The 1,153,433-nt window shown below is 37.8% G+C and overlaps 31 protein-coding genes, 2 long non-coding RNA genes and 2 pseudogenes across 118 annotated transcripts in view; 22 read left to right on the plus strand and 13 right to left on the minus strand.

Moving 5' to 3' along the window:
• The first annotated feature begins 11,851 nt into the window (after positions 1 to 11,851).
• On the plus strand, positions 11,852 to 21,374 carry LOC105229184 (uncharacterized). The gene is made up of 4 exons (XM_049446594.1): positions 11,852 to 11,978; positions 13,272 to 13,373; positions 15,724 to 15,897; positions 20,861 to 21,374. Exons 2-4 carry the CDS (start codon positions 13,313 to 13,315, stop codon positions 21,067 to 21,069), a joined length of 444 nt encoding a protein of 147 aa, XP_049302551.1. The 5' UTR covers positions 11,852 to 11,978; positions 13,272 to 13,312; the 3' UTR covers positions 21,070 to 21,374.
• Positions 21,375 to 35,076: 13,702 nt separating this feature from the next.
• LOC125775793 (uncharacterized) lies at positions 35,077 to 59,619 on the plus strand (annotated as a pseudogene).
• LOC125775794 (uncharacterized) lies at positions 52,623 to 83,565 on the plus strand. 3 transcript variants are annotated; one of them, XM_049446595.1, is made up of 4 exons: positions 52,623 to 52,672; positions 78,734 to 78,835; positions 81,097 to 81,270; positions 82,948 to 83,565. In XM_049446595.1, the coding sequence occupies exons 2-4, from the start codon at positions 78,775 to 78,777 to the stop codon at positions 83,154 to 83,156; spliced, it is 444 nt and encodes a 147-aa protein (XP_049302552.1). In that variant the 5' UTR covers positions 52,623 to 52,672; positions 78,734 to 78,774; the 3' UTR covers positions 83,157 to 83,565. The 3 variants fall into 3 exon arrangements, with proteins under 3 accessions (XP_049302552.1, XP_049302553.1, XP_049302554.1); XM_049446596.1 differs by lacking the exon at positions 52,623 to 52,672 and adding an exon at positions 76,719 to 76,763; XM_049446597.1 differs by lacking the exon at positions 52,623 to 52,672 and adding an exon at positions 76,768 to 76,784.
• Positions 64,694 to 68,674, plus strand: LOC105229213 (uncharacterized). The gene is given in 4 exon segments (XM_049454375.1): positions 64,694 to 64,768; positions 67,172 to 67,340; positions 67,447 to 67,543; positions 67,545 to 68,674. Coding segments are annotated over 4 exon segments (450 nt in total). The 3' UTR covers positions 67,654 to 68,674.
• A 5,739-nt stretch (positions 83,566 to 89,304) lies between the features above and the next one.
• LOC105229195 (uncharacterized) lies at positions 89,305 to 120,055 on the plus strand. The gene is made up of 4 exons (XM_049446593.1): positions 89,305 to 89,985; positions 114,279 to 114,357; positions 119,346 to 119,519; positions 119,627 to 120,055. The coding sequence occupies exons 2-4, from the start codon at positions 114,306 to 114,308 to the stop codon at positions 119,851 to 119,853; spliced, it is 453 nt and encodes a 150-aa protein (XP_049302550.1). The 5' UTR covers positions 89,305 to 89,985; positions 114,279 to 114,305; the 3' UTR covers positions 119,854 to 120,055.
• Positions 89,982 to 92,759, plus strand: LOC125775304 (uncharacterized; annotated as a pseudogene).
• On the plus strand, positions 99,040 to 106,854 carry LOC125775795 (uncharacterized). The gene is made up of 4 exons (XM_049446598.1): positions 99,040 to 99,137; positions 100,690 to 100,791; positions 103,643 to 103,816; positions 106,223 to 106,854. Exons 2-4 carry the CDS (start codon positions 100,731 to 100,733, stop codon positions 106,429 to 106,431), a joined length of 444 nt encoding a protein of 147 aa, XP_049302555.1. The 5' UTR covers positions 99,040 to 99,137; positions 100,690 to 100,730; the 3' UTR covers positions 106,432 to 106,854.
• Positions 109,627 to 437,237, plus strand: LOC125775787 (uncharacterized). Its single transcript, XM_049446565.1, has 2 exons — positions 109,627 to 109,648; positions 435,963 to 437,237. The coding sequence occupies exon 2, from the start codon at positions 436,082 to 436,084 to the stop codon at positions 437,165 to 437,167; it is 1,086 nt and encodes a 361-aa protein (XP_049302522.1). The 5' UTR covers positions 109,627 to 109,648; positions 435,963 to 436,081; the 3' UTR covers positions 437,168 to 437,237.
• On the plus strand, positions 122,824 to 123,819 carry LOC125775791 (uncharacterized). Its single transcript, XM_049446589.1, has 3 exons — positions 122,824 to 123,007; positions 123,094 to 123,270; positions 123,523 to 123,819. Exons 1-3 carry the CDS (start codon positions 122,959 to 122,961, stop codon positions 123,780 to 123,782), a joined length of 486 nt encoding a protein of 161 aa, XP_049302546.1. The 5' UTR covers positions 122,824 to 122,958; the 3' UTR covers positions 123,783 to 123,819.
• On the minus strand, positions 130,551 to 296,016 carry LOC105229173 (GTPase-activating protein skywalker). 9 transcript variants are annotated; one of them, XM_049446538.1, is made up of 13 exons: positions 295,905 to 296,016; positions 294,139 to 294,426; positions 234,224 to 234,848; positions 169,142 to 169,344; positions 167,907 to 168,111; positions 145,025 to 145,149; positions 144,602 to 144,930; positions 144,366 to 144,537; positions 141,810 to 141,839; positions 140,246 to 140,332; positions 135,974 to 136,132; positions 135,672 to 135,892; positions 130,551 to 135,608 (listed from the first exon to the last, which is right to left on the minus strand). In XM_049446538.1, exons 3-13 carry the CDS (start codon positions 234,369 to 234,371, stop codon positions 135,467 to 135,469), a joined length of 1,821 nt encoding a protein of 606 aa, XP_049302495.1. In that variant the 5' UTR covers positions 234,372 to 234,848; positions 294,139 to 294,426; positions 295,905 to 296,016; the 3' UTR covers positions 130,551 to 135,466. The 9 variants fall into 9 exon arrangements, with proteins under 9 accessions (XP_049302495.1, XP_049302494.1, XP_049302493.1 ...); XM_049446537.1 differs by having other exon boundaries at positions 295,734 to 295,981; XM_049446536.1 differs by having other exon boundaries at positions 295,569 to 295,981.
• Positions 296,822 to 299,552, plus strand: LOC105224207 (centromere/kinetochore protein zw10). The gene is made up of 5 exons (XM_011202216.4): positions 296,822 to 297,639; positions 297,737 to 298,360; positions 298,423 to 298,750; positions 298,853 to 299,115; positions 299,178 to 299,552. The coding sequence occupies exons 1-5, from the start codon at positions 296,941 to 296,943 to the stop codon at positions 299,388 to 299,390; spliced, it is 2,127 nt and encodes a 708-aa protein (XP_011200518.2). The 5' UTR covers positions 296,822 to 296,940; the 3' UTR covers positions 299,391 to 299,552.
• On the minus strand, positions 300,321 to 304,919 carry LOC105224206 (microsomal triacylglycerol transfer protein). The gene is made up of 7 exons (XM_011202215.4): positions 304,634 to 304,919; positions 302,979 to 303,512; positions 302,627 to 302,919; positions 301,469 to 302,563; positions 301,020 to 301,384; positions 300,789 to 300,956; positions 300,321 to 300,719 (listed from the first exon to the last, which is right to left on the minus strand). The coding sequence occupies exons 1-7, from the start codon at positions 304,701 to 304,703 to the stop codon at positions 300,575 to 300,577; spliced, it is 2,670 nt and encodes an 889-aa protein (XP_011200517.2). The 5' UTR covers positions 304,704 to 304,919; the 3' UTR covers positions 300,321 to 300,574.
• On the minus strand, positions 364,957 to 471,628 carry LOC105224205 (uncharacterized). 9 transcript variants are annotated; one of them, XM_049446587.1, is made up of 4 exons: positions 471,307 to 471,628; positions 421,403 to 421,429; positions 375,701 to 376,201; positions 364,957 to 372,770 (listed from the first exon to the last, which is right to left on the minus strand). In XM_049446587.1, exon 4 carries the CDS (start codon positions 371,068 to 371,070, stop codon positions 370,408 to 370,410), a length of 663 nt encoding a protein of 220 aa, XP_049302544.1. In that variant the 5' UTR covers positions 371,071 to 372,770; positions 375,701 to 376,201; positions 421,403 to 421,429; positions 471,307 to 471,628; the 3' UTR covers positions 364,957 to 370,407. The 9 variants fall into 9 exon arrangements, with proteins under 9 accessions (XP_049302544.1, XP_029405257.2, XP_019845096.2 ...); XM_029549397.2 differs by having other exon boundaries at positions 375,810 to 376,201; positions 470,841 to 471,628; XM_019989537.3 differs by having other exon boundaries at positions 375,705 to 376,201; positions 470,841 to 471,628.
• Positions 471,629 to 473,788: 2,160 nt separating this feature from the next.
• Positions 473,789 to 505,356, minus strand: LOC105224204 (estradiol 17-beta-dehydrogenase 11). Of its 2 annotated transcripts, none has more exons than XM_011202212.4 (8): positions 504,628 to 505,356; positions 479,971 to 480,124; positions 479,520 to 479,644; positions 475,811 to 475,921; positions 475,599 to 475,724; positions 475,382 to 475,503; positions 475,191 to 475,307; positions 473,789 to 475,121 (listed from the first exon to the last, which is right to left on the minus strand). In XM_011202212.4, exons 1-8 carry the CDS (start codon positions 504,811 to 504,813, stop codon positions 474,839 to 474,841), a joined length of 1,224 nt encoding a protein of 407 aa, XP_011200514.2. In that variant the 5' UTR covers positions 504,814 to 505,356; the 3' UTR covers positions 473,789 to 474,838. The 2 variants fall into 2 exon arrangements, with proteins under 2 accessions (XP_011200514.2, XP_049302519.1); XM_049446562.1 differs by lacking the exon at positions 504,628 to 505,356 and adding an exon at positions 494,227 to 494,274.
• Positions 505,357 to 531,519: 26,163 nt separating this feature from the next.
• Positions 531,520 to 553,921, plus strand: LOC105224203 (uncharacterized). Its single transcript, XM_049446534.1, has 12 exons — positions 531,520 to 532,252; positions 544,372 to 544,514; positions 544,672 to 544,866; positions 545,010 to 545,101; positions 545,296 to 545,430; positions 547,750 to 547,907; positions 549,552 to 549,796; positions 549,864 to 550,007; positions 550,081 to 550,352; positions 550,414 to 550,512; positions 550,573 to 550,732; positions 552,837 to 553,921. The coding sequence occupies exons 1-12, from the start codon at positions 532,248 to 532,250 to the stop codon at positions 553,187 to 553,189; spliced, it is 2,001 nt and encodes a 666-aa protein (XP_049302491.1). The 5' UTR covers positions 531,520 to 532,247; the 3' UTR covers positions 553,190 to 553,921.
• Positions 553,922 to 556,583: 2,662 nt separating this feature from the next.
• Positions 556,584 to 566,177, plus strand: LOC105224215 (uncharacterized). Of its 3 annotated transcripts, none has more exons than XM_049446557.1 (4): positions 556,584 to 556,910; positions 556,975 to 557,125; positions 562,992 to 563,269; positions 564,810 to 566,177. In XM_049446557.1, the coding sequence occupies exons 1-4, from the start codon at positions 556,716 to 556,718 to the stop codon at positions 565,464 to 565,466; spliced, it is 1,281 nt and encodes a 426-aa protein (XP_049302514.1). In that variant the 5' UTR covers positions 556,584 to 556,715; the 3' UTR covers positions 565,467 to 566,177. The 3 variants fall into 3 exon arrangements, with proteins under 3 accessions (XP_049302514.1, XP_049302513.1, XP_049302515.1); XM_049446556.1 differs by lacking the exon at positions 562,992 to 563,269 and adding an exon at positions 557,184 to 557,461 and having other exon boundaries at positions 556,589 to 556,910; XM_049446558.1 differs by lacking the exons at positions 556,584 to 556,910; positions 556,975 to 557,125 and adding exons at positions 562,419 to 562,718; positions 562,783 to 562,933.
• LOC105224214 (uncharacterized) lies at positions 565,454 to 570,089 on the minus strand. Of its 2 annotated transcripts, none has more exons than XM_049446561.1 (4): positions 569,702 to 570,089; positions 568,194 to 568,341; positions 567,720 to 567,998; positions 565,454 to 566,172 (listed from the first exon to the last, which is right to left on the minus strand). In XM_049446561.1, exons 1-4 carry the CDS (start codon positions 569,903 to 569,905, stop codon positions 565,541 to 565,543), a joined length of 1,263 nt encoding a protein of 420 aa, XP_049302518.1. In that variant the 5' UTR covers positions 569,906 to 570,089; the 3' UTR covers positions 565,454 to 565,540. The 2 variants fall into 2 exon arrangements, with proteins under 2 accessions (XP_049302518.1, XP_049302517.1); XM_049446560.1 differs by having other exon boundaries at positions 565,454 to 566,176; positions 567,724 to 567,998; positions 569,702 to 570,088.
• A 2,127-nt stretch (positions 570,090 to 572,216) lies between these two features.
• Positions 572,217 to 577,567, minus strand: LOC125775785 (uncharacterized). Its single transcript, XM_049446555.1, has 3 exons — positions 577,183 to 577,567; positions 576,949 to 577,090; positions 572,217 to 574,074 (listed from the first exon to the last, which is right to left on the minus strand). Exons 1-3 carry the CDS (start codon positions 577,396 to 577,398, stop codon positions 573,146 to 573,148), a joined length of 1,287 nt encoding a protein of 428 aa, XP_049302512.1. The 5' UTR covers positions 577,399 to 577,567; the 3' UTR covers positions 572,217 to 573,145.
• A 2,468-nt stretch (positions 577,568 to 580,035) lies between these two features.
• Positions 580,036 to 584,463, minus strand: LOC105224213 (sodium channel protein Nach). Its single transcript, XM_011202221.3, has 8 exons — positions 584,255 to 584,463; positions 584,062 to 584,188; positions 583,698 to 583,982; positions 583,542 to 583,629; positions 581,298 to 581,383; positions 580,807 to 581,175; positions 580,359 to 580,465; positions 580,036 to 580,225 (listed from the first exon to the last, which is right to left on the minus strand). Exons 1-8 carry the CDS (start codon positions 584,415 to 584,417, stop codon positions 580,083 to 580,085), a joined length of 1,368 nt encoding a protein of 455 aa, XP_011200523.2. The 5' UTR covers positions 584,418 to 584,463; the 3' UTR covers positions 580,036 to 580,082.
• A 22,100-nt stretch (positions 584,464 to 606,563) lies between these two features.
• On the minus strand, positions 606,564 to 610,209 carry LOC105224202 (basic proline-rich protein). Of its 50 annotated transcripts, XM_049446529.1 has the most exons (6): positions 609,999 to 610,209; positions 607,631 to 608,937; positions 607,518 to 607,534; positions 607,338 to 607,364; positions 607,005 to 607,022; positions 606,564 to 606,959 (listed from the first exon to the last, which is right to left on the minus strand). In XM_049446529.1, exons 1-6 carry the CDS (start codon positions 609,999 to 610,001, stop codon positions 606,808 to 606,810), a joined length of 1,524 nt encoding a protein of 507 aa, XP_049302486.1. In that variant the 5' UTR covers positions 610,002 to 610,209; the 3' UTR covers positions 606,564 to 606,807. The 50 variants fall into 50 exon arrangements, with proteins under 50 accessions (XP_049302486.1, XP_049302489.1, XP_049302479.1 ...); XM_049446532.1 differs by lacking the exon at positions 607,338 to 607,364 and having other exon boundaries at positions 607,005 to 607,031; XM_049446522.1 differs by having other exon boundaries at positions 606,564 to 607,022.
• Positions 610,210 to 619,478: 9,269 nt separating this feature from the next.
• Positions 619,479 to 621,417, plus strand: LOC125775799 (uncharacterized). The gene is made up of 3 exons (XR_007421385.1): positions 619,479 to 619,712; positions 621,116 to 621,244; positions 621,307 to 621,417. It is a non-coding gene; the product is annotated as an uncharacterized LOC125775799 (long non-coding RNA).
• A 17,861-nt stretch (positions 621,418 to 639,278) lies between these two features.
• On the plus strand, positions 639,279 to 944,735 carry LOC105224200 (uncharacterized). Its single transcript, XM_049446559.1, has 2 exons — positions 639,279 to 640,744; positions 944,571 to 944,735. The coding sequence occupies exon 1, from the start codon at positions 639,434 to 639,436 to the stop codon at positions 640,709 to 640,711; it is 1,278 nt and encodes a 425-aa protein (XP_049302516.1). The 5' UTR covers positions 639,279 to 639,433; the 3' UTR covers positions 640,712 to 640,744; positions 944,571 to 944,735.
• On the plus strand, positions 641,598 to 655,061 carry LOC105224197 (hypothetical protein). Its single transcript, XM_011202204.4, has 3 exons — positions 641,598 to 642,439; positions 654,637 to 654,853; positions 654,922 to 655,061. Coding segments are annotated over exons 1-3 (315 nt in total). The 5' UTR covers positions 641,598 to 642,437; the 3' UTR covers positions 655,018 to 655,061.
• On the minus strand, positions 655,174 to 681,409 carry LOC105224199 (WD repeat-containing protein 75). The gene is made up of 11 exons (XM_011202206.4): positions 681,010 to 681,409; positions 680,570 to 680,953; positions 680,401 to 680,508; positions 680,104 to 680,236; positions 679,599 to 680,009; positions 679,359 to 679,537; positions 678,220 to 679,300; positions 678,012 to 678,153; positions 677,780 to 677,940; positions 677,491 to 677,694; positions 655,174 to 656,002 (listed from the first exon to the last, which is right to left on the minus strand). The coding sequence occupies exons 1-11, from the start codon at positions 681,099 to 681,101 to the stop codon at positions 655,535 to 655,537; spliced, it is 3,363 nt and encodes a 1,120-aa protein (XP_011200508.2). The 5' UTR covers positions 681,102 to 681,409; the 3' UTR covers positions 655,174 to 655,534.
• Positions 659,872 to 661,319, minus strand: LOC125775784 (uncharacterized). Its single transcript, XM_049446554.1, has one exon. It carries the CDS (start codon positions 661,176 to 661,178, stop codon positions 659,886 to 659,888), a length of 1,293 nt encoding a protein of 430 aa, XP_049302511.1. The 5' UTR covers positions 661,179 to 661,319; the 3' UTR covers positions 659,872 to 659,885.
• Positions 681,666 to 683,717, plus strand: LOC105224196 (malectin-A). The gene is made up of 2 exons (XM_011202203.4): positions 681,666 to 682,331; positions 682,845 to 683,717. The coding sequence occupies exons 1-2, from the start codon at positions 681,957 to 681,959 to the stop codon at positions 683,427 to 683,429; spliced, it is 960 nt and encodes a 319-aa protein (XP_011200505.2). The 5' UTR covers positions 681,666 to 681,956; the 3' UTR covers positions 683,430 to 683,717.
• On the plus strand, positions 684,464 to 686,554 carry LOC105224195 (leucine-rich repeat protein 1). The gene is made up of 2 exons (XM_011202202.4): positions 684,464 to 685,624; positions 685,687 to 686,554. The coding sequence occupies exons 1-2, from the start codon at positions 685,052 to 685,054 to the stop codon at positions 686,371 to 686,373; spliced, it is 1,260 nt and encodes a 419-aa protein (XP_011200504.2). The 5' UTR covers positions 684,464 to 685,051; the 3' UTR covers positions 686,374 to 686,554.
• On the plus strand, positions 731,760 to 737,926 carry LOC105224212 (lipase 3). The gene is made up of 5 exons (XM_049446552.1): positions 731,760 to 732,750; positions 732,829 to 733,006; positions 736,179 to 736,540; positions 736,606 to 736,764; positions 737,398 to 737,926. The coding sequence occupies exons 1-5, from the start codon at positions 732,493 to 732,495 to the stop codon at positions 737,788 to 737,790; spliced, it is 1,350 nt and encodes a 449-aa protein (XP_049302509.1). The 5' UTR covers positions 731,760 to 732,492; the 3' UTR covers positions 737,791 to 737,926.
• LOC105224211 (E3 ubiquitin-protein ligase TRIM9) lies at positions 767,276 to 1,014,963 on the plus strand. Of its 2 annotated transcripts, XM_049446481.1 has the most exons (11): positions 767,276 to 767,543; positions 768,461 to 769,998; positions 994,358 to 994,453; positions 995,926 to 996,057; positions 997,360 to 997,461; positions 997,757 to 997,916; positions 1,002,302 to 1,002,334; positions 1,005,709 to 1,005,848; positions 1,006,214 to 1,006,352; positions 1,009,226 to 1,009,459; positions 1,014,400 to 1,014,963. In XM_049446481.1, the coding sequence occupies exons 2-11, from the start codon at positions 769,039 to 769,041 to the stop codon at positions 1,014,687 to 1,014,689; spliced, it is 2,286 nt and encodes a 761-aa protein (XP_049302438.1). In that variant the 5' UTR covers positions 767,276 to 767,543; positions 768,461 to 769,038; the 3' UTR covers positions 1,014,690 to 1,014,963. The 2 variants fall into 2 exon arrangements, with proteins under 2 accessions (XP_049302438.1, XP_049302439.1); XM_049446482.1 differs by lacking the exon at positions 1,002,302 to 1,002,334.
• A 2,028-nt stretch (positions 1,014,964 to 1,016,991) lies between these two features.
• LOC125775800 (uncharacterized) lies at positions 1,016,992 to 1,017,524 on the minus strand. Its single transcript, XR_007421386.1, has 2 exons — positions 1,017,396 to 1,017,524; positions 1,016,992 to 1,017,343 (listed from the first exon to the last, which is right to left on the minus strand). It is a non-coding gene; the product is annotated as an uncharacterized LOC125775800 (long non-coding RNA).
• Positions 1,017,525 to 1,029,750: 12,226 nt separating this feature from the next.
• On the minus strand, positions 1,029,751 to 1,033,763 carry LOC105224194 (lipase 3). Its single transcript, XM_049454380.1, has 4 exons — positions 1,033,419 to 1,033,763; positions 1,031,175 to 1,031,352; positions 1,030,776 to 1,031,079; positions 1,029,751 to 1,030,093 (listed from the first exon to the last, which is right to left on the minus strand). Exons 1-4 carry the CDS (start codon positions 1,033,539 to 1,033,541, stop codon positions 1,029,757 to 1,029,759), a joined length of 942 nt encoding a protein of 313 aa, XP_049310337.1. The 5' UTR covers positions 1,033,542 to 1,033,763; the 3' UTR covers positions 1,029,751 to 1,029,756.
• A 51,347-nt stretch (positions 1,033,764 to 1,085,110) lies between these two features.
• On the plus strand, positions 1,085,111 to 1,086,267 carry LOC105224193 (KRR1 small subunit processome component homolog). Its single transcript, XM_011202199.4, has one exon. The coding sequence runs from the start codon at positions 1,085,202 to 1,085,204 to the stop codon at positions 1,086,240 to 1,086,242; it is 1,041 nt and encodes a 346-aa protein (XP_011200501.2). The 5' UTR covers positions 1,085,111 to 1,085,201; the 3' UTR covers positions 1,086,243 to 1,086,267.
• Positions 1,086,268 to 1,087,377: 1,110 nt separating this feature from the next.
• Positions 1,087,378 to 1,088,141, plus strand: LOC125778949 (KRR1 small subunit processome component homolog). The gene has a single exon (XM_049458851.1). The coding sequence runs from the start codon at positions 1,087,393 to 1,087,395 to the stop codon at positions 1,088,116 to 1,088,118; it is 726 nt and encodes a 241-aa protein (XP_049314808.1). The 5' UTR covers positions 1,087,378 to 1,087,392; the 3' UTR covers positions 1,088,119 to 1,088,141.
• A 4,016-nt stretch (positions 1,088,142 to 1,092,157) lies between these two features.
• Positions 1,092,158 to 1,153,433, minus strand: part of LOC105224192 (serine-rich adhesin for platelets) — a 77,194-nt gene continuing 15,918 nt past the window's right edge. For 4 of the 14 annotated variants that reach the window (XM_049458740.1, XM_049458761.1, XM_049458750.1 and 1 more), the window contains exons 2-20: positions 1,147,678 to 1,148,411; positions 1,146,988 to 1,147,320; positions 1,138,255 to 1,146,887; positions 1,137,973 to 1,138,162; positions 1,135,802 to 1,135,889; positions 1,135,578 to 1,135,731; positions 1,134,312 to 1,134,630; positions 1,133,486 to 1,133,575; positions 1,131,836 to 1,131,874; positions 1,131,107 to 1,131,307; positions 1,128,878 to 1,129,973; positions 1,125,729 to 1,126,433; positions 1,098,969 to 1,101,441; positions 1,098,647 to 1,098,902; positions 1,098,370 to 1,098,580; positions 1,098,045 to 1,098,285; positions 1,097,703 to 1,097,952; positions 1,097,265 to 1,097,636; positions 1,092,158 to 1,097,196 (exon numbers count right to left, since the gene is read on the minus strand). In XM_049458740.1, the coding sequence (XP_049314697.1) occupies positions 1,094,346 to 1,097,196; positions 1,097,265 to 1,097,636; positions 1,097,703 to 1,097,952; positions 1,098,045 to 1,098,285; positions 1,098,370 to 1,098,580; positions 1,098,647 to 1,098,902; positions 1,098,969 to 1,101,441; positions 1,125,729 to 1,126,433; positions 1,128,878 to 1,129,973; positions 1,131,107 to 1,131,307; positions 1,131,836 to 1,131,874; positions 1,133,486 to 1,133,575; positions 1,134,312 to 1,134,630; positions 1,135,578 to 1,135,731; positions 1,135,802 to 1,135,889; positions 1,137,973 to 1,138,162; positions 1,138,255 to 1,146,887; positions 1,146,988 to 1,147,320; positions 1,147,678 to 1,147,721 (18,546 nt within the window). In that variant the 5' untranslated portion in view covers positions 1,147,722 to 1,148,411 and the 3' untranslated portion in view covers positions 1,092,158 to 1,094,345. Of the gene's footprint in view, positions 1,097,197 to 1,097,264; positions 1,097,637 to 1,097,702; positions 1,097,953 to 1,098,044; positions 1,098,286 to 1,098,369; positions 1,098,581 to 1,098,646; positions 1,098,903 to 1,098,968; positions 1,101,442 to 1,110,573; positions 1,112,519 to 1,125,728; positions 1,126,434 to 1,128,877; positions 1,129,974 to 1,131,106; positions 1,131,308 to 1,131,835; positions 1,131,875 to 1,133,485; positions 1,133,576 to 1,134,311; positions 1,134,631 to 1,135,577; positions 1,135,732 to 1,135,801; positions 1,135,890 to 1,137,972; positions 1,138,163 to 1,138,254; positions 1,146,888 to 1,146,987; positions 1,147,321 to 1,147,677; positions 1,148,412 to 1,153,433 lie in introns of those variants that run through there. The other 10 variants (XM_049458801.1, XM_049458807.1, XM_049458772.1 and 7 more) reach the window with 10 other exon arrangements.
• Positions 1,136,209 to 1,137,959, plus strand: LOC105224191 (girdin). Its single transcript, XM_011202197.4, has 2 exons — positions 1,136,209 to 1,137,030; positions 1,137,102 to 1,137,959. The coding sequence occupies exons 1-2, from the start codon at positions 1,136,406 to 1,136,408 to the stop codon at positions 1,137,842 to 1,137,844; spliced, it is 1,368 nt and encodes a 455-aa protein (XP_011200499.1). The 5' UTR covers positions 1,136,209 to 1,136,405; the 3' UTR covers positions 1,137,845 to 1,137,959.

Here is a 1,153,433-nt window from a genome sequence, read left to right on the forward strand (position 1 = left end):
GATTTGCTCATTTGTCGAAACCGTCGATAGCGACATACAAACTAAGCGATCAAAATCATGTGCTTCTATCGGACACGATTTTATTTGTGAAGGGCATTCTAGCTTCGGCTCAACCGAAGTTAATGTTTTTTCTTGCTTTAATTAAGATTATGTTTACAACTCATATGTAATGTGTGTGCTGTATACACATATGTATGTATGTTACAATATATACAGCTTGCTGGTACTTGCTTCATAGTTATTCTTGTCTCATACAAGTGCTAATTGAGGATCGTAATTAATTGCTGTAAACTCTTATGTGTGTGTATTCAAAATGTAATTAATTAATTAATTAGTGGCTCCATAAAATCTACTCATAGCCTAATTTCAAGATCATACTCTAATTATAATATTGGTATACATATGTTGCTATGAATACATATGTTGAAGGGCACTGTGTACCTAACGCAAAGAAGAATTTGAGCTCTTAAACTGATATTAAGAATAATAAGCTTACAGAAGATTTCGACTATGTGCTATTGAACCATTTCCCTCTCAGAATATGCACAACATGTTTATCCAGCAAATTTGCTTTACCAAAATCACTGTGTGGTCGTGGGTTGTTCATTTTATTAAGTATGATCTCGACAATTTATCTATATTTCCTTTAATTGTTGAATGTGTAGCATGCGTAGATATATAGTACATACTTATATATCATAAAATCCAGTTGAACTTTGTCTGACCCTTGACTTCGCAAAGGTTAATTTTCAAAATGCTTCTCTACCTAACCAAAATTGCCGTTGTACTCGTATATAATAGCAATTTAATAATTTTACTAGATTCCATATATATCTGTATGTATGAACCCAAATGTCAAAGTCTAAATTAGTAACCTAATTAGCTTGGAAAGTAGCGTTTTATAAAATTCAAACCGAATTCAGGAAATTAACTGGAAGATCGCCGTTAATTCTATACCAATTATGCTTTCTTAGGGTAAGTAGAGTAAAAGGCCTGATGGGCTTAATTATTATTACTGAAATTACCATAAATATACAGAGATTTTATAAAGGGTGATTTTTTAAGAGCTTGATAACTTTTTTTAAAAAAAAAACGCATAAAATTTGCAAAATCTCATCGGTTCTTTATTTGAAACGTTAGATTGGTTCATGACATTTACTTTTTGAAGATAATTTCATTTAAATGTTGACCGCGGCTGCGTCTTAGGTGGTCCATTCGGAAAGTCCAATTTTGGGCAACTTTTTCGAGCATTTCGGCCGGAATAGTCCGAATTTCTTCGGAAATGTTGTCTTCCAAAGCTGGAATAGTTGCTGGCTTATTTCAGTAGACTTTAGACTTGACGTAGCCCCACAAAAAATAGTCTAAAGGCGTTAAATCGCATGATCTTGGTGGCCAACTTACGGGTCCATTTCTTGAGATGAATTGTTGTCCGAAGTTTTCCCTCAAAATGGCCATAGAATCGCGAGCTGTGTGGCATGTAGCGCCATCTTGTTGAAACCACATATCAACCAAGTTCAGTTCTTCCATTTTTGGCAACAAAAAGTTTGTTAGCATCGAACGATAGCGATCGCCATTCACCGTAACGTTGCGTCCAACAGCATCTTTGAAAAAATACGGTCCAATGATTCCACCAGCGTACAAACCACACCAAACAGTGCATTTTTCGGGATGCATGGGCAGTTCTTGAACGGCTTCTGGTTGCTCTTCACCCCAAATGCGGCAATTTTGCTTATTTACGTAGCCATTCAACCAGAAATGAGCCTCATCGCTGAACAAAATTTGTCCGAAAAAAAAAAAAACCGAACACTGATTTTGGTAATAAAATTCAATGATTTGCAAGCGTTGCTCGTTAGTAAGTCTATTCATGATGAAATGTCAAAGCATACTGAGCATCTTTCTCTTTGACACCTTGTCTGAAATCCCACGTGATCTGTCAAATACTAATGCATGAAAATCCTAACCTCAAAAAAATCACCCGTTATATTCAAAAGAGCTTCGTAATCTAATTACTCAGTTCCAGATCTATCTTAAGGAATTTTGATTCGGTATAAGTCAATTCAGGAATATAAATAAATGTATTTCGTGTTGCTAAACCTAACAACCACTTTTTTAGAGCACAACGTCGTACCTATAAATTTACACTATATACAAACATACATATATATAAATATAATTGAATAATTACCTAGTCGTTATTAATCTGAAAAAAAAATTAATAGGCTATTTACATATGAGAAATTTATTATAATTATATTAGTTATAAACAGCAGCACTTTCCATTTAAGTTTATATGAAATATTTACTAAATTCTGCTAAGTCTTACCGCATCATTATAATTTCATGATTATACTGAGAAGCCAAATAAAGTTGCAAAAATTGTATAACAGGGCGTAACTAGCGTAAAACGCAATAAAAATAGGAAAACATGTAAACTTCGGTTGCACCCAAGCTGTAATACGCTTCACAAATGCGACAATTTCCATACAGGGACTTGATATTGATCGACTAGTTTGTAAGGCAACTGTAGGCTATAGTACTGCGATATCAACATAACAAGGGTGATACACTTATTATAGCGACTCTCCATCTTTTCGATACTAATTTTATAGAACGTTTTGCCCTTTGCTTCAAAATGAGCCTCAGCTTCGGCGATCACCACGATCACGACAATCATTTCCAAGCGAGCATTATTTTGAGATCTGAGGACGGAAAATAAACTCTGGAGGCCAGATCTGGAGAATACAGTGGATATGAAAGCAATAGGTAAATTTTTTCCTTCGTTTTCACTGACTTGTGAAACAGCACTTTTTTTTCCTAGATTTCGATCTTCAAACGGTCCAATAACGCTACGTATTAGTGGCTGTTGATGGTCCTTTCATTTTCAAGGTTCTCAATAAAAGTTATTCCAAGCGCATCCCAAAACTCGGAGTTCATAACCCTGCCAGCCGACTACTGCGTTTTGACACGCTTTGCTGCGGGTTCATCGTATGCTGTCCACTCGAATGACTGTCGATTGGACTTCGGAGTGAATTGATGGAGCCATGCTTCAGCCATTGTCACATATTGACGCGAAAACTCTGTTTTTGTACGTTGAACATCTCCAAACACTACTCCGAATCATCAACTCGTCGCTGTTTTCGCTCAAATGAGAGCTCGCGCGGCACCCGCTATGCACAGATTTTTCTTCTACCCAAATATTCGTGAATGATATGATATTATATACACGATCAATTGATATCTTTAGAGTGTCTGCTATTTTGAAGAAATTTATTTTGTCTACTTTTTTGATTTGATATTTTTCACCGTCTTCGTTGCTCATTTCGCCATGTCTAAACTTAGCATACCAATCCTTCATGGTTGATTTTCCTGGAGCAGTGTCCGGAAACTTGTCATCAAGCCAAGTTTTTGCTTCAACTGTATTTTTTTTCTTCAAAAAGCAATATTTTGTCAACACACGAACTTCCTTTTTCTCTAATTTTTGACAATAATAAAAGTTACTTCACTCAAAATGATATAATTCACAAACTAATGATCCGACATCTGTTAAATTTATAGTATACACACGGCTTTTGAAAGTTCGACAAACTAATCATATACATAGATTTAATTCTGATAGCCATCGATGTGTCAGGAACTTTCAATTGACCTGTTACTTTACATGTTCTTGACAATCTTAATAACGGGTGGGCCATCTAACGTTTTAAATTTGAATTATCTGTATTTCGACATTGGAAACGTCAAATACCATTCCTAAAGTGACAGATATTCAGTAAAAAGTCTAAAATTTACGAAATAGGTCGCTATTCACTACAAGAGAACTGGGAAGTATTGAAAACTTTTTCCAAAGTGGTGAGTTTTCAACCCATTCAATTTTACCGAAAATCATCTTTTCGGGCGAGGCTGATTTCCACCTCGATGGTTACGTTAACAAGCAGAATTGTCGCATTTGGGGCACAGAAAACCCACACGTAATCGTCGAGAAGCCAATGCACCCAGCGCGAATCACTGTATGGTGCGGATTTTTCTTCGAAAATGAAGAAGGAACCGCCGTAACCATCAATGGTGAGTGATATCGCGAACCGAACCGAATTTTTCTTCAAGTAAATTGAAGAGGAAGACTTGGACAACCTTTGGTTCCAGCAGGACGGCGATACGTGCCATACAGCAAACGTTACACTCAATCTTTTACGCCCTATCTTTAAGTTTAAAATTTTATATGGCCCACCCTAAATATGTACCTTATTTAGGTTGTAATTAGGTTCCCAAATTTTTAACAAAACATGTGTATATCAGATTCCAACTTGTTTTATTACTCGTATTATAAGCTATTAAAAAGAGTAGTTCCCCTTGAAGTCCAGAGTGAAAGATGTTTTCAAACTCCTCCGAAATAGTTGAACCGAATTTGAAATTTTCGCATGATCTTCTAATATATGTATGTATGTTTACCAGATCGAAGGGATCCGATTTCTAATATTAGTGTAAATTTTTTTAGAAAAAAATTACTTTTTTGAGAAGCCGCTTATTTGTCAAAAATCATTATTAGTCTTTCGATCATTACCTGTAGTCACACATAGTAATGCCTTTGGGTTTTCTATTTGAGAAAATTTAACTTAGAAAAAGTATAATAATTCTGTTGAAAGATTTTGCGAGAGTATAAAAATCTTCCGACACCTTTTATCGGTGATCGTTCTGGAGTTCGGAAGGTTAGGAATCTAAAATTTTTCAAAATGACTGGCCGAATATTAAATTATATTATGTTAAATTCTGTAAATGTAAGTTTTTATAATTGGATAAGCGCGTTCTTTCTGTCTTGCAAGTGAATACATATAACACCTCAATGCAAACACTTTGGCACTGAAAGTTAAAGTAATTTTTTCAAATTCTCTATAGGAAGCCTTACAAGCGATTATATTAGTTTTCTTCACTTCCTGCATATGTTTATTGTACGTATTTTGTTCTTGCTGTTTAATTTTGTGGAGCGCTGAGTCATATACCTACGGCTTTTGAATGCTACGCAGTTCGGCAGTAACACCCTAATTAACGGTGAAAAGTGAAAAAAACACTTGTGAATAACCGCTAATGAATATGCAAGATGCATATATACATACATATACATATATGTGGAACGAACACGCAGACTTCTGCGCTTTTATACCCCTAACAGTATATATTAAGTCTGCCACGAAGTTTGTAACGCTCAGCATATGTGATTGATTCGATTTAGCCATGTCTATGCAGACAATCCCGCTTCGATTAAGGCCTTGGAACAAAATGCCACGTGTGTCATTCGCTAGTTATCAGTCGAAATGTTAGAACGAGTCATGGAAAATTGGATCAACGGATGGGCCATCTGAGACGTAGCCGCGGCCGACATTTGAAAAAGAAAATGTTCAAAAAAAACGTTCTTTCGAATCATAATAAACATCCCGATAAAATTTGAAATTTCTGTGTTTTTTCGTAGGGAACCTCGAAATGGATCATACATACATAAAGGGTGATTTTTTAAGAGCTTGATAACTTTTAAAAAAAAAAAAAACGCATAAAATTTGCAAAATCTCATCGGTTCTTTATTTGAAACGTTAGATTGGTTCATGACATTTACTTTTTGAAGATAATTTCATTTAAATGTTGACCGCGGCTGCGTCTTAGGTGGTCCATTCGGAAAGTCCAATTTTGGGCAACTTTTTCGAGCATTTCGGCCGGAATAGCCCGAATTTCTTCGGAAATGTTGTCTTCCAAAGCTGGAATAGTTGCTGGCTTATTTCTGTAGACTTTAGACTTGACGTAGCCCCACAAAAAATAGTCTAAAGGCGTTAAATCGCATGATCTTGGTGGCCAACTTACGGGTCCATTTCTTGAGATGAATTGTTGTCCGAAGTTTTCCCTCAAAATGGCCATAGAATCGCGAGCTGTGTGGCATGTAGCGCCATCTTGTTGAAACCACATGTCAACCAAGTTCAGTTCTTCCATTTTTGGCAACAAAAAGTTTGTTAGCATCGAACGATAGCGATCGCCATTCACCGTAACGTTGCGTCCAACAGCATCTTTGAAAAAATACGGTCCAATGATTCCACCAGCGTACAAACCACACCAAACAGTGCATTTTTCGGGATGCATGGGCAGTTCTTGAACGGCTTCTGGTTGCTCTTCACCCCAAATGCGGCAATTTTGCTTATTTACGTAGCCATTCAACCAGAAATGAGCCTCATCGCTGAACAAAATTTGTCCGAAAAAAAAGCGCGAAACACATTTCGAACCGAACACTGATTTTGGTAATAAAATTCAATGATTTGCAAGCGTTGCTCGTTAGTAAGTCTATTCATGATGAAATGTCAAAGCATACTGAGCATCTTTCTCTTTGACACCATGTCTGAAATCCCACGTGATCTGTCAAATACTAATGCATGAAAATCCTAACCTCAAAAAAATCACCCGTTATATGCAAACTACTAGTAGTGATTTTGCGCTGAGTTTTTTCACCTATCCTCTTTTCTCCAACAAACTGCATATTTGTGAGAGGTGTTTGACATCAGACCCCTAAAGTATATAGCCGCCAAATAAATTTAATTTAGAGCTTATTACGGAAAGCTTTCTGATTTGAAGAGATATCTTCAAGAACTGTGCCGTGAGTTACTGACCAAGCCAATGATGCAATCTCCAAATTGCTCAGATCGGACTACTATTGGATATACTTAGTTGCCATACAATCAAAATCGGTGGAGGGTATATAGCTTCGGCGCAACCGAGGTTAAAGTATTTTCTTGTTTATTATATATATAACACTAAGTAATAAATATATAATAAAGGCAAGGAAAAACACCAGAACCGTGCAAAACAGACTCAGTAAATAACGCAAAAAATTGGTGGAAACAATGGCGTTTACACAAAACTCGCCAGCGTTCGTGAATCTTACAGTTCTATGAACTTGTAAATTTATAAATAATAGCCTTCATACCTTTACCATTTTTAATGTTCACTGCGAACACTTATTTCCATTTATTTAGTACATATAAATATGTCGTAGCTTATATACCCTTTTTCTTTGTGTCTAGCAAAGTAAAGTCTTAATCTTCCAGTGCATATACGTGAATATAAAATACTAATGTGCACTTAGATTTAAATGCCTAATTATTTTAATCGCTTTAGTACGCCAAATTGCGAATAAATACAACAACAAGTATGACAAACAAAATATACAACAAACCCGAAGACAGTATCTACAATTTCACTCACTCAAATCGTGAAAGGCGACGTGACTTAGAACAGCTCAATTAGCTAATAAGTTGCTCAAACGCTTTGACTTAATGATGGCGACCGCTGACTTAGATCATCAGGCGAATAATGATCAACTATTGAATGTAAATAGATACATACATATATCAGAAATAATATTTATGAGAAGTAAGAGGCGTAATTCTGAAACCAAACCACTACGCTACGAGTAACCAATCGGTTAATTCACCGGTTAATTACCCAACAACGCTGCCAGAGATTTCTCTTAAAGTTTCTATGCGTTTCTTATAGGTCGATTGAGGGTTCTAACCGAAACTACTTTGTATGTGTTGATCGTTTATCCCTTTCTTACGCAAAGGCTTTATGAGTTGCACGGTGTGTATGTGTTAGTTTCCGCGCTAATTCTTTCAATGTATTGCAATTTGGGTAGCCGTGACTTACTGGGTAGTATTTTGAGCTGAAAAAAAGGAGACAACAGTTTGGTAGGTATGTAAAGCTATGTTCAGGAGAGTCGTATTAAGTCGAAATTTGGTAGAAGTAATGTTAGTGTATGTATATATCATGTATTTTATATGTTCAACACTAAACTTAAAGATATGCTCGTATGATATATGGTACAATTTGGGGTAAACATAACTATACAAAGATGTGTGTATGTATGTACATATATGCTTGGGGCCAACTGAAGTTTATGCCTTCAAGTTGCGCATGATGTAAGGTGGCTGTAGCTCGTACTACTTTGGGTGCTGTAGGCTGTTCGAGCAATGTGCCATCCTGAATATGTCTAACATTTGTAACTACATATCTATGTAATGTAAAAACTAGTATGCGTACTATATTTAAATACATACATATGCACTTAAATATGTTCCCACTTTTACTCTGAAAAAGTAAATATGTTCTGCTCTTCGCATTATGTCTAGTGATGTCATCAAGCATAGAAATTCTTGCAGTGACGTAATCTCAGTATCCTCCCTCTTAACAACAATTGCGTATTCGTACGCAACTATTATGTGTATTACAAACGTATTTTCAGGGTGACTGCTACTTCAACTTTCTGCGTTTAAATAATTTGCCGCTTTGGCGATTAAGTTCAGTTTACGAGCATTCTTTTAATATTTATGAGAGTGAGGTTGCTCAAATATTGCTTTGTCTTCACATTTTTGCACCGTGAAGAGGATGTCATACTTTGCCACGGAGTTTGTAACCATGAGAAGAAAACATTGGACACCCCATAATACCATATACATATATGTGCATACATATATAAATATGTAAATATGTACATAAATAACACTAGCCGACAATTTTGACATTTTTTTCTGCTCTGAAACCAAACTTGTTTTTTTATGTTGCTTTGATAAGGTACATATATAATTTGAATATAAAAAAAAATTGCTAGGTCCAGGTTAAGAGAAAAATAAAAGTAAAGTTTTTGCAAAAAATATATTGAATATTACAAATTTTTATCCCTCAATTTATATTTGCTTGTACTTTTTTGAACTTCTGCTGTATTGGTAGTCAGGATTATCACGTAAGCACATCCAGCAATAGTCTGCCAGCATGCTAGGAGTCCATTTGCCTTGATACCTTTTCTCCATACTCAATATGTCTTGGTGAAATCTCTCCCCATGTTCATCACTGACTGCACCTAAATTGGGAGGAAAGAAATCCAAGTGCGAATGTAGGAAATGTATTTTCAGGGACATGTTACACCCTAAAGCCTGAAAATCCGTCAATAGGCTTGATATGAGTTCTTCATAATCGGGTGATTTGGTGTAACCAAAAAAATTTTTTACAACCTCAACAAATGAAAGCCATGCTTTTTTTTCTAGCGTATTTAGTTTAGAGAAAAAGTTGTGATCCTTCATAACTCGTCGTATGTCTGGCCCCACAAAAATCCCTTCTTTTAATTTCGCATCACTAAGTCTCGGAAATATACTTTTAAGGTATTGAAAACCTTCTCCCGTTTTATCCATTGCTTTTACAAAATTTTTCATTAAGCCTAATTTTATATGAAGGGGTGGCAATACAATATTCTCGGGTTCAACAAGACGAAGATTGGACACACTTTTCTGATTAGGTACATAGTCTGTTCTTTTTGGCCACTCTTTTTGGATATAGTGTTTGCTTCGAGCTCTGCTATCCCATTCGCACATAAAACAGCAAAATTTTGTGTAACCAGCTTGCATACCTAGTAACATCCCAACTACTTTTAAATCAGAACAAATTTTCCAAGAATGTTTAGCATACTGTATTTTTTGTAGTAGATTTTTGATATTTTCATAGGTTTCTTTGATATGTACTCCATGCACCTGAATCTATCGCAACCTTTTCCGAACTCGTATAAGAAGTATAACTTCAATAATATTATCGTAATTGGACCTAAGGATTTTTTTTTATTATTTTTCTAATGATATACATACTAACAGGAACCAAAATATATCATTTTTATTTCAGAGCAAAATCCATTGTCGGCTAGTGTAATTTGCCGTTTTGGCGATTAAGTTCAGTTTACGAGCATTCTTTTGCTATTTATGAGAGTGAGTATGCACAGATATTGCTTTGTCTTTACATATTTGCACTCTGAACAGAATATCATACTTTGCCATAGAGTTTGTAAGAACCAGAAAAAAACATTGGACACCCCATAATACCATAAATATATACATGCATATATACATACATAAATATGTAAATGATCAGCGTGACGATCTGAGTCAATTTAGCTATGTCTGCCTGCATATATGCGAACTGGTTGTTTAGTTTAGGAGATAACACCCTGAAATTGTGTATGGGTCTTTTCCTTCATTAGAAGCTGCTCATATCTCGAAACCGCCAATATCGGACCAATATAGCATATAGTTGACAAACAAACTGAAAAATCCAAAAGAAGTTTTTGTATGAAAAACTATTTTATTTGTTGAAATATCGCCACGAAATTTGGCATGAATTATTACTACCTACAACGGTACAATATCTGAAGAAATTTTCCAAATCGGCTTACTATATCATATACATAGCTCACATGCAAACTTAATGACTAAAAATAAGTTCTTGGGCAACAATTCCATTTGAGAAGATTTCTTCATGAAATTTGGCAACACTTAGTATCTTAGGCAAAGGTACCATATCCGAAGAAATTATTGAGATCGGACCACTATGGCATATAACTGTTATACTAGCTGATCGGTCAAAATCCAGATCTTGTTTGAAAAACTTTTTTATTTAAGGAAATATGTATCTTAATAAATATGAAATACATATATGTATATAAATATATACTTAAATGCATCTAAAAATTAGGAGTCATGTTTTGTCCAGAGCAAACTCCTAAACTACTGACCGAATATTAATAAAATTTAGCACACTGTGTTCCGTATAAACCAACTTCAAATATACGATAGTTTATATAAAGCTGAGGGCTGGGTTTTGAACCAGGCTAAGTAGTGAACCATCAGTAGTTTTTTCCGCTTAGTTGACGGATATAAACAAGTTGGATCTTCTATTCAGCTTTTAAAAAACATCTTGTATTCTTTGATATCTTCTTTATATAAAAATTTACAGATCAAAAACAAAACCTGGTTCACAACCAGACAAATCATAAATAATGTATATATACATATGTACTTATGTATATATTTATAATTCTAAACATGACCACATGTTCACAATTAAAAAAAATAATAATAATAAATTTAATTTTAGTAAAGGTACCTGCTGTAAACTATACATACATACATACATACAACTTAATTGATCACAGTTATTTATATAAATATATAAAGTTTTCAGTAAATGTCTCATTAACCGCAAATTAAATTTCTCCATTATTAAACTATAAATACTTTTAACTTCATTTGGTCACATAAGCAGTAATATCGTAATTTTCTTGGAACACTGTTTCCCTGAACATAGACAGATTCGATCATACCATAACCAACGTGATACAGTACGTAGCATACTTAGTAAGCATTACCTCATAAAATTAGAAATAGTACATACTTCCATACATTGAGTGTTATTGTGAACATAAGACACAACATAAACATTGCGCAAAAGTAATGAAAAAACTCGCACAACTCGTTTCGAATTTGTTACGAAAGTAACACAAAGTAAAACGCAAAAGTATTTAACAAAAAAAGCTAAAAGCTTGCTCTTAGCTATCAACCAGAAAGCATTAGACCAAGAGCAGGCGAAGATAAATACCACAAAAACTAAAAAAAAAAACATAAAAACGAGTAACAGACTCCACCCGAGGGGAATCCGGTTCCCACATCAAAACAATTGCGTTCCCACTCATACAAGTGACCGACCGCCAACCGCACGAGCGTTCGCAATCATAGCAATTGAGCGGCAAATTTCATTGAAAACAAGCACTGACTAAACACTCAAATGAAAACAAATTTATTTTGGGATAAAAGTTGTTTACCATAAGCAAATGGTGACACATACAGCCACTGGTGGGGGTCGTGAGTGAAAGTTCTTTGGGGTTTGGCACTTTTTCCTCTCTGTTCCACTCAAAACAAATCTGTCTAGCGCTTACTCGAGCGTGCTGCTTTACTGTGAATGACAATCATATTATTTACGCATACTTTTTTGTTTTGTTTGTGTGTAGTTGTGTGCTTAGTGATGCCAGCAGCTAGCTAGTCAGTAATCCAGTTCGATGCTTGGGTACCCATGCCGCCACAGTTGCGCCCGTGTCGTGCTACTTACAAGACGTCTTTAACGCAGTGTTCTCTCAGGTTAGCCAAGAAGGAAGTGTGGTGTTGTTTTGGTTAATAAAAGAAAATTACTCTTCTTTTTACTAAGAGTTTTTTAATGTTTTCAAAATATTATTTTTGTTTAAGTTAACAGTTTTAAAATATATTAAAACTTTCAAATATTGAAAGTTCATTAAGTTGAAAGTGCTTGAGTTTATAATTTATTAAAGCCTTTGAAGAAAATATTGCGTTAATATAAAATTCAATAGCGATTTTTGGTTTTTTTTCTGAATTATTGTTTTTTTATTTCAAAAAATAATTCAAATAAAAAAATTACAAAAAAAATATTAATAAAAAAATTTTAGGTATACTTATTACTAAAAAAAATTTAAATTAAAATAAAAAAAATTATAAAAATATTTAATACCAAAATTTTTATTATCAAAACTTTTCCTTTTTTCAATAAAAATATTAAAACAATAAAATAAAAAAAAAACATAGTTTAATTAAAAAATGTTTATTAAATTTTTTTATTAAAACAAAAATAAATTAAAAATAAAAACCAAAGATAAATAAATTAATTAAAAAGAAATAAATATAATACAAAATTTTTATTATCAATACTTTTCCTTTCTTTTAATAAATAATAAAAAAATAAAACTAAATAAAAAAAAATTTAGAAGAAAATTAGATATGTATTAATTATAAAAAATTTAACACAAAAATTTTTGTTATCAAACTTTTTCATTGTTTAATAAAAATATTAAAACAAAAAATAACTTTAAAAATTTTAATTAAATTATTTTATAAAAAAAAATTAAATTAAAATTAGAAACAAAATAAATTTATAGAAAAATTTAATACCAAAATTTTTATTATCAACACTCTTTTTAATAAAAATGTTAAAGCAAAAAAAAGTATTAGAAAACTGCAAATTAAATTATTTAATTAAAAAGTGTTAAATTAAAATAAAAAAAAATAAAATCAATTTCAATTTATTTAAAAAATTGATAAAATTTCCTAAAACGTGTTGAACAATGTGACTTAGTTTTTCTCTTAATATTTTAGGAATAGATTTTTTAATAGGAATTTTTTTTTATTTTTTTTTCAATACCATTTTTTTATTTTTTTATTCTATGCTTTATTTCATGTCCTTCATTTTTTAAAGATAAAAGTTTTATTATTCAACTAAATTTGGTTAAAATTTCTCGCCATTATTTTCTATATACATACTTAAGTCGAAATAAATTAAAAAAAATTATTTACATATGCATATAAATATATATGTATATATTTATATATAATATAAAATCTAAATCTAAATCTTTCGAATAGATTTCTTACACAAACAAATCAAATCTATTAACAAAACAAAAATGGTTTCTGCTGTAAAATCAATGTTGGCTGTTGCCGTTATCGCCAGTGTTGCCTGTTCAGGTGAGTTCAAACTTTTTACTGTTAATGACACCAAAAATAATTATACGTAGCATTAAACTCAAAATATATAAAATAAATTAAAAATATACCATATATAGAACTCATTTATATTATAAAAATTACGTGTCACATTTTGTCCGGGATAAGCTCCTTAACTACTGAAGCGATTTCAGCTTGAACCAACTTAAAAGATAAGATAGTTTAATAATTATGTCTTATATAGATTTCATAGATTTTTCACAACGAACACGCAGGGAGAGTCAACGCACAGTCACCATGTCGCGGGAATTTTTAAAGTTTGAAAAGCCATCTTTATGGATATGTGATGGTTATTTTTGAGAAACGAAAATTAGTTGGTGAAATTTTAGTTTGAAGGAAAAACGAAAATTTCTATGTTAAATGTAGCGACCTCTTAGAGTTAAGCTACAGCGCCTGGCTTGAGGGAGGATTTTTTGTTTGTCAATCACTAACATTTGAGGGGGTAAGAGTAGAAAAAAATTCAAAAAAAATTGAATAGGGTCACCGACGCATATTTCTGGATATCACAAACTTCGTGGCAAACCCTCTTATATATATATATATATATATGTATATATTTCTTCATAACTAAAATACATATTGCAATTATATAAATTTTTTTCAAAATTCAGTAAAAAGATTTGTTTACGCTTAGCTGAGTTACCATAATGAGCAAATTATAATAATTCACATTACTTTGACCTTACACAAATATGCGCGGTGATATGAATTGCGTATATAAGCAATATATAAGCATATATAATATAATTATAAATGAAACATATATATTATTGTATATACATTCCATAAGGGCTTAGGTGTAGTCAGAGAAATGAAAAAATACTATTTTAATCATCTTTTTGCCAGTATATTATTTGACTGTATGTTTATAGCATCTTAAATAAGGTTTCCTCTTGACTTGACAGAAATTTGAAAAAGAAAATAAATAAATTTAAAGGTAAAAGCTGTTTGATTTTATACAGTTCGAAGCGAAGCTCCTTGCGTTAAGGGGTTACATGGGTTTCCTCGGGTAAAAAACAGCAATTTTTTTCTCATATAAAAAATTAAACATTTTATTAGAATTTTTTTATTGTTACAAACATGTACACAGAAATTCTGAAATTTTTGGAAAAAAATATTTTAAACTCGGCCATGGAACCGCACCATTTCCGGTGACCCCTCGTTAAAAAGATTCGCCCGCGTTGGCTGGATAACCCCTTACACCATCCTCTAAAATAAAAAAATACGTGTTTTCGTTAGAACCTTAATTTAGAACTTGCGCAAAGGAATAAAATACAGAAAATTGTGTTTTTGGCAAACGTTTAAAAAATAAATTAAAATTTCTGCGAAATTTTCGAAACATTCTTTTTCTAAAAAGGGATAAGCAAAAAAATTCTTCATCCAAGTTTTTAAGAATTGAATCTCAAAGATCTGTGTAAAATTTCATGAAGATCGATTGAGTAGTTCCCGATAAATCTTGTCAATCGACTTCAGAAACAATGTTTCGAGAAAAACGCGTTTAAAGACAGTGCTTTTAACCTGTAGCTGGAACGCACTAAATCTCAAGGCTGCATCTCCGAAACTATTACTCGGTTCAACTATAAAATTTAAGACAATATTCTTGAAAATTGTAGGCTGTAAAAGACAATGACAAAAACTCAATTTTTTGAAACCCGTAAACCCATGTAACCCCTTAACAATTAATCCTTGGAGATTCATCTAAAATCTATCGGGCAAAAAACAAATTATTAGTAGATAATCTTGTGCTTGATCAAAGCTTTTTTTTTGTAACAAAATGATGGTTTCAGTAAAATTTATGACAAATTTAACAGTTAAAAAAATTTAAAATCAAAAAAATCGAAATTAAAAAAAAATCGAAATTAAAAAATATCATCGATCAGGCCCTAATTAATACGATTTCAGAACACTATGTAAAACGTATAAATTTTATTGAAATCTACCGAGGGGTTTTTAAATTATAGTCCTCACGTCCTCACTAGTTCAAAAAACATAGTTATGACAAAAACGCATTTGAAGGTTTACTCGAACGTTCCACAGTGCCCCAGAATGCTTTGCTAATTTTCGAAAATTATTTGCCGCATTAACTTCAAATTTTCATAAAATATTATTATACTAAGCTACTAACTTTAAAAAAATAAATAGTTTTTTTTTTAAGTCTGACCACTCCAAACCCCATAATCTACCAATCTCACTTAAAAGTATGCAGTTACTTTATTCAAATGATAATAATATGGTTACTAATTGAATTATGAAAATACAGTTCTATAGTAAGTGCTATAAATACCAACTAACGCTTCTTTTCTCTCCACAGCCTATGCCGTGCAATGCTACATCTGCGACTCGGTCACCAATCCCAAGTGCGGTCAGAAATTCGAGGCCAGCGATGACATGAAATACGATTGCGCACGCGTATCGCCACCGCGTTTCCTGCAGAACTTCTTCAACGTGCACAATGCCACCGGCTGCATGAGGAAGGTGCTCGACAGTAAGTAATGGATATCCGAAAACAGAAATGCAAAAAACATGTGGGAAAAAATACGGGGTGAATTCGAGTTGTGTGTTGCATACAAACACATGCATATTGTTTACAATGCATACATACTTATGTATGTATGTGTATATTATATTTCACCTTTTTTGGTGACACAATTTCTCCAAAAGTCATAAAACTAACAGTGTTTGCTTATAATTTGTACGCTTGACGTAAGCTTTATGGGCGCCAGAGGTGTCATACAAACAAAAAGCATTTACATATTATTTAGATATATATACATATCTACATACATACCTACATATCATCACCAAAAATGCAAAACAACGTATCATCAAAAAACAAACTTGAAAATTGTTGTCCGATATAATAACCAATATATAACCATTTAATAACCAAAACTCAAATTTTGTTTCAATTTGAGTGGTTTGTTTTTGTGTGTGTAGAATTATGAAGAACGATGTTACGTTATTTTGCATTTTAGGTGATGATATGTAGATATGTACATACATATATCTAAATAATATCTAAATGCCATACTGACGACTTATTACCAAATATGTCAATGATGTCATGCTCACCTGAAGAAATAGTTAATTTATTTGCAAAATTTACAATTCTTCTCACACACTAATAATACGTGCATATACATATGTACATACATATGTATATAAGTTTGTACTCTTGTGTATAGGCATTAAGGGGGTTGTGTGTGCTTTGCGCCGCGTCTTTATGTCATCACGATAAACTGCTATTGCGCCTTAACTTCTAAGCGAAGCTCCCAAGCGAGCCGAAACCTATAACCGGTTGCAAACTTGTTCTTAACGGCGCCTTTGTGCGCTGTAGAATTCTCGTAATTGCATATTTACACACATACAAGTACTACTTATTGTCTCTAATTAAAACGAGCATTGCAAATAATTGCGAACTAATCTCTGCAATGCATACATACATACATATGTACATACACTCGTACAATATATTTTGTAAGTGAAATTGTAATTGCATTACATGTATGTCAGCTGGAGAGAGTATATACTGTAAGTACCTATATATGTATGTATATATAAAGATACTTTAAGAATGCATACATATGTACGTACATAGTTTTGGAAAATAATAATAAATAGTAATAGTACCAACTTGTACCATTTGCGCCGAAGCGTAATCTACACAAACAAAAAAGTTTCCATAGAAAACTTGATTTTGATCGATCAGTTTGTATGACAGCTATATGATATAGTAGACCGATCTGAAAAATTTCTTCAGATATTGTAGCGTTGGCTTTGTTAATAAATCATGCCAAATTTCGTGACGATACTTTAACAAATAAAAAAGTTCTCCATACGAAGGCTTGAGCTGGATCGTCCAGTTTCTATGGCAGCTACATGCTAAAGCAATCCGATTTCAACAATTTCTTCGGAGATTTTAGCATTGGCTTGGAAATTAATATCTGCCAAAACTTGTGAAGATATATCCTCAAATAAAAAAGTTGTTCACATAAGAGCTTGAGTTGAATCGGTCAGTTTGCATGACAGCTATATGTTAAAGCAACCCGATTTGAACAATTTCTCCGGAGATTCTAGCGTTGTTTAGAAAATTAATTCGTGCCAAATTTCGTGAAGATATATCCTCAAATAAAAAAGTTTTCCATACAAGGACGTGAGTTGGATCGTCTAGTTTGTATGGCAGCTATATGCTATAGTGATCCGATATCGATGGTTCCGACAAATAAAAATCTTCTTACGGAAAAAAAAGGCACAGGTAAAATTTCAGATCGATATCTCAAAAACTTAAGCTGAAATTTCACATCGATATCTCAAAAACTGAGAAAATAGTTCGCACAGACTTACGATTCCACAGATGGACTCAGTTAAATCGACTCAGCCCATCATGCATATATTTAATAGGGTTTCCAACGTCTGTTTTCCGGTGTTATAAATTTCTATACAAACATAATATACCCAGTTCAGAGTATAAAAATCGACCCACTATAATGTACATACATATATGTTCATATACTGAGTACAAATGTGCGGGTGTGTATATTACTCATTCACATTTAGTGCGTGAAGATCACAATCATCTCAGCAATTCGTGGAGCATAACTCAAGCCAAAACTTAATTAAGCATAGAGCTCATCATTTGAGGTTAATTCCTCATCCCTTTCAATTAAAATTAATATCAACAAATTTAGCAATTAAACGCTACAAAAAATCATAATATAGAATAAAAAGTCTGGAAATTACATACATACATATTCAAGTCGCTAAATATTCTAGTCACACATATTTGATTTGACTTTGTGAATTATAAGTCATTATACATACTTATCGACAGCTAAAATGCTAAACAGCGCATCATCAAAAAATCGAAATTGAGTTTTGCAATGCTACTTCATATTCGTATTACATATGTATATGTAGCATAAAATTTTCAGCTTCCGCTGTCAGTAATAACCAATATATAACCTATTTTATAACCAGAAATAAAATTTTGTTTCAATATGAGTGGCTTCTCTTATATCGTTTCTTCTTCGCCTATTAACTTAAGAAAAGTGATGCTACGTTACTTTGCAGTTTAGCTGACGATATGTACTCTCACATCTACATACATATGAATGTCATGCGGCTATATAAAGAAATTATATTTTGAATATTTATTCTGATGCAGTAATCGCTATTTGTTAGCGATTTCGAACGCATGTCACATATACCATATATTCACATTTATATGTTTCATTTTGGGACAGCTTTACGAAAGCAGACATTCCGCCTTTGAACTATGTATTCCAAATTTTATAATCTTTCTAACGGGTGATTTTTTTGAGGTTAGGATTTTCATGCATTAGTATTTGACAGATCACGTGGGATTTCAGACATGGTGTCAAAGAGAAAGATGCTCAGTATGCTTTGACATTTCATCATGAATAGACTTACTAACGAGCAACGCTTGCAAATCATTGAATTTTATTACCAAAATCAGTGTTCGGTTCGAAATGTGTTTATCGACAAATTTTGTTCAGCGATGAGGCTCATTTCTGGTTGAATGGCTACGTAAATAAGCAAAATTGCCGCATTTGGGGTGAAGAGCAACCAGAAGCCGTTCAAGAACTGCCCATGCATCCCGAAAAATGCACTGTTTGGTGTGGTTTGTACGCTGGTGGAATCATTGGACCGTATTTTTTCAAAGATGCTGTTGGACGCAACGTTACGGTGAATGGCGATCGCTATCGTTCGATGCTAACAAACTTTTTGTTGCCAAAAATGGAAGAACTGAACTTGGTTGACATGTGGTTTCAACAAGATGGCGCTACATGCCACACAGCTCGCGATTCTATGGCCATTTTGAGGGAAAACTTCGGACAACAATTCATCTCAAGAAATGGACCCGTAAGTTGGCCACCAAGATCATGCGATTTAACGCCTTTAGACTATTTTTTGTGGGGCTACGTCAAGTCTAAAGTCTACAGAAATAAGCCAGCAACTATTCCAGCTTTGGAAGACAACATTTCCGAAGAAATTCGGGCTATTCCGGCCGAAATGCTCGAAAAAGTTGCCCAAAATTGGACTTTCCGAATGGACCACCTAAGACGCAGCCGCGGTCAACATTTAAATGAAATTATCTTCAAAAAGTAAATGTCATGAACCAATCTAACGTTTCAAATAAAGAACCGATGAGATTTTGCAAATTTTATGCGTTTTTTTTTAAAAAAAAAGTTATCAAGCTCTTAAAAAATCACCCTATATTTGCCAATTCTTCAATTCTTCTGATTTTTTCGTAATGCCTATATTTAGCAATTAATTCATTTGTGGATGAGATCATATTGAGGTTAAGTAGTCAGAACTGCAACCATATGGGCGATGAGTTCAACGACATAATACTTATGTGTGTATATATATATGGATTTATATACTTCTGTATAGTTTTGAAATTAGCATAATTTTCTTAAATCTTCTTTACCAAAATTTGGTGTTAAGTTAGATACACTTAGATTAGCTTAAACCGGCCGGCTGTCAAACCATACATAGACCTACTTCACCTTAGTATTGCCAAATGGAGGTTCAGTTGGTACGAGCTTAAGCATTCGTCATAGAGAACGTCAACGCTTTTTGCGAGCGACTTAATATCTAACTTATATCATTTAGTCCCTTGAACTGCAAAGCTCCTGGATGTTTATGGCAAGTTTTAGATAAGTCCGGACAAAAGCAGATGAAGTGTTCCAGCATCTCTCTCATGCCTACTTTCCTCCACTTTCTGCATGTATCGTCAATGCTAAGGCTCATCCGGCTCCCTTGTGATGACAGAAAGTTGTGATCTGTCATTAGGCCAACAACTGTCCTATAGTTCTTTCTGTGTGAGGCTCTTGTACATGATCTTGGCAATCTTGCATGTCTTTAAGGCTCTCCATCCCATTCCAATCCATCAGTCAGGCCTTTCGAAATTTTCATCATGTATCTCATTTAGCGACTTGTGTATTTTCTGTGCTGATTGGATAGCCAGACTTTTAGCAATCCCATAAACTATTTCGTTTCTCAGAATGTCTTTGTGGCCAGGAACCCAGTATATTTAATTTATTCGTTAACCTTATTTAAAGTGAGATTATTGCCTCAATTTACGCCTAGCTATCGACGTATGTATATATGGATCGCCTTTATGTTGTTTCCTGGGTTCTCAACTATATATATATCTCAATTTCCTTTCTTAAACGTAAAGATCGCAGCCTGCAACATCTTGTAGTATTCCGGAAGCTTGAAAGGTCATTTAAGATTCAGTAAAAGATTCCGGCGCACATGTGGACGATTATTATGAACATAAAATGGCAAAAGCGCACGAAAAAATTACAATTGGAGAACGATTACTTTGATAATAAAATTGCATAATTCATAAACTTTGCTCAAAAATTATTGAAATCATAACAAATTTTAAAATCCTTTACTTTTTTCTATCGTTTCAGTTCCCGGACATCCCCAGGTCATTCGTGGCTGCTTCTACGGTGATGTTTCGAATACGCAATCCGGCTGCCAAGCCGATCCCTCTTTACCATTCGTGAAGCAGTTGTCGTGCGATGTTTGCAGCGGCAATCTCTGCAATGGCACCAGCGCCACAGCCCCCATAGCTGCCGCCATTGTGCTTTTCTTCGCATTGGCACGTATGCTGTCCTAAGTTGTTGGGTCGCCACTGTAATCTGCGCTGTTTGACAAAATACCATACAAAATTTAGTATAAGAACTTAACTTCTCAAACGAACAGCGTTCTAAATCTCAATACTGTATTCTTAGTGTAGTGTACTCGTAGCTTTGTGCATTTTATTTGATCTTTTTACAATCATATGGCGATGGATTGCGCCCGGAATATGCGATTATATGAAAACACATATATTTAAGTGCTCTTGTATGTTTTTAATTTTATTAAATAAAATATGTGTAAATTGTAAATTTTTCTATCAGTACCAATTGCTGATTTTTTAAAGATTTTTTTTTATTAAATTTTATTTACGATTTATCTTCTAATAATGGTAACTAAATTTATTGACAATTTCAATAATAGTGGGTAACAATGATTTTCAATTAACTGAGGACTTAAAGAGTGATTGCTAATTTGTCTGAGTTCAATTGAATCGGAAGGGGATTTCGAGGCACTTTTGCCACTCTGATTAAGTTGCCTCCAAAATGGACGTCCTGAACGCATCAACCGCCTCTTCAGGTGCCGCAAAACTTCGACCTCTTAGTTAATTTCTTTCGAACGGAAATAAAAGGAAGTCATTAGGTCCCAAGTCAGGACTATACGGTGGTTACCTCATTAAATCGATGTTTTCAGTGCTCAGAACTGCTGCTGTTTTGATGTGTAAGAGCTTGCAATATCGTGGTGAGGAGTGATCCGTCGTCGGCGGTTAGTTTTCCTGATTTCTTGAAAGACAAACAAAAGGTTGTGTACCAATCAGAATATACAGTTCTGCGTTTTTCTGGTGGTATGGTTGCGACATGTCCAGCTTTTCCAAAAATACAGGCAACTATTTGCTTGGCTTCGGCTCATTTTGAAACACCTGTTGCTGTTTATTTTCGGGCTCATGCGCACAAATCCACGATTAATCATCTGTCACGATGTCATAGACGGGTTTCGAAGCACCGCTATGGTATTTATCTCGATCAGTCAACCCGAGATTTTTTGAGCGATTTACAAATTGTGTGGTATTCAAAGTGTTCGAACAACAACTGATTTTGGGCGACCTTCACGAAATTCATCTTGGAGTGATCTATGACACCGATTGAATTCACCATACCATCAATAAATATTTTATTTTATCTTTTCGAATGACTGAAAACGATTTCCATGGAGCCGCAATTTCAGTTTGGGGAACAAGAAAAAATCACTCACGGCAAAATCTAGTGAATATGGTGGTTGATCAATGGTGTTTATTACGTTTTTGTCTTTAAATGCGATCGTGTAAAGTTCTTGAATTAGTTGTTCACAATTCCGGCCACAATACGGCCAAGTAGAAATCCTTATTGACCGTCTGTCCCTCCGGAATAAATTCATGACGCAGCAAACCAAGAATATCGAAAAACAATGAGCATCCCCTTGATTTTTAAGCGGCTTTGGCGTGCTTGCGTGTCGAACTTATAAACCCATGACTCGTCGGCAGTTATAACGTTTTCCATGAATGTGGGATCGGAATTCGCACGATCAAATATGCCCAAATGACCTGTTTACGGTACCCTTTGTAAAAAAAATCAGCTTTATAGGGACAAGTCGAGCAAGAAGACGTTTCATACCCAAAAATACTTCAAAATAATTCGAGCGGACTCGCAAAAGAGACGATTTCAAGCACCATATCCTTCACTTTTTTTAATATTTTTATCAGTTGAAAAGGTCCAAGGTTGTCCACTCGTAGGGTTGTGTTTTTGATAAAAGCCGTAAGCCTTTTCCAATACTCGAACGATTTCGCACGAAAAATTTGGTTAGGAATACCAAATTTGAGATAAATTCTTTGTTCGATATTTTTTCCATTGTAAAAATCACAGCGCACTACTGAGGTTCTTTGCTTTCAGAAAGCTTTGAATTTAAGCAGCAGTTAGTTTGAATAGCTTGCATTTTGCACTTTTTTTATATTAAATTTCTAAACCAATCGTTATATAACTCGGAAAAAATAAATAAATACTAATCACATTCAGCTATTTTTAAGAACTCAATCATCATGAATAATTCATTAACATTATCTGATTCAAGTGTCGATCAATTAGCCATTAGCAGTCTTGCCATTAGAAGGCAAAAAAATCGTTCCGCTATAAAATTCTGTACATGACAGAAAATTTTAAAAAGCTTTTTTAGAAAGCTCTTATGTTACTACCATGGCTCTCAAATTTTCGCCTGCACATAATCTACTTAGGCTGGCTTTTTGATCTTTAAATATAAAAACAACAACTATTATCTATTAACCCGCGAACGCGGAAGTAACTTAAATCGCCGAAATCACTAACAAACTTCAATTTAACCTGAGAGGGGGCAAAGGGATAAAAACTAGTAAAAGCGCAATAACTCAATAACTAAACACTCAGATACATTAAATTTTACCTCCGAAATGGTATGAGAGGGCCCGCCTACTTTCCACATACGACTATTTTAACTTCCATTTGATCCTGCCAGTACACAAATCAAAAAGCATACATATATTATAACGAGATAAGACTTTGCATGAGAAGCGCCTTTGAAGTATGTCATTTTATGCTCAGAAATTATACAAATATGAGAGCTTCAGAAACCAGGCTGCCTACCTCGCAACGTTACGATCGACCACAACACGTGCGGGATGGGATAGATACAGAGAGTTGAAGAGGGAAGCGAGACGCAATTGCAGACAGAAAAAGAAACAGGCCGAAATGCGTGAGTACAAAGAGCTTGATAAGCTGGCCGACAGGGGTAATGCTCGAAAATTCTACGAAAAAATGCGGCGGCTTACAGAAGGTTTCAAGACCAGAGCATTATCTTGTAGAACCCCCAAAGGTGATCTAGTCACCGATGCCCAGAGCATACTTAAATTATGGAGGGAACGCCCAACGCCAGGAGAAGGCGAACCCGATTCCCAAATCGATGACGATGGAGCAGACGTTCCATTGCCCGACCATGAAGAAGTTCGAATAGCAATTGCCCGCCTGAAAAACAACAAAGCGGCAGGGGCCGATGGATTGCCGGCCGAGCTATTCAAACACGGCGGCGAAGAGCTGATAAGGTGCATGCATCAACTTCTTTGTAAAATATGGTCGGACGGAAGCATGCCCAACGATTGGAATTTAAGTGTGCTATGCCCAATCCATAAAAAAGGAGACCCCATAATCTGCGCCAAATACCGTGCGATTAGCCTCCTTAACATCGCATATAAGTTTCTATCGAGCGTATTGTGTGAAAGATTAAAGCCCACCGTCAACAAACTGATTGGATCTTATCAGTGTGGCTTTAGACCTGGCAAATCAACAACCGACCAGATATTCACCATGCGCCAAATCTTGGAAAAAACCCGTGAAAGGAGAAGTGACACGCACCACTTATTCGTCGATTTCAAAGCTGCTTTCGACAGCACGAAAAGGAGCTACCTTTATGCCGCGATGTCTGAATTTGGTATCCCCGCAAAGCTATTAGCTGTGTAAACTGACGTTGAACAACACAAAAAGCTCCGTCAGAATCGGGAAGGATCTCTCCGAGCCGTTCGATACCAAACGAGGTTTCAGACAAGGCGACTCCCTATCGTGCGACTTTTTCAATCTGCTGCTGGAGAAAATAGTTCGAGCTGCAGAACTTAATCGAGCAGGTACCATCTTCTATAAGAGTGTACAGCTGCTGGCGTATGTCGATGATATTGATATCACTGGCCTCAACACCCGCGCCGTTAGTTCTGCTTTCTCCAGACTGGACAAGGAAGCAAAAGAAATGGGTCTGGCAGTGAAATATCTCCTGTCATCAAACAAACAGTTATCACACTCGCGACTTGGCACTCACGTCGTAGATAATTTCGTCTATCTTGGAACCGGCGTAAACACCACCAACAATGTCAGTCTAGAACTCCAACGCAGGATAACTCTTGCAACAGGTGCTACTTCGGACTGAGTAGGCAATTGAGAAGTAAAGTCCTCTCTCGACGAACAGAAAAAAAACTCTATAAGTCACTTATAATTCCTGTCCTGCTATATGGTGCAGCGGCTTGGACGATGACAACAACTGATGAGTCGACGTTGCGAGTTTTCGAGACAAAAGTTCTGCGAAAGATTTATGGTCCTTTGCGCGTTGGCCACGGCGAATATCGCATTCGATGGAACGATGCGCTTTACGAGATATACGACGACATTGACATAGTTCAGCGAATTAAAAGACAGCTACGCTGGCTAGGTCATGTTGTCCAAATGGACGAAAACACTCCAGCTCTGAAAGTATTCGACACTGTACCCGCCGGGGGAAGCAGAGGAAGAGGAAGACCTTCACTCTGTTGGAAGGATCAAGTGTAGAAGGACCTGGCTTCGCTTGGAATATCCAATTGGCGCCACGTAGCGAAAAGAAGAAACGACTGACGCGCTGTTGTTAACTCGGCTATAATCGCGTAAGCGGTGTTTACGCCAATTAAGAAGAAGAACATGATTCATAGGCCATGTGGTACTTTAAATATGATGTCACCATGTATGGATGATGGAAAATGTACTAAACGTTTTCCAAAACCATGTACAGCTGATACCATCACCAATATCGATGGTTACCCATCTTTCCGCGGTAGAGACGTAGACAATGGAGGTCAATCATATGAGTTGCATCTGTCAAATGGTGTAAGAGTAGATATTGATAATCGTTGGGTGGTCCCATATTCACCATTGCTGTGTGAAACTTACAAAGCACATAAACGTTGAATTATGTAGTTCGGTAAAGTCATTTCATTATTCGGTAAGTACATTTGTAAGTACGTTCATAAGGACAGTGATAAAGCTATATTTGCTGTTCAAAATGTTAACGACAATGACGAAATCACACGTTATCAAATGGGAAGATACATTAGTAGTAACGAAGCAATTTGGCGCATTTTTAGTTTTCCTATACAGGAAAGAGATCCAGCCGTTATACACTTGGCTGTTCACCTTGAAAATGGACAGCGTGTTTACTTCACAGAACAGACTGCTATACAACAAGCTTTAACAGCCCCAAAAACTACTCTTACTGAATTTTTCAACGTTTGTAATAGACAGGATGTTGTTGGTCAATTTGCAAAAACATTAATGTACACTGACTTTCCTAAATATTTTATATGGAATAAACACTCACAAAATTGGGAACCACGAAAACGAGGCATTCCAGTCCCAGGATTTCACAATATATTTATGGCAAATACTTTAGGCCGACTCTACACAGTTCATCCTAAGCAACGTGAATGCTTTTTCCTACGCTTGTTATTGATCAACATTCCTGGATCGACATCCTTCCAATCAATGCGTACAGTCAATGGTATTGTATGCAATACTTTCTTCGATGCCTGTCGTGAGTTACGTTTATTGGAAGATGATAATCATTGGGATCTCACGCTTGCAGATGCAGCACTGAGCTCATCGCCGCACCAAATTCGTCAATTATTTTCAATAATATTAAGGAGGTATTCTAGTCTAGAGGCTCGAATTTCGAGCTTTTTTCAACAATTAATAAAAAAGAAGCACTAGATATTTTTACTAACCGTTTTTTTATCATTTGTTTATTAAACTTAGAAGAGTATACAAAATAAATTTCAAAAAAAATTTTTTTTTTTTTCAGCGAGTTATGCGTCCTTGAAGAAAAGATGATGATTTCTACCCTTGTCGTCATCTGAAAAATAAAACAATGACAGATTTTTAATGAGTACGAATGTCGCTATGTCATGAAGCAGCAAAACTAAAAAAAAAAATTTTCATAAAATGGCGGCTGCTAAAAAAAAATGTCGATTTTTTCACTGATTTTTCAATTTGTCGATTTTTTTTTAATATTATGAATTTAAAATTTTTTTTGTTGCTTCTAATGATAGAGATATATTTAAAGAATATTCATGCCAAATTTTAAAACAACGAGTTTTGAGAAAAACGCGTTTAAAGTTTTACGTTATACGATATTCGCTCAACCGGTCTAGTTTCCACGTCACTAAAATGGCTATAACTTTAAAAAAAATTGAGTTTTGAAAAATCTTTTTAAGGAGATATTTTTGAATACCAAAACTATCGAATTATGAAAAAAAATCGATTTTTTCAAATTTCTAAACTAGAATACCCCTTAACAACGTGTTTTCCATCTGAAGCATCTGCACTGTGGAACAAATATAAAGACTCAATGAGTGAAGATATTTTGCATCGTATTAGAATAACCAATCAAAATGTCAATATTGAATTCTCCGCTGACATACAATATATAATGAGACATTAATAATTATTGAAGATTTTTGTATTCTGATTTCAAACACGCCGATCATACAGCAGATATCATTACGGGCGATGTTCAGCGTGAACAGCAATTTGTTGTAAACTCTTTGGCTACTTTTGTTGCTAATAATGAATAATTGCTTACTGAGCAACGAAATGTATACGATGAAATCAACCTATCAATAGCAGCACAACAAGGAGGTTTTTATTATTTGGATGCACCAGGTGGTATTGGTAAAGCATTCCTTATCTCACTGACACTTACGCGCCTTGTTAGTACTATTCATGATACTAGCAATAGTTGACATACTGTCTGTGCAGATTATCGTCTTCTCGTTAGATTCTGAGGCTGCTAGTATTGCGTGGTATATTGCAACCGCCTCTGCCGTGTACACTGATCCATAATTTGGTAGGTGCCCTGCTATTACTGTTTTCCCATCAGCTTGGACCACAGCGAATGACGTGTGGTCCTTCGACTTTGACCCATCGGTGTAGTACATTTTCCATTCGTGCCGAAAAAGAGATCTGTATTCTTCAAAAAGGCGCTGGAATACTATTGGGCTTGTGGTTGACTTGGCGTGATTTGTTAAACCGAGAAGGAAAGATGAGTAGCTTAAGTCCCAAGGTAGTGAACTGACGGGAGGCAGAAAAGATGGTTTCGGGTCTATTCCTAAAATTTTAGCGTATTCCAGCACTCTTTGCAATGTTGGCGTGCGTTTTGGAGTTATATTAGCGGCCCATATCGATGTGATAGTGTCATACATAATACTATTTCTGCAGAGAAAGATCTTTGGGATAACCCTCATAGTGGTATATTCAATTCTTTCTTGTAGAGTAGGCATTCCAGCTTCGGCTAAGATGCATTGAATCGGGGATGTTGGAAAGGCACGTATACTCCTTCGAACGGCTGCATGATATGTCGAAGAGATCAGTTTTATATTACTCTTTGCACAATTTCCGTATATTGGTAAGCCATAGTCAATCTTCGACAATATTATAGCCTTAGTAACATTAATTAAGGTGTTTGCATGGATAAGGCAGTGCTTAGAAGATAGATATTTAATAATATTTAACCTGACAGCTAGGCTTTTTTTAACCTAAGACAGTGCTCTTTGAAAGTTAAACGTTTGTCGAAAGTAATTCCAAGGAAACATAAGCCAGAAACATTTGATATATTAATATTATTATGAACTAAGTTTATATCCATACATTTATGTTTGCGGCAAATATGAAAACATTTGCACTTATTAAGCGACAGAGTCGCTCCAGAACTATTTGACCACTTAGAGATATCGGTTAGTATTTTTAAAAATTTATTTTCAACAGTGTTTAGATTACTTATTTTAGAATAGAGTAAAACGTCATCTGCATAAATACTAAAATATTAATTAAATTGGGAAATGTTCTTATGTCTGCTAATTATGTGACTTAATTCATTAAAGGCGATAGCAAAGAGCATTACGGAAAGGGGGGATCCTTGTGGGATTCCATTTTGTTGGTTATGTAAACTGGAAAAAACATTATTTATTTTTACTGATGAAGCAAACGCCAAAGCAATGTGATTTTGTGAACGCCTAATTCTGAAATACGCACCAAACTTATACAAAAAGGCAAAGAAATCAAAATTATGTGGATTCCTGGTCACGCTGGAATTATTGGCAATGAATTAGCGGATCTGAAAGCAAAATCAGTTGCAATGGAGCCATTATTTACTTTCAATTATATGGTGAGGAAGGATATCTTCCTACTCGTCAATAACTTCCTTAAAGAACAGAAAATAAATTCTTGGAACAGTGTGCAAAACCATTACTCGAACTCCAATACAACTAGCATGCAGCCGCATATTCCGTCCACTTGCCGAACAAACGATATTATTGCTTTTACTCGACTTCGGATTGGGCATACTATAGCCACGTACTCGTACCTGCTAAACGGTTCAAATAGGTCACGCTGCGAATTCTGCACTTATCCATCACTTACAGTTAAACATCTTCTCGATGAATGCACTAAGTTCAGTGCAACTAGAAACGTACTATTTAATGACCAACCCGTTTCAAATACGCTCAAGGTTTTTGCTGAGGAAAACATCCACAAAGTAGCCGAATTTTTGTCCAAAACTGGCCTTAGAAAGTTAATCTAATTCTCTAATTGTAAGTTATCTTAGATCCAATTAACTTCCTTTACTAACATCAATTATTTTAAGAATTGTACTGACAGTAATATTGATCTCATATTTACCTTTTACTGGCTAATATATTAATATTCTAAGACAATATAGTTTTATTAGAGCAGTAAGCCGTAAGCCCTGGCAGCTAGTGCTTCTTACTCTGTAAGATAATAATTGTATTATTATTTTTCTTTTAATAAATAAATAAATAAATAAAATAAAAAAACATTCAGGAATGGCTGAAGTTCGGAGAAAGTGCAAAATTATTCTTTGGGATGAATGCACAATGGCCCATAAGCATTCGCTATAAGCTCTCGATAGAACCCTGAGAGATACAAGTCTAAGGAATAATCGTAGGCTTTTTGGTGGTGCTCTGATTTGGTGTATTTATACCTCTCAAGGATTAACCAAAAATATTGTACATCCGATGGCATTACGATAATTTCAGTATTTGTAGACAATTAACTCTGAGAATAAATACCCGTTATCGAATAGTTTAAGATCCAACTTTTTCACTAAACGACTTCGAGTTTTTATTCAACACAGTTTCGACATTTAACATCTCAGAAAGCATACTAATACACAATACTCACATGCTATCGATTGGTTTACGTCTGTCGGGTCCGCTAGTACATACATATTAATATTATTGAATGATAACCTAGTTGTGATTAATCTGAAAAAAATATTAATAGGTTATTTACATATGAGAAAATTATTATAAATAAATAAGTTATAAATAGCAGCATTTTCCATTTAAATTTGTACAAAATATTTACTAAATTCTGCTGAGTCTTGCCGTACCATTATAATTTCATGATTATATTAAAAGGCAAAATAAAGTAGAAAAATTGTATAACCGAGCTAATTAGCGCAAAGTGCAATAAAAATAAGAAAAAGTGATAACTTCGGTTGCAGCGAAGCTATAATACGCTTCGCAAATAGAAAAGTTTCCCACACAATAATTCGGTTAGTTTGGATGACAGCTGTATGTTATAGTAGTGCGATGTCGGCGGTTTTGGCAAATGTATAGCTTCTTGGGGAGGGAAGGACAAGATCAGAGCGATATCTCTGGAACTGAGGAAAAATTTCGCGTGTATACAGGCAGACATGGCTAAATCAACTAAGGGCGACGTTGCTGATCATTTATACTATATAGAGCAGATTAATTAAAAAGTCCCCGGACTACCATAATAAAACATATTTTTTGGCAAAATTCTTATTTTTTTATTAAACACTGTACCCTTCCAATGTCAGACAATAATTATAGCGACCATCAAATTACCAGCATGTTTTTTAGTTTTTTTAAACTATACTTATTATACCCCAAACAGTGTATATTAAGGCTGCCACGAAGTTTATAACACTCAGCAGAAACACCGGGAGCCCTATGAAATATATTTATATGTAAAGAAATGATCAGCGTAATGAGCTGAGTCGATTAAGCCATGTCCGTCTGTTCGTCTGTCTTTCAATCGGGTCCATTTTTCGTCGAGATCTTAAATTGAAATCGTATAAAATACAGGTCGTGCAAGAACAGAAGCCACGCGATCTTCTCAAGCAAGCAAAAGTTTCGAGAAGATCCGAAATTTTCTTCAGCAATGAGGCTCATTTCTGGCTCAATGGGTATGTACAAATAAAATTGCCGCATTTGGGACGACGAACAACCTGAAAATATTCAAGAGCTGTCATTTCATCCGGAAAAAATAACGGTTTGGTGTAGTTTGTGAGCCAATGGCATTAGCGGACCATATTTCTTCAAAAATGATGCCGGTGAGAACGTCACTGACAAAGGCAAAATGCCGCGACTTCCTACACATCGCATCCATCAATGCATTTGTTGACAGAATACTTCGGTGAGCAGAAAATTTCACGTTTTGGGCAAGTCGATTGGCCAGCAGATCATGTGATACCACACAGTAAGACTTTTTCCTGTGACAGTCGGGTCTACGTAACCGGAACGGACCCGGATTTTTATCCGGCCAAGGACTGTCAACTCGGCAGAATTCTGCCGCTACAACTACAACAACAACACTTTTTCCTGTGGGGATATATCTATGCAGGCAATCCCGCTTCGAATCAGGCCCTTGAGTAAATTCGTGAGTTACCAGTCAACGGATGGACCATCTGAGACGTAGCCACGGTCAACATTTGGCAAAAAATCTTCGAAAATTACATCCCCATTAAATTTGAAGGTTCTATGTTTTTTCATAGGGAACCTCGACATGCATCACCCTATATAAGCAAACTGCTAGTAGAGATATTTTTTTGAGTTTTTTCACCAATCCTCGTTTAGGTATTTGATATCGGACCACTAAAACATATAGCTGCCATACAAACTGAATCAAGAGCTTAGCGGAAAACTTTCTTTGAACTTGTAAATTTATAAATAATTGCCTTCATAGCTTTTACTATTTTCAATATTCGGTGCGAATACTCATTTGCATTTATTTAGTACATATAAATTTGTCGTAGCTATATACCTTTTTTTCTACATACATATCGCTCATTTGCTGCAAGAGGGGCATAAGTCAAAAAAATCGATTTGCCAGCAAACGCGTTCAAAGTTTTCAACTGACTCCAACCTTACACGGAAAGCAGGAAATATATTATCTTCTCAAGCGGAGCATATATAAGGTATTCATATGAATTTTTCACTCAACATGAAGTATCATATAACGAACAATTCTGCAGCATTAACTCCAAAATCACGTTTTTTGAATTATGCCGGTGTTGCAGCAAATGAGCGATATGTGTCTAGTAAAGTCTTAATCTTCCAGTGCACTTAGATTTAAATGCCTAATTATTTTAATGGCTTTAGTACGTCAAATTGCGAATAAATAAAACAACAAGTATAGCAAGCAAAATATACAACAGATAAGAATGCCAGTATCTACAAATTTCCCTCAAATCGATAAAAGCCGACTTTTACTCTCAGAAAATAATTATATGTGAGCTGCACATCGCATTATGTCTAGTGATGTCATCAAGCATAGAAATTCTTGCAGTGACGTACTCGTAATCTCAGAATCCTCCCTCTTAACAACAATTGCGTATTCGTTCGCAACTACTACTTTCTGTGTTTAAATAATTTGCCGTTTTGGCGATTAAGTTCAGTTTACGAGCATTCTTTTGATATCACTAGCCGACAATGGGTTTTGCTCTGAAATAAAAATTATATATTTTGGTTCCTGTTAGTATGTATATCATTAGAAAAATAATAAAAAAAAATCCTTAGGTCCAATTACGATAATGTTATTGAAGTTATACTTCTTATACGAGTTCGGAAAAGGTTGCGATAGATTCAGGTGCATGGAGTACATATCAAAGAAACCTATGAAAATATCAAAAATCTATTACAAAAAATACAGTATGCTAAACATTCTTGAAAAATTTGTTCTGATTTAAAAGTAGTTGGGATATTACTAGGTATGCAAGCTGGTTACACAAAATTTTGCTGTTTTATGTGCGAATGGGATAGCAGAGCTCGAAGCAAACACTATATCCAAAAAGAGTGGCCAAAAAGAACAGACTATGTACCTAATCAGAAAAGTGTGTCCAATCTTCGTCTTGTTGAACCCGAGAATATTGTATTGCCACCCCTTCATATAAAATTAGGTTTAATGAAAAATTTTGTAAAAGCAATGGATAAAACGGGAGAAGGTTTTCAATACCTTAAAAGTATATTTCCGGGACTTAGTGATGCGAAATTAAAAGAAGGGATTTTTGTGGGGCCAGACATACGACGAGTTATGAAGGATCAAAACTTTATCTCTAAACTAAATACGCTAGAAAAAAAAGCATGGCTTTCATTTGTTGAGGTTGTAAAAAATTTTTTGGGTAACACCAAATCACCCGATTATGAAGAACTCATATCAAGCCTATTGACGGATTTTCAGGCTTTAGGGTGTAACATGTCCCTGAAAATACATTTCCTACATTCGCACTTGGATTTCTTTCCTCCCAATTTAGGTGCAGTCAGTGATGAACATGGGGAGAGATTTCACCAAGACATATTGAGTATGGAGAAAAGGTATCAAGGCAAATGGACTCCTAGCATGCTGGCAGACTATTGCTAGATATGCTTACATGATAATCCTGACTACCAATACAGCAGAAGTTCAAAAAAGTACAAGAAAATATAAATTGAGGGATAAAAATTTGTAATATTCAATATATTTTTTGCAAAAACTTTACTTTTATTTTTCTCTTAACCTGGACCTAGCAGTTTTTTTTTATATTCAAATTATATATGTACCTTATCAAAGCAACATAAAAAAAAAAGTTTGGTTTCAGAGCAGAAAAAAAATGTCAAAATTGTCGGCTAGTGTATTTATGAGAGTGAGGTTGCTTAAATATTGCTTTGTCTTAAAATATTTGCACCCTGAACTGGATATCATAGTTTACCACGAAGTTGGTAACAACCAGAAGAAAACATTGTACACCACATAATACCATATACATATATGTATGTTCATACATATATGAATAAATATGTACATAAATGATCAGTGTGACGATCTGAGTCAATTTAGCCATGTCTGGTTCTATATATCGGCGAACAAGTTCCTTAGTTTTTGAGATATCGTGCTAAAATTGTGTCACAAGAAGCTGCTCATATCTCGAAAACGCCAATATCGGACCAATACAGCATATAGCTGACATACAAACTGAAAAATCTAAAATAAGTTTTTATATGAAAAACTATTTTATTTGTTGAAGTATCTCCACTAAATTTGGCCTGAATTATTACCAAAGACAATGTTATAATTTTTGAAGAAAACAAACTTAAAGTTAAGAAGTAAGTTCTTGGGCAACTATTTCATTTGAGGAGATTTCTTCATGAAATTTGGCATCGCTTAGTATCTAAGGAAACGGAAATCACCGAACAAATTTTTGAGATCGAACCACTATGGCATATAGCTGTTATACAAGCTGATCGATCAAAATCCAGTTCTTGTTTGAAAAGCTTTTTTATTTAAAAAGATATCTTGACGAAATGTGGTACGGATTATTATCCAAGACAAATGGTTCAGAACGGATCACTATAACATACAGCTGAAATGCAAAATTTCTTTTCAAAATAAAGTTTTTGTAAAAAATATTTTTAAGTATGGATAGCTCGATTTACGTTATATTCCTATTCTTATATTTGCTCTTTATTTGAATAACTTTCTCCATTACCCAAGGTCTAACTAACTTTTTTAATATAAATGATTATTATTATTTTTTATGTGAAATTTTTTAAATTTTCTAATGCTTGCGCGATTTTATGTGATCTGACTTGAAACATTAAATAAATTAGTAAATTTAAAATACATATATGGTATCTATATATTGACATATACGTGTACATATATCAAAAAATTAGATCTTTTTGTCCGGAGCAAACTCCTAAGCTAGTGACTCGATTTTAGTAAAATTTCGCATACTGTGTTCACTTTGAATCTATTTCAAAGATAGGATAGTTTATATAAGAGAGAAAGCTGTGTTGTGAACCGGGCTGAGTAGTGAATCAGTACTAGATCGATATGAAAAAGTTGAATGTAATAGTTGGTTGTTTTTTTTTTCATGTGTAGTTGTGCGCTTAATAACGCCAGCAGCTAGCTAATCAGTAATCCAGGTCGATGCTTGGGTACCCATGCCGCCACAGTTACGCCCATGTCGTGCTACTTATAAGACGTCTTTAACGCAGTGTTCTCTCAGGTTAGCTGAAAAGGAAGTGTGGTGCTGTTTTGTTTAATAAAAGAAAGTTTATTCTTCTTTTTAACAAGCATTTTTTTAATGTTTTCAAAATAGTATTTTTGTTTAAGTTAACAGGTTTAAAAACTATTACAATTTTCAAAAATTAAATGTTCGTTAAGTTGAAAATCTTTGAGTTTACAATTCATTAAAGTATTTCAAAAAAATGTTAATGTGAAATTTAATAGCGATTTTTTGTTTTTACTGAAATATCGTTTTAAAATTCAAAAAAAAAAAAAATAAATAAATAAAGTAAAAAAATTATAAAAATATTTAATACCAAAATTTTTATTATTAAAACTTTTCCTTCTTTTTAAACGTAAATAAATTTTTTAATAAATAATAAAGAAATGAAACTTAAATAAAAAAAATTTTGTAAGAAAATAATACAAAAATTTTTGTTACCAAAACTTTTTCTTTGTTTAATAAAAATATTAAAACAAATAATAATTTAAAAATTTTTAATAAAATTATTTTACAAAAAAAAATTAAACTAAAATTAGAAATAAGATAAATAAAAAAAAACTTTAACAACCAAATCTTTATAATCAACACTTTTTTTAATAAAAATGTTAAAGCAAAAAAAAAAGTATTAGAAAAATGTAAATTAAATTATATAATTAAAAAATGTTAAATTAAAATAAAAAAAATTTAATATAAAACGGTTTATAACAAAAATTGATAAAATTTCCTAAAACGTGTTGAACAATGTGACTTAGTTTTTCTCTTAATATGTTAGTTATAGATATTCTAATAGGAAATTTTTTTTATTTATTTTTCAAAACAATTTTCTTATTCTATGCTTTATTTCATGTCCTTAATTTTTTAAAGCTAAAATTTTATTATTCCACTTAATTTGGTTAAAATTTCTCGCCATTATTTTCTATATACATATGTACTTAGGTCGTTATAAATTAAAAAAAAATTATTTGCATATGCATATAAATATATATGTATATTTAATATGGAAATATATGTATATAAACATACATATATTTATACACTCGTATAATATATAATCTAAAGTTTCCGCCTTATTATTATTGCTTTCAAATAGATTTCTTACACAAACAAATCAAAACAATCAACACAACAAAAATGGTTTCTGATGTAAAATCAATGTTGGCTGTTGCCATTATCGCCAGTGTTGCATGTTCAGGTGAGTTCAAACTTTTTACTGTTAATGACACCAAAAATAATTATACGATTTAAAAATTTTTTTAATTTTTTAAATAAAAAAAATATAAAAAAAATCGGCCCACTCCGAGATTAGCAGGGATAGTTGTCAAATTAATTGAAGTTTTTTTTGAGAAAAAAAAACAAAAATGGCGAAATTGCAAAAAAAAAAATTATGATTTTACTTAGAAAACCGATTATTTTATATAATTGATCGTGTTAAATTTTTTTTGAGTATTTTTTCGAAAAGTTCATTCAAAAACAAAAATCAAAAAAAAAAATGGTCCCCAAAACTCAATTTCTACAAAAGTTATGGCTATTTGAATATAAAAAAGCCATTTTTTTAGCAAAAAATAGCAAAATTCATAACTTTTTTGAAGTTGGACAAAAAATTTTGAAAAAATTCTCAAAAATGTTTTTCAAATGGTAGAAAAGGATGGATAAGTTTCAGCAAAATCTAAAGGGGTCGGGTTCAAAAGTGGTCGATTTGGTATTGAATACCCCATATATACATACATATATGAACTATATATATATTTTTGTGTATTTAATTGTGTAAAATCCATAAGGACTTAGATGTAGTCAGAGACATAAACAAAAAGCTATTTTAATTATTTTTTTTTCAATTTCAATCTTTTTTTTGACTCTATGTTTTAGCACCATTGGTTTAGTGAAGTGAAGTAAGTCGAAGTGAAACTCCTTGCGTTAGGGTTTCCTCTGGTAACAAATTTTCAAAAATTTTTTTTTTCATATAAAACATTAAATATTTTATTAGAATTTTTTACTGCTACCAACATACATTATTAACAAAGAAATTTGGAATTAAAAAAAAAACAAATTTAACTCGGCCATTAAGATGCCAGTTTCGGTGACCCCTCGGGAATGCGTTAGCAGAGATATCCTGCCAGGAGCCTCTAATGTGAAAAAATACATGGTTTAGTTAAAATCTTAACTCCGAACTTGGACAAAGGAAACAAAAAAATAAAGAATTGGATTTTTGGCAGATATTTTTACAAAAAAAAAATGAAAGTTTCTGTGAAAATTTCGCGACAATCTTTTTTTTTTGCTTCAAATACTTAGTTGCAATCGAACAAAGTCCTTCGTCCAAGTCTTTAAGAATTATATCTCAAAGATCTGTGTAAAATTTCGGGAAGATCAGTTGAGTAGTTCTAGAGAAATATTCGAGGAAAACGCGTTTAAAGCGGCGCATTTAGCCTAGCTAGCCTCGAACCCACAAGTTCTCAAGGCTTTATCTCCGAAATTATAACTCGGTTCATCTTGAAAAATTAAGACAATATTCTAGAGGTGTTATAGAATTTAATCATTGTAAAACATTCGATTTTTTGAAACCTGAAAACCCATGTAATCCTTAACCATCATCAATCCTTGGATATTCATCTGAAATCGACCGAACAAAAAAATAAGTTTATTAGTAGATAGTCTAGTGCCTGATCAAAGTTTTCTTTATTTAACAAAATGACTGCTTCAGGAAAACTTCTGCCAGATTTTAGGAAAAAAACAATAGATAATCGTTAAAGAGTCGAAAAAAAATCGAAATAAAAATTTAAACTAAAAAAACCTTCGTGCTACAGTGGTCATTAGTTGAAAAGACATAGTTTTGAGAAAAAAGCATTTGAAGTTTTACTCGAACGGTCCAGAGTTCCCCAGAACCTTTTGCTACTTATTCAATTAGTCGAAGAGTATTTGTCGGATTTACTTTAAATTTTCATAGAATATTACTAAGCCCCTGACTTTAAGCAAATACAAAAATAAATCGATTTTATTTTTTAAGTCTGACTACTCCTAACCCCATAATCTACCAATCTCAATCAGAGTATGGAGTTACTGTATTCAAATATTATAATATGAATACTAATTTAGCTGTATATGTATATACATATGTATGTATTATATGAAAATACATTTCTATAGTAAGCGTCATATACAACACCTAACGCTATTTTTCTCTCCGCAGCCTTTGCCGTGCAGTGCTACATCTGCGACTCGATCACCAATTCCAAGTGCGGTCAGAATTTCGAGGCCAGCGATGACATGAAATACGATTGCGCACGCGTATCGCCGCCACGCTTCCTGCAGAGCTTCGTCAACGGGCGCAATGCCACAGGCTGCATGAAGAAGGTGCTCGACAGTAAGTAATGGATATCCAAAAGCGGAAATACAAGAAACATGTGAGAAAAAATACCGCCTAACATACACAAATAAAAAAGTTTCCATAGAAAACTTGATTTTGATCGATCACTTTCTATGGCAGCTATATGATATAGTGGTCGGGTTTGAAAATTTTTTTCCATGTTTTTACCGTTTCTTTAAATAATTACCTTTGCCAAATTTCGTGAAGATATTTGGATAAATAAAAAAGGAATCAATAAATTTATTTAAATTTTAGATTCAGCAGCGGAATTATATAAAAATGTTGTTGCATTTGAAGTTTTATGGGCAAACAGAAATTATTGAAAATTCATCACAAATTATAAAATATTTTACTTTTTTCTATCCTTTCAGTTCCCAGACAACCACAGGTCATCCGTGGCTGCTTCTATGGCGATGTTTCGAATACGCAATCTGGCTGCCAAGCTGATCCCTCTTTGCCATTCGTGAAGCAATTGTCGTGCGATGTTTGTAGCGAAAATCTCTGCAATGGCTCCAGCGCCACAACCCCATAGCCGCCGCCATTGTACTTTTCTTCGCATTGGCACGTATGCTGTCCTAAGTTGTTGGGTCGCCACTGTAATCTGCGCTGTTTGACAAAATACCATACAAAATTTAGTATAAGAACTTAACTTCTCAAACGAACAGCGTACTAAATCTAAATACTGCATTCTTAGTGTAGTGTACTCGTAGCTTTGTGCATTTTATTTGATCTTTACACAATCATTCGGCGACGGATTGCGCCCGGAATATGCGATTATATGAAAACACACTCAACAATTGTGTATATTTAAGTGCTCTTGTATGTTTTTAATTTTATTAAACAAAATATGTTTAAATTGTAATTTTTTCTATGCGTACCAATTGTTGAATTATTTTGTATTTTTTTTATATTAAATTCTATTTAAGGGGCTAGGGGTAGTAAGAGGCACGAAAGCGTGAGAGTTTTCAGTATTTTTTTTGCTACTAAATCATGTTATAGGTAGTAGTAATATGGCATTATTATAGGATGTGTTGACTTGAAGTCACGAAAAATTAAAAAAAAACATAATAATTTCCAAAGTTATAGTTGTTTGTGTTGACCCTGTTCCAAAAAAGGTACTTGTGACAAGCATAAGTCCTTGGAGATTCATCTAAAAACAATCGGACAAAAAAAATTGTTATATAAATAGATAATCCCGGGCCTGGTCGAAGGATTTTATTTTTTTTTTTTTCAAAAGTTACAAAATAGCTGCCTCAGGAAATTTTTTTCTAAATTTGTGCAAAAAAATCAACAGTTAATTAGTCTTAAAAAATCGAAATTATTGAAAAACAAAAAATCCTTCGATCAGGCCCGAGTTTATTATGTATTCTAAAAGCTGTGTAAATTTAATTAAAATCTACTGAACGGTTTTTCAGTTACAGTTGTCACCGATTCAAAAAAAATAGTTTTGAGAAAAACGCGTTTAAAGTTTCACACTAACGCTCTCTTGCCCGAGCTCTCTTTCTTATTTCTCGAATAACTCAAAAACTAATTATCGGATCAACGTGAAATTTTCAGCAAATATTTTTAAGATATTACACTTAAGATTCTAATAATTCCGAGGTTTCCCAAATGTTTATTATCATTCGAAAAAAACATTCTTTGGTATTTATTTGTTGAAGATTATCTCTTTTAATTGTTGACCGTCTTTCCGTTGACTGGTAACTTTGCTCCAATTCCCAATTATTCCCACAGGAAAAAGTCTAAGAGTGTGATATCACATGATCTTGGTGGTCAATCGACCAGCCCAAACCTTGAAATTATCTGCTCACCGATGTGTTCTCCCAATAAATCCAAGGATTGATGCGATATGTGATGGGAAGTGTTGTCCTGTTGAAACTAAATATCTCCAAATAGTCGGTTATCATGGCGCGATAACGGTCGCCACTGACGGTTACGTTCTCACCGACAGCCCTTTAATCCCATCAGGATCTTCTTCGTCTTAAGTGCAAATTTTGCTTGTTTACATACCCATTAGGCCAGAAATGGAATTCATCGCTGCACAAAATTTGGTTCGGAAACGTCAGAAAGATCTTGGAGCTTCTCAAGAGCCCATAAAGCGAAGAAATGTCTCTTAGTTAAGTCGAGCGGCTTGCACAAGCTCTATTTGTTCGCCTTCAATTTAAGGTAAATAGTCTGGTAACTTGGGTTCAAAAAATCGAAAATTTTTTTTGTGCTTAATTTGTAAGTACAATGTCTTGAGAATACACTGTGAAAGAAATTCGAAATATTTCGGGAGTTATAACGAGTTTCCTAGAGCGCCTCGTAGTCCTCTCTCTCGGAGTTGTTGAACATTAAACGCGTTTTTCTCAAAACATTGTTTTTCTGGTCGACCCGGGTCCTAACTTTTTTTCTACTGAACCGATTGCTTTCAAATTTTAACAGGCTATTCTACACGCTTATAGTTCTCGTCGGTACTAACTAGAATTTTTTTTACAATCCGTTCTTTGCTAAAATAAAAGGACTTTTTTCAAAGTTCGCCATTTTGTTATTTACCCTTGAAATTTAACTTTAGTAGTTCCGACCACCTGGCCCATTTGAGCGTGCATTTTGTTTTGAGGTTCCAACTTCTAGTGACAATATATTTTTTTTTTATATTTTCAATATGTAAATAAAAACACTCTAAATATTCAAGATAATTCATTTTTATTTTCCTATAAAAAACCACCCTCCAAAGTAGTCTTGAAAATATATGAACAAAAATAACATGACAGCTTAACATGACTTACCCGCGACCTGTCAAAAACAGTCTATTAAAAAAAGTACCTCTACTTGAATTACCCGTTAACTTATGTGATAATCAGCCGTAGTGGTCCAATTTTGCCCATTTTAAGACCGAAATATATATATTGGATGTAGTTGGTCGAACTGTTCCTATAACATGAGGTTTCACTTATAAATGGTCGGTGACACGTTATTTTTAAAAGGCTTACACCGAATCTCATATGCATAGCTCTATCGTACCTATTGCAAAAGTTAATGCTTATGTCCTCTTGAACAAACCCTTTGAGAGAATTCACAGGCGGACAGACATCCGGATTTCAACTCGTTTCGTTATTCTGGTCTATAGTATATCTATCACCATTATCTTTAGGCGTTTAAGCAACCCTTGGATGAACACAAATCTCTGTACAATAAAGAGGTTATTAAAATTAAAAAATTACCGAAGAAATTTCCAAAATGGTTTTCAATAATAGATTTCGCAATGCAGATGTCGTCAGCTGAACATTTGTAACAAATTAGTATATTTATATAATATATGGCAATATGTAATCCATTTTAGAGTGTTAAAAGAAGAAGCGCCAGCCATTAAAATATACGAGGTATGTTCAAAAAGTATCGCGAAAGTTTTGCTGACAGTTTTCTTCGATTGCAGGGGCGTGGTTCATCATGAGTTCATGAGGGAAGAACGGTCAATAAGGAATATTACCTGCAAGTTATGCGCAATTTCCGCGAAGCAATCCGCCAGAAACGCCCGGATTTGTGAAAGAACAAAAATTGGCTTTTGCACCACGATAACGTAACTTTTTCTTGTTCCCTAAACTGAAGAGGCCCAAGAAAGGACGACGTTACGCTTCTCTTGGCGAGATAAAGACGGCAATCGAAGGAGGAGCTAAAGAAGATAAAAAAAAAAATGATTTCTTGAAGTGCTTCGAAGATTGGAAAACCGGTGGCACAAGTGTATAATATCTCATGGGGATTACTTTGCAGGGGTCAAAATAGATATTCATGAATAAATAAATAATTAAAAAAAAACACAAAATTCGCGATACTTTTTGAACACACCTCGTATATCTCAATTTGTATAATAACTTCAAATTTTATTTGAGGTCTAAATTGCATGAATTCCTTTCAGTTTCTTTGCTTTCAAAAAGCTTTGAATTTAAGCAATAGTTAGTTAGAAGAGCTTGCATTTTGCACTTTTACGATATTAAATTCCAAAACCAACCGTTTAAATATTCGAAAAAATAACTGTCCAGCAATTCGTAAGCACTTATTCATCATAAATAATTCATTACCATTATCTGATTCAAGTGTCGATCAATAAGCCATTAAAAAACAAAAAAATCGTTCCCCTATAAAATACTGTACATAACAGAAATTTATAAAGAGCTTTTTTAAAAATGTTACTAGCATGGCTCTCAAACTTTCACCTGCATTTGATCTACTTAGGCTGACTTTTTGATCTTTAAATATAACAACAACTACTATCTATTAACCCTTTCTCTGAAATATGTAATTTATTATATATTCTATAGTCCCCAGAAGCTGTGGATGGGCGCGGAAATAGCTCACTTCGCCGAAATTACTAATGAACTTCAATGTCCCCAGAAAGGGGACAGCGGAGTGCAAAGCGATAAACCCTAGTAAAATCACAATAACTAAATACATAAGAGACAATAAATATTACCTCAATGGAAAAAATCCTCTGTTTAGCCAAAAAACATCCGTTTGAATACGAACTAAAGTGAGAAGGCGAAATCTCCCCTCCTCAGGGTTGAGCGCTGAGTTTGGGACCCGTCTGATAAAAAAAACTCTACCTATGAAAAGAAGAAAACAGCACGATGTACGGGACAAAGACTGAGGCGAGTAAGTCCTTATGGTATTTACTACAGTGGACATATAAAGGAGCGCAAGCTCGGTGTCAAGTTCTTCAACATATCGCCGATTTGGGCTCACGCCGCGACGGAAGAGAAGGACGATGTGACCAAGGATGCCTGCTATGAGCGCTTGAAGCGCACCTATGAGAGCCCCGACAACGGTAAAATACTTCCGGTTTGAAAGTGTTTGAGAGCCAAACAAGAAGTTGTAAGCTGAAAATCATTCACGAAGTCTTTATGAAGGATTCTATTCGACTCCCATTTCTAGTGGTTGGAAATATTTCCGTTTTATAGTATGCATACTATATTCAGGTTTGGAAAACTAAACCGGAAAAGTAAAACGGAAGAAGAATTAGGAAGTTGTTATTCCCTGTACTGTTGTCTGCATAACAGAAAATTTGTTGAGACACCGGTAATAAAATAGTGGTACCATATTTCCGGTTTGGAAGCCAAAGATGGAACTGTAAACCGGAAACGGTAAAATTTCCTTCCGGAAGTTGCAGGAATTTCCGTTTTATTTATCTAGTATAAGACTTCAGGTTACGTAAGATAAGTAAGATAATGGTGTTGTTCAGTTTTTTCGATATTGGAGATTTGGTGCATCATGAATATCGTCCAAAGGGACAGACGGTCAATAAGGAGCTCTTTTTGCCCGTATTGAGGCGTTTGCGTTACATCCATCGAAAACGGTCGGAATTGTGGAAGAGCAATTCGTGGATTTTGCATCGCATCGAGTCAGTGATTCTGACCGAATTTAAAGCCAAAAATGCACAGTATTTACCAGATTTGATCCAGATAACACAAAATTCACAAAAGAAACTGAAGATCATCCAAAGAAGTGCCTAAGAAAAATGTTTCGAGTGCCTTCCAAAATAAACCGGTCGTTTTGAACCCAGCGCCCCCTGGTGGCGCTATCTATATCTCGACTGGTGCGTTAGAATCTGCCATCATTACGATTGTCCAGTGAGAATTTCATGACATTTCATGTATTGAAAGTGAAGTTATTGCATTTTATGTGTCAGTATGTTTTTGTGTTATCGGTGCGAAAATGAGCTTCGAACAAAGAGTCAAAATTAAATTTTCTTTTAAAATTTTACCGAAACATTTTAAATGATGAAACAAGTTTATGGCGATGATTGCCCATCCCGTAGCACTGTGCACGAGTGGTTTCAACGTTTTCAAAGTGGTCGTGAGGACATAAATGACGATCAACATGTAGGCCAATCAAAACCCGTGATCACCGGAAATTCCATCGAAACTGTGGGTGAATTCATCAAAAATCAGCCGAAATCATCATTGAAATTCATGGAAATGAAATTGAGCATCTCCATCCTACATTTGAAGGACGATTATATGATCAAAAAACACATTTTAACCATTAACCATTCCCCATATTCACCTGATATGGCACCGTGCGACTTCTTTCTTTTCGGAAAAATGCATTTGCTAATGAAAGCAAAGCGTTATTTAGACGTAGAGGCCATTCAAAAGGCTTACACCGGCATACTGGCGGCCATACCGGCCAATGAGCTAAAACACTCGTTCGATATGCTTTTAGACCTTGCAAAAAGCTGTATTGAAGCAGAAGGAGACTATTTTGAATAAAATAAATTGATTTTGCCGAAAAAACCATTTGTTCTGTTTTTGTTTTTTAAAGTTCTGTTTACTTTGGAACGCACCTTGTATTGATGAACAACTAAATATCTTGTGTTTTATTTACAATTTCCAGGTACTTTTTTGTTAGTATTTATACTTATCTCAAAATCAGAAAATGAAATCAGGGAAATATTTACAGATCTACTGAAAAATACTATTTCTACTAAACATTTTGACAAAAATTGGGCCTTGTCATTTAGAGCTATAGATTTCTAAGACATAGAATGAACAAAGCTATATTGTTAGGGGTAAAAATTTTTCATTTCTTCACTCATACTTAAAGTTTTTACTTGGAACTACATACATACATATATACTTTTTACTATATATTTTATTCTTATCTTATGTATAAAAATGAATCGTAAAATGTGTTGGTAAGCGCATAACTCATCAAAGCCTGGACCAATTTTGCCAATTCTTTTTTTTTAAATGTTCGCTGAGCCCTTTTCTTTTTCCCATAAAAACGAATGAACATTTGTACGTAAGTAACGCTAAGAGAACGGTTGCACCAGTCTTTATGAAATTTTCAGAGGTTGTTCGTTGTAGATCGGGGAAGGTTTAGAAATAAAAATACTTTATACTTTTCATGAGGAAAAGTCGGAAAATTGGATGTTTCCAAAAAGTAACTTTTTTCCTTACATTTTTTTTTTAAATTTTTGTTTGTTTTGTTTTTCAATATTTTGATTTGTAAATTATTTGAATCGTTCAATTTCGGTCGCTTGCTTTTTTATTCCGGCTATTCAAAAGAAAAATTATTAAAAATTATTCAGTGAAAACTTTACGTATGTTTCACACAAAGTGATCAATTGCGAAGAGACCTAATATCGGTCGGCGTTCTTTTTGCCATCAAAGTATGGCAGCCTAAGGCAAAGAAAGGCAAGGCAAGAAGTACTCCCAGAATGCGCTGACATACGTGCGGAATTATGGATTGCGGTCAATCACCAGTTCATTCTAAGCAACGTGAATGCTTTTTCCCACGTTTGTTATTGATCAACATTCCTGGACCGACATCCTTCCAATCTTTGCGTACAGTCAATGGTATTGTATGCAATACTTTCTTCGATGCCTGCCGTGAGTTACGTTTATTGGAAGATGATAATCATTGGGATATCACGCTTGCAGTTGCAGCACTAAGCTCATCGCCGCACCAAATTCGTCAATTATTTTCAACAATACTAAGGGGGTATTCTAGTCTAGAGGCTCGAATTTGGAGCTTTTTCCACAATTAATAAAAAAGAAGCATCAAAATTTTTACTATCCGTTTTTTATCATTTGTTTATTATACTTAGAAGAGTACACAAAATAAATTAAAAAAAATATATATTTTTTTTCCTCGAGTCATGCGTCCTTGAAGAAAAGGGGGAAAAAAACAGGGCGTGTCCTCATCGCCATGATTTCTACCCTTGTCATCATCTGAAAAATAAAACAATGACAGATTTTTAATGAGTACAAATGTCGCTACGTCATGAAGCAGCAAAACTAAAAAAAAAAATTTCATAAAATGGCGGCTGCTCAAAAAAAATGTCGATTTTTTCACTAATTTTTCAATTTCGTCGATTTTTTTTAAATATTATAAATTTCAAATTTTTATTTTTTGTTGCTTTTAATGATAGAGATATATTTAAAGAATATTCATGCCAAATTTCAAATAAATCGACTGAGATATTGTGGCTACCGCATCCAAAAAAAACGAGTTTTGCGAAAAACGCGTTTGAAAATAAATTGAGTTTCGAAAAATCCTTTTAGGGAGATATTTTTGAATATCAAAACTATCGAATTATGAAAAAAAAATTTTTTCATCCCCCAAAAAAAAAAATTTTAATTTCTAAACTATAATACTCCCTTAACAACGTGTTTTCCATCTGAAGCATCTGCGCTGTGGAACAAATATAAAGAGTTAATGAGTGAAGATATTTTGCATCGTATTAGAATAACCAATCAAAATGTCAATATCGAATTCTCCGCTGAGATACATATATTGTATGATGCGACATGAATAATTATTGAAGATTTTTGTATTCTGATTTCAAACTCGGCGCTCATACAGTTTGGCATGCCAGCGCCCAATCGCCCAGCAGCAGATATCAATAACAGCGATGTTCAGCGTGAACAGCAATTTGTTGTAAACTCTTTGGCTACTTTTATTGCTAATAATGAATAATTGCTTACTGCTGAGCAACGAAATGTATACGATAAAATCAACCTATCAATAGCAGCGCAACAAGGAGGTTTCTATTATTTGGATGCACCAGGTGGTATTGGTAAAGCATTCCTTATCTCACTGATACTTGCGAGCATTCGTTCACAAAATCACATTGTATTGGCGTTTGCTTCATCAGGTATTGCTGCCACTCTTCTTGATGATGGTCGAACTGCCCACTCAGTTACCTTTAAATATTCATACAAATCTCGACACAATGTGTAACATAAATAAAAACATTCTGGAATGGCTGAAGTTCTGAGAAAGTGCAAAATTATTATTTGGGATGAATGCACAATGGCCCATAAGCATTCGCTAGAAGCTCTCGATAGAACCCTGTGAGATACAAGTAGTATAAGGAATAATCGTAGGCTTTTTGGTGGTGCTCTGATTTGGTGTATTTATACCCCCCAAGGATTAACCAAAAATATTGGGCATTACGATAATTTCAGTATTTATAGACAATTAATTCTGAGAATAAATACCCGTTCTAGAATAGTTTAAGATCCAACTTTTTCACTAAACGACTTCGAGTTTTTGTTCAACACAGCTTCGACATTTAACATTCCTGAAAGCATACTAATACACAATACTCACATGCTATCGATTGGTTTACGTCTGTCTGGTCCGCTAGTACATACATATAAATATTATTGAATAATAACCTAGTTGTGATTAATCTGAAAAAGTAATAGGTTTTTTATATATTAGAAAATTATTATAAATAAATAAGTTATAAATAGCAGCATTTTCCATTTAATTTTGTACAAAATATTTACTAAATTCTGCTGAATCTTACCGCATCATTATAATTTCATGATTATATTGAACAGCCAAATAAAGTTGCAAAAATTGTATAACAGAGCTAATTAGCGTAAAGTGCAACAAAAATAAGAAAAAGTGATAACTTCAGTTGCAGCGAAGCTATAATACGCTTCACAAATAGAAAAGTTTCCACACAATAATTCGGTTAGTTTGGATGACAGCTGGTTGCTGGAGTAGTGCGATGTCGGCGGTTTTGGCAAATGTACAGCTTCTTGGGGAGGGAAGGACGAGGTCAGAGCGATATCTCTGGAACTGAGGAATAATTTCGCGTTTATACAGGCAGACAAGGTCGACGTTGCTGATCATTTATACTATATAGAACAGGTTAATTAAAAAGTCCCCGGACTGCCAGGAATTTTTCCTTCATTATTGTTAGTTTATACAAAGAATTATTTTTTACTTTTTAGTTTGATATTCTTTAAAAGCGTGTTTTTTAGTTTTTTTAAACTGTATTTATTATACCACACAGGTTGCCACGAAGTTTGTAACACCCAGCAGAAACACCGGAAGCCCTACGAAATATATTTATATGTATATGTATGTTCGTCTGTCTTTCAATCAGGTCCATTTTTCGTCGAGATCTTAAATTGAAATCGTACAAAATACAGCTCGTGCAAGAACAGAAGCCACGCGAACTTCTCAAGCAACATCGCTTTGCTATATGGCCTTTTGAAAAGTTTCGAGAAGATCCGACGTTTTCGATCCAAATCTCCTTCAGCAATGAGGCTCATTTCTGGCTCAATGGGTATGTACAAATAAAATTGCCGCATTTGGGACGAAGAACAACCTGAAGATATTCAAGAGCTGCCATTTCATACGGAAAAAATAATGGTTTGGTGTGGTTTGTGAGCCGATGGAATTAGCGGACCATATTTCTTCAAAAATGATGCCGGTGAGAACGTCACTGACAAAGGCAAAACGGCGCGACTTCCTACACATCGCTCCCATCAATGAATTTATTGAGAGATTGCTTCAGTGAGCAGATAATTTCACATTTTGGGCAGGTCGATTGGCCAGCAGATCATATGATACCACACAGTAAGACTTTTTCTGTGGGGAATCAGGCCCTTCACAAAACTCGCTGGCGTTCGTGAATCTTGCAGTACTATGAACTTGTAAATTTATAAATACTTGCCTTCATACCTTTTACTATTTTCAATGTTCGGTGCGAATACTCATTTGCATTTTTTAGTACATATAAATTTTTCGTTGCTTATATATGTACATATATACCTTTTTTCTATGTGTCTAGTAAAGTCTTAATCTGCTAGTGCAAATACGTGAATATACGAGTAAAATACTAATGTGTAGATCTAAATGCCTAATTATTTTAATCGCTTTAGTACGTCAAATTGCGAATAAATAAAACAACAAGTATAGCAAGCAAAATATACAACAGATAAGAATGCCGGTATCTACAAATTTCCCTCAAATCGACAAAAGCCGACGTGACTTAGAGCAGCAGAATTAGCTAAGAAATTGCTCAAATGCTTTGACTTAATGATGACCGCTCGCTTAGATCATCGGTCGAATAATGATCAACTATTAAATGTAGATATATCAGAAATATTGTTTATGAGAAGTAAGAGGCGTAATTCTGACACTAAACAAGTACACTACCAGCCACCAATCAGTTAAGTCACTCGTTAAGTACCATACAATTTTTTGAAACCAAAACACTACCCCACAAGCAACCAATCGGTTAAGTCACCGGTTAATTACCCAACAGCGCTATCTGATATTTCTGTTAAAGTTTCTATGAGTTTCTTATAGGCCAATTGAGAACTCTAACCGAAACTCTTGTGTACGTGTTGATCGTTTATCCCTTTCTTATGCAAAGGCTTTATGACTTGCACGGTGTGTATATGCTAGTTTCCGCGCTAATACTTTCAATGTATTGCAATCTGGGTAGCCGTGACTTGCTGGCAGACAATAGAGAAAATAATTTGGTAGCTAGTATTGTATATAAAGCTATGTTAATGAGAGTCGTATTAAGTCGTAATTTGGAGGAAGTAATGTTAGTATATGTGTTTAACACTAAACTTAATGATGATGTGATAGTACTTGTATGATATATAGTACAATTTGGGGTAGAAACAGCTTACACAGATGTACGTACAAGGAGTGTTTCAAAGTAAACAGGACTTAAAAAACACAGAACAAATGGTTTTTCGGCAAAATCAATTTATTTTATTCAAACTAGTTTCCTTTTACTTCAATACAGCTTTTTGCCTTTGAATGGCCTCTACGCCCAAATGTTCGGTCAAAATTCGATAAATCGATGTTCTGGAGATGTTCAATTCCATTTCCATGAATTTCAGTGATGCTTTCGACTGATTTTTGATGAACTCACGCACGATGGAATTTCCGTTGATCACTACTTTGAAAACGTTGAACCCACTCGTGCACTCTGCTACGTGATAGTCAATCATCGCCATAAACTTGTTTCATCAATTGAAACGTTTCATTAAAAGTTTTACCAATTTAAACACAAAATTTAATGTTGGCTCTTTGTTCGAAGCACATTTTCGCACCGATAACACAAACATACTGACACTTAAAACGCAATAACTTCACTACCAATCAATGAAATATCATGAAATTCTTACTGGACAATCGATAGATATAGTAGATTCTAACGCACCAGTCGACATATAGATGGCCACCAGGGGCGCTAGATTCAAAAAGTCCTGTTTACTTTGGAACAGACCTTGTATGTATATGCTTCGGGCCAACTGAAGTTTATGCCTTCTAGTTGCGCAAGAAGTAAGGTGGCTGTAACTCGTACTACTTTGAGTGCTGTAGACCAGAGCCGCTCAAAATAATGCGCAATTTTTCATGCCTATACTCGGAGTATAGGCAAGCAAATGCAGTCGAAGCATGTACGCTATGACGCTAATTCTGCCAGCGTCAAAAATACACTCGAAATACAGGAATTCAGTTTCGAATAAGCATATAGAGGACTTAATGAGAATCAAAACTTACGATCTTGAAGTCGATATGGAAAAAATCATGGAAAGTTAAAAAAAATTAACTTAAAATTATTGTTGTTCTTAATTGCTTTCTTAATAAAAACCATAATTTTTTATTTTTTTCTAAATGTTTAATAACAAAATAACCAAATAGCACGATTTCACTCAGTGTACTAAGCAAGCGCGCGCACACAATCATACGCTGGCAGATATCAAATGTGTGATTGTATGAGTTGGTAAATAAATTGCGTATTATTTTGAGCGGCTCTGCTGTAGACTGTTCGAGCCATGTGCCATGCTGAGTATGTCTAACATTTCTAACTACATATCTTCGTAATATAAAAACTCGTATGCGTACTATATTTAAATACATACATATGCACTTAAATATGTTCCCACTTTTACTCTCAGAAAAGAATAAAAAAAGTGAGGTTGCTTAAATATGGCTTTGCTTTTTACATATTTGCACCCTGAACTGGATATCATAGTTTACCACGAAGTTGGTAACAACCAGAAGAAAACATTATACATCACATAATACCATATATATGTTCATACATATATGTATAAATATGTACATAAATGATCAGTGTGACGATCTGAGTCAATTTAGCCATGTCTGCGTGTATATATCGGCGAAAAAGTTCCTTAGTTTTTGAGATATCTTCTTAAAATTGTGTACGGGTCTTTCCCTTCACAAGAAGCTGCTCATATCTCAAAAACGCCAATATCAGACCAATATATAGCATATAGTTGACATACAAACTGAAAAATCCAAAATAAGTTTTTGTATGAAAAACTATTTTATTAGTTGAAGAATCTCCACTGCATTTGGCATGAATTATTACCAAAGACAATGGTATAATTGTTGAAGAAAACAAACTTAAAGTTTAAAAGTAAGTTCTTGGGCAACTATTTCAATTGAGGAGATTTCTTCATGAAATTTGGCATCGCTTAGTATCTAAGGAAACGGAAATCACCGAACAAATTATTCAGATCGAACCACTGTGGCATACTCGTATAGCTGTTATACAAGCTGATCGATCAAAATCCAGTTCTTGTTTGAAAAGCTTTTTTATTTAAGAAGATATCTTGACGAAATATGGTACGGACTATTATCCAAGACAAATGGTTCCGAACGGATCACTATAACATATAGCTGAAATGCAAAATTTCTCATCAAAATAAAGTTTTTGTAAAAAATATATTTAAGTATATGTGGATAGTTCGATTTACGTTATATTCCTATTCTTATATTTGCTTTTTATTTGAATAACTTTCTCCATTACCCAAGGTCTAACTAACTTTTTTAATATAAATTATTATTATTTTTTTTATGTGAACTTTTTTTTATATTTTCTAATGCTTGCGCGATTTTATGTGATCTGACTCTAAACATTTAGTAAATTAGTAAATTTAAAATACTACCATATATGTATTTTAAATTTACTAATATATATATTGACATATATATCAAAAAGTTAGTTAGATCTTACTTTTTGTCCGGAGCAAACTCCTAAGCTAGTGACTCGATTTTAGTAAAATTTCGCATACTGTGTTCACTTTGAATCTATTTCAAAGATAGGATAGTTTATATAAGAGAGAAAGCTGTGTTGTGAACCGGGCTGAGTAGTGAATCAGTACTAGATCGATATGAAAAAGTTGAATGTAATAGTTGGTTGTTTTTTTTCATGTGTAGTTGTGCGCTTAATAACGCCAGCAGCTAGCTAATCAGTAATCCAGTTCGATGCTTGGGTACCCATGCCGAAACAGTTGAGTCTATGTCGTGCTACTTACAAGACGTCTTTAACGCAGTGTTCTCTCAGGTTAGCTGAAAAGGAAGTGTGGTGCTGTATTGTTTAATAAAAGAAATTATATTCTTCTTTTTAACAAGAATTTTTTTATGGTTTCAAAATATTATTTTTGTTTTAAGTTAACAGGTTTAAAAAATATTAAAATTTTCAAAAATTAAATGTTTGTTCAGTTGAAAATCTTTGAGTTTACAAATCATTAAAGTATTTGAAAAAAAATGTTAATGTGAAATTTAAAGCAATTTTTGTTTTTACTGAAATATTTTATTTTACATTTCCAAAAAAAAAATTAAATTAAATAAAAAAATTATAAAAACATTTAATACCAAAATTTTTATTATCTTAACTTTTCCTTCTTTTTAAAGGTAAATAAATTTTTTTAATAAATAATAAAAAAATAAAACTAAAATAAAAAAAAATTTATAAGAAAATAATACAAAAACTTTTGTTATCAAAACTGATTCTTTGTTTAATAAAAATAATAAAACAAAAAATAATTTAAAAAATTTTAATAAAATTATTTTATAAAAAAGATTAAATTAAAATTAGAAACAAGATTTTTTTAAATGTAAAAAAAATTAATACCCAAATCTTTATTATCAACAATTTTTTAATAAAAATGTTAAAGCAAAAAAAAAGTATTAGAAAAATGTAAACTAAATTATTTAACTAAAAAATGCTAATTTAAAATAAAAAAAATTAAATTGAATACAAAAAGGTTTATTAAAAAAAATTATAAATTATAATTTTTTTTTCAATACCATTTTCTAATTTCATGCTTTATTTCTTGCTCTTCATTTTTTTAAAGATAAAATTTTTATTATTCAACTAAATTTGGTTAAAATTTCACGCCATTATTTTCTATATACATGTGTACATACTTAAATAGATTAAAAAAAAAAATTATTGAGATATGCATATAAATATATATGTATATTTAATATGGAAATATATGTATATAAACATACATACGTATAATAATATACATACTCGTATAATATAAAATCTAAAGTTTCCACCTTATTATTATTGCTTTCAAATAGATTTCTTACACAAAAAAATCAAAACAATTAAGAAAACAAAAATGGTTTCTGCTGTAAAATCATTGTTGGCTATTGCCGTTATCGCCAGTGTTGCATGTTCAGGTGAGTTCAAACTTTTTACTGTTAATGACACCTAAAATAATTATACGTAGCATTAAATTTAAAATATATAAAATAAATTAAAAATATACTATATAAAGAACTCATTTATATTATTAAAATTACGTGTCACATTTTGTCCGGACTAAACTCCTTAACGACTAAAGCGATTTTAGTAAAATTTAAGACACCGCATCCAGCTTGAACCAACTTAAAATATAAGACGGTTTATACGAATATAACAATTATGTTATATGTAAAACAAACCTTAAATAAAATAAATACAATAATAAACCTAAGCGTAAAATAGGGCCATGAAAAATTCATTTTTTTCATTGACAAATATTTGTTTCAATAGCTTTCACAATTGAACATATGTAAAGTACAATAACTTAGATTCTTGCACCGGCAATAACGTGTTCGTCCATATTCCTTAAATAATATTTTCATTGTATAGAATAATTCATTAAAATCGCACTCAATGTATACCCAATGTATCTCGCCTATAATCGCGTAAGCGGTGTCTACGCCAACAAAGAAGAAGAAGCCACAACAACGCGTGATCGCATTAGTAATATAAAAAGAAAATTATATGGGGTAAGGAAAAAAAATAAAAAAAATGGCGAACTTCACTTTTTTAAGTAAAATCGTAATTTTTTTTTTTGGAAGTTCGCCATTTTTTTTAATTTTTTTTTTCTCAAAAAAAACTTCAAATAGCAACTATCCCTGCTAATCCCGGAGTGGCGAACTTTCAAAAAAAAAATTATGATTTTACTTAAAAAAAACCGATTATTTTATATAATTGATCGTGTTAAATTTTTTTTCGAGTATTTTTTCGAAAAGTTCATTCAAAAGCAAAAATTTAAAAAAAAAAATGGTCCCCCAAAAGTCAATTTCTACAAAAGTTATGGCTATTTGAATATAAAAAAGCCATTTTTTAGTAAAAAATAGCAAAATTCATAACTTTTTTGAAGTTGGACAAAAAATTTTGAAAAAATTCTCAAAAATGTTTTTCAAAGGGTAGAAAAGGACGGATAAGTTTCAGCAAAATCTAAAGGGGCCGGGTTCAAAATTGGTCGATTTGGTATGGAATACCCCATATACAAACATATATGTAAATAAGTAAATATACCATCTGATCAAATTTGACTCGGATTTGGTTCGTTTAAAACGAATATGATGTCGAAACTATCCAAGATTCCAAAGAATGGCGCTCCAAAAATGAGCCGAAACCGAAAAACCAAGTCAAAATCGTTGATAAATAAAGTTGATGCTCATCGTTTTATTTGATTGTGGTGTTAACGTACCGCACAGTCAATTAGAATAATACTTCGTAAGGTGTTTACGTGAAGCCACTAGCCATAAACGTCCGGATTTCTACACAGATACATACGTCTTAGCCTAGCATAATTGTGACTGACATTTTGACTAAACACGAAGAGAGTCAACGCACAGCCAACGTATTCATCAAATTAGGCACCCTGTGACTACTTTCAACGCGAATTTTACTACGAGTATGGTGTATACACCATAACTCCACTGAAGCCATTAAAAATAATACGCTGAAGGTACTTAGGCTATAGCAGACACTTGTTATATGTAATAATTGGTTTAAGCCTTGAGATGCTTATTTTGGCTCAAAAAGAGCAAACTTTAAAGGCGATAAGAATGAGTTGTATTAAAATACGTGACATTCTTGTTTTTTGGACTGTTAAATTTGTTTAGATGGGTCTCCGACGTGTCTCTCTGATTATTACAATTCAAAAAACTGCAAATTTCGTAGAAAAACCAGGCATAGTTTCAGTGAAAATTTCGCGACAATCTTTTTTTTTTGCTTCAACTTGTTGCAATCGAAAAAAGTTCTTCGTCCAAGTCTTTAAGAATTATATCTCAAAGATCTGTATAAAATTTCAGGAAGATCGGTTGAGTAGTTCTAGAGAAATATTCGAAAACGGCGCATTTAGCCTAGCTAGCCTCGAACCCACAAGTTCTCAAGGCTTTATCTCCGAAATTATTATATCGGTTCAACTTGAAAATTTAGGACAATATTCTAGAGGTGTTATAGAATTTAATAACATTGTAAAACATTCTATTTTTTGGAACCTGAAAGCCCATGTAATTCTAAACCATCATCAATCCTTGGATATTCATCTAAAATCGACCGGACAAAAAAATAAGTTTATTAATAGATAGTCTAGTGCCTGATCAAAGTTTTCTTTATTTAACAAAATAACGCTTCAGGAAAATTTCTGCCAGATTTTAGAAAAAAAAACAATAGATAATCGTTAAAGAGTCGAAATAAAAAAAAATCGAAATAAATATTTAAACTAAAAAATCTTCATGCTACAATGGTCATCAGTTCAAAAGACATAGTTTTGAGAAAAAAGCATTTGAAGTTTTACTCGAGCGTTCCAGTGTGCCCCAGAACCTTTTGCTACTTATGCAATTAGTCGAAGAGTATTTGTCGGATTTACTTTAAATTTTCATAGAATATTACTAAGCTCTGGACTTTAAGCAAATACAAAAATAAATCGGTTTTATTTTTTAAGTCTGACTACTCCTAACCCATAGTCTACCAATCTCAGTCAGAGTATGGAGTTACTGTATTCAAATAATATAATATGAATACAAATTTAGCTGTATATGTATATACATATGTATTATATGAAAATACATTTCTATAGTAAGCGCCACATACAACACCTAACGCTACTTTTCTCTCCGCAGCCTTTGCCGTGCAGTGCTTCATCTGCGACTCGATCACCAATCCCAGCTGCGGTCAGAAATTCGAGGCCAGCGATGACATGAAATACGATTGCGCACGCATATCGCCGCCGCGTTTCCTGCAGAAGTTCGTCAACGGGCACAATGCCACCGGCTGCATGAGGAAGGTGCTCGAGTGTAAGTAATGGATATCCAAAAGCAGAAATACAAGAAACATGTGAGAAAAAATACCGCATGAATTCGCCTGCAACACACATGCACACACATATTGTTTACAAAAGTACATAAAGTTATATAAAGTTATATAAAGTCACGGCTCAGGGAAATCTACCGGTGAAAAGATAATATATTTGCTAAGCTGGAAACAGGCGAAATGAGCACCGAGGACAATGATGCTCTTAAGAGGCGAAAGCTCTGTTCATAATCCAACAAAAACAAACGAATAACTGATTCTGAGAAGTGTTTGAGTGCGCTTTAATCGTAATAAACCCGAATTTTTGCATCCGTGTGTGACAATAGAAACATAGCTCCATCATTTCCCACTGGAGTCCAATAGGCGGTCATTCTAGTGGACAGCACGTGATGGACCGGTTCTCAAGCGTGTAAAGACGAAAAAGTCGGCTGGAAAGGTTATGACATCAGTCCTCCGTGATGCACGTGGTATAATATAACTCAACGACTGATTACTGAGCCAGTTATAATCTATTTCACTGCGTATTTGGTTGCAGTTCTTGTCTACTATTCCAAATACAGGGTAGGCCATTTAAAGTTGACCCATTTGTTTCTAAAAAAAAAGAACAAAAGAAAACAATGTTTTTTGTTCATTTCAAAAGTAATTTATTTTGGTCCAAGGGGATTTGTTTCAGCTAATATTTAAAAATTAGATCGCGTAAATGGGCACCTTTAGCTTTGACAGCTAAATGCACTCTTTTTTCGACATTTTCCATGACTTTGGCCAATGTTTCGGATGATATGGCGGCTGTTTCACGTCGAATGTTGGCTTTCAGTTGAGCTAAGGTCTTTGGCTTATTAGCGTATACCTTGGATTTCAAATAACCCCACAAATAAAAGTCTGGTGGCGTCAAATCTGGTGATCTCGGTGGCCAGTCAACATCACCATTTTTCGATATCAATCGCCCGGGGAAAAATGGTCGCAATAAATTGATTGTTGGTTGAGCTGTATGGCATGTAGCCCCGTCCTGTTGAAACCAGAAGTTATCCATGTCATTTTCGCGAATAATGGGTATCACAAAATCCGTTATCATGGCTCGATAACGCTCACCATTGACTGTTGTCGTGGCTCCATCATCGTCTTCGAAAAAATACGGTCCGATGATCATATTCGCGCAAACACCGCACCAAACTGTTACTTTTTGGTCGTAAAAAGGCTGTTCTTCAATTAATTGAGGATTTTCGGTGGCATAAAATCGGCAATTTTGCTTGTTTACGCCTCCATTCAACGAGAAATGTGCCTCGTCTGACATGATGAGTTTTCGCCAAAAGTCAAAGTTATTTTGAATATAAAGCTGAACAATTTCAGCGCGTTCTTTTGGAGTGTACTGTTCCATGGTATAAATTGTCTTCGAATGACGCTTCTAACGCGGTATGACATTAGCCGATTTGTCAGCGCTGTTAAAAGTTACAGCGTTGCCAGATGGGTCAACTTTAAATGGCCTACCCTGTACTTAGCAATTTTATTATTTTTGAGGAAAATCTATTTAAAATTGTACGCATATATTCAAATGATTCCTACAAATATTGATTTTGAAAAAATGCTTATGATTTGAAATATAATTTTTGCATTTATGAGTTGTATTCAATATTGGCATAAAGAGATAAACGGCAACCCATGTCCTTACCCTGGTTCTAAGCTACCTTCCCACCAGTCAAATCGGTTCAGCCGTTCTTGAGTTATAAATGGTCTAACTAACACAACTTTCTTTTATATATTACACATAGAGATTCTTCAACGTGATGTAATATGAGATTTTTGCCTCAATTTATTTCATTTGCTTTCCTGACTGTAACGACCGCTGCCTGGAAGATACTACAGTATTCCGGAAGCTTGAAAGGTCATCTAAGATTCAGCTTGATTCCGGGGCTCACTCCATTAGTCCTTTTTAAACCGTCTGTGTACATGTTGTAAGTTCCATCATGATTCCACCAGACCAAACCAAGCACACCAATCTGTCCATTTAGGTGAACGTAATGGTTGTTCATAAATAATTTGTGGATTTTCTACGCACCAGAATCGAAAGTTTTCTTTACTTACCGTACCACCCAGATGCAAGTGAGCCTCAAGAGAAAAGATGACTTTTTTTTAATCCTTATCGCTTTCTTGCTGTTCCAAGGCAAAATCAACAAATTCACCAAATTTACGGTGTTTTAATGGTTCAGTTCTTGAGTGAAAAAATTTTTATACGGATGCAAACTCAAATCTTTTCGCCAAATTCGCCAAGTTGTGGTTTGAGACAGTATCAGTTCTTGAGAACTTCTTGGATTCGATAAATTTATTTAAATTTTAGATTCAGCAGCGGAATTATATAAAAATGTTGTTGTATTTGAAGTTTTATGGACAAACAGAAATTATAAAATTTACTTTTTTCTATCTTTTCAGTTTCCGGACATCCCCAGGTCATCCGTGGCTGCTTCTATGGTGATCTTTCGAATACGCAATCCGGCTGCCAAGCCGATCCCTCTTTGCCATTCGTGACGCAGTTGTCGTGCGATGTTTGCAGCGAAAATCTCTGCAATGGCTCCAGCGCCACAGCCCCATAGCCGCCGCCATTGTACTTTTCTTCGCATTCGCATTGAGCGGCGACCCACTGTAATCTGCGCTGTTTGACAAAATATCATACAAAATTTAACAAAAACAAACAGCGTTCTAAATCTAAATACTGTATTCTTAGTGTAGTGTACTCGTAGCTTTGTGCATTTTATTTGATCTTTACACAATCATTCGGCGACGGATTGCACCTGGAATATGCGATTATATGAAAACACACTCAACAAGTGTGTATATTTAAATGCTCTTGTATGTTTTTAATTTTATTAAATAAAATACGTGTAAATTGTAATTTTTTCTATGCGTACCAATTGTTGAATTCTTTTAGGATTTTTTTATCATAAAATTTTATTTAAGATTCTAATAATTCCGAGGTTCCCTAAATGTTCATTATCATTCGAAAAAAAACATTTTTTGGTATTTATTTGTTGAAGATTATCTTTTTCAATTGTTGACCGTCTTTTCGTTGACTGGTAAGTTTGCTCCAAGGGCATGTATATATTCCCACAGGGAAAAGTCTGAGAGATTATGCTATAAAATTCTGCACTTAACAGGAATGTATAAAGAGCTTTTTTAAAAAGCTCTCATGCTACTAGCATGGCTCTCAAACTTTCACCTGCATTTGATCTACTTAGGCTGATTTTCTGATCTTTAAATATGAAAACAATAACTATTATCTATTAACCCTTTCTCTGAAATATGTAATTTATTATATAATCTATAGTCCCCTGAAGATGTGGATAGGCACGGAAATAACGTACTTCGCCGAAATCACTAATAAACTTCAATGTCCCCTGAGAAGGGATAGCGGAGTGCAAAGAGATAAAAACTAGTAAAAGCGCACGGGAAAATATATAAAAGCGCAATATCTCGATGACTAAATTGATTTCGTTTTTTGACGAAAATTGGGCCTTGTCATTCATAGCTAGCAATATACATATGTATATGTATATTCCATTTTGAAATAAACCCTCATATTTAACGTTTTTACTTGGAAACTATATGCTTCGGATCCTATTCGAAATTTAGTATATAATGTACTATATACAAGTATATTATATTTCTTCAATTTCAAGCTTGTGAAAATCGTGTAACAACAAAGGGCTCGATTGTGTCATTCTTATATTAGCTCACATTGTCGGAAATGAGCTAATTGTTGTTCAAAAAGGATAATAGACTTTTGGGGATTACTAATTCTCTCCTTATTGCGAAATGTATTTCTGTTGGATATATATGTATATGTTGTAAATATATATGGTATGTAACTACCTATGGGGTTTTGACGGCTTTATTGCCAACCAACACACACCAAAGGCAAGTGATCTCGCAATAAAAATTTAAAAGGTTATTAAGGAGTCAGAGGAAGAAAGAGAAGCATTCAAACTTTGCATTACTGAGACGAGTGAGTTAAGTTGACTTTATTGTCTGCTTTATTGCTGACTTGAGAGACTTGAAATACACCACTGCTTCATACGCTAAGTTTGTAACTCATACGCCCTGTTGACTGTGCTAAATTACATGTCATCACCTTTTCAAAGGTTTACGGGCGAAGGAAAAGCGATATGGTAGAAACCACTCAAATTAAAGCAAAATTTGAGTTTTCTATATAAAATGCTTATATATTGGTTAGCATGCACTCATATTGAAGCAAAGTTTGAGTTTTGGTTATATATTGGTTATTATATCTGACAACTATTTATTTTCGATTTTTTTGTGAAAGCTGTTTTGCATTTTGGTTGACGATGTATTTATTCAAAGCTATATTCACTAAATAGGGAATAATATAATAATTTCAAGGAGACTTTTAAAGTTTTCTTAATATTTAATACCCTCAAATGCAATAATTTCATAAGCTGTCACTGATAATGTAAAGCAGAAAGACCGAACTTTTTCCAAAATAAATTTTTCACAAACTTAACTCAATAAATTTCAATTATTTCTTTGCTTTGTACTTTATTTCACTAGGTGATTAACTTGTTGATATAATTCCAAAAGTTCATTGGCACCACAACTAAACCCATCTGTCGATGGTAGGAGGACTGGGTGCACCTAAACCAGCGGTGAATGGAATAGGCACACTCTACGCAAAGTGATTTAACACAAATACTCACACACGACATTTAAACAAATTGAAGGGTATAACTCAGCGACCGACAACGAACATGCAACAGGCGTTTTATTTGAGCAACGAATGAGAGCACACTATTTGCTAGAGAAGTGAGAATGCGAATCCATGAGTGAAAGCAACTGCGAGCGTTATATATACGTGAAAGCCACAAAATGGGCCAAACTATGCCTCATACACACTTAAATATCGTAAAAGGCATAAGGTGGCAACAAAAACTATGAATTTATATTTCACCCACGCCACTGCTGATATTCACCGAATCCACATACTGAGAATTCTGCAAATAAATGTGAGAAAATATTTTGTTATAAATAAGTCTTATTAATTTCAACCCTGTGGGACATACGTGCCACAAAGGAACCGTAAGCACGCCATAAAAGTCAATGAAAAATGCTTTGTAGAGACTCAGTAGAAACGAGAGAAACCAATTCGTTTCGAGTTTCAAAATTTCTTTGTTAATAGTGTATGATCTAAGAAAATATTTAATTTTTTATATAAAAAAAAATTGTCGAGAACGCGTTGACGACGAATCACGTCCAGGACAGCCATCAGACCGTCAAAAATCATTAAACTTTTACGAAAAACAGCGTCACATTAACCTCTGTGAAGCAATGTATTACGACTTCTGGGATGTTATCAACCGTATTATTATTGGCGATAAGTCTTGGATCTATGCTTACGACCCGGTAATAGACAATCAATAGTGGCAAAGGTGAGCCGAAGCCGAAAAAAGATAAAGCAGGCACAAGTGTATTATGGCCAAGAAGGATTACTTTGAGGTGGACGATATAGATTTTGAAGAATAAATTAAGAATTTTACAATTATGAACAAAGAACTATTTTTTGATTATAGTATATATTGTATTATATATATTGGGTAGCCGAAAAAGTCGCTCGCTTCCGTTCCGGAAATTTCAATATGAAAGATGCACCTCGCTCTGTTCGACCTGTCGTTGAAAAAGTCGTGAAATTATGGAAAAAATTGACCAAGACCATCACATAAGCAGCCTTGACATCGCTAGAGAACTTAGCATTCATCATCAAACAGCATTGAACCACTTAAAAAAGGCTGGCTACAAAAAGAAGCTCGAAGTTTGGGTACCACATGAATTGTCTGTGAAAAATTTAATGGACGAATTAGCATCTGCGATTCTTTGCTGAAACGAAATGAAACCGAACCATTTCTGAAGCGAATGGTAACAGGAGACGAAAAGTGGATCAAAGACGACAATAATGTGTGAAAAAGATAATGGTCCAAGCGTGGTGAAGCTCAGCAAATGGTCGCAAATCTAGGACTGACGCCTCGAAAGTTTAAGCTGAGTGTTTGGTGCGATTGGACAGATATTATATCATCCACTATGAGCTGCTTCAATCTGTTCGAACGATTGATTCTATATTTTGCTGTCAGTAACGGATGAGACTGAAGCAAGCAATCGAAAAAAAACGGCCAGAACTGTTCAATAGAAAAGGCTTCATCTTCCTTCAGGACAACGCTAGAGCTCACACATCTTTGATGACTCGGCAAAACCTGGAAGAGATTGGCTGGGAAGTTTTGATGCATGCACCATATAGCCCTGACCTTGCACCATCGGACTACTAATGGTTTTGGTAAATGCAGATCTCCCTTAATGGAGTAAAATTGGCTTTAAGAGAAATCGCCGAGAAATCAGAAAAGTTTTACACTGATGGAATGATGTCTCTATCGGAAAAACGGCAAAAAGTGGTCGAGCAAAATAGTACACATTTGTTTATTTAATTCTTAGTATAAATATAAAAAAATTAGTTGAAGTTTGATCAGAAATACGAAAAGACTTTTTCGACTACCCTATATTAAAAATTTCCATCAAGTATATTTATACTCTCGCAACAAAGTTGCTAAGGAGAGTAATATAGTTTTCTTCACATAACGGTTGTTTGTAAGTCCTAAAACTAAAAGAGTCAGATATAGGGTTATATATGTATGTATACCAAAGGCATCAGGGTGACGAGTAGAGTTGAAATCCGGATGTCTGTTTGTCCGTCCGTCCGTGCAAGCTGTAACTTGAGTAAAAATTGAGATATCATGATGAAACTTGGTACACGTATTTCTTGGCTCCGTAAGAAGGTTAAGTTCGAAGATGGACAAAATCGGCCCGCTGCCACGTCCACAAAATGGCGAAAATCGAAAACCTATAAAGTGTCATAACTAAGGCATAAATAAAGTAATTAAAGTGAAATTTGGCAGAAAGGATCACATTAGGGAGGGGCATATTTGGACGTAATTTTTTTGGAAAAGTAGGCGTGGTCCCGCCCCCTACTAAGTTTTTTGTACATATCTCGGAAACTACTACAGCTATGTCAACCAAACTCTATAGAGTCGTTTCCTTCAGGCATTTCCATATACAGTTCAAAAATGGAAGAAATCGGGTAATAACCACGCCCACCTCCCATACAAAGGTTATGTTGAAAATCACTAAAAGTGCGTTAACCGACTAACAAAAAACGTCAGAAACACTAAATTTTACGGAAGAAATGGCAGAAGGAAGCTGCAACCAGCCTTTTTTTTTAAATTGAAAATGGGCGTGGCGTCGCCCACTTATGGAGCAAACAAAATATCTCAGGAACTACTCACTTAATTAATTTTACAGCAAAATAAAAAAATATGTAAATGACGGATAATGAAATCTCGATTATCACTTTATTATGCGAGAGTATAAAATGTTCGGTGCCACCCGAACTTAGCCCTTCCTTACTTGTTTTGTTTATAATCCGCTCAACAGGAGGTGCCCGACACGAAACGGTTACATGCCAAAGAGTAATTAACGCCAACTGTCTACGTGCTCTCTATCGCTCTGCTCCAAACAAAAGTGCTTCAGCGCTGGCGTATGTAAACGCCGCGAGGAGCCTCGACCAGCAAATGAGTCAATAAGTGAGCGGATATACCGTTGGAATAAAAGAGCAGAGGAAATAAAAGAAAGCACAACTATGGTGGAGAATGTGTGGCTATTTGCATACATACAAACGTGAGTTAATGCACGAGCAGCATACATACGAAAAGGCAGGAGAATCCTATGCAAGAGACCTGTGATGGGTATCGAAACATTTAAAGGTGCTGCGTCAAATCAATGTGGAAAATTATAAGTTCACTCTTACATAGTTATGCGCTGATATACATATATAAATACATATGTCTGTGCTTGTGTGTGCGGAATGAGTTTTAATTATTTGCGGCATTATCGTGTCTAAAAATTGTCTCTGGGGTTTTGGAAACTACACACATGGGGCAGTACAAATTCGGACGCGTGATTGTGTGGTTGGAAAACGAGCGTTCCGAAATTATTGAATTATGCCGTGTAAATGATTATGAAATACATTTTCAGCATAATTTGAAAAATCGGGAATATAGTAGAGAAAGAGAGTGTACAACACGGCAGTTTGAGAAAGATCTCGTAAACAAACAAAAAAAAAAAAAAACAAGACTAAAAAGTTTGGAAAGTGGAAAAGTGGCTTGAGCAAACTACAAGAGAAATTTGTAAAATAATTTCTGCACTCTTGGAGAATTATAAAAGTATTAATATTTGAAAATCAGTACAAACGTTTGTATGCATAACAGTGATTGGTTCATTATTAGATTTATTCGATTTTCGCGTGAAAATATGAATTTCTGATCTTTACTACGCTACGGTACATTGAAATCAACAAATAACTGAGAAAAAACTATTGCGGATATTACAATCGATATTCAACTGCATATTTACAGGTGTTGTCAAAACAGATTCATGCAAAATTATGGTTGTACGATAATCAAGAGTAGGCAGTCTTTTTTTGTTCAGCTTTTACATTAAACAAGAAAACGTTAACTTTGACTGCACTGAAGCTACATTAGCCTTCAAAAATGCTAAAGATTCCTTACAAGAATTTGGATTTGTCAATTTGTACATTTTCCTTTTCTTCAAATGGGGCCGTTTTTCGCCTGTTGAAGATTCTTCCTTTTTCAAAGTAGTCAATAAAAATTATTTCATGTGCATCGCAAAATACAGTCGCCATAACCTTGCTAGCCAACTCTTGCGTTTTTACACGCTTTAGAGCGGGTTCATCGTGCGCAGACCACCTGAATGACTTTTGATTGGAGCCATGTTTCATTCATTGTCATATATTCACGCAAATACTTGGGTTTATTACCCTTGAACATCTCCAAATAATGCTCCGAATCACCAACTTGTCGTTTTTTTGGACGAAAATAAGCTCGCTCTGCATCAACTTTACACAGAGCTTTCTCATACCCAAATATTCGTGATGTACACGTTCCGTTGATAACGTTCGTTAGTCCGAGTAGGTGCGAACGACGCCGAATCGACTTTTCACGGTCTTCGTGTACACTCTCAGGTGCGGCTTCTATATTTTCTTCACTGCGTGCTTGACGTGGTCTCTATCTGTCGAATATTATCCAATAATGAATGGTGGGTCTCAAGATGGGTGATGGTGTTAGGTTAGATGGCTGATCAAAGATCGCACGTTGACTCTACGTAGTCCTTTGTGATGCCATAGAAAGTAGAACTCCCGGTGATGGTGTTGCGAGTAGTATAATTTTTCAGGAGTCACAATGTGAAGAAATATGGAACATAGATTCTCTCTTCCTATTGAGCCCACCAAACAATAACTTTTTGAGGAGGGAATGATATCTCAAAATATATTGTGGATTATTATCACCCAAATGCAACAATTTTTGTTATTAACGTAGCCACTGAACTAAAAGTTCGTTTCATCGCTAGAAAAATTTTGCTTGTGAAAATTGGCATCGTCTTCAATGCGAGGTGGATTTTGTAACCCCGAAAACCAAGATCCTTTCCCAAAATCTTCCATCAAGTGATTGGGTACAGTAGCAATTGTCCACCGCGATGAAGGATGACTTCATTCGGGTTTTCGTCGTAGCAAAACCGTCTTCGATGTGCACTAGACGGCGTCGCTGAGAATGCGCATTCTCCACTAAAGTAAAAGTGGTCCTAAACCGATTCATGATTGCTTGAATAACAAATTCTGCTGGGTGATTATATTGACCGAATATTGATCAATACGCGCGAACCGAATTATTATTATATTTTAGTAACAAATTTGCAAGATATGTCTCATTGAAAACCATTATTCTAAAAAAAAAACATATCTCTTTTAACTTGGCGGAAACTTTGATACTGATCCTTATGTACCGTCGAGGACTAAAAAAAAAAAAAAAAATAATAATAATAAAAAGTTCCCTTCCTGACTCAAATTATTCACTAGTAATAGTAAAGTTCTCCCTGACCTGACCTAGTTCAGCGAATTAAGAGACAGCATCTACGGTAGCTAAGTCATGTCATTCGAATAAAACACTCCGGCTCTGGGAGTATTAGACATAGTACTCGCCAAGGCAAGCAGAGGAAGAGGAAGACGTCCGCTCTGTTGAAAAGACCAGGTGGAGAAGAACCTAGCTACACTTGGAATCTCCAAGGAAGAACGACTGTCGCGTTGTGTAAACTCGTAAACCGTGTAAGCGGTGTCTACGCCAATAAAGAAGTAGAAGAAGAATAGACGAGCTAGTTTTTTGATTAAATTATAAATCAGAGACCGCCTTAAGTATATTGAAACCGACTAAAGCTAAGATAAAGCGTGCTTTCAGTTTACGTATGCTCTCACTTATTAAAAGTGGTCTGTCTGCACACAAAATAAATATTAAATACAAAAAGCAATATGGAATTAACTTCTTATTTTCAATAGCTTAGGCCATCCAATGTTACTCATGTGAATCCGTCTACCACTCCAGATGTGGGGATGACTTCGACGAGGAAAACTATTTCAAATTGGATTGCTCGCATGTTCCGCCACCACGTTTTCTAAGTGACGACTTGGATTTGCGAAACGCAACAGGTTGTATGAAGCGATCTTATAAAGGTAACTAAAGTTCTGGTGGAACACATTATTTATTTGAACCTAAACTATAGACTTGACAATTTAGATGAAAATTTCTAACTAAAGTGTTTTTTTCTTTCGTTCACAGTGGGAGATCTGCTGAGGATCGAACGCAATTGCTTTTTCGGTGACATGGACGACACGGACAGCGGTTGCCAACTGGAACCAGCCACAGAACAAGCGGAGCGATAATGAAGACTTCCGCAATCACAGTCACCAACTGAAGGCATGGCCGCAGTATTTAGCGATCATCTCCTTTGCGTTTACGGCGAAATTCTTGAATTGGCTGAGCTAAAATATGTATAAATGTGTTGTAAAAGAATACAGTACTCTGCTTTCTTTAGTATCCAGTTCCAGCAGAAAGACATAAAGTTAGCTGAATTCACTTATTGATGTTGAGCGAAATACTATTTGTTATTTGTTTTGTAGCGAGTAGTGAAACATAACATTTTAAATAAATAAAAAATTAAGTAAACCTATAGCATGAAAAGCTCCTGTTTCAAGGTTTCTGGCCACAGAAGCGTTTTCCGATGGAATTAGTTGCCTTAACCGTTGGAGTAGATCAACTGCCTCGGAGTTGGCTGGCATTACGCTAGATGTAGATCTACTACTTCGGAGCACAGGCTTCTTCCGTGTGCTGACTGTCCACTTCTATAGCACGACAGCGATATTAGCCTTGAGCTCGTCGACTGTTTGCTCAACACTAGTGAAAAGAAGTCTACACTCCTTATTTCTAACATCGAGTTACTACATATAACGGGTGATTTTTTTGAGGTTAGGATTTTCATGCATTAGTATTTGACAGATCACGTGGGATTTCAGACATGGTGTCAAAGAGAAAGATGCTCAGTATGCTTTGACATTTCATCATGAATAGACTTACTAACGAGCAACGCTTGCAAATCATTGAATTTTATTACCAAAATCAGTGTTCGGTTCGAAATGTGTTTCGTTTCGTTTTTATCGACAAATTTTGTTCAGCGATGAGGCTCATTTCTGGTTGAATGGCTACGTAAATAAGCAAAATTGCCGCATTTGGGGTGAAGAGCAACCAGAAGCCGTTCAAGAACTGCCCATGCATCCCGAAAAATGCACTGTTTGGTGTGGTTTGTACGCTGGTGGAATCATTGGACCGTATTTTTTCAAAGATGCTGTTGGACGCAACGTTACGGTGAATGGCGATCGCTATCGTTCGATGCTAACAAACTTTTTGTTGCCAAAAATGGAAGAACTGAACTTGGTTGACATGTGGTTTCAACAAGATGGCGCTACATGCCACACAGCTCGCGATTCTATGGCCATTTTGAGGGAAAACTTCGGACAACAATTCATCTCAAGAAATGGACCCGTAAGTTGGCCACCAAGATCATGCGATTTAACGCCTTTAGACTATTTTTTGTGGGGCTACGTCAAGTCTAAAGTCTACAGAAATAAGCCAGCAACTATTCCAGCTTTGGAAGACAACATTTCCGAAGAAATTCGGGCTATTCCGGCCGAAATGCTCGAAAAAGTTGCCCAAAATTGGACTTTCCGAATGGACCACCTAAGACGCAGCCGCGATCAACATTTAAATGAAATTATCTTCAAAAAGTAAATGTCATGAACCAATCTAACGTTTCAAATAAAGAACCGATGAGAATTTTATGCGTTTTTTTTTTTAAAAAGTTATCAAGCTCTTAAAAAATCACCCTTTATAAAGTATTGAAAAAACCGTAAGGTTAAGCTTTCCGAGATCATGTGTATCTGAATAACTACAGAATAAGAACGAGTGGAAACTGTGTTGGTTTCTTGCGGTTCAATACTGGATTATTGGGCCTCAGACCAGCTCATCAAGCGTTGGTCTACTATCAACAGCTGTTACTTCTCTTCCGTAAGATGTTTAGTGAACTATTCAGGTCTAGTGAAGCCCACCTTCCATTGGTCCAGAACGCTTTACCGAGAACTGATATCCAACTACAGGATCTATTCGTCTGCCTTCGTAAAGTTCTATACATAACAATCTAACTGTGATCCCACGACATGTTAAAAGACCAGACATCTAACCTAACCTAAAATAAAACATTCTCGGCGGCTGATACTTTCAGTGGCGTTTTTATCATCCAATTTGTTTTATAACATATATTCGTGTCCTAGGAGGTTAAGGTAATACTAATTATCAAATAACTTGCAAAGTATTTACTGATTTGACTTCAAATGTTTAAAGAATATTTCTAAGATATTATAATTTAATTAAATGCAAAAGATAATTAAAGTTTTGAAATTTATAACTACCGCTTACCTCTTAAAGTGCTTCTAAAGTCCTACTAATAATTTATATAATATTTATATAATTTGTAAGGGTCCAAACTGACATGTGGTGCACTTTAGTCAAAACTATCCAAGTACATAATATTTTATTTAAGTTGCAAAGAGATTTTGGAAAATATATGGGTCTCTAAATCATTTAGAGCAACGGATGTCTCTAATAAACTATCTTTAAATATCACTTGCTTCGTTCTAACTATTAAGTTATAAAATTCATAAAAAAAATAAAATATAGTATGTCAAATACGGAGATTCCATCAGATCAAAATCCACACCACTCGTATTTAAAATAATCAAACTTCAACTCTTGATATCTTTAAAACGGTCAGGTTTAGGAAAAAATCGTATGAGACAATTTTGTAGATAGATTGTAGACAGATATTTATTTCAAGTAACTGGAAGCGAGATATGAATTTTTCTATACAATAATAAGGAAAAACTTAAAACTCTAAGGCCGAAGAACTCTCCTTTACAATTAAGAGCTCATATTTGGAGATATTTTCGTAGAGGTGTCTAACCACCTATTTTTCAGATTATCAAGCGAAAAAAATTACCATAAATATGCATAGATTTTATAAACGCAAAAAGAGCTGCATTATCTGATTGCTAAGTTCCAGATACTGTGCCCAAAAAATAAGGTGACATTTGAATTTAAACTGCCCGCGTCGAAGGATTTAGAGAATTATTTTTTTTTAGGTTGGTAGTACTGTCAATCACATTTATGTTAAATTTCATGTCAAAATATTCATTAGTGTTGGAGATACATGTCGTTTTGTGAGCTGCTAAAAGTGAGTTTTTCGTTTTTTGCGATTACGGAATCAATTTTCTGCTGCGGATACGTTGAAGATGGTGCAGAAAGCCTTTGGTGATGAGGCTATGTCTAAAAAAAATGTTTACAAGTGCTATAGTGAGTTCCAAGCCGGCTGTGAACGTGTCGAAGACGAAGAGCGTCCAGGGCGACCATCAACCTCAACCGACGAAGCTCACATTCAACAAATCAAAGATTTGGTGTTGAAAAACCGTCGATTAACAATTAGAGACCTTGCTGATGAAGTTGGCATATCGAAAGGCTCAGCCAATACCATTTTCAAGGATGTTTTGGGCCTCAAGCGCGTCAAGTTTCGACTGGTACCGAAAACATTGAATTTTGTGGAAAAAAGGCGTGGCGTTGAAGTGTGTGAAACGATGCTTTCCGACTACCAGGGTGTCATGAAATGCATTATAACTGGCGATGAGACTTGGATCTATGCTTACGACTCCGAAACAACCGATCAATCGAGCGAATATCGTGCCAAAAGAGAGCCGAGACTAAAAAAATCGCGTCAAAGTCGCTCAAAAATCAAGGTCATGTTGACTGTTTTCTTCGATTATCGTGGTGTTGTGCATTATGAATTCCTTCCAACCGGTCAAACAGTCAACAAGGAATATTATTTGAACGTTATGCGTCGTTTGCGTAACGTTATCCGCCTAAAAAGGCCGGAATTGTGGAAAGACAATTCTTGGTTTTTACACCACGATAATGCACCATCCCATACTGCCCTCGTAATTCGTGATCATTTCGCCAAAAACTCAACCCATATCATTTCGCAACCACCGTATTCACTTGATCTGGCGCCGTGCGACTTCTGGCTGTTCACCAAGCTCAAAAGACCGCTCCGAGGACACCGTTTTTATACGATAGAGCAGATTCAAACCGCAGTGAAGACGGAACTGAAGGCCATCCCGGAAAGTGACTACAACCAGTGTTTCGAAGATTGGAAAATCCGTTGGCACAAGTGCATTGCTTCGGGAGGGGCTTACTTTGAAGGGGATGAAATTGATTTGGAAGAATAAATAAAGAATTTTCAAAATGAATACAATGTCACCTTATTTTTGGGGCACAGTATCTTAATGAAGTTTGATTCAGTATAAGTCAATTCGGGAACACAAATCAATGTATTTCGTGTTGATAAACTTAACTTACACTTTTTAGAGCTCAATGTCGTACATATAAATTTATACTATAAACAGACATTCATACATATGTACATATAAATAATTACATAGTCGTGATTAATCGGAAAGAAGCTTATTACATATGAGAAAATTATGATAAATAAATAAGTTATAAACAGCAACACTTTCCATATAGGATCTTGATATTGATCGACCAGTTCGTACGGCGATTTCAATATATTGTACTAATGTGCACTTAGATGTAAATACCTAATTATTTTAATCGCTTTAGTACGCCAAATTGCGAATAAATACAACAACAATTATAGCAAGCAAAACAAACAACAAAATCGAGTGCCAGTATCTACGAATTCCACTCAAATCGTCAAGAGCCGATGTGACTTAGAGCAGCTGAATTAGCTAAGAAATCACTCAAATGCTTTGATTTAATTATAACGATCACTGGCTTAGATCATCAGCCGAATAATGATCAATTATGGAATGTAGATCTATCAGAAATATTGTTTTTGAGAAGTAAGAGGCGTAATTCTAATATCTACATATATAACAATCAAGTACACTACAAGCCACCAATCAGTTAACTCACCGGTTAATTGCCCTACAAGCCACCAATCGGTTAAGTCACCGGTTAATTACTCGTCAGTGCTATCTGAGATTTCTGTTAAAGTTTCCATGAGTTTCTTATTGGCCAATTGAAAGGCTTTATGAGTTTCACGGTATGTATGTGTTAGTTTCCGCGCTTATTCTTTCAATGTATTGCAATTTGGGTAGCCGTGATGTTTAGTTTAGTCAAGCACAGAAATTCTTGGAGTGACGTAATCTCAATATCCACCCTCTTAACAACAATTGCGTATTCGTACGCAACTATTATGTGTATTACAAATGTATTTTCCAGGGTGACTGCCACTTCAACTTTCTGCGTTTAAATAATTTGCCGTTTTGGCGATTTAGTTCAGTTTACGAGCATTCCTTTGCTATTTATGAGAGTGAGGTTGCTCAAATATTGCTTTGTCTTCACATATTTGCACCGTGAAGAGGATATCATAGTTTGCCACGAAGTTTGTAACTATGAGAAGAAAACATAGGACACCCTGTAATACCATATATACTTATGTACATACATATGTATATACATGTATAAGTATGATCAGCATGACCATCTGAGCCAATGTCTACGTGTATAACTATATCGGCGAACCAGCTCCCTAGTTTTTGAGATAGCGCCCTGAAATTGTGTACGGGTCTTTTCCTTCAGAAGAAGCTGCTCATATCTCGAAACCTGAGTAAATATCGGACCAATATAACATATAGTTGAGAAACAAACTTAAAAATCCAAATGAAGTTTTTGTGTGACAAATTATTTTATTTTTTGAAGTATTGCCACGAAATTTGGCATGCATTATTACCACAGACAACGCTACAATATCTGAAGAAATTTTCCAGATCGGTACACTGTACCATATAGCTCACATTAGGGTGTTTTTTTTTCAACTATTAATTTTTTTCAGTCCCGTCACGAAATTTCCTTGGAAATACCCGAAAAAAATTCCCTGAAAATTTAAGCCCTTAATGTTAACATTTTCCATAGAAAATACACTACAATCGTGAGTTTTTATCTTTAAATTCCTACAGATCAGAGGTATTTTATGGCATGGCTTTGACTTTAGACGCATATTTCTTAGAATTTATCACTCTACAAAAGTGTCCAGTGCAACAAAGTCGTAACTCACACCGGCGAGGTAGTACGGAGCTCTAAACCCGATTTTTCCTCGAATTTCGCATTTTTTTGTATATATCTCGTAAATGATAGGAGCTAAAAAAAATGTACATGACAAATTTCTAGGAAATTTTATTTGCTATCATTAATACTTCACGAGATATTCGGCTTTTTAAGTAAGGCTTTATAGAATTTTTATAGGTGGTATGTATTAAAAAATCTATGAAAATTGCATACAGCTTTACTTAAAAAGCTGAATATCATTCTATGAATGCCCGGATATATGAAGTTATTACTAACAAAGGAGGAAGTACTCATTACTGAAATTTGTTCAAATGATTAAGCATCCACCCCCTCTACCCGGTAAAACTGGCGCATCCTAATACAACAGCGCAATTCACCACAGCTGATGACACTTCAACACAACTCACCACACCTGTGCTCCTACCCACTAAACAAAAAGGATAGACAACAGTAGAGAATCTCAATTCGTTCTTTTTTTTGTTGGAATTGTTTTACTGTCTGATTTTCGATGTGATTTGTTTTTTTTTTTTCTTTTGTTTGTTACTTTACCCACCGTGAATTATATTATATAATATTTATATATTAAGTTTATTTTTTTGTCACCACACTTCTTTTTCCTTTTTTTGTTTTGCTCCACTGCACTTTTTTGTCTATTTGTTGTATATGTTACATATGTACATATGTTTGTACATTTGTTATTAATTATTAATTTTGCCACGTCACCGTGCTATTGGTTTTTCACAGTTTTTGACTATAAATCTATAGTGCCTTTCTTTAAGGCTCGAAGGACCATGAATAGTTTCGTAACCAGTAGATACATATTTATGCATGCATCTCTATTTTTACCCTTTTAAATGGTTGTCCCGCACATTCGAAATAAAAGTACCGGGTACACTTGAGTGGTATAATGTACAATGTAATTTATAAAGAAAGTCTTAATATTTTTACAAATGTTATTTTATTAAGATTAAGTGTTTAAATTACTTGGGTAATCAACTTAAACATGCGTATATCGATAGCTTACTGTAACGCGCGGGACAGGTGTTGTAAGCGGAGAGTTGATGTTCGCAGTACATGTGACGAATTGTATGTAACGAAGTGAGTGTCCCATCCCGATGTCCATCCTTTTTGTTGAGTGGGTACAGGTGTGGTGAGTTGTGTTGGTGTGGTGTGGTGATGTAAGCGTATGGTGCCATCGGATGTGGTGTATTAAGCTGTATTGATGGGGTGCGCCAGTTTTTCCCAGTTAGTGGGAGGAGGCTTAACTCATTTAAACAAAATTATTATTATACTCTCGCAACAAAGTTGCTAAGGAGAGTATTATAGTTTTGTTCACATAACGGCGGTTTGTAAGTCCTAAAACTAAAAGAGTCAGATATAGGGTTATATATACCAAAGTGATCAGGGTGACGAGTAGAGTTGAAATCCGAATGTCTGTCTGTCCGTCCGTCCGTCTGTCCGTCCGTCCGTGCAAGCTGAAACTTGAGTAAAAATTTAGATATCATGATGAAACTTGGTACACTTAAGTATTTCTTGGCTCCATAAGAAGGTTAAGTTCGAAGATGGGCAAAATCAGCCCACTGCCACGCCCACAAAATGGCGGAAACCGAAAACCTATAAAGTCTCATAACTAAGCCATAAATAAAGATATTAAAGTGAAAATTGGCACAAAGGATCGCATTAGGGCGGCGCATATTTGGACATAATTTTTTTGGAAAAGTGGGCGTGGCTCCGCCCCCTACTAAATTTTTTGTTCATATCTCGGAAACTACTATAGCTATGTCAACCAAACTCTATAGAGTCGTTTCCTTAAGGCATTTCCATATACAGTTCAAAAATGGAAGAAATAGAATAATAACCACGCCCACCTCCCATACAAAGGTTATGTTGAAAATCACTAAAAGTGCGTTAACCGACTAACCAAAAACGTCAGAAACCCTAAATTTTACGGAAGAAATAGCAGAAGGAAGCTGCACCCAGTTTTTTTTTTAATTAAAAATGGCCGTGGCGTCGCCCACTTATGGACCAAAAACCATATTTCAGGAACTACTCTACCGATTTCAATGAAATTCGGTATACAATATTTTCTTAACACCCTGATGATATGTACGAAATATGGGTGAAATCGGTTTACAACCACGCCTTCTTCCAATATAACACTATTTTGAATTTTATCTGATGCCTTCTCTGTGTAATATATACATTAGGAACCAATGATCATAGCGGAATAAAACTTTACTCAAATACGGTATGTGAGCTGAGGTATCCCTTGTGGAAAAATTGTTGTGATCGAACTATAACTTTTCAAGGTCCCTGATATCGAACACGAAGAACTCAGTGCCCAACCTAACCTAACCTAATTTTTCACCGAAAATATCGGTAAATCTCTCAGAATTTAATTCTAATTAATTTTACAGCAAATTAAAAAAATATGTAAATGACGGATAATGAAATCTCGATTATCACTTTATCGTGCGAGAGTATAAAATGTTCGGTGACACCCGAACTTAGCCCTTCCTTACTTGTTTTGTAAAATTTTATTCTTAAGATATCAATAAAAACACCATAAAAAATGGATAGTAAAAATATTTTTGGTTTTTTTTAGTAAAATTAAAAAAACTGCCCAAAATTTGACTTCTAGAGTAGAATACCCCCTTAAACAAAATTATTATTTTTTATTTCTAATAAATCAAATAGTTATACGAACTAAAAATATAAGTTAAAAACAAAATTATTTTCTTATAAAATATTTAAAATCTTATGTGCGTCTATTCTAATGACCAGGAAAAAGACACCTTTTTTGAGTATCTTTAAGAAAATGTTTGAAAAACACAATTTTGTTAAGTTTGAATAATTATTTGAATATTATATTTAAATTATCATTAATTTAGCCATGTTTTTGCATACCAACTTGTTTTCAATCATCATTACAATAATAAATATTTAAACAATTGTAATGCAAGTAAACGTGTGTCTAAGCTATTGACCAGCAGTGTATTTCTAAACATAAGTATGTGTTCAAAATTAAATAATAGAAATAGTAATACTAATAAATTTAATTTGAAGTAAAGGTACCCGCTAGGTACAATAGATGTATACATACATACAACTTAATTGATCATTGATCTCATTTATTTACATCTGCAATTATATACAGTTTTCAATAAATGTCTCATTAACCGCAAACTAAATTTCACCTTTATAAACTTATAAATCATATTAGCATTAATACATATAAGCAGTAATAACTTTCTTGGAAAACTGTGACAGATCCGATCATACCATAGCTAACACACCCTGTCGAGATGCCCCGTAATCTAGTTCGATGCTTGGGTACCCATGCCGCCACAGTTGCGCCCGTGTCGTGCTACTTACAAGACGTCTTTAACGAAGTGTCCTCTCAGGTTAGCCGAAAAGGAAGTGTGGTGTTGTATTGTTTAATAAAAGAAAATTACTTTTCTTTTTACTAAGAGTTTTTTTAATGTTTTCAAAATATTATTTTCATTTTAAGTTAACTGTTTTACAAAATAATAAAACTTTAAAATATTGAAAGTTCGTTAATTTGAAAGTTGAGTTTACAATTTATTAAAGCATTTAAAGCTTTTTTGTTCAAGTGAAATTAAATAGCGATTTTTTGTTTTTAAAAATCACTGTTTCACAAAAATTTTTTCAGGAATTTTCCTTTGTTTAGTAAATATATAAAAAAAACAAGTTTATTTAATAAATGTTTATAAATTTTTGTATTAATAATAAAAAATTAAATTAAATTAAAAAAACATAAATTTATAAAATATAATAAACATTTTTACTATAAATACTTTTTCTTTTTTTAACAAAAATATTAAATCAATAAAGTTAATAAAAAAAATAGTTTAATGAAAGGTTGATTAAATTTTTTTTATAAAAAAACAAGTAAATTAAAATAAAACAAAAATATTTTATAAAAAAAAGTTTAATACCAAATTTTTATTATCAAAACTTTTCCTTTTTTAAAACGTTAATTAAATTTTAAATTAGAAAAACTAAATGTAAATAATAAAAAAAATTAAATTAAAATTAAAAAAACAATTAATTTTTTATTATAAATATTTATCTTTCTTTTAATACAAATATTACAACAACAAAAATATAAAAAAAAAATTAAAAAAACGCTTTTATTAAATTTTTTATTGAAAAGAAGTATATTAAAAATTAAAAAATAGTAATAAATTTATAAAAAAGTTTTAAAGCTAAATTTTTATTTTCCAAACTTTTCCAAATGTTAACTAATTTTTTTTTTACTATTTATTAAAAAAATTTAATTAAAGAAAAAAAATTAATTAGTAACAAAAAATTTAAATTAAAATTGAAAAAAATATATTTTATAAAAAATATTAATTATATAAAACATTTAATACAAAAATGTTCATTAAGGCCTGCTTTAGAGACTTCAAAAAATCTTTATTTTCAAGGATTTTTTTGGAAAGGAAAGAAATGTCTGATTGAAATGAAACTTTTAGGATTTATTTTTATATATTTGAGGAGTCTTTTCAAATTTTTTTATTATTATACATATATTCATGTTTGAAGAAATTTACAGAGGAGGCTCGAGTGTGCAATTTCTGTGTGGCGAGCAAGATGCAGGTCGCAATTTTCATTTTCAAAAAAACAACAGAAATTTTTAATTTTCAATAGTGCAAGAAAATTCAACAAAAAGTGAAAAATTCAACAACTTTTCGCAGATTAAAAAAAAAATGCATTAAAAAAAATTTATTTTAAATCGTTTAAAACCCGGATTAATGTTAACTTTCTTAAGATAATTTGGGTTCACCTAGAAAAGAATTAAATTCCAAATACAACGCATTTTGATTCGTTTCGATAGGACGTTTACTTTTTTTCTTATCCGGCCCGCCATTTAAGAAAAATCGTAAAAATGAAAAACCGAGAAAACGCGCGTCAAAGTTTTCGCTTTCTGTCCAATCGCTCATATATCTGCTAGACGCTCGGTCACTATTTTCCTTCTAGCTTCAAAAATATTTCGAATTTCCATCTAAAACTTTAGGAACATAATCGTAGATTATTTTTAAAGAGATTTAAGCAAAAAAAAATAATCGATTTTTTGAAGCTTCTAAAGCAGGCTCCCCCCTTAACAAAACTTTTTTTTGTTTTAAAATTAAAAAAGAACGTTAATGAAATTATTTTATTAAAAAAAATTAAAAACAAAATAAATTTATAGGCACATAGTTAAGGCCTTTTAAATAAAAAAAAAAAAAATATTTACATTTGCATATAAATATATATGTATGTATATGTATATTTAATATGGATACATATGTAAATTTATACATAATATAAAATCTAAAGTTTCCGCCTTATTATTGTTGCTTTCATATAGATTTTTTACACAAACAAATCAAAACAATTAACAAAACAAAAATGGTGTTTGCTGTAAAATCATTGTTGGCTATTGCCGTTATCGCCAGTGTTGCCTGTTCAGGTGAGTGCAAACTTTTTGATAATAACACCAAAAATAAGTGAATGCAACATAAAATTTAAAATATGTAAAATAAATTAAAAATATACTATATTTAAACTACATATACAATATTACGTGTCACATTTTGTCCGGACTCCTTAACGACTGAAGCGATTTTAGTAAATTTTAGGACACTGCATCCAGCTTGATCCAACTTAAAATATAAGATGGCTTATACGAATGTAAAAATTATGTTAAATGTAAAATAAATAAACGTAAAAACATAATTATCTACATATATACATATGTACATATACCATCCGATCAATTTTGACTCGGACTCCGTCGATACTGTCCAAAAATCTATCTAACGGCGCTCTAAAAATGAGCCGAAACCGAAAAGCAAAATCAAAATCGATGGTAAATAATGAGCTGATGCTCATCGATTTATTTAATTACGGTGTTATTGTTCCACATGGCCCATAAAAAGAATACTTGACCGTTTCGAATCGAGCACCGTCGTATTCTTGCATTACTGTGACTGACATTTTGGTCAAACACGACGTTGACTGCCCACGCATACGCCAGATTTAACCTTTAAAAATCATACGCTGAAAGTATTGTGGGCCATCGCATTTTTCATACAATTGTTATAAGCAGCAAAGAATATTTGAGAATGTTGCTTGCATTCAGCTCGATCACAATCATACCGTTTGGTCATACTGGGTGGTTCGATTCAACCCGATCTACTTATTTCGTCATAAGTCGAAACTCGTGTGCACTTGCTAAAAAGTTGAGTTGCAGTTTGATCTCAATAAGCGGTGGCGTAAATAATAATAATAATTATTATAATTATTAAATAGCATAATTATGGAGAGCGAATCGGAGAGAGAGTTTTCGTGCATCGTTGGACTCGATCGTCTTGTTCTGTACAATCATTTCCAATCATCATACCGGAACCAAAAAATCAGTTTGAATCAGTAAGCAGAGCAATCAAACCAATTGATCGAACTCGTTCGTTTTGAGCATGAAACTCGATCGAACAATTTTGTAGCGAACCGTTGTGTTGAGTTAAATTAAATTAATTTAAAGGTAAATCTGCTTGTGTTGATTCAAAGTGAACCGAAGCTTCTTGCGTTAAGGGGTTACATGGGTTTACTCGTATAATAAATAAATAGCTTTTTTCCAAAAATTTTTCTCTTATAAAAAAATTAAAAATTTTATTATTTTTTTGAAGCTTCTAAACCCATGTAACCTCTTAACCATCGTTAAGACTTGGAGATTCATCTAAAATCTATCGGACAAAAAAGTTTATTAATAGATAATCTAGTGCCCGATAAAAGTTTTTTTTATTTAATAAAATTTCTGTCAGATTTAGGGCAAAAAATAACAGCTAATAGTTAAAAAATCGAAATTAAAAAAAAGCTAAAATGTATAAATTTCATTTTAATCTACCGACCGATTTTTCATCTACACTAGTCACCAGTGCAAAAAACATACTTAGTTTTGAGTGGAATAGTATTTATCGGATTAAAAAAGTAAATAATTTCAAAAATTATGAGCTGACAAAGTGGGGGGTCTCTAAAAATTTCCACGTGGCCATACCCATGATTTCAACCCTCTTAGTTATCTGAAACCAAAAAGAAAAAAAGATTATTAATCTAGAATAATTTGGCAATGGTCGGAACTACGGAAAAGTGGGAAAAAAATTTTTTCACAAAATGGCGACTGCATAAAAAAAGTCTAAAAAAGCCTACAAAGAAGACTCTATAAAAATTTCAAGTAAATCGGTCCAGTAGAACCTGAGAAATCGTGGGCATCGTTCCGAAAAAGTGAGTTTTGAGAAAAACGCGTTGAAAGTTTCGCGTTCCGGCCGAACCAGTTTGGATGCCGGGTCAGAAAAATGCCTATATCTCCGAAAATAATTTGAATTTTGAAAAATCCTCTTGTATACATATTCTTGAATAGTTAAACTTTGAAAATATAAATTTCTAGACTAGAATACCCCCTTAACTTCACATTTTCTTAGAATATCTATTACTAAGCTCCTAACTTTAAGAAAATATAAAAATAAATATTTTTGTTTTACATCTGACTATCCCCTAACCCTATAACCTATTAAGCTTTCCACCTAGAGTAAGCAGTTACTTCATTCAAATGATAATTATATAAATTATAATTCACCTGTATATATGTATGTTATGTTATATATTATATATATGAAAATACAATTATATAGTAAGTGCTATAAATAACACCTAACGCTTCTTTTCTCTCCGCAGTCTTTGCCGTACATTGCTATATCTGCGACTCGGACACCAATCCCAAGTGCGGTCAGAAATTCGAGGCTAGCGATGACATGAAATACGATTGCGCACGCGTATCGCCGCCGCGCTTCCTGCAGAACTTCTTCAACGTGCACAATGCCACCGGCTGCATAAGGAAGGTGCTCGACAGTAAGTAATGGATATCCGAAAAGAGAAATGAAAAAACATGTGGGAAATATGCATTAAATATGTCAATGATGTACATATGTATATGTTTATGTCATCACGATAACCTGCTATTGCGCCTTAACTTCTAAGCGAAGCTCCCAAGCGAGCCGAAGCCTATAACCGGTTGCAAACTTGTTCTTAACGGCGCCTTTGAGCGCTTTAGAATTCTCGTAATTGCATATTTACTTATTGTTCTAATTAAAACGAATATTGCAAATAATTGCGAACTAATTTTTGCAATGCATTTTTATTTGTAAGTAAAATTCGAATTGCATTTAACATGTCAACTGGTGAGAGTATACTATATTGTGGAAGTAGATACAAATACATACATATATATGATATGATTTGTTCAGAATGCCTACATAGTTTTGGAAACTAATAATAAATATTAATAGTACGAGTATTTACCATTTGCGCCGGAGTCAACCTGCACAAATAAAAAACTTGATTTTGTTCGATCAGTTTGTATGGGAGCTATATGATATAGTAAACCGACTTGGAAAATTTCTTCAGATATTACAGTATTGTCTTTGGTAATAATTCTTGCTAAATTTCGTGACGATATTTTTACAAATAAACAGTTTTCCATACAATAAGTTGAGTTTGATCGTCCAGTTTGTATGACAGCTATATGCTATATGCAATCTCACAAGCTATTTCGTTTCCCGGAATGCCTTTGTGACCTGGAATCCTGTTTACTTATGTTTTATTATTCTTCAACGTAATGCAATGTGGAATTATTGCCTCAATTTCCGCCCGGCTGTCGACATATATATTTATCGTCTTTATGTTGTTTCCTGGCTTGTTATCTACATACAATATCTCGGTTGCTTTCGCTACCGTAAAGACCGCAGCATAGAAAATATTGCAGTATTTCGGAAGCTTGAATGATCATCTAGGATTCAGCTCGGAGTAATAGATTCCGTAGCCCATTCCATTAGCCCCTTTTGATCCAACTGTGTATATGTTGTAAGCTCCACGTTGATTCCACCAAGAACACCAATCTGTCAATTTAGGTGAACGTAATGGTTGTTCATGAATAATTTGTGGATTTTCTACGCACCGAAATCGGGGCTGCACCATTCAGATGAAAGTGGGTCTCATCGCTTATCGGAGAAGATGATTCTCTTAAAAAATCGTTATCGTCTTCAAGTTGTTCCAAGGCAAGATCAGCAAATTCACGACGTTTACGGTAGTAAAATCACTTCAGCCCTTGAGTGAAAACAATTTTATCCAGATGCAAGCCCAAATCCTTTTCTAAAAAATCCGCTAAGTTGTGATTTGAGACAGTTCCAATTCGTGCGACCGTCTTGGAATCGACAAATTGCGATCTTCAGCAACACTTTCCTGAAAGGCAGCAATATTTTCATTACTTCGAGCGATTCTTTGTCTTATTGGCACTTGAATATTATGTAAAGAAAATGTACACTCGAAATTTTTAACCAATCGACGAATAGGAAGCACAAGAAGACGGCCGTACGACCATAAAATAGCAAAAGCGCACGCAACAATTATTGCTTACAATTGGAAAACGATTACTTTGATAATAAAATTGAATAATTTATCAACTTTGCTAAAAAATTATTGAAAAGTCATCACAACTTATATAATCTTTAACTTTTTCTGTCATTTCAGCTCCCGGACATCACCATGTTATCCGTGGCTGTTTCTACGGCGATGTTTCAAATACGCTAGCCGGCTGTCAAGCCGATCCCTCTTTGCCACCCGTGAAGCAGTTGTCGTGCGATGTTTGCAGCGGCAATCTCTGCAATGGCTCCAGCGCCACAGCCCCCATAGCCGCCGCCATTGTACTTTTCTTCGCATTGGCACGTGTGCTGTCCTAAGTTGTTGGGTCGCCACGGTAATCTGCGCTGTTGGACAAAATACCACACAAAATTTAGTATAAGAACTTAACTTCTCAAACGAACAGCGTTCTAAATCTCATTACTGTATTCTTAGTGTAAACTAGCACTTAAACATACACACTTGTTGAGTGTGCTTTCATATAATCGCATATTCCGGACGCAATGGGGCAATCCGTCACCTTATGGTTGTAAAAAGATCAAATAATATGCATAAAGTTGTACTCGTAGCTTTGTTCATTTTATTTGATCTTTTCACAATCATATGGCGACGGATAGCGCCATTGCGCCCAGAATGTGCGATTGTATTAAAACACACTCAACAAGTGTGTATATTTAAGTGGTCTTGTTTGCATTTAATTTTATTAAATAAAATATATGTAAATTGTAATTTTTCTAGTACCAATTGTTGATTTTTTTTAGGATTTGTAAAATTTTTTTTAAATTTTATTATCTTCTAATAATAGTTAGTAAGTAAATTTGTTGTCAATTCCAATAACGTTGGGCTACAATCGTAGTAATTTTCAATTAATTGAGAACTAGAAGAACAAAGACTGATTCCTAATTTGTCTAAGAACAACTAAATCGGAAGGGAATTTCTTGTGTGTGGTATCTTTTGTTGATTAGTGTTCAGCAGTTGGATGGCAAATTCATTTTCATAGATCTAATACTAAACTCTTCAATTGCTCGCTTTACACTCGATGACATCATTTCTCACATAGTAGAGAGGAGAACTCGCTTTGAAGTCGAGATCTTTGGAGCCACTACAATAACTGAGCTAAGTACACCTCCTGTCAATTGTAAGCTCCACATAAATTTTTATTAATATTAGGAAATTTAAAACAAGTAAGGAGTGTATAAGTTCGGGTATTACCGAACAATTTATGCTCTCGCAGTTGTCCTACACTATTGCATATACTTTTCCATAAAATTAAAGAATTCCATTCTCGTCACGAAAGTATGTATATTATAACCAAAATATTACGTTCACTTAATTTTTCTGAGATATTTGACGTCTTCATCGATATAAATTTTATAAAATCAACCAGAAATTTTAAAATCCTGATATTCTTAGTATAGTGTATATGTATGTATGTATATGGAGGCTATGGGAAGTATTGTTGATATTTATGCATTTTTACACCAGGACCTATATTTTAAGTAAAAAAACAGCCATAGGCCCTTGAGTGCTCATATTCGTATAATATGATAAGTGTGCTTTAAAAGTTAGGGTTTGATTTCGGCGATTTTTAGAGGAGATATGGGATAGAGTACTTAGTTGCCTTTTATATTTCGGAATTAGAGAGTAAAAGCGAATGTTAACCGTGGAAAACTGCTTTATCTTAACTTGCTTTTCAAACTATTCTTCATTAAGATCTAAACATTTTAATATAAATTTTGAACCAATTGTCGAAGCACTTCTGCCACTCTCATTGAGGTATCACCAAAACAGGCGCTTTGAGTGCATCAACCGTCTCTTCAGGTGGCGTGAAACTTTGATCTCTGCGTATATTTCTTACGTACGGGAATAAAAGGAAGTCATTCGATGCCCATTACTTAAAGATGCAGTTGTTTTGATGTATGGAAGCTCGCATTGTCGTGGTGAAGAGTGAACCTTCCTAGCCGGTTAATATTCCTGATTGAAAGACGAACAAATGGTTGTGTAACACTCCGAATTGCTGTTCTGCTTTGTTCTAGATATGGTTGCGACATGTTCTACCTTTCCAAAAAACAGGCCACCATTTGCTTGGAATTGTGTCTTGCGCGAACAACTTTTGTTGGATTCAGCTCATCTTGGAACACCCATGAAGTTGATTGCTATTTACTTTCGGGTTCATACGTGTAAATCTACGGTTCATCACCTATCTCAATGTCATAAACGGGTTTCGAAGCACTGCTATGGTATTTTTTTTTGGAATTTCTCTCGTCCAATCCACGCGAGCTTTCTTTTGAGCGATTTACAAATTGTGTAGAGGCCAACGTGAACAATTGTTTTTTTTTTTAATTAAATGTTCATGCAATATTGAATGCATGCTGGTCCCACTAATGCCTATAGTTGTCTCAATGTCTCGACAGGTCACACAAGGAATTTATCTCAAATTTTGTATTTCTAACTAGATTTCGTGTGTGAAATCATTGCGAATATTGGAATTGGATTACAGTGATTCAGTTTTATCAAAAGCACAAGCCTAGGAGTGGAACAAAGCTTACAAAGACATACGACGACTGATGAAAATATTTAAAAAGTTAAGGACATGGTGCGGGAAAATCATTAGGCAAGTATTAGTGAGATGACAACAGAGCTCCTCATCTCTCGCTAGTCCGTTCAAATAATTTTTGCGGATATTTTGGATATGAAACACGTTCCTGCTCAACTCATATTGATAAAGCAGATTTTTTTTTTCAAAAAGAGTACTGTAAACATGTCTCTTTGAACATGCTTGATCGTACAAATTCCGATCCCGCATTCATGGAGAATTATAACTGCAAATGAGATATGAGTTTATTAGTTTGACAATAATCTTCGGAATGGAGGGAAAGAAACGAACCGAAAACAAAAAAAAATCAAGCCAAAGCCGCTCATAAATTAAGGTGAGCCCATTGTTTTTTTTCGATATTAGTCGTAAAATATTCCATTTTGATAAACACTCATGTTTAAAGTTTTTTGCTTGGACACTATATAGGGATCAAATCGAAATTTTGTATATAATAATATATATTATATATTTTATATTTCTTCAATATCAAGAGTGTGAAAACCATGTAATAACAAGGGGCTCGATTGTGTCATTCTTATATTAGCTCACATTGTTTGCAATGAACTAATTGTTGTTCAAAAAGGATAATAGACTTTTTGGGATTACTAATTCTCTCCTTATTGCGAAATGTATTTCTGTTGAATATATATATGTTGTAAATATATATGGTATGTAACTACCTATGGGGTTTTGACAGCAACCAACACACACCAAAGGCAAATGCTCTCGCAATAAAAATTTAAAAGGTTGTTAAGGAGTCAGAGAGAGAAAGAGGAGAGGAGAATTAGAATTTTATATTAATGAGAGGAGTGAGTTAAGTTGACTTTATTGGCACTTCATTGCTGCTTTGGACGCTTGAACTACACCACTGCTTCATACGCTAAGATTGTAACTCATACGCCCTGTTGACTATGCTAAATTACATGTCACCACATTTTCATAGGTTTACGGGCGAAGGAAAAGCGATACAGTAGAAACCACTCAAATTAAAGCAAAATTCGTTTTCGTTATAAAATTCTTATATATTGGTTAGCATGCACTCATATTCAAGCAAAGTTTTAGTTTTGGTTATAAAATGGTTATATGTATATAGGTTATTATATCTGCCAACTATTTTCGATTTTTTTTTTGGATGAAACGCTGTTTTGCATTTTGGGGGACGATATGTTTATTCAAAGCTATACTCACTAAATAGGGAATAATATTATAATTTCAAGGAGACTTTTAAAGTTTTCTTAATATTTAATACACTCAAATGCAATAATTTCATTTTCTAAGCTGCCACTGATAAAATAAATTTTTCAAAAACTTAACTCAATAAATTTCAATTATTACTTTACTTTATTCCACTAAGCGATTCACTTGTTGATATTATTCCAAAAGTTCATTGGCACCACAACAAACCCACCTGTCCATGGTAAGTGGACTGGGTGCGCCTAAACCAGCGGCGAGTGGAATAAGCACACGCTACGCAAAGTGATTTAACACAAATACTCATACACGACATTTAAACAAATTGAAGGGGATAACTCAGCGACCGACAACGAATATGCAACAGGCGTTTTATTTGAGTATTGAATGAGAGCACACTATTTGCTAAAGAAGTGAGTGAATGCGAATCTATGAGTGAAAGCAACTGCGAACGATGTACATATGTATATACGAGAAAGGCACAAAATGGGCCAAACTATGCCACATACACACTTAAATATCCTAAAAGACACAAAGTGGCAATAAAAACTATGAATTTATATTTCACCCACGCCACTGCTGATATTCGCCGCATCCACATACTGAGAATTCCGCAAATAAATGTGAGAAAATATTTTGTTATAAATAAGTCTTATTAATTTCGACCCTGTGGGGCATACGTGCCACAAAGCAACCTTAAGTATGGCATAAAAAAAGGATGAAAATTGCTTTGTAGACACTCATTAGAAACGAAAGAAGCGAGTTCGTTGCGGTAAGTTGATGCCGTAAAAACATACAATAATTATTTAGTCGGCAGGAAATTAATTATTGTAAGGGAATATCCCAATATTTCGGCATTTGTGAGAAATTTAAGGGGCACACCGAGTGTATTGGCCTAAAAAAAAGGTGATTTTTGGGAATTTTTATTAAAAAACTTACTTTATCAATTATTTCAAAATTTTAAGAATGTTTCAAGAATATACAGTGAAATCTTTGAAAAAAATATTAAATATTTTTTAAGTTGTAGTCGATTTCAAACGGCGGGAAAAAAAGTTACTTCACTGCTGCAGTGATTCCGGCCTTCTCCGTGAATGAAAAAAAAATGAAAAAAAAATTCTCGTTAAACTAGATAATATTGTCTGTACAATGACCTACGATAAAAAAAATCAAAAATTTACAATATGGCGGCGTTTTAAAAAAAATTATCGAATTTTACCCAAAACCTGCCAAAATTCGATTTTTTGATCAGATCAAAAATCGATAGGTCATTGTACGGAGAACTATATATAGAACATGTATTTTTGAAATTTTCAAACTAGGTGTGCCCCTTATTGTATATAAAAACAAAAAACTGAAAATATTTTTCATAATTTCTGCTTCGTTAGGTTTGAGTTTGCTGAATAGGCAAAAGTCACAGGGAGCGAAATCAGGCAAATGCGCACCTGGTTTCTTCGACTTCACAGGGTTTGTACGGAAATAAATCAGACTGATTGCCTTCCGCCGCGACTGTACTTCGGAGCATGCGCGCACCGACTGGATTCGGTAGAGGGCGTTCCTAGCTAACACATGAGGCGCTAATCAGTTGAGCGTGCGACTTGTTTCTGTGAGTGGTGCAAGGAAAACCTGCAAACAGAGACGTTTTATATGAACAAGCAGACTTACCCAGATATTACTTTAGCAAGAAGTGGTGTTGTTGAGTGGCACCAAGTCTTTTTGGAGGGCCGGGAACAGATCGCTGATGAAGACTGTGCTGGGAGATCTGTGACTTCGACAAACACCGACAAGGTGACTTGTGTGAGCAAAGTTTTTAACTCAGATCGTCGACTAAGTATTCGTTTAATTGCCCAGATGTTAAATTTATGAAAATCTGTGGTTCATGAAAATATGACGGAGCACTTCAACATGCGCAAGACATCGCAGCCGATTGGAAGTTGCACCACGACACAGACCCGGCTGACACCATCTACATAACCAAGGCCGGCATCCCAACGCTCCCGCAGCCTCCCTACAGCCCAGATGTGACTCCTCCAGACTTTTTTTGTTCAGCCAACTTTTTACAATATAGCCATTAAGTATAAACATATAGAGAACTGTGTATATAATCATATTTAAACTTAATAGTACATATATACATCAGAGAAGCCTTTAGATAAATAGTCCTACTAAAAATTTCCAGCAGGGTATATTTTGTTTATAATCTGCTCAACAGGAGGTGGCCGACACGAAACGGTTACATGCCAAAGAGTAATTAACGCCAACTGTCTGCCTGCTCTCTATCGCTCTGCTCCAAACAAATGTGCTTCAGCGCTGACGTATGCAAACGCTGCGAGGAGCCTCAACCAACAAATGAGTCAATAAGTGAGCGGATATGCCGTTGGAATAAAAGAGCAGAGGAAATAAAAGAAAGCACAACTATGGTGGAGAATGTGTGGCTATTTGCATACATACAAACGTGAATTAATGCATGAGCAGCATACATACGAATAGGCAGGAGAATCCTATGCAAGAGACCTGTGATGGGTATCGAAACATTTAAAGGTGCTGCGTCAAATCAATGTGGAAAATTATAAGTTCACTCTTACATAGATATACGCTGATATATATAAATGCATATGTGTGTGCGTGTGTGTGCGGAATGAGTTTTAATTATTTGCGGCATTATCGTGTCTAAAAATTGTCTCTGGGGTTTTGGAAACTACACACATGGGGCAGTACAAATTCGGACGCGTGATTGTGTGGTTGGAAAACGAGCGTTCCGAAATTATTGAATTATGCCGTGTAAATGATTATGAAATACATTTTTTCAGAATAATTGGAAAACTCGGGAATATAGTAGAGCAAGAGAGTGTACAACACGGCAGTTTGAGCAAGATCTAGTAAACAAAAAAAAAAAGAAAGCAAGAATAAAAAGTTTGGAAAGTGGAAAAGTGAATTGAGCAAACTGCAAGAGCAATTTGTAAAATAATTTCAGCACTCTTGAAGAATTATAAAAGTATTAATATTTGAAAATCAGTACAAACGTTTGTGTGCATAACAGTGGTTGGTTCATTATTAGATTTATTTGATTATCTCGTGAAAATCGTGAAAATATGAATTCCTGATCTTTATTCCGCTTCAGTTTATTGAAATCAACAAATAACTGAAAAAACGAGATCAGAAAATTCCGAAACCGAAAGCTATTTATACGCACGATACACACATACTTACGAGTGCGTGCTTATGAAACGTATGTTGTGCTTCCAGAGGCATCCAGTCGAATTTAATTGTGCAATAAATTTCGCGTTCTGCATCCGAGTATCATACACACATATATACATTCATAAATCATCGATATTTTAAAATCTGGGATAGTAAATTCAAAAGTGTAAGCGAGAGACGCACGGAAAGAAGATGCACCGCATTTTCTGCTTAGTCACTTTGTTGCTCAGTTTGGTCGTGAATGGTTAGTATAGCAAATTGTTGAAAATAACATATGTTTTCTGTATTTTTAAGAGAAATAATAATCTATTGCAGATATTACAATCGAGTTTCAACTGCATTTTGAATATTTACAGCTGTTGTCGAAACAGATTCATGTAAAATTATGGTTGTAATCAAGAGTAGGCAGTCTTTTTTTGTTCAACTTTTATGTACATTAAACAAGAAAACGTTAATTTTGGCTGCATTAAAGCTATATTAGCCTTCAATAATGCTAAAGATTCCTTACAAGAATTTGGATTTGTCAATTTGTACACTTTTCTTTTCTTCAAATGGGTCCGTTTTTCGCCTGTTGAAGATTGTTCCTTTCTCAAAGTAGCCAATAAAAATTATTTCACGTACATCCCAGAGTACAGCCGCCATAAACTTGCCAGTCGGCTGTTGCGTTTTTACACGCTTTGGAGCGGGTTTATTGTGCGCAGACTACTCGAATGACTTTCGATTGGAGCCATGTTTCATTCATTGTCATATATTCACGCAAATACTTGGGTTTATTAACCTTGAAGATCTCCAAATAATGCTCCGAATCACCAACTTGTCGTCGTTTTTGGACGAAAATAAGCTCGCTCTGCATCAACTTTACACAGAGCTTTCTCATACCCAAATATTCGTGATGTACACGTTTCGTTGATAACGTTCGTTAGTCCGAGTAGCTGCGAACGATGCCGAATTGACTTTTCTCAGCCTTCGTGTAGACTCTCAGGTGTGGCTGGTATATTTTCTTCACTGCCTGCTTGACGTGGTCTCTATCTGTCGAATATTATCTAATAATGAATGGTGGGTCTCAAGATAGGTGATGGTGTTAGGTTAGGTTAGGTTAGATGGCTGATCAAAGATCGCAGTCAAAATGTGATGAAATATGAAACATTTATTCCCTCTTCCTATTGAGCCCACCAAATAATAACTTTTTGAGAAGGGAACGACGTCCCCAAATGTCTTGTGGATTATTATCACCCAAATGCAAAAATTTTTTTATTAACGCAGCCATTAAATTAAAAGTTTGTTTCATCGCTAGAAAAATTTTGCTTGTGAAAATTGGCATCGTCTTCAATGCGAGGTGGATTTTATAATCCAGAAAACAAAGATCCTTTCCCAAAATCTGCCATCAAGTGGTTGGGCACAGTAGCAATTGTCCCCCGCGATGAAGGATGACCTCATTCGGGTTTTCGTCGTAGCAAAACCGTCTTCGATGTGCACTATACGGCGTCGCTGAGAATGCGTATTCTCCACTAAAGTAAAACTGGTCCAAAACCGATTCATGATTGCTCGAATTACAAATTCTGCTGAGCGATTATATTGACCGAATATTGAACAATACGCGCGAAATGAATTATTATTTTAGTAACAAATTTGCAAGATTTGTCTCATTGAAAACCATAATTCTAAAAAAAAAAACATATCTGTTTTAACTTGGCGGAAACTTTGATACTGATCCTTATATACCGTCGAAGGCTTTGATTGAATGAATGAATTCCATTTATAACAAAAAAAAACTTATAAAAAATAAAAAAAGTTCGCCTCCAGACTCAAATTATTTACTAGTAATAGTTAAGTTCTCCCTGACCTGACTTAGTTCAGCGAATTAAGAGACAGCATCTACGGTAGCTAAGTAATGTCATTCAAATGAAACACTCAGGCTCTGGGAGTATTAGACATAGTACTCGCCAAGGCAAGCAGAGGAAGGGGAAGACGTCCGCTCTGTTGAAAAGACCAGGTGGAGAAGAACCTGGCTACACTTGGAATCTCCAAGGAAGAATGACTGTCACGTTGTGTAAACTCGTGAACCGTGTAAGCGGAGCTAGTTTTTTGATTAAATTATAAATCAGAGACCGCCTGAAATATATTGAAACCGACTAAAGCTAAGATAAAGCATGCTTTTTGTTTACGTATGCTCTCACTTATTAAAAGCCGTCTGTCTGCACACAAAATAAATATTAAATACAAAAAGCAATATGGAATTAACTTCTTATTTTCAATAGCTTAGGCCATCCAATGTTACTCATGTGAATCCGTCTACCACTCCAGCTGTGCGGATGACTTCGACGAAGAAAACTATTTCAAATTGGATTGTTCGCATGTTCCGCCACCACGTTTTCTAAGTGACGACTTGGATTTGCGAAACGCAACAGGTTGTATGAAGCGATCTTATAAAGGTAACTAAAGTTCTGGTGGAACACATTATTTATTTGAATCTAAACTATAGACTTGACAATTTAGATGAAAATTTCTAACTAAAGTGTTTTTTTCTTTCGTTCACAGTGGGAGATCTGCTGAGGATCGAACGCAATTGCTTTTTCGGTGACATGGACGACACGGACAGCGGTTGCCAACTGGATCCAGCCACAGAACAAGCGGAGCGATAATGAAGACTTCCGCAATCACAGTCACCAACTGTAGGCATGTCCGCATTATTTAGCGATCATCTCCTTTGCGTTTACGGCAAAATTCTTGAATTGGCTGAGCTAAAATATGTATAAATGTGTTGTAAAATAATGCAGAAGCTCAACTCTGCTTTCTTCAGTATCCAGCTCGAGCAGAAAGACATAAAGTTAGCTGAATTCATTTATTGATGTTGAGCGAAATACTATTTGTTATTTGTTTTGTAGCGAGTAGTCGAATAAAACATTTTAAATAAATAAAAAATTAAGTAAACCTATAATATGGAAAGCTCAAGTTTCAAGCTTACTGGCCACAGAAGCGTTTTCCAATGGAATTAGTTGCCTTAACCGTGAAAGTAGATCAACTGCCTCGGAGTTGGCTGGCATTACGCTAGAAGTAGATCTACTGCTTCAGAGCATAGGCTCCTTCAGTATGCTGACTGTCCACTTCGATAGTACGACAGCGATATTAGCCTTGAGCTCGTCGACTGTTTGCTAGAACATTAGTGAAGGGAAGTCTACACTCCTTATCTCTAACATCGAGTTACTACATACTCAATACTATATGAAAAATCCGCAAGGTTAATAAGCTTTCCGAGATCATGTGTATCTGAATAACTGCAGAATGAGAAATGGGTGGAAACTCTGTTCGTTTCTTGCGATTCAGTACTGGTTTATTTGGCCTCAGACCAGCCCAGTAAGCGTTGGTCAACTATCAGCAGCTGGTATTTCTCATCCGTAAGATGTTTAGTGAACTATCCATTGGTCCAGGACGCTTTACCGAGAACTGATATCCAAATACAAGATTTATGAGTCTGCCTTCATAAAGTTCTATGCATAACACTTTAAGTGTGATCCCACGACATGCTAAAGGACCAAACATCTACCCTAACCTAAAATAAAACATTCTCGGCGGCTGATACTCTTAGCGGAGTATATAATTCGGAAACAAATTATTGCGAGAATTTTATTTTATTTTTAAATTTTCCTCTCACTCTCTCTTTTATCTCTGTCACATATACATATATGATATACCCGACGAATTGAGGCTCTAATTGAGTTATTAATTTATTTATACATAAGTATAAGTGTATAAGTAAAAAATAACGCAGGCGTATCTTTGTTTATTAGGGTCACAGTGAAATATGTATGTAAGTTTGGGAAAATATTCAAGAAACATATATTTGAGAAAAACATATTTGAAGTTTCAGTCAGAAGTCAGAGCGCACGAGAAGCCTTTGCTAATTATCAAATAACTCGCAAAGTATTTACTGATTTGGCTTCAAATGTTTAAAGAATATTTCTAAGATATTATAATTTAATTAATTATGCAAAAGATAATTAAAGTTTTGAAATTTATAACTACCGCTTACCTCTTAAAGTGCTTCTAAAGTCCTACCAATAATTTATATTTATATAATTTGTAAGGGTCCAAGCTGACATGTGGTGCACTTTAGTCAAAACTATCCAAGTACTTACGTAATATTTTATTTAAGTTGCAAAGAGATTTTGAAAAATATATGGGTCTCTAAATCATTTAGAGCAACGGATGTCTCTAATAAACTATCTTTAAATATCACTTGTTTCGTTCTAACTATTAAGTTATAAAATTCATAAGAAAAAATAATCCATCATATCAAAATCCACACCACTCGTATTTAAAATAATCAAACTTTAACTCTTAATATCTTTAAAACGGTTAGGCTTAGGAAAAAATCGTATGAGACAATTTTGTAGATAGACTGCAGACAGATATTTATTTCAAGTAGCTGGAAGCAAGATATGAATTTTTCTATACAATAATAAGGAAAAATTTAAAACTCTAAGGCCGAAGAACTCTCCTTTACAATTAAGAGCTGATACTTGGAGATATTTTCGTAGAGGTGTCTAAGCACCTAATTTTTAAGATTATCAAGCGAAAAAAATTACCATAAATATGCATAGATTTTATAAACGCAAAAAGAGCTGCATTATCTGATTGCTAAGTTCCAGATACTGTGCCCAAAAAATAAGGTGACATTTGAATTTAAACTGCCCGCGTCGAAGGATTTAGAGATCAATTTTTTTTTTAGTTTGGTAGTACTGTCAATCACATTTATGTTAAATTTCATGTCAAAATATTCATTAGTGTTGGAGATACATACGTGTCGTTTTGTGAGCTGCTAAAAGTGAGTTTTTCGTTTTTTGCGTTGACGATGATGCAGAAAGCTTTTGGTTGGTGGCTATGTCTAAAAAAATGTTTACAAGTGGTATAATGAGTTCCAAGCCGACCGTGAACGTGTCGAAGACGAAGAGCGTCCAGGGCGACCATCAACCTCAACCGACGAAGCTCACGTTTAACAAATCAAAGATTGCTTGATCTTGCTGATGAAGTTGGCATATCGAAAGGCTCAGCCAATACCATTTTCAAGGATGTTTTGGGCGTCAAGTGCGTCAAGTTTCGACTGGTACCGAAAACATTGAATTTTTTGGAAAAAAGGCGTCGCGTTGAAGTGTGTGAAACGATGCTTTCCGACTACCAGGGTGTCATGAAATGCATTATAACTGGCGATGAGACTTGGATCTATGCTTACGACTCCGAAACAACCGATCAATCGAGCGAATATCGTGCCAAAAGAGAGCCGAGACTAAAAAAATCGCGTCAAAGTCGCTCAAAAATCAAGGTCATGTTGACTGTTTTCTTCGATTATCGTGGTGTTGTGCATTATGAATTCCTTCCAACCGGTCAAACAGTCAACAAGGAATATTATTTGAACGTTATGCGTCGTTTGCGTAACGTTATCTGCCTAAAAAGGCCGGAATTGTGGAAAGACAATTCTTGGTTTTTACACCACGATAATGCACCATCCCATACTGCCCTCGTAATTCGTGATCATTTCGCCAAAAACTCAACCCATATCATTTCGCAACCACCGTATTCACTTGATCTGGCGCCGTGCGACTTCTGGCTGTTCACCAAGCTCAAAAGACCGCTCCGGGGACACCGTTTTTATACGATAGAGCAGATTCAAACCGCAGTGAAGACGGAACTGAAGGCCATCCCGGAAAGTGACTACAACCAGTGTTTCGAAGATTGGAAAATCCGTTGGCACAAGTGCATTGCATCGGGAGGGGCTTACTTTGAAAGGGATGAAATTGATTTGGAAGAATAAATAAAGAATTTTCAAAATGAATACAATGTCACCTTATTTTTTGGGCACAGTATCTTAATGAAGTTTGATTCAGTATAAGTCAATTCGGGAATACAAATCAATGTATTTCGTGTTGATAAACTTAACTTACACTTTTTAGAGCACAATGTCGTACATATAAATTTATACTATAAACAGACATTCATACATATGTACATATAAATAATTACATAGTCGTGATTAATCGGAAAGAAGCTTATTACATATGAGAAAATTATGATAAATAAATAAGTTATAAACAGCAACACTTTCCATATAGGATCTTGATATTGATCGACCAGTTCGTACGGCGATTTCAATATATTGTACTAATGTGCACTTAGATGTAAATACCTAATTATTTTAATCGCTTTAGTACGCCAAATTGCGAATAAATACAACAACAATTATAGCAAGCAAAACAAACAACAAAATCGAGTGCCAGTATCTACGAATTCCACTCAAATCGTCAAGAGCCGATGTGACTTAGAGCAGCTGAATTAGCTAAGAAATCGCTCAAATGCTTTGATTTATTGATGACGACCACTGGCTTAGATCATCTGGAGAATAATGATCAATTATGGAATGTAGATCTATCAGAAATATTGTTTATGAGAAGTAAGAGGCGTAATTCTGAAACAAACAAGTACACTACAAGCCACCACTAACTCACCGGTTAATTGCCCTACAAGCCACCAATCGATTAACTCACCGGTTAATTACTCGTCAGTGCTATCTGAGATTTCTGTTAAAGTTTCTATGAGTTTCTTATAGGCCGATTGAGAGTTCTAACCGAAACTCTTGTGTACGTGTTGATCGTTTATCCCTTTCTTATGCAAAGGCTTTATGAGTTGCACCGTGCGTATGAGTTACTTTCCGCGCTTATTCTTTCAATGTATTGCAATTTGGGTAGCCGTGACTTGCTGGAAGACAACAGAGAAAATAATTTGGTAGTTAGTATTGTATGTAAAGTTATGTTGAGGAGAGTCGTATTAAGTCGTAATTTGGAGGAAATAATGTTAGTATATGTACACATATGCGTTTAACACTAAACTTAATGATAACTCGTATGATATATAGTACAATTTTGCTCTTCGCATTATGTTTAGTGATGTCATCAAGCATAGAAATTCTTGCAGTGACGTACTCGTAATCTCAGTATCCTCCATCTTAACAACAATGGCATATTCGTAGGCAACTACTATTATGTGTATTACAAATGTATTTTCCAGGGTGACAATTCAACTTTCTGCGTTTAAATAATTTGCCGTTTTGCCGATTAAGTTCAGTTTACGAGCATTCTTTTGATATTTATGAAAGTTAGGCTGCTCAAATATTGCTTTGTCTTTACATATTTGCACCCTGAAGAGGACCACGAAATTTGGCGTGAATTATTACTACTACGCTACAATAACTGAACAAATTTTCCAAATCCTTCCACTGTACCATATAGCTCACATTAGGTTGTTTTTATACCCTGAACAGGATGTATTAAGTTTGTCACGAAGTTTGTAACACCCAGAAGGAAGCGTCGGAGACCCTATAAAGTATATATATAAATGATCAGTGTGTTGAGCTGAGTCGATTTAGCCATGTCCGTCTGTCCGCCTGTCTGTGTATATACAAACTAGTCCCTCAGTTTTTAAGATATCGTTTTGAAATTTTGCAGACGTCATTTTCTCTTTGTCGGAACTGCAGATATTGGACCACTATAACATATAGCTGCCATACAAACTGAACGGTCGGAATCAAGTTCTTGTATGGAAAACTTTTGGATTTGACAATGTATCTTCACAAAAGTTGGCACAGATTACTTTCTAAAGCAACAATGTAATCTCCGAAGAAATTGTTCAGATCGGTTAACTATAGCATATAGCTTCCACACAAACCGAACACATACGTTACTAACAGAAATGCACCTGTGAAGGGTATTTAGCTTCGGTGCAACCGAAGTTAACGTTTTTTCTTGTTTTGTCTATTTGTTGTATGTGTTACATACATATGCATGTTTGTACATTTATTATTAATTATTAGTTTTGTCACTTTACCGTGCTATTGGTTTTTCATAGTTTTTGACTATAAATCTATAGTGCCTTTCTTTAAGGCTCGAAAGACCATGAATAGTTTCGTAACCAGTAGATACATATTTATGTATGCATCTCTATGTTTACCCTTTTAAATGGTTGTCCCGCACATTCGAAATAAAAGTACCGGGTACACTTGAGTGGTATAATGTACAATATAATTTAAAAATTTAAGTTAAAAACAAAATTATTTTCCTAAAAAAAATTTAAAACCGTATGTGCGTCTATTCTAATGACCAAAAAAAATATACCCTTTTTTGAGTAGCTTTAAGAAAATGTTTGAAAAATGCAATTTTGTTAAGTTTGCATAATTATTAGAATATTATATTTAAATTTTCATTAATTTATCCATGTTTTTGCATACCAACTTGTTTTCTATCATCATTAAAATAATAAATATTTAAACAATTGTAATGCAAGTAAACGTGTGTTTAACCTATTGACCAGCAGTGTATTTCTAAACATAAGTATGTGTTCAAAATTAAATAATAACAAGAAAAAACGTTAACTTCGGTTGCACCGAAGCTAAATGCCCTTCACAGGTGCATTTCTGTTAGTAACTATCTGTTCAGTTTGTATGACAGCTATATGCTATAGTTAACCGATCTGAACAATTTCTTCGGAGATTAAATTGTTGCCCTAGAAAATAATCTATACCAAATTTGGTGAAGATACATTGTCAAATGTGAAAGTTTTCCATACAAGAATTTGATTCCGATCGTTCAGTTTATATGGCAGCTATATGTTATAGTGGTCCGATACGGGCCGTTCCGACAAATGAGCAGCTTCTTGAAGAGAAAATGACGTTTGCAAAATTTAAAAAGGATATCTTAAAAACTGAGGGACTAGTTCGTATATATACAGACAGACGGACAGACGGACGGACAGACAGACGGACTAAACGACTCCGACTCAGTTCAACATACTGATCATTTATATATATACTTTATAGGGTCTCCGATGCTTCCTTCTGGGTGTTACAAACATCGTGACAAACTTAATATACCCTGTTCAGGGTATAAAAATAGTAATACTAATAAATTTAATTTTAAGTAAAGGTATCCCCTAGGTACAATACATGTATACATACTTAATAATGTACAATTTAATTGATCTCATTTATTTATGTCAGCAATTATATACAGTTTTCAGTAAATGTCTCATTAACCGCAAACTAAATTTCAACTTTATAAACTTATAAATCATATTTGCATTAATACATATAAGCAGTAATAACTTTCTTGGAAAACTGTTTCCCTGAACATTGACAGACCCGATCATATCATAACTAACACACCCTGTCGAGATGCCTCGTAATCTAGTTCGATGCTTGGGTACCCATGCCGCCACAGTTGCGCCCGTGTCGTGCTACTTACAAGACGTCTTTAACGCAGTGTTCTCCCAGGTTAGCCGAAAAGCAAGTGTGGTGTTGTATAGTTTAATAAAAGAAAATATATTCTTCTTTTTAATAAGAGTTTTTTTTTTTAAGTTTTCAAAATATTATTTTCATTTTAAGTTAACAGTTTTACAAAATAATGAAACTTTAAAATATTTAAAGTTCGTTAAATTGAAGGTGTTTGAGTTTAGAATTTAGTAAAGCATTAGAAGATTTGTTTGTTCATGTGAAAATCATTTTTTTTGTTTTTATAAATCATTGTTTCACAACATTTTTTTCAGGAATTTTCCTTTGTTTAGTAAATATATAAAAAAAACAAGTTTAATTATAACAATAAACGTTAATAAATTTTTTTTGTTAATAAATATAAAAATATTAAATCAATAAAGTTAAAAAAAAAAAATAGTTTAATGAAAGGTTGATTAAACTTTTTTATTAAAAAAAAGGAAATTAAAATAAAACAAACATAATTTATAAAAAAGTTTAAAATTTTTATTATCAAAACTTTTCCTTTTTTAAAATTTTAATTAATTTTTTTATTAAATAATAAGAAAAACGAAATGTAAATAATATAATAAATAATAAAAGAAATTAAATTAAAATTAAAAAAAGAATTAGTTTTTTAATTTAAATTTTTTAATTTAAATATTTATCTTTCTTTTAATACAAATATTACAAAAACAAATAAATATAAAAAAAAATAAATAACGCGTTTATTAAATTTTTTTATTGAAAAAAAGTAAATTAAAAATAAAAAAATAATACTATATTTATGAAAAAGTTTTTAAGCAAAATCTTATTAATCAAAAAAAAATTTTTTTTGTTATTTTCTAAAAAAATTAAATTAAAGCAACAAAAATTTAATAAATAACAAAAAAATTAAATTAAAATTAAAAAAAATATATTATAAAAAAATATTAATTATAAAAAACATTTAATACAAAAATTTTTATTAACAAAACTTGTTTTTTGTTTTAAAATTAAAAAAGAATGTTATTGAAATTATTTTATCAAAAAAAAAAATTAAAAACAAAATAAATTTATAAAAAAATAATACCAAAATCTTTATATTATCAACACTTTTTTTAATAAAAATGTTAAAGCAAAAAAAAAATTTTTAGAAAAATTAAAAAAAAAAATTTACTAAAAAATGTTAAATTGAAATAAAAAAATTTAATACAAGAATACTGATTAAATAATTTAATAAAAAGTCTTAAAACCTGTTGAACAATGTGATTTAGTTTTTCTCTTTTTATTTTAGATATATTTTAAGGAATTTTTTTTTATTTATTTTTTCAATACCATTTTTTTTATATTTTTATTCTATGCTTTATTTCTTGTCCTTCATTAAGTTAAAATTTTACTATTCAACTAAATTTGGTTAAAATTTCTCATAGATAAGTCTTTATTAGTAAAAAAAAGGATATTTACATATGCATATAAATATATCTGTATATGTATATTTAATATGGACATATATTTATATAAACATACATATATTTATATACTCGTATAATATAAAATCTAAAGTTTTCGTCGTATTATTGTTGGTTTTAAATAGATTTTTTACACAAACAAATCAAAACAATTAACAAGACAAAAATGGTTTTTGCTGTAAAATCATTGTTGGCTATTGCCGTTATCGCCAGTGTTGCCTGTTCAGGTGAGTGCAAACTTTTTGATAATAACACCAAAAATAAGTGAATGCAACATAAAATTTAAAATATGTAAAATAAATTAAAAATATACTACATTTATACTACATATACAATATTACGTGTCATATTTTGTCCGGACTCCTTAACGACTGAAGCGATTTTAGTAAATTTTAGGACACTGCGTCCAGCTTGATCCAACTTAAAATATAAGATGGCTTATACGAATGTAAAAATTATGTTAAATGTAAAATAAATAAACGTAAAAACATAATTATATACATATATACATATGTACATATACCATCCGATCAATTTTGACTCGGACTCCGTCGATACTGTCCAAAAATCTAGCGAATGACGCTCCAAAAATGAGCCGAAACCGAAAAACAAAATCAAAATCGATGATAAATAATAAGCTGATGCTCATCGTTTTTTTTATTACGGTGTTATCATTCCGCATGGTTAATAAGAAGAATACTTGGTCTTTGTAAGGCGTTTGCGTGAGGCAACTAGGGCAAAGTCCTGAGTTCTCGGCAGAAAATTCATGGATTGCTCACCAAAATCGAGCACCATCTTATTCTTGCATGATTGTGACTGACATTTTGGTCAAACACGAAGGGGCAGTCAACGCATACGCCAGATTTGGCCTTTAAAAATCATACGCTGAAAGTATAGTGGGCCATCGCATTTTTCATACAATTGTTATGAGGCTTATAACAAGTGTTTGGAATCAAGGCTTAAGCCTTGACAAGCTTATATTGACGGAAAAAGAGCATATTTTAAGTGTGATAAGAAAGTGGCATTCTTGTTTTTTAGTCAGTTAAATTTGTTTAGATGGTATTTTTATAAGGTCTCCGACGTGTTTTTCAGCATATTACAAACTTCGTGACAAACCCTCTTATTTCTAATATAATGAGCAAATTATAATAATTCACATTCCCTTGGCCTTACACAGCAGAGAGCTGGAACGATCACAATTTTTTCAATGCTGATCATTGACTCGGATTTTTTGTGACGCAAAACTTTGCTTCAACAAAAATGAATGATGGTAAGCGAGCGTGCTCAAAGCGAACATTCAGTTCCAATCACTCTTGCTTGTTTCGTAATGATTTTGTTCGATTGAACGCCTTGTGTGAGCAACCAGAGAATATAAAACATAGAGAAGCTGCAAATTGAATTCTGTATGATGTTCGATTGGACGGCTAACAGAACTTATAAGATTGTGACACGGAATTTCACCATTCTCTGTATGAACTATATATTTATATATATACATGTGTATATATGTATATATATTTGGTTATATTCATTCCATAAGGGCTTAGGTGTTGTCAGAGACATGAAAAAAACTATTTTAAATATATTTTTGTCAGTAAATTATTAGAGTGTATGTTCTTAGCATCATTAAATATGGTTTCCTCATGACTTGACAGAAATTTGGAAAAATGAAATTAAATTAAATTTATTTACAGGTAAATCTGTTCGAGTTGATTCAACGTGAACCGAAGCTCCTTGCGTTAAGGGGTTGCATGGGTTTACTCGTATAATAAAGAGCTTTTTTCAAAAAATTTTTCTCTTATTAAAAATTTAATATTTTATTATAATTTCTTATTGTTACAAACACTTCTTAATAACAACGAAATTCTGAATTCTTTGGGAATTTTTGGCCCATTTAGCCTATCTTACCTCGAGCGAACAAGCTGTATCTCCGAAAAGTTCGATTTTTTGAAGCTTGTAAACCCATGTAACCCCTTAACCATCGTTAAGACTTGGAGATTCATCTAAAATCTATCGGACAAAAAAGTTTATTAGTAGATAATCTAGTGCCCGATCAAAGTTTTTTTTCATCTACACTGGTCCTCAGTGCAAAAAACATAATTTTGGGTGGAAAAGTATTTATCGGATTAAGGGGGTATTCTAGTCTAGAAGCATGAATTTCAGGTATTATTTAAAGTGTCGTAAAAAAGGCAATAAAAATTTTTACTATCCATTTTTTTATTAGTTATTTGTTAATTTTAGAAGAGTAGAGAAAAAAATTAAAAACTAAAAAAAGTAAAAAATTTCAAAAATTGTGAGCTAACGTAGTGGGGGTCTATAAAAATTTCCATGTGACCATACCCATGATTTCAACCCTCTTAGTTATCTGAAACCAAAAAGAAAAAAAGATTAATAATCTAGAATAATTTCGCAATGGTCGGAACTACGGAAAAGTGGCAAAAAAATTTTTCACAAAATGGCGACTGCCTAAAAAAAAGTGTTTTTGGATCACTTTTTCTGACAATTTCGAATTTTTTTAAAAATAATAAAAATAAAAATTTGGGGATGGGGCTAGTTCCAACCATAGACAAGCCTACAAAGAAGACTCTATAAATATTTCAAGTAAATCGGTCCTGTAGAGCCTGAGATATCGTGGGCATCGTTCCGAAAAAGTCAGTTTTGAGAAAAACGCGTTTGAAGTTTCCGGGTCAGAAAAATGCCTATATCTCCGAAGATAGTTTGAATTTTGAAAAATCCTCTTGTATACATATTCTTGAATAGTTAAACTTTGAAAATATAAATTTCTAGACTAGAATACCCCCTTAACTTCGAATTTTCTTAGAATATCTATTATTAAGCTCCTAGCTTTAAGAAAATATAAAAATAAATATTTTTTTTTTACATCTGACTATCCCCTAACCCTATAACCTATTAAGCTTTCCGCCTAGAGTAAGCAGTTACTTCATTTAAATGATAATATGTAATATGAATTATAGCTCACCTGTATATATGTATGTTATGTTTTATATTATATTGATGAAAATACAATTAAATAGTAAGTGGTATAAATAACACATAACGCTTCTTTTCTCTCCGCAGTCTTTGCCGTACATTGCTATATCTGCAACTCGGACACCAATCCCAAGTGCGGTCAGAAATTCGAGGCAAGCGATGACATGAAATACGATTGCGCACGCGTATCGCCGCCACGCTTCCTGCAGAACTTCATCAACGTGCACAATGCCACCGGCTGCATGAGGAAGGTGCTCGACAGTAAGTAATGGATATGCGAAAAGAGAAATGAAAAAACATGTGGGAAATATGCATGAAATATGTCAATGATGTACATATGTATATAAAATATATGTACATACATATGTATATAGTTTTGTAATCTTGTGTTTAGGCATTAAGGGGGTTGTGTGTGCTTTGCGCCGCTTCTTTATGTCATCACGATAACCTGCTATTGCGCCTTAACTTCTAAGCGAAGCTCCCAAGCGAGCCGAAACCTATAACCGGTTGCAAACTTGTTCTTAACGGCGCCTTTGTGCGGTGTAGAATTCTCGTAAATGCATATTTACGTACTGTTCTAATTAAAACGAGTATTGCAAATAATTGCGAACTAATTTTTGCAATGCATATTTATTTTGTAAGTAAAATTCTAATTGCATTTAACATGTCAACTGGTGAGAGTACATATACTATATTGTGGAAGCAGATACAAATACATACATATATATGATATTATTTGTTCAGAATGCCTACATAGTTTTGGAAACTAATAATAAATATTAATAGTACGAGTATTTACCATTTGCGCCGAAGTCAACCTACACAAATAAAAAACTTGATTTTGATCGATCAGTTTGTATGGGAGCTATATTATATAGTGAACCGATTTGGAAAATTTCGTCAGATATTATAGTATTGTCTTTGAATAATTCTTGCTAAATTTCGTGACGATATTTTTACAAATAAACAGTTTTCTATCCATTGCCCATTCCATTAGCCCCTTTTGATCCAACTGTGTATATGTTGTAAGCTCCACGAGATTCCACCAAGAACACCAATTTGTCAATTTAGGTGAACGTAATGGTTGTTCATGAATAATTTGTGGATTTTCTACGCACCGTAATCGGCCGCACCATAGAAATGAAAGTGAGTCTCATCGCTCATCGGAGAAGATGATTCTCTTAAAAAATCGTTATCGTCTTCAAGTTGTTCCAAGGCGAGATCAGCAATCTCACGACGTTTACGGTAGGAAAATCACTTCTGCCCTTGAGTGAGAACAATTTTATCCAGATGCAAGCCCAAATCCTTTCTAAAAAATCCGCTAGGTTGTGATTTGAGACAGTTCCAATTCGTGCGACTGTCTTGGAATCGACAAATTGCGATCTTCAGCAACACTTTCCTGAAAGCCAGCAATATTTTCATTACTTCGAGCGATTCTTTGTCTTATTGGCACTTGAATATTATGTAAAGAAAATGTACACTCGAACTGGTTTGAGATGCGGAATACATATTTTATATCCAAAACAAATTCACGAGTAAAACCAAATTGTATGGCATTAATGCTTCCCTGCACTTTGTAGGGTAAAAAATAAATTTGAAATACTGTCCTTGAGAGTCAGCAGCACAGTTATATTTACAAAAGTGTTATTGAAATGCAAAGCAATTTTATGGACAAACAAATTGGAAAGTCATCACAACTTATAAAGGGTGATTTTTTAAGAGCTTGATAACTTTTTTTAAAAAAAAAACGCATAAAATTTGCAAAATCTCATCGGTTCTTTATTTGAAACGTTAGATTGGTTCATGACATTTACTTTTTGAAGATAATTTCATTTAAATGTTGACTGCGGCTGCGTCTTAGGTGGTCCATTCGGAAAGTCCAATTTTGGGCAACTTTTTCGAGCATTTCGGCCGGAATAGCCCGAATTTCTTCGGAAATGTTGTCTTCCAAAGCTGGAATAGTTGCTGGCTTATTTCTGTAGACTTTAGACTTGACGTAGCCCCACAAAAAATAGTCTAAAGGCGTTAAATCGCATGATCTTGGTGGCCAACTTACGGGTCCATTTCTTGAGATGAATTGTTGTCCGAAGTTTTCCCTCAAAATGGCCATAGAATCGCGAGCTGTGTGGCATGTAGCGCCATCTTGTTGAAACCACATGTCAACCAAGTTCAGTTCTTCCATTTTTGGCAACAAAAAGTTTGTTAGCATCGAACGATAGCGATCGCCATTCACCGTAACGTTGCGTCCAACAGCATCTTTGAAAAAATACGGTCCAATGATTCCACCAGCGTACAAACCACACCAAACAGTGCATTTTTCGGGATGCATGGGCAGTTCTTGAACGGCTTCTGGTTGCTCTTCACCCCAAATGCGGCAATTTTGCTTATTTACGTAGCCATTCAACCAGAAATGAGCCTCATCGCTGAACAAAACACGCGCGCGAAACACATTTCGAACCGAACACTGATTTTGGTAATAAAATTCAATGATTTGCAAGCGTTGCTCGTTAGTAAGTCTATTCATGATGAAATGTCAAAGCATACTGAGCATCTTTCTCTTTGACACCATGTCTGAAATCCCACGTGATCTGTCAAATACTAATGCATGAAAATCCTAACCTCAAAAAAATCACCCGTTATAATCTTTAACTTTTTCTATCATTTCAGCTCCCGGACATCATCATGTTATCCGTGGCTGTTTCTACGGCGATGTTTCAAATACGCTAGCCGGCTGTCAAGCCGATCCCTCTTTGCCACCCGTGAAGCAGTTGTCGTGCGATGTTTGCAGCGGCAATCTCTGCAATGGCTCCAGCGCCACAGCCCCCATAACCGCCGCCATTGTACTTTTCTTCGCATTGGCACGTATGCTGTCCTAAGTTGTTGGGTCGCCACGGTAATCTGCCCTGTTTGACAAAATACCATACAAAATTTAGTATAAGAACTTAACTTCTCAAACGAACAGCGTTCTAAATCTCATTACTGTATTCTTAGTGTAAACTAGCACTTAAACATACACACTTGTTGAGTGTGCTTTCATATAATCGCATATTCCGGACGCAATGGGGCAATCCGTCGCCTTATGGTTGTACAAAGATCAAATAATATGCATAAAGTTGTACTCGTAGCTTTGTTCATTTTCTTTGATCTTTTCGCAATCATATGGCGACGGATAGCGCCATTGCGCCCAGAATGTGCGATTGTATTAAAACACACTCAGCAAGTGTGTATATTTAAGTGGTCTTGTTTGCATTTAATTTTATTAAATAAAATATATGTAAATTGTAATTTTTCTATCAGTACCAATTGTTGATTTTTTTAGGATTTTTTTAAGATTTTAAAAATTTTTTTTTAAATCTTATTATCTTCTAATAATAGTAAGTAAATTTATTGACAATTCCAACAACGTTGGGCTACAATCATAGTAATTTTCAATTAATTGAGAACTAGAAGAGCGAAGACTGATTCCTAATTTGTCTGAGAACAACTAAATCGGAAGGGAATTTCTTGTGTGTGGTATCTTTTGTTGATTATTGTTCAGCAGTTGGAGAGCAGACTCATTTTCATAGATCTAATACTAAACTCTTCAATTGCTCCCTTTAGACTGGATGATGTCATTTCTCACATAGTAGAGAGGAGAACTCGCTTTGAAGTCGAGCTAGGTGCACCTCCTGTCAATTGTAAGCTCCATATAAATTTTGATTAATATTAAGAAATTTGAAACAAGTAAGGAGTGTATAAGTTCGGGTATTACCGAACAATTTATGCTCTCGCAGTTATCCTAGACTATTGCATATACTTTTCCATAAAATTAAAGAATTCCATTCTCGTCATGAAACTATCTATATTATACCCAAAATATTACGTTCACTTAATTTTTTTGAGATATTTGACGTCTTCTCCGATGTAAATTTTATAAAATCAACCAGAAGTTTTAAAGTCCTGATATTCTTAGTATAGTGTATATGTATGTATATGGAGGCTATGGGAAGTATTGTTGATATTTATGCATTTTTTACACCAGGACCTATATATATCTTAAGTAAAAAAACAGCCAAAAGCCCTTGAGTACTCATATTCGTATAATATGATAAGTGTGCTTTAAAAGATAGGGTTTGATTTCGGCGATTTTTAGATGAGATATAGGATATAATACTTAGTTGCCTTTTATATTTCGGAATTATCTCAACTTGCTTTTCAAACAAACTACCCTCATTAAGATCTAAACATTTTAATATAGAGTTTGAATCAATTGTCGAAGCACTTGTGCCACTCTGATTGAGGTATCTCCAAAACCGGCGCTCTGAGTGCATCAACCGTCTCTTCAGGTGGCGTGAAACGTTGATCTGGAAGTCATTCGATGCCTATTAAATCGATGCTTTGATTGCTCAAAGAAGCAGTTATTTTGATGTATGGCAGCTAGCATTGTTGTGGTGAAGAGCGAACCATCCTAGCCGGTTAATATTCCTGATTGAAAGGCAAACAAATGGTTGTGTAATACTCAGAATTGCTGTTCTGCTTTGTTCTAGGTATGGTTGCGACATGTTTAACCTTTCCAAAAAACAGGCCACCATTTGCTTGGAATTGCGTCTTGCGCGAACAACTTTTGTTGGATTGAGCTCATCTTCAAACACCCATGTAGTCGATTTCTGTTTACTTTCGGGCTCATACCTGTAATTCTACGGTTCATCACCTATCTCAATGTCATAAACGGGTTTCGAAGCACTGCTATGGTATTTTTTTTGGAATTTCTCTCGTCCAATCGACGCGAGCTCTCTTTTGACCGATTTAAAAATAGTGTGGAGGCCAACGTGAACAATTGTTTTTTTTTTTTTTAAATGTTCATGCAATATTGAATGCATGCTGGTCCCACTAATGCCTATAGTTGTCTCAATGTCTCGACAGGTCACACAAGGAATTTATCTCAAATTTTGTATTTCTAACTAGATTTCGTGTGTGAAATCATTGCGAATGTTGGAATTGGATTACAGTGATTCAGTTTTATCAAAAGCACAAGCCTAGGAGTGGAACAAAGCTTACAAAGACATACAACGACTGATGAAAATATTTAAAAAGTTAAGGACATGGTGCGGGAAAATCATTAGGCAAGTATGACAACAGAGCTCCTCATCTCTCGCTAGTCCGTTCAAATAATTTTTGCGGATATTTTGGATATGAAACGCGTTCCTGCTCAACTCATATTGATAAAGCAGATTTTTTTTTCAAAAAGAGTACTGTGAACATGTCTCTTTGAACATGCTTGATCGTACAAATTCCGATCCCGCATTCATGGAGAATTATAACTGCAAATGAGATATGAGTTTATTAGTTTGACAATAATCTTCGGAATGGAGGGAAAGAAACGAACCGAAAACAAAAAAAAATCAAGCCAAAGCCGCTCATAAATTAAGGTGAGCCCATTGTTTTTTTCGATATTAGTCGTAAAATATTCCATTTTGATAAACACTCATGTTTAAAGTTTTTTGCTTGGACACTATAAAGGGATCAAATCGAAATTTTGTATATAATAATATATATTATATATTTTATATTTCTTCAATATCAAGAGTGTGAAAACCATGTAATAACAAGGGGCTCGATTGTGTCATTCTTATATTAGCTCACATTGTTTGCAATGAACTAATTGTTGTTCAAAAAGGATAATAGACTTTTTGGGATTACTAATTCTCTCTTTGTTTCGAAATGTATTTCTGTTGGATATATGTATATGTTGTAAATATATATGGTATGTAACTACCTATGGGGTTTTGACAGCAACCAACACACACCAAAGGCAAGTGCTCTCGCAATAAAAATTTAAAAGGTTGTTAAGGAGTCAGAGGGAGAAAGAGGAGAGGAGCATTAGAATTTTATATTAATGAGAGAAGTGAGTTAAGTTGACTTTATTGTCACTTTATTGCTGTTTTAGACACTTGAACTACACCACTGCTTCATACGCTAAGAACGTAACTCATACGCCCTGTTGACTATGCTAATTACATGTCACCACATTTTTATAGGTTTACGGGCGAAGGAAAAACGATGTGGTAGAAACCACTCAAATTGAAACAAAATTTGAGTTTTGAATATAAAATGGTTATATATTGTTTATAAAATGTGACAACTATTTTCGATTTTTTTTTTTTGATGAAACGCTGATTTGCATTTTGGATGACGATGTATTTATTCAAATCTATATTCACTAAATAGGGAGTAAAATAATAATTTCAAGGAGACTTTTAAAGTTTTCTTAATATTTAATATCCCCATATGCAATAATTTCATTTTTTAAGCTGCCACTGATAATGTAAAGCAGAAAGACCGAACTTTTTCCTAAATAAATATTTCAAAATCTTAACTCAATAAATTTCAGTTATTACTTTATTTTGTACTTTTCTTTATTAGGCGACTTGTTGATATAATTCCAAAAGTTCATTGGCACCACAACTAAACCCACCTGTCGATGGTAGGAGGACTGGGTGCACCTAAACCGGCGGTGAGTGGAATAGTCACACTCTACGCAAAGTGATTTAACACAAATACTCACACACGACGTTTAAACAAATTGAAGGGGATAAAACAGCGACCGACAACGAACATGCAACAGGCGTTTTATTTGAGCAGCGAATGAGAGCACACTATTTGCTAGAGAAGTGAGAATGCGAATCCATGAGTGAAAGCAACTGCGAACGATGTACATATGTATATACGAGAAAGCCACAAAATGAGCCAAACTATGCCTCATACACACTTAAATATCGTAAAAGGCACAAAGTGGCAATAAAAACTACGAATTTATATTTCACCCACGCCACTGCTGATATTCGCCGCATCCACATACATAGAATTCTGCAAATAAATGTCAGAAAATATTTAGTTATAAATAAGTCTTATTAATTTCGACCCTGTGGGGCATACGTGCCACAAAGAAACCTTAAGTACGGCATAAAAAAAGAATGAAAATTGCTTTGTAGACACTCATTAGAAACGAAAGAAGCGAGTTCGCTGCGGTAAGTTGATGCCGTAAAAACCTGCAATAATTATTTAGTCGGCAGGAAATGAATTATTGTAAGGGAATATCCCAATATTACGGCATTTGTGAGAAATTTAATGTATGTAAAAACGAAAATCTGAAAATATTTTTCATAATTTCTGCTGCGTTAGGTTTGAGTTTGCTGAATAGGCAAAAGTCACAGCGAGCAAAATCAGGCAAATGCGGTAGTTGCGTCATGATATTAGTTGAAAATTTGGCGAAAAACTCGTGATAGTAGGGGAGCCCAAGAGGGGATTTTTGCAGTTACTTAAGCGTGTCAGAAAACTATATGGGGAGAAACATTGTACCCTTTTATGTACCCCTACCAAATATGAGCCCTTAATATGGAGGCGTGCGTTGGGAGGGGTTCGTCAGATTAGAGAAAAAAAATCGATCCTTCGGGAAACTCGAGCGCGTCAGATTAAGAGATGGTATGTTAAATGCATGAAGACGAGTGTATATTTCAATATTCTGACAGTTTGAGGGTGGCTTAGAGAAATAGCAGGGTGACAAATCTGTAAAAAAAAAACGTCACCTTGAAATACTCGAGCGCGATAGATTTTTTTTTAATTTTAAAGGTAATTCTGTCAGATTCCCGAAAATCATATAATCTGACAATTTCCGTGGGGCGATACAGGTAAAATCGTCGATAAAAGGTCAAGCGTACTAATCACCATAGCGTGGTTGTTGTTAGTAAACGCTTGACACTTTTGTTTGTTTCGTTCGTTTACAGCGATCAGTTTTACATCCATTGTAAAAATGAGTGACGTTAGTGTCAAATGTGTTTACTGTGGCGAAGAAACGTATGAAAAAAAAAGTTTATTCCACAAACTCTAAATTTTTTTTTATTAATATTTAGATCTATTTTCATATTAATAAATTATTCAATTTTCTATACATATACATATGTATATGCATACAATATACATAATACATATAATATTGTATACATATACATATATATACATATGTATACACTGTTTTTATTACATCCTGTAACAAAAAAAGGAACCAAACAGAATTCTTCCACTTTTAAATCGTCAGATTAACGATATGCCTCTATATAATTGTCAGATTATCTTTTGGGAAGACTCTGACATCAAGTTCATCCCACTGTATAAAAATCTGACGCGCTCGAGTATCTCAAGGTCACCTTTTTTTTTTACAAGTTTTAAAATCAATAAATGACCTTTGTCCACGTCGAAATTGTCAGAATATTAAATGGTACACTTTTTAGAGGTTCATTAACATTCGCTTAGAAAATCTGACGCGCTCGAGTAACTTATTTTTTTTTTTTTTTTTAACCTGTCATTACGGCCTTCAACCCTGACTTGATTGTCAGATTAATATATATCGACTATCAGAAATACAATGCGCGTATATACCATAAATGACTGACGCGCTTGAGTATTTTCATGTGACTGTATTTTTTTACATTTTTGACACCAATTTCCCGCTCTTCTCCCCACTAAAATGGAAAACTTCACCTAGACTTTCTTTTTATTTAAACGTTATCTTGACAATCTAGTAAGTCTCCATGACGCTCCAGTAACTGCAAATTTAGCACTCCGGGCTCCCCTACTATGAAGAATCAGTGCAGTATGCGACCTTGTTGACAGTTTGGTTGATCGGAAGGAATTTGGAGTGCACCACACCCTGATAATCGATGAAAACTGTCAACAGAACCTAGATTTCTGACCAGCTTTCACGTGGTTTCTTCGAGTTCACAGGGTTTGTACGGAAATAAATCGGACTGATTTTCTTCCGCCGCGACTGTACTTCGGAGCATGCGCGCAACGACTGGATTCAGTAGAGGGCGTTCCTAGCTAACAAATGAGTCGCTAATCAGTAGTCTCCGAGATCCCGGTCGCGCGACGTGTTTCTCTGAGTGGTGCAATCCGAAAATGCAGCGTTAGTTAAAGCAAAGGTACGTTAGTAAAATATGTGTGAAACTCGTAAATCTGAGAAAGAAACGTTTGTTACGATCAAGCAGGCTTACCCAGATATTGCTTTAGCAACAAGTGGTGTGTTTCGGTGATGCCTCCATGTCTTTTTGGAGGGCCGGGAACAGATCGCTGATGAAGACAGTGCTGTATGACCTGCGACTTCGACAAACACCGACAATGTGACTTGTGTGCTCAAAGTTTTGAACTCGGACCATCGACTAAGTATTCGTTTAATTGCCCAGATGTTAAATTTATGAAAATCTGTGGTTCATGAAATTATGACGGAGCACTTGAACATGCACAAGATATTACAGCCGATTGGAAGTTTCACCACGACACCGCCCCGGCTGACACCATCTACTTAACCAAGGCCGGCATCACAATTTTCACGCAGCCTCCCTACAGCCCAGATGTGGCTCCTCTAGACTTTTGTGTTCAGCCAACTTTTTACAATATAGCCATCAAGTATAAATATATAGAGAATTGTGTATATAATCATATTTAAACCTGCGCTAGTACATATATACATCAAAGAAGCCTTTAGATAAATAGTCATACTAAAAAATTCCAGCAGGGTATATTTTGTTTATAATCCGCTCAACAGGAGGTGTCCGACACGAAGCGGTTACATGCCAAAGAGTAATTAACGCCAACTGCCTGCCTGCTCTCTATCGCTCCGCTCCAAACAAAAGTGCTTCAGCGCTGGCGTATGTAAACGCCGCGAGGAGCCTCGACCAGCAAATGAGTCAATAAGTGAGCAGATATACCGTTGGAATAAAAGAGCAAAGGAAATAAAAGAAAGCACAACTATGGTGGAGAATGTGTGGCTATTTGCATACATACAAACATGAGTTATTGAATGAGAAGCAAACATACGAACAGGCAGGAGAATCATATGCAAGAGACCTGCGATGGGTATCGAAACATTTAAAGGTGCTGCGTCAAATCAATGTGGAAAATTATAAGTTCACACTCACATAGTTATGCGCTGATATACATATATAAATACATATGTGTGTGCTTGTGTGTGCGGAATGAATTTTAATTATTTGCGGCATTATCGCGTCTAAAAATTGTCTCTGGGGTTTTGGAAACTACACACATGGGGCAGTACAAATTCGGACGCGTGATTGTGTGGTTGGAAAACGAGCGTTCCGAAATTATTGAATTATGCCGTGTAAATGATTATGAAATACATTTTCAGCACAATTGGAAAAATCGGGAATAAAGTAGAGAAAGAGAGTGTACAACACGGCAGTTTGAGAAAGATCTCGTAAACAAAAAAAAAATAAAAAGTTTGGAAAGTGGAAAAGTGGCTTGAGCAAAATACAAGAGCAATTTGTAAAATAATTTCAGCACTCTTGGAGAATTATAAAAGTATTAATATTTGAAAATCAGTACAAACGTTTGTATGCATAACAGTGGTTGGTTCATTATTAGATTTATTTGATTATCTCGTGAAAATTGTGAAAATATGAATTTCTGAATTTCTGATCTTTACTACGCTACGGTATATTGAAATCAACATAGAACGAGTTCAGAAAATTCCGAAACCGAAAGCTATTTATACGCGCGACACACACATACATACAAGTATGTGCTTATGAAACGTATGTTGTGCTTCCAGAGGCATCCAGTCGAATTTAATTGTGCAATAAATTTCGCGTTCTGCATCCGAGTATCATACACACATATATACATTCATAAATCATCGATATTTTAAAATCTGGGATAGTAAATTCAAAAGTGTAAGCGAGAGACGCACGGAAAGAAGATGCACCGCACTTTCTGCTTAGTCATTTTGCTGCTCAGTTTGGTTGTGAATGGTTTGTATAGCAAATTGTTGAAAATAACATATGTACAAGTATGTTTTCTGTATTTTTAAGAGAAATAGTGAGCCATAGCGGACATTACAATCGAATTTCAACTGCATTTTAACTGTTTACAGGCATTGTAAATACAACCAGATTCATGCAATATTATGGTTGTAATCAAGAATATCTTTTGTCAAAGAGACTTCTGATGGTCTTTAGACATGAGTCCTGCGGCAATTTCAGTTTGGAGAACAAGAAAAAATCACACGGAGCCAAATCTGGTGAATACGGTGGTTGATTTATGGTATTCATTGCTTTTTTGTTTTCAAATTCGGTCACAATCGTACTCTTTTTGATAAAAAATTAAGCTTTATCGGAACGCTTCGAGCAAGAAGCATTTTACATCCAAAATATTCACCAAAATCATTCGAACGAACTTGCGAAAAATGTCGAGCTCTCTTGCTCTCTCTCTAACACTTGCTTGACGATTTTCAAGCACCATATCTTTCACCCTTCACTAATTTGCATCAGTTGAAAAGATCGAAGGCCGTCCAGAACCAGGTATGACTTCGACCGTCAGAGATCGAGATAAATTCTTTTTTCGACATTTTTATACCTTTTAAAAATCACAACGTACTACCGTGGTATACCGACTCAAGCAGCTGCTGTAAACAAACGGTTGACAGATCGCGCAGGTATCTCAATTTGCACTGTAGTTATGAATCATGCTTGTATGTTGATATATTCATGTAACCCTATTGCAGTCTATGTACTTGTACTTTATTATTTGAAGATATTGCAAATGTAAAAAATACAAGTCGCGATAGTATAAAAAAAGTTTTAAATTTGTTTTGGTTTATTTCACTGTGGGATGATGGTGCAGTGTATTAACATTATATCAGACATTCTATATAAGTAATTGGTTCTGACAGAAACGATATCTACTAGTTTTGCTGGTAATTGTAAAGCATTTTAAAATAGAAAAAGAGGAATAATGAACAGAACCTCTTAATGAAAGAGAAATCTTTTTAAAATCGCGCTCTTTACTTTAGTTTAGTATCGACGGGAAGCCTACTACTTCTCAGTACCCTGGTTCGACCGCGACTTTCTTCAAACTGCACAAGTTTTGTCTGCCCTTAATCCAGAAAATATGCTAAAGATCTCACTCACTTTCTAATACACAGTCCAACTTCAGTCGGAAAAGAAGCTGGTTCAAACAATATGCATTAGCATTTATGTATTACAAAAATATACTTATTAATTTTTTATATTTCATTCACACCTTTTCAAAGAATATTTAGATTTTCTTAAGTTTTTACTATAATTTTTCATTAACATCCAGGAAAGGCATAAAATTTCAATATATCCGTTTTAAAACTTTCAAATAGAACGTGTTCATTTGTTTTTTTAAACGTAAACGTCTAGAGAGGTCCAAAAGTTGTTTCCCTTATTCCCTCAAAAAGCAATGCTTAATTAGCACACGAAATGCTTTATGATCCATTTTTTTGTAAACTAACATAAGTTGCTTTACAAAAGTTCTATATTTTTTTAATACCTAATAGAAATCATATAGATGGTAGAAGTAGAGTAATAGTATTATCTATGTATGTGTCAGCCTCAGTAAAGCGTGGACGGCTCCTCAGCCGCACTTTTCTTGGAATTAAAAATGAAAAGCAAAATTTCCCACAAATATTGAGAATTCGGTTCAAAAAGTGACATTTTCAGTTGAGAATAAGTTTGGGATGCAAACAGATCTCAACAAATATTTTGTTGGGTTAATGTTGACACAAATGTCCACGATCGATATAAAACAATTCAATCGACCAGTGCTTGACCCTAGATTCTTCATAGAAAATATATGAACTGATTTCGGTTCATCCGCCCGTCCGTGCAATGAAAAACCCTAAAGCCCTTGGATATATAAACATTCATATATATCTATAAAACTCACAATTTAAAACCATTAGTGACTCTTCCCTTTCTCTCCCCGACGAGTTAAAATCCGGGTGACTGCCTGTCCGACCGTAAAAATTAAGATATCTTGATGAAACCACAGCAACCAAATTCTCACAGCACAAATCCTATATGAACTACTACCGGCAGTGTGAAGAAAACCTGCTCACTGCCGATACAACGGTACTGTTCAAAACTACTGAAAGCGCGATTAACCAAATACCCCAGAGACATTGAATTTTGCCTACAAGATGATAAGAGAGGGCTTCGTGAGACTTGGTGTGAAAGTTTGACGATGCGCGTGACGCCTCTCACTTTTTGTTGAAGAGAGAATCTTTGAGCTCTTTTTTACCTGATATAAAATTTTTCGACCTTCCGGATTAATAGTGAGTTATCTCAAAGAAAGTGAGAGAGCGTGGCTTACTCAGAACAGTGTAAATAAATAAAATTTTGCGCCTAAAATAGATAAAATTGACCTAGCTCCCATATAACTAATATTGGTGATTGTGTATGAGGTACTTTAGTCTTCAGGGAACATCTTTTTTTTATGTGGCATGTTAATAGTTTTTCGTATTGGCAAAAATAGATAAAAATCAGGTCGATACTACCCCAACTCCCATAAATCGAAATATATCGGCCAGTGTATGAGTTATATGTGTATGAATTAAATGTATACATATTTCCCATCAATAGTTATTTAGATTCGCCTACAGGTTTTACTATAATTTTTAATTAATGTAACAGGAAAAGTATACAATTTAAATTTACTCGTTTTAACCTTACAATAAAAGGTGTTTGATGGCATTCCCAAAATAAACGATGTTCAAAGTTATACTACTTTATTAGATAGAGTGAGCTGGAAACGTAATGTGGATCATAATTCATTATTTGTAAAACGAAAAATTAGATGAATAATTGATTTCCAATTGTCTATCCATTAATCTGTCCATGCAAGCATTTCCGATAACTTGATCTCGCTATGAGGAGATGCTGGTTGGCAGAATTGCACCTTCACAACGAACCACAATCAATTTTGCATCTCATTAACTCATATTATAGGTCATAAATTCACCTAGTTTTATAACTACTTAGGGTATTTTGGAAACAGAAAAGGTATGGGCTGATTACATTAATTTTTGACATTACTAGAGTATTCTCGGGAACATATTTTCAAGCAATTTTATAAATATATAAATCATACAGTATTTGCCATAAGTTTGGTTAGAATAAAGAAAATCATTATATGTAAAGGGTGACCTATTTTTTATTTTAAAAGAAAAATCACAGAAACTTAAAATTTAATGCGGAATGTTTATTATACGTATCATTCGAAAGAACATTCTTTGACATTTATTTTTAGAAGATTATCTGTTTTAAATTTTGGTCGATGACTCGTTCGAGCATTTCGAAGGATAACTGGCGAATGACACGCGTATGTTTTGCTTCAACTCCTAAGTCGAAGTGGGATTGTCCGCATAGACTTTAGATTTTATCTCTATATCCTCAGAGGAAAAAGTCTAACGGTGTGATATCACACGATCTTGGTGACAAGTCGACCAGCCAAAAACGTGAAATTATCGGCTCACCAAAGTGTTCCCGCAATAAATCCATTTATTGATGCGATGTGTGGGAAGTGCGTAATTATTTTTTTAACGAAAATTCATCTCTCAAGCGAAGTGTTATCGCTTGGGACGGTCGTGCGGCTTCAATTCTTGCACAAGCTGTATTTTGTACGCTTTCAGTTGAAGATCTAGACGTAGAATGTGCCAAGTCGTTCCATTCGTTAGTCTGCGAACAACGCCGAGGCGAAAAAAATAACATGACAGCTCGACACTACTCACGGGTGATCTCGCAAAATGAGACTATTGAAAAAAGTAATTATACTTGAATCAGCCGTTATTATATAGAAGGTTGGGTAATTAGTGGACCAATTTGACATATTTTCGGCATTAAACTACAAGTATACTCGTAGCATATACAACATAAAACGTTTAGTTAATTTTGCAAAGATATCTAACATATTGACTAATATGATAGGAGATATGGGTAATATTGGCCAGATTTTGTCTATTCTTTGTCGTACTTGGAATTTCGAAAATCTTTCTAATAGGAAATTACGAATCTACGCATTTTTGACACAGGGCATACTAATGACAGTAAAGGACTCTCTCCCAATTTTTCTAATATATCTCGCAGATTGACTGATATCTTTTATACTATGTATTATATATCGGAAGTAGGTGGGATTTTTATTGAGTTTTTCTTTGTCCAAATTAGATACCGACTTCTATATAATATAAAATATTTAATGTTGAGTTGTTTAGTCGAAGAGACCGATATCCATGTCGTCGTCTCAATTGTAGTCGTTTTTAACTAAATTGTTATGTAGGGAGGGGGCAGAGCTCAGATTTTTGTAAGGAGTGATTATATTCTTTCTTGGATTTTGTCGCATTGAAGACCACAATTCTATAAAAGACACCCTTTATTACTTAGCGAAAGCTCTGATATTGGTATTTATATACCGTTGAGGACTTTGGTTGAATAGGTCAATTCCATTTATAAAAAAAAACTTATTTATATAAAATGAATGAGAGTTCGCCTCTTGACTCAGTTTATACACTAGTAATATTAAAGAATAGTAAAGTTCTCCCTGACCTAGTTCAGCGAATTAAGAGACAGCGGCTACGCTAACTAAAATAAAAGAAAACAATCCGGCTCTGGGAGTATTGGACGTAGTATCCGCCGGGCCAAGCAGAGAAAGAGTAAGACGTTCACTCTATTGAAAAGACTAGGAGAACCTGGCTACACTTGAAATCTCCAAGGGAACGCCTGTCGTGTTGTGTAAACTTGGGAATCGTGTAAACGGTGTCTACGCCTATAAAGAAGAAAACTAAACGAACTGATTAAAACATAAATAAGAGATCCCCAAAAGAATAAGCATACTTTCAATTTACGTATGCTCTCATTTATTAAAAGTCGTCTGTCTACATAGAAAAGAAATATTAGCTACAAAAAGTAACATGGAATTAACTTTTTATTTTCAATAGCTTGGGCCATCCAATGTTACTCATGTGAATCCGTCTACCACTCCAGCTGTGGAGATGACTTCGACGAGGAAAACTACTTCAAATTGGATTGCTCGCATGTTCCGCCACCGCGTTTTCTAGGCGACGACTTGGATTTGCGAAACGCAACAGGTTGTATGAAGCGGTCTTATAAAGGTAACTAACTTTTTGGAGGAACACATTATTTATTTGAATCTAAATTATAGACTTGAAAATTTGGATGAAAATTTCTAACTAAAATGTCTTTTTTATTTCATTCACAGTGGGAGATCTGCTGAGGATCGAACGCAATTGCTTTTTCGGTGACATGGACGACACGGACAACGGTTGCCAACTGGATCCTGCTACAGAACAAGCGGAGCCAGTATCGTGTAATGTCTGCGACAATGAAGACTATTGCAATCACAGTCACCAACTGAAGGCATGGCCGCAGTATTTAGCGATCATCTCCTTTGCGTTTACGGCGAAATTCTTGAATTGGCTGAGCTAAAATATGTATAAATGTGTTGTAAAATAACACAGTAGCTCAACTCTGCTTTCTGCAGTATCCAGCTCGAGCAGAAAGACATAAAGTTAGCTGAATTCATCTGTTGATGTTGAGCGAATTACTATTTGTTAATTGTTTTTGTAGCGAGTAGTGAAACAAAACATTTTAAATAAATAAAAAATTAAGTAAACTTATAGCATGAAAAGCTGTAGTTTTAGCTTTTTGACCTCTGAAACGTCTTTCGAACGGAATTGGCTGTCATAACTGTAGAAGTAGATCTACTGCTTCAGAACGCAGCCTCCTTCAGAGTGGTGACGATTTTTTCTGATAGTAGTGAAGGGATGACTACACTCCTTCTCTCAAACATCGAGTTACTACATACATATACGAGTATATATATATGTACATATATAGTACTGAAAGAAACTGCAAAGCCAATGAGCTTGCTGGAACTTGTGAATCTGAATAACTGCAGAATGTGGAAGGATAGAACCTCTGTTGGCTGCCTGCGGTTCACGACTAGATTGTTGGACCTCAGACCAGCTCAGCAATCTTTGGTTAAATAGTTAATATAGTTGGGTTGTTTTAAGATAGATTAGATCGTAAGAGGTCTAGTGCCCTATTCAAGTCTAGTGAAGCACACGTTTCATTGGTTGTAGGAACTGGTCTGATTGGGATTCGTGAGGTATGATTAAATATTTTACCGGATGCCAGTAGCATCAGTTGTTTGGAAGAAGATAGACAGAATCATCTCAACCCTGGACATGGAGCGACTCCCGCCTTTGCATGGCTAAAGTACCTAAAACATCTACGCAAAATAGCGAAAACAAAAATAAAGCACCTAAGCAGATTTGTAATAGGTTCAGGAATATCCAACAATAGCAGTTTTTTGTCTGGCTTCCAAAAACTTGATGTGATCCCACGTAATTTCGGGATCAGCCATCTAACCTAACTTAGCATGAAACAATCTCGGCTGTTGGTTCTTTCAGTGGCATAGTTGTAATCAAATTAGATTTGTTTTTAAAAATATATTTGTGTTCTAGAAAGTTAAGATAATACCGAAAATGTCGAAAAGAGTGTGTAAGTGCTTAGAGTTAAATCAAACTAAAATTTATCGCGTTGGTTCAACTGATTTAATCAAAAATTTTACTAACGAAAATCACATCAAAGCAAATTATCACTGGATTGGTCAGAATCAACGGTTACCATTGCAATTTGATTTTGTAATATAAGAGCGTTACTTCCGGTTGATTCACAGCGTACATATGTACGTATTTACACAAACTTTATTTTCTTTGTAGATTTCATGATTTGATGACCCCCCTTCTCCTCTGCAGCGATTTCGCGCCAACGCAAAATATTTAGAAACAAATTATTGCGAGAATTTTGTTTTATTTTTAAATTTTCCTCTCACTCTCTTATCTTTGTCACATATAAATGACATATCCGATGAGTTGAATCTCTAATTGAGTTAATAAGTTATTTATACATACATAAGTAAAAAGGAACAAAGGCGTATTTATGTTTATTAGGGTCGCAGTGAATTATGAATGTTTGAAAAAATATTCAAGAAACATAGATTTGGGAAAAACATATTTGAAGTTTCACACGAATGTTTCAGTGAGCTAGAGAAGCCTTTGATATTTATCGAATAACTCAAAAAGTATTTGTTGGATTCATTTAAAATTTTCATAGAATGTTTCTAAGATATTATGCTGTAATTAAATGCAAAGAAGATCGATTTTTTTTAACTTATGACTATTGTTTGCATCTTAAAGTGTTTCTAAAGAGATACTAATTATTTGTAAAGGTCCAGACTTCCATGTGGGCATCTTAGTCAAAACTATCAAAGTACATAATATTTCAACTAAGTTGTAATGAGATTTTGAGCAATATGCGGGTATCTAAATCATTTAGAACAGCGATTAACTTTAAAAAAGTATCTTTAAATATCACTTCTTTCGTTGTAGCTTTTAAGTTCATCATTCATAAGAAAAAATAAAATCTGTCTTAAAACAATCAAACTTCAACTCTTCATATCATTTAAATGGTTAGGTTTACGAGAAAATTGCGTAAGGCCATTTTGTAGAGCATTTAATTTCCTACATAGTCTATGAAAACAGAACAGAAGTAGTTAAGAGCGAATTATGAAGTTTGAACTCATACTTGGAGCTATTTTCGTGGAGGTGTCTGAAAGTATATTTTTTTGAGTATCAAGCAAAAAATTGTTTCGGTATTTTTGAGCCACCCTATGGCACATACCTACATAGCGGGTTTTCCAATAGGGATGATATGATTTCGAAGTGTCATTAAATTAACAGTTTTGTGAGGTTTTTGGTCTGGTGGAATCATCGATCCATACTTCTAATGTAATGAAGCTGGTAACATTGTTACTGTCAATGGAGAGCAACAATTGGAATAAGTTGATCTTGACAACATCTGGTGTCAACAAGGCAGGGGTTAAGTGCCACACATCACGGGCAGCAACCGAATTATTGCGAGAAATATTTATAGATTCGATTATTTAAAAAAATGGTGACATTGAACGGCCTCCAAGAAGTTTTAATTCAAAAGCATTCGACTACTTTTTGTGGAGGTTATTGGAAGTAAATAGTCTTTAGCAATGAACCAGGTAATAAACCAAACCCTCTTTAAGCTTTAAAAATCAATATTGAACGTGGTATTCATGATATACGACTTTATTTAGTGGAAAAAGTACTCGAAAAAAAGTCATTGAAAATTGGGTTCATTGAAATCGTTCCTGCAAAAGATGTCTTTGAGGCCATTTGAATGATGTTGTATTCAGAACTTATCAGTTGTACTTCACATGTTTGTTTTTTTTTTGTTAAGAAATCATTTCACCCTTATTGAAAAACCCTGTATGTTAATACAATCAAATAGATGGATATCGCTCACGACCATGATCTTTGAAGAGACAAAATTTATTTTCAATTTCATGCTTTAATTTCGATTTCGTTGAACATTTTTAGTTATGATCTAGTTGAAACAAAGAAAACAACTTGTGAGCAAACGAATCAATTAGTTTAAAATTTCTTCTAGACATACGTATATATCGTATTATTTCTAAGATCGACCATTCATTTAGCGATGAGAGCAATTTTAATATTTGTGTCAATTTGTGCCTTCATATCCACTGGTAAGTGAAAATAATTCACTAACTGAACGAAAAGTTTCAATAAACAAAACACATATCATTACATTTCCGTTATGGCATTACAATAGCTTTCGGCATTGATTGCTACGACTGTGAATCGCTGAATGATCCGCGCTGCAATCAATATTTCGATCCCGATGGCGTCAGGCAAACTGATTGTGATGACGCGGAGATGCCAAAATATTTGCATAAATACGAGCGCCGCATACCAGGTACCGGCTGTTTGACGAAGGTGCACGAAGGCTGTAAGTATATATGCATATGAATATCTTCACTGTTAGTATATGTTAACTCTAAACTCGTGGAAGGGGTTGTTTGAGCTGAACATTTTCAACTACCCAATTATCGGTGGTAGTAGTCTTAAAATTTGGATTAGCTGATTGAGCCAGCTTTAAGCGAAGAACAATGAACTTTCGCTGAGTTTTCTCAATTTTTAAAATACAATTAAAAATCGCTTACCACTCTTTAACTCTATTTTATTTATTTATTTACATCAGTGGATGGCCGTCGTTACTATATACGTCGTAGCTGTTATTTTGGTGATCCAGAAAATATAGACGAAGCTTGTGATACACCCGATCCATACGTACCTTGGGCCACTTTGATTTCATGTACTGTCTGCACCGAAGATCTTTGCAATGTGCACGCGCCACTGAACGGAGCCCATCATACGGCGAATGCTTGGCCAAAACTCACATTGGTCGGACTAACTTTAGCAGCAATGACTTTACACTTTATATATATAATTTGTAATTAAAAACGCTAGCAGAACATATATGTACTGTATTAATTTAGTAAAGTGGTCTGCTTTTTATTTAAACACCGTTTTGCTTTGATTTTTTGGGATAAAAGAGTGATCCATTTCGAGGCTCCCTATTATTTTAAAGAAAAAACACAGAGTTTTTCTAAGTAGAAAGTCAGAGTAGAACGCAGGAGATCTTCTGAACTATTTGACTTTAGCAAATTTCATATTGGCACAATTAGAAGGGTTCTCACTGGTCAGGGTCCAATAGGCATTTATATAGGCTAATAATCTTGACGGACACAAATTGGCAAAGTTTTTTGGAGAAGAATGAAGTCGAAACACTCAGGCACTTTCTCCTCTATTGAACTGCTTTTGCAAGGCTGCGGATGAAGATCTTGGCAGTATAACTTTCAGCAAACCAGGAGACATAGGAGAAACGGACAGAAGCCAAACCAAAATTCTTTTGGATTGAAAGCGCTTTGTCGATATGTAAGCGGTTGATTTATTATATAGCAGTTTTAGGTAACACAACTGACCGACGTGCTAAGCTGTCCAAGTGGATCTCTGTTTGGATTGACCTTATAATCTAATATATAACTAACTTTTCACTAACTTATAACTAACCATCCTAGAATCTGATTTCTTATGAAAATAAAAAGACAGCTTAAAGAAACTTCCTTCAATTATTATGTATGTTACTCAAAATTGTATGTTACCGAAAACTTAACCCATACAAAACATCTTACAATCTCTAGCGATTTCGCATATTTCGATCAGTGTCATTTCAATCGATCGGCTTTACTGCGGATAATAAAAGAAATCGCCAAGTACCAGCAATTTAGCTGTGGGTCAGAAATTTAAATATCGGAACCATAACCCAGGCATTGTTCTTAACTCGAAAAGCAATCCTAAAATAAGCGTAATGATGTGACTCGATTGCTGGGCCTCAGTAGTGCGTTGCGATTTTTACAATAGATAAAAATATCGAACAAATTTCGTGTGCGAAATCATTGTGAATGTTTGAAAAAGGATAATGGTGATTCAGTTGTATCAAAACCAATATCCAACGAGTGGTACAAAGCCTTCAAAAGACGGTCGAGTGATCGTTGAAGACATGCCTCTGATGAAAATATAAAAAAGTGAAGGATATAGTGCTTGAAAGTCGTCAGGCAAGTGCGAGAGAGATGACAAAAGAGCTCGACATCTCTTGCGAGTCCGTACGAATGATTTTGGTGGATATTTTGAATATGAAACACGTTATTGCTCGACTCGTTCCGATAAGCTGAAAGCCACAAAGGCAATGAATATCATCGATCAACGATCGTATTCACCAGATTTTTCTCCGTGTAATTTTTTTTTGTTCCCCAAACTGAAATTGCCACTCTGTGCAACCCGTTTTCAGTCAATCGAAAAGATAAAACAAAATACGTTGAAGAAGCTGAAGGCCATCGCAATAAGTGCTTATGAAAATATGTGTTATGTTTTTTTGCCAAAAAACTAAAACAAACATTAAAACTCGTTATGTGTATATTCCATTCATAATTTTTCGTGGCATTTTTATTAAATTATGACAATTTTGTTTAAATATAATATTATCAACATATTCATATATACGTGTATTTTTTTTATTATTTTTGAGTTTTTTTTTTTTTGGATTTATTTTTTTATTTCACAATAATTTAGCAATTAAAACTTGAATATTTCTTTAATTTAATAATAATAATAATTTAATTACAATAATCGGAGTAGCCATAATACGTATTATTATTTTATTATGTAATTTGTAATAGTAACGCTAACAGTAAAATGTTTACATGTATATCAGTTTATGTTCAATCATATTACGCTTAATTTAATGCATTTTGCATTGCAACAAATTATTATTTTTTAAATAAATAAACAAACATTCAAAATTAGTGTGTTGAAGTATAAACGAACGCACTTCGTATAATATAATTAATCTATTACGTAAGAGCTATGTGGACAGCAATACATTTATATTTGTATATATATATATATATTCATATTTATGTTTAGTACCGCTATACATTAATAGTTTATTATTTAAAAAATGTTAGCTAATACGTTGTTGTTGATATATATTTGTATATATGTATGTCTATATATTTGAGTGTTTGTTATTTGTCAAGTTGATTTCTTTTTTTTTTGCAAATGACAGCTGAAGTTTAAGTTTTTGCCTTAAAAATAATGCAACGTAAACAAGCTCTTTATTTACATTTAAAGCGTGTCTAAATCACTTACTATTCCCATATACAATATTTTGTATGGGATTTTTTGATTTCTTGCAATAAGTTTTTGATCTTCAAAACAATTATATCTACAAGGTCAAAATTCTAATACAAAATTTTCTGCTCTACAAAAAAGGTCTTAATAATTTTTTTCATAAAACCTTTCTTTTAAAAGTTATACGCTGTTAAAGTTATGAATCAAAATCATAGCACATAGTACACCATGTCGTATGAGCAACACAGTATGCACAAATGACTGCTATGCGTGCTCAGTGCATTTGATGCCTAACTTTAACTGATTATAACTCTTAAAGGAATGGTTTCATGGAAAAAAAGATTAATAGCTTTGTTTTAGAGCGAAAATTTTCTATTAGAATAAATTTTTTTCAAAATTCCAGATTTACTTCTTTAAGCGAAATTTTAAGAAATCGCAAGTTACTTATATGCATGGGAAAAAAGTTTTGATTTAGACACAATTTTAGTAGGAAAAAAGAGCTTGTTTTTTGGTTTGCTTATTTTTAAAACAAATACTGAACTTCGGATACCTTTTGCAACAAAAAAATCCAATCAACACCCTAATATACATATATTTGTATGACATTTATATGATTTATAAAAATAATTTCCTCACTAGATATACAACAAATATACACGTTTCAAATCGCTGTACTACACACACAGAGTTACAACAACAAGTAGTAAACAGAAAGATCGCTCTAGTTAATTTATATATTTTTCATTTGATAAATATTTACTATTTTGATTTAGTTTGGTGTATGCATTGGAGTATATATTTGTAATTATTGCCTTAATTAACACATACATATTTCAAAATCTACACATTTAGCATAACAAAAAGACGATTTCGTTCTGATATTTATTTAGTTGCCATGTTCTTGCTGTAAATACATAATTTTATTTCGTTTGTCACTTAAATATTTTTATAATTATTTTATTACTATTCATTAAATTATTTGTAATTTTCAAACAATTATAAATATTATTTTATATTTATTGCTGCTATTTTTGTTAATTTTTCACTAAACTATTATTTATTATATTTATATTTAGCATTATTCTTTAAATTATTTCACTTAATTATTACATAACTTATTTTACTTAATAACTGATTGCTCAATTCGCATAACAAAAACATAAAATTAATTTGCTGCAAAACAAAACCATGCATGCACAAACACGCACACGCTTGTATATGTGAATGTAGGCGCGCCTGCAGTTGATCATAAATATATTTGAAATTTATACAAAATCTTACAAAATTTCGTGAAAAACTAATCATAAAAATACTGATAAATATTGTTGAATTCTCAGCTGCACAGCACAACACATTTGCATAACAACAACTGCAACAACAACTGCAGCAAACACTTCCATTAACACATAGCTTGGCGCCTCAATGACTCAACTCTGCTACAAACTAAGTGGAAAACGGTAAACAAATGTTGTTAACAGATTTAAAGAAAAAAAACAAAAAGGGAACATTTTCATGGCACACTTCTTCTTCTTCGTGAAAAAGAAACAAAAAGCATGAAACAAAAATCGTCATATAACTTGACGACTATTTAGTTTAGTAAAAAATAACAAGAACTCGCTCTTAACATATGTATGTATGACTATACTTGTATGTGCCTATGTGATTTAACACCGCACTTAGTATGCTTACTTAGTTACATAATAAACTTAAACAAGTCGATGTTTGCACTAAAAATTTGCTTCTCAAAACGCACTTATATTTCATGCAATTCAAATATTTAAATGTAAAATCAATATTATATATGTTGTTGCACAGCAAAACAGAATAACAAAAGCCAAGCTTTATAACATTTGGAGTAGCATGAGCGCACACAAAACTGTAGCTGCGCCTAAAGGTATGCAAGAAATTGCAGACAAGTTTGAAAACTTCTTTGTTTTGCTGTGTTTTGGCTTACATACATATCGCTCATTTGCTGCAACGTCGTCATAACTCAAAAAAATCGATTCGCCAGAAAACGCGTTTAAAGTTTTCAACTTACTACAACCTTACACGGTGACTCCAACCTTACACCTCTTCTCAAGCGGAGCATATAAGAGGTATTCATATGAATTTTTCACTCAATATGAAGTATGATATAACGAACAATTCTGCAGCATTAACTCAAAAATCACGTTTTTTGATTTATGCCGGTCTTGCAGCAAATGAGCGATATGTATATCTCACGAAGGCGTGGCAAATTATAGTAATTAAGCATAAATTACCTCATAGCTTTGGTAAATGTTGCTTTATATATAGAGGAATTATAGACAATATACAGATTAATCCTCAATAGTATCAATAAGCTGTTAAAAAAATGGCTCCAGGACACAAAAAAAAAATAAAATTTTTTGAAAATCGAGAATATAGTACCTTTGAATACAGGAATTATACCATGTAACAGTATAACCGTGTAATTTTATTCTTTATATATTTTTTTCAAAATTCGTTAAGTTTCTCATATGTACATACATACATATGTATATGATAAAAACTAAAAAAAAGGAAAGTTAGAAAAAAATTGAATTTTAAACACCACTAAACTCTTTCAAATATGCATTGCAAAAATAAATGAATTAACATTCTAATAAAATTTTCTGTTTGTTTTTTTTTTAATCCCAAAATTCTTAATCCAAAATAGTGTTTAAAACCTAAAATCGGATTAAAAAAAAACAATTGAAAAGTAAAAAAAATTGTAATCCCGAATTCGGAACTGAAAAATAAAAATAAAATTTTTAATCTCAAAAATCGGACTAAAAATTATTAATATAATAATAAAATTAAAAAAAATCTAATCCCGAATATCGGATCGAAAAAAAATTAAAACTGAAATCGTGATGGAAATATAAAAAATAACCGATTTGGTAAAAAACTGTAATTCCGAATTCGGAATTAAAAGATACAAATAAAAAAAATGTATCCCAAAAATCGGATAAAAAAATTCAAAACTAGAAAAAAAATAACAAACTTTTTAATTATCCAACTTATTTTTAATGAAAAAGCTACCTAGTTTAGCTCTTTTGTTTTACTTATATTAAATTGCTTTGAATTATTTTGTTTCAGTAAGAAATATTTCATCTTTACTATATTATATTGTACTTTGTCTTCCAGTTTTCAATTTGGGAAAAAAATTTAATTTGTTACTACAGTTTTTAAATAAAATTTTTTTCTTAATTTTTAAACACATATGTTTGAAATAAAAAATTGAAACTTGCATTTTAAGATTTAAAAATATGAAAAAATTAAAATTTAATTTTTAAAAATTGAATTGATGAAAATTTTAATTTTTAAGTAAATATGAAAATTTAAATCTTAATTTTTTAAATTGAAAATACGAAAATTTTAATTTTAGATTCCAAAATTGAAAGGAAGAAAATTTTCATTTTAATTTTAATATTTCATTTTTGGGATTAAATTTTATTTTTTATATTTAATTTTAGGGACCAAAAACTGAAAATTTTATTTTAATTAACCTAGTTTAAACAATTAATTATTGATTCTAATTTAATTAATTAATGAAAATTTAATTTTTAATCCCAACATTTTAAATTACTAATTGAAAATTTAATTTTAAACATAATTAAAAAATTGTTTAATTACAGAAATTAGTTATAATTAAAAATTCAATGTAAATCTGAAATAAAGCAAAAAATTTGATTTTTGAATTATATAATTAATTATTAAAAATTTATTTATAATTTAATATTTAATTATATATGAAAAAATATGAACATTTAAGTTTTAATACTTTGTTTTTTGAATTAAAAACTTAAAATTTGATTTTAATTAATTTTCAGAATTAAAAACTGAAAATTTAACTTTTAATTGAATAATTATTTAACACGCAGCTCCTAATACAAATGGAATGTGTCTTCTTTAAGAGAATTCATACATTTCAGATGACGATATGGGTTTCGATCCCTTCGATAAAACAGTTCAAAGATTTTTTTTTAAGTTATAATTAATATATAGTCAAAACGCTGTAGTATACACCACACACGCACAAAGTTTCTAAATTAAGCTTTTAGCAGCCAATAGTAAAGCGCACTTGGTCACCATGCAGCTCTCTGCGTAGTCAATAAGTTCCAAAGCCATTTTATCTGTACAGGATTATTCAATATGTTCCAAATTCCTTCAGAAAATGGCCTTAGGGTGCCTTCTTATTTAATATAATTTGCCACGCAGCAATAAATCACGATACACACATTTATACACACTGAAATTAAGGCTTTAATAAATAATGAATTTTTGCACAAAACACATGATTTAACTAGATCAACTCGAGTAGTATAATAAAGAATCTGCTAAAAGTTACACTTCATCGCTTCTTTGCACTTCTCTCTTTTTGTTCATTTTCAAATTTTGCTTCCATACTATGCCTGCAAGTTCATCGCTACTTTACGGCTTAAACAGCAGCTCAGTCATCTCACTTAATGCCAATAATGCCACAATTATATTGCAAAATAACAAGATGAAAATGAAAAACATGAAATATCAAAATTCTTGTGTACAATTTGTATTACACGCTTGTGTTTATATATTTATTTCGTAATAGTTTTGAATAATACATTTCAAGCGGCCACATTTGCGCCACATTAACTCCTAAAAAATACAAATAACAATAAATACTATGCGTAAATCGTCTAGTCATATTTAGCTCTATTAGTATTAAGAAGCTTAAGCAACCCTTCTTACTTTTTTTTATTAACAACAATTTATGTGCTGCAATTAATTCAATTTGAAATTATTTTCATTTTAAATTAATTAATTCAATTTGAAATTAGCAATTAAATGTAATGAAATGAGATCAATTATGTATTATGTGCAATTATTTACAAAGCATATATGAAAAACAAAAACAAAAACACAAACAAAAAGGTATGAGTAAAAAATAACGGCTTCTAACTAATTCTCTAATTGATAATCAATTACTTTTACAAAAAACATGCCTGTGCTTGGCATTCATTACAAATTAACATTACAGCATTATATATACATAATATGTATGTATATATGTATATATATCAACTTCATAGAGCAATGCGGCGCAACTGTACTGACCATTACATGCAAATTTTGGTGTTTTCTTAGCAATAGCTATACACTTTACTTCTTCATTACTTCATTTATTATTTTATGCTTTTTTGCTTTTTTGGGTATTTAGCTCTTTTTTTATTTTATTTTATTTTTTTGTTTGTTTTTTGCTGCCCTTTGGCTGTGTTGGCTTTCGTTTATTCTGTTTCATTCCTCGTTTTTATTGTGTCAACTATGCAACTATATAAACACCGTTATGATTATATGTGCATACTATATACTATATATATACTTTTGTTTATATGTAGCTAATTGTTATAATTCTATAAAGTAAATCTCTTAACACACTTAGTAAACTAGCAAAAACATTTATTTATACTTATCAATGCAGTATATTTGCTTTCTGCTCCTAATATGCTAATAATTAATGATTCTCGTTTGCTGTATATAATGTTAGTACGCGTTATTTGTTAGTAGTGCAAGTTGTTTCGCAAATATGCATAAATAAATATTCATTATGTATATTGATGTTTAATTTTACAAGTTGTATAACATATTTTTTAATTTGTTTTCTTTTTTCTTTTTGCATTTTAGCTTTCATGCATATAAATGTATATACGCTATGGTGCTCATTATTTCATAAGTTGATATTTTTTTGCAAACGGCCTGCGAAATTTCAGTTTTTGCACTAAAGAAAATATAACAATGTAAAAGTGCTTTATTTTGAATTTAAATCGTGTCTAAATCATTCTACTTCTCCCCTATATTTTACATGAGATTTTTTAATATTTTTGCAATACGTTTTTTCCTCAAAACAAATAAACCTACAACATTGAAGAAGTGACATTTCAATACTCAATTTTCTGCTCTACAAAAAATCTCTTAATAATTTTTTTCTTAAAACCTTTCTTTTAAAAGTTATACGCTGTTAAAGTTATGCCTCAAATTCATAGTACATAGTACACCATGCCGTATGAGTAACATAGCATGCATAACTCACTTGTATGATTGCTCAGTAGATTTGATGCCTAACTTTAACTGCGTATAACTTTTAAAGCAATGTTTTTATGGAAAAACTATACAAAGCGTTTTTGTAGTGCAGAAAATTTTATAATAGAATATCGCCTTTTCAAGCTTTTAGATTTAGCTGCTTAAGGCAAAATATTAAAAAATATCATGCTATATACATACATGGAAAAAGTCCTATCATTTAGTCAAAGTTTAAATTTATGTTTATTTTGTATTAACAAAATCCAAAACTTCAACAGACATTTTCAAAAAAAAAACCAACTTGTGAAATAACAAGTTACACATATACACGCACATATGTACATTTGCGTGTGCTTTTATAATTTGTTAGTGCGCTCGAAAAAATTGAGCAGTTCATCATAATTCAATGCGAGTTCACAAAAGTAATCAACATTGTAATCTTGTCACATTTTACAAGTAATCACAAGAACGAATGACATACATACATAGGTAACTTAAAAAATAAAGTAACGGAAATTCCTTTAACAACACAGTGAACATCTATCTCAACCAATAACAACACAATTCTTCAGTTGCGGCTATACAATTCCTTCAATGTTTAAAAAACGCTTGTATACAACAATAATAATTATAATAATAATAACAATAACTGTTGTGTTTGCAGTAATAGTGACGATAGCAATAATTATTATATAATGTAATAATGTTACATAATAATAATAAACTTAAATGAGGGTTACAATAGAAGTTATATCAAAATCAGTCGGACGTTTTTCATATCCTTCATTTAAATTGAGTGTTTCGTTTGTTTTTTTTTTACTAAATATATAAACATTTATGCATACATATCTAAGTTGAAATTTGTTAACGTTAGTTATGCTAACTAAGCTTATGCTTTATTTAGACGCATTACTAGTGCTCACTAAATTACGTAAGAATTTCTACGGTTGAGCATCACAAAACGTCGGTTTTGCTGTTTTCATAATTACTTTTTACAGAAATTAATTTTATATCACGCTGATTGTCAAACCTTGATATCGCTCAATTGAAGGCTTTAAGAGAAAATGTGTGTTTCGAAGTAAAACATATTCAGTTGAAGCTAATTTTTACCATTTTACAATCTCAGCAAGGTAAGAATCAATACTAAACGTGTATGAATTCAAAAAATATTTACAAAAGGCTTACGTTTGAGCAGTTGTGAAAAGTAAGAGGGCTCATCAAAGCCAAGCTGAATTGTTGCTCGTGTTTTTAGTGTTTTTTTTTTTCATATACATATGTGCATATTTAGCAGGGTTGCAAATAATACATTAAAAAATAATATTTAATTAAAACTTGAATTATTTTTTTTGGAACATTTTTTTTAATCTTAAAAATTGTATTTATTTATTTGTTTTCTTTCTCTCAATAAATCTTTACTTCCATATAACAGATTGAAAAAAATATTATCAAAAACACGCATAAAAAATAAGAAAATGTAATCCAAAAAACCGGTTTAAAAACGTATTTCAATCTTTTTGTCTTCCTTCCGGACTTTTTATCCGTTCAATTTTAATTTTTAATATAATGTGATTTCAAATTAAATTAATTTTTAATACAAAAAAACTACCAAAAATAGAATTTATATTCTTTTTAACCGCAAAATAAAAATTTATTTTCTTTTTCATTTTTAAACCAATATTTTTTCAAATAACATTAATTTTCAATACAAAAAAAATACCTAAAAATTGGATTTAACCCTTTTAATCCCAAAACCGGAATTAAAAAATGAAATTTTACCTTTTAATTCGATTCGGGCTCAAATTATATAAATTCTTAATACAAAAAAAAATTTACCAAAAATTTAGAATTATTCTTTTTTATCCAAAAATAGTAATGAGTAAAAATAATTTTTTGAATTTTAAATTTTTAAGGCAATATGTTTTCAATTCATATTAATTTTTCAAACAAAAAAAAATTAAATTAAATTTTAATTTTTTAATTCATAAAATCTGAATTAAAAAAAATCTTAATTTATTTTTTTTCAATTTTTAATTCAATATGTTTTCATATTATATTAATTTATAATGCAAAATCTTTGAATTAAAAATTTGCAACCCTGTTTGTAAATGTTATATGTCAGCTGTTTGTAATTGTCATTTTTCAGCTGGCGACGGCAATTTTCGCATTGTTGTGTCTCAACATATTTTTGCACTGCACTTTACTGCAATCAGCTGAGCTTCACAAAATGTGTGCCAATTTCATTTGCCAAATGCAAGCTGTGTTTACACAATTAGGAAGAACTACATCGTACATTTCACCAACCAAATGGCTTTAAAGCAATAAAAAACAGTAATTGTTAACAAAGTGGTATAGTAAACAAGTTGGGGTCCACAGTTGGCAACTTAAAAATTACTTAATTTCAAATTTAACGTCGTCTTTAGGAGCATGTGTCTCACATTTTTATATTTTCTCGTATTTAAGCTGCTTGTTTGCAGGCACACAAGCACAAGGCGCGCAACTAACATTTTCCAACGCGTACAATGATTATGCAAATTTATTGTTTATGGTTTGTCAACGCCATGCGCTACTCATTTCTTGTTCATTTATTTCTACTTTTTTATAATAAAAGTATTTTACTGCTTGCATTGATTTCATTCACCGAGTATTTCTTTGTTTTGCTGCTTCGTTTTACAACAACATGTATTATATATTTGTATATCAGCTATTGTTACTACAACTATATAGGTATATATATGTATATATGTATTACTATTAATTTCTGTTTACTACTAACACTCATCAAATAGCGCGTTGGCAATCCAGCCACGAGAATTACTTGTTTAATGTATAGGTTATATGTATAGGTATATGTAATAATATATGTATACGTAAAATACTGCGCCTTGAACAACTCACTCTACCTATGCTGCTCCACAAAACAGCTGATTAGCATCAACAACCGAATCAGCAAAGCCGTCAACATCATCAGCATCATCCTCATCACGCAAAAGAAGACATTCTCGGCGGGCAATTTCGAATGAAATATTTTCGTTTTAGATTTAAAATTTTCTCTGCATTGAATTGTAGGCGAATCGAACACACATCGTGCTTCGCGCTGCGTGCTGCTTACAATATTTCGTGCTGTTTTCATGTCCCCCTTGTTTTGTTTTTCGCTAAGCAACATTCAAAAAGACCCGATCAGCGGTCTCTCATTGTCTTTCAAAAACAAAATTACAAAAACATAGAGTAATCGCTTTATAACGCCTGGTGGATTGAGCCATTGCGAGCAACAAATACTTTGCAACAAAAGTGGCACATACATTGCGGATTTGCGGCTAGGTGTGTACGATTATTTTTTGGTTCAGTGTCTGTGTGTGTGTTTGTTGCATGTGTTTTGTACGTGCATACACTACTTAGATGCCATCAAAGCCGTACACTTCTAGTACACGTATTTCAAAATCACCAGAGGGACAGAGCGGTGGATTGTTGAAGGTCTTGCAACTGTCCGTTTTGCCAAATCGTATGTTCTCGTCCATCCAAATGGCTTGGCCTTCACTGTAGGTCGAAGAATGGTAACATCAGTATTTAAATAGCATAAGTTATAAGTTATATAATTACCCGCCACCGATGGTTATCATTTTCGAATCGGCTGCCATGAAAAGCTCCGACGCATGCCCCAAATCCTTCTCATTCTCAATACCGACCCACGGGTACTTGGCGCGCTCCGGATAGAGTGAGAAGAGGAAGGTCTCGCCAGTGCCAAAGTAAGCCTGACGCTGGCCTTTGTCATCTTTGACATTGCGTTCGAACCAACGGGTTGAGCAGTAGGCGCCAAAGACCTGCCAAGCAAAGTAAATATTTTAGAATATTTTTTTTTGTTGAAATAAATTTTTTAAAATAAAAAAATAGTTATGTGTTACCTCATTATTGCACGTTTTGATCATCATGAGCGTGGGCTCGTGTTGCTCGACGCGCACATAGAAGGTGGTCAGCGAGCAACCGTGTTCCTCTGTGGTGTAAAGCAGTACCGGCTGATACATTGTTATCCTGACGGGCAGCCATGACCAGAGTGTAAAGAGCTGTAGATGAAAAACGCTTATTAGTCTTTTGTCTACCAGGACTTGTTTAAATACTACAAAAAAATATAAATAAATAAAAATGCAAATAAAGCTTTTTAGCATTCTATGGATTAATTGAAACAAATAAAATACGCATACGCTCACATACATATAAAACAATGCACAAACAACAAAGGTTATTAATGTAGAAATAATTGAACAAATTGACGACTAATTCCGCTAATAACTTCAACTAAGTGCGCTCTAAAGGGAAATAATTATGACATTTAGTTTTCACAACTGTCATTTCTATTATTTATTGTTTATCATTAGGACTTGCACTAATTTTTATATCCTGCATAGAGATTATTCAGTTGCCATGAAGTTTGGAACACCCAGAACGAAATGTCGAAGATTCTATAAAATATATTAATATGAAAAATGGAGAACTGAGTCGATTTAACCGTATCCGACTGGAACAACATTATGAATATAGTTAAACAGTCACTCGAATGGCTGACTCTAAAACTGATTTTTGGAAACTAAATTTAAAGGACCGGGAAGACCAATTTTGCACTTTTCACCGTATTTGAGGAAGAAGGAAATGAATTCGAGATCTATACAACGTGATTATATGATCAGTACAACAAGAGCCGCTTTATGTCTACCCGACAAAGCTAAAAATTATTTTCTATGCGCCTGATGTTAAAAGAGGTGACTATGCGGATCTTCAGTTTTGAATATTTTTGATGGAATTCCGCAGGATTACTTGAAAACACTAGCAATGAATTGACTATTAATGGGCTGAAGGCAATCAGCTGTGCCGAAGTCAACGCAATATTGCCCGAAAATACTGAAATGCTCGAAAAAATAATGAGAACATAACAAGAAAAATTATCTCTAATATAATTTTTTTGAACATTATAAAATAGTTTCACCCTGTACTCGTAGATTTTCATTTCTTATTATCTTATTTTCTCTAGCTGACTTTGACTTTGTTACATTTTATCAGTTATATCATTGCTTATTGTCTAGCATTTCAGCTAAACTTTTTTAAAACTTACATAATGACAAGTTAAGATTCAGTAAGAAAATCTGAAACATATGGCATCAAAAAGTCCACAACCCCATGTTACTCTTAACAAGTAAACGAAAAAGTGAATAAAGACGGCTTTTTAACAAACTCATCCTACAGGAAGTTCCTTAAGGGAATACTACTAGTATTGGAACATATAAAGGCAACCCTATTACGGATCCTTTTTATAAAAATTATACTCGGAATGGATGAAGACTAATCGATATTATTGTTTAATTAATTGATATTCATTAATTTATCGATTTCACTTTATTCAACGATATACATTTTTTATTGATATTAATTAATTTATCGATATGAACACAATTATCGTTATTATTTTACTAATCAATTTAATTAATTTATGGAAATTTAGTTATATATCGCAATTACGTTATTCGTCGATATTTATTTACTAATCTATATCAATTTATTCATCGATATTAATTAAGTTATCGATAACAAATAATTTATAGATATTCATTAATTATTGGTATTAATTTATTGATCAATATTAATTCATTTATCGATATGAATTCATACATATATCGATATTACTATATTCATCGATATAAATTTGTTCATCGATATTAATTAAGTTATCGATAACAAATAATTTATAGATATTCATTAATTATTGGTATTAATTTATTTATCGATATTACTTTATTTATCGACATCAATTTAATTACCGATATCATTTTATTTACCGATATTAATTTATTCATCGATATTAATTAATTTATCGATAACAATTAATTAATCGATATTAATTTATTAATCAATATTAATTTATTCATCGATATGAATTCATATATCGATATTACTATATTCATCGATATCAATTTATTTATCGATATTAATTTATTTATAAATTTTTTAAGAAGAAAAATTATTAAAAATGTTTAGATAGATACAATTTTCATAGTTGTACAAAATGTTGGAAAATCGATACACATTGAAATGCATTTAAATAGATGAAAGATTTATATTTTCCCAGATGTCATTAATACCATAAGTTGAAGATGTGGAGATTATGGCTGAAAGTTTAATAACAAAAAAATGGGACTACTTTACAGACACTCTGAATGAATAAATCTGGTCATAAACTTTGAACAAATCTAAGCACTAACAAATCTAAACTAACTTCAAAACCTTTAAGCTGTTTCCAAGGACAAATACAATAAAAACAAATTCTACAAAAAATAACTCGAAAAGGGAGCTGGATCTCCAAAATCCAGACAATATTTACATATGTACATAAATTTGAAATGTTTTTTGTGTGAATTCCTTCCAAAGTTTATGGGCTTATGTCTACGGTATAAAATATATGAGTGTGTTTTGCATGTATTTGTGTGGGGCATTCCGCAAGTTTAAGAGGCTTGTTGCGGTCTGCCACAATCGTTTTGTATGAATTCTTTTAAGTTCCTGATGTTTGTGTGATTTTGGTTCGTTTCTCTTTAATGTTTATTGCTTTACTTCGGGTTTTGGAAGTACTGTCGTTAAAAGAACTATGTTTACTAATACCAATTAAGAAAAACTTCGGCTAATCCGTAGCTTGCCTTTTTCATTTCGGGAATTGACAATTCTGATTTTTCAATCTGGCAACTCACCACTTCACCATAAAGTTTGACATTTTTGATAGTATGCATACTCAGAACGTTTTAACATATTAGCGCTATTTGTGTTGTTTACAGTGACTTAACATATTCATTTCGTCCAAAAAATGGAATTAAATTGTGTACATTTTCGCGCGATTTTTTTTCAACTTTCGAAGTGGATTAACTCAGCAAGAGGGCATCAGTGGGCACATCATTTATTTGAAGCCCATCAAGAATCTTGTGGGTCACTCCAAGAAGAAATTTATAAAGGACGTAAAAAATCAGTTGTTGTATCATGATATTTCAGCTATGTGGATGTTTCTAGATTAGCCGAACGCAAAAAAAGTTGTTCGCACACGGAGCACTTGCCTTCTTTTTTTTGCAAAACTGAACATCTCGGAACTATACTACTAGAACCGTAGAACAGTAAATTCTGAGTGGTACACAAAAATTAGTTTCCCAGTTGTTTTTCAACAAATTTGAGAAACCAACCGCCGAAAAGGATCACTCTTCAACACGATAAGTGAGCTGAAACCTCTGCAATTTCGATCTGATAAGGCATCCACCATATAGTCCTGACTTGACACTCAGGACTTCACTACAACAATGCTAGCTCTCACAAATCCACTGAAACAACTGAATAGTCCTGACTTGGCATTGAATGATTTCTTTTTATTCCCGTTCGTAAGAAATAAAATAAGAGATCAAGGTGAGGAGGCGGTTGATGCGTTCATAGTATATAGATCTTAGAATATTTGATTATAGTTTTTGAACGCCAATGAAACTGGTAAGGTAAGGAGAAAACGGAGGCATCTTAGTAACAGATTTAATGACATTTATGTCAATATGTGATGGAAATCGAAAATTGTTACACCAAGGGACGCATTCTGATTTAACGAAAGTAGTCTAACAATTTATTTTCATATGAAACTATTCGGAGATCTCGACTCCGCTAAATTAGTGATTAACCCACTATCGAAAGCACGAATGCTCAATATGTACTTGCAAAACCCTTGCAGTATTTAAGACTGTGTTTTTTTGTGTTGTTAATTTTTAGGTGTATTGTAATCAATTCATGATTCTCGTTAGTTAAAAAAAGATAGTGCGGTTCACCATATGGCGCTAGTGATTTGTGTTTGTACTGAATCTTGAATACTTAAAGTTTACTTTGTATCTAGTTTACATTGCAAAACATTGTAATTTCAAATATATTCGTGCCAAAAATGTAGTTATAAGATCTTTCATTAATCAACAACGATCCACGCTATAAACAACCAGAACAAATATACTAAATATTTATTAAAAAAAAAAACACTAAGCAAAAGTGTATTTCGATAACATTGAGATCATCCAAGGAATAAGTGAGTTTAAAAATGTGTACACTCCATTTTTTTAACAAATATATATGTACTAGGTATATAAATCTGCAGTTTTTGTTAACACAAAAATCACACTTACATCTTCACCGGAGCAAACTAGACTCTTTAGATTGTGTATGGGGTAAACACCCATAGCGACTGCTCTATGGCCAGGCGATTTTTCGCCCTATTGAGCGCAGGCAAGTGAGTAATGGGTTTTATGCGTTATAAATAATGGTTATATAACGGGTATAAAACGGGTATTTATAAGGTAAATAAAGTAGAAAGCAAGGTATTTCAGAAAAAATTGGATAATAATAATAATTTTAATTTGGCGCGGTAGTTTAGGGTTGTCAGTTTTAAAAAAAGCATAAAAAAGTTTATGAAACAAAAAAAATTGTTAAAAATAACGGGTATATAACGGGTAAGTATAAGGTAAATAAAGTTCAAAGCAAGATATTTCAATTAAAAATAGGGATAATAATAATATTTTAATTTTTCGGTACAGTTTAAGGGTTTCAGTTTTAAGAAATAAATAAAGGGGTTTATGAAACAACAAAAAAATGTGTTATATTACCGGGTATATAACGGGTAAGTATAAGATAAATAAAGTTCAAAAGTTTAAAAAGGTTTATGAAACAACAAAAAATAAAAAAAAATATTGGAAATACATTTTAGCAATAAGAAAATTCGAAAATATTATATTCCATGGGGCGCAGGGTATTATTCGTCAGCAGTTTTAGGCGTTAGGCAGAGCAGGGTCGAGAGAGAGAAATAAAATATTCACATTTTTATGGCAGCATTTCAAAAGAGAAAAGAAGTTATAATTAAAAGTATTTCGTTACTCTTGCAATTGAGTTTAGATGTAATGTAAAATGTTTTTTCTTTCTTTTTTTCCTTAACTAATTTTTCACAACAAATTTCAGCCAATCAAATATGTATAATATTGCACAAACAATTTTAGTAATACACAACAAAACTTTAGTCCTTTCCTTGTTGCCAAATAACATGTGTGTGTTTACATAACGATCGCAATGAAAATAGTCGCAAAATAAATTGGAACAAAAGTAAGCAAAGAAAACCGAAAACAGGTGACAAGTCATGCCATTTCTTAATTTTTGCAAGTTTAAAGGTGGAAAATGCAATAAAAGCGAAAGGATAAAACAATTTTGAGCCAAGTGCAAGCAAAGAGCGCCACTTCAGCAAGGAGTATATGATATATAGAGGCTTAGAGGTGAGAGATAGGCAAGTGAAACGAGTTTTTATATTTAAGAAAGCACGAAAGTGTTAGTAAATGGTAGCACAAAAACAAAAAACGAAAAACGACACACCCACACGTATGCATGTTTGTATGTACGCGCAGAAGCAGCACAAAAAATATATTTATTAAACAAAAGATAATGCAACACCGACAACTCAACGCCCAAATTAAATCAAGACAGTAGACAAACTCAACGGCAACGCAAACGGAAACGGAAATCGACACAGTAACGCAAACAGAAAAGTGTAATTTAACGGAAAACTAGCATACAAGTAGTAGAACGAGCTTTGCATTTGCATTAGCAGCAGTTAAATTATATATATTAATTTGTTTTTGTTTTTGCTTTTTGCATTTTGCTATATAATTCAAGTATTGATAATAAGTTATGCTGTGTGTCCCATACCAAATTGCGACAGGTCTCGGTGTACAATCGCTAAAATGTTGCAATGCACATTTCGGCAGTTCACCACGAGAGTTACGAGAGTTACATATGCGAAAAAGTAAACGAAATGAAAAAACAAGATAGAAATCAAATTAAATTCGTTACTTGTTGTGGCTTTGTTGTTGTTGTTGTTTGCTACAGTGTGTTTTCTATATAGATATTAATATTAAATAGTTACTAAGCTATTTGTTAAAACTAAAACTAAGCAGAGAGCAATTATACGAATACATACACGGCGTGTCACAAAAATAACCGCACTTTTTGGATGCAGATGTCACATACGCGATGTCAAATGTATTAACGCTGAAAGTTATGATTTCTACAACAGTGGCGTACCCACGGTTGGAAAGGGGGAGTGATTTTGGGGTCAAACCAACCCAACTCTTAAATCCCCCCTTTTTCCAAATGAGTGATTTTAATTCCAATTCCAACTAATTTACGAAGTAACATTTTTATGAAAAATATTTTGGAAGAAAACCCCGTGCTGTAAGAAATGTTGGATCCACCACTGCTATTGAAGGTTTTTGCAGAAGAACTCATGCCAACAGGTGCTACTTCGGACTGAGGAGGCAACTGAGAAGTAAAGTCCTCTTTCCTCATTATTCTCGTCCTGCTATATGGTGCTGAGGCATGAACGATGACAAATCTGATCGAGTCAACGTTACGGGTTTTTGAGATAAAGATTCTGCAGAAAATGTATGGTCCCTTGGCCTGTAGGAACGGCGAATACCGTAGTCGATAGAACGAGGAGCTGTGCGTGATATACGATGAAATTGATATAGTTTAGTGAATTAATAGACAGCGGCTGCGCTGGCTAGGTCATGTTGTTCGAATGGATGAAAATACTTCATCTCTGAGAGTATTCGACGTATAAGAATTCCACTCTGTTTAAATGACAATGTGGAGAAGGACCTCGTTACATTTGGAATCTCAAACTGATGCCAAACAGCGAAAAGGAAGAACGATTGACGCGCTGTTGTAAACTCGACCACTATTAAGCCAATAAAGAAGAGAAACCATATAAATTTGGCGGGTTTAAAAGACGATGAATGTACCTTTTTAATGCTGCAATTTCAATTAATAATGCTGCATGTTGTAGGATTTATATATAAAGTGCGGTTATTTTTGGGACACACCGTGTATGCATAATATTTGCGAACAAAACTTGCGACATTAAAACTAAATTTTAATTTTAAAAAATTTAATTAATTAAATTAAAAATTAAAAAAGTTTTAATTAATTAAATTAAAAAATTTAATTAATTAAATTTAAAAATTTAATTTTTAATTTAATTAATTTCAAATATTTAATTATTTAAAATTTTTTATTAAAAAAAAACAATTAAAAATTAAAAAGAATTAATTAATTAAATTAAAAAAATAGTTTTTATAATTCATTTAAAAAAAATTTATTTTTAATTTAATTATATATTTTTAATTAATTTCAACATTTAATTATTTAAAATTAATTAATATTAATAAATTTAAATTAAAATTAATAAATTTTAGTTAATTTAAAAAATTTAACTAATTAATTTTTTTGTTACATTTTAGATTAATAAAAAACCTTAAATTAAATTTTTAAAATTAGTTAAATAGAATTAATAATAATTAATTAAATTAAAAATAAATTTTTTTAAATTAATTAAAATTTAATTAAATAATTTTTTCTTAATTTTTAATTTAATTAATTAATTAAGAATCTAAAAAAAATTAAATTTTGATTAAATTTTGAGTTCTAAAATTTTTCAAATTAAATTTTTAGATTTTTAATTAATTCCAAATTAAATATTGAAGATCTAATTTTAGTTTTTTGAAAATCTAATTTTATATTTTTGCATTAAAAAATTTGCAAACCCTAACTTAGCTTCGTTGACAGGGTACCGAGATATAAAAAATTATCTCGCTGATCAAGAAATCAATACATCTTTTTTCAACAATTTTTTTGTAAAGAAGAAATTTCATTAAAAATGTCATTTCGTTCGCACATATTTTGCACAGCTCTTCACTATACATAAATTAAGCTGAGTTAACATTTATAACTAATTACTGAAGTAGCTTAAAATTAGACTAAGCTGAATTGAGAAGCTGAAATATTGAATGTGAAAAAAATGAAAATCTACTCGGCCGATTGTGGGCAAATTTGTGAAAATAATTAATTATACAAAGACAGCTAGAGTGAGAACTGGGAAATAAAGAATTGTGATGTGGGTGTACTAAAAGCACTGTGGGTTGATTTGATACGTGAGTGTAAAAATGGCATGGGGATGTAAGGAAAGGGGCAAAGTAATATTATATGTCACTTTTCAGCATCAGAAACTCGTTGTCGAAATTCGAAAGTAACGTTGCTTGAGAGCATATAATACGAAATTAGAGAAATGAAAATATATATAAAATTCATTTATGGTTTAGTAGATTTTTGAAGTTTTAATTTTTTAACCTCAAAACAGCTTTAGTAATTTCATATCATTAGTTAGTTGATAAAAAAATTATGCCTTTACGCGGCAGCAGGACTAACCTCACGTATGGTCAATGTGTGCGACATCATTTGTATATTGACTTGTGATTGACTCGATGGCAAATTATCACTGGATCTCGACTTAACTAATTGCTTTGAACCGCTATTCAAAACGGAACGGCTCTTTAGTATCATTTCAGTCTTCATAAATATTCTAGAAATATATGTGGAACTGTGGAGAGAAAGTGAATGTTAGAATTACATGCGAGTTAATGATAAAAGAGTTGCGAGCTTACCTCAGTCCCCTAATACTAAATGCGGCATGCAATAATTTCGTTGGTGACACTGGTATCTTCTTGCAGAACTTAATTAACGCATTACCAATGTCATTCTTAATATTATCTGGACTCCATTCGTTGTTGGATTGACACTCTTTGTGGAAGAGATTGATTATCACGAGCGCCACACGATACAGCACCTTAATACCCTCGTGGAAGTAACAATCCATAATGCGTACGAGATGCTGAAATGGTAGACCTGCTAATATCCACCAGCACCAATCCATGAAGACGCGTTCCAGCTTAACACCAGGGCACATGCGTTGAAAATAGGTCACGGCATTTTTCTGTGTGGACGAAAATTGGGGGTGAGAAGTTAGTCGCATATGAAATATGACTGTTATAAAATTTGTTGTGTGATTTGATGTCCAGTTTACTTACGCTATGTTTTTTGGCAATTTGCATCACAGTTTTCCAGGTGACTTCATGCTGTAATTTGGTTTGTTTAATAAAGACTTTCTCCTTGCTGCCGACAAGCGCTGCTAAACAATGATACGCTTCCTCCTCTGCAAATAAAAGATTAAAGATGGATGATTAAAGAAGTGGAAGATATACGTTCGTTTATTTATGGTTTGGTTAAATGTTATGGACTTAAATAAAAACAAGAAAAAACGTTAATTTCGGAACTCCTTCATCCTATAATATCCGAAGTATTACAGCCTTCCCATACGATCATTGAATGCTGATCGATTAGTTTGTATGGCAGCCTAGCATATAGTGGTCCGATCTGAACAATTTATTCGGAAACAGTGCCTTGCCTTGGGCAATAATCTATACCAAATTTCGGGAAGATATCTCGTCAGCTAAACAAGATTTTTATAGAAGGACTAGACTTTTATCTATCGGTTTCTATGAAACCTATATCCTACAGCGATCCGATTTGAACAATTTCTAAGGAGATTATATCGAAACCTTAGGCAATAATCCGTGCCAATTTTGATGAAGATATCTCGTCAGATAAAAAAGTTTTTCTTATATGGATTTGATTTTGATCATTCAGTTTGCATGACAGCTATATGCTCTAGTGGTCCGATACAGGAGGTTCCAACAAAATAGCAACTTCTTGGAGAGAAGAGGACGTGTATAAAATTTCAGATCGATTTCTCAAAACAGAGGGACTAGTTCGCGTATGCAGTTCGTCATGCTGGTCATTTAATATACTATAGGATCTCCTTGACATTTTCTTCTACAAAAATCGTGGCAAATCTTTTCAGCGTATTATAAGGAATTCCATGTTCATATATACCTTGTATAAAACCTTACAAACTCTCTACTCTAACACAAACCCACTACAGATCATTGAATGTAAAGGGTGATTTTTTAAGAGCTTGATAACTTTTTTTAAAAAAAAAACGCATAAAATTTGCAAAATCTCATCGGTTCTTTATTTGAAACGTTAGATTGGTTCATGACATTTACTTTTTGAAGATAATTTCATTTAAATGTTGACCGCGGCTGCGTCTTAGGTGGTCCATTCGGAAAGTCCAATTTTGGGCAACTTTTTCGAGCATTTCGGCCGGAATAGCCCGAATTTCTTCGGAAATGTTGTCTTCCAAAGCTGGAATAGTTGCTGGCTTATTTCTGTAGACTTTAGACTTGACGTAGCCCCACAAAAAATAGTCTAAAGGCGTTAAATCGCATGATCTTGGTGGCCAACTTACGGGTCCATTTCTTGAGATGAATTGTTGTCCGAAGTTTTCCCTCAAAATGGCCATAGAATCGCAAGCTGTGTGGCATGTAGCGCCATCTTGTTGAAACCACATGTCAACCAAGTTCAGTTCTTCCATTTTTGGCAACAAAAAGTTTGTTAGCATAGAACGATAGCGATCGCCATTCACCGTAACGTTGCGTCCAACAGCATCTTTGAAAAAATACGGTCCAATGATTCCACCAGCGTACAAACCACACCAAACAGTGCATTTTTCGGGATGTATGGGCAGTTCTTGAACGGCTTCTGGTTTCTCTTCACCCCAAATGCGGCAATTTTGCTTATTTACGTAGCCATTCAACCAGAAATGAGCCTCATCGCTGAACAAAATTTGTCGATAAACACATTTAGAACCGAACACTGATTTTGGTAATAAAATTCAATGATTTGCAAGCGTTGCTCGTTAGTAAGTCTATTCATGATGAAATGTCAAAGCATACTGAGCATCTTTCTCTTTGACACCATGTCTGAAATCCCACGTGATCTGTCAAATACTAATGCATGAAAATCCTAACCTCAAAAAAATCACCCGTTACATACAAGTATATTGTGTTGTGGCTAAAAAATACGAGTTCGTTCGTTTCCTACAATCTAAAATGGCACATTGTTGCACCTATCTGATTAACATACGTTAATCATACATTATACTAATGAGCCACACAAATCACACAATAATAGACGACTGAGCAAACAGGCGTTCATGTAGAAATTTCTGACTTCAATATGACATTGAGCCGGTTAAGCATTTTCGATTGACCCATATGAGATATGAGATGTTGGCGTTGTAAAGAATTTTGTCAACTTTTTATTACTGCTTTTGCGGCCAAAATATGTTCATATGTCGCTTGTTTATTGTCGAATATTTAAATTTAAAAATATATTTTTGGATTAAAGCCAAACAAAGCGACAAAGTGAGCGCGAAATGCTGTTATTTTTTAAAGAAAAATTTCCCATGACAAACGGAAAATTATAAAGCAAATAAAAAACGTCGAAGGCAAAGCAAAAGTCAAACAGCAGAAGACAAATAAAAATTAGCACAAAGAGACTAAAAATATACGTAAAAATAGAAATATTCAATGAATAACAAAAAAACAATTTAGAAACATAAATACCATAAATCAAGGGAGGCACGAGCTTTAGTTGTGAATTTAGTTCGAAAAAAAAGAAATTAAAATGATAATAATAATTAATAAACAAGAATGGGGAAGTACTGAATATCACGCACAGAAATTTCTTAAGGATGAGTAATAGCAAAAAATTCAAAAACCAACTGTCACGTAGCATGAGGCGAAAATAGTTTTAATCATATTTTTAATATTATAAGTACATAGGCCACGCCCAGCACCAAATGAAGAAAATATAGATTGTACATGAAGATCGTGGAGAGTCGATTCAGTACCGTTCGCGGCAACCCGGACTTTTTTTATGTCAAGATCGTAAATTGAAAACGTGCGGCATGCAGCTTGTGCAAGAACTGAAGCAGCTCGACCTTCCCAAACGATATTGCTTCGCTCTATTGGCTCTCGAAAACTTCCAAGGATAACCGAGGTTTTTTTGTGGCCAAGTACTCGGCGACGTTTGGTTTCAACAAGAGCATTTGAGAGATGAGATAATCTTCAAAAAATAAATGCCAAAAAATGTTCTTGCGGATGATAATAAATATTCCTCATTAACTTTAAAGTTTTTGTGTTTTTTCTTTAAAAAAGTGGATCACCCTTTAGTATGAGATCCTCCTGGAGATCGACTTTTGAAATCTCTAAAATTTTTCCAAGAGTTTTCAAAATGATTCACCAACTTATTTAAAGTACATTAAATTTTGCAAATATAATTTATTTTTAAAGAAAATCACGAAAATCGAGTTTTTCTGACTCGCTAGTGCCTATAACCCCTTGAGAAAAACTTTACATATTAGCGTTTATCTTATAATTTTTATCTAATTTCAGTTACACTATTGTTTATTTGTACAAATTCATTAATTTGTTTACGAAGATTGGAGCAACAAGTTCACACCACTCAAACAGCCCTATGAATGTGCCGCTTGATCGATGAATGGTGCTAGTGAACCGGTTCTACGCAAATGCATACGTAATTGCAAACAAAACTGGGCACCGCTGCACGCGAATTCTCGAGAATTTTAGCAGTTCATAAAGGTAAAGACTACAATAGATTCATTGATTAGCGTTTTAATGATAATTCGCTTGCGCATTTCGCGTAGGAAACTATAGTGTGCCTAGTTAAAATGTTGGATTTAATAGGAACAGAATTCATTGTTTGCTAATGTGGCATCATCGACTACTTAACAGGTGACTTATACCGTTATCGCTTTCTGATTAATATAAATATTACGAATCCGACCACAATTACTCGCTACTACTACTTCTTGCTTTTACTTAACCAAACTTTTATACTTGAAGAGACCGATTTAAAAACTCATTGCAGTCTGGTATAAATTCGGGTCTGGAAAAAATATATAATTTGACAACATTTAGCATTTAAGTAATTTGTAGCTCAAAGCTTTAACGAGATAACTGACTAGAAAAGCGGTGGCCACAAAACTGATTAGACCCAAGTAAATTTCTCTAATGGACGCCCATACTTCATTAAAACTAGCTTCTAGGATCGGTAATATTTAGAGGTGTTTGGACTTCGTCACGCAAATTTATTTCTATCGGCTGCGAAGGTACGAAAGGGTTCCCTGCTACAGAATATGTCATGCAAAAAATGGAGAATTTGGCCACAGAAATCTGTTGATAACCTTGACAGCAAAATATATCATAGTAGGACGAAATTTATTGAAAAATTTAAGGAAGATAGCAAAAATGAAAGTAAAAATAATTTAAGAGATGACGAAAACCCGACGTTTCTGTCACCTTGTACGTCCGCGTAACTCTAAATCTACTTACATATGTTATTTAAACTGAACAATCAGATAAACCAAAATAAATAGTCATTATTTTAAGCAAATTTGGGGAGCTTTAATGACTTAAGTAATACTTCGGAATATATATAAATATAAACTGGAAATACAGATTTCTCCATTACAAAGAACTTTTAAAAAAGCTTTTCAGGTTACTATTGATCGGCGTTGATAAATTTTCAAAGCAAAAAACACTATAACAGGATAAAACCCATAAGAAAAAGTAAATAAAATAACAAAAAGAGAAAGGGAAAATAATAATACAAAGCCTTCAAAGGCAGTCGAGAGGTCGTTGAAGACATGCCTTCGACCTCTTCAGCTGATGAAAATATTAAAAAAGTCAATGATATGGTGCTTGAAAATCGTCCGGCAAATGTAAGAGAGATGGCAAGGGAGCTCGACATCTCTCGCGAGTCTATTCAAATGATCTTGGTGTAAATTTAATTATGAAGCGAAGAGTCCCGATAAAGCTGAATCTTTTTCAGAAAGAGTACCGCAAACAGGTCGAATTCCTGTCGATGTGACATGAGATTTTGTGTTTGACATGCAAACAACTCATCAATCGTCAACATAGAGGGAAAAACACAAGCCGAAATAAAAAAAAATACCACAAAGCCGCTCAAAAATCAAAATGATGTTTAATTGTTTTTTTTCCGATATTCGTAGTTTGGTGTATTATGAATTTATTCTGGCGATCAATAAGAAGTTCTATTTGGATGTATTGAGACCTTTGCGTGAGAACATCGGTCGAAAACGGCCATTGTGGAAGAACATTTACACGATGATAATACACCATTGTAACGAGCCTCGATTGTGACCGAATTTACAGCCAAAAACGCAATGAATCGCATCGATCAACCACCGTAATCTCCAAATTTGGCTCCGTACGATTTTTTCTTGTTCCCCGCTCCGTATAACCCGCTTTTAGTCGATCAAAGATATAAAACAAAATTCGCTGAATGAGCTGAGGACCATCCCAAAAAGTGCTTATGAAGTACAATATTTTCAAGACTGGAAAAATCGTTGGAATAAGTGTATTACATCTGGTGGGGATTACTTTAAAGGCGACAAAATAAATATTTATGAATAATTAAATACGTTGCATTTTATTTACAATCAATATCGACAAAGCCCTGAATTTTCAATTAAAAATTCTCCCGAAAAATATCAGCTCATAGACTCATAAGTAAAACCTATAAATGTAACACCCTGTACTAACATATCTAAGAAAATACATTTATTTATAGATGCTCATTAGTTTCAGCTTTTCTGAAAATATAAAAAATCGCAGCTACTCAAGCTGCTCGGCCTAAGGGCGAGTCTTGATGAGCGGTTAGCACATTTTTTATTATCAAAACCGCTCGATATAAATAACACATCCACCTGCAGGCCCGCACAAGTAAAGGGTGATTTTTTAAGAGCTTGATAACTTTTTTTTAAAAAAAAAACGCATAAAATTTGCAAAATCTCATCGGTTCTTTATTTGAAACGTTAGATTGGTTCATGACATTTACTTTTTGAAGATAATTTCATTTAAATGTTGACCGCGGCTGCGTCTTAGGTGGTCCATTCGGAAAGTCCAATTTTGGGCAACTTTTTCGAGCATTTCGGCCGGAATAGCCCGAATTTCTTCGGAAATGTTGTCTTCCAAAGCTGGAATAGTTGCTGGCTTATTTCTGTAGACTTTAGACTTGACGTAGCCCCACAAAAAATAGTCTAAAGGCGTTAAATCGCATGATCTTGGTGGCCAACTTACGGGTCCATTTCTTGAGATGAATTGTTGTCCGAAGTTTTCCCTCAAAATGGCCATAGAATCGCGAGCTGTGTGGCATGTAGCGCCATCTTGTTGAAACCACATGTCAACCAAGTTCAGTTCTTCCATTTTTGGCAACAAAAAGTTTGTTAGCATCGCCATTCACCGTAACGTTGCGTCCAACAGCATCTTTGAAAAAATACGGTCCAATGATTCCACCAGCGTACAAACCACACCAAACAGTGCATTTTTCGGGATGCATGGGCAGTTCTTGAACGGCTTCTGGTTGCTCTTCACCCCAAATGCGGCAATTTTGCTTATTTACGTAGCCATTCAACCAGAAATGAGCCTCATCGCTGAACAAAACACGCGCGCGAAACACATTTCGAACCGAACACTGATTTTGGTAATAAAATTCAATGATTTGCAAGCGTTGCTCGTTAGTAAGTCTATTCATGATGAAATGTCAAAGCATACTGAGCATCTTTCTCTTTGACACCATGTCTGAAATCCCACGTGATCTGTCAAATACTAATGCATGAAAATCCTAACCTCAAAAAAATCACCCGTTATTATAAGTTGTTACCACATATGTATGTACATATGTGCCTATATTCATATACAAGTACATACATATACATAAGTACTTATACATATGACTACTGATTTTTACAAAACAAAAATATGCCTACTGGCGAATTCACACCAACAATTGCACAACTGTCAGTGAGCTTTAGGTCAAGAAAACTCATTTTACAAGGTTGTCATGTCGTTGCTCGCCTATTGCACTCACTTGAGCAGCAACAACAATAATTGTGACAACGACAACTGCAAATACGATAGCCGATACGGTAGGGTTGCAACGAAGCTTTAAAAGTTGAGCTCAAGTTGCGGTCATAAATCATTAGACAACTGAAAGGAGGAGCAGCACAAGAGGAGTGCCGTTTTACACAAAAAAACACAAGCGAATGTGCATAAACGAGACTAAACGCACCACACGACTTCTCATGCTCCGAACGTCACATGCGGACTATGCGAACCCGACCAAAGCCGGCATTAGCTGAAATGCCGATGTCTATGATCTAAGTGGTTGCCGGCTGGTTGGTCACTTCGACGGCGAAAAAAAACGTCTGTCTCTCTTCCAATTAAGCGCCAATTCAGCTTGTAATCATATTTACGCTGCCAATAAGGTAAAAGCGGACGGACAAACATTGTCATTTTCATTTAAAAAGTATTTAGTACACGAAGAAAACATACCTACATATGTATATACATATGATACTTGTGTATAGATAACTAGATATATGGACTGTTAAATTCATTTATGCCTGACTGCCTTGTTTGTAATTCTATGCGAGTGTGAGCAGAATTCTATTTACACACTCATATTTATATATCGTTTAAATATTGATCACCTCTAGTTGGGGTTAGAATTAGTTAAGCATAATAGTCGCAGTCGCGAGCAGCAACGTCAGCGCACTCGTATTCGTATATTTAGCACATTAATTTGTAATTATTGCCAGCAATATTTTTAAAATTGCATAATTGTCATAATTAGTAGCCAATTTATAGTGACTGTAATTCAGCTGTATCATGGGTCATTGCGCCAAACGGTATTCAATGGGTATAAAGATGAATAAAATGAAAAGTTACGTTTATAATAAATTAGTAAAATTAGTAAAACAAATTAAAAATTAATTTAAATTAAATAACATTAAGTGTTCTATTAACGTGTTATTGTTCATAAAAAATAAGATAAATATAAAACAATGAAAAATATTCATTAGCAAAGCGCTAGTGATCAAAAGTTGCCAGTTGTGTGAACTAAAATAAGAAAACACGTAAACTGCGACTGAAACGAAGCTTTAATACCCTACACAGGAGCATTATTATAGCGTAAGAAGATGTCAAAATATATTCAGCTTGATGTTGATCAGTTAGTTTACCTTGCAGCTATATGCTATAGCGGTTCAATCTTAACAATATTTTCGGACATTTTAGAGGTACTTTGGGTACTAATCCGTGCCAAATTTCAGGCATATATCTCACCAAACACAAAAGTTTCCCTTACAAGGACTTGAGCTTGACAGATCAGTTTGTATGGCAGCTAGCTGCTATAGTCCTCCAATATCGGTGGTTTCGAAAAATGATTTGCTTCTTGGAGAGAAAAGGACGTGTGCAAAATTTCGGATCGATATTTCATAAACTGAGAGGCTAGTTGGCGTATGGGTTTTTGAAAAGTTCCAAGAAGATCCGACTTTTTCGATCCAAATTTTGTTCAGCGTGGAGGCTGAGGCCCATTTCTGGCTCAAGATGTAGATGAAAAAGGAAAATTGCCGCCTTTTAAATGAAGAGAAACCTGAAGATATAGAAGAGCTGCCATTCCACCCAGTAAAAAAAATGTTTGGTGTGGTTTGTGGCTCAGTGGAATCCCCATTCCATATTTCTTCAAAAATCATACTAGTGACAACATAACCGTCAACCGTTATCGCGCCATGATAATCGACTATTTGATGCCTGAAATTGAAGCTCGAGATCTCGGCGACATTTGGTTTCAACAAGACGGTACCACTTCCAACACATCACATCAATCAATGGATTTATTGAGAGAACAGTTCGGTGAGCAGATAATTTCATATTTTGGGCCGGACGATTGGCCACCAAGATCGTGTGATATCACAACTTAGACTTTTCTTGTGGGTATTTGTAAAGTTTAAAGTCTACTCGGACGATCCCGCCTCGGTTTAGGCCTTGAAGCAAAATGTGTGATCATGTCATTTACCAGTTACCAGTCGAAATCCTCGAACGAGTCATCGAAAATTGGACTCAAGGGATGGATCATCTGAGACGTGGACGCGGCTAACATTTGAAAGATATGATCTTCAAAAAATAAATGCTTAATAATGTATAATAAACATTTCTCATTAAATTTGAAGTTTCTGTGTTTTTTCTTAAAAAAAACATAGGGAACCTCGAAATGGATCATTCTTTACATACTATATACACCTACAAATTTTATAGGGTCTCCAACATTTCCTTCTGGATGTTACAAACTTCGTTGAAAAAGTATATACATACATATAGCTTGTTCAGGGTACAAAATGGAAATGAGTTAAAAATGTGGCAAAAAAACAAGTAATATATAGGCTTTAAGGTAGTAGTCTGGTAACTTGGGTTCGAAAAATCGATTTTTTTTTTGGTTATTTTGAAAGTACATTGTCTTGAGAATATATTGTGAAAATTTCAGACAGAAATTCGAAATATTTCGGGAGTTATGACGAGTTTCCTAGAGCGCCTTGGAGTCCTCCCTCTCAGAGTTGTTGAACATTAAACGCGTTTTTCTCAAAACATTGATTTTCTGGTCGGCCCGGGTCCTAACTTTTTTTTCTACTGAACCGACTGCTTTCAAATTTTAACAGGCTGTTTTACACACTTATAGTTCTCGTCGGCACTAACGAGAATTTTTTTCACTCTTAACTTTTTATTTGACAACCCTTTTTTTGCTAAAATAAAATGACTTTTTTTTTCAAAGTCCGCCATTTTGTTATTTACCCTTGATATTTAACTTCAGTAGTTCCGACCAGAATGACATATCTATAGATGAAGAATAAACAAGAACATTTGATTTCATATAACATCAAGAGCCAAAATCCCCCGGGCCACTCAAGTGCATTTTTTTGAGGTTCCAACTTCGAGTGACAAATAGTCATAAAATATCAATTTTTTTCAAATATATTTTTTTTTTAATTTTCAATATGTAAATAAAAACACTCTGAATATTCAAGATAATTCATTTTTATTTTCCTATAAAAAATCACCCTCCAAAGAAGTCATGAAAGTAGGCATAAGTTACCAGACTTCTACCTTAAAACAATAAATGCACGTTTTTATTGTTTATCATTGTGTGATAACGAGCTATAAGACAGTGTTTTGTAGTAAATTGTTTTCATAATGAAAGAGTCAACACAATGGCTATTAGTACAATATATTGGATGGCGTATGCCTACTGATCTCAGTATAGTTGTATATTTTTATACTTTGGGTTATTTTCCTGATAACTCTGAACCATTTAGGTTGGTCAAAATTGGTGATATTTTAATGAAATGAAGTGGACACGCTTTCTTAAAAATTATGTGTCTTAGCGCTGAATGAAATTGGTGTAACCCTTATCGTCGTCGTGACCTTATGTACCTAATATAAACTATTCCGATCTTCTGGTTGACGTTTTGCACACCAGCTTAACTCAGTTCAGAGAATCAGCGTAACTGATCTGTGTAAATTTATTTTGCATAGAAAAGAGTTCTAAGAAATTTTAGAAAAATATATCATAACCTATTATATTATATTTCTGGGTTAAAGGCTGCCTTTTCTTGGCTTTGTACTTGGAACCCATCGTCAGCATTAGACTATGACATAGATTATGACGACATTGCCATAACTTTTAAATTGCAAATGTATCTTTATCGGTGAGATGAGAAAACAAAACTACTTAAAACAGGTTTTGAACACTGAATAATGTAGCTGCTTAGTTAGTAAAAGCAAGTTAATTACTTGTATTGTAAAAGAGGCTAAATTAAATAGCAAACCGATCCCTGTTTTTACGGCTACAAATTGTATATGCAACTTCAGTCAGTAGAGAAATAGAAAAAAATATCTGTTTATTACAGAGTTCAGCTTCAATAAAGATGCTGGATTCTAAGAACGCTGAATCTAAAAATTACACTAGTTTACAGAGGTTTTGCGGCCGCCTGTAACAATTTTTTTTGCAAAATTTTGGGTTGTTGAGTCCGAAAATGATTGTAAAAATTTCCGAACACGAAAATTTTATTTGAGTTGTAGTCTAGAAGTGTAGGGGTCAATTCCGCGTCCACCGTATTCAAACAGGACACCCCAAATGCCCCGCATATCTGTTAGCATATCATTCGCCAATATGTACATATATCTCTCAGATTTGTTGAGTAATGTTATTAGCCATGTGTCATATATTTTCACCACATTAAAAAAAAAAAAAATTAATAATCTTCAACTTTTTATGCTAAGGCATATTTAAATGTCTTTTTTATTTTTTTCTTAACTTTTTTTTAATTTGTCTTTTATTTTTTTAATTTTTTTTCTAATATTTTCTTAATTCTTTTTTAATTTTTTTTTTTTATTTTTTAATTTTTCTTTTATTTTTTTTATATTTTTTAATTTTTTTTAATTTTTTTTTTTTAATTTTTTTTTTTTTAATTTTTTGGAGATTTTTTTAGTTTTTCCTTTATTTTTTTCTAATATTTTCTTAATTTTTTTTAATTTTGTTTTTAATATTTTTTTAATTTATCTTTTAATTTTTTTTGATTTTTTTGTGAATTTTTTAACTTTTTTATTTTCTTTGTTTTCTAATTTTTTTTTATTTTTTTTTTTATTTTTTTGTATTAATTTTTTTTAGCAGTATTATCACATATTGAACATTAGAATATTTATTAATCACTAATTTAATTAATTAAATACAGACATTAGCCTAAGCACTTTGTTCTACATTGCGGTCGTGATAACAGCCTCATAGACAACACAACACGAACTCATACCGAATATAGGTAAACAAAGTGTAAATAGGTAGTACGAGTGTGTTATTGTTTATGAGATAAGGTGCAGTCACTCTTAACCTATCAGCCTCACCCCAAGCCATGAGACAGGCAATCCTTGATTCATCAATTAATAACAAAACATCACAAACCGCACTTGGATGATTGTATGTACATATACATAAGTATATGTATGTATGTCAAAAGATATGTATATCAGCTTCGTTGTCTACTTTGCTGTCAGCTGTTCGGTTATCAGCTAATGTTTTGCATACAAACATGCACACAAACTACTGTTCTTGCGGCCAGCAGAAACTGGTAAAAGCCGGCCACGTGGTGCCGCTACAGAGCTTATCAACCAACACAATCAAAACAAATCACTGTCGCATAGAGAAATATATGGCTGAAGGCAAGTGCACACACAGGCAGCTCAGCTCACAATAAAACCGTTACAATTGACTACGAGTTGATTTTATAGTCCCACCATATGGTGAAAACGTTACAGATATTTTGTATGTATTTCTGTACTAGACCAAAAAGAATTGAAGGATGGAGCCATGTCTAGAAGTTCAGACAAGTGAGGAAAGTTTTCTGAGCGCCATTCACTTGGGAGTGACCAGAAACGATTCTTGGGCTCAAGCAGCTCACGACTTCCGGTCCTAAACCAAGTATTCTCTAGGTAGCCAAAAACCATCCGTTTGAAGGCGAGCTAAAGTAAGAATGCGAAACATCCCTCCTCAGGGTTGTGCGCTGGGTTTGAGATCCGCCACGTAAAAAAACACCTCCAATAAAAAAAAAAAGAAAACACCCAAATAGAGTAGAGCAAGTCGGCCTTCCATAATCCTATGAATGATGGATCAATCAGTCACGCCTCATTTTCGAAAAAGTTCGAAATGAAGCAAGAAAATAAGCATTAATGCATTCTAATGACAGATGTCAGATCATTAGTTCATGAATTACGTCATGAAGCAAGTGAAGCAAAAACTTGGCTTTACGCCGAGTGTCTGAACACTGCCCCAAGGAAATCAGCAGTCAAAGATTAGTATGCTAAGATTGGACATGGTGAAATGAGCACCGAGATGGTAAAAGCAGTGGACGCCAATAAGAGGTTGTAACGAACGAAAACATAAAAAAGTCCACAAAAAATTTTGTATGACCGTAAATTGAAGTTGTTCGAGATAGCAGACAATCTAAAGATTTTAACTAAATGTGTACATCATATGATTCATGAATATTAGAGTATGAGAAAGCTTTGTGCAAAGTGAGTGCCACATTAGCTCATTTTTTTCCAAAAACAACGACGAGTTGATGATTCGGATCAGTGTTTGAAGACAATGCGACAATGGATGAAGCAGGGCTTCAACATTTGACTCCGATGTTCAATCGACAGTCATTCACACGATGAACCCACTCCAAAGCGAGTAAAAACGCAACAATTGGCTGACAAGGTAATGACATCCGAATTTTGGAATGCGCATGGAATAACTTTTATTGACTACCTTAAAAAGGGAAGGACTAACAATAGCGAGTGGACCATTTAAAGGATGAATGGGCCCAAAATGACCGCATTTGACGAAAATTAATGTGCTGTTTCACTAAGCCAATGCACCGTGTCACAATTTAGTGAAAACAAGGGCAAAAATCCATGAATTGGGCTTCGAATTGCTTCCGCATTCACCGTTTCTTCTTCATATCTGACCCCAAGCGACTATTTTCTGTTCTCAAACGAATACTCGCTGGGAAGAAATTTGCATCAAAACTGAGGCCTATTTTAAAGCAAAGAACACAGCTATCAAAATATTACAACCAATGGTAATTTGAGAGTCGTTATATTCAGTGTATAACCCTTAAATGAAAACAATTTTGTCAAAAAATTTGTTTCAACTTTGATAGGCCTGGGACTTTTCAATTGACCCGTTATATTCTTATATACATAAATGGTCAGTGAAACGAGTTACATAAATATATCCATGTCCGTATTTACGTGGATCAGTCCTCCAGCATTTGAGATATCGTTCTGAAATCTCGCTTACGTTCGCTTCTCCCCAAGAAGCGCTCATCTTTCGGAACCTCCCATATTGGAGCACAATAGCATATAGCTGCCATTCAAATTGATTTATCGATATCAACTCCTTGTATAGAAAACTTTTTATTTGACTAGATCTTCACGAAATTCGCCATGGAAAATTATTCAAGGCAAATTGAACAGATCGAATCACTATAATACATATGTATATGTACATATAGCTGCCAGACAAAATGTTCGATGAAAAATAAAATAAGGTTTTTTTTATACTCTGAAGCTATTAAAAATGCTCCTGTTAAGGCTACAATAACTCGGTGGAGACGAAATAAACGTTTTTCCTTGTTTTTCACCCGAATTGTCGAGGAAGTCCAACTACCAACCCACCTGTAGTGATTTCCCTGAAGTACATTTACACTGAATACCTAAAAGGTATGAATTCCATTGAACGGCTGATATCTATACTTAATTTTCAAGCTAATGGATTTATACTCCGAATTACTTTCAGGTTGAAAACATTTATTATACTCTTTGTAGGCATTACGAGTCAACATTGTCAAGCGCACCCAGACCCAGAAGACGAGTACTTAGAGAAATTTCTTCTTGGAAGTCAGCCAAATCGAATAATACCGATTCCGCTTACCACAACAACCTTTTTAAAATAATCCGAACGCGCTCGGTAATTAAAAATCGCACCAGCGAACAGAGAGGCGTGGCGTACATTGGCACATAAGTACATAAATATCCCATAAAATGCATTTAATTGCATATTGTGTGCAAATCTCTTGCCTATTCCTAAGCAAACATGTAAACCAAAGAACATTTAACCGTAAAACGAAGAAGGCACTGAATTTAGCTTTATGGCCACAGCTTTTTGAGCGTGTGCAGTGCGCTATGCCTTAGGTAAATGTGAGTTATCAGGCGAATATTATTTACTCGTGATTATAATTTTTCTTGCATGTGTTTTTGTTTTGCGTATCGCTTATTGTTGTTACAATTATGTCTACATAAGTACAATAGGCAATAATCATTTCAGTTGTATTTGCATTTGTGCCTACAATAATTGCCCATTTTGTAATCAGTAATTGAGGTCTTACATTTGCGGGCACGTATGCACAAACACACACTCAACCAAACACACAAACACATATACGGACAAACATGTGCGCATACCTATAACGAGTGTTTGTTTGCATGAATCTATTGTGGCAATGTTTGTCTTGCTATTATTCCCACTTAATAACTACTATTTGCTTAATAATCTAATTCAATAAAGCGACTTTTAATGCAAAAAAAAAAATTTAAAATTAAAAAAATTCCATGAAATTAAATTTAAAAAAATTTAAAAAAATAAAAAATTCTACAGTCAGCAAAAAGTAGTGGCACTTTGTTCATAATTTTAAAATTCGTCTTTTATTCTTCTAAAACTACGTGGTCCCCTTCAAAGTAATCCCACTTGGCCCCAATGCACTTGTGTCAACGTTTTCAAATCCTCGAAACTGTTGTTAAAGCCAATTTCTGAAACAGCATGCCTTCAATGCGCCTAGCGATCCACTTTTACTGTCTTCAATTGACTCAAAACGGGTTCTCTGGAGCAGTCGTTCAAACTTGCTGAATAGTCTGAAGTCACAAGGAGCTAAATCTGGCGAACACGGCGGTTGCGACACGATATTGGTTGAAAATTTGGCGAAAAACCCACGAAGAATCAATTTAGTATGCGACGGTACAAAAACCAATAGTTGTCGGCCCATAATTCCGATCTCTTTTTACAGCAGCTTCGCGCAAACAACGCCTAACACCCAAATGGGGTTCCTTGTTCACAGTTTGGCCAGTCGGAAGGAATTCGGAGTGCTCCAAACCTCGATAATCGAGGAAAACTGTCAACATAACCTTGATTTTTGATCTGCTTTCAGGGTGTTTTTGGGCTTTGCTCACCTTTATCTCGATATACGGCCGATTGATCGTCTGTTACGGAGTCGTAAGCATAGATCCAAGACTTATCGTCAGGAATTATACTTTTTATGACATCCTGGGAGGCGGAAAGTATTCTTTCACGGACGTTAAAGCGACGTTGTTTTTCGAAAAATATCCGTGATTTGGAACCAAACGTGCTTTTATTTTTCATAGACCCAAATGATCTTTCAGAATGGTTTGCACAGATCCTTAGGATGACATAAGGTCTTTGACTGTTAATCGTCGATTCTCAAACACCAAGGCCTTTATTTTATTGACGTGTTGCTCAGAAACTGAGAGACAAGTTCGCGTACATGCAGCAAAACGGATATGAAATAATCTTCCGGAGACAGAATTTCTAACTTTTAAGAACCAATCGAAATATATTGAGTTACGTAAGAGAACTCGAGGCAGAACAAGCTATTTAATAGTGAGCCATTGATATGCAGAGAACACCAGAGAATCGCATGTTATATCATTTACATGACAGTTTGGAAACTTAGACTACTAACAGATGGGCGGACTTTAAATAGAGTTCCGGATACAGGATTTCTAACTTTCAAGATCAAATCGAACCATATTAAGTTACCCAAGAAACTACTCGAGAACACGAGAGAACCGCTATTTATACCATATAGAGTTAGGAAGGCTGAACTACTAACAGATAGACGGACATGAAATACACTTCCGGAGACAGGATTTCTAGATTTTTAACTTTCAAAATATAATTGAGCCATATTGAGTTGGTCAAGATTACGAATACATTACGAGGACTTCTCGAGGCAGAACAAGCTATTTGCCATTGGTATACAGAGAACTCCAAAGTACCGCAATTTATACCATATACTATACATATACCGGAGAGCAGAACCACTAACTGCATACTACGTTAGCGAGTATTGAGGGTTAAAATAAAGATAATGATGACATAGCTTCCGTGAACCCCTAAAAGAAGTGACTGACATTTAAACAAGCCACTTCAAAACAAGCTAGTGATGTTCCAAGCCCTCCCCTGTTTTGAAAGATTCTCTTAACTCTCTTACCCAGAGTCGCCTGTCATCTCAAAGAAACGTCATTGCTTCATAATATTGAGAAACCGAATAAGATGGATCGGTTATATAATTGCGTTGAAGTAACAAATTGTTATTAGGCGCTTCAAATATATTATAAATTAGAATAATCTTCTATTACAATGCTAATTTATGCAAATTTACGCTGACACACTGGAAAATTTTCCTACGAACACTGAGTAAACTTGTTTCACCCAGCGCCCACTCAGCTTCATAGCTATTCGAGTGCATGAGAGTGAGTATGCATTACTAATTCGATTGCACATAAATTCCTTCCAAATACAACAACAACAACAAGCAACACACCCACTCACCACACATTTTCCATATTCACATTTATTGCATATTAATTGCTAGGCTTCCGACCGCAACAACCCCCGCCTGTGCACCCCCAGCAGAGCCTACTACATATAGACTCATTACAAATGTAGAACGCTAAGCCAGCCCGAATGCCGATGATCGCATCGCAAGTGGACATTAGGTGCGATATTCGCGATATTCATAAGTGAGTACATTGTCTATCAGACTGAATTGCGCAATAAATTCTACAAGTAAAAAATGTGTGAGTTCATAAAACCGCAATTCAACTCGCAAGCGTGTAATCTGTAATCGCATTTAAATTTCGAAATTCTTTTCATTCTTGTTTATTTACATTTACATACATGTATGCATATCGGGGCTCTGCGTGGGGCGGAAGGTGCTTACAGCGGCTGCGGGCTTTGTGGTGAAGCAGCTGACAGATATTTTCATGCTTTTTGATTGACGCAATGCAAATTTGAGAAAAGCTTATCACATCCGGTGGTTAACCGTTCCCACAATAGGCGAAAGACATTCTGGTCTGATGGCACAAAAGGTGTGGGTGCCCAGCGATGTTATTGGCCGAGATAAACAATAATTGTTTTAATTTTTTTATGCAAATGGAATGTGGGATATGCTTAATTATGCCGATTGATCAAAGAAACGTGCAATCTTTATAGCCAATGACCTTTTGTTGTGACTTCAGTCGCCACCTAACCATTTATTGTTTCATTTGGCAATCAGACCATAGATAAATCAGTCTATCAGAGTTCACTGGCCCTTCAAATTCCAACGCTGATGCTCGGACGGATAAACAGTGTGAAATTTTTTCGGTAGAGAGTGGCTCCAATCGGAGATTCCAAGTGTAACCAAGTGCTTCTCCACTTGGTGTTTCCAGCGGGGTGGTTCCTTTCCTCTGGTTCCCCCGACAAGTACTGCGTCGAATACTCTCATCCGCTATCTCTTAATCCCCTGAACCCTGAACAATGTCGTCGTATATCTTTGCAGTTGCCAATACGTAAAGGTTCATAAATCTTCCGCCGAACCTTTCTCTCGAAACTCGTATCGCCGACTCATTTGATATTGTCATCGCTCATGCCTCTGCACCATATAGATGATGCGTGACTTGTAGGATTTGGTCCTTGTTCGTCGAAAGAGGACTTTACTTCTTAATTTCCTACTTAGTCCGAAGTAGTACCTGTTGGCAAGAACTATTCTGAGTTGGATTTCGAGGAATGTGGTTGTTGGTGTTAATACTGATTCCAAGATAGACGAAATTATCTACGGCTCCGAAGTTATAACAGTCAACAGTGAGGTGGGAGCCAAGTCGCGAGTGCGACCACTGTTTGTTTGATATCCGGATATATTTCGTCTTGCTCTCCTTGCTGCCCATAGGCGGATGCATATTTTCGCCGCAACAAGATAGAGAACCTCGGAGCGAATGCACGTCTAAAAACTGGAGACGTGTCTTTCGTCTATCACAACATGATCGATCTGGTTGGTCGCATTTCGATCTCGAGACAGTCAGATAACTTGATGAATTTTCTTATGCTGGAATCTAATACTACAGGTTTCTATATTTCAGGCCCCGACGAAGTCGAAGTCGATCAGCCTCATCCCATTTGGGGATGTTTCATGAATTTACCGAGTGTTGTGCCAAAGATTCCTTCTTTGTCCACTCTGGCGTTAAAGTCGCCAAGCACGATTTTAACATTGTGGCTGGACCAGCTCCAAGCACTCATAGAAGACGTCTTTGGTCACATCGTCCTTCTCTTTCGTCGGGGCGTGGACGCAAATCAGCGATATGTTAAAGAATTTCGATTTGATGCGGATGGCGGCTATACTTTCATCCACCGGGCTGAATATCAGGACTCGGCGACGGAGTTTCTCTCCCACCATGAATCCCAAAAAAAAATGTACCCAGAGAGATTGCTGCCAAATATGTCTACACGAATGTTAGGAAATGCACGCGAAAGCTCGTAGCCATATTATTAAAAATTATACAATTTGATTGGATTAAACATTAGCATACATACAATCAGAGCTCAATAGAAATATTGCAGCGGCTATCTCATATTACAACCAAAGCGCTAATTGCTACGACATGACAGTTTGATTGTACAATATTTGTGAAATTCAAAAACGTCAACAAGCGCCAAACATATCAGGTCTTCGCAGTCTACGGACCTCGTTACGCCAATTAACGTCCATATGTAATTTGATTCAATATTCCAAGCTAGTCAAAATCAATTTTCACCATTAGCAAAGGCTGTCATAGCCAAGCCAAGTAGGTGTGCACAGTCAGGGTGCGATGAAGAGCCGTTAACATTTTTTATAAGCACACAAATAAAATAGGCTTCCGAGGCTAAGCTTTTTAAGTTATCATGAGTAAACTGAATGATTTGTGAAAATTAAATTAATTGAGGATTAAGGAATGCCCTCTTAATGAACACCTGTGCAAATTGCACTGTGAACTAGTATATACCGTTATCGTTATAGCAGCCAGCGCCATTGTAAAGTCATTGCTTTTGACAAAATTCGGCAAATTAAACACATTAAGGCATTTCTGATTTGAAATGAGCTAAAGCAATTAATCGCATGCAACCAAAGTGAGGTCTGTCGCGATCTACACGAAACATTTCCGGTATTTCACGAATTCACATTCTCTACACACACAGGTATATGTATATACATATATATATATAAATGTATATGTGACTTATTTGAGCAGCTTGTTGGAAGACATCTGTGACTTGCCTACGAAGCGTAACAAATGTGTGGGGAAGTGAAAACACTTGCTCCGAACTTTTTTTGTTTGTTTGCCTTCTGATTGAAATGCCTATTTAATTGGCAAGTAAACAAACATATAGAAATATACATATACACACACACACACATTTGGCACTTTTGTAGTTGTGTAGTAAGTGGGGACTGTCAGCTAATAATCAAATATGTGTTTACAAAGTCACATGAATGCTTTTATGATAAGACGACAATCTGGCGGATCGAGTGCCCTGTGCCGCTGGACGGGGGCGGGGCGCTACAAATGCGATTATTCTATTTCTCAAACGCCGTACGCTTGGGCGCTGATAGTGGAGGTCAATTGGCTGCTGTTGTTGTTCATGTTGCCGTTGTTGTTGTTGCTCTCATTATAATATGCGATAGACCGTTGTTTCAACAGAGCGCGGAGATTATGGTTCAGCAATCGCATTTCTAGTAAACAAGTTCATACATATGCATACATTTGTATGCACATATGGCAGCCACAATAATATAAAAATAATAATAACATAAACTTTTTAATTACAGCCAATTAATATTATCAGTTTAAAGCCAACGAAGCGCGGGCATACTGTGGATCTGTAAAAGCCTTTGCAGCGCAAGCGATCATTATAGGCCTGTAAACGCAGGGTTGTATATATTTAGACTCCTTTGTAGATTGTAATTAATAATGCTGAGTACAAAAAAACTATACCCTTCACAAATAAGAAACGTGTTTCATACAAGGATTTGATTTTAATCGGATGGTTTGTATGTCAGCTATATGCTACAGTAGTCCGATCTGAACAATTTCTGCGGAGTTTGTTGCTTTGTTTTGGATAATAATCCGTGCCAAATTTCATGCAGATATCTCAACAAATGAAAAAGTTTTTCATACAAGGTCTCTATTTTAATCGTTCAGTTTGCATGGCAGCTATATGCTATAGTAGTCCGATCTGAACAATTTCTGCGGAGTTTGTTGCTTTGTTTTGGATAATAATCCGTGCCAAATTTCATGCAGATATCTCAACAAATGAAAAAGTTTTTCATACAAGGTCTCTATTTCGATCGTCCAGTTTGTATGACAGCTATATGCTATAGTAGTCCGATCTGAAAAATTTCTTCAGAAATTGTAGCGTTGCCTTGGGCAATAATGAATACTAAATTTCCTGAAAATATCTCATTAACTAAAAGAATTTTCCATATAAGAACTTGATTTTGATCGTTCAGTTTGTATGACAGCTATATGCTATAGTGGTGCGATCTGAACAATTTCTGCGGAGTTTGTTGCTTTGTTTTAGATAATAATCCGTGCCAAATTTCATGAAGATATCTCAACAAATGAAAAAGTTTTTCATACAAGGTCTCTATTTTGATCGTTCAGTTTGTATGACAACTATATGCTATAGTAGTCCGATCTGAAAAATTTCTTCAGAAATTGTAGCGTTGCCTTGGGCAATAATGAATACTAAATTTCCTGAAAATATCTCATCAACTAGAAAAGTTTTTCATACAAGGACTTGATTTTGATCGTTAAGTTTGTATGACAGCTATGAGTAGCTTTTTGGGGGCAGAAGAACCTGTACAAAATTTCAGACCGATGTGAGGTATAAAGACAGACGGAGATGGCTAAATCAAATTAACTCGTCACGCTGATCGTTAATATATGAATGTATGTACACATTTTATAGGGTCTCTACTTAATACACCCTATTCTGGGTATATAAACAACTAATGGCAAATTTTAATGAGCAGCAAATAATATTATCTTTACGCCACTTATAAATTTTATTGTTTACAAATAAAATCGGAGCATCTTCTTACTGACATATGTAAGAACGTATGTACGAAGGTTCGTAAACTTGAGTGCAAGGCAAATGTTGATTTAGAACAAAATACGTACTTAAAAATGTTCATCATAGATATCGAAGTGAGGCCAAAAAGTTAGTTCGTTGCAGTGGAAAATGGTGATAAAACCAGTTTTCGTCAAATGGGCTCGGTAGCAAGCGGATTTAATTGGCTTAATATTGCACTAACGTTTTCCATAAGAAATTTCAAAAAATCTGTTTGAATTTATACCTTTTTCAATGCTTGGAATTGAAGCAACAAGACGGAGCCACTTCTCACACATCGCATCAATCAATATGTTTATTGAGAAAACGATCTTGCGAGTAGATTATTTCACGTTTTGGGCAGGTTGATTATACGTTAGACTTTTTTCTGTGGAGATACATATGTATGTAAATTCTGAAGTCTATGTGGGCAATCCCGCCTCGAATCACGCGTGTCATTCGTCAGTTACCAGTCAAAATGCTCGAACAAGTCGTCGAAAATTGAACTCAACAGATGGACCATCAGAGAGCTAGCCGCGGCCAATATTTGAAAGAGATAATCTTTGAAAGATAAACGCTAAAGGATATCTTTCGAATGATAATAAACATTCCTCATTAATTTTGAATTTTCTGTGTTTTTGCTTTAAAAAAGTAGGGAACATCGACACTTTATATTGGTCAATCGGTTAGGTATTTCAATGAAATTAAGGGATCATCTATTGCTGGTAATGATATATTGTAAATCGGGTATATACATTGCTTGGCTCCTATATATCTTATATAAGAATTACAAACTTCCGACTGTCTTTATACCGTATACATCGGGGCAATTCGCACTAAAACGACATTTACAGTAGCCCCTTTAATCATAGTTTTATCCTACAAATTTTTCACGATTTTTTCAAGTGTAAACAGCACATTGAAGTAGAAAACAGGTTAAATAGAAAGGTAAATACCGGTGCTGAAACGGTAAATATCACTAACTAAACAATATAAATCTTAGGGCTTTGGAAAACAAGTGCAATAATACAAACTAAATAAAGTGGTATATTTTTAAACAAATAAATATTTGCTATACTAATTTTAATGTTACAGATATTAAGGAAAACAAGCGACATATGCTGGGAAAAAACCGAAAAACGTGCTTTGAAAACTTACGAAGATGAGCAAACAGAAAACAGCGAAATAACGAAAACAACATATGGCAATAAACTGAATAGAATAATCAAAGGTGTTGCGTATAATGTAGTTCCTCTCAGAGCACACCATTAAGTCCAATGGAATTACATAAATTTATCAATTTTTATATAATTTATTTTTGACAGATGTATAGTTAGTGATAACTTAATAGATTTTTTTTTTTTGAATTGTGCTGTTCGTACTCACCCGACATGAAATGCAACAGAATCGATGTAATCGGATACAATACTGGACTGTATGTGATATCGGGACAATCATAGCCCAATACATTCACGATGCGATCGGCTACCGAACGCCCAGTGCGTGTAAGATGGTAGGTTAGACAGTGAGCGGGATCGACGAAGGCGGGTAACATTATGGGTTTTTCAGAGAGCTCCGTTGTGCCAAAGACCTGAAATTAAGAATGAAGATAACCTCAAATATGGTTTCGAACAATAAACATAATAATAATTTTCGGACTTCAAAAATTTCGTATCTCGGTTTCTCGAAATATGGTAGAAATTAATTATTTTATAAACCCTCATATCTTTTAACGGGTAATCCAAGTATAGGTCTTTTTTTCAATAGCCTTTTTTTGACAGATCAGTCTGTAGAGTTCATACTTCAGAGTTCAGAACGTCAATATCTAGAGCTGCCATCTTACATAATTACAGCCGAAAGATGTCGGGACATGCTGTGTATCAAATTCTGTGTATACTTTTCCAGGACTCCCTCAATCTATTAAAAATATTGGCATAAATATTCAGTAGGCTTGAAGTCGAATCTTTGAATAGGCCCTAGAAGAAGTTCTATCGACTTTTTAACAAAATATTCTTTCGCAATCCGACTTTGATGTAATTGTCCTGCTTGTATATACATTTATCTTGTAAGCCCTTTTTTTCGTTTCTCTAAATTTATACTCAGCTTTTGTATGTAGGACTCTCCGGACATTTCGCCTTCGACCATTACCACATTTATTGACCACTGTAGCTAAAGCAGCTCCTTCATGACACTTTCAAAAAACATTTTCTCTGCTTTTCGTACGATTAAATTCAGATTTGCTATTAGCGCCCCAAATTACTGATCTTGTAACTGAAATAACCATTCTTTCGGATTCTCCGCATGGAGTACTATAAAGGTACGAAACAAATGTCGGTGGGAGACAAGACTGCTACCACCGGTGGGCAGAGCTATCTTCGGAACTGTGTCGTCAGCGGCCAGCTTTACTGCGCATTGGTGCCATAGTCCATGAAGACTCGGACCAAGAAAGCGCTCTTAGAATTAACACGGAAAAGGAAAAAGAGCTTCTTTACTCTCCTGTGCAGGTGACTAAGGAACTTCAACTGGTATCGCAAAGGACCAAAAGTCTTCATAGTTTCGTCGGCTGCTGTATACATATTTATGTATGTATATGAGTTTACACAAACTGAACTTTTTCTTACCTGATGCACCATGTCCCAATAGAAACCATCCAACATATTCTGCTTCGTCTGATGTTGAGCGCATAGTGCTGGCCACAATTGTGCACGAATGGGCGAATTAATAGGCCATGAATTCTCACGTAGAATACTCTTCACGTCACGCTTCTTGCCCTGCTGGAGCAGCTGTTGGATTTCAGTGAACGAACGCAAGGCCGGTTCTTTGCCTACAAGATAGCAGATAAATAAAGAATATAGTAATTGTTGTAGGTATTACAAGACAGAAGTATAGTATAAAGTATAAGTAAATGAAATATTTCTAAAAAATATATTGAGGTAGGTCTTACGAGAGTTTAGTTGAAATTTCACAATAAGAAATTTATTTGTTTATGTAAAATTTGTGTGAATCGGACAAGTTTCTAGCAAACTCTTTATTTTGCATTACTTAAACTATCTTCGAGAGAACGCTTGCCATTGGAATGTGTGCGCGCATTGGTTTCGAGTAGGGCGTGTCTACAAAAATAGATTTCATGAGCACTGTTTTGACACATTCCAAAAGCGCGATGGTGGCAAAACACTTAAGCTGATGAGATTAGAAATGTTGCGTTGGTCAGATGGTGATTAGAATATTACCGGTGAACGTCAAAAGGTTGAAAAATCGGCACTAAAAACACTGAAAATTACTCATAAAGTGCTATTACTTATCATTACTCAAAATATTTTTTTTTTTTGTAATATTAATTGATAAATTCATGCGAGAATTGTCTCACTTCTTGGATTCACTGAACTTACAACACCGAGGGAGTGTTAAAATTGTGTAGAAAAAATGTGTCTCATTCATGACCAGATTCCATGTTTAAATCTCAACTGCGAGCCATATCCACATATGGTTGATAGGTATAATAAAAATATATATTAAATAGAAGAAGATAATAAAAATAAAATAAAAAACATTTGTCATTTACCGACAATTGTTAGACATGTTGTTCGTCATATGCAAATCCAGAAAAATTCGCAAATAATGAAATCATAGAAGCATGAAATTCGAAAACTGCGTCAAAGTCTTGACGTTTAAGCAATCGATTTTTTTTGTGGACGTGACTCTTATCACATGCACAGTGGCTCTCGCAGAGCATACAGGAGTACATACATAAGTTCATACGAGTATTAACGGTGTACAAACAAGGCTTGGGGGTGTGTATGGCGTTGATAAAAGTACAAAACATACACACAAATATATTTAGGAACGTATATATGTATGTATATATTAATGTATTAGACAATTAAACTATTTGCACTTGCAAAAAAAATTAATTCGATGCGCAAGTTTGTTTAATTAACTGTGAAATATAGAAAGTAGTGAGCCAGTTAGAAAGGAAGAATAGGTGAGTCATTGGCATTTAGTTGTAAGATTTTTCGTATTTACACAGGCCACATTCGCATTCTACATACTTATACTTTGGTTTGTAAGAACCCAGTAAGGAAACATAAAAATATTTCTGACCGTAAGTCCGAAAAATACTAGACTTGTACGAAGTGTGACGAGTTATTTTATTTGAAATAAAAAAAAAATCAAAAGAATAAAACTCCAAATCGTTATGAGGAGTTAGGTCTAGGCAGAGACAAGAAAAAGTGAAAAGTTGAAACAATTTTTTGTCATTAAATTATTTAAAGTAAAAAACATACCATTATGAGGTAAGGTTTCGACTAGACTTGACAGAAATTTAAAAATATATATATGTATATAAATTTAAAAGCAATCAATTGGACAAAAAAATGGTGTATAATCTAGTGACTACTCGAAACAGATTTTGTTCGTTTGTTCTTTTAAATTATCGAAAAAACCCAAATTTTCATTATTTAAATAAGTCTGAAGTCTGAACTAGTGTCTGCTCCAAGGATTTTTTAGCTTGGAGCAGACACTAGTTTTTAATGTTTTTAACAAGATGGTGAAGTTTCATTATAATCTAACGAGCGGTTCTCAAGCTACTATGATCAGATTTTCGGAAAACTCAAACTTTTAACTGTTTAAAATAATCGAAATTAAAGAATCATTCGATTAGACACTAGTTTTTCATGTTTTTAAAAATGTGTAGAAATTTCATTGAATTCTATCGAGCGGTTCTCGAGTTACTATGGTCAGCAGTTCAAAAAAGTAAATTTTGAGAATAACACATTTAAAGTTTTGCGCCCGCTTGACCGGTAGCTTAAAACTGCTGCTAGCTTACTGCTCTCGTACATTCAACAGCGCCCGAAAATCCTTTGCTTACTATCGAGTAACACGAAAAGAATTTTTCGGAATTACTTAAAATTGTTAGAGAATATTTTTATGATATTATAAAATATAATGCAAAGAATATCGATTTTTTTTTAAACTACTGGTTACTCATAACCCTAAAATAAACACTTTCGGTTGAATCAAACAATATATAAATGTAAAATATATATAGTATAAAACGAATTCTCCAAGACTTTTAAGTCCCTGCTGAAAAATTCGTATACCACAAAACTAGATTTCAGAGGCTAAAAACAAATTTGATCGAATTATTAACAAGCTCAGTAAAACTCAATGGAAAATTTTATTCGCTGTGTGAATTTTATAGTTTTCTAATGTAAGGTCAAAATTCATGTGGTGGTATGAAGGCGGTGAGTTCCCTATGTTAGATATTAAAATTCCCCAAACAATTTATGATGGTTTCTATCCGGCGCTGCATGGATTGCTAATATATTTACTTAAGTATAGACATATATACATACATACAGACTACATATATACATACAGACGGCGTCACGACATATCCAAATTAATGGAGCAAGTGCAAATATTATAAAGATAAATTTATTAGAAAATTTATAACACGATTGATTTGTGCCCAACCCAAATTCCATAAAAGTTAAATATTTTATCTTAAATAGCTGAGTAAACGCTTTATAATCGAACGAAAACTGTACCTAGTATGTACATTAGAGTGGGTCGACCTACAGGGAAGCAAAAAAAATCACGTATGCACGAAATGCTCTACGGTTCATTATAAACAACTTTACATTAGAGCTCATAAAAATGTTTTCGTCAGGTTTTGAGATATCGGAATGAAATTTAGTATGTAGGAATGTTTCGATATTCTATTGATAATTTGTCGGAATTGTCTAGACCGGACAACTATAACACATACTTCATATTCAGACTTCAACCCAAAAATGGAATGGTTTTTGACCCATCTTAGTCTCTTAGGCAAAGTTGTTCAGAATGATCAATAGCATATTGCCGGAATACGCGATTTTATCGCAAAAAATTGGCCCGCTCTAATGTACAAACATATGTACGACTCTATGTACATAAATTAATACAAGCACATGTCCACATGTGTGCTGACAAACAATTATCGGACCTGGGGCATTGTCATATGCATCGGCTAGATTGATTGCTGATGGAGTTATCATTCGAGCGCTGATACAATTTTTTTTATTGACATACATGTGGTACTTACGATAAAAAACTGTGAAGTGTCAAGGCATACATATGAGTATATATGTATGTATATTTAGGCTCTACAGTACTCGCGTATTTACTAAGTTGAGCTGAAGTTTTTTTTCGTGTCAATAGCGATAAAAATAATTTTAAAGAAAACTTTAAAAATGTTATATATGTATGTATCAATGTATTTCTTCTTCTTCTTTATTGACGCATACAATGCTTACGCGGTTACAGCCGAGCTAACAACAGCGCGCTAGTCCTTCCTTTACGCTGCATAACACTAAGTGGAGCTTTCAAGGGTCCTTCCTCTTTCACTGCTTTCCCGATAAATACTGCGTCGAATACTTTCAGAGCTGCAGTGTTTTCGTCCATTCGGACGACATGACCTAGCCAGCGTAGCCGCGGTTTCTTAATTCGCTGAACTATGTATGTCAATGTCGTCGTACAACTCATACAGCTTCTCGTTCTATCGACTGCTGTGTTCGCCATTTCAAAGAACCATAAATCTTTCGAAGAATCCTTCTCTCGAATACTTCTACAACTTCGAAGTTTTGACTTTCCACAGTGACGTGGGAGCCAAGTCGCGAATGCGACTGGCATATGCCAGCAGTTGTACACTCTTATAGAAGATGAACCTTCTTGAACTTACACCGCTTCACTTGGTCATCGGTCAGGTAGCCAAACACACCCTTCTGCAGATAACGGCAAAGCGGTGGGAAAAAGGCAAGGTAGTCTCATCCCAGAGGATGGAAAGGATAAGTGGCAACTTACCATTGGCCCTCCTCCGGAGGGATAGTGCTATCAAAAAGGTTAACCTCAGAAAAAAGTTTAAGGTTACCCTCGGCAACAAAGACGATTGGAACGACTCCAACCTCGAGATGCTGTTGAGAGAAAGTACTATGAGGTGGTACACCGATGGCTCGAAAATGTCGGAGGGAATCGGCACAGGGATCGTGGGCCTACGCACTAGGCTCTCCATACCCATGAGTGAGTTCCCGAGCAGTTTCCAGGCAGAAGTTTATGCTATAAGCCGGTGTATAGAAATAAACCTCAATCGCAACTATCGCAATGAGCGAATAGCCATTCTCAGCGATAGTCAAGCGGCGCTAAAGGCGATCAAATCGCTTCTAGTGCAGGAGTGTAGGGATAGGTTGAATAGCCTTGCGGAAAGAAACCGGGTACACCTGATCTGGGTGTCTGGACACAAAGGTATAGCCGGCAAGGAACTAGCGGACGAGCTCGCCCGTTCCGCGGCCTCCACCAGGATGGTAGGACACGAACCCTTTACGGGGGTGGGTCCCCACACCATAAAGGAGCTGCTCCGTAAAGAGGAGAGAGTAGGCAGGGAGGAGTATTGGCTACTGGCTCATGGTATGAGACCAGCTGTTAATGGGAGGTTACAACCTGAAAAGGTTCAAAATGGTAATAAACCTCCCTAGGAACAAACTCAGGCTGCTAGCCGCATGGTACACTGATCACTGCGAGCTAAACAGGCATCTGCATAGCATTGGCCTATCAGCTTGCGCCAGCTGCCGTTTCTGCGATATGGAGCCTGAAACCCCGGAGCATCTGTTGTTTGACTGCACAGCAATCTGTGGACACAGATCTAAGGCCCTTGGAGTATTGTTTCCGGATAGGGATCGCATTGCCTCGCTACCGCCTGGAAGTCTACTGAACTATATTAATGGGCTGGGTCTAGGCGAGTCAATGTGAGTAAGGAGAGGGCACAATAGACCAAAGGTCGCAGTGCATTCCTCATCATTATTCATTGTTCATCCAAGAACCTGCTCATTTGTCAGAATCGGCGATATTAGACGACTATAGCCTTATAGCTGCCTTATAAACTGTGCGATCCAACTCAATTTTCTGTATGGATAACTTTCTATTTGTTCAGGTATCTTCACGAAATTTTGTAATGGATTATTTTCGACGGCAATCCCCATAACCTCCGAATATTCTAAAGTTCTCATAAGGAAACTTTTTCCTTCGTAAATGGTATTATAGCTTCGTTTTTTCTTGTAATTAAAGAACTGACGTCCGCAAAGCAATCTTTGTTCTACTAAAACAACGTAAACGTAAGTATTTATATTGCTCACTGGCTTATTTTATTATTTATGACTAATTAGTTAAATGATTTTTGATCGATTGACAACTTCATATATACCTGTACGTTTGTCAGCTGAGCGTCACTATCACACGCCGGCGTTATCACTTGATTTATGATATAAACAAAACTCAATTGGGGCATTTCGTCGACTGCTTTGTACATAGTGTATGCATTGATAAACAACACTATTGTGATAAGATTTAACAGTTATACATATGTATGTATGTATATTTGAGCAAAAACTCATAAAGTGGCATGTGATTTTACCGTTGTGTTAATTTGTACATTTGTGTTAATATGTTTGTTAACTATTTATGAAGGCAAAACGATTTCGCTTGATTTTCAAGTGTTTTGCAAAATGATTGATTTGAGCAATAAACGCAGATTACTGTACTAATTTTAAATGCTGTGCTAGTTAGTTAGCGGTTATTGCCTGCAAATGGCTTATAAAAACTAGTAATCTTTAATACTTTTTAATACTTTCATGAAATCAAGGGAAATGGACCTATAAATAAACCAATGAATTAGACTGATAAAGCAAAAAAAAATATTTTGGGTGTAATCCACGGGAAGCGAAAGAGAATTTACAGACGATTTTAGATCAGAAAACAGTAGTGGGATTACCGGAACATAGCCTAGCTCAACCTAAGCCTATGACAACGACATTCAAAAAACAATTAAATACAAGATGCATTGGGACCAACTCAATTTTATCACTCCACATTTTATAACTACCCGTTTCTGTTATGAAACCTACCAGAACTCCGATGAATAGATTGCAAAAGGTTCCTCACTGTATATAATATATTGAAAGGGGTCTATAGCGGGATCTTCGGTTTGTGTTCTGATGCCAAGAATGATAGAGATAAAGATTACGAGAACTTTTATTGCAACTTTTTATTTAGTTTAGGCTGTGACAGCTGTGACCAGGAATGAAGCAACAAAATGCAAGCGGTGCCGTAATAAATTTATGTCTTAAAAGAGACAACACAGAAAAACTGTTCACAATTTACATGCCATTTGACTGCTGGGTCTCATAGAAACTTTAACAGAAATCTCTGGTAGCGCTTTCGGGTAAATAACCGGTTATTTTACCGATGTGTGACTGCGTGTAAGTTATTGGCGCAGCTGGGACTCATAGAAACTTTAACAAACGAGATTTAGGCTAATTACCGGTTAATTTACCGGTTATCTTACGTATATGTGACTACGTGGAAATTACTGGCGCATTTTTAAGAGGTTTGACAGCTATATATTTTGTTACTTCGTCGTACTGCATATCGGTAAAGCCAATTAATAGACCAAAAATCAAAAGCGGATAGATTTGATAAAAAAAAAAAAAATCGGCGCAATAGTCAAAGGATTCATGAAGACTGCAGACGAAATTAATGAAAAAAATTAAAGAACCTTAAAATCAAAATTCCTTGAAAATTTTACGAGTGAGGAAGTTTCAAGTCTAACTTAACAACAGTCATCCCAAGTTTGAACTATTGCGACTCGTCATCTCAAAATTTCGTAAGAAATATCGTTAGCGACAGAAAAGACTTACTAAAATGCGTAAATTCCTTTGAACTGTCTTAAAGTTATAAAAGCGGACCTACTTTTTAATAAAATATAGTTATATCATGCAATACTGACCACAGTGAAACGTACACAATCTAAGTACCTAACTTCAGAGACCACATAATAAAAATTCATTGTTAAGAATGCATTTTTTTCTGTAGAAATGAGTCAATTGCTATTCATGACATTCAAATGACGCATATATCTGTCACAGAATGACGTCTGCGTTCTTTAAAATAGACACTTAGTCAGGCATTAGCTCAAACACATACATTAGTCCGAACCCAGAAGAAACGCAAAATTTTTTTATGATCTCAAGCTCATAGAGTAATCTTATGATGTATAGGTAATTTTTGGTGCGTTTTGGGATTTCAGGGTTCCAGTATCGGTAAGCACAAATTTAATCGAAGAAAAATCTTTATAGACACACATTTAAGTTCAGATCTCAGAAAATTCTGTTGGTGCCTAAATGGAGACTACAATGTTGATCATCAAATGACTATATAGTATATGAAAAACCCGTGTTCTATGAGCCAAGCAAAATTGTATAATACAAAATATTTACTTTTTAACTAATTTTTTCACTTTTTAACTACTTACTGCTCAACTTGCGAATTAGTCGCTCGCAATAGCACCAGATCGCTAACTGATTTGTGAAATATGACACCCATACATTAAGCCAACCGGCGAGTTAGTCAGACATGCTGGCTGACAGTTAACGCATGACACTAGCTTCACAAGCGAATAGAGTGATTTAAAAGTCATTGCTTTGTAGAGTCGTAACCGAGCACGCTGCCCGCTCGAGGCAGTATAATTAAAAATAGTGCTTCTTACAATGCAATGTTTTGTAGGCGCGAATGCACAAGATCGCTTACTTTCGCGGCGATTAACCGCAAGTTGCACTACACTACGCAGCCGCAGCGTACGTAATGTGTACCCTCCCTCACGCTACCAGCCAAACGAAAATTAACAATGTAATGCAATATAGGAATTTACACTTATTTTCTAAAAATCTCTATATACATATGTATGTGTGTTTCCATGTATTTATTTATATGTTGGAATGTATAACGAAACCGCTAAATCTGATTTTTGTTTTATTTTTATTGCTTTAATTGCAATGTGTGATTATTTCACCGTTGTCAGATTACAAACTTTCTATAATGCACTATTTCAAGTGATTTTTGTTGTTGCATTTGGTTATTAATCGTCAGCGGGCGGTATTTTCAATTTGCACTTTTTTCATAATTTTTGTTTGTTTTACTACAGAACTTGCCCAAGCGCAGTTATTAGCGTGCTAAATATCATTTTATTATGTCATTAAGGTAACTTAAATTTGCATGTAAAAAATCGTTTCCACTTAACCGAGTTAAGCTGATCAAATTACAACAGCAAGCGAGGAATTATAGAATTAAACATAAAAATAAAACAAACACGAAAGGCAAAAAGCAAAAGTCAGGCACACAAGTCACAACAGAAATATAAATAAATATAGAACTATGTACATATGTATTTAATAAAGTATGGGTGATCCAAATAGAGGTATTTTTTCAATAGCTTTTTTTCTGACAGATCACGCGTGAGTCGTGTCAAGTTGTCATACTATATCGCTTCTCTATTCTCTCTTGAAAAGTTCCAAGAAGATATGAAGTTTATGAGCCAAATTTCGTTCAGCGATGAGGTTCATTTCTGGCTCAATGGGCACATACATAAAGAAGCAAAATCGCCGCATTTGGGATCTGAAGAGATTTAAGAACTGTCATTTCATCGAGAAAAAACAACGGTGTGTGACAGTGGAATCATCGGTCCATAACTCTTCAAAAATGATGCCGGTACCAACGCAATCGTCAATGGCGAGCGTTATCGCGACATGATAACCAACTATTTTATGCTTGAAATTGAAGCTTGTGACCTCAGTGACATTTGGTTTCAACAAGACGACGCCACTTCCTACATACATATCACATCAATCAATGGCTTTATTGAGAAAACACTTTTGTGAGCAGATAATTTCACGTTTTGGGCCGGTCGATTGGCCAGCAAGATCATGTGATATTAAATCGTTAAGACTTTTCCTGTGGGGATATGTAAATACCCCCGGACAATACCGCTTCGATTCAGGCCTAGGAGCAAAACATCACGAGTGAAATAGCTTGAACGAGTCATCTAAGACGTAGCAACGGCCAATATTTGAAAGAAAGAATGTTTTTTTCGAATGATAATAAATATTCCCCCTTATTTGAAATTTCTGTGTTTGTTCTTTAAAAAAGTAGGGAGCCTCGAAATGAATCAGCCTTTATCATATAATATTATATACGTATAAATCATCAGCGTGACTAGCTGAGTCAATTTGGCTATTGTCGTCTAACAGTCTGTATATACACGAACTGGTCTCTCAGTTTTTGAGTTATGGAACTGAAATTTGACACAAGCCTGTTTCTCTTTAAAAAAATGGCTCATTTGTCAAAATCGCCAATATCGGATGATCCAACTCAAGTCCTTCTATTAGAAAATTTGTTTACTTGACGAGATATCTTCATCTAATTTGGCGCTGATTATTGTCGAAAGTATCGCTACAATCTCTGAAGAAATAGTTCAGATCGGACCACTACAGCCCATAGCTATCATATAAACTGGTCGATAAAATCAAGTTAAAGATCTTCTCATCACCTTTAGTGCTATAAAAATGCTCTTGTAAAGGTATTATACCATTTTTTCTAGTCTCTATTATATATTAAAATTTTTTGAGATTGGTTAGTATGTATATAGAGCACTTAATTGAGAGTTTTTAAGCAACTCACTTAAGCGCATATCTGCTGTTTAAGTGATAATTGAGAACTAATTATTACTGCTGATTAAGTTATTTAAAAACACTCAAATTAGAAACTTGTTAAAAAATAAACTAATTTGAAAAAAAATGTAGAGAGAAGTGGTGAGTATTATCTTTCAATTAGTTTTACGATTATGGAAATAATGCATACATATAACCAATTGGTGCTACGCTCTCTATTCCATACAACAAAATTAATTAAGTATTTTGCCGTTTCGCTAGGGTTGAGCAGTTAAACTACTGCACAGGTGCGAGAGTATTATTTTAAATCTATATAAATTAGGAATTTAAGAACTTTCAAGCTTTAAAAACTGAAAACAATTGAAGATAGAAAGATAGGAATTTTAACAACATTAACATTAATATTATCTGCAGCACGTGGTTGAATTTAATGCAATCTTGAAAGGTGCTAACAGTATCTTTTGTGATAATTCGTAATTATGCACACATATTTATATACATACATACATATGCATATCTATGGCGTTTTTGCTGCTTGATACTTGAACAACTTTAATCACGTGAGTGTGCAGAGTGCTTTAAGCCAGCAAACACAAGAAAAAGACAAATAAAACAAAAACCAAAATACAAAAAAAGGAAAACAAAACAAAAAACAAAAACAAAACAAAAAAACAATAAAAAAATAAAAGCAAAAAGCGCGCAGACCAAAAATTATGTATGAATTTTTAATTATATCTATCAAAAACCGCAAAATGCAAATCTTTTAAGCTAAAACTTAGATAAAAAAATCGATAAAAAATGGATAAAAAACGCTATTTATTGGTTTTGAAACGTCTGCTCTTTTATGTAAGACAATAAAATGGCATAAAAGAAGAAATAAAATAATGTAGATTTTAATTTATGAGTACAAATAAAATGAATAGTATTGGCGGGAATACGATTTGTAGCGACAGTTAAATTTTCTGGTTTTGGTTATATTAATTTTAAGTACTTTTTACAACCCAAGCTTTATGTAAATTCTATGACGAGAAAATGGGAGAGATACAACATCTCCAATTCCAATACTTCCCATTTTATTTTAGTATTTTTTCTTGTTAGTGATTATCAATAAATTCGACTGAAATTTCATGTTTACAAGTCACTCAGCGAAATAGATTGCGTGTTATGAGTTGAAGGGAGCTATTTTATCCACGAAAAATTGTTAATAACCTACCGTGGTGCATTTATTATGGCATAAAAGTGTATAAAAACATTATCTGGATTTTGATCGGTTAGTTAATATGGCGACTATGTCCTATATTTAGCCGGTTCAAAGAATTTCTTCGGAAGTTGGATAAAAATCTATGCCAAACGACATGACCACACTTTGTCAAATAAAAAAATTTTCCATAGAAGGACATGATTTCGGTGGATTGGTTTATATGACAGCTACATATGTATGTGCTATAGTAGTTCTATCTGAACAAAATGTTTCGTGATTATATTGATGTCTGAGAATAACGTATGCAACATTTCGTGACAATGCCTGGTCATATAAAAAAATATTCCTCACAATAGCTTTCGTTTGATCGGTCAGTTTATATGACAACTAGATGGTATAGTGGTCCGATCTGAACAATTTCTACAGACTTTACACCATTGCGTTGGAAAATATCCCACGTAAAATTTCGTGAAGATATCTTGACATATAAAAAAGTTTTCCATAGAAGAACTTGATGACATAATGGACCGATATCGGCGGTTCCGATAAATGAGTAGCTTCTTCGTGTGAAAAAGACATGTACAAAATAAAAGATCAATATCACAAATACTGAACAACTAGTTGGATTATATACGGACGGACATATGTATAAACGAACATGGTTAAAGCGACACAGCTCGCCCGTTCATCATTTGCATACATATCGTGCTAAACATCGAGGCAAACTTAATAAACCTGGTTCAGGGTATAAAACAAGTGAAAAAAACTTTGAAATTAAAAAAGAAAAATTTAAAAACAAAAATAAAGAAAAAAAATAAGAAACAGAACTAAAAAAAAAAAATTAAAAAAAAAAATTTAAAAAAAATTAATTAAAAAAATAATAGGAAAAAAATAAAAACCAAAAATAAAATATTAAAAATAAAAAATTTAAAAAAATAATATCAAAATAAAATTATTATTTCAACCGTAAGGAATACAATCTCAATCATTGAGTATATTAGCTGTGTTCAAAACACATTTTTTTCGAAAATTCCCGTGCTTTGTTGACTACAACTATTAAGATATGTTATCAGCTGGCGAATTCAAATTTGAAGTAGCCACCAACTAATTCTTCACGCAGTTTCAACTGTAAAATGCGCTATGGTGAAGATGTTGTGTTCACTAACGAAAAACAGCTGTTCAATATTTGTAAACAAGTTCAAAAATTTTGCGTTGGCAATGCCTAAATTAAAATTATTTGCAAATATGTAAGAGATGCAACAAATTAGCAACAATTCAGCGATACGAGACCTTAAGGCGTTATTTGGAAAAGAAGCTTTATATAATATGAGAATTTTTGGACTAAAAATCAGTACGGACCTTAAAAACCGTAACTTTTGTGCACAAAATTACCAAAATAACAGTTTACAGCTGGCAAAATACAACACTGCATTTGACTTGTGATTAGTATCCACGTCATTCTTCTCTTCACTTAATTTTCGCTTTTGACTTCAAATAAATAATAATATTTTCTATGAAATAAATAATATTTTCAACCAAATAAAGAATGACACGAGTGCATTGGGCGATGAGTAAATGTCACCGAATAATCTTGACAGTATCTGTGTTGTTTACCTGGGCTAAACTGCCAACAATGGCATTTCGTTGTCATATCTGTGGTGCTGGCCGCAATGAAGAGCGGCATTTCGAAAAATTTATCACATTCTGGATCCACGTAAACACTGCTGCGCCGACTGAAGTTGTCCATGTCGCGCAAAGCAATGATTTTGCCAACCATTTTGCGGCTTTTTTGATTAAAACTACTTGATAAAAAATTTACCGACACTTAATTGTTAAATTGCAGTTGCTGTTTGTTGTTGTAAACAGAATTATTTTGCACTTATTTCAAAATACACAAAATACAATTTTTCATAGTTTTCTTCAACGCGAAATTGCAGAATTTCTAACCCGTAAAGCTCATGCTTTTTTGTTTTACTTATCACAATAATTAGCGCGATAGACGACAGCAGCTCAAAAGTATCTGCAATGTGTGACGGTGGCTAAGCCTTCAATTTGCACATTTTCACCACATTTGAGTCATGCGCTCCGAGTTCTGTTTCTTTTTTGGTGTTTTTTCTAATTTGTTTTTATTAATTTTTTTGTAATTATTTTAATTTCTTTTAATTATTTTAATTTTTTTTTAATTATTTTAATTATTTTAATTATTTTATTAATAATTTTTTTTTAATAATTTAAATTTTTTTTATTATATTAATTATTTTAATTTTTTTAATTGTTTTAATTTTTTTTAATTTTTTTTAATTATATTAATTATTTTAATTTTTTAGAATTAATTAAAGTATTTCCTCAATTAGTGTATCTTGTGTCTTTGATCGCTTTTGTCGTCGAAAATTTCAGTTGCCGATTTCGTTCGCCGTTCACTGTCGCATAGGTAAAAGGAAAATATTTTCACAAATTAGTTGGTCACAACAACAATAAGAAGAAAATACTATAGCAAATACTATGCTAAAATGCACAGCACTAATTCGTAGCGCTCGTTTTTGTCAGATCTATGTTTCCACTTGTTTTACGTATCACGTCAATTAACTTGTTGTATTTGTACTGAATTGAACGCGCGCGCGCCACCTTCGCTGGCACTGCGTTTGAGTACTGTTCGTTTACTAGCTCGGTGATCGAATGCCGACCGTCCCGGTATTTAGAACAAGTACGCGACAAAATATGCCATGCACTCGTAAAAACGCGTATATGTATGTATGTATGTATGTATAGAAGAGGAGATACCCACAAAGATGCCTCCCCACAAGCACTATATATAGAACGCTAAACACTGCTTGGTAATCTCGCGCGCTGCTCGCTCGCTCATGACCCGGCTTACTTGTTGCTGTTCGCCCATACGAATGTGTGTGTATGTGGTGCGAGCGTGCGATCAGCTGCTCTGCTCTGCTAGAGGCTTTTTTCTCATTATTGATGTATATAACGAAATGTGTAGCGAACGGGGGAGCAGCCCTAACGTTAAGGTACTCAAAGCTTTTGCCTGTACTGTAGTACCAATGGCACGAATGATGAAGATGCAACATTACCTTTAGTTCACGAAAGGTTGAAGTGATCGCTGTAAGCGCGACGTTCGTGACTCGACTCTTCGACTTGTTGCTCTTTTGCGCGCGCAGCGCACTCTCTTTCTTCGCGCGCCACACACGCACTGGCGCGTAATTTTCAAAGTGTAGCGCGAGGGGGTGCACAGTGAAAGCTCAAAGCTTTTCCACCGCTCTTGTGCTGCTATTTTGCCGGTTGGCTAACAAAGGTCGCGCGCAGCGTGTTTGTAAAATGTGCTCAGCGCCGGCGAGTAGCTGATTTTTCAGCTTCATTTTCTAGTATTTTGTTTACGTACAGCGTTGAGCGAGTGAAGCGAACTATCGCAGTTTTTGTTTTGACGCCGAATTATATGACATTTGGCATATCTTGTTTTTTATTAACATGTTCTGATGATTTGTAATCTCTCAGCGGTCTACGAAAATTCGTAATTCAATATGTGATCCCAAGCCACAAGCTGTAAAGGGTGCCATCATCGTGTTTGGTATGTGAGCGCTATAAAAATGTTACTTAATTCGCTTAATATCTTTATTTCAGTTTTAGTATGTGCAAATAAAGCGCTTAATTCTGATTACGTGTGCGCGCTAGTGATTCATAAAACTTTTATAGTCACGGCTGTTTGAGTTTTTACACAAGATGTGTGAATAAACAAGCTTGCGACAAGCAAAAACAAGGGAGCGGCGACATAACGATAGACATAACTTTAGGATCGTCTTAATCGTCTCATGATTGGTTAGCAAATAACGGCATTTTATATAGCAAATATTAGCAAACATTATCTCATTTATGTAGACATATTTAGGTATGCGCCGGAAGAATCCAAGCAAATGGATCGGTTCTAATTACATATCGTGATCGACGTTCTGTACGACAGTCTACTTATCTCCAGAGAACACAGCACATGTTCAGCACTAAGGGGTGGACCAGGTTTGGCATATCATCACCGAAACACTTCGCCTGAACAATGTATAAATATCGTTCAACTTTATCTTTTCAACTTTATTACGAAAACGCTTCGCTCAACTTATGGTCAACATATTCCAACTGAGCGTACTGTTCGCACCATCATCACCCATTTTGAGACCCAGCATTCATTATTGGATTATATTCGACCGAATAGACCATGTCCACCACGCCACGAAGACCGTGGAGAGTCGATTCTTCGCCGTTCGCAGCAACGTGGACTGACGTATGGAACGACTTGTGCAAGAACTGAAGCCACTCGACCTTCCCAAGCGACATCGCTTAGCTCAATGAGCTTCTGAAAAGTTCCAAAAAAGTTCCGACGTTTTTGAGTCAAAATTTTGTTCAGCGATGAGGCTCATTTCTGGCTCAACGAGTATGTAACAAGCGAAATTGCCGCATTTGGGATGGTCCAGCTTCGATTCAGGCCATGGAGCAAAACATCACGCTTGTCATTCGCCAATTACTAGTGGAAATGCTCCAATAAGTCATCGAAAATTGGACTCAACGGATGGACCATCTGTGACATAGTCGCGGCCAACATTTGACAGAGATAATCTTCACAAAATAAATGCCAAATAATGTTTTTTTCGAATTATAATAAGCATTCCCCATTAAAATTGAAGTTTCTTTGCTTTTTTGCCTAACGTAGGGAAACTCGAAATGGATCATGGCGCCGCGAATGTTTACCTCTGACAAAAGAAATGGTTACAAATGAATTATTCGAAGTATTGTGCATCGCTATACACAACTTTTTCCCATAATTCTGGCAAAGCTCGAATACCATTACGGTAAAACTGTTTATCTTGTGATGCTATCCAAGATTTAAGCCATTTTTCGCTGTCGTCTTGTGAGTTGAGCTGCTTCTGAGCCAGACCATGTGTCATCAAACGGAACAAATTATAATCGGAGAATGCAATATCTGGGGAATATAGCGAGTGGGTTAGGACTTCCCATTTAGGCATTTTCATATAAGCTTCAAGAGTTTTGAGAACGTGAGGCCGAGCGTTGACAAGCAGCCGCATCACTTTTTCGTGATAATATTGAGGTATTTATTTTTCCTAGTATTGAGGTCATAAGGAACCCAAGTTCATTGTTTCTGAATCATTTCCAGCGCTTGTAGACGCTTTGATATGACTTGGGGGGTGACACCCAAGGTTGAACCAAGCTCTTCTTGCGTTTGTGTGGGATTCTCATGAAGCAACGTTTCCAATTCTCCTTCTTCGAAGCTTTTTGGCCTTCCTTCACGCGGAGGGTTTTCAATATCGAAATCGCCGTCTTCGAAGCGACGAAATCAACTACGGAACGTTGTTACACCGGGCTCAGTAATTTCGTAAACTTTTTAGAGTACCGAATGTGCTTTAATCACTAATTTCTGAAAAAAGAATATCAAAACTACCCGCAAATGTAAAAATCGGGCATATTCTGGAATTCGAAAAATATTTAATTTTTTTTTGAAATAAAATTCTAAAAAAAAATATCTACATATGTATGTAGTATATGATATATAAACAGTTAAGACACAAAAAATTAGTACATACATACAAATATACATATGTACACATGTATGTAGGTAATTGCCTTGAGCGTGTGAAAATTTCGGCATTTCTCGCCGACTCATCCAATTTTCTACGCCCACAATTATAGCAGAGATTTGTAAATATTGGAAGAATGACAAAATAAATACACACATGTCACATGTATATTTGCGAAAACAACTGATTTTATATAACACCACGAACCTCGCACAACTTTCGCCAAAACTAACGAAAAACTGCACAATTCGGCGAAGAGCAAAACAATTGAGCAATTTCAATTGACAGTTGCGTACATAAACAGCGCCAGTGACGTAGAGTGACGAATCTTCACACACTTTTTGTTGTTGCATTTTTGTTAAATTAATTTTCTTCAATTTGTGTGTCACACCATGTCAGCGGGATGTGTGGTGCCTAAGTCACTTCAATGATTTCGGACGCACGCACAAGGCACACACAGCCACAAAAGCATACCACACATATACATATGTACATATACTTAAATATATAAATAGTATATACAAGTGTATGTTCATACATGACTTCAATGTTGTTTAGGCACGCGCGTGCAACGTTGGCTGCCAAAAATAAGCCGCCAACCACAACAAACAAATCATAAATTCGATTCTTTTTTAGCTTCGCTTATGTACGAGTACTTTTCTCAGTGATGAGCCGTAAAAACGATACGATACGCACATACACGATAATGTACGAGCTTTCAGCTGATTTTTGCATCGCCTCCAACGAATAGCAGCGCATCACGTGAGCAGCTGATTAGTAAGGCGAAGAAAGGGGGGACAAAGCGAAGCGAAAGAATATACATATAGTCTGTAGAAGCTAAAAAATATGTGCCAACAATCAAAGTACGAAACTTATTGCTTATTTTAACGGCGAACGACTACTATTTTCGGCAACATTCTAGAGGCGACACATACATATTATACATAGGTATACATACATAAGCACTTTGCTCTACGAAGCCCAGCTTGGAAAACTTAAGTGTGAAAAACATTTTGCGAACTTCAAAAATAAAAAAGCTGGTCAAATTTAAGATACTAAAATTTTAAATCAATATTTCGAATCTCTCACTTTAATCAACTCTATCAGCTTATCTTTATCAACTTATGGTCAACATAATCGGCCTACTGAGCGTACAATCCACAACACCATCAGTCATTTTTAGACTCAGCATTCATTATTGGATAATATTCGAATAGACCACTTCTAGCACGAAGTGAAGAAAATATAGCAGCCGTAGCTGAGAGTTTACGCGAAGACCGTGGAGAGTCGATTCTTCGCCGTTCGTAGCAACTTGGACTGACGTATGGAACGGCTTGTGCAAGAACTGAAGCCGGTCGACCTTCCCAAGGGACATCGCTTTGCTCTGTGGGCTCTTAGAAAATTCCAAGAAGATCCGACGTCTTCGAGACAAATTTTGTTCAGCGATGAGGCCCATTTCCGGCCCAACAGGTATGTAAACAAGCAAAATTACCGCACTTAGGACGAAGTGCAACCTGAATATATTCAAGAGCCGCAATTTCATCCAGAAAACACATTGGTTTGGTGTGGTTTGTGGGCCGGTGGAATCATGGGTTCATATTTCTTCAAAAATGATGCCGGTGAGAACCTAATCGCCAGTGATGACTGTTATCGCGCCATGATAACCGACAATTCGATCTCTGAAATTGAAGTTCCTTATTTGGGTGACATTTGGTTTCAAAAAGACGGTGCCACTTCCTACACATCGCATCAATCAATACATTTATAAGGAGAGCCCTTCGGAGTTCCAGTAGGCCGGTCGATTGGCAAAATCGTGTGATATCACACCGTTAGACATTTTTCTGTAGGAATATGCGAAGACTAAAGTCTTTGCGGACAATCCCGTTTCGATTCAGGCCTTGGAGCAAAACATCACGAGTGTTATTCGCTAATTACCTGTCGAAATGCTCGAACGAGTCATCGAAAATTTGACTCAACGGATGGGGCATCTGAGACATAGCCGCGGCCAACATTTGAAAGAGATAATCTTAAAAATATAAAAGCCAAAGAATGTACTACTTTCAAATGATAATAAACATTCCCCAATAAATTTAAAGTTTTTGTGTTTTTTCTTTAGAAAACTAGGGAACCTCGAAATGGATCACCATTTAGAACAAGGTACGTATAAATAGTGTATTGATCCAAGCTTGATTTTTTATGAAACGAATATTGAAAATTAAACAAATCTGCAATTCATGTACATAGTACTTATGCACATTTTTATAGACTATGTGTCGCCGCTTGAATCTTGCCGAATAAGTTGCAGCTCCCAGTTAACGAATTAGCGACTTTTCCTACAAGGCATGCGATATGCATATTTCAAATACAATAATTGTACTACGTATTTGGCGTTGAATCAATTTGCAAATATATTTTGCATATTTTTGCCGCACACGTACATACATACGTACACCCAAGAAGTATAATTTTTATGCAAATCTACACATACACGCATATATGTATTTATAGGATATACGTGCATATTATACACCTTCGTTCATAGTATAATGTTTGCTTTTGTAGATATTTTTATTTGGTTCATAATGTTCTTTGTTATTCTTTCGCTTGTCAGTCCGTTTGTTTACAAATAATACCAGCAGTTGTTGTTGTTTGAAGAGTATTGTAAAGCTTTGACGAATACTTGCACTGCTGTTCATCTTGCTCTTATTTGGCAAAACAAGAAAGAGCGTTAGAATAACGAGCATTTTGTATGGCAGCTAAACACTATAGTGGTGCGATCTGTGCAATTTGTGCGGAGATTGTAGGACTGGCTTGGACCATAATTCACATCGAAATTCGAGAAAATTTAATAGCTTAGGATTCACTACATCAGCTTCCACTTTAAGATATAACCAATGTATAACCATTTTATAACCAAAACCCAAATTTGGTATCAATATGAGTGGTTTCTATTATATAATTTATCCTTCGCCTCTAAACTAATAAAAAGTGATGTTACGTTATTTTGTATTTTAAGTGACAATATCTACTTTATATAGTCTCCGACATTTCCTTCTGGGTGCTACAAATTTTGTCGCAAACATAATAGACTCTGTTCATTATAAAAATAAAATGACAAGAAATTGACTTGTTGGAGAAGCACTCAAAAACAATAAGAGCAGTGACAAGCGTCGAAACGAGCAAAAAATTCGAAGACAATAAAACGATAACCGAATTGAGCAATAAAAATTCATTTTATGAATGCTCGCAACCATTTTATAACAGAATAAAATTAAATCACTTAGATAAAAAAAAGATAGAAAATACTAAATTCGGCATACAAAGAGGAGAACTTAATAAAAAATTTTAAATTATATTAATAATTTTGTTTTATGGAACATTACACAAATTTATCACACACGATATTTGGAGTTCTGCAAGAAAAACGTTTTGAAGTAACCAACTAAAGATGACAAAAGTAGTGAGCTCGTAGATAGAGCAGCTAGTTTCTACTATTAGAGTCAAAAATTTGATTGGAGTGAACAAAATGCGTAGGGCTGTGGAGTTTAGATACACTCGTCTTATTTAATACGATCGATATCTTTTATCTGCTAAGATACTGTATGAACTTCATACTTCTCAAAGCACATAAAATAATATTTTGAAACGAAAAGAATAAGAGACAAAACTAATAAGTAGTTAGAGGTTGCAGTATTTCTCAGAACTTGGGACAAAATGTTCCAGAACATGGCAGATCACCTTCGATTCAATTTCAAAACAACAAATTGGAATCGTTTCACACAAAAATTCTCACCAACCAATATGCGGTTATTTATACGACGATGTTGAAACACCTACAAAATATTTAAAAAAGAACAACAAGAATCATACTGTGCTGCAAATACACGAGCGAAAATACCAACAAAATCCACACATACACACAAAAGCTGAGATAAACACGCGAAATCCCATACGAAAATGGTTAGAAAACACAGAAAAACGTCATCAAGAAAATTAACCTATACAAGTAATGAAGAATACAATGAAAAATTTGGCAGCTCAACGAGACTGTAAGGTAAATTTGAGAAAAATAAGCCGAAAATAATCGATGCAGAATGGAAAATACACAAAAATACGAAACGAAATTGTAACAAATTATTTTAAAATTAAAATTTTAAATTTGGTTTAAAATTTAAATGTTTTTCAAGTGAAATTCTTTAGCTTTACTTGTGAAAATAATTGTTGAACAAGCTATAATAAGTATTGAAATCGAAATTTTTACGGAGACAATCCATAACATAAACAACTTTTTAATAACTTAAACCTAAAAACATAAAGCTGGATATAATATATAGAGTGCATGAATACGTAACTTAAGGTAGGTTTGCTCTCTGCTCTACTATCTACTTTTTTTGATTGGAAAAAATAAAGCTAAGATTCCAGCGATCTTTTCACAAGTCATGTATACTCATATATTCCTTAAAGGCAGTTATTGGAGAATTCGTTCCTGAAATTTGAAGATGGTCTTGTGACTTTTTACTATTTTCGGCATTAAAGATTTCAGAACAATACGCTTTAATTAGTTAATCAATGAAATTTTTTTTATAAGGAACAAAGTGAAGTTCTCATTGTCATGAGAGAAATAGCATTACTCATTGATATTTTGAAGTACATAATACGATAATCCCAGCTAGAAGGTCACGTGAGAAGAGTATAAGAGTATATCAAGCACTCGTTTGGGCAACCTTTGCATTTCACAACCTACACTCACGAAATTTGGCATAGATTATTCTCCAAGCAGCGTCACCAACTCTCAGGATGTTATTCAGATCGAACCACTGTACATAACTGACATATGGTACTATCTGAGCAATCAAAATAAAGATGAGATCCTTTTACGCTGTTTATTTGTGAAGTGTGAAGGTTATTAAATTTTCGATGCAACTGAAGTTAAGTAAAAGGAAAGAGGTCAGTTTAGGATACTTTAAACTTTGCCATCTTATTTAAAAAAAAATAAACTACTACATTTCAGAAGGTTAGGTTAGGTTAGATGGCTGATCAGAGATCGCACGTGGATTGGATTGGAAATAAGAACTCCTGTGTTTGGACTTACAGATTAGCAAAACGCTTAGTACCCAATACAAATTTGCAAAAGCGTTTAATTTCAAACGCCCGCCAGTTCGGTAAGATGTCTGAAGGTACATACGCGTCTTCTTCCAAACAAATTCTGTAGACGTCGCCTGGTAAGATTCCCAATCTTACAGCATGTAGGGGCAAAAGCCCCACAACTAGGTAGAGGCTAGCCTTAATGATAGATATAGCGATCGATCTAGTACCGATAGTGGCCCAGAATTGACCAAGAATCCGCGAGGCCCAACTATCCAGTAGTACAACACAAGAGGATGCGGGAGCACCGACCCGTTCCGATTCTACCGATATTGATTTTAGGATGCCTTGTTTTGCTAGCTCATCGCATGTCATCAGCTTTGCAATTACCTGCGATTCCACTATGGCCCTGCACCCATGCCAGTCTTATCACAAAGACACTCGCTGCTAATGATAGCGACGTTAGACACTCTTCGACCAATCCTGAACGCACTGTAAATGTGTTCAAGGGTCCTGGTATCGCAGGAGGACGCACTCCGGAGCAGCAAATCTGCTGCTACCTTGATGGCTGCCTCAGCCTTGAAGACACTGCAATAGTCAGGAGGTCTGAAACTGAAGTTGATAGAGAGCTCTCGATAGTAAACCCCTACACCAACCTTCCCCCTCAAGCTTTGTCCCATCCGTAAAGAAGCTTACTGCTTCTCTCCTCCAACGGCTTCTTCTCACCCATAGCTCCCACATCGGTATGTGGGCATAGAAGGAGCCGCCAGAGATCGATTTAGCGACTCCATGATCCAGATGATCCGGTATGCAGTCAAAGTCTGTGAGGATATCCGAGAGTTCAGATACGCGTTCTTTTAAGAATCCAGATTCTCTGAGTCTAATAGTCACCTTCGCGGATATACACCTTCCGGCGATGTCCACGGGGTGTACTTAATGCATTTTGATGAGCGCAGCTCCTTGAACGCTCTCGAGTTTCTTTGCAAATGTGGTCTTCGTTAAAGCCCTCCACCACTTAAAGACTCCATAGAACATAATGAGCTTGACTAAGGTGTCACAGAGCCAGAGGAGCACTTTCGGTGAGAGGCCCCACCTCTTACCAATGGCTTCTCTACAGCAGTCCGTTTCGAAAAGCAAGAAAAGGTAAATTTTGGCATTGCGCACATTAATTGCCCGTCATTTTTGACAAATGTGATCTTTTTCAAATACAACACTAATTATTGCGAAAATAAACAGTTGCGGGAAATAATGTAGCATGAGGAAATTTTTCAAACATGAGTAAAGTTGACGCTTTCGAGACAAATGCATAAATTACAAGTTCAAAAACAAACTTGCCACATACTACAATATATATATATATGAATACATACAAACACAAACAACAACAACAAGACACCGTTTGACATATGCATTAGTACTTAGTGCTCTTGTCTCTATTTGCTCTTAATTCTTCCTAGGAAATTAGGCGAAGCAACGTTCGTAAACCCAAAGGGTTCGCTCGTCATGCCGCAAAAAACTGACGCGCATACATACATACATATAAATATTTGGTTGCAACTTATTATTGCAATTATTGCTGCTTTGTTTTGCGTTTGCATTAATTACGCTGATAAACTATATTTAGCCTGAGAGATACTCGTTAAAAATTGGCAAAGCAAATGTTTTCGTCAACTTCTACACAAACAATTCTGGCAGAAAAGTATTTTAAGTAACATTGATGGTGAGATTTCGGTGAATTGTTGATTGCAGTCACCCGTTGCCAGTTGGCTCTTGCTATTTGCAATATATTTATGCATATTTTTGTTGCTGTTGGTATTAAGTGCGATAAATATTGCTGTGCGACAGTCGCAGGTTCAAGCCACGTCATTAACATTTTGCAAGAATTTATTGTGACGCGATTCTAATTGGCTAGAGAGCAGGAAGTACAGATGGCCAGCAGGCTAATGAAGTCAATAAGAGAACTGTCGAAACTATCGACAAGATTCACAGATTGGAATGAACATATTTTTCAGCAAAATTTAAATTTTTTGCCGATTCATGTCAAAGGATCTCAGAGTACATTCTTCTCTATTCTGCATATCAATATAAAGCAATCGATGTATTCCTTGCTCTTTCCTCAAAATTTGGCATTCCTAAAAGCTTTCTATCAAGCATCTAGCACTAGGTATTTTAGTTTACCAACAGGTTAGACGTGAGCCTCCGAGTGAGGGAAGAAGAACGACTGGAATCATGTACCGCCTGGTAAATAAAACCATTTCTCTTTTACCAGGATCTAAAGAATTGGAGAATGGGGTTATTTGTAGAAGCCATTCACCAAGGAGTGGCCAGAAACGATTCTTTTACATATGACTCAAACAACTCACGACATCCGGCCTTAGACAAAGTGTATTCTGCGTAGCCAAAAACCATCCGCTTGAAAGCGAGCTAAAGTGTGTAGACGTATCATCCCTCCCCAGCGTTGTGTGCTTGCGGTTTGGAACCACGTCGTCCGAATAGATGAAAACTCTCCGGGAAACAGAGGAAGAAAAAAAACTTCCACTCCGTTGGAAGGACCAGGCTTCACTTGCAGTCTCCAATTGGCGCCAAACCGCATAAAGGAAGAACGACTACGCCTATAAAGAACAAAGACCTAAGGAAAGTACCCCATCCTGCGGGGTTCCTTAACCTTTGTGTTTAATTTGGTACAACTCCACTCCGCCACAACGATTCTATTGCAAAGAAGACTATATGTATATGAGGTAATCGTGGTTCCATTCCATTATAAGGAAGAACAAAGACCTAAGAAAAGTACCGCACTCTGCGGGGTGCCATTGTTAGCCTGTGTATTTAACTTGGTACAACTCCCTTCCGCCACTACCATTCTGTTGCGAAGAAGACTATATGTATATGAGGCAATCGAGGCTCCATTACACTCCAAAATGTTCGAGTACTTTAGCTACCGCCTAGCTGAGGGGTGGTAAAGCCTTAAAGTTTCTCTCTCGTTATTCTACTCCTAATGTACAAGTCCATGAGCCTCTCCAAACTCTTTCAACAAAAATGATGATAGGCCCGAAATTTGTAGCAACAAAGAGATACCAATACCAATGCATAAGGTATATGGCCTCATCAACACAGTGATATAAACTTCATGCCAAACTTAACCCCGCTCAGGGCACAATAAAATAAAATGAAAGGTCAGCTTTACAACTCATTCTTCTGATGTCAAGAAAGCTGCATAGCGTACCCTGTGAACCCTGCTTTGCCGGTAAACACTATTAAATATTCCTAAATAATAGGTAATTAGAGTGAACTTGGCACTTCAAAGACTGAAATTAATCTTGGAAAAGTTGGTTGAGTCACATGAAAGTGAGCGATCGCTGATTCTACTATGCAATTAAACGGTAATAACACTGTGTAGTTCATAACCGCAGAAGCAATATTAAATTTCTTTATTTACATAAAATAGACAAATAGAGATTACTCAGACTTTAAGTAGTGCGCTGCTGCACTTTACACCCCATTAAATAGCTCACGACACTGACTTTCGTAGAATCCAGCATATCGCTACAAATAACAAACACACACACATAACCGCATTTGAAAAGAAAGAACAAGTTAAATAATTAGAATGTAGCCGCAAAACTATCGCCATCCAATTGTTTAAATGAACTGGATAGAAACTCGAAATAATGAGCTCGCTGCTTGAAATCTTAGTAGACAGCAAGTTAAAACGGCGGCTTCAAAATGTTTAGCACAATACTAAAAATGTGACTTCATTCAACATTACAGGCATTTTTTGATAATTGCTGCAAATGAGTGTCGCACGAATATGACAAATTTGCTAAAAAGAAACAATATTCATAAGAATTATGGTTAATCAGCGTCAACGTGAATATCGGCGCAACCATTCTAGGGTGTTTTTGTTGTTTGTAAAGTAATATTGTAGCTAAAATGACAAACGCAATTAACACCAAGGCAAGGGAAAGTAAATAATGAAAACATAATAATTTTATTGCAATGCAAAGTAAAATAACTTCTATTGCAGGGTACAGGGTGATACAAAAGCAGTGCGATTAGTGCTAAAGAACGTTCAAGTCAGTTAAAATTTGCGGAAGGGAATGACCCACATTGATAACACCTGAAACGAAGCCAAACATGTCATTATGTGTGTTGCGCGTCGTGCGGTAGATTTCGGTAGTCGGAGGAAAACAACAAAGTTGATGCTCGTTTAAAAGAAAACGGACGTTAACACCATCACCCATCTTGAGACCCAGCAATCAGAATTATATATTATTCAAACGACTCGGACGTATGGAATGACTTGGCACATTATAAGTCGAGATCTTAAAAAGAAAGCGTACAAAATACAGCCTGTGCAAAAACTCGACTTTCCCCAGAAAAAACGCTTCGAAAAGTTCCAAGAAGTTCCAACGTTTTCGAGCCAATTTTTTCAGCAATGAGGCCCATTTCTGGCTCAATGGGTATGTAAACAAGCAAAATTGCCGCATTTAGGACGAAGCGCAACCTGAAGACCACCTGGTTTGTGGGACGGTGGAACCATTGGCCCATGTTTCTTCAAAAATGATGCCGATGAGAACGTAACTGTCAATGGCGACCGTTATCGCGCCATGATAACCGACTATTTTATGCCTGAAATTGAAGCTCGCGATCTCGGCGACATGGTTTCAATAAGACGGCTTCACTACCTACACATCAAATCAATGAATGAAGAGAACACTTCGGTGAGCAGATAATTTCACGTTTCGGGACGGTTGATTGGTCACATAGGCCATGTGATATCGCACCCTTAGACTTTTTCCTGTGGGGATATGTAAAGTCTAAAGTATATTCGGACAATCCCGTTTCGACTTAGGTCTTGGAGCAAAACATGCATAATGTCATTCGCTAGTTACCAGTCGAAATGCTCGATGGAGTCATCGAAAATTGGACTAAACGGATGGACCATCAGAGACGTAGCCGTGACCAACATTCGAAAGAGGTAATCTTCAAAAAATAAATACCAAAGAATGTACTTACGAATGATAATAAACATTCCCCATTAAGTTTAAAGTTTGGCCTTTTCGCACAGGAACTGATTGCTCAATTACCGGCTTTTAACTCGGCTAAAGCGCTAATTTATATCGATTTACCATAGAAAACAAATTTTTTTGTTTTATTAAATCGTAATCGAATGGATATCGAGTTGAAACTAGAATGTAATTCTGCGCGTTGTTTGCCACACTGTAAATTTGGCTGGTATCCTCACCTGACAGAGTTAAGTTGTCCAGGTTGTAAATTTGGTTGAATGCACCGATAAAATGAGTAGCCAGCCAGCTAAGCGAAAGGCTATTACAATGATAATACTATTTCCTTCTAGAACCTGAAAGTTTCTCAGCACATTTAAAAAAAAAAAATTCCTAATTTGGTAGAGCGAGATTTTCATTGAGTAAAAATTGATATTTTCGGTTTATCTCCACGTTGAATTTTATTAAATCTTCCGCATAATTTTTCGCACTATTATTAAACTCAAACCCACAACTAAATTATATTAAATGAATATTAAAAATATATTATTTAAAATGCCATTTCAACACCCTGACAATAGCAAAAACTCATCTGAAATCGTCAAAATAGAATTAAGTAAAAAGTAATAAAAATAAAAATTAAATTTGCACCAAAGCATGATAAAGGCGGCACATGACGAACATTAAGTGTCAAAATGGCAAAACACGCGCCTCTCTTTCTCATTCAAGCTTCTATTGTTCATTTGTGCGCTTTTTAGCTGGCAATTCGTCAATTCCCAGCGACTGCTGATTGGCTCTTTATTGGGGCAAACAATTATGATGGGCATGAAAATTTCAAATAAAACCAACGACACAACATAAAGCAAGTGCAAATTATTTGTACTAACAATAGCCGTACGATGAGCGGCCGATTTATTTTTAACTTGATGCGCAGGTTTCAAAAACGCAACTTTGTATTTTGGTCCGATAAGGAGCTGGGACGACATATGACAATGAACAGTTGCAGTAATCTTATATTTTTTGCTAAAATACTAAAGCAATTATAATGAATTGAAATGAAATATTCATATGGAATAGTAGATAATGAATACCACATACGTAATAGTCAAAATTCTTGGTTTGAAAGTTGATAAAAAAAAATACTTTTTGCTGAATTACGAGATTAGATGACCTTGCGAACTTTCTTTTTTGTTGGTCGGTACGGTAATTGATTACGAGCCGTTGCGTTAACAATTGCTGGAAATCTTACTTTTTATAGTTAATCTGATACACAAAGTTCCTATTGTACTCGATAGCAGAGACTGTAGGAACATGATCGAAAGGCTAACTGGTCACTGCTGATGGTGACATACCTCCGTAGAATAGAATTGACAGCTTTCAAAAAATAGGAAACAATAAAGCATCTCTTCTGCGGAACAAGCGCAAGGCAAAACTACCCTGTAAGCATCCCCGTGGTATCCACTGAAAGTAGTATCGATAGTGAGGCCAAGCGCAGACATCTTAAAGGATGACTACTCCTCATTGACCTGGTAACTGAACTCTATCTGGAATTGCAAGGGACCAAAATCGGTCAATTTATTCGAGTTTTTAAATTGAAAGCGTACAAAACCTAGCTTGTGAAAGAACTAAAGCCATTTGACCTTCCAAAGCTGCATCGATTCACTCTATGGGCTCTTGAAAAGTTCCAAGAATATCTGACGTTTTCGAGCCAAATTTTGTTCAGTGATGAGGCTCATTCTTGGTCAATGGGTACGAAACAAACAAAATTGCCGCATTTGGAACGCAGAAAAACCTGAAAAGATTCAAGAGCTGCCATTTCATCCAGAAAAAATAACGGTTTGTCGTGGTTTGTGAGCCAGTGGAATCATCGGTTCATATGTTTTCAAAAAGGATTCCGCTGAAAACGTCACCGACAATGGCGACCATTATCGCGTCATGATAACCGACTATGTGGTACCTGAAGTTGATGTTCGTGATCTCGGCGACATTTGGTTTCAACAAGACGGCGCCACATCCCACACATTGCATCAATCAATGGATTTATTGAGAGAACATTTCGGTGAAAAGATAATTTCACGTTTTGGGACGGTCGATTGGTCACCAAAATCGTCTATGCGGACAACCTCGCATTGTTTCAGACCTTGGAGCAAAACATTACGCGTGTCATTCGCCAGTTAGCAGTCGAAATGCTGGAACGAGTCATCGAAAATTGGACTCAACGGATGGGCCATCTGAGACGTAGCCGTGGCCAACATTTTAAAGAGATAATCTTCAAAAAATTAATGCCAAAGAATGTCCTTTCGAAATATTATAAACATTCCCCATTAAATTTGAACATTCTGGGTTTTTTCTTTAAAAAAGTAGAGGATATCGAAATGGATTACTCTTTAACAGTATGTAATGGAAAACTTCTTCAGATATTGTAGCGATGCCTTAGAAAATTATTTATGCCCGATTTCGGGAAGTTATACTGTCAAACCAAAAAGCGGTAACATACAAGAATTTGATTTTCTTTAGGAGTTATGTTATACAGTAGTCCAATATCGGCGGCTCCGACAAATAAACAGTTTTAAGGAGAGAAAATAAGGAATTTTTTAGAGCAATATCTCAAAAACTTAGGGACTATATTGGCGTATAAGCAGAAGGACGGAGAGGACTAAAAGAAGGCAGCCCGTCAAGCAATCGAGAAGGTCTCCGTCATTTCCAGCTGGGTGTTAAAAAGTTCATTTACTAACTACAGGTATGTTACCTTAATATACCCTATTCAAAGCATAAAAAGACAAATCGCTATTTACATTCACATTCGCCGTAAAGATCACACTTGATCGCATTGTCATCTTATAAACTAGAATTATATACATACATACATAGTCGTATTGAACATGGTTCAAGTGTGAGCTTCTAGATAGTTCGAGCTAAAACTGTAATGTACTTATATCTGTATTTCGTTAGACTCGTAACACTTTTGGAGATAAGCAAGATCTTCAAAAGAACAGCTTCTAACAACTGACTGCTTTTTGTTTTAAATCAATTATGAGATCAAAAAAAAGTAGAGAAAATATCTAAAAAAAAAAAATAAATTCCACCATAATAGAGAAGATAGATTTAGATTTAGTAAGAAAAACTACTGAAAATTACTAAAATTAAGTAGTTGTCATTGTGAAAATAATAAATGCAAACGAGAGAGTGAGAGAGTAAGCGCGAAAATAAAAGTAAACGAACGTTGAGTGAATTGAAGCATCGTCGCGTCGTCGTTCACTCAGTCATTAATGCTAATGAATTACAAAACAAAAAAAAAAAAACAATATCTTAAATGGTGGACTTGGTGGGGGTACAACAAATCAGTGCGGTCGTGAATGGAGCGACCAGGCACGAGACTTTTAACAGCAACAACTCAACCAAGCACTAAATGTCAATAGCAGCAACGTTAGCATCGGCATTCGTCGCAAACGGCGCACACTTTTCGCGCTTGTTAAGGCAAAACGAGCTTTGCAAATTATTTTCAAATCATATTTGTTTGTTTACTTTACGCTGGATATACATATATTAATCGTCGTGCCGCCAAGAATACTGCGATGAGAGCAAGTTTCGCTTGCACAAGCGTTAGGCGAGCGACCAGACGAACTAGTGTGAGCGCTTTTATCACGTACGCACAATTTTAAAGCGCGCTATCAGCAGGCACAGCACGTTGGTTGGTAAATATAATATTATATAAAGTATATAGATTTATATGTATGTGTGTACATATGTATGTATTGATTAGAAAATATGCGCATAGCTAATGATGAACACGAACTGCAACCAGTCTAATCGGTTTTATCTTCACTAAACGAGCGTAACTGAGCACACACGACGTTGCAGTGATCACCACTGATCACAATTAGATTTACGAGTATTAACACGATCGTCTGTCCGACTCTTAACAGAAAAGCATGTCAATATGTGAACGCAACAACACTTCGGTGTAATTTAATTTTCTTTGCCGGTGTACTGCACTGTAACAGGGCGAAATCGATACTAATTCTTGCACTGTGAACGAGTGCACATTTAAAGTGATCTCATATTGTGCAAGTGAAATTACTTACAATGTGATGCTTGCAATTATAGAGCAAAAGAAAATGCCGAAGGGAAACTAGTCACAAAGAGTGTTTATTGTTTTTTTTTTTTGAAGAAAAGCCGTTAAAAATGCAGTGAAAACTCGTGCGATCGACAAGCTGATGATGAGCAAGCTTGCGAACGTGCTGCCGATGTTGTTCGCCAGGTACTAATAAACAATGAGCGACGAGGAATTGTGGCAATGACGGAATGAGATGAGCGCTTGTCTAACAATAAATTGCGCTACCACTAACCGATAAAACTAAAGCGGACACAAGCTTTATTTTAATTAATTTCGAATATTTTGAAGCTGCCTCATGGTATGGTGGAGTGGATTTCTGCGGCAATTTGACAAGAATTTTAGCATAAATATTTAAGAAAATAAGAAATATAGTTTAGAACCGTTTTTTAGTTAAGCTCAATCAGGAATTGAAGAAATATAGTTTTGAACCGCCTATTAGCTAAGCTCTGACCTCTGATTTAAAGCATACATCTAGGCGAACAATCGACATTGTGATGCTTGTGATCTGCTGCAAGAGAACCATTTCACCATTAAACTTCCAAGTCAAAATAGGTGCTTCAAGAATATTTCCGGTGAAGTGTTTGATGACAAAACATTTTTTTTTAACAGCAACTTCGAAAAGTTTATCGCTGCCGTTTTAATCTGACATTGCTCTGTGCAATACTTCGAGTGATTATTGAGATATTACTTCTTTCGACATTTTACATTTCACTCAGTATTAAGAAAATCATATTTTTTTAAATTATTTTATTTTAAGTTGGATCAAACTGAGTACGACATGCTAAATTTTACTGAAATCGGCTCGATAGTTTAGGAGTTTACCCTGGACAAACCAAGAGCCAGGTAATTTTTATTGAGATATAAACTATTCTATCTTTCAAGTTGGATCAAACTGGATACAGCGTGCTAAATTTTACTGAAATCGGCTCGAGAGTTTAGGAGTTTACCCTGGACAAACGAAGAGCCACGTAATTTTTATTGAGAGTAAAACTATTCTATCTTTCAAGTTGGATCAAACTGAATACGACGTGCTAAATTTTACTGAAATCGGCTCGATAGTTTAGGAATTTACCCCGGACAAACCAAGAGCCAGGTCATTTTTATTGATATAAACTATTCTATCTTTCAAGTTGAATCAAACTGAATACAGCGTGCTAAATTTTACTGAAATCGGTTCGATAGTTTAGGAATTTACCCCGGACAAACCAAGAGCCAGGTCATTTTTATTGATATAAACTATTCTATCTTTCAAGTTGGATCAAACTAGATACAGCTTTCTAAATTTTACTGAAATCGGTGCGATAGTTTAGGAGTTTACCCTGGACAAACCAGGAGCCAGGTGATTTTCATGAGATATAAACTATTCTATCTTTCAAGTTGGATCAAACTGGATACGACGTGATAAATTTTACTGAAATCGGTTCGATGGTTTGGGGAGTTACCCTGGACAAACAACGAGTCAAGTAATTTTTTATTGAGATATAAATTATTTTATCGTATAAGTTGGATCAAAGTGAATACAGCTATATATGAAAACAGGTAATACCAAAAAGGGTTAAAAATTACACTTCAGAGTTGCTTCATAAATCGAAATTTTTACCTGGAAATATACCCGAATGTATTATGAAAAAATTTCCAGTCGATCGGTTTAGCCACTTCAGTGAAATTTTGCACAATTTCGGCAAATTGGCTGGAATAACTATTAGCCGTCTCAATAATGTTAGGGCTGGTATCTAGAAATTCCGGACATCCCAAGGTACAGGCCGTCTCTCGCTGTCCAAGTGAAATTATTCATGGCTTGCTAGAAAAGTCAACCTATTGACCTAACCAAACCTAACTTACCTAATAAGTATACTTAAAACTACTTTAAGATAGTATACTTAGAATAAAATTAAGCTTCAAAATTACGATGCAAATTTTTTGGAAATGTTGTTTATTAAAAAAATTCTAGTGCAATCTTGGAGTAAGCTCAAACTCAGCAAGCTTTCAGTGTTAGTTATGACAGCTTAAGCACATACTCGTATTTATTTATAATCGGTATAAAACAATCTAATAAGCTGCGTGACCTACTACATAACCAATTCACATTTATTTAACACAGCGCGAATGCAATAACAACTTGAGAGTTAACCAGTATAATCTCCACTTTAGCAGTTTGTACTTTACTCGCTTTCAACACCTCGTATTTCGCCGCTGACTGATCGCCTGCTCAACAAATAACTTGTTTCTTCTCACTTTCTGCACCGTCTCCAACTTTCGTATCTTAGTACACAAAATTAATAAAAAATAAAAGCAAATGCAAAGAACAAAATGCAAATTAATTCCCCATTTTTTATGAATGCGCTCATAAGCGAAGTAATGCGCGATCGCAAGTGATGATACTTGAGAATTAAGTGAGCGTATGCAAATTTCAATTGAAATGTATTTAATTATTTCGAAATTCCACCACGCTGCCACATGCAGTTTCCACAGCAGAAATCCAGTATTATGGAACTCATTTTAATATTTTTGCACTAATTGTATGGGAGTAATTGGCGCCTGGGAGAATTAATTTCATATATTGTCTTGTACGAGGTTCTAAGGTTGGGTCGCATATAAAAAAAAAAAGAAAAATGTTGTAAGAAAGTTATATTGCTTTTAGTAGGGTGATCATTGGTTTCAAGGTCAGCAAACACGCCCACTTTAAGGCTGATCTTCAAACCACACATCTGTCGTCAAATATCAACGTTGCTGTGAACCTTGCAGTAAACAAGTCATCGAATAAGTATTATCTTAGTATGTTTTTAGCTCTCAAAGTAAACGATGTTTAGACCTTAAATCTGTACAGCGTCTATAAACAAGTTTTTAGTCATGAACTTCCATACTTTAAGCTTCGAATGAATATATTGTAGTTTGCAACAAATCGAAATAACAGTAACATGTATGCAGGTACAGGAAATAATAAACTTGAAGAAACATATAAGAACAGTGTAGCAGTATGTAATACATACCTATGTATATATTCGTTGTATATAAAAAATACGTGTCATGTGTTTGTCCGGGGTAAACTCCTAAACTACAGAACCAATTTTAGTAAAATTTAGCACCCGTGTTCAGTTTGATACAACTTAAAAGATAGTATGGTTTGTATCTCAAATGTTAGCCGAACACTTCGCTGTTCTTAAGGATCCCAAGACTTTAAACACATTTTTCTCGAAACGAGGTTTTAAAAATCGTTGAGGAAAATATTTTCGAAATAGCTTAGGTCCCTATTTTTTTCTGATTATCACACTAGTCTCCGATCTCTCACTGTATTAAAATCTACCTCTCTATATGAGTTTTACTTCCATCAGTACAGAGAGCCACTAAAATACATCTGGTTTTCCAAAAGAGATGATTTCTAAGTGTCGTTTCAGCAATTTTTAATATGTCATGATCTGTAATTTTTTTCTCATTGTATTCAGTAATGTTTACAATTTCATCATGGAAAGATATACGCAAGCACAACGTTTACAAATTATTCAATTTTATTATCAAAATAATCGTTCTCCAATTGCAACTTTTCGTGCGCTTTTGCCATTTTATGGTCGTAATAATCGTCCACCTGTGCTCGCTATTCGTCGAATTGTTGAAAATTTCGAACGTGCATTTTTTTACATAATGTTCAAGTGTGTCTTATTGACAGAATCTCTCGAAGTAATGAAAATATTACTGCCGTTCAGGCAAGTGTTATTGAAGATCGCAATTTGTCGATTGCAAGAAGTTCGTACGAATTGGGACTGTCTCAAACCACAACATGGCGGATTGTGAGAAAGAATTTGGGCCTCCAACTCTATTCAGCACTCACTCAAGAACTGAAGCCATTGGAGCAACGTAAACGTCGTGAATTTGATAATTTGGCTTTTTTTAACAAAAGCATCTTCTCCGATGAGGCTCACTTTCATCTGATTGGTGCGGTAATTAAACAAAACTAGGATTCTTGTGTAATGAAATTTCATGAATTATTCATATACAGCCATTACATTCACCTAAATTGACGGTTTGATGTGGTTTTTCCTCTGGTAGAATCATCGATCCGTACTTCTTGTCAATGAAGAGCGGTATAAATGAATGATAACCAAGTTTTCATGGACGCAATTGGAAAAAGGTGATATTGACAACATTTGGTTGCAACCAGACGAGGTTACGTGCCACACAGCACATGCAACAACCGAATTATTGCCAGAAAAGTTTGGATAGTCGATTATTTCAAGAAATTGTAACATTGAATTGCCTTCAAGAAGTTGTGATTTAACACTATTGGACTTATTCTTGTGGAGTTATTCAGAGTCATTGGTCTCTAGCAATAAATCAGACTCTCTTCAAGCTTTGGAAGTCAATTTTGAACGTGCTATGGGTGATATACAAGATATACAACTTGATGTAGTGGAAGAAGTATTCGAAAATTGGGATCATCGAGTTTATTACAGTAAAATAAGTTGTGGAGGTTATTTGAATGATGTTATATTCAGAACTTAATTGTATCGATTGTAGTTCACATTAAATAAAAAATATTGGAATATCCTTAACAATTAGTATTCTTGTTTTTTTTTTAAGAAATCATAGCACTCTAATTAGAAAATCCTGCACATACTACACGCCTTGAAGTTGAAAATATAAGCTCTATTTCCACTAATTGAAATTGATGGGATCCCTTGTCACGAGGCGGTACCAACAAAAAAAAAAAATTTTATATTTTTTTAAGAGCACTCCAGAGCCAAAGCATATATTTTTAAAATAATTGAAATTTGGTTCCTCACGAACTTAGCTCTTTTTTACTAGTTTTTTTTTTTTTTAATTCACTAAAATCTCCTTTTTTATTTTAGGTTATGCCGCTTAAGAACTATTACATACTCAAGGTCAAATAAAAAAAAAAAAATATGGAACAAGATCCAAGTATTATTTCGTAAGATGTAAAGACTTACCACCACCGGAATATTCTAATTCAGTATTTAATAACAAATTTGGTTTATTAAAATCAAAGTATTCCTGGAAATTTCTAGGAAAGTACTTTTCGCTTACCTGAAAATAAAAAGAGAAAGGAAAAGTAAATAATTTGTGCAATTTAATATAATAAATTCACTTAATATACATTATAGAAAGTTGAATGAAGGCACATGATCATTTAGTTATATATTAAATTAGTACTACCCTACGTCAGAACATCTCAATTTATTGCCACATACATATGTATGTATATTTGAGCCTTTGTCAGTTTGGTTTTGGTGTTATACCTTACACAGTGTATATTAATTTTGCCACAAAATTGGTTATATCGGACGATTATTGCATAGTATAGCTGCCATAAAACTGACTGTTCAAAATTAAGTTCTGGTATCGAAACTTTTGTTATATTTTATGAATTTTTCGAAATCAAAAATCAAATTGGTTCTATTTATTCTATTCGAATTTTAACCCAGTTGCAGCAGGTGCTTTCTAATTGCGGAAATTTTATGCTTAATTTGTAGCCATTATTCAATATATGTAAGTATGCATATACCATGTATCATCACAAACCAAATACGATGCCATTAGACCGTATATATACATATATACTACATAAGCACGTCTGAATTGAGTTTCTTTCAGCACATTAGCCGCCTTCTGCTCGTTTGTGGTTGCACTTGAGAGCTTTGCGAACCTTTTCTGCAGTATTTGTTTTTGATTGACGAGTGCATGCCTCAGTACCTATGTTGCAAGCGAAACTTTGGCCTCATTAACGCTACGAAACCTAAAGCAGATTATACCCACACACGCACACACACATACCTGGGAGATAAGCACAGCTATAGGTGTGTAAGTATGTATGTAGGAAAGTCATTTTTCTAGCGAGTCAATAACCTTACGTTCTCCACACATTTACGCTCTGAAAAGTGAGAAAATCTGAATTTCTATTGTGCGAGTGGCTCAGTCGGCGAAATTCTTCGGTGCATAGTTTGGCGAAGCGAATGAGCACACGGCGCGTGTGGAGGAAGAGTTGCGCCACCACGACGACAGCACATTGTGGGCTAATGCTTCGATTTATACACCTTTAAATATCTATAAGCAAAAGTATGTGTGTGAGTGTGTGTGTGTGGCGGTGTATGCAAACATTTATTTAATGATATAGATATGTGTAATCACACAAAAATAAATCGCTGTGTAGAGCGAGCAAAACAAAGAGACGCTGGCAAAAATAAAACGTACTCGACATTAAAGCAATTTACAAGTCAATAAATAATGCGAAGAAGCCAACAGAGGCGAAATGCAGAATGTAAACAAACATATTGTGCAAATAGCTAGGAAAATATGTACACTGTGCGACAAAAATAGGGTAACCAATTCAGTTCTTAGATGGAAACTTTTTTATTTGTAGAAATATCTTCACGAAATTCGGCACATATTATTATCTAAGGCAACTGTACAACCTCCGAAGAAATTGTTTTGATCGAACTACTATAGCATACAGCTGTCATACAAGCTAATCGAATGAAATGCAGTTCTTGTAAGGAATACTTTTTTATTTGACAAGATATCTTCACGAAATTCGGTATGAATTATTATCTAAGGAAACTGTACAACACCCGAAAAAATTGTTTTGATTGGACCAGTATAACATATAGCTGCCATATAAACTGACTAATCAAAATCCAGTTCTTGTATGGATAACTTTTTTATTTGTAGAAATATCTTCACGAAATTCGGCACAAATTATTATCTAAGGAAACTGTACAACACCCGAAAAAATTGTTTTGATCGGACCAGTATAATATATAGCTGTCATATAAACTAACTAATCAAAATCCAGTTCTTGTACGAACAACTTTTTTATTTGTAGAAATATCTTCACGAAATTCGGCACGAATTATTATCTAAGGAAACTGTACAACATCCGAAAAAATTGTTTTGATCGGACCAGTATAATATATAGCTGCCATATAAACTGATTAATCAAAATCCAGTTTTTGTACGGACAACTTTTTTATTTGTAGAAATATCTTCACGAAATTTGGCACAAATTATTATCTAAGGAAACTATACAACCTCCGAAGAAATTGTTCTGAGCGGATCACTATAGCATATAGCTGCCATACAAACTGACCAATCAAAATCAAAATAAATACCTTTTTTGCCCTTTGATGCTTTAAGAAAGTTTATAACATAATTTTTTTTTCCAAATACCCGTAAATCACCTTAAAATTTTATAGAAACTTATTCAAAAAAATTTCGAAAATTTTCGCCTAGTACGCTGAAAACCAACTAATGTCGCACAGCGTTATTTGTTAAAGTCTTTTTGGTGTATTTATGTAAGCAAATTTACACATTCGCTGTATATAAACCACACACACATACATATGTAAGTATGTGCGGGTTCCCCAGCACACAAACACACTAATGGTATGTATTTATGTACGAATTACCTCAGACCTGCATACCAGTTCGAGCAGTGAGTAAACAAAGTGAAGAAAGCTTTTTAATTAAAGTGAATTCGAGTATAAAAAACACTCGTAAAAAGTACTTTGCACACCCATGTGAATAGCTATGTACATACATGTAAGTATGTAAGCATGCATGTCAGTAAATATATTCAAGTACGCGCGCATATACCATATACTCGTATAATATGTTATTGTTATAGTTATTGTTATTGTCGCCTTCATGCTGACGGCATGAAATGTGTTTACCATACACATTAGAATTCATTAATATATTTAAAAGCAACAACAAGAACAATCAATGAAAACGCATGAATCGCTGCGCGTACAACCTCAAGTGCCACAACAAAAACAACAACCATCGAAGAATGGAATATTTAATGGAAGCTGAACAACAAACAAATAGAATGGAACTTAAGCGCTTGAGTGAAAATCGAGTGTATCCACGGACGTTAAGTGATAATTGCGAAAAGTAAAGGCAAACACAAGAAAAGCAAAAACAATTGCGAATCTATACAGTCAAAAGCCAGCGAATGACAGGGTGTGTGTAAGTATGTATAGCTCAACAATAATGTTGAGGCTTTTATCAGCATTTGTTTGGCTGCGAGTGCTCGCTGCTGTCGAAATGTTTATAAGCAATGTGTCGCAACATTGAAAGAGCGCAAATTTAAAATTTTCATAACATACTTTTAGGCAGACTGTTGGCTGCATACGAAGTCGGGATTCAAATTTCGGGATTTTGACTTGCATATAAAACAAAGCAAACAGTGCTGGATGCGAATAGGTTTTATAATAACGAACTATTAAATTATAATTGAAATATCATGGAATTTTCAACGTATGCAATATTTTCGAGCGATTCTCTAGAAAGCAGGAACATTTATGTTAATAAACTGAAAAACTAGTTCCACTTAAATTGCGGCAAGATGAGCTTTGCTCAGGGAAACTAGTTAAGTAGATTTCTCGAGTTCTACTCTGGGTCAGAAGGATCTCACAGTCGCACAGAAGCTGGTCGTCGACCTACACCTGCAAAATACACGCGAGATCCATTGGTCCTGTGCTCCAGAAGACAGTTGGAAGAACGAATCATAATAGTTTTAGCGGCTGTACATCAATCAAGAAAACACATAAGTTAGAAAAACAAGCATAATTAGTCATTCTTCTCCTGTGTAAAAACGAATCTTAAAGAATTTTTTATAGAAATCTCTAGTTTCAATTGGAAAAAATGTTGAAAGTAACCCGTCAGCGGGTTGGATATAGGAGAAAGTTTGAATATGATTCCACCTCTTCTTTCTTCATAAAGCTTTGGTCTAAAGACTCTGACAAAGTGTCTAACCGTACCGAATATTAGCCTATTGGACAGTCTCTCGCCAGACTACCGAGCGGCGAGATTGACCTTGGTAAGAGCAAATAGTTCAGGCGACCTCTTAAGGTTCTCTCTGTACCAGCAAGCTCTCACAACCATATAAGTTGTGTTTGTTGACCAGCGCTTACCACGCTCAGGGCTTTATTAAAAAAAAGTTATCGATGTAGTACGAAAAGATTTAAAAATGTTCTAAAGTATAAAATTAAAATGGTTTCAAACCTTTATAGAATAATAAACTAATTCAAATTTCATTGGATAGCTTCGTTTTTCTTTTTTTAACGTTCCTTTCCAAATCTCTTACACTAACTGCCCCAAATATTTCGAATTGATTGGTTTTCATGCAGTAACACTTTTTTTTATATAGATCCAAAGGCTTTATATGGGGTTGAATTCAGGAGACTGAACGAACTACAGTCTGTCAAGAAAGAGCGTGGTCGACTTTATCGGCAGTTAATGAAAGATTTCGCTCTAATTCCTTCGCGAGCCGATAGAGGGAAGCTTTGCCCTTGATGCATTGTCAACAAAGGTTCAGTTGTCGTTGATCTTTTGAAAGAGAATCACGTTAAACGCCATGAGTGCTGAGTACGCGACGCGCTACGAAGCTGTGTTCCAGTGCATCCACCCAAAAGGTCCCAAAATGTCGCAGTCAGCGGCTGCTAAATATATGAGAAAGTCGAAGGCACTTGTACAGAAGTGGATACAGCGATATAAAGTGGCTAAAAATGTCGATGATTTACCAGACCGTGGTTCGATAGGAAAAGTGAACAAAAAATTAAAAAAAAAAGACCAGTGAATCTGTTTTCACGGAATCCTGCTTTAACACTGCGGCAAGGACAAGCAAAAGGTTTAGATATATCCTACGAAACTATCCGAACCCTTCTTCATATTCATGATCTGAAATGGCGCAACACGAAGAAGCCTCTGTTGACTGAAAAACTTGTGACAAGGCGACTCGCTTGGGCGCATGAGAATATTGATAGAGATTTTGAAAATGTCACTTTTACTGATGAATGTTCTATATGGGCACGTTCTGTCCTCACGCGAGCCTGGTCAACTTCCACCAATATTCTTGTTCAGCGGACCGTAAAACATGAAATAAAGGTGCATCTTTGGGGCTGCTTCTCAAGACAGGGATTCGACACTTTGTACCTCTTTACTGACAACCTAAATGCCGAGAAAATGATAAAAATCTACAAAAAGGCTTTACTGCTATCTGCCAAATGATGGCTCATCAGAAAAAATGAAGATTGGATTCTGCAGGAGGACAACGATCCTAAACACCGCAGCAAGCTCTGTATTCAGTGGAAAACTCAATCTGGCATCGTTACATTGGATTGGCCGTCGCAGTCGCCCAATGCAAACCCTATTGAAAATGTGTGGGCATATATTAAACAGAAGCTTCGTGGAAGACGCACATACACTTTGAAGCAGTTGTCTTACGAAATTCGTCGAATATGGAGATCCTTGCCAAATTAGTAGAAAGCATGCCTCGGAGATGCCAGGCAATTATTGACGCCGGTGGTGACTGATCATATTATTGACCAAATTACATCACTGTTTGTAATGTGTACAATGTATGTATAAATATAAAAGTTTCATAAAATAATTTTTTCATAAATTAACACGACCACGCTCTTACTTGACAGACTGTAAGTTAAAACCTCAACTTCGTTGATTCTACCACACTTTCTCGCGTACTTGCTGATATGTTGACGGTCATTATCTAAAGGGTGATTTTTTAAGAGCTTGATAACTTTTTTTAAAAAAAAAACGCATAAAATTTGCAAAATCTCATCGGTTCTTTATTTGAAACGTTAGATTGGTTCATGACATTTACTTTTTGAAGATAATTTCATTTAAATGTTGACCGCGGCTGCGTCTTAGGTGGTCCATTCGGAAAGTCCAATTTTGGGCAACTTTTTCGAGCATTTCGGCCGGAATAGCCCGAATTTCTTCGGAAATGTTGTCTTCCAAAGCTGGAATAGTTGCTGGCTTATTTCTGTAGACTTTAGACTTGACGTAGCCCCACAAAAATAGTCTAAAGGCGTTAAATCGCATGATCTTGGTGGCCAACTTACGGGTCCATTTCTTGAGATGAATTGTTGTCCGAAGTTTTCCCTCAAAATGGCCATAGAATCGCGAGCTGTGTGGCATGTAGCGCCATCTTGTTGAAACCACATGTCAACCAAGTTCAGTTCTTCCATTTTTGGCAACAAAAAGTTTGTTAGCATCGAACGATAGCGATCGCCATTCACCGTAACGTTGCGTCCAACAGCATCTTTGAAAAAATACGGTCCAATGATTCCACCAGCGTACAAACCACACCAAACAGTGCATTTTTCGGGATGCATGGGCAGTTCTTGAACGGCTTCTGGTTGCTCTTCACCCCAAATGCGGCAATTTTGCTTATTTACGTAGCCATTCAACCAGAAATGAGCCTCATCGCTGAACAAAATTTGTCGGACGTAAAGCGCGAAACACATTTCGAACCGAACACTGATTTTGGTAATAAAATTCAATGATTTGCAAGCGTTGCTCGTTAGTAAGTCTATTCATGATGAAATGTCAAAGCATACTGAGCATCTTTCTCTTTGACACCATGTCTGAAATCCCACGTGATCTGTCAAATACTAATGCATGAAAATCCTAACCTCAAAAAAATCACCCGTTAGTTGGTATACCCAGAAAATGATGTATTCCATTAAATCTATGGTAACATTACCTCATTCAAAAATTTTGACATATGCCACGTGAGCCAGGAAGTCTTCATTCAAGAAAATTGGGCCTATTCCATTACATATGTGTAAAGTTTATCACGATTTTACCGCCGCCATATTTGACGAATTTTATTGTAATTCAGAGATTATATTCCGTATAATCTCTTAAAAACAGAGGACAAAGTTTCCAGAACTTTGACGACCAAATAATTCCATTTTAGATTCGTCTGCCCACAATATATTTCTCCATTTAGCCACGTGCCTGGAAACATGTTTTTTCGTGAATTGTATAAGGACTTCTAAGTACTAGCTCCTTCTCTAGTAGTGTTACTTTTCGTAGACTCTTTGTTCTGTCGCAAACCGCTACGAAGAATTTCAGTATTAACTCACTAATTTAGTTCATCGCTGCGGCCTCTGGCTTCCGCTAAAATACTAATATAGGTAGCGCATGCAATATAATCTAAGGCTTTTGCTATCATTAGAGCCAAATACTCTGCGATTTCTTGCATCTCCTTTAACATCTTTCCAAGTTTTGTTAATTGTGTGATCATTCCCACTTTACCTCTTCAGAATGCTTTCGTCAACCCACTGAAGAAAAATACAATGATTGAATTTATAAAAGCTCGATCAATCTGAATAATCTAGATTATGGAAATCTACATTGTTTTCCAATTTTGGGATTAGATTAAATATTATTTTAGAAAGTTAACAAGGGTCTCAGAGAACTTATAAATCTGGACAGGAATAATGATCATCACAATAAAAACTTATGTCGTATTTTAATGGCAGTCTCATGTCGTTGTGTACCGCTAATGTACCTCATCATATACGAGGTTTGACAATGAAGTAATGCGACTGATTTTATTGCCGCGCTTGTGGTAAACCTGTGACTTTGAAATTCCCTTTCTTTTTTTCCGGCATTCCTCCCCTCTCCATTGATATATGTACCATCAATTTAGCTTCTTTAGTTCGCCCGCTGCGTCAAGTTGAGTAGTAGCGTGTTTGTAGTGCTCGTCACGAAAATGGAAAAACGAAATCAAGAGCAACACATCGCGATAAAATTTTGCGCCAGAGGGCGAAACAGCTTCGCATGAGCAAGTCGAAGGTGAAAACGATGATTATTGCCTTTGATAGCCGTGGAAATCGTCCACAAAGAATTCGTTCCACCGGGGAAAACTGTGAATCAAGTCTACTATTGCCAAGTACTCGAAAGATTGCGAAAACGAGTCAACAGGGTGCGCCCAGACATCGCTCGTAACCGTGACGAGAGTACTCGCGGACATCCCAGTCGAAGCGTTCCAGAAATGTTACGTAGCATGGAAACCGCGCTGGAATCGCTGTCTAGCTACCCAAGGGGACTACTTTGAAGGGGTTGGCAGAGTTGTAGAATAATTTTCAAATATACGGTTTTTATGGAATCAGTCTCATTACTTAATTGTCATTCCTCGTACATATAATCTTGAAAGGTTATTTTTCATATTAGACTCCTATTATTATTTTGTGTATAACTGTATATATTATATTATACTCGTATATAATCAGTTGAAAAACGGCCGCAATTGAAAAAAAGAAAGTGATGTTTCGAATTGCTTCCGAAAGCCACCGTATTCTCTAGATCTGGCCCCCAGCGACTACTTCCGTTTCACAGATCTCAAAATAATGCTTACTTGGAAGAAATCGCTGTAGGCCGAGGACTTTCAAATTGACCTGTTATACGGAGAATATTTTAAATAGGACGTATTTGGGGTTTTCTTTAATTTCTAGTTCCATTTCTGGTTTTTGAAATACTTTTATAACTGCAGCAACATATAGAAGATGTACAGAGATAATACAGCTGTCATCGGACTAACAAATCTATAACCAAATTGTTGAAATAAAATTTGTATTTTATTGAATTTCTAACAAAATTCTCAAGTGATCTGAAAGTCTCATCCGACATACAGACATATCTAAAGAATGTCGCAAGCATTCTTGTAAATTGTGGTAACTACTATCTACTACTAATATCCGATTCCGTTGCCAGCGTTCAGACGCGGTCGTCGATGATACATGATGAATGGTATTTTGTTGGAGTTGGAGAATGGTGTAATGTGATTTTTTTTTTGCTATTCATTTTTCTGTTAGAAAACTGCTTGTTTTTTGCTATTTCTATTTACGGTGCTTTTTGGGTGTCATAAACATATTTATGACAAGTTCTGGCGATAATAATCTCGTACTTACCCACTCAAATTTTACAACAATATCGGATGGCTGACTCATGATAAGCCTGCCCTAACACTACTGACATTTTTGTTTCTATGTTATTTTGATACGCGATCGTTATCTACGTATGTATAAAGGTGCAAAAATATTCCGTTTTTGATTAGCACATTTTTTAAAATTCTCGGAATCTAATCGAAAAGTTGTTAAACAAAAGGAAAAGGATAATTTATAATTTGCCTAGCCTATAATTTAATTACTAATTATAAATTTATATAAAGGGTGATTTTTTAAGAGCTTGATAACTTTTTTTTAAAAAAAAAACGCATAAAATTTGCAAAATCTCATCGGTTCTTTATTTGAAACGTTAGATTGGTTCATGACATTTACTTTTTGAAGATAATTTCATTTAAATGTTGACCGCGGCTGCGTCTTAGGTGGTCCATTCGGAAAGTCCAATTTTGGGCAACTTTTTCGAGCATTTCGGCTGGAATAGCCCGAATTTCTTCGGAAATGTTGTCTTCCAAAGCTGGAATAGTTGCTGGCTTATTTCTGTAGACTTTAGACTTGACGTAGCCCCACAAAAAATAGTCTAAAGGCGTTAAATCGCATGATCTTGGTGGCCAACTTACGGGTCCATTTCTTGAGATGAATTGTTGTCCGAAGTTTTCCCTCAAAATGGCCATAGAATCGCGAGCTGTGTGGCATGTAGCGCCATCTTGTTGAAACCACATGTCCACCAAGTTCAGTTCTTCCATTTTTGGCAACAAAAAGTTTGTTAGCATCGAACGATAGCGATCGCCATTCACCGTAACGTTGCGTCCAACAGCATCTTTGAAAAAATATGGTCCAATGATTCCACCAGCGTACAAACCACACCAAACAGTGCATTTTTCGGGATGCATGGGCAGTTCTTGAACGGCTTCTGGTTGCTCTTCACCCCAAATGCGGCAATTTTGCTTATTTACGTAGCCATTCAACCAGAAATGAGCCTCATCGCTGAACAAAATTTGTCGATAAAAAAGCGGATTTTCACATTTCGAACCGAACACTGATTTTGGTAATAAAATTCAATGATTTGCAAGCGTTGCTCGTTAGTAAGTCTATTCATGATGAAATGTCAAAGCATACTGAGCATCTTTCTCTTTGACACCATGTCTGAAATCCCACGTGATCTGTCAAATACTAATGCATGAAAATCCTAACCTCAAAAAAATCACCCGTTACATTTATTACCTTCTTAAAAAAGCTGAATATCTCGAGAAGTATTAATGATGGCGATTTTGAACTCGGACCTTTTTTATAACAAATCAAATTTCCTACAAATTTGTCATGAACATTTTTTCTGTAGCTCCTGTCATTTACGAGATATATACAAAAAAAATGCAAAATTCTTGGAAAAATCGGGTTTAGAGCCCCGTACTACCTCGGCCGGTGAGTTACGACTTTTTTGCACTGGGCCCTTTTGTAGAGTGAACAATTCTGAGAAATATGCGTCTAAAGTCAAAGCGATGCCATAAAATACCTCTGAACTGTAGGAATTTAAAGATAAAAACTCACGATTGCAGTGTACTTTATATGGAAAATTTTTACAGGCCTCGGTCCAGTTCTTACTGTTAATATTAAGGGCTAAAATTTTCAGGGAATTTTGTTTAAGGTATTTCCAAGGAAATTTCGTGACGGGACTGAAAAAAATTAATAGTTCAAAAAAAAACACCCTAATGTACATATAACCAATCCTTGACGGTTGATTTTACTGGGGCAGTGTCCGCAAACTCAGCATCAAGGCGAGTTCTTGCTTCAACTATATTTTTTCCCTTGAAAAAGTGATATTTTATCAACACGATATTCTTTTTATTAATTTTTTTCATAATAACAAAAGTTGCTTCACTCAAATGATTTAATTCACAAGGTAATGACAGGTGTCGTCGAATTTGAACACGCGTCTTTTGAAGATTAGGGGCTAACAAAGAATCATAAGGATTTAAGTTAAGAATAATTAAGTCAGTTGGTAGCATGTCTACAAAATAGTTTTTAATCTAAAAATATGAAGAGTATGGTAAGTAAAAGTGGACTCAAAGATGAAATATCAGGAGCAGTTGCACTTCATGAGGAGTTTGTTCCAATAAAGATTTCAAGTCCATTATAATATTGTAAATTACAAAAAGGAAGTTCTGATTATGGCGAGTGAGAGTGAGATGATTCGAAGCAGCAAACCGACAGCTGTTTCAAGGCTAAAGACACAATAATTGCACGCTTTTAAAGCAAAACTGAGCAAGCAACCTAATTAATGGTCGCATCGCTACATACATAATTACATACAAAAGTACATATGGAAATATAAAAGCACACAAATCTATTCATTCCGCTGGTCAATCATTGACCGCCGTTGAAGATATTGTTGCAAACAGCGCTACACTTGAGTTGTTTTTGAAAAGATAGAAAACTAAATGAAATCAAAATAAAATCAAAATAAAAACTAAATATAAACATAAATAAAGAAATATGACGATTAATAGCGTTCTTCAATGTTGAATATGATTTTCTTTTCCTTTGCTCTGCCAGCTTGCCTTACGAAGTCCATCCGTTTAGCGCGCTGGGCCACTTATCGCGCCAACTTGTTGTTATTGTACGAAAGAAATTAAAAAGAATATACACAAGGAAAATGCTATTATAAAAATATAAATAGAAATGCAAAGAGAAAAAACAGCGGAGAAATTATTACAATTATATGTATGCATATTTACATATCAGAGCTACAGTTTTGTGCAAGAAATTAATACCAGCCCACTGGGATTATAAGGTATTTAAGAAACTAGATATGTTACGTATAAGTATTAGTGGATTTTTGACATTGCAACGTTATGATAAAAAGAATCCGCGTTCTTTGTACCTTAAGGGGTTACGTGGGTTTTGAAATTTCCAAAAATCGTTTTTTCAATATTATTTTTAAATAGATAGAATATTTTCCCAAAGTTTCAAGGCAACGCGATAAAAGTGTAGAAGATCGAACCGATGGGAGAGCGGCACTCTTGGCTTGACAGGTCGGCTAGTTTGTTTTTATCGAAACATTGTCTTCTAAGTCAATGGTCACAATTTCTCAGAGAGTACTGGTGAAAATAGGCATTATTCGGCCGTCCAAACCCATGTAACCTCTTAAGAGTAGTAAACACATAGATTGAGTTTAATCAGCTACCAGGGACATAAGTCCGACTAGCACAGCATACAAATTTTTTCGTCAGTTAAAACCCACGTTACCACTTAAAGGTAGAAAATTATATTTAATGGCTGACGGATTTCTAGATTATCAAAACTTAACATTCTCGTTGTAACGGATTCCATTCATATGAAAACCAAATAGTTTGTAAGAAGCCTTGTGAAAGTTTTGTTCTGAGCTAAAATAAACCTGCAATCTATTTGTCATTACTCTCTTCACATAATCTCCTCCGGCCTCCTGAATTCTAGAATTGTGTTTGGGGCAAAATAAACCCAATCTGATAGCAGATCTCGTGAATTTTACTCCTTCTTCTAGTGAGTACGACTTGAACGACTGTAAACTGATGGAAAGACGCGCAAATGTGTCCTGAGGCTACAGTGATCTGTAGACAACACCTGCATTCTTACTCTATTGTTGAATATTTATAGTAATAATTTTAGTTAGCTAGTATACTCTATAGAGATACAGATTTTATAGAATTTTTCAAGAAATAAGAAGGATTATGATCTAGGTTGGTTAGTTGAAAAGCCGCACCGGCTGACCAATGTCCCTTAAGTTGGAGCATTGGACCACTTTTCCAATTTTTCGGAGGTGGGATCTTAAGAGTAGGTACCCGGTGTTGACTCCTACAATATTACTATGTTTCATTTCGCCCAGAAAAAGCAGTTTCTTTGATTTTGTGGTTACTTTTTAAGGGGTAGAATTATTGTACTCTCGAACTCTCTCAAACATCTCGGAGTTATCCTAGATAAAAAAAAACTGACCTGGATAGAACACCTTGAGAGCAGAGCTGGTCTCCTCCAAAAGAACCATGATCACAAAGTGGGGTTTACGACCTCACATGGTGTATTGGCGCTACACCTCGAAAAAGTGCTGTGTTAATCCTTTGAAATATGTAGGTGCAACGGGTCTGTTTCGGAAATGCAGGCGCAATGAAAATTACATCAACAAAGGCTCGAGAGGTTATCCTCGATATACGGCCAATACATACATACATAAGTTATTCAAGTAAAGTATGATGCAATATTACTGCCGACATCAACACTACACCAAAGTTACTTTGTGATATGGTGCTGGTGCTCCAAGATCTGAGGTGTTCCTTAGGGTCAATTGCTTCAAGTAACCCTAGAAAAGGCTGAATTGACTGGGCCTAGATATTTATTAAACGTGTTACGTACTGAAACTCTAGTTTTGGCCTCCTTGCATAGCCTAACTCAGTGGCACTTAGCATTGTCTACGGTTAGCGATAATTATCACTTGGTCTTATGTGATCATGATCTTTGAGCATAGTTATCTTATGATCAATAACTGCAAGCTCTCGCTTTCTGGCAAACCTATTGAGAGATTCATGAGAGATATGTTGCCGCAGTTACCCGGAGAAAACAGAGAAGAAGCGCAGCAAACGCTGTCATTAACCGCAGAAATTACAGTTACCATAAGTGCGGTAAGTATAAAACAAGCAAACATTTCAAACATGTCTGTGAATATGAGAAAACATAAATTGTGCAAAATTGCAAAATGCATTTTAGGCTCTGTTTAATGCACTGTAACAGCAATTAATGGACAACAAATGAGCGGTTATCGTGCGATTGACGGTTGAAAGCAATCTAAGCATATGAAGCTATGTATGTATGTATTATATATGAAAAAAGTTTACAAAATTACAATGTTTCTTATGCATAAATGCAAGTAACCTGTAGTAAAGCACAGAGGGGTACACAGGTAAAGCTTAGATTCCACAGTACTGACTTTGTGAATGATTTTAGCACTGCACTGACTTTGGACAAATTTGTATATCAAGAATTCAGGACGGTAAAGTCCATACATCGCGATTCTGCAAAAATTGTATACACTTGATATTACTATATTTCAAACCGAAAACTGCCAATGGCATCACCAATGACATCAACTCAAAAAAATTAAAAAAAAAGAGCTGGGCTGATTACTTTTTTTCGGTGCGCACTAGTTGCTAAGTAATTGCTAACTAACCGATCTGACTACTGGGTATACATATGGCTCGCTGCCAACGTCATTATGATTTTCACAGATATTAACGCAGCGCCTCATTTGAAAATCGTGGCTATATTTGGTTATACATTTTCTTGCAGCTGCGAATCGATGACGATGACGCCGTACATAATAAATACACTTTATGCACACTTCGAAATAAATTCGAATTAGTTCAACATTAATAAATATTTTTATAAACACCTTGTGGCTTCATAAACATAAATCTACATTTTTATGGGTTAAAATAAAATAATGGCATATAAATAAATACCACTACATTGAGCTATTTAATTTTTGTTGGCAGAATGGTATAATCGAACTAGTCCATAATTTTTTGATATATCGATCTGAATATTTTCACACGTCTTTTTCTCGCCAAGAAGCTACTCAACTGTCGGAACTGTTGACATCGGCTCACTATAGCATATAACTGTCATACAAACTCGCCAAGCAGCTGCTGATCTGTAGGAACCATCGGCATCAGACCACCATAGCATATAACTGCCATACAAACAGAACGATTGAAATCAAGTTCTTATATGAAAAACTTTTTTAGCTGACGAGATATCTTCATGAAATTTGGCATAGATTAATTTTCAAGACAACGCAACAACATCCGAAGAAATTTTCCAGATCGGCCAGCAAAAGCATATGAACAGATCGATCAAAATCAAAATCCAGCACTTGTATGGAATATTTTTTTATTTGACTAGATATCTCCACGAAACTCGACATAGATTGTTATCCAAGTCGACAATGCAATCTGCGAACAAGTCTTCAAAGTTCAATCCTCATCTTGAAAGTAGATGTATCCCACAAAATCACAAATTGATACTCAAAACCTTTATTATATTTTCTTAACAAAGTTTATCCATAAAAAGTTTAATAATTAAAAAACGCAGAGATAAATAAGCTGTAATCAATTGTTATTACACAACAATAACAAACACAGCATGTAAACAATGCAAAAAAACAATTAAAGAAAATAATTACTCTATCGCTTCGAAAGTACTGGTAGTAGCATCCCGTAAAAAAATTTAAACACATTTGATTATTTCCGCACACCAGTGAAGAGTCGTAATAGTTATCGGAAAATATACAGCAGTGAGGAATACAATAACACACTTTAAGGTTGAAATTTTCACACCAATAACTTGAGATTTTTTAAAAATTTGTTAGATGCACTTTTCAAGCATTTTTATTACAAACCATCTCTACGGTAGAAAAAAAACATTGTGTTAAGGTTAAAACCATGTTTAAGATAGTACTTTTTATTCGAATTATTTGAAGTTCGAGTTATGCACGTGCAACTGTAGTTGGGCTTCGTAATTCAAAAAAGAGTTTGGTTAATCTAAAGTTGAATTGCTTTAACTTCAATTCAACTGTGTGGAGTTGAAATTTGCGATAGAGCTATTAATTTATGCTCCTTTACTTTTAGTGTCACAACATTTATCTTTGTAATATTGCCCATCACTGTAACGAATTATTACGATAAATATCTCAATAGCTTGGTAATTAATAGAAACCCTGTGGAAAAATCCCAAAACGTTACAACCATATTCGTGTACTCATATGGATATGTATTTAACTGCAAATATGTACATAACATAAGTACGTATGTATGTATTTATATAAATTTTCTTATATATTCATACGTAGAAGGCAATTACAGAAGAAAAAGCTTGTGGAAAAATCGAACAAATCATCAGTTATACTTATGTAGGGAGTATGTTTGAAGAGGCTTTCTAAGAAGTGTCTTCCAACCAATTTTTCAGAGTACCAAGCGAAAAAACAATCGCTTTTTGACCCACCCTAATGTATATATGTACATACATATATGTATATAGGAGGACCTTCCCGTTACAATTAAGAACTCATATTTGGAGAGGCTTCTTAGAGGTGTCTATTTTTCCGAGTACCAAACAAAAAAAAAATTTTTTGAATCACCCTAATGTACATATTTGGAAAATTTGCATGCAAACGAGAGCAAAGGCTCCTAACCGCTGGCTGACTACAAATGAGTCAATTTATTTTCTAAATTTCTACTAGAATCAAGATTCAAAAATTCACTGACTGTTCTCTGCGCACATACTATAATGTTCCAATTGCTATAAAATTCAACACGTGACTTAAAAAATCTTTGCTGCACATATTTTCTTGAAAAACGTACATTATTTACTCTATATTTATATATTTTTACCTATTTTATCTAGCGCATGAAGCAACTATATTGGTTGAGTAGGCGGGTGATACAGTTTTATTGACTCGAACTGCTCACACCAGCCCACACATACATACTTATGTAAGTATATGCATAATTTACACAAAACAAAAAGAAATATATATACAAATATATATATAGTATATACTCGCATATTGGAAATTGTGCAATATTGTTGGCGCCTTTTAGTGCACCCGCGATGCGCCAACGCAATCATGAAAATGATAAATAATTTATTTTCGTACGAAAACCGGCGAACGAACGGAGAAACGCAATAAACTTTGAAAATACTTCTGGAAGAATTCGGAAAATCCGATGTGTGTATATATGTCTATGTGCTCGACTCGACCTTTAAATACACTTCTATTTTGCATTTTCAATTAAGATTTTATACGCTTTATTAACAATTACGAAATTTTTAAAAGCTCATATAGTATGTACATGACTCACAGCTTACTTTGTGATGAAATGGAGAATATTAAAGCCTTTATAGTACGATAAATTATCCAGCGTTTTAGTCATGAGAATCGAATACTGAACAAAGGTAGGGAAGCAGCAAACAATATATTCAGTGACAATGATGAGCGTAAGACAAAAGCTAATCAGAGATCTTCTACACCGAAACTGGGTGCTGAAATTGAAACTGACCTGAAAAATCTTGTAATGCGGAAACTGTTCGCCGTGTGCTGCGCAAACTGAACTTTAATGTTTCGCGAAAACGAGCCATTTATCAGCCCAAAAATCAGGCAATGAAAACTTAGCTTCGCCAAAGAATATATTGCTAAGTCCCCAGAGTACTGGAATTCAGTAATATTTTCAGGCACAGTGAATTTCAAAATCTGCGGTTTGAAAGGTATGACCTATGTTCGGCAAAACCAAATTCGGAGCTTAATGAAGAAAACTTGAGTTTTGGTGTGCATGTCAGCTGCAGATATCGGGAGGTTAGCTTTAATCGTCAAATTTTCGCACCTACAAATTTTGAATTTGGGTTTAAGGTCTTGCACCTCCAGCATTGTCATCAGACATACATTTTATTGAAAATCGATGGTCCATATTGAAAAATAATATCCGAAAACATGAAGTATCGTACAAAATCCAACTCAAGGAGGCTCTATAGACGGAATGGGAGAAATTTTCACCTGACATAACTTTTTTAGTAGCATCAATACGAAGACGTCTTAAAGCTATTATAGATAATAATGGTTATAATACAAAAAAAAAATAAAAAAAAAAAAAATAAAAAAAAATAAAAAAAAAACTACAAAAACAATGTTTAGTTAATAAGTTTGAAAAAATCAAGTTCCTGCATAAAATAAGATGTAAGCCACTGTGTTGCCGAACAAAATACAATTTTTTGCAATATTTGTTATTTCTTGGATTTCATTCGAAAATATCGTTCTTGACACAATATAATTTCACAAACTCCAAAATATGTGCTGTAAGGTCAAACTCAGAATACACAATTTCCATTATTAAAATGTATTATGTATAAGTAGTTAGGGATAGTCAGAACTTTCAAAACTTGACTTTTTATTAAGTTTAAAACCTTAGAAATATTTACCGGAAATTTTAAGTAAATCCAACAAATTCGAGTTATTCGAGGATTTCTGGGCGCTTCGTTTGTGTAGCACTTCAGGTGGGTTGCTTTCAATACTACGTTTTTTGAGCTGGTAACCACTGAAGTTTGAGAACCCGTTATATTACAATGATATTTAGACACCTTTTTAAAAACTTCAAACACGTTTTTTTTGTTTATATTCGGTTTTTTATAAAAAACAAAAACTGTTGTTATTTTCCCGAAAACATGGAAAAAAAATTTTGAGCCCGCCATTTTGTTAATAAAAAACAAGCTTCCACAAGGACTTGCTTATCTATTAAAAAACTATTTTTTTCTGTCTGATTGATTTTATATTAATCTTCAAGGATTATTAATTATCAACTGAAGAAGCTTCGGTTGGAACTGGATCAACACGAATAGCTATATCTCTTAAAATTATTATTTTTTTCTTAAATTTAAATCAACTAAGCGATTTTCAATGCAACAAAAACAATATTTTATGCGAAAATTATATCAAACCAAAAAATAACACGAAATGTTAAAAGTTTCATAACAAAATCGTGCCTAATTCACAGGCCGCCAGTGTATATGCCCAATGTTGTGTTTTCAAGAATTTAAGGAATAAAACAGACAAGCAGAAATATGTGCGAAAATAAATATAAAAATATAAACAAAGTAACGACTTGTGTTATGAAAATTTTTATAAAAAAAAACGAAAAATCAATATAAATTTCCCACCGGGAAAACCGACGCGCTTTTGGCTGCGTGACAAAAGATTCCGAATCCATTGCTTGGCATATTTCAAAATTGTTCATATATTTTATTTAATGAAATAATTAATAAGAGTATTTTCGTGCGTTGCGCTTATATTCTTTAATAAATTGTTAATGTTAATTGTTGTTGTTGTTGTGGTTTTTACTACTTTGCTCCAACAATTTGTATTTGGCGCTTAGCCAAAAGTTATTCATCGTGAGATTTGTTTATTTCAATTTTATACATTTTTATGGAAATACCTGAAGAACGTTGAAAAGGCAAAAGAAAACCCGCTGTTTTTTGGGAGTTCGGCGCTGCGTAGAGAATATGCCTGATAAGTTGATCAATATAGTGGGAATATATTTGTTTACTTGTTAAGATTATCATAGTTCGTAATCGTAGCTTATTTCTCGAGTTCTACATGTTTCAACACTGTACACACCCAACACTTTTACACTATTTTTCCGGCGCAGGAACATGCGACTTACCAACGGCAGTTACAACATCCAAAAAAATGGTTCATGACGTGGCAGCCGGAATCTAACGCTCGGAGCAGAATCTCAAGCGGTCCTTCAAGCTTCCGGAATACTGCAGTATCTTCCAGATGGAAGTCTTTGCGGCCCGGAAAGCGGCTGAGATAGCTACCAACGCAGGAAACAACATAAGGATGTTCAATATGGTACATACCTTGATCTCACATCGCTTTAAGTCAGAGAAGGTAGTTAGAAGCAGTAAGACGGTAGATGTAACGGCTGTCGGAAATATACTGCGTTCCTGGTCAAAAAGGAATTCCGGGAAACGAAATAGCAGGTGAGATTAAAAAACACGGCAGCGGTCTGGCAACCGAACCAGTACAGGAAATACGGATATTGCTAAAAACGACACAAAATGAAATATCCGAAATGGTTGACAGACGGATCAGGGTGAGACTGTATGTCTTAAGGGCGCAGGATCGCCAAGATCTTGTGCAAATGCATCGCAGAAAATGCAGGGAAGTAGGGATGAGAGAGGCGCTGGAACAGTTTCTATTCTTCTATCCTGACTTATCTAGAACTCATTGCCATCTTAATAACGAGTATGTGTTTACAGACCATTAGCAGTATTATGACCACCACTCTCAACACAGTCCACAACTGGGCATAACAAGCGAGTTCGGGGTTGAATCCGGAGAAAAGGGATCTGCTTATGTTCACAAGAAAGCTTAAAATTCCTCTATGGAGGTTCCCTTCGGAAAATGGAACACAACGGGTGCTACACAGATATTGTTAGATCTGTTCTGCTCTACCTTGCAGTAAAATGGTGATACGCCGGGTACGAAATCCACCTACCGGAAGCCAATGGAAAGGGTTCTGAGGCACGTTACGCTGTGCATAACAAGAGCTTTAAGAACAACGACGACTCTTGAACTGGTACTAAACCTGCCACCTATAGACCGCTTCGATAGCTCGGTGGGTAATGGTAGTTGGGCAAACACCGACTACATGACACCACTTTTCAACTGGTAAATAAGTTTCAAAGTAAACATATAAAAAGATGGCTGACAAATATACGAATGACTCGAAAATGGACGATGGAGTTGATGTGGGAATATACTGTTCAGAGTGGAGTTAGGCATAAGGCCGTTAAGTTGCAGGACCTCTGCAGTATACTTCAAGCTTAGATCTTTGCTATTGCGAAAGCTGCCCAACATCTATGTAGAAAGCCAAGCAGCAATCAAGGCAGTAACCTGGTATCATATATCGACAAGAAGTGCATTGGGAAGCAGAGTAGCAGTGGAAAGTGTTGCCAGAAGTAAACATCTTCACTTCTACTGGGTGCTTGGCCACAAAGGCATCGAGAGCAATGAAATAGTGGACGAGATTGTCAAGATTGGTGTAGAGCTAACAACCCAAAACTTGATCAACAACCTTACCTATCTTGTAATCAACTTAGATATCTACTACTTGGATGCTCAGAGGACTACGTGAAGTATAAAAATTAGATATCAAGTCGCTCTCTTTGCAAAAAGCGTCCACGCTTTGTATGACAAAAACTCGAATAAAACTGAACTTCTTTTTGGCATTACTAAAGACCAGTACGTCTATGTATGGCATGACAGCCGGGCAGTATAGCCTAACCAAACCTTTACCGGCATATCTCAGAGTTATATAATTTGCGGTTATTTTTGCGCTAATTACACCATTTCTAGGTAAGTCCCCTTTATCTCCAAAATTATACTCTCATACCAAATACAAAACACGTTAAAATTAGATCGCTCGTTAAAGCAACGGTATACTAGGAATGCTATCAAAAACTTATCTAATATTTATTACAGCCAAACAAATACTATACATACAAAACTGACAGCAAATAAACTCGTGCATTTCTCATACGAGACTTATGATTATTGACAGCTCATAGAATCAGTTCTGACATGCTATAAAATACTTATTTATAGCCAAAGCCCAAAGAACACACAACAGTGGTAAAAAAATATGCATGGAGTTGGTTAAAGAGGCAAGTTATGAAAACAGTTATTTAATTTTTTGCAGTCTGCGAAATTGTGCGAGTTTCGTTTATTGCTTCACAAGCACTTTCACAGTTAAGCGAGTGTTCTTTTGACGCTCGTTTATAAGCAAGAAGAGGAAGCTATAGAAGCAAGAAGCAGCGTAAATTTCATGCGTTCGCAATAAAGAAGTATTTTTCTAATTGATCCAAAAATATTTGCGACCATCATGTGATATGTATCTTTATGAACCCATCGAATAAAATGACCTTAGACACCTGTCGATCATAAAACTACAGCTACTGCACCCTCACACTTTACGATTATCATTTGAGGCGTAAAAATTTACCAAATTCAAGATTCGTGCGATAATAAAATTATGAAATTGTCAATTCGAAAAGATGTCAGACTGTTGTAAAATCAATAAACATGTTCATAAAATGTTTGAGCTAATAAATCGAAAAGCGAAGAGAAATGCGGTAAAATAGCAAATGAAATAAAATACTAAATTAAATTATCGAATTGACGTCGAAAATCAAGTCGTTGATCAATTGTCTTTTATGATGATTTATGGCGGCGACTCGCGCCCATGTAATCGGCGCCGGTTACCACAAGCTACCGGCGAATATAATAAATACATATACATAGTAGACAGCTCAGTCGTTGGGAGTGGGCACAGACATTTTGAATATATGGTACCATAAAGGATGGGTAAAAGAAAGTAAGACGAAGTGGATATCGGTCGCTAAATTCGGCGAATGCCGCGCCCATTAGCTAACAGGTAGCAACTCTTCAGTGAATATCTAATCGTTAAGTGTTAAATCGAAATGTTTAGTCAACTTAAGCGTCTATCAGCTGCTTGTCATATGACTGGAAAAGTGTATGCAAAACGAACATAACAACTACAAATGATTAGTACGACCGACCGCTTTTATCTTTATCGCAATGCTTGAGTAACTTGCAGGGTACAAACAAACAAGTGTTCGAGTAAATTTTAGATTAGACATGTCAGCAAACTTTTGGTGCAAAATACTTTCGACTTTGAGATATGTGCGAATTTCATAATTGACATGAACACTTTTTACTTTATAGGAGTTTTAATGAAAATTGAACGGAACGAAAAAAAGAGGGGATATACTCAAGAGAAATATAAGTTCTACAAAAAGTAATAATAATAACCTATCGATTACTCTCCGAATATGTGCGGAATTATCCGAGTCATGAATGGCAATAGAGTTCATAATCACGCTGCTCTAGAAACGGTCTGAAATGTCTCGGAAAGCTAGCTGGGATACTAAATTTAACTTCAGACAGGAGAAAATAACTGCAAACTGCTTCATTCAGGATCTTTCCTAAGAATATAAAGGAAAACATTTGTCCCTCGGGAGATATATTTATAAGTTATAAAGGACTAGTGTATGGAGGAAGACTTAAACTAGAATCCCATTGGAAACGCCTCAAGGCGAAAAGTAAAAACAGTTTTTGAACAGATTCTAACTTGTCAAAATGGATTTGGTAAGTAAGGTACTGGTAAAACTCATAACTGGTAAGTCCTGGGGCTGTAAGCTAACAATTATCTGGTGGATATACACTATGATTGTGAGCTTGACTGTTACATATGGAGTGATGGCAAGAGCTTTTATGGTATTGCATATTTCGGTAGAACTTCAACTATCTAGACTGTGAAGACTCACCTGCGTTTGCGCTCGACCGCAGTACGAAATCATGGTCATGCTAGAACTCACATCGCTCCACATAGTAATCAATCAAGCAACTAAAAAATGTATTAAATGACAGCAGAAGGATATAGAAGAGGGAAGGGAATCTCGTTGCAGCAAAGGAAGGAATTATGTGATGAAACCCCCGAGCGACAGCATTTCCAAAAGTGTAAAGTTCACAAGAAAGTTAAAAATAGCAACCGGTAGTGAGGCTGAAATGAGTAACTCTACGCTTGATCTACTGTTAAGATGCAGCACTATTGAGTGTTCCATTGACGGCACAAAAACGTCAATTCAGGTGTCGCAGGACCGCCTATCAAACTTTCCACTTATGGAACGTTTTTCGAGGATTTTCCTAGCATATGCTTATCAGCTCGTAACCAAGTCCAAATCATCTAGGTGCCAGGTCATAACAGTATAGGTGGGAATGAACTCGCTGACGAGCTGACCCAATCTGCAGCTTCTTCCAGGATGATAGGACTGAAACCATGCATTGCGTTGGTTTTCATACCATAAAGCATATGCTTCGCAAGGAGAAGAGAGCGGACAGGGAATGTATTGCCAGCAAAATTGCTAATGGGTTTTTACAATCCCACTAGACTTAAAAGTTTAATCAACCTGCCAAGAGACAAATTCCGGCTACTCAGGCATTTTACACTAGGTACTGTAGGCTCAAGAAGACCCGGTAAGCCATCGGTACAGCGTCTTGCGCATCCCGCCGTTTCTGCGATATAGAGCAGAAGACTCCCGAGCACCTGCTGCTACACTGCATGTAGTCTGTGGGCCTTTATCCTTGGATGTATGTATCCGAATAGGGATCACATCACTTCAATAGCACCCAGCAAGATAGGGGATTTATCAGCGTGCTGGACCTATGAGATTCGTTGCTACAGAAGGGATTGCACACATAATAACACTTAGGTCGAGGTGCCAACCTCAATTTATTTCCAATTCCTTTTCCAAAACTCTTTAAGTAGGTAAATGTGAAGCTCGGAACGCTTAGGTTTCAGATTCAAGCGAAGGGCAGAGATGAGTCAGAGCGTAACTTGAAAAGCAGCATAAAGAGTATCTTAACCCTTTCCGACACACCTGCTAAATTTTATATGCCCCTACCTCGCGTATTTTTCTATTAGGGCAACATAACCTCCCATTTTGTTTAATTTTTCCCGACGAACACACAGAGCCTATGCAAGATAGTTTCAGTGGTTGTCCACCTAATATAAACAAATAACATCGACACTTGGAAGCTGGCCAATTTGAATTCTAAAATGTAAATAAATGCCATTTTTAGTTTCGAAACTTTTAAATAAAGGCGAAAATTTCAAAGATCTTTTCACAAAATTTCCATAAAAAGCAAGCCTAACTACTAAATGCCCTAACATAAACACCTGTACAAATGTATGGTGTAAACTGTGTACTCGAAACCACTCGCTGGATCATGTGATATCAATAAATTGAGGAAAATATAATATTAGGCACAAAACTGGAAAATGAAGGAGGCCTTCACAGCTACAAACAAATTTGCATAATTGCCGGCGCCGCAGTGAAACACCTAACTAGTAAACAAAAAAAAAATACTAGTTTACCGCAACAAATAACTCAACGAAAATAAACTAGTCCAAAAGTGATCACATCTGACCTACTTTTAAAACTTTCAGTCTTATTACTTCAATTAAACAATTTTAGGCACATTGAGGATTTTAAGAGTAAGGCCGTCAGAGAGTGTTTGGATCCGTCGACTGCATTCTTACACACACCTAAAGTCGCGGTGAAATCCTCGTCTATCTATCTTACCCAACTTTTGTGGTCTCAAAAATATATGTGACCACGCCATTTCGGTTTGTGTACTAGTTACAGGGTGGTTAACAATTCATTTCACTCAAGGTTTATACATAATTCCAGATAAACAAACATTTCAGTCAGAAGTGCGATTTTTCTCGACAACCTGCTTCCAGCGGCAACAAACTTGTCTTTTCTTATTCTAATTTCAGTTTTCCCTCAGCACAGCCGGCAAACAAATATTTACATTGAAATCGTTATTGCTCACGTAAGGCATACATTAGGGCACAGGGTGAGTCGGCTGAACAAAAAACTTTCATGCATTATGTTTATATTTATGTTATGTAATGTGGCAGTATGTGAATGTTATATTATGTGTTTATGAAAACATTGTACCATACTGTGAATTAACAACAACAAAATCGTCAGCATCGAAACCCATGCAGAATAACTCTTGCCAACAGGTGCTACTTCGGACTGAGTAGTAAAGTCCTCTCTCGACGAACAAAGACTAAAACCTACAAGTCACTCATCATCCTCTCGACTTGCTATATGGTGCAGCGGCATAGACGATGAGAACATCTGACGAGTCGACGTTACGAGTTTTCTAGAGAAAGGTTTTGTGGAAGATTTATGGTCCTTTGCGCGTTGGCCACGGTGAATATCGCAGTCGATGGAACGCTGAGCTGTCGAGATATCCGCCGGCCTTGACATAGTTCAGCGAATTACGAGACAGCGGCTACGGTCATGTCGTCCGGATGGATATAAACACTCCAGCTCTGAGCGTATTCGACGCAGTACCTACCCGCCCGGGGAAGTAGAGGAAGAGCAAGAACCCCACTCCGTTAGAAAGACCAGGTGAAGGACCTGGCTACACTTGGAATCTCCAATAGGCGCCAAACAGGGAAAAGGAAGAATGATTGACGCGCTTTTATAAACTCGGCGGTTATAAACTACCGCCATATAACGAAGAAGAAGACGATGCTGTGAATTGTTTTTTAATTAAAATATTTATAAAGAGTATCAAAAAAACAAATACTAAAGCTTCCATACAAGAATTGAATTTTAATCGGCCAGTTTGTATGACAGCTATATGTTTTACTGATCCGATCTAAATAATTTGAAACTTGGTTCGATATCGGCGGTTTCGACCGGGTTCTTAAAGAGAAAAAACAGAAAAACGGGCATGGCTAAATCAACTCAGCTCGTCATTCTATTACGGAGTCTCTAACGTTTCCTTCTGGGCATTACAAACTTAGTATCAAGCTTAGTAAACCCCCTCCTTTAGGGTATAAAGAAAATATGTTAAAAAAAAATTATTGACGAGAATTTTGTTTTTAATATAAAAAATTTCCGTTCTTTCAAAGAAGTATCCATCACCACATCAATTTAGAACACTCCATGCACCGCCACCACAAACTCTTGCCTGCCTCTCTTTAATGCTTCAAACCATAAAAAACGCTGCTGTTTACAATAATATTCACGCGATAATGCCAGTCATCATAGGCAGAAATCTTAAGTGCAAATATTTATGGTATACATGAATACATTCGTACAAAGTTTTTTATTCTTTAAAATGTATTATATAGGGTGATTTTTTAAGAGCTTGATAACTTTTTTTAAAAAAAAAAACGCATAAAATTTGCAAAATCTCATCGGTTCTTTATTTGAAACGTTAGATTGGTTCATGACATTTACTTTTTGAAGATAATTTCATTTAAATGTTGACCGCGGCTGCGTCTTAGGTGGTCCATTCGGAAAGTCCAATTTTGGGCAACTTTTTCGAGCATTTCGGCCGGAATAGCCCGAATTTCTTCGGAAATGTTGTCTTCCAAAGCTGGAATAGTTGCTGGCTTATTTCTGTAGACTTTAGACTTGACGTAGCCCCACAAAAAATAGTCTAAAGGCGTTAAATCGCATGATCTTGGTGGCCAACTTACGGGTCCATTTCTTGAGATGAATTGTTGTCCGAAGTTTTCCCTCAAAATGGCCATAGAATCGCGAGCTGTGTGGCATGTAGCGCCATCTTGTTGAAACCACATGTCAACCAAGTTCAGTTCTTCCATTTTTGGCAACAAAAAGTTTGTTAGCATCGAACGATAGCGATCGCCATTCACCGTAACGTTGCGTCCAACAGCATCTTTGAAAAAATACGGTCCAATGATTCCACCAGCGTACAAACCACACCAAACAGTGCATTTTTCGGGATGCATGGGCAGTTCTTGAACGGCTTCTGGTTGCTCTTCACCCCAAATGCGGCAATTTTGCTTATTTACGTAGCCATTCAACCAGAAATGAGCCTCATCGCTGAACAAAATTTGTCGATAAACACATTTCGAACCGAACACTGATTTTGGTAATAAAATTCAATGATTTGCAAGCGTTGCTCGTTAGTAAGTCTATTCATGATGAAATGTTAAAGCATACTGAGCATCTTTCTCTTTGACACCATGTCTGAAATCCCACGTGATCTGTCAAATACTAATGCATGAAAATCCTAACCTCAAAAAAATCACCCGTTATATAAGTACATATATACATATGCACAAGGCTTTCCAATATAACCTTCCATAAAAATTTTAATATTCAGCACGACCTTCCCATCACGTGGACTACAGCCGGAGTGTTCTATATTTCCATTTCGCTTTTTCAATTTTTGGCTATTACTTTCCTTTTGTATACATACAGTTTTGCGCATGATAATAGCAGTGCTCACTTGAAAGTGACGAAAAAATAGAAGTTTTTCATAAATTTGTTTCACTTTCTTCCTTTGCTTTAACTTTCGTTACTAATTAACTCGTTTAGGAACGCTGTTCATACTGATTTTTCATGTTCTTCAAACGAAGTCCTGTAAAAAACACCCCAATGAAAGGCTCGGATGAGAGACTCTCCTTCTGATGACGACCACTGCAAACGTACTAAGGATTATGACTTAAGGGCAAGAGCCTGGAATGCCCGGTCCCTTAATTGGAAAAGTGCCACTGCTGTCCAACAAGGGCGATGAACGGGACAAGGACTGATACGAGTAGGTCCTTGTGGAATTTACTAAGATGGGCATATAAAGGAGCGCGAATTCGGTGTGGGTTTCGTGGTGGTAGAGTCTCCGTTGCCGAATCCTGGCATTCACCCGGGTGGATGAACGTCTAGCCACAATCCGCAATCTTCAACATATCGCTGATTTCCGCCCACACTCTGACGGAAGAGAAGGACGATGTGACCACAGATATGTTCTATGAGTGCTTGGAGCGCACCTATGAGAGCATCCCCACGATGACAAAATCGTGCTTGGCGACTTTAAGGCCAAGGTGGGCAAGGAAGATATCTTTGGCACAACGGTCGATAAATTCAGTCTCCACGACGAAACATCCCAAAATGGGTTAAGACTGATCGACTTCGCCGGGGCCTTAAATATAGTTATCTGTAGAACTAGATTCCAGCGTATGAAAAATCACCTGGCTGTCCCCGGATCGAAAAGCCACCAACGTCGATCGATGATGTTGTAATGGAAGGAAGATACAGAAGGAAGTGTTTTAGACGTGCATACGTTCCGAGGTTCTAGCATGGAGGCGGACCACTATCTTGTCACGAGACGCATTTGTAGACAAAAAAAGAAAGAGGCCGGAATGGGTGAGTACGAAGATCTTAACATACTGGCCGACAGGGGTATTGCTCGAAAATTTTACGAAAAAATGCGGCGACTAACAGATACCTGGCAAAGTGATTATATGTGACCTGGTCTACGGAAAGGGGGCTTAGGGGTCAAAAACTCAATTTTCACTTTTTAGTTGATTCGGATGGAATTGGATTTTCAACAGCTGTTTCCTAGAAAACTAGTTTTCGCACGTTAGCTCCCTTTTCGTAGACCAGGTCACAGATAATGAAATGATTTTGATTTTTTTTATTTCAGATGACTCAGCAGTGAGTTACACCATAATTAGCACGCCAATTAAATTTTTTCCGAGACATTCCATAGTAATTACTGACACTTTGTAACATTTTTCCATGAATATTTAAGGAATATTGTTCAAATAACATACTATAATATACTATTGGTTAAAAAGAATAATTATTTTACCGTTTCTTCAAAAACAAAAATCATAAAAATTGGCTTTGTTTACACAGTTTGACCCCACTGTAGAATAGAAACATTTCTTAAAATATGGTAAATCCAAAAATGAATTTATTTCAAGTATTTTTTTAATTACAAACAGTGTACTATGTATATACACATATCGCTTGGAACACTTTATATATAAACACAATATAATGTAAATATTGAAATTATGAAATATTCGGAAATATGTTTTTATTGATGCTCAACATTTTGCTTTTTGAATGAACTGTGGCATCTGTGGATTTTATTTACAATTTTCAAGATTTATCGACGGAAGAAAATTGAAAAATCTGAAAATGTTATGAAATTTCGTAATTTTATTACAAAAATAGAATATTGCAAAGCGGCGCAAATGCTTGAGGCAACATTTTCGATTCCAAAATTAACCCAACGTTGTTGGTTTCAAACGAACCGAAAAATTGTAATTATAAAATCTATTCTATATTTTAATATTTAATTTAATAAAAACAATTTTTTTTTTTTAATTTTAAAGTGTATTGCGCAATTTTTGTTGTAGCATCTCCGACCTCTCAAAGACGCCGAAGAAATATATGAATATTTGTGCATATAATTGAGTAATGTAAGGGCGTATATAAACACACTTACCAGTCGAGGGTTTTTGATTATAGAAATCCAAGCTTTTTATCTCTGCTGTGTCGACGTGTGGTGAAAATCCCTCGTACAAGTCGCTCTCCTCCTCGATGCCGCTCAATTTATCAGCCTGAGCTGAGGACGCGTCACGATTGTAAGGCATTTTTTTCTAAATACACGCTTAGAAAGTTTGCCAACGACGTTAAATACTTTTTATTTTTACAACTACTATATTATTAATATAGTTTGCACTTTTTTGCTCCACCCAGAATCTCAATTTCCACACTATTCTCTCTCTCACACTATGCGCCTGCTTTTTTGGTGTACGCACTCTCTCTGCACGGTGCTTTATTCTTGAACTTTGTTATATCTGCGTTAATTTGTGTTAACTTTCAATTTGACTAGAAGTGTTTGCGAACTCTGTTACTTGAATTTTAGTTTAGTTTTGCTGAATTTTTTCGATTTTCGTTTTTCAACTTCAAATTGTTTTTGTAAATTTTTTTTTACATTAAATGTTTATGGAGATAGAAATACTCCACGGCGACGTGTAGAAAAATGCAACATTATGATATTTTCAAATTTATGTTAAGTCTTCAAAAAGCATAATCCAATAATGCTACAGTGTGATGGTTGAGATAATCTGAAAAAAAGAAAATCGGTGTTTATTATTTTTATGTATGTATGTTAGATCATAATATTTGAAAGAAATTGATAATAGAATAAATGATAGCAATAAAAATTGATGTAATATTTTTCTAAGAAAATTTCATTTTTATTTGAATACTAAAGGCAATTACACTGAGACATGTTCTGGTATACAATTTTCGAGTTTTCACGTCGATATGTGACAATGGATGAAACATGATTCCATCATTTCACTCTGAAGTACAATCGACAGTTATAGGAGTGGACTGCACACGATGAACCCGCTCCAAGGCGTGGAAAAATGTAACGGTCGGCTGGCAAGCTTACCGGCTAGTGTTTGTATTTTGGGAACAGCATGGAATAATATTAATTGAATACATTGAGAAAGGAAGGACTGTATACCGCGACTATCACATAGCGTTATAAAATCGTTTGAACGACGAAGCGCCAAACAAGGCCACAAAGTGCTGTTTCACCAAGACAAGTCAGTGAAAACGATATCAAAACTCCATGAATTGAGCTTCGAATTGCTTCGGCATCCACCGCATTTTTTTAAATCTGGCTCCAAGTGACTATTTCCCGTTCTCAGATCTCAACAGAATGCTCGCTGGGAAGCAATGTTCGTCGAATGAAGCGGTGATCGCCGAAACTGAGGCCTTTTCTGAAGCAAAGAACAAATCTTACTACAAAATACTATAAACATGATAACTTGAGGAATATCACCCTTGCAGGGAACCACAGTCTGGCAAGTAAGAGCGTGGTCGACTTTACCGACAGTTAATGAAAGATTTCGCTCTAATTCACTCGCGAGCCGACAGAGGGAAGCTTTGTCCTTGACTCATTGTCAACAAAGGTTCAGTTGTCGCGTCGCGCTACGAAGCTGTGTCCTTTGCATCCACCCGAAAGGTCCCAAAATGTCGCAATCAGCGGCCGCTAAATATATGAGAAAGTCGAAGGTATTTGTACAGAAGTGGATACAGCGATATATAGTGGCTAAAAATGTCTATGATTTACCAGAACGTGGTCCCATAGGAAAAGTGAACAAAAAAGATGAAAAAAGGATAGTGAATCTGTTTTCGCGGAATCCTGCTTTAACACTGCGGCAAGGACAAGCAAAATTAATGGCAAAAGGTTTAGATATATGCTACGAAACTATCCGAACGCTTTTTCATACTCATGATATGAAATGGCGCAACACGAAGAAGCCTCTGTTGACTGAAAAACTTGTGACAAAGCGACTCGCTTGGGTGCATGAGAATATTGACAGAGATTTTGAAAATATCATTTTTAAAGATGAATGTTCGATATGGGCACGTTCTGTCCTCACGCTAACCTGGTCAGCTTCCACCAATAGGCTTATTCAGCGGACCGTAAAAGATGGAATAAAGCTGAATCTTTGGGGTTGCTTCTCAAAGCAGGGATTCGGCACTTTGTACCTCTTTACTGACAACCTAAATGCCGAGAAAATGATAAAAATCTACAAAAAGGCTTTACTGCTATCTGCAGTATATGGAGATTGGATTCTGCAGGAGGTCAATGGTCATAAACACCGCAGCAAGCTCTGTACTCAGTGGAAAACTCAATCTGGCATCGGCACATTGGATTGGCTGTTACAGTCGGGGGGGTGCGATAAGGCCATGCGAGATAAGACCATTATGGTCTTATCTCTCATCCAATTGAGAGATAAAGCCATATGGTCTAATTTCCATTTAAATGTGAGATGAAACCATATATTTTTTTGATCAGATTGGACATAAAGCCATATTTTTTATTTGCAAATGAGAGGTAATGCCATATTTTTTCTTTTAAAGTAAATGGAAATAAAGCTATTAAGGCTTTATTGCACTTTTGAAAATGGTTTTCTAGAAAAACTTAGAAAATTTTCGCACGGGGGAGGGGGCGGGCCGGCGCGCGAACGGCGCGGCACGGCGGGACGCGGCGGGACGCGAAGGAGAGTAATCACAGAACCGCCAAACCATCCTGATATATATACTTACATTTTTTCTTTTCAATGTATCGAATAAATTAGCAAATGTTAAGCAACCATGTTTTATTACTCTATTAGCAATTGTTTAAACTGTTTAGAAAATGGTACACTACTAAAAGTGCCATCAATGATATAATTGCTTCCTTCCGAGCCACTCATTTTGGTTATAGCATTAGAAATAGTCGGTGAAATAAATAAAGCGTATGAAAAGTCTTTTTCTATAATTGTGTCTATGTAAAATTTTTCTTTTGGATCAAATCTAGATATAGCGAATTGTTTTTGAACTTCTTCATTTGTAAACATATCAATGATTTCTTCGAATGTGGTAGGTTGTTTGGGATATTTTTCGTGTTTTATTTCAAACAACTGTCTACGCATTGAACCAAATCCACTAAATGTGCAGATGATCTATGCTTTTTGCACTGATCGTCAAATATTTCACGAACACTAGTTCTTTTTAAAGTGGCATTTTTGACCTCACTTTTGATGGCATTTATTATTTTCAATTTATCAAACAATATATTTTGTTTTTCATGATCATGGACTGAATTTGAGTTTTTAATTTTGCGACAATGAAATAGGAGGTTGTTGAAATCAACTGCAACACCAACTTTACAGTTCTTATTGTAACAATAATAGTATGTAATATTTCTACTTGTATATTTATATTTATAGATTTGTTCTTCCTTTTCAATATACAAAAGTTTACTATTTTTTCTAAACCCCGGTATAATGGTGTACTCAAAAACTGTGTTCACATTTTCCATTTTGTTAAGAATTTCGCGAAATTGAAAACACGTGCACGGCAATAAAAATATGACATTAAATAATAACGTCATTGTCAAATGCACTTTTTATCAACACAGGGTGACTTCTAATAAAACAATACATTGCCAATTGCACTTCTTGTCAAAACAGGGTGAGGATTTCCCATTTTTGTTATCTTGTAAAAGGGTAACACTTTACTAATCTTTCATAAATAGCAAAATATAAAAAACGTTAAAAAAAAATCAAATATGATTTTTCTTTAAAATGCATTTGAGATATAAAGCCATATTGAATTATGTGCTATTGTGAGATAAGGCCATGATGGCTTTATCTCAAATTCGAAAGCGAGATAAAGCCATATCGTTTTTTTCAAAATAATATGGCTTAATCTCCCATTCAGATGTGAGTTACGGCCATCATGACCTTAACTCACATGGCCTTATCGCACCCCCCCGTCACAGTCGCCCGATGTAAACCCTATTGAAAATGTGTGGGCATATATTAAACAGAAGCTTCGTGGAAGACGCACATATACGTTGAAGCAGTTGTCTTACGAAATTTGTCGGATCTAGAGATCCCTGCCACTAGAATGCGCCGTCAAATTAGTAGAAGGCATGCCTCGGAGATGCCAGGCTATTATCGACGCCGGTGGTGACTGGACATATTATTGACCAAATTGCATCATTGTTTGTAATGTGTACAACGTATATACATACATATAAATATGAAAGTCTCATAAAATAATTTTTTTTTATATTTAACACGACCACGCTCTTACTTAACAGACTGTATATGAAAAAAATGAATATTGTAAAAAAATGGATTTTACTATGGTAGGCTGCGTACTTTTCAATTAACCTTTATATTGGCCCTCATTCTCACCCAATTACGGAATAAGGAATATTTCACCAACTTTTTTGTATATTTTCTTGCTATTGACATATGAAGATTGGTTGACTACTCCAAAACGATCACTTGAAATCAATGTTTGCCAGGTTGAAAGAAATATCGTCTTGAAACTTTACTAAATTTTAACGTACGGTTAAAACTACTTCCACAACATTAAGTTATTAGTCTCACAGTTCCCTATAACATAAATAGGTGGGACTAATTATTGGGGGTGAACAGCCTTATGCTTTATCCCATTTTTTTTACTTTGGAGAAAAAATGTCGTGTGTTATGTATTTGTTATTCCACGTTTTTCCTCCAGTGAGGGGGAGTAAAAGGTTGCTTATTTATGAGGTTATCTGGTTATAGAATTTTCAAAAAATCGATTTTTAAATTTTCTTAATATACATATATTTAAGAATACACACAGAAAATTTCATTTCGCTTCGGTGAATGTTCTCGAAGTTACACGCAGATTTGAAAAGGCGTTTCGGAGTGGTTGGAAGCACTCGAAAATGGATAAGCAGATTAGTCTCAAATTTTAACCGATAAATACCTTTTTTATAGATACAATGCAATAGAAACTGACCGATCAAAATGAAATGGTACGAAATTGTGAAAGATATGACAGCATCGCTACTGCCGAAGTTAACGTGTTTTCTTGTTTTTAAGCAAAAGGCTGAAATTTTACTTTTACTTAGCTGCCTTTCGGATAGCCATCAAATTGTATTAAGTATTAAAAATATACAAAATTTTGTAAACAAAACTTTCGTGCACAAACACTTTCACACACAACAATTTCCATGAGCATTCAAAATAATGCCTTTCCTTTTTAACGAATAAACTGCCGAACTATAGAAAAAGCAAAAGGCTGCACTAGACTAAGAAAACAAACAATTTATAATTGTTGTGTGTTGCAGATGGAAGGAGAGGGTTGGGGAAAAAGGATGGGAGAGAGGAAATAAACAAATGCAGAAGAAACAGTACAATATAAATGAGACTAGATGATTGTAAATGGCAGTGTAAAAACGGTGAAAATAGAATACTTAAAAATATAAACAAAAAAAAACAGAGAAAATATTATAGAGAAATTTTATGCAGACAATTTTAGGCAAAAGCAACTAAAACGCGCAGCGTGTTACAATACAATTTTATCGAGTGACGAGTGACGTGCGAATCTGAACGCTTACCAAAAACAGCAGAAAAGCAAAACGCACAAATACATATGTGTGTGCACGATTTTGAATAAATGCGCTGGGAAAAGCGGAAGTGTGACGTTAATCATACGCCATGCCGGCCGCAGTCGCATGCATACAAACTGAACTGTTGTGTGAAAAGTGCAATATTGAATTATAGATTTTAATAAAAGTAGAAAAAGTTATAAGCATGTTATTTGCTATAAATCTTAAACGATTGGGTTGCATCTCTATGAATTTCTCCTTTTTTGGAACACAACCAGATCAAATTATACAGTTTAGAATAATAATTATAGACATTTTTCAAAAAAATTAAACAAACAGTGCTTCAAAATCGTCGAGCTGATGCCAGAAAGTTTGCACAGTGTTTCAGATCAGAATCGACCACATTCTCGGAACAAATTATTGAGATCGGAACACTACAAAATATAGCTGAACGAACAAAATCATGGCCTTGTATGGAAAACTTTTTTATTTGACGAGATATCTTTACGAAATTCCGTACGTATTAAAACCCAAGATAGTGCTATAATCTCCGATGAAATTGTTCAGATCGGAGTAGTATAGCATATAGCTGCCATACAAACTGAACGATCAATATCAAATTCTTGTATGAAAAACTTTTTTGTTTGACGAGATATCTGTACGAAATTCGGTACGTACTATAACCCAAGATAGTGCTATAATCTCCGATGAAATTATTCAGATCGGAGTAGTATAGCATATAGCTGCCATACAAACTGAACGATCAATATCAAGTTCTTGTATGAAAAACTTTTTTGTTTGACGAGATATCTTTACGAAATTCGGTACGTACTATAACCCAAGATAGTGCTATAATCTCCGAAGAAATTATTCAGATCGGAGTAGTATAGCATATAGCTGTCATTCAAACTGAACTATCAAAATTTTGTCCTTGTATGGAAAACTTTTTTATTTGACGAGATATCTTTACGAAATTCGGTACGTACTATAACCCAAGATAGTGCTATAATCTCCGATGAAATTGTTCAGATCGGAGTAGTATAGCATACAGCTGCCATACAAACTGAACGATCAAAATCAAGTTCTTGTATGAAAAACTTTTTTATTTGGCTAGACAACTTCACGAAATTCGACAGAGATTATTGCTCAAATCAAAGCTAGAAACTCCGATGAAATTAATTAGATCAGAATACTACATACCTACATATGTATGCATATAAAATTATATAATACATCTGAGCCCACCCATATAAAACCGATATAAAATATACTTGCTAACCGTTATCAGCTGATACATCACATATTTGATTTATGAAATTTCCAGAAAATCAAACAATTATTTTATCTTAAAAACACTAAATCACGCTAATTAATTAACTTCCTCGTTTTTTGTGGGTGTTCGTAAATATGTATAACGAACTCATATATTATATAATGCTTGCAGAAACTTGAAAATTGTGTCAAAACGAAAAAAAGTTAATTACACACATTATATATGTACATACACACAAACAACATATAAAACCAAATTTGCGCGACAACAAATATTCTCAATCGCGCTCGAGTTCCAAAATCGCCGTCACTGTCAGCTGCTTCGCTGTCACCTTCTTTGCTGTTTATCTGATTCATGAAATGCTGCTTTTGCGGCTAAACCCGAGCACGTGCATGTTCTACCGGTTTCCGTCACGGTTATACTACTTTTTCTCAGTACCAACAAAGCAATGAATGCGATTGTTCTCACACATCTATAAAGTCTTATGCGTACACTCTCTCAACGCGCTCGTTCAGTATAAGCGGCGTATGAAACCGGTCGTGCTAACCCAATAAGCACTGATACTAATGTTCAAAAAAATGTTGTAGACTGGTTTAAAGCAGAACAATTTAATTTAATAAATTTCTCTTGTAAATTTAGTTTTCTGGAAAATTTGTAAAAAATTATTTAAAAACAAAAAAAAAACGTGAACTTCGGCTGAACCCGATAATATACCCTAATATACCCTTCGCAGATGCATTTCTTTTAGTAACTATGTGTTTAGTTTATATGGAAGCTATATGCTACAGTAATCCGATCTGAACATTTCTTTCGGAAATTACATTGTTGCTTTAGAAAATAATTTATACCAAATTTCGTGAAGATATCACGTCAAATGCGAAAGTTTTCCATAAAAGAACTTGATTCGATCGTTCAGTTTGTATGGCAGCTATATGTTATAGTGGTCCGATATCGGCCGTTCCGACAAATGACCAGCTTCTTAAAGAGAAAATGACGTTTGCAAAATTTCAAAATGATATCTGAAAAACTGAGGGACTAGTTCGTATATACATAGACAGACGGACATGGCTAAATCTACTCAGCTCAACATACTGATCATTTATATACATATGTATATATTTTATAGGGTCCCCGAGGCTTCCTTCTGGGTGTTACAAACTTCGTTACAAACTTAATATACCCTGTTCAGGGTATAAAAAATGTAAAATTAAAAAAAAAAATTGTTAAAAAGAAATGAAAATTTTTGAAAATATTGTTAAAAAACAAGAAATTTATTTGATAACCGATATCTGTAAAATATGATAACAGAAACAAAAAATGTACTCTCCTATCTAGTGAGAACACTATAAATCTCTCGCTAGATCGCTTTCACTCTCTCGCTATATCGCTATCACCCTCTAGTTAGAGCTGATTTTGACTCACAGCGCTTCCGTTGAAAAATGTTTGCGTATTTTATAAAAGATCTCAATGTTTGCTGGGTAGTCATTAGAAGGTCTGATTAATGTACCTACGAGTCGAATACTAGGACCAACAGCTCAACACTTCACTTGCTCCATGAATTATTAATTTCAGTTGATAAAAAAAAAACTTACTAAAAAAAACAACTTACTAAAATAAAAACAGTTAATTTTTTCCATTCATTAATTTTTAGGCTAATCTTTGTTTGTTTTGTGTGTATATTTTGTTTTTGCTGTTTTTTTTTACACTCGTTTCTCGTATCTTCCCATAACGCTGCCGCTCTATTATACAACCGTTCTATTTTTATTTTTTTACTTTTATTTTTTTTTTTTTTATTTTGTTTTGTTTTCATTCATTTTAATTTTTTCACTCTTTGCTTTGCTTCGCGATAATATTTTACGTCATCATAGTATCACAAGCTCTCAAAGGTCAGCAATTAATTCATGATGATAAATTCAAGCCTAGACGCTGCTCCCGGCGCCGATTGTGCTACTGTGTGACTTTCAGAATTCAAAATTAATCATACAGACTTCTAAACGATTCATTATGACTGACTGATGTATATTAGCCTTTTCCTGATAGATAATACTTATCTGGTTTTGGTATTTGCGGCATGATTTTGCAATACTACCATCAGTGACTCCGAAAGCCAAAATTAGCAGTCGACGTTATTCTATATTTACGCACTGACGTGTGTGATATCTAGTTCGCATATTCCACAGTTATTGCGATATGGAACCACTATAGATTATAGCTGCCAAACAAACTGATCGGTGAAAATGAAGTTCTTGTATGTATTTATCCAACGTCCGGCGGACTTGATGGACGGGCGGTTTCAATTCTGGCAAGAGTTGGAGTTTGAAGATCGCAAATCAATACGTATATCCGTCCGCAAAATTTTTCATAATGAATTTCACAGATCCGATTATTGCGCGTGATAGCGAGTGGGCCCATTCGGGTCTTCTCCGATAGGCTGCTCGACAACAGTGTACTCTACGACGCCACTGAAGATGCATATTATGGAATGGAATCGATGGCATATGCTCAAACGTAAGCAACTGTCTCTTCAACCTTTCTCTCTTCTTCGCTGCACGGAACCTAACACACCCCCCCACTAAATTCACAGAGACCATATTCACTAACTGGACGAAGGAACACAGACTCTACCTTAATATTGCAGTCGATGGCTTTAAATTCCGACTGTCAATAACTCTAGGGTTTTACGTGTGACTTTTGACAGCCTGTGCTCTTCGATCCTCACACGACCAAAGTACAGAGAACAAAATCCTCGTCGATAGCCGGCAGCACAATGCGAAAAGACAAAAAACGTTGTAGACAACATACGAGGCAATCGGCTTAACTATTTAACCGCACTATATGGTCGCTTGGATGCAGTGAAACGCAGACGAAAAAGCTACAGACATGGCAAAACACTGCACTCCGGATTACAACAAGATGTCTCTTGACACCTCACCTACACAGTGAAGCCCGTATGCTCCCAGTTAAAGAGCATAATGAACTACTCTCCAAGCAGTTTCTGCTGGTGTGCTTTCTAAGAAATCATCCTTGCAGTCATCTGCTGGTATCGTAACCGCCTCCTAGGGGCATCAAAAGGTCCCCTCAACTACGCCGATGACATACAACACTACGCCACCAGCCTTCGGACGCAACCAACTTCGGACATGCACTGTCCGCCTATCACAGTGGAGCCATTAACAATTTCACCGATTACCTCTCAGTAATTGGCATAGTTGGAGTCAAACCACCACCATGTGCAGCTTCGTTCTGGATACTGTAGCAGGTTAAACTCCTACTTATACAGAATCGACCCTGACATTTCAAACGTATGTATGTACAGTGTGCAACGAGTCCCGCATGACACTAAGACCTCTTTGCATGCCTGCTAACCATACACATCTGACAGCCCTCTTCCTATGGTCCGACCCCGTCGAATCAGCACGTTTCCTGAGCCAACCGTTGGATGAGCTCAATTAAAACCTACTTAATACTTATCATCCTAAGGGCAATTAGGTAAACGTTACAGCAACAACAACATGCTTATTATCCTCTAGAGCATGGAAACATGGTGCTAAACCTATTCATTGTTGCACGTATTACCGACTCTGCTGGACACTTATGTTGACCGAACATTGGACCCAGCCCGCGTTGCATTGCGAACCATTATTTTGGTAATAGATTTGCAAGATTTCCAAAGGTTGGTGCAGAGTAAGTCCATTCATTATAAATTGGAACACCAAACTGAGTATAAATCATATAATAGCTATCAAGAAAGTAAACTACGAAAAAAGTATTATCTCATTGAAAGCTTTAGGTCTGAAAAGACAATCGTCATTAGGCAACGCTACCATTCCCGAATATATTCAAATTGGATCTCTATAGCATATAGACATTATTACTTGTTCGGGCGCAACCGAATTTAAGGTTTTTTTTTGCTTTTCATTCAATTTGGTTGCATTTTTTCTATAGTCACTTAGTCATAGTAAGTCGATACATACAGGGTAGGCCATTTAAAGTTGACCCATCTGGCAACGCTGTAACTTTTAACAGCGCTGACAAATCGGCTAATGTCATACCGCGTTAGAAGCGTCATTCGAAGACAATTTATACCATGGAACAGTACACTCCAAAAGAACGCGCTGAAATTGTTCAGCTTTATATTCAAAATAACTTTTCAATTGTGTTAACTCAACGTGCGTTTCGCAAAAAAAATAAAGTGAAAAGTGCTCCAGTTAAGAACACAATTAAGTCTTTATACGCAAAATTTGTGAACACCGGTAATCTCAGTAATGCCAGTCATGCATCCAGACAACGCACAAGACGTTCTGATGAAAATATCGAAGCTGTACGAGCCAGTATTGAGGAGACTCCATCGACATCGAGTTATCGCCGCTCTCAGGAATTAGACATCTCTCGCACCACTCTCCGACGCATAATTCATAAAGATTTGAAGATGTTTCCATATAAAATTCAAATGGCACAAAAACTAAACCCAGCTGATTATCCGCGACGCCTTAATTTTGGCAAATGGGCCATCGAAATGGCTGAAAACGAACTTGACGAAAAATGGTGATGTTGACTGGCCACCGAGATCACCAGATTTGACGCCACCAGACTTTTATTTGTGGGGTTATTTGAAATCCAAGGTATACGCTAATAAGCCAAAGACCTTAGCTCAACTGAAAGCCAACATTCGACGTGAAACAGCCGCCATATCATCCGAAACATTGGCCAAAGTCATGGAAAATGTCGAAAAAAGAGTGCATTTAGCTGTCAAAGCTAAAGGTGCCCATTTACGCGATCTAATTTTTAAATATTAGCTGAAACAAATCCCCTTGGACCAAAATAAATTATTTTTGAAATGAACAAAAAACATTGTTTTCTTTTGTTCTTTTTTTTAGAAACAAATGGGTCAACTTTAAATGGCCTACCCTGTACATACATATGTAACGTAATTTGTATGAAACTGGTGCAATTAACACTCTTTATTTGCATAAAAGGGAGAACTGAGGTTAGTTTGTTTTTAAACAAGGTTGCATTATGTCATTTAACTAACAGTGCAACGATCGCTACATGTGTATGTGTGTATGTTGTGAAACAACTACGTTTTTGCTTACATCTGAAAATATAAAAATTTACCGCGAATAGCAACAGTTTGCAGAATCGTTTTTTTATTTTATTGCACAATCGTCTGCATGGCAGCAAATCCACTGGGTTTACGAGTGTGTCTGTATAAAGACATTTCTTCAGTTTTGTTTTAGTTAACCTTGGTTACGAGTCATATGTTGTAAGCGAGAAAATAATAAAGCTACCTAGATCTATAGTTTCTGGAAATCTTCTAAGTCTAGCTATTGAAGAAAATAAATGCAAAATAAAGTATTTTGTTTGCAACTGAATAGCTACCGATATGGGTGCGCTTGACATTCCCGGAATTCACAGAAAAATTTCAAACATGTTAATGCACACGTCGGCATATTCACATACAGTGGCGGCCAATTAATAACTAAAACGCTTATTGCATGAACCTTTGGGCCAAATTAAAATTTTGCGAAAATGTCATATGAACCGATAAATCAACTGAAACTTCAAAAATTTTTTTTATTAGATAACGGGTGATCCAAATAGATGTTTTTTTTTTTGACAGATGGCGCATGAGTAGTGTCTAGCTGTCATATTATTTTTTCTTCAGTATTGTTGGCATTTCATCATGGTAAGACTTACGACTATCGGCTTCGTTCCACTTATGGTTAACGGAATCGGTCTACTGAGCGTACTATACCCAACACCATCAGCCATCTTGAGACACAGCATTCATTATTGTACAATACTCGATATTCAATTGAAAGAGTACAAAATACAGTTTATCCACGACCTGAAGCCGTCCGACCTTCACAAACAACATCGCTTCGCTCTATGGGCTCTTGAAAAGTTCCAAGAAGATCCGACATTTTCGAGCCAAATTTTATTCAGCGATGAGAGCAGATAATTTCACGTTTTAGACCAGTCGATTGGCCACCCAAGATCGTGTGATATCACACCTTTACACTTTTTCCTGTGAGGATTCGTAAAGTCTGAAGTCTCTGGGACAACTACGATTCGATTCGTGTCATTCGCCAGTTACCAGTCGAAATGCTCAAAGGAGTCTTCGTAAATTGGACTCAACGGATGGACCATCTATAATGTAGCTGCGACCAACATTTGAAAGAGATAGTCTTCAAAAAATGAATGCCAAAGAATGTTCTTGCGAATAATATTAAATATTCTTCACTAAATTTTAAATTTCTGTGTTTTTTCTTTACAGTAGGGAACCTCGAAAGGGATCATCCTTTAAAATGAAGTACTGATACGGTTCAACCTATTTTTGACATACTTGTACAAGGACTTGAGGTCCCATAATCGATATCTGGGAGCTTGAATAGTTATAATCCGATTTGAACAATTTTTGGCACACAAACGTATTTTAAAATAGTTTTATGTGCGAAGCAGGCGTGTCTGAGATCCGACTCTCGCCCATCATATTGCAACACAAAAATGCCAGACAAATGTTTTGTTTCGAATTTTCGTGTAGAGTTTTTTTTATTGGCGTTTTGTGGGCATGACAAAGGCTCGTTTCAGCTCATTTCTGGTGGGCATGTTGGTATCAAGTTTCATTAAGAAATATCAATTTTTCTCCAGTTACAGCTTGCACACACTTAAAAATTGCGACTCATACATGAAATTCGTTATTGTCACCTTTATCTGACCGCTAGTGTGAGCACATATGAGTACATATATATCATATTTACCAGCTGAATCATTTGAATAAAATATATATGAATGTGCATAACAATAAAATATGATAATATTCAAAAACAAGTTGAACTGTTGCACTAGTCTGTAGGATTCCCCGTAATACTTGTATTTCCGGAGTCAGCTACAGATATTTGGAGCCAAATGACACGACACTTTTGAAGTGTGAATTCGAAAACCAACAAACATACATATCGTAATGACAAACAACCAGACTGAAAAATCAACGCTAGCGTTAAAAATATTTATACTTATCAGTAATTTAAGTGGGTCTTTTCGTTTCGACAAATGCAGAATGCCATTTTTAGACAAGGTTTGGGTTAACTATGCTACGGAGGCTGCTATATATGTATATTTCTGGCCTAAGTGTTGCCAGGTGCAATCTGACATTTCCATTGGAAAGTTTGACATTTTTTAGCATAACATCACTCAGAACGTTTTGTCATTTAATCGTGAATTGTTTTATTTACAGGAAATTAAAAAATTCATCTCGGCCAAAAAATGGAATTAACTCGTGAACATTTTCGTGCGATCATTTTTCACAACTTTCGACGTGGATTATCACGACAAGAGTGCATCGATGAACTAAAATCTTTGTATGGCTATGAAGCACCATCCTATAGCACTGTGAAAAACTGGTACAACGAATTCAATCCTGGCCGACGCTCGCTCAAAGACGAATTCCGTGAAGGTCGTCCAAAAACAGCCGTTGTGCCAGAAAACATCGATGCCGTACGTGAACTGATAATGCAAGACCGTCATGTAACATACCTTCAGATAGAGGCATGCCTATGCATTTCTCCCACCGGCATACATTCGATATTGCATGAACACCTGGCCGTAGAAAAGGTTTGTTCTCGTTGGGTCCCGCACAATTTGACAATCGCTCAAAAAAAGGCTCGTGTGGATTGGTATAAAGAAATGCCGAAAAAATGCGATCGCGGTGCTTCAAAAGACGTTTATAAGATCGTCACAGGTGACGAATCATGGATCTATGCGTATGAGCCCGAAACAAAACAGTAATCGACCGTGTGGGTCTTCCAAGACGAGCCAAATCCAACGAAAGTTGTTCGTGGAAGAAGCACTTCGAAGCAAATGGTCGCCTGTTTCTTCGGCAAAACTGGTCGTATGGCGACTGTTCCGCTTGAGGAACGTAGGACGGTCAATTCTGAGTGGTACACCACCATTTGTTTGCCTGAAGTCTTCAGAGAAATACGAAAAACGAACAAGAGAAGACGAATCATTGTGCACCATGACAATGCGAGCTCTCACACATCGGCTCAAACCAGCGGCTCAAACCAATTTTCATTATTAGGCCAGAAATATATATAGCAGCCCTCGTAGATTATACTGGCTGGCTACTACGCCAAACAATAACCTGCTGACCTCTGTACCGACTGATACTTTGTAATACATGCAGCCGCTTTCCGACAGTCGACATATCTACTAGCTCCCTGCTTCTAAGGACGTTCTCTGAAGCAATTTGATGTGACATTTTTCTATAATTGCCACCTGAAAGATATTGGAGTATTCAGACAGGGATACCAGCGCCGCGTAGTAGATCCCGACGTTTACTCTATCAGGAATGTTTAATCCGACCGTGTAGATGTCGTCGTTTGTGAAAAAATATGGACTTCAGTTATATACACAAGAAAGTCGTGTAAAAATTTCAAATCCATCCGGTGCAGCAGTTTGGGGAAACTTTGATCTTCTCTTCTTCTTTACTGGCGTAGACTCCGCTTAGGTGGTCATAGCAGAGTTTACAGCAGCGCGCCAGATGTTTCTTCTTTTTGCTAAGTGGCGCCCATTGGAGATTCTAAGCAAAGCCAGGTCCTTCTCCACCTAGTCTTTCCAACGGAGTGGAGGTCTTCTTCTACCTCTGCTTCCCCCGGCGGGTACAGCGTCGAACACATTCAGAGCTGGAGTGTTTTCGTCCATTCGGACGACATGACGTAGTCGCTGTCTCTTAATTCGCTGAACTATGTCAAATACTTAGTCGACGACTTAGCTGTTCAAATGTCTGATTTATATACCGATATGAACACGATACCGTCACACCTATCTCTAGCTCAGCGCTGACTTTCCTCATTTGAATACACAAACAGGCATGTCAATTTTCATCAGGCTGAATGTCACACAACAAATTGTCTGCGTAGTTTAATGTAGGAACGCCTTAGTGGCACACAAACCTTTTAATACAAAACGTCGTTATTTCTAAATCACGTACGCCCTCGCATTCAGTTCCCAAATACTTTTGATAAGCGCTGAGCGGACGTGTTGATGCCGAGCGCATTAATGTGCCGCTTAATAGCCGCGACGGCCAATAAACATCAATTGATATAAATTAGAAAATTGCACCTGCATTTCAAGAGTGCCAGTGGCAACCGGAAACTTTTGTCCGCTATGGCATAAAAGCGTTGTGGTTTTGATGAAATGAACTCATCTCGATCCGATGCTGCCTCGAAACATTTTGCTAACCACGAAATCTACAAATCCACTATTGGAAGCCACAAGCAGGCATACACATACATGTGGAGAGCATGAGCACGAGTACGTGCTTAGCGGCAGCCTTGAGGCGTTCCGTGAATGTTTGGTCAGCTGAAATCCATTTCGCGATCACATGATTCACTGTCAAGTTGAGCTGCACTACATTCGCCACGTATTCGGCGTCACACAACCCAAACCCATGCACGGGTATAAATGTAACCAGCTGTCCATGCCGATTAAGCGCTCATTGCCTAGGCAACGCGTGTAATTATTTTCGTAGTTGTTTATTTGCTCCACCTTTTTTTTTTCTAATGGCATTTTTTTGTTATCGCATAAATTTGCAACTCCCGCCTATTTGGCGAGCAATTCTCTACGGTCATAGATATGTACCTGCTCTTAAGTCATAGTTACAGATATATGTACAGTATGTACATACATATGTGCGAGTATTTGTAACCATTTAATATTTCTATGTCACTTCGCCTTATCCGGCTAATAATCGTAATTCCATTACCCAGTGCACAAATAGAGCATTTATAAAAACAACAAAAAAGCGCCAGCTTAGAAGTGCTCAAAGAGGTATCATTTGTCGGTATAAACACAAACAGGTATATAAGGTTCTACCGAGCGCACTGTACAAGAGATTAAAGCCCACCGTCACCAAACTGATTGGACCTTATCAATGTGGCTTTACGCCTGGAAAATCAACATCTTTTGCCAACAGGTGCTACTTCGGACTGAGTAGGCAATTAAGAGTAAAGTCCTCACTCGACGAAAAAATAACAAACTCTTCAAATCACTCATCATCTCCGTTCTGCTATATCGTGCATAGGCAAGTACAGTGAGAACAGCTGATGAGTCAACGTTACGAGTTTCCGTGTGAAAAGTTCTGCGAACGATTTATGGCCCCTTGCCCATTTGCAATGGCGAATATCGCAGTCGCTGGAACTATGAGCTGTACGAGATATATGGCGACATTGACATACATAGTTCAGCGAATTAAGAGTCAGCGGTTACGGCGACTAGGTCACGTCGTCCAAATAAAAACACTCCAGCTCTGAAACTATTCGAGACAGTCTCCGCCGAGGAAAGCAGAGGAAGGCCTCTACTTCGTTGAAAAGACCAGGTGGAGAAGGATCTGGCTACATCTGGTTTATAAAACTAATAGAAGATGGAAGATAAAAAACAACATTTTCGGTTTGCTTTACTGTTTTACAACCAAGGATAAAAGTGCGGTTCAAGCAATGTGAAACTTACAGTCTGTCAAGTAAGAGCGTGGTCGACTTTACCGACAGTTAATGAAAGATTTCGCTCTAATTCCTTCGCGAGCCGATAGAGGGAAGCTTTGCCCTTGATGCATTGTCAACAAAGGTTCAGTTTTCGTTGATCTTTTGAAAGAGAATCATGTTAAACGCCATGAGTGCTAAGTAGGCGTCGCGCTACGAAACTGTGTTCCTTTGTATCCACCCGAAAGGTCCCAAAATGTCGCAATTAGCGGCTGCTAAATATATGAGAAAGTCAAAGGCATTTGTACAGAAGTGGATACAGCGATATATAGTGGCTAAAAATGTCGATGATTTACCAGAACGTGGTTCTATAGGAAAAGTGAACAAAAAAGATGAAAAAAGAATAGTGAATCTGTTTTCGCGAAATCCTGCTTTAACACTGCGGCAAGGACAAGCAAAATGAATGGCAAAAGGATTAGACATATCCTACGAAACTATCCGAACCCTTCTTCATACTCATGATCTGAAATGGCGCAACACAATGAAGAAGCCTCTGTTGACTGAAAAACGTGTGACAAAGCGACTCGAAAGATTAAATTTGTCTAACACGACCGTTTACAAGCACTTCAGACGTCTAACATTAATTTTGAAGCTTGTTTTATGGGTTCCTCATGTTCTTACAGCATGAAATTTGCTGCATCGCATTAACAACTGTGATTTTTTTTTTATCAAACGTCAAAGAAGTAATCCATTTTTGAAGCGAAACCCAAAAATGAATCTGCTCTAAGTACTTCGAAGACCGAAATTCACCAAAAAAAGGTTATGTTTTCTCTTTGGTCAGATTTAAAATGGATTGTTTAATTTGAACTTTTGCCCGACAATACTACAATTAATTCTTAGTATATTGTGATGAGCTATACAAATTGGCACAGAAGAGGCCAGAATTGATCAATAGAAAAGGTACAGTACAGTGTTTCAGACTATTAGTTGTATCGATCTCAGCAATTTTTTTGGATGGGGCAACCTTTACCTCAAACCGAGACATTAAAAACCACTTGGGCCAGTTTTATGACCCCAACAATTATATGAGCGGAAATTTTATGAGGGGTAATATTTTGAGATTTTAAAGAATAAATTAATAACTTTACAATTATGCACAAAGTCTTACTATTTTTTGCTTATAGTAGTCTAGCTGCCAAAACACAAATTGACAAGTTAAAGATCAGTTTATGTTATACGCTTTTATGCTATAAGAAATGCACGTGTGAAAGGTATTATTACTTCGATGCTGCCGAAGTCAAAGTTTTTTCTTGTTCTTATTATCAATTACAAATTTTTAATGCCAATTTCGTCTCTCTATGCCGCCCACTTTGCATAAATCTGCTAAGTAATTTTATTTGCGCCGTCATTGCCAATTCGAACGTGGTAATTGGCAGTGACAAGTAAAGCGCGAAAACTACTATTTTATGTGCGATTGGGGATTTTCGAAAATATTAACGACGCTAAATTTTGCTAATGAACTTAAGCCGTAATTGTTAAAAATAAATGCGGATAAAGTGGGGCAAATAAGCGAAGGCTCTTGGCGAAATTGTTGACACAATGTTCAGATACAAAGTTAGCACTCTTTTCAAATTTCAGTTTTTTCTTAGTTCATTTACGTCGAAAATGTGAAATTAATTGATTCGGTAAACCAGACTAAAAGCTTTTTGTTTAATCTAAAAATTATGGTACGATGCCTAAGGTCTGAGCTTAATTTCGCTAAATTAATAGAAACTCTATTTTTATATTTTTGGGTGTGAAGTATATGAAAATAGCGGTGGGGGCTGATAGATTGCCGGCCGAACTATTCAAAAACGGCGGCGAAGAACTGATAAGGAGCATGCATGGGCTTCTTTGTAGAATATGGACGAAAGCAGGTTCGATGTTTGGAATTTAAGTGTGCTCTGACCAATCCACACAAAGGAGAACCACACAGACTGCGCCAACTATCGTGGAATAAGCCTCCTCAACATCGTATATAAGCTTCTACCGAGCACACACATCACCTTTTCGTCGATTTCAAAGCTGCTGTTGACAGCTCGCAAATGAGCTGCCTATCTTGCCACGTCCTCAATCTACTCCTAGAGAACTCCTAGAGAACTAACATAACTTGGAAGTTGTAGATAATTTCGTTTATCTTGGAACCATCATTAACACCAATAGCCAACAGATGCTACTACGGACTGAGAGGGAAATTTAGGAGTTAAGTCCTCTCTCGACGAACAAAGACGAAATTCAACAAGTCACTCATCATCCCAGCCCTGCTACAATATATGGTACAGTGGCAAGGACGATGACAACAACTGATGAGTCGACGTTACGATTTTTCGAGAGAAAGGTTCTGCGGAAGATTTACAGTCCTTTGCGAATTAACAACAGCCAATACCCCACTCGATGGAACGATGACTGTACGAGATATGCGACGACATTGATAACGTACATGTCGTCCGAATGGATGAAAGCACTACAGCTCTGAGAGTATTCGACGCGGTACCCGCCAGAAGAAGCAGATGAAGAGGAAGACGTTCCCTCCTTTGGAAAGACCATGTGGAGAAGGATCTGGCTACACTTGAAATCTCCAGCGAAAAAGAAGAACGATTGACGCGCTGTTGTAAACTCAGCTATAACTGCGTAAAAGGTGTCTACGAACGAATTAATGAGCACAAATTTATTGAAGTTAAAATCCGTCAGTGTGACATAAGTATGTATGAATGCTCTTTTAATTTATTAAAAGACCGCTTTAGATGTATAAATTAAAAAAGAATACAAAAAACATAGAAACCAGTATTAATAACTGTTGAAAAGCAAAATCAGAGCTGTTTTTGATGCATTTCTATAACTACCACTTGAGTATCAATGAGCCGTATGTACACCTGTCAGATGCTGTCACCAGATTCGTAGCTGTCATGTTAGAATATGAGTAGGTAAGTAGAACATAGCAGACAAGAAATTGTAGTAATACATAATTTTGAAGTGTCACCATAAAATATATACGTACAGTATTGCTCAAAATACAAGCAACAAGAACTTGTTTGAACGGTGCAGTCAAAAAGTCACATATATTACATGACAGCTGTTTCTTTTTAGACGTGTTGTTTTCAATTAGACCATACTTTTTTTGCAGTTGCTTTTTTTGACAGCTAACTTAATTTATATTCAGTTTGGTTTGCCATTTCTAAATGAATTTTGTTGCTTACATGTGGCCCCAGTTGATACAAAATGTAGTCGAAAATTGGACCTCTCGTCTGGAATGTACTCCAGTCAGTCGGAGTAATTACTTGCGCGCAATCATTTTTAAAACATAATGGTAAACTCTTATCTTTGTAATAAAGCGAAATTCTTGACCATAAAATAAAATTATATGCAGTTAATTTCTTCTTGAAAACCACGTGCCTATAAAAATCACTCTTTATATACGACACAAGAATTTATCAGATGCGAAATAGGATGCAAATTGGTACTAAAATTAACAAGCATCCTTTAAAAGACGTCAATTTATACAATAGCATTCATTCCTAAAGCCTTTCTGCCATACGTGATAAATACATTTACAACACTACCCTCTTTTTTCCTTTCCTTTCGTTTAACAACTTCGCATTTTATGCTGATGCTCAGTAAATGTATTTATAACCTGTGTGGTGTCAGTATTACGTCGTTTGTCACGTTGCTAATGTTGATCCTTGGTAGCTTCCCCTATGAAATGCGCAAGTCAAAGCCAGAGCTTGACATCACTACAAAACTGCGCACTTAACACCAAAGGCACGGAGTCAACTTATGTCAACGAACAAATATTATATAGAGTGTGTAATACAATATATAGGGTGTGCCGATTATCAAAATGGTCCACTTTTCCATACAAATGGTCTCAACTTTTGCAAGAAGCAGAAAAAATTTTAGAATATTTTACAACGACAAAAGCTATGTTGCCACTTTTGTCATTTTGTTTTGCAAGGTTGTCACTTTTCTCTCGTAGAAGGAAATTTATGATTTTTAGAAAAGCCGCTTGTAAGCAAGCGCACGCTTGAGAAAGTGTGCTTTTATGAATGAATCGACTTAGAAGCGACAAGAAGGACCACTTTCAAGGGGACGATATAGCTTCTAAAGAATAAATGAAACATTTTAATAATATGTACAGAGTTTTACTATTTTTTGCTCATAGTAGTAAGTCGACATACAGCTGTAGCCAAATTTTCATTCAATGCTCAGCTCAACACATTTTGTTATTACCATGCTGTAAACTGCTAATGGCATTCGTAACCAACGACGCTTTTGCCTGATGTCGCACTCCGCACATCCTGTTCCTTTTCATTTCGTTCCACATTCATGCGTAAGCATTTCAATTCAGTTTAAATGCTCGCACATACGAGTACTGTTGCAGATACTATGTACATACCGGCGACACAATTTCATTGTGAATTCGTTTTTTCCTACAAAAAACATTTCTGCTGGACCCCCTACCGCGCTAAACGTTGAGTAAATACAAATGATGTTAACCCCATTGGAATCATATGAATATAGGAACATACTTACATATATGTATGTGTATGTTTGTCACATGCGCAGTTGTATTTACAAATTGTACTATATCAACGTATTTGAACTCGTTTTCCCTTTTGTTAGTTATGTTTGCTCTAAGCGCCTTTGTTGTTGGCCCATTGAGAAATCTAACCTCAACGTCAACAACTGCAAACAATATCCTTCACCTCTTTCTTGTGCGCCCCATTAAGTCATAGTTCTGCGGTAGAATGAATACACAACGCACACAGGGATTGGAGAAGACGGGAGAAGTGTGACTTAGGGTGTGCACTTTCAATTAAAATTATATGCCCTACTTGGCGCAAACTATTAAATGGGCTATATAAACACTGTCGTTTTGAATGGAAGGATTCAGTTCAACAAAAAACGTTAACTCCCGCGCTATAATACTCATTAGAGGTGAATTTCTTATGGCATGAAGGGCTTAAAAAGACATTTGTATGAATTTTGATCGGCCAGTTTGTATGGCAGCTATATGTTATAGTGGTCCGATTTCACAACTTTTTATTATCCATACCAAATTTTGCAAAGATATCTGGTAATATAAAAAAATTCCCTAACAACGACTGCGGTTTGATTGTTCAGTTTGTATAACAGCAATATGTTATAGTGATCCGATATCGGCATTTCCAACAAATGAGCAGCTTCTTGGAGAGAAAAGTTGGTATACGTAATACAGATTGATATCTCCAAAACTGACAAACTTCGGCAATCTTAATATTGTATGTACTCTTCAGGGTATGAAAACGCAAACATTCAATAGTTTATCTCTACTACTACGCGTCTGGCAACACCGTAACGCTATGCTTTTAAATTTCTTCTCAGTTTCATTTCCACACTCTTCTGCTCATTTTCGCTCTTTATTTCGGTGACGTCAGTTTGGTGAATTGCCGAAAAATCACTCGACACATAATTATGATGATAAAGCAATTTTCAGTATGACCAGGTCAAAGGGTGAAGGACAAATTGCGGGCGTTGTTTGCATGGAGCATTGGCGTGATACCCAAAATTTTAAATTTAAGTCACTTGTAAACGATGTAGGGCACAGAATTAAGCAGCTGTTGGCTATCACTGGCACTTTAAACTCACAGTGTAAGTTTTGGAGGAGAATGAAAAGATATTTAAAGCTAAAAAGTTATAAAAGAAGGTTGGATAGTTGAAATGTTGGTTGATAAGATGAAGGTCGATACATACATATCGTCACCTGAAATGCAAAATAACGTAACAACATTTTCAGAAATTTACAGTGGCATGAATGAAACACGGAATAAAATGGAACATGAGTGAAACAAAATATTAATATTGGTTAAAACTGGTTTATATATGACCGCAGAACCAGAAAATGTTGAACATATTTAATATTATGCATATAATTTGAAGTAGTGAAGCATAATCAATAAGACACTCAATTTCGAATTTTTTGATGATACGTTATTTTGCATTTCAGGTGACAATATATTGTACGTGAAAATATGAATGTATTCATGCAGATGGCTACAAAGTTATCTTTCAATGTGTTAAGTGTAGTGAGAAGTTCCCTAAAATCTATTTTTTTATATTATTTATAATATCTAAGAACTATTCTCTGAAAATCTTAAGTAAATCTGACAACTACTTTTCGAGTTATTCGATAATTAAGAAATGATTCGGGAGCACCATTGAACGTTCAAAGTTCAAATGCATTTTTCTTAAAACTAAGTTTTTCGAACTGATGACCATAGCAACTCGAGAACCGGTCGGTAGATTTCACTGAAATTTTTACAGCATTTTATATATAATTTTAAGTTTTATATATAATTTGGTTACTTCCGGAAAAATTTCTGGGGGCGGTTTATATAGCTCATAGAATTTGCTCTGCGAAATTTCAGGTTTCTAACTTTCAACATAGCTGAGCTATGCGATGGGTTATAAAGTACCCAATGGGTTAATAAGAGTTCTAAGTGCACCGGAAATTTAATATAAGTACGTGGCAACCTGTTGATCGGCTGTTCGTCGAGTGTCGGTCAAAATCAACTGTGATTCGAATTAGATGAAAATTAAATTGTAATTGTGAAATAGCGCGGGTGTTGACATTGTGTAATAAATATAAATATAAAAAAGTATTAAATGTATAGAACGAAAGATTTTGCCATGCATGGAACTGCAGGCGGAAGTAGACAGCTGGAGCGACGGAGACTAACCTGGACGGCATGAAGACAAAATCAATCCAATATCAATCAAATGCAAATCAAAAAATCCAATATCAATATGTCTCCATACAATATGGATTCATCAGTAAGAATGAAGACTTGGACGAAAATGTCCAAATTCAGAGCGATAGCGATGAGTTTCCATGCAAAGTAGCAGGCAATATTAAAGTGGAGTACGTTTTAAACAATGATAATCGCACTTTGGATAGAAATCTTGAGGACGACGAAGACATCAGTTTGCAACCATCTACATCAAAACGGGCTCGCTTTGATGGTGAAGCTGATGCGAATGCTGAAATTCAACTATCGAAATGCTGAAATTCACCATGGCGTCGTAGGTTAGGTTAGATTAGATGGCTGATCATAGATCGCACGTGGACTAGATGTAGTCCTTTGTGAAACCATTGAAAATAGAACTAACGTGTTCGGACTTAAAGATCGGCAAAACGCTTCGTAGCCAATACAAATTTGCAAAGGCACTTAATTTCTACGCCCGTCAGTTCGGTGGGATGTCTGAAGGTATGCGCCCCCAAGTGTCTAAGTCTTAATCTCCCAAAAGCGGGGCAGTCAAGAAGGAAGTGCTGGCTAGTTTCTACCGCATCTTCTTCCAAGCAACTTCTGCATGCGGCGTCCGGTAAAATTCCCAGTCTTACAGCATGTATGCCAATAGGGCAATGGCCCGTCAAGAGCCCCATCACTAACGAGAGGCTGGCCTTACTGAGGTCAAAGAGATCATTAGATCTCCTGCGATCTATATTGGGCCAAAAGACTTTTGCGACCTCGCAGGTATCCAATGCTGGCCCAGCGTTGACCAAGCAGCCGCGAGGCCGAGCTATCCAGTAGTAGAGCACAATGAGAGAGAGAGAGATGGCGAGAAAGCTTTAAAAATAAATTTACTGTTTTTTTTTTTTTTTTTTTTTTTAATTTTTTTTTTTAATTTTCAACATTGACCTTGCAAATGAGCACCTACTAATCGAAATTTTGTCCTGTCTTAAAAGGACTGTATACTGTTTTACATTTCCTCTAGAAAAGAAAAACAAAATCAATATCTCCAACAACTTCCGAGTTATAATTCTTCACGTGAACACTGCTGCGTGGCTACTTAAATACACAAAATAGAGAAATGGGTTAACAGCTCCCAGCTGACTAAGTGCCCGTCTGTCTGCATTAGCCACAACTTTCATATCAATTTGTATGTATGTATGTACAGTGGGTATTAGGTAGCTGCACCACCAATTGCTGTCGACACGAAATGGCTTAAGCGCAATATGCTTTTAACTCGATTTGATCGATCACATTTCTGCGTTAAAGTGTTTTCAACGCATTTACCTACGCCCCCAAACGCCGATCCGCTACGTGCTTATATAATCCACTTAGGCGAGAGTTAATGGGTGCGCGTTTACGTATACAACCGCACCGTTGTTATCGTCAATGTTGCGACGCGAATGAACGACCGAAAGTAACGCAACGGCACAAAGGTGTTGGCGTGTTGTGCTGGTGGTGGAGAGAGTCCTAGATTAGCCCGGCTTATACTACTTAACCTACTGGTCATTTTTAATATGTTTCCTCTTCATGCCACCTACGTTATTAAATATTTAATTCTAGTCTATGCCACACACCTCGCTTCTATATACAAGTATTTATGCGCCACATGTTGCAACCGGCGCCGGCTGCCACTATTTAGTAGTAGTGGTGCGGCACTGACGACAAGGCCATCAGCTTAATGAATATGTTTGTATGTATAAATGTATGTGTGTGTGGGCAAATTAATAAATTAAAAGTGACACTTGATTACGTAGACGCTTAATTTGATTGTCAGCCTGTTGCACGAGTCAGCACGTAACCCGCGCACTCAAGCACACCTTTTAGCGTTTTTCCCAGACGCTCACACACACACACACACATAAATGCGTGCATATGTCGACCACTTTGCAAATTCAATAAAAATGCTGTTATTCACACCTGGCTGAAATCGGTGGTTGCTAATGGCGGCATATCCATCAATAACTATGGAAATCCACACACTTGGCGCGGTTCACATTCACATATTTCTGCGCTGCACTTTGATACGAACGCGACTTTGCTATTGTTGACTTTAATTGATTGTGAGTTCGATCTCAGAAATAAACATTTCCAGGGCCAAGTAAGAAAATGTCTTTTGTTTTCATTTAAAAAATATTACTGGAGAAATAATATAGAACTAAACAGAAAAAAACAATTAAAAAAGCAAAGCTTAATGATTTTAAAATGATTATTATGTTATCACCAGCAAAATGGAACATTAATATTTAATATACCAATAATATTGTGGAAATTAAATCAAAGAACAAACAATAATAAGTATTTGAAAATGGTAGAAAGCTTGAAAGAATCATAATAGGTGGAAACACACTAGAAAAGATCTGTGGTCGAAAACAGGTTGGGAAAGGTCGTGGTTTCATTTTTAGAGATTAAAAATGGTTTATCTCGAATTTCGGCAAAACTGCGGGTCTCATAAGAAAAAGTTATTCGTAGGTTGCCTTTTCTATTTCGGGAAAGTTCATCAAGCCACCTGGCTGTGTCCGGATCGTCACCAACCAAATCGATCATGTTGTGTTGTGATAGACGGAAGACACGTATACAGTTCTAGGATTGACTCGTGGTCCGAGTTGCAGCGTAGATACTCACTCACTCGCCACTATGCACCAAAAAAACAGAAGCAAAGTTCGACGTCCAGAATATGGCATTACAACAGACAGCCGAACGATTTTCTATTCGACTTGCACTCCTGCTCTGTGAGACCACTCACCAGCAACTCGGTATAACAGAAATGTGAGACGGCATTTCAAGCTTCTTACATACATCTGCAAACGAATAAATTGAATTTGGAAAATACTAAAGAATCGCTGATACGATGAGAAGTCCCGTTTCGCAGTGGAGAGAAAACAGACTGACAGTACTGTCCTCGTACTAGAGACTTGGCTCCCACGTCACTGTTGACAGGCATAACTTCGAAGTCGTAGATAATTTCGTCTATCTTGGAACAAGCATTAGCAGCAACAACAATGTCAACCTCGAAATCTAACGCAGAATAACTTTTGCCAACAGGTGCTACTTCGGACTGAGAAGTCAATGGAGAAGTTAAGTCCTCTCTCTCAACCCCGTGCTGCTCCGTGGTGCAGAGCCAAGGACCATGACAACATCTGATTAGTCGGCGTTTCAAGTCTTCGAGAGAAAGGCTCTGCGGAAGAGTTGTACGAGATTAACGAAAACATTCACATAGTTCAGCGAATTAAGAGACAGCGGCTACGCTGTCTAGGCCATGTCGTCCCAATGGATGAAAACTCTTCAGCTTTGAGAGTAATCGACGCATCCCCGCCAGGAAAAGCAGAGGAAGAGAACGACATCCACTGCGTTGGAAAGACTAGGTGGACTAGGATCTGACTACACTTGGAATCTTCAATTGGCGCCAAACAACGAAAAAGAATATCGACTGGCGTGATATTGTAAACTCGACTATAACCGCGTATGCGGTGTCTACACCAATAAAGAAAAACAATAAATTAAATCAAGACTATTTTTAGCACCTGTGCGTCCTCAATTATAGGGATATGGACCTGAAATTTTGTATCTGTCCTTTGGGATCAATATGAGATAAAGCTGCCATACAAACTGACCGATAAAAACCAAGGTAAAGATTTTTCTTTGTTACTTAAACTTAGCTCTACTTGAATATCGTTTGTAACACATAAAAGACTAGAAAAAACTAGCAAAACATTTTCCAGAGAATGCAAACCTTTGGCTGAATTCATTTTCAGATTTAGTTACACATAAATACATATATGATATAAGAAAAGCACCCATGTGAATTATACCACATAATCATAGCAGTTCCAATTGCTCCAATTGGAAAATTACCAACAAAAGCAGAGCATTAGCTTAGCCAGTTCCATTTCACCTATTTTTTAGGAATGTTGTTGTTTTACTTTAATGGTTAGTGTTATAATTTGCAATATTATTGCTTTTTCGTTTGTTGTTTCCACTTATTTACAATATATTTTCCGCTATTTTCGTCTGCTTGTGCAGTGTACGTAAACTACCTTTTCGAATTTCGGTCGTTCGGTTTATTTCTATTACGAAACACGCATTTCATTTATTTCTCGCTGCTGCTGCCTTTTCCCATGCACACTTGCACATAACTGCACTGGTGGCAGAAATAATAGGAACAAGTCCATTAACTTATTTCAAAGCAGCAAAAATACTTCTTATCAACATAGGTTTGAATCACTAGTCACTATGAGCCGAAGCTTAATAATAGTACATACTTTGTGTTCCCGAACTGTACGACTTGATATACGTAGTACTGTTATCAAGCATCGTTGTATAGCAGCTCATGATTCATACCTAAATTGATGAAAAGTTTTTTCGGCTTTGAAATAAGTCAATAACTCCGTCCCTATTATTGCTGCCACCAGTGTGTGTTGGCACGCTAGAGTTGTTGTTGCAACAAGTTTTATTTTTTCAATTAAACTTTTTTAGAGTTCATTCACCCACCGATTCGTCGATGTAACAATGCAGTAATAATCTGGCAGCGGCCAACGGACGGTTCGTGTTGTTGTTTTCACCCAATTTTCTCGTGCTTGGCACTCGCTTTCGCAGTTCGGCAAGTGGCAAGCGCATTCGTGTGGCAATTCTGATTAGATTTTTTATTTTTTGTTTTACATAGAAACTTTGTTTTATACACTGAACAGTGTATATTAAGTTTACCACAAAATTACAACCAGAAGGAAATTGCGAGACTATAAAATATATATACATATATGTACATAGATAAATGGTCAGTATGATGAGCTGAGTCGATTTAGTCCATCTGTATATATGCGAGCCCGTGCCTCAGATTTTAAGATATCGATCTGAAACTTTGCACCGGTACTTTTGGCTCTAGGAAGCTGCTCATATGTAGGAAAAACTGATATCGGACCCCTACAGAGTATAGCTGTCATACAAACTGAACGATCTAAATCAAGTTCTTGTATGGAAAACTTTTTTATTTAACAAGATATTTTCACGAAATTTCGCAAGCATTATTGTCCAAGTTAGCGCTACAAAATCTGAAGAAACTGTCAAGATCGGACCACTATAACATTAGCTGTATTACAAACTGAACGATCAAAATCATGTCTTTCTAAGGAAAACGTATTTTCATTTGACGAGATATTTTCTAAGGCAATGGTACAATTTCCGTAGAAATTATGCAGATCGATTCACTATAACATATAGCTAGCATACAAACTGATGAATCAAAATCAAGTTGCAAGCGAAGTTAACATTTTTTTCTACTTTAATGTCGCCACGCTTTGTTTACCGGTGATTTGGGTATAATTAAAAACAACAACATCGAGCACACACTTGTTTTTCTGCGGCCAGCGCACTTGGCATCATGTTGCTAGCGACATGTTCCGCAACATGCTTTTGTCTTTTATTTACATTTTCCTGTTTTTCGTTCGTCAGCTGCGCGAATTTTCTGCTTTCCTTTGTTTACACTCATGTGCGCTGTCTTCAACTTCGTGTTTGCGAGATTAAGGCTGCACGTGCTGTAGTTATTTGTGTTTATTGTTTTTGCTTTTGCTTTTGTCTTCGATTTATTTGCATGCTTTTGCGTGCATTTTGCTTTTTGATTAAGTGCTCAGCGCGCTGTCAACGACGCCGTCACAAGGTCTGCACCACTCTGCTCTTTGCTAAAATTAGCTGGCTGGTTCGGTCGCCTTTTGACGCGGCAAATGTTGCAAGTCACAAAGTTTCCACTTTGTTGCCGTTGTTGCTGGTGGTTATCGCCAGCGCTGCCGTCGTTGTGTCGTTGCCAAATTGGGTCACATATCGCGAAGTTGCTCGTGTGCAGTGGCGCATTTATTGCACGTTCACTTCCGCGGTGTTGTAGTTGCTTGTTCATTTTCTGTGAGGCTTAATAGGCAGGTTGCAGTGACCTCAGATAAGTGGAAAGTCATCGTACTAGTTTTCTTCATTGTTACATATACTGTTAAGTACATACATATGTATGTATATTAGAAAATGTGAAAAATCACTGCTTTTGAGCACTGACGACAATATCTTCTTAAATACTAAGAGCTTTTCTTTACGGAACGTCTTAATATACTTCATTTGAGAGTAATTTGGAGAAATTATAGGTCAATTAGAAATTATAGCATTGGAAATATGGCTTAGATATGCAATGTATGTATTTACAGTTATGCTAAAGAATAGCAGTGACGGTTCTTTAACAAAAACGAAATTTTTCTCTGTCAACTGGCTACCTTCGAATTGACGCAAAACACTGTGGGCGGAGGAGAATGAAATCGTACGATATGATAGAAAAAGAGGTATTTTTTTCAATAGCCGTTTTCTGACAGATTTCGCGTGGGATGTGTCAAGCTGTCAAGTTATTTTTTTTCAGTATTGTTTGGCATTCCGTTCAACTTTATTACCACCTCAGTATGAGACCCAGCATTCATTATTGGATAGGATTCGAACGAATAGACTACGTCCAGCACGCAGTGAAGAACCCGTGAAGAGTCGCATTTTACGTCGAGATCTTAAATTGAAAGCTCGACCTTCCCAAGCAACATCGCTACGCTCTTTGGGCTCTTGAAAAATTCCAAGGAGATCTGACATTTTTCGTTCAGCGATGAGGCCCACTTCTGGCTTAAGGGGTGTCGCATTTGGGACAACCGGAAACATTCAAGAGTTATCATTTCATTCAGAAAAAACAACGGTTTGGTATAGTTTGTTTGTCAGTGAAATCATCGGTCCATATGATAACCAACTATTTGATGCCTGAAATAAAAGATCATGATCTCGGGTCGTGATCTCACATCGCGTTAATCAATTTATTGATAGATCACTTCGGTGAGCAAATAATTTCACGTTTAGGACCGGTCGATGTGAGGATATGTAGAGTCTAAAGTCAAACCCGCTTCAGGCCTTGAAGTAAAACATCACGCGTGTCAATTCCAGTTTCCAGTCGAAATGCTCGAATGGTTTATCGAAAATTGGACTCAACGGATGGACCATCCGAGACGTAGCCGCGGCCATCATTTGAAAGAGACAATCTTCAAAAATTAAATGCCAAAGAATGTTCTTTCGAATGATAATAAACATTCCCCTCTTAATTTGAAGTTTCTGTATTTTTTTTTCTTTTAAAAGTTAGAGAACCTCGAAATGGATCATCCTTTATATGCGGTTAAGAGTCACATTATTATCAGAAAAAATTGCTCACTGTATTTCCTTAGTATATCTCAAAGATCGACCGATAATTTCGGTATATAGTCATTTATAGAAATTCGGTATATGAAAACTTGAAAATTTATGGTTCGATTTTGACCCTTTTTGGGTAAGAGATGACGTACAGGTAGTTTGAAGGCATTATTTAGGGAAAATTTTGATCCCATGTCTTTATTGGTCATTGCTTTATATACTGCACTTTCGCACAATATTTTTAGTAACAATTTTGGTACAATACCGATCTCCTTATGCTTTATTATGGTGTCAAGAAACGCGTGTACCAAAATTCATAAGGATATATAGATTTTTTTCATAAGTTTTTGCTTGTATCATCAGACAGATGAACAGACAGTTACTCAGAATTTAACTCGTCTCTTCATATGACCATTTCACTGGTTACATACAACCTACTTTAATGCTCTTAGTCATACTCTAGCAAATACAATATTACAAAGTTATAATCAAAGCACAAGTGAAAATTTGCTGTTTTCTTATTTATTCGAGTAAAAAGGTTATGGATAATCAGGCGCCTACACACCAAACACAAATCGACAAACACACGCAAAACTTGTGGAGATTATGTAAGCATGAAGTTTTTATTGTTTTTTTGGTGTTTTCATTCGCTTTTCCTTCTCCACGCACGCAATGGCTGGGTTATGAAACAAACAAAGGAAAAGGCGGTTGGAAAAATATACAAAAATACAAATTGGTGTTCGTCGAGTAGTGAAAACCACTAAAGTGAGTGCCATGTGCCTACTCCACGGCCAAGCAAGGCACGAGGGACTTTATATGAGCAACAACAACGTGTGAAGAAAAAAAAAATTGTGTATGTACATATCCATTTTCTCGACCCACCCCTTCAGTGTGGCGCAGTCTGTACTGCTGGCGCCCACTTTTTCATCACGTAGGCATATTTTATCGGTGTTCTATTTTTTGACTGCCTTTTTGACCTCTGCGCTCGCTGTCGCCATCAAATAATGTGGAAGTTTGGCAATACGACGTCGGAGTTTGTTCACTTGGGGAGGTGAACCACTCACGAAAAATGTGTACACAAGAAGACAGAAAAGACAGAAATAGGAAATGGCAGGTGGACTGCCGCACAAGTGTTGCAAGAGAGGAAGACATAGGCACAAATAAAATAATTCACAGTTCATTCAACACCCATCATCACGGATATTAATTTATCTTATTTATTTTTATATTTTTTTGTTTTTGGCTTGCATTCTTTAATTTAAATTCATTTTCGCGACAATATTTTGCTGCACGGCATGTCAATTAAAATTTAATTAGGCATCCAAGTGCGCTTTCAATTCAATTAATCGAAATAATAGTAAGATAGATGTGAAGTGTGATGTGTGCATAAAGTAAACGCGACACGACAATAAAAGTGAATATAAAAGCATAAATAAAATAATAAAGCAGCGAAACGCCATGAGGCGTTGACCTTTCTGACCTGCGTGTTGCAGTGAAATTGGCCGACAGCGCCGACATCAACTTGACCCAAAACAAATTTATTTGTATTATAAATAGTTATTTTTGGTACTGAATAAAAATATTCCAAAAATAGGTTTGCGGAACGCTGTGGAGTGGACAGCTTTTGGTGGACAGAACTTTGCATCCGTTCCGATTTTGTAGAACCAGCTGTGGTGGGAATAGTGGTATACGCATATACATTGGGACAAGAAAGCAAAATTGTAATTAAATGGGTAAATGATATTTCAAAAAAATAGTATTTTGCTAAGTTGGTAGGATTGTCCTTAATTATTATTCCAAATATCGTTTGTGGAATCGTTGCGAATGTTGGAAAAGGCTTACGGTGGTTCCGTTTTCTCAAAAACACAGGCCTACAAGTAGTACAAGGCCTTTAAAGACTGTCGAGAGATCGTTGAAGAAAAGTCGCGTTCTGGACGACCTTCTATCTCTTAAACTGATGACAAAATTAAAAAAAAGTGAAAGATATGGTGCTTGAAAATTGTCAGACAAGTATTAGAGAGGTAGGAAGAGATCTCGACATCTCTCGCGAGTCCGTTCGAATCCTTTTGGTGGATAATTTGGCTATGAAACGCGTGCTTGCTCGACCCGTCTCGATAAAACGGATTTTTTTTTTTTCAAAAAGAGTACGATCGAGACAGAATTGAAAGCCAAAAATGCCATGAACACCATAAATCAACCACCAGATTTGACTTCGTGTGATATTCTTCTCCTTCCCCAAACTGAAATCTGCGCTTCGTGGAACCCGTTTCCAGTCGATCAAAAAGAGCCAACCGAGGGGGGTATGAAAAGTGTTTCGAGGACTGAAAAATCATTGGTTTCAGTGTATTATCTGGTGTGTATTTTTATTTATAATTTCCGGGTACTTTTTTGTCACAAGATACGTACAACCCAAACATAAAATCAAGTTCTTGTATGGAATTTTTTGATAGCATCGAAAAAGATTGAAAAACATTGCTTGAAAGCTTTCGAATTAGCATCAAAGAGTTAGCAGAGAATCCCATATGGACTCCACACATTTTGGTTAATGTTTTGAGTATGAAACGAGTCGTCAGAGGTCGCAAAAGAGATGCTCGACAATGCAGCTGAAGGCTCTCAGTAGATCCGTCCAACGCTCTGTTGACAAAACCCGGGTACGTTTTTACCAAAGCCAAAACGTAGACCTTTCATCAGACATAAAGTCTACAGACTTTTAATAAAAATTTATATATTTACAAATACTCACTGGATCGTTCAGCTTACCTGAAAAGAAATAAAATTTATTATGAAAAACTCTATAAAACAACGACTCATAAATATTTATTTAAGCAAATTTAGTAATATTTAAAAAAAAGTCAGTGTTTTGAACATTGAAAAAGAATATAATTTCATTAAGATATCACAAAACATTGAAGAACTGTGTGAACTCAGAAAACTATGTAACTTTCTTAGAAAATGTTTATAAAACTGAAAAAAAAAATTAAAAGCAACTGAATAAAAGATTTGTCTGACCATCAAACATGGAAATCTCCTTTAATTAACTTCGGCTATTTGGTCGATCCTAAAAGAGATCTGACTTGGACAGCTTATACCGCCGGTCCCTTGAGGATTTATAAAATTATCATAAGACCGGCTTTAAACCGATCACAAATTTCTTGAGGCGGCTAGTCAGTTTCAGCTCAGTCTTGGAAAAGCAGAACAGTGAAAAAGGACGTGTCCACCTCACCTTTCATACAACTTTGACAACTTGTATTCGATTGGTTTTTAGCCTAACATGAATGTTTATTGGACTATGTCCAGTAAGCGCTCCTACGCTTGTGGCAAGATGAACTCTGCTAAAGGCAAGTGGTTCTGCAGATCTCCTACGTTACACTATATGCCCGAAGGAAGAAGCTGGTCGTCGGCCTGCTAAGCGCACGCAAGATTCATGACATCGGAAATCAAATTCGTACCCGATGTGAACAGGGAAGGGTGTCCTTCTTGATAGCCCATTAGCTTGGCAGTTTTCAGCAATTCCGCTATGACCAGTCTGATAATGATCAGCTTGCTGATATTTCTAGAGAGTACAGATACTACCCGAATACACAGTTTGGGAGCTCAGTGGTCGCATCGTCACTCTGATCGGAATGAATGCTCATCTCACTGAAAAAGGCAGCACTTCGTAACAGTACATCTACTGCTACCTTAATAGCAGTCACTTCTGCCTAAAAGACACTACAGTGCATCGATAGCTATAGCTAAGTTTGGCGAAGACCTCCTGACAGCAGTCTCCCCCTCCAACCTTCTCTCCTGGCTTCGTTCCATTCATGAAAAATACAACTTCTCTACGTCGATATACAAAGTGCGTTCCAAAGTAAACAGGACATTTAGAATCTAGCGCCCCCTGGTGGTGCCATCTATATGTCGACGGTGCGTTAGAATCTGCTATCTTTATCGATTTTCCATTGAGAATTGCATGACATTTCATTGATTGGAAGTGAAGTTATTGCGAAACTGACCGTGAATTCATCAAAAATCAGCCGAAATCATCTTTGAAATTCATGGATATAGAATTGAACATCTCCGAAACATCGATTTATCGGATTTTGACCGAGCATTTGGGCCTTTCGAAAGGTATGTGCACGGTTTATTCCGCACAAACTGACTGACGAGCAAAAGTTGCTAAGAAACCGTCTCAACGATCGACGTTTTTGACCGATTATTTGACCAAAAATCACATTTTAACCATTAACCACTTCCCGTATTCACCTGATATGGTACCGTGCGACTTATTGCTTTTCGGAAAAATGCATTTGCTCATTAAAGAAAAGCATTATGCATACGTAAAGAAGGAGACTATTTTGAATAAAATAAATTGATTTTGACGAAAAAACCATTTGTTCTGTTTTCTTTTTAAGTCCTGTTTACTTTGGAACGCACCTTGTATGAACGAAGAAACAGCCACCAGCAGCAGCCTTTGTGATTTATGGTTCTTTACTTAGCTCTAAATACTTTTTTGTTTCAAATAAATGTGATCAAAAATGGGGAAAACAAGTTCATATTATATTTTTAAATATTTTTGAGACTGCATATGTAAACAACATTGCAACATTGCACTTACATTACATAGTATATGTAAATAATTAATAATTGAAAGCGTGAGCAAAAATTAGTGGCAATTAGACATTGAGGAAAGAGCGCTAATAATTATTGTAAGCTTATTTGCATTGAAATTTCGCTAACTAATTGGAGGCAATTAATGCAGCACTTTATTTATAGTACAAAATATCGCTATTTCTATAGAAATTTCTGTTGTTATATTTAACATATTGACGATAGGAATACATCGATGATAAATATTTGTTTTATTAATAGCAAGTAAATGAAGTGTATGCTCTTCTATAAAGGTTGCTCGCTGTCAAAGCAAACACATATGTTTCATATTAACCAACAACAACTAGTCGGAAACCAATATTGGATGGATGGCAATATCGACAAAGTGCAGTATTAAAACCCTGAAGCAGGTGCAGATTCGACGTCACTATAGACATGGTATCATCAAATCCGCTACAGAAACGTTCCGTGAGATGAATGGTGTTTTTTGGGGATGGTACTCTATCACTTCGAACTGCGGAGGAATGGTTTCGACGATTCAGAGCGTGTGAAAACGGCACGCCAGCCGGCGGAAGACCTGTGACGACGAATACCGATCAAATCATTGAAAACATCGAGTCAGACTGGCATGTGGCATCTCGTGACATCGTCCAGAAGATGGGAGTTAGTCACCAAAACATTTTAAACCATCCGCAGAAGGCTGGATACACAAAAAAGCTTGAAGTTTGGGTGCCGCATGATTTGACGCAAAAAAATCTTCTGGACCGAAGCAACGCCTGCGATATGCTGCTGAAACGGAACGAACTCGATCCATTTTTTTAAGCGGATCGTGACTAGTGAAGAAAACTGGATCATATACGACAATATCAAGCGAAAACGGTCGTAGTCGAAGGCCGTTGCATTGTCCCAAACAGTGGCCAAGCCGGAATTGACAACCAGGAAGGTTTTGCTGTGTGTTTGATGGGATTGGAAGGGAATCATCCACCATGAGCTGCTCCCATATGGTTAGATGCTTAATTCTACCATCTACTGCGATCAACTGGACTGCTTGAAGCACACGATTGGCCAACAGGAAGGTTGTAGTGTTTCGCCAGGACAACGGCAGACCACACACTTCGTTGATGACTCGTCAGAAGCCACGGGAGTTCGGATGGGAGGTTTTATCGCATCCACCATATAGCCCGGATGTAGCGCGAAGTGATTACCACCTGTTCCTGTCCATGGCGAACGCCCTTGTTGGTGTAAAGTTGAACTCAAAAGAGTCTTGTGAAAAGTGGCTGTCCGAGTTCTTCGCAAATAAGGAGGGGGCACTACCACGGGGGTGTTATGAAGTTGCCGTCTCGATGGAAACAGATTATCGAACGAAACGGCGCATATCTGAACTAAATTCGATCACTTTAACACTTTTTATAAATCATTAAATAGAGAGCAAAAACGCGGAAGGGAGATATTTGACAACCTAATACATATAATGGGCGGTCTCTAGTCATATAGCAATAGAAGAAACCCAAAAGGTAGACGAGTTGTCCCACTTGGGTTCAAGGGTTGTTCGAAGCAAGGGACCCTAGAGGAACTCCTCAGGTCTTTGTGCACTAGCAACGCGGGGCGTGCCACAAAGTTTTGGGGTAATGTTGATAGTGGTCAGATCAAAAATTTTCTACTTCTAGACAAAAGAGAGCTAAGTAATATTGTAAGGGTCATCAGAGGACACTTACGCTTAAAATCCCACCTACAGAAAATTGGTAAAGTGGATTCGACGGAATTCGCAGAGGATGATAAAACACTGAAACATTATCTATGCGAATACCCAGTCCTCAGCGAGCTGAGATGGGATCTACTCCACACCTCCCCACTTTAACTTAAATGACATTGGCATCTAGGGTGAAAAAAAAAAGTTTACCAAATCAATTGAGTTGCTGGAGAAGGCTTAAATTCTTTCGTACAGACATGTCGGCAGATTATTAACACACTTTCTCTCAGATCAATGGACCCACAATAACAAAAATATGTAGCCAAATGTTAGATGACAACTTTGTAAGCCGGCGATTATGAATAAGAGCGATGCAGTGCGCCTAATAAACGTAATAACCACGCGGCCTCATATTCAGTCTACCCATAAATCCATCAGACTGTAGGCAAATGCGTGAAAATTGTTTGCATAACATGTGTATATGTGTGTAAGTGAAGTTGAAGAGACAAGAGGATATACAATTTCATTGGAATTTCAAACAAATGTCAATCGACGGCAATGAATGCACTTGCTTGCTCGCTAAAGTCTACTGGGGACTTACCAGACAGCATTACTGTCAACTGACTCATCGGCAATTCGCTTGCAATTGCAGTAAAAAAATATATTTACAACAACTATGCATTCTGCAAACGCAAGCTAATTTAGAAGCTGGTGAAAACGGAAACAATTAGTAGACGTTTACTAAAAAATAACAATAATTGTGAAATTATTTATTTCAAAGAAGGAGAATGGAATGTTGGGGGAAGAACAAAGAAACATTACAAAGAAGATAAGAAAGAGAGAAGATGTATAAGAGTTTAACAACTGACTTAAAGGGTTGAGAATAGCAAAAATTTTCAAAAAAGATATATATATTCTTTTTGTTTTTTTTTTAGTATAAAATCTTGGAAATATTCTAAGTAGAAACGACAAACACTTTTCGAATTATTCGATAACTAACAAAGGATTTTTGGTCGTAGAATTTTTCGTTGTTTTCTTGGTAATCCTCAAAAATCACATACCTGAACAAATATCCGGTAGTAACAACGCTATTTTTAAAATAGAATCCAAAATAAAGAAAGTTAATATAGAAAAATTCCACGGCGGATTCTTAATGAAAAATAACTAGACAACAAACACGTCGCTCATTGTATGCCTCTAGGTGCTGATGAAATGAGCACACCTTGCACAAAAAATGTAATATTATTTGAGCTGGTTAACATCGTTACCGGTAGATTGGCTAGCATAATGGAAAATGAATTATGCAACAAAAGAATGTGACAAAACCGCGACATCGCCTACGCGGCGCGATTGAGTCATTGTCCAGCTACCAGCCGATGATTTACATATTTTATTAACACTTGCGCTATAAGTACCGGTTAAATATTGTATATTCAATACTTTTACGGCGGACAATCGAATATTATTGGCGCGCATCATTATTTTCAACTGTCATGGCTCTCTGACAGTTTGATGACATTTTTTGACATATGCGCTTCTCTTGAATTTCTTATCGCGAAACGTGATGTTAAAAACTTATCAGCGGCTTAAGTAAAACAAAGCCCTATAAAGGGCAATAAATTTATGCTGTCGAAGTTTTATGTGTGGTAATTTTGTGGTTTTCATTTTCACTTTGCACCTGCAAGCCTTACAACCTTTGTGACAGAGTTTTACACATAAAGCAGTATGAAGAAATTAAGAATAAATACATTGGTAAGGAGGGTATTCATCAGAAAAATTCATCTGTATATTATAAAGTACAAAAACCATTGACTTCGATTTATAAATGATGACGTCTCCATACAAAAACTTGATGTTATAGTGGTCCGATCTGAACAATTTCTTCGGAGATTGTACCGTTACCCTAGGCAAAAGTCCATGTCAAATTTCCCGAAGATATCTCGTAAACTAAACTAGTTTTTCATATAACGACTTGATTTTTATTGGTCAGTTTGTATGGCAGCTACTTATATGTTATAGTGGTCCGTTCCAAACAATTTCTTCGGAGATTGTGCTGTTACCCTTAGACAAAAGTCCATGTCAAATTTCCCGAAGATATCTCGTAAACTAAAATAGTTTTTCATATAAGGACTTGAATTTGATTGGTCAGTTTGTACGGCAGCTATACGCTATAGTAGTCCGATCTGAACAATTTGTTCGAAGATTGTAACGTTACTTTAGACAATAGCCCAAGCAAAAATTCTCGAAGATATCTCGTCAACTAAAATAGTTTTTCATATAAGGACTTGATTTTGATTGGACAGTTTGTACGACAGCTATACGCTATAGTAGTCCTATCTGAACCAACATATTCGAAGATTGTACCGTTGCTTTAGAAAATATTCCATATTGAATTTCGTGAAGATATCTTGTTAAATAAAAAAGTTTTCCATATAAGAACTTGATTTTGATCGTTCAGTTTGTATGACAGCTATATGCTAATGTAGTCCGATATCGGCGGTTCCGACAAATAAGCAGCTTTTTGGGAAGAAAAGGAGGTGTGCAAAATTTCAGATCGATATCTCAAAAACTGAGCGACTAATTCGCGTATATTCCGACACACCGTAGGTCAGGCAGACGGAAATGGCTAAATCGACTCAACTCGTCACGCTGATCATTATTTATATATGTACATACATATGTATATTATAAGTTCTCCGACGTTTCCTTCTGGGTTTTACAAACTTCGTGGCAAACTTAATATATCCTGTTTATTGTAAATCCAGCAATCTTCTGCCCGGTCGGATATCTAAGCAAATCCTCCTCAAAACTGAACTATTTGGCGTCCTCGTCCTCTTTACTTGGTTTATTAGTTAAAATGGATCTATAATGCTAGAGTCTGGCCAATTACCATTGAAATGTAATATTATGTAAGCATACATTCACACCCGTCTCACGCACACACCGGTCGACCGTCGCCAAAACACGAAGTATTATGTGATCGCCATTAAGTTCAGTATCAATCGTTTACTTGGTGTTTATGACACTTTCAAACTGATAGCAAATTTGTTGTTGCAGATTTTAACAAACAAGAAATACATTTCCTGCAAACACGAGCCGATTTGGTCGACTTATGGTCATGCAACACAACTTCGGTTATCAGTTAAGACAGTCATTTTGTAGAAATGAAGAAATTAAAAACTTAAAATGTGTCCAAGTAAACATGTCATAAAATATTTATGATGCTCCAAAGACACTGTCACTACTTTATGCTTTTTTTGTGATTTAAATACTCATAAATATGCTAGCATTTAGGGTTTTTTTTGCCATATTTGTTTTTTTACTTTCGTGTTTCTTTGACTAGGTGTTCTCATTACACTAAGTGGTTGGTCCGAACATGCAGTCACAAAAACAACCTGTACAATCTACAAGCCAACTGATATTGCCTGTATCGCGCTACTGTTCAAAAACAAAAATATAACATGTTGCCACCAACAACTAACATGTCGCATACCTATATAGGTATATCTTATCATTTGATAAAACAAAAAATCACTGATAACTCCAGAAGCACAAAGTGAAAATAATTCGTTTTACCATAGTCGGTGAGAACAGAAAATTAGGACAATTTCAAAGTTTAAAGTTTCAAATACTTCATTTTCAATAAAGAACAGAGACGTCAAGAATCCAGGTTTCTGCTATTTCTTCAGACAGATGGATTAACAGTGGATGTCCGACTCTGTAAGCGGATCGTCAAGTAGCGGAAGGAATAGCTACAGGAATAGAAGGCGAAGAACTGATAAGACTCTATCCACTAATTTATTCACAAAAAGGACGACCCCACAATATGCGACAACTACCGTGGGACAAGCCTTCTCAAAATCGCATAAAGGTTCTATCGGGCGTATTGTGTGAAAGGTTAAAGCTCATCGTCAAGAAACTGATTGGACCCTATCAGTGTGGCTTCAGGCCTGGGAAATCAACAACTGACCAGATATTCACCATGCGCCAAATCTTGCAAAAGACCCGTGAAAAGAAGATCGTCGATATTTAGGCAGATTTTGACAACATGAAAAAATATGCCTTTATGTCATTATGTCTGAAGTTGGTATACACTCAAAACTAATACGGCTGTGTAAACTGACGTTGAGCAATTCCAAAACCTCCGTCATGATCGGAAAGGTTCTCTCCGATCCATTCGATGCCAATCGAGATTTCGGACAAGGCGACTCCCTATTGTGCGAATTCTTCAATCTACTCCTGGAAAAAATAATTCGAGCTGCTGAACTGAATAGAAAAGGTACCATCTTCTATAAGAGTGTACAGCTTCTGACGTACGCCCATGATATTGATATATTAGCCTCACCAACCGCGCCGTCAGTTTTGCTTTCTCCAGATTGGATAAAGAAGCGAAGCAAATGGGTCTGGTAGTGAACGAGGGCAAGACGAAATATTTTCTGTCATCAAACAAAAAGTCGTCGCATTCGCTAATTGGCTCCTACGTCACTGTTGACAGTCATAACTTCGAAATCGTAAAAAATTTCGTCTATCTTGGAGCCAGCATTAAGACAACAACGTCAGCATCGAAATCGAACGCAGAATAACTCTTGCCAACAGATGCTACTTCGGACTGAGTAGACAACTGTGAAGTAAAGTCCTCCCTTAACAAATAGAGACCAAATTCTACAAGTCACTCATCATCTCCGTCCTGCTATATGGTGCGGAAACATGGACGCTGACATCTGATGAGTCGGCGTTACGAGTTTTTGAGAGAAAGGTTCTGCGGAAGACTTATGATTCGCGTTGGCAACGCCGAATACTGCAGTTGATGGAACGATGAGCTGTACGAGATAACGACATTGACATAGTCCAGCGAATGAAGAGACAGCGGCTACGCTGGCTAAGTCATGTCGTCTGAATGGATGAAAATACTCTAGCTCTGAAAGTATTCGACACAGTGCCCGCAGGGAAAGCAGAAGAAGACGAGCCCTCAACTCCCTTGAAAAGACCAGGTGGAGAAGGTCTTGGTACACTTAGAATCTCCAATTGGCGCCACTCAGCGAAAAGGAAGAACACATTCCTTGGGCACTTAAAACATCGATTGGATGAAAAATACACCGTATGTAAGTGCCGACTTCGCACAGAATGACGTCAACGACACCTGAAGAAGTGCTTGTTTCGGACAAAAAAAAAACAAAATTAAACAGTGATAAATTCTAACTTTAAACAACCGTTTGACCTTTTTCAAATGCATAAAGTGAAATCAGTTAAAAGTCACTTAAAATCACAGACACGAACTCTCAAAACAGCATCGTTAGTGCGACTAAAATTTCAATCAACGCTCATTAACACACATTAAGCGGATATGACGGATGAGCGAGTGCTCGCATGGAAGCTAAATGCGCTCTTAGATTAATTTCAATGGGTCAGTATATGATTATACGAAAAAAGTTACGCGTAATTGCTATAAATGACATGTGGGTACGGCGGACGCGCAGAGCAAAGCCAATAATAACGGAATGCCATATGTTGCCGTCGAGATGGGAATAATTATTATTAAGTGTACATACTTGTACATAAGTATGTTAATATGCGAAAAAGAGGCCTGCGTACAGCTGGCGGAATAACGGAACGCAAAGCTTAGTGAACGGGTGGCAAGGTGAGAGTGACGTACACGAGCCCACTTGCAATGGCAACGCTGATAAAAAAGTACATAATTAAATATGCATAAATTTGTATATATGTATACAGTGCCAGACATAAAAATGGGAACACTTAAAACATAAAGAGGCGATTGGAAATTAATTTATAACGGCATCGTTCATGTAAAACTTTTTTGTTTTAGGATGTCTGATCGCCATTAACTTGGAAGTGGCCCGAAACGATTATTTTACATATAGCTCAAGCAGCTCACGACTTCCTGTCTTAGACCAAGTATCCTCTGGGTAGCCAAAAATCATCCGTTTGAAGGCGAGCTAAAATGAGAAGGAGAAACATCCCACCTCAGGGTTGTACACTGGATTTGGGACCCGCCAAGTAACAAACACCCACAATGAAAAAAACTGAAGAACGAAGGTCAAAGTATTCGGGAAATCGCTAGACTAAACTTCCATATTTATGTTTCAAGCGCTTGTACCACAAAAAACTCATTGCAAAAGGTTTAAGCCTTGAAAAACTGCAAGCGAAGATGATAATTTCGCGCGAATTGTATCGTTCCGAGGTCCATTTAAATCAGCCTCTGAAATTAGGATGGAGACAGGAGTTCAAGATAGAAAATAAGCTTTATCGAGAGTCATCGAAGCTGTCGCATCGAGTTCGCTCAACACATGTCGAGTGGAATGACCCAACAAAGGCAAAAAAATTAGATAGAGAACTACAAACAGACCAAAGCAAGTTAAATTTAATGGGATATGAGGCTTTAGGTACATTTTCCGAAAATTACAGTATTTAATCTCAAATAAACTAAAAAAACTGTTGAGGACGGAAGTGGTACTGAAGTGCCTGTTGTTGCAGAGACAGAAAGCATCCTTCAAGTAATTTAGAGGAATGCTGTCTAGTTAACAGCCCTTAGTTGGAAAAATTCCGTGTCCGTTCCGGTTCCACAGACCTGACTTTCGTGGGAACGGCTTCCCCTGGTATGATGTGGGCCCTCTGTTTTGGATAAAAGAAAAAATGGATAGATTAGTCTACGTACCCATGCTCAATTCAGTTAGGCTCCCTTTAAACGATAGGAAGATGTCTCTAAAGTGGACATTTCAACCGGTCCCTAAACATACATTAGTTCTTGCACGAAATCGCTTTCTTCATAATAAAAAAGACGTTTCAAGCTGGCCTTTCTGATCTCCGCAACAAAATCCAGTAGTTTGGAGAACTCTCAAAGAGAATATTGGAAGCGCCAAGTCGAAAAACAAAAAGGAATTGTGGAAAATTTTGCGAAAAGCTTGGTATTTCATATCACAGACTATTTGAATTAAATGAAAGTGGATTCAATGCCAAGCCGGTGTAAAGCTTTGCTGAAAGACAATGGCTATTCCACGAAATATTGAATATTTTAGCTACTGTTTTATCATGTTCATCAATTATTCGCAGTGTTATTAATTTTTTGTCCCACACTGTATACATGTGTGAGTTGTCATATGTAAGCGGATACTAGCGTGCGCTCGCATCCTCATAAATTCTAATCAAATTAATAAAATCAAACAAATGCGGCAGTGGCTGCCGCGCCGCCACAGAAAACGCCCACACGCTGTCGCTTCGGCGCAAAAGAGATATTTGCGTAGTTGCCACATTAAGCCGTAAACAGCTTGAGATTCCAGCAAAGATAAATAACACACACACATACAAACAAAGTTACATAAATGTATGAGCACATATGCGTATTATCGCCGAGAGGAAAGGTGAGCACAGAAGAGGCGCTGAACTGGCGGCAGCAGCAGCAGCCGCTCGCTGCAAGTGACAATTGAGCGCTTCCTGTGGTGGCGAAGCGTCGGGTCGCACACCAATTCGCATTTCAGGCAGCTGGCGAACGCATTTACAAAGCACTAAAGCGAGCAGACAGCAACAGGAACAATAACAACAAGCTTTTAATAAACATTAATTTGGCATTTTATTCATACAGGCGAATGCGCAAGACAAAAGCAACAACAACAACGCTTTAATTTCTTTATCATTTCATTTAATTTTATTGTTTGGCTTAATTTTTGCAACGTTTTCGCTTTCGCATAGCTGTTGTTGTTTTGGGTTGTGTTTTTTTTTTTGTTGTTTTTGTTTTTCTGTTCATATTTCTTGCGCGCTCACAATAAACTCGCCAAAGTACACAATACTCGTACAAAATCGGCGTAAACGATATGCCTCAGCACGCTTGATTAACCTTGTTTACGTGACCGACCGATCGGCCAGCTGCGCACTGTGAGCGGCGATGAGTTGAAAAGAACCAGCCGCATTTCCTCGCCCCATGGTCTGCACATAACCTCGTGGTTGGGGGGTATGCGCGGCAGGTACGAAGCACATACATATGTATGTATGCACATTGCCAGTTGTTGTTGTTGTGCAGATGATGGTCGTTTTCAAAAGCCGTCGGCAATGAAAAGTACGCATTCACCGTGCGCTGAAAGAAGCTGGCTGCTGCCTGCCGCCTCCAGCTTACACCGGAATGTTGATTGGTGCCGTCGCAAGCGAGATTTACTCGTTGATGAGGTTGCTTGTGTAATCGACCGATTTTTGGCGAAAACACACACACACACATTCAAATAGCTGTTGATGAATACTTTCAATCTCAGCAAAAAATTTTGAATAATTTGGATGTTTTGCCGCTTGCTCGTTTCGTGGTATTTGACGAATTTTATGTAAGTAATTGAAGAAGTTCGCATGATGAAGTACTTAGGTACTTGATTGAGTGCGCTGTTTCATACGCCAATAATGCCTTTCACAATTAAAGAAGTTTACTTAGAAAAACTGGTTTAAGATTAGTTAGTTTGTTTGACATGACGATGGAGCAGACGTTCCAATGAAAATGTTCCAATAGCAATACCGGACGGCTGATATGGAGCACGCATAAACTTCTTTGTAGAATATGGTCGAACAAAAGCATGCCCAACGATTGGAATTTAAGTACGCTCTGCCCAATCCACAAAAAAGGGGGACCGAACAATCTGCGCCAATTACCGTTGAATAAGCCTTCTCAACATCGCTTATAAGATTCTATCGAGCGTATTGTGTGGAAGATTAGAGCCCATCGTCAACAAACTGATTGGACCTTATCAGTGTGGCTTCAGGCCTGGGAAATCAACTACTGACCAGATATCACCATGCGCCAAATCTTGGAAAAGACCCGTGAAAAGAGGATCGACACAAGGCGACTCGCTATCGTGCGACTTCTTCAATATAAAGGGTGATTTTTTAAGAGCTTGATAACTTTTTTTTAAAAAAAAACGCATAAAATTTGCAAAATCTCATCGGTTCTTTATTTGAAACGTTAGATTGGTTCATGACATTTACTTTTTGAAGATAATTTCATTTAAATGTTGACCGCGGCTGCGTCTTAGGTGGTCCATTCGGAAAGTCCAATTTTGGGCAACTTTTTCGAGCATTTCGGCCGGAATAGCCCGAATTTCTTCGGAAATGTTGTCTTCCAAAGCTGGAATAGTTGCTGGCTTATTTCTGTAGACTTTAGACTTGACGTAGCCCCACAAAAAATAGTCTAAAGGCGTTAAATCGCATGATCTTGGTGGCCAACTTACGGGTCCATTTCTTGAGATGAATTGTTGTCCGAAGTTTTCCCTCAAAATGGCCATAGAATCGCGAGCTGTGTGGCATGTAGCGCCATCTTGTTGAAACCACATGTCAACCAAGTTCAGTTCTTCCATTTTTGGCAACAAAAAGTTTGTTAGCATCGAACGATAGCGATCGCCATTCACCGTAACGTTGCGTCCAACAGCATCTTTGAAAAAATACGGTCCAATGATTCCACCAGCGTACAAACCACACCAAACAGTGCATTTTTCGGGATGCATGGGCAGTTCTTGAACGGCTTCTGGTTGCTCTTCACCCCAAATGCGGCAATTTTGCTTATTTACGTAGCCATTCAACCAGAAATGAGCCTCATCGCTGAACAAAATTTGTCGATAAACACATTTCGAACCGAACACTGATTTTGGTAATAAAATTCAATGATTTGCAAGCGTTGCTCGTTAGTAAGTCTATTCATGATGAAATGTCAAAGCATACTGAGCATCTTTCTCTTTGACACCATGTCTGAAATCCCACGTGATCTGTCAAATACTAATGCATGAAAATCCTAACCTCAAAAAAATCACCCGTTACTTCTAGAGAAAATAATTCGGGCTGCAGATTTGAATAGAGAAAATACAATCCCCTAAAAGAAGGAGCAGCTGCCGGTGTACGCTAATGATATTAATATCATCGTCCTCAACAACCGCGCCGTTAGTTCTCCGTTCTCGAGAGTGAACAATGGCAAGACGAAATATTACCAACCGTCAAACAAACTGTCGTCGCACTCGCAACTTCGACCACCCTCACTGTTGGGTCAGAGCTTCGAAGTCGTAGATAAATTTCGTCTATCTTGGAACCAGCATTAAAACCAGACATTGTTTGCCAGCCTCGAAATCCAACGCAGAATGACTCATACCAACAAATGTTACTTCGGACTGAGCTCTGAGAGTATTCGACGTAGTACCTGCCAGGGGAAACAGAGGAAGAGGAAGACCTACACTCCGTTGGAAAGACCAGGATCTGGCTACACTTGGAGTCACCAATTGACGCCAAACAGCGAAAAGGAAGAACTTCTGGCGCGCTGTTCTAAATCGGCTATAACTGCATAAGTGGTGTCTACGGCAATAAAGAAGAAGATATTCGCCTGCTTTTTCTATTTTAGGGCGCGTGGCCTTATTTTGATATCTACCATACCATACCGTCCCAAAACACGGTACAACTGTAATAAAAAACAACTAAAATACACTAAAGCTTCCAAATTTTAGACCCCTAATATAACCAATAAGAAATTGCTGTTGGAAACGCTTTTTCAAGGACCAGAAATCCAGCAAACCAACAGATTATACATATATATAATATAGGGGCGGGGTTCGTCTACACAACCTAATTGAGAAAACGATATCTTCACATTCTCGAATTAAGTGCAACAGTGTCTAGGTCAGATTAAAGCGATTCGTGCAAGTAATTCTGTTGACAATGAATTCCATAATTTAGCTCACAACAATGGCGGCAATTTAAGAACCAGCTCCGAGATCATGCGATTGGTACAGGTACTCGCACCGCCACAAAGATTTTAAACCACAAGAATTAAATAATTAAAGAATAAATATATCCACACAAAGGCTTATAAAAATAAAAAAATAAAAAAATTAAAAAAACAGATGATAAAAGAAGATATGTGTTTACGAAAATAGAATTCCACCGAACAAAGAGACGACAGTCTGCCACACAACAAATAAATCGGTTAAGAAATTCAAAAGACGCACGAAGAAGGAAGCGGGTTCACAATTGAATTTAGAAATGGGGGTAACGTGGAGGCCGGCCGGCTGCGCGCTACGTGTGCCATGCGAATAAGAGTACGAGTGTTCGTTAAAGCGACAATCTTCGTACTTAGCATGCATATTAATATTAATTTCAATTAATTGGACATTACAAGTCTTTCAATGAATTCATATTTTTATTTGTATAGAAATAAAGATTGCACACAAAGCGACGGACAAGCAGTTCGGTTTCAATTTGCCGCCATCGCCTGCCTTCAGGCAAACAATACACGAACTTATTGAGTGTATATGAGTTTATGGGTATGTGTTGGGTCTATATGGGGGCGTTGAAATTGAATTAAATTCAGTTACAACACAGGTTTGGAATTCATTAAGCTACGTGAATACAGTGCAGAGCTTTTAGGTTGTTTTCGCTTCGAGTTTGTTGTTTTCATTATTGATGTATTGTATGTAGCTAAAGTTGTCTGGTACCATTAGATTGAAGTGGTGAATGATATCCAATGGCATAAAATACAAAGATAGAGCGAGGAATCGTGGAGAAAATGTAAAAAATATTGGTGTTAGAGGACAGAGAGATAAGATATGTAAAAAACAAACCCTCAGCATTCTCCAAAATTAGAAAAAATGTTTTGATCCCGTCGATTGCTATCGCAGGAGTCCATTTGAAAACAATGTGAAGATAAAGGGTCCCCAAAAAATACCTTCACATTTCAATTGGCCGTCTACAAAATGGCTGAATGTGCTATGTACTGATGATAGCGATTTTCCTTTTTTTTTCAAGGAACAAGTGCCAGAAAAAATGTTCACCCACTGCCTAAGACAAAATTTATCACTCCAGGTATACTACCATAACTTTAAAGCATAGTGGTCTGAGCATTATGGTGGTGGTCCTATAAACTTTATATATAGCATCATAGACCTAACGGTGCATATAAATCTACTGAACGATGTTCTATATATTCCAGTTGGAAAATGCTTTAAAAAATTATATTTGAGTAGGATAACGATCCAAAACATACGACCAAATTAGCTAAGGAGTGGTTTGCAACAGAAAAAATCGACGTAATATCCTGGTCAGCACAAACTGTGGATCTGAATTCAATCATAAAATTTTGGGGAAATATTAAAAAACTCATAGCAAAAGCAAATCTGTCAATAAGAACATAACTTTGGCCAATGGTCGAGGAGGGATGGGCACAGAACGCAATTAAATGTTTAAAGTATCTAATAGACTCTATATAAAGTCGGTGTAGGCATGTATTAAAAAACAAAGATTTTAAATATTAGTCAATCGAAAACATTTAGTACAGGGTGGCGCACGATTTGCGCTACAAAAACAAACCGTAATAACTGTCTGCGGGAATAATCGACTTAATTTTCTTTTTTGTTTGGCAGGTTATTTTTCAATTTTTTATGTTTGGGATATCGAAAAGAGGACTTTGATAGTGCTGTGGCAGCATGCTTGCACTCCGTCATTTCCGCCCAAAGGGAATTCAGACAGGTTCATTATTAGGTTGGTAAATATGGAATCTGGAAGTATCGCATGGAGACCGTACCATCGAGATCCGTATGTTCTGTTCAAGAAACAATCCCGTGTGTTGCATGATCAATTCTGCCAAATCCCAGAGTTTCGACTCGCAACTTATTGGCACAACTTGTAGTTAGCAGGCGATCATTACAACGGATAATTCATGATAACTTAAGCCTGGTTCCGTACAAAGTTCAAGTAACAAGCCGGTTAAACCCTCTAGATTTTTGAAATGACCAAAGAAGACAATAACTTCATAAATTGCCTGTTTATGTCTGATGAGGTAATGTAAACAAGCAAAATTGTAGTATATGGAGTAAATCAAATCCAGCAATAATCCACGAGACGGAGCGTCACCAGCACGAGTCACTGTATGGGGCGCAGTTTCATCAAGCTGTTTTGTCGGACCATACATATTTCTTTAAAGAAAACGGTGTAACAGTAACTGCCAATGGGAATAGTTATTTAAAGATATTGTATGAGTTTTTTTACACAGAACCACGGCGAAAACGTATCCTTTCAATATCTTGGTCCTCAAGATCACCTAACATAACACCACCAGACTTTTTTATGGAGTTATGTCAAGCAAGAGGTGTACAAAACAAAATCCATAAATCTGACTGAATTGAAACAGTCCATTAAATCGATAAACGAGGCAATCCCGACTTCAACCCTTCATTGGCATTGAACAATTTTCTGATTAGGTGTGATATATACGGTATATTTTATAAAGATTCTCACGTTGCCTCATGGGTGTTATAAAATCCATGGCAAACTTAATAATCCCTGTTCAAACTATAATAATAGAGGCATAAGGCCAACATGCTTCCACAGAAAACATCACTTACAAAATATTACGACAAACATTTTTGTTGCCCAAATCATTCAAGAAATGACCATCTCCGACACACCAAGTTTGTGGAATAACTGATAAGTCTTCTGTGGCTTGCGAGTTGACAGGAAAAAATTCACAAAATTGAACTTGAAGAATACTTTTCATAATACGCATTCGCCAATATCCATTTTAATATTATAACAGAACACATTTGAATATTAATATTATGCGGCTTTTATACATTTATGGAGATATAAATCAATGAAAGCAAGCCCCTCATTTAAAAGTCACCTTACATTTTTTATAATCTTTTACCCTCCAAACTTTATTAAGATCTATTTATAACTGTGAGTTTTAAAATGTGAGGCGAACCCACTTGACAACGCAAATATCAGACAAGCCCTCGGATATTTAACGGTTACGAAAAATTAACGCTAAATTAGGAGCAGATAAGTGTATGGAAACTGATTGTTTCTTATATATATAGTGCTATATATACTTATATACATATTTACAGCCATATTTTTTGTACTTAAGCTCTTCAAACAAATAAACCCAAATATATCTATCCATATGTATACATATATACATACATTTATTAAAGTTAGACAGAGTTAGGGTTGTAAGACAGGTTAGTCTCCTCGCGGCGCATTCCGGGTAACGCCAAATGACGCACAGCATTCACGGCCTTCTACAATTATTACGGAAAATTGGTCCCTGAGCAACACGGAATATGCTTAGGATGACATATTTGGATTTGTTTAAATTCTGGGCTGGTAGCCGAGGTATTCTGACGCCTTAGTATGTATGTATGTAGGGGTAATATTCTGCAGAAATGGCTGGTGGGGAGGAAAGTTAATGTCAAGACTTCCTCTATTCAGTTAAGCCTCAGAGTACTTTCCTCTCCGGTCCTCATGAAGTTAATGTATTAGGTGCTGGTTGAGAAGACTCCCTTTGCGTTGATCGGTTGAGACAATGCTGACATTGTCTTAATTCAAAAACTGCGGCTGAGTAGAAAAGTAATCTCTGGGTTAAAGACAAAAAGCGATAGGATTTTGGCGATCAATGACACTAGAAGTTAGAATCAAAACTGGTTTGGTGATCAGAAATGAACTTAATGTTTTTGTACTACAATATTTCAACAAGGGCGACGTCATTACCGCCAAACTAGACGGCGGCGTAGGAAAACTCGTATTTTGACTTCAAGGTGGAACAAAATCCACCTTTTAGACGGACGGATCGATGCTTAAGTGGAAGGTTGGAGAGGATGTTTTGTACAGGGAGCTCTCAATAAGCTTTTGCCTCAGATCAGACCACTGTAGTATCTTTTATAGCGGCACCATTAGAGGTGTCCTTATTGAACACTGTATCATAGGCACTCACGCGGTGTGGCTAAAGATTTTTGGAGGACGCAATTTATCAAGGCTGTAGAGATTAAAATGACATCTAAGCAATTTCTCCGCCACCGTCCAACTATCGCAAAACTAAGTTTGAAGCATCTTGATTGCCATACTTTCCATGAATCTGACAAATTAGCTGACTGAATATATTTAAGACAGACTCTTAGCGTTTTTCGATAGCCATTGTTTTTTGAACTCGTGCCGATTTCAAAGCAATTCTTAAGGGGGTATTCTAGTCTAGAAATGCTATTTAACGGCATTTTTTAAAGTCCAATAAAAAAAAACTAAGAACATTTTTACCATCCAATTTTTTATAAAAAAAAAATGTGATAATTTGATTAATTTTCAGTAAATGGCGACTTGCCATTTGAGTTTTGAAAAATCTTTTTAGGGAGTTTTTTTTGAATATCAAAACTATCGAAATATGAAAAAAAAAATTTCGATTTTTTCAAATTTCTAGACTAGAATACCCCCTTAATATTTCTCGATTTTTTTGTTTAACTATCATTAGGACGGAGAAAAAGTAATTAATAAAACAAATCAATATAAAAAATATTCAAAAATTAAATAAACTTATAATTTATACAAAACTCATTTATATACATTCCCGTCCATTCAATCAGGCCAGGGGCACGACTTTTCTCCATTAAGCCACACTATTGAGTCTGCATTGTTTGGCAACAATATTGACACCGTTATGTATTCTGATAAACATTTCAATACATTACTAGTATTGACATTTCGAACACTTCAAAGCACAGCAGGAAGTGCAGCAGCAGAAACATGGCGAACAAAGAAAAATCGGCGCTAGTGGTCATCTAGACGTATGAGCAACTCGGCGTTTGCATTTCATATTTCCGCAAGCCGAAGTGATTTGAGGAATTCGAAACGCTCCATTTTTCTAGTAAATTTCAGCACACATAGAAAACGTTCGTATGCAGACATACTAACAAAGCGGGGAACAAAATAAATACATACATACATACATATGTAACCGCTTGTCATTTGATTGCATAGACAAGTCATGTTCATGGCGAATCGCTTGCTCCGGCGTGCCATTATCTTGCCGGCGAACGTGATTGGAGTGTTTTACTAGTTTTTGTTTTTGCTATTATTGCTATTTACAGTTAGTCATTGCGACTATAATTACATTACGCTTATATTGCTCATAGTTTTGTGCTGATTTCTTGGCGCTTCGTTTTATTTGCTTGTTCTCTGCATTTGCGCAAACTAATGCTTGAGTTTTGGAGATATCGCGCTGAAATTTTGCACACATCTATTTCGCCTCAAGAAGCTGCTTATTTGTCTGATTCGTCGATATCGGGTCAATATAGCATATAGCTGCCGTACAAACTGAACGATCAAAATCAAATGCTTGTATGGAAAACTTTTTTATTTGGCGAGATAACTTCATGAAATTCGACATGGGTTATTGGCCAAAGCAACGGTACATTTACCGAAGATATCGTTCAGTTCGAACTATTATAGCATATAGCTGTCATACAAACTGAACGATCAAAATAAAGTTCTTGTTTGGAAAACTTTTTTATTTCACGAGATATATTCACGAAATTCGGCACGTGTTATTATTTGAAGCAACGATATAATCTCCGAAGAAATTTTTCAGATCGAACCACTATAACATATAGCTGCCATACAAATTGTCCGATCAAAATCAAGATTTTTATTTTTTTATACTCCTTAATGCTATAAAAATGCAATCGTGAAGTGTATTATAGCTGCGGTGCAACCCTATTCAACGTTTTTTCTTCTTTTTATTTCATTATTTGTTATTGTTCCGTGGCTTTGCACTGCACGCCATTGCATTTAACAGTCTTCGATTACTTGACTTTGATTTGTAGTTACTTATGTACATACAAACATACATATGTGTATGTGTGGAAACCGAGTGCAAACTTTTCATTTCTTTACTTGTTTCCAAAACGTTTTTTTTTTACTTTGAAGTATTGTTTTTGCACACAGGGTTAAGAAAGTGGCAATTATTGCCTTAGATACTTTGTAACTCCACAGACGGGCGAGTTTGTTTGTCTTGCTATCAACGCGGTAATGCTGTTTGCGAAAGTGATAAATTTGCGCACTTATCAACCTTAATAACACATAGTAAATAATTAAACAATTGCCCGCCAAGAAATAAGTTACTTTAACTTACAAGCATTATTGTTGCTTTCAGTTACAACCAACTTATACAAAACGAAAGTAATAACTTAGTCACGTGCTCTCTGCCATGTAACTACATATGTATTGGTGCCTACATATGCATGTGTGTGTGTGAGCTTTTGTGCATGCATAGCTGCGATGAATGTTCGATTAGTGATGGCTTTGACTGGCATTATTGTCGCCGTCTCTAGCATTACAAAGCAACTGCTCGCCGGCGCACACATGTGTACATACACGTCCATAGCTACTCAGATAGAAATTGACGTGACGCCAAAGCGGATAAGTGAGTACAAACAAAATCGCTTTGTGCCTGCACTCGTACTATTTACAGAAAGCTACGGAACAAAGCTTAACGCTTTCAGATACAAATTACAAATACTTATTTCTGTCTGGACGTTCATTAACCTTTTGTTCGATCACCAGTCGTCAAAGTTTCGCCATCGCCGAGTTCATTAACACATTAAATTACCGTAATTCATCGCATCGATGAAAACTTATTATACAAAAGTAATTCAAGGGCTTGCAGATAAATGAATAAAGACTTCCGAATAGACGCGTTGGAAAAAGTGCAGTTAAAGGCATTGTCAACATCATAAATTTTAGCGAGCAACGCAAAACTCTCGTCTCTGTCCTTGTCCCGTCCATCGCATTTCTTGGACGGTGGTGATATCAGCCTTTATTTTCACGAGGACATCAACCAGCTGGGCAGCGGCACCTTCCCAATTAAGGGACCGGACATTCCAGGTGCATACCCTCAATTCGTGGTCCTTATTTCGTTTTCCATGGTCGTCATCAAAAGGGGGTCTCTCATCCGATGCTGGTTGTTACTATTCGCTGGGGTTGTTTTTTTACGTGGCGGGTCCCAAACCCAGCGCACAACCCTATGTAGGGGATATTTCGCCTTCTCACTTTAGCTCGCCTTCAAACGGATGTTCTTAGGCTACCCAGAGGATACTTGGTCAAAGACCGGAAGTCGTGAGCTGCTTGAGTCATATGTAAAAGAATCGTTTCTGGCCACTTCCAAGTGTATGGCGATCATAGAACTTTCCTCACTTGCGTGAACTTCTACACTTGACTCCATCCACGGCAGCGAAGAACTGATAGGGGGCATGCATCAGCTTCTTTGTAAAATATGGTCGGACGAAAGCATGCCCAACGATTGGAATTTAAGTGTGCTATGCCCAATCCATAAAAAAGGAGACCCCACAATCTGCGCCAACTACCGTGGGATTAGCTTCCTTAATATCGCATATAAGGTTCTATCGAGCGTATTGTGTGAAAGATTAAAGCCCACCGTTAACAAACTGATTCGACCTTATCAGTGTGGCTTTAGACCTGGTAAATCAACAACTGACCAGATATTCACCATGCGCCAAATCTTGGAAAAGACCCGTGAAAGGCGAATCGACACACATCACCTCTTCGTCGATTTCAAAACTGTCTGAATTTGGTATCCCCGCAAAACTAATACGGCTGTGTAAAATGACGTTGAGCAACACGAAAAGCTCCGTCAGGATCGAGAAGGACCTCTCCGAGCCGTTGGAAAGACCAGGTGGAGAAGGACCTGGCTACACTTGGAATCAACAAAACACTGAAAGGAAGGACGACTGGCGCTTTGTCGTACACTCGACTATGATCACGTAAGCTGTGCCTACGCCAATATAGAAAAAGAAGTCAATAAAGATACGAAACCCTCTTACGGACAACGAAGGTTTCTGAAAAAATCGATTACAGCAACATTTTCGTCATGAGACAAAATGTTTTTCACATAAACTCAAAGATTTATTATATCCAAATAGCATCATAATCGTTAGTGTAAACAATTATTATTCACCGCTAATTGACCTTAATCATATAAAATTATTCAGCGCGAATTCCCACCTTTTCAACGTCGAATTTTAATTGAAAATAAATTTTGTAGTGTTCTTGGAAAAAATTTCCTTTTAAATGAATAGCAGTACAGTGATGGCCCTTTATATAGAAACACTATGCGTTATATCCATTATCTAAGGACTGCAAGCCCATCAGCTTCTCCTCCTTCTTACTTAAAACTCTGAAGAAACTGATGGACTGGTACATAAGGAGGCGCATTCCGAGGGTTCATTTCTCTGTAGCGCAACATGCTTATTGTAATTGCAATACTGTCTTGTTATGGCTTGAGTAAGTCTGCTTTGGTATTAAGGTAGCTTTTAATAACGTCCGGTCGAAAGCAATCGAAACTGCTCTGGTCGGTTTTGGGGTTGAGTCATACCTCTAACACCTCTTCTTCAGTCGTCTGTGCGACAGAGTGATTGAAACGGAACGGAGCGACGCACGTGTTCGACGAAATGTGAGTAGGGCAACCCCGCAATGTGGAGTTCTCTCTCCTCTTCTATGGATCCTGGTCGTTAACGACCTTAAAGATCATGGCTGCCGGGTGATTGCCTATGCAAACGATGTAGCGCTTATGGCCAAGGAAAGTTCCTGAGTCCCGTATACGAATTGCCGTAGGGGTATTTCAGCGTGGTAACAAATTGGGCTGTCGGAAGTGATCTCGTCATCAACTCAAATAAAAAGAATAAAAAAGTAAATGATGGGGTTATTTACTATAAGATACAAGATCCCAATAGCACCACTGCCGCCAATGGGAGACATCGGTCTGCAACCGACGCATACAGTGAAATATCTTGGGCTCATCTAAGATGGGAAGCTTTAATGGAAGCTAAATATCGAAGAGAGAGCGAAAAAGGCATCGATTGCCTTGTACTGTTGTAGAGGAGCAATTAGCAAAAGGTGTGGTCTCTCACCGCCTAAGAGGCTAAATATATATATTCTTGATCTGGAGATCCCCTATCCTGAAGATCCTCGATCCGACCATACCCATTAATTAATATTGAACGTTTTTACACAATTTTTTATTTACAATCTTTAGATTTTCTCAGATCTAGTTGGTGTCGAAGCTTCAACAACACTTCGAGCGTGGAAAATACAAAATCGTTACAAAAACAAAACAACGTATTACATAATAATCACACATTGAATAAAACAAAACAAATGCAAATACAATACAACAACAAAATATTGGAGGAATCTCGTGCAATCAACCGGCTCGCAAACAAACCAAAATTATCAATGGAAGATTGTGCAATCAAATCGCATATGTGGATTATAAACTTAGTCTGGTATATATGCAAGTACTAGATATGAGTGCCTTTGTACCAAACTACGCCCATGTGACTTCGTTAAATAACCAAAACATACGAAAGCCAGTAAATGCAAGGCGTGCCGATTGAAGGGCGGTGAATACAGCGAAATATTGGAGAGGAAAGAATGGAGAGAGAGGAGCAAAAGAAATGTAAGTTGTTGGTTACACTAAATTACACTGGCCTGCAACTAAAAAATACTTCGAAAAATAACGAAAAAAAAATTAGAACCGTAAATATGCCTATTGGCCATTCTTTATAAAAATCACATTTAATTTTTCAATATAATTTTTTTTCGAAATTTTACCACCTAAATGTTATGTTGCAAGTATTTTACGAACAGTTTTGGAACTTGTAACTATAGAATTACCATTTTTTACTGTAAAACTTTGGTCCTGATGTTTTTTTCATATTTTTATTTTATTTTTTAATATAATTAGTTAAAAATATAGTTTTTTGATTCAATGGACTTTAAATTGAAAATCAATGTGCTGTACTTATTTGCATGTGAAATTTCTTGCTTAGGGCACAAAATATGATAAAAACATTAAGAACAGATTTGATTTTGCAGACCAGTGTTATCAAAACAATAAAACACAACAACACTCAAACGTTCCAACGTTCAAAGGCAGTTGAAATGCAAAATAAATCAGTGTGTGAGAAATTCGACAAATGAAATTTATGTTACTTGCAACCTTGTTGCTTTAAGCCATAAGCAAACGTATGTATGTATGCAGCTGATGTGCAAAATGTTAATACCTACGAACAACTAATCTATTGATAAGATAAAACAAATATGAACTGTTTAAATTTGGTGAAAAAACGCTCAAGTGCATATCTACGTAAGAAAATATACAAAAAATGAAGGAAAAAATAATACACGAATACAAAAAGTTCCTTACAAGAACTTGATTCCGATCTTTCTGTTTGTATGGCAACTATGTGCTATAGCGATCCCATCTAGAAATTTGTTTTCATATATTTTGACTTTGTCATAGGCAGTAATCCATGCCAGGTTTCGTGAAGAGATCTCGTCAAAAACAAGTTCTTTATACAAGTACATGATTTTGATCGTTCAGTTTGTATGACGGGACCGTTGTTGTTGTTGTAGCGGCAGAAAACAGAAAACAGCCTAGTTGACAGTCCTTGGCCGGATAAAAATCTGGGTTCGTTCCGGTTACTTAGACACGACGGTCGTAAGAACGACTTAGACCCAAATGTCGTGAGAACGATAACGCCTGTTGTTGTTGTTGTCTTAACGATTTCTACAACAACAAAGATAACGCCTGTAATTTACAGTGGTCCGATCTAGAGCAACTCCGACATGTGAGCAGCCTCTTGCGGAGAAGAGGACGAAAGCAATAGTTCAGTTGGATATCTCAAAAACCAAGGAACTACAGTTCGTACATACAGAGAAACGGACAGTCGGACATGGCTAAATCGGCTCAGTTTCGTATGCTGATATATATTTTGTAGTTTCACCAAGTTTTTCTTTTTCCTTACAAAATTAACATACCCCGTTCAGGGTATAAAAAAGCTGAAGTATGTACGAAAGCAAACATATGAAAATATACGTACATACATAAGTATTTGCACCCGGTGATAAAATATAACAATAAGAAAGTTATAAAATATCATTAAAAAAAGAAATAAAAAAGTGAATTACATTCTTCTTCTTTCTTTATTGGCGTAGACACGGCTGACGCGGTTATAGCCGAAAGGACACATCAGGCAACAACAAGTGGGACCTATGCATACTTTATTATGTCTCTATTGAGAGGTTGAGTAAAGAGCGCGACAATTACATGAATTAAGTAGCTTTTGCAATCACTTTTTTAATGCCAATAATTTAAAGTTTTTCTATTAAAATTATGTAAAATATATAACTTCCGCATCAACAAATCAATGCTCGTGACTGCGATAAATGAGCCGACATAATCTTACTTAAAAAGTGTTTTCGATGAAAAATAAGTGCTGTAACACATTTTTGTGATAACGTGACCTCGGAAAAGTTAACACAGTAACTCTTATCGACACTGCGCTTACTAATTTCACTAAAATTTTCGCTGGATGTGTAACGCGGTATTCAGCGAGAAATGGAATGTTGGTATTTTAGCGGTAGCGGTTTTCTAAAGCCGCATTGTGTTATAAATTTCAAATTGGTTGTAATCGAAGTTATATAATGTTAGGATCAGGAAAAGTGCTGTTTCGACGGCGTCGAATCATAATGAGAAGAGTGTTAGGGGAGTCTAAAAAATTCATAAAAGTAGCTATTTACTGAAAGAGATATTTTAATAATAACAATTAATACAATGAGCTTACCTTCAGTGTATACAGTTGATCATTCCTTTAATAGAATTTATTTTTGTATGTTTAGTTTGCCGCTTGAAGAGCTCTTCGTATAAAATACTTCAATTCTTTATTTTAAGCAGTTCCACAAGCTTTCGTCATTAATTTATTATTCTTCCTTGCTAATTATTTGTGTTTACTGTTATGTTGTTTATTCACTTTTTTTTACTTTTGCGCTTTATTTATATTTTCTTTACGCTTTTATACTCTCAGCACTCAGGTATTGTATTTTTTATATAACCTTATGGTTGTTTATAACACCTAAAAATAATCCACATTCATTTTCATTATATATATGTACAATTAATCAGGACGTCGACGCGACTTTTATACATATATTGCCGAAAATGTGTTAAATAGGTCCATGAATTACCTCAGCTCTCATTTGCTGAACAAGGTAGGTATATTAAGGTTGCTACGAACTTTGTAACACCCAGAAATTAAAGTCGCAGACCCTATTAACATTCACATATGATCAGTGTTACGCGCCGAGTCTATTCAGTCATGTTCATTGGTCAGGTTCGTCTGTCTCTCCGTACATATGCGACCTAGTCCCGCAATTTTTGAGATATTGGTGTGAAACCCACCACGTCTTTTTCTAAATCTAAGTCTAAAAAAAATTACACAGAACGAACCGATCACACAAGCCGACCGATCAAAATTTTCCCTGGTTCCAAGGTATTTTCTTGTTTTTTATGTTTTATTAGATTTTGGTGATAAGAATCAAAAAGTGTTATAGCAGCCCATTAAAAAGTGTTTCTTTTTTATTTCATTTAGCGTAAACCTATAAAACAACACTATTATTCACGTGAGCACAAAAGGTTACAACTCCATACGGACTAACATCATTTTGACAATTTGCCACTATTATATAAAGCCACTTTAAATGATTAAGCCTTGGGTTAATAATTAAAATATGAGCCGGCTTATGATTGTGTTTCATTTATCCCTAATTGTTATAAAAGCCATTATAACTTTTATAACAAGTAAAATTGACCAAAACTTCTACTCCTCTCTAGGTGTGTATGTTAGCATAGAAATTCGCTATTTACACAGCTGTTACATTCCAGCAGCGTGTGGTTGCGCAGCACTACCTTGCGCAATAGCGTCGACTCATCAGCTGAGGCTTCGACTGAAACACACCACCTTCATTCCAATTAGCAGACGATTAATGCAAAAACAACATCATCTTGTCCAACTTCGTGTTTTCACCCCCGCCCCCTACTCTTAACACACTTCTCTATGTATAGTATCCTGATATGTTCTGTGCATATATGTATAATAGCAACGAACATAAAGAACATAATGTAAATGCACTTGCGCTTCTAGAGGTTAATCCAATTCACATCATTAATTGTTGTTTTTGTACACAGTCGAATTGCACTTATAACGGCAATGCTTACTTGTTTCAGCTTCTCTCCCACTTTATAAATGCCGAAGTGATTTGAACTGAACTGAACCGTATTGTATTTAGGTGCCCCAATTTTTTTCTTTTTGATCACACACGAAAAATCGATTTTCTTCACTATTGTACTTTAATATAATTAAAATGTGTTGCCCGTGATTACTTGCAATGTAATGTGCATTTAGACGAAAGCAATTTCCAGATTTTCGTAAACGAAATGTCTACCACAAATTTTTCTTTGTAATATCTACGATCACTACTTTTTAGGTAAAATTTTACATTAGAATTTTTTAATACACTATTCAATGCGATTGAATTATATTTGAATGCCTACATCGATTAAATGTCACGTTCGACGGCGAAATTCCACTTGCAAAAATTTTGTTGCTCACTCAAACAGGGAAAATAAGATACTGATGGGAAATTGTTGTAAGCGGGCAATTGTCGATATCCGATAAAAAATTAAGCTATCGTTTTGACTACTTCTCTTTTGTTTTCGATTTCGTTGTTACGGTTGCACAGGGTTGTATAGCGGGCTTGTTAAATAGATTTAAAACTTAGTTTTGAGGGAAACATAAAAATTAAAATTCATAATTCTGTTATGTTCTGTTACAGAATGTTTTGGGTATTTGGATAGACACAAACCACATATAACCGAATGCAAAGCAATACCATTCTTTATCTAGTAGGTTTCGCATCTATTTGGCAGCATAAAATTTATTTTCAAAATTTTTTGAATAGAAAAACTTAAAACTGAGCATCACTGAACGGTTTTGTTTTGTGCGAAATTGAAAGAAACAAGATTGCCATTCAAGACACCTAACAGTTAATTTATCGGTTAATAACCCAACAGTATTACTAGACATCTCAGAAACTCGTGTGTATGAGTAAAAGTTGTTTTTAATTCTTGAAATGAACTCAGTTTATAGTTCATTGTTAACAAGTTTTAGTAAAATTTGATGGCAAATGTTTCAGGAAAATAGTTGATATGTTGTTTTTAAAACATCCTTAATTAACCAATATATTTATTTCCATGTAATCCCCTGTTATGATGACTTCACTTACAATTCAAAATAAAAATACAATATATAATATATTAAGTTTCTACTATTTGTTCGTTTGATCTTCCTATTGTTTTATATTTATTTATGACGTCACAGCCGTCGACATTAAAAATAAAATTTCTTTAAAATGTTGGCGTATTAATTAGTTCCATCATTTATGTGCGCTGGGTAAAATTCGTTCGTATTCACCACGCCAAATGTCAAAACATAACTTTCATCTGCCAAAAATTTCAAATTTTTACCATTTAGCAATCGAACTCAAATATCAATATAAAAGAAATAAATAAATAATTGTGGGCTTTAATCATGACGCTTCAACTAAATGCGGAATCGCCACAATATGGCGAAAATATCGTGAAAATATTGAAGGATAGCAACGGCGGTGATCCCGAAGTCACCAAGAGCACAATTACACAAATCTTTACGCAAATTAAACGTTTCCAGGAGAGCATACGCAAAAATATCGACGACAACTATGTTGACTTCATGCCCAATCAAACGACCGTTGACGCGTTCCTCCATGAAGGTGAGCAATTAGTGCGCGAGTCTGAGTATTTACTGCAGACAGTTAGCTGTGAGGCAAGCGAATCGCTACGTCAAGCCAACTCGGAACTGGCCGCCTGTATTGATGAGTTCCGTGAAATGTCATTAGGTTTACGCGTTTCCTATCGCATACTCAAAGTGGATGATCTTTTTCAATGCATTAAAGAGGCGAATTCGCATAAAGAGTATTTGGTTGTGCTCGACCACTTGGGTAAATTGAAAAGTCTAATATCCTGTGATAGTGGCAGTGATGTAGATCGCGTATTGCAAAAATGCAGTTGCTACGACACCATAAATGTGAAATACCTTATGCAAGCAAAAATTTTGGAACAAAATCTGCAACAGCGATTCGAGGAACTTGTGCAATTCACCGAAAAATCATTCTCGCAATCAAAATGTGTTACGCTGCAAGTATCAACCGATGTAAATCAGTTGCAGGACACAGTAATGGCACTATTTCAGGTATGTGTATGTGTTATTTTATAATGGTTTGGTTTTTCAGCATATATAATAACATACAGTTTTTGTAACAAACTTACTTATAAACTTTTTATTTGAGGCCCGTTATAACCCGGTCAAAATGTGCGACTTTTTACTGGAAAACTGTTTCGTGCCAATTATTTTGAAGCCCGTTTTACTGGAATATTGTGAGGAGAGCCCTGATTATGTACAACTAAGACTTTCCTATTCTCTCAAAGAAATTAGTAAAAGTTTGCGACCCTCTTACAATAAAGTATTCGAGAATATCAAGTTGGTTTTGACTTGTTTAAGCAACATCAACGTTTCAGTATCCAATGATCAGCAAGTATTCTCTATTATTGGTGAACACATAAAGCAACGCTTTTTGAATTTACTTGTGGATGATTGCCTAAAGTATGCAATACCGAAAAATATGAACGAATATGAAGAGTGTACCCTGGTTGAGGACGTCATACAATTTGAACACTTTTTAGCGGATGTGTTCTTAATCAATGCCGAAACTGATCGCACTTTAAGTGATTTTACTGAAAAATTCGAAACATATTTCCGTGAGGAATTTAATAATAATCTATTGAAAAGTGCAATTGATATAATGCGTAAGGATTTGCAAGATATGGCTTTGATAGCTGAGAAGAATTCTGCAGATGATGTATCGATGAATCCATTTCTATTTCCCTGTTGCATGGTATCGAAGAGCACACTGGTATGTTTTAGCAAACTAATATGAGTTTCAATATAGTTTTTAATTATTTTTATACGCTGCAGGAACTCATTAAGCTAATGGAACGTATACTACGGCAATCGCATGAAGCAAAGGACGAGAGTCTGGTTAATGTAATCGTTGTTATACTTAATTCGTATTTGAGCGAAGTACCCAATATACACGGAAAGTTGATGAACAGCATACCACAGCAGTCGGCTTTGTTTTACAATAATTGCCAATTTCTGGCACATTGGGTTACTACAAACTCGGACAAAGACATACCCACGTACCCTGCGCTGGTGAAGACGCTACAGATAACTGGTTGTAAATACCTGAACTTACAAATCGGCTATCAACAAAAAATTATAATGGGCATTCTTAAGGAATTTGGTAATTTCACATATACATAAATATAAATATTTTTTTTTTTGCAACATTTCATTTATAATATTTATTTTAATTATTGTTACACGTATGCATTGTTTTTCGCAGATATCTCTGATGCCCACACAGTTGGCACAGCGCCGCTGAAGTTACTACGCCAGTGCTTGCGGCAATTAGATTTGCTGAAAAATGTCTGGCTGAACGTGCTCCCTGACGCCATGTACAATAAGACATTTTGCGATATTTTACATGATTTTTGTAATGAAATCATACGGCGTATACTGGCAATGGAGGATATATCTGCGACAGTTGCAAGTGAGCTGAGTGAATTGATTGGTGTCATATTGGAAAAAGTGCCAACATTATTTAAGGTAAAACGCAAAAATGATTTTTTTATATACCCTATACATATTTATATTACTTATCCTTACAGTCCAAACATGAAGTCATACAAATTAAGTCGTGGATGAAACTTGAGCAATTGAAAATGTTACTCAACGCGTCGTTGCAAGAAATCACCGAGCAGTGGTGCGAAGGTGCAGGCATATTAACCGTTAATTATAAAGCCGAAGAAATTAAACATATCATACGTGCACTATTCCAAAACACAGACCGGCGCGCTAAAGCCTTAACCAAAATTGTCTGAACTGTACTTTACCGCTCTGTACACAATGGTATTTTTTTGTTTCTATTTTACGTTTGGCATAAAATTCTTAAAATAAACTACATGTAGTTGATATACATTTATACATACATATTTGCGTAAAATAGTAATAAACAAGTCAGTGTAAGAAAGTTCAGTATTGAACCGGTTTTTTTTTTTTGTACATAAATACCTACCTTTACCAGAGAGAGAGAGAGATGCATCCTCTAAGTTTCATTGCTTATCTTATAGACTGACCGCTATTTTAGATAAAAAGTCCGCACTTCGGACTATAACGGTATGCCTCTTGACGTCTCCGATCGAAGATCTACACAGGGAGGCTCTTTAGGCTCAGTTTAGGAGAATAAGTAACTCGTCTCTGGAGCGTCAAGAGATCTTTCCTTAACTACGTCGACGACATGCACTGACCGCCATTCACAGTAGAGCCATCAACATATTCACCGACTCATTCTCAGTGAATGGCGTACGTGGAGTCAAACCACCATTGCAGACGACGAGCTCGAGTTGTCGCGAGAATCGAGAGTGACCGTTGCGCAGCTTCGTTCTGGTTACTGTTTCAGGTTAAATTCCTACTTATCCAGTATCGATCCCGACATCCCCCGTATGACTCTAACCACCACTTTGCATGCCCAACAAACCCTACACATCTGAAAACCCTCTCAGTATGGTCCGCCCACGTCGAAACAGCACGTTTCCTAGACCTACCGTTGGATGACCTCGATGACAACTTATCTGAACCTGACCACTCTAACGGGGACTAGATAGCGGGTACAACAACAACAACATAAAACGACAGGCATTGTCCCTTAGGTCCACATAATCGGTATCGGGGGCTTGATAAGTTATAAATCTGAATGTGGGCGGTGCCACAGCCATTGTCTAAGTCCAAAACATGATTCGACTGAAACGAAGTTGTTTGCTTGTAAAAAAATATGGACTGAACATTTTATTTATTGTCTTCATAAATGCTGCAGAAATATAATCATTTGCAAAAAAAATTCTTACTTTCACATAAAAAAATTTATCACTTTTGTTAGTTGAATTAAGGCAATTATTGATTTACATATATAGTATTACGCGAGATTCACATTATTATTACGTTAAGGAAGAGAGCTTTGAGTATTGAATATACTGATATGTTTAACCTCACAATCGATATTAATAATTTAATCACTGAATATCAAATTGCACATCTCATTATTCTTTTGATTTAAAGCCAAAGTGCGACCGGCCAGTTTGTGCGTGGATTTCGTGCGTATATGTTTGTAGTAAGAGCTCGGTGTCAAATAGACAGACTTTGTATTCGACAAACTAAAAGAAAAATTGAAAAAATTTGTTAAAAAATCTAACTAAATCTTACTTTCCGAATTTGGTACTCACTTCAATATCAAGTCCGGACGTTCCAATTTCATGCACAACTTTACGCCCGAGTAGAAATCAATATCAGCCTGTAGACTGATCTGCGGTTCACTAGTCAATGTAAACTTGTTTTCCACTTTTGCATAAGTAAAGCCCGCTACCATGCTGCCGACAACCGCTGCTCCCGTGCTGTAATAAATGAATTATATTGTTAGAAATCAATATATGATTGAACTGAAGCACTAAACTTACTTCTGTTTGATTTCCGTGTTGGCATTGCGATTCCACAAACTGAACTCGACCTTGCCATTTAAATCGATCGAGCGTGTGCCCACCACACGCATGTAAACCGTCGCGCCCGATGCAAGTATAACGTAATGCTCGTGATCCTCCGCTAAAATGGTTGCTTGGTAAGCTGGTGTGGGTTCCGAGGCCGTACCACTCCACACGTGACCCATCAACTCACCTTGGCCCGAGAAGAAAACGAGCGGGCGCAGAAGTATGCCTTGCACGGTTAATTCCATACCAGCGGTGGCAGGACTGTCATCAGCCTCATCTTCAGGTACGTCTTCCGCATCACCAACGAAGGATGAAAGACCACTGGTGTAGATACCGATCTGCAGGGAAAGGAATACTGTTATTGTATGTTTTTGGGACAGTATAGCTTTATATCGTTAAATAACTTTAAACTGCTAACTGACCTTAAAACTGCTGAATTCGTCCTTGTCTGCACCCAGTAGCAGCTCAACAGTGCCACGCTTTAATACACCCTGATAAATTTCCTGTGTACTCAACAGTGATTCGTTAAACGCTGGCGTCTGAGAAAGTTCCCGACTCAATACAGTTGTAAGGCCTTTTTGACCGATTACGTGATAATTATTCACTTCCGGCAGTTCTGCTAAGCAAGATTTTAAAAGCGCCCTAAAGCGTGGACACTTCTCCGCTACCATACGCAGTTTTTGTATGACGAATGTTTTAACCTCAAAATGTTGATCGTTCGAATTCAAGTAACGGAGTAGCTCACTCAACTGCTCCTTGGTGGGCTTGAGCGCAAGCAGTATGTCTAGAGCGATGACGCGTGCTGACGAATCGAATTTACGTTTGCTTTGGTAAAAAATTTCTGCTAGACTGCGGCGTTGCATTTCGTTGAAGTTGACAATCGAAAAGCTTTTCAATGCTTGTAATGCAACAACTGATTCGGCTGCGGCACCATTGAAAGCGCTGTCGAAAAGCGTTTGTATTGTGCTCACATCTTGCAAGTTTTGCAGCGCACGTATGTATAAGATTTTACACTCAATTTCTGTACATTTTTCACTAAGGTTATCCAGTAGATAATGACGGATTTGTTGCAGCAGCGGATCGTTAGGGTCAAAACCGGATTGACGCGTTAGCGCTGCGACCGTTTGAATTACAGTGTCTTGCAGTTTTTCATTCGTAATTTTTTCATTTTCATTGGTAGTCTGCAAGCGCTTGAAGAGATCTTCGATGATGGCGCGTTCAGGGTGTGTGCCAACTGATAGAGATTGTAGATATTGCTCCAAGAACTCAACGTCATCATCGCCATTAAAGTTGAATATTTCCGTTATAGCATTGTGTGCATCAATTGTTTGAACGGCTGCTAACAGATCAATCGTTGGGTGGGCAGATTCTTTGTTGGATTTTAAGATCTCAACGAATTCGGATTGCTTTGTGATGCGCGCTACTGGCAACAATTCTGCAATGGCGCGTGCTAGCGACTGCTTGCCCACATTTTCGCTGGTGAAGTCATCAACATAGTTTGCGATTTCTTTTGTAAGCTGCAAAATGATAAAAAAAAATATAGTTTACGTAATAAATAAATTTTGTAAAAGCATACTAACAGTCGTGTCCTTAATTTCACTGATTGCACCGTCTACATCTGCCTCAATATCGAAAACACGATACCACTCCAGCAAACTTTTAACCGCATCATCAAGTTTATCAAACTCCAGTTGCTTGACTTCGTCTGCGCTCTCGACGAGGTGTGTTAAACTAAACTTGGCGCTCACTTCGCTGCCCACATCTGGTTTCGCAGCCAAGCCGATGCGATGCTTTTCCGATGATATAGCTTGCATCAGTGCACCCTCAGCACTCAGTTCATATTCAACAATTTCTTGTGACACTTGTGTTATACCTGGAATAATGAAAATTAATAGTAAAAACGAATAATAACTAGATTAAATATTTTCTTACCCAAAGCCTTCTCAGCTCTGTAATTGACTTTCAAGTCCCAATGTGAGCAATCTGTTTTGATCTTTTCAATATTTGTAGATGATTTGACTGCATAAAAGGCGTTACATTTTCCCGATATGTCCACCTCCGTGACGGGTCCATTTTGATATTGCAAAAGCAACAGCGAAGCGAATCCACGCTCTAAATTCAATAGCGATTGATCTCGCGATGTGTGTGCTATGACCTTATGCGGCTTGCCCGCAACAAGGCTTACATAGAAGGGTCGATCAGGTATTTTTGTTATCTCGGCATTTTTACTGGATTTGCGCGCTTTGGCGGGTGCGCTAAGTTTCGAATATGTTATAAAAACTTCTAGCAATTGATCCTGCTCTGTGTTCCATACAGAGTTAACTTTTAACTGTGAGCGAAGTATGTAACTGGCTTCCTCGGCGCTCGAACGGCTTAAGTCATGCATAGACACGACATTGGTGAGCTCAAAAAAATGTTGGCTTTTCGGTGGAATGAGGAAGGCAGTTTTTGAAAATGTCGTAGGAACTAGAAAACAGATTTTTTTCAACTCATTATACTTGTGTTTGTAATGTATTTATTATAAAAATTTAATTATTTATGAAAAATGTTAATTGATTGTTTAACAAAATTTATATGCAATATTAATACCCGTTATAACAACTAATCGTCAGAACTGTGCCAATTTAGCCATTTCCCTCTTTCTTTTTATCTGTATAAATGTGAACTAGTTTCTCATTTTTTGTCGGAACCGTCGCCACACCAGGATTATTATCCGGCCAAGGACTGCCACTCGGCACAATTCCTGGAAATTACTTCAGGAATGTTTTATGCCGTTAAAACAACAACAACTGCTATGTTATAGTCGATTGTACTTAGATGTCACACAAACTGGTCGAACAAAACTAAATTCTTATAAGAAAAACTTTTGTCAAGATATCTACAAAATTTGGCACAGATTATTGGCCAATGACACCATACAATAGTATCAGATCCGATCTACACTGTATCATATATCTGTCATACAAACTCTACTATCAAAATCAAAATAAAGATCTCTATACCCTTTTATACTCTAAAAAAATGATACCGTAAAGGGTATTATAGCTTCAGAGCAACCGAAGTTATTGTATTTTCTGCTCAAAGACACGTCATTCCAAGCCGACAGTGTGCATTGCCGACGACTTTTGTATATTCTTATCTGTGCCGCATACATGCCTTTGTGTAGCCAAGTACATAATTTATTCAAAACAGTAGTGATTTGAGGCAAAGGTTATCAGTTGTGTTAAATGAAGATACATTTGCCCATTGTGTATACAGTGATATGTGCTTACATGTTTGCATGCAGACTATTTAATTAAATTTTGATTGCCTTGATATTGAAGGAGGAAACAGAAATTTTCTATCCCAGAATCCATCAGCTGTTTTCCTAATTAAGCTTGGATTTCCGTTTTTGAATAGGTCATTGATCTTCTATTACAAAATATACATACATATCTACATACAAGTGTGTCAAAAACCAACACAATCATTGCGTTGTGTTTAGAATCATTAATAAGCTCAGTAAAATTGTATTAATTTATGCACTTAACCTGCTCTTTACATCTGCCACTGTCCAACAATCCAAAGGTTTTCTCTTGTCTACTCACCCAATACGCAGAATAACAACAAAAGTGCCGGAATTCGCCGGCTACATATTTGTTTACTACACATATTCATATAAAAATCTTAAATTAATTTTATTTAGTTTTCTATTAAAATACACCGCTAAATGAACGGAATTTGATCTTGGCCTATTCGATCACTATAAAATTTCTAAAAAATCACTGCACATCCGCTCACTTAAGTCTTTCTTGAAGCTTTGCGGGTGATAGAAGACGAGTCCAGAGAACATATAGTAATTGTTGTTGTTCTCTGCTGTCAGTTTTTCTAGCTGCAGCGACGTCGGCATTGACGCAGGCAGCACAGTGTTAGAAATATATGCTGCCAGATGTGCTTATGGAATTCAAGGAAAACGCTCATATACTCCCTAAAAATCAACTAATTTTTTTCTCATTTTATTTATTATTTATTATAGTGCCACTAATTATTATTAATAAGCAATAGCTAGCAATATTTATAGGTATTTTTATCTGGAAACACCTTTAAGGAAGAATATGCGTTGAAGCGAGAAATTTGGCTGTTAGATGTCGCTGTAAATGCTATTTCCTGGCAGAGGGCGCTGAAATACTTTAAAAAGAATCGGCAACAATAATTATGGCAAATTAATTTAGTTTTTATTCAAGCTGATATTATCTTATGGCTTCTAATTATAGGCTGGATACATAATATTTTCAGATGAAAGATAAAGCTAAAGAAAATCTATCTAAAAATCCATCTAACAGTTAAGTTCTTATTAACTTTACGAAGACTCCATCTTTCGGTAATAGATAGTGACTAGTGTACTTTTATTTAAAAAATGTAAAGGGTGATTTTTTAAGAGCTTGATAACTTTTTAAAAAAAAAAACGCATAAAATTTGCAAAATCTCATCGGTTCTTTATTTGAAACGTTAGATTGGTTCATGACATTTACTTTTTGAAGATAATTTCATTTAAATGTTGACCGCGGCTGCGTCTTAGGTGGTCCATTCGGAAAGTCCAATTTTGGACGAATTTCTTCGGAAATGTTGTCTTCCAAAGCTGGAATAGTTGCTGGCTTATTTCTGTAGACTTTAGACTTGACGTAGCCCCACAAAAAATAGTCTAAAGGCGTTAAATCGCATGATCTTGGTGGCCAACTTACGGGTCCATTTCTTGAGATGAATTGTTGTCCGAAGTTTTCCCTCAAAATGGCCATAGAATCGCGAGCTGTGTGGCATGTAGCGCCATCTTGTTGAAACCACATGTCAACCAAGTTCAGTTCTTCCATTTTTGGCAACAAAAAGTTTGTTAGCATCGAACGATAGCGATCGCCATTCACCGTAACGTTGCGTCCAACAGCATCTTTGAAAAAATACGGTCCAATGATTCCACCAGCGTACAAACCACACCAAACAGTGCATTTTTCGGGATGCATGGGCAGTTCTTGAACGGCTTCTGGTTGCTCTTCACCCCAAATGCGGCAATTTTGCTTATTTACGTAGCCATTCAACCAGAAATGAGCCTCATCGCTGAACAAAACACGCGCGCGAAACACATTTCGAACCGAACACTGATTTTGGTAATAAAATTCAATGATTTGCAAGCGTTGCTCGTTAGTAAGTCTATTCATGATGAAATGTCAAAGCATACTGAGCATCTTTCTCTTTGACACCATGTCTGAAATCCCACGTGATCTGTCAAATACTAATGCATGAAAATCCTAACCTCAAAAAAATCACCCGTTATATAAAAAGATGAAATTAAAGAAAAAACAAGAAAAATGTAAATTTCTATTTCGAAAAAAATTTTCCCATGAAAGAATTTGGATTAGATCGTTAGTTTGTAGGTTTGTATGTACATGTTGAATAGGTGTCTGAACGGCATGTTAACATACTCATGTGGGTTAAGAGAATGCTGATTGAGAGCACGACAATGGCAAGATCAGACCGGACGCGACTGCTACACTAAACCAACGGTCAAGCGTCAAAGATTTCATAACGAGGAAGCCTCGCGTGTTCGACCGCAACAGTGCCATCTCGCGAGAAGAATGAAAGAGAGTACCTCCGGCTATCTCCACTAGGTAATCAGAGGTTCAGGCTGGGTCACTCCCAAAGTGTGAGAGTACCTTATGGAACCATGAGCTTCACAAACTTATCAGAGTGACGCTGGACTGGTGGCAGTCCTCTATAAGGAGGCGGTCTCTCGGGTGGATTCTATGTGAATCAAACATTATTTAAAAAAAAATCCTTTGTTGACAACTTAAATTAGATTATGCTGGATGGCTGATCCAGGGATCGCCCTTGGACTACTATATGCAGCTATAAAAATATAGCTTCTGTATCCGATCTTATAAGTTGGCAAAGCGACTTTTGGCCCTTTAGAAATTTGCTAAGGCTTTTTTGTCTACCACTTGGTGATCTAACAGCTTAATGAGATATCTGAGAGTAAACGCTTTCGAGTGTTTAAGCTGATAGGCTAGCGAACTAAGAACAATGAAGAACGAAGTTTTGAGATGTTTCCGCTTCGCTTTCTTCAATACAGCCTATGCAGATAAAATTCGCTAAGATTCTCAATCTTACAGCGTGGATGACTATAGAGCAATGGCTTGTTAGAACCAACTAAGAACAGGCTAGTCGTATTGAGAGCAAGGAATTAATTGGATCTTTTACGAACGATCTTAGGTCAAAAAGATCCAGTGATAGCGAAGTGCCGATGGCAGCCCCAAGCTTCCGCGAAGCCGAGCTATCCATTCCCATTTTGTTGTTAGCGGCGGTGTCTTTCTTTGTCAGCTCGACAGCTGCTGTACAGTTACTGCTGTGCTTGCGACTCTGATGTAGCGTGGCACCCATATTAGCCGTGAACGCAAGAGTACTTAGCTGCTATCTTAGTGGACAGTCACCAATGAACTCGGGAGCAGTGGATCCACCGTTACCTTAATGGAAATAGCTTCGGCTTGAAAAAATTTAGCATTCTTCTTGAAATCTGACTCTGAAGTTGATGGAGAGTTCCTAACAATATACCCTCCATTAAATTTTCCCCAACCTTTGACCCATCCGTAAAGAAGCTCACTGTCCCCTTCTTTGACCGGTTTGTATCCACTCACAACTCCCTCGTTTGTGCGTAGAGAAAAAGTTTGGTTTGGCGACTGCATGATTCCAAAGATTTAGACACACGGGGATCTGCTAACCATGGCACTTATTGCCATTCTGCATATAGTGACCATCGATAGCGCTGGAAGATGTATGGTCCCGAATGTTGCTATCAGACTCAAAGCATTTGTGTATCTAAATCGTTTGAATCATGCAGTTGCTCTGGCGGCTTTTTCCGCATAAGCTGATGAGTGCCTTGTTGAACGTGCGCGAGCTTCATTGCAATTGTGTTTTTTCTACGCCTCTGCATCTTACAAAAATTCCCATATAACATTATAACATTATTATGACTATGATGTCATAGAATTAGAGGCATAGACTCCACTTTTTGCTAATGGCTCCTCTGCAGCAGTAGAATGCAATCAATTCCTTCTCTACTCTTCCCTCGATTTAAGGCTTCCATTGAAGCTTCCTATCTAGAAGGAATTCTGAATACATCACCATATTTACAGGTAACAGGCGAATACTTCCCAATCGCGGTGAAAATGCTTCCGGACTTTTGTATCTCCTATAAAATAAAACCATCTCATTTGTGATTTACTGTGAGACCACTTCCAAGCACCCAATTAATTACGACGCTGGTGTATTCTGGCGTGCACAGTACTCAGGATCTTTCCTTTGACCATGAGTGATACAATGGCCGCATAGGCACTCATGCGGCAGATATGATTCTCAAGCCTTTTCATCAGGCAGTTGACGACCAAGATCTATAGAAGAATTTCTCCGATTGAGGCAAGATGAACCTTGCCTAAGAGCAAGTAGTTCAGTGTATCTGCTGCTCTAGGCAAGAATGATCTCCCATTAGCACAGCAACTAGTTGTTGACTAAGCATACGTGAGACCCATAGATTCAACACTAAAACGCAAGACACCACGGGAAGCCGAGCTCGTTCCCATTCCATTGTAATTAAGACGAGAGTGTTTTCTCTTGATAGTCGGCTTTGCAGCAATCTAGCTGTGACCAGACAACTAAACGAATCTTATAATGAAATAGCGTGATGCGTTCAATACTACTATTACCGATCTGCTGTCGGAGTGAGTTCACACCTCACTGAAAGAGGCTATAGAGACTGTTAAGCTTAATTCAACATTTTATGAATTATAAACTTACATATTAATTTCATAAAACCATGTTAATTGACCACAAAATGCCGTGATTAGACTGAAATGCTTCCAATTGCAACCGGTGTCAAATAAAACAAAAACAAAAGGCACACAAAATAAAAACATCAACTCGCCGTGTATTTCTCACAATAGTCGAATTCCCAAATAGTCTGTGACATAAACCAGAATTTCATTGGAAAATTTACACTTAATCACTTGAGGAGAAAAAACAACAAAGCTATAAAACCATGAAAAATTAAATAAAAGAAAGGAAAATGAGAACATGACGAAATCACACGAAGACCGCAAAGCTGAATCATCAGAAAACAAACGAATTTGAGCGCGCCTCAAGTCAATGGACGAACAATGAATCTACGGATGTAACCGCCGTTGTCTACAGACATTTGTAACGGGTGATTTTTTTGAGGTTAGGATTTTCATGCATTAGTATTTGACAGATCACGTGGGATTTCAGACATGGTGTCAAAGAGAAAGATGCTCAGTATGCTTTGACATTTCATCATGAATAGACTTACTAACGAGCAACGCTTGCAAATCATTAAATTTTATTACCAAAATCAGTGTTCGGTTCGAAATGTGTTTCGCGCGCGTGTTTTGTTCAGCGATGAGGCTCATTTCTGGTTGAATGGCTACGTAAATAAGCAAAATTGCCGCATTTGGGGTGAAGAGCAACCAGAAGCCGTTCAAGAACTGCCCATGCATCCCGAAAAATGCACTGTTTGGTGTGGTTTGTACGCTGGTGGAATCATTGGACCGTATTTTTTCAAAGATGCTGTTAGACGCAACGTTACGGTGAATGGCGATCGCTATCGTTCGATGCTAACAAACTTTTTGTTGCCAAAAATGGAAGAACTGAACTTGGTTGACATGTGGTTTCAACAAGATGGCGCTACATGCCACACAGCTCGCGATTCTATGGCCATTTTGAGGGAAAACTTCGGACAACAATTCATCTCAAGAAATGGACCCGTAAGTTGGCCACCAAGATCATGCGATTTAACGCCTTTAGACTATTTTTTGTGGGGCTACGTCAAGTCTAAAGTCTACAGAAATAAGCCAGCAACTATTCCAGCTTTGGAAGACAACATTTCCGAAGAAATTCGGGCTATTCCGGCCGAAATGCTCGAAAAAGTTGCCCAAAATTGGACTTTCCGAATGGACCACCTAAGACGCAGCCGCGGTCAACATTTAAATGAAGTTATCTTCAAAAAGTAAATGTCATGAACCAATCTAACGTTTCAAATAAAGAACCGATGAGATTTTGCAAATTTTATGCGTTTTTTTTTTAAAAAAAGTTATCAAGCTCTTAAAAAATCACCCTTTACATACATATGTAGTATGTTTAAGTCAAATACTGATAAGTGCTCGAGCGCTAATTTGAGTTAGTGTCACGCCCGAACAAGCTATAAAAAAAATTCAAAATAAAATAAAATTAACGAAAATATTTATGAACAAATATTAGATAAAATATCTGTCACGTACAAATGGAAGCGTTACAACAACACTGGAAGGAAATTTTTAATGGGATCGAAGATTAGATGCCATGTATGCTAACGGTATATTTGGTTTCCAATGGTCACTAGAAGAAACTTTTACTATCTGGCTCACCAGAAAGCACACTGTTCTTTTTTGTTTTTAATTTGAAAGTATATTATTTGCCTGTTATTGACTGTTGTCTGAGCTCCAAGGAGGTAGCGACTCCGTTTAATTTTGTTCAATTAAGTATTCAAAGCAGTTTTTAAATTAAATTACATCTAAAAAGCCAGTTGCAGGGGCCCTGATGCCATTTCATATTATTATAAAGGGGGATCCATTCCAAGGGTCCCTTCTTTTTCAAAGAAAAAAACACAGAAACTTCAAATTTAATAAGAAACGTTAATAGCATTCGAAAGAACATTCTTTGGCATTTATTTTTTGAATATTATCCCTTTCGAATTTTGGCCGTGGCTACGTCTAAGATGGTCCATCCGTTTTCAGTTATGAAATAGTAGGTTATCGCGATAACGATCGTCATTGACGGTTACGTTCTCATCGTCTTAATTTTTTAAGAAATATGGACCGATGATTCCATCGGCACACAAACCACACCCAACAGCTGTTTTGTTTTTCTTGAATCTCCTCAGACTGTTCTTCGTCCCAAATGCGGCAATTTTGCTTGTCTACATACCCATTGAGCCAGAAATGGGCCTCATCGCTGAAAAAAAATTTGGCTTGAAAATGTCGGATCTTCTTGGAACTTTTCAAGAATCCATAGAGCGAAGCAATGTCGCTTGGGATAGTCAAGTGGCTTCAGTTCTTGCACAAGCTGATTTTTATACGCTTTCAATTTAAGATCTCGACGCAAAATGCGCCAAGTCGTTCCATATGTCAGTCCGAGTTATTATGTTTTTTTCACTGCATGCTGGAAGTGATCTATTCGGGCGATATATTATCCAATAAAGAATGTTGGGTCTCGAGTTGGGTTATGATGTTGCGAAGAGTATGCTCTGAAGGCCTTGGATCACCCGTTTTTTTAGTCCTAAAAAGTCCGAATGCATTACAGAGTTTTCGGCTGTTGGTGTCTGAACAATTATCTTGTATGCCGTCAGCTATATTTTTATACTTCTTTCTACTCCCTTTATAACTTAGCTGGCCTTTACGATGATGTGAACAAGTGCAGAGTAAAAAGGGTTAAAGGGATAGGTATGCAAAATTGCAAAGGTCATGGCGGTAGATCAAAAATAGGCAAAGTTTCTGCTCACACATGATAGAAGAGACTGTAGGAGCATAATTGGAATACTCGCTGGTCACAGTTTGTTCGCGGCACACGGCAGCAGAATGGGGTTGTCAGATCGAGAAGACAGACCAAGGCACCAGGAAACAATGGAGCATCTCTAGTGCACTTGTCCTGCACTAGCAAAGTAATGCTTCAAACACTTACGAAGCCTATCGGTATCAAATACGAGAAGAGGTGTTGATAGTGAAACCACTATTGAAATTCATGTCAGGCGATGGCATAGAGAATGAAGAATAAGAACCAAAACTGGTCTACGCGTGGCTCACGAGTCTACCAGACTATCCCAACTTAACCTATGTGCTTAGCAAGACTGTTGCAATGAGGTCCAGGATGATTTTTCTCCGCGTACCTGAACAAGGAAGGCATCCTTGACAATGCTTCAAACACAAGCATTAGCCAGGCGCTTGGGAGATGGATTATTGCAAGTCTTCTGGTCAAGCGTGAAACGTAAAAGGTCCATTGAACTATTAGCTCTTAGCAAGGCTCACATCGCCGTAATAATAGCTGTTCACACTAGACACTGTCCCATTTGCATTCGCGCGGTGGAGCTAAAGATTTTGAAAACGCAAGTTGTCGAAGAAGAATATGAGTTGGCAACATCTGGACACTTTCTCCTCCACTACACAGCTTTCCATACTTTCTAAGAATTGGCTGGAATTGACTGCCTGAATAAGTTGGTTGCAGGCTCTAGGCGCTTTGCCATCATGAGACGGTGGTTTTTATCCATACCTAGGAGTTCTGGGATCCATAATGGGCAGCGGACTCTGGTATGTAAGTAGGATTATTCGTGGTCACACGAAAGATCAGCCAATCTACCTAGCCTAACATGGCCTATGGAAAATTTTGTTTTACGAGATGTTTTCATGGAATTTCGTGTAAATTATTATCCAAAGCACCGTAACGGATTGTATTTATTCCTCTTCCTCTGCTTTCAAGGGCGGGTACTGCGTCGAATACTATCAGAATGTTTTCATCCATTCGGACGACATGACCTAGCCAGCGTAGACGCTGCCTCTTAGTTCGCTGAACTATGTAAATGTCATTATATCTCAGCTACAGCTCATCGTTTCATCGACTGCGACATTCGCCGTTGCCAATGCGTAAAGGACTATATGTAAATCTTTCGCAGAAGATGTTCACATCGCCCATGCCTCTGCACCATATACCAGGACGGGGATGATGAGTGACTTGTAGAATTACATATGTCTTTGCTCGGCTCAATTTCCTACTCAGTCCGAAGTAGCATCTGTTGGCAAGAGTTATTCTTTGTTGGATTTCGAGGCTGACATTGTTGTTGGTATTAATGCTGGTTCCAAGATACCAAGATGGCAGACGGACAAGCACCGAATGTGACGACTGTTTGTTTGATGACAGCAGGTATTTCATCTTGTCCTCGTTCATTACCAGAACCATTTGCTACGCTTCTTTGTCCAACCTGGAGTAAGCAGAACGAACTTGTGTATGGTATCTAGATTATTTTTTGCTGGCAAAAACAACCTTAATGCCAATAAATTTTATCATAAAATAATTAAATAAATAATACATGTATATATACAGCATTAACACACATTTTTCTTGAACAAATCCGAAAGAATGTCATTTAATCAACGAGGGAATCAAAGTTTCAGCGAGACACGACAGATTTGTGTTGGTGTCATTGGATTTCCAGGGAAACAAAAGAATATTACAATGCAATAAAAATGTAAATTCGAGGCGTCAACAATGCGGGCAGACGGACGCCAAATGCAGTAAGTATACACACACACATACACACACATATGGATTCGCCGGCGATTCGTTTGGGCTTCGAACGCTCGAACGCCTCCTCAAAAACGCATTTCACATTATCAGCAAAATGCAGTCGCCTTTTCGTTATTGACGTCTTCGTCGTGGTCGTCATTGTCGCCGGTGAATGGTAAATGGTGACCGGTACCCATACACACACACGCACATGCACGCACATACCAACAGTCAGTCACTTAGAAGGAGGCGAACAATGGAAACCACAAATGCACTCTCGCTCGATTGCAACAAATTGACGACGCTTATCACTGATAAGCAGCCAAGCAGCGACAACAACAACAATGACAACAGCTATAGCAATAGCAACAACGGCCAACAAAACCGCTATCAACTACAACACAGACGGTCGTTCAGCTAGACGGACGAAGGGGCATGGCGGACCGTTGAAAACCGGATCGACCAGTGCCAGCGCGCAGTCGGCAGTCAAACATGGAGGCATTTGAGGGCAATGAAAGCAACGTAAGCGGCGCGTTACGGCAGCTAAGTGCTTGAGGCTAAGTTCTGTGGCCGTTGCTGACTTGAAATCGACCGATCCGGTGTTGGTCTGCGCGCTGGTGGCGCGCAGCAAATGCATTTCGGTGCACCGCTTTAGTTTGGTTGCGTCGAGTTGAGTTGTTGCGGTTGCGCTGCGCCGCATTCGCCAGTACCAGGCAGCGCGCAATTAACTCTAAATAAATCAGAAACATTTCAATTGCATTTTCATGCGCCTCCTCACGTCGCTCTTTCGCTGCTGCCGCCTGTTTCGGTGTTTGACCGTTTCGTTTCGGCTTTTGTTTTTAGAATTTTTTCATCATTTATACATTACATGGAAATGTGAAACTTAACACTTTTTGCTTTTGTTTTTGTTGACGTTGTGGCCGTCACCGTCTGACTGGCTGTAGCTGTGGCTTCGGCTGCGGCTCAGCCATTGTCGTTATCACTTAATTACTAAGCGACTACAAATTACATCGCATCAAATGGATTTCGGGGCAATGCTGATAGAGACGACCCTTGTTGCTTGCGTGAGTGTGTGTGTGTGTCTGTTTGCATACGAAATGAACATGAGTAATGCATTTGTCTGTATGTATGTATGCTTCCGTGTACACTCTCCGTGTATTCATTTGTGTGTATGGATATATGTAGCTCATTTAACCGTCACATATTCACCGGTTTGAATCGCAAATCTGCTCTCGCAGCTGTTGAACTCGGCAGCGCAATTACTCAAAATTTAATTACAAATGTGACCACGAAGCGGCATAACATCGGTCACAAGGAGCTAATGAGGAAATCGAGATGCTGCGTATGCATTTGTGGTTTTGTACTCTACAATGGAAACAGCAAAAACTGTCGAGGGAACTGTTGTTGTAGTTCCACTCGTTATACATACATATGTATGTGCATAAAAGCTCCTGAACTGCATGTGGATATACATTTGTATGCAAAGAAACCTGCGACCCAACTTATATTGAAGGCAGAGCATATGGGCTTCAACCAAGCTTATGGCGACTATCCCTCCCACTGTGTTCGAAACCAATTTCGAGCTAAAGCAAAATTCATTACACTCACTAAATTAAAGAAAAATTGCGGATCTCCGAAAAAAAGTCGGCGCTGCTAGCCTTGAGCTCACTAACCTTGCCCTTCTGACTTGTAAGTGTATGACTATCTTTTGTATAACTGGACACAATGAAATCGCAGTAAATGCAAGATAGATGAGTTTGCAAGGTCTCAGTTAGTCTAACTAACTGTAGCATGAAAACAAGTTGAAGTACCGCTGTCATCTTCCGGTTCCTTCTGGCTGGTTAGACCTGATTGAACACGTCGTTCACAACGTCCTTCTGGTCCCTGGTAAATCGTAAGACTTTCAGACAACTTTCAGTCTTAGCAAAATTCAACTTTCCAGCTTTGACTGGCCACTTTAGGTAGGAAGAGGACTGTAGCCAATCTAGGCTTAATTAGCGCTGAATGCACTCTATTGATGTATTTTCATAGAACCTTTATAATCTTGCTATCTGGCTTTATCGTTGCGCCAGCTACTTACATTCGCAAACTCGTCTACCTTTTCGGAGTTGACCCGCCAGCGAGCTAAAAGCCTCCCTGCAATTATTCACTACATTAGAATTAATCTGTGCCGTCGACAAGGCCTCCCTTAGTTATTCCATAGGTCTTCTCGATATCTAGTACTTCCGCTTGGAAGATGCCGGATGAGTTTGGCATACATCCGTCCACAGACTATCAATCTCCGCTACTAAACCATCCTCTTCATACACGGTCACCCTCTACCTCCTAATTCCTTTACTTTTAAAGCAAATCTTGCCTTGCCTTTCCCAGTAAAGATGTCTATGGGCAGTTGATGCAGGAGCTTTGGTCTGACTTTATAGCTGATATTATATCTCTCTTTTATTTATATCTTTAATTCTAGACACCAAGCCCGTGGGTCCATATGTGAGAGTCCACAGGGCTATGTATATTTGGTTTATGACCTCAGTTCCTGCTCAGTCTGTCATTTGTAGAAAATTTTTGAAAAAATAACGCGTTGGATGGCGCAAAAGCATATGACTCACAAGCGGAGCTTAGCACAATTAAACAGTTAGTTAAAAAATTGCTATTGAAGTGGGAGCTGGAATCTTAGAACTGGATCTTAGATGACTTTTCAAGTTACTAGGAATACTGCAGTATCTTCCAGGCAGAAGATCATGAAGCGGCTGAGATAGCTAACAGGAAAAAACATAAAGAAGTTCAAAGGTAGGACAAACGTAATAGCTGATGAGATTGCCAAAAGTGCCATTCGTCTGTCTGTCGAAGCAGTACAGGAAATACGGAAGTCACTAAAAACGACAAACAATAAAATTTTCCGAAAGGGCTGGCAGATATGAGATGAAATGCCTTAGGGTCGTAGAGAATCGCCAAAATCATGTGAAAGAGCACCGAAGAAAACCGAGCATGATTTTCACTCACACGATCTTGAAAGGACTGAAAGATAGTTGTTGGCTCATATGCGAGCCGAATGGGCATTAACAGTACATGCGAAAGTACATGGAGGTATGCATACGAGAGACGAGAAGAGATTTTTATAGGTACAAATTATTTAAATAGTAGGACAAGCAGCCACACAAGTGACAACGAACCACGTCCAGCACAGCCATGAACTTCGACTTATGATTAACGCGTCCATAAAATAAAGGAATTGATGCTTGAAAATCGACGATTCAGTCAGAGATCTTGCGGGCATCGTTGGAATATCAGAAAAATCAGTGAGAACCATTTTTTGAAAGAGGGCAGACCGAAATATCTCCTATCATCAAACAAACAGTCTGTCCAAATGAACGAAAACACCCCAGCTCTGAAAGTATTCGACGCAGTACCCGCCGGAGGAAGTAGAGGAGGAGAAAGAACGGAGTGGAGATTGGAAAGACCAGGTGGAGAAAAACCTGGCTTCGCTTGGAATCTCCAATTGGCGCCACATAGCGAAAAGAAGAAACGACTAGCGCGCTGCTATTAACTCGGCTATAATCGCGTAAGCGGTGTCTACGCCAGTAAAGAAAAAGTTAACGTCTGTGAAACAATGCTTCCCGACTACCAGTATGTCTTGAAACGTAATATTAATGAGTCGTAGATCTATGGTTAAGACCCGGAAACAGACGATCAGTCAGCCGAATATCGTGGCAAAGGTGAGCCGAAGCCGAAACCATCACAAATCAGGTCAAAAATCAAGGTTATGTTGACAGTTTTTTCGATTATGGAGGTGTGATGCACTCCGAATTCCTTCCGATCGGCCAAACTGGAATAATTTGAGTGTTATATATTGTCTCCACGAAGCTATTCGTAAAAAGAGGTCAGAATTATGAACCGACAATCCTTGGGTTTTGCAACTCGACAGTGTATCCTCGCATACTGCATTGATCCTGCGTGAGTTTTTCGCAAATTTTTTAACCAATATCGTGTCGCAAACACCGTATTAGTCTGATTTAGCTCCGTGTGATTTCTGGCTATTCTTGGCTTTTTACTTTTTCAGATATCTTCTCGCTCTCACAGGAATTCGTACGGCCACAATACATTCTACAGCGTCACAACAACAATTTGCAGATTAATAACTTTGTTGCCAATACTAATGCCTACACACCTTCGCCATTGTCGGTTTGCAATTAAAAATGCGCCGATTTCCGCTTTGTATACAGTTATGTGGCCACGTCCCATGATCGGGGGATTTCATTGAGGCAAATTCCAATGCTTGTAGTTGAAGCATGTGCGTGCAAGCGTGTGTGCCAACTGGTATCTCCATGTGCATCTGTCCGTCCATGTGCAAACGTAAGTGAGCATTAATGCAATCCAACAAGTTGGTTTGCAAATACATTTGCAACGACATACGGCGACTGCAAGTGGCTGTGTGTGCATGTGTGTGTGTGCTTTGCTGCAACGGACTTGTTGTTGACTTGGTTGCTGCATCGCGTATCAAATCCGCAGCGTGCCAGCCAGTTGGCGGCAGCTGGCTTCCTTCTTAGCGGCAGCGCATGCCTCCGCCACAGCTGCTGCACGCCACTTCAACGCACCGCCCGGCCGCCTCATGCTGGTCTGCCATTCATGTGCACTCATTGGATTTTGCTGCTGCTCTCTTGATCTTTGACCCAATTTCTTTCATTGCATTGTTTGCGAAGATGAAGGAATGAATGAACGAAGGAGTGACTGACTGACTGACGGACTGAATGCGCCAACCGTATGGCTGAGTGAGCGCATAATGATAGTGCCCTGCACGTCGTAAGGGGGAAGGAAGTGGTGTGCAACTCAAATATGCACTAGCAAAACTGGCGCTATTGCATCAGAGGCAGGAACAGCAACAACAACCACGGCGTACCACTTCAAATTTTCTGCTTAATTTTCGACCTACACTCACTTGGCAACGCTTGCTTGGCGCAAATTTCGCCGCTTCTGGCAGCTTCATTTCACTTTACTACATTTTTCCTTATTTTTTCTTCCTCTTGCCCATTTTTCGTTTTACTTTTTGTCTCATTTTCATCTTCTTAATCCCGAAATATTGCAGCAAGCACTTCTTACTGCCGTCGCCGCTGCGCTATCGGTATCATTTGCGCTTCAGCACTTTCGGTCGCCCTCCATCTGCACGCCTTTCTTCGCGCTGTGCTGCTGGCGTACGCACTTTTGTGCTTTGACGCTTTTGCACTTTTGCTCGACTGATTTTCGGATTTTGATTTATTTAGTTTTGCGGTAATTTGAGTGCTCCGCCAAGATATACTGACTCGTTAAGACTGACTCGGGGCTTTACGTAAGCGCACATTTCATCTAGTCTCTTACTATACTTGTGGGTAGGTAGGACACGGGCGTGTACTACATACATATAGATTTACAATTCTCTTTCATTTTATGTAATTTGTATCGCGGAGTTTAAAGTAATATGTTAAAGTGTCAAAATGAAGGTGAATGATGGCAGTGGAGTCTCTTTCGAATTTTGAATTACATTTTTTATATGCGCTTGAAGATTACGTTTTTCTGTTTAAGCTACCGCTTCCTCTTCTTAATTGGCTTTAAGCGTTTATGTCGAGAAGAATAAAATCTGCCATCGGTTGATTTTCCTCTATAGGCACTCTCTAATAAATACAGTACTTCTTGAAGTTAGGTACATAAGTAGGATGAATATCTGACGACGTAGTTAGGCCTTTAGGAGGCTCATTGTGAAACCACCGTGACTAAAATCCCCTCATTTATTCACTCGATGATGTTCATCAATTGAAAATGTGCAATTTCCGGCACTTCACCAAGAAACACTCAACCGATAACGGTTCCTTTCATATGCCAAGCCTAGCATTCGCCTGGAAGATGTCCTCTAGTCTCTCATCCTTCCATCTTTTGACAGATTCTAAAATAATCATTGTATGGTAATCTCAAAGTTCTCAGTAAGAAGAGTGATCCGATAGAACTCCTAGTAGAGTTCATATGCCATTCCTTTTGAGTTATAATAGTCGGCATGTGCGGTCCATACTCCAATCATGTCACGTTTGTTTGCTTGTTCAGCTATTCAGCGATTATCTTCACCGAGACTCAGAACCATGTTTGTCGATTAAATATCTACAAGTACCCAAATGCATTTTTATTCCATTATAATAGGAGTCTAATTGCACGGAGATGTCTGCTCTCAGATGAACTAGATTTATAGCCAATGTCGCTGTGCCATAGGATCTATTGTGAAATGGAATTTACATTCACTAAGACTTCATGCTACTCTTTCGCTATCTTTGCTGAAACCCGAAAACCGCCCGAATATCTGTATATGTACTTGTAAACATATTTTAGTAAGTAAGTACACTCTTTCAGAAGAAGGCTGTTTTTAAATGCTGTGATCTTGGAGAGCTCTGTAGTGGTCTGGTAATCGGAATGTGATTTTGCTATATAATTTTGCCGAAAAGACTCTCTCACTCCGTTAACCGTTATCCAGTTCGGACCTGTCCGTATACTTATCCCTGTGTCTTTGTTGCCCTCACCTCTATTCAACTCTTCCCGGGAAGGCATTGAATTTACACGAAAGTTCTTTAAGAATTATGAAGTCAGTGGTATTGAGTAGAAATGGAAACACACTAAGCTTATTAGAATACCCTTTTGTTACAAATGACCCTCAAAATAAGAACATAATTTGCTACCAGTTGTTTATAGTACAAAATTCTGGGCAGTAAATACAAAATAGCGTTTAGTGCCTGATTTGGCGATATTCTAAGAGCTCCACTGTTGCATATACCTACTATATACCTGCTATTTGCCTGCTTTCCATAAGCCTTACCATGTATTTCTTTTCCATTATTGGTCACCAGACCAATATAGCGCATGTCTTAATCGTTAGTTCCCATTTGTGTTCAAGCATCCTTTTAAAGGTATGACGTGCTATATATAACTGATTTCTTTACCCTAGTGACAAAGTTTGGTTTCCATGATAGCTTCGAACTTAGTTATTCATTATACAGGACGCTTTTGCCGAACTTTAAGAGCCCCTTGATATCTAATTTCGATAATTGATTTACTACCTTGAAGTACGAAGCTCTTAGAAATTTAAGAAGAGTTCTAGATAAGGCTGGACAGAAGCAAATGAGGTGTTCCAACGTCACTCTTATACCTACTTCATTACACTTTCTGCATGTATTCTCATCACTAATGTTCATCCGGCTCGCATGTGATGCCTGTAAGTTGCGAACCGTCAATAGGCCAACAATCGTCTTACAGTCCATTTTTTTTCTTCGGTGCCCTTACAGATGATCTTGGCGATCCTGCAAGTCCTTCACGCATTCAATCTCACCTTGATCCGTTCGTCAGCCTTTTCGGAAATTTCATTGAATATCCTTTTAGTGGCTTTCGTATTTCATGTACTGTTCTACGTAGCTTTATGTATAATTGAATATCAAGCCTAAGGTTGAGGACTTTGCCTGTAGTCCGTTATTCGGTTAAATATCATGTTTTTTCGATCTTTTCGTAATGCTTGCTTGGCAGGTACTTCGGTCTCCGCAGATTGGGAACAGGCAGGGGATTCCATTTCATACCATTTCAATAAGACTGAATATGATGGGTAAGTGCCATACAAGCAAAATATTTCTTGGAACGAATTTTCAATCGCGAGCACAATCTATCCATTTCTGAAGCGATTGGTTAATCCCGTTGAAAAGTGGGTCACTTACAACAACATCACATCAAAACGATCGTAGTTAAATCACGATGAGCCGGACGAAATGGTGGCCAAATTAATATTAACGATCAGGAGTTAAATTCCATGTGTTTGGTGGGAGTGGCTTGGAATCATCAGCTACGAGCTAAGAACAAACTCTTAATTTTGGCTTGTATTGTTAACAATTAAAACGTTTAGAGTAAGCATTTCCTCAGGCAAATGATGTTACTGGTGCAAAAGCTTGCCTAAAACTTCTGAAAATTTACTGTCACAAGTTTTTCGTCAATGGGAAAGTAGAGTTTCTATAAGAGTGGCCTTATGGTATATGATATACTTAAACGGTTAGCATGGTAGGCTGAGTCGATCTAGGCATATTCGACTACCTGTACATACGCGAACTGGTCCCTCAGTTGTGCAGATATCGGCTTAAAATATTTCCCAAAGAAACTGCAAAGCTACTTCAAAGAACCGCTGATACCGAACTACTATGCCACTACTACCACCACTATAACATATATCTGCCTTACAAAGTGACCGATCAAAATCAATATACATATGTAGATGTTTTTTAAACCCTTTAATGCAATAAGAAATGCTCCTGTGAAGGGTATTTTATACAATTAAAAGGCTTTATGATTATATAAAGCGTTTTTTATTTGATTTTCACTGATTTCCACATTGGCTTAATTCGGTACAAACTACAAGTACCGCACCCCATGCCTGCTAACTTCCACAACCCTTTGTATATACCATTTATATACATACATACATACATATCATAAAAGTTAAGCTATTACACCTCCTTCCCGCTCTTTTCGCACTTCGTTCAATGTATATAGCCCTCGGTGGTCATCCTGTTTGGAAGTGCATTGATTGACAGCTGCTTGCATAAATCCTTTGTTGATACAGTGGATAGAAACATGCGATTTTGTTGTTATTTTTGTTATTGTTGCTATTATTGTAGCTGTGTGTAGCTGTTATTGATGCTTTGCTTTTTTCTGCTTGTTGCTTGGTTTTGTATTTATTTTACATTTTAAGTACGTTGTTATGCTTATTTGACACATGTCAGCCATCGGCAGCTGTGTCCGGCGGTTTATATCATCCCGTCGGTCATTGCCGAGATCCACTGGCTTTGGCAAAGGGGAAGTATTTGTCATTGTTGACAAACACCGATGAATTGTGACAATTATTGCATTGCATGACAGTTATTTGTGTGCAACTCTGCGTGTGTAGGTGTGTAAGTCAAAGCGAATGCAGGAAAAAATATTTTTGCATATAAAGAACCTTTGACTTTCAACATGTTTATTAGTCATTAAAATATTATGGCTGATTCATATACATAGCTTTGCTTTCCGTCAGACATTTGCTTTGACAGATAAGTTCAATGTATACTTTCGTATAAGCACGTTCCCTTTAAATGTTTGGCGGCCATTAGCGTCGAGTAGCCGCGAATGTCCACGTTACCCAGAGATATAAATCGCCCAGATTGTCGAAATACGGGCGTGGCGATAGACTAAAAACCACTTTGCACGGCAAAAGTGTTCTTCAATGGCAATCAAAGAGTTGAGAGTAAGAACACTTACTGCACATTTAAGAAGAGCCATAAGATTCCGTTACAATTAAGAGTAATTGTTGAACAGATATACTTGAGGCGGCACCAACGAAGTTCAATAATATCACTAAACTCCATCAAAAGTATAATAAATCAAATGGATAGTGTCATGCTCCCACCAATTTGTTAAATATAAACAAAAATCCATTATGTATTTACAATCCCACATACAAGTGAACATAATCCGAGTCAAAAATCAAGCAGCAAAGTTAACTCAAGTCGCAACACTTGTTTACACGATCACTTAAAGGCATGAGCCGAAACGCAAATATTTGTGTGGGCGTCCACCGAGCGAGACATTAAATTTCAATTAAATGTTCAATTAAATGTCGAATGTTGGTATAATTATATACATATATATGTATACAGAAGTACGAAGTATGCATATATGTATGTATGTGAGCGCCTAAGTAGTAATGTGTTGTTTGAAAGCCTTCTAATTGATTGCTTTGCTTATAATGTTGTTTGCATTAAATTTCAATTGCCTCTAAAATATTAGATTAGCCATGAGTCAATTTCTTTGTTGAAGTCAGTTCAAAATTCTACCGAAAAATGCAATTTAAATGCGAGATTCAGATTGTGAATAATATGATTTTGAGTGAAAAGGAGTTTTGCGTATAGCTTTTTCAAAAGAAAATATGGAGTTGAAGCAAAAAATGGCTTGATGACGAGCTTCCAAACAATGCCCCAGAAAATTAACCATAAAGTATGCTACGAGTAGTTTAGACGTAGTGAAATGAGCACCGAAGCCCGTGAATGAGTGGACGCCCAAAAAGTGTAGTAACCGACGAAAACATGAAAAAAGTCCACAAAGTAATTTTGAATGGTACGAGTATATGATACCATTCACGAATATTTGGGTATGACCAAGTTCTGGGCAAGTGTGAGCTCACTTTTGACTAAAAACAACGTTACGGTTGATGATTCGGAGCACTGTTTGGAGATGTCCAACCAAAAAAAACCCGAGTTTCACTCCGAAGTCCAATCGACGGTCATCCTAGTGGACTGTACAGGATGTACTCGCTCCAAAGCGTGTAAATGCGCAACATTCGGCTGACAAGGTTATGACATCTGTATCTTGGGATGCGCATGAAATAACTTGTATTGACTGCCTTGAAAAGCGAAGGGCCAGCGATTATTACATAGCGTAATTGAACTGTTCGAAGTTCGAAAATTGCTTCCACATTCACGGAATTCTCTAGATCTGACCCCCAGTGACTATTTCCTGTTCTCAGACCTCAAAAAAATGCTTGCTGAGAAAAATTGTCATCGAATGAAAAAGTCTATTTTGTAGCAAAGCACAAATACTACAAAAATAGTATCGAAAAGTTGGAGGGTCGCTATGATCACTGTATCACCCATGATTGAAACTCTCACTGGTCATTGTCTTCAGAATAGGGATAATAGATCGAGCTGACTGTATGAAATCTCAAGAGAAAGGTAATAGGGAGGAGCAACTCATGTGCACTTGTCGCGCATTGTGAAAACTTCAATCATTTGGGAACTCCGTGATATGAGAAACTGGAGGAAGTGGTATCGATAGTGAGGGCATTATTGACATTTAAGGGGTTACATGAGTTTACGGGTTTCCAAAAATCTTATTCTTTTATTGTCTTATTAAGTTCTACAACATCTCTAGAATATTTTCAAGTTAATCCGAGTAATAGTTTCGGAGATACTGCCTTGAGAACTTGTGCCCTTGAGGCTAGCTAGACTAAGTCCGCCGTTTTTAAACGTGTTTTTCTCGAAACTTTGTTTTTGAAGTCGGTTGGCAAGTATTCTCGAGAACTGCTGAATCGATCTTCATGAAATTTTACACAGGCCTTTGAGATACAATTAAAGAAAAAGTCTTAAAGACTTGAACGAAGGATTTTTTTTCGAATACAACTATTTGAAAAAAAGATCTCGTGAAATTTTTTTTTGTAAAAATTTCTTTAAAAAATCTAATTTTCGGTTTATTTCCTTCGTCCAAGTTCTACTTAACGGCACTCCATCAGGCATGTCTAAGAACCTAAACTTGTCTATGCTTGATACATTAGCCTACCAGAATAACCTAACATAATCTAACCTAAAAAGCAGTTATAATAAAAGGGGCATATATTTCATCTCTCATATTTTTTTAAGCGGGTGGTGCCACACTCATTGTTCAGTTATTCTTAAAATTGCTATAATAATCTTGTAATTAAATTTAAAGCTGGAAAAATAGTCAAATTTCTTTAAGATTAGGGTATCGTGGTATAGGAACCAATTTACACTTCTACCCATGGATTTAAGGCACTTCGCTGTAAGTGGCCTTGTGAGTTGTTTTACCTTCTTCATTAAAGTTCATTAAATACTGAACTCATTTCAACTGCATGTTTGTGTACATTTCTAGTGACATTTATAGGCTACCAGTCAAACGGTTATTTTACATAAAATGTGTTTTGTCAAAGGCATTGACCATAACTTAAACAACTGTCAAACACAATTTTCCACCACTTCCTGAGTAAGTCAAACACAATTCACAAGGGAATGAATTTCAATGATTTTTGGTCTGATAACAAGTCAGAGGTAGAACAAGTGCACCATACTTTATGCACATGTGTTTAATACCACAAATATATTCATTAGATAGAGATATACTTATATGTATATATGTATATGTAAGTATATATAACTAAATATAAATATACAATTAGGTGAATGACATTTACAACAATTGAATAAGAACAAATATTGCCAGCTGCGTCGTTCCTATAATTTTGAGTAAATATTAGTAAATAGATACATATGCACATAGGTATGTAGGTACATATACAATATTTCTGTGTATATAATAAGTTAGTTTGGTTACTGCAATCACTTTTGATGATTTTGGAATATTCAGCAGAATATCTTGATGCATACTTATCTAGAGTTATTATATTAATTCTATTAAATAGATATGTATACGAAAATAGATTGCTGTACATTTGTTTCTTAAATACATAAATCCAAAAGTCACAGGGAATTTGAATACCTTAATTTATAAAGAGTGATCCATTTTGAGTTTCCCTACCCTTTTGATGAAAACGCACAGACATTTAATGTGCAATATTTATTATCAAGAATATTCTTTGGCATTTATTTTTTGAAGATTATCTCTGTCAAATGTTAGCCATGGCTACGTCTCAGATGGTCCATCCGTTGAGTCCTATTTTCAATGACTCGAATGACTCGTTCGAGTATTTCGACTGGTACTGGTGAATGACAAGCCGAATGTTTTGGTTCAAGGCCTGAGTCGAAGCGGGATTGACTTTAGACTTTACGAGTACATACCCCCACAGGAAAGTGTGATATTACAAGATCTTGATGGCCAATCAACCGGCCCAAAGCGTGAAATTATCTGCTCACTGAAATGTTCCATAAACCCATTGATCGAAGCAATGTGTGGGAAGTAGCGCCGTCTTGTTGAAACCAAATGGCGGCGAGATCGAGATCACGAGCTTCCATTTCAGGCATCAAATAGTCGGTTATCATAGCGCGATAACGATCGGTTACGTTCTCACTGGTATCATGTTTGAAGAAATATGGATCGAAAACTCCGTCGGCCTACAAACCATACCAAACCGTTGTTTTTTCTGAATGAAATGGCAGCTCTTCAATCTCTTTAGGTTCCTTATCGTCCCAAATGTGGCAATTTTGCTTGTTTACATACCCATTGAATGTCTCATCGCTGAACAAAATTTAGCTCAGAACGGCGTAACTTCTTGGAACTAATTAAAAGCCCATAGAGCGAAGCGTTGTCGCTTTGAAGGTCCAGCGGATTCAGTCACAAGCTGTATTTTGTACGCTTTGAATTTATGATCTCGACGTAAAAAGTGCCAAGTTGTTCCGCACGTCAGTCCGAGTTGCTGGGAACGACACCGAATCGACTCTCCACGGTCTAATGGCCAGCTGTCTGGCATTAAGTTGTAACCTGTTATTAGACCAAGACGTAAGAGTGTGGGTAAAAGGCAATCATGCTTTCTGCGGAGCTCTTGCTCATAATCTTGGTGATCCTGCATATTCTTAAGACATTATATCTCAGCCTGTTCTGTCTATTAGCCTCATTATGTACCGTTTCAAATTACTTACGTAATTTCTGCACTTTCGGTAGCCAGACGGTTTGTAGTTTTGTTACTATATTCTGCTTCTCGGTATTCCTTTTTGGCTTAGAACCCGGTGTATGTATATGCAACCGCTTTCCGGCAGAAACTACATCTATTGCCTCCTTGCATTTCCGGGAAGCAATACTTTTTCGGAGTAGGTCGTTTTGACAACTGTTACTTGATTAACATATGTATACTAAGCTTGGTTTGTCCTTTCATTAAGACGCCTTTTCATCCCCACAAAGTCACTGTTCGGTGTGTTCTATGAATGGAATGAGTTTTGATCCATATTTTTTAAGCCGGACATAATGTTATATTCAAGGGGGAACGCTTTAGAGTCCTGATTAATGACTTCTTCGTGTCTGAATTTGAGGATGTTGATATGAACGAGCTTCAGTACCAACAAGACGGCTCTACATGCCAAACTGGATACGCAAAAAAGCTTGATGTATGGGTGCCGCATGACTTGAAGCAAAAAAACCTTCTGGTCGGAATCAACGCCTACGATATGCTGCTGAAACGGAACGAATTCGACCCATTTTTGAAGTGAGTGGTGACTGCCGACGAAAAATGGATCACATACAACAATATCAAGCGAAAACGGTCGTGGTCGAAGGCCAGTGAATCGTCCCAAACAGTGGCCAAGGCGGGATTGAAGCCCAGGAAGGTTTTGCTGTGTGTTTGGTGGGATTGGAAGGGAATCATCCACTATGAGCTGCTCCCGTATGGCCAGACGCTTAATTCTGCCATCTACTGCGATCAACTGGACCGCTTGAAGCACACAATTGGCCAACAGGAAGGTTGTAGTGTTTCACCAGGACAACGCCAGACCACATACTTCGTTGATGACTCGTCAGAAGCCACGGGAGTTCCGATGGGAGGTTTTATCGCATCCACCATAAAGACCGGACATAGCGCCAAGTGATTGCCCCTGTTCCTGTCCATGGTGAACGCCCTTGTTGGTGTAAAGTAGAACTCAAAAGAGACTTGTGAAAAGAGGCTGTCCGAGTTCTTCGCAATTAAGGAGAGGGTGCTACGTGGGGGGTATTATGAAGTTGCCGTCTAGATGGAAACAGATTAACGAACGAAACGGCGCATATTTGAACTAAATCCGATCACTATAAGACTTTTTATAAAGCATTAAATAAAGAGCAAAAAAGCGGAAGTGAGATATTTGACAACCTAATATTAAAGTATAGGTGTTATATGTCTAAAAAAACACCCTTTATTTAAGTAAAAATTCATTGCACACAACATAGATAAACACGTTTGTGCATAAGTATATAGAGATGAATTATATGTAAGGTTACAAGAAAAATATTTTATTTGTGCATTTTACAAATCTGTTTAGTTTTCGATTCACGTGACTGTTATTGTAATTTATCTCTATTTGTTTATCATTATATTTTATTTTTAGTTTTTAATTTCACTTTGTAAACACATTTGCGAATAATTTATTACTCGTATTTGTTTGTTTGGGTTAAAGTTTTTATTTATGGATAAGTAATAAGAGCGACTCACGCATGTGAGTATGGGAATAATCCAAAATCACACATGATGCTACTGGGCAAACAAAAATTTGATTGTACATACATTTGTATATACATAAGTATGCATTTACTTGTGGTAAATAGTGCTCTACACATGCGGTTACATAGCTGATTATCGAAATTTGAATTACATATAATATGTATGTATGTACGTAAATATTTTGAAAATAAATTGTGTTTATTGTAAATTTCTGCGTAAACAGACACTTACAGTGGCTTACAGAAATACTTCATATGAAAATAATGAAATAAACCTTTGTATTTTTATATGTTTCAAAATCATTAGTGAATTTTTATTAAAATATATAAAAAATAAGGGTTGCCTTTCATACTATAGTTATACTTCAATCGTCGGAAATCCCTCTATCATCCCCTTTTCAAAATATTCTTAATTGAGATCTAATTTCGTTTGAACCAATTCTCGAAGAACATTTGTCACTCTGTTTGCCTCTTTAGGTGTCGAGAAACGTGGACCTTTTTGTATGGGAATAAAAAAGTAATTTGGAGCCAAGTCTTTAGTTGAATTCTTGCTTAAAAATGCAGTTATTTTACTCGATGTGGTTGAAGTTGTAAAAAATAATCACGCGTAAATGTTTGCGATTTAATTCCATTTTTTGGCCAAGATGAATATTTCAAGTTACTGTAAACCACACAATTAGCGGTGGTATGTCAAAACGTTCTAAGTACATACAACCTCAAAAATTTCAGAGCTTACGATAAAGTTGTTTGAGTTAGTAACACTCGGGTTGCCGAATACCGAAGCATAAAAGGCAACCTACGTAGTGGCTGGTCCATGGCGCCTAGGACCTAGGAGTTCTGGACATCACAACTGATAGGTGTCTCTAGCTGTCCAACTGGGACTATTCGTGATCTCTCGAAAAATCAGTGTATTTATCTAACCCAACCTAACTTATTCATATGTACCAGGTGTACCGGTATGGAATGAGCCTTAAGATACAAATATGTTGGTATGTAACATTTGTTGTGTATGAGCTTTAATTTTTTTTCTGTTTGGTTGGCATGACATCTGCCAAACAAGTTCATTAGCCTTACAGGCATTGAACAAACTAAATCATATATTTTTTATTGTGCTGAAAATGTCAAGTTTTGTACCGAAAAGTGATGATTTGCGGAAAGCATTAATTTGTTGTTTCCATTCAAAGAAAAGTGCTGCAGTGTCGCATCGAATGATTGTCAAGGCATATGGTGATCTTACTCTATCAGTAACAACCTGCAAAGCATGGTTTCAACGGTTGAGGAATAATTAATTTGATGTGAGAAATGAAGAAGGTGGAAGACCACTAAAAACGTTTAAAGACGCTGAACTGCAAGCAATAATAGATGAAGATGATACTTTGAGTCAAAAGCAAAAGGCAGCCATGTTCAATGTTGCTTAACAAAGAATTCCGGACCGTTTGAAAGCTATGGGAAAGACTAAAAGTGTAGAAAATGGGTGCCGCAGGAATTGAATGAAAGACAATTGGAAAACCCAAAAACACTTGTGGAATTTTGCTACAAAAGTTCGAAAGAAAATCATTTTTGCATCGAATTGTCATTAGCGATGAAAAAAGAATTTATTTAAAGAATGTTAAACAAAGAAAATCATGGGGTAATCCGGGATAACCATTAACGTCGACTGCAAAAACGGATCGATTCTGTAAGAAGGTAATGCTCTATATTTAGTGCGATCAGAAGTGTGTGTGGTATATCTTGTGCGTTTCTAACACCTTGTGAAGCTGTTAATAAACACAGACAACAAATGAGCAATTTGAACCATTCATCGTCTGGTCGAAAAACGACCAGACACGACCTGTTACCCGACAATGCACTTGTACACAAAGCAAAATAGGTTCAGGATACAATCAAACTACTTGGATGGACAGGAGCCAAGTCCATTTCTATTTGCTAAGTCTAAAATCGGGTGTCATTTTGGTTTTCTTCAAAAGACGAACATTTCCATTGGGATCCACAAATTGCCACAAAGGTGGTCTTAATTGGCGTAGACACCGCTTACGCGGTTATAGTTCAGTTTACGCTGTTTGGCGTCAATTGGAGTTTTCAAGTGTAGTCAGATCCATCTCCATCTGGTCTTTCTAAGGGAGTAGAGATCTTCCTATTTCTCTGCTTCCCCTTGCGGGTACTCCGCCGAACACTCTCAGAGCGGAGTTTTTTCATGCATATGCACGACATGACCTATGTCAATGCCTTCGCATATCTCATCGTTCCATAGATTGCGGTATTCGCCGTTTCGAATTCGCAAAATACCATAAATCTTCCGCAGATCCTTTCTCTCGACAACTCGCCGACTCATCAGATGTTGTTATGATGAGTGACTTGTAGAGTTTAATCTTTGTTCGTCGAGAGAGGACTTTATTTCTCAATTGCTAACTCAGTCCGAAGTAGCATCTGTTGGCAAGAATTACTCTGCTTTTGATTTCGAGGCTTAAGTTGTGGTGGATGTTAATGCTGGTTTCAAGATAGACGAAATTATCTACAATTTCGAAATAATGACTATCAACAGTGATGTAGGAACCAAGTCACGAGTGCGGCGACTGTTTGTTTGAAGACAGGAGACATTTCGTCTTGCTCTCGTTTACTACCAAACCCATTTGCTTCGCTTCCTTATCCAGTCTAGAGAAAGCAGAACTAGTCCCGCGGTTGTTGAGGCCAAGTATACAAATATCATCAGCGTACACTCTTATAGAAGATGGTACCTGCTCGATTAAGCTCTGCAGCTCGTATTATTTTCTTCAGCAGTAGATTGAAGAAGTCGCATGTTAAGTATTGCCTTGTCTGAATGCTCATTTGGTATGGAACGTCTCGGAGAGGTTCTTCCCGATCCCGACGAAGCTTTTGATATTGCTCAACGTCAGTTTACACAACTGTATTAGTATTGCGGGGATATAAAATTCAAACATAGCGGCATAATAGCAGCTGCCTTTCGAGCTGTCTAAAGTAGCTTTGAAATCGAGGTAGCGTATGTGTTGATGCTCTTTTCACAATTTTTTTTCGAAGAATTGGTGTATGTTACGTATCTGGTCAGTTGTTGATTTTCCAGGTCTAAAGCCACATTGATAAGGTCCGATGTGATGTTGAGGAGACTTATCGGTAGTTGGCGCAGATTGTGGGAACTCCCTTTTTGTAGATTGGGCAAAGCACACTTAAATTTCAATCGTCGGGCATGCTTTCGTTGGACTATATTCTATAAAGAAGCTGATGCATGCTCCTTAACAGCCGTAAAAGGTGGTCATATATATCTGCGAAATAGGTGCAAACATTTATACATATATACATATTTATTTAACGGATTGTAAGCAAATGAATCCGCTTCCTATCACATTTATATTTTCGTTTCTGTGAGTTGACATCCAGAATCAAACCACGTCAGCTCCGACCCTGCAACTATTTGAGATATATATAAACATATGTATGTATGTATATATATACAATATATACTTATATTAGTATGTCCAAGAGTATAAATTCCTATATAACCTACCTAATTAATAATGTAATGAAAACATTTAATGCAATGCACTAATAAATAGTCTCACATTTATAATATTCATTAATTATGTATTTATTTTATTTATAAATTCATTGCCTTAGTCAAACTATTTTTAAAACTCTGTGTATGTGTGTGTTTCCACAGCTTCAACGCAAAACTTGTCGAAGAGCGATTCGCCCTTGGAAAGTGTGCAACTTCACAAAGGCTTTTTGAAATACTGAACAAGCATATCATCAAACCATAGAATTGATGAGTGATTGATTGATTGCGTCAATAACATATATTCAGCAGCCATACCAGCTCACTTACCCACACACATACAAGCATAATAAGTATCGCTTTGAATTAAATATAGGTAAATAAGCATGTGTGTGCGTTTTCACAGTGGCGAGCACTCGAAGTGAATGATGGTAATTGAATTGGATTCACCAAAAATGAGTACAAACACTGGTGAGAACGGAGGACGTGCTGAAAGCAAAAACACCAACACACGCAGCGAAGCAAATAAAATGTTTTAACAAAAACACAAACAATGGTCTTCGGCGCAGCAAAGTGTGTGTGTGGAAAATGTGGAGAAATTGCAGGACACATAATCGAAAAGTGAAACCCATTGAAAAAGTCAATTGGCACTATTGTCGAGGTATTACTATTTCTGGTGGCGTCGCTGTGACATTTGATTGCCGGCGACAACTGAACTGAACTGAAGTGCATCCTTACGCAAATGTCTGTCGAACGCCACCAACTCGGAACTCAGCTCATAGTCGGCACGCCGGACTCATGCTCATGGCCATTCGATGCCATGCCTCGTGCTTCGTGCCTTTTTGTTTCATGTAAGTATATTTTCAATATGCTTTTCACCCAGCAAGGGGTGCTGCTGGCGGATGCGTCATCATCGCTGATCCCAAACAGTTACAGCCACACGCAGTACCAAGAGCAGCCTCGATAGTTTAAAAGTCGATATACATATATATGTATGCACGTGCGTGTGTCTGCAGTTGAAGCCCCGCTTCTCGCTTTCGATTGCTAAAAAATTCATTTTCCTTTTTCAAACAAACAAAAAGAACTTTCCGACCGACAAGTGGGATGCCGGCGCTGCTGGCGTTCGACTGCCTCAGCTTTGTTGACTCTTCACTGTTATCCTTTTTCCCTTGTGTGGTGTTCGCACTTGCCTTTTGGTTGTTTAAATCAATCTATGAATATGTAGCTCCATATAAATATGTATGTATGTATGTATGAAACGTATGAACACGTTATGAGGCTCTAATATACATATATGTGTGTGTGTATATGTAAATACCTCCATACTATCTATATTAGATTAGAGCAGCGTACGCAAAATCGAAGAATCAAAATTCTTTAGGTTCATAATATAAAAGCATCAATAAGATAATGTTGATGGTTCGTAAAATGTCGTTATGTCGAAAGTTCGTTTAACCGGACGACTGGATTTAGCCACACCCATCGCCGCACTCCCGACTTAGCACTCACGTCACTGTTGACAGTCATAACTTCGAAGTTGTAGATTTCGTCTATAGAGTTTGTCCGAAAAGTAATAGGACTGATTTTCTTACGCCGCGAAATGTACTTCGGTACAGGGCGTTTCTAGCTAACGATCGAGCGGCTGGTCAATTGTCTCCGAGCATCTGGAGAGTCAGGACAAACATTTTCGCGCGACTTGTTTCTGTGAGTGGGCCAAACCGAAAATGCAGCGTTCGTTTGAGCAGAGCTACGCGACAAAATTCTGTGTAAAACTCGGTAAATCTGCGACAGAGACGTTTGAATAACGTAATCGTAATCAAAGGTGATGAGTCATGGATCTTTGAGTATGATCCGGAGGCAAAGAGGCAATCTTCCGAGTGTCTCCCAACCCAAAAAAGGGAAGAATGAGTAAGTCCAAATTGAAAACGATGCTCATTGTCTTTTTTGACATCAGTGACATTGTCCACCATGAATTTCTTCCTCCTGGATAAACCGTCAATGCCAAGTTTTACGCGGAAGTCCTCAAGAGACTCAAAAGAAGGGACAATCGGGTTCGATAAGACATCGCAGCCGATTAGAAGTTGCACCACAACGCCTCGGCTCACACCGACTTTCTTGTGAACAACTACCTAACCTAAGTCGGAATGCCAACGCTTCCGCATCCGCCTTACAGTCCAGATGTGGCCCACGGACGTTTTTTGTTTCATTGCCTGAAAAGGCAGATGAAAGGCAAGCATTTTAAGACGACAGTCGAGATCCAGCCAACTTGCACCTCGGCTCACAATGCTATTCCGGAGATTCCTTTCGTGTTTCTTTTAATGCTTGGAAATCGCGCAGGCAGCGCTGCAACAACGCAGAAAGAGCCTATTTTGAAAGTTTTTAAAGAATTGTAACGATTGGTTTAACAAATTTTTTTTAATCGATTCAGTCCTATTACTTTCCCGACAAACCCTGTATCTTAGAACCAGCATTAAAACCTGTAACAATGTCATCCTCGAAATTCAACGCAGAATAGAGAAGTAAAGTCCTCTTTCAATGAACAAAGACCAAATTCTACAAGTTCCTAATCATTCCCGCATCCAGCTATGTGGTGCAAAGGCATGAACAATGGCATCATCTAATGAGTCAGCCCTAGGAGAGTTCGAGATAAAGCGGTTGCGTAAGATTTTTGGTTTTTTCGTTTGGTTTTTGCGAGTACTGCAGTCGATGAAAGTATGAGCTCTACCAGATATACGGTGACATTGACATATTTCGGCGAATTAAGAGACAGCGGCTGCGCTGGAAGGGACATTTTGCCCGGATGGAAGAAAACACTTCAGCTTTGAAGGTTTTCAATTCAGTACTCGCTGGCGGTACCAGAGGAGGAGGAAGAACTCTACGCGGTTTGAGAAGAAGAGGAAGAGGAAGGCCTCGACTCCGTTTGAGAAGAAGAGAAAGAGAAAGACCTCGACTCCGTTGGAGAGATCAGGTGGGGAAGAACCTGAAAAATAATAAGAAGTTCATTACAGTTCATAATTATTAGACAAGTCTTTACAAAAGAGTAATACGAAGCTGTCTTCGTTGAATTTTAGTCAAATCCTTGAATAAAGTTAAAAATTTCTTTAAATGTAGGCACATTTATATAAATATTATATATATGCACACAGATGCTTACATTCATACATAGTTACATGTCATATATGTACATACATCGCTATGTACGTCATTGGCCAGTGTTTATTTCTGTTGCTGTGCGGCGTCTGCCACTTGCAGTTGTTAACATTTTTATTACCAACACCAGCATAAAGATTTTCCTTTCATTTTATTTTATCAACGCATCACACAGCAGCTACAAACACACACACACACACATCCACGCACGCACATACAAATTGTTCGTTGTCGTCAAAACATACTACGCATATATTATCGTCCTTAGTCCTTTGCCTCGCTTGCGGCTACGCTCCAATTTACGCCAGCACCAGCTAGAGACCGGCTTCCACTTCACTGCCACTTTACCGCACTTCACACACAAACATGCATATTTATAGCTTTGAATATGTGTGTGCAGAGTCAATGAGGACTTATGTATGAATGCATGTGTGTACGGGTGTGTGTATTTGCATGTTGGAGTAGTATGCATACAGGCTTACTGGCATGCGAATGTCCTTTGACGATGCCAACACGACTAACTGGTAACAACAACAGCAACAGCGCTACAACATAATACGACAGCTTCAGCGACAACAAAAGCGCTGCCAGAAAGAAGTTTTCAGTTTCATACACATATGAGGGGCAAAATCAGAAATCCCCAAAAACAACAACAAGTATAACAAACAATAAAGGACACGTAAGCACCGGTTGCAACGAAGCTATAATACCCTTCACGGGTATATCTACTATAGCATAAAGTGTAAAATAAAAATTAAACTTGATTTTGATCGATCAGTTTGTATGGCAGCTATATGCTATAGTGATCCGATTCGGAAGATAATAATCAAATATTATAGCGTAGCCTTCGACAGTAATCTGTGTGAATTTTCGTGAAGATATCTCGGCGAATAAAACATTTTTCCATACAAGAACTTGATTTTCATTGTTCAGTTTGTATGACAGCTATATGCTATAGTAGTTCGATCGGTACCATTTCTCCGGATTTTGCATAGTTGCTTCAAAAAACAATTGACAGCAATTTTCGTGAAGATATCTAGTCAAGTGCAAAAGTTTTCTATACAAAGACTGGATTTTGATCGATCTGTTTGTATGACAGCTGCATGCTATAGTGGTCCGCTATCGCTGGTTCCGTAAAAGATGCAGCTTCTTAGAAAGAGAAAGGCTTGTGCAAAGTGTCATAGCGATATCTCAAAAACTGAGAGACTGGAGGCGTATATACAGACAGACGAACGGATAGACAGACATACAGGCAAACCGAAACGGTTTACCGAACGATATCAGGTGATGCGGCGGAAGTACTAGCCCGCATGCTGCCTATCGACTTCCAGAGGGAAAAAATCAGGCGACTATACCATCTATCGCAGCCGTCTACAAGGCGGAAGAAAGCAGAGAGAACCAACCTTACAATGTGGCAGCGGTGGTGGCAAACCTCATTCAAAGGACGATGGATGCACAGACTGATCCCAAACATTAATTCAAGGATAGTCATATGACTTGGGAACCAGAATTTTCACCTAACCCAAATACTGAGTGGCCATGGATGTTTTAGTAAGTTTCTGTTCCAAAATAATGATGACGTTAGTCCGACGTGTACAGAGTGCATAGAAGACTCTGAACACGTATTTTTTCACAGCACCCGTTTTTTAAACATTAGGGAAAAGCTAAAATCCATACCCGGCGATAGTGTAACGGTGGAAAATTTTAGAGCGCAGTTAAATGGAAAGCTGTCAGCGAAGCATCCGCCCATCTTCTTCTTTATTGGTGCAGACACCGCTTACGTGGTTATAGCCGAGTTAACAATAATGCAAGATGTGAAATGCAGCCAGGTCATTCTCCACCTGATCTCTCCTCGGAATGGAGGTCCTCCTCTTCTTTTGCTTCTACCGGCAGAAACTGCGTTGAATACTTTCAGAGCTGGAGTATTTCCATACATACGGACGACAATATCTTGCCAGCGTGGCCTCTATCTCTTGATTCCATGAACTATGTCAGTGTCGTCGTATAACTCGTACAGCTTATCTCTCGAAAACTCGTAACGTCCACTCATCAGATGTTGTCATCGTCCATGCCTCTGCACTTTATATCAGAACGGGAATAATGAGTGACCTATCGAGTTTGGTCTTTGTTTCAAGGTTAACATTATTGTTTGTGATCATAATGGTTCCAAGATAGACGAAATTTCGAGATTTCGAAGTTATGACTGTCGATAGTGACGTGGGAGCTAAGTCGCGAGTGTGACGACCGTTTGTTGGACGACAGGAGTTATTTCGTCTTGCCCTCGTTCGCTATCAGACCCAGCCAAACCAAGCCTCAGCTCTAATTATGACAACACTAAGAAACTTACTGCAATAAATTAGAAGTCAGTCAGTGAGTACAATAGAAGAGACTTAAATGTATTTTTCTCTCCAATGAAGTGATATGTATTTAATCCGGTGGTTCTGTGGGAGAGACATGAGTTGGGAGTAGGTTAGGTTAGGTTTAGCGGATTCAAGTTCCGCACTCCGGGTTTTGATGAATCTTCCTATCATATAAAAAACGGCTAAGTCGACTCAGCTCGTCGCACTCCTCGACGTTTGCTGCTGGCTCCTACAAACTCGGTGGCAAACTTAATATACCCTCTGCAGGGTATAAAAATAGGATATATAAGTGTACATTGGCAAATTCTACGCCAGCTATAAAAAAAAGTTAAAGAAACAACAACAACTAATGTACTTAAAGCGACAGAGAAAGTGTGCAATATCAGCATCACCACAACGGCTTCCACCCTCGCAGGCACATTGTTGCTGCAACCTCAGTCTCCATTGCAGCCACAGCATCCTGCGTTCACGCATACATATTGTATAATTATAACTACAAGCACATACATATGTACATACATACATACAAGCCTCAAGTTGGTTGTGGCTGCCTCCTGGTTGTTGGTTGCCGGTTAGCGACACCGGCAATGGCTGAGTTCTGCTCGCTTACTGCCATGGTTTTCGGCTGGTTGGTTGGCTGGCGGCGCGGATGACCTCATTCTGTCTGCAAATTAAATTTCGCAACAATTTCTATGCGCCGCGCTTCCTGTAGCGCCACACCACCGACGTCGCACACACGCGCTCCATCCGTTCGCGAACTCCACCGCAAACGCGCCAAAAGCCTTAGCACTTTAACTCACAGAATCTGAACCTCTGCCCCAAATATCCCACTCTCTCGCTCGCCCTCACTTTCTGTCTGTATGACTGTCTGCCATATTCACTTGACAAACGTGTCGCTTCGGATATTTTTGTCCGTCGTTCTTGTTTTTGCGTTTTTGAACTATTTTCACTTTTTCGCCGCAAATGAATTTTGGACGCAGCAAACTATGAGCTGAAAATTGCGTTTACTGCTGCTGTTGCTGCTGGAGGTGTTCATGTGCGCGCTTGTGGCCCAAGGAGACGGCGGACTCTACAGACTCTGCGTGTTCGGCGGCTGTTTTAAGTAGGGCGCCGTTAGCATGGCAAGTGTTGAATATTTGGTTTGCTGGCTGACTGCCCGCCTGTCTGGCTGGGTGGGTTGATATGTGGGCGATTGCTTGGGTAGGTTTAATCGGCAGGCGTCTTTGGCTCACAGCTTTTCGGGTTTCTGGCTCATGTTAATATTGTAATTGTTAATAAAAACAATTGAGCGAAAATGTATCTCTGACTTTGAAGTGGCTCTTCATGACCGAGAGCATTTTTGCAGACACACACATGCACTCACATATGTGTGCCGTAAATGGCTGCCTGTGTGCCATGGAAATCATAAGTGGCTTATTTTTTTATAATAATTTTCAATAAAATGTTATATATTGTAATATAATTGACCCGAAGTTACCTCAACTTTAACTTTACTATGTGTTGTATCGAACAACTCCTTCTTGTCCACTTCACACCTTAGGTTGTATAAAATCGAGGTATTTCCCCAAAATATGTAGTGAACTTAGGAACTATTCAACCAATCTATATATCCTATCCAACCATCCGTGAAACTAACCACGTAATCCACCCGGCCCGGTTTTAAGTTTTAGGAATATCACCATAAGGTCGACTATTGTGCAAAATTCTTCTAAAATTTCGTAACTGTAGCCCCAATCCATTTAGATTGATGTCTCCCTAGATAGATAAATAGGAGAATTGAGGCTTTGCATTGCCCCCCATGGTCTATTGTGCCCTCCCTATATCCCACATTATCACAAAGGTCCAGCAACCTGAACAATTCCAGTAGCCTGCTGGGCAAAACTCAGGTGATGTGGTCCCTTTCCAAGTAGATGACACCTAGAACCTTGTGCCTGTGCAAATTGCTGTGTAATCCAAAATAAGGTGTTCTGGAGCTTCCTGTCCCATGTCGCAGAATCAGCATTTTCCGCAGGAATCTATGCTCATGTTGAACAAGTGCTTCCTGAGCCTGATGTGCTCTGTATAGAGCGCGACAATGAGGCGGAATTCGTCTTGGGGGAGGTTGATCATTTCCTTAAACCCTGCAAGGTTGTACCCTCCCAAAAGTAGTTTGGAATATAAGTATAAGCGATACTCTGCTTGCGATGGAGATTAATTTCTGTACACTGACTTATAGCAAAGACTTCTGCTTGAAAGATGCTCGGAAAACGTCCCATTGGTATGAATAGTTTGGTATGTGGTTCCGTAATGCCTACTCCAATGCCGTCCTGTGTTTTCGAGCCGTCAGTGTACCACTGGTTAGTGCTGGCGCCACTCCACTTGGAAGAAGAGCCTGTGTGTGTCTCCCCCTAGGCATATATCTCGCGAGTATTATATGTTCTGAGAAATTGTTTTCCCGGATTCACGGATTGAGTTCGCGGATCAAAGCGGATGCGCTGAAAACTGTACAGCCGATGAGCTCACAAGATGGGGCATTCTTACCCCGTTCATATCGTAATTGGAACGAGTTGAATCTCCCTTATCATCTTTCATTCTAGAACTGAACCTGTGGACCTTTTGTGCGCTTAGCAGACATTGATCGGTGATTAGTTTCTGTGTTAGGGATTTATGAATGAACTTAGGAGCTCTACTGAACTATTTACCCTTTGCAAAGCTCGTCTGCTCGCAATCGTAGAAGTTCTTACTGGACATTGTCCAATTCACACTGAAAGGACAATAACCAGACGGACGCAAATTGTCAAAGTTGTATGAGAGAATGAGTGGTGGAAACATTCTCATTCATTAGAGACTGACATTAGCCATCCTAAGAAAACTGTGATTGAATCAAAGCGCTTTCTCGATTTTTGAAGGATTGTATGATCAATTTTATAGGATTTTTAGATATCACAATGGACCGGAGGTATAAACAGTCCGAGTGTGATTGTTAGTATCGACATTTAACCTAACCTATTGAACACGACGCCAACTATTTCGAGTGGCTTCTTGTACAAAACGTCGGTTTTGCGACATGTAGCCGGAAACTTCCAAGCACCTGTAACCGAATAGGGATCACATCGCCTCAATAGCAGCCAGCAGACTACTGGAATTTTCTGGGCCTATGTGACTTGATATGATACACATCACATCCATCTATCTATCTATTCGTAGTGCCTATAAATTACAAGCAACAACAAATGAACTCAACAAATATGTAACATTTTCCGCTTTGCCATCGCCGCTTCAAGAACTTCAGAATATTCTTCAAATTCGCAGTTAGATTTTATGGTATGACTACATTTAAGCTCATACATTTAAACATGGTATTGACGCACGCCGTCCCACTGTCGCCACGCTCATAAATATTTATGAATCAAGCAATCGAAGCGACCGGCAACCAGTTATTTCCTTCAACAATCATAAATGTTGTTGGCATAACAAGTCGTCGATATTGTCGACGATATGTTTTCAAGTGCCAATGTAGAAAAGATAAAGTACGGCACAAAGGGTCCAACAAACGACCCCTACAAAGCAGTCAAACACTTTATTGGCTGTCATTGCTGCCCACTTTGAAGCTCTTCCAAGGAGTTTCCGCCAGCGCCATTAGCTCAATTTACACACAAACACATACACAGGCACACATGTACCAAGTGCTACTGGAGTTTCCTTCAATGCGCTGCCCGTCCCAGCGATAACGCACAGTTTATCTGATTGTTGTTGTTGCTGAAACTGAAACTGAAGCTGCGGCTGCCCCCGTTACCGTTATTGTTGTGATATTGTGCCTTGAAAGCGATTTTGTATTGTTTTATTTTCTTTCATCATATTTTTTTGCGTCGCCTTCCCTCTGTTTGTTCTCGCTTTTTGTCCCTTGCCTTCGCTCTGCTTGGTGCGTTTATGCGTATTTGCTGCGTTCGCTTAAACCAGTATTTATTGTTTTTATTCTCTGCTATTTGCCTCCACCCCGCCCAATAAACAATAAAGCCACTGCGGAAGCTCTTTGTTGTTGTTTTGTCGTCGTCGTCGTCGTTGTTGGTGGCGGGGATTTGTGTTGCTGGCAACAATATTGCCACTGACATGCAACCGATGCGTTGCATAAAAGAAAGGCGTACACACACATGTACCATGTGCGTGCATATATGCATACATACGTATATGGGTCAAATTTAAAGGTAATTTATATTTTTAACTCCAATAGTTTGGTGAGTAGGTTGATGTCTGATCAGACGACGCATCTAGGCCTTTAGGAAGCCCACTGTAAAACCACTCCCCTCAATTTACTATGTCCTCTCTGAACCAACCTGTTCTCTCGTTAAAGTTCAACTATACAAAAAGATACATATTATATATTTGTGCGACTTCCGAGACATCGTCAAGAAATCCTCGACCAATAGTTGCGATGGTTTTCCAAAAGTTTGCAATCGCATAGAAGATGTTCTCTTCTAATTCTACTGCTTGACCTATTAGCACCCCTACTATAGTTCTTAGCTGCTATATACATTTTTGGACTAGGCAACACTAAGTGTTGCCAGGCGCAATCTGACATTTCCATTGGAAAGTTTGACATTTTTTAGCACAACATCACTCAGAACGTTTTGTCATTTAATCGCGAATTGTTTTATTTACAGGGAATTAAAAAATTCATCTCGGCCAAAAAATGGAATTAACTCGTGAACATTTTCGTGCGATTATTTTTCACAACTTTCGACGTGGATTATCCCGACATGAGTGCATCGCTGAACTAAAATCTTTATATGGCTATGAAGCACCATCCTATAGCACTGTGAAAAACTGGTACAACGAATTCAATCGTGGCCGACGCTCGCGCAAAGACGAATTCCATGAAGGTCGTCCAAAAACAGCCGTTGTGCCAGAAAACATCGATGCTGTACGTGAACTGATAATGCAAGACCGTCATGTAATATACCTTCAGATAGAGGCATGCCTATGCATTTCTTCCACCAGCATCCGTAAAAAAGGTTTGTTCTTGTTGGATCCCGCACAATTTGATAATCGCTCAAAAAGAGGCTCGTGTGGATTGGTGTAAAGAAATGCTGAAAAAATACGATCGCGGTGCTTCAAAAGACGTTTATAAGATTGTCACAGGTGACGAATCATAGATCTATGCGTATGAGCCCGAAACAAAACAGTAATCGACCGTGTGGGTCTTCCAAGACGAGCCAAATCCAACGAAAAAAAAACAAAAAAAAAAAAACATTTTCGTTGATAAATATTCCTATTTTCATTATTAGGCCAGAAATATATATAGCAGCCCTTGTATGTCATTCGTTTTGATTTTTATGTAATAGTTGACATGTGTGGTCCATACTCTATACCATATTTGCTTGCTTGTTGAGCAAGTTATTGACTGACTTCACCACGCCACACTCATATTTATAATATATTTGTCTATTTAACCCTGGACGGTCATCCTTTTTTTTTTGTACATTAAAAATGTACGTAGTTCGTAGTCATTTTGACGAAGGATGACCGTCTAGGGTTAATACCTACAAGTAGTCATAGCAATATACCCTCCCTCTTCATCGGAGTCTAATCATAGGATGGTACCTGCTCTGGCTAATTCATCTGCTTCATTGCTATTTCACTATGTCCAGGAACACTTTGGAATCATGTAATAGCATGTTAGATTCATCGAGAGATCAAGGCATTATTTCACTTTCTTCGATGAAACTCTCAAAGACTATCTGTATATAGTATATATCGTCACCTAAAATGCAAAATAACGTAACAAATTTTTTCGTAAAATTACAGGGGAAAGTATGAAACACGTAATAAAATGGAACATAAGCGAAAGAAAGTTTAAATATTGGTTAAAATTGCGTTATATCTGATAGCATAACCTTAAAATGTTGGAGATACATATGTATTTATATGTCTGTAATTTGAAGTAGTGGCTCGTTAACTATGAAACACTCAATTTCGAATTTTTTTATCATACGTTATTTTGCATTTTAGGTGACGATATATAGTAAATATATTTCTTGTTGTGAGTACACCCTTTGTCTGAACAACAATTCTTTCTTTAATTGCTGTGATCTTCGTTTAAGGAAACTGCAGTGGTCTGGTAGTCGCATGACGATTCCGGTATTTACCTGCAGAAAAGACACCATCTCTGACTCGATTATCTAATTTGGACCCACCAGTATAGAAACTTAACATTGTGTTCGTGTCCACCTCACTCGTACCCCATTCGCTGGAAGAGAGGGCAATATCGGAGTTTAATTCTAAAAGATTTTGAAAACCCTTGGTAAAGTGTTGGAGCTAGAACTTGCTAAGATTCTTAGAACGTTCTTTATAATGAGACATCTAATAGGGAGGATACCCTCAGCCTAAGAAATGACTTAGCTGCCACTTGCTTACAGTTTGTGGCCGGTAAACGTACATATATGTAGCAACATTTAGTGCCTGATTTGGCGTTGTTCTAAGAGCTCCGCTGATGGATAACTAGCTGATTTTTATTTTATTTTAGATTTAGATGACTGCATTATTGATGGTCAGATCAACATAAACAGCCATCACTTTTTAAATTATTAATTTTTTTTTTCAAAGGTGTCTGAAATCAAGTCGAAACCTTATTTAATGATCCCACCAGAAGATGGATAGAAATTAATTAAAGTTTTGAATTACGACCTATTTCACATATTGTCAAAAAGGTCCAGCACTCTGTTCAATTCCAGGAGCTTGCTGGGCTCAATGGAGGTGGTGTGATCACTGTCCTCATAGATTCCAAGAACCTTCAGCCTACTTCTATAAATTGATGGGCAATCTAAAATCATGTGTTCTGGAGTTACCGGTTCAGTGTTGCATAACCAGCAGTTTGGACATGTTCGACAAGTGTTTCCTGAGCTTGCAGTGCTCAGTATAGAACGCGACAAAGAGACGAAATTTGTCTCGGGGGAAGTTGTTCGATCATATCTCTAAACTTTACTAAGTTGTAACCTCCGAATAGCAACTTAGCGTGGCGCATTCCTCTTGCCTGCTGCCAGTGACGTTCTCTCCACACTCTCTTCTATTTGCGTTCAAGCCGTGACATCCAAATTTGCACATATGTGAGCCCAAAAGTATTGAAGGTAACTCCCAGCTTTATCTGGAACTATGTGAAGCCTTGGTTTTTTATAGTCAGAGTATGGGGGGGTTGTAAGCCCCCAGTAATAACATGTTTCATGATATCCTGGTAGTCAAAAATCATTATTTCACGGAAGTTAACGCGACGTTATTTGTCGAAAAGATTTAGTGATTTCGGAACCAACCGTGCTTTCACTTTTCTTAGGCTCAAATGATCTTTCAAAAAAGTTTTTACGGATTCTTCCGATCCACATTCTAAGCGTTTCGGGACTTATCGTAAAATTCGCCGAATGCATCATACTTAATTATGTATGTATTTTAGAAAGACAATGCAAGACAAAAAAAATGTTTCCAACGAATGGGTTTTCGCGCGAAATTTAAATTAAATAGCTTTACTAGCATTTGCCCACAGTAGTATGTTGGAGACTGAAAAAGAGTATGTAGGTATAATCTCTTTAAAGGTCTAATCTCTTTAAAGCTATTTACATACATATACTTGTAGGTATACATATTAGTATGTATGTGTGTGTTTACGCAAACGAATACACCACTTAGTAAATGAATAATGAATAGAAAGCGCGCAAACCGCTTTGATCTATCAGGTGTCAAAGTCGGTGGAGTGCATTGGCACTGCTTCATTCCATTCGATTCCGTTCCATTCCATGCATTGGCAGTGTTTTTGTTATTGTCGTAGTTGTTTGTCATGTGTATTTCCGTTTGCACAACTGTGGTGTCGCGACAAATTATCCTTCAAACCGGTTGAATGGCTTTGGGTATTTTTGCATAATTGACGAAGTTAATAAACGGCGAAATGGGCGTAATCCAGGTGGGCACCACCGGTGGGTAGAACAAACGGCGCGCTGTAATGTATGCCATAATATGCAGATAAAAGACAAATGAGTGTACACATCGATGTGCCCATATAATCTATATAAATATATGTATGTATGTATGTGTTTTGTTTTTGCTTTAAAACAGGTTGCTGAGTGGAGCCTATGAGTAGAGTTGCTGCAATGTTCGCTTGCCAGTAGTTGGAAGTGTGCTCAGTAATGGTTGCATGCACTTTTTAATGGTGCCTGGGGGTTTAAAGAACGATATCCAATAAAAAAAATTGTTGTTGGACCCTGACAGTAACGTTAGCGTTTGTTGGTATGTAATGCCTAGTAGTTCGATTTGGTATAGCAACAGAAATTTGGCCTCAACTACGACCCCATCGGACTCATTTGAAGTAATAAATGCAAAATATTATAATTAAAAGCTCATAATAGGTCGTTCTGAAAGACGCTATTAGTATGGGTAACTGAGACATGCATAAAATTTTGGTTTGCATATTATCTACCAAAGGTAGGAGTTCAGCCACCCTGAGCATAATTATCGCCGGTTGCGGTTCAAGGTTTGGTGCCTGATGGGTTCTAATTATTGTGTGTCGGGTTTGTGATAGAGCCAGGCATTTGCACTGCCCTGTTGTAGTAGCTGTAAGTATGTAAATATTGGGTACTTCCCTACCAAGGTCTCTCAGTTTTTGCCGAGTCTTCAAAGATCTGTGTGGTCTAACGTTCTCCTGATGAAAACGAAGCCCTTTCCATTGATCAGTTCGGGCCGTTTTGTCCGATTGCTTGCTTTAATTTCAGCAGTTGTTGACAGTAAAGTGTAGAATAAATCGTTCGACCAGGCTGGAGCAGTTCATAGTGGATGATTCCTTTCCAATCCCAAAAAAACGCTCAGAATAACTTTTCGAGGCTTTGCGACCATTTGTTGAGCTTCACCACGCTTGGACCATGATCTATTTTATATAATATGTTAAGTTCCTTATCGATGTCACGGCTGCTTATGTGACGGTCCTGGTCAATCTTTTCCATAATTTCATCGACTTTTTCAACGATCAGACCAGAGCGAAGTGCATCTTTCACATCGAAATTTCCAGAACGGAAGCGAGCGAACCATTGTTGTGCTACACGAACTGATACGGCATCGTCTCCGTAAACTTCACAAATTTTATTGGTGGATTGCGTGGAATTTTTCCCTTTTGTATACAAACATTTTAAAATATATCGAATTTCTTCCTTATTTTCGCTCATTTTGGTTCAGACGTAACTTTTGTCAACTTTCCGGAATTTAATTTAGTTTTGCTTAAATGAAGCTTAAAATCTCATCTCAAAAATATGAAAAAGGTTTTTTCGACTACTCAATACTATACCTGAACCAATTTGATAAGTGCTTAGATCTATTCTTGTCATACTTCGGGCATATCTGCTTCCTTATCTTGCAGTTCGTTATTGATTTCCAACTGTTATGAGCTTCCAGGTCAAAATAAGTATAGGGTGATTTTTTAAGAGCTTGATAACTTTTTTAAAAAAAAAAACGCATAAAATTTGCAAAATCTCATCGGTTCTTTATTTGAAACGTTAGATTGGTTCATGACATTTACTTTTTGAAGATAATTTCATTTAAATGTTGACCGCGGCTGCGTCTTAGGTGGTCCATTCGGAAAGTCCAATTTTGGGCAACTTTTTCGAGCATTTCGGCCGGAATAGCCCGAATTTCTTCGGAAATGTTGTCTTCCAAAGCTGGAATAGTTGCTGGCTTATTTCTGTAGACTTTAGACTTGACGTAGCCCCACAAAAAATAGTCTAAAGGCGTTAAATCGCATGATCTTGGTGGCCAACTTACGGGTCCATTTCTTGAGATGAATTGTTGTCCGAAGTTTTCCCTCAAAATGGCCATAGAATCGCGAGCTGTGTGGCATGTAGCGCCATCTTGTTGAAACCACATGTCAACCAAGTTCAGTTCTTCCATTTTTGGCAACAAAAAGTTTGTTAGCATCGAACGATAGCGATCGCCATTCACCGTAACGTTGCGTCCAACAGCATCTTTGAAAAAATACGGTCCAATGATTCCACCAGCGTACAAACCACACCAAACAGTGCATTTTTCGGGATGCATGGGCAGTTCTTGAACGGCTTCTGGTTGCTCTTCACCCCAAATGCGGCAATTTTGCTTATTTACGTAGCCATTCAACCAGAAATGAGCCTCATCGCTGAACAAAACACGCGCGCGAAACACATTTCGAACCGAACACTGATTTTGGTAATAAAATTCAATGATTTGCAAGCGTTGCTCGTTAGTAAGTCTATTCATGATGAAATGTCAAAGCATACTGAGCATCTTTCTCTTTGACACCATGTCTGAAATCCCACGTGATCTGTCAAATACTAATGCATGAAAATCCTAACCTCAAAAAAATCACCCGTTATAAAGATCTTTTTTGGTCGTTTACAGTGGCCGTGTTGTTATTGGATTCGTTTAAAGAGGCTCCTAGCTTGGCCGGTTCGTCGGCCTTTCCGTTGCCGAAAAATTTCCTGTGGCATATCAAGAAGTGAAAAAGTCGACCTCCGGGTAAATTGAAAGCCTTCCTGCAAATACTGACTATTTTGGAATTATGGTAATCAGTATCGTCGACAAGGCCATTAATGCCGCCTGGCTATCTATGTATATGATTATTTTCTGTTTCCTCTCGTAATCATTAATAGCACTCTAGAAGCGTTGTTAAGATCATTGGAGTATACATCCGCCCCCTTCTCACGTCTGTATAGATAGAGGTAGTAACTAAATCCGTACTAAATTTCTTCACCATTCACGGCTAATGTCAGTATCATTCGAAAGTTACTATTGAAATCTAAGCTTGTGAGTTTATAGTCTGATTTATTTAAATTTACCTGGTTCAGAATGGCGCTTTGTTAGTATTTCTTCCGGTTCCGGTATCTACCTTAAGTTTAACAACATTATTGTATAAGGGATCTAAGTTTTGATCCCACGATTCGACAGCTATTTCCAGTTTAAAGCTTTGACAAAATATTAGTATCTAGATCTTATGTATTAACAATATTCATTAGAGAGACCAATTTTCGTTGGTAACCCCAAAAAAACAAAATTCGTCGAAGACTCTGAAGGTCATCCCAACTAAATTAAGTACTGGTTCCGGAGACTATTTTGTAATAAAGATTTGTATTAAAATACGTACAAATATAGTTATTATTTTTGCCTTTCCGGGTCAGACTTTAACGAATGGTATACAGTTGAACTCCCCAATTTCCAGAGACTAATTAGAAATAAAAGATGAATATTTATATTTTACTTTTATTTTGAGTTTTGTAATTACAATTTCATTTGGTGTTGTATGGTATACATCTGTATACAGTATCTGTTTGTGAAATGGAGTGTTCTTCGCTCGGTCCAGTAAATATAGCAGGAATAACAGTTTTTCAATATTGTCGGAAAGTTAAAAGCTACCACTTGTCAGAGTCAAGGTTGATAGCAGCCAGCCAAGCAAACGCCAAGCGCATACCGCAGGAAATGCGAGGAGAGATAGCTCGTAAGAGGAAGCGGCCACAGCGTGAAGGAGATTCGAAAGTGAGTAAGTGAGAAATTGAGTGGGGGGTGACCGTACAACGAAAGTTTGCACCGTGCGACAAGTTACTCCCATTAATGCATGCGTTGTTTAAGAAGTTTGAAATTGAAAACAATCATCACAATAACAAAAGCAACAAGTCACTTGCCGTTATTATATGCTTTATACCCTGTATATGTTAAGTTAGTCATGGAGTTTGAAAAACCCAGAAGAAAACGTCGGAGATACTATAAAATATATGTATACATTTAGGGTGATCCATTTCGAGGTTCCCTATTTTTTTAAGGAAATACACAGAAACTTCAAATTTAATGGGGGAAGAACATTCTTTGGCATTACTTTTTCGAGATTGACTCTTTGAAATGTTGGCCGCGGCTACGTCTGAGATGGTCTATTCGTTGAGTTCAATTTTTAATTACTTGTTCCAGCATTTCTACAAGTAACTGGCGAATGACACTGGTGATCTTTTGCCAAGGCCTGAATCGAAGTGGGATTGTCCGCATAGACTTAAGACTTCACATATCCCCACAGAAAAAAGTCTAACGGTGTGATATCAAAAGATCTTGGTGGCCAATTGACCGGTCCAAAATGTGAAATTATATTCTCACGGAAGTGTTCTTTCAATAAATTCATTGATTGATGCGATATGGGGGAAGTGCTGCGGTCTTGTTGAAACCAAATGTCGCATAATTTTTGACGATGTTTTCACCGGCCCACAATCACACCAAACCGACTTTTCTGGATGAAATGGTAACTCTTGAATCTCCTCAGATTGACCTTCATCCCAAATGTGACAATTTAGCTTGTTTACATACCCATTGAGCCAGAAACCCATTTCTCATCGCTGAACAAAATTTGTCGGATCTTCTTGGAACTTTCCAAGAGACCATAGAGTGAAGCGATGCTATTAAAATTCAGCTGTGAAGGGTATTATACACAGCTCCCCTGTAGTCAAAGTTAACAATATTTCTTGTTTTTTTCTATTCATCATGATGAGTCCTAAGAGGAACAATACAGTAGGTGCATAACAACGAGTAGTAGTCTGTTGTTGCTGTGATTGCAATTTGATTTGTTTTTTGTTTAACAACAAACAACACAACTAACAACAAAATTGACAAAGTTTGCTGCAAATTTACGCGGAATTCAATTTTTCCCTTTATTTCACTTCTTTTCTCCGTTTCCATTTGTGGACCCCTTTTGCTTTATTTTGTGTTTTATTGTTTTCAGTTTGCAGCAAATAATGAATGCCATACAAGTGTTTGGTTTTGTTGTTGGACGTGCGCGCGCATAACTTTTCCACATTTTAATTGCTTCGGAATAACAAGTTGAAGTTGCACGAGTGCGACAAGTGTTCGACGCTGGTTGCGCCGGGAAATGCGTTCCTAAAAGAGGGTATCGACGCAGGTGGGGAGCGTCAAGGCGACGGAGCACTCAACTGACCGACCCACGACTCGGTGCACCGTTATTTGCGTTAATTCAACTATTGCCTTGTGGGTGTGGTGAAAGGTGAAACACTCGTACGTAAGCTGCTCGTAAGTTTAAACAATAAAAATACGAATAAGAGAATACTTGAAATGTAACTTTAATTTTGTTCCAATAATTATACATATTAATTTGTTTTGTATTCTGAAGGTTAAGTGGACGATCAGAATTTTTTGCAAAAGGGTTAGTTAGATCTGAATTCCACCTTAAGGTGATTTATTACCTTGAGAATCAAAAAGAACGCTTTGCTTCTGACTTTTTCGAAGAGGTATTTTTCTCATTTAAGTGTACTCTATTAAGTCATTTTGAAAACTTTTGGATTCTCTTGATCCCGTAGCCGATATCAAGGAGGTCCTTCGAAAAAAGTGTCCGGTGGCGAGGAAGATTTTCATACTCTCGCAACATGTAAGGTACTCTCATTCCAGCGTATCAAGGACAGAAGTGGTGAAATACTATTGGTTCTTCTCGCAAGGGGCAGCATTACCAAAGAAGTAAACTTCTCTAAGAAGTTCAAGGTTACCCTTAGCAGTTAGCTTGAATGAAACTATTCCACTCTCGAACTACTGCTTAGGTATAGTAGTCTAGTGGTACATCGACGGCTCGAATATGTTGAAGGGAATTGTTGCAGGAGTCACATGCCAACTCCATATCTATGGGAAGTTTTCCGAACATATTTCAAGCGGAGATATTTCCTATACGTTGGTGGGTAGAAATAAAATACCTACGCAACTATCGCAACGAACGTATAACCATACTTAGCGGCAGTTAAGCGCCACTTAAAGCAATATCTGCCTACGAGAACAAATCGCTACTGGTGCGGGTGTGTAGAGAACAATAGACTGTTCGGAATGTAACCAAGTGTACCTTACTTGAGTGAATGGTCACACAGTTATAGCCGGAAATGAACTGGTTGATGAGCTCCCCCGCTCCGCAGCATCCACAAACATGGAAAGACCTGAACATCGTGGTGGGTTCTCATACCATAAAGAAGCTGCTCCACAAGGAAGAAGGAGTAGGAAGGGAGAATGGGTGGTTACAACCTCTGCACTTATGTATATAACATGGGCCTAGTTTCTTGTGTAAATTGCAAACGCAGGATAAAAATCCTTGGATCCATGTTTCTAAATACGGATCACATCGACTCATTAACACTTAGCAGTATTTCGGAACTTATCAATATGCTGAAGCTAAGTGGGTCATTGTAACTTAGGAGAAGGTACAATAGACCATAGGCCACGGTGGAAACTTCATCTATTTATCTTATCTTATAATAGTTAGGTTTATTAGGATGACGAGACGATGTGAAGTCTAGGTGACTGTCTGTCCGTCCAGCCGTCTGCCTGTGCAAGCTGTAACTTTAGTAAAAAAAAATATTTTGATGAAACATAGTACACGTATTCCCTGAGAAAATGTGAGGATGATAACTTGCCATTACTAAACCGTAAATTAATACAGAATTAAAACTTGGCATAGCGAATTACATTAGGTAGGGCACCTGTGGTTTAAAAATCTTTAAAAGCAGAGCGTGGCCCTGCCCCCTAAAAAGCTTATTGTACCATCTTCCAAACCCCCATATAGCAGTTACTAAATATGTCAGAGAGATTAAATTTTATGCCCGAGATGGTACAAAAAAGCTTTTTAGAAGTCGGTGTCAAATTTGGGTAATGGGTGTGGCAGCGCATACATCTAGGGGAAACCTATATATAGAGACCTCCTCTACCGATTTTAACCAAATTCGATACATAATATTATCCTGAGATTCCTGCATCATAGTGTGAAAAAGGACGAAATCAGGCAAAAAACAAGCTTACTTCCCATATAACACAAGTGCAAATTCCATCCAATTTTTCACTTTCCAGTATACAAATCAAGAACCAGTCAATTTATTAGGATAAAACTTCGCAAAGTAGGTCCCTAAAGACATTTTAAAAATTATCGAAATCGGACTATAACTTTCCGTGAAATCAGACGTCAAATGTCTGACCATGAACCGCCAACTATGGACTAAGTATTTTCTGGCGACTCTGAACTTTGGCAGTTATCGCGTTCATAGAGGAGTGAAGCAGCACATGTTGTTGAATGTAACACCTAAAACTTATATATAGTACTGACTGTCGGAACTTTAACGATATCAACTGTGATGTTAAGATCCAATCTGTAGTGCTTCGTTCAACTCGTGTCGGGATCTTTCCAGAAATGATGTAATGTAAAATCATTTGCGAATGAGATGGTGGAGATTCACTCTGGTGATTGCGCGAGTTTCGAAATATAGAAGGTAAACTGTAGCTGAGAGAGGACACCACTTTGCTATCAAATTGCTCATACTGTTTCGTGAAAATTTTCCTCACCGGATCTGAAAACAGCGTTTCCAGAAAGCCCGTATAAAGTTATGAGAGCCGATTACACTAATTTAAAAAATTCTCAAAAAGGAACAGACATAAGATAGAGGAGCCTTAGATTTTTTTTTTGTTTGGAAATGGATAGAAAGATGTTGCGGGACGTCAATTTGCATTTCTTTATACATATTTATGCTCTCACTAGGGAATCTGGATAGAATAATAACTATAAGTATATAAAATAATTTTTACTGTTATTTGTTCAGCATCTACTTTTTTTATACTCTCGCAACAAAGTTGCTAAAGAGAGTATTATAGTTTTGTTCACATAACGGTTGTTTGTAAGTCCTAAAACTAAAAGAGTCAGATATAGGGTTATATATACCAAAGTGATCAGGGTGACGAGTAGAGGTGAAATCCGGATGTCTGTCTGTCCGTCCGTCCGTCTGTCCGTCCGTCTGTGCAAGCTGTAACTTGAGTAAAAATTGAAATATCATGATGAAACTTGGTACACGTATTCCTTGGCTCCATAAGAAGGTCAAGTTCGAAGATGGGCAAAATCGGTCTACTGCCACGCCCACAAAATGGCGGAAACCGAAAACTTATAAAGTGTCATAACTAAGCCATAAATGAAGATATTAAAGTGAAATTTGGCACAAAGGATCGCATTAGGGAGGAGCATATTTGGAAGTAATTTTTTTGGAAAAGTGGGTGTGGCCCCGCCCCTTATTAAGTTTTTTGTACATATCTCGGAAACTACTATAGCTATGTCAACCAAACTTTATACAGTCGTTTCCTTCAGGCATTTCCATATACAGTTCAAAAATGGAAGAAATCGGATAATAACCACGCCCACCTCCCATACAAAGGTTATGTTGAAAATCACTAAAAGTGCGTTAACCGACTAACAAAAAACGTCAGAAACACTAAATTTTACGAAAGGAATGGCAGAAGAAAGCTACATCCAGGCTTTTTTTAAAAATTAAAAATGGGCGTGGCGTCGCCCACTTATGGACCAAAAACCATAACTCAGGAACTACTCTACCGATTTCAATGAAATTTGGTATATAATATTTTTTTAACACCCTGATGACATATACTAAATATGGGCGAAATCGGTTCTCAACCACGCCTTCTTCCAATATAACGCTATTTTGAATTCCATCTGATGCCTTCTCTGTATAATGTATACATTAGAAACCAATGATGGAGGATGGAGTCATGTGTAGAAGTTCACGCAAGTGAGGAAAGTTCTCTGATCGCCATTCACTTGGGAGTGGCCAGAAACGATTCTTTTACATATGACTCAAGCAGCTCACGACTTCCGGTCTTTGACCAAGTATCCTCTGGGTAGCCTAAGAACATCCGTTTGAAGGCGAGCTAACGTGAGAAGGCGAAACATCCCCTGCATAGGGTTGTGCGCTGGGTTTGGGATCCGCCACGTAAAAAAACACCCCCAATGAAAAAGCAAACACAGCCTCGGATGAGAGACCCCCCTTTTGATGACGACCATGGCAAACGAAATAAGGACTATGATTTGAGGGCATGCACCTGGAATGTCCGGTCCCTTAATTGGGAAGGTGCCGCTGCCCAGCTGGTAGATGTCCTCGTAAAGATAAAGGCTGACATCACCGCCGTCCAAGAAATGCGATGGACGGGACAAGGACAGAGACGAGTAGGTCCTTGTGACATTTACTACAGTGGCCATATAAAGGAGCGCAAGTTTGGTGTTGGATTCGTGGTGGGAGAGAGACTCCGTCGCCGAGTACTATCATTCACTCCGGAGAATGAACGTCTAGCCACAATCCGCATCAAAGCGAGGTTCTTCAACATATCGCTGATTTGCGCCCACGCCCCGACGGAAGAGAAGGACGATGTGACCAAAGATGCTTTTTATGAGTGCTTGGAGCGCACTTATGATAGATGCCCCCGCCACGATGTCAAAATCGTGCTTGGCGACTTCAACGCCAGGATGGGCAAAGAAGGTATCTTTGGCACTACGGTCGGTAAATTCAGCCTCCACGAGGAAACATCCCCAAATGGGTTGAGGCTGATCGACTTCGCCGGGGCCCGAAATATGGTTATCTGTAGTACTAGATTCCAGCATAAGAAGATACATCAAGCTACCTGGCTGTCTCCGGATCGAAAAACCACCAACCAGATCGATCATGTTGTGATAGACGGAAGACACGTCTCCAGTGTTTTAGATGTGCGTGCGCTCCGAGGTCCTAACATCGACTCGGACCACTATCTTGTTGCAGCCAAGATTCGCACCCGCCTCTGTGCAGCAAAAAACGCACGCCAACAAACACAAGGAAGGTTCGACGTCGAGAAGCTGCAATCACAACAGACAGCCGAACGATTTTCTACTCGGCTTGCACTCCTGCTCTCTGAGAGCACTCGTCAACAACTCGGTATAAGGGAACTGTGGGACGGCATTTCAAACTCCTTACGTACAGCTGCAACCGAAACCATTGGTTTTCGGAAAGTGCAAAAGAACAGCTGGTACGATGAGGAGTGCCGTGTCGCAGCGGAGAGAAAACAGGCTGCCTACCTCGCAACGTTACGATCGACCACAACACGTGCGGGATGGGATAGATACCGAGAGTTGAAGAGGGAAGCGAGACGCATTTGCAGACAGAAGAAGAAAGAGGCCGAAATGCGTGAGTACGAACAGCTTGATAAGCTGGCCGACAGGGGTAATGCTCGAAAATTCTACGAAAAAATGCGGCGACTTACAGAAGGTTTCAAGACCGGAGCATACTCCTGTAGAACCCCCAAAGGTGATCTAGCCACCGATGCCCAGAGCATACTTAGATTATGGAGGGAACACTTCTCCAGCCTGCTGAATGGCAGTGAACACATAGCACCAGGAGAAGGCGAACCCGATACCCCAATCGATGACGATGGAGCAGACGTTCCATTGCCCGACCATGACGAAGTTCGAATAGCAGTTGCCCGCCTGAAGAACAACAAAGCGGCAGGGGCAGACGGATTGCCGGCCGAGCTATTCAAACACGGCGGCGAAGAACTGATAAGGAGCATGCATCAGCTTCTTTGCAAAATATGGTCGGATGAGAGCATGCCCAACGATTGGAATTTAAGTGTGCTATGCCCAATCCATAAAAAAGGAGACCCCACAATCTGCGCCAACTGCCGTGGGATTAGCCTCCTCAACATCGCGTACAAGGTTCTATCGAGCGTATTGTGTGAAAGATTAAAGCCCACCGTCAACAAACTGATTGGACCTTATCAGTGTGGCTTCAGACCTGGAAAATCAACAACCGACCAGATATTCACCATGCGCCAAATCTTGGAAAAGACCCGTGAAAGGAGAATCGACACTCACCACCTATTCGTCGATTTCAAAGCTGCTTTCGATAGCACGAAAAGGAGCTGCCTTTATGCCGCAATGTCTGAATTTGGTATCCCCGCAAAACTAATACGGCTGTGTAAACTGACGTTGAGCAGGATCAAAAGCTCCGTCAGGATCGGGAAGGACCTCTCCGAGCCGTTCGATACCAAACGAGGTTTCAGACAAGGCGACTCCCTATCGTGCGACTTTTTCAATCTGCTGCTGGAGAAAATTATTAGAGCTGCAGAACTGAACCGAGCAGGTACAATCTTTTATAAGAGTGTACAGCTGCTGGCGTATGCCGATGATATTGATATCATCGGTCTCAACACCCGCGCCGTTAGTTCTGCTTTCTCCAGACTGAACAAGGAAGCAACGCAAATGGGTCTGGCAGTGAACGAGGGCAAGACGAAATATCTCCTGTCATCAAACAAACAGTCGTCGCACTCGCGACTTGGCACTCACGTCACTGTTGACAGTCATAACTTTGAAGTTGTAGATAATTTCGTCTATTTAGGAACCAGCATTAACACCACCAACAATGTCAGCCTAGAAATCCAACGCAGGATTACTCTTGCCAACAGGTGCTACTTCGGACTGAGTAGGCAATTGAAAAGTAAAGTCCTCTCTCGACGAACAAAAACCAAACTCTATAAGTCGCTCATAATTCCCGTCCTGCTATATGGTGCAGAGGCTTGGACGATGACAACAACCGATGAGTCGACGTTGCGAGTTTTCGAGAGAAAAGTTCTGCGGAAGATTTATGGTCCTTTGCGCGTTGGCCACGGCGAATACCGCATCCGATGGAACGATGAGCTGTACGAGATATACGACGACATCGACATAGTTCAGCGAATTAAAAGACAGCGGCTATGCTGGCTAGGTCATGTTGTCCGGATGGATGAAAACACTCCAGCTCTGAAAGTATTCGACGCAGTACCCGCCGCGGGAAGCAGAGGAAGAGGAAGACCTCCACTCCGGTGGAAGGACCAAGTGGAGAAGGACCTGGCCTCGCTTGGAATATCCAATTGGCGCCACGTAGCGAAGAGAAGAAACGATTGGCGCGCTGTTGTTGACTCGGCTATAATCGCGTAAGCGGTGTCTACGCCAGTAAAGAAAGAAGAAGAAGAAACCAATGATCATAGCGGAATAAAACTTTACTCAAATACGGTATGTGAGCTGAGGTATCCCTTGTGGAAAAATTGTTGTGATCGGATTATAACTTTTCAAGGTCCCTGATATCGAACACGAAGAACTCAGTGCCCAACCTAACCTAACCTAATTTTTCACCGAAAATATCGGTAAATCTCTCAGAATTTAATTCTAATTAATTTTACAGCAAAATAAAAAAATATGTAAATGACGGATAATGAAATCTCGATTATTACTTTATCGTGCGAGAGTATAAAATGTTCGGTGACACCCGAACATTAGCCCTTCCTTACTTGTTTTTTAATATTTTCACTAATGGGCCTCAACTGATCCACTTTTACAACGGATCTGCCATCACTTTATTTTCTGGATATTTTATTTATTTTTTTGAAAATGTGTTCACGGCAACTGAAATATTCACAGCAACTGAAAGTGTTAACACATTTTTTGAAAGTGAAGTATGCCACGCTTCCACGATTGCCACATTCCTGACGAACGTACAGCTAAATTTTGTTTAGCCATCTCGTCTTTGGCGAATGTTTCGGGTTTTAACAATTTTTAATTAATTGCAATTGTCAGCTAAACTCGCGAAAAAAACACAAAAACGAAGAATAACAAGAAGTTTTGGAAGCTTCAACCATTTGGCGCCCGACTTCCTCACAAATCTCTCCGTGTGCACTTCAGCTCATCTACAGTGTTGCAACTTGGCAGAGTCGCGGCGGTGGCGCTGAAGTTTTGCGCGTAAAGTTACAGCAATTAAGGTAAGAGTTTTCGCAGCGCACATTACAGCAACAATATGGCGAAAACGACAGCACGAATAACTCGCCGATTTGAGGCGAAGAAATGTGCGGATAAGATAAAGTGTGTGTGTATGCACATACATACATACACATGTATATACATTCAGCTCCAAAGTTGTAGCTACACGTACTGGCAGTAGATGAATAACTGCAATGTACCGCTGCTCGAGCACACGCAGTAATAAAATATGAGTAAACACGTCGGAGCCATTAAAAATTTTCTGTATTGACAAGAAATGCGATTATGAACGCGGCTATGTTGGAAGATTTAAAGCGACGGGATGAGAAGCCACATTGTGCCCCTAAACGGCGGTGGTAAGACAAGAGTTGCACCGACGGCGGCGGCAGTTGACTGTTTTGTGGATGTGGTGCGCAGCAGCTGGAAATTGGTTATTATCTGGTTGCCGAGAAGAGTGTCGATAAAAAGTTACGGTAATAAAATACTTCACTTAAATTTTGTGCAAACTTTGCTGGTAAAACCAAATTTATGTTGTGCCACGCAAAAGTGCTTTAGAAGTTTCTTAAACGAACTCAGAAAAAACCCAAAGCAATAAAATATAATTAAATGAAATTCCAACAGCATAATTATTGGCGAATATCGGATCGGTTCAATTGAAAGTTTGTAAGACGAGTTTGTGGCTGCAGCTTTCCAAAAGTATTTGAAAAGTAACGTTCATTTTAAACCGGATAAGTCAATATATTGTTTCGAAGTAATAACATATGTATGTATGTGTAAAATAATATGTTATTAGGTGAAATCGGGATTTAGCCGAGATCTCGTACAGCTCATTGTTCCATCGACTGCGGCATTCGCAAAGGACCATAACTCTACCGTAGAACCTTTTTCTCGATAACTGGAGGATAGAGCGATGTGCAGAGCTCACGCAAGTAAGGAAACTTCTCTGAGCGTACTTTATCTGGTCTGAAACGGTTCTTTCACATATGGCTCAAGCACTCCACGACTTCGGGTCGTAGACCAGGTATCCTCTGGGTAGCCAGAACACCTCCGTTTCAAGGCGAACTAAAGTGAGAAGGAGAATCATACCTCCCCAGAGTTGTGCGCTGACCCACCACGTAAAAAAACACTGCCAATGAAAAGGGCACAACAGCCTCGGATGAAAGACCCTCCTTTTGATGACGATCCCGATTACGATTTAAAGGCGTACACCTGAACTGGCGGGTACCTTAATTGGGAAGTTTGATGTCTTCGTAAGAGAAAAGGCCGTCGCCGTCCAAGAAGTGCGAAAAACGGGACAAGGACTGAGACGAGTAGGTCATTGTGGCATTGACTAAATGTGGCCATATAAAAGAGCGCAAATTCAGCATGGGATTCGTGGTGGGAGAGAGACGCCGTCGCCGAGTCCTGGCATTTATCTTGGTGTATGAACGCCTAGCCATTACCCTTATGAAACCGTAAACTTCCAATAGATTTTCTAGAATACATATCGCTCAATCTTAATGAAACTCAGAGAGCATGTTTTTCTGGTAATAATAAGTCCCGATGTATAAAATGGGTAAAACAAGTCAATATTATCACAAACTTCATATACGAGTACCTAATAAAGGAATTTTAGAATGATTGGCTTAATACCACATAAATCGGCCAAATCTATGATCCATACATTAGCAAAATTAAGAGAACTTATATTGTTGGATATACTTTCTATTGTTTATTGCCGAATATGTAAAATCGGTTCAAGAATTACCCCAGGTTAGGTTGGGTCGTAGTGTTAATTCTAATGGATGGATATGACTTGGACAAAATTCGTCTTTTTACTACCCAAAGTGGTTCACCGATTCCTCATAGATCGACCAACGTTTTGGGCTTACCTTAAACTTGTTGAAGCGGTTGATTGATATTAACATTGTGCTAGGTTCCCCAAAGGTGTGTCAACCGAAATTTTTTTATTTCGAGTCAGGCAAAAGTAGGGCACCCCTCAAAAGTTGACGATATTGTTTTCGCTAAGAGCAAGTAGTTCTGAGGACCGCTAGAGTGAAAACCGATTTGCTTCCAATCGCATGAAATTGCAAAGTGCCCTCGTCAGTGATCGAATTTATAGTTTCCGTCCACTGTGCCTGACAAGCGATAAAAGTCTAAAATGGAGGAAGTCTAGTGTTATTGTTAGCGAGATCATGCAGCTTTTGACTAGTTTTGAGCACACAGTCAGCGAGCTCAAAGCTAGCATAGACGGCTATCGGAGTGCACGCCTCCCTGAAGGAAACTCACCTTCGAAGCAATACATCTACTGCAAACTTGATGGCAGCAACTTGAAAGATGCCTCAATAGTCTGATAGCCTGAAACTAGAGGTGATGTAGAGCTTCCATTAGAAGACCTCACTTCCTATCTTCTCTCTTCTCCTCCTTTCAACGGCTTCGCTCCGACCGTAAATTACTTGCATGTATGAACAAAGAAGGAACCGCTAGGCGACGATTGTAAGTAATGCGAATGGAATCGAAGTAGTCTAGAATATGAGTGCTCTACCCGCGACCCCTCATAGTCCGTATAAATATAATAACAGCCTTCGCCCCAAAGCACTTACCAGCTATACTTAACTGCGGTTTCAACAGAGCCAGGGTCTGGTAGTGAAAAAGCGCTCCCAAGTCACTGTTGACAGTCATAACTTCGAATTCGTCTATCTTGGAACTAGCATTAACACCAACAATAATGCCAGCCTCGAAATCAAACGTAGAATAACTCTTGCCAACAAACCCTACTTCGGGCTAAGTAGGCAATTGATAAGTAAAGCCCTCTTTCGACGAACAAAAACCAAATTCTATTCACTCATCATCCCCGTCTTGCTATATGGTGCAGAGGCATGGGCGATGATAATATCTGATGAGTCGACGTTACGAGTTTTCGAGAGAAGGCATATGAGAAAGATGAATGGTCCTTTGCGCATTGGCAACGGCGAATGCGAAGTCGATGGAACGATGAACTCTACGAGATATACGACGACATTGACATAGTTCAGCGAATTACGAGACAGTGGCTACGGTCATGTCGTCCGAATGGATGAAAACACACCAGTTCTGAGAGTGTTCGACGCAGTACCCGTCGGGGAAATAGAGGAAGAGAAAAGACCAGGTGGAGAAAGACCTGGCTACACTTGGAATCTACAAATGGCGCCTAACCGCGAAAAGGAAGAACGACTGGCGCGCTTTTGTAAACTCGGCTATAACCGCGTAAGCTGTGTCTACGCCAGTAAAATAAGAAAATAAATGTTGGTTTCTTAAATATAATGTGGCTTAGCGTTGCATATGAATGCAATCGGACTAAACCCCATTTCATCTGATCAGCTTTATTTGAAGATACCCATAAAAAGTTGATAACAATAATTCTTAATCATAATGCCATCAGTAACTCATATATTTTTATACATATGTATGTACTTACTTACTTATATATTCAAATATTTGTGTGGGTATGTATGTTTGGATAGTTAATATGATAGCCGCATTAAAATATAATTTAATTAAATAATGACACTAAATTGAAATTAAAAGCCACAAAATAAAATAATCTAATTAAATATGCATAATTAGTCAGGGAAAATTCTAAAAAGCGGTCGCTGCACCAACAACGGCTGGAATGCGGGTGAAATGCTAAATCTGCAGGCATTAAATAAAATTGCTCAATGAGGCCAGTGCGAAGCCTGCAGAGTGTGTCGAGTTTTTGTTGCTCTTTGAAGCCACAAAAAATGCGCAAAATATTAATTATGACGGCAGTTTAAATATAATATTATGTTGTGACAGTTTAAAATGCTTACTAAAGTTATTTACGAGCGAAGTACGAGTCGAGTATGTGCGGGTAGATTTAGTTTCAGTAATAAAGCATGCTGCGTTCGGGGATGCGTGTGACCAAGTTAGCTGGGTCACTGGTAATTACTTGATTCGATTTTGTTGTTGTATATTTATTGTATTTTTAAATGTTTACAGCGGCTCACTGTTCTCTGTATGACGGGAGCGCTACGGACCTTTCTAACATATGGAAAGGTTACACAAACTGCCACTAATCGACATTACAGTAAAAAGCTTTGCTTCCACTTGATTGAAAGATTGACGGCGTTGGGTGTATTCTCTACAAAGACAATTGGATGTAGCTCAATGAGCACAGATAAAATTGACCACATTCCCTCAAGTTTTGTCTGGGATTGAAGATTGCAACATCTACTCACCGGATCAAAAATGTCTAAAGGAGACGGAAGCCTTTGGATCAAGAAAGCGCCTGGGTTCGCTAAAAACAAACAAACGGAAACAACATAAAGAAGGTCATTATATACGTTGATAGCCAGTAAGGCAATAATCTCACACAGATTTATCTCAGGGAATGTCTTTAGAAGCGAGGGGTAGTAGATGTAGTGGCTGCCGGAAAGCGGCTGCATATATTTTGGGTTTCAGGCTACAAGGGAAAATCGGGAAACGAAATGGCTGATGAAATTGCCAAAAGTATGAAAATGAGAAAATACACAAGTTGCTTAAGGGGTTATATCCACTTGTAATTTTCAAAAAATCGATTTTTTTTTTTTCATTTTTTGAATGTACATATATTCAAGAATATTCTCTGAAAATTTCAAATCGATCCGACAATTAGTGTCGGAGATATGAGCGTATTACTAAGAACGTTTCCGAGCGTTCGAAAGTAGGCGGAGCACGTAAATCGTAAATCGTTCCCGAAACTTTAAACGCGTTTATCTCAAAACCGTGTTTTCAGAGTCGGTGAGCAAAATTTCTCCGAAACCGCTAAACCGATCGGTTTGAAATTTTCACACGACTTACTCAGATATATTTTTCAGGTAATGATCGAAGGAATAAGAATTTGGACAATAATTTCGATTTTTTAAGCCACTTTGAAGTGAAAAATTTTCATGAAAAACTGAATTTTTTTTTTGAACCGTCGCCATTTTGTCAAAAATCAAAATTTTGACTAGACCTTCGATCATTACCCGTATTTATTTATCACAAAACTAAATATTTTTGGTTTTTGGTTTTCAGATAATTTGGACCAGAGATATCTTGCTCACCGCCAAGCACCTTTTTTTGGACGTCTCTCCGCAGATCATCTACAGGATCTAGGAAATCCAATATTTTTTTAAATAAACCGCTGATTTGTAAAGTACATTAAATTCTGTTTATGTACATTTTTTTCATTAATGTATAAAATAAAATGCCTCTTTGGAAAAAATTCACAAAAAAACGCTTTTTCTGCCTCGCAAGTGGATATAACCCCTTAATACTATACTTAACGAAATTTGTGAAAAGTATGACAAACAGATCCATGAGAGATGGGATGCCTTAAGAAGATACAGGATCGTCGAGATCATGTGCAAGTCCTCGAAGAAAACACGCATGTAGTCTACTCTCGAAAGGACTGCAGGACGGTCACAAGTTAATGGCATCGCATGCGAACCAGGTATTTGTAATGACGATACATGCAGAAGATGCAAGGAAATAAGTAAAAAATAGGGGCTGGAAGTCCTGCTTCTGTCCACCTTTGTCCAGGACTCGTGTTATCTTAGATTATAGCTATGAGATTTGCAGTTTAAAGGACTAGATGAACTTATAAAAAATATATATCAAATCACTCATAGAGTTTGTATAAATCGTTAACGTCGTGTATGACTAATACTTCACCTCAAATCAATCTCCATTTGGCATTACAAAGGTTTACGTATGGCGTCACAGCCGGCAGAGTATAACCTAACCTTACCTAAAAGTTTACTCATAAAGCCCTTATAAATAGGTGCGAAGTTAGTTTTCCTTTAATTTAACTTCTAAAGTCTTAAAAAATAATACGAATTAATGATGAGTTTGCTGAATATAATATCACCGCTTTGTAAACTTAAAGATTAAAGCTGAAACAGACTATAGACTATAGTATTGTCAAGTGTAATTATCATTCGAAAGAACATTCTTTGACATTTACTTTTCGAAGATTATCTTTTTCAAGTATTGGTCCATCGGTTGAGTCCAATTTTCGATGTCTCGTTCGAGCTTTTTGACTGGTAATTGACGAATGACTCGTGTGATGTTTTGCTCCAAGGTTTGAATAGAAGCGGGATTGTCCGTATATTCTTCATATTTTACATATTCCCACAGGAAAAAGTCTAATAGTGTGATATCACACGATCTTGGTGACCAATCGACCGCCCAAACATAACATTATCTGCTCACTGAAGTGTTATTTCAATAAATCCATTGATTAATGCGATGTGTCGGAAGTGGTGCCATCTTGTTGTAACCAAATGTCGCCGAGATCATTTTTGAAGAAATATTGACACCAACCCGTTCTTTTTCTGGATGAAATGGCAGCTCTTAAATCTCTTCAGATTGCTCTTTGTCCCAAATGCGGTAATTTTGCTTGTTTACATACCCATTGAGCTAAAAATGAACCTCATCGCTGAACGAAATTTGGCTCGAAAACGTTGAATCTTCTTGGAACTTTTCAAGAGCTCATAGAGCGAAGCGATATCACTTTAAAAGATCGGGCGGCTTCAGTTTTTGCACAAGCTGTATTTTGTACGCTTTCAACGTAAAATGGGCCAAGTCATTCCATACGTCAGTCCGAGTTGCTGCGAAAGGTTGTTCCGGTGTAAGTCTTTCCATGAAGAAATGCCATATAACAATACGGAACAAAAATAACATGACAACTTGACACGACTCACCCGCGATCTGCTTAAAAAACGGTATTGAAAAAATAAGTACCTTTACTTGGATCACCCGTAGAGTGTTTCGGGGATTGGAAAAATATTGATGAATATCTAAATATTTTGCGTTTTCTTTACAATTTCCGGCTACTTTTTTGTCACAAAATCGATCTTATAAACAAAATAATTGAAATTGTAATTTTTTGTGTTTCTGGCCGTAGCGAACCCCACAACAAAAATTAAAATAATAAAATTTGAAAAATCTCAACAAAAATGAAACCACTTTTTTTGTTTCAACATCAAAATAATCAAAATTTATTAAAATTTATTTTACAATATTAATTACATTATTATGTGTGTGTGTGTGCGTTTTTGTTTGCAGCAAAAGTAAACATTTTTCGGAATAACTGCTTTATGTTAAAAATAAGTAATACAAAACTTAAAATAGTGTCGCTGGTAAAATTTTACATACATAGATGCTTGTACACACATATCTTTCGATTTCTACTTCAATATATACTTATTCGTATTTGGCTATAATTGTATGTATGTATGTATATCTGTTTTTTTTTTTAATTTAATAAAAGTTATCATTATTATAAAAATTAATATTAATTATTATTTTTTTATTATTGTTTTATATAATTATAATATAATATATAATTGCTAATAATTCATTATAATTTTGTTTTAAATTAATTGTACCGGCATTACTGACAGTAACTGGCTAGTCAAAAGTTTTCAGGAATCCATGTTCGTTCTCACGACTGTCGGATATATGTATATTACATTTGTAACCGGAAGGGAGCCGGATATTTATCTGTCCAAAGACTGTCCACACGGCAGAACTTTTTTAAATTATTTCAAGAAAGTTTTCTGCCGCTATAATAATAAGACCAATGGGTATTCGTGTTTTTCAGCTTGTCATGGCAGTTGCTTTCGATTCGTAAAGGATGTGCTCTCGATAAAATAACTCTTAGTAGTAGTTTTATGGAGGATGCAGCCATATGTAGAAGTTCACGTAAGTGAGGAAAGTTCTCTGATTACCATTTACTTGAGAGTGGCCAGAAACGATTATTTTACATATGTATGGCCCAAGCAGCTCACGATTTCCGGTCTTAGAACATTTTCTGTAGCCAAAAAAAATTTGATTAAAGGCGAGCTAAAGTGAAAGGCAAAACATCTATCCCCAGGGTTGTGCGCTGTGTTTGGGGCTCGCCACGTAAAAAACGCTACTTATGAAAGCATCAAAACAGCCTCGGATGAAGAAGAAGTCGCCCTTTTTAATTGCTTGCTGTTGTGAGAGACAAAATGTTATGCAATTAATTTGATCTAAAATGTAGCTGAAAGTGAAATTGCGATTAAGAGTTAAACTTTGAGGCGATTTCACAAGCGAAACTCTGAAAATATATAAATATTATGATTATATATTAAATTTGTAATAAGTTAATAATGCTGACTGTCCTAAAAATTCCTAAAAAATATTATTTATAATTTATAAAAAAAACGCTGAAAATAAAGTTATTTTAAATATTAGTGATTTTAGTGTTTTCCGGCAACAACGGTCCCCTCCCCGTAAAATCGTACACTGCAAAGACAAATAAAAATATCTTATACACATACATACATACATACATGTACGTATGTGCCATTATGTGCTGAAAAGTAAAGTATTTTTCTGTCAAAAAGAAAATATATATTTTTAGTGTATGTATGTATTAGTGTAATGCTGTAAGGAAATTAAACGTTAACAATTCTGGCTGATTGGCTGAAAAGCGAAAATTTTATTATTGTTATTGCTGAAATTGAAATGCTTTAAATGCTACAAAGTAACGGGAATTAGATTTTAATTAAGAAAAAAAAAGAAATTATATTAGGCAGGTGCAGGCGCCGCCATATCCAGTACAATCCAATCTAAACCAATCCACCGGCGATCCAATCCAATTCGAACCAAACCAAATCAACAACGTTGACGACAGCAACAACAACTCTGCAAATAGACTTAAATACTCCGCTGGGGGCAGAAACGTGTAGCATAAAACGCACACACATACGTAAATAAAAGCGTAAAACTAATAGTGTATACCATACTATATACATATGTATATATATGTATATATAGACATATGTATATGTAAGAATAAGAATAGAAAAGCGTGGAAATCGTACAGAGAATTGGCGGAAAATGGCCAACAACTGGCAAAGCTGCTGCTGCCACCTTTGGCAAACGTCACCAACTAGCGGCGCACTTGAATCATATAGCCACATTTATATGTGTGTGTGTGTATACATATGTATGTAGTTTAAAGCGTGCCAGTGGGTGGTGTTGGCTTGGTTGGGCCTACACGCTGCACACACACACACACACATGAAGCGCCGTTGGGAATTTAGCACTGAGCTGCGCTAACTCAATACAAATATATATGTATAGTATACATTTCAAAGCAAACATATATCATTAGGGTGGGTCAAAATAAAAATTATTTTTTTCGCTGGATACTTTGAAAAATAAATTCTTAAGACACTTCTAGGTACGTTTCAAAATAATTGTATACATTTCAAAGCAAACACATGCACATTAGGGTGGGTAAAAAAAAATCGCTTGGTGCTCTGAAAATTAGTTCTTAGAGACCTCTAAGTAAGTCTCAATATAATTGTATATATATCAAAGCAAATACATACACATTAGGGTGGATCAAAAAAAGTTTTTTCGACGGATTCTTCGAAAAATAGGTCCTTAGACACCCCTAAGTAAGTCTCAATATAAATGTATATATTTCTAAGCAAACACATACACATTAGGGTGGGTCAAAATAAAAATAAATTTTTTTTTCGCTTGGTTCTCTGAAATTTAGAAAATTCTTAGACATCTCTAAGCAATATAATGACATTTTTGTTGAAATTTGTTTATTTTAACACATTTTTTTCTTATGGATTTTTAAAGTCAGTGAAAAAATCGCATGATAGTTTTATGGGAAAAAATGTCATGCTAGTTTTATTAAATTTTGATTACTTTAAAACGAATTTTCCTATTAATTTTTGAGTTCAGTGAAAAAAATGTCATGATAGTTTTGTTGAAAAAAATATCATGACAGTTTTTAGGAAATTTTCTGCTCTACAAAATGGCTTATTGTGGCGTAACTTACTCACAGGTGTCTAAAAACCTATTTTTTAACTTTACATTTTTCTGACCCACCCTAATACACATCCGTTATACATATATAGTTATGACGGAAGCGTTTGGTTGAGCAGTGGAGGGGTCGCCGCCCTGGTGTGAAGAGAAAATGAAGTGGCGGTGCGGCGCATTAGTTGTTGGTGGCACATCCTAAGGCTATAAGGTGAACGCCAGCACGGGTGGCAGGCAACGGTAGTCACTTCGCCACTTCTACGCTCCGGCCAACTGCAATTTTGCGGCGTAGCAGTGCAAATGGATTTGAAAATTGGGTTAATTGATGCTTAGAGGCACTGCTTGGCTGAATGGGACCGGGTTGCTGCTGCCGCTGCTGGTGGTGGCGGTGGCGTGGCGCTATTGCTTTGAGGTAACGCTGAGAAGTCGGTTGCGGGTGCTTGCTGTGGCAAAGGAAATGGCATAAAATGCGGTAGTGTGACAGGGGCGCGCTAAAAATGCAGGTGTACAACAACAAAAGTGAAAAAAATGAGAAGAAAGGAAACAAATGTACAAACAACAAGAAATCAATGCGAATGGCAGTAACGCAAAGAAGTAGAAAAATAAATTGAAACGAAAATGAAAATGCCGAGTGTCGACGCAACAAAAACTATTAAAGTTCAGGCAATTGCGACACACACACATAATATACAAGGTAAGTATATGTACATACGTGTGTGCGTTGGGTAAAGGACATGATGACAAACGGTGCGACAATGATTCCCGGCAGCGCATAAGTGAATTGGCCACTGAACTTTGACGGCGTTTATGCGAGTGTGACACACACACACATATACAAGCATATACCACATGCCCAAATAAAGGCATATGTACATATACAAGTATACACATGCATGTATGTATGTATCTCTGCACTTGTATAGTGCAGGCATTCTCGTGGCTACCCCACTTTCGGGGCCGCTGTTGGCGTAAATGAATAATTGCTGAACAGGAAATTGTGCCTCAAGACGTGGTATATTGTTCAATCGGGGCAATGTGGGAGCACTCTGAGTGGTATATAAAAAACAAACCAGCAAGGCCAAGATGTTTAAACAGTTGGAGCAATTTAAGTAACAGTTTCTGTATTTTTTTGTAACTAAAACTAAGCCGAGAAAACATGCAACCCGAGAAGGAATACTCGATAAAGCGTCCAGTTATTATCTAATGTGAAAGTTTGAGACCTTTTTAAAATAATATATGAAAAATTATTAACTTTTCTGCAACGAAGTTTTGCAAAACACAAACGATTCCGTGCAAGAATTTTATTTTGATCGGTCAATTTGTATGGCAGCTATAAGCTATAGTCATACGATTTAAATAATTTCTTCGGAGATTGTACTACTGCTTTGGATAATAATCCACATCAAATTTCGAGAAGATATCTCGTTAAATAAAAAAGTTGTTCATAGAAGATGTTTAAGTTGATCCTTCAGTTTGTATGGCAGCTATGTGCTATATTCGTCCGATCTAAAAAATTTCTTGGAATATTATACCGTTGTTTTTGAAAGAAATTCATGTCAAATTTCGTGAAGATATCTTGTCAAATAAAAAAGTTTTCCATATAAGAACTTGATTTTGATCCTTCAGTTTGTATGGCAGCTATGTGCTATATTCGTCCGATCTAAAAAATTTCTTGGAATATTATACCGTTGTTTTTGAAAGAAATTCATGTCAAATTTCGTGAAGATATCTTGTCAAATAAAAAAGTTTCCATATAAGGACTTGATTTTGATCCTTCAGTTTGTATGGTAGCTATATGTTATAGCCGTATGATCTAAACAAAATTTTCTGGGATTGTAGCATTGCCTAGCATAACAACCCATGTAAAATTTGGTAAATATATTTCGGCAAATAAAATAGGTTTCCATACAAGGACTTGAGTTTGATCGGTCAGTTTGTATGGCAGCTATATGCTATAGTAGTCCGATCCGAACAATTTCTTCGGAGAGTTTTGCTTTGCTTTGGAAAATCATCTGTGCTAAATTTCATGGAAATAACTTATCAAATAAAAAAGTTTGCCATGCAAGGTCTGGGTTCTGCGGGTTTGTATGGCAGCTATAAGGTAAAGTGGCCGGATCTGAAGAATTTTTAAGGAGATGGTAGCAATGCCTTGGACAATATTACACATCAAATTTCGCGAAGATATCTTGTCAAATAAAAAGTTTCCCATACAAGTCCTTGTTTTTGATCGTTCAGTTTGTATGACAGCTATATGCTATAGTGTACCGATAACGGCGGTTCCGACAAATGAGTAGCTTCTTGGGGAGAAAAGAACGTACGCAAAATTTCAGATCGATATCTCAAAAACTGTGGCACTATGTCCCGTGTTTACAGACATACGGACGTACAGGCAGCTAGACAGACGGAAATGGCTAAACCAACTGAGCTCGTCACGTCGATCATGTATAATATGTAAAATATATGTACATATATTAGAGAGTCTCCGAGGTTTTCTTTCGGCTAGTAGCGTTATGGAGGACAGATCCAAAAGGCTTACATATAATTTCAGGAGAAAACCGAAAATGTATGGTTGGCAGCAGCAGCAAGTTTTGTACGATTTCTTGGCTTATCAAATACTTAAAGACTACTATAAAATAAGTGTAATAATTAAGTACTATAAATAGTCGTCGAATACCCACCGGGACTACCCAAATCTGTGATGTTGGCATTGGCCGTGTCCACACCGACAGCAATGCCGTGCACGCTGGGCGCTGCTCGCAGCAACAGCAGCATGCATAACGATAAGCTAAAGGCGCGACAAATGCTCAAACCGGCGGCCAACGCCACAGCAACGGACGAGTTTGAGCCCGCCGCACTGCAGTAAGCGGTAAGCGCAGCATCGTTGCGTCGCCGTCGTTGGTGTAATGTGGAACTGCATGAATTGGCCGCTGTCGCTGTTGTGAGCGCGGATGCGGGCGTTAATGACGTAATTGCATTACTACTTCGGCTGCTGCTGCAATGGTCTTCTAAGCGCTGTGCGTCATCTTTGTTGCTGTTTTTACTGGAGCTCGAGTCGCAGCTGCTTTGCTCGTCGTTGAGCGCTTTCGCTCTGCGATACTTCTTATAGCTGCTGCTGCTGCGCTGTTTGGACGCCAATGCGGACGTTGTCGAAGCATGCGCGCTGATCGTCGTGCTGGCGGCGGTTAGCCAACTGCAGTTGCAGTCGACGTCGCTGCCAATGCTGTGTGCGCTTCCACAAATGTATTTGTTGTTACACGTGTTGTTGGTGTTGCTCTTGCTGGCGCTGCTGCTGTTGCCGTAGCACATCATTTTCCATTGAATTTATGTGGCACTGGCGTGGAGACAACAACAAGCGCGCTCTTGTGTTGTCGTTGTTGTAGCTGAGTGTTGACTGTTGCTGGCTCTGCTGTGTCCACAAGCGTATGTCTTGTATGCTTTTTTAGCTGGTTTTTGTTTGTATTGCTGTTGTTTGTGTTGTTGTGCTGTTGAGTAAAATTTTGAGAGCAAGTCATCGTTTGCAGCGCGCAAGCTTTATACAATTTTATTTGTTTTTACTAAAAATATTTTGCATATTTTTCAATATATTTTCACTGTTCATTTACATTTGATCTCTGCTGAGCTGCGCTGCGCTGCTTGCGCAGGAAGACGTCGCACCACACGGCGCGCTCGGCTAACAACTCGCGTACGCGCTCTGGAACAGCGGGTGGTATTGCCGTATTGCCGAGGCCAACCTACAGTTATGTTGTTTTTAAACTCGGCGGGTTGGCGTATATGGGCGTGGCAGTATGCGTCAAAATGCTTACGCGTTTACTCGTTGCGTCGCTTGTTACGCGCTCGTATGGAGTCGGCGGTTTTTGTTTTTACACACTCGAACTGCTTCAAACTCTTGCAGGCTGGCCGCTACGCTTTGTAAACAAACAACAACACCGCGGTGCGTTTGTCTCTGTCGCTTTAAAATATCCGTATGTGCGTATGCGCTCTTGATCTACTTGCAACAAAGTATACTCCGTCACTTTTTGCTCGCCGCCTCCTACTCGTAAAGCTGTCAATTTACCGCTGCGTCGGTTTTGATGCGCGCGCTTGCGTTTTGTATCTTTCACTCACTGCTCAGTTGTCTCGACAGTTTATATAGAAATTTATTACTTGTTTAAAAATTCACTGAGCGCTGGGCGTTGTTGTTGTTGCGTCAATGTCTGCTGTCAATGCTGGGAACGTCGCTTCAATGTGCCTTCAATATGTGACAAACTCAACTGGCGAGCGAGCTGACTGACAGACTGACTGTGAGGGACTGCCCGCTTGTCTAACTGTAAGTGTGACGTCTGTGCTGCACTAAAAGCTTGTCTTGATTGTCTGCACTTTATCTGACTGACTGACTGACTGTCTGACTGTCTATCCAACTGGTCTCTCCGACTAAGCGCGTATTCGTCTCTGAAATTGCGACTCCTCGCTGGGCTGCGTGTGTGACACTGCCGGACGCCTTGTAAGTGTCTATCGAACGCACGTTGACAACTCGACTGACTGCCGTCCGTCCTGTCTGCGCTACGATTGTCAATAAGCATGCACTGAGCACACAGACAGTCCAATATCGGCGGCTACAAATGTTAAACAAATCGTCGTTTATTAACGCATTTGCAGGGGCGCGGAAATCACTCAGGTCGGTTGCACTCGTTATGCTACTATATGTTTTCAATTTGCTGCTTATTTGTTGTTGTTGTTGTTATTTACTTTAGTTCACTTGCAACTTGCATACACGTTTCACTTTTTATTTATGTTTGAATATTTTTATTTTTTTCAACTTTTTTTAATATTTTTTCTTTTCTTAAATTTTTTTATCACTTAACTTTCAGTTTTGTTTTTGTTTTTGCTTTTTATTTACAATGTTCCACATGCATATTTAACTGTACAGCTGCCGCTGGAATTTGTCTTTGTGATATTTTTTATTTTCATGTCTATTTATCAACGCCTTGCCGCGCTGCACACTCAGCTCAGTCGCTCTTCGCTTTTTGGCACTGAAATATACAAGAGTAAATTTGTATTCGTCTGGCTGCCTTCTCGCTTCTCACAATACACTGCGCGTCATCAGGTTGGCACATTTCAGATTTAAATAGTTTTGGTTAATTTCTATCAACCATAATTCTAAAATTATTAGCGTTTATAAAGATTTTCTATTAAATGCAACAACAATCAACAACTTTTTTTCCATATTTCTTAACCTTTTTTTTCCAAATCAAAATAAAAAAAAAATATTACATTTACTAATTGAAACATTTGTATATTATTTTAGTAATGAGCCGGTGCCGGGTTGTTGAAAATTATCTCCAATATCCGATTGTATAGCGATTTGGACAATTCTATAATATAATTTCAAGCATAGCTCCGTGACTACATGATCCCACTTTTCAACTGGGAAAAAAGGTTTAAAGTACACATAGAACAAGATACCTGGTGTAAAGGTATGTTGGCTACCTGAAACACTCTAAACATTAATACGGATGGGTCGAAAATGGACGACGAAATTGGGGAATATACTGTCCAAAGTAGGCATAAGGCAACCTTTAAACTTGCCGGACCTCTGCAGTATATTTGAAGCTGAGGTCTTTGCTATTGCGAAAGCCGCGGGCTCAGTAGACAGCACAGCACCAATCAAGGCAGCAACCTCGTATCGCATATCGGCCAGAAGTGTTTTGGGAGGCAGGGCAGCAGTGGAAAGTGTTGCCAAAAGCAAGCAACTTCACTTCTGCTGGCTGCCAGGCCACAAAAGCCACGAGGGAAATGAAATAGTGGACGAGATTGCCAAGAATGGTGTGCGGCTAACACCCCAAAACGTAAACAACATAGTGAAACCCATTTTCTATACGACGATCTGAACAGAAGTATGGCAAAGAAAATTAAAACTCGATGGAACAAGCCAACTGGATGTAAAACTGCAAAGGTCATGTTCAAAACGTTAGATCGGAAGTACACAAAATTGAAGGAAATGTCTAGCGCAAGGCACTAGTGAAACAATGGAGTATCTCTTGTGCACTTGTCACGCATTGACAAGGCAACACTTATGACCTAGGGGACCTATGATATAAGAAACTGGAAGAGGTATTGATAGTGAGGCTGCAGAACTAATTGGAATTTGAGTCAAGCGCTGCCATACAGTAGGATGACTACTTCTAATCGCAGAGTCTATTAAAATTCGCGTCAAGCGCAGGCATCCTAAAGGAGGACTACTTCTAATGGACCTAGCAACTGAACTCCATCTGGTAGCGCAAAGGACCAAAACTGGTCTTTGCGTGGCTTATTGACCTACCAGATGAACTTAACCTAAAGAAATTAATGATCAAACCTTTTTAATACCTCCAACTTATTCCACTTTAGTGAAATACTACTGGCCAGACTCGTAAACTTTGCGAGCCAAGCATCCCCAAACCTTTTCTATTGCTTTGATATCAGGTGAGTCACATACTATGTGGTCTTATGTACCTCATTCAAAAGTCGTGGAAATAATAACTGTATTCATTGGTTCTTGGAAATTATGTTTTTGAGCTGAAAAGACAGCATTGCGTCAATCAGACTTTGATGCCATGTGCTCTGGTCAAAAGTGTAATCGTGTTTCTTTTCGGGGAGCCTGAACTGGTGGTTTTTCTTTAGTTTTAATAGTTTCAAATATGGCGTATTTCTTAACACCCCTAAAACAGTAGACAAGCCCACTTTAACACCAACATTTGCAGGGATCTTGGCGGTCATGTGATAGTGAGATATTTAAAGGCCGACTAGAATTTGATGTATTGAGACAACTGCATCGTAAGAAACACTTTTAAGCAAAACTCGTGAAAAGTTTTACGTTAACGTTTAACGGTACAGTTGCCACGACACTGATAGGACTATAACTATGGAAATAATGTGAATTTTAAAAAATCCTTCAAAGGATACATTTTTGATTAAAAAAACTCTCGTTTTATAAAAAAAAAGATCGAGTTTTCAACCCAGTTTTATTTATAGTGCGTTCAGGGTTGATCATGGAGTGCCTAACCTCGTTATAAATAGCAGCGAGTCTCTTTGTGAAAAGACTGGTAGGGGTGCCAGGCCGCCGCGGAATCGCAGGCAATTGTAAAGCTATCCGTAGATTGGAAGCGGGTCGGTGCTCTCGTATCCTCTTGTGCTCAACTACTAGATAGCTTGGCTTCGTGGGAGCTTGCTCAGCACTGTACCATCATTAGTTATTGCACTGTCGCAAGATCTTTTTGCCTTAATATCGATCATAAAATCCAGCAAGTTCTTTGCCCTCAGCCGCTGCGTAGTTGTGGGTATTCCAACAGGGCATTCTCTATTGGTATCCACACTGTAAGGTTGAGAATCTTACCGGAAGTCGGCTGCTGAAGTTGTATAGAAGAAGATTTGGTGGAACCAACTCAAGACTTCCTTATTGACTGTCCCGTGTTAGGGAGGTGAAGGCTTAAATTCTTGGGAGCGCATACCGTTAGACATCTCAACTAGTAGAAATTAAACGCCTGTGCAAATTTATAAGTTCGTACACAGATTTCTTTTTTTCTATGTCTTCACGAAGGACTACATACAGCAGTCCACGTGCCATCTCTCTAGATCAGCTATCTAACCTAACCTAACCCCTTAAGCAATACTAAAAATTTGCTGCCAATATGTTTTTTAACTCCTTAGATAATTGTAAATCGAATCGCGTGTGTTAATAACAAAAATTGTTTTAGGTTGTTGAAGGTGCGCTAACCTGGTGACGCGCAGTGTATTTAAATTTCAATATGTAGGTGCCTCCCGATTTCCTCGCGCCATCACTACGTGTAACTTTTGGCTTGTTTATAGCTATTGCATTTCGAGAATATATCACACACACACATACACATACACAAACAAAACTTGAAAAATAAATAAATATAAACACGACTGCGTTAGTGCAACGTGCAACGTATTTGCCTACACACGTATCGAATCGATTTCTTTGCCTGCCACACTTTTCAGTTGCCACTTCTGCTGCTGCACACTATTTCGCTTTTATTGCTGCTATCACGTTGATAAAAATTTCTTACGAAATTTATTCACGCTGATAAAGCGACACTCGTGCACGCTGCTGCCTTCCGGCGTCGCGTCTGTTGTTGCAAGCAATACGGTGCACACACGCAAAAGCGGGTGGTGAAAAAACTAAAACAATTTCGAGTGTAAGCAGTTGTGTCTGCATTTTTCGCATCGGTTGCAGGTCGCCTTGTTTGTCACTGACAGCAACAGCAGCAGCAGCCGCCACAAAAAACGGCAAATATTGTGAGCGGCTGGCGTTGCTGCAACATTCCAAAGCACTGCAATACGCTGGTGTCCGTCTTCGTATTGCGTTTGCCAAGTGTCAGCAGTATGTATGTGCAATTGTTGTTGTTCTTGTTGCTGGTGTTGTTGTGTAACTTTGTTCCCTCAGTTTGCCGTGTCGTATCTGTAATGTGAAAAAAAAACAAGAAAAAATATTAATGATTTATTTGCGCTGGCATTGATATATGCTAATGCTATTTGCCCCACAAGAAATGCAAACGCACACATACAAAAGCAAGCTCACTCGCTTTTCCCAACACGCCCGAGCCGCAAAGGTGCGCAGCTGCAAAGAGCCAAACCTTCAAGCATTCACATATTTTGACATACATATTTACATACGCAATCAGTCGTAGACATTCCGTAAATACGCAAGCATACAGTGACAGGCACACAAATGGAGCCGATTGGAAGAAGAGGGATTGTGCGCATAAACTTTAGACCTTACATATCCTCACGGGAAAAAGTCTAACAGTGTGATTTCACACGATCTTGCTGTCCAACCGACCGGCTCAAAACGTGAAATTATCTGCTCATTGAAGCGTCCTCTCAATAAATCCATTCCGATGATTCCACCGACCCACAAATTACAGCAAACCGTTTTTTTCCTGGATGAAATGGCAGCTTTTGAATCTCTTCAAGTTGCTCTTCGTCCCAAAGGCAGAAATTTTACCTGTTTACATACCCATTGAGCCAGAGGTGGATCTCTTCGTTAAACAAATTTGGGCTCGAAAATGTTCGATCTTCTTGGAACTTTTCAGTAGCCCATTGTATGGCTGTAGTGGTCTGATGTCGCCGGATCCGGGCGGTTCTTGAGAAGAAAAGGGCGTGTGCAAAATTCCAGATCAATATGCCAAAAACTGAGGCAATAGTCCCCGTACAAACGTGGCCAACATTGACGAACCTGGCCAGAGTTCACACGCACTTCTGGACAAAATACCCCAACCTGTGGTTATATACGCAGTATATTGGGAACATATAGCGTAAGACGTATACGGAAAAGGCGAAGTCAATGGTTTGGTTTAAGTGCGATCAGGGTCATCCGTGCCTTTCGCACAGTATCATATGATGCGGTTGGAATTATAGCGGGTATCATGCCACCAGATATAATGAACTTAGAACTTAAAATAGTCTTCGACAAAACTAAAAGCTTATGTAGGTACCTAACGACGACAGAGTGGAAGTAGGAAAAACAAACGAGTCTTAAATAAAACCAGAAGCGCTGGGACGAGGCGACAAAGGGTAGACGGATAAGACATAAGTTCATTTTAAGAAATGTGAAAGCGTGGGTAGAAAGAAATCATAGTGAAACCGCTGATTATATGCTCCAATTCCAGACTGAACACGGTTGCTTTAGAGAATATCTACAGAAATATGGACGTGACAATGGGTCTGATTGCTCTTTCTGTTTGCGTCCATTTTCTTCATGTCCGCGTAATAATATTGAAAGAACGGAGTTAGATGATCTCTGAGAAGAGCTGATTACTTCTGAAAATACAGCGCTGATAGAGTAACGCAACCAAGAGTAACGAGTTTTGAACGAGAAGTAAAAAGTCGGCACCTAATAGTCAAAAGTGTTTTGATTCTCCGACATTTCAGTAATGTGAAGATTCGAGGACTTTAAAACTCTTAGGGGCGTTTTCTCAATATCTGGTTAGCAACCATCTGTTGTTGTTGACGTTTTGTAGCACTAGAATTCTGCCGAGTTGACAGTCCTTGACCGGATAAAAATGCGGGTCTGTTCCTGTTACGTAAACCCGAATGTCGTAGGAACGGATCCATTGTCGTTTAAGCTTCTGGTTAACTCTACCGAAATAAGCAATCTCAGCTAGCCATTTTTGGAGTCTGGGAAAGGGAAAATAGTTGCTGATTGGTTGTGCGGGTTGTGGAAATGTCAAAATCGGCTGCAGCGAAGCTAAAATACTCTTTACAAGATGGCAAAAAAGGGTATAAAAAGATCTTTAGCTTGATAATGAGCGGTCAGTTTGGATAAATTGTCCTGGACAGTAATTCGTGCCAATTTTCGTGAGAATATCATATCAAATGAATAGGTTTTCCATAAATGCTTTATGAGTCCGACCTGCATAATTGCTTCGGAGATTATAAAGTTATCTTGGACAATCATTACGTGAAGTAATGTTGTCAAATAAGAAATTTTCCATACAAGGGATGAATTTTAATACAATAGTTGGATGGTGGCTATATGCTATAGTGGTCCGATCGCGTCGGTTCCGATAAATAAGCTGTTTATTGGGGGAAGTCTTTCAGAGTTATATGTCAAAAAGTGAGGGCCTAGTTCGCGTATACACTGACAGACAGACTTGTCTGGTTTACCACAAAAAAATGTAATACCCTTTACCAATATTTTGCCTAGCACTGTATGTAGATACATGTATGTATGTATGAAGGTATGAGTAAATTTGAATATGTATCAAAATGTATGAAAATTCTTTGGCTACACCGGTGTGTCCATGGGAATACGTCAATGCAACAGTGAGGTAGGCAACATTAATCTACATTTCCTCGTGCTTATGAGTGTTGCCACATTTTTCCACATATGCATACGTACATATATGTATACATACGTACATAAATGAACTCATGTGCCGGTAAATTATTGAATTATGTTATCAAGCGTCCACATATTTACATAAAACACACACACACACACACACACATGCATAGATATGTCTAATCATTCTATATATTTACATAGTTATACATATCGGTGTATAAATATTCTTACGCACGTTCATTAAGCAAATAGAACCTTATTTGCTTTAAATGCCCGTGTGGTTACGAGAGATATTCTGCAGCGATAAGCCGTGAAAACGCATAAATACTTTTTTCTTGTTTGTTCGGATCTGCTTGTGTAATGGTAAAGAAAACGCTAATACCTGCATGTACACACACATACATACATGCATACTTATTTATAAACCTGGAATTCTACGAAAACGAGCAGCTAATGTTTGGGAACGAGCGGAGAAAGGGGTAGGTCACCTAACTGAGAAAGTAAAATAAGTGATAAATTAAGTCAAATATTTGGAGTTCTTAAGTTTGCTTTCTGTGCATTTTTTTAGAGTTATGCATACATCAAAACGTATGACAGTTGCTTAACAGCGCTCAAATATTTATTTGTCAAGATAAATGTTGGCGTATTTTTCAACCAAGCTATACTTACTTTGATGATTAAGGCTTGTCGATATGCAGTGACACATTTATTTATTTTAAGTTATATATTTTAAAAAATAACCGACTTGTTTGACAAAATTTTAAAATATTTTTGATAAAAACAAGAAAAAAACGTTGACCTTTAACATAAAAAGGTTTAAAGAGATCCTTTTCTTGCTTTTCATCGGCCAGTTTGTATGGCAGCTATATGGTACAGTTGTCTGATCTGAACCATTTCTTTGGAAATTGTGGCGTTGTCTAGGAAAATAATCTATGCCAAATTTCGTGACGATAACTTGTCAAATAAAAAAGTTTTTCATACATGGGCTTGAGTTGGATCGGTCAGTTTGTATGGCAGCTATATGCTACAGTTGTCCGATCTGAATCATTTCTTGGGAAATTGTGGCATTGTCTAGAAAAATAATCTATGTCAAATTTTGTGACGATAACTTGTCAAATAAAAAAGTTTTCCATACAAGGACTCGAGTGCGATCAGTCAGTTTGTATGACAGCTATATGCTACAGTGGTCCGATCTGAACAATTTCTTCGGAGATGTTAGCGATGCCTGAGAAAATAATCTATGCTAAAGTTCGTGAAGATAACTTGTCAAATAAAAAAGTTTTCCATACAAGGACTTGAGTTGGATAGGTCAGTTTGTATGACAGCTATACGCTATAGGGGTCCGATCTGAACAATTTCTTTGGAGATGTTAGCGAAGCCTGAGTAAATAGTCTATGCTAAAGTTCGTGAAAATATCTTGTCAAATAAGAAAGTTTTCCATACAAGGACTTTTGTTCGATCGGTGAGTTTTTATGACAGCTATATGCTACAGTGGTCCGATCTGAACAATTTCTTCAGAGATTTAGGCGAAGCCTGAGAAAATAATCTGTGCTAAATGTGGAGATGATATCTTGTCAAATAAAAAAGTTTTCCATACAAGGGCTTGATTTTGATCGTTCAGTTCGTATGGCAGCTCTATGCTATAGTTGTCCGATATCGGCGATTCCGATGTATGAGCAGATTCTTGAGGAGAAAAGAACGTGTACAAAATTTCAGGCCGATAACTCAAAATGTAAAAGACTGAGGGATCAATCAAAATCAAGTTCTCGCCTGAAAAACTGTTTTATTTGTAAAGGGCATTACGAATTTCTTGTAAATATTTTTCTTATTTTATTCTCAAGTCAATAATCCACAGTAGTGCCACTATTTTCACCGCTACTGTAACAAATAAACAAATGCATTCATGTATTTACGAGGCTCGGTCTACCACAAAAACCGTTGAGTTGTTTTACTTGTGAGCTTTTATGTGCGTTGAAATGTGTCTAAAGTGGCATGGCAAGTAGTTCCTTTTATTTAATGCTTTATCAACTCAATCTACTTAAACTAAAACGACAATACATCGTTCGCACGTTCTTTTAGCATCCAGCAGGCATCGCCCCCACACCGCACGCACATACCCACACAAAGACACCCCTACTAAGCAAGTATTGGTATATTTATTGCAGCGTTGTCATTGATATCGCCTTCATTTAGCTTGTGCTTCTGTGTGTTGAGAGCATTTCACTTCGCTTTTATGCTCGTTTATATGTTGAATTAATGAGGTTTGATTCTCGTCGATGAGTGTTTGACTTGAGTAAGATGCGAGCAGCTTAAGCGATTGTGTCTAATTGCTGGCACTAGCACAAGAAATAGGTTAACGTGCAAGCTGTTAAGCGCATCATCATAGCTCCGTATATAATACTCTTGTAATGAGCACAAGCTTGTGTGGGTGTTTTTATGAGCATGTGGGTGAGCCATATGTGTCTATATGAGGGTAACCTACTCTCGTACTCTTAACTGTCTTCAATTAAGTAAGCACTCTCGATAGTCTCGTTTTTCATTTTGTTTGCACGCTCATCCATCCACGCATGGCTCAGCTCTCATCGACGTCAGCTGCTGCTCACATTCAGTTTCGAGTTGAAAGGGTCTAGTAGCCGATTATTATTATTAATATTAATATGAGTTATTTAGCTGCTCAGCTGTCGTTGCCGCTTTGCTGTTCTTAGCATTGATGTGCTCTACGATTTGCCACGATACTGCAGCTTTCATTGTAACTGCCGCTACTTGAGCGTCTTATCCGCTTGCCTCCAACGATTTAACCGTCCACTTTACAGTCACTCTCCCTCTGCCTCTTTCTTCTAGAACTCTACTTTTATTATCATCATTTTGCTTGTGCGTTAATGCCGCTTATTATTTCATTTTGTCTCGTTTGCATTTCGCTTCGAAACTGTTACGTCTTCAGCTTCAACTTGTACGCAGTTCATCGCCGGATCTGTCCTCGACCTCAGGTTGTCTTCGCTTCGACTATTTGTTTGTAATGTTATTGTATGCGCTCGGTACTGGTAAATAGTGTGCATATTGTATGTACTGCAGCGTTTTAGCTCTCTGTCTTATTGTTTGCCTTTATATTTATATTTGGCTTTTACTACTTCAGTGGCTTTCATGTGGCATCCGCTGAGTGGTTACATGTTTATATTGGTTAAGTTCATACACACTATTCCACGCGGCACTTGAGAGAGCTTCGACTTTACATTATCCGAGCAAATATAAAGATTAGTCAACGGCTAGCGAGTGATGGTGTAGACTAGTCTCTTTCTCTAATCTCTAACGGTATAGAACAAGCATCCAGAAACATACATAAGTGCTGAAACAAACCTGGAAATAATTTTCTAATGGAAAGAATCTTTGCTCTGCAATTGAGTTGAGTTCTGATGTAGCTCTTTGATGACCTTCTATTTTGAACTTGTAAATGCTCTTAAGTTTAAGTATAAAAAACCAAAGCCAGTAACATTTAAAAAAAAAAATGTAATATTTGTACTATAAAGGCTTTGATATAATTAAAAAATTCAATCTATTTGAACAGCCGCTGTAATATTTTCACTACACTGTAGAAGTCATATACCACTCTTCTGTATATCCTATGCTCCAAAATTTATTGCTAATATCTTCTGGCTGTAGTTGGCTGCCTGTTGTTCCCTTACAGGCTTAGCAAGTTTGTCGAAAAAGCATGGGAGCGACCGGCACTTTTTTATACCCCGAGCAGGGCAAAATTTCAGATCGATATCTTAAAAAGTTAGGCCCTAGATGGTTGTAACACCTAAAAGTCAATCTGTATATCTCAGTTTTTGATATATCGGTCTGAAATTTTGCACATGTCATTTTCTCTCTAAGGAGTTGCTCACTAGACCGAATCGCCGATATCAGATCACTATAGCATATAGCTGCCGTACGAAATGAAGTTTCGGAATCAAGTGCTTGTATGGAAATCCTTTTCAGTTTAGGAGATATCTTCACGAAATTTGGTGTGAATTGTTATCCAATGTAACTGTACAATCTCCGAAAAAATTGTTCAGATCGGACCACTATAGCATATAGCTGCCATACAAACTGAAGTTTCGGAATCAAGTGCTTGTATGGAAAGACTTTTCATTTAAAGAGATATCGTCACGAAACTTGGCGTAGATTTTTGTCTAATGTAACTGTATAATCTGCGAAGAAATTGTTCAGATCGGACAACTATAGCTTATAGCTGTCATACAAACTCAATGGTCAACACTAAGTTCTTGTATGGAATTTTTTTTATTTTTATTTCGGTGCTACCGAAGTTATTAATTTCCTTGATTTTCTTAATTATTGGCTTCAAATAATCACTTTTTCAACATTTACTAAATGTAAATCGACTGTCCGAAGCCAGTTATTCAAATACAAAGAAACAAAAACAAATATGTAGAGTAAACAGCATATAAAACAGCTAACATACTCCTAACTCCATATAAAGCCAAATTCCTGCTGGCATCATTTTCACTGCAATTAAATTATAATATAATACTATTTGTGCTGCTGATTGGGACGCTAGGCAGGAAGGAAGGCACTGCGTATACGTAATTAGGCGCATGCAAAACATTTTGGTCACCCATACAGACACATGCCAACCAATACGCGTACGATGTCGATGACAATAATGGCGTCTGCGCCGCAAATTGAAATTAGAATATTTTATATTTTAATTATATGTTTGCAAAATATATGCACTTACGTGCGCGTATGTATGTGTGTGGCCATATGAGCTGCCGATTATTGACTGCCACCCACGCAAACACAAACACACACACAACTACGCAAAATAACACAATCATATGCAGACATACGACAAAAATATGTATATGTATATGTTTATGCATGCAATTGTGTATATTACCGATTCGGCACACATACACACGAACATAATATTCATGTATTTGCACACTATGTTATCGCAAGGAAAACAATTGAAACGACTGCAAAACATTTCGCAAACAAGCTGCCCACTTTCCATAAGCAGCTGCACAATAAAAGCGAATTGCCGGTGTTTGCTGCGTAGCTGCTGTTGTTCTTCTTGTTGTTGTTGTTGTGTTGGTATGCGTAATTATTGTACATAGTACGTAATTAAGCATAATTGTATTGTATTAAAACGCACTCGGGCGGAAAATGTTTTGCTTGTACGCTCCAAATGTATTATCAAGCATAAATGCACCCACACACACACAAACACACTCACGCACTGGCGCACGCATACGCTGTGGCATACACCCACATCGAGCCTAAACTAAATATGGCTAAAGTACATTAATAAATATGGGTGCGCCTGTGTGTGTGTGTGTGGCATTTGTGTGTGTTTGTTTGCATAATAAGCTTTGTTCGCTTTCTGTTGATTTAGTCGATTCGGTGGCGGCGGCGGCAATGTTGTTTGTTTGTTAATTTGTTATCTTTAACTTTAATTGAATTTTGAAATTCAATTTCAAGTTTTGCACTCGAAAATACAAAGAGCATTTCGGCTGCGGGCAACAACAACAACTTACCATGAGCATACAAATTAAGTTTCCGCTATTCAAAACACGATTCCAAAATATATACATATGTACATACATTTGTTTGTGTCTATATATACACGCACAAACAACAACAAGCATATGTGGCATATTTGGCAATGCAGTTCTGGCTAATGTTAAGTAACTTAGCCATCCTAATATGCATATTATATTATTAGGTACGTGAATGCAAATTTGAGCATGCATATGTATGTGTGCGTGACTGGCAATAGCCAGCGGCACGAAAGCTGCGAAGAAAGGTGTGCTGAAATGCAAGTGCAATTTTGCCCACGAAAATCAAACTGATGTCTTAATAATGGAGACAACGAAGCGAAAATGCATGCTTATCACTAAATAAATTATGTGAACGATGTGTATGTATGGGTGTGTTTCAGAAATGCCACTGTCACCTTCTGCCACCTTTTCTAGCGACGTTTTGTTGAAATCAATTGTCGCCGTTATCACGAGCTTCAATTTCAGGCATTAAATTGTCGATTATTATGACGCGATTACGGTTGCTATTGACGGCTACGTTCTCACCGCCATCATTGTTAAAGAAATATGGACCGATGATTCTGCCGGCCTACAAACCATTGTTTTTCTGGATGAAATGGCAGCTCTTGAATCTCTTCAGATTGCTTTTCGTCCAAAATGCGACAAATTTACTTGTTAACATGCACATTGAGTCAGAAATAACCTCGTCGCTGAACAAAGTTTGGCTCGAAATGTCGGACCTTCTTAGAACTTATTAAAAGCCGATAGAGCGAAGCGATGTCGCTTGGGAAAGTTGAGAGGCTTCTGATCTTGCACAGGCTGTATTTTGTACGATTCCAATTTCAGATCTCGTCGTCAAATGTGCCAAGTCGTTGCAGGCGTCAGTTCAAGTTGCACGAACGGCGTCAAATAGGCTCTTCGCGGTCTTCACGGCTGTTATATTTTCTTCACTGCGTGCTGGACATGGTCTATGGTCTTTTGGTCTATTCGGTTGAATATTATCTAATAATGAATGCTGGGTCTTAAGATGGGTGATGATGTTGCAAGTAGTATACTCTGTAGGCCAATTATGTTGACCATAAGTTGAGCGAAGCGCGCGATACACATTTTTAACAGAACTTTATAAGGAGGTACAATATCCCGACATGGAAACCAAGGCTCGGTGGGGTTGAATTAACAATTAAGAATGATACCAAACATTTGGAGTAATTTTGGATAGGAAACTGATGTGGAACTCAATTTAAATATAAAAGGAATGGGTAAGAGGATGCTAGGGTATACATGGGGCCTACGTAAGTAATAGACCTCATGCCTTGGTGTTACACAGCGATAGTCAAGCCAATTTTGCTTTACGGTGATTAGATGTGGCGGATTTCTGCCAATAAAATCTCATACGGACGACTTTTGGAAAAGGTTCCAAGTCACACTAAAAAAATAACATGCAACTCGCCAGGGGAACTAACAATATTATACAGACGAAACCGAGATGGATCTCAGACGACCCTTTAAGCTTCCGGAAAAGTGTAGTGTTCTCCAGGGGGAATCTTTGCGGTCAAGAAAGCGGATGAGGTAGCTAACAACGCAGGAAACAAAGGAATTCCGGGAAACGAAATAGCTTGGAAGAGTGCAAAAAAACCATTAGTCGCTAAACACGAAAATACTCAAGAAAGGATTGAAAGACGGTTGTTGGCTTACTGACAGGTCAAGACCTACTGACGTTAGATGCGAGCAAGATGGGCATAAGTAACGTCAATATAAGCATAAAGTGCAGGGAAGTAGGCATGATAGAAACTCTGGAACACATCCTCTACTTCTGTCCTGCCAGAGTATAGAAGCTTCGCAGTTTAAGTATCAGTATCAAGTTGGAATAATCGTGCTTAATGCTTGAAAAAAATTTTGCCGTTTTGTATAACGAATACTTCAGCTCGAATTAAACTGTTCCTACGTATAGAATTACTAAAGATCAGTCGGACCCCACAACAGTCGTGTCTAAGTAAACGGACCGCACCCAAATTTTATCCGACCAAGGACTGTCAACTCAGTACTCTTCCTCGAACCTTAGCTTGATTTTGATCGGTTAGTTTTTATGGTAGTTACGCTGTAATGATCCGATCAGAGATTGCACCTTTGTCTGAGACAGTGACCGGTATCGGCGGATCTAAAAAAAAATAACAACTTCTTAAGAAGCAATAGACATGTGAAAAATTCCAGATCAATACCTCAAAAACTGACATTTATATACATATATATATAACTAAATACTCGAATTAATTCAAAGTAAAAACATTTTCTCTTGCCCACAGGAGCTACTTCGAACTTTGTAGGCAATAGAGAAGTAAAGTCCTCTCTCGACGAACAAAGACCAAATTCTACAAGTCATTCATCCTTCCCGTGATGCTATATGGTGCTGAAGCATGTATGATAACAACATTTGATGAGTTACAAGTTTTCGAGAGAAAGGTTCTGCGGAAGATTTATGGTCCTTTGGGCATTGACCACGGCGAATACCGCAGTGGAACGATGATCTGCACGTGTTATGCGACGAAATTGACATAGCTCAGCGAATTAAGAGATAGCGGTTACGCTTTGAGAGTGTTCGACGCAGTAACCACCGGCGGAAGCAGAGGAAGAGGAAGACCTTCACTTGGAAAGACCAGATGGAGAAGGACCTGGCTGAACTTGGACTTTCAATTGGTGCCAAACGAAACAGAAAGGAAGAACGACTGACGCGGTGTGGTTAACTCGGTTATAACCGCGTAAGCGGTGTCTACGCCAGTAAAAAAGAAGAAGAAATACATTTTTTAGCTTTCAAAAGCGAAACAAATACAAGTTCAACCGAAATAAAGATGAAATTACAAATCCGACACATACAATCGGCTTAACACTTAATTGAAGTAATAATCTGTGTATTAATATTTATTTCTTCAACCACTTACGAAATGCATTATAATTTAATTAAGCTATTTTAGGAATTCAAATTGATACACGCATTTAGTGTAACACTGCTGATCTAATCCGCACGCCGCCGCCAGACGTGCGCTCGCTTACTTCATTTAATTAATTTTACCTTAATTCATTCATATAATAAATAATTCAAATGCTCATTTAGCCAACACATTTGTACGCGTTGCAGGGAGAGAGCGAGAGCGCGCTGGCAGCAGCGATTAGCAGAAGTCTGCTGTTGCGCCTTAAGCCGTCGGAGATTAATGCTAAATTTTCATTTTTTAATTTAAATTTAAGTCATTAATTTTAAAAGTTGCAGCGCTTTACGATGCGTTGGAGCCCGATGGGCAGCAGAGCAACAAAAAAGAATGAAAAAGTAACAAAAAAAAAAAACCGTAATTTATGCCGCTTGAGTGACTCGTTGTCTTCTGCTTTGATATTTCTGTTTATATTTTCGTTTATTGCCATGTTTTTTTTTTGTCTTTTTCGGTTATTTGTAGCCAATCCATAATTAGCATTAAATTATAGAGTGGCACAGTACAAGCCAAGACACTGCTAATAAGTACCTATTAATATGTTTTTCGAAACTAATAGCAGTTTATTATCATTTCGTGCTTCTTGAAGCCTTTCGAACGCCACTCTTTTAACTTTCCGGCGCCGCTCGCGTTTTCAGCAACGATTTTTGCTCCGTTTATACCGATCTATACATACTATTATAACCTATAATCGCGTAAGCGGTGTCCACTCAATATAGTAGTGGAAGATTTATACTATTAGCTGCTGTCGATTAACTAGTTTTGTGATGGCTTTTATTATACCCTGAACCCTGTTGGTATATATGCGAACCAGTCCCTTATTTTTTAAGCTAACCATCTGAAATTTTGCATAACTTCCTAGCTTCCTAAGAAGCTACACATTTGTTGGAGCCGTCAATATCGGACCACTATAGCATATAGCTGTCATACAAACTGAACCGTCAAATTCAAGTGTTTGTATGGAAAAATTTTTTATTTGACGAGATATCTTCACGAAATTCAATGTGGATTATTTCCAAAGGCATTATTATCATCTCCGAAGAAATTGTTCAGATCGGGCTACTTTTCCTTATAGCTGTCATACAAACCCACTTATCAAAATCCAGACCTTGTATGGGAAACTCTTTTATTTGACAAGTTATTTCCATGAAATTTGGTGCAGATGTTTTTGCAAAGTAACACTATAAACTCCGAAAAAAATTTTTAGATCGGAATACTATAGCATATAGCTGTCATACAAACTGAACGATTAAAATCAAATACTTGTATGGAAAACTTTTTTATTTGATAACATATCTTCGAGAAATTTGGCATGGATTATTGTCTAAAGCAATGTTGCAATCTCGGAAGAAATTGTTCAGATCGGATCACTATAGCATATAGCTGTCATACAAACTGAATGATCAAAATCAAGTGCTTGTATGGAAAACTTTTTTATTTGACGAGATATCTTTAAGAAATTTAGCACCAATTATTGCCCAAGGCAATGTTACACCCTACGAAAAAATTATTCAGATCGGCCCACTATAGCATATAGTTGCCATACAAACCAAGTCAAGTACTTTGATGGAATTCTTTTGTGAAGGGTATTATAGCTTCGGTACAACTGAATTTAAATTATTTTCTTATTTTTTACGATCGATCATTTTCAACTTTCGGCGTTTATAGCCTCGTATGACAGTCTAACTATATCATCTTGTGTGGCAGTTGTCAATAAGTGGCCTTGAGTTTCATGTTTTCGTATAAAATTAAGCAGCTGTACAAGTCAAATGTTGTTTCAAAGTTTCAAGAATTTGCAATGTGCTCTCTTTCGAGTATTTTCAAGCAACACAACTGAAACCTGCAAGCCAAAGCTATAATGAATACTTGTTTCTAGCAACGTTGCATTACCACGTTTAGGCATAATTTCAAGAATTTTTATTTAATTTGGATTTTGTGCACTTTGCTTTGTGATTTGCGCTCCTGCTCGCCTATTTTATGTGCTATCGAATCGGTTCATATTTGCGCTTTTATGAGTTCATATTTATTTTTCCAAGCGCATCTATTTGCAGAGCTTTCATGCGCTCGTACATGTGATATGTATGCAGATGTGTATATGTGTGTGTGTTACATTTGAAGCTTACTTACATTTAAAGCAGATATTCCCATGAATATATGATGAATGACTGTTTGCATTATTTATGCGCTTACTTTCCATTTTGCGCCGAACTTTCCCAATTCGTATGCAGCAGTCAGCTATTACCAACTATGAACTTCTATATAAACACACATATGTACATACATACGTAGGTATGTATGCGTTTCGTTTTTATTGATTTCTTTGCATTTAATCAATTTTTATTATCTTTATTTTTTAACTATTCTTTTTATGACAGCTATGACATCGTTTTGTGGCGTTTTTTCTATACTCAAAACCCCCGAAACTTAATATTCAATTAATTCGATATGCGCTGGGCATATGCGCCGTTTTTTATTTGTAATTTCTCCATTGATTGAGTGACTATATGCTTGAATATATGATAGTTTTTATGATTAATGCCTTTTATGTTTTATTACGACGTTTTTCCATTTAATTTATTCTGATTCACAGGTGGTTGTATCCAATTATCATGTGGTGAATGCGCCGAAAATATGGGCTTTATGAAAAATTTAGCTCTCAAATATGCTCAAATTTTGCATTCTTGTATTGGACGAACTTTGATTTTAATATAAAAAATATTTTATTTCACACACTCATACATGCATAAATATTATGTATATGAATAAATGCCGAGCATTAAACATTATTAGAGTTAAAAATAATAGATGTCTTTAAAATTGTACTCAATCATCGCGCCAATACCTCGTTTCGTCGAGCACATTTTCTGGATCTGAAGCTCAAAGAATTTTTGCTGCTTTCAAATATCCAGAAAATGTAAATGTAAAGGTGTCATGAGCGCCGAAAAATTTATTTTTTCGATTTTTTTTTGTCTTAAAAGCATCTCAATCTGATTGTGTCAAAATCTCAATGCTGTCGATTGGGAGCAAAATGGACGAAGTTGGTTATTTTTATACCGATCTGATGAACGTTTGACACGAGATTTCAAAACTTTAAATTTAAAACTCCAAAATCACTTCAACATAATGCTGAAAAATATTTTTAATTTTACAATAATCAATTAAATAATTTTTAGTAATTTATAGTATTCCCAAATGTGAAAAATTAAAAAAAACCCTCCCAGGGGTTATATAATGACGAGCAAAGTTGAAATCCGAGTGACTGTCTGTTCGTCCGTATAAGCTGTAACTTGAGTAAAAATTGAGATATCTTGATGAAAGTCGGTATGCTCATTCTTTGGCAAAAAAAAATACAAGTTCGTTGATGGGACCACAACCACTGCCACGCCTATTCACCGAAAACTTATCAAATGCGATAACTATATATAAAACTCTTATTTGACACAGGAAATTGCAGCAGCAAAGGTCACCAGTGGACTAAAAATTCTGAAAAAGTTGGCGTGGTTCCGAACTCTAATAGATTTTATGTACATAACTTCTAAACCAATGAAGCTATAAAATCCAAATTCGTACAGTGCACATATTATAAGAACTCCTACCAACAGTGTGATTATGAATGAAATAGGATGATAACTCCGCTCACTTCCCATATAACGGTACTATTAAAAACTGCTAAAAGCGCGACAAATCAGTAACTAAATACACCAGAGATATTAAATTTTACCCGCGAGATGGTATAACAGGGCCGTAATGGAGCCGGGGTCAAAAGGTGAAAACGCATATCTTGATACCCGATGTTGGTAAGTGATATTCATATGACATTCTTCTGCTCAAAGTCGAATTCCGTGAAGGTCGTCGAAAAACAGCCGTTGTGCCAGAAAGCATCGATGCCGTACGTGAACTGATAATGCAAGACCGTCATGTAACATACCTTCAGATAGAGGCATGCCTATGCATTTCTCCCACCAGCATACAGTCGATGTTGCATGAACACCTGGCCGTAAAAAAGGTTTGTTCTCGTTGGATCCCACACAATTTGACAATCGCTCAAAAAAAGGCTCGTGTGGATTGGTGTAAAGAAATGCTGAAAAAATACGATCGCGGTGCTTCAAAAAACGTTTATAAGATCGTCACAGGTGACGAATCATGGATCTATGCGTATGAGCCCGAAACAAAACAGCAATCGACCGAGTGGGCCTTCCAAGACGAGCCAAATCCAACGAAAGTTGTTCGTGGAAGAAGCACTTCGAAGCAAATGGTCGCCTGTTTCTTCGGCAAAACTGGTCATGTGGCGACTGTTCCGCTTGAGCAACGTAGGACGGTCAATTCTGAGTGGTACACCACCATTTGTTTGCCTGAAGTCTCCGGAGAAATTCGAAAAACGAACAAGAGAAGACGAATCATTGTGCACCATGACAAAGCGAGCTCTCACACATCGGCTCAAACCAACGCCTTTTTGACCGGCCAAAACGTCGAATTGATGGGTCATCCGCCGTACAGCTCTGACTTGGCAGCCAATGACTTCCTTTTATTCAAACACATCAAGAAAATAATGCGTGGTCAACGATTTTCGTCGCCAGAAGATGCTGTTGAAGCATTCAAAAACAATGTTTTGGAGGTGTCTCAATCGGAGTGGAAAAAGTGCTTCGAAAATTAGTTTGAGCGCATGCAAAAGTGTATAAATCTTGATAGAGAATATTTTGAAAAACAATAAAACCATTTTCGTTGATAAATATTCCTATTTTCATTATTAGGCCAGAAATATATATAGCAGCCCTCGTACAAATAACAAGCCTCATGTACTTGAAGGTACTGTACCTGGCTTCAATCCATGTAAGTTGGAAGAGTATAAAATGCTTGTTAAAGCTAGATTCTAACTATTTTATAGCAAAAAAAACTCATAGAAATGTGCCTTGTTTTACACAAATTAATCCTATTGCCCCCTTAATCACTATTTTCGATATTGTATATTTATTTATATGTATGTACATATTTAAAAAGTTTCATAAAACTTAATTGCTTTATTTATTTTTAATTTTAAAACAAATTTTCTGATTACACAACCGTCTTTAATACGGATTATGGCTTGCTTAATTGAGGTACTTGTTCAGACTGATCTCAGTACATTTCATAAAACTTCTAATCCCCTGCACTTGTCTGCCACAACGTGCCATTTCAATATTCATGCGGATTAGATGAAGTTAATGGTCAAATTTTGGTTAAACTTCAATGACAAGTTATTGTTTTGTTGACAGATTGACAGCTGTAATAATAGTTGCTTTCAGTTCAAAAAAAAGTTCGACGAATAGAACAAATCGCAGTTGACATAATCAAATACTTATATGTGCATAAATTACCAGTGGATATACTGTTTCAAACAGGTAACTACATACATATTTGTATTCAACTACACAATGCTATTGTTGCGCAGAGAGAAGCTGCGAATCTAACACTGCTGTTATTAACATCATATTTATGGCTGTCAATTAGCATAAATTTTAATAAGAATTTGGTTGGTATCATTTTTCTAATATAATTTTCGGGTAGTAAGAAATTAATTAATTTTAAGATTTCCACAAAATACTATACATATATACTTATATATTTTATATATATCTACTTGGAACGCCACTGCCTTGGATATTCTACTGTAATACTACAGTTGAAACATATGTATACATCTATTTATGTATCTAAAGAGTGATTTTTTAAGAGCTTGATAACTTTTTAAAAAAAAAAAACGCATAAAATTTGCAAAATCTCATCGGTTCTTTATTTGAAACGTTAGATTGGTTCATGACATTTACTTTTTGAAGATAATTTCATTTAAATGTTGACCGCGGCTGCGTCTTAGGTGGTCCATTCGGAAAGTCCAATTTTGGGCAACTTTTTCGAGCATTTCGGCCGGAATAGCCCGAATTTCTTCGGAAATGTTGTCTTCCAAAGCTGGAATAGTTGCTGGCTTATTTCTGTAGACTTTAGACTTGACGTAGCCCCACAAAAAATAGTCTAAAGGCGTTAAATCGCATGATCTTGGTGGCCAACTTACGGGTCCATTTCTTGAGATGAATTGTTGTCCGAAGTTTTCCCTCAAAATGGCCATAGAATCGCGAGCTGTGTGGCATGTAGCGCCATCTTGTTGAAACCACATGTCAACCAAGTTCAGTTCTTCCATTTTTGGCAACAAAAAGTTTGTTAGCATCGAACGATAGCGATCGCCATTCACCGTAACGTTGCGTCCAACAGCATCTTTGAAAAAATACGGTCCAATGATTCCACCAGCGTACAAACCACACCAAACAGTGCATTTTTCGGGATGCATGGGCAGTTCTTGAACGGCTTCTGGTTGCTCTTCACCCCAAATGCGGCAATTTTGCTTATTTACGTAGCCATTCAACCAGAAATGAGCCTCATCGCTGAACAAAATTTGTCGATAAAACACATTTCGAACCGAACACTGATTTTGGTAATAAAATTCAATGATTTGCAAGCGTTGCTCGTTAGTAAGTCTATTCATGATGAAATGTCAAAGCATACTGAGCATCTTTCTCTTTGACACCATGTCTGAAATCCCACGTGATCTGTCAAATACTAATGCATGAAAATCCTAACCTCAAAAAAATCACCCGTTACTATGATATTGCTGTATACATCTGTCTGTACCATTTTATGGAAAGGCATGCATGTAAGTATATATATCTCCTCATTGCTTTCCATAGAAAAAGTTACACTTGCCATACCTTTTGCTGCAAATTTGATATCTTTGGGCTTATGAATTTCCCCTTATGACTACTAACTGCGTAATTCCGCACTGAAAGCTTTTAATTATACAATATGAAAAAAACATTATTCAAATATTAAATATCATGAAAAGTGAAACTTTAACCGGTGGAAATCGTACATACATCCTTATATAAATTTAAAGTTATTTGTCTACATACTTATAAGTCATATACGAAAGCAAAGAGTATATTTATGTACATATGTACGTATGTTCATATATGCGTGGAACAGGTTTAGTAATTTACTTTTTCATTGGAATTCTCATTATTTCAAAGAGAAGACTCTGATTGTAGATGAAAGACAAGAAAAAATGTTAACTTCATGTGCAAACTAGAAAACTCATCGGAAATATAGAAGTTTCCCAACAAGAACTTGATTTCGTTCATTTATTTTGTATGGTAGATATGTGATATGTGTCCGATATTGACGATTCCGACAAATGATCAGTTTGTTGGAGAGAAAGGGACATGTGCAAAATTTCGGAGCGATTTTCCATATAAATTTTGGGATTATGTGAAAAGATGTCGATACAAAAGTTGTGGATCTCTTCATCATGATTGCTTCGCCACATACTTTTTTCTATAAGATCTGTAGTTTTTCCAGAAATCGAATTAAGACGATTTCAACATTTACAAATTCAACCACGCCCCCTTTATTTTTGTTGTTTTAACTTTCTTTTCCAATGGATTTCAACCGACTATGATTTTTTTTCCATTTTTCAAATGCTTCTCCACTGGTCTCTTTAACACCTTTGAGATGTAAACTATCCCTATTTTCAGTTGGATCAAATTGAAGACATAATGCTAAATTCCCCTAAAATCAGGTCAGTAGTTTAGGGATTTACCTCGGATAAAAAGTCTAACAGTAATTTTTGTATATGAACTACTATGATTATTTTTACTTTTTACTATTTTCAATGGTTTCTGAAATTACATATTTAACACATTTTTGATGTATAATATCCTATAGTTGGATCAAACTGGACACATTGTGTTTAGTGGTTTACTGCGGACAAAAAATCTGACATGTCATTTCTGTATATGAAAAGATGAAAAACAATTCATTTCATAATTACTAGAACGAATTTCGTATATTTATATAATTTAGTAATGAAAACACAGTTGAGCTGCCCTAACTCGAATCACAAGATTTCACAAAAACAAACTTCATGTTAAAGAGATTTCGAGTTATGGAAGGAAATTTGTATGAAATTTTATGGAAGTTCAAGTTATTGAAACTCAACTGTAATTATGGGGTTAAGAGTAGTCCGCTTGCGATCTACAAAGCTCTTGAGTTAGGGAGCTGAAAAATCCTCGAATTGTTCGGTGTTCAATTTGCAAACCATGGAAAACAAATAGATACAGATGTACAGTCAAGTTATTTAGCGTATGAAGAGATTATTTTTAGTTTCACTGCCAGTTATTTGAGCAACTTGCGAGTAGTTATGCTACGTTGTTTAACTGAGACCGCTTAAGAGCATCAAATTGCCTGCATCTAAAACACAAAACTTCATGCAGGAAATATGCTTTGAATTCGACCTTATAGACTCAGCTCACCAGTCTGTTAATTACAGTAAAATAATTACAATATTTTTTTGTAAAAAATTCATTTCTATTACTCAGTATATCCAAGTTGGACAAACTTTGCATTACTATTTCTTGATTCTGAAAGCTAGACAATGTTCCGCATATTCTTCGCATTTTCCATAAATTATCATCTCATTTCAATAGTTGTTTTCTTTATGGCGGCAAATATCAAAATCGCAAGCAATTCATTACATTGAAAATGCCATAAAATTTTCGCAATCTCAGGCAACATTTGCACTAAGGCCGACAAAGCGCTTACATACACCCTGTAAGACAGCAGCTTAGTTCAATAAGAATAATGGAAGTCTTTGATTGAGCAAATGTCTACGCAAGTGTGGCTTTATGCGAGTGCTAGTCAAGTTGCCTTGGCATGGCAATGAGCAGATCAAACAACATTTGCTGCTACTACAACAACCACAAAATAAAATAACAGCATAAACAACAGTATTAACACCAACAATCGCCAGATTAAATGCATACAAACGAAAAGAGGAAATGTTACATACACGAATTAAGCGAAGTGCAGACTCCCGAGTGTGGTATATACATATATGCTTCAGAGTGTAGTATATATCTACATATACAAATAAATATTTTTATGGACAATGAAGTACATTTGTAACTACTCAATGAGTGAGCGCATATGTAAAGGATTACTAAGTGAGTACGACTTTAAGTGCTCATGTTTGTTTGCGAAAAGAAAGCGAATAAAATCAGAGGCAAATTACGAAGCAAAAAACAATAAAAGAACAAAATATACACAAATAAAGTTATACCAGACGGTTACACCTGAAATGAGTGAGGCTTACAACTATGCCTATGAATTGTGGCTCAGCAAAAGAAGAGCATATATATGAACATCGGTGAAATGAGTATTTTTACACCAAAAACTTGAACAAAATCGAATTGAACAAAAAAAAAGGTATATTCGGTTGCACCGAAGGTAAAATATCCTTCATAAAAATAAGTTTCTATACAAAAACTTGAATTTTATCGGTCAGTTTGTTTGGCAGCTATATGCTAGAGAGGTCCGTTCTGAACAAATTCCTCGGAGATTATAGCTACATATGTTTTGAAGAATAAGCCGTGCCGAATTTCGTGAAGATATCTTGTCAAATAAAAATATTGTCCATACAAAGACTTCCATTTGACCGATCAGTTTGTATGGCAGCTATATGCTATAGTGGTCCGATTTGAACAAATTCTTTGGATAATATAGCATACTCTTGAACAATTATCTATGCCAAATTTCGTGAAGATATCTCATCAAATAAAAAAGTTTTCCCTACAAAGACTTCATTTTGGCCGATCAGTTTGCACTATAGCTATATGCTATAGTGGTCCGATTTGAACAAATTCTTTGGATAATAAAGCCTACTCTTGAACAATTATCTATGCCAAATTTCGTGAAGATATCTCATCAAATAAAAAAGTTTTCCCTACAAAGACTTCATTTTGACCGATCAGTTTGCACGATAGCTATATGCTATAGTGGTCCAAAAACGGCAATTTCGACAAGTAAACATCTTCTCGAGTAGAAAATAACATATACAAGATTTCTAGACGATATCTCAAAAACTGAGGAACTAGTTAGCGTATATACAAACAGACAAACAGGCATGGCTCCATCGATTCAACTCGTCACGCTGATTATTTATATAGTATGAACACATTTCGAGGTTTCTTTCTCTATGTAACAAACTTCGTGGCTTGTTTGGCAAAAAATAATCGACTGACTCATCGTTGAGCATGCGATACGTACTAGTACTAGTTGCAGAGTAGTTCACAATTACCTGCTTTCATTGCGGCTATGTGTTGAGTTTAGCTTTATTGTGAGCTTTTGTTGTAGCTGCAGTATACCGGTTTGAAAAGAAATTTGTGGCAACAAATGCAAGCGAAGTAACAATAGGAGGCATAGCGTCAAGCTGCAGCAACAACAACAAAAGTAGTAAAATCAACAACAACAAGCTATAATAAACAAATCCTTTGTGCTTCAGCTAGAAGAAAAAAATGCATATTGCAAAAAGAAAACAACAGAACGTGTAGCTTTATGCTTTGTTTGCACTGGTTTACTGGCATTCCATTGGCACACAAACACACGCACGCAATGCAAACGCCTAAGCACACATATACACATGGCCGGTCTCTTGTAACTGTATACATGTGTATTCATAGCCGTGTCGCATGCAAATCTTGGCAAATTTTGCTATTACTCCATATGGTTTCGACTTTTGCCGGCTGAGCTCATGCTGAGCATTCGACAGGCCTACTTTCACAAACGTTTTAAGTGGACTTTTTACTAACATTTTAGTAGCTGAAGTTCATTGCTGCTTGAATTTATCCAATTTACTCTTACATTCGGATTTTTCTGAGCTCATTATGAGCGCTTAATCACTTTGGCTATTCGTACAGTGAAACTTCAAAATAATCAAATTTAAGGGGCCTTGGGTGTAAAATTTTCCAATTTTTTTTTTCTTTTTGCATATTTTAAAGTAAATATTTTATTTTAAAGTATCGTAAAGTTTGACATTTTTGGTATTTTACGTACTCAGAACATTTTGGCATGCAACCGCTATTTGTGTTGTTTACAGTCACTTAAAATATTCAACTCGGACAAAAAATATAATTATTATTTACAACTTTCGAATTGGATTAACCCAGAAACAGTGTATCGATGAGCTTGACGGTCATGTGGCCTATAGTGGGATTCAGACAACTATAGGTATTAGTGGGACCAGCATTTATTTAATATTGCAGGAACAATTGTAGAAATATCGCGTCGATTGGTCGAGAGAAGTTTAAAAAAAAAATGCAAATACGGTGTCTTGAAACATATTTATGACAACGAACCAGGTGATGAATCGTAGATTTATTCACATGAGCACGAAAGTAAGCAGCAGTCGACTGTAAGCGTATTTTAAAATGAGCAGAAACAAAAGTTAATAGCGCACAAAGCACTTCCGAGCAAATGGTTGCCAATTTTTTTTTTTTTTTGGAAAAACTGGACATGTCGCAATCATACCGCCAAAACAACTCAGAATAGTGAATTTTGTGTTTTGTACAACAATTTTTTTTGTCAGTGGTTTTTAAGAAATCTGGAAAACTGACCGCCTAAGCTGACTCTTCGCTACGACATAGCGAACTCTCACACATAGCCGGAAATAACCAAAATTTTTGAAAACTCAAAACATCGATTGGAGGAGTCATCCACCGTATAGTCCTCACTTAGCACCAAATAACTGTCTTTTATTCCCGTTCATAAAAACTAAGCTAAGAAGTCAATGATGATGAGTTCAGAATGCGTGTATTGGATACCTCAATCAGAAACGGGAAACGTACTTCGAGAATTGGTTCAAACGCTTGCAAATGTCTATAAATTTTAATGGAGAATATTTTGAAAAACAATAAAGTGATTTTCGATGACTAATATTTGCCTTTGTTCTCTAACTTCGATATACATATAAAACGGAACGTCCGTAATAAACGACACGCAGAAGCTAGCTTGATACTAAATGACTACAATTGAACACAAATTGGCTTGTGTTCTAATCATCTAGTCCATAAACCTTCTAGTGGACAGTTCAGTGGCAATTAAGGCTTTGCCAATACAAAGTGTCAATGCGTTTGGTTATACAAACTGCTAATAACTATACTCTCAGTCCATCTGGATACCAGTAATATAAGAACGGAAGGAAACGAAAAGGCAGTATTGGTCTGCTCGTGGATAGCTGGGAACAAAAATAATGGATCCTAAAAGAATACGTCAGTTCTTGAAACACCAGCAACACAGGGCACGCCAAAAAGTTACATTGGGCACTACCCCACTTGATGGTGGAAAGACCAAAATGTTTCTACTTCTAAGCAAAAGAGAACTTGGTAATACTATGGTGGTCATCTCACATAGCACCTGAGTTTACAATCTTCGAAAAATTGGAAAGGTGATCCGGCGGAATGTAGAGCATGGGTGGAGGAAGATGAGCGGCTAGAACATTATCCATATGAATGCCTAGCTTTCTGCGAGATTGGAAGGGAAATATTCCACGCCTTCCAGTGATCCAACTTAAGAGGCATTGGACAACTGAGGTGTAAAACTTTTATTTAAATTTACTGAGTTGTAGGATAAGGATGATTGCCACCCGGAAGCACAGTGGGTCTAATATTGGTCTAAGTGCGGCCGACTGTGGTATGGATATCAACTTTTCAACCAACCAAACATTCGCAGAGGTAATGCTCGAAGGTTTTGTCATTCTAAACACGTATGCTATCCATATTCTATCGATTATTTCCTTATTTTATAGCGGTGGAGTCTCTAACTTACCAAAATCCTTATCGCTTAAAAATATGCTTTTTGGGTTCATCCACACTAGCTCAAGTAGTAATCTCATCGTCTTCTTATAGTGGTAACTCTACGACCTGCAGAATTTCTATAACAGAAATTGCTTAGAATAATATTCGAAGATTCGTAACGAATGAGGGTAATCTACCGCGACCATGTGAAGTCGGAAAGAGGAGAGCGTGGTTGAATTTTTAAGGGGTAAAACAAGTTTATCTCGATTTGCGGTAAACCTACGAGATCTATAGAAAACAGTTACACAGCAAAGTTGTAGGTATCGCGAAGATCTCTAACTTTTATAATAATAAGTTTTTCACATAACCTTAAAATTTATGTAAAAATTAAAGAACCAAGTTACTTCGTAGTTTGAAAATTCTTACTTTAGATATATGTACATATGCAGTATACGGGGGCCCATTGAACCGATTTTATTCGATAGAAGGGCACATTAATATCAGAAAAAATATATTTTCGGTATAAGGTCAGACATATGCACTGAGGTCTACATGAACGATATTTGAGGATTTGAAAATTTACTATTTACACATTTATATACATTTATTCGATTAAGCAACAAACAGCTAAACATCTGCCACCGTTTAGCAAAATCGAGTAGAGAACGAAAACTAAGAACCGCAATAACAACTTTGAAATGTATAGATTTTTAACAACAGCATCATTTGTGCATTAGTGGCAACAACAATTCTCAATTATTGCCAATCAAATGAACTATTCATAAAAAGACTAAATGCCCCCGCACACACAAATTACCAACAGCACGGACCGACCCGCAATAACAGCGGGCAGCCATAGAACTTTTACCGAGCCACACAATTGGGGAATAAATGGCAGACGCGGCAACACATCAGCGCTGTCAGTCGACACCGCTAGCCACTAGTACCACAGCCACCCACTCAGCACTCCACACGTCCAACCAACCGTTCGGCTTTTCCATTCAGCCATGCAGCAGCATTCAATCCAATCCTGTTCGCAGCTCCTATTGCCTTCGACACTTATAATGCGTTAAATTAAGCCTTTACGCTCGACAGCCGCTGCATATTTCTATTTCAATTTCTATAAATAATGCGAGGGATTTGCCGGCGAGTATGTGCATCGCTGGGTGCTGTGTGGAGGCCGTGTGGGCGTTGAAATGACGGGCGAAGAGGGAAAAGCAAGTGCTGGCTTAGCGAATTACTACTCGGGTACGCCGCGCATCATTATGGCAGTTGTGGAATTCATTCATGATATGGATTAGCTGTGGAAATTTCAAATCTTTTCTTGTACGTACTCGTATGTGTGTGAGTGCGTGTGTAGGTGGGTGAATGTACATGGAGTTTATGAAAGGTTGGCGATAAAACAAATGAGCTGAGATTTTTTTCGCAATATTTTGGCTTGCCTTGGATTGCATAGCCGATCTCAAGGTGGATCTCCGAAAAAGGTTCACATTAAAAGATGTCAGGCGGGAGAGTTTTCTGCTTAAAGCTATCTCAAATCCGAAACCAATAAATGTTTTATTAATATCCAAAAATCGGCATCGGTCTCTCTGGGAGTTCTACAAGAGTACGTTCCGGTCTTGAAACCTTCTTTTAGCCGCCGCATCCTCTACGTGAGGCGCTTGAAATGACGTCCCACAGTTCCCTTATACAGATGAGTGCTCTCAGAGAGCAGGAGTGCAAGTCGAGTAGAAAATCGTTCGGTTATCTATTGTGATTGCAGCTTCTCGACGTCGAAACTTCTGTTTTTGACGTTCGTTTTTTGCTACACATAGGCGGGTGCGTATCTTGACTGCAACAAGATAGTGTTCCGAGTCGATCTTAAGACCTCGGAGCGTACGTACGCATAAAACACTGCAGACGTGTCTTCCGTTTATCACAACATGATCGATCTGGTTGGTAGCCACGTAGCTTGGCGAATTCTGTGCTGGAATCTGGTACTACAGATAACCATATTTCGGGCCCAGGTGAATTCGATCTGCCTCAACCCATTTGGGGGTTGTGACTAGAGGAATCTCACACCGAATTTGCGCTGCTTTATATGGCACTTACAGTAAATGACACAAGGACCTACTCGTCTCAGCCGTTGTCCCCTCCATCGCATTTCTTAGACGGCGATGATGTCGGGTTTTACTCAACCAGCTGGCACCTTTCCCTTTAAGGGACCGGACATTAAGGGAAGGGACATGCCCTTAAATAGTAATCCTTAATGCGTTTGCAGCGGTCGTCAGCAAAAGGGGGTCTCTCATCCGCGGCTATTTGAATGTTTCGCCTTTTCACTTTAGATCGCACATGTGTTTTTGCTACCTAGAGAATACTTGGTCGAAGGCTGGAAGTAGTGAGCTGATTGAGCCATAATGTAAAAGAATCGTTTTTGGCCACTTCCAAGTGAATGGAACTTTCCTCACATGCCTCTTTCAGGACTTCTCTTAATGAAGTCATTTGGACTGGGCTAATAGATAGTGACTATTCCAAAAACGTGGCCATCAAAGCATATATGAACATATGAAATATGACTGACATGTACCTAACTTGTATTAACAGGCAGCAATTAAAGTTTGTATCATAAATAATATTTGAAAATTTAATAAATTATGCAATAGAAATTTCTTCCAATACACGCTTCCTCATAATTCCGTCTTGATGACTCACTCGGATACACTTAGCAGCAGTCACGTGACCCATTAGCTATTAAAAAGCAATAAATGAGCACTTCCTGATGGCTTCTGAGCATTTTTTTATGCCGGCAATTGAGATAAGCGACAAATTTTATTGACGCCAACGAGCGTCTAAGGGCCATTCAACCAAACGACCGTAGAGAATGGACGAACGAACGTATAAATGAGGTTTATTAAAAAATGAAAATTTCAAAATCCACTAAACGTTTTGTAGACAAATCAGAGACGAAGCGATGGTGAAAACACACTGCAATTAAGTAAGTGACTCATTAAAATCACAAAAAAGAATGATCTACAGTTGCCACACGGACTGCGGCGGCAGACAAAAGACGGCACCGTAAACTTCACGATTGCCACGGCAAAAAAACAGACACATTTCATTCACAACTAAACGAGAAATGTTGTGCCGAAGAATGTGCACAAGTAACTTAAAAACTCATTTAAATCCACACTTTCACCCGAAAAACGGCAAACGGCGGACGGCGAAGCGCTAATGCGTGGTGTGCCGAGTGAAAGAATGTCGAATGCCGACAGCACTTCAAAAACAAAATAAGTAAAAATGAAAAAAAAAAAAAAAAATTATTTGAACGATGTTGAATGTTGAAAAACGTTATCTTCGGCTACAACGAAACTCTTATACCCTTTACAAATACAGAAGGTTCCGGGAATAACTCCGAACTGAACAATTTCTCGGGAGAATGTAGCGTTGCTTTTGACAATAATCGATCGATATCCAGTCAAATAAAAAAATTCCATGCAATGATTCGATCTGCATGGATCAGTCTGTATCGATGTTCCAAAAGTGAGCAGCTTCTTGAGGTGAAAAGGACGTTTGCGTAATTCGAGACCGATATTTCAAAAACTGAGGGAGTAGCTGGCGTTTAGTATAAAGACAAACGGAACAGACGGATGGAGAGATCGACGGAAATGGCGAAATCGAATCGATAATGAGGTCCGATATCGACGTTTCCAAAAACGACTTGAACTTAAGATCGATACTTCAAAAACTGGAGGAGTAGCAGGCATATATAAAAACAGACGGGCAAACGAAAGAGTAGACCGACGGAGAGACAGACAGACATGGTTAAATGACTTTGCTAAAGTGGACCGATATCGACGTTCCCAAAAATGAGCTGAATTTGAGTTCGATATTTCAAAAACTAAGGGAGTCGCTGGCGTATAGTATAAAGACAGACGGGCAAATGACAGAACAGACGGATGGAGAGACCGACGGAAATGGCGAAATTGACACAGATAATACGGTCCGATATCGACGTTTCCAAAAAGGACTTGAACTTGAGATCGATATTTCAAAAACTCTACTCTCTCAGTTTTATTCACACCGAATTACACCGGAAGAGTAGACGGACGGAGAGACAGACGGACATGGCTAAATGACTTTGCTAAAGTGGTCCGACATCGACGTTCCCAAAAATGAGCAGAACTTGAGATCGATAATTCAAAAACTGATGGAGTAGCTGGCGTATAGTATAAAGAGAGACGGGAAAATGGTAGAATAGACATAGAGACTGACGGACATGGCGAAATCGACTCAGCTAAAGTGGTCCCAAAAATGAGATGAACTTGAAATCGCTATTAAAAAACTGAGGGAGTCCTGACAAATGGCCGAATAGACGGATGGAGAGACCGACGGATCATTCTTATATACATTTGGCACTCCAACTTCGTGTCAAACTTAACATACCCCGTTCAGGGTATAAAACCCAAAACGCCAAGCTGTCAACAACAAAACTACGAACAGAATTCTAAAATAGCAAAACAACTGACAAACAATAACAACAAAACATATTTCATTGTTGGTGTTTCATAAGCACGCAGTGGCTCATAGCCCGTCATTGAGGCATTCAACCATCCATCCGTCCATCCATTCAGCTATCTATCGTCATCTATTCAAAAATCAAGCTGCCAAGCAAACATTGACGCCGACAGGCAGGCCGCAGCCAACCCGATCCCAAGCACTCAGCTACTCAGCTGCTCGGATAGCCTGCTTGCTTCTATTGTTGTGTGCAGCGCAGCGTTCAGCCGTCCCAGACAAGTCACACCAAGAGTCGAGTGGCTGCCGCATGAAATCGTATGAGCGCAAGAAATTCGGGCATTGCCAGAACAACATAGATTGTGCGAACGATGACATTTGATGCCAAATTTTCAAGTGGAACAAACACTTCAAATACACTCACCAACAGATACACATGCCTACTTACACACACACACATACAAACATTCGAGTGCAAATAAATGGCAGACGGCACGCACGGACCCACTCATATTAACACATACATACACAGACACACATTTCTATGAACATTATTACTTGTAAAAGCAATAACTGTCCCCAGCAGCCACAGCCACAGCCAACCGAGTAGCCAAATAGCAGACAGACAGCGCACAGGAATCAAACAAACCTAAATGTAAAATGTGAGAACTCAACTTTCATATTTGGACACGCCAGTGCCAGTGCTGGGCGCAAAAAGTTGGTGCTACCGCTGTTGGTTTGCGTGTAGCCAGGCGGTGGCAAAAACAGCGGTGCAGAATGTGCGAAAATAGCCGAAAGACAAGCCAGACAATCTGCAGTTATGAAGATATATTAGAGCAAATAGTCAAAGGGAGCAACAAGATGAAATTGCGGCATTGATGGAATGCCGACATGCCGAAATGCCAGTGCGAAGACTAGATTCGTGCGGTTTTGCCGGGACGCACAGTGTGACAAGTGAGGGAGAGAAATGAAGAAATACAGCACTTAACGGTTGCATGGATATATCGAAGAGTTGAGGTTCTATATACAGATATCTTTGTCTAAAACTTAACTTAACCGATGTGGTTCGTGGTACAGCAACGCTGTGGATAAATATCGATGCCACATTTATTAAAACTACTTTGTCAAATTGAGAAGTCCTTGTATACAAAGACCTTGAGTTTGATCAGTCAGTTTGTATGGCAGCTATATGCCAAAGTAGTCCGATATCGGTGATTCCGATAATTGGGCAACTTCTTGGTGAGAAAAGGACGTGTGCAAAATTTCAGAACGATATCTAAAAAAACTGAACGACTAGTTCGCATATGTACAGAAAGACGGACATGGCTATGTCGACTCAGCTCGTCACCCTAATCATTTACAAAATGGTCTGATGTAAAGTGCGTTCCGAAGACGCATTTGATGTTGTAGAGCAGTCGAAGAAGACCCGAATGAGTTCATCCGTGATATTGCGTAACAATCGGAGTTGTATACATCTACTTTATAGAAGATTTTGCGGAAGGACCGGGCTTACATAGTCCAACTCGTACAAGAATTGAAACTGAATAACGATCTCTCGCGGCGTACTTTCGGTGAATGGGTTCAAAATGAGGTGGGAACCGATACCGACTTTCACAATTTTGTTCACCGATGAAGCTCACTTTTGCTTAAATGGTTTTTGGGGTGATCAAGATACGAACGAGTCCACGAAAAAGACACGATTGAGTTCATCCGCCATCTTGCGTAACATTTGGAGCTGTTTACATCCACTTTATGGTAGGTTTTGCGGGCTTACAAAATCTACCTCGTGTACGAATTGAAGTCGAATGACCATCAATTGCGTCGGATGTTCAGTAAATGGGCCCAAAACGAGATAGCCACCGATCCCGATTTTGACAAGAAAATTTTACCCAGCGATGAAGCTCAATTATATAATATTTGAATGGCCACGTTAATAAACCAAACTGTCGCATTGGGAGTGATGATTATCCACAAGTCATTATTGAGGTGATGTATGGGGGCATCCACAAAAAACAATGTTTGCTCCATATTTTTTCAAAAATGAAGCCGGCCATAGTGTATATCAAAGCTATGGCTATAGAGCCATGATTAATTACACTTTCGTGGTCGACCTTTGGCGCTAAAGACTATACAGCCGACAAAACAGATAATTTATTGAAGGAAACTTTTGGTGGGCGCATTTTCTCAAGTCGGAGACCTGTGGCGTGGCCTCCATGTTCGTGCGATTTAACATCTTTCGACTATTTTTTGTGAGGTTCTATGAATTCGCTTGTCTACGCAGATAAGCCCGGGACGGTTGACACCTTGAAAGAGTTTATTAGCCGTGTTATTGCTGACTTACGGCCCCAATTGCTGCAAACAGTGGTTGAGAATTGCGGCTCTCGACTGGAATTTATACGAACTAACCGCGGAGATCACTTGTCTGAAATAATTTTTAAACCTTATCTTTATAATAAAGCTAAATTCTTGTCCATATTATTAAATTTTATTTCTGGAAGACCACATGTCCAAAAAACACCTTTTATTTCATTTAAGTAAATATGTAACTTGAAGTATAAATATAAATACTTGAACGCCGCTTTCCCAAAACATAAATAATAATTGAGATAAAAATCAATATGTCATTAGAATTAGGCATTTGTGATGTGGCATAAGACATGTGAGTATTTTTATTTGCATACCACCACTGTGCCGGCGACTAACCTAGACGGATGACTGTCGCCCCGACGACTCATGACAGCGTGTGCCGCCGTATGACGCACAGTCAACAAGCAGATACTTACTCGTACATCTTAATAGACAGACGAGAATGCGACCGAAAGGCGGTGAAGATGGAATTCAAAATTTAAGCCGGTTGGAGTCGGTGTCGTCGACGCTGACGACCTCATGACGATTTCAACGGCAGCAATAACGCCAACAAACAGAACGGAAAATGGGAAATTAAAAAATATAAACGCTGCAAGCGCATACAAAAGAGAAAATGCCAACACAATTTGGAATACACAAGCACACACACACACGCGGGCAGCGACACAGACATGCCGAGGCAAATAAAATATTGAAATATTGAAAGTGGACGCGCTCAAAGGAAAGTGAAATGCTGAAAGACAAATACAAATACAAATACAAATAATCGTAGTAGAAATATCAAGTGGGACAGCAAATAACACGGCTAATGGAAAAAGGTTGGGGCATAAATTTAAAAATGACAAACAAAAAAGGAAACAGGAAAATACAAAAACAAACAGAAATGGAAAAGGAAAAATTGAAAAAAAAATTCAAATGAAAAAATATAAATGTAAATGTAAATGGAAATGAGATATTTTGGTATTAGCAATTTTACGGATTTGGTAAAAGATTTTGAATATAAATTAAACACAAACACACTGAGGCAGACAAATATGAAACTGATAAGCGCGGCCTGCGGCGTTTATGGCAATCCGGCTAAAATATTGGTATGAAAATAAAGCGAATGTGTAAACATAATCCCCAAGAATTTTCTCATACAATACAAACATAATAAAGGGTGATTTTTTAAGAGCTTGATAACTTTTAAAAAAAAAAAAACGCATAAAATTTGCAAAATCTCATCGGTTCTTTATTTGAAACGTTAGATTGGTTCATGACATTTACTTTTTGAAGATAATTTCATTTAAATGTTGACCGCGGCTGCGTCTTAGGTGGTCCATTCGGAAAGTCCAATTTTGGGCAACTTTTTCGAGCATTTCGGCCGGAATAGCCCGAATTTCTTCGGAAATGTTGTCTTCCAAAGCTGGAATAGATGCTGGCTTATTTCTGTAGACTTTAGACTTGACGTAGCCCCACAAAAAATAGTCTAAAGGCGTTAAATCGCATGATCTTGGTGGCCAACTTACGGGTCCATTTCTTGAGATGAATTGTTGTCCGAAGTTTTCCCTCAAAATGGCCATAGAATCGCGAGCTGTGTGGCATGTAGCGCCATCTTGTTGAAACCACATGTCAACCAAGTTCAGTTCTTCCATTTTTGGCAACAAAAAGTTTGTTAGCATCGAACGATAGCGATCGCCATTCACCGTAACGTTGCGTCCAACAGCATCTTTGAAAAAATACGGTCCAATGATTCCACCAGCGTACAAACCACACCAAACAGTGCATTTTTCGGGATGCATGGGCAGTTCTTGAACGGCTTCTGGTTGCTCTTCACCCCAAATGCGGCAATTTTGCTTATTTACGTAGCCATTCAACCAGAAATGAGCCTCATCGCTGAACAAAATTTGTCGATAAACACATTTCGAACCGAACACTGATTTTGGTAATAAAATTCAATGATTTGCAAGCGTTGCTCGTTAGTAAGTCTATTCATGATGAAATGTCAAAGCATACTGAGCATCTTTCTCTTTGACACCATGTCTGAAATCCCACGTGATCTGTCAAATACTAATGCATGAAAATCCTAACCTCAAAAAAATCGCCCGTTATTTCATTTCGACTTCTTCCAAACTTCTTTTAAATTTCATTGTTTTGTAATGGAAATTAGACGCACAAGGAGAATTCGTACGAGTATGAGTGTATCTGAATAATACATACATATATGTATAGTATGAACATGCCCTATCTTTTTTCAACGTCCGTAAATTATTTTTCCGTTAATGCTTATTTTTTTATCTCTCGTTTCGGAAGGATTTCGTCTTACTATGTTTTTTTGTTTTTTTGTTTTCAAAAATTATCTAACCTGGTCTAAATAGATTATAAGACCCTTACAAATCGGCAAAGCGTTTTGAGCCTTGCACGACTGATTTCTGCTATGTATAAGGTTCCGACGAAGATAAGGCCATCGAGATGTTGTAACCTGTAACCTGAATCTTGATGTGGAGGAGAAAGTGTCTGGATGTGTCCTCCTCATCACGTACACACCCTTTTGACTTGCGTCTAAAAAGATTTCTAAAAAGAAGTCCTACCCCTTTAAAGTTCAGCCATTACCATCCCCTATCTTTTTTCAACGCCCGTAAATTATATTTATTTTATTGCTTGTTTTTTATCTCCTTTCGGAAGGATTTCGTCTGTAATTTTTTTGTTTTCAAAAAGAATCTACCCTGGTCTTAATAGATCATCAAATCTTTACATATCGACAAAACGCTTTGAGCTTTTCACGACTGATTTCTGTTTTGTCTAAAGGTTCAGACGAAGGTAAGGCCGTCGAGATGTTGTAACCTGAATCTATGGATATGAAATGGAGGAGAAAGTGTCTGGATGTATCCACCTCATCACGTACACACCCTTTTGACTTGCATCTAAAAAGATTTTTAGACATGAAAGGCTATTGGACAATGTCTTGTGACAACCTCTATAACTGCGGCAAGATGAACTTTGTAATGGCAAGTAGTTCAGTAAATCTTCGTTGTACTTTAGGCCTAAATAATATTGACACCATACAGAAATGGGTTATGGACTAGCACTTGGCACGTGCACGCGAGGTTTATTAGTCCAGTGTTAGAAAGGAATATGCCAATAAAGATTCAACTAATTTCCCTTCTGGTGTGAGCTGGACAAAGGTACCTCCTCCGGCTAGCTCAACGGGTTTGTTGTTATCACTGATTCCGCTATAACAGGTCACCCAAATGAGTCTAATGATGAAGTAGTTTAATGCAATTTCAAATGAAGTCAAACACTCCTTGTTGGAGTGAATGCTCACTTCCCTGATATAGGCAGTAACATTTTAGTTGAGAAAATAGAATGCTATAAATTCAATCCTAATACCTAGAATAAAAGTCTTAGACTTATTTTATTAGTTATTTCGAATAACGTATAGTTCAAAAGTCATAAAATAACTGCGACTGGGGTAAGAGCTCCCTACTGGGTTCGTGCATACATTTTGTTGGTAAATTTCGAAAACGCCATGAAAATATTTGATTGAATATACTATTTAATACTGTTTGGATTGGAACCTTTCCTATCCCGTCTAGTTGGTTTTATACCTCACATATTGGGTAGAAAAGGAGATATAAATATGTAATAATAAAATTGAGCGAAAATACCGAATTTTCTAATAGGAATGATATGATATCGTTTCTAAGGGTCGTTTCGGCCATTTTTAATGACATGATTTGTAATTCTTTTTCATTGTATTCAGTAATGTTTACAACTTCATCATGGAAAGATATACGCAAGAACAACGTTTACAAGTTATTCAATTTTATATCAAAATAATCGTTCTCCAATTGGAGCTTATCGTTTGCTTTTGCTATTTTATGGTCGTAATAATCGTCCACTTGTGCTCGCTATTCTTCGAATAGTGGAAAATTTAAAGAGCACATTTTCTTTACATAAAGTTCAAGTGCCAATAAGTCAAAGAACTGGTCGAATTACTGAAAATATTGCTGCCGTTCAAGCAAGTATTGCAGAAGACCGCAGTTTGTCAATTTCAAGACCTTCTCGAGAATTGGAACTGTCTCAAACCACAACCTGGCGGATATTGAGAAAAGATTTGGGCTTGCATCCGTATAAAATTGTTCTCATTCAAGAACTGATGTCTTTGGACCACCGTAAACGTCGTGAATTTGCTTATTTTGTCTTGGAACAACTTGAAAATGATAACGTGTTTTTTGTAAAGAAAATGTTCTTTTCCGATGAGGCTCACTTTCATCTGAGTGGTGCGGTAAATAAACAAAACTGTCGATTCTGGTGCGAGGAGAATCCAAAAATTATCCATGAGCAACCACTACATTCACCCAAATTGCCAGTTTGTTGTGGTTTTTGGTTTGATGGAATCAACGCACTGTACGTCTTTCGTAATTAAGCTGGTGACACCGTTACTTCCAATGGAGCGCGGTATAGAACGATTATAACCAACGTTTTTAGGCCGCAATTGGAAGAAGTTGATCTTTACTATCTGGTTCCAACACTATGTGGGACTACGTGTCACACAGCACGTGCAACAACCGAATTATTGCGAGAAAGGTTCGGAGATTCGATAATTTCAAGAAATTGTGATATCTAATGGCCTCCAAACAGTTGTGATTTAACAGTATTGGACTTCTTCTTGTGGGGTTATTTGAAGTCATTGGTCTTTGGCAATAAATCAGACTCTCTTCAATCATTAGAAGACAACATTGAAAGAGCTTAAACAACTTGATTTAGTGGAAAAGTACTCGAAAATTGGGTTCATCGAATTCATTCCTGCAAAAGAAGTCGTTGAGATCATTTGAATGATATTGAATTCAGAACTTCTACGGGAAAATCTTGTACAATCAAATTTAGGAGGATTAAAAAAGAACTTGAGTGCAACAATAAAAGGTTAACACTAAAATGAGTATTTAGAATTTTCAAGACAACAACAGCTACAACAAGCAAACGAACAATGAAGTTAGATAAAGTTCCGAAAATTTGAAGCAACCAAGGCTTGGTGCTAAGCAAAGGCATTGAGAATAGAAAGAAACGCAGACTGGAAATCAGTGGATGAAACAAACAGAGCATTGAAAACAAGAAAAAATGTTAACTTCAGATGCACTACAGCTAGTATACCCTTCACAAATAAAAAAAGTTTCCATTCAAGAACTTGATTTTGATCAATCAGTTTGTATAATATCTATATACTATAGTGGTCAGATTTCTGCGATATCGACAAATAAGAAGTTTCTTTTGAAGAAAGGAAATTGTGTGATTTTTGGAATCGATATCTCGAGAATTGACGAACTAGTTCGCATACATAGAAACAGACATATCATGCTGATCATTTATCACATCTGTATATATTTTATAGGGTCTTCGAAGTTACCTTCGGGGCGTTACAAACTGAACATGAGTTCAGGGTATAAAAGTACAAAGTAAAAGACATGCGCTTAATGAAATGAACATGTTTCAGGCGCTAAACTACAAAATCGTTGCTATTATTATTACCGATGTTTTGTGTGTGAGTGGTTGTTGGCACCATCATCATTTAGTTGTTGTTGTTGTCATTGTCAGTGGTGCCGCCTAAATTATGTGTGCGTGCTAAAAGATACTTTTGCCTGCAAACAACAAAAGCAAAACTAAAGCGACCCGGCCAAACAAATGCAACTATTAAAGGAACACGGCAAAGTGCCGAGCCAGCGCGAAGGGCACAGCCACAACAGCAAGCGCTATCGGCTAAATGACAGCGCAATGAAATGAAGAAAAAACTGAGTAAAGTAGTAAAGCAGAGAAACAAAACAAAAACACGATTTCATAAAACAGACAGACAGCCAAACCAACAGCCAGCCAGTCGCATAAGGCGAGTACGCGTAGCAACCGAGCACATTGCATTGCCAACACCAAGAGCTCTGTTGATTTTCGGAAAATGTGCTTGTGTTTTTCTTTAACGCGTGCAGTTGTTCATGTTGTGGCTGTTGGTGTTGCAAACATTCGGTAATTCCTAGAGCAAGTGTTTCGGAAGCGTGTCAGGTAGTTAATGGCAATCTCATAGAACCCAATTATTCTTCCTAATGCTGTGCAATGTATGTGATGTGCCAGCTAAATTCATCGCATGAACCCACTAGGGAGCTATTTGAGGGTAGACAGTGTAGGTAGGCAATGTAGGAGCCCAGTTTGTTGTGGTTTTGGAGGGGCAGTTTTCTGTAATGACCTTTCTGTCAGTCTGAGCTTTAGGCTTTCGGAGCAGTATAGTATTTGAAGGCTAAAGCGGCTGCTATGTATTAATAGTAGACTTACTGCTTCTGAGTTCGAGTTCTTTTAAGCAGGTGGAGGAGGCATGGGAACGACTTTAATCTCCATTGGCATCTTGCGTTCTAATACTGTACCCCACATGAATTAACATTTGCTGACGACCCGCTTCTGTGCGCTTGCAAGTTCCTTTTGGCTAGCGTACAACGGAGAAGATCTTCCGAACTACTTGCGCTTAGTAAAGTTTAACTTTCCACAGTCGTAGGATTTCTTACTGGACATTGTCCAATAGTCATTCATATGGTAAGGCTAAAATTCGTATTGGAGTGAATTTGTCACAGTGGTGAGGTGGACATATTCGGACACTCTCTCCACCATTGCCCATCATGACCTCTACAAGACTGAGGTTGAAACATATCGACAGTTTTATCTTCGGTGAACTATTAGACATTGCAGTAACTGATATTAGTTGTATCAACAAATTTGTGATAGGTTCAAAGCGCTTTGTCAATTTGTAAGGGTCTTATGATGTCATCAAGCTACTTCATCATTAGACTCGTTTGAGTGCCCGATCATAGCAGAATTGCTGATAACTGCAAAGCTGGTGAACTAACCAGAGGAGGTACCATTGTCCCGCACAATCACTGGACTAATGGATCTCGCGTGCACTGTGTGACTGCTAGCTCTTTTTGGCCTAGAGTAGAGCGCAGGAGATCTACTGAACTACTTGTTCTAAGCAAAATTGATCTCGCCGCAGTCGTGGAGGTTCGCACTACACATTCTCCGATTGGCATTCATGTAGTAAGACCAAAAAACTTGTACATATCTCAGACTTATAGCGCTTGGTCGATTTGTGAAAATCTTATGATAAATCATATAAGAGGTTTAGGTAGGACTGGCGCTTTAAGCAGTCTAAGTAAAATTCCTGGAATTGTTTGCTGGAGGATGGTCTTCTAACATATCCAGTGTTTTCTATAATTCAGATTTTGATTCCCATAATATAGATATATGAACATATTTTGAAACGAACTCTTTGTCAGTGGTAAAAACAAGGTTCTTAAGATCTTACGGCCACCCCAACTCATTGTCTGGTTGTCGCATTCCTCAGATTTCTTACAATTTGGGAAATCACAAAGTGGTGCAAATTGGAACGACACGTACATATCTACACCAAACACGCAAGGTAGATAACAACAACAACAAATTGAAATGAAAGGTGTATATGAAATAAGCTGGGGAAACATGTTGTCCAAAAACAAATATAACAACAACAGCAAGCACCGAATGCCATCATCATCATCATCGTCAGCGGCTGCACTAATGATGCTACGGCCCATGAGGGATGAGCGCGCAGATACATTGCAACAACATAAATGCTGGCTGGCAATAAATGAGACGACAATAAGAGCAACAAAAACGCAAACAGATGAAACAACAACAACAACTCATATACACCAACGTTAGAAAAACACGAACATCGAGCAGAAAGAGGAACGACCCTCCAGCAATGAGTTGTTGGCAGAGACGCTGTGGATGAAAGGTACTGAGGAAGGTCGTAGCCTGCTACGGCCGTTTGAAAGCAAAGCCGTTAGAAAGGCAAATATAACTACAAATATATGTATATAATATTTATATACATGTATGTATGTATGTATGTGCCAGGTATGCATATGAAAGAGCGCATGAACAAACACGCACTGCGAGCAAATTGTTGGATTTTTTTCCGCTTCTCAGTCCACCTTTTGTGGCCTTTTAACTGTTTCATTGTTGTAACTCATGCGGCAACGCTTCCTCTGCCCCCTCCTTTCATGCAATCGTTTTTACGTGCGTTGGTGTTGTTGTTGTTGTTGTTGCGTGCCGACTTGTGCGTGCCAAGTGTGAATGTTATTAATTCTTTTTTAAGCCTTAGCAATTTCTTGCCGTGTGTGTTCTCTGTTGCACGTGTTTATTTGGCCGTGCGTGTGTGTGTATGTGTTTATGTGTGCGTTGGAATGTGTTAAAGCACTGTAACTTGCAACAGATGCAACAAAATGTGTGACAATATGTAAATGAGGCGTTGCAAGTGCAACAGCAGCGGCAAAGGCGGCGTTAGCGGCAACCAAAATCGACACCCCTGTTCGTGGCGGCACAGCAGAGCTCATGTCAAATTCAGAATGGGTGATTTAAATTCAAAAGCGAGCAAAAAATGCACGACGAAATGCAGAGATCTCAATTTGAAGTGCGTTCTTTTCGATTGAGGAAAAAACAAATTAAAAGGATTTTTTTTTTCAGTCGAATGCAAATTCTTCGAAAACTTAACACAATTTCTATTTTTAATTTGGATTTGGTTTTCTGATCGGTGTTCATTCATCGGAATTCGAAAACATGTTTTTCTCGGTGTGAATAAGATTACTTTTAACGACAACTTTTATATTTTTGAAAGCTATAAAAATATAATTTTGGCTTTATACCTCTATAAATAAGTTTGGTACTGAAATTTAAGGTGTTAGGGACAGCTAGTATCTTCAAAACAGCAATTTTTGTTTTTGCATTTTCTTAAAGTATAATATTTCGGAAAGACCCTTTGAAGATTTAAAATAAATTCGTCAAATACTTTTCTAGTTATTCGGTAATTTCCATTCCCGTCCTACTGTATGGTGCAGAGGCATAGACGATAACAATATCTGATGAGTCGACGTTACGAGATTTCTAGAGAAAGGTTCTGGGGAAGTTTATAGTCCTTTGCGCATTGGCAACGGGAATATCACATTCGATAAAACGATGAGTATTACGAGATACACGACGCCATTCACATAGCAGATACGCTGGTCTTGTCGTCTGAATGGATGAAAGCACTCCAGCGCTGAGAGTATTCGACGCAGTATCCGCCGGGAGGAAGACCTCAACTTCGTTGGAGAGATCTGGTAAAGAAGGACCTGGTTACACTTGGCATCTCGAATTGGCGCTAAATTGCGAAAAGATGAAATAATTGGCTGTTGTTAATTCGGCTATAAACACGTAGCGGTGTCTACGGCAGTAATGAAGTTATTCGATAATTCGCGAAAGGTTCTCGGACGCACCGAACCCTGTCGGGCAAAACCTTAAATGTGTTTACTAAACTGGTGACCATTGTAGCTTGAAACACGCTCGGTAGATTGCAATGAAATTTATTATAAAAAAACACGAAAAGCTGGTGCCGGAACGAAAGAGTTTTTTAAATTTTGTTTTTATAAACATTTAACTGTAAAGTTAGGTTAGATTGTTGCTTCGGAGATCACACTAGGACGACTATAAGCTGTGCTTTGTGAAGCCATACAAATAACACTCCTGTATTCAATAATATAAGTCAGCAAAGCACTTAATGGCCAATACAAGTTTTTCAAGCCGTTTAATTTTTATTCCCAGTTTAGTGGGATGTCGGAAAGTATGAGCTCCCAAACGTTTAAGTACTCATCTCGCAAACGCAGGAACAAAGCTCGTCTTCTGCCATACAATTTCATCAGCTGGCGTCCGGAAAGATTCTCAACTTAAAGTTAGAGGGAGAGGATAGCCTTACTGAGTGCAAAGAGTTCACTGGATCTATTACGATCGATTTGGGGCCAAATTAATCTTGCGACAGCGCATGAATCGATGGTTGCCCAGTATCCCGTTCCAATTCTACCTATAGCGGGGCTAGGTTGCCATTCCTGGTTTGGATTCTGCTGTAGACTGGCTCCCATACTAATCTTAGTTCCAAGTGACTCGATGCCATTGACAGCGAGATTATGCACTCCCTAACGAACCCTGAATGCACGATTAGTGAGCTCTAACGGCATCTACCCATCCATATCTCTCTTGCAGGTATGTGGGCGGAGAAAAAGCCGTCCGAGTTTAGTTTGGCGACTTAACGATCAAAAAGATACGTTATAAAGTCAAAGCGTGTGAGGTTTTTCGAATGTTCAGACACATGCTCATTTAGAAACCCAGATTAACTGAGTTTCCCTTCCCCTATATAACATATGGTCACAAAGGTCCAGCACCCTGAACAATTCCAGAAGCTTGCTAGGAGCGATGGAGGTGATGTGATACCTGATCCAAGACCTCTGTAGTTTCCGTTTCCATGTCGCAAAATCGACAGTTTGCACATGAAGCTATGCTTATGTTCCACCAGTCTTACTTGAGCCTTCTGAAGGTAAGTCGAGCGATGAAATTATGAACCAAAGAAACGAGCTACCAGGGTGCAAAACTGCAAAAGTGCTATGCTAAACGGTAGATTGGAAGCATACAAAATTTTTATTGGCACTCGATAGAAGAGAATGTAGGAACATGATGGGAATACTAACTGGTCACTATCTGGTGGCGACACACGCCCGCAAGATGGGGCTGACAGATTAAGAAGACTGCTCGAAATGCTTAGAGCCAGGCTAATGCCAGGGAAACAATGGAGTATCTCTTGTGCACTTGTTCCACATTGGCAAAAATAGGCTGTAGGCATCTAGGCTCCCCACAGTATGATACACTGTAGGAGGTATCGACAGTGAAGCCACAGAGTCTGGTAAAATTCGAGTCAAGTGCAGGCATCGTAAACGATGACTACTCCGCTCGGTCAACTTCATCTGGTATCGCGTAAATGGTCTATGCGTAACTTACTTAATAAATGATCTAAGGTAGTCATCAGGAAAATCGGTAAAAAAAAATTTTGATTTTTGACAAAAATCACGGCTTCCCAAACAATTCTAACAAATGCGCTCATATCTCCAAAACTAGTTGCTTAAATTTTCGGAAAATATTTCGAAGGATATGTACATTCAAGATTAAGCAAGAAAATGTTGCCATTTTTAGCAAACTGGCCATTAAAAGATCATGCGCTTTTCGGAGGAAACATTTGTAACTACGCAGCTTGTAGAAGAATATTGGCGGTGAGTTCAATTTACAGCTCAAGTACATACATAGCCGTATGAACAACTAGCTATGCTAGTATACGATTTTTTCCATTTCTATGCGATGGCGAAGGCCCAAGGCGTTACTTTTGTGCGGCAAAACTGTACGTGTGTCCGTAGTATAACGGGATGTGAGAGTTTGCCAGTTGTGAGGGAACCGCAGCGAATTGTGCTTTGTAAATGCTCAACTCAATCATTGTGTGGCTTGTAAAATGACGACCCTGAGGTGAGTTAAGAGGTATTGGCGTTGTCGACGGCAATTAAGGAAGTTATTAATTTCGTCACATTTCATGGCATTAGTACTGTTAGACAGTCGGTGTTATTGCTTGTAGTCCTATGCACACTTTGTATACAGTTATTTGCACAACTCACGACAGCCAGTGCCAAATGGTGGAAGTGCAAGGCTGAAATAGCGCGAGGAAAGTATTATGTGGTAAGTAAATAAAATATGTAGGGTTGCAAGTGAGATTTCTTGGCGCTTCTTCTTCGAATGTTTGGTGAATGTTCATGCCCAGTGCTGCTGAACTTCCTCGATTATATGCGGTTATATTTCATTTTAGTTGAGCTGTTATTATTTTATTGTTTGCTTGTAATTATTAATATTTGCCACGTTTTTGGTTACTCCTCCAGCGGGACAGTCGATTATACAATAATTATTATGCATTCTTTATAACGCTATGGTAAAACCAAGAATAAATGCAAAGCATGAAAAACAATAAACAGTTACAGTGAAGAAAATTCTCCAGAATGTGTGTGTGCAAAAAAGATGACAAGAAGAGCGATAGCAAAAAGAGGTTCGAAAGGTCCTTAAAACTTTGATGTTCGACTTTTTACTTTGCCCAGTTGACTTGCTGACATCTAAACGTCCATCAGTCCAGCTAATCCCCTTACCACCCAGATCCCTAATGTCCGAGTACATCGGGCATTCTGCAATTATATGGACCTCGACAACTATCCCCGTCCCACTAAAACAGCCAGACTTATCAGATAGGTGCCTCTGATGTAAAAGTGCATGCAGAGACCCATGTCCCGTAAGCAGAAAATATAGACTCAGACAAAATCTGAAGTCTGAAATCCAATGTCCCGAATGTACCCATAAGACACTCGGGCGTCAGGACTGTTGTCCCAACGGTCTTGCCGCCTACATCTGACCCTATCCTGTAGAAGCCTCCCGCTCCCTCTAGTTATTCCTCCCTCTCCATATCAGCATCAAAATCCAGTCATCCCACAACAATGAAACAACTAAAGCCCCTTCTTAACCTGTATGCGACAGCACGTTGTATCACAATCAGGATAAGAGGTTGAGACGGTGCGACATACAGGCAAACAGGCAAGCATCATACAACGTTGTATTGAGAGGATCTTTCGGGCAACTAAGCCTGTCGTGGCTGCTTCCCACCATACAACGGCTCCATAAGTGGCACAGGTCACAAACAAACCTAGATATATGATGCGAATAACACGGCGTCTGAGGTCGCAATCACTTCGCAAAATGCGTCGTATTTTGTCTATGGTTGTCTGAAGTCGCTCCTTCACATTCGCCAAGTATGGACCGTTCCCAGCATAGTCAAATCTACGTAAGCAGAATCGACCCGTATTTTCATCCGGCCAAGGACTGTCAACTCGGCAGTATTCCTGTTTGTTTTCTGCCGCTAAAACATAACAACAAAATAGATGATGCTAAAATCTGTATTTGGTGGGATCAGCAGGACGTGCTGTGTTACGGCTTTCTAAAACGGAGTAAATCCATTAATGGAGTACCTATCGACAATAGCTAATCAAATTAAGGAGGGAACTTCGCCGAAAAACACCCGGAAAGCGCGACTAGACAAGAGGAAAATATTTTCTGTCATGGCAACTCTCAGCCTCATGTTGCAAGACGTATTTGGAAAAGAGGCTGGGAAGTTTTGCCTCACCCGTCTTATAGCCAAAACGCAAGATGAAGCGATCTTCTTGGAGTGGTGCACTTCCTTCCTACGATCTATGGGCGAGCAGCTCTTGGTTTCTTTATCAACTTAATGCACCCTGCCATACAGATTTGATTCTGCGCGACTTTTTCGCCAAAAACTCGACTCATGACGTTCCGCAATCACCACATTCGCCTGGTTTGGTTCCGTGTGACTTCTCAGAAAACTCAAAAGGCCAATTTAGGGAGACGATTAAGGATATAAAAAGACGAAACGAAGAATGTCTCGAACGCTCTACTGGAAAAATGTTATTCCGACTATTTGGAGAACTGGAAAAAGTCTTGGCAAAAGTGCGTTTCATCGGATGGCGATTACTTTGAAGGAAATGAAATTGATTTGAAAGAATAAATAAAGAATTTACATTTCATATACCTTACTTTGCAAGATCTCGCCGAGCTTATTGCCTAACAAATTGGTCTCTTCAATTTTACCGCACTCATGCGTAGATAATTTTCGTATCCCCACCAACAGCTAAACCGGCAAATCTTATGGTAAATACTTGCTGTAATGACGCCGCGGCATGCAGCATAACTACGTATTTTGTCAGCTTCATCAACAAAACATAAATAAAAGCAATAATAACAACAATGCTAAGGCATACCAAAAGCAAGAATAGCAAGCTAGGGTTGGAGGAGTGGGCAAGGCAAGAAATAACAAATGCTGGTAAGTAAACGACACCAGGCATGCAATGGGAATTACACACCTCAGAAGCGACGGTGGTGAGCTTAGCGCAACCAAGGCGCATTTCGCATCTACTGAAGCCACGTATTGTTTGCTTAGTTGGGAATGTGCGCAGGCAGTAAGCACGGCCGTGGCGACTCCAAGTGGACTGCATGCACCGCGGAGTACGCGTGTATCTAAGTGGATTTAAAAGTATCTACATACTTATGTATATATTTGCAATAGTCGAAAGGCGCGTGCAAACCGGGGACAAGTCGAGGCGAGTGCAAGAAATGGTGGCAAGACCGCAGCTACCTCTCGGCGAGTGAGTCAACTGCAGCAGCAACTGCAATGGCAGCAAAGTAAAAAACAAAATAAAACTTGCCATGCAGCTCTGTGTGGCACAAAGAAACGTCCTCTGCTGTTGCCTTGCTCTGGTGCTGCCCCGTACGTGGCGCTGAGGTGTGTTGCAAGCGGTTCTTCAAGTGGTTTGCATGAGATTCTGAGTTGCTACCACTCGTGCGTATGTTGTTGTTGTTATTATTTGTTGCAAAACGACACATATTCGTGTGTACGGTGAGCGTGTGTCTTCTTCGTTGATTTGTTGCTGTTTTGCTACCACTGGCACTTTAGCTGTTCGCATAAATAGCGCATTTATTCGCCAGCGTTGAGCTGTAATGTTGTCATAAACTAGTTTTCACACATTTCACACACACACACACATACTCACATTCATTGCGGCTCTGCACTCTCTGTCTCCTACGCTCGCTTCCTTTCGCTCTTGCTTTCTTGAGTTCGTGTAGTAAACCCACTAACACACACACACATGCACACAGAGATTCACATTTCCACAGCCGGTCTTTCTCAGCCTTAGTTAGCTGTGCTCCACTTTAAGACCACTTTTCGCTGCCGCTGCTGCCCGAGACCCCGCAAATATTTGCTCTTAGCGCTACACTCACTCACTCACTCTTTTTCAGGATATAAAACATAAATAAATTTCAGCTACGTACCGTTAAAAAGTAATGCCACGAAATTGCCTGCAAAGATAAAAGAAAAGATGAGGGTACATTAAAATATTTAAGCAAAGAAATGTGAAGAGCTCTGCAGTTTAAAGCTACCACAAAAACACTACCGAAAATTAAACGAAAATTGCCACATTAAAAAACCTATAATATTTGTTGTTGTCCGTTAATGCCGGCGCACTTCTGCTTAAATAACATTCGACACAAATTTGTGAAAGCAAAAGATATAAAAAAGAGAAAAATTATGACTTTGGTTGCACCGCAGCCTGATACCCTCCGCAGGTGCAAGTCTTCTCACAAGAACTTGATTTTGGCTTGAACTTGAGTATAGCAGCTATATAACTGATATAGCGGTCCGATCTCAAAAACTTACTCGGATATTATAGTGTTGCCTTGGACTATACTCCATTCAAAATTTCGTAAAGATAGCTCGTCAAATAAAAAACTTCTCTATACAAGAACATGTACTTGATAGTTCAGTTTGTATGACAGCTAGTTATATATATGCTTTAGTGGTCCGATATCGACGGTTCCGACAAATGAGCAGCCTCAAGAGAAGAAAAGGACGTGTGCAGAACTTAAGAGCCATATCTCAAGAACTGTGGAACTAGTTCATAACACAGACATGATTAAATCGAGTCAGCTCGCCCAGCTGATCATTTATACGAACATATAAAATTTCACAGGGACTCAAACGTTTCCTTCTTCTTCTTCTTTACTGGCGTAGGCACCACTTACGCGGTTATTCGCCGAGTTAACTACAGCGCGCCAAACGTTTTTTATTTTTGCTTTTTGGCGCCAATTCGACATACCAAGTGCAGTCAGGTCTTCTCTACCGGATCTCTCCAACGTAGTGGAGGTCTTCCTCTTCTTCTCATTCCACTGGCGTTTACTGACTCAAAAACTTTCAAAGCTGGAGTGTTCTGGTCCATCCGGACCAGTCAATGTCGCCGCATCATCGGCTGCGGTACTCGCTGTTACCAACGTGTAAAGGGCCATAAATCTTCGGCAAAAACTTTTCTATCGAACACTTCTAAGGCCAACTCATATGATGATGTCGTTGGCGGGACTTGTAGAGTTTGTTCTTTGTTCGTCGGGTTTATTTTTCGAGTGCCTACTCAGTCCAATGTAACACCAGTTGGAAAGAGTGATTGTGCGTTGGATTTCAAAGCTGGTGTTACAAGTTTCGTTCAGGGTGTAATAATGCCTACATAGCAATTTGGTATGTTCGTATGTCTGGTCTTACAAAAGTGAGTGAAACCTGAAAATGAAGTCTAAGTGCATGTGTGTTAGTGAATAGAACGGACCTCACGCGACGCAAAATTTTCGCAGTTTTAACAGATACCACTGTTAACAGTACATAACTATAATTAATTTTTGGATTTTTTTTTTAATTTGAAATCTGCAACTATTTTTTGTGTCAAGTCATTACTATGTACAGCAGTTTCGGAGCTAGCGATGTGAAAACAGGGTCGAAAGACACCCTATACTATGTCAAGCTGAAAAGACCGCAGAAGGAGAATCCTCCAGTAGAGCTTGTGGTGTACGTCCGTAGCAGTGAAGATGGGGCCATCTGCCACGATGAATGGAATGACTCCGGATTACCGCCCTTAGGTGCGAGAGCACCGGATGGCTCCACGGTTCGCTTTTTATAAATTGGCGACAGCCTGGGGGAAGTATGGAAGGGAGCAAGAATCGAGACGGTAGCCAAAACGGATCTTCTACTGCGTTCTCAAGCTAGTGTCTGGCTTCCAGCCGAGCCCTCCACCCATGAAAATCGAGATTTTGAGTTACTGCAAATCTTCTACTCACCCTCGACTAGAGGGTTATTAGGCAGGAGAGCTTAAAGGAGCCATATCGCCAAGCGGTGATATTCCTAAACATACATGGAATCTCTCGCTCCTTTCATCGACGCACAGGGGACCATAAGCAATTGGCAGCGCGGATAACCCTCCACCTCTAGTTGTGTGGTAACGAAGTAGATGCTATTTATTATTGAGAGGATAAAGCCATTAAACCACTGTATTTTACCTTTTTCAACGTCAATCAGTAACCTCAAAATAACAGTTTATGTGCCTTAATTACGATCAGCGCCATTATAAGTTCCTCAAATCGCGAGCTGTCAGTTCATAAGGAAAAGGCAGAGAAATATTATTGGTTACATACAAGATGATTGAATGACGGTTTAAATTACGCAGAACCCATCTCGCCACTTCTTTTATGAGGCAAACGAAAAGGCTTCAAATATTCTAGAACACCGGGTTTCGGATTATCAAAATATGTCTTACAAGAGCGTCGACGCATGACCACAAACAGCTTTTGTTTTAATGTTTTCGTATTATAGAAAACAGCCTTGTTGAAGCAACGTTTTCTATGTATGTACATCTAGAGATCATGCCGGAGAGACTTCAAGTGGACTACATTTCAACAGAATATAGCCATTCACAGAGGCACTGTTATAACCATCTTCGACTATTTTCCGAGAATGGCATTCTGTGGCACCGATTGCAGGAGATTGCAGAGGAGACTGAGTTGTCTCGAAAGATCAGAGTGATACTTAAACAATCTGTAATGGTATTTCCGATTTTATTGGAAATAAAAATCCATAGAAATGTATGTATATAAAGGGTGATTTTTTAAGAGCTTGATAACTTTTTAAAAAAAAAAACGCATAAAATTTGCAAAATCTCATCGGTTCTTTATTTGAAACGTTAGATTGGTTCATGACATTTACTTTTTGAAGATAATTTCATTTAAATGTTGACCGCGGCTGCGTCTTAGGTGGTCCATTCGGAAAGTCCAATTTTGGGCAACTTTTTCGAGCATTTCGGCCGGAATAGCCCGAATTTCTTCGGAAATGTTGTTTTCCAAAGCTGGAATAGTTGCTGGCTTATTTCTGTAGACTTTAGACTTGACGTAGCCCCACAAAAAATAGTCTAAAGGCGTTAAATCGCATGATCTTGGTGGCCAACTTACGGGTCCATTTCTTGAGATGAATTGTTGTCCGAAGTTTTCCCTCAAAATGGCCATAGAATCGCGAGCTGTGTGGCATGTAGCGCCATCTTGTTGAAACCACATGTCAACCAAGTTCAGTTCTTCCATTTTTGGCAACAAAAAGTTTGTTAGCATCGAACGATAGCGATCGCCATTCACCGTAACGTTGCGTCCAACAGCATCTTTGAAAAAATACGGTCCAATGATTCCACCAGCGTACAAACCACACCAAACAGTGCATTTTTCGGGATGCATGGGCAGTTCTTGAACGGCTTCTGGTTGCTCTTCACCCCAAATGCGGCAATTTTGCTTATTTACGTAGCCATTCAACCAGAAATGAGCCTCATCGCTGAACAAAATTTGTCCGAAAAAAAAAAAAAAACCGAACACTGATTTTGGTAATAAAATTCAATGATTTGCAAGCGTTGCTCGTTAGTAAGTCTATTCATGATGAAATGTCAAAGCATACTGAGCATCTTTCTCTTTGACACCATGTCTGAAATCCCACGTGATCTGTCAAATACTAATGCATGAAAATCCTAACCTCAAAAAAATCACCCGTTACTTCTAAAGCAACAATATCTGAATATTTTCGTTATGAAAGCTTTCCGTTCTCCAGGTCTAAGACTCGAACTACAGCAAACATTCAGCCGCAAATGCAAAAGATAAGGTGAACTATAATATGATAATTCGAATCGGTCAACGAAATAAAGACAATACAAGCAAAATAAAAGAAGACGATACGTTTTTGACTAAATGACTAACCGCAAACGCTTTGAGAACCGAGCGACAAACGAAAGCTTGGAAGCATAGCAACCGCTACACATCGGTAGATACTTCTGTCTACATATATATCGCTCATTTGCTGCAAGACCGGCATAAGTCAAAAAAATCGATTCTCCAGAAAACGCGTTTAAAGTTTTCAATTGACTACAAGCTTACACGGTGACTCCAACCTTACACCTCTTCTCAAGCGGAGCATATAAGAGGTATTCATATGAATTTTTCACTCAACATGAAGTATGATATAGCGAACAATTCTGCAGCATTAACTCAAAAATCACGTTTTTTGATTTATGCCGGTCTTGCAGCAAATGAGCGATATGTACATACAGTGACAATCTTAATACTATGAACCGTAAGTAATTTAAAGCACTTAATGAAGATTTGGAAATATGGAGGAGAATAAAGTGGTAATATGGTAGAAGAGGTTGCGGTAGATGTAAGAGCACCCACCGAAAATTAGGAGTAAATGCGTTACGTTAAATATTCTTCGTCACCAAAAGGGAGGTCTCTCATCCGAGGCTGTTTTCTTCTTTTCATTGGGGGTAGTTTTTTGTGGCGGATCCCAAACCCAGCGTACAACCTGGGCGAGGGATGCTTCGCCTTTCCACTTCAAACGAATGTATGTTTTTTGGCTACCCAGAAGATACTTGGTCTAAAGTCGGAAGACATAAGCTGCTTCAGCCATATGTAAAAGAAACGCTTTTAGCCACTCCCAAGTGAAATTCAACACATGGCTCCATCCTACCTCCTGGACATGGTTCCATCCTCCCTTAGTTTTATAAGTCTATTTCAATATATCTCATAAACGAAGCCACGCTAATAGGTACTACTGTCATCAAAAAATAAGGTGAGGTTATTATGGTGTAGTGCTGCACTATGAAGCCCTCGCCAGACCAAACTGTCAACCAGGAATACTATTTGAGCGTTATGCTTCGTTGGCTTCCAGCAATTCCTCTGAAACGTTTGGAATTATGTGCGAACAACTCTTCGTTTCTTCATCAAGATAATTCACCATGTCATAAAGCAAAGGTTCTTCGCGACTTTTTTCCCAAAAACGCAACACATATCGTTTCGCCACCTGATTTGGCTCCGTGTTTCTGACTTTTGGCTATTCAGCGAACTCTAAAGAGCAATGCAGGCGCCGTTTTGACTTGATTGGGAATATAAAACCCGAATTGAAGAAGGTCTTGAATGCTATGCTGGAACAAAGACTAAAACGTTTTGTTTGAAATATTTCGGAAATTTTATTTGTTCTTCCCTTTCTGCTATTCTATGAATATGGCCGCAACTGTACAGACAGTAAAAGATTAAGAAACATCCAGGCTCTGGCTGTTGATACGACCAAACAACTAGTATGATTCGTTACCCGATTACGAGACGATGAAGTATAAATAAAGAAAATAAAAACATATGAACATTCCGAAAGGTAATCAGAAAGTCAAGAGCCAACAACAGCAAAGATAACTGGCGGGAGCAACAGAAAGAAAAGAAGCAACATAAATATAGATAGCTGTATGTATGTATGTATGTCTGCATACAAGACCAACAAGTCACCTACTTGCAGAGATCGAGTCCGGCTATACACCAGCAAGCTAGTGAGTTGTACCACACTGGTGAGTTCCACACTGCACCATTGGGAATTGCGGCTGAAGCCGCGCTCTAAGCAAAAGCACATTTGTGGTAGTTCTGTTGCTAGCCAAAGCGAAAACCGAAGCCAAAACGCTCACAACTCTCTGCACTCTAAGCAATCGCTGATCAGATCAGCCGGCCGCAGCAGCAAGTAAACTCGATTGACGGGGCTATTAACGTCCAACGTACATATGAAACAAGATATTTTTTCCGAACGGAGCTTTGCTGAAGCCACCGCATTGCCTTCAACGCCAAGCAGTCAGCCAGCTCGTGCAACTTTCTGCATTTGCGCTTGCACGCTGTCCACACACAGGCAGGCACTCCTCCAATGAGGCGGACCCTTTAAGAAGACAATCAAATGAATGACGGCAGTCGCAGTGCAAGCGGAGGCAGGGTGGTCGGCACTATTCGGGTCATATTTAGTGCTGCAGCGGCGAGGCGAGCTTAAATGCAAGAAGAGGCACTCAAAGCCCGAGGCGGCGGCGACGAACGACACATGCTTTTACCGGCCATATAGCATTTCGGCATTCTTACGTGTGAGTAATGTGTGGTTAATGTCTGTTCACGGCTCCAGGTGATCGCAGCGCGGACACATACTCAGCACTACACACACACACACTCAGCGGCGGAGTGTACGGCAAAAAAGGGTGGCCAGGTGCGAAGAAAATTGTTTGGGGTACAACAGCACGTTGATTTGCCGAGTGTGTGTTTGCCCGCTTGCGGCGTTGTGGTGCTTGTAGTTCATTTAAGTGACTGCTATTTACGTGGGTACAGCGTTTTACTTAAAGTGTTTCCACTAAGTATACGTACGGCGATTGTACGAGCGTAAGCATACGCGCTCGCATAAATATACAGCATGCAATTTAATATGCCGCTACATACATTCACGCTCACATGCAAGTCGCCTGTTAGTTGGTATGTAATTAAGTGGCGGTGAGCGCTCGTGAGGCCGAAACTCGAAGCAGCACCAGAAGAAGTTATCAGCGTGTGTGAGTGTGTGGCAAGCATGTGGAGTGCGCGGCAATGTCAAGAGAAATAATTAACGTTTTAATTACATTTTATAGTCGAACGTCTGTCAGGCGTAATTATTATTTGTATCACACTTTAGAAAATGCTCAGAATGGCGCAGCTACTGCGGGCAGCAGCCGCAGCAGTTTAGCGGTGATTCCTCAAAGCCCTCAGCATACAAAATATGTATGTGGTATGTATGGCTGTTGGGGCGCCCCGACTACGGGCACTAAACATTATTGCATACTCGACTGAACGCTTATTTTACGAGCGGTGGCAGTGCGCAAATTATGTCAGCGAGTGAAGCGCAAATTAAGTGCTCATTTACATGTCATGTTCCACAAAAATATAAAAAGACAGGAACTATTTGTTCATCAGGCATCATTAAGTTGAAGAAAACATATACCCCATATGCTCACATAAGTAATGATTTAATTAGCTACTACTTAAAAATTCTCTTTAATTTGATTTACTATTTCTCTTTGATATTTCAAAGCTTTAGAGGAGAGTAGATGATTTTTGAAGTCAAAAAAATTATAATAGGATGAAAGCCATTGGAAACGAAAGATAAAACAGCAAAAATCAAAGGAAAACCTAATTGACGAGCAATCTGATGTCGAGAAGAGGAAAAAGAGGGGCATGATTGAAGTTTTAAGGGTTAAAAACGGCTTATATCAATTCCCTGTAAAACTATGAGTCTTATATAAACAAAGTGGGATCCATTTAGAGGTTCCTTACTTTTTTAAAGAAAAAAATACTGAAATTTCAAAATTAATGGTGAATGTTTATTATCATTCGAAAGATATTCTTTGGCATTTTTTTCGAAGATTATCTTTTATCGAAGTGTCCTCTCAATAAATCCATTGATTAATGCGATGTGGGGAAAGCGGCCCCGTCCTGTTGAAACCAAATGTCGCCGAGATCACGAGCTTCAATTTCAGTCATCACATAGTCGGTTATCATGGCGCGATAACGGTCGCTATTGACGGTTATATTCTCATTCCTTCAACCCACAAGTCACACCAAACCGTTGTTGTATGAAATGGCAGCATTTGAATCTTTTCAGATTGCTCCTCGTCCCGAATGCAGCAGTTATATTACCGAATATTACCCAATAATGAATGGTATTGCGAATAGTACGCTCAGTAGGCCGATTATGTTGAGCATAAGTTGAGTTAGTGCAAACTAACTTTATTGTGTCACTAACTTTCTGAATTCTGAGCTTCCAAATAAGTCTATGGGTTCGTCTCTATTATTTATGTCTTCAGTGTACGTTATGAAACCACCGATACGCAAATCTATTCCCTCACTCTGTCAAGAACTCCTCGACCTAATATTTGTGACTCTTTTCCTATACAAAGCCTTGCATTCGCATAAAAGATGTTCTACAGTCTTTCCTTCTTCTAAGCAGCTTCCTTAATAATCGTTGAATGCTATCTTCTACCGTTTTGTCTGCTAATAAAACTTTCGTTTTGAGTTTCTATAAACGGCATGTGCGACCCACATTCCATTTCATTCATGTCACGTTTGCCTGCTAATTGAGCAAGTTAAGGATTGACCCCATCAAGACCCAATTATATCTATGATACATTTGTCGATAAACAGCCAGAGACATATACATTTTCTCTTTTCCGGGGACTAATGATAAGGTAATGCCTGTTCTGGCTAGTTCTTCTTCTTCACAGTTATCAGGAATATCACTATTTCTTAGAACCCATTGCAGGTTTATCGTGAAATTGCTTGTTAGATTCACTAAGAGATAAAGGCATTCTTTCACTATTTTCGACGCAACTAAGAGACTTTAGTGAATTCAAAGTCGTTTGGCTACCTGTATTTGTAAATATATTTTTTGTTGTGAGCGAACTCTTTGTCAGAAGAAGCAGACTTTCTTTAATTGCTGAGATCTGCGCTTTTGGTGTGACGACATCACCTCCCACTTGATTTTCCAGTGCGGACCCGTTCGTGTATATACTTATCCCTGTGCCTTTGTTCACCTCATCCCTATTTCACTCATCTTTGGATGCGAAGGCAATATCGCGGATCGAATCAAAGTTCAATTCTAAAAGAATTCGAAAATCCGTCGTATTGGGTAACAACGGGAGCTTGCTAAGTATCTTAGAATATGTTTTAATACAGATGACTAATCGGATGGATTCTTTCGTTCTAAGAGCCGACTGTTTGTTGGCAGAAAATATAAAATAACTTTTAGTGCTTCGGGGTGGTTCTAAGAGCTCCGCTGATGCATATACTAGCTGGTCTTTGTATGCTTTTCATACGCTTTAGCACATACATATTTCTTCTGCATTATTGGTCACCAGATCAAAATAGCGCATATCATAATCGGCCTTCCAAACCGGTGTTGGTCCACATTTTTCACAAGAGATTTGTAGATGTCCAGATCTTTAGGGGTTGCTGTTATTGAAAGCACTTGCTATGTCAAGAAAGGCCAAAATGGCGTAGTTTTTCAGTCTCAGGAATGTATGTAAGTATGTATGGTTAGGCATTTCATATTTTCTCATCCAAAAACACAGATGTACATATGTATGTATTTTTTCAAAACGAAGTGACCAGTTAAAGATCTACAATGAACTCAGATAAAACAGAGAAGTTTTAAAGTACAATTTTGAGAAATAAATCTACAATAAAGTGAAATTTCGAAGCAATATTTTAAAGCACTTAAAACTTTTAAATTGGTTTCCCACGAACACATACATACATTAGAGCGGGTCAATTTACAGAAGAACAAATGGAAAAGAAACGGAAAATAGGTCTATGTTTATTTTCACTGTCATTTTTAAGCAGTTAGTTGACAATTTTCACAATTATTTGCCTTAGCCTTCTTATACCGGTTTTAATAATATAACATTTCAATAAACAATTGTATGGTAGATACAGTATCCGACAAAAATATGGATGGTGAGCGTTGACTTTCGAAATTTGATTGTTCTGGATCGTCTGAATGGATGAAAACACTCCAGCTCTGAGAGTATTCGAAGCAGTACTTGCGGGAAAAGCATAAGAAGTCTAAGACCTCGACTCCGTTGGGAAGACCAGGCGGGGAAGGAACTGACTATACTTGGAATCTTCAATTGGCAACAAACAGCGAAAGGAAGAACGACTAGCGCTCTATTGTAAACTCGGCTATAATCGCGTAAGCGGTGTCTACGCCAATAAAGAAGAAGAGGATCACTTTCATGGAACATGGTACGAAAAATACGCAGAAAATACTTTAGGAGCAAGGCTCGAATTATTCAGCAGAGCCTTCAATTCAATGTTTCTGAGCGAACAATTCAGTGGAGAAATCCAGAAAATTGATATTTCACCACAAGATCAAAAGCCTTTCATCAGCAAAAAGTCTTTAAAAGAACGTTGGGGATTTGCCAAAAAATATTATAAAATCTCTTCAAATTTTGTAAAAAAAGTAATTTGGCAAATTCGAAAGACCGAGAAAAAGCTTGGCGAAAGTCATGAAGGGATTCAAAACAAGTGCATCCTAAGCTCCATAAAGTTCGAGGTGGAAAATTTTTTAGTTTGGGGTTGTTTTAGTTACAGTCTATCAAATCTGCTATTGGTTCCCAGCAAAATGACAGCATTACTACGTAGAGAATCCAATTCAGTGTCAAGAAATTGGCTTGCAAGATAATTTTATATATCAGCAAGACAGTGACTTCAAATATTCAAGTCGTGTTACAAAAGAATATTTCGCTAAAAAAACGATGGATCACCTACCATGGCCTGCCCAAAGCTTCGACTTAAGTCTCGATATGAGCATTTATGGCAATATTTGTATGATAAGCTGCGCCGATCTTCTTGTCGTGATCGCTCCGTTTGTATGGCAGCTAAATGCTATAAAGGTGCGATGTGAACAATTTCTTCGGTGATTTTACCATTGTCTTTGAAAATATGGTATTTCGTGAAATATCAAACTTTTCCATACAAAAATTTGATCGGTTCGTTTTACGTAGGTTGTTCAATCGTGGCCGACGCTCGCTCAAAGACGAATTCCGTGAAGGTCGTCCAAAAACAGCCGTTGTGCCAGAAAACATCGATGCCGTACGTGAACTGATAATGCAAGACCGTCATGTAACATACCTTCAGATAGAGGCATGCCTATGCATTTCTCCCACCGGCATACATTCGATATTGCATGAACACCTGGCCGTAAAAAAAGTTTGTTCTCGTTGGATCCCGCACAATTTGACAATCGCTCAAAAAAAGGCTCGTGTGGATTGGTGTAAAGAAATGCTGAAAAAATACGATCGCGGTGCTTCAAAAGACGTTTATAAGATCGTCACAGGTGACGAATCATGGATCTATGCGTATGAGCCCGAAACAAAACAGCAATCGACCGTGTGGGTCTTCCAAGACGAGCCAAATCCAACGAAAAAAAAACATTTTCGTTGATAAATATGCCTATTTTCATTATTAGGCCAGAAATATATATAGCAGCCCTCGTATGACGGCTTTGTGCTATAGTGCTCCTATATCGGCGGTTCTGAATATGGCTAAATCGGCTCAGCTTACCATTGTGATTATTTACATATATCAATATTTTATAGGCTTTTCGATATTACATTCTGGGTGTTACTAACTTCGTGACAACCTTAACATACCATGTTCAGTGCATAAAAACGACCCGCCCTAATATAAATATACCAAAGTGTACAGCCAGTAGATTGCTTAAGCATACCTACATATGTGTTTGTGTGTTAGTGCGCCTAAATGTAAAAAGTTTTCAAAGTTTCTTTTAGTTTTCCGAGTATTTTCTTTGAATTTTGGAAACTAAAGCCTTTAAAATATGCTGGAATTTATGGGCAAATTGTGTCTAACCGAAACTGAAAAGTCACTTGATTTCCTATTGCAATAAAATTTGTATTGAATTCAAGTCAATTGAGGCCGCAACGATGTGTGTTGTGTGCGTTTGTGTGTGTGTGCAATTGTTATATGAATGTTAAGTGCGAATACATGTAGATGTAGTGTGCATGTATGTGTGTATGTATTTTTATACTGTATTATACAGTTATTGAACACTTAATAGCACTCGACATTTTAATTGAGCTGACAGCGCCACTTGTGGGGCCAGCAGCAGCACACACACACCCACACACACACATGCCTATAAAAATATGCACTTGCAAGCGGTAAGCTTTCATGTGGGTAAGCATGTGCTTATGGGTGTGTTTGTGTGTGTCTGCGCATAAGTGGCGAAGCTGTAGTTAAAGCCTGGACAAACAATGTACTCTTTTTTGTTTTTGCATTGTGTTTTCGTGTTTTTTGTTCTTGTTTTTCGTTTCATTATTGTCAGCACTGCGGCCAACAAACAATGCAAGGAGGCGTGCTAATGGGGTAATGGAGACGTGGAGACGTGGAGACGTAGGAATAAACTTCCAAACATTGAAACCTTAAAAATTCTGTTGAAAACTTTCAAGTGGCTCGATAAAAGTTTTTCAAAGAATAAATACGAAACAACACAAAAGCCAGAAAAACAATACAAGCGACAATTCAGACAGCTGAACAATTGGAACACGCTGTGTTCGCTGTTCGGCTGGAAGTTTGTGTGCAGCAATGCCGTTGCTGTTGCTGGCGGTTGGGTTGGCTTTTCTTCTGTGCCTGCTGGTGTAGACAGACATGTGCCTTTGTATGCATGCATGTAGGTGTGCGCTCGATTCTCTAAATTCCACGATTTACGACCCAAAAACTGATAACTCTAATGGTAAGCTCTTTAAAGTGAAATTACAACAAAAACTCAAAAGCCGAATGTGAAATCAAAAAGAAAGCAGGCATTTATAAAGAAAAGAAAAAAAGCTTAAGAGCCCATACTATTAAGTACGGGAAAAGCGCGCCCAAACAACATGTAGCACATCGCATTACAAAAACAACGCACAACTCGCCGTAGATACGACACTTCACGATGCAAGCAAACGTGGCAACAACAACAAACCGCTGCAACACACGACTACCAATAAAACAAAGTTTTATGGTGAGTATTCCGGTGAACGAGCGCGTGAGTTGGGGAGCTGCGACGGCCTTATGGTAGACAAGAGCAGCTGACAACATAGACAGATAATGCATTTTCGGCTATCAGAAGATTTAGTGTGCATTTTCATAAATATAATACGGTACATTTTGAAGATAATTTAAGCATGTCCCATACTTGCAACATGTTGCACAGAAGTATGATAGTTTTTTTAACTTAACGGTTTTTCTGTTTGTACCTTTGGTACGCCCTTAAGGCCGTTTCGATACTAAGCCAAAAGAGAATCTAGCGGCGTTCAAAAAACTATGTATCTCAGAAACTGGAAAAATATATGTTAAAACCCTTAAAAAGATTAATTCTATATAGATATCAGGGAAAATCCATAACCTCGACTTGCTCTTAGTGTGTATGATACGACGAATCAGGTCCAGTCGTTCCAAGGCAACCGGGTCTACGTAATCGGAACTGACTCGCATTTTTTTTATCCGGCCAACCGTCATCTCGACAGAACTTTGCCGCTACAATCACAACAAAATCCCCCAGCTCCCGCAGGATGACGTTGTAATTTGTGCAAAATGATTGCCAAAATCATGGTTCGGTTCGCGCGACTCATCACGCGCTCTGTCCAATAATCGATCGGCATAATTGTTTAACAGAGTCGGTAACGAGCAACGACGGATCGGTTTTGCACCACCACTCAACTCTAGTGGATATTGTGATAATGTTGCTGTGGAGAAGAGTATCGAAGAAGACTCGAATCGGGTACATCCGTCATCGCGTGCAACAATTGGCGCTGTGACCATCCATTTTATAGAAGATTTTGCGGAAGGATCTTGGTTTGCGGGCTTACCAAACCTAAAACGTGCTAAAATCGCAGTCGAATGATCATCAAGCGCGTCACACATTCGATAAATTAGACCAAAAGGAAATGTTCACCGATCTCGATTCTCACAAGAACTTCAAACTGAGTACGTAATTGAGAAGTAGACTCCTCTCTGTCGACGAACAAAGAACAAATTCTACAAGTCACTGCTATATGGTGCAGAGGCATTGACCATGACAACATCTGATGAGTCGACGGTACGACTTTTCGAGAAAAAGGTTCTGGGGAAGATGTATGACCTTTTGCGAATTGGCAACGGCGAATATCGCATTCGATGGAAGGATGAGCTGTATGAGTTAACGACGACATTGACATAGTTCAGCGAATTAAAAGACATCGGCTGCGCTGGCTATCCATCCTCCGAGGGCACAATAGACCTAAGGTCGCGGTGCATTCCTCAATTTGTTATCTATCCATCCGCCGAATGGATGAAAACACTTCAGCTAGAGAGTATTTAACGCAGTACTCGCCGGAAGAAGCAGAGGAAGAGAAAGACCTCCACTGTGTCAGAAAGATTATGCGGAGAAGGACTTGATTACACTTGGAATTTCCAATTGGTGGCACACAGCGAAAAGAAACTCGGTGTTGTAAACTCGGCTATAACCGCGTAAACGGTGTTTACGTCAATAAAGTAGAAGAAGAAGGTGCCACACAAACTGACTGATTAAAATCAATTTGTTGTGTGGAAAACTCTTTGGTTTTTACAGTTTCAGCACATTTTTGGCGCGCCATCCGCTGGATTGTTCGAAAGTTTCGTCGTTAGATTCTTAAACCCACGTCTCGTCAACAGTAATGATATATGACAAGTCCTCAGACTTCCAAAGATCTCTTTTGCGAACTCAACTGGACTGCTATTTTGCAAAAGATGTAGGACTTTTGGTACGTGGCTAACATTGACTCCCTTCATACCCAAAATATTAATCAAAATGAGGAGAGCCGATCCTTAGGAGACATTGAAATCCTCTGATATCTCTCTGATTCCAACAGAAGGATTTTTAAGCACCGCTGCTTTAAAGTTGTTGATATTATCGTCATTTAAAGATGGACAACCCGCATTATGCAAGTTTTCGATGACTTCACGACCTTCTCAGAAAGTTTTGTGTCACTCAAATACTTCTGTTCGTGATAAAGTAGACTCCCTAAAATCCTTCGGTAACTTTTTCAATAATTCTTGTAGCCAGAAGAGTAACTTTTCGTGTCGCAAACAAACAGCTGTGCAGCACACATTAATTGACATATGGAGATCAAACTTCACACGAACATGAAAAAAGGTTGTAACGGGTGATTTTTTTGAGGTTAGGATTTTCATGCATTAGTATTTGACAGATCACGTGGGATTTCAGACATGGTGTCAAAGAGAAAGATGCTCAGTATGCTTTGACATTTCATCATGAATAGACTTACTAACGAGCAACGCTTGCAAATCATTGAATTTTATTACCAAAATCAGTGTTCGGTTCGAAATGTGTTTCGCGCTTTACGTCCGATTTATGGTCTACATAATCGACCAAGTGAGCAAACAATTAATGCGATTGTGACCAAGTTTCGCACTCAGTTTACTTTATTGGACATTAAACCAACCACACGAATGCGTACAGTGCGTACAGAAGAGAATATTGCGTCTGTTTCTGAGAGTGTGGCTGAAGACCGTGAAATGTCGATTCGTCGCCGTTCGCAGCAATTGGGTTTGTGTTATTCGACCACATGGAAGATTTTACGCAAAGATCTTGGTGTAAAACCGTATAAAATACAGCTCGTGCAAGAACTGAAGCCGAACGATCTGCCACAACGTCGAATTTTCAGTGAATGGGCCCTAGAAAAGTTGGCAGAAAATCCGCTTTTTTATCGACAAATTTTGTTCAGCGATGAGGCTCATTTCTGGTTGAATGGCTACGTAAATAAGCAAAATTGCCGCATTTGGGGTGAAGAGCAACCAGAAGCCGTTCAAGAACTGCCCATGCATCCCGAAAAATGCACTGTTTGGTGTGGTTTGTACGCTGGTGGAATCATTGGACCGTATTTTTTCAAAGATGCTGTTGGACGCAACGTTACGGTGAATGGCGATCGCTATCGTTCGATGCTAACAAACTTTTTGTTGCCAAAAATGGAAGAACTGAACTTGGTTGACATGTGGTTTCAACAAGATGGCGCTACATGCCACACAGCTCGCGATTCTATGGCCATTTTGAGGGAAAACTTCGGACAACAATTCATCTCAAGAAATGGACCCGTAAGTTGGCCACCAAGATCATGCGATTTAACGCCTTTAGACTATTTTTTGTGGGGCTACGTCAAGTCTAAAGTCTACAGAAATAAGCCAGCAACTATTCCAGCTTTGGAAGACAACATTTCCGAAGAAATTCGGGCTATTCCGGCCGAAATGCTCGAAAAAGTTGCCCAAAATTGGACTTTCCGAATGGACCACCTAAGACGCAGCCGCGGTCAACATTTAAATGAAATTATCTTCAAAAAGTAAATGTCATGAACCAATCTAACGTTTCAAATAAAGAACCGATGAGAAAGTTATCAAGCTCTTAAAAAATCACCCTATACTAATCTAGGAAAAAAAAAATGTATCGATTCACAACAAAACACATATGTATACCGCAACTCTATACCGTAGGCATATGTACTCGTCGTAGTATATATTGAGCCGCTTCACGGTCGCATAAAAAATTAAAACATTTGCTGTTATTAAGCATTTATGATTGTTTCACGGTAATATTAACTGCATAAAAGTTAAATCTATAATTTCGATTCATATGAATAATTTTGCGAATGTAAGTGTGCATTTTAAAGTGTAAAACCACCTGTCAGTTTGCATGAAATCACTCTTAACAACAATCAATGTCGGCTTAATGCTGGGAAAACTGTAAATACCAACTGATTCATCAACAGATGTTACGAGTGTGGCATAATGACAAAAACAAAAACAACAAAAACACCGTCCGGTGTATAAATTCCATGCGCACAGCTGGACATTAACCGATCAAATGTCTTTAGAAAACGAGGACAAAGCGATAAAAATAAGCCATATGCTCACAAGCTCACAAGCGACATAAATTCTGATTAAAAAATATTCTCTATAAATTTCGTATTAATGATGAGCAGCAGATTCAATAAAAATTAACACCGCAAAAACAACAATAATAATTATTGGAGGTAAATTGCAGTTTCATTCCACCATTCACATAATCTTTGCTTTACAGCTGGCGACCGCCGTAGCTGAGGTCTTTAATAAAGACTGGTGCAAAACAAAATTTAATTAGGGTAAATATTTTCCTGAAACCTCGGAGAGTATGTTACTCTTTACATGGAGTGCTATCAATGAAGTTTATTGGATTCTAGGTGAACGAACAAGACGAGACTCGGTATCAATTCAATTCATGTCGTTTAGAGATACATTGGCCCTCATCGGCATCTCGAGTGCTCTAGCCCGTAGACGTCACAGTAACATTTATAATTCTACACCCGTTGGCATTGCCGGCCGATGTATTGCTGTGAAGTGCGCTTAATGGCTCAAGGAAGATGAATGTATGAAGGGTTCCGAACAAGGATATGCTCAAATTCTCTCCTCCTTCAACCGCATTTCTGAAAACTTGGAGCACTACGTTGCAAAGGCCGCACTGGACGGCTTTTAGTCGCAGAAGAAGAAGCACAGAGAGTTTTTTCATTGATGGAAAAAAGGAGCTCTTCCTAGTAGTGTTTTTCATCCAGAAGTGGCTGCTATTAAGGTAGTAGTAAACTTACTGCTACGGAGTGCAGCTTCTTTCAGAGGGTAAGCATTTACTCCGACAGCATAGCGGCAATACTAGCGCTGAGCTCGCTAACTGTACGCTTGAAGCTAGTCGAGGATTGTTTGTTTTCACTAGTTGCTGGATTATGTCGGAATCGCTAGCCAGAGGCACACGCTTGCCACGCTCATATCGAAATGGTAACTCCATTGGATCTCCATTGTCATCTTGCGTTCCAGCACTGGACTAATGGATCTCGCCAAGTGCTGATCGACGTCCCACTTCTGTGCAAGATCCTTTCGGGTTAGAGGATCCTTTGGTTTAAGGGAAATCTACTGACCTACTTAGCAAAGTTCATTAGCCGTAGTAGAAGAGGTTCCAACTGGACATTGTCCAACAGGCATTCATGCGGTAAGGCTAAAAATCTTGTCGGATGTTAGATGTCAAAGTTGTTTCAAGGAGACTGAAGTGGAAACATCTAGACACTTTTTCCTCGCTTGTTCAACGTTTGGAAGCATGAGGTGATCTCCGCAGTCTTATAAACGGCGAACCCGAACACATAGACGATACTGGCATTAGTCGTCCCAACAAATTTGTGATGGTCTCAAACTGTTTATGATCTATTATACAGGAGTTTTAAGTACCAGATGAGACCTACCTTATAAGCTATTCAAGAAGGATCCCTGTTAGGATCGACTTCTTAACTTAACCCAACTTAAAGTGTATTTTAGTACATCCATGAAAAGCTTCATTATGTGGTTAATGATTCAATTTGGAGTTTCAGTTTTGTTTTGCTAACATGGCATTCCATTCTTTTAGGAATTTTCCGTTACAAACATTTACTTTTTTTCGTACTTTTATAAATTGAACTCGTACAATCGACAGACATGACATAAAGTGCTCACTTTTGTTCGTTTCGCCACTCTCAAAGGTTTGGTAAATTGAAGTCTGTATGTATGACGTTTCTTTCCATAAATTATCTTTGTAATACGTTCCTCTGCAAAACTAGTGCACTGTATTAGATCTAAGTCTACTAGTGGCAAAAACAACATAATCGGCTGAACGGCAAAGCTCTTACTATCGCTGAGAACCTGCACATTAGTTTGCCTACAAGTTTTCCCCATTTAACACGCATTCAAATTGCAACAACACAAAGCAATTTCTTTACCTTTCGCATTCTTAACACTTTGTATTTATTCTTCGTCTTTATATGCTTCACTTTTTTCTTTAGTTTTGATTTTCACAAAGAACTGGAGAAAGAGACGGTTGTAACGGTTGGAGAGCGCACAGGAAACACTCGAAGGTTAGTGCAAACTGACAGGAGGCGATGAGAAAAAAAGCAAATACAACAGCAAATAAAACTCTTTAGAGTGCTAAGCGAAATAATTGCGCAACTTGAGGAAAATAAACGAAGTCATCAGCGCAAAAAACGGAAAAATTAAAAGAAAAGAAGAAATCTTTAATACCCTTCACAAATACAGAAGATGCCACAAAAGCATTTAATTTTGATCATTCGGTTTGTATGTTAGCTATATGCTATTGAGGTCCGACACAGAGGGCTACGACAAATTAGCAGCTTCCTGAGGAGTAAACAACGTGTTCAAAATTTCAGATCGATAACTCAAAAACTGAGAGAAGAGAGACAAGTTTCAGAGTAGACAGGCAGATGGACAGGCAGACGGTCAGACAGGTCGTTCCCACGACAGTCGGGTCTATGTAACTGGAGCGGACACGGATTTTTATCCGGAGAAGGTCTGTCAACTTTGCAGATTTCTGCCGCTACAAGAACAACAAGAGACAGCTCACTTTGTCAAGCTCAACATTTATATATTTTAAAGTTTCTTCAATGTTTCCTTTTAGAACTTCGTGACAAACTTAATATAACGTTTAGGGTATAAAACTTAAGGAGAACTTTAAAGGCAAAATAACGGACGCAAGAAATCCACTTAAACGCTTGAATATTGCCTTCTTAGTTTTGCTGCAATTGCAAGCGCCAACATATACAGACATTCACATCCAATACATATGTTTGTACAAAAACAACAATGCGTACGTGTAACATAAACATAAAGCGCTTGGTGTGGCAAGTTGCAACCTGCAGTGCAGTGCAGTTGGTAACAAGTAGCAACAACAAATAAAGAGACACGAACAGCAACGACAGCAAAATACTGAGCCCCCATCTACATCGAAATGAATTCGTATGGTGGAGGCACACTTGTTTGAAGTTTTCAGTTTCAAAGTAGAGAGGGATAGATAGATAGAGTTAGTGATGCAGGGAGAAAGAGAGTTGCAGATGGAGATAGGGAAATAATGATAGATAGATAGAGAGAGAGAGAAAGAGAGTGGTAGATTGAGGGAGCGAAATAATCATAGAGAGAGAGAGAGAGTAGTAGATAGAGATGGGTAGAGCACTTCTTAGAAGATAAACGAAAAAAGAAGGGTATGAGAAAGATCCTTTCAGATACCTTTGAGAGTCCGCATATGGGCTATGTCGGTGCAAAGCATGATGATTTCTTCCTTGTAGTTACTATTAGGAAGCTTTCTGAGGTTATTTAACTATCTTCCCTGAAAGCAGGCTATGACAAAGGTATCAGAAATATTTTTCTCCTATACAAGTAGTTTATAAGACCTCTTTAAAACCGCGCTTTGAATTGCAAGTCAATTAGATATGGATAGAAAATAATTGAGGTTTTGCACTGCGACCTATAGTCTATTGTGCCCTTCAATTAGATATAATCGTCGGTTGGAGTTAAACTGCTCGCTGATCTAAAGATATGACAAAGGTATTGACGGCCGGTAGTTCGACGAAGACAAAGTGCCAGAAATAAGCAGCCTCTACTCTAGATTACGTGTAGCTGTAAGCCAACAGAGAATGCGGAACGGCACCATTATTTCATGCCACTCCGTTTGTGCTGCTGAAAGAGTTCTTCCATGCCTCCATGCTAAGTACTATATGCCGTTAGCTGCAGCAACTATGCAACGATTTTTCATTTCGCCTGTCTGCCCGTCTGCCAGCCTGCGTGTTATTGATGTTGTTTTTCTTGGCCGTTTATTTAGTTTTTTCCTCCAATTTTCCTGCTCAACTACGGCACTCTGTGCACTACTAAGTTCTGTTAAGAATTTAAAAGTTTACAAAGTGATTCGCAAGTTAATTTCAGCGCATTCTCACACAAGCCATATTTGTATATTTGTATATGTATGTACATAAGAAAGCGCACTAGTACTAAGTAATTGCAGTTAGAAGAATAAGATGAATTTGAGGAGTCAAGAAAGTAAATGAAATATAGCAGAATGCATTCAGGGGTTTGGGGGAGTTCATTTATGCATTTGTTTTTCCATTTTCTTAAAGTAGAATAACTTAGAAATATTCTCAGACTAATACTTTTCGAGTTATTTGATAATTTGTTTGTGATTCTCTAGTACGTTTTGGTAAAACATTAAATTATGGTTTTTGATCTGATGACCACTGGAACTCGAAAACCGCTCGATAGATTTCAGTTACATTTAAGGAGGATATTTACATATATTTTGATAACATAAAAAGCTAGTGCCTGATCGAAGGTTTTTTTAATTTTGATTTTTAACAAAGAACTAACTTTTGGTATTTTCTCGAAAGTAAAAAAAGTCTTGAGCCCGCCATTTCTTTAATAAAAAAACCTTCGAACTGGCGCTATTGTTGTTGTTGTAACGGGTACCTAATTATCGTTAGGATGGTAGCGATTAGACATGTTGTCATCGACGTCATCCAACGGTAGGCCCAAGAAATGTGCTATTTTGACGGAGTTGGACCATAGGGAAAATAGTGTCAGATGTGTAGGGTTAGCAGGGCATGCAAATTGGTGGCTAGTGTCATGCGGGGACTCACGCTAAACATACTTATGTTTGATATGTCAAGGTCTATTCTGGATGGAGCTTCGCAAAGATCACTCTCGATTTTCGCGACAACTCAAGCTCTTCGTCTGCAATGGGTGGTGGTTTAACTCCAAGTACGCCATTCTCTCAGAGGGAGTCGGTGAAGGTGTTAATGGCTCCACTGTGAATGGCGGTCAGTGCTTGTCGGAAGTTTGGTCGGCGTGTTATTTTATGTCGTCGACGTAGTTGAGGAAGAACCTCTTGATGCTTCTAGGGGGCAGTTCCGCTCCAAGCTGGGAGCAAACGGACCTCACTGTGCAGTGTTCTGATATGTTTGTGGGTTCCTAGTCTGCGTTTCACTGCATTCAGGCGACCATATTGGTGCGGCGCAGTTAAGGACCGGCTGGCCGTTTGCCTTGTATGTCGCCAACAAGGTTTTTGCCTTTTCCACACGTGCTGCCGGCTAGCGGATAGCCACAGAAAATTTGATTTTATTCATTTATTATGTAATATATATTTATCATTTAGCAATTCGTATCGATATTGAAAAGGAAATATGTGGGTATACGGAATATTTCGTAGGTCACAAATTAATTGAAGTTGCAAGCAAGTCTCTTCCTCCATTCACTCATTATGTTGCGATGTTTTTCTGTCATATGCTCTCACAAAAAGTAACGGAAAGTAACGATATGGTAATCGCTATTTCTACTATCATTGCTTCTGCCTCAAACCGTCTAAATTGTGTCGTTAAAAAATCGGCTGGTAAGTGTTTCTACGCCGAGAATCGCTAGCGGTGTTTTTTAAATCCGAACCAGCTTTTAAGCTGTACATTTTATTTACTTTCAATATATGAAGGCGTTAGTTTTGCTTGGAGCTGAAAATTTTGCCTTCTCTCGCGTTTTTATTTATAAACTTTATTATCCAATATACACATCTGTCCCACTTATCTCGTATGGCCGGCGGCAAAGGCCATTACCCCTTACAAATTTTTATGGCAGATTGGCTGAGAAAAAATCTCGTGTTGTATATAAATTTTGATTACTTTTTAGGCGCGCACACACTCACATACACACACATGGTGGATGCATGTATTTAGGTACATATTTGTAGCGCATGGCGTAGGCTCATGAAAGGCACAAACAACCCGTTTTCGCGTTTGGCACGCAGCAGTGGCGAAAGTAGTCTCAATTAAGTTTTTAATTAACTGAAGCAATTTGCCAGCAATAACATGATAATTCAACTGTCCAATTGACTGCCAAAAAACAATAAAAAAGTATGTATTCAAAACAAAAAAGAAAAACTGTCAACTTCAGTTGCAATGTTGCTATAATACCCTGCACCAAAACCAAAGATTGCATCTAAAAACTTGATTTCGATCGGAAAGCTTGTATGGCAGCTATATGCTATAGTGGTCCGATCTGACTGATTTCTGCAGATAATGTAGAGTTGTCTTCAATAATAATTCCTGCCAAATTTCATTAAAATAACTCGACAAATAAAAAAATTTTCCTTACAAGAGCTTGATTTTGATCGCTGAGTTTGTATGGCAACTATATGCTATAGTGATGCGATCTGACTGATTTCTGCAGATAATGTAGCGTTGTCTTAAATAACAATCCCTGCCAAATTTCGTTAAGATACCTTGTCGAATAAAAAAGTTTCTCATACAAAAACTTGATTTTGATCATTCAGTTAGTATGGCAGCTATATGCTATGGTGGTCCGTTAGAAGCGATTCCGACAAATGAGCAACTTTATGTGGAAAAAAGAACGTGTGCAAAATTTCAGATCGATATCTCAAAAACTAAGGGACTACTTCGAATATACATATACATACATACATACATGCGGACCGACGGGTAGAGAGAGAGAGAGACATGGCTAAATCGACTCAGCTTCTCACGCGGAACACTTAAAAATATATTTTATAAGGTCTCTGAAATTTATTTCAAACTTTATGGCAAACTTCCTAGCATAACCCTGCGCAGGGTATAAAAAAGAGCAGCTTACAAAAACACCATAAAATAACGGTAAATAAATTTCGTAAATCAAGCGAAGCAAGTAAATACACATTTTGTTGCAGTATGTTGCCTTGTTTTTGAGATATCCATATTTATTCTTTTTTGAAGTCGTATGCGCTTTCGTTTCGTTTCGTTTTGTTGTTGTCACTGTCGGTAGTGACATATTGCAGACAAATGTACAAGCACGCAGTTAAATACAATTTCATGCCAGCGCTCACACAACAAATCTCACTGAAATTACTCAAATGCCACAAATCTCATAAATTCTTCAATCATGGCAGACAGCGAAATGCGCGACCGGCGGCGCACAGTATGCCAAAAAGCACGCAACAACAAAAGCAACATGACTCAAATACAACAAATAAGCAAAAGAAAAAATCCGCTCAACTTCGGCTTGGCGAACAGCAATAAAAGGAGAATAATGGAAAAAATTGTAAAAATCAGTAAGGGACTAAGCGGACGGACAGAATTGATGAAGAGAAGAAATGCCAAAAATTTTGTGGTAAAAATTTAAAAATTGATGATATATAAAACCAAAAATTAAGCATTAAAAAAATAAAATTAAAAAAAAAAAAATAATAAAAATTACAACAACAATGAGCGCAGGTAAAAAATCTTTAAGTTGGCTGCCGGTGTAAGCGGTTAGAGCGAAGCGCGCAGCAGCGTTAACGCAGCTATAGTTTTTTCTTTCTTTTTTTTTCATAAAAAAAAAAACAGTTTTTATTATTGTTGTTGTAGCAGCTGGTGGTCGTTTTGCTGTTACCAAGACGCCTGCTGCCGCCGCAGTACGACACCGAGGCAGCGAAAGGGCGCAAAGCTCCCACAAGCACACTTAATTTCAACAACTGTCGGCATGTGTACGCGGCGTATCGAATGTGCGGACAACAGCAGGCGGCCCCAATAATAGGCGGCAAAAGAAGGAACAGCGGCTAATGAGAACAGGCTACATGCGACCACAACCACACAATGCCATAGGCAGAGCGGCGAACTCAACGCCAAGGCGAAAATTCAATTGGCAAACGAAGCAGTGCAAAAGACTCTGCAGCGATGCGGTCACATATTGCACATGAAGCATGTGGCGGCAGCAAAGGGAAAAATGACAAAACATTAAATACAGGTAGGGAAAAGCTAAAGTCAAGCAGCGAAGAATAACACGAGAGAGCCCAAAGCGGCAGAGCAATAACACCGAAAGTGGTGCAAACACTACAAGCCGATCAAATGCGTGGACCTGCCATAAGTTCTGTTACAAGTTCAGGCCGTTATAAAAATGAAAGTATATATTTTTTGTTTGGTTAGATGGGGTTACCGTGGTAGGCTAATGAGCTACGAATGGAACAGTGCCGGTCTTTACCAATACTAGATGGAATTTCTTTTCGAAGTCCATGAGGAGTAGTTATGCTTTAGGGTGCCTTCGCGACTTGGCTCTCACGTCACTGCTGACAGCCATTGCTACTGCTACTTCGGACTGAGTGGGCAATTGAGAAGTAAAGTCCTCTCTCGACGAACAAAGACCAAAGTCTATGAATCCGCTAAACATAACTCATTATTCCCGTCCTGCTATAGGGTGCAGAAGCATGGACGGTGACAACATTTGATGAGTCGACGTTACGAGTTTTCGAGAGAAAGGATCTGCGGAAGATTTATGGTCCTTAGCACATTGGCCAGGGCGAATATCGCATTTGATGGAATGATGAACTGTTTGAGATAAACGGCGACATTGACATAGTTCAGCGAATTAAAAGACAGCGGCTATGCTGACTAGTTTAAGACGTATGAATGGACGAAATCGCTCCAGCTCCGAAAATATTCGACGGAGCAACCGCCGGGGGGAAGCTGAAGAAGGAAGTCCTCCACTCCGTTGGAAAGACTAAGTGGAGAAGGACCTGGCTACACTTGGAATCTCGCATTGGCGCCAAACCGCTAAAGGGAAGAAAGATTGGCACGCTGTTGTAAACAAATTCGGCTATAACTTCATAAGCTGTGTCTACGCCAAGTGAAAGAAAAAACTATAGCCAATAAAGAAGAAGAAGCCTTGGCAATGCGCACAAGATATGCTCCATTGCTTTCCTGGACTCTTGGCTCTTAACATGTTCTGCAATCTTCGCGATCTGTCAGACTCATACGGCAAACTCCGCCGCCAAGTCCCTTCTATCGAGTGTAGTGTAGAATCTTTGTATATATCCGATCGATCTTTTTGCGCACGACTTTTGCAGTTTTGTGCCCAGGTAGATCGTAACATCGCATTAGAGGCTGTATCCGCGACATTCTCAATAGCAAAGACCACTGTTTGAAATATATTTTAGTAGTTCGACAACTTCAAAGCTGCCTTTTGCCTAACTCTGGACTATGTATCAAATTTTATATAAAATGATTAGTCCATTGATCCAAAGCAACTCGTACAGTTTCTATTAGTATTGGCGACGCTGCGCGAATCAAAAATATTTTGATACTCGAAGCTTCTGTGGAGTATTCGACAGACCACGTATTCCAATTCTGACTCCAAACTGTAGTCCAATATATTCAATTCTGAACTTCCAGACAGCCAATCATCTGCAGCTTTGGAATCAGAAATCTTCCTTATAAGTCACTGGTTAGTTGTTTTTGTCATGTGTGCTGAAAATATCCAAAGTACTGGAAGATCCAAAGCTCTTCTTCGTAGAGACTGCTTTGTCACATCTTCTGCAACACGCGGCTGGTACACTTTAGCCTTAGTCGTAAACTTTTTCGTACAGCAATGAAGCGGTGTAAAGTCTTTACAAGAGACTAGATGGTGACTACTTTGACCACACCCCTCTTCCTATGGTCCGAACCCGTAGAAACAGCAATTTTCCTGGGCCTGTCCTTGGATGACCGCAACGACAACTTATCTGTGCCTTACCATCCTAAAAGGGACTAGCTAACCGTTACAACAACAACAAGATGACCAATTGGGATCATCTCGACCAACGTTACTAATGTGGTTGAGAGATCCATTCCCTGTGACATGATTTTCTATTTTCTAAGTGGATTTCGTTAACTGTTTGGTTCGAACCATGCGAGGCCGACGACTTTTTTGTCGTCGTTGCATGCATTGTAAACTTTTTAACAAAATTTATAACAAGACTAAGCAGAAGCATCCAAAGCTAACGCCAATAACATCAACAGAAGAGTTAAGCAAATTGTCGACTTTAGTCTGCGAGCAAATAAAAGTTCACATTAAGACAACAAAAACCGAAAACGGTTGGAACTTCACATTGAGAGAAGCGTCAAGAAAGGCCGCGCGCATAAACAAGAAACTCAAGCGTAAGCAGCTACCGCAGCGGTTGAAAAACAAACGAAATATGTACTACCGTCAAAACGATGTACAAATCTGCCACGAAGCAGCAAACAGAAATATGTCTGAAGATTTGGTGTAAGTCCCGTAAGACGGCAATTAGAAGGTGCAACAAATTTTCGACAATAAAACAAGACAATGAAGAAATAAATAAAATGAAATGTTGAAGAAAATTTATGTGTGTGTTTAGTAGCGGAGAAAAATGCAGCGCGGCAAATACCACTCGTACACGCACTCGAAGACACGACGAGTCTGGGCGCAGCAGAACAAAATACCAACGGAGAAAAAAATAATGAAAAATGTGTGTGCAGAGAGAGAGAGACAGAGTTGTTAGGGGTTGGTGTTAAGTAAACACGCGTATAGGGCATTGGTAATTTGAGTACGCCGGGAAAATGATGAAGCATAAATTGTTGTGAAATATTAAAAAAAAAAGAAAAAACAAAAAATGTTTGGATTTGCGAATATGTGAGGAGTGGAGTGAGGAGTTTTGAGCTGTTTCAAAGTTTGTTATTGATGGCTCAAATTTACGGTACGGCGGAGAAAGTAATGCGAGTATAGCATTTCAAAAATGTCTACATAACATACGCCTGTGCATAAGAAGCTGAGCTTATCGTTGTCACTCGTCTCCCGCAATTTCCGCCATTAAGGTAAAATACCTGTCCCAAATACCCGCTAAGGCATGTCAATTTTATGGTTTTGTAGTTGTATTGGCAGCAATTGACAAAAAACTCAGTCAGGTCGGTGGCGCGGGTTAGTTTGAGATGACTCAGGTTCCTACAGTTCACAAAGTTAAGAGTGTTGAGACCACGTCAAATTGTTTGTTTGTTGTTGGCTTTGAGAAGAGGGTTCTTTAAATCCTGCCTACGGATGCTAAGACAGTTGTCCCACAGTCTCCAGAAGCGACAGGAGGGAAAGGTACTGAGGCCCAAACGAGCAAGGAAGTGGCGAGCGTTGGTCAGGTCGACTGACGATTCTGCTTTCAATATCGAGCTGTTATACGAAAAGGAACGGTGGAGAGTATTGACATTGAGGAACTCGCACTGGAGCTTAAGGGCCCTACAGAATAATCTCCAGCAAGAAAAGGCAGCATCCGCTTATTTTTTGCTTCGCCCTCGAAAGGACGGGCCGATGATGTTCAAGAGCTACGTCTCAGTAGTAGCAGTATCTCTGGATTGAGGACGAGGTCCCATAAGGTGCTGTAGGCCAGCCGAGCTTCCTTGCTGGTCCGAAATTAATTAATTGTTTTCCTCTTACCTAATTTCAACAGCGAGGACGCTGTGACTGCTAGGGTCGAGGGCGATGCCAGACAACTCTGGCTTGTTTAGGCCTATATGCCTCACGATGACGAGGTGGAACCACCTCCAGTGGTTGAGACCCCGTGTGAGAAAGTCAGCGTCATTATTGGCCTGGCGGCGAATTCATTCACTGTCTCAGGAAGCTCGGACATAAGAGCTAGAAGTGAGTCACTTTTTAAATTCATTTGTTGAAAGGATGTATTCGTTAGTAACAGGCATCAATGAAAATAGCTCCCTTAATATCTGAATAGAGGGTTTTTAGCAACCATTCCTCTTCTCGCCACAGTTATATTAGTTTTAACCTGGACAGAGAAGGTACGGTTACAGGAACTTTAGTAACACGAATTGGGACTTTTAGGGCACGAAGCTTCGATCAGCTCTTCCGATAGCGCCAGCTCAAGACTAAATGTCAGCTGCTAGTGGGATTGAGAAGTGTGTCGATGTTTTCAGTTCTGCATTGTAGGTCTGCCGTTGAAAGGGATTGATTAGTGTGTCGATGTTTTCAGTTCTATATGTAGGTCTGCCCTTAACAGCTGTTGTCCGCTGAAAACTCAGAAAGGAAAGAGGAAATCCCCATCGTGGACTCCGGAGTTATCAGAAATCAGATCTTCAAGCGGAAGACTGTTCAGTAAGGCTTCTAGAAGCGGACTTAGCGTAGATTGGACATTGTATAAAGCGGGAGTTGGTACAAGAGGTGTTCTTTCAGAGCCTTTTGCAAAGGCATAAAAGGCTGTCATCAGGTTTCTAGGTTTAGGTGTATTTTCGCTAAGAGTCCCTCCCTCTCAGGGTATTTGAGAGATGGCTCTGTAAACTTAACCGTGAGTATTGGCTAAGCTACTCCTGAACGCAAAACCTCTCTACGGAAGAAGTACCCCTTGAAGAGCTTCAAGAAGGCTATGCAGCCGTCTTCGACTTTTAGAGGAACAACGTTTTTAAGTCGGCTGTATATCGGCACAGCTTCAGCGTTCGACAAAGGTATAATGTAGCTTGGCCCTATCTGTGCGAACCGCGTCAGTTTAGGCTACATTGTGGTGACTTGGAGGAAGGTTAGAGTGGCGTTCGTGCCGAAGGCTAGTAAAAGCAGTATTGTCATGGCTGGAAGGAGCCCTTATACATAAATATTAGGCTGTGGCTACTTTCCTTGATAGAGGAGAGGAAGAACAGTTTACGCTCTCACTTAACGTGAGTTTACCTTAATATCAATTGTCACGTACATTAATCTATTCGCATATTCACCTATACACAGTTATATACATACAAACATATACATATGCGTAAGTAGTCATGCTAGATAGTAAGCATTCGCGTACATTTATGTCCAGAGTTCTTAAAAATATTTAATAATTCTTTATTGCCACATTTATTACCTGTGCGCTGGGCGCATTGGCAGAAAAGGAATCAAAAGAATTATACAAAGTTGAAATGAGCAAAGTGGCTTGTCCGGGCTGCAACTGTGCGGCACACCGAACATGGATGGCCATGGCGAAGCGACGGCGAAATGGACAAATAAAAAAATGCGTAAAGCGCATATGTTCTTAAGCATCCCCTCCGTCCGACCGACCGCCCAAGCGACTGGCAAGCATATAAAGCGCACACAGCTTCAGAGTCACTTATGCGCAGAAGCAAAGGCCGCTGCCAGAGGTGCGCTCCTGTTGGCAACGGCCAGGCGGGCCGCGGTGTGCGTTCGCATACAAAAAGCAATTAATAATAATTAATGTTTTATCTACGTTTTGTTTTGTTGCCATTGTTGTTGTTGTTGTTGTTGTTGCTATTATTGTTGTGCGCTGTTTTATGTGTTTGCGCGGCTGATTGTCGTTGTCGTCGTCGTCGTCGACATCGTCGCCTTTGCTGCAGGTTTGTCGAATACCTACTTAAATACAAACACACACACACACACACAGAGTATTAAAGTTCCGCACTCCGGCTTTCGATGCTTCCCCCTACTATAAAAAAAAAAAAAAAAACACACAGAGTATGGTATATGCACACAGGGGCTTACAAACAAACATATGGCAACGCTACTGCGGCTGGTGCGTTTTGTACGCTTGAACTATGCGCTTGTCTTCTTAACTCTTATTTTATTTTATTGCTGTTGTTGTGCCTTGTAATTTTTATTACAGTTTCTCCGCTGAGTGGCAGTCCAACGGTCACACACACACACACACACACACACGTATGTTATATGCATGTCGCATACGAATAAAGGGAGAACACGCTGACTTAATTGATAATTGGAATTTCAGAATTTAAATACATATTTCTCTTATTTGCCCATGTCGTATTTGGGTTGTTCACTCATCATTGTTTTTGTTGCTGATATTAGTTATGTACTGCCGCCGCCTGCCAGCACGGTTGGCGGCCGGTGTGCCGTTGTTGCTGCTGCTGCTGCTTCTGATGTGGTCGCCGCCATCATAAATGTATTCACCAACACCGTCATATACATAAACACATACACATATACATACAAATGCCGATACAGAAGTTGCTGGCATTTCGTTAATGCTCTTTTAGCTTTATTGCCTTTGTTGTTGTTGACTTAATGTAGCGCGAAATGTTAATGTGCGCGCGCGCAGGCGCAAACGACAGGCAGTCAAGCCACCAAACGGCAGCAATAACAACAAACACTTACGGCATACAACAGCAAGCAGCCGTCAGCCGGCAGCCGGCAGCCAGCAGTGGGCAGTGGGACAGTGGCAAAAGTGTTGTGAAGAGGCGTTCTAGCATTTCAAATTATACGGCACAGCTCAAAAGCGAATGGACACACACTGATGTACACATAATACGTAAAGTGTGGTTCGAACAGGAATACAAAAGCATAAGAATACCCATTATGTAGCTTAAGGAAATGCTATCTTTATTTGTGTGACTGTCAATGCCTTGCTATCTTATATTTTTAAAAGGTTTGTCATTCCTTCAATTTTTAATATGTTGATCTGAAATTTTTTCCTGCCAAGAGGTTGCTCATTTGTTTGAGCTGCCGGTATCGGACTACTATAGCCTATAGCTGTCATACAAACTGAGCGATACAAATTAAGTTTTTGTATGGAAAACTTTTTTATTTGAGAAGATATTTTGACGAAATTTGGCAAGGATAAATGTCCAAGTCAACGCTATAATATCCGAAGAAATTTTACAGATAGAACCACTATAACATATAGCTGTCATACAAACCACACGTTGAATATGAAGTTCTTGTATGAAAAACTTTTTTATCTGACAAGATATCTTCTCTAAATCCGAGGTACATCATTGTCTAAGGCAACGCTACAATATACGAAGAAATTTTGGAAATCGAACAACTATAGCATATAGCTGACATACAAACCACACGTTGAAAATTAAGTTTTTGTAAGAAAAACTTTTTTATCTGATGAGATATCTTCTCTAAATCCGAGGTACATCATTGTCTAAGGCAACGCTACAATATACGAAGAAATTTTGGAAATCGGACAACTATAGCATATAACTGCCATACAAAGCACACGTTGAAAATGAAGTTCTTGTATGAAAAACTTTTTTATCTGATGAGATATCTTCTCTAAATCGGAGGTACATTACTGCCTAAGGCAACGCTACAATATCCCTAGAAATTTTTCAGATCGGACCATTATAACATATAGCTGTCATACAAACCACACGTTGAAAATGTAGTTCCTGTATGAAAAACTTTTTTTTCTGATGAGATATCTTCTCTAAATCCGTGGTACATTACTGCCTAAGGCAAAACTACAATGTGTGAAGAAATTTTCCAGATCGGGCAACTCTAGCATATAGCTGCCATACAAACTGAGCGATACAAATTAAGTTCTTGTATGAAAAACTTTTTTATCTGATGAGATATTTTCACGAAATTCGGCATACATTATTGGTTAAGGAAACGCTACAGTATCTGAGAAAATTTTCCAGATCGGACCACTATAGCTTATAGCTGTCATATAAACTTAACCTTGAAAATTAAGTTCTCGTATGAAAAACTTTTTTATCTGACGAGATATCTTTACAAAACTAGACATACATTATTGCCCAAAGCAACGCTACAATATACGAAAAAATTTTTCGGATCGGACCAATATAGCATATAGCTGCCATACAAACCGCACGTTAAAAATTAATTTTTTGTATGGAAAAACTTTTTATTTGTGAAAAGTATTCAGTCCAGTTAACGCTTGCTCTCGTTTTTAAGTATCTTTTAAAAATTAGGGTCCGTTCCAACCACTTTGGTTTCGATATGCTTTGAAAAATGTATATATGTAGTTTACACATGAAATTTAAGTATATTCTAATCGTCTGATTAATATCTGTTTAGTTTCTATGAGACTTAAGTTTTCACGCTGGTATAATTATAGAAAATTAATTATCTTTTTCAAAACAATATTGCCAATTATATAAAATATGTGTGTCAGCACTACACCAGCATCAAAATTCCCTCAAATAAAAGCTTGAAATTGCATTAGGACCGCCCTTTATGCAGAACCCAACCAGCGCTCATGCTACAAATTGTCAAGCAGACAGAAAAAAACTTGTATATAATTATGTATTACTCTCTATTAAAAGTCGTTTAAGTCGCTGCAACCACTCCACACTTCTGCTGCCTAAGCGACTCATCTCTATTCCCGCTCATGCCACCGCAACAACAACATTTTTCTGCTTTAATATTATTATTTTTGGTTGAAAATCTACGATCGGCCTTTGGTTTGTTCTTAATCACCTTTTTATAACAAACACACGTACCTCTGTATGTGTGTGTGTGTGTGTGTGATTGGGTACGCTTATAAATGGCAATTTATGCAGCAAAGGGGCGAGTAGGCTGCTAACTGGCGGCGGCAGAGCGCGAAGTGGCAGCACAAAAACTGGTAGAATGGGTTTTATTAAAAGTTGAGTTGGTTGTCGTCTCCTCTGCTGCTGCAGCGTCTCACTGGCGCATGTAAGCGCTCACGTCTTAGCGACGGTTTGGAGCTGAAGATTCGCCGCGTCGCCGCGCGCTTTGAGTTCATGTTTTTTTTTTTTAATTTTTGTTTGCTAACAATTGTGGTATGCGTTGTTGTTGTTTTTCAAGCAAGCGCGTCTATTTTTTTCGCCACTTTATCTGTGCTGCTGTTGCCGCCTTGCCACTCGCTCGCATGTAGGCGCATTTTAGTGGATCTCTCGCTGTTGGTTTGTTGCCTCGCTTTGTTGTTGTTTTTGGCAGACTTCGGGAGACTTGTTTTAATGCGAATTAAATTAATTTAAAACCGATTTTCAATTAACTCAAATGCTCATTTGTGTCGCGCGCGCCAACACACCTCCACATATTTAGGCCTGCAAGTCAGCCAGCCAGCCAGCGGCAAATATTTACGTGTGTCAGCTATTTCAAAGCGTGCAAGCTTGACATTTTTGCATTTTATGTTTCATAAAATGTGGTTGTGTATGTGTGTAGCTAAGCACATTTTCTATTTTCCGCGCGGCGCCATGTTGTTGGTTTTGCCCGGCAACGCTTGGTAATGCGAGCCAGCAGCGCGCTCAGGCGTGGGCGATTAGCGCTAAGCACCTAAATCTAATCGATTTTGCCATTGCACCCACCGCTTCCCCGCTGTTTTAGCCGGGCTTGACCCATTTGACAGCACTATAAATACTTTCGAGTCTGTTGAACACATATAAACAGCAATGACAAAATAATTGCACAAGTATTTAGTCGCAAGTGGGCAGAGAAATTGCTGGATTACTTTCAAGACTTACGTAAGCAGTAAGGGACTGGTTGTAGGTGAACTACTTTGTGATTTCTAAATACAAAAAGCATTACAAACTTAAAAAATTAAAACTACTGATAGGGAATTGAGTAATATGGTAGGAGTCATCGAAGGAAGGAGTTCTTCTTCTTCTTTACTGGCGTAGACAACGCTTACGCGGTTATTGCCGAGTTAACAATAGTGCTCCAGACGTTTTACCTTTTCGAGGTCTTCCTCTTCATCCGCTTCCTCCGCCGGGTACTTTTAGGGCTGGAGTGTTTTAGCTTAGTTTTTTAGTTGTCGTTTATATAGGTGACGACGGCTTAATTGACTAAGCCCGTCTCGCTAAACATTTGTATACATATGTATATGTAACCCAGCAGTTCAGGGGGTATAATTTGTCCGCGGTGAGGTATGCCTGTCGTAAGAGCCGACTAAAATCCAATATGTCTATGCACAATGTCTGTTCTCTCGAAATTTCAGCCAAGGCTTGTCAGAAATAGTACTACATATAATACCCAGCTTGAACTGATATCATAGACTTTAAATGAGATTCCTTTTAATGAAAAGACATTTGAACTTCAAGTGACAAATGTCACCAGTCATTAAGTTTGATTGGTTCTCACAACTGGCAAAATATACAAGGTCTGACCGGACACTTAAATCTGGTACCACGAGGAGTAGTTAGCCCTTAAAGTACGTACCGATCTGCTCATTGTATTTATTTGGCTATTTGGAGAGATTTATGGTGGCAGTGGGGCAGGTATAATTGAAAATTCACTTTTGTGTGGTGTCGCACTGGGACCCCCGGATTCGGAGCACGGCAGAGGTTTTAGGTCGGCTTTGAACCCGACCAAGGTGGTAACAACAGTCGGGAGTGTTTTACGTGGGATCCTACCTGCGAAGGCCTAAATCCACGGTGCTCAGAAGCACAACGGATCAATACAATGCGTCGATCAGCGCCCTGAAAACTGGGTAACGATTTTCAGTACCAATCGACAGTGTGGCATGGACACACTAACCACCTTGGTAGGGTTCGAGGCCCATTTAAAACCTCTACCGTACTATGTGCACGGCGCCAGGTTGCTATGCAACTCCACATTTGAACTGACTAAGTCAGTTTTTCCCGCCATTTGGGTTTTAACCACAGCCACCACGAATCTCCACAAAGGGCCAAACCCAATGAGCAGATTGGAGTTTTACCTCCAAGGGCTTACTAAGTCTCTGGTAAGACCTTGAAACCGAAGTTACTACCAGTTGAGTTTCCACACAACTCTGGACTGGCGGCCAGGATTCGGAGCACGGCAGAGGTTTTAGGTCGGCTTTGAACCCGACCAAGGTGTTAAAGGTATCCCTTCCACCTGACCAATTAGAATCAATACTTGCAAAAAAGCATGTATTATTTGGGACACTGATCAACGCATTGTTTTGATTTATGAGCTTTTAAGCACCGTTGGGTAAAACCGTCGCCGGCAGGTACTCACGTAAACACAACGACTCCTGTTTTACTCTGTTCAGGCCAATGTTGGCAACAAACTGGATTCTCATAAGCTTCTTTTGACATGAATTTTTTACCAGCAAAGTCAATCGCCACAGGCAGGAACGGATGCCAGGTCCGGACATTAAGTTGAATGTATAAGAACATTCCAACCAAGCCTCCGGACGGTTTGGCGAGTCACTACCGATGTGTGTAGCCAAGTATTACCCTGAAGGAACACAATTCCTCTACTATTTGACAAAGTTAGTTGCTTCTGGGCTATTGCTTACTCCGATTGTTGACAGTGCACGACCGAATTAAGAGTTTGACCATAGAGAAGCAGCGCTTATTAGATACTTGCGTGCAAAATTCACCAAATTATAGCAAAATCTTCATGACCATCATTTTAGTGTTGGCCACCGTCTGCGTTGGCTCACCACGTTTCGCCCACCTTAAGTTTTCGCTTGATGTTGTCAAGACTAACTAAGCCATAAATAAAGATATTAAAGTGAAATTTGGCACAAAGAATTGCATTAGGGAGGGGTATATTTGGACGTAATTTTTTTTGGAAAAGTGGGCGTGGCCCCGCCCCCTACTAAGTTTTTTGTACATATCTCGGAAACTACTATAGCTATGTCAACCAACCTCTACAGAGTCGTTTCCTTCAGGCATTTTCATATACACTTCAAAAATGAAAGAAATCGGATAATAACCACGCCCACCTCCCATACAAAGGTTATGTTGAAAATCACTAAAAGTGCGTTAACCGTCTAACAAAAAACGTTAGAAACACTAAATTTTGCGGAAGAAATGGCAGAAGAAAGCTGCACCCAGGCTTTTTTTTAAATTGAAAATGGGCGTGGCGTCGCCCACTTATGGACCAAAAACCATATCTCAGGAACTACTCGACCGATTTCAATGAAATTCGGTATATAATATTTTCTTAACACCCTGATGACATGTACGAAATATGGGTGAAATCGGTTTACAACCACGCCTTCTTCCAACATAACGCTATTTTGAATTCCATCTGATGCCTTCTCTGTATAATACAACATATACATTAGGAACCAAAATAAAAAAAAATATGTAAATGACGGATAATGAAATCTCGATTATCACTTTATCATGCGAGAGTATAAAATGTTCGGTGACACCCGAACTTAGCTCTTCCTTACTTGTTAATATTGAACCTCAAGTACAATTCCTTCGATTTTAATACCGAATGTATGCTCGAATATATCGAACTATGGAAATGGAATTTTTTCATACCCAAAGTAGTGCTTTAATTTGAGTCCGACTAAAATGTTTTAAACTTCGGAATGATGCTCAAAATACTACCGCTCAACGCCAATTAATGGAAAGCCCAATATAAGCATATCAACTCACATTCACCTACTGACAATAACACTGTACGCCAAGCGCAAATCCTCAATCAAGCCTTGCAGCCGATTAACTGCAATCAGGATAATCAATTGCGGTAGGCGCAAATAGCCGCGTTAACAGCAACAACAACAATGCTGATTTTAAAGTTTTGCTTTCATGCCAAAAACCACAAAAGTTTATCGAGAAATTTACAATGCAAACTATATTTCAACCCAATTCACACGTAATCCACATTACGACATTGCCAACATAGCTGATTTTCAACACAATTTAAATTATTAATTTACCACACGAAAAAATGCCACCAATTCACCAGGCAATTGGGACGAAGAAGGCGGAAAAATACAACAAAAAATCGCAGCAAATAAATGGAGATTCGTGTAAGCTTTGCAGGCTGCCACACAAAATCACGGCGTGTGGGGGAGTGGCAAAGACAATGGAGCAAAGTGTGGCAGCAGCAACAACAAGGCATTGGTACGAGCAGCATTGCAGCAAACCGGTAATGAAGTGCGGGAGGTAAGTGAAACTTTAGTAAGTGGAAGCGCATAGATGCAGAATGTGGCCGACACGATTGCGAGTTAGTTAAGACTTTTTGGAATTTTTTTGGGTGCCATCATTGGCAGCATGCCGTCGTCACTGTGGTCTTTGGCTGCAACAAATACAAATGCCACTCGTAACTGACTTTTACTATCCACTCACAGGCACAGGCATAGGCACGGACACAAGCACAAACACACGGCGAGTGCATGCGCCACCAGTCACTTACTTCATTGCGAAATAATGCCGAAAGAATTGAGGCGAAAATAAAACGAGGCAAAAGCCCCCACAGCAATGCAATTTAATGCATTTAAATGCAGACAGTTGGACTGGCAGACGGCAGACGGCAGTGTTGCTGGTCTAGTACTAGCAAAATGAACGGGAGACTACATCGATGAGAAAAGTAGCAGCAACAACAGCAGCGAATAACTGCTGCGCCAGTAAAAACAGCAACAACAAAGAAGGGAAAAGACAAATACTACAAGCGCCAGTGAATTAGGAGGTTAGGTGGGTGGTGGTAGTGCTGGCTTCGTACGTTTGTACACAAGAGGTTGAAGTTGCGAGTGCCGTTGTGCAAATTAAGAGTGGGCGCGAGAGTGAGAGCAGGCGCTGCAGTGAGAGTGTGTGTGCGCTGTAGTGACGCCCGGAGGCGATTTCCAAGTTAAATGACAAAGCGATGCTGCATTGGAAATGCCAGCAACAACAAGCAGTTCGGGTTGGAGCAAAATGACAAGGCACAAAAAGAAGATAATTACAAAAGGAAAAAACAACAACACACCTACAAAGTACGTATACAACAATGTGTAATATTGACATAGAGCGAAAAAAAGAAAGTTCCTACAACAAAAAAAAAGAAAAAAAAAGAAAAAAAAAACAATTACGACCTCAAAGTCGACACAATCAACAATGCAACGACTTTCCGACATTACGCAATTGCAATAACAGTAAAAAATAGGAAACCAAAATATGTAAGCAAAGGCATAGCACCGGAAAATAAGAAAGCAAAACAAAACACGCATTGCAATCAAGCAGAAAAGAAACAACCTGCAGTCTGCATATATTTGTAGCGGAGTCTCAGTAAAAGAATGTTTCAACACAACAACAGACATAAATACGGACAAAAAATATAAGGACAATAACAAAAAACCAAAAAGAAAAAAAAACAAAAAAATGGATGAAAACAATGTTAAAATTCCGTTGGACGGAAGCTGGAACACCCTTCACAGGGTCCTACTCCTACTTGACTTTGATCTGCCGGATTGTATGGCAGCTATATGATATAGTGATCCGATCTAAACAAAAAAAATCAGGGACTCGAACGACATTGCAGTAGTAATTACATCACGAGACAAAGAAGCCGGAATAAAACTTAATCGGATCATGAAACGAACGCAAGCATGGCTCGACTCACACAACCTCCAGCTCGGTACGCAAAAAACAGAGCTACTGCTGCTAACAAATAAGCACATTCCCTTCGAAATAACGAAATAAGTATGCAAACGACTACGGATATTCTTAGGAAACTGGACCCCATATTAAACTTCTGGGTACAAACTCAGCACGCCACAAGAAAGACAGCGAAAATTACCTCCCAAATTAAGAAACTAATGCCCAACATAGGGGCCCCAGTCAAAAAAAGAGAAAGCTCGACAGAAATGTCGACGATAATCAGCTTCCTATTATATGGAGCTGAGGTCTGGGCAGATGCGCTTAAAAAGAAAAACCGAACTAAGGTAGTCGCCATAGTGTATCGTACTGCAGCCCTCAGAATTTCATCAGCCTACCGAACAGTGTCAGGCGATGCAATATCAGTTATAAGCCCAAGTGACCTTCTGTCATACGAACGGAAAAAGCTGTGGGAGCTAAAGAAAACATCCAAAAATAACTAGAGCTTCTATTGCGCTATATTATAGATATTATTCAACATTGCAACTAAGATGGGAGAATGAGAGTTGCGGCTAATAAAAGATCTAGACTTATGGACAAGCCGTAAATTTGGAGAAGTCGACTTTTACGCAACCAAGCTGTTATGCGGTTAGGATACTTCAAAAAATACCTCTACAGAATGGAAAAGCCAAAGAGGCGGCACTGAACAGAAATTCTTTGAATGTGTGCTTCCCTGATGCAGAAGGTATTTGCCACCCCTCACTCGCAAACAAAAAAAATTTATAAAGTGGTTCGAACTGTCCAATATATAAGAAGGTTGTACCATTGCCTTAAACAATAATAAAAATTTCTGGAAGATATTTCGTAAAATAAAATATTTGACTTCAAATGACTTTATTTGGATTGATTCTCATCTAGAAACTTTTTAGGGATATTATAGCGCTCTCTTGAGCAATATTGTGCAAAATTTCAGACCGATATCTCAAAAACTGGGGGACTAGTTCGCGTAAATATAAACGAAGAGAGAAATAAGCATGGGTAAATCGACACAGCTCGTCACGCTGATCATTTATGTACCTTATAAACTCAATAAGGTCTCCGACGTTTTTTTGTTGGGTGCTACCAACTTCAAGCCATGCCCAACATACCCTGTTCAGGGTATAAAAACCCAAAATGAAGCATCAAAAGGAAAAAAATAAGTTTGTATGTAAAGCAAATAAACACACATTTTCAACTCGTACATAGGTGCTGCCTCTCGTTCATTCCGAAAGGTGTCACTATAATTCTACGCACTTGAGAAAAAACACGTCGCGCTGCTGCTGGTGCACATCCATGCAACGCTTCCTTTCGTCCCTGTTTTCTTGTCTGGCATGTGGCGCACAAAATGTAATGTCAATTAACGCGCCGAGTTGATTTAGAGTGAGACGAAGCAAAGGAAATGGAGGCACAGAAAAAAACAGTAATGAAAATGGTAAGGAAAACTGCTGAGAGAGTGGTATTTGGAAATAGCAAAGAAAGACTGCTTGACTGAGTGCATGGCGAAGCAGGTACTCGCATTTGCTTAGATGAGAAGTGTTGACTTGTCTTTTCATGTGATTTTGTGCGAGCGTACATAAGTGCAAACCCGTTTTGCAATTAGCACTTACATAAAGTCAAAATTGAAAGCAACGAAATTAGTGCTGTAAGTAGTTGTTTCTATCACCAGCTCTATTTTATAAAAAGTTTTTAAAAATTGTGTATAAGTGTGTTAAAATCTAGCAGAATTACTATTCTAAATTGAGAACATATTGAGAGACCATATAACGGTAACTGATGTTATTAATTAAAGTTGAATTTCGCTAACACGAATCAAATTCTAATCCACAAAATAACTTCGAGCTATGGAAGGAAATTTGTATGAAATTTGACTTCTATTGCCAATTCAAGAGTTGGAGTTATGGCGAACTTTGCGTTGTAGAAGTTAAAGTTGTGGAAGCTCAACTGTTTTATGGGGTTAGGGGTAGTCAAAATGTTCCAAAAATTTATTTTTGCATTTTTTTGAAGTATAATAACTTATTACTTATAATATTCTTTGAAACTTCTCTCTCATGTTCTCTGAAAATTTGGACAAGTACTCTTCGAGTTATACGATAATAAGCGAAGGGTTCTCGGGCGCTCTGGTAAGTTCGAGAGCAGTAGCAGGCACCAGTTGCAAGCGACCGCTGGATGGAGTGTAAAACTTCAAACGCTTTTTCTCAAAACTATGTTTTTTGAACTGCTGACCATTGTAACCCGAGAACAGCTCGATGGATTTCAACGAAATTTACACATCCTTTTGAAAACATGAAAAACTAATGACAAATTGCTTGACGAATATTTAGGGTTCGATTTTTTATAAACAAAAATCTTCATATATCTAGCGCAATTGCAGGTATGTGGTATGATAGGCGTAATTCAAAACAGAAAAAAGTCACAGGGAGAATCAGTGGCCGAGCGATGATTTTCGTTTCGCGTTGGGTCTGTTACAATCATGGTAAAATGTGACGTGCCGTCTTTTCGTACCAGTCTTCATACCCCAAATAATAACTAAAATGTGTTAAATCGATCCATAAGAGATGTTGAGATCCTCTGCTGTACCTCTGATGCCAATATGAGGATTTTAAAGCACTGTAAAAGCATCGTAATTAATAGATCTGGATGGGTGACTTGCATGAGGCAAGTTTTCGATGACTGCATGACCTTCACTGAATGCTTTGTGCCACTCAAATACTTGTGTTCGTGATAAATTAAACTTCACAAAGCACTCGTGGAACATTTTCAACGAAAATTTCAAGCCTACTTGTTGTAAAATTTTTTCCAAGGTAAAAATCGCCAGATCAACCTTTAACACACCTTAATTGACATTTGAAAATCAATAATCAGACGAACATAAAAGTGATTTTAGCAATCTATCAATCAATTCCATATAAGGAGTCCTTTAGAATGTTGACTTGCGGTAATTCCTTCGAGTGGTACAAAGCCTTCAAATCTTCGACATTTTCTACTGATGAAAATATTAAAAAAGATGTGATGTGTAAAAGAGGAGATGGTGCTTGAAAATCGTGGGACAAGTGTTAGAGAGATGGCAAGAGAGCTCGACATCTCTCGTAAGTTCGTTCGATTCGATTTGGTGGATATTTTGGGTATGAAACGCGTTCATATTCGACTCGTCCTGTTAAAGCTGAATTTTTTTCAAAACCAGCACCGTAAACAGATCTCTTTGGACACGATTGATCGTGCGAATTCCAATCCCACATTCATGAGGAGCATTGTAACTGCCGATGAGAAATGGGTTTATGAGTTTGACATGCAAACAAGTCAACAATCATCGGAATGGAACCCGTTTTCAGTCGATGGAACAGATAAAACGAAATTCGCTGAAGAAACTGAAGGCCATCCCAAAAAGTGATTATGAAAAGTGTTTCGGGGACTTGAAATAGCGTTGGCATCAATGTATTACATCTGGTTGAGTTTACTTCCTTGACGACAAAAGAAATATTGATGAATTATTAATTATTTTGCGTTTTATTTGCAATATCCGGAATAAGAAACTATATGATGGACTGCCGACGACAAATGAGAACAAGCCGATGCAAGGCAAAAGTATTTGTAAATACGGCAACTCGCAGCCAAAAGTGAAAATTCGCTTAAATGCCTACAAAAGTGTGAGTGTGTTTCTGTTTGTGTGAATGGCGGGTATATCCTTGTCATTTGGCACGTCGTTATTAAACTCTGTCTGTCGTTCCGCTGTCATATTTGTATGTAGTATGTGCTCATTGTTTGTTGCTCTTGTTGCATATCGCTTGTGTTTTTGTTACTGTCGCATTATTGTCACTGTGCTCCAGACTTTCGGCGAAGGAAGCATGAGCATATACGGCCTATCGCATGACTACTTCATTGTTATTGTTGCAACAGCTTCTGAACATTGTTTTTTCAACACATATTACATATTTTGTTGTTGTTGTTAATGTTGTAACATTAAGTGTTTCAAGGAAGGCGACAACTTCCTTGCGCTGAGGATATGTCTGCGCAAAAGCCCGCCAGTGTGCGATGACAATGTCAACAACAACAACAACACAGAGAACAACTTGGGTAAATGATGTGTTTGGCAATTGAAGAAAGGACGAAGGAAAGGCAGACACGCATGAGATATGCAAGGGTATCGCTATAAGAAGCATAAGAAGCAGTATTTATGCAAGCAGGGATTAAAAACAATGGAATGGACGGGCATGCATGCATGCACGCAAGAAAAAACAACAACAACTACACATTCAGCGAAAAGTGCATAAAAATCAGACAATAAGAGTCGCAAATGATAAGAGCAGATTTAATAATTTACACACACGCACACATTCAAAGAAGATGCGAGCGTATGAAAAGCGTAACTGAAGCATTCACGAATCCATATGCATCTGCACATACACACATTCACACTGTAGCGCGTATTTAGACTGTGTAGGACACTTCCTGCATTTTCGCATCGCATAACTCTTTCATACGCGCTCACTCAAGTATGCTTTGCGTATAATACACTCTTGCAACATTTCGTCTGCTCTTATGCCTGCAAAGCTATTTTTGTTAGGCTCAGAGTAGAAACAGCTTGGCTGCCACGGTTGGATTCGTTTGCCTCGACGGTCCGCAATCATATTACGACCGCATAGGCTGACGCGGCTGTGCTGACTTGCCTTTGCTGCTATGCTTGTCAGCACCAATTTTGACAAATTTTCTACTTTCTTTTTATTTTTTTCGTAATTTTCAGCCAGTCGCGCTTTTTATACCCTGAACAGACCCTATCAAATAAATATATATACATACATAAGTGACCAACTTTAGCTGAGAAAGGCATTGTTTGCCTTATGTTGTTGTAATGGAGCTAATTGGAAACGGCGGGGTCTTCTGTACCCAAAGGTGTTGCTTTGAATTTACGGAACCGTAGTTAAGGCAATCTCTTATCGAACCCCCAGAGGTGATCTAGTGACTGATGGATAGTGGAAGCATAACACCACGATTACCCATTCGATGACGATGGAGCTGACGTTTCATTGCCCGACCATGAAGAAGTTCCAATACCATTTAACAGTCTGAAGAGCAACAAAGCAGCTAGGTCGATGGATTGCCGGCCGATCTATTCAAATACAGCGGCGAAGAACTAATAAGGAGCATAAGGAGCTGATGAAAGCATGTCCGACGATTGGAATTTAAGCATACTCTGTCATGTTCACAAAAACGGTGACCCCACAATCTGCGCCAACTACCGTGGGATAAGCATCCTCAATCCAAGTTTCCTAGACATGGAAAATCTACAATTGACCAGATATTCACTATACGCCAAATCTTGGAAAAGACCCGTGAATGGAAGATCTACCCACACCACTTCTTCGTAGATTTTAAAACCGCTTTCGATAGCACGAAAAAGATTTGCCTCTATACCGCTTTGTCTGAACTTGGTATTCCGGCAAAGCTAATACGCTTTATTGATACTGCCAATACTGTACTTTGGTGTATTTTTCTGTTGCAGGGCCTTTGGTAAAGCTACAACCGCTAAACCAGCTAAAACGTGTTCTACGACGTACCAACGATGGCACTTAATGTAATTCTACACATAGCACCCGTGAACATAGCCGTCAGAAGCATTGCTGCGAAAGTTGCTGGTAGGGGCGGAGTCACTGGAGAAGCGGTACTATGAACTTTTTCACGGATAAATCCATTCTCAAGGCAAAAGTTGGAGGTGGGTATTTTAGGCGGGTAAGAAAGACACCAATACCCAAATTTCAGCAGGATGGAACGAGCATGAATTCCTCTGTCATGCTTTCGGGCGATTGATCTATGAGCTTCGCGCGAGCTCAATAAGCGTAGGTCGTAAGTGAAACGAAAAAGGTCCATGAACTTTTAGCTTTTAGCAAGTCTCACATCGCCAGTTAGGTGTCTTAACTGGACACTGTCCAATATCCACTTGTTCATACGGATTGATGGCTCTAGCAATCCAAGTGAGATTATTGGTGGTTTCGCGAGAAATCAGTCCATTTACCTAACATAACCTATCAATGTGACGAGCTAACTCGAGCGCCTATAGTATAAAGTTACCATACAGACTGAACGATCGAAATCAAGTTTGTATATTGAAACTTTTTTATATGTTAAGGGTATTTTAGCCTCGGTGCAACCGAAGTAAAGGATTTTTCTTGTTTTAAGTGGAAACACAACTGAATATTTTTTGTATACATATGTACATACATACACATATGAAGAGTACGAGAATAATTGATGTACGCTCATGTGCGATTTTTGGACTTGTTTACTTTTTGTTCGCTTTGCGGCAGGTGGTGGTGGCGGTGGTATTTCGTCACGTGCATTTGCCACATTATGAGCGCATTAAGGCAACAATATCATTGACAATAACACAAAGGCATTCAACAATGCAAACATACGAGTAAACAGCGAAATAAACAGTTGCAACATGCAAAAGCGTAGCGTAAAGTGAGCCGCTCGACGCTCGCTACCTTGACCCCATTGCAAATGAGCTGAGCACAAGCATTGTATATTTGTAGCAACACGAGTCACTGCAAACATGCAACAGCCAACAAATTGTGCATTCAATTATGTTTGTTGTATTTACATTTGCTTTCTTGTAACTAAAATTGCTATTGTTGCCACCAAATTCAGCTGCCTCGAAAGTGACAATAAAATATGTAAAACTTGATGCACATTTGAGAACACATCTGGATTTGCCATGATAGACATTGTACATATACAAATGTGCAGAGCTTTTGAAAGTACAGTTTGTGGTATATTCCTTAAAATATTTATTTCAAACCGTCTGCCCCAATCGACTAAAACCAAGAGTGGTAGAATCGGAGATTTTTGTAAAAAGGAAGTTTAATGATAGGAAACTGCAAAAATTAATCGACGAGACAAGAAGAGTTCCCAGAATCGTTGGGAGTCATTCAAGAAGGCATTTTAAAACGTTTAAAAGCACCCGGATATATTCAAAATCTAGGAAAGTTAGGTGCTTTATGATCTAGACTTTACCCGACCTTCATTTCTTCCCGTCGATCTCTTTAGATCAGTCATCTAATATAACCTAACCCGGATACATTCAAAATCTAGGAAAATTAGATAATGAAATGAAAATATTTGAAGCCAAGAAACGTTGAAAGGGGGTTTGATTGTCTGAAAGTCGTTTCGGCATCGGATTATGACTGGCGATGAAAAGTAGATCCACTACAACGCTAAACGTAAAACGTCCGAACGAATATAAATGACGCCAAAGTCTCTGCATTTGGAGAGATCATAAAGGTTCCCTGTATTGGCCTCATGTTACAACACTTATTTGTAAAACTGCGGCTGGGAAGTTTTGCTTCACGCGCCATATAGCATAAACCTTAAAAATCGTTTCCTAAAAGAGAAACCAGAACTAAATTGAATGTCGACCCTTAAATATCCATAAATAAGTATATCGCGAACTCCAAAAAGTTTACGGATGTGGTGTCCCAAGTGAAACAACGTGCTGTGATTGGTTTCGTCACTTCAAGGATGGCGATTCTGATATTAACTACGCTTGAAACGAATCTGAAACAAGGAACTTGGGTTCCTTATGACATCAACGTTAAAACCTACCAAGAAGGTTTTAAGTGGGCAGAACTACGTCAACCGCCATATTTCCTAGATTATGCACCATCCGACATACATATATACATATGTCCCGTTCATTGACACATGATATGGCTCAGAAGCAGTTCCACACAAAAAACAACATCGAAAAATGGCGTGATTTTTGGATAGCATCACAAGGTAAAGAGTTTTAACCTAACGGTATTCAAGCTTGCCAGAGAGATGGAAAACTGTTGTGACTAGCAATGGGCAATACTTCGAATAATTCATTTGTAACAATTTCCTTGCAATAAAATAACATTTTCATTAAAGAAAACAGCGAGAACTTACTTGCGCACTTAATATTAGGTTTTGTCAAAAAAGTCTTGCGGTATTTTCTCTAGTTGGCGCTGAAATCTTGAGTTCTAGTTTTATTCGTCGCATCGGGTCATGCTATACCTTTTTGGAAAGCTCATTTCACGCGCTAACACGTGTTTGATTGATTGTCGATTCTTTTCACTCGTTCGTGAGTTATAGCGTCGCAAACATGGAGCAAAATTAAGATAAAATACGGAATATTTTACATCTCAAGCCGCCAATAAAATTTGTGCAGCTTATGGACCCGATACAGTTTCAATTTCCACTGCACAACGATGGTTTCAACGTTTTCGTTCTGGTGTATAGGTGGTCGAAGATGCGCCACGCTCCGGAAGGCCTGCCGTCGAAAAATGCGATAAAATCGTTGAATTGGTCGAAAGAGACCGGCATAGTAGTCATCAACCGTTATAAACCATTTGAAAAAGCTTGGAGTCACTAAGAAGCTCGATGTATGAGAGCCTCACGAATTGATTCAATAAAAATACCGCAAGACTTTTTTGACAACCATATTAAGATTTTTTTTTACGTTTGTCAATTAATAAAGGTCCGATCCTCTATTAAAAAAAAAAACTAGTTTTTCCGATTGATTTTAGATCAATCTTCAAGGTATAGTGCTGGGCAGCAAAAGGAGTTTCGGATGGAAGTGTATCAATACAAACAGCCAATACTTTTAAAATGAAATGATGTTATGTTTTTGCTTTTATAAAATGAAATGAATTAAAGATAAAAAAAATTATTAAATTGATAATTTTTTAACGTCTCTGACGACTCTAATTCCATAATAAAATTTGTAAATTCTATTATTCTAGAGGCAACTCGAGGGAAAATCGTTATCCCCTGATTTTCTAGTTTAAAATGGATATGTAGCGATAGAGAAGGCTCTTCAGATTAAGAATAAGAACAGATTAAGAAATTATATACAGTTTCGGACAACAAGAAAAGACATCTAGTACTAATATTCCGTTCTAAAAAATATGTATTTTATTTAAATATATTTTTATTATATACTTCATGTGAAGTGGTAAGAGGAAAAAATACAAATTTCAAAAATTCGGAAAACAAAAAAATATTTTCATAATATCTTACATTAAAATTATTTTTACAAAGAATTAATTACAGTTGCATATCTTTTAGACATAGACCGAATTAGGCTATGGCAAGTGCTCTATTAAGCATAATACCAGACCTTTGAACCTTCGCTCAGAGTTCCGCCTAATTTTTCGGTTTAAAGGTCTAATACTATATTCCTTAACGACTTTCCATAAGTTTTCGATTAGATTCAGATCTGGCGATTGTGCTGGCTAAGCCATGGCATCAACACCATCTTTTGAAAACCATATTTTTACAAGACCCGAATGATGTTTCGGGTCGTTCTATTGTTGGAATTGCTAATATGGAGGCGAATTCCATTCAGCATATAGGAGTATGGCTTTATCTAACTACCTTTCACGTATACTCGTACATATGTGGCTGTCCATGTTTTCAGATATGCAAAAACAAATAGGTCCGACAAGACAGTATTGGAAACGGCCTCAAATCATTATGCTATTACATTGCATTGTTGAAAGACTTAATCGTACATTTCTTTGTTTTTTGGACGACGGACTCACGTCCAACCACCATCTCCTACCATATTAACTTTGTATTCAGACTATAAAATGTCGAACCAGTTTTTTTTTTTAATTTTCAACTCCAGCCTAATTAATGTGTCGTTTAGCAAACTGAATACCATTGGATATATGACGATTTCTCAGCATTGGCACCTTTCGTGACAAAATGCCAAAGATATTTTTCTCCACAAGTCGTCTTCTTAGGGTTGTTGAAGAAATTTGAACGCCTGATACATGCTTCAGGTCTTAAAACATTGAGTGCCGTGTCGCACATTTTTGTACGACAGCGATTTTTACGATTCCCTTGTCGTCATGCAGGCCCATGTCGTACAAAACCGTGCGACGTACGAAAACAATTATAAAATCCAAAGAAAACAATAAAGCAGATCGGGAATGGCTCAGTTATACATAAATATATACTAATTTAAACCCATTTAAAACAAAAAACCAGAACCCAGAGAAGATTTTTGTCAAATCCGCATGGACGATCTTGCAATATTTTAATTGACTTCTGCCGTCATTTTTCCACTTTTTTCTGAAATTTAAGACATTAAGCACATGTTTGGGTCTTATTTAATATGATTGCGATTTCCCTTTTACATTGGACATTTTGCTTGCAAATTTTGGAGCACAATCTTTCTCCTCGGAACAATGTTTTGCTCGACCCATTTTTCTACATAAATACATAATTGATACAAATATTCGTTCCACAGATCTTATTAAGTTAATACAACAACTTATTGCGCTTTTTTAAATTCAATATTATTCGTTTATGAACCCATGTCGCTATTGAGGCACGTTATTTACACATTTTGAATAACAGTTAACTGTAAAACTGCAAAAAATTCTCTGCTTTCCTCCTTTTTAAAAGTATACATAAGTATGTATTTCATTGCATTTGCAAATGAAAAATATTATACTATTGTTTCCAAACAAACCATTTGATTCTTAATTATTGTCCGTACTGTATACATATGTATGTATGTATATAGTTGCCGCTGACTTATGGTTTTTGAGATATTTGCAATTAAAGTTAAAAAATTCAACTATTTGAAGTTTCGATTAACCTCCTTTACCGTACATACCCATTTTAAGCCCGAAATCTGGGGTTGTTATTCTAAATACAACCTTTTTATATGTACATATATAATGATTACGTTAACAAAGTAGCCAAAAAACGACTTAAGTAAATAAAATATTAAGTTAAAACACATCACAAAAAGGATACATGAATGTGTACATATGTTTATACATGTTTTTTGTGTAGTAGCTTTGCAACTAAACGATTATAAAAATGTTAACACAAAAATAATATTTACATTTAATGTGGCAATGCGGTCATTAGTTGCCTCTGCTGCACCGTTAATGCTGATGGAGTTGGCGATGGCGATGCTGATACTCTTGCTGCTGACGTTGTGAACAAATCAGAGGTATAAAGCGGCGACTGCAACCAACAACGAATAATCCATAAAGCAAAGCCGAAAAAATGTCAGGTCGCTGTGCTGAACGTCGTCGGTCGTCGTCTACGTTGACGGCGCTGCCGCGGCCGACAGCGCTCGCAGAAGAAGCGAAACAGGTAATAATCCAATAATCCGTGCACGCACACTACACAACACTCACACACAGATACACTTTGAATGTAGCTAAATTAAAGCAGTCGAGACATGAAAAACCAAAAGATACAAACTTCTCGTTACACCGTTTGTATTGCACAAACTATTAATATTGAATTTTACTTTGGAAATTTCTATTTTAATGCCAAAACTTTCCAGCCGTGTTAATATGTATACGACTCGCGACTGCCACGGGCTTTTTCAACAACACTTAAACACCATACATTGCACAAACCTTTGCGATATATTTGCTGCCACAAATGCGCATTCCAACGTTGCAAAAGGGATAAATATTTGCTTGCACTCTTCACTTTTCACTTTTCAAAATTTTCACAATCACCTATACATATGTATAAACACAAACGAAAACGTAACTTTTATACTTTGGAAGTTATCTCTCACAGAAAACACAAATTTTCCTCGTTTCGTTTAAGGACTTTTTCCTTCCTACTTTACTATTTTTCGCCCGTTTTGCTTTCCACTTTGATTTTCAGTGACGGCTCGACGGCAATCTTCTTCGCCGCTGCTTCGTACTCGCGCTCGCTCGTGGAGTACACAAAAATTCTTGTTTTGCGTACACTTTTCATCCACTCCTTCTTCGTTTTTCTCACCGATTTCTGAATTTTTCTTGTAGAAAACTATGTGTATGAATTCAACTGGATTTCAAAAACACTTTGCTAAACTTTGCCACAATTACTTACACGTATTTCAATTACTTTTCACTTGTTAATTGCATTCATTATGATTATTTATATTCAATTCTTTCACTGCAATTTGGTTAATTTCACCAATTTTCTGCCACCACTTAACTCGACTCCACACAAATGCCACCGTCGCGCTTTTGTTACACTCCGTCGCTGCGTCCGCGTCGCTTGTCGGACAAATCTGAACTGTTCCATTCAGGTATCGTTTGAAATTCGGGCTTGAAATACGAAATAATTAGCAATTTTATTCATAGCTTATTAGCGTTTAAAACGAAGGCTTTCTAAAACTATATTTCACATATTAATTAGTTATAGTTTTTAGATTCTATTATTCAATTTTAATAAATATTTATTTCATAAAAGTTTGTTTATTGTATAAATTTTTCGCTTTATCCGGAGGAAAATACAACGCTGCTAGAAAGCTGTTTATTGTGAACAGCAGTTTTACTTCCAGCTGTCAATTTAAGTGGTTGCCACTCACTGCATTAGGAATTATTCAAAGTCGTTGCCACTCGCTGTCACAGGGGGTTGATATCTGCTAAATATTTCGCAGCTGTAAAAATACATATTTATTGCGTTACAAATTGAGAGCATTCCAACCAATTTTTCAATAAAAATTTAATAACAAATAATAGAATATGATAATATTAATAAAAATAAATAAAATAAGTAAGAAATTTAAAAGATTTCTCCAGTTTCTAAATACGCAACGCCAGCATTTAATAACTATTTTTTCTTGATTTGTGTACACCCTGCATTCAGCGAATGGTTTGAAACTTAGATTTCGTATGAAACTAAATAGTTTTCACTGGTTGCTTGGAAACTTGAATATTCACCATTTAAAATTTTAAGGTGCATGCCACGAATGTTGGAATTGTAAGTGCTTGCTGTAGATTTAAAAAAAAGAGGCTTAGCAGATAAGAGCTTATATGGCATTAACTAGCAAAAATAAAAGCTGATATGAAATGTCTAATTCCCGTTCCTTATGGGATAAGGTGTACTCTTGCAAGCCTATTTATGGCGGTCTCAGACACTTTTTCCCAGATTATCGAAGAAAAACCTACAGTTAATTAAAAAAATATTCACATACCTAAGAGTATAATTTTAGAAATGTGGTTTTCAATCAGGCAATACTTTTTTCTGAGTTGGTATTTTTGATTTGTTGAGACGCCGTTACATCCTCAAAAAGTCACTGTTTTGTGTTTTTTAAAGACAGCGCACAGTACCTAACATCAGGGCCGGACCGTCCATTTAGGTATGTTAGACATATAGGAACTGATTGAGGCTTTGCACTGCGACCTATGATCTACTGTGGTCTCTCCTATATAACATATGGTCACAAAGGTCGAACACTCTGAAAAATTCCAGGAGTTTGCTGGGTGCGACTGAGGTGTTGTGATTCCTATCCACGTAGATGGAACCGAGGGCCTTGAACCGACTTCTACACCTTGCTGGGTAATATAGAAATAGGTGTTCTGGAGTTTCCGGTTCCTTGTCGCAAACCCGGCAATTTGCCCAAGTTGGGCAAGTGCTTTCTCAGCCTGTAGTGCCCTGTATAGAGCTTGACAAAGATAATTAATTTGTCTCGTGGTTGATATATCATATCTTGATATATCATATCTCTAAAACTTGCAAGGTTGCACCCTCCCAGTAGTAACTTGGGCGCATTCCTGCTGCCTGCTGCCAGTGCCGTTTTTCTCTACTCTATCCTCCGTGCGTGGCAACTCCTGGACGCTGCAGAGGGTGCTAGTTCGTCGGCCAACTTATTGCTGACTACTCCTTTATGTTCCACAATGTCTGCTCCAATGCCTTCCGGTGATTCCGAGCCGTCAGTGTACCACTTGATAATGCTGCCCCTCTGTAGTAAATCGTGCGTGGAATCAATCCACTCCGCCTTACTGCCGAGAATAACTCTTAACTTCTTTGTAAAGTTTATCCTCTTCGTAACGCCGTCCTTTGTGGTGTGTCTTTCCTTAAAGCCTTCCTATATTGAGGCAACATTATTTTACCTTTTCCAAAACCCGAGTCTAGGCAACTTCGAAAGTTGAAGGCCTACCGAAGACTACGTTGCCTTTGTTGCCCAAGCAACTGCTCTATAAGTAACAATAGGCCTTACGTTTATGGTATACAGCCACCTGATGATACCTGTCTTGCAGCCCCTGGATCTGCCGGCTAGGTGCATTTTGTCGCCTCAAACTCGCTGACACCAAGAGTTAGGGCTCTCAAGTCCGGAAGAGATCTTCGCTTTGTAAAAGGGATGACGGTTGTTTCCCTTTGCTAGACTTAAGCCCCTTTGAACTACGAGAGAGAGTGTTCTCAAATTATATATAGGTACCTTAGGCAATAGCCTAGGGCGCAAGAATTTTAGTTAGTTAAATTCTTGCCCATAACATTAACTTACGAGTATGTAGGTTTTATTTCTTCTTGAAAGTCACATGTCTAATAAACACCCTTTACCACCGAAATGAAAATGCAAAAATGAAAGCTTCAGAGTAAATTTATATATTTATTCGATTGATTGTTTCGGCTATATTACACTTTCGAACGCTAAATATATATCTACATTTGCAACTGTATATATTATATAAGTACGTACCTACCTACGAGTATATCTTTGTATATAAAAATTACTTTCTTTGTCCGCGTTGGATTCCTAAACTACTGAACCGATTTCAGCAAAATTTAGCACACTATATCCAGTTTGAATCAACTTAGAAGATAGGATAGCCCAAATCGATCGTAAGTGTCTGCTTATGAGAGATTTCACTGCATATATTTCTAAACGCATATATTCATATTCACAATCCTCAAGAAAAAAAAATGTAACACAGTTGAACTTCCATAACTTGAACTTCCATAGCTCGAAGTACTCCGAAACTCGAACTCTTTAAACGGCAATAGAAGTAAAATTTCATAGAATATCCAGCCTTAACCCGAAGTAACATTAACTCGAAGTTTTTTGTGGATTATGGTAAATCGAATTGGAAAGTTCAACTGTATTTTTTTCAGTAAAATGCCTAGTATTTAGGGCCTTTTTCTCAATGTATGGTTAGCACCCAATTATCAGTTAAGTTCTGGAAAACTTAATCAAGATTGCTTCTTTCGGTAAAGGTCCTTTTTTTAACTATTCGAAAATTAGACCTCAAGACCTTAGACCTCACAAAAACGTTTTCGTATTTATTCGAAAATAAAATTTTCACTGTATTGAATAGTTTATTATATGAATAATAGTATAAAATGTATACCACAGCATCCGGATCCACTAGTATATATACTTGTATGTATATATCCATAAGTATTTCATGGATCAATGCTTTCATCCATACCTTAAGAGTTATTGTTCATAGCGCCTTACATTTATACTCGTAACCGTATCCTAAGCCGTTAGAATCTAAACTAATTACAATTAATAACATAATACTAAGTAAACGTAATATCACTAGACGAGTGCGGCGGCTGTCGCGCACTGATCCTAGAACGAAATGCCAAAACCGCTTATTAAGTTCAAGGCGAATTGCAGCAGCGAATCTCAGAGAACACGCTCGCCCAGCGACGGTGTACGTTGCACCAGCAACGAGGCGGTCTTCGGCAGCGTTTCACTAAAATCCGTGCACAGATCGGTCGTGTGCTTCGTGATTAAGCTGGTGTGGGCGACTTTGGTGGCTGCGGCGGCGGCTTTGACGCTCTGCTCATGTTGTTGCTGTTGTTTAGTGGAAACGTCTGTGGGTAATGGCTTCTGAGCGACACCATGTGGCGCCGCATCTGGCACAAGACGACGCAGCAGACCACCCACACAGCCCCAAGGGAAGGTCCTGCGGGGGAAAGAAGAAATAAATGCTGTAATATTTTTTTTATTTATCAATATTTTAATAATTAGTTACCATTTAAGTGTGAGCAGCAGACGGATGTAACCGGGTATGATTGTGATCTTTTCGTTCTTCTTTATCGCCACTATAATGCGGTCAGCTACAGCGTTGGGGTTCAAAGTGGGCACCCATCTGTAGGGAAAATTTATATAATGTTTGAGTTCGGTTTTCAATGAGAGCCGTTTTTGGGTGTTCGGGTTATTTACCTGGCGTTAACATCGTCAAACATGCCGGTTGCCTGAATGAAGAACGGGCAAATGCAGGTGGTCTGAATATTACTATGGCCGAGGACGTCCAATTCCAAACGCAATGCTTCGTCAAAGCCAACCTGGATGGATTAAAAGAATATAATTCAAATCATTTTATCTTGTTCTTACATAAAAAATATTTGTAAGAGCTATAGCAGTTCTATCAGTTACTTACCGCCGCAAATTTGCTAGCACAATAGTCGACCAGTTTGGTAATGCCCACGTGACCGGCCAGAGAAGCTATGGTTGCAATGTGTCCGCGTTGATGCTCGATCATTTTGGGTAGGAATGCTTTGGTGGTCTGTGGAATGAAATTCAATTGGAAAAATATATATATAGTATACAGTTATGCAGAGTTTTTATGCCGTTGTATGGTTAGGAACTCACCCAGAAATGCGCCATGACATTAACATTGAACGAACGCTCAATGAGGTGATCAGGTGTATCCAAGAGAAGACGACCAGACACAACACCAGCATTGTTGATCAACAAAGATACCTGGAAGATAGACAGAAAATGATTATTGTCTGATTATAAAATGTAGACGGATATGTACAGGAATTTTTGTTAGACACGAAAGATTCTGGTTGAGATGTTAACTTATTAATTATTGTAAGATTTTGCACTTGATGTGTCTACCAGGTTAACCAAGAACTTTAACTGATGATCTTGCATCTGTATTAACAAACTCTACTATAATATGAATAGTTAGATGGCTACGAGCTTGGGTACTCTTGAATCTTCGCACACTTTAATTTTAATACTTCCTGAATGGTATGGGAAGGACTCCCTGGAGGAGAGAAGCGGTGAATTTTCTAACGGATGAATAAAACCTTGCGGGGAGGATTGGTGGAGAAGTACACTGTCGGAAATATCCCATCACCTCCAGTTTTAGGCTTCCTGACCACTGCTGCACCTTCCAAGCGGTAGCAGCAGATCTACTGATCCAGAGCTCATACTTCTGCAAAGTGGTGACCATATACTTCGAAAGCAGGGCAGCGATATTAGCCATGAGCTTGCCGACTGTGGACTAAAGACTAGTGAAAGGATGTTTAGTTGCTATATCTCGCTTTATTTTCTGATTAGACTGGTTTGAGCACCAGAACGGAGAGGTATTGCAGGAAACTGTAAAGCTGATGAGCGTGCTAGAACAGACACTTCAGTTTCATTAACTATGGAATGGGAACGGGTAGGGGATGCGTTGGCTTCTTGTTATTCAATACTGGATTGTTGATCCTCAGAATAGCTCAATGTCTGGTTAGCAGTTAACTGTCAGTTAAGTTATTCAAAATTAAACCAGCTACCAACAGCTATGCAGTCGCAAGGTCCTTCTGGTCTAGTGTAAATCGTAAGTGGTCTAGTGAACTCCCCGCGCTCATCACAGTTCATCTTTAAATGATTGTAGGAGTTCTAACCGGACACTGTCCCATTGGTACTCGTGCGGTAAGATTGAACAAGATAAGATAGAATCATCTGAACAATTCTTTCTCGAATGTCCCGTTTACGCCAGATCAAGGCAAATACATCCAAACGAAATAGCGGAAATAGAAAAAAAGACCTAAGCAGTTAGGTGATAGGGTTAAGACTTTTTGACGATAGCTGATATCTAGCTGGCTTCACAAAGGATTGTACAAAACAGTCAAGTGTGATTTCTCACCATGTTGAGAGATTAGGGATCTATTCTAACATGGATCAGAAATACTACGACAATTGAGCGCTTATCATCACTTGAAATAGGTTTACTATTTATGTATACTGGTTCATGGTATGTGGCAGCATTTCAGTCTGTTAATTATTTTCGGTATTTTACAACAAAAGCTAACCGCAATTCGCTTACGAACTTTGTTCTGGCAATGAAAATTTTTATCTTAATTCTTTGCTTACACCACTTTCAGCTAATAAATAGACTTAATAATGCCATTAAATATTCAAACGAGTTCTTGCGAAACGACAATTTAGAAACGTGCAACAAGTTTTACAATACATACATATGTATGTATGTATATAAGTTTTGGTTTTTGGACATTAGTCTACAGCTATTCTGGGCGTGAGTTCATGCCGCATGCGTGCCGGTCAACCGCAATATTGATGCCAAGGCGAGCGTTTTCTATGCATTTTGGCAACTTTATGCTTATTTCAGTTTATTTCGATTTTTGACTATCTTGTAATGACCGACGGCGATTGCGTAAGCTAATTTTAATTTTTTTTATTTAAGAAAAGGTGTGTTTGTATTGTTTTTATCACCGGCTGCACCGATGTGGAATGGTTTTTAAAGCTATTACAGTTTTATTTATTGCCAATGAAAGGTTGCTTACAAAGTTTGCACGAAGTTTATCTACAAACTATAGATAATAATAATCATAAAGTTAGTTTAGTTACAGCATTTATGACTCAAGAACGACTCGAACGATTTCGATGAATTCTGACTTGTTGAGGTCGGTTTGTATGGCAGTTATATGCTATAGAGATTCGGTGTAAACAATTTCTTTGGAGATTGTATAGTTGCCTTGCATAAATATATGTCAAATTTCATGAAAATATCTCGTCAAATAATGAGGTTTTCCATATAAGGACTTAGTTTGGATTATTCAGCATTTAGTTTGTATGTTACAGTGATTTAAGTGACGCTTGTCTTGATATATTGGGTGCCGCGTTTGCTCACGGTGGATCAAAAACGAAAACGTTTCGTTGATTCTGAGCGCTGTCTGAAGCTGTTTCGCCGGAACAAACCGGATTTTTTGCGTCGGTATGTGACAATGGACGAAACCTGGATCCATCACTACACTCCGGAGTCAAAGCGGTCGTCAGCTGAGTGGACTGCAGTTGGGATACTTATGGAGTTTTGCTCATCGACTACCTTGAAAAAGATAAGACCATCAATAGCGAACGTTACATTGTCCAATTGATGCGTTTGAAGGACGAAATCGCGAAGGAGCGGCTGGCTCCATATGAAAAAGAAGAAAGTGCTCTTTCACCAAGACAATGCGCCGTGTCACAAGTCGCTCGTTACAATGGCGAAATTGCATGAATTCGGCTTCGAATTGCTTCCGCACCCACCATATTCACCGGATCTGGCCGCCAGCGACTACTACCTGTTTGCAGACCACAAAAAAATGCTCCAAGGAAAGAGATTCTACTCCAACGAGGAAGTCATCGCCGAAACGAACGCTTATTTCGAGGCCAAAAATAAATCGTAAAGAAATCTCGTCAAGTTAAATAGTTTTCCCTATAAGGACTTGAGTTAAATCGTTCAGTATGTATGGCAGCTATATGCTATACTAGTCCGATGGCCATTTACATATAATAAAACAAGTTCAAGTTGCATACTTCAAAGCTTATACATTTGTATGTTTCCATTCTATGTTTATATGTAAGTCAAGTTGAAGTGCGAGCTTTCAGCAGCATTTATATTGTTGCCTCATTTGTTGCAATGAATGCTTCTATTCATAGGACATTCAAGGCTAGTAGACAAAAACTGGTAGCTGCACTTATATAGTTATTTAAGTGTAGCTTATACAATTAAATCCAAAGCGGACTAAACACTATCAAATTAAAAAAATTTCCTTCATATGGAGAGTACTTTCATTATACATAGAAGTCGACGTAGAATGCTTTTGACAAGTTATCTGCGGACCAGATATCAAACAATCTCGCAGCGAATCAACAAAACTGCTACTGTGCGAGCTCTCGTTGTTGAATTAAGGTGGTGTAACTCTCCTCAATAGACCGAAAACATGAACTCACAATTATAAAAGAGAAATAGCATTGTTTAGAACTCGAAAAATGTTCCGATTACTATGAAATTTCACGTTATTTGTTAGCTATATCAAATATTGGCGCTACGCTAATAATCCTTTGTAAACAACTGTTCTCAATACTATATAGAAATTATATTACTTTTGTATATCACGTATCCAATGACACCTGTCAAAGAGTTACAACTACCACAGAGATTATATCGATAAACGAATGCATCGCCACCTTACCTCTATTGGCCCTCACCACAGAGATTTAACTATTGTTACAATCTTTATTATATTTTATTATTCGCAAAAAAAGAAAAACAAAATCTTCTTGCTTCTGTTGCTGTACTTACATCGCCAATTTCATTTCTGATGACTTCTGCTGCCTTGTACACTTCCTCCTTTTTGGAAATGTCCACAACATAGCCCTTGCAGTAGCCGCCCTCCGCTTCGACCATTTCGATGGTCTCCTTGATACCTGAAATCAAAGATTTTTCAATTCGAGTAATACAAAATGCTTTAAACTACAATAAAATAAAATAAAAAAAACAATATAAGGCAAAAAATGATATTGGAATAGATATTCCAAAGTTTAACATTTTGTAACTAATAAGAACTAATAACTGGCTTTCTTCTTTATTGTAATAATTTGCAAATATAAAAGTATTTAAAAATCTTAAATTTTGTTATTTTCTTTTTCTGAATGCTTGGCAGCAAAAAACATGTTCTTTCTCTCCTTTTCATTACTTTTCTGAGCGCTTAACAGCCTCAAAGCATGTCTCCACTCTCCTTCTCATTACTTACCTTCTTTACTTATGTCCCAAATGACCACTTTAGTGCCCATTTTGCCCAAGCGTTGCGCGAGCAATCGGCCGAGTCCATTACCTCCGCCTGTTATTAGTGCGATATCTGTGTTCAATTCCTTTTCGGGGTAACCCAATGCAATGTAGTAGAGGTCCTGCAAGGAAAGAAGAAAATAGTAATTAAATGATTGTAATTAAATTTCAGTAAGTGACAAATTACTCAATTAATTTTTGGTACAGAGTAACAACTTTAACATATTTTTAATTTGTTAGAATCGATATTCATTGTAAAAGATCTTTATATTTTGTATATTGTGACCAGCTACATTTTTTACTCAAAATTTGTGTTTTTTAAGTCATACGTGTCAGATTTCTTGCAAGGCTTAGTAGAGACCATTTGAAACTTTCCACACATGCTTTTCTCTCCAAGCTTTTCTTTCCAAAATTGTCGAATTTCTATATCATATAGTTGCCAAGCCAACTAAATGATAAAGTAAATGTCCTTGTATGGAAAACTTGTTTGACGAGATTACCCAAGAAACATTATAATATCCGAAGATATTATTCAGATCAGGTCAGTATAACATACAGCTACCATATAAACAGTTCGATCACTCTTTTATTTTAATGGTATAATCTTTAAATTCTTCATAGCACACCACCATGGTATAAAGCTGTTATAAAAATTGGCCGATCAACTAATAGATCAGATAAAAAGTAAGTGGCCTGACACATAGATGGCGCTACTAGAATTAAATCCTTATGATTTATAATCAAGGATTGCCGTGCTAATTTTAGACGCGGTGAAATGAGCACCGAAGACGTTGAACGCAGTAGACGCTCAAAAGAGTTTGTCACCGACGAAAACATCAAAAAACTTCACAAAATAATTTTGGAGGATCGTAAAGAGAAGTTGTTCGAGATAGCCGACGCTCTAAAGATATTAACTGACATCAATGTACATCATATCATTCACGACTATTTGGGTATAAGAAATAAGAGTTGATGATTCGGAGCAATGTTTTCAGATGTTCCACCATAATAAATCCCAGTTTTTACGTCGATATGCGACAATTGTTGGACATGGCTTCATTATTTCATTCCGTAGTCCAATTGACAGTCATTCCAGTCCAATCGTGGACTGCACACGATAAACCAGCTCCAAAGCGTGGGAAAATGTAACAGTCCGCTGGCAAGTTTAGGACCTCTGTATTTTAGGAGGCGCGTGGAATAACTTTCATTGACTATCTTGATAAAGGAAGCTATATCGACAGCGACTATTACATAGCGTTATTGGACTGTTTGAAGTATGAAATCGCCCAAAATATAGTCGCATTTGAAGTATAAGAAAGTGCTGTTTAACTATGACAGTGCACCGTGTTACAAGTCAGTGAAAACGATAGCAAATATCCATGACATAAGCTTCAAATTGCTTCCATATCCTCGGTATTCTCCAGATCTGGTCCCTAAATACTATATTCACTTCTCAGAACTCAAAAGAATGTTCGCTCGGAAGAAATTTTTGTCGAATGAGAAAGTGATAGCCGAGATTGAGGCCTATCAGAAAGTTGAAGAATCGCTATAAGAAGTGTATTATCTTGGAAAGGACTCGAGAACTTTTCAATTAACCTGTTGATCCTACTGAGTTTTTTTGGATCTGTGATAAATTTGACTTAGTTGACTTTCAACTATACTAAATCGGAAAAATATGAAAATATGTATATTCGCAATTGTTACACAACCACTCATGTACCTCAAAAGTAAGACAAAACTTCAAAACGTAATCGCCGCTTATGTGTATTATGCTAGGCTGAGCGCTTTAATAACAGGAAATATACCATCGTATAAACAATTACGCCAAAATTGCGAAGAAAATATTTTTATTTTTTATTTTCTTTTTAAATACAACGTAATTCTAACGTTGGTTATTTAACAAATATTTACCGGCTTTCCACGCTTTGTTACACCTAAATAATAGGTACAAAATGCCTGTCAGTGGATTGATTTGTATAAAAAAAAAACAGAAAATATTTCTTAAAAAATAAGTTTTATGCTTCAATAGCCAGACGCAGTAAATTTAAATAAACTTAAGGTTGTGCTTTGTAATGCAGAAAGAGCGACTTAGATAGTAAAAATAGTCTGGAAAATGTTGCTGCGGCCATAAAGCGCCACGCCGTGCTGCGAATGACCTTGAGCCGTCGTCAGTTGAACTACTTTTTTGATGTGTTTTTGTGTGATATTACAAATACATACATATATTCACAAAGTTTTACACAACAAATCTCAAATTATGATATGCTTGATTTTGTTGTTTGTCTGTAATTACAAAGATTATTGCTTTTGCTCATTATTATTGTGCTGTTTTGCCATTATCATTGAGTTAACCATTCGTGACAAAGGCATGTCAACGTTCACTTTGGCGTGGCGACGAAGGGCAGTCCAAAGTTGTTGCTCTGTTTGTTTCCGCTGTATTGCACTTATAAGAGTGTATATACATATGTGTGCGTGTTGGCGATTTGTGTGCGTTGTGGCAGACAGTGCGCAGACGTCGCTTTCTTGACTCAAAATTCACTTCTTTGCGCTGGCCACCAGCGATGCGCCTTCAGTACGCTGTGCCTTGGCTAAAATAGCGTGAAATTTTTTGTACACAAAAAAAATAGTGTATGCAACAACAACAATGATTTACCGTTTTTGCACTGCTTTGCTTTATTTTTAATGCCAAGACACACTGCCGAAAGCTCAAGCCGCTGTGGTATTATAAAATACTTAAGCTCATGTGTGTACGTGTGTGTGTGTGTAGTTGTAAGCAAGCCGCCGGCTCATTTCAAGCGTCTCATCGCATGTATTATTTATCATTAATGTCAAAATAATTGCATTTGCCACTTTGACAGTAGCGAGACGTATTTGCAATTGTGGCAGCAGTAACAACACATTATGGTGTTGTTGTTGTGTTACCATAAGATCGTTGGCAGTGCTATTAAATCGAGTTATATGAGTCTGAAATGAGTTCAACTCTAATCACAGGAAGTTGCGCATTCGTATAATGGTGATGCCATATATCAAAGTTTTTCAATTTCCTCATGGTAGTTTAGTAAGTTAGATAAGTTAAAGGAAAAGAAAAAAAACTGCATATTTTTTAGGAGGAAATATTTGTTCAAGGGTGATGTTAGATAACAGAAGCTTTCAACTACACTTATACAGCATGGCGAGGGAACAAACTTAGGATGTTTTGTACAGTCCAGATGAAGAACTCTTATAGTTGGATACCCGCTACCAGCAAAACTCCCTAAAACTATCACAAATCGTGATACGTGTTTTTGCCTTGATCTGGCAGAAGTGGGACATTCGAGGAGGAAGTGTTGAGATGGTTCTATTTCATCTTCTTCCAAACAGCTGATGTAGCATGAATCTCGATCCGACAGTCCCCGGTTATAACTCTTACAACCATTAAAAATGGACCTTTCTGATTGCGGAGACCTCCCTATAGTCCTAGTCCCTAGACCTCTTTCGATTTACCGCGGGCCAAAAGGACCTTGCGACTGCACAGCTGCTGCTAGTTATCCAATGCTTGCTGAGCTGGTCTGTAGTCCAGTAGTAAACCCCAAGAAGCCAACGTAGCACCTACTCTTTTCCGCAGTTATTGATACTGAATTACCTATCCTAGCAATCAGCAACCCGAACTAGTCTAAGAAGTCTAGAGTAGATAGTCGCATTTCTGAAGGAGTCTGCACTCCGGAGCAGTCTATCTTCTGCCACAGCTTGGAAGCCGAAGACTCGAGCTCCTTGCAAGCTTTGATCCAGCAAGTATGAGATCCTTTTACTAGACGTGAGCACATAGGCTGCGAACTCAAGGCTAATATCGCTGTCCTACTATGTAAGTGAATAGCCTACAAAGGAGTCCGCATTAGATCTGGGAAGCCGAAAGCTGGAGCTGATGGAAAGTTCTCGACAGTTTACTCCTCCAACAACCTTGTACTCAAGCTTTAATTGAGCGAGTTCTTCCCTTCCCCTACCTCCTTAGAAGGTAGGTGAGCAGAGTTCGCGAACTGGTAATCCAAATTTCAGTATGACCAGGGTTGAAGTCATCTAAGTACTCAGATTTTCTTGTCCATATATCTTGCGGCTGTGTCCATCGTTGCTATATGCGGCAAGGAATTCTGCGCCATAGTTGGTATGGTTCCTAGTACACCTCAAATAATGATGTATTGTGAGTAAAAAATATGCTTAACGATGTAAGATGAAAAAAGTTTTCCCTCAGTCACTTTATCCATTAAATCAGGGTTTCTGCGATTTTTCTGTTACCGACTGTATCCAAAGATACAAGATCTAAAGCATCTAGGCTTTTAGAAGGTGCATTGTGAAACCGTCGGTACTAAAATCTGCTCAGTCTATTAAATCCACTCTGAACCATCGACTACGCTCGCTAGGTCATGCCGTTAAACTGAATGAATACACTCCAGCTCTGAGAACATTCGACACAGTACCCGCCGGAGGAAACAGAAAAGAAGAACTTGCCTACAATTGGAATCTCCAATTGGCGCCAACCAGCGAAAAGTATGAATGATCGGCGCGCTGTTATAAACTGGGCTATATCCGCGTAAGCGGAGTCTACGCCAAAAAAGAAACAGAACCACCCTGTGTTTCTGATGAAGTTCATCAATTCAAAACCACCACCAAGAAAGCCTCGAACGATAATTGTGATTCTTTTCCTTTACAAAGTTTTGCATTTTACATTATCTTCTCCTTCTACCTCTTGGCAGATATAGATGCTTATCCCAGCGTCTCTGTCCACCTCGTCCCTTTCCCATTCCTCTTGAAAGGGAGGGTCATATTGAGGACCATTTAAGTTCAAAGCTAAAGGATTACGAAACCCCGAAATATGGGATAGAAACGGCAACTTGCTAAACTATAAAATTAAGTTAATTGTATGAAAATGTGATCTAAGCTTTAATATGCTTGGATTCAGCGAAGACTGCTTCGTCTATCTGTTCGTGTAGGGAAATATTTAAGAAGTACATCTGCCAGTTGTCCAGTTATTGGAGTCTCAACAGAAAAACCAACAACGTATTCACTTTAAATGACAATTACTATTAATATTGTTGTTGTTATTATTATTAACATTATTGTTGTTGTTTTTGTTCTGAGTTAATACCTTTGCGTCATGCTTCAAATGCGCACTTCAAGCGTCCTCTTGAAAAAGCACCGGCACGAGCCACCAAACCGAAGCTAATTGTCGGCGCACACACTTATTTGTATATGTACATATGTATGTATGTAAGTGCAGGTAAATAAAAACAGCAATTGAAAAGCGCAAAATCACTGACAGGTGACACGAAAACCGTCTCACTTGCTCATATGCAACAACAAAAAGTGGTAAGCATACTCCATATGAATGCATGTATGTATGTATGTCTCCAGTAGACATAACAACTTTTGGTTTCAACGCCGTACGTGAGGCGCAAAAAGCTGTGTGCTTATTTATGCGTGCTACTATTTGCTAAAGCTGCTAACGCGGGCTTCAAACATACAAACAAAGAACTCGAACAATGACTTCTGAAAATATGGCGAGTATGCATTCAGCAGCCTTATTGGGCACACAAACATTAACGATCAACTGTGAAGTGAATAACAATGGCACGAGTATGATATATTTGACAGGGTTGCATTGTGTGTCATACATATTTGCATAGTGAAGGGTTAATTATGTAGCTACGTGTGTGGAGTTTCAATTAACATAGCTGTTGAGTCTATAGAATGTATTGACGTCTGTAAGAATGTACGTTGAAATTCTTGACGGCAATTGAGAGATTATTCTACGAAATGGAACCTAATAATAACCTAAAAAGATCGGGATTGTTGTATAAAAATTAATAAATGAATTTATAGGATTCTTGTTTACGAAAAGTATTCGTAAAATACTTCAAAATTCTCTAAATATTATTTTTCCCGATTTTATATAAATCCTGGAAAAAATTCTTCAATCTTTATTTTCTCTCCCTCACTCTCTCTCAAGGCTTAATTTAATTTGTGACCTGTCCACTGGCGCCTTGTGGTCAATAAAATTTTGCCTAGGCGTTTCATTTCTATTCTCATAAGCTTAGTAAGATATTTAAAGGTGTGAGCATCTAAGTTTTTAAGCCTTAATCTCGCATATGATGAACAATCAAGAAGAAAGTATTGAGATCTCACATCATGCAGCTTCGGCAGCTGGCATTCGGTGAGATTCCCAACTTTGCAGGGGCAAGACCCTATTGAAACACGCAACTAGAGAGAGACTAGTCTTACTGAACGCACAGAGCTCGTTGGATCTCTTAGGATCAATGTTGGGCCAAAAGAACCCTGCAGCAGTGTCACAACGTACGCACAGTACGACGCTAACCAAGGTCCCGCGAAGCCCAGCTATCCAGTAATAGAACAGATGGTTAGAGTGGAGCACCGATCATGCGTATTGTATTCTTCATAATGCTATCCGGAGGACTACAGTTACCTGCGATTCCGCTGTGGCCTGATATCCAAACTAGTCCTATCACAAAGTGAGTCAATGTCATTAATAAACTCGTTGTCATTCCTGAACTACCTTTGAATGCACGGTTAGTGCGTTTAAGCCCGGTACCGCCATCTTGCTTCCCATAAATCATAACAGACTTGAATATGGTGTCGTGGAATCAGAGAATTACTTTCGATGAGAGATCCCACCTTTTGTAAATGCGTCTTCTGCAAATTATAATACCTTTCTTGCTTTCTCCTCGATATTAGACTTACATGAAGGCTAAATTAATTATATAATTAATATATTTTTTAAATATTACGTTTAGCTTATGTATAAATAAATACATATGTATGTACATTTGTACATGTGTCTTCTGGCTGTCAGATATTTTCGAATAAGTATTTCATCCATACTGGGTACACACATTACATAAATGTGTATGTGACATGTTGCGCAACATGTTATGAGAGCGCATGCGCAAGTGTTGGCGATGCAAAACATAGAGCATTGCTAGCAGATAGCGAACATTCTAAGCCAAAAAATCGCGTCAACAAACCAGCTAGTCACACACAAGGCAAATAAATACGCGGTGTGTTGGCAAACTGTTGGCTTATATGAATGCATTTGAATTGTACTGAAAAACATTTCTGAATGTGTAAAATCATGAAACCGCATGTTTTAGTTTTTGTTTTCAGTTGTTTGCGTAGTTATTTTAGCTGGAAATTTAAATTTTTTATAATTTTTAAAATAAGCTTAAGAAAATGCATTGCCAGTGAGGTCTATAAACATGAAATATTTTATAGTTTTTTTATGGAATTAAATTATTAGTTCATATTCATGTCAGGAACATGAAGAAATTACAATTGGAAATAATTTTTTTTTAATTTTTTCGAAAATTTGTGTCAAGAATATTTCTATCTAAAAGATATTGCATGAAAAATTAAATTTCTAAATTGAAAATTAAATTTTTATTTCTGATATTAAAATTAAAAATTAAATTATTATTATTTTTTTAATTAATTAAGAAAAATTAACTTAATTAATTTAATTTTTTTAATTGTAAGTTAATATTAAGTTCAAAATGTTTAATTAATTAAAATAATTTTAAAATTAATTAATTATGTCAATGTTTATTTTAATTAATTAAAATGGTTAATTTAATTTTTAATTCTTATTGAATTCTAATTAATAAAAGTAAAATTTAAGTTAGTTTATTAAATTTCAAATTAAAAAAAATAAAATTAATATTTCTTAATTACTTTTTAGCTTTAATTAATTTAATTTTTTGAATTTTTATTTGTAATTTAATTCTAATTAATTAAAATAAAATTTAAATTAGTTTTTTAATTTAAAAATAAAAAAGATATTAATTAATTAAATTAATGTGTACTTTAATAAATTACAATAAAATTTAAAACTTTATTTCTGATTTTAAATTTAAAAATTAAATTAAGTTTTTTTAATTAATTAAGAAAATAAACTTAATTAATATTTTTTTTTAATTTGAAGTTAATATTAAGTTCAAAATTTTTAATTAATTAAATTAGTTTTAAATTATTAAATTTAATTTATATTTATTAATTACTTTTTAGCTTTAATTAACTTAAAAAATGTAATTTAATTTTTATTTTTAATTTAATTCTAATTAATTAAAGTAAAATTTAAATTAGTTTTTAATTTAAAAATTAAACTTTCAATTAAATTAATTTTTACTTTAATTAATTAGAATAAAATTAAAACTAAAAAAATTAATTTTTAATAATTTTAAGTTAATTTTTATTTTAATTACTTATAATTAAATTATGATTAAAAATTAAAATAAATTCTTTGAAATTAATTAAAGAAAAAAATTAATTAATTTTAAAACTAAAAAATTAATTACAAATTTTGAACTTTATTTTAATTAAACATTTTGAACCCCTTTTAATACATATACATATGTATATTTATATATTATATAAAACTATTTTCATGAAACCATTTAATTAAATGAAACCCAAAAATACCAACACAAAATTAATTTAGCTCTCGAAAGAATGCAGCGACAATTCATAAGCTCCCCACGGGCTTCTTGCAAGCTACACCGCCACTCAGCAGCACTCGTGCATACCCAACTGGGCTACTGCAGTTACACTTTGACCAATTGCCGAAAGCATGCAATTAAACTCGCTCACAACAACAACAACAACAACACAGTCGGATTCGCATTCACTCGTTGAGGTGTCGATTTGACCCTGCAAGAAGTTAACACGCGAGAGTGTTGGTATTGCAAAAAACTGGAAAAATGTAAAGAAAAAAAAACACACCAACAAAAAGTGATAATAAAAACGAGAAAAAATGTTAACTTCGGTTGCACTGAAGCTGGAATACCCTTTACAGGTACAAGTTTTCTTACGAGAATTTTGTTTTTAGAGGACAGTTTGTATGACAGCTATATGATATAGTGATCTGATCTGAACAATGTCTTCGGATATTATATCGTTGCTCTGGATAATACTCCGCGCCAAATTTCGTGAAGATAACTTTTCAAAGAAAAAAGTTTTCCTTACAAGGATATGCTTTTGTTGGTGATATTGTATGCTATAGTGGTCCTATATCGGCGGTTTAGTCAAATGAGCAGACCTTTGGTGAGAAAAGGACGTGTGAAAAATACCATATCGATGTCTTAAAAACTGAGGGGATATACCCGAAGTTTATCGGATATATACGAACGTGGAGATATACGGACGTACTTGGCTAAATCGACTCAGCTCGTCATGCTGATCATTCATACATATATTTTATAGGATCTCCAACTTTCTAAGAGTTACAAACTTCATGGTTCAGGGTATAACCAAACTATAAAAATCAACAACAAAACCAAAACAAACAACATAGCTGTGTATGCAAATAGTGAGTGCAAGCGCAGCGCAACGGCTACGGCTTCCACGGATCAACCGCGGGCGGCGGCAGCAGCTGCAGTAACAATTGCGGTCAAACAATGGCGATTTCAACGGATTGTTAGTCGGCCAATGATTCGAAATGCTCAATAATGCCAATTACAATTGTAATACAAAAAGCGGTTGGCGCTGAGCGTAAAAAAAAGTGAGTTAAATGGCAGAGAGTAATAATCTATTAAGCCTGCATTCGCTCAGTTTGCTTAAACCGTGCGCTCCAGCAATCTCTCGGTAAAGCGCTTTTGAAGTTTTTTTGAAAAAAAGTGCAGTAAAAGCTTGCAATGTTCGGTTAAGCAGAAATGTTTTGTTTGTGTTCGAAACTCATTAATAATAATGCATAATTGGGTTTGCGGTAAGTAAGCCAGTTCCTTCCGGCTGCTTGAATAATTCACTATGTTTTCTTCTCGTTTTACTTGCACTACTGTCTTATGTTACTGTTATTTTCATGTTACACAATTTATTTGTGTTTCGTCTCTTCTCTACGTCCAATAATGAAGAGGGGCGGGCTAATCGTTTGATATATTTTATGCTCCATTTATTTTAGTACCAGCTGACCCGGCTGATGTCAGCGCGCCAAAAAGTTCAACGCTAAATTAGAGAGTAAAAGTTTAAAACTTTTATTTTAAAAATGCGTCTTTGGCGGATTTGCCTTTTACCGCTCCCCTCTCTCTTCGAGTCGCAAGCTAATCGCCCGAGTGTTTGCTAGCTGCTTGCCAGCCGTTTAGTAGCCGGCAAAACTTGAACTGGGTCAACGAGCCATTCGTGGCGCATGTTTCGAGTATTTCACAGCATTCATGCAACAACAACAACAACAACAACAACAAAGGCAACAGCAACGGCGGCAACAACGTTGCTGGATAAACTATTAGCAGCATCAATATCAACAAAGTATAAGCGGCATTAGTTGTTGCTTTTGCAATTTGTTGTTGTGTTTTTATATGGTTTTAGCTTGACTAACAATCTTACGAATGGCGCAGTGTGTGTGTGTGAGTATGCGCGCGCCTCTATGTCGTCACGTTGCCGTTCAGCGGAGTTCACGACTTGACACTTTGGCATTACTCAAGCAATAGATATTGGCCGCAACAATGTATTGCTATAAAAGCATACGAAAGGCGTTGGCGTAGCATCGCTTATTTGCAAAAGCTAAGTATTCATACATCACACACACACACAAAACAGCTCTGTAAATGTATTGCATGTGGCGATATTGCTCAATAATTAAATGCTTTCCATGCAATATCTTGCCTGCATGTGTGCATGTGTGTGGCTGTGTGTCATACACATACATATGTAAATGTTTAAAATTTGCATTTGATTTCGTGTAAATTTTATGATTTTCATTCAAAAGTGTTACTGTCAAACAGGTTTGCCCATTGGCTTGCTAATTTTACATTTTTACAATTTTAATTTTATTTTGCATTTTTGCTGTAGATTTCTCAATCGCTTGCTTGGCTGTGTCGGCGATGACGCGGGCGCGTGCACAGAAGTTGTTTGTCGCTGTTTCTGCACAGAATGCAAACAGTTGTATTTATTGCGAGATATTACAACAACGGAATATATTGAAGGAACCGAAAAGGATCAAAGTTCGAGAGGCACCTCGTATGTTAAATGGCTTTAGTGTGTCTGCAGGTGTCTAACATTTCGCAAATATGTGTCGGCTGTACCAAAACATTAATTTTGTGTTGCTTTAACGTATGTGTGTTTGTTATTTTTGTTTATATGATATGAAAATAGCTGGTGCTTTGTATGAAATAGTTGATTGATAAATGAAAATATATTAATAAGTAAATCTATCAATCAGAGGAGCCCAATTTTTAAATAAAAATGTTGTATAAAATAATAAAATTTTCATCGAAATTAAAATTAATTTAATTAAAATTAATTGAACATTTAATTAAAAATTGAAATTAATTGGACATTAAATGAAACTTAATTTTTGATTTATCGAAATTAAAATTTGAAAATTATAAATTTCATTAAAAATTAAAATTAAAATTTTGAAACTTAAAATTAATTACAAATTTGAAAATTTGTTTTATATTGTTGATTTTGGAATAAAAAACATTATTTTAAATGAAAATTAATTTTTGCTTCACCGAAATTAAAATTTGAAAATTATAAATTTAATTAAAAATTAAAAGTAAAATTTTTAAAATTTAAATTAATTACAATTTTGAAAATTGCTTTTATATTGCTGATTTTGGAATAAAAAACATTATTTTAAATGAAAATTAATTTTTGATTCATCGAAATTAAAATTTGAAAATTATAAATTTAATTAAAAATTAAAATTAAAATTTTGAAAATCAAAATTAAATACAAATTTGGAAATTGATTTTATATTGTTGATTTTGAAATAAAAAACATTATTTTTTAATTAGTTTATTTTTAAATTTAATTTGTTTTAATTAAATAAAAAAATTAATCCCAAAATTGAATATCAAAATTAATTAAAAATTTTAGAAAAATTAATTAAAAATCAATTTGAACAAATTATTTAAAGTTGAAAATTAACTCACAATTTTAGAAAAAAAAATTAAATTTCAAAATTATTTACAAAATTGGAAATTTTATTTTTAAGTCATCAAAAATGATGTTGAAAATTTTTAAGCAAAAGCAATTTAATTAAAAATAAAATAATTAATTTTAAAAACAAATTAAATAAAAAATGAACATTAAGTTTTTATTTCAGATTTTGGAATTAAAAATTAAATTTAAATCATTAAATTAAATTCAAAATTAAAGTTATTTTTTGATTAATTTATTTAATAATTTAAATTATTTTAAAATAAATTAAAAATTAAGACTAATTAAAAATTTTATAAATTAAATTAATTAAGTTTTTATTTCAGATTTTGGAATTAAAAATTAAATATAAATCATAAAATTAAATTCAAAATTTGAGTTATTTTTTGATTAATTTATTTAATAATTTAAATTATTTTAAAATAAATTAAAAATTAAGATTAATTAAAAATTTTATACATAAAATTAATTAATTAAAATTAAATTAATTTGAACATTTAATTATTAATCCATTGAAATTTTCCTAAAAATTTAATTTTTAGTTCATTGAAATTTGAAAATGTCTGAACAATAGATTTCGATTTGAAAATGAAAATATTAATTTTAAAAATTTGAAAATTAAAATTAGTAAAATTATATTAATTGGACTTTTAACTAAATTCTTGAAAACTTAATTTTTATTTCTGATTTTTGAATTAAAACATAAATGCAATTAATTAAATAAAAACTAAAATTAATTAAACATTTTGGAATAAAAATTAAATTTGCAAAAGAATTAAAATTTAAAATTTCATTAAAAATAAAATTAACTACAAATTTTAAAATTTTTTTAATTGTTAATTAAATTTAAAAATTGTTTTTTCATTAAAAAAATTTAATTAAAATAATAAATAAAAATTAAATGTCATTAAATATTAATTAAAATTTATTAATAAATAAAACTTTTGAAAATTTAAATTTGAAACAAAAATTTTCGGATTTTCATCAAAATAAAAATTTAATAAGAAATGTGAAGTTAAAATTTTTATTTCAGATTTTGGAATTAAAAATAGAATTGAATTTTTCTAAATAAATTAAGTTAACTTCTTAATTAGTTTAATTTAAAGTTATTATTAAATCAATTAATTATAAAAAAAAATAAAAGTAAAGCTAACGAAAATTAACTAAAAGTTTTTAACTTAAAATTAGTTAAACATGTTGCATTAAAAGTTGATATAAAATTTTAATTTAAAAGAAAATTTTCATCGGAATGAAAATTTAAAAATTTAATTAAAAATGAAAATTAATTAAAAATTTGAACATTTTTGTAATTATAATTTAAATAAAAAAAATTTCGATTAATAAAAAATTTAAAAACAAAATTCTAATAGAAAATTTGAAAATTTAAATTAATTAAAAAATTAGTTAATTAAAATTTCAGTAAAATTTTTAATTAAAATTTCAGATTTCAATTTCAATTTATCAAATTAAAATTAATTAAAAAATTAATTAATTAAATTTATCAAATTAAAATTAATTAATTAAATTTATCAAACTAAAATTAATTATTGAAATTGAAATCTGAAATCTGAAATTTTAATTAAAAATTTTAATTTAAAAATTTAATTAAAAAATTAAAATTTCTATTTCCGATTTTGAATTCAAAAATAAATTTTTAAAGTTTTAATTTGCAATTAATAAAAAGTTTGCAAAGAAAATTCTAATAGAAACTTAAAAGATTTAAATTAATAAAAAATTTACAAACCAAAATCTAATAGAAGATGTGTGAAAGCTTAAATTAATCAAAAAATTATTAATTAAAAGTTTCTAAAATTAAAAAAATTAAAGTTAATTAACAAAATTAAAATCTGAATTTTTTTAATTTTAAATTTTTATTTCTAATTATTGGAATTAGAGCTCAGTCGATTTAGCCATGTCCGTCCGTCCATCCGTGTATATACGCGAATTAATTTAAAATTCACAGTTCTTGAGATATTGATCATAATTTTACACGGTCTTTTCTCGCCAATTAGCTGCTCATGTACCGGAACTGCGGATATCGGAGTACTATAGCAAATACTTGCCATAAAAACTGAAAAATTGGGTTCAAGTCCTTGATACTTTCGTAATTCACAAGATATCTTTATGAAATCTGCTTTTATTAGAATAAAGCAAGTCAGCATTCTAAACCAAATGATTTTCATAAATGTGCTGAGTAAGTGGAATAATTAAGATATTAGAATGGTAATTAATGTGGTGTATACATTAGTGCATTATTTTTTAATTATGGCCATATAATTAACTTCATCCATCAAATTTTACTTACATATTTCAAATGTTTACTAAAACGTTTTTCCATTTTTCAAAATATTTACATTTAATTTCATTTTTACAGAATAGAAAACGTCTATAAAATATTTTAACAAGGCAACGTCTGTCAGTTCATTTAGTGCCCACATGTTAATAATCAAGTAAAATTGTTATTACTTTATGCGGTTTCTGATTACATGCGGTTTGGATTTCTATGAATAATCTAAGCAAAACAAAGCTGAACGTTGAACGCGCAACTCAACGACCTTCTAGCAACTCAACTTTACGAGGCCTGGGGCATGCATTTAACGACTTTTATGTAGTATTCTACTTATATAACTCGCGCACACTTACATACACTTAGTCACAGTCTATGATAGACTTGTTAACATATAAACAAACACGTATTTAGTTAGATAACGAAACCTCAATTGCTCATTCAAACGCAAGTTTGCACTACAGAATTTGGTTTAAACACTTTAAATTGCAAAAAATATCCATAACAGGTTCACAACATTTTAATTGTTGCTTTTGTTTCATATAATAATGATTGAGCTTTAATTGTAGCGCGTTCTAACGAGGTAAATGAACAGTGGGCTATTAAGATAGAGTTATTAATTCAGTGCTATAATTTAAATATAATTAAAAATATAATAATTTTTGATAGAGCAAATACATATAGATAAGAATTGGAGATATAAGAACTGCAGCTGCGAGACCACTATAGCATTTACAAGTATGTATGTATGTATGTTGCTGCCAGACAAATCAGGTTTTTGTAAGAAAAACTTTTTTATTTGACAAGAAATCTTCACGAAATTTGGCACTGATTTTTTTCCAGAGCAACTTTACAATATTGTAAGAAATTGTTGAGATCGGACTAATATAGCATATAGCTGCCATACAAATGGTACGACCCAAATCAGGTCCTTGTATGAAACACTCTTACATTTGAAGGGATATCTTCACGAAATTTGGCACAGATTTTTAGCTAAGATAGCGCTATAATCTCAAAAGAAATTGTTCAAATCGGACCACTATATCTTATAGCTGCCGTACAAACCGAACAATCACAATCATGTCCTTGTATAGAAAACTTTTTTATTTTACGAGATATTTTCACAAAATTTAGCGTGGATTATTATTTAAAGTAATGTTATAATATTCAAAGAAATTGTTGAGATCGGACTAATATAGCATATAGCTGTCATACAAACGGAACAACCCAAATCAGGTCCTTGTATGAAAAACTCTTATATTTGAAGAGATATCTTCACGAAATTTGGCACTGATTATTGTCCAGCGCAACCATACAATAATCGAAGAAATTGTTCAGATCGGATAACTATATCTTATAGCTGCCGTACAAACCGAACAATCAAAATCATGTCCTTGTATAGAAAACTCTTTTATTTCACGAGATATATTCACAAAATTTAGCGTGGATTATTATTTAAGGTAACGTTATAACCTCCAAAAAAATTGTTCAGATCGGATAACTATATCTTATAGCTGCCGTACAAACCGAACAATCAAAATCATGTCCTTGTATAGAAAACTTTTTTATTTTACGAGATATCTTCACAAAATTTAGCGTGGATTATTATTTAAGGTAACGTTACAATATCCAAAGAAATTGTTCAGATCGGATCACTATAGCATATAGCTGCCATACAAACGCACTCAACAAAATCAAGTTCTTATAAGCAAACTTGACCTGTGAAGGCTATTAAAGGGTATTATAGTTTTGGTGCCACTGTAGTAATCGTTTTTTCTTGTTTGCAAAATCACAAATATGCGTGCCACAAAGAAGTTATCCAGCAAGAGGCCTACAATATACACTTAAGTAACTAATATGCATAAGTCAAAGCTGCCGAGCACACAGCACTCAATGTCGATTACGCAAGTCATGCAACTTATGTGCATATGCGTATGCACTGCCTTTAGTTTCCAATTTTTTTTTTTGATATTTTGCGAACATTTTATTAGCAATCTGAGCAGCACAAATACTTAATGGGACCACTACACTTACACTGCAGCGCTGAATTGCTTGCCTATCGTCGACTCATGCAGGCGCATGGGTGCGCGAGCGTATGCCAGTATGTGTTTGTGTAGTTGTGCGCACTGCAAACAATAGCAACTAATAGTGCCACAAACAATTGCCACTGACAAGCGGCAGTCAAGTCGAGTAGACAGCCGTGTGTTTGGGCCTAATGCGGTGAGCGTTGGTCAGGGGTATGTGGGCCAAGCAGCAAAACAACAAAAATAGCGAAGTGCGCTTGAACGCATGTGCAGCTTGGCATGCATTTGTTTGCAGTTGTTGTTGTTGTTATTGTTACTAGGCTTGAATGTGGACTGCTCAATGCTTTGAGTAAACAAATTGTTGGAAAATCTTCAAGTCAGCGGCGGTGAAAAAGTTGCAAAGCTTGCTATAATAACGTTTATACAAAGCAATGTGATAAATTGTGCGCACAAAGAATTTTAAGATTTAGGATTTATGCTTCTTCTCGTTTATTTTTATAATTTTTTTGTGAGAAAAAATGTTTTTATTACTAGCTCTTTGGCTTTGCCGCGCCTTAACTTGTAAACAATTCACGCAGCAACACTGGCGACCAATCTTAATCAAGTAACAGAAGTCCAAATTTAATTTGGGGAAACGTGCGCCAACAACTGTCATATAAAACTATTTTTGTGCAGCTTAAACTGCTAATTGTTATGCTAAATGAAACGCCGGCTAGACTTTATCTGCTTTTTCGATCTTTTGCGGCGCGTAATGACCGGAATATAATTGCACAGCTGGGTAATTTGCTTTTATTGAATGCAGAAAAGTTGAAAATTACATAAATGTTTCATAATGTCTATATATACATTAGAGCGGGTCGACTTACAGGCAGCCAAAAGGAAGGAAAAATAGTAAATGACGGTTCTACTGAAGACTCCGAACAATTTTGCTAACAGGCTATGGGACTGCCGTTTTCGAAATCGTGTATGAAAGAAATGTTTTGGGGATCTTTCTGAACATTTTTGCCTCAAAGACTATGTGGCTACCGGTTTCGAGTCAGCGATTTTTAAGGCAAAATTTTTCAGAGATTATGAAAATTTGTTCGTCAGTTTTGAGATATAAGGATGAAATTTAATACCTAGGTGTATTTTTATGGAATTGGCCAGTTCAGACAACTATAAGTACAACAAAGTATATAAAACTGTTTATTCAGAATTTGTATACATCGCCTTAGAAAAAGGTAGGCCGTCAAGCTTTACTAGGCACTCCTCCAAATGATTTTCCGCATTGCTATCGAATATGAAAAAAATATTTTTTCTTAATTGAATTCTTTCTTAACTATTATTGTCCAAAGCAACAGTACAATCTGTGAAGAAAATGTGTAGATCGGACCACTATATCATATGGCTGTCGTACTAACTGATTGATCCAAATCGAGCTCTTGTATGGAAAACTTTTTTATTTGAGAAGATATCTTCACGAAATTTGGCATAAAGAGTTTTAAAAAACAATCCCATAATATCCGCTGATAATTTTCAAATCGGACTACTATAGCATATAGCCCTCATATAAATTGATCGATCAAAATTAAGTTGGTGTATGGAAAATTTGTTCTCTTGACAATATGTCTTCTCGAAATTTCACATGAATTATTGCTCTAGACAAAGCTAAAATATCCGAGCAGTTTTTTTCAGATCGGTTTACTATAGCATATAGCTGTCGTACAAACTCAACGATCAAACTCAAGTCTTTGTATGGAAATCTTTTTTATTTGACAAGATATCTTCACGAAATTTGGCACAGAAAATTTTCGAAGACAATGCTACAATATCCATAGATATTTTTCAGATCGGACCAATATAGCATATAGCTGTCATACAAACCTATCAATCAAAATCAAGCTAAAAACTTATTTATATCATTTTATGCTAAAAGCGATCAACTTTAAGATCTTGTAAACTTTTTTATTTGTCAAGGTCAAGCTTCGGTTCAACTGAATTTAAATTTTTTTCGTCAAATAAAAATTCCCCTAACTTCATACATTTTTAGCGCATAAATAGAATATTCTCCAATTATGAGTACTATTGAACATTTTTTGTTCCAAAAAAAATTTTAAATATAAATAGTTGAATTAAAATAAACAGTAGCAACACATGCAAAAACAAGAAGTAGGAAATAATCGTTATTGATTTTCATTACATTTGATTTGATCATTGTGTCTGTATACTTATTGTTCCCTTGTTTGAATTGTCTCTTAGCTCTTTACTTTATAATTATGCTTCTTTGACAGCATTTTTGCCTTATATCTAACACAAATGTGTTGAATGAAGTGCACAGCAGTATGATTCTTAAATTTCGTACAACAATAACTGCTGCCCAAAGCATATGAGTATGAAGACAAAAGACTTAAGCAACGAACTCGTTGGGCGAGAATGCCTTCCGCATATGCGCGTGATATTCCGGTAGTGCTATGGAAAAGTACTAAGTATTAGATGTGTTTGAATGGAATTTGGATTAAAGTAAGCAAATGTTATATGTAAATTTTTTAGGAAAATTTTAATTTATGGAATTTTATGTATGGAAATTGTTTAATTTCTGTATGGAAAATATTACCAAGGTAATAATACAAGTAAGCAAGTAGAATTTCTTATATTTTAGGCATTTATATGCAAAATTATGAAATTGTGAAAAATAGAAGCAAGCTACACAATACAATATATAATTGCAGAACTTTGTCATATTTACGTTTTTTTTTATTTTAGAAGTATTAAAAATTAATGAGAAGTGGCTACGTGACTTGGTTGGCATGTATTCTTTATACCCTGCACTGGATATATTAAGTTTGACACGAAGTTTGTAACGACCAGTTCAAAATGTTGGAGACCATATAAAATATATATAAATAGTAAATGACCAGTTAAGTTGCTTTAGCCATGTCCTTTTGTTAGTCGGCCTGCCTATATTACTCGTACTAGTCCGTCAGTTTTATTGATCTAGTCCGTCAGATATCGATCTGAAATTTTGCACATGTTGCTCTCTCCGCAGGGAGCTGCTCATTTGTCAGAAACGCCGATATTGGATCACTATAGCATATAGCTGCCATACAAACTGAACACTGAAAATCAAGTTTTTGTATGGAAACTTTTTTATTTGATGAGATATCTTCATGAAATTTGGTACGAATTATTTTCTGAGTCAAGGCTATAATCTTGCAAGAATTTGTTCGAATCAGACTAATATAGCATATAGCTGTCATACAAATTGAACGATAACATCACACCCTTGCATGGAAGACATCTTTATTTGTCGAGATATCTCCACGAAATTTTGCATAGATTGTTCTCCAAGACAACGCTACAATCTTCAAAGAAACTGGTTGAATCGAACCTTTATAACAGTTAGCTGCCATACAATTGGAACGCTAAAACCTAGCTTTTATATGAAAGTGCCAAAGCGCCACTCATCATACCTTTGTTGTTGTTGTATTAGGAGCAGATAATATTTCATATTTCGGTTATGCAGAAAACTAAAATACTGCATGAGAATGATAACATATACACTTACAAATCGGGCATAAAAAACTATTTCTGTATGCGTTTGCTTGCCCTTTGCACAAATTTCGCTTTGTGAATTTCATACGCACGAAAATATTCAAAATTTATCGGAAAATAACAACAAACGCAAGCAGCGCCAACACAAAATTTCACACAAAAACAATTAATACATTTTTAATATCAACGAATTTGCATAGAAAACGCCAGCATCTTTGCAATTTCGGCTCGGACGAAGCGCAAAGCACATGGCGAGCCAAATTTATGCATCGCGTTTCTGCGCACTCTTCGCAACTACAAATTTGTTGCTGTTGCCTATTGGCATATATTACGTACATACTTCGCTGGTATTTCCCTTTTCACTGCGCATTTCTAAGCAACTCGCTTTTGTCTCACATCCGTCAGCCAGTTGCTAGATGCGCGTGGAGATCTATGATATATGCATAGCTTAACCGCCATTGTGCTGGTGTCAAGTGGTTGCTGCCGCGTAATGTCACTGTTACAAAAATAAAAAAAACAACAACACAGCTAACATTTACATGCGTGTGCTTGTGTATATGTCTGGCAGCCTATTAAACGTTACAACACTTTTTACGTTTCGTTAACGAAAGTGACTTTTGATTTACAGCCGAAATAACGTTCGTAGTAAATGTGGATTAATGGCGCTTGAAAATTTGAGTAAAGCATTTTTACTGTTTTATTTTTGTGCGCTTTGTTTTTGGTCTTTTTTTGTTGTACTCTCACTTTTGTGCCTTCAATTATTAGGTTAGTTGTGTTGCTGTGAACTTGAGAAGGTTTTAAAACGCAGGTCGGAATTTATTTTGTACTCGATGTTGGCTTGCATGGACGCTTACATTGAAGTGGCAGCATACATTGCAAGGGCGCGAGCTCTTAAGTGCTATTGTGGGCTATAAAGTTTCAGTATCAAAGAGGCTCAATGTATATGATGTGTGTGGGAAAACCAACTGGCGAGTCGTGGAGTCTGAAGTCAAAATTCTAGATTGGTGCATGTGAGTACTTCCGAAGTGGTCGGAACAACAGCTGGTTTTGGACGACCTTCATGAAGTTCGTCTTGAAGTGAACTGCGACCTCGATTGCATTCATCACACAATTGATGAAAACTGGTATTTGATGAAGCTTCATCGCCGAAAATGAAATCAAGTTCATCGATGCACTTTTGCCGAGTTAATCCACGTGGGAAATTGCGAAAAATAATCGAAAAATTAAATAAAATCGAAAATTTTGCCGATTTTATTTCACTTTTTGGCCGAGTTGAATATTTTAAGTTACTGTAGACAACATAAATAGCTTTGAAATAGTTGTTGCTGTGTCAAGCCACGTCCAATATTTTAAAAATAATTTTTTTCAATTAATTTAATTCCACTTTTTGGCCGAGTTGAATATTTTAAGTTACTGTAAACTACGTCAATAATTGTAAAAAATTATCACCAGAAAATTTTGTGGATTTAATGTTATTTTTTGGTTGGAATGAATATTTTCAGTTACTGTAAACAAAACAAATTGTGCTGAGAAGCTATTTCTGACTTAAGCCACGTTGAAAATTGGTAAAAGCAAACTTTTTCTTCGATTCAATCTAAATTTTCGGCCGAATTGAATATTTTAAGTTACTGTTAATAAACAAACATTACTGTAATGGCTGTTGCTGAATTAATCCACTTCAAAAATTGTGGCGCGAAAATTGTGTCGATTTAATTCTATTTTTTGGCAGAGTTGAATATTTTGAGTTACTGTAAACCACACAAATGGCGATAAAATAACTATTGCAGAGTTAATCTACGTTGAAAATTGTAAAAAAGTAGTAGTGTGAAAATTTTGTCGTTTTGATTTAAATTTTTGGCCGAGCTGAATATTCTAAGTTACTGTAAATAGCACAAAAATTACTCGTATAAAAAACGTACTGAGTATGTATAACATCAAATATGATAAACTTTATGATAAAAAGCTGAGTTACCGGGTTAAAACTTTATGATTGCCAAATCCCGTCAAGTAAAGGGCAACCCTCGTATCTAACAAACACTGAAATGTGTTGAAAAGCTCCGTCATTCCCTCTTGCTGTGTTATATAATACAATTTGTTGCCTTACTGTGAGATTATTTACTTTAGAATACGAGTATTATTTTGGCAATAAAAGCGCAGAAAATAAATATTCTGTCTGTCAACTTCTTGCCATGCAAGGGTTGCAACTGCACGCGGTACATTCGAAAGGCGTTTGCTGACTAAATATATATATTTACATACATATCTACACGCACATAAAAACATTTGTTAGCGCTTCTGCAGCTGAAAGTGAACTTAGTAGGCAGCCAGCTGCGTTAACCTTCACACTTAATTAGCTGATTTTGTTTTATGATTTACAAACTAAGCGCTAGTAGTAAATTGTTTACAGCTTTAGTTCATTTTTATCACTTTTCAGCGTATCAAGCATACGACTTTTGATTGCACAACTGCAGTTTACTTAGGTGGCATGCATATTTTTACAGGTGAGTGCGGAATTTGCTTGGTCCGTCTCGTGTGCGTCTAACTGCAGCGCCGCGCAGTTAAACGGCGTTCATTGGCAGCGGTGTGCAGAGCTAAATTGTTGCTAATAGGGTTGTGAAATGTCATTGTTTTGTTAATTAATATGCAAAAAAGGAGAATAGTTGTTGACCTAAGGTATATATGTAAATATGTAAAATTGTTTATGATTACTCATACGCTCCGTTAAACATTAGCTTCGGACGTTTGAAATGCATGTCGCTGTATAATAATGTTATTAATACATCTGAGCGTTTAAGTGGTTAACTGCGGAGGCATTCTGGTAGACTACAAAGGTACATAGTTACGGGTATACCCAGTTTGCATATCGTCAACCAAACTGGAAAATAGTGTTCATAACTTGACAGGAGAAGTAAAACAGTCATTTTGTGATTTTTGAAAGATCATTTGGGCCTAAGAAAAGTGAAGGCACGATTGGTTCCAATAGCACTAAATTTTGTTTCGAAAAAAAAGTAAAACAACGCTTTCCGACTAACAGGATGTCATGAAGCGTAATATTACAGGCAATGAGTATTGGATCTATACTCGTACTTACGAATCGGAAACAGATGATCAATCGGCCGAATATCGTGGCAAAGATGAGTCGAGGCCAAAAAAACCACATCAAAGCAGGTCAAAATTCAAAGATATGAATATTGACAGTTTTCTTCGATTATGGAGGTGTGGTGCAGTTTCAATTCCTTCTAATCGGCCAAACTGTCAACAAGAAATACTTTTTGAGTGTTATGCGTCGTTTGCGCGAATCTATTCAGAAAATGAGGTCGGAATCATGGGCCGTCAACCCTTGGTTATTGTACCACGATAATGCAGTTCCGAATTATGCATTGATTCTTCGTGAGTTTTTCGCCAAATTTTCAACCGATAATGTGCTTTATCACCGTATTCACCTGAGTTAGCTTGACTTTAGCAACTGTTCGAAGGTTTGGGAAAAACTTTGGCAAACGTTGAGGGCAAAGTGGATTATTTTGAGAGGGATGACATAGATTTTGAAGAATACATTAAGAATTTTAGAATTTTGCACAAAGTCTTACTATTTTTTGCTCGTAGTAGTATATCAATATTTGATAGGGTCTCCGATGTTTCCATCTGGGTTTTACAAACTTTGAGGGCAAACATAATATGACCTTTATTGAATACGTCAGATGTACTCTCTTTAAAGATTTTTTGCAGATTTCTTATGTTGGTTTATTTTAAGGTTTATGTTGTTTCTTAACCGAAAACAAAATATATATATATATTTATTGTACAGACAGCGGATCTGGGAGTCCAACTTCAATGATTTTCTAATACCCTTGTGAAAAAAATATGCAACCTAAGCCCGAATTTTTATTTTTCTAGAAATATTTATCCTCCATTATGTGACATATTTAATTTGTGTGGCTTCATTTCATCTTTTCTTTGTAAAAAGTACCAAAAAATTTGTAAAAAAAATACCAATAAAAGCCTTTAAGCTTTGCACAGTAAGCAGAGAACTTGTAAATAGAGGGTATGAATTCCCGCTATTTTTATACTATTTATGTACCATGTATCCACTTTCTGGGCTGATTCGTCGAATTTCGAATATTTTTTAATTTCGTAAAAGCGTTTACTCTTGTTATACTTATTTCTTATAATATTTTTTAATTAACTTTATTATTATCAGTGGATTTTTCTTAAAGGGTTTTGGGAAATTGAGCCCTCTTATCACCAATTTCGGAGATTTTAATTCGCATTCCAAGGAATTTAGGAAGTTACATCCATATTAAAAATCTGATGGCAGACACCATTTATTATTATCAGTGGCGGGGAGTAGGGGGGTTTTGGGGGTTAAATACCCTTCTTACCAACAAAACAGGTGATTTTACTCCATATTCAGAAGTATATACGAAGTTACAACAATATTAAAAATATTTAGGAAAACAATGACGCACCGCTCTCAGAAAAAATCCAGATTTACTACTGTTTACTTTTTATATTTTAGTTCTCGGGATTCATAACTTATCACTTATAATTAAATTTCAAAAATTCTGAAAGATAATGTAGAAAAGTGAATGAAAATCTTTGGATCATAGTATTTTCTACGTAAATCACACCTTGCAAAACTGCCAGCTAGTACTTATCTTTGTTGAAAATTTAAGCTTAAATAGTTCCGTAGTTATATATGATTAATATTTTCCCACCGGTCGCACTTTATTTTTCGCTTCATTAATGATTCATTTATATAAGTATTAATTTTTGCTCTTAGGAGTACTTGTACATATATCATTATTTAATAGGGTCTCCGCCGCTTCCATCTCGGTATAATGTCTACAACAGCTCATGGACTCACCTGGATAATATAGCCGATTGAGCATATGATGAACCATAAGAAGTCCCATATGGCATCCGCCCAGCTCCAAACGCTGCTTAGAAAGGACATCGCCGGCGGCGCGCTCGCAGTTGCTAATTGTCCGTTGGGCACATGGCCATTGGCGCCGCTGCCACTGGCTTTCGAAGTGTTGTTGTTATTCACCATTTTCACAGTTAATTTTAATTTTAATTACACAAATTATTATTTTGTTGAGAATTCAAAAATTCGGTTCATTCGTTTATTTGAGTTTTCGCGTTGGAATTATTAATTAGTTCTTATTGCAAGCGAACTGCAAGGAAAACACGTTGCCAGATCACATGAAATTCTGCAATATACACTAAAATATAAGGAAACCCACTTGCACTAAACACAGAATACCAAGCAAAACAGAAAAAAAGAAGTAGTTAATCTTGTTTAGACCGACTGCGACTTGTAAGTTTCGCAAGGAGTTTTGAAAACGCAGCAGAAAAAAATCACAATAAACCCAAGTGATGGCGAAAAAGAACTGTTCGCTAGTGCGTTAGTGTAAGTGTGTGTGTGGATATTTATCAATTATTTTCCTGGCTAGCAGGCTTTGCACGTAGGAGCTTGGAGCTTGAGTTTGGTAAAAATATAATCGTTATGCCGCGCTACACGTCCGCTCTGCTGAGCGTAAGAAACTTGAGTGTTCGCTAAATCGCTTCGAGTGTCGCTTGACTTCTCCGCTCGACTCACAGCGCGCAGCTCACTTTTGTGTGGCTTTCGATTTTCTCGAGGGCAACAACAGCAACAGCACACAACAAATGATAGCCAACAAAAACATAGTTGTAGCACGCTGGCGGGCAGCGTCTGCATGCGTCCGCACTCGACCAAAGCTTAGCTCCGGCGCTCAGCCGCTCAGGTGCAGCGGCAGGCTAATGCTGTAGCTTGAGCGGGCAGTGGCGCTGCAGCCCTAATTAAAATCGAACGTCACACAGCTGTTATGCTTCTTTATAGCATTCCGCTCGCACCACACTCTCCTACTCCTTCCTCATCTTTTTGTTTTTCGCACGCTTGACTTCACTTTGCATTACAGTTTTGGTACCGAACCCAAGCAAGCTGTCGGTTTTGTTGTTTTTCTTTTGTCTTCAACTTCTTTATCTAATTTTTGCTTTTCTGTTTTTCTTCGGCACTGTTCGGCACAGCTGATCGCTTTGTGCTGCGTTGGCTTTGCGCGCCAAAATGCTTGCAATCGTTTGGCGGTGGCCCGCGTAGTGGCTTTCCTGACGAAGAGACCTTCAAGGTTGGTTATTTTGTATTCCATTTTCCTTTCATTTCTTCAGCGTGGTATCTTTCTGAAACTTGAGAGCGAGAGCAATTCGTTTTCGTTTTCTTTTCTCGTAACTGTTTCCTCATGTTTCTCCATTCTGTTGTTTTGTTTTGAAGCGCTAATTGGTCTTCTTTGTCTTTATTATAATTTGTTCCGTCAGGTAAATTGTTTCCCATTCTTGTTCCGAAAGTGGGAGATGTGATAAACGTTTATTTCCTAATTTATTATTTATTTATTTTTGGAGCGTTTAGTGGCAATTGTTCCGCAGGAAGTATTTGAGAAACATTTTTCAATATGTGGTTACTTAATTTCTTTTTTATTTTAATGTGTTCGCATTTCCTTTCCGGCCGCAATGCGACCCCACATGGAACTGATACAAGGTCAGTTCTCCTGTCTTCCCGAAGCGCCAACCGCAATGAGCAAATTTTAGTGAGCTCTAAGGGCTTTCTTGCAGTTGAGCATCCATTCAACTCATGACTGGTGAAATTTGTACATACAACGTCCGGTGTGTTTAACGTGGGTACCTGCTGACGACCCACAGCATTCAAAAGCAAAGAGGATCAAATCAATGCGTTGCCTACAATTTTCAGTACCAATTGGAAGTGTGAAATGCATACACTAACCACCTTGGTAGGGTTCGAGGGCCCTCTAAAACATCTACCGAAATTTGGGTCCGTAAACCGATTGCAAAGTTACTCCACTTTCAATTGGCAAAGTGTCAGTTCTTCCCGCATTCGCGTTTTAACTATAACGACCACCTTCCGAAAGACCAGACGGCATGAGCAGGTGGAAGGCAACTTCGAGAGCTTTGCTCCCCGTGGTACCACAATTAAGTCTTCGGCCAGACCTCATAGTCGGAAATCTTACCAATTGAGCTTTCACACTGCTCTGAACTAGGAACCAAGGGTTGGACCTCATACGCACATTAGAGGCACACATCATTCACACAAGAAGCTAACCCTAGTATACAGTTAAACGCCTCCGCCGTCTAAACAATTCACGCGCATACGACTCTAACTGTTTGGCATTCCGACTAGCGCAGATCACAGCGGTAACATCCCCATACCACTCAGATGTCCGAGTACATCAGCCATTCTGCAATAATATGCACCCTATCCTCGACCCGCGCCTCCTACACAAACATCCCGAACTATCAGATAGGTGCCTTAGACAGAATCTGAAGTTTGGGTTACCCTCACAAACCTAATGTTCACCCGGACGATCGGTGGACGAACCGGCTCTTAAGCAGCAATGTCCCCGTTTTTTCCATCTATATGTCCACCCCATAATTAAAACTTGCGAGAGACCAGGAGAAGAAGGATGCGCTTAAAATTTACAGAGTAAGTGACCTGTCCAAGCAAAGAGTCCATCATGATGTTCCAAATAGAATGGGCCAAAGATGGAACCCTGCGAGCAGTCGCGAACTACTCCGATCTCCACACTCCCATTTATGCCGACTAGACAGGCCTTTATGTCCAAAAAGCAGCTCTTCCAAAGACTAATTTCCGAACAGCCAAGCTCCACCAGTCGTTGCACCACTCGTCCCCAGCTTAGGTAGTCTAACGCCGTCTTGACATGCACCCTAACAATATTCTGACCATAAAACCATGCATCCTCTATACTGCGTCTTTTCCTGAACCCATACTGCCTATACCTCATGCGTCCTTCTGAAGCCGTTCCACCATAATTCATTTCAGCACTTTTCCGGGTACTGGAAGGAGACTGATGCTTCTATATGAACAAGGATCGCTCCTGAACTTATTAGGAGACTTCAGGAAAGGAGCAACTCTAGCACTTTTCCACTCGCGTGGAAAGTATGTCTTCCTGATTCACTTGTTATAAATAGCCTTCAGTATTCCGGAATGAGCTTTGACAAGCTTTCGCACATCTCACCGCTTAAACTATCAAGACCTGGAGACCGTTTGAGAATAACCAATTTGTACATGTACATGTATTTATGTATATGTATACATACATATCTGTCTGGCCAATCGATTTCGACTTCGTAAATTATTCATTTAGATAATTTTGCTACCGACGGACTAGTTTGTGGTCAAGCTCAGAGCCAAATAGACAACTTCGGCTATGGATCCATATCATCTACAAGTTGTTAATATCACTTAAATCGTCTTGAAATGTGATTTTCTACTCCATCTGCTTACAAATATAGAACCAAAGTGACATAGTCACGGAGCTGCTGACTGCCAATTTTTAGTGCCTTCCATGGGAGTCATCTGTTGTCAAAGCCACCCAAATGTATACCGTTCCGCAACGAAAGCGTATCGGTATATAATATACAATATATAACAAACATTGTATGAATTAAGAAGCAGCAAAATTAATTCTAAAAACTAGTTCGGCTCAGCGCTTCTAACTTTGCATATCTGAGGCAGGAGGTCACGAGTAACAACATACAAATACAGAAATATAGAAATAACATTTCAGACAGCAAAATTTAGAATCTATTAATATATGAACATAATTATAGGTATAACCGTAAAAAATTCTAATGAATTGTCTGATTTCTAAATTGTTATTATAAAAAAGCTTTAAGTAAATGTGGAGTTGATGCTTGCGAATTTGTAGTTTTGAATAAGTATTTGGCTTGACCTTGAATAAATAAAGGCGAAAACAGGATTTTCTGTATTTTTTGCTAACTGCTTAAAATTTTTTTGTGCTGAAGTAGTTAAAGTTATCGTATATTTATTCTATGGCGTCGTTAAATCAACTTGGTTTGAATTAACTGAGTGAGGGTCACTGCTTTTTTACTCTTGCAACATGTTGAGAGAGAGTATAATAATTTTGTGCACCTAACGGTGTTTATAACACCATAAACTAAGCGAGATAGATATGGGATTATGTATAGATAAATGATCAGCATGACGAGATATTGCATAATTGCTTGGATTCCAATGCTCTTGTTGACGTTTTGCACCTTAAAGCATTTCCCAGACTTTGATTCTTGCAAGTTGCAAGAGTATAAAATATTCGGTTGCACTCGAACTTAGTCCTTGCTTACATATTTATACACCTTAATATAGTAAGTTAAATTAAAACCTGAAAAACATTATTGCCTAATTACCATCTCAAAGAATATTTAGTTCAAACTCTAGCGATTTTGCAAAAGGTTGCATTTTGACACACCCACGTATCAGCAACGGAGACTAATTCCAGTATAAGTTCAAGTATATAAACGGAACTGAAGAGAAATTCTACAGTTATTTTATAAAGGTTCGATCAAGATACAAGAGTCTAGTAGTAGCAGACAAGCCCCACCATCAACAGATTTTAAGGGTGTTTGGATTAAGTGCGTTAATAACACTAAAAGGACTGTATAATAATACTAAAGCTTTGAGCACTTCCCGAGATGAAAAACGTCTCTTTGATATAAATAAACAGTCAGCTTAGAAGGCAAATGCAAAGCGAATGGAAAAGGAAAGGAAAGGTCAGCGAAGCGTCACCTTTAATAGTGAGAAAACTGAGACTTTTAATCAGATTAGGCGTCCGTCCCTCTGCGGAATAAAGAAGACCAAAAATGCCTTGCCACTCCTGTCTTGTCTTTCCACTTCGCCTTAGGGCTCGCGTTTTAGTGGCCAGCTGTGCTTTCCTCAGTGAGTGGGATTGATGAAATTCTCACATAACCCTCACTATAAACGCATTACTGGCGGGTAATCCGGCTGGATGAAACCGAGGAAGCATATCGGCAAGCGCTGATTCTGCTAAATGTGGTGTCCGTCGGTCCTCTCAGCAAAACCATGTGAGTCATAATCTATGGGTTCGATGAGTGATCCTTAAGTTAATCCCGACGGATGCCAAAGTTGATGCCGCTCAGACTTTAGTTGTGGTGGATACGACAGGTGGAGATGGTCAAAGGACAATTAACATCGACCCGAATATTTTGAACATAGCGAATTCTGGGGCGGTTCATCAATTGGCGACTCCTTCCTCAGCCTCGAACAGCTGTTGGAAGAGGTGCACGTCAAGTACGACGTAGGCACTGAACAAGCACTTCTGGAGAAGAGCCCGAAGGAACGGAGGTTCTCAAGATTAACCTCCAACATGCGAAGGCAGCCTCCGCCAATTTATTGCTTCGTCGAAGCCGTGTCGTCATGATCCAGGAACCGTGAATAACTAGTAACGGCATACCTGCATTGAGGACGAATAGTAATAAGCTGCTGCGGACCAAAGATGCAGTTAAAACCAGAACATGTATGATAGTCCGAAATGAATTAACAGTATTTCTTTTACCTAACAACGTTGATGTGGTGACGCCATAACTGAAACGCGACGCCGGAGATTTCTGGTTAATCTATGCATACATGCCACAAGGAAGGAACCACCTCCCGTAATGTTGAGAAAGACCTTGGCTAAAGCGTCAGGAATAAATTCTGTATCCTAATGTGTTCACGGAAGCTTGACTAGCGCTGGGCCATCATCGGTACATGCGCTGTCTCAAAATTCATTAGGCCCAAGGTCGATTGCAAGAGTTCTAGTGATCTCTTTGCCCTCAGTAAGGCTAGCCTATCCCCAGTTGTGGAGCTTTTAACAGGCCATTGTCCAATTGGCGTCCATGCTGTAAAGGTGGGAAGCCTAACAGATGCCATTTGTAGAAGCTATATGTATTATAGGAAGACGAGGCGCAACAACTCCACACTTCCTTCTTGACTGTCCCGTAGTTGGAAGGTCAAGACTCCCACTGAACTGGCGGGAATTGAAATTAAACGCCTGTGCAAATTTGCTTTGGTTACTAAGCGTTTGGCTATTTTATAAGTTCGAACAAAGGAGTTCTTGTTTTCTATGGCTTGACAAAGGACTACATTCAGCATTCCACGTGAGACCTCTCTACATCAGCCATCTAACCTAACCTAACCAAACCACAAAGTAATACTCGTATTTAATCCCCTGGTTCCGTGGGAGTTTCTGGAATAGGTGAGGTTTAGCGGATTATAGTTCCACATTCCGGCTTTCCATGCTTCCCTTTACTACAAAAAATAAAAAAGGTACCCAATAGAACCACAATACTTCATTTTCAAAGGCTCTTTCCAGCGAAGGGAAAGTAATAAATTGGAATTTATAATGTAAGTTTTTACTAATTTCACTTTTTTGCTTGCGTTTTTCGAAAGTGTTACTAACAATTTTTGCGCGAAAATATTCAAATGTTAAAATATATTTATTTCAAATCGTTATGCATATCTACGGCTCACTTCACAATCCAGTTATGCAAATGAAATCAGCAGCATAAAATGCAAAACGCTTTGTGCGCAACAAAACAACAAAGGCAGCAACAGCGTGTCAAAACAAAGTGGTGGAGGAGAACAGCAAGAAGCTTTAATTAGTTGGCAGAATCCAAAGCGTCGGATTTGTGCGTTTCTGCAGAACGGTGCGCGTGCCGCAGCGAGTTCAAGAAACTCGCTAACCAAATAAAGGTCAGTGGTTAGTCAATTGTGGTCTGCAGTTGTTGTTGCATTAATTGCATTAGTTATTTGCCTCATTAAGTGGCTTTTCGTTAGGTTTTGTTTTGAATTTTCTTAATTATCGATTTTTTTGTTTGATTTTGGTCAGCAACTGTCTTAGTAGCGGACTTCATTTTAGTGTTTTTGTGCAACTAAAAATCATAATAATAACTAGAAAGAACCAAGTTACAATATATGCTTGAAGACCGATGAATCACTAGCACTAAAGCACACTTTCTACATTGTTTCATATATTTGAAGGCACGGAGATTTATTGTAAATTCATATGAGACTCACTCACACACCGAACGGACTAAAATTGTTCGCTAAATTACCGATTTTTCTCTTCCGGTTCTTTAATAAATAAATCTGTTGCTCCACGTAGTTTTGTATTTTCTATGCTCGTCACTTTCAAGCATTTTTTCAGGCACATTAACTCTTACTTTCTAATAAATCAATTCAACAACGAAAGAAGAAGTATTTCTTCAATGCATTGCACTAAATAATGTTTCTCTTCTGGAAAACTGCACCGTTTTGACAGCCCATTCAATGGGAATGTCAATTTTAGCGCATGCGCAGTTGTAATGTTTGTTGTAAGTTCTTTGTGTTATTCCATACAACTCTGCATTGCTGTCTTCACCTGTACACCGAGTAATTATTTTTCGGTATTAATTCCAAGTATTATTGATATTCACCACTAGCAGGACTAAGAAGCATTTCTTGACGTGGTTGCTCTACGAAAGCATCACTGTTTGCATTCTCACCAATGTTGTGTTTTAAAGGTACACTTTTTGGTAATTAAAGTGTGTTTTTTTAGACAAGAGGTTTTCAAGAAGAAATTAAACGCTTACGAGTTAATGGTATGGCTAAGAACTTAGCGTCTTTTTTACAAAGATAAGGGTTTTCTTGGAGACGTCTGTCAGCAATATAGCGTCGAATATTATTTTCCAAACCGTCACTCGTTTTAAACTTACCTGCGTAGGCATGCGACTGCACATGGCCCGAAAAAGAATAGTAACGGGTGATTTTTTTGAGGTTAGGATTTTCATGCATTAGTATTTGACAGATCACGTGGGATTTCAGACATGGTGTCAAAGAGAAAGATGCTCAGTATGCTTTGACATTTCATCATGAATAGACTTACTAACGAGCAACGCTTGCAAATCATTGAATTTTATTACCAAAATCAGTGTTCGGTTCGAAATGTGTTTCGCGCGCGTGTTTTGTTCAGCGATGAGGCTCATTTCTGGTTGAATGGCTACGTAAATAAGCAAAATTGCCGCATTTGGGGTGAAGAGCAACCAGAAGCCGTTCAAGAACTGCCCATGCATCCCGAAAAATGCACTGTTTGGTGTGGTTTGTACGCTGGTGGAATCATTGGACCGTATTTTTTCAAAGATGCTGTTGGACGCAACGTTACGGTGAATGGCGATCGCTATCGTTCGATGCTAACAAACTTTTTGTTGCCAAAAATGGAAGAACTGAACTTGGTTGACATGTGGTTTCAACAAGATGGCGCTACATGCCACACAGCTCGCGATTCTATGGCCATTTTGAGGGAAAACTTCGGACAACAATTCATCTCAAGAAATGGACCCGTAAGTTGGCCACCAAGATCATGCGATTTAACGCCTTTAGACTATTTTTTTGTGGGGCTACGTCAAGTCTAAAGTCTACAGAAATAAGCCAGCAACTATTCCAGCTTTGGAAGACAACATTTCCGAAGAAATTCGGGCTATTCCGGCCGAAATGCTCGAAAAAGTTGCCCAAAATTGGACTTTCCGAATGGACCACCTAAGACGCAGCCGCGGTCAACATTTAAATGAAATTATCTTCAAAAGTAAATGTCATGAACCAATCTAACGTTTCAAATAAAGAACCGATGAGATTTTGCAAATTTTATGCGTTTTTTTTTAAAAAAAAGTTATCAAGCTCTTAAAAAATCACCCTTTACATCGGTGTTTAATCGCACAAACTTGGAGGCCACGCAAAGTCCTACAACGTGAGATAATGCGATCTATGGTTTCTCGTATTACCGACTCTGTTGGGCGATTATAATCCATTAATAAAAAAATATTAAGAAATAAATATTTATTACCATGAGAACCTTCTATTTGTTAAGATCCGAAGGAGTATGTTACGAATTGGCCAACGTGGTAAACCTACCGTAATTTTTTTCGAATAACTTTATAAAATGCAGATAATTTAATTAAAATATTTTTTAAATAACTACAAAGTATTAGGCCATCAATTTCTATCTAAAAGAGCTTGTCTAATACAATTTTTAAGGTGGAGGTACTCAATGAATTCTCTTAAAAAGGAACCTCTTACTTTTATCTTTTTCACCAGATTAATGAAAATATCTATTAAATCAACCAAAGACTCACGAAGAATCAATGCAATGTGCGACGGTGCAAAAATCAAGCATTGTCGACCCATAATTCAGTCCTCTTTTTACGAGAACCTTCGGGCAAATGACGCATAACACTCAAATAGTATTCCTTGTTGATATTTTGGCCGTTCGTAAGAAATTTAAAGTGCTCCATACCGCGATAATCGAAGAAAACTGTTAACATAACCTTGATTTTTGACCTACTTTGACGTTGTTTTTCAGCTTCAGCTCAGCTTTGCCACGATATTCGGCCGATTGATCGTCTGTTTCCGAGTCGTAAGCATAGATCCAATACTCATCGCCTGTAATATTACGTTTCATAACATCCTGTTAGTCGGAAACCATTGTTTTACTTTTTTTTTTCGAAACAAAATTTAGTGCTATTGGAACCAATCGCGCTTTTACTTTTCTTAGGATCTTACAAAATGGTTTTCATTGATCCTTTTGATATTCCAACGATGTAAGTAAAGTAAGAACTCTGATTGTTAATCATCGATCCTCAAACACTAATTGCTTTATTTTTTTGACGTGGTAATCATCAGTTCTTGCTGATGGCTGTCCTGGACGTAGTTTGTAATCAACGCGTACTCCAACCTCTTTGAATAATTTGTACTAATCGACCTTCCTTGAATAATTTGGAGCCATGTTTAGAAGTTCACGCAAGTGAGAAGTTCTTTGAGTGCCATTCACTTGGGAATGGCCGGAAACGATTCTTTTACATATGGTTCAAGCAGCTCACGACTTCGGGTCTTAGATCAAGTATCCTCTGAGTAGCCAGAAACATCCGTTTGAAGGATAAGGATTACGATTTAAAGGCATGCACCTGGAATGTGCGGTCACTTAATTGGGAAGGTATAAGGCTGACATCACCGCCGTCCTAGAAGTGCGCTGAAAGGAACAAGGACTGAGACGAGTATACTTATAATACATAACTGCCGGAACTTGTTACAGAACTTATGGCAGGTTTTATTCTAAGTATTCATAAGCAATTAATTACAAGTTGTTCTGAAAAATACATATGTGACCTAGAAATGTAACACGACTAGTCACTACTTCGTGCTGTCAATCAAAACATTTTAAAATTATGCAAATAGTTTTTTTATGTGGAACTAACAGATTAACTAAATATAAAAAACGACGATTATCAAAAAATTAATTGATACACATGCCACTAATAGAGTCCACTAAGCCTTTACAAAAACCAGCTTATCGCGCATTCTACCAAACATTGAACCATAAAATGCGCTCTTAATAGTAAAACGCTCAAGTGGCGCGATTATGTCATAAAGTCGCAGTGCAAAAAACCGCACGAATGTAAAACTGAAAAGTACCTGCTAAAAAGCACGGAAGCACAGCGTCAACGGCTGTCGGCAGACGTCGTTGAGTGGCAGAACGCCACTTCACAACACACATACATACAAATAACTGCCAATTTTTGTTTGTATTCGCATTGTTTTTGCAAAGAAGCCACTTCCTCTTCATTTGCAGACTACGTTTGAGGAAGTCAAATAGGTTAAATTACAAACAGAGCCACACATGCACACACACCTACACAGCGAATGTGATGACACGATCCACAGATCTAAGAATATCCGGTAAATTATTTGAATTCTAATAATCTACGCTTCTGCACACACACACACACATATGCAAAGAGCAGACTTAAAGAATAACAAAATTTGCGCAAATTTTATTCAGCGTCATTTGAAGGCCAACCGAAGAATTTGTAAATCCAGTTTTTTCAATAAATCGACTTAATATTTATGTGTGTATGTGCATGTGTATGTGTGTTTGCAAAAAAGTTTTAATTTCGACCTATTAAATAATACAGTATACACACATAAATATGTATGCGGGAGTTCACACACTACTAAATCAACCCATGCATACGTGTGTGTGTGTGCGTCATCGCATCGGTCAGCATTACTATGATGCGGAAATTATTGAATTCTTTATTTATTGCTTAATGCATACGAACAAAGCAATACATATGTACATACATGTATATCTATTTTGTTGCTTTATCATTTGGACTAATTTTAAATAAACATTAGTGCTTTGATTATGTTTTCTTCGAAATCCGTCTTCATATGTTTTCGCATATCGCTGGGGTTCAACGTCTTTTTGACGTCTCAAAAACAAATGCTAATGTGTCTTTAGGCTTAGCACAGAAGTGAAGAAGCTAAAAAATGTGTTTATTAAAAGTTTATTAAAATTAAAATCTTGTAGAAGCAAGAAAAAACGGTAAATTTAGATGCGGCGAAGCTAAAAGGTGATTGATTTTGAAGTTCCTTACTTTTCAAAGAAAAAACATAGAAACTTCAAAGTTAAGGGGCACACCTAGTGTAATGGCCTAAAAAGGTGATTTTTGGGAATTTCGATTAAAAAAATACTTTATCAATTATTTCAAAATTTTAAGAATATGTTTATACATGTTTCAAGATATACAGTGAAATTTTTGAAGAAAAAAATTAAATATTTTTTAATTTATAGTCGATCTCCAACGACGCGAAAAAAAGGTCCTTCACTGCTGCAGAGATTCCGGTCTTCTCCGTGGGTGAAATCTAAAAAAAAAATTCCGTTAAATTAGATAACATTGTCTGTACAATGACCTACGATAAAAAAAAAAAACAAAAATTGACAACATGGCAGCGTTTTAAAAAAAAGTCGAATTTTACCCAAAATGTTGGTCGTTGTTGGCCTGCCAAAATTCGATTTTTGGATCAGATCAAAAATCGATAGGTCATTGTACGGAGAACTATATATAGAACATGTAAAAAAATTCGATAGTGATCGAATCATTTGTTTTTGAGTAATCACTGCAGCAAATTCGGAAAATGCTGTTTCGAAAAAAAACGCGTTTAAAGATAAATTGATTGTATTACTACTACTACTCTTTTAAATGGGTGTAACTCAAAAACTGTTTCAGATATCGATTTGAAATTTTATTATGTTATTTTTAAGGGTATAACCTATCGAAATATGAAAAAAAAATTGATTTTTTTTTGAAATTCCACACAAGATGTGCTGCTCACAGAAGTGTTCTCTCAATAAATTATGGGATTTCTTATAAAAATTTTTGCGACGTGTTGGAAAAGGCGCCGTCTTGTTGAAACTAAATGTCACCGAGATCACGAGCTTCAATTTCAGGCAGTAAATAATCGGTTATCATGGCGCGTTAACGTTCGCCCAATAACCACGCCAAACCGTCGTTTTTTTCTAGATGAAATTGCAGCTCTTGAATCCTTCCAGGTTACTCTGCGTCCCAAACTCGGAAATTTTGCTTGTTTACATATTCATTGTGCCGGAAGTAGGGCACATCGCTGAACAAAAATTGGCTTGAGAACGGCGGATTTCCTTGAAACTTTTCAAGAGCCCATAGAGCGGATCGATGTCGTTTTGGCTCGACCTTCTCAGTTCTTGCACAAGCTGCATTTTGTATGTTTTCAATTTAAAACCTCGACGTGAAATGCGCCAAGTCGTTCTATACGTCAGTGCGAGTTGCTGTGAACCGCGCCGATTCGACTCTCCACGGTCTTCGTGTACATTATCAGCTACGGCTGCTATGTTCCCTTCACTGCGTGCTGATATGGTCTATTCCATCGAATATTTTCCAATAATGAATGATGAAATGGCAAATAATAGTAAAAAAAAATATGACAGCTTAACACGACACACGTGTGATCTGACAAAACAAAGGCTATTGAATAAAGTGCACCTGTTATAACACCCTTTAAAGTTGCATTTCTTTTACATATAGGTAAAGGCTGTTTTTAAATGTGGTTTTGATGAAGAAATAGCACGCATATATGTATATATATAAAAGTTATGGCCAAGAATTTAGATATCTGCGCAATTTCGGCGGTTGTGTAAGATTAGCCCACATTTTCAAACCTTGGAGGCAGCTAAAGGTGGCGTTCATACCGAAGGCCGTCAAGAGCTTTTATGTTAAATCGAAGAATTTCAGACTTATTAGTTTCCCACGGTTTTGGTGAAGAAGCTGCTGAGACTTATTGACCTCAACTTCACAGGCAGTATACCGAGAGAGATGTTATGCCTACAGCAAAGACAGGTTAACTAACACTGCTCTGCAGCTCATTGTGGCATGGTTAGAAGGAGCCCAATTGTATAAGGAGTATTCAATGGGGATGCTTCTCGACATTGAGGGAGTATTCAATAATGTGAGGCAGAATGCGGTCATAAAGCAACAAACGTCTCTTATAATGCCTACTATGCGGGAGAACTGTCGTAGTGGAGTGGGCATTACGTAAGTTAGATAGAGGTACCACGCGAAGTGGGGTTTTGTCTCCTTCGAAATTTTACTATAATTTTAGTGGTAAATAACTTTTTAAAAGAATTCGAGGTACGCAGGTGTCAGAATGGCAGTCTATGTAGATGATGCTGTCTTCATAGTTAAAGGAAACCCGTTTGCGAGTTAACCCAAGAGTACACTGGGCTATATAGGCGAAATGAAGCGGCTTAATTGACAATCTATGTAAAACTGAACTGGTCAACCATGGGACTTAATGCATCCATTTCGAAATTCCCTCTTATTTTGACTGCATCCCTGATTACTTGCACCATTGCGTCATCTATTCCTACTGGCATCTTCTTCACGAACATGAGATTTGTGAGTGCGGCGGAGTCGCTGGAGAGGAATCAAAGCTCAAGTGGAATGTTGAAGGAAGTTTTCTTTCAGACACTTTCATTAAACTTTGCACATTGGCAACGGCGAATTCGACTGCGAGACCACAACTGTGCTGTATTTCAACCAAAATAGGCAGCCATCCAGCGGGTTTTTTTAGGCGGTATACCATACATCCACTCCGATAGCAACTCTGCTTTAAGCATGTTAACAGTAAGCTCAAATGTAGTCAAGGAGTACATGACATCACTAGCGATTGTATCACGCTACTTCCACATCAAACTTGTCTGGGTGCCTGGTAATTTTTCCAATCCTCGAATCGTCGTTTCTCAAGCACCAATTACATTATTTTAGTGACATGTTGATCATCAGATATTTTTCTGGCCGTACTGGACGTGGTTTGTCGCCAAAGCGTTCTCGACCCTCTTTGAGTAATTTGTACCAATCAAAAACACTTTAAGACGAAATATCGTCTGTCATCAGACAAACAGTCGTCGCACTCGCGACTTAGCTGCCACTGTCACTGTTGACAGTCAAAATCGAAGTCGGAGATAATTTCGTCTATCTTCGTACCAGTATTAACACCAACAACAATGTCAGCCTGGAAGTCCAATCCAGAATAACTCTTGCCAACAGATGCTACTTCGGACTGAGTAGGCAATTGAAAAGTAAAGTCCTCGAAGAACAAAGACCAAACTCTGTAAGTCTCTCATTATTCCCATCATGCTCGTATATGCTCTGCACCATATATGAATAGACGATGACAACATTTGATGAGTCAGCGTTACGAGTTTTCGAGTGAAAGGTTCTGCAGAAATTTTAGGATCCTTTGCCTATTGGCAACGGCGAATCGGCAGTCGATGGCACGATGAGCTATACGAGTTGTACGATGACATTGACTTAGTTCACCGAATTAAGAGACAACAACTACGCTGGCTGGGTCATGTCGTCCGTATGGTTGAAGGATCAGGTGGAGAAGGACCTGGCTACACTTGGAATCAATCTCCAATTGGCGCCAAAAAAGCGATACTAGCAAGATCTAAGCCGAACGAAACTATTTTAACTATTCTATTCTACAATCCGAAAATTTTACTAATTTTATGCCCCTAAGATAAGTACATATGCCGCAATTCACCGCATTTCGTTCTAGCATTTACATGTATCCAACTCGATTCGTGTTAAGTAGTACAAGCACTGTAAGCGAATGTTACTAATGATATAACCTAATGCCATTTGAAGTTGTGTAACCGCGATTTTAGTCGCAGATTCACTTCGAAAATATGTTGTAGCAATAAAATATGCTAAGCTTTTATGTTACACGTTTGTCATTTAGCTTGCCTTCTAACTCCAAAACAATCATTAATATTATTTTTACCTAACATTTCATACATACTTATACACATATGTATATTGTTCGTCATTCGCTTTATGCAGTTTTCAGAATGCACATTAACAAACAGCCCACCTTAGGCAATTAGTAGACATACATATAATATACAGTCAATAATCTTGTGGATTACATGGTACGTTAGTTTCACAAGTGCCAACATTCTTGTTTGCAAATTATACAACAGTGTAAATAAGAGATCTGCAAATAATGCTAAGATTTGAAAGAATTTATTAAAATTCTACAGAATTAAAAGTATTGCGCAATAATTTGTTTGCCAAAAATTCAATCATTTGTAGAGAAGTACGTCGAGTATGTGACTGAACGACACACTTTATTTTCCTAGAGTCGTCATCCGTTAATTGAAATGAAGGTAGTGATTTCGAAATGGAAAAGTATGTATGTGTTTGCAATATATTGCTAATTTATAAACATATTTGTACTCGTATATATGTATGCAGTTATGTATTGTTAAAAACTTGCGGCTCCAAGCAAAAATTGACATCTTGATCTTCTTTTTGCAGATTAGTGATGCATTATTACCAGCGTCGATGGCACTTATGATATACACTTACATACATACATATCTACATATGCATATGTACTTGTATGTATGTATTTCTATTATATAATTATTTGCATTACTGCTGAACTTTGCAATCAAGATTTAATCGTTAGCATTTGGGTAGGAATGACATTGCTTCGAGCAACTACGAATGACAAAATAATTGCCGGTTTTATTATTATATTATTTTGTCTAATTGTTTACTTCCCGGAAGTAGTACAATAATGCTGACACAATTTTAACTAGAACAAGCAAACTCGTTAACTTTGGTTGTACCGAAACTATAATACCCCTCACAAATACAAAAGTTTCCATACTAGAAGTCGGTTTTGATCGCTCAATTGGTATGACAACTATATACTATAGTCTAAAATCCTTGGCATTCTCGATTTTAGACCTATTAGCCTTACCTCATTTATGCTGAAGGTACTAGAAAGGCTAATAGATATACACGTAAGAACAATAATGGCGGAGAAGTTATCGAAGTCCCAACATGGTTTAACCTATGGGCTAAAAGCAATGGTCTAGGAGTTAACCCGAACAAAACAGAACTGATGTTATTCACTAGCAGAACCAAAATACCTCAGTTTCAACTTCCGGTACTAAACGGCACAACACTCACTCTATCCCCAACAGCTAAGTATTTGGGGGTGGAGATTGACGCCAAACTGTCCTGGAAAATAAATATAGAAAAAAGAATAAACAAAGCATACATGGCCTACTATACTTGTAAGTAAATCGTCAACAAGAATTGGGGTCTCAAACCAAGTATAATCATGTGGATGTACACGGCGGTCATAAGACCCATACTCACTCGTATGGAGCTCTGGTATGGTGGCCAGCGCTAAACAAACCGTACAACATTAGAAAATTAAATGGAATACAAAGAGCAGCATGTGCGGGTGTTACGGGCGCAATCAGGTCATGTCCGACTGATGCGCTCAATGTGATCCTGCTTCAACTACCAATGGAAAACAGCAGCTATTGCGGCGATAAGAATAAAAGAATTGGGAGGTTGGAATCAGCAGAACTACGGAGATAGTTTAATTCTAAACAAGCTCACTATTAATAAATCAGACTACATTCTCCCAAAGCTGGATTTCAATAGACACTTCCAGGTGAGGATACCATCTAGATGAGAATGGAGAAGAGGTTCAATTGCAGAGGAGGGTACCACCTCAGTCTATACCGACGGGTCCAAAATGGACTGCGGAGTGGGCCCGGGGGTATTCTCCCCTGATCTGGGCATATCTCTCTCTATACGTCTACCGAACTCGGCTAGCATCTTCCAAGCAGAAGTACTAGGCATTGAAAAAGCCTGCGAAGTTCTATTTGAAAACCACGGGAATATATATAAAGCAACTATATTTACGGATAGCCAGGCGGCCCTCTTGGCATTGTCTTCACCCGTGACAAATTCCAGTATAGTTCACAACTGCAAGAGAGCACTAACCTCAATAAAAGACAAGCTCCAGCTAAACTTGATCTGGGTTCCCGGCCACAGGAACATTTTCGGTAACGAAAAAGCAGATGAGTTGGCAAAGGCAGGAGCTTTCCTCAATGAATCCGAGGCGGAGCTCATACCGAGCCCGCTAGGATCGATCAAAGGAGAGATCAATAAACAATTTCATCAAATTGCTAACAACAGGTGGAAAAACATTACAAAATGCGTCATAACTAAACAATTATGGCCAACATACGACAGGAAAAGAACCAACGACCTATTAAATAGGTCAAGAAAAAGTATTTACAGAATAACAGCTACCACAACAGGGCACTGGCCATTTGGGGAACATGCGTCCAAAATGGGTATGCCCTACAACAACATCTGCCGTGGCTGCGGAGTAGCAGGGAACAAGGAAACAATCTTCCACTTTCTCTGCGAATGCCCAGCTCTGGCACAGATCCGACACAAAACACTCGGAATCCACCAAGCACCAAACCTTGAATGGATTTCCACCAAAAGCATATCGGACATAAGTAGTTTCATCGAAACCTCAAAATGGTTTGAGAGAGAAGGTGGAACGTAACAGCAGATACAGGAGGTTCTACGAATAGTGTACCAAAATGGCACATCAGTGCTAATTGAACCCGATAGGGCTGCACTCCTACCACCTACCTATATACTATAGTGGTCCTATCTCAAAAATTTCTTCGGACATTTCACCGTTTGCCTAGGGCAATAAGTCATGCCAATTTCATAAAGATACCAGGTTAACCAAAAAAGGTTTCCTTACACAAGTATTAAATTTCAATGGATTAGATTGTATAACAGCTTTAGTATATCTGAAGAATTTCTTCGTAGATTCTACCATTTCCATGGAAAAATATCGATGCCAAATTCCGAGAGGTTACCTTGCCAAATAATCGATCGTTCTATTTGGATGATAGCTATATGCTACAGTTATCCGAAATCGGCGGTTCCGGCATATAAGCAGCTTCTTAGAGAAAAAAGGTTATGTGTAAAATTTCATGTCGATCTCTCAAAAATTGTGGATTAGTTCGCGTATATACCGACAGACGGACTTGCCTCAATCGACTCAGCTCGTCAAGCTGATCCTTTACATACATATATTTTTATGGTTTCCGGCGTTTCTTACTAGGTGTTACAGGGTATAAAAGTGAGGCGCTTTATTATAGCAACGAATTTGCTAAAAACAGTGCGAACAATAGGAGCGGAGTTATAACGTGACAGTGCTCAAGTGTCGAAGATCAGTGGTTGGAAATCTACGTCAACTAAAAGGATGACATTGAGGTATAAAAGCTTTGCATAGTAATTACCAAGTAAAGAAGGGCGAAGTTCAACTCTATACTCAAATGTTATACTGGTCTACAGTACTTTTGTGGAGCTAGATATATGACCTGTTTTGGATACATTTGTGCTCACGATTCACGACACCATCAATGATTATGTGAGATTTGTTTAGTTTTAAATTTTTGTTTTCATTTTCTTCTTCTTTATTGGCGTATACTCCGATTATGCGGTTATAGCCGAGTTAACAGCATCGCGCAAGCCGTTCTTCTTTTTTGATGTTTGGCGAAAATTAGAGATTTCAAGTGCGGCCAGGTCTTTCTCCACCTGCTCTTTCCAACGGAGTGAAGGTCTTTCTCTTCCTCTGCTCCCCCGGCGGGTGTGGTCTTTTAATTAGCTTAAGTTTGTCAATGCTGTTGTAATTGTATATCTCGTACAGCTCATCGTTCCATCGACTGCCTTATTCGTTGGCAATGTCCTTTGGACTTTACTTCTCAATTGCCTACTCAGTCCGAAGTAGCATCTTTTGGCAAGAGTTATTCTGGATTGGATTTCGAAGCTGACGTTATTGCTGGTGTTAATGCTGGTTTCAAGGTAGGCGAAATTATTTAAGAATTTAAAGTTATGATTGCCAACAGTGACGTGGGAGCTAAGTCACGAGTGCAACGACTATTTGTTTTATGACAGGAGACATTTCTTTTTGCCGACATTCACTACCAGACCCATTCGTTTTTTTATCCAGCCTGGAAAAAGCAAAACTAACGGCGCAGATGTTATGTACAATGATATCGATGTCAGCATCATCATAGATATATATTGGGTAGTTTTATTTTTAGATGTCATTGCAGTGGTATATCTCCAGTGCTACCAATCAATTGTGTCATACCATAAGGTGTTCGAAAGGTGAAATTTTAAGCTTCATTTAACCAAAAAATTAAATTCGGAAAAGTCGAAAAAAACTTACAGCTGTTCAAAAATAACTGAAAATAATGAAGAAATTCACTATATTTTGAAATTTTTGTTTAAAAAAGGGAACAACAATGGTTCGCTCGCTTCCATTCTGGAAATTTCGATGTGAAAGATGCACCTCGCTCTGGTCGACTTATCGTTGAAAAAGTCGATGAAATTATGGAAAAGGTTGACCAGGACCGTCACATAAGCAGCCATAACATCGCTAAGGAACTTAACATTCATCATAAAACGGTTTGAACCATTTACCAAAGGCTGGCTACAAAAAGAAGCTCGATGTTTGGGTACCAAATGAATAGACAATATAAAAAAATTAATGGACCGAATTAACATCTGCGATTTTTTGCTGAAACGAAATATAATAAAACCATTTCTGACTTCGAACGACAATAAGGTACGAAAAAGATCATGGTCCAAGCGTTGTGAAGCTCAACAAATGGTCGAAAAGCCCGGATTGACCTCTCGAAAGGTTAAGCTGAGTGTTTGGGTGGGATTGGAAAGGAATAATTCATTATGAGCTGCTCTGGCTTGGTAGAATTATTGATTCTACATTTTACTATCAACAACTGATGAGATTGAAGCAAGCAATTGAAAAAAGCGGCCAGAACTGATCAACAGAAAGGGCTTGGCCATCCATCAGGATAACGATAGATCACACACATGTTTGATGACTCGGCAAAAATTCGGCAAATTTGCTTTTAGAATCTTTAAGTTTGTCAGCATATTTTGGGCAATTTCTTAATTAGGTGTGTTATGGTTACCCAGCAAAATTTCGACAGTTACAGTCATAACTTTGATAAAATCTGTATCTTTAATGAATTGTTATATTGAAGGATCATCAAGTATTCCACCTTTCAACTTTTCCATACTCTGCTTCGGAATTTTCTACAAATATTATTAAACCAATATCCTTCCACGTTCAACGCTTTGGTAACTTGCTTCATCATTCCTAGCTTGATCACGTCTTAAGTTACTGAGTTTATATTTAATTTTGCTGTAGTGCTTTCACCCTCCCATTGATAGTCTGTACCGATATCTGGGTGTTTGGCGACATAATTGCGTCTGAGTAGTCCATACGAATTCCTTTTGAAACAAAGCAAAATTTCCATTAAGTAAAATAGAACATTCTGTAGACTATGATTATAGATGTCTGCACGTTTGATTATTAGTAAAACCTTAAAACTTCCTGCATAATTTTTCGCATATTTTCAGTAAGGAGTCTAAGGATAAGCATCAGGTGACAGACTGAACCCTAAAACCATGGAAAATCAAATTTTTATTGTTAACACCTCGATATTTATCCAATTTTGAGGAATGCAATCATCAAGAGCACATGCAATATTAGAATAAAGCATTAAAATTTTATACAGAGCAAAAAAAATTTTTTTGTATTTTTGTAGAGCTGTGGTATTTTTGTTTGCTTCTAATGAGAAATCTGAGTTCTAATGAAAAATCTGCCCCACTAACGGATATAGTATACTCGGTAATAAGCGAGCAGGTTTCTGATGTTTGAAATTTGCGCCAAAGTTGGATGGCGCCATACTGTGGCTGGAAACAATATATCACTAGTGTGAGATAAGTAAATGAAACTTCATAACAAAGTTATATAAGAACTACTTATCTTATATTTAAAATTTTGGTTAATATTTTGTTTCTTTGTTTTGAAGAGAAATGTTGACATTCTGCATTTTTCGATTTTGTGTTTGTTTTTCCATTCTAATTTTAGTTTTTTAACGCTCCATAGTCGCTTGTTCCAGAAAAACAAGTTCTATTTTGTGGAAATTTTTCATTTCCTCTTATTATAGACGCTTCTTTTTATTCAGGCACGTTTGAAGTGGTTTGATCCGATCTTTTCGTCTTTTAGTCTTTTTGTCTATCTACGTTATATTTAATATTGAAGTTTTGTTGTGTCTGCGAATGCATTTTTTGGGAAAATAAGATCAAAGAGCTTTTTTAAAATTGTATAGCCCACAAGTTTGGCCACTTCAGTAAATGTACAAGAGCTTTTACATGTTTAAGCTTTGAGGTCAATGTTTTGCTAAAAAAAATGCTGTTTTGCTCAAGGCCAGTGGGTTGAGTACGTTAGACTGCAAAGCAGGCATGCGCTCTAAGCATGCAAAAGTTTAAGCAAACTCTATGATGTATTTGGTATTTTCGAGTATTTCGACGAGAATTTTCGAATTCACAACGACTGGATTTGAACGGAATGTTCTATTTGTCCTTCGGATAAAATTGATTTCGATGCAAACTTCAATTAAGTTTGAAGGAGTAAACTTCAAAATGAATTCATGCGAACGGAAAGAACAATTTATATAGTACAACAACAAATTCTACTCATATAGCTAAAAAAACCCCTTCAAAAATAAAACATAGTAGCTATAGTAGTCTGCCATCGGCAGTTCAAACAAATTAGTAGTTTCTTTTTGAAAATGAATATGTGAAAACTTTCAGATCGATATCTCGAAAATTTTAAGGACTACTTCGCGTATATGTGGACGGATGGCTATCGTCCAAATCCATATCATCCAATTCGAGCAAAAAATATTCGGTTATTATTGAGCGTAAGCGATTCCAATTCAGAGAAACCAGCCGGTCTTGATCATCACGGAAGAAGTACGACCCAATAACGCCGCCGGCCCATAACCCGCACCAAACCACAACTTTTTCGGGATGTAATGGTGACTCATATAGTACGTGTAGATTGCTGCTAGACCAATAACGCATATTTTGCTTATTGACAAAGCCATTCAGCCAGAAATCAGCCTCAGCGCTGAAGATGACTTTTCCATGAAAATTCTGATAATTTTCAGGTTGTTGTTCAGCCCAATTCACGAACATACGACGGTTCTGATGATCAAGCGGCTTCAGTTTTTGCGTCAATTCGATCTTGTAAAGACGTAGACCAAGATCGTTTCACGAAATTCGCCACAATGACATCACAGAGATGCCCAACGCTTGAGAACGACGTGCGAGAGACTGTTTTCGGCCTTCCTCAATTGATAATTATTTAATAATTTCGACTCGTTGTTGGATCGTATATCGTTTCATGATGAAATGGCAAACCTTACTGAAGACAAATCTCAAAAGAGCGTGAAAATTTGACGACTGCTGTCTGTGTCGATCTACTTTTGTAGCGCCCCTATTGAAAAACCCGTTATATTAACCGACATAAGTGGCTTAAAGTTAGTAAGAAAGTCGAATGTAATTCACCAGGTGTATCTGAGCTTATAGAAGCTCTGGATTGTTTCCACACAATTCGATGAAGATAACAAACACTCTGACCGACATATGCGATCCAAAATAGCGAACATCATATAAGGTATACTCGCTCTAAACTATAATACATTGTGAAAAAGGACCCGGAAATTGTAAATAAAATGCAAAATATTTAATTATTCATCAATATTTATTTTGTCATCTTCAAAGTAATCTCAACGATTTTTCTAGTCTTGAAACACTTTTCATAAGCACTTTTGGGGATGGCCTTCAGTTCCTTTCGCGCATTTCATTTTATCTGTTCGATCCACTTCTTCACGGAGCGACAATTTCAGTTGGGAGAACAAGAAAAAATCATACGGAGCCAAATCTGGTGAATGTACCAATTTTTATCCGTTTATTTGAAATTATGGTCAGATTATCACCAATTTTAGACGTCCGATAGAATCTTATAAACTTATTTATTTCCATACATTTTTTGGTGTTTGATTTGTAGAAGGACATTGGAAGAATCATATGGAATTTGAAAATGTGGGAAGAAGGCGTGGCCGGCGAATACCGATTAAATCATGGAAAACATCGAGTTGACATCTTGTGACATCGCACAAAAGATGAGAGTTAGTCACCAAGCCATTTTAAACCATCTGTAGAAAGCTGGATACATAAAAATACTTGATGTTTTGATGCCGCATGATTTGACGCATAAAAACCTTCTGGACCGAATCAACGCCTGCGATATACTGCTGATGAAACGGAACGAACTCGACCAATTCTTGAAGCGGATGGTGACTGGCTACAAAAAATGGATTACATACGACAATATCGAGCGAAAATGGTCGTAGTAGAAGGCCGGTGAATAGTCCCAAACAGTGGCCAAGCCGGGATTGATGGCCAGGAAGGTTTTGCTGTGTTTGGTGGGATTGGAAGAGAATAATCGACTATGAGATGCTCCCATATGGCCAGACGCACAACTGGACCGCTTGAAGCTGGCGATAGACCAGAAACGTCCAGAATTGGCCAACAGGAAGTGTGAAGTATTCCACCAGGACCACGCCAGATTAAACACTTTGTTGATGACTCGTCAGAAGCTACGGGAGCTCGGTGGGAGGTTTTATCGCATCCACCATATAGTCCGGACATAGCGCTAAGTGATTACCACCTGTTCCTGCCCATAGTGAACGCCCTTGTTGGGGCAAAGTTGAACTCAAAAGAGGCTTGTGAAAAGTGGCTGTTCGAGTTCTTCGCAAATAAGGAGGGGGGCCTCTACGAGAGGGGTATTATGAAGTTGCCGTCTAGATGGAAACAGAATGTATTTGACCGATTTAACTTTAATAGTTACGGTATGTATGTATTTACTTGTAAGTTATAGGTTTAAGTCATATTAAGACTATTGAGTGACAAGCACTGTAAAAAAAATTGTTCAAACCGAAGATGGCCCACATAATGCGTTTCTTTTTACGAAAGAACAATTTTATATCATACGAGGGCTGCTATATATATTTCTGGCCTGGGCAACATTTAGTGTTGCCAGGTGCAATCTGACATTTCCATTGGAAAGTTTGACATTTTTTAGCATAACATCACTTCGAACGTTTTGTCATTTAATCGCGAATTGTTTTATTTACAGGGAATTAAAAAATTCATCTCGGCCAAAAAATGGAATTAACTCGTGAACATTTTCGACGTGGATTATCACGACAAGAATGCATCGATGTACTAAAATCTTTGTATGGCTATGAAGCACCATCCTATAGCACTGTGAAAAAACTGTTACAACGAATTCAATCGTGGCCGACGCTCGCGCAAAGACGAATTCCATGAAGGTCGTCCAAAAACAGCCGTTGTGCCAGAAAACATCGATGCCGTACGTGAACTGATAATGCAAGACCGTCGTGTAACATACCCTCAGATAGAGGCATGCCTATGCATTTCTCCCACCAGCATACATTCGATATTGCATGAACACCTGGCCGTAAAAAAGGTTTGTTCTCGTTGGATCCCGCACAATTTGACAATCGCTCAAAAAAAGGCTCGTGTGGATTGGTGTAAAGAAATGCTGAAAAAATACGATCGCGGTGCTTCAAAAGACGTTTATAAGATCGTCACAGGTGACGAATTATGGATCTATGCGTATGAGCCCGAAACAAAACAGCAATCGACCGTGTGGGTCTTCCAAGACAAGCCAAATCCAACGAAAGTTGTTCGTGGAAGAAGCACTTCGAAGCAAATGGTCGCCTGTTTCTTCGGCAAAACTGGTCATGTGGTGACTGTTCCGCTTGAGCAACGTAGGACGGTCAATTCTGAGTGGTACACCACCATTTGTTTGCCTAAAGTCTTCGGAGAAATTCGAAAAACGAACGGCTCACACATCGGCTCAAACCAGCGCCTTTTTGACCGGCCAAAACGTCGAATTGATGGGTCATCCGCCGTACAGCCCTGACTTGGCACCCAATGACTTCTTTTTATTCCCACACATCAAGAAAATAATGCGTGGTCAACGATTTTCATCGCCAGAAGATGCTGTTGAAGCATTCAAAAACCATGTTTTGGAGGTGTCTCAATCGGAGTGGAAAAAGTGCTTCGAAAATTGGTTTGAGCGCATGCAAAAGTGTATAAATCTTGATGGAGAATATTTTGAAAAACAATAAAACCATTTTCGTTGATAAATATTCCTATTTTCATTATTAGGCCAGATATAATTTTATATCATATAGTAGAGCTTAGTTATGTCACTAATATATAAATTTTCATTTATTGGTATATTGTGGGCGTGGCACTAGTCCAATTACGCCCAACTGCACTACGTTTAATCACGATATCACAATTTTTAAGTCATCGCTTGCACGGACAAACGGACAGAGAGTATAAAAATGCAGTCAAGTGTTTAAAACCATTTATGTAAACAAATACACACACACATACTCAGGGTACATACAAAACACTTAATTGTAGAGAAAGGGAAACGGAAAGGGAAGTGGCCTTTGACGAGAATGCCGTACAAAAACCAGAGTGCTGCGAACTGAAAAGGTGAATAAACAGAAAAACTCTTCATTATGCCATTTGAAGAATTCAAAAGCAAAGAAATGAGAAAGCAGAAAGGGAGGAGCAGCCCTCCCCTAATGTGTATTTGCACTATGCGAAAAAAATGTATTTAGTGTTGAGTGAGGGTACGAGTGTAAACTGCCTAGAGCTATACCTAGTGTACAGTGTTGCACAAAATTGTTGATAAGAGTTGAGATACATTTACGAGGGGTCAATATTTTTGAAAATATGATTTAAATGATTATGATTTCGAATAAAATTTTTAGATTTCTCATATTCCCAGCGATATATAGGATGATGCATTTCGAGTTTCCCTACTTTTTTTAAAAAAAAAAAAAACAGAAACTTCAAATTTAATGGGAAATGTTAATTATCATTCTAAAGAACATTCCTTGACATTTATTTTCTGAAGATTATCTATTTCAAATGTTGGCCGCGGTCCAACCCTTGATCAAATTCGATGAATCGTTCGAGAATTTCGACCGGTAACTGGCGAATGACACCCCTGATGTTTTGCTCCAAGGCCTGAATCGAAGCGGGATTGTCCTCATAGACTTTATTGGCTGCTCTTGAATCTCCTCAGGTTACTCTTTGCCTCAAATGCAAAAACTCTTCTTGTTTACATACCCATTGAGCCAGAAATGAGCATCATCGCTGAACAAAATTTGGCTCGAGAACGTTGAATTTTTTTTAGAGCTTTTCAAGAGCCCAGTGAGAGAGTGATAAATAATTTCTAATAATTTTTATATAACATTTTATTTCTACATTTTCCTTGTATTTTTTCTTCGCACACTGTAGAGCTCGTGTAATTGCCAAAAGTTGTACCAATTCGTGCAAGAAAAATATGTGCCGCGAGTACTTCGTGGTTCCACCAATTTGTGTGCAGGATAAATGGGGTGGAAAGTTAAGAGAACGTATATAAAATATAGGCTAAAACAATTATTTACAAAGGAGAGCTAAACGTGATGAGAGCAAAACGAGAGAGTGCGCATGTTTCGACGAAGCAAATGCAAAGAGCGATAAGTAAATACACATATATACATACATATGTCACAATATTGGCAATGAAATTGGAAAATGAGAAATTTTCACAAAAAAACTACTAAACGGGAAACGAAGGATTACAGAGAGAAAACTGCAATTTCGTTCAACAGTATGCGGTCCCGGCAAATTCAGTTCGTTTTATGAGCTTCGTGTGGGTACGTCGCATTTTCACGGTCGCAATGCAGAACGGCGATTTTTCAGTGCAATAGTTGTGGCACGCGCAGAGCGGCAGAGCAAACGCGGCGTGAGAGAGGGGCGTGGATTAGTAGTGAAAATAGAAAATCGACTATTATAAATGGGAAAAATCGCAAAAATATGCAAAACATATACAAATAAGTAGCATTAATTGCATTTTACTAGTGGCTAAAATTATGAAAGCGAATAAGTGAGTAAATTAGCCAAGTCAGCGCAGCTGATTGCTTATACGCAGCATTTTCGGAGGGGTGCAGTGAACAGTGAATCAAATAAAGCGCTTTGTGTGGCCAATTTAATTGTGTGAATTTTATACAAAATTAATGAAATTAAACAAATTTATGCAAATACAAATAACATAAATTTAACGAGCAAATAATTCGACTAAATACAACAACATTGCTGGCATTGAAAACCTGTGAAAATATTGAGAAGTATATACATACATACATATATAAAAATTTAATTTTGTATGTGCGCATAATCACGGCAATTGCTAATATTTGGCCGCGTGCCATTAAAAGCCTGAGAGGGCGACGGGCGACAGGCGCTTTTCTGCTGAAAAAAAACCCCGACATAGCATAGAGGCCGTAACAAAAAGCAAATAATTTATCATACAACCACATACACCTACATACCTACAGTGGCAAGAACATGAGGTGAGTGTAGATAGTAGTAAGTTTGCGCCACAAAAGTGCGCCAGGCAAGTGCCACTGCTCTCTTATGTACATAAATTATGGACATGGTGCTTGAACCATCTTGTTTCACGTTGATTGCCACCATAATCTTCTTCATTCTTCTCTAGCAGCGCATCAACGCATACATACAAATTCTCATCTATACAAGCGTTAGCAATCCTGGCGTGCCACTTGTGGTTCTTCAGTAAATTTATGCAAAAGTATGCAGTTTTCCCTCGACTTTGCCGCCCAATCCGTGGCTATTATCTTGTTGTACTTTCACTGAGTGGCGATTTGACGTAATTAGCATTTTGCTGTCACTTTTGTTTCGGTATTTTCATGCCTACAATTAGCATTTGCATTAGAGTAATCGATAAATTGATTTTTAATTTTGACCGCCAACAACTTATAGCTGCAGTAGTGAGCAAAATAAAAACATGTCTACATATCATATCATATTTCGGGACCTATCCGAACAATTTTGAACCAAATTATAAGATTCCGTTTGTTTTTATAACCTACGTATCGGTTAATATGTAAAATTAACATACGCCGATGATATTGATATGATTGACTCAACATCCACGCCATTAGTTTTACTTTCTGCAGACTGGATAAGGAAATATCTCCTGTCATCAAACAAGCAGTCGTTGCATTCGCGGCTTGACTCACATGTCATTGTGGACAGTCATAACTTTCACGACGCAGATTACAATAACAACCTTCAAATCCAACGCAGAATCACTCTTGTCAACAGGTGCTTCTTTGGATTGAGTAGACAATTGAGAAGTAAAATCTTCCCTCAATTATATAAGTCCATAAGTACCTCATTATTCGCGTCCAGCTATACGACGCGGAGGCTTGGAGAATGACATTATCTGATAAGTAGACTTTCGGGGTGTGGAGAAATGTTTTGCAACGGGGAATACCGTTGTTAATAGAACGATGAGCTGTACGATATATACGGCGACATTGACATATTTCAGCGAATCAGTCAAACGGCTGGCTAGATTACGTTGTCCGGATGGAAGAGAACACTCCAGCTTGGAAGGTTTTCGATTCAGATGGAAGCAGAAGAAGAGGAAGATCTTCAATTCGTTGGAGAGGTCAGGTGGAAAAAGACTTGGCTGCACACGGTGTCTCGAATTGATACCAAACTGCGAAAAGAAGAAACCAATTAAGCGATGTCTACGCCAGTAAAGAAAAAAATTAACTGAAAGTATAATATTGGATATATCTTTATATATATAAATCTTCTGACCGTGTGTTTGCATTTGAACTGCTCCTAAACGGATGGACCGATTATGATGAACTTTTGTGTGTATATTCAAGGAGATTCGATAATGGTTTAGATTTACAATTTGGTCCACTGGAAAATGTTTTTTAAATAATTTTTTTCATTTTTAATCAATTATTAATTTTGGAATGTTTGACCGATAGATGGCGCTACCAAACCTATCAAACCTTAAATTTGCGTAAACGTGCATTAAAGAAAACGATGCCAAAGTAAAAGGCGACATCTGTGGATCAAGTTTTATATTGTGGACAGAGTTGTTCGTTCTTAAGTAATAAATTGGGTGATTGGGGATGGAGTCATGTGTAGAAGTTCACGCAAGTGAGGAAAGTTCTCTGATCGCCATTCACTTGGGAGTGGCCAGAAACGATTCTTTTACATATGACTCAAGCAGCTCACGACTTCCGGTCTTTGACCAAGTATCCTCTGGGTAGCCTAAGAACATCCGTTTGGAGGCGAGCTAACGTGAGAAGGCGAAACATCCCCTGTATAGGGTTGTGCGCTGGGTTTGGGACCCGCCACGTAAAAAAAAACACCTCCAATGAAAAAGCAAACACAGCCTCGGATGAGAGACCCCCCTTTTGATGACGACCATGGAAAACGAAATAAGGACTATGATTTGAGGGCATGCACCTGGAATGTCCGGTCCCTTAATTGGGAAGGTGCCGCTGCCCAGCTGGTAGATGTCCTCGTAAAGATAAAGGCTGACATCACCGCCGTCCAAGAAATGCGATGGACGGGACAAGGACAGAGACGAGTAGGTCCTTTGTGACATTTTACTACAGTGGCCATATAAAGGAGCGCAAGTTTGGTGTTGGATTCGTGGTGGGAGAGAGACTCCGTCGCCGAGTACTATCATTCACTCCGGAGAATGAACGTCTAGCCACAATCCGCATCAAAGCGAGGTTCTTCAACATATCGCTGATTTGCGCCCACGCCCGACGGAAGAGAAGGACGATGTGACCAAAGATGCTTTTTATGAGTGCTTGGAGCGCACTTATGAGAGATGCCCCCGCCACGATGTCAAAATCGTGCTTGGCGACTTCAACGCCAGGGTGGGCAAAGAAGGTATCTTTGGCACTACGGTCGGTAAATTCAGCCTCCACGAGGAAAACATCCCCAAATGGGTTGAGGCTGATCGACTTCGCCGGGGCCCGAAATAGGTTATCTGTAGTACTAGATTCCAGCATAAGAAGATACATCAAGCTACCTGGCTGTCTCCGGATCGAAAAAACCACCAACCAGATCGATCATGTTGTGATAGACGGAAGACACCATCTCCAGTGTTTTAGATGTGCGTGCGCTCCGAGGTCCTAACATCCGACTCGGACCACTATCTTGTTGCAGCCAAGATTCGCACCCGCCTCTGTGCAGCAAAAACGCACGCCAACAAAACACAAGGAAGGTTCGAACGTCGAGAAGCTGCAATCACAACAGACAGCCGAACGATTTTCTACCGGCTTGCACTCCTGCTCTCTGAGAGCACTCGTCAACAACTCGGTATAAGGGAACTGTGGGACGGCATTTCAAAACTCCTTACGTACAGCTGCAACCGAAACCATGGTTTTCGGAAAGTGCAAAAGAGAACAGCTGGTACGATGAAGGAGTGCCGTGTCGCAGCGGAGAGAAAACAGGCTGCCTACCTCGCAACGTTACGATCGACCACAACACGTGCGGGATGGGATAGATACCGAGAGTTGAAGAGGGAAGCGAGACGCATTTGCAGACAGAGAAGAAGAAAGAGGCCGAAATGCGTGAGTACGAACAGCTTGATAAGCTGGCCGACAGGGGTAATGCTCGAAAATTCTACGAAAAAATGCGGCGACTTACAGAAGGTTTCAAGACCGAGCATACTCCTGTAGAACCCCCAAAGGTGATCTAGCCACCGATGCCCAGAGCATACTTAGATTATGGAAGGGAACACTTCTCCAGCCTGCTGAATGGCAGTGAACACATCGCACCAGGAGAAGGCGAACCCGATACCCCAATCGATGACGATGGAGCAGACGTTCCATTGCCCGACCATGACGAAGTTCGAATAGCAGTTGCCCGCCTGAAGAACAACAAAGCGGCAGGGGCAGCGGATTGCCGGCCGAGCTATTCAAACACGGCGGCGAAGAACTGATAAGGAGCATGCATCAGCTTCTTTGCAAAATATGGTCGGATGAGAGCAATGCCCAACGATTGGAATTTAAGTGTGCTATGCCCAATCCATAAGAAAGGAGACCCCACAATCTGCGCCAACTACCGTGGGATTAGCCTCCTCAACATCGCGTACAAAGGTTCTATCGAGCGTATTGTGGAAAGATTAAAGCCCACCGTCAACAAACTGATTGGACCTTATCAGTGTGGCTTCAGACCTGGAAAAATCAACAACCGACCAGATATTCACCATGCGCCCAAATCTTGGAAAAGACCCGTGAAAGGAGAATCGACACTCACCACCTATTCGTCGATTTCAAAGCTGCTTTCGATAGCACGAAAAGGAGCTGCCTTTATGCCGCAATGTCTGAATTTGGTATCCCCGCAAAACTAATACGGCTGTGTAAACTGACGTTGAGCGGGACCAAAAGCTCCGTCAGGATCGGGAAGGACCTCTCCGAGCCGTTCGATACCAAACGAGGTTTCAGACAAGGCGACTCCCTATCGTGCGACTTTTTCAATCTGCTGCTGGAGAAAATTATTAGAGCTGCAGAACTGAACCGAGCAGGTACAATCTTTTATAAGAGTGTACAGCTGCTGGCGTATGCCGATGATATTGATATCATCGGTCTCAACACCCGCGCCGTTAGTTCTGCTTTCTCCAGACTGAACAAGGAAGCAACGCAAATGGGTCTGGCAGTGAACGAGGGCAAGACGAAATATCTCCTGTCATCAAACAAACAGTCGTCGCACTCGCGACTTGGCACTCACGTCACTGTTGACAGTCTCATAACTTTGAAGTTGTAGATAATTTCGTCTATTTAGGAACCAGCATTAACACCACCAACAATGTCAGCCTAGAAATCCAACGCAGGATTACTCTTGCCAACAGGTGCTACTTCGGACTGGAGTAGGCAATTGAAAAGTAAAGTCCTCTCTCGACGAACAAAAACCAAACTCTATAAGTCGCTCATAATTCCCGTCCTGCTATATGGTGCAGAGGCTTGGACGATGACAACAACCGATGAGTCGACGTTGCGAGTTTTCGAGAGAAAAGTTCTGCGGAAGATTTATGGTCCTTTGCGCGTTGGCCACGGCGAATACGGCATTCGATGGAACGATGAGCTGTACGAGATATACGACGACATTAACATAGTTCAGCGAATTAAAAGACAGCGGCTACGCTGGCTAGGTCATGTTGTCCGGATGGATAAAAAAACACTCCAGCTCTGAAAGTATTCGACGCAGTACGCCGCGGGAAGCAGAGGAAGAGGAAGACCTCCACTCCGGTGGAAGGACCAAGTGGAGAAGGACCTGGCCTCGCTTGGAATATCCAATTGGCGCCACGTAGCGAAGAGAAGAAAACGATTGGCGCGCTGTTGTTTGACTCGGCTATAATCGCGTAAGCGGTGTCTACGCCAGTAAAGAAGAAGAAGATTCAATACATCTATGGGTAGCTATATCACTTTTTTTCATACCTGCTAAATATTGGAGGGGGTATCTTGACAGGCAATTTAAAATTGCAAAAGGTCTGGCATAAAAAAATAGCGGCATAACTGAAGTGTTGATACAAAATTTGAGATATACAGAAATCTTTTCGAAGCATTGCACAGAGCAATGCAATATTTAAACGGGAACGATGAATACATATGTATATGCGTACAATTTCAAACTGATCCTTCCTGAAAAATAATAAAATTGCTAAATATTGGGAATGGTAGAATAGAACTGCAATCAAATACACAATGCAATGAATTAAAACTGGCTCATTTATTATTCGATGAATAATATACTACGGGCATCCCAAAAGACTGATGCCATAATCTTGCCAGCCGATTTTTTTTGTCTTTCCACGCTTGAGAACCGTTTCTTAATATGCAGTCCACTAGGCTGACAATCGATTGGACTCGATTGATTTCACTGATGCACAGCCCAAATTCAATAGTATTTTTACCCCAAAAACCAATTCTTTCTTAACGCACGAAATTCTTTATGATTCATTTTTTTGTAAACTAACACAAGTTGCTTCACCAAAAATGCGATTATTCCTTAACTAATACTTATAATCTAACTAATGGAAATCATATAGATGGTATAATAGTACTACCTATGTAACAGCCACAGTAAAACTTGGGCGGGTCCTCTAGTAGTATTATATAATCTAAGTATTTGAAATTTGTCAACGAATTACCCAATATGTTGGCTTTTGTATGAGTTATGCATTTATATAGTAAAATTGTTTAGAAATGCGCTCTACCTTTTATACCTAGGCAATGTTGACAGTCAGTGCAATCAACTCAGTCTATTTCTGCCTCCAATATTTTCTGTGGAGTGATCCGACTTTTCACCTGACCTTACTTCGTTTGCGTTGGTCAAAATGTGAGATAATTTAGCGAAAATAAATGGACAAGATATCTAAAAAATTTTATTGTTTGTTTCTTATCTCTAATGTAATAAATTCCGAACCCCAGATTTACATTTTCCACATCAACTATATATGTACAGTCTGTAAAGTAAGAGCGTGGTCGTGTTAATTTATAAAAAAGATTATTTTATGACACTTTCATATTTATATTTACTATACACATTACATACAATGACGCAATTTGGTCAATAATATGTCCAGTCACCTCCGGCGTCGATAATTGCCTGGCATCTCCGAGGCATGCTTTCTACTAATTTGGCGGCGTATTCTAGTGGCAAGGATCTCCAGATCTGATGAAATTCGTAAGACAAGTGCTTCAAAGTGTATGTGCGTCTTCCACTAAAACTCTGTTTAATATATGCCCACACATTTTCAATAAGGTTTGCATCGGGCGACTGCGACGGCCAATCCAATGTAACGATGCCAGATTGAGTTTTTCACTGAGTACAGAGCTTGCTGCGGTGTTTAGGATCGTTGTCCTCCTGCAGAATCCAATCAAATGGCAGTCAAACCTTTTTGTAGATTTTTATCATTTTCTCGGCATTTAGGTTGTCAGTAAAGAGGTACAAAGTGCCGAATCCCTTCTTTGAGAAACAGCCCCAAAGATGCACCTTTATTCCATTGTTTTACGGTCCGCTGAACAGCCTATTGGTGGAAGTTGACCAGGCTCGCGTGAGGACAGAACGTGCCCATATAGAACATTCATCAGTAAAAATTCAAAATCTCTATCAATATTCTCATGCGCCCAAGCGAGTCGCTTTGTCACAAGTTTTTTAGTCAACAGAGGCTTCTTCATTGTGTCTCGCCATTTCAGATCATGAGTATGAAGAAGGGTTCGGATAGTTTCGTAGGATATATCTAAACCTTTTGCAATTAATTTTGCTTGTCCTTGCCGCAGTGTTAAAGCAGGATTCCGCGAAAATAGATTCACTATTCTTCTTCCATTTTTTTGTTCACTTTTCTTATCGAACCCCCATCTGGTAAATCATCGACATTTTTAGCCACTTTATATCGCTGCATCCACTTCTGTACAAATGACTTCGACTTTCTCATATATTTAGTAGCTGCTGATTGCGACATTTTGGGACCTTTCGGGTGGATGCAAAGGAACACAGCTTCGTAGCGCGACGTGTACTTAGCACTCATGGCGTTTAACGTGATTCTCTTTCAAAAGATCAACGACAACTGAACCTTTGTTGACAATGCATCAAGGACAAAGCTTCCCTCTATCGGCTCGCGAAGGATTTAGAGCGAAATCTTTCATTAACTGCCGATAAAGTGGACCACGCTCTTACTTGACAGACTGTATGTGATGCATGCAAATATAATATTTCATACACTACTGTGCATATACTATGCATATGTTTTTGTAAGTTAACTAAGCACAACAATGCATAATAGTGTTATCGATATAACTTGAGCATGTACGTTAAGCTTTTAATACAACAATACATGTTCATAGTGTTGAGTAAGCAGATAATTAAATTTCTTGCCTTCTATCGCAGTCCATGCTTATGTCTGTCCCAGCGGTGCTATATTGGTAGAAAATTAACCGAGATAAGCATTTATTTATTATTAAAGAACGCAATTGGAGAAGTTAAGTTAAACTAATTTCATCTTAGCCGTGGAAGCCTGCAGGAAAGAAATGTAAAAGGAATACAAGGCCTCTTTAAAATTGCATAAAAATTGAAAATGGTCTTTTGAGATTAACATTTTTGGGAGTAACATTGTATTTTAAAATTTTGTTTAAGATCGCAAAGTTCTAATTGTAGCATCTATTGAATACAGATGTGGCTACGAACTGACGATGGACTTGAAGCAAGTGTCTTGCTATACGAGTATATCTATAAATATGAAAGAATCTTCATACTTTTCGCCAAGCGAGTTTGTGCGATGGTTTTGGGGCCTGTTATCTAAAAACCACCTCCAATGAAAAAGAGACAAGATAGATATCCTTAATTGGTAAGATGCCGCTGTCCAACTTGTTGACGTCCTCGCAAAAATAAAGGCTGACATCACCCACAGCTACAAATGGTAAATTTAGTCTCCTCGGCGAACCATCTGAAAATGTGTGGGATTGATGGAATTCGGAGGCACCGGAAATATGATGGCTGTTTCTGCATTGAAAGCTCAAAATCAGATTGATTATGTTATAACAGGTCGGTTTTCTCGCACTCCTGGTCGTTTTGGGACGGTTTTTTTTGACAGATTACGTGTGAGTCGGGTTAAGCTCTCATGTTATTTTTGTGAAGTATTGTTTGGCATTCCATCAGGGAAAGACTTACGTTTGAACAATGTTTACAAATCGTTCAACTTTATTACGAAAATTTACGTTCTGTAAAGAATGTGTTTCGCGCGCTTTGCTCAACATATGGTAAGCATAATCGGCCTACTGAGCCTACTATTCGCAACACCATCACCGATTTTGAGACCCAGCATTCATTATTGGAAAATATTCGACAGAATATACCATATCCAGCACGCAATGAAGAGAACATAGCAGCCGTAGCTGAAAGTATTCACGAAGACTGTGGAGTCGATTCTGCGCCGTTCGCAGTAACTCAAACTGACGTTTGACGTATTTTACTTCGAGTTCTTAAATTGAAAAAAGCTTGATTTGAAGCTGCTCGAATTTCTTAAGGGACATCTCTTCGCTCTAAGGGCTCTTGAAAAGTTCCAAGAAGATCCGACATTTTAGAGTCAAATTTTGTTCAACAATGAGATCAATGAGTATGTAAACAAGCAAAACGAGTCATCGAAAATGGGACTCAACGGATGGAGCATCCGAGACGTAGCCGCGGCCAACATTTGATCTTCTTCATATATGAATGATAATAAACATTTCTTCTTAAATTTCTATTTTTTTTTCTTAAAAAGCGGGGAACATCGAAATAGATCATCCTTTAATAACATTAGGGGAAAGTATGGACCGACTCAACTCATAGAGATGTGGAAGTTAAAGGAAAATATTGATTGGTTCAAATAATAATGAACATTATAGTTATCAACTACAAAGTATATCTCTATTATAAAATTCGTAATTAAAATAATCTGTTATCCTGAAAATATTGAATTGAATCTGTGTGTAACGTTGCTATTTCAAGCCACGAACTAGGCTTGTAAAAGCCCAAAGTATAGCTTTCACACTTGCTGGCACGACATGAAGCTCAACCGTAGTAAATCGCTTTTAATCAAAAAAGTAATATGTGTTGCTCCCACATATTACTAATGCATATAATATACAAACGTACATGCTTTCTATCCATTATGTGGGTTGCCGTCTACTTGTAGTAGCAGCCGGAGTGACGGAGACGCTTGTTGCCTACTTACCATATGCAACTAGGTTTTGTCGTTAGGGAAATCCGCCAGGATGTTGTGAAAAATTGTTGACTGATGAAAGGTTAGAGTCTGCAGAATTAACAAGCTAAACAATAGCGCTCACAACACAGTTTATACCCACACATATTTGAGTAAATTAACAACATACTATACTATAGGCAGTGCAATGAAGGAGCAAACTACTTAGTGCTTCCTTGTGAGGTTTCTCATGACAAAGAAAACACTGTGTATGAAAAATACATACATGTATGTACATATGTATATACTCCTACAACTAATATGCGCTTACGGTTGGCGTTGGGTCGGGAATTTTAGTCATTGAGAGTTTTTATTTGCAGCTAAAGTGGGTAGATACTGTCTTAAGAAGGTACAAGTACTAAAAATTTAAGCGTTATTGAATAAAGATTTAAGTCGAATTTGGGACGAAAATGAATGTATCTAACATCGCTTGTTTTTTATCACTTTTGCACATAACTTCATTAAAGCAACATATTTATTAATTAACATTATTGGAATAAGGTTAACTATTTGGACAGAAATCCATCACTAGTTTTTCATGTTTTCAAACAACTGTACAAGTTTCATCGAAATCTACAGAGTGGTTTTCAAGTTGCAGTGGTCACCAGTTTAAAAAATATGGTTATGAGCCAAACGTATTCGAAGTTTTACACTTTACCGCCACCAACATCAACTGATAATCAAGACGTCAATAAAATAAAGGAATTTATGCTTGCGAATCTACGATTAACAGTCAGAGATATTACTGCCATCGTTGGCATATCGGAAGGAAGAGTGAAAAACTATTTTCAACGATCATTTAGGCCTAAGAAAAGTGAAAGTACAATTGGTTCTAAAATTACTCGATTCTTTCGAAAATCAGCGTGTAACAAAGTTTCCGACTACCAGAATGTCATTAAATGTATTATTGCTGCCGGTCAGTCTTGGATCTATACTTAAGACCCGTAAATAGACGATCAATCGGCCGAATGTCGTGGCAAAGGGTAGGTCAGAAATCAAGGTCAAACTGTCAACAAGGAATATGAATTGAGTGCTGCGGGGAAACCGTTTTGAGTCAACTGAAGATATTAAATGTGAATCGCAACGGGCATTTGTTGGCAGGATAACTCCTCAGAGGATAATCTAAATTTTAAACTTTTACTTAGAACTTGAACAAAGGAAAAACCTTAAAATTGGATTTTTGGCAGACAGTTTTACGAAAAAATGAAAATTTCAGTAAAAATTACGAGACATTTTTTTTTGTAATCGAAAAAAAACTTTCGTCCAAATCTTTAAGAAAATTATTTCAAAGACCTGTGTAAAATTTCATGAAGATCGCTACAGTCTTTCCCGAGAAATCTTGCCAGTTGCGAGAAAAACGCGTTTAAAACGACGCACTTAACCTAGCTAATCTCGAGCGCACAAGTTCTCAAGACTGTATCTTCGAAACTATTATTCAGATCAATTTGATCAAATTTAGAAAAATATTCTAGAGGTTTTGTACAATTTAATAAGACAATAAAAACTCGATTTTTTTCGAAACCCGTAGACCCATATAACCCCTTAACCATTGTTTCGCGGATTTGAAAAAACGTTGGCACAATTGTTTTGAGGCCAAGGAAGAATATTTTGAGGAGGACGACGTAGATTTTGATGAATAAATTAAGAATTTTAAAATTATGAACAAATTCCTACTATTTTTTGCCTTCAGTAGTATGTATGTCGGAAGAGCTGTGCAGTGGAACAGCTTGTTTACCAATTCTATTACCGCCTACTTTTAAAACCGTGTAACACAATGTTTTAGCTAAATTAAATAACCGACGACATGACATAATTTTAATTCTATTTAAATAGTAGATTTTGTAAAAAATTGCTGACTCAGTCTGTTCACGACTGTAGTTTGCTGAAAAAATAAATGGAGCGTAGTGTATGCTCTACTGTTTGTTTAGCTTAAGTTTTAGTAAGGGTCTTACATGTGAAATTGCCAGCAATTGCAATCCAATTAGATAAGTTTGTTTGATAAACTTATATATTCTTCTTCTTCATCTTCTGTGGCACTATAACTGTGAGTCGAACGAAGCCGAGACCACAAAACTTCGTCAGTTGCCTTTATGCTTGGTGAGTTCCAACCAGCTGCACATCTTAAGTGCTAACAGGAGGCTACATGATCCTTTGCTTTCATTGTTCAACAATAGTCCTCGAAAAGAGAGCTTTTCACAGTATTATCTTCCATGCGAACGATATGATCCAGCTATTAGATTTTTACTATATCCATGCCGCCGTCGTGCTCATTCAGTTCGTGGTACTAACTTCTTCGATATTCATCGCTCAATCGGACGGCTTCAAATATGATATGATACGGAGAATTTTTCTCTTGAATGCTCTAAGTGTTTCCTTATTTCAGTTCGTCATCGTCCATGTTTCTACGCTGTATAATAGAACAGGAAAAATGACAGACTTATAGAGAGTAATTTTTGTTCATAAAGAGATCTGCTTCTCAATTGCTTACAGATCTCAAAGTAGCCCCTGTTGGCAAGAGTTATTCAGTACTTGAACTCCGTACTTAAATTATTGGTGGAATTTATGCTGATTCTGAGTCATAGAAACTCTTTAACTTTTCCAAGTTTTTGGTTTCCATTTCTTGTCGATACGTAATCATAGAAAGTCAAGGGCCCATATTTCAACACCGAATTTATTTTTCACCAATCTTATTTATCAAATCTGCGAACACAAGTTATTTTCCAAAATGAAAACAACTGACTCGGTAGCAAAAAGATTTATGATAATGAAGATGTATTTGAAAAAATTAAATTTTAACACCACTTAGGCCCTACTTGACGTGAAATAAAAATTATTCAAACTCTCCGCAAACTAATTAATAACTTAATCTCATTCTATTTGCAGTGAGGCCAAACTTTTTGACGGCAGTTCCGGCCGTTTGGCGCTCGGTTCAACAGTCGTTGTGTTCTGTCTGTTCTACAATAACGCTTGCGGACCGGCAATAGTGTTTGCCAATTTCCTCGCCTTCACCTATGGCGCAATGGCAGGTGAGTGGGCAATTATACCGTATATAATCACTAGGCACCGTCGACAAATTTTAATTTTCTTTTGTAGATAATAATCATTATCACTAATAAGAATTACACTACTAATAATTATCCCACTTAACGTATCTTTTCTTCCTGTCTCTCTCTTTCTGCTCAGCTTACTGCAAGGCCCATTTGAAAACCCTCCAAATGCCGTACATTCGGGCGAGCAACAAATTCGACTACACCTGCCTATTTCTCGCCACGTGGTTGGATGTGTTGGCGGTGCTTTGTGCCTGTGTTGCCCTAGCGCGTACCATGAGCACCTGCTTGGATGCCATGACGGGTGGCATGGCGCACATACTGATTTTAGGTAAGCCAACTGCTGGTGGTAAATTGACTTATTATGCATATTCAAATTCAATTAGAAATTGTGTTATGTTTACTTTTCGGTGGCACTGTGTGCAATTTTATCTCAACACATTTGCTAAGTCAGATTTTTTGGCATACTTTTAGGCCGCAATTCATCGCCGTACGAGCCGTGGCCGGATGTGCTGGGTGTTGCCGTCGTCATTATAATTACAGTTATGTTCATGCTGGGACTGGACGTGAGTACATACATATTTCTGAAGAAATACATATACATATGGATGTAAAGAAGTTATCGTTCAAGAACTTAAAATATCTTGTTACTTTCTCAGACCATTTTTTTCAAATTTTAACACACTTGAAGGTTAACCTTTACATTTGCTTGAAAATTGTTTACTATTTCTGTTTATTCCTTTTAATTCTAACGCTGTAGCATTCAAATGTCTTCCATATCATCATGTGGTGCGGCATGATCATCCTGAACTTGTGCCCGCCGGCCGCGGCTTGCTGGAAAGGCGATATTTTGGAGTGGACACGATATTGGTTTCGGCCAGACGACTTTATTAGTGTGAGTAAGCGCAATATGTATTATTATATCGTATACCTCTGTATGTGTTGTGATCAAAACTGACCCGGATCGGTTCTTTAAAACGGCGATTCGATAAACATGTTTTCCTAGACTGATTCAAACTTTTTTCTATTCATGTTTGATCGCCATTTGTCAATTGAAGTGTGTTTTGCAACTATTTTTTAAGACGCGAAAATTTTGTGGGCCGATTTTTACCATAAAAAGAAATTGAAAAACCAGTTTGATATGGTTACGAAATCTTTAAATATGTTGAAGCAATGTACTTTATAATGAACACAAATATTTGAGTAGCATAGAGCATTTAGTGAAGGTTGTGATGCCATCAAAAATTTATCTCATGCGAGCCATCTATTCACCTCCGCTAATGGGGTTAACATTGGAAAAGTTAAAGAAACAGTGCTTAAAAAATGTCGTGTTGGCAGCAGAGAGATAGTAGAGGATCTCAGCATTTCTTATGGATCGACTCAATATATTTTGGTTAGTATTACGAAGCCTGGCAATGTTTGAGTCATGGCAAGAAAGAATCTTGTGTAAAAATTACGTCGAGTGGAGGTCATAAAATAGATGCTTGAGGACCCTACTTTCTTTTAAGACACGTATAGGAAAATTTTGTTTGTTTTATCAGTCCCGGTCAAATTTCGAACGAATTTACCCATACTTGTTGTAAGAAATCATGAAAGGAAATGCAATAAAAAAGAAAAAAATTAAAAAATTGTATTAATGTTATGATCAAAAGTATGTTTACCATTCAATTTGGGGCAAGTGACCACCTCGACAAACTCGAATAAAATCCGGCCAAGAGCTGAGTCCAATTTTCAACCGTTTCTTGTAGTAATCGACGCTGAGTGTCAGTAATAACGAATATTTTCTTACAAGTCGTCAATCGATTTGGACTTATCTGCGTAGACATAAGACCACAAAAAATAGTTCAGCGATGTTAAAAGCAATGATATTGGAGGCTTTGTCAATGGTCTAAGACACGAGATAACACATTAATTAAAACTTTTCTTCAATGAATGGGGTTTTTCGTTTGGTTATGACAAGTAGCCCCGTCTTGTTGGAACCAAAGGTCGCCCACATTGAAATCCTCCAATTCACGCACAGAAAAAGTCATTAATCATGTCTCTATAGCGTTCCTCATTGCCTGTAACATTACGGCCGACATCATTTTTGAAGAATTACTTGTATGAACCAATGATTCCCTCTGCCCACATAGCACACCAAACAGTGACTTTTGGAGGATGCAACGGCGTTTCAATAATGGCTTGCGGATTATCACCACTCAAAATGCGACCATTTAGTTTATGACATTCAACGAAAAGTGAGCTTCGTCGCGCAACAAAATATTCTAGTGAAAATTGGAATCGGTGGTCCTATCGTTTTGGACTCATTTATCAATAGTCTTGATGGTTTTTCTTCATAAATTCATACACAAGTTGGATCTTGTAAGTCCGCAAACCAAGATCCTTCCGCAAAATTTTCCAGAAAGTGGATGGGCACAGCTCCAATTGTTGCGCGCGTTGAATGAGGTCTTCGTCGATCTTTTACTCCACAGAAGTAATATCATTTGTACTGTATTGATTGATTATGTCGACCGAATATTGGACGCGGCGCGCGACGAGTCAAGCGAACCGAACCGTTATTTTGGAAATAAATTTGTACGATTTGAATTACTATGAATTACGAATTGCCAGACCAAATTCAGTATATCTCAAACAAAAGTCTTTTTCAAAGGGCTAACTTCGAAAAAAGTATTGTCTAATTGGAAACCTTATACATTTAAAAACAACACCCGTTATGTACTCTGTGTAGTGTATATGTACTTGTATATTTTTGTTTACTTTGTCGCATTTACGACGCCAATGATTGGGTAATTTGTTGCACAAGTTCTCGGCTCCCCTTTGACTTACGACCGTTTGTAGCAATTATTCTGATTTTCTGTGGTTTGCTGTTTGCAAATCTCTCTCAGCGCGCTTTCTACAATTGCCAACAGCGCGGTGCATGTTGTGTGTTTACTGGTGTGGTTTAATGAATAGAAACCGAATGCATTAAGAAAGATGAGAAAGCGTAGATTTGTACGCCTAAGCAGAAACCATTTTAATTTGTGTATTTTATAAGGTTTAATATTAAAGTGAGATTGTAATGATAAAAGGAGCGAAGAGAAGGGGAATTTAAGTAGTTATTGCTAGTATGGTTGAAAATATATACCTAATTCGGATAAGATTATAAGATTATATATGTATTTGACGTCTTTACATATATATATTTTTTTATATAATATATTTTCTATTCTTACAGCTTCTATTTCCGGCGGCACAACTTACCTTTGCTTATCCCCGAGAGTTGCCACTGCCCAATTCATTCCTTGAGCGTTTCAAGGGGTTTGGAAAATTCTTCAGAACTCACTTCATCTTGTGCTTGACGATAGTATCCCTATCATTTTTGGTACATCACAAGTAAGTTATAAAAATTTGTGTTACTGAAAATAGTAATTAAGTATTGAAATGAATTCCTAATGGAACATCTTTGGTTTTTATTTAACGACATAAATCAAATGATATTTTTCAATTTTCAAATAGTTGTTATCGAAAACAAATCCTTCGTCTAAGTCTATAGGAATTGTACCTCAAAGATCTGTGTAAAATTTCATAAAGATCGGTTGAGTAGTTCTCGAGAAATCTTGTCGACGACTTCAAAAACACGAGAAAAACACGTTTAAAGGTGGCGCACTTAACCTAGCTAGCCTCGAGCGCACAATTTTTCAAGGCTGTATCTGTATCGAACCTGTTACTCGGTTAAACTTAAAATTTTAGGACAGTATTAAAGAGGTCTACAACATTTAATAAGAAAATACAAAAAATTCCATTTTTTTGAAATCCGTAAACCCATGTAACCCTAAAAGACTTCTTTATTGGCAGTGGATGCACCAACCCTAAAAGAAGCCGCAGAAGTATTTCTGCTGGCTTGGCTTGGCAGTCTGAAACAATGTCCATTCCCCACGCTCATTTCTAGGACAAAGCATAGATCTAGAGTTTTTTTTTGCGAGAATATACCTAAACCTTTAATATTCGACACACCATTCTATGTTTTCGCAGAAGGTTATCCACGAAGCTTTCATTGTCTTTTTATATTCGCTTTGTATAGAGCAAGTCCTCCCTTACGCAGCGATCAGTCACTGCTAGAAAAACTTTCTCAGACTTTATTGAACAGTCTTCTACTTCAAGACTTATTTGATCCCATTAGCTCTCAGTCGAATCTTTCCTTAGCAAGTCAGGAAGTAGTTCCACTTCGCCATCATGAAGCTATAGGTCGATATCAAACAGAGTACAGCGCCGTCCTCTAGGTTGGCGGTAAGGATATCCTCGTTACTGAAAAGGGGTAGAAGAAAAATACTTAGTTCATTTCTGAATAACAAACAAGTACTGGTTCGGCTAGCAGCCTATGGCTTTTTGGTTCAACCCTGAGATGCCGTTGCTACTCAGCCATACATAGCTCCTGAATAAAGACAGCTTCACCTACGTCTATCGACGATGCGCCTTCAACACTCATCACATCCGAAAGAATGGCGTTGATTTCCATTTCCTTTTGGACTTCACATCCCTTCTCCTTCGTCCCTTCTAGAGTCTATGGCTTTTAACCATAATGTAGGCTTCGAAGTTGTGAATGTGTGAAGTTATAGCCAAAAAGTCTTGAGCAAATGATTATAAAAATTCTTCGGAATAGCAGTTAAATTCTTTTCTAATGATATTTATAATGGACAAAGTACAAAGTGCAATCGTGGTTGTCAACAAGATAGCAGTAGATCTACTGTCCTTGCTCTTTCGCAAAACTAAGTGTGAAACGAGGTAAATCTCAAATACCAAAGCTAGAGAAGTATAATACTTTCAGATACATAAGGCTTATTAGTTATATGGGGTCTAGGTTAAGTTTTCACTCCATTTTATTCATTCTAAGCACAAATATGCACCGTTATAAGAAGCTCAAAAATATTTCTATTAGGTATATGGTGACTAAGTAAGATATTGACCATTTACGCAATTTTTAGTCATAAGCCTCAAAATAATGCATATCAAAGAACCTCACCAATTTCTTCCTTTCAGACCAGTTAACGAATACATTGCCAATCCATTCTTCAACTTTCTGGACGATATTACTTTAGGCAAGCTAGTGCCAGCCGCTGCTTGTCTGCTCATGCTAACCTCATCAGCCGCATACTTGGAACTTTTTCCAGAACTCTATGGTTTGATAGTGCGTTTCGCTACCTCAGAATGGAAGGTGCTCTCAAAGCACGTCAGCTACGAAAGTTCCGAAAGCGGTAGTCCCGTGTTTGCCATATTTATAAGTGGTAGGTGTTAATGGAAATTCAATTTATGAAGCATTTTTGAACGAATTTATTATTTTTTACTTTGCAGGCAGCCTCTGTGCTATGTTGGCCTTTGCGTGTCCAATGCAACACCTCATCAACACGCTGGCGGCCAGCCATTTAGCCGCAGGCTTCTTAAGAGCTTTATACTTATTGTACATACCAGTCCGTCCAAAGTATATACAACGTTCCGGTAAATAATAGTTTCCTTTAAAATCATTTATAAATAGCTTAAACTAATTACGAGTATAATTATGCACCGCTAGGAGCGATTTCGTCACTTGCATATAGTCGGCTTAGCACAGCGGCCACCGCAACGGCTTCATACAAGCGTCCAGATGCGAAAAAGACCAGTAAGCGCAGCATATTGGGTGTCAACGTAGCCAATATAAGTACAGCGAAGAAACCAGCGCCGAAGAAGAAACCGAAAAAGGAGTTAGAAAAAGAATGGCTTTTGCTGGGTGAACCTACATCTCCGTGTCCTACACGCCAACCGACCGATGTCGAGTCCGCAATGCAGTCGAGCAGTAAACCAGTGGTATAATTGTTGGATTCTTTTCTTTGCATTCATAATAATATATGTATTTTCTTCTTTGCAGCCTTTGAATTTCATTTACCCGGAGGTAGTCGAGATCAGTGACTCGGACACCTCAACAGATATTGATGCGATTGTCGATGAATATAGACAGAAAATTCGGGTAAAACAAATGCGTTTACAGTAATAAAACCTTATCTAGGAATTTTTTTGTGCATTTCAGATTACAACTTCGAGCCTAATCGATATTAGCTCGCGTGTTCCGACGGTAATATCTTGGCGCTTTGCTTTGTTCATCATTTCTGTCGTACTCTTTGGCACAGTTTCATTCGCGTTCAATAGTATGCAGCAGAACCCACATGGCGAGATAATCTTCGGCTGTGGTAAGTGTTCAAATATAATGCTGTGAACTTATCTTCGGAAATATTAATTTTCAACACCTTTAGATATAAGTTTAGGTCCAAATTGGCATATTTAATGGCTCAGAAGATGCATCTTCTTAACCAAACGTCCCACTTTTGGTATTCACTACTAGACCCCAGTAGATATTCTTCTTCTTTATTGGCGTAGACACCGCTTACACGATAAAGCCGTTCTTCAGGGGGATTCTAAAACCCAGCGCATAACCCTGTCGAGAGATCGTTCGCTTTTTCACTTTATCTCGCCTTCAAGCTTCAGCCATATGTAAAAGAATCGCTTCTGAATGGAACTTTACTCACTTGTACACATGCTTCCAGCCTCGCTCTAGGAATTGGCTAGATATAATGCATGTGAAGTAATGGAGTGGGAAGCTCGAAATATTTGTCTTACGGCGCCACAAAACGGCAAAAGGTGGTTTTGGGAGTTTCGTAGATATTGGTAGAAGTCTCGATATGCGTTCGGAAGACCCTTAAATACTGTCATCTCGTTTCATTGTTGTGTTCAAACCATTTGGTGACCTTAATGAATCTATTTACCTCCGTTATGCTTTTTGTAGATAGACAATCAAGGTTTAATACCAGATGGATATCAATAATTCTATGTCGGGCTTGCGTTCAAACTGGGTCTTCACAACTGTGCCTTTACATCCTTCCAGTTGGAAGTTGAGGAAAATTTTGCTAAGGGAATGTTCTCTAAATGGGCAAAGCCTCGTTGTGATAGCTGTACGTCCACGTATTCCATATGTACTTTTCTTGGACCTATTTAAACATTTTTTAGTTCTTGTTTTCCCACAATTCGGCAAATTTTGCTGCGTTATCTTGCTTTTTTAGATTACCATCTGTTCTGAGCTATTTCTTCAAATTGAGTATTGGGCTTTCTCTTGATTGCTCCTAGCGTCGACTAGTGAAGATTTCTCAACGCGTCTGTTTTTTCGTTGCCGAAAATGCCAGTAAGCTTAAGCCTTTCATACATTTGTTGAACAAAATGGTATCTTTGGCGACGATAACACCTCTCTGCATCCTTCCGTAGTTCGTCAGAAAAACTCCATACCTAGTATTTTCAATAGAACTTTGTTAGCTGAGTTTGGTAGAGTAGAAAGATGGTGAGAGCGATATAAAGATCCTTGGAGTAGAATCTTGTAGAAAGGAAGATAAAATCGTGGTAGTTGGTCACTAGGATCAAACTCTAATCCATTGCTATCGGCCCATAGATGTAATCTTCTCAAATATCTTTCCATCATCTCACTGATTTTGGATGGAAACAACATTGACTTCATTATGACTATATCAAATGTAACCCCCAAACAACGAGGAAAAGGCGCCTCCACCCATCACCGTATATCGTTGACTTCTCGGGAAGTACGTGTTCATAAGAGCCTCAAATGATGTTCCAGCATTTATGGAAGATGCTACGATAATCGCGTGAGCGGTGTCTACGCCAGTAAAGAAGAAGAAGAACATAGCGATAATTCGAGATTCCGAGTGTAGCCAGATCCTTATCCACCTGGTCTTTGCAACAGAGTGGACGTCTTCCTTTTCCTCTGCTTCCCCGCCGGTTACGGCGACGAATACTATCAGAACTGGAGTGTTTTCATCCATTCGGACGACATGACCTAGCCAGCGTAGCCGCTGTCTTTTAATTTGCTGAACTATGTTAATGTCGTCGTATATCTCATACAGCTTGTCGTTCCATCGTCTGCGATATTCGTCGTTGCCAATGCGCAAAGGACGATAAATTTTTCGCAGAACTTGTAACGTCGACTCATACTCAGTCCAAAGTAGCACCTGTTGGCAAGAGATATTCTGCGTTGGGTTTCGAAGCTACCGTTGTTGTTTGGGTTAATTCTGGTTCCAAGATAGACGAAATTATAATTGTCAACAGTGACGTGGGAGCCAAGTCGCGTATACGACGACAGGAGTTATTTCGTCTTGCCCTCGTTCACTACCAGACCCACTTGCTTCAACTGGTTTATGTAGTCGAAAAAAACATTTTCATATTTTTTAGTTTTTATATCTTAAAGTCTATATAATTGTATATTATAAGTCCGCTCTTCTTTACATTTTCCAGGAACAATGATACTCAGTTCTATGTTATCATTGGTGCCACGCCACAAGGCCGGTGTCATCTGTTTGAATCCCGTTTTCTGTTGCTGCACCATTTTGACCAGTTGCGTTCTATTTGGCGCGTGTTGTTACTACGTCTGGCCGGCAATTGTCTTTTGGATAATTGCTGGTCTCATGTTATTACTGCGCTGCGACAATTGGTGTTGTGGTTGCTTCGAACACAGTGGTGGCACCATACAAGAACAGCTAATACCGAGCGATGCGCCGAAAACAATGACAAAATCAACAACAATACACATACCAGGCCCACCCACAAATCCAGTAACAGTACCAACTTTAGTGAATACGAGCAGGTGACAATTAGAAACCTCAGAGAGTGAAGACCTGAATGTGTGCGACTTCATAGAGAGCCGAAACGAAGATGACGAACTTTGTTGGAGCGAGTAGAAATATTAGTGAAAAAACTAGCAAAATGTAATGTTCAAACAACTGAGTACCTATTTGTGTCACCTGATATATTTGGTGTGAAATGTTGTGCCGCAGCCGTAGCCATAGTCATTGCCGTCTCCGTAATGCCGCCTGCTTGCCTGAAACTGCAAACGAGTAGAAAAAGCGTATTTTATAAGACAAATCCTCATCCAAAATCAGACGAAAATCCTACAGTTTGAGACAAGAAACTGGTGTATGAGTATTTATACTATTATATATTTATGTATTGTGTGCTTAATTTTAGTATTTACTTCAGATAAATATAAAGAAAATTTAGAGCACTAGGATTTGTATCTTGAATGATCGAATTGTACATATTACGATTAACAGTTACAAATATAATTTCTAGTTAAATAATATTGTATGTCATATGTGTTGGAAAAGCAGTTTTATAAAGATTAATTGAAAAACATGTGTGCTAAATTAAAAATAATCAAATTATAATAAAATATTTCATAATCATTCGGACTCATCAATTTAACATTTGAGTTGAAACAATTAGCTATACGAGCAAGCTCACTTTCGAGTGATATGTAAAAAATTACATAATTTAGGTAAATAAATTTTCGAAAATATCATGAAAATATTATATTTTAAATTGCATGGTCAATGTGTTTTTTTGTGCAAAGGTCTTGCTTAAAGGTATTTATGTACATACGTGTGACCCAATAGAGGTACTTTTTCAATAGCTTTGTTCACCCATCTTGAGACACAGCATTCACTATTGGCCGAATATTAACCGAACACACGCAGTGAAGAAAACAGTTAAGTGTACACGAAGTCCGTGGAGAATCGATTCGGTGCCATTCGCAGCAACTTGAACTGTGATATGAAACGACTTGACGCATTTTTCGCTCTACAGGCTCTTGAAAATTTCAAATTTTGTTCAACGATGAAGCCCATTTCTTACTCAATGGGTATGTAAACTAGCAAAACTGCCATATTTGGGACGAAGAGCAACATGAACAAAAACAAAAACTGCCATTTCATCCAAAAAAAAAACCGACGGTTTGGTGTGGTTTGTGGGCCAGTGGAGTCATCGGTCCATATTTCTTGATCAAAAATGATGCCGGTGAGAAGGTAACCGTCAATGACGACTGTTATCAATATTTGAGGCCCGATTATAAATAGATTTTAGATAAATAAGTGAGGATTGCACCGCGACCTAGGGTCTATTGTGCGCTCTCCTAGGTCACAACGAATCACTTAGCCACAGCATATTAATAAATTAGAATATAGTATACTGCTAGGTGCCATTGAGGCAATGTGATCCTTATTTGGAAACATGGATCCAATGATGTTTTTTCCTTCGCCTGCAGACTACTATGCAGTCAATTAGCAGGTTTTATGAAGTTTCAGGCTCAATGTCGCGGAGCCGGCAATTTGCACATGTTATATGAGTGCTTCTTGAGCTTACAATGTTTAGTATAGAAAGCAATAACTTTGAGTTTGTCCCTTGGAAGGCTGATTACATATTTAAGCCTATGGCCAATGGCACATGTCTTGAAGTTGTTGCCAATACCTCTCTCTCTGCCCTCTCTTGCATCCTTGCGGAGCAGCTTCTTTATGGTATGGGTACCAAGCGCATCGAGCCGCATCGGTTCGGGTTCTACCATGTTGGGAGATGCGATGAGCTCACCACCTTTTCGATCGTGCACCCAGATAAGGTGCTCTTAGTTACGAACTGATAGACTGTTCAGCCGTTCAATGCACTGCTACATCAATAGCGATTTGATTACGTAGGCAGAAATCGCTTTAAGAGCCGCTTGACTGTCGCTGAGTATAACTATAGGTAAACAAACCTTAAAATTTTAAGTGTTACATTCAACAGCCTGCACTACTTCACATCGCACACGACCGCGATTATTACAAAATACAGGACCGCAAGAAGATTCTCAAGTCGCAGAAACCATCACTGCAGTCACCTGCTTGAAGCGAAGCCGCCGAGAGACATTAGGAGAACATTCCTCCAAGATATCGACAAACTGGAACAATATACCAAACAAAATTCGGACTCAAAATTAGAAGACAGCGGCTGGGAAGATTTGCCTGGATGCAGACCGACCTCACTGAATACGGTTCCCATCAAAACAGCGTATCAGAAATTGGCTTGCTTCATTCCTAGTCGCCGAGTCGGCACAGTTCTTTAGAGATGGAATGCAGAAATTGCCCGATAGATTGAAAAATGTTATAGCTTTAGAGGGGCAATACTTGGAATAGTGCTTTTATTTTTAAATAAAAGTTCAAATTTTGAAAAAACAAAAATACACACAAATATAGTTATAGACCCAGTACATATAATGATTTTCATAACTGAGTTTCTGGATTCTTGTGCTCGAAGATACTTTAGTTTAACGTCAAAGCGGTACTTAATACCAATTGAATTTTCAATTAGCCTCCGCCTATTTTCCCACAGACACTTGTGGTATGATAAATTCGAAATTATGTACGATAGGTTATGTTAGTAGGATCATGAGCCGCGCTTGGTAATCCAGATGGATTGCCGTTACGCTATATATAGTATGACAAATACTTAGTTATCCCTTAGCATGCTTGCGCTTCTATAGAGTGCCAGTAGGAACTTAGTGTATTTCGAATCAATCACTTTATACATGAATGCTATAGTTTTTACTCATATAAATCATTCCATCGTGCCATGATCCTGCCCAAATGCAAGTATAGACGATGTACGGCTTTGCCGAAGTCGATCACGTCTTCGGATGACACTCTTACATCACACTTGACAATCGCGTTCAGAATCTCATTGACCTGGATACCTTTGTGACGTGGAACGCAGCAGAAGTACAGTCGTTTGTTTCTAGCGATACGCTACACTGCTGCCCTAAAAGTTGCCACATATATGTAAGTTTACTTTGGTTCTGCGGTGGTCTGGTAGCTTAAAATGATTTTTTATGAATGACATGTAGCATAATATCATGACACAGTTTTTAGGTTTAAAAACTAAAAAATAATTAATAATTTCTGCAGTTTAAGTTTCTGATCAACGAAAGTAGTACCCACTCAAGAAAAATTTAAGCTATTCTAAGAGTTAACTGATATAAATGATAATTTCAGCTGATACTTAATTTGTTGATAAAATTTTTGTAGACGTTTTGTCTCTTTGAAGCAATAATAGAAAAACACAATGATAAGCCGGGAGCTAATTCGTAGATTGAAATAGCGGGGTGAGATAAGATCACGATACAAATGTAGTATATCTAACATTAAGATAGTTACTAGCCACCGTGGCAGTGTACTTAAAAACTTTATTAGTATGTGTGCACCTAATATACAATAAACTAAAACGATCGCGAGTATCATATTGTAATGGCAGAGAACACGCTTGCGATCCATTAAGCAACGACAGTTCGAAATTAGCGAGCGTTGGGAACAGATGCCGGATGAAATGAGTGAGAAAGTCGTTGAAATTTTAAGCGCAAAAGAATGCGAAACAGTTGTTAGAAATGCGCTGAAATTAAGCTCAGATGAGAGTACAAAACTTCTCAGCTATGCACTTGAAAAGGGTTCGAACGAACTCGTGGGCTTTATGGGTGAATATTTCAAGCTGCGCGTGCAAATTGCAGATGAGGTAAGCAAAACACTATTTAGAAGTGCATTTCATATAAAATATTTTAATATTCATAAACGCTCAGCAATCACCGGAGGGTACACGAGAGCTGTGTTGTTTTGTAAAATCGGTGCCAGTTTCGAACGAATTGCAACGTGCTGAGTGTGAGCGCAAGAACTTTTTTCGCAAAGAGATCTGTGCCTACACAGCGATCTTGCCGAACATACAAAAGTATGGTGAGTATAATTTGGCATTTCGTTTCAATTTCGAAATCTTATTTCCTCTTGCGCTCAGCCACCACAAAACTGTCTGCTGAATGCTACTATACGCGGAGTGATTTGTTGGTGCTTGAGGATCTCTTCGCTGCCCATCTAGGCTATCGGCATCTGGCCAGCGATGAGCCATATACGAGCAGGCATATCAAGCTATTTCTCACGCATTTGGCACAGCTGCATGCCGGCAGCATTGCATGGGAGGAAAAGGAAGGCATCAATATCGGCAAGCAATTCGGGGATTCTCTATTTGAACTGGTGTTAATTGCAGAAAATGAGTGGTACGTCACCGGCGCAAAGGTAAAGTGAAATTGAATTAAGTACTAACAAGTTGAGGCATTGCCATATTTAGAACAATATTTAGATTCCTACATATGTATGTAAGTAAAAATGAATGTTTGTTTATTAGTAACGCTAAGGCTCGAGAACGAAACCAATCTTCATGAAATTTTCGGAAGTTGTTCGCTGTAGATCTGGAAAGGTTCAGAAATAAAAAAAACTTTTCATAAGAAAAAGTCGAAAAATTGGAAATTTCCAAAACTTGACTTTTTTAATACAATCCTTTTTTCTTTTGTTTTTCAACTTTTGATTTGTAAATTATTTGAATCGTTCAAATTCGGTCGCTTGCTCTTTTATTCCGGCTATTTAAAAAAAAAAAATTGAAAATTATTCAGTGAAAACTTTATGTGTGTTTCAAACGAAGTGATCAATTACAGATTGAAATTTGTTACAAAGCCACGAAGAGGTCCCGCTAATATCGGTCGGTGTTCTTTTTGCTATCAACGCCAAGGCACATGAACGAGTACTACCAATGCGATGACATACGTGTGGAATTATGGATCGGGGTCAATCAGCAAACGATCGTCACGTTGTCACAGTACGACTTTTCAAAAAACAGTTACGATGTTCTTCTTTGGATGGTGGATAGTGGTTCCACCAGATCAAATTGATGATGATCATTTCTACGGAAATTCCTGATGCAGAGAAAGATCTCGTATTAAACGAAGTGATGAAAACCAATATGGTTCATGGACCTTGCGGACACCACAATCCCACTTCGGTTTGTATGTCTAACAATAAATGCACGAAACACTATCCACGTGCTTTTCTTTCGGAAACGCAAACTGGAAATGATGGATATCCACTCTATCGTCGTAGCTCATCAGACGACCATACAACTTAGAGTAGTGAATATCGAAGTTGACAACATATGGATCGTACTATATTCTCCACTGTTGTCTAATTCACATTCAAAACTCATATCAATGTTTAGTGTTGCAGTTTGGTGTAATCTATAAAATACGTTTGTAAGTACGTCACCAAAGGAACCAATATGGCGGTTATTGGTCTTGAACGATACGGTCAATACGTGAACTGCAATAAAGCGCTTTGTAGGGTATTTACTTCTGCAATTCATGAACGTTTTTCAAATGTTGTGCGTCTCGCAGTTCATTTGGAGAATGGCTAAAGAGTGTTTTTCAACCCAGAGAATACAGTACATCCAGCGGAAACACTTCCAACAACATTGACATTGACATTGACGAGCTTTTTCTCAAATTGAAGCAGTGATTCGTTTGTGAGAACATTGCTCTATTTGGAAATGCCTTGATATTATACATGGAATGCGTCGTCGAAGAAATAGTTACGCAGAAAGCAAGGCCATCCAGTAGATTGACATCCAGGTGTGTTCTCAACTAATTCCTTAGGACGAATTTACATAATCCACCCGAAAAACGACGGCTAATACCTTCGGTTGCTATTGATAAATGTACGTGATTCAATTTCATTTGAGTCATTGCGCACTGTGAATGGTAGAGTGTGTGTAACTTTTTGAGAAGCATGCAAGCAATTACAATTGCTGGAACATGATAATAAATGTAATCAAACGATGGACGATTCGATAGCTACTTCGCATGCCACTGAAGTTCGCACACTTTTCTTTTTTTTTTTTTTTTATTTATTATTTTACATTGTACCTAGTATATAAAAAATAAATACTAACAACAATTCTGGTCTAAATAATTAGGATAGATACTTAAAAGCTAAATGTTAAGAAATACATTTGCTGCTACTGTTGTATTACTAGGTCGGAAGGCGTCGTGCGTTTCAACCGGATTTCTCGCCCAGCAGTTTCGATGAGTCTGGAAGCTTCCTCATTAACGTGCTGTCTAAGCCTCAGCTCGTGAGACTTTGCTATTTTGGAGATTTCATTTACCACTGAATTCACGCCTAGATCACGGTGCAGGTCAGCAGATCTAATGTACCAAGGAGCATTAACCAAAGTCCTTAGTATTTTACTTTGAAAGCGCTGAATGCTGGCAATACAGCTTTGACTTGAGCAACCCCATAGTTGGGCTCCGTAGGCCCAAACTGGCTTTAGGACTTGATTATATAATAACTCTTTGTTTTGTACTGATAGCTTGGATTTCCTGCCAATTAGGTGGTAAAGTTTGCCAAATTTCATATCAAGCTCGCTCCTTTTTTTTTGACATGTTCTTTCCAGCGTAGCTTAGCATCTAAGGTGATACCTAGGTACTTAGCACTGTTATGGTGTGGTATCGGAATGGTATTTATATAAATTGGACAATATGCCGGCTTTTTCAAGGTAAAGTCGACATGAATTGATTTGGCGCATACTTTTCGCGATGGTCATTTCGACATATCAGCCTTCAAATCCCTGTCAATTTTGGAATACGAACAAAATTACATTGCCGAAGACATTTTACATCGTATTCGATAAGAATTGGAAATAGGCAAATTTCGGTTCCAGTGGTTTGATATCAATTCCGCCTGCCTTTTGTCAATTCTCTTCAACGAAATATGAACTAATCGCGAATGTTTATGCCAAATTTGACAAATTATCGTAACTACGATTGAATGAGTGCGTGCCAGTTATACGTGGCGTATTCCCGAGTTGGAAAACCATCTTCTCTGTACATTTACGCTCCGGAATAGAAACCAGAAAATGTTGTTTATTAAACTGCGCTACATTGAAAAAAATTTAGAAAAATCGAAAATAAAATATTTTTAACACAACGTATTTAAATTCAACTTTCTTTTCATTTCAAAACACATAATTTCACGCAGGACAACGTATGCGGGGTTAGCTAGTATATACATATAAAAAAATTATACTGATTGCATAAAAATGATAGTGCTTTGAACTTATTGAGATACTCAGTGTCACTAGTCAAATTATAATGTGATGCGGAGAGGAATACAGAGAGTGAACGCCTTCCTTCAAAAACTTGTGAAAGAGTCTAAAATCTCCCGTGCCAAATCCACGACCACCCTATATCAAACTGGACAAAAGATTACAGACTGGGCATGAACATTTTCCGCGATGATTTTAAAATTAAGACGATAAACAACCTTCAATTTTAAAAAAGTAAAAAAGGATATACCGTGCCCTAAGGTCTTTTGTGCCCTCTCCTAAGTCACAACAACTCACTTAGCCTCAGCATATTGATAAAATCCAATAAACTGCTAGGTGATATTGAGGCGATGTTATCCCTATTTGGAAACATGGATCCAAGGACCTTTATCCTACGTCTGCACTTTGCTATGCAGTGTATTAGCCGACAATTTGAACAAGAAGCTATACGAGTGCTTTTTGAGCTTACAATGGCCAATGTAGAAAGGGACAAATAGACTGAGTTTGCCCCTTGGAAGGTTTTTTACATTTTTATACCTTTATGATTGTAACCAACCATTGGCAACTTGGCATAACGCATGTCTTGGAGTTGGTTAGTGGGCAGCCTCATCAGTCAGTTTATTCCCGGCTATATCTTTTTGACCGGGCACCCAGATAAGGTTCACTTGGTTACGATCTAATGGACTGGTCAGCCGTTCTCCTCCGTTCCACTCCTGCACCGATTTGATCTCATTCCTCTCGTACAGCCAAGCTGGCGGTCGGTCGTTAACTACGAATACGAGTTTGGTCGACTGACCAGTCCTGCCAGAGCACCGCACTCCGGACTATGAGAGGATGTCTCCTGATCACTCACATTGAACATCTTCACAGCAAGGTACGCATGCTCCCTATAAGGTATCATAATATCATACACTTCTCTCCAAGCATCTGCTTGAGGCGGAGCCGCCTCAGAATATCAGAAGAAGATTCCTCCAAGATATCGACAAAATTGCACAATATACCGACCGAATTTCAGACGCGAAATTTGAAGACATCGGCTGGGAAGATTTGCCTCTTCTGCTACAGCCCAGATCTTGTCTTCTAATTGTTTCGGTCGACGTAGAACGACCTCACTGGATATGAGTAGTACTTGGTCATCCTTTAGGATGCCTGCGCTTCTATCGAGTGTTAGAAAAGAACATAGTATTTCGCAACTACCGCTTTACCTGTATGTATACATGACGTTTGCGATTTTGGACAGGATCATGGCTTCGAAAGATCAAAGCCCAGATAGATCATTTCATCGTAGTTTGATCTTTCGAAGCCACGAACCAGTCCAAAATATATCTGGGTAGATCATTCCATCGTGTTTTTATCTTCCGAAGCCATGATCCTGCCCAAATGCTCGTATAGATGGATGGCTTTACCAAAGTCGATTACGACTTCCCTCTATTGCCAATCGCCTGTACTATCTCATTGCCCTGTATGCATTTGTGCGTGCCAGGACGCAGAAGAAGTGAAGTCGCTTGTTTCTGCCGACACTCTTCACTGTTGCCCAGTCCAAGATACTTCTGGCCATGTGGTTGTAGCCCTAAATGATGCTGGCTATCCACGGAAAAGTCAACTGTGGAGTTGTCTGCTGATGTATTCGAAGCTAGCTCTGCGGCTTTCCCAATACCAAAGATTTCTGCAGTGGTTTGACAGCTTAAAAGACTGTCTTATGAATGTGCTATGTGTCAATGTCATGAAACAGTTTTTAGATTAAGAAACTAAATTAAAATTGATAACTTCCGCAATTTACGTTTCTGATTGACGACATTGTAAGTACCTACTCAAGAAGAAGTTATTCTAAGTATTTACTGATATAAATGATAATCTGATACTTAGTTTGCTGATACAATTTCAGTAGACATTTTGTCTCTTTGAAGTACTCCTATTAATAGAAAAACACAATGATAAGCCGGGAGCTAATTCGTAGATTGAAATAGCGAGGTGAGATAAGATCACGATTCAAATGTAGTATATCTAACAAAAAGATAGTTACCAGCCGCCGTGGCAGTGCACTTAAAATTATTACTAGTATGTGTGCATCTAATAGACTAATATTTATATGTAAGTAAATATATGCAAAAAACTAAAACGATCGTGAGTGTCATATTGTAATGGCAGAGAACACGCTTGCGATCCATTAAGTAACGACAGTTCGAAATTAGCGAGCGTTGGGAACAGAAGCCGGATGAAATGAGTGAGGCAGTCGTTGAAATTTTAAGCGCAAAAGAATGCGAAACAGTTGTTAGAAATGCGTTGAAATTAAGCTCAGATGAGAGTACAAAAATTCTCAGCTATGCACTTGAAAAGGGTTCGAACGAACTCGTGGGTTTTATGGGTGAATATTTCAAGCTGCGCGTGCAAATTGCAGACGAGGTAAGCAAACCACTGTCTAGAAGTGCATTTCTTATAAAATATTTTAATATTCATAAATGCTCAGCAATCACCGGAGGGTACGCGAGAGCTGTGTTGTTTTGTAAAATCGGTGCCCGTTTCGAACGAATTGCAACGTGCTGAGTGTGAGCGCAAGAACTTTTTTCGCAAAGAGATCTGTGCCTACACAGCGATCTTGCCGAACATACAAAAGTATGGTGAGTATAATTTAGCATTTCGTTTCAATTTCGAAATCTTATTTCCGACTGCGCTCAGCCACCACAAAACTGTCTGCTGAATGCTACTATACGCGGAGTGATTTGTTGGTGCTTGAGGATCTCTTCACTGCCCATCTAGGCTATCGGCATCTGGCCAGCGATGAGCCATATACGAGCAGGCATATCAAGCTATTTCTCTCGCATTTGGCACAGCTGCATGCCGGCAGCATTGCATGGGAGGAAAAGGAAGGCGTTAATATCGGCAAGCAATTCGGGGATTCTCTATTTGAACTGATGTTGATTGCAGAAAATGAGTGGTACGTCACTGGCGCGAAGGTAAAGTGAAATTGAATTGAGTTCTAACAAGTTGAGGCATAGCCACTTTTGGGACAATATTTAGTTATACATATAAAGTGGGTTTTTTGGCGTGTGGCTGTCAAAAATAACACAAACGGATATAATTGAATGTTATGGCAAAAAATTAGCTTCATCATAACGATTAGGGTTTGCCATGATGATTAAAAATTGGTTTAAGCAAGTGACTTTCGCCGTTAGCTTGAGTTAAAACCTAAGTTTCGATCACTTGTTGCCGCAATTGGGATCGTATGTCAGTAATAACGTGCTAAATATTTCACATCGAAGGCACGTAGAAACAACCCCAACTTTTGAGTAGGTTGGTTTAGGCATATAACCTTAACTTTTCTGCTGCGTTGCCAAGTTAATAACGGGTAGGTGTCTACAGACCACTAGCAGTATTATGACCACCACTCTTAATACAGTCCAGAATTGGACATCGCAAGCGGGTCTGAGGTTGAACTCGGAAAAAATGGATTACTCTATAGAAGTTTCCTTCGATGACTGGAACACAACTCTCTCAAGGATCAAGTTCCTTGGGGTAGTCTTGGACAGCCTGGGGCTCTCTCTCTCTCTCATGCACTGCTGCTACACACTTATTGTAAAACCAATTCTGCTCTACGGTGCAGTAGTATGGTGGACAGCCGTACAGAAATCCACCTACCGGAAGCCAATAGAAAGGGTTCAGAGGCCCGCTGCGCTATGTATAACAGGAGCTTTAAGAAAAACTCCAACGACGACTCTTGAACTGGTACTAAACCTGCCACTAAACCTGATCTTTTTGCCGCGAGACGACTTCCGGCTCCTACGCGCAATACTCTAAAACTCTATACGGATAGCTCGAAAATGGACGGTGGAGTTGGTGGTTGGTTGGGCTATATACTGTCCAGAGTTAGGCATAAGACAACCTTTTAAGCTGCCGAACCACTGCAGTATATTTCACGCGCAGGTCTTTACTATTGCGAAAATCGCGAAACTAGCCTCTAAAGCACTTTCAGGCAATTCCCGAGTCAACATTTACGTAAACAGTCAAGCGGCCGGCAGTGGAAAGTGTTGCCAGAAGCAAGAATCTTTCCTTCTACTGAGTACCACGCCACAACGTCATCGAGGGCTATGAAATAGTCTACCAGATTCCAAGAATAGTGTACGGCTAACATCCAAAAACTTGATTAACATTGGGAAACCCAATTCCGGCCTGCTTTTTTACCCCGCTCCTTTAGGGCGTCTCTGAGGACCCGGAACCGATCCATGGTTGGTCGAATTTTTAGCTCAGCTGGGTGATTATGTCGATCGAATATTGTTCAAAATGACCAACTCCGAAAAAAGGATTGAAAATCATACGTTAAAAATACCCGTTATATATATGTAAATTACGTCCACAAACTGTCCGCAAAATTGCATCTGGATACATTGAATTTTTTCATGGTATAACAGTAGGTGCCTTCAACTTATCCAAACTTTTTCTTGACCATCACGAAGTACTAAATAGAACTAAACAATATTTTAATTCTACTTTTTACAGGGAATAATTTATCTTGCGAAAAATTACCGAAAATTTCAAACACCAGAGAAACAATCCCTCATCAATGACAAGCTTTTTGCGCTGCTTATGGACATGCAAAAGTACACGGAACCCTCGACCACTTCTCGTAATGTTTACTTACATCGTGACTCATGGGATCGCAACATATTTTTCAAGTTCAATACACAACATCAGCCTACTGCTTGCTGTATTGTCGACTTTCAACAAAGCCGATACGCGCAGCCTGGCTTAGATATACTATTCTTTTTGTATGGCCAAACCACAGCGAGCGAAAGAAAGCTGCATATGAAGGAGTACATCGAGCATTATTTTTCCGAGTTGCAAGCGCGCTTCAAAGAGTTGGAATTGCCGGCTGATATTATTACTAAGGCAGAGCTGCTGGAAGATATACGTCGTGCTCATCTGCCCGCACTCGTTAATATGGCTATCACCAAGCCGCTAACAATGATGCCGGACGGTTTGTCCAATAAGTGGCGTGCAGAGGAGCAAGAAAAGTTCGACTACTATATGAACACACAGCGTGATGAATTCTTTCAACGTATCATGGAAATGGATCCCACCTACGAGTCGAAGATTATGTGGCCCATTGAAGAACTCATCGAACATTTAATACAAAATCCAGATTTGTGTCAATAATTTTATAATTTTTATTACATTTATGATATTATATTGTACTCGTATTATATGTATATACTTATTTACATCACTTACTACAACAACAAACGTATCATTTCGTCAACACACTCAAAAATATAATCTCGGAATGTCTTATCTATTTTAAGCAGCTCAAGCACCTCTGCCACTCGATCTACATTTGTATAGCGATGAAAAGCGTCCGGATGATTCAATTTCAAATCTTTTAAGTAATCCCCCGGTACTCGCAAAATCGTCGCTGATATGCAATTGTATAGTGCGCCAAAGAGTTCCAATTCTTTCAGCGACTGTTCAAGTTCGCTCCGACTAATTTGCTCCGCTGCCGTTAGACCCTGTTGCTTCAGCTCCTCAGCGAAGTAGTTATAGTAGCTATCATAGCACCAGTGTTTCATCGTTTTTCGTTGTTGTGGTGTTATATTCATATACACGGCCATGAGCACATCGATCGCGGGTGGACTATAGCGTGCCAGTTGGTAGTCAACGAGCACGACAGGTTCTGTATCGGGTTTAGATTTATGAAAAAAGAAGTTGCCACCCCAGAGATCGCGATGGCAGAAAACGTTCCGATATTTCTTGGATGGATTGACCATTTCGTATACCCTGTCCATGTGTTGCGGCAGCTCTTCGGCAATGAACTTCTGCAACGTCTCGCTTTGGTAAGCGGGGTGGACGCGGGCAACAGCTAAGACTGCCTGCAAGAAAATAATTCTGATAATATTCGAAGAAATCATGCTCAGCATACATATTCTAGTATTAAATATGTCGAGGTGTGTTGGTATTAAAAATAAGTAAAATCGTTCGAAGATATAATACCCTCCACAGGTACATTTTTTTATAGCATGAAAGGGAATAAAAATATTTTTGTTTTGATTTTGATCGATCAGGCTGAATGACGGCAATATGCTATAGTAGTCCGAGCTGAACAAATTGCTCCTAGATTCCAATTTTGCTTTAAAAAATTAAAGAGTTTCCGTACGAGAATTAGATTTTGATCGAACACTTTGATTGGATGTTATAGCGCTACTAAGGACCAATCCAACGGCTACACAATAAAGGTTATTCAATCTATCACCAATCGATGCTGCATAGGAAGACTTTGTAGCAAAATGAGCGGCAAGATTGGCTGCGTTAGATGAATTCTCCACAAGTTCCTTCGATCTTGCGACTCGTCAGCGAAACTTACAACACAAACGGATTCAAAATGGCTCATAGAGCCATAATCTATTGCTCGGAGCTGGATCTCAGGCCACTCTTCAAGCTGACGGAGTACTACAGTATCTTACTGGCCATCCGTATGGCTATCGAATCAGTTTTGGACATGCACAAGTAGCTAAAAACTATACATAATGAAGCTTCCGAAAACGCTGATAGACGGATGCAGGATCGCCAAAATTAGTGTAAGACTCCCTAAGAGAAACACGTATGCTTTTTACTCACACGGTGTCTAAAGGTCTGCAAGACGTTTGTTGGTCTCATGACAGCTCACAACTTACTGTTATCACAATCAAGCCGGATGGGCATTAGTAACGATGATACATGCGAAAAGTGCTGGGATGTATGTAGGCTTGAGAGAGTTGCTGGAATACCTAATACGCTTTTGTTCAGCCTAATCTGAAACTCGTATTAGATCTCTAGGAGCTGCGCAGCTCCGGAGGACAACTGAAGTGTCAAAATGTGATATCTATCGTTCTTAAAAGCTCCCAAAAAGCTCCCATATGGCAAATACTCCTTCCTTCTGGAACTATTAAGACCAGTAGTTATAAGTATGGCGTGACAGCCGGCCAATACAAGCAAACCTAACCTATCCTATAGCGCTGCTTCGGAAAATAGTTTACTTTAAAGACCGTGAAGGTATCTTATCAAATAAAGAAGTTTTCCATAGAGGGACTTGAGTTTGGTCGATCTGTTTATATGACCGCTATATCTAAGAGTTGTCTGATCTGAATAACTTGTTCGGAGATTGTAGATTGTCTTTAAAGAGGGATCTTTGCTAAATATCTTACAAAAGGCTCGTGATTTAAGAAAACCTAACTATCGCCATGCTGGTAAAGCTGCAAATAGAATTGACAATGGAGCATGCGGTTCCCGAATACCCAATGCTTTTAAATAAAATGGGTTGAAATGCATAAAACCTCCAAATAAAATAAGAAAATATTATTTTTATTCAAAACTTCAAAACAAAAAAATCGATAAAGTATATAGATACCAAGAGCTATTGAGTTATGTGCTTAACACTTACCCTCACTCCCGCAGTATAAAAAACCACATCTGGTGTAACCGTCATCTCTCTGAGCACATCGTTTAGCTGCTCTCCGATATTGACTTGATTTCGCGTTTCATATGTGATACCACAAGCATGCATGGTGGCTAAGCTTTTCAATAGTACGTCCATCTGTGTTTGTGTTAGAAATTCCGCTGGGTCCACCAGTGGCTCATAACCCATATCGACAATATTTTGCATGACAAACAGATCTCTGCGTGTAAAGTAGCACTGAGCGCACCAGACCGTCGGCGCTGTAGCAGATAACAGACATAAAAAAAATCTCTATTAATGGACATAATATTATTAATGATAGCACAAGCGATAAGGCATAAATGGCAATAAAAAGAAGTCAGCAGATAATAAATCTAAAATTTATGTATAAGTGCGTTGGATCGATATTTGCTGTTGATTTTTTCCCAACAAACCCAAATACTTGTTATACTCACTCAATTTCCTTAACTCATTTAAGAGTTGCTCGTAGATCGCTGCCTCTTTGGTAAGCATGCCACAAGCTTCAATAAACGCTGTCATCTTGGGATTGTGATAAGGCAAGGATTTAACGAAGACTCGCGTTGTTTGAATTGTTTCGTTGGACTGGAAGTAATAACAGAATTAGGTGCTTAGGTATATGGATTTTTTATTTATGAGTCTAGAGATGAGCTTAGGTGTGGAGAATTTAATTATTGGCGTCACCAAGTTTAGTGAGGTAGATGTAACGGAGTTTTAGCTAGTTCATATGTGTTGAACTAGATATGGACTTTTTAGGGAGTAAATATTCTTCAGCTTCCAAAAAATAAACAAAAACAAAACGGTAAGACTTTTATAGAAATTGTAAACAAAGCGATCACAGTTCTCTCTGTCAAAACGCACTTCAAAACAAGAAAAAACGCTAACTTCGACTAAGTCGAAGCTCTAATACCCTACACAGCTGCAAATCTTGCAGCATTGAAAGACATAAAAATTATTTTTTTTTTGATTTTGATCGGTCTACAAACTGACCAGGGATGATACACTATTTATAGCGACCCTCCAACTTTTCGATGCCATTTTTTTGTAGTACGACTTGTTCTTTGCTTCTCTATTTTGACGACCATCTCTACATTTGACGAAAACTTTTCCCATTCAGAATTCTTTTGCCAAACTGAGAACAGGAAATAGACGCTGGAGGCATTGTCTTGATGAAACAACACTTCCTTTTTTGAAAAATTCGAACGTTTTTCGGAGATTTCGTCCTTTAAACGATCCAATAACGCTTTAAAATTATCCCTGTTGATGGTCTTCTCTCTTTATATAGTCAATAAAAATTAATCGATGCATATCCCAAGATATAGACGACGTAACCTTTCCAGCCAACTGTGGTGTTTTTCACGCTTTGGAGTGGGTTTATCATGTACAGCCAACTAGGATGACTGCAGATTGGACTTCGAATTGAAATTTTGGAGCCATGTTTTATCCATTGTCACATATCGACGCAAAAACTCGGGTTCGTTACTCTTGAACATCTCCAAACAGTGTTCCGTATAAGCTACTCGTCGTTGTGTTCGGTCAAAAGTGAGCTCTCGCGGCACCCTCTTTGCACAGAGCTTTCTCATATCCAAATATTCGTGAAAGCTATGATCTACACGTTCAATTGATATCTTCAAAGTGTCTGCGATCTCGAACAACTTCACTTTACGGTCATCCAAAATAATTTTGTAGACTATTTTAATGTTTTCGTCGGAATATATTTGAGGGTTAAGGCTAAATAAAAATAATTCAATTTTAGTAGCATCATCTGTGTGTTGGACCAAGAACTTTTCAATTGACCTACTATATACTTTATATGATCTCCGAAGTTTTATTTTGAATGTTAAAAAAATCTCAGTAAAAATCAAAAAAAAGCACTTTTTAAAAATGAAACACCCTTTATGTGCGACAGCTACCCGTAGGTCAGTGTCACTCAAAGCGACATTACCTCTAGAAAGTTATATTTTAATTCCAAATGAAAATATTCGCCCAAGTAACCAGTTGGTCCACACTCTGGCGACACATTATATTCCAACAACGAAGCCGCTGCATTTGAATTCAATATATTGCTCAATATTTGCTCGACTTCGGAGCGTGAAAAGAGCTCATTTTGCTTATCAACACGTGCGAGCGTTGATGTCGTCGGACTCATTTTTATCACTTAAGCAAAAGTTATTGTGCGACGATACTGAAGTGCTCGCAGTCTCTGAATGACAATCAAAACCAACGAGTCTCGTGAAACAAACTTGTGTACTAAGTATGCTCTCGTATCAGAAATAGTTCACAAACACGTTCGCGTCGTCGTCGCGTCTCCACAAGCGAATGGCAACTAAATCATGCGGTTAGTTTACTCATTACTTATACTAATCAGTTATAACCGAAGATAAAGAGTGATTTTTTTAATTTTTTTTTGTTTATAAACACTGGGGTCAGTAGGAAAGTAATCACAAAAGTTTTTGGTATTTTTATATTGCATTTTCAAATGGATATTATCAAGGAAGACATACAAGATCAGTTATTAGGTTTCCTAAGAATCGGTTTAAGTAGCGTTTTATATGCAAATTTTTTTATCTCACAAACAAGAAATTACAACCAATTTAATATAGCATTAATAAAATTTAGCCTAATGCCACTGACATCTGCTAGTCCTCGTCTTCGCTATGGAAAAATATATCCTGATTTATACTTATATAATATATCAGTGAAGTATGAGGTAATGCTTACTTCTTAGTCCAGTCATTTAGGCTTAAATTAGGTAAGAACTTACTATAATGACTGGACTAGTCTAGCTGATTCATGATTTTAGGCCATTGGAGCTAGACTCGACGTCACTACCGGCATGGTATCCTACAAGACCTTATTAATAAACTAGGACTAAATTGGTAATGCGACCCCGAAAAGGAGATTCATAAGAAATTAAACATAAATTTTTCATAATTCAGTAAAGTGGAATGGATCTGTAATCGATAGTTCCAACGCGAAATTTACTTATTCACCGACGGATCAAAGGTTGAAATAGGACGGATCAAAGGTTGAATAGGTTTATTCGATAATAATCTATACATAGAAGATAGCTTCGAACTAAATGACTTACAGGCCGAAATTGTAAGCTTAACAGAAGGTATCAAGTGGGATTCTGCTCTAACAAATCCATAGCGCCCATACCAAGTCTCACACTGTTAGGTTATGAAATCAGGAAATAACTAGGAAACAATAGGTAATTATATTATTATCATCTGGTTATCCAGTAATATAGGAATAGAAGAAAATGAAAAGGCAGACGAGCTGGCCGCTCGGGTAGCTGAAAACCAAACTCCTCTAAGCTGCTCAGACCATTCAGCTCTTTCAAGGGTTGTTTGAAGCAATGGACCCTAGAGGAAGACCTCTGGTCTAGAAACACTAGCAACACGAGGCATGCCACAAAGTTATTTTAGTTGGTCTTGATGGTGTACAGAAACAAAATCGCCTACTTTTAGTAACATTAAAGAGACATTTACCCTTACGTCCGATCTTCAGAAAGGTGGAAAATTGATTTGCTGTACCTTAATCTATACGAATGCCCAGTATTCTGGCATATTTTGGATCGCCGTATATACAGTACCATATACTTATATTGTTAGAGGTTTGTCATATGTATGTTAGAAGTGTTAACAAAAATAAATGGATATGCTTTATTGAGTATGATATGTTTTGGTGCCAAAAAAGTTCATTTATTCATTTATCTGTCACCCATACGCTTACATAAATATTTTCGGTCTCTAGTTCCATTTCTGATGGTTGTAGGCAGCTGTAAATATTTCACGTAACATGAATTTTTACAATTTGTGTGAATAATTAAGGCTCGAAAAATATGCCTTTCTCACTTGTTTAGTAATGGTATATGCTATAGTCGTCCGATCTGTAAATTTTTTCGGTTGTTGCATCGTTACTTTGGATAATAACCCAAGCAAAATTTCATGAAGATATCTCGTCAAATGAAGAGGCTTTCCATACAATCAATTCCGATCTTTTGTGTTATAACTATTTGCTATAGAGATACGATATCGAGGGTTCTGGCAAAAGGGCAGGTTCTGTGGGAACTGAGAGACTAGATCGCTCATAAAGAGAAAGGCGAACGAACATGGTTAAATTGGCGCAACTCGTCATGGTGATAATTTATTATATATGTATATATAATATATAGGGTCTTGACGTTTCCTTCTGGGTATTAAAAACTTCGTGACAAACTAAATATACCATTTTTATATATTTGGTGAAAGTAAAATTAGTCAACACCACATCACAACTCATTTGGCAATTGAGATATCTTTAGAAAGCTCACCGCAGTTGCTCCGCCCCTCCCAGAGATACAATGTGATAAATATAATTAATAAACTCATAATTAGATACTTATTGTTTTATTGCCTAACAAATGTGGCTGCGCTGTTCTTATCAGTAGTTGATAATAAAAACTCTTTATGGATACCATTTAAATTTTGCTAACACCAGGTAGATAACTATCAATATAACAGATCATCAGATAAAATTACAAAAATGTTGGCAAATTTCGCGCTGTTAAAATGTATATTCATTGATGAATTCTTATACATACGAGTTTACATTATAAGATATCCGGTCATAGCCTACACCGACTGAATAAAATTTGTTTGACATGAAAATTCAAACTTGTCGGAACATTATTTTCTTATAGAATAATTTAAATGGCAAGCACATAATCTCATATCAGTACTTAAAAATTTCCGAAATTGATAACTTACTTAAGATCAGATGGTGACCTAATGATCTGACTAGGGTTGCATGGGTTTACGGGTTATAAAATATATTGGTTTTATTATCTTATTAAATTCTACAACACCTCTAGAATATTGTCCTAAATTTTCAAGTTGATTCCAGTAATAGTTTCGGAGATACAGCCTTGAGAACTTGTTCACTTGAGGCTAGCTAGGCTAAGTGCTCCCTCTTTATACGCGTTTTTCTCGAAACTGTTTTTCTGAAGTCGGTTACCAAGATTTCTCGAGAACTTCTCCAACGAAGCTTTAATAGCCTTCACAAATAAAAAGACTTTACTTTTGATAGTTTAGGTTGTATGGCAGCTATAAGCTATAGTATTTCGATATCGCCGATTTCGACAAATGAACAGCTCCTTAGAAATTTTCAGATCAATATCTTCAAAGCTGAGGAATTAGTGTGAGTATATAGACAGACGGAAAGACAAAACGACAAGACTAACTCGACTTAGCACCCCACTCTGATAATTTATATATATTCTTTTTAGGTAATCCTTTTGGGTATTACAAAGATCGTGGCAAACCTAATACCCTCTGTTCTCGGTATCGTATTTATCCAAATAGCTCTATATACTAAATATTTCTTATTATAAAATTCTAATATATCAAAAGCGACTAGTTCTCTCATAGCTTTCTTCGCTCAAAAACTGCAATATGTCAGAAATCTGTTCTTCCATATACCTTCCAAAGTCGGGATACTCTTCCATCAGTTTTAATACTGCATCAGTGCGTTCCACATGAACGTAAAAATTGGTTACAAACGCTCTTGGAACATTCAGAATTGTGCTGGCGATCGCTCTGTAAAGCAAACCGAAAAACTGAAATTCCCCATAAGATGCCAATAAATCGGAAAAAGAGAGCGGCACAGCTGTCTGCGCAAATCCATTGGCAACGCAATCGCTCTCGAGATAATTGTAATAAAAGCGCAAATATTCTATTTCTTCCGCTTTTCTTGTAGCCTTATCTAGGTTCATAAACAATATGTATATCAGATCGATAGCCGGCGGACAGTAGCGCGCAGTTTGATAATCCACGAATATTACCGGGCACTCGTTCGCATTCGAAGTGGCCACCGTGTTGTCGCTAAAGAAGATATTACCGCGCCAAATGTCGCGGTGGCAAAGCACATTTCGATATTTAGTAGAGGCATTGGTCATGCTATACACGCTTGTAATGGCAGTCACAAAACGCGCTTCAATGGTTTCCCGAACCGAAGTTGGTTGTACTTCTAATTGTGATGTAACTAAAGTGCGAATGACACGTAGCCCTGTGGTGTACCAGGGCACACGATGTGACACAGTGATCTCTTCGTCTAATTGTGGGTAGATGTCGCCAATACAGACGCCTTCTATGTGTTCAAGCGCTAAACTGGATGCGTGCTGTGCAGCTAAAGCTCGTAGCACCTTTCGCAAATAGTATTCAGGAAGGCATGCTTCTACTCTGGGATACAAGGCATAACCCAATTTTTCCAAGTCTTCGAGAACAATTAGATCGTCGCGTGCATAGTAGCAGCGGGGCGACCAGGCAACAGTGGCTGTAAACAAAGAGTAGTGAGAAATATCGCATTAACAACATCTCTCAAATAAGTATTAAGGAACATATTATATTTACTGGAAGACTGTTACTTCAGCAGACCATATCAATCTTCTAAGGCGTTTTCTTAATTAAAACATATTTACTTATCTGATTTGAAATTACTTCATATACAGTGCGGTACAATTTGATCTTTACCAAATATGAATTCAATGGTACAGAAGAAATCAAAAGGTATAAAAAAAGAGTAGACAGCGTGAACTTAGAAGAAGCAAAAGACTATCTCAAAAACCGGAAAGTTGATAGCAACGTTTTCTTGAATACACAACGTTCTATCTACATCGACTACCTAAAGTAGTGGAAAATATTTACAGGAATCTACTATGTAAAATCAGTGGGTCGATTAGACGACGGATTTCAGTAAAAAACATTCTCATTTAGCGAAAGAAAGTGCTTTTCTCATATGACCACTCACAACTCCGGCGGAGCAGCGCCGAATCAAGTGTATCAGCGAAAATTAGACTATTTTGTTACTAGTTCGTCAGACGTTGAGTAATACCAAAAAGCTCCATCAGGATTGGGAAGGTCCTCTCCGAGCCGTTCGATACCATTCGAGATTTCAGGCAAGGCGAGTTCTTTCATGCGACTTCTTCAATTTACTGCTGGAGAAAATAATTCAAGCTGCAGGACTAAATAGACAAGGTACCATCTTCATTAAGAGTGTACAGTTGCTGGCGCATGCCGATGATATTGACATCATTGGCCTCAAGAACCGTGCTGTTAGTTCTGCTTTCCCCAGAATGGATAAGGAAGCAAAGCAAATGGGCCTGGTAGTGAACGAGGACAAGACGAAATATCTTCTGTCATCAAACAAACAGACGTCGTACTAGTGACTTAGCTCCCAAGTTACTGTTGACAGTCATAACTTCAAAGTCGTAGATAATTTCGTCTCTCATGGAACCAGCATTATCACCAACAACAACGTCAGCATCGAAATCCTACGCAGAATTGCTCTTGCCAACAGGTGCTACTGCGGACTGAGTAGGCAATTGAGAAGTGAAGTCCTCTCTCGACGTAAAGAAACCAAACTCTACAAGTCACTCATCATCCCAGTCCTGCATATGACGCAGAGGCATGGACGATGGCAACATCTGATGAGTCGACGTTACGAGTTTTCGGGAGAAAGGTTCTGCGCAAGATTTATGATCCTTTGCGCATTGGTCACGGTGATTATCGCATTCAATGGAACGAGATATACGACGACATTGACGTATTGGATCCTATATCGGATCATATAGCTATCATACAAACTGAACAATCGGTATAGAGTTCTTGCATAGAAAACTTTTTTTATTGACCATATATCAAGAAATTTGGCGTGGATTAATTTGTAAGGCAACAGTGGAGTCTCAGAAGAATTTGTTACTCAATTTTACTTTCGTTATCGGCAAAAATGGATAGAAAGGAATTTTGAATGCTAAAAAAATATACCTTTTTGATAGAAAAGAATACAGTTAAAGCAAAAACTTGGCTTGGACGAGTTTCTGGACACAGACTTAGGAAAATCAACCATCAGTGATTGGTATGCTAAGTGCAGACGTGGTGAAAGGATCACTGAAGACGGAGAACGTAGTGGACGTCCAAAAAATGTTCCTACCCACGCAAAACATCAAAAAAGATCACAACATAATTTCGGATGCCCATAAAGTGAAGTTGTTCGAGATAGCAGATACTCGAAAGATATCAATTCAACGTGTACATCATATCATTCATGAATGTTTGTGTATGAGCAAGCTCTGTGCAAAATAGGTGGTACGTGAGCTTTCTGTTGATCAAAAACATCGACGAGTTGATAATTCGGAACGGTGTTTGAAGATGTTCACGCGTATTAAACACGAGTTTTTGCATCGATATGCCACAATGGATGAAACATCGCTCCATAATTTCACTCGGAAGACCAATCGACAGTCATCCGAATGGACTGCACACGATGAACCCTCTCCAAAGCGTGGAAAACGGAACAGTTGGCGGGAAATGTTATTGCTTTTTTATAGTAGGAGGAACCACCGAAAGACGGAGTGCGGGATTTTAATCCGCTGAACCTAACCTACAACCATCTCATGTGTCTCCCACGTGGCTACTAGACAAAGTATTACTTCACGGGAGAGAAGAAATGTCTTCTTCTTTTTAAGTCTCCTCTACTGTATGGACTAACTGAATCAGAACTGCCGTTTCGCTGACGGAGAACTCCCACATAAGTGCGGTCAAATTGTCCACCGTGAGACTACCTCCTAGTGTCGCTTTTTCCTTGTACTTGAAAACTGAGGGTAATGATAGAGTACATCTCGGACAATATGGACTAAATCGCCGAAAAATGGGTGGATTTGAAAAAAATAAAGTGCATTTTCATCAAAACAATGCACCGTTTCACAAGTCAGTGGGAGCTATGTTGAATAAAATCGTCGGCGGCTTTTCAATTAACTTTTTAGCTTCGAAGCAACAGAAGCTCATGTTTTCTTCACGTTTTCTGCGTTTGTGTTAGCAAAATTTTTCCATGTAATTATTAGCATCTGCACATAAATCCTCAATTGCGACATAGAGAATTACTCATACGCCAGCGCAAACAGCTGTGCCAAGGCGTATGAGTAATAATGAAAGAATAAGTTACTTAAAATTTCTTCATTATTTTCTTGTGTTGCAGATCCCAAGCAATTTGATGAAAAGTGAGTTGTGAAATGGAAAAATTTATCTCAAAGAATCTTCTGACAAGTCGCGAAATATAATTTAATAATTTTCCGCTGCTCAAAGAGGACTTTGTTTTTGAAATAACACTTGCTCCAGTTTTAGTATCAAGTTAATTGAAATAGTTACTCACAGTATCTCCTTAACCGCTGCAAGAGTGTTACATACAACCCCGCCTCTTTTCGAAATATCGCCTCCTTCTCTGGCTCTGCATTGGCTTGTGGCACACGTTTCACGAAAGCAAGCAGTTCGTGCATTTCGCGCCCAACAGTCAGCTATGATTTTACAAACAAAACAAAACAAATAACTTCGCACTCTTTCAGCCTAAAAGTATGTCACACATTTGGCTGTTAATGCCAAAACTTACATTTTTGTTTTCATCCGGCTCAGCGACGCTGTACCGCACCAGCAGATGGTAATATTCGCCAAGATAACCATTTGCATTGTCGGCTGGCGTCAGCAGAAAGTCTTCTAGCTGCCACTTGGACTCCATTCCGCAGGCTTTCGCTAGAATTTGTTGACATTCTGCGTTTGTTAGCAGCTTTTTGGCTGTTGATGGAGAACTTTTGTCTAACTCAGTCATAATTTTCGTTTTTCTTGTTACGTATGTAATACTAAAATAATATTTTTTTTTTTTGTAAAATTAAAAAAAAAAAATCCACTTTTGCATTGAATTTCACTACTTGAGCGTTACAAGGTATTTTTCTTTTTTTGTTTCGCTGCTCTATGTTTTGGCGGCCGTCCAAATTCGTAGAGCTTCTCGAGTCAACTGTCCGCCGCCGATATTTATCGAGCAATAAGTGCTACATATTAACTATACAGATTCAGATGTTTACATATGCAAGCGCATACATATGTACATATGTATGTATATATGGCGTTTGTCATTGTTTAATACAGCTGTTTTTTTATTTTGTTTTATTTTGTTGCCGGTAGCGCTAAAAGTGTTTACAAAGTAATTTTCAGTTGTTGTTTTTGGAACAAAATATCTAATTGCATTTTGCAAGTTTGATAAGAATAATATATGCACAAATATGCAAGTGCACCTCCTCATACTCAAAGGTAGTATACCGTCTAAAGTTTAGACTCTAAACACACACTCTCCAAGCAAATAAGCCTTCTTTTATACTATAAATACGTATTTGCTGTTACAGAATGTGCTTATTTGCGAAACTATTAATGACAAGTACACTCTCTCCCTCAATGGTTTAAAGCCCTTTGAGCTTCTATATACTAAAGTAAACAATTAGAAAGCGTTTCTCGGAAGGGAAGGAGCCGATATCGTCTTAGTCCAACAGCCGTGGCTGAGCAGTAGCAGCATCTCTGGACTAAGAATGATGAGTCTGGAGCTGGCAGCCAGCACCGCAAGTAGAATCAGAGCTTGTCTGTTGAACCGAAACGAACTTAAAGCTTTCTTCTTGCCAAATTTCAGATCAATGTTAATGCCAGGCTCGTGCGCGAAACTGGCCAACTACGGTTTGTCACTTGTCTAACCTACACTAATAAAGAAGAAGAAGTTTTATTTAATAGAAGATGCAAGACCTCTGAGATTACTCTCATGTTATTAGGAGGCTATATCTTCAACTGGTGCACAGGGTGAAGTACTTGGAGCTTATCCAGAATAGAAAGATCTCATAGAAGCCAAACATCGAGGATAGAATGAGAAATGTATCCGTCGCCTTATACAGTTGGAGAGAAGCAATTGGAAAGGAGGCTCCTTTCACCAAAAATGACTTCTGGCTCTATGAAAGCTTGCAGCTGGAGCATGTTCAAACAGTAGCCCTCATCGGCGGCGAGGGCTGCTAGTAGACTTGGTGAAACTGGGTATATGAGAGAACCGCCGCGGAGACACACTGAAATTCTGCAATATGTCGATTGCATTCCTTACAATTTAGATCACAACATTGCGAAACCTTCTCCTAGTGGTTGCTTTTCTGTCCACACACTCTCGAGGAGAACGGGTGCAGCGAACTTCCTCACGAATGGAAGCTCTCCATCAACTATAGTTTCGAACTACCAGGCCACTTTAGCGACTTTTAAGCAATGGTGGCTGCTATCAACTTAGCAATAGATGTACAATTACAATGTACAGCTTCCTGCAGAGCGGTGTGCATTAGTTCCGATAGCCGTGTGATTGTGTGCTCAAGACTAGTAAAAAAATGCATGTCCTCATTAGGAATATCTTCAAGCTTCTTTCTTATTAGTGTTGTATGTGTTCTCAGTAACAGCGGAATTGATAGTAACTACAACGTCTATGAGCTTTAACCAATTTCTTCTGATTGAAAGCGAATCGTATTTCATTGCCTTCTTGTGGTTTGACGTTGGATCTGTCAACGGTCGGAGAACTCAGCAAGCTCTGGTCATCAATCAGAACTTAAACCATTGCGAGATGCTTCTGGCCCAGAATGAAGTGTAAGAGGTCCTCCGAATCACAAAGCCAATCTCGCCGCAATTGTTGCTGCTCTGACTGGACATTGTCAAATAGGTTTAAATATAGTGCGGCTAAATATTTAGTCGAGCGTTCTTTTGACAAAACTGTAGGCAGGAAGTCGAGATGGTATCATCTCGTTACTTTGTCATCCATTCCCAAACAGGAATTGAAATATCTCGATAGAAACATCTTTGGAGAATCTATAAAAATGGATGACTTTAATAAATTTGTTGTAAGCTCAAAACGCTACGCCGATCTAGATATGAGAATCTGGACAAATCTCTGTCCAAGTAAGATCCATCGATTTTCAATCAACCCTATGACCCAACCTAACCTAGCTTTATACTATAGTACACATATAATCTTTCAGACTTTTGTCGCGCTTTTTGACAAAATCATGTCATCATCACTTTCAGTTTTTCGTAAGACACAGTCCTTTCTTAGCACCGCGAGAACTCACTTTAAATTAGTAGATGATCATATAGCAAGGCGATTGTTGAAAGACAAACATTGCTGGCAATAACACCTCTGGTTAGGCAAACACTATCAACAAGGGTTGTTCATATTTCACAGGTTACAGGCGTCGATCAACGGACCAAACTGTTCAGAGCCAATCCAAAATATTATTTATTTCCAACTTAACAAAAACTGTAACCCAAATACATACATATGTATTTGTTTTGTTTTCGAAGTTTTAAAAATCATATAAACATTTGCGAGGTGAATTTATTTATTAATATCTCCCGAAATTAGTGATGTACGAGTACTTATGAAATCAAAAGTAACCGGCGTAAGAAGTCTCTGCTTCCATTAGTCATCATTTCAATAGTCATATTTTATGAAATCTGCATTTTTTGACGCAATTGTCGCTTCTCCGACAGCATGGTGCCATAAGGGCGTATTGTAATGTAATAAATAATCTCCACGAAGCTCAAGAGACTGGCGCCAACGAAAAGGCCGGTAGTGCCGCCGATTGATACTGAAAGAATTGCAATGAATGAGAATTGTCATTTACGCTGAATTATATATAAAGATCGCAAAGAGAAGACTTATATAAGAAAAGAATACAATAAATATAGTTTAAAATAAATATATTAACATCAATCACATACCCACTAGATCTAGCTTTCCTCGCACAACATTTCGTTTATAGCGCTCTGTGGGCAATTCAATAAGCGAAATCTCAACTTTCGCCAATGGATTCTGATTTTCAAAAATGCTGTAATAAGAATATTTATTTAAATAAGACTTTTGGATGAATCACTGTTAGCTTTCCCAGTCGGCATTTACAAACATAATACTCTTGAAGTCGAGTCTTCCGCTTGCTGAATAACAAGCTAAGTGCTTCGGGACCTTTTTTAGTAGTATAAAGCAAACAATATGTATTATAAGTATATTGGATTCTGACCACGAACATTATGCTAATGTCATCTTGAAAGAGATCGAAACTCATGCCGCTTCCATACCCTTAAATATCCACCAATGCGACTCGTATACAGCACGAATGTCTAAACTCAAGCTACTGCCAAATGCTAACTGGGTTGTAAATACATTGCTTACTTTTCTTTGCTGTCATGCACCGTAGAAATGTCAACCTCTGTGCAGGAGGGCAGACAATCACACACCAGCCCCTTACGTCCACGTGACCACTTGGCGATGATTACCGATAAATCTTCGTAATTGCGATTCAAACACTCCAGCCCATCCATATTGCACGTCTGCCAATCGGGCGTGTTCGGTGAAAGATGACTGGAACAATTGCAGAATTCGATCTGGCGATCCTTGCGACACTGTACCGTGCAAGCGGAATAACTGTAGTAACGGTGTACGTCCAAATTATTTTCATCACTAAAGCGACAATTGCGCTGAGCCACGCTCGTTTCGCGAATTTGATCGTCGTTTTGGATGTCTCGCTTGGATATGTGGCGACTAAGAGGGAAAGATTGATAAACTGTTAGTTAACTTTTAGTTTTTTAGGTGACGTTCTAGAAAATTGTGGTGACTGAAGAACTGATATATGTATATACATATATTTTAAATGTTAAACTTACACAAATGACACGTACGGCCCAACCAATAAGTAATCTGTTTTCGGTGTAACAAAAGTGGGCACCTCCTCCTCACCAAGAATAAATACCTTAAATTAGAGCAAAACAGAGAATATAAATAAGTTGGAAAATTAGTACTTCAAAAGTACAGGGTGACATATATCTATGTAGGTATTAATAGTTTTGAAAAAAACGCCTTTTCTAGTTGACATCCTTTAAGTTAATTTGGCTTTCTAAAATATATTTAGACTTCAGAAAGCATCAGTCAGCTGGCCCACTTCACTGGTCACAGCATCTGTATTTGCCTATTACTTTTTAGATCTCTCGAAAGAAATAGAGTTGATTCAGGGACAACGTTTTATTTTGATCTCATCAATGACAAGACGGAAGAGTTTATTACGCTTATGTTATTGTACTTAGTCATAGAGATCATCGTTTTATTACAGCACATCCCGCTGAACAACATTGCTAGACTTATTGTTCTGCATAAATAAAAAAATTGTTTGCGTTTGAACTGTAAGGGTAAGTTTATGGGTATTATAGGGATTCCGAGTATCAGTATCGTCTCTCCTTTGGCTCCGCCACTAAGAATGGCGGCATGGACCACGTGCTCTGTGACACGTAACCTAGTGCCATTGGGCGTCCGTATTACGGATCATGCCATGCCTACCTAATTTGGGTATCAAATTGTGGGAAGGTACCTTAAACAGGGCAGTAATCAGTTTATTGCGGGTTAAGGTATGTACCGTACAATGGCAAAGCCTTGAGACATGCGTTTAATTCGTCTGCCAGGATATCTCGCTTGAAAATCGGTAACGTCTTCACCCAGTAATATTCGATTGCCTCAAATATCTCGCAAGTGACGATCCAGTGCTTCAGTCGCTTCGTTTGTGCGACATTGTACATTCAACACGATCAATTTGCATTATTGTAATAGAGACCCGCTACTTTTGATGATGTTCCAGATGGGCGTTTCTTCACTTGCAAAGAACAGCGGGAGCTTGAGTACTGAGTATGCGGTTCTGCCACCACTTAGAAAAGTTGCTACTATTCCAGAGGATGCAATAGCCAGCGCAACCAGTTTGTCTTTGCTCAACTGTGCCAGAAGCAACTTCAGCAAGAAAGTTTCGCCATTGCTGGTTCGTCCAAGAAAAAAATACCCCCTTGATCGTTAGCTACACGTTTGATACCAGGGGCTCTGTTTGGTTGACCTGAATTCCCAAAGCCACAGTATCATAACCAAGCTCTCTGACCTGACAGCTGTTCCGTTCTTTATAAGGCAGGCATACTGAAACCAGGCAATAATTTTCTAACCATCGCGAAAAGTTTCAGCGCTTCGTTATCCCTTGGTATCGGCGAACTATGTCTTCTAACAAAGCCATTTACTATTTGCTATACAATTGCAGGGTGTTGAAGAATCCGCAGTTGCTTATCATAACCGCAAAGAGCTGACCAGCACAACATTGTGTCGTCCTTCATTTCCTCCCAGTAGCCGTCGTCTTCACGTGACGTTTCCACTCTTTTCGTGCCGCATTCCATGTGTAATGCCTTGGTCAACGTAGACAAACAAAGTCCTCTTCTCAGCACATACCACATTTTCGCCGTTTGGAAGGTGCACAGCAAGATGGGACTCTGTTGGGTGCCTTTAATGTAACTGTAAACCGATCCACTTCGTTCTAATGAGGCGGGCAATTTACTATCAATATGGAGCATTATAGCACGATGTTGATCGGTTTATTTCTGGAATTTGATGAAATCACCGCAGACGATCTCTATTTGCAACAACACGGTGCGCCGCGACTCGTTAATTTCGAGAAATGACTCATTCAAATGGCTGCCAAATTCATGTGATTAAACGTCACTCTTGCGTATCTTAAACCATAAGTTTAAGTCGTAGTAGTTATTTTGCCGAAATTTCGTTTAAACCATAAATGGCATAAAATTATCAGCCCAATCAAATAAATGGAAGCCATTTCAACCGAATTTGAGTTTCTCATTTCATTTGTTGTTCATGGTGGTAAACCCTTTATATATTTTATAGGGTCTCCGACGTTTCTTTCTGGGTGTTATAAAGTTCGTTGCTAGCTTAATATAAGCTGTTCTGGGAATAAGTATGTAATATCTATAATTACAAACTATTTCACTGACTTTGATATTTATGCATATGAGTGTACATTATTAAAGGTATAAAAAATTTCTTCTCAAAATTTTTCGAATTTCTTATTATTATAAGCTCTAAGCACTTACAGTGGCTTCAGTGTGCAGTTCCATTTTCAAGGATCCGGGTCCAGTATAGCGATTTGAGTACATATTCAGCTTGGGACCATTGTTCTTACTGAGATATGAGAAAGTGTTCAGCGTGTGTTGAATGTGAATTCTTTATTAAAAACAAACACTACACACCCCGCCTGTAAAGAGTTAATGGCATAACAAATACCCAGTTCCGTTTCCATGCGATGGAAGTATTTACAGCACTCAAAGGCCTTGTCATTCCACATGCAATTTTGTATCGAGTCCTGACAGCTGCTGCGCACCAATTGAGCGTAATAAGAGAAATTCGAGTAAAAGCAGTTTTCCGCCGGCTCCTCACCGCCACATTCATGCACGGTGTGATAGGATTCGCCACGAAAGAATGAAATTTCGCTAAGCACTTCCTCCAATGTGAAGTCATGATCGGCGCCCCAGAGCCTAAAAACAAAACGATGAAAAGTGTGAATTTTTTAAATGAGAGCGTAAAGAAAATCATTTCGGTCATTTTGAAACTTACTGCTCCGCCACTTCCTGTATGCGATCCATGTTCTTCGATTCACAAACAACGATTGCGGGGAAATTGGTGTCCCAATCGCGATAGGAACTCTCCACCACAAAACTGATGGCATTGTGCTCAAAGGCATCTAGAGTAGAATTAATAAATATATGTGCGTTTGTTGTGTTATGATGAGGAGAAAATAAATATTTACCCAATGAAGCTTTTATCAGCTGCCAAGAAGCCATCCACGATGCCACTAGACATAGCGCCCAGAACAATCGTTCTATCCATGATGCATCTTTGTCCACTATAAATTTTGCGCCATGCAATGTTGAGTTTTTGAAATACTCCTCAACAAGCTGACGAAAACGCATATTTGTTCACTTTTGGTAAACCGCGTGGGATCAAGTGATTTCAGTGAACGCCAAACGACCAATAACTGGTGGTAATGTTAAGTTATGTTCATTACAGGTCAGAGCATGACCAAACTTACGTAATTTATTATGCATATTCTTATCTTATTAGGATCAGGTTATTAAATTGTTACATGCAAACAATGCAACAGATGTTTCAATTCTCATGAAATTAGCTTGATATGCTCAACCCCTAAAATCACAGGTACATGGGGCCGGGGAGTCTGTGTCTATGTCCACGTCCATGTTTTTAGTGCGTAATACATATTCCACATACTAGGCAATTTTTTCCACATTCCTTCGCTAGTTATCATTTATAATTTGCCGTATTAAGTTGTCCAAGCTTGCTTTATAATGTTCTCCGTGCTTCTTTCTACCGACGACACCTAAATAAGGTAAATGGCTTGCATCATCTAGTGCTTCCTTTTTCGAAAATAGCTATGACCGACGCGCATAAATTTTAAGGGAGTCGTTTTGTCTGAAACCTCATTTGGTATTGAACGGCTCGGAGAGGTCCATTCAGATCCTGAGGGAGCTTTTGGTATTGATCAACATCAGTTTATGCAGCCGTATTAGTTTTGCGGAGATACCAAATTCAGACATAGCGGCATCGATTTCACTTGCAATTATTTCATTAATAATATTTTTTTTTGTAAACAACGTCTTTAAGGAACAGTAATCCGATTATAATAACACTGTGATAGTCAAAAAAAAAGACAAGACCAAATTCGACGGTTTCCCCCTATTTCGGGTCCTGCGAATCAAACTGCATCATTACTTTTTTGAGTTACAATCATGGTTTCATACAAAAATGTTTGTTGAAGTTTTTCATCAAAGTGGCCCATTGTAAGAGAAGGCACATTTTTCTTCGGTCTCTAACTTTTTTAATGTTGACTTTTTTGGTAAACTTTCTCTGGCAAAGCTTCTCAGAATAAGTCCATCTTTAAGTTCTTAGATGACTGTAAACCCCAAAATCAATGATTTTTGTGTCCTTATAGCCAATATGTCGAAAAAACTGAAATTTAATCCATTTTTTTTAATGTTTTTTCCCTCACGTTTTTCCCTCAAGTTTGATACTTATACATTAAGTGACATCTTGTAATAGTAAGATATTCAGCAAAGACAACGTTCTGAGCAAACTAACCATTAGAAAAAAAACTTAAAATTTGTATTGTTTTAGTGCCTTGTATATTAAGAAAATAAATTAAAATGAATAAGTGTCCAATTGGCCTATCGTTGTTCTTCTACGTATGTGGAAAATTTACAAGCCCTCGGAGTAGACGCAAAATATCTTCGGGAACTGCCGGCATCTACGAGGAATATTTCGATTTGCCCGTTATAAGAGACGTAGATTGGGTGCCAAATACCATTTGCACGCAATGCAACAACAACCTGCATAACTGGTCAAAAAGACCCAATGATTTGGATAGATCCACATGGGCATCATACTGGTAACTTCTACGCGTGCAAGAACAAATTTGCAAGACTCAACAAAAAAACACAGTTTACAAAAGTGTTCAATCTGCACAGCTACCAGTATCTCACTCAGAAAATGTTCCGATACCAAGATGTCCAAGTCCAACTGACAGATATATTTCGCCAACATTTTCCACCGAGCCTACAGATCTACTCTCAATGTATAACCCAACCGAAGTTGAAAGCCCATGTCGTCACTTGGAGATTCCCCAAGCCCGCTTGAATACGATGGTACGACAGCTGAAATTATCGCAAAGACAAGCGATTTGCCTAGCACATCATCTTCGATCGGTAAATATATTGTCTAAAGATGTGAAGGTGTATGGATATCGCAAAAGACAGGAGGAACTTTTAGATTTCTTTAAGGTTAATGGCGACAATACTTTTTCGTATTGTAAAAATATTCCTGGTATTATGCAATACTTGAACTGTGAGTACAAACCAGAGCAATGGAGCTTGTTTATTGACTCGTCGAAAAATAGTTTAAAAGCAGTATTGCTGTATGTGGATAACACAAAAAATCCGGTTCCAATCGCCATAAGCTCCAACACAAAGGAAACATACGAAGCAATGAAATTAATTTTGAACAGAGTTTAGTATCAGCAGCATCAATGGAAGATATGTGCGGATTTAAAAGTTATCGCCTTGCTTACTGGTATGCAGACAGGATACACAAAAAATATGTGCTTCATTTGTCATTGGGACACAAGGTACCGCGGAAACCAATATAGAATGCGTGATTGGAAGCTTCGCACAGAATTTCATTTAAATGTGGCAAATGTTATCCATATTCCGCTGATACCAGCTAATAACATTTTGCTACCACCACTGCACATAGAATTGGGAATTGTCAAAAATTTCATAAAAGCAATAAATCGAGATGGCGAAGCTTTTAAATGTTTGACAGAAATATTCCCAAGACTAAGTGTTGCGAAAATAAAAGAAGGTATTTTGAGTCTTTTAATAGCACGAATGTTATGTTGATACATTATTTTCAGGTGTTCTCAATGGCCCCGATATAAGAAACGCAAAATTCGGAGAACTTCTAAGGCCAAATGAAAAAATTGCCTGGAACTCCGTTATGACAGTTATAAACCATTGCTTAGGAGTGCACTGGTCTGAAGATTGGAAAAAATATGTGCATGACATGGTAGACGCTTTTGAAGAAATAGGTGTGAATATGTCCTAAAAAATGCATTTCCTTCACCATCACAAGGACCATTTTGAGCAGCAAGTTCCGACTGAATCCGATGAGCATGAAGAAAGATTTCACCAAGTCGCCGCCCCCTTGAGCATTGGTACAGCGGCAAAAAGCTTGACTTGTTGCTTGCTGATTTGTGTTGGACATTGATAGATGAGTCTTATTAAATTTAATTTAAATATTGTGTACAAATTTATGATACTTATTGATAACACTTAAAAAATACAAAAAAAAATAAAACAGCACACAAACATAGTTAGTGTAGCTTTTTTAAAAAATACAAATTTTAAGTTTTTTTTCTAATGGTTAGTTTGCTCAGAACGTTGTCTTTGCTGAATATCTTACTATTACAAGATGTCACTTAATGTATAAGTATCAAAGGGTAAATTAAAATATTGACGAAACGTGAGGGAAAAAACATTAAAAAAAATGGATTAAATTTCAGTTTTTTCGACATATTGGCTATAAGGACACAAAAATCATTGATTTTGGGGTTTACAGTCATCTAAGAACTTAAAGATGGACTTATTCTGAGAAGCTTTGCCAGAGAAAGTTTACCAAAAAAGTCAACATTAAAAAAGTTAGAGACCGAAGAAAAATGTGCCTTCTCTTACAATGGGCCACTTTGATGAAAAACTTCAACAAACATTTTTGTATGAAACCATGATTGTAACTCAAAAAAGTAATGATGCAGTTCGATTCGCAGGACCCGAAATAGGGGGAAACCGTCGAATTTGGCCTTGTCTTTTTTTTTTTTGAAAAAAGCTATCACAGTGTAATTTTATTAGTTTTATTAAAAAAAAAATAAATTTGTGAACTACATAAATTGAGAGTTAAAGGACCAACCATAATGAGAATACGTTCAAAATAATCAATATTCCAAAATTAAGCACTGGTATAAGCAAAAATAATGGTCCCTTTTGAGAAAGGATGCAAGAGGCAATAACTCATAAATTATCGCAAACATATGTATGTGGTAAAAAATCCATATATATTAACTGTTGATTGGAAGATATAAAATGCTGCCTGAACTTAGACTTTAAATTGTTTTAAGAAAGTCGCTCAAAAGAAACAAATATTTGCGGATGAATATTTTAGTATACTTTGAGGGATACCAAAAATAAAGATTTAAATAAACACATCTCTAAAATCAATTCACGGTTTTTGCAGTTAAAAATTGTACAAATGGTTTATATGGCTGATTTAAATACAACTTTTCGCGCTTTGCTTTACAGTTCGTACCGAGAATGATAGAAGCCAAGATTAGGCCGAGTATTTAGTGTTACATTTTCGGTTTAGGAGATGATAGATGCAAAAAACAACAACAAAGTAAAATTTATAGGATTTGTTTTTGTTTCTACATCACCTCTACTCTGTCTACAGCCTACATAAATATAAATTTGATAAATGAACTTAAAAATTATTGAAATTGTAGTGATACTATTTGTGATTGTAAACTGAACAGGGTGTAATCAGTTACAACTCGTTCAACTTTATTATTATTATTAATTCACGTTCTGTAAGGAAAGTGTTTCGCAGGCCTCGCTCAGTTTATGGTCAGCATAATCGGCCGACTGAGCATATTATTCTCAAGATCATCACTAATCTTAAGACCCAGCATTCATTATTAGATAATATTAGGTTGTCAAAAAAGTCTTGCGGTATTTTTATTGAATCAATTCGTGTGGCACCCATATATCGAGCTTCTTAGTGACTCCAAGCTTCTTCAAATGGTTTATAACGGTTTGATGACTACTATGCCGGTCTCTTTCGACCAATTCAGCGATTTTATCGCAATTTTCGACCGCAGGCCTTCCGGACCACCTCTACACCAGAATGAAAACATTGAAACCATCGTTGTGCGGTGGAAATGGAAACTGTATCGGGTCCATAAACTGCACAAATTTTATCAGCGCCAACTAGCGAAAATACCGCAAGACTTTTTTGACAACCAATATTCGACCGAATAGATCCCGTCCAGCACACAGATACAGCATAGCAGCCGTACCTGAGAGTATACACGAAGACCGTGGAGAGTCGATTCGGTGCCGTTCGCAGCAACTCAGACTGACGTATGGAATGACTTGCAGCTTGTGCAAGAACTGCAGCCGCTCAACTTTCCTAAGCCACATTGCTTAGCTTTATGGGCTCTTGAAAAGTTCTAAGAAGATTCAACGTTTTTGAGCTAAATTTTAAGGATTTATCAGGCGGTGAGGCCTCTTTCTGTCTCAATAGCCTCAATCAACAAGCAAAACTGCCGCTTCTGGAACGAAGATCCCAGAGCTGCCATTGCATCCAGAAAAAAAGCTTGGTGTGGTTTGTGAGCCATTGAATCATCGGCACATATTTCTTTAAAAATGATGCCGGTGAGAACGTCAATGGTGACCGTTATCGCGCCATGATAACCGACTATATGATGTCTAAAATTGAAGTCCTTGACCTCTCTATCTGCTTTCCGACATTTGGTTTCAACAAGACGGCGCCACTACCTAGTCCTCACTAGAAATTGCATCAATATACTTCATCGACATCCTCGAAAAGATGGCCTAGCAAGAGCAGGCAATTATCGCTTTCACTTTGCGAGAAAATTCTGGCCTAGAGTAGAACTAAGGAGATCTATTGGACTACGGACTATTTGCCTTTATCAAATTTCAACTTACCGCAAATTATCAAAGCTGTTTTGAAGGTTTAGAAATTCTTTTGGTGTTCAGGAGGAAACCTCCAGACATTTTCTCTTCTATTGTCCAGCTTTTGGAAGATTGAGTTATCGACTCAAAACGCTTTTCGATTCATGAGGGTCTTTATGACGTTGTATGCAGTCCAAGTGTGTATCAATATCATCCGCATACGCCAGCAGTTGTACACTCTTATAGAAGATGGTACCTTCTCTGTTGAGTTCTGCAGCTCGAACTATTTTCTCCAGAAGCAGGTTGAAAAAGTCGCACGATAGGGAGTCGCCTTGACTGAAACCTCGTTTGGTATCAAACGGCTCGGAGAGGTCCTTCCCGATCCTGACGGAGCTTTTGGTGCTGCTCAACGTCAGTTTACACAGCCGTATTAGCTTTGCGGGGATACCAAATTCAGACATCGCGGCATAAAGGCAGCTTCTTTTTGTGCTGTCGAAAGCAGCTTCGATTCTCCTTTCACGGGTCTTTTCCAAGATTTGGCGCATGGTGAATATCTGGTCGGTTGTTGATTTACCAGGTCTGAAGCCACACTGATAAGGTCCAATCAGTTTGTTGACGGTGGGCTTCAATCTCTCACACAGTACGCTCGACAGAACCTTATATGCGATGTTGAGGAGGCTTATCCCACGGTAGTTGGCGCAGATTGTGGGGTCTCCTTTTTTATGGATTGGGCAGAGCACACTTAGATTCCAATCGTTGGGCATGCTTTCGTCCGACCATATTTTACAAAGAAGTTGATGCATGCTCCTTATCAGTTCTTCGCCGCCGTGTTTGAATAGCTCGGCCGGCAATCCATCGGCCCCTGCCGCTTTGTTGTTTTTCAGACGGGCAATTGCTATTCGAACTTCTTCATGATCGGGCAATGGAACGTCTGCTCCATCGTCATCGATTGGGGTATCGGGTTCGCCTTCTCCTGGTGTTGTGCGTTCACTGCCATTCAGCAGGCTGGAGAAGTGTTCCCTCCATAATTTAAGTATGCTCTGGGCATCGGTGACTAGATCACCTTGGGGGGTTCTACAGGAGTATGCTCCGGTCTTGAAACCTTCTGTAAGCCGCCGCATTTTTTCGTAAAATTTTCGAGCATTACCCCTGTCGGCCAGCTTGTCAAGCTGCTCGTACTCACGCATTTCGGCCTCTTTCTTTTTCTGTCTGAAAATGCGTCTCGCTTCCCTCTTCAACTCTCGGTATCTATCCCATCCCGCACGTGTTGTGGTCGATCGTAACGTTGCGAGGTAGGCAGCCTGTTTTCTCTCCGCTGCGGCACGGCACTCTTCGTCGTACCAGCTGTTCTTTTGCACTTTCCGAAAACCAATGGTTTCGGTTGCAGCTGTACGTAAGGAGTTTGAAATGCCGTCCCACAGTTCCCTTATACCGAGTTGTTGACGAGTGCTCTCAGAGAGCAGGAGTGCAAGCCGAGTAGAGAATCGTTCGGCTGTCTGTTGTGATTGCAGCTTCTCGACGTCGAACCTTCCTTGTGTTTGTTGGCGTGCGTTTTTTGCTGCACAGAGGCGGGTGCGAATCTTAGCTGCAACAAGATAGTGGTCCGAGTCGATGTTAGGACCTCGGAGCGCACGCACATCTAAAACACTGGAGACGTGTCTTCCGTCTATCACAACATGATCGATCTGGTTGGTAGTTTTTCGATCCGGAGACAGCCAGGTAGCTTGATGGATCTTCTTATGCTGGAATCTAGTACTACAGATAACCATATTTCGGGCCTCTGCGAAGTCGATCAGCCTCAACCCATTTGGGGAAGTTTCCTCGTGGAGGCTGAATTTACCGACCGTAGTACCAAAGATAGCTTCTTTGCCCACCCTGGCGTTGAAGTCGCCAAGCACGATTTTTACATCGTGACGGGGGCATCTCACATAAGTGCGCTCCAAGCACTCATAAAAAGCATCTTTGGTCACATCGTCCTTCTCTTCCGTCGGGGCGTGGGCGCAAATCAGCGATATGTTGAAGAACCTAGCTTTGATGCGGATTGTGGCTAGACGTTCATTCACCGCAGTGAATGATAGTACCCGGCGACGGAGTCTCTCTCCCACCACGAATCCCACACCAAACCTGCGCTCCTTTATATGGCCACTGTAGTAAATGTCACAAGGACCTACACGTCTCTGTCCTTGTCCCGTCCATCACATTTCTTGGACGGCGGTGATGTCAGCCTTTGTTTTCACGAGGACATCAACCAGCTGGGCAGTGGCACCTTCCCAGTTAAGGGACCGGACATTCCAGGTGCATGCCGCACAACCCTATGCAGGGGATGTTTCGCCTTCTCACGTTAGCTCGCCTTCAAACGGATGTTCTTAGGCTACCCAGAGGATACTTGGTCAAAGACCGGAAGTCGTGAGCTGCTTGAGTCACATGTAAAAGAATCGTTTCTGGCCACTCCCAAGTGAATGGCAATCAGAGAACTTTCCTCACTTGCGTGAACTTCTACACATGACTCCATCCTCCAACTAACCTAACCTTACCCTGTTTATATCACGCATAAATCAATAAAATGTGCAAAATATTCCCTGCTTGATTTGCGTTTTTTTTTTGTCGAGTTCAATATTAAATAGTCTGAGCATTTTTTTAGACAAACTTGTCGAAACCGTCCGATGCACGGCAAATTAATCGTGGCCAAGGTCGAAATATAATTACAGCATAATATATGACTAATAAATTTCCTCCTCATGTTGATGTCAGAAACTATTTGCATTAATTAACAGTATACCTACTGGGAAGGTGCTGGTTTGGAGCATACCTGTTGCAATGCACGCGCATGTTGACGAAATACCGAGCGCATGATGATGCGACTGGCAAACGCAACAAAACAAAAACCGTTAAGAGCACGCGGCTTCGACAATGTCAATGATCGTTGAAATAAATTTAAAATAAACTAAAAATAAAATAGTAGACTAATAACGGCATTATGTGTTGAAGTGCAACCCCATTAAAGGCAAAACATGTTGCCAAACATGCAAAATATGCAAAATCATATTCAACTTGATATTAACTGGAAACCGACCCCTTAAAATCGATAATTTATTACATACTGCCTGGAGATATGCGAATTCATTTCAACCGCGTATTTTGATAATTTTCATTTTGTGTTTACGGAAGAAATATTGACTAATTTCTGAAGCAGGAAATTGAATCCCATGCTAGAACATGTTGATTATTCTAATTGCTTAGCTTCTACAAGCTTCCCGAAATTCATTTAATTTCAAATTTCACAGAAAAATAAAAATATATACTAATAATATTCATTTAACACGTCTGCGAAAATATTTATAGACATAACGAATATTTGTATGTATGTAACTATGTATGTGTGCTATGTTAGTGATACCTCTTCCACATCAAATTCTTTTTCATAATATCATCGTATAGGTTATTTCTAATTTATGTGAATACATATGCATATAAGTGTAGTATTTCAAACACTGTTTGAGCATTAATGAATGGACAGCAACTAACTTGATATTGAGTCACATACGTAGGTTGCTTTTTATAATTTGGGATAAGAGAACAATAATGAAATATTAATAATCGAAAATTGCTTTATTTTTTTCTAAATATTCTCCATTAAGATCTGAAGAGTGATCCATTTCGAGTTTCCCAACGCTTTTAAAGAAAAAACAAAGAAACTTCAAAATATAATGGGCAATGTTTATTACCATTCGAAAGAACATTTAATGACATTTATTTTTTGAAGAATTTACCATACCAGCGATAAACTCTGGTCATTGATGGAGCTTTATCTTCAAAAATTTAATGAGTCAATTCACGTCTAAAATTATAAAAAATAATCGCGCGACAATGTTCGCAATTTAAATCATTTTTTGGTCGAGAAGAATATTTTAAGTTACTGTATGAGTACTGTACTATATGCTATGAATAAGCATGCCATCAAGATACCGATCAAATTGTGAGTTTTCAGATCGGAACACTAATCTTGACAAATACGGAAATATGAAAGGCAACCCACGTATAAAATAGTATATTTCATTCATAAAAAAATTACAAGAGTTTTTCCTTAGATAAAGATGAATATGTTACTGAAGATTATGTATTAAATTAGGTTAAAGGCTTTACCCTCACAGGGATCTGATTTGGGAAGCTTTGAATGACGATACGTATCGCAACCTAAACCTCCTATATATTGAATAATAATACCCTGACAAATTGACTATATCAATACGTCTATCACCAGCTTAACAATGGCTTCTTCTACCTGAAAGACTATATTCCGGTAGCGAAAAGATAAGATTGTTGAAACCACGAGCTGCCTTTGCAACCCAATCGTCCATGTTTTCTGAAAAGCTGTGAAAAGAGTAGAAAATTTCGACGTGTCTTTGCTCGGACCCCTTCCTATGCTTAACATCCCTAAGAATTATGTGTAAAATGGCACTAAGTACTATTGTTGGTACAGTCCGTAGTGCACTAGAGATGTCTTTCTTACTTTCTCCTCAGAATTTCACACCCATGAAAGCTTTCTATCAGCAACATCAGCAACTCATCGATCTCATAAAATTAGGACTTTCATTCCCAATTACAGTTAGTGTTACTCCGTTTTCTTCAAAGAAGTATAACCCAACAATATATCTTGATGAAACTGTGCACCACATAGTGACTCGTTCTGGGTGAAGTTTCGTCTCCTGGATTATATCTGATCTGATTCAATCCATATACGACATTTTTGTTTGTTTACATATCTCCAAAGTTGAAACATTTGAAGCGCTGGAATATATGTCGTCTCTCTCATCCTCCGCGCTTGCTCTTGCACATGTTGACCGTTATAAACGGTATAAAATCAACCTAAGTATGTATATTTGTATATAGGGTATAGCTGCTCTCAAGAAGTGTCATAACACTTCAAACAAAAATTGTGGCCTTTGCCTAAAAATTATTTCATAAATTAAAAACTATCTGCATTATCTTCGATAGCCCTAAAACACATTGTAAAAGCTAAAAGAAAACAATACAAAATAAAGTATGGTGTCAACTACCAGAAACATTTAGCTTTAACACCATGCAGTAGCGATGTCATCGAGCATGACAGTTTGCTCCTTAATGTCAGCGCTAAGTATGCGGACAAAAATGCGTAACGCAACATGCAATGAAGTGCATTTCCTATAATATACTACATTAAGATTATACATGTGTGATGTAAGCAATATACGTTAAGTACCTTCATAAACGCAACTACCTGACATATAACCCAGTAAACCTAGTAGCCAAGCTAAAGGTAAGAAAAGCATATCTGGCGCAGCCAAGTTGTTGCAATGGAAGCTAAGTGCAAAAAATATACTTATAGTGCTATATTATATATGAGATCCTTAGCAGACAATTGCTAGCTTACATGAAAATCTCAATAGATTTTCCTTGGTGGGTAGAGGAAATCATTTTACAGAGGTAAAGTGGGAAATGATAAACAAAAAGAAAAAACGTTAACTTCTGCTGCACCCAACCCTTCTCCGGTACATTTCTTTTAGTAGCTATGTGTTCAGTTTGCATGAAATCCATATACTACAGTTTGCAAAATTTCAAAACGATATCTTAACAAGTAAGGAAGGGCTAAGTTCGGGTGTCACAGAACATTTCATACTCTCGCATGATAAAGTGATAATCGAGATTTCATTATCCGTCATTTACATATTTTTTTATTTTGCTGTAAAATTAATTAGATTAGTAGTTCCTGAGATATGGTTTTTGGTCCATAAGTGGGCGACGCCACGCCCATTTTCAATTTAAAAAAAAAAGCCTGGGTGCAGCTTTCTTCTGCCATTTCTTCCGTAAAATTTAGTGTTTCTGACGTTTCTTGTTAGTCGGTTAACGCACTTTTAGTGATTTTCAATATAACCTTTGTATGGGAGGTGGGCGTGGTTATTATCCGATTTCTTCCATTTTTGAACTGTATATGAAAATGTCTGAAGGAAATGACTCTATAGAGTTTGGTTGACATAGCTATAGTAGTTTCCGAGATATGTACAAAAAACTTAGTAGGTCGCGGGGCCATGCCCACTTTTCCAAAAAAATTACGTCCAAATATGCCCCTCCCTAATGCGATCCTTTGTGCCAAATTTCACTTTAATATTTTTATTTATGGCTTAGTTATTACACTTTATACGTTTTCGGTTTGCGCCATTTTGTGGGCGTGGCAGTGGGCCGATTTTTCCCATATTCGAACTTAACCTTCTTATGGAGCCAAAAAAAACATGTACCAAGTTTCATCATGATATCTCAATTTTTACTCAAGTTACAGCTTGCACGGACGGACGGACAGACAGACATCCGGATTTCAATTCTACTCGTCATCCTGATCACTTTGGTATATATAACCCTATATCTGACTTTTAGTTTTAGGACTTACAAACAACCGTTATGTGAACAAAACTATAATACTCTCCTTAGCAACTTTGTTGCGAGAGTATAACTAGGAAAATGTTTAAAGAGATGCAGATCTTCCTAGTCAACTGTCACAGAACAAAAAGTTTATGAAAAGTACCGCTCCTAAAAGTTAAGCTCGTTTACTATTAGTAAGTCTCCTCGCTCGTGGCTAAATGACGAACTATGTTATTATTTGATAGTAAAATTCATAGAAATATTTTCTAGCGTCCCGTAACTTGAATTTAATCCTCGACTTACAAAAAAAAGACATCAAAAATAGCGACGCTAAAATCATGATAGATGGTGGCTTTTCACATAAGGCAGTTGGTCCAATTCTATTGATTGAAGGCATTGGTAACCATATTACTCACGGAATATAAGATTTATAAAGGTATATTAAGAAGATAATGACCCTAAATCTAATATGAAGTTCGCAAAGAAGTGTTGTAGAGTGATTTAAGTTGAGACTATGCTTTAACATATTCAGTATCTCGACCTGAACTACATAAAAGTCTCAGGGCAGATATGAAAAAAAGTGTTATATTGGAATCAGATTCGGCGTCATTACGGACATGGTATCATACTCGACCTTGTTACTCAAAGGATTACATAGGTTTCCTTAGGTAATAAACAGCCTTTTTCAATTTTTTTTTCTTATATAAAAAATTAAATATTTTCCTCAATTTTTTTTATTGTTACAAACATACACCATTAACAAAAAGAATCTGAAAATTTTTGAAAAAAAAGATGTGTAAAATTTTATAAAGTTCGGTTGCGTAGTTCTCGAAAAGATGGCGCACTTGGCCGCACAAGTTCTCCAGGCTATATCTCCGAAACTATTACTCGGATCAACTTGATAAGTTAGGGAAATATTCTAGAGATATTTTACAATTTGATAAAATAATAAAAAAAATCTTTTTTTTTAACGCGTAAGCCCATGTAATTCCTTAACTAAATTGCCAATGCGACTGAGAAAACGGAATCTATGAGGAATAAAACACAACATAGCGTCCAATACTAGGCCTGACTGCATTAGGTTATGCAAATAGGTAATAACTAAGGTCGGTTGATGTCATGTGGGTACCCAGGCATACAGGTATAAAAGAAAACGAAAAATTAGACAAGTAGGCTCGCTTGAAATTGGGGAGCACAATAACCCTAAGCTGCTCCAGATCATGCAATTCCTACAAGGGTGGTTTGAAGCAATAATACCTAGAGGAAAAAGACAGATCTTGGGACACTAGCAAGCTAGGTCACGCCACAAAGTTACTTTGGGTTAGTGTTGTTGGAGGACAGACCAAAAGAATTCTACTTCTAACAAAAATCCGTAATATTGTAGGGGTCCTCAAAGAGATTCTATTCTTAAGATTCCAGCAATTCGGTGGAATGCAATGCGTGTGGGCATGCGACGCTGGAACATTGTCTGTCTTTGCGGATTCCCAGCCGTCAGCTGGATGCTTCAACTTTATTGAATTCACTTAATTGCTGGATAAGACCTTATTTCATTACCGTCCAAAAGCACAATGGACCTAATGATGGCCTAATTGCGGCCGTCTGTAGCCTGGCCCTCTTGCGGACCGCCTTTCAACCAACATAGATTAGAATAGTGGTGGCAACACATTCAAGCCGCAGAACTACGACGGACACTTTCTTTTCTTCATCTTTTGGCTTGCTGGGCTTAAAAGTGCATATTTTGGGTTTTGGATAATTAGGAGCGCCGTTATGTTCATGTACAAGAGTGGACAATGAAAAGCACTTACGCATGCGCATATGCAATTGTTATTGTTGTTGCACTTATGCAATGCAAACCTCAATTTGCTGCGCTCAGGCAACTCAAAGGGAACAATACATGCATGAGTACAGACCTTAATACTTACATATGTACATATTCACAGCTTATTTGGCAATATTATCCATTGATTGATTTCACTGAACTCAAATTTGGGTTATGAGGGCAGTGGAATGATTACAAAATGTTAATACATACATATGTGAGAGTATTAATAACCTATGTACTTTTGCTAATGTTAATTTAAAGACTTATCAGCTTGAGTGGAAGCCCTACAAGCCAAAGTCATCTATTTTAGCCACCAGTTAGTTCTCAATGTACATACCAGCTTTGAATAAGGTTTTGGTGCTTTGGCGTTTCTTTATGATTTATGCTGTGACAAACAACTTTTCCTCTTCTAAACGATTTAGGAGAACGATGTTAGCAAAACAAGAATACGTTTAGGTAAGCTCTGCATTCAAGACACTCGCTTGCACTAACTGTGTATGCCGCAGGTGTGGTAAGTTGCAGTTGAATTTTGCTTGACGGCAGCATTGCAGATGACTGTGCGCTGACCTTGAGTTTTCCCAGTTGAAATCTGTCAAACCGCTGTCACAGCTGACAGATGTAGCTGAAGAAATATTAATATTTGACATTGGTACAAGTATGCGTGACTGGCATAGATTATGAAATCATATGCGTACATCTGATGTCGCCCATATGTGAGAGTACTAAATTTGCAACAAATAATAAATACAAGTTTTGTAGATTTTCAAGTTTGCATTTTAAAAATGATTTAAATGCAGCTTGATGCGCTTTTTGTCGGTCTTAATGTAAATATAAAGTGGCTACCAGGGTTCGACGGCTCTTCGGAGAAAACCATGAAACATCTTAAAATAACGGCGACTTGGAGGTTAGTGAATGAACGAACGGAAAATCAAATACTAATTTACATATGTCGAAAAGTTGTACCGTACATATGTATGTATGTATATGCTTCTTCTTTAATACCTGTGTTATTTGCATTTAAATAACAGACTTCATTCATTATGCGATCAGCCCGAGTTGACATCGAAAATAAACATTGTATTGTATTTAGGAGCTAAAACTAAATATTATTGCCTGTGGCGGTAAGCTTGATAAGTGTGGGAGGGTACAAATCGCCGAACGATGACATACACCTTAATTATCCACATATGAAATTTATATTTGTTGTTGTTATTTGTAAAATAAAATCTTTGCTGCTTTAGGTACTTATTCGCCGTTGAGATAAGACAATGATTATGAGACATTAGGGCATTTGCTTCATATTATAATATAGCTTGGAAGGATTGAGTCATGTGTAAAAGTTCACGCAAGTGAGGAAAACGCTCTGATTGTCATTAACTTGGGAGTGCTCAAGCAGCTCACGACTTCCGGTCCTAGACCAAGTACGCTCTGGGTAGCCAAAGAACATCCGTTTGAAGGCAGGAAGTGAAGTGAGAAGACGAAACATCTCCCCCACATGTTTGTACGCTGGGTTTGGGAGCCGCCACGTAAGATACGCCCCCAATGAACAAAAAGCCTTTTGAATTTGCAATCCCAACAGATAGCCGAACGATTTTCTACTCGCCTCAACAACTCGGTATAGGGAGACGACATCTCAAGCTTCTTACGTATGTACATCAGCAAACAAAACCATTGGTTTCGGAAAATGCAAAAGATCAGCTGGTGCGATGAGAAGTGATGTGTCGCAGTCGAGAGAAAACAGACTGCTTACCTCGTAATGTTACAATCGACTACAATACGTGCGGTATGGGATAGATACCGATAGTTGAAGAGGGAAGCGATACACATTTGTAGACAAAAAAAGGTAGAATTCGAAATGCGTGAGTACGAAGAGCTTGACAAGCTAGCCGGGCCGACAGGGGGAATGCTCGAAAACTCTGCAAAAAGATGCAGAGACTAACGAAAGGTTTTAGTGACCAATGCTTAGAGCATACTAAAATTATAGAGGAAACACTTCTCCAGCCTGCTCAATGGCAGTGAAAGTGTAATGTCAAGAGAAGGCGAACACGATTCCCCAAGCAATGACGATGGAACAGGCGTTCCATTGCCCGACGGTTGCTAACCGAGCTAACCGAATATGGCGACGAAGAACTGATAAGGAGAATGGATCAGCTTCTTTGTAGAATAGAAATAGAATTGGAATTTAAGTGTGCTTTGTCCAATCCACAAAAAGGGAGACTCCACAATCTGCGCTAACTACCGTGGGATAAGCCTCCTCAACAACGCACACAAGGTTATATCAAGCGTATTGTGTGAAAGAATACAGTCCATCGTCCAATCAAGATAAGATCTTATCAGTGCGGCTTTAGGGTCGAAAAATCAACTACTGAGCAGATTTTCACCATACGCCAAACCTTGGGAAAGACCTTTGAAAAGAGGATTGACACACACCACCTCTTCGTCTATTTCAAAGATGTTTTTGACAGCACGAAAAGGAGCCACTTTTATGCTGCTATGTCTGAATTTGGTATGCTTTATGAATACCGAAAGCTCCTTCAAGATTGGCAAGAACCTATCTGAGCCGTTCGATACGAAACCAGCTCTCAGAGAAAGCAACTCCCTACCGCACGACTTCTTCAATCTACTGCTGGAAAAATAATTCGAGCTTCAGAATTAAGCTCGAGCAGGTACAATTTCTATAAGTGTATAAAACTGTTGGCAAAAGCGGATGATATTGATGCCATTCCCTCAACAACCGAAAAATCTCCTGTCTTCAAACAAACAGTCGGCGCACTCACGACTCGACTCTCACGTCACTGTTGATAGTCATAACTTCGAAGTCGTAGGTAACTTCGTCTGTCTTGGAGCCAATATTGACACAAACAACAACGTCAACCTCGAAATCTAACGCAGAATTATTCTTGCCAATAGGTGCTACTTCGGACTGAGTAGGCAATTGGGAAGTAAAGTCCTGTTTCTACAACTTCCTGTCATGCTAAATGGTGCAGGGGCATGGGTGAATACCGCAGTCGATGGAACGACGAGCTCTACGAGAAAAAGGACGACATTGGGACGGCTTATTGTCAAGTCTGTTGAAGACCTAGAATCTATCGGCCTTCTTCTGCCATACAAACTGAACGATCAAAATCAAGTTCCATCTTGATCAAATCAAGAAACATATTTATTTGTGAAGGGTATTCTATATTCAGTTCGACCGAAGTTAATGTTTTTTTCTTGTTTTTAGTTCATGGTATATCTGTGGTTTTCGGCAAATTTTGAAATTTTGTATATTCACATTAGAAAATTTAGACACACATATTTATGTTTATTTGTACGCGCTCGTGAGCTTGTAATGGGTAGATACGAGATATATACAAGGTGCGTTCCAAAGTAAACAGGACTTTTTGAATCTAGTTCTCCTTGGTGGCGCCATCTAAGTATATGTCGACTGGTGCGTTAGAATCTGCTATCTTTATCGATTGTCCAGTGATAATTTCATGACATTTCATAGATTGGAAGTGAAGTTATTGCGTTTTAAGTGTCAGTATGTTTGGGGTGGTGAGGACATAAATGACGATCAATGATTGGCCCACATCAAAATCCGTGATCACCGGAAATTCCATCGAAACTGTGCGCGAATTCATCAAAAATCAGCCCAAATTATCATTGAAATTCGTGGAAATGGAATTGAACATCTCCAAAACATCGATTTATCGAACATTTGGGCTTACGAAGGTGTGTGCACGGTTTGTTCCGCACAAAATGACTGAAGACCAAAAATTGCACAGAATCCAACATTCGAAGCACGATTATTTGACCAAAAATCACATTTTAACCTTTAACCACTCCCTGTATTCATCTAATATGGCACCGTACGACTTCCTCCTTTTCGGAAAAATAGTTTTGCCCATGAAAAGAAAGCGTTGTGCAGACGAAGAGGCCATTTTAAGGCTTGCACTGGCATACTGGCGGTCATACTGGCCAACGGGCTAAAACACTCGTTCGACATGCTTTTGGACCATGCAGAAAGCTGTATTGAAGCAGAAGGAAACTAAATTGATTTTGCCGAAAAAATCATTTGTTCTGTTTTTTTAAAGTCCTGTTTACTTTGGAATGCTCCTTGTATTTACTTCGCGCAGTACTGTGAGAGTTGTTACGTATTAACGCTAAGGGAATAACTAAAGATGTTAATTAAGCTTTACGGTATAGTTCGCTAGATCGAGTCTTGAGATAGGTGGCATAAATACAAGATATATATATATATATAATACGATTTCTTCTCAACTTATTCCTTGTTTCCTAACCACAACTACGGTTTATGGTGGCCGTTAAACGGCATCTCTTTCTCAGAAGGTACAAACGGCAGATTAAATTTGAAGTTTTTTGACAAGCAATATACTGATTATTAGACAATTGTATTGTTTAGTATAATCAATGATTAAATAATACCGTCTCGCCCTAATGCAAATGGAAACACCTACTTGTTGCCATCAACCACAAACGGTTGCTGCTTCTGCATGCAATTTACACACAATGCCACCATTGAAGCTGCTCATTAATTACAGCGAACGTCGAAGAGTGAATTGTCAGGTGTTGGCTGTCAATGCTGACAGAAATTGGCTCTTTTAGTTCCCGTAACTGCACAAATCATTAATATTTCGTCGAACAGCCCAACGTCGTCTACCACAGACCACATACCCACAACACATCGTACATAAATATCACTTGCTTCTCTAAAAGCTTCCAACTCATGCGGCTCATATGACTACACTTTAGTACACGAAAGGTACACGAGTGCGCCAAATAGAATAATAGAATGCCAAGGCTGGCAATCGAAGATGGTTGCTTAATTTCTTTAATTCGCCACATATGCATATGTATGTATGTAAATGTGATTTAAAACCATGTTTTGTGTAGACAAAACTTTTACCTGCACTCGACATGAGTTTAATTAGTTTTAATAGTTCGGCGGAAGGGAGCCAACGAAGCGCCGTCTCTTTGCAGAGCTTGTTGTTTCAAATTAGGCGAGGTCTTAATGAGAATATAATTTATTTTAATTTATGCAGAGATTTAGCTTCATGTGAGTGGACTTAATTAATTACATTAATTAAATTGGGATGTAAATGACATACAATTGAACTACCTCACTCAAATCCTACTCCTGCGTCCGCATTTAGACCACAAAGTGAGTAACTTTGAGACGGATGTGTGGATCTTAGGGTCATCACTAAAAAATAAGGAGTTTTAATGAACCACTCCGAGATAATTGGTTAGAACTTAACAAGGTTGCATGAGTATGACGGCACGGATAGAGTTAAACGTATTGGAACATAAGGTTTGCGTTGATTTGGCTATCTCTTACACATGAAGGATGATGCTGAAACAATTCCTTCAATTCAACATCCGTAGGTGGACAACGGAAGCAAGGGCTGAGGGACATCTCTGCTCTTGGGGAGTACTACTAACGTGACGGCAATAGCAGAGTTTCGTGTTCTCTGCTTATACCCAGCTACGGTTGTATTACCAAAGCATAAGAAGAATATGTATCACCCGTTATAACCGGACACTAACTATTACCCAATGTAATATACATTTAACTAGATTTTTCTTACCTTTGCGCAGTTATTTGTATTGACTTTTCAAATCAATTTTTGATTAGCTCACAGCTAGGCAATCGAACCAGCGCCTTCAGCGCAATTAAGCACTTCGATTATTGTCCATATATAGTAAAATATTATAAGCTTGAATATGAAACTATTATAAAAATGCAGCATCATTGAGAGGAGAGCAGGAACTAAAAAACTAACGTTGTGAATGAAGCAACCAACCACTCACCCGATCGCTATTAAATCTAATACATTAACTCTTATGTGAGCTTATATAATTGTCTGGCCACATTTATGTCCGTGGAGAATTTATACAGCAGTCACTAACACAAAACTACACCCAGCACATATACACTATATAGTACGAGTATAGCATATATACATTAGCTTATAAAATTATATGAACAAAAGCAATTGTAATTTCTTCATGCATAATATTTCCTCATGCATAATGAATTATAGTAAATTTTTGTGGCAGTAATTAATTTTGCACAGAAATTATGGCATTCCCACGAGTGCAAATAACTACTTGGCTTGATTGATGAAATTTCCTTTGTGAGTTCTCACAACCCATGCATGGTTTGTTATTGCTGATCAATGGAAGACAGTCAGTGGTCAGTTTTTTGAACTAGAGACTGCGTCACGTTCACTTTAATTTAAGCGAAACAATAGTAGTTTCTTCTGAAGCAAGAACATTGCTTTAAAAATAAATGAATACACGGGGATAATTTGGCAAATTCCTGTTCTATCTCGATTTCATGGCAATGTGCTGAAAAGGGGTCCACGGAGAGGCAATGCAGTTAGGGGAAATAGAAAAAATCACACACAGCCAAATGTGATGAATACGATCGTTGATCGATGGTATTCATTACGTTTTTGGCTTTAAGTTCGGTCACAAGAGTAGCTCGATGCGATTATCACCGTGTAAAAACCGTGAACTCTGGTTCTACAATTCCGGCCGTTTTCCAGAAATGTTCTCAAACGCCTCAAAACGGCAAAATAGAGCTTTTTATTAAGCATCTATCCCTCTGGAACAAATTCAGGATACACCAAAAACGAATATCGAAAAAATCGAGCGGCTTTGATGTCGTTTTTTTGGTATCGACTCGTCTTTTATAGCCTGAACAGGGTATATTAAGTTTGTCACGAAGTTTGGAACACCCAGAAGGTAGCATCGGAGACCCTATAAAGTACATATAATACATAAATGATCAGTATGTTGAGCTGAGTCGATTTAGCCATGTCCGTCTGTCTGTCCGTTAGTTGCTTGTCAAACTCATAAATCCATATCTCATCAGCAGTTATAATGCTTTCAAGCATGCCCAAAGAGACCTCTTTAGGGCACTCTTTTAGTAAAAATTCAGATTTATCGGGACGAGTGGAGCAAGAACGAGTTTCATACCCAAAATATCCATCAAAATCATTCGAACGGACTCGCGAGAAATGTCGAGCATTTTTGCCACCTCTCCAACATTTTCCTCATGATTTTCAAGCGCCATATCCTTCACTTTTTGAATATTTCCTTCACTTGAAGAGATCGATGGTCGTCCAGAACGAGACATGTTTTCAACGATCTCTCGATCGTCTTTGAATGCTTTGTACCACTCGTAGGCCTGTGCTTTTGTTAAAACTAAATCCCCGCGAGCCTTTTCCAATATTCACAACGATTCCGCACACAAAATTTGGTTAGAAATACAAAATTTGAGATAAATTCTTTGTTCGACATTTTTATCGATTGTAAAAGTCGCAACGTTCTACCGACGTGTACCGACTTAAATTGCTACTGTAAACAAACTGGTTAACAGATCTTACTCATATTTGGCATAATAATTAAGAACAGTCCTACCAACTTATCAAAATACATTTTTTGAAATATTATTTCCTCAGCGATTTTAATTATAATTTCCAGACCATAACTTTGCTAAATGCCTGCTGCGTTTTCCATGTCTTGAATTCGATATATCGATTGATCTCATCATTCCGTTAATTCAAGTTGCTTCCGATTGAACAACGCCAATTACAGCACAGAACCTATAATTCTTTCTTTAGCGCTTGAGTGCGGGGAGTACCTTTATGCACAGGGATATTTCCATTAACTTCATTTACGGTCCCCCAGAACTAGTTTCGTCTTTTTCGCCGGAATATGGGGATTCATTAACTAGCGAATTTAATGCTTATTTTTCAAAATTGAAATTAGTGTCGATGTCCAACTCTGTAACATAATTCTTTCTTGAACGCATTTTTCATCTTTTAATGGTTTCTTCCAACTACAATATTATGGATGTTTATTTATTTAGACGTGTGGTTTCCAGTGAGGCAGAGTTTTCGAAGTTGATATTTTTGACAGTTTGGTTTTCCTTTTTTAATGAACAGACAGACCAGACTTACTCCAGAACAACGTTGGCAAATCGTGCAAATTTAGTAATTAATAATGATTCGGTTCTCACGCGAGCTTACAAAATTCAACTCACGGAAGAATTGAAGCCGAACGAACACCCGTCAACAGCGTTGCACATTCAGTGGATGAGCCGAAAACGAGAGATATGTAGCTACCGGCTTCACAAGAATATTTTGTTCAGCGATGAGACTCACTTTTGGTTTAATGAATACGTTAATAAACAAAATTGCCGCATTTCACTGTAGTACGAATACCTTTAGGTTCAAGCAAATAAGCTAGTCTTCAAATGTAATTAACTGTGTATTTTTGCGGACTGTAAGTGCTGATCCAAAATCGTTGGCGAATTGTCAACAAGGTGGATTTTATGTGTGTCCCCAAATTCGCTACAACTTTATATGAAAAAAAGCAAATATATACATAGCTCCGTCTGCATAAAAAACAGCCATCGCCCCTTGACCGCGGGGGTTATAGTTAGCTTGAGCAAACACACTCGCTCAATCGTTAAGTGGTTTTCGTATTTGTGCCTACAAAATTTACTTGACATTGCGAGTTTTATCGTTTTCGCTTAACCCATTGCTAATTAACATTGAACACGGCTGGATTTTTGTTTTTATCGTAAAATTTATTTTTAAATAGTCATATAATTTACTTGTATATTTTTCGTAAATGTCAACTGGCATTCGCGTCCGTGGTAAACGATCGTTTGTCTCTTTTGAGACAGTATGGAAGACATGTTGCTCATACATTAATTTTAGTTTTTATTGTTTTTTTATTATTAAATTCTTCATAAAAATTTCGTAGTTGTTTATAATACTAAATGGGCGAGTTTCATGTGTTGAGTACAATAATTTAATATGAGAAGGGTCTAGATGGTTTGTTGTAGTTATAACCATCAGGTCCGAGAGATCCCGCCTCGGGACCGCTGGGTCCTGTTGGTCCCCCAGGGCCGCCTGGACCATATGAACCGCTTGGACCTCCTGGACCACTTGGACCACCTGGGCCTTGTGGACTTCCTGGACCGCTTGGACCACCTGGTCCTCCTGGACCATATGAACCGCCTGGGCCTTGTGGGCCTCCTGGACCGCTTGGACCGCCTGGTCCACCTGGGCCTTGTGGACCTCCTGGACCGCTGGGGCCACCTGGACCATATGAACCACCTGGGCCTCCTGGACCACCTGGGCCTTGGGGACCTCCTGGACCGCTGGGGCCACCTGGACCATATGAACCACCTGGGCCTCCTGGTCCACCTGGACCTTGTGGACCTCCTGGACCGCTGGGACCACCTGGACGATATGAACCATCTGGGCCTCCTGCACCACCTGGGCCTTGTGGACCTCCTGGACCGCTGGGACCACCTGGACCATATGAACCGCCTGGACCTCCTGGACCACCTGGGCCTTGTGGGCCTCCTGGACCGCTGGGACCACATGGACCTCCTGGACCATATGAACCGCTTGGTCCTCCTGGACCTTGTGGACCACCTGAACCGCTAGGACCACATGGTCCTCCTGGGCCTTGTGGACCTCCTGGACCACTAGGACCACTTGGACCTTGTGGACCACTTGGACCACCTGGATATGAACCGCCTGGACCTCCTGGACCACTTGGACCGCTTGGACCACCTGGACCATATGAACCGCTTGGGCCTCCTGGACCACCTGGACCTTGTGGGCCACTTGGACCGCCGGGTCCACCTGGGCCTTGTGGACCTCCTGGACCGCTGGGGCCTCCTGGATAACTAGGCTGAAGAGCAGGGTATGAAGGTTTTGGTGCTGGATAGCTTGGTCGAGGTGCCGGTTGACTAGGTTGCGATGGACGCGGTTGTGGTTGTGGACGAGGTGCCGGCTGTTTAGGGCCTACTTCATTTTCACCAGGTGGTGGCAAATATTCTGGACCTGGTTTGGCAGGCTGTGATGGTTTTGGCTGTGGTTGTGGACGCGGTTGGTATGTTGGTCCCGGAGTGGGTTGCTGTGGCCGTGGTTGATAAGTTGGTCCGGGAGTGGGTTGTTGTGGCCGTGGTTGATAAGTTGGACCAGGAGTGGGTTGTTGTGGTCGTGGTTGATAAGTTGGACCAGGAGTTGGTTGTTGTGGTCGTGGTTGATAAGTTGGGCCAGGTGTGGGTTGTTGTGGTCGTGGTTGATAAGTTGGGCCAGGAGTGGGTTGTTGTGGTCGTGGTTGATAAGTTGGACCAGTAGTTGGCCCTGCTGGGGGTATATACTCAGGACCAGGTTTTGGCTGACCTGGCTGTTGTGGACGCGGTTGAGGCTGTGGTCGTGGTTGAGGCTGAGGTTGAGGACGCGGAGCAGGATATGAGGGCTGTGGTTGTGGCTGAGGCTGAGGTTGGGGTTGAGGTTGAGGTTGAGGCCTTGGGGAAGGATATGAGGGTTGAGGTTGAGGTTGTGGACGTGGCTGTGGTTGAGGACGAGGTCTTGGCTGCTGTGGTTGATCGGGAGGCAAATATTCCGGTCCTGGCTGTGGTGATGGCGCTGGACGACCAGGTTGAGGTTGTGGACGAGGTCCGGGCTGTGTTGGCTGTGAGGGTGCTGGATATGAAGGTTGAGGCCGAGGTTGTGGCTGTGATGGAGCGGGATATGAAGGTTGTGGTCTTGGTTGGGGTTGTGGCTGTGGGCGCGGTGCTGGATATGATGGCTGTGGTTGTGGCTGCGGCTGTGGGCCTGGCGCTGGATACGACGGCTGTGGTTGTGGCTGTGGCTGTGGGCGTGGTGCTGGATACGATGGCTGTGAGGGTGCTGGATATGAAGGTTGTGGCCTTGGTTGCGGCTGTGGACGTGGCTGCGGCTGTGGCTGTGGTCTTGGTTGATATTGTACATCATCTATGCCATTGCCCGAAGGGGGTGCTGGGAAAGGCACCGAAGGCTGCTTATAATGATAACCATCCTCCTGTAAGTCGCTACTCAAGTGTGAGACATCAGCATGCGCACCAGTGGCAGCTAGTGCCAGCAGTAGTACAAATAATTTCTGTAAAATATATGCAAAAAAAAATTTCAAAATTTTTTTAGGTGTCATGCCATAAAATCTAAACATTATATATTGATGTATGTATGTAAACAAGTCAAGTTTGGCAGGCAGCTATTACGCAAGTCATAATTGCTTACAATGTGTAGTGTATCCGTTAACTAGTCATTAAATCATAATACACTTTGGCCGCCTGCACTATTCAAATCAGTTGAAAACAATCAAAGCGTCTTCAATCAACAAACAAATCTACAATTGTAAGCACAGTCGCCGACTCGCTTAAAAATGTCGGTGAGAAAACGCCAAAAAAAATTAATAAAAATTAAAAAAGGTGTTATTACGCGAGCGGCATCATAGGCCGCCCTTAAAAGTTATGGTTTTGTACCACTTCACTATTTCGTGATGGTATTCTCAATAAGCTGGGAACTGATTGTGCATTGAGCTGCCGTTTGCCTTGCAATTGCACTGTGCTTCATGTCACGATTTCGAAATAAGCCCGGCAATAACGCCATAGCAATGTAGGCAAAGATGCAAAAAACCGCTTTAGAGTCAATGTTTTGTTCGTTTTTCAAAAAAAAAAAAATTGCTACGACATAACCGAATTTCTCCATCACAAGTTGTGTTGCCATTATTATAGCTAGCGTTGTAGTTTCCGAGTCAACCCTCCGTTAGGCGCCCAAAATACTTGGCTGTATAAATAGAGATTCGCTATATTTGGTTGTTAAGAAAATATTGTTGTTGTTTTTTTTTTGCAACAAGTCAGACAGACGTTGGTCTTCAACTTTTCATTTTCCATTTTCAGCGTTGCCAGTTATTCTTTGTCTTCACCTATGACATAAATTTTGTTGCTAAGCACATATCGTCACACTGGCTCATAAATCACATTTCGCGCTAATAGTAGGTAATACCACATGCATACATAAGTATGAACATGTATGTATGTACACATATGTGCCTCATCACGTTGCAAAATAACTGCTTTGCTAGTGCAAGTTACCGTCTTGCGAAATTAAGATGCCCATTATGATTATTTCTTGGCTGTCGCTGGCTTGCCTTTAACTCACCATTCTCAAGTTTCGGTCGCTAGTACACGACTAAAGAAAGTTACGTAATATATTTTCCGATCCTTGTCTGTATAATTATATATTATTCATATAATCGGTAATGAAATTTTAATATTATCACTAAACGTTTGGGAGTTCGCGAATTCACTTTGTAGTTGGTTCACAACTGTTGCACGCCCGATCACCGAATGCTGACCAATTGTTCTCGCTCAGCTCAATTTATATGAAAATGCGCGCGGTTCATGGATGCTACGGTGCTAGGGAATCCCAACTCTCGCGCGCGCGCAGTCGCGTCATCTCAATTGTTTCTCCACAGTAGCATCTAATGTGCGAATACCTTAGACTCTTTCCCTTACAGAAAATACTATTAGATTCAGTGGCTGGCTAAGCTGTCAATCCGCTAAGCCGCCGGCAACCTCAATAGCAGCGTCATCGCAGTTAAAGCGACCTGAGACTCAGCAGCAGAAATAACAAGCACAACGCAACAACAAGCACAACAGCAATAACAAGCCCAGCAGCAACAACAAGCACAACAGCAACAACGTAGCAAACGAGCAGTTATACTCGTACAACAAACACAACAAATACGAGTAAGGTAGACAAACAAACCAAAAGTCATTTAATAAAGCGGTGGCGCACGCTCAGTAGACGAGCTCAGACACACCGTGTCACATTTACATATACATAAAGGTTTTTCCAAACTCTATGATCTTTATGAAAACAACAACTATGTATGTACATATGTAGGAGCATCATAATTGCCTTCGACGGCTGTACATAGCTTATAAATATGGTGGTTTTAATTATTTATGAAAATTCGCTAATAAATTCAATATTAAATGTTATTGTAATTAAATAAAGTTTGCACATAAATTAGTGATTATTTTAAGTTTTTAATATTCAACACCGAAGTGAAATACAATTTACTTTTTTTTTAATATGATTGCAGAACATTAATAATCATTAAAAATATTTCTATGTATAATTATATTGGTTGATATTCCCACGAAAAGTAGTTGTTGGAAACTTTGAGGATATTGCTCCGATGTGGTACTGAATCCATAAATTCAATATAGACATTTAGTTGAATTTTTAACGGTTAACAACGGCTTGTCTCAAATTCCGGAAAAACTACAAGTTCTATAGAAAAAAATTATATGACGAAGTTATGGAACTCTAGCCGAGGAGCCATTAGGCTCTACACAAGTGTCATCCGTCCCATACTAACATATGCTGCGGTGGTATCGTGGATGGAATTATAGAAAAAGTGCCGCATTAAAGACTTTAACAGTTGCAACGGATCTACTTGCTGGGTAATCCGAGCTTAATGAAAACTACGTCAATAACGGTTATGGAAGTTACCTCGACAACCGTCTAACACATATACAAATGGTAGAGGCAATGCTCATGATTTTAGGCCAGTAATCTACCAAGGACCATATGAACCGCCTGAGCCTCCTGATCCAATTGGATCGCTGGTGCCACTCGGTCCATGTGAACCGACTGGGCCTCATGGACCACCTATGTCTTGTGCACCACCTGGATCTCTTGGAACTGTCTGAGCCTGCTGGATCACCTGGACCGCTGAGACCTCCATAACATATGCTGCGGTGTTATTGTGGATGGCATTATATAAAAAGTGCCGTATTAAACACTGGAACAGTTGCGACAGGCTTACTTGCTGGGTATTGCGGGCGTAATGAAGACTATGTCAACTAAGGCTCTGGATGTTATCCTCGACATCCGACCAATACATCTGGAAGTGGTGTATTAGACAATGCTCGTTTTTTTAAGCCATTGCAGTCCGACTCGGTGTCACTATGTCCGTTTCATACTTGGCCTTGCTTTGAACTCTGGCTAAATTTTCAATTTGACCGACAAGAGGAATCCCATGAAGAACTAAATACGAAATTTTCATTCCCCAATAGAGAAAAACGATCTCATGGTTCTGTGATCAACAGCGGAATCTACGTATTCACTTATGAATCAAAGGTTGAAAAAGGAACAGAAGAACTTCTTCTGTAGTAATCCATACACAGAAGGTAGATTCAAACTAAATAACAGAAGGTTCTAAGTGGACTCTCTAAACAACAAGTTCACAAACCTTCTAGTAGATTGCCAAGGGATAGTCTCAGTGTGAAATTTTCGAGAAATCGATTTTTTTTTTGTTACATTATCGGATAGTATACACTGTAATAAACATTCCCTCAAATCGAAATTCAATTTATTACGGTCGCTACAGCGTTTCTTGTTGAAAGGGAACAGAGTAGGAACATAGCGACTCCAATCTTTAAGCTCGTGTTTCTCAGAATGGCGTTTTTCTAAACGGTTTCCACTCTCAAAGGACAAGCTTGAAGATATCTAGTTCCAATTTTTCATGTCATTCTTATTTATTTAACTTTTATACACCCAATAAATAAACAAAAAAATAATAATTTTGTACTCGTCATAAATGTATTTATTTATAAAAAAATCGGGAAAGTCAGTGATTTTTCGGGGGGTCACACTGAGACGATCCCTTAAGGCTATCCGTATCGCTAATAGCTACACTTTCAGTAGGAAACTCGGTTAATATCGTCTGGGTTCCCAGCCATAAAAGAATAGAAGGAAATTATTAAGTCCACTCGGAGTGTGCTGAAGACATAATTACCCTAAGCTTCCATAGACCATTCAGCTCCTTCAAGGTTTATTTGAAGCAGTGGACTCTAGAGGAACATCTGAGGTCTTGGAACACCAGCAATACGGGGCATAGCGCAATGTTACTTTGGATTAGTGTTGATGATGGATTGACAAAGAAGCTTCTAGTACTTCTAGGCAAAAGGAAACTTAGTAATATTGTAGATGTCATTAACCTTACCCTTCACAAAATCAGAAATGTGGATTCGGCGGAATGCAGAGCATGCGGAGAAGATGATGAGACGGTGGAATATCTTCTATATGAAGCCCAGCTTTCGCCAGATGATGCGAAATATATTCTACGGCTCCCAATGATCCAACTTATGAGACATAGCAACTGTGGTGGAAAAGAATCAGGTTTTTGCCAAATTTACTGAGTTGCTGGATGTGGCTTAATTTGGTTACCAGGGGAGAGGACCATTGTAAATATGATCTAAGTATGGTCGACTTCGTTCTGGCCTCACGTGCCCGCCTTTTTAACCAACCATCCAGGTTGTATGAAATAATCCATTATTTTGGCATTAACACTTCTTTCACATAACCTTACAATACAATACCATGGAAAAATTGTATAGGAAATATTGTAATAAATTAGTAGCTTTTTTTATCGAAGTGAAGATATTATTTTACATACTCATAAGTTCCTCTAATATGACAATCGAATCAAAGTTTACCTAAATTTCTGAAATTCCGGATTTCTGAAAAGATGATTCGATCATGAAAAGTAGCATCAATCACATCGGCGAAGTTTGCAAAGGTTGTGTTAACAAAATCTGATTAGTTCACCGTTCAAAAATTAGATTGTTAGTTATCAGATATTTTATTTTAGTCGAAAGATCTAAGCAACCCTGTTGAGAATATCACTAATCAATATATTCGTTGCTTTCAATTGCTCTCAATGCTAGTGCTGGGTGAAGAAGTATTTACAAAACATAGCCCAAGGGGGTTTCATTTACCTTTTTCTTGGCGCTCAAGAATAACAGAACTGTTAAACTTACTTTCATGATGTCACGAACCAATGTATGCTTTTGTCAAACACACTCAAAAGTAAGTTACGACACAAAACTGTCGCACAGTATTCGTGTGACAAACTTGTGAAAAATCAGTAGAGCAAAATTGATAAAAATATTGATTTATTTGTTTTTTAACAAAAGTGAGCCCAAACAAAAATTGAAACTTCGCTTGAACACCAGTTTTGATCATTATCGATAAACGACTTCAACTCATATTACTCACTGAAGTGCATAACACATATGTATTGATAATAAATGCTCATAAATTGCAACAATAATTTCAATAAACTGAATTTAAAAGCTAGCAGTCTTCTGCGAAGAGTGCTCATGAGCAGTATGACTCTACATTTTTAATGTGAGTAATCATTTGAATTATCATATCTGTATTAAAATAGCAATTTGCAGCTGGGATCTCCAATTTATACCATCTATTAAGTGCACGGCATTAAAAATGCAAACACCTTCTTGAGAAACTTGCCACAGCGACTGACCCAAAAAGTGCAACTGTGTCAACTCAAATTGCATTCAATATTTATGATTTCAAGCATAAATAGTTTTTATGCAAATACATTATAATATATATTATAGATAGTAGTATAAATGAAATCGCAAACAATAATTGCTGCAGCGCTGGGAATTCGCATTTAGCGCTGTCAATGTGGTTTCGTGGCGAATTTTAGCATTATTGTCATGGTGTCGCCGAAGTTGTTATGCATTTCATTCAATGTCCGCTTACTATTATTCTGCGGCGATTCGCGGGTTTCCATACTTTCTGATTCAATCAATATGAAATTAATAAGCTATTATTTGTAGTTGCATTATGACAATTGGTTATTCTGTGCGAGTGCATACAGACGCACACACAAAGCGCATACATACAAACATCGATCAAAAAATCTTTTCATTACATAATAAAAATATTTTTACGACTGATTTTGAATGATGAAACCGCAGTTGAATTTCAAATTATTTTTAAAGTTTCTGCCCACACACACACATACACGCAAATGCATAGTTATGCATCTACGGATATTAGGGTGCACAAACGACTAAGCGTGCGTTCCAAATCCGGTTTGACGTTATGCAGCGTCAACAGTTTGGCAGCTAGAATTTCTATTCTATAAATATTAAGTGAGATAGGCGTTGTTGACCTTTAGTTTTGAAAATTGAAAAATTCAAAAAATCATAGTAAAGCTCTCTTCGAATTGCCTACTAAATGCACGTTTTTATACTCTTCGCTCAAAAGAGTCTCCAGCCACTCGACCGGCGTGGCACAAGTCTAAAATCAAACGAAAATTGGTTTCTTACTATGTGTGAATGAAAAAATAATAATGCCGGACGCTCAAGTTTATTTCTGAGACTAAAAATCATTTTCGTAGATACTTAGTCCATATTTGAAGCCAGTTTAAACTTTGATTAACCCTGGAGGGATATTTCGCTGCTTTGCAAAACACTATGATTATTCATCGATTTGACTAACAAAGCACGTTCAGGGTTAATTTGTCCTATAATATCGAAGGGTACATTTTACATTGTAGAAGAAAATGACTAAAAAAATTTACATATCTATTGATTTGATGAAACGAACTTCAAAACTTCTCTAGTAATTTTCAGCAAGGCTTGCTTTTGCCATGCAGTCCACCAAAACGGAAAGAAGAAAATCCGTTAGCTTCGGCTTCATCGAAGCTATAACACCCTTTACAAACCTTCCCTTCAAGAAATGCTTACAAGAACTTCGTTTTGATCGCTTGCATACAGCTATTTTCTATAGTTATCCAAACTGAAGTCGGAGACTGTACTGTTACTTGGCACAATAATCCATACCAAATTCCGTGAATATACCTTGTAAAATAAAAAAGATTTCCATACGACAACTTGATTTTGAGCGGTAAGACAGCAATATGTTATAGTGATCCGATATTGGCGGTTCCGACAAATGAGCAGCTCTTCTTGAGAAGAAAAGGACGAGAGCAAAATTTCACATCCATATCAAAAAATTAAGGAACTAGATGGACTGACAGACTGGCTAAACCGACTCACCTTATGCACGCTATAAGAGTAATAACGAGAAAAAAATGCACACAGAGCAAGTAGAAGTAGAACAATGCCAAGTCAAGCACTAAACATCAGTTTAATTTTCCGCCATAAGACTTGTTTTTTCTGGGTTCGAAGTCAGCTCTTGTGTAGACTGAGGGAATCATCCGTATTCTTCTTCTTCTATACTCCAATTGGTGCCACTTCTTCCGTATTAGTTGCCTACAAAGATACTTGGTAAATTCCCGTTTCTATCTAAAACCACTGATTTTCGAAATCCTATAAAATTTATATTAAATTCGGTCCTCAATATTGTCTTCCCCTCCAGAAAAGAGGGTGACCTCCCGCGGTGATCTGAGACGCAGAGACGGTGGGACGAACGGATAAGCATTTATACGGATAGGTCCAAACTATATAATCCTCACATTCGATGGTGGTATCTTTTTTGAGCAAAATTAGATACCAAATCGTTTTCCGAATACCAGAACACTATACTGGTTCCCAAGCGAAGATGCCAACAATTAAAGAAAGGGGTCTTGCATTATTATTTTTTATACAGATAGCCAAGCGGCTTTGAAATCTTTGAAGACTTCACATTTTTATAAAATATAGTGAACGAATGTCTTGAACTCTTAGTGGAACTAAGATTCTGCTTCACGATGATGGGATCCAAGACATAATTATATTTCTGGTATTGTGAAGCAAATGAACTAATCAGAGCAGACACCACCCTGCAGATGATTCCGGAAAATAGGAAAATTATATGCCTTGACAACTTGTAGATATTTAATCGACAAACATTATAGCTGACATGCTCAATCAAAGATGAATGGAGTATGGGACTGGTAATACCATACAATGACTATTTTAGAAGTTGTTAGGAAATAAAAGAAGAAGAGAATATAGAACATCTTCTGTGCGAATGCAAGGGCTTGTATAGGAAAAGAATCGCAACTATAAGTCGAGGGTTTCTTCATAATTTTTCGGAGGTTTCGCAGATAAAACATTTTATACTGTAAACTTTAGCAGAAGCACGGTGTGTTTTAAAGAGGACATATTAGAGTGAGGCGATTTTAGTCCCAGTGGTTTCACAATGGGCCCCCTAAAGTCCTAGGTGTGTCATCAGCAATCACTCTACCTACCTACCTACCTACCCAGATTTTCCAATATTTCCTTTTAGGTGTTACGAACATCAGTCCAGTAATGGAATGAAACCGCAGGGATCTCTTTTCTTATTAATCTTGAACTCGATAGCTGGATTAAGAAGTCACGGCACAATTTTAATGTGTTGTGCCTGCCTGTTATAAGATAATACATTTACGTTTAAAAGCATTCGACGGCTATTCACAATAATTTGAAAATATTGACAATGCAAACAATTCGTCATCATTTTGACGTGACGCAGCGATGGTTGTTTATTGAACTATTTAGTTGAACTTCATACTTTTAATTAGTGTCGGCTGGCATGAGATGAAACAACACGATTTTTACGTATCAAAAATTGATAGCAATCCTCGGAAATCGTGGTTTTATTATGCCAAAAAACAATGATAACAATGCGGATATAAGAAGGTCGTGTGATTTTCATCAAAATCATCTTAACAGAAAATTAACTAGTTCCTGTACAAACGAACGAGTCAGGTCTTGCCCGAAGCAAAGCAGACACAAACGCATATACATATACTATAAGACAAATATATTTTCAGCGTAAAACGCGAACCGCAATTCGGATTGTTCAAGTAAATTGGTTTGTGCAAACGTTAGATATTTTGTTTTTATGATTCTTAATTAAATGCATGCCTAATTTTCTGACAGAATTGCCTGCTTCGAATTTAAATAAAAGTAAATAGAAGTTATACTATAATGTACATATGTATGTATTACTTCAAAGTTTATTATCAAAGCAAGAATTTTGGCAAATCATTTTTTTATAATAAATAAGTAAAATGAACGCTTTAGGCATATCAAAAACAAACAGGCATTTAATTTCTTATTGCTATTGCATTATAATATAAAGCAATTATTATTATTATAAAATACTTATACTTCGTGGTCTATGAATAATTTTTTTTTAATAATCTGAACATAGTACATTACGTTTGGCACGAAGTTTGTGAGACCCGGACGGTTTAGGGTAGGTTAAATGGCTGACCAAAGATCGCATGTGAATAAGCAGATGAAGCCAATGGAAATTTGCCACTCGTTTAATTTCTACTTCCTGAGGGATGCCTGAAGGTAGGCGCTCCCAATTGCTGAAGTCTTGACCACCCAAACGCGGGCCAGTCTTCTTCCATATAGATTCTGCGAATAGCGTCTGTTAAGATTCCAACCTCACAGCATGGGCGCAATGACCTGTTAAAAGCCCAACAACTAGGAAGAGACTAGTCTTACTGAGGGCAAAGAGATCACTAGATCTCTTGCGATCGATCTTGACTTAAAAGGCTTTTGCGACAGCACATGTACCAATTGTGAGCCAGCGCTGATTCACTCAGTAGAGCACAAGACGATACGGGAGCACCGACTTGCTCCCATTCTACAGATAGTAGTTCTAGGATGCCCTTCCTTATTATCTTACCAGCTTTGCTATTTCCTTCGTTTCCGTTATGGCCCGGCACCCATACCAGTCTTATCACAAAGACACTCAAAGCTATTGATAGCGAGTTTAGGCATTCCTCGACCAACCCCGAAAGCAATGTAAATGAGTTCAAGGCTAGTATCGCCGCTCTGCTGCCTGAGTGAATGGTCACTTCTCTGAAAGAACCTGATCTTCGGAGTAGAAGATCTACTGCTACCCTAACGGCTGCAAGTTCGGCTTGGAAGACACTGCAGTAGCCACGAAGTCTGAAGCTGGAGTTGATAGAAGGCTCTGTAAAGAAGCTCACTTCTCCACTCCTCCAACGGCTTCTTCTCACCCACAATGGCAAATGGTACATGGACAGCGAACGAGCCGTCAAAGTTTCGTTTGGAGACTCCATAATGTCTACGGGCACTATACGCAAGATGCCGTTAAGTGCCATGGTTGCAGTGATCCTTAGTGCACCAAACATACATACTGATGAGCTACTTTAAAAGTGTGGTCTTTGCTAGAGCCCTCCATCACATAAAGACTCCATAGAACATAATAATAGCATTTTTCGGTGAGAGGCTCTACCTTTTGCCAATGGCTTCTCGACAGCAGTATAAGGCAATCGATAGCTTTTTTACCAGGATGAGCTCTAGATATTTCATTGTATCCGCCGGTTACAGATGGATGTCTCCCTTTTGCAGCAGCGGTGCTGGTGTTGTTCCATTCCGTTTAAAACACTCTGTCGCACAGAAAACTAATAATGAGGTGTTTGAGGTTTGATTCAACTCCTAGACAGTCCAGAGCAGTAACAACTGCTTCCGGTAGCACGTTTATCAAACCTGCTCGCAGTCTTATACTTAAGCATGGTGTATACACACAATTAAACACTTTGAGTCTACAGAATGCAAATAGAAACATCGCTATTCGGTACTGTTTAACTTCATTGACAGCGCACGAAAATTGAGAGTTCTAACTGTTATTTCACTCCGCATAATGACATTTTGAAAAGTGCGAACAACCATTAAGACTTAGGACTGGTTCCTCCAAACATGAATATGTTCGTCATCATATGGTAATTTAACTAGTTAGCTGCTAGCTAGAATTTCAATGCGCGTCCAACTAAAAATGACTAACTACCAGCGACTGTTTGAGCCATTGATTATAATCATTTTATGTTTCATACATTTATAATATAATAGGGGTATTCTCTTGCTCTTGCAAACCCCGGTGCACGGTGCAAGCATTGCAAATTTACAACGGCACAACAACAAACACACGCAGAAAAATATTTGCAAGGGCTGTGAAATATGTCAGACCTAAACCCGTGTATATTAGCGTGCAATGTCACGCAAAAATAAAATTGCAACCCTGTTGTAGTTGCCATTTTACATAAAGACATATTACGTCGTTAAATTGTTGAGAAAGGTAAGTTTTAATAGTAGGGGAGCCCGGAGTGCTAAATTTGCAGTTACTGGAGCGTCATGGAGACTTACTAGATTGTAAAGATAACGTTTAAATAAAAAGAAAGTCTAGGTGAAGTTTTCCATTTTAGTGGGGAGAAGAGCGGGAAATTGGTGTCAAAAATGTAAAAAAAAACAGTCACATGAAAATACTCAAGCGCGTCAGTCATTTATGGTATATACGCGCATTGTATTTCTGATAGTCGATATATATTAATCTGACAATCAAGTCAGGGTTGAAGGCCGTAATGACAGGTTAAAAAAAAAAAAAAAAATAAGTTACTCGAGCGCGTCAGATTTTCTAAGCGAATGTTAATGAACCTCTAAAAAGTGTACCATTTAATATTCTGACAATTTCGACGTGGACAAAGGTCATTTATTGATTTTAAAACTTGTAAAAAAAAAGGTGACCTTGAGATACTCGAGCGCGTCAGATTTTTATACAGTGGGATGAACTTGATGTCAGAGTCTTCCCAAAAGATAATCTGACAATTATATAGAGGCATATCGTTAATCTGACGATTTAAAAGTGGAAGAATTCTGTTTGGTTCTTGTTTTTGTTACAGGATGTAATAAAAACAGTGTATACATATGTATATATATGTATATGTATACAATATTATATGTATTATGTATATTGTATGCATATACATATGTATATGTATAGAAAATTGAATAATTTATTAATATGAAAATAGATCTAAATATTAATAAAAAAAAATTTAGAGTTTGTGGAATAAACTTTTTTTTTTCATACGTTTCTTCGCCACAGTTTGACACTAACGTCACTCATTTTTACAATGGATGTAAAACTGATCGCTGTAAACGAACGAAACAAACAAAAGTGTCAAGCGTTTACTAACAACAACCACGCTATGGTGATTAGTACGCTTGACCTTTTATCGACGATTTTACCTGTATCGCCCCACGGAAATTGTCAGATTATATGATTTTCGTGATTCTGACAGAATTACCTTTAAAATTAAAAAAAAATCTATCGCGCTCGAGTATTTCAAGGTGACGTTTTTTTTTTTACAGATTTGTCACCCTGCTATTTCTCTAAGCCACCCTCAAACTGTCAGAATATTGAAATATACACTCGTCTTCATGCATTTAACATACCATCTCTTAATCTGACGCGCTCGAGTTTCCCGAAGGATCGATTTTTTTTCTCTAATCTGACGAACCCCCCCCAACGCACGCCTCCATATTAAGGGCTCATATTTGGTAGGGGTACATAAAAGGGTACAATGTTTCTCCCCATATAGTTTTCTGACACGCTTAAGTAACTGCAAAAATCCCCTCTTGGGCTCCCCTACTATAAATAGATTTCAAAATTTCTTTTTAATTTCTGAAAAATTTTTACAGTTTTCCACAAATATGAATAGCGAAGTTGCGCCCCCAGCAAAGAGGAAAAGGCAGCAGCCAAACAAGAAGTGGAAGGAGAGTGAGGTGCACTCTATAATTGAGTTTTTAATGGAAGAGCCGGAATTTGAGGTAAGTTGATACGTTTTTTTTGTTTTTAATTTTTTATTTAATTCGGTTTTCTATTATTTCAGGCTCCAACTGCGCAATTGTTTTATAAACGATTTTTACGTAACTCGCAGTTGGATGTCTCATGGGATCTGGTGCGGTGGAAGGTCCGACATTTGAAGGCGCAGTACCGTAAATCCAATGATTGGCTCGCGTCAACGGGAGCAGGACTACAAGATGAAGCTGACGGCAGTACCATCGAAGGTTAGTATTATACAGATATTTTCAATTTATTGTAAATAAAACATTTTTTTACTAATTTCAGCAAAAATTGCTAAAATGTGTCCGTACTACGACCAGCTGAGGGAAATATTTGAAAAGCGGTTGCCGGTAATGCAACCGTTACTGGTTGAAAGCAACCTTCCTTCGCCTCAGTTATGTCCAGTTAGTCCTGCACCAGAATTCGAAGCAGAATTCTTGGAAGAATGTGTACCTGCTGCGCCATCAAATGCCGCATCTTCGATTGCACTGATCTCCACACCGGTATCAACATGCCAACGGTCAAACACTCGTCCTCCAAAATCATCCATTGGACAATTGGCGGCTATCCAAGCAGAAAAAATTGCTATGGAAGCGAAAAAACTTGAGTTCGATAAATATAAATTCGAGGAAGAAAAGAAAATTCAAGAAAAAAAGTTAGACATTGAGTCAAAAAAATTAGAAATAGAGTTGAAAAAAATAGAAACTGAGGAAAAAATTAAAATGTTAGAATTAGAAATGAAAGAAAGAGTGGCTATGCATGAAATTGAAAAAAAATATGAAAATAAAAACAATTAAATATGCTAAATAACATTTGTATTTATTTATGAATATTCATGGCAGTTAGATTGTTTCTTTAGGTTTCGTAAGTATGAATTTATAAAAATAGTTATATCAAAAATAGAGTTGGTATACCTAATACCAGTATGTATAACATATGTACATATATTACTAATGAACGTTTTATTGATCACCAAACATTATTGTGTACAAAGATATGCGCTTGGCTTTTGCCTCAGTTATTCGGCGGCCATTTTCATCTGAAGGAAATTCATCTGATTCTTCGTCGTTATCGACAACTATATTGTCTACGTATTCAATATCGTTAGAAGTAGCTCGAAAGATGTTATGCAATATACAGCAAACAATAATCCAGTTGGAACATAGAATATGACTTTGTTCGTCCTGAATACGTATTCTTAATTCTTTGAGGCTGCCAAAGCGTTCTTTTAGAATCCCAAAGCAATATTCAATCCTCACGCGATATCTGCTATGACGCAAGTTGAATGCTTTACGCTTTGAATAGTCCATTTGTTGTGAATTTGTTCGAAATGGCGTGATAAGAGTGGTCAGCAATGGATAAGCAGAATCTCCTGCCAGCCATTGAGAAGAAGAAAAAAGTGAACCTTCCTGAGTGGAGAGAGCACTAGTACGAAACATGCGAGCATCGTGTACACTACCAAAGTGTCCCGCTACTACATGCCGAATCCTTAACTGTTAATCGCATACAACTTGTGCCTTTATGGAATAGATTCGGCTTTTTGAAAAATAAGCCGAATGGTTAACAACTGGTGCTTCTGCAAGTTTCAATTCAGTACCATCAATATACCCTATGCAATGCGGCAGCTCATTGTACGTTGTTTTAACGATATTTTGTCTTTCATTGGTATCAGGCCAAGTGATACATCTAGATTTTAACTCCAGAATTGACGAAAATACTCTTTTTGTAATCTTGTAAAGCGTTTCACCATCTCCTACACCAAACAGTGTAGCTACTTTCCGAATCGCCGCACTTTCACCCGATGAACCCAAACGATATAAGGTTATAGCTAACTGCATTTCTACTGAAAATTGCCTAATGGATTGAGCGTTGTTAAACTGTGCACTATCTTTGATCAAGGACAATAGCAACGCAAATTGATCTCTTGAGACTCGGAGCATTTGTTGGTAACGTCCTTCGTCTAAATAGTCAAGAACATTAGTCCTCCATTCCAAACACTTAGGCACATTTTGATAATTTCCGCGATGGTTCGATAAGATAATTGCAAGACTTTCATCCAATTCATCCATAGTTTTCCAATAGCTATTGTCGTCTAAAAAGTTCAAATTTTTGATTTTTTAAAGCTTAAAAAAGTGAAATAAACAATTACCATCCAGATGTAGTAATATATTGGAAGCAGCTTCTTCAATTATAAAATTAACAAGTTTTTGTTTCTCAGAAGTTTGTGGCATTTTTAAAAAATAGATTCGTTAATCTTTCGCAATTTGTTTTGTTTTGTTATTTTTTCAATCACAATATTCGTTAAACGAGTCATGCACAATAGACATTCACAAAAGTTTTGCATAATATTCATTCACAATAAATTCACCGAATCAACAGTTCACATATCACCAGATTCTGCAATGGGTGCTCTCGTGCTCTTGTATATTTCGGTGTAGTATTTTTGCAATCTGCAATCTTGCAAGAGCAAGAGAATACCCCTAATATACTTGTACTTGTAGTATATTCTTAAACAAATAAATTAAAATTTTAATTAGTATAGTTTGGGTTTTTACTTTTTTTTATCTTTTTACGAGTATTATTTATTAATATTCAAAAAACTTTCAAAGAAAAGTGCAAATATCACGTTTAGCTTCGATAAAAAAGGAAATCAAATTCAGCTGTCATAACAAAGTTGTGTGTTCATAAAATTTTGATTATTTATTGCCGTTATTTCTACCTTTTTTTCCCAGCATTTTGTTTTGGTTACAGACTGCTGGAGAGCATGGTGCGCCAAGCTAACTGTGCATGCTAAATACTCCGCTTTAAATATGTTGTCACAGATGTTAATAAACTTTTGTCATTCTCTCGGTTGCATCAGCAATAATCGAATGTAAATGCAGTGTTTGTCTTCACATACTAACAGATCATTAAAAGCTCTTTTAAATGTGCAAATTTATTTTGTTTCGAGCATAAGCAAGCAGTAAGCAGCAAAGTATGTGTTAATTGCTGTATACTCGCGTACAACTTTTCCATTTTATTTATTTATTTTGTTGACATAGTTTCAGCTCTGTTAAGCATGTGTCCTTTTTTAGTATTTAATACTAAAATTTAAGTTTTTAAAGCAAATAAAAAGAGTCATATATTTTTTAATTGATTATAAAAACATTGTGGTAGTTGAAATATCTTCTCAATAAGTTTTATAGGTTTGCAGACAATATATTATACATAAATACATATATAATATACATGTAAATACATATATATATATAAAAATATTCATCTATTCACAATTTACAACATTTCAATTAACATGTGTGCTATAATTTTAAAATTACCTCAAATTAAAACACAATTTGTTGTATTAAAGATTGTGCGTGCATGTGCTTATCTTCTTTGTCTATGTATGAATCTACTACTACCTTGCGATTATGTTAAATTGAAATATAATATGTTAAAAACTAGAAAAACGTTAATTTCGACTGCACCGATAATACCCTACACAAATAAAAATGTTTGCGCACAAGAAGTTTGTTTTGATATGCTACAGTAATTCGAGCACGAAAATTTCTTCCACAATAGTTGATTGAGGCCTCTAAAACTTGGTGGCAGGGAGACCTCACATGAGACTCAACCTTACGGTGGAATTAACAGTGTCTGGAGCCATCAAGGTACTCATGATATGCAGAAACTGCCCGGTAGATCCTGGAGTTGCAAGCCAGGTATCATCAGGTGGCTGTATGCCATGATCGTAAGGCCTTTTGTCACTTATGAAAAGGTTGATTGGGCATCGAAGGCAGCGCAGTCTTTCGCAGGCCTACAACTATGGAAGCTGCAAAGACTCACCTGCCTCTGCAGCACTTGAAGTCATGCTGGAGATCACACAGCAACTAGTTAGTAATTAAACATTGTAGCGGATCATACCAATGTAAGCTTTAGGTTAAGATACACCCCTGGTCCTTCTTCCAAGAGACGGCGTTACAAAGAGGGTAAACTTTACAAGAAGTTTAAGGTTACTCTTGGCAGTAAGGCTGAGTGAAGTGGTTCCACACTCGACCTGCTGCTGAGGGGCACCACTATCCAGTGGTATACTGACGGCTCGAAAACACAGGAAGACATTGGAGCAGACATTGCGGGACCGCATAGCAAACTATTCATACCAATGGGATATTTTCCTAACATCTTTCAAGCAGAAGCCTTTGCTAATCAATACCCATCGCCACTAACGCAAACAGCATATTGCTATACTTAGCGAAAGTGAAGCGGTACTAAAAGCAATCTCAGCTTATGAAGTCAAATCGCTTTTAGTGGAGAAGCGTATATGAAGGCTGGACCGTCTATCAGTTTGCAACCGTGTTAACCTGATCTTGGTGCGCGAGCATAAAGGGATAGTAATGAGCTAGCCGATTAGCCAGCACGCTCTGTGGCTGCTTGCAGGATGATGGGGCCGGAACCATACATTGCGGTGAAGTCTACACCATAAAAGAGTTGCGCCGAACGGTGAAGAGAGTGTGGAGAGAACGGCACTGGCAGCAGGCAGCAGGAATGCACCACGTCAAGTTACTACTGGGATGTTACAACGTAGAAAGGCTTCCGTCTCCTTGTCGCGCTCTATACTGGATACGGCAGGCTGAAGAAACACTTGTCCAACATGGGCATAGTTTCGTAAACCCGTTCTAGATTCTTTTGCTGCAGATATTAACCTAAAGGAAAACTGATGAGTAAGTTTTAAAAAGGAATATGCTAACTGTTATTGATGTTCCGGGAGGTCATAAAATATTATTACACAAAAAATAAAATTCGTGTAATTGTTTTTGAATTTTAAAATGTGAAAAGAATTTTTAGATAGTATCGCAGTAGAGCAGACTGACAGTAGTTTAGCGAATAAAGTGGCACTTAAATACAAAACTACTTAAAATGACGTTGATAAAAAAATATCATAAAAAGCTTCCATTAACAAAAGGTTCATTTCATAAAATAATAACAAAAATTTTGTCACGATAACTCGCCTCATTTATGGCTCTTTTTTAAGTAAGAGCAATTGTCAACAAGTGCTGGCAAAATTATTGAAAATTTGGTAACTGGCTCCAAGGTAAAATCATTTAAGGTACTGGAAAGCATCCGTGTATGTTGGCTCAAGCAAAAAAGTTATGTAATCTTAATTAATTCTGGCGCTGCTAGCTCATATTGGAGGGCCGAGTTGTGACATATGTATGTATGAGAGTTTAGAAATTAAAAATCGGTTCATTTACAATACTCTTAGTAGACAGTTGGTAAGAAATGGTAGATCTACATTTTTCGAACTCGAAAATTTGCATAAAAACCTTTTGTTGAGACAGCCGTTTCGTTTCATTAAAATCTAGGACGATTTCGGAAATAATAGGGCTCCAAGATCACCTGTAAGAACTTCAAACATAAAGTTAGAATTGTGATAGAGCATTGCATGAACCAACAACGGTTCACAAGAGTTTCGGTTATATATTCAACTGGCTTTTAAGAAACTAATAGAATGTTTAACAGAAATATGTTGGGAAATTAACCGGTGACTTAACCAATAGGTGGCTTATAGGTTAGGGAATGAACTAACAGAAAAGCAAACACCAATTTACATATGTTGAAAAGTTGTATCGTACATACCTACATACTTATGTATGTTTCTTATTTAATACCTATGCTATTTGCATTTAAATAGCAGACTTGATTCATTATGTGATCACTCCAAGTTGACATCAAAAATAGCAATTTGTTCTATTATTGTTCTATTGTATTTAGGAGCTAATGTTAAATATTATTGCCTGCGGAGGTATGCTTGATATGTGTGGGAGGGTACAGTTCGTCGAACGATGACATACACGGTAATTATCCACATATGAAATTTATTGTATATTTGTTGTTGTTATGTTTAAAATGAATCTTTGTTGCTTTAGGTACTAATTCTAATTGACATAAGATTAGGGCATATGCTGCATACTATAATAAAGTTTTGTCGCAATGGGCACTTTTGTAGAGTGTTCAATTCTGAGGAATATGTGTCTAGAGTCAAAGCGATGCCATAAATTACCTGTGAGCTATAGAAATTTAAAGATAATGTCAGTCTTTAATGTTAATAGTATGGTCATTGAAGACATGCCTCGTTCTGAACGACTTGCGACTTTTCAACTGATAAAAAAGAGAAGGATATGATGTTGGAAAATCGTCAGGAAAGTGTAAGAGAGATGGCAAGAGAGCTCGACATCTTTCGAGAGTCCGTTGGAATGATTTTGGTGGAAATTTTGGGTATGAAACGTATTCTGGTTCGACTCATCCCGATAAAGCCGTTTTGTTTTTCAATAAGAGTACCGCAAACAAGTCTCTTTGGTCATGCTTGATCGTGCGAATTTCGATGCCACATTTTTGGAGAGCATTATAATCGCCGATGACAAATGGGTTTATGAGTTTGACATGCAAAAAAGTCAACAAAAAGGGAAAAAATGTCTCGAAACCAAAAAAAAAACTATGTCAAAGCCGCTCAAAAATTAAGGTGATACTTGTTGTTTTTTTTTTTTCTTGTTATTCGTGGTTTGGTGCACCATGATTTGTTCCGGAGGGACAAACAGTCAAAAAAGAGTTCCATTTGACCGTATTGAGGCATTTGCATATCTGTCGAAAATGGCCGGAATTTTGAAATAACAATTTATGGATTTTACATGATGTAAATGCAAAATCGCATCGATTGTGACCGAACTTAAAGCTGAAAACGTATTGAATATCATAGATCAACCACCGTATTCACCATATTTAGCTTCCTGTGATTTTTTCTTGTTCCCAAAATTGAAATTACCGCTCCGGGGAACCCCCTTTTCAATCGATCGAAGAGATAAAACAAGATTCGTTGAAGGAGCTGAAGGTCATCCCAAAAAATGATTATGAAAAGTGTTTCGAGGTCTGGAAAAGTCGGTAAAATTGTTGGCATAAGTGTATTACAACTGGTGAGGATTACTTTGAAGGCAACAAAATAAATATTGATGAATAATTAAATATTTAGAGTTGTATTTACAATTTCCGGGTACTTTTGTATATGTATATTATATTTACTATCTTTGACAACTATTCCTCGAAAGTTTAAGCAACAAAGCAACTGATTCTATTCGTGAATCACGCGTGTGTTTAGCCCGAATCCCGGATACCAGTGTATGCTTACATACGAGTACTCATATGGAATACGACTAATACTACATTTGTTTGCAAATATTTGTACTCTGCCAACAAAAAAATGTGTTGGTTGTGGTCTACAAAGTTTTTAAAAGTGGATGTGACGGCGCTCGCTAATATGTTTAATATACATACATATGTATTTTGTTTGGCATATTATTTATTTTTAAAATTCAATTGGAAAATACTGTTTCATAATGGTATTAAACTATTTCTCTAAAATTAAGGATTAAATGTGAATATAGAAGATTCATTATGTGGAAAATGTGAGAGGTTATAGCGGAATTTCACTTATGATTAATTTTAACTATTTTTCATACCAAACATTTACTTGCACACTTATATTTTATGGTGGTTTATATATAGAAACAACCTTAAATTAATCAGATTTGTTAAATTAAAATCTACAGCTTGTTAACAGCACTCTCGATCACTACTTGCCCATAATTATGGACATTATTATCTTTTCTTAGTGTTCATTAGTACTTATTTATTAGCTGAGCTGAGCACACTATAATGCGAATTAACAATTAAGTATGTTCGTAAGTTGAATACAAGAAATTTGTAGTTACTTTAAGTATCAAAATCTTTTTTCTTTTGTTTTTATTTGTTTTTTTTTTTTCGGTGTTTTGAAGATTACCTCATTAGAGCGCATCAAATTTGCCTATTAAATTCCCATCATCAATCACACGGAAAAAACGGAAAATTTTAATTTGGCATGCAAATTAAGATGTTTAATTCATAATTACGGCTTACACTTTGCCGAAATTCGATAGAGAAGCGACGCCAAATGAGTATTAACAGCGTGAGCGCAGTCAATACTGTCGACACAAACAAATACAGCAGAATACACGACACAAAGCCAACCGAAGAAAATCGCGACTTAACAGATTGCTATATTTTATCTTGTTTTGACTATTACTGACTAATCGGTTAACACGTAAAGCTTAGTGAATAGTGTCAATTCTCCTTTAAGGTGGGAGGGGGCCATCGATAGTACAATAGACATTTAATTTATGTACATATAAAGACACACATTATCATCTTGTTTCGTACCGAACAAATTACTATTTTAAATCCGTTTTACCATGTATGACCCATATGAGAATAAAAACAAGAAAAAACTTAAAGTTCGGTTGCACCGAAACTATATTACAGATAAAAAAAATTCCACACTAAAACCTTGGTTCCGAACGTTCAGTTTGTATGGCAGCTATATTTAGGTTAGGTTCGCATGTGGACTGCAATATGTAGTCCTTGTGAAGCCATGCTACAATAATCCAAAATTTCTTCAGAGGTTGCAGTATTACCTTAGGCTATATCTCGTCAAATGAAAGGGTTTTCCATGCAAGCACTTGAACCCGATCGTTCAGTTTGTATGATTCCGACAAATAAGCAGCTTATTGGGGAGATAAAGACGTATACAAAATTTCAGATCGATATCTGAAAAGCTGAAAAACTATTTCACGTATATACAGACAGACCGACAGATATAAAAACGGACATGGTTAAATCGACTCAGAACGTCACGCCAATCATTTAGATGTAAATTTTATAGGATTTTCGACGTTTCCTTCTGGGTGTTACAAACAGCATGGCAAACTTATTTCACTCCGTTCAGGATATAACAAGAAAAAACCTTAACTTCGACTGCACCGAAGCCATAATATAATACAATTTCAACTCAATGGAGAAAAGGTGGAAGCAGTAGCATATACTGACGAGATAGCGCTGATGGTGTCTTTGTATTAGGGATGCTTCCTTAAATATCATTCAGATTATGGAAAGAGCCTTACGAAGGCTACCTCTATGGGACGTGAACAAAGAAATAGGCAATAACTTTAGTGAAGCGGAACTGAATCTTTTCAATAAAACCAAAATACCTCAGTTTAATCTTCCCTCACTCGATGGTACAGCATTCTGACATACAGAGCACTGGTTCGGTAATCTGCATTGAAGAAACCCTATAACATCAGGAAACTAACTGAAATGCAGAGAGCAGCCTGTGCAGGAGTTGCCGGGGCTGTTAAGTCATCTTCAACCAATATGCTCATTATAATGATGTAATCAGCTGTCCATAGATGCCTTTACCCGGAAAGTAGCAGTAAATTCGGCTATAAGATTTCAAAATGAGGATAACCTCTAGAGGGGAAGGATGATATCAGCTCAATATATACCAACTCCAAAGTGGACTGTGAAGTAGGGGCAGGTACATATATAATACAGGAATATCTCTCTAAACTCAGTCAAATATACATACATTACATAATAGGTTATAGAGACTGCTTGCGGTGTTCTATTGAATAACTATGGAAGGATACAGAAACCAACCATATACACAAATAGCCAGGCGCCATAGATCGCCTTGTCGACACTACAGAGTCATTTAAGCTTAGTCAATAATTGCAGGAAGGTTTTTTGCTTCTTAGTAAGTCGACGCCACATATGATTGAAATCAATAACCAAATGCAAGATAGCCAAGCAGATATGGGCCAAGTATGATAAGACTATAACTAAGCCAATTATACCGCAGCTGCAAGCTAGAAAGAAATAAGGAAATATACTTCCAAATTTACTGTGAATGCCCCGCTCTAATACAATTTACCGACAGAATACTTGTAACCGATCAGGCATCAAACCTTGAATGGCTGCCCACAAAAAACATAACGGATAACATGGTTTGAGTCCAACCCCTACGACAGTCGGGTCTATGTAATCGGAACGGACCCGAATTTTTAGCCGGTAAAGGACTGCCAACTTGGCTGTTTCATGCCGTAAGCCGATAACAAGTAGTGCCTCAAATTTGTGTTTACAGCGCTAAGTGAGATCAGAGTCGCAGCACTTCTGTCTACGTACCTAGCTACACTTGATTTTGATCAGACAGTTTATATGGCAGATTGTATTGTTGCCTTGAGGAATGACTCCTGGCAAATTTCATGAAAATAACATGTACCAAATAAAAAGTTTTTCCATACAAGGACTTTTTTTTGATCGATCAGCAAGTATGACAACTAGTTAAATGATGCAGTGGTCCGATATAGGTGGTTCCGACAAATGAGCAACTTCTTGAACAAAAAAAGACGCGTGCAAATTCAGAACGATGTCTACAAATCCGAGCTTCGGGCTTATTTACAAACAGCCGGACATGTCTAAATCTCCTCAGCTCATTATGCTGATCATTTATAGGATCTTCTTCTTTTTCTTTACTGGCGTAGACAACGCTTATGCGGCTATGGCCGAGTTAACAACAGCGCGCCAGTTGTTCCTTTTTTTCTGCAACGTGACGCCTATTAGAAATTCAAAGCGAAGCCAGGTCCACCCGAGTGGAGGTCTTCCTCTTCCTCTGCTTCCCGCGGCGGGTACTGCGTCGAATACTTTCAGAGCTGGAGTGTTTTCATCCATCCGGACAACATGACCTAGCCAGCGTAGCCGCTGTCTCTTTACTTGCTGAATTATGTCTTTGTCGTCGTATATCACATACAGCTCGTCGTTTCATCGAATACGATATTCGCCGTTGCCATTGCGCAAAGAATCATACATCTTTCGTAGAACTTTTCTTTCGAAAACTCAAAACGTCAAATAATCAGATGTTATCATCGTCTATGCTTCTGCACCATATAGCAGGAGGAGAATGATGTTTGACTTCTAACGTTTGGTCTTTTTTATCTAGAGAAGACCTCACTTCTCAATTGCCTACGCAGTCCGAAGTAGCACACCTGTTGGCAAAGGTTTTTCTACGTTGAATTTTGAGGCTGACATTGTTGTTGCCCTCGTTCACTACCAGACCCATTTGCTTCGCTTTCTTATCCAGTCTGGAGAAAGCAGAACTAACGGCGCAGATATTGAGGACAATGATATCAATATCATTGGCGTATGCCAGCAGCTATACATTCTTATAAAAGATTGAGCTCCTCTCTCCAGCAGTATATTGAAGTAATCCCATCTAATCGATCTCTTACCTAAATTTCTTGATTTTCTTTTTTGTGCTCTAAAAAAATAAACAATTTTTTCCAGAATGGGAATTATTGTACAGACTAGTTTATCCCTACAATAAAGACGGATGTTATTCCAGGTTTAAAAGCCAACATAACACTCTTGGCCTTTCAGTTATATTTTAATAAATATGTATCTTCCTAAATACGTATTGATTTGAAATCTGAAAATTATAACATCTAAAGACGTAAAAATTCTGTTTTTATTAAACTAACAGTGTGGATAAGCAATAAATTGGTATTATTTAATTAGCAACATAGAAACATTAAACACGAGGGTCACAATTTACTATTTGAAGATTATGTTTACGATGGTAAAGACAACTTAATTAGCTACCCGGAAACAAAATAAGTCTAAGAATCATGAACTAAGTATAAGATAGTCAAGCAAGTTGTTTGCGAAGAGTTATTATATTTGGTGGATGGCGTCACTATTCAAAATTGCTGTAAAATTAAGTAAAAAGTAAACATCAAGTCGAAAATAAATTATAAAAGACCGAACAGAAAGATAGAAGAAAGGAACTGTCAAGCGCATAAATTAAAAACGGACAAGATGTAAAATGAATTATTAACAAAGAAATTTAACACTTCTTATACTTTTGATTAATGAGGCAACGACCGTGACTATGCGCCAGTCATTAGCGTCTCGACTGAGTTAGTTGAAAAAACTAAATCCACTTGTTGGCGATTCTTGCTTCAAACGCTAGCTCTCTTCGTATATGCTGTAGCATCAAATGTCAAGTAATTAAGTAGAGTTAGTATGGTTTCTAAAACTTTATAACCGATTAATTAAAGTGTATTGATTCTGTATTGATTCTATGAAAGCATTGATTTGTAATTACGAAGGACATAATAGTTTTATTATTGTTATAAAGTTATCTTACTTACAACCAAACCCTTGTCAAATTTACATATTTTTAATTACATACATATATACATCCACTGGTATTCTTATTCGCCTGAGCGATCAGCAATTTTGCACACGATTTGCACACTGAATACTCAGTTGCTTAACCCAACTTGTAAACCATTTGCAGAACTTACAAAAGTTGCAGTTGCAGTACAATTGTGACTGAGAAATGCTCTACTTGATTAAACGAAACGTGACAACACCATTATACAGCACCAGCTAACACCAATGTACACATCAGCGGGTACACGCTTGCTTGGCTGAGTCAATCAGTTCCAGCAATTTAGTTGTTAAATATTAAGAAAACGACCAGCAAAGGGGTTTTCGCACTTAAGATTCACACATTTGTTGTGCTCTTGACAGAGTAGTGGACAATCAACTCATTAGCCAAAACACACCCATTCCATTTTCAGACCATTTAAGGAAAAGTGTCAGTGTTATGAAACTGGTGTGACCAAATACTTTGCTGCTTAAGGTGTCATAAAAGCAATGGCTTTCGTGTTTAGAAAAGAACCGCATGAAAAGCGAAAGTGTTGTCAGAGTGCTAGTTGTGTAAATGTAGGTGAATGAGAGCAACACACCTCTTCGTTTGGCCGCTAAACTTTAACGCTTTAATTCTTTTATATTTGGAGTCAAGGCCAAATGACTCCACACAGAATGATATATGTTTAATTATACCTGTAATCTCTGCCAAACCAGTTCTGGTCCTTAACGATATCAAATGTAGTGCCATTCGTAGTCCATTAGGAGTAGTCATCATTTAGGATGCCTGCGCTGGACCCGAATTTCAACCGGCTCTATGGTCTCACAAACGATACCTCATCCAGTGCCTCATACTGTGGGGCCCCAAATGCTTGAAGCGTTGCCGTGCCAATGCGGGACCAGTGCATACAGGGTTTGTCTGGAAAGTAGAGCTGATGAGTCGATTTAAAAAATTTATTGAACCAATCGTTACAATTCTTTAAAATTTTCAAAAAAGTCTGCTTCTGCGTCGATGCAGCACTGCCAGCGCGATTTCCAATCATTGAAGGTGTCACCGAAGGCATTCTCCGGATTAGCCTTGAGAGCCGAGGTGCATGCTTACTGCCGTCCAAAAATTCGGAAGTTTGTCCTGGGATCATATTTAAAGATCCTTTACTCGTGACCTGTGATTACGCTATTAAAAAATTGGGGTCACCTTCACACATGTTCAAATTTTCATGGAACGTTTCCACTCGCCGTTATTCGTATCTTCGCCGTATCTTCACGCACACCTTGCGCATGTTCAAGTGCTTCGTCACAATGTCATGAACCACAAATTTTGATAAATTTAACAGCTGAGCAATTAAACGAATACCTAGTCGACGGTCTAAGTTCAAAGCTTTGCGTACACGAGTCACATTGTCGGTGTTAGTCGAAGTCGCAGATCTCTCAGCACGGTCTTCATCAGCGGTGCCAACGAAACACACCACTTTTTGCTAAATCAACATCTGGGTAAGCCTGTTTGATTATATCAAACGTCTCTGTCGCAGATTTACCGAGTTTCACACAGAATTTAATCGCGTACCTCTGCTCTAACGAACGCTGAATTTTCAGCTTGCACCACTCACGGAAACACCTCGCTCGAATGTTAGTCCTAACTCTCCAGGTCGGAGACAACTGACCAGTCGCTCGTTTGTTAGCTAGGAACGTCCTCTACCGAATCTAGTCATTGCACGCACGCTCCGAAGTACAGCCGTGGCGGAAGCAAATCAGTCCTATTAATTTCCGGACAAACCCTGTAAGAGGTGATCCTTTGTTGCCATGATACCTTAGGCTTGATGGCTGATCCAAAGCTCGTACTCAGTCTGCTATATGCAGTCTATTGTGATGTCATAAAACTAGAATTCTTTTAATTCGAACTTACAAATCAGAAAAGCGCCTTGTTGTCAATAAAAAATTGCTCAGGGAGTTTAATATATACATACATATATTCACACTCGTTCGGAGGACATCTGAAAGTTTGCTCGCAAGTGTTTGCGCCTTGATCTGTCAAACGCGGGAGAGTCAAGTAGAAAGTGTTGAGATGATTCCACTTCCTCTTTCTTTCTCTTTCCATACAGCTTCTGCAGCTGACATCGGATAAGATTCTCAACCTTACAGCACTTTGAACTCTGAACTGACACTGAAAGGGTAATGACCTTTTACAATCCCCACAACCAGGGGAGGATAGCTTTACTGAAAACAAAGAGCTCACTGGATTGCTTCTGATCGATCTTGGTTGTATCGATCTCAGTTGTAGAACACAGAAGGTGCCTTGCTCTTGAAATTTCTTCTAGTCTTTTCAATCGGCCTGCTTCACTCTCTGGTCCAATCTATCGAGCGCCAGTAGAAACTTTGTGTATTTCTGATCTGCCATTTTACATATGACTTTTGCAATTTTGTTTGACTTTTATTTATAACATAAAACGATATTACAACGCTTTCTGTTAATAAATACTAAACGATATGAATTTATTAATGTCAAAACAGCTGTTTTATAGAGCTACAGCGACAGTGAGGACAGTCTAGATTAGTGAATAGATCAGCACTTCAAATTTTTGGTCGAAACATAGTGTTAAGGGCATACATATATTGTAATATATTTTCTGTACATGTACATACTCGTATGTAGGTAGGTACATACATATATACGTTTGCGTTGTGTAGCATTATAAAAGCCATCCAGGTAGCCCGTGCCAGAGAACGTAAAATAACGGTTATTTACAGTGCAGCGTAGTCAGAAAATAGTTGACGCTGGCAGCGGGCTGCGTTTCTACGGTATAATAACTGCCGCAAGTGCGCTCAAATTGCGCTCAGAGAGTGGCCGCCGGCAAATGAGCTGCCGATCACTGTTTTAAATAGTTGCAGAGCGCTACCTATTGTCCGATAGCTACAATAGTCAGTCTTTTATTTGAGCACAATAATTCTTAGGGGCTACATGCATATTTTTATTTACTCATCAGATGTACTTTGTTGCTTACGAGTATTTATTTATTCGAAGTCATCGCTCTTCTACTAAATTTTCAGTATTTACGTATTTTTTAGACCCTAAAAATATTTATTATTATGTCTCTCTGTGATAAATGAAAACAATGGAACCCATTAACTAACACCTAAAATGATCAAGAGAGTTTTCCTATTTCTCCCAAACGTCCACTTCACCGTCATATTCACCGCTATTGTATAAATATATCGAACTATTTTTTCTTTCTGTCTAAGGGGTTAGATGGGCTGATTCAGGTGAGATTGTAATAACAACTGGCCAAAAATTCCTGTGCTTTGAAACCAAACTCACTCAAAGAAATAAGGTCGTCGTTGGATATCAGCCTGCCTTCTGTCATAGAATGGAAAGCGCTTTGGGATAGAACTATATATCTCGGTGAGACTGCTCACAAAACCAAGAAACGTTGGAAATGATTTACTCCATCTCTTCAAAGTATTAAGCTGTATGTATCAATAAGTATCTTGACGTTACATAGCTACATTTATGTATAAGTCGTAATCGATGTGAATACTCTATGGACCTGTAGAATTATCATATTTTCAAGGTTTCGGATACGACGACCTGTGTGCTTTTAGATTTTGTCGGAATACTAGTCCTTAAAACATTTTTTTTCTATTTTCACAGTTTAACTATTCAAGAACATGTTTACAAGAGACCTTTTCTAAACCCATATTACATTGGAAATTGTAAAAATCACGCAAAATATTTAATTATTAATCAATACTTTTTTTTACGCCTTCAAAGTAAACCTCACTAGATGTAATACACCGATTTTTCCAGTCCTCGAAACACTTTCCATAAGCACTTTTTAAGATGGCCTTCAGTTCCTTCAGTGAATTTTGTTTTATCTCTTCGAACGACTGAAAACGGGTTCCACAGTTGTTTACTGCTTTGCATGTCATGCTCTGAACACAAAACGACGACAGACGACAAACGACATCTGTCAAATATTACACACGTTCTTATGGACACTTATTTTGACGACGACACGAATACACGACTGTAGGCCGACAGTTGTCATTCTCGCTAACTCCTATTTGCCAAATACAGTAGAACGACAGTAGAATGGAAGAAGAGAGATGAGGAAGAGTGGTGTTGCCACTAATATGTAAAATGTAAAATTATTCACAGCTCTTACAAACTTGACGTTATTTTACAAATAAAAGCATAAAATAGCTCTATTATATCATTTGTAATAACAATTGATAATTTAAAACAAAAATATATATCTATTTACTTATTTTTTGCATAAAAAATTTAACTTGGAACAAAATATTAAAATTTCATTGAAGTGCAAGGTATTAGTATGGCCACAACGTTGTGTACATGCAAAATGGACAGCTGTGTTGTTTTGTTTTCATTTCACTTTCGTACTCTCGTTTGTCGTTTGTCGTCTGTCGTCGTTTTGTGTTCAGTACATCAAGCTCATAAGTCCTCCCCATAGATGTGTGATCAGAACCAAAAACCATCAAAATTATTCGAATATCCAGAGATGTCGAAATCTCTTGCCATCTCTAACACTAAACAAATGTATATGAAAAATACCAATTGTCATTTTACGACACTTCAAAAATTACCTCAAATGAATGCCTTCAGACCAGAATACCCCTTTATAGAGTATCCTTTTCTGATAACAATTTGTCTTAGTACTGAATGAATGTGGTTGGAATTCCAGTCTGTAGGGTATCTAGTTTGATTTTCAGCACTACAGTTGACTCTCTCTCTCTCTATCACATTCTCAATATATTAAATTTTATTTTCTTTAGGTTTTTATCATCCGGTATGTTCAATAAAGTGAATGTATTATACATAGTATAAGAACTCAAGTTAGAGCCCAATATTTTGCGACATAATTGAAGGTATGCCTAAGTACACAGTATATACGCCTTAGATATTTTTACAATGCCTCTCGTACTAACTTAAATTTAAATAAATAAAGTTAAACAAATATGTAAACACTTTATTTATCTAAAAATAAAGGAATATTTTCGTCAGTTTATTTATATGCCACAAAGTGCCTTTGATTTATTACATGTGTACATAATGGTACCCAGTCGGTCAAGATAAACTGGGATCATACGTAAATGGTAAAACGTAAATATTTTCCTACAAAGTACACACACCGAAGTACAACGATGAGCGTAAAATTTGCAATTGAAGTATGAAAACTTTACTACATAATTAATACCAAGGAAATATCTGAATTATCCTGTATAATATCACCTATGGTCGTATACGACCATCTCCACTTCGTTGTTTATACTTTTGGGTCATATTATATTTAATTCCAGTAAAGTTCTTAAACATTTTCTTTCTTTGAAAACTTGTATTTCGTCTTATTAAAAAATAGTGCGACTAGCATTCATTTAGTTCTTGTTTTGAAGAGGAAAAAGAGTCCTTTGTTAATTACTTCCCTATTTTATCAAAAAACTGTTATCCAGCTAGCGTTAATGGAACAATAAACTGCAACAAATGAATCCTATAACCAGCATTTATTCTCATTTTTTATTATTCAGCATTTGGTATTAGCTTCGTTAGTAAAGAGGTTGTTCTTAACCGACCTTATATGTAAAGGTCTTATACTAAATTGGCGAATCAAACGAACTTTTGTCGAAATACTGGACTTGAAACATTTGAACTTTGCCAAAAATGAAACTTAGGAAACAATCTTGATTTGTTTTGATGAATTTATTAGTGTTTCGTGTTCTTGGTTCTATTGTAATGATATTTTCATGATCTCAACTGTAGGCTTAATTATATAACATCTTAGATATAAAATGGCGTGAGAATTTAAACCAAGAATTGTATATCAAATTGTCTACTTCTTAAATATTTTAAGCAAATTCAACAAAGTTTAAATCTTATTTGCGTAACCAAGTTTCGACTCCAATAAAAGATATTTTATTCTAAGTTCGCTGAACGCTTACTTTCACATCAAAATTAGACAGATCTCGCCGAAAGTGAGCATACAAAAGCTCTATGGTTTTAAATTTGGATTCCATTCAGCTTCAGCTTCTAATGCAGTTCAGACTACAGAAGATTTCGTATTTGAAAATATCCTTTTTAGAGGCTCCTGAGTGACATCTTGCCTTACAATATGACAGCTACAATTGAGTTAAGCAACAATGCTTTGCATAGACTTTGCCAGAGCTATCACCAGTACAATAAGTTCGAACAGCCACGTACACTTGAAATTCTCGGTTATGAGCATTCGGCCAACGCAGACACTGTCACTGGTTTCCTGGGTCGCCATCAGTTCCTCACGCTTAAAGTGCGTCGAATTGATGCCGAAGGAAAGGAGCATTTGGAAAAAGTACGTTTTTTCACCAAATCTCCACCATTGGAATTGGCATCTCGTATGGAATACGTAGAAGAGTTTGGTGTTTTCAAAAAAGAGGTTAGTGTATACCGTGTGATATTGCCTGAATTGCAAAAAATTATACCACATGTGGCGCCTAATTGCTACTACGCTGACGAGCGCCTACTTGTCTTCGAACATCTTGCGGATCAGAAATTCCGCATGGCCGCCGGTCGTGACGGCATTCTCAACTATGATCACCTACATTGTGTATTGAAGACACTTGCAGCGCTGCATGCCAGTTCCATAATCTATGAAGTGCGTTGTGGACGCAAGCTGAATGAGCTACATCCGGAGGCTGTGGTGGAGAACTCTTATCCGTTGGACAGTCCGGACACTCACGTGCGTAAACAAAATTTCAATAATGCAAATCGAGTATTTGCGGAACTGATAAAATTACTACCGAAATATCAGAAGAACTTGGACCATATTTTAGCGGAGTTTCCGAAACGCATGGCGGTGATCTTCGAATTGGTACAGACGTCGAACAAATATCGAAACGTATTCAGTCATGGTGATCTATGGGCGAACAACGTCATGTTTCAGTATGACGAATCTAGTAAGCCGCCCATACAGTGCCGTCTGGTGGATTTTCAGCTTAGCCGTTATGCACCGCCCATGGTAGATGTGATAACAATACTCACCATACCGACAAGCAGTAGCTTCCGAAGGCAATATTTAACTGCATTACTCGATGACTACTATAGTTTTATGTCCAAATTCATGGAGCGGGAGTGTCTCAACATTGAAGACTACTTGCCGCGCCAAGAGTTCAATGAGACGGCAGACAAATTCCGCATTGTTGGACTTATTGAAAGTCTACTTTTCTCTCACGTGACGGATCTGCCAACAGAACTGGCAGAAGCTTTAACCTCGTCGGCAAATGGGTTCACAGATTTCTTTGATGCCAAACGTGTGGAGATGTGTTTGGAGGCTTTTCGCACCGATGACGTATATCGGGAAAGAATCACGGACATGCTGGAAGATTTTATAGATAATTATGTGTTGAATAATTAGCATTAGTATTTGTAATTGTGCAGCGGAAAGTATGTTATAGTTTCAATAATATGTATCTATAGATTTAAATATATTTTGTTATTAAATTTTTAAAAGAATGAATTCATTTGTTTGCCAAGTCGTCATTATATATCTTAACATATTTAAATCAGTTTATGTTGTTAACGTTTGTCCGCGATTAACTAAGGGTTTAGTGAGGCAGCCACTGAAGGATATGGACTTTCACTTTAAAGAAATCAAGGAAATTATTAATAATTCGGTAGTTCGAGTCGGTTTCCTACCATGTTTACTTTAGTGGATAATGCTTACCCTCAAAGACGCCTTATAGAGTGCACTCCTGGTATTTTCAACTTCTCTTCCTCTGCTTCCCCCGGCGGGTACTGCGTCGAATATTCTCAGAGCTAGAGTGTTTTTATCCCTTCGTACGACAATGACCATGATGGCTTCGCCTCTTTGTCCAAATTGGAAGAAGCAGAACTAACGTCGCGGTTGTTTTGGACAATTTGGTTGAATAGTTATGTTATTGATTAGGTAAGCCATTGTTGAGACGTCAATATATCCACAAAAAGTTACTTTTTGGTTTGCTTTATGAGCAAATTTCTTCAAAGATCAAACCGAACATCATTCTACAGTCAGTGGGGAACGTTATAGAGCCATGATTAACGACTGTTTTATGCCTGAAATGGAGCATGTTGGTGTGGATCACCTTTGGCTCGAACAAAACGGCACTACATGTCATACAGCTAACGAAAAGTCAATTTATTGAAGTGAACTTTTGGTGAGCGCATTATCTCGCGTTGTGGGCCTGTAGCGTGGCCTACAAGATCGTGCGATTAAACACCTCTGCACTATATTTTTTGGGTTATTTGAAGTCACTTGTTTACGCAGATAAACTCGAGACAATCGACTCCTGAGAAGAGAATATGATTGCTTCAAAAAGGGTGTGAAAAGCGGCCTCTCGGATGGAATATATTCAAGTCAGCCGTGGGGGTCACTTGCCCGAAATAATTTATTAAACATAATGCCAATCCTTTATTAAAAAAAAAACGAATTCTTGCCCGTAGCATCAAATTATATGCGTATTATTTCCACTTGAAAACTGCATCTCTGAAAAAATACCCTTTTTTACATACATACATATAGTACATAGTCCTCTTAACATAGTAAATTATCCAGCATTTTGAGTGAAAATGTAATTATCAATTTTCCTGTTTATCACACCGGCACTCTTCAGCTATTTTCGCATTATTTTTTACCCGCCACATATCTAGTGGTTTTGCATACATACATACTAACATACAATTACTTAGTTGCGGCTAAAGTTGAACGTTGATATGTACATACGTACCACCTTATATCCATTGCACCGTACATCGCATGGCTAACGGTTTATTACTTAATTTCTCTTCGTAACTTGACCATCTTCTTTTCTCGACTTCTTCATCGCTTTTCGCCTCGAGCATTCGTTGCGGTGGCCGTTTTGATTTTGCCACTTAAAGTCTAACCCATTCCACAATATTTGGCGGGCTTGAGTGTCTACAACGGTTACTTGGTCAAGACGTAAAATTCAGTTGCCAATCGGACGCGTTCAATTAAACTACGAACAAAGCGCGAAAGTAAACATTTCATTTTCAATTCACCTGTCGTCGAGTGGAAATCAAGTGTCATTACCTACATACATACATTTATTTAATTAAATTAAAAGTGTGGCAGATTTAGTGTGAAAATGTGAGTTCTCAAAGAATAAACAACTAAAATTCTAAACATTTTTGTTCCATCAATGATTTAAAATCAAAGCTTGTACTTAAGACAAGTTAACTCATGATTGATTTAGGAAAGAGATTACAAGTAAATATTGTAAAATAAGATGAGATGAGAATGAAAGACGTTGTTATGCATTATAAATAAGCTTTTATATACATACATCAAATGGCTTAAAAAATGTATATAATGGTTCCAAAATTTTTCCGAAATCTTCTCCAAACTTTTGCACCAAAAATTTAACACGATAAACTAAACTAATAAATTAAGTATTTTTTCGCGAGTTAACAAAACTGTTTATGTTTTCGATTACAATTTAATAGACATTTGACAGTTTTTCTATGCTGCAACCTCTCATTCCATAGCCTAATGCGTTACCGGTGCTTAGGTGGTGCAACTTTGTTTTCATAATTCTTCACTTAGTTACTTCTGTCACAGCCTTAACTAAAAAAAAGAATGATAAAAAATTGGCGTAATCTCTATCTCTATCATTCCTGATACATATGCTGTAAGGCCGACCGTCAATCCATCACCAGATGTAACACACAGTCTGTCAAGTAAGAGAGTTATGAAACTTTCATATTTACTCGTATATGTACTATACACGTTACAAACATTGAGGCAATTTGGTCAATAATACTCGTATGTTCAGTCACCATCGGCATCTCCGAGGCATGCTTTCTACTAATTTAACGGCGTCTAGAACTGGCAAAGTGGCAAAGATCTCCAGATCCGACGAATTTCGTAAGACAAAGTGTATGTGCGTCTTCCACGAAGCTTCTGTGTAATATATGCCCACACATTTTCTATAGAGTTTGCATCGGGCGACTGCGAAGGCCAATCCAATGTAACGATGCCGGATTGAGTTTCCCACTGAGTACAGAACTTGCTGCGGTGTTTAGGCTCATTGTCCTCCTGCAGAATCCAATCTCCATGTTTTCTGATGAACCATCGTTTGGCAGATGGCAGTAAAGCCCTTTTGTAGATTTTTATCATTTTCTCGGCATTTAGGTTGTCAGTAAAGAGGTACAAAGTGCCGAATTCCTGCTTTGAGAAGCAGCCCCAAAGATGCACCTTTATTCCATGTTTTACGGTCCGCTGAACAGCCTATTGGTGGAAGTTGACCAGGCTCGCGTGAGAACAGAACGTGCCACTATAGAACATTCATCAGTAAAAATGACATTTTCAAAATCTCTATCAATATTCTCATGCGCCCAAGCGAGTCGCTTTGTCACAAGTTTTTCAATCAAAAGAGGCTTCTTCATTGTGTTGCGCCATTTCAGATCATGAGTATGAAGAAGGGTTCGGATAGTGTCGTAGGATATATCTAAACCTTTTGCAATTAATTTTGCTTGTCATTGTCGCAGTGTTAAAGCAGGATTCCATTTTTTTGTTCACTTTTCCTATCGAACCCCCATCTGGTAAATCATCGACATTTTTAGCCACTTTATATCGCTGTATCCACTTCTGTACAAATGCCTTCGACTTTCTAATATATTTAGCTGCCGCTGATTGCGACATTTTGGGACCTTTTGGGTGGAGGCAAAGGCACACAGCCTCGTAGCGCGACGCGTACTTAGCACTCATGGCGTTTAACGTGATTCTCTTTCAAAAGATCAACGACAACTGCACTTTTGTGGACAATGCATCAAGGACAAAGCTTCCCTGTATCGGCTCGCGAAGGAATTAGAGCGAAAGCTTTCATTAACTGTCGGTACAGTCGACCACGCTCTTACTTGACAGACTGTATCTAAAGTTTAGTATTCGGCTATAACAAAAGGAGAAGATTTTAGACCAGGCATAAAGGGATGTCCAACTTATTCCAGTGAGAGTGCGCCGCAAAATTAACGTTTTTTATAACATTTTCCATTATAGCCAGATCGGGCAAAATAACAATTTTTGAGTATTTAAATTAAAATATCCAACATTTTTACGATATAGTGGTCCATTAATATATGTAGAACTATTTAAAGCTTTTTATGTTATATTAACACAACTGACTTATGAACTTTCAATACTTTATAAAGGCATTTAAGCTTGTTAGCTCTCAATTAATAAATGCTTTTAATCATTTTTCCTTAATATTCATTGTTTGACACTTTTTATTAGTGGTCTTTAACGAGACAACAAATCCCTCCATTTACATATTTTTTGATAAGATTTAAATCGATTGGCAATTGTTCTCTCACTTCCAATGAGAGATGATTTGGGCATCTTTTTATATCTGATTTAGACTGTGGATTTAACTCATTGGATATTTTTACAATAATCATCATAAGTAAGATATCTTAAAGCAAGGTAATACGAAATGCATGTCAGCTATAGCAAAAGCTCTTTTGCCAATCCTTCTAGCACTTGCCTGACGTCTTTCAAGTACCATATCCTTCACTTTTTTAATATTTTCATCAGTTGAAGAGATCGAAGGTCGTCCAGAATGAAGCATGTCTTCAACGATCTCTCGACCATCCATGTACTACCAGGAGACTTGTGTAAAATTGAATCGCCGTTAACCCTCCCCAACACTCGCAAGAGTTCCTCACACGAAATCTGGTAAAAAATACAAAATTTTGAGATAAATTCTTTGTTCGATATTTTTATCCATGGTAAAACCATCGCAACGCACTACTGAAGAGTACTTACTTAAGCAGCTGCTGTAAATAAACTGGTTGACACGCGCTCATATTTGGCATTGTAATTAAGGACAGTCCTAAAAACTTTGCAAAATACATTTTTTGAAATATCATTTATCCGGGGAGTTTAAATTTCAATTTCTGCGTCCTTTCTTGTCAGAATGTACAAATAAATCCCCGCAAAACTAATACGGCTGTGTAAACTGACGTTGAGCAACACCAAAAGCTCCGTCAGGATCGGGAAGGACCTCTCCGAGCCGTTCGATACCAAACGAGGTTTCAGGCAAGGCGACTCCCTATCGTGCGACTTCTTCAATATGCAGCTGGAGAAAATAGTTCGAGCTGCAGAACTTAATCGAGCAGGTACTTCGACTGAGTAGGCAACTGAAAACTAAAGTCCTCTCTCGACGAACCAAAACCAAACTCTATAAGTCGCTCATAATTCCCGTCCTGCTATATGGTGCAGAGGCTTGGACGATGACAACAACTGACGAGTCGACGTTGCGAGTTTTCGAGAGAAAAGTTCTGCGAAAGATTTATGGTCGTTTGCGCGTTGGCCACGGCGAATATCGCATTCGATGGAACGATGAACTGTACGAGATATACGACGACATTGACATAGTTCAGCGAATTAAAAGACAGCGGCTACGCTGGCTAGGTCATGTTGTACGGATGGATGAAAACACTCCTGAAAGTATTCGACCCAATACCCGCCGCGGGAAGCAGAGGAAGAGGAAGACCTCCACTCCGTTGGAAGGACCAAGTGGAGAAGGACCTGGCTTCGCTTGTAATATCCAATTGGCGCCACGTAGCGAAAAGAAGAAACGACTGGTGCATTTTCTACGCCAGTTAAGAAGAAGAAGTATAAATAAACAGCGTGACGAGCTGAGTCCGTCCGTCTGCACGGAACAAGTCCATCAGTTTTTGCGGTATCGATCTGAAACTTTACACACATCCTTTTCTCGTCAATAAGTTGCTGCCCGCTATCGCACCATTATAGCATACATCTGTCATACAAACTGCATAGGCAGAATGAAGTGATTGGATTGGATGGAAACCTCTTTCACTTGACGAGATATCCTTATGAAATTTGGTCTGGATTATTTTTCAAGGCAAGAGTACAATCTCCGAAGGAAGACCCACTACACCACCATACAGCATACAGGCATAGCTGTCATACAAACTGACCAAACAAATTTAGTTCTTGTTCGGAGTCTTTTGTATTTCTGCATAGTATTATAGCTTTGGCGCAACCGAAGTTAAGCTGTTCGAAGGCGTCTTTAAACATAAATTGGCAGGACCCACCTTTAGTCGAAGATCATCAGGGCACCACCACAAATAAGACGAGAAGCTCGAACAAACAAAGTTGTTTGTATGAGTGAATTAATTTGTCTTACATTACATAATTTTTAACTTGCTTGCCTAAATTAGCTTATTTAGCATTCAATGAGCGTAGTGCAATTGGTTATTTAAAGTTTCACCTTAACCTAATTGTAAATCAGTGATTATATTAACTTTGCGGTAACGTGAATACTGTAAACAAACCGCTAAGTCTGAGTTGAAAATTAATTATGTATGTGTTTGTGTGTTACAAGATATTTTGTTTTGTGTTGTGGCATGCAAATTTTGGCGAACCGCAAATTTGGGTAAATATAATAGTTAAACAAAAACAAACAGAACTGCAAGCAAAGCAAAGATGAATTGAAAACTGTAGACACTTGTAAATAATTTGACAGAAATTAACATTCGTGGAACGCGCCGTAACAGTCTACAAATTGACGGCTAATGTCCGCTATTTATCACAACAACAGCGCCGCTTAAATTCATACATAATACCAGAAGTGTCCAAAGTGGCGCAAAAGTCAAGTGAGGTCGACGAATGTTTACTTCACTGGCAAAATATTTGTTGTAGTTGTGTTTTCCGACATTGTCAGCACATTTTATCATGTATTAGCTTGTAGGCTTACAAATGTTAAGCGACTTTGTGGGTAATTTAGATTTAGGGAGTGATAAAACTCATACGCAAAGTTTGTTTGTAATTTCTTCTATTGCTTAGGATTTTAATTGAGAAAGAGGGAGGTAACAACACATTGATGAATGAACAAACTCGTTGTTTACATTAAAATGATTTGATGTAACATTACGCTTCGACTTTTGCAAACCATTCCAAGGTTAATTATGGCATCAGTGAAAAAAATACCAAAACACTAGGAAGCGGCTTAAAACTTGCAAAGTGTACTATGTCTGACGACGCACCTAGGCCTGTAAGAAAATCCCTTCACTTTATTATGTCGTCTCTTTACCACCCCGCGTTTCTGGTACAGTTCATCCTGGTACATTTCATTCGTACAAAAAGTTCCAAAACCCTCAGAAACATCGTCAAGACCGATAATAGCGGTGATTTTCTTATACCAAGCTTTGCATTCGCATAGAAGCAGTTTTCTTTTTGTTCTAGTCTACCGGCATGTCTGCCAAATAGAACAGAATTCGTTTTACATTTTCATAGTCGGCATGTGCGATTAATAGTCCAGTCAGTTGTCTGCTTTTTAAGTTTTGAGTTTCTGGGACTCATATATATGTAAGATGTTCGTCGATTAAATATCTTCAGGCAGCCAGTGGCATATGATTTCCCTCTTTTCCGCAGTCTCATTGTAGAGTGGTGCCTGCTCTGGCTAGTTCATCTGCTTCACAGTTACCAGGAATATCGCTTTGTTCTGGAACCCATTGCAGGCTTATACTGAGATAAGATGTTAGATCCAAAAAGTGATCAAGAAATTCTTTTCATTATATTTGCTGATACTCTATGAGGCTTTAATGATTTCAAAAGCGCTTGGATATCTGTGTATAGAATTTCTTGTTGTGAGCACACCCTTTGTCAGAAAAAGAAGACTTTCATTAAAAGATATGATCTCCGATTGGAAGACACTACAGAGTTTTGATGAACTGGCGGTGATCTCGGTGTCTGATTTTGTTAAAAAGGCACCACCACTCACTCGATTATTTAGTTTGTACCCATCGGTATAGATGCTTATCCCTATGTCTCTGTCCACGTTACACCTTTCTCACTCTTCTCTGACAGCTAAGGCAATATTGGGGATCGATTTTAAGTTCCATATATTTTTGAAAATCCGTGACGTAAAACGACGTTAAGTGCTTGACATCGCATTGTTCCAAGAGCTCCACTGACGCCTACAAAAGATAATCCATTTCGAGGTTCCCTACTTGTTTAAAGAAAAAACACAGAAACTTCAAATTTAATGGGGAATATTTATTATCATTCAGAAGAACATTCTTTAACATTTATTATTTGAAGTTTATTTCTTTCAAATGTTGGCCACGGCTATGTTCAATGCAAATTTCGATGACTGCTTCGAACATTTCGACTGGTAACTGGCGAATGACACACGTGATGGTTTGTTCCAAGGTCTGAATCGAAGCGGTATTGTCCTCATTGACTATAGACTTTACATATCCCCACAGAAAAAGTCTAACGGTGTGATATCACACGGTCTTGGTGGCCAATTGACCGGCCCAAAACGCGAAATTAAGTGTTTTCTCAATAAATCCATTGATTAATGCGATGTGTTGGAAGTTACGCCGTTTTGCTGAAACCAAATGTCTCCGAGATCACGAGTTTTAACTTCAGACATCAAATAGTCGGTTATTATGACGCTACAACACTCGCCATTGACGGTTACGTTCTCACCGTCATCATTTTTGAAGAAATATGGACCGATGATTCCACCGACTCACAAATCATACCAAATCGTTATTTTTTATGAATGAAATGGTAGCTCTTGAATTTCCTCAGGTTGCTTTTCGTCCCAGATGCGGCTACTCTGCTTGTTTACATACTTACATTGAGCCAGAAATGGGCCTCATCGCTGAACAGAATTTGGCTTGAAAATGTCGGAAAATGTACCTCCACTTGGATCTTCTTCTTCTTTACTGGCGTAGACACCGCTTACGCGATTATAGCCGAGTCAACAACAGCCCGAGGTTTGTTGTCTCCTTTCATAGGGGGTGTTTTTTTACGTGGCGGGTCCCAAACCCAGCGCACAGTAGGGAATATTTCGCCTTCTCACTTTAGCTCGCCTTTAAACGGATGTTCTTAGGCTACCCAGAGGATACTTGGTCAAAGACCGGAAGTCGGGAGCTGCTTTAGTCATATGTAAAAGAATCGTTTCTGGCCACTCCCAAGTGAATGGCGATCAGAGAACTTTTCTCACATGCGTGAACTTCTACACATGACTCCATCTTCCCTACACATGACTCCATCCTCCACTCGGATCACCCATTATATTTATCAGTGGAAGTTCCAGAGTTTCTTTCTGGATGTAAGTAACATTTTCACCCATTAAACCCATAAAACGCGCCTGTCATAGTTTTGGCATTGTGACAGTAACCAAGAAAGTGACAATTACGCAATCAACCCGTTTTCTATAAAAAAAATATTTAATAGTGCCACAACGGGATGTACACACGCACATATTTGTCAACTCTGCTTGCAACAAGGAAACCTAAAAATGCAGTAAGTCGACAAGTGCGTAACGTCTGGCGAGATAGCGTTTGACATGCCACCAAGACCTGTTAAGCTAGTGAAAATCGGAACCGGCATCGCTTGTCTCAACATACTTTTGCTTTTCTGCGGCAACAACGAATTTTAATGGCGCGCGCGGGTACAACTTCTCCTTCGAATTTGTTAGTCTTGTGACAACAAGTTGCCACTTGTCATATGACTTGGGATCTGGTTGCCTGCGCATGACAACTTGTTGCACGTGACACTGTTACGCATGAATACGCAACACAGAAGGAAGCAAGCAGAAAAAGTTAATATAATTAGGCAAATTAGTTAATAAACTCATTTTTATTCCTGCTCGAAATAGGTAACCACACGACAAAATACTGACAAAATTGGAGTCTATTCGACTTTTTAACAATTTACAGATTTTAACTCGCCGTATAACTTAGTATTACATATTTATGAAGTCAGTACAGCGGATACTGAATAGAATACCTTCAAAGCCATAGTGTTTGTTCCATCCGGACGATATGACTTGGCTAACGCATCCACTGTCTCTTATGGCGGTGAACTATGTCAAAGTCGCCGTATACCTCGTAGATCGTATCATCGTTCCATTGACTGCGATATTCGCCGTTGCCAATGCGCAAACGACCATAAATCTTCCGCAGAACCTTCCGCTCGAATACTCGTAACACCGACTCATCAGATGTGTTCATCGTCCATGCCTCTGCACCATATAGCAGGACTGGGGTGATGAGGCAACTTGTAGAGTTTGGTCCTTTACTTATTTTGCTTTGGATTTCGAGGCTGACATTGTTTTTGATGTTAAGTCTGGTTCCAAGATAGACGAAATTATCTACTACTTCAAAACTATTACTATCAACATTGACGTGGTTGCCAATACGTAAGTTCGAGGCCTGTTTGTTTGATGACATGAGGCATTTCGTCTTGCCCTCGTTCACTATCAGACCTTTTTGCTTCGCTTCCTTATCCAGTCTGGAGAAAGCAGACCTAACAGCGCGGTTGTTGAGGTCAATGATATCAATATCATCGGCATACACCAGCTGCTGAACACTCTTATATGAATATTTTTTTTTAATTTCCGTTCAGTCTATTTCAAAGGTTTTGCCTACAAGCTGCCTACAATTACAATTACTATACATACAAAGTACTAGTACTAGTACTTCAAATTCCAACATGTAAGAGATATCCATTTAAAACTCAAGTATGCGAATTGACTTTCACAGAAGGCCAACTGATACACTTTTGCGCGCCTGCCCAACATATCCATACAAAGAAAACATGTACCTGCCTATATAACTATTTATATTTGGATGCCAACATGCCTATCAGCTGACAAAAGCAACGTAAACTTAATCAGCTGTTTGGCAAGGAAACTGAATCGCCTTAATCAGCTGAACAGCCAAGCGTGTAAATATGGTCGGGAAGTGACTTTGGCATTCGACCAACGTGTGGATAGCCTGCATGTCAGCATGTAATACGGAAATGTTTTGTAGCAAACTCGGCTCCAAATGATATTGGGTTAAAATTTTTGTCGCATGCAAATTCAACTAAACGAATGTTTACTTGGCATCAATTTCATACTGGTTTGTGGGTATGAAGAAATATACAATATATGTATGTACATATACCATATACCTTAAAATTTTGCGAGGTACTTTCTCAAGTCGAGACTATGCTCTGTTGTTACATACCTATTTTAGCAACAGTATCCAATGGACGACGTAACTGATATATGTACATGCCACATTTCCAGTGTGAACGCACTTTTCAAACGGTGGCAAAGCTACCGCTTTCTAGTATGTCACAGTACTAAGTTTACTTTTATGCTAGTTGTTCCATTGTTTCAAGTGCCAGTTGCCGGAAGCTTTTTTTTTTGTTGCGCACAGCCTACGCTCGAGAATGTGAACTAAAAAAATCAAAAAATGCACAAACAATAGATACAACTGATTCTTAAAAAACTGGCGCTAGCATCCAAAATGATATAAAGTTTATAGTCTAATTAATAATTAATTAATTAAGAAACAGATTCATGCCGCTTGAAAGCTATGGGAAAGATCCAAAAGTGGGGAAAATGGGTGCCACATGAATTGAATGAAAGACAAATGAAAAACCAAAAATTTGCTTTCTTCAAGTTGGACAAAGAAGCAAAGCAAATGGGCCTGGTAGTGAACGAGATGAATTCCTCTCATCAAACAGTTGTCACATTCTCAACTTGGATTCCATGTTCCTGTTGACAGTCATACTTCCAAGTCGTAGATAATTTCATCTTTCTTGGAGCCAGCATTAACACCAACAACAACGACAGCCTCGAAATACTCGAAAAAAGAGGAAGACCTCTACTCTGTTTGAAACACTAGGTTGAGAAGTACCGGGCTACACTTAGAATCTCCAATAGGCGTCTAACAGCAAAAAGGAAGGAAGCGGTGTCTTCGCCAGCAAAGAAAAAAAAGAAATTTTGCATTAAAGGAAATCAATTTTGCTTCGAATTGTCATTGGCGATGAAAAAAGGATTTATTTTAAAATCCTAAACGGAGAACATGATGCGTTAGTCCAGGTCAACCATCAACATCGACTGCAAAAACAGATAGATTCAGTAAGAAGGCAATGCCTTGTGTTTGGTGAGATCAGAAGGATATGGTACATCTTGAGTTTCTATAACCTGGTGAAACTGTTAATACTAATTGCTACAGACAATTTTAACCATGCATTGATTGAAAAATGACCAGAATAAGCCTGCACACATAGTAAAATCGGTTCAGCATACTCGTACAATCAATGTACTTGGCTTCCAGCTGCTATCGCACCCGCCGTATTCTCAAGACTTGGCCCCCTCCGATCACCATTTGTTTTCATCTATGGGACACGCATTCGATTCCTACGCAGAAGTCGAAATTTTGTCTGATCGTAATAGAGGCATTACATTTTTCGGGTTTTCCCCCGAATACTATCTTAGAGGTCGTACTAGAAAATCTAACGACAGTTAATATATACAAGGTGCGTTCCAAAGTAAACAGGACTTTTTGAATATACCGCCCCTTGGCGGCGCCATCTATATGTCTGGTGCGTTAGAATCTGCTATCTTTATCGATTGTTCAGTGAGAATTTCATAACATTTCATCGATTGGAAGTGAAGTTATTGCGTTTTAAGTGTCAGTATGTTTGGGGTGGTGAGGACATAAATGACGATCAACATGTGGGCCAATCAAAAACCGTGATCACCGGAAATTCCATCGAAAATCAGCCGAAATCATAATTGAAATTCATGAAAATGGAATATCTCCAAAACATCGATTTATCGCATTTTGGCTTACGAAAGGTGTGTGCACCTTTTGTTCCGCACAAATTGACTGAGGACCATAAATTGCTCAGAATCGAAATTTTGAACGACTCTTGTCCCCGTATTTACCTGATATGGCACTGTGCGACTTTTTTCTTTTCGAAAAAATGCATTTGCCCATGAAAGGAAAGCGTTATGCAGACGTAGAGGCCATTGGAAATGCTTGCCCCGGCATACTGGCGGCCATACCGGCCAACGAGCTAAAACACTCGTTCGACATGCTTTTGGACCGTGGTAAAACCTGTATTGAGGCAGAAGGAGACTATTTAGTTTGCCGAAACCATTTGTTTTGTTTTTGTTTTTTTAAAATCCTGTTTAATTTGGAACGCACCTTGTATTAGAGAATTCAAGTCTGGTTTATATCTTAGAATAAGCGCTTTCGTAAATTATCGGTTGTTCATTCTATCTGGTGTTCACAATACTGAGCGTGCGCTTTGTATACATTAGGATACGTAGGTAATTTGTACGTGTTTTTCCAGACCTTTGTTGCTACTGTTCTTTTTTGCTTTTAATAATTGTTTACGGTTTACTTAAGTGTCATCACTCACAACAGAAATATCCACATAGTCGACAGTAGCGTATTGCACGGTGTGTTAGTTTGTAGGTTAGGAAAATAATAAAAGTGTTGTGAGAGAACTGTATGCTAGAGAAGCACATTTCATTTGACAAAAAATCCACATCGAAAATTAAGTGAAGAATTGCAGAAATCGATGCGTTTTTTGACAAAGATTAAAATTGTTTTGGGAGAGAATTCTCTCCCAATTAGCGGAGGTATATGGAAGTACTCGAATTTTGTCAAATAATTTCAAAATTGGTGGAAGTTCCTGAGAAGTGTCGCCAAGTGTTCTAGTAAAGCCTTTTCGCAGAAATCCAGAGAGTCCAGAGTATCATTCTGAAATAATATTTTTACTGTTCTCGTGAGTTTTCTTTAGATCGAATCCGATCAAAATCAGCAACTGCTGCAATATTAAGCGGTTGCAGATATGATTTTTCTTTCGCTGTTTATCCAATGGATTAGATAAAATAGCGGATGATCAAAGTAGATACACACTAGCAGGCGTATTTCGCTTCGCTCTATGAGCTCTGGAAAAGTTCCAAGAAGATCCGACGTTTTAGACCCTAAATTTGTTCAGCGATAAGCCCCATTTTTGGCGCAGTGGATGTGTAAACAAGCAAAATTGTCACATTGGGACGAAGAGATTCAAGGGCTGCCATTTCATGCAGAAAAAGAACGGTTTGGTTTGGTTTGTGAGCCGGTAGAATCATCGGTCCATATTTCTTCAAATATCATGATACCGGTGAGAACATAACAGTAAATGGCGACCGTTATCGCGCCATGATAACCGACTATTTTCTGCTTGAAATGGAAGATCGTGATCTTGGCGACATTTGGTTTCAACAAGACTTCCCAAAAATTGCACCAATCAACGGATTCATTGAGACAACACTTCGGTGAGCAAATAATTACACTTTTTGGGCCGGTCGTTTGGCCACCAAGATCGCAAGATATCACACCCTTAGACTTTTTCTGGAGGATATGTAAATGTTGAGAAAACAATTGCTTTCTCTTAAGACCAATTATACAAATTTTCAAACCTCCTCTGTCTGATATCTTAAACTTATTTTCATTTATTATTTTATTTAACAGGTTTACACAACATAATATCCAAGTTTGGTTCTTCATGCTATGCTTTGCCTTCACCGTTGTATGGGCGCGTCCGCAACGCTATGCACACATCGCAGTTATTGAAAATGATGCATATGAACAGACCTTACCTAACGCGCTGAGAAATCCCTTCTACAAGACGCCACGAGTGCGTGAGGCGCTAGCCAAGTCCAGCTGGTTCGGACCGGGCGAGGAGCCGGTAAGTAAATTAACTAAAATTATTTATCAATGCCGATATTAAATTATAATAAATACTTTTACTTACAGGTATATGATCGCCAAGCGGAGAAAATACCACGCGCTGAGATCTACAATGTGCTCGCACATGCCGGCTTCATCAATCGAAGAGGAAAACTAATTTAAGCCGGCGACTGAGCAGACCTAGAAGAGTTCTGAGCATCATAAAGGGGAGATATCTGTTGTTGTCCAAGTGTGGTTATTCGTGGCCTCACGCACAATCAGCCTATTTACCTAACCTAACCTCACCTGACTGAGAAGTGTATACATGCATCCAAAATATCATACTTATAAAAATGTATTTTTATTTAGGATTCGTTGTCCGCAAACAAAATCGTGTATTTGTATTATATTACAACGGATTTAATTTATATTTTAAAAATATTTCATTGCAGTCATAAACATTAAGTGTTGCCCAGTTGCAAAGTAAATGTGGCAAATTGTTACATTTGTGGTTTGAGTGTTTTACAGTTATACAAAATTGTACATATTGAAACGGATTTAAATATATGTAGTTAGCTTAGTAGGAACTAAGCGTTTAGAAAAAAAAAACTATTACTGTAAATTGTATTATATTAGTGTTAATAGCAGTTTTAGTCAGATTCTAATATTTCACTTACTAGCTCTTTAACTAACTATTGTTTCAAAATTCTAACTCTACGCTAAATGCTGAAATACGTTTCAACTGTGCCTCGTTGTCGTGTCTCTGTTGGGCTAAAGAACTTTTCGCCGCATTTGCATTGATTGCTTCGCTTTTCACAATAAAACTTTTCCGTTTTTCCATAGCAGTTGCCTCATCGCCCATCTCGACATCTTCGTCATTAGTTGTGTTGCGCTTCGTCTCGTTCGTTTTCACTTTCACTTTTGCATCGGCATCCAACTCTTCGTCGGCACTTTCATCATCATCGGTCGAGTGACCGTCACGTCCATTCATAAAAACAGCCGCGCCACCATTAAGCATTTTTCTTCTATTATACAGGGGTTTGTTTGTTTTCTCCGTCTGCGCTGCTTCATCTTTCTCTTGCGTATCGGCAGTTTTTAAGAGAGACTTCACAAAATCGGCAGCTAGCAGACTTAGTGGCGGCATTGTGTGTGTAGACATCTCAATTAGCTGCAATAAAGAAAAAATAGTTTCATGAGGATTTAGTATTTTTAATGGTTTGGAAGATATTAATGCTGTTTTATTAAATAGCATATGTGTGAGAAAACACTGTAATAATAATAATAATTAAAATAATAACATTTATCCGCAGAAGTTTATTTCGGAACTAAAAATAATGGCCATGTTATGAGAACTTGTTAAAGACGATGATGTATCAAAAATCAAAAAATATCGCAGCATTTTGAAACACAAAAATGTTAGGTTAGATTAGGCTATCGTAACAAGTCCGTTGTATTACCTAAATAATAGATAGACCCTTACAAATCGACAAAGCACTTTAAACATCCCACAAACTTGTTGAGACTGTTAATGTCTCCGGGTTTGTTGAAGATAAGACGGCTGAGATGTGCCTGGTTGTTTCCATCTTACCCTCCTCTGGTCCCATTCAGATGTGAAGGGGCAAAGGTGATGAAGTAGCTGGATATATTTCTAGTTGACTCCTTGAATAGATTTGAGCGCCAATTAACGAGCTCAACACAGGTATGGCCGGACATTTTAATAAGAGCTGATCTTCCTGAAAGTCACTACACTTGCTCGATACACTAAAGCTAAGATTGACGGAGAGCTGCTTACAGAAAACTCTCACTCCGATGTTTCCTTCTTGACCCATCCGCCATAAAGCTCAGTGCTCTCCAGCCATTCTTCGATATTCACATATCCCTCGTCGATATATGAGTTGAGAAAAAACCGTCCCGAGTGACCTTTGAAACGCTGTGATACAAGTTTTCAGCAATGAAATTGAAGGAGGAAATTTGCTCTTCAGAACCTATCATAGCTCAGCTTTCCTAATCGAATGGTATGAAGCCCATATGATTTTTTCAAAAATTATCTCATCTGGTAAGACTCGTGTTTACTGAGGATTTGCGAACTTGATGAACCGCAAAAAAACACCTAAGACCCTATATGTCGTTCGATAAGAGAGGGCGTTGCCAATTTTTTTTTTGCTTTGTTGGTACACTCTCCATTTGAACGTATGTATGTGAAGTTTCATTTCAATCTGCCAATTCATTCTTTGTTTGCTAGCCATTTAGTGTCGCCCTGTCACAGTATTTTTTTACAATGGAAAAAATTGAATATCGTGCAGTGATATAATCCTTATTTTTGGAAGGTGTAGTACCAAAAGAAATTCACGAACGAATGTTAAAAATGTATAGTGATTGTTAACCTACAATTAGAACAGTAGAAAAATGGGTTGCTGAATTTAAAGGTGGTCGTACAAGCCTTGAAGACGATCCGTGTGGAGGACGTCCAAAAAGCGCATCAGTACCAGAAATCATAGCGAAAATCCAGGATATGGTTTTGGGAGATCGTCGATTGACTGAGAGAGATTTAGTAGAGGCTTTACCCATCTTATTAGGCAATGTGAGTAATTTTTAAGTAAAATTTTGGGTTTTAGAAAGCTGTGTACACAATGGGTTCCGCATTCGCTAACAATGGAACAAAAACACATTCGAGTGCGACTTTCTCAGCAACATTTGGCGCGTTTTAAAAAAGATAAAGTGGATTTTGTGCGTAGATTCATTATGATGGATGAAACTTGGGTCTATCACCATGACCTTAAAAAACAAAACAAGAAGCTAAAGAGAGGTGCGAACCTGGTTGTTCGGCTTCGAAACAAGTGCGTGTCCGGAAAACGACCAAGAAAATTATGGCATCAGTTTTTTGGGATCCGAGAGGAATTTTGTTTGGGGACTACTTGCAAACTGGTAAAACAATTAATTCTGAATATTATTACAACCTTTGGACCAGTTGAAAGGAAAAATTTATGAAAAAAGACGGAGTTTGCAGAAGAAGAAACTCATTTTTCATAAGGACAATGCACCGTGTCACAAGGGTAAAATTCATGAATTTAAGTTCGAATTGTTGGAGCATCCAGCGTATTCACCAGATTTGGCCCCCAGCGACTTCTATTTGTTTACAGAACTCAAAAAATGTATGTGCAGCAAGCATGAAGAGGCCATAATGGCTGTTGAAGCGTATTTTGCAGACCTTACGGATTCTCACTTCAGGGATGGGGTCCACAGATTGGAAGATCCTTGGAGGAAGTGTATTAATGTTCAGGGAGATTATACTGAATAATAAAATGTATTTTGAATCATAAAATTGTGTTTTTCTTATCAAACGACAAAACTTATTGAACAACCTGGTATACATACATATATGTTGATCGCGGAGTTGATCCAGTCATGTACGTGTATCTGCCCTTTCTGTATACATATATACCTATACTGGACCAGTATAGACTATAGATGCCTTTTTATAAGAAATCTTTTTTATTTGCGAAGGTTATTGTAATATATAGGGTGATTTTTTAAGAGCTTGATAACTTTTTTAAATAAAAAAAACGCATAAAATTTGCAAAATCTCATCGGTTCTTTATTTGAAACGTTAGATTGGTTCATGACATTTACTTTTTGAAGATAATTTCATTTAAATGTTGACCGCGGCTGCGTCTTAGGTGGTCCATTCGGAAAGTCCAATTTTGGGCAACTTTTTCGAGCATTTCGGCCGGAATAGCCCGACTTTCTTCGGAAATGTTGTCTTCCAAAGCTGGAATAGTTGCTGGCTTATTTCTGTAGACTTTAGACTTGACGTAGCCCCACAAAAAATAGTCTAAAGGCGTTAAATCGCATGATCTTGGTGGCCAACTTACGGGTCCATTTCTTGAGATGAATTGTTGTCCGAAGTTTTCCCTCAAAATGGCCATAGAATCGCGAGCTGTGTGGCATGTAGCGCCATCTTGTTGAAACCACATGTCAACCAAGTTCAGTTCTTCCATTTTTGGCAACAAAAAGTTTGTTAGCATCGAACGATAGCGATCGCCATTCACCGTAACGTTGCGTCCAACAGCATCTTTGAAAAAATACGGTCCAATGATTCCACCAGCGTACAAACCAACCCAACAGTGCATTTTTCGGGATGCATGGGCAGTTCTTGAACGGCTTCTGGTTGCTCTTCACCCCAAATGCGGCAATTTTGCTTATTTACGTAGCCATTCAACCAGAAATGAGCCTCATCGCTGAACAAAATTTGTCGATAAAAAAGCGCGAAACACATTTCGAACCGAACACTGATTTTGGTAATAAAATTCAATGATTTGCAAGCGTTGCTCGTTAGTAAGTCTATTCATGATGAAATGTCAAAGCATACTGAGCATCTTTCTCTTTGACACCATGTCTGAAATCCCACGTGATCTGTCAAATACTAATGCATGAAAATCCTAACCTCAAAAAAATCACCCGTTACAACAAACAGAAACATTTGGCTTGGTAAGAGTTGAAAAAAAATTATTTGAAGCACTCTAATGTACATAAGTATGTATGTATTTATAAATACATATGTAAATACGCATGTAAATACTTAGCGAAGAATACGACTAATACGTTAATCGATCGAAGGATGCTTTTATTGCTACCAGATTATTTAATAATAAAACGCAATTCTAAGAAGTCAATAAGGCATTTTTTTGCTACTCTACCAAAAGACTTTTTTTCGCTTAGCGACAGTGCATAGAGAAAAAATGCATACGTAAAATAATAAAAGAAAACAAAAACAATTTTCGATTCTAAGTAAACAATTCCGCTATCAATAGCAATTTGGGGGCGCACCTGGGAGCAACTAATATCAACCGTGATGACACCAATAAAGAAATAACAGAGAATTAGTGTTCAAAGGTACAAATGCATTATTTAAGAGGGGCTATCGAGATGTGTTAAAAACTTTAATTCAAAATTGAATAAACGAACAGTTAACTTTTCGTGTTTTAGTATAGAGTTGAAAACCAAGAAACACACTCTTACAAATGTTTTTTTCTACCACACATTTACAAAAACTAGTTTCGATTTTTTAACACAAAATTATCTACAAAATCTTCCAGCATGTCCGTCATTCTTTCCCGGTAGATGTCATCGCTGCGAAAAGCTTGCAAACACATCTCCACACGTTTGGCATCAAAGAAATCGGTGAACCCGTTCGCCGACGAGGTTACAGCTTCTGCAAGTTCCGCCGGCAGCAGTGTCAAGTGGGAGAAAAATAGACTTTCAATAAGTCCAACAATGCGGAACTTATCTGCCGTCTCATTGAATTCTTGGCGCGGCAAGTAGTCCTCAATGTTGAGACGTTCCAGCTCCAAGAATTTGGACATAAAACCATAGTAGTCATCGAATAATTCAGTTAAATATTGCCTTCGGAAGCTACTGCTTGTCGGTATGGTGAGTATTGTTATCACATCTACCATCGGCGGTGCATAACGGCTAAGCTGAAAGTCCACCAGACGGCACTGTATGGGCGGCTTACTAGTTTCGCCATACTGGAACATGGCGTTGTTCGCCCAAAGATCGCCATGACTGAATACGTTTCGATATTTGTTCGACGTCTGTGCTAATTCGTAGATCGCAGCCATGCGTTTCGGAAACTCCGCTAAAATATAGTCCAAATTCTTCTGATTCTTCTGATATTTCGGCAGTATTTTTATCAGTTCCACAAATACTCGATTCGCATTATTGAAATTTTGTTTACGCACGTGAGTGTCCGGTATGCCCAAAGGATACGCGTTCTCCACCACAGCCTCGGGATGTAGCTCATTCAACTTGCGTCCACAGCGCACTTCATAGATTATGGAACTGGCATGCAGCGCTGCAAGTGTCTTCAATACACAATGTAAGTGATCATAGTTCAGAATACCATCACGACCGGCGGCCATGCGGAATTTCTGATCGGCGAGATGTTCGAAGACGAGTAAGCGCTCTTCGGCGTAGTAGCAATTAGGCGCCACATGTGGTATAATTTTTTGCAATTCAGGCAATATCACACGATATACACTAACCTCTTTTTTGTAGAGACCAAACTCCTCTAAATACTCCATACGGGATGCCAATTCCAATGGTGGAGTTTTGGTGAAAAAGCGTACTTGCTCCAAATGCTCCTTTCCTTCGGCATCAATTCGACGCACTTTGAGCGTGAGGAACTGGTGGCGTCCAAAAAAACCAGTGACGGTGTCTGCGTTGGCTGAATGCTCATAACCGAGAATTTCAAGTGTACGCGGCTGTTCGAACTTATTGTACTTGTAATAGCTTTGGCCAAGTCTGTGCAAAGCATCGTTGCTTAAATCAATTGTAGCTGTCATATTATGAAGACACGTAAAACTAAGGCGCACTTAGGATTGATAAGTTCAAATAAGAAACCTTCTGGATATAGTCTGAACTGCATTAGATGCTGAAGCCGAATAGCATCCAAATTTAAAACCATGGAAGTTTTGTGTGCTCACTATCAGATGGGAATAGTGAGCGCTTGGCGAACTTAGAGAGAAATATCTTTTATTTGAGTTGAGATATCGTTATGCAAATAAGATTTACTTATTGTTGAATTTGCTTAAAATATTTGAAAAGTAGACAATTTGATATACACTTCTTAGTTTAAATTCTCACGCCATTCCATATCTAAGATGTTGTATAATTGCGCCTACAGTTGAGATCAGGAAAATATCATTACAAGAGAACCAAGAACAAGAAACACTAATAAATTCGTCACAAGAAATCTAGAACGTTTTCTAAGTCGTTAGTGACTTCACAGTTCTTGTCAATTGATCATTTCTGACAAAGTTCCAATGCGTCAAGTTCAACATTCCGAAATTAGCTCGTTCGATTCGCCAGTTTTGTATAAGATATTTGCGCATAAGGTCGGTAAAGGAAAACATCTTTACTAATGAAACATATAGCAAAGGCTTATATTATATTAAGAATAAATGCTGGTTGTAAGATTAATTTATGGCAGTCTATTATTCCATCAACCCTTGCTGGATAACGGTTGTTTCGAAAAAAGTAGGTAAGTAATTAACCAACACTTCTCTTTCTCCTTCAAATGAAGAGTTAAATTACCATTAATCCCAACTATTTTTTGTAAGACGATGTACTAGTTTTTTAAAGAAAGAAAATTATACTGGAATTATACCTTAAAAGTACGGGTTTACGTGCCACTTACTTGAAGTTCGTTAAAGGCATGTCATTATAATAAGTGAGAGTGAGAGTCGTAATAAGTGAGTGAGAAGAATAACTTGGTATTTTTCATTTAATTTTCTAATTTTCCGCTAATCGCTGTACTTCCGAAGGTGTTTGTTTCACTTTATAGGAAAAATACAGTTAACTATCTCTAGTAACTATTTACATATGAGCCCACGTTATCTGAACCGACTGGCTGCCATTATGTACATACATACATATACAATAGATCAGAGGCACTCTATGTCATATAAATAAACTGGCGAAAACATTTTTTTTATTTTTAGATAAACAAAATATTTGTTTAGTTTAATTTATTTGGATTTACACAGCAAAAATTTGTGTGAGTCATCTTTAAAAAACAGTACTCCCTAGTTTACTCTCAGTAGGGTAACATTTGGAATGAATTAGTCTTCAAGATATACTCTTAAGATATAATTAATCCCAAACGAATATCTTTTGGTTATAATTAGTGATGAATTCGTTGAATCTCTGTGTAAATGAAAGCGGTTAGTCTATTTTTGTAGCTATTCGGGTACCAAAGGGTAGAATTAGTCTCTTTATAGAACATACTCAAACAGTTCGTTCCATATAAAGAGATCAAAAGTGGTATTAGTTACATGTTCCTTTGCGATGAATCGTGAACATATCCCGGACTTATCGCATTTTTTGTAGGGTTAGTATAAGAGGCATTGTAAAGACATCTACTTGTACGTCGTATCAACTGTATACGATATACGAAACTTCAATTATGCGGTTAAGTGTAGTCAGAAACATGAAAACATGAATGAACTTGTCGTTTTTGGTCTTATTCTTTACACAGATAACGAATTTTTAGTAGGTTAAAATATATCCCTCATAAATCAACAAGCCGATTTCCAAAATTTCCACAAGGCAGCATGATGTAAGAAGTCTTTTACCCAGCTCGATTAGCTTGACAGCTTTAGTACATCTACAGATCAGTTGAAAAGTTTTCGGCCTGATACATAGATGGCGATAATAGAATTAAAACCATATGGTTTTTAATCAGCCCTAACCTTCAAAAGGTGTATGTATAAATTTAACAGCTTTCGGATCATTTGTGAATTACATATATCATTCTGCGTGAATCAGCTTTTGTTATTGCGAAATAAATGGATAAAAAAAATTTCGTTTTGAAAAATTATTGCTTTTTGAAGGGAGAGAATACATTTGAAACAAAAACTTGGCTTGATGACGAGCTTCCGGACACTGCCCCACGAAAAACAAACATCAAAGATTGGTATGCTAACTTAAGACATGGTCAAATGAGCTCGAAGACAGTGGACGCCTAGAAGAGGTTGTTACCGAAGAAAACATAAAAAAAATCCACAAAATAATTTTGAAGGACCATAAAGTAAAATGCATTTAAAAAATAGAAAAATCTGTTTCACCAAGACAATGCACAGTGTCACAAGTCTGTGAAAACGATGGAAAAAGTACATGAACAAGACTTCGGATTGCTTCCGCATCCACCGTATTCTCGAGATCCAGAGCCCCAGCGATCTCAGATCTCAAAAGAATGTTCGCTGGGAAGGGATTTTCGTCGCATGAAGAGGTGATCGCCCACACTGATGCCTATTTTGAGGCAAGGTACCAATCCTACTACAAAAATAGTTCCGAAAAGTTGGAGGGTCGCTATAATCAGAGTATCACCCTTGAAGAGAACTATGTTGAATAATAATAAACGGATTTTGCCAAAAAATTAGTTTTATTATGGTAGGCCGGGGAGTTTTCAATTAACATGTTAGAATACCGAGCCACTTTTATATCATTTTCCTAAATTTCAATGATATTACACCTAAAATCCAAAAAAGGGCACAGAAGTGCGTTATATATGAAAGGTTCTTATAAGATAGAAGAAAAAACTTTTTTGGGGAATAACAAAAGAAACAAATTTGCAAATGTATTACCAAAATAATGGTTCGGTTATCGAGACGCATCGCGTGCTGCGTTCAATATTCTGTTCTCATAATCGCCAAGAAGAGTTGGTAATTCGTGCAACCATGGATCGGTTTTGCATCACGTTTGCTCTAGTGGATAAAGCTCATTCTCTGCCGCAGACGCTATTCCTGCTCTGTGGAGCAGAGTATCGAAGAGAACCTAAATGAGTACTTGAATTGAAGCGGTGCTCATCCACTTTATGGAGGATTTTGAGAAAGGATCTTGGTTTGCGAGCTCAGAAATTCCAACTCGTCTTTGAATTGAAGACGAACGACCATTAAGCGCGTCGCGTATTCTATGAATGGGTCCAAAACGAGATGGCCACCAATCCAGATTTTCACAAGAAAATTTTGTACAGCGATAAAACTCGCTTTGATTCAATGGGTACGTTAACAAATAACAAGGTCGGATTTGGAGTAATGATAGTCCACATTCCATTATTGAGACACCGCTACATCCTAAAAATGTCACTGTTAGGTTACTCTATGGTCCATCTTTCTTCAAATATAAAGTCGGCCATAATGTTACATTCAATGGGGAACGTTATAAAGACATGACTACTGATTTTTTCTGCTTGAATTGGATGATGTTGATATAGGCGACCTTTGGTTCTAACAAGAAGACGCTACCTGCCATACAGTCTACAAAATAATCAATTTATGAAAGGAAATTTTTGGTGACCTCCAAGATCGCGCCATTTAACATCGCTGAACTAGTTTTTGTAGGCTCATGTGAAGTCGCTTGTTAACGCAGATAAACCCGTGACGATTAAAGCCTTGGAAGATAATACGCGATGATTTATTGCTGACATACGCCCTCATAAATAAAATATATTTATATATAATAATATAATATAAAATATTTAAAGATAATGGCACACGCTTCTCTTTCCAATAACAATAGCCAATAATTTAGGCTATAATAATCGATGTACATTTCATTTCTTCTAGAAAACCACATGTTTCATAAAAGCACCCTTTATTCAAATTTCGTATTTCACGGTAGATTATTCTAAAAATACATTAAGCAACAAATTAAATTGTTTTGCAGCTGTCTAACAGAAGTGCGGATCAGTATAAGTAGGCACGTACTGAAGTATATGCCATAATTCGCAAGGAGCAAATGACTAACGGTCAAAGTTCAAGACATGATAGTGCCCGATAAGCCTATCGAAACCCACACGTTCCATTTCTTATTGCCTAACTATGAAATCATTTGTTTTTTAAAGAATTTCACATTTTGTTTTTGCTAAAAATACATTTTATTTCGCTTTTTCCATTGTAATCAAAGTTAAGCAATAAGAATATATGTATTTTATATACAGAGACTTTTATGTATAGCGAGTTGAAAGCACCAAAGCTATTAAGAAGTCATCAGTGCAAGCAAGCGAAGCATTCTTATTTACAATAATAACAATTACAAATATCAATGTAAAAACAAGAGAGATGTCAACACAAGAGAAGACCTTAAGTACAGTTGCACCGAAGCTAGAATACCCTTCACAAATAAAAAAGACTCTCATATAAGGACAGAATTTTGATCAGTCAGTTCGTATGGCAGCTATATGCTAAAGAGGGCCGATCTGAATCATTTCTTGGGAGATTATACCATTGCCTTGGGCAATAATTCATGCCAAATTTCGTGAAGATATCTCGTCAAACAAAAAAGTTTTCCATACCAGAACTTGACTTTGATCGGTTAGTTTGTATGACAGCCATATCTAATAGTGATCCGATCTGAACAGTTTCTTCGAAGATTATACCGTTTCCTTGGATAATAATCCATGGCAAATTTCGTGAGAATATATTGACAAATAAAACAGTTTTCCATATAAGAACTTCATTTTGATCGATCGGTTTGTATGACAGCCATATCTAATAGTGATCCGAGCTGAACAATTTCTTGGGAGATTAAACCGTTATTTTGGGCAATAATCCATGCCAAATTTCTTGGGGATATCTCGTCAAATAAAAAAGATTCCCATATAAGGACTTGATTTTGATCAGTCAGTTTGTATGACAGCTATATGCTAAAGGAGACCGATCTGAACAATTTCTTCGTAGATTATACCATTCCCTTGGATAATAATCCATACCAAATTTCGTGAAGATATCTTGTCAAACAAAAAAGTTTTCCATACAAGGACTCGAGTTGGAACGCTTAGTTTCTATGCCAGCTATATGCTATAGTGGTCCGATATCGGCGGTTCCGACAAATGAGCCGCTGCTTGAGGAGAAAAACACACGTGCAAAATTTCAGATTGATAACACAAAAATCGAGGGACTATTTCGTGTATATACAGACGGACGGGCAGACAGAGGAGCATAGCTAAAACGACGGAGATAGTCATGCTCCAGCGCCATTCATATGACAAATTTAATACACCACGTTTGAGGTATAATAATGTAAGTGATAGCGTAATCGCTTTGAACCCATGAATACTAAGAAAAAAATCGTACAGCTGGTTAGGAGTGCGCACGAACTTTAAGGAAACTTTCAGCTGCTTGCTGGTTAAAACTGGACTATACATGTTGGGACATACGGAAGCTGCTCATAGGCGAACAAAAAGAAAGCTGAGCAAATGAAATGATGTCGAAGCCGCAATACTGGCGGTCTACGGCACAGAGACTTGAGTGCGGAGCAAAGAAGGTCACACATTTCTTTGCGATATGAGCGAGATCTCACTTATGGAAATTCAAGTATAACGGTACACATACATGTTTCCTATATGCTGGGCAACCCCCACGAGTAAATTAATTAATTTTTCAAATGAACTTAGTACAAACCGGCTAACAAATTATCTAGTTCTCCAATCAGCTGCAGCTGACTAAAGTTGAAGGCACTCTTCAGCGCAGAGGAGAAGCGTCTTCGCGACACATCAAAAATATGAGTAATGCTCATACTTTTATTGATGATGATGATGATGATGATGATGATAAAAGCACGAAAACAAAACGGACAGTCATAAAATGCGTTTGACCTGCTATATAAATAATTAAGAACAAGCTCAAGCAAGTCAGGGACTGAAGCATTTAAATAGTTATTTAGCTGGAATTACAGTTACAATCATCAGCAGAAGCGCATAAAAAATGTAAATATAAAGCCAATTATACGAAAGAGACATATGTACATAAGTATGTAAGTGCATTTTAGGCGAATACATAAGGCCGGCACAACATAACACAGATCCGAAATATACACCACCACAAACGTTTTATCGCTGGAAAGTGAATTGTTTTTGGTGTTGTTGGCAATACACGCGGCAATTAGTTCAACGAAAAAACGATGACAAACAGCTCGTGGCGCCAAAAATATGTATAAACTGACCAGAAACCCGGTAGTTAGCGCAAATGCGACCCGAAAGTGCTTGCACAGTGGAGAAAGCGCGAGAAAAATATTAACGAATTATCTTACAAGCTTTGGACACGCAAGGAGAATTGGTGCTATTTTTAGGTGTCAAGCAGCTATTTCGCTGTTGCCGAGCAGGTTTAAGGGCTCAAATAACCGCTGAGCAAGAATTGATAAAGAGTAAAATATAGAAGTAATACAAATGGCGGAAAATTTTCTAATGTACACCATAAATAAATACATAAGAGGAGTTCTACCCCCACCAATAATTCATAAATACAAATGCCATAATTACATAGTACGTTGATGCAAAGTAATGGCTAAGCAAACGTTACTTAAATCTGCACCAGCATGGATTAGCAGAGCCACTATGCAGGCCTTGAGGTCGCTGACAGCGAGCTAAAAGCTAGTCAAGGGGTACATGACCTCATTAAACAACTTCCATTGTTGTTGTTGTTGCAACGGTTACCTAGTACCCGTTAGGATGATAAGGATTAGATAAGCTGTCAACGAGGTCATCCAACAATAGGCCCAGAAAACGCGCCGTTTCGTCGGGGTCGGACCTTAGGGAGAGGTGAAATTTGTATGGTTAGCAGGGCATGTAAAGAGGTGGTTAGTGTTATGCGGGAACTCGTTGCACATTTGATAAGTCAGGGTCGATTCTGGATAAGTAGGAATTTAATCTGATACAATATCCAGAACGAAGCTGCAATCTCTCTCGATTCTCGCGGCAACTCGAGCTCGTCGTCTGCAATTGTAGGTGGTTTGACTCCTAATACGCCATTCTCCAAAAGGGAGTCGGTGAGGGTGTTGATGGCTCCACTGTAAATGGTGGTCAGTCGGAGTATTGTTTTATGTCGTCGACGTAGTTAAGGAAGGACCTCTTAATGATCCTAGCATGCGGTTTCGCTACAAGCATTGATGATTTTTACGAAAGCACCCCAGCAGAAACTGCTTAAAGCGGAGTCCATATGGTCCTTAACTGGGAGCATCACTGAGCAGATTTTCGATGGGAGACATCCAGAGGCATTCCGTTGTAGTCCGGAGTGCAGTGTTCTGACATGTCTGCAGCTTCTCACTGCATCAGGTCAACAATATTAATGCGGCGTTGTTAAGCCAAATGCCTTGTATGTTTCCAACAATATTTCTTTGTCTCTTCTCCATATGCTGCCGACCAGCAACATGTGAATTTCGTTGCTCTGTGCTTTGGCAATTATCGTGCAATTTTGTGAGGAGTCAAGGAGCGCAGGTTGTCGAATGTCACTCCTAATATCTTAGGCTTATAACAGTCGGAATTTTAACGCCATTGACTGCAATATTAAGGTCAAGTCTGTACCCTTTCGTCCCGTTAGCAATTATGGTTGCTGTGGAATTAGTGGGGAGAGTGTTACGTTCCGTGCAGCGAGGAAACGAAAAAACGCTGGGTTTGTTCGTCTCTCCCGAGGTCAGCAACCGGTACTTGTGGGTTACGAAAGGGAAAAGATCCATTGAACTGCTAGCTCTCAGCAGAGTTCCCAATGCTGCAATGATGTGTCCTAACTTGAATTGAAAGATTTTGTAGAACTCAAGTAGTCAGCATGTTGTGATGAGGAAGATGAGGCGGACATATTTATACGCCTTCTGCTCTACTGTCCACCTTTTGTCACAGCACGGTTGAAGCATCTCGGTTGTCATCATTTTTACAAACCTGATGATTGGCTGTAATTAATATAAGCCGCTTCAATAAATTTGTGTCGGACTCTAGACGTTTTGTCCAAATGCGACGGTCGTTTTGATCCATACCTATGAGTTCTGGGCATCACAACAGACAGGCGTATCCAGCTGTCTAAGTGCGAGTCCCAGGAGATCCTTACTTAACCTAAAGGGTTAGCGTAGTTCATTTAGGATTTTTTTAAATAAAAAAACGCGGTGGTCTTTAAGTCCACTACATTCACCTTGTGATACGAATGATACATTAAGGAATAACGCTATGAACGAGTTCGTTCGCTAAGCTTATTCGACAGATTCGACTACAAGCGATTACTTTCAGTTTTCAGGCTCAAAAACTGACCCGTTGGATCCTTTCAAAAGGATCAGTGCAGTAATTTTGAAGTTATGAAGGTCGCCGACTTTGAACACGTGAGTAGTAGGGAAAAGGCTTTAAAGTTTTGAAATCTGATGTATACTTATAACTTGAGTCTCAGGCATCTAATTCTTCAGGGTTTATGCATTCATTTAAAACAAAAAAAACTTCGAAAAAAAATCAAAAACCATCCTCTTCTTTTGAAGTTAATTTTGTAAAGTTCAAAACCTTTGGCATTTTCTACTTATTGGTTTACAGTTGTGGTGCTGATAGTAGTGAGCACACTATACAATCCAGAAAAACATTGAGACAGTTGCTGCTATTGCTCCCACTGCCAAAGCGATACACAAGTAAACAAGTTATGGCTGGAAAAACTGAAGAACTCGAACGCCAGCGAAGTAAACAAGTGGCGCAAAGAAAAGAAAATATTGAAACAAATGAAAAGTGCGTTAAAGTAGAAAAGAACTTTGCAATTAAGAAGCGACAAACAGGGTGAAAAATATATGCGAATGTAATGGCTATTTATTGTGCAGTAGTGATATGCATCTCAAAGCTGGTGGAGCGCTCAGATCAGCGAGTGTGCAACACAGTAATATTTGCCAGTTGTCTGTTGCCGCCGCAGACTGCCACAACAACGCGCGATATAAAGCGTGCTCACTGCCGCGACAAAGAAGCGCTTTGGCTTTGCATGACAGACATCGGTTGTGGAGTAAAAGTAGTGGGTACGGTGACAGTTATCACCGCCTTCGTTCTTGTCGTCGTACGAATAATGCTAACAGCGGGGCTCGCATATAAATTGGAATGCAGGCAACACCATGCGCGATAATTTCAAATTGTCACTCGCACTCGGCAGAACACACGAAAGAGCAAACGCGGTTCAACGCGGCGTATGAGGCAAGAAAAAACTTGGAAACAGTAAAAATAAACTACACAAAATCAAACTAAGAGAAAATAAAAACTCAAACGGAGTAGAGTTATTGTGGCGCACAGATTTCAAAATTTAATAATCAAAAAAAAAATTTTAAATATTAAAAAAATTAAAATTAAAAAAAATAATAAAAATATAAAAAAATAATAAAATAAAAAAAAATAATAAAAATATAAAAAAAAAATAATAAAATAATAAAATAAAAAAATTAATAAAAATAAAAAAATAACTAAAAATAAAAAAATAAATAAAAATAAAAAAAAAACAAATTTTGTATAGACAAAAACACGTTGAAAAATAACTGCAACAACTCCAAAACTGAGAAAAAATGTAAAGTAACAAGTGAGCGAGGAAGTCACAATTTTTAAATAATACACAACAACAAACAAAACAAGTGAAGTGCCAAAAATAATTAAATTATATATAACACAAATCACTTAAAGATCAATAATATATAACGCATAAATAATAGCTGCAAATAAAAACAACAAAATGCTACCAAAAATATTTCACATAATTGCTATTGCAGTATTGGCTTTATTCGCGCTAATGCCAACAAGCCAATGTGGACCGTTGCCAAAAGTGGATGAGGTAAGCATTTGAAAACCCGTTAACTTTGGTTGCATCGTTGCTATAATATCCTACACAGATACAAGTTTTCTTACAAGAGCTTGATGTCGACCGATCAGTTTGTATGAGAGCTATATGCTATAGCGGTCCCAGATAAACAGTTTTTCTCGGATATTGTATTGTTAGCTTGGAGAATAATCTATGCCAAATTTCATCAAGATATCTTGTTAAATAAAAATATTTTCCATACAAAGGCCGGATTTCAATCGATCAGTTTGTATGGCAGCTATATGCTATAGTGGACGAATCTGAAAATCTTTTTCGCATATTGTATTGTTGCTCTGAAAAATACTCCGTGCCAAATTTCATCAAGATATCTTGTCAAATATAAAAGTTTTCTATACAAGAATTCGATTTTGAACGATCAGTTTGTATGGCAGCTATATGCTATAGACGAGCAATCTGAAAAATTCTTTCGAATATTGTATTGTTGGCTTGGAAAATAATCCATACCAAATTTCGTGCAGATATCTTGTCAAATAAAAAAAGTTTTCCAAACAAGGACCTTATTTTGATCGATCATTTTGTATGGTATAGGGTATCCGACTTGTCCGTCTGGGTGTTACAAACTTAATGTACTCTGTTTAGGGTTTACAAATTTGTTTAAACTCTTTATGTCTATGCCTAGGCATAGAAATTTATATAAAGAAAACTGTTATCATGTTATATGACCTTCACCACTGACGCACGATTAACTAATGAATTGACAAAAATCTCTTTCGAGAAACGTGTCGAACAAGGCCGTAAACACACATTATAAATTATGAAATTGATTTAAATTAAATTATAAGGAAGACATACAGTGAACAAATACGTGTACAGGGAGGCGTTCTGACTTTGAAGTGACTCTTCTCTTAAACTATTTCAGCTTTTGAGCTGACAATATGAAAATTTTTCGAGATTTTCAGAAAAGATTTAACAATAAATCAATTTAGATGTTAGCTTTTACAAATATCTCACCATAACCCCCCCAAAAAAACACTTAGTTGGCAACACTTTAAATCCAGTTCTTAAGTCGAACTGTATTAAAGGATGATTCATTTCGAGGTTCCCTACTTTTTTTAAAGATAAAACACAGAAACCTCAAATTTACCGCGGAATACAATTATTATCAATCGAAGAACATCCTTTGCATTTATTTTTTGAACATTATCTCTTTCCAATGTTGGCCGCGGCTATGTCTGAGATTATCCGCCCAGTGAGTCCAATTTTCGATGACTCGTTCGAGCATTTCGACTGGTAACTGTCGAATGACACGAGTGATGTACTACTCCAAGGCCTGAATTGAAGTGGAATTGTCCGCATAGACTTAAGCCTTCACATACGAGGTTTGACAATTAAGTAATGAGACTGATTTTATTGCCGCGCTTGTGGTAAACCTGTGATCTTGAAATTTCTTTTCTGTTTTTCCGGCATCCCTCCACTCTTCATTGATATATGTACCATCACTCTAGCTTATTTAGTTGGAGTTAGTTGATCGTCCAAAAAGAATTCGTTCCACCGGGAAAAACTGTGAACCAAGTCTACTATTGCCAAGTACTCGAAAGATTGTGAAAACGAGTCAACAGGGTGCGCCCAGACATCGCTCGTAACTGCATCCTTCATTACGACAACGCGCCGTGCCATACCGCTCTCAGCGTGTCCCAGTATTTGGCTTCTAAAGGGATCGCAGTGTTGCAACAGCCGCCTATTCGCCCGGCATGTTACCCTGTGACTTTTTTTGTTTCCTAAGACAAAAACGGCGGTCTAGGGAACCCATTTTGAGTCGATTACGGACATCCAGGCGGCCGTGACGAGGGTACTCGCGGACATCCTAGTCGAAGCGTTCCAGAAATGTTACGAAGCTTGGAAAACGCGCTGGAACCGCTGTATAGCTGCCCAAGGGGACTACTTTGAAGGGGATGGCAGAGTTGTAGAATATTTTTCTAATATACGGTTTTTATGGAATCAGTCTCATTACTTAATTGTCATACCTCGTATGTAGTAGAGCAAAAAATAGTTCTATATCACATGTCAGCAGACACGTAGTCTAAATGGCTATTTATTTACACCTTCGTCTATATACATTCATAAGAACATACGAGTATACGCTACAAGAAACCCTACAAGAAATCTCGGCTGCTTTTTGTCAGTGCTGATTGTCAAATTACTTGTCAATTGACCTGAAATCTGAGTTAAAATCTAGATGAAAACGTCGGAGACCCTATAAATTAATTCATGTATAAAGGATCAACGTGGATCAACGTGACGAGCTGAGTTGATTTTGCCATGTCCGTCTGTCTGTCGTCGCGAATTCCACAGTTTTTGATGCTCTGAAATTTTCCACACGTTCTTTACTCCTGAAGAAGCGGCTCATTTGTCGGAACCGCTGATATAGTACTACTAAATCTTATAGCTGTCATATAAACTGATCGATCAAAATCAAATCCATGCATGGGGGCGAGTAGTATATAAATATATGTAGCTAATCAATTCCAAATGCAAGTACCCATAACAAAATGATAGGAAACTTTCTTCCATGGGCTGACAAAAATTTTCCAGCTATGACACTCAAATGACCGGTAAAATGACGTGACACGATACTTGCAGGTATATCATATAATTTTGAGAGTTCACGAACCTGCCAGCGTACGCATATGCCTGTCTGTAGCTGTGTGTGTGAACAACGTGCAACATTTGTTTAGAATCTGTGTAGCAAAATAAAACGCTAGAAACTGTTTGTGCACAATTAACTTTTCAATTGAATTAAATTCTATTTTGTTTGTATGTCTGTTTGTATTTCTCACTCCAGCAACAACTTTCGAAAATACCACAGTGGCATTGTTTGCGCTACTTTAAACACGATTTATTGATGATGCGCCGCTGCCGGCATTTGCATGTGCCAACGGCACCACGCTCCGGTAATGTCAAATGAGTTCCAATGTACGGGAGACCCTGGCCTCCAACAACAACACAAAGGAATGGCGGCCTCGTTGCGGACTGGTTAGCTGAGTGACTTAAATGAGGCATACACAAATTATATTTGGAGGGTACGATGATTTGTATGCCATTGCGACGGAGTCATGTCACATAACACAATGCCAAAACAACAACAACAACAGCAATAGCAGTTGTAAACAAATATATAATACTTATGGTGTATTGATCAAGGATTTACATTGTTCGGCACAAATTTGTATACTCAAATGGCACACAAACTGGCACCACTGACTGATTTTCAACCAAAAATACATACAAACATACATACATACATGTGTATATAGTGTAAGCGTGACTGATTAAATAATCAAAAACACGGAAATGCCGGCAAACATTTGCTGTTTATATAATTTTGCTTAAAACTCATTTTAATATTCATAAATATAACTTTAGAAAGCACATTCACAGTTACTTATGTGTGCTTACATGTATTGTAGTACATATGTATGTATATACTCGAGATAATAGCATGCACATAAGGAACTAATTTTGTGGGCCGCAACGGAACTAAAACTCGGACAAAACACTTTGAAGATTTCCTCCAACTCAATGATATTTTTTAGAGCGATAATTCTTTATAAGCATGTGTGTGTACTTTCCCTTGAGTTGCAGTGTCATTGAATAAAGAAATATAGTTCCTTATATGCATCGCTTTATACATAATAATTCAAAATATATGTATAGCAATTATTACAATAACAAAAAATAAAATTCAATAACTTTAAGATAACGCATACATACATACATACATATGTATAAACCAATAAGTAGCTTAAGCCAAATGTACTTCATATAATATTCTCCATAAATATACACATAAGTACATATTAGTATGTATATAAATTTATTGTTTGTACTTTTTTAAGCTTAAGAAAATTTTGTATATTTTATATATCAATAAAGTGGTGAAATACTCTTCGATTTGTTTTCTGTGTTGAGTATCTCGGTTTGCAAACCCGGCGAAATGGTTAGAATTGCTTTTAACCGCCCCAATAAACTGGTGGGTGGCTGTAAGCGTTTTGTCAATATGCAACGGTCTCTTTGATCCATATCTAGGAGTTAAGAGCATCACGCCAAAGTACTGAGCCGCAACAAAATCCTCAAGCCGCTAGACGGCAGCACATGGCGCCGACCAGACTTTGGACGCAACAAACTTCAGACATGCCTTGACCGCCATTCACAGTGGGACCATTAACACCTTCACCGACTCCCTCTCTGTGAATGGCGTACTTAGAGTCAACCACCACCCATTGCAGACGAAGAGCTTAAGTTGCTACGAGAAACGAAAGCGACTCTTGCGGATCTTCGTTCTAGATACTGCAGCAAGTTAAAATCCTTCTTATTCAGAATAGACTACAAATATATGCCCAGCGTCCAATGAGCCCCCGCATGGCACTGGCCACCTTTTTTTTTTGTTTTTTTTAGATCGCCGAAAGGACTGCCCTTGGTCGGATAAAATCCGAGTCAACTACGGTACGTAGAACCGGCAGTCGTGGGAATTGGCACTGGCCACCTCTTTGCATGCCCTACTCATCCCATTCATCCGACACCCTTCTCCCTTTGGGCCGACCACATCGAAACAGAACGTTTCCTGGGCCTACCATTGGATGATGTCGATGACAACTTATCTAATCCTTGTCATCCTAACGGAGATTATGTACCAGTTACAACAACAACTGGCTGATGAGCAGTCTGTAGGCACAGGATAAAGGCACTTGGATCCATGTTTACAAATAGGGATCGCATCGCCTTAGTAGCACCTAGCAGTATATTGGAATTTATAAATATTCTGGGGTTAAGTGAGTCGTTGTGACTTGAGAGAGGGCACAATAGACCTTAGGCCTGTTAGGTGAATTTCTTTACGATTTCTCACATTAGTATTCTGTTAACTGAAAGATGCGTATAAAATTTATAATTTTATACAAGGAAAGTAGGTGTGGTTGTAGCCAAATTTCAACCTGAGATATAGGATTTCACCTAAAAGTGGGCGGTGCCACACCCACTGTCCAATTTTGACAACGACTGTCATAAATACCTTCCGTATCACCTCGGGTGTAAAATTTAATGTCTCTGAAGGGATTTATTTAATGAGTTATCGCACTTTTAGTAGTTTTTACCAATACCGTTATATGAGGAGTGGGCGTGGTTATCGGCTGATTTAACCATATAAACATATACTAAAGGAATGCAGACTGTTAACATTAAAAAGGAGTATTTTCGGACTGTTAAAAGTCGGAATTTCGACCATATAGGCTTTAATGTTAAGACCGAATCGGTACCACTTCGTAAAACAGATAGGAGTTTCCACGACAGTCAGGTCTACGTAACCGGAACGGACCTGACAGAATTATGCCGCTACAACAACAACAACAACATATAGAGTCGCCGTAAAATGCTAAAATTCTTTAAGTTTTCGATGACATAGAGTATGGGGAAATAATCGCGATACATAACGGGTGATTTTTTTGAGGTTAGGATTTTCATGCATTAGTATTTGACAGATCACGTGGGATTTCAGACATGGTGTCAAAGAGAAAGATGCTCAGTATGCTTTGACATTTCATCATGAATAGACTTACTAACGAGCAACGCTTGCAAATCATTGAATTTTATTACCAAAATCAGTGTTCGGTTCGAAATGTGTTTTATCGACAAATTTTGTTCAGCGATGAGGCTCATTTCTGGTTGAATGGCTACGTAAATAAGCAAAATTGCCGCATTTGGGGTGAAGAGCAACCAGAAGCCGTTCAAGAACTGCCCATGCATCCCGAAAAATGCACTGTTTGGTGTGGTTTGTACGCTGGTGGAATCATTGGACCGTATTTTTTCAAAGATGCTGTTGGACGCAACGTTACGGTGAATGGCGATCGCTATCGTTCGATGCTAACAAACTTTTTGTTGTCAAAAATGGAAGAACTGAACTTGGTTGACATGTGGTTTCAACAAGATGGCGCTACATGCCACACAGCTCGCGATTCTATGGCCATTTTGAGGGAAAACTTCGGACAACAATTCATCTCAAGAAATGGACCCGTAAGTTGGCCACCAAGATCATGCGATTTAACGCCTTTAGACTATTTTTTGTGGGGCTACGTCAAGTCTAAAGTCTACAGAAATAAGCCAGCAACTATTCCAGCTTTGGAAGACAACATTTCCGAAGAAATTCGGGCTATTCCGGCCGAAATGCTCGAAAAAGTTGCCCAAAATTGGACTTTCCGAATGGACCACCTAAGACGCAGCCGCGGTCAACATTTAAATGAAATTATCTTCAAAAAGTAAATGTCATGAACCAATCTAACGTTTCAAATAAAGAACCGATGAGATTTTGCAAATTTTATGCGTTTTTTTTTTTTTAAAAGTTATCAAGCTCTTAAAAAATCACCCTTTATATTAAAAAGATATACAAAACGTATTAGGGGGTTAGGGGTAGTCAGAATTTTCCACAAATCGATGCTTTTTGTTGGCAATTAAATATATATACATATATTCAGCGTTTAAAACTAGTTACCAAGTATATAAAAAAAACACTCACCGATTTCACAGCCATTTTGCTTGAATTACCGATAACCAGTGGTCCGATCGGTTGTCGTGAGTTGGTCTGCATATCAGAATGTTGTTGTGTAGCAAAAGTGCCAAAGGTACTGTATTGCAACGCTTGATTGGCTGGATTACTAAATGTAATTGGAGGCGGCGCGTCATCGTCCACACTGTCTGGCACACCCAAATATCTGATTTCCTGAAATATACATATGTACATATACATAAATAAACATATGTAAATATACATGAACCATTGAAACAGTTTCGTTTTCTGTACTCACCTGTTCTTCTGTTAAGAAGTATAATGTGGATTGTGCCTGCCAGTCAACATTAATGGAACGGTTCTTGGGATGTCGACGTGGGATCCAAACAGCGCCGTACAAAGGGGGCAAATTGCGTCGTTGATATATAGGTAGCGGTACATTGGGTTGGAAAACGTACACTATAAGAAGTTTTTGGTAAATTTGTATATAATTTGTGCTTAAATTATCATGTTATATAACTGTAACTTACATTCGTTATACTTTGTAAAGGCAGCGCATAAGTTGCTGATTGGATCGAAGGCCAAATGCTCGACAGACAATTTGCACGCCGCATGCAAACGTAGCGTAAGTAAATTGAAAATTAGAACGCGCCGCTCTGTGCACACTACGACCTGAGAGCAGAAGAAATCTTTAGCTTCATATGAAATTCGAAAATCTATTTATTACATTTGGCTTACCAAATGAGCCCATTCGCCCGCCGCAAATTGCACCTTCGAGATTTGAGCCCTTACTGGGTCAAGATCACCTATTTCTTCAACCAGATCTGTAGCTGCTGTTTGCTTCGCTGTTGTTGTTGTTTTCTCGCTCGTTGCCCCGGAAATGTCATAATGTGTGCTAGTGCCGTTCGTAAGCGTTGAGCCTTTACTTTTATCGCCAAAGTTCAGCACCTCCATCAGTGGCAGCAGTTTCCTTTGCACATCCACATCATACTTATTTTGGCGATTTTGATATTCGTGCATGCGACTCTTCGCTCTGTAACGTTCTCTTGGGCTCATACGCTTGAGCACGTTTTCCATATCGCGGTAACACTTTTGTTCGCCTTCTGGTAATATTGTGTCGTACAAATAGGCGAGTAAACGTGCGCGACCTTCGGGACGGACATTCACGTGAATACCGAGCCGTTGAAAGAGCAACACTTTATGGAAGAAGTTCAGCTCATGCATGTCCATTATTTTGTTGTACAACTGTCTTCGCGTCTCTTCGTCGATTTCTTCCGCCGACACTTCTTTGGGATTAAATTCTATTTTTTCACATTTCTCGGCAAACTTTTCGAGTTCCTTAATGAGCGTTTCATCATATTTTTCAACGAAATCATTTAATAGTTGCAACCAGCGTTTTTGCTTTTCCGGCGTGAATTCATCCTTAAGTGGCGACTCGATGTCTTTGCGCCGCAAGCTTACTTGTATGTGTGGCGCAACGCCATCATAACCGGGCGGTGGTGTGAGTGCTGCTTTCAGTTTCAAATTTTCAGCTTTATATATACAAAGCGTGTTGCCATAACCAGCCGCTAGTACGGAACCATCTTGCGAAAATGAAATGGATTCAATCGGTAAGTTGCGATAGCATGTTTGCGCTACACAATACCAAACTTTTCCTTTGTTATAAATATTGTCCGTTTCCTCCAGCGACCAAATTTTGATTATGTTATCCTCACCGACGGTAGCACACAACAAATTATCCATTTGATTTGGACTAGAGAATTCGATAGCTTTGAATCCGCCTTCATGCGGCAGCTCGATATTTGTATTTAGCACGTAACTAAAAAGAAAATAAATTAGTAAATTACTCTTTAACAACACAATCACTTTTCACGCACTTTTTCGCAGCCTCATCATATTTCCAAAATTTTAAACGCAACTCTGGCAAATGTTCGCGATCGTTGAAAACCTCACCGGTGGCCATCCAATCAATATTGAAAGCAGCCTTGGTCACAATAATGTTGTAGAGAACTTTATCAGATTCCATGGAAAGCGCGTTTTGCATTACAATATCCATCTGTAGGCAAATATAAATTCATTATTGTCAAATTTGTAACAATATAGGTTCAAGTACTCACGTTATATAACATGTTCTTTGTGTATACGGAGTAGAACTGCAAATGACAGTGTTTTCCATTCAGCACAAGCGTGTTCGTGCGTGGATTTAAACGTAAACCAACTGGAAATTTACATTGCCCAGTTTTATCATCTTCAATGTAGGTGAAGTCCTGTAGGGTGCATGTCACTTTTTTGTCCGTGCCAACAAAATGTACGGCATTATCTGCTGTGCAAACAGCAATTTGGGAATTAATATCATTAGCAGCGAGTTGACAAATAACAGACCCCATGCGTGGTAAAAAATTGCGTAAATTTGGACGTTGAGTATTCCAATACACAAGCACGGACTCATGGCCACTACTGTAAAAACCTGCGCCACTGGGTGTGAACGCTATGCTAGACACAGCGGTGTGGTGCCAATGATAGAGAGTCTGCAAAAAAATTAATCAGTTAATATATTATAAAGTTTAAGTTGAAAGTTTTTGAACATCAAATATATATAATTTTACGTGATGTAATACTCACAGTCTTTACTGTACTCTGACACATAAATTCTCTCCACAAAAATATTTTGCCAGTTTCGTCGCCTGTGATTATCGCTTCTTCAAAAGGATGTGCGCGAACGACCGTAATTGGGACATGGTGGGCGTTAAAAAACCTGCAAAAGGAAACAGAGAATACAAGTTAAATACGAATGCCGCAATCAAAAAAAAAAATTGTGGGTCTAAACAATATAAATATGCGCTCTCTGCTTATATGTATTTATAAATAATAAAAAGGCTTTAGTAAAAAGCTTTGTAAAATAAATAGAGCACAATTTACCTCTTCCATGCCCACGTTTTATAATTAAGGAAATATATATACGCCCCTTGTGCTATAGCAATATTTTTGAAATTGTTTGTGTGCACTGCAATTAGGGGTACGTCGGGCCTATAATTAAAGAGTAATCCATGAAAAAATTATAACAATAAAAATATCTCGATAAACTTACAGCAACTGTAATTTACAGGGTACGTATAAACGTTTCGCACTACTTGTATCCACAACGCGCCATTGAACTTTCTCCTCAACAGCGGTGCGAATTGTAATAAACGCACACGCCGTTTTGGAATTTCCATATAAATTGATTAGGTTAAAACTTAGAACTTGTTGATCTGTATTCAATTTTAAATCTAATTTCTCTTGAAGTCGGCCGCTTCGCCAAAACCAACGAAACACTTCTCCTTTCGATGTGCATGCAACTAGCGTTTCACTGTCGCGCAATTCCAATTCCATGGACACTAGATTACAATTAGCGTCTGCTAGTTTGCGTACATGCTCACCCGTTGCCGTAGAATAAATTCGCACAACATCCTTGGAACGTATAAATATGAACCTATAATTCGAAAACTTTAGCGGTGAAACACTTTTAAGTAACGCTTTTAAACTCACTCTCCTCCAGGGGCAAAAAGTGGCGTATGTTCAACAAGATTGGCACCAGCCAAATATTGCAGTTTGAGTTTATCAAGTTCGTCAAAATCCATTATGTATTATTTTCATAAATTGGGATAGTTTTATATTACACTTTATAGCTTTTGTAGCCGAGTTATCAGTTGACACACGCTTTGCCTCTTTGCTTTGTTTGTTATACTGCAATGTGTTGCTGCAATGATTTTCTGAACAGTTTAAAGGCAGCAAACCACTGCCTTAAACACCAAAAAGCGTGGGAATATGGTTGTCCAACAATTTTTCAAACATTTATATTTTAATTAATATAAATTTAAGTTTTAATAATGGCACTTTTCACTGTTGCCTTGCACGTGTTGAATCTGTCAAAAATTATAATCCATTGTAAGTGATGTGCTACAAATTCAGTTTCATTTTCCATAGCCTCCTAAACTGTTTCCAAGAAAACTCATAATATTCATATATTGCATTTTTATATTAAATATTTCTATCGTAGCAAATTTTAGTAGAGCCTGAAGCACTAAACTACGCATGACTAATATTCCTTAAGGAATTTTTAATAATTGTTCAGTTTTATGAATACTAATCGATTTTCTATTTCGATAACATTAATGTTGTCAAAACTGTCAATCACTAATATTGTATGAGAACAGCTGTTGCCTGCGTGGGACATTGATTTTTTTTCTTTCATATAAACGTACGAACGAAACAACAAAAAGCATTATAATATTTTATAAATTTGTGCTCATTTATCACAGAAAACTCAATGGAAACACTGTTGAAGAGTGTGTAAAAATACAAGTGAAACATTTTAAAAATTAAGCGCTATCTTTAATGATTGCGAGCGCATTTAACGATTGAAAACAAAATCTAAATTTATTTGCGGCACAAGTGTGTACGTAGCAATTTATTTATAAAGTGTTAAATGTAAAATGCGACCGAATTGCACATTTATCACCCCGGTATTGTTATGGCATGTGTGTGTGCTGCTGACCTGCTTTTGTCCCAGCGTGGTACTAGGAAACCTCAAGGTCATTTATGCTGTGAACGCTGGGGGTCAAGAACATACTGACAAACATGGCATACATTATAGTGCAGATCCTTTGCATGGACGTATTGGAACAGCATCCGATTATGGTAATCACCTGCTATTGATTGGCCGTGTGCCGGAACAAGATGAAGTGCTTTATCGCACTGAACGTTATCATACAGCGACATTCGGCTACACATTGCCAATAGACGGTGATGGCGAGTATGCGTTGATAATGAAATTCTGTGAAGTCTATTTTAATGAGCCAAATAAAAAGGTAAGCTTCAATTGACTTTCGCGTTAAATGCGAAGTGTCATATACATTAATTTTTGATTTATAATGGGCGTTTCGTTTTCTGATATTCGTAACTGATTATTTTGATCCATCATATCTTAGGCATATATCGTCATCTAAAATGCAAAACAACGTATGATCAAAAATTCGAAATTGGTTATTGATTACGATTCACTTCGTCAGATTACATACATATGAACATACTAGTACATGCACGTGTATGCCCACAACTTTAAGGTTCTGATATCATATATAACCCAGTTTTAACCAATATTTAACTTTTGTTACACTCATGTTCACTTTATATCGCGTTTTATTCATTCCCCTGTAAATTTCCGAAAATGATACTTTATTTTGAATTTTGGATGACGATATACAGAATTATGTGATTGGATAAAATGAAATGTTTTCTAATTATCAACGTATATTGTTTGCGGTTTATGACTATATATTTTTTGCGGTTTATGACTAATAATAATTTTTGTATTATTTCAGGTCTTCGATGTGGTTCTGAACAACAAACATACTGTAGTAAAGGAATTGGATATATTTCATCAAGTAGGCCGTGGTACGGCCCATGAAGAGTACGTTTATTTCATCATCTCTAATGATCGACTATACTACAAAGATGAACAATCGGACATACGGAATGGTGTAGTGCGCTTAGATTTCATTAAAGGCCACTATGATAATCCAAAAATCAATGCCTTTGCGTTACTCAAAGGTGATGTGGCAAATATTCCTCGATTGCCGCCCACATCGGATGATATTCTCCCGATCGATTCTGATATGGCAGTTTTTAATGATCGCGTCTCTGCGGAGGGTGGCGGCAAAAGTGAAATTTCATCGGACCAACTACCGGAAAACCAGCAGCGCAGTAGAGATTCGCCGTCTTCAGTAGATGATGATATATTTGATGAAGATGAAGATAATGAAGAGGAAACATGGACAAAAAAACGTAAGGTTAGTGGTCCACGGCAACCGGACCCCTACTCCATGGACGATTCTTCAGTTATGTTGCCAGTGTTCATAGCGATTGGTGCATTTATACCATTGCTCTTTTGTCTCTGCAAATTGTGATTTGTTATTACGTTGTGTACGTAAGTTATTAAAGAACAAATGGTACTAAGTGGAGCGGATGTGTGATGTATGCGGCTTTTGTTCACTCTCGTTTATACTGAAGTTTCACATTTGTTGGAACACCGGATATTGTTGCTAAGTCCAACAGCTACATTTAAGTTCACTATTTATTTGAAGTTGCACCTGATCTCCTTGGTATATATGTATATGTTTTTTATTGAAATATTTTTCTTCCTGTTCTGACACATTTGCTTTAATTTTCAGTAAAGATGTTATTATTGAGTTTCACGTTTTTTTTTATATTTATTTAAAAAGTTAAAATAATATTTTTGGTTGTGAAGTATAGAAATGCGTACTTATTACTGCTATGCGTTTTCAATAAAAGTGTTCAATGCTCAATGAATTTTCTAAAAAAACGCACAATGTGTTTTAAAATTTTTTAAAATTATTTTTGCTTAAAATAATATTGTTGTGAAGAGTTTAAGTTATAAAAGATTTATGAATTATAATAGTATTATTATAAGTACATAACTATTATTTAATGTATGTGCTAGTTAAAAAATTTTTGAAAAATAGATTTGTGTCAAATTGTTCAATATATTTGATTTATTTGGTATACGTAAGTAAGAATAATCCTTATCCAGGATTGCACAGCAATCTGTGGGAAAAGGCTTAAGGCCCTGGATTCAGTGTATATCAGCAGGGATCACATAACCTCGCTTGAGCCCAGCAAACTCCTGGAACTATTCAGGCTGCTTGGGCTCTGTGAGGTCATGTGATATAGGAGAGGGCACAATAGACCCTAGGTCGCGGTGCATTACCTCATTTAATAATTCTAATTCTAATTCTAAGAATAATAGTATCACTTATTCCAGCTAAAAACTATTTTTTTTATTTATGATTATTTCAATTTTTCATCTGAGAACATTTATTCACCAATATTTTATTAATTAACTTTGTATTCACCACGTTGCGACAATCGACTTCCCAACACTGGTTGGCATTAAGTTTGAAAGCCAGTGTAAATTGATTTGTCACATCTGATGAACAAAACGTAAATAAATAGGGGTATTCTCTTGCTCTTGCAAGATTGCAGATTGCAAAAATACTACACCGAAATATACAAGGGAACGAGAGCACCCATTGCAGAATCTAGTGATATATGAGCGACTGATTCAATCAATTTATTGTAAATGACTATTGTGCATGGCTATTGTGAATTGGCGCACCTTCTGCATGCATTTTTAACAAAAAAAACTGTAACAAAACTTTATAATTTAAATAGAAATTATAAAATCTAATTAAAATTTACCTTTCTCAACAGTTTAACGACGTAATATGTCTTTATGTAAAATGGCAACTACAACAGGGATGCAATTTTATTTTTGCGTGACATTGCACACTAATATACACGGGTTTTGGTCTGACATATTTCACAGCCCTTGCAAATATTTTTCTGCGTGTGTTTGTTGTTGTGCCGTTGTAAATTTGCAATGCTTGCACCGTGCACCGGGTTTTGCAAGAGCAAGAGAATACCCCTAATATTTCAAGTAGGTTTGCAAATATGTCACAGTGAGAAAATCAAAGAAAAGTATCCGATGTAATTAAAACATTTGTTGAAAATGAAGATCCTTTGTGAGACAGTTGTGCAAGATCGAGTAACGCAACGTAATCGTTCACCTCGCTATGTTAAATCCACTCTGGCAGTTGGATATAATAATTCCGCCAAAGATGTAGATGGAAACAATACCAGACTCCTAGAAATAATGCATTTTACACCACAGAATCAAGCGGGCGAACGATTCAAAGTCACCAATAACATTGATAAAATATTCTCCAAATTTTTGCGAGATGGCAAAGTTACCATTGGTTTCAAAGAGCCGGCGATAAATCTCATGATCAATTGCGATCCCATACCGTTGAAGGGTTTCCTACAAACTATAAAGCTTGGTTTGGAGGGGAAAGATTCAATAAACTTAAGACTGAATATAGCAGCTGCGACTGCTATACTACAACGCTCAAAGCCACAAGAGAAATTGACGGTTTTGCGTCGTGGAGATTATCCAGTCAAAGGATTTCCACGCACTCTGAAATCATTAAAAATTTCGAACATACAATTACTGAAAATAACATTTGATATTTGCTCCCTACGTAATTTAACTACGCTCGATTTAAGTGATAATCAAATTTCTAAAGTAAGTAATTTATTAATTTTTTTTTTATTTCCGTACTTCATAATATTTATATTTTTCTCAAGGTGCCACGTGAGATGGGTCGTTTACCACTTGTGTCTTTTACTATTAACAACAACCAATTGGGTACAATTAACAATTGGGAATGGTTGCGTGGCAAAGAAATACGTAAATCTCTGCGTGAATTAGATTTATCTGCCAACGAATTAAACCATTTTCCACTTGACATAATACGCCTTGAGCAGCTGGTGGGACTTAAATTAAGTGATAATAAAATTAAACGATTACCGTTTGGCTTCCGTCGTCTTCGTAACTTACGCAACTTAAATATAGCTTCTAATTTGCTGACTTCACTGCCATCCGATTTCAACCAAATGCGTATTGTTGTGCTGGATCTGTGGGGAAATAAATTTGGCATGAAAATGGAGCATAATATAAGTGAGGCAGGCACTAATAAACTCAATTCTGCGCCACTGTGGCTTTTAGCGGCACGTGCTGTTTGCCAAAATAAATTGCCTTATTCTGCGGGCACAATACCTTGGATGTTGATCGACATTTTGGCTGAATCGCCGCTTTGCGCTTGTGGAAAACTATGCTTCGACACTACAATTTATGAACGAGCTGTGATGGCTACGCTAGATAACGTAAAGACATTAGTTAGCAGTAGAGAACACTTAATTTATGCTGATATAGTGCTGTGTGGAATGAGTTGCGGAGGACGAAAACAAATGCTTTTTTATGAGCAACCTTAACAGAGAACAGAGGAGTATAGTATTTAAATCTCATTATTGCTGTTTATGTATAGTTTTCGCTTCAATCAATTGCAGCATTTATATAACAATTTCTAATTTATTTGAAAAATATTATTTTTATTTTCAAAAATAATAAAAATTCACTTACAAATCAGATGTAGCATCTCAAATAAATGTTTATTATTCAAACATCCATTCTTCTGACAGCTGTAACCTTAAAAAAATATGTGATGCGTTTGACAGAAGAAAATGCCAAACATAGTGATGCGTGTTCAAGTCGCCTAGTTTCAAACAGTTCTTACCACGAAGCATCCTAAACTAGCCGAACTAACAGTCCTTGGCCGGACAAAATCCGAGTCAATTGCGGTGACATAGAACCGCCTACTGTGGGAATGGCAGCTAGCGTCATAATTGACCAGGTAGCTCGAAACCTAAATCAACAATTCCCAGGACAGCCGGTTCTACGCAGCGAAATTGACTGGGATTTCATCCATCCAAGGGCCGTTTTTTCGCCGATCTAACCCTGTTTGGATCGGCGAGTACTAATTTGTGTTTGTCGTCATTGGAGCAATGCCTTGCAGCAGGGTAGCTCCGTATCCTCCTGACTCGTGCTGGCATTGAGTCCAACCAGGTCCCGGAGGAATTTTTCTGCTGCGTAAGCGCAAAAAGGCTCCATCCAAACTCCACCTCGGTCAGGTGTAATACATGTAATGGACTCACAGGGAGTGGACCACGCGTTATGTGGCTCCATGTTGTCTACGCAATACTGCGACACAAGCCTCTACGGCTGTGCAATCTGCACATAGTTCGGCCAGTCAACCCGAGTGGCAACAGAGGACCTCCACGGTCCCCAGGTGTTCAAACAGGCAACATAGCTCTCACTCTCATTCCGCTCCATACCTCGTGCGAGAACCAACCAGCAACTCTTGGTTCCTCGAACAGTCTGTTCCGTGTGTCAGACCGTCATACGTCGGAATGTTACATCAGTAAAGTGCAATTCCTGCACTGGCTGGTGTCACTTCCCGGCGTGTTGCGGCCTGCCCACCACACGTGAGTGGAGTGAATCGGACGTTGTCCCATGCTGCAGGAGTCTGCCCCCGCAATTCACAACAGTGGCGTCGCCAACCAACTCAACCCTCCTCCTTTGGTCTGACCCCGTCGAAACAGCACGTTTCTTGGGCCTCCCGTTAGATGACCTCGACGACAACGCAAATGACCCTTACAATCCTAACGGGGATTAGATAACTGTTAAAACAACAACAACAACTACTTATCCGACCAAATGAAAATAAAGCGTTTTTGGTTGCTGTCACATCAGCAGATGCAGTAAACAATCTTTGGCACGACTAGACAAAATAATAAGCCGATATTTAGATGCCCACCAATTTTAAATAGCAAAGGTCATTAGTGCAGGACCACTGCAGACAAAGACGAGGTGTTGGCTACATTCCTCCAAAACACGTTTACTCCTAACGAGTTAAGTTACGGATCTAGCAATGCGGCAGTCAGGACTTTTTTGAATGTTGCTGGTCAAATGGAATTTCCGATTGCTAAAATAGAGGCAGCAAAAGTGCAGGAGGAGATCAAAGCATCGGCAAACAAAAAATCACCAGTTTATGACAGAATTAATGCGTTTGCACCTAAAGCACCTTCCGAAAACGTAAACGAAACGTAATCAGGATGGATAGTCAATTTTTTTAACGGAATACTCAGACTTTGTCATTTCTTAAATCCGGAAAACTTAAACATCTGGTTAATTTTAGTCGACTAATTAGTCTGCTGCTTTTTCATTGGGGGTGTTTTTTTACGTGGCGGGTCCCAAACCCAGCGCACAACCCTAAGTGGGGAATATTTCGCCTTCTCACTTTAGCTCGCCTTCAAACGGATGTTTTTAGGCTACCCAGAGGATACTTGGTCAAAGACCGGAAGTCGTGAGCTGCTTGAGTCATATGTAAAAGAATCGTTTCTGGCCACTCTCAAGTGAATAGCGATCAGAGAACTTTCCTCACTTGCGTAAACTTCTGCACAAGACTCCATCCTCCTTCCTTTAATCGCATAAGCGGTGTCTACGCCAGTAAAGAATTAGTCTGCTGGTAATTATCTCGAAAGAATTCGAAAGAATATTTTTACGTAAGCTTTTGCTAATGTTAGAAGACAAACAACTTATTCCGAATCATAAGTTCGGCTTCAGAAATTTTCATGGCACAATTTAACAATGTCATAGGGTAGAACTCTTTATAACTGATGCTATGGAAAATAAAAAATTCTTCATCCTTACCGTCCGTTCATAGACGTGAGGAAACTTTTCCACTTTGACTTTCTATTTTTACTGACAATCGTCCGAACGCCAGTCTTAACTTCATTCGCCTTTTACACCCCTCCCCTTCGCTATTATTCAGCTTTGCATTGCTTACATGCATGGAACCAACAACAAACGCACACAAACACTTACATATACATATGCATATACTCGTATGTATGTACATAATGTATGTATGTAGATGACTAGATATTTTTTATGGCTCTAAGCATATGGAAAATATTTTTATGAGCAGAGATTGTGGTGTGTCCTTAGAGTGGACGTTTGAATGAGATAAAAAAAACAACAACCACAACAACTATTACAGCCTGCAAGCTATTGTCAAAAAAGTTGATGTTTGCAAAACGATTTCCAGGCTCCAATATTGATCAAATGCATAGCATTATCAGACATCTTTGTTGTATATGTACATATGTATGCATATATTAAATGGGTGCTTGTGTAGGTGGTGAACTAAATAACGGAATCCTCAACCGGGTCAGTTGGCGTATATACGTATGGACATATGGACATATGTAAGTATATAAGTATGCGTTCATAAAAATTGAAGCTTCGGCAACTCTCGATTTGGTTGTTGGTAGCCTGCCGGACCAACAAGGCAACTCGCTGGCAGCTCTGTTCGACCAGTCCCTTTTGCCCAAAGATATCAAAAGTTGATTACGAAAATTTCATTTGAGCAATAAAAATAATAATACCCACACTCTTGACAAACAGACAAACAAGCATGGAAATTGAAAATGTCATTATGCACATAACGTCGTATGTTAAGTGGATCAGTGTTTAACGATACTAAGATGAATATTAGGGGTTTACATTATTAGAGTTTTCGACAGATTTTTTTATACAACAATTTCAGTTATTATCACATTATATACGTACGTGTGGAGGTATACTGTCGGCAGTTAGGCATAAGGCAGCCTTTTAAGCGTCAGACCATTGCAGTATACATATCTATTACAAGCAGAGGTCTTTGCTGCTGGAAAAGTCGCAGAGCTAGTCTTTAATACACCAGCAGAAAACTCTAGTGTTAACGTGGACAGCCAAGCAGAGCAATCAAGGCAATCGCACAACGAACAGAATTGTCTTGGAAAGCAGGGAATGTTTCCATAGCAGGAAAGCAATGAAAATATTCGTCGGGAGACATACTGAACGAGATTGTGAAGAGTGGTGTGCAGCTGTCACCTGAAAACGTGATCGACATTGGTTATCCCATGCGTTCTATATGGGATACGTAGATCATAAATACACAAGTTCCTACTGGCACTCGATTAAAAGTACGAGAAAACAGGATTGGAATACACCCTGGTCTGATGGCGGCATTCGACTCCTGAGGCTGGGATAGCGAAAATATGTACTGCAACAAATGTCAAGAGCAAGCCACCAGGGTAACAATGAAGCACCTCTTGTACACTTGTCCTCTGGATCGCTAGGGATCGATATCGGAATATGTGTATATGAGCAGACACTTACCAGACTAACCTAACAAAAGCTAATCTATATGTGCGGAATATTGGAAGTATTAAAACCATAACTTCACAAGGCCAGTAAAACTTCAGAATAGTAGGGCAATGAACTTTCGATAAAAGGATGTTCGAACTTTTATAATGTAGAACTCAGTAAAATATTTGAAAAAACTTAAGGTCTTAATGACTATTTTTTAACTATTTTAATGTTGAGCTGTTGGGTCGAATATACCGAAAACCCTTACGTCGCCTTTTCCTACTCTGTACACTTTATTCTGTGTGTAATTTAGAGGTTTGCTTTAGTCATCTTGTAACAAGGAACTAATCTATTCATATATTAGCTGTCTTCGATTCACCAAGTGTTAGAGAGTAGTTTTTCGAACGCATCATGCAACTTAGTTAGAAAAAAAAGTATTATTATTAAATCGATTAAATCAAAGAGCGCTTAAAATCAAAATTTGTCATTTACTTGCTGGGCTGAAGAAAGTGGTTCTATCACTTGAATTCGCTTGCTCTCTTGTGTCGATTTCCGAGGAAGTCAGAATTTGGAAAAAGCGCGTGGTTTCCACAATTGCGAAAGCCATAAGAGCGTTAATGGTGAGCAAACGTCTAGCTAGTAGAACCACACCAGCGGTGATTCCGGATCTCAATCCTTATCGTTATGGAGATGACAGTAAAAAGATCTATTTTAGTCCTGCTCTCATCAGCGCATGGTAAGAACAGAATGAAAGTGCTCAGAAACAAAGAGCCATTGGAGAGAGTCTACCAATATAAGGATTCAAAGGCTTATTGGGCAGTAAAAGTGGATGGGTATGAAAAAAATTAAATTAAAAATGGATGGAATTGGATGCAGCATTATCGGCCTACTGAGCGTACTAATCGCAACACAATCACCTATCTTGAGACCCACCATTCATTAGTTGATAATATTCGTCCGAATAGACCACATCCAGCGCGCAGTGAAGAAAATATAGCAGCCGTGGCTGAGAGTGTACACGAAGACCGTGACGTATCGTTTCGACGTCGTTCGCAGTAACTTGGACTGACGTTTGGAACAACTTGACGCATTAAATTGATAGCGAATAAAAGACAACTTGTGCAAGAACTGAAGCCGCTCGACCTCACCAAGCGACATCGCTTCGCTCTACCGGCTCTTTAGAAGTTCCAAGAAGATCCGACGCTTTCGAACCAAATTTTGTTCAGCGATGATGCCCATTATGGCTTAATGGGGATATAACAAGCAAAATTGGCAAATTTGAGACGAAGAGCGACCTGAAGAGATTCAAGAGCTGTCATTTCATCTAGAAAAAAACAACGTTTTGCTGCGGTTTGTGGGCCGGTGGAATTATCGGTCCGTATTTCTTCAAAAATGATACCAGTGAGAATGTAACCGTCAATGGGGACCGTTATCGCGCCATAATAACCGACTATTTGATGTCTGAAATTGAAGCTCGTGTTCTCGGCGACATTTGGTTTCAATAAGACGGCGCCACTTCCCACCCGTCACATTAGTCAATGTATGTATTGGGAAAACAATTCGGTGAGCAAATAATTTTACGTTTTGGGCTGGTCGATTGGCCACCAAGAGATCTTGTTATATCACCCTTTTTCCTGTGTTTGAAGACTATGCGAACAATCCCGCTTCGATTAAGATATTGGCGCAAAACATCACGCGTTTCATTCCCTAGTTACCAGTCGAAATGCTCGAACAAGTCATCGAAAATTGGCTCAACAGATGGACCATCTGAGATGAAGCCGTGGTGAAAATTTGAAAGATAAAATTTTCAAAAAATAAATTCCAAAGAATGTTCTTTGGAATGTTAAAAGCATTCCACATTAAGTTTGAAGTTTTCTGTTAATAATCGAAATAAATCACCCTTTAGATGAATCTACGAAGCAATTCGCTTGGAACGGGATCAATACAGCAGCCATTACTTTCTTCTTCTTCTCCTTTACTGGCGTAGACACCGCTTACGCGATGATAGCCGAGTCAACAATAGCGCGCCAGTCGTTTCTTCTCTTCGCTACGTGGCGCCAATTGGATATTCCAAGCGAGGCCAGGTCCTTTTCCACTTGGTCCTTCCAACGGAGTGGAGGTCTTCCTCTTCCTCTGCTTCCCGCGGCGGGTACTGCGTCGAATACTTTCAGAGCCGGAGTGTTTTCATCCATCCGGACAACATGACCTAGCCAGCGTAGCCGCTGTCTTTTAATTCGCTGAACTATGTCAATGTCGTCGTATATCTCGTACAGCTCATCGTTCCATCGAATGCGATATTCGCCGTGGCCAACGCGCAAAGGACCATAAATCTTTCGCAGAACTTTTCTCTCGAAAACTCGCAACGTCGACTCATCGGTTGTTGTCATCGTCCAAGCCTCTGCACCATATAGCAGGACGGGAATTATGAGCGTCTTATAGAGTTTGGCTTTTGTTCGTCGAGAGAGGACTTTACTTTTCAATTGCCTACTCAGTCCGAAGTAGCACCTGTTGGCAAGAGTAATCCTGCGTTGGATTTCCAGGCTGACACTGTTGGTGGTGTTAATACTGGTTCCTAAATAGACGAAATTATCTACAACTTCAAAGTTATGACTGTCAACAGTGACGTGAGTGCCAAGTCGCGAGTGCGACGACTGTTTGTTTGATGACAGGAGATATTTCGTCTTGCCCTCGTTCACTGCCAGACCCATTTGCGTTGCCTTTTTCAGTCTGGATTGCGTTCCTTGTTCAGTCTGGAGAAAGCAGAACTAACGGCGCGGGTGTTGAGACCGATGATATCAATATCATCAGCATACGCCAGCAGCTGTACACTCTTATAAAAGATTGTACCTGCGATTGGATTAAGTTCTACAGTTCGAACTATTTTTTCCAGCAGCAGATTGAAGAAGTCGCACGATAGGGAGACGCCTTGTCTGAAGCTTCGTTTGGTATCGAACGGCTCGGAGAGGTCCTTCCCGATCCTGACGGAGCTTTTCGTGTTGCTCAGCGTCAGTTTACACAGCCGTATTAATTTTGCGGGGATACCAAATTCAGACATCGCGGCATAAAGGCATTTAAGCCATTACTTTACAAATTATTAATTTTTTGTTAAATTGTGAAGTCACGACGTCAACACGAAATGAAGAGCAACGCGTCGCGATAAAATTTTGCGCCAGATTGGGCGAAACAGCTTCGGAAACGTACGCTAAAATTGTAAGAGTGTATGGTGATAGTGCTCTTTGTCCGGAAACCAAACGACAAAGTTCACAATGGTTGTCTCCGCGCGCCCCCGCCAGAAAAGAGCTCGCATGAGCAAGTCGAAGGTGAAAACGATGATTATTGCCTTTTTTGATAGCCGTGGAATCGTCACAAAACTGTGAATCAAGTCTACTATTGCCAAGTACTCCAAACATTGCAAAAACAAGTCAACAGGGTGCGCCCAGATATCGCTCGTAACTGGATCCTTCATCACGACAACGCGCCGTGCCATACCGCCCTCAGCGTGTCCCAGTATTTGACCTCTAAAGGGATCGCTGGAATCAGTCTCATTACTTAATTGTCATACTTCGTATTCTTATCTTTTTTAATAAAATTATTTACTGTAATTAACTTTTTCTGTTATTTACAATTATGATTTTTTCAAACCCTTAAGAAACTTGCTACGGCAGTGTCACTTAAAGTCACAAATGCTGATAAGAAAGCTTTCGAAATTGCAAATAGTGCAATTTGCATTGTTCATTAGAAGTCTTTCTAGAACAAATTTCCTGTAATTTTCAACCATTACTAAATGTATCAATAACAACAATTTCATATTACAACTATTGTTTGCTTAGTTTTGTTGCTGTTGTCGTTTGTCGCAATGAGTAAGTGCACTTTGCCGATTACATGCGAACATGGCACAAATTGTTATCAGGCTTTTTATTTGATTTGCACACGCGCCCAGCTGTTTATTTTATTTCCAATATAAATGAAGGGGAGGCGTGCCCCTTCCCACGCCCTTCGCAATGCATTGCGACAATCAGGCGAGGAACTAAAACAAAGCATACCAGTAAACAAGTCCTTTCCCCCTATTGACTCGGCAGTGAAAGCCAAATAAATACAATTCCTGGCTGTTTGTTGTGTGGCGGAAGATTGGCGTGCACTCAAAATCAAACTCTACGTACTTCAGTATTTGCCATTAACTTTGTTTTTGATTTGCGGTTAAAAAAAAGATTTTGCGAAATCACGGTAATTTTTCGACTGCCCGACAGTACTGTGGGGAGATTAGAGAATGATAATACCTTCGTGCCGTCGTGCCGTCGTGCCTTCATGTGGAGTGGCGGCCAACGCGCACTTCTCACAAAGTTCTGAGTTATTTACTTCATTTTGTCGTATGCCTTTTTATAACAGTCATCCGTTTCCGGCCTTTACTTTTTCTTTATGAAGTTAATGTCTTTGGCGCGAGTTTGTTTCCCGACTGTCACACGGTGTGCCACGATTTATGCCCCCACTTCATGGGGTTGATTAAAGGTGACTTTACCTTGCTTGGGGTTGCTCCGCGGGTCGACGGAATTTGCCCGGAGACGTAGGCCACATGTCAAGGTATGAAAGCCGGCGGTTGTTGGTTGGAGCTGTCAGTTAACGACGCCCGGCTGCACCAGCAGCAAGCAGCAAATATGTATGTATATACATAAAGCACTTTGCTTGCATTTTCAGCGTTTGGTGAAATTTTATGCGTTTCACTTGTGCGGCAGCCACGTCACTGATAAGCAACGCAAAGGCGCTCACAATGTCTTGTTGCCGTCTAAATGCCATTAGTAAACTTCCGCGCAGCACACCCTCATTCCTTCTTATGGCTTTTGCCTACTCCCACCCACAAAACCACGAAATGTCATAAAGTTTTGCCGGCGCACGCAAATTGTGAATAAATTCTGTTTGCCGGCATGTAAGCTGGAATTGTTCTTGTGATTGCCAGAACGCAGCTGATACATCGGTTGGCAGTGAAATTCCTGTGTTGGGGAAAGCCTGTGATTTGCTGGTACTATTAGGTGTAAGCAACCACCATTTGCTCCAACGCCCAGGTCAATGCTTGCTTGTCTTGTAAGGGCAGGACTTCTTGGCTTATAACACGAGTTTTTAATACAGTTAATATTTGTTTTATTCGCAAAGACAGGACTTTGGGGGGAAAAAGAATAATTTAAGGCAACAAAGCAGAAAAAGTTTTATGCAGTAGAAAGGAATATAATGCAAAAGATGATTAGTCGCCTTTTTTTACCAGTCAAGCCAAAAGGTTAGAAGAGCCGCTCTTAATTGTTGGGGAGTATATTTTCATTTCCTGGCTTTTCCATATTTTCAACATTGAATAACGATTAAGGAGCCATTGCTGTAATGCCAGCATTCCAATCGAATGAAGCCATCTGATATTTGACAAGTGAGCGCCGCTGCTGGTTTGAATGAATTCTAGCCGAGAGGCCCAATTTTCTACCACTGTTTGCAGAAATTGGGGTCGTACAAGGCTGGTCCAGAAAGTAATAGAACTGATTTTCTTCCGCCGCGACTGTACTTCAGGGCGTTCACGTACCAACTAGATTCGGTAGAGGGCGTTCCTAGCTATCGAACCAGCGGTGGTCAGTTGTCTCCGAGCACCCCGAGAGTCAGGACAAAATTTTTCGCGCGACGTGTTTCTCTGTGTGGTGCAAGCCGAAAATGCAGCATTCGTTAGAGTAAAGGTACGCGATTAAAATCTGTGTGAAACCAGCAAATCCAAAACGAAAATCAAAGGCACCGTCCACCATGAATTTGTTCCTCCTAGACAAACCGTCAACGCCAAGCTACACTTGGAAGTCCTCAAGAGACTCAAACGAAGGGTCAATCGGGTCCGTTAAGACATCGCAGCCGATTGGAAGTTGCTCCCGGCTCACACCGCCTTTTTTGTGAACAGCTGCCTATGGTATGACAATATTTCGAAAGCAACAATCATTTTCTACCGTAGCAAGTTGTATAGCAATATCAGGTTAAAAATGTCCAACAATCTAGCGAATGAAGCTCTAAGAATGAGCCGCAACCGAAAAAAACAAAATTCGCTGAAGGCATTTAAAATCATCCCAGCCATGGCTTATAGCAAGTTATGGAAATTTGGTTTAAAGTTTCAGTTCCGACCGATAAGTGAAATATATGGTAATTTTTTTGTTCCTCCGTTGATCAGGTCACAATTATATTATTATCTCTCAGCATATACAACATTTAATTCTAAAAAAAATATATAAGGGGTTAGGCATAGAGTCACGTTCATCGTTCATCCCGAAGGCTGGCAGGGACAGGAACTCCGATGGTGGATACTGTCCTGCACACTATCGTGCCATGGCTTGATGAAGTCATTAGGGTTAAAGATTTCGATGTTGAGACCTTCCTTGATATATAGGGAGGTTTCAATAACGTCCTGCCAGAACCCGTCGTAACTGTTCTTTGGGTTGAATTAAACCTCAAACACCTCATTTTCAGTTTTCTGAGAGGAAAATTGAGCTTTTTTACTGATGGGGCAAAGCTTGGGGGGTAGGTTGGTGGAAGAGTTTATTGTCATGAGTTCTCTATCAACTGCAGTTTCAGATTCTCTGACTATTGCAGTTTCTCACAAGCCGTGGTTGCAGCCATTAAGGCAGCAGTAGATTTACTACTCTGGAGTGCAGACTCTTTCAGAGAAGTTACCGTCCACTCAGATAGCAGAGCGGCGATACTAGCCTTGAACTCATTGACAGTGTGTTTAGAGCTAATCAAAGAGTGCTTAATCTGGTTATCAATAGCATCGAGTGGTCATAAGACTGGTATCGCAAAAAACTGTAAATCTGATGAGCTAGCAAGAAAAGGCAGCCTAGGCGGGAGCGGGTCGGCACACCCGTATCCTCTTGTGTTCTGTTACTTAATAGCTGGGCTTTGCGAAGCTTGGCCAGCACTGGGCCTTCATCGGCACAAGCGCTATCGCAAAAGCCTTTTGGCGCAAAATCGATCGTAAGTGATCTCTTTGCCCTCAGTAAGGCTAGCTTCTCTCTTGTTTTGGGACTTTTAAGGGACCACTGCCTTATTAACATCCACGCGGTAAGGCTGGGAATCCTAACAGACGCCATATGCTGGTGATGAGGTGAAGACAATTCAACACTTCCTTCTTGACTGTCCCGCGTTCGGGAGATCAAGACTTAAACACTTGGGAGCGCATATATACAGCCATCCCAGCGAGCTAGCGGGAATGAAAATTAAACACCTGTGCAAATTAGTATTGGCTACTAAGCGTGCTGCTAATTTATAAGTTTGAATACAGGAGTTCTTCTTTTCTATGACTTCACAAAGGACTACATATAGTGGTCCGCGTGCGATCTTCCATCAGCCATCTAACCTAACTAGACGTAGTCATAGTAGAGAATTGATTTTAATATTTTCTTAAAGTATAGCATCTTAATAATATTCTCTGATATTTTGAAGTAAATCCGACAAATAGTTTTCGATTATTTGATAATTAGCAAGAGTTCTGGAATATTTCGTGTGAAACTTCAAAACCGGTTTTCACTGCACAGATTTTTTTAATATGAAAAATTGATCCAAGGAATCTTTGTCAATTTCAGCTTTAATGGACAATTTTCTGTTTTTTCCCGGAAAATGTGCAAAATTTTTTTTGTATAGTTGATTTAGTTGATTTTAGATGGATTTCCTAGGATTAGTGATTTTCACTGCAAGGAGCTTCAATTGAACTGGACTAACTCAAAATTACATTATTTCGTATTCATTTTTTTTTCAAATATTTATGAAGTCAAGACAAAATCTTATTTAATGATGTTTCTACTTCGATAAAATAAAATTTTTTTTCGTGTTTCTGACCACACCTATTCCCATACAGACAACACTTATTTATTAAAATTATATATTTCTTGTTAACGCCACAAAGTAATTCTCGTTTTGAATGACTGGGCAGAGACATAGACTTTCAATTGTGTAACTGAAATTTAGTGCAATGTATACAATATACATATATAGATCATAAGTATTTATATGTATATATTTTCTGGTAGCACTTTGTCCACATTTGCACTTCTAAAATGAATTTCTCAATAAAAGCATAGGCAAGTAAAGTGATTATTGTGACTAATGTAAGTAAATTAGATGGTGAATGACATAAGAAAATCGACATAATTTCCAATTTGCTGCAAAGGATGATGTCATGCGATGCCAACATTCTCATATAAAGGTATTCAATGCTGATATTTATGACATCAAAGGAGCTGCATAGGTACACATTTAATCGAATGAAGTGCTGCCTTGCTCTAAATGAGAAACAATGCAAAGGCAGGTGTTTCATTTATATACATATGTATGTATGTATACAAGTAGGACATTGGTTAATGAAATGAAATTCACCCAGTTATGTGGAATGCTTTGAAGCGCAAATTCAATTCAACTAAAATTTCCTAAATGAAAGGCAAATAATAATTCAGAATTAATTGTGTTTATTACTTGTCTTAAATGTGTTTATATTCGACACTAAAAGACAGCTTTGAAACGTTTAGTTCGGAGAAAATTTTCTATAGTAATGTATACAACAACATCAACAGAATATATAAATTTCAGCAAATATAAAGCCTGCTTACTTTAAAAAATCTGATATTTTTATAAAAGTTTTTAATAAAAATTTTAAATAAAAATAAAAATATGTGTGCTTGGATCATGACAGGGTAAGTTTACAGAAATTTTCGTGAAATAAATAATAAATTTTTGTGAAAGATAATAATAAAAATCATAAAAACTGGGCTATTTGAATTTGTTACATACATTTTGAGGTTATATGAAAAAGATGTTAATAGAAAATTTATAGATATTTTCATTACCTATAACTTTTGCATTAAACTTTTTTCTATAGGACACAAATTTTTGCCGGAAATCGAGTTAAACCGTTTTTAAGCCTTAAAGCACGGCCCTCCACTTCCTTTTCCCGACCTCAGATTGCAGGAAAATTATCTTTCCTTTCACTTTTGTTAAGTATTTTATTCTTCCTTTGCAAACCTTTTCCAATTGGTTTCAGCCAACAATGAATTTTTGTTACTTTTTACTATTTTCAAATGTTTCTGTACTGACCTATCTATTATTTCGAATTCAAATTTAAATAAATGAAAACAAATATAGTTTAGAAGAATATGAAAATTTATTGAGAATTTGTTATTTTAGTCTATAATGTGTTTAGTGTGCATATAATAATTTTAATAATAGAAAATCATAAAGTAGAAAACTCTTCAAGTTAAATATTTGTTTTCTCTCTCAATTTCGTAGCCAAACAACTACAATTGTATGTATGTTTTGCCTCCCTATTAGAGAAGAGTGCGATAGGGTTGGTGGACAGAGAGACAGGCATAAGTTTTTATACAGATAGGTGCAAACGAGATAAGCAAGTGTAAGATGGTACATTTTCAACAAAATCAGATATCAGAATCGCTGTACGACTACCAAACTACTGCATTGTCTTCCACGCGGAGATCACAGCAATTAAACTTATTGTTTTGAGCTAGAGTGTGCTCACAGCAAGGAAAATATTTATATGTATGTACATATGTATATATAGACAAGTGGCTTTGAAATCATTAAAGTCGCTTAGGGTTGCATCGAAGATAGTGAAAAAATTCCTTTATCTCTTAGTGGATTCAACATCTCACTTTTTGATAAACCTGCAGTGGGTTGCAAGATATGGTGAATATAGATATTTAATCGACAAATATGTTGAAATATGGTTGATTATCGGTGGATTCAATTCCTAACTTACTTAGGACGCAGGTAAACGTGGTGAGAATGGAGTATGGGCCGCACATGCCAATAAAATTAACCAAGGAATGGCATAGAACTCTAGTAGAAGTACTAAGAGGTCACTGTCAAGCCAGCAGGCTGCGAATACCATACATCATCTACAGTAGAAGAAAAGGAGACTATAGAACATATTCAAGGCGAACGCTAGGTCTTTTTGGTATTGTAGGAAAAGAATCGCAACTACAGGTTGAAGTTTTCTTGACTATGTATCGAAAGTTGCCAGATAACATTTTTTATTGATGAACTCTATCAAAAACACATGATGGTTCAGAGAGCGCATAATAGAGTCAGGGGATTTCAGTAACGGTTTGCACATTTATAAAAAATGCTAAGCTGCAGTTAAACTAAGCACTTTCGAAAAAACACTGCTTGCTTAGAGGCTCATATTTTAAAAAAAAATATACATCTTCCACCTACAAGGACTATCGCATCGAAATATTGCCAAACATAGTAAAAACTATATTTAAAAAACCCAGATACATATGGTAAAAGCTTTAAAAGACGAGATAAGCACTAAATTCCCCATTCGGCTCTTCAACTGATGAAAATTAAAAAAAAAAAACGAAAAATATGGTGCTTGAAAATCGTCATGCAAGAGTTAGAGAGATGGTAAGAGAGCTCGACATCTCTCGCGAGTCCGTTCGATTGATTTTGGTGAATATTTTGGGTATGAAACGAGCTCTTGCTCGACTCATCCCGTTAAAGCTGACTTTTTTTTAAAGAATACCGTAAACAGACCTCTGTGCACATGCTTGATCGTGCGAAAGTGGGATCGGAGGCACTTTCTTGGAGAACTTAATAACTGTAGATAACAAATGGGTTTCTAAGTTTGGCATGCAAACAAGTCAACAATCATCGAAATAAAGAGAAAAAAAAAACCGAAACCAAAAAACAAGGCCAAAGCCGCTAAAAATTCAAGGCGACGCTAATTGTTTTTTTTTTAGATATTCGTGGTGTGATGCATCACGAATTTGGTTAATAATAATAATTTCTCTTTGGCCATATTGAGGCGTGTGCATCCGAGAACATCCGTCGAAAATAGCCGGAATTATGGAAGAATAATTTATAGATTTTACACGTTGAAAATGCATAATCACAACAAGCCATGATTGTGATCGAATTTAAAGCCAAAAACGCAATGAATACCATCGATAAACCACCGTATTTACCAGATTTAGCTCCCTGTGATTTTTTCCTGTTCCCCAAACTGAAATTGCTGTTTTCAGTCGATCAAAGAGATAAAACGAAATTCGCTGAAACTGAAGGCCATCTCAAAAAGTACTTATGAAAAGTGTTTTGGGGACTATAAAAATCGTTGGCTTAAGTGCTCCATCTGGTTGGGAATTATTTTGAAGGCGACAAAATAAATATTAATGAATAATTAAATATTTTTCATTTTATTTACAATTTCCGGTAATCTGTTGTCATAATTTATATTCATATTTTGGCTTCTTAGTGTACACATTTGTATTCATTCTTAAATCTAGTGAATACAGTTTAAACGATAAATCATTGCAACTACGTCCTATCAGGACTACTTGTCCGTTCAATTTTTCGCCACTTTATCCAATATATCCGCTCATGTTAATTCTAATTGATCAATCATAGCGGATTTACGAGCATAAGCATATAACATCGACTAACGGAACCCTACAAATCGCATGACTTCAATTCTGGCACACGAAGCTGATCCAAATTAAGTTTCGGTGTTGGTGTTTCATGCCCTTCTTTGATGTCTTGTTGCAAACTACCGCTAGACTTTTTAAAACTTAGAAGAATGACATTGGGGTTAGATTTTTTTTTAATGCATGGAAACCCGGCAATTTGCGGCAATTTTGCTTGCTTGAGGTAAACATTCCAACAAGTGGCTTTCGTTCATTAATCAATGGCCAGCGGCTTAACACAATGTGTAATAAAATATTTTAAATGTATCTATGTATAGTATGTACAGAAAACAGTATTGATTTATCCATAAATTCATACATACATATGTTTGTGCGTATATGCAAACAATGTGCAAATATATTGAAATCACCACTAACCAAGTGCAATCCGTAAAAATAAACATTGGGGTAAAAATCTAAAATGCGGCGATGTGGAAATTTAAATATCCTTGCGGTCATCAATGTAACGCAAGACAGTGATTTGAAAAATAATCCAAAATATACATATGTTAAGGGAAGCATGAGATTATTTGTAAATATTTCGGATTGATATGATAGCACAGTGATGTTGATAGTATTATTCAGAAGAGAGAAAAACAAACCACCACCGAAAAGAATTAAACGTGAAGTATGAATTGGTTGTGTTGTGACTGTTGGCATTAGGGTGTTCGTAATGTCTTTAGTTGACTGATTTTTTTTTGCAAACGCTCACTATAGTTTCAGGATCCTAAAACTAAGGATTCATATACAACTTTGAAAATGTCATATTTTAATGCATTTCGATTTATGACGATTTATACCATGTACACTCTGTGTTACTCATACCACATGGTGTACTGTACAAATAAACGTAATAAGTTAACTGTACGTATCTCACAAATCACTACAACTATATTAACAAACAAGTATCTCTCATCTCATCTTCTCTCGTACAGTGAAAATACGTAAAATCTGGTGATAGCTTCGCCCACTCGCCATATATCGGTTATGTTGAAAACTATTTAAAGTAAGATACATAAGTCACAAAATAAAGAAGCTTTTAATTTCACATCCTATATGGCACGAAAGGATCACAAAAAGTGACATTAAAGTGGACAAGCCAGCCAGTCTATATATATTCTAGCCATCAGTGCCTCCAGTGGCTGGCTTTTTGTTGAAAATATGTATATTTTTCTGATAATAATGTAGCCTTGTGACAAAAATAGATAAAAGCGGATCAAATACTTAGTCCCCATATACCTAATGTAAAGATTTTCACACTTCCGTTTGACTTTGTGCAGTATACCGGCCAAGATGTGAGATATCTTAAAGCAATTAAAATAGCCTCTTTATCCAATAACATAGTCAGTATTACTCTTACCCATCATGTGTGAAAACATGTTCCTGAATATACTTAAGTAATGCCAAAAGTTAACTCAATCAATTCAGAACTTCTCTCAGCATAAACACAACATATTTCTGACTTAGATATTACAAAAAGTTAGCCCGAAATATGAATAAAAAAGTGTCTAAGCCCCTTATGCCGATTATAATGATTTCCGTTTAGTGTTAGATTTCTCCTAACATCCTTATATCAAATATATTTAATCCAGACTTCCTAGTTGAGTTTATATTACAAATATCTAATTTGTGTTAACTAAGTGGATTGTATTACTAATATCTCGGATATGAAGTAAACAACAGTAATGAGACCACGTGAATCTACGAATTAAAATATAAGTTAAGAAGATACCAAACACGGTTGTAATCCATTTACCCCTTTTGTTGAATAATGAAAGTGGAGGTCTTTCACAGCAATGTTTAATATAATACTTTATGCTTTCGAGAATATAAAATGTCGTTCTATCTAAAGTATACAGTTGATGACAGAAATATAGTAGAAGTAATCGTCCTTCCGTGGAGGACAATCCAGCCATAAAGACTTTTAGCAAACGAATTCGCAAGAAATGTCTTTAGAATTACGTCAAGGAACATGGATATAACGACGACCAGTGGCAATACTTTCTCAAGATATTATAATAACTACATGAAAGCTTATCGTTAGTCAACTTTTATCAACGCTCTTATAGCAAATTAGGCTCAGATCCAAGCGGCTTTTTCGGTAATACGCGGTTAACGGACATGAAAGTATAATATTCTATATTATAAGTAATTGAAAAGATTTTCACTATTGACCAAGTTTTTAATAAATTACACAACAAAATCTACCTAAAAACTACCAAAGAGGTAAAAATGTTATTCGACGAGTGCTACGTGGTCACCATCCAATTGCTGTAATGGTTTTATGTGGAATCTCCTGTAGTTATACCTTTTGACTTATGTGAAAATAGTATAAAAACTCGCTCAAAATAAAGTTCTTGTTAGAAAAGCTTTTTTATTTGAAATATTATCTTCAGGATGTTTGGCATGTATTATAGATGTATATGTCCAAGAGAATGCTACAATTAAAGAAACCCGAACTCATGCTAAATATAGGGATCTTTTTATACTCTTTTAAGCTATAATACGAGGGCTGCTATATATATTTCTGGCTTAATAATGAAAATAGGAATATTTATCAACGAAAATGATTTTATTGTTTTTCAAAATATTCTCCATCAAGATTTATACACTTTTGCATGCGTTCAAACCAATTTTCGAAGCACTTTTTCCACTCCGATTGAGACACCTCCTAAACATGGTTTTTGAATGCTTCAACAGCATCTTCTGGCGACGAAAATCGTTGATCACGCATTATTTTCTTGATGTGTGGGAATAAAAAGAAGTCATTGGGTGCCAAGTCAGGACTGTACGGCGGATGACCCATCAATTCGACGTTTTGGACGGTCAAAAAGGCGCTGGTTTGAGCCGATGTGTGAGAGCTCGCACTGTCATGGTGCACAATGATTCGTCTTCTCTTGTTCGTTTTTCGAATTTCTCCGAAGACTTCAGGCAAACAAATGGTGGTGTACCACTCAGAATTGACCGTCCTACGTTGCTCAAGCGGAACAGTCGCCGCATGACCAGGTTTGCCGAAGAAACAGGCGACCATTTGCTTCGAAGTGCTTCTTCCACGAACAACTTTCGTTGGATTTGGCTCGTCTTGGAAGACCCACACGGTCGATTGCTGTTTTGTTTCGGGCTCATACGCATAGATCCATGATTCGTCACCTGTGACGATCTCATAAGCGTCTTTTGGAGCACCGCGATCGTATTTTTTCAACATTTCTTTACACCAATCCACACGAGCCTTTTTTTGAGCGATTGTCAAATTGTGCGGGATCCAACGAGAACAAACCATTTTTACGGCCAGGTGTTCATGCAATATCGAATGTATGCTGGTGGGAGAAATGCATAGGCATGCATTCTTAGGCAAAGCATTCTTATAAAGGCGGTTACCTTGTCCAAGACATGCCATACATAAAACGAAACAATCAATAAACAATAATAAATTCCTCACACCAATTTTGAGCAGCAGCGCTACCGCGTCACCCCTACACCTTTTCTGTCGTAAACGTTTTTTAAAATTGAAAAGAAACAACAACACATATATACACACATTTATTGAACTCGAATCGGTTTTACGATCTCATGCGTACATTATTTGGTTACTGTTGTTGGTTTGATTGCTCGCAGCATCTCCTCCCATCGTCGCCCATCGTCTCCCTTCGAGCAACGCAAATTTGAAATGTTGATTTATGAGCTCTAATATTGTTTAAAGAAAGTAAAAGTAACGCATGAAAAGTGTGCACAATTTGGCTTTTGTTTCGAGTGTGTATGTGTGTGTGGACGAGTCCATTGAGACGATATTTGATGGCTCGTTATGAATAGAGGGGTGACTTACGTATATTGCAATTTTTTTACAGTCTCATGTAGACTCTTCTTGTAATTGAAAACACAATGGCATTGATACACGTAGCCGGTGTGCTCGCCATCCGCTCACTCTATAAATACATACATACATACATAAGTTTTATATATTTGCGTACATACATCACATAAGAAGAGACAGATCCAGGAGAAAGCGCGTCGATTGTTAAATTTAACCTGAAAATAGGTAATATTTCATGCATTGCCATTATACATATGCAAAGCAACCCTGTGTTTTTGCTTTTGTACGCTGCTTGGCCGGCGGTGGAATGGCGATAAAATATTTTTGCCTTACCGTTAGGGGCGTAATTTTCAACCATTTAAACATTATTCGATCATTGCATTTTCTGAAACGATGAAACGAATATTATTAAAATTCATGAATTTTTTATGCTTCTCGACTGCTTTCCGTTACATTCGCAAAGTTTGTCATGCTTTCGGATAAAAAACGATATCGCAGCCAAGAGTTTGGAGTTGGCGTTTTTCTTTTGCGCTCATTCTGCTCATTCTTTATTCAACATTGCTTTTAATTCAGGCGAATTGCGAAGTTATTTAGCGCATAAGTCCGCAGATAGGCAGGCGCTTGCAACCTGAGGGTGGTGTGGTAGGACGGAATGACGTGAGAGAAAAGTTGAAAGTTGACTCAGGTTGGAAATTCCTTTGCATTTCCTTGAACTTGTCTGCAGAAAAGTGGAGTACGTTTTTGTAAAAAAGAAAACTAAAAAAGTTAAGTTAATGAGCCAAAGTCAGTTTATGTGGCGGGCTGTGTCAAAGAAAAAATATAGCTTTCTGAAACTTCCCGTTAGGAAATGGTACCCATCTATATATACCTGTATATATTGATTTACAAAATAATTTAGAAGCCTACATGAATGAGTTTGAGGGGTCTCGTTAACATGTTGAACTAACTACATCCTAGTATTAATCAAGCACCTCATATATAGTCTTCTTTGCGACAGAACGGTCGTAACGACGTGGGGTAGTGTAAAGGCATCTTGAAAGATTGATAGGGGCATCCCGCAGCTTTGGATACTTTCGTCACTGCTCTGGACCTTGGTGAATGATCAGCTTAAATGCCTCGAAAGATGAGACTGCCATCTGACGACGTTGTTATAATGAAAAAAGGAAAATTTCTTAGTACCTCAGTGTGGTAGCCAACTGGACGTATAGAACGCCTTATCTAACAACTAAAATGGTTTTATTTACCTGGAAGTATAAAATCCAAGACTTCTTTCTCTTTTTATTCGGAGGCTCGTGTATTCAAACATTGATAAAGTAAAATTTCAGTGAATATCCTTGATAGAAAGCATTCATGCATGCATGAAACCGTAGTCAAGTCAATAATGTTCTACGGTTGTTCATCTGGTGAAGGACGCTCGAAAAGGCTTTGTGGCGAAGATCTCTCTAAAGCTCAGAGAAGCTCTGTATATGAAAGAGTCCAAACAGGATCACGCTAAACTGAAGCTAAAACATCTCGCTTATAATATCGACCATTGAACCTAACCCAACCATTCCAGTCCAATCCCGCGAATATTAATATAAAATATATTAAAAACTTTAACACGAGTAATTCACTACTTAACTGAATCCGTATGAGTCAGTCAAAGTTCATATGCAATAAATTTCTGCAGTGTTTGCGCTCAATTTCCTTTTGTGACTATTTCGTATATATTTAAGAACTCACGAGTATGTTTTTACATAAAATGTTTGTACGTTTCTTTATACTAAGTCATACGAAGTCACTTTTTAATTAGTCTTCTTTTGTTGCGGGTTAAAGGATATTGCAGCTCACTCCACCAACAAGTCAACTCTCGCAAAAGTTGATCATTAATTTGCGAAAGTCAAGTTTCTCTGACGGCTGTGTTGATGAAAAAAAGAGTTAAAACATGTGAAAAAGATAAATTAAAAAAAACTTTAAGAATATGTCTGAATTTAATGTCGTAAACTCTAGATCTTTAAAAACTAGTAAATTTAATAGGATGATAATGATAGCTAACAACGCTGGGGTTATAAATTGAACATAATGTTCTAATTAAAAGTAACTGTGGGTTACTGCCGGTCATCTGTACGTAAACGGTGCATTTGTGGTGCTGATGGTCATTTAAAATTTGTATACCCTGAACGGGGTATATTAACTTTGCGATGAAGTAAGACCCAAAAGCAAATGTTGGTAACCCTATAAAGAATATATGTATATAAATAAAAAGGACTACGAGTAAGTCCGTTTCAAGCTGTCATGTTATGTCATCATGGAAAGACTTACGCATAAACAACCTTTATAAATCGTTCAACATTATTACGAAAATTTATGTTCTATAAATGATGTGCTCGCTCAACATAATCGGCTTTCTGAGCGTCCTATTTGGTTGATTCGGCGTCGTTTGCAGCAGCTCGGACTGACGCATTTTACGTCGAGATCTTAAATTGAAAGCGTACGAAATTAAGTTTGGGCAAGAACTGAAGCCGCTTCAAGGGCTTTAGAAAAGTTCCAAGAATATTCGACGTTCTCGAGCCAAAGTTTGTTCAGCGATGAGGTCAAAATTTCCGAAATTGGTCCGAAAAGCAACCTGTTTGGTGTGGTTTGTGAACCAGTGGAATCATAAGTACACATTTCTTTAAAAATCGGTAAGAAAGTATCCGTCAAAGGTGACCGTTATCGCGTCAAGATAACCGACTGTTTGATATCTGAAATTGATGCTCGTGATATCGGTGACATTTTGGTTTCACCAAGTCCACTTCAGCAGCCGCCACTGCCCACATATCGCATCAATCAATGTATTTATTGAGAGAACACTTCGGTAAGCAGATAATTTCTCGTTTTGGGTCGGTCGATTGGCTACCAAGATCGTGTGATATAACACCGTTAGACTTTTTTCTCTGTGGATGTGTAAAGTCTAAAGTCTATGCGGAACATTTCTCTTCGATTCAGACCTTGGAGCAAAACATCACACGCGTCATTCGCCAGTTACCAGTCGAATTGCTCGAACGAGTGGTCAAAAATTGGACTCGACGGAGGGACCATCGGAGACGTAGCCGTGACCAACATTTGAAAGAGATAATCTTCAAAAAATTAGTGCCAAAGAATGTTCTTTCGAATGATAATAAACATTCCCATTTAAATTTGAAGTTTATGGGTTTTTTCCTTTTAAAAAGTAGGTAATCTTGAAATGAAACACACTTTAGAAGAAAAATCAGCATAATATTAAAATAATAATTTGCCCATTCTCATTTTTGTAGAAACACAGATCTCTTCAGTAATACCCTCATACTCAAATATAAATCATTATGGCATTTCAATACGATTTATATAACTGAATAGTTCAATTTGGCTGCCAACTAATACTTGTACTTACGAGCAACACTGCCTTCACATGCCAAGAGGAGAGTTTTGCTTTTATTCCAATGCCTCCACAGATGTACAAATGATTACATGAATGCAGTAAGCACATTTAAATTTGCTATCAAACCGTCTTAGAATCAATTTTGATTTATGTATGCATGCGCGAGCACAAGCACTCCAACAGTTGAGACGATGACACGAAAGGTGTGGCCACCTGTTGAAAATAAATACAAGAAGTAAAAGGAATTTCTTGAGGTTTATTTAGAAATATGAACTAAGGAAAAATATTCACTATTCCATACAAAGTATCATACAAAAACTTGATTTTGATTGGCAATATATAGTCGCTTGATCTGAACAATTTTCACGGAGATTATATTGTTGCTTTTAAAAATAATTCGTGGCTAATTTGGTGAAGAAGTCTGCTCAAACACAAAAGTTGCCCATACAAAGACTGGTCGATCAGTTTGTATGGCAGTTACATGCAATAGTAGTGCGATATCGGCGGTTCTAACCGACATCTATAAAGAATTCAGAAAAATATCTCAAACACTATCTGACTACTTCGCCTATGTACAGACGGGAAGGCAGAGGGACATGGCCAAACTCTGCTCGCCATATTGATCATCATACGATGCATGACAATTAAGTAATGAGACTGATTCCATAAAAACCGTATATTTGAAAATTATTCTACAACTCTGCCATCCCCTTCAAAGTAGTCCCCTTGGGCAACTATACAGCGATTCCAGCGCGTTTTCCATGCTTCGTAACATTTCTGGAACACTTCGACTGGATAGTCCGCGAGTACCCTCGTCACGGCCACCTGGATGTCCGTAATTGACTCAAAATGGGTTCTTTGACCAGCGATTTTGTTTTAGGAAACAAAAAAGTCACAGGGTGACATGTTGGGCGAATAAGGCGGTCCCTTTAGTGGCCAAATACTGGGACACGCTGAGGGCGGTATGGCACGGCGCGTTGTCGTGATGAAGGATCCAGTTACGATCGATGTCTGGGCGCACCCTGTTGACTCGTTTTCGCAATCTTTCGAGTACTTGGCAATGGTAGACGCGGTTCACAGTTTTTCCTGGTGGAACGAATTCTTTGTGGACGATTCCACGGCTATCAAAAAAGGCAATAATCATCGTTTTCACCTTCGACTTGCTCATGCGAGCACTTTTCGGGCGGGGGGCGCGCGGAGACAACCATTGTGAGCTTTGGCGTTTGGTTTCCGGACTAAGAGCACTATCACCATACACTCTTAAAATTTTAGCGTACGCTTCCGAAGCTGTTTCGCCCAATCTGGCGCAAAATTTTATCACGACGCGTTGCTCTTGATTTCGTTTTTCCATCTTCGTGACGAGCACTACAAACGCACGTCTATTCAACTTGACGCAGCAGGCGAACTAAGCAAGCTAGAGCGATGGTACATATATCAATAGAGAGGGGAGGGATGCCGAAAAAAGAAAGGGAATTTCAAGGTCATAGGTTTACCACAAGCGCGGCAATAAAATCAGTCTCATTACTTAATTGTCAAACCTCGTCAGTATATATTTTATAGGATCTCCGATGTATCTTCTGGATGTTACAAACATCGTGGCAAAATAAATCAACCCTTTTCAGCGTAAAATAACAATAAATTGCATAATATTAACATATCCAAAATCCATCAAAAATTTTATTATTTATAAATAATTTGCACTGGAAGGGCAACCTCATTTACCACAGCGGAAAGCCAATCTGCACGCCAATTCAAGCGAAGTGCGCTCTCCCACATACTGCTGATGATGGTACTTGTCTACACTCGTAAAGATAAAGCCAAGGATAAGGCTAACAAGCATTTATACGTTTCTCTCTTAAACTCCTTCGAATAGCCGCTTTCTACTACAAGCCGTCGCCACCTTCCCGCTGCCAATGCTGCCGCCATGCCAATTTAGTTGTGCCAAGGTATTAACAGGCATTAGTTGTCAGAAATCGAGTGTTAGTAGTCAAACAAATTGTGTATTTAAATCATAGGTTGAGCGATGTGTTTGGGTTCATGAATCCGTTCAAATGGTAAAAATCATGCTAAGCACTTGTATTTGAATTTAAGTGCCTTGTGCCATGGCAGTCAAGGTTCGAAGATTAATTTGCAAAATCAAAGCACTCGCTTATTCGTACACTTGTGTGTGCATGTATGTGTAAAAATAACTAATAACACAGCAAGTTGAATTCCTTACGATTACTTTTATCGACTGGAGATTGTAAAGAAATGCCATTTTGCATTGAAAGCTTGCAAGGCTTTGAAACATTTACTTTGATTTGTGAAGTTAAGAATGTTTTGAGAATTTAGTTTGAACAACGCTAAAGAAATTTCGCAGAAAATGCGCAATTGCCAATAAAGCCACTCAAATGAAGAGATTTTAATTCAAGAAATTTAGTTTGTTTGCTTTACAAATTTATATTGAATTGAAGTATTTGCGAATAGAGTGCTGAATTTCTTGAAGTTTAAATAGAAATCTTTACTAGATTTTTTTAAATTGTAGATATATATGTTGAAGAAATATATATATGTATTTATGTAAAAAAGTTCCAATTTAAGTAAAAATAAATCTGTATATGACTTTGGTTCAGTGGTAAATACAAGAAATATTTTAAGGTTCCAACCCACTTTCGGTTCCGGGGAAGGCCAAATTCGACATTTATTTCCATTTATTCCTGGACTATATACAATAAACACATATCATCAAGGTAAAGCAAACCTAATTGAATCAGTTTATTCAATTATTTTGGGTAGTCGAAAAAGTTTTTTCGTATTTCTAATCAAACCTCAACTTATTTTTTATTTTTTTTATTTTTATTTTATTAAAGCTTACATAATAAACAAATTATTATATAAACTATAGTACGCAGCACTAGCATCATAGGCTTTTGGCTGCCTCAACTTATTATTTTTTATATTTGTACTAGCTGACCCCGCAGCCGTTGTCCTGCGCGAAATTATGTGTTTTGAAATGAAAAGACAAAAATTCATATTTTATTGATAATCATTTATTTGCTATTTGTCTATATTTTTCTTCAATGTAACGCAGCTTGATAAACAAAATTTTTTGGTTTCTGTTCCGGTGCGTAAATGTACAGAGAAGATGGTTTTCCAACTCTTGAGCACGCCACGTATATCTGGCCGTGTGAAAAACATAGCATTTCCAAATGTATGCCACCCACTATGCGACTATTCTGTTGATCGTCATTTTAAATTCAATTTTCACTGGAAACGGAATACTTTTGAACCGAATTGGCAAATCGTTAGAACTCAAAAGAAATCCGTAGAATCAAGCATTCTGTCCCTTATATTTGATAGGTGCATCACAATCAGATTGCGATGATGCGGTGGCATACCAGGCCTCTCCAAAGAATTTACAAATTCCACTGGTAATTCACGGTGTCGTCTTCATTGTCAGACGATCGATCGATTTGTATGATTGCAAGTCTCCTGGAATTTGACTTTGAATTTTCCAGTTTAAGTCAACAACATAGGTATTTGTGGCAGCTAAGATTGCTCGTACACTCAAGGAATCGTACTTACGACAGTTTGGCCAATGTTCGTATAAACATTCGTGATGAGTCCATCTTTCGTGAATTGATAAACGGCATATGGGATTGATATCAGACCATGGGAAGTATCAATCAGTATTGACCCATTTCCAATTCTTAGCGTATGCAATGTAAAATGTCTTCGGCAATGTAATTTTTGGTCGTATCCCATAACGCGGATTTGAAGGCTGATCATCGCGAAATGTGTGTGAACTTCAGTGGCATTCGTTTTTCGGGTGGATTGTGTAAGTTCATTCTAATGCATTAGTTGAGAACACACCTGGATGTCAATCTACTGGATGACCCTGCTTTCTGCGTAACAATTTCTTCGATGATGCATCCCATGCATAATATCAACGTATTTCGAATAGAGCAATGTTCTCGCAAACGGATCACTGACGGAAGTTGAGAAAAAACTCGCTAATGTTAATTTTGTTGCTGGTGGTGTTTCTGTTGACTGTACTGTATTCTCTGGGTTGAAATAGACTCTTTGGTCATTCCCCAAATTAACTTCGAGACGCACAACAGTCGGAAAACGTTCATGAATTTCAAAAGAAATATCCTACAAAGCACTTTATTTCAGTTCACGTATCGACCGTGTCGTTTAAAACCAATAACCGCCATGTTGCTTCCTATGGTGACAAACGCATTTTATCGATTACACCAAACTACAATACGCAACATTCACATGACTTTTGAATGTGAATTAGACAATAGTGGCGAATATGGTACGACCCATGTGTTGTCAACTTTGATGTGTTGTTAACTTCGATATTTACGCCGATAGAGTGGATATCCATCATTTCCAGCTTGTGTTTCAGAAAAGCACATGGATAATGTTTCGCGCATTTATTGTCAGGCATACAAACCGAAGTGTGATTGTGGTGTCCGCAAGGTCCATGAACCATGTTGGTTTTCGTCACTTCATATAATACTGGATCTTTCTCTGCATCATTAATTTCCGCAGAAATGAGTTCATCAATTTGATCTGGTGTGACAACCATCCACCATCCAAAGAAGAATATGTACGTGCGGCAAACCTCTCTTTTGCTACTCAACAGAGTACATTTAGCATCTAACAGTACCACATATACCTACCCTACTCCAAGATAAACTCCATGAAACATCGTAACTGTTGTTTGAAAAGTCGTGCTGTGACATCGTGACGATCGCTTGCTTATTGACCGCGATCCATAATTCCGCACGTATGTCACCGCATCCTGGGAGTACTTCTTGCCTTGCCTTGCCTTTGGCTGTCATACTTTGATGGACCGATATTAGGGCGACCTCTTCGTGGCTTCGTAACAAATTTCAATCTGCAATTGACCTCTTTGTGTGAAACGCACGTAAAGTTTTCACTGAATAATTTTTCTTTTCAATAGCCGGAATAAAAAAGCAAGCGACCGAAATTGAACTATTCAAATAATTTACAAATCAAAATATTGAAAAACAAAACATACAAAAATGTTTATGGAAAAAAGATACTTTTTGGAATTTTCCTAAAAAAAGAAGTATGCGCGTTGTTTGGGCGGAGACCTATCCGAATTGGTGGTAATCACCGAAATCGGTCCTGGCGTTCTCTAGTTATAAGCTTAGTAACTAACATCACTTTCTTTTATAGATATTAAGCGATGTGATAAAAACTTGATCCACAGATATCGCCTTTTTCTTTGGCATCGTTTTGTTTAATACACGTTTACACCAATTTAAGGTTTGAATATTGGATACTGCGATGGGAGCGCCATCTATCGGTCAAACATTTCCAATTTAAAAATTGATTAAAAATGAAAAAATAATTTAAAAAACATTTTCCAGTGGACCAAATTGTAAATATAAACCATTCCCGAATCTCCTTGAACGTACACACAAAATTTCATCAAAATCGGTCTATCCGTTTAGGAGCAATCCCGAGGCAAACACACGGTCAGAAGATTTATATATATAAAGATGAACTGTAATGAACTAAATATGTACCATTTTGGTCGACCACTTTTTCGCTAGAGACATTATTCCAACAGTGTAAAACTTTTCTGCTTTCTCCGCGAAAAACTGCGACAAGTAATTTTTACGAACTACTCTTGAAGTCAACTTTACTCCATTAAGAGAGTTCTGCATTGACCGAAAAAAATAGTAGTCCGATGATGCAAGGTCAGGGTCTTTCGAGACGTCAATCCCAGTTTTGCGACTATTTCTTGAGCTACACCACGCTTGGACCATGATCTTTTTCGCACATTATTGTCGTATTTGATGCACTTTTCCGTCTCCTGTTACGATTCGCTTCAGAAATGATTCGATTTCATTTTGTTTCAGCAAAGAATCGCTGATGTTAACTCGGACCATTAAAATTTTCACAGACAATTCATGTGGTACCCAAACATCGAGCTTCTTTTTGTAGCCAGCCTTTTTTAAATAGTTCAAAACCATTTGATGATGAAGGTTAAGTTCCTTAGCGATGTCATGGCTGCTTATGTGTTGGTCCTGATCAATCTTTTCCATAATTTCATCGACTTTTTCAACGATAGGTCGACCAGAGCGAGGTACATCTTTCACATCGAAATTTCCAGAACGAAAGCGAGCGTACCAATATTATGCTACACGAACTGATACAGCATCGTCTCCGTAGACTTTCTTTGGTGGCTTGCGTGACATTCTTTCCTTTTATATACAAAAATTGCAAAATATAGCGAATTTCTTTATTATTTTCATTAATTTTTGAACAGTTGTAATTTTTTTTTCAACTTCCGCCGAATTTAATTTTTTTTTGATGAAGTGAAGCTTAATATCTCACCTTTCCATCACTATATGGTATGACACAATGCTATTGGTAGCACTGAAGATAAGAGACGACATCTACTGACAAAATACGAAAAGACTTTTTCGAATACCAAATATTAATGATACGATGTTAGTACATGTCCATTTGATATTTTTGGAGTGTCAGCTGTCTTGATCAACTTCACTTTATGGTCAGCCAAAATTATTTTGCTTACGTTTTTTAATGTTTTTGTCGGTAGCAACCTCTTTTAGGCGTCCACTGCGTTCACTGTTTTCGATTTTTATTTCATAAAGTCTAAACTTAACATACCGATCATTGATGACTGATTTTCCTGGGGCAGTGTTCTATAGTTCGTCATCAAAAGGGTGGTATCTCATCCAAAGCTATTGTGTCTGTTTCATTGGCGGTATTTTTTACTTGACGGGGGCCCCAAATCCAGCGCACAACCCTGGGGAGGGGATGTTTCGGCTTTTCAGTTTAACTCGCCTTCAAAAGGATGTTTTTTGGCTAACCAGAGAATACTTGCTCTAAGATCGGAAGTGAGCCGCTTGAGCCATATGTAAAAGAATCGGTTCTGACCACTCCCAAGTGAGTGGCGCTCAGAGAACTTTTCTCCCTTACGTGAACTTCTGCACATGACTTCATCATCCAGAGGAAGAGGAAGACCTCTACTAGGTTTGAGAGATCAAGTGGAGAAGGACCTGGCGCTTTTTACGTAGGCTGCTATATATATTTCTGGCCTAGGCAAAACTAAGTGTTGCCAGGTGCAATCTGTCATTTCCATTGGAAAGTTTGACATTTTTTAGCATAACATCACTCAGAACGTTTTGTAATTTAATCGTGAATTTTTTATTTACAGGGAATTAAAAAATTCATCTCGGCCAAAAAATGGAATTAACTCGTGAACATTTTCGTGCAATCATTTTTCACAACTTTCGACATGAATTATCACGACAAGAGTGCATCGATGAACTAAAATCTTTGTATGGCTATGAAGCACCATCTTATAGCACTGTGAAAAACTGGTACAACGAATTCAATCGTGGCCGACGCTCGCTCAAAGACGAATTCCGTGAAGGTCGTCCAAAAACAGCCGTTGTGCCAGAAAACATCGATGCCGTACGTGAACTGATAATGCAAGACCGTCATGTAACATACCTTCAGATAGAGGCATGCCTATGCATTTCTCCCACCAGCATACGTTCGATATTGCATGAACACCTGGCCGTAAAAAAGGTTTGTTCTCGTTGTATCCCGCACAATTTGACAATCGCTCAAAAAAAGGCTCGTGTGGATTTGTGTAAAGAAATGCTGAAAAAATACGATCGCGGTGCTTCAAAAGACGTTTATAAGATCGTCACAGGTGACGAATGATGGATCTATGCGTATGAGCCCGAAACAAAACAGCAATCGACCGTGTGGGTCTTCCAAGACGAGCCAAATCCAACGAAAGTTGTTCGTGCAAGAAGCACTTCCAAGCAAATGGTCGCCTGTTTCTTCGGCAAAACTGGTCATGTGGCGACTGTTCCGCTTGAGGAACGCAGGACGGTCAGTTCTGAGTGGTACACCACCATTTGTTTGCCTGAAGTCTTCGGAGAAATTCGAAAAACGAACAAGAGAAGACGAATCATTATGCACCATGACAATGCGAGCTCTCACACATCGGCTCAAATCAGCGCCTTTTGACCGGCCAAAACGTCGAATTGATGGGTCATCCGCCGTACAGCCCTGACTTGGCACCCAATGACTTCTTTTTATTCCCACACGTCAAGAAAATAATACGTGGCCAACGATTTTCTGGATTTTTTGGAGGTGTCGCAATCGGAGTGGAAAAAGTGCTTCGAAAATTGGTTTGAGCGCATGCAAAAGTGTACAAATCTTGATGGAGAATATTTTGAAAAACAATAAAACCATTTTCGTTGATAAATATTCCTATTTTCATTATTAGGCCAGAAATATATATAGCAGCCCTCGTAAATGTTAGTGCTAACTAAAAATTGTATGGATTTAATTCTAGTAGCGCCATCTATATGTCAGGCTGGGAATTTTCAAATGAAATGTTATTTTGATACGCTCTTGTGTGAGATAACTTTTGATCTTAAAGTCAAAAACGATCCTTCTGAGTTATTGTTATAGCCAATATCAATACACATACACATTGCAACTGTTCATATTTATTATTTAATTTTATGTTTGTTGCAGCAAAATACACCGAAGTACATTTAATATTGTACAGAATGAATTGTTGCATCTTAACATATAAGCAGCTTTGTAGAAACTTTAATTAATTATCTTTTAACAGTTATAAAATATTTCATATTAGTAAAGTTCAACCAACAGCGCCATCCACCATCCACTGCGCTGCGGCCAACCATCAGATGCTGCACGGATTATTGTGCAACCGTAATTCCCGTTAAAACATCTACTTTAAATTACTCGAGATGTTTGTAGGTGCAAATACATGTGTATACATATACATATAAGTATGTATGTGGATGGATGTGTGCGTGTGCGTACAACAAACTCTTTGCTTAATATTCAAAGGCATCATCCGGATTTAATGAGGAAAGTGTTAATTAAACAGCCAAGTGATGCATGTCAAGATTATTTCGAACTGAAAGCAAAATAATGGACACCTGCAACGGTGCAGGGTTTGCGGTGAAGAGTATTAACTCCGGTGCAACGTGAAATGTGGGGTATTATTGTACAGTAGATTTAGGTGTTTCATAAATACTCGTAAGCCAGAATATTTGATAATGCAGCGGAAGCGAAGAAAAGCGGAACCCGTTCCGATACGCGATTCCGCAATTCAATTAGCGGATTAAGGACCGCGGCATTATTGGCATAGCTTAACTATTAAAGGGTATAATTAATATTTCATGTAATTATTAAACAATATTCAAAGCTAGACAATACTTAATTTAGTAAATAGTAATCCGTATTAAGAGTAATTTTCGTACTTACTAGCATAATGAATTAACTAAGGTTATTAGGTATGTAAGATGGCTGACGACGCAGCTCGACCATCAGGAGACGCATTGAGAAAACCATCGGGACTAAATTTCCCTCACTCTATTATGTCCTCTCTGAACCACCCTGTGCTTCTGATAAAGTTCTTCATCAATAAAAAAGTGTTATCTGCCAACTTTCGGAACATCGTCAAGAAACCATTGACCCGTAGTTGTGATCTTTTTCTTATACAAAGCCTCGCATTCGCATATAAGATGTTCCCCTTCTACCTCTTAAACATCTTCTACAATAATTATTGCAAGGTGTTCCTAGTCTGCTGACTTGTCTGCCAATTCGAAAGTGACCTTTTCGCACTTCGGCTAGAGATTTTATGTAATTCCTCTTGAATTTTAATAGTCAGCACACGGTCCATTTTGAATTCATACAACTCGACCAAAGCTATCACATGTTTGTCGATTAAATATCTCCAATTAACTAGACGCATGTATATTCACTATGTCCTGGAACCCATTGCATTTTATCATGAAATAACGTGTAAATCTACTACGAGATCAAGGAATTATTTCACTATCTTTGCTGAAACCCTTAGAGACGTCAGTGATTTCGAAGCCGCTTGGCTATCTGTTTATACATAGAAATATATTCCTTACTGTAAGCACACTCTTTGGCAAGACAAAAATACTGTCTTTAATTGCTATGATATCCGCTTGGAAGACATTACAGTGGTCTGGTAGTCGTAAGGCGATTATGGAAACTAATTTTGTTGAAAATGTTCTACCTCCCACTCGATTATATAGTTTTGAATTATCTGTCTAATATTTACGATTAAAATTTGGTAATAAACTACCAAAATATTGCCATGTCTGGGTTACAAATTAAGTGGCGGGGAGACTTCAGCCTTCAGAGACTTCAGCTAATGACTTTAATGGCTCCAATGGAATAATGGCATGTTCATCGAATATGATTTTTCAGGTAAAATTTAGAATAATATCCCCGAATTCGGATTTAAAATGAATGAAATGTATTTATGTAAATAGAGGTGGTTTTCCATATTAATAATATACATATATACTCGTATACTATTAATTTCTTTTTTATTACATACCATCTATGAAAATTCTATAAAGTCTTACTTCAAAAGCCGAATATCTTGAGAAGTATTAATGATAGCGATTTTGACCTCGGACCTTTTTTGTAGCAAATAAAATTTCCTACAAGTTTGCCATGTACATTTTTCTACATATAGCTCTTGTCGTTTACGAGATATGTACAAAAAGATGCGTATTTCGTGGAAACATCAGGTTTAGAGCCCCGTACTACCTCGCGACTGGGCAATGACTTTGGTTTTGTGTTTACAAAGAAGAGATATTTGGCACAATGGTCAGTGAATTCAGAATCCAAGATGAAACATCCCCAAATGGGTTGAGGCTGATCGGCTTCGCAGGGGCCCGAAATATGGTTATTTGTAGTACTAGAATCCAGCATAAGAAAATTCATAAGGCTACTGGACTGTCTCCGGATCGAAAAACCACCATTCAAATCAATCATGTTGTGATAGACGGAAGATACATTTTCAGTGTTTTACTATAGATGTTCGTACGCTCCGAGACCCTAGCATTCACTCGGACTACTATCTTGTTGCAGGGAAGATACTCACCCGCCTCTGTGCAGCAAAAAACGCACGCCAACAAACACAACAGGTTTGACGTCCAGAAGCTGCAATCAAAACAGACAGCCGAATGATTTTAACTTGATTTACACTCCTCTGGATCGGAGAGTACTCATTAGGAACTCGGCTGCATTTCAAGCTTCTTACGTTAGGTTGTGAATGAAACCATTGTATTTTGGAAAAGGTAAAAGAACAGCTGGTTCGATGAGGAGTGCAGTGTCTCAGTGGAAAGAAAACGGACTGCTACCTCGCAACGTTACAATCGAGTACAATACGTTTGGGATGGGATAGATACCGAGAGTTGATAAGGGAAGCTAGACGTATTTGCAGACAAAAAAGAGAGAGGCCGAAATACGTGAGTACGTTGAGCTTGACAAGCTGGTCGGCTGGGGTAATGTTTGAAAAGATGCGGCGACTAACAGAAGGTTTCAAGACCTGAGCATACTCTTATAGAACCCGCAGGGGTGATCTAGTGACTGATGCCCAGATCATATTGAAATTATGGAGGGAAAACTTCTCTAGCTACTTGAATGCCATTGAATGGCAGATTAAAATGGAAGAGACTCGTGAAAAGAGGACCGACACAACACCACTTCGTCGATTTCAAAGCTGCTTTCGACAACACGAAAAGGAGCTGCCCACATGCCGCTATATTGAGCAACACTAAAAGCTCAGTCAGGATTGGTTAGGACCGAGCCGTTCGATACCAAATGAGGTTTCAGACAAGGCAACTCCTTATCGTGCGACTTCTTTAATCTGCTGGAGAAAATAGTTCGAATTGCAGATCGGAATAGAGAAGGTACACAACTCTATAAGAGTGTACAACTGCTGGCGCACGCCGATGATATTGATTTCTTGAAATTGGATAAGGAATCGAAGCAAATGTGTCTGGTAGTAAATGAGGACAAGACGAAATATCTCCTGTAGTCGCTAAAACTCGGCTATAAGCGCATAAGCGGTGTCTACGTCCATAAAGAAGAAGAAGCATAACTCTTACATTTCTTTCTTCATTCAAACATAATCCTTCGGTCAAACGTCCCCCCCAAGTGTGTGGTATACAGTACTGCAAAATTTAGTCCGGGTCAAATTTGATAAGATGGCGTATAAATTTCTTTTGTGTCAAAAAGCGATGATTTGATAAATATTTATATATTTTGAGTGTCATCATTTCTGAAAAAAGGCAAAATCGAATATACATATGTGTATGAGTGCATATGTATGTATTTATATAATGTATATATTTACAGCATTGAAAATTTGGCGCTCAATTAACTTTTGCACGCTTCCACATAAGATTTCTTCAAGCATAAAATTTCGTCTTATGCGATAAACGCCGACACACCAAAAATGAAGAACATTAAAGCAAAGGGAAAATAAAGCGGAAGAAATTTAAAAGAGCATGTGTTCATGTAGAAACACGCATCCTCTCTATACATATGAAAATATACCTTTGTATATGTGTGTATATACACATATGAAAATGGATGCATGTATGTGGGCTTTAAAGGCATTATGTTTGTGTGTGTGAAAGGAAAAATTGTCTGGCCATATAAATATGAACATCAATATGATGGGGTGCATATTCGTGTCTATATACACATACATACATATATTCCTTCTTTATACCTGAAGCGTCTTATAGCACATAAGGAGTTGAAGCCAAGACTACGAGAAGTAATTCGAATGTGCAAAATGAGATTTTATTTTGATATGTATGTATATAAGTATATATACACATATATACACATATATATAATGAACAAATTATAATAAAAAATTAAAAAAAAAACCAGTGAAGCATATAAACACGGATTCGAATCCCTCTGCGTTCATGCACTGTAGCATCTTGACTTGCTCAGTTGCTCTTCACACTCTCTGGAAGATTTCACACTGCGCTCCAATTACCATCACCGGCCTATCTGACTTTACAATTACAAATTGCTTGACATTCATAATGACTGAATTAACGCCCAGCACACATCCTCACACGCCCGATTATGTATGCATGCTTGTTGTTGGCGCAACTCCACTTGCTGCTGCTCTACACTGTGGGCGACCCCATCCAGGCGACAACCAGCTGGCAGCGACAACTTCTCGCCACAGTCAATTTGCCAGCACAATGCGAGTAATTGCTTAGACGCATATGATAAGTGGCGGCGACAGCAGAAAGGGCGACACAGGCGACCGCTCACTTGTGTGGAACTCGGCAGAAGTCACTCAGCACTTCTAGGAGGCGCGTGGAAGCATCAGTCCGACATGATTGCCTGGCAGCCAACCCGCTCGATTAATTTATGTTTTCAGTGCTCGTATGTAGACACGTCCTCAGTTTGTTGCTGGTGTAGAAGTTATGGCAGAATTCTTGTAGAGTCGCTCTTGCATCTGTTGCTGACAATTTAAGAACGCATCAAAATTATAAAAAATATATTAAAAACTGCTTAAAGATAAATGACTAAAAGTACTCGTGCTTATTAATATTGTATTACTGTTGAGTGCAGAGAGCGCTACATACTTTCAGGGAAGAGAGTATATACTACATACTATATGTATTCGTATCACTGAATAACTAATTTAATTAACCTCAGCTTGGAAAAATATCCAAAAAATGTTTAATTGGGAAAATAGTTCGACACATATGTACAGATATTGAGGCCGACGAGGCAAAGGACGAGGTAAAGGAGAAGATGACAAATTCGTATAATGAATTTATTCTAATAATAATCGATAATAGCTAAGGACCTAAGCCTCTGGACCGTAACGAAACAGCTACCGGTCCACATCGAAATTCGATGTCGTAAATGGAAATGGATCAGCCACACTCTGCGAAAGCCTCACGACGACATTAGCAGAACAGCGCTAGATTGGAATCCGCAAGGTAGCCGAAGACGCGGGAGACCAGCCAACACCTGGAGACGGGAAGTCGAAGCAGAAGCACAGAGAAGTGGTTATTCTAGGAGGGAAATTAAATTTATAGCTGTAAATAAAATGAATTGTAATTTGTTTATTGAGGCCCTATGTTCCACCTAGGAACTACGGGAAAATATATCTATATATAATCGATAATAGCTAAGGTGAATGTCATGTTTTCAGAAATGCCATAAGTAGTTGTCTCTTTATAGTAAAGTTGCTTAACTTATTCTCAGCCAAATGTCATTACACAATCTGTAATTCTAAACTGAAAAAAATAGTAATTTACTTCGGTAATGACTTGTATATTCAGGTAAACACATTACTATGATAATTTTTCAAATATACATTGTGACAAAAGAGTACCCAAAAATTGTAATTAAAAGGCAAAATTTTAATTATTCGAATTTTTGAGTTGAATCGGGTCAGTACTTTCCTGAGACCCCATATAACTAATATAAGAATAATAGAATTTCCGGGTGACTTTATACAGCATATATTGGCTAATATATGAGATATCTCAATAAAAATGAAAGAGCGTGTTTTGTAGGCCAACTAATATCAGGATTTTCGGCATAATATGTGTTATTGACAAAAATAGATAAAATCGGGTCAATACTCCCCCAGCTCACATATTTTATAAGATGGTCGGTTAATCCTGAACTTCCTTCCTTACTGGTTAAGTATGTGAGAAAAAATAAATCACGTAAAGTTTAAAATTTAGTTTTTATAACGACAAAGGTTTGTCCTAAAAATGATAACGTAGTGACCGTTGGAGGCTTGCGTAGGCAAGCGACTTTACATGACCCCACAAAAAAGCCTGCGGTTTTAAATAGCATGATCTTGGAGGCATAGTCATAGAACCACGACGCAATAAATGTATAGAATTAAACAACATCCTCCTATTCAGGCACGAAAAAGTCGTAAATCATGACTCTATATTGTTCAGATTGACTTTAATATAGTGGTCAACTGCATTTTTAAATGAATAAAGAGGTATGAACCTCTGCATATAGAGATCTTGTGGATTATCATCACTCCACTCACTTATTTTTTATTAACGTACCCTACCCTTTCATCCAAAGTGAACTTTATCGCTGAACAAAATTTTCTTGTGAAAGTCGCGATAGTTGGCCATCTGGTTTTAGAACCATTTACCTACCGTAAGACGCGCTTCATGATCGCTTGGCTTAAATTCTTTCTCTATTTGAATTTTGTCCCACAAACCAAGATACTTCCAAGAATTTTTTCATAAAGCGGAGGGGCACAGCTCCAATTGTTGCGTACAATGTTGACTTATTCGGGCCGTCTTTGAACAGTAGCAATAGCGTCTTCGGTGCGCACTGGACGATGGCTCTGAAAATGAACAATATTAACTGGATTAAACGTAGGAATTTTCCGAATTTGGTAAAAAATTTGCACGATTTGCAAAGATTATTCCGAAGTAAGTCTGTTCATTATGAAATTGAAGTAAATTTAATATAAATTAACTAACAGCTTTCAAAAAGAGCAAGTCCGTAAAGTAGTTGGAAACCACATGTCTAAAAACACACCCGTTATTTTCATCAAATTTTGTTGAAATATCTGCCGTAAAAATCGATAACTTTTCACTACAAAGGGACGAAAATCATTATACTATATGCTGTATATGTGTCAAGCAGACGGTATTGAAGTGGTAACTTAATACGAGTAATTATATTAAATGCCATTTGGTTAAGTAATCCTACATATTGTCTAACAATAATTATACTTCTTTACATTCATTTGGCGATTGTGATGTTAGAGGCCTCTTTTTGTTAATTTTCCTAAAATTTCGTAACACTTAGGATTTTACTAAAATAACAAATGCGTCATAGAAAAATTTTGAATTCAAATTCGTAATATCTGATGATATCGATATCTCATAAATTGTACTTCACAGATCTGTTAGCACATCAGTCATAAATTTTTCGTTCGGATTTGTTTAGTAGTGTTATCGATATCGATTGGTCGCAATAATAATTTACCAATATCTAAGCAAACTATTTCCTCAGTTTTTGAGATATCGATCTAAAATTATGCACAGATCCTTTTCCCTCCAAGAAGCTGCTCATTTGCCGAAACCACCGATAACGGGCCACTCTATATCACTCTGTCATGTAAGCTAAACAACAACCGAACAAAATTTTCAGATCAGATTACAATAGTATATAGTATTCAAACAGACCGATCAAAATCAAAATGTAAGAAATGCACCTGTGAAGGGTATATTTGCAGCCGGATTAAGCATTTTTTTAAATAGAAACTTAAATACATCTTAATATTCTAAAGGCAAGTTCTAAGCAAAAGGAAAGAAATTATTGCCCGACGATTGGAATTTAAGTGTGCTCTGCCCAATCCACAAAAAGAAGACTCCAACCTGCGCCAAGTGCCGTGGGATAGGGTTCCCAAGGTACTATCGAGCAGACTGTGTGAAAAATTAAAAGGCTGATTGGGCCTTATCAGTGTTGCTTTAGTCCTCGAAAATAACAAATGACCAGATATTCACCATGCGCTAGATATTGCAAAGACCTTGAATACACCACCTCTTCGTCGGTTTCAAAACTGCTTTCGACAGCACGAAAAAGAGCTGCTTTTATGCCGTTATGTCTGAATTTGGTATCCCCGTAAAACTAATGCTGCCATACCGAAAACTCCGTCAGAATCGAGAAGGACCTCTCTGAGCTGTTCGAAACCAAACTAGATTTTAGAGAACGCAACTCCCTACCGTGCGACTTCTTCAATCTACTCCTATAGGAAATAATTCCAGCTGCAGATCTGAATATTGATATCATTGCTGCTGCTACGCTGGCTTAGTCATGTCGTCCAAATGGTTGAAAACAATCCAGCTCTGAGAGTACTCGACATAGTACCCGCCGGGGGAAACAAATGAAGGGGAAAACCTCCACTCCGTTGGAATGACCAGGTGGAGAAGGACCTGGCTACACTTGATATTTTCAATTTGCATCAGACAGCGAAAAGGAAGAATAACTGGCACGCTGTTGTAAACTCGGCTATAACCGGGTAAGCGGTGTTTACGCCAACAAATAAGAAGAAGAATTGAAAGAGTTTATAATTTTTGGCCCTAAAGACTAATACTTTCTATTTCCAATAATGTTAGCTGATGACAAATCGAATTTGTACATTGCTCTATCATTTCTGAAATGATTATAAAATGTATGTATGTATATAGTAAACGTAAGTACATACGGTTATTTTCCGTAAGTTGCGCAATTAGCGTGTTGTCATTAATTTTCAGGCAAAACGAATTCTAAGTCTAATAAAAAGTTGTATTAACAACGCTTCATTGAACGCTGAAATTAAAATTCTCTTTTTTTTTAACATTACATTAATAAAAACAAAACAGTAAGAAATGACAAAATACGGATGGAGCCAAACATTATATACAATCGTAATTACAAAAAAAAAAAAAATAAAAGCGTCTAAATATTTCAGTTGCTGTATAATTTTATAATAGAGATTGGTGCATATGAATTCAAATATTATTGTTAGATGCAATTGTGAATCGATAAAAAGCTATCAGAAGAACAAGAATTATCACGCGGGTCCACGATCCAGGAAACATCTCCTGAGAGTGTATTTTTGAAGAACAATAATTTAGATGCGAATATCACAAAAACCCGAATTTCAGTTCAATAGTTCCAACGGCTGTTTAATATTATAAAAACATGCTATCTAAGGAGGGTTTCCTCAGCAGGCAAAATATTGCCTTTATTTCCCTCAGCTTGCTCTCCATATTAATCTACTTAAGTTCGAAGGAGCACTAATATTTTCAATATACCCAAAGGAAAGCAAAGTTCCCTAAAAATACCTGAAAATTACAATAATACAAACACTTAGCAATTACTAGTTCGATTAACACGCAAAGATTATATATTTAACGCCAATTACATCATTCTTGTTTCGATGTTTATTTCTTCTATAATGAGTTTTATTTTTATTGTTTTGGTAATAGCTTGTTTTACGAGCGTTTAGTCATTTGCGCACAAAGTTCAAAATAATTTTACGCTTTTTACTCAAAGTCTAGTTCTGCTGCATTTATTACTTAGCTGATAAAATGTTAATGAGGCGTTACTGCGATACTTGGCAAATCAAATTATGTTGTTGGATTATATCTGTAAACAATTTTCTGGGTTGTAGAATCATGCGATGTGCATTTTTCTTTATTTTTGCACTCATATTCTTACATATCTGTACCTACGTTCCCGTTAAAGTAAGGGTGAGGTATTTTGCAGAGATATGTAAGTATGGAACTGTGATGTCAGATATTAGGTGCGCCGTAAGTTTCCGCGGTTTGACAATAGATGACTCCAGCTGTGATCGATTTAGATATATCCAAATCGTGATAAACTCAACTTGAAAAAGAATATCTCCGATTTTTTCGCCAAATAATCTCCATTTGCGGAAAGTGCTCCAAAAAATTTTCGGAGGTGCTGCCCCAAGTGGAGCAACGTGCCATGATTTCGTCGTTTTAAAGGGGCGATTTGCGATATTAACGACCGTTCACGTGAGGATGGACCAAAAACCTTCAAAGACGGTGACTTGGTGACGTTGCTCGATAAGGATCCGTGTCAAACGCTAGAAAAGCTTGCTTGGGAGTCACCCACCAATCAAAGATTCTTCACGTGCTGAGAATGATTCAGATACAAGGAACTTGGGTTCTGTGTGAACTCAATATCAGGAGAGCCATTGAAAAGTGATTATGCTGGATGACAACACTCAGTCTCACGTAGCCAACACCGTTAAAACTTACCTTAAATGAGAAGACGTACCCCACCCGCAATATTCCCAGATATTGCAATTTCAGACTATTATTTGTTCCGTTCGTTAGCACTTGGTATGGCTCAGAAGCAGTTCCACTCACATTGACAACGAAAATGGGGTTGATTCTTGGAAAGCATCACAAGAATAACAGTTTTACTTTAATGGTATTCAAGATTTGCCAGAAAGATGGAAAAACTAGTGACTAGCGTTGGACAATACTTCGAATAATTCGTTTGTAATAATTTCCTTACAATAAAATTGCATTTCATAAAAAAAAACAGATGGTACTTAGTTCCGCAGCTAATACATTGACCACTTTTCTTTGATGTATCGGATACATAAATCGTACCGTAGACCTTCAATTCGAACGATATATGTACACTTTTGAAGATATTGCACTTATATACTTTGAATATTTGTAGCCACCCTAATGTGTGTAAATTGAAGAATGCCTATTAGCACCGATCGTCTATAGACATGACTCATTATTTCATATAAAAGTAATATTTGTTTATTGTACGTTCCTTCGTTAAAGTAGTATTTGTAAGCTATATTTTGCTGCGCTGGCAGTAAATGTTGATTTAAATAAATAAAATATATTTATAATTCGATTAAAGCTTTACTGCATGGAGCGATAATGCTGTTATTTAATAAAAAAGTGTGTATGTATAGTATTTTTGCTCATTTAACAATTATATATATTGGGTTGTCAAAAAAGTCTTGCGGTATTTTTATTGAATCAATTCGTGTGACACCCATACATCGTGCTTTTTAGTGACTCCATGCTTCCTCAAATGGTTTATGTATAACGGTTGGATGACTACTATGCTGGTCTCTTTCGACCAATTCAGCGGTTTTATCGCAATTTTCGACGACAGGCCTTCTGGAGCGTGGCGCATCTTCGACCACCTCTACACCAGAACGAAAACGTTGAAACCATCGTTGTGCGGTGGAAATGGAAACTGTATCGGGTCCATAAACTGCACAAATTTTATTGGCGGCTTGAGACGCATTTTTGCCTTTATTGTAGTAGTACTGTAAAATATGCCGTATTTTCTCTTTATTTTGCTCCATGTTTGCGACGCTATAACTCACGAACGACTTAAAAGAAACGACAATCAATCAAACACGTGTGAAATGAGCTTTCCAAAAAGGTATAGCATGACCCGATGCGACGAATAAAACTAGAACTACGCGCTTTCAGCAACTAGCGAAAATACCGCAAGACTTTTTAAATTTGAATTATCCATATTTCGTCAAATACCATTCGGAAAGTGACAGATATTCAGTAAAAAGTCTAAAATTTACGAAATGTGTCGCTATTCACTATTCTACAGTTCGCAGATTGGGCAGAAACTCGTTTGACCGAGGATGGTCAATTTTACCGAAAAATCATCTTTTCGGGCGAGGCTCATTTCCACCTCGATGGTTACGTTAACAAGCAGAATTGTCGCATTTGGGGCACAGAAAACCCGCACGTAATCGTCGAGAAGCCAATGCACCCAGCACGAATCACTGTATGGTGCGAATTTTGGTCTGGTGGAATCATCGGCCCATTTTTCTTCGAAAATGAAGAAGGAACCGCCGTAACCATCAATGTGAGCGATATCGCGCAATGTTAACCGAGTTTTTCTTCAAGCAAATTGAAGAGGAAGACTTGGACAACATTTGGTTCCAGCAGGACGGCGTGGTATGAGAAGGCTTTGTGGGAGCCAAGGTAAAAATTGGACGATGGGAGTGGCACTGCCTACTTTCTGGTGAAATTCCATATCTCGGGACCCGACCAACAATTAGTATGTGGCATTATTTTCATATTCCTATGCCACGTTGCGAAAATGAGCGAAATCGGACAATAACCACGCCTACTTCCCATATAGCACAATTATAAATTCCAATTGATTCTTTTACTTTCAAGTAAACAAATTAAGGAGAAATTAATATAACGGAATAAAACTTTGCACGAATAATGCCTTTACTGTGTGCTATCTTATGAAAATAAGAGTTCGAACCCAACAAAAACTATTCAAACCCCTAGGTACCGAATATTTAGACCCCCGTACCTATAGTTGACTTTTGATCGAAAATGTAGGGTTAATATGTGATATATACAAGTATAACTGAAATTAAGGTATAATCCTTCTTTTATAATGGTATATCTGTATGTCAAAAATGGGTTGACAGTTATATATAGTTCCCTTAGGCTCCATTTACTTAATACAAATATAATATTTTCGAACTTCCGGGTGACTTTGTACCACATATATCGGTCATATGTGAGTTATCTCAATGAAAATGAGTGTTTTACTCATAACAGTGTATCTGTGTGCCTACACTAGATAAATTCGAGTGAAAACTTGACTTACCCTCGATATAACTAATATCAGGGTTTTCGAACATCCGGCTGACTATATAATTGGTTTCTTAATACATGGCATATTGATAGTATGTGGTATTGGGAAAAATAAATAAAATCGGGTCGATACTGAAATTTCTTAGATTTCGATCCTCAGGTTGAAGCTTTACAACTTGCCTGCCTTTGATTCTTACAAGTTGCAAGAGTTAAAATGTTCGATTGCACCCGAACTTAGCTCTTCCTTACTTGTTGTAGTACGATTTTTTCTTTCCTTCAAAATAGGCCTCAGTTTCGGCGATCATCCACGAGAATTGCTTCCCAGCGAGCATTCTTTTGAGATCTGAGAACAGGCAATAGTCGTTGGGGACCAGATCTGGGGATTACGGTGAATGCGGAAGCAATTCGAAGCACACTGTGAAACAGAGCTTACTGGGGGGGCAGTGTCCGGAAACTCGCCAAACCAAGTTTTACCTCCAACTTCATTTTTTCCTTTCAAAAGGCAATATTTTATCAACTCGCGAAATTCTTCTTTATCCATATTTTTTTTTTTTCAAAATAACAAAAGTAGCTTCACTCAAAATGATATACAAGTAATTCGCAATATAATTCACATATTTATACAAGCGCCTTTTGAAGGTTAGCTTTAAGCTTTTCAGTACCATACCCCCGTTATCAAGCCCGCTGACAATTATCGAATACATGACCTCATTAATAGTGGCAGCAAGTTACTTCCATATTAAACTTCTCTGGGTGTCTGACCACAGCCGAATCGCTGGAAACTAGACACTTTAACCTCCACATCAACCAAGGTTGAAGCATCTATATTCCATACTTTCTACGAACTCGAAGTGATGGCTGAAATTGATATTATCCGCCTCGCTGGATTTGTCGCAAGCTCTAAGCGCTTTGTCGAAATGCGACGGAAATCTTGTTAATTTTACGAAGTATCTTGACGAAATTTGGCGAAAATTATAATATATCGCATTGCCATAACTTCCATAATTTGTACAGATCGGACAACTATAGCATATATGTATACAAAGTGACGATCAAACTCAGGTCCATGATTGGAAAAGTTTTTTATTTGACAAGGTATCTACGAAATTTGCATAGATTATTATCCAAAGTATAGCAATAGAAACATTAAACTGATCGATCAAAATCAAGAATATTTTTTTTTGCCATTGATGGTATAAAAAATGCACCTGTGATTGGTATTATAGCTGCGGTGCAACCTCTGTGCTCAGTGAGATAATTTAGTTTAGAAGATCACATACATACATACCGAAAAGGGTTTTTGTCGATCAAAAAATTAGAAGTTTTCCACGAAACTAAAAAGTAACTTTTCTTAACAATCATCATACCTCTCAAAGGTTTCGCAGCTCGCTTGGCGAGTTGCGCTCAATTTGAGAATTTAATAATTATATGCAACGTTAGGCAAGTTTTCTCAAGCAGCAGTTATTTATATACTTCCGTACACCCCTATTACAATTCTCAAAAGTCGGACTTGAAATTAAAGTAGCTATATGTAAATTTCGTGACTTCCGCTGAGTGTAATCAAAGGTACGCGGTAACAGACGTTCAAAGATGCTTTGCAATTACGAGAGAGAAACGCACAAAAAGTGAAACTAAATATGTAAGTAGTGGAAATGAACTTTGAGAAACCGCACTCAGATGAAATGAATTAAGAATTTCGCTTTATTTGTTCGGAGTATTGAGAAAAACCAAACATTTTAATGCAATAATAATTGGAATAAATTCGTAAAAATACTATAAAAAGCAGTTTAGTGCGAAATGTTGCCAACAACATATTGCAAAACAACATATGTAAGTACATACAGTTGAGTGATCGTGAGAGCAAGCGAATCTTCAGCAAAGCGTAAGTAGTTGGCGGCTGGGCGCAATCAGCATTCGCGCACAACAAAACAGTCGGCAATTGGTGACCGTAAAGAACGAATGTTTACGATTAAGTTGTGCTTTCATTAATGCCGCGTTTGAGATTTCCGACTCGAGAGCTTGATTTGGAAAAAAAGCGAACGCAAAGTGAAATAAAAATAGATTGAGAGACCAATTTATTTGCTTACAGAGCATCGTCCGCTTGATTAATGGTACGGTTTGGAACTATCGTAGTGCGGACACTCGCCTTTGTGCGTCACGCGTCATCCGTCATACGCTGATAAGCGTCGCTTCCATTGACCAACACTTTCGTTTATCAGCAGCGCGTATTTTCAAATAAGAAAAATAAAAGCGAAAAGCAACAACAAACGCTTCGTATCAATCCGTATAATGTTGGTCAGTGTCACGCTGTGTGGGACCAAACGGTAATCGCAGTCAATGTTTAATCGTGAAACAACCGAGTTGTGAAAAACAATTTGTATATTGTGCGCTCGAAATTGCCTTAAGAAAAGTGAAGCGTCGAAAAGTGATTTCCAAAAACTCGCGTGCCGTAGCATCAAATATACATACAACAACAAGTGGCGAGGCGAGCCCCTTTTTGTTCGTCAACAATCACACTTAAATAGCTTGCATACTGATAAAAGAAAAGACAAAAACAAAAACCTCACAACCAACAAACAGACTTCCAGCTCGAATCTTGTCGTCGCAGCGTTCAGTTTTAAGTTGCCCGCCACGCGTTCGACAACAACATGTCACGCTTCAAAAGTTTTGTACTCATATTCGCGCTACTCGGTGTCTGCTTGGATAGCAAAGCCCAGGAGGCGAGTACTTGGTCGTTGAGTTTTGGTGATATCTCGTTGTTCAATCTGCCGCAGCTCGGGCGCTCGTTCGTTGAAGCGGTTGGATCGGTTGGTGTGGTCACTGAGAATCCTTTTAACATAGTGGATATTTTGAAACGTGGTACGGGTGCGAATACAAACGTTCCAGAGGATGCACATCTGAAAACGGTAAAAAGTTGTAGCATAACTCAGTGATTATTGTGTAATATTATAAAAAGCTTCAATCAATATTTGTTCTGCGTTTAGCCGGAATTAATAAAGAAATATGGGTACCCTGCGGAAATCCATCACGTGATCACCGATGACGGTTACATATTGGAGCTTCATCGAATTGCTCGCGCAGACGCTACGCCAATTTTGCTGATGCACGGTTTATTAGACTCGTCGGCGACATGGGTTATGATGGGACCCGATAAGGGACTTGGTAAGTGATAATAATAGTGAGTAATGACGGTAATGACGGGTGAAATAAACACCAGACAAGTGAGAGAAAGTGCAATAATATGTTTGCAAGTTAATTTCTCAGAACTTTTCGTTATCGAAATTTTAATCACTTGGCCTCCCAAAGAAACTGCTCAAATTCAACGATCAAACTCAAGTTATTGTATGAAAAACTTGTAGAGTTTGGTCTATGTTCGTCGAGAGAGGACTTTACTGCTCAATTGCCTGCTCAGTCCGAAGTAGCACCTGTCGGCAAAAGTTATTCTGCATTGGATTTCGAGGCTGACATTGTTGTTGAGGTCACGGCTGGTTCCAAAGTAGAGGAAATTACATCTTCGAAGTTATAACTGTCAACAATGGCGTGAGAGCACGAGTCGCGAGTGCGACGACTGTTTGTTTGATGACAGGAGATATTTCGTCTTGCCCTCGTTCACTACCAGACCCATTCGTTTTGCTTCCTTATCCAGTCTGGAAAAAGCAGAACTAAACGCCGCGGGTGCTGAGGCTGATTATATCAATATCATCGGCGTACGCCAGCAGCTGTACACTTTTATAGAAGATTGTAGTACCTGCTCGATAATTGATGGAGCTTTTGGTTACTTTTGCTGGGATACCAAATTCAGATATCGCGGCATAAGGACAGCTCCTTTTCGTGATGTCCAAAGCAGCTTTTAAATCGACGGAAAGGTGGGGTGTGTAGATTCTCTTTTCACGGGTCTTTTCCAAGATTGGACACATGGTTAATATTAGGTCGTTTGTAGATTTGCCAGGTCTAAAGCCACACTGATGAGGTCCAATGTGTTTGTTGACGGTGGGCTTTACTCTTTCAAACAACACCCTCGATAGAACCTTATATGCGATGTTTAGGAGACTAATCCCACGGTAGTTGGCGCAGAATGTGGGGTCTTCCATTTTGTGGATTGGGCAGAGCACACTTAAATTCCAATCGTTGGGCATGCTTTCGTCCGACCATATTTTACAAAGAAGCTGATGCATTTTCCTTATTAGTTCTTCGCCGCCGTGTTTGAATAGACCGGCCAGCAATCCATCGGCCCCAGCCACTTTGTTGTTCTTCAGACGGGTAATTTCTATTCGAACTTCTTCATGGTCGGGCAATGGAATGTCAGCTCCATCGTAATGGAATGGGGAATCGGGTTCGCCTTTCACTCCCTTTTAGCAGGCTGGAGAAGTGTTCCCTCTATTGGTTTAGTATATTCTAGACATCGGTTACTAGATGACCTCCTTGGCTTCTACAAAAGTATGCTCCGGTCTGAAACCTTCAATTATTCGCTGCTTTTTTCGTAAAATTTTCGAGCATTACCTTTGTCGGCCAGCGTGTCAAGCCCTTCATACTTACGCATTTCTCTCCTTTTTGTCTGCAAATGCATCTCGCTTCCCTTTTCAACTCTCGGTATCTATCCCATCCCGCCCGTGTTGCGGTCGATTGCAACGTTGCGAGGTAAGCAGTCTGTTTTCTTCTCATGAGTGGGTTCCAACTTGTGTATTTTGGGTCAAGTACTTGGAATTCATTAAATAACAAAAGATTCCGTAATGCGAACTAAGCAATACTTGAGGTCAAATAAATAATGGGACAGCAGCTAACGTATCTCATCTGCTGACTAATGTCCCATTGTTTTACTTTCTCTCACGCATTCAGATCATTACTACCAAGTTCATTTCAGCAGCTCTTCTCAAAACTATTATTTTTTGAATTGACCGCATAATTTAAAGTCTTGAATACACTTAAACATACATATTTATCAAATCTAGGGCAATCTGTGTTAATATTATTGTCAGTATTTGGTCAGCAACTGGCGCAACAAAAAAGAGAGCATTAAGTTAAAGAAACCCTACTGTGTATTGTTTATCAAATGGAACTCACATCGAGGCAAGCACTGTATTAAGATTTATTTCAATTGAACTCCTCTTTTGATAACATTTCACAATAAACGAAAGGGCCGAGAAAATTAGAAGAAAACAAAGTAATACGAATAATATAGTTTACAAATAAAACAAGAAAAAAGTAAGGATGAGTATAGTTCGGGCGTAACCGACACTTTATACTCTCGCAAGAACCAAAGCCGGGAACATACCTTGAGGAGTTGGCAAAATATTGTGTTGAACTAGTAGAAGGGCAATAGCCATCCATCATCTAGGTAATGAACTGTAATTAGAACAAGATTATTTCTAAAATTTAGCAGGACGGGAATAATGAGGGACTTGTAGGGTTTGGTGTTTGTTCGTCGGGAGTGGACTTTACTTTTCAATTGCCTACTCAATCTAAAGTAGCACCTTTCATCAAGACTGATGTCATCGATGGTGTTTATGCTGGATCTAAGATCGACGTAATTATCTACGATTTCAAAGTTATGACTGTCAACAGTGACGTGTGAGCCTAGCCGCCAGTGCGATGACTGTTTGTTTAGTGTTTGTTATTTCGTCTTGCCCTCGTTCACCATCAGACCCAATTGCTTTGCTTCCCTATCCAGTCTGGAGAAAGCAGAACTAACGGTGCGGGTGTTGAAGTCTATGATATCGATATCACCGGCATACGCCAGCTGCTGTACACTCTTATAGAAGACTGTAGCTTCTCTATTTAGCTCTGAAATTCGTATTATTTTCTCCAGTTATAGGTTGAGAAGTCACGATAGGGAGTCTCCTTGTCAAAGGGTTTGGAGAGGTCGTTCCCGTTCCCGATCCTGATTTAGCTTTTGATGTTGTTCGACATCAGCTTACACAGCCGCATTAGCTTTACGGGGATAACAAGTTCAGATATGGCGGCATAGAGGTAGTTCCTCTTCGTGCTGTCGAAGGCGGCTTTAAAATTGGCGAGGTTCCAATCGTCACATATGCTTTCATATGACCAGAACATTTGCATACATTTTATAGGCTCTCCGACGTATCCTTCTGGGTGTTTAAAACTTCGTGAAAAACCTGATATACTCTGTTCAGGGTAGAAATATTAGTATTGTACGCCTTCAAATCTTGAATTACATTAAGAGTGAGAAAATTTATTATTTATAAGATGCGAGTTCAAGTATTTGCTAAAACACTTTCAAAATATTAGGCTGAGAGCTTTTATGATATATTTGGTGCTTCGAAATATTGAACTCATAATCATTACTCAAATATACTATACGCTTAATACCCTACAGCATATCTACTCTACGATTCCGGCTACGATGTATGGATGCCAAATGTTAGGGGCAATACGTACTCACGCAATCACACCAAGTACAGCACGAAGCATGCTAAATTCTGGGATTACACATTTCATGAAATGGGCAAATATGATCTGCCCGCAAGCATTGATTACGTTTTGGAACAAACGGAACATGATCAATTACATTATATAGGTCACTCACAGGGCACCATGACCTTTTGGATAATGTGCAGTGAACATCCTGAGTACAGTGAGAAAATCATTTTGATGCAAGCATTGGCCCCAGTAGCTTATATTAAGCATAGCAAGAGTCCGGTGGTGCAGTTTTTGGCCTTCTTCCAGGATCCCCTCAGTGTGCGTAGCATTAAATTATATTTATGGAACATATTAAAAAAATTGGTCTTTTATTATTCCTTCAGGTGCTCTTAAAGCTGATTGGCGCGCATGAGTTTCTGCCTGATAACGAGTTCAAGACAATGTTCAGTCAGTTGATCTGCGATGAGGACAATTGGACGTTGGAGATTTGTACCGATGTGTTATTTTTGATTGTTGGTTTCGATAAAGCACAGGCCAATGAGGTAAGCGCGCGCAAAATGATTTGTAAATTGACTTTAGTTCTAAATAAAAATGGGTTCAAGCTTAAGTTCACGCAATATGTGGCAAGTCCGATCAAGTATAGAAGTTTGGTATACAGGGTTTGTCCGGAAAGTAATAGGACTGAGCCAGTTTAAAGAAATTAATTGAACCAATCGTTACAATTCTTTAAAAAGTTTCAAAATAGGCTACTTCTGTGTCGATGCAGCGCTGCCAGCACGATTTCCAAGAATTGCGGGCCTCACGAAAAGCATTCTCCGGAATAGTCTTGAGAACCGAGGTACATGCTGCTCGTATCCCCTCTGTGATTTCAAAATTCTTGCCTTTCATCGGCCTTCAGGGCCGGGCTGTGAAGCGTTGGGATGCCGGCCTTGGTTAGGTAGCTGTTCACAAGAATGGCGGCATTGTCGTGGTGCAACTTCCAACCGGCTGCGATATCTTGTCGGACCCGATTGACGATGTCTTTGATATCAAAATCGTTCGTTAGCTAGAAACGCCATCTACCGAATCCACCGAAATCAGTCCTATTACTTTCCGGATAAACTCTCTACATTGTACTTTATGAGATACAGTTTGCATTATATATACATTTTCTTTTATTTTTTTTTTTTGCCTAGACAATGCTGCCAGTCGTCCTCGGTCACTCGCCTGCTGGCGCTTCTACCAAGCAAATGCAACACTACGGTCAATTAAAACAGTCGGGACACTTCCGTCAATTCGATCATGGTTGGATACGAAATTACTGGATATACAACAGTGTGACACCACCGGAATATAACTTTGCGAATGTCGGCAACAAGGTGGCGCTTCATTATTCCCAAAATGATTGGCTGGCCACGCCACTCGATGTAGAACACTTGCATCTTCAGCTGCCGAATGTAGTCGGCAAATTTTTGGTAAGCTACCCAAACTTCAATCATTTGGACTTTGTTTGGGGTGTCGATGCACGGGAGCTGCTTTATGATCGTGTCTTGCGACTAATGAGCTTAGTTGAACGTGGAGAACTGTAAAATGCATTATTACAAATTAACGTTGTAGAAAACTGTGAACTCAAGCGGAATTGAGTGGTTGCTTGTACCTAAAGTTATACGTTAAGTATAGAATATCTTCTATACAGGTATTATAGTTAGTGTATGGTATAAAATAAGATGTTTGTTAATTTTTTAAATATTAATAAATTTATTATCAAGGAATTTGTATTTGTCAGATCCTCTTGGTACATAAGAATGCTATGTATTATATGCAGAATCCATATCTTGAACCTGCGCAAAACAAATTTAAATAATCAGACTACATACTCGGAAGGTGGGATATTGATATTTCCAGATGAGAATATCCTCTAGACGTAAAAAGAGAAGAGTTTTAGAAAGGGAGGATTATAACACACCTAATTCTGTTTTTACACGGTCTAGATATAAGACAGTCTTTAATTTGTACACGATTTTAATCCATTTTGCATGATTCAAAGCTTTTTTGTGTAAAATTTTATTTGTCAGATTCAATTTTTGCGAAATACGTTCATGTCATAAATTTTGACGAATTCTCTCTTTGTGAATACAAACAAGTTTAATGGACAGCACAATATATGAAATGCACAAATTTAGGGAATGATTAAGGTATTTTTTACATGGTTTTTTGGGACCAAGCTATAGTGTAAAACCAGAATTAAGTGTTCTCCATCTATACGGACGGTGGTTTGCGAGTAGGGGTGGAGATATACTTCGAGGATTTTAATATCGCTTTCTTTCTCTTTCTCTCTCCTCTCTCTCTATCCCTTTCTTCCCTCTCCCTCCATCTATCAAACTCAGCTAGCATTTTCCATTCTACTGAATAACTACGAGAGGATTCAGAAAGTTAGTTCTAACGTCGACAACAAATGTAGAAAAGCTTTAAGCTCATTGACAGGTCAATTCCACTTTTACAGCGAATAGCCATAAGTTTGGCAAAATATTGCAGGACAAAAACTTAAAAGACTTATTAAATTAAAGGTTGGTAGGTCCCGGAAAGAATATACAACCATCATAACGGGGCATTGACCATTTGGAAAACATAAAACGTTAGCTACAAATTCGAAAAGTATAAGGAAACGGAAAATTTTCTGTGAGTGTCCAGCTCTATTACAAACCTGACATAAGAATTTTGGAATCCATCAGGTACCAAAACGTGATTCGATATCTGCAAAAGAGCACAACGGAAATAAATAAGTGGTTTCATTGAGTGTACCAAATGGTTTGAACATAACGAAAAAACCCAAAGAAGATTTAGATATTTTGGGAAGTATAGAAGGGTTTTACTGACTATTGCTTATAACAGAAGTGATCCTTCTTTCTTGCAAAACTCTCTGTTTGAATTAAAAATTCTATATAACTTGCATAATAGATGACCTGTTTCAAAGATATTTTTGATAGCATATTATTCGAAATGTTCTATTATTTTAATAAAAATATTAAGATAAGGTTGACTTATTCTGGCAAATATTTTTCAGAACCTCCACTAATTATTATTGGTTTGTTTGAAAGGTTCCTATTGTTTTTGCATCATCTTGTCTATCATCTTTTCGGTGTTTCAATTACTACTAATCAGTAGAGGTAACATACTTGTTAAAAGTTAATATTAAATATTTCTTCATTAAATATTGTATAAAAATAACAATCAATTCTAACAAATTTAAATCCATAACCGTATAAAAATTCTTGTTAAGTATAGTGTTGTACAGACTTTATTTCAAAATGCTATTGAAAATTTTTAATTTGTAGGATTACATTAAGATTGTAAATATATCTTCGAATAGCCATATTTATTGCGATATCTAACTTTTTCAAACTAAATTAAGCCAAGTATGTTAGAAACAGAGCTTTCTACTGAGTCCTTACGTTCCCTTTTATACCCTGTTTACCGTGGCAAAGTAAATAAATGATATATTTAGATTTCTTTAACAACCAAAAGGACATGTGAGAGACTCTATAAGGTAGGAATACTCATATAAATGGTCACGTTGACGAGTTGTGTTGATTTAGCCGCGTCTGTCTGTATATACCTGAATCGGTCCCTCAGTTTTAGTGATATGAAAATTTTAAAGAAATCCTTTCCTTTCTAGGAAAGTGCTGAGGACATTGCACTAGACCAAACAAGTTTTTAGATGCGAAACTCAATGAGGAATCACTAGATGGCAAAGGATGGCAAATATTTATAGCTTCGGATGAGCAATAAGTTAGGTTAGATTACACAGGACGGATATCATGCCATACTTGGACCTACTGATCCTTAGTAATGCCAGAAGTAGGCTCAGTTGCGTTTGAGACGAAGAATTCGTCATAAAGACGTCAACGTTTTTTGCAAACTTTAAGAGCGTCTGGATGTCCAAATTGTGATACTTTGATCTTCGAAGCCTCTAGATACTTAAGTCGAGTTCTAGATAGTGCTTCCCAAAGGCATGGGGGGTGTTTCAACGTCTTTCTCATGTTAAAGGTCTCCTACATATGATCTTTCGGAATTTTCGTTGTATAACATTTTTAGTGACTTCCGTATTTCCTGTACTTGTTCGGTAGCTAGATGGATGGCACTTTGGGCAATCTCATCAGTTTCCCGGAACTCCTTTGTGGCCTAGAACCCAGTATACAAGTATGCGACAGCCGCTACTTATACTGATTTCTTGCTTCTAAGGCCATTTCTGATGTAATGCGATGTGAGATTATGGTCTTAATTGCTGCCTGGCTAGCGGCATATATCCTCCTATTGTATTTCCTGCGTTGTTAGCTATCTCGGCCTCTTTTCCAACTGCAAATACTTCCGCCTGGAAGATACTGCAATAATCTGGAAGCTTGAGGGCAAAGCAATTGATTCTGGCTTTGATTCAATTGGCCATTTTGAATCCATCTGTGTAAATGTTGTATGTTCCGCTGGTGTGTCGCAGGCTTCTGCGCTCTCCATCCTCCTTTGGTGTGACTTCGCACCCAAATAAAGCGTATGGGTATGTGCATGTTTGTAATCTAAAATGCCTTATATACATATTTCTATATCTTAGGTAAGATTAGATTAAATGGTCGTTCATAACAGGGATTGCACTTATCGATATTTCAGCCTCAGTTTTGCAAGAGCTGAACAATGGTGTAGAAAGTGGCTGTACATTTCTATCACACTTTCTTCTATACAACTTTGACATTGAGCCCGACTGGATTTGTAGCTTTAGAGCATGAATGGCTATTGAACAATGTCCAGTAAGAACTCTTACGATGGCGGCAAGATGAACTTTGCTTAGAGCAGTAGTTTAGTAAATCTCCTACGTTCTGCTCTAGGCCAGAAGAGTTTTGCTCAGTAGCTGATCTTCGACCAACGCCTGCTAAGCAAATGCGAGGTCAATAGGTAAGGTTCTAGGACGAAAGATGACAACGGAGATCCAATCCATTCACACTTCGATGTGAGCGGTGTGTATTCTTGCTAGCTCATCGGCTTTGCAATTTCCAGCGATTCCGCTATGATAACCACCCAAACTAGTCGGATCATGAAGAAGCTCGATGCTATTTCTATTGAGGACGAATACTCCTTCACTAACTGTGAGCTCAACGCTAATATCCGCTGTCGTAGTGAAAGCTCAAATCCATAAAAGAAGTTGCACTTCGGATCAGCAAGTTTACTGCTACCGTCTGCTTGAAAAACACTGCATTAGTCTGGTAGCCTAAAACTAAAATTCTTACAGCAGCCGTTCTCTCCAACCTTCCCTCTTAGCTTCGATCACTCCGTGGAAAAAACTCAACGCTCCTCTACTCCATCGACTTCTTCTGCCCAACAAGGTATGTGTTGGCATTTGAGCCCTCAGGAGTAGCCTCTGTAACAAAGTGATCTAAGTTTTCCGCTTCATATACCCAGCTTCTCTAAGCCTGAGAGCGGCCTTCGCAGAAATACAACTGCAATCAATATTCACGGGTGTATGTGTAGAATGGCATTAACTGACACTGTTGGTGTAGACCGCAGTGCAGCGAGTCCTTACGAGTTGGCTTATTAAAAGTCCTTACACACGACTATGGTTGCCTGTTTGTATCTTCGATCAAAAATATGTCGAAATAAATTACAAGCTAGGAGGTCTAATCAAAGGCCTACTTGAAGACAATAAGAATCACTACCCCCTGAGACCAATCGGCAGACTGCTGAATGGATATCGGCAAAACGTTGTTGAAAGCGCTTGAAAGTGCCATAGCTTGCAGGCAAGGTATTAGCCAATATTTCTGAATTTTTGACTACCATTAAGTACCATATCTCGTCTGAAACAAAAGCCAGCACTCTAGTAGCTTTTCATTCAGTCTGAATATTATAGCATGTGAGTACCACCTAACCATATGTGCTCAAGTGCATGCAAGAGTAACCAATCTAGAGTGGGTATGTGCTATCGTAAATACCCAATACATATGCATGTGAGTGTGTGTGTGTCTCAAAACACATGCACCCAGGCTTTGGCAAATTTCGGCAATTTCCATATAAAACGAAACAAAACAGTGCAACATGTTCGACATTTGTGGTTTCCATTGAGGGGCAGCAGTTGCGTGCAGTGCAGCAAAGAGACGCCTTAAGCAAACAAGCGCACATAAATACACAAACCCGCCTGCCAACATCTGCGCCGGCACATTTACCGAACTGACAGCTTGTGATGGGAGCTGACGTGATAAGAGGATATGCTAATATGTGCAGTGGCAGCGCGGCTACAGCAAATAAACTCTCAATGCGCGGCAACAAAGAGTTTAACTGCAGAGTGGTGGAGCCGAAAAAAGAATACTAGTTAACCTAAGCGCAGAAAATAGGGTGTGTGAAAAATCAGCGTTCGCTTCGATTTCCAAATATTGACTACCATATAAGATTTTAACATGTTTCGCTGCACGAGCAACACACACGCGCACGGAGAGTGCCGTAATGCGCTGCCTCGGTTGCATTTCTTGTGCCGGACAAACAAAAGCTTGGTGTGGTTTTAGGCGCAGATCATTGTGTGCTTTGACACAAACACATAGGATAACGGTCTCACACTGAACACACACTGGCATACATGCGGTACTTTGGGCTACCGCATATGCGACGTGTGGCAAGTGGCATGTTCCAATTGCCATTGAGTGACAGTGTCCCTCAAGGCGACTGCTCATACACTCACACATACGCACGCACATGTGTGTACACTCATTCATTTGGGCTCTTGTGTGTACATGTTACATGTTTTGGAGCTTGTCTTTAGCCCTCTTTGGGATCTTCACGCCCTCAGGCGCTGTCCCAATAAGCTGAATTTGCACTCCCACACATTTTTAATCGGATTGCGCTTTGCAAGTAATTCGTGCGTGCTCCTGTTCTCTAAGTAAGAACGTGTTGCGTGCAACAGAGTGCCCAGTACTTAAAACCAGAGCGATGCATTTAAGCTTGACTACGACGAATTAAAGTAGTAGGAAGAGCTAAATTTGGCTAATACGCAACATTAAAGTACCTTAGAGCCAAACTGTTTAAAAGAAATTTTTCCAGATTTAAGTGTCGATATCGAGGAGCCATTAGCAAAAGGTGGAGTCTGTCACCGAAAGTAAGAAACTGGCTCTAAAACACGATAGTCAAGCCAATTATGTTCTATTTGTATGTGGTGGAGGGCTCTAGAAAAGTCCACACTTGCAAAGAAACTCGAGAGCGTTCAATGGGTAGCGCTCATCAGCATGTATGGTGCACTAAAGTCTATTCCAACCATGGCACTTAATGCCATCTTGTACATAGTATTTTCCATGCCGAAGTCGCAGCCAATAAGGTAGCAGTAGATCTACTGCTCGGGAGTACAGCCTCCTTCACAGATGTGACCGTTCACTCGGACTGCAGAGCGGCGATACTAGCCTTGAACTCACTAACAGTGTGTTCAGCGTTAATAGAGGAGTGCCTAACATCCTATCTATAGCATCCAGTGTCTTTGTGTCTATGGGTGCCAGGGTGCCAGGGTATATCGGAATCGGAGGAAATTGCAAAGCTGATGAGCTTGCAAGGAAATGCATCCTAGAACCTTTATCGACAGAATGGGAGCGGGTCGGTGCTTCCGTATCCTCTTGTGTTCTACTACTAGATAACTAGGCTTCGCGGAAGCAAAGATCATTACAATCGTTTCAAGGGGCTCAAAAAATTTATGATCAGATTTCGATCACTTATGATCAGAGTTGCCACTGAAAAATAGTTTCACGAAACATATTTCGCACAAATCAAAGAGGTATGGTTTTCAATGAAACGCCATTTTTCTCGGAGTTAGTTTTTTTGACAGCTATTACTTGATTTATAGTCAGTTTGGTTTGTCATTTTATAATAAGCGGACTTATTCCGCAAAAACGTTGCAAATCGGGAAAATTTATCATCAAGATAGTGGTTAGGTTCGCCTCCAATATTCTGTCATCATAATCGATCCGCAAAGTGAATAATTCATGCAAACATATATCGGTTTCGCACCACGTTTATCCAAGTGGATGATGCGTATTCGCATTATTACAGTGCGCACCGAAGACGATTTTGCTGCTGTGGAACAGAGTAACGAAGAAGACCCAAATGAATCCATCCGTCATCGCACACATCATTTGGAGTTGGGCCCAAACACTTTACGGAAGGCTTCACGAAAGGTTCTTGGTTTGCGAACTTTCAATATCTAACTATTCCAATTGGAGTCAAGCAGTTACCAAATTCATCGCAGGTTCGCTGAATTGGCCCAAATTGTGATGACCACCGAACCTGATTGTTACAAAAAAATGTTTTTCAGCGATGAAGTTTACTGTTGGTTAAATAGGTGTGTTCATAAACAAAATTGTTGCATTTGGAGTGATGATAATCCACTAGTCATTGGTGAAACGTTTTTATATCCTTAAAAGTCACTTTTTGCTCATAGGTCCATCTTTCTTTAATAATAAAGCCGGCCGTAATGTTACAGACAATGGTGTACGCTATGGAGTCTTGATTAACGGCTCTTCCGTGTCTGATCTGGAGGATTTTGATGTGGACGACTTTCGGTTCCAACAAAACGGTCAACAAAACAATCATTTTATTGTAGAAACTTTTATGTGAGCGCATTATATCGCGTTGTAGACCTATGGCGTGTCCTCCGAAATAGTGCGATTGAACAGCTCTTGAATATTTTTTGTGGGGTTATGTGAAGTCGGTTGTCTACGCAGGTAAGCCCGAGACGCGGAAGATAATGTTTGGCGCGATATTGGAGACACAAAACATACTTAAAAATGGTTTCCACTTATTTAAATGATATTCCAACACTATCTGCGAGGTCTCTAATTGTCAATCGACTATTTCCAAGCACCAAGTCTATGATTTTTTGAACGTGCTCCTCGTCGTTAGATGTCGATGGTCGTCCAGGGCGCGGTTCGTCTTTAACTCATCTTACTACAAGAATATTCGTTCCGCAACCAAAATTTGGTACAAGTTTTTAGATCAACAAAATCAAACGTGATGGAAAAGGAAACATTTACTTTTGGTTGTAACACGGGTAACTTGGAGATAATTAAACCTTTTAACAAGCGGACGCTTGGCAAATGTTAAAGACAGTCCTACCAACCTCAATCTGCCTTCCTGGTGTTCGGTAGTTCTAAAAGAAAAATTCACCTTACTTTTTGTTGAGAGTACATCAATATGAAAAATGGGGTAACGTTTTCGAAACTGCTAACTTAGTTTCAGAATCACTTAAAAATAACGGCAATTATAAAATTAAAAAAATCGCGGGATTGTAAAGTCCAGTTGTAACATTTTTTTATTATGTTGAAATACGAGTACATACCAAGGAGCGCCCCTAATAAAACCTGCAGTAAAACTTTGATGAATCACTGACCTTTAAATTTCTTATTCTTATTCTTAAAATCAAAACGTTTACTCCAGTGAGTTTTATTTTGTGGTATTTCATTAGAAAGTACTTAGTTATTTCTATACATTTATTATATGTATGTATGTAAATATAATACTTTTGAGTATAAAATTCTTCGCACTCTGTGTAAACTTCGGCTTAAACTAATTGCAATTATTTCTTAAAGTTCTATCTTGTGTATGTGTCTAGTAAGAGCTGCTTCGTCTTTACGTATTTCTTAAGTTTAGATACTTTGTAATTTTGCGTGCCGAATTGTTTCGAGTTTTGTCGGAATTTCTTTGTTGCGTATAAAGTTGCTTGCAACATACATATGAATGTGTGTATGGATGTATATGTAGTGTGTGGTATGGTGTGCGGTATAGTGTGCTTTGCATATGTTTGTAGCAGAATTATTTCAATTAATGAAGTACAGTAGCCCACCGGCACAAAACATTCCTTGTGTGATAGTCTCACATTTCCATGATTCACAACAAAGTTGTTTCTATACCTTAAAGAGACTGAAGGAACATCTCTATTCGATGTTATACATTTTAGTGCGGGTACTTCACCTAAAAATCTAAAAAACGACGACAACGATATAAAAAATAGACAAGGGAGCACCGAAGCTTTATACCCTTCCAGTTTCAAGTTATCTTACAAGAACTTGATTCTGATCGGTCTCTTGGTATGTCAGCTATAGTGGTCTGATTTCAAAATTTTCTTCAAACTTCTTTAGGAGAAAAAACGTTGGACAAATTTTAGGCAACTATCTCTAAAATCGGAGTTAAAACATACGTTATTCGATCGAAAGTGTCACCAAACCTAACCGAAACTCTGGTGTATCAAGTTTTATCCCGTTTTTACCTATATATGGCTGAAATCTTTGCATAAAATATCTATTGTTAGTTCTTAATTTCGTAATCTCATAACCAAAAACCAAACGGTCAAAGCTTGAGTAAAGATTGATGGAGGGGTATATTGTCAAGAACTCTCTATCAACTTCAGTTTCATACTTGGAAATTTGATTTGACTATGGACTGTTTTTAAAGCCGAGTTTGCTTCCATTAAGGTAGCGGTAGATTTACTCCGGAAGCTGCTTTAAAGAAGATACTCTCCACTCAGTTAGGAGGGCGGCACTATTTGTCTTCATTTCACTTACCGTGCGTTTAAGGTTTATCAAGGATTACTTTACCTCGTTGTCAGTGGTATCGACTAGTTTTGTTATAAGACTTGTATGGATGCCAGGTCACAGCAGAATCATAGGTTATTGTAAAACTGACGAGCTGGCCAGAAAAGGCACCATAACCCCGTTATCAGTAAAATGGGAGCGGATCGGTGCTCCGCTCTCCTCAAATGTTCCACTACTGGATAGCTGAGCTTAGCGGGAGGTGGGCTACCAACGGTTCAAGCATGGAGATAACATCAGATAATGTTTCTCTTGGGGTGTTTGGGGAGAGCCATTGTGAATTCGGACAAAATCGCACAGTTAAAGGGTCAAACAAGGCAGAATTTAGAATAATAATAGAAAATTGTATCATATGTGGATGGGAACAGCTACCTACACGTACATTCCTAGTAATTGAACCCCACGCATAACATGTTACCTTAACTTTTATTTCCTGTTTATTTTTTTTTTGTGAGCAGACTCCAATTCAAATCTGATATGAGGAACAGCATATGGTTGATTTCAGAAACATGCTTTCTGTCATTTTGGGAATTCACCCAACCAAAGTGGGAGTATGTATGCTATTAGTGGCTGACATCTTCTTGTTTTGTCACCAGCAAACTAATATTAAACAATTGTTATTATAGCACAGCACTTAGGCCCACGAGTAAAAGGTCTCTGTCAGGAAGCATTTAAGTGATGCCGGCGATTAATGTTGAAAACACACTCAAACTCCACCAACATATGGGTACTGTTCCGTAAAGTGGCAGGGGCATACATTGGGAGCTGTAAGTGCCGGTGGTGAAGAGCAGGGAATCAAAACTACATGACACCAGAGTGAAAGGTTGCACATAGTTTAATAATTGGGCTATGTATGTATGTGCCTGAACGTACGTTGGTCATTATTGCTACAACAATTTGCAACAATTACGAAAATAATACAAGACGCACAATCGTGTTAAACTAACAAAGCGTACGGAATACTGTGGGGAGACGAGCATCTTGTAAGACCAGCTGGATGCGCTGCTTCGCTTATAAATTCCTTACATATGTTTGTCACATAGCAGAGTCGTCGGTTAGTTGTGGCATGTTGTCGTTTTTCTGTCGTTCGTCCTCTGCGCCGTCAGCAGCGTTTGCATCTTGGGAATACGAGTACGCAGTTGGTGTTGGTTGGTGTTGGTTGCCTTTCAACGGGTCCTTCTGGCTTCGTTCACAATGCAAAGTAATTAAGCTGGCGAAATTCTACACTACATATTGCCACTAAATATTCCTGTTCGCAATTGCTCTTAAAACCATTTTACCGCTTGTTATCGTTGTTATTATGGCGCAAGTTCGTGTGGTCGCCTCTTTTGTTTGCTCGCCAGACGCCTGCTCGACCTCAAAATGTTGCCAGCTTGGCTTCTCTACACCAGCCAACATCAGCCCGTTATTTGTTGTATCTTCATTGAAAATTTGAGTAGATTTTGAGTTGATGCAACATCTTGTAGACAACAATAGAAACAATAACAACAACATTAAATGTTTAGAGAATACAAAAGCCGGGAAACAAGTAAACGCCACTATTAAAACATAAAACCGCAAAAAAAGCAAACGCTATTAGACATTAAAGGGTGCTTAGGCGAGGTGTAATGTTCAAGGGTTGCTTTTCCCACTGCCGCTCTGACTCGGTGAGTCTTCAGCGCTGCACTACGATCTCGTCATAATTATTACTAAAATCTAACAAACTGCAATTATGAAATTCAATATTCTTAAACTACGTTCGATAGGCAGGAAGGGAAGCAGCAACAGAAATATTATTTATGTGTGTCGTGCTGTCAACTCCAGTAACATTACATCTCTTACATTAAAGGCTTTGTGTCGTAGTCCAAGCAAAGAGTTCTAATATTAATTATAATAAAGACACTTGCTCATGTGCATAAAGCAGGGACCGGAAATAAGAGTTATTTTACAATTTTTGATGAAAAAAATCACACATAAAGGAACATCGTAGAAAAGTTTTGATTACACCATCATGATTTTTAGGTGAACTATATGCGAAATATTGTATGATTTTTAAATTTTGATTTTTAGATCAAAAATAAAAGTTATTTTTGATTTTTATATTTTTAAATCAATAATAAAAATCAATTCAAAATTTGTGACATAATATGTTTCTTAATCTCTGTTAAGCTTTAAAGTAAAACTAAGGTGTACGGTCATAATAAGAACAAAATGTTATTCCCCTGAACTTGATATAACGCTATTACTTGCTTCTTCTGAATACTGTTTTAATTAAAGCATTGCTACCGTGAATATATTTACGTAAGAGTTTATTGGACGTTTGATAATGGACAAGTCGCATATATTCATATATAAAAATTGGAATGATGCAGCATATTGTAATACATACGGCACAAATAAATAAAAAAAAAATTTTGAATTGATTTTTATTATCGATAAAAAAAAAATTAAAATCAAAAATAACTCTTATTTTTTGATTTTTTTGATAAAAGAGTTACGGTCCCTGGCATAAAGCCATTGACCACCGCATCACTCATAAGACTGCATTCACATGAAGACTCTTTCGCCGTTAATTATCAGCAAATCATCTTTTGGTGTCGCTTATTGCGTTCACACGAGCTGCATAAAAGCGATAACTTAAGTCGGAAAATTTTTCGTCTTTTCTTTCATATTACCTTTTCAAATTGGTGTACCCGTTATATACGCGGTGAACAAAATTATTTTTGATTTATTAATTATACTCTGAAGAGGGTATATTAAATATACCACGATCTTTGTAGCACCCGAAAGAAAATGTCGTAGACGCTAGAAAGTATATAACCAGTGATCAAAGTAGAGGTACTTTTTTAATAGCCGTTTTTTGACAGATCACGCATGAGTCGTGTTTGTTTGGTATTTAATTATGGAAAGACATACGTGTGAACAACGTATACAAATCGTTCAACTTTATTTCGAAAATTGATGTTCTGTAAAGAACGTGTTTTTTTTTATTGGATAATATTCGTCCGAATAGACCACGTCCAGTACCCAGTGAAGAAAATATAGGAGCCGTAGCTCTGAGTGTATACGTAAACCGTAGAGAGTCGATTCGGCGCCGTTCACAACAACTTAGACTGACCTATGAAACGACTAGGGGCATTTTACGTCGAGATATTTAATAGAAAGCGAAGAGATTCAAGAGGTGCCATTTCAACGAAGCAGAAAAAACAACGGTTTGGTGTGGCTTGTAGGCTATTAGAAAAATCGTCCGTATTTCTTAAAAAATAATGCAGGTGGGCACCTAACCGTCAATGGCGATCGGTATCGCGCCATGGTAACCAACTATTTGCTGGCTGAAATTGAAGCTCGTGATCTCGGCAACATTCGGTTTTAACAAGACGGCGTCACTTCCCACACATTGCACCAATCAATGGACATGTTGAGAGAACACTTCAGCGAGCAGATAATTTCCGTTTAGGGCCGGTCGATTGACAATTCAAATCGTGTAATATCACTCCGTTGGACATTTTTTAAGACGTAAAGTCTAAAGTCTATGTGACAATCCTACTTCGATTCAGGCCTTGAGGAAAAACATTACACATTGGACGATTGGAATTTAAGTGTACTCTGCCAAAGTCACAAAACAGCAGACCACACAATCTGCGCCAACTACCATGGGATAAGTCTTCTAAGCATCGCATATATGGTTCTAGGGTATTGTGTGAAAAATTAAAGCCCACCGTCAACAAACTGATTGAGTCGACTTTACGAGGTTTCGAGAGAAAGGTGCTGCGAAAGATTTATGGTCCTTTGCGCGTTGGCCACGGCGAATATCGCATTCGATGGAACGATGAGCTGTTTGAGATATATGACGTCATTGATATACTATAGTTCAGCGAATTAAATGATAGCAGCTACACTAGCGATTATAGCTGGTGGTTTTTCATTGGGGGTGTTTTTTACGTGGCGGGTCCCAAACCCAGCGCACAACCCTATGCAGGGGATGTTTCGCCTTCTCACTTTAGCTCGCCTTCAATTAGGTTACCCAGAGGATACTTAGTCAAAGACCGGAAGTCGTGAGCTGCTTGAGTCATATGTATAAGAATCGTTTCTGGCCACTCCCAAGTGAATGGCGATCAGAGAACTTGCGCGAACTTCTACACATGACTCCATCCTCCTATATAATCGCGTAAGCGGTGTCTACGCCAGTAAAGAAAAAAAGCTACACTGGCTACGTCATAGTCGCCCGAATGGACGAAAACACTCCAGCTCTGAAAGTATTCGACGCATTACCCGCCGGGGAAATCAGAGGAAGATCTCCATTCTGGCGCTATTGTTACCTTGGCTAAAATCGCGTAAGCGTTATATACTCCAATAAAGAAGAAGAAGAAGTTAACTTTTATTGGATTAGTTGATATCGGACATAAAAATAAAACAATCTGAATCAAGTGCTTGTTTGTGCTTGGTACAATATCCGAATAAATTTTCCAGACTGGATATCTATAATTTCATACACTTTATGCATTACGCTCTCTCTTCGTCTTTCCTCGTGTCCCTACACCTACAAATACTTGTTGAGACGTTAAAAAGATTCCTCGTGTGAACGCAGGCTAACTAATAGTCGTTCTCCTACCACTCTGTCTCTTTCTCTTCGCCTTGCTGATATGTAAATTTGAGTTCGTCGCATTTTGAGGACATTCACTTTGCCCTGCTCCTATGATTTCATAATTTCTACGCAAATGATACTCGTTAAAATTTTTATTCCTATCCATGGCTACCTACACGTTATGGTATAATGCATATTACAATATATTGAGGATTTTTTTTATGTTGTAGTTTGAAAATCATTATGGTTACTACCATTGCCGGCTAAATTGGGAAACACCTCATCATGTAATTCAATATTTAGTAAGTGATTTGTCAATTCAAGTTCGGAAAGAAAAATACCAATTTGGCCGTATCGGCAACGACGACTTTTTCTTTGTCAACTGAGCATAGCACGAGTAGAGCCCTCTGACAGTTTTGCACTTCATCACATAGTCGATTTAGATCACACTTTATGAATTCCAGAAAACGGTGAACATCAAATTTACCGACCAATAGGAAAATACTCGATTTCTGTGGCGTTGGTTCGCTGAGTGAAGTCCACTGTTTTAATATCTGGTTTTTACCAATGGATCCATGTATCGTCAATGGTCTTGTCACCGTTTGAGCTAGGTTATAGGTTAGGTAAGGTTAATTTGTTAGGCCAATAAACCACGCATGGACCAGTTTTGGTCCATTTCTATACCAGATAGAGTGCAGTTCAGTCCAAGAGGAGTAGTGATCCTTTAGGATGCCTGCGCTTGACATAAATTTTAACAGACTCTGTGGCCTGACTATCGATACATCCTGCAGTGTATGATAACGTGGGGGTCCCAGATGGTTAAGGCATAGTCTTGCTAATGCGAGACAAGTACACAAGAGATGATGTTTCCCAAGTGCCCTGCTCTAGACATTTCCTGCTGTCTTCTCAATCCGTCAGACCCATCTTGCGGGCGTGTGTCGCTACTAGACAGTGACTAGTTAGTATTCTCATCATGTTCATACAGTCTCTTCTATCGAGTGCCAACAGGAATTTTGTGAACTTCATATCTACCTTTTGCAGTTTTTAACCCAGGTTTTCTTTAACATACTTCTGTTGAGATCATCGTGTAGACAATGGATGAGTTTCCCAATGTTGATCATTCGTATTCATGTTAAGCTAGATCGTAGATCTGTAAATGTATAATTATATTTACAACCAGGATGAAGGTTCGACCACATTTGCAAACCAACATAAACTTTTTTAACAAAAAGCTCGATCGACTTGGCCGATCTCTGCAAAGTGTACATCTTGATAAAAAACCTCTTGGCGTTAATAATTTTGTTCAATAGTAAAAGGTACAATATTGTTGAAGTTTACCAGCCGACAAATAATATTTTCCAACCGACGAATTCCATACAGATCTGTCTCTTGAAGTCTATTTTTAAAGTCTTTTTTTAAAGCCATTAAAGCCATGTAAAACCAATAATAATGAAACAAATACAAAAAGGCGCATGTTGAATATATTTCTACTCCGCCTCATTGATTCAATCCTCAATTCCACTTACTTTTGCACTGGCGTATGAGTCACGGAAGCAGCTCCGACTGTCTACAGTCCATACAGTACGACAAGTATTGGTGTGATGCGGACAATAGACAACGGTAATAGTCGAAAATTGAATTGGACCACAAGCTGTGAGCGAGGCGTTGCAGGAACCCAACAAGGAAATCAGGAGGAAGCAACTGTTGAAGGCGAAAGAACAAGCTCAATAATAATCAGAAAACACACAGAAACATAAGAACATAAAGTAAACAAAGCAAAATAATTGAAAGACACCGAACAATGAAGAGCGGAGCAAGGGTTAAAATAAAAAATGTGAAAGGAAAGCGATTCTTCTGTAATTCGGAAAACAAAAACAATACTTTGAACTGCTGGCAGTTGCCAACGCCATGCTTAGACGTTTATTTTCAACATGAGCCATTTGCCGGTTAAATACGCGCATATCCTTCCTAATTTCATTTGGCGCATCGTCGCCTCCATTTCGTTGGACCGTACTTACTCTTCACGCTGGCAATTCCAGCACACGACTTAAAGGCTTGTTGCATACTTTTGGGCAACACATAACAACGGCAGCATTGCATGTGGCGCACAGTGGTATTGCGTTGACAAAATATCGATTTTTGAGCTGTTATTTATTATACAGTTTAGAGCAACTTTGGTGAACTTCAATGTTAGAAATTCCCCTATATATCGGGCACGCTGCTTAGTTACTTCGACATGCAGTTCTTAGATACCACAGTATCACGACGACGGACCGGCTGAAAATAGTTCGCCCCTGTTGTAGTTGAGAGTTATCTAGCTAAGGTCTGAGTTTATAGTTTGATATACCTGCTCTTCAATAGCAGATCACTGAAATCTCACCGATCTTATCATATTTGGGGGTACATAAGAGGGTTAGACCAAGGTGTCAAACGATCTGTGCCAAACATCAGCATGTCTGGGTGCCCTTAAATAGCTCAGACTCCAACGGAGCTTAATGATACCTGGGATCCTCCATTATAAGGTAGATTCACTGGCGTAGAGGGTTATAAGCAAGAGGACCTTCCCGGAGTCGGAAGGCACTAGTTGTTCCTAAACTAGCTACAGTAAGGCTACAACACCAGAACCCAACCCTTACAGCAAAAGAATGACTACAAAGCAAGAAGGGAAGAGGGATATCAAATATGAACCTGCTAGTAGTCCATCTGCCTAACTTTAAGGTCGATGAGCCAGCTAAAAGTACGTATTGGTAGAAGCGTTGTGTTGCTGCTGAGAAAGGAAACTGAAAGACTCTAAGAAAGCCAAAAGAAAGAGGCTAAGAAAGCCAAAAGGCCGAAAGGTTAGACACCCCCAAAACTGCTTATTAATGTGGTCCAGATAGACATTACATTTCGTGTGTTGTATAAGGGTGATTCCGAAAGAAAAATTCCCAGAGTCCAATGGAAGTGGGTACAAGCTCGGCTGACAAACTTGGCGTTGGAAGTGTAATTAAACAATTCGGGTCCGCTGCAATCATGCACAGATTCCGGCTGATGCTACAGACAGATCAAAATTATGTACGACGACGAAAGATCGGCTCAGCTGTATAAAACCGCTATAGCCAAGGTTGGCGAGATATACCTCGGAACTAGGCTGGTAGTGGTTCACAAGAAGGACACTCCATCCAGGCCAGCGGTCAGGGCCCCAGCTATATCAACGCAGCCGGATAATATTACATAACGCAACTCATTAGAGCTTGCAATCCAAATTCCAGAATCTGAAGTGCGGACTGAAAAGGCCACAATGCAAATATGATTGCTATTAGAAAAGGAATTCATCGAACCGGTAACGAAAAGTAGTGGGAAGATGAACTATAGATACACGAAGGTCAAAATAATGAGATGAATTCAAAATTTAACACTATGGTCTATAAATACATTTTTTAAAACCTAAATTTGGTACTGATTTTCATGTGAGATATTTGTTCAAAATGTGTATAAAGCTCTCTTTTCATCGTTCTTGACAGGCATGGTATTAACTCCGCCTCGAATACGTTGAAAAGGGCTGCTAGCTTTGCCAACTCGTCTGCCTTTTCGTTGCTGAAAATGTTCCTGTGACTGGGAGCTCAAATTGTAGATATGTAAGTGCAGTTAAGATACCGGTGAGCTGAAAGCCTTCCTACAATTGAAGCATCGCCTCGAATAACGTTGTAAGTGTTATCATAGCCGAAGGCACTTACAACGTTATTCGAGGCGATGATTCAATTGTTGATTGCGCTGGAAATAATTTGTGGCACAACAAGGCGAGCAATTTCGCCTGGCTATCTGTGTATATGGTTGCTTTATGAATCTTCTTGTAGTTATTCAGTAGAACTCCACAGACCTTCACTGTGTCTACTACTTCCGCTTGCAAGATGCTGGTTGAGTTTGGTGGACGGGTAGAGAGAAAGATCCGCAGTCTATTTTGGATCCGGCGATATATATAGAGGTAGTATCCTTCTTCCCATCTAAACGTCAGAGATTAACCAAACCCGAAAGTGACTATTGAAATCTACTCTGGGGAATGTAGTCTGATTTACTTAGATTTTCTTGGTTTCTTCCGATTCCAACCTACTATTTTCTTTAGTCTGCCAGCAAAACTAGCGTATTGAGTTCGCTATAATTATGTTGACATAACTTTCGAACACTTCTCCCACCACTTCTTTAAGAAAGTGTGCTGAACATTTATTATATAAAAGCACACCACTGTGCGACGAGTTGCCATGCTAGATAATTTGGTAGCGCACATTGGGGAGCTCAGCTGGAATGCCAGCAGCAGGAGTGCTAAAGTAGACGAATAAAGGGTTCGTGGCGCAAAGTCAAACCACACGAATATTGGCGAGTACACTTGCCGAAAAATGCATACGCGATTATGTACATACATACATATATACATATACAAGTAACTGTGTAACTATGTGAGCGCGTAAAAAAACGTTGAAAGGTGCCAAAACAGCGTTGTGCTTGGGTGTGAGAGTTTGCCATACCAGTGAAAGAGAAAATGCAAATAAAAGTTCAGTGTTAAAAAATTGGCAGAAACAAAAATACTGAATAAAATACAAAAGGGCGCAACCACAGTGACTACCAGTGTCCTTCGCAACAAATTTCAAACTTTTTGTTATAATTTTTTTTTTTTTGGTAAACTAATATTATGCTGAAAACGCCTTCATATGTAAGGATGTATGCAGGCACGTAGCCAGGGGGGGGGCTAGAGGGCTGAAGCCCCCCCCGAAATAAGGAAATTTTTTAAATAAATCGCAAATAATAAAGATTTATCACTGACTGAATCTTTTGAAACTCTTATACACAACTCAGCTCAAACCTATAACAGTCGTACGCAACTACACTAGACGGTGACTGAAAACTTATCAAAAGTCATACTTAAGCGTTGTATAGATCTCCATCTTGATATGGCGAAGTTGGTTGGACAGGGATATGACGGAGCAGCAAACATGTCAGGGCATTTAAGTGGAGTGCAAACCAGGATAAGACAACTGTATCCAGAAGCACGATATGTTCATTGCGGTAGTCACCGATTGAACCTTGCGCTTTCTAATACTATGTCATTACCTTCAATACGGAGCTGCCTTGGTATTGTCAATGAAATAGCAAATTTATTTAGAAACCATTCAAATGCAAACACAACTTTCCAGGACGTTATACAGAAGCACGCACCAGAAAGCAAAAAAAGACGACTTGTTCGCCTTTGTGAAACAAGGTTTATAGAAAGGCATGAAAGCATTATAAGCTTTGTGGAGCTTTTCAATTTCATTGTACTAAGTTTGGAAACAATTTCGAGTAAGACATGGTCCATTTCGTCTAAAGCATCAGCCTTCTTAGCAGCGGTAGAGAAAAGCGAGTTTTTGCTTAGTCTATTCGTCTGTGAGCAATTGTTCAGCTTAACGCTGCCACTGTCTGTGCAACTCCAAGAAAAATCTATGGATTTTGTATCAGCAATGAACCGAGCCAAAGAGCTAATAAGAACTCTGCACCAGATAAGAGAAACAGCGGATGGTTTTTTCAACGATATTTTCCAAACAGCATCACAAATGTCTAAAGATCTTTTTGACATAGATCTTGTAGTGCCTAAAGTGGCTTCGCGTCAAACTACTCGTGCTAACCCATCTTGCACAACCCCTTAAAGCCACTTCAGAGTTACAATATTTATTCCATGCGTTGATGCTCTGATTCAAAACATGACAGAACGTTTATTAGTGAATGAGGATATACTCTCGTCATTTCAAATTCTACTCCCAGGTTTTGCTGCAATTGATAATGCCGAAGAATTAAATATTTAACTATTTACTTCGAGGAGCAAATATCAATGACAGCATTAAAATCAGAGTATCGATTGTGGTGTGCCAGCTTATCAACAATAGATCCAACCATAGAAGTGTTGAAATTACTGCAACATTGCGATGCAACGTATTTTAAAAATATTCACTACCTGCTTACAATTTTACCAACTCTTCCAGTGACGACCGCTTCCTTCGAAAGAACTTCTTCAACCTTAAAAAGAATAAAAACTTTACCACGCAGTGTGATGGGCAATGAGCGGCTGAGTGCACTTGCTGTTATTGCAGTGCACTGGGATATTAAAATAGATCCAGATGAAGTAATTAATGATATGGCAAGCAAGAAGAAAAGAAAAATATTACTTATTTAAGTTACAACTACCAAATAATTTAAGTAATATGTATATGAATTTATATTGTTTTGTTTTTAATAAACAGAAAATTTAAAGTTTATATATGTTTTAACTTCAGCCCCCCCCGAAATGAAAAGCTGGCTACGGGCCTGGATGTATGTAATGATGTCGGTATGTTAGGGCGTGAAAGTGAGTGGGAAAGTGTTGGAAAACGCTTGCTCATGCGAAACGCTTAATAATAAAGTTTATAGTTTGCTATTTTTAATATAATTTATACTTAATAACACATTATTTATTTATAGCGCTTTTGTAGCCCACTTTTGGCGACTTAATAACATACATACTAAACAGCCATAATTTTAAATATTTATTAAACATTTGCCATTTTATTTGTACACTTCATTCCGCCATAGTTATTCGGAGCTTTATGACTTTCATATAAAGTCCAGTTTATTTTATAGTGTCTCTTGAGCAAAGTCATTTACTCCGCGGCACTTCAATGCAATGCCCACATTCTCGTATAAACAATTAAGCAGCAATATGCTTCGCCAGCAGTTGACGCCATCTTTCTGTATATTTTGTTGAGTTGAATTCCAACTTTGCCCCAACTGCACTTGCCTTGCACTGCTGTCAAAAAAGTGTAGCGCCACTGCAGCTGTTACTTAAATTTTTATTTTTGAACTTTTGGACAGTAAAGCTTTATGTGCGCTTTTTCACTTTTAATATTTTTCGCTGGTATTTATCACAGCCGTTTTATAACCACAAGGTTCGCACCAACCCACAGCCTAGGCAGCAGTTTTTTGTCTCCCACTCGCCCATTTTGCAGTCAATGAAATTTTCAGCTCTTCTTTGAATTGCTTTCGACCCCCCGTCCCCGACTATAGCACGTGTTGGCCGTAGTCTATGAAAATATTAAAATAAATGCTGTTGATTTTTCCGGAGCCTTTATGAGCGTCAAAACAAAGAGTGCCGATTTTTTTCATTTATTCATGGCAAATATTTGGTTAAAAACAGATTTAAATTTTTGGTCCATAGGCGAGCATTTGCATACGCCCGCTTTTATGTACATAGATTGGGCAAACAATGACTTTAGACACGACAAATTAGCCTGTCATCAAAATAAGTCAGTTTATTTCGTGATGTGCGAAAATAATTGGTATTTTTTCGGTGGCTAATTAACTGCCGCTTGTTCTTTTTTTAATTTTTGTTTAAGAAAAATAAAAAAAAAATTCGTTTTGTACGCGTAAATTAAAGTGTTGACGTGGGAGAAGTAATCAAACTGGATTCAATAAGAGAAAGCCAAAATTCATATCTAGACCATTTTAGGCCTGATAGAAGGTAAGGACAGATATCATTACTTCCTTGTACAGAACAATAAGACAGCTACATATGGACGACAATACAAAATTAGGTGAGTCATAGCAGTCATGTAGCTTGTGAGATGCAAAACTTATCCTAAAAGTGTGTTCCGTTGCTACTTTTTAAGTCAATCCCCAAGTGAGCCTGCTATACTATTCATTTAGTCAAACACTACGTTTCTGAGTATATTACGGTTCCCACTAAGTTCGTAACACAGGAAGCTTCAAGAACCTACAAAATAAATATATAACGATCAGTGGAATGAGCTGAGTCGTTTCAGTCATATCCGTCTGTCGCGAGCTGATTTATTGCTAAAGACCAATGACTACAAATAACCCCATAAGAAGTAGTCCACAACTTCTTGGCGGCCATTCAATGTCATAATTTCTTGAAACCAAACTTTTCTCGCAATAACTCGGTTCTTGTGCGTGCTGTGTGCGCTACATATCCCAGACTTGTTGGAACCAGAGGTTGTCAAGATCAACTTCGACCAATTGTGGTCATAAAAAGTTGGTTATCATCGATTTATACCACTCTGCATTGACAGTAACGGGGTCGCCAGTTTCATTTCGAAAGAAGTACGGACCAATGATTTCACCAGACCAAAAGCCACATCAAACTGTCAATTTAGGTAAATGTAATGGTTGTTCTTGATTAATTTGTGGATTTTCTTCGCACCAGAATTGACAGTTTTGTTTATTTACCGCACCACTCAGACGAAAGTGGGCCTCATCGGAGAAGATAATTTTCTTAATAAAGGTGTTATTGTTTTCAAGTTGTTCCAAGACAAAATTAGCAAATTCACGACGTTTACAGTGGTCAAGTGGCTACAATTACTTATACGGCCTAAATCCTTTCTCAAAATCCGACAGGTTGTGGTTTGAAACAGTCCTAATTCTTGAGAACATCTTGGAATCGACAAATTGCGGTCTTCAACAACTCAGGGCTGAACGGCAGCAATATTTTCATTACTTCTAGCGATTCTTTGTCTTATTGACACTTGAAGAAGATGTAATGAAAATATACGCTCGAAATTTTCAATAATTCGATGAACAGCGAGCTCAGGTGCATTTGGAGAACTCCTGCATCCGATCTTATAAGTGATCAAAGCATCTCTATAGCGCGGCGGTACAAATTTGTCAGGGGTTTAATATATTTTAGAATACACACAATTAGGGTCGCCTGTCCTTACCGAAGGCAAAACGCTTACTATTATGATCGACTTTAGGCAAAAAGGAGCTTGTCACAGCGCATTAATCGATGGTTGCCCAGCGGCAGCCAAGCTGCCAAGAGGCACAGCTATCCAATAGTAGAACACACGATTCTACTGATGACGGTTGCCTTCAGCTTTATCTGCTAACAAAGCCTTGAACGCACGGTTAGTGAGTTTAAGGCTAGTAACGCCGCCTGCTATGGACTATATGACTCTTCTGCAGCAGTACAAAGAAATTAATGTCTTCCTTTCTCCTTCCTTGATATTGGGCTTCCATGATAGCTTCCTACCTGGAACGAGCCATAAATACTTTACGATATCTGCAGCTTGCAGGCGGTTGCTTACCTTTCGCGGCAGTGGTGCCTCTGGGATCGTTTACTTCCTAGTAAATAAAACCATCTCAGTTTTTTTTGTGTTAAGGCCCTCAGGATTTCCAGCCGCCCAATAAGTTACGATGCTGTGATACCTCTACTTTAATTTGTGCATGTCACTCAGGAACTTTCCATTTGACAGCTGGCATAGACAGACGCGCGGACAAGCGACTCCTGAACCTCTCGATTTCAACTCGTCTATATGTTTTATATATATATTTATATAATCTTATATCTAATTCGATTAGTTTTAAGTTTTACAAACAACCCTTAGGTGAACAAAACTGTTGTACTCTGTAGCAACATGTTGCCAAGAGTACAAAAATCAATGATGGACAACAAACAACCAAGAGGACTGTTTGTATAGTTGTATGTATTAATCTCATTCAAACATTTCATGTGTGTTAAGGGAATTGTGATAAAACATGATTCAAATGAAGACATTGCTACATGCGTGTTTTACTGGCACTCTTACACAAATAAACAAACAAATCGCCGGCCGGACGGACCGCTTGGTTATTTTATGAGGGCGATGGATAAGGTAGTGCTTTTGGTCTAGAATAATGTATACATGATTCTGATGCATTTTCGTAGCTACAATTTAAAAACCCATCAATTAACGAACTCAGAGAGTCTAGAGCCACTATGCGCTCAAATGTCTTCTTCTGCGCTCATTGGGAATTTTAGTATTCTAGTTTTCTACAACTCTATTTATAGTTAAGCTACAGACTTATCAAACAGCCCTCGTATATATGTATGTATGTATATATTTCCAATAAAATTATTGTATTATTTACCTTCTTGCTGTTCCATTTGTTTGTATACGTCGATAACTAAGAGCATACATAGTCGATCAGTCAGTTGAGTTGGTCAACAAATACTGTGTTAGGCCACTGACTGATAAATATCGATTTCCTTTATTTGTATTTACATGTGCCGATACTTATCAGAATTGTGTGATGTTTGTTTACTTCACTATACTTTGCATTCCCCGCAATTGCACAATTCACTTGCTTTTCTTTTTCCATACTATTAGAAGAGGCTACCCTAGAATTACTACTTTACATTACTAAATAATCAAGCAACAACTAACTTGTGTATTTTACCTTACTTTTTCCATGCTTCGATTCGGTTCTGCAGTCCTCTCGGATTAGATTTCTGTGAACTCGATGATGCATTATCATCGTGTTCTTCCACAATTCCGACCATTTTCGACGAATGTTCTCACGCAAACGACTCAATACGGTCAAATAGTACTTCTTATTGACCGTCTGTCTCTCCGGAACAAATTTATGATCCACCAAACCACGAATATTGGAAAAAACAATGAGCATCATCTAAATTTTTGAGCGGCTTTGACGGGTTTTCTTTTTTTTTGGTTTCGGCTGATTTTTTCCCTCCATTCCAATGATTGTTGATTTGTTCGCATGTCAAACTCATAAACCTATGTCTCATCGACAGTTTTAATGCTCCCCATGAATGTGGGATCAGGATTCCCATGATCAAGCGTGTCCAAAAAGACCAGTTTACGGTATTATTTTTGAAAAAAATTCAGTTTTATAGGGAGGAGTCGAGCAAGAACGCGTTTCATACCTAAAATATCCACCAAAATCATTCGAACGTACTCGCGAGAGATGTCGAGCTCTTTTACCATCTCTCTAACACTTGTCTGCCGATTTTCAAGCACCAAATTTTCATATCCATATTCTATATTTTAATCAGTTGTAGAAGTCGAGGGTCGCCCAGAACGAGGCATGTCTTCAAGGATCTCTTGGCCGTGTTTGAAGGCTTTGTACCACTCGTAAGTTTGCGTTTTTGATAAAACTGATTCATAAGCCTTTTCCAACATTTGCAATACAAAATTTAGACAAATTCTTTGTACGATATTTCTCACTATTGTCAAAATTGTGTCGCACTACTTATATGTACAGGGATGGATCCACGGGGATCCACGATCTATCCCTCTCCTACCTCTTGGCAGCTTTTATAATAGTCATTGTATGGTATTCTCAGTCTGCAGCGTTTCTGCCAATTAGACACTGACTCTTACTAGAGTTCTTATGTCATTCCATTTGAATTTTAATAGTCGGCATGTGCGGCTCATACTCCTCCATTCATACCCCGTTTGCCTGCTTGGTGAGCAAGTTAGGGACTGACTTGTTCATCTATTTACAGTTACCAGGAATATCAGTATGTCCTAGAACCCATTACAAGTTTATCGAGAAATAGGACGATATATCCTATTAGTCTCTTCAGCTTATTTCCATCTACCGCTGTTGGCGATTCAAATTTAAAATCGGGATGATCTCCTGGAACTCCTTTGAGAGCTAGCCATTGATTGGCGGTTGCAGCTGTACCCTTCTGAGCAGGTAGTCACTATGCTGCCAAAAATGTTTGATTCCAACTGCCGCTTATGTTTTTAACTTTGCAAACTAGCTATGATTAACTTTAGCTCTGGAGTAAGTGCCAGCTTTTGCATCTAGACCAATCTTAGCTTCTTCTTTGTATTGTCTGCGTCCGAGCTTGTTGCAAACCTTGCCCTCTTCACGTAATAACTAAATCCTTTCGGCTTTTATTCCGGATATCGTTTAGTATCTTACTCGTATTTTTGATACTGTAGTCATTATCTGAACCCACGAAAGTATGAAAAAAAAAGTAGAGCCGCTTGCGCATAGCCCTCGCTACGCAGTTAAGGTTATTTTGTTAGAGACAGCGCTGCTTATCTGCAATCTCCGTTTGAGACTAACCAGCAAGGCTGATCCTTGGCATGGGACACATGACACATTGATCTCGCTCTTTTATGTTCCACCAACTTTGTATGGTAACACTTCCTATTTTAATACTGTGCTAGTAAAGATGAGCGAACACCCAACTATAAAGTCAAACCTTAGCTAGTTACCCCAAACTGCAACAGGGCCGAATTTTTTACACCCCGTCTCTGCCACCGTCATGATACTGTGGTAATTATTACTAGTCGGCTCCTTCATGAGGGGTTCACTGGAGATTTTGCCGACCTGTTAGTGACTTAGTCATACTTAATTTTAGCTTATAAAGAGTAATCCGGGTTATTCTATTTAAAAAATACTCGCACAATTTTTTGCAGGGATGTATTCAGCATATCCATACATACAATAAGGTAAACAATATGCTTGATTTGATTTTTTTCGTTTACCACTTATCTGATCTATCGATTTACACTTATGATTAATTACCACTCAGACATACATACTCACACAAAAGCAGACACATAGGTATTACTTGACGATGTTACAAAATAGGTGTCAAATAGTTTGGCATTTGTGTAAGGCTGCATGTTTATATGTATGTGTACTCGTAGTAATAACGTTTATCGCGACTTTCCATGGCAAATCTTTAGGAAAGAATCGTAATTGCAGCGACATCAAAGCGCAAAGCAAAAAGATAAAAACCCAGAATATACACCGGGTTGTGGTGAAAAATCGATATCGGTATCAGGTATTTATTGTAAGCAAATGCTCACTACAGGTACAGGTACCGGTACAGTTATGGTCGTATTAATAGCAGTGAATTAAGAAGTAAGGAAGAGCTAAATTCGAGTATAACAGTTCGTACTTTTGCAAGTTCAGGTTCAGGTTTTGGCAAAATAATTAAACATTCATTGTTGTTAGGTTCATAAGAAAGGCGGTGTGAGCCGGGGCGTTGTCGTAGTGCAATTTCCAACCGGCTGCGATGACTTGTCGAGCCCGATTGACCTTTCATTTGAGTCTCTTAAGAACTAGAACTCGTAAAACTTGACGTTGACGGTTAGTCCAGGAAGAATAATTTCAAAGTGAATGATGCCTTTGAAGTCAAAAGAGACAATGAACATCGTCTTCACTTTGGATTTGTTCATTCTTCTCGAGGAGACGCCTGTGTGGCCACTCGGAAGATTACCTCTTTGTCTCGGGATCATAATCAAAGATCCATGATGTTATCTGTGATTACGTTATTCAAAAAATTGGGGGTCACTTTCACACATGTGGAAATTTTCTTGGTACACTTCCACTCGCCACAATTTCTGGTTGTACTTCTGCTCAAACGAACGCTGCATTTTCGGCTTACATCACACACAGAAACACGTCGCGCGAAAATGTTTGTCCTAACTCGCCAGGTGGTCGGAGACAACTGACTAGCCGCTCATTCGTTAGCTAGGAACCTTCTATGGAATACAGTCGGTGCGCGCATACTCTCAATTACAGTCGCGGCGGAAGAAGTTTAGTCCTATTACTATACGGGCAAACCCTGTATGTGTCAGTCCGAGGACTTTTCGATTGATCTGCTATATAAAAGTATCCGAACAAAAATTAAATAATACAATGTTTTAATTGTACTTCTTCATATAAATATTCCAGGTTTTCTCGTTCCTAACTGAGCACTGCAATTTTCGCGAACATGACTGTACACACATATGTACATTCGTCAAGGCAGCTTAACTTCGCACTCACATCCATTGCACTGAATGTGCATTGGAAGACTTGTGATATGTAATCAACAAATTATAGTTTGTAAATTATTATCGCTGGTAAGCAGTAGAAAGAAAGCAATAACAACACAACTAAATATTTATTGAAACGTTGACACTTCCATATTTACGTCCATAGGTACGCACATATGTGGCACCACGGATATTGATGGTTCCACATATATAGATAGTGAATATGTGGCTTGTAAGAATGTTAAGTGTCACCGCTTAGCGCTGCCATTTTGATGGACTGGCCACAATTAGCTTTCAAAGTCGCTGTACAATTGATCGGAATTTGTCATAGAGCTGTCAATGTGATGGCCATCTCTACTGGCTAAAATGTATGTCATCAGACATACGCTGACATATACAATATTTAAATAATTCGGACTTTGTCCAATAAAAACTCAGTAGAACTGAAGAGAATTCGAATTAAAGTTATTATTTTTAGAAAATAAGTTGAAACAAACATATAGATACGAGGTGTGATTGAGTTTGCAAATGAAATTCTTGATTTATTCTTATGTCGTCCCCCTGAAAATAATACCCTTTGGACCCAAAACACTACTGATAACTTTTTACAATTCTCGAAACAGTTGTTGAGGTCAATTTCCGGAATAGTCTTCAATGCGCCTCCGTTCAATTCAATTCAATCAAAACGGTTTCCCCGGAGCGGTAGTTTGAGTTTGCTGAATAGCCAGAAGTCACACGGAGCTAAAACAGGCGTGGATGGTGCTTGCGGTACCCTATTGCTCCAAAATTTTGTCAAAAAACTCACGAAGAATCAATGCCGTATGCGACGGTGCATTATCCTGGTGTGAAAACCAAGAGTTGTCGGCCCATAACTCAGGACTTTTACGAATAGCTTCGCGCAAACGACGCATTAACTCAAATAGTCTTCCTCTTTTTGAGTTTGGACGATCGGAGCAATTACGGAGTGTACCACACCTCGATATTCGAAGAAAACTGTCAACACAACTTTGATGTTTGACTTGCTTTAATTTGTTCTTTCGGCTTTGGCTCACAATTTTCGTCCGATTGATCGTCTTTTTCCGGGTAGTACGCACAGATTCAAGGCTTATCGCCTGTAATAATATGTTTCAAAGCATAGCGAAGCTGTTTTTCGAAAAAGTTTATTTATTTTGGAACCATCGTGCTTTTCTTAAAAATGGGTTCTCTGGCGATCTGGAACTTTCGAGTAAAACTTCAAATGGGTGTTTGAAATGGTGATCACGGCAGTTCGAAAACCACTCGGTAGATTTAATGGAATTTATGCAGCTTTTTTATTTCGATTTTTTATAAACTCTTTGTTTTTTCTCAAAAATTTTGAAAAAATTTCTTGAGACCGCCACTTTGTTAAGGAAAAAAATTCTCTATGAATAAAACCATTTTTGCTCCGATTGATTTTAGATGATCTTCAATGATTGGAGAACTAATGATGGTCTTCGCAAGGAGTTTTGGTTGGAACAGGATTAACACAAACAGTCATTACCTTCAAATTTCAAGTCGAAACTCTATTGAAGGAAGCTATGTACATACATACATACATATATACTTTCATAAAATAAAATAATTTACTGGAATTTTTCATGTCTCGGAGTACACCTAACCCTTTAACGTTTGTGCGAGTATCTCATAAATCACTAAATATATTTCTCCAAATTTACTAGGGACAAGTCTACTTCGCCTATTTCCAAATACCACTATTTTAAATTCCATCTACCAATATACTTACATGTGTATCGGAGTAAACTTTGGAGCAAATAGTGTCTTTAATGACCTTAGAGACCGAATATATTGAGCTCAGTGCCTATGTTTGATTTCACAGAGCAAATATCGGTCAGTATTTGAGTTACATACATACATACATACTTATGTATATTAATGACATTCAGAGATCAATTATTACTGATAATTATTAAGGGCTTCGCCCAAGTATGGGTAAATTCCGCTTATAAACCTCCTACTGACTATATTTTAAATGGTTCACAGTTGCCTTGAACAAAAATCTGTGCCAAACATCGTGAAGGTATCTTGTAAAAAAAGAAGGTGTTCCATATAGGGACTTGAGTTTGTAATGATCATACAAACATTCATACATACCAACATATGTATGTATTTTCTATTCGAAAATTTAAATATTTCAGTTAAAATAAACAGTTGCAGGTTCGAAGTTCGAACCACTGTTGCAATCCACCACGAAAGTGCTGCTGCAAACATGTTTGACATGCGCTCAACACGTTCCACAGCAGCGAACATGCTGCGACTTGTTCATAGCGGTCGCTTTGTTGGTTTATCGGCACAACGGGCAAATTCAGTTATCTTGTTGTTGGCTAGACATCGCGAGTGAAAGACGTGCGTACGGTTGCTGGAATTTCGTTGATGGCATTTTCTTCACGGTGAATCAAAAATTTCCAGTGCATTGAATGAAAGTGTGAATAAATTGCCGATTAAACGTTAAATGAGGGATGTTTGCAAATAAAACCAATTTGAAGAAGAAGGATGTAAACTAAAAAGTAAAAGAGGCAAGTGAAAAAGGTTAAAAGTGTATTTTTGCGTAGTGAACGGAAATTGGAAAAGTGTTGGCTGTCAAGGTGAGCGACGCCAGTGAGAAAGTGATGAGAAAACGTTGAGTGAAAATCATTTCCTTGATTACGCTAAGTGCAAAATATTTTAATCGAATGGAAAAGACAGCGGATTTCATGACATATCTACATGTACAGAGAATATAGCGCTGTCGTTGTATTGTTTGTGTTATTGTTTTGTTTAAGTTGTTTGTGCTATAGTGAGTTTTCCAATTTGCCGCAAATCATAACGGCAAACACTGTTCCGTGCCACCTACGAGCAGGTGGAAGCGATTAGGGTGGGGATTAGCATGTGTTGCGCTTGCTGTGGCAAAGTGTGAAATGTGTAGAAGAAAGCATAGGAAACAGGAAGTGTTGTTGCACTTAGAGGACTGACACTGACGTTGCAAAGTTTGAGAATTCACGCTGATGTGCGCTTTTTTGCCTGATAACCGGTGTTTGTGTTTATTCTTTGCAGCCGATCATAAGTGGGTGTTCACAGCTGGTGTAAATATTGATGATTATGTGTTTTGATTGAAAGTGGAAGAGCATAGAATAAATGTGTGTACAAAAAGGATGGGAATAATTTATTATTGAGGCGATTATAAATTGTGTGTTAAAAAATTAGTTCAAAGGATTAACAGAAATTGGAATTTTCTCATCAAAAAAGAAAAAATATAAATATTCACACCAAAATAAAAGAAAATAAAAATAATAATAATTCTTAACCTAAAACTCTAAAATAGCGACGACAGATATAATAGTGTTAGTAGATTATATAAAATTATTTTTTCCTCAAAATAACGTGCGAAAAAGAAATTTTCAAAGCAAATAAATCAATTTCTTTGATATAAATTTTTTTTATATATTTATATATCTACAAATGTCTACATATTGCTTTAAATTAATATATTTTTCATTAAAAATGTGTTTATTTCCTCCAACAGGATTGTGAATGATATTTGATTGTAACAAAGTGTAAACTGAAAACAGAAAAACGACATAAATTTACATCGGATGCAAAACAGAAAGTGAATTGGTTATCATTACCAAAAAAAAAATAAATAAATAAATAATAATAAAACTACCAAGAGAAACCTAAGCAAACTAGTGAAGAAAATAAAAGAAAATCGTGCATGGAAAGTAAGAATATATTTTTTCAAATATAAAATATTAAAAATATAAAAAAAATTGGTTATAAAAAGTGTACTTTTTTTATGTAAAATAATGATAATATATAAAAAAGTGTTTGTATAAAGTCATTGCAAACAAAATTTTAAAAAAATATTTCAAAAATATTTTGGAAATAAAATATATTTACAATAGAGCATCAACTAAAGAGCAAACAAATCATAACCAAGCGGAAGTGCACTCATATAAAGTTCAACGTAAGTGAGAGTGTGAATAGTGAATTGAAAAAAAAGTGCTGAGTGTAAATTGTGAATTGGAAAATGTATTGAGTTCACACGTTTGTAATCATAAATTCTGAAACTAACAGTGAAATTAGTCCGAACACAACGCTAGCATGGAGGACGAACTACGCTGCCCGACATGCAAACAACTTTTCGCGAATCCGGTGCTGTTGCCCTGTTTCCACGCCCTCTGCTTGGGCTGTGCACTTGACATACAGACTACGTACACACCCGCTGCGGCCTTGGCTGCTGCCAACAGTGCCAGTGTTGGCCACGTCTCGAACGGCAATATCAACGGCGGCTGCCTAATACATTCCCATCCATTGCATGGCGGCACAGCAGCAACTCATGGTAATAGCATAACCACAACAGCTACGGTACACTCGCATGCTGCAGTAGCGCCACCATCACATCCACCATCGACACGTCACTCATCGAACAGTTCGGCCGCCAGCACCGCCAGCTCGGCTACAGGTAGCGAAAGTGTTACTTCCGATCAGGATCAGGCGGATAAGGTGAGCATTCTGAGTGAAGCCGACTCGGGGGTGGTTTGCTGTTCGAACACATCACGTCCGGTTTCGTACGCCGGCACTGCACAGTTACAAGGTTTGCTGCAGGGTGCTGCTGCTGCGCCACCAGGTGCTGCTTTCTACTTAACTTGTCCGCTCTGTCGGAAGCTGGTGTTCTTTGATGAGGGTGGTGTGCGTAATCTACCCGCCTATCGTACCATGGAATCAATTGTTGATCGTTTTTGTGCACGCGAGGCGTTACGCTGTCAAATGTGCGAAACCGATCCAAAGGTCGCATCGATTGTGTGTGAGCAATGCGAAATACGCTATTGCGATGCATGTCGCGAGCTATGCCATCCAGCACGTGGCCCGCTGGCCAAACATAATTTGGTGAAACCGCGTAATGCAGCATCGCAACGAGAGTCTGTGTGCGGCGAACACGGCGATACATTATCAATGTACTGCTTTGTGTGCAAAATGCCCGCCTGTCCACAGTGTATCGCCGAAAAGCAACATCCAGGACATGAGGTGCAATCCATCAGCGTCACTTGCAAGGCACAAAAGGTCAGTGTTTAGTTATTAATATTCGTAAAACTAATTAGTTTTCTTAGAAAGTGTAATTTTATTTGCCTAATTAAATATGTTGCATAATATGCACGGTTTTGGCTTTAGTTAAAATAAAGTAGAAATAATCTATATATGTGACCTGGTCTACGAAAAGGGAGCTAACGTGCGAGAACTAGTTTTCTGGGAAACAGCTGTTAAAAAAAAATGATTTTTTGACACCAAGCCCCCTTTCCGTAGACCAGGTCACATATGGTAAAGTAAGTAACTTCAGGACCAACTTTTCGCGCTACAGTTATTTATGAGTTTTGGATGCAGCCCAGACATATTTTGCGGTCTCTTTATGATTTTGTATGCTTAGCTTCCTTAGTTCGTTATCCATCTTCCTCTTGCTTTAGTGGTGTATGCTGTGACATTTACATTTTTCTCATGCGCTCTCTTGTTGTCCATTTTCGTGACATGTCTCGACCATATATCATCTTGATCGATAAAGCGTATAATATTTTCACCTTTTATAAGCTAGTATAGCTCATGGTTTCACCTTATACGTCACTCGTCATTATCTTTTATTGATCGTAAGATTTTTTATAGGATTTTTTTTGGAAGATTTTCAGTTTGGTTTTGTCCTTTTCGATTAGCGCTCATGTTTCTGCTCTGTAGCGAAATACTGGTCCAAGGAGGCTTTTGTATAGGACCAGTTAACATGGCCTATTAGCTTTGTTTTGAACAGCTTTCTATCTTGTAGACTCAGACTTGTTGTGTTATCGCCACTAAGTTCGAGAACTATGTAAATAAGCATTCAGAGTTTCAGTTTGGGCTGCCTTACAAACTTGAGCAACTTTATTTATAACTTTTCATTTCATTGTATCTTCATTATTATTGTATACCGTTTGCCAATGCTTATACCTAGCCCTTAATGAAGTTATCACATTCACATAGTTTATATTCCGAGAAAGTCTGCGTCGTCAAAGCAGTTAAAAGAAAAACAAACAAAAGTCTAACAAAACGGAAAAAGAAAAATCGCTAGTTTTCCCACAAACTCATGAATAATAAGGAAGTGAACTAGCAACAAACACACACTGCGAAAAATACTTGGTAAATAAATCAAAAACATTACAATACACAACACACTGCAGTATAAAAGAACAGCAAAGCAAATCAAAAACCAAAACAAACAACCTCAACATGGTGTTATCTAGCACCTTGCCCAAAATTAACACTCGATTCTCATGCTCAAACACACAGCAGAGCACATAAAAGGCCAAGCCACAATCTGCACTTCCTACTTTCTGCTACAGCCACCTTCGGCAGCCTTTCCTGCTGCATGTGTCAGCGAAAATCCCTTCGCCACTCCATTGACCAAACTCAAAACTCCCTCCCTCCAGTTAACTGGTAGTTGCTGTCTTAGCCGTTTCTTTATATTTTTAGTATTCGTGGTTAGGGTTTGTCCTAACCGCTCTGACAGCCATTTCCGCCTGCTCAGCAGAAGAAATTTTAATCGAGCCTAGAGCAACCGTGTAGTTGGTGGTATTGGCACGTCACTACCAGCCTACAACTAACTGGTATGTGTATGTATGTGTATGTGTGTGTGGTTGTAGTAGTGTTTGTTTGAAGTGCGAGGTTGGTGTATAGAAGAGATCCCTGCAGCACAATTTATTGCTTTGGAGCTGTCATTCTTGACTCGGGGCGCATTTGTCATGCTGGGGGTGGAGCTGGCAGCGAGTGTCCGGCGTTGTGTCTATAAACATAAACTTTTGTATAACAGTGTTGGTAACGGATGCATACATATTTAGTGTTTTCTTACAATTTTCTTACATTTTCCTTGAAGCTAATACTTCTTGTTGCTTGTGGTATATATGTATATGTGTGTGTATTTGTATTCACTAGAAACCCAAACAAAGCGTTGCGGTGTCTGTTGCAAGGCGTTGTTCTGTGAAAGGAGTGAGCTTTAGGGTTCAGTCTGTTGGGCGATAAATTAATCGAAGCCTTAACTGCCATCTTAAATAGTAACTACTGTGCGTTTTTATTGTTGCTTTATTCCTGGCCGCACATACACATTTGTCTGACAATTATTATTCTTTTTGCTGTTTGTCAGCATTGTCATTGATTTGTTGTTTTGTGGAAGACATTTCTCAAAAACCCAAATATACCGATTTCTGCACACTTTCGGCCAAGTCAACATGAGGCTTGGTTGTTTGTTCACCGAAATTTTATTTGCAATATGGATGCATAGACTCGTATACCCTGAACAGAGTAGCTTAAGATTTTCGTGACATCGAGAAGGAAACGTCGGAGACACTGAATATAGGTTCAGGTAACCTGGTAGGTCAATAAGTCACGCATAGACTAGTTTTGATCCTTTGCCATACCAGATGAAGGTCAGTTGACACGAATTTTAACAGACTCTGCGGCCTCGCTATCGATACCTCCCCCAGTGTATCATACCCTGGGGACCCCTTACATCATAGTCTGGTCAATGCGGGACATGTGCTCAAAAGATGCTCCATTGTTTCCCTAGGGCCCTGTTCTAGACCCTATATATAAATGATCATGACAACCTGAGTCGATTTAGTAATGTCCTTCTGTCTCTATACATGTGCACTAGCTCTTCAGTTTTGAGATATCGTTCTGAAACTTTGCACACGATCTTTTCTCCTCAAAAAATCGCTTATTTATCGGAACTGCCGCTATCGAACTGCTATGACATATCGGTCATACAAACTGACCAATGCAATTCAAGTCCTTGTATGGAAAAATTTTATATTTGACAAGATATCTTACCGAAATTTTTAACAAATTATTGTCTAAGGCAATGACATAATTTCCACATATTTTGTTCAGATCGAACCACTATATCATATAGCTGTCATACAAACTGAACGACCATATGACCATTTCTAAGTTCTTGCTGTAAACTGTTTTTATTTGTGTGGGGTATTTACCTTCGGTGCCATGGCAGTTACTGTTTTTTTCTCGTTTTGTTTTATTTCTGCCATATTTTTTGTTCGTTGTGTCTTAAGTGCGTCTACTAAGTGGTAATTTATGTTCATTCCCATTGGCTATTTGATTTTGCTTTGTTTGATGAGCCCACTCGTGCGAATTTTTATTTACAGAGTACACATATGTATATCTCCTTCAGATGGTCTCCATATTTTTGAGAAACTAATATGTCTTTTTATATATGTATGTATGTATGTTTATATGTTTTGGATATCTGAAGCTAATGTATGTATGTATATTACAAAGGAAAGAAAAAGTAGAAAAAGATAACTAGGAGTCGTAAAAAGGGGGTTTAAAACTTTGACACATTAAATATAGGAATCAAATAAGAACAGAATATTTTCTTTATTACTACAAGGACACATTCTCTATCAAAAGCTTATGAAAACTGCACCTATCATTACATTAGGTATTGCTTTACTGCTTACTGCTTACTGCTGTGAATGAAGTACACAATTAGTTAAAAATTTTCTCGGACAAAGCAATCAGTTGTTCTTTTGCACATTAAACAGTTGACTTCTAAAAAAGTGTGGAGAAATTCATATACAGTTGAACTTCCATAACTGGAACTTCTATAACTCGAGGTTCTCCATAACTCGAACTCTTGAAATGGCAATGGAAGTCAAATTCCATAGAAATTTTCTCCCATAACTCGAAGTCTTTCTTAAAGAGTTATCCTGCCAACCACTTTATCACGTGGTTACTGGAGTTGGTAGGTTAGTTTTAGAGGATTGAAGTTCAGCACTCTGGTTTTTGAGGCTTCCTCCCACTTAAAAAAAAATTGAAAAACTCGATGTTTCTCTAATTTGAAATTTTTTGTGTATTATGGCGATTTGAGTTAGGGACGTTCAACTGTAGTTAAGTCGATTCAGCGAATCTGTTTATATATCGCGCATCAGTTCATCAATTTGATCTAAAATTCCGCACCCGTGTCCTTGACTCCCAAACAAGCTGCGTCGTCACAACCGAAGGCTACATTTTTTTCTATTTTTTGATTAAAAAAATGTTTAAGAGGAAAGTATTGTATTTAATGCTGGGTTTCCTCGGGTAAAGTACAGCATTTTTTAAAAAAATTTCAAAATGAAATATTTTATTAGAGTTTTTTATTGTTACATACATACACACACTATTAATAAAGAAATTCTGAAATTAACAAAATATATATTTTATACTCGGCCTTTGCGACGCCATTTCCGGTGACCCCTCGGGAAAAATATGAGCCCGCATTGGCAGGATAACTCTTACACTAAACTAAAGTGCAAAAAGAAGTGTTTTAGTTAAAACCAAAACTTAAAACTTGGACGAAAGAAAGAAATAACTGAAAATTTGATTTTTGGCAGAATTTTTAACAAAAAAAAAGTAAAATTTCGCGATTATTTTTTTTTTTTTATAGTTGTAATCGAAAATAAATCCTTCGTTCAAATCTTAAAGAATTTTATCTCAAAGAGTTCTCGAGAAATATTGCCAACTGACTTAAAAAACACAGTTAAGAGAAAAACGCGTTTAAGGACTAAAGACGGCGCACTTAGCCTAGATAGCCTCGACCGCACGATTTCTCAAGGCTGTATCTCCGAAACTATTACGAGTACTCAAATTAACTTGAAAATTTAGGATAATATTCTAGAGGTGTTATAGAATTTAATAAGACATTAAAAAAAATCGATTTTTTGAAAGCCGTAAATACCTTATCACCTATTCTTCTATAACTTTCCTATTCGAAAAACTTGTAATTTCAAATGATTTTCAGTTTTTGAGATCCCATCTTTAGACTAACCAAGCATTTTAATGATATTTGTTAACCAATTTGGTTAGTTGGTATTATATACTAATATGGGAACTTGACAAGTTATAACCTAAAAATAAATATCACCATTTTCTACCACATTCCTTCAATTGAATTGACTTCGAATTCGCACCTAAATGTGAGTTTCTTTTATAGTCTATGTATTAGACCAACCATTCATCTTAACACGATCTATGCTTAAGCATTAATTGTTTTTTTTTTTTGAATTTTTTTAAGAAAGTTATGCAAATTAACCAGCTACTTGGCGTACCACACACAGAAGTGTAAAAATATGCAAATGCAATTACCTGCAGCAGCTGCGTTGAAAATCGAAGGTAATTGTAAAAAAGTAAATAAAACTAACGATTTCGCAACTACCTGATACCTGAAACCACTCACTCACTATTATCGGAGTCAGAGTGAACGTGTTTGTGGACTTAAACAAGTGCACTACACATATACATACATACATATACATACATACATATACATATACAAACAAACATTAAATTTACAGTGTACATTTAACATAAGAGCCAGCATTTCTGTTGTAATGACGAATGAGTAACGAATGCCTTACAAACGCTTTTCACTTAGGTGACCGTGAACTTGCTGACGCGACTTAGCGCAGTGTGACTAATGTTAGATAAGGTGCGAAGCGGCAAAACAGGTTGACGCGCGCGGTATGCTACACTAGCTGCAGAAGTGCTAAAATTTGCGCTAACACTAAGCAGCAACGAAGTATTTGCCGAAGTCGCGCGTGTTGCCTAAACACTCGCAAATTTACATAGAAACACAGATTGATACATGTTTATCTATATTATGTTGTTGTTAACAACAATTACAACATTTCATCGTTTCGCTTTCAGCCACACCGCAAGCGCTCGCAGATAAGCGAAATGTGCGCACAGTTAGTAATTTATTTCCAATTTTTGCATATCTTATCTGTTATACTCCACCTCACCAGGTGTGTTTGCCGTTGTTGTATTGTACTATGTGTATTTGTAAGTGTCAAATAATCTTTGTATGCTTAATGTGTAGTCAACCACTTTTTTGCTCGTCGGTGACATCGCCAGCTACGAGTATTTGCTTAATAAAGCGAAAAAACAGTCCAAATTGTCAGCTGTCACTGTGTAACATTTTTCATCTTCCAAACTTATTGCTTTGCTTTGCCTTTCATTTGCTTGAGTTTGTTCCTCATTTTACACTCGAAACTGACAGCAACTGTCTCTTTAGTTAGCTTTAATTTTCGTGCAAATATTCGTCCGTAGTCACATTTCCAAAATAACAACAATGCGAGTCAGATCCGTGTTGTATTTGCACCTCTTCTGGCGTCTGAACTGTTAAATGGCAGTGGAGACATTCCTTAAGGTAAATTAAATAAGAATTCATCATTGCTTCAGCAAGTTGTCAGCGTTGTCCTTTATTTAATTTTAGCATTCCACAATGTATTTACATAGAGGCTTTCTGCTGGTCATATACGAGTATTATATAAACAATATAGTAAATACAAGCTTCAAATTCTCTTCTGGTCTTTCTAACGAAATGGAGATCTTCCTCTACTTCCCCCGGCGGGCACTGCGTCGAATACTCTTAGAGCTGGAGTGTTTTCATCCATTCGGGCAACATGAACTAGCCAACGTAGACGCTGTCGTTTCATCGAATGCGATATTTGCCGTTGTTAATACACAAAGGACCATAAATCTACCGTAGAATCTTTCGCTCGGAAAGTCGCAAAGCCGGCACATCAGATGTTGTCATCGTCCATGCCTCTGCATCATATAGCAGGACGGAGATGATGAGCGACTTGTAGAATTTGGTCTTTGTTCGTAGAGAGGACTTTCCTTCTCCATTGCCTACTCAGTCCGAAGTAGCACCTGTTGTTGGTGTTAATGCCAATGTCGAACAGTAAACTAAAAACTTTAAACTATTTGAAAAAAAAGGAGACCTAGAGAGAATATCACAATAGCGATGGAGGAAATTAAACTACGGAGTTTAGAATAAACAGAAATCTTGACATCCCAGAACCCGGAGTTTTTGTTTTATGGTAGGTGGAAGCATCGAAGTTTGGAGAGTGGAACTTTAATCCGCTAAACCTAATCTACTGTCAAATCATGTTGCTCTCACGGAACCACCGGATTAAGCATTACTTCATGGGAGTTAATAAGACATTTAAGTGTCCTTTATTGTACAGTGTGTGACTGATACCTAATCTTTTGTAAGTGGTTTGTCATAATTAAAGGTAACGCTTCGCCGACAGCTTTATATTTATTAGAGTACTGACACATACATATGTGCTCTCAAGGTTTTCGGCGTAAAACTATCGCCACTTAATACAGCGGGGGCCCTGAAAAATACGTGTCTTCTATGTAATCAGACGGTAGGGACTGATCCTGCTGAAATTTGAACACATATCTTTAAAAGCATACATGCCACTCAGTATTTGAGTAAAGTTCAAATTCAGGTTCACATGTCGTCTATATACGTCTAATATCAGTCTATGGCTTCACCGTCCTAAAAATGAGTACTGCCACCATTGCTGCCACATTGTATTGCTCTCGATTCTTTCCTCCTTTAGACAGCTCTCATAGCTAGTATAGTTTCTCAAATTCGTCCGTCAATGGGCGGCAACACTTCAGCAGCATCGTTTCATATCATTCGAAAAGCACTATTACTCGAGTTTCAGAAAGAATATGGACTGCGTTTATTAGTCTAGCATATGATTTTATATCTAGCATCGGTATCCATATTAAAGCCGCATATATTATTACCCTTATCATTACCGCAGCAATTAAGAATCGTCGGCTGGAACGCGCTCATCCTCTATTTGTTCTCTTTCTGCTTTAACGACGTGCGCGTGAAGGGATCGTTAAATCTTAGTCTTGAGTTCAATATCACTCCAGAATTCTCCAAGCAGTTGCTATCAAGTAATCTTATATTCCACTATGGGGAGCGACTTCCGGATGCTATTGAGCAAAACTTATGATTTCTCCTTAGCCAGCTCTAGACTCTAGATTATGCAATTATTACATTTGATCCAGAGGTCATCTAGGTGTTTAGACATTGATGCCATTATGAGCTCCTCCGCTTAAGGATTAGCTTGACGTTTTATGAGTGATATTTTCTTAGCACCCTATCATGCATCGGAAAAAGAATAGCTCTTAGTGCCTTCATCCGATCCGTGTCGAATATCTATCTTCTGAACTTTAATTATATTTGCCCATTTTGCTGACTTGAATACATTCTTTGAATCCGAGGAAATTAGCGCGCAACCCCGTAAGATGGGTGTTTCCGTACATTTGTTATATATAACTATTTTTTGTTTTTAACTAACGAACTCTAAAATATTTATTGACCAGACCAAAATTTTTTTATTTAAAATTATATTTAGTTGGATATACCATCAAATTTGAACCAGACTAGTCCATTTGAACTGCATGCGCAAGCCGAATCGATAAAAAAAATGTTCTATATTAGTACAACCTTTAATTTCTTTGTGCGAAGTCTGATCTCTATATGTCAATTAGTTTGGCAATTTTTATCATGGAAAGCCTGTGTTGATTGAAATTTTATGTTTCTAATTGGACCAGTTGAACCACGTCGAAGGAATTGTTGAAAATGTCGGCAGTTTTGTTTTAGGGAGTCCCTTAGTCGATAACAGGTATTAAAGTGGTACAAGGCATTTAGTGAAGGTCGTGTAATAATCGAAAAAAGTACTAGTGCATCCCAAAAAAAAATGCAAGAAAAACAAAAACAAAAATCGTCGAGATACGGGCCGGTGGAGTGGGAGCTTCAAAAAAAACGGTGCGTCCTGATTGACGTGATTTCAACCCTTGTAGAGATCTAAAACACCAAAAACAAAAAGATTTTTCATTAGCAAGGATGTCTTTATCGGGTTGACCATTTTCAAAAAATAAATAACAAAATGGCGTCGACTTGAAAAAAAAATATTTACCCGACTTGTTCGACCTTTTCGAATTTTTTAAAAATACTTCAAATCAAAATTTTTGGGAATCCAAGGCAGACATAGAGCATTGTATAAAGAAGATATATACCAAATTTCAAAGGAATCGGTTCAGTAGAACTTGAGATATCATGTCAACCACCTCAAAAAATGTAGTTTAAAGTTAAGGAGACAATTGTAGTGAACACGGACGCCACGTCACAAAATCGGCTGTATCTCCGAAAATAAGTCGAATTTTGAAAAATCCTTCCAAGGTTATATTTTTGATCGATTTTTTTCAAAATCCTAGACTAGAATACCCCCTTAACGACGTTAACATCGAAAAAGTTACAGTGCTTGAAAGTCGTCGTGTTGACATCAGAAAGACAGCATAGGATCTCATCAGATCTCTTATGGAACCATTCCACACAGTTTGGTTAATGTTTTGGATATTATTTTGATTAACATTTTGGTTAATAGTTTGATTAATATTTTGGTTATAAAACGCGTAATGCTATGAATTATACATGAATCTGTTGCAAAAACAACGTCGAGTAGAGGTTGCAAGAGGGATGCTAGATAATTTAGCTGAGGGCCCTACAGTCATCAACACATTCTGATTACTGCCGGCAGATGGGTTTATGAAGAAACTTGCTGGACAATCTAGCGATTGAAACTTCGGACAGTATAAGAGAAAATGGGCTCATTCTTATATGCACGGAGTATATTTGAAGGTGATAAGAGATTAATACTAAAATACTTGCAAATGTAGTTTTGTTTTTGCCAGTCTGGGACAAATATTTAAATATTTTTTTACTCGCCAATCAAACATAGAAATATTTCTGAATTTGGCAGTAGAGTGCTGCACTATGAACTTGTTCCGCGGGCCAAACTGTCAATAAAGAATATGAATTGCGTGTTATGCGTCGTTTGCGTCCAGTTATTCGTAGGAAACGGCGGGAATTATGGATGAACCACTCTTGATTTCTTCAGCACGTTGGTGCACCATGTCATATTGCATCGGTTTTTCTGACTTTTTTTTGTCAAAAAATCGAGTCATGTCTTTCCGCAAGTATCGTATACGCCTGAAGGAATTGCTTTTGAGGAATAAATAAAGAATTTACCTTTTATAACGAGATTCATTTTGACCATTGTAGTATAAACCATCAACTGATACATATTCTCTCAGTTTATTGAATTTCAACAAATAATTTCGAAAACGCGCATTTAAAAATTTATTGTGACCATGAAACGGAATATTTAAACCGAAATAATGCGTGCTGCGTTGCTATTGGCAACTCCAATTACTAGAATTAATGCCACATTTACCGTATTACCGAAACCCTACCGCGCGCGGCATTCGGCAAAGTCAATAAGTTCGTTTAAATTGCGTATTTAAATAAAATATTTACAGAATTGACAGCGTTTTTAATGAACCCGTGTTTGCTATCACTTCAATTGATTTACAACATTAATTTTTATTTTTCAATTATACACAACGCGATTGGCGCACATCTATAAACATATATGTATGTATGGATGTATATGCGTTAATGCGTTAATTACGAACGATTTTGTGATTTTTTCCGGTGTCATAGGCATTTTTTTGTTGCATTTTTAATTAATTATCCTTTTCACACACAAAGCAGGAAGGAAGCGCCACAAAACATTTAATGCGAATATGGACTATGGACTAAGGCGGTGGTGGTTTCGGAGTTTCAGGGTTTCGGTATTTCAGCAGCAGCTGATGAATCTATGCTTGATGGATGTATGGTAATTAAAGAGTAGATGACACCTGAAACAATCCTACATTCACCAAAACGCACACGAACACGGCGCGCGTAATAATTGCGGTGAATGCTTGCGCCTTTTACGGCTTGACCGCCATAAAATAGGCTTGATATTCATAAATTTACTCATAATAATGCCAACGGCATTTGTGCGTGTGTTAGTGGCTGCGCCCACCCGCTGTTAGGGATAATAGGGCGTTGAAAAAATTACGCAGGCACGCATATATCTAGATAAGCGCAAATAAATGACACAAACACGCAGCATATATGTTCATATATACGAACAAAGCGATAAAGAGATAACACCTTCACCGTGAAATACCGTTTCGCGCACTCAAAACATATAAATATTCATACAAATGTATGTATTAGCTCATAAGTCCAACTGCATGTATGTCTGTTGCGTGCCGCACAACAGGGTTGGGCCGCTTCCCTACTGCGCAGCCACAAATACACGCACACATACGACGAGTATTTAAAGAGTGCGCATAGGCGCTGTGCTGTCCATCGCATACGCGGAGCGGATAAAAGGATAATGTGTGTGAGCAAGGTCTGTGCGCTCACACTTAAATCAGCAACACGTTCCATACGCTCCGCTTTACGGCCGCTCCTTCGTAGGTATGATGATGATTAAATCAACTTAATTGCCAGCGCAACACAAATTGTCAGCAGAGAAAAATTACCACAGCAACAACAAAGGACATGAATACAGCAAAAGGCAAAAAAAAATATCAAAAGAGAAAAAAAAAATAACAAACAGTGAAAAAAAACCGAAAAGAGAAAAAATAAACCAATTAACAAAGGGGAAAACGGCGTATTGTAAAGGAAGCAAAAAGGTGAAAACAAAAGTTGGCCGCGGTAATGACAATACAATGCCAATGACAGCCGAGAAAAGTGATGTGTTTGTTGCGTGAGTGCGGCATGTGGAGCTGGCTATCATTGAGACCGCACTCCCGTACTCTTCTGCACACACACATGTTAAAGCGCGTAAGCTTTTAATGCCTGTCATAATTTATTAACAAAGAATAATCACAACGCAATAAAGGATACACACAATGCTCACTGTACCGCGATAAAGGATATGCTGGCTGCAGAGTCGGGCCTACGGTGTTTTATTTAAATAAAATCAAACGTTTGGCAGGATTACCACTGAACAAAGCGACCCAACGACTTGCTGGCTGGGTCAAAGATTTGTTGGAGAAAATGGCGAAGTCGGAATATTGTTTAATTTAAGTTTATAGAAAATCTTTTTAATAAGGATATATACCTAGATACAGTTTTACTTTATGCCGAAGCTCATACTTTCTTGTTTTATGTTTCGAAAGTATTTGGAAATCCAACTTACCTTACATGGAATTCGATTTTTCTATCAAGATTCTTTATTTTTTGTTTTGAAATCACCATAATCCAACCTAACTGAACTTAACTTGCAGGAAACTTTATCTTTGATCAGCAATAATTCTATAAAAATCATGTATGATATTTTTGAGTATGAATCTACATTTATAAGTATATGTATATTTAGGATTTTTTACACAAATATTTTTGGATCCCTGTTTGGATCGATATTTTAACCGAATCCACATATATATTCGGTTCAAAAGAGTATATTTTACCTCTAGCAGTTGTGACATGGGCCTTTTGTTATATTCAAGCGATTATAAATATATATATATATGTATGTCTATAGGCCAATGCGGAGCTGTAAACTGTAAATGCGGGAAATTTTAACAAAATCTTAAATAAATAGATTCTAAAGCCCGCAAGAGAGCTACATACGAGTATATGGATAGGCACTTGAATAAATGTACTGAATTCTCATTAACTTTGCATACTTATAAACACATAAATGTAAATGGAATGTGCCATTAGAATCACTTATTGTCCTAACTTAATTAAACTTCATTCGTTAAACATATTCCTATGACTTTTTTCAGGTTTCATAATTAGAATATTTCTTATTGTATTTTATTTTTAATAAGATTCGAGTGGAGGCCACTTTGGTGCATAGGTTAAGGGTACGCACTTATGTATATGACGTTGTAATCGAGTTTTCATTTAAAGGGGGTTTCAATAGGGACACTGCAAAAGTAGGCTGACAGGGATAGCAAGCGACGCCGTATTTTCCTGCTCTTTTGACATTCTTTCTCTTCAGTAAGGTTTGGCATTTCATCACGGATAGATGTAAGATCCAACAAGGTGTCGAAATTATTACAATTTATTACCGAAATTCGGAGTCAATGGCCTCAACTTTAAGTTTAACAACGTAAAATTCATGATTATTACAATCGTCCTGTCAGATCAACAATTGAGCGTCTAGTAGAAAAATTTGAATCGACAGACACAGTGCAAAATGTTCCCGTGCCAGTGAAAAAAGAAGTGCCCGTAGTGTCGAGAATATTGCCTCCGCTAGCGCATCAATTGAGGAAGTCTAAAATCAGAATCTCACACGTCGTTCACAAGCGTTGGGCATTTCTGTGACGTCGTTGTGGCGAATTTTGTAAAAAGATTGTAACCTACATCCTTACAAGATCAAATTGACGCAAGAACTGAACCCGCTTGACCATCAAAATCGTCGTATCTTCGAGAATCGGGCTGAGCAACAACGTGAACATGATCCGGATTCTCATCGGAAAATCATCTTCAGCGATGAAGCTTATTTCTGGCTGAAGGGCTTCATCAATAACCAAAAAATATGCGTTATTGGTCAGGCAGCAATCCACACGTACTTCATGAGTCACCATTGCATTCCAAAAAAATTACGGTTTGCTGCCTTTTATGGGCCGGCGGCGTCATTGGGCCTTACTTCTTCGATGATGATTAAAATCGGCACGTTACTGTGAATGGGAATCGCTACCGTTCAATGATAACCGAATATTTTTGGTCGGAATTGGATCATATGGACTTGGACAATATGTGGTTCCAACAAAACGGCGCCAAAAAGCCACACAGCGAATATCACAATCGTTTTACTGAAATCCAAGTTTGGTGAATGTGTTATCTCACAAAATGGTCAGTCAATTGGCCGTCTCGGTCGTGCGATATAACGCTACGCCAAGTCTTTGGTCTATGCCAACAAACCAGCAGCGATTAATAAACTTCGTACGAATGTCGCACGTGAAATTGTCTGCTCTATTTATGCGTGAAAACCGTCGAAAATTGGGGTCAGTGTCTGGACTTCTGATGGCATTCCCGTGGTGGCCATGCTAACGAGGTCGAGTTTCATACATAATGTCATCGAATGTACTCTCACAGGAATAAAGAATTTCATTGATATCCCAAACCGATTTTGTTTAAAAAAACTTTTATAGCGCTGTTATTGAAAAACCCGTTACCAAACCTGTTTTCTAAAAGAGGGAACGTCTCTTCGCGTACAATGACATCTCTACATACATTTTTTGGGATAACGATCTTAAATTTTGGACACATCCTTTTCTCACCGCGTTTATAGCGTATAGCTGCCATACAAGACCGATCAAACTCAAGTCCTTATATGGAAAACTCTTCTATTTGTCAAAGTATCTTCACGAAATTTGGCATCGATTGTTCTCCAAGTCTTTTCTACATTCTCTGAAGAAATTGTTCAGATCATACTACTATAGCATATAGCCCTCATACAAACTGACCGCTCAACAGCAGAATAAAGATCTTTTTATATTTTTTATGCTATAAAAATTACACCTGTGAAGGGTATTATAGCTGCACTGTAGCCGAACATTTTTTCTTGTATCTATTTAAAATATTCATATTTTAATATTAATTATTCAGTGTTATTAATTAACTATAACTGTATTCAATTGTTGCTGTTGTTTGATTTGTTTCTAATTTTCCATTTTTACAGTTATTGCAAATTAATCCCCAAATCCCCGAACTAATTGAATGCTTTTGATTACTTCTTCCATACCAATGGTTTCGATAAAATATATTTTTTTAATCAGTCAATGCCTATAATTAGTGCTAATTACATTACATTTTAAGTTCTTTGCAAGTCGATAAAAAAACTTGTTGGACATTAAATAGAAATTAAAAATCGAATAATTAATTGTTTTGTTAGCGCTAGGCAAATATGGACTGAGTAATTGCTGCATTTGATTGTTGTGGCGAAATTTACGAGGAAGGGGTTATGATGGGTGGGCAAAAGGGTTGTCATTGCGGGAATATTGAAAAATGTTACAAAAAATTAGTTGCCAGAGAGTAATAATATTGATTATAAATAAAGCTACTTAATAATATTTAATTTATCTGCTGTAATAGTTACAAGAAATAATAATTTTACAAACAGGATATATACATTGCTGGGCCAAACACATGTAACCGATATACTGGTTAAGTGTTGTCTAGTTTGACGGATAATCAATATCAGAATATATTACCATGCAGATTATTGCTGTAGTCTTCACAGTAAATCTGCTAATTCTATTTGAAGGAAGGAAAGTTCAACCAAAATTCAGTTCAGTTGAAAGCAGTAATAGGGACTTTAAGCTTTCAACTCAACCGAATTTTGGTTGAAAATTTGAAATTTAGTATTTTCATTATCAACTCAATATAATAAAGTTTCGATTGAAGTGTTGTTAAATACTTTGTGATATTACGGATTTCAACTCTCTGTCAGTATGGTTGACTAGCATATTAAAAAATTACAACTGCTATCAAACAACTGGATTGAATTTTTTTTTATTATTTATTTGAAAAATTTCAGCTATTTAATTATCTGCCACATATTTATTTCCTAGATTGGCAACTCCAACTAAATTACGACTAAAAGTAGCTGAAGTTCGTAATACCAAAAAAGAATTTGGTTAAGTTGAATTTGAAAGGCTTTAACGTCAATTCAACTGAGTGGAGTTGAAAATCGTAATAGGGTCATATAAGCTTATGAGGTTATAAATACTAGAGTTGCAGTTCGTAATACCGAAAATTAGTCAATAATAATTAGTAATAGCTGGGAATGAACTGGCTGATGAGCTCACCCGCTCGGCATCATCCATTAACATGGTAAAACCTGAACCGCTCATTTGGGTAGGTTCCCATACCGTAAGAGAGCTGCTCCGCAAGGCAGAAGAAGTGGGCAGAGAGAGGTATTGTCAGCTAATACAAAGCCAAGTTGCTAATGGCGGGTTACAACCTTAAAAGGCTCAGACTACTGGTCCCATCCTACACTGGCCACTGCAAGCTGAAGAAGCACTTACACAACATGGCAACTTGTATTAATTGCCGATTCTGCGATAGGGTGCTTGAAACACCAGGTTAAAAGCCCTTAGATTCTTAATTCCAAATAGAGATCAAATCGCTTCCCTATCACCCAGCAATATATTGGACTTTTTAAATATGCTGGGGCTAGGCGAGTCTTTGTGGTTTAGGAGAGGGCACAATAGACCTAAGGTCACGGTGCATTTTTCGTCTATCAATCAGTCTTTCCTTACAAATAAAACATCGCACGAATATATCAATTCTTTAGCATCTCTCCAAGAATGATTGAAATACCTACCGATTAATATAAAATAGGAAAATAAGGGTTAAGTTTAGATTAGTTTCAATAGGGTACCCCTGTAACCAAAATCCCCCCTGCCACAGCTTTAAGCAAGTACTTCATGAACATAAAAAATTCCTTAATAACATGATATCGATGTTAATATATCAATTTATAAAATTAATATGCAAAAAAACAAATCATGAACGATTAAGCATATCCCTCAGTTTATACCACAAAATGTAGGCACACATGAAAGAGAATAAATACTATATATGTATGTGTATTATGATATATTTTCCGACTAATCATTTAGCATTAAAATGTTGTAAAAATGTTCGTGTTTGAAAACATCAACACTAGCAGCCAACTCTACATCATAAAAGGGTCCACATGCAATCGGACGATCTGCAATGGGCAGAAATACGAATACAGACAACAAAAGGTGCAAGTCAACGCGTGTGTGGCAACTAGGCAATTAGCACCCGACCACACTAGAGGCATAGGTTCCAAGCGCCGCGATTAGGCCCGTGCTCATGCCACCTACATTATGTAGATATGTATTTAGTTGTATATTATGTATATACAAGTATATGACGCCCTAACTATAATTTCACGTGTGGTAATTTATGCGTTTTTTGCATGTTGCGGAGCAATTGTCAAGAGTGCTTGGAACAATATATTGTTCCTAATATTTTGTGGCGGACACCTACCGGGTGTACCTGGTTCGTAATGTGTGCATACGTTTCTGCGTATGTAGGAGGGGCGTAGGCCGTAAATGTTTTACGATATAATTGCCATTTTAGTAGCGCTTTCCTTTGCATGCGCTTTTTTATTTAGATTTTCTTTTGTAGTTTTAATCATTTTCAGCAACTATTTATGGCGCTAGAAAATGGCTGTAATAAGTGAATAAACTGGAACAATGGCTTGGAGGCGTATTGCTGATTACCAAGCAAGCAAGTGGGGATTGTGTTGAATGCTTTGCAGGTGTTTCGATAGTAAATGGCGTACCAAAAAAGGGCGTGGATACGCCCGATAGTGTCCGTGTCATTAAAAGCTCCTTTATGCCTTAATTTCGACTTCATTGTATTTTGAGGTTATACAATGACGACGAAATCAAATTTTATTAATTTTTATTAAATATATAAATATATAGTTTACTTTGATGAAAGGAAATGGTTCGTAGAGAAGCACTACTAATATGTTAATGATTCACTCAGGCCATATCGATATCAACTTTCTACTCTGTATTTCAAATCCTCTAAACACTACTTCCGCTTTCGCATACACTTACAGTTCGCTAGTTTCATGCACTTTCTTTCAATTTGTCAAAAAAGTCAAATGAATACCGAAAAATAAACATATGTAGCTATTTTAGTGCTGACGAACTGCGATTGAATACATTGATTTAATTCAATTAGCTGCTTGTGATACAACAACAGCGCTTGAAACTATTAAGGCAGAGCAGCCTAGGCACGGAAGTGGAGAAGTGACGGCGAAGTAGTTTGCTAGCATTGATTTTTATTTGATTTAATTTTGTTTTTGTTGCTTTGCTCGGCTTGAAATCGACAGTAATGCGAGAAGTTGAGTGACCGCCACTAATGAAATTGACTGACTACCGAGTCGCTGATAAAAATTTTATTACCATGACTATCGGCAAAGTCCACAAATGCAATAGTTGTATGGCATAGTTCATGTGGTTTGCAAGGCGTTGTACGAGTAAGTTGTGGAGTTGCTTTAACTGCCGCTTGACTATCTCTAAACATGGTTATATGTTCGTTCCGATACTTGCTTTTGAGGTTAATCTCTATGCACCGACTTATGGCAAAGACTTCTGCCTGAAAAGTGATCGAAAAAGACTTCTCATCGATATGAAAAGTACTTAAGCAGTAGCTCGAGAGTAAAATCATTCCATTTAGCCTTGCTGCTAAGGGTAATCTTGATCTCCTTTGTGATTGCCCTTTTAGTAATGCAGCACCTTGGAAGAAGAGAAGGAAAGACAGAAATAAATAACAAAGACGAGAAAGATGTAATAAATAATATTTTTTAAGAATTTTTTCTACCAAAAAATTGTTTTGTTTCATGAAATTTGTTTAAAAAGTAATGAGTTTATCCATCTGAAGCTCTTTACGGTGACTTTCACTAATTCTTGGAAATTAATCTAAATTTAATGGACAAAAAAATAGATTTATATCTAGAGCCTTTTTAATTCAAAAAATGTCGGTTTTAGTAAATTTTTTTTCAGATTTTCGAGGGGTGGAAAAAATAACTAATTGTCTATAAAAATTTACCTTAAAAAATCCTTCGCGCGGGCTTTTGTTTTTCCTGTTTTCAAAAAGCTTTATTAAATACATTGAAATCTACCGAATGAATATCGAGCTACAGTGGTCAGTCACCACTTCAAAAACATTTTGAAAGAACGTAAAAATTTCAAAAAAAGGGAAGAATGATTAATGTTAAAAGTAATGGCATTAGATGTCAAAATCGCCTTCCGTCTATGTATCAGACCACTGCAGGTCCGCTCTCAGTGACAGTGACGGTGTCACTAGCTTCATTTTGAAAGAAATACGGATCGATGATTCCACCAGACCAAAAACCATACCAAACTGTCAATTTAGGTGTTGTTCATGAAAAATTTGTGGATTTACTTCGCATGCTGTATATATATATATATATATATATCTTTCCATGATGAAATTGTAAAGAATATTGAATACAATGAAAAAAATTTGGAGATCATGACATTTGAAAAATGCCTGTCCTTAAGGGCACTTAGATTTCATATCATCCCTATTGTAAAACCCGATATATACAGATAGCTAAACGGCTTTGAAAACACTAAAGTCTCCGGGGTTTCGTCAAAGATAGTGAAAGAAGTCATTTATCTCTTAGTGATCAAGATATACCTGTAATTGGTTCTAGGATCTTAGTGATATTCCTAGTAGCTGTGTAGCAGATGAATTAGCCAGAGCAGGCACCACCCAAAAATTAGACTCCGATAGAGAAGGGAATACATAATATATTATTCAACAAATACGTTATAAATGTAGGTGAGTCTCGTTGGAGTCAATCCTTAATTTGCTTAAGCAGCAGGCAAAGGTGGCATAAATGGAATATGGGTCGAAAAAGAATAACAAATGATCTCTAGTAAGAGTGCTAACAGGTCATTATCTGATTGGCAGACAACCGCCTGGTAATATCATACACCGATTACTGCAGAAGCTATCAAGAGGTAGAAGAAGAGGAGACTATAAAACATATAAAATGCGAATGCAGAGCTTTGTATAGGAAAATAATAGGAACTATAGGCGAGAATTTCTAGAAGATGTCTCGGAAGTTGTACATATATGTATACAACTTTTTGAATTGATAAATGTCTATAATAGAGTGAGGGTGTTTTAGACCCGATGGTTTCCTCAAATGCCTAGTTGCGTCACTCTATTTGTCTAACTGTACAATTCGAATTATATGTGTAGTACATTTAACTCATGCATATTTTATATACACATTTTATCAGCCGGTTCTAGGAAACTACTTGTCAGTTTTTGCAAATCAATAAATAAACCTTATCAAAATGCCGATAACTGCGCAAGGTCATCGATATTTTTATAGCGCTTACTAATGCCAATTGCCGAGGGATAGAAAATATATAGAGTATAGAAATTGAAAGAAATTCACAACAAAATAAAGTAAATGTTTTACTATTTACGCTAGTTGCACCCGCGCTTACGCTTAGCCATAAAATGAAGCGAAAACTTAGTCGGCGTCGCCACCGGCGCGAGCCAAAGCAAATATCTGTTTGACAGTTGGTGCTTAAAATTCGAATGATAATAAAACTGACGGTAATGGGAGATGGAGTGGCGTTTGGCTTGTTTGCATACATACCTGTGCGCTCATATGTGGCGACTTGTGAAGCCTGACTGTAGAGAAGGGTGTTAGGGTGTTTAGAGCCAGAGAGCTGCTTACCAAACATTGTGAAACAGAAGTGTCACATATGTCAGCGCGTGCTGCTTGTTGTTGTACAATGTATTATTTGTTGTTGTACAACGTGTTATAATAGTGCCGATAAACGGCTACGGAAACTGCCACATGCCACCAACGGGTACGCGTTTGTTAATGGTGATTGACTTTTATACAAATACGAAGCATTGGAACTTGAAAGATTAGGCGATAATGCGCAAGCGTTAAGTGCGGTTGACGCCGCCGAGTTAAGTGTCGCATTGACAAAAATAAATATAGGAAGAACATATGTGTGTATGCTTGTTTGTATGTATGCATGTATGTGTGATGTGCATGATAATATGTACATAGCCGCGCATCGTATTTGCCTGTTTGTAGCTGCCAAACCAAACATTTTTGTGACAGCACCGAATAAGTAAAGGGAGATACAAACAAAAATGCAATTAAATAAAGTGATAAAATTTACCCAAAACAAAAAAAATAAAAACAACCAAAAAACAGCTACATAAATGCAGCGCAGCTCATATGGCTGTCACATTAAAGTGCAACAAAAAAGTCGTAAATTCATATTTTATAACTTTTTGGTCATAAAAATATATTTTTTTTTCGATTTCCCCGCACTCTACCGCAACACTAGCGTTTTTTTAGCGTAAAAAATTCAAAATATTGTCACAAAGCTCACATCGGGTTGTGCATTTTAGATAATGCTTGCCACTATCTTTCTAGTTTGTTTGCGCTTAAATTGACGAAGTTGATTTTTCATTAAAGTTCAATAAGGTTCGAATACTTGCACTTTGAGTGGCCAAATGCTTTCACATTTATTTCAAAATGCTTTGTGTGGCATTGAGGAGTGTGTTTGACAGGCGCCATAAATTACCGTATTGGTCATACGTGCACTTATGACACAGATACATACAAACATATACACATATACAAAAAAAAAACATATACATACATAAGTACATTCAAACATACATTCCATGCAACACTGCTGCCTTTTAAGCGCTGCCATATGCCGCAGTCCGAAGGGAGCGTCACTCGCACCAAAGTTCAATAGTTTTTTTTTTTCAATTTACAGTTTCTTTTTTATTTCCATTAATCGGTTTTAGCACTGGCATCGCTTGTGGCTTATCAAATTCTCAATTAATTCGAAATTACTTGACTTTTGGTCTTCTTCGGATTGTGGCATGATAATAACGAGACTTAATGTGGGAAAGTACAATTTCCAAAAAAAAATGGTCATTCGAATTTCAAATCATTTTTTGAAATAAATACACGCAGAGGAAACTGACCAAAGTACGATTACGTTTAGAATTTATAAATATTGTATATAGTACATAACGTTACATCATTTTTCAAAAGTATACAGACGAAGAAAAAACGATGTCATAGAAACCACCTACATATGTACTATATTGAAAAAAAATTAGGGTTTTGGTTATAAAATAGTAAAGTATTGGTTATAAAATGGTTAAGTATTGGTCATAAAATAGTTAAGTATTGGTTATAAAATGGTTAAGTATTGGTTATAAAATGGTTAAGTATTGGTTATAAAATGGTTAAATATTGGTTATAAAATGGTTAAGTATTATTTATAAAATGGTTAAACATTGGTTATAAAATAGTTAAGTATTGGTTATAAAATGGTTAAGTATTGGTTATAAAATGGTTAAGTATTGGTTATAAAATGGTTAAGTATTATTTATAAAATGGTTAAACATTGGTTACAGACGAAGAAAAAACGATATTATAGAAACCATCTATATTGAAACAAAATTTGGGTTTTGGTTATAAAATAGTTAAGTATTGGTTATAAAATGGTTATGTATTGGTTATAAAATAGTTAAGTAATGGTTATAAAATGGTTATTCATTGGTTATAAAATGTTTAAGTATTGGTTATAAAATGGTTAAGTATTAGTTATAAAATGGTTAAGTATTGGTTATAAAATAGTTAGTATTGGTTATAAAATAGTTAAATATTGGTTATAAAATAGTTATATGGGATCTTTTTTCCGAGGGGTCACCGAAAATGAGTTTAAAATATTTTTTCCAAAAATTTCAGAATTTCTTTGTTAAACCATATGTTTGTAACAATAAAAAAATTCTAATAAAATATTTAATTTTTTATATGAAAAAAAAAATGTTGAAAAAAGGCTGTTTTTACCGAGGAAACTCATATAACCCCTCAATATACATACACTGTTCAGGTTATGACTAACAGTTATATAACACCATAACCATTTATAAATCGGTGTGGACATACATATGTACATATGTACCTATGTATATTTATGCGTAAATCAAAATTTGCTTTGAACTGTACTCGACAATAGTCCATTTAGTTGTTTTTCCAACCGTTTCGTGCGGTTTTTATTTTGTGTGCAATTCCTCACGGTAATCAAATCGCGCCAGCAATAAAATTATAATTCATTTTACCGCATTCAAATCGGCTATACAAAATATCATTAGAAAAAAATGTTTTAATCTATGACAACACCAGCGCAGCAATTTTAATCGATTTCGCCGTAACTGCGATTTATTTGCTAATAAATATTTTCCATTTATTTGGGATATTAAAAGTTTTGCATGAAATTACAGTGAACGTGGGCCCTTTTTATACTCTTCTCTTAACTATAGTATACCTATGTGTATGTAAATATACATTTTTGAATTCACGATAATAATTAATCTGCATATTACACACTTAAATATATAAATAATCGGGTGTAACAATTTCGAGAGACAAACATTAGCATGCGCTAAGCTAAAAAATTGCTTTAAAAATGTCAGAAAATTAGAGCAGTGAGTAAAAAGTGATATATGTACGATATGTGTAAATACATAAATAACTGTAAAGTTGTCTGATTAAAAAATAATTCTACTGCTTTAATTATTTTTTCATTAATTTTTTATAGCTTGCCTACTAAAAAAACGGTGTGATGTTTATATTACACTTTATTAAACTATTTAAAATCTGCAAGCTTTTAAATTTTCGTTCGTGATTTAAAACAAAAATTCCTTCATCGATTAGGTTGAATTAAGAGAATCACCAACCCAACAAAGAACTTTTATAAGGAATTAAGAGTAATCGTAATTCGCATAAAATCGATTTTCTTGGAGTATAATACCTCTAGAATAATATTCTCTAAGCGCCATTCACTTGGGAGTGTCCAACATCGATTATTTTACATATGGCTTAAGTATCCTCTGGGTAGCATATAAACCTCAGTTTGAAGGTGAATTATCACACCCCAGGGTTATGCGCTGGGTTTGGGACCCGTCACGTAAAAATCACTACCAATGAAAATGTAACTCGGATATATCTTCGCAAGCGGTGTTTAATCCAATAAAGAAGAAGATGAGATCAGTCGCAAATTTTTCCTTTCGATTTTTTTGAGTAGTGTAATTGTTCCAAACTTCACGAAATACGAGGGAGAATAATAACAACAGTAATTTGAAAATTTTCCAATTTATTTATTGATTCATTAGATAAGACAGTCAGACTTTGGTTGCCTCACCCTAAGTTCAGCTTCGCTCCCGCAATTTCAACTCAAGTATTACTCAGTATTTTGCTTCGGCTCAGCAATGAATGTATCCATCCAGAGCATTAAATCAAAATCATCTATCGTCGCTCAATACAAATTTTTAAAACAAACTTTTATTTGTGACACAATTCCAAGTCAAATGGTCTTCTATAAAATCTTTTGTACGGTTTTTGCGAATTTTGTTCTGAGACTATTTGTTTGTAATTTATTGTGTTGAAGACTTTGTGTATCTGCTTATCAAATTTACTTATATAATTATTAAATTCAGATAAAATATGCCACTATTATGGCATGACATTTTGATTGACTTGGTGTATATATAGTATACATACATATAGGTAATAATTGCTCATCATTTTTGCGATAACTTCCACGAATCAATAGTTTCTTATCTTGTCTACAGTTGCGTATATACGTATATCGTTTATACAGGTGTGTTATTTAATAGCCAAATATTTCCTGCCTATATATGGACATTTTTGAATATAATAGACTGTTATATGTATATTCAAAAACTTATATACGGTCCTACATATATACTCATTTGTAGGAGGGTATAATGACCCTATAAAATAAATATTTTGGAATTAAATAACATTACCTTGAAAGACGATAATGATATGGCCTACATATTATACATACTTTGTGACAAAAAAACCCCCGAAAATTGTAATTAAATAAAATATATTTCAAAATAATGTTCTTTGCTAAGTTGGTAGGACTGTCCTTAATTACCATGCCAAATATGAGCGCGATCTGTCAACCAGTTCGTTTACAGCAGCTGCTTAAGTCGGTACACCTCAGTAGTGCGTTGCGATTTCTACAATGGATAAAAATATCGAACAAAGGATTTGCCACAATTTTTGTATTTTCAACCAAATTTCGTGTGGGGAATCGTAGCAAATGTCGGAAAAGGTTCATGTTCAGTTTTATCAAAAACAGAAGCCTACTAGTGGTGCAACGCCTTCAAAGACGGTCAAGAGATCGTTGAAGACAAGCCTTGTTCTGTACGACCTTCAACCTCTTTAACTGGTGAAAATATTAAAAAATTTACTGATAAAGTGCTTGAAAATCATCAGGTTCGGATGTTGGATATTTTGGGTATGAAAAGCGTTCTTGCTTGACTCGTCTTGATAAAGCTGAATTTTTTTTCGAAAAGAGTACGATTGTGACTGAATTTGAAGCAAAAGACGCAATGAATGACCATATAACCCCTATAACCGCTCTAAATGATACCAATAAACCGATACACTAACTATTACCCTATTTTTTACCTATAAAGCTGTAAATGTTTTTGTATATGCCCCATCCTCAGTACTTAACCTCTCACAACTTTTGTTTTACCGCCTTGTTAAAAGGGATGTTTTCGGTAGTTCAATGCAGCTTCACGTAAGCGGTTTGTGGTAATGGGTAATTGTTTGTGGGTGGAGAGGCGAAAGGCACCCTAACTTTATTGGCTATAGTGACAACTTTATAAGCACTTCAAATGTGGTGAATCTGACAAATCAAACAAACCCTTAAGACGTTTCCATGAGTTTCTTATACGTATAAGGATGTTCTATTTGGTTACATACCAATTGGTATATAAATTTCATTTTCCTTCTAAAGGAAACAGAAAAATCCCATACCCTTAAAACCGTGTAAAATTAATGTATGTAGTTCAGGGTATAAAATAAGCAAATATGTTGGCAGCACTGGTATTGACAGCTGCTGTTGGTGTAGTGGTGGTGTACATTCCAGCAATTGGATAAACGCTATTCAAGCATATTGGAATGTGAGCATGTAAATTTAATATCAGTCATATATGTAATGTATTCGAAGGTCTTGTAAACGACATTGATTTATTTACAAATGCAACAAGAACGGCAATAAATTATAGGGTGATTTTTTAAGAGCTTGATAACTTTTTTTAAAAAAAAAACGCATAAAATTTGCAAAATCTCATCGGTTCTTTATTTGAAACGTTAGATTGGTTCATGACATTTACTTTTTGAAGATAATTTCATTTAAATGTTGACCGCGGCTGCGTCTTAGGTGGTCCATTCGGAAAGTCCAATTTTGGGCAACTTTTTCGAGCATTTCGGCCGGAATAGCCCGAATTTCTTCGGAAATGTTGTCTTCCAAAGCTGGAATAGTTGCTGGCTTATTTCTGTAGACTTTAGACTTGACGTAGCCCCACAAAAAATAGTCTAAAGGCGTTAAATCGCATGATCTTGGTGGCCAACTTACGGGTCCATTTCTTGAGATGAATTGTTGTCCGAAGTTTTCCCTCAAAATGGCCATAGAATCGCGAGCTGTGTGGCATGTAGCGCCATCTTGTTGAAACCACATGTCAACCAAGTTCAGTTCTTCCATTTTTGGCAACAAAAAGTTTGTTAGCATCGAACGATAGCGATCGCCATTCACCGTAACGTTGCGTCCAACAGCATCTTTGAAAAAATACGGTCCAATGATTCCACCAGCGTACAAACCACACCAAACAGTGCATTTTTCGGGATGCATGGGCAGTTCTTGAACGGCTTCTGGTTGCTCTTCACCCCAAAATTTGTCGATAAAAAAGCGGATTTTCACATTTCGAACCGAACACTGATTTTGGTAATAAAATTCAATGATTTGCAAGCGTTGCTCGTTAGTAAGTCTATTCATGATGAAATGTCAAAGCATACTGAGCATCTTTCTCTTTGACACCATGTCTGAAATCCCACGTGATCTGTCAAATACTAATGCATGAAAATCCTAACCTCAAAAAAATCACCCGTTATAATGACTGCTAAAATTCTCGTTTGCGCTGTTAATTAAAACTGCTCTTGTTTAAACATCACGAGCTTATTACAAAGTGATATCGAATAATTAATAATCAATACTTTCTTATCTCTTCCAGGTATGTACTATAACTTATTGATTATATTCAATATTGTCTACACTGCAATTAAAAGGTATGAATTACAAATTTAAAGATATCTTCACATAGAATGGAAAATAAAGTAACGATAATAGAGAACGCTTAAATTGAAATAAAACTTGAGTTTTGGTCATAAAATGGTTATATATTGGTTATCATGTATTCATATTGAAACATAATTTGAGTTTTAGTTATATATTGGTTATTATATTTGACCCGATTTTAGATTTTTTTTATGTATCATGTATCGTGGTGCAAAAATCAAGGGTTGTTGGCCCATAATTCCGGACTCTTTTTACGAAGAGCTTCGCGGAAACGACGAATAACACTCAATTAGTATCCCTTGTTGACAGTTAGGCCGGTCGTAAGGAATTCGAAGAGTACCACACCTCTATAATCGAACAAAGCTGTCAACATAACCTTGTTTTTTGACCTAATTTTCGGTTTCGTCTCAACTTTACCACGATATTCGGATGATTGTTCATCTGTTGCCGGGTCGTAAGCAAAGATACAAGACTCATCGCCGGTAATAATACATTTCATGCAATCCAGGTAGTCGGAAAACGTTGTTTCACAGACCTTAACGCGACTCTGTTTTCGAAAAAATTGAGCGATTTCGGAATCCATCGTGTTTCCGCTTTTCTTAGGCCAAAAGGATGTTTCAAAATGGTTTTCATTGATGCTTCTGATATTTCAAGGATGTCAGTAAGATCGCTGACTGTTAATTGTTATTCTTAAGCAGCAATTTCTTTATTTTATTGACGTGTTGATCATCAGTTGATGTTGATCGGCGTCATGGACGTGGTTCGTCGTCAAAATGATGTTTCAAAATGGTTTTCACTGGGCTTCTGATATTCAAAGGATGCCAGTGAGATCTCTGACTGTTAATTGTCGATTGTCAAGCACCAATTTCTTCTTGTTTCTTTATTTTATTTTCGTGTTGGTCATCAGTTGATGTTGATGGTCATCCTGGATGTGGTTCGTCGTCAAGGCGTTCTCGACCTCGACGATTTGAATAATTTATACCAATTAAAAGCACTTGCTCGAGACAAACAATTATCGCCGAAGGTCGTTTCCATGCTCAACATTTCGGCACCTGAAATTTGATTCCGCACACAAAATTTAATGGAGATTCTGTGTTGGATGATCTCATTATCGTAAAAATCGGACTAATGTACTTCAGAAAGACAAGCGTATAACACTAATGATTATTTTGATGTGACATAGGGCACAGATATCACTGACAGTCATACCAAGTTGGTAAAAAAAGCTCGAAAAAGTATTTCAACGAAGAGATTTCCGTACGAAATTTAAATCAAAAAGTCTTACTATTTTTTGCCCACAGTCCACAAGTTGTAACTGAAGATATATTTACTTAAATATGTACGTACATACATACATATATGTATGTGTAAGTATGTACGTACATATGGTTCATAAGTACTACGTGCTGTTTAAATACAGTAAAAAGTACGTGCTCTTCATTTCTCCCACCGCCGCCGGCAACGATTGCCGTTATTTAATATACCGTTCTGCAAGTTATCTTTTTTGTTTTGTTCGCAGCATTATTAAAATGAATTTCGAATTTTACACAAACAGGCTTTTAATATCCCCGGGCTGCAATTTCCACATTGTACCTTACTTTTCAGCGCACTCTCCTGCTCGCCGAGCGTTTTTTGCCTGTCGACGCCCGAATGAAAAATCCTGTAAATATTTATGTGCTCAGGCCTGGAGCTTAATATTGATTAAAAGTGAACTGTTTGCGACAACCAGCCGACGGAATGACTGACTGCCAGTGTCAAATTTCATCAAATATGTATTTGTGTATGTGTGTGTGTGTGAGTGTTTGCGAACATTGCGTTGTCTGAGCAACACGCGGACTTACATTTGTAGAGACAAACAAAATGATGCGGAACAGACTGTGCGAAATGCGGCGCTTAGTGGATCGCTCATTCCGTTACAACTGTAGTATTTGTTTGTTTTGATTCGCACTAAGTTCATTATTAAACTTTTTGCATTTATCCAGATTTTAATATTTTTTCAACAATTATATTTGTGTATTTTTGAATGTGAGTCATAAGCTTACCGTTGTATTATCGTTTTGATTGTTACAATTTTAGAAATTTATGCTTTTGGTTTTAAGGCACAACGGTGGGTTATTAGATGTACTATAGCACAGCTTATACGCCTAAAATATTCAAAAAATATGCAGTAGTTTTTAGTATTTCTTCTTCTTTATTGGCGTATAGACCGCTTCCGGGGTTAGAGCCGAGTTTACGGTAGCGCGGCAGTCGTTCTTTCGCTGTTTGGCGCCAATTTGAGATTCCAAGTGTAGCCAGGTCCTTCTCCACCTGGCCTTTCCAACATAGTGGAGGCCTTCCTCTTTCTCTGCTTCCCTCGGTGCGTACTGCGTCGAACATTCTCAGAGCTAGAGTGTTTTCATCCATTTGTACGACATGACTTAGCCAGCATAGTCGCTGTCTCTGAATTCGCTGAACTATGTCAATGCCGTCGTATATCTCATACAGATCATCGTTCCATCGGAATTGTTATTCGTCGTTGCCAATGCCCAAAGGATCATAAATCTTCCACAGAACCTTACCCTCGAAAATTCGTAACGTCGGCTCATCAGATGTTGTCTTCGTGCATGCCTCAGCTCCATTTAGTATGACAGGGATAATGAGTGACTTGTAGAGTTTAGTCTTGTTCGTAGAAAGAGGTCTTTGCTCCTCAATTGCCTACTCAGTCCGAAGTAGCACGAGAGGAAAGAGATATTCTATATTGGATTTCGAGGCTGACGTTTTTGTTGACGTTAATACTGGTTCCAAGATAGACGAAAATATCTACGACTTCGAAGTTGACGTGGACGCCAAGACGGGAATCCGATGACTATGTGTTTTATGGCAGGAGATATTTCATCTTGCCCTAGTTCACTACCAGACCCAATAAAATTAATATCATCAGCGAACGCCAGCAGCTGTCTACTCTTATAGAAGATTGTACCTTATCTATTCAGATCTGCCACCCGAATGATTTTCTCCAGCAGTACATTTAAGAAGTCGCACTATAGGCAGTCGCCTTGTCTGAATCCTCATTTGGTATCGAACGTCTAGGAAGGGTTCTTCCTGGCCCGATGGTCAGAAAAACGGACTTGGCTGCATCGACTCAGCTCGTTATGCTGATAATTTATACAAACAAACATATATACAATTTATAGGCTCTACGACGTCTCCTTCTAAGTATTACAAACTTCGTACCAAAGTAATATACTCTGTTCAGGGTATACTGAACAAAGTTCCACGCTTATCAGTTATGAATCTTATAAGAGCACCAATGACAACAGTGAAAATCATTTCTTCCGCTATTTTGGTAAAAAATAAAGAAAATGTACACCAAAAATAAATACGCACAAAAACAAAGGAAACAAATAAAATATTGCACAAGCTTATCTGCTAAGACAGCGTTGGTCGGCAAGGGTCCGCTAAGAAATGGACTGTTAGCATCCGCTTGGAGATAAGTAAACAATTTACGGCCAAAGCAAAGCCTGCAATATTATTTAACTGCTAAAAAAATGAAAAAGGAAAAATAAACAACAGAAAAAGAAAAAAAAATAAGGAAAAAAAAAACATTGGAAAAAGCTACCGCGACCTTTGACCTTTTCGGCGCTGTTTGCTGTTTATAAATAATAAATTCTTGAATTGCTAAAGTCGGCTGCCGCCGTCACCAATTTGGCAGGCCTTCTTGCCTGCCGCTTTTGCGTTTCGGTTTCCTTATCATTGCCATTTAAGGGAAGACAGGAAAGCAGTTTGAGTTAACTGCCCTGTTGTCAAGTTTTTAAAGCTCTCCCACACAAACTTTCCGCTACTTTTTGCTGACCTTTTTTATTTCTTATTTCTTTGAAACACAGCAACAAGAGAATCAAAGCACAAGCAAGCTTAGGCTTAATAAATCAATTTACGTTCTCCTGCCTATTTTAACGTCTCTTAATACCAATTCATACTTGTACAAATTCCCGCCTTGGGTGGGTGATGGGTCTACCCGCTGGTTAGACATTTTTTGTCGCCATTTTTAATGAAATTTTGTAGACACTTAATTGAGCTTTTGCTACCCCCGAATGTAGTCTGCATATTCCCGCGGTAGACAAAATAAATAGTCGCCGTCGGTGTAATATTCATATTTGTTTACATCCGGCGCTTTTTTACCGTTTTAAGCTGGTGAAAAGGAGACACTAATTAAAATAAATGATGCCGTGGCACGTGAGCGGTTCGCACCATTAAAATGTGCGTAGGGAAGAGCGTGATTAATAAAGAGCGCAGTGATAAGCAGGACATAAACGCGGAATTAGGTATTTCTTGGTAAATTCATTCACGTTCATGTTTTTAATAAGAGAGTTTCCGGTTAATTTAGCTAGCTGCAATTTCATTGAGTTTTAATAAATGTTTAACTTAGTCTTCCTAGTCAGGCCTCGATTCGTAACCGTAACGTAAATAACTGATAAAATTCAAATCCTTGTAATGGAAAGTAGATTGAAAAAGTTTCACGATGGGGTAGATAGGTAGGTAGGAGTCAATTAGGACGGGCTGTGCCGGTTTGACGCACTATTCGTAGACCTTTTATATTTTCTATCACGTTTCACCTTCTCTTTCAAACTATTTAGAGGTTTCAATGAAGCTACTTATGTCCTATATAAAGGGTGATTTTTTAAGAGCTTGATAACTTTTTTAAAAAAAAAAAACGCATAAAATTTGCAAAATCTCATCGGTTCTTTATTTGAAACGTTAGATTGGTTCATGACATTTACTTTTTGAAGATAATTTCATTTAAATGTTGACCGCGGCTGGAATAGTTGCTGGCTTATTTCTGTAGACTTTAGACTTGACGTAGCCCCACAAAAAATAGTCTAAAGGCGTTAAATCGCATGATCTTGGTGGCCAACTTACGGGTCCATTTCTTGAGATGAATTGTTGTCCGAAGTTTTCCCTCAAAATGGCCATAGAATCGCGAGCTGTGTGGCATGTAGCGCCATCTTGTTGAAACCACATGTCAACCAAGTTCAGTTCTTCCATTTTTGGCAACAAAAAGTTTGTTAGCATCGAACGATAGCGATCGCCATTCACCGTAACGTTGCGTCCAACAGCATCTTTGAAAAAATACGGTCCAATGATTCCACCCCAAATGCGGCAATTTTGCTTATTTACGTAGCCATTCAACCAGAAATGAGCCTCATCGCTGAACAAAATTTGTCGATAAAACACATTTCGAACCGAACACTGATTTTGGTAATAAAATTCAATGATTTGCAAGCGTTGCTCGTTAGTAAGTCTATTCATGATGAAATGTCAAAGCATACTGAGCATCTTTCTCTTTGACACCACGTGATCTGTCAAATACTAATGCATGAAAATCCTAACCTCAAAAAAATCACCCGTTACTAACGTCCGATATGTTTTTGGTAGACATCCATTCAAGCTTTTGGTGCTTGATAGATTCCAAGTGTTCTGTGTCGGATCTGTGATAGGGCTGGGCATTCACAGAGAAAGTGGAAAATTGTTTCTTTATTCCCTACTATTTTGCAGTCTCGACAGATGTTGTTGTAGGACATTTTGGACGCATGTTCGCCAAATGGCCAGTGCCCTGTTATGGTAGCAGTTAGTATGTAGATACTATTCCTGGACCTATTAAATAAGTCGTTAGTTCTTGTCTTGTCCTATGAATTGTTTAGTTATATTACATTTTGTTATGTTTTCCGTCTGTTATTTGCAACTTGTTGAAATTGTCTGTTGATCTTACTTTTGATGGATCTTAGCGGGCTGGGTATTAGCTCTGCCTCGGATTCGTTAAGGAAAGTTCCTGCCTTTACCAACTCGTCTGCTTTTTCGTTGCCGAAAATGTTTCTGTGTGCGGGAACCCAGTTCAAGTCTAGGTGCTCTGTGCTTTCATGCAATTGAGGACTGTGCTGGAATTTGTCATGGGCGAAGACAAGGCCGGTAGCACCGCCTTGCTATCTGTAAATATTACTGCTTTACATATCCTGTCGTGGTTTTCCAATAGAGCTTCACAGGCCTTTTCTATGGCTAGTCCTTGAACTCGGAAGATGCTAGCCGAGTTCGGTAGACGGATAGAGAGCGAAATGTACAGATTCAGATCCAGAATAGAGAGTCGTCTTCTTTGAAACCTTGTTTGATATCTAGCGTGTCGGAGTGGTTCTTCCCGATCCTGAGGGAGCTATTGGTATTGCTCAACGTCAGTTTACACAGTTTAGTTTTGCGAGAATACCGAATTCAGACATAGTGCTATAAAGGCAGCTCCTTTTCATGCTGTCAAAAGCAGCTTTGAAATCGGCGAAGAGGTGGTGATGTCGATTCTTTTTTCACGGTCTTTTCCAAGACTTGGCGCATGGAGAATAACTAAGTCAGCGTCATCGATTGGGGAATCGGTTTCACCATCTCTTTCTGCCATTCAGTGGGCTGAAGAAGTGTTCCCTCCATAATTTCAGTATGCTCAGGGCATCAGTCACCAGTTTTCGGGGGGTTCTGCAAGAGTCGTTTCGTAGAATTTTCGAGCAGTACCCTTGTGGGCCACCTTGTCAAGCTCATCGTACTCACGCATTTCGGCCTCTCTCTTTTTTTTTCTGAAATGCGTCTCGATTCCTTTCTCGATATCTATCTTATCCCACAGAGTTTGTGGTCGGTCATAGGTGCGCTCCAAGCGCTCTCAGAAGACATCTTTGGTCACATCGTCCTTCTCTTCCGCCGGCGCGTGAGCACAAATCAGCGATATTTTGAAGAACCTCGCGTTGATGCGGATTGTGGCTGTATGAGTGCAGAGTGAATGACAGAATTCGACGACGGAGTCTCTCTCCCACACCGAATTTGCGCTCCTTTATATGGCCATTATAGCAAATGCCAAAAAGACCTACTCGCCTCAGTCCTTGTCCCGTCTATCGCATTTCTTGGACGGTGGTTATGTCAGCCTTTACTCTAACAAGGACACCAACTTTTACTTTAACGAGGACATCAACGAGATGGGCAACGGCACCTTCCCAATAAGGAGACCGGACATTCCAGGTGCATGCCCTTAAATCGTTATCATTAACACGTTTGCAGGGCTCGTCATCGAAAAGGAAGTCTCTTATACGTTTTTTTTTCTTCGTTTCATTGATAAGCGGGTCCCAAATACAGCTCACAACCCTGGGGAGGGAATGTTTCGCCTTCCTCCTTTAGCTCGCCTTCAAACGAATGTTTTTTGACTGGGATGGTTGGTCTAAGACCGGAAGTAGTGAACTGCCTGAGCCATATGTAAAATCATCGTTTCTGTCCACTTCCAAGGGAATGGCGCTCAGAGAACTTTCCTCTCTTTCGAGAACTTCTGCACATGGCTTCTTTCTTTTCTTCAATATTTGCATTCAACGAACAGAAGGCATTTCAATACATTCTGGCACATTCAATTCCACACTCCTGAAATCTCCCATTCACCCGCCAACGCACCGTATTTAAATAAACACATACTTTTAGGCGCCCACACACCCCACACTAACGGATTAATGCTAACGCAAACTTTCGAAAACTTTCATTAGACACAGATCGCTCGCTAAGTAGAAAAGTTTTGTTGTTGCCGCATTTTTGTTGTAGTCGCAACAATAAAATTCAATTAAAAAGTGCTGACGCGTAACACGAATGTCAACAACGACAACTCAAATTGGCGCTGGCAAAACTACTGCGGCAACACTAACGAGCAACAACAACACGCCAGCAGATACCATTGGCGGCAGCTCAGCAGTTGTTGGCCATTGCGTTGCTAACCCTAAGGCATAACTATTGAAAGGCTAACAAATAGCTTTGCTTTTATGCGCGCCGGCTGCCTGTTCTCTCATACATATTAATGGAGGAATACACGCATTCGCAGCATTTATCTAATTGCCGCACAACGTCCGCTGGTTTGCGGTTTCCAGTTGAACGGAATTACAACGGCGGCGACAAGAAATAATTGCTAATACAATAATCAGCCGAAATACCAACAAAGCAGCGCATCACAAGCAGACAGCTGAGTAGCAAAAAGCTTTATTGAAAGATATCAGCATCTTCGCCAACGAACGACACACTAATGACACGAGCATCTTCATCGAGAGTAATGGCGATGGAGCTGGTGGTAGTGGAGTTGGTGGCTGTGGCTGCTGACGCGCAAAGTTATGACGAGAAGAAATGAAATTAGTTGAAGTTAACTAATATAATGCGTAGGCCGAGCGCCGAAATGTCCTTCAGAACATTTGCCAACTCGTTCTGTGTGTGCTTTGTGCGCTTGAAAGACACTTTGTGTGCGGTTGAAAGACAGTCTCAACCATTAATGTTGATTGTGATTGCGATGATGATGCGCATGATGACTGGAGCGCTGCCTGTAAGCGTAGGTCCCGGGCTTTGTGTAGCTCTCATCCTCTGCGTATTGCCACTGAACATGACGACGCCTTTGTCTGCTGATATTTGCTCAACATTCATTTTTATACAATGTCTATTGGTGGCATTGTTTGTTGTTGTGGTTGGGCGCTTGTTTGCGCTGCTGTCGCGCCTCAAGCACGGCCGCTTCTATTTGTTTGGCCACTTTATTGCGTTATTTCCATTAAAGCACTGTGATGGGCGGCGGCGTTATCAAGATCTTGCGCCAAGTTGCTCTATGATTTCAAGCTCCGCAAAGCGTTATGGATTTCGTCATAAGCAGAAGTGCGGCACTCGCTTCAGCGTTGCCAATTAATTCTTGTTCTATGCCGTTATTATCAGTGCTGCCATTACGCGTAAGTACCTATACTATATATCGACTTAAGCAGTTTGCTTTGTCGCCTTGTCCATTTTTAATTCAATTATGCTTGGCTTTTAGCGGCCGCTCACAGCGTTAGCGGATCAGAACTTTTCGCATTCCTTACGAAACTCATTATTGACATTTTCCTTTGTGCTGTGCTGCCATGTCCGCGCACTTCGTCTCGCAACTTCCGTTTTTTCATCACTTCGCCTATCTAATTTGTCTTCTTCATTTCATATAAACACAAACAGAAAAAAATTAATGAGCGCTAATTTAGTGAGATTAAGCCATTAGGGTTTGCTGTGTTTTGCCTTTTTTTCAACTTTTTTCATCTTCATTCCCAGCATTTCATTATTCAATTAGTGTATTTGTGTTTCTACTCCACAAAGTTGCTGAGATTTTTCATTCGGAACTCTGTAGCGTGCCGCTGCTGCCATTTTATTGCTGCAAGTTTTATCCTTCTCTTCTAAACCATTGCTCCCAATTTATTGTTGAAGTGACCCAAATTTGCTGATATGCATTACATTTGCCCAACAAATCGTTTCGGCAACATTCAAAGCGTTGGCTAAGCTGTTCTGTGTGTGCTAATGACAGCTGTCGTGGCCAGCTTTCGTGCTTCACTGTCAAAATTCGGATCGCCGCTCGTCATTTGAATGCCTTTTTATAGAGTTCGGTGGTAATGCCTTGTTTTATTAGCAATTATTTACTGGAGCTAATGTCTGTAAAAAAGATAAATGGAACAGTTATTAAATTATATATAATATACAATAGTATTTTAAATTAAGTGCTTTCGTGTTATGGCGAAAGCTCTCTTATAGCCTTTTAAGCTTTCACTTGTAAGCGAAAGCCAGTTGTGTATCATTAACTATATTTATGAAAAAACAAGTGAAAGAAATAAACAAAAACAAAAATTCTAGAAAAGTAACTATCAGAGATTTTTGAGAAAAGCTTTAACCATGAGCTTTCAGAGAACTTTCACTTTGAAAGAAGCTTTTTGAAAATTTAAGTTTTTTTTAACTTTAAAACATTTTTTTACGATCACATAGTATCCATAATAATAAAAATGCTCAGTATAAAAAGCTTTCAATGCCGTTGGATTTTCCAAAATAGTGTAGTTTCTTTCTTTATTGGCGTAGACGATTATAACTGAGTTTACAACAGCGCGCCAGTCATTCTTCCTTTTCTATAGTTTAATAATATTAATTATAAGCTCTCTCGCATAAAATCATTACGTAATTATAAATCTAACCTCATTCCCTCCGAAAGCGAAACGTTTCCAGACGCGTACATTATTCCAACATTCCCACGGCTAATTTCTTGAAGGCTCAACACGCCGATACGAAAAATAGATTCAACGGGAGTGCACTTCACTCGCTAACCTTATATATAGAGAGAGCTCTAGAGCATATAGAAAATGCCCTAAGCAGATTTCTTAGATCTCTCTTAGGGACTCTTCAGGGGTGTATTGTCTCCTCTCCTGAGATCACTTGTGGCAAATGAATGTCAGTGAAATTTAAAGAAAAAAACAACCCAAGCAGACGACATAGTTGTACCAGTAACGGGTAATCTTCTAGCAATAATTAGTAGCGTGATGGATAACGCTCTAAAGGTCATACACAAAGGGCGATATCGTGTAAGATAGACGAAAATGCCAGAAAGACGGGTATGGTACTCTTTATAAAGAGGTAATGATCTCGTCATGGCAAGCTCAGAGGCGCCACAGAATAATAACTAAGAACCATGGAAACTCAATGTGAAATAGGGGTGAAAAAAGCCAGTGGTGGTTTCTACGTTTGTAAAAAGATCAGGTCTAGGGACAACGTGGGGTTTATCAAGTCAATCTTACTTTACTGTGCTTTGGTGTGGCGGACCGCTGCCAACAAAATCTCATACAGAAAACGGTGTGAGTGAATGCAGGAGCTCGCCATCAATTGGTAATTGATAGGTAAATTTTATAAAAGAACCTTCAGGCATTATTCAATAAGCAAGGGGTCAGTGGATAAAATGGATGACATATCCTTACGCTTTACCTGGGAGAGAAAGTTTCCAGTTACAGTAAAATAATATGGATGAATTAAGGGCACGCGTCCCACTAACAGAAATATCAACATCAAAAATTGCGAATGGAGTAGGCGCCGGTATCCAATGCGCGGAGCTAGATCTCAGACAGCCCTTCAAGCTGCGAGCATACTACAATATATTGCAGGAAGAAGTCTTTGCGCTCAGAAAAGACGCATTGCGTCAGAGAATGCCTATAGAATTTTGCTTCTGCATATATCCTGGGTTGCCGTGCCCATGACAGTTGGGTCTAAGTAACCGGAACGGACCCGGGTTTTTATCCGGCCAAGGACTGTCAACTCGGACCATGCCTCGAAACTACTTCACGAATGTTTTCTGATGCTACAACAACAACAACGTCTTGGGTTACAGTCCACAAGGGCACTTCAAGAAGCGAAATAGCCGATTAAATTGCGAAAAGTGTCATCCACTTGGTCTCCTAACCAGTATGGAAAATAAGAAAGTCGCTAAAAACGATAGGGTTTACAACCATACCAGGTGGAGATGAAATGCCTTAAGAGCATGTCCTAGATCATTTGCGAGGGTATGGAAGGAATCCCCGTATACTTTTACCCACACGGTTTTGAATGGCCTGAAGGCCACAGTTGGCCTAATACCAGATCGCAACTTACTGGCATAGCATGTGAGCCATATGAGCATTATTTACGATGAGCCATGTAAAAAATGTAGGGGAGTAGGCATGTGTGAAGAAGTTGGTACACCTTCTCTGCTTCTGTCCGGCCAAATCTAGAACACGACTTAAATATCTAGAAACTTCACAGTTCAAAAGGCTGGATGATGTATGATGGAAACTTTAACTTGTATTAACTTAACCTCCATTGGCACTCGATAGAAGAGACTGTAGGAACATGATAGGAATACTAACTGGTCGCTGTCTGGTTGCGACACACGCCAGCAGAATGGGGATCGAGAAGACTGCAGGAAATGTCTAGAGCAGGGCACCAGGGAGCATGTCTTGTGCACTTGTCCCGCATTGGCAAGATTACCCTTTATGCTAAGGTCCCCATGACAGCATACACTTAAGGAGGTATCGATAGTGAGCTCGCAGAGTCTGTTAGAATTTGCGTCAAGCGCAGGTATGCTATCCTTTAGCTCATGGACCCAGTAACTGAACTCTGTCTGATATCGCAAAGCACTAAAATTGGTCTATGCATGACTCATTGGCCTCACAAATGAACCTAACCTAACTTAACCTCCAATTGGTATTATAAAGAACCTGTAGATTGATATATGACGTCACAGCAAGCAAGTACAACATAACCTAATCTATAACCAATTTTTTTATAAGTTAAACTGAAAGTTCTTTGACGCATACGTTAATTATTTTGCCTGTCTTGTGTACCAAAATCCATTTTAATATCGTTTTGATAAATATTTATCTTACGATCAACGAAGAGGACGAAAAAGAAACTTCTAAAATTTTCTCCTTTAATTTCCAAAGTGAAAATTTGATAAGAAAAGTAGTTTTTATTAGTCAATCGTTTAAGTTTATCCAGCAATAAAATTAAATTTAATTTTTAATTGGAATTTTTAATTTTAATTGAAATAAATGCCAACCTTTTATTACCAGCTTATTCAATAAATTTTTAATTGACTTAACTATTTGCAAAACTTTTCCAACCAACAATTGAAATGCCAGTTTTTTTTCGTTATTAACCAAATACAATTTTGACTTTAACTAACCACAGAAATATTTTCCGGCGTGTGCGTATAATACCCGCACCTTGTCTGTGTGTGAATAAGGGTAAGGCAAAGAGAGAGAGTCACCACACACACATCCACCCGACATATATGCCAACAAATATGTGGTTACAGTCAGTAAGGCAATAAAGGCGAGGGGCGACTATGGCAAAACTGCCGACGACGACGGGCAGCACAAGTTCAACAATGAAACTAAAAGTGCGTTGAAGCGCAGGAGAAAGTTGCAAGCCAAGGCACAAAAGCTGCAGCAGAAAAGAAATGGGCAACCCTGCAGCGGTATGCGGCACAGTATATTTGGCAAAGTAGCAGTGAATTGGCAGAGTGCAGCGATGAGAAGTATTTATTGTGCAAGATAGTTGAGCCAAACTAAAAACGAGCGCTGGCGGTAGTTGGCCGGATATACTCATATGTATATAATGTGACAAAGAAAGTTTGCTGGAGTTTTCCCTCGCATACGCCAAGGAGGAATGCTGCGCGCACACAACATGCCAGGGCTAGTATGTGCAAAGTATTAACAAGCTAGCAAAGTTGAAAATTTCAACAATAAGTTTTATCAAATTTCCAAGCCCCAACATATGCATGATAGTGCGGTAAACACCTAGCTACGCTACTTATGTAATATACTCGCACTTTACACACACTTACGTAAATGCTCGTGTGCTCACATGTAAGTGCAAGCAACATATGCTTTGGCACGTGCAGTGTGCAGCAATTCAAGAACATGAGTAATTATAAAACTTGTGGCCAGCTCCACCTACCAAAGAGTTGGCTAGTTGTTGGCACATAATCGCATGTGCACTTATGTTGCGATATAAATTTGAATGAATTTGGGCAGCAATTTTGTGTGGGAATTTACTTATGTATGAGAGCTGAAAGTAATTTTTCCTGGCTGCTCCAATAAATTGTGGATAGGGTATAGTTATGTAGTATATACTTGTAGTTATTTCGCCATTTCAGCCAAATTCTTGTTAAAATTGCTTATCCACATACTTTAGTTATGCTGTCGTGAATGTTTGAAGGCAGTGGCAATAGTTTTTCATATAAGAACTCGATTTTCATCGTACATTTTATATGACAGCTATATTATTTAGTGGTCCGATCTGAAAAATTTATTCAGATATTTTGGCGTTGGCTTCGAAAATAAGCTCTGTCGAATTTCGTGAAGATATCTTATTAAATAAAAAAGTTTTTCATACAAGAACTTAATTTTTATTATACAGTTTGTATGACAGCTATATGATATAATGATCCGATTTAAAAAATTTCTACTGAGTTTAAAGTGTTGCCTTTGACAATAATGCATGCCAAATTTTGTGAAGATATCTCGTTAAATACCAAAGTTTTCCTTACAGGGACTGGATTTTAATCGATCAGTTTATATGACAGCCATATGATATAATGGGCCGATTTTGAAAATTTATTCAGATATTTTGGCGTTGCTCAGCATAATGATCTGTGTCAAATTTCGTGAATACATCTTATCAAATAAAAAAGTTTCTCATACAAGAACTTCATTTTTATCATACAGTTTGTATGACAGCTGTATGATATAATGGTCCGATCTTGACAATTTATTCAGATATTTTGACGTTGCCTAGTACAATAATCTGTGTCAAATTTCGTGAAAATACCTTATCAAATAAAAAAGTTTCTCATACAAGAACTTAATTTTTATGTGTCAGTTTGTATGACAGCTACATGTTATTGTGATCCAATCTAAACAATTTTTTCGTAGATTGTACGGTTGCTTTGGAAAAAAATGTATGCCAAATCTCATGCAAAAATCTCTTTTAACAAAAAAGTTTTCCATACAAGCACTTAATTCCGATCGTTCAGTTTGTATGGCAGCTATATGCTATAGTGGTCCGATAACGGCAATTCCGAAAAATAAGCAGCTGTTTGAGGAGAAAAGAACGTGTACAAAATTTCATATCGATATCTCAAAAAGTGTGCGAATTACGGGCATGATTAATCTCCATGCTACCTGCTTGTTATACCCTCTTTCGTGCAAACATCGAAAAAAAGTTCATAACACGCAGCCAAAATGCAATACAAAGTCATTTCCGTTACCATATTATTATTATTTTTCACGAAAACTCTCACACACACACCTGTCCTGCATATTTTGCTTGCAATTATGCGCTTCCTGTTTCCTGGAAAACAGAAACCGAGAAAAGTAAATAAATTCGCGGAGAAAAGTGTACAAAAGCAACATGTGTAAGGATGCCACAGTCTGCATATTTTCCTGCTTGTTGCTATTATTGTAGTCAGTGTTGTTGGCATGTTTGTTTGTTTGTTTGTTTGCGTAGGCATTTGTGCTTGTATTGTGCATACATACATTTATATACATAGTATACATATATGCAAATTTATTACGTTTACTTTAGTGAGATAGCAAAGACGCAATAAGACCAAACTCCCTTTTCTAGTTAATGGAGTGGTTGGGGAAACAATAAAACGCCAAAAAATTCTGCTTAAAGAAGTTAGTTCGGAGGAAATGGAGGGTTGTGCTTACCCCTGCAGAAAAGTAAACCAGTTAGAAGAGCTACTCACTCAGATATCGGCTATTTTTCTAAATCAAATACAAATTCGCACTGCCTGACATAAATTATGCAGAAAACCCCAAAACCAAAAAAAAACATGTTTTCTTCGTTTTGCCTACAGGGTGCCTCTCTATGCCTGTAAGTTGTCAAACTGGTACAAAAATGTAAAAAAAACCTCGCCTAGTATCGCATCCCTGCGAAACTTGCGCTCGTGTACACATGTTCTGTTGTTTTCGTTGTGCAATACGTTTCACTGTCTCCGCGCCTGCAGATATGCAATGACATTACGGCGCATTCTGATACACCACCATTGGTATTTGCGCAGTGCGGCTCGCGGTAGCAATAGCATTCGCAAGTGACTGGCATTAAATTCGCGTGTGTGTGAATATGCATCCACATGTGTATGCATTTGATGACTTACAGTCGTACTGCTGGTGTCACTTGGCTTGTTCTGCCATATTGAAATCCCTTTTCTTATTATTCTGCTCCCTATTTACGTTTTCTTTTCAGCAGGATGTATTCAAATGTATGAATGCTTTAAAACCAAACCGCTCTTAGCAGCGGTGTCTAACTGACTGGCAACCGTCAATGAGCTGCTGAAAACTCCCCACCTTTCTGTGTTCAAGTGTGGTTTCCTTCTTTTTGCCCGTTTCTTCTGCGCTGGCAACAACTTTTTCACGACACTTTTGTTCGCATACATTTTAATGATTTCACTCGGAAAGTCATGTCGCGACATGTGTGCAATTGTTTCGTCACAGAGAAGGTTAAATGTTAAATGTACTTGCAACACTCCACCTTTCAGTGGTGCGATGAGCTCCTGCTGTGGGGCGTGTGTGCAGCCTGCAATAATGGACGACAAGTCGGCGTTGGCAGCTAGCTGATGAGGCTCATGTTGGTTTTACGCCACAATGCACACTTGCAACATTCCGTTGCATTTCGGTTTTTACATACTGTGTTTTGCGGAAATGTGCAAATACATTTTTTTGCAGCTTCACTCGTGTCTGGGGGAAGCTTTTCATTAAAGTCATGGAAATTTAAGTTTCTCTTGACATGGCTGTATATAAAAAAGTTTCAGGAAACTATAAAAAATTGTGTATTTTTGAAACACTTTAATGGCAGCTATAATGGCTTTCACAGGTGCATTAATTATAGCATAAAAGACTTTAGTTTTGATTATACGATCAGTTTATATGGCAGCTATATGCTTTATAGTGGTCTCATATTGGCGATTCCGACAAAGGAGCAGGTTCTTTGGGGAGAGAATTGCATGTGCGAAATTTCAAACCGATATCTCAAAAACCGAAAGGCTAGTTTGCGTTTATACAGACGGAGAAGCAGACGGATACAGCTAAATCCACTCAGCTCGTCATGCTGATCACTTATAACTAGACTTTATTGGATCTCCTTTTGGATTGGATGTTTGCTTTTTGCTGTTACAAACCTCGTTCAGGCTATAAAAATAACTCGGCGTAGAACTCCGAACATAATTATGACGTTATGTACTATTGTAAGACCCTCTTCTTAGTTCCATTTCATCTATCGCTACATACAAAACTATTTCAAGATCAAACTCATTTTGTTGTTATTCAAAGTAAGCTTTAGGGTTTCTATAAATTTTGAGTACCTTTAAAACCAGAGAGGCATCTACATTTTCAAATAAAGGGTGATTTTTTAAGAGCTTGATAACTTTTTAAAAAAAAAAAACGCATAAAATTTGCAAAATCTCATCGGTTCTTTATTTGAAACGTTAGATTGGTTCATGACATTTACCTTTTGAAGATAATTTCATTTAAATGTTGACCGCCTGGTTGCTGGCTATTTCTGTAGACTTTAGACTTGACGTAGATAAAAAAGAAAAGAACCGAACACTGATTTTGGTAATAAAATTCAATGATTTGCAAGCGTTGCTCGTTAGTAAGTCTATTCATGATGAAATGTCAAAGCATACTGAGCATCTTTCTCTTTGACACCATGTCTGAAATCCCACGTGATCTGTCAAATACTAATGCATGAAAATCCTAACCTCAAAAAAATCACCCGTTATTATAGCTCTACGCTTCCAAAGCATTCATTCCAAGTAATATCCAACATACTGTTTCTGAAAATACACACTATGTCTGCTACACAGGGGGAGCTGAGAAATCTAAATTATAAAAGTTGTCTAAATCAGGATATCGAAGAATTTGGATAGCTAAAACATTGTTATTTAATTATTCCAGTAATATCAAATAACCACCCTATATGAAAATAACAGGAAGTCACTGAAAATTGGAAATGGTCTACGCCAAAACATTTCGGCAGTCTTACCTTTGGCGAACCAGAAGACATAGTCCAAACTGACATTAGCGGTCTTAACAAATTTGTGATTGGCTCAAAGCGCTTTGTCGATTTTAAAGGGTCTTATTATCTATTATATAGGAGCTTCAGGTAACCACAAAGGACCGGCGTCCACGTTGTCCAAATGAAAACGGCTCTTGAAAGAGCTTTTAAAAGTTCTGGCTATTTGTGTGGAGCCAGTTCAAACCGAAGCTCCTTGTGATTACCATCACTAACGCTTGGAGAATTATTTAAATACTATCGGACAAAAAAATTAGTTTTAACATTGGATAATTTGGGCGCCCGATTGAAGATTTTTTTGTTTTTAAATTAAGGGAATGACGACCTACGGATTTTTTTACAGATTAATGGTTTATAAAAATTTTGAGTTTGAAACAAAAGTCGTACAATCTATTTTTCTTTAGTATTTCATGTTTTAAAAGAACTGTAAAAAGTTTCATTGAAATCTACTGAGCGGTTTTCGAGTTGCTGTGGTCAGTTACCACTTCAGAAAATATATTTTTGAGAAAAATACCTTCGACAGAACGTAGGATTCTCAATGAAAGGAAATTATCATTAATGTTAAAAGTAATACCTTTCGTGTGTTGACCCAGTTCAACTGAAGCTCCTTGCGGTGACTACATATCGCTAGTCTTAGTAGAGCCGTCTAAAATCGATCGGACGAAAGAAGAGATTTAATAATAGATAATCTAGTGCTTGATTGACGCGTGTTTTTAACAAATTGGAAAACCTTTTTTCCTGTTTCTCGAGAAAAATTGTTTACAGATTTTCGGAGAAGAAATCTACAGTTAATTGTTCATAAAAATTTTAAATTAAAAAAACCCTTCTATCAGCTTTTCACAAGTATAGCATGTTTTCTCAAATATTTATAAATTTCATTAAAATCTACCGAGTGGTTTTGAAGTCACACTGGTCACTAGTTCAAACATACTTGGTTTTGAGGTAAAGGTATGTAGTCGTGAAATAATACGTATTATTTAATAACTTACATCGAGTAATGGACCATACTTTCTGGACTAATAATACCTAACAAATCTTTAAAAATTATAAGTCAATCATTACCACTCAAGAACTGCTGCTGGCTACTTGCTCTCGAACGTTCCAGAGACCTCGAGAACCCTTTGCTGATTATCGAATAACTCAAAAAGTATTTTTCGGATTTACTTCGAATTTTCAGAGATCATTTCTAAGATATTTTACTTTAAAACAATATTAAAAAATCGAAGCTTTTTGACTACCTCTAACCCCTTATGTTAATTGCTTTGTGAGGTTTGTAGTTGCTTTGTAATGAAAGTTTGACTAAAAGCTTGCAATCGTGTTTACTCTTACAGAAATCGATGCACTTAATTTTAAACTTCTCTAGCATTTTTGCAACTATCTTGTTATTTACTCGTTTGTTGTATCTATTTCAAGTATTGTACTCTTATTTCCAATTTAGATTGTGGATATGTACCCTAGGCTAGAAAAAAGTATAAAGTATACCAAATCATATGAGTAACATATGTAAATATTGCCCTGTTTTACCTGTTCTCCATACATTTTTAACTCATTCACTTTACACCGCCTCGAGCAGCACTCTTCCGCTTCTTCAAGCCGCTTCTTTGTATTGCCTTTACGCAGCGACAAAAGGATGTTGAAGTATGTGCTGCTGATCCCGGGAAACGCTGCCATATAGAAATCCATGCATGTGTTTGTGCGTTTGCGCTGGTGTTTGTGACAACAGACATAACATCATAAGCCGCAAAGCAAGCAAAAGTAGAATATACTTCTACTTAGAATTGTGTGTTTTGAGCACGAAAGTGCATTAAAGGCTGCAGCAAAAAAGAGTGCCGTGCGCCGCTGGTATATGAAGGGTGGGGCGGCGCAGATGGAGTTGCATTGCCTAAAGTGGATAAGCAGCAGTTGTAAAACCAGAATTGGAAAGAAAACAAAAACAAACAACCGAAGACGTGCAGCAAAGCGCAACACAATGCCGCCAGCAACACAATGGAAGTAAAAACAGCATTGCAGGAGTTGCCAACATCAGTAAATGCACTGCGAAAACACCTGTACCGTTATGCAATCGCATAACAAAGTCTCGTTGGAGCACGAGGGCACGACTGTGTGTTGTTGTTGCTTTGCGTTTGCAGTTGATGTGTTGCCGGCTGCAAAGGTAGAAATTGACTTCTGCTGGCGCTTAAGTGGCGAAAATAGAAGCATACTTCTAGGAAAAGTTATACCGTTATGTGCTTGTGAACCAGTAGAGTGGATGTTAGCATTAGGTCGCATCAAGTCTTTGATTATAACAGCAAGCAAGCAGCTTACCTCAGTTTTTCTTTGTATCGCACTTCGGCTTGACTCCGTAGCTCCACGCTGCTTCGCCAGTTCTTCGTTAACCCGTTTGTTCGCATTCGCTTGCTTTGTTATGCAATCGTTCTCGGCTGTTTTTTGCTTTGTTATTTCAGTGCTCTTGCTTTGTTTGTGCTCTGTTGCTTTGTTGTCTGTTTTTAATGTCGAGTTTTGCTTTCGGTTTCTTGGTTTCCTCTCTCGTTTGTTATCATTGCATTGTTGTCTTCTGCTTTGCTTGTGTTGTCCAACAGCAGGCATTTGTCACCATCTCAAGTACTTGAGTTGTGTGATTAATTTGTATTGCTGTCTTCAATTCATTCTGTTTGATGATGTTTGCCCAAACAAAAGCGGGGTAAGAATCTTTGATTTTATTATGGATCTAATATGGGACTAGATCGACGAAAAAATGTAAATCAATAAGTGATTTAATAACGGTTTATCATACCCTGAACCCAGAAAGAAACGTAGGAGACCCTATAAAATATATATCATACAAGTATGTACCATAAGTGATCAGCGTGACAAGCCGAGTCGGTTTAGCTATGTTCGTCCATCCGTCTGTATATACGCGTTTTAGTCGGTCAGTTAATGAGATATCGATCTGAAATTGTGCACATGTCCTTTTCTCACCAAGAAGCTACTCATTTATCGAAACCGTCGATATTGGGCCACTATATCATATAACTGCCATACAAATTAACCGATCCAACTCAAGTCCTTATATGGAAAACTTTTTCATTTGTCAAGATATCTTCACGAATTTCGGTTTAGACTGTTATCTAAAGCAGCGCTACAGTCTCCGAAGAAATTGTTCAGATCGAAAGACTAAAACATATAGCTGTCATCCAAACTGGTCAATAAAACTCAATTTCTTGTATGGAAAACTCTTTTATTTGTCAAGGTATTCTCACGAATTTTGGTTAAGCTTATTATCCAAAGCACCGCTACAATCTCAGAAGAAATTGTTCAGATCGACACGATAGAACATATAGCTGTCATACAAACTGGTCAATAAAACTCAAGTCCTTGTATGGAAAACTCTTTCATTTGTCAAGATATTTTCACGAATTTTGGTATAGGCTTTTGCCTAAAGCAGGGTTACCATTTCCGAAGAAATTGATCGGATTGGAATACTGTAAAATATAGCTGCCATACAAACTAACCGATCCAACTCAAGTCCTTATATAGAAAACTCTTTAATTTGTCAAGAAATTTCCCGATCGAAGCTTGGAAATAAATATATACAAAATAGTTACTTATGTTGCGTTGGATGTACAATTTTTTTTTCTAAACCCTTTCAGTTCCATGTGAGTCAAGGACATCACAATTAATCCGTTTTTTACAATGATGTACCAACCCTTTTTAATTGTGTAATCTGACATGAAGTCTTGTTAGGCCTTCACAATGAAAACCCGCTTTCACTCCGACACAAACAACTTCATTTAAACGACATAAAATATATCAATTACTGCATAAAGTAAGCCCTCATGCAACAGTCGTTGAACTCTAAGCGTTGCTGCAGCAGCTCCCCAAAGCATCAGCAAACAGAGTGGAAAAATATTTTCTCTACGCAAAAAGAGTTACATGTTCTTAAGCTCGCACTTCAATGTGAGCAAAGCCATAAACACAAGGCTTGGCGAGCAACAGCACAACAAACATTACAACACTTCTAAGTGTGTATAAATACATAAATACATATAAAAAAGCTATGTATACTTGGACTCAGTTGTAATTGCATGAAGAAAGGCTCGTCAACAAGCAACAAAAACTGTATGCCAAATTGTGTTGCCTACATGTAGGCGCTCAAGCCTACGCAACTCAACCGGAGAAGCATGAATCAACAGAATTTTAATTGAATTTACTAGTGGCGTAGCGTGCTATGCCACAAGCGTGCCAGCTGAGCGTCTGAGAAAGCAGCAGAAAAAGTAGAAGTCAGCATCAAACAAAAACAACAATAATAATTTGTCACGTAAAGCTATGTGCAGGCACTGCTTGCAGCTGTGCGGCGTGGCTGCTGTGGAATGTGGCGAACAACGTTGTTATGCATTTGCTGTTGCATACATTGCGGCGCAAAGGCTTACAAGTGTTTGCTGGCATACTAGCAAATTATTACATGCGCTTGTTGCTACAAGCGGCTGTCTGGCGGCTTGTGGGTTTGTGTGCATGTTGCCGCATTTCTGGTGTTTAAAATGTTGCCGCTTTGTGTGTGTGCGTGAGTGTGTTGATGCAACACTTGGCGTTAGCGCAATAACAACACACAATGTGGGTGTCAGCCGTACATGTTGTCTTAGCAAATATTTGATGCTGTTGTCTTTTTCTACACAACACTATCAATTTCGCTCTTCAGCTCTCCGCAAACGCTCTCGGCGCAGCTCTTGTCAGCCATCAGCCAAACTGTCTGCCGCTTGACTAGTGAATTTTCCAACTGATGACAGGCATAAATGACAAATTGATTGCTTTTGCAGCTAAGGCCTGTGTCGCCTTGTTTGTAGTGGTGCTCTAACTTCAATTTCAAACTTTCGCAAGTTTTCTGCATTTATTTTTGTGTATTTATTTATTTCTTGCCAACGCACGTCCATTACGCTCGCCCTTTACAAGTTGTCACTAAAATATGTATGTGCGCCTCCGTGTATATGTATTGGTGTCCGTCGTAGATATGGCTTACATGAGTGTTGTATTTTCCATTGTCTCTTCTTTGTGCAGCTTTCGGCTGTGTCTACGCGCTGGTATGTGTGTAGGTGTGTGTATTGTGCAATAATTTTGTTATGCAGCTGATTGAATTTGAAGCGAAGTTTTCCTCTGCAAAGTTAACATTTTCCCATTTTAATTTATGTAGCTCTAATAGAATTTTCGGAAATGAAGTAAACTGAAGTAGCTGTAAATTAAAGATATAATGGCTTCTGCAGGCAGTAGACACTACACTCTATGGAGTTGACTGTAGCCATTTTTCTGCCGGAAATTTAATAAATGTTATGCAAATTAAAAATGTAAGTAATAACATTAATAGTTAGTTAATACTTAGTTAGTTTCAATATACAATCTCTCGATTTGAGCGCATTAGAATGCCAAAGTAATGGAATATTGCAAATTTAATTAAAAAAGTATTTGTGAGCAAAGAAAAAGGTGAATGTGCTAAGCCAAAGTCGTTATGAATGTGGCTCATTTTTCAATATTTCAACAAAAATGGAAACCTAATAAGGAGTTTATCTAATCTACAAAGTAACCTACATACATACTTGTTTAGTTCTCCTTGGATCAATTTGCACAATGGATGCAGAATATACACATTTGGCGTAAATTTACATCTCTTTTATGTTTTTACTCAAAATTTAACTTAAATTTTTGATACACAGTCTGTCAAGTAAGAGCGTAGTCTAGATAATTTATAAAAAAAAATATATATATTTTATGAAACTTTCTTATTTATATATACATTGTACACACTACAAACAATGACGCAATTTGGTCAATAATATGTCCAGTCACCACCGGCGTCGATAATTGCCTGGCATCTCCGAGGCATGCTTTCTACTAATTTGACGGCGTATTCTAGTGGCAAGGATCTCTAGATCCGACGAATTGCGTAAGACAACTGCTTCAAAGTGTATGTACGTCTTCCAGGAAGCTTTTGTTTAATATATGCCCACACATTATCAATAGGGTTTGCATCCGGCGACTGCGAAGGCCAATCCAATGTAACGATGACAGATTGAGTTTTCCACTGAGTACAGAGCTTGCTGCGGTGTTTAGGATCGTTGTCCTCCTACAGAAAGCAATCTTAATTTTTTCTGATGAACCATCGTTTGGCAGATAGCAGTAAAGCCTTTTTGTAGATTTTTATCATTTTCGCGGCATTTAGGTTGTCAGTGAAGAATTACAAAGTGCCGAATCCCTGCTTTGGGAAGCAGCTGAAATATGCACCTTTATTCCATGTTTTACGGTTCGCTGAACAAGTCTATTGGTGGAAGTTGACCAGGCTCGCGTGAGAACAGAACGTGCCCATATAGAGCATTCATCAGTAAAAATGACATTTTCAAAATCTCTATCAATATTCTCATGTGCCTAAGCGAGTCGCTTTGTCACAAGTTTTTCGGTCAACAGAAGCTTCTTCATTGTGTTGCGTCATTTCAGATGGTGGGTATGAAGAAGGGTTCGGATAGTTTCGTAGGCTATATCTAAATCTTTTGCCATTAATTTTACTTGTCTTTGCCGCAGTGTTAAAGTCGGATTCCGCGAAAACAGATTCACTATCCTTTTTCAACTTTTTTGTTCGCTTTTCCTATCAAACCACGTTTTGGTAAATCATCGACATTTTTAGCCACTTTATATCGCTGGATCCACTTCTGTTCAAATGCCTTAGACTTTCTCATATATTTAGCAGCCGCTGATTGCGACATTTTGGGACCTTTCGGCTGGATGCAAAGGAACACAGCCTCGTAGCGCGACGCGTACTTAGCACTCATGGAGTTTAACGTGATTCAGTTTCAAAAGCTCAACGACAACTGAACCTTTGTTGACTGACAATACATCAAGAACAAAGCTTCCCTATATCGGCTCGTGAAGGAATTAGAGCGAAATCTTTCATTAACTGTCGGTAAAGTCGACCGCGCTTTTACTTGACAGACTGTATATTGTGTACAAAAAGTACAAGGAAGTTGTAAATAAAACTCAGGATATTTAATTATTCATGAATGTTATTTTGTCGCCTTCAAAGTTCCAGTCCTCGAAACACTTTTCATAAGCACTTTTTGGGATGGCCTTCAGCGAATTTGGTTTTATCTCTCCGATGGACTGAAAACAGGTTTCATCGTGTGACAGTTTCAATTTAGGGAACTGTTAAAAATCACACGGAGCCAAATTTTGTGAATACGGTAGTTGACCATTGGTATTCACTGAGTTTTTGGCTTCAAATTCGGTCGCAATCGTACTGTTTATTTTTCCAAAAATTTCAGTTTTATCGGAACGAGTCGGGCAAGAGCTCGCTTCATACTCAAAATATCCACAAAACTCTTTCGAACGGACGCGTGAGAGATATTGAGCTCTCTTGCCATCGCTCTCACACTTGACTGACGATTTTTAAGCGTGGTATGTCTTCAACGATCTCTCGACCGTCTTTTAAGGTTTTGAACCATTCGTAGGCTTGTGTTTTTGATAAAACTGAATCACCGTAATCAAACCAAAAACAGCTAGTATCAGTGCATCATTGCAGTTCTTAGAACAACACCAAGTCAGGCACTAAACGTCATTGTAGATTTACTTTCAGCAGACTTGTTCCGTTAACAACTGGCAGCAAAGTTAGATTTTTTACTGAAATAATCCTCCTTATTTCGTATAGGCGTAACTAATAAGGGGCATTCTAGGATACTTGATAGGATCCCATTTCTACCCAATAAAAGGAATTTCCGAAAACCTTTTGAATTTAACTGAAATTTGCTCCCAATATTATAATTCCTTCTAGAGAAGAGTGGAAAAGAGGTGAGTTGTACAAAAACGCAGGGATAAGAATCTATACGGATGAGTCCAACCTAGATCCCGGATCGCGTGGAAAGTAGGTTTTTTCACAAGAACACTGCAGTGTGTTCAAAGTGGTGAACACTGCAAATAAAGGCAGCCTTCTTCAAAGATTGTGTTCCCAACATGGAATATATTTACATAAGTATACAGACAGCCAAGCGGTTTAGAAATATCTAAAGTCACTAAATCCTATATCAAAAATGTTAGTGAAAGAGTGTATTGATATCTCAATGCATCTAACATCCTATTTTACATACGGTAAATCTGCAAGGGTTGTAGAACATTGTTATACTCCTGGTAACTATGAAGCAGATGATCTGGTCAGAGCAGACATCACCCTATAGCTTCCTAATATTATAAAATGTTCAAGTGCCAATAAGACAAGGAACCGCTCGAAGTAATAAAAATATTGCTGTCGAACAGGCAAGTGTTGCCGAAAACCACAAGTAGTCGAATCCAAGATGTTCTTAAGAATATACCTGGCGGAGTTTGAGAAAGGATTTGGAGTAAATAAAGAAAATTGTCGATTCTGGTGCGAAAAAATACACAAATCATTGAACAACCATTTCATTCAGCTGGATTGACAGTGTGGTATGGTTTTTGGTCTGGTGGAAATATCGGCCCGTACTTCTTTCGAAATGAAGCGAGCGGCAGCGTTACTATCAATGGAGAGCGGTATTGATTATAACCATCATTTTATGGCCACAATTGGAAGAAGTTGCTCTTGGCAACAAGATGGGGATATGTGCCACGCAGCACGTGAAATAACCGAGTTATTGCGAGAAAGAGTTGGGAAAATCGATTATTTCAAGAAATTGTGACATTGAATGGTCTCCAATAAGTTGAGATTTAACAACGTTAGCCATTTCTTGTGGGATTATTAAAGTCATTGGTCTCTAGCAATAAACCAGACTCTCTTCAAGCTTTATTGTACGTGCTATTCATGACTTACGACTCGATTTAGAAGAAAAAGTACTCGCAAAGTGGGTTCATCGAATGCGTTCCGCAAACGTCATAAAGACCGTATGAATGATGTTACTGTAGATTTAGAACTTAGTCGTATCGGCCTTACTTCAAACTTAATAAACAACTTTTGAATTTCCTGCAGTGTGTGTGTGTTTTTGTTTAAGAAATCATATCACTCTTACTGGAAAACCCTGTAGATATAGCACAGTCTCAGTAAGTCTGAGTGAAGTCAATCAACTTACAGGCAAATGTGGCATGCATGGATCATGTGCCACTTATGCCGACTATTAAAATTGATAAAGAAATGACGTAGAAACACTATTTAGATCCCGACTTATAGAAGTTTTAACAGATACCTGTCTAATAGGCAGACAAGTCAACAAACTAGGAATACCATACAATGACTATTGTAGAAGCTATCAAGAGGGAATATGAGAGGAAAGTATAGAGCATTTTGTATGCGAATGCAAAGCTTTATATAGTAAAGGGTTTCTTGACGATGGAGGCTTCACAACGATCGGAGGTTGCACGGTGGGAAGTTGTTTCAGTATTGAGGTTATTTCTGAATTGATAAACTTCAGCAGAAGTACGAGATGGTTGATAATTGAGTGAGGGATTTAAGACCCGGTTTTTAACCATAGGCATCCTAAAGGTTTGAAAATGGATTATAATCAATGTTCCGACGTTTCGGCATAGCTTAATGTACCTTTTAGTCAAGTTACAAATTTCGCTATAAGTATGGCCGTAATAAATAAGAGTTAACCAATTACCATTTGCGGATTTTAATTGGAAACCTATAGATGTTCTTCAACTAAACGACCTTCAGCTTCTTTAAATTTTAGTATTGAATAAAAGCTGAAAGAAGTTTCTCCTTTTCACCTTCGAGAAGAATGAAGAAATTAGCTGTATTGATATGAAATCCGATAGAAATCGTGTTCAAGCGAAAATGGTGTGTGTATGTATACGAGTACAGACTAGACTATGCAGACACGGTGCCATACAGGGTGTTGTAGGTGAACTACTGCTGCATCAGAGTCTAGGCGCGCACACAGAAAGTTAATTATTGATAGACAGCACAGTTTGAAAGCAACGGGATACTCTATTAAACTCCAAAAGCGAGAATGAGCGCTGCATGCAGGAGGCGAGCGTGAAGTAGATGTTAATTTATGCGAAAAAAGCTGGTAAAACACACACAAACAGTAGCTTGTGGGGAAGTGTATTTGTTGATGGGTGTGTTTGTGTGTGCAAGTGTGTCTAAGAGCGCGTAATAAAGAAAAGGCCGCAAATTAGTAGCTGCCTAATATAGTGCGAGCATTAAGAGTGCGCTCTATACAAACACACACACACACACACATACAAAGTCGTCTGATTTTGTTCTTGTGGATTGGGTAACTCCTTGAAATATGCAAATGTCGGCGGGCGAGCAAGTATTTGAGTGTGTCGCTTTGTGTGGAGTTTATTAAAATTTATTCAATGGAAAGTTAGTTTCATTACACAAACATACACACGCCCACACATACATTATGTGTATAGATTGAGGACGCTCTTTTTGTAATTTAATATTCATAATGGCTTGTGTGCGCCGCTGCAGTAAGTAGACAAGCTTTTAAAAAGTTAATTAACGAGCTAGTATTTATGAAAATTGCCAATTTAGCAGTCTACGCGAAGTCATGTGCTTTTATGAAGAGGTTGGGTCTCTTGTCTCGCAATTGAGTCGCGCTATATTGTGGGCACTTTTGATTGGAAATCGATTTTGAAGCAAATTTAAGAAGCGAAATTTGATACCCCGTGTGATTTAAACGTCTTGAGTTGATTTGAAAATACTTAAAAGACAGTTTAACAACTGCTCGCAAGCTTTAAGGAGTAGAGTACACGAATTAAATTATATGCTCGTGGTTTTAATAAAATCTTTCAATTTCTTCGAAGATTGTGGGGTTCAACATCGAACCTTCCCTGTGTTTGTTGAGGTGCCTTTTTTGCTGCACAGAGGCGGGTGCGTATCTTGGTTGCAACAAGTTAGTGGTCTGAGTCAACGTTAGGACCTCAGAGCGTACGGTCGTCTAAAACATTGGAGACGTGTCTTCCGTCTATCACAACATGAGCGATCTGGTTGGTGGCTTTTCGATCCGGAGACAGCCAGTTAGCTCGATGAATTTTCTTATGTTGGAATCTAGTACCACAGACAATCATATTTCGAGCTCCGGCGAAGTCAACCCATTTGGGGATGTTTCATCGTGGAGGCCGAATTTACCGACTGTTGTGCCAAAGACACCTTCTTTGCCGAGCCTGGCGTTAAAGTCGCGCGATTTTAATATCATGGCGGGGGCAGCTCTCATAGGTTCGCTCCAAGCGCTCATAGAAAGCATCTTTGGTCACATCGTCCCCCTCTTCCGTCGGGGCTTGGGCGGAAAACAGCGATATGTTGAAGAACTTCGCTTTGATGCGGATTGTGGTAAGATTTTGATCCATCGGAGTGAATGCCAGCACTAGGCGACGGAGTCTCTCTCTCACCACGAATCTGAAACCGAATTTGCGCTCCTTTATGTGGTCACTGTGGTAAAGGCTACAAGGACCTACTCACCTCAGTATTTGTTCCGTCCATCGCATTTCTTGGATGACCGTGATGTCAGCCTTTACTTTAACCAGGACATCAACCAACTGGACAGCGACACCTTCTTAATTAAGGGACCGACTATTTCAGGTGCATGCCTCAAATCATAACCATTAACACGTTTGCAGGGGTCGTCATCAAAAGGGGAGTCACTTATCCGAGTCTGTTGTTTCCTTTTCATTGGTAGGGTTCTTTGCGTGACAGGTCCCAGCGCACAACCCTGGGGAGGCGATATCTTGCCTTTTTTCTTTAGCTCGCTTTTAAATAGTTGTTTTTTTCGGCTACCCAGAGGATACTTGGTTTAAAACTGGAAGTCGTAAGCTGCTTGAGCCATATGTAAAGGAATCGTTTCTGGCCACTCCCAAGAAAATGGCGGTCAGACTTCATTTCCTCACTTGCGTGAACTTCTACATATGACTCCATCCATAAAAAAATTTATATTGGCACTGCTATTATTTTCTGGACAACTGTACATTGATACCAATATTAAATAATAAAGAAGTGTTGGTTTATTAACTGGAATTCGTGAGAGCAATTAAACGATTCGTTCAATTCAATCCTTTGCACCCAGTACTGTTTTAATCTAGCCAATTTTTGTTACGCAAAATTCCCTTTGCGTTTACACCCTCTAAATTTTTCGCACCAACAAAAAGTTAGATTCCAAAACAAAGGAAAAAACACTCCACGCCAACAATAAATGAACCCAATCTCGACGGCGTGCTGTCAATTGCTTTTGTCGTCGCTGTGCCGTGAATCTCAGCTAATTAAAGTCAACATTAAATTCATTTGAAATTCAAATGTCAAAGGGGCAGGAGCGTTTCCCAACCAAATTCGAGTTGACATTTTTCACAATGCGAAATGTGCGAAATGCTTCGAACCAGCTGCACCACGACCAACATTCAACAGTAAAACAGCTGAAGAAGAGGGATCACCCTTTGTGCTGCCACCCAGGCGAGGGCGCTCTGCGAAGAAAGAGTAGAGATGTAAATTGACAGGCTGATAGACGTACGGACGCAATTGTTTGCGCTCGAATTGGAATTTTCCTTTAAAGGCACTTGATTATGATTTTAACCTCTTTGGCACTTTTGCCGCTCTGCATTCTGCACGCACATAGAGGACCTTCTGTGTTGTTTACAGGCAGGAAGGCTGGCAAGCGAAGGCGTTTGCTCGATGCGGGTTATTAAAGTCACTTATGTGGGGGTAGCACGAGTATAGCTATTTCGGGTTGTGCGAATGCCCTTAAAGCGTACTCAATGGCCTCACGCAGCGGGGGCTATTTAGCAACAGTTTCGACTTCGATCGTTACATACTTTTTAATTGATTGGCATCAAAGATGCAGAAGAGTGTAGAAGCGATAAACAGCTGTGACCATAATGAGTGTAAATGATGTGACAGTTTTCGTCTTCGATACCTCTTGGTATATGGCCAATAAATGTTGATGAATGGGCTTGGGAAAAATTTAACTAATTTTGTTTGAAATTCTTTATTGAAAATGAGACTGAGATAAATTGTACCAAAATGGAAATGGGAGATCTAGTGATCGATATCTTTTTAGTCTTCAACATTGTTAAGTACTGTCCAGAAGTTGGATAGCAAGCACGTTATCATCTTTCCTCAATCTTTAGAGATAACGACTTCTAAATTTTTTATACATAGTTTCTTTTACAGTGGTCATTTTTATGTCTCCATTGAAGACGACATTTCCAACATAAAAATTCAGTCCCTATAGTGCGAAGAGCTTCATATTGAAAGTCTTAAATAACTTAGAAATTTGAATCAGCTTAGCTGCTTTAGATTTGAGTGTCATACGACCAGATTGGTCTGAGTATTGCCTTATATATGAGTAGATTGTTCTTTAGAATGAGGCGGCGTCTTGACCTTAGGAGCTAGTGCAGCTGTGCAAACTTTAACCTGAGCTGAGTTCGCTTGATATTCATATGGTCTTTCCATCCTCTCTTAGCAGTTGCAAGTCCCAGATATTCGCGCTTGTACTCGATGGCAGCAACTGACCACATAAGGTCGCTTGTTGATATATTTCATTTCTGAGGATATATACCACTTGTACGGACCCCTCAATAGCAAGGCAAATTTTCAATTTGGTGAGCCATTAACAATTGCTAATCGACTCCAACAGGTCAATGTCATCCGCATATATTGCCGTAATAGTGGAGTCAGAGCTAATCCCTGAGAGGTCAGCTGTGTAGAGAATGTAGAGCACAGACGTAAGAACGCTATCTGGCCTCATTTTATAATCCAATGTATTGATTCTGTGATAGTCTGGTGATTTTTGGTTTGCCAACGCTCTGATCTACTAACTTCTACAGCATCCACTTCACCGACTGGTAATTCCACCTAACAAGCAACGTCTAAAAATTTTCTGACTTCTGCAATGTTGGAACCGTCACTAAACTCGTTAGAAGTAAAGGTGTTTCATAGATGTGTGACAAACTCATGGACTATTTCTGCATTAGTTCGTCACCAGTGTGTGCTCTGCTGTTGATAATGGTGGACATCTGGGTAGCAGCTTCTTCTTTTTTTTTTCTTAAATCTTTCAAGATTGCACCCTCCCAGAAAGAGCTTGGCATGGCATTTCTCCTGCCTGCTGCCAATCCTGCTCTATCCCTACTCTCTGCTATGTGCGGAACATTTCTTTTAAAGTGTGGGACCCCACTGTAATCCATGGTTCTGGCCTCATCATCCTGAACGTTGCCGTAGAGCGGGCCAGTTCGTTGGTGAGCTCGTTGCCGGCTACCCCTTTATGCCCGGCATCCAGATTGCATACTGACTTATAGCAAAGACTTCTGGAAATCCCAGAAATCCCATTGGTATGGATAGCTTCGTATGCGGCTCCGGTAATACCTGCTTCAATGTATTCCTGTACTTTCGAGCCGTTAGTGTATCATGGATTTCGGCTGACTTGCGATCCGCGCTGAAGACGTTTCTTCTCTCTCAGCTTTTTATTAGTTCATTAGAGAAGAGGTGGCTTTCCCGCATGTGGTTTCTCTGTTGGGATCTCGTAGCAGACGTGTTCATGTGGGTAGCATTGTGTATACTACTGGTAAGCGCTTCCGTAGCATAGTCAATATCTGCGTCAGAGCAAATGGTAATGTTAGGATCCTTATTGTACTCAAACTGTGTGCTGTAAATGCTTGCCCTATTGCCAAGTACTCTTATGGGTTTGTTCATTGCGAGAACCGGTATATTTATCTCCAGCTGAATTGCACAGTGTTCAGATAGGAGGTTCGCTCAAATGTGTAGGTGGCTTTAGTGCAAAGTTGTTGAGGTCTTCTACATTAAACTCCACAACACAAACATTTCACTTCACAACATCATCACTTATCAACGGAAAAACTGAAAACTCAAAAATCCTTCACAGAAGCTGTCAACACAATAATTTGCGATAGATTGGTTTTTACTTTCAAAATAATAGATATTAAGGACTCCTCTGCATACCACAGTAAAAGTATTGACAAATACTTATATCCGCTTAAGACACTTATTTCGTTATTTATATGTAAGTATATTGAAACCGTCATAAGAATATATATATATATATACCATGTGAAGTGGGTGTATGTCAGCTCGAAGCTTGCATTATCATTTCGCATTTGCGAATTCCCTGTAATTTGTTATAAAAGATAAGCATAATAAATGACAGATAGTGGCTGACGAACGACGAAAATGACAGCGTAACCAAAAAAGTGCTCAGCAAAACATAAATAAATAAGAAGCGATAAACAAATCCAACCAACGAAAATCTTTGAAATAGAACCAAAAGCAACTGGGGGAGCAAAGGAGGGAACCGAAGAAATATGGGTTATCTACGCAAGCCTCAATTTAGTGCCGAATTTCAGCCAACTTAGCGCAATTCCCATGCACAACAATAACACGAATATTTCAGCAACGAAAGGCACAATAACAAAGGAAGAAACCAACAAAGCAACGCGCAAAAGTAGAGGCATTTGCATAAATTATCATTTGTCTTAACAAGCAGGAAGCAAAGTAAACCATAGATACATACATACATAGCTCACAAACGATGCTATAACCCGGCGCAACCCTCTTCGGAGTAAATATTTTACTAACATTAACATTACCGTTAACGATCCTTAGACAGTGCTACCGAATGCGAAGAATACGAGCATTACAGAAGCTTTTAAGCATTGAGACAGCAAATTGCATACGCGACGACGACTTTATAGAATGAAGGCGCTGCGCTCTGCTTCTTCCATTCTACGTAACACGACGAGGTGATGTTGCGCCGGAGACGCTGTAACGTGCTCCTAGCGGTATTCTTATGCTTTTTGTCAGTCAGCGTATTCTCAGCGTTGCTGCCCTACTTGCTTAACATATTTCCATAGTCATGTGGTTCTCGGCAGCTAAATTGGTAATAAGTAAGCAGCGGCCGCTGTAGTTGCCTGCATTTCTTGGCTCCGCTCTTGGCTCAAGTTAAAATGAAATAATAAAAATGCCCACAAATTCAGCTAAAGCGGCACAAAGCGCTACAAATAAGAATTTATGATAGGCAAAAATGCTGTTGAGGAAAATTGGTAATGTAAATAAAAATAAAATGGAAATTTAAATGTTCCGTCTGCCGCCGTGAGTTGAAGGGTCCATTGTATGCAAGCATGGCGGAAAAGTTAACCTAAAAACGCCGCACAAAAGCCATTTCCAATGATGTTCGTGTTCGTGTTCGGGCGCAAACAGAAATGAGTGGAAACGACAGAAAATCAGGGAAAATAAACTTTGGTGTTTTTTGTGTGGCCTGACGAAGCTCATTTAGAAATGCGAGCCATGCTTGATGTGTAGCCGAGCCGAAACGAAGCCACAGACAACGGATTTTATTCACGGCGTGCTTGCTTGGGTTAACGGTAGGCACGTAAGTCATAAGAACATTCGGCTGTTAGTGGCTTTTCATGTTGTTTTTTGTTCCCTACAATTGTGCTTAAATTAATTTGAGATGAAAATGTGCTGCAGTTGCATAGCATTATGGTTAAGTTAGGTTAGGTAAATAGGCTGCTTACTCTTGAAGAAACGAATAAACCCACTTGGACTGCTAGAGATGCCTGTCCGTTCTGAAGCACAGAAATCTTAGGTATAGATCTAAAAGACTGTCGCATATCGATTTGAGACGGCAGAAACCAATGTAAACCAATTTTTAAAAACTATGGCAACCTATATGATTCCACCTTTATCTGGCCAAAGGACAGTGGAGATGAAAGTTTCTAGATATTTCCAACTATTCTTCCGACGATTTGGCGCATTTTACGTTGCGATCTTAAATTGAAAGGCTACAAAATATAGCTTGTGTAAGAACTGAAGCCGCTAGACCTTCCCAGACGACATCGGTTTGCTGTATGAGTTCTTGAAAAGTTCCAAGAAGTTCCGACGTTTTCGAGCCAAATTTTGTTCAGCGATGAGGCAGATTTCTAGCTCAATGGTTATGTAAACAATCAAAATTGCAGCATTTGGAACGAAGAACAACCTAAAGAGATTCAAGAGCTACCATTTCACCCAGAAAAAACAACGGTTAGGTGTGGTTTGTGAGCCGGTGGCATCATCGGTTCATATATCTTTAAAAATGATGCCGGAATTTTTGGTAAGCCGAGAACTCCACGGTTTGAGCCCTTCGATTAGCCACCAAGATGGTGTGATATTACACTGTTCGACTTTCTCCCGTGGGGATATGTAAAGTCTTAAGTCTATGCATACAATCCCTGTTCGATTCAGAACTTGCAGTAAAACATTCGACTGTTATCAGTCGAAATGCTTGAACGAGTCATCGAAAATTGAACTCAACGAATGGACAATCTGAAAAGCCGCAGCTACTCTTATACAGGCAAGATGATGTCAGGCGCTTATACATGTCAGGAGTATCCCGAAATGTGTTAAGGTTCCGTAATTTTAAAACAGAGCAATCAATTAACCCTTTATTCGTTAAAAAATCTATCAAAAATATTAGAACTGATTTCAAAATAGGAATCGTAGAAAAATTGAAGCTTGAACACAACTCTTCTCCTTCTTTAGTAGCGTAGAGTCCGCTATGAGGTTATAGCCGAGTTAACAACAGTGCGCCAGTCGTCTCTTCTTTTCGCAATTTGGCGCCAATTCGACATACGAAATGCAGCCAGCTCCTTCTCCACCTGATCTCTTCAACGGAGTAAAGGTTTCCCTGTACACTCTTATGAAAGATTGTGCCTTCTCGATTCAGCTTGATTGTGCCTTCTCGATCCAGCAGTAGATTGAAGAAGTTGCATGATAGGGAGTCGAGGTGATGTGTGTCGATCCGCTTTTCAAAGCTCTTTTCCAAGATTTGGTTTATGGTGAATATCTGGTCGGTTGTTGATTTTCCAAGCATAAAGACGGAGGATGTAGAAGTTCACGTATGTAAGGAAAGTTCTCTGAGCGCCATTCAGACCAGAAACGATTCTTTTACATATGGCTCAAGCAGCTCATAACTTCTGGTCTTAGAACAAGTATTGTCTGGGTAGCCAAAACATCATCCGTTTGTAGGTGAACTAAAGCCTTCCCCAGGGTTGTGCGTTGGATTCGGGACATGCCACATAAAAAATAACACTACCAATGAAAAGAAGAAATATTGAAAACGATTAGTCCGTATAAAATACTGCAACTAGCACCTTCATTAGTATACATACATACATATAGATTGGTCTCCCCATGACATTTTCTCTTTTCGAAACTGAAAAATCCGCTTCCGGGAAAGCGCCATGAGTCCACGGACCCAATGTATAAAAAGCAGCGGTCAAACTTGCTGCAAAGAATTAAAAGTGGCGTGACTGCTTTGCTATTAAAATAATAATAAAAACAAAAGCAACGTTAACTGTGGTTGCTCCGAAGCTAGAATACCCTTCACATATGAAAAGTTTACGTACAAGGTCGTAATTTTGACCGGTCAGTTTGTGTGGCAGCTAAAGGCAAAACATCAGAGCTTTGCCTCAGAAACTATATGATATACATAGTTGTTCGATATCGGTGGTCATAACTAATGAGCGTCTTCATAGAGAGAAAAGGACGTGTGCAAAACTTCAGAACGATGCCTCATAAACTAAGCAGCTAGTTCGCGTATATACAGACAGACATGGCTAAATCGACTCAGCTCCTTATGCTGATCCTTTATATTGTATGCATATACGTGTCATTAGGTCTTCGACGTCCTTCTGTGTGTAAGAAACTTCATGGCAAACTTAATCTAACCTGTTCAGGGTATAAAAAGTGAGTGAAAAAATGAAAAGAAAACACCGTAAATAACGCACTCCAATATAAAAGCAGGGGACTTAAAAGCCCATAGTAAAATAAAAAAAGGAGCGAAAACAAATGCAACGAAACGAGCGTGCCACGCTTATGGCGCATATTGAAAAAGTTCTTTGTGCTAATTTTTCGACAAACAGAAAACTTTCTGCACAATGAATTTTACGCGCATTTTCCACCTGTATGCCCGCCGCACGGCTGCGTAAAGCGTATTTTTCGCATCTGTGATTTTTCCATTTACACACACACATAACAATGCATACACACATGCTACTATGCGGCGCTGAAAGCTTGCCATGTTGCCTAACAGCCTCGTTGCAACGTCAACGCGGAGCAAGCTGTTGACTGCCAGTGCTGCCAATTCGATTTGTGTGCACACATTTTGCGCCACGGTTCATGGTTGTGTGTTGTGGAGTCGCTATTTTTTCATTACGCACTGCTTTGTGCTGCGCCAAGTTTTTCTAGCTGCCACATGGTGGCAAGCGGCAGCTGTGCACCAAAAGTGAAAAGTTTGTGCAAAATTTGTGTGGACACATTTCGGCTGAGCGCTGAAGTTACCGTCATGCAGGAGGTATATACTCGAGATATGTACAGCTATGCGCCCGCTTAAGCGTCGTTGTTGCTGTTATTCCACCTGCAACACAGTATATTTATTATGTTGGCCACGCTTCACCTCCCCAGTACGCGAGCTGTCACTTTTTTTTCTCTCAATAGGGCATGCGGTTCGCCGCTTTTATGCAATACAATTTTTCTTGTGTGCCCATTTTGGTGGGTTTGCAGCGCCCCCCAGTGGCACACCCCCACTTGATATGTGGCCCCGCGCTTTCAAGCCCTCGACTGAGACGTACGTATACCCATAAGTGCACGTATTTGTGAATGAACCCCCTTATAGGAAAGTATATTTGTTTACGCTATTATGTGTCTCTCTCTTTCTCTCTTAACCCCTGCTCAACTTTTCTAGCCATCCGTGTGGCAGCAAAAAATGCTGCATGCACCTCTGCGTTTACTTTGGTGCGGAAATCGCGTAAAAATCGCTTTGGCTTTTTCGACTGCAAACAAATGCTCAGCGGCAGTGGTTAAGGGGTACGATAGGTAATAAAACGCTGAAACCAAACAGCAGCGCTGAGGCAGCACCGCTTGTTTGCAGAGTTGCATTAATTGGATTTTTTAGCTTTTGCCGTGACGTTGTTGTTTTTTTTTTTCTCTCCGTTACATTCGCAATTCTCGCTGTCCTTATATCACTTGATAGCTCGCTCGCGCAACAGCTCTATCTATCGCATAGTGCTTTGTTCATGTTTCCATTGCGTGGCTTCACTTTTTTCGCCTTTGAACTGGACAATTAATCGGAGTTTTGTATTTTAGCGTTTTATCAAACTTTTTTAGTGTTTTTAGATTCTCTGGGCACACAACAGGGTAGTTATGCCACTTTGGTGAAACCAGTTATGGTGTTAAAGAATTTCTTGTTTTTGTTTCTGCTAATATTGTTTAGCAAGTTTGACTTATGTTTGCCACAATTGTTGCATAACGATGTTCAAGCTTACAAACTCAAGTGATTACGTAAAGAAACAAAAATGTAAGCTTCAGCTGTACCGTAGTTGTAATACCTACAGGTGCCTTTCTAATAGCATAAAAGGGCGTAAAGGAACTTTTGTCTTGATTTGGACTACTATAGTAATCGGATATCGGTGGTTCCGACCAATTAGCATGATCTTTGGGAGAAAAACACGTATACAAAATTTCAGACCGAAATCTCAAATCTGAGGGATCCAAATCTAGTTTATGTATTTTTCCACCCTTTTTGAAGCCGATTTCATATTAAGCTCTCATATATAGCTAGGTTAGCTTAGGTTAGTTCTTAAGTAAGTCCAAAATAGATGGATAGCACTTTGACAGATGATATTTGTTTTATTGTGTTACCCGTAAACTCCTGAAATCGGTTCACGAGACCTTCTTAAGTCCACAAACCGCTGTGAGCTTACCACAAATCTATTAAGTCGGTTATAATCAATCTCAGCGACTTCGCTAGATTTTCCAACCAAGATATTTCAACTTCAGTCTTGCGAAAGCCGAGCTATGGAAGAGGAAATGAAAATGATTACACGTCACCTTCCTCTATAAGACTGTGGCAAAGAGCGTCCCGCAAAATATTTAGCCGCACCGTGTACAAACTTTTCGGACAGTGTCCAATTAAAACACCTATAATTGCGGTGGGATTGAATTTGTCAAGAGCCAGTAGTTCGAAGGACCTCTTAGAGTTTAAGCTGGTACAAAAGAATCTCGCAGTCGTATAAGTTCTGGTTGTTGACCACCGTCGTTGAGCTTGCTGGAGGTTCGTAGGTCAAACGACAGTCAGAGCACCGACCATTGCGGCGAGATTGACTTTGCTAAGAGCCAGTAGTTCGGAGGACTTCTTACGGTTCGGTCGAGGCCAAAGAAATCTCGCAGTCGTACAAATTCTAGTTGTTGACTATTGTTTATTGAGCTTATAGGAAGTTCGTAGGTCAAACGCCAGTAGGCCCAGTCAGAACACCTACAATTCTGACGAGATTGACTTTGCCAAGAGCCAGTAGTTTGGAGGACCTCTTACAATTCAAACTGGTCCAAAATAATCACGCAGTCGCAAAAGTTTGTTTGCTGACTAACGGTTGCAGAGCTTACTGGAGGTTCATAGGTCAAATATCAAAACGCAAGAAGTCATGGGAAAACCGACTCGCTTTCAATAGAATGAAATTGAGTAAAGAGTGCCCTGCGTAACTAGTCCATCGACTTTGTAGTTTCCGGCGATTCCGCTGTGACCGGGCACCCATAGAAGTCTAATATAGGAGAAGCTTAAAATTATTGTTAATCAGGTTATGCACTCCTTGCTGGGTTTGAGCGCACAATCAGCGAGCTCAGAGCCGACTCGGCTATAAGAGTGAATACACACCTCTCTGAAGTAAGCTTTGTACTTCGAAGTAGTACGGAGCTACGGATACCTCGATGGCAGTCATCTCCATATTTATCTAATTTCATGTGAATTTGAGACCTTGTCACTGATCCTACTACTTTGATAGCTATTTTCTTAACGGCTTGTGTTACTTACAAATTACTTACAGACATACAAATGTATCTGCCTTTAAAATACCCAAAATATTTCCAAATATTTGACACTCCATTATTTTGCTCTACTATTTTTTACTTATTTTGCGCTTCAATACAAATAACACTTAGTCAACACTAATGTGATAACTTAGAGCTCAACCCGTCTCCGAATAGAACCAGCGCAACTCTAAGGCACTATTCACAAGCCAAAGTTCGGAACTTTGTTCAATAAATTCGCTCGCTGTGTAATGTGATGCAAAAGTTCTCACCTAAAATACCATTCGAAATGTAAAATCTGACTAAAACTACCTCGATATGTTTGCGAAGAAAATTCTATCAAAAAGTTTTCCACGTAATGTGAGTTGCTACTTATTTACACACGACAACACAGAGTACGATCTACGAGCAGAAACGCTATGACTGCACACTTCACATGTGTCACCTGACACACAACAGAAAGCTGCTTTGCGAATACGAGAAATCGAAAATAGCTATTTAGAGTCAGCGTGAGCAAATAAACAAATGGTGCCTGATACCTAGCTGCATGCTAGATGCATACCGTAGTATATATACTCGTATATAAGTAGATGTACCGTTGCAATGGCAAAGTACGAGCCACCAAGGCGGTGTAAACCGTACTTAAACGGTAAAAACTTTTCACAATTGTCTCGTCGCTGCTCTTCTCTTTCCTAGTCCTAACATCGTAGGACTACTTACATTTCGTGGAGTATTTACTCCCATTACACGGATACATTACGTAAGAGTAGCTGCTGCAAATACTTTGTTAAGTGCTGCAAGTGGAAGAATGAATATAAAAGGTATTACGAAAAGCGCATAAATGTAAACAACATGACGACGGCTGGAAAAGGAAAAGTTTAGGTACTGCGGTGTCGCCATAAAAGATGCAAGAAGTTAAAGAAGGAATTCTTCGAAGGAAATTGCAAACAAAGCAAATAGGGAACTACTAATTTCAGACGCAGTGGTACTGTTTGATGTAGGCGGACCAAAACATATACAAACAGACATACATATAAAGGTGATCCTTTTCAAGGTTCCCTACTTTTTTAAAGAAAAAACAAAGAAGTTTCAAATTTAAAGGGGAATGTTCATTATTATTAAAAAGAACAGTGTTTGCCTTTATTTTTTGTGGATTATTTTTTCAAGTGTTGGCCGCGGCTACGTCTCAGCTGGTTCATCTGTTGAGTCCAATTTTCGATGACTCGTTCGAGCCTTGCTAACTGTCCAATGACACGCGTGATGTTTTCATCCAAGGCCTGAATCGAAGCGGAATTTTCCGCATAGACTTTAGACTTTATATGTATATCCTCACAGTAAAGAGGCTAAAGGTGTGTAATCACACGATCTTGGTGACCAATCGACTTACCCAAAACGTGAAATTATCCGTTCACCGAAGTGTTCCCTCTATAAATCCATTGATTGGTGCGATGCGTGAGAAGTGGCGTCGTCTTGTGGAAGCCATATGCCGCCGAGACCACAAGCTTCAATTTCAGGCATCAAATAGTCAGTTATCATGAGGCGATAACGGTTACCATTGACTGTTACCACATCAAACCGTTGTTTTTTCTAGATAAAATGGCAGTTCTTGAATCTCTTCAGATTGCCTTTCGTCCCAAATGCGGTAATTTTGCTTGCTTATATACCCATTGAGCCAGAAATGGGCCTCATCGCTGAACAGAATTTGGCTTGAAAACGTCGAATCTTCTTGGAAGTTTTCAAGTGCCCATGGCGCAAAGCGACGTCGCTTGGGAAGGTCGAGCGGCTTCAGTTATTGCACAAGCTGCGGCTTGTACGCTTTCAATTCAAGATCACGTCGTAAAATCCGACAAGTCATTTCATACATCAGTCCGAGTTGCTGCGAACCGCGTCGAATCGACTTTCTCCGGTCTTCGTATACACTCTCAGCTACAATTACTATATTTTCTTCACTGCGTGCTGGACGTAGTCTCTTTGGTTGAATATCATCCAATAATGAACAATACTGAAGAAAAACGACATGAAAACTTGCCAAGACTCACTCTTGATCTGCAGTTGATAATAGAAAAAGGAGTGGTCGTCCCTCCGTTGTTCTAAAAATTGAAAAGAAAACTGCTCGCGAATGCTTTCGGTAAATCCCCTTAGAAAACAGAAAATCATGTCTACGGAAATGGATATAACAACCAATACTTATTCGTGATGATCTATACGTCAAAGCCTACTATCGGTCATCTTCTGATAAAGCGCTTGAAATCAATTAGGCTCAACAGAAGGAAGCTGCTTCGTAGTGACACTCGCTCAACGGCCATCAAGCTTACCCATGAAAAAAGTTCACTGTTGGAGAAGGTTAGATTGAGAACATTTTCCAGTAATATACTGCTGCAGCAAACAAGACCGAAATCCACATAGCAGTGGCTTGAAAGCAATATTTTTGGCATTTTAGCTGCAGATGTTTGGCCGCCTGGAAGTCCAAATTTGAACCTATTAAAATTCAATTTGCGGTCAGAGTTGGAGAACATGGACTGTCGAATGCCGCCACACAGAAGTTTGGGGAGTCTCAAAAAATCGTTGGCTCGAGCAGTGTCGTCAGTACCTGCTATAAGTTTTCATAACAGACTGAAGAGAACTTATGGCAGGACTTCGTATATAAGTAAATGTTCCAAGGTTTCTTCGATTTTCTCTTATTTTAAATCAAGTTGAAGGAAGAATACCCAGGTTTAAAAATTTAATTTCATATACAAGCAAAATCTTCCGAACTATTAATCGACGCTTACGTTTAACACTTAATCGCAAAATTGTCTCATCTCCGCGCCCATTAACTCTTCAAGAAACTCTGAACTCTTGAACATATGCAAGACCGTTTAACCTAAAAGTCATGAATTTCTGCTTTTCCTTGAAGATTTTAAGCACAGCTGGTTTATATATGTAAATATGTAAATATGCGCAAGTATGTAAAAGCGCCAACTCGAAACAAAATTACAACGGCAACAACAGCAGCAAACTCAAGGCGCAACAAAGCGTGCGGATAATATCGGGTAGCTGCTACCCTAAAAGTGTAACAAGAAAACTTTTAACACGCCCTTGCCGAATGCCGAACAAGCAAACAACAAATGTAATAATTGTAATTTTCAGCAGCCAACAACAATGCCGGTATATTGCTGCCAGTGGCAACAACAAAATTATTATAGCGCTTGGCAGTGTACACGAGAAACAGCAATCCGAAAACATTTAGTAAGTTTTTCGTGATGGCAAAAAAAAGGAAAACATTTTCATAAGGAAGATTGCATAACAAAATAGGAAAATAAAACAAAGCAAAAATGTGTGTATATTGGCGAAGGAGACACGTCGGAATGGAGCTAGAAAGGATGACAGTGGAAAGTATTGCCTAAAAATAAGAATAATGTGGGTTTTCTTATGGAAAAGAAGGGCGAGTGATGGGACATTCAAAAAACCGGCTCACATATTTGCTATATACGAACGATATCAGGGCAATATTTATGGCATAAAAGTATAGCAAGTCTGCTTCAGAAAAATATTTGAAGAAAAAAATCAAAATTTCCGGTTCAAAATCTATATAAATTTGGGTACAAATCCGCACGATCCCCTGCAGGCTCGAAAAATCTGTCAAATCCGAAAAAATCCACGAACTGGCAGCACGGGTCAACACTTTACATACTGGACATGAGGAAAGCGGTTTCTGCAAATAACTTCACATTACTATTTTTCACAGGAACTGCCGTCAGTCATACTCAGCAATGGGAGAGTCATACAATTTTCTTAGAATTCCTTCATATTCTTATATAAACATTTTCATAACCCCAAATATTTGTACGTATGTTGCTTGCATATGGAAAACCTCCACTTAACTTCCGCTCGCCATGCAGTTAAGGGTGAATTTTTGGTCATAAACCCATTTCATTGCGTGCCGTGGCAGAGCAATCAAAATACCAGCGCCGCTGCTGCAACGAGCTTTCTTGGCCACGCAAAGTTCACAAAAAGTTCTCCACGCTTTTTCCACATGTATGTTTGGACTTGTTTGCTCACACGTCGCCGACGTCAAATATATATTTTTTTTATAGTTTGACCCAATTTCGCCTACTGCCGTTCTTATTCATGCGTGTCATATGACACTTGGTATTGTTTTTATAGCCTGCTTTGGACGGGACCGTTCGTGTTTGCCCAGTTCGGCCAGTGAAGGGTAAAGTTACAAACTTCCCGCTACACTCGAAGGCGACGCCAATGAAAAAGATGCTAACATTGCTCAAAGAGAGTGCTGTCTTCGTTGCGATGTTTGAACTCGCATGAGTTTACTTAATATGTCCCTGGTGTGTGATTTCGCTTGTAGGCGCGCTGACGTATTAGAGAGCTCGAAAGGGCGTTGAAATGCTAAGCCGAAATGCAGATGCGTACACGTCGAGTCTACATGTCATCTCTTCTTTTTTCAGTTTTATGCTTTAAGTTAATGAAATTTGTGCCCTTGATAACTTTTTGTGCTTCAAATTAAGAAAAAAACCTAAACTTCGGCTGCACATAAGCTACATTACCCTTCACAATAGTCCGGCATCGACGGCTCCGACAAATAAATAGCTTTTTGGCGAGAAAAAGACGTGTGCAAAATATCAGATCGATATCTCAAAAACCGAGGTGTTATTTCGCTTACAGACGGACGGACCTCCAGATGGTCTCCGACAAACTTCGTGGCAGTAAATATAAGTAATCACTGTTGGAGACTTCTTCTTCCTTGGCAAGACAACCTTGTATCAGTCTGAGCTGAGAACACAAAACTTCGACAGTCCTCTTTTTCGATTTCTACATTTCAAGTGCAGACAGGTCGCTATGCCCTGAGTCCTTCTACTCCTGGACCTGGAGTCGAAGTAGTGATGTGGTCGTCAACGTTTGGGAACGTCAATATCCGAGGCTTTCGTGTTCCTTTCATTAGAATTACATTTTTAAAGGCGTGTTTCAAACCCAGCCACACAACGGAGTAAGTTTCGCTGATCAAGTTTATATAGCGAGCCGCTTGCTCCAAGACAGACGCCCGTTTCCAGCTCCCTGGTGGACAGGCGCTGCAACCTTGTTGAGCCCTTAAATCAATTACTGTGGTTCCATCAGGGTTTCCACTCCCTCAGTCGTAACCCTGAAATCCACAAGGTTTGGTAAGCGCATCTTACTAAATCAAGTTACCTGTGGTCTTTGTCCAAAAGGAGTAGGGTTTGAGTAGGGTGACTCAGCTCTGGGTGAATACCCTGAGTAACTATTCCATTTTGAGAGTCACAACTGTATAATTCCGTTTCCATTTTCGAAATTTCTGCCGCTTTTAACTGATCCTTAAAGCCCTGCCCACAGAAGTGAGTTGGCAAATGTCATTGAATGGAATTTCCAAAATAACAGACAGTCTAATACAGTTTCCAAATGCAAAACAGCCAACAAAAATCAAACCAAAAACCAGTTTTCCGAAAAATACAGTGTGCTGTAAAAGTGTAGGGAGAAAATTATTCGAGGGGGATGGTAGAAAGAACTGTCAGCAACCGAATTCAATTAGATTTTGCGAAATTTGCACAAAATGAGATTTTACACAAATGTGTGCAAATGCACAATGCCAGCGAGGGAACTGGTTAACGGTATGCACGAATATACAAGTAGATATTTAGGCGCATGCAGGCTTTACAGTTGTGTTGCGGTAAAAAAAAGTTTGCCAACAACAAATGTAAAGATATCAGTGTGATTGCAGAACCGATAAAATCGTAATTGAGTAGCGGGAGTGCCGAATTGCCGAAGTATCAATGCTTTGTGCACCTGTCTTGCCACAATAAATGGCCTACAACAACAACAACAACGAGCGGAATAAAATTTCGGCTGTAAATATTATCTAAAGCGTCAGTTCAAACGGGAGGGAGAGTGAGCACGAAGGCGGCACGAGCAGGGGTTACTGTCTAGCAAACATTCCGTGCATTCCACAATGGTCGAACGAAATGTGGCCGTTGAGCATACATTTGCACACCGCTTCACCTCAACCTCTGTGTCCACACAGTCCACGACCACGTGTAGCAGTGTTGCTGTATTACAAAAGCGCAAGCCGAGTACTGCAACAGGGCTCCGGCCTACCGGAAAACGTAAATGCCTACGCAAATTTGCGCATTTCAATTAAATTTCCGTTTTAATCACTTTTGCAGTCGGAGAGGGGGGCAGCAGAACGCTGGCTAAACTTATACCACACACACTGCCACGAAAACCCAGAAACGTACATCAGCATTGGCTCTTCCCTCCGCGTGTTGCCCCTACAAAACTATGTGAACAATCTGCAGTGCTATAAAGCGGTCAAACAGCAACGAAGAATGTTGTGGGTGTCAGGCTTTGATGGAAGTCCTCACACACACACACACACACACACAACTACGCGCCCGACCCCGCCACTAGGCCATCACCAGAACTTAGTTTATTTGGTAGCGAAACGTTGCAGCGCGCTTGGCTGGTTTTTTGGCTTTCGAGCAGAAAATGAAATACGCCTGAAAAGCGTTTTTAAATGGTTTAGAAGTGGCGCAGAGAACGCATAGGCTGCGAAGAGTTGCTCGTTTGGTCCGTTTAAAGAGGACATTTTGCCCTAACCGAAGTGGTACAACTCACTGGCGAGCACTAGCCAGCGAGTCGGAGTGCTCGTTTATTTTTTATGCGTGAGTAATCAAGCGAAATGTTGAAGGGGTCATTTGAATTGCTGTTGTGCGGTTATAGAAAGTCAAAGCTTTTTGCTTCCTACTTGAGCGGTGAGTTGGGCGAGTGGATCCACTTGAGCGCGAGGAGCAAAGTGTAAATAATCTTATGTTTTCTTTCAATTTAATTGCGCAAAAGCATGTAGATGATTCAGATGCTTCGCGGTTCAAGGAACTGAATGAAGTATCAGCATTAGATATTAGGAGTGACTAAGTTCACAAAAAGCGTTGAAGAATCCTTCAACTCAAACTACACTGAACCTATAGCTGACTTTACTAAGTATCGACAGGTCTCTTCGTTCCCACGACAGTCGGTTCTATGTAAGCGGATGGGATCCGGATTTTTTATCCGGCTAAGGACTGTCAACTCGGTAGAACTCTGCAGCCACAACAACCATCAGGTCTCTGTATAGCGTGACAACCATCCAGCATATCCTAACCTAACCTAACCAACTGTTGGACTCTATAGGAGGCTTCTAATTTCCCCAAAACCTTCAAAAACTCTAACCACCAAGCCGCAGTCATTCACTTTGCCCCGTCGAGCTGGAACTCATGGCAAAATAATGTAAATCAAGCGCTTGCACAATATAAGAATATTTATTTAGATACTCGGTTTGTGATTGTGTTCGCAACACAATGAAATAAAATTGTAGCCCGACCTTCGCTGACCAAATAAACTTTGTTCTGCCTAACGCACTGAATCGTGGTAGAAGTAATAGTGTATAGTTGATTCATCAAGGTCACAAGTTTGGAGGTTTTGCTCGATAAAAGTTTGCAACAAAAATTAACTAAGTTAAATAAAATAAACGTCAATTTCGGTTGCACCGAAGCTATAATACCCTTTAGAAATAAAAAAAAAATTATCGGTCTGATTGTATGGCTTTAGTAGGCCGATAAGAACATTTTTTCGGAGATTGTAACGTACCCATGAACAATAAGTTTATTCTAAAACTTATTGATTCAAACGAGGTTAGATCGCCGAAAGTACAGCAACAACTTTGTCTAGAAGACTAAAACCGGCAGCGTTTTTTACAGCAGCGTTTTTTACAGCGAAGATTTTTACAGATCTTACAGAATTGAAACTTCTCCTTCAAAATTGCTGGCCCGAAACTTGTTTTATACCGACAGTCTCTTAGGCAAAGTTTTTGAAAATGATCCATAGCCTCTCAAGTAAAATTGTTTAGAATTATCCGTATAACATTTCTCGCATACGCGTTTTTATAGCAAAAAAAATCTACCCGCTCCAACGTAAAGGGTATAAGTATTTTGCTTGCTTTTTATTTTGATAAACTTTATAATTTTATAAACAAAGAGGGGAACAATAATTTCCAAAAAAGCACAACAGAAACAAAACATCTAAAACCATAATTATAGTAAATATAACAACAACATTTGCAGCTGCTAAACTTATTTTCTATTTTATTCGCCGTGAATTGCACTTTCTCTGCCGTTTTGTGCTCAAAAGTGCGGAAAATCCACAAATATTTATATGAAAATATTTTTCTTCCTCTCGACAGCGTTTGCGTGACCTCAAGCAGAAAAACTTCAAAGCTTATAAATTATGTTTAGGACAAGGCTGCATGAATGTACTGGTTTGGAAATTTAAGGCTCTTGAAACTTCCGTTGTGAAATAAGAACAATATTTACTAAAACTGTGCAATAATAGCGAAATCGGCAAGTTTAACGATGTAATACATTTCAAAGTGATTTTTTATGTTCGAATTCTAAAATTAATCAGAATAATTGTAACTTTTTTAGGCTCAATAATATATTTTCATTTATAATTAGTTCTCTTGTAAAGAAATAAAGAAATATATTTATAAATTTCATCACTGTGATATCGCAACAGCCTCCTCAATTCATGAAGACCAAGTTTTGGATATTTTTTTGTACCGGCCTTGAAAAGACGGAATAAATGTTTAGAAGTCTAATTTTCAGAATTCCGTTGGCTTCTTCATGATATATCCAAAAACATGTTTTCAAAATTTTCAATTATTGGAATCAGTTTTGGAGAATTCTCGCACTCTCTTTTGCTTTTAAAGTACTCGAATGGGATTGGTTCATTATTCTAAAAGATTATATCCTCTCGTATGTCAGAAAAATTAATTTTTCGGGATTTTTTGCTAGAAATATTTTATTTAATAGACTAATAGATTAGAAAATTTAACGGGCTTTAATAATCGGTGATTTTATTTTTTAATTTTCGGATTCTCCTGATTCTGCAGTCAATCTCAGAAAGATCTCCGAAAAAACTCTCTGGCAATAAGATGAAGAGTTTGCCTAAAATCAATTCCAAAAATTATTACTTGAATATGAGTAGAGTTTATGTTCCAAGTATTAGTAATAATTTTGAGTTTTGAAACAAGGGCACTTCCAAAAAAAAGTTGTAAAAAATATACCCTTCAGAGTGGCTTTAAAAATATAAATTATTATCAAAAAACATTTTTCCTCAATTATTACTTGACGAAAACCTTCTGAAATAGGTCGCGTGGAAATTCACGGCGATTAGAAAAAATTATCGCTCCGACTCTGAAAATATTGCTGGTTAACTCCACCTGTCCATAAACTGGGGTTTCCGGTAACAGAATCCTTTTCTGCAACGAAGGAGCAGAAGAGTTGGCCAATTCAGGAGTGTCTATAGACATATCCGAGGCAAAGATAATACCTTGCCCTATAAGAACAATTTGTAAGGAGCTTAAGAAAATTAGCGACGGTAGGCTTTGATATGGATATCATCTGAAATAAGTATTGACATTGATCTTATTGATATATCCATCATGGCTAAATTTTTTGGAACCACGGGGGGACGACCACTATTCAATTTGAACAAACATCTCAGCACAGATGGAAACATATAGCCAAATACAAGATAGCCTATCAGATATGGTCAAAGTATGACAGTACAAGAATTAGGAACTTATTAAATAGGTTCAAGGAAAATACTATATCAGGACTTACAGCTACCAATTCCGGAGCACTCTTCATTTGGAGAACATGCAGTAAAGACGCGAATGCATTATAACAAAACTTGTCGCAGCTGCAAACTCGAAAGGATTAAAGAAATAGTTCTACACTTTCCCTTTGAGTTTCCAGCTCTATCACAAACTCGAAAGAACTTTTAGAGTTCATCAGCTACCTAGAATGGTCATCTACAAAGTGAATATCAAAGATAATTAGTTTCATTAAGGGCTCGAAGTGGTTTGAACGCAGCGATAAAACGAGGCGGCAAGATTTAAAGGATTGACGATAGTGTATCAAAATGAGGCCTCTAGCGTTAATTGAGTCCAAAAGAACTGCCATCCCACCTAACTACCTAAAACACAGTTTTGAGAACAAAGCGTTTAAAGTTTTGGGAGCCATTTAAACGCAATTAATTTATTCTTATCACTTCGCTATGAAACAATATGTACCGATGAACTTCATTCAGAGAGCTATTATCACCACTGAGGAGGGAATATTAAGACCCGCTGGTATCACAATGAACCTCTTAAAGGCCTTAGTGCTTCGTCAGACAGCGAATCTTTCTTTCTACCTTACCTAATAATATGCAGATACCTGTATTTCCAAAGCTATTTGCCAGATCAACAGCAAATTTTTGGAGAATATTGCAAATATCTGTACATTCGATTTGTAACCAAAAACAATGAATTTTTGATATTCAGGGGTTATAATCTCTTCATAAACAACAATGGTAATTAATGCTTGTGTAAGGAGCCACAAAAATTTTGCAAAATAGAAAACAAAAAACTTTTGTCTTACTCAACACATTTGCTGTGAGCTAATTAGGCTACTTGCTACAATTCTTCTGCCACAAATACGTAGAAAACTGGCTGAAATTTATAGGTTACATTTCTACTATTGCTAATTGCAAGGAATTACACCTGCAAATATACTATGTATGTATATACAGAGAAGCCAGATGAAAATGGTGAAGCCAACATTACAAATTACGAATGCTAAGAGCTAATCTAGTACCAGTGAATCCCATTAATCCCGGCACTATATGTCTGTATATGTATGTGTGTAAAAGCAACAACTGTATAAAGTACAAGATTTTGAAAGCAGGGCGTGGATTAAGATTATCTTGGTGGCAACTAATGGGCAAAAGGTGATTAAAAGCCAGCAAATACAAATACATTCCGAGCTTAATGTGTGCGAGTACCTGTGTATGTATGTATGTATGTAAATTGGTATGTACTAAACATATATAACTACGTAAGCATATTGTGTGCACAGGTGGTGGTGGGGTGTTTTGTGCAACTACTACAAGTGCTTGGTGGAAGTTGTAAATTCGAAATGAGGTCAAATTACGCTTTAATGGATTTCCAAGTGTGCATAACTAGTAGACCAAAAGCACTCACAAAGGCATACAACAGCGCACTTACTGAAAAAATATAAAGTAGAGAGAAAAGTGTATTGATAAGGCATTAAGTTTGCCAGTATATAATTCAAGACTGATTTCATTACGAACACAACGTAAGTTAAAGCGCCTAGAAGTATACTAAGGCACATTAAAGACCGAACGACGGCTTCTACCCTCCTTTGACCTGTACAATGGTATGCTTAATTACTGCTGTGAATTTGTATTTTCGCTTCTTATATCCCAAGCGCCTTCCAAAAAATGTGAGGGTAGGCTGGAGAAGAATTAATCGCAATTGCACGTGTTCTACGGCGGCTCTGCTTGCAAGAATGCCACATACAACATAGACGCTGCCACCTCTTACATATTTCTTCCTTCTTTTGAAAAACATGTTTTCCTCCCACCCTTGCTATATATGTATGTATGTACGTGGCACGCATCGACATGCTTGTAAATGGTCGCTACATTGTTAATCGCTTGGAAATGCGCGCGTGGAATATCAACTCTGCGAACAAGCGTATCCAACAGTACGTGTTGTTGGCTTTAATGACTTCGCCGCTTTGTTGAAAACACAGTTTAAATATTTTCAGTAACGCGGCGCCTATTGGCACAATTGCAGCAACTGTATAGTATATGTATGTACTTACAGAAACAACAAGTTTTTGCCTCAATTATTGACTGCTCAAACGGCGCTACACCATATTGCCGCACCATAGGTGGGCCAGTTGGCCGCTTAGCAGCTATGCCCCCATCCTTTGTAGTGCTTTGCGCTCTGCATGGAGGCTTTTCTTCCCTCAGTTGTGTGTGCATTGTTTAGCAGTTATTCACGGTGTTTAACCGTTGTTTAAGTAGAAGGTTTGTTGTGTTAATACAGCGCTCCTTCTGTGCTCAGCTTTGAGTAATTGCGAGTAACCAACTATTGATACAAAAATTCAAACTGGAAATGTGAAATCATGGGTATATTCAGTTTGCCATGAAGTTTGCAACACCTGGAGGAAAGCCCTATACAATATATACATAAATGATCAGCTAAGTGGATTTAGCCATGTCTGTTCGTCCGTATGTCTATAAGCGATCTCTTCAGTTTTCGATATATCGATCTGGAATCGGCAATATATGACCACTATATCATAAAGTTGTGGCCGATCAAATGACATTGAAATTCCTACTGTCTACAACGCTAACTTTTTGGGCGTTTCGCTTGACAGCCTGTGCTTCTTTACTCCACATACGACCGTGATTATTGCCAAAGTACGGAGCAGCAACAAAATCCTCAAGTCGCCAGCCGGCAGCATCAGACAAGAAAATCGGCTGGGTAGTCATAGATCGCGCACCGCCGATATGGTCGCTTGGATGTGGTGAAACGCAGATGAAGAAGCATTAGACCTATCGGAACACTGCAATCCGTACGATACTGATGGCTCTCGTCGAAAGCCTATATAGTGAAGCCAGCATGCTTCCGGTTAAAATACACAGTCCTCTCCAATCAGTTTCTGCTGAGGTGTTTTGGTACAAATCATTCCTGAAATCGTGTGCTTGAAGCGGAAGCCGCTCCTAGAAGCACCAAGAGTCATTTCTTCATTGTCACCCATCCCGCTCGTGGTGTGGTCTATTCATTTGAGGACGTTTCATCATGAAGGCTGAAATTACCTTCTTTCCTTACTCTCCCATCAAGAATTCCACACCGAATAAAGTTGGTCCTTTATATAGCCATTAAATTAAATGCCACATAGACCTTTTCTTCGCAGTCATTGTGCCGTCCATCGCATTTTTTGGACGGCGATGATGTCAGCCTTTACTCTAAAGAGGACATCAACCAGCTAGGCTGCGGCACCATCCCAATTAAGGGGCTGAACATTCCAGGTACAAGCCCTTAAATCGTTATTCTTAATACGTTTCGCTGGTCTTCATCAAAAAGGGGTCGGAGGCTGTTTCCTTATTTTCACGTGTTTTTTAAATGATGAGTCCCAAACCCAGCGCTCAACCCCGGGGAGGTATAGTTCGACTCTCACTTTAGCTCGGCTTCAAACGGAACGTTTTTCGCTACACAGAAAATACTTGATCTAAGACCGAAAGTCGTAAGCTGCCTGAGCCATACTTGTATGTAAAAGAATCGTTACTGGCCACTCCCAAGCGAATAGCCCTAGAGAACTTTGCTCACTTGCTTGAACTTCTAAACAGGGCTCCATCCTACTCGATTCTAGGATACATACAAATATTAAAACTGGTCAGTACCGGTTATTTTATACGATAATATTCAACGTTTGCCATAGGTCCAGAAATGCTGCTCACCAAATAATATTTCTCCCAAAGCTAATTGAAATTGAAAAAAAAATATATGCGGCGCTCAAAACGAAAAATAATAAAAGTGTTATTGTTTCGGGGAAAAGTCGAACACGTGCGAGCTAATCCCGCCTGTGCAAGTGACGCTAAATCGCCAGCATTTCAAACATAACTTAGAAAGTGGATGACTGGCGGCGGGCTCTGGGTGTTATGAAATATGTTTATAGCAACAAAAAGTGAACAAAACAACACACACTTACAAACGGCTACCGCTTCCATACCTTTTCCATACGTCACAAAGCCTTTGATGCAGCATTTTGGTAACCAAGTGCACACCACCTCCCACCCCAGAAAGCGTATAGCCGCCGCCGCGCTGCACTTAGTGACAAATGGCTTTAATGGCTGTTAAAGGCGGATTTAGTTTTCCAACCCAAACCATTCGGCGGTTGCAGGCTGCGAGTGTCCTTTGCAACCACCAAACGCCATCGATATCCCTACAGACATGGCAGGGAAAATTTTTATTTGCGCGCCGTTGTGTACGTTTACAATTTCGGCATTGACTTGATTTAACTGCTAGATTTAAATTGCTTTTCTCTTCAAATCATTTTGTTTTTGACTATGGGGTGACTTTCCGGTATAATATACACTGGCTTGTCCACATAATTTTGTAATGATGACAACGAATGTGTTGTTGCTGCTGGTGGTGCTTCTGCTGTTTGTCAATCGGTGCGAATTTTCGTAATTTTGTGAGCTAATGCATTTTCGAACTGCAGTTTTCAGTAGCACGCAGAAAAACTCAAAGCTAGAGCGTGCTAAGCTGCCCATAAAGGCTGCTTATGAGGGCAATCAACGTTGAAACTTACAGTTAATTTCTTTCGTTGGGTTGCCACTTGGGAGTCATTTGTCATATGGCGCGTTAAAGGCGCGTTTGATATTCGGTTGGAAAAACTGCATTTTTGAAATACAAATTCGTTAATTCAAATTCTCAATCTCTAAACAGACGTTTTGACTTTCTCTCTGTTTGCAATTTAGTTTATTAATGCTTTTTTTATAAATAATTAGTAGCGACTTAGTGGCAGCAATTGTCTTACACAAGACCTAGGCTCGATTCGTACGCCGAACAATGTCAGGAAATATCTAATAGACGCCATTCTTCGTCAGGTTTTAGATTTCATTCATGAAAACGTCCTGAGTGTTTTAAAATCTTCGTGGTAGCTGATCAAAATTAATCTATATGAATCCCATAAACACTGGCTAAAACCTTGCTGTCCGACTATTCTATTTTCGACAACTTTGCCGGGGTAACAACCATTCAGCGAAGTGCCGCATGTTCTAAACTATTCACAAAGCCATCATATACATGTGTATATGGCTGTTGAGTTCCTCTATCAACCCTAAAGCCTTTGAGGTTATTAGATACCAGATATCGGATGGAGTTTAGTTGCTAGGTCCAAAAGGAATAGTCATCCTTTAGGATGCTTGCCTTTGACAGGAAGTTTAACAGACCCTGCAGCCTCGCTATCGATACCTCCTCCAGTGTATCATACCGTGGGGATCCCAGATGCTTACAGCGTAGTCTTGCCAATGCGGGACAAGTGCACAAGAGATGCTCCATTGTTTCCCTGGTGCCCTGCTTCATATATATCCTGCAGTCTTCTCGATCTATCAGCCTCATTCTGCAGGGGTGTGACAGACAGTGACCAGTGAGTAATCCAATCATGTTCATACAGCCCTTTCCATCGAGTGCCAGTAGATATTTTGTGTACATCCAATCTACCGTTTGCACATGAGTTTGACAGTTTTGCACCCAAGTAGATCTTTATCATGCTTCAGTCAAGATCGTCGTATAGACAATGCATGGATTTCCCAATGTTGATCACGTTTGGGAGAGTTAGCCATACACCATTCTTGGCAAACTCGTCCACTATTTCGTTGTCCCCGATGTTTTTGTGGCCGTGCTCCTAGTAGAAGTGAAGTTGCTTACTTTTTTCCACTGCTGTCCTGTTTCTTAAGACACTTTTGGCCGATATGCGGGAGAAGGTTACTGCCTTGATTGCTGCTTGGCTCTCTACGTAGATGTTGACCTGGAATTGCCTTCAGGTGCTTTAGAGACTAGCTCTGCGGCTATCGCAATGGCAAGGACCTCAGCTTGAAATATACTGCCGTGGTCCGGCAACTTAACAGGTTGCCTTATGCCTAACTCTAGACAGTATATTCCAGCATCAACTCCACGTTAGGTTATTAACTTATGGACAATTGACAGAAATGTGATGAGACTTGGACCGTTTTCGAGTTAAGGCGAGTCCGTTAAGACAAGCAGATATATTTTTTGTTTGTAGCATAATCTCACGAAGAGTAGCCAATAACACCCTTATATCCAGCTATGTTTTTGATAACTTTTATTTTTCGTTTTAATTAAAATGTAAACTTGTGATGAGTCGGTGTCTTCCAAAACTCCCCGTCATAGGAATTGCTTAATTTTTATGGGTGGCAAATGTATGCATGCAAACCTCGGTCACATGGCCATGTGCTTTTTAATTCAGGCAGCAAATCGAATTTAAGCAGGCAGAGCGTGCACAAGTGGCACTTGTAAGTTGATCATTGAAGCAACAGACACAGACATAATCTAAATTCAACGACAAATATAATCGTGGAAATGCAATTTCAGTTGATACAATCAAGGACGGAGCCACAACAACTGAAAGCCGCAAACACCAGAAAGCGTATGTTGTGGGGGTAGGAGGGAGCGGTCAGAGAGAGAGAGAGAGTCAGGGGACTCAACCTCAAACCACACAATCTCAAAATTATTGTCCGGCGAGGCAGGAAGCTGCCAAATCTGCTGTTGAAAATCCTTTAATTATATTGAGTGTATAAAATCCTTTAGCCGCACAAGTGCAGGCTAGCAGCAGTAAACTGTGACAAATACAGCAACAGCAATAACAAAATAAGCAATAAAAACAACCGCACAAAAATAGGACAAACAAATGACAACAATAAGAACCACAAAGTTGAAATGATATTGGTCGGTTGGTGGGTTGGTCGGCCGTTGGGTTGGTTGGTGGCGCTGGGCAACAGCTCGACTGCAGTGTGGGCAAATGTGGGTTGGGCAAGTATTTCAGCAAAGGGATGCGTGGAGTGGCGGCAATGTCGTAATGCCACACAAAAAATGGCAACAATTTCTGACAATAAATGGCCATTCTTATGGCACTGTAAGGATGAATGCATTTGGTGTGGGCATGGTTTCTGTGTGTAACCATATGTACGAATTTATATGTATGCATATGTGCATATATGTATATTTCTTGAACGCCAACATAATCCATGTAATTTGCAATATTTGGTAATTTAGCCCGAAAAGTTGGCAAATGAATGTGGCAGGACGAATTTAAAAATATACATACAAACATACATGGATACACACACATATTTTCATCTTAACATACGAGTACGAGGAGTTCTGGCGAGGACTCGACATATGCAGAGCGTATGGCGGAAGTCTGAGAGATAACATTGGCAGTTGGGCAATCACTTCAGTGCTAAGCCGAGCGTTTATTTGAGAATATATTGGATTAAAAAGTTCCAATAAAGTCAAGGTGGAGGTCACCAACGTGTGGAGTCGCACATGCGTAGTGGTGTGACCTCAGTGCCAGCAAGCGTAAAGAAGTAAGTAACGATGGCCATTAGGTTTAAACGGATGTAATGAAAGCGGACGGTGGGAACGATATAAATACGTGCATATGTAAAATATAAAGCTGTTAAAGTGATAGGTACCGGGTGTGAAAGAAGGATTTATTCATGGCGGACTTAAACTTTTTATACGATGAGCCATATGTTACAACATAGTCCCTTCTAAAGAATATCGTACCAAAAAAGAGTAAGTTAGAACTCCATTGTCATATTGCGCTGCTGTTACTGTTTGATTGCGAGATCCTTTTGACCTCGACTAGAACGCAGGGAATCTACTGAACTACTTTCCCTTAGTAAAGTTCATCTTGTTGGAATAGTAGGAGTTTTTACAGAACATTGTTCAAAAGACATTCTTGCTGTAATCTTGATGAACGCAACTTGTCAAAGTTATATGGCTCTATGTGAGATGGAAACAATCAGGCATTTTATTCTCCATTTTGCAGCCTTTGAAACACTGAGATTGAAATATCTGACTTTGGACGACTCAACAAGTTTGTGAGTAAGATCGGATCATCGTTCTAAGCTATTCAAGTAAGATCTCTGTTAGGAAAGATCTCTTAACCTTCTTACCTAACCTATTTGGGCTCTACCGCAGCCTAAGCTTCTATTCAAACTTTTGTAAATCTGCTAATAGTTTGTGCTATTCGCATTTATGCATTTTGACTTTACTTTTCCGTTTCGTTCCCCTTGTCATACCATTGGCGTTTAGGTTTCTTTAAGTTTTCTAAAATCTAATCGTTTTCAAATGTTTCCTATCTTACTCATTCACGCCTTGACAGTGGAAACAACAGGAACAGCTCGGGTAGATTTTAAAATGATGCTGGAAGCTCGTCCCGATGCAATTTTTGAACCCCTCGAAGTACTTAAGTTTCGTTATTCTCAATGATTTGAGTTCGTGAATATTCTCAATGATGGTTATACTTCGTTTAAAATTGGTAATATTTAGGTTTTGGTTTATGTAGCCGAAGAGACGACGAGGAAAGACGAAGGGACCATGAGAAAGCAGTGAGAGGGACCAAAAGAGAAACTGCCGATAATGAGCCAAACAAAGAGTACTCGCTTGAACGAAAGACTAAGGGACCAAGTGAATGCAATGAGCGACACCAAAAGAGTATCTGCCGATAATGAGCCAAAACAGAGTGTACGTCTGAACGTAGTCTAACTGTTTCAAGTGTCAATTTTCTATGCTTCCCATTCTGCTCATACTTCGTTTTGTATCCTAGCAAATTTAACTGTCAATCCTTCTGGCAAATTCAAGCCAATTGGAGCTTTTCAGTCTCAAGAGACTATCATGCTCCACAACACATACAGACTTATGTACCGAAACATGCTTATGTGTTAGTGCTTTTGATATGAACTGTGGCTCATGCCACTCTCACTTCCTTTTGCCGACTGCATGTTCGCCACCGAAGCTCGTAACTCGACTCGCTGTAGCTTTGTAGCCGCCACTTTCCTGGCACTGCCCGTCCACTTGTTGTTAATTCATAGACAGCACAGTTATTATTATTATGATTTATGGTCAGTCGGTCTGTGTAAGCGAGCACCAACAACACAAGTGGGTAACAACCGACTTTGCATATATAAATATGCATGCGCTCGTAAATAAGTACAGACTTAGTATGTAGATAGCTGGGTGTATGTATGTTTAGGTACTAGTGCGTCTGCACTCCAATTTCAGTGCTTTTATCTAAGGCGTTAATGTGTTTTGCCACAACCACACTGGTTCTCCCGTTTGTGCTCCTTCCATTGGGCATCGTTTCTCCCCACGCCCCTTTATGTGCAAAATAATACTCGTTAAAAGCATAAAAAATAAATTTGTGCGCCGCAATTCGTTCCCGTTTGATTGTCATCTATGCTGGCGGCGAGACCAGCTCGAATTTGTAGTCAGCTTCGACTTCCAACTAAAGCTTGTCCGTCTTCTTAGTGAGCTATTGGCTCTATTGCTGAAGCACTTATACTTGAATATTATACATGCCTGCAAATACCAGGGTTGCCTTTTTTTATTTTGGTATTAGATCACAGTTACAAATATATATCATTGAAAACCACGTTTTAATTTTCAAGATATGACCAACTTGAACCAATCGTCGAAGCACTTTTGCCACTCTGATTGAGGTATCTGCAAAACAGGAGCTACGAACTCATCAACCGCCTCTTCAGTTGACGAAAAGCGTAGACCTCTTAGTTTATTTTTTACGTACGGATATAAAAAGAAGTCATTCGGTCTCAAGTCAGGACCAGATGGTGGAAAACTCATCAAAATGATGACTTGAATGCTAAAAACTTAGTTGTTTCCGTCGATATGTGAGAGCTCGTCTTGTTGTGGTGACGGGTGGTTTTCCTGATTCCATGAAAGACAACTCGCAAGTCAATACTTGTGTACCACCCATAAATTACAGTTCTGTGTAGTCACATGACGATCTTGCAATATCATTTTGTGCAGAGTACCAAGAATTAACGGAACAACAACTGATTTTAAACGACCTTCACGAAACTCGTCTAAGAGTGATCTACGCCATCGATAAACATTGATCCTTGATGGAACTTCATTGCGAAAAATTGAATTTAATCGATCATTACACTGTTGTATTGTAATCCACGTCGAAAGTTCTAAGAAATAACCGCAAAAATGTTCGCTTTTAATTCCATTTTTCCCCGAAATGAATATTTTAAGTTACTGTAATGAACACAAATTACGCTCATAAGTCAAAGAGTTCTGAGCATTGACATCAAAATTGTCAAAGTTTACGATAAGATTGTGAATTGCCACATTGCAACACTGCGTTTGCCAAATCCCGAAATATAAAAGGCAGCCCACGTACACAATTCGAAGTGCGTTTCAGTGACAAACTTTTATAAGCTTGTTATTCGGTATATTGTCTTTGAAGATTTATTGTTATTGCGTAATTTTTTATTTGCATATTCACACTATCAAACCATTAAATATTTTCAAGAGTGTGCACATAGCAACGTATTCATTTACAAGTGTACGCTTTCATAGATATGTATATGTATGTATGTATATTTATAAATGAGCTTTATTTAAATTAAGTCATAATTTTTATTTGTATGTATTTTCATAAGTTCGTGTGTTTGAATGTATTTTAATTAGTTCATGTAAATTATATTCACAAATCTGATTACTAATTACTTCTGGAAATAATTAATTGCTTTTTCTCCTACTTCTTTGCAGGTATGTTTCCCATGGCAACTACATTATATTCGCATCTTTGGAAGTGTGATTAAATTATAGTAATGCGACTTAATTACGTCTAATGGTGCCAGCTGTTCTTGGTTATTCATACATACATACATACATATATGTATATGTACATACGAATTAACAGGGAATGTGGTATTTGAACTGAACTAAAGAGTAAGCTTTAAATATTTGCAAGAAAAGAATATAATATTGCATTTTTATCAACTGGAGAGCATGTTTCAAGCGCTAAGTTTTGAAGAGTTCAGTACATATATTGAACGTTTAACGCGTGATCCACGTTCACGATGTCATTTGAACTTCAAAATATTTAAATACTTTGTTTTATGGATCGCAATACACATTGACCACGATCCAGGATCGCGATAGTTATTGAATATGCAGCAGTCCTAAAAGAGTGTCCGCCCGGATTACTCTCCATATGGTACAATTGAGAATTAGCGTCCTCTTAAGCATGCTCCCTTGAAACCCAATATTATCCTTACTATAAGGTTGTCAAATATCTCTCTTCCGTTATTTTTGCTTTTTATTCAAAGCTTTATAAAAATATTACAGTGATCGAATTCTGTTCAAATATGCGGCGTTTTGTTCGATAATCTGCTTCCATCTAGACGGTAACTTCATTAAACTCCCTCGTAGAAGCCTCCCTCCTTATTTGCGAAGAACTCGGACAGCCACTTTTCACAAGCCTCTTTTGAGTTCAACTTTACACCAACAAGGGCGTTCGCCATGAACAGGAACAGGTAGTAATCACTTGGCGCTATGTCCGGGCTATATGGTGGATGCGATAAAACCTCCCATCCGAGCTCCCGTAGCTTCTGACGAGTCATCAACGAAGTGTGTGGTCTGGCGTTGTCCTGGTGGAACACTACACCCTTCCTGTTGGCCAATTCTGGACGCTTCTGGTCGATCGCCTGCTTCAAGCGGTCCAGTTGTTCGCAGTAGATGGTAGAATTAAGCGTCTGGCCATATGGGAGCAGCTCATAGTGGATGATTCCCTTCCAATCCCACCAAACACACAGCAAAACCTTCCTGGCCGTCAATCCCGGCTTGGCCACTGTTTGGGACGATTCACCGGCCTTCGACCACGACCGTTTTCGCTTGATATTGTCGTATGTGATCCATTTTTCGTCGCCAGTCACCATCCGCTTCAAAAATGGGTCGAGTTCGTTCCGTTTCAGCAGCATATCGCAGGCGTTGATTCGGTCCAAAAGGTTGTTTTGTGTCAAATCATGCGGCACCCAAACATCAAACTTTTTTGTGTATCCAGCATTCTACAGATGGGTTAAAATGGTTTGGTGACTAACTCCCATCTTCTGGGCGATGTCACGAGATGCATGTGGTCGATCTATCTCGATATTTTCCATGATTTGATCGATATTCGTCGTTACAAAAGACGATATTCAAGGTATCTACCAAGATATTTCAATCTCAATAAAATATTTAGTACCACCGAGTGTGAACCTATTAGACGTATTCATGTGAGAACACCTGACCCATCTATTCTAGTTGTAACGTGTTTCAAGAGAAGGTGGCTGCCATCAATATAACATTTACAAAAGTGTGCATAGATTTCGATAGCCGAGCAACTATACCGGTTTGATCCCTCTTAACTTCGATCAATCCGTGAAAAAGCTCACTGTATGCAACCTTTTTACTATGGCTCCGCCTCACTAACCGTTCGCACGTGTGTGTGAGCCGACAAGGAACCTCAAGGCGAAGGTTCTTCAATGCAATGATCTAGATTGTAAGGAGTTCAAAAATAATCGTTATGGTTTACGTGAGTACCTGCCGAGGACGGCCTAAACTCACGATGCTTTTTTTTAAATAATACATGCTTTTTGAAAGTATTTTTTTGTTCCAATTGGTTGGAATTGGTTCAACCTTGGTCGGGTTCGAGGCCGATCTAAAACCTTTACCGTGCTGCGGGTCCGGCATCCGGCCGCAATGTGATTTCACACCGAATGGAATTTTTCAATACTACTTGCCTTTAGGTTTAAACCACCGCCATCATGAATCTCCCCAAACGGCCAAACCCAATGAGCAGTTCGGAGCGAACTCCAAATGCTTACTACTCTCTTTGGTGCAGGATTTTAGTCTCCGTTCATACCTTGGTGTTTTTGCTACTACTAGTATGAGAACCCCTCCCTCTCTTTTCATTAGCACGAATCTCATTCAAAGTTTATAATAACAGTTCACGTTGAGTAGTATAGCACTCTTTTTGACAAGACTATGGTGAAGATTCGAGACAAGCCATAAAATACAGACATGGTGCAAATTGGATTTTAGTCGTCAGTGTATCCCTGCCCGGGGCCCTTAATATATCCGGCTTCCCTAAGTCTAATAGCATCCTTTGCCGCCTAGCACCTACCATTTTTGTCTACAGGTTAAGCGTGTAAAATGGTATTGAGTGCTATTATTGGAGTTGTCTTTAGTGCACCACAGATGCCGATGACAAGTGCTCTTTGAACATGCTCCAGATGTTAATCTATTGGTCTTACGAGCGTCCTTCATCAGACTCCATAAAAAATTATTGGCTTAACTACGGTTTCATAGAAAGCGCCCCTGTGCAATATTTTTTTTCTGATTTCATAAAAAAATAAAATTATTGGAAAGTAATTAATAATGCGTGAGTCCACCCTTGTTGACGCTATTGTTTTACACTTTTTGCAACAATCTTCAGTTCTTCATGCTTTACGGATTCTACAACATCCATGTTGGAAAATTATTTTGATCCTTCCAGTTGTTAAAAGTGGAGAAAAAAGACGCAGGAGAAGAAAGCCTCCTAAAAAGGTCACATAAATTTTCGTTGACGAGTTCTATAATAATGCATGAAACTCATAATAAGACCCATAAAATCAACTTAAAAATGTATGGTTTTTGACCTTAAAGTGCCTTATTCTCCAAGCGCCATAGACTTTATGGATCACTTCCCACAGCGATTTTGATTTATAATAAATATTCCCATTATTGCCGTTTAACTCATACAAAGAATACCTTGTAATTGGCTGAAGTCTTGACGACCTCTTTCCCAAAGGTGTACATACATATGTATTTGCAATTTAAAGATAAGTTTAAAATTCAATTAAATACAAGTGTACTACATGCTGGCCATGGCGTGGTTTGCCTAGAAGTGTCGCCACTGAAAATACTGAGCGCCATGAAGATTGCCACGCAGCGCCAAGTGGCGGACCAGACCACCTCAATGACAGCGCCACTGTATAAATTGCAATCAAACCGAAAGGATGCCAACCATAATGTCAGAGTGATAATTTAATACGATTTAATACGACGAGATGAGATGCGCAAAACTGAGCGATGTCGTCGTGACTATGAAGCGAAGCAGCGCGGCGTCACGCGGATATCCACCTATCTATCTGCAAACGTAAATGACGCTATGCCTGTACGTGAATAAAGTTGTCTATGCACACACATGTGTGTATGTTTGTAGTGACGTAGCAGCCCCTCAGGCCCCTCACCTCCCCACCTCGTGGTAATACTTACGTTGAAAAGGAGTGAGTGGTTGGCGCAATTTGCTAACAGCCCACACTTAAGCTGCCTGAGTTATGCTCATTGGCTGCCATTGGTGCCACACGTTCGACAGCAACGCCGTGTAAACGTTCCTCGTTAAGTATAAGAAAGACGTTCAAGCAGAAGAATAAACCATAATATGTATCTCATACATATATACATATTATTGTAATGTCAGCAAATGCGTTGTGTGGGTATGAAATAAATCTATTCCCACATTGCGTGTGAAGCGTTGATGGCTTTTATTGATCTCCTTTGTTTGTGGCTCTTGCCTTTGCCACATGCGTTGAGTAATTGAATAGCACCGTGCATCATGTGGCTTATGCAATTGTGCCTTGCTCAATAGTGGCAACAAAAGAATTGGCAATAATTCTAAAAGGATTAACGCGATATTTATAGCCGTTCACGTTGATTGTCTGCAAACTGCCTGCCGTTACGCAGTGGCGGATGACACCTACCTGCGGCTTAGAAAAAATCAATAATTTTCTATACGAAGGCACGCAGTTTAGCTTGATCTGAAGTAATGCTTTGTATGAATTGCTTTGTATGAATTGATGAGGTACACACATATCTATGTAGGTATACTAGTCAAGATTATTTTCTTTCTATACCCTGAACATACCTTAATATACCCTAAGCTTGCAACAAAGTTAGTAACGCCAGAAGGAAACTTTGGTGACCTTATAAAATATACAGAAATGATCAGCGCGATCTGAAATTTTGCACAGGTGCTTTTTTCCTGAAGAAACTGCTCAGTTGTTGGTGTCGTCAACATCTGACCACTATAGCATATGGTTGTCATACAAACTGAACGATCTAATCTTGTCCTTGTATGGAAAAATTTCTTATTTTGCGAGATATCTTCATGGAAATTGGCGTGGATTAATATCCAAGACAGCCCTAAAATATATGAAGAAATTGTTCAGATCGGACTACTATAGCATATAGCTGCCATACAACTGAACCATCATAATATTGTCCTTGTATGGAAAACTTTTTTATATGGCAAGGTTTGTGCACGAAATTTGACACTAATTATTCTTCAAGACAACAATACAATATCCGAAGAAATTGACTAACAAAACATATAGTTGCCATACAAGCTGACCGATCAAAATTAAGTTTTTGTATGGAAAACTTTTATTGTTGACAAGGTATCTTCATAAAATTTGGCATGGATTATTGTCCAAGGTAACGGTATAATCTCTGAAGAAATTGTTCAGATCATACCACTATATTATATAGCTGTCATACAAACTGAACGAATAAAATTCAGTTCTTATATGGAAATTTTTTTTATGTGACAAGATATCTACACGAAATTTGGTATGAATTATTTCTCAGGGCAACAATATAATCTCCGAAGAAATCGTGCAGATCGAACCACTATAGCATATGGTTGCCATACAAACTGAACGATCAAACTCAAATCCTTGTATGGAAAACGTTTTTATTTGACGAGATATCTTCAAGAAATTTGGCGTGGATTATAACCCAAGACAGTTCTAAAATACCTGAAGAAATTGTAGAGATCGGACCACTATAGCATATAGCTGCCATATAAACTGACCGATCAAAATTAAGCTATTGTATAGAAAACTTTTTTTGTTTACAAGATATCTTCATGTAAGTTGGCGTGGATTGCTATCCAAGACAGTTCTAAAATTGCTGAAGAAATTGTTCAGATCGGACACTTATATCATATAGCTGCCTTATAAACTACCCGATTAGAATCGGATTCTTATATGGAATCTCTGGCATTTGTGAAGGCTTTTATAGCTTCGTAACTGCAGTTAACGGTTTTTTTATTTTACAATAATTTTAAATACTGTTATTTGCATTATTAAATTTAATTTATATTTCTGTATAAATAAAACCGTGTGATCATATGCCACCATCTATCTATTTCATTAACACGATTGCAGAAAATGTAAGCTCTTCGCTTTTGCAACCAACAAATGACCAACAAACAATCAGCATTAAACCAACTGACACATAGCTCTTGGTCATTTTCAACACCAGCGCGCTACGACAGGCTATAATTTTGAAGATTGATGCTTTAAAATATCACCATTTTTCTGGCACACCTGTCGCACAGCCAACTGGTCAAAAATAAAGAAATTAAATTGAAAGCGCGCCGACAGCAAAACAACGCAGTTTCCACATAAGAAATCATATGTGCGGTACCAAATAGCTTTGGCAGTTTACTTACTTTATTGTTGCTTGGTTGCACGATTGCATGCATGCCAGCATATGCGTGCAACAACGCTCAATCATCATCAATTTCTCATCAAAATCTCGTTTTTCTCAGCACATAGCCATACAGAGCTTACGCGTCCCTAGTGACAAATACCTACTAGAGTCTGTTACAATGCGTTGCCGTAAGAGCCAACAACAACGGCTGGCAATTGCTGTTGCTGTTGCCGACACTTCTTAATGATTTGCACACAGTCTTGCATTTGACAAAACTGTCAGACGAGAGTCAGTTGTCAACATTCCTCAGCCGTCAGTCACATACCCAGCGCTTGCTCAACACTACGCATCAGCTGGTAGCTTGCAACTTTCTAACCCTCGACTTGTGCGTTGCATGTGAAGCAGCCTCTCCGCCGCTCGCTCTTTTATTACGAATGTTAGTTGCTTTGCTTGTCAATTACTGCGTTTTCGCATTCTTAAAAATCATGTGTTTTTCCTTTTGCAATATTTCCGTTGATTTTCAAACATTTTTCAACATTTTTGTAATGTGCATACTTTTCCATATTTGCGGCGTTTTTCATTTCATTCATTTCGCTTTTTTGCATTTTGCTTGCATTTTGCTTGCATTTCAACTCGCTCGGAGTTTGTGGTATTCTTCGTTGTCGACAGCTGGTTATTACCTTCTCACTTGGGTCGTCGATACATGAAATTGATAGCACACAGCGTTGCAATGTCATGACACCAATCAGTTACATTTTCACATTGCTTGCCATGGTGTTTTTCATTTGTTCAATTTGTTTACAAAATACAAGCTTGTAAAGAACTGCTGCTGCGAATGCTTCGCCTCACTTTCTTCTCGAACGGAGCTGAGTTGGAATACCTCTGAAAAAGGCAGTTCGAAAATTGTGGTATTCGTGTCATGTTTTAGTTATTAATTAGTTAATTTTTTTGCTTTCTACCTCTACTATATTTGAATATTATATATCATACACAAAGCGATATTCTGAACCTTATTTTCATTGGATGTGTTTTTTACATGGTGGGTCCCAAACCCAGCGCACAACTTTGGGCGGGATGGTTCGTCATCTCACTTTAGCTCGCCGTCAAACGGATGTTCTTTGGCTTCCCAGAGGATACTTGGTCAAGACCGGAAGTCGTGAGATGTTTGAGCCATATGTAAAAGAATCGTTTCTCAGGAGTACTCCGTCCTCCAATGATAGTGATATTCTGAATCAGCTCAAAACAAAAAAATTAAATAAATCAGACTATATCATCCCAAGCTTGAAATTCAATAGTTACTTCCAAGTTAATATAGCCTCCACACTTGACTGGATACGAGGTTTATTAGAGAAGGAAGATTCTATCTTAATCTGTACAGAGGAGTCCGAAATGGCCTGCGGAGTAAGAACGGGGTATATTTCGGGGATAATGAACACTCTATCTCTGTATTCGTCTACCTAACTCAGCTAGACACTTCCAAGCTAAAGTAAAACACATAGAGAAGACCTATTGAGTTCTCAATTCCCATAAAAGCCGGTTCTATGTTACCAGAATTTAACCGGGGTTTTATCCGCTGGTAGTGCCGGATCTAACACTACTCGGAGATCTAACAGTACAACAACAACCTGTGAAGTTCTCCTGAGTAATAGCGGAAGCATTCAGAAAACCACCATACACAAATAGCCAAGCGCATGACTGTCTTGTCGATGCCAAAGATTATTTCCAGCGTAGCCAACAAATGTATTATCGCTTTAAGGTCACTTGTAGATCAACTACATGTGTTCATAATTTGGGTCCCGGTCTTGGGAACATTTTCGATAATGAAAAATCGGGAGAGGTGACCAAGTCAAGAGTTTCTCATGACGAATTCGAGGCAAACAGGGAGCTAGGAACAATCCAGACTCACACACAATAACCAAATGCAGGATATGACCAAAATATGAATATACAAGAACTAAGAACTTATTAAATAGCTCCAGGAAAAGTATATGCAGACTTACCGTAATCGTATTCTGCTACTGCAAATTGAAAGGGTATAAAAGAACGATTCCATACTTTCTCTGTGACGGCACAATTCTTTCACAAACCTGCCATAGAACTCCTGGAATTCATCATTTACCGAAGAAGGAAGTGCTTCAAAATCACAAACCTTGCCCTAATTGGGCTCGAGCGAACTGTAGTCTACCTACATACCCATAGTACGAGTTTTTTTTATAAATAATGATTTTATTATTAAACTTATTTCCAAACGGGAATAAGCTAATCTTCCAACTTTTGGAAGACATTTTTGAAACCACTGTTTGTCTTCAAAATAGGCCCCGATTTCGGCGATCAACTTTTTATTGTCGTTAAAGTTCTTTCAGATAAAGTCTGAGAACAGCAAAAAGGAAAATGAGGCCAGACCCAGAGAATGTGTAGGTCTCCATTTATTTGTGACCCGGTGTATTGTATTGGTCTTGACGAAACAGCAATTTCTTTCTATTTCAATTACGGTCCACGATTTCTTTCTACACAAGTTCATTTAACAGTTCGTAGTCTGCTGTTGGATCGGGTTTATTTCAATTGAGCATCCCCAAAAACTGCTCAGATTCATCAATTCTATGTTTTTTGGAGGGAAATAGTAGAGAGCTCTTGTATACCCAAAATACGCTCAAAACATCCTTAGATATCTTTACATGGCTACATATACCCATTGCAATCTTATAAGCACTCTTATAGTAAAATTTTAAAACTCTCGCCGACCCTATTCGATGATTTCTTTTACTTTTAATCAGTTACAGCTGCGCGTCCTCTTTCTAGTGCATATTGTTTGCGCGACTGAAAATGACTTTTTCATAGCTTTTAAATTTCCTCTTGCCCCACTTCGTTGCATACAACATTTCATAATGTCCCGCGGTACCCACTTATGCTTGGCTATCACAACACAATGCAAATTTGGCGATGGCTCTGCGCTACGTTGTGGAAACCCCTCGAAAAAGACATGCCGGTCAGTTGCAGCACAAGAAAAGAAGCCAACGAAATAAGAGCAAAAGTGAACACAACAACTGCAACCAACAACAACCAACAAACTGAAAAGGTGAAAGGGAAAGAAAACTTGACCTGCATTGTTATTCAGCTGGCACTTTTGTTCGAATCATCGCTTTCGGAGTTGTCTAAAATAATATGAAAATGAAACGAGCACAAGAGAAAAGCACTTCTCCCATCTTATTGTCAATTGCAGTTATGTTATGTTCGTTCGTAATATTTCGTGAAGTTATTAATTGTTGCTTTGTTTCGTATTTTCATATTTTAAGTTTTCACTTTTGCTTTGTTGTTAGTTGTTGTTGTTGACATAACATTTAATATTTATTGTCTTCATTCTATTGTGAATAAATTGAGCGAGAATCTTATTTGACGTGATAAATGTAGGTAATGGATTGTAACAAACAGAAGGAAAATATAGAGTTTGTGTATATGTGAACTAGTTAGTCAGTTTTTAAGATATCGTTCTGAAATCTGGCTCAGGTCGTTTTCTCTCTTGGCCATTGTAAGCACTTAAGTATTTAGTGTGGACTTAGGCTTTAGTTTAAACTGCCTGTTCTGCGGTATGGAGACGGAAACTTCCGAACATCTGCTGATAGACTGCACAGCAGTTTGCAGACGTAGGACTAAAGCCCTTGGATCCATGTTTACATATAGGGATCACATCTTTTCAGTAACACCAGCAGTATACTGGAATTCATAAAGGTGTTGAGGCCATGTAAGTCATTGCGACTAAGGCTAGTGAACAATAAACCTTAGCTCCTCATTTATTATACTCAATGACGCTCTTTATTTTTCGGAATCGCCGATATCGGACCACTCTGCATGCCTTTGTATGGAAAACTTTGTTATTATTCAAGATATACTCACAAAATTGATCATGGGTTATTGTCCTAGTCAACTATACAGTCTCCGAAAAAATTCTTCACATCCGACTACGAAAGCATATAGCTGACATACAAACTGACCGATTAAACTCAAGTCCTTGTATGGAAAACTTCTTTATTTGACAAGGATTTTTCACGAAATTTGACATGTATAATAACCTACCCCATCGCTACAATCTCTGAGTATATTGTTCAGATCGGACTACTATAACATATAGCTGCCATACAAACTGACCCATCAAACTCATTCCTTGTATGGAAAAGTTTTTTGTTGGGCCAGATATTTTCACGAAATTTGGTAAAACTTATTTTCCAAGGCAATGATACAACCTTCCAACAAATTGATGAGATCGGACTACTGCAGTCTATAGCTGCCATACAAACTGATCGATAAAACTCAAGTCCTGGTATGGAAAATTTTATATTTGGCAAGGTATCTTCACGAAATTTGGCATGTATAATAACCTACCCCATCGCTACAATCTCTGAGTATATTGTTCAGATCGGACCACCATACAAGCTTATCGATCAAAATCAGAATAAAGCTCTTTTTATACCATTTTCTGCTAAAAAAATGTACCTATGAAGGGTATTATAGTTTCAGTGCCGTCGAGGTTAAATTTTTTCTTCGTTTTTATACTGCCAAACCTTTTTCCGAATCTATGCATCCTTACATGCCTTACAACAATCATTCTCAGACTTTATAAAAAAATGTTTCAAAATTATTTTACAAAGAATAAGCGTTGTTAATTATGTTTACATAGCACCGCCATTCTTCAAATTTTTGCATCGCAACATTGAAACCTCCTAGCTTTTTAGGTTAACCCCCCGTTGTGCTGTTTTGCGACGATAGACGCAACCTAACGCCACCACCGTGCAGTTGAGGCCTCTCTCTGCGTTCATCTTGCTACGTCACCACAGGATGCTAATCCTATTAGTTGAATGAAATGAAATAAAAGCGAAATAAATGCGAAAGTAGAAAATGAAAAGAAATTTTCTTTCATTCATTCAATCACTTCGTTTGAGCTGAGCCCGTGAATTACCGCGTAAACTTGCAAACTTGCATGGAAGGCGTAAATCCAGAGTGAAACCATTAAATCCTTCTGCACTAACAGCTACAGAAAGCGTACGCCGCAACGGCAAGTCATCAACGCCAAATCGAAGCAAATCAATGCCCGTTGGCTAAAAGTAATCAGCAAAGTCAACCAGATCAGTCATGGCATGAATATAAAAAGCACTTACTTCACGCTCTCGTCTGATTTTCCTTTCACCCCGGTTTTCACTCGCTTTCACTGACAGTATTCAGTTGTTACATAAATGTCAGGCGGCTTTATTGTGTCACCCTATAGTTTAGCTTAAGCGACAACACGCCCACCTAGATGGGTGCAGGCAGCCCGACGCCGGCTACCAAACTGCTTTCAACTCAGCCCCTCAGGCCTGTTGCCATAGCAAATATTGGCTTCTTGTATTTGACAATCGAGTTATAGAACCTTACCCGCCAGCGCCCACCGCTCTAAACTATACGTACCGTATATACGTATGTACTTGCCGCATGCTGTGCCGCCAAAGCCATTTTTTGCACTCCACATTCTATCGGCTGTGAGTTCGTTTGCTCGCTTTTTAGTCGACATTTCCCAACTCGTCATTTGCGTTTAGTTTGAACCAGCCGGCTTTTGTGGCGGACTTCAACAGTCGCTGCTGCTGCCACCAGGCGCACATTCAATGCCAAATTGGTTTTGTGCAGCCTTTCATTTTTTTGCCTTTAGATTTTTTTTTACACATTTATTTCCATATTTGTTGTTGTTATATGTTATTCTTGTTGCCGTAAATGTTGTGGCAATAGAAATGCCATTTTTAGTTTAAATTCACTTCAATTCTTGGCTGTCGCCCAGGATCTTTTGTAAATATGTTGTAATTTCAATTACGTCTAACAGCGGCTTTGACGCGCCAGTGACGCCTCTGGCTTTGACAATTCACGCCTTCTCTTCCAATCTGTGTAATTGATTGGCTTTTGAGACGTGAATGGTATAATGGTTGGCTGAGAGATTTACTGTTCTCCTACTTAATTCGTTGCAGCAATGTCATTGCGTTGTTGAACGGTTCCAGATCGGCTGTAAAAGATTTTCAAATGTGGGCAGTTTTTTTCAAAATATTTTTGGCTTAAGTTTAAGATTTTAATCGTTCAACTAAAATATTTGGCTGTTGATAGCAGCTGTTGCAGTCGATTTACTGCACCGTAGCGAAGCCTTCTACAGAGTAGTGAGTATACACTCCTATAGTAACCTTGAGTTCGCTGACTGTCCGCTCAAAACTGGTTAAATGATGTCTAGACTCCTTATCTCTAGCGACGAGTTATTTTCTGATTAGACTTAGATTTGGGAACCCGACTACAGCAGTCTGATAGGAAACTGAGAAGCTTGCACTGTTGACTCATGAGCTTGCTGGATCAGTCTTAGTAACTGCGAATTGAGAACAGGTAGAAGCTCCATAGGCTTTTTGTTGTTCAGTACTGGACGGTTGGCCCAAGAGTAGTCGCAAGATTCTTCCAGCACAGGGAGCTCTTCGCTCTCAGCAAGGCCCACCTTTCAATGGTTGTAGAACTTTGAACTGGTCACCGTCCGATTGGAATTCACGCTGTAAGTTTAAATATCTTATTAAATGCCAGCTGCGTCTTTGGAAGAATAGGAGATAAAATCATCTCAACATTTCCTCCTCACATGTCCCTTTGCCAGACCAAGACAAAAACACGTCGGTTTTCATACTTTTCTACATCCAGGTGAAATAGCTAAAATAGAAATCAATGACCCAAGCAGATTTGTAATAGATTCAAGGTGTTTTTTGCCTATAGCTGATACCCAAGTACAGGAGTTTATCACAAGGGACTGTACATAACAGTCTAAGTGCGATCCCTCCGCAATTGCTGAGGGACCAGCCTCTAACCAGACCTAACCTAATCTAGATTGACAGCAATCAGTATATATTAATATTACGGTCCGTGGATATTTGGATGCGCGGTCGCTAAAGGACGTCGAAAGAAAGACGTCGGTTAAACTCCACACTCACATTCGGATTTCGGACTACTGGCTGATGCATAGAGTTATACGAGCAAGCCAGTTTTTTTTTGTTTTGTTCGAAATATTGACTAATATACCATGGTTTGACATCTTCACAGTCTACAAATACGAGATCATAAAAATATTGCAGCCGCGTATTAAGAATCGGAATCTAATATTCGGTAACTGATGTGCGATGTATCCAAAAAAAAAAACTGCTTGCTGTGTCGTTTTCAGCGGCAATTTGAATTCGCTGTGGACGCAGTACTACGCTGTAAGCATCTGGGGTCCTCACGGTATGATACACTGGAGGAAGTGTCGATAGTGAGGCCGCAGAGTCTGTTAAAATTTGCGTCAAGCACAGGCATCCTAAAGGATGACTGCTTCTCTTATACCTAGGAACTGAACTTTATCTGGTATCGCAAAGTTACAAAACCGGTCTATGGCTTATTGACCTACCAGTTTAATCTAACCTAACCTAATATTCAAGTCCCTACTTGCAATTAAAAGTTATGGTTCTTTGGCTTTTAACCACATCTAACTCATTGAACTTCGAATCCTTCACTGCATTGGTGCTGATATCGCACAAGCTTTACGCATTGCATGCCTACCCTTTCACCTGTGATTGTTAAACTCATTATTGGTGGTAATTGCTGCTCATATCCCTGCCTTTATAACAAACCAATCGATAATTTATATAGCATTATCCACAGCTTAACTCATGCCATTTCCATTTTGTGGCTTCCATTCAAATTAAGAGCTATAAATAGGCGGCCACGGTTTTAATAATCACGTAAACATTGGCCGAACGATAAAAAGGGTCATTACAGAAGCCTACGGCTCCGTCTTTATCAGTCATGCAACGGCCCCGATTAACGGCGCGCTCAATTGCTGGGGTATCCTTTACAACAGCGCGCTCGTGATGGCGTGCAAAACCGCCGAAATACACAAATCCTCGCTGATACTCACGCGTTTCCTGTTAACTACTACATACACATGCCTGCTTATGTGTGTACCACTTCGCTCGTGTCACGTGATGAAAAGTTTTCGGCTCAACTAATAATGAATGCCGTCACGCTTCGTGGCCATTGTAAGCGCAAAATGCACAAACAATATCATCGACATGGCATGTGGCATGTGGCAACTGGCATGCGAAGTAATATGTTTTGGTATTTCCGAACCAAAACTTATTACAATTATCAGCAGCAAATGATTGCGGAATGGAAAGTTGTACAAGTAATAAATTCTATAGATATGGCCGAAAGTAATCGGCATAACCACAAAATATTTGTTAATACCCGCTCGTTAAATATGTATACGAGTATATGATTATTAATATATCTAAAGAAATTGGTCTTTAAAACGGTACTAGCCAAAAGGAAAACCAGTAAAACAGTCGAACACGGAATGACGAGGGTTTACAGAGTTTGTCCGGAAAAACTGAGTCAATTTAAACAAATTTATTGAACCAAACGTTACAACTCTTTAAAGACTTTCAAAATAGGCTCCTTATGCGTCGATGCATTGCTGCCAGCTCGATTTCCATGCATTGAAGGCGTCACGGAAGGAATTCTCCGGAATAGCCTTGAGAGCCGAGGTTCTTGAGGACTTGGATTTCCTCTGTCCTCTCGGCTTGCCTTTCATCGGCCTTTTCGAGCAAGGAAAAAGAGTTCGTGGAGCCACATTTGGGCTACAGGTTGGCTGGGGAAGAGTTGGGATGACGGCCCTGGGTACGTAGCTGTTCATAAGAAAGGCGGTGTGAGCCGGGCGGTGTGTCCTCAACATCAGCAAGGGAAAGGGAGTTTAAAGCTTTTTAAGCTGGCTCTAATCACTTGTGCCGGATCGAAACCGTAGGAAGGCATTTGTGTAAGTGAACCCAGTGTGTATGAGAACCGAGTACCAAACTTTCCTTACAAGACTATAGGTCGGTATGTAGAGATAAATCTGTAACGAAAAGCGATCTCAGCTTAAAGGATTACATCGCTTTTGGGGCATAAGTACGTAGAACGTTTGAACCGACTATCATTTTTCAACCAAGTACAATCCATCTAGCTGCCAGGTCACAGAGGGGTAACCGAGAATGAACAGGCTGACGGGTTTTCCCGCTTTGCAGCTGTTGCCATGATGGTTGGACCGGCATACTGCATTGCGGTTGGTCCCATATCAAAAAGGTCGGTGGGTTCAACCTCTCTAGGTTTAATCAGCTTCTCGAGAGACAAACTCTGGCTACTTGTGGCATCTTACACTGGGCACTGCAGGCTCAAAAATCCCTTGTTTTATTTGAGTATATCACCTTCTGCTAACTCCCGAGCATTTTTGAACCAAGTACACCCTGCCTAGCTGCTAGTTCCCAGAGGGGTAGCCGGGAATGAACTGGCTGACGAGGTTTTCCGCTGTGCAGCTACTGTCATGATGGACCTGGATCTCTGCATTGCGGTTGGTATCCCTAAATGAGGATCAACGCATGACCTTCTGCAGACTGCCGGTTTTACAACATGGTTCCGTAAACTCCTGAGAACCTGATTCTAAACTAGGGATCACTGAACTGTAATTATGCTCAGCAAGATACAAAAAGTGTACAGGGCTTATGTAATTCGAGTTAACAGTCCTCGGCCGGATAAAAATTCAGGTCCGTCCCGATTACTTAGATCCGTCTATCGTGTGAATGGCTTTCATCCGACTTCCAGAATGTCAGCTTAATATGATTTTAAGTTCCCCTTCCACCATTTTTTACACACCGTTAAATTTACGGCATTTAAATGCAAACAGTAACTAAAATGGAACTAAATTTCAATCTCGTGTGCGAAATTCTTGCAATGCCAAATAATAAAATAAGTGCCGCGCCGTAAAAGCCGAGTGCATATCAAATCATAGCACATTCTCTGCGCTTCGTCGCATGCTGCGACCGCAAGGAAATAGCTACACCGTTGATTCTTGTTACGAAATTAGAAATTCTCCGCATGTCACGAACAAAGCCGGCTCAACCTAACCCAACTTAGCGCAACACAACCGCTGTCGTCTGTCGTCGGTCGACGGTCGACTACACAAAATCCATATATTTTATATATGAGCACACGTCTAGACAGATATGGCATATACTATGAGTTGTATGCGGCTTAACAGCTGCCGGGCGAGCGAAAACAAGACGTCTGTGACGGCGGCTGCATGGGTGAGTGCGGCGCAACATCGCAACGTAGTCACATAGCTGAGGTGACCGTGTCGGCGATTGCCTGCCAATATTGCCACATTGTTATGCCGTGCATAAAAAACTCATAACGAATAACGGTGTGCGTGTGAATTTGACGGCGAGATTGCAAAATTTGTTTTCGTCTTTTTTGCTTTTCTCTATTTGTTTGCGCTTTTTCTTGCGCCATGGTACTGAGATTCTTCGGTGAGTTGCCACTGCATTGCAGGCGTATTGAGTGACTGGCACAACTACTGGTTAGCCGCCGCAAAGTAGGCAGCAGAGTAGGCGCTTACAATTGTTTGTGCCACTTGTCGCTGCCGCTGTTATTATCGTGGGCTGCCATAAAGTGAGCGTTCGTGGTATAGAGCGACTGAGCGGTAGTCCTAATCAAGTCTGCACACACAAAGCGTGGACCCCAACAACTCATCGGCGTGTCCTTGCCGCTGTTGCGGCTTCAAGTGGGGCTGCACGTACTCATGCAACTCCGGCTACACTTCGTATCTGGGCTGGCTTCCTTCCGCAGCTTATTGGCAGTTCACCAAAAACGACTGCGGTTCATTTCGCTGTAACCTATTCGTAACGTTTTGGTGGGTCTTACTTTTACGGCTGCATAATTAATTGGCAATTTTATGCGTTTTCTAAAATGAAATTGTCGACGGTTTAGACAGCGCCGCGTGATGTGCGTGACGCGGCCTTCAAATGAGCTTGACGCTCGTTGACGATTTTCACAAGCCAACTGCACAAGGCAATTTGCAATCTATAAATGTGTTTGTGTGTTCGGGCTTTCCTTACTGCCTTTCACATGTCGCACTTGTTTCGACGCCCTTTGTTGTTGTTCGGGGTGGCTAGCTGATTATACGCTTTATGAAATTTCCATAATTTCGCTTGCATTAACTGGCATTTCCAGGCCATACATGCAGCGCCGTTATTCCGTTATTTTGGCGAATGTTTGCGGTGTAATTGGTACAGTTAATGGGCGTATGTGTGATAAAAGTAGATTGCATGTTTCATGTTGCATGTGAAATTGAGTGACTTGTGAACGCAGCCGGTATGATTGGGCTGAGAGCGGCGTTTGATCGAAGAAAGCTTTTTGCTTTAAAGTTGTATATAGAATTAAAGCATTTAGAGATAAACATATTTATTTTAAAGAAAATCGATTTCATTGTTATAAAAAAGTTGAACGAAATACCGTCTATAATGATTTTACAAGAGCTATATATCCGAAAAGGGATCACAGTACCTTAATAACCCCCAGGAAGATACTGGAATTTAGCAGTGTAATGTGCTTATGCAATTCAAGTTGACAGTCCTTGGCATCCGGACACGTTCCGCTTATAGCGGTCCTACAGTTTGACGAAATTGTTCTCCAAGGATTGATAATTTCTGCAAAATAGGTCTCAGTCTTTAAGATATTTTTAGAGCGAGTTTACGCTTAAGATCCCAGATCTAATTTGGGAGCTCGATCTATCGAAACAATCCTTCAAGTTCAATCCTTCAATAATGCAGTATCTGCAGAAGTCTTTGAAGCCAGGAAAGCTGCTGGGATAGCTAACAACCCAGGAAAGAATATTGACATATCTATCTCACTTCGTATTGCGTCAGAGAATGATATTTGAAGCAGGGAAGCAATAGATAAAGTGACTGCGGGAATCGAAATAGCTGATTATATTTGCCAAAAAAGTCATTAGACTTGAGCTTCGAAGGTCAAGGGAATGAATGAAATATCAGAATTAGACATCAAGTCTCTATTAAACTTCCCAAAAAGCATTAACATTCTGCAGGACGTCAGCCACTTTTCTGGGTTGTTGTATCTACCAAGATATTTCAATCTCAATGTGGCAAAGGCGTGGCAATAGAGGAAAAAGTTGCAAGATGATTCCTCTTAGCCTTCTAATACAGCTCAGCTTTGGGTTCGACAAAATATTTAGTCGAATCGCGTACGTACCTAATAGACAGTGTCCAGTCAAAACACCTACAATAGTGTCCAGATTGACTTTGCTAAATAGTTCGTAGGATCTCTTACTCTTAACTTTGGGCCAGAAGGATCTTGCAGTCGCACAAGTTAAATGCGCTTGCTGAGCTCACTGAAGCTCCGAAGGTCTAAAGCCAGAATGCAGGAAGACATAAGAAAGCCGACTCATTTCCAATCATAATAAGCTCACCGGCTTTGCAGTTTCCAACGATTTCACTTTGAGCAGACGCACATACAAGTCTAATAAGGCATAAAAAGAGTAAGCCTTCTTGACTAGTTTTGAACGAATAGTCAGGAAGTTCACAGTCAGTATAGATTCTCGGCTATCGAAGTCAATGCACCTTTCTCTGAAGGAAATTGCACTCCGGAGCTGTACAACTACATTTACCTTGATCGTAGCCATCTTTGCTTGAAAGACCATATAGTGGAGTGGTCTGGTAGTCTGAAACTAGAAATGATGGAGAGCTCCCGGCGGAAGACTCCACTTCCTACTCCCCCTCTTAACTTCGATCCACCTGCGAAAAAGCTCACTACATGCACCCCTTCTACAGCTGCTTCGCCCCACTAACCCCTCGCAGGTGTGTAAGCCGAGAAGGAATCGCTTGGTGAATGTTCTATAATGAAGTGATTTAGGTTGTAAGGAATACAATCGAAGCAGTAGATAATTTCACTGCGTTTCTGCCCGGGGCCTCTCATACATCCAGCTAACCTAACTAAGTCTAATAGCTTCTATCGCCGAGTGCTATTATTGAAGTTGTCCTTACTGATGATGGGGGTCTATCTGAACATGCTCCAGCGCTGGAACGCATGAGAACATCGGACAACCGACTCGCTTCCAATCGGATGAAATTGGGGTAGGGATGCCTGTTGTGACCAGTATAGTCGCTCGGCTATTAGAGTGAATGCATGATTTTAAGTAATGCAATATTAGAGCTAAGGTACTATACTGGTCTAAAATTACCCCTAATTAAACCCACAAATTACTTTTTTTTACTCATTTCAGCCATTATGCCTGGGTAAACTCTGCTCGTTAGGAAATGAGTTTCTTTAGTTGAGAAAAAGCAAACTTTGACAAGAGTCCTTGTTGAAGAACTTGCCCTTAGTTATCTGTCATAAAATTACTGATCTCTGCGGTCTTCCAAGGCCTTTTTTTTTTAAGGGGCGTTCCACATCCAATTTGCTTTACGTGGCTTTAATGCAATTAAAAATGCAATAATAATTTGTCAAATTGTCTATGGCTCCGAAAATTTGCTTGAGGCGCACCAAAGTGATTATCTCAACTCAGCTTTCCGCACGTTAATATTTTTAATGAGCTTCTTAGCCGAAGTACACGTTACAAACGCAAGAACTGTTCATGACAGCGTTTATCTTTCCCTATAATATCTATAAGTAGCGTCTTCGCTCAAGTTTTCTTCTCATCTTCTTCTTTTTTCTTCTCATACATGCCATAAATGTCAAAACTCACACAATTTCGCTAAGTTATTTGCAATTTTTAATGACAAAACACATTTACGACTTATCTTAATGCCCCACAAGCGCGCCTCACCTCGCCGCGCTTAACGTCCATGGCGCTCTGAGGTGGCGACAGCTTATGTAATTGCGATTTTTTATTGCGCCGCTGGCGCTTAAAACTCCGCGCTCATGAATAGCAAATGAGGTTAACGTGAAGCAGCTATATATCTGCAAAAACAAAAGCAAAAACAACAAGAACGATAATAGTGACTTAAATGTATTTGGGTATAAGCGCATATGCTTAGCCAAATAAAAACTTGAAATTTATGACAATCGAAGGAGGCGCCTTCAACACAACATAAATTAGCCAGGCGACGCGTCAACGGAACGGAAGAGAGCAATGTGTTGCCCAGCGGCAGCGGCAGACGACAAGTGTTGGACGCAAAAACGGCCGGAAAGCAGCGGCTCGTATGGGAAATACTAATACTTGCAACATTACAGCTAAAACACAGCGCTGCCAAGTGCGACAGCCGAAAACAACCCTAACAAGGAAGTCGTGGGTCGTGTGGGAGTGCGTTGCAAGTAATTGCATTTTAGTGCCTTTTTTTCTATTTTTTCTGATAATTTTGCATTTTTATTTCGTTACTTTTACGTTTTTTCGAAAGTCATTAGCACTTTGTCTGCGAAGTAAAAGCAAAACAAACAAGAATCGCACATAAAAGTCGCTTTAATGCGTTTATGTCCTTGCAAAAAGACTTCATTTCCGCTTCTCGCACTTGGCTCTCACTCGGCGCAGTACGTCGCCCGGCCATATGTTGCGCGTGCAGTCCACACAACAAACACAAATCCCAACAACATGGAATTCGTTGAAAAAACTTTATGCTAATTTGCAAATATGAAATTCTGCAGGAACACAGCGTTGGCTGGCAGTGCATTTGCGCTTTTTATTTTGGTGTGAAAACAACTTGTCAAAAATTTTATGAATTTACAACAAACAGGCGAGCGGATAAAGTAAATGCGCACAAAAAATGCGCAATTTTAATGGTACAAACATTTATGCAAATATCCTTCCGGAACACAATTTTGGGGTGCATGTGTCGGCCACAGCAAAGGCGCGTTGGCCTGGTTGCTGCCGATGCTTAATGCTGGCAAACAGTGGCGGTTTTCAGAAAAAAGCAGCTACTGCTTTGTGGGCCCATTTTTTATACAATGAACAGGATATATTAAGTTTATAATACTTTAAGTTTGTAACTTTGGAGTTCCTAAAAAGCATAAATAAATAATTAGCGTGAGGAGCTTAGTCGATTTAGTCATGTCCTGCCGTCTGTATATACGCGAACTAATCGCTCATTTCTGAAGATATCGTTCTTTAATTTTGCGCACTTTCTTCTGAAGCCAAGAAGTTACTTATTTGTCGACTCCGCCGATATCGGTCAACTATAGCATATAGCTGCCATACAAACTGAACTTTCAAAATAGAGTCTTTATATGGAAAACTTCTTAACTTGACAAGATATCTTCACGAAATTATTGTCCAAAGCAACTCTATAATCTACACAAAAATTCTTCAGATCGGTCAACTATAGCATATAAAAGCCACACACAAAGACCATTCAAACTCGAGTTCTTGTATGGAATTTTTTGCTTTTGTGTAGGGTATTACTTGTATGAGAGTAGCGCCATGCCCTAGAAGGGCCCAGTCAGAATATCCGCCAAATCCGCCCCTGCAGTGAATGTGGCAACAAAGTAAAAACAACAAAGCCAGCATTACATATTGCAGTCGAAGTGCGAACTGTTGTCGAAAATTGGCAGAAAATGTATGTAAATTGTCATGTTTGGCGTTGTTGTAAATTATAACATGCGTTTTTTGTTGTACAATGTGCCAGAAGCTAAATGTAATGTGAGGTGGTATAGAAGTGGAACAGAAAAGCGTAACTTCAGCCAGAAATAAATAGACTACCTGAAATAATACCAGTTAACTAACCTATACCAGTGTTAGTTAAGGTTACAACATTTGAAGCTTAGAAACGCATAAGTATTATGTTTAAATAAGGGAAGTATTCTAAAATTCGGAAAAACGAATGACAGCCAAAAAATGAGCCGCAACCCAAAAATCCTTACAGTGGGTACACAAACAAGGTAATGATGCTTGTTTTCTTTGACTACTTTGGTGTGGGAACCTTATGAATTTGTTCTACAGAGTCAAACGGTTAATAAGGAGTACTACTTGGGCATTTAAGAGCGGCTACGTGGAGAAATGCGTCGTAAAACATAGAATTAGTGGACAGAAAATTTATGGATATTTCATCACGATAATGCACCATTACGTTCTAGCAACTTGTGACTGATATTTTGGCCAAACATGAAACGACACTCAACGCTCAGCACCCATATTCGCCAGAAAGATTTTTTATGCTTTATCGAAATCGAAAAATCGTCTTTGGGGAACTCGCCACGAGTCCATTGAAGCCATTAAAACTCATGTGTTGAAAATACTAAAGACCATCACAGTCGAGTCCGGTTCAAATCTGATACATGTGACTAAAATATTAATTGTCTTGCATTATGATGATTTTAGTAACAACCCTTCAAAGACTTTTTCCATTTGTTTCTGCAATCATCTAGAATATAAAAGAGTTAAAGTTTCCAAATTGATTTGAAATAAAAGGCAGTCAACTCGTATAATAATTCCTACAGGCAATTGAAAAGTGTCTTACAACTTCACTTCATTTGAAATAATTTAATTTGTGACGAGTCAATCACAAATTTCGTTTGCCAAAGTTGAGTGAACATTTTTGGAAGACTGCTGCCAAAGACAGTTGATGTGAAGTGTTGAAAACTGCAAATCAAATTGAAATTTTGGCGACGGGGTGCAAATTACGCAATAAGTCAACGTTATTACAGTTAACATATACGAAGACATCAGTTTCATGACAGCCCACACAAGTATTCATCAAAATATTGTCCCAATAAACTCTGTCCTGCTTTTTGTTGATCAAAATGTACTGGGATAGGAGCAGGTTACATATAACGAACAAGAGTGCTCAAATTCAAGGTAAAGATGTACTTATAATTTACATTGCATAGTCACAGGACATTATTAACTATGGTCCAAGGCCGCATAACATAGTAGAACTCACCAAACTGCTTTGTTCCACAATTTACTCTCATTACACCAGACCATCAATTCTGTGATTATTGGACCACATTTTTCACTACTTTTAGGTAATTGAATATAATGCTACTATGTTTGTCTTTTGCCATTAAAATAATGACATTTATTGTCACTAATTATACCCAGAAAATGGTTTTTCACGAAGTTTGAAACATCCAGAAGGAAACGACGGAGACCCTATAATATATAAATATAACTGATCGGCGTCACGAACTTAGTCGATTTAGCCATATCCAGATAGTCATCAGTCCATCTGTCTGTTTACTCGCGGGATAGTCCCTCACCGACCTTAAGGTGTTACTTGGGTTTCCTCGGGTAAAAACAACATTTTTTCAACAATTTTTTTCTCATATAAAAAATGAAATATTTTATTAGAATTTTTTATTGTGGTAAGCGTCCACTATTAACAAAGAAGTTCTGATATTTTTGAAAAAAATATTTTGAACTCGGCCGTAATTTCTCAAAGGATCATTTGAAGTGAAAAAATACGTGTTTTAGTTAAGACGCAGAAGTGCTCAAGGCCCTATCTATAAAACTATCACTCGGATCAACTTGAAAATTTAGGACAATATTCTAGAGGTGTTATAGAAAAATCAGTTTTTTGAAACCGGTAACCTATGTAAGCCCTTAACTTATTAAAATCGGTTTAGTAGTTTAGGAGTTTATCCCGGGCATACACTTATTTCAGTTTTATATTGTTACACTACGTTTTACATCATACCCATGAGATAAAAGAGATGGGTTAGAAGGTAACCTTTATCTGTCTCTTGGATCTAAGATACACCAATTTTCAGTGAAATCGGTCCAGACTTTCTTGAGTTACAATAATGTAACTAACACTACTTTCTTTTACATATATAGAGTAGAATATGTGATATTGATGTATCTGAAGACTGAGACTACATCTGAATACGCGGTAAAATAAATAATAGAATCCAATGAAAATCAAAGCATACACATTTGGATCATAAGTCCTTCACCGTACATTCCCACATTTAGGATAAAATTCTATGCATAAAGTAATGTGCAGTGAGCTAAGCTGACTGACTGACAGAGAGAAGAGAGATACTAACAATAAGTAAGAGATGCCTTTCTACCACAAACATACATACAAGTACATACATATGGAATGTATGTGTAGCCTCCATAAGGACTCCTCGCTTCCGTCGTGCTACCAGTGCTTGCAATTTTAAATGGCTTCATAACTTATTTTCCGCTTAACCGAATGTTTAACAAATGATTTTTCACCATTTTCTTGCCTTAATTTTCCGGTTCAAACACACAGACAGGCCAATATAGCGTACGAGCGAATGGACATAAGCTGCTCTACACTTTGCAATATGTTCAATGTTCAATGACTTTTCGACTGATTCGAATTGCTTTCATTGGCTTTATGCCCTTATGCCTGCGATGTTTGTGCTTTCCTTTAATTTTCCATAGCAAATGTATGTATGTATGTGTTTGTGTGTGTGAGCTCACAAATGATTTGTTAATACGTCAATATGTTCAGATTTTTTAAAACCCGCTCTCAGTGAGCAACATTTACTGTGTGCCTTTTAAGCACAACTGAGTGAACATTTGGGTTTACAGCTATATGGGGTTTGTGGCGTGTAGACATGTATATAAAGGGTGATTTTTTAAGAGCTTGATAACTTTTTTTTAAAAAAAAACGCATAAAATTTGCAAAATCTCATCGGTTCTTTATTTGAAACGTTAGATTGGTTCATGACATTTACTTTTTGAAGATAATTTCATTTAAATGTTGACCGCGGCTGCGTCTTAGGTGGTCCATTCGGAAAGTCCAATTTTGGGCAACTTTTTCGAGCATTTCGGCCGGAATAGCCCGAATTTCTTCGGAAATGTTGTCTTCCAAAGCTGGAATAGTTGCTGGCTTATTTCTGTAGACTTTAGACTTGACGTAGCCCCACAAAAAATAGTCTAAAGGCGTTAAATCGCATGATCTTGGTGGCCAACTTACGGGTCCATTTCTTGAGATGAATTGTTGTCCGAAGTTTTCCCTCAAAATGGCCATAGAATCGCGAGCTGTGTGGCATGTAGCGCCATCTTGTTGAAACCACATGTCAACCAAGTTCAGTTCTTCCATTTTTGGCAACAAAAAGTTTGTTAGCATCGAACGATAGCGATCGCCATTCACCGTAACGTTGCGTCCAACAGCATCTTTGAAAAAATACGGTCCAATGATTCCACCAGCGTACAAACCACACCAAACAGTGCATTTTTCGGGATGCATGGGCAGTTCTTGAACGGCTTCTGGTTGCTCTTCACCCCAAATGCGGCAATTTTGCTTATTTACGTAGCCATTCAACCAGAAATGAGCCTCATCGCTGAACAAAATTAAAGCGCGAAACACATTTCGAGCCGAACACTGATTTTGGTAATAAAATTCAATGATTTGCAAGCGTTGCTCGTTAGTAAGTCTATTCATGATGAAATGTCAAAGCATACTGAGCATCTTTCTTTTTGACACCATGTCTGAAATCCCACGTGATCTGTCAAATACTAATGCATGAAAATCCTAACCTCAAAAAAATCACCCGTTAGATATACACGCATACATATATATATACTCAAATATACAATATGAGCCACCCTGCAAAAATTTGAGGACGAGATGGTCATACCTAATCTCATGTTATGCTGCACTGAACCATGCCAAAAGTTGAGTACTGCCTTTTTGCGAATGCTCGGCTATTCGATTCTGCCGAAGAAAGGGACCGTGTTTGTAATCTAAGTAATCTTTTTTCGTTTCTTCAACGAGACATTAATTCCTTTGATAGTCTAATTGCTGGAAAGTATTGTAAACCAACCAAGCTTTTAAGCAATTTTTAATATAAACTAAAAATGTATAAGGATCTGCGTTTGGTTGCTTTAAACGATGCGTTTGTGTCATATTTTGTAGAACTCCTGCGAATGCTTGGCGTCTGTGACCAGCAAATATAAAAAATGCTTTCACCCCAACTTGTAAAAATAAATATAACCGCTGACAATAAAAATTGCAATGCCGCTGTGTTACTCACACACTATAAACTATTTAAAAGTGCGCCACAAGCGTCGCTAAAGTTCCCAAATTGACCCTAAATGTGTTGCTTTACTGCGGTCGAGTAGTGTCGAGAGCTATTTGTGGTTGATTATTAATTTGGTGTTGGTGTTGCAACAACATGGCGTCAGTTGGACAATGAATTGTGGGAGAAAACGAATGGAAATAATCGCGTTAAAAACCACAAGAATACCACTAAGGAAGGTCTTAGTTCGAATGCTGCCGAATATAAGCCGAACCCTTGCATTGCTTTATAAACTATAGTAACATTTTCCATACAAAATGTTTCGAAAAAAGTTCAACATTATCTTCATTTTCTTTACTGGTGTAGACACCGCTTACGCGGTTATAGCCGAGTTTTCAGCAGCTCGTCAGTTAGTTCTTTTTTTCGCTGTTTGGCGCTAATTGGAGATTCCAAGTGTAGCCAGGTCCTTCACCTGGTCTTTCCAACGAAGTGGATGTCTTCCTCTTCTTCCCACGGCGGGTACTACGTCAAATGCTTTCAGAGCTGGAGTGTTTCCATCCATTCGGACGATAAGACCTAGCCACCGTAGTCGCTGTCTCTTAATTCGTTGAACTATGTCAGTATCGTCGTGAATGTCGTACATCTAATCGTCCCATATACTGCGGTACTCGTCGTTGCCAATGCGCAAAGGACCATAAATCTTCGGCAGAACCTTTCTCACGAAAACTCGTAACATCGATTCATCAGATGTTGTCATCGTCCATGCCTCAGCACCTTTCAAGAGGACGGGGATGATGAGTGACTTAAAGAGTTTGGTCTTTTTTCATCGAGAGAGGACTCAGTTGCCTACTCAGCCCGAAGTAGCACCTATTGGCAGGGCAGGAGAGACTCTGGTTGAATATCAAGGCGGATATTGTTGTTTGTGTTAATGCTGGTTCCAAGATAGACGAAATTATTTACGTCTTCGAAGTTAGGATTGTCAACCGTGACGGGAGAGCCAATTAGCGAATGCGACGATTGTTTGTTTGATGACCTGAAATATTTCGTCTTGTCCTCGTTCACTACCAGACGCATTTGCTTCGCTTCCTTATCCAGTCTGAAGAAAGCAGAACTAAAATCTAAGAATATTTTTTTAGTCACTCCAATTAATAAAGCGGTCTGGAGCAAGAGTATTCAACTTCAATGTTAAGTCAGCATTTCTCTACTCCTGCCAAACATATAATCTCCTACCTGTGGCATCTAAAACCTCATACTTTTCACAAACTGATGCCGGATGTTCACTCGGAATGCTGATTTTTAACCCACAAGACAGCCAATGGAAACGCCCAACGGAGTCTTCAGAGACACCCGGTGCTCTGCAAAACGTTTTTGCGGATTACAAATCACCACAATTCCTCTCAATAGCCAATAGGAATTACTAAATAAAATACTCTCAGATCAGCATAAATTCCAGATGCTTTACCCGATCATTACCAAGTTTTCATATATATTTTATCAACGTGACTAAACAAAAAATACATATTTCGGTAAAATTGAACTAATTTTTTCTCAAACTAAATATATTAAATATGAATAAATTAATGAATCCGGGGCCCTAGTTCTACGGCTCTAATTCTGGTAGTTAGTTATCTGTTCCGCAACATTTTTTGTGTTTCTGCGTAGCTCTTGAACATAAACAAACGCGCTGCAGAATAGTGTGGAACGTGTATGTGTGTGTGTTAGTCTGCATTGTTAGACAACAGTTGGCTTTAATTGCCTTGTTTGTGCTGCCAGCAACAGCCGCGTCCATTTTTTTCTGTATTTGTATCATAAATATCAGTTATGGCTGCAGCAGTCTTTTTACACTGAGCCACACAAATCTAGTTGTGTTTCAAAAAAATATTGCCGCCGTGCAAAAAATGCATGAATTTATAAAGTGTGGGCAACATTTGATAGACACTCGAAACGATTTGGTGCATTTTACTGTCGACAAGTGCGCGCTGTGGCCAAGTGCCAGCTTATTCCCCAGTGGCCGGTGCGAACTATGATTTGTGTGCGCAGAGATGGCGCACTGATAACGTTGGCTGTTCGATTTTGCATTCAAAAAAAGTAAGTGTCTGCAAAGATTAAAGAAAAGTAACAACAAGGCATGCTCATGAGTGCGTGGAGTTAATTAGAAGTGAGAAAAGAGTGCTAAATATCGTTGACTACTACTGAATATGGGCAAAATTAAATAAGGTTGCGATAAACGTCGCTATATCGTTAACTATAGCTGTATTCGCCTCCCCAAGCTTTAAGCAGTGTGCCGAATCGAACGGACTATACGAGTTGCAGACGACAAGCTCTAAGCGCTTATTAGTGCGAGTTTACAGATGAAGCTTTTTATGTTGACCAAACTCGTACTGCCTTCGTGAGCAGGTAACTAGAAAAAGCAGTGTGCTGCCTACGACAAAATAAAACAAATTTAGCATATAACAGGTCAACTTAAAAGTCCCCGGTCTATTAGTAAATCATTTTTTTTTTCGATTTTTTTCATTCAACATAATTCCCTTCAACGGTGACACACTGACTATAGCGACCTATGAACTTTTCGATACCATTTTTGTAGTACGATGCTTGATAACATGTCTCAGTTTTGACGATCACTTCTTCATTCGACGAAAATTTTTCCAAGCGAACATTTTTGAAGATCTGAGAACAAGAAATTTATACTAGGGGCCACATCTGGAGGATATTGGGCAGTTCGATGTCCAATCCGTGGATTTTTGCCATTGCTTTCACTGACTTGTGACACGTCTTGGTGAAAGAACACTTTCTGTTTCTACAAATGCGACCGTTTTTCGGCGATAACGTCCTTCAAACGGTGGAACAATGCTATGTAATAGGAGCTGTTGATCGTTCTTCCTTTTTCAAGGTAGTCAAGTTCATGCGCATCTAAAAATACTGACACCATAACCTTGCCAGCCGATTGTTGGAATTTTCCACTCTTTCGAAGGGTTTCATCGTGTATAGTCCACTCTAATGATGTTTTTTTATAGGATAAAGAAACATCGAAAGCCGCAGTATGGAACTTTAATTTTAATCTGCTAAACCTAACCTACTCCCAACTCAAGACTATTCCATGGAACCTCCAGATAAGATGTTACTTCGTGGGAGTGACAAGACATTTTACGTCTCCTCGATAACACTGACGAACTGACGCCTATTCTGTATAACTCTCTTAATTAGTCATGATACAGGTTGCCGCTTCGCGAACAGCTTTCCACTTATCAGATGACTGACACATACTATGTAAGTGCATTCAGAGTCTCCTATCGACTCCTTACGCATCGAATAATATGGACTGACGTCATTTTGAAATTTATATAGATAGTCTCTGAAGCACTTAAGCCCACTTAATATTTGGGTAAGATGGAAATCCAGGTGCCCATGTATCCACTTATGGACGTGGAGTACATGTCTGTGAGTCTACCGTCCTTTGGTTGAGATTCGGCACCGTTGATGCCATATAATTAAACTCTTCTTTCTCTTCTCTCTTTTTTTGATTTCTGTAATCGACGTTGATAACTCATATATTTGTAATGTCGTGAATTCATCTTTCTGGATGTCTATGGGCAGCATACCAGCTATTACTTTAGCTGCTTCTTTGGATATAGTTCGGAAAGCACTTGTTACTCAACATTTACTGTTCTGGCATACGCTTTTATATCTAGTGCTTGTGTCCATACTGGTAAAGCATTGTTAATCTTACTCGGATGTCTTTGAATTAGAACTTTTCAATTGACATGTTATTTTGATACTTCCACTAACAATAAATTTTCCTGCAGGGGCACCCACAGGCATTCATTCAACTCGCATTAGCACGGAACCATAGTAGATCAAATCGTTACAGTTACATTTTAAAAACTGCGCAAATACCTTTTTTGCGTTCGCAACAATTGTTTTTCTAACGCCGTTTGTTTTTGTTTTCAGTTCAAGCGTTGAGTTTTTGAACCCGTCAGAAATCGCCAGAGTTGCAAATATTGTAGTTGCCACAGAATTGGCAGAATTTTTTTTTTTAATTTCTGCACTTTTTCGCTTATTATATTTGCATTTATTGTTGTTGTTGTAGTTTATTTGCATTAGGCCGCGATTTGTTTATGCAACTGTCAGTTTTTCGACGCGCGTTGCACTCGTTTGTTGCCAGTTCTGCACCGATTTCTGCGCACTTGGCTGTGATGAATGCAAATTTTTCAATTGCCAGCGAAAAATGAATAAATGAAATTATATTCATTGGCAAATGCAAACACATGCGAGTGCAGCCAACCTTACTGGATCCAGAGAGTTTAAAATCAACGAAACGTTTGCAAGTGCAGCCGATCGTAAATATAGCAAAGTGGCATAACTTCTAATTGGCCAGTGGATTAATATAGACTGAGGTATTGAACAAATTTATTTTGTTATTTCTTTTATCTGCGCCTAAAACCGATTGATTGCTGGCTGGATTATTCAATTATAAACTTTTGCTTATGTTTTTTCCATCCTGATTTCATCAATTATAAAGTTAGTTAGCTTGACTAGACCTAATTGGATTTGCATTTGCTGGTAGACTTTTTTATTTTGATTATTCTCGGTTTTCATTCGTCATGTTTTAAATGAAATGCAAAAAATGAAATTTTAAACAAAAAAATGCCAGCACTGATTAGATAGAGAAATTAAAAAAAAAGTCCGACTAACATAATCAATCAGTCAAAACCGACATTTCTTATCGAAATCTGGTAAAAAATAAGACCAAACATTAATGTTGATTGCTCCGAAGTTAAAATATCTTTCATAAATATAAGATTTGTTCGGAAGCTAGAATACCCTTTTGCCAGAGTTTTGTATAAAAGAATTTGAATTTGATCCGCCAGTTTGTATTACAGCGCTATACTATAGTTGTCCAATATCGTGGAATGAGCCTCCTCAACATCGCATAAAAGGTTCTATCGCGCGTACGGTTTGAAAAATTAAAGCCCACCGTCAACAAACTGATTGGACCTTATCAGTGTGACTTTAGACCAGGCAAAACAACAACCTGATATTCACTATGCGCTTAATCTTGGAAAAGACCCGAGAAAAGAGGATGAACACACACCACCTCTTCGTCGATTTCAAAGCTGCTTTTAATAGAACGAAAAGGAGTTGCCTTTATGCCGCTATGTCTGAATTTGGTATCCCTGCAAAACTAATATGGTTGTGTAAACTGACGTTGAGCAATACCAAAAGCTCTGTCGAGATCGGGAAGGATCCTCCGAGCCGTTCGATATCAAACGAGGTTTCAGATGAAGCGGCTCCCTATCGTGCGACTTCTTCAATCAACTGCTGAAGAGAATAATTCTAGCTGCAGAGCTGAATCGAGAAGGCTCAATCTTTTATAAGAGTGTACAATTGCTGGCGTTCGCCGATGACATCGGTATCATTGACTCTAACAACCACGTACCAGACGTGGAAAGTAGAGTCCGCTCTCAACGAATAAAGACCAAATTCTACAAGTCTCTCATCATCCCCGTCCTGCTATACTTGTATATTGCGGAGGCGTGGACGATGACAACATCTGATGAGTCGGCGTTTCGAGTTTTCGAGAGAAAAATTCTCGCAAAGATTTATGGTCCTTTGCGCATTGGCTACAGTGAATATCGCAGCCTATAGAACGATGAGCTGTGCGAGGTATACGACGACATTGACATGGTTTAGCGAATTAAGAGACAGTGATGATAACACTCCAGCTCTGAGGCAGAGAGGAGACCAGGAGACGCAGGGGCAGAGAAAGACCTCCAATGCGTATGTAGCCTAGGTGGAGAAGGATCTGGCCTCGCTTGGAGTCTCCAATTGGCACCAAACAGCGAAAGAAAACAACGACTGGCGCGTTGTCCACGCCAATAAAGAAGAAGAAGAAGAAGTTCACGTATATACTGACAGACTTATGGACGGACAGACGGACATATTTTGTGGCAAACTTAATATTGTATATCCTGTTCAGTGTATAAATTGCTTCATAATTTTTTGTTCAAAAGGAACTTGAATTATCCAAATATCGAAACGAGAATAGTAAAAATTGTGCCAGCTGATCGAGGCTTCCTAAAAGCTTTCAAAACAATATAAGAATGAAGCATGAACCCAGTATTGGGATCTATAGCAGACAACCCTCTCCACATACTGATAACGATGACACTCTTATACATCAGAGCCACACCTTGTCAAAACTCAAGTACCGTTGTAATTTCGAACTAACAGAACTTTTGTGATGCATTCCATAATTTCCTTGACTATTTCTTAGTCAAGTGCTAGTAAACTTGAGTCAAGTAATTTAATTACATATATCTATTAAAGACATCACAGCAGAGTTTGAACTCCAAGCACTTCCAAGCTGATTATATAACTTCTCCCCAGATACATATAGAGCATGGGAAAAAGTTTTAATCACTCAACATTGTTATGTCACACACTGGTACCAGATAACAAATTGTTTCATCAACTAAGTGAAACTGCTGTGAATGACACTCTCCGCAAACACACACAGACGCCAGCGACGCGATGAGGAAAACGTCATAATAAGTTTAGAACTATCAGTCAAATGAAAATAACAAGCACTGCTAATAACAACAAGAGGGGATAAGGAGAAGAAAAACGAAGTACGTGCATAAAGGATAAAGGACCAAGTCTAAATGCAAACCACATAGCAGACAACTGCTGCACAATACGAGCAAAGAAAATAAACAAACCGGCAGCTGCGATGATGTGAGTGCGAATGTATTTCACATGCAGGAAGATAAACCCGTTTGGGACAACAAGGAGCATTTACAAATAAACCGAGTAGAATGTGATGCGAGCAAGAAAGGATCAAGTGCATTCATCTATATGCGAGAAAAGCCGAGTGAAACAGCAGTGAGAGGAAGCTTCAATGAATAGGGTATATAATACGGTATAAAGTAAAATGTTGAAATAATAAACAGATAGTATATAAGGAGACCGATACAGATAATCTTGCTGCGGGCAAGTAAAAGGGTTTCCCTCAACGCGGCATGACAATTTTGCACATGTGAACACCTCAGCCGCAAAACCCAACACATACGCTTAGGTGAACCGCTGAAACTGCAGCAAAAACTATCTGGATGATGGCGAGACTTGACAGGTGCCGAAACCCAGTTGAAGAGTATCGTTGACACTAAAATGGGTAAAAGAAATATTGAGTAAAAATAGTACAGCAACTGAAATGACAGCAATGATACCCTGTATATATACATTAAAATAGGGTGCGACGGAGAGCAATTTTATTTAAATAAAATATGCAAAAGGATTAACTTCGTTTTTTATAGCATAAAATGATTTTTCTTGGGTTTGATCGATCAGTTTGCAGGGCATGCTATAGTTGTCCGTTTTGAATAATTTCTTCGGAGATTATACAAATATAAATGCCTCGCATGACCTTAAAGGAATATCCATTTCGAAGGTCTCTTCTTAAAAAAAAAGAACACAGAAACTCCAAATTTAATGGGGAATGTTTTTCATTCGAAAGAATATTCTTTAATATTTCTTGTTTGAAGATTATCTCTTTCAACTGTTGGCGACTACGCCTCAGATGGTCCAGCCGTTGAGTCCAATTCGATGCCTTGTTCAAGCATTAGGACTGCTAACTGGAGAATGACACGCGTGATGTTTTGGTTCAAAGACTGACTCAAAGCAGGATTGTCCGCATAGACTTTAGACTTTACATATCCTCACAGAAAAAGTCTAACGGTGTAATATCACACGATCTTGGTAGCCAATCGACCGGCTCAAAACCTGTAATTTTCTGTTCATCGAAGTGTTCTCTCAACAAATTCCTTGACTGATGCGATATGCGGGAAATGGCGTCTTGTTGAAACCAAAGGTCGCCGAAATCACGAACTTCAACTTCAGGCATCAAATTGTCGGTTATCGTGGCGCGATAACGGTCGCCATTGACGGTTACGTTCTCACCGGCGTTATTTTTGAAGTAATATGGACCGATGATTCCACCGGCTCATAAACATACCAAACCGTTATTTTTCCTGAATGAAAGGGCAGTTCTTAAATCTCTTCAGGTTACTCTTCGTCACAAATGTGGCAATTGCTTGTTTACATTCCCATTGAGCCAGAAATGAGCCGCATCGCTGAACAAAATTTTACGTCGGATCTTCTTGGAACTTTTCAAGTGCCCATAGAGCGAAGCGGTGTCGCTTGGAAAGATCGAGCAGCTTCAGTTTTAGCACAAGATGTATTTGGAACGCTTTGAATTCAAGATCTCGACGTAAAATGCGCCAAAACGGCGCCGAATCGACTCTCCAACGTCTTTGTGTACACCCTCAGCTTCGGCTGCTGTGCTGTTCTTCACTGTGTGGTCCGATATTATCCAATAATGAATGCTGGGTGCCAAGATGAGTGATGGTGTTGCGAATAGTAGGCTCTATTAACAAGCGCTTTGAACTTAACACAAATCCTTTAAATCAGTTTATTTCGATTACAGTCCTTTCGCCAATGTTGTACACAAGTAGTTAAAAGTACAGAACATGGTAGTGACAACTGAAAAGATGAGGATGAATTGTCGAGATATTTCTACCTCAACTTATCGGCCTTACAGTTTCCAGCGATTCCCTCAGGGCCAGGCATCCAAGCCTTATTTTCCACAATTCTATCATGAGTCTTGAGACATCTGTTTCATCTCAAAAAGCAATAATAGTTTTTGGCTGGGACAAGAATTTGTTGGGACCCTTTTTGTTTGGCAAAACAATTTTTTGAGTCTGAGCTTTTTACCTGAGTGCCAAAGTGCATTTGGAGCATGGAACGCCCATTATTTGAAAAGGTTAACACATTTATTATTCCCAGCCAATCGTACTCTTACAGCTTCCCGCCTTTTTCGGTGAAAGCATACGAGTACGAGTTGGCGAGCACTGAAGGTTGTCTGCTAGTCTTGCTTGACAAAGCTGATTAGGATCAATGCATGTTAGGGCTTTTCGATTGCATCCATCCTGCTTTGTGGTTAAAAAGTTTGTCAAGTATAAATATATTTCGTGATGCCTTCTGTTTTTTGTTGTTTTCTTTGGTTAAGTGTTTGAAGCGAAACTATCGAAAACATGCATCAGATATCGAATATGGTGCGTGTGTGTGAGTTCCCACTTCTAAAGCGGCTTTCACGCTTCGTTCGATATATTTTGAAGCTCATATGTATGGCTGAATGAGTCTGCATAACGAAGTGACGAGAATGTTGTGTCAACAACAGAGCTTACAAGAATTTCGTCAATGTTGCACACATATCCGCTGTATTTTGTAGACAACTGCAAGTATGATGTACTTACTTAGGAGCTCATAAACACGCTTCAACGCCTGCGGTTTAGCTGCTGTCAAACATGTCCTTCGTTGACAGACCAACGCAACACATTCCAGGCGACAAACTGTCGCGCAAACTACAGCATTTCAACTAGAAATACCGCAAATGCCATCGCCTGTCGAAGTTGGTGAGAGCGCGGCCGAGGAAGTCAACTATTTCAGCGCGCTTCGATTTCTATTTGCCACAATACTTCCAAACCAATTCAAAGAAAGTTTCAGCGCCATCACGCCTTCTCAATTCCTGCACGTCTACTGCGTTGCGTTGTGTTTATAACGTATCGGTATCCCGGGGAAGACGCTGAAATCGCATAACCATACAGCCGCAAAAGCAAAAAGCCACTTTTTTCGAATGTAGCAAATCTTGAAGAGAATTAAGTAACCTTGGTTTGGTTGTTAGATGGTCGTAACATTGAAATAGCCGCCTGGGTTGAGCTGCAGACCGACACCCCACTCACTGTAAGTTACCACACGCACCACCCACGCATTCATTCTCATTCTCTTGTCGTAGTGCGTTGGGGTCACGCCATGAAACGAAATAATATCACGCTGCAAATTGTCATTGACAGCGATAATGCAAACGCTGCAAAACTCACCGACACACAAGCAGCCTCGTACCCCACGTTGTCTCCCGCGCGGTCACAGTGGAGCCATTCAAAGCGGTATAATAGAGAGTAGCACGCTTCTACAAGGCATGCATAGCCAACTGGTGTTGGTGATTGCTGATTTCATCGGTCGTCAGTTGATAAAAATCCGTTAAATGGCTCCCAAAAGCAATGTGGCCCCCGCGCCGAACATTCATGTGCTAAAATCTCACTCTTCCAGGACTTCGTCGCCAAAGAAACAAATGAAAATGGTGACATTTAGTTGAGTATGCCGGCATCCCGAGGGCATCTTAAATTAGTTGATGACAATATTTGGCTAAGATATTTACATTATTTATCTCATTCGTTTTTATTTGACTGGCGTGACAAAAGCGAAATAAATTGTTGCTGTTAGTTGCAGGAAGCGATTAATTAGGGGGGAAAATGTTTATATAAATGTCGTTAAGGATGGCAATTTTTATACATATTAGTATTCAGGAGATGTTTATTTCGAGTTTGTTAGAACACAATACACAACAAATTGTTTTATATTTTGAATAGTAGATTCCGCTCAAGCTTTTTGGAATGAAAACCTTACTAATCGTTTAGATTGCTGATCAATTAACGGTTAAAAGAGCCAATAGAACAATGCAAAACAATTAATACTGAGTGGTACACAACCATCTGTTTCCTTGTTGTCTTAGAAGAAATTAGAAAAACCATGCGCTGAAGACGTATCACTCTTCAACATGGCAAAGTGAGCTCTAACACATCGACTGAAACAACTGCATTTTGAGCGCTCAAAACATCGATTTGATGAGTCAACATCCACAGTCCTTACCTGTCTCCGAATGACTTCTTTTTATTTCCGTTTGTAAATACTTAACTAAGGAGGTCAAAGTCTTTCGACATCTAAAGAGGCGTTTGGTTCGTTCGAAAGGCATGTTTTGGAGATACAGGACCAAAAGTGCAAAAGTGTATAGATCTTAATTGATCGATTTTGATATATTCGAAACGTGATAAACTTAACTTAGAAATTTAACAAAGTCACAGCGTTTCCCCATTAATGACTTAGTTTATGTGTCATATACTTTTGGTTATACGAATATGCCTGATTTTTAGTCAAATAAACGTCATTTGTGGGAGGTGTTGTTTTTCTTCTTTCAGTCAAAGAAATCGGCGGCTGAAACAAATCGGAACTGCAAAAAATTTACGGAGGTGCTGCTCCATATACTTAAAACAACGTGACTTGAGTAGTTTCATCGCTTCAAAGGCGACCATTTCGATATTAACGACCGTCCATGTGAAGGAAGTCAAAAATCTTCAAAGACGGTGAATTGGAGACGTTGCTTGATGAGAATCAGTGTCAAACATAAGAAGAGCTTGTTTTTCAGCATTGACAGTCACCTTCCAAGCCGCTTAAAAGCGACTATATGCAATGGGAAGGATTCACAAACAAAAAGCTTGTGTTCCTTATGACCTTAATACCAGGAGAGTCACGGAAAGTACTTTTGATGCATGCAAACTCGCAAACTCTCGGCCTCACATTACCAACCCGGTTAAAACTTACCTGAAAATGCTTAAAGGTACATGACCTGGCTCAAAGGCTGTTCCACTCACAGAACGATGTCGAAAAATGCCTTGATTCGTGGATAGCTTCACAAGAGTCTTTAACCATGATGGTATTGGAGTGAAAATTTAGTTGTGTACCTAATGTATATACTACATATAAATGATCAACTTGACGAGCTGAGTCGATTGAGTTATATGCGTCTATCTATATATGCATGAACTAATCCTTCAGTTTTGGAGATATCGATCTGAAATTTTCCATACATCCTTTATACTTCAAGAAACTGCTCACTTGTCGGAACCACTGATATCGGACGACTATAGATATAGCTGCCATACAAACGGACCGATCAAACTCAAGTACTTGTATAGAAAACTTATTTATTTGTCGAGATATCATAACGAAATTTAGCACAAATTATTACTCAAAGTATAGCAACAATCTCAGAAGAAAGTGTTCAGATCGGACAACTAAAGCATATAGCTGTCATATAAACTGTGCGATCCGAGATCAGTCTTTGTATGGAAAACTTTTTTATTTGTCAAGTTATCATCACGAAATTTGGCATGTTTCATTATTCAACACAACGGTACAATTTGCGAAGAAAGTTTTCAGTTAGGACTTCTGTAGCATGCACCTGCTTAATAAACCGACCGATCAAATAGGAATAACGATTTTTTGTACTCTTTTATACTCTAAAAAAGTTGATATTTCATTAAGAAATGGTAAGAATACAGCACATATGAAACAAAACTCACGTCAACAACAACAACAGTCAACATCTCGTTCATAAACATTTAATGACATTGAAAGAAAGCTTTTGTCTTGGCAGAGTGATACGCTTTCACATTTCCGGTCCGTTAAATTTCGCAAATGTGAAATAAACAGGCAACTCAAATAATGCCCATATATGTGTCTAAAAGTAGATATCTAAACTTCTGTACATACATATACACTATATATTAGTCCATGAATGTGCATTAAAAGCAGATAAAACAGAGAAAAGCTGCAAGTAGAAGCCAACAGGAGCTATCAAAGGTCAGTGGATATAATATGAGTTGAGTGTAGTGAAAATTGTTTTAACATTTCAGCGCTGAAATACTTGTGCAAAAGCTACCCAAGGAAATGCGTGTATTTCGACAACAGAGCGCAGTGAAAGAATTTATATATATTTATTTCTACACAATCATAGAAATTTCATTTTATGACTAACCGACCAGACGTCTTCAATGGCACACACTTCGCATGTCAAATTGCAACGGCGAACACTCTGAAATACTATACAGTAGAAACCACAGGCTCTCAAGTCTTCCAGATGCAAACAGACACGGACATGTGCCATTAGAAGCAGACGAAAATCGCACAGCGTGATGCTGACGAGAAAGTGCTGAGCACATTTGGAGTTCAAGTGTGCTCGCAAATATATGAAAAAACACATTTTCACATTTATATATATGTATATATAGTATGTATATGTGTATGTGTTTATATATGTGTGCAGTTATGTGATATTTTTGCTATTGGTATATCGGTCAAGGCAAACGGAGCGCGTTAATGTGGAAGCGCCACTTTGTTGAGTTGCCGACGCATTTATGGCCAGTTGTTGTTGTTGTGTGTGCATCGTAAAAGACGCCAAGAAATAAATTGTAGCAAAAGTTGCGAAATTTCTCCCCAACAAGCCGTCTTAGCGCACTTAGCCGCACACACACACGCCGCATGCCACTTCAGCAGAAGCGACGAGTACTTAAGCGGGCAAATCGATCGGGACCGTGCGCACACTAATGCCGCAATATTCCCTTCAACACGTGCTTATGCCATGTTATTGTCGTAGCTGCTTAAGAGCTACTTCTTGTATTTTACGATTATTATTTCGAAGCATCACGACGACGTCGTGCAGCAGATGCGTATCTTCGGAATGTGATCACTCATACGCTCCTACTTACTTATAATCGGCCATTTAATATGGCATTAATTTGCGCTTGACTCATGGCTTTTTGCTTTTAATGTTCGTAAGCATGTGTGGATGTGGGCTTGTGCAGTGCTTTCCGATTTTGTTAGCAAAAATAATGTTGTAGATATTGCTTATGTAGGTTCATGTGCCTGTGTGTGGAGAGAGTGGTTGCCGCTGTAGCATTCTTCCTTACCTTCAGTAGTTATGAAAAGTAAGCCGTGTCTATGGTTGCACATATAATATCATTTACGCTATTCTGTCAATTTTATTTTAGTTATTTTTATGAATTTTGCTCGCTGAAATCGCTCATACAATTCACTCATTGAACGATGAAAATCCAGTCTTTGTATGGAAAACTTTTTTATTTGACGAGCTATCATCACAGGTTTTAGCATGGACTATTATCTAAAGAAAACCTAAATGATGTCAGGAAATTGTTCAGATCCGACCACTCTAGCATATAGCTGCCATACAAACTGAACGATTAAAATCCAGTGCTTGTATAGAAAACTTTTTCATTTGGTAAGATATCTTTACGAAATTTAACAAAAATTATTGCCAAAGACATGGCTTCTATATCTGAAGAAATTATCCAGATCGGATTGCTATTGCATGTAGCTGCCATACAAACTGAACAATCGAAATCCTGTTCTTGTATGGAAATCTTTCTTATTTGGCAACATATCTTCAGCATGAATTTTTTTCCAATACAACGTAATAATCCACCAATCCAAATCACCAACTTTCGAATATATTCCTATCTTGCATACGTTTCAATTTCTTTTAATTACCTCTTCATTTTTGCCATTTGTGCGTGGCACTTAAGCGACTGCTTTCATTATTGTGTTTCCTGCATTTGCTGCATCTAATCTCTATAGAGAGTATAGCTACCGTCACGTGTTACGTGCCGAGCGGCAATACTCTAGCATAATGAAATTGTCAAGCTCTTGTCGTTTTCCCCATACTTTCGTGCACCACCCCAAGCGTCGATTATGGATCTTATCGTGAAGTTCATTCAATTCGATTGCGATTCGATTTGCCACGCCAGCCAGCTGAGCAACCGGGCCGCTATGCGATTTCACTTATCGCGATTGCCTTGCTGCATGCCACACTCCACTCCACTCACCCCCAACCACCACCCACCACTTCTGCAATATTCGTTGTATTTTCATTGAACAATTTTCGTTCACCACCAGCTGCTGCTGTTTGTATTCTGCTACTTTCTTGTTGCTCACCCTACGTCCTTGTTGTTGTTGTCCGCATCATTTGCGGTGCAAAAATGTTGTCACTACTTTGTTGCAATAATATTTGTTTTCCTCTTTTGCAGCAGGTTGGTTAGCCCTCACCAACCGTGCATTCCTAACTTCATGTATTTTTTAATATGATAAGTCTATATGTAAGCACGAGGCAACGGTGTATTTTGCTCAGTATCCAATTTGGCATCATGGTTTCATGGTTTCCTTTGCTTGTACGCTTGGTTGGTTGATTCTTTTTCTGGTTGACTGCCAAAATGCTTGGTTAGTCCTTGGTGGTGGTGCGCGTTTGTCTACACTTGCTCAAGTGGTGCCATTGACGGATCAAAATATTTTGATAGGTCGAAACTTTAAAGTGGCAACACGAACGTCCATTGAAGCACTTGAAAAATAGAGAAGCTGGAGTTGGTGTCTTTGTATAATGGTGGCTTAAGAGGATAATGGTTGAAAGTTGCTAACGAAAGAGTAAGAATGTTAGGAAGAGAAGTTAGAGAAATTGCAATTTTTTTTGTTAAATGAAGTTTGCTAAATATATTAATATAAGTATTCTTTCCGAATTTCATTATATGCTCAATGCGTTGAGCGTAGATACGAGATAACCTGTATTTTTAAACCTTGAATAGGAAACGTGGGGCACCCTTTAGAGGTAATACATATAAATGATTAGCTTGCTAAGCTGAGTCTATTTAGTCCTGACTATCTATCCGTCCGTCTGGTTGTATTGTATATACTTCAACTAGTTCCACAGCCTTCGAGATATCGTTCCGAAAACTTTCACCCTTTCTTTTCTTCAAAGAAAGCTGTTCATTGATCCGATATCGGACCGCTATAACATAACATAGAACTGCCATATAAACTTGTTTAATTGACAAGTTATTTTCACGAAATAAGACATAGAATATTGTCTAAGACCACGATAAAATCTCTGACAAGTTGTTCACATTTGACCGCTATAACATATAGCTTCCAAACAAAACGACTGGACAAAACCATGTTCTTGTATAGGAACTCTTTTAGTATGAAAAGTGCAGGGAAGTAGGCAAGAGAGAGAAGCTGTAACTCCGCGCCTGCTTCTGTCTGGTCTTATCTAAAACTCGGCTTAGATATCTAGCAAATCAGCCGTTCAATAGACTTGATGAAGTATCAGAATCAGATATCAATCCTCTATTGAACTTGGCAAAAAGCGTGGAGCTCTTTGTATGCTGTAAACTTTAGCTCATATCAAAATGGACCGCCGTCTGGCATTAGAAAGGACTTGAAGGTCTAAACCATGAAGAACAAAACCTTGTTCATGTATAGAAATCCTTTTACTACGGAAAATGCAGGGAATTAGACTTGAGAGAAACGCTGTAACAACACGCCTGGTTCTGTCTGGCCTTATCTGGAACTCGGCTTAAATATCTAGGAGCTTACCAGTTCAATAGACTAGAAGAAGTATCAGCACTTCGCAGAAAGCATGGACATCTTTGTATGACGTAAACTTTCGCTCGTATTAAGTTGTACCTCCAACTGACTTTAGAAAAGACCCTGAAGGTCTATGCATGGCGTGCCAGACAGCCAGTCTAACCTCAGCTAACCGAACAAAAGCTCCGCTGCAACCGTGGTTAACATTTTAATTTGTTTTTCCTTCCTGCAATTCGCTTTATTTCTTTTCGCTCTCGTAGAACCAACTAACAACATAATAATATTTGTTTTGTATGTATATTTTATACTCATACATATACCTTATGCAATCAGTGCCACCACTATTTTTGCTCTTTGACATTGTCAAATGGCAGTAGTAAATCACTTAGTACAAAGTAAATAAATTGAAAGCCAAATGAAGAAGTCTTCTCACTGCAGGAAGTTTGCAACAAAGAAATGCAGGTGGGGTTGCAAGTACAATGGATTTGTTAGTTGTTTGCAACAACTGTTTTACCAAGAAAACCAACTGTAAATACGTTGAAAATGTTGACGCTTTAAATGTTAAAGGACGTAAAAACTTTGCAAGAATTATTAAGATTTGAGCACTGGCTAGTTTGCTAAACACGTGTGCTCACCAAAAGACATATATAGTAGTTATATACATAGATCCGCAAAACGGAGATACGTAAGGGACTAAAGACAACATTTTCATTTCCCAGTAGAGAAGAATGGACTAATGTTTATGTGGACGGCATACCCAATGGAGCAATCTACATTCTACAAAGGATTCAAAGCGTGAAAAAAGAACAGAAGCGCGCTTCTTCTGTAGTACCAGAAGTAGAAAGTAACTTTTAACTATAAGACTACAATTCAGTCTTTTAAGCCGAAATGGTTAACATAACAGAAAGTGCCAAGTGGCCTTCTGCTCTAAACGGCAAATCCAAGATAAACACCCAAGCGGCAAGCGGGCATTAACTAGACGCTCAACACATAACTCGGTAGTATAATATGGGTGGGAACCCGGAATATTAAACAGAAGGAAACGAAAAGGCAGACGAGCTGCTTTGGCCGGCGGCAGCAGAGAACCCAGTTCCACTAAGCTGCCCTTGCCCATTCACCTCCTTCAGAAGTTGTTTGAAGCAATTGATCCTAGAAAAGACCTCGGGTCTTAGAACATTAGCAACACATGGCATACCAAAAATCTTTCAAATAGAAGGAAACGAAAAGGCAGACGCGCTGGCTCGGTCGGTGGCAGCAGGGAACCCAATTCCCCTAAGCTGTGCCAGACCATTCAGCTCCTTCAGAAGTTATTCGAAGCAATGGACTCCAGAGGAACACCTCGGGTCTTAGAACACCAGCCACACAGGGCAAACCAAAAAGTTATCAAACAGAAGGAAACAAAAATGCAGAGAAGCTGATCCGGTCCGCGGCAACATGGAACCCAATTCCCCTGAGTCCTAGACCATTCAGCTTCTTCAGAGGTTGTTTGAAGCAATGGTTCCTTGAGGAACACCTCCACTCGTAGAACATAGTCATAAAGGGCATACCAAAAAGCTACTTTAGGGTAGTGTTGAAAATGGACAGACCAAAAAGGGGAACTAAGTAACATTATAGGGGTCATCACATCGCAACTATCCTTAAGATCCCAACTTTAGAAAAGTGTAACAGTGGATTCGGCGGAATGCGCAGAAAATGATGAGACGCTGAAACATTATTTATGCATGATGAGACGGCTCTCAATGCTCCAACTGAAGAGATGTTTTGCAACTGGTGTGAAAAAAATTAAGTTTCTTACCAAATCCACTGAGTCGTTGGACAAGGCTTAATTCGGTTACCAACAGGTATCACAATGGTCCTAAATGTTGTCGTTGTAGCGGCAGAATTCTGTCAAGTTGACAGTCTTTGACCGGATAAAAAATCCGGGTTCGATCCGTTTACGTAGAGCCGACTGTCGTGGGAACGGTGGACCTAGCTGTGACCGCCTGCAGTCTGAAGCTCCTGTGCCTTGCTTTCTCAACCAGTCAACCATATTTCTGTTATGCAGGCTAACTGTGCCCATAACTATCATCTCAGTGACTGTAACACTACCCCTGAAATCTTCTTTCATTAACTAATTTTATCTATTTTAAGATATTGAAAACATTTATCAATTTGCTGAGAAATATTTTTTTTTTGAAAATATTTTTAAGAGTAATTGAAAACTGTATTGACACTAAAAAATTAGTAATATGCATTGCTCTTTTGCTAAGTCACCCTTTATTTTGCTGATAAATATTACTTAGAAAAACATGTATGTTACCTCCACAATACTCCGCAGCACTAATGCACTTTGCGTTTCTCTTTTTCTTTGCAGGTACGTAATCAAAGCTCGCGATTTTTGCTACCTCATAAAAGCAAACTGTTGTAGTACTAATACGCCACCGGGGAGAACACGGTTGCCATTACTGCAAAAAAATGTTAGCATGAGTAAGTAATTATTCGACAAAAAAGCAAAGCAGGTAATAGTGCAACTATGCCATTTCAACGATTGCTTTTTGACTCTACTTCTTAACTCCGCTTTCCAACGCTGACTTTGCAAGCACTTTCTTTCTCTCCACACACATACACACGGTGTAGCAATTTTGCGCGATAGCTCCAGCTCCTACAATCGAAATCAGCGCAACCGAACTTTTGTAATTCGCTCACGACACGCAACTCTGCGCCGCAAGCCAAGCACTTGACCCCTTACAATCGCATTGCGGCACTAGGCAACAAAATGCCGCATGTAGTATGTTGGTATTTACCTTAGCTCTAGTTGAGTGCTTGCGATTGCATTTAGTGTGTTGCATTTCTGGTTACTTATCGGATAAATGCGGATTGCAGCGGCGCTCGGCGCACGGCGCTGGCACACGTCCAGACTTTACAACACAGCACCACAAAATTTTGTAAATATTTCTTTCTCATACGTTTCGTATACACTGCAACAATGCTTCTTTTCCTTGGATACAATGGCGTAAAAGTATTTTCGCCGCATTTCTGCTTAATATTCTTCAGGATGTGCGCAAACTACCATTTTGCTCGGGATCACATATTCGCTAAAAGGAAATCATTGTTAGCGCACTTGTTATACCGCGAATAGGGTATATTAAGGTTGTCATGAAGTTTGTAAGAAAGAAACGTCGGTGACTGTCACTTGTAGTTGGAGTCCAATAAGACATGTGTAAGTTTTGCAGGTGACTGGAATACGTTGAAGAAAGGAATGGTAGTTTTGTGATGTAAAAAAGTCTAAAATTGTACTGCATGCACCTAATAGAGGCTCTGCTTTCGATGTCGATTCCGAACTACATTCACTGAATTCAACTCTCGGAAGGTAGTCGGCTTTAATGGTATCAATGGTATCAATGTTATCTCTGTTAAGAGGCCAAGACGTGGGTTGACGCAAGCACTTAAGGGTTAAGAGCTTCAGAGCTTCAGAGCCGACCAGCACAAAGAGAAATTCCCCTCATGATGACGGGAGAGGAAATTACTCTGATCCCTAATAGGGGTTAAGCGGGACGGAAGCAGTCTCGACTTTAGTTCGTCAAACATTTCTGCGAGGTTTCATTCCCACGCACTTAGGTGTCAGAATACCTTGACTACCAGCCCATACTTGAAATCAATAAAATTGCAGTCCTAAAATCATATTGCAAGTTGAGTCCAAAAGTTTGAATGCAGCAGGCTCTGGCGTTCAATGGCGTCAGCGGAAGCGTTTAGTTGAACTAAATAGAAAATCATTCCTAAAAGTCCTAAAATCATATTCCGAGTCTAATTGGAAGTTAAGGGTCTGATAGAAGCAGGCTCTGCAGTCCAGTCACGTTAGCGTTGCTCAGGATGCACCGTTTGGAGCTGACCCGCCTTAGATCCCAAATGTTATTTTAGTGCGGCTCGGTTTCATTCGTTTGTATTTTTTTTTTCTTTCTTAACTGTGCGCTCTTTCTGAGGGTAAGTTCTCAATTTTTCACACTCTTTTTTCTCTTGATAGTAGAGAAATTAAGTTATCGGCTGAGCCAGCTGACCTTCAACAACGTTACGTATTTTATCTTTAGATCTTCAACAGCTTATTTTAAGTTTGTCTTGATGTTTGTAATGGAAAATGTCGGAGACTCTGTATATATGTAAGTGTGTATACGTATTAATGATCAGCGTGATCAACTAAGTCCATTTAGCCATAGTCGTCTGTATGTCCGTCAATCTGTCTGGTATCTGATATCAATCAGAAATTTCGCGCATGTGCTTTGCCTTCCAAGAAGCTGCTCATTTGTCGGAACCTCTGATATCGGTCGATCAAAATCCCTTACTTGTATGGAAACTTTTGTACATCACGAGCTATCTTCACGAAATTTGCCAACATTTTTAACTCAGTTATTGCTATAATTTCCCAATAATTGTCCAGATCGGACAACTACTCGTAAACCTGTGATTGATATTACACCTTCGCAAACATTGTGAGAAACAACGATATAAAAAAATCGAAGAAAAAACGATATAATAGACAACACTCATATTGCACAAATATGAGTTTCGGTTATAAAATGGTTATAAATTGAAACAAATTTGAGTTTTGGTTATAAATTGGTTATAGTATATTGGTTATCATACTCTCATATTGAAACAAAATATGAACACTAGTTATAAAATGGTTATATATTGGTTATCATACACTTATATTGAAACAAAATTTGAGTTTTGGTTATAAATTGGTTATAGTACATTGGTTATCATACTTTCATATTGAAACAAAATATGAATACTAATTATAAAATGGTTATATATTGGTTATCATACACTTATATTGAACAAAATTTGAGTTTTGGTTATAAACTGGTTATAGTATATTGGTTAGCATACTCTCATATTGAAACAAAATATGAACACTAGTTATAAAATGGTTATATATTGGTTATCATACACTTATATTGAAACAAAATTTGAGTTTTGGTTATAAATTGGTTATAGTATATTGGTTATCATACTCTCATATTGAAACAAAATATGAACACTAGTTATAAAATGGTTATATATTGGTTATCATACACTTATATTGAAACAAAATTTGAGTTTTGGTTATAAATTGGTTATAGTATATTGGTTATCATACTCTCATATTGAACACTAGTTATAAAATGGTTACATATTGGTTATCATACCCTTATATTGAAACAAAATTTGAGTTTTGGTTACAAATTGGTTATATATTGGTTATCATACCCTCATATTTAAACAAAATTAGAGTTTTCGCTATAAAATAGTGAAATATATTGTTTATTTTATCCGACAGATTTTTCTGATAAATTGTTTTGCATTTTAGTTGACGATACATACATATAAACATACATTTGCAGCTGTCATTAACAAATCACTCAAATTTCGCCGTTAATTAAATTTTTATTTGCTTATAAGACATACATATGTACATATTTTCTCCCCTTCGATATAATAGCTCTCCTTACCGCTACCTGCGAATATTGCCATAATTGTTTGTCTTCCACAAAATTTGCTGCAATGCTGCACAATTATGCAAATGCCACACGTAGTCAATGCCAGAGATTTCATAGCATTATTTGCATTTGGCATTTCCATTGCTTGCATTCTCCAATTTTGCACACTTTCTCCCAACGCACTTGCTTCCAATACAATTCTGTAGCCAAAGAGACACATACACATATGTATGTGCTCGCTTCATCTACATATGTACATAATCGTCAGTCATTTGCGTGGAAAATGCCGCACTTGCAAACATTATTGCGTTATTTCTAAATGAATTTGCATATATTTATGTGTTTATTCTCACATACCCGGCCATATTCAGGAGCGTTCAGCGTGAGCGTTTTGTGCATCAAAAGTGTAGCTTCCTCATCTTCTAAATTGCCTCAAGCCCTTTCAGGCGTGTAATTTATGCAAAATGATGCTGTGAACGTATGCTGCATAGAATTTCGCAAGCTCAAACGCTTACATACATACATATGTACACAATATACATAAGCACTTACAAATGTTCTTATTTATCTACGCCAATTTATTTGTAAAGCGTTTGTTAATTAAATTGCCACATTTGATATTGTTTTACTTAGCATATATAAATACTTACGTAAATCTCCATACCTACCTACTTAGATCTCGGTACATATAGACATTGTTGTACACAACTTTAAGAATCTTTGAAATTTCACCAAAACGAAATGAAGTATTATCTGGTGTATATATGTAGTTATATTAGCAGCAATTTAATAGCAGACTGAAAAACTTGTATCGTTTCAAAAGTAACAATTTTTGGCTAAAAAAATTGGTATGGTTTTTCCAATATTTGCCAACGTGACCGATATACTGCTTATAGCGATCTTCTAGCTTATCGATAAGCGTTTTTGGCACAACTTATCGTTGGTGCTATCGCAAAAGCCTTTTGGTCCATAAACGATCGCAAGAGATTAGTGAGCTCTTTGCCGTCAGTAAAGCTAGCCTAGTTGTGGGGCTTTTAACAGGCCATTTCCCTACAGGCGTCCATGCTGTAAGGTTGGGAATCTTCCCAGACGCCATCTAAAGAAGCTGTATGAAATACTTCCTTCTTTACTGTCCGTGAAAGACTTAAGGACTTGAGAGCGCATACCTGCAGACATCGCGCCAAACTGGCGAACTAGGTAATTAAACGCCTGTGCAAATTTGAGTTCGATCTTTTCTGTGGCTTCACATAGGACTACATATAGCGATCTCTTTAGATCAGCCATCAAAATAGCCTAACTTCGATAATTTCTTTCTTTGCTGTTGCTGTCTAAAAACGCACAAAATTTCATTGAACGAAATGTCTCACACGTTTCTTTCATAGCTTTGGAAAATCAACAATATCGATCAACCACATTTACGATCTTCCAAAATCATTTTGGAAATCTTTGGAAATTTTCGTCAGTCCAGGTACTTCGTCTTGTTGCTTTAAACGTCATTAAAGCTTTTTTTGCAATTTATTTTCCAGAGTGACCTATTTATCTATATTTTTCCATAGCAAAGCTTACAGATTCAAAAATGCTAACGCTCTATAACCTATTGTAGGATAGGGTTTTAATTTTTACCTAATCTTTTGAAGATTAGCTCCAACCACAAAAGAGATAAACGCATTTAAGAAGCTCCCCCTTACAAAAACGTTACAAACCTAATAGCCCGTGGCGGAAGTTATACCTTATTGTATAACGAATACCCTATAATATCCTCACAAAAAAAACATAATTCTATACAAGAACGTGAATTTCTTTCCGATTGTACAGTTTGTATGACAGCTATACTGCTGTAGTGGTCTGATATTGGCAGTTCCATCAAATTAGCAGCCTTTGGGCAGAATTTCAGACTGTCATAGACACAGCTAACGAGGTTTTAGTCGAATTAGCAATAGCGCGCCAGTCGTGTCTTCGCTTCAAGTGCAGCCAGGTCTTTCTTCAACTGATCTCTCCAACGGAGTGGAGGGATTGCTAATTCGTATACACCAAGACTGGAATGAAGGGCGACTTGTCGAGTTTGGTCTTTGTTCGTCGAGAGAGGAGTTCACTTGTCAATTGCCTACTCAGTATTGGCAAGCGGGAATCTGCGTTTGGATTTCAAGGCTAATATTGTTATTGGTACTAATTCTGGTTCAAAGATAGACAAAAGTATAATATCTGCCACTACAAAGTAATGACTGTCAACAGTGAACCCCGAGATATGTGGTCGGACAGGCAGTATGAGTTCATTAAAGGACGCAGTATAGAGAATGCATTGATTCAGGTCCAGAATATTGTTAGGGAGAATGTCAACAAATATGGCCATTAGTACAACGACTGGAGGAGCTTTGCTGTCCGGAAATTACTCTTTGGCGAATTTACTTTTCGGACAGAAAAGCCTCTCTAGTCCGCATGAATAGAAGTGTTCAGATTGGGGTGGTTCGTGTCTGCCCACAGGGTTCCATCTGTGGTCCGTACATATATTTGGAATCTCATAATGAAGTCACTGTTTTGGCAGTTCGAGCCACTATGTAAATGTTGTGCGCATGCGAATGACCTTATTCTTCTGGTGGAAGGCATTTTCAGGGTGCTGATAAACGCATTGATTTGATCCGCAGTGCTTTTGAGCGCCTTGTGGTCAGGCTGTCGTCAGCAGGTACCCACATTAAGCACACTGGACGTTGTTATCAACAAGGACGTGTGAATCAAATCGCAAAGGCCACGTCTGTCTGTTTGAAGACAGGGAGTATTTTGTCTTGTCTTCGTTCACAACCAAACCAAAAAGCTTCACTTCATTACTCAGGCTTGAAAGAACTAACGGCGCAGTATATCAATATTATCGGCATACGCCAACAGCTGTACACTCCTATAGATGAATGTGCCTTCTATATACATACTTGTATATATGGATGAAGGCACAATATAGGCGGTCTCCAATATCTGAAACCTCGTGGTGTCGATATCTTAAAAACTGACGGACTAAATCTCATATATACAGACGTCACGCTGATCATTTATATTATATTCCTTCTAGGGATTAGAGAAATTTCGTTTTAAACTTAATATATACTGTTGAGGGTATACGAGGGCTGCTATATATATCTCTGGCCTAATAATGAAAATAGGAATATTTATGAACGAAAATGGTCTTATTGTTTTTCAAAATATTCTCCATCAAGATTTATATACTTTTGAATGCGCTCAAACCAATTTCCGAAGCACTTTTTCCACTCCGATTGAGACACCTCCAAAACATGGTTTTTGAATGCTTCAACAGCATCTTCTGGCGATGAAAATCGTTGACCACGCATTATTTTCTTGATGTGTGGGAATCAGTTTTGCCGAAGAAACAGGCGACCATTTGCTTCGAAATGCTTCTTCCACGAACATCTTTCGTTGGATTTGGCTCGTCTAGGAAGACCCACACGGTCGATTGCTGTTTTGTTTCGGGCTCATACGCATAGATCCATGATTCGTCACCTGTGACGATCTTATGAACGTCTTTTGAAGCATCGCGATCGTATTTTTTCAGCATTTCTTTACACCAATCCACACGAGCCTTTTTTTGAGCGATTGTCAAATTGTGCGGCATCCAACGAGAACAAACCTTTTTTACGGCCAGGTGTTCATGCAATATCGAATGTGTGCTGGTGGGAGAAATGCATATGCATGCCTCTATCTGAAGGTATGTTACATGACGGTCTTGCATTATCAGTTCACGTACGGCATCGATGTTTACTGACACAACGGCTGTTTTTGGACGACCTTCACGGAATTCGTCTTTGAGCGAACGTCGGACACGATTGAATTCGTTGTACCAGTTTTTCACAGTGCTATAGGATGGTGCTTCATAGCCATACAAAGATTTTAGTTCATCGATGCACTCTTCTCGTGATAATCCACGACGAAAGTTGTGAAAAATGATCGCACGAAAATGTTCACGAGTTAATTCCATTTTTTAGCCGAGATGAATTTTTTAATTCCCTGTAAATAAAACAATTCACGATTAAATGACAAAACGTTCTGAGTGATGTTATGCTAAAAAATGTCAAACTTTCCAATGGAAATGTCAGATTGCACCTGGCAACACTTAGTGTTGCCTAGTCCAGATATATATATAGCAGCCTACGTAAAAGTCGTTAAATAATGGGAAATGAATTCAAATTAAATTTTATAAAAATTTTGTTTGTACAAATTTTTTTTAACCACAAAGTTGGAAATATTTGTATACAAACTCTGGAAATCTGCATATGCTAAGTTGCTAGCATGTTATTAAGCACCCACCATTATGACAACACTGCGTACAATGCGTGCCGCAGAGCCAGCAACAAATCAACTGAACAAAAGCCACAGCAAGAAGGCTTTTACCCCACAAAAGCGGTGAGAGGGGTTCATCGGTCCGTAAGTGCGTGAGCTGTCTGTGCGCAAATGCTTGCCAGAGCGTAAGGAATGGCAATATTGCCATAACTGTGCGAGTGCTTGATGTTTGTGTTGCCACTTCAAGTATGTGCAACATGGTGGCATTGTGCGTGCATATGTGCTTCTTCTTCGCAGTTGGCGATAGTCATGTCAATCGTTTTATTGAATACGAATGCGACTGCTTACAAACATACTTAAACAATTATAAGCACTTTGATATTGCGGTGCATGCAACATAAGGCGATTGCTAGGTCATGTCGGTTGCTACCGCTGCAGCGTGAAGAAGTGACAAAGCGGGCGTGTGGCAAGCGAAAACTGCTGCAATTCATATATGGATACAGGAGCGCGTCTGTATGTTTGTATGTGTGCAGACCACTTTGTGGTAAGTACGCTCTGGGTTTGTGGCAGGCTTAATGCGTACTCTGTCATTTTCCCAGGAGGATTGTGCGCACAGCAGTAACAGCAATAACAACAAACAAACCGTGAAACCAACTACACCAATAACTCTGCAACAACACCAATAACTCGCCAACAACAGTAAACTCGTCAACGCCGCATAACAAACGGCAAATGAATGCTTGCTGCTCCCACTGCCGTGTGGGCGTTTGGCGTGTTGTTACTTGCCGCTTGCCTTGCGTTGCATGTTCAACCGTTTGCAACGCCACACCACCCTCACTTCAAGCATCATCGTCACCGTCGTCATCATCGTCGGTATTGTGCGTCCGTCCGCAATTTTACCTTTGCTATAAATGCATTTATGTTAAGTGCTCCTCAAAGCATGGCCAAAGCGTTTGCATTTTCATTTGATACCGCAATAGCAACAACAAAACTATCTATCAATGCGCATACAAAAGCGACAACAACACAACAACAACAGATATGTAAGTTACCATTCAGCGTTTGTGGCACTTCCAAATGTTGCATTAGTGCAAACTAATCGCTGTTGCAAGAATAGTAAGTTCACACGATTGTTGTTCGTTGTTAGTTGATTTTGTTTTTGCCTTTTGTTATGTTTGATATTACTTACATATATAAGCAAATGCAAACAATACTAAACTTTGACTACGGTTGCAACGAAACTGTAATACCCTTCACAAGTATAAAGGTTCTGTACAAGAATTTGATTTGGAATCGTTCAGTTTGTATGGCAGCTATATGCTATAGTGGTCCGATGTGGCAAATTTTTTTCGGATATTTTAGCGTTCCCTCAGATAATAATCCATACTAAGTTTCGTGAAGATATCTTATCATTCGAAAAAGTTTTTCATACAAGGACTTGAGTTGTATCGATCGCTTTGTTTAAGAGCTATATGCTATAGTGACCCGATTTCGGCGGTTCCGACATATGAGCTAGTTATTGGGGAAAGAAGAATATTTGCGAAAAAACTGAAGGACTAGTTTGCGTATATCTAGAGACAGATGGATACACAGACAAATGGACATGCCTAAATGGACTCAGCTCGTCATGATCATCATTTATATAAAAATATGAAATTATTTATTCCTGTGAAAGTAGCTTCGATGCCATTAGGTATGGAACTCGATTCCTTTTGCATGACCATGACAGAAGTCCGGGCGCTGAACCCAATTTTCAACGGTTTTCAAGCATAAATCGGCCGATACTGCTGCAATCTCACGTTCGATATTCCTACGAAGTTTATCAATCGGCACTGGCTTGTTGGCATAGACCATAGACCTGACGTAGCCCCACAGAAAATTGTGTAACGGCGTCAAATCGCATGACCGAGACGGCCAATTGACTGGCCCATTTCACTAGATAACAAGTTCACCAAACTTGGCTTTCAATAAATCGATCGTGACAGTCGCTGTGTGGCTTGTGTAGCCATCTTGTTAAGACCACATATAATCCAAGTCCATATCAACCGATTCGGGCCAAAAATATTCGTTAATCTTTGAGCGGTAGATTTTCCCATTCACAGTAACGTGCCGGTCTTGATTATCACGAAAGAAGTACGCCCCAATGACGCCGCCGGTCCATAACCGCACCAAACCGTAATTTTTTCGGAATAGAATGGTGACTCACGTAGTACGTGTGGATTGCTGCCTGACCAATAACGCATATTTTGCTTATTGACAAAGCCATTCAGCCAGAAATGAGTCTCATCGCTGAAGATGATTTCTCGATGAAAATCTGGATCATTTTCAAGTTGTTGCTCAGCCCATCTCACGACGATTCTGGTGGTCAAGCGGCTTCAGTTCTTGCGTCAATTTGATATTTTAACGATTTAGGCAAAGATAGATAGGCAAGATCTTTTCGCAAAATTCGCTACAACGACGTCACAGAGATGCCCAACGCTTAAGAACGAATTATGGAAGAGTGATTTGGGTCTTCCTAAATTGATGCGCTAGCGGCTGAAATATTCTCGACACTATGGGGAATTCTTTGACTCACTGACACGGGAATATTTAGTATTGTGCTCGTGGATTCAAATTTTTCCAATTGTTGATCTGACAGGACGATTATGACGACCATATATTGTACGTAGCGCTCTTAAAGTTGAGGCCACTGACTCCGAATTTCGGTACAATATTTGAATTATTTCGACTCGTTGTTGATTCGTATATCTTTCCATGATGAAATGGCAAACATTACTGAAGAGAATGGTCGAAAGAGCGGCAAAAAATATGACGTCGTTCTTTTACTTCGTTCTTCTACTTCGTTCTTCTACTTTTATAGCGCCGTTTTGAAAAAACCCTATATATTTTTTATGAGGTCTCCGTTGTTTCCCTTTTGGTGTTACAAACTTATCGATTAGGTTTGTGCACACAGTTTTTATGGAAGAATCTGATTTCTTATGTGTCATAAGAGCGTAGAAGAATGAGAATGTAACAATTTTTGTCTACTTTACTACTGAGGAACTCACACGACAGACGATTATACGTAACCAGAAGTATTCGGATTTTTGTTTCAACAAGGATTGTAGTAATGGCAGCAGTCTTCCGAGTTATAAGTCAAAAATTTAAAGGCTTTACGTACGCCAGTTGTACAGCATATCATTATGACACCACTTGCGAGCTTTCTGGTCTAAGCGCCTATAACCAAACCTCATTATAAAAAAGTCCTTAATAACAGCAAGTATTTACCTTGCTAACTTATTCGCTACCAAAATAACACAGCAAAAGTTTTCGTTAATTTTTGTCAAGTTTCCAATTTTATATTTACACGCGTGTTGACTCCAACTTAAATTGGCTAAAAGTTTAAGGTCAATCAAAATTCTTGTCGCCGCCGAAATATGCGTTTGCCTAGTACCAAACCATTTGGCAGAAGTCAAATGCTGCCCAGGCCAGATAAGCCAATCCAGCAGCGCAAACATAATCAAGCTTTATTTACAACATTTCTTGCGCTGCCTTCACTCAACTCTGTACAGTTACTTTTTGTCCTCATGCCTTTTATGCTCAACTTTTTAAGGCACATATATGTAAACTTTAGTTGCTGATACATATTTTTCTGGAGCACTCGTTCAAACGTCGCTTGCTCACTCTATTATTCATATTTGCTCAGCAAGTTTTGGCCGCCCGTCATTTTAGGCGTCCGTCAAATATGTAACTCTGTTTTGGAAGGTTGAGGAAAGCAACTGCTTCAACTCGGTCCTTAATTGTGTTCAAATGCAGCTTATTCAAGGCCATCATTTATATACATTTGTAAGTTTTTTCGCTTTGTATGCTACTTGCGTTAGCTTTTGAAACTCTCCTTTTAAGAAAGCTCTTAGATTTTTTTTTTAATGGAGTAAGTCAGTATTTGCGCTATCCAAATCCATTTTCGGTGGTCCGTTTATAGCGACTTTTTTCATCATTTTTTCCTTTTAATATTCTTTCTTTCTTGCTGTCCACCCTCGCTGCTTTTGCATTGTCATCGTTTTTTCTGTGGAGTCACTTGCTTTCCTCGCCGCTTTTTAGATTTTAAATAAACATTGGCTTAAATCCTTTTAATTTTTCACAGCATTCATTTATGGGTCTTATCTCAGATGCCCCATACTCGTTTGTGCCTTTTTTTTATCAAAATGTGCTTTCATTTTCTCCTTTGGCTGCACACATTCCCGCACATCGCTTTAGATTTGGTGTGTTTCCAGCTTTGACTTCACTCGTTTTTTCCGTTATTTGACCGAAATTGTTGCCATTGCCTATTTTGGATTCACGGAAAGTGGCGAAGTGTCTGCAAATAATATCTGCTGCTGGTCGAGTCCAAAGACTCAAATGACAGTGTGAGACTGTGAGGGTGCGTAGAAGCTCGATCTCCGCATCGAACACTTGGAAATGTGTGTGCATATGTTAGCTTTTGTCGGAGCGTGTGTTTGCACTGCACTTTTGTATTTCGTCAGTGCAAATATTATTATTCATTCCTTCGAGCCCTAACCCTTTTACTCACTATTTGCTGCGTTATTATGGAATTCTCCCAGTGCTTATCAGCACTCACTTCCAAGTATTTGCCTTATGCTTAACTGTTTGAACTGCTGATAATAATTTAATCGTAATTGGATTATGTCTTTACATTTTACTGTAATGTGACCATTTGTAACTGCGGAATGCTCTTTATTTTGAGCTTTTAGAGTGATACAAACGTGCTTCAAAGTTAAATAAGGTTCGGTTAGGTCGTACGGTTCGTCCAAAATTCGGTGAACCCCAGCAAATTCGCTAGCTATCCAAAGATGTGTCTACCGAGATATTTAAATCACAGTCTGGCAAAAGCCGAGAAATAGACGAGAAAGTGACATTATGTTTCAACTCGCCTTTCTCCTTCAGGTTTGGCAAAAAGAGTCCAACAAAGTATCTAGCCGTACTGTGTCCGACCCTGTCCAGTCAGAACACATACTAATGCGACGAGACTGACCTTGCTGAGAGCCAGTAGTTCGGAGGACCTCTTATGGTTAACTCTGTACCAGAAGGATCTCTCAGTCGCATAAGTTATAGGAGGTCCAAAGGTCCATTTTTGCCATCTTAGCTTGAAAGGCTTTATAGTGCTCTGATAGTCTGAAACTAAAGTTCATGCAGAGTTCTAGAAAAAAGGCTCTACCTTCTTCTCCCCCTCTTAACTTCGATCCATTCGTGAGAAAGCTCACTGCACGCTTTCTCCAATGACTTTGACTTGTACAAAAATCTCTCACAGGTGTGTAACCTGAGAATTGCCAGGAGAAGCAGTGATCTAGATTGTAAGAAATGCAATCGACGCAGGGAAAAATTAAAATGTGTTCTTGCCCGAGGCTCTTCATAATTCAAATTTCTCCCAGTTTAATAGGAGTTTTCGCGCCCAAGAACCTATCAGCTATGTGTAAAGGTGTAACGCATATAATGCCATTGTCTACCTTTGTTGGTGTTTTCCCTAGCGCCGATGAAGGTTACTCTATGAACACCCTCCAGCTGCTTAGCAAGTGCGGTTTTTCTAATCACCCGCCACCAACACCGGCCCCATAAATCTCAACTATGCCTTCATAGAGCCAGAGCGTCACTTTTGGTGAGAGATCCAACCTCTTCTCAATCACTCCTCCACATAGTATAAGGCGAGCGATGCCTTCCTCATTTTCTGCTGAATGTTTGGCTTCCAAGAGAGCTTCTTATCGCGGATAATCCCCAATTCACTCCTTCCATTGGTTTGCTATGAAGTTAAGAATGGTTTTAAATTTGTTGACTCCTACCCTTGAAGTGCAATTTGACTTCTTTTCCTCCTCTTTAGGGCTTATAACGGGTGATTTTTTTGAGGTTAGGATTTTCATGCATTAGTATTTGACAGATCACGTGGGATTTCAGACATGGTGTCAAAGAGAAAGATGCTCAGTATGCTTTGACATTTCATCATGAATAGACTTACTAACGAGCAACGCTTGCAAATCATTGAATTTTATTACCAAAATCAGTGTTCGGTTCGAAATGTGTTTCGCGCGCGTGTTTTGTTCAGCGATGAGGCTCATTTCTGGTTGAATGGCTACGTAAATAAGCAAAATTGCCGCATTTGGCGTGAAGAGCAACCAGAAGCCGTTCAAGAACTGCCCATGCATCCCGAAAAATGCACTGTTTGGTGTGGTTTGTACGCTGGTGGAATCATTGGACCGTATTTTTTCAAAGATGCTGTTGGACGCAACGTTACGGTGAATGGCGATCGCTATCGTTCGATGCTAACAAACTTTTTGTTGCCAAAAATGGAAGAACTGAACTTGGTTGACATGTGGTTTCAACAAGATGGCGCTACATGCCACACAGCTCGCGATTCTATGGCCATTTTGAGGGAAAACTTCGGACAACAATTCATCTCAAGAAATGGACCCGTAAGTTGGCCACCAAGATCATGCGATTTAACGCCTTTAGACTATTTTTTGTGGGGCTACGTCAAGTCTAAAGTCTACAGAAATAAGCCAGCAACTATTCCAGCTTTGGAAGACAACATTTCCGAAGAAATTCGGGCTATTCCGGCCGAAATGCTCGAAAAAGTTGCCCAAAATTGGACTTTCCGAATGGACCACCTAAGACGCAGCCGCGGTCAACATTTAAATGAAATTATCTTCAAAAAGTAAATGTCATGAACCAATCTAACGTTTCAAATAAAGAACCGATGAGATTTTGCAAATTTTATGCGTTTTTTTTTTAAAAAAAGTTATCAAGCTCTTAAAAAATCACCCTATACATATGGAAGGAAAAACAACTGAGTCATTTGTCATTTCAGACGTAGAAAGAGGAAAACCTCCACTAAATATAGAAAATACTTCGGGAACCAATAACTACTGATAAGAGCAATATTCAGCAATAAGTATTTTAAATCCTTAAATACAGACCAGAAGACTGAAGGTTTCATACTTTCACCTCGTAGAGAAGAAACAATGAAATTAATCAATTTTGTTGGGATTTGAAAAATTCTCAGAAGTTTCTAAACAATATTTCTTAAGGATTTCTCTTCGCATACCTGAGTTTTTCCCCTCACCTTGTTTTGCTCATAAATATGCTTCTTTGCCGCGCATTAATATCATAATTCTTTGTGACCAGCTCCGCATTTCTTTTAACGTTATCCTGCTTATCCTTATCGCCGCGCAGTCACTATTGCTTCCTTATTCTCTTAACCATTGATTTATCCATCCGCCCACACAGCATTTTGCCCCATTCAATCTAAGCAAAGCACAATACCCACTTTGTTTTCGTCCACTTCAACTCACGCCCTTTCTTTGTTCCTGAGCTCAATACGGTGTTCGTGGCCCGTTCTTCGTCGCCCGCATGCGATCGCCTGATTTGTGTTTGGCGTAGTAGCGAGTGATTTATGGTGCAGCGCTTTTCGATTAGCTGCCAAAGTGCGGAGTAAACTTTAACGCCCCAATGTTCTGTATTTTTGTTCGTTCCCTGTTCTCCACTGTATTACTGGTATAAATATTTTTGTAGCCCTGCTTAGTTTTCGGTTCTTTTATTCAATTGCAAAATGTTTTGTTTTTATTTTTATTTGTAAAGTATATTTTCAGTTCGTGCAACATTTTGCTGCATCGCCACTTCTGTTAGTGCTACTAAGTAAGTACGGCGCTATAGTGCCATTGTTGGCTGCAGTGGCTCATGCTGAATGCTAGTAGAGCTTTACTTTTTTACTTCCAGTGTAGGTGCTGTGCCATAAACATTTGTTATCGCGGAGTAGCAGCTAAGCTATATGAAGTTGCCCATTTACTATACTTCGTGCAACGGCGAGATAAATTTTTCAACACAATGTTCCTTGTAAGTAAACCCTTTTGCTTGGGATAACGTAGTTTGGGTGAGGTAAGACTTAGTTTTTTCGCAGTAAAGCTGATGATTTTGTTTCTCCTACTAAAGTCGAAGTTCGATGGGCACTTTAATATAATGAAAATTTAAAATACTGGGTAATGTTTCTTCCAATATCTTTGCTTCATGCAGATAGATATATCTAGCCTTAAAGCGTTGTGCTTAAGAAAAAACATCTTGAACCCATCTAACCGTCAATATAAGGCGCAGAAAACCTCTAAACTCATAGTATTTGGCGATCTAGTTAAGCGAAAGTTTGAAGCGAAGGAACCGGCAGCATTACTCGATAAAGAATGTTGCCAAACACAAGACGAACTTGCAGAATCGGTGGAAGTCACTGCCATCTCTCTGACCGTCCTCACTTCTTTGCTGCACGGAACTTAACATTCTCCCCGACTAAATCCACAGCGACCATATTTACAAGCTGGTCGAAGGAGTACCGACATGACGGTAATATTGCAGTCGATGGCGTTGAAATACCGACTGTCAATAACCCTAAAATTTTAGGTGACTTCCGACAGTCTGTGCTCCTTGACTCCTCATACGACCGCTATTATCGCCAAAGTACAGAGCCGCAACAAAATTCTCAAGTCGCTAGCCGGCAGTACATGAGAAAAAGGACAAAGAAACATTGATGGTAACATACAAAATGGCGTTGATGGCAACATACAAGGCAATCGGCCGGCCGCTTCTTAATTCTGCCGCATCAATATGGTTACCTCTATACAGTGAAATGCAGACGAGAAAGCTCCAAACTTGTCAGCACACTGCATTCCAGACTGCGACAGGATGCCTCTTGATGTCTCTCATCGAACACCTTAACTCTTCTCCAAAAAGTTCCTTCTGAGGTGCTTTCGCAGAAATTATCCCTGCAGTCACCTGCTTAGAGCGGAACCGCCTCTTACGAGCATCAAGAGGTATTCCTCAACCACGTCGACGATAATAAACAATACGCCGACCAGACTTGGGATGCAACTAACTTCAGACAAGCACTGGCCGCCTTCACCGATTCCCTCTGAGTGAATGACGTACTTGGGGTCAAACCTCCAGCCATTTCAGAACAGAAGAACTCATTGAATTGAAGCATGCGGTTGTCAAAAAAAACGCTTGGAATTTGCATAATAACACTATGCCTCATGTCGGAAAACCGGTTAAAAGCTATTTGGAAAACAGCAACCTTAGAGTCTTGCTCACACGCCTTATAGCCTACATTTTGCTGCCTCTAATTACTATTACTTTCGGTTAATGCCGAGCGCTATCACTGGAATACGATTGACAGCAGAACGGAGTATCAAAAATTGGCCTCATTCCTTTCATGTTGTAGCTTTAGTTGGTCAATACTTTGAAATATACTTATGAACCCGATACATATTCTAAATTTAAATTGCTAATGTTAGAATCATCAAACCCTTTAAACTGCTGTTAATAAGTTTTTCCGCAAACGCTTAGAAAATTATTTTTCTTTTCTTGCACATTATTTTTCTTTACTTCCACTCTTCAAAGTTATCGTTTAAAGAGCGCGAACACATTTTGTTATGCTTCCGTTAAGCTGCGCCATTGATTTCTCGGCTTCCGGTTGCGCCTTGACTAGCTCGTACAAGGAAGATGGGACTCGAGCGCATACATATAGAAGTATCTTTATTTAAATAAGCTGTTTTATGTATTATTGTATGTGTATGGTGCCTGCAGATATTGAAAATATTAGATCTCATAAATTATGCAGTGGACTGAGCTGGGAGTCAGCACTTCGATTAAGTCAGCTTTCAGCTGATTTGCCTGTCCAAAGTCGGTGGTTCGATGCAGCAGCAACAGCAACCAATAGCGATGTCGCAGTAGATATACATATAGTATAAGAAGCTACAAGCACAACATGTGGAAGGGAAGCAGGGATGCCTCTATGTACTCCAGCACCGACCTACCAAGCTACCAACAGTAGCCAAGCCATTTATTTTAGACAATTTGTAACAGTTGTCTTTAGCAGTTTGGCAGCTCATTTAAAAGTAGAATCTGCAAATTTTCATTTACTAAATTGCAAATATAAACTGTATGTAAAGTATTCATTTACACCCTGTCCAAACCCGGATGGATAGCATGTTTATTACGTAAGCTTTTCTTTGTAGCAGTGTCAAATCGAGTTAGCCTTGACCGTCTGCATACGCGCGAACTAGTCCGTCAATACTTTGAGCTGTCGACCTGAAATATTGCACACGTAGTTTTGTCTTCAAGAAGCTGCTCATTTGTCGGAACCGTCAATATCCGACCACTATAGAATATACATAGCTGTCGTACGAACTGATCCCTCCAAATCAAGTTCTTGTTTCGAAGGCTTTTTTATTTGACAAGATATACTCACGAAATGGAATGTCTATTATCATTCGAAAGAACATTCTTTGGCATTTATTTTTTGAAGATTATGTCTTTCAAATGTTGGCCGCGAGTACGTCTCAGATGGTCCATTCGTTGGGTCGAATTTTCGATGACTCGTTCGAGCATTTCAACTGGTAACTGGCGAATGACATGTGTTATGTTTTACTCCACGGGACGGAAGCGGTATTGTCCGCCGCATAGACTTTAGACTTTATTTATCTCCACCGGAAAAAGTCTAACGGTGTGATATCACACGAGCTTGGTAGTCAATCGACCGGCCCATTATTATTATTACCAGCTTCGGTGCAACCGAAGTTCACATTTTTCTTATTTTCTTTAACCTCTACCCTTTCAAGCACGATTAGCTTAACTCCATGCTTTTAATTATTATAATTAAAATCAACGACTTTTTTTCGAAATGCGTTTAAACTCATCCACTCGTTGTGCTTGGTTGCTGTACTCGTTATACTACGTGACGTTATAACTCTAATTAAAAAGTTTCCGACATCTTTCAAGTTTGAGTAAAGGAAGTAAAAATACAAAAAAGCGCGGCGGTTAATACTCAAAAAATCCCTTATCACAGTTAGCTCGACTGCCTGACAAGCTAACGGCGCCGATACCGAAGTAATGTTGGCCAAAAGCGACTGCTGTCTATGTGTGGTGCGTGTACAAGATGGAAGAGCAGGATACAAATGAGAGCCATCGCAGCAAGCTACAAGGTAGAGGAGATGGAGTGAATGAATGTCTTGGGGCTGTGATGTGTAAATCAAAATTCGTTGCAATTTCGCTTCAAGCTGGTATGCGACACGTTCGGTATGCGTTTATCGAATTAGCGCAGAGATCCGAATGCCTTGAGGGCTACAAGAGACAATGTGTTCACGCACAAAGGCGAGTGGAAATTGGAGCAGCGCACTGGCAGCTTAAATATTTATGTGTGTGCTTGTGTGTGTGTGTGTCTATAAAGCAGTTGATACGTAGCCGATATTGTATTCTAAACTTGCAGCTGGCAAGTGGCACTCTGCATGCCCCAGAGAGATACACTGTATGTGCATATTTACGTGCCTCAGCGCGAAGAATTTAATCGAATTGATAAATATTTTAAACGCTTCACACGTGCTATGTGTGCAGCAGATGGGTTTGGTATAAGTACACATACGAGGGTTGCCTTTTATATTTCTGGTTTAGAGAATAAAGACGAATATTAATCATCGAAAATCGCTTTATTGTTTTTCAAAGTATTATCCATTAAGATATATATATGTATATGTATATTTCATGGCTTTGCACCAATTGATGAAGCATTTTTGCCACTCTGATTGAGCTAGCTCCAAAACATGCGTTCTAAAGACATTAACCGCCTAGTAAGGTGTCCAAAAATGTTGACCTAATAGTTTATTTTTCACGTACGTGAGCAAAAAGAAGTCATTCGGTGCTGAGTCTGTGCTATATGGTGGAAGACTCATCGAAATGATGTCTCAAGCACTCAAAACTGTTGTTGTTTCCGTCGATGTGTGAAAGGTCGCATTGTCTTGGTTTGGAGTGATCCATCTATGGCGCTTGGGTTTCCAGATTTCTTGAAAGACACCTGCCATGCTGCATTGTTCTTTTGCTTTCTTTACGCTTACAGTATGTCCCAGTATTTAGCCTCTAAAGGGATCGCCGTGTTGCAACAGCCGCCTTATTCGCCCGACATGTCACCCTGTGACTGTTTTTTTGTTTCCTAAAACAAAATCGGTGGTCAAAGGAACCCATTTTGAGTGGATTACGGACATCCCAGTCAAAGCGTTCCAGAAATGTTACGAAGCATGGAAAACGCGCTGGAATCGCTGTATAGCTGCCCAAGGAGACTGCTCTGAAGGGGGTGGCAGAGTTGTAGAATAATTTTCAAATATACGGTTTTTATGAAATCAGTCTCATTACTTAATTGTCATACCTCGTATGTTCATACAATATTGAATGTATGCTGGGCCCACTAATGCCTATAGTTATCTTAATATCTCGCTAACAGCATCAATAGTTTCCGAAAAACTAACTGATTTTGGACGACGAACTTGGGGAAGGTCGTGAAGTGGTATACAATCTCGATCACCATACCATCGATAAATAGTGGTCCTTGGTGGAGCTGTATGGCTTAAAGTAAGTCCATCGATGCACTGTTAAGCCACGTCGAAAGTTGTAAAAAATAGTTCCGTAAAATATACCCGATTTAATACCATTTCTTGACAGGGATGAATATTTTAAGTCACTGTAAACAACACAAAGGTTGCCAAATCCCGTAAAAAGAATGACAACCTAGTGTATGTATAAGTTAATATATATACGATCTCGAATTTTTATACTCTTTTCACTACACATCATAAATACATTTTCAATAAAGTCTAATAAATAAATTAACGCGCAATCTGTGAGGCAATTAAATTTTGACGGAACACATTGCCCCAAAAGGGCAGAGGCGCTGCACACTTGCAGACACAAACTTACTTATGCGCTTGAAGATTTACGTCACAAACGTCACATCTTCGCACACAGAGCGCCTGACGCATATTTGGAGCTGATAAAGCTAATAGCTTTCGCTTGATAGTTGCCGATGGCTCATGATTGCACTATTTGACTGCAGCGGCCCGAAAAGCCGCGCCCTGTCATAAATCAAAATGTGACTTACTTCACGCGCGCGCTTGATTGCCAATTGACATACATAATCATGCAGACACACATATGCAAAGGCACATACATACATACACTTTTGAAGACACATACAAACAGACATATCTAGGTTTAAGCGAATACTTGGTGTGAAATAGAAGCGGAAGTGTCGGGAGTCAAAGCGGGCTTGCGTGGCCCTAATGCATATTACGAATCTCTTCACGCGCTTTTATCAATATTTGATTGAAGAAAAATGAAAAATGTAAACTTTTATCGCACACAAAAATTAAAGCTTTTAATGAAAAAGCGTTATACGTTTGAGTAATGAGTCGCGCAGGCCAAACGCTGTGCGACTTCTCGGTAGCGCTGTGCTCGTTTTCGCTTCTCCTGCCTCCAGGGGTCGATACGCTGACTGGCGGCGCATTTAACCCATAAATCAATCGATCAGCGACGCAACGCGCAACACGACGCAGCGCTGCTGTGGCACGATTGCGGCAATTCGCTACAGATGCTTATCAGCGTGTTGGCTGTTGTTGGTGGCAGCCAGCAGTCAACTGCGCTTTGCAACCGCCTGCCTGACGGTCCGCCCGCGTCGCAACACAGTGTGCAACAAAACTGAAAAAAAACAGAAACCGAACAGAGGTTGCAGTTGCAGTTACAGTTCGCCTAGATTTATGACCCTTCAGAATGCTATTAAATTAAATTGAAGCTCAAAAAAGTGCAGCAAAAGCGGGTGGAGATTGCGGCGAGTAAAAAATGAAGTGTAAATACATAAATAAAACTGTGGCGAGTAAAAAGTGCGCGCGCAAATTTACAAACGCAAAATGCTCAGCCGTCAATCGAATTAATTATCAGCGTGTTGGAAAATATGATTTTCACAGAAAACATTTATTTTTCCTGCTCTCACGGCAAGCATAAATACAAATAAGAGTGTGTGTGTGTGAATGTGGTGAATTGCAGTTGCGATTTTCGTGAGAAAACGTAAATGCTGCTAATAACAAAATTGATTAGTGCCATGTTTACGGATACGGACGGTTTAGTTGCCATTGTATACAACTTCATATTTCAATGCTCAAAGTGTTCTTGATCCGCCAGTGGTTTGTGGCATGCTTATACCGTGAACACTTGTTAAGTTTATCCTCTTTGTTTTCAACATCCAAAAGAAAACGTCGGAGATTCTGTAAAGTATTGACGACTCTAAAAATGATCAGGGAGACGAGCTGAGACGTTTAGTTGTTTACGTAGTTGTAACGGTTATCTAGTCTCTATTATGATAGTAAGGTTTAGACGAGTTGTCATCGAGGTTATCCAATGGTAAGCCCAGGAAACGTGGTGTTTCGATGAGGTCAGACCATAGGAAGAGAGGTGTCAGATCGGTAGAGTTAGCAGAGCATGCAAAGAGGTGGTTAGTGTCATGCGGGGACTTGTTGCATGCTGTACGTAATTAGATATGACAGGGTCGATTCTGGATAAGTAGGTATTTAATTTGCTACAGTATCCAGAACGAAGTTGCGCATGGGTCACTCTCGATTCTCACGGCAACACGAGCTCGTCTTCTGCAACGATTCCTTCAACAGCCAGTTCTAAGTTACCGGAATTTACACGGATTTATTCTGTCAAGGGCTGTACTTTCGGAGGGCGTACCTCATTTGGATCAGAAAGTTTTAAAGTCGTTTAGTCGTGTTCGTGTCTACATATATACGCGAACTAGCCTTTCAGTGTTTAAGACATCAATCTGAAATTTTGCGTCTGTTTTTTTCTCACCAAGAAGCTGCCGGACCGCTATATCCTATATAAACTGACCATTCAAAATCAAGTTAACGATCTTTTTATACCCTTTGAAGCCATAAAAAATGCATCTGTGAATGGTATTAGAGCTTCGCTGCAGCCGTAGTTAATATTTTTCTTGTTCAAGCTTATCTTCAATTCATAATAGTTTGCTTGCTTTTCCTTTTTTTATTTGCTTGCCACCACCAAGATTTATGACGTTTATCAGTATGAAAGCCAAAGCCTTGTTATACACAAAAATGCATTTTTCATATTTTCCGTTTCAATTTTCACTATTTATTGTTTGTATACTCATATTTCATTGCTGGCATTTAATTTTTCTAGAAATCATTGATCACTTTTCTTTCATGTAAGATTTAAACAAAATTAATTTTATATAGTTTTTGTTTAAAAAAATGTTGTATATACAAAAAAAAAAAATGTGTGTACACCAAATCAATATTGCAAATCTATATTTTTTTACACCGCTACTATATAAAGAGTTACGGCGTATAGTCGTTGGTCTAATTGTCAAGTATACCATAATATTATTTTGCATTGCTTATGGCAACTAATCTTGGTATACTTTAAAACAACAAACAAGAACTCTATGTTTACATTATTAAGAAGCACGTTGAAAGTACTTGGCAACATCGGTCGAATTCGTGCAATAATTCATAAAATATGGAAAAAATTGGAAATCTTCATGCCTTAAGGCATCTCTATCTACGGTTGACTTGAAATAATTTGCATGGTTTACGGTTGTCTGTCGTCATGTTGTATTTCCTATGCATTACATACCATAGTTTCTCAATTTCACTAACATCGGCAATTTTAAAGGAAATTTAAGTAAGTAGTACTATAAAGCAGTCGTCTGAATATGTAATGTTCTTGTGCTATAACAAGGGGTATATAGCGGCAAGATATACATAATAACCCTATAATGCCGACTGGCTACTCAGTTGCCTAAATACTGAATCGGTTGCGATGCATCCTGTAAACTTTGGTTTCTTGCCTTGCAAGTACTTACTACACTCGTGCTAGTTGCCAAAGATAATAGGGTGTTAAGTAAGTAGGTAAATAGAAAGAGGTAAGAGATACTTATGTGGTTATAGAAATATGTGTATTTGGCAACCATCATTGCTTTTTGTGTCATTGAGAAGCATGTATTAACATTATTATAGTATTTATTAATTTAAATATGGCTTAAGCAGCTCGCGACTTCCGGTCTTAAACCAAGTATCTACTGGGTACCAAAAAAACATCCGTAAGAAAGCAAAATATCTCTCCCAGGGTTGTGCGTTGGGTTTGGAAAACACCGCCAATAAAAAATAGAAAGGAGCCTCGGATGAGAGACCCTACACGGCTATAATCCCGTGAACGGTGTCTACGCCAATAAAGAAGAAAAAGTGTTGAAATGAAATATTTCGATGGCTGGCTATTCGCTAATGTAAACTTACTAGAAAACCTCTAATTCCAAAGTTGTAATGGAGTGAAACGAGATTTAAATGAGTTTGTTAAACCCGTACATCGTTTGCCACATTGTTTCTTTTTGCTCTACCATAGTGGGGTTTTTTTTTGCCTCAGTAATACATTTATTTTTTTACAACATCAGAAACTAGAGATTTCGACAAAGAAAACCCTACCGAACTTTTTAAAAGATCTGATGTTTTGATTGAAAAATTTCGCTTAAAAAGTCAAAAAGTCAAAATTAGTTAAAAAAGATAAATGAATATTTGAATTCAAAACAATTTTTGTTTGTTTGGGACATAAATACATATATTAGAATAGACTTGGCGGCTGTCATGCCATACATCATAGCTCATAGGTTCAGTTTAATTTGAGTTTTTGTGAACTTTAAGAGTGACTTAATACCTAATTTTGCTACTTTAACCAGCCCCTTGAACTGCGAAGCACCTAGATATCTAAGCTGTGTTCTAGTTGAGGCTGAACAGAAACATAGAAGCGTTCCAGCATCTCTCTCATGCCCTTTCGGTACGTATCGTTGCTAATAATGCGCATACGGCTGGCATGTGCTGCGTAAATTGTGTAACCTGTACCTGTGACTGGACCAACAACTGTCTCGCAGACCTTTCGTGAACGTGTATGTAAAAACCATGGGTGGTTTTCTTCAACAGTTTTGGCAATCCCAACGGCTATTTCGCTTCTTGGAATTTGTTTTAGACCTGGAACCCATTATATATACAACCGCCATATATGTACATATATCCGGCAGGTACTACATTTACTGTCTCCCAGCTTCTAAGAATATAAGCTGACGCGATGTGATGACAGATTGTAACCTTAATTTCCTCCTGGCTATCGACGTACATATTAATTTTTTTATGTTTACGCCCCGCATTGCTAGCTATCTCAGCTGCTTTCCTGATCGCAAAGACTTCGGCCTGGAGGATGCTGCATTATTCCGTAAGTTTGAAGCTTCGAGCAATAGATTCCGGCTCCCACTTCATTAGACATTTTTGATGCTACTGCAGATGCTGTAAATTCCGTTGGCGAATCGCATGCTCTTGTGCCCTCTATCGTTTTTTTAGTGCGACTTGAAGCTTCTGGAGAATTCTTGCTCGTGGAGTTCAGCATGCTATCCATCAATAGATTCCAACTCCCACTTTATTAGCCATTTTCGCATGCTTCTGGTCCTGTGTGACTTGAAACCTTCTCCGGAATTCTTTCTTGTGAAGAATTCACCTAACGCCTTTCAATCTCGCTGTTGATTTGGCTGCAGAGCTTTCCACCGCACCGCCTTTCAAGTACAGCCATTGGAGTGGTTCTTAGTTCTTATGCAGAGAACATCGAGCCGCTATGTCCATTTAAGAGCTCTTTCAGAAAAATTTGTTTTTTTTTGTTTTTTACATAATATTTCACTAAATCTTTATCAACAATTAGAAAATTATTAAAAATTAGAAGAACTCAGGTTTTCTAAGATATATCTACATATGTAAATTGCATACCTTCTTACTTATTGTAGAACCTCCTCTTCAGCTATGACTTCTCCAAAAAAAAAAGAGCGCAACTTCCAAAAACTCTTTCGGAACACGGCAATTTATTTAACTCACTTCGTTGCGCATAGAAATTTGTTGCACGTTTACATACATACATGCAGCCATGCAATACTTGCTGTACGTACTATCCGAGACGTAGGTGGTTGGGTGGTTGGGTGGTTGTAGTGAGCTTTTCTGCATGGTAACGGTTGTTGTTAATATCCGTTTCAGTTTTATAAATTGTCCTGTCATTTGGTTAAGCATGCTCACGTCTGACTCACATATGTAACTGTATTTCAGCGGTTCAGGGTATTTCGGTATTTGCAAAACTTTCGTCGCTGCGCCCAAATTTCTACAGCTGACATTCACACTGCATTCTACATATGTATGTGTGATCATATGGGAGCAGGAAGCTCCGATAGCGTCACATACTTGCACTTGTGTGGGTATACATTTAGTTATAAATTGGTTTGTGACCGCCAAGTGTGTACATATGTGTGTGTATACAAATATTGTTTTGTAGTTGAAAAACGTTTTGTGGCGACATCTGTTACGCTTCGAAGGAGACGATTTTCGCAAATGTCGCCGTCACCAACAAAACGACAAAAGCACACAACAGCCACACTTACCAACAGCAATACATTTATATACTACGTATGCATATGTATGTGTGTGGTCGTGTATTGGCTTTTGTTACTTTTGAGTCCCGGCCACAGACAGTGACAAATGTCCACATTGAAAGGCCATTCTTCACTAAAGCCAAATATCCGCACGTCCATTGGTTTAAATACTCACAAAAAATGTTTATTTTTCGTTTGTTGGTAGAAGAGAATTTCGGTTAAAAGTCGATGAGTAAGTGTTCGACATTATTTACGCTTATATTAGTTTAAATAGTAACGAGAGTCATACATTCTGTCATTTTACGTGCGAGTGGCATACAGGTGAGTTGATAATCAAATTTGGTATAAGCAAATATAACTTGGATCTTGGAGGTGGTTAGAGTCATGCGGGGACTCGTCGAATGCTGGACATATATTTGGTATGTCGGGTTCGATTCTGGATAAGTAGGAGTTTAAACTGCTACAGTATCCAAAACGAAGCTCCGCAAGGGTCACTTTCAATTCTTGCGGTAATTCGAGCTCGTCGTCTGCAATGGGTGGTGGTTTAATCAAGTACACCATTTACTACGAGGCAGTCGGTGAAGATTCCACAGTGAATGACGATAAGAGCATGTGTGAAGTTAGTTGCGTCCGAAGTCTGGTAGGCATATTGTCTTATGTCGTCGACATACTTGAGGAATGACATCTTAATACTCCTAGGAGGCGCTTCCGCTTCAAGCAGGTCACTGCAGTGATAGTTTTTACGAAAACCACAGCAGAAACTGCTTGGAAAGGAGTCCATTATGCTCCTTAAGTATTCGATTGGAGGCAACAAGAGGCATCTCTTTGTAGTCCGGAATGCAGTGTTCTGGCATGCCTGAATTTCCTCGTCACCGTTCCACTGCATCCAGGTGACCATATTAATGCGGCGTAGTTAAAGTCGGTACTTAATGACCGGCTGCAATGTCAAGTCTGTACTCTTTCGTCCAGTTTGTAAAGTTGCTGTGGTTTTAGTGTGAGAGAGTGTAAAGTTCCTTGACTAAGGCTTTTGACAAGGTCAATCCTACGAGAATCGTTCTCTCGCAGGGTGGTTTTTGGTTGAACCCATGAACTATCTGGGCATTTATGACGCTAAGTGCATTTCGGAAGCCATGCTGGTGGTTTGCTAGACTCTGGTGGTGAGTAAAGATCGGGAACAACTAGCCCTCAAGTGTCTTTACTACTGGGGAGAGGGGAGCCGTGGGGCGATTTTAAGGCGGATTTCCCAAGTTTCAGTAGTGGCAACACTCTTTCAATTTTCCACACATCGGGTATTTGAAAAGTGGTCATCGACAATTTGAGGACCTTGGTGAGGAAGCTTACTCCTGTCGAACCTAGGTGCTTTAGCAACAGCATGTTTTTCCCATCAGGGACAATGGCTGTGGGGAATTTTGCTTTAATGATGACACTTGCTCGAGTTCTTTACCGTGGTTGCCAATGAGCAACACACTGGCTATTAGTTGATGCACTGTGGTTATTGATCTCGCATAAGATATGATGTCTTTGTAGAGCCTGAATCCATATTGGGGGCGCCTTCAGCCGATTCATCCATATATGTCTGCCCCTTCGTCGGTATGTCCATCTCTTTGTATACACGCTAAGTAGTCTTTTAGTTTTTAAGATATTGAACTGAAATTGTACACACATCCTTTTTTCCCCAGGAAGCTGTTCATTTGTCGGAACCGGCAATTTGGAATCACTGTACTGCCATACGAACTTATCGAACAAAATCCAGTTCTTGTAAGGACTGTGTATTTGTGAAGGGTATTTTGACTTCGGTGTTCCAAGTTTAGGTTTTTTCTTGTATTTTTGATTAGGTTTAACTACAAAACAGATTCGTTAAAGTTATATACATGCAAAATTCATGCCATACTCGTTTGTAATCTCAGTCGATACTCACACGCTTCATTTCACACCGATCGCCGACATGCGCTTTGAAGTTGAAATTCGACCGAAATAAAAAAAGTTAATAAAGAAATACACAATTTAAATACAGCAACTTTAACTTCAAGGAAGTAGGCAATTTTTTATTTTAAATTAGCTCAAGCATGAGGCGTCGGCACTACATCAGTCGCGTGGTGGCAACGGAAACGCTGTTCGTCACAATTGAGTGGCCAAGTCGTATGCAGTCGCGAATTCAATGGCTTTAGTACTTACTTGTAGTAAGACAAAACGCTTGAATCTGCAACATGAGACTAACAATATTAAAAGAATAATACGCCCAACAGTAAATGATTGCCGCTCAATGATGCACGTCGAAAACTAATTTTTCTTGATTGTCGGCAATGAAGTGTGACACGAAGCGAAGCGTAGGGGCGCGATATCAGTGCCTACAAACTGTGTGTCCGGTTCAAGAAGCCGACTGTCACAAAGAGCTTTAAGTGTTTCTACTTTTGGTGAATTGGCTGTTCGTTGACACCATCAAGTGTTGTTGTTCAAGTACTACGAAGAACAAATTCGCGCCTTCGGCAATGGTGCAGTTGGTCAGTTATTTGAGTTTGACTAATTCGCTCAAGTGTTACATTCACACGACTGTCCTAATGGGTAATTCTCACAACAGTACTTTGGCAGCAATTTCAGTTTCGGTTTAATGGGCACAAGATCAATATAATCGATTTTTTTTGTTGTTTGTTATGTTGCTCGCGGAAATATTTATTGCTAGATAAAGGTTGTTGGTTTTTGATATTCTGTGTCTCACAAACAATGCTGAAATATAAATAGATAGCATTTAATAGCATGGCGAGTCATCTTCTATATATGGTTTGCCATTATTATTTCACCCAAAAGACCGGCGTGGCTGGCTTGAGAGGCCGAATATTCTCTTCCTGGTGTCTATCGTCTCTGATTTATCTGCGTAGACAAGCGACTTCAAATAACCTCATAAAAATAGTCCATCGATTTAAATCGCATGATCGAGGAGGTGTGACCACTCGACGAGAGATAACTAGTACACTCGCCAAAAGTTTCCTTCAATAAATTAGTTGTTCCTTCGGTTATATGGCATGTAGCGCCGTCTTGATGGAACCCTATTTCGGCCACATCACCATCTTCCAATTCAGGCAAGACTAAAGCTATTTATAATGGCTCTAATGCGTTCCTAATTGACTCTCATACAACAGACGGTCTCATTTTTAAAGAAATGTGGACCCTTGTCTATAAAAAAAGACCAAAAGTGACTTTTTGAGGATGTAACGGCGGTTCAAATGAGACTATTTTGCTTATTAAAGGAGACATTCTACCAAAAGTTAGTTTAATTGCTGAACTAAATTTGCTTGTGGAAAGCGGAATCGACGACAATCTCGTTGTGGGCTCATTTATGCTACATGCAACGTGTTTGATGGTGGATCGGCTTCAATTCTTGCACGAGTTCGAGTTTATAAGTTTGCAAAGCAAGATACTTCCACAAAATCTTTCATAAGGTGGATGGGCATAGTTCCATTTTAGTCGCGATAGCGGATGAAATCATTCTATTCATCTTCCAAAGCAGCAATAGCGTCTTCTTTACGCACTGTATGCCATCTCTGAGGATGTGTACTCTCCATTAAAGTAAACGTGGTCCCAAACCGTCCACAGTTGCTTCATTAACCGACTTTGCTGGGCGATTTTGTCGAGGGAATAGTGACGCGAACTGAACATGAAAATTTATTATAAAAAGTCCAACTCAGAAAAAAGGAATGTCTCGTTGGAAACCACACATCCTTCCAAGACTGGACTTTGAACTCTAAAACCATCTAAATTGTGATTTTTTAAGAGCTTGATAACTTTTTTTAAAAAAAAAACGCATAAAATTTGCAAAATCTCATCGGTTCTTTATTTGAAACGTTAGATTGGTTCATGACATTTACTTTTTGAAGATAATTTCATTTAAATGTTGACCGCGGCTGCGTCTTAGGTGGTCCATTCGGAAAGTCCAATTTTGGGCAACTTTTTCGAGCATTTCGGCCGGAATAGCCCGAATTTCTTCGGAAATGTTGTCTTCCAAAGCTGGAATAGTTGCTGGCTTATTTCTGTAGACTTTAGACTTGACGTAGCCCCACAAAAAATAGTCTAAAGGCGTTAAATCGCATGATCTTGGTGGCCAACTTACGGGTCCATTTCTTGAGATGAATTGTTGTCCGAAGTTTTCCCTCAAAATGGCCATAGAATCGCGAGCTGTGTGGCATGTAGCGCCATCTTGTTGAAACCACATATCAACCAAGTTCAGTTCTTCCATTTTTGGCAACAAAAAGTTTGTTAGCATCGAACGATAGCGATCGCCATTCACCGTAACGTTGCGTCCAACAGCATCTTTGAAAAAATACGGTCCAATGATTCCACCAGCGTACAAACCACACCAAACAGTGCATTTTTCGGGATGCATGGGCAGTTCTTGAACGGCTTCTGGTTGCTCTTCACCCCAAATGCGGCAATTTTGCTTATTTACGTAGCCATTCAACCAGAAATGAGCCTCATCGCTGAACAAAATTCGTCGATTTCGAACATTTCGGACCGAACACTGATTTTGGTAATAAAATTCAATGATTTGCAAGCGTTGCTCGTTAGTAAGTCTATTCATGATGAAATGTCAAAGCATACTGAGCATCTTTCTCTTTGACACCATGTCTGAAATCCCACGTGATCTGTCAAATACTAATGCATGAAAATCCTAACCTCAAAAAAATCACCCGTTACTTACTGCCAATGGTCTATCAAAAATCAATTTTCAAAAAACTAATTGTCTCCCGCGTGCGCCTTATGTTTAAAGAATTGGTAATATTCAGATTTCATACCGCCACCAAATTGGCTGTCAATGCAACATTAGCATCCGCTGTCCACACAGAAAGTCAAAAATCAGTGCAATTCCCATCTATCATAGCTCATTTAGCCAGCGTTTCCGGCCAGCATGAGGCAACGGGCGGGAGTTAGTCCGCCAGCATTTTCATATCGCACCAAATCAAATTACAATTAAGCACAAAAAGCGAATGTTCATACACGAAGTGGCAGTAGCTGCAGCCGATTTGGCTGTGGTAGTTAAGCCAAGTGTACAACTGCTTCAGCCAAACAATCACAACTGCACAGCAAACCACTTGTAAAGAAATACGAATTACATTACGAAGGCATGGTAAATACATCATTCGTTCAAGTCAGCTGAAAAATGAAGGAAATGTGCGCCAAGCAACATTCGCAGAAGGAAAAATATCATAATATTTAAGTAATTTTTATTAATGATCGCCCGCATGCCAACTGCGAAGGAAAGAAGGGGGTCAGCGCATGTTGTGCATGCGAGACGAGTGTAACAGCCGGCAACACATTTTTACTGCTTATTTTAGTTTTAATTATTTTGACAGCCATATTGCGTGTAAGATTGCGTTATTAATTCCAGCAACAGTCGCCGTGCGCTCAACCAGCGGGTGGGTAAGTGGAAAGCTTGCGCTCAGCCATTCAGCCAGCTCTTGCTTGCAAAGTCTATCAGCGACACAATTTATTTTCCGCATTACCTCAGCTTAGCTACTGTTTTGATTGCTGTTCCAGTGGCAAGGCGGTTTTGCAATCCGGCCAATGTGTGCAAGTTGTTGAACACGGGTTCAGGCATTGAGTCTTAGCGCTTTAAGCGTGTGATATGTGCGAAATTTTAATTATAATATGCACAGCAGAAGAGTGTTAAATTGACGGCGAAAATCTTGCTTAGTTATCAATTAAAATGTGTCAAAGCTGGTACAAAGACATATGTATGTGCTTAAATCCAATGCAAAATGACCAATTCAATGCGGTTTATGTCTTGCTTAATATCTGTCATTACTTGCTGTTGTTGTTGTTGTAGCTGCAGAAAGCATTCCTGAAGTAATTTCGTGGCATGGTGCCTAGTTGACAGTCTTTGAACGGATAAAAATCCGGGTCCGTTCCGGTTGCTTAGGCCCGACTGTCGTGGGAACGGATCATTAACTAGTTACTCATAACTAAATTTCTCTCCATCAAGCACTTTTTTGTGGTCCGAAAACAAGATCAAGATATGGTAGTGAACCAGATTCGAAATACACGGTTGCTACCCAACTTTTGTCTCTAATCTACCTCAAACTTTTATGTGGCAACAAGACCATCTCCATAAATTTCCAGTCAAAATACTTCAATAAATTTCAAAAAGTTGATTCGAAACAATTTTCTGTGATATTTGTGATTACCGTTGCATTATTGAAGTTGAACCAATTTTCAAGTCAGGAACGCTCTATGAACTTATTTTAGGATAGTAGCAAACTTGTTGTTCCGACGTGCATCCTCCTGAGCAGTGCCTATTCACCCGATAGCAGTGCGGTGATACCAGCATTGACCTCACTAACCGAACGTTCAGAGCTAGTTAAGGAATATAAGGTTCGTTCGTTCGTTATCAATGGTATAGACTCATTTTGTAATATGATAAGTATGTATGAATACCAGGCCACAACGGAATCATGGCTTAGCACTGCTACCCGTTGAATACAAACGTTGTCTGTTCTACAGCTGGATTGATGGGCTTCATCGATTCATGCACTGTCACAAGATACTTTGGCCCAAGATCGACCTTAAGAGGACCAGTGAGCTCTTTGTCCTCAGTAAGGCTAACCTCTGTCTAAATGTTTGGGTTGTAATAGGTTATTGCTCTATCGGTGTTCATGCTCTAAGGTTGATAATATTACCGGACTCCAACTCCAGAAGCTGTGTGGAGAGAGAATAGGTGGAAACATGTCAAAACATAAACACTTGAGAGCTCACAGTTTCACATATTCCACCGAGCTGGTGGGAATATAGAAAATATTAGCCACTAGGCACTTTGCTATCCATGAATTTAAGTTTAGCAAGAACGCGTTTCGTACCCAAAATATCCACCGAAATCATTCGAACGGACTCGCGAGAGATGTCTACCTCTCCTACCATCTCTCTAACACTCGCTTGATGATTTTCAAGCACCATATCCTTCACTTTTTTAATATTTTCATCAGTAGAAGAGGTCGAAGGTCATCCAGAACGATCTCTCGACCGTCTATGAAGGCATTGTACCATTCTTAAGCTTGTATTTTGGTTAAGGGATCACGCTCATATTTGGCATAATAATTAAGGACAATCTTACCAACTTAGCAAAATACATGTTTTTAAAATATCATTTACCCGGTGAACTTAATGACAATTTCCGGGTGTTTTTTTATTCCATTGTATATAAACTATCCTATATCTTAAGTTGATTTAAACTGAACACAGTGTGCTCAATTTTACTAAAATCGATTCAATAGTTTAGGAGTTTACCCCGGACAAACATGTCCCACGAACGATTGCAGTTTTTATTGTGTTATTTGCATACTCGTAAATATATACAAATTTTTTATTAATAGAAAAATATTAATAAACATACTTATATACCAGCATTATTCACAACTCAGCAATAAATTGAACTGAACTGAACTCGCGCACCACAAAAGGGTACACGATATTGCTGAAATTCGTCATGCGAAATGTTTATCAACTTTGACACAAGTTTCGACATTTCGTACATAATCGCATAAACTTTTCGTATTAACCAACGTCAATGCCAGGAGAAGAAGTCGCACAGCACTAAACATATCATAAAAGAAAAGGAGGAAAAAATGCGAACGATAAACACAAATCTACGAGGAATATTTATTATTAGCACGGGGGTGAAATTAATACAACACGGAGAGGGAGTTATGTGACTTCTCGTTGTCGAGTGCGGTTAAACTTTTGACATTTCATAATAATTCTGTTGCGGTTTCGTAATTGCGGCTAAAACATGATAATTCAAATGCGCAAATAAACAAACTACCGTTGAGGAAAAGCTTACTGAAGGACATTAGCATAAGTGGGTAAAAACTTGAAAGAACCGAGTTGAAGTAGAATGCAAATACGAGCATTTTAGGGTGCTTTTAATTTACTTTTGTGAGTAGTTGCACCCGTTAACTTATGTATTTTTGTACCCTCGCAGCATATTGCTACAGAGTTTGATGGTTTTGTTCCCTTGACGGTTGTTGATATCGACTACAAGTAATCGCTATAAATATACATATGTATATATGTATATTTAAGCGACCAGCTTGACGAAGCGAGTTGGCTCAACTAGTTTCCCCCGAGCGCTCGTTTGAGTTTACTCAATAGCTAGAAATCACACGGAGCTAAATCCAACGAATTCGGCTGGTGGCGGCACGATATGGGTCGAAAATTTGGTTAGAAATTAACGAAGAAACAATGCAGTATGCGACAGTGCATTATCGTTGTCTGCCCATAGTTTCGGCCTCATTTTAAGAATAGCTTCACGCAAACGACGCATAACACTCAAATATTATTCCTTGTTGACAGTTTGGCCGGTCCGAAGATATTCGGAGAGCACCACTCCTCCATAATGGAAGAAAACAATCAACATATCCTTGATTTTTTACCTGCTCTGACGTGGTTTTTTCGGCCTCTGCTCACCTTTGCCACGATATTTGGCCGATTGAACGTCTGTTACCGGGTCGTGAGCACAGATCCAAGACTCATCGCCAGTCATAATACATTTTATGACATTCTGGTGGTCAGAAAGCATTGTTTCACACACGTTAACGCGACGTTGTTTTTTTGAAAAAATTTAGTAATTTTGGAAACAATCGTTCCTTCACTTTCTCAAACCGACATGATCTTTCAAAATGGTTTTCACGGATCCTCTGACTGTCGTCGACTCTCAAGCACCAATTCTTTTAGTTTTATTGACATGCCGATCATCAGTTGATGTTAATGGCCGTCCTTGACGTGGTTTGTCGTGCTCGACCCTCTTTGAATATTTTGTATTAATCAAAAATGCGTACACGCGACAAACAAATATCGTCGAAGGCCTTTTCCAACATTCTTAACGTTTTGGCACCAAATTCCGCATGCAAAATTTAGTGTAACTTCTTTGTTGAATAATTTCAATCATCGTAAAAATCGCCGAATGCATTTTATGTACTTCAGAAAGGCAAAGATGTCACTGGCAGTCATACTAACCTCGAAAAAAAGTATTTCGATGAATGGGGTTTCCGCTTGAAATTTAAATTTAAAAGTCTCTCAGTCGTATATCAGACAAAAACTTTGTACTAATAGTGATTTTGAAGTATAGCACCAGTACTAACTCTACCTCCCATATAGTACTTTTACAAAAAACAATTAAATAAATAAAAGTTTAACAGAATGTGAGTGTCACTGATAATGGTCATGTTGGCCTGGAGTTGAGCCAGACAATGGCTGAGAAAAACTGTCCCGCCTGCAGCTAAATGTCGATGTAAAAGCATGCTGTGTCTATGGCCAACATTGTTCGGCCATTATCTGATACATATTGTACTTACAGGGTGCGCCGTTTTTATTTTGGGATATATTGTATATACTTGAAGCAATTTTGGAAGTATCTGAATTTGAAATTTTTTTTTTTTGATTTTTTTTTTGGAATTTTTTTTTTTGAATTTCGCTCTACTATTTATAAGAATTACTTGTGGAATGAAACATAAACTATTTTTGCTGCGTTTTCAATTACACTTCGGCCGGTCGGCACGAATGTTTGACTTGAGCTCTTCCATAATAGACGAATTGTCAGTCCAATGGGTTTGCAGAAAACAACGACCCAACCAGTTACTATTTGTCTTCATTTGTTCATGGTTAGGATAATACTTGCTTTTTAGTAAATGTTGAAATTATTCTATATTTACTAGCTTACATATGATGTCGCACCCTTTCTAAGGCTCCTGTTGCTCTTACTGTTGCTTGTTTTCTTGGCACTTCATATGGCGAAATATCTACTTCCTGCTTGCAACTCAAACAGCAGCATTCATTGACTCACAACGAATTATTTTATTGGCCGTAATGTCTTTATGGCTCCAGCAATTGTTGCTTTGTGCTGCCACGGTCAATATCCTTAGCAAATTTGGCATACAACTTTTTCCAATTGGTCGCATAAAAATACATAATTAAAAATTAAATTGATTTTGTATTGTTTCCTAGACAACACTAAAATTTCAACACTTGAAGTTAACTTCGAAATTGACGCCAATTTCATTCGTTCAATACAACTGCACTTTATTTAATATTTTTTTAATTTTTCTTATATTTATTTATATTTTTAACTCATTTTTATTTGGCACCTTTGGTTCACAATCGATTCGCCATTATATACTTATTTAAATATAATTTATACTTTATTAAAAGTACTCTCTTTCTCTCGACACCACTAATTATAGCCCTAGTCGCAAGAGTTGTCATTTGTTAGTTGAATTGTAATTGTAATTTTGCTCCACTCGCCTCCATTAGCTCCGCTTCCCGCACACTCAATTTGCTGCTGTGTAATTGTTATTTTACATCGGAAGTAATTTCAAATGCTGTGCGAAAATCAATTGATGGCTAAGGAAATTGCGGTGGCACTTGTGGTGCGAAGCACGTGTCAGCAGGAATTAAATTGTGAAATTTGTCAAAAAAGACTGTCAAGCCAATCAAATTGAGTTCAGCGACGTTGCCTTTTCTAATAGAAACAATCGTGCTTTGCAACTCAATGCTTTACAACGAAATATTTTACTACATATATTATACCTTATACATACATACACTTGTAGTAATGGATGTAGTATATTATATACATATATGTACATGCGTATGTACCATGTTTAGATGTTTATACTGTGGGCAAAAAGTAGTGAGACTTTATTGATAATTTTAAAATTTTAGATTTATTCTTCAAAATCTATCTATGTCGTTCCCCTCAAAGTAAATCCTCGCTGCACTTGTGCCAACGTTTACTCCAATCCTCGAAACAGTCCTTCAATGCGCGTAGCGATTCACGTTTAGTGTCTAAAATTGACTCAAAAGGGTTCTCCGAAACGATCATTTGAGTTTGCTGAATAGCCATAGGAAGTCATACGGAGCTAAACCAGGCGAATACGGTGGTTGCGGCAAGAAAATTTGGCGGAAACTTACGAAGAATCAATGCAGAATGCAACGGTGCATATCGTGGTGCCAAAATCAACAGTTGTCGGCCCATAATTCCGACCTCTTTCTACGAATAGCTACACGCAAATGACACATAACAATCAAATAGTTTTACTGGTTGACAGTTTGGCCGGTCGGAAGGAATTCGTAGTGTACCAAACCACTATTGGAAACTGCCAACATAACCTCGTTTTTTGATCAACATTGACGTATTTTTTTCGGCTACGTCTCACCCTTACCACGCTATTTGACCGATTGATCATCTGTTGCCGGGTCGTAAGCATGGATCCAAGACTCATCGCTAGTATAAGTTTCACAGACGTTAACACAACATCAGCAATCATGTGCCGACTATTATCTTCCAAGCCGTTAATCGTCTCGGGCTTATCTGCTTAGACAAATAGTCGAGCGATGTTAAATTACACGATGTTGTGCGCTCAAACAACAGTTTACTTCAATAAATTTATTGTATCGTTGGATCTATGGCATGTAGCGTCATCTTTTTGTAACCAAAGGTCGTCCACATTAACATACTCCAATGCAGGCACGAAAAAGTCAGTAGCGTCCTCTATTGACTTAATTTTTGAAGAACGATAGACCAACGATTCCTGCATGGATCATGTAACGGTGTCTCAACAATATATTATATTTATTCTTATGAAAATCGGGATAGATGGTCAGCTCGTTTCGGTAATAAATTTGAATGATTTGCAAACGTTGTTCCGGAGTAAGTCTTTTATTTTGAATGAGAAATCAAACTGCGAATAAATCAAGTAACAACTGTTTTTGACCAACTCCAATTGCCTCATTGTCTAAAAAAACATCCGTTATATATTTTAAAGTCTCTGACATTTCTTTCTGGGTGTTATAAACTTCGTGGCAAGATTAAAATGTCATCTTCACCTCTTCAGGGTATTAAAATCGCGTTGGATGGTAAATAGGATCAGGTCTCTAAGGTCAGTATTGTTATCGTAACTGAACAAACCTTAAACTGTACCAAGATTTATTTTAGACTTTTTATGTGCTAGACATTAGTTTCTTCAGTCGTAAACATTAAAGCAGATTTAACAAGTAAGGAAGGGCTAAGTTCGGGTGTCACCGAACATTTTATGCTCTCGCATGATAAAATGATAATCGAGATTTCATTATCCGTCATTTACATATTTTTTTATTTTGCTGTAAAATTAATTAGAATTAAATTCTAACAGATTTACCGATATTTTCGGTGAAAAATTAGGTTAAGTTAGGTTAGGTTAGGTTAGGTTAGGCACTGAGTTCTTCGTGTTCGATATCAGAGACCTTGAAAAGTTATAGTCCGATCACGACAATTTTCCCACAAGGGATATCTCAGCTGAAATACCGTATTTGTGTAAAGTTTTATTCCGCTATCATCATTGGTTCCTTATGTATATATTATACAGAGAAGGCATCAGATGGAATTCAAAATAGCGTTATATTGGAAGAAGGCGTGGTTGTCAACCGATTTCGTCCATATTTCGTACATATCATCAGGGTGTTAAGAAAATATTATATACCGAATTTCATTGAAATCGGTCGAGTAGTTCCTGAGATATGGTTTTTGGTCCATAAGTGGGCGACGCCACGCCCATTTTCAATTTTTAAAAAAAAGTCTGGGTTCAGCTTCCTTCTGCTATTTCTTACGTAAAATTTAGTGTTTCTGACGTTTTTTGTTAGTCGGTTAACGCACTTTTAGTGATTTTCAACACAACTTTTGTATGGGAGGTGGGCGTGGTTATTATCCGATTTCTTCCATTTTTGAACTGTATATGGAAATGCCTGAAGGAAACGACTCTATAGAGTTTGGTTGACATAGCTATAGTAGTTTCCGAGATATGTACAAAAAACTTTTTAGGGGGCGGGGCCACGCCCACTTTTCCAAAAAATTACGTCCAAATATGCCCCTCTCTAATGCGACTCTTTGTGCCAAATTTCATTTTAATATCTTTATTTATGGCTTAGTTATGACACTTTATAGGTTTTCGGTTTCCGCCATTTTGTGGGCGTGGCAGTGGGCCGATTTCGCCCATCTTCGAACTTAACCTTCTTATGGAGCCAGGAAATACGTGTACCAAGTTTCATCACGATATCTCAATTTTTACTCAAGTTACAGCTTGCACGGACGGACGGACGGACAGACAGACATCCGGATTTCAACTCTACTCGTCACCCTGATCACTTTGGTATATATAACCCTATATCTGACTCTTTTAGTTTTAGGACTTACAAACAACCGTTATGTGAACAAAACTATAATACTCTCTTTAGCAACTTTGTTGCGAGAGTATAAAAAGTAGTTAATACACATAGAGTACTCTTTGAGTCAAGTGGGACTCCGAAATCTGATTTGCCAAATATAAACTTTTTTATTTTCCATTCAAATCGGGTATGTGGGTGCATGAAAACGCCTCCAGTCTTAAACCACCCGAATATACATATGTACGCAGTAAGCAGCGACTGCGCAAGCTCACTGTTTGGATGAAGCAATTGTATCGGCATGCGGGGACGCATTAGCATTCCGCCATATCACGTTCCCTCAGGATATAAAACAAAAATGTTTGCCTACACATGTTCGCAGTTGTCGACTCATGATTTGCTGAACGCTGTAGACGTTTGAAAAGAAAAAAAAACAATGATAACGGTATAACTAATGAAGAATGAGTGGTATCAACTCAATTCTAATCAACCAAGCTCAGCCGCAGTAATTCGACTTCAGGTTTTTTGCGACTATGAAAACCTTATTTATTACCGCTGCTGCTATTGGGATTTCCAAAACAACTTCTGTCAAATGTCTGCACATTTTGCTGCCATCTTCCTAAGCACGTAGAACTTGGTGGTGGTGGCTCGTGTCGGGTTAAGTAGATGTGAGTAAGGAAGTGGTTTCTGTATACTATGTACGACCTGGATGAGTACGAACTTGTGAGTTGCGAGCGCCTGCTGCCGCTAAGCCGTCGCTTGGGGTCTGCTTGCGCTCGTATGTCACAAATAAGCCGCATAGTCTAGCACGTAGCGACGGCTTCGGTGTTTGTCGGCGTTGTTTGACGGTTCGTCCTGTCGCGTGCTGAAACTTGTGCCGCGTACGTTTTTTACAACTTGCTTCTACTCTTATACTTAGTATTTTCTTGCTTTTCGACTTTTACATATTTGATTTCCACTCAACTTACTTTATTTGTAGGGACTCGATTTGTATTCGTCCCTTCGCTATTGTGCACTTATTTTTCCGTTACCTTATTTTCCCAACATTTGCAGTTGACTTTTGGCTGTGCTTCGTTTATCGCCGCCATCGCCGTCTGTTAATGGATCATTTATCAAAATTTCAAAGTCACATTTGGCCGTGTCAAGCGTTAACGACAAAAGTTGCTCTACTCGCAGGCCTTAGCCCCCATGCGGCAGCCGCGTTTGATTTTTCTGTGTTGGCTCCGCATTTGTGTGTTTATGTTGGGAAAACGAAGCTTTGCGCAGCGGAAGCTGTTACGTTTACTACCATTACATATTCGTAGAATACAAAAATACAAATTTTCAGCTAGAAACTCCCAGCTCTAGTGCGTGTAGAAGCTTTTACCAGTGTTTGCATAGTCATGAACTTGATTTATCTCCAAACCAGTTGGACTCACTTTTGGGCCGTAGTTGCAAGCATATGTGTCGTGAGTTGTTGTTTTATTTTTCTTTTGTTTCCCACACCCACAACAACAACTTAGTTTGGAATCAAGCATCAACCTAATGTATTTTTAAATGGTCAACCCAGAGATACACATAAATATGTATATACATAGGTATATCTCACTTAATTTTGTTACAATGACTAATGTGTCTTGGTTGTTGATACGTATTTTTGTTGTTGAGAAATTAGTAAATAATTGACGATGGTACTCTTAAGAAAGAAAAATAGAGCATCGTATGAAATTGTAATTTATATTTAAAGTAAGAAAGAAAGTCGCTTCAATGCCTTTAATATATGTGACACACATAAGTAACCCATTATTCGCGCTGAGCTTGCTAACTGTTCGTTCAAAGTTAGCCAAGGAGTGTCTCTTCTCACTAGAAATAGCCTTAAATTAATTCATCATCAGACTCGTTTGGGTGTTAGCAATCGAAGTCAATATTCTAGCACTATCTCAATAGACCTCGCGTGTGTTTAGCAGGCTTTGATCGACAAAATGTGCCTGTGCTACTGCGAGAACCTTTTGGTCTAGAATAGACTGTAGGAAAAATACTGAACTGCTTGCTTAGCAAGGTTTTTCTTGTTTATTATAGTCGGGGGAGAGGATACAACTTGAACAGGTTCAAAGTTAGAATTAACCTCCCCAGGAACAAACTCAGGCTACTGGTCGCACTGTATACTGGCCTGAATGGGCCATGGGCCTATCCTCTTGCGCTAACTGCCGGTTCTGCGACAGGGGGCCTGAAACACCGGAGAACCTCCTGATCGACTGCACAGTAGTCTGTAGACGCAGGACTAAGGCCCTTGGATCCATGTTTCCGGATAGGAATCGCATCGCCTCACTAGCACATTCCTCATCCATCAATCTATCTATCTAGTCGGAAGCATCAAAAGCCGAAGTGCGGAACATTACTCCGCTGTGCTAAACCTAACCTTCTATCAACACTTCGATGTGTTGTCAGATTTTCTACCATTAGCTTTTTCCTTATGTTTAAAAAACGGGGGCACTGACGGGGGCAAATACGTACGTCTTCTATGCACCTGTCACCGTGGAACAGTACGGACTAAGGTATTGATTAATTTGGAGACACTTTCTAAAGCATCCATGACCTTTCAGTATTTGGGTTAAGTGGAAATTCAAGTCCTCATATCGTCTGTCTATCTACGATTGAATGTCTGGGTTCAGTCTGTGGGTCCATTGTCCTTTGGATGAATGCATTTGGATGATGCCACATTGTACAACTCTCTCTTTGCTTTTTCGCCTCGTAGGCGGCTCTGATAGCTGGTACATTCACGCGGATTCATCCCCCTGGATTTCAATAGGCGGCATGCTAGCTAGACTTCAGCAGTAACGCTTGATATCGTTCGGAAAACACTTATTACTCGGATTCCATAAATCTTATACACTGCTTTCATTGGTCTTGCATATGATTTTATGTCCAAGAGCTGCAAATATCACGGAACTCATTGCTTTCGCTATTAAAAAATGCCGACTGGATAGCACTTAATCTCTATTGGCCATCATTCTCAATAGAGAATTCTATATTTTGTTTGCTTTGCCGGAAGTATACTCCAAGTATTCCTTTAATTTTCTGAATTTTCTCGCTCTACCTTATAGTTAGTGATACCCTTTCTTCCACCTTCCTTGTGCTAATGAGGAAGACTTCCGTTTTTTGCTCAGCCAACATGAAATTCTTTGTTCCAAACCATTGGCGCAGACCATCTATGGAATCATTGCATGAGAATTGGAGTCATCTAGATGTTTAGCCACTGCTACCACTATGAGGTCATATCCTTATATGCGAAAATGCGAAGACTACATTTACTTGGTTGATGTATCCTTAGCACCCCTTCGTACATCAATTTCTTTAGTAATGAGCCTAAGACCGCAATCTGATGTCGCAATCATCGGAAAGCACTTACTGGACATTGACCAAAAGGTAGGTCTGAACATCCAGGGATAGAAACCTCCCGAACTTTCCTCTTCATTGTCCATGGCTTCATGTGATTTTCCTATTTCCAAATAAAAAGAGAATCTTAACGACATAGTTTTATCCCAAAAATGTAGTTTGATAAATGTTTCGACGACTGGAAATACCATAAACATTTTTTTAACAAGAACTCGCGTTACTTTTGAACACAGCTCGTATAGGAATTTAGGTACCACAACTGACCGATGATCTAAGCTATTCAAGTGAAATTCATGTTAGGATAGACCTATTAACCGAACGTAAGATAAATAGACGAGTATTGCGCCGCGACCTTGGGTCTACATATTGTGCCGAACCTAACCTAACCTAACCTTAGCAACTATTCAGTTTTTAATTATATGCGTCCGTTAAGGTTCTAACTGCGCTCTACTTCTGACAAGTTTGCAATTATCGATAACAACCCTGCCTTTTAAAAATTTTCTTTTCTGATTACGAAGCAAAACTTTGTGTTCCACCTTAATGACGACTGGAGTAATCGTTAGATAACATAATTATGGTATATTGCTCTCCATGCAACTGAAGAATCACATCCATTATCTCACCTCACCTCGCTACCAACTACGCTCTGACATAAATTGCACACTTTACAACAAACACAATTAATACCGTTTTTTCTTCGTCCAATAAACTACAGGGTAGGCCATTTAAAGTTGACCCATCTGGCAACGCTGTAACTTTTAATAGCGCTGACAAATCGGCTAATGTCATACCGCGTTAGAAGCGTCATTCGAAGACAATTTATACCATGGAACAGTACACTCCAAAAAAACGCGCTGAAATTGTTCAGCTTTATATTCAAAATAACTTTTCAATTGTGTTAACTCAACGTGCGTTTCGCAAAAAAAATAAAGTGAAAAGTGCTCCTGTTAAGAACACAATTAAGTCGTAAACAAGCAAAATTGCCGATTTTATGCCACCGAAAATCCTCAATTAATTGAAGAACAGCCTCTTTACGACCAAAAAGTAACAGTTTGGTGCGGTGTTTGCGCGAATATGATCATCGGACCGTATTTTTTCGAAGACGATGATGGAGCCACGACAACAGTCAATGGTGAGCGTTATCAAGCCATGATAACGGATTTTGTGATACCCATTATTCGCGAAAATGACATGGATAACTTCTGGTTTCAACAGGACGGGGCTACATGCCATACAGCTCGACCAACAATCAATTTATTGCGACCATTTTTCCCCGGGCGATTGATATCGAAAAATGGTGATGTTGACTGGCCACCGAGATCACCAGATTTGACGCCACCAGACTTTTATTTGTGGGGTTATTTGAAATCCAAGGTATACGCTAATAAGCCAAAGACCTTAGCTCAACTGAAAGCCAACATTCGACGTGAAACAGCCGCCATATCATCCGAAACATTGGCCAAAGTCATGGAAAATGTCGAAAAAAGAGTGCATTTAGCTGTCAAAGCTAAAGGTGCCCATTTACGCGATCTAATTTTTAAATATTAGCTGAAACAAATCCCCTTGGACCAAAATAAATTATTTTTTAAATGAACAAAAAACATTGTTTTCTTTTGTTCTTGTTGTTTGAAACAAATGGGTCAACTTTAAATGGCCTACCCTGTACTTTTTTATATCTTTTATAGAACAAGAAAAAATGCATATTAATCATTAATTTTTATTGCGCGATAAAATTGTTGAATGCACAAATATGCAGCAATAAATAAGAGAGAATTTCAAATAACGGTCATAAAAAACAAAACTCGCATTTATGTCAAAAAAGTAAATGACGGAGGTGAAAATGTAAAAATTAACGTGGAAAAACAGAAAAATTTATGGCGCCTGAAGTTCTAAAATTTCATTATTTTCACCAACGAGTGAAAATGCAAGGCAATTTTATATATTTTATATTAAACAATACAACAATACAAGCGACTGAGATACACTGAAATGACAAACGATAATTGCCTGAGGGGCCTGCATGTGACTATCTTAAAGAGATAAACTGCAGAGGGGGAGTAGTAGCTACTCGACAAAATGCCTCGTTTGAACTCGTACACGAAGACTGTGGGAAGTTGAGTTTGAATAGACCGTGTTAGAAGAACATACGACAAGCGGCGGCTTCAATTCGGCTGCCAGCGATTAACTCGCATAATTTTGTAATTAGTTGAGAAGTCACGTACGCAACAGCTCCGACTCCTACCTGAGAGTTGTCACCACACGATCTGGCTCTATTGTTGTCTGTGCTAATCGGCTACCCTCAAATCTTAAATGCATGAAGATGCATTCTTTAAATATGAAGTCGGTTGCTTTATGTTATACATATATCTTATTATAATTTACAGATTTTTATATTTTTCTATGTAAAAAAATAATATTAACAAATTTTCTATTTACATTTCAGGTAAGATGACTTGAATTGCTAGAATTTGAACACATTTTGCTTCGCATAGAGTACTTCAAATTTAAAGGCAGGTAATAACGGGTGATTTTTTTGAGGTTAGGATTTTCATGCATTAGTATTTGACAGATCACGTGGGATTTCAGACATGGTGTCAAAGAGAAAGATGCTCAGTATGCTTTGACATTTCATCATGAATAGACTTACTAACGAGCAACGCTTGCAAATCATTGAATTTTATTACCAAAATCAGTGTTCGGTTCGAAATGTGTTTCGCGCTTTATTTTGTTCAGCGATGAGGCTCATTTCTGGTTGAATGGCTACGTAAATAAGCAAAATTGCCGCATTTGGGGTGAAAAGCAACCAGAAGCCGTTCAAGAACTGCCCATGCATCCCGAAAAATGCACTGTTTGGTGTGGTTTGTACGCTGGTGGAATCATTGGACCGTATTTTTTCAAAGATGCTGTTGGACGCAACGTTACGGTGAATGGCGATCGCTATCGTTCGATGCTAACAAACTTTTTGTTGCCAAAAATGGAAGAACTGAACTTGGTTGACATGTGGTTTCAACAAGATGGCGCTACATGCCACACAGCTCGCGATTCTATGGCCATTTTGAGGGAAAACTTCGGACAACAATTCATCTCAAGAAATGGACCCGTAAGTTGGCCACCAAGATCATGCGATTTAACGCCTTTAGACTATTTTTTGTGGGGCTACGTCAAGTCTAAAGTCTACAGAAATAAGCCAGCAACTATTCCAGCTTTGGAAGACAACATTTCCGAAGAAATTCGGGCTATTCCGGCCGAAATGCTCGAAAAAGTTGCCCAAAATTGGACTTTCCGAATGGACCACCTAAGACGCAGCCGCGGTCAACATTTAAATGAAATTATCTTCAAAAAGTAAATGTCATGAACTAATCTAACGTTTCAAATAAAGAACCGATGAGATTTTGCAAATTTTATGCGTTTTTTTTTTTTAAAAGTTATCAAGCTCTTAAAAAATCACCCTTTATTTAAAAAACTCAGAAAAAATTCACTACTGCTATATTAGATAAGATCCATAAAGTAATACTTTATTTTACTACCTTAGGCACGAAACCCAGTTTATCAATAAGATAAATGATTTAGTTCATAAGTTAGATAAGTTCAGATGGCTGATCCCTCAGCTTGGCGGTTATGTACAGTCCTTTCTGAAACCAAAGGAAAAAGCCGCTCTAATTGGATATCAGTTATTGGCAAAACGCCCTGAATCTATCATAAGTCTACTTGGTACCTGGATGTATGAAAGTATAAGATCCAATGTGTTTTTGTCTTGATCTGGCAAAAGCGGGGTATTCGAGTAGGAAGCATTGAGCTGCTTTTATCGCATCTTCTTCCAAATATCTGACGCAGATAATATCAGGTTAGATGTTTTATTTTAACGCATGAATACAACCAATGCAAAGTGGACTTGGCTGAGGGTGAATAGTTCACTAGATCTCTTACGATTTACACTGAACCAGAAGCACTTTGAGATTGCACGGCTACTGATAGTTGACCGAGACTTACTAACCTTCAGCCAAAAGTCCAGCAGGAAAACACAAGAAGCCTACAAGACAGCTACCGGCTCCCACACCACAGTTATTAATACTGAAATATCTGTCCTAGCAAACTATTAGCTTTGAAGTTTCCTGCAGTACTGCTTTGGACAGGGACCCCAACCAGTCTTGTCATATAGTAACTCAATGCTAGCTATAAGGAGTATAGACAATTCTTAACTAGACTGATACACACAATCAGCGAGCTCTAGGCTAATGTCGATGCCCTACTGTCGGAGTGGATAGTCATCCCTTTGAAGGAAGTTTAGCTCTGAAACAGTCTACTGCTACCTTAATGGCAGCCACCTCCATTTAGAAGACGTCAGGAACGTGTTGCTATGATTTTTGTAGGATTAGCAGGGAGTTATTAAACCATCTGAGGAAATCGAAAGTCCAGAAACGACCAGCTTTGGTCGATAGGAGAGTAGTTGTGTTCCAATAGAACAATGCCAAGCCACGCATATCGATAGAAACTCGCCAGAAACTCCAAAAGCTTAGTTGGAAAATGATTATGTATCCAACTAATTGTCCCGACCTCGAATCAAGTGATAACTAATTGTTCTTGTCTGCCGAGTTGATCTTGACCAGTTAAAAAATCTGAATCGGTACCGGTTACGTAGATCCGACTGTCGTGGGAACGGCCGACAAGCTATCGAACGAAACCGGTTTCCATTTCACCTGAATACATCACACTAGCTAAACTAACTAAAACCTTTAATTATGGATTTCTTTTCATTTTATTTTTACCACACCTTATACTTGAAAAACTACACAAGCTTTTGATACTTAAAAAGCTTAACTGAGAAGCTTAGTTGTGGTATTTTTGATAAAAGCTCCTGCCCTAATTTATATGCTCTAAAATTGTAACTTCCTAAAAAATCCATCAATAGCATTTCATTTTCTGTTCAAAGATCCCACAGCCTCAACTAACAATATTTTAGAAGCTTTACTTACACACAACAGGCACCGTTACGATGATAATGATTTAAGGAGGCGAAAGGCCAAAATCAAAGAATCAAAGGGGTAAAAGCAATCAACGTAACAACTTATCAAAAGTGTACTTAGCAAACAAGAAAGAGAATAAATGCTGTGCCATGCAGACCTTTTTTCAAGTGGAGCCCTCAGACATTAAAAATAGCAACAATCAGTCAAACTGTGCGAAGCTTTTAACGAAACGTTCAACGGGGCGCGTTAGCGTAGACGAAAACGAGCTTCACTGAAGCGTAAAACATCTGAATTTGGCTGTCAGGCTGTTTAAAGAGTAAGCCCCAAAGTCAAAAATCAATGCACATGGGTCAAAAGGCATTTGACATTTGCGCTTGGTATATATATTTGCTCATAGCGATACCTGGCTCTGCTGGAGGTGACAATCGTCAACCCACCTGTGCGGAAGCAAGTCATACAGCAGTCCGGAGAATGTCAAATACAAAGACCTTACAAGCCATCATCAATCAATGTTGTGCTGCTTCACAAACGAACGGTATTTAAATTGTGAGCGGGTGGGCGAAGAGCTGCTAAAAGGAAATGCAATGACAAGAAATAAATAAAAATTGAAAAAGCTAAAAAAAATGCGAAGTAAATGTGTCCTTACGTCTAGCGTTGGAATGTCGTATGCTAGATTTGTATTGCTTTTGAATTTGGCTTGCTAAAAACTCGTGGTAAAAGAACAGCACACAAACTAGTTATATGTATATTGCGTTAAATTCGATGTTGCGCACTTTTAGGCGCTTAGCATGAACGTAATTTCTACTTGGAAGCAAGGATATGTAGTTAGCTTATGCACATACGCGTGTGTTTGTTCCCAATTCTGGCAGTTTATTTGGCTGATTCTATCAATATTCCTCTTATTGTGCTTTGCTGCCCCGTGATTGTCACCCTTTCCATTATACTCCGCTTTTGTTTTGTCACTATTCAATAGTGAAGTGTTAAAAAGGTTCCTCTTTTTCAACGCAACCTAATTGCTATGCTTTTGTTCTGCGCTCGTGAGACCTCCTGCTTCCGTCTGTCCGCTGCTTGCGTTGCGTTGCGTTATATCTTGCGACCCAATTCAATAACGCAGCATTCAATGCTCAATTCTCAGTTTCTCATTACACTTTTTTTTGAAACAATGCTCCCCTGTTGCATGCCCCGCGCCGAATGGCAGCTTCAGCTGCGGTTTGTTGTGACACTTGCGAACAATGCATTCGTTATTCTGTGGCCTGGAAATTTACTGCCTTCGCCGCAGACTGCGCAATTGTGTGCGAGATGAGGTGAATTGCGGAGTGTTGGGCCGCAAGCTCTGCGGTCGCCTACCAGATTACGCTGTTGTCAACGTGCATTCGTATATACGAGTATTACTTGCAGACTCGTACTTTAGTGCTTCGGTACTTTATCGCTTTATCGCCTTTGTTTCAAGCATTTGATGGGTTAATGATTTTGTAGTTTTGCAATCGATTTGCGGCTTTTGAGTGGGTAAGCGTATGGATTGGAGGATTGGATTGTGTGAGATAAGCTTAAGGGTTCGCAGTTGAACTTATGATCGTTAATGCCATATGCTCGTGGATTATTGTTGAGATAAGCGAGAGCTCTCAAGTAACGATTGTGATATGATATCGTATGTTATACATATTTATATGTATAAAGAAGTATTATTTCTTATAATTATTCGCCAAATTGCAAAATAAAGCCCAAATCGTGCTCATATCTTTCAAAATTTCTCGTCACCTGTGAACTTGTATTTAAAATTTATTCGTATTATAGCAATAGTTCTAATGTTTCGGCGAAAAGGAAATCCGACAGCATAACTCTCGCTTACCGCAGGCTCGAGAATACCTAAGGTATGGCCTCTTTATTATTTGTATCGAATTCATGTCAAGGGGACAGTATGGGTACCAAACCACAGTAAAATAGCAAATAATTATTAACCTGATAAGCTTGCAAAGATCAAAGATCATCAATTCTACTCGTAAGATCTTTCTGATCTATGGTAATCTACTAGAGAGATCTTAGCACCCAGCAAACTACTACGTGTTACAAAACTTTTCGCATGTCCTTTGTCATCTTGGATCTAACTCCTCTAGACATGCTGTCTAATCGGAACAAACTAGAACTTCGAAGCCTACTTGAGTTTTACTGAAGGAAACATTCTGGTCCAAGTTAAGCTAGTGCGTCCTTAGCTGTCAACAAGTGTACGTGTACTACGTGTTAGAAGGCTACAAATCTTATCGGATATCGTTTGACATGTTGAATCTCACTCCGCTAGACACCCTGGTGAATCGGCGGAAAGGAAAGGAAATCCTTAAAGGGATTAAGGCGATTTAACAATTTTTACTGAAATTTTTTTTATACCTTGAAGAACGTATGTGGTATTAAGTTAGCCAAGAAGTTTTCAAAGCCGAGTAGAAGAAAACTTAGGCCATCAGTAGGCCCATTGTTCTCCCAGATGTAATTAAACTAAATTAAGCCTTATTCTGAAACTCAGTGAATTTATTGACAACCTTAATTTTTTCATCCGAAAACATCTGTTAAGTTGGATCATTGGGAGCCATGGAAAATAACCCGCTTCATCCATTGAAGGCTCGGCATTCACATAGATAATATGTATGGTAAGTGTTTCCTTATCCTACGCGCGTGCTCTACATTCCGCCGAGTCTGCTTTTTTAGTTTTTTCCTCCATCCATCGCTTCAAACAACTCTTGAAGGAGTCGAATGGTCCAAGGCAGTTTAGAGGAATTGTGCTTCCAACTACTCCCGACCTGCCCAGCTCGTCTACCTTTACGTTTCTTTCTATTCCTATATGACGCAGTTGATAATAATCGAGTTACCTATTCAGAGTCCAGTTATTGCCTGCTTGCTTAACCTTTCGGAGTCAGCTAGTGTTAGCACTACGAATAGCTTTAATTGAAACTTGGTTATCCACTAGAAGGTTTATGGACTTGCTAGTTTGAACAGAAGGCCACTATAAACCTTTCGTTATGCCCACAATTTAAACCTGAAAGACTGAAAAATAGTCATTTACTTTGAAGCTACCTACTGTATATGAATTACTAAAGAAGATGTCCACTCTTGCTTCGTCAGTGGATATGTAGATTTTACCTTTGAAACTTTCGATTACAGAACCATTGGTCCATTCTACTCTCCTGAAGAATGAAAACGTTGTGTTTGGGTTTAATTTCTCATAGCTCTGCTTTTTTCGATTGCACTGCCAATTTAGCCCGAGTTCGTTAACAAGCTGGATATCATGTTCGACACCATGTCCGTAGTGCGGCCGAATCTAACTACAATGGCCTAAAATCATGAGGAGTCTAGCCATAGGTATAGCCTGTTAATTCTCTTGTACATGTGTTGGCAGCATGTCGAGGATAACATCCAGAGCCTTTATTGTCGCAGCTTTCATTGGAAACTTATTTGACGAGATATCGTCATGAAAATTGACATGAATTATTGTCAAAAAAAACCGACCCAATCACAGAAAAAATTGTTTAGATGTCCATTCTTACAATAATAGACTCAGCTGTCATACCAACCAACCGATCAAAATCAAGTTCTGGAATGGAATATTTTGCATTTTTGAGGGCTTGTAGCTTCGCGGCAGACGAAGGTAACGTGTTTTGTTTTAATTTTATAAAGGAAATGTTGAGTAATCCAAGTGTGAACTTCCTCAATTTGTTAGCTAGTTCTGTGCTCGAAAGCCAGGTTATATATAGAATATGAGAAAAGAAATGCGACTTGTTTTTATATATGTATAAGTACTATTCTACCATATTAAGGAGATCAGCCAACTAGCCTAACCTAACTATTCTCCAGCGCTTTACCGGAACCAAATTAACAATGCAAATATTGTAGGTTCATTAATCTATACATACATATACATAACGGGTGATTTTTTTGAGGTTAGGATTTTCATGCATTAGTATTTGACAGATCACGTGGGATTTCAGACATGGTGTCAAAGAGAAAGATGCTCAGTATGCTTTGACATTTCATCATGAATAGACTTACTAACGAGCAACGCTTGCAAATCATTGAATTTTATTACCAAAATCAGTGTTCGGTTCGAAATGTGTTTTATCGACAAATTTTGTTCAGCGATGAGGCTCATTTCTGGTTGAATGGCTACGTAAATAAGCAAAATTGCCGCATTTGGGGTGAAGAGCAACCAGAAGCCGTTCAAGAACTGCCCATGCATCCCGAAAAATGCACTGTTTGGTGTGGTTTGTACGCTGGTGGAATCATTGGACCGTATTTTTTCAAAGATGCTGTTGGACGCAACGTTACGGTGAATGGCGATCGCTATCGTTCGATGCTAACAAACTTTTTGTTGCCAAAAATGGAATAACTGAACTTGGTTGACATGTGGTTTCAACAAGATGGCGCTACATGCCACACAGCTCGCGATTCTATGGCCATTTTGAGGGAAAACTTCGGACAACAATTCATCTCAAGAAATGGACCCGTAAGTTGGCCACCAAGATCATGCGATTTAACGCCTTTAGACTATTTTTTGTGGGGCTACGTCAAGTCTAAAGTCTACAGAAATAAGCCAGCAACTATTCCAGCTTTGGAAGACAACATTTCCGAAGAAATTCGGGCTATTCCGGCCGAAATGCTCGAAAAAGTTGCCCAAAATTGGACTTTCCGAATGGACCACCTAAGACGCAGCCGCGGTCAACATTTCAATGAAATTATCTTCAAAAAGTAAATGTCATGAACCAATCTAACGTTTCAAATAAAGAACCGATGAGATTTTGCAAATTTTATGCGTTTTTTTTTTTTTAAAAAGTTATCAAGCTCTTAAAAAATCACCCTTTATATAATCACTGATTGGCGGGTGTATGGTAATCATTTAAAATTTCTATTTATTAAATACATATGAGTACGCAATCATAATTATGTTAAATACGGCTTTAAACACTCAACGCTCCAAATAACGCATACGATTAACCATTAGACTCATGGAGTGCAGACCAAGCTATTATTAAGAAGGAAAGTACCAATTAGTGACAATAAATTCTCGTCAAAGTGGCTCATTAGCATGTTGATAAATATTTGTAAAAACAAATTACATAAGTAGTGCTAATGAGATAGTACAAAATAAGGAAACCTCACGGCGGCAGAATAGTTAGTCCCAAAAAAAACTACAAAAAGAGGCGAGTCTGAAGTGTAATGTGTAGGGATGTGCCAACCACCGGTTTTGGATTGCAGAATGCTTATAGAAGCTAGTAAAAGGACGGAAGTGAAATATTTGTTGTTAAAATACTCGTAGAGTGTGAAATTCAGCATTTGTTTGACCTTCCTTTGCTGAACATCAACTTTTTAAAAATTGAAATAGGCGACCCGAATATATCTGAGTGTCCCTATAGGATCTACATACACTCGGGTGTTAAAATGAGTGTGCAAAGTATTGTGGCACGTGTGGCACAAACACATAACTACGTTGAAAAGTATGCTCTTCGTTCCTGATCCGTGGCACAAATGTATGTTTTTCCTTTTTGAATCTCGTGTCAGCAGCAGCGTCAGCACTCGCTGCTCTTCCGTCATGGGATAAGCAATTAAAATGTGTTAGCGCCGTCTGTGAGTGTATGCATGTATACAAAAATGTTCATTTGTAACCCTCGGGACGAAAGCAGGATAATGAGCGTGTTGCTCGCTTAGTGCGATCACGGCTTGTGGCACATTGCGCCAGCGACAGATGTTTTCCAATTTGATTAGATTGTTTTTGTTTGTGGAAGGATGATTTTTCCTCATTTTCTTTTCTTCATTCCTGTTGTTGTTGTTATTGGTTCTTTTCGAAATTTCGGCTTGAAATATGTGTGTTTTATAGGTCCGATGCACCCTTAGTTTTCCGTGAAATATGCTTTCAAGTTGGTGGCACGTGCATGCCGCGCATAAACCACTAGCTCATTGCAACATCAAAGTGCAACGCGCCGTTATGCAATGGACTATCGCAGTTATCCATTTGTTAATTGTTAGAAATTATTGCTGCATGAATATGAGGCTGCCACGCACTTCCCTGCGTGTACAGGGTGGTTTTCGCAAACTTCCTCCGAAGCGAGGGGGGGAGCTTAAGTTTGCTGCAACCCTTGCCATGTTTTCTTTACCTCCGTTTAGCCGGTTAGTGACATTTATCTGTTGTTTACAGTAAGCAGGCTTCTTTGCATGTTTGCTGGTAAACTGTTTACAGTGGAAATCAGACGCAGCAAACAAAGAAACACCCAACAAGTTGCAAGCAAAGATAAATGCCACTTTGTAGGTTTGAAGCAGCCATCGTTGTTTTGGTGCGCAACAAATTTAGCGACGTGTTCATGCATTCAAATGGAAAATTATGTGCTTAGCAGCAGGAGCAGCGGCAGCAGTTGTCTGGGAGTTGACACCTAGCGAGACAAAGGTGTGCGTTTGCTTTTGTTTGTGTGTGTGGAACGTGTGGCAACTGGCGATTATGCATTTGTTTGCTGTGGCGCAGTTGCCGTAATCTTTCAATAATTAGTTGCAGCTTTGCTCAGGTACCAATAAAGGCCATAATTTTCAATTTTGTGTTTGCATGGAACTGTAAGGCTTGATGCTGACTCAGCAGAAATGTTGAAAAATAAGAAAAAATGTTCAATTTACTTGCACTTAAGTTAGCATACGAGGGTTGCGAACGAGCATATTAATCATCGAAAATCACTTCACTGTTTCTAAAATAATTCTCCATTAAGATCTAGACCCTTTTGCCTGCTTTTGAACCAATTTTCGTAGCTCCCTTGGCATTCAGATTGAGGTATCGCCAAAACATGAGCTCTAAACGCATCAAACCGTCTCTTCAGTGGTCGAGAAAAGCATTGAGTTTGGAAAGAAAAGAAGTTTTTAGTTGCTAAGTGAGGACTAGATAGTGGAAGACCCGCAAAATGATTGAGTTCTCATCAACACATACAGTCGCTATCGAGCTCATACGCATAAATCAGTCTCACTATCAATAAAATGCGAACAGATCGGAGATCCGAATTTTACTCCAAGATCCTTCTGGTCGAGGTAAGCTAGTGATCTCTTATCAGCTAGCAAACTACCACCTAGTAAAATACCAGTATTATTATCCGATCTCATCAATATCTCGTAAGTTGGAGCTTTAGAAGCCGTGGAATATATCCCGTCTTAGCCGTCTGAAGGCTGGAAATTCGTAAAGATACTGTTCCAACGTCTCATGGTATAGAGTGATCCGTCTTCGGCGCTTAGTTTTCCTGATTTCTTAAAAGTCAACTGGCAAAGAAATGGTTGTGTACCACTCAGTATTAATTGTTCTGCGTTGATCTAGTGATAATGTTGCGACATGTCCAGTTTTCCCAACAAAACAGGCAACTATTTGCTAGAACCATTTCGATCGCGAACCACTTTTATTGGATTCCACTCATCTAGAAACACCCATACAGTCACTTTCGGGCTCATACGTATAAATTCAAGCTTCATCGCCTGTCACGATGTCATAGACATGTTTCGAGACATCGTTATCGTATTTTTTTTAACATTTCCCTCTACCAATGGACACGAGCCGTTGAGCGTTTAAACAATAACGTGGGATTCCACGTGAACAAATATTTTTTACAGTCAAATGTTCATGCAATACTCGTATGGTCTCACTAATGCTAATAGTTCTCTCAATCTCATAGATCACGTAATGATCTTGCAATATCACTTTGTACATCAATCGTTTCCGGAACAACAACTGATTTGGTCGACGAAGTTAGGCTTGGTGTGAATTAAGAACTCGTTCGGTTTCACCATATCATCCATAAAAACTGGTCCTTAAATAAAAATAAATCAATACGATGTTAAACATACTGTAGGCATTACAACGCCATTCTTTTGACGGCATGAAGTCAACAAGGTTCCTAAGAGTTCCATCGGTTATATTGTTGTGCCAACCATTATGGAAACCCGCTATTAACTCCTTTTTTGTTGGTGAGTTTCTGTTCAGCTACATTTCGCTTCATTACGTACCATAAGTGCTCAATTGCATTTAGGTCTGGGGAGTTACCCGTCCAAGTCAACCGTGAAATTCCTATATCGTCAAATTCTTTTTCAAGCTGGGAAAAAATTTAATTCTTATTAATATTTTTTTTGCAATTTTATTGTTGAGAAGCATGACACAATTAATACAAAATATTACTTACGGACTTAGCTAGGTGGCATGGCACAGAGTCGCCTTGAAAAACGGTCCTCTCCGAGAGCCGGAACTGAACATTTTTTCAAAACTTGCCTTGAGCATTCATTGTGTCTCATAAAAAGTGCAAAGGACCACAGATGAAGTAAGAAAAGCATCCCCAGATCATCTGACTTTGAGGGAACTTAACGGTTTTGACAATACATTTTTCTTCATATCGCTCTCTTGCAAAGCGGCGCATATAGGGCAAATTGTTGGCACACTGTAGGTTGAACTTGCTTTCTTCTGACCACAAAACGTTTCTTCATTGCTCAAGTCTTCAATTCTTGTACTTGTCTGCCCATTCTAGACTCATTTTTTTTCATTTTTTGGGTCAGCAGAACGTCTTCCGAACAAACTGTCTTCTTGTAACCTGTACTGTTTTCTTATTCACACTTATTTTCACTCCATAACGTGTTTCCAGCTCTGCCTGTACAGTAGCAGCTCTTTTCAATCGTTCCTTAACACTTATCATTATTATTATGCCATCAATGCTTTTGCTAGTTGCACGTTTGGGAGCAGAACGTTTTTTTCGCCCAGATCCTTTAAAATATCATTTTTTTTGCAAGAAACGTACCACAGTTGAATGTGAATAGTCCACTCTTCTAACAATGGTCCTATAAGAAAGACCTTCCTTGACCAACGAGCACTCGCGAATGACTTTCATTTGCTGTCAACACATCAACAATACTGCAACGCGGGAAATCGCCTTTATTGATTTACAAATTAACCGGTAAATTCCCCACATTTTTAACTTGAATGGCGGTGTTGCCACTTTTCATGACCGACAGAGTATACTATATATGATACAGACGTCGGATCCCCTATTAATTATTTTTCCTTTAATATTTATTATTTTATCTTTCGTTTCTAGTGGGTTTCATCCTACTATGATTTTCTTTAGCTTTCAGAAACTATCTACCTTGATCTAATATAAAAACTTTTCAAAATTTCATTGTAGAAATTATAGTTCTGACAAATTGTTTTAAATTCTAAACAGATATGGTCGAAAGGTATAGGATAAGATAACACAAATAGACGCGGATTACACCGCGACTTTGGATATATTATGTCCTCTCCTAAATCACAAAGACTCACCTAGCTCCAGCATATTGATAAAGTCCAATATACTGCTATTTGCGATATGATCACTGTTTGGAAACATGGATCCCAGGGCCTTTATCTTGCGTCTGCAGGTCGAAATGTATTCTTATTATTCTTTTCCTTTTATTATACTTTTGTCACCTGTCGATTTCAGGTTGGCCATTAAGTAGCATGTTATACTCCTCAAAATTTTATCATTTATTTATGTATAACTAACGACGGATCCACTACCCAAACGGTCTTTTGAGTTGTCCATTTCGTGAGCTATAGAAAAATGACTTGGTAAAATCGGATCTTAAGTGATTTTAATAGATATATGTATTAAAAATACGATTTGTATCGACAATGTTTTCCAAGGGTCATAACAAGTGTTAAATCTAACTACACTAACACTCTTATAAGTTTTTCATAAATTCGAAATCGTTTTAAAATTATAATAACATGACTGCCACCCCAACATGCCACACCTCAATATTTTATATTGAAAATCTTAATTGTGTTTCTGCTTTGTGCCACAATTTAGGGTGGACGCTGTGGTAATCTGTGAATGGACGCACGTGTTCCAATGGAATATGAGAGATTAATAAATGTTCAAAATATCATTACAAAAATTATATTTATAATACACGTACATATGTACATATGTACATATGTATATACAGTTTATGCACTGTTTATTTTCCGAGCCGTATCAAGCCTTTCATCTAACACACTCATTTGTTTGTTGCACATACTACATACCTACCTAGTATTCCCGCACTGCTTTTGTTGTAGAATTTTGAATATGAAGCTTTTGTGATCCAATTTTTAAATTACATTTTTTCACACCCCGTTTCGCGTGTTTTTCACCGTCAGCTAATTTTGTTTTTCTCCCTTTCCACTAATATTATTTGATTCGTATACAAAATATGGACACATACACAGCTACGTAGACTGTGTATGTAGACTGTGTATGTGCGTATGAGTGTGTGTGCGGGCGGCAATAATTCAAAATGCACACATCTGTGCATTGTCTACGCATAAGTTTTCATAACAAATCTTATGAGATTCCATGTACCCTCCCAACTTCTATCGAAGCGGGAAATCGTTGTAGAAATCACAAGTTTCCGGATAAAAACAAGCAAGCAGCGCAACAACAAAAACACCAACAACAAGATTGAATGTAAGAGTTTAAATAAAAAGAAAAAACAGGCGCGTGGAATTATGGCGAGTTGTTGGCGAAGAGTAAAATCTCTGTAGCCACATTATTGTGAGCTGTGTTGCCCTTGTGGCAACAAACAAGCTGCTGCAGCCAGCTTCTTACTTTACATGCAGCGCACTAGAAATGCTCGCCGCAGCTTCTTATGCTGATTTGCCTGCTCGTCTTCATAATATTCTATGCTCCACGCCATTTATTCGCCCTGCCATGCGGCTAGACGCATATTTCATTGTGGCAATAAACTAAATTTTCTTTATTAAATGTCAAATGTGTTGCATCCACTGTTGTTGCACTGCCAACAATGTATTATGTAGCCAATCTATTTGTCTCGTCTGCTGGCGCTCAATATGCCCGCTGCCTTCGATGTACGCGTATAGTGGCGCATTCAATGTCGTGGTCTCTAGATCTCTTCTTGCCACAAACGCTTTTCTTGGATTATGCAAAGCACTATGTGGCATTTATGTTTATGCTGCGGCCAGCGTCGGCGCTGGCGTCATTTGGTGGCATACGGCTGGTGCCGCCGCAGATGAGGTCTGATTTTTATAGCTCACTGAGATATTTACCGTGTATTGCATGCAACAAGCACTGCCTTGCAGCTACCACAATAGTTTAAAGCGCTTACCTGCAGAAGCACTTGGGGAGCGGCGTTTGTGGGGTGAAAGTGTCTAAACAATGTTTAAATTTAAAAATTATTATATAAAATGATGAATATCAGAAAATTTCCGAATCAACATTATTTATCAGCCTGGCGTCTTGGTGTTATAGTTGTAAAAATAGCTGCAACCAAATGCTTCATCTCCTCGATACCAGCGCATGCTTAGCTAAACATGCCACAGCTCTAATTTCATTAAACATCTGCTTGTCACAATCTGCTTAGAAGAAGAATCCATCGCTTTGCTTTCTTCTCTAGATTCCTACATTCCCTTTGCTAACTTTGCAGTCGTGAGCGGCGCACCTTTGCGGCCATGCGACTCATAATGCCTTATATAATTTCTCTATAATTGCTTTACATGTGTGATACGCACACATCCATAGATAGTTCGTAATCTTATACCATTTCCTCTACATGTTGTTTGTTGTTATATGTTCCCTCCTCACTTTTCTTACCACCGCTTACATAAATATTTTGCCAGCTGATCATCGCCAATTGCACGCATTGTATGATGGGGTCTTGTGATAAATCACAGCTGTCTTTCATCTGCTTCGTGGTGGTTGATGCTGTCAAAAGAGGCTGTTGACTAGGTCTCTAAGATATATTGTAGGTTTGTGGTTCATGGAATACTATAAAATACAATCGAGTTTTTTCGTAGAGAAGTTATGTACATATTTGTTGATTGATACTTGATTACAAACACGAACTTTATACTACAAAAATCTGTCTATTATACTAAAGGGTAATGTATTTCAAGGATCCATACTTTTTTTAAAGAAAAAACACATAAACTTCAAATTTAATGGACAATGTTTAGCATCAATCGAAAAAACATTCTTTGGATTCATGTTTTGAAGATTAACTCTTTCAAATGTTGGTCGCGGCTACGTGCCAATGGGTCCATCCGTTGAGTCCAATTTTGGATGACTCGTTCGAGCATTTCGACTGGTAACTGGCGAATGACACAAGTAATATCTTTCTCCGACCTGAATCGAAGTGGGATTGTCCGCATAGCCTAATGACTTTACATATCGCCAAAACCAAAACTCTAACGGTGTGATATCATACGATCTTGGTGGCCAATCCACCGGCCCAAAACGTGAAATTATCTGCTCACCGAAGTGTTCTCTCAATAAATCCATTGATTGATGCGATATGTGAGAAGTGGCGCCGTCTTGTTGAAACAAAATGTCGCCGAAATCAGGAGCTTCAATTTCTGGTATCAAGTAATCAGTTATCATGACGTGATAACAGTCGTCATTGACGGTTACGTTCTTGCCGGCATCATTTTTGAAAAAATATGTACCGATGATTCCATCGACCCACAAACCAAACCAAACTGATATTTTTTGGATGAAATGATAGCTCTTAAATCTCTTCAGGTAGCTCTTCGTCCCAAACCTGGCAATTTTGCCTGTTTCTGTACCCATGGAGACAGAAGTGGGCTTCATCGCTGACCAAAAATTGTATAGTAACGGTCAGATCTCCTTGGAACTTTTCAAAAGCCCATAGACTGAAGCGATATCGTTTGGGAAGGTACGAGCGTCTACAGTTCCTGGAAAAACTGTATTTTGTATGCTTTTAATTTAAGATTTCGACTTAAAATGTGCCAAGTCGTTCCACACTTCAGACCGAGTCTCCGCAAACGGCGCCGAATCGACTCTCCACCGTGCCGTGAATAAATTCCAGTCAAGAGATTTCTACCACTTTTTGCAGCAATTGAGGACATATGTCGGCAATAAAGCGCCGAATATTCTCTTCGAAGGAGTCAACCGTGTCGGACTTAGCTGCAAAGACAAGCGTCTTCACATACTTCACACAAAAAATAGTCCAGCGGTGTTAGATTGCACGACATTGGAGGACACCCACAGATGGGATATGATGTGCTCTCTAAAATTTTCCGTCAATAAATTAATTTTTTCGTGGGAATCAAAGCTCAATCAAAACAACTTCCTCCAATTGAGGCACGAAAGAGTCATTACTCATGGCTATTTACCGGAGACTGTAACATTATGGCCGGCTTCATTTTTGAAGAATGGTTTCCTCTGCCCATAGAACGCGAAATACCAAACAGTTACTTCTTGAGTGGGGATGTAACGGCGTTTCGACAATGTAGTTCAGTCCACTCAAACCCTTCCAATGCAATAATTTTGTTTATTAACGAATCCTTTCAACCAAAAGTGAGTTTCGTCACATTGGCGCGCAAAACCAAAATCCTTCCGGAAAATATACATATTAATATTTTGGCGTCCAGTAGACCGATAAGGCCTACAATAACCGAACTCAAAGGCGTACCATCTTTCCGTTTAAAAAAATATTAACTTCAACAACTTAACACTGTTTCAATTTAATTGTGCAATATAACTTTGGAACGCAACATTTGTGCGGCTGACGTGAGAGTGGTGAATTTATGCCCTGTGGCACTTAATCGATGGTACCGCGCCAGACTTATCGGTACTTGCTACTGTTATTGCTGCCACCAAAGCAAATATAATAAAGTTAAGAGAGGCAGAGAATGGAGTGGATTGCAAAGGAGGCCGAGCGGAGGAGGGCTGGCGCAGACAGCAAAACAAACGGATAATTCTTTTATTGCGATTTTTAATTACATTTTTATTTTGAGGCTTACATTGCTGCCACATATCTTTAATATACATTTTTATACCCTGAACAGGATATATTAAGGTTGCCACTAAGTTTTTCACTTTCAAAAGGATGAGTTGACTCAATTTAGGCATGACCGTATGTCTGTCAATCCGTTCATTCGCTCGTCGCGCCCTAGATCCTCAGTATTTGAGATATCGATCTGAAATTTTGAACACGTCGTTTTCTCTCCTAGAACTTACTCATTTGTCGGAACCGGCAATAGCAGACTACTATCGTATATAACTGCCACACAAACCGGCCCATCAATATCAAGTTCTTCTGAAAAAAACTTGAACCTGTGAAGGGTATTACAGCTTCGTTGCAACAGAAGCTAACGATTTTTTTTTATTTTTTTTATTTTATTTTATGGAAAAACAGAAAATTCAGTGGACTGCACTCGCAGTGAATGGACCTGCTGCACAGATTCCGCCCATCCATGCAATGAACACTGTAACTGTTCCCAACCATTGTAACTGTTTGTACAACGCAACGACGTAAAAAATTTTAATTGCATTTAAATGCGACATTTATTTACATGTAAAGTTATTGTTGCCTGCAAATAATTCAAATGTGCCACACACACACACAGACTCTCATACTCAATGTACTGCACAGACTACCTTTAGAGATGAACTGCGAACTGCGACGGACAGCAATATGAGTTCGTTTTCGCATAGAAATATCCAAACAGTTCATTCGGAACAAACATAACCTCCAACCCAACGCTCTTTATTGCATTACAAGTGCCGAAAAATACATTTATCTCGTCTAACATTCCCATGCAAGAATGTCAGTGTTGCACAGTGTAGTGTGGTTCGACGGACAACTGTGTCCAACATCGCGTGCTGACAACAGTGCACAATGCGTCGGTGTCACGCAATGCGAACCTTGGGTGTCTCAATGTAAAAAATGACAAAGTCAACAAATAGGGAAGAACTTAGTTCGGCTGTTGACGAACATTAGATAACTTAGCAATTTGGGAGAATGAAATCATGACAAATATTTTCAACTGCTTGCAGGCCTTTACAATAACAATAATTTACTCATTCGTTAGTAGACAAAATTGTAAAGTGTTAACTAAGTAATGTCACTATTTTCATCATACAACTGTTAAGAAAAAATATAATTAATTTGCGGTTAAGTTAGGTTACGTAAGATGGCTAATCTCTCAGCATGCCGGGGGATCACATTCATACTGTTATGTACAGTCCTTTGACTTCAGTTCCTGTAGTTGAATCTCAACTGTCGGCCGAAACGCGCTGAACCTATTACAATTCTGCTCAGGTGTTTCCACCTGGATATCTAAAATTTGGGATCCGAGGGGTTTTACTTGATCTGACAAAAGCGGGAAGTGTTGAGATGATTCTATGTCGTCCTCTTCCAAACAACTGATACAGCTGGTAAGATGTTCGATTCAAAGGCATGAAATTCGATCGGATAGTGCCCCGTCAGACCTCCTATAACCATTGAAAGCTGGGCCTTGGTGAGAGCGAAGAGTTCTAGTTTTATTCTCTTACGATTCAACCTGGGACAGAAAGACCTTGCGATTGCATAGCTATTGGTAGTTGACCAACACTTGCTGAGCTGTTCTGTTAATCCAGTAGTGAAGCACAAGAAGCCAACAAAACTACTACCCGTTACCATTCCGCAGTTATTGAGACTAAAGTTCCAGACAACCAAACCAACATAATCTAATCATAAAATAACTCGCAGCTAGAAATAAGGAGTCTAGACTTTCACTCAACGTAGTCAAATCATCAAAGTGGTTAATAACCACTCTGCAGGAGGACAGCACTCCGAAGCAGTAGATCCATTGCTATCTGTATGTCAGCCACCTCCGCTTAGAAGACGCTACAGAGGTTACGAAACCTAAAACTGGAGCTAGTGATGATTATGTTGACCTGTTGAATACTCGCTAAGTTATACGCAAGTGCAGTCTTTTCCAGCGCCTTCCACCAAACAACAATTTTGTAAAACATCATTGACTTAACTATGATTTCATAGAGCCAAAAAACTACATTTGGTGAGGGTTCCCAGCTTTTGCCAATGTCTGCTTTGCAGCGGTATAGGCCACCAATGAATTCCTTGCTCTTTTCTCGATGTTGGGTTTCCACGCGAGCTTCTTGTATAGGTTGAGCCCTAGGTACTTAACTCTGTCAGTAAAAGACGCGTTCCTCTCATTTATGCTAAATTCGCCCCCAGTATTTTGTACTTCCTAGTGAATTAAATCAATTAGGTCCTGATCAGATTTATGGAGAGGTTTTTAGCACTCCAATTGTATTTGATGCATCATCTTCCTTAGATAGAGCAACCCAAATCAATTCGACTCGTCAGTCCAACCATTTTAAAATACTTATATACTATATATATAACTCTATGTTTATTTAGTAAGCTTTGTGCACCGTGTTTCGTTGGTATAAAAACTAACAACGATTGCAACAATGCAACACTTGACTATGAGCAATAAAGTCAACAATGTTTGCTAAAGCAATTGTGTCACACTAAAAGCCAGCAACTGCGAAAACGGGAAGCCAGTAGCGGTGGCATTAGCAAAGCGCAACTCGTTTAGCTTTAACGCGCTAACTGCAGTCGTTGTTGTTCATTTTGCGGTTGCGTGGGTTTGTGAGACAGCAGCGACGTGTCCGTACAGACAGCTATGGTTTGCCGCTGTTGCCGGCAACTTGTCAAAATTTTTGGCGAAACAAAAAACAACAATCATGAAAAGTTGTAAATAATGCGGCTAAAATAGTTGACGCTGTGGGAAAATTTTATTTAAATTCAGTTTAGGATCGTTAGGTTTCATGAACAAATCTTTAATGGAGTTCAGTGAAAGCTTAGTGTTTTTTTCAAGTGTTTTCGGATCTAACCTGATTAATGCTTTTATTTAATTTGAGATCATGAAACATAAACAGGTTATATTAAGATTGCCATGAAGTTTATAAATCCCGGAAGGAAGCGTCGGAGCTTCTATAAAATACAATATACTATGTCCATCTGTATATACGCGAACTACACTCTCAATTTTTGAGATATCGATGTGAAGCTTTGCTATGTTCTTTTCTCCACAAATAGCAAATCACTTGTCGGAACCGCTGATATCGGATAACTATAGCATATAGTTGCCAAACAAACTGATCGATTTATGTAGAGTCCTTGTATGGAAAACTTTTTCATTTAAGGAGATATCTTCACGAAATTTAGCTCGAACTATTGATTAAGACAATGCTACAATATCCGAGAAAATTTTTCAGATTGTGCCACTATAGCCTATAGTTACATACAAATTGACTAGTTAAACTCAAAACCTAGTATGGAAAACTTTTTTATTTAATGAGATATCTTTACGAAATTTGGCAAGGAGTATTATCCAAGACAACTATATAATCTCGAAAAAAATTGGTCTGATTGGACCATTATAGCATATAGCTGCCATACAAATTGACCACTCAAACTCAGGACCTTGTATGAAAAACTTTTTCATTTCATGAGATATCTTCACAAAATTTGGCATAGAGTATTATCGAAAGGATTGCTATAATACGCGAGCAAAGTTTCCAGATCGAAGAACTATAACATATAGCTGCCATACAAATTGACCACTCAATCTCAAGTCCTTGTATGGAAAACTTTTTCATTTAAGGAGATATCTTCACGAAATTTGGCATGAAGCATTATCCAAAAAAAAAAATACTATAGCATATAGCTACCATACGAACTGATCGATCAACAGCAAGTGCTTGTATCGAAACTTTTTTATTTTCAAAGTTATTATAGCTGCGGCTCAACCGAAATTAACAGTTTTTCGTGATTTCAGTTAACTGGTTTCTATATTTTTATTATTCTAAGCATTATTGGCTGAGTTATATGTATAATGCAAATTCACCAATTCCGTCATCCGCTTGTCATGTTTGCCAGTATCTACCAAATATTTAATTAAAACCACTGCACGGATGTAATTATCAAATTCCAGCCATTCAATTAGCAAATCGTGTCTAACATTTAAAAGTTGTGAAAAATTTAAAATTGTCGAAAAAACGTAAAATTATTCGAAATCATTTATTCTAGCCCGCAGCGTGTTTTCGTTTCAATTACAGCTGGTGTCTGTCGCTAAACTGTGGCATATTTTGTGGCAACCAACGCGCGGCATGCGACATGAGTACACATACTTGTGCATTGCAGTGCATTCGAAAACATTGAAAGCCATTTGGGTTAAATGCCAGCCTAATACGGGCTAAGTACGGTCGCATTAGTTGTGGATCGCCAATTGCAACTGTAACTGACACCTTCGCCGCTGCTGCATTATTGGCGGCGTCGCGTGATGCTCTCATTACAAATAATTACACTGTATATTATTTCGTACATAAGTGCATGCAAACGCAGGCACACACACATACATACATACATATATACATAAAGGTCAGGCAGTTGCGAATTAAGCGTTTTGACACCAAACACAACAACAATGCGCGCTGCTATCCGCTTTGGCTGCGCCGCTGTAATGCAAATTAATTAGTTTGTCACCAAAAACACTTAACCATCTGCGTGTGTGTGTGTGTGTGTGTGATTGTAGACTGGTGAATATATGGGTATGTCAATAGTCATAATGACCAGCGAAATGCCTGTGGCTGCGATGGATCATGGTGTAAGGGTATTAAAAATTTATTTGACAGATAATAAATTAATGAATTCGTGTTAGTAAGCATTGTGGAGACTTATTATGCAGCAGTAATAGAAATTTACACTTCGTCGCGTGGAAATAGATATACTTCTTACTTATACTTATATGTACATAAGAATCATTGCTGAGAAATATCTAAATCACTAGTTCAGAGTGTGCTTCTCGCTATATAACAGAATAAAGATCACCCTGTTCATATTAATCCTCCCTGATCATATTAATTAACATATTGAGCTGATAGCCAGGCAGTAAAGTTATGAGCTCAAAGTATTCAGAAAAATGACTCATTGCAAGAAAACATGTCGTTCATTTGCCTGGCTTGTGCAAAACAATGAATCATAAAATGAAGGAACGAATGAATTCAGTCCGTTGAAGCATTGAGTAACCGTCTTCTACTTTAGAATACTCCAGCGGGCCACCTGTGTATTGGGTTTTAATGTCATGAACAGGGTATATTAAGTTTGCCTCGAAGTTTATAACACGTAGAAAGAAACGTCGGAGACCCTGTACAAATATAAAGGGTGTCCCATTTCGAGGTTCTGTACTTTTTTAAAGAAAAAACACAGAAATTTCAAATGTAATGAGGAATGTGTGTTATCATTAGAGAGAACATTCTTTGACATTTATTTGGCGCAGTCTTGTAGAAACCAAATGTCGATATCGGGCTACTATAGGTCATAACTGTCATGCAAATCGACCGATAAAAACTAAGTTCTTGTAAAGAAAAATTATTCCTTTGTGAAGGGTATTCTATACAACCGAAGTTAACGTTCTTCCTTGGTTTTTTTTTGTTTTGTTTTATTTTTCACGCCCGAATTGTATTACTTTGCTTCGCTGTAGGATTTGTCAGCTTCTAAATCAGCGTGACGAGTTGATAGACGCTTGCGGTTGCGCCAATGCGAATGTGGAATGTTTATAACAAATATTATGGCATGAAAAAGTTGACATGCAAATACCTACTATGTTCATTGTGAATTGGAAATATGTATTTTCTCGCTTTATTAAGGGGTTACATGGGTTTTCTCGAAAAAAAACTGATTATTTTCAATAATTTTTTTCATATAAAATTTTATTATTTTAAAGCTACATAGCCTAAAAAGTCGAGGGAAAATATTCAAACCTCGGCCACTACAACTTGTTTTCCGGCAGAAAGGAAAAATGGAAAAATGCCTCCGCATTGACAGCAGAACTTCTAACAGGATGATCAAAAGTAAAAAGAAAAAACTACATCTTTTCATTACGACCATACACTAGATATTGAAAACATAAACAAAAAACAAAATTGGAAAAATAGTATTCTTGGCTGACGTTCTTGCAAAAAATTCAATTCTCAATGCAATTGAATGCAATTCTCGATTATTTGAAATAATAGTTTTAAATGAGCAAAAAAAATTTTTGAAACCCTGTTTAAGGGGATATTCTAGTCTAGAAAACAAATTTTGGGCAGTTTTTTTTTAATTTTATTTAAAAAAAATCAAAAAATATTTTTACTATCCATTTTTTATGGTGTTTTTATTGATATCTTAAGAATACAAAAAAAAAAAAATGTTACAAAAAAATATTAAAAATTAAAATAATTAGAGGGGGTGGGGGAGAGACAGGTGTAAAAAAAATGGCGCATCCTGGTGACATTGATCCTGACTCTCCTGGTGGTCTGAAAAAAAATCAAAAGAAATTCTTAATCAGTAAGGATGCTGTTATAGTCCCTACCTCAGGGAACACGAAAAATTTTTTTTTTGAAAAATGGCGACTGCCTGAAAATAAAAATCATTTTTTACGCTTTTTTTTGAAATTCCTGAATTTTTTTAAATATTAAAAACAAAGGATTAAGGATTATATAAAGATAAAGGATTATATAAAGAAGGTTCACACAAAATTTCAAGTAAATCGGTTGTATAGAACTTGAGATAATGCCGGTACCGTGTGGAAAAAAGTAGTTTCGAGAAAAACGCGTTTAAAAAAGTGAGTCTACCTATGTACCTACCTGGCCAGGTACTGTGTCACTAAAGTAACTGTAGCCCTTAAAATAATTTCAATTTTTAAAAATCCTTTGGAGAATATGTTCTTAAGGGTCTAAACTTTAAATATATATGAAAAAAATCGAATTTTTCAAAATTCTGGAGTAGAATACCCCCTTAAAGTTTTACTAAGATCGGTTGAGTAGCACCACTTACTACTCTCTACTTTTTCAAGGCAGAAACTCCAATACTTTTACTCTGATGAAATTGAGAATTTTGAACAATATTCTAGAGATGTTATAGGATAAAAAAAAATACAATAATTTTGAAGCCGTGAAACCCTGGTAACTTCTTCAGAAACTTTGTACTACTTCAAAATCAATGGACGGACATATATGCTTTAGCTAAGCTCAAGTTAAAATTTTAATTTGCCTAATAAAGAGTACTATAGTTATATATAGTTATATAGTATAGTAGCAGCTATAGGCTGCTCCCTCATACGATGCTCCGTCCTTTTCATTGAGGATGCTTCTCTACGTGACGTGTTCTAAACCCAGCGCTCAACACTGGAGGGTGATGATGACGCCTTCTAAAAGAATCATTTCTGGCCATTACCAACTGAATAGCTCAGAGAACTTTCCTGACTTGTGTGAACTTCCACACATGGCTCCAGCCTCATCCAAAGTACTCTCTCAACGAACAAAGACCAAACTCTACAAGTAACTCATCACCCCCATTTTCAGCCATGGACGATGACAACATCTGATGAGTCGACGTTACGAGTTTAGTTATAGAAAGGTTCTACTGAAGATTTATAGTCCTTTGTGCATTGACAACGGCGAATATCGCAGTCCATGGAACGATGAGCTGTTCGAGATATATGACGACATTGACATAGTTCAGCGAATTAAGAGACAAGGGCTACGCTGGTTAGGTCATGTCGACCCCAATGGATGAAAACATTCCAGTTTAGAGAGTACCCGCCGGGGGAAGTAGAGCAAAAGCAAGAGAATCTCCACTTCGTTGGAAAGACCAGGTGGAGAAGGCAACTGGCTACATTTGGAGTCTCCAATTGGCGCAAAATAGTGAAGCGGAAGAACGAAACTTTTCTACTTGACAATATATCTTCACGAAATTCGGCGTAAACTATTCTCTAAAGCAACGGTATACAATATTTATAAATTTGCTAGATCTCTATAGGACCTCTGTAGCATATCACTGCCTTATAAACCTTTTTATTTGTGAAGGTTATTACAAATAGTTTCTTTTATAATTCTTTAAATATAACTCACAAAGTAACTCAATACGAAATTGTCATTTAAATACCGTTCATCATCAGTGCTACTGCAAAATGGCATATCACTACATACATACATAAATATACAAGTACGAGCATCGCATGCCACACTTATCATATATGCCCTTCAACATAATGCGTGGCACTTGTGTCTGTTGCATGACCAGGTGGCAGTTCATAGTTGGAGCGTGGCATTTACGAACCGTGGCTGAAATTTGATATTTCTGCGCTTGTGCAACATACCCACTGACACACGTTTGTGAAAGAGGCCTATTGTGTGTGGCATGTGAGATGGCGCGCCGCCGATGGCAATGTCAGAAAATTAGCGATGGATCAAATTATGTAGAGCATAGCGGCAATAAGACATGTTTATGCTGCAGCCGAGACAAAAACAATATGCAACGACAATAACAAAGGCAACAAATATGAAGGCGATACAGTGCACGCAGTGGCTGCAACGCTGTCACTTAGGCAGATAACAAATGAGCAAACATGATGCAAAATAGTTGAGGCTGCGTGACATACGCGCTGACACATTACAATGACGAGAGCGCTCAAATTTACAAGTGCCAAAAGGCGGCAGTCAGTCAATATGAAGGGCACCTATGTATACAAATGTACTATATGTAAGTATATAAATGAAATAGTTCGCGCATGCCCCAGCAGTACGGCTGAATAGTGGAACACTAGAGAGTTAATGAGTTACTAGTAACCAGCACTGGTTATTCGCCAAACGACCGACAATGCTGTGTACTCACGAATGAAATGAAAGAAGAAATCCAGTGATGCATTATCGTGGTACAAAACAGAGTTGTCGGCCATAATTCCGGTCTCTATTCACGCATAAAGTCAAATAGTATTCCTTGTTGACAGGTTGGTCGGTCGAAAGGAATTGGGAGTCCACCACATCTCGATAATCGAAGAAAACTGTCAACATAACCTTGATTTTTGACCTCCTTTGGCGTGGGTTTTTCGGCTTTGGCTCACCTTTGACACGATATTCGGCAGACTGATCATCTGTTTCCAGATCGCAAGCATATATCCAAGACTTACTGCTAGTAATAACATGCTGTTTGACATCCTGATAGTCAGAAAACATTGTTTCACAGACGTTAACACGACGCTTCGAAAAATTACATTTTGGAACTAATCGTGCTTTCACTTTTCTTAGGCCCAAGTAGAGGTCAAGCTCCCCTAAACGTATTCTCTGGAACACGAACTGAGATATCTTTTGGGATACGCTAGGAATGAAGTGTGAGCAGGGAGGGGCAGAATGATAGAAATGCTACAGCTTCAGGACTGGAAAGCAGATTGTCTGAGCTGAACCAGTCCATCATAGGCGTGTACCATTGCAGCTGCCCCCTAATGCCGATCACCAATAGGCGCAACTGTCCCTGGTGGTCAAAAAACCTCTCAGAATAGCTGAGTCCACATTAGGGGATACCAGGATTCTTCACAGCACGACAAGAGACTGTCCACAGGGTGGAGTTCTATCCCCACTGTCATGGAGCCTTGTCGTAGACGACCTACTACTTTTGTTAACTGACATGAAATCCGCTGTCAAGGATACGAGGAAGATATTGTTATTACAGCTAGAGGCAATTTCGAGGATATTCTCGGCGGCTTAATACAAAGGACTGGCTGAAGGAATATCGCTTTGCCCTGGAACCCATTGCAGGTTTATCGTGAAATAGACGTTAGATCCATTGGGAGATCAAAGCACTCTTTCCCTATCTTCAATGCAACCCAAAACACTTTAGTGATTTTAAAGCCGCTTGGTTATCCATACATGTAAATGTATTCCTTTTGAGAGCACACTCTTTGTTAGAATAGGAAGACTTGCTTTAATCTCCGCTATGAAGACACTGCAGTAGTCTGGCAGACGGTGGACAATTTTGGTATCTAATTTTGTTAAAAAGACTCACAATATTCTAGCTTGGACTCCCTATAGACGCTTATCCCTGCGTCCCTGTCAGTTCGCAAGTTTTACTCCAATTCTTGAAAGTATGACATAATAATCGTATTCCGGATATATTCTGCATTCATTTACATAAAAATATTAAAACCCTAGCTTTTAAATATTGTTATTTTCATACAATTGCCTTTATTTATATTTTTTTACACCTTTAACTTAAGTTAACCTTACCTTATGGAATTGCTTTGCCGTGCTACTCCTTAGCCGGCTCTGACTCCTCTATCATTGGTTTCGTTTCTGAAAAAATAAAAATTAATCCCTTTATGGTATTTATTTGTATTAAATAAAAATTTCTCTTCTCTCCTTTTAAAGTCTGGTTTAGAATATGCCATATCTGTCACGTTTTCCGTATATCGCCTTGATAAAGAATTTCTTTACCATCAATAAACATAAAAATCGCAATCAAATTAATGTTGTCAATTAAAGTGAATTTTTTACATTTCACCAAATAAAACCGCCACTCAAATCAGCAGCTTATCTTTTGTTTAAAATACAGCGTAAATAAAACAACAAAATACCACTTTCAAAGAACACAGACACACCCACAATTCTTCCGTTTTCTGGCAAGCGGCGATGCCGACTTTGAAATTGAACTGTGGAACAAGAAAAAAATATACAAAAAAAAATTTAAAAAGTAGAACCAACGTGATTGTAAGCAGCAGCAGTGGAATGACAACAGTTTGTTCAATATTTTTGCGGGCATCACAGCGCCTTTTTGTCTTTCACGGCTGTCAACGAGTCATGCTCGCTCGCTGTTTTTGTAGCTCCCCATGGGGATGTATTTATGATAGTGCTCGCACAAGTTGTTAAAAAATTAAGATTATCGCTGTGAAATGAGCAAAACGCTACAAATTTTGACAGAACACATCACGCTGAAGTGGCGGCGCTACCCTTTTCTGCGAAAAAATATATTTTTTAAGTCATGCGTGACGCGGCGAAGACAGTGTTACAGTGCGTGCAAATGTTGTACATTTATTTGTTGTAAATATTTCTTTAATTTTTAATATGGTATTGCAAAATTGTCCATGGTATCAACTTTTATATGAAAGTTTAAAAAAAAAAGAAAAAAAGAAAACAATTTTATCAAACCCCCCCACGAAAAAATATGGGATTTAAAAAAAATACATTCAATTTGAGAAGAGTTCATTTCATTTAAAATGAGAAAACTTCGAATAGAAAAGCTGGAACCCTTCATAAATAAAAAGTTTGCATACAAGAACTGGACTTTGATCGGTCAGTTCGTATGGCAGCTATACTCATAAGCTATGATAGGTTAGGATAGATGGCTGATCAAAGATCGCTCATGGACTCTTATATGTAGTCCTTTGTGAAGCCATAACCTGAACCTTAGTAGCCAATACAAATTTGCACAATTTCCGTTTCCATTTAATTTCCATTGCCGCAGTGCGATATCTAAAAGTATGCGCTCCCAAGTGTTTAAGTCTTGACTTCCCAAGCGTGGGACAGTCAAGAAAAAAGTGTTCAGTTGTTTCCGCCTCATCTTCTTCCATACACAATCCATACAGCTTCCGCAGATGGTGTCTGGGAGGACTCCCAACCTTATTGCGTGGACGCCAATAGATCAATGGCCTGTTAAAAGCCGCACAACAAGGGAGAGGCTACTTTTACTGAGGGATCTAGTGATCTCGATCTCTTGCGATCGATCTTGGGCCATTTGGGTCTTTTGCGATAGCGTATGAACCGATGGTGGCCAAGCGCTAGCCAAGTTTCCGCGAAGCCCAACTATCTAGTAGTAGAACAGAAGAGGATACGGGAGCATCGACTTGCTCCCATTCTACTGATGGCCGTTCTAGGGTATCTTTTCTTGCCAGCTCATCAGCTTTGCAATTTCTGCGATTCCGCTCTGGTCTGGCACCCAGACCAGTATTATCACAAAGACACTCGATGCTACTGATAACGAGGTTAGGCACTCCTTGACCAACCCTGAATACACTGCTAATGAGTTCAAGGCTAGTATCGCCGCTCTGCCTCCACGTTTATGGGAGGAACTATTCATAATATATTATTATACTACCATGGGATGTCTGCACTTCTAATAATATTCCCTTTCATGACCATATTTGTCAACTGTCATACATATTGAATGATTCTGAATGAGGTCTTTAATATTTAATTAATTGCTAAAAATTCCTTTTGCATTTAAAGCATTCCTGGCAATCGTCGCATTCTCCCTTTCTGCTACTTTTTTCAAGAATTTTTTTGTTACATTACTTTCCACAGGCTTCAGACATAAAAACATTTTCGCAATATTGCCTGGTTTGCCATTATTTTATTGGATCCAGCTGCTGAAATATTCCATTAAATTGAATTTAATGCAACCTGACTGCAATTATTCTTGACTTTCAGTCATTTTCCATACAACAATATTGTTTGGATCACATTTCTTATTGCATGCTATAGCCATACATAAATACATAAGTTCGTACGTACAGACGTAGCCCTTTAAGCTGCCGCAGTGTGCGGCGTAAGTTTACAATTCTCCCATCGCTTGGCGGCAGCACGTTGCAGATCATTCAATTCTAATTAACGAGCATTCGCTCATTCCCGACAATTCGCAATATGCGCTCATTGGAAGCAAACACAACACTACTCTTTACCTACTCTACCCTACCATACCCTTTACTACACACCTAGTTACATACATATGTATGTATGACTTTATCTTTAGTTTTGCCCTTAGCCGGTGTTGCAAGTAGAATTTAGCGACATCGTTGGTGTTACCAATAGTGACGGGCATTATTGTGTTAGTTTTATTGTTGTACTCTTCGCCAATTTCTCAATGCGTGCATTTGATATCCGATTTCTTCTACTGTGGTGCAGTCTGTAGCGTCGTCGGTTGCAATTCCCAGTTGCTGGCTCCCTTTGCCAGGTTTTTGCTGTTGTTGGCACAACTACTGCACCACTGCTGGTATTCACATCGCTTGCGCTCATGCTATCTCCCCTAATGGCCCATCAGTTATGTACGTAGTTGACTTATAGTGATGGCTTGCAACATGCAACATATGCTACTCGCATTCTTGTCACTGCTAAACTGGACCGTCTGGTTGTAGTTTATGGCTTCATTCTAATATTTTCTTTTTTTACAAACATTTTGTAGTCACACCCCCAGTGCGTTGTTTGAAACATTAACTGTAATTTATCAGCGAAAATTTTATAAATTTAGGTACTTGATTACCAAATTCAAATCAGACCAGTGTTGAGCTTTTGCAAGATTAAGTTTGAAACATTTCGGCAGTCTTACATTCGGTGAGCCAGAAGACATAGCCGAAACTGGCAGTAGCCGTCTCAATAAATCTTTGATAGGCTCAAAGTGCTTTGCCAATCTAAAAGGTCTTAAGATCTGCGATGTAGGAGTTGTAGGTACCACAACGGACCGGCGTTCTAAGCTGTCCAAGTAAGAATCCTGTTAGGATCGACCTCATAACCTGGCCTAAGCTTCATCAATTCAAATCAAAAATGTATTTAGTATCGACAAGAAGTGGCTATATGCCTATTGCCTCAAGCCCTTATCTTATCAGACCAGAAAGCACTACTCCTATTATATATTTTCTACTCACAGACTTATTATCTAAGCAACTGACAGCGAAGTCAGCTCTTAGTAGCAGTGGTTTCGTATTTGGCCTCCTAAAGGGTGCATAGTCAGACATCCACTGTTCCTAACCAGGTATACTACATATAACGATGAGAATATCTATCGATTTGATACTACTGGAGGCTATCAATCAAAACATTTGTCGAACATTTTCTGCTTTTAAGTTTGGCTTGAGTTATTAGATATAGGGTCTATGTACCTCATAGCTCTTTACTTTTAACTAATTGCGCTGATTGTCATTGTATCCTACGTAATAATAAGTATTACGCCGATGATCAATATAAAATTCTTCACTGAACTAAATTGTTCTCATCTTTATATTAGCTTTTATTCAAAGTCTTCATGATCATCATTATCAAACCATTCAAATGTAAATATGCATTTATATGCACTGGATTCGTGAGGACAGTTAGAGTCACTTATTTATTGCAATTCAATCATCTGCGTAACTCGTTATTTGCTGCCACCCAGTAACATTGTAATCACCCAGTCAACAACTAGGTTTGAACTGAGCTTAAAGTAGAGATCGGTATTGAAATATATATTTGTGCAGGCATACTTCATGCAACACGACTTTGCGTCAGTTTCTACGATACCGATATAGCGATAAGAATTTTGTTGCTTCTACCTAATTTCGAACATTAATTTTTAAATGTTAGTTTAAGTTAGTCTGGTATCTTAATGATCCACGTATAGACCAGTTTTGATCCTTTGTAAGACCTAAAAATAGTGGCGTTATGAAGCCCATGAATTTCAATAGACTCTGTGGTCGCACTAATGAAACTTCTTGCAGACCCTCAGACTTTCTCAAACTCAAAAGGCCAATGCGTGGACATCGTTTTGACACTATTGAGGACATAAAAGCCAAATAGAAAAAGATTCTGAAGCCTATATCCTGAAAAATGCCTATAGAAGCGATTTTGTGAACTCCATTTTTGTTGTACATTGGATATGCACCAGTCTTTTATTTACCATAATCTACCATCTCGCTACTTTAGCAAAGCATTAACTGTCATAAGTTGCTGGTGCTAAATTGTGCCATATTTGCCCCGCTCTGCGTCGCCTGCCCGCAAGAGTTTCGATTGCATAGCTGCTGGCGCCAAAAGCTTTTGAGCCGTTGACTGCACATTTAAATATTTACGCTGCACCGAACTCGCCGCACAGCTGTTCTCTTGATATTTAAGCCGTTAGCGTTGTTGTTTATTGAGATTTAGTGTACTTGGTGTAAATGTAAGGTAGTGAAAGGAAACGTATGTTCGATTGCAAAGTGACTCTTCCTAAACTATGGAATATATTTTACTTTTTTATTCCTCCAGATAAACTCCTTTCGAGATTAATATTATAATTATAATTATTATCGTATTGTCATCAAATTTTAACGGACACTAAGTAGTTGTCAAATTTGTATGGAGGAGCGTGTGATGAAAACCCCATTATCCAGCTTTTGCAAGACTGAGTTTGAAACATCTCGGCAGTCTTATCTTCTGCGAACCAAAAGACATATGTAGACGAAACTGACATTAGCCGTTTCAATAAATTTGTGAAAGGCTGAAAGTGTTTTGTCGAGTTGTCTTATGATCTTTGATGCAAGAGTTTTAGGTATCACTGCGGACCGGCGTTTCAAGCTGTTCAAGTGGGAACCCTGTTAGGATCGACCTCTTAACTAAACCTAAACTTCTCTCTCTCTCCACTTGCTTCAGCGCGTTGGTAAGACCCGGTCGCTTGCGTCAGCCCTTTCGACAGTTGCAGAGCGCGAGAGAACGCTTTGTTAATTATCGAATAACTCGAAATATATTTGTCGGATTTACTGGAAATTTCCAGAGAATATTTCTAAGATATTATACTTAAAGACAATACAAAAAAAAAATTTTCTTTAATGCTGACTAGTAACCCCTTACCCTTTACAGTTTCTTTTCCATGGGTATGGAAAGTAAACAAGTGTCCACGAAGGAAGCTGGTGGCATTTGGCCACCAATGACTACACAAATATTTACATAATTTGCATGCAGCTGTTTTGGTCTCTTTGCGCTGACAGTGGTGTGAGCACTTAAGCGAGTTAATAAATTATTGACGTTAAGCATCTAGTAAATGCAGCCGTTTTTTTGTTGAGCTAAACTGCCATATTTAAAGCTGTGTTATGGTTTTAGTAATTTACTATTTTTTCTGCACCGTTGCATACAATCTTTTACGCTTTTACATATGTAACGTGAAATTCGCTCTTATTTTCTGCATTACTTGGATATTTACAAGATCTTTATAGCTAGCAGTGTACCATATATGTAGGTATGTATGTGTAGTAGTATATTCCATTGAAATCCGACCTGAATGTGCAGCATGCGCGACGAGCTCGAAGCGATTGATATGGAGCTCTAAGTGTGGTTGCAGCGCCTCTTTCCTCTTAAGAGTGCGGCTTCGTGCGTTTCGTTCAGCATCAACACTCGTTAGAAGGTGCCACGTCAGCGCTGCTATGTTGCACTGGAAACAAACAAATAAATTCTATTTAACCGTAATGTACGCCACTTTTCCGACGTTACCCTTTACCCAGCTGCATCTTCAGCCAACATGATTCCCATAATGCCGGTTTATTTGCTGAAAATATCAATTTGAACGTAAATCGAGCTTAAATCTAATGGAGCTTCCTGCTCTAAACCGCTACTTTGACTGTATTATTTACACACAAAGAGAAACCGAAATCACACCGCCTGCACGAATAAGTGAAGTCAACTAAAAACCTCATAAGTTTTAGCTTATATCTATTTTGGGCTTGCAAAGTCGCCGGCGTTCGTCAGCTTGGTCAAATTGTCTGTTTGTTGGCAAACTTGCTTAACTGTTGACCAATGTGCCATCAAATGTCCAATGACCACTTTAAAATGTCCATACATAACTGTAGTTATTGGCTAAGAAAGTGCTGCGAACTGAAGGCAGACGTTCCCAAGCTGTGTGTAAATGCCAAATATGGTCAAAATGATCAAACCAAATATCACATAAAGTGAATAAAAGAATTGCCTTACATGTTCTCAGCTGCAGTAATGGGCTCAATATTGATTACGGCGACACTGAGAGAAAGTAGTGTTCAAGACGTTGGAAATTTGTTTTATTTTTAACTGAAATATTGATAAGTTTTGGGCATATTAAAGACTTGGTAATTCATTTCAAGGCAATGAAGATTAGAGGAGGAGGAAGAGTTTCGGTAAAAACTTGCGTATACATTCACTGTCATTCTTTTCACAATACAATTTCCAGCCAAAAATTCCTACCATATGCCCTTTTACATGATCTTGAACCCATAATAGATCTTCTATATCAAGGTCTATGATGATTTTTTTTAAAACAGTCTAATGAATCATGTGTGGTTACACTATAGATTTTCATAATTCACGTATTTGGAGTACATTTTTGTAATATGGATACCACCGTCTTGTCCACCACTTGTGGTAAATATATAACAGATGATCCAAAGTACCAAAGGCGCCTTTTTCAATATGCATTTTTGAGATATCATACATGAGTCCTGTCAAGCTGTTCATTATTAGATAATATTTGGCCGAATAGACTACGTTCCAGCATGCAGTCAGACTGATGTACACGAAGGTCGGACTGACGTATAGTACGACTTGGCGCATTTTACACCGAGATCGAAAATTGAAAGCGTACAAAATACTGCTTAAGACCTTCCCAAGCGAAATCGCCTCGCTCTATGGGATCTTCAAAAGTTCCAAGAAGATCCGACGTTTATGATCTAAATTTTGTTCAACGATGAGGCCCATTTCTGGTTCAATGGGTATGTAAGCAAGCAAGATTGCCGTACTTGAGACGAAGAGCAACCTAAAAAGATTCAAGAGCTGCCATTTCATACAAAAAAATAACGGTTTGCTGTGGTTTGTGGGCCAGAGGAATCGTCGGTCCATATTTCTTCATAAATGATGCCGGTGAGAACGTTACCGTCAATGAACCGTTATCGCGCCATGATAACCGACAATTTGATGCCAGAAATTGAAGCTCGGGATCTCAGCGATATTGGGTTACAACTAGACAGCGCCACTTCCCACATATCGTATCAATTAATGGTTTTATTGGTCGGTGGTGGATTGGTCGCCAAGATCGTGTGATATCACACCTTTAGACTTTCTCCTATGGGAATATGTAAAGTCTAAAGTCTATGCGGAGAATCCCGCTTCAATTCAGGCCTTGAAGCAAAACCTGACGCGTGTCATTCGCCAGTTACTAATCGAAATGCTCGAACGAGTCATCGAAAATTGGACTCAACAGATGGACCATCTGAGACGTAGCCGCGGCCAACATTTGAAAGAGATAATCTTCAAAAAATAAATGCCAAAGAATGTCTTTCTGAATAATAATAAACATTCCCCATTAAATTTGAAATTTCTTTACTTTTTCTTCAAAAAAATAAGGAACCTCGAAATGGATCACCCTTTAGCATCCGTAAACAGCACTTCACTTCGTCATTCATGTTGAGTCAGACTATAAACCTGGTTGACTTTAAAGGCAAAGTGTCAACAAAGAAGCAAACTAAAGCGGACGGCATAATCCTAATTTATGCGCAAATAATGATGAGCACGACAATATGACTTGTTGCAACCGCAAGCAGACCGGCACCACCGGTGCAATAACAAATAAAAATCCATTTTGCGGAGCGAAAATGACGTGAAGGGTGAGGTAGCAGGGAAAACCACAAATAAAACCTTTAGTAAGGAAGGAGTATATGTAGTATATTGGAACGTTTGGAATTCACATGAGAACATGTAAGCGATAGGAAGTGTTTGGTTGTATAGAAGAAGCTTGTTGCCTTAGTGTCCGAATTGCGACTTTTACATCGATGGTGATTATTTGGATTATGATGGGCTTTATTGCAAAACATTATATTTTGTAAATATATGGATAATATATAAGAAAAATCGTAGCTCGGTCGGTTCCCTAGTGCCTCTTATTGGAAACTATTTGCTTGCCTTTATATGCATTCTTTCTCTAATGGAAATTATGCGTAAATCAAAAGTCACGCGACTGCGAGCAGCAATATCCTCATGATCCTTAATGCGTCACTTTGTCATGTGAATGGTTATTGTTTCGGGTAGACTTTTGTGCCACCTTTCTGCTGCCTTTGGGTGCACTAAGCCATTCTACGCTGGATACCCGACAAAGTGATCAATAACAATTGAGTTGCCGATTGGGGGTAGTTAAAGTCGCATTTGGATATCTTTGCTTCTTTAGAAAGTGCTTCTTTGCACATACTTAACCATCAAATGGCTTACACTTATTGAAGTAAGAGCACACGTCGCCGATTATTTATCACTTTCGGCTGCAGCGTCGTGTTCGTCGTGTAATCTCCAAGTGGGTGGCGCACATAATTTAATTAAATATTGAAATTACTCTAACGCAAGCATTATCTGATAATGGACACGTGCATTGTAAAGGGGAATCCATTGAGCAGTTTACTTCGGCTTTGATGGGCGCTTTGTTGTGAGCTCTGTTGTCACTCAAAACTTTAAAAGTATTTTTTGAGATACCGTGTTTTTAAAGTCGTGGTCAAGATATCGCGAAAGCGATTGAATATTTTTTGGCAAAATCCGTTAATTTTATTCAACATAGTTCCTTTCAAGGTTGATACACTGATTACAGCGACCCTCCAACTTTTCGATACTACTTTTGTGATACGATTTGTCCTTTACTTCAAAATAGGGCTCAGTTTCGACGACCAACTCTTCATTCAACGAAAATTTCTTCTCACTTAGGATTCTTTTAAGATCTTAGAACAGAAAATAGTCACTCGGAGTCAGATCTGGAGAATATAGTGGATGTGAAAGCAATTCAAAGCCAAATTTATGAATTTTCCCGTTGTTTTCATTGATTTCTGACACCTGGTGATGTTTTCCTTTCTGTTTGTTCAAATGCGGCCGTTTTTCGGCGTTTTGGTTCTTTAAATTATCCAATAACACTTTATAATAGTCGCTGGTGATGGCTCTTTCTTTTTCAAGGTAGTCAATAAATTATAAATTATTCTATGCGTAACCCAAAATACAGATGTCCCGGGTTTATCCACGCTTTGGAGCGGGTTCATCATGTGCATTCCACTCAGATGACGATCGATTTGACTTCGGAGTGAAATAATTGTCACATATCGATGTAAAAACTGTGGTTTATTCCGCCTGAACATCTCCAAACATTGTTCCGAATCATTAACTCGTCCTTGTTTATGGTCAAATTTGAGCTCACGCGGTGACCAGTTTGCACAGAGCTATTTGATACCCAAATATTCGTGAACGATATGATGTATACGTTCAGTTGATATCTTAAGAATGCCTGTTATCTCGAACAACTTCACTTTATTGGCACCCGAAATTATGTTGTAGTCTTTTATAATTTATTCGTCGGTAACAACCTCTTTTGGGCGTCCACTGCCCCCGTATTCGGTGCTCATTTCTTAGCATACCAACCCTTAATGGTTAATTTTCCTGACTCAGTGTCCGGAAACGGATTATTATTTGACGCAACAGTACAATCTCCCAAGAAATTGTTTAGATCGGAGCACTATAGCATATAGCTCCCATACAAACTGGCCGATCAAAATCAAGTTCTTGTATCGAAACTTTTGTATATGTGTAGATTATTAAAGCCTCGCTGCAACCGAAGTTAACATTTCTTCTTGTTTCACATTAAAATGAAGACTACAACAAGAATACCAAAGAAGAATATGAATATTTGTGTAACCTAAATTTTAAATCACTCTTTATCGCAGTCATTAAGCGCTGTGTAGAGTGCAATATAAATGCAATTTGTCATACAAAAATATTTACACTTTCAAGCCAGCCGATCATCGCCTTCGCGCAGGCATTTAGAGCTGATGGTGTCTCACATTTGGTGTCTTTCCTTTTATGTCTTTCATTTAAGAAATTTATTTTTAGTCTTTATAGCTACATAATGGCTTGCGGCGGACGTTGTGTTTATTATTTTTGCCACCCGCTCACTCACTCGTTTAGTTATTTGTTTATGTCATTGCAAGATGCCATTTGTCGTGCGGCGGCCAGCCTTATTGAAATTGGGTTGAGTTTATTTTGTTAGACACTCGGTCATGATGCAACTGCTTTCCTGACCAGCATGTGCTCTGACTTTCTGCTGACTTTCAACACTAACTGCAACTTGAACTTAGCCCATTTACCGCAATCCAATTGTGAAATTTGGCAACCCATTTCGAGTGCTTTACACACTTACTTGAAGAACTGTTGCATTTTGCGGTGTTGCTGTAAAGCTTTACATCATCTGCCCAGCTGTGTTCATCCTACTTCCCAGTTAGCTGTCTGCTCCATAAGTTTGTCTGCTTTCCCTATTATACTCGTACGTTTTCGTTTAAAATTCCATTATCCATTTCCTTATTTGTTTTCTCTGCGCTGATTGCCGTCTACGGTCTTGGTCTCTTCTTCGTTTGCTGTAGTGTCATGCCATAAATCAACGATAATTCATTTAAATTCATATGTCGTCATATTGTAAGACTCACTCTGTCATATGTCATACCATTTTATATAAAATATAGTTTTGCGAGTATGTCTGTATGACATAAAATATAGAGTATATCTTAAGATTGTATGTGGTTCATATTGCTCGCTGAAGCGCTTCGAATTACATTTTCTCCTGGTTTTCACCTCAAAATTTACTACAAACCACGTACTTTGCTTTTGGTTTTGTTGTTAGTTAAATTTTTTTTTGTTAGCTTTTGCCTAGAAATGTAGTCAGTTGGACTTGAGATGGATATAGTCACTTTCTTCGTATGAATATTTGCTGTTGAAGCAATTCAGAGATTGAGCTTACAGTCTTCTGGTTGACAAATTATCTGATTGATGAAATACATAGGTTCTGTTGAATACTAAATTGCTGAAGGCATGGGTCCTTGCCTTACGTGTTTTGTAAACAAGTTATATTTGAATTCAATCGTCCCTTGATACCATTTTTGTAGGACGATTTGTACTTTGCTTCTAAATATGCCACAGTTTCGGCGATCACCTCTTCATTCGACGAAAATTTTTTCTCAGCGAGCATTTTTTTGAGATCTTGGAACAGGAAATAGTTACTGAAGGCCAGATCAGGAGGACAACGTTGGTTGTGGAAACAATTCCAAGTCCAATTCATGAATTTTTGCCATCGTTTTTAAGGACTTATGAAACGATGCATTGTTTTGGTGAAACAACGCCTTCATTGTTTTTCAAATTCAACCCTTTTTGGGGATTTCGTCCTTTAAATTATCCAATAACGCTATGTAATAGTCGCTGTCCTTCCTTTTTCAAGGTAGTGAATAAAAATTATACCATAAGCATCCCAAAAAGCAGACCCCAAACCTTCCCCCTTGGTTTTTTTCCACGCTTTGGAGCAAGTTCATCGTGTGCTTTCCACTCGGACGACTGTCAGTTGGACTTCGGAGTGAAATGATAGAGACATGTTTCAGCCATTGTCACATATCGTCTCAAAAACTGGGGTTTATTACGCTTAAACATCTCCAAACACTGCTCCGAATCATCAACTCGTCGTTGTTTTGAGTCAAAAGTGAGCTCGTATGGCACCCACATTGCAGGTTTCTCATACCCAAGTATTCGTCCGATATCTCGAACAACTTCACTTTACAATCATCCGACATTATTTTGTGGAGTTTTTGTTATTTTCGTCTGTAACGGTACTCATTTTATTCTGTCTAAACTCAGCAGACCAATCCTTGATGGTTGATTGTCCTGAGGCAGTGTCTGGAAATTCGTCGTTAAACTAAGTTCTAGCTTCAGCTGTATTTTTTTTCTTTCAAAAAGCAATATGATGTTAGGGCTAACTAAAAATAATATGGTTTTAATATTAGCAGCGCCATCTATATATCAGGCAGGATAATTTTCAATTGACCTGCACATGTACATAGTTGGCCTCAAGAGACTTCGTCTTCATTTCATAAAAATAATGTATAACAAGCTTAATATTTGCATTAAAAAATTCAATAACTGAAAGTTTATAGTAAATCGGCAATTGTTTGAAATACATATGGTAGTCGTTATTTCACATCCACAAGGAAAGCAGGTCATTTGTTCACATTTCCCATAAGTTGCCTCACTTATTTGATAACAAAAAAGAAAACTTGCAAGTGAATATGAAGCTCGTAGCTATTTACAGTTTTATGACAAAAGCCATTACTCACCCACTCACACACACACCCACATTTTCAACATTTACATTAATATGTATAATCATATCGGTGTCCTAGTTAGTGCCGTTGCGATTCACATATTTTTCGGCGATTTATGACTATAATAATCCACACAGGCAAACATACGGCTGTTGAAATATTGCACATCTTTATGTGCGGCTTGTGATTAACGAGGCTGCCGAATGCACCGTGTGACCCTTGTAACACATCAATGACCAACAGGTTGTTTGACAAAATGTGAATAGTTTCTTACACTCACATACACATACATACCTATCACTTTATGTGGTCACGTTCCATATGGCAATGCAATATGGTTATATAATAAAAGTTCGGTCGAACTAATGTTTAAGTTTCATTAGCCAAGTGTAGTGAGTAATCACGCTTTTTTAAAATCGACTAGTTGTAAAGTGCTTTAGAACTAGTATCTGCGGCAAACCCAGGTAATCAGCTGATTGCCTCGTTTTTCACACACGCTATTGTTATTTTTTTAATGCTACTTGGATATTCCGGAGATGTCAGTTGGCACATTTTGGTAACAATATATGAAGTATACTAGTCGCTAAACTAGTTAAAAACGGACTAGTTCAATTTATATACTCAGGAGATTTTGATTTATACTTTTATCGCGTCTGTTGCTACATTTTGAGTTATGAAATGTACTAGTATCATAACTAGTTTAAAACGGACTTGTTAAATTTATATAGTTAGTAGGTTTTTATTTAGATTTAGTTCATGTCAATTGTCATATTTTTGTTTATGATATATACTAGTCCCTTTACTAGTTCAAAACAGACCAGTTCTAATTATATGCTAAACTAATTTTTTATTTGTATTTTGTTCATGTCAGTTATCACATTTTGTTAATAATGGATGAAAGGTACCGGTATCTTACTAGTTCAAAAGAGACTAGTTCTATTAATATACTCAGGAGGGTTTTATATCACATATTGTTCAAAAATTAGTCATCGATGTAATTATGGGTTCCTTTTGAGCTAACTTTCCAGTTTCCAAAAAATGTTAATTACTTTTCAGACTAGTTAAATTGCAAACAGAAACTTGTAGTGGAAGTGCTATTTTTCTGACTACTTCGACACTGTCTCAGATACATATGTATGTTACATAGGTATGTGTGTCGTACATACTTATGTACTCGTATGCAGGTGAATATAAAATAACTCCATAAAAGGCCGAACATGAAAATTGATTAGAAACTAGCAATTTATGATTTTTGTTAGTTATTATAAAATATGTTCAAAATTTGGTTGTCAACATTTTCTGAGTTTCTTCAACTTTGAACCTTTGCCAAATGTGGTTAGGTGTTACTAAATCCATGTACACAAACAGATATATATGGTACATACATACGTAGCTTTAAAAGGCATAAAAAGTAATAATTTAATACGCTGAGCATGAAATTTTTAAACAACTGCAGAAAACAATATTGATATGATTACTCACCAACAAAAAATAATTAAAAACGTTAAATGTGGCAGCACCAAAGCTATAGAACCCCACATAAAAGGACATAAATAGATATTTATCTTGATTCTGACCGATCGGTTTTATGGCAGCTGGATTACTATGAGCAAAAAATAGTAAAACATTGTTCATAATTTCAAATTTCGAAATTTATTCTTTCAAAATCGTTCTCCTCAATCCCAATTGCCGCGAATACTCTTGTGCAACCGTTTTTTTTTCAATCCTCGAAACAGTTGTTAAAGTCAATTTCCGGAATAGCCTTCAATGCGCGTAGCGATTCACGTTTAATGTCTTCAATTGACTCAAAACGGTTTCCCCGGAGCGGTCGTTTGAGTTTGCTGAATAGCCAGAAGTCACACGGAGCTAAATCAGGTGAACACAGTGGTTGCGACAAGATATTCGTTGACACTGTGGCGAAAAACTCACGAAGAATAAATGAAGTATGCGTCGAAGCATTATCGTGGTGCAAAACCCAAGAGTTGTCGGCCCATAATTCCGTTCTCTTTTTACGAATAGCTTAGTGCAAACGACGCATAACACTACAATAGTATTATTTGTTTGACAGTTTGACCAGTTGGAAGGAATTCGGAGGGCACCACACTTCGATAATCGGAACTGTAGACATAACTTTGATTTTTGACCTACTTTGACGTGGTTTTATCTGCTTCATCTCATCTTTACCGCAATTTCTGCCTACTGATAGTCTGTTTCCAGGTCGTAAGCATAGATCCAAGATTCATCGCCAGTAATAATATGTTTTATGGCATCATGGTGTTCGGAAAGCATTGTTTCACAGACATTAACGCGACGCTATTTTTTTTTTAAATTTCGTGATTTTGGAACCAATCGTGCTTTCACTTTTCTTAGACCCAAATGATCTTTAAAAATTATTTTTACTGATTCTTCCGATATTCCAACGATGCCGGTAAGATCTGAGACTGTCAATCGTTAATTCAAGTTGTTTATTTTATTGACGTGTTAATCATCAATAATCAGTTGATGTTGATGGCCGCCCTGGACGTAATTCGTCGTCAACTCGTTGTAGACCCTCTTTGAATAATTTACAAACAATTGTTATCGAAAGCATTTCCTCCTTTCGCTGTATCTTAATTTACTGAAGTATATTAATGTCGTCGTATATCTCGTATAACTCATCGTTCCATCGACTTCAGTATTCACCATTGCCAATAAGCAAAGTACCATAAATCTCCCCATAATCTTAATCTCGAAAACTCGTAACGCCGACTCTTCAGTTATTGTCATCTTCCATGCCTCTGCACCTTTTGTGACGGGGATGGTGACTTGTAGAATTTAGTCTTTGTTCGTCGAGAAAGGACTTTACTTTTCAATTGCTGACTCAGTCCGAAGTAGTATCCTTAACACGTTTGCAGTGGTCGTCGTCTAAATGGGAGTCTCTCATCCGAGGCTGTTGTATCTTTACAATTAGTGCTGGAGAGGGATGATTGACCTTCACACTTTGTCTCGCCATCAAAGGAACGTTTTTCGGCTACCCAGAAGATAATTGGAATCGTTTCTGGCCACTCCCACGTAAATAATGCTCAGAACACTTTCCTCACTTGCGTGCACTTCTATACATGGCTCTTTCCTTAGCGCAAATATATTGTCAAATATACTAGACCTCTATACAAGGACTGGATTTTGATCGACGGTTTGTCTGGCAGCTATATGCTTTAGAACTTGTATTTTATTGTTCAGTTCATATGGAAGCTTTATGCAATAGTGGTTCGATATCGGCAGTTCCAACAAAGACCAAATTCTTCGAGAGAAAAGAACGTGTTCAAAATTTCAGATCGATATCTCAAAACCTAAAGGAATATTTTACGTATGTATATACAAACAGACGGACATGGTTAAATCGACTCAACTCATCACGCTGATCATTTATATACGAATATACATATATTTTATAAACTCGCCGACGTTTCCTTCTGGGTGTTACAAACTTCGTATCAAACTTAATATACACTGTTCAGGGTATAATAAAAATTAAGCAAATAAGCGAATACAATAAAATGACAGAAAATAAAATATTACAAAATTTTTATAATTAAACTTTACCACCAAAAATATGTATTTATCTTTGTTCGTCTTTCTCTTCAAAAAAGCAAATGTCGCTTTATTTGTTTCATACCTTTTGGCTACGACTGCTGTCTGTAGTCGTCGCAGTCAAGACAATAACGGTCTATAAATTAAAAAAAAGTTGTGCTCATATCAACAGCTTCAGCAGGCACATGCCATTTGTACAACAATACAAACAACTGTATGTGTAATTGCAGATAAGAACACACGAAGTATAAATGTTCCTGGCCAACGACAAAGCGAAAGTGGCAGCCAAAAGTAACTGACTGCCTGCCTCTAAGCTAGAGTTGGGAAACCAAAGGCGCAGAGCGCCAACCAACCAAACATAATAAACTTGTTGTAGTGGCATATAAATCGTGAAATATTTTTGCAACAGTTACAAGAACATGAGTGATAAAAATTACAGGATGAGACGAGCTTCGGAGAAGTCGAACCAGTTTGGCGGCTAACTAGCGAGCTTAAGTGTGGGGAACGTAACTATTTACGAGTGTTTATTGAAATGGCTCGAGCGAAGCAGAAATGCGTTGCGCTTACGCATGAACACGCAACGCACTTAGGCGACTCGAGGAGTTGAAATTGCTGCAGCGCCAAAAACACTTTGTCACTCAGGGAGTCTGTCAAAACTGTCGCCACTGTCAGCGGCATGGCCATAAACCTGACAGTGTGTACGAGCACCACCACTGTCGGCAACAACAAAACGAGCAAGAACAATATCAAATGAATAACAACAATAACTGCGTTGCCAATGTCATTGCTGAGCAGCGCTAGGCAGACGACAGCACAAAAAGACAGACACGAGCGGCAGACAGGCAGAGCGCAGCACGTGATGACGTAATAGTTTCTTTCTAGTTTGTTTTTTCTTTGCAACGAGCAATCAGTTTGCTGCAAAAAAGCTATTTAAAATGTAGTAGCTGCCACCGAAAGAGGCAAAGACAAGCAACTGAAAGTCTTGGTTGGCGTTTGCAACATTTAAATTCTTGCTACGCTCAGTCGTGTTGCAAGGTTGCAAGGTCTACATCACGACGATCTTTGTTGTTATGTTGCTTGTGGTAGTTAGATAACAATCGCAGACACTTTGGCACCAACAAGGCAGCAGACTTGCGAGTTCACATGCATATTCTTATATCTATTTTGTAGCCTACACTCAGAGCAATTGGTTAGGAAATATGTAGTTCACAACTAGTATGAAACACAGACCTCACTAGTCAAGACGTAATTACTACGTTCATACTACGGTTCTTCCGAATCCTCTCTCACTGCGCAGTAGAGCTGACACTTTGAGGCAACTTCTCCGCGCATATATGTACCTCTAAGGGGAATATGGAGTCGCTAAAGAGGAGGCGCATTTAGCGATTTTAAAGATGGATCGCAGCTCAAGGCGAAGGTAGGAGAAGAGGTCTCTTGTCGGGAGCTCTCAATTAACTCATTTGTTCTTCAGACTACCAAATTCCTGAAGTGTCTTTCAATCAAAAGTTGCAGCCATGAAGATAGCAGCAGATGTAATTCTTTGAAGTGCTTCCTATTTTACAGAAGTAAACATTCACTTCGATATAAGAGCTGCTATATACGTATAGGCCTTGAGCTCGCTGACAATGAGCTCAGAGCTACTGTCAAAGAGTGCATGACCTCAATAGCTGTAATAACAAGCTACTTCCCTACTAAACTTGTCTGGGGGGGGTACCTGGCCGTAGTGAAATCATCAGAAACTGTAAAGCCGATGAGGTTGCAAGCCTTACCTAAACTTCATCGGAATGGGAATGAGCAGGGGTTCCCCTGTCATCGTGCATTCGGGCGCTGGTTCTGTGGACCTTGCGTTAGCTTCTACAACCAGCACATTTTGCCCAGAGAGAAACGTAAAATATTCATTGAACTGCTAGCTCTTAGTAAGGTTCACATAGCCGCAGTGATAGTTGCCTTAACTGAACACTGACCCAATGGCTCCAACGCGGTGAGCCTAAAGCTTTTGGAGGACTTAATTTATCAAAAATACAAAAAGGAAAATGAGATGGCCACACTAGACCGCGTCATTCAATGATTGCCTGTCCAAAGGCATTATGTCTTTTTGATCCATACCTGGGAATTTTCGGCATCAAACTTTTAATCCAAAACATTGAAGTGCCGATACTGGAATATCTATACATACATATATATCGGCCAATATGCCCATATCTTAGCTTACAGTCAGTTTAAGAAAGATTTGAGAAAAATAAAACTCAGAACTTTCGAATGATCTAAGGAGATGTACTTTTTTCAATAGCATTTTTCTGACAGATCACGCCTTAGTCGTGTCAAGCTGTCGTGTTATTTTTGTTCAGTATTGTTTGATATTTCATCACGGAAAGACTTACGCCTGAACAACGTTTACAAATCGTTTACGTTTCGCGCGCTTCGCTCATCTTATGGCAACGCAATCAGCCTATTGAGTGTACTATCCGCAACACCATCTTACTACATTACTTGGAAAATAGACCACGTCCAGCACGCAGTGAAGAAAATATAGCAGCCGGAGCTGAGAGTGAATCCGATGACCGTGGAGAGTCGATTCAGTGCCGTTCGCAGCAACTCGGACTGACGTATGGAACCACATGGGGCATTTTACATCGAGATCTTAAGCGATCCTAAGCGACATCGCTTCACTCTCTGGACTCTTGAAAAGTTTCAAGGATAGCCGACGTTTTTGAGCCAAATTTTGTTCAGCGATGAGGGCTATTTCTGGCTCAATGAATATGTGAGGAAAGAAAATTGCCGCATTTAGTATGAAGAATAATCTGAAGAGATTCAAGAGCTACCGTTTTATACAGAAAAAGCAACGCTTTAATGTGGTTTGTGGGAGAGTGGAATCATCGGTCCATATTTCTTCAAAAATGAAGTCGGTGAGAATCTAAACGTCAACAGCGATCATTATCGCGTCAAGATAACCGACTATTTGATGCATGAAATTGGAGCTCGTGATCTCGGCGACATTTGGTTTCGAGAAGACGGCGCCACTTCCCACACCTCACATCAATCAATGGATTTATCGATGAGCACGTTTTGTACCGGTTGATTGGCCACCAAGATCGAGTGATACAACGTTTACTATGGGGTTATGTAAAGTCTAAAGTCAATGCGGATAATCCCACTTCGATTCAGTCTTTGCAGCCAAACATCACGCATTGTACTCAATGGACGGATTATCTGAAACGTAGCCGCAGCCAACATTTGAAACAGATAATCTTCAAAAAAATAAATGCCAAAGAAAGTTCTTTCGAACGATAATAAATATTGCCCATCAAATTTGAAGCTTCTGTGTTTTTTCTTTAAAAAATTAGGAAGCCTCGACACCTGGTAATGAAATGAATTACAACTTTTGGATATAACCTCAAAAATTTAAATTAAAAAATTCAAATATCCAAGCCAAATTTAAGTCAAAAACATTTTTAGGTAATATTTAAACATTAAATTCACTTTTTCAACAATTCGCACATCAGACACCACAAAAAATTCAATCACCATTACATAATCTAGCATTTTAACTGTAAACTTTAAACTTTAAAACTTGCAATTCGAAGAAACTCTGCTACACATTACCTGCCACATTTTGTAGCGGAAGGCGGAAGCGAAAACCGCAAGAAATTCTGCAGACTGACAGTGACAGCTGTTGTTGTGGGAAACGAGCAAAGCAAATTGAGTAAGGAATCGAATAATTAAAGCAAAGGAATATAAATAAACGATGTACCTTAAGCATAATTGGTTTACATATGAAAAAGTGTGTGCAGCATGACTTGCATTTAATTTGCAATTTTAATTTAGAATTTCACTCACCGCTCGCTTTGCGTGAGTGAGGTAGTCTGTCTGTTGCTGGCAGTCATTTTCTGCCAAACTTTTACCGTTGGCACTACTGTCAGTTGTAACGAGCCAAGGGTTGGCGTGTTGATATGTCCTGTGGTTATTTTCTACTTAACATTTCAATTCATTAGAATTAACTCGTTTGTAAAGTCGCTCGGCGTTGCTTCTTGTGCTGCCTTTTTCTCATTATGCCTTTGTAACAGATATTTTTTGTTGGCTTTTGTTGATGTAAAACATATTTAAACATCCTAATGAACCCGTTGCATAACACCCGACCAACGACGTAGTATAGAAAATGAGGCGCGGAGAACGCAAACCTGCCTCCAGCTAAACAAAGTGCCGGCATTGTGCATATGTATCCTGCTACAAGTATGTATCCTTTGCGGCTGATCCCATGACTCACCACTCGGCTATTCAATGAGATTTATTAAACGTAGGCTTGTTGTATTTGTATGTCTACTCACCCAGATGAATTGTTTTGCAGGTAAATTAGCAACCGACTGCTTTGAGTCCGAATGCGAACTCCACTTGCAGCGCTGACTTCAGCTTCAACCACCATATTGCGCATACGTCCTGTGCGCTTAGCGTGGATAGAGAGTGGGTAATGGGTCCTTCTGCGCTATGATATGTGAGAGTATGCCTATCAACGCCTATCGCTGCTACTGCTGCTGTTTAACGGTGTTTCTACGCCATGACAGCTGCTGAAAACATTTCCTGCTTGTAGCGCCGGCATATCTACTCACGCACACACACTTACAATAAGCTCATCCTCACATGCACATCCGTTTAGTTGCAGCTGTCCGCCACACGACCTATTCAAATTAAATGAAGTAAATTCCAAACTTTCATTCCTATGACCGCTTCATTCGCTCGGCGGCTCAGCGGCTTGGGGTCGCTGTGTCTGCTTGGCTTGGCGGTCGGCCGTCTCTTGTCTGTCTATTTGCCGTTGCGCTTATCTGCCACACATCTGACTGCAGCCGTGGCAACGAGAGCTGGTGGCGTCGGCGGCGGCGCCTCATGCCACCTTCATAAAGGTACATATGCTGCGGAAGCATTTGGCAGAATGATATTTGTGCTTACAGCAGCTCTATACAAGTGTGCTTACATACGCCTTTGTATGGTATGTATGGATGTATGCATAGGTTATAACTGTTTACATGACTCTGACTGACTGCTAGCTTTATTGGTTTGTGCTCGGTTGGCTGCCATTTGTGTTGTCTATTCGCCTGTGTTTAACTGTGGCAGTGAGCAGACTGCAGAGGTGGCGCGAGTGGCACGGTCCGGGCGACCTTTGTTTGTTTTGTTTGTAAATATTTACTACTCAAACCCCGCGCTATTTCGCCGCCGGCTTTTAAACAACTTCGAGTAGTTGTGGCAATGTTATTGACATGCTGTTACATGGTAATAAATCAATCCAAGTGCTGCAACATGTGTGCTTAGAGATGGCACTGCCACACAACGGCGTTGACATTCGTGTATTTAAATATTGGAGTTGCAAAAAATGCACTAAAACAACAAGTAGGGATGGGTAATATGTATTAATATACTACATTTGCTTCGCATCAGAGGTATTTATATTAAAATCAATCTCATATGAGACATTGGATGATCAATTTCAAGGTTTCCTACTTTTTTAAAGAAAAAAACACAGAAACTTCAAATTTAAAGAAGAAAGTTTACCATCATTCGAAAGAACATTCTCTGGTATTTCTCTTTAAAAGATTATTTCTTTCAAATGTAAGCCGCAGCTACATTTCAGATGATCCATCCTTTGAATCCATCATCGAAAGATGACTCGTTCGAGCATTTCGATCGATAACTGGCGAATGACACGCGCGATGTTTTGCGCCAAGAACTGAATCGGAGCGGAATTGTCCGCTTAGACTTTACTTACTCTAAAGGAAAAAGTTGTACGGTGTAACATCACATGATCTTAGTGGGAAAGCGATCAGCCCAAACTTTGAAAGTATATGCTCACAGAAGTCTTCTTTCAATAAATCCGTTGGTTAATGCAATGTGTGGGAAGTGGGGCCGTCTTGTTGAAACCAAAAGTCACCGAGATCACGAGCTTCAATTTCAGGTATCAAATAGAAGATTATCATAGCGCGATAACGACCGTCATTGACGGTTATGTTCTCACTGGCATTATTTTGAAGAAATATGGACTGACGATTCCACTGCCCCACAAATCACACCAAACTGTTTTTTTCTGGATGGAATGGCTACTCTCCCATCTCCTCAAGTTGATTTTCGTTTAAACAAAATTTGACTCGAAACCATCTGATATTCTTGGAACTTTTCAAGAGCTCATAGAGCGACGCGATGTCGCTTGGTAACGTTGAGCGGCTTTAATTATTGCACAAGCTGTATTGTGTACGCTTTCAATTTAAAGTATCGACGTAAAAAGACTATTGAAAAGAGCACCTCCACTTGGACCAGCCAGGTCCATCTCCACCTGATCTCTTTCCAACAGATTGGAGGTCTTCCTCTTCAACTGCCTTTTCCGACGGGTACTGCGTCAAATACTCTCAGAACTGAAGTATTTTCGTCCATTCGGATGATATTAGCCGCTGTTCTTTAATTCGCTGAACTATGTCAATGTCGTCGTATAACTCGTACTGCTCCTCGTTCCATTGAAAGCTTCCGCAAAACTTTTCTCTCGAACACTTCTAAAGCCGACTCATCAGATGATATCATTGTCCATGCCTGCGTACCCAGTTCGTGAATGATGAGGGACTTGTCGAGTTTGGTCTTTGTTCGTCGGAAGAGGACTTTACTTTTCAATTGCCTACTCAGTCCAAAGCAGCGCCTGCTGGCAAGAGTGATTCTGAGTTAAATTTCAAGACTGAAAGCAAGCTGACATCCGAAGGATATCAGGAGAACTTGTTGAACATATTGTTCATAAAAATTTTGTCATGCGAAAGCCTGAATTGTGCTTCAAATTGCTTTCGTATTCACTGATATAAACCAATCTGATCTCTACTCCAAAGTTCCAATCCAAAGTTCTTAAGTAAAAGTATGGTCTCTGAGAAGAAGTTCGATGCACTAAGAAGCATTTCAAAGAAAGAGACTAATCATATCAAAAGATGTTATCGAAAAGATGGACATGTTATCGGAAAATAAAACTAAATAATTATATAAATTTTTTTTTGTTTTTTTAAGAGTCTTTAAAACATTACAAGAATAGATTTTAGCTTAAATGTTACGTGTGTACAAGTCTTAAATAAGAATCCGTTTTCTAGTGTTTAATTATTTCGATTTTCGGAAAATGCCGCAGAGCAGTCGTCTATCTGCGTGGCACTGAAACTTAGAACCCTCTCACCCGCGTTTAACACACATACACACCAACATTGTATATACTTGTATTCGCCAACTAATAACTTTTCTGTGTCTTATCTTTTTATTTGCAGACGGAACTCTCACATAATTTGCAGCAGTTGTCGGAGAAGGCACGTTCCACCACGGAATTCATACAGCGATTAAAAGGCATGAGTGACAAAGTGACGGTAAGTGAGTGCTCGCGGCGTGCTTCACAGCAAGTTAAAGCGCCGAGCCGAGGGTGAATTTTACGCAAACAAACTATGCATATTTTGTTGTATTTTTTGCTGCACTTAATAAAAAAAATTAAAAAAAAAGAAGGCAGCCAAGAAGATGCCGTGCCTTAAGTGAATGTGGCAACAATTACTTTTTCGTACTTTCATACAACCTTTTTTTTAATATTTCAAATTCTGTAGTGTCCCGGCTTGGAAATAATGAAGGCATGCAACGCTCGAGGGCGCCTCGGCGCGACAGTTACAACTTTCAAAGTACATGCTCTTTTTGTTGTTGTTAAAGCATGTTGCCATTAACGCTAAGCCGAAATTCCTATAGAACTTTCATTAGGAAAACCGCGCAAATTACTGCAGCTTTCATAAAAATAGCGGTATTTACGACGAAACTTTTTAATTACGCATACTCTTTACTCTCCTGTCAGCTGAATTACATTACCTTGCTGTGGGAGCGCGCATGGCTGGGCTGCTAAGACAGTTCGCGTTTACCTTAACGCTGGCAGCGAGTTAATCTAAGCTAAAGCGTGAGCGTAAATAAAGTCAACCCAGAAAATATTTTAACTTCGGTTGCATCGAAGCTATAATACCCTTCCCGGGTGCATATCTTATAGCCTAAAAAGGCATAAAAAGATTATAGTAGGACGATCCGAACAATGTTTTCGTAGAATGTAGCCTTTGACAATGAGCTTTGCCACATTTCGTGAAAATTTCCTTAAAAGAACTTGGTACCGACGTCTCTGATGATGGTCATAAAGAAGAGAAGAAAGTGAGCAATATTTCATATCAATATCTCAACATCCGAGTGACTAGTTCGCGAATATAAATAGTGATCCATTTTGAGATTCCCCACTTTTTTAAAGTAAAAACACAGAAACTTCAAATTTAATGAGGAATGTTTATTATCCTCCGAAAGAACATTCTTTGGTATTTCTTTGTTTGAAGATTATATCTTTCAAATGTTGGCTGCGGCTATGTCACAGATGGTCCATCCGTTGGTTCCAATTTCGATGACTCGTTCGATCACTTCGTCTGATAACTAGCGAATGACACGCCTTACAGGCTTTACATATCCTCACAGGTAAAAGTCTAAAGTCTACTCTACTTGGATCACCCTTTACAAACGGCAAAAATGACTCAGTTCTGCACGCTGATTATCTACACATATATTTACAGAGGTCTCCGACATTTCCTTCTGGGTATTAAGAACTTCGCGGAAATTTAATAAACCCTCTTCAGGGTATACAAATTATTAACAAGCACGAAATAAGCAAACAATGTCTTTTGTATTTCTTTAATTTTAATAAAACTTCATTTTCACTGCCACGTCATGTCATACCTTACTCACAATCCTTCACTTATTTATCTACTTCGTTTTTTCTCTTTTTCGTTTTCTTCTTTTCTAATACTGTCGCTTCTTCATGTCGGAGTAGGAGTCTTGCATGGAGTTCGAAAGATTGGTGACGGCACAATGCGAAGCCTTAATACAAGCAATACACGACCGACGTGAATATCTACTCGAGGCTATACGCATGGATAAGGACACGAAAATCAGAATATTAAAGGTGAGTGAGATAGGAGGAAATTACTTTACTCTTTATATACAAATATATATAAATGTATACTCATGCTTACAAAAGCACTGAAGTAGTGTATTAATATTATAAAAGTAAATAAAAATTAAAAATTATTGAGATTAGAGCGGGTCGGTTTTTCTTCTAGCGTTTAGGGGAAATATTCTACGGATCTTTCGGAATAACTTAGCTCAGGACACTAGTGGTCTGAAAGCAGTTTCGAACCAATATTGTACGGATCATTCTAAACAACTTAGCTTAAGAGACTATGGGTCCGAAAGCAGAGACTATGGGTCTGAAACCAGCTTGAGCCAGCAAATTTTTAGGGAAAATTTATAGAATCTCAATAATCGGCTTTATGGGAGATAAGTGATAGAGTTGTCCGATCTGACCGATTCCAACAAATGATCAATAGAATATTAATATGCACTTATTTACATTTTAAATTTCATTCGGATATCTCAAAAACTGACGCACAAATCTTTATGATTTCCAAAAAGTTTCACATTAAAAATCGCTGGATCGATTGTCTTCCTCTGCTTCCCCGGGTGGGTACTGTGTCGAATACTCTCAGAGCTAGAGCATTTTCATCTATCCGGATGACATAACCTAGCAAGCGTACACGCTGTTTCTTAATTCACTGAACAATGTCAATGGCGTCGTATTTCTCGAACATCTCATCGCTCCATCGATTGCGGTTTCGCCGTTACTCGTTTTCTCCCGAAAACTTGTGACACCAACTCATCAGATGTTGTCATTGGCAATGCCTCTGCATCATATAGCAGGACGGGAATAATAAGTAATTTATAGAGTTTGGTCTTTGTTCGTCGAGAGAGGACTTCACTTCTCAATCGTCTACTCAGATCGAAGTAGCACTTATTGGCAAGAGTTATTCTGCGAGGCTGACATTGTTGGTGATGTTTATGCTGGTTCCAAGATAGACGAAATTATCTACGACTTCGAAGTTATGACTGTCAACAAGAACGTGGGAGCCAAGTCGAGAGTGCGCAGACTGTGTGTTTGATGACGGGAGATATTTCGTCTTGCCTCGTTCATTACCAGACCTATTTGCTCCGGTTCCCGCTTTGCTTATCCAGTCTAGAGAAAGCAAAACTGACGGCGCTCTGTAAATGAACCCGCTCTAATGATGAGACCCACATGTTCCGAACCTTCTTGTGATTTTAGCATAAATATTTAAGATTAATAAACAATTTTTTATAAAAAAAAACATTTTTTTTTGTTTAATATGTCATATTCATGCTTTGTTTTCTCGCTCTCCATTTTTCCATATAGGATCAGCAATCAAATTGCACGGGCAAGTTGCAACAAACCACTGGACTTATACAATTCTGCATTGAGGCGTTGAAAGAGACCGACAGCGCAGCGTTTCTACAAGTAAGTAGAGTAGGAGACTAATTACGGTCTAATAAATTATGCAAATCACCTTAGACTCGACAGTTATGTGTAGATGTCATAATATTCGTTGTATATGTGAGTGTGTGCGCTTTTCACTTTTAACGAGTGCTGCGCCATGGAGCTTGTGTATATTCCCCTTGGTTTTCTCAACCTACTTCATGTCATTTCATTGTTTTCTCTTCCGCACACACACACATATATGTACGTTTGGCGTATACAAGTTGATTTCTAATTAGACGTTTTTACTTTCCCTGTTCGGCGTGCATTCCCACAGGTCGGCTCCATGTTGATTAATCGCGTGGCCAATACGGACATGACCTGGCATCAGGAGGTGACAAATGCCGCTCCGCGTGTCTCGCCAATTGTGGATCTGACGTTGGACGATGCTGCCCTGGTGCGCGCCATTGATAATTTGAATTTTATGCAGATGAAAGGTAAGTCCAAAAGTTGCCGAATAAATTTATTCATAAGTATATATAACTGTATAAAAAATACATACATACCTATCTACATAATCATATAACATAAGTATTCATATACCATAAGTATGTATGCGGAGTATTAATGAGTAGGAGTCATTTCATACATACATACTGCTAATTTTTTGTATCTAAGCATTGCTATGTGAGTTTCCCATATTATGGTAAATGACCGCTAATTAGAAGTATTAACCAGAATATAGTATTTGCATAACATATTGTACTACTTGAAAGCATTAAAAATATAAGTGTAGTTTGGCAAATGATATTTAGTAATCCATATCAGTTTTGAAATGCACCAAAACCAATTAACGAAGTAATTGCTAACCAATTATATAACCAAAATGTTATATTTTCGCTAAATTTGTAATTTACCAGCGGCACCACTTGAAACGTAAATAGTAAATGATTTTGTTTATGGACTTCGACGAACGTAGGTTATTATACAGTGGTGTGCGATAAAATAGAGTCGATAATAAAAAAAGGTATTTAAGACTTGCGCACGATGAAATTAATGAACGAAGCAATTTAAATAATTTTTCCACAGAAAGTCATTCAGTAACTTGTTTTGTGCTCTTCATAATCCTTTTTACTAGGACCCAATATCTGAGTTAGGTGGATTTCCAAATATTCGCACAAAACTATAGTCTTATCATACGACACAACAGCCAATTTGCTATAAGTAATAGGATGAAGCCAAGACAAGCCAAAAAATGTAAAGACCTTTTGGCGTCTTTTGAATGGCAAAAGCCGTGTTTGCAATCACTCCTCGATGTAGAAATCAGTGTTGATAGTTCTAGCTGTAACAAAAAAGCAACAAATTGCTTGCCAAAGCAAAAATTTCTTTGGAAACTTTGTCTTTTTTGTGTGTTTTAACTTCTCTTGAACATTGCCTCTATGGTCTGCATCTTAAAAAATCCATACCTGGAAGCTGAGAAAAGTTCCCAAGCACATACGTCTCATCATTCATAATCCAGCACTCACAATTTTGGAAGAAATCAAGATGAATTCATTTGGCTCGAACTTGTACGGTGCTTTTCTTTTTAAAATGCCTGTCTGGACCCATCTGAACTTGGTAACACTTAAGCCTTGTTTCCATTTTCCTTTTCTGACAAAAGTTTCATAATGTTTTAGTTTTTCGAGTACTTTTCTCCCTCATATGTTGGGATTTTTCGTAAAAAAGTGCTATTGTCTTCTTACTTACGTCAGGGTTCTTAAAACCTTTCGTTCTACCACTTCCTTTCTTCTTATTGAAAGTCAAGTCTTTGCTGAAGATTTATGAACACGCGACACGGTATTCCTGGAAACATTTTCTTTTAATGCCAATGTTTTCATAGTCTAAACTTGGAAAGTAGGTTCAGTTAGGTTAAATGATCGAACTGCTTCATTGTGTTACCAAGAACTCTTATCAAATTGACCATGAAGATGCTTACGACGAAGAGCTTTGAGTCTATCACAAAATTGTTCAGACGGCTAGTATAAGTTTGACTTTTTCTCCTGGTTCGCCGAGGGAATGAATGCCGTCATATTTCAACCTCAGTTTTGCAAAGGCTTGACAATGAACGCGAAATTGTCTAGATATATCCTACTTACCCGCTTCTATACCATTTTGACAATTTTCGTGCGACTGTATTTTTAACCTTAAAGCATGAATGCCTATTGGATAGTGTCCAGTAATAACTTATACGATTGCGGCAAGGTGAAGGTTGAGGCAGAGAATGTAAAGTATGTTTTATGTTCTCTGGTTGAGGCAAGTATGTGGTTCAGTAAGATAACGCAGTCGCGCAGAGGCTAGTTGTCGGCCAACACTTGCTAAGCACACGCGAAGTCCATGGGTCCAGTGCTGGAGCGTAAGAAGACATCAGAGCTTCAACCCATTGCCATTCCGTGATGAGGGAGATAAAGTTGCACCACTTGCTAGCTCATCGACTTTGCAGTTTCTAGGCACCAAGTCTTTTAATGAAGTAGCTTGATGCTATTTCTAGTGCAGATATACACTCCTTGACTAACTTTAAGCACATAATTTGCGAGCTCAACGCGAGTATTGCCGTTCTACTCTCGTTAAAGCAATTCGGAGCAGTAAATCTAATGCTACCTTAATAGGAGTCACTTTCTTTTAGAAGGCTCTTGCTCCAACGTTCCCACCTAGCTTCGATTTCTCCCCGCGCACATATCCCTCGTCGGTTTATCAGCAGAGAAACAGAAACTAGTAGTAACGTCTGCGACGCATCGGTCCAAATTTTACTCGGGTGCTAAGAAAAAAATGTCTAAAAGAAACAACAGCAAGTAAAGTCGTCAGCTAACAGTAAATTTTACCCGAACTGCCATTTTCGTACTAATCTGTATGATTGCCTTCAGTTTCCTAGCCCATTACAAGCATGGCGATGGTTTATTTGCATTTTCTATACACTTATTATAAGCCTCGATTGGAATGGTCTTCAGTAGCTTTTGCAATTTCGGCTTTTTCGGTTTCGTCTCATTTCTGGCACGCCATTCGCTTTATTGTTGGACAATTTCAAATTCATATTTATAAATTTGCTTTATACCTAAAACATTACCGAAATTTTGTGTGGAGACAATTCAAAAGAGATGTAAAAAGTCTCAGCTATCTGTCTGGCGCGAACACGATTATTTTCAAGGAAGGCTTCTTAAACGTTCTGTTTAAGTTTCAAACCTGGTTGAACGACTCGTGCTTGGATGACTTCACGACCCTCACTAAGAGCTTTGGATCACCCAAAAAATTCGTCGGATATTCTTTAAACAAATAACCATCTTGACGAGCAGAGTTAATTTAGCCATGAGCGTCCGTCTTTCCGTCTGTCTAGTCACTTAGATTTTGAGATATCATTCTGAAATTTTGCAGACGTATTTTTCTCTCCAAAAAGCTCCTCCTTTGTCGGAACCGTCGATATCGGACCAATATAGCATATAGCGGTCATACAAACTGAACAATTGGTATCAAGTGCTTGTAGAGAAAACTTTTTTATTTGACGAGATATCTGCACGAATTTTGGGACGGTATATTTTCTAAAGCAGCGGCACATTCTCCGAAGAAATTGTTCAGATCGGTGCAGTATAGCATATAGCTGTAATACAAAATGACCGCTTGAAATCAAGTTCTTGTATGGAATCTTTGGTTTTGATGTGGCATTTCGATTTAAAATGAAAGTGATTTACTTAAATAAGAGTACGTAGATTTCAAGAACGTTAGAGAATTAAACATAACAGTACCTTTTATAGTTATTTGCTGTCCATCATTGTTAGGCTTAGCAAAGCGCCGTGAACAATTGTATTATTGTAGTCAAAACAAGCCAACAAACAAACAATTCCTCCAGCGTGCAATGTCAGTACTTTCAAGTGATTTGCTGCACATTTCGCTGCCGATACCAGTGTGGCATCCTCATGAGAGGATGAGAGAAGTACGCGCCAAACACACACATAACTACAAATATCGGTGGCTGCTAGGTCCGAAATAGTCTAGGCAAGCGCGAACCGTGACACAATGCCACATGTTGTAGGGTTGTAGACAGCCGTGGCAACATAGGGACAGAATTGTGATAGCAGCAGCGTCGGTGGCAGCTGCGGCACAACAAATCACCAAAGCCACTTAACACTTAACACTTTTCAACAAAATTTTGATTGTTTTGAAAGTGTTTCCAATTGACGCGTCGCTACATACGCACACACACACACACACAACACATGCTGTTGGTAACGCGATACTTTTTTGAAGAGCTCTCGATGTGAATTACAACAAAATGTTGTTGATTTTGTTGAGGGCGAAAGTAGTTCAGAGCACTGCGGCGGTGCCGCGCAATTAAAATAGATGTAATTGCCGCGTAATTTATTATAGAATAGGTGCATTTGTGCTTGAGGTGTATTTAAATGCATTTACCACTTGTATATATGTATTATGTAATATGTATGTGCTTTATATAATGTATGTATGTATAGGTATGCATATGTAAGTGTATATGTATACCAAAACTGTATAATCTACATAATTGTGTATGTTTTGCTCTCTCTTTCTCTTGCACTCCATTACAAAAACAACAAAAAAAAAACAACCAAACAACAACCCATCATTTGTGACTCAACAATTTCGAAAACGAAAAAAATCTGCTTAAACCAAATTGAAATTCGGAAAATTAAAAACATTTTGTATACCCATATCACTTACCACTGACAATTAATATAATCACCTCAACGTCTCGTGCATTTTTACAACAAACACATGTGTACATATATGGCATTGCTGCACCACAACCCCTCATACACTCAACCATGAATGTGGTGGCACCGCAAATATGAAAAAAAAACCCAAACACGCCCCGAAATAGCTGTCAAAGATGGAGAAGAGCGATTACCAGCAGGTGAGATGTTGTTACCCGTTGTAAATGCAGCAACAACAACCAAAACAAATCATTATTCGACACTGCAAACAAAAACAACGGCAACTGCCACAGCTACTAGCACAAACGTTAATACCGCAACAACAACAATAACAACTAAATTTATGCGTACCGCAACACTACCCAAATCCATTTCGTCCAGATTTCAAACAGTACCCACCAACTTCACGCACCTAACCAATAATTATAATACCAACGACATCACCTCCACCACCAATAAAACCAACACCAATTCAAATACCAAAATCATAACATCATCATCAACAACAACATCATCACCGTCATTGTCACCAACGTTATCACTACCAACACTATCATTGTTATCAACAACACTCTATCCAACGTTAACAACAAAAAGTACACACACTATTTTTACGCTCATCCAAACATACATACTACCTAGAAATGTGTTTGTTTTGTTTTTGTGTTAGACCGATATTATCTTTGTGTTTTTTGGTTTTTAATTTGTGCTCTATTGTTTTGTTTTTAACGTAAGTTAACCAAAAACTGTTTCCACGTAAGATGACAATCTGTGTTTAAACCAAATCTCTTTCTGGAACTTGGAGCTTACCGCTTTGGTGTTGGTTTTAAGTTTGCCACAAAGTTTCTAACATCAAAAAGAAAACGTCAGAAACTCTAAACTGTATATTATATTTATTTATAATGTAATATACCTGCTTTATATCCAAAACAATAACCAAATTTTGTGTAGAGACGATTCTAATGAGATTTTGAAAGTCTCTAGTATCTCTCTGGTGCGAACACGGTGATTTTCAAGAAAAGCTTCTTTAACTTCCTCGATGTTAAGATTAACAGATGTGCAAGAACGTTTTTTGAATGAATTCTCAACCTTCAAAAACATACATCGGAGATCTCATACATATATGACAGCATGACGAGCAGAGTTAATTTGGCCATGTCCATCAGTCTTTCCATATATCTAGTCCGTCAGATTTTCAGACATCGATCTGAAATTTTACACAAGTATTTTCCTACCTAAGGAGCTGCTCTTCTTTCGAACGAAATCAGTCTATAATCATGCCTGCTTCCCAATTTAACAATTTAAATTCCATCTGATTCTTTCGTTTTACAGTTTATATGTAGATCGATAGTTAATGTCAACGATAATTAGACTTTGCAAGAATATCGCCTTTTAGACCATCACTAGTCTAAAAATTGTGGAAATCAGATTATACCTTTTCAACCCCGCAGATAAATATGGAATAGGTGGACCTCGATGTCAAACAATATAACAAATATTAGTGAATCTGCGTTATCTAGTATTGAAATTCGGTGAGCATATTTTTGTGCCAAAAAATGAATAAAATCAGGCAATACTTTCCCTAGCTCACATAATTATGTCTAATATAAATATTTTGAAATTCCTTTTGATTTTTTCCACATATATCGGTAAATCTAAATGAAATTCATAGAGAATATCTAGTGTATATTTATTCCTAAAATGGATACGTTAGATTAGGTTATCTTGGTAGACCAATGAGTGACGCATAAACTTCTAAGTTTTAGTCCTTTGCGATTCCGCATGGAGTTCAGTTACTGGGTCCATGACGAGTAGTCATACTTTAGGAACTATAACAGACTCTGTGACCACACTATCGATACCTCCTCCAGTGTTTCATACCGTAGGAACCCCAGATGCTTACAGCGTAGTCTTGCCAATGCTGAACAAGTGCACAAGAGATGCTCCATTGTTTCTATAGTGCCTTGCTTTAGGCATTTCCTACATAAAATCGATAAAATCGGGGTAAAAGTTTCTCTAATTCCCTTATACTTAATATAAGGATTTGCGAACATCTGCTTGTTTTTATGTTATACAGGTCAAAATATACCTCATATTAATAAGAGAGAGAGCAACTATTTCTGGTCGTGATAAGTCGTATTATCAAAACTGTATAAAATCAGGTCAATATGTCTCCTAGCTCCCACATGTCTTATATAAGAGTTTCAAATTTCCGGTTTGCTCTATACTCGTACTATATACATCTGTCAATATGAAAGTGAGGGTATAATACAGGGTATACTCTAGCTTCATACAGAAAATGTGTAACATCGGTCCACAAATAACCCGAGCTCACATATGCCACAGGGAATGATTTTCGTTATTATACATTGTGACAAAAAAATGCCCGGAAATTTGAAATAAAATCCAAAACATTTAAATATTCATTAATATTTGTTTTGTCGCCTTCAAGGTAATCCCCACCAGATGTAATACACTTATGCCAACAATTCTTCCAGCCCTTCAATCACTTTTTATAAACACTTTTTGGCATGGCTTTCAGCGATGCGGGTTCTATACCGATGATTGTTGACTTGGTTGCATGTCAACCTCATAAACCCATGTCTCATCGGCAGTTATAATGCTCTACATGAATGTGTGATCGCAATTCGGAGATTACCAAGTCCAAAGAGACCTGTTTACGGTACTCTTTTTGAAAAAAAAAATCGGTTTTATGGGACATGTCGAGCAAGAACGCGTTTCATGCCCGAAATCAGTCGAATAGACTCGCGAGAAGTGGCGAGCTCTCTGGCTATCTCTCTAACACTTGTCTGACGATTTTCAAGCAAACTTTTTGACAGAGCGCGTTAATATTTGGCGTAGTAATTAAGAACAGTCCTACCAACTTAGCAAAATACATTTTTTTGAAATATCATTTACCCGGGGGATTTGATTACAATTTCCGAAAGCTTTTTGGTCACTATGTACGAGTATCATATCGATAATGCCGAATATGTCGGTTAGTGTCTGAGTTATCTTCACAAAATTACCTAAAACATCGGTTATAACTGTGTAAGCCAAATCTTTATACAATCAGCATAAACCTTCGCCTAGTCTCAATATATCCGATGGAGTGATTTCCGACTCCGCCACTTTGCTTGAATTTACGGCACATTTAAATCATTTGAGTTCATTAAGTTGATTTACGAGAGCAAAAAATATTTGGTTACATACAAACTTAGCGCTTCCTTACTTTTTGTAATTATATATTGAACTAATTTTCCTATATCCAGCACAAACTTTAATCCACTAACATTGCCAAAATATAATTTTAAGTTTTGCATTAATACCTTTATTTGTTTATACTATTTTCCACGCTCACTTTTAGTTGTTGTTGTGCCTGTACCGTATTATTTAGTTTACTTTACATATATTTGCATTTGTTCTTGTTAATTTAGTTGTCATTTAATTATTTAGTGTATTCTCATTTGCGCAAACCTAATTAATTTCACTTCATTGGCAATTCAACAATAATATCATAATCTAATGGACACTTTTTTTTTGGGTTTTCCTTCTCTCCGCTGACGTACAACAGCGCCCTTAGCGCCAACCATTGTTCCGGAGGATTGTTCGGCAGAAAATAATTCGGTTACCGTGGCGTGGCAAGCACCAGCCCACTCCATCGTTGATGGCTATGTACTGGAGTTGGACGATGGCAGCGGTGGCGAGTTTCGGGTAAGTGAAAATTCAAGGATTTTTTAAACATTTTACGTTAGGGTTCGGTACGAAAAAGTCCCTGTAACTAAAGCCTATAACTGAATCGGTGTTCAGCTGGGCTCATAAGAAGCCATGATTAGGTTTTAGGAAGTCTATAAAGTTTTCATTTAGTTTTATCGAAAATTTTCTCAAAATTAAAAAAAATTAAATTAATAAATTAAAATTATTAATTAAATTAATCGAATCTAGAAAGACAATACATAGTTTTTCGTCTTAAACTCTATCACGCATCCGTATTTACTACACTACTAAGCAAATTAATTTCATTTCCGCCTAGTATTTTAATAAATTTATCTATTCATTTTTCCACCTTTTGCTCTTAGGAGGTGTACTGCGGCAAAGAAACAATTTGCACCGTGGACGGGCTCCACTTCAATTCCATGTACAATGCGCGCGTCAAGGCATTCAACAATGCGGGCGAGGGCGAATATTCCGAACTCATTGGATTGCAAACGGCGGAAGGTGAGTGAGCACAACAGAGCACACAATGCGCTGGAAAAATGTATATAGAATTATTTTAGACAATACTTGAGCATCAGTAAGAGGATACATATTGATGCGATATGCTTTCTTTTTATTCACCAAACGATTTCAGAATTTCAATTAACTAAAGCGAAGGAGTGTTTTTGAAAAGAGTTGTTCTTTATGAAATGCATAAAATGCAGATAGACATATCAATGGCGCTAGTGAATTCAATGAAAATTGAAAATGTTTATTAAATTTTTGCTTTTTGCGTGAATAAACACAAGACACAGCTGAACAATAGCTTCTAATGTGATGCGGTAAATGTTGGTCGACTTTGTCCTCTCATCAAGAATGTTGTATTCGACAATCACTGAGATTATAGAAATAGCCTTAAGAAGGTTGCACCTATTTGCCACAAAACATAGTATAATGAGGCTACTGTGTTTCACGAATAAAACCTATATACCCTCGATTGAGTCTTCGCTCACTTGGTACAATAATTCCTTTGTCCTCCACAAACAAATATTTATTTTATCGCCTTCAAAGTAATCCCAACCAGATGTAAAACACTTATGCCATTGAATATTCCGATCCTCGAAACACTTTTCACAAGTACTTTTTGGGATGGCCTTTAGCTCCTTCAGCGAATTTGTTTTATCTCTTCAATCGACGGAAAACGGGTTCCATGCAGCGGCAATTTCAGTTTGGGTAACAAAAAAAAACCCCACGGAGCCAAATCTGGTGAATACGGCGGTTGAGTGATCTTGTTCACTTCGTTTTTAACTTTAAATTCGGTCTCAATCGGGGCTTGGTGCGATGGTGAATTATCATCGTGTAAAATACATGAGTTGTTCCTTCCACAATTCCGGCTCTTTTCGACGAATGTTTTTACGACAACGGCGACTAACAGAAGTTTTCAAGCCCGGAGCATACTCCTGTAGAACCACCAGAGGGAACTAGTTAGTGATACCTAGAGCATATTAAAATTATGGAACACTTCTCCAGCTTACTGAATGGCAGTGAAAGCATATCACCAGGAGATGGTGAACCCGATTTCTCAATTGATGACAGTGAAGCAGACGTTCCATTGCCCGATCATGACACATTCGATAGCTATTACCCGTCTGAAGAACAACAAAGCGGCGGGGACCAATGTATTGCCGGCCAAGCTATTCAAATACAATGGCGAAGAATTGATAAGGAGTGTGCATCAACTTCTTTGTAAAATATGATCGGACGAAAGCATGCCCGACGATTGGAATTTAAGTGTGCTCTGCCCAATCCACAAAAAGAGAGACTCCAAAAACTGTGGCAACTACCGTGGGATAAGTCTCCTCAACATAGCGTATAAGTTTCTATGGAGCGTATTGTGTGAAAGATTAAAGCCCACCGTCAACAAACTGATTGGACCTTATCAGTATGCGACTGGCAAATCGTGCGACTTCTTCACATCTACTCTTGGAGAAAATAATTCGAGCTGCAGAGCTTAAAAAAGAATAGTCACATACCATATCTTCGTCGAGGACAGAAGTCGTCGCACTCGCGACTTGACTCCTACGTCACTGTTATTAGTCATAACTTTGACGTCGTAGATAGTTTCGTCTATCTTGGAACCATCAATAACACCAACAATAACGTCAACACAGTATTCCAACGCTGAATAACTCTTGCCATCAGCTGCTACTTCGGACTAAGTTGGCAATTGAGAAGTAAAATCCTCTCTCGACGAACAAAAACAAAACTCTATATGTCAGTAATGGTGTTCTATGGTGCAGACGCATGGACGATGACTGATAAGTCGACGTTACGAGTTTTCGAGAGAAAGATTCTGCGAAAGATTTATGGTCCTTTGCGCATTGGCAACGGCGAATACTGCATTCGATGGAACGATAAGCTGTATGAGACATACGACGACATTGTCGTGGTTCAGCGAATGAAAAAACAGCGGCTACGCTGGCGAGGTCATGTTGTCCGGATGGATAAAAACATTCCAGCTCTGAAAGTATTCGACGCAGTATACACCGGGGAAGCAGAGGAAAAGGAAGACCTCCACTCCGTCGGAAGGACCAGGTAGGGAAGGACCTAGCTTCGCTTGGCGCCACATTGGGAAAAGAAGAAACGACTGACGCGCTATTGTTAACTCGGCGTTAACCGCGTAAGCGATGTCTATGCCGGCAAAGAAGAAGAAGAGCTGAAATTGCTCCGTGGCCCCGTTTTCAGTAAAATAATTAAATATTTTGCATTTTATTTACAAGTTACCGGTACCTTTATATATATATGTGTACTTTTTTCAAACATATATTCGTTGTCTATAATCAATTTTAATTTCTTGCTACAGCAATAAAAGCAGCCTGCAATAAGTGCACAATAAAATGACAATTGCCACAATTGGTGGCAACTAATAAATCCTCAATAACGCAACAAGTGAATGAACGCCGGCGAATGATAATAAAAATTGAAAGCACCGAAGCAGCGGAGTGAGCTGTCGACTACTGCATTTTTTGCTGTTAGTGGCAGTGCTACAGTTGTAGCATACTTTGTGGCGCTTTCGATAGCGCAGCCACTCATGAAAAGGATTATTCCAATAACAACACTCAATATTGCGCTCAACTATAACGTTTGCTTTTATTAGCACTTCTGCAATATTATTTTTTATTTTTTCATTTATCAGTTTGTTACATTTTCTTGTAGCACCACTCGAGGCACTCTACTGTGCTGTTGCGCTTCTGCTTATATACATACATACATAAATATGTATATCTCACAACATTATTATTTTTTTTTCATAATAAGTTTACAGTAAAATCTACTTCCAGCATATAATTTTACTTATTTTTGAAATAATTCTTGTTCTTCTTTATCCTTCACAGTTGCCTGGTTCACATTTGATCCGATCCTGAGTGGTGGCGCCGGCTCCGGACTGGTTTTTAGCAACAATAATGCCACAGTATCGGTGGAGGGTTGGGAGCACCGGGTGGCTTTGGGTTCGGTTGGATTCTCGCGCGGCATCCACTACTGGGAATTCACCGTTGACAAGTATACAATGGATACGGATCCAGCGTTCGGTGTGGCGCGCATCGATGTCAATCGCAACAAAATGCTGGGTAAGCGAAAGATTGGTGAAGTGGGTGGGCGGTGGGTGTCTTTCATAAACTCACAAATCAAAATGGCACAATAAAAATTGCAGTGAATATTGTGCTAAGTGAATATAAATATAAACGTTTTTACTGTGTGATAGTTTGAAAGTTTGCTACACTTAAAGGATTTTCATATCCGTTGACTTTAGTACGCCAGTTGGAACTTTTTGCAACTGGTTGGTCATAATTTTTCCATTTGCCTTAATGGCGTATTTCCTTTGCTCTGAAAGTGGTCTTAAAGTTTGACATGACACCATTCTCTCTTTTTTAATAACACAACAACAGATTTAAGTGAAACGTTGAGAATAGACAAAATTAAAAAAGCTAAAGTTTATAAATATAAAAAGTAAAGCACCGCCGATTTTTAAATTTTTTTGATAAAAATAATTAAAATCTCAGTTTAAAAGCTGTAGACATACACTGCTCCAAATGACAGCAGAAGGGCTTGGGTGAGGTAAGGTATACTCTTCCTGCCATGAATGACTTAAGTGGCGAAATACCACTGACTCTTTACCCAAAGGACAGCATTACCAAAGTGTAAATTTCATTAAGAAGTCCAAGGTTATCCTCAGCAGCAGTAAGGCTGAATAAAATGATTCCGCTCTTGTGCTACTGCTTAAGGATAGTACAATCAAGTGGTACACCGACAGTTCGAAAACGTGGGAAGAAATTGGTGCAGGAATCGCAGGACCATGCACCAAACTCTCCGCACCTGTGGAAAGTTTTAAGAGCGTATTCCAAAAAGAAATCTTTGCTATAAGTCGGAGATAAACCTCCAAAACAACCAACGCAATGAATGGGTAGTTATACTCAGCGGCACTCAAAGCAATCTCTGCATACGTGATTAAATCCCAATTGGTGCAGAAGTGAACAGTCTATGAGATAGTAAGTAAGTGCACCTTATCTGAGTGCTCGGTCACAAAGATATAACCGCGAATGAACTTGCTGATGAGCTCGCACGCACCGCAGCATCCACCATGGTAGGACTCGAAACTTTCATTGCCGTTGGTCCCCATGTCATAAAGGAGCTGCTCCACAAGGATGAAAGAGTGGGCAGGGTGGGGTATTGACAACAACTCCAAGGAATACGCCATGCCAAACTGCTAATGGGTGGTTACAACCTTAAAAGGTTTCAATAATGTATACTCAACCTCCCAAGGAACAAATAAAGGCCACTTGTCGCGTTCTGCACTAGCCACTGTAAGCTCAAGAAGCACTTGCTTAATTTTGGCTTAGCTTCCTGTGTAATACTCGGTTCTGCAGCTGTATATAGGAATATACAATTTACTGGGGCTAGGTGAATCATTGTGACTTCGGAGAGGGAACAATAGACCTTAAGTCGCGGTGAAATCCTCATTTATTAAGAAGCGTTAGGATACCGGCCTTAGTTAGGTAGCTATTCACAAGAAAGGCGGTATGAGCCGGAGCGTTGTCGTGGTGCAACTTCCGATCGACTTTGATGTCTTGTCAGACCCGATTGACCCTTCGTTTGAGTCTCTTGAGGACTTCTGCGTAAAACTTGGCATTTACGGTTTGACCAGGACGAAGAAATTCATGGTGAACGATGCATTTGATGTAAAAAAAGACAATGACCATCGTTTTCACTTTGGATTTGCTCATTCTTCCAGTCTTTATCAGCGACCTCTTCCCAGCCCTCCAAAAAGGCCTGGTGCCACCGAAACATACCACTTCTTCCTAAAGCAACATCTGGGTAAGCCTGCTTGATCATATGAAACGTCTCTGTCGCAGATTTACCGAGTTTCACACAAAATGTAATCGCATACCTTAGCTCTAACGAACCCTGCATTTTCCGCTTGTACCACTGACAGAAACACGTCGCGCGATAATGTTTGTCCTGACTCCCCAGGTGCTCGGAGTCAACTGACCAGCCGCCCGTTCGTTAGTTAGGGACTCCGAAGTATAGTCGCGGTGGAAGAAAATATGTCCTATAACATACCTACGTTGTATATTTCTTTTATGTCTAAAAATATGAGATCCGAGGTGTTTTTAGATTGATCTGGTAAAGCAGGACATTCTAGGAGACTTCACTTCTATTTCCTGTATGTCTAAAAGTATGAGATCCAAAATGTTTTTGCCTTAATCAGCCAAAGCGGGACATTCGAGGAGGAAGTGTTGAAACGACTCTATCCCATGTTCTTCCAAACAGGTCATGCACCTGTCATCAGACCGGATCCAGATAGGCTAGTGTCCAGTTAGGACTCCTACAACCATTGAAAGTAGACCGTGCTGAGAGCGTTCCTTGGATCTCCTGCTATTTACTCTGGGTCAGAAGGACCTTGTGACTGCGAGCTTAAGTCTATAATCGCTGCCTTCGCCGCTATGTCCACCCGTGCTATATGTGAGAAAACATTCAGTGCCATAGTTAATGTGATTCTTAGTGCATCACGCATACTGATGAGAGTGGTCCGTTGAACACTCGATTATTTTCTTGTGAGCTTAGTCTTTACTAGCGTCTTCCATCAAACAAAAATTTGGTAGAACATTATAGGCTTAATTATGGATTCATAGAGCCTAAGAGCTACCTTTGGTGAAAGTTCACACCTTTAGCCAATGGCTCCTTTACAGCAGTAGAGGGCAACCGGCTTCCTTGCTCTTTTTTCCATGTTGCGTTCTACAAAACCTTCCTGTCTACCATGAGCCCTAGGTATAAGTCTAAGTTAAGACTATTAATCATTGGTGTGAAATGTAGTGGCATCATCAACGGCGTCTTAAGTATGCTTGAATTCCTAACTGTCAACGTCGTTTAGCTGCTTCAAATGCGAAAGACGAAAGCTGTCCTTCATTTTCTGTTACATCCCAGCTTCGTTTGCTTACAATTTAATTAAAATCCTTTATAATTTGAAAACTTTCGCGTATTTTGTTTGCATTTTGCCATTATCAATTTGTCATTTGGCGCACGCAGACGTTCATTGTTTTATTTTATTTCAATAACGTCACCTTTGTGGAGTTCAACAACTTCCGCCTGCCGACTGAACGCAATATCCTTAAGTAAATATTATCTTTTCTTACTTTCATATCCACAAAGTGCCAAGTTGTGTTCGCACTCGAATTCGTACGAAATATTTTCAAAAGGCTTCTTATGCGTTGTCTTCCTGAGACACATTTCAATCGAACCGAAAATGGCGATATCGTTTGAATTTTCTTTGCCACTCGATATTTAATGACGCCAGGTTTTTGGCAAAGAAAAGTCAACGGCGGCACTTAGGTGTAGTTGTTGTTGCACATAGCCAAAGAGACGCGTAAAAAGTTTCTTGCGTTTATTCGCTTCACTTTTGCAAATGAAAAAGTTTCTTATTAACGTTTATAGAATCGGAAGTATCGGCACTTATGCAATGGTTGCCGCGTGGCAACCTGGGCTAGTCCCCTACCGCTAGTCACCTACCCCTCTTCCGTTGTTTCATGAAAGCTATTGATTCAGAGTGTCTCAGTTGTTCACTTAAGAAATTTTCTATCGTTTTATTGCTTTTGTTTTTTATTTATTTTCCGGTGTTAAGTGCTATCACCAAAACGTTTTTGCACTGTTCAATTTAAATGAGGATATAGCAGTTTAAAACAAGGAAAACCCGTTTTTTTTGGAGAGAAAAAGATCTGGGCGAAATTTCAGATTAATATCTCAAATCTGATGGACTAGTTCTCATATACTCGTATACAGACGCCCATGGCTAAATCGATTCAGCTCGTTTCTTTGATCATTTGTATATACATTTTGTAGGGTCTCCAATGATTCAGAGCAATGGAACGTCCGCTCCATCGTCATCGATTGAGGATTCAGGTTCACAATGGTGTTAAACTGTCACTGCCATTCAGCAGATTGGAGAAGAGTTCCCTCCGAAATTTCAGTAAGTCTATGCATCTGTTGCTGGATCACCTTTGGAGGTTCTACAAGAGTAAGTTCCGGTCTTAAAATGTTCTGTTAATCGCCGCTTGTTATCGAAGGATTCTCGAGCATTACCCCTGTTGGCCAGCTTCTCAAGCTCTTCGTAATCACGCATTTCGGCCTCTCTATTTTCTGTCTACAAATGCGTCTCGCTTCCTTCTTCAACTCTCATAGTATACTTAACCCATCCCGCACATGTTGTGGTCGATTTTAACGTTGCAAGGTGGGCAGTCTTTTCTCTCCACAGCGACACGGCACTGTTTATTTGCGTTTTTCGAAAACCAATAGTTTCGTTTGCAGCGGTACGTAAAGCGCTGGAAATGCCGTCCCACAGTTCCCTTAAACCGAATTGCTGATGAGTAATTGCACCTTTTCGACGTCGTACCTTACTTGTGTTTGTTGACGTGTGATTTTTGCTACGTGAAGGCGGATGCGTATCTTAGTTTCAGCAAGATAGTGGTTCGAGTCAGTGTTGTGGCTTCCGTCCATCACTTCATGACGGATCTGGTCGGTGGCTTTTCGATCCGGAGACAGCCAGGTACCTTGATGAATTTTCTTATGCTGGAAGATGGTACTACAGATAATTACATATCGGGCCGCGGTGAATCCGATCAGCATCAACCCATTTGGGGATGTTTCATCATGTAGGCTGAATTTATTTCAGTTGTCATATTAGAACATTGAGGATACACTCCTCAACTGCAACCTTAGCAAAATTTGAACAGTTCTCAGCCCATTTTTGATAGTAATAGAGAGATTACGTCCAGTAACGGTGGTGCTCTTCCTGAAACAGGTCTGACGGGAAATAATTTTAGCTTTTTTTAATATCAAGGACTTTTATAGTTGGCATCACAAATGAATAGATTTGGTTAGGTCGTGGCGTTTGAGTTCCACAAATTTCTTAAACTTTAGGAGAGAAAAATGTTGTCACAAAGTAATTACTATACATATTTTAATTTCCTCTATGTATTTATTTATTATTTTAACATTCAACTTATTTTCTTTGCAGGCAAAGACGAAAAATCATTTGCCATGTACATTGACGGACAGCGCTCATGGTTTCAGCATAATTCCGTGCACGAGCGACGCGTCGAGGGTGGTATAACCACTGGTAGCACCATTGGCGTGCTACTCGATCTAGAACGACATACTTTAAGTTTTCTCGTCAATGAAATGCCACAAGGTTCCGTGGCATTCCGCGATCTCTACGGTGTCTTCTACCCGGCCGTGAGCATTAATCGCGGCGTGACACTGACCTTACACACCGCCATGGAGGCGCCGAAAATGGACTACTTCTGAGTAAGATTGAATAAGATGCGTTGCAATCCGAGAGAATGAACCGAAGTGACCGCAGTGTTGGGAAGTAGGAGAAGTGCAACGCTTAGGCGCGCTTCAGCTGTCTTGTAAATATTTCGTATTTAAGCGCAACTTGAAGAACTAGCAATGCATATACATACGAGTACATACCTAGGCGTCTACTTACACGTTTTTAAATGTATTTATAGGTTTAATTAGCATATTAATTTTTATGTAATTCGATTTGTAAGTAGCATAAATGGGTCGCTGACACATATCTTAAGCATTTAAAATGAAATGGAATTCAAAATCGCCATAATATTCCAATTATTAATTTTTATAAACATTTTGCATGTTAACCCACATCGGTACTAGTAAGGTCTAAGTCTATAGTTCGTACAAAATTCAGCATTTGCAGCTACAAAAATTTTGAAAAAATATTAAAAACGAAGTTTGAAAAATCAGATGGCATGTTGCAACAACAGACGATAGAAATAATAAAAAATTAAAGCAATAGTCGGTTTAAAACATTTAGAAGTGATAATGCTTCGATGAACCTTATAATATGAGCAGGCATTAACACATGTACAAACAAACAAACAATCTAAAAAATCTAAAGAGGTTCACCGAAAACTGGTTTAAACACAAGTCACTGTTAAAAAAATAGCCAAAAATTAAAGTTTAAAAAATAAAATATTAAATTGTTGAAATGTTGAAGAAAACAGTAAATAACGCGTGACTGCCAACGAAAATCAAATACTTATTATATGCAATACGTCGCAATCATAATCTTTCACCTTTTTAGAGGTTAGATAGAGTCAGACACGTGGAAAATTTACCGATTTTTGTTTGCCAATAATTTTTTTTTATTTTACAAAATAAAAAAAAAACTTAGCATTACTTAGCGTCTGTCACACGTTCTACTATATATTTATTGCGATCTTTGGATCGTGATCCATATTGATGACAGCTTCAATGACTATCACGCCGATTTTTAACTTTTTCATTACTTTGTTCCCTCGTATCACGAATTTGCATACAAAATGTTGTGGTTCGCTTGAGCAGTAATGAACTTTCAAGGCGCGATCTACGATGTTCCGGATTTCAAAATACTTTACAGTCATCTCATATTGTGTTTCATGTGGCGGCCTGTTTTTTAGATATTTTTTTTTTTGGTTTTTGGAGGACCAGTAAATAGATTAAGTCGAAGAGACCGAAACCCATATCGTCGTCTTCCTCTGACTCCATTTGCATTGGAAATTTTACAGCTGCTGCTAGCCACTAGCCCTCGAACGTTTCAAAGAGTCCGAGAACCCTTGGCTTATTATCTAATAACTCAAATACATATTTTACGAATTATTACTTTACTTTTCAGAGCGACTTTTAAAGATATTATGCTTTGAAAAAATGTTTGTTTTTAGAAAATTCTGACTACTCCTAACCCATTATGTTCCAAAATAAAAGCGAAAGCTGAAATATGCCACAATCACATCTATCTCCGATTAAACAACTTTTTTTCTTTAAAGCAGTCATAATCTAGCGCCTTGTAGTTTAGGTTATTTTATTCTGGTAGGCCAATGAGCCACGCATATATCAGTTTGATCCTTTACGATACTAGATGGAGTTCTGTTACTGGTTCATAAGGACTAGTCATCCTTTAGAATCCATGCTCCGGATGCGAATTTTACCTGACGTCGTCGCCTCACTATCGATACCTCCTCCAGTGTATCATACCCTGGGGACCCCAATTGCTTATAGCGTAGTCTTACTAATGTGGGACAAGTGCACAAGAGATGCTCCATTGTTTCACTGGTGCCTTGCTCTAGATATTTCCTGCAATCTTTTCGATCTGTCAGCCCCAGACAGTGACTAGTTAGTATTCCGATCATGTTCCAACAGTATCTTTTATCTAGTGCCAAAAGGAATTTTGTGTACTCCCGACCTACCATTTTGCACATGACTTTTGCAGTTTTGCACCCAGTTAGCTCGTTCCATCGGGTTTTGATTTTCTCACCAGGCTTTTGCCTAGATCATCGCCTGGCCTGGCACCCAGTAGAAATGAAGGTGATATGCTTCTGGCCATCAGCTGCCCTACTACCCAAGACACTTCTGGCCGCGGTACGAGATTACTGCCTTGATTGCAGCGGTCCTCTAAGCCCTTTCCACTGGCTTGCAGATTGTGCCTAGCATCTGCCTACACTCATATAAAGCATTACTAGCTTTTCTCACTCTTTCTTCCACGTTGTGCTTCCACAACAGTTTATAGCCTAAAAATCCCCAACTCAAGGTTCTTGGTGTGGTTCTTGAGAGAGAGTTCTGTCCAGTTGCTATAACCTTTAAATTTACCTAATTTTTGCAAAATTCCAAAAACTGAAGTATCATACTATCATCATCAGAAAAATTATTATAATTTGTATTAATAACTTCAAAAAATTTTTGGCCTTCCCAACGGTTTCATTTAGTTTAATCACAACAGTAGCAATGAAATTTTGTGGCAGATTTTTTATTTTATTCATCAATCAGTTTATTTTAAATTGCTTGGCTTTTTTTTCAGATGTATACATATATTGCATTTGGTTTCAGTTCACAGCCACTCATTTAAAAAAAAATCAAAAACAGCTGCTATAATATATTTAGGAATTAATGAATTACTAGACCTTAAACTGAAATTCGATACCAAAAAAATTTCTCCAAGCTAAATTACTAGACCTTAAACTGAAATTCGATACCAAAAAATTTCTCCAAGTTACAATCTATATTCCAAAATCGCAGATTCTAAATGTTGAAATTATAAAATTAAATGCTTAGAAAACATATATCTATATAAATACATACATATAGATATAATTGTATAAAATAAGAGCAAAATTAAAATTCGAAACTTTCAAGGCAAAGAAAAGTGAAAAGCTTTCCCTGCGCATGCCAGCTATACACTTAAGCTTATACCAAAAATGTCACACTAGCGTAAACTTTTTTAGAGCTTAGATACTTATACCCTATAAGTGTATTGTATTATAAATGCTTTGACACAAATTACATACATAAAACAAAAACCCAAAACCAAGAGACGAAAGCCAAAAGACTTCGCTAAATCACGCGAACTAAATTTAATTACTAACGATAATAGAAAAGCGCTCTGTAAATAGTAGTTGTCATTTCAATGATACGAGCAGCTACAAACTGTTCAAAAGCTTTCGAAAAAGCGGCAAAGAGTTGTACCATAATTATTTAAAATTTTAAAATGATGCCATGATAATAGACTGCACTTAAAAAAAAACTTTGCCATTAGTAAAATTGCGGGAAATTTCCAACGGCACAGAAGAAAAAAATCTAAATACAAAAAATAAAATAAAAATAAAAATCAATAAAACTCACAAACATACAAACATAAACTCGTTTTTTTCACTTTATTTGCATTTGAATCAAAGAAAGGCTTGTAAATTTTGCATAAATATTAATTGTTAGTATAGGCAAGCGTTTTCCATTATTGAAAACGCGAGAAAATTACAAAAAAATTACAAAAAATAAGAAAAATTAAATGGCATAAAATAAATATATGTACATATATACATATATGTGCAAGCATTTGTATTTAAAAACACGCGTTTAACGTAAATATCTATATATAAATATATATACTAATACATAAATACACGCATATATGTATGAATGTTTTAGCGATTAACCTATAAAATATTTTTTATTTTTAATTAAGCGTAAAACACTTAAACGTAATTGCAAAGTAAACAGTAATTTCGCATTAATCCCAATGTAATTAATTATTAATAATAAAAAACTATGTCAGATGATGAATTAAAAAGAAAAAAAACTAAACAAACACCAGCCAAACCAAATGAAGTTGGCTAGAATGTTCATAAAAATAGCAATGTAATGATCAAAAAATACCATAAATGATAATAAAATTTAATGGCTAATTATTAACAATCAATAAAAATACATATGTCACAAAGAAGCAACACTGGTTCGCATTACATTTTACCAAGTATTTACCAAGTTTAGAGTAAACCAGTCTACTACGGACTCTCAGGATGATTTCTATAACTTACTTGCTTATGGGTATAATTAGCTGTTAACGGATCGAACACACTAGCTTGTATGTAACTTATTTGAACTCGGTGAATTATTTAGGAGCACCTTAATAGTTTAGAATTTGAGCAAATCTCTGCGCTTTTTGGTTAAACTGAACGAGATTGGAAAACTATTTAAATCTAAAAGATGATCCATTTCGAAGTTCTCTACTTTTTGAAAGAAAAAACACAGAAACTTCAAATTTAATAGGAAATGTTTATTATCATTCGAAAGAACATTCTTTGGCATTTATTTTTTGAAGATTATCTCTTTCAAATGTTGGCCGCGGCTACATCTCAGATGGTCCATCCGTTGAGTCCAATTTTCGATGACTCGTTCGAGCATTTCGACTGGTAACTGGCGAATGACACGCGTGATGTTTTGCTCCAAAGCCTGAAGTCTGAAGTCTGGCAGGATTGTCCGCATAGATCTTAGATTTTATATATGCTCACAGCAAAAAGTTTAACGGTGTAATATCACACAATATTGGTGGCCAATCGACCAGCCCGAAACGTGTAATTATCTACTCACCGAAATGTTCTCTCAATAAATCCATTGATTGATACAATGTGTGGGAAATTACGCCGTCTTATTGAAACCATTGTCGCCTATCCACGAGCTTCAATTTCAGACAACAAATAGTCAGTTATCATTCCATGATAACGGTCATCATTGACGGTAACGTTCTCGTCACCATCATTTTTATAGAAATATAGACCAATGATTCCACCTGCTTGCAAACCACATCAAACCGTTGTTTTTTCTGGATGAATTGGCAGCTCTTGAATCTTTTCAGGTGGTTCTTCTTCCCAATGCCTGTTTACCTATTCATTGAGCTAGTAATGTGTCTCAGCGCAGAACATTATTTGGCTCGAAAACGTCGGATCTTCTTGGAACTTTGCAAAAACCCATAGAAGAAGCGATGTCGCGTGGGAAGGTGGAGCGTCTACATTTCTTTCTCAAGCTGTATTTTGCGAGCTTTCAATTTAAGATCTCGACGTATAACACAACAAGTCGTTCGATACGTCAGTCCGAGTTGCTACGAACGGCGCCGAATAGACTCTCCACGATCTTCGTGTACACTCTTAGCTACGGCTGCGATATTTTCTTCACTGCCTGCTGAACTTAGTCTATTTAGTCGAATATTACCCAATAATGAATGTTGGGACTCAAGGTGGCTGATGGTGTTGCGAGAAGTTCGCTCAGTAGGCCGATTATGTTGACTATAAGTTGAGTTATAGAACATGAATTTTCGTCATAAAGTTGAACGATTTGTGATCGTTGTTCAGGTGTAAGTCTTTCCTTTATGAAATACCAAACAATACTGAACAAAAATAACATGATAGCTTGACAGGACTCACGCGTGTTCTGTCCAAAAAGGGTATTTAAAGAAGTACTTCTACTTCAATCACACTATATAAGACATCAGAAACATCTGGTGTGTTTAACGCAGGTACCTGCTGTACCCTATGGCGCTGAAGAGCATAGCGGATCATAATACTGCGTTGATCAGCGCCCTAAAAATTTCAGGCATTTTTAGTAGCAATTAGTAGTGTGGAATGTACACACTAACCTGGTAGCAGGGTTTGAGGCCTATCTGAAATATCTGCCATACTTTAGGTCCCGCAACCGGTTGCAATACAGCTCCACAAAATGTCAGTTCTTCACGTATTTGAATATCAAGCACAACCAACGCGATATTCCCTGAAGGACCGTGCCGCATGAGCAAGTTGGAGTGAACTCCTAGGTCTCCTGGTCCATGTCGTACCAGAATAAAATCTCCGGTCTGACCTCATAGCCGAAACTACTGTCAGTTGAGCTTCCATACTGCTCTGGACTGGTATCGAGAGGTTGGACTCCTTACATTCATTACACCCATGGGGGGACGCAACAACTTCCGCAGTATATATTTTATGAAGTACTGGCCATGTATGGCGGCCTAACCTCACGGTGCTTTAAAGCAAATATGTAGATCACATAATAGGAAATTGCCAGATGTGCTTGTCTCCGTTATGGTCAGTAAAGTAGGTGTTGAAGATAGCTCAGACTTAAGAAATGAAAAGCCAAAAATTGCTTCTTACTTAAAAATTAGATACTTTCGTAGTTAACGCATACTCAAACTTGCAAGCTATAAAAGCGGGTGCAAGCTTCACTGACTCAAATTATGTTGCAGCGATAGCCGCGGCTGACTCAACATTGTTAGCAGCTGGAGAGAAACCTTCGGAATCTACCCTGGTAGTGCAGAAAGTATCAATACATAACTAGGTACCTAGGTATCACCCTAGACATTAAGCTCCGGCGAAAAACCTTCGTCAAGAAAATATGTTGAGTGCTGGATATAAAATTTGCAACGCTATAACAACTAATCTTCAGGAGATGCGCTCTATCAATCCAAACCAAACTGCTAATCAGTCCTTAAACCGATTTGGGCCTAAGAGGACTACCCAAGTTAAAACAATAAGTACTAAGAAGCTTGGTTACTGATGCTTGGTAAGTTCGATTTGCTGATTTACAGCGTGTTCTCAGGAACAGAAACTTTGACAGCCTGTTAGAGGCTGCCAGGCTCATCGAAGCTTAATTGCTTCAACAGCAAATTTTATGACAAGACAGAAGCGCACAAAAATAAGGAGCATAAAAATTACGAATCAAAGACGACTATTATTATGTACTTATTCAGTTACAATCGCGCTGGTATTTCCGATCAATCTACTCTTTTATAAATATCATCCGAGAGCACCGATTAAAGCCCATATGCTCCCGAAACCCAAATCACAGGAATGACTATGCATATGATATGTTTGCGTTTGTTATTCAACAGAACATCCTTAATTTATTTGCGAAACCCGACCTTCGCAGCCACTTTGATAGGCAACAAGCTCTCGACCGCAGGCCAATAATAGGCAAAGCGAAATCAGCTAAAATTAAACGGCTGCAAAGCAACCGTACACAATAACCTCCAGGTATTTCTAAACAAGCGACAGTGCCATCCATGTATTGTGCGCGTGTGTGTGTGTGCTCACTTATAGTCGCATTTGAGGTCGACCGAACTGCGTGATTGCAGAACCACCAGATAGCTCATTATTATTTCTCAATTGATTTTGCTACGCTGGCAGAGGCTCGCCTAATCTCCAACTACCCGAAATCGGCCAATCTCTCTCCCCCACACTACTCCCTCCAGCAGCACTTTGATGCGCCACTGCACAGCGTTGGATAAACATCAAAGCTTTTCAATTTAAATAATAAATTAAAGCCACACCAGCAATTGTAGGAACTCAAACAAAATAGAGTAAGTAAAACAAAGAAATTGCAAAAACAAAAAAAATTGAAAAATTAATGTATGCACCTTTTGTACGTATGTATGTATATCTATGGAAAATACATACAGGCACATATAAGTAAATGAATAAATTGCAAAGGCAAAAAGTCGACAGCATTGTAGCCGACATTGAAGAAGATGAAAACCGCAAATATCTGCGGTCAAAATGAATTTGCTGCCGAGGCCATGAAGTGTCGGTGATAGCCGATTGCCACTGCTGCCACTGACATGCTGGTAAATGGCCAGCTGCTGGGAAGTGCGGTGGTGTCAGCGTTTGTTGACCGCTAACTACTCAGCCACTGATTGTTGAAATCAAAAGCCAATGGAGTTTATGCCACTGCAAATGGATAACTCGAAATTAAATAAATAACTTGATTAATAAATATACTCATAGATACATATATACATTAAGACCTAAAAAGCACCCGGAAATTGTAAAAAGAAAAGAAATATTTAATAATGCATCAATATTCATTTGGCCGCCTTCAGAGTAATTCCCACCAGATGTACGAGTAATACACTTATGCTAACAATTTTTCCAGTCTTCGAAACACTTTTTATATGCCCTTTTTTGGAAAGCCTTCAGATCCTTCAGCGAATTTTGTTCTATCTCGATCTCCATCAACTGAAAACGGGTTCCACGGAGCGGCTTGGGAACAAGAAAATGCCAAATATAGTGAATGCGTTGGTTCATCGATGCTATTCATTGCGTTTTTGGCTTTAGATTCGGTCACAATCGTGGCTCGATGCGAGAAAAATTCAACTTTATCGGAATGAGTAGAGCTAGAACGCGTTTCATACTTAAAATATCCACCAAAATCATTCGAACGGACTCGCGAAATATGTCGAGCTCTCTTACCATCTCTCTACCACTTGCCTGACGATTTCCTAGCATCATGTCCTTCGCTTTTTTAATATTTTAATCAGTTGAAGAGGTCGAAGGTAGTTCAGAACGAGACATGTCTTCAACGATCTCTCGACCTTCTTTGAAGGTTTTGTGCCATTTCCAGCAGTCGCAGCGATACCGTACTCGAAATTTTATTAGAAATATAAAATTTGACACAAATTCTTTGTTCGATATTTTTATCCATTTGTAAAAATCGTAACGCATTACTGAAGTATATCGGCTTAAGCAGCTGCTGTAAACAAATATAGTAATTAAGAACAGCAAGGAAATTTTATTAGAACTTCCGGGTTCTTTTTTGCCACGATGTATGTCATATAAGTATGTTTTTGAGCTCATTGCTCGGCTTATCCAATATATAAAGGGTATTTCTTTAGACATGTGGCTTTCAGGAAGCAATAAAACTCGTATAATTCAATATTATGGCCAAGAATTTGGCTTTATTGTTAAACTAATCGTTGGCCATTATGCTTTGATTTTGGGCCGTTAACACCCGTGGTTAAATAAATAAATTCCAGCCGAGGGATCGAATTTTCGACCACTTATTGGACCGTATGTCAGCAAAACGTACCGAATATTCTTTTTCAAGGCGCCAAATGTCTCGACTTCATCTGTGTAGACAAGCTACTTCACATAACTCCAAAAAAAATGTCCACCGGCGTTAAACCGCACGGTCTTTGAGGGGACGACGCAGACCCACCACGACAGATAATGCGCTCACAAAAAGTTCAATAAACTACTTGTTTCGTTAGCTGTAAGCATATAAGCGCCTTTCTGTTGGAACCAAAGGTCGCCATCATCACATCAACATCCTCCAAGAACCAAAACGTTATTAATCATGGCTCTATAACGTTCCGCATTGACTGCAACATTATGACCGTCTTCAAAAAACCATGGACCAATGACTCCTCTGCTCATAGAACACATCAAACAGTGACTTTTTAAGGTTGTAACGGCGTCTCAACAATGGCTTGTGGATTATTAACAACAACCGCATATTCAACCAAAAGTAAGCTTTATCGCTGAACGAAATTTAATTGTGAAAATCGGTATCGGTGGCCATTTCGTTTTGGAATCACGACATGCTTGATGTTCGTTCCGTTTCAATTCTTGAACGAGTCCGATTTCGCAAGACAGCAAACCAAGATCCGTGGGAAAAATCTTTCACAATGTGAATGGACACAGGCTCAGTCGGATTTGCTTCGAGCCTATGCTTCGAGGATACGCATAATCCGCTAAAGTAAATGTGCTACGAAACCGATCTATGATCGCTCGAATTACCGAATCTCTTGGGTGATGTTTTCGATCGAATATTTGACGCAGCGAGTGTTGCGCCGAAAAATCGCACGCCTTAAAAAAACACCCATTATCATTCATTCAACGGACACCCAGGAAGCTACTGCTACTCTTGAATAATAAATATTCCGAGAATTCAGATTAGACAAGGAAAAATTTTTTAGTGCTAACCATTGTGGAAGCTTTTTTAAGAACCGCTTTGTTAATTGGAACCGAAAATCCAAAATTCCTCTTCATAATTAGTGCCTAAATTTAGTTATTTTCTCATACAGAAAAATTTAATAATTGAAAATAAACGGAGTCTAGTGCATCTATTAGATGAGTGAAAACCTCTGTTCGTTACGGTTACGTAGTTACGACGTCGATACAAATCAAGTTCTTCTCTTCTTCTAACAACATGAACTTCAAGTAAATTTATTTTAATCCATTTTTAAGCAGCAAAGTCAGTCTGGGGTTTTCAAAGCAGCGATAAATATTTTGGCTTAAAGTACACTTTAGATTTTAAATACCCGAACACTTTGACACTATAGTAGACAAAATAGCGATTTTGTAAGCCCGTAAATCAAGATCCTTCCGTAAAATCTTTCATTAGGTGTTTGGGCACAGCCCCAATTGTTTCACATGGTGGTTTGACTCTAAGTACTTACGTCACTCATTATGATGGAGTCGGTGAAGGTGTTCATAGTTTCCCTTTGGATATGGGTCAGTGCTTGTCTGAATTTTGTTACGCCCGAGGTCTGGTCGGCGTACTTTTCGATATCGTCGACGTAGTCAAGGAATGATGCTCCTAGGGGGCGGATACGCTTCCAGCAGACAACTGCAGGGATGGTTTCCACAAAAACATCCCAGCAGAAACTCCTTGGAGATGAGTGTATTAAATTTTTGACCGGTAGAATGTGAGCCTCACTATGTAAGTGTTCAGCAGATACGGTTGGACCCATTCGGAGGCTTTCTAAGTACATGTCGACACTGTAGGTAATTATGATAACTTTTTTAAACTTTGAAATACATGTCTAATAAATACGAGCATTGAAAGAAAGAAGTTCCATCCCTTTTTCATACATATATCCCTTATTAAATTGACAAATTAGGGCTGTTAACGGTATGAACATTTTTTTAGTTGATGGTATTGAATCGGGAAATACAAATGTTTCTATCGGTCTCATTAGGCGCCATTAATTTTAGATACATATCCTTTAACTGAATATATCTTTTAAATAAACCTTAATAATAAACTATACCAAAATATCTGGATTTAAGCCTGCAGCAGTTGACGCATTTGTTTTCTTCCAAAAAGCACCAAAATGCTACATCTGGAGCTTCTTTTTGTAGAATTTGATACAACGATTGGCCATCCATTCATTCGATTTCAGCCGAACAGTGACAGGCTGTCAAAGTGACAGTTGAAAGCCGGACAGTTGGTTGGAAGGTTTGGCGAACAGCTCAATGCCAGCGAGGTTAACAAATAACTTAATTCGGCAACTGAGTGAAATAGGGAAGCGAATGGTAGGAGTATATTTGCGACACATACATACACGGAAACATATGAATTTCTATTCTCACACAACTGCCACTGTCGCTCAGTACGTCCATGCGTCAACACCCAACTCTTGTCAGCTTAAGCGGAATTCAATATTGAGCCGTCACTATGCGATTTTGATGTATGAGTTTCGTGCTCCCATTTTTTCGATGAATTAAATTTTTCAAACAAGTATTATTTGTTAATTAAAGTACTTTTACTGTTTCGAAATCGTATGCTAAAGTTTCCAATAGCCCTCAGTTTCTATTGTAATTTAGCAAAAGAAAAAAATCCGACTTTGCATTGCCACTATGCAAGGCCACTTCAACATCCACGAACTCCAGCGACAAGTGGCACTCGACGGAGCTATAAGTAGCACTTAATTTTTGCGCCCCTCCAAAGTTAGTTACACGCTGACAGTGACGTTTACAGTTAAGTAAGCAAACAGTGGCAAATAAGTAAGCAATCAGGCCATCAAGTCAAAGCCGAGCTAACAAACCCTAAATACATACTACTTGCCCTCGGTGTATGGCTGCGCGAGGAGTGCGGAGCAATTGCGAGAATTGTGTAAATAGCAGTCATAAGTTGCAACATCCAGCCGCAACAGCAACGCCCACCTCATCCCTGGGCACTTTTGTCTTAACAAAGCAAAGCCTCATTACATTAAATACTTGTCTCAAACCGAAAAGCGCAACCTTTGGCATAACAACAGCAACCACACGCGCCTTGAAGTAAGCCATCAGGAAAGTAATTATTTAATTACGAACATCTACACATATTTACATACACTAACTATATATATTTTTTTGAGGATTTTCACAACATTAGTATTTGACAGATCACGTGGGATTTCAGACATGGCTTTCAAAGAGAAAGATGCTCAGTACAACGACTTTATTTAAATGCTGCACTTACTAACAACAACAAGGGTATGGCAAACATTCTGCTTATTACCAAAATCATTCGGTTCGAAATGCTAAGCAACAACAAATACTCGGTAAATTCAGGTAAATACATATCATTTACTCATTTCTGGTTGAATGGCTACGAAAATAAGGATGTATGTGCACTTGGGGTGAAGATCGGTACAACAGAAGCCGTTCAAGAACTGACTAAGTTGCGCACTGTTTGGTGTGTTTGTAAGCCGGAAAATCATTGGACGAGTTATTTTCAAAGATTTGCTTCTTCATAGTGACGCAACGTTACGAGTGACTGGCGATCGCTATCGTTCGATGCCACAAACTTTTTGTATCAAAGCGAACTGAACTTCTTGACATGTGGTTTTCAACAAGATGGCGCTACATGCCCCGCTCGCGAAAGAGGAAGGGAAAACTTCGACAACAAGATGTCTTCTAAGAAATGGACCCGTAAGTTGGCCACCAAGATCATGCGATTTAACGCCTTTAGACTATTTTTTGTGGCTACGTCAAGTCTAAAGTCTACAGAAGTCAAAGCAACTATTCCAGCTTTGGAAGACTCAATAGTCGAGAAATTCGGGCTATTCCGGCCGAAATGATGAAACACTTGCCCAAAATGGGACTTTCCGAATGGACCACCTGATCGGGTTAGCCGGGGTCAACATTTAATGAAATTATCTTCAAAAAGTAAATGTCATGAACCAATCTAACGTTTCAAATAAAGAACCGATGAGATTTTGCAAATTTTATGCGTTTTTTTTTTTAAAAAAGTTATCAAGCTCTTAAAAAATCACCCTTTATTTGGTTGAAGGTACAGGGCAACAACATTAGCTGTGCTAGTTGATAGCTTTTAATGTGCACTGGCTTTCTGAAAGCCAACTTAGTACAACGACTTTATTTAAATGCTGCACACAGCAAACAACAACAAGGGTATGGCAAACATTCTGCTTCATACAGCACAATTGGGCTGCAACAACAAATACTCGGTAAATTCAGGTAAATACTACGTTTACTGCTTAAAAGACGTGACTTCTTCGAAATATATGGATGTATGTGCACTTGCCATTAGATCGGTACACAAGAGTAGTGACTAAGTTGCGCTCTGTAAGATTTTTAAGCCGGAAAATATACGAGTTAGCCTGAAAGATTTGCTTCTTCATAGTCGACTCCGTCACCGAGTACTGGCATTTGCCCCGGTGCATGAACGTCTAACCACAATCCGTATCAAAGCGAAGTTCTTTAACATATCGCTGGTTTGCGCTCACGCCCCGTCGAAAGAGGAGGACAAGGTGACCGAAGATTATAAGTGATTGGACTGCACCTATAAGAGCTGCCCCCGCCAAGATATCAAAATCGTGCTCGTTTTTAACGCCAGGGTGGTCAAAGAAGGTATCTTTGACTCAATAGTCGGGAAATTCAACCTCCACGATGAAACACTCCCAAATGGGTTGGGGCTCATCGGCTTAGCCGGGGACCGAAATAAGATTATCTGCAGTACAAAATTCCAGCATGGAAAAAAAATTGCCCAGCAAAGTCGATATTTCGAGAAATCGAATGAGTCCAAACGTATCTGTCGAACACTTTCACTTTGCAGTTTTTATTGAAATATTTTTGTGGAAACCATACTTACAGCCGTGTGCTGGAAGCGGAGCCGCCCCACCGACTAGGGACATCAAGAGGTATTTCTTTTACGACGATTTCGCAAAGTACACTGACCAGACTACAACGACGTGGTCTTTAAAAGCACTGACCGTCATTTAAAGTGAATCCCTTTCAGTGAATGGCGCATTAGGAGTTAAGCCAACACCCATGTAAGACAAAAAATTCCAGTTGCCCCGAGAACCTGGAGTGACCTTTGCTCAACTTCGTCGCCGTGTTACCTTCTCATCTAAAACACCAATTGCTGTTACTCGAGACTCTTGAGACTCATGAGAAGCATTCATTAGTGGAACTGATTTTTCGACCGAATAGACCACGTCCACGTCCACTTATCTTAGTGAAAAAAATAGCAGCGCAGCTAAAAGTGTACACAACCACGTGAAGAGTCATTTCCACTATCATCAACTTGGACTGACGTATGGAACGACTTGACGCATTTAAAGTCGACATCGGGCTTTTTGAAAAGTGATCCAAGGAAGATCCGACTGTTTTCGAGAATTAAATTGTTAGTGAATACGATTAGTTGCCCGTTTCTCAGCAAATTTTAGGACAAAGAGCAACCTAGAAGTAAAACATAAAAAGCTATCGCACATCCAGAAAAAACAGCGGAGTGGTTTGCGAGCCGGTGGAATCATCTTCATGGAATTTCCTGTGGGGAGATGTAAAGTCTAAAGTCTATGCGCTGGATTACAATTCTTTAAAATCTTTCGATTTAATGCCGCTGGACTATTTTATGAGTCAAGTTGTGTGATGGTTTTTCCAAACCCCATATCAGTCGTCATATGATTCGCCTTGAAAGAAATTATTCGGCTCATTATTCCTGAGATACAGCTCCAATTGTTGGACAGATGCATCACATTATTATTTCCTCTAAGATAGAAATTGGAGGTATAAGTCAGCCGCGGTAGTCACCGGCGCCGTAATGTTTTTGATGGGATAGTCTTTTGGCTGAGAGCTATTGTAGCGCTTGAGATTTTCCGTTGGTCCGTAATCGTACTGACAGAAACGTCCCGAGTCGATGAGTTGCACGTAGTGTTTGAATTGCTTCAGATTGCAACCGCTTGGCAGATGAGACATATAAACTGGCGCCATGGTCTGAGGTTTGGAAAAAAAATAATAACTTATAATTTGTAAAATAAAATTTTATTTGTTTTCACTCACCGCATTCCACATTTTGGAATGTTTTCCTAATAATTGATACATGTAATCAAAGCAAGTATCTTCGGTCATCTTGGAGCGGAAGCAAGCTTTCCACAGTTCAGTACGTGGTAGAAACTCGGTAATTGCGTTACCGGATACAGCCATTAAATTTCTCAACAATAATTTCAAAGGAGCATTATACAATATAATTTTCTGCGTTTGCCAATTCGTCACTTGGATTCTGGTTCGTATTTCTTCATTAACTCTACCATATTTTTATGAGTCAATTCGCGTGCTTCCAAACCCCATATCATCGTCATATGATTCCACTTCTTATATGGATAAAGGTGATTTTCCACAACATTTGGTAGCTCTTTGGACAGATGCATCACATCTTTGTAGCTGCTAAGATTATCATTGGAGGTATAATAAAGCGCGACCGGCGCCGTAATGTTTTTGATGGGATAGTCTTTTGGCTGAGAGCTATTGTAGCGCTTGAGATTTTCCGTTGAACAGAGCCGTAATGGACAGTGGTGACAGCAATAAGCATCTATATGGTCGTTCGAACTAGAGTTTTCAGCACGTAGATGTTTGAATTCAACTCTCAGTTTAGACCACTACAGTGTCTTGGCATAGATGAGACATATAAACTGGCGCCATGGTCTGAGGTTTGGAAAAAAAATAATAACTTTTATTCTCACAAATTGTAAAATAAAATATTTATTTGTATTCAGATAGCCAAGCGGCTTTAAAGTCACATCTTGGTATGTTTTCCTAATAATGTCTCGATCTCTTAGTGGATCAAAGCAAGTATCTTCGGTCATCTTGGAGCGGAAGCAAGCTTTCCACAGTTCAGTACGTGGCAGAAACACTCCACAATTAGACTCTGAAAAAGAGGGAATTTCTCATAATCGGCAGCAAAGGAGCATTTACATTTTTCATATAAATATAACAGAGGCTCGGTGGAGTCAATCCTTAACTTGCTTAACAAGCAGGCAACGCATGTCATCACAAAGAAGGATGTGGTGCCGACTATTAACATTCAATTTAGAGCCAGATTTTTAGACATCTACTAAGTAAAATATTTACACACAGTGACCTGTGATTGGTAGACATGCCAGCTATAGATTTGTGTTTATTAGTCCGGGTAGAATTTGATCAGATGGAAGTAGAAGAAGAGGACGTTCTATTCGTTTAAACAGAGCCGATGAGAATGCAAGGCTTTGTGTAGGAAAAGAATCGCAACCACCGTCGAAATTTTTTTGACGATGTTTCGTAAGTGATTTGCTTGTTTAGATAGAAAAGTAAGAGGAGCCAATATTTTAACTGAAAACTGACCTGCGAATGACCGAAATATGCCATTTTATCATAGCCCGTCTTATTCAAAACATAATCTATCGAGGCAGGCAAATCATAAAAGCCAATTTCATGCCAACTGAATCGCCAAAATGACTTGTCGATATCCGGATTATACGTTGTATGGTTGCGAGAATAGAAATTGCCACGTGCGTTGCCCATCCACACATCGTAACCCAGATCGTACAGATAGTAACCTGAAAATATAAACGCGCAACAATAATAAAATGTATTTGTATAACGTTTATTTGATGTACTACATTAAAACTACGATTACGCTTATGGTACTCACCGAGAGCCGCCCACGGCCCACTTAGCAGCCAAGTAATTGAGCTATCTAAAAGACCATGCATTAGAAAAACGGGTCGCGCCTTCGGACGCGGCAAACGAAATAGACGCAAAATATACTTGTCCTCGGTAGTGACAAAGTGACTTTCCAAAGGGTAGTGATACTTTCGTGTGAGTCCCAACTATGCATGCAAAGGGAAAATATAAACATAATAAGTGTTTAAGTAAAATATAAAACAAATACTCTTCACAAATAAAATTGTTTTCTATACAAGAACTTTATTCTGAACTTTCCTGTAAAAATTATTCAGATTGGATCATTATATTGGTAGTGGAAAAAATCTTTTTGTATTTTGTCAATAGATGTATCTCGCTCTGGTCGACCTATCGTTAAAAAAGTCGATTAAGTTATGGAAAAGGTTGACCAGGACCGTCACATATGTAAGTATTCATGACATCGCTAAGGAACTTAACATTCATCATCAAACTGTTTTGAACCATTTAAAAAAGGCTGAATACAAAAAAAAGATCGATGTTTGACATGAATTGTCTGTGAAAATTTTAGTGGAATTAACATCTGCGATTCTTTGCTAAAACGAAATGAAATCGAACCATTTCTAAAGCGAATGGTAACAGGAGACGGGAGAGAGAAAGTAGGTCAAATACGACAGTAATGGTACAAGCGTGGTGAAGAATCGAAAAAAGGGCCAGAACTGATCAACAGAAAGGGCTTCGTCTTCCATCAGGACAACGCTAGACCACACACATCTTTGATGACTCCGAAAAAACTGGGAGAGCTTGGCTGGAAAGCTTTGATGCATTCACCATATAGACCTTGCATCATCGGTCTACCATTTGTTTTGGTCAGTGCAGAACTCCCTTAATGAAGTAGAGTTGGCGCTTCAAAAGAAGCCCATGAAAATTAATTGACGCAGTTTTTCACGAAATCAAGAAAAGTTTTGCACTGATGGAATAATGTCTCTAGCGGAAAAATGGCAAAAGTGAGGTCGACCACATTTGGTTTATTAAAATTCATTGTAAACATCAAAAAAAAAAATTGAAGTTTGATAAGAAATACGAAAAAACTTTTTTGACTACCCAATATCATATCATATATTGTACCGTTTTCTCGGACAAAAATCTAAGTTCAATTTCGTAAAGATATATTGTTTTGTATAAGTTTTTCATGTAAGAACTTGATTGATAGTGGATCAGCTGATCCGACAATCTATTCTATTGTAGAGGGTCTCCGACGTTTCATACTGAGTGTTCCAAACTTCCACGATCGACTGAAAACGGGTTCCAATTTCAGTTTGGGGAACAATAAAAAAACACACGCAGCGAAATCCAGTGAATACACAATTCCGGTCGTTTTTGATGGATATTCTCACACAAACGCCTTAATACGACCAAATAGAACTCCTAATTGACCGCTTGGCCTCCGGAGCAAATTCATGAAGCACAAAACCACGAATATCAAAAAAAATAAAACAAAACGAGCGTCAACTTGATTATTAAGCGGCTTTGGTGTGTGTGTGTGTTTTTTTTTTTTTTTTGTTTTCGGCTTGGAGTCGGATCGGATCTTTAGTGTACTCTTTTTGGAAAAAATTCAGCTTTATCGGGATGAGTCCAGCAAGAACGTTTTCATAACCAAAATAACCACTAAAATCATTCGAACGGACTTGCGAGAAATGCTGTAGTCTCTTGCCATCTCTCAAACCCTTGCTTAACGATTTTCAAGCTCCATATCCTTCAACTTTTTAATATTTTCATTAGTTGAAGAGAACGAATATTATCCATAACGAAGGATGTCTTCAACGATTTCTCGACCTTCTTTGAAGACTTTGTATACGTACCACTCGTAGGCTTTCATTTTTGATAAAATTGAATCACCGTAAACCTTTTTCAACATTCGCAACGATTCCGCACACGAAATTTGGTTAGAAATACAAAATTTGAAATACATTCTTTGTTCGATATTACTATCCAATGTAAAAATCGTAACGCACTTCTGAGGTGTACCGACTTAAGCAGCTGCTCTAAAGAAACTTATTGTGCCTGATCGCGCTCATATTTGGCATAGTAATTAAGGACGGTCCTATTAACTTATAAAATATTTTTTTTTAATTACGACTACCGGGTGCTTTTTGTCACAGTGTATTTCTCTATGTCACTAGCACTTTTTGTAAAAACAAAGGCACTCAATTTTTTGGCGATATAACAGAAAGTTTTTCAGGTTTTTACTAACCATATCCAAAGCACTATCTTCTATCACTGATGCCGAATATTTCTCTTCCATATAACCGGCTATAGCGACACCAAAGAAGCACATCAATTGTAGAGTGTTGCTAAGCGTTATTAAGTGGAACATATTGGTGGATTTTCGGTTTTAAAATCTTTGTTGTCTTGAACGAACTTGTTAGAACGAACTTTTAAAAATATTTATTTCACAATATTTAATATTTGTATTTTTGTACTATTGCACTTGTTTTCACACTTTGCATTTTCATGGTTATGATTCGCTTGAAATATTTTCAGAATACGCGACAAATTTTCCGATGTTTTGAAGTATCGCCGCTGAAATCGAAAAACACTGTGAGTGCTTCACTTGCACGGTGAGTGAAGTTCATCTAAATAATTACACACGTACATTATACTATATATTAGGTATGTGGCTATATGTTATTTATTGGTATTTAAATATATACATATGTATACTATTAGATATATGAACAATATATGATTTAATCAGATTTTAGTGCCGATATTTAAAGCTCGTTAACTTGTCATTAGCTTTGACCATTAAAGTAATTAAAAATTAGTTTGACAAAAAAAAATATTTCAAAACTGTATTATGTACTTTAACGATGGTTAAATGATGTATATGTATACTGATATATATCTAAAGCACATTACGATTTAATTTCGAACTTATTTTGGCACAATAAATATCCCTTGCACTCAAATTCATCAAATCTCAAATCTCAGCTCTTAATTTACAAAGTTATTAGTTTTCAATATTACCGTTACACAGAGTTATAAACAATGAGTTACAAAAAATAATTGATTTAACAAATTAATTAAATTTATTTTTTAATCCCGCAAATCTTAAATAAAAGTTATATTTTAATTTTTTAAACCGTATTGAAAAGGAAACAAGTAAGGAAGGGCTAAGTTCGCATGTAACATATATAGGATTTCGTATATATTTTATTTAAAAGCATGAAAAATTGCCTTCATTATTTACAATCACAGATACACCAATAACACGTGATCCAAGTAGAGGTACTTTTTGCAATAGATTTTTGACAGATCACGCGTGAGCCATGTCAAGCTGTCTTGTTATTTTTGTTCAGTACTGCTGGATATTTCATCATGAATAGACTTACGCCTGAACAACGTTTACAAATCATTCATTTATTACGAAAATTCACGTTATGTTAAGGGGGTATTCTACTCTATAAATCAAATTTTGAGCAGTTTTTTGAATTTTATTTAAAAAAACAAAAACAAAAATATTTTTACTATCAATTTTTTATGGTGTTTTTATTGATATCTTAAAAATACAGAAAACAAAATTCTACAAAAAAATATTAAAAATTAAAATAATTAGAGGGTGGGAGAGACAGGTGTAAAAAATGGCGCATTCTGGTGACATTGATCCTGACTCTCCTGGTGGTCTGAAAAAAAAATCAAAAGAAATCTTAAACAGTGAGAATGCGGTTATAGTCCCTACCTCAGGGAACACGAAAAAAAAAATTTTGAAAAATGGCGACTGTCTGAATATGAAACTCATTTTTTACACTTTTTTGAAATTCCTGAATTTTTTTTAAAGATTAAAAACAAAGGATTAAGGATTATATAAAGAAGGTTCACACAAAATTTCAAGTAAATCGGTTGTATAGAACTTGAGATAATGCCGGTACCGTGTGGAAAAAAGTAGTTTCGAGAAAAACGCGTTTAAAAAAGTGAGTCTACCTACCTACCGGGCTAGGTACTGCGTCACTAAAGTAACTGTAGCTCTTAAACTAATTTTAATTTTTAAAAATCCTTTGGAGGATATGTTCTTAAGGGTCTAAACTTTAAATATATGAAAAAAAATCTAATTTTTCAAAATTCTAGAGTAGAATGCCCCTTAAGAATGTATTTCGCACGCTTCGCTCAATTTATGGTCAACATAATCGGAGAACTGAGTGTACTATTCGCACCACCATCACACATCTTCAGATCCAGCATTCATTATTGAATAATATTCGATCGAATATACCACGCCCAACACGCAGAAAAGGAAATACGTTTTCGGTTAATGATGTTTTGTGGGTGTGGCAGTGGTCCGATTACGTTCATTCACGGACTCCGCCTTACTTGTCTGCTACGGAACATGTGTATACTGCACTCGTATAGTTTCATCAATATAAGTTAATTAATTATCTTGGATTTCGACTTGTCTCGTCCTCCTGCTTCTGATCATCTATATATGTATGTATAGCCCTATATCTACATCGTTTAATTTTAGGTGATACATGATGAGTATTATAATCTCTAGCAACATGTTGCAAGAGTATAAAAATGGTATCAAAAGTTGGAGGGTCAGTGTATCACCCTTCAAAGGAACTATGTTGAATAAAAAAACAAAGTTTACAAAAAAATGTGTGTTTATTATGGTAAGCCGGGGACTTTTTAATTGATCTGTTATGTGTATGACTGTGTAAGCGAACTTTGGCTAGTTTTGAGCCTATTAATCAACTCCATTAAAATCGTATTAAAATTTAATAGCACTTTGTGCCAAAAATTCTGCAAAATCACTATTTAAAATGAACTTAAATGTGTTCGTAGTCAGCAATTAAGATACGATAAGAGGTGTTTAGAGAAATTACCTTTAAATAGTAATCAATGCGAATGGTGCTTACCGAAATTGCATCACCTCATTTCCACTTTAATCTATATATACATACATGTATATATATGTAAAATATAGCCCTTAGTTAGCTGGAATATCAATGTTTGCGATTTCACTGTTGCTTTGATGATTGAAGCGATTGAGATCAAAGCAAATATGAATGCACTCTTCGCATTTTGTAAACAGAAGATGAGTCGCAAATGACTAACAGATTTTTTGAAGGAATTCTGGAAAGTATGCAAAACATCGCATAGCTCCATCAGCAATGCCGCGGAATTTTGTAACAAATATAATGAACACACTTTATTAAATATAAAGATATGCATACATCTGAGAAAGTAATAGTCCGAAGTAAAAATATAAAGATTTTTGTACTACATATCTATCGTATTATTTTTTGTATTTTTAAATAGTAATAGTAAAATACATACCCGTAAACTAATCACATGATCATGAGACACGTTTTTGTTATAAAATATAATCCAGTTATACATATATGATTGGACCTTATTAGTGTAGCTTTATACATGAGTATCCACCATAGACCATTATTTTTTAATACGTCAAGTCCTGGAGAAGGCCTGGAGAAGACCCTTGACCAACAGTTCGACACCCATCACTTTTTTTGTCGATTTTTAAGCCGTTTTCGACAGCACTGACTATTCGATGCGGTGTTTTGGTATCCCTACGAAACTTATAGGTTTGCGACAAAATCCGGGCAGAACTCTCCGAACCGGTCATTACCAGACACCGTTTTAGACGGTGTGATTCCCTCTCGTGCGTCTTCTTCAATACATTTCTAGAAAAACTGATACTGGTAATCAAACGGCAGTGACACAGTCTACTCTAAAAGTGATACGCATACGATATTGATACCGTAGGCCTTAACAAAAGAGCCTTCAGTGTAGCCTTTTCCAACCTAGAAAAAAAGCAAAAGAACTGTGGTGGTCTTTTGGTAAGACAAAGTATCTGCAAGTATCGACATGGATTCTCGTTCGCATGGAAGATGATCCTCCGACTCGAGACCAATGGATGGTCAACGTAACACATTCAATGAAAGGACCAAGCGCAAAGCGATTTTTGTGAACTTTGAACGTGCCGCTGGCGTGACCTTGCAAACGATAGAAGCAACTGGCGAAGTTTTGTATTCTCGGTCCAAGCCTACCCAAGATTGTAATGCCGTAGAGGAATAATACATTTTAGAGACCAATTAGATGCAGTACAGACCTACAAGAACGTCACACATTTTAGAGGCGACAGTAGCCTTCGCGGCTGGAGAAGACCTAAGTTCAATACCGAAAAATATAAAAACAGAAAAATAGAAAAACCTAGTAGAGAAATCTATTCAACATTAGCGAGTTTCATTATACAATATAATATTTACTGTATATGTATATATGTACAAATGTAAGAAGGCTACATCATTTCATCGCTAATAATTCGTTGATATTACATTTAGCTCTTCCATATCAAAGCGGGACTTTTTTTTTGAAAAATATTTTCACTTATTCGTCTAAATTAATGCGGTCGCCTTCAAAATAGTCCCCATTCGATATCATGCACTTACGACAGCCATTGTTTCAGTTCGAATGTAACATATGCACATAAAGTCTATAATGAAGCATGAAAAACTCAAAATATTGTTATTATTACTATTTTAGCCTAGTTTTTTTATTCGTGACTCTCTTTATGGACCCGTTGGACATGCAAATAAATGCATGTCATATAAAATTTATTTCCTTATCAGATCAATTAAATATGACGCGATCACTTTGAATACTTGCATGTATGTAAACGGTTTTCTAATATAATATGAGAGCTACGGTTTCAAAAAACAAAACACACACTATATCTTTATATATATAAATCTTCTGACTGTGTGTTTGCATTTAAACTGCTCCTAAACGGATGGACCGATTTGGATGAAATTTTGTGTGTATGTTCAAGGAGATTCGAGAATGGTTTAGATTTACAATTTGGTCCACTGGAAAATGTTTTTTAAATTATTTTTTCATTTTTTATGAATTGTTAATTTTGGAATGTTTGACCGATAGATGGCGCTACCATCGCATTATCCAATATTCAAACCTTAAATTGACGTAAACGTGCATTAAAGAAAACGATGCCAAAGTAAAAGGCGATATCTGTGGATCAAGTTTTTATATTGTGGACAGAGTTGTTCGTTCTTAAGTAATAAATTGGGTGATTCAATACATCTATGGGTAGCTATAACATTTTTTTCGTACCTGCTAACTATTGGAGGGGGTATCTTGACAGGCAATTTACAATTGCAAAAGGTCTCAACGGTGATAGTGCTGCGAATAGTACACTCAGTATTGATTTTACGAACATATTCTTAACAGAAATCTTGAAATTCCGTATAAAGTTGAATGCATTTGTAAACGGGAAGCGTGGGTCTTTCCATGAAGGAATGCCAAACAATAGTGAAAAACCTGCAAAAATATTAAATACGTACGTGGCTGCTATATATATTTCTGGCCTAATAATGAAAATAGGCAATTTATCAACGAAAATGGCTTTTTGTTTTCGTTGGATTTGGCTCGTCTTGGAAGACCCACACGGTCGATTGCTTTTGTTTCGGGCTCATACGCATAGATCCATGATTCGTCCACGTGACGATCTTATAAACGTCTTTTGAAGCATCGCGATCGTATTTTTTTCAGCATTTCTTTACACCATCCACACGAGCCTTTTTTGAGAGAACAAACCTTTTTTAACGAATATCGAATGTATGCTGGTGGGAGAAATGCATAGGCATGCCTATATCTGAAGGTATGTTACATGACGGCCTTGCATTATCAGTTCACGTACGGCATCGATGTTTTCTGGCACAACGGCTGTTTTTGGACGATCTTCACGGAATTCGTCTTTGAGCGAACGTCGGCCACGATTGAATTCGTTGTATTTTCACAGTGCTATAGGATGGTGCTTCATAGCCATACAAAGATTTTAGCTCATCGATGCACTCTTGTCGTGATAATCCACGTCGAAAGTTGTGATGATCGCACGAAAATGTTCACGAGTTATTTCCATTTTTTGGCCGAGATGATTTAATTCTTAACAAAACAATTTTCGTAATGAATAGTTCTGAATGATGTTATGAAATGTCTTTCAATGGGTCTTTCCATGAAAAACACTTAGTAGTGAAAAAACAGCTAAAACCGTAATAATAGCTCTACACTTCTGACGCGTGATCTGTCAAAACAGCGACTTGCAAAAAGTACCTCTACTTAGATCACACTTTATAAGCTGCCTAAATCCTCAGTTTTTATAATGTCAATCTGAAATTCTACACAAGTCTTTTTCTCCTAGATATCGGGTCGATATTGCATATAACTGCTGTACAAACTGAACGATCAACATCAGGTCGTTATTTGGAAATAATTTTATTTGATATGTTATCTTCACGAAAGTTGGCATAGATTATTTTAAATGAAAACTCTTCAATTACCGAAAATATTATTCTCTGATAGACCACTATAGCATACAGCTGTTATACCAACTGACCGATTAAAATCACATCCTTCTACGGAAAACTTGAACTTGGGAAGAGTATTAGAGCCATTTTTACTTGTTCTTACTTACTTTCATTTGTACATATTTTACTTTAGACTCTCAGAAGATTAAAAATAAAGTTAAGAATATAGTCCCAGAGCGTGTTCATTGCGCGCACCAAGTGTTGACGCTTTTAATTTTAAATTGTGCTGCCGGCAGCGCTATCACAAATTTTGTTACAGTCAAGCGGTTTGCACTAGGAGATGACTTCGCGGAGTCGGACGCTGAAGGTGTCGTTATGGTTGTTGAAGAATGCAAACGTGACAGCTGAAAGTGAGGAAACGAGAAGAAATGCAATATGAAAACGAAATGATAAATAAAAATTGTACAATAGCAACTATTTACATTGTTGTTGTAAATGCGCGACTGCAGCCCCAACGTGTGCATACAACTTAGGTTGATAAGTTAGTAAGTATTGTTGTTGTATATATCTCCAACGAACGTGCGAATACCATGGCGAACGAACAGCGAAACTTTATGATTTATGAAGTGGAAACTGACACAGGGAACACGCGACAACTCCCTTGCTTTCACAGCTGTTCCGTAGAACCGCCAGTAGGAGCAACAGTGCTAAGCAACCAGTGGTAGAAGATCCCGTAAACTGATTAAAGATATACAAACTGTGCATATGATTTGATTAAAATGCAGTGAGATGAATATGAAGCTGGAGAGGGATGTTTCGCCTTCTCACTTTAGCTCGCTTTCAAACGGAAGTTTTTTTGGCAACCAAGGAGATACTTGGTCTAAAACCGGAAGTAGTGAGCTGCTTGAGCCATATGTAAAAGAATCGTTTCTGGACACTCCCTAATGAATGCCCGCCAGAGAACTTTCCGCACTTGCGTGAACTTCTGCACAAGGTTCCATCCAAATTCTGCAAGTCACTCATCATTCTCCTCCTGCTATATGGTGAAGAGGCATGGACGATGACATCAGCTAATGAGTCGGCGTTACGAGTTTTCGACAGAAAGGTTCTAAGTACGACGACATTGGCATAGTTCAGCGAATTAAGAGACGGTGGCTACGATAGCTAGCCGTCCAAATGGATGAAGAACACACTATCTCTGAAAGTACTCGAAGCAGTACCTGCCAGTGAAGGCAGAGGAAGAGAAACACCTTCACTCTGCACTGCAACTGACGCTAAATAGAGAAAAGGAATAACAACTGGGCGCTTTTGTAAACTCGGCTATAATCGCGTAAGCCGTTTATACGCCAGTAAATGATTTTTCAAACATCCTTTTCTCCCCGAGAAGTTGTCGGAACTCCCGATATCGGACTGCTATAACATATAGCTGTCATACAAGCTGACCGATTAAAATCAGGTCTCAGACAGGTCTTTTGTAATTGTGAAGGATATTGTTGCTTCGCTTCTTGTTTTCGTGTTTACATTGCATGTTTGCTTCTTCTTCTTTTTATTTTAAACGAATACATTTCGAATCTTGGTGATCATAAAACATTAAATAATAAAGTGGAGTATATAATTTATGTGAGTGCCGAAACAAAAGCAATGCAAATTTAAAAATGGAGCAATAAACTGAAATGCCACACAGCCACAATATGACTGCGTTAAGAGCAGAGATACATACCAACATCGAAAGACCGCTTCAGCGCTCATCCACATGCCATTGTCTATTTGCATACACATACATAATGCACAAGCGGCCCTTCACTCCTTCGGGTGTGGATAGCCGCGAAACCACCTTTATTGGCAGCCGCAGGAAGGACATCTGCTGTTGACAGTGCGCGGTGCGGCACTCGAAACAATTCATTACGTAACAGTATTCGGCACCCGCACCAAACCCATTTAACACTCCTGATGCTGCATTTGCATTTCCATATGATTATTGTTTCGTGATTGTTGTTGTCGCAAATTAATTTAATTTTGCATAAATTCGTGTTTGAGCGCCACATTTAAAATGTTATTTTTTTTGCATACGAGTTTTTATTCACTTCATCATTATTTTTTTCTACAGTTACCGATGGGCGTTGTTTGAATTTTAAAACCCTTCAATCATCATTTTAAGTTTAATGAATAAGTAAGCGTTTACTGAAATATTCTATTATGAGAGAAAAGTAGTAGGACTGTGTTCATAATTTTAAAAATCTTAATTTATTCAAACCTATATCGTGATCCTCCTCAAAGTAAACCCCCTTGGCACCAATACACTGGAGCCAACGTTTCTTCCAATATTCGAAAGAGTTGTTCAAGTCAATTTGCGGAATAGTCTTCAATGCGCGTAGTAACGCACGTTTAATGCCTTCAATTGACTGAAAACGGTTTCCCCGGAGCAGCCGTTTGAGCTTGCTGAATAGCCAGAAGTCCCAGAAGTGTTGAAAAATTGGTGAAAAGCTCACGAAGAATGAATACAGTATGCAAGTGCATAGTTTTCGGCCCATAATTCCGACCTCTTTTTACGAATAGCTTCACGCAAATGACGCATAACACTCAAATACTTAGTATTCCCTGTTGACAGTTTGGCTGGTCAGAAGAAATTCGGAGTGCACCACAGCTCGATAATCGAAGAAAACTTTCAACATAAGCTTGATTTTGACCTGTTTTGGCGTGTATTTTTCGGTTTCGGCTCACCTTTGTCACGATATTCGACCGACTGATCGGTAGTTTCCGAGTCGTAAGCATAGATCAAAGGCTCATCGCCAGTAATAATGCGTTTCATGACATCCTGGTAGTCGGTAAGCATTGTTTCACAGCCTTTAACGCGACGCTATACTTCGAAAAATATTAGTGATTTTGGAAGCAATCGTGTTTTCACTTTTCTTAGGCCCAAATGAGCTTTCAAAATGGTTTTCACTAACCCTTTCGATATTCCAACATTGCCAGTAAGATCTCTGACTATTAATCGTCGTTTCTCAAGCACCAATTTCTCTTTTTATTGTCGTATTGATCATCAGTTGATGTTGATTACCGTCCTGGATTCGGTTCGTGGTCAGCTCGTGCTGAACCCTCTTTGAATAATTTGCACCAATCCAAAACACTTGTTCGCAACAAACAATTATCACCGAAGGTCTTTTCCAACATTCCGAACTTTTCGCCACCTGAAATTTTATTCCGCACACAAAATGGAACTTCTTTTTTGAACTTCTTTTTTGAATAATTTCAATCATCGTAAAGGTACAGATAGGCGTACATGGCTCAATCGACTCAGCTCGTCACTCTGATCATTGCTGGGTATTACATACTTGCACAACGTCTACCAATAGGGATGATTCGATTTTGATAACTGGAGATGACCATATTTGTTTACGGATTTGTGTCAAAATTTGGACGGAATTCAAGCCACAAAAATTTACCAATTAGTGCGGATTGTGGTCGAGCCTTATTTCTTTCAAAATGGAGCATGTAATACCAACTTTTTAAATGAAATCGACGCGGTCAATCTCTGTTTCTCACAAGACGGTACGCAGCTTCATAGTTCACGTCTAATTGTGGACACATTGCGTGTAAAGTTGGGCGACTACTTAATTTCGAGAAATGGCTCAGTCAAATGGCCGCTAAGATCATGCGATTTAACGACTCTAAATAATTTTCTCGGGGGGTAATTACACCAATCAACTAGAAACGGTCGAGGAGCATAACAAAACAAAACAGAACACATTTTGAACAAGTTTGAGTATTTTATTTAATTTAAACCTCATACCCCTCTTGTTGATAGACCCTATACCTCGTGTTGTGCGACGAATGCGGTGAGGCGCAGAATATTATTGCCACATTATAAATTATTATGGAAATTATGCGAAATCACAATTCCCCATATTTATTAACCCGACATACCAGACACAGGATATTTTTTGCGTCGTTCATAACCAACTCATCACTTTACAAATGCACAAACACAAGCGGCTGCTTGAATTGCTCGCATAAGCTGTTAATGACATAATTAATGCATTGCATGCCACATAATTTATAGACAGTCAATTGAACAATGCATTTAACACCGAGCGACAGCTGAGCTATATTCATAAATACATATGTATAAGTTGTTGTCGAGATCTATGCTTGTGTGTATTTAACTAGATGACCCTGCACAAATTGGATGTATGCCAAGCAGACATGTAAAATGTATTCCAGTGGGGTCACTATCCTACAAATTAGAGAGCTAGGACCCTAACAATAAATCTTCAAACTGCGAAAAAGAAATTACTATATTTTTTGAAATACTGCCCATAAGTATGTATGTATTAAATATTATATTAACTTGTATTTAATTTTTTAATCAAAATTGCAAATCAAAACTGCAAATAACTGATTCTCCAGCTTTGGCCCCTTTTCTCTCTCTTAAGACTCCTTAGCGGAGGATGGACCATGTGTTTAACGCAAGTTAGAAAAGTTCTCTGAGGGCCATTCACTTGGAAGTAGCCAAAAACGATTTCTTTACATATGGCTCAAGCAGCTCACGACCTCCGGTCTTAGACCAAGTATCCTCTGGATAGCTAAGAAACATTTGTTTGAAAACGAGCTAAAGTGAGTAGACGAAACATCCCTCTCCAAGGTTGTACGCTGAGTTTGGGACCCGCCACGTAAAAATCAACTCAGATGAAAAATCTGCTGTAACAACATAACCGGTGTCTATCCCAATATTCGTTCTTAGCTTACCAGTTCATTGTACATATTGTAAAGATTACAATAGTCAAAACACAAGCAATGATTGGCTAACAAATAGCCCCTGTAAATATTTAAATTTGGTCCGACTGAAAAGAATTTGCACAGTAATAGAGGCTTGTCCTTGAGAAGAAGCCAAACAAAGAGGAGTAAATTAACAAGGCATCGGTCGCCTTATACCATTGCACCTGTAGACAGTAGGTATGTAGGTGGGTGGGTGGTTAGGTGCTTAGTGGTAAAGGCTGCTATTAGACTAAGAAAAGCTGGATATAAGACGGGCCCCGGACAGAGACACACTGGAATTACAATCTTTTCTGGCGAAGGACTTTTGGACCACCAGTGAGCTGATCAACTACCAAGACTTGTACGACTGCGAGATTCTTTTGGCTCAGAGAGATACTCCGAACTATTGGCTCTTAACGATCTCGCCGCAATGATAAGTATTCTGTCTACACACTGTGCAATAAGTTCGCACGGGTCGCGAAGTTTTATGAAGGAAGTCGAGGTGGAACCAAAGTCGAGGTGGAACCATCTTGACATATCCTCCTCCATTGCCCGGCTTTTGTCAGACTAAGATTTGAATATCTTGGTAGACACGCCTACGGCAAATCTTGCGAAGTGGCTGGGATTGTTTCAATAAATTTATGGTATGCTCAAAACGCGTGGATCTATGAGGATGGGGTGATCCACGTAAAGAAATTCGTTGGTAACACAAAGCACAAATATCTATCACATTTGAGATCCCTCGATTTGGGATTAACCCTACGACCGACCCTATTCTAACCCAATGAAAATAATTGGTCCAATACTGCCTTAATTAAGAGGATTTTGTAACTATTTTAACCGATTAACGATTCACATGTTTCGACCATTGTTTTAACTTGTGTAATAACAAATGTACAGAAGTGTTTTACAATAGCCATAAAAAGTACTGCAACAAATGTTTATTTATTAATATGAATTAAAAAATGTAAATTATAAATATATATAAAATACAAGCACATATTCACGAAGCGTAAATTCACGTCAAAAGTGAAAGTCTGCAATGAAGAGTTGGTCGAGTGCACATTTACCATGATGTTACGGAAACGCCAATGACAGTGCTAATGGGCGTTGACAATTAATTCCATACGTTTTGGCAAACGCCACTGATGGCATAGAGTCTCAAATGGTTCGTACTACAACAGTGTGTAAGAGACTCTGTTCTTCTTCTGAAATATAATAATACACATTTATATGAAATTTAAAGGAGGTTTAACCCTAAGGCGATTCTTTTCAAACCTTGGGCTCTGGAATATTCACATATTCATTTTCATTCCAAAATTCTTAGATTATCAGCTCTCGAGCTTAAGCTAGGCTCACATACCTTCTAGAACAGTTTGAGAAGAAGCGACTCGAGGTTTGCGGAAAGGTTTATTGGAAGTGCCAGTTTTAGGCTTTATGGCGGCAGTCAGCGTTTTCTAACTGGAAGAGTCTGCCATAAAAGTAGCAGTAGTTCTACTGCTCTGAAGCACAGCCTCCTTCAGAATTTCCATTATATGTACACACCGATAGTAAGAAGTGGACAGCGATCATTGCGCTCAAAACTAATGATTGGATGTCTGTCCTCCTTATCTCTAGCATCAAGTTATTATACGATTAAACTGCTTTGAGTGCCTATCCGCAGCGATATTTCAAGAAACTACAAGGCTGGTAAGCTTGCTAGAACAGATACTTCAGTCTCAGTAACTGCGGAATAGGAACAGGTTCGAGCTCCGTTGACTTCTTGTATTTCACTACTGGATTGCTGTGCCTGAGACCAGCTCCGCAAGCATTGCTCAACTAGTAGCAGCTGTGCAGTCTCAAGGTCCTTTTGGCCCAGAGTAAGTCGTAGGAGACCAAATAAACTCTTTACTCCCAGCTAATTAGACCTTTCAATGGCTGCAGAAGTTCTAACTGGACACTGTCCGATCAGGATTTACGCTTGGACCTGGGATCTCATATTTAAGACATCGTAGTGAAATAAAGGAGCTTTTCCGGCAGCTTATATAGCGGTTAACAGTGATCAACGCGTTTCAAAAATATAGTTCATACTCGAATAAGAGAAACAACATCAAACCCTTTAACTACAGATTCCTTCTACAGTACAGTGGTCGGAGGACCCCCCCCACACAATAACAAGTTATACGCGCCAGACAATGAGTACGCAGAAGGAAATGTTGACTTGGAAAGTTCACAGCTATAATCAAGTGCAGACATGCGTGGGTATACACTTACGTATGTCCACATTATAATCACAAGCCCAAGGACAAGTGCAAGGATGGGCAAGTTGCCATAATTTTGCACCCTGACATTCGAATTTATCAAAAAATATGCACAAATACAATTAGGCGAATGCAACGCAATTAAAATAAAGTAGACGAGGCCTTTAACGGCAAAAGAAGCAAAGTTGGTTTGAAAAAAGTAAACAAGTAGTTGAAGGATAAGATGAAATGGTTGCGGCGTTTAAAACATCGTCCTCACTACTTGAAAGCGCATTTAATTTCTAGCTTTTATTTAGGTGATGTCAGAAGGAGATATAGTCGTCCACGAGTCGTTCGAATCAATTCAGCAACGAAAGCTGTTCACGAACGCATTGGCAGAAATGCCCTTAGAAAACAAAAAATTATCTCTGAGGAAATGGTTATATCGATCAGATCAATGTCAAGATAATAGTCGAGATGATATCCTCTTCAAAGCTTATTGTGCGTTAACTTGTCATCTTCCGCCAATGCGCTTCAAGCAAATTAAGCTCAACAGATGCAAGTCGCTCTTTCTTCATTTTTGTGAAAAATGGGTTAAAAACTAGAAATCTGAAGATCAGGATTTCAAAATTCATTGAACTAAAGTTTGTGGTCAGATTTGGAGAACATGGACTGTGGAACACCTCCCAGAAATCGGGAGAGTCCCAAAAATCTTTGGTACAAACAGCGTCGTCACTACCAATTGAAGTTGTGCGTGCTGCTTTGATCAACAACCGAACGTTTAAGGATGTGAACAAAAGGTGGCCATTTCGAATAAATCGTCCATTAATAAATAAAATTGGAAAATGTTATAGTTTCATTTTTATAAAGCTCTGAACTTGTTACAGAGCTTATGACAGGAGTAAGTACACACTTCTGTCATCAAAAAGTAAAACGAATTTATTAATAAAATGCGAATTCGTTATTGACTCTTTCAAGTAAATTTAAGTCCCTTTAAGTCCCTTTCCCGTCCGATAAAACCCCCTCTTGGCAAAAATTTTCCAGTTCTACGAACCATCGGAATAGTCTTTATCTGACATACCCTTCATTAATTTTTCTTGTCAAAACGGCGTTCTCGTCTTCTTCCTTCTGAATTTACTGAATAGCCCAAAGTTTCACAGCGTCAAAGCAGGTGAATACGGTGGTTGCAGAACGATATAAGTCCAGTTTTTGTTAAAAAAAAATCCTGAAGGACCAAAGCAGTACGGTATGGTAATTTTGGCATCAATCGAGACATGAAGCCTTTGAGACAAAAAACATCTTCCAAATGGTTTGGGCTAAACCAAACGTAATTTCAACACTAACAGCGATGGTTCTAGTTGCCGATTTTCAAGTAACAAATACTTTTTTTTTGGGGCGTTACTCTCGTCGATAGAGGTTGATGGTGATCCAGAGCACAGTAAATCTTTAGACCGTTCTCGACCCGCCTTGAATTCATTGTACCACTTATAAACGTAAAAATTTTGTTCCATAGTTTGATCAAACCAAACTCTATAAGTCACTCATTATTCCCGTCCTGCTATATGGTGCAGAGGCATGGACGCTTTTATAATGCCCGGAAGCTTTAACTAACAATTTCACCTTCCTCTGCTTAAATTTTTACTTCAAATTTTTTAACCAACCCCTCTAAAATGTACATACATTATTAACCAATTTGTAAACTCCATGTCTTACATTTGTGAGATTGTTGCAGCATTCCTTACAGTACAACGATTGCCGCCATCTTTTGTACATCACATCAGCAACTGCGAAAACCCAAAGCGTTACACACAACCGCAAGACACTAGTGATCACAATCACTTAGTTTTGCGCTCATTACGGACACCAAAACAATACCGTACACCAACTATAACAGTGAAAACATAAGGTTAGCCCGAGCGAACCCGACGCCAAACTGTAACAAGGCATGAAAATTGCCTTTCAGGCCCCCATTAAGCAACAGTTAGTAAAGTGCGACCGCGTAATAACATGATTTTCAAAGAGTAGAGTAAATAAGAATTTGGGGAGGGGGGAATCCAACTCAAACGCACTGGACAACGAGATCCGGCGGCACCAACGCCAAACAGAGGAACTCTTGCAGCAAAGACGTCATCGCCTTCAACGTCGCTCCCTGCAGTTGCTGCCACAGATATTGCTCTGCTGCTGCCTGGCTTTGTAGCGTTTCACCTTCAACACAGATCGCTCCAATATACAATAGTCGACGATTGTGTGGGCGAGTGAACTGGCTTATCGCCCGCTTAGCCGCCTGACCGAACCTACTATTGAAGTCGCGGAACAGACGACAACAATGACGCAAACAACAGCTCGAACTCTTAGTGTTGATTGTGTAATATCAAGCAATCGCTGATAGCTCGTTATTGCTATTGGTGGCGACGTGTACTGACTGCCTTGCGGCATGCACTTGGTGAGCGGCACTCAATAACAATGGGGACTCCTTTTTCTCAGACGCTTGTGCTATGTCATACTGAAGCTACCGCGCTACTAGGCACCTTTACAACACCGAGCCTACACCACCTCTGACACAGCGTCGTTAAATGGCGCCTGAGGGCGCATTAAAGATATCAGCGTAACTAACTGCTGTTCGATCGTGTTGCACGGTCGTGATTGCAACAAATTTCATCACAAGCGTATGAAAACAACTAAAGGCACTATATCAATTATTAGTAAAGGGAAGATTCGGCATGCCTCGCTGCTGCATCTGCTAATGGCTGGTAATGCCAAATTTTAAATTGATCACTTTGGCGAGACCCGCACGCTTCTTTTAATTTGTTGTTTACACGAGAACATTACTAGTGGCTAAATAAAGGCTTGCAATATCATGCAATCAGACAGTGCAATAACAACAACAAGGAATCCAGTTGCGCTGTAGCGGCACTAAATGAGGAGTTAGCATCATAGGTACTCCAGCGAATACCCAAAACGATGACGCTGCAAAAATTTTGTGTAGAAATATCAACTGTTGGCAGTGGCAACGAGCTGGAAACTCATGATGCGGTACTCCATTCAGCGATGGGTTAACGAATTGCAGTAGCAGGAGTAAATGTGGCAATAAATTGCTGATGTGGTATAAAACATGGCATTGTGGCAATTGAAAGGAAACATTAAGTACCTAAATGATTAGTTTCAATTTCAATTCGATTTAATGAGAATTGCAACTGTTAGTGCAAAAACACGGATATTATTTTATTAATTATAGATGAGGAAAACAGACGATATAATAAAAATTTATGGAGACTCCCACTTTGAACTTTTTGGCAAAAAATTACATGACTATTATTAATTAAAAAAAAATAAATAGGAAAAAACGTTAACACGTCAACTTCGGTTACACCGAAGCTATAATACCCTTCACAAATACAAAATAATCTTAGGACTTGATTCCGACCGTTCAGTTTGTATAGCAGCTTGAGGAATCAGATATCGGTGGTTCTGACAAATGGACAGTTTCTTAGAAAGGGGCGTGTACAAAATTTTGGATAGATATCTCAAAAACTGAGAGACTAGTTCGCGTATATACAGACAGATGGACGGACGGTTTCCGACATTTCCTTCTGGGTTACAAACATCGTGGCAAACTTAATATACATACCCTTAGTTTTCAACATATCCATTGTATGGGGACTGGACATACAATTTGGTTGATATAGCTGTAGTAGTTTGTTAAACCTACAAGTATTACGTGGCAAGGTAAAACACTTTTCACAATCACGGTAGACATTATTAATGTTTACTTTTATTTGTAATCTACCATATGTAACATTCAAAACTATAATTAATATGTCAGACTAAAATGTACAAATTAATTCAAGCCCACAGTCTAGAAGGTCTCTCTGAGGCGTGCAACAGTAGTCTGCCATCATTGAGACGCTCCATTTTCCCTGGTATCCGTTTTCCATTTCCTTAATAATAAGTGGTGGTAAAAGCATTTTATAAGGAGGCACTAAAGTTACATTCCCGACATTTTTTTCGCTTACGTTCAGCTCCCTTGGAGGCCCACAATTTTTGATCCAGTGATTTGCTCGGTCTCTACAATCCCATAGACACAAAACCAAGGTAATTTGGTAAATCCAGATTGTTGCCGGGCAACATATGCAATATTTTGAAATCACCACACACTTGCCATTGGTGGGCTTTATACGAGGTGTGTTCAAAAATAGGCGTGGTGCATCATGAGTTCTTGCCACAGGGAAGAACGGTCAATAAGGAATATTACCTGCAAGTTATGCGCAATTTGCGCGAAGCAATCCGCCAGAAACGCCCGGATTTGTGGAAGAACACCTATCAAAAAAATTGCACCACGATAACGCCCCTGCTCACATATCGCTGCTTGTGCGCGACTTTTTGGTCAAAAACAACACACTAATGATGCCGCAGCCACCGTATTCTCCAGATCTGGCCCCCTGTGACTTTTTCTTGTTCCCTAAACTGAAGAGGCCCATGAAAGGACGACGTTACGCTTCTCTTGAGGAGATAAAGACGGCATCGAAGGAGGAGCTGAAGAAGATAAAAAAATGATTTTTTGAAGTGCTTCGAAGATTGGAAAAACCGTTGGCACAAGTGTATAATATCTCATGGGGATTACTTTGAAGGGGACAAAATAGATATTCATGAATAAATAAATAATTTTTGAAAAAACACAAAATTCGTGATACTTTTTGAACACACCTCGTAGTTTAATTTGCAGGGAACCATTTCCAAGTTCTTGTAGGTTGCCTTGAATAACCGACAAGTTTTTAAATATGAAAATACGCCACTGTAATGGATCGTATGAAATCTTAAATATATTCATCAAACATTGGTATTGATACTATAAACCAACTCGTCCTCTTTGGCAAAGTAGGAAGTGAACTGCTTCTCACGACATCTAAACCAGGAGGAAGACACACCCGGCAAAAGTAGGTCTTTGGTATTGAACCTTGCTCCAAGAAAATCAGCAGCGTTTTTGAGAAGATTTAAGTCTATTACCAAATCATGCTGGTGAGAACGTAACCGTAACTCACAATTTGATGCCAGAAATTGAAGCTCGTGATCTCGGCATCACTTGGTTTCAATAAAATGGCGCCTCTTCCCACACATCGCAACAGTCAATAGATTTATTGAGAGAACACTTCGGTGACTAAATACTCGTAATTTCACGTTTTGGAACGGTCGTTTAGCCACCAAGATCTTATGAAATGACACCGTTGAGCTTTTTCCTGTGGCGATATGCAAAGTCTAAAGCCTATGCGAATAATCCATAATTAAGCATTTTCTTGTTCCGAATAAATCATTACCGTGTCGCTTCAGTAAGTTTGTAGTGTACAAAATTTATGAAAAATAATATTTTTCTGAGCTGAGAAAAAGTATCACATTCAGTTCTAGATTCGTGTTCGACGCCACAGTTCATTTCACAAAATAGGTGCAGCCGTGCGCTGAAGCGCAATTTTACAACTTTATACACTTAACCCTGTTACTCATACAATTTTTCATGTAACATCGAACGTAGACGATTGAAATCGATTGGCTATGTTAAATTTCTTGGCTGCATTTATATACAGGGTGTGCCAACATCTATTTCCTTATGTCAACAGTGAATAACTCTAAAATTTACTAAACAATTGAGTTGCTTGGACTGATTTTGGAAACTTTAATTTAGTGTCGACAAAAAAACATTCTTTCTTTAAAATCATTTCAAAGTTACCGACCTGCAGGGTGACGCACTCTATCAAATAGTACGTACATATGTATACGTATGCTTATCACGTTTAAAAGCAGCGCTTTCACGTCACAGTCGTAATTAAGCAATCGTTGGAAAATCAACAAGAAAAGGGGAATAATAAACCTGAAAACATTGTGGAACGATTGGAGTAAGACGGCAACAACGTGTGGATAAAAGTTTTAATATATATAATATGTGTGTAACGTGGAAATACAAAAGCATACATCGCTGTAGTTAATTTTATAATTTTCCGCCTGATTGAATAGCTGAGGTAAAGCAGTTAAAATGGTCAATAAAAGTGGAGTTTTTCTTTTGCGTAATCTCCTATAAATTTCATTTATGCACTCGCTTTGCGTTCTTAAAGTTTGCCGACAATCAACTCTTTTCCCGCATTTTGAGGTACGTGATGCTTCGGAAATATATCTCTACTTTAATTCCATTTGAAAATAGAACTTCGTGCCTTTTCTCAATATTAACTGACATCCTTAGATTACATTCGGACCAAGAACCTATTCTTGGTGACCACTTTCGCAGCGCTATGTGGTTGCTTGGGTTAAGTAGAATGGAGACTCGAGAGCGGTAATCCGTGGGTGTATGTTGTGATTGCAGCTTTTCGACGTCCAACTTTCAATGTACTGTCTGATGTACGCCCTCCACTACACTGAGATGTGTCCATACCTTGGCGGCAATATGATAGTGATATGAGTCGATGTTAGCACTAGGGATCGATCGTACGTCTAACACACTAGAAGTGTGCCTTCCGTCTATCGTTACGTTTTCATCCTAGGGCAGGCAGGTAGCTTTATGGGTATTTAGATGCTGAAACCTGACGCTTCAAACTATCGCTGTCGCCGCGTATCGTTGTATAGTCCATTTCTTCTGTCAGGGTGAGCGCACAATTTAGACTTATGTAATGAAATGTAGTCTTGGTGTAGTTCGTGGTTATCTTTTCACTCATCTCGGTGAATCGGAAGCCAAAGTGGCTAAGTCTCCTACCAACCATAAATCATGCACCAAGTTATGTAACACCGGCTTTTTCGAGGGCATAGACAAGTTGGATAACCACCTTTTTTATAGAGACTCTGAACATTCTCTAGATATCTGTAAATCTTGTGTCTTTGTGTGACTGCAGCTGTAATTAACGTTTGGGGAGGTCAATATCCGAGGCTTTCGTACTCGTTTCACTGGAATTATATTTAGACGTGGTGGATCCCAAATTCAGCGAATCAACCAATGTCCCTTGCCTCTTGTTATAATGACTATACGCGTTTCTGCAGCCGACTGTGGAAAGGGCTACAAACGAAGGATACCTCGAGAATAAGAAGGAAGAGAGTCACATTTTCAACAAAAATCAGAGCTTGGCAGAAAGATGTGAATGCAAAGAGTCTAAGAAGCTGGCTAGCAGAAGTTCGTCCCGGCTTTTCTAAAAACTGTAATGGGAACCTGATAACAGACAACTATAATACCCTCGACATTTAGAGCGACAACCTTTCAACACCGCTAAACAGCAAAAGCAGGACTGCGACGGATAAAGGAGACCTCGCACCGACGTTATCATCCCGCCACTCGATTGAGACAAGGTGAAAGAACTTAAAGGCGGATTAAGAACCACAAAGTTCCGGCAGCTCATGGATTACCGACTGAGTTGCTCAAAGCCGGCGGTGAGGAGCTGGAAAGGGTCATGTTACAACATGTAAGTTACCAGACGAGGCTTTAGACAGTGTGATTCACCTTCGTGCGCCTTCTTCAATAAAATGCCTGAAAAAGGAATCGCACCGCAAAGTTGAACCGCAGTGGCACTGTCTACTCTAAGAGTACAGTGCAGAAAAGATCCTTCAAATCGACACAAATCGGTAGACAACGGAGCAAGGCCGTCCACACTTCGATGAAAGAACCAAGTCCCTAAGTATTGACTGCACTTTAGATGTATAACTGGCATGAGCGCGCAAAGGATAGAGACTACTGGACAAGTTTTGTCTTTCCGGTTCAGTCCGATCCACGGTTTTAGCGGCAAAAAAGGGAAAAAAGTACAACCTGAACCACAATATCTTATTTTTTAGGTATCTAAAAAAAATTTTTTTTTTAATAAAATCCCAATAAGTTCTTCATTATTTTCTAATTTAAATGCTTGTTCAAACATTTGTATTCATCTTTAAACAAAAATTCAGGAATTATTAAATTCATATCGCACTTTACCTACTCCAGTAAAGCGTGCATTGCCCTTTGAACTTTAGGTGCATTGCCAGTTTCCGCAGTTGAGTTGCATTTTATGAAAAACCTATTTACAACACAACACAAGACTTTCCCTCCGGCTACCCCCCGCTTTCCCATCACTTAACTTTCATTCATCTCAATTACCCTTCATTGCATTGTATCATCACCTGCGCATCCATGCATCGTTTGAGTAATATAAAAATGCTCTAAAAAGTAATGGAAAACTTGGTGAATGCAGTTCTAGTCCTTTCATGCACATTCTGCAAGCGCGCTCATGGCAGTGGCGGCGTTACTTTGTTGACTCCATTTCAGTAGGTATGTGCTGTGCGGGACTGAAACCATTGTCTAATACAGAAATACCTTCGCTGCTACACAGTCACTATTCAGTCTCATTACCTCTATTATACGGTGATATTATTTTACTATAAACAAACTAACAAAGTTGTGAATGAGCGCGTGTGTGTGTGGTTTTCCCCACTGTTTTACGCCCCTCTGTGCTTTTTCTATGTCATTCGTTAATTTTGTTTTTGCTGGATGCAGTTTCAGTAGTACAGCGAGTGAATGACCGAATGCCGTTGGTATATATAATATATGTATAATTGTACATACATATATATGTATGTAGGTATGTTATGTATGATTATACATATATACTATTTATGCATCTGAGTCTGCATCCCAGCATAACAAAACCTATTTATGTTGCAACCATAAGCCACAATGCATAAATATGCGTAGGGGTATTCCTCGGTAAGCTTACTCATTGCTTCATTTACCGTTTCATACCTCATCATCGCTTGAATTATTCTATTGGTTAAAATTTAACTTCAGAGAGGAAAAATAGCAGTTAGTTAGCAACTGCACTTATTAAGCTAAGTCTAGCACTACATCGCCGTAGATTTAGCTGACGTTGTTTGTTCGTGTTTTGAACATGTCGATCTTTTTAGAGTTGCTTTAGTACTTTGGCCGGCAATTATTATCGGCCGAGTTTAGGCAATCAGCACGTGCAGATATGAAGCAATCGATGAGTTTGCAAAGCGGCAATACAACTAGTCGGTAATATTATCGCCGTTAACTTATTTCTGCTTTTTATTATACTTTTATATTGCATACTATCTTTATTAAGTTTAATTAAAATTCATGGTATTATTATTATTCATTTATTTATTTATTTAAGCATAGTTTTTCCCTTCGCAGAATCATGCCAATATCTTTTAAGAGAGTTGACGTACGTAATATCTCTTAACTTTAGATATAAATATCTCATGAACTAATACCCCAAATTTTCAAACTTCCGGCTGACTTTATATCTCATATCTATTGTATATTGGCCACTATGTGAGTTATCTTAATTAAATAATGTGAGCATGATTTCTCTTAACGGTGCATCTCCATACCTAAAATGGATAAAATCGGGTGAAAACTACGCCTATCCCCCATATTGCTAACATCCGGTTCACTTTACTCCATAAAATACTTAAGCAAAAATTAGTAAGACTTTGTTCATAATTTTAAAATGCTTAATTTATTCTTCAAAATCTTTGTCGCCACCCTCAAAGTAATCCTTCTTAGCCCCAATACGCTTGTGCCAACGTTTCTTCCAATCCTCGAAACAGTTGTTAAAGTAAAATTCCTTCAAAGCGCATAGTGATTCCCGTTTAATTTTTTCAATTTACTGAATGTGGTTTCCCCGGAACGGTCGTATGAGTTTGCTGAATAGCCAGCAGTCACACGGAGCTAAATCAGCCCAATATGACTCATAACGCTCAAATAGTATTCCCTGTTGACAGTTTGGCCGGTGGGATGGGCGGAAGGCATTCAGAATGCACACACCTCGAAAAAAACTGTCAACATAATCTTGATTTTCGGCCTGCTTTCACGTGTTTTTTTCTCCTTCGGCTCAACTTTGCTACAATATTCGACCAAATGATCGTCCGTTTCCGGGTCGTAAGCATAGATCCAAGACTCATCCCGTTAATAAACCGTTTCCTGACATCCTGGTAGTTGGAAAACATTGTTTTACAGACGTTAACGCGTCGCTTTTTTTCTAAAAAAAAATTAGTGATTTTAGTTCCTATCGTGTTTTCACTTTCCTTAGACCCAAATGATCTTTCAATGGGTTTTAGAGATCCTTTCGGGTTTTCAACGATGCCAGTAAGATCTCTGACTTTTAATCCCCAATTCCTTTATTTTATGGACCTGTGTTATATATAATATTGAATAAATCCTCGTTTAGTGTCGAAAATATGCAGCTTTAGTCCTGGAATTACCCCAACTCCCATGAATTACTTATAGCGTTTTTATTATACTTTACTCTAACAAACCTTATGTTGAATATGTCCGTCAGTGTGTGAAATATTTATTGGGTCGTTCACTAAGTAATTTCGTTTGAAGATAACAGTTGATCATATTGATTGTCAAATCAAAGGGTAAAAATGCATTTCACGCAAGGCAAAAATTATATGATGTGTAGAGAAGATGTGTTAATCCGACATCAATACCAAAATTGGTTTTCAAAACTTCGATCCGGGAATTTCGATCTTTAAGATGCTCCCCGCCCTAGGACTCTTGAAGGCAATTTGAAAGATTGCTGAAAGATTAAATTTGTCTAACGCGACCGTTCACAAGCACATGATTAAGTTGAAGACTTGGCATGTAGGTTCTTTGTGTTCTCACAGAAGGAAATTTTGATTTATCGAGTGTGATTTGCTTATAAAACGCCAGAGATATGATCTATTTTTGAAACCCGTTATTACTGGCCAAGAAAGTTGGTTTTTTACAAAAATGTAAAGCACATGAGATCATATTCTAAAAAGCATGAACCAGTTCAAACCACTTCGCAGGTCGATGGTCACCAAAAAAAGGCGATGTTGTCTGTTTAGTGGATTTCAAAGAAATGGTTTATTTTTTACTTTTGTCCGAGAATACCACGGTTTCTTTTAGTGTATTGTGATCAGCTGGAAGAATTGAGTGATGCACGCAAACAGAAGAGGCCGGCGTTGGTCAATAGAGAAGTTGTAGTTTTTTGCAGCTTGAATGGGATATGCTAACAAACTCACCATATTCTCCAGACTTGGCACCTACAGACTATTACTTGTGCTGGTCTCTCCAAATTTTTTGGGATACGAGAACCGTCGCCGTCAAATCAGGACATCGAAAACCACTTGGACGAGTTTACTGGACTCATTATTCTATTTTAAACGTTTTAAAAGCTTAGATACATATTATGGACTTAGTAAAATTTTGTTTTGTAATTTTTCAATGTGTGAGCCGAGTGACGCTTCAAATCACCAAGGGCTTTTATACTTGTATATAGTACACGCTTTCTATCCATAATAACAAAATATGACAATATGCCTTCTGGCATTACTTGGCCACCACTTCCAAAAATGAGCCTGCAGCGGATGTACGCAATTGCTCCAAATGTGTGCGGAAAACAGAACACGGCTCAAAGAGAAATTAATACGGAATAACAAACTAACAAAATTGTGGCTTCTTCAAACAAGTTGGTTCCATATCACGCCGTCCTTCACTCTTCGTCTTTGGCTCTGGAAATGCTTAAAATGTTGAGAAATTGTTTATTTATGTGTGAGATGAACCAGCAACACTAATCCACCTCAATACAGCATAAAAACAACAACCGTTATGCACTCAGCTGTTCACCGCTGTGACGAAGCCACGGACAAAGTTGACACTGTTGTGGTTTTATGCAACCTAAACATTGCCAGTGACAGAGGCAGTTGCAACAAATGTAAATTGACTGAATGGTTTCAAGTGGAATTAAATTGTTGAAGGCAACATGAGGATGCAACAAGTGCAACGGGCAACTAGTTATGTTGTTAATGTTACTCAAATTGGTTTTAGAATACAACTTTTTGATGTTTCCAAAAAGCTTGCTGAGCCTGTATTTGTGGGTCTAAACTGGAATGCTGGACAACTCAAACTTATTTTTTATAGAATGTCCTAAAAAATTCGATATACCAAGGACAGCCAAGTCCTTCTCGGCCTGATCTCTCCAAAGGAGTACTGAATCGAAAAAGTTCAAAGCTGGAATGTTCTCTTCCATCCAGGCAACATGACCTAGCCATCGCAGTCGCTGCCTCTTGATTCGCAGAACTATGTCAATGTAGTCGTATATCTCGTACATCATTCCATCGATTTTTGTTCTCGCCGTTGCAAAGGCATAAAGGACCATAAATCTTTCGCAGAACTTTTCTCTCGAGCACCCCTAAGACCGTCTCACATGGTGTCCATTCCTTCACACTATATAGCAGGAAGGGAACGATGAGGGACTTGTTGAATTTGGTCTGTGTTCGTCGAGAGAGGACAATAGACAGAATTATCTACGACTTCGAAGTTATGACTGTCAACAGTGACGTGGGAGCCAAGTCGCGAGTGCGACAACTGTTCGTTTGATGACAGGAGATATTTCGTTCTGTCCAGAACGTCCAAGACTCATACGATTCGCTTTCTTATCCAGTCTAGTGAAAGCAGAACTAATTCTCAGTTGTTAAGGCCAATACTCGTAATATCAATATCATCGGCATACGTCTCTCATGGAATATTGTACCTTCCCTTTTAGCTCTGCGGCTCTTATTATTTTCTCCTGTGTTTCGATTTTGCTTCCCAAAATTCGGCGCATGGTGCAAATCTGGTTGATAGTATATTATTCAGGTCTAAGGAGTTCTACTGGACATTGCTCAAAAGCCATTATATATAATACCCTTCAAAAATTAAAAAGTTTCTATACAAGAAATTGATTTTGATCGGTCAACAACAATGTCAGGCTCGAAATCCAACTCTTGGCAACAAGTGCTACTTCGGACTGAGTAGGCAATTGAGAAGTAAGGTCCTCTCTCGACGAACAAAGACCAAATTCTACAAATCACTCATCATCCCCGGCAGGGACGATGACAAGATCTGATGAGTCGAAGTTACGAGTTTCGAGGGAAAGGTTCCGCGGAAGATTTATGGAGTCGATGGAACAATGAGCTGTACAGATATTCGACGACATTGACATAGTTCAGCGAATTAAGAGATAGTGGCTACGCTGGCGGTCATGTCGTCCGACTCCAGCTCTGAGAGTAATTGGCGCAGTCTCCACTTGGCTCCATACTGCGAAAAGGAAGAACACTGTCACGCTATGTAATCTCAGCTATTCAATATTTCATAGGGTCTCCGAGACTTCTTTCTGGATGTTACAAACATCGAAGCGAACTTAATATACCCAGTTCAGGGTATAAATATATCTACTTTAAGGGTTCATGGCAGCATCCTTACACGCGAATGTACATGCAGTTGTCTACACCGTGTTACTACAACAACAATAATTAAGGACATTAGATGGGAAAAGCAACAGCACAAATTGTTGAAGCAACAGCATTGCGCCAATGGCTTCCTGCTGGTGCAGAGTTCGGTCATACTGTGAGCGTTGAATGTATTATTCTAGATAGTGACGTTGTTGTTGCTCCACCGGTTTGTTCGCGCTTCAGTTTCCGGTTGGTAGTAAGTAACCGTCGCGCTGTTGAGAATGCCATTGTTGTTGGCCTTGTTGATTGGATGGTGCTACTCTAGTTGTCTGCTTACTTGTTTGCGTATGTTTTTTTTGTTCCTGTTGCTTTCACCTTCCTGGATTATGTTTTGATAATCGAATTTGTGCAAACAAGTGGAAGCGCAACGCACACACCTCTGCAGTTATAAATGCAAGGGAAAGCATCTGGCTGTTCTTGCATATCCAGTACTTCGGCAACGTTGCCAAGCCCCATTAACAGGGTTCAATTAACGTTGAGACTGGTGCGAAACGAGCAGCGCCGCAAACAACAAAAACACAAAAGCAACTACAACTACAACGATGCGCGCACAAGTCATCGTAATATCGTAATATGAGTGTTTGCGTCTGTGGATACACTTCCTGCCAAGTAGAATCTTTGTCCTATCAAGGAGTTTATTTTCTCCGGCGGCACTTAATTGGCCAAAGTGGCTGCTGACGCTGTCAACCATTTATGCCAAGGTAGTCATGCTATCAGACGCTTATTATACTCGTATAAGTATTGTGCTCTTCGTACTTCTCTTCCATAATTTATAGATATTTAGGTACTTCAGCGCACTTCGGCAATATTGACATACCGCTGAAGAAGCGACTACTCGTGGCATTATGCAGGGGAAGTACTTTTTGGTTTGGGTGGAGCTGCAGTATTTTAATTGCACTAAAGAAATATTTAAATAACATTCTGAGCAATATTTATTTCTGTCACAGCTAGGTATGATGAAGGTGATGCCATTTTGAAATTTTATATTTATATATCTCTTCAGGGAATGGGCAAATAGCAAACAACTCGAAAAACTCAGCGTTTATGTTTTTTATCTTTAATTACATTCTTTAAGGAAATTTGCATTCCTTGAAGAAATAACGATTGTTTTTTAATGCTACAATACTTCTTTGGACTTTGAAGTTGGCTTTCTGACAGCTTTTACCTGATTTATACTCAATTTGGGTTGCCATTTTATAGTAAACAGACTTAATCCACAACAACGTTTGCAAATCGTGCAAATCGTGCAAAATTTATTACTAAAATAATGGTTCGGCCCGCACAACGTAGTCCGTAATTCGAGCAACCATGGATCGGTTTCGTACTATGTTTTTTTTCTAGCAAATAATGCGCATCCGTTGAGATGCTGTACCGTTTGCCCTCAGACCCGCTAATTTGGGGCAAAGTATCAAAGAAGACCCGAATAAGTCCTTCCGTTATTGAGCACAACAATTTGAGCTGTGCCACGAATTGAAACCGATCGACCATCAATAGGGTCGCATGTTCGGTGAATGGGCCCGCAATGAGATGGCCACCGATACCGATTTTCCAAAGAAATAATCGTCCAGCAATGAAGCTCACTTTTGATAAAATGGGTACGTTAATAAACAAAATTTTCGCGTTTGGAGTGATGATAATCAGCAAGCCATTGTTCAGACGCGGTGGCACTGTTTGGTGAGCTTTGTGGACAGAGGGAATCCTTAGTCCATTGTCCTTCAAAAATAATTCGGCCAAAATGTTACAGACAATGGGAAACGGTATGGAGCCATGATTTATGACTTTTTCGTCCTTGAAATGCAAGATACTGATGTGGTTGACCTTTGGTTCCAACAAGACGGCTCTACATTATGTTCATCCAATGAAATAAACAATTTCCTGAAAAAAACTTTTTTTGAGCGCATTATTTCGCATCGTGGGCCTATTGGGTGGTCTCCAAGATCGATTTAACACCGCTGGACTATTTTTTGTCAAAATACAATATATGAAGTCGCTTGTCAACGCAGATAAAACCGAAACAATTGGTGCCTTAGTAGAGAATATTCGGCGCGTTATTACTGACATACGGCCCCATTGCTGTAAAAAGTGATCGAGAAATTGGTCTCTCGGCTAAAATATAGTATATCTACGTAAGGCGGAAGAAGATGCAAAAGCTATGCATAACCTCTAGGATTTGTAAGGCGAGATACTGGTGTTAACAAAAGGCCGCTTATAATTAAACTCTTCGAGACTCTATTCTCAAAATTAAGATAATCACATATTATTAACGGAAAAATGCTTTCTGAGTTTTGCTAATCACCAATAATAATATATGGAGTAAAATCAGCCAAATGTATAATATGTACTGATATTAGTTATAGGGTGGTTGGGTAAGTTTTAATTTTAAACACAAAGATACACTACTATTAGAACGACAACCTCTCTCAATTTCAGTAAGATAACTCACATATTGACCGATATACAGGAAAGTAATAGAACTGAGTGAATAAAAAAATATATATTGAACCAATCGTAACAATTCTTTAAAAACTTTCATAAAAGGCTGCTTCTACATCGATGCAGCGCTGCCAGCGCTATTTCCAAGCATTGAAGGCGTAACGGAAATCATTCTCCGGAATAGCCTTGAGAGCCGAGCGAGTGCGGCATGGATCCCCTCTGTCGTCTCAAAATGCTTGTCTTTCATCGGCATTCTTAGACAAGGAAACAAATAGTCCAGGAGGACCACATCTGGTCTGTAAGGCAGCTGCGGCAGCGTTGGGATGTCGGCATTGGTTAGGTAGCTGTTCACAAGAAAGGCGGTGTGAGCCAGGGCGTTGTCGTGGGGCAACTTCCAATCGGCTGCGATGTCTTGTCGGACCTGATTTAGCCTTTGTTTGAGTCTCTTGAGAACTGCCACGTAAAATTTGGCGTTGACGGTTTGTCCAAGAGGAACGAATTCATGGTGGACGATGACTTTAATGTCTAAAAAGACGATAAGCATCGTTTTCACTTGTGATTTGCTCATTATTTCGCTTTTCATCAGCGACCTCTTCCCGGCCGTCCAAAAAGGCACTGGTGCCACCGAGACACACCACTTCTTGCTAAAGCAACATCTGGGTAAGCTTGCTTGATCATATCAAACGTCTCTGTCGCAGATTTACCGAGTTTCACACAGAATTTAATCGCGTACCCTTGTTCTAAGGGTATCTAACCTGATTCAACCCATTTTTGACATACAGGCAATTATTACCAATACACGTTTCCCAGGTTAACCGCTACTTTCGTTTTCTATTTTCATCGTCCGATTTTCACTAGAGGTGACTTACCTTAAAGGTTTGAGGAAAGTTATATCCCGATATATTCATTGGTTCCTGATTTGTATACTGGAGAGTGAAAGAATCTGTTGAATTTGAATGCCACTTCGCATTGTAGCAAAGTAATGTCAGGATAATGTTATGTGTGTATGTATATATCTAATCGTTATTTATTTATTTGAAACCAATTTATGTATGCAAAACTCGACTGAACAGTTAGTCGGGAAAACCGCTATGTTAAGCGCGGGATAACAGCGTAAAATCAATTTTCATAATTTATGCAAAAGCAGGTACGCTCATATACATATGTATGTACCTTTGCCCAAAAAATGGCATACGCGCCTGAGCAAAATTAATGTGTAAAATCGCAAAATGCCATTTTTTTGCTCTCCTGTGACATCAATGAATGCGGGTTAAAAAAAGTGCTGCCAGTAAAATGAATGAAAACAGTAGGAATTCCCATTTGAATGAAATAAGTCTGAGAGTGAACTTCGTTTGTTTTCGCCTTTCGCTTTTAGTGCACTTATGGACATAAAGAAATACATTGGATAAATACCTGATAAAAAATGACAATTATCGAAAACAAGGATTTTTAGTTAAAACATTATCAATTTTTATTAATAACGGGTGATTTTTTTGAGGTTAGGATTTTCATGCATTAGTATTTGACAGATCACGTGGGATTTCAGACATGGTGTCAAAGAGAAAGATGCTCAGTATGCTTTGACATTTCATCATGAATAGACTTACTAACGAGCAACGCTTGCAAATCATTGAATTTTATTACCAAAATCAGTGTTCGGTTCGAAATGTGTTTCGCGCTTTTTTATCGACAAATTTTGTTCAGCGATGAGGCTCATTTCTGGTTGAATGGCTACGTAAATAAGCAAAATTGCCGCATTTGGGGTGAAGAGCAACCAGAAGCCGTTCAAGAACTGCCCATGCATCCCGAAAAATGCACTGTTTGGTGTGGTTTGTACGCTGGTGGAATCATTGGACCGTATTTTTTCAAAGATGCTGTTGGACGCAACGTTACGGTGAATGGCGATCGCTATCGTTCGATGCTAACAAACTTTTTGTTGCCAAAAATGGAAAAACTGAACTTGGTTGACATGTGGTTTCAACAAGATGGCGCTACATGCCACACAGCTCGCGATTCTATGGCCATTTTGAGGGAAAACTTCGGACAACAATTCATCTCAAGAAATGGACCCGTAAGTTGGCCACCAAGATCATGCGATTTAACGCCTTTAGACTATTTTTTGTGGGGCTACGTCAAGTCTAAAGTCTACAGAAATAAGCCAGCAACTATTCCAGCTTTGGAAGACAACATTTCCGAAGAAATTCGGGCTATTCCGGCCGAAATGCTCGAAAAAGTTGCCCAAAATTGGACTTTCCGAATGGACCACCTAAGACGCAGCCGCGGTCAACATTTAAATGAAATTATCTTCAAAAAGTAAATGTCATGAACCAATCTAACGTTTCAAATAAAGAACCGATGAGATTTTGCAAATTTTATGCGTTTTTTTTTAAAAAAAAGTTATCAAGCTCTTAAAAAATCACCCTTTATATGCAGCAACAGAAATGAAGGCTTAGAAGAACAACTTTTTAGTGAAGAAGCAATATGGAATTGCCGCTTTTTCGTGGATGCTCTTGCATTTCTCTACCTCACACCACATTTTTCAGCAAAATAAAAATGGAGTATTGGCACAAAAACACCTCTGAGTTAAAATTATTCACGTATTCGACACGAATTCCACGTTCAATCGCTTGTCACGCGCTTTCAGTTTCGCACACTTTTCTTTGTTGTTAGGAGCAACATTATCTTATCACCGCTCATCGAATAACGAACACCATGAAGTAATAATAGAGATCGCATGATACCAAAGCTAACAAACATTGACTCGAACGGCAGACAAGAGTCACTGCAGCAGCATTCCTCCAAAAAAGCCATTGGCGCGTTCTTGACAACCTAATTGATGAAAGTGACAGACATGTCTCTTGGCACCGTATCAGCCTTGCCATATCAGTCGTCGTTATCCTGCAGCTTGCACGTAATGCAGTAATAACGCACGCTTCAACTCCTACTATCAGGTACATAAAATCGCTTTAAGCACCAGCTACGATGCACATATTCATAATAACACCCACTCACTACACTGGCCTTGGAGGCTGTGGTGTCAGGCTTAGCAGCAGAGCTATAAGCAACTGAGGGGGGTCTACTGGTCGCGGATAGCCAGACGGCCTATAATAGCAAGTTAGTTTCGAAAGGAGTAATAACAAATAAATAAACACTGACGAGGAGCGCCAGGAGTGAATGAGGCGGTATAACAACCAGTGCCGATGAAACTTCTGCGGAAGAAGCGAGTCGATACCGTCTCTCTAAAATAGATCTACCACCCTCAATGCATTGGTGTAAACCAAAAACTTAGGCGAAACGGACTTACAATGAGCGGGATCCTGGTCAGCGATTGTTCACCGTGTTACGTACGGCTGTAACTACTATGACGGGTCTATACCGGGATACTCTAAGAGTCCCACGATACACCATCAGCTGTTTCCTACTGCTGTTGTAATCAGAGTGGATTGCGAAGCATTAGCCCGATCTGAATCAGTTACCAGCCCCTTCGAGCCTGGCTTGGTGGTAGTAGACTGCGTTGCTTCGGAGGAACGCTGGTTCATTCGTGTGTTCCGAAAAGTAAACATAAGGCAGACCTCATGGAAATTGGGTGGGTTCGTCTGGGGGGATATACCAGTTAATGTTTAATTTGCCAGGCCTCAGGGCTTAGTATGCAAGCGCATTGTTCCGCAAGTTCAGTATGGAAAAATACTGCTAACTGGACGTGGCCTCGAATGACTTTATCGAACAGTTCGATTTGTGCATAATGCATACTATTAAGAAACAGTATTATGCAAGACTCCCTCTTCGGTAACAAAATACCAGAAACCACTCACCCACATCTTCACATATTTGCATATGTAAACAAGATTGTATTTATACATATGTACTATCTATGTAGTAGTAAATATAAGTGTATATATGTACATACGTATGTACTCGTACATTTACACCTTACGTGCAAGTTTGCCGTGAATGCAGAAGACTTCACTATTCTCGCAAACGCTTCGATGTGTGTGGGTGTGCACAGCAGTGACGAGATGACTATTATAGGATAACAAGCAAATGCCCCATAATTTGCGGAGCTTCGACATTTGCCGCTGATAAAGTCACTAAAAAGTGGTACGCACGTAGCGTCGAAACAAAGGAAAAGATCAATAATGAAGGAGAGGCTATGTTCAGACGGAGCCAAACATTATAGACACACCTAAAAACTCCAAAGATTCGCAGAGTATTTTAAAGTGAGCTATATGTGATCGAAGTTTGATTTTATTACTTATAAAACCGCACAGAGAAGATACATAAAGACAATCACAACAATCGAACTTCTACCTATTCTAGCAGCCTTAGCTGAGAGTTTACATGAAGACCGTGGAGAGTCGATTCGGCGCAACTCGGACTGACGTATAGAACAAATTGACATATTTTACGTCGAGATCTTGAATTAAAAACGCACAAAATACGGCTTGTACAAGAACTGAAGCCGCTCTACCTTCCAAATACAAATCGCTTTGTTCTAGGGGCTCATTGAAAATTTCCAAGAAGATCCAACGTTTTCGTGGCAAATTTAATTCAGCAATGAGGTCCTTTTCTGGCTCAATGGATTTATAAACAAACAAAATTGCTGCATTTGAGACGAAGAACAAACTTAAGAGTTTCAAGAGCTGCCATTTCATCCCGAAAAAAAAAACGGTTCGGTATGGTTTGTGGGCCGGTGGAATCATCGGTCCACATTTTTCAAAAATGATGCCGGTAAGAACGTAACCGTCAATGGTGACCGTTATCGCGCCATGATAACCGACCATTAGATACCTAAAATTGAAGCGCGTGATCTCGGCGACCTTTGGTTCCAACAAGACCACTTCCCATACATCGCATCAATCAATGGATTTATTGGGAAAGCACTTCAGTGAGCAGATAATGTAACGCTTTGGACCCGTCGATAGTGTCATTTATTTTATTACGTCACCAAGACGTAATCTTGTTTTCATCATGTTTGGTTAACATTTATGCTACCAAATTTAATTTTTCAATACAAGTAGTTACCGTTTGGAAGTTTTAATGCTAAACACGGAATGTTTCTCATCATCCTCTCCCCACATACTCATAGAATTCTTTAGCGTTGTTTGTATTTAAATACATAGGTGCGAAAGTGGGAGTATGGTCTCTTCGTCGCACGTTGCACACATTTTCCAAATATATATGGTACATATATATGTATATAACTGTTCTCGTGTATTTGTATATGTACTCCACGATGCGAGTGCGAAATGTCACGCTCTCCAAGCCATTAACGCATCTTCTCAGGCTGGGCCTGATTAATATTTCGTATGTATGTTCCTACTCGGTAGGCTCGATTAAATGCGTTAATGTCAGTTTGTGAGTAGTATTTAGATTATATTTTCACATTTCCAAATTTATTAATAGACTGTGTTCAGAGGAGGACTCTTTTTGTCGCCAATTGCGTTCGCACGAGTGTGATATCTTTCAGAGGCAGATAATTTTCTGCATTTTCTTTCATATCACTATCTCATATACGTGGTTACGGGAGGATGGAGTCATGGACTATAAACCACATGCCTCTGAACCATATACATACGTAGCAAGACGGGAAGGATGAGTGACTTGTAGAGTTTGGTATTTATTCGTCGAGTGAGGACGACTTCGAGGTTATGACTGTCAACAGTGATGTGCGAGCCAAATCGTGAGTGCGACGACTATTTTTTAATGACAGGAGACATTTCATCTTGTCCTCTTTAACAACCGCACCCATACGCTTCGCTTCCTTAACCAATATGGAGAAAGCAGACAGCGCGGTTGTTGAGGCCAATGATATCAATATCATCACAAAAGCATGCCATCCGAATACGAACGGTGCGATGCCGTTGTCTTTCCTCGTCATCAACTCGCCTGCAAAAGCTGGTGTGGGTGACAAAACGAGTCATCGTGTGAACATAGTCTTTCATATGCGTGAATGGGAATTCTTATAAATTTGTTGTGGTGGTTGCTGTGGCAGTTGGCTACTTAATTCAAGAATTATTCATTAGGTACGCGACTAAATGTGTTGTTAATATTTCTTCATGCAAGATTAATTCGCTTAGGGCCATATTTACTACGGCAGTTCAAACCACGAGAGATTTAAGTGTGTGTTAGGTAATAAATTACGTAGCAACGTGTAGAATCTCATTAACTTTTGCAACTTAATTTTCGGGAATATCCAGTGGGACTGAAAGTAATCTCCTACTAGGCCGGCCAGTCATAGCTCTATTTAATAGATTTCCTCTAATTTTTCATTTTGTTTATAGCTTATGCATATTCCTGCTCGCTTAATCTACAATCCGAATCCTTCTTGCAGTGAAATGTTTATTAATTCTTTTTATACAAATACATATAATATCGAAAATGAAACGATTATTAAAAGCCTTTGAAAATATTTCATACTTTGATTTGCAGATATGATTAAGAAGGTTGTCTTTTATACTTCGGGATTACTATAAAAAATCAAATAGCTTCAAGGCTGGAGTGTTTTCTGCCATGCGGACAATATGGCCTATACAGCGCAGCCTATGTCAATGTCGTCAATATATCTCGTACCATTGACTGCGGTACTCGCAATTGCCAATGCGCAAAGGACCATAAATTGAATGCGATGACTGTTTGTTTGATGACACAACCAGACCCAGAAGTGTTCCTTTCATAACTTCAGTATGCACTGAACATCAGTCACTAGATCACCACTTTGGTGACAATAGTTTGCTGCTCCGGTCTTGAAACCTTGCGTTAGTCACCGCATCGCTTCATAGAATTTTCGAGCATTGTTCCTGTTGACCAGCTTCTCAAGCTCTGCATACTCACGAATTTCCGCCACTTTCTTTTTTGTCTGCATATGCGTTTCACATTCCTCTTCAACTTTCGGTATCTATTCCACCCCACTCGTGTTGTGGTCGACCGCAACAATGCGAGGTAGGCTGTCTGCTTTCTTTCCACACGACACGTCAATCCTCATCGTAGCAGCTGTTCTTTCGACCTTTACAAAACAAAAACGGTTTTGCTTGCAACTGAAAGTAAGGAGCTTGAAATGACATGCAAAATTGCCTTATACCAAGTTGCTGATGATTGCTCTCAGAGAGAAGGAGGACATGTCGAGAAGAAAACCGTTTCGATGTCGGTTGTGATACTAGCTTCTCAACGTCGTACCTTTAGAGGCGGGTGCGTATCTTCGCTACAACAAGATGATAGTCAAAGGCGATACTTGGTCCTCGGAAAGTACGCAAGTCAAGGACACTGGACACGACCCGTCCAACGATCACAACACAATCGATCTGGTTGGTGGCTTTTAGATCCGGAAACAGCCAAGTAGCTTGATGAATTTTCTTGTGGTGGAATCTAGTACTACAGACAACCATATGTCGGGCCGATTAGCCTTTACCCACCCTTGCGTTAAAATCGCCCAAACACAACTTTTACGTCATGGCGGAGGAAGTCGTCATAACCACACTCCACAAAAAATTATCTTTTGTCATATTGTCCTTCTCTTCTATCGGGCCGTAAGTGCAAATCAGTCTTATGTTGAAAAATTTTGATATGATGGGGATTGTAGATAGACGCTCATCCAGCGCCTATCCACCGGAGTGAATGCCGAAACTCGACGACTGAGTTTTTTTCCACCACGAATCCCAAAAAAAATTTGTGTTGCTTTATATAACCGCTGTATTAAATGTCACAAGGACCTATTCGTCTCTGTCCTTGTTCCGCCCATCGCATTTCTTGGACGGCGGTGATGTCAGCCTTTACTTTTACAAGAACATCAACCATCTAAGCATCGGCACCCTCCCAATTAAAGAACCGGGCATTCTAGGTGCATGGCCTTAAATCATAATTCTTATTACGTTTGCTCTAGTCGTTATCAAAAGTGAGTTGTTTCAACCGAGGACGTTGTTTCCGTTTCATTGGGAGTGGCTTCTAAGTGGCGGGTCCCAAACCCAGCGAACAACCTCTCTATAGGAGTAGTATACAGCTTTATACACATTTTTATAACGAGCCGCTTGTTTCAAGGCCGACGCCCACTCGCAGCCGCAGCTCTGGTGAAAAGACGACTTCAGCGAGCCTTTGAACGAAATATGTATGTCGGAGTGGCTCCTCTCAAGCTTCCTCTCTTTTAGCCATGACCTAAGGCTCCACAAAGGTTGGCTTCATATTTATATATGTACACACATATTCACTACTAAGGTATATAATATATATTATGTATGTATATCCGACAGTGACTGTATTGAACCAGTCATGTACCAGAGGATGCTATACATATTTAAATAAATGTATGTATGTACATCAACGTATTTCTCACCATTCTCTGTGTGGTACACATAACGATAAATATAATTTTGTTTATATTTTTTCATCATGCTATTTCCACTAGTAGGGAACACGCCCGTGCTTACAAACATATATATGTACATTTATATATCTGATGCATACACTCGGAATGGTTTAACCAGATTGTGGCAAGTGCAAGGTGAACTCGCTTCAGTGTCAGACTGCGTTCACAACCAGACTCTTTTTGTCGCCCAAACCGGTTTTTATAGGCAACAGGACGGCGAAGGATATTCGAAGGGACCGTCACGCTGAAGCTGGTGAACCTTAAAAGAACTTTGAAATTATGAGAAAATGCATGGTTTTGTTCGATTGAGTTGTCACATGAGCGTCATCAAAAGAGAAAAGGCCAATTATGTGCGACAAAAACAGTCCTCTGAACGCAGTCTTAGCGAGCAATTTCACTTCTGCTGTTGGACAGTGAGAAATTCGTAGACTGTCTAGCAATCAGCTGCAACAGTAATGTTTTGTTGCAGATAAGAAGTTTAATTTATGCGAAAACATGTTGCGCCCAACCAACGAAGCAAACAGAAGAGCAAGACCGAGTTCACACACATCGCTGTTGTTATTGTTGTTAAAGCGGTTATCTAGTCCCCGCTGGGGTGGTAAGGTCAAGTTGGTTGTCATCGACATCATCTAACGGTAGGGCAAGGAGACGTGTTGTTTCGACAGGGATGGACCGAAGGCAGAAAGGTGTTAATTGAGCGGGTTTAGCGTGGCATGTAAAGAGGTGGTTAGTGGCGGCGACATTTTGTACTTTTTCTATATTCTCAGGCCAACTCGAACTCTTCGTCGGCAATGGTTGGTGGTTTGACTCTAAGTACGCCATGCACTGAGAGGTAGTCGGTGGAAGTGCTGATGGCTTCAGTGTGAATGGCGGTCAGTGCTAGTCTAAAATTTGTTAGTTCCGTAGCCGGGTTGGCGGCTCCACTACAAGCAGACGACTGCAGGTATGGTTTCTAGAAAACGTCGCATCATAAACTGCTCGGTATTCCTTAACCGAAAGCATACAAGTCCCGCTTTGAACGTTTCCGACAGGAGACATCAAGAGGCATACTGTAATGGTACGGCCTGCTGTATTTTGAAGCGTCTCTGAAGCGTCTTCATCTGCATTTCACTACATCCAGACAGCCATATCGGTGTAGCGTAGTTTACGACCGACCGACAAGCCGGCCAATTGCCTTGAATTTTGCCATCGACGATTCTCTGACGCCTTGAAGATTTTGTTGTGGATCTGTACTTTTGCAATAATCCTAGTAGTAGGTAGGAGTGAAGAAGCACAGGCTCTCAATTGTAACGCCTAAAATCTTAAGTAATTTTAATAGCAGCGTGGGTAATATTAAGATCCAGTCTGACATTCATTCGTCCAGTTAGTGAATATGGTCGCTGTGGGTATACTGAGAATGGTGTCCGATTTCTCACAGAGAAGAAGCGAGAAAGATCGGAGATAAAAGCTACAGGGGTCACTAGTTCCAAAAAACATGGTTGTGAGAAAGGGTTTTTGAAGTTTTCCACTAGCGTTCCACAGGGCCGGGAACCCTTTGTGAATTGTTGAAAAACTCAAAAAGTATTTTTCAAATTCACTTTAAACTTTCAAAGTTCAGTTCCGATGAGCCTTAACTCCTTATTTGAACGAAATATTTACGACTATTTTTCTCCTACTTTTCACATGCATTTATCGAAAAGTTATGACACTGAAAAGTAAAAATGCATTTTGATAACAATGCGAAAAAACGTTGCGGTCAAAAGCACTGAAGAGGCTCGGATAGAATTTCCATTTCAGGAATAAAATATCACAAAAAATACAGCAACGGCAACAAATAAAAGGAAACAGTTTCAACATTGCAAGCTCTAATTTGTATTTTCGCACAGCTCGCGCAACTCTGGGAACCACCTATTGAAAGCCTCATGGGGCCATAAACATAAAAAACAGCAGGCGGTTGCAATGTGGTCGGTATCAATAACAACATCAGCGCAACACAATAACAACTGCGACGCCTTTGGGAATGCATAAAGACAAGTGAACAATGGGAAATCGGCGACAATTACAGCAACGGTCAAGTTGTTAACAAATTTAAAGCGTTGAACATACTCACAGGCATATTTAAGAGAGCAAAGAAATAAAAAGAAGTCACAATGAAAGTGCCATTGGAGCAAATGTAATCAAGATGCACGTATTTTATCAAAATTGTCAAAAATAAATGCAGACATTTTAGCGCCAGTGGTGGGAAGCACAATTTTAAAGCGATTGAAGTAAAAAAATATAAAAATAAAAAGAAATATTTCCTTCTGCTGCAGCGAAGCTATAATACCCTTCACAGATGCATTTTTTACAGCTTAAAAGCGAAAAAACGATATTTTCCTTGATTTTGATCCGTCAGCTTATACTCTCTACCTGGTATGATAATATAGCGGTCCGATATCAACAATATGTTCGGAGATTGTAGCGATGGCTTGGATAATGTTAGGTTAGGTTGGATGGCTGATCAAAGATCACACGTGGACTGCTATTTGTAGTCCTTTGTGAAGCCAAAGAAAAGAAAAACTCCTGTCTTCGAACTTATAAATTAGCAAACGGCTTAGCAGCCAATACAAATTTGCACAGTTCAATTTCCACTCCCGTCAGTTCAGTGTGATGCCTGAAGGTATGCGCTCTCAAGTTTTTAAGTCTAGACCTCCCAAACGCAAAACAGTCAAAGAGGAAGTGTTCAGTTGTTTCCACCTCCTCTTCTTCCATCCAACTTCTGCAGGTGGCGTCTGGTTAGGTTTCCAACCTTACAGCATGAACGTCAATAGGGCAGTGACCTGTTAAAAGCCCCACTAATGAGAGGCTAGCCTTAGTGAGAGCAAAAAGATCGCTAGATCTCCTGCGATCTATCTTAGGCCAAAAGGCTTTTGCGACTGCGTAAGTACCGATGCTAGCCCAGCCTTGGTCAAGCATCCACGTGACCCAGCTATCCAGTAGTAGAAAACAAGAGAATACAGGAGCGCCGTCTCTCTCCCATTCTACCGATAAGGGTTCTAGAGTGCCTTTCCTTACTAGCTCAACAGCTCTGCAATTTTCTGCGATTCCGCTATGGCCTAGCACCCATACTAGTCTTATCACAAAGACACTCGATGCTATTGACAAAGACGCCCTGAACGCAATGTTAATGAGTACAAGACTAGTATCGCCACTCTTTTATCTGAGTGAATGCTCACTTCTCTGAAGGATGCCGCACACCTGAGCAATAGATCTACTACTACCTTAATGGCTGCAACCTCGGCCTGGAAGACACTGCAATAGTCAGGAAGTCTGAAGCTGAAGTTGATAAGGAGCCCCGAACAGTAAAACCCTCCACCAACGTTCCCCCCAAGCTTTAACCCATCAGTAAAGAAGCTCACTGCCCCTCTCCTCCAACGGCTTCTTTCTACTCACAACTCTAGCGTCGGTATATGGCCAAAGAAGAACCCGCCAGAGTTCGGTTTGGCGACTACATGATCGAAGTGATCCGATATGAAGTCAAAGTGCGTGCGGATATCCTAATGTTCAGGTACGTGCTTTTAAGAACCCAGAACCCAGACCTGAGTCTGATAGTAACTGTCGCAGCCATATACCTTCCGACGATGTCTATATCCTAGAACTCCTAGGTAGGGATCAAAAAGATCATCTCACATCGGCAAAACGCCCAGAAGCAGCCACACATTTTTTGAGGCGGCTATTATCTATTTGAGCTTATTCGCGAGGTTCGTAAAAAATATGGCAACGAGATGCTTCATCTTTAGTCAGGCGAAGCTCGACAATGGAGGAGAAAGTGTCTGTTACCACTTCATCTTCCTCCCTGCAACAAGTTACGTACTTCAAGTTCTTTTGCCTCACCGTGTGAATGTTAATGGAACAGTGTCCAGTTAGGATATCTATCACTGCAGCATTGTGAGCCTTGCTAAGGACTAGCAATTCAGTGAACTTTTTACGTTTCACTCTGAGTCAGAAAGCTTTCGCAACACCATAAGTCGTGGTTCCTGACCAACACTTGCTGAGCGCGCAAGCTACATAGATTCGACCGAATGCACGAAGACAGGGCAATCCCTGTTTGTTCCGATCCTGGTTTAATTTGAAGAGTGTCTTTACACACAGAGTTTAATATCGAAGTAGTAGGTTAATGCTACTGCTAGTAAGGTCATGTGCTTCTTGACTAGCTGTCAGTGTCAGCGAGCTCAAGATTTGTATAGCAGCTTCGCCATCGGAGTGGATGCATACCTTTTTCAAAAAAAAAAACTTCGGAGAAGTCCAAATTATCAGAAACAGAGTCGAACTGAGAGAGGATTTCGGAATGTTCGCCTCAGGGAACCTTAATGTGTTTCCCGGAGCCTTATAGCAAACTTCGCAGCAATGCATCTGCCTTCTGTTCCCACGGCAGCTATATGTAGAATAGAAATTACATGAGTGACAATAAAAATTGAATTTTCGAACCATGGATTTTTCTTCTTATTTTTTTGTAAGATTTGTTTCACATTTTCCAATATTTCAAGAGTCAAAATTGCTCTCAATTTTATTTCGACTTATGAATTCTGTGTTTCATTTCACTCAGTCCTTTTATGTCTTGATACTTTATCCTGTGGCTTCAGTTGCCGCAATGCGTTTTCACTTTTTTGCTTGCTGTGTCGCGTCTGTGTGCTCTTTATTTATTTTGGCATAAATTTGTCTAGACTGATAACACTTTTTCAGCACCTCAATAAATATTTCTGGTAGCTGTGTTGTTTTTTTCGTACTTCATTGAAGTGAATGATATGTTTTCCACTTATTCTCTTCACATATTCTAGAATGTATGTCCATGATTTTGTAGCAGCAATATTTCTACTGTGTGCAATGCTTTATCATTGTCGATTGTCTGTGACTATATCGTATGTGCACTAGCATAAATTAATTAGTTCGAAGCGCCCACAATCGCAGATTTTATACAATATACATAATTACTAGCATTCTCCACGCCTTGGTAGCAGATGCGCTACTCTGACCAGTGTTGGTGTCTTCACTCTAATATATATTTTTTTAATGTCAAATTACACACGTATTAGCTTAGTTTTGTTTGTATATTGGTTACCCCTTTAAACATAAAATATTCAATATATCAATAAAAATTTTTTGTTAATTGGCATTAAAATATATACTTAAAATCAAATATTCATATATGTGCATTAGCGATATTCCTATTAGATTTTTTTTTTCAAACGCTCGATGAAAAATCAGTTTTTTCAACACACCACTTCTTTAAAAATCATACATCAACTGACCTGAGCATTCATAAAGGGTGATTTTTTAAGAGCTTGATAACTTTTTTTTTTAAAAAAAACGCATAAAATTTGCAAAATCTCATCGGTTCTTTATTTGAAACGTTAGATTGGTTCATGACATTTACTTTTTGAAGATAATTTCATTTAAATGTTGACCGCGGCTGCGTTTTAGGTGGTCCATTCGGAAAGTCCAATTTTGGGCAACTTTTTCGAGCATTTCGGCCGGAATAGCCCGAATTTCTTCGGAAATGTTGTCTTCCAAAGCTGGAATAGTTGCTGGCTTATTTCTGTAGACTTTAGACTTGACGTAGCCCCACACAAAAAATAGTCTAAAGGCGTTAAATCGCATGATCTTGGTGGCCAACTTACGGGTCCATTTCTTGAGATGAATTGTTGTCCGAAGTTTTCCCTCAAAATGGCCATAGAATCGCGAGCTGTGTGGCATGTAGCGCCATCTTGTTGAAACCACATGTCAACCAAGTTCAGTTCTTCCATTTTTGGCAACAAAAAGTTTGTTAGCATCGAACGATAGCGATCGCCATTCACCGTAACGTTGCGTCCAACAGCATCTTTGAAAAAATACGGTCCAATGATTCCACCAGCGTACAAACCACACCAAACAGTGCATTTTTCGGGATGCATGGGCAGTTCTTGAACGGCTTCTGGTTGCTCTTCACCCCAAATGCGGCAATTTTGCTTATTTACGTAGCCATTCAACCAGAAATGAGCCTCATCGCTGAACAAAATTTGTCGATAAAAAAGCGGATTTTCACATTTCGAACCGAACACTGATTTTGGTAATAAAATTCAATGATTTGCAAGCGTTGCTCGTTAGTAAGTCTATTCATGATGAAATGTCAAAGCATACTGAGCATCTTTCTCTTTGACACCATGTCTGAAATCCCACGTGATCTGTCAAATACTAATGCATGAAAATCCTAACCTCAAAAAAATCACCCGTTATAATGGTTACCCCTTTAAACATAAAATATTCAATATATCAATATATATTTTTGTGAATGGATTTTTTCGATAACGAATTACTCCCTTACTCAAAGATATTAAAATATAATATATGTGACCTGGTCTACGAAAGGGAGCTAACGTGCAAAAACTAGTTATGACTTTTTGGATTCTATCACGTGAAAAAGCATCTCATCTTCCATCCGAATCAACTAAAAAGTGAAAATTGAGTTTTTGACACCTAAGCCCCCTTTCCGTAGACCAGGTCACATATACTTAAAATTCATATTTGTGATTTAGTGATTTTCCTAGTACATTTTCTTTTTGTTCAAACACTCAATGAAGAATCAGTTTTTTCAGCACACCACTGTTTTAAAAATTATACATCAACTAACCTGAACATTCATACAAGTGATTTCCATGTTGCTCATACGACATGGTGTACTATATGAATACAGCAGCTCTTGTTTACCCATTTTGATATCTTTTTTTGAAAATTTTACAAAATTTTGTTAAATATGAGTCTTTTAAATAAAATTAAATAAATATTTCATTTTTTATATGTAAAAAAAATTATTGAAAAAAGGCCGTTTTTTGCCCGAGGAAACCCATGTAACCACATTCAGTAGATCGTCCAAAACAATGAGAAAAAGCAGCGGTGACATAAGCCGTCTCTAATTTACTTCAGTTTTCGGATAAATTGGGTGAGATGTTTGTTGTGTCAGCCGTCGGTACAAAGCCAACACAGTGAGCTTTGATGATGTTTGTAAACTTTTCAGTTGTTAATATTCGCTTGCCACATGATCTGTTTGTGGGAAAGCCTGCTGGTTTCTTACTCAGCGAACCTTCAGGAAGGATGTGTGATAAGTTTAACAGAAGTTCAGCGAGCATTTTTGATAAGATGCTGATCAATGTAATCGCTTTATAGTTTATATAATGATAGATTGCCTTCTTTGGGCACCTTCACTAGTAAGCCTGTTAACCATTCGTTCGGTTGTTGTTCTTCGTACCAAATTGCTTCAAAAAAAAGAGCCAAATGGCGTGCAGAGACTGCAGGGTTAGCTTTAAGAACTTCGAGAGGAATCATGTCACCATGTCTATGGTATAGATTCGCTACTCTAGAATTGTTTCTTCTTTTATTTAGGCTTCAGTATTGATTCGCACACATCCGGAAAAGATTGCCTGATGTTGCGCCAAAAGGTGTTCCCATCTTACTTTGTGCAGTTAGTGCTTGTAAATGAATCTTTCCCCCCTCAGCTGCGTTCGCTAATACACAGTATATCCGACTTGAATCTGTGGCAATTTGCCGATATCTTATGAGTCTAAGCATTTCAGTATCCAATTCGGACAACCTGCTTCATGGTAACTATGGCCTATGATCTACGTTGTTTTCCGGTATTCCGTCATTACTTTTTTATTGGTTTTAATCCAGTATTTTCCTGCCGTAAAAATATAAACGTTTATAACGCGAACCACTTGGTCCAAGACAAATCCCCACTATAGCCATTACTATTGTGTGAACAGACGCTACAACCGCTTCGCAGAAGTATTGCGTAATGTGGATTGTTTTAGCTTCGGTACTTATATTCGATCATACCCCAATGGGAGGTTCTGCTAGTAGTTAAGCCACCGCGGGTATCGCTCTCAGATTCATTGCACTAATTGAGCCGCGGCTAAGCCCATCTTTTGAGTCCGATTTTCGATAACTCGAACTGGCGAATGACACGCATGATGGATTATATCCCCACAGGAAAAAGTCTAACGGTTTGATATCACACGATCTTGGTGGCCAATCAATAAATCCATTGTGATCGGAAGTGGCACCGTCTTGTTGGCACCAAATAACGCAGAGATCACGATCTACAAATTCTGTTATCATTCAAATAGTCAATTATCATGACCCAATAATGGTTGCCATTGACGGTTACGTTCTCACGGGCATCATTTTTAATACATAAAATATGGATCGTTGATTCCACCGACTCACAAAACATACCAAACCGTTGTTTTTTTCTGGATGAAATAACAGCTCTTGAATCTCTTTAGATTGCTCCTCGTCTGAAATGCGGCAACTTTGCTTGTTTACATACCTATTGAGCCAGAAATGGACCGCATGGCTGAACAAAATTTGGCTCGAAAACGACGGCTCTTCAAAAGCCCATACGGCAAAGCGATGTATCTTGGGAAGGTCGAACTGCTTCAGTTCTTGCACAAGATTAATTTTGTACGTTTTCAATTTAAGAACGTAAAATTTGCCAAATCGTGTCATACATCAGTACGAGTTGCTGTGAACGGCGCCGAATCGACACTCCACGGTCTTCAGCTACGGCTGCTATATTCTCTTCACTGCATGCTGGTCTATTTAGTCGAGTATTTTTCAATAATGAATACTGGGTCTCAAGATGGGTGATTGTGTTGCGTATAACGCTCAGTTGGCAGATTATGTTGACCAGCGAAGCACGCGAAACACATTCTTTAGAGGAAGTGAATTTTCATAATAAAGTTTAACGATTAGGAAACGTTGTTCAGACGTAAGTCTTTCCATGATGATACGTATGCCAAATAATACTGAATAAGAATAACATGACAGCTTGATCGACTCACGCGTGATCTGTCAAGAAAAGGCAACTGAAAAAAGTATCTCTACTTGAATCACCCGATATAATATTATCATTAATTTAGTCTACGAATTACCCCAACTCCCATTACCTACATAATATGATTTTATTACATTTTATTCCAATTTAGCTTTTCTTTACTCAGTGCGTGAGTTGAATATTTATAAAATTTCTTGAAAATAAGTATGTTCTGCCGTAAAAAGGAAAAGTAATAACTCAACACTTCTGTGGCTGCACTATTTACCAGTTTATTGTGTCCTGGTTTGGCGAAACCTTGTTTAAATGTATTTCATGGCTATCTATATTTGAGCTTTGTGTTACTTATCAGATTATATTCTACGAAATAATGCTTTGGCTCTTTAGTCATTTCACTACCTCGCTCCCAAATTTGAAGAGCTCATTCATTTTGTCTCTTTGAGCGTCCGAAATGTTTTAAGCATTATCATAAGACTATGCATATTTATATTTTATCCAGCCACACATACAAAAAGATGAGTATTACAACCCTTTAATGTATTTACATATTTATGGGCTTTTATGAATATTAATGCGTGCAACGTACCTTGAGATTTATCGCCATTTCAAGTGAGTATGCCCAATAGGAAATATGTTTCAAAGGATTTTTTTTTAACTTAAAAAAAAATTGGGATCCTAAAAACAGGTTTAAATTGATACTACAGGGTTTGTCCGGCAAGTAATAGGACTGACTTGAATTCGTTACAATTCTTTAAAAACTTTCAAAATACGCTCCTTCTGCGTCGATGCAGCGCTGCCAGCACGATTTCCAAGCATAGAAAGCGTTATGGAAGGCATTCTTCGGGATAGCCTTAAGAGCCGAAGTCCTGCTTGGATCCCCTCTGTCGTCTCAGAACGCTTGCCTTTCATCGGCAATGAAACAAAAAAGTCCGGGGCCACATCTGGGCTGTAAGGCGGCTGCGGAAGCATTGGTATGCCTGTCTTGGTAAGGTAGCTGTTCACAAAAAAGGCGGTGTGAGTCGATGCGTTGTCGTGGTGCAACTTCCAATCGGCTGCGATGTCTTGTCGGACCGTATTGACCCTTCATTTGAGTCTCTTAAGAACATCCACGTAAAACTTGGCGTTGACGATTTGTCCACGAAAAACAAATTTATGGCGGGCGATACCTTTTATGTCCAATAAGACAATGAGCATCGTTTTCACTTTGGATTTGCTTATTCTTCCAGTCTTCATCAGCGACCTCTACCTGGTCCTCCAAAAAGACCTGACTCCACCGAAACACACCACTTCTTGTTAAAAGGGCATATGGGTAAGCCAACTTGATCATATCAAACCTCTCTGTCACAGATTTACCGAGTTTCACACAGAATTTAATGGCGTACCTCTGCTCTAACGAACGATACATTTTCGTCTTGCACCACTCAAAGAAACTCGTCGCGCGAAAATGTTTGTACTGACTCTCCACGTGATCGGAGACAACTGACCAGCCGTTCGTTCTTTAGCTAGAAACGCCCTCTACCGAATCCAGTCTGTGTGCGCATGCTCCGAAGTACAGTCGCGGCGGAAGAAAATCAGTCCTATTACTTTCCGGGCAAACCCTGTAAATAAGTTAAACCGTTTCTGATGTATCTGAACTCCCCTAACCTCTTAAATTAAGTAAAACTTAAACTCTGACAGTAGAGCGGCAATACTAGCGCTGAGCTCAATAACTTGCACTGAAAGCTATTCAAGGAGCGTCTATCCTCACTAAAAAAAGCTTCAAGCTACATCACCATCAGACTCATTTGGGTGCCTGGTTATAACTGGTAACTGCAAAGCCGATGAGCTAGTCAGCCTTGGCGCCTTGGATTCTAGCTCTACACATATGGATCTCGCGTGTACTCAATAGGCGGTGGTCGACGATCAAGTCCAAGTCAAGGCTGCAAGATAATTTAGGCGCTGCAGATCTTCTGAACTACTTGCAATAACAAAGCTTCTTTAAGCCATCTCAAGAAATTTGTGTTAGGTTCAAAACTCTTTATCGATTTACAAGGGTCTTAAGATATATTATATAGGAGTTTTAGGTGATACAAAAGTTCTAGGCTCTCCAAGTGAGAGCGCTGTTAACATCAATCTCTTAACCTAACCTAATATTTTAGCTAGTGATTCAATATGTTCCGTCATCCTAGAGCTTAAGATATGTGGCTTTTAAGTTTAGGGAACCACCAGTTTGGAATTATGTTTTATGACCTTAACACTTTTTTGAAAAGTTCTGTTTCATTTGCATAGAATTACTTCGTTTCGGATGAGAGACTCCCCTTTTAATGACGACCACTGAAAATGGACTAAGGATTTCGATTTAAGGGCAAGCACCAGGAATGTCTGCCCATATAATTGTAAAAGGGCCGCTGCCCAGCTTTTTTATATTCTTGTGAGAGTTAAGGCTGACATCACCGCCGTCCGAGAAGTGTCATGGACGGGACAATGACTGAGACGAGTAGGTCCTTTTGGCATGTACTACAGTAGCCATACAAAAGAGCACCAATCGTTAAGTACAGATTTCTTCGATTCAAATCTCAAAGTCGAAAGACTTTAGGTAGCTGACTATCATAAAATAACTGAAAACGCGAATTCAATTAAGACTTTTATTCCGAAAAGTCCTTGAATTGAGACAATGTGTAAAATCTCTTAAATCAACGCGAAAATAATCGCATTTTCACATTTGTAGATTACAAACTGTATTTACCGCAGGGACAGCAATTCTCTCTCTATTTTTATAAATTTATTACCGTAAGCACTATCCGAAAGTCCTTGTAACACTTTCCTCAGCGGTGCCGTACACTAACTTGGCTTTATGCGGCGGAATTGTGTCAACTGCATCAACACGGTTTTTACTGCTGCATATGCAATTCCCACTTAACGGATTCAGCAGTCTGCTTTAGAGTGTAGTTGTGCGTGTGTGAGTGTGTGGTTGCCAGCAATGCATCATTGAGAAATCATTTAAAAAGCACACATTACTTAAGAAGAGGCGGTCGGAAGTGAGCGGAAAGAGAATAACTCAAGAATTGGGAATGAATGGCAGTGAAGGCTGCAGCTTCTGCCAATTTTGCTACAATGTCAAAGTGGAAACTGAAAAACACGAAAAATGCCTCTGTCGCTTTTTATCTTCTTTTTGATTTACTGCTTGCGAGTACAAGTATGTACTCTTTTCGGTTGTTGCTATGATTTTGAAGTTTCAGTGTCATGCACTATTTAAGTCAGAGTACGCTCTTCCGAAAATGATTACAGCCACAAGGTATGTAGATGGTGCAGCGAAAAGCGTTTTAAGATTAAACCAGCGGTAGAAAGGCTGAGAAAATGGGTATATCTTAAGGACTGGGATTGCTCGGGATATTGTAACTCATTAAAAATGCGGAGAGTAAGAATACACAATACTTTCACAGGGGTAATGAGGTATAGTTCTGCTTCTGGATAGTAGGACTATACGCAATTCCTACTCTTGTGTCCTCGCCGCGCACTCTAGCAACGTAAGTAACCTTTGCGTAAGATGCGGCAGCCAACGCGTGTGGGGCCAGCGGTCGCGACTAACAGAGAGGAAATTTCAACGGAGCCATTCTGACATATTCGGTTGAAGAGTTCGCTGAAGTTGAATTGCAGTATCTGTTCACAAGAGGTGTCTTGGAACAAGCGGCTCGCTTTATAAGTGCGTATTAAGCTTTATACTATTCGCCTAGTGAGACCAATCGTTGACGATGGAAGAGATGTTTCATTGCACGACTATGATGCGTTCAAATAGCAATCATTGTTGTTCACAAAGCGGCGGGAGCCGATGGATTAACAGCCGAGCTATTCAAAACGGCGGCGAAGAACTGACAGGGTGTACGCATCAGCTTCTTTGCATGATTTGGTCGGATGAAAGCATGGCTGATGGCTGAAACCTAAGTGTGTTTGACCCAATTCACAAAAAGGGGGACTCCACAATCTGCACCAATTACCTCCTTAATATCGTATATGAGGTCTTATCGAGCGCAGTGTATGAAAGACTGAAGACTACTGTCAATAAACTTATCAGTGTGGCTTTAGACCTGGAAAATCTTCTATCGCCCAGTTTTTAACTATGCGCCAAATCATGGAAAAGACCCATGAAAGGAAAATTGACCTCTTCGACGATTTAAAGCCGCCTTTAACAGCACCTGAAGGAACTGCCTCTATGCCGCTATGTCTGAACTTGTTGTTCCCACAAAGCTAATGTAAGCTGACACTGAGCAACACCAAAAGCTCAATAAGGATTTGGAAGGACCTCTACGAGTTGTTCGATGCCAAGCGAGATTTCAGACAAAGAGACTCCTTATCGTTTGACTTCTTCAACCTATTGCTGGAGAAAATAATACGAGCTGCAGAGCTAACGCTTCGTGTATCTTGAAACCAGCATCAACAGCACTAACAACAATGTCAACCCTAAATCCAACGCAGATTGAAAAGTAAAGTCCTTTCCCGACGAACAAAAACACAACTATACAAGTCCCTTATCATTCCCATGCTGCTATATGGTGCGGAGGCATGAACAATGACTTCATCTGATTAGTCGGCCTTAGTAGTATTCGAGAGAAATGTGTTGAGGAAGATTTATGATTCTTTGTGCATTGGCACTGGCGAATACCGCAGTCGATGGAACGATGAGCTGTACGAGATATACAACGACAGGGACATATGTAGTTCAGCGAATTTAGAGACAGCGGCTATGCTGACTAGGTCATGTCATCCGAATGGATGAAAACACTCCAGCTCTAAGAGTTTTCGACAATGTTTATAATATCCGGAGGATGCAGAAGAAGACCATCATTCCGTTGGAAGGACTAGCTGGAGAAGGACCTGGCTGCACTTGAAATCTCCAATTGGCCCCAAACAGCGAAAAGGAAGTACGCTGGCGCGTTGTGGTAAACTGGGGTTTAACCGCGTAAGCGCTGTCTACGTTAATAAAGGAGAAGACGCATTTATTTATTAATTTGTCGCATTTTTAATTGTTAACACAACCGTTATACGGGAAGACGGTGAGGGTATATTCCGACTTTAACCACTTTTAACACTGTCGGAAATCAAATCAAGGAGAATTGTTAGTGCATCTAATTTGCAATCGTAATAAATGTTGGGTGTTTTAATTTAAATGCCCAAATGCTCTTATTTTATTCGATCTGGCCATAATGGAAAATGTTATAAAAAACGCTAATTTTGAAGCGCTCTCACACTGAAATAAGTTGGACAGCCCTTTATTCCTGGTGGTAACGTCAGTAGGCTCAGCACAAAATAAACAAAAAAATGTCAACAACAAAAAGTTTGGCACAGCGCCAAAATCAGCTGGCGGTGGATATAAAAAACTCTCCATTGTGAACCAACAAAACATTAATACAGAGTGGTTCATCTTCACTTAAAAATTTATGTTGATTATTTAAATATGATAAAATAAATGCAATAATTACTATTACGGTAATTATAACGGTGAGAGCCATTAACAACACGCCAATATTAATAGATTTTGAATGTTTCTCGTGTCGTTAAGAAATTGTAAGAAAGAATATTATAAACTTAATGAAATGAACTTAATTTCTTTGAAAATTTATTTAAATAGTTCCTTTGATTGTACAAACGTTTACATTATTAAAAGTTTTAAATTTTTAATAAACTTGCATGCATTTAGTCATAAAAGTTAAAATTAAATTTATCGAAATAGAGATATAAGAATCGATATTTTATATCAGTTGTCATCAACGCTATTGTGAATGACTTACAATTCATCAAAATAAAACAAATACACGTGTGGGAACATCCTCAAATAAACAAATATTAAAAATTAATATAAAACACCAAAATGAGTGACAGTGAAGCTGAAGAAAATAAAAAAATTTCGGCGGAACCTGTGGATAATGCGTGGACATTAAAAATTCCCGAGTTCAAACCTGAGCATAATCCAAATGGCATGGTTGAGGAAAGCTCATTTGCTACACTGTTTCCAAAGTATAGAGAAAAATATCTAAAGGAAATATGGCCACTTGTAAAGGAATGTCTTGCGGAACAACATCTCAAAGCGGAACTTGATCTTATGGAGGGCAGCATGGTGGTGAAAACAACACGCAAAACGTGGGATCCTTACATTATCATCAAAGCCAGAGACATGATAAAACTAATGGCACGAAGTGTGCCCTTCGAACAAGCGCGACGAGTTTTGCATGATGAAATCGGCTGTGACATCATAAAAATTGGTAACTTAGTAAGCAAGAAGGATAAATTCGTTAAGCGACGCCAACGTTTAATCGGACCCAATGGCGCGACATTGAAATCCATTGAGTTACTAACAGATTGTTATGTGTTAGTACAAGGAAACACTGTAGCCGCTCTCGGCCCTTATAAAGGTTTACAACAAGTCCGTGACATTGTATTAGACACAATGAACAATGTGCATCCCATATATAATATTAAAGCATTGATGATTAAACGCGAACTTATGAAAGACCCGAAATTGGCCAATGAAGATTGGTCACGTTTTCTGCCGAAATTCAAGAACAAAAATATTAGCAAACGCAAACAACCTAAGGTCAAAAAGCCCAAAAAAGAATACACACCGTTTCCACCTTCACAACCTGAGAGTAAAATTGACAAACAACTTGCTTCTGGTGAATACTTCCTCAGCAAGGAACAGAAACAAGCACGCAAGCAACAAGAGCGTAATGCGAAACAGAGTGAGGCCGCTAAAAAGCAGGAGGAGCGTCGTAATCAAGATTTTATTCCTCCAACTGAAGACGGGCCTTCTACTAGCCGTAAAAGACCGGCTGATGAGGATAGTAAAAAATTGGATGTTAAAGCTTTGAAGGCGAAAGTGGCAAAGGCAAATAAAAAAATGAAAACTTCTTAAATAAAATAAAAATAATAAAACCAAAGCGATTTTTTTAATCAAATTGCGGTTAGAAGTTGTTGCCCTGCAGTAACTTTTAGTTTTTACTGTAGGTCTTTTCAAGTTATGGTAAATTTGATCATTAAAATGCCAATTCAAAATGCATAATAAGACTTTAATGGAATTCGATAAAGCACTTACTCAATAAGTCGGAACAATTGCTTCATATTTAAATGTCTCTTTAATTCATTTATATAGGTATCATTATTTTGATTCCATTGTGTAAATTGGAAAATTATGTTTGCAAAGAAATTTAAAAACAATAGATGTGGAGTAAACTAGTTGGTTATTGTTGACTTTTAACAATGCACCGAGAGTTGTTAGTGGGTTATTATAAATTAAAAATAAAGAAAAAGGATTTAAAGATATACAAGTATTAACAGATGACCGATGAGGAGCTTAGAGTATCATCAACAGGGCAGAATTGCCCAATTGGTCGGAGGAATGGTCCCACCCTTGAAACCTGGGAAACCGGCCAACTAAATGGATTCCTATCGTCCGATAACTCTCCTATCCCTAGTAGTGAAGACACTTGAGACCTTGCTACTCACGACCTTCACACACCTCGTTCATAGCTTTAACAAAAAACCACCTTACCATCCTCGTAGCGTTGGACTTATCAAATGCCTTTGATACAGTCAATCACGCAGCACTACTTCAGGAAAAATCTACGCTCCCTCCGGGACTGATGAGGAGAACTATGAACTACCTGAGCGTTCTTCGATCCTTACACTCTCCCCACTATATCCCCAACGACCATTTTCACTAACTAGACGAAAGAGTAAAGACTTCAGTTAATATTGCAGTCGATGGCGTTAAAATTCTTAATAACAATCCATAAGATTTTAGATGTGACATTCGACAGGCTGTGCTCCTTCACTTCTCTCACGACCGCAATTATTGCCAAGTACAGAGCAGCAACAAAAACCGCAAGTCGCTAGCCGACAGAGCATGGGGAAAAGACAAAGACCACCCACTGAAGACGAAGAACTTGAGCTGCAACGAGAATCGAAAGTGACTCTTGTGCAGCTTCGTTCTGGATACTGTAGCAGGTTAATCTCCTACTTGTTCAGAATAGACCCCGACATATCCAACATATGTCCTGCGTGCAATGAGTCTACGCATGACACTGGCCACCTCTTTGCATGCCCCGCAGGATGAAATCGGCTGTGACATCATAAAAATTGGTAACTTAGTAAGCAAGAAGGATAAGTTCGTTAAGCGACGTCAACGTTTAATCGGACCCAATGGCGCGACATTGAAATCCATTGAGTTACTAACAGATTGTTATGTGTTAGTACAAGGAAACACTGTAGCCGCTCTCGGTCCTTATAAAGGTTTACAACAAGTCCGTGACATTGTATTAGACACAATGAACAATGTGCATCCCATATATAATATTAAAGCATTGATGATTAAACGCGAACTTATGAAAGACCCGAAATTGGCCAATGAAGATTGGTCACGTTTTCTGCCGAAATTCAAGAACAAAAATATTAGCAAACGCAAACAACCTAAGGTTAAGAAGCCCAAAAAAGAATACACACCATTTCCACCTTCACAACCTGAAAGTAAAATTGATAAACAACTTGCATCCGGTGAATACTTCCTTAGCAAGGAACAGAAACAAGCACGCAAGCAACAAGAACGTAATGCGAAACAGAGTGAGGCTGCTAAAAAGCAGGAGGAGCGTCGTAACCAAGATTTTATTCCACCAACTGAGGACGGACCTTCTACTAGCCGTAAAAGACCGGCTGATGAAGATAGTAAAAAATTGGATGTTAAAGCTTTGAAGGCGAAAGTGGCAAAGGCAAATAAAAAAATGAAAACTTCTTAAATAAAATAAAAACAAAACTAAAACGATTTTTTTTTAATCAAGTTGCGGTTAGAAGTTGCTGCCATGCAGTGTTTTAGTGTTAGTGGCATATGAATACTACATTAACTGTAGGTCTTTTCAAGTTATAGTAAATTTCATCATCAAAATGCCAATTCAAAATGCATAATAAGACTTAAATGGAATTCGATAAGGCACTTACTTATTAAGTCGGAACAATTGCTTCATATTTAAATGTCTCTTTAATTCATTTATCTAGGTATCATTATTTTGAAAATAGTAAATTCAATTGTGTAAATTGGAAAGTAATGTTTGCAAAGAAATTTAAAAACAATAGATGTGGAGTAAACTAGTTGGTTATTGTTGATTTTAACAATGGACAAAGAGTTGTTAGAGGGTTATTATAAATTAAAAATAAAGAAAAAGGATTTAAAGTATTAACAGATGACCGATGAGGAGGTTAGAGTATCACCATTTGGTCGGAGGAGTGCAGCCTGTGCTCCTCTCACGACCGCGATTATTGCCAAGTACAGAGCAGCAACCAAATCCCCAAGTCGCTAGCTGGCAGAGCATGGGAAAAGACAAAGACCACCCATTGAAGACGAAGAGCTCACGAGTATCGAGAGTGACTCTTGTGCAGCTTCGTTCTGGATACTGTAGCAGGTTGAACTCATAGTTGTCCAGAATTGACCCCGACATATCCAACATATGTCCTGCATGCAATGAGTCTCCGCATGACACTGACCACCTCTTTGCATGCCCCACCAACCCCACTCATCTGACACCCTTTTCCCTTTGGTCCGACCCCGTCGAAGCTGCACGTGGACCTCATGTTAGATGACGTCGACGACAACTTAGATAATCCTCACCACCCTAACGGGGACTAGTATTCCGTTAAAATAGCAACAACAGAGTGATTCCTTAGCAACTCCCAGAATCGACCCCGACATGATCAAAATCAAGATAAAAACCTTTTTATACCCCTGTGCTATAAGCTTCGTTGCAACTCAAGTTAAAGTTTTTTTGTTTTATATGTAAGTATATTAGTATTCCTGCTGTGAAATAAAACAAATGGTGTATTTTATATGTATTTTTGTAAGATTTTCTTATTTTTATTTATTTATAAGTAATTTAAATGTTTAAATTTTCTTTTAGTTGAACTTAATTACTTTAATATCATTTATGTATGTATGTATGCAGTAATTAATTTTTTGTTGGTTGTTATTTGTTTGCAGCTGGTTTCTCGCTATTATATGTTTATTTGTATATCTGTATGTATGCATGTATGCTATTGTACGCGTATGCAAATCTGCATATATACTAATATTTAGTTTAAATAATATTCTTTTGTTTTGTAAAATTACTTTGCTTAAATGATACATATAATGTATTTATATAGTTAAATGTATGAATGTGTGTGCATGCGCATGCATATATGTATATGTATGTATGTAAGTATTTACGCTTGTATTGTATGTTATGAATGTTTGTATGCATGTTCACATAAATATACATAAGTAAATACATACAGATGTATGTATAAATATTTATATATAAGTATTTGTATGTATGTATATAGTTCATAATAAGTTAATATTATAATTACAACTGTTTAGTTTTATCTTCATCCTTTCATTAAATATGTAGCTTTATTAATATAAATCAATTATGCTTTGAAAACATAACGACACAGCATATACACATGTATTATGTGCTGTGTGTGCATGCTTTTATTGACGCAAAACTTCAACCTGTAATATTTACCGCATTACAAGTGTATTCGCTTTTACATATACATACATACTTGTATGTAGCTTCTCCAACATTTCTGTTTATCCTCCTTTTTTGTTATTGATTTAATTTACTATTTATTAATCAAAATTCAGTTTCTCTTTAAATTGATATTTTTTATGGTGAAAAATGTGTTTACAATTTATTTAGATTTACAATAAAATTTATTAGGCTTTACAAGAGATTGATTAGCGCTTTCTTATCTACAAACTACGACCACGCATTACTCATTACTACTTATAACGGTGCAGTAACTTTTTTCAAGCATATTTATTTTTTTTTTTTTGTTTTTCATTTAAATACAAAACGACCGAATAGCCTATATAAATGACAAGCTTTTCAATTTTAATGTAATTTATTTAAAAAGTAGAAATAAAAATTGGAAAATTCTAGCTAACTTACATATATACGTAATTAAAATAATAAAAGTCCCAAATTAAAAAAAAATATAAAAAAAATAAACAAATATAAAAAGTAAAAAAATATGATTGAAATTATGATGATTTAGTTAAAACAATACTTTTATTTAAATAAAAGTTAAAAATTTAATTAAAATTAAAATTATAAAAAGGAAATAAAAAATTTAATTAAAAAAAACAAAAAAACGATAATTTCAAATTGGAAAGGTACATAGATAATAAGAATTGTAAAATTTAAAAATTAAGAATAAATTAAATTAAGATAAAAAATACTTTTATTAAAATAAAATTGAATATATTTACTCAATAAACAAATTAAAATTAAGGAAACTTATATTTTATTATGAATTAAATTTAATTAAACACATTAAATAAAGAAATAAAATTAAATAAAAATAAGTAAAAAACAATAAACATTAAAAAGAAAAAAATAAATTAACTAAAAATTAAAATCAACAAAAATTATTAAATGTTGATGCCACTGAGGTGGTATTAAAAAAGTAAAAAGAATTTAAAAAATTCAATCAATTATTTAATAGTATACATTAAATGTAGATAAATACATTTAACAATCAAAATAAAAGTTAAATATAAATTTAGTAAAAAACAATAAAAATTAATTAAAAAATAGAAATCCACAAAAAGTCAAAAAACTAAATAAAAATTTAAGAAACACAAAAAAATAAAAACTTATTAAAATTTTGTTGCAACTGAGGTGGTATTAAAAGATTAAAAAAACAAAAATTATGAATTACAAAAAAAAAATAAATTATTAATAAAAAAAAATAAATTATCAATTAAAAAAAAATAAATTATTAAATAAAATAAATTAATTAATTAGAAAAAAAAAATAAAAAATTAATAAAAAGAAAATTAATTAATTAAAAATAAAATAAAAAATATTTGAAATTAAAAAAAAAAATTGCAATCAAACATTAAAAAATTAAAATTATGAAAATATCTTATTAAAAAAATCTACAAGATATCTTTTAGATAGAGGAAAAACCTTTAGAGAGTTAATAAAATAAGTATGAACTTTAAAAATGGAATTTAATAAATAATTAGTTAATTATTTATGTATATTAAAAAATAAAAATTAAATTTATAAACTAAAAGTTAACCAAAAATGTACAGAGAACAAATATTAAGACAAAATTCATTAGTGTTGCAGCTGAGGTTGGTATTAAAAACGTAACCAGTTTTGAACAATTTTTTTTATTAAAAATAAAAAAGAAACTTAAAAAAAATCAAAAATTAAAAAAAAAATCAAAAATTAAAAAAAAAAATCAAAAATTAAAAAAAAATCAAAAAGTAAAAAAAAATTAAAAAAAAAATCAACAAGCAAAAAAAATTTAAAAAAAAATCGTCAGAAAATTAAAATTAAAAGAAATGATTATTATAAAAAATTTTTAAAATTTTTAAATAAAAAAAATTTGGGAAGTTAAAAAAACACTCTTATTAAAATGAATTTATCTATCATATGTATTAATAAAAATTAATTAAAATGAAAAAAAAACAAATATTAAATAAAAAATTAATAAAAAATAAAAATTTAGAAATAATTAGAAAAATATTTTTTGTTAAACAATCGATTATTTAACGATTTTTGTTTAACATAGTCTACTAACCCACAAAATATTAAAAAAATTGCGCTTAAATACCGTCGCCTTGAGCCTAACATTCCTAACAATGCTAACCGAAGCGGCAATGAATTTGCACAAGGTGAATTGAAAATTTGCTAAACCAACACTTCCACATAAAAATTGCGGGCAACAACACATAGCGCCCAATACAGCACTTAGTAAACAACCGAAACACAAAATACATGTACATACAAAATAGTTATAAAAAATTTATTCAGAAATAAAATATTTAAATTATAATTTGTTTTATTAAAAGTAAAATTAAAATAACATTCATCAAAGACAATCATGGTACAAGACAACGTTATACATACATATGTATACATCTATGCACGTATGTATGTATGTATGCACATATAAAAAGTGAGCGCAAATATCAATGCATTTATTGGATTTTATATAAAATATAAACTAAAAATGCAAATACAATGTCAATTGAAATAAAATATGTGTGTGTGTGTATGTATGTATATTGGTTTGTTTGTAGTTCTGCTACGTGTTTATGTGGCTTTATGCTTACAATTAGTGAATATTAATAATAATAAGGGAGCTAGAAGTTTTCAAAGAAACTGTTATGAAGTGGTGGCGGTTGCTTGAGGTGCACGTGCAACAAATTGTTGTAGTGTCAAAAAAAGACCAAAAAAAAAAATAATAGCGAATTTGGGAAACTCTCGCTTAAAGCAAAAGCTCTAGGAGACGCTACAAGTGGCGCTGCAAGTTGATTGTATTGAATTTAATTAAAATTAAGCTTGTTTGAAAAAATGTGCTTTAAGCGCCTGCAAAATTGCTGCATGACAATATTGGAAATATGAAAATGTGTTCCCCTGTGATTAACTGTTCTATGCGGACTACGTGTGTGACGAACAGCTGGTACTAAACTTACACACACTTTCTGCGCTAATAGCAAAACATAAAAATAAAAAAATATTGCTAAAGTGCTGCAAATTGGAATTTGCTGACGGCTAACGCTTCCGCAAAAATTTCAAGTGCGTGAAAATAGAAAATCACAAATTAAATCAAAATAAAGTGCGTGAAAATAGGAAAGCACAAATAAAATAAAAAAATTGTTAGGTTAGGTATTTTTTTTTTGTATTAAATGACAACAGACTTGTTTGCTAACTTATTCTTAATATGCCTGCATTTGCATTACTTTATTATTAATAATATTTGTTTTTGTTTCTTTGACACTATAAACTGTAATAATTACCATAATATAATCAAAACAAATAATTAGGTTATTAAAAATTAAAAATTTAAAAATAAAAAATATATATTATATAATTTATAAAATACACACGTTTAAGAAAATATATCTATGTATATGTATGTATATATAATTGTATATGTGTAAGTTTTCTATTCAATTATTTACGCTTTTCGGTTTTTGTATTTAAATTCTGCAAGCGATTTCGAGAATTACGCTCACCATTATTACAAATACAATACATTACAATACAACTACAACTATCATTATGCGTTACAATGATCGATATCAGTATTATAAACGTCGTAAGCTCCATTTTTATCGTTACGGTCTGTAGTCTAGCTTGTGCATGCTACAATATTAACGTAAATTATTAAGCAATCCAATTAAATTAAATTGTCGTTATAAGCTAAATTGATTAATATTAATATTTTTTGTTGTTTTTCTTGTTTTTGTTTTCTTTTAGCAATAATTTATAATAATAACTGTTCATTTTTTTATAATCTGTTTATAATTATAAGCGCTTTTCATAATAGATTTCCGTTCAACACTCTGCTCAGCCCTTCAATATTTACTATGTCAGAGAGGACTTATACATATGTATACATATTATTAGATATAAGAGTGAGGAGAGAGGCGCGCAACTGCAGCTGTGAGTTCAACAAAGAGAAACGTATGCCACTTGTCGAATTGAAACGCAGCAGTATAATTGACAAGCACATGGTTTTGGTGATGGGCAGATTGGTCGGCCGGCGTTCAAGCGACCAAATGGCGTTTGCAGCAGTTGCCATTTCGCGCTTGCACGCGCACAACATCTTTTCTGCCCTGGCAGCATTGCATTACAATAGTGTGAAATGTGTGTTTTTTTCTGTGAATTTGCAGCAACTTGTAGAAAACGCATTTCACTTGTAAGCGAGTACCGAATTGCAGCAGCAGCAGCAGTAAGCATTCGATAACTCGTTACGGTTGAACCAGTAACCGTACAGGAAATTTAAGCTAATACTAGTAATTTCTGTTGACGCCTCTCTCTCCTCGTTTTCACTTTGATCCTTGCATAACTATACTTGCAAATTCTTAATGCTTCTTATTAATTATCTTTTGTTTTTGTAGCCGCTTCGTGCGCGCTTGTTTGTCCTATTTACTCGTCATCAGTCGCGTGGTACGTCGCAGTACTCATTCGTTCTTCTCATCAGCCTCGTTATTTGTTGACAAATTCAGCGATGTCTCTAGGCTGCCGCTCGATTGGCGCGTGTGCCGCGTTGAGCGCAATTCGCGTCGCTTTTCGGGCGGTTGTTCGCTAAGTGCGTGATCGTTGCCCGTGCGTGGTCGTTTCAAACGGCTGGATGAGCGACGATGTTCTTCGTTGGCGGAAGCTGCTGCCGCCGCCGCGGCCGCTGCTGCAGCTGCAGATGTTGATGGCGTGGGTGTAGTGGTGCCACTGGTGCCAGCACCACCGCCCATGCTAGCAGCTACAGCTGCTTCCAAGTCTTCGACGCTGCCGTGTGTGCTCGATGCCATGCTGGGCGCCGTCGATGTTGGTGTATTTTGCGGCTTCTTCAGTATGGGTTGTATTATCAGCTCGTCGGCTTCCTCGTAGGGTGGCGGCAATTTCGCCGCATCGGCAGCATTTGTGATGGTCAATGAGATGCGCGATTCACTGCGTTCGGAGCGTTCACTGCTGGAGCTGGCACCGGAACTGATTGGTGGCGCAATGGTGATGGTGGTCTGCGATGGCAGGTTGGCCGCAATGCCAGCGGAGTTGAGTGGTGTTAATGTGACTTTGTCGGCTTCGGGCATCGTAGCGCCACCACCACCACCGCCACCCATGCCGATACCGCCGCTTCGTAGACTCTTCTCTATGCTGGTCATGCCGCCGCCAAGATTAAGCGGCAAGCCACTAGCCAACATTGCAGCGGATAGTTCGTCCTTGGCGTTTGCTAACGCAGCCGCATGTGAATCGACACGTGAACGCTTCGATTTGTGATGGTCATCAAGTTGTGCATTCGAAAGTGAATTGGATACGCCGCTAGTGCTCATACTTGTCGCAACTGAGGTGGGTATTAGCGAGATGCCGGAACCAAGTCCTAATGTTTTTGTATAGTACTCCATTTGTTGTTTGAAGGCATCCTTGGTCAAGGCATCGGGATCAAGCATATTACTATTAGTACTACCACCGCCACTGCCACCGCCGGCGCCGCCTCGTTGGCGTTTCGATGAACTCGAAGTGCTGCTGCTGCCGCCGCCGCCCATCATTGATGATGCGCTACTGGTTGGTGGCGCAGTCAAGCCCGCCAAACTAGCCAACGAACCAGGAGCGGTCAACGCATGAGCCATATCGGCTATCATTGCTGGTGCAAAATCACTTGGCAAACCAAGTATTTGCGGCAATTGTGCAGCTAGCGCAGCAGCCGCCGCCTTCGAGGCGTTCTTGCTCGACGAAGCCGACGAAGTTGTCGCCGACGATGACGTGGAGGACGGTTGACTACCACCCGTCAATGAGGCAGGGAATTTGCCTTGTGAAAAGGCTTGCAATGTGGCCAAGTCCGTGGGTAGTTGACCGCGTGCCAAACTCTCCATCCACTTTTGCTGCTCCTTTGCGGCCTGCTTCTCGGCCTGTGCTTGCTGGGCCGCAGCTATTGAGGCAGCTGAATTGCTATTGGACGAACGTTTATCAGCCGATGATGATTGTACTGAAGGCGTAGCGATTGGTGGTATGCCCAAGGAGCTCAGTAAACGTGTACTTTGTGCTAAGTCCATGCGGCTAAGTGCTTCCAGCAGGTGCGGATCTGTGCCCGGTAATAACAGACTTGAGAGCTGTGCCATTTCAGCTACCTGCGCGGCAGCGCGACTTGCCGCCGACTGACGGCCGCTACTGCGCGATGAGGATTGCGAACTGCTTACGCTGGTTGGTGGTTGACCGGCTGCGCCCATGCTCGCCATTGCGTTCATAAGACTTGCTACAGAGGCAGCTGATGAGGCGGACGACGTGGATGCACGCGAATTACTGGATTTCGATTGAGATTGATGCGATTTCGACTGCGTTGTGGAGGAGTTGCCTGCCGATGAGGTTACACCTGCGCCGCCATTTAATAGGTTGTATTGTTGCGCTAATTGATCATACGCTGAGCCTAGACCCGATGAACCCAATGAATAGGGATTCAAGCCGCCAAGACCCATTGGTGGATAAAGTAATGACGGATTGGGGAACAGATACGGGAAACAGCCTGTCAATTGCGATGCTGCCGCAGCTGCAGCGTTGGCGTTTTTATTCGACGAGTTTCCACTGTTGCCACCTGTATTGCTGTTGTTGCCAGTATTTCCTGTCAATGCACCCAAACTCATGGCATTTTGCTGTGCATCATTTTTGTTTTTCTTGCTCGATGAGCCGCCAGATTGTGAGGTCTTACCAGTACCGGTGTTGCCGGTGCCGGCAGTCGGGCCACCCAAACCAGCTAATGTCGATCCGGCAGCCATTAATGCGGCTAGTGTTTGCGGATCCATAGTGGCCAAGTTGCCGAGCCCACCCATGCTTGCTAAGCTAGCAAACAGATTCATGTTGTTCAAATTATTCAGTCCAGGTATGTTACCCATACCGGGCATGCCGGCGAATGGCATTGAGAGCAAAGGATTCTTTGGATCAAAGGCGCCTAGCGGGTTCTTTGGATCAAATGCACCAAGGCCTGGTAAACTGGCTAATAGATTCGGGTTTAGTCCAGCCAATGAGCCGAATTGCATGGCGGCATTTGCCTGATCGATCGCCGATTGCCGTGAAGACTTCTTGGAAGACACAGTGGGCGACGGCGCTGGTGACGATTGTGCCGATGAGGACTGTTGCTGTTGCGTGTGCGCGCCAGAAGATGAGCTGCTCGACGTGGACGATGGTCGACCGCCGTGCGACGATTTACTAGTTGACGCATAATTACTGTTGTCCACAGAGCTAAGTTTGGGCGATGGTATGGACATGGGATTCTGTATTTGTTCCAACCATTTGGGATCAACCTCGTAAGCAGGATTTTCAGTTAACCTAATTGAAAACAAATACAATAATTTAAAGAAAAATTTGTTGGTACAAAAGAAAAACAAATAACTCACCATTGCATCAGACGTTTCAGTTGTGGCGCTTTGCTGCCCGAAATACGTTTGCCGGTCTGTTTATTGACCACTGGCACCGGCTCTTCGCCGGTCAGGCCTTGAGGGCCAGCCATAGCCGATTGCTGCTGTTGTTGTTGTTGATGTGCATGCGATTGTGCGGACTGCGCAGCGGCGGCCTTATTCATCTGAGCCACCGATGATTGATGGGACGCGTTACTGCTTTGCTGGCGATTCGAACGTCGACTATTTGTATTGCTACTCGTGCTCGCTGCCGCGGCATTGCTGAAGTCCATATTCAGCTGGTCAGTCAGTGGTGTACTCATGTCCGTCAACCATTTATTCACCTTAGAGTCAGGCACGTTATATTTAGCGCTGACAAAAACAAATCAAAATAAATTTTAGTATATGAGCAAATGCATTGCAGTGTTTTGAACTAACCTCAACTTCATGGCTTGTTCTATTTCGGCGAACATGGCTTCATAGGCCTTACGTTGCGCCGGTGGCAAGCACTGCATCATCTTTTGCTGTTGCTTAAGTAAGGTCTGCGGATCCGAAGCCATGGTCTGGGCAACAAAGGCATTAATATCTTTTAATGACAAACCGCCACTCATCAATGGCATGTTGCTGTTGGACAACGAAGGCGCGGACGCTGGCGAAGGCATTGACGAATTGCTACCAGACTTAGATTCTATAAAAAATAGAAATAATTGCACGTTAATAACTGTATTTGTTTGCGATATATCAGCAAGCTAAAAAATAGGCTCAGAGACTCAAACTCACTTCCAGGCACTGTCGTAACAGTGATAGTAAACGGCTTTTGGTTTTGTTGGTTTTGATTGGAAGCCGACGTCGGCAGATTGGCTGGCGTTACCGAAACGCTTGGTGGTATTTGCGGTTTCTTTGATGACGGCAGCGAGGGATCGGGGAAGGTTTTCTGTTCCTTGGCTGCTGATAGACCCAACACGATTTCATCGAGTTTCTTGCGTTTCTTCTCCTTGCCGATAACGGGTTCTTCAATAGTCTGTAAGGTAAATGTCAAACAAATGTTATTGTTTTGTAGAAACTCTCCCTCTCCTAGAGAGTATTATTAGCGTGTTTTACTTACGCAATTATTTTTCTTCATTAATTTGTTGAGGGTGTCATCAAGTTTGCTCTTGCCGCCCATAGATGGGAAAGCGGAACTCAATGAAGCCTGCAAGTGTGATGTTGATGACTTCTTTGAAGGCATTGAGAAGTCTTGTACTTCGCTCAAATCAATGGCACCGGACGCGTTAGATGCTGACTTCAGTATGTCGGTCATATTCATGCGCGGCAAACTATAAGAAAATAAACAATACATTAGTTATAAATAGAACATTCAAATTAAGGATTCCCCAGCGTACCTTGAGGACAAGTCCATGGGTGCACCCATTTGCGTGGGTGGCGTCTTGAGTGGTGGTACAGCCGGTTTGCTGAATTGTCCGGACGATTGGCGCGGTGCATGTTGATGTGCAGGTGGTGGCTGCAGTGACATATTGGTGGCAGATGCTGCCGGCGCCGCCGGTGATACCGCCGACGCGCTACGTCGTCCTGAAGGCTGCGCCGTGGCCGCTAATGGCTCCATATTTGCAATTTCAGTCTCCCAATCTTTGAGGCCCACTGGAGAATTAAAAATTCAAAAGGTTATTTACAACACGAGTTTTAATTGCATGAATTTCTACTCACTATTTTGCGAACTATTTAGCAAGGCGTGTAGTTTGGCACGCTCAGTCTCCACATCGATGGCTATATGTCGTTTGCGTTTCTTGCCCGTACTCTGTGTGACCGGTGGTAAGGGCGATGGCACTGTGCTCGGCATATTCGCGGCCTGCGGCACCACTGGTGCGTTGTTCAAGGCCGCCGCCGCTGCTGCGGTGGCTGGCGTCATGGTCATGCCGGGTAACAGTGCTGATAGCGTATTCGCTGAGAGTGCATTTGGATTGTTGCCGGCAGCAGCTGCAGCAACGGCAGCCGCAACTGCAGCATTTATGCTGTTGGCGTCCAACGGTGGCGCAGCCATATTACCAATACCCTTGCCAGCGCCATTAATGCCAGCTACGGCTGCTGGTGGTGGTGGTAGCAGTCCCAGTCCTGCAATATTTGCATTAACCACAGGCGGAGTGGTTACTGGTACTGTTGGAGCTGGCACGGTGCCAGCGACTTGTTGCATCTGCGATGTTTGCAGTTGCTTTGTAACACCCTGTTCTGTAGTTATGGTGATTACATCGGGCGTCGTTGGTGCGCGCTCAATATTTTTAAGATGTGGTATGGCCTCGTGCAGGCAGATATTCAAATCAATACCCTTACAACCGGCGAACGCGGTGTAATTTCTATTTACAGGCCACTTGTTAGTCTCAATGCAAATGACAATGTGCGAAATCCGGCGTTCCAGCGCGAAGTCCTTAAACCAACGTATCATACACATTTCCAATTTGGGTTTATCCTGCTTTTGTTTGACGGTAGCAGGTTGTATAACCTCTAAATCTGGGAAACGTGCCTTCAATTCAGCAGCTTGCTTTTTGCACTCCTCTTCAACTGCCTTTTCTTTTTCTTTCATGACCTCTTCATCATCGGGATCCGTCGCACCGGTGTTGGGCGCGGCCAAATCCAGTATTTCTTTACCAGCAGTTGATTTTTCAGCTGCTGCTGGTTTAACATTGCTCTCATCTTCGATTGTTAGGTCATCTACTTTAGATTTGCTGTCTTCAGCATCTGCATTAGAAGCGGCATCTTTATTTGTTTCGTCTTCTTGCGCAATGACAACATCTTCGCTGTCAGCAGTTTTGTTTTTCTCACTATCAATAGCCGAAGAAGTCGACTTTTTATCGTCATCGTTCTCTACATTATATTCCGTTCCAACGGCAGGAGTTGATTCAGTTTTTTCTGAGATTTCTGACTTCTCAGCAACACTGTGCTCAGTTTCGGCTGAGCCACCAACATCGTTCGCCGTCACTTCTTTGGACTGCTCACGCTCAGCATCGTCCGTGTCTTTTTCGGCGACCGCATTTTCATCAACGTCCATTTTTTCACATTCGTCTTTGGATGCTGCATCAGCAGTTGGCTCTGTCGCAACAGCCGAAAGCTTTTCAGCCGACACGTCTTCAGTTGATTTATCGTTCGCGCTTAAAGCATCGGTCTCTGGGTCATCATCCGGTATCTCATGTATCACATCAGCGTCTTTGTTTCTTGCCACCAAATCCTTGGCAGCATCTTGAGCCGCCGTTTCACTATTCACTGGCTGCTCAGCGCTTAATTTGCGTTCTTCACTGACATCGCTGTGGTCATCAGCGTTCTTACTGACGTGTTCATCAGTCGTCGCACAAGTCTCAGATGCCGACGTTTCTAACTCGGCTTTTGTTGCACTGAGTTTATCGCCAACTTCTGCTAGAGGTTCGGCTTTCACCTCAGTTTTAACAGGTGTGAATTGCTCCTTTTTGATTAGACTATCTTTTGTAAGCAATTCATCGTCCAAATCGATTATCTCACCCTTCACAATGGGCATCGAAGCTGGTAAGCGCTCAGCATTGAAAGACTCCAGCTTGATTGAACGTTGTATTTGTGCCTCTAATTCGCGTATAAACCGCTTTTCTGAGTCAGCAAAACTGAAATTCGGATCATTGAAAATGAACGTCTCTGAACGGTAAAGACCATGCTTCAACACGGACGCTATGAGTTCTTTATCATGTTTGCCCGGCTCCCACCAGTCCGGTGTGTCTGCATTCATCTGGCACAACTTTAGGCGTTCCTCCAGCTGTGGATGTCTGGCCACTTCACGCAATTTCGATAGCAATTCCAGTCGCTCCAGTATGAGTTTGGCGTGATCTTCACTGATTTCATCGATGATGCCCTCAAGACCACGTTCATTTTCATTGAGTTTGACGCCCGCCTTGCGCTTGCACATCGCAATGAATACTTTGTAGTAATCGCTTAAAGTTTCATCACTTTTGCGCTCCAAATGAGCCATTTGCTTGAATTTCGTCCAGTCTGGCGCCAATACGATGCCCAGCGAGGTAGGTGGCTGCAAATCTACACCATAACCGGTGAGTACACGCAAGAATTCATATTCTTCGCGGCGATTCCACTTTTTCGGTATTTGCTGTAGACGTTGGCTCTCGCGTTCCTTGGCTGCCAACTCCATTTTGCCTTGACGTTCCATTTTCTGCAAAATTATTGAAGTGAGCAAATGTTTAGTCGTTATATGTCAAAGTTAATTTAGCGAATTTTGTGAGTTTTGTAAGAGTGAGTATGTATATGCATATGCGGGGGGGTTGTGTTTGCATGTTAAATGTGTAAAGCAGAAATGTTGTGTTGGTAAATTATGGGTGGAATTGTCATGATTTAAGCGGTATTCCAGGTAAGTGCAAAGCATTAGTAAATCCTTCCGAAATTTATATAAAAATACAATATAGACAATCATATAAATTGAAAGTGGGCCAGCAAAGTATTTTAGTAACACATTTTGATAAGTTTGAAGAAAAAAATATTATGCTAAAACTTTGAACCTAATCTATTTTTAAATTTTTGATTTTTCTATATATTTTTATTTTTTAAATTAAAAAGAGTTAATAAGAAAATAAATGTTGAAGCAATTTTAGTTTTATTTTTTGGTCAGTTTTATAATAATAATGCTTTTAATTATTGGAAATTGCGAATAAGTTGGTCGATTCATCCTCATCATCTTCAGAGAAGGAAATAAGGATATTAGTTGTTAAAAGAAAATCCCTACACAGGCTGAAAAGATTCGTAGAAGACGTGCTGAATGCTTACTAAAACTTAGAGATAAAAAACAGTGTCAAATGATAAGCTTATTTTCATTATTTTTGTAATTTACTAGTTTATTGTATTGTATGTACTAATTATGAAAACGAAAACAATGCAACAGCTGATTTATAATAGGGTGCTATTTTTTTGTTATTTTATCATTTAAAAAATTGAGCATTTTTTGCAGGGTGTCATGGAATATTTGCACAATGTTGCTACATAATGAGACAAAATTTTCATCGAGAAAAGAAAACTTTATTAATAAAGCACGATGTTTGTAACACCCACAAGGAAACGTCGGAGACCCTATACAATGTAAGTATATACACATAAATGATCAGCATGGCAAACTGAGTTGCCATACAAACTGAACTATTCAAATCATGTTCTTGTATGTTAACATTGAATGTTTGGATTTTAGAGGCGGCCTCTTTTTGGGTATAACATACTTTTATCCATCAAGTGACAAATGGCTGCATAAATTTCAATATGACCTTTTTGTGACGATTGTTTAGGTAACATATCAATATCGATATTTGTACCATTGAAGTCATCCGATTTTTTTTTAGCAAAATTTTAGTGAATATAAATAAGAAAAGCTTTTGAAGCCATAAAATACTCTAAATGGTTAAGTAATTTTTTAATAAACGAAGAAGTTTAGTATTTAGGGCATTGCGGTTTCTGAATGAATACTTTATATTATCTTAATATGTACACGGAAAGTAAAAGCTTAATCCAAAACCAACCAAACTCATGCTACTAGAAGTACTATATAATTTTATCATGCTCCCACTTAGTGAATATAATCAAGATAAGATAAATAAATAGATGAGAATTGCACCGCGAGCTAAGGTCGCTAAGACACAACAACCCACTTAGCTCCAGCATATTGATAAGTTGCAATATACTGCTAGATGCTAATGAGGATACATGGTTTCAAGGGTCTTAATAGTGTCCTGAGTTTCAGGCTCAGACTAAAGAAAGTTTTCAATTTTATATTATCTACAGAATAAATTATTCAACGTTAACGAGAGAAGTATTTTTTAACAAGAATTGAAACAATTTCTAAGAAACCGATACAATAGTGATAACACAAATAAATGGCAAACATACATACAAAATGTTGATTTATACAGTATCTTTAAGTCACTCACTCATACGTCTGTATGTATATAAATAATATATAAAGTTTGTAGCTACAAATTTTGCATTCTCTCTTGCAATTCTTAAACTGCGGATAGCAACGGGTTTGATCTTTATTTTTGCAATTATGCGGCAATATGAATAACATTACGTTCGTTAATTCATAATATTCGAATATTCAGATATTATATTTTATATTCGAATAAACAAATATTATATTTTCATAATCGATATCCAAATATTATATTGTCATACTGGAATATGCGGGAGTCCAGGAACCATACAGATTAACAGTTGCCACTGCTAAATACAGGGTGGTACGGAGTACTATAGTTAATAATCAATAATTTATTCTATATACAAAAGTATATAAGTGTATTCGCATATTCGAATATCAATATCATAAATTTTAAGATATGTATTTTTGAGAAAAAATGAGAGAAAAAAAAATAAAATTTATCTGAAATATTTTCTCAATTATTAGTTTATTTTGAAAACTAATTAACCAACGAATATCAAGTCAGGCAAGATTCAGTTCGAATGTTACGAAAAAGTTCGTAAATCGTAAATAGAAATCTTCAAAAATATAAAAAGTAGGAACCAAAGAATTGTTCGTAAATACGTTAAAAAAACTGTTTACTCCAGATGAATGGAAGCTAATAAAGTAAAAATATAAATAAAAAACAAAAATTAAATATGAAAGAAATCTTCAAAAATATTAAGAAGTAGGAACCAAAGAATTGTTCGTAAATACGTTAAAAAAAACTGTTTACTCCAGATGAATGGAAGCTAATAAAGCAAATAAAAAACAAAAATTAAATATGCAAAAATATCGAGACCTCATTCGAACTATGTTTCGAAAACATTGTGAAATTCTAAAATAAATAAAAAAAAATAAAATAAAATAAAAATATAAAAAATATAAAATTAAAAAAAAATAAAAGTAAAAATAAAAATATAAAAAATAAAAATTAAAAAAATAAAAAATTAATTAAAAAAATATATAATAAATGAATGTACAAATAAATATTCGAACAAGTTTTTAAATTGACAAAAATGCAATCTTAAGTAGGCTATTGAATTTTGCAAAACAAAAAAAAAAAACATTTTTCGAAATTGAGTTAAAATCTGGGAAAAATTCAAAAGGATCAATTTCAAAAACTTGAAACCGAAAGTTAAACATGACGAGGGATCAGTCGAAGTGTTTATCTTTAGGTGAATGAATCATTGGAGGCCTTCGAATATATTCAAGTATTTCAATACTGTTGAAAATATCATTATATGGAGATAAGGTATTGTGAATAAAGCGCTTATACTCTAATTAATGTGAACTAACAAAGAATTTGGGTTAGTGAATTCCAAAAAAGTGGGTTACGATTGATACATTAGCCACCATAGTATCTAATTAATTGTTTTTAAGACATCCTATTATAAATTTTTTTTATTTAAAAAAAAATGAATATGAAAATTGTTTTTTTTTTTTTTTTAAGAAAATGAGTATGATTCAAATAAATTCTCAAAAATAGTTTAATAACGAAAAAAGTGGAAAACTGTAAATTTAAACACATTTTGAACGCACATAAAGCGATAAGCAACTTAACAATTTTCGAAATTAATTTCGAAACGCTTAGTGCAATGTGTGTTTCATACTCGTACGAAAGAAACGTGAAGTACGTGCTAACAAATAAAATATATTGATGACTAAAGAGCCACAGCAATTAAATCCAAACGAACTGAACTGGCTCTACACAATGCTGCTTATCTTAACTGCAGACGAAGAGAACAACGAATATTCAACAAAACACAATTTCAATTTGAATTCCGTTTCACGTTGACTGAAAAAATCGTTTTCCTTTCGTCTTCATGAGCACATGAAATCGCTACTTACTCTGCAAACACATTAAAATAAATATAAAAAGGCGCACAAAACGTTAGTCGCACAGACTGAAAACATACACACACTCAAATAGAGGTGCAGACATACATACAAACATATATGTAGGTACAAGCATAAGCATGGCAGATAAATACATAGTATAACCAAAAGCGGTGCGCGCGCCCGCTTTTAAACTACCCAACCAACATTGCCCAGTACACAGTAGTTCGAATGTGAACCAGCCAGCCAGGCAAGGCAGCTACATTGCCAGCGCGCTAGTAGTCAATCAGCCTCCCCCATTAATGAGAAATATTCGCAAATCGTTGCGTTGAGTCGAGTAGGTATCTTAAACAACCAATGACAAACGACAAGAACAACACCAACATTAGAGCCACCGAAAAACAAGAGCAGTGGCAGTAAAGGCAATGGCTACGGAGCGATACCGATGCCATCGCCGCCGTTATACTAACTATACCACTGTGAGAGTCGAGACGTCACAACCCAAGTGACAGTAGCGAAAAGGAGGAAATTCAAGCAACGAAAAATAATAAAAAAACTGAATAGAAATGAAATGAAATAGAACAAAATACACGTAGAGATGTATGGATGTATGTTTGTTTGTTTGTATGTATGCGTGTAGGGAGATGAAGGTGGTATTATAATGATGGTGAGCGAATAAAATGTATGCTTGATATATATGAATGAATGAATGACTGTGTGTAAGCTTGGATAAATGCGCTGATATATGCAGTATGTACATACATATGTATGTTTGTATGGAAAATAATAAATAAAAGTAAAAACCATTTTACACCCCTAATTTCTTTGTTATAGGTACGTGTATGACTATGGATATTCGAGCATGACAGTGGGCGCTTTGCTTATAAAATAAATACACAAATGAATCCTGTGAGGCCAATTGCATATGAAAGTATATCCCACACACACACATATATGCATATGTGAGACACACGCCTACCCACATTTTACATGTGGTGAGTTGAAGGAAGTGCACAAACGTGGAAACGCCGTTGAGCGCTGCAAGTACGGTGTACGGTGTCAAACGCCGAAAAGGGGGTACCGAAGCGCATCGCATAGTGCTCATAACTCACAGCACACGAGCACGGTGTAAAGAGCCTTGCACAAACTACTATACATACGTACATACGAGTATGAATGATTAAAATGCATATGAGCGAGTTCGTTTGTAGTGCATTCACATGTGAATATGTCTGTATGTATGTGTAGTATTGAGCGCATATGCCCATATAATATGCCGTATACAATGGATAAGCACTAGAATCAGCAACAACAACGACAACACTATGCAATTGATTAAGGTTATTATTAGTGGTAATATTTGGAACTGGAGACACAAGCCAAAAGCATTCTAAACACATACATACATATGCAAGTGCTATATAGTGCATGAGTAGCACTCATAGATATATTTACATATAGTATGTATGTGTGTATGCAAAGTCGACAGTTTTGAAATGCATTCGAATTAGTATTTAATGCAATAATTACACGGTTTCAAAAGTTTTTACATGTGTGTGTATGTGTGTGTGTGAAACTGTTATTATTAATCAATTTAAGTGAACGGGTAAAGATAACATTTGGAATATGCAATATACAAACAGCAATTAATATGGGTAAAAATGATTAGGCAATGTGAAAAGTAAAAACTTTTTGCGTTGAAAATCGATAATGCCTAAAGCGCGGAATTTTCGCAGATTTAGAGATTCTTCAAATCAAAAGAGGACGATACTAACACTGACGTAATTCGACATTATGCTGGCTTTGAACAAAAACGGCAACTTTATCAAATATAGAATCTATAGCATATGCCGAAAAATAGTATACAGGGTTGCCAAGTGTATATAGAGGTTTGAGAGGAAACAAATTTTCATCAAACTTGACTGTTTATATGTATAAACATTTAAGAATCCAGATTTTTCTTGGAAGCGAAATTCAATATTAATAATTCACCCCAAAAGAAAAGAAAATATGAGGCTAAATCCGATCTGCTAGGAATGAATTAGTTAATATATTAGTACGGAATTGTGGATCAAGGATGAACAAAACTTTCGAATAAAGGTCAAAACAAACAGATTTAAACGTAAGAATGTGTTTGCAATTACAACGCTTTGCTTCTCAGACTGGAACCAGCCACTTACGCTAATGATCCAATATAGTAATATCAACGTCGGGCCCAAAAATTAATTAGTTTTTTTTTTGTGGGTATTGTACCAAACTAATTTTTTTCGACATATTGAATCAAAAATAATCTAATTTCTCCATTTTTCGAAGCTAGTCTCTAATGTCGAAATATTTGACTTCGAATTTCGAAAAAAATACTAAAAAATATTACAATTAATTATTGTAAATAGTTACTAAAACATTAAAAATATGAAAAAATCTAAATTTTTCTCTTATTTTGATTGTGTATCATATCATTTAGACAAGATAAAAATTTAAAAGTTAGGAGCAATCTTCGAAAACCCAAGAAATTATTTTTTTACTTGAAAAGATCTATCGAAAAGCGAAAGAAGGCTTTCGATAAGCTCAGTTTCGAAGTAGCAAGGTAAAAGTTTAAATTCTAGGGACTATCTTCGAAAAAGCGGAAAATTGCGTTTTTACTTGATAAGATCTAACGAAAAAGCGGATTTAGTCCAATAGCCAGAAAAAAGTTATTTTTGCCCTATAATGTTATGAAATAGCACACCATCCAAGGTTATTCCGAGCAAAATATGTCAATGTGTGATCTGAAAATGTACTATCAGAAAAAAACCCATACTTTCATCAACTATGAAGAAGCTTTTAAAGGCTTTTTCTTTTTTCTTTCACTTATAAATACATACTAGTGATTTTTGATCCGTATTTGAACCAAATGTGGTTCTAGGATACCTTTAACAACATAAAAAACCATACTAGTAGCCCGAAAGTTCAAGAGAGAGAGATAGTTGTAAAAGTAAGTACTCAGTGTAGCTGTCAGCTTTAACTAGTTCATTTCACTACAGGGACACCACAAATATCAAAATATTTATACATATACCACTATGTTTTCCGCGAAACATGCGGAAAAATATTGCAAAATTATTTAAAATATGATTATCTCAATATATTAATAACAGAATTAACAAACATAATATTATTTTATAAAAATTTTCAGATATGTATATCATTTATGTACAAAAAATATACACTAATTAATTGAATAATTAATGTTGCAATTTCCAAGCAATATTGACAATATAAGACCATGTCAATTAAGATTATCGTAAATAACACATTATATTTATAGTTTATGGCACCCTAAAAGGGATAGGCAATAAATTACACACAATTTAAAGAATAAATCAATCGATAACCATAAACACGCACACACACATATATAAACATCTTAACCGAAACTGCGAAAGTTGTCTTTACTGAGCACTTATCGAACTACATACTGACACTCATACATACGAATATGTTTTATAGCACAAATAAAATTATTTAAAAATACACCAATAATTAGCGAGAGTGAAAATAAGGAATGTAAAACAAATAAAGAGAATGGAAATAATGTTGAAAGACAATTGACAAAAAAAAACAAATATTCCAAAAAAATAAAACTACAAACACACATACATATGTATGTATGTACATAGCTCCGCGACGAGTGGCAGTTCAATGAACGCGACCTGTTACGAATAAATTTTCTACACGCAGTTTTTTTTTGGATTTTTGTGGTCACAAAAACAAAAATATAGTAAAAAAAAAAACAACAAAAAAAATGTTGTAATAAAAAAACACGCGAAAATGACAGCTACTATTTCATAAGATAAAGTTTGTGGAATTGAATATTAATTAAAAAGGGTTGGATTTCAGCTTAAAACGAATACTTTCTCTAAAATACAAAGAATCGCACACTAATAGGATATATTTACAACATCTTTGTTGAAAATGCTAAATAAAATTATTGTGTTTAGAAATAACAATTGGTCAATCTTGAAATCCTAAATTAGTTCAAATCTTAATTGAAAATTTGTAGACTCCGCAATAATGAGCTTAATGATTCACTTCCTGTGTAAATTGTATACAGCGCCTCCTATCGACTAAATTCTGTAAATATTCTCAACAAGAGCAGAATAGTACTGCAAATGCATGAGTCAAATACTCAGTGCCATTTACAGCAAGTTTTTAAGTGTTTCTATGCAAGCAAATATACACATATTATATATATTTTTTGCTCTTGATCGAAATTTAAATGTGTGCTTATCAAAATTGCTCAGCGAAGTAGAAGAGCAAAACAAAGTACCTATGTAACGTAAGTGTCAATCTACACCCCTTGCTCATATGCGATTCTGAACAATTTCGTAGGCTTCGTCAGCTTAGAAACGAGGATAACATCAAATTGGTATTAACAAGTGCTACTTGAAAACTTTTATCAAGCGAGCAAGTAGTTTCTTAACGACTAACTAAAATTTATCGAGTCGAGTGTGATCATAAAACAATCGATAAAATTGGTAGATGTGATTTCAAGCAATTATTGTTTATATTATTAAGAAATTTGCATTTAGTTATTAACAAGAAACATATATAGCCGAACGTTGGAGATATTCCCTTCCTCCAGGCTAACTTATTAATAAAATGTAGCGGAAGATCTGACAAGTAACAAAATGAAAACAAGTCTTCTATTAGTAAAAAAAAAAGGAAAGAAAGAAAAAAAAAAAAATAACATCGCTGCACCGAAGCAACAATACCCTTCACAAATAAAAAAAAAAAAAGTCCACATAAGAACTTAATTTTGATCGCTCAGTTTGTATGGCAGCTATATACTATAGTGGTTTGATCTGAACTATTTCTTCGCAAATTGTACCCTTGACTTGGACAACCACCCGTGCTAAATTGAAGATATCTCCTCAAATATAAAAATGTTCCATACAAAAACTTTATTTGATCGTTCTGTTTGTATGACATTTATATACTATAGTGGTCCGATTTGAACCATTTCTTCGCAAATTGTACTCTTGACTTCGATAATCATCAATTTTGACATATAAAATTCTTGGAGAGGAAAAATATGTGCAAAATTTTAGATCGATATCTCAAAAACTGAGCAACTAGTTCCTGCTGGGTGTTATAAACTTCGTGTTAAACTAAATATGCCCTGTTCAGGTTATCAAAAAAGTGTTTGTTGCTACAAAAACAATTTTAATTGATAAAATCAAAAACACTCAAATGTTAATTAGAAACTCTAACTATGTAACTCAAATTTATACACATTTCAGCACACACAAACTTAGCTTTGCGTTTCGTGGCTTCATTTTACTTGTAACTCAAACGAAATCGTTGGCCCTCAGGCATATCACTTCGATTGTCATTTTACATTTTCAAAATCTGGTGTAATACTTTACGCTTTTTATTAAACTTAAACTTATTTACTTGCAACACTACCAAAATGGTTACATTTGTATGTACATATGTATGTATTTTACAACAATCATAGTCGTTTAGTACCTCGATATACTGATGATAGCTATTGGCGTTGCCGTTAACGAGATTGGGAATCGGGGGTGGCGTTAGTGCTAATGCCAAAGCAGACGAGGCACCAGCAACACCATTCGCTGTCGTCGCTTGTATTAGGGGTGTTGTTGTAGCTGTTACTGTGGCCGTAGCAGCGGCAGCAGTAGTAGTGGTGGTGTTTGCAGCTTTTTTCGTCGATTTATCCAAATGTTCGCAAAATGCAGAAAAACTGCTAAAATCCATCGGCTTGATAACTTCCATTGCGAAGCGGTAATAGTGCTTAGGCTACACTACCACGTAGCGTTCTGGCCGGTGCTGCGCGCAAGCGGTGCGGGGTGGGCGAGTGTACACCACCAGCAGACCGTTAGAAGTTGCGTCAATTAAACACAATTCATCGGAGAAAGCTTACAGACTTGTGAGTGTGTTTGTGTGTGATTTTAACTCACAAATTTATTTCACAACACTTTTTTATGGTTTTTTTTTCGATTTTACTTTAATACTTTTTATTAGTTATTGTGCTGCGCGAATGGAGGAGCACCAAACAATCGCTTAAAGCCTCGGCACAATAATGATCATTGAATTAAATTGAACTTTTTATTTCAAATGCATGTGCACACATTAATTTGCATTATAATAAATAACTTATATGTATGTATGTATATGTGTGTAAGTATGTATGCTTAGGTGTACATACGTTTATAAGACACTACACTCTCCACCACTTCATCTTTGCACTAATTACTTATAAATCATTTATTCGACGTCAAAGACGAGAGGCACTCAGCATATGTATGGCAAATTATTCATACATGTATGTATGTACATGTGTATGCATGTAGCTGTATGAATAAATGTCGGGTGTATTGTACGTGCGATTGTCTGAATGTACAAAAATTTTTCCTGTTGTTATTCGTAAGTGTTTCTTCTTTTGTTGCCTGCCTGCTTGCTTTACTTGTTTGCCTACGTTGAATTGAGTTTTGTGTCTTTTGCTTAAATTTGTTGTTGCTGCTTTTTTTATTGCTTATTTGCTTTGTTTTTGTTGTTATTATTCTTTAAATTGGCGTTGATTTGCTTGGTTTTGCTTTATTATTTGCATATTTTTAGCGCTTTGTGTAGGTAATCACAAATGTGGCGGCCGCACAACAACAACAATGCACACACATATCACCAATATTCACGAAAACCAATAACGACAACTAATAATAATAATACTAATAATTATAATGATTATGTACAATATAAAACAACGCGAGCGAACGAGTGGTATGAATGTGAGCACAACACAAGAACAACAACGACGACGAAAAACACACACACGCACAAACGAAGATGGGAACGGCGACTATGGGCGCACAACTTCGAAATCGACTTCGGCAATAGCGACAGAGACGGAGACGGAAATGAAGACGAAGACGGTGTTGGTGTCGGTGACGGCGGCAACAACAACAAACACTTCAACTACTATGGTGACAACGGACGATGATGATGATTTAGTTTAAGCGTCAATACATCTCGTCGTTTAGTTTGGTTTTTATGCTTTTTTGTTTACTTATATGCCTTTTGCTACGCTTATGGCTTTGTACATACACGTATGTGTGTGCTCTTTCTTCATTTGCTACACCTATACACCGCATACAAAGGCATCACTTGACACATCTTCGAACACTAAACACAAATTTTCTTCTTCAAACATTTCGCTTTTAAGCACTAAATTTATTTATTTATTTTTGTTTGTGTATTTTGTGGATTTTTATAAAATTTATTTATTTATTGTTATTATTTAATTGATTTTGTTGTTGTTGAGTGTGTGTGTGTGTATGAAACGTGCATGATTTTTGCTCTCCAGCGCGCGCTAACGACGTTGACAAAGAGAGGTACGATTTGAAATTCTTTTTACAACTTTACACGACGACGCTCAAACAAATAATGAGCAGCAGGGCGACTCACGCTAAACCAAATTCAACGTAGTAGTACATCTACTAATATGTACGTGTGTATATGTGTACGCGAAGAGATAGATAAGCACAAAGCAAAGCAAAGGCAAAGCGGAGGCCGAGACTGAGACAGAGACAGAGACCGAAGCAGAGACAACGACAAAGTATAAACTCAAAGCAAAGTGGTGTGTAGTGAGAAGTGTGGCAGCAGCAAAGGCACCAGCGGCGGAGCGACCAAGCCGCACGCCAGCAGCGGTAATCGAACTGAAAGAGCACACGGGTGGCATAAATGTGGCATGGAATCATTTATATATTTATGTACACACAGATATAAATATATTCATTAAGGTATGTGTGTTTGTATTTGCTCGCATAAAATGTTGGTGAGCAGCAGCAGCATGGCAAGGATGGATGATATCGGTTGAAATGCGGAAGGAGCGCGGCGGGCCGAGCAAGGCTCAACAAACGGGGGAAAAGTACACGTAATGAACGGAATGAAAATGAGCGAATAAATATAAATGAGCGCGCGCACCAACGCCACCGCAGCTGCAACAAAAGCAAAGACAGCGCAATAGTAGCGGATGGATTGTCAACGCGCTATTACTTTTTATCGACAAATTAAACATTTTAGCGAAACTAAACGAATACGAAGATACAAATGTAGGGCTGGAACACAGTTTAGACCGTAAAGGCTAAATAAAAATGAAAATTAACTAATAAAAATAGTGTATTTATTGGTTATAAATTTTAAAAATTAAATTTAAGTAATTGAAAAAAGTCAAAAAAATTTCACACCATAACAACAACAACAAGGACAATGCAAAACCGCCGTCATTAAGCATGTGCTGCTATAAAACAAGAAAGCTAACACTTTTACCTCTACAGCTACAAACAAATGCATGTATCTCTATGCTTATTCTTGTTCCTACTCTCAATCTCATTATTGTTTTTGTATGCGCTAATACTCTTCCAGCGCCAACATACATACATACAGACAGCTATTCATATGCACAGAAATATTTCAGTACTCTGTATAACTATATAGAGAAAATACCAAAATGTATAAAGGGATAAAATGCGAAATAAAATAAAATAGTAATAACACAAGCAGGCATACCCTAAAAGATAGAGACACACAGATACTATGTTACATGTGTTTGTGTGTGTGTGTGTATGCAAACGCATTTGAAGTCAATCGTACACGGGCAGAGTGCGCGTTGCCGCGCGCGCACTTAACAGCGCAGTGGCACCCCAACTAAAATGGATTAAGATTCAGGTACAAAAGTAATATGTAATGTGAATTCAGCACATGCCGTACAGTGTGCGATTACCGAGCGTGAGTGTTTAATTGTTATGGCTGGATTAACCCTTTTGCAGACAGACCTAAATATATTGTTTGTGGGTTCTAGAAAAATGTCATACATATGTCATGTCATGTCAGGTAGCGCGAGAGAAAGGAGTCTTCGTTAAAATGATTATATTGAGAAAAGTTATGTGGCAATATTGAAAAAGAGATGGTGCGCTAATATATCGATAAATTTCAATATATTTATATAGTATATCGTTTTAGAAAATCTTTAAGAGCTGATAAGAGTGATGGATGCTTTGAATGTCAAAATAAAAGAGTTGGCATTCGGTCATGTTGAATCGCAAAGGAGCACTAAGATAATGTCATTGACGATGCTTTATTATAAAACTAGATGATTTCTAAATGATGTGAAATATTTCAATTGTTAAAGAATTATTCTCTCCACATTTTTATTTTCGACACGTCAGTTATGATTAAAGGACTCTTTTGATAGCATTAGTTTCCAAATTATCCAAAGAAGTCCGTGGAATAAGCATATTTTGGACTTTGAAAGGAAGTAGAGTCCATTTCAAATGATTTTTTTTATTTGATATCCCAAAATAATTTTTAAAAGAAGATATCCAATGAGATTTGCCACAGCATATACTTTTCGAATTATCATAATTAGAGAAAAATGAGCGAATAACGTTTGAAGAGAAACTGCTTAAACGTCTCTTCAATGTACTCTGAACAATTAAATAATTACATGACATTCAACGGGTTTGTTATAGGAAAAATCTTTACCCCAAATAACTTTTTTGAACAAGTTATTCGAATGATCATATTTATTAGTTGATAATCGGAATGTCATCCGAGTTTTTGTATTTAGAGCGGGATGGACAAAGAAAAAGATAAATAAAAAAATCTGAATTTGAATTTATTCTGAACAGTTAAATAAACGTTACCAGTTATATAACAGTTAAAAAACCAGATACATTTTGAAAAATAATATGAGCCTATAAAGTTATAAAGAGAAACTCTTCAAGATATCTTAAACGTATAAACAATTCACACGAGTGTATAGAAAAAGGGTTAAAAAATAAAATAGATTTCGACAAAAGAGGGGTATTTAGCATTAAAGGTTCAAAATACACTAAATTTACCGATTTCTTGAAACGCCTATACATACTTTCCTCTAAACTCTTAAGAGTTACACCTAGTATGAAATTAAAAAAAAAATACGTGGCTGTTACGCTAACTGTTTTTACGACCTTTAGCTCCACTGTACACACTGTAGTGTAATATCCTTGCAGCTTAGGAGGCACCAATCGCACTCATACACGCACACGTGCGAGCAACGGTAACGACATGAAGGTGGCGGTGGCAGTGGTGTTACCGGTGGTACGTTCGACTACGGTGGCGGCGACAAAAACAATGCAAACACACAACAAAAACACCGTCGAAGACGACTTTGCGACTTTGTGTGTGTTTCAACTTGCATACATTGAACTATGTGGGCTAAAGTGAGCGCATTGAGCGCTCAATCTAAATGAGCATAAACGCCAAGATTTGTATATTCTATGAGAATTGAGAAAATTATTTCACTGCGTTTTTTTTTGTTTTGCTTTATTTTGGTTCATACGCGTATAAATATTTTGGGAGAGAAAAAGTGGCAAAGTAGAACATCACCAACAGGAAGGAGGCTTGAAAATTTAGTTAGAAGGAGAGAGTGTGAGAGTGCTTGATTTGGTTTGGTAATTTTGTTGCTTCGACTGACTAGATGTTTTTAGTTGACAGCTTGGATGGCTCGGGTTACTTGGTAGGTTGGCTGGCTCTTTGGTTTCTTGCACGACATGATGATGTATACACACACCTATTTATGTATGTATGTATGTATGCACAAGTGGTGTTACGTTAATAAAAATTAACATAAATATTGCATACATACAGACGCACAAGCGTTGGGTACTCTCATTTGAAGCGCACATATAGGCGATGTGAATGTGTAGCATATGCAACAATAACAATAACACTATACAATGTGACAGCGACACTAGAAGGCAAAGAAAATGCGAAAGAACCCCGCTGTGGAGAATTCCAAGCCGAGCACGACGACACTTGGATGGATGTAAGAACGTACTCTTTCACATCTGCATACACACACACATACGGAAATACATACAGGCATACGCAAATCGTTTATGCTGTGTATGTGTGTGGATAAGAAGAGCAGATGTGAGAATATCGTATCCGTTTTAAGCCCGCCGCTCCCACTTGACTTGACTGATACAAGTGGCATCCACGACAGTAGTCACGCGAGTTCTTCGTCTCACTACTCGAGTATGGAATTGAATTTAGAATAATAGATTGATTTTTGTGTGTTGACAGCCCTGTAGACAAAATATTGTGGACTAATCGAATTTCTTGAGAGTTGTTGTTTAATGCTTTAGTAGAAAGTATACAATATGTATGTCTTCGTACAATTGTAAATAAATATGGAAAAAGGTTAGTTGGGTACACCGGTTTACACGAAGATTAAACCAACTGATAACAATATCAGATGAGATAATGATTCAGAGAGTTCGAGAGAAAGATAATGTGAAATATGTATGTTCTGAACAGATTCGATAAATCGTGGACTCGATTTCTGCGTGCTTGCTCCCAGTTGTCAATTTTATTGCTAGCAATAAATTATTGTTTTGACAAAAATAATTGATTTTCTACTTTTTTCATTCTATTCATAAAATTTTGTCACCTTCTAGTTTTTTAAACGGTTCAAGAGGTCAAACATACGCATCGTCAGCTCCAACGCCCCTGCTCAACGCCATGTCACAAATGATTTTGTCAAGATAAACATCAACGTCAATGGCAATGGCAATATATTTGACAGTTGGTTGGCAATTAGCAATTACCTGTGGAGTTGCGGCGTAAGTAAAGAGATTAAGGCAGTTTCTTTGGAGTGTTTTTGACAGGAAAATAAGAGGAAGCATATGTTTAAAATTGCTATAAAACTTTGATGTTGTTGTTTTTGTTGTTCCAGTGATTTGGAGGCATGCTAACGAGTTAACAGCCCTTGGCAGAACAAAAACCCGTGTTCGTTCCTATTTTGTCGATCCGACTGTCATCGCCACTTTGACATTTCATTGCATTTATGAAAGGACAATTCGCAATCAAGTTGTATTTCGTATTCAACGCTTCACTATTCCTACTTGGCATGTACTCGCCACACATTCACTTACATACATACACTTATACAGACATTTTAATAATAAATTGCAGAATTCTTGTTATGAATACCTACAAGTGCGCTAATTTTTTTTAGGTGACAGTAGTAAAGATATAAGAAATATACGGAATATCAAGACATTAATAAAGAAATTTAAGCTTATGCATTGGAGAATTGAAAAGATTTAAGTCATTGCTTAGTTTGGTTATATGAGAACATAAACAACAATTTATTTTCACAACATTGTACATATGTTTGTTGGTACGCAAGCGTCATGAACGAATCTCAAGCTGACTTCTTATAATGATGGCCTATTGGACATACCTGAGGTGAATGTATACATGTAAATATGTATGATAATCGGTAAATTGGCTGACTTACAAGGTCTAAGCAACAGAATTTGTGCATTTAAACCGTTGCTTAGTGATATTGGCTGAATGCATTTGGTTTGAGGGTAACAAAACTGAGGATTATGGCATTTTTCAAATAAATGCTTGCTAAAACATATACGTTATAAAGATATTATTGGTTATTCATCGATTTAAAGTAAGAGCGTAAAACTGAGAACATTTTGTAGTATCAAAAAAGTTACACATAAATACATATGCATATTCATATGTAAATACAATATGGCGAATAAAAACAAATTAGTTCAATTTTTGCGCTTATTAATAATCTCATTTACCTCGCGTTCGCATCGATCGCATAGCGTTTGAATGACAAACCAAAAGCAGGTAGCGGTAGAATAATCGTCGTCACACACATGTGCGTATGTGTGTGCATGCGTGTAGTTGGACTGTCAGGTAGTTTACGATGAGTGGCGGACGACGAGTATAAATGAAAATTAATACCCATAATAATGTGTGTACATATGTAACTACACATATGCGTCCATGCATACAAAGAAAGTACCCAAAGCAATGCAGCGAGCAAACAAAATGCTGATGACGACGACGCTGGTGCAGGCGACAGCCAGCAAAGACAGCGAAAAACGAACGAAATTAAACGGTCGAAACATGTAAATCAACATTTAACTTCACCTTCGTCTTCGCATACACATTCACCGCACGGTGAAAATGTACACCTCACCACAGAGCACACAACATTCAGATACTACACGTAAATAATACCACATATCATCAAATTCAAGTGAATGCGATGAGAGTAGCAAGCAGCCAGTAATACGCATTGAAGCCTGCAGAAGAATTGAAACAGAACAGAACCGAGCAGCCCAATGCAGACCAGGCCAGGGCAGAATGGTGGACGGCATGGAACAGTGAGTGTGTACTGATATCGACCTATAGGATAATGCAGCCAGCCAGAGTAACAGCAGCAGCAGTAACAAACACAAAGCAAGCGTGCAAACAAACAGACAAACAAACGAATAAAAAATGAGCTACGAAAATGGAGAATATAAGCGAAAATACATTTTAAAATTGCCCTCGTTGATACAAAGGGATAGGATAGCTGCTAGCTGCTGCTGTTGCTGCTGCTTTGACTGCAGAATTGAGCGTTGATGATGGCTGATGGCAATAGCTACGCTCTAGCTATGCTTACAACTCGTGTTGTTGTTGCTGTTATTGTCGTTTTATATATTATTATTATTATTGTTGCTTTTCTTCTGCTGTCTGCATTATTTTGTCGCCGACGCCGATACAGATGATGATGCTGATGTGGTGGAGATGCAGATGCCGCCACCGCCACCGCCATAGCCATCAGCAATGCCCAGCCAGTCAGCCATTCAGCCATTCAACCAAGTGTGGCAGCATAGGAGTAACAGAGATACAAAGTACAATATTTACGTACAAGCAGCAAGCGGTAGACAAGTGAGTGGTGTACCCACCAATAATGCCTATTCGTGCACAATAAATGTGGCCAAGTCGCAATGAGAGCGCCACAGTTAAGGCATTATATTACATACATATAAATGTACATATACCATAGGTATATTATTATTGTATTGTGTGGCAAGTGTTGACCCTGAGAAAGTTGGAAGAGCACAAATACAGGCGCAAAAGGAGTAGCAATGGCAAGGAAGTTAAAATTTACAAACACGTTAATACGTATCGTATGCCGAATAAGGGAATAACTAATAGTTATGAGGAGTAATGTGCTTATGCATATGTTTGTATGTACATATGTATGTATGAAAAAAAGTCATTATAAAAAGGACAAGCGGGATAAAAAACGTGGGTAGGACATTTGTTTGCTTAACTGCAACATTTAAAAATCAGGGCTGTTCTACATTTAATTTTCAAAATCAAAATTAAATGGAATTTTCGACAAATATTATGCGGCTTCGAAGAATTTTATGTTAAGATGTTACAAAAAGGTTTTGTTTCATAGTTGAGACATTTTCAAATGACAGCTTAGCGACTTTAGCTGTCAAAAGTACAATTTCTTTACATTAGGGTTAACCTTTTTTGTTAAACGGCAAAATATTTTGTAGCTGATTAAACGAGTTGAATTCCAAAAAACAAAAAAGATTTTTTGGTTTCTTTTTGAATAAATATATTTGACAGCATTCTCCAAAATTTTAAACAGTTCGGATTCAACTCAAAATATTTAAAAGGAATACCAATAAAACGTTTTAGTTTAAAATTTTGAAAAACAATTTTTTTCAAAAAATACCACATAAAAAATTTTAGATTAAATTTTTAAAATAAACAATTTTTATTCAACTCGTATTAAAAAAAATTTAATATTCCTGCATATTTCGCTTAAAATCAGAAAAAAATATTTTTTTCAAAAAATACCACATAAAAAATTTTAGATAAAATTTTTAAAATAAACAATTTTTATTCAGCTCGTATTAAAAAAAAAAATTAATATTCCGCATATTTCGCTTAAAATCAAGGCAAATTTTCCAAAATTAAAGCAACCCTCGTAAATGAAAAAATCTTAACAAATTTTTTTTACTCTAGAACCTCCCTAATAAAACCAATAACCAATTGGCGAGTTCGAAAATCTTTAGAAGCCGAAGGTAATACCGAATGTTGAAACCAGAATACCCTCAATATTCATTCTAATTCTTGCGTTAGATTGTAATCAGTAGCACGTGCTAAATGTCTGCTTACGAGGCATAAAGATAATCGGTTTAGAGATCAGACACAAGATTTTTCATAATTTTCTTAAAATATTTTGCAAAATGCTCTATCTACTTGCGCTCTAGACTTGTCCACGTACTGCATACACTTAATTTAAATGTGTAGATAAGAATAGATAATACCGTACTAGAGTTCGAAAAGCTCTTAATTAGCAAACAAACAAATTGTGTACAAAAATATTCAATCTTAAATAAATAAGTGCTTACGAGCACTCGTATATGGAGGTATGAATATATAGTAAATGTACATACAGACGTTTTTTAACAGACTAACACACACATACACATACATATGTAAGCTAGATACCACACAGCTCTAGCGATAATTAAATGTTCGATTTATGATCTTCCGCTCTACGCTTGAACAATCCAAACGAATTCTAGCACAAGCAAATGCCAACAACAGCAAAATGTACATTGACACAAATAAAGCGAACACATACTGTAGTAGATACAAATAAATAGTTGGAATGTAAGTACCTATACTTGTCAAATAATAAAAAATGAGACATAAAAGAAAGAATATGCATATAAGTACAGTGTTGTCACGCTAAATTGTACAACATCTAAAAAAGTTGGTATTAACAAGCACGCGCTGTTGTAAAAATAACAAAATTTGTGGTGTGCGATCACTAAACGAGAGAGTAGGGCAAATTGTGGCCACTTTATCTCGGGTCCCGGGGTTCTCATGGGGAACAGGTGTTAAATAATTATTTTTTCCTCTTCAACAATTCACTATATGCATTTCCGGGTATCGGTTTTCTCTCTACGGCCCTGTGTGCATCTTAATATTATTCGACAAATGGAATCTATAAGGGGGAGGGATCTATAAAATAATAATACCAATAAAATTCGAGTTTTTTCCAAGACGAAAATTCAATAGGGTCGAAGAGGAGGAACAGGGGTCAATGTCATTTTTGTAAAAAGTCCGCCATGGTAAGAATTTTGGGCGTATAGCAATTCGGAACCATTTTGGTGCCAAAAACCCGACTGTTGTGGAAACGAAGAGAACCCAAGTTGATATTGTTGTTGTTGTGGCGGCAGAGTTCTGGCCGGATAAAAAAAACCGGGTCCGTTCTGTTTACGTAGACCCGACTGTTCCCGGTACGGAACCCAAGTCTTACCAAAGAAATATATAATATGGTACTAGAGAAGGTCAAACAAAATTTGTATATATTCTTAATACACGACTTTTTTCTTCTTCTTTATTGCCGTAGACATCGATTACGCAGTTATAGCAGAGTTTAGTGCGGTTTATTTTAGCGTTAGGCCACTGTAACCGAAGACATTCAGCCGAAGAGCCAGCTGCAAACAGCTATAGAAACGACGATTATCGGAAAGTCATGAGAATAATGCATATTCGGTTAGTGACTTGTGTGATGATGTCAATTCCGATATGAAATTACGACAATTAGCATATTAGAATTTGAAGAAGTGGATCAATATGCGCGAAACAAAGACATACATACATACATATGTAAACATGCATTAAAAATCCATATTGGGTTGTCGACGTCAACATGACAACGGTGCCACGCAAAACTGTAAAATAATCGCCATAAGAAATTTACATTTTTGGGACAAAAACTTCTAAGCAAACAAACACAAAACAGCAAAGCTATTACTTGTGCGCCGCTTAGCACACCAAGCCCAAAACCTAGATATAGTAGTTAGTCGGCCCACTAAACAACCCAGCTGCGCACTCGAATGCTCTAATCAGTTTTCGTGGCGGTTTTCGCAGCCGAAGTACAGTAGGTGTTTAGCCACACTATCCAACCAATCACTACATAATTGACACCCGACAACCGACAATCGTCCAAGGAACAAAGCCAACGGCGGCACACACAGCACCACACACTGTATGTACGCGGTGTAAAGCGCATCAATGCCGCTCTGCTGCGCTTTCCGACTTTTGTCGCCGCTTCGCTATGAATGTTCATGCGAGCGATGATGTTTAAAATGGCCGGTTGCCAATGAGCTGCGGCGGCGATGTTTGCATTGTATTTACCACGACACTGCCGTCAGCGCCATCGCCAACGCCAAAGTCGCTACTGCGTTTACTGGCGATGTTGTTGTTGTGGCTTGCTTACTCGCTTACTTGCTTGCTTATTGACTATTATACACTGTTTTATTGCCCAAATGTCTGATTGTCTAAATGGCTCGGAGAAAAGGTGTAACCCACAACAACAACAACAACAACAAAAGGAACAAAACAATCACCGGAATAAGTAATATCAAAAGAAAATTGTATAAATGTGTACACATGCGTATGTATGTCGAGTAAATATTATACTACGCTAGTTGTATGAATGTAAGTTGGCTGTTAGCAGTTAGATAGAAAGTGCCACTTGCCGTCGTAAGCTATAAATTCTCTAAATTGAGAGTACCCATACACATATTTTGACTCCTTCTGCCGCCACCTACATGCAAACACACATACATGCATATGTTTGTGCTGTGGCTGCCGAGCGTCACAATGTCGTTGATATATTTCTTATTTTCATTTTATTTTATTTTTTCGTTGGCTTTGTTTTCCAATGTTCGATTTCATACATCTACCATCTACTATGTGCCGATGTGAAATCTCTTTTATAATTATTAGCAGCAAGCATTGAGTATTAGGGGTTGCTTTTTGTGTGGGAAGCGAACGAGCCCGTTTTACAAACTGAATTGTTCCACCAAAAAGAGAGTGGAGTAGTGGTAATATGCCAATCAATGAAAATCACCATAGCTTATGTAATACGAATTCGAGGCGACTAGGCGTAGGCGTTATTGGAGCGTCAACACAAGAAAATTTGACTTCTGAATATTTCCTCTCAAATTCTAAACAATTTTTACAAATAAGTTTTTTTTTTCGATATGCAAATTATACTGCCAAAAATGTATCAAAATTATTGAAATGAGCTTAACGCACTTCTATTTTGGGTTTAGCTGTTTGCGGTTGATTCTTTTCACTGCTTTCTAACGCTTTATTAGCGCGAAATTATTACAATTTAAATGACTTTAATTTGCCTCTCATTGGTGACAATTAGCACCATTTATTTGTTGCTCTACACAGTATCCGTTATTCGGTTGATTATACACACGTTCAATGAAATACTAATAAAAGACATTATTGAAGTGAAGAAACTATGAAAACCGGTTTTAAAGACAGAAAATTACTCAAAGCCGGTTAAACTGTAGTCATGTACGACGTTGTTGGTATTTTTTTTTTGTTATTTGTACAAATGAGATAATTAAATGCTCTGGAGACGTTACACACAGCACATCTCCAATAAAATTGTGTAATCTCATATTAATTCAAATGATGCTTTCCCATTCGAAAGTACACGCTATAAACGTATTGGAATGATCTACACACAGCTGCAAACACACACACAAATATTCATACATATGTATGTGAGTACATATTCACATGTACGATGTTCGCATATAGGAACTGGTGAAATGAATAATTATAAATAACGAAATTAAAATGTGTACCTTTCTTTTAAGTACCGATATGCACACACATGCATATAAATATATACATTTGTATATATAATATATGTGACGTTCAAACTTATGTAGATATACTTATACACATAAAATAGAGAGCCAAATTACTCAGATACTTGGGTATTTGCATAATTGTTTTAAGACGATTTCTTTATGGAGTGACGCATGAAATTCACATGATGATCAAATTTAATGTGTAAGAATATTTAGATAAATGTAGTGATTTGAATTTTTTCAATATTTTCAACAATAATACATTCCAAATGTCGTGAAGATATCTTATGAAATAAAAAAAAGCCATACAACCGAATTTTGACTGATCAGTTTGTATGACAACTATATCACATAGTGATCTTCGGAGCCCGTTGCTTTAAAAAATAATCTATTCCAAATATCGCGAAGAAATCTTGTCAAAAAATTATAAACCCATACAAGAAAATGTCGGGGAGATACTAAATTATGGAGATTTCAATGACAATAAATATATCCATCGGATATTTTTGAATTAACTAATATTTTCGATACATATTTATGTATATATTAAACTAATGGAATATTTTCGCGAATGTATTAATGATCATTCTATACAAATTTACGAATTCATCGGTGTTATTCGATAAAATAACCTCAATACAATGCAGTACGGTAATTTACAGATATGAGTTTAACTAAAATTTTCTAGATTTTCTAATTTGTTTAATGTCTGATTACAATTTAAAGTGCTTCAACGAAGTTATCTGTGTGAAGCTTGAAAAAGAAAAAATAGTACAGATGTATGTCACAGAAATGAAAGATGTCAGTACTGTAACGATGTAACAACAGGTATGGACGTTACATTAACATTAGCAAACCAGCAATAGTATGAACAATGTTTCAAACTATTCCCTTAAAAAAGAGAAAAAATAGTTGTTTTATACGCAAAATTCGATAAAAATCATATAAATAATAATTATTTTAAGAAAAAATTTCCAGAAAATGGAACGAAAAATAATCCTTGTTTTTAAGTCTGTCTAGTTTCGCCATCCATTAAATGGTAGTTCGAAATCCATGAATTTCTATAAGAATATGACATGTAAATCCAAAAATACACAGATGGGACTGAATATTATTTGTCAAGAATCTATAATATACTTGTAGATTTTGCTACAGATCACCAAGAATGGATTTAAATGCAAAATGGTAAGCTGATTTAAGCATTATTATAGAATCTCCCACATAAACTTGACTTCAGTAATTTTTACGGAATCAACGTTGTGTGTTTGAATTTTTTCAAATGTCAAAACTGCCAGCTATCAACATTTTAGATAAGTTTCCTCACGGTACAAAATTTATATATTTAAATTAAAATATTTGTTAGTAGAGTAAAAATATTAAAAACAATAATAACAAAAATATATAACATGCATAATTAAAAAATTAATATGTTTGGATTAATTAAAATGTATAATATATATGTAAGATTGGCTGAAATGTTGTTTGTTTTACATTTAAAGTTTTCTAATTAAATAAAAAAATATTTTTTAATTCATGGTTAATAAAAGCAGAGAAATTTTGAGGAAAATGCGTATCGCAAAATTTTTTTTTGAAAAACACCACTTTTTTTTAGAAAAAATCACATTTTTTTAAACTTCGGTAACAAAACACGTCTAGTACTTCGTAGAGAGGAGCAAGAAATGTATGTAAATGCATATGACACACCCTGTTCTTGTCATCTTTGAAGAAATCCAACTGTTTTGCAAACGCCATTTTGTGGCGTGGAGACGAAATTAAAATAATGTCACTAAAAAATTATATAATATTATATATAATAACACATATGTATATGTATATGTATATATATAAGTATATACTTAATTTAAAATATAATAAAATATGCACTTTTATGCCAAGCAATTAGTTTTAGTTGCATAACCTTAGTACCACGAAATTTTTCGAGAGCTTATACTTATGTATAGGATATATACGTATTTGTTTAGCGAATGTGAGGGCGGGGTGAGTAAAAGGTGAATTTGTTTTTAGGGCATTGTAAGTGGATGTTTTGTGGTTGTATGTCTTAATATTTAATAAAAAATATTGAGAAAAATTGGCGATCATTACATTGTTCATACTAACCAAATACATGGCCAGTTTATTCAGATCCAAATTAGCCAACTGACTGACATCGGTCGTATTTAATAAGCTCAACATTAATCCAATATCGGCGGCAGTTGGCATCTGTGCTGCAACCGTGGCGGCTGTTGCTGCTGCCTGCTGCTGCTGCTGTTGTTGTTGCTGGTGCTGTTGCTGTTGGTGACCAATCGTTTGTTGTTGCTGTTGCAGCTGATGCTGTTGCGACTGTTGCTGTTGTGCCTGCGATGTATTCAGCTGTGAATGTTGCAGCGATTGAGCCAAATGTTGACCACCACCAACACCACTTGTTGTCATGCCTTGACCAATATTCGGTACATTAACGACATTCGAGTTGCCGCCATTTGCAGCTGCAGCTGCGGCCGCTGCAGCGGCTGATGTGCTGGCACCTGTTGATAACTGTTGTGGTGTTTGTCTGCCGCCAACACCAGCATTGCCATTGCCGCTAAGGACATTCGTGTTCTGTTGTATCAGCGCTTGTAAGCTACGATTGCCAGGTTCGATGGTGTTCGCTTGTTGTTGATGGGATGGTGGCGCTCCTGTGACGGCACCACTGCCGACACCGACGCCGCCAGCAGCAGTGGCAGCAGCATTTTGCATCTGCATTTGCATGGATTGTAGAGTTGGCGTGGTGGGCACCGATAATGGCGGTGTGGACGAGACCAACGCTTGCAGCTATATATTTTCATATACGATAAAGAAAGGAAGAAAGGTGTTGGCAATTTGGACAATGCAATTTCAACGTATGTATCTTAATTTCACTTTAATGATGGAGATGTTGAGAGACATTAAATGCAGTTGATGGTTGATTATTTCATTTTTTTTTGTATCTGGGAGGGGCACACTTGTATAATTGTGGGTATATGATACTTATTTGTATATACATACATGCCAATGTTTCGTTTGAAAAGTGAATTTTTCAGACGATTTATAACCTATTTTATAAAGCTTTATATTTATACCCTCCACTATTTGTTTGTAATAGTTTTATATCTTTAAAAATATTTTTTTTTAATCTGTTTGTATTTTAAAAATATTATATATTTTAAACATACTTTTATAAAGTTTAAAATATGCGTTGGAATATATAAACTAAAAAACCAAGTAAATACAGAGATATTATAAACTACAGACATTTGTCAGTTCCACGCAATTAGTTGTACTCATTGCGTTAGTTAGTTCAAAAATTTCCCCGATATTTAATTTTTCATTTTAAAAATATAAAATTATCAAATAGTACGGATGCTTCAAAAGCAAATTGAGGTTATGAAAAGATATTTTTTATAATAATATTTTAAATAATTATGTTTTTCTTTTAGTATTTTTAATAAATATTATTTATATATTTTTTTAATATTGGGTCTATAACTATATTCGTATAATTATTATTCCAATATGTTAAACATGCGTTGGAAAGCTACTGTCATTGTGCGTATTTTGAGTATGTCATTCATTTAAATCGTAACAATAATAATTTTTTCACGCAAATATGTCGAACTTTGTGCCTGAGAAAATGTTTTTGTGCGGAACTTTTCTTCATTACATTATATGAAGAAGACCACAGCCTATAGTCACCGTATTTTCGTGGAAGTTTGTGAACAAGCTCTAGCTGAACGATTGGAAAACGAAAAGCATCCGTGGCGGTCAAAGGCGGTTGGAATATGAGGAACTGGAAGCATTATTCGATGAAGATTGTTGCCAAACACAAGAGGAGAAGACCCACAGAATTTTTGAGTCACTCTAGCAGCCTTTCAAAATATTTAAAAGCAGTTGGATACATTTAGAAGTAATAACATCGGGCGACACGTGAATTGAAGCCCAAAGACGACTTGCGTATTGTTTTTGTTGTAGCGGCAGAAATCTGCCGAGTTGGCAGTCCTTGGCCGGATAAAAATCCGGGTCCGTTCCGGTTACGTAGACCCGACTTGTGTGGGAACTTGTGTGTATGGAAAGCTGCTTCAAAAAGTAGTTACTTTTGCATCGGACTGTGACTATTGCTGAAAAATGGGTCTACTGCGACAACAGCAAACGTAAAAAATCATATTTGAAACCTTGTCAATCACTCAAGTTAACGTCAAAGTCGAACAAACATGACGTGAAAAGTATACTCTGTATTTCTTGGAATCTTAAGATCCTGATATATTATGAGCTAATAAAACCGGGTGAAACTTTTAATGATATGATACATACCAACAAGAACTCGTCAAATTGAAGCGAACGTTCACCCTAAAAACGTCCGAAATTTGTGACTAGAGAAAACTAAACAAAAACTATTTGGGAGAGCATCGACTGAGAAATAGTGCCCTTCTGACTACCATTTCCTCGGAATTTGCAGCACGCTCTCACAGGAAAACGGGTCACATCACAACAGAAATTTAAAAGAAAAGAAAATTGGCTTTTTCCATACTTTTTCAGTTCTTTTAGCATTGAATTCACAGCTAATTGCCATAAAGTTGGGAAAATATTATAGCTTCAGATGGGCAATACTTTAAATATAGTTATGGACCCAATAAATTAAAAAAAAAATCATATTTTCTAAATATAAATATCTTTATTGGCTTAATTCGGTTGATATTTTATTTTCCAAATTCTCATTCAAGATCATTTTTCAACTTTTCGAACTAGGGGAAAAAAGCTTTTTGGTTTTTTTGAAAAAAAAGAAAACGTAAGTCGGCACAAGAAGTTTCTTGAAAACCCGCTTCTTGGCTTCTCCTTCTTCCTTTTAATGACTACACCTAATTGCGTGGAACTGCGTTTCAACAAATACGCTGTCCAAAAATAACTTTATTGACTAACTAAAAACATTTACAGCCAAATCCAAAAGAGTACTACCCAATTTAGACAAAAATATCGACACAATAGTTAAGCTACAATTGTATAAGGATAGACATACCCAAAAGTGAATATATATTTTAAGTGTGCAACTTTCGTTAGAATCTGCTTTTTACCATATTTTTAGAAGAACACACATTTCTTGAGATTCTTTTAGTACTCTTTCTCGTTATAAAATATATGAGTTTGTCTCGACTCAATTGAGCGAGTTGTATGAGGACACACATAGAGTACTATGTATATATGCAATGGTATATGAGACGTGTTATGGAAAATGTGGCACTTACCTTGGCTTTTTGTTGTTGTTTCAATTCTTCTTTCTTATAATTACGCTGATAGGCTGTTATGACACGCCTCAAGCGCGTATTCAAATCTTGCATGGATGGCCACATGGTGGCATCTTCCACTGCCATTGTCGTCGGCGGATAACTACTAGCAACACTTTCTTCTTCATCTAAGCCTACGGTGGTCGAATTAAGAGTGTCATTTTGCGTTTGTTCATTATTTGTATTAGAAGTAGGTGTGGTTATGGTAATGGAAGCATTAGCTGTAGTGCTACTGCTGCTTGCAGTGGATTCAATGTTGGCGGTAGCGTTTGTGTTTGTGGCTGTTGCACTATCGACAGCACCGGCCGGCGTTTCAATTTCATTTTCTGTCGTCATTTCACAAGCACTGTCAATCTTAGCCGTCGTGGCGGCTTCAGTGCCGCTGTTATCGGCGGGTGATGCCGATGTTGATGTTGAGGGCGCCGTTGTATCAGTTGAAGTTGAATCTCCACCAACAGTGGCAACCGTGGTGGTCATCGTGGCATCGGTATCCGTCTCCGATTTGCCATCGACTGCTGTATCGTCCGTGTCCATCGCAACTGGCGCTTCGTTTGTTGTTGTGGTTGCTGTCTCAGTTGCGGTGGTGGTGGTGGTGGTGGATGACGAAACACCATCGGTTGTCAGTGTTGTCGATTCATTTTCAACATTCTCAACGGAGGCATCGGCATCATTGCTATCGTTTGTAATTTGTTCTTTTGTTTCTGATTTTTCTTTCTTCTTCTCCGAATTCTCAATATTTTCTTTAATTGTCTGATTTTCATCATATTCTTTTAATTGTTCACTTTCGTTTTCATTTGTTAGTGCCTTATTAGTTGCGTCGGCGGTGCCGTCGACAGTAGCCACAGTGTTCGCAGCGACGACACCAACACTACCAGCGTCAGCGGCTTCGCTTTTCGCCCGTTTTTTGCTCTTACCCGATGAACTGGGACGCTCGGGATCTAGTGAGTCTTTGTTGTCACCAGCCGTTAATTTGGTGGAATCAGAGTCTTTGGTCGCGGTGCCATCGTCGTCAATCTCTTCGGCATCTTCGTGTTTCGAGTTTGCGTCGTCTTCGTTCCTGTTACATTAAAATAAGAGGCGTTAAGGTTAGTTTTGTTGGAAAATTATTATTTTTATATTTATATTAAAAATGTATATATTTTTGTATATATTGTTATGAATAATGAGTATTTGTACATTTAAAGCATGCGTAACACTTGGAACCACATCAAGAGTTTTGGGCACAAAAAGAGTTGACATCGAGTTCGAGTTTCAGCAAATGGTATCGGAATTGAAAAATTGTTTTTTATAAGACATGTCTGTAAGTTCAGCTATATAACGGTCGAAATGGTTCGTTGAAGTGAAAATTATGATTTGAAAAACGAAATATTTTGATGCTGATCCGTGGTAATTGATAATTTTGGTTTAACTGGCGTGAAAATCAAATCTGATTTATTCGAAGAATTTCGAAAATAAATATTTATTATCTTCAATGATTAATGAGTATCAAAAATCGAATATCGAAAGTTCAAAAATTATTTTAAAAAAAGCAAACGATTTTTTTAAACAGTTATTACTTTGGGAAATCAACAGAAAACCGTTCAAGATTTTTCGAAGCTTTTGAATGTGAGATTTGAAAATTAACTTCAATCTTTTGCATAAAAAACCGAAAAAGTGATAATTAAGTTAAGTACCCTGCACGTTTAAACACCTAAATGTATACTACAAAAGTAACAATTCATGAAAGTACCCTACAAGTTTGAGCACCTAAATGTATGCTACAAAAGTGATATTTAATGGAAGTGTGCTTCACGTCTAGACGCCTGGATGTAGGCTATAGAAGTACGCTAAAACCCTAAATGTATGCTACAAAAGTACGCTTTACGCGTAAAACCCTAAATGTATGCTATTACAAAAGCGATATCTTCACGTTTTAGTTCCTAAATGTATGCTTCAATTAGGATAAACAAACTTATGTCAGATTATTTAACTAAGTCGGGACAAATTCATGCAATTACATATATTTTGTGGATTTTGAGTTTGATTAAACTCTGAATTATAACTATTAAGTTTATATACGAGCTCAGTAAAATATTTATAACTACATATTATTATTTTAGCGATATTGTGGTTATTAGTGAATGCACGATTTTGTATATATGTAGAACTCGTACAATCTGTGGTTAGTATATAACTTTTTTTGGCACTTACGTCGGCAAATTCGTTACGGCCGTATCATCACCGGCGCCAACATGACTCACGAAACACAAGTTCGGGTCGGCGCGTATTTGACGGTACATTTCACATCCATGCTTGTATGTTCCGACCAAAAGACTCTTATCACAGCATGCGGGATTCCACCATGATGCTGGCACTTGATCGGGCGTTGCGGGCGGGCGAATGGGGAGCTCGCTACATAGTATATATAACATAAATTTTGTTGTAATTATAAATAATACGTGTATGCGTGTAGTTTTTGGTAAAGAAAAAATTATAAAAATTTTGCAAAAGAAAAAATAACTGCACAAAAACTAAAAAAAAGCTTTTAAATAACTTATTACAAAATTAAAAAACAAGATTTTCGAAAACAATTAAAAAGTTCAAAGCCAATTGTATGCTACGTAAAGTTCGAAAATGCGTGTAAATCAACTAAAAGCACTACCAATCCAAATAGTTCACCAGAATTTCAATAGAATGCGCTTAATTAAATTTCGAAAGTCGTTAAAATTAATATATAAATTTTTTTGGCATTTAGCATAAAAAATTTGGAATTTCTTAAACTCATTAGAAATCTCAAAAATTAATTAAACAACACTGTGAGAGTAGCCTCGAATTCCCTGTTCGCCTGTCATATTTATGTATATAACCTCCAATTCTCATTTTATTTATTTATTTTTATTGTTTTTTATTTATTAACTATTACGTTTTTCATCATATTACCTTTTTGTGTTATTTTCTGTGTGAGAGAAGGCGCGATAGCTACACGATGGATTTGTATACGTTGAATAAAGAAGTTTATTGTTTCAGTTAATGATGGACTAATTTAACGATCAAACTGATAAGGTATGTATGGTATGTACATATGTATTAGGTATGTAAGCGATTGAATTAATTAGCTCTGAATTTTTTTTTTTTTAAATAGCAATTCAAGTAATGAGAGTAGTGGTATCAAATATATATATATATTACAGGGCTAAACAACTTCGTAAATGCATATAAATCACAGCAAATATGAATACTGAACGTATGGAAAAGACACAGATAAGACAATTAATAATGAAGAACAATTGAATGTGAGAACACCGAGAATAATGTTAAGTTCATTCGAGTTTATGGCATAATACTGATTTTTTTTTCATTAATGGCGGTAACTGGAAATCATAATTACACACACATATATATGAATGCATTACGGTAGGTAAAGAAAGTTAGAGGATTTTAGAATATACTACACCACGCGGATTTAGATACAGTTTCCAAAAAGCAGATTTTGTTAATTGCTAATTATTTTTAAGGTTAGGCCAATTAGTGATTTGTGGTGTAGCACATTAGTTTCGTAAGCAATATTTTTTTTCTTGATATTTGGTTTTGTTTTGGCAACAAATGGCAATGCTTTAGTAACAGTACATTTAATAATACTTAAAACGAAAAGTAAAGTACTAAGTATATTAATTGTGAGGTTAGGGATAGTCAGAGATTTCAAATAAATATATATATATTTTATTACCCAAATACCCATTTAAGTCAATTTTTAAATTTTTTGAACTAGTGTATGAGCTTAGATTAAAAATTTTTTTTTGCTCTCATTAAAAAATGCAAAACATTTTTTTTTTCATTTTCTGAAGGGATTGCATGGGTTTACGGGTTTCAAAAACTGGATTTTTTTTTGTCTTATTAAATTCTACAACTCCTCTAGATTATTGACCTAAATTGTCAAGAAATTCGGAGATACAGCCTTGAGAACTTGTGCGCTCGAGGCTAACTATCGAAAATCGCTCGGTATATTTGAATGAAATTTATAGTTTTTTTTTTTTTTGAAAAGAACAAAAATTAGTACCTGATGGAAGTGGATTTTTAATTTCGATTTTTATTTGCTTTTTTCCCGCGAAATTGAAATATTTTCACTGAGAACACCATTTTGTTAATCAATTATAATTTCTTCCAATCGAAAATAAAATAATTTGAAAATAATTTAAAAAAATATATTTAAAAAAATTGCAATTTCTCTGACTACACCTAACCCCTTAAAGTTATAAATAAATAATTTTCAATTAGCATTTAACTGATAAGCGTTTATATTAGTCAGTCAAGTGATAGTGAAAACAGAAGCAGCAGCAGATTAGTACATTAAATTGGTTGCCATTGCAAAATGTGGCAACACTAAGCTGTAACGTACCGGCAGAGAAACAAAGAAACAAACAATGTGAATGAGATTCAAATTAAAGTTACTAAAATACATTTCAGTAAATAATTACGTGTGAAAATAAAAACTAAAAAATAAACCATTATCAAATGATATGAAAGGTAAAATAGAAAGTTATGCCATACGAAAATGGTTGGTGAAAGCATTTGCTTAGAATTTTCTGTTACCTGACGGGTGTGTTATCTTTGATTTGCTGCACTAGGTCGCCAATAACCTCATGTTGAATGTAATAGAGCATACGCACGCGCAAAAGTACTCTGAAAATATAGGCAATACAAAGCAATAAAGTAAACAAAACAATAAAACAATGGATAACAAAATATTAAATATTTCATAAAAAAAATTAAAAAAAAAAAAATTATTAAAAAAAATTTTATTTAAAAAAATTGTTTAAAAAAATTATAAAAAAAAATATAAAAATATAAAAACAAATATAAAAAAAAAATATAAAAAAAATATAAAAAAAAATATAAAAAAAAAAAATATAAAAATATAAAAAAAAATATTTAAAAAAAGTTTATTAAAAAGGAATTATTAAAAAAAACAATTGTTTAAAAAAATTATTAAAGAAAAATTAATAAAAAAATAATGGAAAAATAATAAAAATAAAAGATTAAATATTTCATAAAAAAAAAATTAATAAAAAAAAATATTAAAAAAAACGTTTATTAAAAAAAAATAATTAAAAAAATCGTTTAAAAAAATTATTAGAGAAAAATTAATAAAAAAAAATTAAAAAAAAAAAATTAAGAAAAAAATATTAAAAAATAATGAAAACATATTAAAAAAAAAATATTAAAAAATATATAAAAAAAATATATAAGAATACATAAAAATGTGCATCGAAAACATCGTTAAAGTGTTGAAAAGTTCGCACAAGAATGCGTTTGTGTTATTAAAGAAAGAGAGAAAAAGAGTGAGATAGATTTGACATTAGTGTGAAAAATTCCATTGTAATTTGGGCAAAAAAGTTTTCGATTCCACACGACTCACTTATTCGCGTGTCTGCTCAAGTGCTTCTTATAAGCACATTCCAAAAACGCATCGGCATCGAATTTCTCCTGCTTACTCCAGTGATTCGGATCGGTGAGCGCATTTTGACTAGCGCTGGCATTGGGATTAGAAGTCGAAATCGGTGTGGTCACACTTGACGGTGATAAAGTGGCATTGGTGGGTGATGCCGTTGCCGATGTGGCGGCGCTCGTGCTGGCGCCCGCATCCTTATCAGCCTCCGTTTTGGCGGTTGGCGTGGCACTAGCGGCCGCAGCAGCTGCATTTGCCAGTTCTTTTTGCGCCTTGCCACCATTACGACCTGCAACGAGTAGCAATTCAATATTAATACTGAAGCCAACTCAAGTTGTAATAAAACAAAAAAAAAAACAAATACTATGCTTTAATCTGAAAACTTACAAAGATTATTCACATCCGTTGAGTACATATATTTACAGTTTATATGTGGTACTAAATATAATTAACTTATTTACATTGAATGTGTCGCAGATTTTTAGGTTATGTATAATGCTGGTACATTACAACTTTTCACATGTATGTTTGTCTGTGTATACATTGCTTTACAGAGTGTTTAAATGGGCATAAATATAAATGAGTTGTGGCTATAAATCTGCGACTTTTTAAAAATAAATAATTATGCTACATATGTGTGTATGTATTTATATAAGTGCATATATGTATATGGTGTGTATGTCTAAATTACAATACTACTACAATATAGGACTAAATTTCAAGCATTTATTTTTTATATTTGTTGAGCATATTTATAGACTACATACAATGCTAAAGAGACAATACACGCACATCTTTTAAAAACACCCAATAGAGTTTACATTTACGTTAATTGAATTGAATTGTAAGTACTAAATGCTAAGGCAAAGTATAAAGCAGTTTTGAAAATTCAAAGTTCATGTAAGGAGATGGCTATTTGTCCATTCGTACGCAAAAAGTAACAAAGTTTACTTAATTTCAAGTGAATCTTATATAAATTACGCTAATTACTGCATTTTTATGCATTTCAAGTGAGCAATTAGAGTTTAGGACACCGCTTCCTTTTGCGACATAAGCGTCTATTGTGCTTTACTCTGCCATAAGGTACTATGTAAGGAGCAGCCCATCTCAGCTTGTGACAACGTACATACAAGTATTACGATTTCTGTTTTTGTTAAATTTACGGGGTTTGAGCGTGCGTGCGCGCATTAACTACGTCCGTGCAGTTAGAGTGCGTGTTTGTATCTTTTACCATACCTTTTGCATTCCTACCTCGTGGCACCAAATTATGTAGGCCACTATGATCCCTGCTGATCTTCTGCACTTCACCATCCTCCGTCGGTGTTATTAAATCCCAAATGAAATTCTTGATTTTCTCATCACCCTTATACACTTGCAAGCAATAGAGCAGCTGCAAAAAGAATACCACATTTTCAATTGTTGCAAGTGCAAATAATAAAATGTATATAAGTGGTACTTACAATTATTCTGGCGCAGTCTTCAACATCCATTTCTCGCCAGCCGCGCTTAAATTGGCCTAATTCGAGAATTTCGGGCCAGCGACCCCAGCTTAAAAGAGGGAAAAAGAAATAAAGATGATATTATTTATCTATTTTACATTAAACTTATTTGTTGTTGTGGTGTGAGAAGCAATCAGTATTTGAGAAGATTTTTACTCAGCGAAAACCTAAAGTTTTCTCAATATTAGCATGGTTGATCATCATTTTTAAAAACACTAACGAAATTTATACAATTCCGTAAGTTTCCTAAGCACTCTTTGTAGGCCACTGCTCAACATTTTCGAAAAAAAAATAAAGAAAATATTTATTTCAGTACACAATCTATCTCATTTATCGAAGTTAATTTCAAATATAAAAAAAATAAGAAATCATAAAAATAAACAATTTAAATTTAAAGAAAAAAATTTTTTCAGTACACCCTGTATTTCATTTATCGATAAAACTTATATGCGAATTGAATTTCAAATAATAAAATATAAGAACTACTAAAAAAAATTAAACAAAATCATTTTTTTCTGCTGCTGTACGTATCTCACTTTTTCAACTTTTTTCAACAATCCTCAAAATGTCGATAGTGCAGCAATCGGATGGCGATTTTACCGCTTATGCCACACAACGCCCCAACAGCTTGGAAATTCGTGGCAAATTGCCATTTCAAATGAATGAAGGTGCCGTTACCGATTTTACATTGGAGACATTCATCAATAATCTGCAATTGGACCTTTACCGCTTGATGAATGAGGAAGCAAAGGATGAGTATTTAGAAAAATATGACGCTTTGGATATGTTCACGGCCGTGCAAGAAATAAACCGCGAACTGGCTATAGTTAAATTGGAGAATCATTTTCTCATCGATTTTCTCGAACGTAACGATCCGAAAATGCTGATTGGACTCAAGACCAGGCGTATCACAGCATCAGCGCAAAGACGCACGACTACAACTAGCTCCGTGGGCAGTGCACGTTTATCAAATGCAACGCCGAGGCGTTCAATTAGTTCGAGACCCTCCGAAACCGTCTCCATGTACAACACAAGTCAATCAAACTACACGGGCGCTTCAAAGAAAGGTGGGCCGCCGGGTATGCATAGCGGTCAAATGGAGTATAGATTAAATTACAAGTCGAAATGCGACATGGCAGAGAAGGCAACGACCGAAGTCGAAAAACGTGTCAATGAAATTGAGAGCAAAGGTAGGCACAGTGTAAATAAAGTGAGAAGTTCGTTTTCACGCTTAAGAAATATTTCTAATTAAAACTTGTAGCAATGCAAGCGATTAAGTTGCTGAATGCACGTATTGAGGAGCTGCAATTTCGCTATGACGAAACCGACGAAACGATGAAGAATTTCCAATTACATTTTCTCAAGGACGAAAAGGATATTGTATTTTTAGAGACCGCTGGTGAGAAACAAATTGAGCGCAAATTCAAAAAGTTCATCAACAATTGGCTGAAAAATGCACGCGCGCTGCTTAGCACCATGCGCTTACGCATAACGGCACTACATGAGAATTGCCAACAACTGCGCAGTGATCTAATAACAAAGTCCGATTTGAGCGGCATCTTGAGCGCCGTTGACTTCGAGCAATTGATGATTAAACGAAATGAGCTACTGAACTCGTTGGATGAGAAAAACGCGCACATGGCGGGTTTGAAGAGTGTCACTGGCAAAGCGTCACTGGCCATGTCGGAGGAGAAGCAAATCATGATGAACATTGAGGAGGAATCGAAATCAATTGCAAATAAGACAGTGGATGTGATTAAGAATGTTTCGCAGCTGGAAAGAGAAGCCAAGGCGGTAGAGGAGGAAAATAAGAAAGAATTGAAAATATTGCAATCGCTCAAAGAACAGCTAGAGCGTTATCAGGCGCCTAGTGTAAATCAGTATGTTGAAAAGAAGGATGAGCTATTGATGTTGGAGAAGGAGGAAAAAATGCTCCAACGTAAAATTTACATATTAAATATGAAGCTCAATAATGTTTACAAGCGTTGCGCAAAACTGCAGTGAGCGAATGTTGGCTTACTTTGAGTGATAATTATATAATATATATATTTTTTACTTGTACTTGTAAAAACAATAATTTTTTTTGATTAAATATGTGTGAAATGCATAATATGTTTCGGTTATACACTTACCCGAATGATAGCAGACCCTTTTCCACTTTGAAGCACTCAGATTTGGCCCAATTGCCGTATTGGATTTCATCCAAACCCAGCGAGGCTAAAGCGTCGCGCTCTCTTGGTATATACTCGTCGTTTATGCTTGTTTTCTTTTCGCGCTCACGTTCGCGCATACGTTTTTCCTTGCGTCGCCTTGAACGTAAACCTTAAGAAAAGAATTACAGTTAGCAAAATAAGCTAATAAAGTAACCAATCTACAAAGAGGAAAAGCAATACAAATACCCGCTTCATACTTACTTATGCCACCCTCTTCATCACTATTATCGTTGGATGAATCATCGGAGTTGATTTCCATGACGTCCTCATGACCATAGCGTTTGATTTGCGTGCGTCTGCGCGGCTCTGAGAGCACAAGATCTTCGGTTTCATCACGTTCACAAGCATCCGGATCAATATCCGCTTTCTTGGCCCACTTGGTCCAGAAGTCGGGATCATCGATTTTGATATCCGACCTATTGCCGGAAGCAGCAAATGAAGCCTTCGAAAATGTTGAACCCTTTTCGGATTCCATTGTAATAACTTGTGTGCGCCGTTTCAAAATCGAATCAATGTCTTCTTCGCAGAACTTATCGCCAGCATTGTCGTCGTCCATTACAGCACCATAGGCGCCCTTACGCAGCAAATCTTCGATTTCCTTCTTCGACAACTGCCTGTTGCTGCCGTCCTTGGAGTTGTGCGTATTCATTGATTGCAAGACCGCTTTATCCAAACCCAACTTGAGCGAAGCTTTATCGAACATCTCACGTTCGTATGTATTGCGGCAGAGCAGACGATAAATCTTCACCATTTTACGCTGACCGATACGATGACAACGCGCTTGCGCTTGCAGATCGTTCTGTGGATTCCAATCGGAATCGTAAATGATAACTGTGTCGGCTGCCGTCAAGTTAATACCCAAGCCACCAGCTTTGGTACACAACAAGAACACAAAACGATCTGAACCGGGCTTGGAGTAGCGATCGATGGCCTCTTGACGCAAATTACCGCGAATGCGTCCATCGATACGCTCAAATGGATACTTGCGATACACCAAATAGTCTTCCAGTATATCTAGACAGCGCACCATTTGACTGAAAATCAGCACACGATGACCATTTGCGCGCAGTTTTGGCAGCAGTTTGTCGATCAACACCATTTTACCAGCGGATTGTATAAGATTCTTATAATACGATTCGGGATCATCGCCATGTTGTGCGCGAAAATCGTATTGTATCTGCTCTTCAGCGCCATTCAACAGATACGGATGTATGCAGCATTTGCGCAGCTCCATCATGGTGTTCATGAGATTGGGTATATTCGCGGAGGTTGTGCCTTTTTTGAGGAAAGAAAAGTTCTGTTCCAAAATACCACGATAGTATTTCTTTTGTATGTTTGTGAGTTCGACTTCGATGATAGTTTCCTCCTTGGGAGCAAGCGATTTTTCGACATCGTCTTTGAGACGACGTAACATCATTGGTTTGAGTAGAGCTTGCAATTTATTCACCTCCTCTTCGGTATGCAGACTACCGAACTCACGCATGAATTCCTCGGGGCAAGAAAATTGATTCGGCTCGAGGAAATTCAACAACGAGAAGAGCTCACTTATGTTATTTTGCAGTGGTGTACCCGAGAGTAACACACGATGTTCTAAATTCAATTGTCTGAGTCCTTCCAATAACTTGCAATTACGATTTTTCAAACGATGCGCTTCATCGATGACACATAAACGCCAATTAAATGATTTCAAGTCCATGTGATCGGTAACAATCATTTCGAATGTCGTAATTAGTACATTGAATTTCACGGGCTCTTTAAGCACTTTACCGCTTTCGGTTTTGTAATAGAATTCGTAGTCTTGTATCATTTGCTTGCTCGTTACAGAACCATGATAGACCACGATGTTCATATCGGTCCAACCCTCAAACTCGCGCTGCCAATTTGGTATAGTCGATAGCGGTGCAATGACGAGGAAGGGACCACGTATGCCATATTCGTATACCGAATGTACGAATGTTAAACTCTGTATGGTCTTTCCCAGACCCATTTCATCAGCTAAGATACAGTTATGTGAGTTATACCACGAGAACTTCAACCAGTTCAAGCCCTCCAACTGATACGGACGCAACGTATTGCCACTCTTATAGACTGGCGTCTTTTCGAGCTTCTTCCATTGTTCGGGGTGTGGACGTTTTTTGTTTTTCCACTCGGCACGGGGTGGTAATTTATTGAAACGCATATACTGCTCAATCTTATCGTCATCCACATCCTCTTCCAGTTCCCATGTGCAGTCTTCGTATGGTAAGGACTTCCATTTTACCAAATAATGCTTTGTCGTTTCGCCGGTATTTTCATCCGTGTGCACAGACATGTCCAAAACACGATCGACTTCTACGAAATCGGGATTGAAGGGATCCTCTTCAATGCTGTCGAATATGTTCATTTGTTGTGCTTGTTTTTGTTGGAATCTGCGTATCTTGGCAGTCACTCTGCGATCGCCTTTGAACAATTCCTCTTCGGTGCGCCACTCGCAATGCAGATAAGAGAAGTTGCGATATTTAACGAAGAATTCCTCAACGTCGATGTAAACTGGTTCTGGTTTTGTTGTGCTAGAATCGGCGTCTTTGCTCTTTTCATCATCATCATCTTTACCTTTATCGCTCTTATCTTTTTTATCCTCCTCTTTGGCTTTTTCACCATCATTTTCTTTCTCTGCATCCTTTTCAGTCGCGGATGTGGCTTCACCATCTTTAAGTTCTTTCGGTTCAGAAAGGTCAGCTTTCTCATCCGAGTCCAGCTTAGCCGACTCGTCGGGTTTTTCGACTTCAGCTTTAGCTTCCACTTCATCAACATCCATTTTCTCTGCTGTATCTTTACTCTCTGTATCAATTTTATCTTCAGGTAAATTTTTCTCTGAATCTTCTAGTTTGTCAGCGTTACTCTCTGTGGATTTGTCTTCGTCCACGTTCTTTTCTGTTTCATTTTTGTTTTCCGTAGTCACTTCCTCTTTCTTTTCGCCCTCGGTTTTAGCGATGTCATTGTCTTCTTTATTTTCGCTATCTTTGACTTCAGCATCTTTAGAATCCATTGTGGATTCGTCACTTTCATTTTCTTTCTTTTCTGCGACATCATTACTTTTAACGTTCTCGTCGATCTCCATTTTCTCAGGAGCCTTTTCTTCCTCCGCGTTATTTTCGATGGCATCAGTCTTTTCAGGTTCTTTCTCTAATTTTTCAGCATCCACATCCATTTTGTTGTCTTCAGCTGAATCTTCGCCCTCCTTTTTCAGTTCTTCACCCGGTTTTTCTTTATCGGTTTCTTCGGATTTTTCAACAGTTGTGTCATTCTTGCTATCTTCTTTTGCATCCTTCTCAGCCTTCGGTTGTGTTGGAGGTGGATCTGGTATAAGTTCACGTCTTCCCATGCGCACCGCTAATACATACTGCACTACCATACTATCCTCATCGCCGGTATTGATATACACGTAGTTAGGCTTAGAAGATAGTGGTGGAGGCGCTTCTAATGTGGACTTGTCTTTGTCCGTTGCTGTACTGGAGCTTGCCTCGGTGGCCGTTCCGTCTTCTGTTTCTGCCGTTGTAGGCTTTTCATCCGTAGTGGCGCTTTCACCTTCTGCACCGGAATTCGCGGCACTGGCATCTTTGTCGGCATCACTGCTTGGTGGAGCTATGGCTGCCGCAGCCGCTGCAGCTGCTGCTGCATTCGAACTTTTCTTTTCTTTCTTAACCGGCGAAGCCATCAAGGACGAATCATCGTCGGAGAATCGTAGCATTACATCGTCAATATACTTCTTTCGTTGGGTATTACGGGAAGAGCGTCGTTTATTTGTGTCCGTTTCGGAGTCGGGTGGTGGTGATGGTGGTGGCGTGCTAGCCAACGTGTCATCCTCACCATCCGATTCGGGTACGATGCGACCGCGATTGCGGCGTTTCTTGAGTGCACGTGCAGAGAGCTGACCTCTGCGACGTGTGGTGTAGGTAGCGTCATCGCTGTTATTACCACGATTGCGACCACCTGAACGTTTCTTGCTTCTACGACTTGGCGTGGTTGCGGAATCGCCCGCAGAATCAGGTATTGAGTCTATAGTCTCATCACCGGCTTCTCCAGACTTTTCATCGTCCATAGGCGTACGCGTTGTTGGTATCTTTGACACTGGTATATCATCGTAGTCAGGTGCGTCACCATCGATATTGGTAGATTTAACTTCGCTATTGGGATCGTCCGATGTTGTAGTTTCAGGCTTATTGCCGCCATCAGTGGCATCATTTGTGGCATTGCCGCTTTGTTCTGCGGCATCAGATTTGCAGACGGAAAGCGGCTTGTTGTCCTCTGCTTCACTGCCCTCAGCCTTTTCGTCGTCTTCACCATTCTTCTTCTTTTTGGCGCCACTGCGTCGTCGTATTGAAGCGAGCGATTCACTCGAGTTAAGTTCACCATCTTTGATCTTTTTCGCTTTCGGTGTGCGATCACGCGGCGGCTTATTTGGATCTTTTGGTGCTCGTGGCTTACGCGGCGGCTTCTTTTTCTTTCCTGCATCATCTGTAGATGTATCGAGTTCGTTAGCAGAGTGCACAACGTCTTGCGAGTGATCACCGCTGCCTTCATTATACTCCAGCATTCCCACGACCGATGTATCACCCGCACCCTGCGTCACACAATCTTCCGAAACAGGCAACTGAGTTGTTGGAATCGCATTTGGTGGCATAATGTTGCCACTTATGTCCATAATATCGCTGTTAGGTTGTTGCATTTGTTGCAATGCCGCTTTTTCCTTCTTGGTGCGTGGTTTGCGAGGTTTATTGGCACCCTTACCACGACCACGACCCGTGGTGCTCGACACTTGCGGACTCTCAACCATCATTTGGCTGTGGAGTACACTGCTGCTGCCATACAGAGCAGGTATGCCGCTGGTCTGGTAGAGAACACATTGCGGTCCGGCGCCAGTACATTGATCGTTTAGCTCGTGTTGTTGCAATATATTCAAACGATCTTGTAGACGCATGATTTTCTCTTGGTGGTCGGGACCTGTCGGTGGCATGCAATACATTTCTTGTAATTGTTGTTGCAGTGCCGCAACTTCTTGCTGATGTAAAAGCGGATAGGGCGGATACATGTGACCCGGTGGTGGCACGGGTGCGCCATATGGTGGCATCATCAACGGTTGCGTACCATCATACCCCATAGCAGTCATGCTAGGCGTATTGGCCATAGGATTGTGAGGCAGCAGTGGAGGCAGCATTGCCGCCATCTGTGGTGGTGCTTGCGAGAATGTTTGTTGTGGTGGATTTGTTGCCACCGTTGTCACATTCGGTACAGCAGTGATTTGGGTCATGGTATCGCCCACTGCTGTTGTCGGCGCGGCAGTTTGCTGCGCTGGCGTTGGAGTTTGTTCCGTTAGTGGCAGCACTGTCTGTGTAGGCGTTTGCTCAGGAACCATTGTCATTTGCGGTTCGGTTTCTGTAGCAGAGAGCGTCTCTTCTGAGCATTTTGCTTGCTCCAGCAGTACATCAGAGACTGTGTTATCTGATGACTTAATTCTTTCTTCTTGCATTTCCACATCTGCAATGGTTGCATTGCACGATTTTATGGATGCACTTTCCTCCTCCAAAGCCTTTGAAACATCGGCAATTGTGTCGTGTGTTTTGAAACCGTTTTCTGTCGATTGTTCATTGGAGGGCAGCTCTGCCGCGCATTGCTGTGCCGTGGCATCTTCAACATTCTTATTTTCAGTAATTTGTTGTTGTAGCTTACTGGCATTTTCGAAATCATTAATATTCGTGGCAGCGCCTATAAACGAGGACTGCGAATTACTGTCTAGCATGGCAGCCGCAGCTGAGGCGGCCGAAGATGCAGCAGCCACGGCGGCGCTTGTTGAAGACATCGAATTGTTGTCGAAGAGACTGGCGCCCGCGCTGTCCAGCAGGCCACCGTGTCCGGTGGCGGTGGCGGAGTTCGAGTTGCTATTTAACACCGCATTGCCGAGGCTATCAATGCCCGACATTGATTGCTGTTGATGATGGCTGCTGTTGATCGAGCTTTGCGAATTACTGTCATGCACTGAGGTGGGCTGATTGTTGACAATGCTGTTGGTCGAACTATTGCTGCTGCTGTTGTTGCTGTCGTTAGCCACTACGGCCAATGTGGAAGAGTCGTTTGAGTTGGCTGTTTCGTTCAGAATATTAGCCAAATGATGTGAGGGTGTTGATGTCGGTGTTGGCGGCTGTTGTGGTGGCTGCTGCTGCTGCTGTTGTTGGATTTGCAGCGATTGATGCTGAAGTTGCTGTTGTTGCGCTGTCACCGTTGGGCTGGACGCCATGGGTGACGAAATGTGCGCTGGAGACATAGACGGCTGTGATATCGGCAACTGTGCTTCACGCTGCGTTGACTGCTGCTGTTGCTGTTGTTGTTGTTGATGCTGTTGTGGTAATGGCTGTTGCTGAGGTTGTGCCTGCGGCTGAGGTTGCGACTGTGACTGAATCGCTGACTGCGTCTGTGTTAGGATCTGCGTAGGCGTTGACGTCGGCGGTGGCTGCGGCTGCGGCTCCAATTGTGAAATCTGTTGTTGTTGTAGGCTCGACTGGAGACTAGCTGGTGCATCTTGTGTCGCCGTTAACATTGCAGCAAACGGATCGCCTAGCAACTGGTGGTTGTGCTGCTGTTGATATGGTTGATGCATTTGTTGTTGGGGCGGGGTTGGATGATGTGGTGATAATTGTGGGTGATGTCTTGGCGACTGTTGTTGCAGCATAGTCTGCTGATGAGGGGATTGTTGCTGTTGCTGATGTGGCGACGTTTGTTGCTGCAGCTGCGACTGAACAAGAGTCGGCTGTTGTTGTTGCGCTTGCGAAGTCGGTATACCGCCGATTGTGGGATCATGTGCAGACGCGCTTCTGTTCATAAGCGAGGCAGTAGTATGGTCTGTAGCTGGTGGCAACTGATGATGACCTATATGATGGATGCTCGGTAAGCCTGGTGGCTGATGAAGCAGTTGTTGCTGTTGTTGTGTAGACGGGGATACTTGTTGTTGTTGTTGCTGCTGCTGCTGTTGCTGTTGTGTATGCATAGGTGACATAGACGGCAACTGCTGTTGTTGCAACTGTTGTTGTTGCTGTTGCTGCTGCTGCTGTTGTTGATGTTGATGACCACTACCCACAATATCATTAATGGAATGCTGTAATTGCTCATTCAATTGCTGATGCTGAGGTTGTTGTTGTGGTTGGGGAGGTTGCGTTTGCTGCTGTGATGGTTGTTGTTGCTGCTGCTGCTGCTGTTGTGGCGGTCCAATAGATGATGGATGTCCGGCCGGTGGCTGCTGATGGGTCATACCCTGTGCCTGGGCATATAAATTCATTTGTTGCTGTTGGAGCTGCAACTGGGACTGCGACTGTGCGCTCATCCCACTATTCACATTCAATGGAGAGGGGTTTTGTGGCTGTGGCAAGCCCAAATGTGGGCTCCATTGTAGGTGATTTTGTGGTGAAACCGGCATGCGTGGTCCCATCGGTGACATTGTGGCGTGGCTGGACGCCTGACGATAGGCTGACGGATATTCCATTGGTACACCGCCCGGACCAGACATAACGCTCTGCGTTGGCATTACCATCTGTTCGAGTGCTTGTAGTGTGTTGACAACTGGTGGACCACCACTAGATTTGGAGCTTGGCGGTCCAGTATTTGGTAGTTGTGGACGTGGCGGTGTAAGACCAACCATTCCCGAAATGCTGTGATGAGTCGGCTGTTGCTGATTGGGTGAGTTTACTTGCTGTTGTGTTTGCGCTTGCGTTTGCGACTGTGGTGGCGGCTTAGCTGGCGACATGCCCGGTCGCGGAGACATTTGCGGATGCGGTGACATTGTTGGTGGCCGCGGTGACATTTGTGGCGATAATTGCGGAAATGGTGCGCGGTATTGTGGCGATGATGATAACTGTGATGACGTAGCCTGATGCTTGGCTGAGGACAAATATGACGCTGCGGCGGATTGTACACTTTGTACATTGCTTTGTTGCTGCTGATTCTGTTGTTGTTGCTGCTGTTGCTGCTGCTGTTGTTGTTGTTGCTGCTGCTGTTGATGATGACTGCTGTAGCTTGGTGGCACTCCTATACTATGCGGTGGCGGCAAACCAGCACCTGGAAGCTGCTGATGTTGGTTTGGCGGCTGTATTAGACCAACATGATTTTGTTGCTGCTGCTGTTGGATCTGTTGTGGCTGTTGTTGGCTCTGCAACATATGCGAGGTGGGCTGTTGCTGCTGTGGCGCACCCAAACCAGGAGGCAATGATGACTGAGGCAAGCCAGTTGGAGTCTGTTGTTGTTGTTGCTGCTGCTGTTGTTGTTGCTGACTGCCCGGTCCCATGTGAGGTGCTGCGTGCGCACCTAACTGTCCAGCCTGCTGCTGCTGTGCAGTTAAGTGATGCGTTGGTACGCTAGTCGGTGCAGCCGATGTGGGCACATGTTGACCATAAGGATTTGTCTGATCCAAATGACCATATGGAACATGTTGAGCAGTGCGACTCGATTGATGTTGCATAGGATTACCGTAAGGACTATGCGTATAACCCTGTGGACCGCCTGGTACCGGCACAGACGAGCCTGTTTGTCCTGCTGATGTCGGCGCGACTGGATATAGTGGATGTTGACCCGGTGCCTGGGGATAGTTATGCGGCAAACGAGCTTGCTGTTGGTTTGGTTGCTGCTGTTGCTGTGGTGTAGGCGCTTGTTGTTGCTGCGGTTGTTGTGTCTGTGACAAGGCGCCGTAACCGGCAGCACTAACACTCGGTCCGGGTTGCTGTAATAATCCGCCGATGCCCATTTGCTGCGATGCATATGCTAACTTTTGTTGATCCTGCTGACCATATGTAGGCATATGCTGACGATAACTGTTAATGCAAACAAATCGTAATTAGTTTTGGTGAAATGTGGTGAGATCGCTATTATTGTTGTTAATTTTTTCTAATAAAAAGATATTCAAAAACTTACCTTGGTTGTGCGGTAGGCTGCCGCTGTTGGGTGGGTGGTGCTGCTTGCGGATGGCCATACGCGCTCAAACCAGAACCTGGATAAGCACCGACCTGACTTGGCGCTGCACCCCAGCCACCTAAATCGCCCATACCAAGGCCGTGCTGGTCAGCACCCGCCAGTCCATAGATGTTATCCGCGGTCGGTTGATACGTTGGATACTGGGTCTGTTGCTGCAGCGGATGCGGAGCCCGGTGACGGGGCGGATAAGCGCCCGGCGGTCCCATCGCACGCGGTGTTGCCGCCGCAGCTGCGGCTGCTGCAGCTGAGGGATCATAGCGATAGTACGGGTCTCTAAAGGTAGTAAATAGTGAACATTTAGAAATTGTTGAGAATATATTTTTAAATTTAAAAATATAAAAAATATAATTTAAATTCAAAATATATATATTTTTGTCAAAACGTTTATAAATATTTACAAAAATATATTTTTTCCAAATGTTTATTTATACATATGTACGTATTTTAAATTTTTTTAATTATTTAATAAAAGCAATATATAATTTAAAGCAACTGTGATAAGCTCTATGAGCCGAAAAATTAACAAAAGACAATAACTATTAAAATTATTTGATTTTTGATTTGATTAAATATTTGTATTTACTTTACTAAAAGCATATGAATCGCTATGTAGGTTTTTGGTAAACTCACCCTTGATGATTTCCGTGAAACATGTTTTGTGCATTTCCATCCATCTGATTTTTCGAACGTGAAAAATCAAAACCCTTTTCGCTCCACGTTCTTTGCACTTAAATTATTAAATGCAATTCACGTGGTACACTAGTTCGGAGCCTGTTGATCGATTCTTGTTGCAATAATGCAAACCTCTCAACACACACGCTCCTTCTATTAGATATACGCTCATCCGTTTAAAGGTAGCATCAAAATGTTTTCCTATCCGTCCCGCCAATATAGGAGGGAGGAAATGATGTGTATATATAAATATCTGTGTGTGTGTGTGTGTGTGTATTTTCACTCGATACACTTTGATATCCTTCTATTTGCGTAGTTGTCTGCTGTATGCGGAAAATGGGAGTCTTTCCCTTTCCAATATTTCAATTGAAGATTGGTTTATGTCAGTGCATTCACGTTACGCGTTGCCTTTATAAAATTAAGTATCAACATATATTATGTACTCGTCTTCCTTTCTCTCTATCTCTCTTTTGCTCTATCTAACACAATTTCTCTTTATGTATGTATGTGTTGTTATTCACGTGTTTTAGCCATACAAATTGTCTACAAATGTGTCTTTCGAAATTTGTTAAAATATCTATTGGTTTAATATTTTCATAAATTATTCAGAACTATTTGCTTGAGATTATTTTCCAATGTAAACAAAGTTGTTGGGACCTTTGACATTTTTTGCCGTGACATATCATTCAAAGCTGCAAGCAAAAAAAAATCAAATTAATCCACACATTAGCCTAAAATAATCGATCAAAATCAGCGGACACAAATATGTGTTTTTTGTTTTTGTTGCAAAAAATATTTAATATATGTAGACGATAGCGCGTTGTTCAAGTTATATGGCATATGTTGAAATGTGTGTATGTGTGCGTTTAGGAGCAGAATCTGAAAGTAAAAAAAAGAGAAAAAATTAAAATTAGTTTTCCAATATTATTATATATATGTACATTCAGATGTACATAAGTATAATTGTAGTACATTAGCATGTACACATCACATGCACATTAAATAGAACTAACTTACTGAAATTAAATGTTATATGTGTGCATTTGTTTAAATAGCAAGAATTACTTATACATATTTATAACAATGTTTGCTCATGCAGTCCGCTTTGAATATAGTGAACTAAATATTTAAAAAACTCTATTTTTTATTCCATCTAAAAGATTGAGCTTAAAAAAGTAATACTTAATAAATTTCTATCTTTTTTAAACCAGAAAAAAAAAACGAAATCAAAAAATTAAGGGAAAATAAACAGGAAAAACGTGATCTTCTGCTTCATCCTTCACAAATAAAAAGTATCGTACAGTTTGTATGGGAGCTATATGCTACAGTGATTCCTTGCCTCAGGCAGGGGCGGTTCCAGATTAGAATTTTGGGAGGAGGGGGAACTACATAATTTTGTACTTGCAACTCCCAGTCTTTTTCTACGTGCAGTGTCACTTATGATGGAAATAACGTATAACTTTTAACTTTAGTAGGGGGAACTGCGGAGGTTCACAATATCCAGTCATTACTGTATGTATCATATTCATAATTTTCACCTGTGAGCACGAATTAAATTGTGGAATCCTAATAAAATTGCCATTATAGCGATCTAAGCACTAATGGAAAATATTTCGAAGTGGAACGAAAGCATATTGGCTACAGAAAATGTATAAAGAACTTGTACACTAACCAATAGTGAAATTACAAATAATGAAACCAATAAATTGTGTACGCCAATAATATTGATATCATTGGCCTCAACAACCGCGCTGTTAATTCTGCTTTTACCAGACTGGATAAGGAAGCGAAGCCTTTGGTAGCGAACGAGGGCTGTGAAGCTGTTGAAAATCTGAAAGCCACGCCAGAAGCACTGACTCTAATTATGCTTTTCTAAGGCCTTTAAAGTAAAAAAAAAATCACCAAAGGGAGCTCAAACAATACAATACAAAATATATTGCGAAGAAAATTGTATATTTGAATCTTGCGAAACGCCCTGTATATTCCTTGGAGTTTCTATTGACAGATGTCATTATAAATAGGAGCTAAGTTCATTATAAATCAACGTATTATTAAAGAAATATATTTTAATTGGCAGTGGTATAAAAATATATAGAACAATAGATACTATTAAAATAGTGTTTCTAATATTAATTATGTTATACATAATCATAAAAATGTGTATTGATTGTAGTTAGCGCAATAACATTTAAGGGGAAAAGCTATACGCTTATGAATATTTTAATTAACATAAACGCACAGCATTGCCCCCTAAAGATAATGCAATTTTCACACTTCCCAAAGATATGTATGGGTATATGTACATATGTATATATTATAATAAACGTATGCATGTATGCATTTTGTATGCGATATAAATATTTTTTTCAGGTTATAATCTTCACATGGTACAGTCATGGCAGTTCAAAGCAATAAAAAATAATTAAATAAAAGCACAACAAATTTTTACTTATATGTATGCGTGTATGTATGTACGAGTATATGTATGATTAAATATATAAAATAAGTATTTAGCAGCACTAATGTACACAAAGCATTTAGCCGAACTTTTTCGGTGTCATGCATAATGACAAACATAGTACATACATACATATTTCAGGTATTGCTAAGCATAACGTTCAACAACTAATTTTAATTATTTGTGCTTTATTTAGAAAAATAAAATAAAAAATTGTTGAATGTGCTTGATTTAATCGAAAAATTTAATCACTTAAATTATTAAATAAATATAATTCTCAATATCAAATGAAGGCCGCATAATTAAGTATGGGAGACTCTGGAGATTGTTGTAATCGAGAAATAATTTATCACACACATATGGCATTTTTGTATGTGAGTGTGTATATGTTTGTATATAATAATGTAAATCAAAAATTGAAGTATTGAAAAAAAGTTTAGGATCTGTATCTATCAAGATAAGATATTAACACTAAAAAATAAAGGAAATAAGTGTATCTCACTGATGAATTTGCTTAATATAACTTTGTTGTAATGACAGAGTCTAAATATAGATCAAGTACAAATTGTATGTCTGCTTGAGACAAATTGGCCATTTCTAATTACATATGTACATACATACATTGTGACAAAAATGTACCCGTAAATTGTAATGCGCCAAATATTTAATTATCCATCAATATTCAATTCTAATAATTAATATAAATAATTCCCATCAGATGAAATACACTTATACCAACGATGTTTCCAGTTCTCGAAACAATAAGCACTTTTTGGGATGGCTTTCAGCTCCTTCAGTGAATTTTGTTTTATCTCTCCGATTGACTGAAAGCGGGTTTCAAGGAGTGGTAATTTCAGTTTGGGGAAAAAAGAAAAAATAACACGGAGCAAAATCTGGTGAATACGGTGGTTGATCGATGGAATTCATTGCGTTTTTGGCTTTAAAGTCGGTCACAATCGTACTCTTTTTGAAAAAAAATTCAACTTTTTCGGGACGAGTCGAGCAAGATCAAGATCGAACGAACTCGCGAGATATGTCGAGCTCTTTTATCAACTCACTAAAACTTGTCTGATGATTTTCAAGCACCACATCCTTCATTTTTTTTTGTTAATTTCATCAGATGAAGTGCAGCTTCTTGGAGAACAAAGAACATGTGCAAACTTTAAGAACGATATCTAAAAACTCTAAGGACTTGTTCGCGTATGTATAGCTTTGCTTTTGGCTGTCACAATTTGACGAACTTAATATACTCTATTCAGGATATACAAGTACGAAAATAAATGAACCTGCTTGAATTCTTTGTATGTCGTTCCTAATATAACAAACTTTAAGATCTAGTAAAAGGTTTCAAAAGACGTAATATTATGTTGAACAATTGTTATTTGAGCAGATGGTTTCAGTTTCTCTATACATATAATCCCATAAGACGCACCTATTCGTACCAACACTGTGAGAACTGAGAGATCCTTAATACCAAGCTTATGTTAAAGGTCAACATGAGTGGATATAATCGGTCTGCTGAAACTAGAAGCGAGTTTGTAGAGAATACCTCCCTTTCCTTTCAGGTATTTGAAGTATAAAACAAGTTGGCACTTCACGCCCAGTTAGGGGCAGAAGATATAACACATAGTCCTTAGATATGAAAATGCCATAATTAAATAATAATATACATAAATTCAATACATATGTACATATGTACTGCGATATATACCACAATATATACTAAATATGTATGTTGTACATAAAATGTGTTTGCAAATTCAATCCATTTTGCTCACCAAACACTACCCTGCTGTATGATTACAACCGCACGTATTTATGTACATACATACAAAAGTGCATATGTGCCGTGGTGTATAATTTGCAAATACACTTATACATAGGTGTATGTATGTACATATGTATTTTCATACCACTAATTTGCAATTGTTGTTGCTAAACATCACAACTTGCCAGCTCTCTCATTCGTTTGGGGGCCTTTTTTTCTACTTTTCGTAATACTGTTTTATTGTAATTATTATTGTTGGTATGTATGGGCTTGACATGTTCAATTATACATTTTTGAAAAATCCACTGAAATTGGAATTGTGCACACTGACTTCGGCGGTAGCGATGGTGATTGACTGTACTTTTAATATGGTTACGCTCGAAAAGAAAATACATGTGTAGTAAAATTATATTGATTGAGCTGCATAAGAAACAACAAAAAAACTAAAACAAAATATCTAAACATACATATGTATGTACATATGTAAGTAAGTACAGATGTAAATTGTGACATAAGTGTTACTAAATTTATGATAAAAAATATAAAAATAAAAATAAAATAAATAAAAAAAATAAAATAAAATAAAAAAAAATAAAAACAAAAACAAAATAAAAAAAGGAAAAAGCAAACAAGTATTATTTAAAAAAAAATAATAACTAAAAATAATATAAAAAATGTAATTAAGGAACATGTCACATGCTGATAAAATGTTCTCTGAGATTCATTAAGGTACCACACATACCATACTCATATGGAGTAAGGTCACCCGGACATTATACATACATACATTGGTTATATGGGGGAATGATCCACATCAAATTTGTCTGATATCGGTCGGGCGAGTCTCGAGATATGTGGTTTTTAGCCCTTAAAAATTCAGCCACCGCTGCCCTTTCTCTTCCCGACCTCAAATTCCACGCAAATAACTTTTGTTATTTTATATTTCTTTCCCAATGTGTTTGATGCTACTACTGTGTATTTTTTTTTTTGTTTTCTATAATTATCTACCCTGGTCTTTAGAACTCGAAGTAGCAGTTTCGCTTTTGAACAGCAATAATTAAAGTAAGCAAAAGCCTTAATAATAATATTTGTAGCTTTATCGCACGAAATTCTCAACTAGACACATTCCACATTGAAGTATGTACATACAAACATACAATTATACAAACAGTCAAGCATATGCATGTTTAAAGACATATTGTTGGCAAACACCTTTAAATACTATTATATATTATAAAATTATAAATATCTGCAATACCTGAATGACAGAACTAGCTGAGAACCAGTATGTACAATACATGTACTTATGTATATTCATGTACATAGTATGTAGATATGCATACAGGTATAAAGAAAGCAATGGGAACGACACGAATGTGTAATCGTAACGGTTAACAAAAACAAGAAAAATTGCCATGAAGTATTTGTTGAGCACAGTTACTTTTAATAATAATAAAAAAGTCGAGAATACGAAATGCAAAACGAAAG

This window comes from Bactrocera dorsalis, chromosome 1, assembly GCF_023373825.1.
Source record: "Bactrocera dorsalis isolate Fly_Bdor chromosome 1, ASM2337382v1, whole genome shotgun sequence".
NCBI classification, from domain to species: Eukaryota; Metazoa; Arthropoda; class Insecta; order Diptera; family Tephritidae; genus Bactrocera; species Bactrocera dorsalis.

What these genes read in the sequence shown, in the direction of transcription:
- LOC105224191 (XM_011202197.4), top strand. Translation starts at nt 1,136,406, where the DNA reads ATGTCGATAGTGCAGCAATCGGATGGCGATTTTACCGCTTATGCCACA. An exon ending in CAATGAAATTGAGAGCAAAG is followed by an intron (nt 1,137,031 to 1,137,101) that starts GTAGGCACAGTG and finishes TAAAACTTGTAG; the next exon opens with CAATGCAAGCGATTAAGTTG.
- LOC125775791 (XM_049446589.1), top strand. Translation starts at nt 122,959, where the DNA reads ATGAGAGCAATTTTAATATTTGTGTCAATTTGTGCCTTCATATCCACT. An exon ending in TTGTGCCTTCATATCCACTG is followed by an intron (nt 123,008 to 123,093) that starts GTAAGTGAAAAT and finishes GCATTACAATAG; the next exon opens with CTTTCGGCATTGATTGCTAC. An exon ending in GACGAAGGTGCACGAAGGCT is followed by an intron (nt 123,271 to 123,522) that starts GTAAGTATATAT and finishes TATTTACATCAG; the next exon opens with TGGATGGCCGTCGTTACTAT.
- LOC125775785 (XM_049446555.1), bottom strand. Translation starts at nt 577,398, where the DNA reads ATGACTGAGTTAGACAAAAGTTCTCCATCAACAGCCAAAAAGCTGCTA. An exon ending in AGCCGGATGAAAACAAAAAT is followed by an intron (nt 577,091 to 577,182) that starts GTAAGTTTTGGC and finishes GTAAAATCATAG; the next exon opens with CTGACTGTTGGGCGCGAAAT. An exon ending in GCAGCGGTTAAGGAGATACT is followed by an intron (nt 574,075 to 576,948) that starts GTGAGTAACTAT and finishes CTTTGTTTACAG; the next exon opens with CCACTGTTGCCTGGTCGCCC.
- LOC105224211 (XM_049446481.1), top strand. Translation starts at nt 769,039, where the DNA reads ATGGAGGACGAACTACGCTGCCCGACATGCAAACAACTTTTCGCGAAT. An exon ending in AGAAGAGCGATTACCAGCAG is followed by an intron (nt 1,002,335 to 1,005,708) that starts GTGAGATGTTGT and finishes GACGTACAACAG; the next exon opens with CGCCCTTAGCGCCAACCATT. An exon ending in GCAGCGGTGGCGAGTTTCGG is followed by an intron (nt 1,005,849 to 1,006,213) that starts GTAAGTGAAAAT and finishes TTTTGCTCTTAG; the next exon opens with GAGGTGTACTGCGGCAAAGA.
- LOC105224202 (XM_049446483.1), bottom strand. An exon ending in CGGTCCAGGAGGTCCACAAG is followed by an intron (nt 607,140 to 607,211) that starts GTCCAGGTGGAC and finishes GAGGTCCCCAAG; the next exon opens with GCCCAGGTGGTCCAGGAGGC.
- LOC105224204 (XM_011202212.4), bottom strand. Translation starts at nt 504,813, where the DNA reads ATGGTGAATAACAACAACACTTCGAAAGCCAGTGGCAGCGGCGCCAAT. An exon ending in TCAGAAATGAAATTGGCGAT is followed by an intron (nt 475,922 to 479,519) that starts GTAAGTACAGCA and finishes TCTATCTTCCAG; the next exon opens with GTATCTTTGTTGATCAACAA. An exon ending in CTGCTGCTCACACTTAAATG is followed by an intron (nt 475,122 to 475,190) that starts GTAACTAATTAT and finishes TTTCCCCCGCAG; the next exon opens with GACCTTCCCTTGGGGCTGTG.
- LOC105224212 (XM_049446552.1), top strand. Translation starts at nt 732,493, where the DNA reads ATGTCACGCTTCAAAAGTTTTGTACTCATATTCGCGCTACTCGGTGTC. An exon ending in GGGACCCGATAAGGGACTTG is followed by an intron (nt 733,007 to 736,178) that starts GTAAGTGATAAT and finishes AATACCCTACAG; the next exon opens with CATATCTACTCTACGATTCC. An exon ending in TCTTCCAGGATCCCCTCAGT is followed by an intron (nt 736,541 to 736,605) that starts GTGCGTAGCATT and finishes TTATTCCTTCAG; the next exon opens with GTGCTCTTAAAGCTGATTGG.
- LOC105229173 (XM_049446535.1), bottom strand. Translation starts at nt 182,031, where the DNA reads ATGGTTGGCAAAATCATTGCTTTGCGCGACATGGACAACTTCAGTCGG. An exon ending in ATTGGGACATGGTGCATCAG is followed by an intron (nt 168,112 to 169,141) that starts GTAAGAAAAAGT and finishes TCTTAATTTCAG; the next exon opens with GTCTTTGGCACAACGGAGCT. An exon ending in TCTGTTGCATTTCATGTCGG is followed by an intron (nt 145,150 to 167,906) that starts GTGAGTACGAAC and finishes TTTTATTTGCAG; the next exon opens with AGGAGGAAGCGTATCATTGT.
- LOC125778949 (XM_049458851.1), top strand. Translation starts at nt 1,087,393, where the DNA reads ATGAGTCTACGCATGACACTGGCCACCTCTTTGCATGCCCCGCAGGAT.
- LOC105224214 (XM_049446561.1), bottom strand. Translation starts at nt 569,905, where the DNA reads ATGAGTCCGACGACATCAACGCTCGCACGTGTTGATAAGCAAAATGAG. An exon ending in TAAAATATAACTTTCTAGAG is followed by an intron (nt 568,342 to 569,701) that starts GTAATGTCGCTT and finishes TATTACTTCCAG; the next exon opens with TCCAACGAAACAATTCAAAC. An exon ending in AAATGAGTTAAGGAAATTGA is followed by an intron (nt 567,999 to 568,193) that starts GTGAGTATAACA and finishes TATCTGCTACAG; the next exon opens with CGCCGACGGTCTGGTGCGCT.
- LOC105224206 (XM_011202215.4), bottom strand. Translation starts at nt 304,703, where the DNA reads ATGAATATGTGTAGTAAACAAATATGTAGCCGGCGAATTCCGGCACTT. An exon ending in GTGAAATTAAGGACACGACT is followed by an intron (nt 302,564 to 302,626) that starts GTTAGTATGCTT and finishes ATCATTTTGCAG; the next exon opens with CTTACAAAAGAAATCGCAAA. An exon ending in ACGAATTCAGCAGTTTTAAG is followed by an intron (nt 301,385 to 301,468) that starts GTCAGTTAGCAG and finishes CTTTCCCTGCAG; the next exon opens with ATCGGTATCTACACCAGTGG.
- LOC105224205 (XM_019989541.3), bottom strand. Translation starts at nt 371,070, where the DNA reads ATGATGTGCTACGGCAACAGCAGCAGCGCCAGCAAGAGCAACACCAAC.
- LOC105224195 (XM_011202202.4), top strand. Translation starts at nt 685,052, where the DNA reads ATGAAGATCCTTTGTGAGACAGTTGTGCAAGATCGAGTAACGCAACGT. An exon ending in GTGATAATCAAATTTCTAAA is followed by an intron (nt 685,625 to 685,686) that starts GTAAGTAATTTA and finishes ATTTTTCTCAAG; the next exon opens with GTGCCACGTGAGATGGGTCG.
- LOC125775787 (XM_049446565.1), top strand. Translation starts at nt 436,082, where the DNA reads ATGAATAGACTTACTAACGAGCAACGCTTGCAAATCATTGAATTTTAT.
- LOC105229184 (XM_049446594.1), top strand. Translation starts at nt 13,313, where the DNA reads ATGGTTTCTGCTGTAAAATCAATGTTGGCTGTTGCCGTTATCGCCAGT. An exon ending in CGCCAGTGTTGCCTGTTCAG is followed by an intron (nt 13,374 to 15,723) that starts GTGAGTTCAAAC and finishes TTCTCTCCACAG; the next exon opens with CCTATGCCGTGCAATGCTAC. An exon ending in CATGAGGAAGGTGCTCGACA is followed by an intron (nt 15,898 to 20,860) that starts GTAAGTAATGGA and finishes CTATCGTTTCAG; the next exon opens with TTCCCGGACATCCCCAGGTC.
- LOC105224213 (XM_011202221.3), bottom strand. Translation starts at nt 584,417, where the DNA reads ATGCGTTTTCGTCAGCTTGTTGAGGAGTATTTCAAAAACTCAACATTG. An exon ending in GCTGATAAAAGCTTCATTGG is followed by an intron (nt 584,189 to 584,254) that starts GTAAATATTTAT and finishes ATTCTACTCTAG; the next exon opens with ATGCCTTTGAGCACAATGCC. An exon ending in AGGAAAGCTAGATCTAGTGG is followed by an intron (nt 580,226 to 580,358) that starts GTATGTGATTGA and finishes CAATTCTTTCAG; the next exon opens with TATCAATCGGCGGCACTACC.
- LOC105224193 (XM_011202199.4), top strand. Translation starts at nt 1,085,202, where the DNA reads ATGAGTGACAGTGAAGCTGAAGAAAATAAAAAAATTTCGGCGGAACCT.
- LOC125775794 (XM_049446595.1), top strand. Translation starts at nt 78,775, where the DNA reads ATGGTGTTTGCTGTAAAATCATTGTTGGCTATTGCCGTTATCGCCAGT. An exon ending in CGCCAGTGTTGCCTGTTCAG is followed by an intron (nt 78,836 to 81,096) that starts GTGAGTGCAAAC and finishes TTCTCTCCGCAG; the next exon opens with TCTTTGCCGTACATTGCTAT. An exon ending in CATAAGGAAGGTGCTCGACA is followed by an intron (nt 81,271 to 82,947) that starts GTAAGTAATGGA and finishes CTGTCATTTCAG; the next exon opens with CTCCCGGACATCACCATGTT.
- LOC105224203 (XM_049446534.1), top strand. An exon ending in TCATTTTTGGTACATCACAA is followed by an intron (nt 547,908 to 549,551) that starts GTAAGTTATAAA and finishes TCTTCCTTTCAG; the next exon opens with ACCAGTTAACGAATACATTG. An exon ending in CGAGATAATCTTCGGCTGTG is followed by an intron (nt 550,733 to 552,836) that starts GTAAGTGTTCAA and finishes TACATTTTCCAG; the next exon opens with GAACAATGATACTCAGTTCT.
- LOC125775795 (XM_049446598.1), top strand. Translation starts at nt 100,731, where the DNA reads ATGGTTTTTGCTGTAAAATCATTGTTGGCTATTGCCGTTATCGCCAGT. An exon ending in CGCCAGTGTTGCCTGTTCAG is followed by an intron (nt 100,792 to 103,642) that starts GTGAGTGCAAAC and finishes TTCTCTCCGCAG; the next exon opens with TCTTTGCCGTACATTGCTAT. An exon ending in CATGAGGAAGGTGCTCGACA is followed by an intron (nt 103,817 to 106,222) that starts GTAAGTAATGGA and finishes CTATCATTTCAG; the next exon opens with CTCCCGGACATCATCATGTT.
- LOC105229195 (XM_049446593.1), top strand. Translation starts at nt 114,306, where the DNA reads ATGCACCGCACTTTCTGCTTAGTCATTTTGCTGCTCAGTTTGGTTGTG. An exon ending in GCTCAGTTTGGTTGTGAATG is followed by an intron (nt 114,358 to 119,345) that starts GTTTGTATAGCA and finishes TATTTTCAATAG; the next exon opens with CTTGGGCCATCCAATGTTAC. An exon ending in TATGAAGCGGTCTTATAAAG is followed by an intron (nt 119,520 to 119,626) that starts GTAACTAACTTT and finishes TTTCATTCACAG; the next exon opens with TGGGAGATCTGCTGAGGATC.
- LOC105224197 (XM_011202204.4), top strand. An exon ending in TCGGACCGGGCGAGGAGCCG is followed by an intron (nt 654,854 to 654,921) that starts GTAAGTAAATTA and finishes TTTTACTTACAG; the next exon opens with GTATATGATCGCCAAGCGGA.
- LOC125775784 (XM_049446554.1), bottom strand. Translation starts at nt 661,178, where the DNA reads ATGACAGCTACAATTGATTTAAGCAACGATGCTTTGCACAGACTTGGC.
- LOC105224196 (XM_011202203.4), top strand. Translation starts at nt 681,957, where the DNA reads ATGCGACCGAATTGCACATTTATCACCCCGGTATTGTTATGGCATGTG. An exon ending in TTAATGAGCCAAATAAAAAG is followed by an intron (nt 682,332 to 682,844) that starts GTAAGCTTCAAT and finishes GTATTATTTCAG; the next exon opens with GTCTTCGATGTGGTTCTGAA.
- LOC105224194 (XM_049454380.1), bottom strand. Translation starts at nt 1,033,541, where the DNA reads ATGTTCCACTTAATAACGCTTAGCAACACTCTACAATTGATGTGCTTC. An exon ending in AAGATAGTGCTTTGGATATG is followed by an intron (nt 1,031,353 to 1,033,418) that starts GTTAGTAAAAAC and finishes TTGCATGCATAG; the next exon opens with TTGGGACTCACACGAAAGTA. An exon ending in TCGTCAAAAAAATTTCGACG is followed by an intron (nt 1,030,094 to 1,030,775) that starts GTGGTTGCGATT and finishes TGAAAACTCTAG; the next exon opens with TTCGAACGACCATATAGATG.
- LOC105224207 (XM_011202216.4), top strand. Translation starts at nt 296,941, where the DNA reads ATGACGCTTCAACTAAATGCGGAATCGCCACAATATGGCGAAAATATC. An exon ending in CAGTAATGGCACTATTTCAG is followed by an intron (nt 297,640 to 297,736) that starts GTATGTGTATGT and finishes TTTTTATTTGAG; the next exon opens with GCCCGTTATAACCCGGTCAA. An exon ending in TGGTATCGAAGAGCACACTG is followed by an intron (nt 298,361 to 298,422) that starts GTATGTTTTAGC and finishes TATACGCTGCAG; the next exon opens with GAACTCATTAAGCTAATGGA.
- LOC105224199 (XM_011202206.4), bottom strand. Translation starts at nt 681,101, where the DNA reads ATGGATTTTGACGAACTTGATAAACTCAAACTGCAATATTTGGCTGGT. An exon ending in CCCTGTAAATTACAGTTGCT is followed by an intron (nt 680,509 to 680,569) that starts GTAAGTTTATCG and finishes CTTTAATTATAG; the next exon opens with GCCCGACGTACCCCTAATTG. An exon ending in AAAACGTGGGCATGGAAGAG is followed by an intron (nt 680,237 to 680,400) that starts GTAAATTGTGCT and finishes TTCCTTTTGCAG; the next exon opens with GTTTTTTAACGCCCACCATG.
- LOC105224215 (XM_049446557.1), top strand. Translation starts at nt 556,716, where the DNA reads ATGCCGGATGAAATGAGTGAGAAAGTCGTTGAAATTTTAAGCGCAAAA. An exon ending in GCGTGCAAATTGCAGATGAG is followed by an intron (nt 556,911 to 556,974) that starts GTAAGCAAAACA and finishes ATAAACGCTCAG; the next exon opens with CAATCACCGGAGGGTACACG. An exon ending in GCCGAACATACAAAAGTATG is followed by an intron (nt 557,126 to 562,991) that starts GTGAGTATAATT and finishes GACTGCGCTCAG; the next exon opens with CCACCACAAAACTGTCTGCT.
- LOC105224200 (XM_049446559.1), top strand. Translation starts at nt 639,434, where the DNA reads ATGACAGCTACAATTGAGTTAAGCAACAATGCTTTGCATAGACTTTGC.